The sequence below is a fragment of the Ambystoma mexicanum genome, chromosome 2q (genome assembly GCF_040938575.1).
Source record: "Ambystoma mexicanum isolate Mex_15411 chromosome 2q, UKY_AmexF1_1, whole genome shotgun sequence".
Lineage (NCBI taxonomy): Eukaryota > Metazoa > Chordata > Amphibia > Caudata > Ambystomatidae > Ambystoma > Ambystoma mexicanum.
In genome coordinates, this window is record NC_090924.1 from 737,942,579 (window position 1) to 739,096,011 (window position 1,153,433).

At 45.5% G+C, this 1,153,433-nt stretch overlaps 2 protein-coding genes and 2 long non-coding RNA genes across 14 annotated transcripts in view; 1 reads left to right on the forward strand and 3 right to left on the reverse strand.

Annotated features, from left to right (window-relative positions):
- Positions 1 to 325,179: 325,179 nt before the first annotated feature.
- Positions 325,180 to 329,563, reverse strand: LOC138569726 (uncharacterized). The gene is made up of 3 exons (XR_011303314.1): positions 328,628 to 329,563; positions 328,222 to 328,348; positions 325,180 to 328,094 (listed from the first exon to the last, which is right to left on the reverse strand). It is a non-coding gene; the product is annotated as an uncharacterized lncRNA (long non-coding RNA).
- RNF32 (ring finger protein 32) lies at positions 329,288 to 897,126 on the forward strand. Of its 7 annotated transcripts, XM_069647960.1 has the most exons (10): positions 329,296 to 329,371; positions 402,777 to 402,963; positions 466,690 to 466,810; positions 481,499 to 481,769; positions 536,453 to 536,595; positions 578,188 to 578,220; positions 601,635 to 601,759; positions 601,872 to 601,980; positions 819,164 to 819,331; positions 894,929 to 897,126. In XM_069647960.1, exons 3-10 carry the CDS (start codon positions 466,739 to 466,741, stop codon positions 895,172 to 895,174), a joined length of 1,167 nt encoding a protein of 388 aa, XP_069504061.1. In that variant the 5' UTR covers positions 329,296 to 329,371; positions 402,777 to 402,963; positions 466,690 to 466,738; the 3' UTR covers positions 895,175 to 897,126. The 7 variants fall into 7 exon arrangements, with proteins under 7 accessions (XP_069504060.1, XP_069504061.1, XP_069504063.1 ...); XM_069647959.1 differs by lacking the exon at positions 402,777 to 402,963 and having other exon boundaries at positions 329,288 to 329,371; XM_069647957.1 differs by lacking the exons at positions 329,296 to 329,371; positions 402,777 to 402,963 and adding an exon at positions 383,937 to 384,030.
- Positions 356,290 to 685,644, reverse strand: LOC138569725 (uncharacterized). Of its 2 annotated transcripts, none has more exons than XR_011303313.1 (4): positions 685,256 to 685,644; positions 374,248 to 374,346; positions 359,076 to 359,205; positions 356,290 to 358,620 (listed from the first exon to the last, which is right to left on the reverse strand). It is a non-coding gene; the product is annotated as an uncharacterized lncRNA (long non-coding RNA). The 2 variants fall into 2 exon arrangements; XR_011303312.1 differs by lacking the exon at positions 685,256 to 685,644 and adding an exon at positions 383,848 to 383,916.
- A 174,833-nt stretch (positions 897,127 to 1,071,959) lies between the features above and the next one.
- The window catches only part of LMBR1 (limb development membrane protein 1), a 1,168,513-nt gene continuing 1,087,039 nt past the window's right edge, over positions 1,071,960 to 1,153,433 (reverse strand). For 3 of the 4 annotated variants that reach the window (XR_011303315.1, XM_069647966.1, XM_069647965.1), the window contains 2 exons: positions 1,119,526 to 1,119,687; positions 1,071,960 to 1,074,357 (listed from right to left, as the gene is read on the reverse strand). Coding sequence is in view for 3 of the 4 variants with exons in the window: in XM_069647966.1 (XP_069504067.1) it covers positions 1,074,272 to 1,074,357; positions 1,119,526 to 1,119,687 (248 nt within the window). In the remaining variant the exon portion in view is untranslated. The remainder of the gene's footprint in view (positions 1,074,358 to 1,119,525; positions 1,119,688 to 1,153,433) is intronic. The other variant, XM_069647967.1, reaches the window with a different exon arrangement.

A 1,153,433-nucleotide genomic window follows, 5' to 3' on the forward strand; every position in this document is an offset into this window, starting at 1 on the left:
ATGTGTGCAGCAAGACCAATAGGCTTGGGTAGCTGCATTTTGGTGGTGGTGGAGTTTGTAAATGGTATTATGTGTGCAGCTAAGCTGATTTTAGTGGGGTATAGCTGCATTCTAAAGACTGTTGAGGTGATCATGGAGGTGTGTAAGTATGTGTGCAGCTATGCCAAATTAATCGAGGGGTGTAGCTGCATTCTATTGTTTGTTGGTGCAGAGGAAGGAGTTAGCATATTAGTTTGTTTCAGTGTCTGTGTGGATTCTAGGGGGACCCTGTTCCTGATGAGCTTCCAGTGCCTGTCGAGGGAATGGTCTCTACCTTTGGGGTTCGGGGCTATTAGGATAAGGCCTTCCCTATGTTTTGTTGGGTCAATTGCTTCTTTTCATTGTCTGTTGGACGGTGGCAACCAGTTCTGCCCCAAATCATATTGTCATAGTATAGATGCTAGAGACGCCCACTGTTGGCAGTTCCACTAAATAGATTCCAGATAGGTAGTTCTGCTAAATACATTCCCAGATATGTAGGATGTAGCAAAATATAAGTGCTAGTCGGCCCTCGGTCTGAAGCACAAGGATTCCAGATGAGTAGGATTAGCAAGCATGGGCATTTCCTGAACTGATAGCATAGTGCATATTTGCAGGGCAATGATGAAGCTCATAAGTGCTATTAGTGCTTGGGTTACGAGTCTAGCACAGCAATCCAGATAATTGGAGAGAGATATCACTTGACCTCCGAGCGTACGGTATTCTTGGTGGAAGAAGGCAATGATTCAACTCCGTCATGGCATAGGGACATAAGGACTAGTACGATTCGTGTTTGAAGTCTAGGGCAAAGACTCCAGATATTGGAGGTAGCTATCGCCTGCCTTGAGAGCCTGTTAAATGGGCCCATATTGAACAGGTTTCCACATAATTTCTTGGGAGTGATCAGGGTGGCCCCTTATGTTTTTTTATGGGACAAGCCAGGTTTTGAGTGCCTTCTGGAAAGTCATGTAATCTTCACTGTGTTTAGGAAGACAGTGAGTTCCACAAAGTTGGCACCAGGGTTGAGTAGGTGGACCCTCTGATCCTGGCCGAATTGGAGGTGGGGACCACTAGGAGGAGGGCTGTGCTTCACCTTAGGGTGCGTGTTGGGTGGTAAGGCATAATCTTTTCTTGTAGGTATTTGGGGACTGCTTTGTGCACTGCTTGGTGGGTAATAGATAGTATTTTGAAGGTGGCCCTCTGTCCAATTGGGAGCCAGTGTAGGGTCTGGGGAGCAGGTGAGATGTGGTACCTTCGTCCTAGTGCAAGATGCAGTCTGGCAGCTGAGTGTTGGACTCTTTGGAGTTTGTTTAGTTGGTAGGCCGGTGCACCTAGGTAGAGGGAGTTTGCATAATCAAGTCTGGACATGACAATGGACATAATTGCATCCAGTTGGGGTAGGTTAGGTAAGGGAAGATGCCCTTCAAAAGCCTAAGGTGGAATGACAGGATTTGGATGAATTGTTGATGTGGTGAGAAAGAGGTAGGTCCGAGTCCATTGTGCAGCTGAGGTTTTTTGACAGTGGTGGTCTGAGAGGGCGAGTAAGGGTTGCCAGGGAGTTTGTTAGGGGAATAGAGAAGTTTTGCAGCATACCATGATCTCCGTTTTCCCTGGGTTCAGAAGGAGATGGTTAGTCGTCATCCAGTGGTCAATGTCAGTGAGACATGCTGCTAGGTCAGGGCGAGGGTCGGCGGTCGATTTAGGAATTCTCAAGATGATTTGTGTGTCATCCGCATAGTTATAGCGGGTGAGTTGTGTGAGCGGATTATCCTGGGTAGGGGGGTCATGTAAAGGTTTAAGAGAAGGGGTGAGAGGCAGGTGCCTTGGGTACTCCAGTGTTCACTGTGCCTGCGGTGGAGAGGAAAGGGGGGGATGTTGTATAGTGCTGGGTGTGAATGCAGGTGCTTGGTGATGCAAGAAAGAATGTTGGTGTGTCAGAGAGAATGTTTTGCTGTGACTGAAGGAATGCTTGGAGTGGAAGGTTCCAGAGAGAGTCAATTATAGAGCTCCTGCCTGGGTGATGGGAGCCAGTGGTTCAGATTATGTCATTTTACAGCAACCTAATGTAACAGGAATAAAGTTAACTGATGGAACCTATGCAATGTGCGTAAGGATCATACTATATTACAGGGGATATGGGTGATTCGCTGTCCATTATTGAGGAATGAGGAGATCCAGTTGAGCGCTGAATTTCATATTCCTAGGGAGTGCAGTCCATCAAGGAGGATCATGTGGTTAATGGTGTCAAACACTGCCGAGAGGTCAAGAAGAACAAGTGATGTGCATCCTTCTTAGTCTGCTGTGACTTTGATGTCATCCCAGATAGAGATCAAGGTGGTTTCTGTTCCGTGGCACAATTGGAAACCTGATTGTGCAGGATCTAGGTAGTTGTTCGGATCCACTAAACCATTGAGCTGTGAGTATGCAGTGCGGTCAATGAGTTTTGCCAGTAATCATGTGTTGGAGATGGGCCTGTAGTTGATTGGTAGCAGAGGGTCGATGGATACTTTTTTAAGAAGAGGTTTGACATGTGTGTTTTTAAAGGATTCTGGGAAGTTGCTGGAGGTGAGGCAGCCAGTAAAAATGGACCTCACCGGTTCAGAGAGGTGGGACAAAGGTCAAGAGGAGAGCCAGAAGGTTGGCTGTCGGATAGTAGTTTGATGAACTCCCCGCTCTAGATAGGGTTGAAAGAGCAGAACGAAGGGTTCTCGGGGGGAGGAGGGTTGGTTCTTGGAAAGCAGGTGTTGGGCGGGCAGACAGGTTGGTGTACTTGGCGTTGAGGCAGGCTGTCCTGTCTAGCGCTGTTTTGTGGAAATGTTCAGAGAGGGAGTTGCAGAGCATTTGTAAGGAGGCAGTTGGGGTTGCGGTGCGGAAGGGTTTAGGAATTCTGTGAGGATCCTGTGGAGCTCTCTGCTGCTGCTATGACAGCTCAGGATTCTTTAATTATAATAGGCTTTTTTGGCCTTTTGAATCTCTGATTTGTAATTTTGGTGATGGTGCACGAGTACTGATTCAATCATTACCACAAATATAAAAACGTCATGATATATACACAGACTCAATAATAATTCGTTATCATACATTTCAATAATCAAGACAAAACATCAGTACAGTAAATGTGAAAAATAAAAATAAAAAAGGCAAAAACAGTATTTCTTTTACAATCCCATCTATGTTTTCTCACAGAATATCGGGCTTTTAGTTTATCACTTTGGGAATAACAGAAACATATAAATGCTAAAGTGCCAAAAAGGTCTTCTGATTGAATTAAAGTGCCAAGGTACTAAAGTGCCTGTGCCATAATACATTAAGCAGAAACAGTGCCACAGTGCTAAAGTGCCCAAGTGCTGACTAGCATATATTCAAATATGTTGCTGGTTTTTCTTATAGTCCACCCAGCCCTTTATGTCATATAGCCTGGGTGACAGCTAGTTTCGATGATTAGTCTTATCTTCCTCAGTGCTGAATTATTTTAAAGGGTGCTTCTGTCAAAAATCCTAACCAAACATCCATATATTTACATGAGTGGTATGGGGATCAACAAATAAGAGGGAATACTGTGATGAATCAGAGATGATTCTCCCAGAAAGCCTGCCCTGGCACCCTTCTCATGTGGCCAGGGAAAGGCAGACGCTTTCTGATCCTGACCCTGGTGGCACTGTTCTGCAGAAGGATAACATGTGGGAGGGATCAGGTCAGGGGGACTGGGAGAACCACTTCACAAACTTCCCTAGAGACCTACAATTTTAGTGGCCTACTGAACAATTGAAACTTTTAAAGGAAAAGGTAATTTGGACATTGGGGACTTCAAGTCCCATAATTCCCAAAGTACTGGGACAAGGAAGAGGGACTTGGAGGCACTAAATTACAAGAAGCAGTCTAGTGCTTCTAATGACCCACACCTGAGCAGGACTTTTGAATATATAATGGCCCCCTCAGGTGCAGGCCATGAGAAGTAGGAGGTGGAGTGGTTGCAGAGACTCCACGTCATACTGAAGTAGGGAAACGGAGATGCCGGAGACGCCAGAGTTGCTGCTATCTACAAAGCTTGAGACGGTCCATCTTGGATTAAGAGGTTGCGCGGCAGGAAGCGTTGTTGTGAAAAGCTTTCCTCCAGGAGAGAGAGGCTCTCCTTGTTGTAAACTCTGCTCCGGTTGCAGGTGAGTACCAGAGTATTTTGGGAGCAAGGAACTCTCCTTCCTTAACCTGTGCAGTCCGCGGTAAGTGAAACAAAGCAGTTTGTCATGCAGCAGGAGGCAGAGGAAGCAGAAGGCACTGTGGCAGTGGAGAGAGCGGACACGTATGCAACAAACGGTGCGTTCATCTCTGTGGGGTAATCCCGGTATGCTCTGTAATCGCCCACTGGTCACTAATAATACTTTTGAATACTCAACTAATATAAAGAAATTGAAGTGGCATAATTAGAACATTGTGAACAGGCAAGAAAAGAGCTTTCTGTCCTGGCAGGCGAGTATACCAGGATAGGGACTTTGTAGTGGTAGACCTGACAGGGTAGGAAGAAATGATCAAAGTACTGTATTCTGGTTAAAAGTTCTAAAGAAGAAGATGTGGCAAGGCCACTAAAGTGTTTCATGACTAATTGTGGAATCATCCTGACAAACCATTGTTGTTGATACAATTTAATTGTGGAAATGTTTTGTTTCCTAGGGAGAAGAAGTTGTGTTGAACTCTTTTGCTATAAGTGGAAAGATAAAAGACTTTTTGTCTATGTGAACTGTTGTTTAAAGTCCAAGTGAAAGACCTTTGGAGCAAGAAGAACTTTACTATCAAAACCTGGCTACAAACCAGAGCTTTCCTATTTGAACTTTTGATTGAAAGTCCTGCTTTGAATCTGGGGAAGGGGATCTAACCCAGTTTACAGGGATATACAGTTATTAGGTTTATGTTAAACATAACTGTTTTTTTTGTTGTATTTTAATTGCCATATATTCCCTTTATGAGTTGGTGTATGCATAAGTGTGAGGGACAGATTCCTTCTGTTAGAGTGTTGCCTTTAGTTTGTTTTGATAGGCAGGAAAATCCTCTCTAGATTAGGGATAGTGAGGTGTTTGTCAAACCCCTTTGAGTTAATAACATGGCATCTTGTGAAAGACCTTTATCAAGTTGTCCGCCTCACATTTCTGACTCCTAACAATACTAAAGCACCATTATTTGTGGACTATTGCACAGTATATATGATATCATACAGAACATTAAAATCCTGAACCCATATATAATGTGTAAATTGAGTTCAAAGATGTGACCCAGAGCATACATTATCCTCTGATCTCGACCAGGAATGCAATACAGAGATGTTTTAAAGGTGAACAAAAATAATGTATTGAAGCATTAAAAAAGGTGCTGCAGGATCCCACCAAAATCATACATTTTGCAAAGAAGGCTTTTGAAACTCATAAATATATATCAAATACTACGACCCACATAATTCAAGAACACACACAAATTGTTAGCATTCTGTGTTGATATTGTACGCATTTGAAACCCTTTTGAAGCAAAACATATTTTAATAAAATTCACAAATAGAAGCATTTCTCCCAAACATCTGAACACAGTTGCACATTAATCGCAAATGAAATACAACAGTGACCTTAAATTTCAAATTTCACTTCTCCTAATATCCAGTCATCTCTCTATAACTTTTATGCAGAACAAAAAGCCCTATTCTTTTATGTCAGCAGTCCTGCCCTATAAGAATGCTTTTTATTTGCTGCTCTTCTCACTAAAATCACTTTGTTTACTTCCAAATATACCCCTTTGAACACCAAACCTGTGACGAAAGTCCTCCAAAAGTGAAAAACAATAATTTAAGTCCTGCTCACAGAACTAAAAACCTAAAACACTATCTTTGCTTACAATTAAAGTTTCATTATGAAATGCCCTACAACATTTCTCTTACACACTGGAAAGTTGTATGTATTAGAGCCGGTCAAATAGCACAGCGAGTAGAGCGTCCTCGCTTTGACATCCATGCACAAAAAAAAATGTTTTCCAAACTCAGCAGTAAACATAGAGCAAAGTAAACGAGATTTGTTTAACCCATTTATATTCTGTTTCTCAAAAGCTATCCTTGTGAATCTTTAAAAGCTACCATTGTCTGCCTATACCAATTACCCCTTTCCATTCATTCTATCATTTTGCATACGATAAACATTTGTAAGATTATATTTTAAACAAACACTTTAATTTTTCCTTAACAAAGACAGTGCTTCTCTTATACTTCGCTATCTTCACCTAATGATATATATTAAAAAGGTCATTTGAATAATTTTAATTTCCCTTCATTTTTAACAGGTCAAACTGAAAGTACACCCAAGAAATGATAGTAACCACAGATGATTACAATCATATTTACAATCATAGTTACACAATATGTATTATGATGATCACAAACACTACATTAAAATAAGTCACATGCTAAATGTCAACCAAATACTTCTCACAAATAACCAATAAAATAAAAGTTCAAAACAAACTGCACAATCTTTCACTACTCTTTCAATGTAATCCTAACTGGAAATATGAAAACTCTTACCTCCAATGTTTGGATCATTGTAGACTCCTGGATTGAGTGGGGTATAAAGTATTCAGAAAGTATTCAGAAAGGAGGCAATTTACCACCTATGTAGGATTTCCCAATTTATCCATTTAATGATCTGGTGCCCATGGAATGAAATGTCATCAAGTCCCCTCGACTCTACGAGCTTAATGCCATCAACCAAATCGCAATGCAATATTAATTTCTGAAGTTAGACATGAACTTGGAATAATGCAACTGTCCAAAGAACATTTTTTAAAAAAGATTCAAACCAATTTTCCCACAAACTATATTGTGTTGCTCTTGCATTGCTCAAAGACAAAAATGGTGTTGGACAGGAGACAACTAATATCTCATTGGAATGGTAGAAAAGAAGCCAGGTACATCAATTACTGCTTTTTGTATTCTAGCGCAACATGTTCCTTGTACCCCATTCAAACATTACATATGAAAGCAATGCGCTTCTTCAATCTGGTAGACTACAAACATCAAATGAAGGCAACACTTTCTTTACTGAAAAATGTGAAACCTGCATTAAATAGTTTATTTTAATACCTCAGTACAAATAATATTAATAATGATAACAGATCACACTAAATGTGTATAACAGCTAAGGAACTAAAAATAAAGATATCCTTGTTGTCTCTATATTTAATAATTAAAAACAATAACTCCTCATATTAATGTCATTTATGATCATCCAACTTCTCAAACTTTTATTTCAAAATGTTTTCCTCACCAAACCCTGCCAGGGAAATACCTTCAAACACCAAAATTTACATTATTTTGCCTCAATACAAGTTTTTCCAGGTGTTCGTCTCTTCACAGGTGCTGTCAAGACAGGCTGGTACTGCTCTCGAATATTAAAGTTGCCAGATTACCTTTAATTAACTTATTCTTTTGTAAATGTTGCCACCATCGCTATATAAGTACCTATACAGACCAACATGATAACAATGTTAGTATTTTTACATGATAAAACCAAAACTGGTATCCCTTTTCATTGCCACCTTTACCTGACAGTACTGATCATGATCATCAAACATCCAAAACTTCTGTTGCCACACTCCTTCCATGCCAAACTCCTCCAGGCATTGCCTGAAGCCCGTTCAAAGCAGCAGAGTGACTTTTTTGTATCAATAAAATAGTTTCAGGGTTCAGATTTGTAAATTGAAACCAAGGATTGTGCTTTTTTCTAAAGGTCCTGCCATAGCAGGATGGTAAAGACTGCAATCATCAAAGTTTCCGAACTACCATTTTCCAAATGTTTTCTTTTGTAAGCGCCATCAGCACATGACCACATAAGCTTTACCATTTTATGCATCAAAATATGCTATTTCCATGTTCTTGAATTTCAAAGTGACTTACTGACGATTGAAATCACTTTACAAACTCTGGCCTCGCAGGAGAATACTATTTGTGAGCATTGATCTTCCATTCCCCAACCTTTTTGACCAACCGCCACCAGTCATTACAAGAAAAGTTCAATCAAAGACGCACACAAACATTTGTTCACATCAAAACAAACTATTTTCAGGTGCTCAAATTTGTGCATGATAAAGCCATGATTGTGATCATCAAAGTTCCCAAACTACCCTTTCCAAACAATTGTCTTCATAAATTCCAATAGCATTCATCACACAAGCCCCTTCAAATGCTAATCCAGACCCTTTTTCAGATCAAATTAATTATGTGCGTGTGCTTTGATTTCTATGCGGTTTACCAATGATTACAATCATGTGACAGGCGCTGCCTTTAAAGGCTGATGTTGCTTGTGATTATCAGACTTTCCAAACTATGTCACAAACTTTTCAAGTGTGGAGTAAGGTAGAAAGATTGACTGCACTTCTATTTTTGGCAATTATTTCTCAGCCAAAGGAATAGAGGAAAAAACAGCCTCCTTCGCCATCTGATCTGCAAAGACATTTCCTTGAATGACCTCATCTCTCAGGGCTTGGCGCACTATGCATTTTACTATCGCTAGTTCTTTGGGTAACATTAGAAATTCAAGGAGGTTGTTTACATAATTGGCATTTTTGGAAGTCAATGCAAACAGTGACCCACTTATTCTTGGCAATAGTTCATGCTACAAGCTATGCTACCTGTGCTAAACAAGCATCTGGAAGCTGAACACTGTCAATCACTGCATTTGTGGTAAACACTAGGTTAGCGGATTTCAACTGTATGACTTAATTCATCAAACTAAACAGTCTTATTAATGTTCTGCACCTGAATTCTGCAAAAGGATTTCTAGCAATTCCTTATGTGTGTTAGTGAGTGCCATTGTGGTCAAGAGACAATAATGGGGCTCATAATCTGCCGGGCACAAAGCTGGGCTTAACACTGAATATTGAGTAAGAATCACATTTTCTAAGTTTAGCAATTAATTTATACTTTGTAAACCTTTGTAAGTGCTGTGTTTTTGTATTGAGCATTAATGCTGTTACTGCATGGGACACAGCTACAATAAGGGGTGAACCTAACACTTTGTTTCTTGACCTCTGTATGGCTTTTGCTTTTGGGGCTGCAGACCACAAGCAAGGCTGCAATGATTCTGCAATGTGATCTGAGGCTGTACTATATAATATGCATATAACTGTGTTTTTGGATCCATGCTGTTTGTGGAAATACTTCTTTTTCATTGAAACAGAGAATAAGCTATCTTTGTAATCTGGCAACCCAAAAGCCGCTGTGCTCTCATGGACTCTTTTTACTTCCACAAATGTTTTCTCAACCACCACTGGCCATTCCAGTCATTTGGGTGTATACAAATGAGCTCTTTCCTGTAATAGTCCAACTACATTTGCTAATCCTAATATTCACTGGCAGCAGTGCCCTGCCCCCCCAAAAGGACCTCATTTTACTAGTTGCATTTGACTAATTACTATTGACAATTGACAACTCCCTCCCAAGAGAAATACAAACTATGAAGGAGCATCTAAAATTCAGAAAACTTCAAAAGATCTGGCTCTTCAGCTCCAAACGGGGTGAAAATGATTAAACAACACCCACACACCATGAAATGAACACACAACTGAGAAGGAGTAGGGAGTAGGCCGGACCAGTGAGGAGCGGAGGGAAGAAGAATGGCGTCTGAATAGATTGGGTGGAAGGGGGTACCCTCCCTCTAGAGTGTCAAAGGGGAGGGAGATGGGCCCAACTTAATTGGACCACTGATAGAGGACCTAAAATGGAAACAGGGTATAAACTGCAGGCAACACACCGCCTCTGAAGGAAGCCATGGTGGTGGTAATTGCTGCACACCAAAATGTACTTAAGGTGAAGGGACATGAGCGGCACTTAGTCAGAACACTGGGGGTAGAAAAGGTACTGCCACTAAATAATCCTACTAAAAACCTACACTTCTGCATTCACTGTAGGGGCGGTAATGGCAGCACACCAGAATGTACGACAGTGGAATGTTTATGGACCAAATTTAGTCATAACAGCAGGGGTAGGAAAGGGCAGTGCCAATAACCAACTCTACTAAAATCTCACCGTTCTGAATGCACCTCTCAAACTGTGAACTAAACACAACAATACCTCTACAGCACAACAAACCGCACACACTTCACTACACCACAACAACAAAACAAACCACACATAGCCTCACCCAACAGCACATGGTGGCTACCAACCGGAAAACACACCTACACTCAGTGAACGGTGTCAACTGAACTGACGCTGCCAACCGCACATCAAAGCTCTCTTGCTCTTTCACCGGCCCAGTCCTACTAACTTACCCCCATGCGCTCTTGCTTTATAGATCCGCCAGATCACCAAGAAACCACGCAGGTGGCAACAGTGCATGGTATGAAACCTTTAACATAACATACTTCTAGTTTCGACTGATGTGTCAAGACCAAATAGTCGACATTGACCTTGAATAATTGGAATATCTGCTTAGGTGCTTTGTGTCCATTTCTCATAAAAGTTGATAATAGAACAAACTTACCTTTCTTAACTGCTTTTATAGAAAGGCAATTCAACAAGTATGTTGTCCATTTATTGGACTAATGTAAAAAAAAACTGTGAAACTGGCATCATTTAAATCCTTTTTCAATATTTTTGAGTAGTGGGTCAGGCTTTCTGAGTACTCCTGTGGGCGGCAGGCCCATGTTTACTGGATCGAAAGTGAGCAAAGGAAAACATATTGACTTTCTGCATATATGGGGATTGAGCAAAATGCAAATATAAATCAAAAACTGTAAAACATGTGACGGTAGGTGGCATGTACAAAAAAATAGACACTGGATGTGGGACGATTGTAAATGTGGGTAAAAGTACTGAGTTTTCGCATCGCTTAAATCTTTCACAAATAGTTACACATCTCTTCTGAGTTTCTTTAATGGTAAAATCGGGGTGTAAAATGGATTTATGCCTGGGATGATAATTCCTTGATGTAGAATTGGTTTAGTCGCGGTGAAAATACCTTCCTCTGTTTCTGGTTTCAAAGAATACGGGGTCTTGCATGCCAACGATTTGGTGTTGTCTACCTGAATATGTCCCAACTCAGCATTTCGTATCAGCCCTTTCTCATTCACATTTACCATCCGCAATGCATTAAATGAACCGGGGCAATTAACACACAAAAAATATTGCCCCAGTAAAGGGAAAATGACAAGAATGCATGCTCATCTGAAATACGGCCTATTGGCACAGCTAAGGGCTCGGTCACTCCATGCACTACTGGACCGATGGAAAAGCCCACATCTCATAGAGTGTCAAATGAAAGTGGTACACTTAGAACATTCCAACATATAATTGGTGAGAAATCGGCTCCTCAATGTACGAAACAAAGCACATTTTCCATTATTTTAATCAAAGTTTCTATGATGTTGTCATTTTCCCCTTGTGTTGTTGCTTGACTTGTAGTTGAAAATTGTACACGTTCACATTTGGAAAAGGCAAGGTGAGGGGCAACTGCCCCCTCCGGCCTACTCAGGAGCTGAGGCCGATTCGGGCACTCGAACTTCCAATGCCCCTCCTGTTTACTATAGTAACAAGCATTGCTACTTGTTACAAATACAAATTGTTTACTTTGTAGGGCGGGGCATCACCACCTTGACCTCTACCCCTTCCCTTCTATCATCTGGTTGCTCACATGACTGCTGGTCATCCGCCACCCATGTTCACATGCACAGATCTTGCTGCCTCGGTTGCAAGTCTGTAACTGGAGAAATATTAACTTACACACACCTGATTCTTTCTTTTGTTCCAGACAAAAAACACAATGCTTTATCACAGACACGGGTTTGGCGAGGGGCTTGATTTGCTAACTCTCGTAGATTTTTCTCAACCGCTGTTGCAGTTTTGCCACTTATCCCCCCCCCTACAGCCTCTCTTGTAATTTCGGCAGGTTTATTCATACCAGAATAATGAGTAAGGATAACCTGCAAATGTTTTCGATGATCTGCAGGTGGTTTCTCCTACTTTTGCTTACAATTACTACTTATTGCCCAATCTGTTTTGTGTGGGCATACTGTTCCAATTTGTTGTATGGAATTGTAATTCTACACCTGTCCCCATATCATTGGTGAGTGAGTCACAGTCTTGAGTCAAATGCTGGCACACCTTGGCAGGCATTGCCACCCTCATGTGCTGCTTAATATCAGCCGTGGTGGGATTGTAGCACTGGATTATTGTCTTAAAATACTCAATAAAGCTACCTGGTTCATCCCTAATACTTGGAAACCTTTTAGACCAATTCCCCAACTCCCCAGGTTTTCAAAGGTATGTACCATTACAAGGCTACTAGCACCATTAGCACCCATTCCTGGTAACCGTATTCGAGGGTCTTCTATTTGCATGGTTGCTGTGGCATATAGAACACCTACATGTGTATGAGATGGGCTTATATAAGTGGATGCAAAAGTGTTTGTTGCTTGCCCAACCAGGGCTTGTATCCACATTTTTGGTGTTATGCACTTGGATAGTTGCTAGTTGGGACTGGGCTTGCTGTATGCTCTGGGGCTCGGCTTGCGCTGTTGCATCTGATGTGCAAGGGGTATTGTGGTTTACATTTCTTGCACCTAAAATCTTACTGACATCCTCGCCTTCTTCCTCATCACCCCTTTCTCATTCTTGCCTTTCCTTTTAGGTTGTGGATACAGTGATGTAGTCAGGCTTCTTGGGACGAGCGGACCTGATTCCACCCTTTCTTCATATCCCGTTCTCTGTTTCTTTCAGGGTAAATCATGGAAGTAATGTGTGCTGAAAATGGGGGCCAAGCGTGAAAATCGCAGCGCACGAGTGAGAAATCCGCGCACGCGCCCGTTTGTCGATTCATGGAAGTTGCTGAGCGTGGCTTACCTGTGATCTGAGCCGAATCTGCGTGTGGTGCACAAGTCATTGTGACATCCCGAAGGCTGTGCACGAGACAGCCAGTGAAGGCGCACAACGCCCAGCGCACACACATAAAAACACACAGAATGGGGAACAACACGTGAAAATGTGGGTGTTACGGGGGAGGTACCGCTGCCAAATCCTCGCCCACACGACTGCTAACAACACGTATTCATGGAATCGAACAGGGGAAACCCAAGTGCCACAAAAGACGCGCTAAGCCAGAAACACATACGCCAGGCGAAAGCTGGCGTAAGCGCCACCGTGCAGCATAAAAGTGCGCGCAAACAACAAACAAGCTAATACCGCTACAATGAATGTAACTTTCCTCGCAGCAATGGTCGTGGGACACCGCAGCAGGTGGAGGATAGCCAGGTCCTGCATTTTGTTTTACCCAGGACCAGCCTTTTTGGGATGCCTGATGACCAGGTCTATGGCAGGTACAGGTTTCCACCCCATATCATCCTAGACCTGGTCGCTGAGTGGGAGGATGACCTCACATCACCCACCCTGTGCTCCCAAGCACTGAGCCCCTTGGAAAAGGTGCTCAATGTACTGCATTTCTTGGCCACTGGGTCATGTCAGCGGACAAGTGCCATAGTTGGGGGTGTCTCACAGCCCACGCAGTCACGCTGCCTACACCAGGTGTTGGCGATCATGACTGCACGCCCCTCAGTCCGCAGGCACATATACATACACCCGCAGAAAGGCAGGCCGTGGTCCAGGACTTTTACGGGGAGGCACACTTCCCAAAGTGCTTGGTGCCATTGATTGCACCCATGTGGCTCTATGTCCTCATAGGGCCACTGAGCACATCTATTGCAACCGCAAGCACTGGCACTCCATCAACGTGCAGGTTGTATGCAATGCCAAGGGAATGATCACTTCTGTGTACGCAAACAATCCAGGGGCCACCCATGACAGTTTCATATTCAGAATGTCACCCCTAAACCGAGACCTGGAAGCTGGGAGGCATGGCGACACATGGCTCATTGGTGAGTACAAATGCCTGTGCACATGCATGCATGTCACACACAGAGAAATGGAAAACCCAACTAATCACAACCTTATCACCTCCCCAGGGGACAGTGCCTACCCTCTGAGCACCTACATGATGACGCCAATATGGAACCCCACCACACCACCCGAGGTAAGATACAACGCCGCCCATATTGCAACCCGGGGCATAGTGGAGCACACATTCGGAGCGCTCAAGTCACGTTTCCGCTCCCTTGACTGCTCTGGTGGCCAGCTGCTATATGCGCCCCCAGTAGTCTGCAGGATCATTGTGGCAGCATGTGTCCTGCAGAACGTTGCAACCCGGCGGGGCATGCCGGTGGACATTGTGGTGCCCCCACATCCCCAACCACATGCACGCCCGCTGCGCATGGGAGGGAAAGGGCATGTGGCGAGGCAGCCCGTACCCAGCTTGTGGCAACATTTTCACCTACAATCCCACTGCTGCGGAGTACACAACCCTACCACCCTGAGATTGATTCCCTGGAAGTGTTACATTGTGTGCATCCCTAGTTACTTAAAGAGAGACAATGCTGTGTCAGTAAAAGGCACACATTCATGCTGCATAAAGGACTACCCCGTTGCAAAACAGCACACCCAAATACTGGTATGTCACCCAACCCCTCCAAACCCCATGTCACCCGCCCGAAACACCATGGCATGGCATGCAATGTGAAAGCAACCAAATAAATGCACAACACATGACACAACTGTCACAAAGTGCACCGTCACAAATGGAAACAGGTCACAGAAATTCCCTCTCACATATGAAAAAGAAACTGCACACATGAACATATACTTACCAGCATGACAAAACATGAATACAAGACCCAACAGTGGCAACGTCTGACAGTGACCAATCACAATAGTCCAAGTGTGACAATCTGACAAAGGCAGCACATCCACCCCTCCCATCTTCAGTGTGTTGCTGGTAGGTAAATGTGGTCAGCTATTGCATACAGCATGAACGGCATCTGCAACGGAGACAGGCAAGGTAGCACATGAAGAAGCTACATGTAAATTTGCATAATGAGCAATATTGAATACAATATACAAATCAACCATGCAGTGGTTAAACCATTACTAATCCCCACTAAAGGTGTATACACAGTTTGGACTACAGACTGGCTACATAAGTAACAAGTTACTTACCTGTAACTGTTGTTCTCCAGCATGGGTCTGGCATGGATTCACATGCTCATGAATATTCCCCGTCGTCAGGCTGGGAATCCTCTGTAAAGAAAAAATCAGTATCAGTTTCGTTTCTGATCTGTCTTTCTTAGTAGTAACCAAGCAGCCATCCTCAGATTTGGTAGCACGCCAAGTGGCAGTATGACCAAGTGAAGAGCCGCAGAGGGGTAGGTGGGAGGGTTTGCATGTGAATCCATGCCAGACCCATGCTGGAGAACAACAGTTACAGGTAAGTAACTTGTTCCTTCTCCAGCATGGGGTCTGGCATGGAATCACATGCTCATGAATAAAAGAATACATAGCAGTATACACATGCACAACCACGGGAGGTGGCAACAGGCTCGATATCAAGCAATACAACAACTCAACATTAAGCATCCCTTACCTCCTCACCAGGCTCACCTTAAGCGAAAAGGTTGCGCAGCACTGCTTGGCCGACCCTGGGCTCCTCCCTGGAGTCCCGATCGACGCAGTAGAATCTTGTGAAGGTGTGCGTCGACCTCCATGTAGCAGCCATGCAGATGTCCAGCAGGGGCACACCAGACAGGAACGCCGTAGTAGCAGCGATCGCTCTGGTCGAATGGGCTCTCGGACGGCCGGGCAGCGGTCGGTTTGCCAACCGGTGACAATGCATAATGCACCCGGAGAGCCATCTGGAAATGGAAGTCTTCGAGAGAGCCTTCCCTTGATTCACAGACCCAAAGTTCACAAACAGTTGTGACGTCTTCCGAAAACTTTTCGTGCGGTCCACGTAGAACTTCAGCACTCTAGCTACATCCAGCGAGTGCAAAGTCCTCTCGGCCGGCATCAAAGGCGACGGAAAGAAAACTGGTAACACTAAGGGCTCGTTGAGGTGGAAGTCCGACGGCACCTTGGGCATGAAGGAGGGGTGCGTCCTCAGCACCACCCTTGTGTCATGAAAAGTCAAGTATGGAGGCTTGCAAGATAGGGCCTGAATCTCTCCCACTCGTCCTGCAGAGGTGATGGCCACGAGGAACGCTGTCTTCCATGACAGGAACTTCAAAGGCGCTGAATGCATAGGCTCGAATGGGGCCCCCATGAGCCTGGTCAGCACCACATTAAGTTCCCACGCCGGGGCAGGGGCCTTCACCAGTGGGAATGATCAGAATAGTCCCTTCATAAATTCCTTTACCAGGCGATGAGACCACAAGGACGCCAGTCCCGTAGTCCTGGTATATCGGGAGATGGCAGCCAGATGTATTTTTATGGAGGCGTGAGCCAGTCCAGCCTTGGCCAGCGACAGTAAGTACGGCAGCACTTGAGGGGCCGTAATCCGCAGAGGGTTAATCTTCTGTGCACGGCACCAGGCAGAGAACCTCTTCCATTTATGACCGTAACACTTGAGAGTTGAGGACGCCCTGGCCTTTGCAAGAACCTCTCTGCAATCAGCCGGGATATCGTACCCTCCAAACTCTAGTGCTGCAGGAGCCAGGCCTGCAAGTTCAGTGACTGTGGGTCGTGGTGTAGAATGGCGCCTCCTTCTCTGGAGAGAAAATCTGCGTCCGCCGGCAGCCTGACTGGCGAGGACGTTGACAAGTCCAGAAGGTCTGGGAACCAGATCTGCCTCGGCCACACCGGTGCGACGAGGATCATCCTGCACCTGGACTTCTTGAGCTGGTTGATGAGGCGGAGCAACAATGGCAATGGAGGGAACGTGTATAGAAACAGGCCGTCCCAAGGGAACGAGAAGGCATCGCCCATGCTCCTCGGCTGGGGGAACCTGCTGGCGAACCTCTGGCACTTGGAGTTCATCGCCATCGCGAACAGGTCGATCTGGGGTTTGCCCCATCGTTGGAAGAGTCCATCCACTTGATCCTGGCGCAGTACCCACTCATGGCACGAGCGTAGCTCCCTGCTGAGTGAGTCGGAGATGGTGTTTTTTATTCCTGCCAGGTGGAAGGGAACCAGAAACATCCCCTGGGTGACGGCTCAGTGCCACAGATCCTGGGCCTCCTTGGATAGGACTGGGGATCTGGTGCCCCCCTGCTTCCGTATGTAGAACATCGTGGTGGTGTTGTCGGTGAAGATCCTCACCACTTTGTCCTTGAGGGACGGGAGGAATGACTTGAGCGCCCAGAACACTGCACAGAGCTCCAAGATGTTGATGTGAAGAGACCTCTCCTCCGGGAGCCAAAGGCCTCTTGCGTGGAGATCTCCGGTGTGGGCCCCCCAACCCTCCAGAGTGGCGTCCGTAGTCACCGTCTCCTGAAACGCTGGGGTTTGAAAGTCCGTGCCTTTCGTGAGGTGAGCCCGGGTGCCCCACCATAGGATCACCCAATGGAACTCCTCGTCGAGGGGGATCCTGTCCTCGAAGCATCCCCCTGCCTGAAACCAGCGGACATCGAGGAACTCCTGTAGCGGACGCATCCGAAGTCTGCAAAGTGGCACAAGGTAGATGCATGAGGACATCATCCCGAGAAGGGACTTGATGGACCTCACCCTAGCCACGTCCGTGGCTAACAGTCGCCGTACCTTGCCCAGGATGGTTTTGGTCCTCTCCTATGAAGGGGAGGCCAATTGCTCTACTGTATCGAGCTTCGCCCCCAAAAACAGTGCTACTTGCGACGGAACCAGGTGGGATTTGGGGTAGTTGATGGGGAACCCCAGCTCCGTGAGCAACCGGACGGTCCTCGCTGTATGATCGACGGTGAGGTCCCTTGACCTTGCCCGGATTAGCCAGTCGTCCAGGTAGGGGTAGACGTGGATCCCCTGCAGGCGCAGCCGCGCCGCCACTGGTGCCAGGCACTTGGTGAAAACCCTGGGTGCCGAATTTAATCCAAACAGTAGGTCTTTGAATTGGTAGTGGCGTCCTTGAACCACGAACCTGAGGAACTTCCTGTGCCTTCTTAGAATGGGGATGTGGAAGTAAGCATCCTCTAGGTCTAGTGACGATAGGAAATCGCCTTCCTCCAGCTGTCCCAGCACGTGCTGGAGGGTGACCATCCTGAATTTCTGCGCCTTGATGTACTTGTTTAAGCGGCGCAGGTCCAGGATGGGGCGCCAACCGCCTGTCTTCTTCCTGACGAGGAAGTACCTCGAGTACACTCCGGAGCCCTGGAACCTTCTGGGGACGAGCTCGATGGCACCTTTCTTGAGCATCGCTCTTACCTCCAACAGCAGTTGAGGGACGTGATTTTCCTTCCTGGCACGGGAGGAATGCGAGGGCACTTCTTTTGGAATTCCAGTGAGTGCCCGTTGGCCAGGGTGTCCAACACCAAACGGTCGGTGGAGATGGACTCCCACACGCCGACAAACTTCGTCAGCCGGCCTCCCACCGGGGTGCTTCGGTGGTGGCCCGACAACACGGTCAGTCTTGCTTGGAGGCGGCCTTGCCGCCTTGGCCTCCTTGGTGATGACGGTGGGAACCCCCTTGTTTGCCGCGAACTCTGTAGGCCTCCTGGGAAGAGGAGCGGGCCGCCTGGCGGTAGGTGGAGGAGCCACCGCTGGATCCTTTGGAGGCACCTCAAGGGCCCGGGCCGTCTCCGAGTCGGTCTTGATGGCCTGTAGAGACTCATCCACTGCCTTACCAAAGAGGTTGTTGCCGTCGAACGGCATGTTCAACACTCTGGTCTGGACGTCCTGGCGAAAGTCTGTCGCCTTGAGCCATCCTCGTCGTCGGAGGCAAACTCTGTTGCCCAGTTGGCAAAATCCGGTATCGGCAATGTTCGTTGCCACCGTAATGGCGTGATCCGACGCCACCTCGCCCTCCTGCAGAATCTCTAGGGCCTCCGCCCTTTTGTCATCAGGCAGGAAATCTAGCAGGGGAGCTATCTTGAACCAGAGCTCCCTGTCGTAGCGGGCCATGATCGCTAAGGCATTGGCCGCCTTAGTCGTCACCGCCGACGAGATGACTCGTCGTCCCATAGAGTCCAACTTCTTACCCTTGCTGTCCGGCGGGGAGGTGGAAGTTGAAGCCGCCGCGCCCGCTGCCTTCTTCTTAGCCACTGCCGAGACGACCGAGTCCAGCGTGGGCTGGGCCCTGAGGCACAAGGGGGCGGCATCGGGGACTCGGTACTTCTTCTCGTACCTGTCCCTCTTGGCGGGTATCGTGGCAGGGTTCTTGAGGACAGCAAGCCCCTCGTCCCAGATGTCGTTGAGTAAAAGCACCGTGAGGACTGTCTTCCTCTTAGCCTCTCGTTGTTGGTACAGAAACCCCTCCTTTTTCTGTTCCTCAGGGCAGAGCTGGAAGAGCCCGGATGCCCTGGTTATCATGGTGTGGAAAGAGCCAACCTCGTCAGCTGGGGACGCCCGCGGGGGGGGGGATGACGACAGGATGTCTGCTGTGTTATCGCCGCTGTCGTCGTCCGTCCCCGTCGCCCTATTCGTCGCCGTATCCTCTCCCGGCGAGGGGGATGAGGGGTCCGCTGGTCTCGCAGGCACGAAGGGCAGAGCGGGGTTGACTCTCCTCCACTTGTTCGGAGGGCTTCCCGACGGGCCTGGTTCTGGCTCCTCCGTAGGGGTGCGTGGTAATCTCGTCCTTATCTCGGTGCATAAGGATTGGATTGCCAACAAAATGGCCGCCGAGCTATCCTGGGGCTCGGGCAATGGCTGCGACGGACGGGATGGCCGCCCCAGTGGGCCCTGTTCGTCGTCCTTGTCGCTATCATCGATCACATCAGCAGGGACCGTCACCTGGGATCGAACCTTCTGGAACCTCTCGTTGAGGTGTATGAACCTCTCGTTGAGGCCTATGGACCTTTCGTTGAGGCCCCTCTCGGTCTCCACCAGTTCCTCCTCAGAGGCTGATTCCGAGTCTGTAACGGCCACCGCCCCCCCTCTTTTTCAGCCGGGGGCTTCACAGGGGTCTTAGCGATGGGCTGGAAAGAGGATTCCCTCCGCGGCGGCAGGGATACTCTGGGCCCAGAGGCCGTTTCCATTGGCGTAGTCTCAGCCGGCTCCGCCAGGGTCGCAGAGACCGCTTCGGTAGAGGCCTTAGCTGGGTGGATCAAGGCCCTCACCACCTTAGGTGCGTCCTGGGCCTTCGCCTTGGGGGGAGGGTCAATGCCTCGCTCCCCCTTCAAGATCGACCGGGTCCGCCCCAGCGGCCTACCCGGGTTCTCGGACTTCCTCTTCCCCTACCCAGAGCGCTGGCTCGTAGTCGAACGTGCCGGGGAAGTAGCGCCCTGCTTGGCAACCGAAGAGCCCGACCTTTCGGCGCTCCCGGAGCCCGCGGACTCGCGATGCTTGGCCTTCTGTTGGGCCCCCATCGCCGGGGCACCCTCAAAGGACTTAGAAGCCCGCTCAGACTTCTTCTTTGCCTTCTCACTTGCTGTGCCCTTCTCCAGCCAGGTGGCGAGGCGGGAACGATGATCTTGTTTGGTCCGTTTCGAAAGGTTCTTGCAGTACGCACAGTCCTTCTCCACGTGCGTCTTGTCCCCATGGAGGCAGTAGAGACATTGCGAATGCTCGTCCTCCTTGAAAACGTTATATAATCCGCATCCAGGGCAGTTCCTGAACAGCTTGGATCCGGGCGTCGAGCTCCCTTTGTCCTGGGCCATGTCTTGAGGTAGGCCGCAGATCTTCCGGAATCCTCATAGAAGTGTAAACTCGACGAAAACTTCACCTTTGAGGGGCGTAGAAGAATTCCGAAATGGGTCCCCGTTATCGGAAGTGGAAACGGTGGAGCTTGAGGCTCGGTTACACCGAAAAAATGAGAATTCTCCTGAAAAAACGTGAAAACGCAGTAAAAAAAACTCGAGAGCTAAACACGAGGACTCCCAACACTTGAGCGTGTGGTAAAAATCTGAGGATGGCTGCCAGAGGCGGGGCTTAGGGAGAGGGCAGTCATTGGCTGGGGGCAGTATGACCCAGAGATCAGTGATTGGTTACTGCTAAGAAAGACAGATCAGAAACGAAACTGATACTGATTTTTTTGTTACCGAGGATTCCCAGCCTGACAACGGGGAATATTCATGAGCATGTGAATCCATGCCAGACCCCATGCTGGAGAACTCATGGAAGCCCAATGCCTCTGTGTAAGTTACTGTCACACGGTGCCACCCTTGCAAACCCATGGAAAGGGGAATCAGGAGTGGCATATGTTTCTGGACCCCAAGCCTCAAACACAAACACAAGACAAGCCTGTATGAGCCCAGCAGGAACACACAGTGGATGCCTACGGGTGCCACACAAAGCAACACACTGTAACATGAATGCACAATATACAAAAAAAGAGGAAACATTTAAATTAAAAAAGAAAAATCAAAAATGGCCATGGGCGACCAGTGTGGGGGCACCCAGGAGGAAGGAGGTTAAGGGTGCACCCCAACACCCACATGTGTGGATGTTGAGACAAAAAAAATCCCTCCATGGGCTCATGGCCTGCACGGCTACCCGATAGTGGGAGAACTGCCGTCTCTCTTGTCACCCTCTGGTGTTAAATGAGAAGGTGTGCATGGTATGGGAGGCAGGCCATGCAAAGCCCTGGCATGCTCCTCCATGGCAGCAATCATGCAGGTTTGAAAGGTTTGGTTCTGCAGGATGATGGTCCGGAGGTCCCCATGCAGCACGCCACAGGTAGCACAGAGTTCTGCCTGCAAGGCCTCACGTGATGCATGGATCTCCTCACAGGTTGCCTGGAGCTCAGCTGAGATTGTGCGTGTTAGCTGCTCCAGCTGCTGTTCTGACTGTCTACTCTGGGACACCTCAAGTGCACCTAGAGTAGCTCTGAGGGAGGTGTCATCTTCCCTCAGGGCATCCCTGTGGGCCCGTGCCTCTGCAGATATGGCTGTGCGCAGAGCCCCCAGTTCAGCCCGTCGGTCCCTGTTGGCGCCAACATGTCTTGCCTGTGTGAGCGGCACATGGACCGCGTTGCCTGCTGCTGGAGCTCCACCTGCCTGTCGGGGTGAGAATGGAAGTGGCCACCCTGTCCACGGCCTGAGCCATCATCTCACATGATGTCCCCTGTTGTTGTGCAATTGCATACATGGAGTTCTCCCACAAAGTATTGCCCGGTGGCGCACACCCACTGCGTTGCCGGACACGACACCTGTAGGCCCCAAGGTGATGTGCACCTTGCTGTGCTGGCGCGGCCTGAGGCTGCAGGACTGCATTCCTCCTTTGATCTACTGCCCCAGGAACAGGAGCAAATAGTGTGGAGTGTGACCCTGCATCTGTAACCGCCACACGCGCACATTTCAACACTGAATGGGCCATTGAGGGGTATACCCGCAGTGCAGGTGCGTTGGACAGAACAGCATCCCTGCCAGAAACACTCAACTGCAATGGGACTTTTGTGTCCACGTCTGATTCAGCAGCTGAGCCGTAGAGATCTTCGGAGGTGTACCCAGAGACACCCATGGACAGGATGGTCTGTAGGAGCAATGGATTCTCATGCGGCACCACCCCATGTCCTCCACTGGTGCTTGGTTGGGGCTCTGAGTACTCCTGCTCCTCTGCCATCGCCTCCTCCTCCACAGCATCTAGCGCCTCATTACCGGCACAAAATGAAAGGAGAAGTCATGAAGACACGCATGAACAGCATAGCCAACACACATAGGCATCACAATGTACACATCATATACATAAATCAGACATGTCACACATTACACAAACTCAGCCATGCACGCAGTGTCAATGAAGTGGAAGGGGACCCTGAAAGCAGACACTGATGACTCCAAAATGGAAAAGCAACACATGTGCTGCATGGTGCATAACACCTGCATCACACATAAGCCTGTGAGTGGCATGGACCATCCACAAACATGACAAATGCCAGCACACAGATAGCACTTAGCATAGCCATGGCAGAACTGACAAGGACACCCAGGTGGGAGTTAATCACTACTGTCCTCATCCATGTAAAACGCATATCATCAAACAGAACATGCAAAAGAGTGGGACAAAACACACATGTGTCACATGCTGCAACAACGCCAGTGTGTTCAAATACAGTGATGGGAGGCACATGGATGACACAAGTGATTTGTCATGTTGAAGGTTCAAACAGGGCTCAGAAGTGAGCGGGTTCAGTACATGTGTAGGTGCGCAGCAGTCAATCAGCCTGATTGATGGAATCATTTGCGTGAAAAGCGCACATCTGTGTGCCTTTCTGGCCCAAAATCCCTGCCTGAAGTATGGTAATTTTCGGGCAGAAAGGCACACAAATCTGTGTTATTCATGCAAATGATTCCATGAATCAGGCAGAATAAAGAGAAAAAACTAATAACAATGTTGTGGCATGATGGCAGTTTAAGGGCAAGTGCAGTCATCATGTGCAAAGTGTTTGCAGTGGTCAGTAGGGATACAGTTAACCCCAAACCCAAGGGCGTGGGATGGCTTAGAGGCACTACATGGGTCACATATGGCAGTTATGACTACACAGCCTGACCTGGCACTCGATCACAACACATCACCCAAGCAACATACACATGGTCTGGACACACACGCATGGGCACACACCGGACATTGTCTCAAGATCTGGTAGGTCTCCCATGCCTTGGATCTGATCCTCTGCGATGAACCCTTCAGCGATTGCCTCATGTTCTGTGAGTTCATCCTCCTCTGGTGGTGACCCACTGCCAGTCACTAGAATAGAGGCGTAATTAGAAGCCAGCTTGTTTTTTGCTCGGCGTTTGAGGTCATTCCAACACTTTGAGCAATCATCAGCTGTGCGCTTCACAAATCCCAAGGAACTAAAGTGGTCCGCGATGCACTGCCAGTGGGCCCTACGCACCCTGCCGTCACCAGCATGTAGCAGCCATGTTCCGACAAGTAGCGCACAAGTGCGTCTAGTTCCACATTATTGAAACTCTGCTTCCTTGACGTGCCGGAGGAGCAAGCCGTGTCTGGGGTCCCAGCCTGTCTGCAAGAGCACGCTTCTTCCTCTTGAGAGGTGGTGCGGACCCTGAGTGGCTTACATCGCTCCAGTCTGTAGAGACTGAAGCACAGGTGGACTGGCCACTGGAAGCAGGCAATGGCACAATGACCAAAGTTCTCACTGCAGGCATTGGCTGCTGGATGCTGTTGCCAGGACCAAGCGGCACAACTTCCTTGGTGTGAGGGGCTGGGACCAACACTGTCCTGGCTGGGTGACTCAGAGCCGGGGTGGAGTGAGCTGCAGCTGCCCCTGCAGCCTCCTCACCCTGGCTACTCAGGGCAGCAGATGACATTGCTGCCCCAGATCCACGTGACCTGGTGACCGCAACGTTCACCGCCACACGTGGCTTGGACTTTGTAACATGGAAGTCGGCCTGTGAGTCATCCCGTGCCTCTTCGGTGACCAATCCAGGCCGGGCTAACAGGGCGTGAGCTGGGATGGTGTCAGCTGCATCCCCCTGACCCACTGGGGGGGCATAGGTGTCCCCGAATGGTCCTGGACACACTGCCCTCTTGGCCACCCTGCCTACGTTGGCCACCACTGCCACCTTGGCCACCCTGCTCATCCTGGCCACGTCCCCTACCGCGGAGACCTCTTGGAGGTCGCCCACCTTTGCCTCCCTTACCACTTGGTCACCGCCCAACCATGGCACTGATGTACTTGTGCTAATGGGAGGTGCAGAAACAATTGTCCTGGGCAATTGGGGTGAAGGGGGCAGGGTACTAGATGGAATAGGTACCCCGGTGCTCCTGCAAGACTGTCTGTGACCCCTGGGGAAAAATGACGGGTCACGCAATGCTCAGGCACCCCAAAAACTAAAAAAAGTGCACGCGACCCCTGGGTAGCCCAGGTGCATGGAATTAAGGACCTGCAGTACGCTGTGGCACCCAGAAACACAATAAATGCATACACGTGGTACACGCAGGCTACAATGACCTCTGAATGGGTATGCGACACACAGGGGCAACCACAGTGGAAAAATACATGCGCGACTCACTGTCTGCCTGGAAAATGAACGGAAAAAACATGCGCGTGTGAGTGTTGGCAACACCCCATCAAAAGAAGAAGTGAGCTTTGCCGCAGTAAACAAGGAGTACACACTGCAACCGTTGTGAAGTAATCGTGTGTCAACCCGCAACCGGAACTTTAACCCGTGCGCATAGCAATGCCTAGGCGTGCCACGTCACTTATGAGCTTATGCACTCTGTATCACCTGGGCCCCCTGTGGAGCTGCCCCTGAGCCCGCGGCCAGGCTGGTGGAAAGCACATCCCTGCCACAGTCAGGAGTCGGAGGTACAGCAGGATTGGCCATGCCACCAACTGGACCCCAGCAAATGGAGGATGTGGAGGCATCACCAAGTAGGGCACGTGCACGACCGTGCCAGAGGATTCCATCAGCCCGGAGGCCATTGTGGTGGCAGAGGCAGTTGGCTCTGAGGCAGTTGGCTCTGAGGCAGCAGCAGGCTCGGCGTGGGAGGCATCATCGCTCGGGCCAACAACATCCCAGGGGCAGGCATCATCCGGTGGGCAGGAGGACCCAGGACTGGGAGTGTCTTCCATGTGGCAGCTGTTGGGCCAGCAAATCGATGTGGAGCGGCGGCGGGTGAAGAGGGCACGGCTCACGATGGTCAGGGCAGAGAACTCGATGCACCGGGCTTTGAGGCGGGCTGAGTGCCTCGAGGCAACTCGCAGGGAGTTTGTGGATGCCATGGCTGCATCCCTACGAGACCTCGAGGCCAGGGAACAGGCCCACCTCCGGAACATTGACGCAGAGTTCAATGATGCCCTGGGCCGGAACATCAATAAGTGAGCCGTCGGACTAGCCCACCGCCTTTGTACATAGGTTTCCTTTGTTTTTATTTATGATTTGGAGTCCACAGACTTTGCTCCTGATTTTTGTATATAGTTCTGTTTTTGATAGGATTTTAGGTTATTTTTCGGATCATGGACCCTTGTGACTTACTTTGTGAATAGTTCCGGACATGTACATACTTTCTTTTTATTTTTATCCCATGGAGTAATGGTTTATTATGGTTTTCTATTTTTTATTTATTTTAATGGACTTTGGCGATGGACCACTTTACAGTTTTCATTTCTTTGATTTTTCATTTTCCTTGGATTCTCTTTTCTTTTTGGTATTACTTTGATAATTTGTTCATTTGCATGTGTGGTTTTGATTTTGTCATTTTGTTATTTTTTTAATACATTTCATGAATCTTCATTATTGGTGTGGTCTACTCTCATTAATTTTCTGCATGTGTCACTGTCCATTTCCTCTGTCATGTGTCACCACTTTGTGGCTCTGTTGGACATGTCTGGGTGCATGTGTGTGCTTTATTGAAGGTAAAGGCATGGTGCTTTTAGTGGGGAGTGAGTACAATATGTGGTTGTGTGTTTGGAATGGAGTGCTGCAGCGTGGGTTGGGCGCATTTGTGACATGGGTCTCTAATCTGACAGCACGTTGGGTGGGGGGACATGAGTCGGGCCTGCGGGCAGGTTGCCGTCAATGGGGGTGTGGTCGGAGGAGTCGGGGCCTGCTGGCAGGTTGCCGTCAATGGGGGTGGGATGGAGGGACATGAGCCAGGGCCTGCTGGCAGGTTGCCATCAATGGGGGTGTGGTGGGGGGATTCGGGGCCTGCTGGCCGGTTGCTGTCAATCCGGGTGTGGTGGGGGGACATGAGTCGTGGCCTGCTGGCAGGTTGCCGTCAATGGGGGTGGGGTGAGGGGAGTCGGGCCTTCTGGCAGGTTGCCATCAATGGGGATGGGGTGGGGGGACATGAGTCTGGGCCTGCTGGCAGGTGCCAGTCACTGGTGGGGGGGCATGAGTCGGGGCTCACAAGTGCATGTGGGTTGCCTGCAGGGCATGATCAGAGGTTAGGGGTGCCCCTGTGGTGTGTACTACCTGCGGGGCATGCCCAGGGGTGTAGGGTGGTCCCCTGTGGTGTGGGCTGCCTACAGGGCATGGTCAGGGGTGTAGGGTGGTGTGGGCTGCCTGTGAGGCATGGGGATGGAGGTAGGGCACACCCGGGAGGGCCCACACTGACAAATCGCGTGTAATGCACACTCGCATACCCTGGAATAAACATCCCCCTCTCGCGCCAGCGAAATAGCATGTAAATCTCACTTGCGTACCCCGGAATACACGTACCCCGCTCCCGCAGCAGAATCGCATGTAAAGCGCACTCGCGTACCCCGGAATACACGTACCCCGCTCCCGCCAGGGAAATTGCGTGTAAATCTCACTTGCGTACCCCAGAATACAAGTACCCCGCACGCGCCAGAGAAATCACATGTAAAGCGAACTTGTGTGCCCCGGAATACACGTACCCCGCTCCCGCCAGCGAAATCGCGTGGACAGCTCACTTGAAAACACCCAGATTCACGCACCAGTGTGGTGGGGAGCCACATGCAACCTCTGCAGGGAGCCCACACCACAGGGGCCCCCCTACACCGCTGACCATGCCCCACAGGCAGCCCATCCACCCTAACCATGCCCTGCAGGCAGCCCACACGACAGGGGACCACCCTACACCCCTGACCATGCAACACAGCCAGCCCATCACCCCAGTCCATGACCCACAGGCAGCCCTCTCCACAGGAGACCACCCTGCACCCCTGACCATACCCCACAGGCAGCCCACACCACAGGGGACCACCCTATACCCCTGACCATGCCCCGCTGGCAGCCCACACCACTGGGGACCCCCATACACCCCTGACCATGCCCCGCAGCCAGTCCATCACCCCTGACCATAACCCACAGGCAGCCCATCCACCCTGACCATGCCCGGCAGGCCACACCACAGGGTGGACTTTTTCCATGCAATTTGCATGGCGCGGGCTTGTAACGTGTATTGCAGGGGGTGCGCGAGGAGATTTCCACGCGATTTGGCTGGCGCAAGCAGGGTATGCGTATTCCGAGGGGTGTGCAAGGAGTTTACACACGATTGGGCTGGCACGAGCAGGGTTTGTGTATTCCGAGGGGTGCGCAAGGAGTTTTGCAAGCGATTGGGCTGGCGCAGGCGGGTGTGTGGTGTTTGGTGTTTTTAATGTGATTTTGTTGTTTGGGGGGCTGTATACTGGTCCACTGCCCTTTGCACCATGTAGGGGATTTGTGCAGCTATTTTTGGTGCAAGGGGCAGGGTTGGGGGCGTAGCTGGCGCTGCTGTAGGGTCTCTGCACCACAGCTGGTTATACATGTTTGAATCCATGAATACGAGGTGCGTCAAAATGGGTTTTGGCGCACGCGGCTGGCGCAAGCTGGTGCACGCTCCCTCTGTGCGCCAGCTGCGTGCGCCTCTTCTGCGCTTGATTCCATGAATTACCTCCATAATCTTTTCCAGCTCATTCGTCAACTTTGCATTTGTATCTTGGAACCCTCAAATTCGTGATTCCCCGACTCAAATTGAACTTTGCCCAAACCCATTTAAAAACAATTCTCTCTATTCTGGTTTTTATTTTTCCCTTATCTTCTAATGCATGTCATAAATGCAATGGTTTCTCAAGTCAAAGGTGCATTCAACCGGGTCTGTTTATCACACTTTCGTGTGGAGCTCCACTTTTCAAGAGACTTGCAAATATCTGATGTACATGGATCTTATAAATGACCATTTGCCATTTTACCTATATGTTGAGTCTTTTCCTAACAAAAATTTAAATTCACCTAATTAATATAAGTTTAAGTTTACTTTTTCTGTTTTCTTGTTCCCGAGATCAGAGAACCAAACAGATAAATTTCTCTCTGCGTCTTTGCTCCTCTGGCTGCGTCCTCGGCTCCCTCTCACTTATCAAGTCCTTATATCTCTTGACTTTACCCCTCCATGTCTGCCAATGCAGCCCCTTTTTAATTAAATAATGCAGAATTTTGTGCAGCCCTTTTAGAGGGTTCAATTAGGCCTCTTACCTATAATTTCAACGCACACGTGGAGCGAGTGTAAGAGATTTGTTACTCCTGTTACCATTTCAGCTGGGCATGGTGAATCCGAGTCGTGACAGCCCCAATTGTAAAAACCAGAAAATGCAGAAATTGACAGAGAAACTGGCGCTGTACCCCTCTCCCAAAAATGTAGACCCTAAGCACATACACCTCAGGGTTTTCACATGGTTTTAAATAATGAGTCTCATACAAAAAGTCAATGATGAACATTTTGTCGGTTACATTAAGAATGGTCATCCTGAACAGAGCCTCTTCTGGTCTTGGAGGGTATTGCTTTGCAGCACAATTAAGGACCTGTACAATTCCGATCGACCCACCCACCTGATTTAAGCCACCAGCTTCATCGGCTCCTTCCAGTACACCTAATCAGACCTCATTCTGCGTCAAGCGCCCATGTGATAATTGTTGTGGTTCCGAGGTGGTTAAGCATGCCTTTATTGTTGGGGTGTAACGCGTCACTTAGCGTACCTGTGCAATGGGCAAGTGTACAGCATACTTATACAGCCTTCTGGGATTCTGTGTTTGTGCCAGCCAATCAGGCTTCTCGCTGCGTCACATCTACAAAAATGGCTGTGATTGCAGCATCAGGCCCACCACCATGGCTCTAGTTTTTGCTCTGCCCGTAGCTCATGTACATCCAGAGCGTCTCTGAAATAGTGCACTGTCAGCTTCGACACTACTGACAACTCATCCACCAGTAGTGCACACTCTTCCACCATCAACAGTAAGCTCTTTACAAACATGGACAGGCACCATATGTAAATGATGTGAGAACATGTATGCTTCAACACATACCTTCCTTCATTACACTCGACACATTCTGCACGACACGATTCATGCTATTTATTCATGCAAGAATCTTCTTTCTCTTTGCTCGCTATTACCCGCCGATGTAGAGCTCCCGCTCTCATTTCCGGACTCAACCTTCCATATTCCCCACATGCTTAGCAGTTGCTTTAAGCTCAGCAGTAAGGAGCAAAAAGCTTGTGCTTATTTCAGTTAAATCCACCTTTTTATGTTGTTCCAGCACATCATTCAGTTTGTCCTCACCCCTCTCAACATGTTCCAGAGATATCTCCAGTTCCTTTGACTTTTGTGGTGGGGAGACCAGATTCCAATGGTTATCAGACATCTTGGTGCTTTGGTATATCCTGGACTGCCCGATCAATGCAAAATGGGCACTGACCATGTCCTCTGACAATGGACATTCATCAATGTGTCCAGAGCATGGTTTTCAGACAGTGCATATCACTTTTGTTTCATGGCGGTGTTCATTCCATCTGTTTACTTGCTTCTTAACACCTCTCCCTTGCCTGTACCTTCTCTCCTCTCCCCCTCCTCCTGCCATAATCAATGCACTTGCACTATTAGAGATGTCGTCAGGCCTAGTACAATAGTCACTGTTTGTTCCTCTCCCCTCCCTTCCTTCAATTATTGTCATTGCCCTTGCACTATCAGAAATGTTGTCAGGCCTAGTACAAAAGTCACCGTTTGTTCCTCTCCCCTCCCCTCGCTTCCTTCAATTATTGTCATTGCCCTTGCACTATCAGAAATGCTGTCAGGCCTAGTACGATAGTCACCGTTTGTTCCTCTTCTTCCCCCGCCTCTTCCCTCACTTTTTGTCAATGCTCTTGCACTATCAGAAAGGTCGTCAGGCCTAGTACGATAGTTATTGTCTGTTCCATTCCTTCTTCCCCCCCTCCTCCCTCCCTTCCCTCAATCATTGTCAATGCTCTTGCACTATCAGAAATGTCGTCATGCCTAGTATGACAGTTAATTACCCATTCTAATTGACTCTTAAGGCCTTTACAAGAATGTTATTGTATTTTCCCTTGCTCCCTTCCCTGCCTTGAAGCACTTTGAAACACATGTGTATAGGCGCTATACAAATACAATATCATATCACTTTCCAAAGGGACATGGTTTTCTCAGTTCCCTCGCTAACCCCCAATAGTGACATTTGGCCATAATCCTACCTGATTTGGACACTGGTCGTGGCCTGTTGCCAGGCCAGTGGCCCTGGTGCCGGGCATAGACTTTGACCTTGTCCTGGGTCCCTCAAGCCTTCCATAGTGGATACTAGCAAGGCCTGTGCTATTGGCCAGTAGTCACTTTATTGAGGGTGTGGCCTTCAGCCCCCTAAACCTGTCAATAGTGGCTAATAGCCAGGGTCTGCAGCCATCTGCAGCGCTCCCCTTTTCTGGGCCATGTAATTTGGCCATAGCCTGGGCTCTTCAAATAGAACTATATGGCCTGCAGCCATGGCCAGTGGTACCCTGGTCCGTGGAATGTCCTCCCACCATGCCCCAGGCCCCCAGAATGAATTCCATTTTGGGCAGTGGCTTTGGCTTACATCCATGTCCAGTGGGCATTTTACCCATGACAGGGCCTTCATCCTTCAAACATGCCCCAAGTCCCCTAAATGCAACCTTTTTGGGCTCAGGCCACGATTTACGGCTGTGGCCAACAGTCACTATGCCCAGGATATGGCCTTTGTCCATCACTGTGCTCTCCTCAATGCACCCATAGTAGGCACTGGGCATGGCCTGTGACCATAACTAGTAGTCACATTCCCCAGTACCTGGCCTCTGGCCATGCCTTTGGCCCCTGAAACTACCCACAGTGGCCACTGACACTGTCTCTAGGCCAGATGCTCTTATTCACTTAAGGTGGCCATGGGAAAGGCCTGTTGCTGGTGCATCAAGCCTCCAGTAGCCTGATTAGCACCTGAAGGCCTTTGTGCCCTAAGAAGGATATGAAACCCTCATTTGAACCTAGAAAACTGGCTGGTGGCCTGCAACCCCATTCCATGGATTAACTGGAAGCTGGTATGCCAATCCACAAGCCCTGTTTTGGAGGCGTAAAATCCACCCCTCCGGGGCCCTCTGCTCAATGGCAGAACAAGGGGAGTAGAGGAGACAGACACACCCAATTGGGACCTTCTGACATGCCCGGTGAGCAGCCCCTGCTGTCCGGAAGGCCAGCACTTAAACTCTCTTAGGAACGATTTTTTCAATACAATGTTGTTTTAAAAATGCACAAAGGAGTGAGCGAACAGCAGCAGCACCACCCACTACTTCCTGCAGGTTGCTAGGAAACCACATTGGAATTCCCCACCCTGGCACCCCTTCTGCTGCCTGTAGTGATGGTGAATCTTGATGCTGAAATTCAAGCAGCAGACCATATCTGTCCTAAGGTATGTTTAGAAAAAAGTGTTTGTATGTGTGGGTGCATGTGTTTCAAATATGCAAGTGTGAGTGTGAGTGTGTGTGTGTGTGAGAGAGAGAGAGAGAGAGAGACTGTGTGTATGCCTGTGTCTGTGTGTGCAAATGGGTGTATCTGTTTGACAGGAAATAAGGGGCAAACCAACATCATGGAAGGGTTATACAGTGGCAATGCTGGCATATGCTGTGGCAGCAGCAACATGAAAGTGAATTACAGTGGGAATGCTGCCATACATTGTGGGAACATCTTCAGAAATGTGGTTTACTGTGGGAATGCTGCCATATATTTTGGTTTCAGCATCAGCAAAGTGATTTACCGTGGAAATGCTGCCTATATTGTGTGTGCAGAATCATGAAGGTGATTTATAGTGGTTGCCATTCCTACTTATATTGTGGGTGCAGCAACATGAAATTGACATATATAGCGGGAGTGACATCATCAAAGTGAATTACAGTATGGATGTCAAGTAGTAGGAGTACAGTATAGTTTTACAATGGGAACGCTGGCATATATTATAGGCATCACATGTTCAGATAGATTTAGAATGGCAATGCAGTATATATTGTGGACTCAGGAAATTAGCATCTATTGAATTTTTTCATAAGCTCCAGAAGACCATGCAAATTGCAGCAATGCACGGTATAAATCCAGTATAAAGTGGCATGATACAATGTAACATAAACTTGTGTTACCCTAGAGAACCGATTGTACATGGTATGACTCATTACACCATTTTCCTCAAACATTGTTTGGTATGTTGGAACATTCCAAGCCATTACTTCAATGTCCCCTCTTGAGTTCCACTGCATGATATAGTGCACCCGTCCTATGCCTGCTGATACTAAATCGGGGAAAAATATACTCCCCTCCAATTAAAATAATTACCAGCTAACAGTGCCTATGGCTCATCTATTATGATTGTTCCCCTCAGGAGCCACTCCCCGTCTACCCGGTACCAAAAGCTGCCTCCTCTACTGACACTGCTCAACCTCCCAGAGGGGGGCCCCCAGAGGACAAGGCACCATATATGTTTCTCATTGTTATGCAATATTTCACTCTTCTGCGGCTCTCGCACTCTCTAGGATTGGGAAGACCCTCAGAGGGCTGCAAAATGCATCTTTTACATATTGTGGGCAGTGCTGGGGCCATAGGCATCTGCAAAACAACAATTTCAGCCATTTGGACAATTTTTCCAAACCCTAAACCAATCGGTTTGGCTATTTTTCAACTGCCCCTTGCGGTTGCCCAACTAATTTATTTATTTATTGCATTTATATAACGCCACAGACCCTGGGGTATCATGGCATTTTGTAGAGTGGTAGAAAGCAGAAGGTACATTTGATGAGAACATTAGTCATATTTGTTAAACAACAAGGTTTGTACATGTTTTTTGAAGGTAGAATAGGAGTGTTTGTTTCAGATGTGTTCCGTCCGGGGGTTCCAGAGGGAGGTTGCAGTGAGACAAAAATTAACTCCCCCTGCTCTCTTATTCTTATATCGAGGAGTGAGCAATGAGATGCTAGTGCCGGATCTTAGCGAGCGCAGTGGGTACCTCTGGGCAATGCCGTTGTTGAGGTAGAAGGGGGCCCCCTTTGTAGATGCAGTGGTGTGCAATAGAGTATTAAAGTCAATGCAAGCTTTGATGGGTAGCCAAAGGGGCTCTCTCCTGATTGATGAAATGTGGTCTGATGATCGCAGGCTTTCAGCGGGTCTGTAAAATATCTATTGGCCAACCAGGGCCCTAGCCCCGGCCCTAACAAACCATATTGACCTACCATCAGTACCGCGAAAGCAGACATCACAGATTTATGGACGGATTTTCATCGAAAAAGCAAAAGCATGGTTTTAGACTAGACACCCGCTCTTCACAGGAGTTGACGCAAATCCGTCCAGCGGTTCGGGCTGCAAGTAAGAGCAAAACATACCCTTTGAGAAATGGCGTTGGAAATGCATTTTAAGGCCCTCTACTAATTTTCCTCCAAGTTGGAACCATAAACCTTTCTCAAAAAATACAAAATGGGACGATTTTTTGGTGTGCAAAGGTTCGGGATGATTCAGCAAACACAGGCAATTATACGTTTTTCAAAAAAATTGGGCAGTCCAACTTTTTTTAAAAAAAAATACACTGTCGCTGTCGTATAGTGAAACCGTGGTGCAAGTATTAGCTAGAATTGGCAGAAACTTCACTGGAACTAAATTGGCAAAATGTTAAAAGCATTGAATGGCTTGAATAGAACAGATGGCGCAACAATAGGTACGCATTAGAAAGTGTGCTTTCCTTTCAGTTAAATGTTCTGTATTATTTTAAAGTGCGCCCCCTTTGCACGCACATCAAAAAGTTCCCACCCATTGGCCAGCTTACGCCTTGGAAACCCACATCAAACTCAGATGGAAAGTTTGCACTGCATCCCCGTGACTCAAGCACAGAAAGCTAAAAGCATCTAACGGCAGGTGCTACGTGACTCAGAGACGACACCGGTTCACGGAAGCATCCCAACGTCCACAAGGTGGCATTAAGATATAAAAGTGTGCCTCCGCTGTTCATGGGTGTTGACAGCAAGATTAATTGTCTGTCTGCTGGGATGCAGAAGCTGCCACGGTGATGTGTCACCACTTACCAGGCAAATACGTATTCATCACCGCTGACACGACTGCGGAGAATAGGCATTCTTGCTGGAAATGTGTCTCTATGCTAATGCGGTTTGAGAACAGCGTTTCCTCAAAAGCCAGATGAGAGAAAAGGAAATGACTCTTCAGCCAAAGTAAATGGGGGAGAAGAATGCACGCAATTTCATTTCTCTCTCTGTTTTTATGGGCCTTTTCGGGGGGTTCCCTGTTCATCCATTAGAGAGGAGGGGGCGAACTTCTGCTTAACTTGTTTGCCCATTTGACTTAGGACAAATCCAGCTGCCATCAACAAAGCACTTCCTTTGTGTCCCGCCAGCACTTCATTTAGAGGGACATGTTTACAAACCGCTTAGTCTGTTTAGCACAAACAGCTCTTACATTCCTGCACTTTGTCAGAAAGCCCCAGAAACCGCATGGGGCACCGGCAAAGCCTAAAGCAGGACTTTGGGGCAACTCGATATCAATGTATACTGTATCTCTGTTGCGCAAGCCGGTCAGTGCATTTCCTGCCCATTTGCAGGGCCAAAGCGTTAGCACCAGGGTGTCGCCATGTTTGTTAGACGATATCCTCGGCACCGAATGGAAGCGCAGGACTAGCTTCCGTCAGAATATTAGAAGAATCTCTTCCCTGAAGGTGGACCACCCACATTAGAAAAATGCCAAATTAGAATTAGAATTGGTCCTTTATAACACGCTTAATACCCAGAGTTTTTTTTACAAACTGGACCTGGGGATCGAACCTGTAATGCTCTGCATCATCTTGCTCTCAAGGCAAGCACCTTTACCCCAAGCTATCCTTCCGAAGACATGACGTTTTTATTCAGTAACTAGCAGTAACTGCACAACTATATACTGTAACCTTGTATCCTTGTACATAAGTCAAAAGCGCCCAGATACCCTTGGGTGGGGTGTGCTATACAAGTAAATAAACTAAACTAAACATTATATTACAATATTCACTATTATGACATATGACCTTTTTTAGACTATCTTGATGATTCGATATAAGATGTCTTGATTTTGCACAATTATGTTCAGGTGGAGAGCCCATGAGGTAAGCGCTAGCCTCTCCCATGGGGCCAGCCCGCACTTCCTATTTTAGAATCCAGAGGCAACCTCAGCCCTTTATACTTCCCAGATCAATACAAAAGCGTTTGTTTTAGAATGGGGCCATTCCATTGGAAAACGTTTTGGAAATCAGGCCCATGGAGTACAATTACATTGATTAGTCAGAACACCTATTATGACCGCGCTTAGAAGTAGAAGGTATATCGCATGACTTACTATGCAAAGCTCACATTATTATAATCCACCAGCACACTAGAATGCTAATCCACCAGCACACTAGAGTGCTAGGCTCCTCACCAGTTCACGCTCCTTTGAAATCCCCCTTTGATCACACCTTCATTTTGTATTTACTGCAATACTTTTAGTTTGAAATATAAAGCTAAGTTTGAAAATAGATGAAGACATGTGGGGCCTGATTTACAAAAGCGTCTTTCATGGGGGGGGCCCCATTGAAAGAAGTTTTGTAAATCTGGCTGGGGACACTTATATCATTTTGTGACTTTGGGATTGACTATATTATGCTAACCGTGAGTATATTGTGCTAAGCCTGACTACATTATGCTAAGCCGTATCGCCAGGGGGGCACTACGCTGGTAAGGGGTGCTGGATATAGGCAGATCATGTTCCATTGTATTACATTACCTCCTCTTTTAAGGTGTTTCATAAAATCAATTCATTTTCTTGACATTTTTCTTGTCATGTTTGGATTAGTGCCCAACTCCTATTTTCCATTTATTTACTATTAATAACAACTTTCAAAAAATACAGATTAAAAAAAACGACAAATACATTGCTAAATTGTAAAGGGTTATTTATAACGTGTTTAATACCCAGAGGTTTCCATGTACGAACCGGGGATCGAATCTGTGTTGTTCAGCTTCGTCTTATTTCCAAGGCGAGTGCTTTGCCCCTGGGCTATCTTCCCGAGCTGACGGGTGTACAGAATAGAAAGGTTAAATGCTACACAGACACATTCAAGATCCACATAGTGCATAAAACTACCACCATTTGGTTTACAAAATATGTACACCTCGATTTAAAGCATGGGTGTAAGACATAGGGGCTGCTCTTTCCGTCTCGGTACACATCCAGTCACAGACTGGTAGTATGTAGAGAACAGGGGACCCTTTGACAGATAACGAATGTTTGTGCTGGGCTAATACTCAACAACAGTTTTCTACTATAACGGTGGGTAAGAAGTAATGTTGCTACCAGTCAACAGAGCCAATATGATGTGAGATGTTCAGGGCTTTCCCACACTTTCTGTGGGAGTTTAGATAAAGGGGCTCCCTTCTAAAATATATTGTTGTTCACAGTGCCGTAGGTAGACGACATTGTTAGACAGAACACAGATGGCACAACATTGATAACGCGCAAATATGGCCATGACGTGGGTCAAAGCCCCCGATAGGCAACCCAAGGCAAGGAGCTGTTCCACTCCAGTAGAGTGAGAAGAGCCACAGTAATAAGAAGCAAGCCTCTAGTGGACAGACACCCACCGCCATTCAAAGGATTTGGAGCTTAATGGGCTGTGACCAGGGTTCTTGCTTCACGCACAGGCAGCAGTCAAGCAAAGGTTGAACAATTACGTCAGTGCTGCATACTCCTTTTTACATTTTTTATCACCCACATTTCTCAAAATTCAGAAATGGATCTCTCGCATACCACCAGAGGGCAGCTGTAAACTCTGGAAGCCGCCGGCTCCAATGGTGGCACAACCGTAACAGCAGCTGGATTATTGAGTTTAACCATTCCTGTGCTGCAAGGAAACGTTCATTTGTTCCCTGTTTGAAGTAAGGCCAGGGCACTGCATACCACCGCAAAGTGGGTCGTTTCCACCAATGACTCTCATAGACTGAGAGCGGGTACACCATCTTGAATCCACCTTGACCAATCAAAGTGCAGAGACAAGTTAGAACATATTTCAGACTCCTATAAAACGTCACATGCCAAACGTTGCAATGACAATATAAAGAAGGAACAATAAGCAGAAAGTTCTTGGGAATGGAGATGTAGACAGCTTGATGTACTGTTAATATGTTGTGTCATGCCGTGTTATGTTACTGGGATTCACACCACACACTGCTGCCATTAGAGACAAACAGATACATTCCAAAATATATATGTAAGCACGCTTGCTGTTTAGCATTTACATAAAGAAACAACATACTTTCATTCACGCAGAAAAATAAATGTTTGGCATATAGTTTACACGGATGAAATAGTTGGACAGCAGGTTGTTTAATCAGATACGTTAAATAATGTTTTAAAAATTATACATAAGTCGCATTCCCATGCACTAATAATGTTCTCTGGAGTCACGATTAAAGGAGACCATTTGAAATGCATTACGGTTTGATTGACGGAACACACGCTCTAGAATCTAGCATTTTGCCTTTAGGTTTAGATAGAAACATGCTGACAGATGTCCAAGGGGCAATGTTTGCAGCTGAAGTGTGTGGCCATATTTCTGGCACGTTAAGGCGCAAAGGAGAAGTCAAGATGTGTTTAATATTAATTGTCCAGTGACCTGCACTTCCGTTTCACAAGTTTTGAATATTACACCCCCAGGAATAACATAGCAAGTATCCATGCATAAAGCAAAGCAAGTGTCATGCTATGTTCCTTCCAGAAATTAGGACATAGCAAATATCCATGCATAAATCAGAGCAAGTGGCATGCTATGTTTATTCCAGGGATTAGAACATAGCAAGCATCCATGCCTAAAGCTGAGCACGTGTCATGCTATGTCCCTCCCCCCCCCCGCAAATTAGGACATAGCAAAAATCCATACATAAAGAAGGGCAAGTTGTATGCTATGTATCTTTCCGGAATTGGGACATATCAAAAATGCATGCATTAAACAGAGCAAATGGCATGACATGTTCCTTCCAGGGATTAGGACATAGCAAGCATCCATGCATAAAGCAGAGCAAGTGTCATGCTGTGTTCCTTCATGGGATTAGGAGATAGCAAATATCAATGCACAAAGCAGAGCAAATTGCACGCTATGTTCCTTCCTGGGATTAGGACAAAGCAAATATCCTTACCGAACGCAGAGCAAGCGTCATGCCATGTTCCTTTCTGTGATTGGGGCATAGCAGGCATCCATGCATTAAGCAGAGCAAATTGCAAGCTATGCTTATTCCTTGGAATAAGGGAATAGCAAATAACCATGCATAAAACATAGCAAGTACCATCTGATGTTGCTTCCTGGGATTAGGACATAGCAAGCATCCATGCATAAAGCAAGCACGTGGCATGTCATGTTCCTTCCAGGAATTAGGACATATAAAATATCCATGTATAAAGCAGAGCAATTGTCATGCTATGTCCCTTCCTGGGATTAGGAGATAGCAAATATTCATGCATAAAGCAGAGCAAGTGTCATGCCATCTACCTTCCTGGGATTAGGACATAGCAAATATCCATGCATAAAGCAGAGCAAGTGTCATGCCATCTACCTTCTTGGGATTAGGACATAGCAAATATCCATGCATAAAGCAGAGCGAGTGTCATGCCATCTACCTTCCTGGGATTAGGACATAGCAAATATCCATGCATAAAGCAGAGCAAGTGTCATGCCATCTACCTTCCAGGGATTAGGACATAGCAAATATCCATGCATAAAGCAGAGCAAGTGTCATGCCATCTACCTTCCTGGGATTAGGACATAGCAAATATCCATGCATAAAGCAGAGCAAGTGTCATGCCATCTACCTTCCTGGGATTAGGACATAGCAAATATCCATGCATAAAGCAGAGCAAGTGTCATACTATGTTACTTCCTGGGATTAGGACATAGCAAACATCCATCCATAAAGTAGAGCAAGTGTCCGGCTATGTTCCTTCCTGTGATTAGGACATAGCAAAGAGCAATGCATAAATCAGAGCAAGTGGCATGCTCTGTTCGGTCTTGGGATTTGTCTACGTGATTTTCATAGTTTGAACACACATGGTAGTGAAAATATACTATAAGTGGTATGTTATATTACTCTCCGTTCACACTGTGCAAAATCACGTAGTAGTCTCATGTTTCAGGCCTTTTGGTCATTCAGTTTGTTAAAAATATGTTATGATCATCCAGCCAGAGTGCAAAACAGCACACACATTTCAAAGCTACGCAATGCACTGGATTGTGTTGCAAGGGGCCGAGCAAAATCCCAGACAATTTTGACCAGCTGCACAGATTGGTACTCTTTGTGATTTCAACATATGTATGCTCCACACAAATCTACAAAACCTACTGCCTGTTATAATATAATTTCCTACATAGTGGTAAGCACACTGGGGTATGAGAGATAGCTTTTATAATCATAACGCCAGTAGGAATATTAGCCCGTTGGTTCATGCACATGTGTTTGTCAAAGAGATTTATTTGAGAAACATTAATTGAGATATGAGATCAGACACATTCAAAGGGGTCCCAAGATTACTGTAAATAAATTAAAGCTGGTGAAAATCGGTCAGCGAAAATATAAAAATTGATGCTTCAGCATAGGCACCAAGCCTGCGGCTAAACAGGACTCCAATTTCTGGTAGATATACAACTTGGAAGTCAAACAACTGTACTTCCAAATTAATCCAATAACAGACAATATTTGGGTCCAACATTATATCCTTTGTTATGCCCCCCAAGAAAGTAGCAATCACCCCGGCATTGGGAGGCATACATGGCCAATAAAGGCTCGACAACCTGAGCCTCGGCACGGGCTGATTGCCATTACCAGCCATGTACGCACTCCCGACAAGAGGGTGATAGCTATTCGCATCCAGGATTCATCCTGCAGCTGCAGTATTCGTCCTGACAAACAAGACTGTAGCCATGGGGATTGTCTCTCTTTGTTCCTTTGTGATGGCAGGTAACATACTCCCCAGAAAGGCAGCCATTCCACAGGAAGCTGTCCTGGGAACAAGAATTAAAGGGCACACCCATTCATAAACAGGTGTAGCATCACACCAGGGTGCTGCATACCAAAGGGGCCTTTGATTGTATTGAAAAGGGAAGGGGTGGGGTAAGTGTAGCTAGAGTGATCTCCTAACAGCTGGAGGAAGTTTCCACCACCTTGTTTTGCTCTGTCTCCATATTTCATTCCTGTCCTCTCTGTTTTCTGTAGCACAAAGCACTTTGGGTGTGATGTCAGAAGGCAAAGTCCACTTATTCCAAGCACAGGGATTGGACCCTTTAAGCAGGTTTGCTTTTGACCAATTCCCTGTAGACCTTTGCATTTAAGAGAAGGTATATCTGACAACTTCACAGATTGGTTATAATGTCCCCAGGAAAATGTAGTCATGTGAAAAAGTAGTGAGTAAAAAGTATTTAAAAAAAATGTAGCCCTTCAATGCAAGCAATGCAAAGTGTGTACATGTTGCAAGTAATAAGGTTGCAAAAACAACTATTTCAAAAGACACAAAAGTACTAGGCTGCAACCTGAATAATGAATCAAACCTCAGCGTGGTGAGGAAAAGAAGTTTGGAAAATATATTTGGGGTTATTTTGTGTACGAAAGAGGGCTTGGAAAGGGTGGGGGAGTGGGAAAAAGTTGATATAGAGCTGTTTAATTGGTGAAGAAAAGCTGTGCTGGTGCTGATGTGTCTGCTGTTAATTTTACTGTCCACTGATGTTATTGGAATTGGGGGCATGGAGGAGAGCTGTCTGGGTGGATCTTGTTATTTGGAGGTGTATTGTACATACTTCTTATATGGTTTAATTGTATTGTGGTGGTTGTGGCCAGTACCAGATTCAGGGTTCTATCCTATTACTGTGGCTTTTTAATATCTTTTACTTTACTTTACTTTAATGTATTTATATAGCGCAGACCATAGACCCTAAGGCGTGAGGGCACTACAAGACAAACAAAACACGTAACAAAGCAAGAAAATCCATCAGGGAAAGGCAGCAAAAGAGTATTTTAAGGGCATGTCCAAATCATTAATTGAACAGGTAAGTCTTTAATCTTTTCTTAAACAGTTCCAGGGAATCAATGGATCTCAGTTCTAGAGGGAGGGCATTCCAAACTCTAGGTCCATTTGTGGTGAAGGCTGTGTTAGCTACTCTAGCAGTATGGCACTTCGGTTCAAGTAGTAGGTGTGAATTATTTGACCTGAGCATGTGTGTGTGTTAGGTCTTGTGGATATGAACTGTTGTAGATATCCAGGCCTATTCCCAGTTCTGCACTTGTGTACGATAGTGAGAGTGCGGAATAGGAGTCTGATGGCCACAGGCAACCAGTGCAGCTCACGTCTCGCCATCGTAATGTGATCTCTGTATTTGAGATTCATGACGGCTCTAATAGCCCCATTTTGGCAAATTTGTAGTCTGTTACAATCAGACTTATTAATTCCCATAAGGAGACTAGAGCAATAATCTATTTTTGCACCCACTATTGCTCTCGCAATAGTCTCTGCGTTGTCCTGTGAGATAAGAGGCCTTAAATGTGTTAAAAGTTTGATATAATAAGCACATGATGAGACAAGAGTACTGACATGCTGTTTCATGGTCATGTGTTGATCAAAGGTTACTCCCAGCGTTTTCACTTTTTTGAGGGGTTTGATGGATTCTTCTCCCAGCTGGAAATTATCATACTGTGAACCAAGTTTGCTGATAGTATGTGGTGAACCAATTACAAGCAGTTCCGTTTTAGACTTGTTCAATGCTAACTTATTATGGACCATCCAGGTTTCAATTAGAGTAAAAATTCTGTTGATGGCCAACTCATCTATGCTATGAGATCCAGAGAGCGGGATGACACATTGAGTGTCATCCGCATAGTTGTTAAATATGATATTCTCATGATCAACCATTGCAAACAGAGGGGCGGTAAACATATTGTAGAAACAGGGGGAGGTGCAGGCATCCTGTGGAACACCACAAGTCGTGACAATGGAGTCAGATTCAGCATTGCCACAGAAGACTCTGCTATCTCGATTGCTAAGAAATGACAATACCCAGTTACGAGCTAGCAGAGAAAAGTTAGCAATTTAACACAACCTGGTGGCCATGATATCATGGTCCACCAGGTCGAATGCCGCAGAGAGATCCAGCAACATAAGCAGAGATGCTTCCTTGTTATCCATACGGACCATCAATTTAGACTTGAGCTCGAGAAGCGCTGTTTCCGTGCCATATCCGACCCGAAATCCCGACTGATGATCATTTAGAATGGGATAGGTCTTGAGATGATCTGCAATTTGTGTGTAGGCAACTTGGTCTAGAATCTTGAGTAGAAACGCTGTGTTAGTAATTGGGCGATAGTTATTTGGCGAATCAACTGAAAGGCCAGGTTTTTTCAAAAGATTTCTTACGATCCAGGGGGACCGTGCCAGTGGAAATAGAGGTATTAACAAAGTGACGAATGGAAGTGATTAATGAGGGGGCGCAAGTTTTAATTATCAAGTTTTAATTATCACTTAATTTTAACTATCTCATCCCTCTGGTTCATCTGATCTCCTCCTACACTCCTCATTTCCAGAGTTATGCCGATGACACAAAGCTTTCTTTGAAACTTCCCTGTACTACTTTCTGCTCCCCGACTTTCATCCCTGAATGCCTGGCTGCCATTCAGGCATTGAGTGTGGCTAATTATCTCTGTCTGAATACCAGTAAGATGGAGATCCTTCTTATTGAGGCACATGTGCCCTGTTTCCTTCTTAACCTCTGGACGCCCTCCTTGGGCCCTCTACCCTCACTATCCTGTGAGGCCAAAAACCTTGGGGTCATCTTCGACTCCTCTCTCTGTTTCACTCCTTACATATTGGACCTTGTGAAGGAGGCCCACTTTTAGGTTCACCTCCTTACAGGCATTCTACCTTTCCTCACCTTCCCTCAGAAGCACAACATCTGTAGAGCTCTGGACCTGTCTAGGCTTGACTACTGCAACGGTCTCTTCCTAAACCACCCCCTTTGATTCCCTACGCCCCCTTTAGCTAATCCAGAATAGGGCTGCAAGACTTATCTGGTTCCATGTGCTTATAACAACACCATAAATAACGATATACATTTTTAGTGACACCTAAATAATGTACATATTGCAAATCTTTTTATTGTCCTCCCAAACCCCTGTTTCCCCAGCTTTACTAAACCCCCTACAAGCCCCCCACCCTTTTATATCCCTTACCCCACCCCCAAATATACTTTTATTAAAAATCTTGACATTTATTTAGTTATTTGGGTGTCACTGAAAATGTTTGTTGTTATTTATTGTTCATTATTAACACTGTATACTGACTTATCCTTGGCCTCCAACCCAGGCATTGTATTTCTGGGGCCCTAAAAATCTCTACACTGGCCCCTGGTGGCCGCAAGGATGAAATTGAAGACCCTCTGTATCATCGACAAGGCTTTCTCGGTTCTGGGACTACGCTATTGCCAACTTCCTCTCCCTAAATTCTCCCCTACTAGAGCCCTCTGCTCCTCTAACTCAATGCTCTGCTTGTCAAATGCTTCTCCAAACAGAGAGTGGGAGGCAGGTTTCTCTCCTTGGCTGGTGCCTCTGTTTGGAACAGTCTCCCTGCTCCTTTTTGAAACAGTCTCCCTGCTCCGCTCAGACTTGAGCCAGACTTCCTTAAGTTCCAGATATTTCTCAAAACTCTGTTTTTCTCTTCCTCTTTCCCTATATCCCTTCCCTGCTAACTCATACCACTGCCTATAAGACTGGTGATCTGGTCCCTCATGAACCTCACAGGTTCCACGCCCTATACCTAGTCAACACCAGTATCCACCCTTCTTCAGCACTGCCCTTGCGGGCTTACCGCCTAATGGCTGTGCACCCCACCATTGGGCCTCCTCCACCGAGCACTTAGCCAGTGGCCTCACACCTTGGCATCCCTTGGTTCTTTCCTGATGGGCTCACATTTGTGATGTCATCTTTGATGTCCCAGGTGTTAGTCTTAGCTGTGCACAGTGGTGGCACAAGCTATGGTGGCTTAGCTCACCATAACTGGCTCATTTCTGGATGTTTTCGGTTTTACTTGTAACAATAACATTCCTTTAACAAAGTGTTTTCAATGAATTTCATTGGTTTTTATTAGTGCAACTTAACCATAATGTCCCTTTAACAAAGTATTTTCACTGAATATATATTTCACTGTTAAGACTAACACCCAGGACATCAAAGATTACATCACACATTTAATTGATTGTATCACTGATGACATCACATAGCTAGGCCACTTGGCTTTTGTTCACTGGCATATGCAGGCCAGACGTTTTTGTTCAGTGACAGTCAGAATATGAAAATTCAAAAGGTGCTATATATCTAGACGTTAACCTCATCCTAGGTTGTTAAGGTACTTTCCTTAGGGTTTGGCCTCAGCTCACGGTGCACATACATGGGCAAGTAAGCACGCCTCAAACACACAATTAATTTGTATACATGATGATGAACTCTAATGTTATTGTCATTTCCTAGTGATGTTGATTGTTTCCTCCTTACTGGCGTTTCCCTGTATGTGCCTCAGATTTCTATGCGTTGTGGCTCTTAATATGTATTGTTTGTAATAACACAAGTGTGTAGTATGTCTTGAATTGTTAGCTATTTATTGCATAAGTAATATTAGTCAAAATTGTGATAGAGTTTCAGTTATCATTTTACAGGCCAATATTACCATATTAAAAATGCTGTACTTCTATGGTGCATGCTTCAGCCATTGCCTACATGTATGTATTATTAGGTTCCTATATTAAAAACAACACTCCAAGTTAATGTTTTGCTTAGATGAGTACATTTCTAACACGGTAAGTAGATCATGAGAGGTCTCCCGATCACCCATGACATCTTGCTAGCAACATTGTAAACACAAACCCTTGTAGGGATTGTAGGGATTTTCATCAAAATTAATTTCCAATGTGATCCCATCAGTGATGTCATCAATGACATTTGTAATGTCATCTCTGTCCTGGGTGCTAGTCTAAGCAGTGCACGGTGGTGGCGTGAGTTATGGTTGCTTAGCTTACCATAACTGGCGAATTTCCAGAATTTGTCAGTTTTAACTGTAACCATAACTCCCATTAACAACGTTGTTCACTGAATTTCTTAGGTTTTTGTTAGTGCAATTTAACAATGACGTCCCTTTAACAACGTTTTTTCCCTGAATTTCATATTTTTTTGCCAGGCACCCCTTAATTTTCCACAAGTTCCTTTTAGCTATTTTTAATGATTACACCTAAAAATCACACTAACCCGCAATGTAGCTGCAACAGAGTCCGCAGACAGTGCGAAAATCTGCAGACATCAGGTAGCATCCACAAAACCCAGAAGCACAGGGGACAACAGAAAATGTTGTACCCTTCAACCAACAAACACATTGGGCCTCATTACGAATCTGGAGGTAACCTGCCGTTTTTTCCGTCTCGGTTACTGCCGGACTCGTATTACCATTCCCCCTCCGTGATTCCCGGAATTACCAAGGCATTACGACCCTAGTGTCCCGGGAATTCCGGAGGCGGAATTCAGTAAATTCCCATTCCCATTGAGTCCAATATGACTCAATGGGAATGGGGACCATGGAAACACCGGCACCATCTTGTGATGGTGCCGGTGTTTCCACGTCCGCCTGCAGGCGGGCGGTGTTAAACCCGTCAGGTCAGATGTGGCAGGAATGACACCTCCGCCTGCAGGACCCCGAATCACCTGGTATGGAAATAACGTTGGTGGCGGGTTTACCGCCACCGTTATTTCCATACCGGGTGACTCGTAATGAGGCCCATATACATAAAACAACATTACTTATATTTATGCCTTCAAATATACCTTTTTGTACAATTCATCATTTTTAAAAATGTAAACATCATTGTTTTCATTTAGCATATAATATAATGAAATGCACCAATCACAAACCAGGACTGTACACCTCATATTATCACTTCAGTACAAATCTTCATACATACTCAGATATACCAGGAGGTCATTCCAAAACAACCTCTTAGCAAATAGTAAGTACACTATTTCTTTCTCTATTATTACCATTCTTTATATAAATTTTTTTATAACCAAATATCACAATTTTGTTAATTTAACAGAACTGGCAAACACACTTCAGTGGTTGGAAGAAAACTTTCCAAAAGAAGAAATTAGTGATGATGACATCTCTAATGGTAAATAAAACATCTTTCAATATAAACAAATAATGTAATTTATACTCATTGAAATACTAATTTATTCTTTTCTTATAGTACATAACTTACATGAAGAAACAACATCACAATTTCATTATGGAGAATCCCAAGAATCACAAAGACAATCCCTATCCCCAACTGTACATAATGCAATGATGATCTGGTCTGCAAAATTGGATGAACTTAGTAATTACTTTAAGGAACGTTTAAATTATGTTAAAAGTCATGCTATTAGAAATGTTGATTATCAGTGTCCTTCCTGTACCTGTTCCGATAAACCCCAGCATTCTCCCCATCAAACTCCCAAAATATAAATGAAAGATGCTTTGATGAAATTTCTCTCCCTGATGATCATTGTATAGAAATTCCAAATTCTCCCAATTATGTTTCCCATTTCCGATACCCCATCCCTTTCCCAAATACATTTTTTTATACTATAAATACCTTGTATAACAATCTTTAATAAAAAAAAAATTTTAAACTCCAGTTACTAGTCCGTGGACATCAAGATTGTACTGGGTGTCCGGTTACAAAATGGGGTGTCTGCAAACATTGTGCATGTCTGTTCTTTCCTTGCACACTTTAAATAGTCTGTGGACAGTCTGCCCGTTTCCGGACATCCATGCGCATGTACCCTGCGTCTGCCACTCAATGGATGTCCGCTAACACCCATCAGTGCTGCGGACATCCCCGGATGTCATCATGTGACTGCACCCGTGCAGCATGACAGTGTGTCTGTGGACAGTGTCTGTCACTGTGGATAGTTTGAAACTGCATTTCTGGCCGAATTTAGAGTGTTTCAATTTGAAAGTGTACCCTTACACAGCTCCTAGACCCATACTTGGTTGATCAGTCAACTTTTGACAACTTTCCAAGGGCTTTTTTTGACTCGGTAGTCTGCCAACAGTCGCACGGTTCACAGATAGTTTTTCTGAAGGGACCCACCCAATTACTTTTAGTCATTTTCAATCTGGCAGACCAGGGGAGAGCACCAGGACACAGCACCTGCTTTGCAGCATATTGAAACCTGCATCTATTGCCTCAGTCATGGCCATTCCTCCTCCCCAGCCACAATCATCAACACCACAATAACCACCTGGAGGGCCTGGACAGGGGAACAAGTTCAGATATGCAGAAGAGGATGAAGAGGAAGAGCAAGATGAGGTAGAGGAAGTGCCTACCCCCGGGGCCCGGAGTGAGTCATGGGTGTAGTGTTTTTCTTACCATCATTGGGTGTGTCCCGAAGACTCGGGCAGCCACAGTAAGAAGCACTGAGTGCCACGTCGTACTCATTTGTGGAAAACCTGGGCTGTACTCCTGCGGGACCACCACCATGCACTGCCACACCAGATCCAACCACCCGGGTGCTCTGAGAAAGGCTGTTCCTTTCTCAGGGAGAAGCAAGCTGATGACCTCTACCCCATCTTCCTCCACCGCTCCTGCCAACACACAGGCTACTCCTGTGGGGCAGAGGATCCCATTGGCCATACAGAAGGCTATTGACCCTTACCTTTCGATCATGTCACGGTACTTTGTTTTGACTGCAACACACTGATCTGTAAAAATCAAAACGCAAAAGAAATACAAAATCAAAAAACACATAAAAGCACACAAAGAAACTCTCTTTAGGAGCCACCTTTGACAGTAAAAAAAATAGAACTAAGAATTAAAATCACAGGACGTTTTGCAGTTAGCATAGTCTGCGGACAGTACAAAAGTCTGTGGACACCTGGAAAATTCCAGTAGTGGGGTGGTGGAATAAAAATAAATCAACTTGTTTTTCATTCAAAAATGTTGGCTCTTAAAAGAACCTTTTTGGGGGGTATATACTGAACTAACAAATGTTTTATTGAATGTAATTATTTTTTCTAACTTTCACAAAAACTGCTTCTAATTTAAATTTTTTATTTTTATATTGACAACTACTAAAAAATAAATTACTTCATGACATTTTTCACGAGTTCACAAAAATGATTTCAGTGCATTTTGGAAAATTCAAAAGTAAAATCTGATTTCCGACATCAGTCAAATGCACACCATCGACACGAAAAATATTCACAGTATCAAACTTGATATTCTCATTATGAAAAGATGTCTTTCCAAAATCGTTAAAAAACCCACATACAGCTTTGTTCACATTGCACCTTGTTTTCTCAATTTGTAGACAAAATAAATTAGAACGCATCCACATTTCTCTTTGAGCTATTCGAGAAAAAACAATCTTGGAATGTGGGAACAGTGCCATTAACTTTGCAAATGCATCCTTCATGGCAAACTGTAAAGACATTCTGGTGACATAACCCAAACTGTTGCCTCCACAATGAACAGCAATGTCTGGATGCTTGAAAGTAACCATATTCTCACAAAACAGGAGCAATTCCACCCACTTCATTTCTCGAACTCCATACCATGAAACTTCAAATTCTTCTAATCCATAATTCTCATACAATACACACTGCTCAGAATACACCTTTAGCCAATGGACCCAAGAATCGCCCACAATGCAGACAATCTGCTTCCTCAAAGCCATAGCCATAGCCATCTTCACTGCACACAACAAGATAACTCTTGCTACCCACTCTTTCTGCACACCACACATACAAAACCTGATTGGCTGATCACCCGGAGTCCGCGGACATTCCCAACGGCCCACAGTCTCTGCAGTCCCCTTTCCATGCCTGGCATGCTTAAAGGATATGGATGGCACGTGCTGTGTCTTTGGACTACCGTGATGTCTGTGGAAACCGTAGCACAATGCAGCCCTTCTACCCTTTTTTTAACACTCCTTTATTGGCTGCTTTCAAACAGTTACACATCCATCCACCAATCACTTCCAAAAACTCTACATGTAAGCCTGTCACCTAAGTTCAACACTTCAGATGTACTCTTGAACTCTCAAAGTACATATCTCCTGCTACACACAGCCACCTTTGTCAAAAACTACTCTGAAACTCTCCAATATTTCTTTTTGCAGATTCACCAATATCTACACCTAGCAAGACATAGTACATGTATGCTGATATTGTTTTTCAAAACCTTTATAAATATATATACAGGGTTTCTGCTACTCACCCTGTAATAAGCTTCTCAATAAGCATATTCTCTTTTTTAACCACTGCATCAAATGCCATGATATTACAGCATTCAGCACCTTCTCACATCAAGTGGCAGTTTATTACAATGCTCTGCATTTAAAAATGTTTCTTCTTAAAAGCATTTTGCTGAAAGTAAAAAAATGCAAGGGGCATGGCCATGAAATGCCAGCGATGTGGCAGCTCCTCTGAGGGCCTCCGTTCGGGACCCGCGGCATATAACGACAAAATGAACTTTCCGCTGTCCAACATATGCTGCTCCTGCAGCGACCGCTGTGAGAAGGGCTGGGGCACCACGGCTAGTTGATTGGGCTCCTAGATCCCTGGGAAGCCCTGAAATGAAGCAGATTCACCCGCCCCTGGCCTGTCGTCCTGTATCCAAGATGGCGGACGGGAGAATCTCTGATCCGGCCCGACGTGGGAAGATGTGGAGAGAGAATGCTTCTGGAGGGCGCTGTGGAAGGATTATAGCCAGGGAAGCGCCCTGAGAGATGGTGAGACCAGAGCAGAGCACTTCCAGGCCAAGCGTGAGCCATCTCCAAAGCGGTGTGACAAGCGGCCCCAAACTCCACTGGATGAGAACGCTGGATTGCAGCCCTGCTGAACACGGTCCGGAGCCTGGAAGGAGGAGACTAATGCTACGCAGCAGGGAAGTGGCTGGCAGTGCTCCTGAGGTCCCGGAACAGCTAGCAGCCCCGAAAGCAAGCCCAGCCTGATCCTTCTTGTCAGGTTCTCTTGTTGGTCCTCAGCGCAGAAGCAGCACGAACACCTACCTCCCCCAGGTGATCTTGGCGCCTGGTTTATACGAAGCACAGGCCTCCGCGACCCCCTGAGGGAAAGAGGGTTAGGGTCCTTGGACTGGATAGGTTTCGGGAGAAGAGGATCACCGGATAGAGGGTTAGGAAATTGGTTAGGGACAGGTAGGGGGAGTTAAGGGAAACATGCTCCAGGGCTCTTGTCCTGAGAGCCTTGTTACTACTCTTACAAATACAAAATCACTCTTATTTTTTGGCTGAGGTTCTTGCACTCAGTTGAGCATCTGCACTGAGTTTACCCCTTGCCAATTAGTTATACTGTACAATGTTCACACCTGTAACCTCTGAGGGACTGCTCCCAGTTGTAGACAGCACTGAGTTGCCCCTTCACAGTTCGTACATATAAGTGTAATATCAGTATTCACACCCACTAAATCATAGCATGAATATAACTGCTGGATTGTGTTGCACCAAGTTAAAACATAAATCACATAAAACAGAATGGTACACTTAGCTTGGTGTTCGTGTCCATATGGTTAATGGCAATATTCGGAGGTCGGGGCTCGCAGCCTCGGGGCGCCAGAAGCAGCGTTAATGCCTGCCAAGAAGGAAATAATTAGTATGGCCTTTCTACCATGCTCCTATCCAAGCACACGACTTTCACATTAGTACCAATGCACGAGAAGCGTGCTGCGCCACATGCGGTTAGTGTTTTATAGCACCGGGTATCATGCGAGAACTCCCTCGGATCTCCCAACGTGACATGCGGGGTAACCGGGGTCCCTCCCACACTGGTCCATGCACTGTGGGGTCCGATCGACGGATATCGCTACAGGTTTACTTATCTCTTGTCTCGCGGGGCCGCAACAGGAGTGCAGGTGAGTTCTGGCCCCGCGTAAGATGCTGTGTCCGGAGGTCGTCGGAGATGCTTCCGCCCGGAGGAAAGTACGAGCGCAAATAGATTTGGGATGTTCGCGCATGCGCAGGAGTTCCTGCGCGCATGCGCGTAAGTCTGGGCGTCGGCTCCAGCCTCGACAGGCCCCGTGTGCCTGTTTCTTGGAGCTGAGGTTTCTGGGCTGCCGGGGCTGTAGTTCTGGAGGCTAAGCATGCTAGGAAGTGCGGTTTCTTCCTGTCTTTCCTTTCTCCTGGCTTTCTTTTCCGTGTGCAGAACCAGTGACACCTGCAATGGGGACAAACATGACATCTGGTGCTCAAAGTGGCTCCCACCACCCAAATTACCTTTCCTTGCCCACGCTTTCTGACAGTACATCCCCTCCCTGAAGGGCCGGGTTTCATGGGATAATTTGAGTGGAACTGGCGCAAGAGCCGAGGAGCATGTATGTTGCTAGCAGGTTCCCAAGACCGGTCCTCCGGACCGAAACCCACCCAATCAACCAGGTAGTGAAGCAGACCCCCCCTCATACGCGAATTCAATATAGCCCGAACCTCATACTCAGGAAACCCCTTTACTATAACAGGTGGTGGTCTCTTCATTCGAATGTGGGGAGCAGCTGGTTTTAAAAGAGCCACGTGAAAAACTGGATGGACTTTCATATGGTCTGGTAACTGCAGTTTCATTGCCACAGGATTTACAATTTGCAGAATACGAAATGGTCCTAAGAACCGTGGTTTTAACTTTTGTGACCCCGGTATTTGCAAGTGTCGAGTCGACAGCCACACTTTATCACCTGTTTTGTAGTTTGGGCTGGGTCTGCGTTTCTTATCTGCATATCTTTTGCTGGAGTCTTTAGCAGTTAGTAAATTCTGATGTGCCTGCTTCCATGTTTGTGCTAACAGTTCCACCCTAGCTTGGACAGAGGGCAAGACATCGGGGACACGAGCGACTGTGGGCTGAATGTGTGGATTGTAGCCGTATGTTATTTAAAATGGGGAATAACCAGTGGAGGCATGCTTTGAATTGTTATATGCGAGTTCTGCCAACCAAAGAGTTTCAACCCAAGTTCCTTCTGTACTATGGGCAAAGCAACGCAGGTATTGCTCAAGAGTCTGATTCAAGCGTTCCGTTTGCCTGTCTGTTTCGGGATGGTAGCTACTGGACATTTGTAAACTGATGCCTATTTTCTTACAGAATAAACGCCAGAACCTAGACGTAAACTGGGAGCCTCGGTCCGAAACTATGTGTTGTGGTACACCATGGTCCCTTGGTATGGTAAGCCATCCAGTATTCGGCGTTCCTTCCTTGGATCTTCCCAACGTAACAAGTCTTGCGACGTCATGCCGTTCCTTATTTGTTCAAACAAAGTGTTAGTCACACTCCCTATGATTTTTTCTGGTGATACAATGGGAGTAGTTTCCGTGTTGACGAGGGCTGGTGGGTCTGGATACCTGGATAGTATATCGGCTTTCTTGTTCTCTTGCCCCGGCCGATATATGACCACAAAATCAAAATCCGCAAAGTACATTGCCCATCGCAACTGGCGCGGGGTGAGTGCACGTGCTGACTTTAAAAACTGCAGATTTCGGTGATCAGTTAATACTGTTACCGTATGTCGTGCTCCTAAGAGGTAATGCCTCCACTCGGCAAAGGCGGCCCTGATGGCTAACAACTCGCGCTCTGCGATGGTGTAATTTTGTTCTGCTGGGTTTAGTTTTCTGGAATAGTATGCCACCGGGTGTAGCTGACCAGATTGATCTCGTTGGGAGAGGACAGCTCCCAATGCATAACTAGAAGCGTCTGTTTCCACCAGGAATGGTTATGTTGGATCCGGGTGCAGGAGGACTGGTGCCGAGGTGAAGGCCTCCTTTAACTGCTCAAAACTTTTCTCAGCTTCCACACCCCATACGAAAGGTGTTCCTTTTCTGAGGAGTCGTGTTATGGATAACACCTTTTGAGCAAATCCTTGAATAAACCTCCTATAGAAGTTTGCGAAATCCTAATACAGATTGCACTTCTTTGATATTCCTTGGGGATGGCCAATCCGGATAGCTTGAACCTTGCGTATGTCCATTTTGACTCCGTCTGGAGACAAGATAAATCCGAGAAACTCCACCGTGGTACAATGGAATGAACACTTCTCTATTTTTGCGTACAGGTGGTGTTCTCGCAGTCGCTGTAGAACAGATTTTACGTGCTGCACGTGTTCTTCCATGTTCTGGGAGTATATCAGAATATCGTCGATGTAGACAATAACGAAAATGTCCAAATAGCCATGAAGGACTTCATCTAAGAAATGTTGAAAGGCAGCGGGTGCGTTGCAGAGACCAAATGGCATGACTTGATACTCGTATAGTCCAAACTTCGTTCTGAAGGCAGTCTTCCATTCGTCTCCTTCACGCATCCGCACCAGATGATAGGCCCCTCTCAGGTCCAGCTTGGTGTAGACGGTGGCTCCACGAACTTGGTCCAACAGCACGGGTATGAGGGGTAGAGGATAACGATTTTTCACGGTAATACGGTTTATAGCGCGGTAATCAATACACGTCCGGAGCTCTCTGGTTTTCTTTGGCACGAAAAACAATGGTGAGGAAACCGGTGACGTGGAATGGCGAATAAACCCGTTTTGCAGATGAGATTCTATTTAGTCTTTCAGGTGTTGATTTTCGGCTTCCGTTAGTGCATAAATCCTGCTGCACGGTAGTGTAGCCCCAGGCTCTAAATCAATTCTGCAATCGAAGGACCGATGAGGGGGTAGGGTCTCTGCCGCAGATTTACTGAAGACATCTTGGTATTCCTGATATTCAGCAGGCAAGTCTTCCAAGCTTCCTGTTTGAGTGGCCCCCAGGACTCTAATTGTGCGTCCTTTTTCTTTGATGCAATGGCTGTTAGAGAAGCCAGAAGAAAATTGTACCGTACCGCAAGTCCAGTTGATAGCTTGGTTATGAGTGGCAAGCCATGGAAGACCTAATATCAGCCCAAACTGAGGGGCAGCTATGACATCGAACCGTATACATTCTGTGTGCCCTTGAATGTCCAACACCATCTCCCCAGTATGCTGCGTCACTGGCCCGGATTTCAACGGTGACCCATCTACTGAACATTCCGCTTAATGACTCATTTTTGCACTCACGGGTAATCCTAACTTCTGTGCATATAACTTGTCCACAAAATTTCCTGTAGCTCCGGAGTCCACCATCAGGGTTACTGGATGATCCTTTTGAAACGTGCGTAGAATCCCAGTCACAGTGATGTGAGTTTCCAGTATGTGTGTGACATTGGCTAGCATATGTCTAGGGGCGTTACGGGTGTTTTGGCTCGACAGATCCGTCCCTCTCACTGGCGAGCACCAGCAATTCCCTGAGGCGGAGCTCCTTTCGGCTTGGCCTCACACTCTTTCACAAAGTGTCCTGACTTACCACAGTACATACATCATTTTTCTCGTCGACGTTTCTCTCTCTCTTCCTTGGTGATGGGCCCTCGTACCATCCCTATCTGCATGGGTTCAGAGTCTGGAACCTTATCTCCTTTTCCCGTGGTCACCGCGGACTTGTGGTAGTCGAATCTCAGTGGACCTGGCTTACTTTCCCACTTCTTTTTATCTTGCCTCCTCTTAGCCTGACGGTGATCCAAGCGTAAGGCTAGATCGATCATTTGAGTACAGGTGTCTGGTTGTGGATCAACCTGAGCAATGAGATCTTTTAGCTCTTCTCGGAGCCCCTGATAGAAGAGTGCCAACCACTTTTCATGCGGCCAATCAGCCTCAACCACCAGACGGTTGAAGGCTGTAACATAAGTGATCAAATCCTTATTACCCTGCCGATGGGTAAGCAACTCACGGTCCCTGATTAGCGAAGCTGCCCTCCGATTGAATATTTTTCCAAATTCTTCCTGAAAACCCCTCCAATCGTATAAAACCGCGTCATCTTTTTGCACTAGGGGGGTAGCCCAAGCTGCAGCGTCCCCCGTGAGGTAAGAAACAACAAAGGCTGTGCGTGATTGGTCAGAGCAGAATATTGTGGGTTTTGTGAGGAAGTGCAGTTGACACTGTGTCAGGAACACTGAGTATTTCTGTGGATCGCCGCCGTACCTTTCTGGGTTGGCAAGGGGCATATTGGGTTCGGTGGTTACCTGTACCTGAACCGGAGTGGGACTTCTGGGAGGCAGCGGGCTCCCCTGGGCTGTTAAAACCTGGACCCGAGTTGCCAACGTGGCATAGTCCTGCCTAGTAGCAGCTAACTCGGCCTTTAATTCATGCAGAACTTGGTTGCGGCGTATTCGTGCTGCTTAGGTGCTGTACTATACGTGGGTTCGCTCTACTGTCAGGTTCTCTTGTTGGTCCTCAGCGCAGAAGCAGCACGAACACCTACCTCCCCCAGGCGGTCTTGGCGCCTGGTTTATACGAAGCACAGGCCTCCGCAACCCCCTGAGGGTAAGAGGGTTAGGGTCCTTGGACTGGATAGGTTTCAGGAGAAGAGGATCACCGGATAGAGGGTTAGGAAATTGGTTAGGGACAGGTAGGGGGAGTTGAGGGAAACATGCTCCAGGGTTCTTGTCCTGAGAGCCTTGTTACTACTCTTACAATTACAAAATCACTCTTATTTTTTGGCTGAGGTTCTTGCACTCAGTTGAGCATCTGCACTGAGTTTACCCCTTGCCAATTAGTTATACTGTACAATGTTCAATGTTCACACCTGTAACCTCTGAGGGACTGCTCCCAGTTTTAGACAGCACTGAGTTGCCCCTTCATAGTTCGTACATATAAGTGTAATATCAGTATTCACACCCACTAAATCATAGCAAGAATATAACTGCTGGATTGTGCTGCACCAAGTTAAAACATAAATCACATAAAACAGAATGGTACACTTAGCTTGGTGTTCGTGTCCATATGGTTAATGGCAATATTCGGAGGTCGGGACTCGCAGCCTCGGGGCGCCAGAAGCGGCGTTAATGCCTGCCAAGAAGGAAATAATTAGTATGGCCTTTCTACCATGCTCCTATCCAAGCACACGACTTTCACATTAGTACCAATGCACGAGAAGCGTGCTGCGCCACATGCGGTTAGTGTTTTGTAGCGCCCTCGGATCTCCCAACGTGACATGCGGGGTAACCGGGGTCCCTCCCACACTGGTCCATGCACTGCGGGGTCCGATCGACGGATATCGTTACAGGTTTACTTATCTCTTGTCTCGCGGGGCCGCAACAGGAGTGCAGGCGAGGTCTGGCCCCGCGTAAGATGCTGTGTCCGGAGGTCGTCGGAGATGCGTCCGCCCGGAGGAAAGTACGAGCGAAAACAGATTCGGGATGTTCACGCATGCGCAGGAGTTCCTGCGCGCATGTGCGTAAGTCTGGGCGTCGGCTCCAGCCTCGACAGGCCCCGTGTGCCTGTTTCTTGGAGCTGAGGTTTCTGGGCTGCCGGGGCTGTAGTTCTGGAGGCTGAGCATGCTGGGAAGTGTGGTTTCTTCCTGTCTTGACTTTCGCCTGACTTTCTTTTCCGTGTGCAGCACCAGTGACACCTGCAATGGGGACAAGCATGACATCTGGTGCTCAAAGTGGCTCCCACCACCCCAATTACCTTTCATTGCCCACGCTTTCTGACACTTCTGGAGTCTCCTGTGACTCGGTCCTCCTTCAGAGGAAGCCCCGAGCACCCGACGACCCAGAGCTGAGAGCCCTGCAGCAAACAACACACCCAACTCACCTGGACCCTATAGCCCCAGGAACCTACCTCCCCCAAAGCCTCGCCCCAACCATACTATGCACTGCGCTCCCCCAGAGGCACCCACAACACATTGTTGAGCCCGCGGGAGTGGGGGGGCAGACAGGGCAGCAATACTGAGGGGGCACCAGAGACAGTCTCCTGTGGCAGCAATGATCCAGCCCAATCCACAGCCTACCACCATCTGCAGCATTCCATGAGCCGACCTCTTTGCTCTCCAGGTGCTTCCCAGTTTGCCTAACACCGCTGGGCCTCACTAACTCAGCAGCACCCCAGACCAACGCTAACCCCAGCACCACCACAGCTCCTACATGGTGAGAAGCCATCAGCCAGACTACCTGCCTTACAGTAGACTCTTGCTGGGCTCTCGGGTCCGGCTGCTTCCTGAGGTGCCCCGGTCCACTCCCCTCATACCACTGACGACCCGAGGCTCAAAGCTTACTGTGAGGAGAGAGGATACCGCTTCCACCCAAGCCCGGCCGGCTGCATTGGGAGACCCGCCCTGGAGCGCACTCAACTACCACCCTGTAGCGCACTCAACTACCATCAACCAAGCCCCTAGCAAGACTGAAGTCTAGAGATCTGCTTACCCAAGTGCCCAAGATTGATTTCCAACAACTAGTGAATCCTAGCCAAGGCTCTCTCTTCACAACACCTGGCAACACGAAAGACCCCACGGCAAGGACTCCCAGTAACATAAGCCCCCGCTTCACTCAAGTAACATCACTCCTACAAGCCAGCTACTGCACTCCTTCATCCGAGACTAACTGATAGCCACAGATTCTGCTTGGAGCACCAGGGAATGCTCTCCTCTGAGATCAGCTTGCTTTATTGGCGACGCAAGGGGCCTCGAATTAAAACATCCAAAAGCTCTGACATTTCCACCATGCTGCTTGCGGCAGACAAAGAGAAGAGACCGGACAACCCCAAACTCACCCCACAGAAGACCTCGGAAGAGCAGGGAAGATTAGCAACCAAGGAAGACATTCAGGCCTTCATTCTAGGCATTAAAGCAGAGTTCAGATCTTGCATGGTGGAGCTCTCCACAAAGCTGGAACAAACGGATCAGAGAGTCATGGAGACAGAACAAAGGCTGAAAGAGGTTGAAGACCTAACCCAGAGTCACGATGCAACATTGATAGACATGCAACGCTCGATCCAGGCCCTGCAGAACAGAAGCGAGGTGATTGAATTCAAACAGGAGGACCTGGAAAATAGGGCTCGGCGAAACAATCTTTGGATCCGAGGGGTCCCCTCAACAGTGCAGGACAAGGATCTGTCTGGATATAAAGGCAACTTTTTTCAATCCCTGATCCCACACATGGACATGGCCCAACTCATCCTACATCGCTCCCACAGGCTGCGCCCAAGATGAGGCGTAGATTCAGACTCGCCACCGGATGTGATATCGAGGGTCCACTTTTACACCACCAAAGAGGCCATCTCGGCAATAGGCCGCACCCAAGATGAGTTGTCCTTTCAAGGCGCCCCACTCCAGATTTCCCAGGACCTCTCCCTAGCGACATTGCAAAAAAGAAGATCAATCAGGCCCTTAACCCTATTTCTGCAGGACCAGCACATCCGCTACCGATGGCTATTCCCCACTGCACTGCAATTCACCTATCAGGGAACCCAACACAGAATCAGCCTTCTGGAGGACGCTGAAACCATACTGCATCCGGACTCTCCTAGGGACTCGTCCACCCCCAGTCTACATTGCCCACCTGAAGAACCAAACCAGTCTCCCCCTAAGCAGAGTCAGCCTGCCTGGTCCAAGGTGCAGAGGTGTCGGAAGGTGAGATAGAACTGCTGCAACTTACTGTCAGGAAAAGACTGACAGCTGAACCAAAAATAGAAACAATGATGCTGCGGGCCCTGAGCGGCCCATGCCCTCCTCCGAGGTGTATGCCATCTAACTACCCTTGGAGACGAACTCAGTTGTGTTTAACGGTCCAAGCCCCGTTGGCTGGAAGGACAGATATGGCCCCGTTAGCCATGAGAGTTGCCAAACTGGAAAAATCAGCCTCCCGCACCACCACAAGTTTACCCTCCTGTTGGAGGTGTTATAAAACCCAGCCACAGGAGACCCACACCTGCACTAAGCCCCCAAATGATGGTTGAGCAGTATCCTCCCCCCCAAGAGCAGCCCCGGGAGCAGGAAGAAGCCCAGGAGGCTCCCCCTCCACACCAAAAATTAAACTTCCTGATGATAAATGTCAGAGGCTTGAACTCCCTGCATAAGATAAAATCCATGTTGCAGTACTTGCAGAATGAAGAAGCATCTGTGGTCTTCCTCCAAGAGACGCATTTGATCCCGGCGGACTTCACCCGACTCCGCGATAGACACTTCCCATTGCAGTTTTTGGCGTCTAATGGTACAAAGAAAGGTGGGGCAGCTGTTCTCTTCAGGGAGGGCCTCAGACCACAAATCTTGGACATATTACTTTGCCCTGAGGGCCGCTTCGTGGCAATCAAATGCCTAAGCTATGGTCAGCTCTACTCACTCTTCTCGATTTACACGCCGAACGACAAACAAGAAGAGTTCTATTCAGCCCTAGAGGAAGCCCTCCCACATTTCGTTGAGGGCCAAACTATCATTGGGGGAGATTTCAATGGCGTCCCAGACCCATTCAAGGACAAATCACACCCTCCCACTCGCAAGGACTTCAATCTGGTGGCAACCCTACTCCAATTATTCAGAACCCTAGACGTGGTGGATACATAGAGAGTCCTGCATCCCGATGAACGAGACTATTCGTTCTACTCATACGTACATAGAAAGTTTTCTCGCATCAACCTCCTACTGGCTTCCCCCAAGTCTTGGCCTTCACGGACGGCGTGACCATCAGTCCTAGGGTGCGCTCAGATCACACCCCAGTCACTTTAACGCTTCGAGACCATGACCCTGAACCTGCCCCAAGGCGTAGATGGACCCTATATTACCCGATGTTGGGGGACATGTCACTGAGGGATGCCATGGTGAAATCAATCAATGAGTTTTTTTTAATGGAAAATAAAAACGAGGATACCTCTCCGGCTAATACTTGGGATGCAATGAAAACTGTGATAAGAGGAGCTCTAATCTCTCAAGGAGCAGCTTTTCATAAATGTAAGCGGCAAGTCTGCCAGATTCTGGAAGATAAAGTCCGGGAGGCGGAAGCAGATTGTAAAGCCAAAAACTGTACCCCGAGAACCCACCAGATCCTACAGGCAGCCTGAAAATAGCTGGAAGCTCACTACGCTGAGGATACGTCCCAGCTGCTTGCCAAAACGAAACAAAGCTACTATGCCAAAAATAATAAGGCGAACAAACTCTTGGTGGAGAAACTCGCTAAGATCAAGAAGCTAAACACCATCCTGGGCCTACATGATCCCCAAGGCAGAGTCCAGTTTGCTGATCATGACAAGCTACGACTAGCAGCGGCCTACCTCACAGACACTATGTCAGCACCCCCGAGGTCACACGAGGAACAACAAAGCTATCTAAGAGACGCAGCCCTCCCTCACATTACAGCCATGATGAAATAAGAACTAGAGGCCCCGATCACATGCAAAGAGGTTGACGCAGCCATCAAAAGTCTCAAATCAAGAGCCCCAGGGCCAGACGGGTACTCAACCCGATTCTATAAAATCTTTCGCCCCAGCTGCTCACCCCCTTGACAACAGTCTTTAACTCCTTCGCCACCTCAGGGACCATCACCCCGCTGATGCAGGAATCAATCACTTTTGGGCCCACCTTCCAAAAACTCATCCTGGCAAACTACCAAGCTCCGAAAACCCTTCTTCGGGCCTGCTATCCAACCCAATCCCTCTAACTTGTGGAACCAGGCAGGGGTGCCCCCTATCCCCCATACTCTTCACCCTAGTCATGGAACCATAGCTCAACGAATCCACCTCAACCCCAGAATCAATGGCCTCCAAGTAGGCCCCTCTCAACACAAGATCACACTCTACGCGGACAATGTGTTGCTATCCATAATGGACACCTCTCTGTCACTGAGATCCACCCTAGTTGAGATCTATAGATTCGGGAGGGTATCAGGATGTACTATTAACTTTGAGAAATCATCAGCTCTGGGGATCAGTCTGGAACCAGAGGACAGAGAGCCCTTCAAATCCATGTGCGTGATTCAATTTAGCTTGAGGACTATTCCTTACCTAGGGGTCCAGATCCCCGCTCGCCCAGAAGACACCTATCGGGCAAACTTCCCTCTACTCTTTAAGGACTTGGAGAGGGAACTCGATCGATGGCTCTCACAAGAGATCTCGCTACTGGGTCGTATTACGCCCTGTAAAATGAACCTCCTCCCCCGATTCCTATACGCTTGCACAGCCCTCCCCATTACTATTCCGCGCCCCCTGCTTCAGCGCCTCCAAAGGAAAGTATTTTGCTTTATCTGGAGGGGTAAAAGGTCGCGGATCCCACAGAGAACCATGCTGAGCAGTCCGAAGCTAGGAGGCTTGGGGGTCTCTGACCTCCAGAAGTACCATATAGCGGCACAGATGGCTCACACTCAAGCCTGGACCATCACCTTGAGACACCCAAAATGGGCAGAGATTGAGCAGTCTCGCTTTCCCCTTCCCCTTCGCTTCCTCCTATATCTCCCTACTTCCCTGCGCAGGACATGGCCAGGCACCTTGTCCTCCACTAAACACACCTTAAGAGGATGGGATTGGGCTCGTAAGTATAGAGACATCCCGAGAGATATGAGCCCATCTGCCCCAGTGTTCCATAATCCGGCCTTCACACCAGGAGCCTGCCCAGCAAACTTCAAAAATTGGATTGCGGGTGGCCTTAGCTCCTTGGGTCAGCTCTTTGAGGGGAACCAATCGCTCAGCTTCGACCAATGCAAGAGCGCTTTTCACCTAGCGGAAACAGATAGGTTCTCGAATGCGCATCTAAGACATTGGTGCTCACATCCCCCAACCCACCTTGCGGCCACACGAACCCTGAACCCCATTGAATTTACAGCGACAGATCCACCGACCCTGGGAAGAATCTCGACTTTCTATAAGCTATTACAGGTAGACTTTCTCGTTGCCAAAGGTTCCTATATGCCACAGTGGGAAGCGGACTTGGGACACCCGATAGAGGACCAGGCCTGGGTGGACATTTGGTCAAGGACACATTCGTCCTCCATTTGCATTATCAATCGGGAGTGCACTCAGAAATTACTCCCACGATGGTACTACCCGCCAACTCCGACTACATCACTTCAACCATGTTCTGGACCCCCTATGTTGACGCCGCTGTGGCCACCCGGGTTCCTACCTACATATGTGGTGGTCATGTCCTGTAAGAGAGAACCTCTGGTCCCAATGCATGGCCACCATAGCAGACATCACCCAGATAGCAATACCATTGGAGCCAGAACCCATATTACTGGGAGTTCCGATCCCAGGTATATACCCAAGATCTGGCAAGAAGGCAGCCCTCATAACACAACTCCTCCTCGCCGCTAAGACCACAGTGGCACGCACCTGGAAATCTCCGGAGGTCCCCCTAATGATCCAATGGTGGCTGAAAATCTGGGACATTTTAATAGCGGGAAAAAATCACAGCAGCTAATAGAGGCCTCCTTCACCGCTTCACAAACATTTGGGCACCCGTGCTGCACTACGACCAGAACTTTCCAGCACTAACATATAAACCATGTCTAGTGGCTAGAGCCCTGCAGGCTGAGGACAAGGAGCCAGCCCAAGTACAGGAGGCGCCGGACCTCGACAGCGATTAAGTGGGAGCATGTGGAGGGAGAGATCAGGGGGATACAAATGTATGGTTCGATAAGCGATGTAAAGCTTATTAGCTGTAATGCAATGATCACCTGTGTGCTTGTTAAAATAAACAAGTTTTTTAAAAAAAGAATAGGAGAATAGGAACACAAATGATTTAATTTTGCTCAGTGGTGGTATCTCCAAATTCCCCCAATTCACTCTGTAACCAGATATGTGGGACAACATATGAATTAGAAATACATTTTAACTTGGAGGGGATTGAATCATAATAAGAATAAAAACAAGACACGCGAACAGCACTGCCAAGTTCCTCTGATTAATCCCAAGAAATGTGAAGTAGTTCCCTTAATTTCCACAAACTCCTGGGGACAATGTACAATATCTCTATCAAGGATATTATTATAGGGACAAAGCTTGTCCATTTCAGAAGTTGCAGGATGGATTTCTTCTCGATATGGTCTAAAGCCTTTTTCTCACAAAACAATCTAGTATTGCCTGATGCCATCCTTCCCACTGCAAATCCCAAGAGATATCACCCTGTATTTTTGGACCAAGGCTTTGTCTATCCTGGATTTGGAAATAGCATCCTTATTGCTTTGAAGAAAGTACCTATCTTGTTGTTTGTGGGAGCTCAGAAATTGTACAGACTGAGCTGTGTAGGCAATAGTAACAGGGGGAATGTGGAGGAGAATTTAAAAGTAATTTCAACAGGACCTGGGGCTTTCCCTCATGCTAACTATAGTATCACATTCTGACTTTCTAAAAGGCTTATAGTGTAGTCCATTGGCTACAGGTCTTTCTGTCTGAACTTTGGCAGGGATAGATTATGTAAAGGCGCTGCTATTTAAGGAATGCTGATTACGTTAAAACATTTTTTTTAGACATGTAATGTTTTGTTTTGTAAATCTGTGTTTTTGTGAAAAAACAATATTTGGTTATACCACAATTTTTTTTAAAAAGATGCAAAAAAACAAACAAAAAAAACCAAAATGCAAATATGCATTTATAGAAGCACTGTGTGTAACATTTTGTGGGTGCTAATCCTGTCCTCGTTTTTTCGCTGCATTCTGGGACTTGTAGTCCAAGTTTCCTAAAGGGAAAAGTGGAAACAACAAGAACCAGAATACAAAGATAAAAAACCAACACTTGATAGGCACCCAGAGATTGGACTGGATCCTGTTAGAAGATATGCATGTACTGCCAACATATTAAACTTCCACACACCAAGTACCACCTAAAAATGTTCTACAAATATTTTCCATCTGCTTTTTTCTTTTAGAAAAAAGTTACATACCGTGCTGCTCTAAATGCACATATGCATTTTTTAACTTTCATAAAAATGCTCCTAAAAAGAAACATTTTTAATTGCTCAGCATTTTCCATTTTTCATTCCATACAAATGTCACACTTTCCAACCTCTCTCATTGCATCCCTTATACTGCCACCATTCTCCAACTGCTCACACATATGTGTATACTGCCAAAGTTTATTTACAACACTTCAAATTACATATAAAGTACTGTTCTTACCCAACCTCTACTGAACAAACACTGCTGCAACAACAATCCGCCATTGCATTACCACCAGACCAGTTTCCCTATTCTTTAAAAATACTGCAACACATTACAAATACATTGCACCGCAAACAGAACACTTCTTTTATTAAAATCACCAGCACAGAAATAACTTAGATATGCATCTTTTTCACACCCATTTTTGCTCTGTTCCTTTCAATGTCCCAAACAGCATACTCATACTCCAATTTTTCTAACAACATAGGTAACATACTATACTACACCACATATAACACAACTTTATTAACTCTGTGTGCCAAGAACTCCTCCTATCTTCATAAATAACAACCTCTCTTACTAAAAGTACTTCACCGTTATCAAATATACCCACTAAATTTCTTTTACAATTACAGCGACAACAAAAAAAGATTACTGAAGGCAGTTACCACAAAAATAACACTCTTCACATCCTACAAAGTAAGTACATTAATATAGCATGTATATCCCTTTAATTGTAACAATGTACTTTCTCTATTTTTAGCCTACGGTATTCCTTTCAAGTCAACAACATTTATTTCACTCTTACTCATTATATTGCAACATTCACACTTTTTCTATTCCCATCTAAACATTGCTCTTTATTCAATTCACCTTACTGGCTAACAACACATCCATCTCTCATCAACTTCTATACCACAATCTTACTTCCTTACTATTCCATACCCCTATCCACATGAGGTGCTAATTCCAACCCAACAAGTTTCACACTCATTGCATTCCAAATCACTATCACACATTACCACACAGACGCACACTTCCTCACCCATTTTCCATTACACCCACACAACCCGTAGACCTATGCACTAAATCAGACCATTATAACAACCACTGTTTTCCTCAAAACATCGTAATTTCCCTACTTATTCAATCACACACCACTCCCTTACTCACTAATGCAAACCAATCACACCTGTACAGACTCTTACTCTAATAACCTTCCCATCCACATCTGTCATCTGACTACACAATCACAGAGCACTCTATTCATCTCTACTATCACACCCACGCACCCATAAACAATAAATGCATATACATTCCACAACTTTCATATCCAAGCTTTCTTATTTCTCAACAGGCAGAACAGAATGCCTATTAAAAACCAACTTTGAGGAAAACAAAGAAAAATAGAGCAGATAAGAATAAAAGCAATCCATATAGTCATCCACATCTAAAACAATTTATAGAAAACATTTTTAAAAAACAGCTAGTAACCTCACTCAACAAAACGAAACCAGCCATCACTAAAAAAAAAGTAAGGTTCCTCTTGCAAAAACTAAAAGTAAAAAAAGATGTACAAACAAAAGCAGACCTATCCATGAACCTAACACTATGGGGGTCATTACAAGTCAGGCGGTAGGGGATACCGGGCACCGGTAAGGAGACCGGTGCCGGTAAACCCCTACCGCCGATTCCGATGTCCCCTAACAGGAAACGCAAGGGACGTGTGGTCGGACCACACGTCCCTTACGGTTCCCGTGTTAGGGGACCAGGCCGCTAGTTATGGGCCTGCTATTAGTAATAGTAGATATGACCTACAAAATAGAGGACAATGAGGAATCCAAATGGTTCCAATAAGCTTTATATCTAACAACAGAAAATAAATACAAAATAACTGACCACTCAATAGTTTGCACGTACTGCAATGCAAAGCTTGACAATCACCAAATGGCATCACATACTACCACTAATAATTTATAATTATTCCCACTTCCAAAGGCTGTCCAACCACTTAACTTGTATGAGAGCATTATAATCCAAACAGTACACCCATTTCAAGCTATAATACGCCTTCAACCGGAAACAGCCACATTGCCTTCATGTGAGTTACTAAAAAGCATTTGTGTTAAAGTAATATATTTGCCATTAGATCGTAAAAGAAAATGTAGAAACTCTTGGAGTACAATGGCCACTAGATCAATCTTTGATTGTACTAGTTAATGGTGTATCAAAAAAAGACCACAAAATTTGCCAACAACTAGTCAACTTAAGCAAAGTTAGATAAGCCCTACAATATCTCAAAGAAAACAATGATTACTACAAAGATATAAACATAGAGGAACACTTAAGGAAACCACCCAAATAACTCCAGATTCAACACCAACTGGCCAATTGTAACGTGTAGATCATATTACTGCAGCCAACATTTTAGACCAATATACAATTCACCCACTACACTCCAAAGACACCATAGAAGATGGATTAGAAACATATCAAATGCATCATACCATAGGATCCCCAAGGAGCATATGGGAAAAAAGTGTAGAAGCACGTTCTTTTCCTCTACTCTTTCCTTCAGGAAAATGAGGAAGATATGATGAAAGATCCACACAAATTACTGCATCAGAATATCGCTCTTTACAAATGTATTCTGAAGACCCCAGATTCAGACAAAATGTAGAAAACATTTTCCACCTCCTGTTAGAAAGTGAATAACTAGCAACTCTCTGTTATGGAGTTGCTCCCACAGGAAAAACAGCCTCTAATTTGTTTTAACATGTCTGCTACCCAACTGCTTCAAAAGATAAAAGACAATATGACCCAGGCGGTCCGGAAATAACGGTGGCGGTAAACCCACCGCCACCGTTGTTTCCGGACCGCCTGAGTCCGACCCCTGCAGGCGGGAGGTGATGTTCCCGCCAGGTCTGACCTGGCGGGTTTAACACCTCCCACATGCAGGCGGACGAGGAAACACTGGCAGCATTACGAGATGCTGCCGGTGTTTCCATGATCCCCATTTCCATCGAGTCCCATAGGACTCAATGGGAATGGGGATTTACACCATTCCGCCTCCGTGATTCCCAGAAAACAGGGGTTGTAATGCCCCGGTAATTCCGGGAATCACGGAGGCGGAATGGTAATAGGATGTCCAGCGTTAACCAGGCGGTTTTACCACCTCGGTTAACTCCGGACTCGTAATGAGGGCCAAAGAGTTTTGCAGTAAAGTATCACAAATCTCTTGGCAGACATGCTTGGTGCAAAGGAATACTCGTTCCGACGCCATGCTGATGTACCTTTTATGCTAAGGAACCTAGGCCCACCCACATGGTGTTACTCTCACCTGGTATCCACGGGGACGCCACCCAGCCCTGGTTGGATGATTTGCACTCTTGAACCCTCTCCCGGTCCCTTGGTAAGGCCTCTGGTTAAAGATGGGTCTTAATATTGTAACAGGTGGATTTCCGTCCTGCTCCTCGTGGCAGGGGCGCGTAGATGTGGGGGGCAAGCAGAGACCAAGTTACTTCACTGGTGCAAGCCCCCTGTGGGAATCCAGGTCTGCTGCGACTCCGTAGGTTTGCTGCTTTACGTTCTTTATATGCAGTTCTTATGTTCCTCTTAGTTCGAATAATAATGTCTTGTTTCTTTCCTTTTAGGTATGGAAAGGTATTTTGGTGTTGTCATGCAGTTTGAAGATGAGCATGGGCCGGAAGACGAAAGCGCGGTGTGCGCGATGCTGTCCGCTGAGTAATGCGCGATGCGTGGCGCTGTTTCGCCTTTTATATTGCTAACCTGTGTCTCTTCTCTCCTTGCAGGTCACAATGTTCCTTGCCGAGGGTCGTGATGTTCCGGCAATGAAACTGACCAGGAGATGACTACCCAGGTAAGAATTATGTGGCTTTTTTTCATTCGGGAGGAAACGTGAGTAAAAGCTCATTAATGCTGTCTTTCTTCCTCCTCTTTCCAGGTTATGGTATTTCAGGATGCATGAGGTGCCGGATGATGGAGTTTGTACCTTCAGGTGAGTTGAACTAAAGTTGGCGATGGATTCAAGACAGGATACTATTCCAGGTAAGTTTCATAGTGTTCTTTCTCTCTCTGCAGGTCCTTGGTTTCAGGTAAGCTGGCATCATGAACTAGACACGGTGAGCGTTACACTGCCCACAGCAGAATAACACGAAGCGTTTTCTGCTGTTTGGGTGTGGTTTAAATAGTCTCAGGTAAAGTAGTCCAGGCAAAATAGTCCCAGGCCTGCCACACCCAAAGTAGTCCTGGGAAAGTAGTCCCAGGCCTGCCACACCCAAAAGACTAGACCGCATAGCTCAGTAGCTATGTGTGTGCCTCCATGTTGGCTGAACCCCCCCAAGTTAAACAGTCCCAAGTAAATAGTCCCATTCTAATGTTGGTCTTCATGATGGTTATGAGCCTGGCACCAAAGGCGCCAGGACTGACTCCAAGAGAGTCTTGAATAAGGTTTTCTGGAAGGCTGACTTGCCAGTGAGGACCAGGGTTAAACGTCATGAGAGCACCCCCCCCAAGGCCCCGCTCATGGTGGCACTTCTGCCTGGTCCTGGTTTGGCTGGGTAATTCTGATGGAACCTTTTAATTAAGCGAGGTGCATGGATGTATTCACTAGGTTCCCATGATCTGGTGGTTCCCATGATGAGTAGTATAGTTTGGATCTGGTGTATTTTGAGTCTAGGATATCCTTTACTTCAAACTCTGGTTCTCCGTCAACTAATAATGGTTTTGGTGGTGTTGTAACCCGAGTACCAGGTTGTACCGCTTTCAGGAGTGATACGTGAAACACAGGTTGAATCTGCATAGTGGGTGGTAGGGCTAATTTAACTGCCATTGGATTATTATGGATTCAATAGAATAAAGTCCCTGATATCGGGGACGAAAGGTCTGAGTCCTTTTTATGGACGCATATTTTGATGCTAACCAGACCTTCTCTCCAATTTGATAGTCAGGGGCTTTACTACGATGTTGGTCAGCGAATTTCTTTTGTCTGTTCTTGGCTTGGAGTAAATGTTCTGCTGCTTCTTTGAAGGCCTGGGAAATAGTCTTATGTAGGTTTTTAACCGCTGCCATTTCCAAAGGGGTTGGGAGATCCAATTCGGAAGTACGTGGATGTCTACCATATATAGTGTAGAAAGGGGTTTGTCCAGTGCTGGAGTGTAATGAATTATTATAGGCATATTCAGCTATCCATAACAAGTCCTTCTATTTCTTTCCACTTGATGTAACATGCAACGTAAGTATTGCTCGAGGGTTTGGTTTGTTCTTTCTGTTTGGCCATCTTGTCTGGTCCAGGATGACCTTCAATCAGGGAGTGGTGATAACCCAAAATAACCTGCTCTTGTAAATCTTTACTTGGCAGGTATAGACGGTTCCTAAAATATGGTAACAGGTCCTTTAATGGTGTAAGGTTCTCCTTGAGTACAACACTCTGTGAGAGAGTGGGATCCATTAAGAGTTGGATCTTGTTTTGGAGTTCACCCTGTGTCAATGTTGTCGTAAAACCCAGGAGTTTGTCTTCTGGAATGATGGCTACTGGATCTGGAATTATCTATACCTTTTCATCAACACCCATGCGGGACAAGGCATCTGCCTTTCCGTTTCGGAATCCTGGCCGGTAGGTGATCACATAGTCAGATTCAGCGAAGAAAAGAGCCCACCGCAGTTGACGGGATGATTGAGCCTTTGCTGTTTTTAGATATTGCAGGTTTAGATGATCAGTTATGACCGTGACAGTATGTCTAGCACCAAGGAGGTAGTGTCGCCATGCCTTGAAAGCTGATTTTTTTAAAAACATTTTTTTATTTTATTGTAAAACTTCAGTTCAATATATTCTATCAAACTTTTGTTACATTAATTCCAGAAAAAAAATGAACTCTCCACTCCATACCAATGGATTATAGACCAAGATCGATGTTCTCAAAAGAAATAAAAAATACAAAAGAAATCAAGGTAAGATCAAACACAGATCATAACAAAAGAAAATAGGCACAGAAAAAGCACAGCCCCAAAAAGTTCATGAGATCGTATTTGTAGTTCAGTTTGAAACTAACTGTAATGATGCGTCGAGAAAATTAATTAAGTCACAGGAGAGTTTTATGTTATGGCCTGCTACAACATGCTCCCACCAGTCATCAGGCATATAAAGTTGAGGTTTAAATTCACTTAAGTGAAATTCACGCAAGTTCGTCAGCGTCTGACATGCAGTAAATAGATGTTTTAAGGACTCAATTTCATATGATATACAGAATCGACAAGTGTTGGTTGTTGTCTCTTTGTTCTCACGTAGCCAAAGCATTTTGTTGGTGTTTAAAGCATTCAATCTGAGTCTAAGGAACTGTGACCTGTGGTGACGAGATGGACAGTTCGTAAGATATTTGGGTTGCAATATAGTTTCACCCAACCTCTCATGGTCGGCACAGAGGTTTTAAGTGCTAGGCGATTATTATAAATTGTTATCCAGTCCCATGCAGCTAGCGTCTTTTTGGCATATTGGGGATGACAAAGTAGCTCTTCTTCAGATATGCCAGCATCTTCCATAATTGCATGTAATTTGAATTTCCATGATAATATTAAGGAAGAGTCATGACCATCTTCATCATTCTGAAAGATTTTATATGCAGGAATGGAAGAACCAAGCAGCATTTTGCGTAAAGTGGATAATGATTTCCACACAATTGTCATGTAGATTGAATTTAGGGCTAGTTCATATCTCAGAGCTGACATTGAAATATAATTAGGAAGGCCAAAACATGCCTTCTAATTTTTGCCACAGGTTATGGTCAACATTCCAGGCTGATTCGCCACCGAAGGTAAGAGTTGGAATTACGTTCTGAAGGTAGAACATTACTACAGGAGTTGTTGAAAATTTCCCGTAGTCCTTGTTGATTTTTGCGCCTTGGATACTCAGATTTTTTGTTTTGGTTACCAGGTCACTAATCCAGGCGGCTTCACAGATTTAGTCGTTTACCATTACGCCTGTCAGATCCTCACTCCTCTTGACAGGCGCAGAGGCAGCACAAACTCCTCCCTCCCCATTGGGTCTTGGCACCTGGGAAATGAACACCACAGGCCACCGCAACCCTCTGGGGAAAGAGGGTTAGGGTTCATTGATGGATGGGTAGAGGGATTTCAGGATCACCGGAAAGAGGTTTAGGGAATCACAATGGATGGGAAAGGGGGTTTTGGGAAAACATGCTCCTCGGCTCCAATACTCCTCTTGCTGATGGTTGTTGGAATTGACCTTGTTCACATACACTTTCTCACTACCATCACTCTCACAGAATTTCTCCTTGAAGGCCTTTGTATTGGAGCCTCGAACCAACTTACACCTAGATCAGGGTTCTCTAGTGCTGGCTTGGTTTCACACTGCCTTTTCAGACATGAATATGCAGTCAAACATAAATATGCAGATTACATGTTCCCCACCTCACCCTGTGCAACAGTAACATCAAACATATACATGCACACGAGGTGCTAAAACACTTAGCTCAGTGTTCTGTAGGATCCTAGGTCTTTCGCCCCTTTTCGTGTTGATGGGCGTGATATGTCTCACCAATCCGATCGAACTATGAACTGAAAATAGCAAAACAAAGTCAGTGCACGTGCGTGCGAAATTGCCGTTCCAAAGGAACGTTCCCTAAAGGGTTAAACATTCGTTAAAGGTGCGGTTGCTTCACCGCCAAGCTAACTCCAACTCGGGTTAGTATCATGCTCTGCATGCACACATGCGTAACTCGTCTTTTCGTGCTTCCGAAAAGTCAACAGAACAATTTCCTCCGCGCGTAATGCGTTTCCCTCCCACGGGATAAATCAGCTGTTTATGAAAGAGTTGTGTACTTAGCTTTTTTCGTGTACGCGGGGCCGGGGTTTGGGCTGGCGGGCGGTGCCCCGCGTAGGCGTGCCTGCAGGAGCTCGAGGCGAACACGTCCTCTCTCGCCGATGGCCAGGATTACGAGCGTTGCTTTCAGGGCGCGGCTCGCGCATGCGCAGTAGCGCGCGTGTGCTTCTTTTCCTTCCAGCAGGCCCGTGATGCGCACGGCCTGCTGGGTGATGTAGTCTCTTGGCGGTTCTCCTTCCTGGGGCCTTTATTCTGCAACAGGGAAGGAGAACATGCCTGTACAAAGTGGCTGGGCTTCCCTGGGCCCTCCCAACACCCCCAACAAGCCCCAAAACACTGCCAATCGTCCCAGCCCTGACAACGCCCAAGTAGTGAATTGACTTGACAACAGTTAGGGCCTTTTTTTCTATGAACCATCTGTAGTTCTTATCCTTCTTTGACATGGATCGGCCAATACTCATGATCTTAGTTTTTTCAGTATTTAGCAGCAGGTCAATAGCAGTTAGGAACTCATGTAAACGAAGAATCGGGTGTTGTAATCCAATGTGGGTTTGGTCAACCAACACTATGTCGTCTGCGTAGACCAAGTATTTAACAAAGCATCCATTCAGCTTTGGTGGGAAGCAATGGACAGAATCTAGCCACTTTGGCAAATCAGCAAGAAAAAGTTTGAACAAGTCTGCTGCTAGTTTGCATACTTGTTTGACCCCTTTAAATGTTCTTATTGATTCGGTAAGATCTCCCTGTGAGTTCACTCTTATTTGGATTGAAGTATTAGAGTGCAGGGCGATTATAGGGTCTAGCAACATTTCTGGGCATTGCCAAGATCTTAGTCTGGCCCATAATTTGGTGCGATTAACAGCATCAAAGACTTGGCGGAGATCAACAAACGCAAAGAATTTTTTTTTTCTTGGCCTCCAGTGCTGACAATTTTAAGATTGACAGAATTGTGAGGTTTACATCAACACCCACTTGGCTTGTGAATCCCGTTTGGCGACAATCGACTATACCCGCAGAGAGCGCCCAATTCACCAGACGTTGTCGCAGGATGGAGCCAAAGATTTTCCCAATTGTATCAATCAAGGAGGGCGATTGGGCGATAGTTCGCTGGATCAGCCCGACAGCCCTTCTTGTATATTGGCACCACAATTGCTTTTGACCAGGAGGATGGAAGTTTCTTGCTGTTTGTGATCTGAAAAAATAGCCTGTTGATAAATTTGGCCTACAAAACTTTGTGCTTTTTAAGCATAAGATTTGAAATTTGGTCCGGACCAGCGGCTCGCGAGTTCTTTAGTTTGGAGATCAAGCTCTCAAGCACTTCGCAGGAAGGTGTTATGTCCCAAGTGGCAGATGTCACTATAATTTGCTTCGGGGCTTCACACTCCGGCTCTTCATAAATGGCGGTAAAATAATCTTGCCATTTATTACTTGGGATTTCATTAGAAATTGATGGAATAGATTTAGAAGAGCCCTTGTTCAGGATTGCCCAAATTTCACGTGTGTTCTTGGTGACAAGGAGTATCAGCATTGTTTCTGCTCGACTTTGGTCAATTGCAATTAAATGCGATCTTAGCCAGTTGAGATAGATCTTGCGTCGATCCTTAACTTTCTTTGCCTTTGCACAAGAATTGCTGAGTTCTCTTTTAATTTGACGTAGGTCCTTCCTTAATGATTTTTTTGCTAATGCTATTTCAGCACTGTAAAGATGTTTTGGAGAAGACCCGAACGTTCTTGAATTAGAGATTTTCATAGTGCAGTCACGCAGCAAAGGGGCGTATTCTACGGTATGTAGCGCTTTTAAACTCTGGCTTAGAGATGCAATTGCTTTGCCGTTTGTGACCAACCTGTTACCTGCGGCATTTGTTTGTAATTGAAAAGGATATTTTTCTGACGTACAGGAACGAGCTTCTAGCCAAACAAGCTGTAGCAGATCATGGTCACTGTGTAACATCGGCTGCACATTAAGAGAAATAGCTTTGTCGAAAAGGTCCATCAAAGCCCAGATATAATCTAGGGTATTTTAACTGCTCATACTGTGGCAAGTCGGATTAGGTGGATAGTCGCCATTAATAGATCCATTCATCATTTGACAATTCGTTGGAGGAGTTCGCGAAACCAAATTTGACCTCTACAAATGACTTCACTATCGGGAAGCCGAGCATTTGTCTTTGTGGCAGGATCATATCTAAACCAACTACAATTAAGATCGCCACATATTAGCACAGAGACATTGTGATATGCTAGAAAAGTTTCATCGATTTCTGTCAATACTGCATCAATGAAAGATGAAGCTGAAACCATCGCAGGATTCCAGTATCCATTGATTATCAGCAGGTTTGAAGTGTTGTTAGACAGTGATAGTTTAACCAATGTACTTTGAACAAATGGATTAGGATTGGAAGAAGCTACTAATGACCACCAGTTCTGTATTTTTAGAAGGGTTATCAGGCCGGAAAAGGGGCGACCTTTGGTGTTTTTACCGGCTGGATTTATCAGAATGGTGAATCCATCACAAGACGGTGGGTCGCGTAACCGAATTTCCTGTAAGCAGATAACAAACACATTCTCCAGAGGTTCTTGAAAGGTGTTGAAAAGATGCTTAAATCCATGCGTGTTCCATGAGAGTAGAATTAATTCCTGCTGAGTGGAATTGACTCATGGTTACTTTCTGGGGCCTTTAGGGAATCTTCACTCATTTGTGGCCTTTCCTTCCAATGCTTGATGCATTGTGGCGTTGCGAATGTCTGATGAGGGCGCTAGAGATTGACGCAGATTTTATAGCCAAGAGTTCTTTGTCTGTGATAGCATAGTTGAGTTCGGGAAGTGAGAATTTTCGTGACCAGAAGGCCACAGGGTGTAACTGGCCAGTTCCTGGGTCCCTTTGTGAGAGAACAGCTCCCATAGCCATGCTAGAGGCATCTGTTTCAACTATATAAGGGAGGTCTGGGCGAGGATGCCGTAGAACTGGACCAGAAGTGCATTTTTTCTTAAGTTCTTGAAAGGCCTTCTCTGCTTCTTTGGTCCAATGGAACTTTTTATTGTTTTTTTCGCAATAGTGATATAATTGGATGCACTATTTGGGAAAAATCTGGGATGAATCGGCAGTAAAAGTTTGCAAAGCCCAACATACTCTGGATTCCTTTAAATGAAGTTGGTGATGGCCAGTTAAGAATGGCATCTACCTTGTGCATATCCATTCTGATACCTTTTGGTGTGAGGATAAAACCGAGGAACTCCACTTCGGGTACATGAAAAGAGCATTTTACGAGTTTAGCATACAGTTTATGTTGGCAGAGTTTAGTAAGGACGGAGCGGACATGCCTGACATGGTCTTCTTTTGTAGCAGAATACACTAATATGTCATCAATTTAAACCAGGGCACAAACGTCGATTAACTCCTGCAAAACATCATTCAAAAGGACTGGAATGCAGCAGGAGCATTGCAAAGTCCAAAAGGCATTACCTGGTATTCATACAAGCCGTATTTGGTACAAAAGGCAGTTTTCCATTTGTCTCCTTTCTTCACTCGAACCAGATGGTACGCCCACCTGAGGTCAAAGTTTGGTATAGATTTGGGCGTCTTTGACTTCATCCAATAATTCGGGAATAAGGGGCAGTGGGTAACGTTTTTTTACTGTGATCTGGTTTAATGCGCAATAGTCAACGCAAGTCCTCAAATCTCCTTCCTTCTTTGGTACGAAGAATAAGGGACTGGCTTCCGGTGATTTAGATGGGCGGATAAATCCATTTGCCAGGTACTGATCAAGATAAGATTTCAAATTGAGATTTTCTGGTACAGTAAGTGCATAGATTCGGCCACAAGGAATTTGCGCACCAGGTATCAGGTCGATCTGACAATCGTAGGGCCTGTGCAGTGGTAGAGTATTGGCTTGTTCTTTCTGGAACACGTCTTGAAAAGCTTGGTATTCATTTGGTAAAGTACTAGTCACACCTAGTACAATCGCCGCCGTACTGGGAGTAGCAGATGTTCATAAGGATGCTTTCCCCTTTTCTTGGTAATAACAGGTGCAAGCACAATCATCGGAAAAGGCCAACTTCTTGGCACACCAATCTATTAGAGGGTTGTGAGCTACCAACCATGGTATCCCTAAGATTAGTCGACACTGAGGAGTTTTGATGAGGTCAAATGCAATAGATTCTCGGTGTCCATCCTAGCACAGTAGGGTTAGTGCTGCTGTACATTGGGCTACTGGTCCGGAAGCAATTTCTGTCCCATCAACAATAGTATCTTTTTCAGTAGTCAACTTAGAGCATAAGGGAAGCCCCATCTCTGCTGCCAGATCTTGGTCTACATAATTCCCAACTACTCCACTGTCTATGTGTGCTTCGACAGCATGCATCCGAGACGGTTGTTGGTGATTGATCAAAATTACTGGTAATGCAAAGCGTGAGGTCTGTCGCTCATCCTTCTTGCTCGACAAGCGGACCTCTACGCTTGCCGGGCTTGCTAATTTTCTGACTCCTTGTTATTATCTTCCTTCTCTGTGGCTCCAACAGTTCTCCTTGGTGGTTTCATTGGACATTCTTTGAGGAAGTGGCCTGATTTTCCGCAATATAAGCATAATTGCTGTTGCCTTCTCTTGTCTCTTTCAGTTTTAGTTAAAGGGGACCTCCGATTTGCATGGGTTCTACCGTGTTTTCCAATGTACGTGGAACATTATACTTTGACCGGACATACACAGCTCGAGTGTCTAACCTTATCCGGTCCGCTTTTCGGTCTTGTAATCTGTGATCTAATTGCACCACAAGGTTGATGAATTCTGCACAGTCTTTAGGTGGGTTAACCACTTGAGCAAAGACATCCTTTAGTTCCCCTCGTAGACCCCGATGAAATAGTGTGGTCCTTTTTTCCTCAGGCCACCCAGCTTCAAAGACTAGTCTGTTAAATGTTGCTATATATGTAAGCAGGTCTTGACTTCCTTGACGGAGTGACAAAAGTTTGTTGTCTAATGGTTGGCCTCCGGTATGACGATCAAAGAGTTTTTCCATTTCCATCTGGAAACCCCCAAAGTCATGTAACAACGGGTTATCCTGACTTACCAATGGTACTGACCAATCCGCAGCACTGCCACTCAGATATGACAAGACAAAAGCAACCCGCGCTTGGTCGTTAGGAAAAGCCCCAGGTCTGCAAAGGAAATGAAGACGACACTGGTTCATGAGGATTGCGTACTTCTTGGGGTCCCCTGTAAATTGTTCAGTTGGAGCTAAAGGAACTGCCCCAGGCAGGGTTATTTGTACTGAATTGGTGGAAGAAGTTGGTACAGGTGCTGGCGGAATGTTACCAGGCATTGGGGTCTGTCCTGCCTGTGATTGGAGCAGTTGTCTACTTATTTCGTAGGTACGATCCTTAGTAACAATCAAATCCCTCCTAAGAGCGTTGGTTTCTTGCCTGGCTGAATGTACTTCAGCGCGTCATTGTCCCAACAGCTGAGCTAACTGGTCAATCTCTGAAGTCTCCATGATGCCCAGGTGGATAATATTATTGAGGCTTCGTGTTCTGTTACGCTCACCTGGTATCCACAGGGACGCCACCCAGCCCTGGTTGAATGATTTGCACTCTCGAACCCTCTCCCGGTGCCTTGGTAAGGCCTCTGGTTAAAGATGGATCTTAATAATGTAAAAGGTGGATTCTCCATCCTGCTCCTCATGGCAGGGGCACGTAGATGTGGGGGGCGAGCATCGACCAAGTTAATTTACTGTTGCAAGCCCCCTGTGGGAATCCAGGCCTGCTGCGACTCCGTAGGTTTGCTGCTTTACAGTCTTTATATGCAGTTCTTATGTTCCTCTTAGTTCGAATAATAATGTCTTGCTTCTTTCCTTTTAGGTATGGAAAGGTATTTTGGTGTTGTCATGCAGTTTGAAGATGAGCATGGGCCGGTAGGCGAACGCGCGGTGTGCGCGATGCTGTCCGGTGAGTCAGGCGCGATGCTCAGCACTGTTTCACCTTTTATATTGCTAACCTGTGTCTTTTCTCTCCTTGCAGGTCGCGATGCTCCGTGCCGAGCACTGTGATGTTGCAGCAATGATACTGACCAGGAGATGACTACCTAGGTAAGAATTGTGTGGGTTTCTTCGTTCGGGAGGAAACATGAGTAAACGCTTATTAATGCTGTCTTTCTTCCTCCTCTTTCCAGGTTATGGTATTCCAGGATGCATACGGTGCCGGATGATGGAGTTTGTACCTTCAGGTGAGTGGAACTGAAGTTGACGATGGATTGAAGACAGGATACTATTCCAGGTAAGTTTCGTAGTGTTCTTTCTCTCGCTGCAGGTCCTTGGTTTCAGGTAAGCTGGCACCAAGAACTGGACACGGTGAGCGTTACGCTGCCCACAGCAGAATAACACAAAGCGTGTGCTGCTGTTTAGGTGTGGTTTAAATAGTCTCAGGTAAAGTAGTCCAGGTAAAAATGTCTGAGTCCTGCCACACCCAAAGTAGTCCAGGGAAAGTAGTCCCAGGCCTGCCACACCCAAAAGACTATTTTTGTAACCTTAGGGATAGCCTGTGGTCGGGCAGGACGTAACGGCTAGAATGATATTTAGTACAGGGGGGTAGTCCTGACCGCATACATTTAAGCTACAGTAGTTTGCTGTAGGGAAAAATCTAACACATCTCCATATTATGTTTAATCCATCTTCATAAGTATGCATCATAGGAGGAAAGTACAAATCCAAATTCTGGAAAAACTGAAAAAAACAGTTGTTGAGGCCTTACTTAGGTTGCATATTTCAGCATAGATAATTCAATATTGATGTCTGAAAAAATTACACATAGAAAGAATAAACAATCAACAATTAGCCTGGTCACCAGCTCGGTGGGTTGTGTAAACAATATTGAACATATATGTTAACAATGTATAGTGCATCTTTGCATAGCATTACATGTCCATTGGTGACAGGAGGTCACTAAATTAAGCCTGTTATGGTCCATACAGTGCAGAATTCAAAAAGTGACTTTATAACAATGTGCCTACATTTCCAAAACGGCACGTTTGTAGGATTAGTATTGGGTGTTACCTCCACACTCCTATACTAGTACTGTGTTATATTGCCTGTGTGCAGTGTTACCAAATATTACTTCATATTTGTTAACCTAATAATGTCTTGTCACAGTTACAACCCATATTTGCACAGTACAATGTTATTTGCTTCAAAAAACCTAAAAATAGGGTCTGCTGAGAGGCGACGTCAACATTAAGGTGGTAGTAAAGATTCAGGTCATGGGTCTGTATGATGTAAGGGCCAGACTTGATGACGTGGGACAATTCGGCTGTAAGGGGGTGGCAGCCTTCTTCTGGGGCCAGATCAAGCAGGTCTCCCTTGCATTCGGAGGTCTAGGTATATGAGCTGTTAGTTGGAGTTCTCATGATAAACAAAATGGTGGCCTGCTGACCGAGGGATGCAGGATGTTCACTGGAGTGCAATCTGGTTGCTTTGGCAAAGCAGGACTTGGTGCTGCAGAGGTCCCTCGGTGTGCTAGGAGTCTCGGTGGCAGGAGATCAGTTCCTGTCTGTGTGGTAGAGGAGCTCTATGACCGAAGCTCGAGGCAGTGAGCGGATGGCGTGCATTGGATCCGCACAGTAGTGGAGCTCAAGTACACCCAAAAGACTAGACCGCATAGCTCAGTTCCTTGTAACTGAGCTATGTATGTGCCTCCATGTTGGCTGAAACCCCCAAGTTAAATAGTCCCAAGTAAATAGTTCCATTCTAATGTTGGTCTTCATGATGGTTATGAGCCTGGCGCCAGGACTGACTCTAAGAGTGTCTTGAATAAGGTTTTAAGGCCTTTGACCTGGCCCTAACTGGAAGGTTGACTTGCCAGTGATTATCAGGGTTAAACTACTGTTTAGCAGGTAACAGCCTTATATGGCAAATATGAACACATTGTCTGGCTACACCTTAGTCCAGCTTCATCCCGATAAAGAGTACTAAAATTCGACCAAGAGATAGAAACTATAGCCACAAATTATCCCAAAAGCCAGGACATTTTTAAAAACAATGTAATTGACATATACTACCCAAACAGAAGAACTTCTTAGGAAAACATGTGCCTGTACGACATAGCCCATAACTACTCCTACAAAAACAATGTCACATCAGATGAGACAAAAGGCAAATATTCACTCTCGACTCGTGAAGGAAGACTAGTAAAACCTACGATACCAAGTATAATTAATCATATAAAGTTATAATTTAAATCTCTGCAACATAGATAACTTTATTATATTGTCCAACTGCAACTTTTTAAACCTTTGAGAAAAGAAGAGGGATTATTAGGTGACCATGACTCATTTGAAGCTGCATTCAAAGCAAATGAAAGCCGTATAACAAATGCCAATTTCTAACAATACAAACAAATTTTGGACAATGACTCCAACAAGAGGAAGAAATTGAAGGTCTACTAGATAAGGACACTCCTGAGGGCAGTCAACCTTCCCTTACAGGAAGCCAAGAACCACTTGGAGAACCACACATTAAAAATGAAGCAGACATAGCCATGACTGAGGTAGAAAATACCATGTATCAATCTAAACAATCTGAAGAAGACTTGTCAGTGCTCAAATCACAGCTAAATGATGAACAACTCACCATTTATCTAGAAGTCAATGAAGAAATTGGACATGGTTTTAAACATGAAATTAAAACTTGTAGCTGAACACATGTTACACCACTGCTCCTGTATGTTAGTGTTGAAGCTGGTAAAACCTTCTTATTTAAAATAATCAGCACATTTCTGCAAGACTTAACAAACAACAACTTTTCATCTGTTGCAACATCCCCCACAGGTTTAGCTGTCTACAACATAGGAGGTGTTACTTTGCACCGACTACTGCTCCTCCCAGTAGAACACCAAAACAAATTGGAATACTGCAAATTATCAGCAGAAGCTACTACTGAAGTACGCAGAATTCTTAAATAAATGAAAGAGCTCCTGATATATGAAGCAAGCATGGTTTCCAACCTCATGTTGGCTTTAATTAATCTCAGAATGCAAGAAGTCCTAAAAACCGACTACGAAGAACTGTTTGGAGGAAAACATGTTATTGTTTTCGAAGACCTCCTACAGTTAACACCAGTAACAGTTCAACCTATTTTCAAAACATTAGGACACAAACAATGCCATAACACAATCATCAGCATTGGAAATGTAAATCTATAGCAACATTTTCACTGCAGAGAACTAACTCAAAACATGCGTCAGCATGCAGATCTAACCGATGCTTACATTGTAAAAAGCATTATAACTGGTCTGCTTACTAAAGATGCAAAATTCATCTAAAATACTAGACATATTCATCAGCTGTATGGGCAAAACAATTCTGCCCCTGATGTCATGGAACAATTAACTCCACAAAATATAAAAAGTGGGTCCTTAATGCCAACCCTTGCAAGCTGTAGTGAATTCAATGATACAATGTTAAAAAAAAGAAATGCATCCCATGCTGCATATCAGCTCCACAAACACACTAGAAGTGCACGGCATGCCACTCCCTATGTGTCAATAATCAACAGCATGACTAAATAGCTTTGAAAAATGTATCTCACTCACAGCTTGATTTGAATTTGAATTACTAAACAGCAAGTAATTATAAAACGTAACCTTGACATAGAATACCTTCAACTCTCTCTTCCTAAATACCTTCCTTCTCAAGCTCTTTGCTCATCTACCTCCAACTCCCTCCGGGTCAGTCTCTTCTCCAAGCAACAAGTTGGTGGCAGATCACTCTCTTTGGCAGGGGCCTCTCTCTGGAACAGCCTTCCTGCCTCCCTGAAACTCGAGGAGAACCACCTTTGGTTCCGGAATCACCTCAAAACCTTCCTCTTTGCTTCTGCTTTCTCTCCTCCCCTCCCTGGCTGAACTCCTGCACTGGTTACCTGGCCACCCCTCTGATTTCTGGCCCAGGCCCTGTCAACTGCCCACCTGCACTGCCTCCCTGGCAACCCCTACACTTGGGGACTGTTTCTGTATCCATTCAATCCTCTTTCCAGCACTTGCCTGTTTTTTTAATGTGTTTTATTTATCTTATTTATTCCACTTCCCATGTACTGCACTAACCCCTCTCCCTTTCCCCCCTTGCACTCTTCCTTTCCCCCCTTCCCATGCACTTGCGCGATCTGAATGACACCTGGCCTAGTCATTATCTGTCCTCCCTTTGTTCCCCCCTTGCCTCGTCGCGCCTTGAAACACTTGTGTATAGGCGCGTTATAAATGCCATATCATATCAAATCAGAACAAGGCTCAGTTAATGGAGCAATTGGTACAGTTGTTGGCTTCCACACATTTTCACATGACAACAACATTCAGTTTGTCAACATCCACGTTGACAAACTTGCAGAAGTTAAAAAATAGGCTGCACAATATCATGTTTCCTTCTTTTGAAAGACATGCATGTATACAAAGAACAATTTTCTCTATCTCTTACATATGCTGTCACTATTCAGAAGTCACATGGTCTAACCCTAGATCACGCATCGATTGACATTGGCAGCATAGTCTTTAAAGAAGGTATTTGCATTTTCGCATCCGCCTACACTTGATGGTCTATTCCTAGTTAACTTTTATGCAAAGAAAGTCAATGCTGACATTCCTTGCATCCTAGAATACAACAGGCTATGTGCACTGTAAAACCCTTCTAGCTATGTACCCTGTACCTCAAAAAATAAAACTTTTAAGAAGAAAATGAATATGAACAGAACCTATAGCAGATCTCCCAAAAAATATTGCTAAAGAAACAAAGAGCAACTGCTGCTCCATCAAATAATACAACCATAAAACTGTCTAGTCCAACAACAACTGCATGTCCATCATAAGACAAAGAGACAAATGTTGCTTTTCAAAAAACAACTGCAGGTCCATCAAAATATACAGCGGCACAACTCTCTGGCTCCTTTTAAATTCAGCAACATAACTGGAGTAAATTGCTATGCAAATGTAGAAATCAATTGTCTCTTCCAATTGGCACCAATTGTTCACAACATTTTCTTAAATGGCTCGGACCAGGGGCTAGATTACAGAAACTTTCAACTGGTGCAAGTGCAACGTTGTGCGATATTAGCACTAGGGCAAAGTTTGCCCTATTTTTAAAAACACTTGGGCATATTAAAAAACCATTGCACCATGACAAGTGCAATGGGGGATGGCATAACCACCAGGCAAAAATGACCTGAGTGCAAAAAAGATAACGTTTTGATTCATTTTTGCACCAGGGCAACGTTTGCCCTGGTGCGAATAGCATTCCATATTAGCACTGGGGCAAACTTTGCCCAGGTGCAATAATGCAGTGAACATGTATCTGTTTTACACAAGAGCAATGTTTAGCCTGGTGCTTGTAACATGCCAAACTGCACTTGTTGTGGTGGAGGGGATTTCTAATATGTCCCAATGTTTTTAGAAATAAGGCACATTTTGCCCAAAAGCTAATACCGTGCAACTTTGCACTTGCACCAGTGCAAAGTTTCTGTCATCTGGCCCCAGTTGTGTTTGCAAATGCTCGTCCTTCACAGAAATGCCACAAATAACCCTGACAGCACTTACAGTATCTCAAGTATAAGGCAAGAATTGGAGTACTGTACAGGAAGGGTAAAATTCACCATAAACACACAGGAAGATCCACAAATATTCCTAATGTATTTAATACAAGTACTGGAAACCAAAAACATCCCTTTAAATGAAATCTTCCAGATTCCATACACGTGGAAACACACATACACTCTCTGCAACCATGTTTCACAAGAGCGCATCCCAAATGAACGATTTGTGGATGTAGTGATACCAAATTGTGAATCCATTTCATTTCACCAGCTTCTGCAGAATGCAAATTATAGCATATTATGCCCTTTTTGAAATTCAGACAAATAAACTGACATGGCCAATATGTGATACTAATGTTTCTAAGGTACAATGCATATGGTACCAAAACAACTGTAAGCTTACTAGCTTCACACATGGCCAAGTATCTAATGGAAAGAAAACCTTCACAACAGTGGGCAAAATCTACCACACAGGTGCCACAACCACTTCTGGCCTATACTATACTGCATATGTCAAAAAAATAAGTGGTTGGTTTGAATGTAACAACACCTCTATTACCCCAAAACATAGGTTACCAGCAAATCTAACAAATGCCTAATTAATATTCCTTCAACGCAACTTTAGTCTCTAAAGAATAGCACAATAAACAGTTAGAATACGCCAACGGGTATCTGACTACATCCATAATACTACATTAGTACTTTTAAAATCCAAGACAGTTAGAATACGCCAACAGGTATCTAACTACAATAAAAACACCCTTCATTGTAATACACTTCAAATATGTCATCACAGTTATTCTTACTGCAAAATGTCTTGCAATGTCCAATATAGTTAGAATACACCAACGGGTATCTAACTACTTTAAACATTCCCTTAATTACAACAATGTTCTAATCCTCTATGGATTTCTTTCCCCAATGATTATTTCATGTCAATACAACAACAGTGAATACCAACTGAAGACCATGCTAGTGGTCTGGAACCGTTCTACAAATCTATGAAAAAACAAAACCCTTGAAATTCAAGGAAAAATCTTAGTTGCAGGATGTTAACGTGAACAATACATTGTAACAAAACCTTTGAAATTCAAGGAGAAAACTTTAGTTGCAGGGACGTTAAGGTGAGAACTTAATGCATCAAAACACCTGAAATGCAGCTAAAGTGACCTCAACTTCTCACCCCCTGCGGCGCTGCCTATAACCACAATGATGACATCGCAGATCGCATCACTGATGACATCACTAATTACATTACAACAGTAACTGGCATTAAGCATGGCCTTTAGCCATGGTCAGTGTGCATGGCCAAAAATATGTCAACACATGAATGGGTTCTAGTGATGAGGCCTCATTATAAGTTTGCTGGTCCTGGAACTATGGTACCAATAAGCATGCCGGTACCGTCGTTCCCGGACCGGCAAACTACGAGTTGAGCACAGCATGTCAGATGCACCGACACGGTCATAAACGGTGCCGGTGCATCCAACAACCCCATTCGCATTCAGCCCTATGGGGCCGAATGGGAATGGGGAGCATCTTTTTTCCAGCAGGGCCGTAATGACCCGGTAATTGTCCATTCGCGAGAGCCGGGAAAAAAATGACACCGGCGGCAGCCATGCCTGTATTACCGCTGATGACATACTGAGGTCCATGGTCGTCAGTTATGGACAGTGGTCAAAACCTTAGGCTGCCCACTATATATTTTGTAATCCTCTATGTATGTTTTTTCCCAATGACCCAATGATTATTTCATGTCAATACAACCACAGTGTATCACACACTAGTGTTGTACCAAACATAGTACATAGAATGTACTTTCTATGATGGACAAAAAGTATATCTATATGTACAATTGTATGCAATTAAAACTTTTAAACTGTCCTGCTTAACAAATTATACTGTTTTTTTCGCAGAAAAAGAACCAGAGATTCCAGCTTCGTTACCGTATCCAACAAAGTAACCATACAAAGTATTATTGTATGTGTCATCTTCACAAAGAAACAAATACATATTCCATTAGCACTATCCTCAATTGTACTACAACCATAACTGCCATATGCACTTCAATTATATCATTACACCATATTACAAATACTGTATGCTCCCCCTACAGTACCTATAATTACGATACACATATTACTATAGTATGTGTATGTGTGGCCAGTTATGTAGTTATGGCCAGTGGCCAGATTCTTGGGGGCATGACTATGCCCCCAAGAATCTGGCCGCTTGCCAAAACCACCACAATATAATTAAAACACATAACAAGTATGTACAATACACCTTCAAATAACAAGACTCACTCAGAACCCCCTGCAATCCAAATGATGTCCTCAGACTGCAAAATTGACCAGAGACCCTGCGGCACCTGCAAACCTATTTTTCACATATAGTAACAGCTACAACTTTATTCCACTCCCCTACACTTTCCAGGCCCTCTTTTGGCCACCAAATACATCATCCATTCATGGGCTGTGCAAAGTAATGCACAAAATACAAACCCCTTCTTATCAATACAAATACACACACATGCTTTTCTTTTGCTAGTGTCTGTAACAATGCCAAAGCGAACCATCTGTAGTTCTAAAATACCATCCGTCACAGCATTACATCATCTGTTCATGAACTTCCAAAACAGCAGTCCCTGTTTAAAAAGCAAACACTTCTCGCTGGCTTACAAGATATTTTTTACCACTGATATTTTTTATCTGGCAAAGAACCACCTGCACTGCTCAATGCAGTGGTCTTTTCTATTGGTGCTGTAAACCCCACTTTACATATATAAGCAAATTGTTCTCAATATATTTTTTTAAAACAAGCATTGTCATGACCAGTGGTATTTTGTCTAACACTGGTGAAGACACCTTATGCTCTGTCAGTTGTATTTTTTCCATGGCAATAGTTTTGGTCTTTTTTGTAACTCTGGTGAAGACACTTTGCTTATAAAGCAAACTGCTTTCATTATTTAAAAGAAACATGCATTGTCAAAGGGAATAGTTTGGACTTTTGTATAAACTCTGTGAAATCCATTTTGCTTATAAAATGAATTACATTAATTATTTAAAAGAAACACACATTGTCAAGGCAATATTTTGTACTTTTGTATAGGCTCTGTGAAACACACTTTGGTTATAAAGTGAACTACTTTCATTATTTAAAATAAATGCACCTTGTCAAAGGTCATAGTTTAGACTTTTGTATAGGCTCTGAAAACACACTTTACTTATAAACACACATTGTCCAATGCTAATCATTTTATGTAAAAGTTTCATAATTTGGTACAAAATGAAACACGCATTGTCCAAAGGCAGTAATTTGGGGTCTTTTGTATTAGCACTATAAACCACACTTTGCCTATGAAGCAAATTCACATAGGGTTATTTTTGGACCACCATGCAAGCCTCTATTTGCACTCTATATCAAAGCTATACACATATATACTCGCTAACTCTCTAGCCTGTTAGTAAATTATAAAATCATGATGTCATCTATACTATATATAGAATTTATATCCTGCTCATAGAACCTTGGGCCAGAACCCCTCTTCGGCATCATCACCGCGCCACTCTACAAAACCCTGTCTTCAGAACTCACTACTCCCTCAATGGTACGTGAGACACCACCACTACCGGCTGCTCCAATATTTATATACTTTTTATATAAACTTTATATTCACTTTATATTGAATAATCTCGAATAGTATCGAAACATTTTAACATCTGTTTTATACCCACTCATTATAAATATATTTTATATACGTTTCATATCAAATCGATAACAAACATTTTTATACCATTTTATATAAAATTTCTATTCACTTCATATCAAATTAATATCAAAAGCGGGTGGGACTAAGAACACAAAAGGGGCATGCCCACCGGCCAAAATGTTGTAGTGAAAGGAAAGGGGGTCCCTACAACTACTTCTGCCCATTCCAATGTATTTTCCCATGCATCCTCTTCAGTAACCTTCTCTAATACACATCAATTGGTTCTACGTCTTGCTGGATTTCCTGGAGTAACATTGCCCAGATTCTCACTTTGTTTCCCTCAAAAATTCCCTCAGTCAACACCACTGTGTTTCGTCTTTATGGACATTGGTCGTCATAGGCGTTAATTGAGCCAACAAATCAGACAAGTATTTAAAGCCAAATTTCATGTGTAAAAGAACCTTTATTTTCTCTACACTCACTCTTCAACCCTTTTCCTTGAATTCTGCAATGCCTCTATAGGCAAAAGGTACTGAGCCCCACATATATCATGGTTTGGTACTGAATTATCAATGCAAATGTAAGCAAGTCTCTGCCTTATTTATTGCTACCCTGTCCATCAGCTGACCATCAATGACTCATGTATATGGTTCCATTTATAAAGATGAGTAACCATACTTAATTCAGACCTTTTTTAATATATTTTGATGCCTCTTCCATTTCTGCTTCTTATTCTTATGTTTCGTAGCTACCTGATAACTTCTTTGCAACTATAGGGGTTTCTCCTCTGCCACCTTCAACTCTTTAGCCGAATTACCAATCTCCTTGCACATCTGCTACTGTATCTACCTCCCTGTCTTTTTCTGTCAAAAGCTTCACTACTTTGGCATATCTTTCCACCAAAGTAAAACATGTTTCTCTTCCTCCAACAACCCCTCCCTCTGCTGTATTTAATTCATAATGTGTGCTTGCTTTAACGTTCTTTACTATACTCATAACTGGGCTGCTATAAGGTACACTTTTGTAGTTTTGGTATTATATAGAGGTGGGTATTTTCGCTATTCAAAATAAATGTGTATCACCTCCCAAAGAGCTCTGAAGGGATACGACTCAGATATGTCTTAGATTTCAAATAATTCCTGACATTTCTACCAGCATCTATCTAAATTATTATGTAACTCCTCAACCTTCTCCCACAATTCTGCACACTCATCATGTCACTGTATTTGAGAGCTGCATGCACATAGAACATGCAACCTTGATCTCCTTTTTAAAAGTGCTTTGCTGAACAATGTTCTGATTGAATTCCAGTAAATGTGATTGGGCTGCTGTTATGCTCACCTGGTATCCACGGGGACGCCACACAGCCCTGGTAGGATGATTAGCACTCACAAACTCTCTCCCGCTCCCTTGGTAAGGCCTCTGGTTAAAGATGGGTCTGCAATATAGGAGAGCTGGATTCAATACCAGATTGTCTTTATGTTTTCCCACCTCCCTTGGCCTCAACACCTTCCCCCCAGGGGCCCTCTCCCCACCTTAATATTGTAGAAGGTGGATTCTCCATCCTGCTCCTCGTGGCAGGGGCACGTAGATGTGGGGGGCGAGCAGCGGCCAAGTTACTTCACTGGTGCAAGCCCCCCTGTGGGAATCCAGGCCTGCTGTTACTCCGTAGGTTTGCTGCTTTACTGGTATTTGCTGGTATTTTGGAGTTGTCATGCAGTTTGAAGATGAGCATGGGCCGGTAGGCAAAAGCGCGGTGTGTCCGATGCTGTCCGGTGAGTAATGTGTGATGCGCGGTGCTGTTTCGCCTTTTATATTTCTAACCTGTGTCTTTTCTCTCCTTGCAGGTTGCGATGTTCCTCACTGTGCGCCGTAATGTTCCAGCAATGTTACTGACCAGGAGATGACTACCCAGGAAAGAACTGTGTGGCTTTCTTCATTCAGAAGGAAGCGTGAGTAAACGCTTACTAATGCTGTCTTTCTTTCTCCTCTTTCCAGGTTATAGTATTCCAGGATGCATGCAGTGCCGGATGATGGAGTTCGTACCTTCAGGTGAGTGGAACTGAAGTCGGCGATGGATTGAAGACAGGATACTGTTCCAGGTAAGTTTCGTAGTGTTTTTTCTCTCTCTGCAGGTCCTTGGTTTCAGGTAAACTGGCATCAAAGAACTGGACACGTGAGCGTTACGCTGCCAACAGCAGAATAACGCAAAGCATGTTTTGCTGTTTGGGTGTGGTTTAAATAGTCTCAGGTAAAGTAGTCCAGATAAAATAGTCCCAGGCCTGCCACACCCAAAGTAGTCCAGGTAAAGTAGTCCCAGGCCTGCCACACCCAAAAGACTAGACCGCATAGGTCAGTTCCTTGTAACTGAGCTATGTGTGTGCCTCCATGTTGGCTGAACCCCCCCAAGTTAAATAGTCCCAAGTAAATAGTCTCATTCTAATGTTGGTCTTCATGATGGTTATGAGCCTGGCGCCAAAGACGCCAGGACTGACTCCAAGAGAGTCTTGGATGAGGTTTTAAGCCCTTTGACCTGGCCCTAACTGGAAGGCTGACATGCCAGTTAGGGCCAGGGGCAAAGGTCATGATAGCTGCCCCCTAATGGAACTGGAAGCATGTTCACCACAGAGCAATTTCTCTTGTTGTATCAATAGATGATTGTCTGCCATCTTGCCCTGTGTGACAAAATGCATTTTGCAAAGGTATAAAAGCCTTCCTTTTTTATATTTCTATTAATACAATTAAGTAGGTAATCCTGTTTCTGAATGGGAGGACTGCTATCTGGCCACGTTCATAATGCCTTGTGTCAAAATCCTAATGCCCTCATGTGCCTTTGCTGTGACTGTCTCCTAAAATCTCCTGTGACTACCCTGCAGTGGGAGCAGGGCAGGGTCAAAGGTTATATGTAAATTCCTGACAGCTGCTGCAACACAAAGTTCCACCAGGTAGATGTGGTTTTTTAATTGCCTCCACCTCTAGTACAGAATATAATACTTGAGTACCCCAACTGCTTGGTGGCACAGTAAACTGTAAATTAAAGCTATGTCAAGTTACTATATGGTGGCTGTTGAGGATATACGGTTCAGAAATCCACAGCATTTTGTTGTCATAGTGCTGTCAGCTTGGTGTGGTGATTCACTCATGACAGTGCTGGCTGGGTATTATTTGTTAGCTACCATATCAGACCCTGCCCAAGAAGGTGCCTCTTTGATCCACTGAGGAAGGCTGACACCTTCCTGCAATGCACAAACACCCTCTCTGGGGGGTTCCCTGACAACTGGTTCTTTAAAGATAGTCCTGACATGACAATGGCCTTTTTTTTAACACCAGGCTGCTAATCACTACTCCCTTTTGAACTAGGCAGAGAGAGGAAGGAGTGAAGTTAGAGTAGCTCTGAGAAGATGATTAGCCGAGAGATGGGTTACACTGTTTTGAATTGTGCTAGGGCTCACTAAACCTCCTGTCCCCTCCCCACTTTCTCCAGACATAACACCCTGGATATGACATCATAAGGTCAAGAACACTTGTTGCAGCAGCCTTGATGGGACCCCTGACAACAGCAATGTTTTGGTCAATCCTCTGTTACATTTTGCCTTCATAAGGGGGGCTGCTCTTAGTTGACTCATCTTTGGACTTCGAGAAAAGAAAGATTCCCCTAGGTCTCTTTTAGGGATACAGTCTATTCCAAATCCTCTGTCATATAGAAGGGTCTAAGAAAGATCAACGCTCTTCTACCTAATGTGAGAAACCAGAAGGTGTCTCACCCACTAGTCCCTGGGGATCTGTCATCAAGATGGCCAGGACACAGCCATCGCTTTTGGATCCAGTTCCTGGGGGTGGGCCAGTGAGGGAGGATCACCTGGGGAGGTGTCTTCGGGGAGTGGTACACCATATGGTGAGATGCAGTATGATATGATATGATATGATATGGCATTTATAATAGGCCTATACACAAGTGTTTCAAGGCGTGACGAGGCAAGGGAGGGGGAACAGAGGGAGGACAGACAACGATCCTACTTGGCCAGGTGTCATTCAGATCACGCAAGTGCACGGGAAGGGGGAAGGGAAAGTGCAGGGGGAAGGGAAAGGGACAGTGCAGTACCAGGGAAAGTAATCACAAAAGTAAGTAATGGCCAGCAGGTGGCAAGTGCAGTGGTAAGTGCAGGAATCAGGTGTCAAGTGCAGGTGATGGGACTGTAGGGATACAGGAACAGTCCCAAGTGCGGGGGTTGCCAGGCAGGCAGTGCAGGTGTGTGTGACTGGCGGGGAAGGGACCTGGGCCTGAGGTCAGAGGGTGGCCAGGTAACCAGTACAGTTTCAGCCAGGAGGTCAGCAGGGGAGAGGAGGAGAAAAAGCAGAAGCAAAGAGAAAGGTTTTGAGGTGCTCCAGGAACCAGAGATGGTTCTCCTCAAGTTTCAGGGAGCCAGGGAGGCTGTTCAAGAGGGAGTCCCCAGCCGAGGAAAGAGATCTACCAACTCAGTCCTTGGAGAAGCGACTGACCCTGAGGGAGTTGGTGGCGGATGAGCGAAGGGCTCGAGAAGGAAGATATTTAGGAAGAGCGAGTTGAAGTTATTGAGGTCCCAGGCCCCAGAAGGTCTTGTGGATGATGCAGAGGGTTTTGAACTTAATCCTCGCAGCCACTGGGAGCCAGTGCAGAGATTTCAGTCCTGGAGAGATATGATCCCTGTGCTTGGGGCCAAGGACAAGTCTTGCAGTCCTGTTCTGGATGAGTTGCATAGAGCGGAGAGTAGAGGCAGGCAGATTTAGAAAGATGCTGTTGCAATAGCCCAGCCTAGAGAAAGCCAGAGCTCTGGAAACAGTGAGCTTCTGGGGGAAGGAAAGAAAGAATACTTCTGAGGAGGTGCAGCTGGTAGTGTGACTTCTTAGAGACATCAGCGATGTGAGGAGAGAAGGAGAGTGTGGAGTCGAAGATGACCCGAGGTTCTTAGCCTCGCAGGTGGGAGCAGGAAGAGGGCCAAGAGAGGCCAGCCAGAGAGAGATAGGAAAGGAGGGAATGGGTGTGTGCCAATGAGAAGAATCCCAGTCTTACTGGCATTAAGGCAGAGGTCATTGGCAGCACACCACTCCTGGATAGCAGACATTCAGTGATGAGAGACGGAGAGGAGGTGGTAGAGGGTAGCCTGAAAATTAGCTGTTATCCGCATAACACTGAAAGTTGGGGCATAGAGCAGCAATGCGGTGGGCAAGAAGTGCCAGGTATTGGTTGAACAGCCATGGAGAGAAGTTAGACCCCTGGGGGACACCACAGGTAGAGAAAAAGATAGCGGAGAGGAAGGACCCAAGTTGGACCTGGAAGGGTCGGTCAGAGAGGAAAGAAGCCAGCCACGCCAGGGCCTGCCCGGTGATAGCAAGGTTATCACAGAAACATTTGAGCAGGATGGCATGGTTGACCAGGTCAAAGGTGGGAGGGAGATCAAGCAAGATGTGGACACAGGGGGTGTTAGAATCAAGGTTGGAGAGCAGGTCTTCACAGATGTTCAGGAGAGCCGTTTCCATGCTTCTGGCAGCTCTAAAGCCAGACTGATGGTCGTGAAGGCAACCAACAGATTCAGTGTGGAGATTGGGCTGGGAGATGGCCAGCTTTTCCAGGAGGTATCCACTTGCCTATAACGCCTACACCCCATCCTACAGGGTAAGATATTTAGGAACTCTACCCCCCCCCCTGCCCTCCCTTTTACAACAGGAACACTTTCACATGGACAGCCTGCTATGGGAGAAAACAGACTAACAACCGACTGTCCCAATACCATGTTCACACACATCTGACTTCCACTAAGCTTCCCCACATAGATAAAAGGCAGAGCACGAGAGCACACTCTGAGCGAGGCAAAGCACACGAGAAAACAGTGGTTTCAAAACAGCAGCTGAACGAGAGAAGAAAGAGGGCAAAACAGAAGGGGATCGCAAGGAGGGAAGTTCACTTGACCTTTTCAACAAGGAACTGTTACTTTCCAGAAGCCACGAGAATACAAAGCATAAGACCAGGAAACCAGGCTGCATTGTTGGTCGGAGATACCCAGTGTCATCTCGCGTCCATAATCAAGGCGGGGTGAATCGGCAGCCACAGTGGTACCGTCCTTGGCTCCAAAGCAGCTTCATTGACAAAAACACAGCGGCTGAGTTGGGGAGACCAATATAAGACCGGTCTGTGTTGAAGCCAAGGTTGCAAGCGGCAACATTGTATGGCAAGCGCTGGGGCCAGCACTGGAATGAACATTGTTAAAACGCATGTGATGAGCGACACAAGTAAAGTTAAACTTCTGATGAGTGATTGAACTTTAAAAACAAGATGCAATACCTTTGACAGAGTGGTCCGGCACCACATGGGTGCTCAACCAAAGGTCTCTGTAAGATATCCAGCTGAGAAGTGGCAAAAGTGAAAGTGAAATAAAGGACATATCATGAAGAGAATGAGTAATTGCAAATCAAATTGGTCCTGCGATGGGTCGAGCAAAGTGGGACTGAGACTGGTGGAGGAGGACCGAGGGTGAACAGTAAATCACCTGAAAAGTTGTATATGTGCATTCCTAAGAAGAAAGGAACTTAAATGTTTTTTGTGTTACAACAGGGCGTCTGAAATAAGAGACTTTGAACGGCAAAGAGACTTTGGCACAGAAGGCCCTGATGTTGGAGTTTTGAACTGTATCCTTGTGCTAGAAAAACCAGAGAGTGTGCTAAGCTTGAGTGTGCCGCCTTGCCTGTGCTGAAAATGTGGGGAAGCGAAGCCAATGGCTTGAATATCCTGAAATATCATTTCTTGAACACTTTTCATTTCCATACCATTGTTTCCCACAATGTTTGTATTAAGAAGTAAGAATTGGTAACAGGTTTATTAGTATAGGCCCTTTTATTTTTACAGACTTGACTAGGAATGCATTATTATTATTTGATGGTCATAGCTTGCTCCCATCTTTAGATTTAGGATTAGATAGGCATTTTTCAAATGGAATTGAGGTTCAATAAACACCCTTAAACTGTGATCACTTGTGTCTGTCTTACTGTTTGACACCATGCCTTACTTGCACTGCCCACCTCATGGGTACATTTGGCATGAAACCTGATGAAGACTAAGGCCTCTCTGCTGCCTGTGCAATGAACCAGGATCCTGCTCACTGGAGGTGAAAGATTCCCTGCAAGGGCCAGGCAGGCTTCCTGGGGTGGAATTGCAGAAACAAAGGGCTCACTTTGTCACTTGAGACCCAGGATTGGTCCTCCCAGCAACCCAGAAGTCCAGTAGTAGGTCAGAACTGCCTTGGGACACTTTCAAGCCAGGTCGGGGCCCTAGACTCACATCGATTGCTACAGGACCTGTAGTGCTGCTTTTGGCCCTCTAAGTGCTCCATAATGATTACCTGCTTTTCAAGCCTGTTAGAGATACCAGTGTCGGGGGGAAATTCTCCCGGGGTCGGCTGGGCCATCCGCGGACCCCCGGGCAGGGAGGCCCCAACTCCTCCCGTTTATCCCAAAAAAGAGATAGAGTATGAGACACACGCAAGAAGCAAGGTGGTTCTGCTGTTTATTAAACAAAACGGCAGGGATGGGTTGAGGATCGTACGCGTCCGTCCTGACACTCTCTCCTCGTCGTGGGGCTTGCAGGCCCTTTTTACCTTAGTATGACGCGCTACTTGCGTCACCTGAGAAAGTTAGCAAAAAACCTATCGCCACTCTGGATTGGTTCCCCGAGTGGTAGGGTTAGTATAGCATACGTATAGAGAACGTTGTTAGTGGTTAAGGGTCAGTCAGGTGGTATACTTGGGTTGTCCCTTCAATTTGATACATAAAAATTGTTACATGAAGCCCCCTGAGGATTGGTCAATGTTAATGGCGTCAGTGATAAGAGCCCCATGCTCTGATTGGTCCACCCGCGAGCCCCCCAGTCTGGGACCATCGCTGTTCCCAGCTCGCAGGGTCAGCAACCAAACTCTTGCTCGTTCAATGTTCATCGAAGCTTTTGCTTGCGGCCTACTTGGGTCTGGTGCATAGGTGGAGCCAGTTGATACACAGGTTCTTTAGTTTATGGTACCATATTGCTTCATCCCCAGTATCGTGTCTTTGTTATATTTCTCATTATGGAGCGTGAGCAAGCTTTTTAGATGAGTTCATTATGCGTCTTGCGTTTCTGCATTTTGAAAAGCCTATGTGAAAAATAATAAAGATGCACGTCCGTGGGTGTGTCCGTCGCCTACGTCATAGCACTGAGTATGTTCTTCGTGTGGATTGATGTGGGAGTGTCCAGTGTACATGTTTGCACGGGTGTGCTGACCGTTGGCTAGGTCGTCATGGTATCTCTAACGATGTGTTGATTTAGTGCTGGATGGTTCAGTCGAGTCCATCCATGCCGCAGGTGTCGGCATGTGCAGGGCAGGCTGGTGGGCAGGCGGGTGGGCACATCCGTATGTTCCTGTACCAGGGTATTTGGTCGTCTGGTAGATGGGCAAACTCCTCTCATGGCGGATGTCTGGGCCGTGATCCTCTAGGCCAGGGTTGAGAGGGGATTGGTGGGAGCCTTTTGTTCACTTTTCCCACTTCAGTCCCCCCTCTTGTCGACCACAAACATATCCTTTTCCTTATCTCCTCTCACTCTCCATATTTTAGTTACTCCTCCCAAATGCCCATAGTGGTTAACAGGGTCTTCAAATGACCAATACATATATACACATGTTCCTCCAGGTGTGCAGTATACCCATTTCCCTATGTAGCTCCTTGGGTTTCTTCGGTTTTCGAGCTTCACAGATGGTGGGTCCAGGTGGTTGGTGATGATCTGGTTGCGCAACCTCTCTCTCTCTTTTATTATTGTGCCTGTGTGTTGGCCGTCATCTGCTGGCATCAAGGGGTGCATACCGACCATTTCGATCATCTCGTCTGTGGTGCGTGCTTACGGGCCTTCCAAAATCTTATTATGATAAGTGCAGCTCCAGCCAAAATAATGCATCCAACTATAATCTTCAGTCCATCTGACAGCCAAGATGGCATCCATGACCATAACATCGAAAACCAGCTCTCATCCTTTTTCACGCCTTTACTTTCATCCATCATTTTGGAGTGCATCTGGGCCAATTGTGACACTGCTTCTGTCAGTGTACCATTGTCAGCGTCATTAGCAGGGATGAATGTGCAGCATGATTGACCTATCTTGGCGCAAACCCCTCCTTCCATTGCTGTGAGGAGGTCCAGTACATATCTGTTCTGTAGTGCTACCATCCTTACTGCTCGCAGTTCCTCTTTTATTGCATTGAATCCATTTATTGTAGAGTTAATTGTCATCATTAGTTCCCATCTAGTTATCTGGAGCCATTTTGCGTTTGCGTAAGCCTGTAGTCCCGGATGTATTATTGAGGAGAAGAACATTGCTGCTCTGCTGAATAGTCTGTGTTCTGGCGGAATTGAAGTAAGTGCTGTTTCCGACCTTCCCCATAGGTAATTTCCTGTCAGAGGTTCTCCTTGTCTTTTCTTTCTATTCAGGACAGTGTTGTTGCTGTTGTTTTGGTTCTCTGGCCCCTTCTGGAGCTGTACAGATCTCTTCTTCCTCTTGTTTCCTTCATCCATTTTGGGGAAGTTCGCCACATTCACATGTTTCTGGGGCACCACTAGTGATGGTACATTAACGTGTACCATTGTGCATATACCATTCCACAGAGGGGGCAGTGTGTGGTATGCCTTGTCTCCACAGGCCCAGTAATGGTCCATTACTACTGCTGTTCCTGCTCCCCCCTCAGGTAACTCTGTCACGCTTGCACAGTTGGTGCTGTATCCCACGTCCACTTCTCCTTTATGTTGGTAGCATACCTTAGGTGCAGTCATCGGTAGTATTGTTATTGGGTCTTCATCCTTCTCTATCCACGTTAGCATGGGTACGTACTTGACCCAAGTCATCCAACATCTGTTGTTGTGTTCAGCAATAGTTGTAGTATCCTCTCTCATTATCATGTTGCTGCCAACCACTCCTGTGTCCCATTTGTCACCCAGGTACACCTTCCCTGTTATTATTATCAGTGGTCTTTCCCAACATCCTTGTTTACCAGGAACTTCAGTGGCGTACCAATCACATGGTAGGTACTGTAGTGTTACTTTCTTTGTTTCTCCTTTGTGAGGGCCCCTTGTTATGTATCTGAATGCTTCAGCATGTAAACTGGCCTTGTGGTAACTCAAATAACTCTTGAGGAAGTTATTTTCGTACGGGTATGTGTCTCGTGTTTTCCATACCAGGTGCACCGTGTTCCCTTGAAATCTTCCTTTCGTTTGGAACAGTGCCAGGTATATTATACATTGTGCTGTTTTTTCATCTATTTCCGTGGCAATGAAAGTTCGGGAAGCGCTCATGGCGTATGGGATCAATGAGCAGACGAAGCAGCTGTCTTCTGTTGTTTGTTTACCTATTTGAGTCATGTGTTGGTACCACATGTTGTTCGAGACGTGTGCTGAATTTTGTATGTGGTTGTCAATATCTTTATTGTCTGGGTATGTGCTGCGTTTAACTCTATTTCCCTTGTGTGGAATTTTGCTAGTACCACCTGACGTAACACCTGTTGCAGCCGGGGGTGGGGGTATATTAGGTTTGGGTACAGCAAAAATATTGATAGCATAACTGTTCTGCCATACAGAGGCAGCCAAGAACCCGGTGATCATCAAAATACCTATCATTTTTATTCCAGAGGCTAGTCTCACCGGCATTTTGCTCTTACCTTGCTGCAGTCCGGCAGCTAATTCTTGCGACGTTAAAGTTGCACGCCTGAAAATTCTCAATATGCTTGTTATTAGTGTTAGTCGTTGTTTTCAAGCTCTCCCTATCAAGTAGTCGTTCAGTGCCCAGGCGAAGAGCTGTTCCCACGCCAATCTAAGCGATCTATCTCTTAGGACCGGCAAGTATGGGTGGAGGTGGGGCATTGATTGTTCTATGGCCAAGAGAAATGCTGTGTAGTAGACACGTACCCTCCTCCTTTTCAGGTACTTTGGCCTTTTTATGTAATAGACAAATTGGTGTGATAATTCTTCAGGGTAGTTATTGTCTGAGGGTATCATCTACTCCTGGGCAGTGAACTTTGTTAGTTATCTGTTTTCTTAGCAGTACAATAATACGCCGTACCTGCATGTGCGAGAGAAAGAAAAAAAAAAGAGAACATTCAAGTGTTTACATGTGTATATGCAAAACAATGTCCTTCAGTTGGGTTATTACTGCAGTGGGTAGGGGGTCGATGGGCAGAGGGTTTGGGCTCAACTGGCAGAGGTCTCTTTACTCTTTGATCGTGTGACCATGGGGTGGGCGGTATGGTAATTACCCCTTTCTATTTCAGTAGTTGTCTCTGGGTAATCAGGGGGGTGGCAGGGTATGGGTACACTTAGGCCGTTAGCTGCGGTAGAAGTCCCTTCCTCCGTTAGTGACGCTGTTGCTGTTTTTCCAAGGGCCCTGTCGGTGACGCTAGGGCGGGTCTGGAGTTTGCAGATCTTTACGTCGTGTAGGTGATTCCAGGCACGTTTGTCCTGTAGCTTTACTGCTCTCGTTGATACTTCCTCTACCAGGTGGGGGGCCAGTGAAATGTGGGCTGTTCCACTTTCTGTTGAAATTGCGGAGTAGTACGTGGTCACCTTTAGCAATTTTGCACAGTTTTCCCTTTTCCAATTCTTCATCCGCGTCTTCTTGTTGATCACTCTTAGACCCGCCCCGCGTGCGCTCGAGCTGTTGAGACACAAACACTACACTAGTAATCAAAGAAGACACATATTGGTACATTTCATCACCAAGGACAGTTGCGGTGTTTTCATGGTCGGTGAATGCTCTTGATGTTGGCGTCAGAGGAAGGCGCATTTGACGTCCGGTCACCACCTCGTGAGGGGTGAGGTGGTGGTCGGAGCCTGGTCTATTCCTTAGCTCAAATAGGGCTAGCGGAAGGCAATACAGCCAACTCTTCTTTGTTGTTTGCTGTATTTTTGCAATTGCCTCCTTTAATAGGACATTCAGGCGTTCGCATAGACCGTTGGCCTGCGGGTGATATGCACATGCAAATTTATGCTTGATGTTAAGTAAAGATGTGATGTGCTGGAACATTTCATTGGCGAAATGCGGGCCATTATCTGACCGCAGTATTTCGCACACTCCCCACCTGGGGAAGACCTCCCTCACTAGGAATTTAGCTGCTCTGAATGCATCTGGGTGTGAGCAGGGCCCTGCCTCAATCCACCTCGAGAATGGGCATACAACTACAATCATGTACCTATTTCCTTGACATACGTTGATCATATCAACATAGTCAATATGGATGTGTCGGAAGGGTCCCTCTGGCCGGGGTATAGCACCTTTTATCACCTTCAGCGTGTGACCGGCCGTGAACTGTTGACATGTGAGACAATTGCTGATAAAATTTGACACATGGGAATTTAACTCGGGGCAGAACCAATCTTCCCTAATTCGTGCTGCAAAGACTTCCTTGCCTGTGTGGGCTGGGTGGTGTAGTTGGCTCAGGGCGGTGTTCAATAGTGCCAGTGGCATTACCATCTTTCCAGTGCTACCCTGGCGCCATAGTGTGTCAGTTGGTGACATTGTACATCCTCTTTTTACCCATATTTCTTTTTCTGCCATTGGTGCAGCCGCTTGTAGCTCCATTATCTGTGTGGCTGGGAGATGGGTGTACCCTTCTCTTATCAACATCTCCTTAGCTATTCCCCTCCCTCTCCCTCTCTCTGACTCTGGGGGGTTGCATATCTCGCCAAAATATGCAGCATACTTCGCGTGTGCGTCTGCTGCTGCATTCCCTTTTGAGATATGATCTTCTCCATTAGTGTGTGCGGTACATTTGACCAAGGCTAATTCTTGGGGGTCATTTATTACTTCAATTAGTTCAGCCAATAAGAGAGCATGTTGCACTGGAGTGCCGTCAGCTCTCCTAAACCCTCTTCTCCTCCATTTGGACAACCCTGAGTGGACAGTAGACGTGACATATGCACTGTCGGAATATATGGTCACTCGTTTGTCAAAGATTTCCTTCAACGCCAAGATCAGTGCAATTAATTCAGCTGCTTGAGCAGAGTAATGCTGTGGTAATTGTACGCATTTCATCGCCACACACACCGGTACCTCCGTCATTTTTACTACTGCTGCCCCAGTCCTTCTTATCCCATCACTTTGGTCAATTGTTGATGACCCATCAATGAACAAGAGCTCACATCCCTCTAGTGCGTTCTCTTCAACCTTTCTAGTACATGGGTACATTTCAGTAGTCTTTGTACAATCGTGTGCATAGTCTCCTTCCTGAATTATTTCTGCTATAAACCTTGCAGGGTTGACCGTGCTGCATCTAACAATCGATAGTTCAGCTCTAGATAAGATGATCTCATAACCTGACGCCCTCTGCGTGGTTAGTGTGGACTTAGGCTTGTTCAATATTGCAAATAGTGCATGTTCCACAAATAGTGTGGTTGGGCACCCCATGGTGATTGCTGATGCTTTCTCTACCGCAAAGGCAGCTGCGGCGAGACCTTGTTCGCAAGGGAAATGACCCAACATCACAGGATCCAAGTGGCCGCTGTAAAACGCTACTGGTTTGTAGCCCATGCTTGTTTTTTGAGCCAACACTGCTTTCATTACTGCTGAGTCGCAATGTGAAAATATAAAGAATTGTCGTTCATAATATGGGGTGGCCAGTACCGAAGCGGTTGATATTGCATCTTTCAGTTCATCAAAAGCCTCTTTCATTTCCATTGTCCACCCCAACTTTTTCTCCCCTTTGTTAGCTTCTTTTAACGCCTCAAGTAGGGGTCCTATGTATGAGCTGTAATCAAATACCCATGCTCTACAGTAGTTGCACAGACCCAGGAACTGCTGTAATTCTCTCACTGTTTGTGGCAATGGCGTTTTTGAAATGGTCTGTGCTCTTTGTGGTGCAATCTTTCTTCCGTATTGAGATATGAGCTGACCAATGTAAAGTACCTGTTCCTGACAGTACTGTAACTTTTCCTTTTCTACCTTGTAACCCTTTTCAGCCAATATTGTCAGCATCTTCAATGAGTCCTCTCTGCATCTTTTTTCGCTTGTGCTGCAAATTATTATGTCATCAACATACTGCAACACTGTGCTTTCCACTTCAATGTTACCCAAGTCCATCTGTATTACTCTGTTGAATATTGAGGGTGACTCGCAGTACCCTTGTGGCAATCTGGTGTGTTTCCATTTTGTGTTTCTGTAAGTGAAGCTTGTCAGATCTTGTGAGTCTGGGTGCAGTGGTATTGCGAAAAAGGCATTTTTAAGGTTGATCACTGTAAACCGTGATGCCTCTGCTGGAATGCCGCACAATATTGTGGCCGGGTTTGCTGCTATGGGGTATTCTGCTTCCACTATGTTGTTCAAAGGCCTGAGGTCCTGTATGAAGCGCCAAGACCCCCCTTTAGCCTTTGCGCACTGGGTATACAGCTGTGTTGCATGGTGATTCTGATGGGACCAATATGCCATTATTTATAAGGGCCCTTATTGTTTCATATATGCCCTCATCTGCCTCTTTTGATAGTGGGTACTGTTTCACTCTGGGGAGTATTGCACCCTTTTTCAATTGTATTCTTACTCCCCCTATGCTTTTTATGCACCCCACGTCATAGGGGCTAGTAGTCCATAATGATGTGGGTACTTTTGCCATATCCTCCTCAAAGAAGGGAACTGGGGTGGATGTAGGTGCCTCAAGTGCCATTGCAATTTTCTGTGCCACTTGTTTGTACGTCACCCTTAGCCATATTTCCACACTCATCATAAATACGATTTCACCTTCTTCCTTTTCTCCTGAGAAGAGCTCCTCATCTGACACCTGGGTGAGTCTACATCCCTCTGCTAGTGCTATCACCGCCCTCCATGCTCTTCCATCTCTGTCTTGAGCATGTACTGCAATGTAATCAGCGGTTGCTACAATGCTCTCTATGTCCACTGAAATCACCTTTCCTTCTGGTTCATTGGCTGGTGATTCTGGTCTAAACAAATAGGCTGCTGGCCTCCTCCAGATCTTTCCTTCTATCCCTGGCATCCATGCAAATGCCATGTCTGTCCCGTACTGGAACAGTTCACCATCTACTGGCTCAGCCCTAATCACTGTCTGTCCACAGTATGCTTGCATAATCTGTCGTGCAGTGAGCATGTTAATTCCTGGAGTGGAGCAAATTATGCCGTCCTCCGTAAAGGAGATCGTCATATTCAACCTGCTCATTATGTCTCTCCCCAGTATATTTACTGGTGAGGCCCTAGAATATAAAAGTGGGACTGACATGTCATAATCCCCTATTGATAAGGGAATGTTATGAGTAAAGGGAACCAACCCCCTAGCCCCAGAGAATCCTTGGGTGTTCATGGCTTCACCTGACATCTTAAATTTACCTTCCCTTATGCAAGACGGGGTCGCCCCGGTGTCAACAAGGAATGATAATTTTTTGTCACCTATCGTTACCTCTATGCGTGGTTCCTCCGCACTATTAGGTGTTACCGACAGGATGGGACACACCAAGGCCGTCTGTGGGCTGTCCTATTGAGGGTATAATGATTGACCACTTCCTGTTTAAGGGTTGTGTCCCAGGATCGTCACCCTACCCAGTTGTGTTTGCTGTAGTTGGGTATTGGTATAGGTCATGTTATGGTCTTGGATTTGTGCAGGTTGCTGTACTTGCTGTGCTTGGGGTTGTTGTGTTATCGCTACCTGTTGTTGTGGCAGTGAATATGTCTGTGGCTGTTGTTGTGTTACTAGATGTTGCTGTTCATTTCCCTGTTGCAATGTCTGCTGTTGCTGGATGCCCTGCTGTTCCTGTGTGGGCCTTTGTTGTCCCTGTTCACTCCATGATGGTGTGCCTGGTCTCACTCTACACGTGCGTGACATGTGTCCTACCAATCCACAAATCCAACACACCAGTGGTTCCCTGTTCTGCCATGGAAAGCTTCCTGTGTTGTCCTGGTATACTGGTTGCCCGGTGGGGTAGGAATTTCTAAGTCCTCCCACCTGCTGTTGTGTGTTATATCCGTATCCTCTCCCTCTCATTATTCCTCCCCTTCCCCTGTTGTAATTATAATACCCAGCTCCTGGCGTTGAGTATCCTCCTCCCATGTTAGTCGTGTATGGTTGAAGTGGCGGCATCTGTTGTGTTACAGTCTGCGATGATTGTATTTGGGAGGGATCTTGTGCAGCCACTACTTGTGTGGGGCTTTGAGTCATTGTTGCAGGTGCAGTTATTAGTACGCCTTCCATCGTGTATTTAGTAAGTTTTTTCTGTACTAGTTTAGCCTCTTCCGTTTTCCTATCCTCTTCCTTTTTTTTCATTTTTTCTTGCCATGTCCTACAATGATGCACTATTGTCAGTTGTATTTCTGGCCATACTTTTGCTTCCATCCCCACTACTTTCTTCAGTTGTTTCTGAACTGCTTCTGGGAGCCCCTGTACTAGTATATGATAGAATATTGCTGGTGTTTTGTCCCATTGTTCTCTAGTTTCCATACGCCACTTCTCTTGAATTTCCTGGATGTAATCAACAGGATCTTCGTTCTCACGCATCTTGCGCGAGGTAATTGCTCCTATGTCTGATGTGTCTGGATACTGTACCCTCAGTGCCTGCCATAATGCATGTCTGCAGTTTGCGAATGGTGCCCCATCGTGTGATGTGTTTGTTAGTGTGACCCCGGGGAAGCCCGTTCTCTTCCAGATGTCATCCGCTGCATCCCCTACTATTGATATTAGAAGGCCCTTTACATCTCCCACTGCCAATATCTGTCCTGCGGTGTGTTTTTCCATTTCATATATCCATTTACCCGCACCTCCACTTAATGATGGGAGTCTGCACTTTATATTTTCTTTGTCTGCATGCTTCCAAGGGACGTATTGTGGTCTAACCCCTCCCCTCTCCAGAAGTGGCATTAAGTTGTGTCCCGTTTGACCCCCTGGGTTCCACAAAATCGAGTCCATACACCCCTCCTCTTTTTCCGTCTCTTTTACATCGCCAATTTCTCCAATATTTCTCCTGCTCTTAACTCTTTCTCCTCCATCACTTCCCCTTCTTTCACCATTTCCTTTATTTAATGTGAGCGTGTGTATTCGTTCTCCCTGCCTGCGTCCAGGGAGGTCTCTAAGCCTTCCTGCATAGGGTGTCAGTTCGTTTGTGAAGGGCGTGAGTTTAGATGGGCATGTTGCACGTAATGAGCGTGAGGTTGTGGAGCATGTAGGACGGGATGGTGACGGTGTGGCTTCACGTGTCTGCCTTTCTGCTATTCCTTGCTCTTCCTCCTCACTTCCCTCCAGTTCTTCCCTTCTCCTGCAGATCCATGGTGAGTCTCTATTTGTCCGGGTGGTGTATAATTTATCCAGGCTTTCCCTTTCACTATTTCTTCCTTCCTTCTCCATTCCTTCTTCTTCCTCACTACAAAAGTCATTCGTGAATGGCAACCCCCAATCTGTCTTTTTCCCCCTAATCGTTACTGTTCTTAAGTCTATTAGGTCCGTTCCTCCCTTTTCTTCTTTACCAATCGCTCCCCTTTGTGCTGATGTTGTTGCTACTTCTGTACCCCTATATACATTCCTCCTTACTTCACTCTCCCCTCTCCTATCTTCTCTTTCCCCTTCATTTCTCTCTGCTATTTCTCTACCAATTTCCTCTCTTTTCTTTTTTAATTCTTCCATTACTTCACTACTCATTTTCTCCAATATCTTTTCATCTTCTTTCTTCCTTTCCCATCTCTCCCTCTCCCGTTCTAATATACTTTCTATCATCCTCCCTTCTTCATATTTCCTTGTCGTTTCTGATACTAATCTCTTCTTCCATATTGCCATTTCCTTTTCTTTCTCCTCTTCCTCTCTTTTCCTTTCACGCAGTGCTGCTCTTGATACCCTCTCTGCTACTGCCTTTACCCTTTCGGCTTCTCTCCTTTGTTCCTCATTTCGTTCTCTCATTTTTTCCAACTAATTCTTACCTTCTTTCCTTTCCCGTGCCCTCTCTCTTTCCCCCCTCTCGAGCTGTTTGATCAGTGCATTCTGCTCATCCCTTAATTCTGCTAATCGTTCCTCCAAAATCTCTTCCCTTTGTCGTAACAGCTCTTCCCCCTTTCTTTTCCCCTCTTCCCCTTTCATTTCACTCTCCCTGGTATTATCCTCGTCCATTTTCCTTACTACCTCCTTCTCTTCTCCTGTTAATGAACCTCGTAATTTTAATAGTATCTGCGCAGCTACCGACTTGTCATTTCCTACGTCCGTAGTCTGCTCTCCTCCAGTCCTCCCCTCCCCTGCTGGCATCTTCCTATTAGCTGATCCCGTCGTACTAGTCCGCTCCCCTCCCGTGTGGCCACCTGTAGCTGTATATGGAGGCGGGCTGTATGCCGGGTTCGAGTACCCCTCAGCCACCCTTAATTGTTCTCTTGCTATTTCTCCTAGTTCTCTTAAAGGATACAACCCCCCTCCCTCTATTTTCACTACCTTCGCTAGTGGTATATCGTCGCTCTGTTCCTTTTTTATTTCATTCTCGTTGGAGTTGTCACTCTTTTCTCCTCCCTCTTGTCCGTTCCCCGTGTTCTGTGTGCCTTCACTCTCTTTTTCCCCATTCTCTCCCTCCTCCTTAATCTCCTTATCTCCCGTTGTTTCCCCCACAATGAACATTCCGTTTGGTCCTGGTCGGGACCCTTGGAACATCCTCAATAAGTTGAACACCTCCACGTGGTGTGTCAACTTCTTCCCCTTGTATGTATTATGCAGATGGTTTAATAGTGAATGTTGGGTATATGGATCGAAGCTACCATTAGGCGGCCATGGTGTCGTCATTTTGTTGTCCGTCCCCTGTGTCCATTCTATGCTATACTTGATCAGTTTCTCCCTATGGGGTGACAGTGTTTTACATATGTGTTGCAGCGGGGTAGTGAGGGTGTTCCCCCACCCTCCCGATCCTGCCCCGTATGACATAGTAGCGCTCCACTTGTTATCCTTCCCCTATTTGGTAGCGGTTATCTTACTAACAGTTTACAATATACAGCCTTATATCTTTACCTGGCCCCGTAAGTTTGGGACTTGCGATAGTCCGCTAAGGAAAATTAGTAAAATATAGTATTTACATTTGTATATCCTTTTCTTTCTTTTCTTCCTTTATACAACACCCTATGGCCCCCTGCGGCCGAGGCGCACGTAGCCCCCTGCGGCTGCGTGCCCCTTGTGACGTTCTTATACAGCCGTCCTACTTTCACTTTGCTCCTCCTCCCTCTTCTACACTTGCCGTGGCCGGCGTTCTCCATGCGCAGCCACGTTCCCCTTTTCGCCTTCCCCCCGATCAACTCATTACCGTTTACCTCCGTTTCCACGCCCTTAACACAGCTCTCCTCCCCGTCACTCAAAAATAAAGATGCCTGGTTCTCGAGATGTCCTATGAAAGCCCTACTGGTGATGTCACTGATCTCTTCAAACTACTGGTAAGTTCTTCATATATTCTTTAAGTCCAAAATACACTTGCAATCTACCCCCGTTAACCTCACAGCTGTCTTCCTGTCACTCCTGGAACAAGGTAATCAATAAATATAATCGGACTGCGCACGCTGCGTCGCCTCGCGTGTGATACGCCCCTCGACAGGAGGGCTTAACCAGCCAATTATCTTCCGTATTGGGCAACTAGCTAGCTACCGCCTACAGGGAAACGTCATCTATCTATCGAGTTTCCTGCTCGATCAATAGGGATCCTCATCTACTCATTGATCAATAATTGTCAAATCGTAGGAAACCGCGCACACACACACCCTTACACATGGTCGCGAGCTAGGCCAATCAGTGACTGCGAGCGGTCACACGTGATGTTTTCGTGCTCCGCCCCCTTCTCTCCCGTAACGTAGCGGACTGCTCTCGCACTCGTCCGGCTACCATTCATTGCATTGCCAACACTAAATGATCAAACCTTCGCCGCGCACCTGTGCAACACCTCCCACCTCCCGTATTCAATTCCTCCCCCCTCCCTCACAATTTCACATTGCTTGTTGGGTGTGGCATACTCACCAAGTTCTCTTGATGCCGGGCCGATCGACTGCGTGCACCCCTCCAAGCGGCTCGCCACCTCCCCTCGTCTGGACTACGTCTGGACACTCGCCAACCGCGGGCGGGATACTTCTCAACCGGCTCCCGAGGGCCAATATCCGGATTGCGGTGTCCGGTCTTCTCGCAGTTCCGCGATGGTCCTGTAGTCCTCAAAAAGGGGGCAGCGGCAGAGGGGGCCGCGCCGCTGGGCCTCCCCGCAGCGGGAGTACTTGGAAAAATAAAATAAAAGCGGACCTTAAACAGATCTCAGCAGTGCCTCCAACTTGTCGGGGGGAAATTCTCCCGGGGTCGGCTGGGCCGTCCGCGGACCTCCGGGCAGGGAGGCCCCAACTCCTCCCGTTTATCCCAAAAAAGAGATAGAGTATGAGACACACGCAAGAAGCGAGGTGGTTCTGCTGTTTATTAAACAAAACGGCAGGGATGGGTCGAGGATCGTACGCGTCTGTCCTGACACTCTCTCCTCGTCGTGGGGCTCGCAGGCCCTTTTTACCTTAGTATGACGCGCTACTTGCGTCACCTGAGAAAGTTAGCAAAAAACCTATCGCCACTCTGGATTGGTTCCCCGAGTGGTAGGGTTAGTATAGCATACGTATAGAGAACGTTGTTAGTGGTTAAGGGTCAGTCAGGTGGTATACTTGGGTTGTCCCTTCAATTTGATACATAAAAATTGTTACATGAAGACCCCTGAGGATTGGTCAATGTTAATGGCGTCAGTGATAAGAGCCCCATGCTCTGATTGGTCCACCCGCGAGCCCCCCAATCTGGGACCATCGCTGTTCCCAGCTCGCGGTGCACCTGTCATTTGCAACAATGTTTCACTATGGGTATGTGCAGACAGTGTGAGGATTTATTCATGTGCTGGAAGGCCGACTACTCCCACCGCCGCAGATGTCCATTGAGTCGCTTAATTGCATCTGCCTGTGTCTTGAGACGGGGGATCCAGGCGCCTCCCTTCCTCCTGGGCTTGGCACCCTATCAGGTTCGGCTTGGTCACGTGAGGTGGGACCGTGGTTGAGGCAGAATTCTGCACAATTAATATTGCATTTTCCACTGTGTGCCTGGCTTAATTTGCAGGTGTGACCTTGGCGTCGGCTTGCGGTATGCGAGTTTGCAACATTGTGCCCTTGACTGTCTGCTTTCGCCGGGCTCATTCTGCAGGGTCAGCAACCGAACTCTTGCTCGTTCAATGTTCATGGAAGCTTTTGCTTGCGGCCTACTTGGGTATGGTGCATAGGTGGAGCCAGTTGATACACAGGTTCTTTAGGTTATGGTACCATATTGCTTCATCCCCAGTTTCGTGTGTTCGTTATATTTCTCATTATGGAGCGTGAGCAAGCTTTTTAGATGAGTTCATTATGCGTCTTGCGTTTCTGCATTTTGAAAAGCCTATGTGAAAAATAATAAAGATGCACGTCCGTGGGTGTGTCCGTCGCCTACGTCATAGCACTGAGTATGTTCTTCGTGTGGATTGATGTGGGAGTGTCCAGTGTACATGTTTGCATGGGTGTGCTGACCGTTGGCTAGGTCTTCATGGTATCTCTAACGATGTGTTGATTTAGTGCTGGATGGTTCAGTCGAGTCCATCCATGCCGCAGGTGTCGGCATGTGCAGGGCAGGCTGGTGGGCAGGCGGGTGGGCACATCCGTATGTTCCTCTACCAGGGTATTTGGTCGTCTGGTAGATGGGCAAACTCCTCTCGTGGCGGGTGTCTGGGCCGTGATCCTCTAGGCCAGGGTTGAGAGGGGATTGGTGGGAGCCTTTTGTTCACTTTTCCCACTTCACCAGGCTCATGCCTTAATCTTGGGTGATGACATTGAGAGATAGCTTCATTGTTGTCTTGCAATATTAGAAACACTGCATACTACGTCTACCTGGAACTGATCGCACTAACCTGCCCTGCCTACCAGACCCCTTCCCTTTATAGGTCAGTATTCAGATGACAGATTAGAAACCTGGAAATGATCACAAGGCATTCTGGAAAAAACATCCAACCTCCCGCATACACAATACATCATTTAATTTACCTTTATTCCTTCTAAGAAATCAACTTCAGACTTACATCAGATGAAGAGTCCTCCTCAAATGATTTCCTCAAACGCTTCCCGCGCAGGGACCTATGCACCCATTCCATCTCTCTGAGCCATCCTTTGTCAATTCTGGACATAACCAGTTCATGCAGTCACATGAGTCTAAATAATCTTGGCAGCAGTTCCTGCAAGACAGCACTTTTCACTCCTACCTTCCGTGCATGCTCGAACATTCTTCAGGAATCTATTGCTGTACTAAATTGATTTATTTAATTACATTATAAAGCAATAGTGCAATAGAACCTGCTGACATGAAAAAGCAATAGAAACAAAAGGAAGCCATAATAATATATGAAACTGGGGTATGTATAAGTAGAAAAAGGATCTCTGACAAGCCTTCCACTCGGTGAGGAGACCGCCTCGACTGGACATGATTTCCTGCATGACTCCATGGAAGCAACTAAATGAAACACTGACATGACCTGCTGGAGACCACTGACTTGCCTGTTACACCAACTCGACCCAGGAAATGCATTGGCTCATCACTGATTCGACCGCTGACTCAAACCACTGGAAGACATCAAACTGACCTGTCTCAAACACTCAACTGATCCACCAGGATCCCACGCCTGAAACTGACTTGAAGCTGACTTGCCATTGGGAAAGGTAGACTGGACCGTTTCAACTGTGGCTCAACTGCAGTCAAGCACCAGGAAGCCTGCATCAACACTGTTGAGCCCCAAAGTCAAGAAATCAAAGCAGTTTGAAGAGGCCCTGTCCCCCTGATCTATCTGAAAGGACCATGGTGACTTTTATGCCCCCTTCTTTGCCTTTTTTCACGTGAAGACATATCCTTGAACATTGACATTGGCTGCTGAAATCGTTTTCCCTGAGAACCCCTGCCTTTCAACTGAGAGTGCCCCTTTAGTTTGAAGTCTGCTTTCGTGGTCTTGTCTTGTGTTTTGTCCTAATCTACATCTGTACCTTGTGTCCGTGTTTCTGCGCCCCGAGGCTTACAAGCTACCGGCGCAATACAAATAAACAAATAAATAAAATAAATTGGTTTTCTCTTTTCTGGGGTTGGCTGCGCTCTCATTAAATATGTGCATTTATTAGTTTGATTAAAGATCCTATATTTAAAGCACTCCTGGTGAACATTTTTTATTTTGGTATCAATAAACTATTGGTGTTTGTGTTGCACCTGTACAAGCACACAACTTCCTGAAGAGTATGGTCTGCCCTCAGCCCACTGTACCAAAAGTAGCAAAAGATGTTTACCTGTTGGGCAGTGCCTATTTCACTTTTATCATTGGAATAATGTATGGTTTAGTAGTAATCCGTAGCTAAATAGGAGCTATATCGACAGCTCATACCTGTGCTTCTACAGAACGGTAGACATTTCATCATATCCTGCCCTACCTTTATTGCACAAAGAGCCATTATTTTATTTGTCTTCTCAATTTGTCATTTGTTTTCCCCTAATACAGCTATTCCTCAAGGCTTCTAGATCTCAAGGCTCATATTCCCTGTACCATGATGGGTGGAGGGCAACCGGTCAAAGGTCCTTCATCTCTCCCTGCCTACCACACGTCACCTCCAATACTAAATAGGCATTCACCTTGAAGAGCGAAATCTTGCCAATCAAGATGCAAACAAAATAAAGTATATTCAACACTTACTTTCCGTTCTTGAAGACCTGGGGACTTCAAGTTGCAGGCTGGAGAATCTGTGTAAACCACTTACTATTGTTAAAGGGCGGGGGTATCCAAGTCAAAGAAGGGTCATTGCTGGAGATGGAGGTAACAGCGTTATCATGGACAACTCTCCCCAGGAGCAGAATTCAGCAACAAATGTGTACTCTGCTCTGTCTCCCCTCTCCAAGCAACACCTAATGTACACAATGGTAGTAGGTTGGCCTCAATCCACCCTGTGCTCAGCCAATGATCATCTAACAACAACAAACCTCCTGCAAGGGTTCAGTGCTTGGAGGCTTCGTAGGCATCTGCTGAACCAGTAATTCTCTTCTTCTATCCAAACACATGCTTCTCATGATTCCCTCATAATGAAAGTTGTATGTTTCCAAACAATCTTTATTGCAAGCATGCAAGCACTACATTTCATCATGTTAATAAAACGTTTTTTTTTTTTTAAACAGGCACAGACACACAGCTAAAACATCTAGCAAAATGTACAAACATATCTACAGTGCTCAGGAGCTTAACCCTCAGGGGAACATTTGTGCTCTGGTGCTTGTACCATGAGAAAATGGGTATCCAGTGATTATAACGAATACAAAATAAAGAGTGCATTTTTAATGAATATAAAATAGCGAAAAAATACTCATTTTTAAAAATCAATACATGTGGGTGTGGTGTAAGGGGTTACATCTGGTGGGGAGGGGGTTTGGGTGGGGTTTAAAGCACGGGGAAATGGAGAGCTTGGGGGTGACCCCCAAAAAATAAATGTGGTATTATTTTTTTCACTGTTTTGGGTTTGGAAAAAATTCATCCTTTATTTATTTATTGGTTAAAATCACATGTAACCAAAAATTGCACTTGTCACGTTGTAAATGCTTTCAAATATGGCCCCATCTTTTGTCCTAAAGCTGATACAGTGCAACTTTGCGCGTTCACCGGTGCAACATTTCTGTAATCTGGCCTGTGATGCGCTAATGGGCATGGGAAATTCATATTTTATACTTGTGCTTCTCGTTCTGTTTACGTGATAAATTTCAGAAGCTGACATTATAACAATGCATGGTTGATTTAACATTTTCCTTAATTAAACCGGCTTAATCTAAATCTGTACTGATCCCGTGTTCTCCTGCCCACCATGGATTCCACGGAACCAAACAATATGTTCTCCGACACTGTTAGCACCACACTGCTTGCTCGGCGTGCCCATACATTGACATCAGGGGCAGATGTTTGGGAACAGTTGGCCACAGGTTTATTGACGTGGGTTGCCGTTAAGCACAACTCTTTCAGATATTTTTTCTATGGTGCACAGTGAGTTATGGTTATTTCACAGGTCTCTAGACAATCCCTTCCGATGCTCAGTGCCTCCAGGTCATCCCTAGTTAGGAGCCTCCATCGCGGGGTACAGCTGGTCATTTCGAGATTAAGGCAGTGGCCCGGGGTACTTGCTTAGCATCCCAGTTCTCCTCAGTGTCTCTGGGAAGAAAGTGTGCCTGCCTACACTTTTGTGTTCCTGTGACATGGACAGCTGAAAGAAATACTCCCGACTGTCTTATCTGCAAGCCCACTCCATTCTGAATGTCCTGGGTTTATGGGTGGAAAAGACGTTCAAAGAAAGAATCCCCCATAGTCTGCTACCCTGAATCCCCTGGGGCTGGGGTCTGCAACCTTTGGCTCTTCAGATGTTCTAGACTGCAACTCCCATTTCTCCTGGCTAGCATAGTCAGTGGAGAGGGGTCATGGGATTTGTAGTCAAGTGGTCGAAGTGGGAAAAAAGAAGTAGTGGAACTATGTTCCCCTGCCCGCGCCTTCAACTCCCTCACCACTCTCCCAATCCCTGGATCCTCATCGACCTCATTCATAACCGCCCACAATTCAAACACCATGCCTTCATTCTTTCCACTCCATCCCAAACTGCTGTGTTTACAGCAGTACTATGAAAACTGACAACACAATGAAATAAAATATATTTGAAGAACCACCATTAGTTAGCCATTGTCCCCACAGCATTCATCTTTAAGCAGCCTCCCCCTTCCAATCAGCCACCATTCCCACCTCTTAAGGGGCACTTCTATGGCTATAGCCACACATCCCCACCCATTATCTGTACAGACACTGGCCCTCATTACGAGGTTGCCGGTAACCCTGTATTATCAGCCGCCTGACATCCCTGTGCTACCGGGATATCACAGGCGACGGCGGTACGGTAAGACCCATTCTCCATGAGAATTGAAACCCTGAAGCACTAACACCGTTGGTAACGGTGCCGGTGCCTCAGTGACCAGGGTCGGACTGGGACAAGAAATAGGCCCGGACAACCACAAAAAAGTGTCCCACCCCTCGCCTCAAAAAAGTGTCCCACCCCGCGCCTCAAAGAAAGTGGCCCTCAAACCATCATCCGTGAATCGCGTCAATTCATGACTTTACAGAAAATGCTACTTATGGAGGGTTCAAGTGTCTGTTACATTACAACACATAAAATAACATAACTTTGCATACAGTTCTGTGACAGGGTCCACAGCTCCGAGCAGGAGTAGCATGAACATGACCTTTCACCCCTTGACAAAACAGGAAGTGGCATCAAATAGCATTGCTCCTAAGTACACTACGAAAAATATGGTTATGATTTCACTAATGTGATATACATTTCATACAAGAATGGATCACCATATGTACCATTAATATCTGTGTGTAGGATCCATATTGTCAAATTACTGTGAATGCAAGCAGACGTCCAAGGCCAAATGATAATATGTTATTGTATAGCACTTATGCTTAAGCTCTTTTTTTATAGAATAAATCTGCATACAATGTCACCCAACCTGTGTTGGTACTCATGTATCGACCTCAGAAGGATGAAAGGCTGAGATGGTTCGAACCTGCAACCTGCAGATCACACACACATAGCAGCAGCGAGCACTCAACCCACTGAGCTATCATATCGGCTGGAGTAAAATGAGCAATTATTCTGTAGTGTGAATACCATTCAACTGGTAACTGAGATTTAACAGCAGACCAGTTTAGCTCATCTGCATGTCTGGTGCAAATTTGGCTGCATGTCACTCATGCATGCATCTACTTTTCAGGCTTCAGAGGTTGGCATAATAGGGAAAGCAGCGTACTCATAGGACATTGAATACTCTGAGCACTCATTACCTCATACATGCAAACAAACATTCTGAACAGCATGCCAGGGAGATGGGAAAAATAGCCACATTACAACAAAGCATTCATTGTGGCACAATGAAGTCAATGGTAAGCCACTTGATGTGCTATCCCACACCAGGTGCGCCCTAATGAACTACCCAATACTTTGAGTATTGCCATAGCTCCAGTGTTGTGCGGTTGTGGTTAAGTGTGGTTTTGGGTTCTGTTGGGAGTGTATCTGAAAACAGAGGACAGGAAAAGAGAGTTGGAACCCTTCTCGTATGTCACTCATCGAAGTTTATTCCAGCACATTTAGAACTCCTTCATGGCCGTTCTAATAGAAGACCAGGCAAATCCCTAAAATGGTGGTGGTGCTGCTATAGCCTAACAGGGACCTTTTCTAATTCTATACCACAGTAACACCTGAATCCCATTGGCTGTTCCTGATAGTTCTTAATGCTTCGACACTCCAACACACTTTACCAATCTACAGAATGAAAGTGTAAGTGTTGTGCACAATCGTAGCAAATGATTCAAAGTCATAATTGTGCAGTCTATAGCTGCATTGTATTGATTTGCCTTTGACTGAAATAGAGTAAACCACAGTATGGCTATGTAAGCAGTTACTGCTTTCGTCTCCTTTCCTGCCTTCACCACCACGGCTTATACTCCAAGATGTAACACTGTGCTTTTTTTTCAGCCCCAATGGTTGAAATGTTTTGGGTCGGGCAGATGAAGTTAGCTGGAGTGTCCCCCCAATGCATTATTTTATTTGTAGTTCCGGGGGTGGGGTAAACCTGGTGCTGTTAGCACGCGCCTTAGCGGGCTTCCCGGCACTGAGTGGGATAATGCTGCGGGAGGAGGGGAGGAGGTTACTGTCCCGGCTTGCAGCAGATTGGCGACAATTCCCTATACTAAACCCTTCTGCTGGCCCCCTAAGCCTCCGCCTGTATCCTGCCACATCCGTCTATGCAAAGCATTGTGGAGCAGCCACTCTAACACGTACAACGCAGTGCTAAACTCCCAAGCTATCCCAGGGCGATTCGCACATACACACATGCAAGCATTAGGACAACAACAGTCACCCGTATTTTGGGGGGGTGAGGAGAGGGGGTTTCGGATGCCAGGTTGGAATGAATGCCAGTTAGGGCCATGGGGCAACTCAAGGCGCCCCCCCAGCACGGTTTACCAAGCAGTCTGGTCTTGCACTGCAAGCCATCCCCTGTCCCCCCTCAAGAGTTCCACCTCCCGGATCGATCTTCCTTCGTGTCGACTCAAACTGGTAGCCTACACATCACGGCTACATCCGAGGGACGCGACCATTGATTAGCACATAACTAGGCTACCATGCCCCACAGAAAGCCTTGCATACGTATAATGTTAAAACTCCCCCATTCCAACACCCTCACGTAACACCAATTACATCCAGCCGGAATCAAGACCTTTCTTTGGACAAAATCAGTTTTTTATTTTACACGCCAGCAACCCCCCCTTCCCAGCGAACCCCCCATGACTGTGTTTGCGTGCACACCCACCAGTAAAACTGAACCCCAAACACACTGGATCCAAAGAAGCACCCACCGCAACGGTGCCTGCATAATGCAAACACGTGATGCTATGGTCAAATATTTGTACACTGTACACAAGCTTTTAGGCACAAGGATTTTGTCAAGTGACTGAGGACACAGAGATGGAATGTCTTGTATGATCGTAACAGAGACACTGGCAGAAAAAACATGCTATTACTGCAACTTTCGAAAAGCAAAATACATATTCACGGTTACGGAGGGAGATCCCACCTACCGTACCATTGGGACCACTTAGGGGTCTTCCCCCTGGGGTCGCAGGCAGGCACTCTATGCCTCCTGAGTCCTGAGTGGAGCGAAGAGGACACAGAAATCATTCCGATGAAAGCAGCTCACTGCTGCAAGTTGCACCTTATGGTGCCGGCGGCAGTGGCGGTGTGCGGCAGAGAGGTGAGCAGAGTCTGTTACAAATCACTGGGAGGGAGCAGGCTGGGCTGAGGCAGCCCCGCCCAGCCCTGCCGCTCCCTCCCAGTGTTTTGTAGCACTGACTGCTGCTGGCGTCAGGGTATCGCGGGCCGAGGCAGTTAGCCGCCGGCCCGCCGCATTTATCAAAGAAAGGTAATACTTCAGTGTTACCTTTCTCTGCATCTGCGGCGGGCCGGCGGCGGGCGCAGGGCTGCGATTGCAAAGGATCTGTAAGTTACTTACTTACAGATCCTTTGCAACTTGCATCCGCCTGGCGAGGCCGAGGCCCTGGCTGTTCCCCAGAGAATCGGCCCCCAGGTCTCTGGCCATGATTTTGCATCGGCCACGGGCTGATTGGCCGACGACCCAATCCGACGCTGTCCGTGACAAGGCCTGAACTCCCTGGAGGTCAGGCCTGCCGGTAGTTCAGTGCCCCTACTGGCAGACTCGTAGCGACCCAGTCCGGAAAAGGTGCCAGTACCTTGTTACTGGCACCTTTATTTTCGGACCGGGTCCCTTGTAATGAGGCCCCCTGTGTCTGCAGCATTCCATAATTAATTGCAGAAGCCACAGATGACTGCGAAGAGGACGATGTGACTGCTCTGCAATGGGTGTTATCTCCCAGGAAGTATATACAAATGGACAAGCGAACAACCCAGGGCCTGCAAGATAGCACAGCATGGTGTGACACTGGTGAAGAATGGTGTCCTTCGCTGCAGTCCTGGAACGGTGCCCGGGATTGATGAGCGATTTCCCCCAAACGTTAAGGAACGTTGTACCTTCCAGTTCCCGCCCACTTTGACCTCTGGTTGTAAGACAAAACATCTGGAGAGCCACAAATTGCATAACTCTGCCCTAGGGCCTTTGGTGACCGCACACACGTATCATCCCAGTGTTACTTCCTCCTCTTCCGCCAATTCACCCTTGCTTGGGACATAAGCGGAGTTTGGTCATGGAAATACGCTGACCTATATAGCACGTTCTCAAAATGGTAGGAGCTATATTTGAGAGTGCACACTGTGCTCAGTGACAGTGTACAAAAAACTCTTCCATGCTCCACATCTTGTCCGACCTGCTTTGTAATCTACACACAAGCCAGGGCCGTTAAGTAGAACATTCAATATCCAGGTCATGGTCCTCACTGCGTGAAACCTGCAAGGTGACGCTCACCTTACGTTCTAACCTTGCGCCATTTTGCATCAAAGCGTGCTGCCTGTCCTCACCTGCCACAGCTATAATAATAACGCGAAAGCGATCAAACATATTTTCGCTGGTGTGCAAAAAGACAGAAGAGGTTGAGATGGACACTTGTCAGCAAATCAAAAGCTTTCACGGGCTATTTGTTCGGCACTTGGCACCTTCGGATCACAATATCTGCACACCTTGCTTTGGTATTATTATGACAACACACGCAGGCCAATCACCCTCATTCCTGACGGCACGATGAAACCATGTGAAGGATTTTTGTAAACACGAGATGAAACTTCTTAACTCTGTGAAGATGCGGCCTTTGATGCTGGGAGGAAAAACGTCTGGAATGCGTCTGCACTCAATTAAGAAATATTTGGAGTGTCACTTAACCCCTTGCAAATGGTTCCTAATCCATGACACGGTTAGATGATATTGTCTTTGAACAGTTCAGGATTACATTAGAAAGAACTGCTCAACAGAACAGCTAGGCGGTGCCAAATTAAGGTGAAGGCCCGTTTATGAGCCATGTGCTTCAAATAGTTAGCGTGGCTTACCTGACTACCTTAAACGGCTGACGCAGTGTTTTCTTTTCAGCTAGTCATAATAGTGACATTGTGCCACCCCACACCGCATTTCAAAATATAGAATAGTCTCAAGGTGAGTGATTCCCTAAAATGTGCTTTCTTTCACGATGACAAATAACTATGTAATCACTGCACTGCGTGTTTCTTCTTTAAGGCTTTTTTTAAAGAGGCAGTTTAGGTATCATTTTCAGGGCAAAGAAACAGCTTTCGAAAATTAGTCAAAGCAAGAAAAATGAAACATGTTTGTTCAACCCTAACTTCCTCAACACGTAAACTGGGACTGGGTTGGTAGTTACCAACGGACCCCACGTGATCAACAAGCCAACGTGCCCCCATTACTTTCGGCAGGTTCTTGTGCAGTCCTCTTTTTAATTTTGCCTATTAGTTGGCACTGAAAGCGTTGCCTATAAGCAGAAACTATTGTCCTGGGAAGAGGCGATAGGAAAGAGATGAAATGTGAAGAGGGACACATAGCCAAGGGGAGGTGCTTGGTTATTTACCCACCTGTTGACCACCTGTGGCCATACCAGTGCCTTTGACCATTCCCACTCAACACTTGGACCTCCCTGCTCAAAACACATCCACCGGGGATCTCTTTGAGTGTACAGTTTTGTTTGCTTTGAGCAGCCTCCTGAATCGTAATGGTTTACATACAGTTATGAAGCCGTTGCTGATGTGATATGTTAAGTTGGGTCCCTGGCCAAGAATGACACTGACACCCTGGTAGGAACTAGAAACATCTTTACTAAGTTCCAGCTCCAGGTACAGGGTACAGGAATACAGTTAGGCTACATCAGATAAGTTACTAGGACAGACATCCACTGGCATCCTCTCTCAGCCAACCCATCTTCTCAACAGACATTCACAGAACCATCCAGAACAAAACATTCTCACACACAGCATTCCATGTCAGTCAATCACAGCGTTTCATGCATACAGGGCAAGGTGCAGGGAAAGACAAGACACATTGTAATACAACTACAACGTCTTAACAAGTGTGCCTTCGGCCACATGATAAGTGTGTCCTTCCATCTGTTTATGCACTGAATTCCTGTTAAAAACAATAAATGGGAAAGCCAACAGTTTTGGCTCTTTTAAAAGCATTAGATAGGCGTTAGCCAGACATTGCCTTAATATGCCTAGGTGCCAGCTCCTTTTTCTTGTTATTGCCATATGATGGCTGTATCAGTACTATCATTTCAGTACCTGAAAAATGTGGATATCATACCTACACAACATCCACAACGTTGGCTTTGTCAATGCCGCCTGTTTTCTTTGCATTCTGTGACTTGTCCTCCAACATCTATATTGGCAAATCCACAACTACAAATCCCAGAATGCAAAGCAAAAACAGGACTGGACAAGCATCTTCTGATTGTAATGATGCATATCCAGTGCAGCTTTTTGGCAACAGCACTTTTCAAACTGGGAATTGTATTTTCAACATTCCATATATAGGTATGGGCCTACATGTGCCAGCATGAAAAGTGATGCTGGACAATGGGTTATGACTAGCAGAAAATGTATCTTGTGAAATAAGGCCAGTTGGAAACTGTGTGGGTGTTTCCTTGTAAGTGCATATTGGAGGTAGACTTTTAGAATGTCAGAAAAAGAGATACACAAGTCTGGTACAAGGATTTATGCCACAGTCAGGTGCAGTGACCTTTTACCACATTAACCCCACATCCTTATAATTGGCCAGATTTTATGTTTGTAAGGACAACTTGGCGTGCTATTGTGCCACGCTGCTTGTGGCCCATAGGTTACCACTTGGTGTAAAGGCAGCTGCGCGTGACAAGTCCTCATCATATTTTTCAGAGGCCCTGAAATGTATTACCAATTACATTGTTTTGACCTGGCCGCAGCTAACTGGAACGCCATTCCTCATCACAGAAGTGCATGGATCATCCCACGTTCGGCAAGGGCGTGTGTTACAGATACGATTTTGATGAATGGAGAGACGTCATTTCTACTATCTCACCTGCTTCTGATCTTTTACTTGCGTAATTAAGTATGCCAGTTCCCCTCTCCCTCTACTGCTCCCCCAGACTCCTCAGTGAAAGAAACAATATATATACCTAAATGCTCCCCGACTGCAGTGTTGCACTTTAATCAAATATTCCAGGACTTGGGTTAGAATAGTAAATTAACCCAGTCCAAGAATTAGTTTGAAGTGCTTTTTTGAATCAGGAAACAAATATTGTTTCAAAAATTGCCCTTATTCCTGTGATATTAGCTACAGTAGGCCCTATTTCCTCCTCCAGTTTGGAAGGGTAAAATGTCAAGTATAGTTCACGAGCTGCATATAGACAGTGGTGTTATTGGCAGGTACCTCTTCCTATTGACATGTTTCGCATCTGTTCCTACATAAGGGGTGCCAGACGTGCTCTCCGCACTATGTGGTTTGTTTAGTTCAAGAGTTTGCACGTTTCTGTTTCCGGTGTGGCAGTCCACAAGCATTTTTGGGTTTTTCTTTGTATTGAGAAGAGATTTCGTCCTCCCGTAGCTTTTGAAGATGAACTAGTATGTTGCATATTCTGGGGTTTGGCCCCCAGACGTTTTTGGTGACGTATCTCCTCAGGATGGAACATTTTATCATTTATTTGATGGCTTTCCTTTTTGTTCACAGCTGGCCTGGGGTTGATTTCACAAAACGTTTCTAAAGTTCTGGCAAACTCTCACTGTTTCCTCGCAACATCTTGACGCCTGTTTGGGCTTCTCATTATACAGACGACTAATCTAGGTTGGTTTCAGTGAGGTGGGAAATGCTTCTGACAGGCATTTGTTTGCCACCTCCTTTCTTGAGCTCTGCAGGTAGTTTGAATATTAGAGGGATTCGCTTGGGCCTGGCTTCTTTGGTATTGGTTTTCAGACCTTTCTAGTTCAGGCCTCTGAATTTCTTTTTCTTATTTCAATGCTCTACAAAAATCTGGCTTTGTTCTAAGGTGATGGCTTCAGCTCCACATCTTGCCATGGGAATTGCTGTTTTTCGGTCCTTTGTTCTTATTACTCCAGGACCTACCAACAGGCTTGTAAAGAGCCGTTTCTACACCACTCTGATCAGGGATCAGGTCACTGAGGTAGCAATGCAAGCTGTCAATGTGCCCATGTCCCAACTGGCATGGGCCTATTTATCGACAGCCATCTGATTGTCATTGCAATGTGCTTAGCAGTAATAAGTCCACGCCTTCCCCGGTCCACATGGTAAGGAAGATCAACATTGTAACATTGTAACTGTAATGACGCTATGCAAGTACAAGGATCCGGTGCTCCAAACACAACTCAGAAAGACAAAATATGAGCTGAATAAGGTCATATCCTGCAAAGTGGAGTATGCAATGTTCAGATGTGGGATAAACTACTTCCAACAAGGAGAAAGGGCTGGACGGCTTCTTCCCCACAGGTTAAAGATGGCTAAGAGTGAACGGGTCATTTCGGTAATAAAAGACAACTCTGCCAACATTTCAATGATGGATTTCGATTATTTTATGAACAGCTGTACAATTCTGAGATCAACTGAAAGATATAGAAACAGCTCTGTGTCGGATAGGGCTGCACAAATTAACAGATAGGTCTACACTTAAACTGGAAGATATGATCTCGACAGAAGAAATCCCCTCAGCCATCTCTGCTCTAAATAGAAAAAAAAACACCTGGTATAGGTGGATTATCAATGGAGTTCTACAATATCACCTCATTACTAATGAAAGACAACTTTCTATCACGCTGTGCAAATTACAGACTTAGCAGTCTGATTAACCGAGATTGCAAGATAATGACCAAAATAATTGTGGTATCAATTCGGCCTTGTCCCGGCAAGATTGTCCCACCTTCTGCACCAGCTCCTTCGTCATCATTGGCTCCCTTGCCAGTTGTGCCCACCTTGGCTCCCTTGCTGCCTCCTAACCACCCTTCGACCCTCGCCACGGCCTCCTTGCCGCCACCCCACACACTGACAACCCGTCAGCCTCCTCCTCTCTGGTGAACCTGCCAACCACTACCATCGTATCTGGGGCTCCCTTGCCCCATGTGGCCTCTGCCGCATTAACTCCCATCTCAACCTCTCTGGTCTCGGCTCCCTGGCCGGTCTTGGCTCCTGTGCCCCCTTCTACCTCTGTCCCTCAGGCACTCTCTTCACTTATGAGGGGACCACTGTCCCTTGCTCCCCCTATACGTCTTTCACTGATGGCAATCTGCTCCACATTGCCACGCTTAACACTGATATCTGCAACCTCCTTGAACTCCTGGATCTCGATAGTCTTGCCCTCACTGAAACCTGGTTCAATGGTAGCTCTGTCATGAATTTTGACACACTTCTCCCAGAAGGCTACATCATACTCTCTCTACCTAGACCAAACAGACCAGGTGGGGAGTAGCATTGATCTTCCCTGAGTGGATCCCTGTGTCTGTCACTCCCACTCAGGCCTACCCATCCTTTGAATGCCTGGTCTGCAAGCTCTCCCTCTGTCTTAGCTCTTCACTCCTGCTGACCACCTTCTATCGGCCACCTCGTCAGCCCTCCCTCTTCTTTTCGGAATGGGCTGACCTGGCCTCCTCTATCCTCTCCTCCTCTTGTCAACTACTCCTACTGGGGGATCTCAACATTCATCTCGACTCACCCGCATCCTCAGGACCTTTCTGAAACCTTTGTGACTCTATCTCTCTTTCTATCTTACCCTCTGGCCCAACACACAGCGCCTGCCACGCCTTGGATGCTCTCATCTCAAATGACATCCTTTTATCTACCCATCTCACTACATCTCTCTCCTGTACTGATCACTCTCTCCTCTCTTCTCACTTGAAGCTCTCTTCTCTTCTTGCATCGGTAAGCCAAGCACTGCCTCCCATCTACAAGGTCATCTGATCCATGAAAAGAGTGTCAGTAGCTGCCTTTGCCTTTGCCTCCACCTACTCAGTTTCCAATACTCTTGATATTCTTGCCCCTCTCATGAGGGTACGACTGAAGCCTACCACAAAGTGCAACTCTTGGTATGACTCTGAACTGGCTGCCCTTAAACACAAGTGCAGGGCAGCGAACGGAAATGGGATTCCTTGGGCGCACCCTCTGATAAACTGACCTGCCGCCTCTTCCAAAGGCAGTATAGACTTTGCATCCACTCCAAAAAGAGAGTCTTTATTCAAGTTTTCATCTCCAAAGCATCCAATAATACGGCCAACAAGTCTGCAAAGAACTAGCCAACCCTACCACAGCCTCCACCACCATTTCACCCACCCAGGCCATTTGCTCAGCCCTAGCTGTAGACTTCACTACAAAAAACACAGAATATCCTCTCTTCCCTCTCTTCCTCACCACCTCATGCATCAAAATCTCTTGTACCACCCTTGGCCACCTCCACACCTCCCCTTCTCCTCTCTTTTCTCTCCCCTGTCATACCTAACTCGGTCACTAGACAAGGCCGGCCTTATGAAAGCCTCCTCCAAACTGGTGGATCCATGTGCCTCCGAACCCATCAAGGACAAAATGGACTCTCCCCAGCCTTTGCCGGCCTCTGCAACCCTCTCCTTCACCACTGGCGTTTCCCTCACTGCTGTTAAGCACTCCCTTGGGCACCCTCTCCTCAAAAAACTTCTCCTCTGCCTTCGATACACACAACACCCTCATCACATGTCTCCATGATACCCTGGGCATCAGTGATCAGGCCCTGGTGTGGCTAACCTCCTTTCTGTCCGACTGCCCATCCCAGGTGGAACTGGGGTCTTTCCTCTCTCCTATCCCTCTCTCTACTTGCAGTGTCCCCCAGGGATTTAACCTATCTCCCTGGTTTTTCAATGGCTACATGGCCCTCCTGGCCCATATGATAGCCACTTTCACCTCCAACGTTCAGTGTTATGCGGATGACACGCAGCTCTTATTCAGGTTACCCTCAGCCCTTTCCGCTTCCTCTCTCATACCTGACTGTCTGTCCACAATTCAGTCATGGTGTGCTACAAACGACTTCTGCCTCAATACCAGTAAAACAGAGATTGTCCTCATAAGGACACCTCCTTCTGCCTTCCTTCTTTCTCTCTGGCCGGCCTCCCTTGCCCTTAGCCTCCAGCTACCAACGAGGCAAAAAATCTGGGGTTCATCTTCGATTCCACTCTCTCCTTCTCGTCTCACATCACGGACATCTCTAAAAATTCCCACTACCAACTGCACCTTCTCAGAGGCATTCTACCTTTTCTCACGTTCCCCAGAGGCTCACCGTCTCTAGAGCCCTGGTCCTCTCTAGGCTAGACTACTGCAACAGCCTCTTTCTCAACCTGCCCTCTCCTACCCTCTGTCCTCTTCAACTCATCCAGAACAGAACTGCAAGACTTATCCAGGGCCTCAAGCCCAGGGGCCACATCTCTCCAGCGCTGAAACCCCTTCACTGGCTCCCCGTGGCTGCAAGGATTAAGTTCAAGAGCCTTTGCATTGTCCACAACGCTTTCTGGGGCCTGGGCCCTGTCTATCTGCAACACTCTCTTCCTAAATACTCGCCTGCCCAAGCCCTCCGCTCGTCTTCCTCCAACTCTCTGCGGGGGAGCAACATCTCCAAGCAGAAACTTGGGGGGAGATCTTTATCCTCTGCAGGTGCCTCCCTCTGGAACAGCCTCCCTGCCTCTCTCTGTCTTCAGCAGGATCTCCTAAAATTCCGGAAACTCCTCAAGCCTTTCGTCTTTTCCTCCTCCTTCTCTCTCCTCCTCTCCTGCTAACCACCTCTCTCTGCTCTCTCGCTCTCTCTCCTCTACTTCTGATGATCAGTTTTGCTGATTGGCTGCCTGGTGTACCTTCAGAACCTCACAGGTCCAAAGCTTCCCCGCCAGTCTCCTGCACATGCCCCGGGCTTTGAAATTGCTGCACACTACTGCACTTCGATTAGGACCCATGAGAGGGGTATCTCTCCGAATGTAACCAATGTTCTGACAGGACTGGGCGCACTTGTCCCTATTGCCTCCCACCCACCATGCATTTCGTTTTCTGTTCACCCACATAATCCGAATGGACCATATCTAGTAAGATTGTTTGTCTTTTCTTCCCTATGTCTTCCCCTCCTATGCATGGTTGAGCTTTGAAACACTTGTGTATAATCACACAATAAATAAACAATCAATCAATCAATTTGTTGCAGATGTAGAGTAACACCTAAAGGCTCACACCAGAGAAAATACAACCCACGAGGGAAAAGGCCACAGCACAACTCCTGCAAGGAGAACAAGGTTTTATCTCACAAACAATGCAAGTATGCGCCAGCAAAGAACTCTGCTGCCACAAAGCGCTCTGACAAAAACAGCATGGACAATAGGTTTTAAAGGTACACAGCATAATTTCTGTATTTTATGTGTATTTTATTTTGGGATTTATATAGTGTCTTAAACCAAAGCACTGTACATAAGGTCATAAAAATTGTACAATACAAATTGGGAAATTCAAATAACAGGGCAGTCAGCCATGTCAATCAGAATGTAGAAGATAGGACTTCAGTGACGAAATAAAAAATAGAAAGAAATAGAGCAAAGAGAAAGATGAAGGGCATTCCAGGGCAGGGGAGCCAGCAAAGAAAAGGAGTAAAAACATGACTGAGCACAGAGAGGACGAGAGACAAGAAGAAGCAATTGAGAATGAGAACAGAGAGAACAGGATGGGGTATAGAATGAAACAAGAGAGGAAAGATAGGCGCAAGGCCATAAAGAGATTTAAAGACAAAACACTGAAAGTTAAATTTAAGCCAAGAAAGAAATGGGAGACAGCTAAAAGTAAGAAAAGATGAGGCAATAGTGTCACGGGGGCAAGAAGAAAAAGGAGACGAATACAGGCATTGAATACAGATTTCAGAGGGACAAGACGAGTAAGAGGAAGACCAAAGAGTGAAACTGAACAATAGAAGAGTCATGAGAAAATCAGAAAGGGAATCAGCTGTTTAGTGGCATCGAAAGTCAAGACGGAATGAGCTTTACAAATGTTATATAAATTAAAGCAATGTGCATGTGAGGATAAAGAAATGTGATGCTCAAAAGATACATTTGAGTCTAGATAAAGTCCCGGGTTGTGAGTCGCAGGGGAACTAGGAAGCTGAGAGGGAGGTAACAAAATCAAAGAAGGAAGAAGAGGAGATGTAATTGTATTAGCTGGAAAGAAAAGTACCTCAGTTTTCGCAGCAATGATTAGAAAGAAAATGTTCCAACATCCAGGAGTTGATGGCTGATAGGCATGTTGAACATTTGGTGTGTACTTCAGGAGTCAAAGATTAAAAGGACCGAATGAGCTGAGTGTCATCTGCGTAGAAATGGTGAGATAGACCAAAAGATGAGATCATTTCAGCCAGAGGAGAGGTATAGAGGGAGAAGAGAAATGGACCAAGAACCGAACCTTAGGGAACACCATGGATACATTGGAGTGTGTCAGCTGAGGACCCTGACCAAGAGACAAAAAATGTCATTTGGGACATGTATGACCTTTCCCATGAAAGAACAGACTGAGAGAACCCAAAAGGGAAATCAATAATAGAGAATGATTAACAGTGTGAAATCTGCAGGCAAGTCAAAAAGAATAAGAAAAGATTATTTTTTGAGGTAATGCACAGTGAGCAAAGAATCTAGAACAGAGAGAATAATAAACAAGGCATTTGGAGAGATATGGGAGAAGAGAAATAGGACAAAAATTATAAGCAAGAAACTAATCAGCAGTGGGTTTCTTTACCATGGGGATGATAGAAGCATGCTTAAAGGCAGAAGGGAAAGCAGAGGTTGAGAGATGAATAGTAAAAAGGAAAGTAAAATAAAGAGACTAAAGAGGGAGAGATTTTAGAAATGAGTGACGAGGGAATAGGGTCAAGCAGGGAAGCAGTAGGCTGCACCCGGGCCAACATAAGAGAAGCTTGATCATTAGAAATTGGGGAGAAACAAGAAATTGCTGTACTAGGAAACAAAGTAGGAAAACTAGTGGTAGATGGTAAGCTGTATGACTTAATGGTGGAACGAAGAGAGGCCACCTTTAAGGAGAAAAACAAAGAAAATTCAGAGGCAGATTAAGTAGAGTTGATAGACTGATCAGGAGTAGAAGGAGAAAGAAGAAGTGAGAGAGTCTGAAATAAACGTTTAGGATGAGTTGACTGAGTGTGCAGAAGATCAGAGAAATAGGAGCATTTAGCTGAGAGAAGGCAGTCATCATGAAGAGCATGATAAGAAGAATAAGAAATGTAGTCTCCCTCAGACCTGGATTTAAGCCAGCGTCTTTCAAGGCGACGAAGAGCACGTTGCATGGCGAAAGATGGAAGGAGAGCCAGGGTTGAGGGGGGTTTACGAGAACGGTGAACATTTGGATGAAGAGCATCTAAAAAAGAAGAGAGAGAAAATTAAAGAATAGAAACCACATCATCAGCAGTATGCTGTGCGCTTGTAACATACTTCGCAACCTGGATAGTGCTAGATGGGCAAGACATTGACCATCCAAAATTGGAAACCACTTGTGGTATTTGAACCTTAGGTGCTCCCGACACATGTGGTATATTAAGGAGCAAGTATAACAACTCCTGTTTACTCTCTGTTTCCGCACCAAGCTCATGTCTGGATACCAACTGTTACGCATCTCTGGATGTTGTACATCCCTATCATATCAAAACCTAAACCTCATACTTCTTTTTAGATTGTCTTTGAAAAATTCTTTACTATTCTTGCATATGGCACATATGATAATACATTTATATTCATTTTTTGTCTCACCATATTCCCATTTAGTGGTGTGTCAGTGTGAGTTCCCAGTATTGTGTTATTGTCCCCATTCTGGTATGTACACCCACCCCAAGTACACCTCCCTTGGGTATTCCCCCTTTATATGTTCTAACCATATACAATTACATCCTAGATGTACTGCAAACCCAAACATAAAGGCAAAGAACACTTTCAGCATGAAATGCATCACGGACATATACATTTCACTTCAGATTGTACATTAGAAACAGCCGCATAAATAAGCAATTTCACAGACATTGTAAGATAAAACGAAAAATAAACACTCAAAATAGTACAAATATACTAAAACAGTACTCACAACATCTTCTTAAACCTCTGGTGGCCCGGATCAGGCACCTTCCCAAGTGCAACCCCCCATGGCCGGCCTGTTACGCACACCTGGTCTCTGCGGAGGCGTTGGGGCACGGTTGCAGCCCTCCCTGAACTTGAATCACCCCCTTCAGGCCTCTCCCTCAGTAGAAAAGCTGTGAGCGGTGGTACGTGGTGATACTGCTCCTGCATGGAGATAAGAGTGTGTGAGTGCACCAATCTGTGATTGTTGTACCTTTCAAACCCTTCACCCCAAAGTACGGTTTCTGTGAGCATATGCCAGGCCATAAAGCTCACCTGTGAATTATGGAAAATAAGCTCTACGTCCTGCTACTTTTGGCAGGGGCACGTCGAATGGGATCTAGTTCCTTCACTGATCCCTGATAAGAGTTAGTCCAGTCCAGCTGCGACTATGCTTCTCCTTATGATTGGTAAGTCTTTCTTGAGCTCTGTGATGCTGTTCGTTCGGTTTAATATCTTTATATGTTGCTCGTATTTATGCCCGCAATAATGTCTCTCTTCTGTTTTCTTCCATTAGATGGAAATGCGGCCTCAATGCAGCTGTGAGACGCGGCCAGATGGAAGATGCATGCTACCACAATGTTCGACAAAAGGTAAGTGATGGTTTAAGGAAAAGCACGAAGTATGGCAAAGCGCAACCTTAAATGGACTGTTTTTTTTATGTCTAACCTTGTCTTCTGTTTTTCCTTGCAGGCGGTGCTGTCAACGATGGAGCATGTCGTACTGCGGTGCCAAGATGAAGATTACGGCGTTCCGGAATGTGTAAAGATGAATACTTGGCTCACCGAAGAGATGTACAGGTAAGAACAACTTCCCCCAGTTGGTAAGTATGCTGGCAGGAAGCAGGATGTCCAGGAAGCAGGATCTAAAAAAGGTAAGTCTGACCTCAGGCGATGGTGAGCGTTACGCTGCTTACAAGTGCAGAATAACGCAAAGCGTCTGTCTTGAGGATCGGGGCAGCTTATATAGCTGAGATCATGGGCACGCCCATTAGGGCCGGCTTACCAGCCACACCCTGCCACTCCCAGAGAGTGAGCATGTGCGAAGGCAATCCATTAGCAGCCACACCCAAGAATAGACTTGGGGCTGCTTAATGGATGGAATGTTCAAGGTTAATGCATCCTGCTTAATGGAAGGGATCTTCAAGGTTAATGCATCTGAAGTGTATGTCCATAATAAAAGCTTTTTGGTGTTAAATGGATGTTCTTGTTTACTTTTGTTCATGAGCCTGGCGCGAAAGGCACCAGGATAGTGTCCAGCCAAGTCTCCTATGCATGCAACCCCTGCATGCCTGTGCCCCTGACTTCATGACAATGACAGAACTCCCCCTCAAGGCCCCTCTCAAGGGTGGTTCTCCTCCCAGTCCTGGTTTGGTGGGATTATTGCGATTGAACTTTCTGATTAAACGCAGAGCATGGACGTGTTCACTGGGTTCCCAAGTTTGGTCTTGAGGTCCGTAACCTTTCCAGTCAATTAGGTAATACAATTTTGATCGAACCACCTTGGAGTCCAGGATGGATTTGACTTCATATTCTGGTTCTCCATCTATTACTTCGGGCTCTGGTGGAAAACTAAGCTGTGTATTGGACTTCATTGGTTTGAGGAGAGAGACATGAAATGCAGGGTGAATTTTCATGTGGGATGGTAACTCCAATTTCATGGCAATAGGATTGATTATGGACTTTATAGTATAGGGGCCCAGGTATTTTGGGCGAAAATGTCTTGGCCCCTTCAGGGGAATATATTTGGCTGCTAACCACACCTTTTCTTCAATCCTGTAGATGAGAGTTTCCTTCCGATGTCGATCAGCAAACAGTTTTTGTCTTTCCTTAGCCTTGGTCAGATGCTCTGTAGCCTCCTTAAGAGCCTGAGTGATGGTTTTATGCAAGTTTTTTATGGCTGGAATTTCCAGGGTATCGCATGGATCAAATACTGATGTCCTCGGATGTCTTCCGTGCACAGTGTAGAATGGAGTTTGCCCTGTGCTTGTGTGAACTGAGTTGTTGTATGCATACTCAGCTATCCAGAGTATATTTTTCCAAAAATTTTTGGACTGTGGCAACATACACCTGAGATATTGCTCTAAAGTTTGGTTGGTTCATTCAGTTTGTCCATCAGTTTGAGAGTGATAGCTTGTGGACAACCGGAGATCGATTTTGGCAATCGTACAACACTTTCTGCAAAAGGCAGAAACAAATTGCTTTCCGCGATCAGATACTAATATTGATGTAAATCCATGCAATCGAACAATTTGCTCTAAGAACACAGAAGCGAGAGTTGACGCAATTGGGAGTCCCTTCAGAGGGATGAAATGGGCCATTTTGGAGAATAAATCCACAACGACTAATATGGTGGTGTATCCATTGCAGGGTGGAAGATCCGTGATGAAGTCCATCGACAGGGTATGCCAAGGTGCTGGCGGTACTGTTAGGGGATATATTAAGCCAGCGGGGTTCTGTTTCTGAGACTTGTGTTGTGCACAGACACCGCAGGTTTCAATAATGTGGGTGATGTCTTTTCGCCAGGTTTGCCACCGGTAGTTTTGTTTTACCTTTGCCTGAGTTTTGGCTATTCCTGGGTGTCCTTCCACTAATGAATCGTGGTAATTTGTGATAATTTGCTTTTGCAGTTCTTGGTCTTGGACATATAATCGTCCTTTAAAATATGGTAGATTGTCTTTGATGGTGTACTGTCACCTTTAACAGCCATTCCTGTTGTGTTGATTGATCCATCGGGGATTGCAAACTGGTTAATTGGTCATCCACACAAGTGGTGTCAGCTATTTTGGTTTCAATCCTTTCCTCAGGAATTATGGCCACAGGGTCGGATGCCGTAAAAGCCTCTTTTTCTTCACTCTTTCTTGATAGAGCGTTTGCTTTCCCATTGCGTACTCCAGGTCTATAGGTGATAATAAAATCGTATTCCGTGAAAAAGAGAGCCCAACGAAGTTGATGCGAGGATTGTGCTTTGGCAGATTTTAAGTATTGCAAGTTACGGTGGTCCGTGATGACAGTGACGGTATGTCTCGCCCCAAGAAGGTAATGTCTCCAGGCCTTGAATGCTGCTTTAATCGCCAGTAATTCCTTATCTGTGATTGCGTAGTTCAACTCTGGGGCTGAACATTTGCGGGACCAGAATGCGACGGGGTGTAGTTGTCCTGTTTCAGGGTCTCGTTGTGGCAATACTGCTCCCATGGGTATTTTTGAAGCATCTGTCTCAACTATGTAAGGTAGGTCTGGTTGTGGGTGTCGAAGGACTGGTGCTGTAGTGAATGCTAGTTTCAACTTCTGGAAGGCTTCTTCAGTTTCTGTCGACCAATGGAACTTTTGATTTTTCTTTAACAAGGAGGTAATTGGATGTACAATTTGTGAAAACCTAGGTATAAACCGACGGTTAAAGTTGGCGAATCCGAGCACGCTTTGCACTCCTTTCATGGATGTTGGTGAGGGCCATTGGAGGATTGCATCCACCTTTCGTGCATTCATATGTATGCCTTTTGGTGTGAGCATGAAACCGAGAAACTCAACCTCGGTTACATGGAAAAAACATTTTTCCAACTTGGCATACAATTGGTGTTGTCGAAGCTTCTGTAAGACTGCCCGGACATGGCCTACATGTTCTTCCATGGAATTTGAGTAGATAAGAATGTCGTCAATGTAAACAAGAGCGCAAACGTCCAGTAGTTCACAGAGTACATCATTCATAAAGAATTGGAACGCCTCAGGGGCTTTGCATAGCCCGAAGGGCATAACCTGATATTCAAAGAGGCCGTGCTTCGTGCGGAAGGCTGCTTTCTACTCGTCTACCCCTTTTACTCTTAAAAGACGGTATGCTCCTCTTAAATCTAGTTTTGTGTAGATTTGAGCATGTTTCTCTTGGTCCAGGAGCTCTGGCATAAATTGTAAAGGATATCGATTTTTTACTGTGATCTGATTGATGGCTCTATAGTCGATGCAAGTTCTTATGTCCCCCTACTTATTAGGCATGAAGAATAAGGGCGAGGAGGCAGGTGACTTGGACGGGCGAATGAAACTGTTCGCCAGGTACTGATCCAGGTAAGTTCTAAAATACTGATTTTCCTGTTCTGTCAGAGCCTAAATTCAGCTGCAAGGGAACTGGGCTCCAGGTACAAGATCTATTTGGCAATCATAGGGCCTGTGCGGGGGCAGAACGTTGGCTTGCTCTTTTTTGAAGACATCCTGGTAATCTTGGTATTCAAGCGGTAAGGAGCTGATGAGGCCCAACACGATTCCTTTCTTCAGTTTCAGATTGGTGTCATCTTTTTTGTAACATGTGTTGGCACAATCATGATGAAATGTCAGAACTCATTTTCGCTAGTCGATCCTAGGATTGTGGGTCTCCAGCCAGGGCATTGCCAATATCATCTGGAACTGAGGGGCACCGATGAGATTGAAAGTAATGTCCTCTTGATGCCCGTCCTGACACAGAAGCTTGACTTTCTCGGTGTATTGTGTCACTGGGCCAGATGATAGCTGAGAACCATCCACAGAAGTGACGTTTTCTAATTTCTGCATCTGTCGGAGAGGAAGGCCGATTCGGAGAGCCAAATCTTGGTCAATGTAGTTACCCACAGATCCACAATCAATATATGCCTCTAAGGCATGTATTTTTGATGGTTGCTTGGGATTCACCAAAAGCACTGGAAGGACTGGATGTGAGGTCTGTACGTATTCCTTTTTCATGCTCGACAAGCGGACCCCTACACTTGCCGGGCATTGGCGTTTGCCGAGTTCTGTTCTTCTTCTTCGTCAGTTATGTCTGTTGCCCCAACCGTTTCCTTGGGTGGTTTTACCGGGCAGTCACAGAGGAAGTGACCTGCTTGTCCACAATATAAGTAAAGCTGTTGTTGTCTTCTTTTTTCCCTTTCTGCTTTGGTAAGGGGACTTCGTAATCCACCAATTTGCATTGGCTCAGACTGTTCATGTGGTTTAGTCTGATTCTCACGAGGTCGTACGTAAACTGACAATCCCTCTGATCTAGCTCGATCCATTTTCCAATTCTGCAACCTATGATTGAGTTGCACCGGCAGGTCTATGTAGTCTGCATACCTCTCAGGGGGATTCACCACTTGCGCCAACACATCCTTAAGTTCTCCACGTAACCCTCGGTAAAAGAGTGTAGTCCTCTTCTCTTCTGGCCAGTTGGTCTGGGCCATGAGACGATTGAAGGTTGCAATATAGGTTAATAGATCTTGACTCCCTTGTCTGAGTGACAACAACTCGTTGTCCAGAGCTTGTCCTTGAGTATGACGGGCAAACAAATTCTCCATCTCATGTGGGAAATTCCCAAAGTTCCGGAGTAAAGGGTCATCTTGATTTACCAAAGGTATAGACCAGTCCGCCACACTACCTCCTAAATACGAGAGTATAAACGCCGCTTTGGCTTGGCCATTAGGAAAGGCTCCTGGTCTGCACAAGAAATGAAGGTGTCATTGGTTCATAAATGCAACAAACTTGTTTGGGTCGCCGATGAAGCAATCGGGAGGGGCTAGAGGCACTGCTCCTGGAAGAACCACCTGAACCGGTGTTGATTGCTGTGGTGTGGAAGAATGAGAAAAATGGGTCCCTCCAGGCAGTGGAACCTGTCCTGTTTGTGCTTGTAGCATTTGTCTTGCAAATTTGTCAGTTCCTTTTTGAGTTACAATAAGATCCCTCCGTAATGCATTGGTTTCCTGTCTTGAAGCATGTACTTCAGCCCGTAATTCCCCTACTAAGAGGGCTAACTGATCTGTTTTTGAAGTTTCCATAACACCCAGGAAGAGAGTATTAGAGGCTTTGTGTTCCGTTACGCTCACCAGGTCTCTGCGGAGGCTTTGGGGCATGGTTGCAGCCCTCCTTGAACTTGAATCACCCCCTTCAGGCCTCTCCCTCAGTAGAAAAGCTGTGAGTGGTGGTACATGGTGAGACTGCACCTGAGTGGAGATAAGAGTGTGTGAGTGCGCCAATCTGTGATTGTTGTACCTCTCAAACCGTTCACCCCAAAGTACGGTTTCTGTGAGCATATGCCGGGCCATAAAGCTCACCTGTGAATTATGGAAGATAAGCTCTACGTCCTGCTACTTCTGGCAGGGGCGCGTCGAATGGGATCTAGTTCCTTCACTGATCCTTGATAAGGATTAGTCCAATCCAGCTGCAACTATGCTTGCCCGTATGATTGGTAAGTCTTTCTTGAGCTCTTGTCATGCTGTTCTTTCTGTTTAATGTCCTTATATGTTGCTCCTATTTATTCCTTCAATAATGTCTTTCTTCTGTTTTCTTCCATTAGATGGAAATGCGGCCTCAATGCAGCTGTGAGACGCGGCCGGATGGAAGATGCATGCTACCATAATGTACGACAGCAGGTAAGTGATGGTTTAATGAAAAGTGCAAAGAATGGCGAAGCGCAACCTTAAACTGACTGATTTTTCGATGTCTAACCTTGTCTTCTGTTTTTCTTTGCAAGCGCTGCTGTCGACAATGGAGCGTGTTGTGCTGCGGTGCCAAGATGAAGATTTCGGCGTTCCGGAAAGTGTAAAGATAAATACTTGGTTCGCCGAAGAGATGTACAGGTAAGAACAGCTTCCCCAGTTGTTAAGTATGCTGGAAGGAAGCAGGATGTCCAGGAAGCAGGATCTTCAAAGGTAAGTCTGACCTCAGGCGACGGTGAGCGTTACGCTGCTTGCAAGTGCAGAATAATGCAAAGCATCTGTCTTGAGGATCAGGGCAGCTTGAATAGCTGAGATCGTGGGCACGCCCATTACGGCCGGTTTACCAGCCACTCCCTGCCACTCCTAGAGAGTGAGCACGTGCGAAGGCAATCCATTAGCAGTCGCACCCAAGAATACACTTGAGGCTGCTTAATGGATGGAATGTTCAAGGTTAATGCATCCTGCTTAATGGATGGAATGTTCAAGGTTAATGCATCTGAAGTGCTATGTCCATAATAAAAGCTTTTTGGTGTTAAATGGATGTTCTTTTTTACTTTTGTTCATGAGCCTGGCACCAAAGGCGCCAGGACAGTGTCCACCCAGGTCTCCTGTGCATGCAACCCCTGCATGCCTGTGCCCCTGACTTCATGACCATGACACCGCCTCAGCTTGCAGCAAATAATGAGAAGAGACACAGGCTGATGGTAAATCAGCAGGGAACACGGCATGCTAGTGTTCAGGCAGTTTGGCACACAGAGCTCTCTCTAGGGCCCCCACTTTAGAGTTCCGGTTTATATAGCTTATCATAGGCAAACACTAATGTGTTTCTGTACTTTCACGATGGGGGTGTTACGTGGCACGATATTTCATACATTTGGCAAGAACTGTCGACATCTTACTTGTGACCTTTTGAGGCAGCCCTGTGGGGACATTGTGTTGTATTATGGATAAGCAGCATTTGCAGAACCCCTTCTGTTATCTCCCTTATATGGAACTACTGCTTTACTTGTAAAGAGTAAGCAGAAGAGAGGGTCTGATGTATCATCTGCCACAGGAGGGGTGTGGGCTATTGGAGTCCGGGGTGTTGCGTGCAGAGGGTCATAGAGGGAGATGACATGTAGGATCTGAGGCCTAACTATTTGGGGAGCCTAATGTAGCATACCATAGCCTAATAATAATCCTGCATCACATGGCACAGCATAGCATAAAATAACATAGCAATCCTGCATAACATGCATAAAATGCATAATCCTGCCACATCACCTATACAAAGTTGTATGTGTAATCCAAAAACATATATACATGCTGCAAATATAAATCTAGTCATAATAGACCCTACTCATGTACCACTGTTAGGCTCATTAGTGGGAGTGAGGAATCAGTGGAACTTCGAACATCCGAAAGGTGTACCCAATATCTCAGCTCCTGGACCTTCACTGCATAGACAACGGTAAAAGGCCCATTGTTTCTAGGTTCACTCTATCTGCGCACGACGTTCCTTACAAACATACAATCACCAGGTGACAATGGAAGAGTCTGTGTAGTCATTGACGTAGGTGCAGCACTGGTTGATTCTTCAGATCGCCATGGTGCTATCTGTTGAGGGATACATTTGATGGATCGAATCAACACAGTCAGGTAGTCTTTAAATTTCTCCCAAAACAGTTGCTGTCCTGTGACCATCAGAGGCCTTTCTTACAGGAGATAGAGACAAATGCATTTGCCTGCCTGTTACGACCTCATGTGGTGATAAGTGATGACAGCAAGGGGGAGACAGTGCACCCAATTTCTCTAAGGATTGACAAACAACTTTGAATGTTTTGCTTTTAGCAATCCATTGATCCTCTCTACAACCCTGTTGGTCCGGGGGTGGTATATTGAGCACATCCGATTCTTGATGCCTAACAACGCGGTCACCTCTTTGAAAAGCTCATTAAAGAAACGCCTGCCATTGTCTGACTGCAGCACATCGCACACACCCCAACGAGGAAACCTCTCTCACTACAGATTTGACAGAGCAATTAGCGTCTGGATGTACACAAGGACCTGCCTCAACCCACCGGGAGAAGGGACATAGCACAACTAATATCTACACCCATTGCACTGCTCTTCCATGTCAGCACAATCAATGTGGAGCTCTCTAAATGGGCCAGTAAGGTGGGGTAATGCACCCCGTATTGTTCACAAGGTGTGACCAGTAATATAGGTTTGGCAAGTAATACAGTTCATGACCAATTTAGTGAGAACTTTCTGGAGATTGGGAACAACCCCGGCCTCCTGTATATCCGCAGCAATATGCTGCTTTGACAAATGAGACTCTTCATGCAACACATTTGCAGTAGGTGCATATTGTTCACTGGTGGTTTAGGATTCTTTCTGAATCACCATGTGCCCACACTACTCTTCCATGAGCAACATTTGACAGCCATAATTTGTGTAATGGAACGTTGTAAATCTGCAACCTCTGCCAAATTGCCTCAATTTCCAAATGCTCCTTTTCTTTGATATATTGCAATGTCATCTCTTGGAGCTTCACTTATGAAATCAGTGACTATCCCAAGATTTCAAAGGGCCAATAAAGTTCTTTCGTTCAGCGATTGCATGAGGAGTTCACTGCCTCTTCATCTTTAGAAAACATCTTCTCACTTGGCTTTTTGGGAAACATTTGAAATCATGCATTCATAGTTTGTGTCAATAGCCACCATTTCTGCATGAATCCACTCACTGCCAAAGAATGCTGATGCTGACCCTCTCTGCCCAGCTTAAATGGACTTCATGTGGTTCTGTGCTCGACACACTACCTTAACAAAGCAGCAAGAACACCAAAATCAATAGGTAAATATGTTCTATCAAGAAAACCACATATACATTTAGCAATGACTACATGGAATGTTATTTTATCAATCGCAGGATTAGAGTATCAATTGCAGTATTAGAGGTGGGCATGAATTTGTATGTTCCCAATAAGTCATTGTTTTAGTCATATTTATGTATTTATTGTTTTTGTTTTGTGTTTTTTTGTGTGCCACAAGCCACAAACCTGCTGATCAGCAGCTTTGTAAAAGCAAGTCGGTCAGGCTTTCTATTTGCCAGCTGCAAAGTGATTGACCTAATTGGGCGATTCTGTGTACCATTGAGCTATTTTTGGGCTACTTTCAGCAGCAATCTTTTTGTATTCCTCCAAGGCTGCCTCTCTACTACCATACTACCACCCACCCCATGCCCCTCTCTCAGCCCACGCCCTCTCTACCCTCATCCAACTCACAGTCTCTAGACCCCACTCCCATATATGTGCTGGTTGGGTTATGATGAATATTTTGGGCTACATTTGACAAGTCCTCCCAATGCATGTTTCCTGCCCCAACCAACTACCACCATTCACTCACCTCACCCCCACACTCTATGCCCCCACCAATCAACAACTCCACCCCACTCTCTCAACCCACTCCCACCATACCCCCACTCTCTCTACCCCATCCACCCTACTCTCTAAACCTTCACCACCCACCCTAGCCCCATTCACCCAACCCCAATACCTATCCTACCTCTACTCTCTCAACCCCAACCCCTGCCAACCCCTGCCAACCCCCCCCCACCCTCTACCCCAACCCACCAACCACCCCCACTCTCTCTACCCCCACCTGCCCACCCTTCCCCCACTCTCTCTACCCACACCCACCCTACCCCCACTCTCTCTACATCCTCCCACCCTGCTCCCACTCTGTCTACCCCAACCACCCACCCTACCCCCACTCTCTCTACTGCCACCTCCCACCCTACCTCCACTCTTTCTACCACCACCACCATACCACTGACACTCTCCCCCCACTCCCTATACCCCCAGCCATCCTACCCCCACTCTCTCTACCCCTCTCCCCACTATCTCTACCCCCACACACCCATCCTACCCCGACTCTCTCTAGCTCCACCAACCCTACCTACTCCCACTCACCCACACAGTCCTCACCCACCCACCCTAACACACTATTTCTACAATAAACCCTCCCACCCGAACCACCATGCTCTCTACCCCACTCTCTCTACCACACCCACCCTGCCCCCACTGACTCACCCTACCACCACTCTCTCTATCCCCACTCCCTCTGCCCTCACACACCCAACCTACCTCCACTCTCCCTACCCCACCCACCCAACCTAACCCCATGCACTTGCCCTGCCCCACCCACTGACCCTACCCCCAATCTCTTTACCCCACGTTCCTACTACCACTCTCTGTACCCCCACTCTCTCTAACCCCAATCCACCAACCCCACCCTACCCCCACTCACTCTACTCCCACCAATCCCTACTCTCTCTACCCCACTTTCTCTATGTCCACCAACTCCCCACTGTCTCTACATACACCCCTCTCTCTACGCCCACCATATCTGCACTGTCTGTACCCCCACTCTCTCTAATCCCAATACACCCACCCTACCCCCACTCTCGTTCCCCCTCTCTTTGCTCCCACCAACCCCACCCACCCTACCGCCACTCTCTCTACCCCCACTCACCCACCCTACCCCCACTCTCTCTAGCCCCACCCACCCACCCACTTTACCCCTACTCACTCTAAACCTGCCTACCCACGCTACCCTCATTCTTTCTACCCCCACCCAACAAACCCTCACTCTATCTACCCTCACCCACCCAACCACCACTCTCTCTAACCCACCCATCCTACCCCCACTCACCCACCATATCTCACTCTTTCTAACCCTACCCACCCACTCTACCAACTGCCTCTATCCCAACCCAGCCTACCATCTCGCTCTACTGCCAACCACACAGCTTTCCAACTCAATCTACCCCACCAACCATACCAACTCCCTCTACCCCCACCCACCCTACCAACTCTCTCTACCCCCTCCCCACCTACCCTGTCCACAACCTCTCTACTCCCAACCCACCCTACCCCATCTCTCCCTATCCCCACCATCCCAACTAACTCTCTCTAGCCTGACCTACCCTACCAACTCTCTCTAGCCCACACACCCACCCTACCCTCACCCTCTCTACCCCAGCAACCCACCACCCCCTCTACTCCCATTCACCCACCCTACCCCCTCTCTCTACCACAATCCCACCCTACCCCCTCTTTCTCTACTGAACCCTACCCATCTCCTTTACCCCACCACACACTCTACCCCCTTTCTATCTAGCCCCACCCACCCTACCACATCTATCCACCACCCACCCACCTTGCCTCCTCTCCCTATGCCCTCTCATCCTTTCTCTTACACTCTTGCTTTATCTCATACCCTCTCACTCTTTCTCGCTCATATTTCCTCTTGCTCACCATTGATGAGACCCTCTATAATGGCTTCCTCCCTTGCTCTATTCCCTTTCTCACTGTATTGCACACCTGCACCCCTTATCACATCCTCCTTTGAAACTTTGCACTCTCCTCCTTGCAACCCGGTGCTTATAAAAAAAAGAACACTAAAGTTTCAAAGTTCATGAAGATCATTGCACAATCCATTATGTAAAACCTAAGAAGACACCACTAAGGGTGGTGTCAGCCTGTGGTTTGAGGAGGCTTAAGCCCTCCCAAATGAAGAGGTTGCAGGTAGAAGACACCAGGCAGAAGGCATCACTCTGACAATGCAGAGCTCAGAGATGCTGATGGTAAAGGGGTCTACCTGAAGAGCCTGTGGAAGTTCTCAACTGGGAGAGGGGAGTATTTAAGGTTGTTTAACCTGGCAGCAGAAAATGCACAGAGGCAGGGGATAAAACCCTGCACAGGCAATATCAATATACCCCCATCTTCACCTATGATCAAGCCACATGCTTAACTGCTGAGCTGAGCACAGCTTTTAGATCCCCCACACCTCCTATAATTAGCATTTCATTGTGAAACTAAATATCCTCTGAACTGGGTCCAATTGCAGACTTATGTCTGTTGCTAAAAAAAATGTGTTCCTGTGCCTTTTTTGGGTTACTTTTTTTATCATAAAATGGGGGGAGAATCCGGCAGCTCTTCCAGAACCCCTCCCCAAGCTTCCGGCTACACCCCCACCAATATTGACTGACTACAAACCACCATCTACATGTTGCTGGTAAAATTCATGCAACAAAAAGAGCAAAACAAGTTCGAGCAGTTTTCCCAGAACAATAGAACAAATATCCCAAGATGCATGTAATCAGCCAAAGGAAGGTGCAATAGATATTAAGCCTCCTGGATTCAGAGAAAGGGCCCGTCGTCTGGTCGACAGCCCAATGGGTTAATGGTCCCATTCACGAACAGCTTTCAAAACCGTAATCCAGCCACCCCAAAGTGTTGAGGCTGGTTAGACCCCTTGACACCACAGGGTCTGAAAATACAGTAGCCTTGAGCGAAGGTGCAGAATACATAGCTTGCATAATACAAACGCAAAGTTCACACCGAATGTGTGAACCGAAGAGCAGCCGAAATGCAAGCATTGGCCGCAATGAAAGACTGACAGCAACAATAGAAGTGAACAAAGTAACAATCATATAATCTTACAGGTGAAAGAGGCGTATTTTGATTAACAAGGGCTTTTCTTTTCCTTTCGTTTGTGTATTTTAAAGTGCTTTATAGCCCAGAGGTGAGCTTGCAGTACTAGAATGCTATATATGGGGAAGGCTTGTCCTGAGGAGGTGGGTTTGCGTAACCTAGTGCGTGGAGCACCCACGGGGGTGGGGGGGTTGAATGGCCATAGCGAAACCGACCAGGTAAGGATGGGACCCTGTGAGGCCCCCTTGTCAATGGATGCAGTGCTGTTTGAAAAATCGAGAATGCTATAATAGGAAACAGATGTATTATGTAGATTTGTTTCTTCAAAAGTAGACAGCTTGTTTGGCACTGTAGGCACAAAGGTAACCCTATTCAGATAGCCGCCCTTGATAAGAGAACGACCTTCCTTCCTATTTAAGGAAAAGGACGTTTGGAACAAGCCCTTGATGTTACTAGTGAGGCAAACAGATGTGAATGTAATGCACTCCGCTTTCAGAAGCTAATGCAGCTGCATCGGAATGCTGGCCCTACTTGGAACGTTTAGAACAGGAGTCTGCAACCTTTGGCTCTCCAGAGGTTTTGGACTACAATTCCAATCATCCCTAACCAGCATGGTCATGGCCAGATATAATGGGAATTTTAGTCCGAAATGTCTGGAGAGTCAAAGGTTGCAGACTCCTTGGAAGAAGCTGCGCTGTGAATTTTTTATCCAGCTCAGATTCCATTTGGTCTTCTTTCAGTGGCCGAGTTGCCATAATCCAATATTGCTGACAAGAAGCCATTCGTTGATACCATTCATTATCACCTAATGAGAAGTCCTTAAGCACACTTATGGGAAAAACACACAAATTTGGTTCCAAGATCATTTTTGACAATTATAATGAGAAAATATTTACAAAAACAAAAAACACGACTTGAATCAAAAATGTAATATATTGCACTGAATCTAATATTCACAAAAACATTCAAAAGTAAATAAAGCTGTGTTTAGAATAACATTCATCTATTTCCCCACACAGTGTCCATTTACTGTGAGACATTCATGATGTACAGATTGAAAGTAACAAAAACGAATTTCCGCAACATAAAATCCACCTTTAAGAATAGGGACAGTTCCAGATTAATAAATCCTTCTTTCTACTCTTGCCTGTCCTATTTTTCCCAACGCATTTCAGATCGCAGATCTTCATGCCCCATGCCTTTTAATTTTGGAGAGACAGGTGCCAGTGTGGTGATGTATCTTGGGATTGATGTGGGTCTCACTTTAATTGTTTCAATAGAGTTAAAAGAATATGTTCTCTGCCACTACTGGAACACAAGTAATTTCCTTTTTTATCTGATGGATTTACTTCAAGCTACTTGAGGTGTGGATGAGGTGACTGATCTGGCATTGATTGTTACATGATAAATCTGGAGGACGGCTGTTGAGAAACATAAATTGTGTGGTTGCATGTTTTCCTTGTTAAATGGGAAAGTGAACATCAGGTTAGTGACTTTTGATATTGGAATTGTTATACATGAATTGGGACCTTTTATTAGGAGTTCTAATGCAGTTATAACTATAAGTAGTAAACTAGTTTGATTGCGCTCACCACATACATTCTTATAACATTAGTGTTCATCTGACATTCATCCAAACATACTTAGATCAAAATGTGACCAATTGTGGACTAGTTATAAAGTAATAATAGAAACAAAGAAAGTTGTGGTTTTACACTATTTCTTAGAAAATGAAACATACATTTCTGTAGACAGCCAGCAACCAGGCAGTAATAGTGTACATGTTACGTGTGTTCTTATTCCGCTAACAGCTGACACGTGTTTCGACCCATGGTCTTTCTCAAGGCTGATGCGTGAGCTGTTGTCTTCCTATAATATTAAATTCACCTTAATACATAACATATAGTAACAGTACAATGTTTGTACAAAAAATATATACATTCTTGGGTCAAAGTTGGGAGACAGACGAAAAAGCAAAGAAGACATAAAGGAAGTAAAAAATCTAAATACAGAGCATCAATGGTTGTAACCCTTCTTAAATTAGAATAATGTATTCATCATAACCACCATCTTCTAACATCACCAGATGATTATGAACTCTAAATCATCAGGGGTGTAGTTTAGGTAAAGCACCCAAAATCCATAACATTTCATAATTCTAGATATATGCTGGTCAAATTATAGAGAAAAGCTCATATTGCTCCCGTGCATTGTGCAAAGCTATCCCTTAAAATGTGTGTTATTAGTGAATAATAATAAGGTGCAGTATCCCTACATCTCACTAATTCATATTTGAAATGTGAGCTCCGTATATTAGTCCAGATGGATACCCGACAATATATCTATACGTGAGCTATATATAGAGGTGGACTCACCAACTGTTGATATTTATAGTCTTTGTAAATCCAAATGATCCAACCAACTACATACTTGATGGTGCTGTTCAATTCATTGATGAGTAATACCATCTTCTTCTGCCCCCAATTGGCAATGGGGTGATATTATTGGAATTGTCCAGTGACATAAATTAATTGTGTACACCCAAATATGGTTGTGGTGATCCATTTTTACTAATTCCTGAATTGTAAATGGGGTGATAACATCCCCATTGTACTAGTCTGTACTTACTATGTTGGAAGTGTCCGATAGCTTAAATAGGTTGTATGCAGTATTTCGGGGGTCTTCACCTTCTTACATTTAGTATATTAAATATCAAAACATTGCCAAAACTCATTCTTCGTGACAGATTGTTCTAATAGTGAATATAATTCACTGTAGTAATGTAAAATGTGTTCAGAAACACTCATCTATCTTAGTGGACAATGCTCTTAATTTGGTTGCCATTAGCATTATCCCCCTGTTGAAAGATCTATGATACATTGGGAAAAATAGGACAAGCAAGATTAGAATGAAGGATTTATTCACATGGAACTGTCCCTAGTCCAAAAGGAGGATTTTATATTGATGAAATTCGATTTTGTTACTTTCAATCTGTACATCATGAATTTAGCACAGTAAATGTACACTTTTTGGGGAAATATAAGAATGTTATTCTTAACACAGCTTTATTTACTTTTGAAAGTTTTTGTGAATATTAGATTCAGTGCAATATATAACATTTTTGATTCAAGTTGTCTTTTTGATAATGTCTGCTCATTATAAGTCATATACAATCTTGAAACACATTTGGGGATTTCTTCCCATAAGTGTGCTTAAGGTCTTCTTATTATCTGACAATTAGTTTGTATCAGTTGTTTGCTTTGTCCTGTAGCCAATGACCTAACCCTGAGCACCTGAATAATAAATAAATGTGTTGAATTGTTTGAATTTTATAAACCTGTAGTGCATCCCCTTTTAGATTATTTTGGCTAAGAAGGCCTTCGTTAGCATAACCATATGGAAAGTGAAATAGGGCAGTAGCTTTTTCAGGACCTTAAATTGGAAAAAGGAGGATTATGGGTTTACTCTGAGAAGAATTATCCAGCTCCTTTTCCACCCAAACTAGTTAGAGGGCAGAGAACGCACAGATGTGGAGGTCGGTCCCAAGTGGATAACTTCAGTTTTTCAGACAATTTCAGCTGATTGGAATTCATCCAATAGCTGACTGCTACCATACATTCTGAGTAACAATCTCATGCTGCAGAGGAGACAGAATTGAGGTCAAATTCTATTGTGCGTTTTGTCATAGAGGCATAGAAATGCTTTCCATGCCTACATAGAAGTTCTTCTAGAGGTTGCAGGTACAGGTTGAGTATAGGTGGCATAGCAGACTGCTAGGGCACTCTACATGAAATGTGGTAGCATTTAAAATGTACTGTAATAGCCTTTGTTCTGTCTTTTAGTAAAATAGGTCATATGTCACACCTTCAACAGCGCCACCCAGTAACCATCACTGGAGAATCACCCCCAGTTCAAAACCACATTAGCAAGGGATTGTTGTAGGTATGCAAATTAGCTCAAACGCCAGCATTTTGCTACAGAAAATTGTCCTACAGGGTAGTACTATTTTATGCATAACTTAAACAACCCAAGACAGAAGTTTTTCAAGGCTGCAACCAACTGCATACCTGGCTTCATCCTTGTGAATGATCATCAGTGCGGTATAGCCTGACAGCCTTGTGGTTGGAGCATTTGGACATGAGTAGCAAACACCAGAAAAGTTCTGGTGGGTTTAAAAGGCTTGAAAAAAAAACTTTCACCAGAAATATGAAAGTAAAATAAGTCCTTTGAGCCAAGTCACACATGTTACAGCGCCACCCAGTAATCATCGCTGGAAGTTCAGCTCCATTTCAGAGCCACAAGTGCAAGACAATGTGAGCATGTAAAGTAGCCCAAAACCATGTCTTTTGCTCCCAAACCCTGTCTTTATCTTGCAGGCTAGTGCTATTTTATACATAACCTAATCAACAGAAGATATACATTTCTCAAGGCTGCAGACAACTGCATACCTGGTTTCACCCTTGCAGAATAGGGATTTGCTGGGGATACCAAATTACACAAATCTGCATGTATCATCTTATTGCCACGCAAATTATCTCTGCATTTCTATGAGTGACAGTAATCCAATACTTGCTATCTTTCTACGTGGTCTCCAGTTTTATAGTATATATTGACTCCAATAGCTTGACAAAATAATGGAGTTGAGGCATTGGTTGGAAGTTGAAGGAATTAGTAGCATCAGGTCATGGTTTCTTTGCAAACGGGGAGGGCAAGAGCATATTTAAATACTGATGGTTGTAAGCCTCTAAGGAACTGTTGGTTGATTAAATGCCTATTTGTGTCGTTAATGATTGGACACATAGGGCCTCATTACAAGCGTGCCGGCCGGAAACAACCATTCCGGTAAGCTTAAGTTTCCAGGCCGGCACACTACAGGTTTGCCTAAAGGAGCCGCTGTGGTAGGCAAGCGGTCACAGAAGCACTGGCATAATTCACAATGGTGCCGGTGCTTCCGTGGTCCCCATTCCCATAGAGTCCAACAGAGTCCAAGAGGACTCTATGGGAATGGGGACTTACAAATTGCCGGCACCTGATTTCTCGGACCACCAGGGTCATAATTCCCCGATGTTGCTGGGAAGTCAGATGCCAGTAACTCATTCCGAGCCCGGCGGCAACCCTCTAGTAGCACCGGAAGGGTTACCGCCAGGCTCGGGATGAGGCCCATAGACTTTGTCACCTTGGAACAAATTAAATATTTTGGGAAGCTGGAAGACTTCAGCTTTGACAGAGCAATGTTCATCCCTTGCTCTGATATCACATTACATTAAGTGAATTGGCTGGGAATTGCTTTGAGTCCTGGACCGGTGATAGCATATTAGGATCTGAAATGGGAGTTGCCATAATAAGAGCAGCCCTAATGTCTTTGTAAAGGAGCGGCAGGAGCACTCTTAGCAGCTACCCCAATTACCAACAAGAGGGTACTTGGGCTCCAACAGAAGCCCTGCTGCAAGAACTGAAGACTTAACCATAGGGCACATTTTACTGTCTTTATTATCAATCAAAATGACAGGGATCACACTAGAACAGGATCTTTTTCCAGAAGTTCTCATACTCCAAATGTGGGTTACACCGTTTTAAAGGCTAGTGAGATCATAAAACAAGCTATATCCCAAAAAACCTACCAGGGCAGGGAATTGGTTGTTCAGGAAACCTATATATGTAGTACCTAGGAGTTAGTCTGGTTATTAGATCACCATATCTGGTGGCTCCTCCCAGGGCCACATCTAAATGTTACAATTACAACGTTTCAGGTTAACAGGGAAATTATTGGCCATAGCAACATAGTGTGCTTAAAGGAAAAGGTAGCTAAGGATGGGACAGAATGGGTCTTCTCAGCCTTGGGACCTTGGACAGCTCACAGGCTGATTGAAACTGTTCAAGGCAATGGGAACGATCACAAAGGTGTTGTGTGTGTGTTCCCAATAAGTTGCCATCTCTGATCACCTAAGCCGTGAGAGCGTACATCCACTTTTGAGCCTGTGTAGTAATTATATCTTTCCACCTCTGGTTCGATGGGAACAATTTTCCTCCATGTGCCTCGAATGAATAGGTACTGTCCTATTCTTCCAGGTAACGTGTGTATGGACCGCGAAATGAAGCTCTGCTCCTTGTAATTATGAGCATTTTAAGCTATATTCTTCGCAGGTGTCTTATCGCCTTGGTAAACTGGAAACTTTCTGTCTCTCCTTGTCCTTGGCGAGGATGTGCAACTTGTCTGCGCTGGGAGCTCTGTCTTTCTGCCCTTAGCTGAATCAGGCTGTCATCCTCTCCATGTATTTGAATGCACCTATGGGTTCCATCTTTGTTTGTATGGCCGTCCATGTTAAACAAAATTAAGCATGTGCAAGCTGATTGTACGTATTATTGGTATCTTGCTGTTGTCCGCTTAGCAAAGGCTATTTATTTATTTATTTATTCATTTATTTATAAAGCGCACCTAACCCAAGGGTATCTGGGCGCATTCTTGTGGTTCAGTTAGTTGTAGTAGGGGAAGACATTCTCGAAATACGAGTTAGTTACAGAAGGGTGAGACATTACAATACAGTAGGGTACAGAGAGATTCATAGTGCAATGGACATTAAATGACAGTGCAGTTGCAGTCGTAAGCAAAGGAGGAAAAATGTGTTACCGTTCCTGTACAAAGAGCCAGGTTTACAGATTTCTTCTAAATATCCAATAGGATGGTTCCACTCTTAAAGTCAGGGGCATGGAGTTTCCCAGCATGTACTGAGAAGTTGTTACCTCCTGCTTGTTGGAGTTTGAATCTGGGTATAATTAGGAGGTCAGAATGTGTGGACCGGATAGGTCTGTAAGTTTGGAATTTTGTAAATGTGTTAGTTAGATGTAGGTGTGTGTGTCAGTCCTCTATCTGTGTGAGTCATAAACATTTGTTTTGTGTCTGCAATAAACTAGAATGTCTTTGTAGCTTCATGCCTCGATGTCTGTATGCTTCATGTTTAATGCATCTACATTGTGACGTCAGTAGTGACGTCATCAACATTTCGAGGTTATAGTCAGTCAACTTGTTGGATCGATGACAACTGTATCTCTTCCATATCAGTTGGGTACAGTTTGAATGGTTGTCTGAGCAAATAATGTTTCTCACATCTGTGATACATCACCAATGGCGACGATGGGCCCAGGAGTGATGCACATCTCTCATTTCTCTGCCTTCGGGCTGAAAGCCGAGTGGGGGCCACGAGGGACACATTTGGATCTTCTACTTCAATCTCCCCTCTGCTCAACAAGTCAACCACATTCCCCAAACGGCCTTCTCGATTCATGTACAGTTTCGGGATCCAGACCTTTGTTACTCCTCATAGATGTCCATGATACTTCGAGTGGTCATCCTAATTGCAGGTCATATAACTGAAATCTCTACCAGGGTTGCACCATACCCATTGTCCCCAACTGTTGCATGAGCTGAAAGGAAACTCAAACACTGTGCCTGGCAAGAAGAGAGGACACTGCCTCAGTTGTGACTTCAGCACATTACAAGTCTTTGTTTCTTCGTCCTCTTCTGTCTCTACATCCAATAATACCTTCATCCCTTTAGTCTTCTCACTAGTCTTCCTGCATTGTGATAGTGCTACACTGATGACACAAGACACACAAGGCAAATAACACTAGCAACAATGCTGCTGTCAGTACATTCAGGCCATTTGCCATTCATGATGGTATCCATGAAAAGATGAATGATAAGCAGTCGTCTGGCCCTATAGCATTTGTCTCTGCTTGTCACGGCTCGCTCCCTTGGCTCCCGTTCCCGCCACTTGGGGGCATGTTTTGGGGTTTCTTCCCTACTGGACATTTCCTCCGAACCTTATGCTACAGTGTCCTGATGAATTGGGAGCGCTAAAACCTTATTTCCCGAATTACTTCCCTTCCGGATCCATTCCAGGTTTTTGGCAGCCAGCATGCTACTGCTACTTTAATCAAATGACTATGCTTCCCAGAATGCCTGGCTCACTGCCTCACCTCCTCCCTTGCAGGACAAGGCTGGGTGGAGGATAGGCAACACCTGTGGCTGCAGGTGCAGCAGGCGACACGCCTGAGGGGTGTGCTCAATAAGCAGCTTTAAAAGCCTCAGTTTGCTTCAGTCCAGCGCTGGTCATTGTTGCAGCGTTCCTGTCGTGACTGGTCCCTTGTTCCTGGTTCCTAGTTTTTGTGCCCAGTTTCTAGTTAGTGTTTCTTGTTCCTTGTCCTGGAATTCGTATTTGTATGCCTAATTGATTTCTGCCTTTTGGAAATCCCTTTCTCCCTTTCTCTGTCTGCAGGCAGCCTTTCTCTGAGCTTTCCTTTTGCTGTAGCCCAATTGCCTGTGTTCACTGTTTCCTAGAAATTGTCCTTTGCTACTGAAAGACTTGTTGCATTAATCTTTCCTTTACAGGTTTAGTTTCCTGCCTTCTCACCTTGGATGGGTGGGAAAGTTTCCCTTTTGATATCGTTTTCACTGCTCCTGATCCTTGCCTTCTATTGGGATCCATGCCATGTTTTCCTTTACACTTTTACATTTATTTCCTATTTTATTATTAGGTGTGGGAAGCTGTTGTAACTAGCTCCTGTGTGATTATCTTTTGTTTTCCACACTGTACTATTCCTTTCTGCCTCTTGACTTGGGTTTAGGTATTTAGTCATCCTCACTCTTTGCCTTTACTGCCTTCTGGGTTCTTGTTTGATTTACAGGGTTGTGGGTTAGTACTGACTTTTTAAGTGGTCTTTCCGGTCCTCGTGAATACGGACATCCAAGTGGTCTTTCCGGTCTTCGTGAGTACTGGCATTCATGTGGTCATTCCGGTCCTTGTGAGTACTGTTTCCAAATTCTTTATTCAGTACCGTCTAGAGTGTCAGCTTACAGATTCTGTCCATGCTTGCCCTCTACGTGGGCTTAGCGCTGTCAGTATCTGTAATAGCATAGTGGGTAAGGAGTTGCCGACTTTCCTTTCAGTCATAAGGAGGTTCTAAGTGCTTACCCTACATTCCTTTTCATATAGTGGTATACACGAGTCTTGGGTATTGAATGCACGTTGTTATATTCAAGGTTGTTTACTGTGTATTTTGTGCACATTTCCCCTGCCATATCCATCGCCTTCTTCCTTTCCTAACAGAATGACCAGCCGTTGTTCCCGTTTGAACATGGCCAGATTACGAAGGAAAGGCAGCAAGGCCTCTAACAAGCTTATACAGAAAGCTTCCCTTACTATTACCCGTGAAAATCGATTCTCTACTCCTGACTTAAATGAACTCCTTGACACGAATGGGTATTTACGTGCAAAGTATTTTACCCACTGGGTGGCCCATCCTACATTGCCTGATCCTAGCTCTGTCTTTAATTTTGATCCAGAGTCTATGTCCGCACAAGCCTTAGCAGTGGAAAACAACACACTGCTAGAATTTATACACACAAGTACCTCTGTTATTGAACCCCATGACTCCGGTTGTGCTTTACCTCAGATTGAACAGTTTCATGATTCAAGCATGAAGGATGGAGGGGTTCCTTGCATATCTTCTGTTTTCTGCCCTCAGTCTACAGCTTACTCCTCTGCACAGGTTCTTACTGTGGTCTCTAATGCCAAGGGGTCTGATGCCAATAGTCTGCTTAAAAGAAACACAGACCACGTCGGTAAGAGAGAGTATAGATCACAAGACCTGCAAGCAGTAGATGACAATATACAATCAGTGCACTTCCAGATGGCTAGGGCAGGATCCAGCCCTGATGCCACCATGCCTTCCCCTGTGCCTACTGATAGGGATGTACAGTTAATGCGGGACAAGCTAAAAGCAGAATTTGAGGAGTTAAAACAAGAATACATTTCCTTAAGAGAGGAGAATAAGATGTTACAGTCTTTTCTGAATACACCCCCAACTTTATCCGTTGATGAAGTGAATACTGTTCAGTCCCTGAGTGCGGAGACTTTTGTAAATCATGATACTTGTCAATATGTAAGATCTATTGGGAGTGAAAGTCTTTTTTCAAGCACAGCGCTTATTCAGGGCACAGGTTCTGACAACTGTCCTACCGTTTGTCAGGATTTGCTGTTAGCTGAAGATTCACAAGCCACTCCTTTACCTGAGGCTTCCTGTGTAGCAGTTTGTCATAACTCTGAGCTTGAACACATACATGCTTCTGATTTCCAAACACAATCCACAATGGTGGCATACACAGAATCAGTCACAACTGTAGGCTTAGGTTCTGCCCTTGATCTAGCTGCTGAGACTGAAGTAGACATTCAAGCTGATGTGGAAAACGATGCTACCTCTGTGTTCGCTCTTCCTTCTGCCAATTTCGGTCACTACGAGCAGTCAAAGACAGTGCAGAATTCATGTTTTGATGGACTCATTCCACAGATTACTAAACCAAAAACCCGGCAGGCGATCCCTGAACTGTTGATTGTTAATCAGCCACTTTCAGAAGCTAAGACAGAGGAATGGTCAATTGACGAAATCCTGATTAACAGAGACTTTACTATGGTGATTCCTCTGGTTGATTTTGACTTCTACAAAGGAAGAGACTCTGTGTCATCCACCAAGGAGAGGGATGGCAGGGGTACAGCTCAGACTTTGGTTACTGGTGCCAAGGGGTCAACTGCCTTAAAGGGGCTTTCCATTCCTGAACCACAAGTGTGTCTGTCGACTTCTGGGACTTCAGACTGTCCTCCTACTACCATTGACTCTTCAATAATCCTGTCCACAGCTCTGCAGTCATCGTTGGCACACGTATCTTCGATCAATAAAAAAGTGCTATGTCTGCCAGTCACCCAAGAGCCTTCACCATGTACGCAGTCAGAGCCAAAGACCTTGACAAGTTTGTCTTCAGCTAACAAGACGGCTCCAGCTTGCATGCCCTCAGCCTCAGAATTTCCTCTGGCATGTCTGTCTTCGGCTACAGTGACTCATCCAGCAGATTATCCTTCAGCAATGGAGCCTTCGGTAGTACATTCTAAGTGCATGTCTTCGGTCCCAGAGCCTACTGCTAGTTTGGCTTCAGTTCATGAGAGACCTGTATCCTGCTCAGCCTCGCTGCCAATATCGGAGGTGTATCTGTCTACACTGTCAGATCCTGCTGCATATTCTTCTGCTCCAGAGATTCCTCCTGAATCCCAACCATTTACTGATGAACGTCCATCTTGCCCTTCTTATGCTTCAGGGGGATCACCAGAATGTCTGCCTTGTACACAAAACAATTCTCCCAACTACTTGACTGTAGCATCAGCGCCTCCCGAATATGCAACATCTGAACCTGAGACTTCTGCCAGCTCTCTCTTCAAAAACATCAAGCCGGCTCACGACTCGGGAGGGCCTTACATGCGAGGCCGCTGGACTTGCCTGGAGTATTACGAGAGAGAAACGGATGCCATCCGCCACGGCCCAGTCACCGAACGAGTAGCCGACCAGGATAGCGGGCTGGACGGTCCGCGTTTGGACTCCGGTTTGGATCAACCGCTTGACAACCCTTTTGTTGCCGGATCCCACATGAGCCTGAGGGAAGGGACGGGCACGGCCTTCCAGCTGCAGCGCCAGTTAGGTGCTAGTAGCCAAAGGAGGGGAATGTCTGCTGCAGTTCAAGATGTGCCTGTTTTTGCTCCCGCTGCTAGTATGCCTGATGTTCCAAGTACTGTGTCTAACACTCCTATCAGTATGCCAAACGTTCCTGCGGTTGTATCCCACGTGCAACAAGGTGGCTACTTGACTGGCTACATGACTGTCAACGGGAGTGCCAGCCTCGTACAACCCATTGGATCTCCAGACCTCCAAGGCATGGAATTTATGCAGGCGAATCTTTGTCACTTTCAACCACAAACCTTTACCCAGATGGATGACAGAGTACCCGAACCTCTACCTCAGCCGCCACCTTCCTCTTCCGAACATAAACATTTCCTGAAACCTGCTGTTTCCTCACCTCCTGTGTGTCCACTCTCGGCAGTGAGGCTAACAGAACTTTTACCGTTGTCTAAGGCATGTAGCACCAGCCTGCCTCTCTCCTCAAAGATGTATGCATATCCTTTTCCAGTGACTAAGCTTCCTGGACCTTCCAACTCTGCTTCGGGTCCTGCAAGTCCTTCATGCCTTTCTTCGACCCATGAGTCTCTTCCTCACCGAAAACCCGCCTATGGCTCTTATAGACTGCGGCCTGATTCTATTCATTTCAGTCCTTCTGCTTCTGCCCGTGGGTCATCGTTTCCGTCAGTGCCACTTCTGAAGACAAAGCGCTCCTGTCATGGAAAGAAGATGTTTTGTGCGAGTAACGGCCGCCTGGAGTCGGCCGTGGGAGGGGGTATACTGTCACGGCTCGCTCCCTTGGCTCCCGTTCCCGCCACTTGGGGGCATGTTTTGGGGTTTCTTCCCTACTGGACATTTCCTCCGAACCTTATGCTACAGTGTCCTGATGAATTGGGAGCGCTAAAACCTTATTTCCCGAATTACTTCCCTTCCGGATCCATTCCAGGTTTTTGGCAGCCAGCATGCTACTGCTACTTTAATCAAATGACTATGCTTCCCAGAATGCCTGGCTCACTGCCTCACCTCCTCCCTTGCAGGACAAGGCTGGGTGGAGGATAGGCAACACCTGTGGCTGCAGGTGCAGCAGGCGACACGCCTGAGGGGTGTGCTCAATAAGCAGCTTTAAAAGCCTCAGTTTGCTTCAGTCCAGCGCTGGTCATTGTTGCAGCGTTCCTGTCGTGACTGGTCCCTTGTTCCTGGTTCCTAGTTTTTGTGCCCAGTTTCTAGTTAGTGTTTCTTGTTCCTTGTCCTGGAATTCGTATTTGTATGCCTAATTGATTTCTGCCTTTTGGAAATCCCTTTCTCCCTTTCTCTGTCTGCAGGCAGCCTTTCTCTGAGCTTTCCTTTTGCTGTAGCCCAATTGCCTGTGTTCACTGTTTCCTAGAAATTGTCCTTTGCTACTGAAAGACTTGTTGCATTAATCTTTCCTTTACAGGTTTAGTTTCCTGCCTTCTCACCTTGGATGGGTGGGAAAGTTTCCCTTTTGATATCGTTTTCACTGCTCCTGATCCTTGCCTTCTATTGGGATCCATGCCATGTTTTCCTTTACACTTTTACATTTATTTCCTATTTTATTATTAGGTGTGGGAAGCTGTTGTATCTAGCTCCTGTGTGATTATCTTTTGTTTTCCACACTGTACTATTCCTTTCTGCCTCTTGACTTGGGTTTAGGTATTTAGTCATCCTCACTCTTTGCCTTTACTGCCTTCTGGGTTCTTGTTTGATTTACAGGGTTGTGGGTTAGTACTGACTTTTTAAGTGGTCTTTCCGGTCCTCGTGAATACGGACATCCAAGTGGTCTTTCCGGTCTTCGTGAGTACTGGCATTCATGTGGTCATTCCGGTCCTTGTGAGTACTGTTTCCAAATTCTTTATTCAGTACCGTCTAGAGTGTCAGCTTACAGATTCTGTCCATGCTTGCCCTCTACGTGGGCTTAGCGCTGTCAGTATCTGTAATAGCATAGTGGGTAAGGAGTTGCCGACTTTCCTTTCAGTCATAAGGAGGTTCTAAGTGCTTACCCTACATTCCTTTTCATATAGTGGTATACACAAGTCTTGGGTATTGAATGCACGTTGTTATATTCAAGGTTGTTTACTGTGTATTTTGTGCACATTTCCCCTGCCATATCCATCGCCTTCTTCCTTTCCTAACACTGCTTCCATTTTAGCATGCAGGTCTGATAGTTGGGTTATAGCTTCTGTTAGGGTCCCATTTTCTTCATCTTGGGTGGAAATTTATGTACAGCCAGAAGGCCTCATCTTGGTGCAAACGCCTCCTTCCATAACTGTGAGAAGGTCTAGAACGTATCAATTCTGTAAGGCCATTAACCTGACAGCTCTCAGTTCATCTATGATGGTGTTGCACCCCTTAATGGTTGAGTCTATCCTTTGCATCAGGTCCCATTTTGTGATCTAGAGCCATTTGGCATTCACATTAACCTGGACTGCTGGAACAATGGACGTGAAGAACATCTCAGTCCTGCTGAACAACATATGCTCTGGTGGTATTGCGTCAAGTGCGCCTTTCATCTTTAATGATGCATAGTTCCATCTCTTTATTCTTGTCAGCTTTACAGATATCTTCTTCCTTTGATGAGCATCCATCTTAGGGAAGCTGTCCTTCTGTGGTACTACTAGTGCTGGTGTGTTTATCTGCACTAGAAAGCATACTCAGTAGTGGTCCATTAATACTGCAGTGCCAACCTTCATGCCTGGTATCTTACATACTCGCTTGCATCTTTTATTCTCTCCAACCTTCACGAGACAATCATTCCTCAAACACAATGAAGCACTCTCAAATGGTAGAAATGGCATAGGACTAACTTCATTCTCCACCCAGGTGAGCAGTTTTGCACTTGCTTCCCATTCCTTGAGGCAATTGTCATTTTCCTTTTGTACCACTTCTACTGGAACTGTTAGGAGCGTTTGTGCTTTGCTCCCCACCATTCCCTCTTTCCATCCTTCGGTCGTATATACTTGTACATATACTAGTAACTGAGGTCTTTCCCAGTGTCCTGGCATTCCTCCTATCTTCTTCTGTCATGCCTTTGGGCCTTGTAATTCTCTTTGTGTCACTATTTTGGTTTCTCCTTTGTGTGGGCCATCAGGGATGCACTCCATTGTCTTGTCAGTACTCCAGCAGTCATCTATCATATCTTGAGTCTTGATATAGCTGTATTCATATGGGAACGTCTTCCGCAACATTCATCAGAATGTACCCCATTTCTCTGGAAATTGGATTCTGGCTGTGCAGAGAGACAAGTGCATGAGGCATTGTGCTGTGGTGTTTGGAATTTCAGTTGCTACGAATGTTCTGGGTGCACTCATGGCATAGGGGATGAGAGAGCATACATAACAGCTCTCCTTCATAGTTTCTTTCCCCACCTTGGTCATGTGCTTGTACCACATGTTGTTGGAGACATGGGCTGAATCTGTTTTATATGAGCATGGATGGGGTTGCGTTACTAGGAGTCACAGCATGTACATGCAAAAATAAAATCCTGCATAATGCAAAGAGGGTAGAGACAACAGAAGGCACAAAACATCAACAAAGCAGTCCAAATTAAGTCCCATTTTTGTCGTACAGGACGTCATCTGTGTTGTTCTGAAAGGCTGTACAAATCACCTGAAACGCCTAAAAACGCATAATTATTGTCTGAGTGTGTTAGTTAAGCTCTTCTTCTATAATATTGAGCAAGATCTGCAAGAAAACAATCATTCCCACACCAAACAGATTCTGGTACTGCTTAACAATGTGATGACAGGTGGATCTCTGTGGGTCAGAGTGGATATGTCTGAACCACATAAAGAAGAAAGACATCAGGGTGTGAACACGGGCCAGCTTTGATCAATCGTGAAAAAGGGCATACAACTACTATCATGTAGTGGTAGACTTGGCAGACATGGATCATATCTACATAATCTACATGGAAATGTTGTGTTGCAAAGGCCCAATTGGGTGGGGTATTGCTCCTCGCACTATTCGCCACGTATGGCCCGCTATATACTTTTTGCAAACAGTAACATTTTCCATAAATGCAGCAATATGCTTCACCATATTTGGACAGAACTACTCTTCCCCAATGTTTGCAGCTAGTTCGACCCTACTTAAGTGAGGGGAATGATGCAATTGCATGAGTGCAATTTGCAACAATGCTACTGGAATCACTAGCTTGCTGGTACACTCCTGTCACCATAATGCATCTGTGGAGGATATTGAACAATCCCTCCTGACCCATAATACCTTTTCTTCTTGGTGCCTTTCCTTGAAATTCCATTATTTGTGTGGCAGGGAAAATACCCTTCCTTCAATATCAGGTTGCGTACACGTATGCGTGTGTTAGATGGAGTGTCAAGCTCATCTATTTCTGTGGAATATACTGGGCGCTTCTGCATCTGCAGTTTTCTTGCCACAGGAGACTAAGTCCTTCCCCCCCTGTGTGTGCTTGATGCTTCATGACTGCTATGGCTGATGCAAGTCATAGCTCTTCAATGAGCCTGCCTAAAAGGGGGGCGTGCTGGTGTGCCGTAAGCATGTGGAAAGCCCCTCCTCTGCCATTGTAACAGTTCATAATGTACTGGATGTCACGTAGGCCAAATTGGAATGCACTGTAACCTCCTTGTCTTTGTGTGCTTCTAGTGCCATTATGAGAGCCACTAATTCTGCTGCCTGTGTTAAAAAGTGTTAAGGTAATCTAGCGCATGCTACTCCTTTGGCTGTCCCATCAAATTTCATTTTCACCAGTGCTGTACCAGTATATCTTTCTGCCGTGATCTGGTCTATATTTGATGACCCATCAATAAAAAGTATTTCCCCCCCTCAAGGCCATTCTCACCCACTTTAGGGATGTCATCAGATTGTTCCATTTATGTAGTACCATAGTGAACATATGGCCTCATTACACGGTATGCGGTAACCATGGCGCTATTAGCGCCATGGTTGCCGCCGGTATTGTACCATGTCCGCCTTGGTGGATGGCGGAATTACCGCCCTACTCCAAGGTGAGTGGGGGCGGTAATTCCCCATTCACCAAGGCACTTCCCCATTCCCATTTTTGCCCCCATAGGGCTCAATGGGAATGGGGAAGGAGCTAATTACGGTACCGCAAATTACGGTACCGTAATTAGCACCAAGGTCCCTTTGCGGGCACGTTCCTTAACGGCTGGTAAAACCAGCCGTTGAGGTTAGGTCCCACAATGGGACCTCGTAGTAAGGCGGTAAGGGTTTACCGGTACCAGTGCCCTTACCGGTAAACCCTTACTGCATTCCGTGTAATGAGGCCCATAGTCTCCCTCTTCCACTGGTTCAGCTATAAATGTTACTGGGTTTACAATTCTGCATCTCACTATCTTTATCGCTGGATTCAAAATGATCACTTCATATACAGATGCTCTCTGGGTAGTCAAAGTGCTTTGGGGCTTTTCGATCGGAAAGAGGGCATGCTCCATATAAAGTATGGTACTGCACCCCATTGTGATACTCACCAACCTTTCTACTGCAAATGCAGCAGCAGCCAACGCTTGTGCAGTAGGGTAATGTCCTCTCATCACTGGATCTAAATGTCCACTATAGTAGGCCATTGGATTGTGTCCTAAGGTTGTCCTCTGTGTGAGTACCACGATCATAACTACTCCATTGGAGTGTGAGAACAAATATAATTTGTCATTGTAATTGGGTATCCCTAACACTGGAGCTGTGCATATTGCATTCTTCAGCTTCTCAAATGCTTCAGTCATTTTGTGTGTCCATGATAGGTTACTGTCCCCTCTCTGTGCCTCATGAAGCCTGCTCAATAGGGGTCTTGTGTAGGTGCTGTCACCCGGGCTCTGCAATAACTATAGAGTCCCAAGAATTGTTGCATCTCTCTCACTGTCTGTGGCAGCTGCGATCTGAAAATCGCCTCCGCCCATTCTGGAATTACCTTTCGGCCTTCCAGTCATATCAACTCTCCAATGTACAACACTTCTTCCTGGAAATATTGTAGTTTGACCTTGACTACCTTGTAACCCTTTTCTGCTAGTACTGTCAACAAGTGCACTGAGTGACTTCGACACTGCTCTTCGGACCTGCTGCAAATTAAAATTTGTCTACATACTGAAGGACGGTACTCTCCAACTGTATGTTCCCTAGGTCCATTTGAAGGACCCTATTGAAGATAGAGGTAGATTCACAATACCCCTGTCATAATCTCATGTGTTTCCACTTCTGGTTTCTATATAGGAATGAAGGCAAGTCCTGTGACTCTTCGTGGAGTAGTATAAAAAAGAAAGCATTCTTCAAATCTATTACTGTGAAACTGGTATCTTCCAGCAGAATGCTACATAGCATTGTCACTGGAATGGGAGCTAATGGAAATTCTGCCTCAACAATTTGTTTCAACAAGTTTGATCCAGAACAGGACTGCAAGACTTGTTCTTGGCCTCAAGCTCAGGAATCGTATCTCTCCAGCTCTGGAATCTCTTCATTGGCTCCCCGTGGCTGCAAGAATCAAGTTCAAGACCCTCTGCAGCGTCCACAGGGCCTTCTGGGGCCTGAGACCACTCTACCCCAACTTTCTACTCCAAAATATCTTCCTTCTGGAGCTCTCCGAACATCCACCTCCAAAACTCTGAGGGTTATATGCATCTCCAAGCATAGAGTTGCGGGCAGATCTATCTCCTCGGGTGGGGCCTCCCTATCGAACAGCCTCCCTGCCTCTCAACCATGAGCAGAACCACCTCTAGAAGCAACTCAAGCTCTTCCTTTTTGCTTCTGCTTTCTCTCTTTCTCTCCCCTGCTGATGCACCTGACTGCTCCGCACACTAGTCACCTGGTCACCCTCTGAACATGGGCCCAACCTCCTGCATGTCCAGTTGCCCTTGCACTGCCTGCAGGCTCCCCAGCACTTAAGGGTCTCTATCTGCAACACTACAGTCCCTTCTCTCTGCACTTATGAGATACCCGGTGGCTGCACTTGTGAGTTAACTTCCCTTACCCCTTTTCCTCCCCCTGGCACTTCTCTCCTTACCTCTTCCTTGCACTTGTGCGATCTGAATGACACAAGGCCTAGCAAGATCGTTATTTTGTCCTCTCTTTGTTTCCCCCTCCTTGTCTTGTCACGCGTAGAAACACTTCTGTACATGCGCGTTAAAAATGCCACATCATATCATATCATATATCAAAGGAAGTAAATCTTGGGAAAAACAATATGATCCCCCTGTCACATTCTTCACGGTACACAGCTGTATTACACTGTGACTCCGAAGGGACTGGAATGCCTTGCTTTACTAAAGCAGCAATTGTCTCATAAGTGCCTTCGTCTGCCTCCCGGGATAGGGGATATTGGGCCTCATTACAAGTCAGCCGGTCCGGAAACAACCGTGGTGGTAAATCAGCCCCCACCGTTGTTTCCGGACCCGCTGATTCCGAGCCCTGCAGGCGGGAGATCTGACCTGGCGGGAGTAACACCACCCGCCTGCAGGCGGACATGAAAACACCAGCTCTGTCATAGACGGAATCTGTGTTTCAATGGTCCCCATCCACTACTGGACTCCATGGGAATGAGGATTTACAGAATTCCGCCTCCGGAATAACCGGCTCACCGGGTTTATAATGCCCCAGTGATTCCGGCAATCACAGAGGTGGAATGGTATTGAGGGTCCGGCGGCAGCCTGCCGGTTTTTCGGGCACGGCTACCGCTGGAGTCGTAATGAGGCCCATTGTCTCGTCCTTGGTACGATAGCCCCTGGCTTCAGCTTTATTTTGACAGCTCATATCCCTTTTAACAGGCCAACCTCATATGGTCTGCTAGTCCATCGAACACTGCGTACTCTCGCCAGATCTTCCTCGAGAAAGGGTGTCAGTCCCTTTTTCAGAAAAACCCTTCTCTGTGGTACTTCCCAGTAATGTATCCTCACCCAATGGGTAATGCTAATGAAGAACACCATCTCGTGATCTGAACGATTGTCTTGAAACAGTTCCTCATTTGTCAAATCAGTCTGTCTGTGCCCTCCTACTGCGATTACTGTCCTCCATGCTCGTCCTGTGTCGTCAGTCCCATGCAATACTACTCTTTCGTCCTTTACTCTAACAGCCTCCAGTTCTATTGGTATCACCTGCCCATCCCTCTCATCTAGCAGAACCTCTGTTCTGAACAAAAACTTGTTGGGTATACATAGCAATTTACCTTGCATCCCCGGAAGCCATGCTATCAGCACTTCCACTCCATACTGAAATAGCTCAAGGTTTGCTGGCACCGTCCTCTGTACAATATGACTGAATGAGTTTCCTCACGTCCATGTAGTGAATTCTTGGAGTTGAACATACTATCCCCTGATCAGTGAATGAGATGGTCATGTTAAGTCGACTCATAATGTCCCTACCCATTATGTTGACTGGTGTCTGTCAGGAATATAACAACGGCATTCATGGCAATGCCTGACATCGGGTATATCCCCTCCCTAATACAGGATCGAGTGGCCCCTGCATCCACAAGAAAGAAGAAATTTGTGTCACCTATTGTCACCCCTATACGTGGTTCCTCATTCCGATCAGTGAAACAGATAGGATTGAACACATCAGATTTGTCTGTGGGCTGTCCTATTGTTGATTCAATGTCAACTCAGTCCTGGTAAAAGGATAGCCCTCCACTACAGTCACTACGCCCAACTTCCATATGTGAGTCTGCATTGTGGAGTCTATATGTGTCTTGGCTGCAATGTTCTGCTGCATCAGTGCTTGCTGCGCATGTTCCTGTGCATGTGTCCTGGGTTGATATGGGTTGATATGGCTGCATTTGCATGCTCTGTGTTTGCAGTGGTTGTGGAGCATATGCCTGTGTGTGCATGTGATCTTGGGCATAATAGTCGGCTTGCTCGGTCTGGTATGATGGCTGGTGTGCCATTCCCCCTATTCTGTTGTATTCCACCCCTGTTCCTAAACATTCAAGATATGTGACCTATCCTTCCACATAGCCACAAAGCCGGCATTGTATTGGACCTGCATTGGTCTTGGCTGTCCCCCATTAAATTCATCTCAATCCTGTTGCATTGGGTATCCAAACTCTCTTCCCTGAGCCACTCCTCCCCATCCCCTTGGCCAGTGGGTGTCATGACCCTTGCCCCTGGCCCTCACTGGCAAGTCAGCCTTCCAGTTAGGGCCAGGTCAAAGGACTTAAAACCTCATCCAAGTCTCTCTTGGAGTCAGGCCTTTGGCGCCAGGCTCATAACCATCATGAAGACCAACATTAGAATGGGACTATTTACATGGGACTATTTAACTTGGGGGGGGGGGTTAAGCCAACATGGAGGCACACACATAGCTCAGTTACAAGGAACTGAGCTATGCGGTCTAGTGATTTGGGTGTTGCAGGCCTGGGACTACTTTACCTGGCCTACTTTGGGTGTGGCAGGCTTGGGACTATTTTACCTGGACTACTTTACCTGAGACTATTTAAACCGCACCCAAACAGCAGAACATCTTTTGCGTTATTCTGCTGTGGGCAGCGTAACGCTCACCGTGTCCAGTTCTTTGATGCCAGTTTACCTGAAACCAAGGACCTGCAGAGAGAGAGAGAACATTACGAAACTTACCTGGAACAGTCTCCTGTCTTCAATCCATCGCCGACTTAATTTCCACTCACCTGAAGGTACGAACTCCATCATCTGGCACCGCATGCATCCTGGAATACCATAACCTGGAAAGAGGAGACAGAAACACAGCATTAGTAAGCGTTTACTCACGTTTCCTCCCGAATGAAGAAAGCCACACAATTCTTACCTGGGTAGTCATCTCCTGGTCAGCATCATTGCTGGAACATTACGGCGCTCGGCAAGGAACATTGCAACCTGCAAGGAGAGAAAAGACACAGGTTAGCAATATAAAAGGCAAAACAGCGCTGCGCATCGTGCATTACTCACCGGACAACATCGCGCACACTGCGCTTTCGCCTACCAGCCCATGCTCATCTTCAAACTGCATGACAACACCAAAATACCTTTCCATACCTAAAAGGAAAGAAGCAAGACATTATTATTCAAACTAAGAGGAACATAAGAACTTCATATAAAGACTGTAAAGTAGCAAACCTACGGAGTCGCAGCAGGCCTGGATTTCCACAGGGGGGCTTTCACCAGTGAAGTAACTTGGTCGCTGCTCGCCCACCACATCTACGTGCCCCTGCCACGAGGAGCAGGATGGAGAATCCACCTTTTACAATATTAAGGTGAGGAGAGGACCCAAGGGGGAGGAAGGAGTTGAAGCCAAGGGAGTTGGGAAAACATAAAGACAATCTGATATTGAATCCAGCTGGTCTATATTGCATACCCATCTTTAACCAGAGGCCTTACCAAGGACCGGGAGAGGGTTTGAGAGTGCAAATCATCCAACCAGGGCTGGGTGGAGTCCCCGTGGATACCAGGTGAGCGTAACAGTGACTTCCATTGCCCCTTCCTAAGTAGCCTCCTCCTACTGTCTGCAGTTGATGTTGCATATTCTAGGCCACCACTCCCTCTCCACTCGTCAACATCACCCCTTCCACTGTGTATTTTTCTATAGCTTTTTCTGCACTAACTTCGCCTCTTCCTGCTTTCTCTCCTCATGCTTATTTCTTGCGTTCTCCTGCATTCACTGACAATAGTGCACTATAGTTATCTGGATCTTGAACCATGGCTTAGCCTCCATCCCACTAATTTCTTCAGTTGCTTCTATACCTGTTCTGGCAACCCTTAACATATTAAGTGGTAAAATAACCCCACAGTTTTTTCCAACGGCTCGCTCATAAAACGCCAAGGCTCTTGGATCTCCTGAATGTACTGGAGTGGGTCTTCATCCGCACACATTTCACATGCATAATTGCGCATATGTCAGATGTATCCGGGTACTGTACCCTTAGAGTTTGCCATACGGCTGCTTAGCAGTTATTGAACAGTGTGCCATCGTGCTTCGTGTTCTGTGCTGTCACTCCGGGATATCCTGCTCTTTTCCAATGTTTGTTCGCTACCTCCCCAAGAATGGCTGAGAGTAGACTCTTCATGTCGCCCACTGCCAGTGTCGCCCCTGCTGTCAATCTTTCTATTGCATGAATCTGTTTCCCAGTCCCTGCAGTTAACAAGGGTAGCTTACACCTCAAATATCTATATTCATCTGTGGCCACGGTATATTCTGTGGTCGTCCACCAGCCTTCTCTAGTAACAGAAACTGTGTCCGTCTTATTCCTCCGTCATGTCTTCCCATGTCCTTAGTGACTGTGAACGCCCTTGTCATATCCGTCCATTTCCATCTTGGCAGAGCTTTGAGCCTCTGTACATATGGAGTAATTTCATTTTAACTATGCAACCTATCCCCAGAAGTCTCCAGTCGTCCCTTGGGTTCTCCCTCATCTCTTCCCATGCCTTCCACTTCTCCCCACAATGTGTGTCAGTCAAGGCTTACTTCCCTGGACCAGCGGCGAGGCCTCTCCCTTTTGTCATTGTCATTTTCCTGTCTATCTTCATCTGACCCCATTGTCCCAATACTATCATCATTGCCTCCTTCTTTTTTGTCCTCAAAGCTGTGCCTCCTTAACATCATTTCCTCCCATTGTTTCCCCTTCACTTTATCTGAAAAATCACATTCCCCCCTCAACGAGGACCCTGTTGTACTCCTACTCGAGTTTGGGGCAACTGAACTGTCTCTTCTGCTCCTATAAAGTTCCCCTATTCTTCTTCATATCCCCTCTCCCTCATCGTCATTTAGACATGTCAAGTCCGTCTTAGTGTCCCCCGTTTTCTTAGAATGTCTCTCTTTACTATCGTCTCTCTCTCCGCTAATGTCTCCTATCCTACTCTTCTTCTCTGTGTCGGCGCTCTTTAACAAGTTGCTTGACTTCCAACCTTCTCTTTTCCCTCTTGATTTGTAACTGTCTCTCCTTCTCTTCTTCAGCTTTCCTCATCGCCATCTCCTCTAGCTCCCTCTGCCTTTAATTTTTATCTCTTCTCTTCACTTTCTTCTGCTTGCTCTCGTTCTCTTCTCAGCCTGCAGTATTCCTTCTTCTTTTCCCTTTCTCTTCTCTGCACTTCCTCCATTATCTCTGCCCATTATTTAGCTTCTTGCTCTGCATCTTTATGATTTGTAGCTTCCTCCCCCATATGTCCTAGCTCGCTTGTAGTCCACCCGTCCAGTTTAAGCAATATCTGTCTGCCTACCCATTGATTTGTCGGGACTGTCGCCTCATCATCTCTGCTACGTCCTGTCTTCCTTACATTGTCTTCTCTCAATTTTGCTTGCAAGTCGCTGCAGTCCTGATGCTCGCCTCTGGTAACTTCTGCTTTTCTAATCACCTGCTTCACGCCGCTAAGTATATCTTCACTGCTATACGTGGGTGGTGCAAAAATAGGATTAGTATATCCTGCCACTGCTTTAAATTCCTTTAAGTGGTAAAATCCCTGACTTTCTCCTGTCGGGCCTGTGTGTGCAGTTTGAGGCAGCCGGGTGAGCCGAAGGCAATTCGCCTCCTGCATCGGGTTGGCTCAACATCCACTGTTTTTGTTTTTGGGTCGGGTCCCCTTACTCATCCTGAAACATTTCCATAGCTCGAATATACACAATTGATTACTTAATTTATTTCCCTTACAGGCGGCATGTAAATGTGTGGTAATATGTTCCTGCACACATTTGGAAAGGTTGCTAACCCTGGGCCATGCTTCACCATTTTGACACCTGTATAGAAAATCCATTCCACTCTATACTTGCATATTTTGTCTTGATATCGAGGAGGGACTTGCATATATGTTGAATGGGTGTATCCCTCATGGTGACATGTTACTTTGTAATCGTAAATACTTACTTGATCTCAAATCAGAATTTGGACAGGTTCAATTACCTTTGTCAATTCACAGTTTACATAATTATCATCACTTGTCGAACAAATTCATAAAACCATAGTAATCCAAAAAATCATTGAACAGCCTTTCCGGCTCACCACCATCAACAAGAGTGTGCTCCATGCAATGCCCACACTGCATTTTCCGCCCTTAAGGACCAAACCATGATTTCATTTGTGTGCTCCTCAAGCAACAGTTCAACAAAATAAACTCCACCACCTTCTAAGCACCTCAAGTCCTATTCAGCAACCTCACATGTGACCAACACCCTTGCATTGTTACCAACAACCCCACATTGTATTGTAATGTCACAAACTGTCAAAAGAAAACACTCTAATACTTTGATATGTGTCTCCACTTTCGATACATACACAATAACAAAGAAAATATAATGCACGGCCGTCTTCCTGCCTCACAGAGACACAGGGTATCCCCAAAAAGTATGTGGTCCTTCTTCTATACCGCCGCATATAGGAATACATCTCAATGAGATAAATTAAGAAACCACCTTCCATGACCTAAGTTAGCACATCCTGCTAATGCCTAGACACAGGTAACCATACATAATCATCCAGGAACCAAGCTAAACTGCCTAACTCACAAGTATCCTTTTTGTGTCTTTTATTATTTTTCAACCATAAACCAAGCTGACGCTTCTAACAAAGGTAACCTTTTTATAGTATTTTTTATATTTTTAATCTGAAGGCTAAACTGACCATCCAAGCTGACTGCCTAAACTGGCCGTCTAAAGAACGGGTAACCTTCACAAACAACACAGAAACACAACACTAATCAGAACTTTCCCTTTCCCTATATTTGCAGTATAATTGAGTATATACTTACACTTTGTGATACGCTGAAGCCCCCGTGGACACCGGCTCTCCCAGAATCTGCCACTCTGCTATCCGGTCTGCTTGGCGTCCCACAGGGAGTGGGTTAGAATTTGTACAAGGCGGCTCTTGGCAACCTCTTGAATTATTCCTGCAATATGGTGGGACGAGAAGGGCTTAGTGCAGGAAGGTCTTAGCAACCATCCCTCTGCTACCACTTGTAAAGGAGCAGCACGGGCATTCTTAGCAGCTACCCTAATTACCAGCGAGAGGGTACTTGAGCCCCAACAAAATCCCTGCCGCAAGAACAGAAGACTCAACCAGAGGGCAACGGTTACTGTGTTTATTATCAATCAAAATGACAGGGATCACACTAGAACAGCATCTCGAAACAGAAGTTCTCTTCCTCCAAACATGGGTTACACAGTTTTAAAGGTTAGTGACATCATAAAACAAGTTGCGTACCCAAAAACCTGCCAGGGCAGGGAATTGGTCAGTTTAGGAAAACTATATATGTAATAGATAGCGGTTAGGCTGATTATTGGATCGCCATAGGTGGTGGCTTCTATTAGGACCACTACAAACACCAGAGAGACTAGAGGACATTTTTCTCTGGACCACGTGTGAACAGCCCTCTACACTTTGATACAATATACTATATTCACAGGGTCACTTGTTTTCCCATTCTTCCAAGACGTGTCTGTCTCCTATATGTGTTATACACCATTAAATTTTCACATACTCATTCATAATATCACAAAATATCAATTTATTATTATTTTTTCATATAAACTCTCATGTAAAAAGCATCATATAAAAAAGTATAGAGTTATATCTCATACATGTATACCTCAATATAAAACAAGTTAAACGAATTTCAACCAATTAGTACTGTACTCCAGCAATATATTGTGGTCTATTAGTTCGTCAATATTTTTTCTTTTTTATCCTTAAATGAATTTTCAGTTTGGATCTATGGTCAGAGCCTTCTCGAATTGAGTCGGTCCACACAAGTCCTTTTTTACTTACACCCAACAGTTTTTACTCACTCATTCAAACACTTTCATACTACATCCACATACACTCCCAACATGTTTCTTTCCTTCAACTATGGTCACTACTATTAGGAAATTCATCAGGGGTAGAGCCACATTCAGTTGCAATGTACAATACAATGATAACTTCTCAGAATCATTAGGGGATCCACTTCTTATCCCTCCCTTAGTTCCTTTCTTCCAGCCCAGATACCGAGTGGAAATCTGTGGGAAAACAAGTAAAAGACAATCGATTTTTAGTAATCGACCTATCCTAGTTGTACTTATCATTAGATACAACTCGCTTTGCGTAACATCATAGCGGGAGGGGACCATTTATTTAGTACCTCCTCCCTATCTCATGACGCCACCCCACTTGGTAGTATTGTCAGGTTTCACATCGACTTGTCGCATGACACATTCTTGTCTCTATGTCTAATTTTACATGCCATTTTAAGTACCATGCTTCCATCTGGGATCAATCCTATCCCAAATCTCCTGTTTTTATCTATTCTAATTTTGCCATTATCATCATCACCCTTTATCTGGACATGTCTCTTTTTACCTTAGTTTCCCACTTTGTCTCCGTGACGAGCACTATTATTCCTTTTTACACAGGCGTTTTGGAGATCTGCTTCTATTGTCCCAGGTAATTGCTCGATGGTTCTAGTCATTCAGATGCATCAGTACCGCATACATCTATAAGGAGTAGTTGAGAACACACATATGTCATTTAAGGGTAAAGAAAACCTGTTTTACCTAGTCTGCATCTGACTGATTTTACCTATATTATAACTTTGGAATTTTCCTTATTTTTCTACTCGTTCTACAGGTTACTGCAGGATTAGCACTCCATCTGTTTGTTTCACATGGCCCGTCTTCTTTTATCTGCGAGGATCGAGTGGGTAGGCCAACAGGTCAAATATGTCTTGCCTTATTTACACACGTGTGTCGTCATTTACTTCTACTTTTAGTTATTAGTGATACTATTCTAAGACAGATTCCAAGCTCAAATTTAACGAGGAGGGGCTTACCCTGTAGGACGGGTTCCTGTTCCTGTTTCTAAAAACAGTATGTCGTACTCAGAGGTATGGTTCCCGGAATCTCCTGGGAAACAGCGTGTTTAGCATCTACTGGTACACCATCCACCAACTGCACTTTAAATATAGGACAGATGACAGACAAACAAAACAGGGAGGTGAGGACTACTTGTGTCAACTTCTCAAAGGCTCTTCCCCCTTACATACTTGTATGTTATAATCCATTGTTTACTATCTTTTCTAATTGTGCTTAAAGTACCTTACCTCCGTTCACCAGCCTTCCTTCTCACTTGGTGTGTCTCCGCCGATAGCGTGTCTGTTTGCTTTAGCCCTAGCTTGTCCGTTATATATTCGTCTTGTGTGTCACGTGACCAAACCATCACGTGATCTACGACGTAACGCATGGGTGCCTTTTTCGATTTAGGCACCTATGATGGAAATATTGCCTTTGGCCCCCCTGTGTTTATCTCCCCTGCACCAACGCCAAAACACACGGTCACATCGCATCGCGCCTTATCACCCTGCGCGACGCGACCCGCCCAGGATGCGCGCCACCATAGCCTCTTCGAACTGATCCGGTGGTTATTGCAGGTGGGAGAATAGCGAAAACTTTGGCTGGTTATTGTACTCTAATATACAATTTAGTTTGGTGTTACTGTCTTCTTACAATGTTGATGCAGCGATCCTGATGTAGCGCTGCCACCACACCTGTTTGTTCTCATTTGGGGGTTTTAACCACTTTTTCAACCACTTTTTTCTTCGTCTCATTTATACTATCTGCAAACCGGCTATTTTTGGATGTCCACCTAAAACCATCTATTAGGACCACCTCTACATTTTACAATAACAAAGTTGCAGGTTAATAGGGACATTATTGGCCACTGCAACATAATGTGCTTACGTGAAAGGTAGACAAGAATTGCACAGAATGGGTCTTCTTAGCCTTGGGACCTTGGACAGCTACCAGGCTGAGTGAAACTGTTCAAGGCAATGGGAACGATCACAAAGGTGCTGTGTGTTCCCAATAAATTGTCATCTCTGACCTCCTAAACCCTGAGAGCATACATCCAGCGTTGAACCGTTGTAGTAATTGTATCTTTCCACCTCTGGTTCAATGGGAACAACTTTCCTCCATCTCTCTCGAATTAATAGGCACTGTCCTATTATTCAGGTCATGTGTGTATGGACCACAAAACGTAGCTCTCCAGCTTGTAATTATGAGGATTTGAAGCTATATTCCTTGCAGTTGTATTATCGTCTTGGTAAAGTGGAAACTTTCCGTCTCTGCTTGTCCTTGGCTAGGATGTGCACTGTGTCTGCGCGGGAAGCTCTGTGTGTCTGTCTTTAGCTGAATCAGACTGTCAACCTCTCCATATATTTGAAGTTCATCTTGCTTTCCCCATTCACTTCAATGTACCTATGGCTTCCATCTTTCTTCGTATGGCCATCCATGTTTGTCGCAATTAAGCATGTGACAGCTGATTGTTTGTATTCTTGGCATCTTGCTGTTTCCACATAGCAAAGGATATATATGTAGGTGTGTGTGTCTGTCCTCTATCTGTGTGAGTCATAAGCATTTGCTTCATATCTATCTGCTATAAAGTAGAATGTCTTTGTCGCTTCATGCCTGGGTGCCTATATGCTTCATGTCTAATGCATCTACGTTGTGATGTCAGTAGTGACATCATCAGATTTTTGAGGTTATAGTCAGTCAACTTGGTCGATCGATGACATCTGTATCTCTTCCATATTGTCAGTTGGGTACGATACATCACGAATGTGATACATCACCAATAGCAATGAAGGGCCCAGGAGTGATGTACATCTCTGATTTCTCTGCCTTTGGGCTGCAAGTCGAGTGGGGGTCACAAGAGCCACATTTGGATCTTTTACTTCATTGCAGAGGCTGGTGGAAGTTGAGATAGTTACATCACTGGCCTATGGTAAGCAAAGCTCATTAATCAATTTAACAATTTGCCAATATTGTCTGAAGATATAATCATTTTATTTAAAAAAATCCCTTTTACAATATAATTTTGTTTTTGTAATTCTGAATTGCCATTTTAAGAGAGAGCAAAGGCTCATCATTTTCAGTTTCCTCCATTTGGGTCCTAGTTGTCTAACATTACATTTATCCTTAGCAAACCATTGACACATATTGAATACATATACCTTTGATTAACAATGCAAGGTCAATTATAAGACTGGATCATTTGTGTATTCCTCCCTATTGACATTGACATATAGAGATGCATGTACACTTATGCAAGTTCAGACCTATTGAATTTAACATATCTTACTAGCAAACTATCAGCTAGTGGGCATCTGAATGGAAAGAGTGGAAAGGGCGTATGGGGAAAACAGAGATATTCCGGGATCCATGTGGAAGGCACAGAAATTAGAGCAACAAGCTTGATGGCAAGCAGGAACCTTTGACTTTTGTCACAGAGACATCAGCTGACAGAGAGCAGGCAATGATTGATTCGACATGATGACATACCTCCGTTTGATTGTGTCAAGTGTAGATTTTAGCTCTGGGTCCGTTGGTCATGGAATTGATGGGGTTTGGCCTTCAAATTATCTCATTGATTCAAACATATGCTTCCATTAATGGGCACATGTTCCAAGATTTTCCAATGCGGTGTGGCACTCACTAGGTCTTACCCTTCTTTGCATCTTATTTATTTTTAAGTTAAAGGTGCTTCTAGTAAACATCAGCACCTTGTATATTAGATTTGAAAATTGGTTCTCAACAGGTACAATTGTGAGCATATGTAAATGATTTGCTGGTATATCTATTCAACCTTGGGGTCTCCCTCCCCCATTACTGTCCAACATCAAATATAGTGTTTCAATGTCTGGCTACAAAGGGACCTGGGTCAAGACAATGGAATATCCCCCAACCCAGTCACGTCATTTCTCAATGTCCAAATGCCCTGAAACCTCGTGGGCTATAATGTTTGGGTGTTCATTTCTACACCACAGAAACGGAAAAAGAGAGGGTGATTGCCAAGTGGACCATGGATTCAGTTAAAAGCCTGATTAAAAAGATGGGCCTCCCATTCCCGAATCGGTGGGGACAATTAAGATTCCTGCAATGATCCTTACTCCAATTCACAAAAAGATCATTGGTGGCAGGCCTTTGGCTGGATTGTAAACCATGGACGGAACAATTCACCCTATGGAAGGATTCTAAACAAGAAAGTGTACAACTGCCTAACTGTAAACTCTGACACATTGCCTTCACCTTCAGGCAAGTGGTAAAATGGCAAACCCATTCAAGGTTACATACCCTCTTCTCTCGTGAAATGTTTCTATTGACAGTCTTCTTTAGGGAGGATCAGGAAGGATGCAATCAGCAAGACAGCAGTATTTTGGCATATGGATTAATCGTGTTATTCTTAAAATTGGACAGACATGGGTTGGATCATCCTTGATGGATTTTGCAACATTAGCTTCAAAATATGACTGTCTTGCTTCTGAATTCCCATGATTTGCACAAATTAAGGTCTTTGTGTCCAGAGGAGTGGGAAATGGCTACTTTCAAACCCTTCTGTTACAGACGCATTCCATACTCTGCTCTATTAACTCTTCAACTGGATTTAAAATCATTCACTTCAGGGCTAGAAAGCAAAGATGCCTTTTTAAGAGCCATGTATTCATTATGTGAGTCTTATATTTCCAACTGGGGGGAAGAAGAGTGGGTGGAAACTTTCCTGCCCTTTTGAGCTGGGGGAGGAAAAGATTGGGAATGCATAGTTGAGTTGGTGCAGATTTGAGGTCCAGCTCCTGCCCTGTCACTTAGATGAGAGCCAGTGATAGGAAAGAACTCCCCATCCACCCCTTCCCCTTCAGCCCCAGTGTCAAAAAAGCCCTATGTGGCAGGGGCACTCCCACTTCTTTGCAGTTTGCTCTGTGTGGTGCTCTCCAGGTAATCTCGGTGCCCACATGACCGACAGTGTGTGTTCCTGCAAGCTGGACAATGTAAATACCAGGACTTTTTAAACACACACAATCTGCATTGAAGGATTCATGGGAGTTCAGTTCAGGATGCAGACAATTACCTGGAACAGAGACAAGAATGTAAGTGGTCACAATATGGTCAACTGGGTGCACACAGAACAAGTGAAAGAATGATCTGTGACCCCTGGATTGACAGATCAAACTGTGGGGCAGTGTTACTGTATGCACACAGATTCAGATCAGCTGGGTGCTCAGCCAAGGCTAACAAGATCCAGAAAATCAGCCGAAGACAATGTTGCAAACACAATGGTATTGGGTGGACCAGCTGGATTACAAAAAGGCCCAGGGGATTTGGAAGGGTATGAGAGTAAGGATTCAGAGGCATAGGGAGCAGGAATGTATGTAGCACTGCAGCTTGGAGGCTAGAGGCAGAGAGGAGGTGTGGCGAGTAAGAGGATTGTAGTGGGGTTATGGGGGGAGGGAGGAGTGATGCCCAAGTCAAGGGGCAAATAACTACCAGCGTAATTAAGTCATTTAGGAGAGACTGTTGCATGGTCTGTGATCAGCACCACTGGGGTTAAGCCTGATAATCCCATGGCCCAGAACAGCCTTGGGTAAATTCAAACAGAGACTGATGTCAAGCTCATGTCCAAATGACTCCAAGATTGAGAACCGATGGTCCCAGGTCTACATCCAGAGAAGAGGGTTGTTCTGACAAATTGTATAAAAGCTAAGTATCCAACCGCAGCAGCCAAGAAAAAACATGATGGCGCAGTTAAACCCCAAAATATTGTGGGTTACTACTGACCAACAGTTGGCAAAGACTACAGTAGAGAGGAAAAGACTGAGATACAGTCCTCAGAAAATCCTGCTTTCTTAATATTGCTTTGAGTTTCCCACAACATGGGAACACATAAACATTATTACAGTTCTGTCAAATCCATTAGCATTTATTTTGTTTTATGGTTACCCTTGGACCTTAAGACCTTGGCATGAAGTGGTAAACTTCTGTACACAACCGACAACAAACCTCTGGCCCAAAGGCATCACTGAGCTCCTGGGCAACCTCAGCCATAAGCATAACAATGAAGAGGTATCACATCACCAAGCAGAAATCTTGAAAAGGAAACAGTAATCCCAACCTCATTTCACACACTCACACAGAGAATGGGAACATCCCACATCTGAGCCTGCAAACCACTGAGATACCTGCGGATTTTGGCTCTTCTGTGAAAAGGTATTTCCAAGACATCGTGTAACACGTCTTCAATATCCTCTCTGAGTTATCAAGTCTAAGGATTCTTTCATTGGGCCTCATTACGAGTTTGCTGGTCCGGATACAATGGTACCGGTAAGCTTGCAAACTCCGAGTTGTCCTCGCGAGTGCCTTTCATGACCTGACCTGGTGGAAGGAAAGGCACCCACGAGCACAGCAAGCCTGTAGCACCGGCACGGTAATTAACCGTGCCGGTGCAACAGGCATCCCCATTCCCATTGAGCCGCATGGGACTCAATGGGAATGGGGATCTACCGGTTCCGGCACCCGCAAAAGGGCAATTACCGGTCCGGCGGGGCCAGAATACCCCGGTAATTGCCCATTCGCGGGTGCTGGATATTTTCGGAAGTTTGGCGGCAGCCTACCGGTTTTACCGGCAAGGCTACCGCCAAACACCTAATTAGGCCCATTGTATTCCCAATTTCCCTGGGAAGTCAGTTTATCTTAGGCCATACTGGTTGGCAAAAAATATTTGCAGAAACAGAAAAAAGGTTCTATTTAGAAGTCATTGATAGATCACACAGCCAGTGGTCATCTTCTACTGTCCCGGTGGAAAAAGGGATCCCGTATCTTCTATGTAGGCTTCTGTAAATTAAAATAACTGAATAAATGGACTGAGAATATCAGACCCTCAACCATTGTTTTGACCCTTAATCTAACAAAAGGGTATTTACACGGGCTACATTTGCAACCCCAGAAGGGTTATTCTAGTTCACTGTTAGACCATACACCCCTGATTTGATCGAACATTCGAATCATGCCCTCGATTAACAGTACACAGTAACTGGTGCCCATGGTGAAAAGGCTAGTTAAAGGCTGGATTATGTAAATTAACTCCCATAAGCTCCCAGCCTCAACCTGTGAGGATTCCTGCCTCACACACTAATATCACCTTAAAGACCCTAGCAGGATTCAGGAACCTCCAAGAAGGAAGGACTGGGCTACTGTTCCAAAGGAAGCCATGGTTGAATCCCACCCACATTTAAATATGTTAATATTTCCTTCCAGCTTTCCCATCTATAGAACCTGGCTGTTTGTGGCTGTATAGGGCTAAGGGAAGTAAGTAGAGGGGCTTGACGTGCTGTATTTTCTTGGGCATAGTTTCTACTGGCCATAGACATGCATTGTGGCCTTAAGCAATTTACACAACCCTGGGGTTTTGGTAACCATGACGTAAATCATGGTTTATGTTGTCCTCCGACATGTGTCTCCTTCTCAAAGACCTTGACTTGGACGTCCTCGCTCTTACTGAGACGTGGTTCAATGCCAGCTCTGTCACTGCTCTTGACACTCTCCTTTCTGAGGGCTACAAAATCCTCTCCAAAGCCAGACCCAACAGGACCTGAAGTGGAGTGGCCCTGAACTTCCCTGAGTGGGTTCATGCTTCCATCATTCCTACTCAATTCTACTCCTATTTTGAATGCCTCTTCTGTAGGCTGGGGGTCTCTCCCACTTTCTCACTATCTACAGACCCCCTGGCCCGATCACCCTCTTCCTCTCTGTGTGGGCCGACCTTGTCTCATCTCTTTCAACCTCTTCTTCCAAACTCCTCCTCCTTGGTGATTTCAACATCCAACTCGAGTCTCCTGAATCATTTACCTCTCGGTTCTGGGTCCTCTGTGACTCCCTCTCTCTCTCACTATTCTTCCTAATGGCCCAGCTAACATTGTTGGCCCTTGATGCTCTTTCCCTTCCTTGCTAATCACTCCACTGCTGCTGTGACTGGTGGCCTAATCCTCGTGAACCCCACAGGCTCTCAGGTCCTTCCTCCCAGTCATTACCAGCAACCCCCACCCCACTACATTGACCTGCGGGCCTCTGCCTGGTGGCTCCACATACCACCCTTGAGAGATGCCCGTACTAGCACTTAGCCTGAGGCGCTCCTCCATACTCCGGTTAGCACTTCCTTCTTGGGCCCTCCTCCAGCACTTGTCCACTCCTCTGCTCCCCTTTTCCATCCTCTTCCCCTGCACTTCTCATCAATGCACTTGCACAGCCAAATGCCACAAGGCCTAGTAGGACCACGACTGCATATATATTATCTTTGCTTTTTACCTCTGTTATTATTTCCCCTGTCCCCTACCCATTTAGCCTTGTGGCGCTTTGAATCACTATTCTGTTGTATAAAATGCCTTACAAATTATCAATAAATACCTAAATAAAATAAATGAGGAAAACAAAAAAGTTTTTTTTCAATTGTCAAGGAGCTTTTGCAAACTTAGCAATTTTGATTTCTGACATACAGCGCCTCCCAAATGTTGTTGAGGGCAGAGAGAAGTACACGGAAGGACTTTGTCATTTGTATTCAATTGGGCAAGGCTTCAATATGCCCAGGCTCACCTTGCAGTAAGTAAGTTCCAGGCATACCCCTCTTGCGCCGCAAATACCTCCTCTACAATTATGGGCCTCATTACGAGATGGGCTGTAGCCATGGTGCTATAAGCACCATGGCTGCCTCCCATACCGTCTCCGAGTCCGGTCTAGTTCAATGGGGACTTGCCGGTGCAGTCCGACCCTGGCAGGACCGGTAAGTCCCCATTGAACAAACCATTCCCCATTCCCATTGAGCCCCCATAGGGTTCAATGGGAGTGGGGAGGGCGCTAATAACGGGCTCGCGACTAGCAAGCCCGTTATTAGTGCTCTGTTCCCTCCAAGGGACCTCGAATCGGGCTGTAAGGGATTAACGGCACCGGTCTCCTTACCGGTGCCCGGTATCCCTTACCGCCTGACTCGTAATGACCCCCTATGTCTCTTCTTTGCGCCGTGCCCCATAGAATACAGTTGATTCACACAATACATTTGGTCTAATTGTACACGTAGCTCCTCCACCGTTTCCTTCTCAGGCCTTCCTGTGTATCTTATTTAGCCCTCACCCTCATCCCATCTATCTACCCCACTGTGTTTCTTCCTACCATTGCTGAATGTTCTATCATACTGCTTCATTGCCTCTCTGACAGGAAAAGTGCGTTGACACCATGAACTATGGCAGGCAACGCTATACAAATGCAAGAAAACTTAACATAAATGTGCTCGCTTTCAGGATACACATTTATTTATTTATTTATTTGTGGATTTGTAAAGCGTGCTACATCCCAGAGGCATCGAGGCGCGTTTCAAGGAGATGTCTTAGTTACATGAACAAGAGGCAATGCTCGGTTACAGAGAGCAAGAGCCTAAAGGAATACAGTGATACATACATGATACATAGGTGATTGAGAAAACTCAATTCAAACTTAGCTAGAAGTATAGCAGAACATAAAAGTTAGTATACACGGTCACAGTGCATTTGGATTGTTTCTATACAAACAGAATGTTTTAATTGCCCTCCTAAATGCTGTATGTGACTCGATTCATTTTCATTTGGAGGAGGGGGGTAACGAGTTCCAGTTGGTAGCTGCAATGACTGGGAAACTCGACCCATCTGCTCGCGCCCTGAAGCTCTTGGGGATGGAGACACGGTTAGTGTAGGCTGTTCTTGTGAGTCTGATTGTTGAAGGTAGGGTGAATCTTTGAGAGAGATAGCGGGGGGCTGAGTTATGAAGACCTTTGTGGGTGAGTGTGAGAGTCTTAAAGATGATACGTTCCTTGATGGGGAGCCAATGAACAGATTTCCTGGTGGCTGAGATGTGGTCCATCCTTGAAATGCCGGTGGCCGCTCTGAGAGCATTGTTTTGTACAGTCTGAAGTTTTCTGATGTTTTTTGCAGAGGTGCCTACCAGAAGGGCATTTCAGTAATCAAGTTGGCACCCAATTATTGCTCTGGAGAAGGTGAGGCAGTTCTGTTGAGTCAAGAATGGTCTGGCTGCAGTCATTAATTTTGAGTGGTAGGCTGAGGCAGATGAAATGGCGTTAACCTGTCCAACAACCTTCCAACAACTAATAAACTCTCATCTAACATCACAAAAGTGGTTCGCTGGAGCCTTATATATCAACGGAAGAACCCATGAAACATGTGTACTTACTTTGTCAGGTATTCAGAGGAGTGGAGCTTTGCAAGAACTGCACAAGCACTTTAACTTCAATGGTTCTACAATCTTGTTGCTGCTATTCTATTGCCTATTTGCATATTGTGCTGCTAATTATTTCCCAGCCTGGTGATCAGGGAGCTTCCAAGCGTTGAGTGGGGAGGTGTGTCCTCTTACTCTCAACCCGTTTGACTAGAGGCATGTAGATAAAGAATGTTGCATGGTGGTGTATGTGTGCTGCTTATTTGACATGCACAAAGCGTGTCGCTGTCACACTATCAACCGGACAACCAGTGAACAGGCCAGAGTGTACCATTTAATGTCGTCTAAAGGACCTGGGGGTAAGTTTCAAAATGCAATCTATTCCTAAATGGAATAGGGAATTTGGACATCTGCTGACTTCGATGGTGAGTACATGAAGCTTAAATAAATGCAAAATGGTAGGTGTTAACAATCCTGAATTGGACCTTGTAACAACTTATAACCTGTGAAATAAAGTTAAACTGGGTAAAACAGTGGTGTCATTAGAGACAAATATTGAGGCTACGCATTGCCAACCCCAAGTCCAACTCTGTGGGACACATTAAAAGATTGGTGGTGCAGTAAAAAAGAAATTGCAGAAATTACCTTGCTGCCATTTGTTTTTGTTGATAATGGAATTACTGCCATTTTTACCTCACTTAAACTTGAGTAAATTCAGTTAAATTTCAGACATGTTTCTTCCCCTTTTTGTTTGGTTGGCTATTAGGTGTCACTTGCAACACGTGTAATAGCCCAATCTATTGCATTCAAATGCTGATTCATGTGTACATAGAGGGAAGGGCTTGTGACAAGGGGCAAACAGAAATGACATTTGAGGAGGGACATACAGGGCCTGACTCACAGAACATTTTCCTATGGGAGTGCGCCATTATAAAACATGTCCATGAATCAGGCCCATAGTGTATTCGATCCCTCCCATTCCCTACATGTAGCCATCCTACTCACTATTGCTAATCCCACCCATTCCTGCCCATCTCGGGAACTCTTTTAGCTCTGAGCTCTTCCATGGTCGCACTATCTTGGATGACTGTCTCTAAGGAAGCTCTCTGGAACAAGCCAAAACTAGCTGCCATCTTTGAATGGGAAATATACCATGAATCTTCCAAATAAAATGATACATTGAAGCATGTGTGCATAATATTTTTTATAATAGCTAATGTACATTTATTTTGTTTTTCATGGTTTTGTTATATTTCTGTTTTATTACTGGATAGAATGCATATGAGTTGCAAAATGTACATGTGTGTATTGAAATTATTACATAGCATTAGTGAAACATTATTTTCAGCTATCTCTACACAGGAAAGTGAAGTATTGTGTAACTCTCGCTCTCTCTCACCTGCCTTTCTGGTACAGTGACCACAATTGAACTATACTAACTATACACAATTGAGTCACTAGGGAGTGGTTCTGCCTTTTCAATCCTGACTCTGATTTCATATACTGCTTTCAATAAGGGAGTTGCCTCCGCCTCTCTTCACTCACTCTTCACTCACACACACACTCGCTCCGCATACATTCAAGGAGCCACGCCAGAGACGTGTGGATAGTTGCGGTCCCCGGCGCGAACTGCCGCATGGGCCGTGTTTATTAACACTGTGCATGCGTGAGCCTCGTTCTGGTTCACGCATGCGCCCAACAGCGTAGTAATACGCAACATTGCTCTAGGTACAGCGTATTGAGTGGTACAGCACCTCGATTATTGCCGTCCCTCGATTCACTCTTCTTCAAGCCGTGGGGCAGTGAATAACGCAAAACATTTTATAAAAATGGCCAGACACTTATCAGTGTAAGCTGTGTGCTACATTTATCTGGTGTGACTCAGCCCTCTTCAGTTGTTATACAGACACAGAAATTTGCGTGCCTGTTTATCTCCAGTTATTGGCTGGGAGGTGTCAGTGGCGCTGACATCGCCCCTCCTTATCCTCCCTCCCAGTGGTGTAGAAAGGGAAAGGAAGGCATAGGTAGCTCTGTCACCTCACAGAATAAACAAACTCATCAGGATTTCCATTCCAGTGGGGCAGTTGTGGTGCCATTACAGTGTCTTGAAGCTACGGGCCTCAGTATGAAAGTACTATGCAAACAACGGGATGGTTTTATTATTACACTATTGCTAGAATCAAAGGCCAAAGCAGTCAATTTCTTCTCCAACACCCTGCTGTGCTCACTTTTCTCCTCAAATCAACACAATTCAAGAATTAGCCACTGAGGAAACCTGTGTGATTAATAGCTTTATTGGAAAGAAAGGCCTTGCTCTACGGAGGAGCAACAACCTTTGTAAAGTTGTGTGGGACAGTAACATAGGGCCAGATGTAAATGTTTGAATGAGTGGGGAGGGGCTAATTTCATGCCAATACTTCCAATGACACCCGGATTTGCACAACATCAAACAAAGCAATAGTGTGTTTGGATTGGCGTCATGGACCATGAATGCCCAGTATAAATCACATAGAACGGATTGATCTGGTCAGAGGTAGCGTTGCTACTTTTTTTATTTACTTTTGTATTTAGTATATTATAGTACATTATTTGTTTTTTTCATACAACGACAATCCAAACCATAAATGTATCAAATTAAGACCATAAGAAATGAAGCAATAATCGAAAATAGAAAAATCTCACAGACAAATTACAATAATCACTAAACTATTTATATGTTGTGCAATTCATCTAACAAAGACTTAATCACATTTCAACATTTTGTAAAAAGAAAAATTAAGCAGACATATACATTCCCATAATTGTTCACTTTGTCACAAACTTCCAACTCGTTATTCATGATGTCAAGAACATTAGATTAGTGATATAAAGCAACGTGTTTGTGCATATCAGGCTAGTAGAAACTAGGGACATAAACAAATCTTTAAAAGGGTGCTTCGTGTTGCTCACTTTAACTATCATAGATTAGCAAGGTGACTGGCACTTTGTGAGCTGATAAAAAAAAATATTTGCAGGTCATTAAGGTGCTCAGGATGCAGAGCCTCAGACAGACGCTGTGTGTGTGTCTGTTGGTGGCCGTGACTTGGGAAATGTGCATATCTTGAATCTCCAGGTTGGTTCTATATTTGGCTTGGGAGAAAGAAAAGTCAAAACTGTTGGCGTTGCCAATGCTTGTTTTTTGTGAGGATTTTTACCTCACTGGCAAATGACTAGTTTGACCCAGAAGTGAAGTCGTAGTAAATCTGTCAAATGCCCATTGGAGACCCATGGATCAACACCTCCATGCCACCACCGGTAATGCGGTAGTAAATCTGCTAGACCAAGAGGCGGTAATGGTAACCGAGATTGGCAGTATTTCCATGGAAATGTAAGAAAATGGGGAAGTAGGCTCCACCGTGGTTATATCCATGATATGTAAGTATTTCTTGTAATTTGACAAGCTTCGAGGAGCACTGCAATGAAATGCCCTAAGCACATCAGGCATTTAGTAACACATGAAGAAACTGAAAAAACATTCCAGAGAGCTGTGTGCTGTGAGGAGCCAGGAATGAGACACAGACACAGAGAGCTCATAGTTTTGGCTATACACTTTTACTCAAAATAAAAGTGGGTTGGAATCCCTATTCTAAGAGGTATTTCCCTACCTCAACCAAAAACAAAAGGTCTGTCAAATGTCAAGATGTCCAAAGCAAACATTTCCTGTGTCTGAAATGCTACTGTGGCCCTCACATTCCAAAATGAACTCTGGTATTTATCCCAACAGTTTCTCTTCAATACACTTTAAATTCTTAATGGGATGAGTCATCCTTGGACTTCTATGATCAACAAAAACAACTTGTATACAAAACAACTTGGCTGCTAGCCCCAGTTTTACAGGAAACCTGGTGTACGCCACAGCCATGTTTCGTCTCCACTTTAATGTCTCTTTACTCACAGTCTTGGCTTTGCCTGGTGTATTCTCCTACCTGCACTTCGTCATGTGATTCGCTTTACACACTTGCCAACCTGATGTTGCCTGGTGTACTCTCCTACCAGGGCTTTTTTTTGTGATTCACTTAACACACTTGCAAACTTGACTTTCTTGCATTAATTCTATTATTTCCCCTTTTTTAAACATTTGGTCTCATATTCCCTTTCATGCACTTCCTTTATCTTAATTTGTCCTTGGTAATGTTGCCAAAGTGCCCCGGTGTCCCAGCTTTCCTCCTGAGGACTCACCAGCTTTCTGTGGTGACTCTGGTAAGGTTGCCCAAGTGCCCCAGTGTCCCAGCTTCCCGTCTGAGGACTCAGTGGTTTTTTGTGGCATCTTTCGGTTCTCCCACAGTGAACGTGAAGGGACTCATCGGCATCCCGACCCCACTTCCCTGGCTCACTGACTTCGCTTGATGGCTCCCGCATTCTTCATGGCTCCTGCCTGCCTGCTGTGTGCTTCTCCGTATGCGGGTGGTGTGGATGCTGCTCTCCGGTTCCCACAAACACCAGGACATTTTCCCCACTCTTACTCTCGTGGCTTCTACACAGCGGACCAGTACTTGCAGTCTTCTTTCTCTTGCCTTCCCTTTGAGCCAATTGTCTATATGGTCTTCCTTGCAGCACGGTAGTCCATTGGTCAGCACCGAGAGGACGGGCTTCACCAGGCAGTGTCTCCCACCTGTCAGCTGGTTAAGGCTTTTAAATGTCCTGGCACCTATTATGCACTCGTAACCACTAAAGCGCATCTTGTGCTTCTCTCCTTTACTGATCCTCATTACTCCGTTCCGCTTTCTCGTCGTAGTACTTTCACATGCATTTAAATGTTAGTCAGTTCCTGGTGACCTATGTATATAACATTGGAAGATATCCTCAGTAGCTTCCATGGGTGGATGAAGGGAGCCATGACTATATGCGATTAAGGCAAGGGGAATGGACGGGGTATCCCTAAAAGGAAATGGGGATAGCATTTTCATCCGATAATGTCATTCCACCTCTCTGAGGGTCACCTCCACCTATGTGGTCCTCCTTCATATAGCCGCCCCCAGTGTCAGGATCTGGTAGCTGCTGCTGTCCCCTGGCCACTTGTGTAGAGGCTACAGCTGGGAACGTACACCTCTTCCCTGACTCACCGACTTCACTTGATGGCTCCTGCATCCTTTGTGGCTCCTGCCTGCCTGCTGTGTGCTTCTCCGTGTTTGGGCAGTGTGGATACTGCTCTCCGGCTACTCCAAACACCAAGATGTTTTCCCCTCTCTTACTCTCGTGGCTTCTACACAGCGGACAGGTACCGGCAGTCTTCTTTCTCTGGCCTTTCCTTTGATCTGATTGGCTCCACGGTCTTCCTTGCAGCACGGTAGTCCCTCGGTCCGCACCAGGAGGACAAGGCTTCACCAGGCAGTGTCTCCCACCTGCCAGCTGGTTATGGTTTTTAAATGTCCCGGCACCAATTATGCGCTCGTAACCACTAAAGCGCATCTTGTGCTTCTTGCCTTTACTGCTCCTCGTTAGTCTGTTCAGCTTTCTCGTCGCAGTACTTTCACATGCATTAAAATGGTAGTAAGTTCTTGGTGACTTATATATAGAACATTGGAAGGTATTCTCAGTAGCTTCCATGGGTGTTTGAAGGGAGCCATGACAATATGCAATTAAGGCATGAGGAATGGAAGGGGTATCCCTAAAAGGAAAAGGGAATATCATGTCTCATCTCCAATAATGTCATGCCATCTCTCTGAGGGTCACCCCAACCATGTGTTCCTCCGTAATATAGCCGCCTCCAGGGCAGGATCAGGTAGCAGCTGCCGTCCCCTGGCCACATGGGGACAGGCTACCATGGGGAAATTAGTGATGACATCATCAGATTCATCACAGTGCTCACAATGTAGACTCAAAAGCTAGTTTTCAAAAACAATTACTTGACGCAGTACTTTCACATGCATTGAAATGGTAGTCAGATATTGGTGATTTATGCATAGAACATTGCAAGGTATTCTCAGTAGCTTCCATGGGTGGTTGGAGGGAGCCCAAACAAAATGCCATTAAGGCATGGGGAATCGAAGGGGTATCCCTAAAAGGAAAAGGGGATATCATGTCTCATCCGATAATGTCATGCCATCTCTCTGAGGGTCACCTCCACCCATGTGTTCCTCCATCATATAGCAGCCCCCCAGGGTGAGGATCAGGTAGCAGCTGCCGTCCCCTGGCCACATGGGGAGAGACTACCACTGGGAAAGTAGTGATGACCTCATCATATTTATTACAGTGCTCACAATATAGCGTCAAAAGCTAGTTTTCAAAAACAATTACTTCAATGGTGCTGAAAACATTAAAAGATGTTAGACTCAATAACTGTTTTTTTATTCATCTTTTTTTACTTCTGAGAAAACAGATATTCTTCATCTGTTATTTCCTGCCAATGCAATTCGGACATGTGTTCGTTGTCAGCACAAACGTCTGTGTCCATGTGGTTTCTCACTAAATCTGAGCCACATAAGAGATGGTAGGGTATGAATCTACAGGCTGCTACAACTACATTCATTGAAAGCAGCATTGGGACTACACCGTTAATAAACTCCATAGGTGATTTGTTAATGCATAGGTTGAACCCTCTTTTTAATTGCCATACCTTCTGGAAACATTCGGGAGCCTACACATTGAAAGGAACCTCTTTGACAACATTGGGAAACTTTCCTTTAAAAGATTTGCTGGCAGAATGCCCGGAAACAAAGTTATGCCAATAAAAATGTTGGGAATAAAAATGGAAATCGATTTGGATGGCAAACCTAAAGTTGTTTTAATTAACCGTTAAGCTCATGAACCTGGTGTCATAACTACAGACTCACTAGAATCAGTGCTAGCCTAAAGAGAAGGTATATTTTATCCAAAATATAGTAATAGTGATTCATGAGGGAATTAAGCTAATTTGCCTAATCCAAATTTCCTGCCATAGTTTATTCCCCTCACTTGACCTCCTGCTCTGACTACAGATAAAAGAGACATCTGCTGCAGGCTTCTACATTTCAGATTGGCCTCATTACACGTAGGTGCACCTACTCCCATGAACTCAAATGTATACTAGTGGGAATTATGACACCTCTCCCAGGTGGAGAGGCTGGATTTCCTTGGTTTCGCACTGTGAACAAGTAGCTTCAAAAGAAGCCAGCAGGACAGAGGGGCCTACACAGAGAGAAGATAATTAACACTGGTTACCAAGTAGCCAAAAATCTAAAGAGGAAGGATTTTGCCATCTTAGCGTTGTACTGAACATAGCTTCTGTTTAGCCTTCCCACCCCTCGACCTCCTGCAGACTGAAGACTCTAGGTATGAAACCACCGAGGAGGGAATATTTGTAACACTGACAAAGATTGGCCTTTAACAGAAGGCATGGAAAATGACCAATCCTCTATTAGGAATAAACTACATATGGGCGAGAATCTCTTCATTTTTGTGACTCATCTTAGGAATAGAGAAATAATTAAAGGGGCAGTTCTCTCAGGATTTGTATTGGCCCAGTGGAGCGGACATGTATGTTTTAGCCTATATATCGATCTATCCATAAAGAAATTCCAATGCATCTTAACTTTGTTTTTCACATTTACATATGCGAAACTCACGGGTCAGAAACTTCCATCCATTGTTAATATTATCCATTGGTCCATCACCCTGGGTTCAGGTGCCCTTGTGGCAGTAAATCAGATCAGCCGCCCCTCAACCTGACAACATTAGACGCTTACGCCCCTTATCGCAATGCCAGTGCACGTCTCATTTGAATATCCTCTGTGCACAACCATTTAATGCATCTCCATGGAAATGTCAAAACGGCTCTTTCCTCGATAAGTATCAACAAACCATTTCTGATCAGACAACATTGGAGTTTCTTCTTCCTACATGTCAGTCTATTTCATTCCGAGACTCCACAACTTCTTTTTGCTCTGTTCAGTTGTCTACAAAGTACAGCATACTGAGAACAGGTATGTACACTACCTCAAATGAATTAACTGTGCGTTTGCTTTATATTTAAAAGTTGTTTATGTTATTTATAAATGTGATTACTAAACCCTTTAAATATTTGATATTTACAATACTTCTTTTTTACATGTGTATATGTGAAATTAAGTTTTGTCTATTGCTTTTGTCTTTGCAATATGGGTTTTTGAAAAATGTCTGTCTCGTCTCATAATTTCATTTAGCATTGCATTTTTAACTAAAACCTCATTGAATTACTTTATCCAAAATACTCATTTTTTACTTTTCTGACACAGTTGCTTTCATACTTCTTCAATAATCAAGAATTATGGCAACAATTCAGCCCAACCTACCGGAGTATACAAAGGAGGAAATGCTTGAGAGAGATAGAAGGCGAACAGATGGGCAATCTACTGTAAGTCGTGATGATCAATCACAGGATCATGATCCTATTCGCATGGAAGATGTTTCCACTTGGTTTACCTGCCGTCGATGTGAGGTAATGCCAACTTTAGTCGAGAACTGCTGTTGCAGAGAAAACCCTGGCTGCTGGGCATAGCGAAAGAAGAACCTCCACTGCTATGTGGTACCCAGCTGCATGACTTCAGGGCAGCCTGCCTTACAAGATCCGTGTTGTGAATGATGATGATCCTGTAATGAGTATGTTTTTTAAAATAATATCTGTGAGAACATTGAACTGTAGCTGTTTATGTTGTTCTCTTATCAAATTGTGAGTTTGATGGTTGACTGACGATAAACATTTTCATATATTTAAAAAAACATATAGTTCTAAGTTCAAGCCAATCTATCCAACATTGCATTTTACAACATAGCATTAAAATGTCTTTAACTTTACAGCTATAAAAAAGTTACCTATCTTCCTATCGTTTATTGTTCGAAAGGGCGTACACATTTCTAGATCACCCTTACTTGAAAAGAATTGTACTGTCTTACTCACAACTGTACTTTTTTCAAACATACGAATCCCTTGTATTTTAAATGATAGTTTGACTAAGATAAATGCAAATATTGGATTCATTCAACAAAACCTTTTCTGTACTTCTTAAAAATATGGTACAGGTTTGTGGCCTATCGAGCGTTCACATGGTCGATTCATGCAAGACGAGGCTTCCACGTTCGACGAGTAATACCTCCCTGTGTGGTTCGAGCCATTCATGAAGAATTCCCTAGTGACTCTGAACACTTCACAGGATTTATATAGACATTACCTAAACTACAGCAGTATAATTTGTAGTTGGTATATTCCATCAACCTTTCCTTTAAAAAAGTAGTATTGTACTAAAATATGTAACTTTCAATTAAAAAATATATGTATACAATTATTTTGCATAAATATTTTTAAAATTATTTCAACTACCTATGTGTTTCATTTGAAGTTTTCAGCTTTCCTTTAAAATCTCAAGTTTTGAACAACAACATAAATCAGGGCACATGCACTGAAAATAAAAAATAATTTGTACTTGTATTAAATGGGTGAATGAAAATCACATTCTTTTCATCATTTATTCACATGTTACTTTTTTCCTTCATGTATTCTACATTAGAATACTTCTATTTCTGAACAGAAAACAAACTCTTTCAATAAAAGTTAATAATGATAACACTTTTACTGTCATAGTAAATTAAATCAATGTCGCAATATGAAAACTGAATAAAAGTAATTTCTAAGACACCAACACCACCAAGTATAATTTTCAAAAATGTATGCCATACCATCTATGTCAAGAAACTTTACTGTTACTGAAATCAATCATTTTTAAATATCATTCATATTACATCACAATGTAACTAAAGAGTTACCCCTTATCAATGCCCTCATTTATTCAAAGCCTTTAAGGTTTTTATTTTTTATTTTTGGACCAGCAAGTTCAACACAGTGTAAGTGAATGTACAACTCAATGTGTTCTAGCGTCTATCGACAATTATCCATGTAGGACCTGTTGCCCCCATACCCTTTGAAGACCCCATCCCTGCAATCAACATATCTGTGTGTCCTTTGACGAGGTTCTGGCCCTATTGCGCATGCCTCATCCCCATCCATCCCCCCTCAAGTATCTATGGCAGTTGTTACCTGTGACCGTGCACTCGCAAGTGGGCTGGGTGGATGGGAAGGCACAATCAACATACGTATGTGACTATTCATGAGGCCCTGTGCTCCTCCACTCACTTAATCCTTCTACATCCGCACCCTTATGAAGGCAATAATCACATGAGAGCAAGCGCTTGCAATAATTGGATGTGGATGGCTACATAGTTTTTTTCTAGATCTTTCAGATTATCAAACAATGCTTCATGTATTGTAATAATTTGGGGTGTCCTATAATCAGCCATGTCAAAACTCTGGGGTACATTTATGTGTATTTGCCCAAAGGATCTGTCGTTGATAAGAACATGGCTGTTAAATTGTGGATCTCCAGGATCCGAGATTGACAGCAGAGCCAAGAACGTCTTGTAGGATGTTAAGGGCAATCGATTCTGCATAAGCAGCATGCACTTCTCAGAAGATATGTATGAACCATCAAAGTTCACCAAAAAGCATCACCCCGGACTCCTTCGTAAATTAATTCCCACTGCTGTTCTAACTGTATTTCAACACACACTGAGTCAGGTGAGTAGTGAACGTTGAAAGATTAATCTATGTGAATAAAGACACAGTTGTGTATGTATATTTCAATATAATTATGACACAATTTATTGAACTTCTGTGTCAATAGGTAATGAGATTAATTGATTTGAGTTTTTGTGTCGTATTGGTATATATATATTGGGCCTCATTACGAGTATGGAGGTAGCCATGCTGATAAAAGCTACCTCCATACCGGGTTCCAGGTCCGGGTGCCGCAAAAGGGGACTTACCGGGCCATTCCGACCTTGGAGGGCCCGGTAAATCCCTTTTGCAGGACCCAGACCCGGTACATCCCCATTCCCATTTGAACCCCCAGCGGGCTCAATGGGAATGGGGAGGATGCTAACAACGGGCCCTTTAATGACGGGCCCGTTAGGATCCTGGATTCCTAGCGGGACCCGCTAAGGACCCCTGGTCTGACCAGGCGTTCCTTAGCGGGTCCCGTAGCAGTCCTCGTAATAGGGCAGTACCGGCACCGTTCATTACGTGGCCGCCTGCCTCCTAATGAGGCCCATTGTATTAACAATGGGCCTCATTACAAGGTTGGTGGTCCGGTAATAACAATACCGGTAAGGCATTACCGGCATCGTGTACCGGACCGGCCCATCACGACCTGCAATGCTGGTCCTACAGGCATCGTCAGGGACCCACTGTGGCCGTGCACAACCATACCGACAAGCACGCGGGCGCCGTGCCAGTAACACTGGCATGCCGCTAGGAAGAGGGCATTCTGAGTTGCACGGAAATGCACATACCGGCATCCAGATGCCGGTAAGAAGGGCCACCATACCGGCATCGTGGATAACCCGTTAATACTGCTGTGTTCCCAACTGCCACAGGTGCACACAATCAGCACAGGTGGAGGTAATGACGCCTGACCCTGCACAAAAGGAGCACACCCACACACCACACCCCTTCCAAGACCAAAATGATTCCACTTGCAGTTGCGATACTGGTGCTGGATGACATGCCTGCACTGCTACTCCTTGAGCAGGCAGTACACCAGGGATTACAGAGGAGACGCAGGAGGAGAAGGAGGTTGAGACCGCCCCAGCTAATTCCACCAGTGCAGGCAGTGGTTCCCCGCTGGCAGCCACCAATCCCTCGCATAAGGGCCAGTCCATTCAACTTAACCCCAGCACAGATGCACACCCTGTACCGCCTGGACAGGGACACCATCACCACCATAGTAGATCTAATACATGAAGACTTGGTCAGCCTGATCAACATCGACACCGCCATCCCTCCTAGGCTGAAGGTGGCATCTGTGCTCCACTTCCTGGCCACAGGCACCTACCAGCACACAGTGGGCCAGCTGCATGGCATCTCACAACTGTGTTTCTCTGGTGTGCTAAACCAAGTGCTGGATGCACTCCTAAAGCACACAAGGGGCCACATATCCCTACCACGTACAGTACAGGAGGTGAATGACACCAAAATAGCATTTCATGCACTGGCAGGCATGCCCAATGTCATTGGTGCCCTCGATTGCACCCACGTGGAGTTGGTAGTCCTGCATGCCGTTGTTACGCTTACCTGGTTCCCACAGGGGTGTCGAGCGGAACTGGACAGCCACGGTCTCCACCAATGTGATGCGTAGTGCAGAGATGACTGACTGGACTGGCCCACCTAGCTTCGTCTGCTTGACCCTTAGAAGTAGTCTCCTAAAGGCGGAGAAAGGGAATTAGACACCCGTGGATTTGAGTAATAGCCCCTCACTGCGTCCCCATTTATCACCTCTGATATTCCTACTCGCAAAGCTCACCTTATAGTTTTGAATGATGAGCTCTCCATCCTGCGAGGAACGCTGGGGCGCGTTGATGGCCAGTTACTTCACTGGCTTGAGGATATTGGAAGAGTTCTAGACAAATATTGGCTCCAAACCTCCTGGCGAAGGACCGTAAGTATATAGTTCTTAGAGTTCAAAAATGTCTGAATAATCACTCTTGTCCAATTCCTTTGTTTATCTTGCAGCTTAGACCCAAAAGAAGATCGTCTTGTGGCAGCTGAAAGCATTCAGTTAAGAGTCTGTGTTATCCCACACTGTCCGTTACATGATGCCAAGGTTTAACTCGCTGCTTTCTCTTTTCTTACAGGTGCAGCGTAAGAAGATTTGGCATGCTGGTGAATAATACCTCTGGCGGTAAAATCAGGTACGTATATGGTGGCAAGAGATTGTCCTTGTTTGTTCCCTCGGCTCACCTTGTTGTTTTCTTGTCCCCCTTAGGTGCTGGAATGTGGCAACATAATGATGGAGACTGCGCCGGATCATAGAGACGCTGCGAGGAACGGTGAGTATGGCGCGGCGCTGCTTCTGGCGATGCGACGTGTTTAAAATAAAGTCTGTTTCTGGTTCAAAGGCGATGAATCCGGAATCAGGTAAGAAACCCAATAATGTTCTTGTTCTAACCTTTCTTCTTCTTTCCCTTCTTTCTAGGCGCTCTGGACTCGGGGCGGGCGTGGCAAGAGGCTGGATGCTGACTGCAGGCACGGTGAGCGTTACGCTGCAGGATGCAGAATAACGCGAAGCGTGTGCTGCTCTTCGGGCGTGGTTTAAATAGCCTCCAAAGTAGTCCCAGGTAAGTATTCCTCCACAACCACACTCCCGAGTAACAAAATAGTCCCTAGGTAAAATAGTCCCTTCCAAGCCTCACATGGGCTTGGATCTCTTGCAGCATGGTCTGCATCAGGTACGTTTTAACATATGAGCCTGGCGCCCGTGGCGCCAGGACTGATGCCCCATAGGAGCCTGGTGCCATAGACGCCAGGACTATATCCATAAAGCCCCTAACAGGGGTTGCTGGGCTTTCTCTCTGTAACATGATGCCTGCTTCCAGGGTTGATGGACTTGGCCTGGATGCCCGGGGGTAGGCATTGTGACAGCCGTGGAGGTGGTGTACCGCAATCGGAAGCTATACCACTCCATCAATGTGCAGATGGTGTGTGATGCCAGCAAGATGATAACACATTGCTGTGCCAGATTCCCAGGATCCACGCATGATGCAATTGTGCTGCGGACCTCCTCGCTACCACGCTATATGGAATGAGATGCTGCACGACGTGCCTGGCTGCTGGGTGATTCTGCCCTCTGGGACATGGGAGTGTATTTTGGGGGGTAACATGTATATGCAACCTGTCTGCCCTCTGGGCCATGGAAGTGTCATCAATGAGGTGTCTGGACATTGTCCATGCTGGCAAACACTGTGCCCATAATCGTTCAAATAAGATGCATGACACAGAAATTGGAGGCTGTCATATTCTGGCCGCAAACCAATGTGTAAATGTCAGACTCGCAATCAGCGCACACCCCTGAACTTGTCCACTGGACACTGGACATCATCTGACCGTACCCACAGCACCACAATGCACCATCATGCAGTCACAAAGCTGAATACACATGACCGCATCAAAGCACCTTCGCAGGTCATGCATCCATGAGTGAGCAGTATGGATTCCCACTCAGGGAAATCCCCAGTCACTGCTCCTCCCCGATAGTAACACTGCATAACACCATAGCAACATGTGCAGATGAATAAAAATGGGAAAACTCATGTGACAAGGATGCCTCAAATTGGACCAATCAAGTATTGAACAACAACTACATGGGTGCCATTGGTGCAGGAATCACCCACAGCACATAAGTACCAGCATGCAAGTCGACACCCTGCATCATCCAAGGAACACATCCTTACACTGGCGGACCCTACCAACAATCACATTGTGCCATTGTGACTGGTGTGATGACGTCGAGGGACACGTGCATGGCGTCAACAATTATCCAAAAGCATGATAGTCTAAACAAGCTGTATCATGTTGGGCATAAGACTAATGCATCAAACATTGCCCAACATGGATTTGGTCTCATCCCCTGCCACACAACCCTCACATGTGAGTACATCATGGAAACTTGTCACTCCATCTGGGTGGTTGGTGATTCCAATGTCAAGGCCCCTAAGTCATGTACATCACCTAAGACCATCACCATGGATTGCCAAGTTGTGTACAGGGCAGATAGTTGCGCAGATGTGAAGTCAATAGCTGCCATTGCCCATATACTGCATATGAGCATGAAAGATTTACTGGCTGAGCACAAATGGAATTGAAGAAATACCCTTACTCATACCTTATTGTGCTCCCATGCAGGTGATGCTGGCTATCCTCTGAAGCTGTGGCACCTCACTCCGGTCAGGAATCCGCAGAACAGACATGAAGAGGACTTCAATCGTGCCCATACACGCAGTCGTGTGGTCATAGAGCAGACCTTTGGCCTGTTAAAGGCACGGTTTTGCTGCCTCAGCAGGTCGGGTGGCACACTCATTTACGGACCTGAGATGGTGGGCAAGATCATCATGGTATGTGCCATGCTGCACAACATGTGCAACCGGCGGAACATACCTCTGCAACCTGACATGGACCAGCCACCACAAGGTGAAGAAGAAGATGAGGAAAAAGAAGATGTTGCACATCGGCCAGGCCGCGATGCACATGAGAGATGTGCTGTGCGCCAATCAGTGATAGACCATAGTTTCTGATGCACTGGGATGCAGAGGGTGCTATGGATGTGGGACCCTGGGCACTGTGATTGGGGGAATATGGGCACTGGGTCTGGGGAAAAATGGGCATTGTACACTGTCATGCAATAAATTGACACACGCTGAAGAAGCAATGTCCAGTCATGTGAATTTTTTTCACAGCGGTTGTATTGAACAGATGTCATTTTCAACATGAATGAACATGAATCACCCACACAGCCCCTCCGATCTCCCCCATCCCCCATCACCCCCACTGTGGCACTGCATGATCCTAGACGCTGTCTGCTTCCGTGCCTGTGGGGGACACAGAGGCAGGGCATCAGTGATGGGAGTACTTGCATGGTTGTTGGTGTGGAGGACAGGGTGCTTGCAAGATTGGGGGGGGGGTAGTATTGGCATCCCTCAGGTGTAAACAGAATAAATTCCCTATTTGGGAACTCCTGTCCCCTGCACACTATCAGTGGCTAGAAAAGTCCATTAATTTATGAATCTCAATAGATTCTCAATGAGGATATTGTGATCATATAACTTTATATATAAGAGAATACACTTTTGGTAAAAATGACAGTAGTTAAACTTCACAAGAGGTTTTCAATTTTTCTCAAAATGATTTATTATTCCATACAAGTGTGCCAAATGCGTTTCGAGATTAATTCTCTTCATCAGGGGCTGATAATTCATTCAACTTTCAGATCTATTGATGCAAAAGAAATTTAAACATGTGTGTCAATTAAATTATATCCATTCAGGATGCTAAACAAGTATATTGTGCACAAAAACATAACTTTACATTTGTGAATACAATAGGAAATCAAGCTGATCCTTATAGTCCCTAGGTTGTAGTTACTAAAGATCCACGTTCTAATGTTTAGGTTGTCCTCCACAAATAATGGATTTGCTTGCATTTTGTTAAACATCTGATGCGTCACATAATGAAGGACAATTATGCTTGTTTGGGACTCTTGAGGTCATTAGGAAGTTTAAAAGTAATCAACATGTAGTATGGTAATATGAGAAAAGTATTCACGAGAAAAATATTCATCCAACAAAGGTAGAATTCTTAATAAAAAAAAACTAGGGAAACCAAGGGAGATACCATACCGTATTCTCCTCATTCTGTTAATGTCCAAATCAAGAAGATTCAAATTTGCTTGAGAGTGTAGTCCCATATGTCATGGAATTATGGAAAACACTGGACTGTCTATGAAAAATATAAGATATGTATATTAAGGAAATGTAACATGCAAGTTTAGTACATATGAGATTGGTAAGTGAAGAAGTACTTACTACTCTGGAATAGAGGCCAAAGTAGGTAATGGAACCTCCACTGGTATTAAATTATGGAAGGGGAGATCCGGTAAGCAACAGGGGATATTAATTCTTCAGAATGCGATAAACCAAAATGGCGACCTTAAAAGAATTGACTCCACATTCTGATAGTCATCTGTGCTAAAGGAGGATATAGTGGGTACTCAAGGTAAAAGAATCCTAGAAAATACTTACTGGATTAGGAAGAGGTGTTTTCCTCAGGAGCCAATCCAGGCATGCTGTGTTTACTAGCACACAAAATAGCGGATTAAATATATGTGTAGGTCATGACATCATCACGTTGCTGACGTGAGTGACGTCATGGATGTAAACATTAGGATAAATTGCTGCTACGTCACAGGATGAGGTAGACGTCAAGAGATTAAGTTAAGAGGGTTATCCAAATACACTAAATTCATTGTGCGAGTGGCATAGATGTTCTATTATTATAGGTGTGGAGACATAGGTGGATGTTTTATTAAATAAGGGGCAGATGACCCCTTCCTGCGAGACTCTGTACTAAGACCAGAGCGTGCCTATCAACATGTGTAGGTGTGTTTACAAACTACGTGTCTTGCAGTCAAGGAGTACGTTTATACTTTATCCCCCTTCAATGTGTGTTGTATGAGGAGCTCATAGAATACGCAGGGTTGGTGGAAGAGTAGAAGGTGTAGTCATGTTTTCCATGGTGTCTGCTGTGAGGCCAACAGGTGTGTTATGGCTTGCGTGCTGTGTGAAATGTGATTTTTGTTTGTGTATCGGGTGTGTATTGGGTATAGGAGCCGCATTCAGCATGCATTTAGATGTGACAGTGGTGGGTCCAGCTTCTCGACAGGGATGTGTGTATGTGTGTATGATGGGCTATGTATTTGCTTTCATCAGAATGACATTTGTTGGGCTATATTTTACTTTGATTGTCAGGTGTTTGTGGGGACTTGTGTGGTGCGCAAAGGGTCACTCACCTTCATCAGCCAATGATGGGACTCCATACTCGGCTCCACCGAATCCTTCAATGGCCTCCATGTTGATGGTGGAGCTACAGGTCTCTTCCCACCTCGACAGCTTTATGGGGGAGTTTGGACCGCCGCCTGTTGCCTGCCACTGGCTGAGATTGGCCGATAGGATGTTATGGACTCGCAGGCGCAGGTCATCACACCGCTTCCTGCAGTCCTTTACGGAGCATGCAGTGGTTCCAACCGCACTCTCCTTTCTGGCAGTCTTCTCCCATATTCTTTTCTTCTGTAGCTGTGCTGGACGACACAGGTCTGCATTGAAAACTACATCCGCCTGCTCCACTAGCCTATCAGCGAGCATATTCAGCTCATTATCACTGAAACGCGGTTTTCGCATACGTGCTGCACCTTTCTTGGTGACTTTCGACATTGTCCACCAGTAGGGATTGGGACATTGGGTGCTCAGGTCCTGCCTGCAGAGGATTGCAATGGATTGTTTTTTAAGATGGCCGCTGGTGCATTTCTTGTTTCGGCCTGATGACATTATTTCCGGTGCCGGTAGTGACGGTACCAGTAATGACGGTTAGAGGTACCGTTATTTAGGGTGCCAACGTTGCCGGGGGAGGTTTCAACACATTCCTTGATGCTGCTATCGGGGGCGTGGGGGACTTTACAGGCAAGGCGGTGCATCCGTTACCGGCATGGTGGGACGCGCGTGCACGCAGACTCGTAATCGTACGTTGTTTGCGGCATGGGTACAGCACGCACACGTTCATACCGGCATGCCGGTAATGACGGAATTTCAGAGCCTAACTCGTAATGAGGCCCAATGTATCTATATTGTTAAAATGTACACATGTTTTTAAATTGTACACTTTGCCCATGATTAAATCAATACGTTTTGGATATACAAAAAAATCACTACAATGTGAGCATTTCTAAAAACTTAAATAGCAGTTTCTGAAAATTGTTTATCTGAAAATATTTGATGATTATAATGTTTGTCATTATGTAGACCACACTGATGCAAGTCCAGACCGTTACCACTGAGGAAACAGCAGACACCTCAAATATCCAAACAGGGAGCCCTACTGACATGCATGTAAACTGATTTATAATGTGTTAAATTGAGTATTTTGTATTAAAATTATATATATTTTCTATTGACAATTGTTATGAATATGCAAATTGAATAAAGGAATAAGCTTCAACAGCGACCTTTATTCTGGAATCAACAGCAAGCTCACTTCAATTTCAAGTAATCATTTTTCAATGTTTACATTTATTTGCAGCTGCACTATACATGTACATGGTGCAGTTCAACTACAAAAAAATTGATAATTGGTATTGATTATGTTTCTTATGGATACTAATTAAAATGTAGGATTTATTTATTTATTTTATTTTACATTTATAAAGCGCTCACACAGCCCGCAGGCATCGAGGCGCTGTTACAGGAATTGTTCGTTTTTCTTAGTTGCGTAGTTGTGTTTTTTTTTTGTCTTAGTTACGTATTTATAACGCGCTTAAACACCCAGAGGTGTCTAAGCGCGGACCCGGGGATCGAACCTGTTGTTGCTTCGTGTCGTCTTGTTTCCAAGACGCGCACGCTGCCGCTGAGCTATCCTCCCGGGACAGGATATCATATTATCTATTCTCTTTTTAATGAACTTTTTTGCTATACATCTGTTCCAACATTACAATTGTGAAATTAAATGTGAAATACAGGGGATGTAGGTACTTCGGAAACATACTCGATTGCAACTGGTCAGGTGGATGAGGTATGACACATGTTACTTTATGGAATGATATTAATGATTGTTGGTTAATACTACTTTGTTTCCAAGTAATAACATAAATGATAATGTCATTATAATCAAAAATAATTTAGAAAAATCAGAATGCATGCAATCCTCAATATTGTTGTGTCATTCACCTTCCTACATGGACAGTAATCCATCTAAAAGACTAAGATTGTGGAAGAATTACAAGGAATATTGTATTCCCAAAAATGATCCTTTGTATGTATTAATATAATGTTGCTCGACATCTAAAGTTCCATTCATGAAAATCAACATGACAATACAACTTATTTTTGGTGTCAATAATTTAATCTGTTTATTCTTGAGGGATGAAAGATAACTCTAGCGCCAATTCCCTGTGACATCAAAGAAAGTTCAAAAGGTATATTTCAAAATCAATTATTTTAAAAATTGTATATTTACTTTCAATATTCTACTTGATCTTTTTAAAGAATATTTTAAAAGTTTGTATTAAAATCTCTTCAAGTGATTTACCATGTTTGTGTTGTATGAATAACTAATGGTGGAAAATGACCAATCAGACAACTTTACTTATGAAGATGTAATATTTGTGATCAAAGAAGGTAACATTAAAGGCTCTAACTAGTATACAATTTGTATTGAATGTGTTGTTAAATTCAAGGAGTCTACTACTGTAGCAGTCAAGATGGGTGAGACATATGGACCACAGGTATACATATAATAGTGATAGTCATCATTTATCATGTACTAGAAAAAGTAACAATTCTCCGAACAGGTTTTGTAGATAGACATGATAACACTTATTAATTGTTGAAAATGAATGATCCTTTAGGTCGATGTTCCTCCTTACCCTGCTGTGGTGCAGTTCGTTGCGGTGCATTGTGGTGCAAATATCTCAGAAATTGTGCATCCAAGGGCCTTGAAACATGGTTTTCAAGGTCCCATTGGAACCTCAAGTTTTGTTCCTCTTGTCAGGACCGATTGAGAAACAACATTATTTCTTTCCCTTCCCGGTGAACATGTTTTACAGCTTAGTCGGGAGGCGCCCTCTTTCGAAAAATCCTCTGGAAAAGTAATTTGACCTGATGCAGCAAGCATTTTTGTTTCCCTTCCAGGTGAACATAGTAATTTCACCTGATGCAGCCAAAATGTGGAAACTTCTGGAATGCTACCTGCTTTTAGGTTTGCATTTCAGGTCCTTTCGCCTTTCATACATTTTTTGCTTCCCTTCCCAGTCAACATGGTTAACGGCTTTGTCGGCCGGCCACAAGCCCACAAACACATTTTAACTTTTGCTGAAATCTGGGAAAGGGGTAGGGTGTCCAAATATCATGTAGCCAGGAATGCCCTCAGGGTCCTAACAGGTATCTATGCATGATTTGGTGCAGATTCGTGAAACGGTGTGGAAATGTATAAGGAACACGCTTTTCTAAGCCACAAACCTACAAACACATTTTGACTGTTGCTAATATCTGACTAACAAGGTGGGGTGTCGAACTGTGATGTAGCTAGTAATGTCCAGAGGGTCCTAACAGGTAACTATGCAAAATGTGGTGCAGATTGGTGAAATGGTGTGGAATTGTATAAGGAACAACGCTTTGTGCTACAAACCCACACACAACTTTTGACTTTTAAATATAAAGATATATATTTTTCCTTTAATGTAAATTCGATTGTGTGAAATGTTTTCCATACTCAAATTGTGTTCTTGCAATTGGATGTTTGTTTCGTGAAATGGAATAGTATTACAGCTGTTTACAACTTTTTGTGAATGCTCTGTTAGAGTTGGGTGATTAAATCGGTGACTCAAAAGCACACTCAGAAAACCAGAGTAAATACCATCCATGCTTTTCAGTTTTTTAAAAAAAGTCATTGTTTAGACCATGTTTAGTTGGTTTTAGATTGTAAGATTGATATTCATATTTTCCTATATATTAAAGGCCTAGGAAGAAGAACCACACCACTAACAAATGAAGTCGCTTGCCAAACTGATGTGAATTGGGAGCAACTAATGTTTGAGGTTGAGCATGCTCATCCCAAGGTTCGGAGTCGGGATGCTGATGTCCAGTGGCTGAAATTTGAATTGAATATCACAAGCGAACCATGGAAAGTAACGATGGACCATTGTTACATCACACAACATCCACAAGAAGTGACAGAGGACACTGAAGATGGTTCATCATTATTTGCAGATCCTCTCACACAATCTACACACTCAAAACAATCTTAATCAAAGACATAATGTTCCCTGTTTCCCCAATGCATTCTGAACTTCATGAAATCTCACATATTGAAATAACTGAAGCATCTTCAGAATTGATCTTCAACTATGTGCATGAACCTGACTTCACTATTCCTAGTGTGGAGGACTTATCCACCACCATAGATTCACAAACCACTGTACTGCAGGACGAATGGCTATTACAGGAGCCGAAATACCTTGTATTTGCCAGCTGCCTGCTACAGATTATACAAATCATTAAATGCGACCATGGCATACGTAGGGTGATTTGTGGGGACCCATTGGTGAAGTTTACTCGAGTAGTGAAAGGCAACAACCTGAAGAGAAAGGGTAGCTGTGTCCACCAACACAACACATTTCATGGTCTGCGCAACCCATTCTTGGAAAGGTGCCTGCTGGAAATGTACTTTGTTCTTCTGCTTTGTTGTTCAGTGGGTCAACGTTCAGTAAGATTCAAGTTTCTGTAAATTTGTAGGACTTCAGTTCCTTGCGAAAACTGCATGCTACAAATATCAGAGAAACTTGTTCCCCACTTTTAATCGGGTCTGGAATCTCGAACAGATATCCATTGACAATGCTCTCGCAGGCAAAAGGGTCAGGCTTGCTGATGATAGATAGTGTGACAGTCCTGGATTTTTGGCCAAATACTGCACTTACCACTTCCAGGACATGGACACCCAAAACATAGTGAGTTCTGTCTTGCTGCAAGTGTTTGAATGTACATCCTCTGTTGCCATGGATAAAGATAGTTTCATTAAATCCATTGACTTTCTGAAATCAAGGGGAATGCAAACAGAACTGATAGCCACTGACAGGCAAGTCAGAACAGCAAAGGCCATGCGAGAAGGTTTCCCACACATAAAACATCAATTTTATGTATGGCACATCGCAAAATCAATCTTCAAAAAAATAACAGCTGTTGGTAGAAAAAGGGGTTAGAAAGACATTTTAAAATGGTCACAGTCTACCAGCAACCACCTTTGGTGGATTTCAAAAACTTTTGAACGTTCAGTAAATGTTTGTGCTGAAAAGTGGCATGCAATGTGCCACCATTGTTCAAATATGCACTCATGGGAGGCAAAACATGCACATTTATAGTAAGGAGCACAAATGTAAGAAAAAGTGGTTGTTTCTAGGCTCCCCTCCTCACACAGCTCTTGAAAACATTGTGTGCAACAAAACGCTTAAGAGAGATCCGAAGGGCCTGACAAAATGTTGCCACACTGATGATTTTGAGGTTTTCCATAATATGTGACTAAAATGCACACCTAAAAGGTTGCATTTCAGCATAGATGGTATGGATGTCAGAACAAGGCTGGCTGTACTTGCACACCATGAGAACATTAGCAGGAAACATGAAAGAACTGCAGGCACTTTCAGTATGCTTTGTTACACCATCGCTTTTATAAAACAATGGGTGCAAAGCCAATATTACAGAAGATGGAATTTGACTTTGTGAAAGATCTAAGATTGACTGTGCTGGCCATGCAAATGCACAGACTGGCACCAGAATTTGGGCCTGATCACGACTTTGGCAGTAACCCTTAAATCCGGCAGTAGCGCTATCACTGCCGGATTTAAGGGTCCGCAAAATCAGGACTTTGGCGGATTTCGCCCCAGCTCTGAGCTGGGGGGAAATCTGCCGAAAATTCGCGCTATTACCACCGGCGGAAAAAGCGTGAAAATTCCCCATTGAGCCCAATGGGGGATGGCGCATTCCCGAATGAGCTCAATGGGGAATGGGGATTAACATTACCGCCGAACTTGTGATCCGGCGCTATTAGCGCCGGGGAGTTCGGCTGTAGGGCTAATACCGCCATGGCGGTATACCGCCAAAGTCGTGATCAGGCCCTATGTTTACAGGAGCCTGTCTATGCCACAGAACATTGCTAATGTGGTTCATCCTCCAAAACTTGTTGAAAAGTTGACTTCAAGATTCAAATTAAGTGTTGTGGCCTTTACGTTGAGAAACTGAATTGATCAAAAAAGTATTTCTAAAAAAGTAGAACTAAGCATGTTTTAATTGTTTTTATTTTAGATGTACTGTTTTTTATTAAATTTTAGTCGATATTTATTACTTAATGTGTTTTTATGAACCTTTCATTATTTATTTGTCTCAATAGTATCAATTGATATTATAACAATAATTGCGAATGTCCACATTTCATGTCTTTACCTTTTTGCAAAATCATTGAAAAGTATTTCTAGTATTAAAATTCTATATGCATATGGTTAGTTTATTTTTTCCCATTTGAAATAGGACACTTTAAATTGTTGAACTAGAGAAAAAGCACATAATGAAAAGAACAGCATGGCCAAAATTGGATCATTACAGTCAGACATGTGACAGATGTGACTTAAAATGTTTTGGCAAAATGTGTAAGTACAGGTTACAACAACAGACTAAGATTCTTTTACCTACATTTAAATATTTAAAAATAAATAGTTACATTTTACACCTCATGGCCAAGGGTTAACTTACAATGGTTTTAAATGGAGACTAATACAATATTGTTGAAGATGGTGATTCTGCAGTGGCTTAAAACAGAAATTCCTACATCCCTAATCTCCATAACAACTGTACTCAATATGATACTATACGCCATGATCACATTAGGATTTATCTTGCAGAGAGGACATGAACTGACAGAAAAAGAAGAGCTAGTTGTGTGGTTGTTAGTAATTCTGCATCATCGTCTGTCCTAGTACAGAGCAGAGCAAATAGTCTGAAAATATATGGATGTTATCATGCAACAAACGGGCACTTTAGTGGAAAGTATGAAGCAAATTCCTTCTCGTGGCATTACAAAGGCATGGAGGCATTGAATTGGTACAGACTGACTGTTCCACAATTCTTCAATATGTCTATGGTAAAAAAAAAATTGTTATATATAGTGATTTTTTTCCATCAATACCCATGATTCTGTGTATCTCGCTGTATCTATCCCTCTATGCCTGTCCTTGTCGATCATTGGTTCCTTGTTTCTACCTATATATTTAGATATATATAGATACAAATGTGTGTCTATGCATGTGTCATTGTATATCCATATCTCAATACATTTAACGTAATGTATCTCTTTATATATATATATATATATATATATATATATATATATATATATATATATATATATATATATATCAATGTACATATCCAACATTTATTCTTCTGCATGTATGCCTCTTTATATGTGCCTCTATCGATTGGCATGTATCCATCAATTCCAATGTTTATCTCCCTGCAACTTTATCTATCCATCACTCTCTATGCATCCGTCTATATTTGTATACATTTTTTCCGTTGATCTATTAACATTTTTTGGCCCATTCTGTAGCTCTATAGACCATTCTCCAACCGAAAACAAGTAGTCCATACCCAGTGTCTATGTGTCTGACTGTTTCTCTGTATGTCTGTAGTATTGTGTTTTTGAAATGAATATAATGCATTGCATGCTCTAATATGTGTGTCATTGGTGTTTTCAAGAAGCACTGCATACTTGAACGGCCTTTTGAAGACCATAGTCATGGGAGACATAAAGAGAGGATTTATAAAATGAGTTAGTGCACTTTCATCCAGAACAGATGGTGGGTAGAGAGTGGCTAGGTAGCTAGCAGAAACATATAGTTATCAAGTGAGGGAATAGGTACTGTGACTAATTATGAAGGAGGTGGAAGAATCACAAAGGTAAATGGTTGTAACTGATGAACAGAATTTTGTGTGTGTTTAAATGGTATCGGGTTTGAGGTGGCGATGTAGGTTTTCAACGTGTGTAATCAAGTAGTGTTTATTGATAAGTGTGAAGAGGCGTTGGCTGTACCTGGGCGTGATACGGTTAGGTTTCATTGTGGTGGGTGCTTGAATTTACATTGAAGAAAGACTGACACCTGATTGTAAAAGTGCTTGCAACAGTAATGCAATTACATGAGAGATTGATTCACAGTAAATAGTGTAGATTACAAAAAATGAAAGAACAAATAAATCCAACACTCTGAAGCCTCAGAGCACAGACACCCAAGCTCACATCTAGCCTCCCCAACACACAGAGCACACACCCTATATCTTGCATCCTTGAACCTTATCACAGAGGCTGCAAAACCCATCGATTGGTCCCTGTCACCCAACAGCCAGAGCATAAACACAATACCTGGCACATATTGGTGCCTAAGTGAAAAAAAGTAAGTATTTTCCCCCCGTGTCTGATGCTGGCTGTATCCATAGGTAGGATGCATGTATGGAAACACATTAACACACTTGTCACGTGAGTGAAGGTGTTGGTGGTATATTACAAACCATTAATATCAATCAGGGGAGTATCCAGAGTTTCAAGATTGGGATGGGGGCATGCCATAAAAAATGTAGTGCTACTTTTCACACCAAATGCACCTTGGACAATTAATGATAAACTTACACACAATCGTTCCTGCACCCTATATGGTAACTGGAATCAGTACCCTATTGCTCCAACATTCAGAAAGGGTTGGAACATGGAGCTATGTGCTCATGCTGTTAACCTGGCTCTGCCCCTTTTTGGGCTTGCAGTGCAATGGACGTCCTGGAGTGTGACACAAATCATGCTCCTTCTGTGCCACCCATTCTGCATGTGGGATGCTGAGCATGAGCATATGGTCACACTGTTGTTTGTGTTCTGCTACAGGGGTGCCTTCTACAGGCAGCCAGGCCGAGCAGGAACACATGGCAACACTGCTGTCCCAGTCAGGATGCCCAAAAGTGAAGCCATCAGGACAAAGCAAGAAAGTGCTCAATTTGCAGTCCCATAATTTAATATAGCTATATCCATATCTCAATACATTTAACGTAATGTATCTCTTTATATGCACACCATGCTTGGTTTATAAATGGAAAACCATGGTATGCATCACCACCTTGCCAGACCAAAACATTAGGTGCATACAGTGCAGCACCCCCAAACTCCACTGTTGCAAGATGGCCCCTTTCTGGGCATCTATGACAAAGCTTATCATACATGCCCAGAAAAAAGTCATGCCACAGTAAGCAGACAGGCAGGCAGCAGGTGCCAAAGGGTACCTGGAGAATGTAAAAATGGCAGCAGTGCGGGGTACAAATCACAAGATAACATAACATGGACACCTACTTCTGGTGTGCTGCTGCTCATACGGCAATGTAATTGTCTTTGCAGTGGGACACAAACCATCCCCCTCAGCGGACCCCACTCGTTACACCACTGGTTACAATTGTAGCAAACTCATCAAAAAATGTGGAATAAAGTGTTGTTGTTACTGTAGGACACGGTTTGAATGAGGTTGAAAGAAGTTAGTCGTTATTGATTTTACCAAAATAAATTTGATTTTAAAGACAAGTTATAATATTTTTGCATTGTAAAATTAGATGACCACATGAACATTCCCATGTCCAAATGTAGTCTTGCACTTTAGAATTATTAAAATAATTAAACAACGTTAAATTAAGAATGTGTTTATTCATAGTAAATTAGAAAGAACATATTTGTTTCTTGTTATGAGTTCAATCATTTTCTTTTTTCACAGAACAGCTTGCAATTGAAACAGGAAGATAATATTGTTAAATTTGTGGTATTTGTTTCCGAACACAAAACATTCCTTTGGCAATGTGATCACACGATACATTGCCTCTTTGTTGTTTGTCCCTGAATCCCTCGTACTAACATTTTCAAGGATACAATGTGGCGAGTAACGACTAAGAAATTATAAGATTTGCTTTAATGAAATACAATGTATAAAAGTTGAGTTTCTATTCATAATAGCTTCTAAGCGAGATGATCATTCAACTTTACATTGCTAGAATGAAAAATCAGCAAGTAATGTATTTAAACTTTAAAATAATATGAATGTAATTGTATGCTTCATGATTAACAATGTGCCGCATTGATATTCAAGTTGACGCAGAGTGTAGAGTGTACATCCTAAATATTCATTTTAAAGAAAATATAATTTTTAATGAACATGTTGATTTATTGTCTAACCTTTTATCTAATTGGGTACCGATATGTATTTTTGCCTTCCCAATTTTACATAGTTACAAACTTCGGATGAACGTGTGCCATGGATACAATCTTCCCATTAATGGGTTCTTTAACCAGAACTGGAAGATAACCATCAGTAATGGAACAGTAACCATATTCGGGGACTATTGTAAGGCACCAGTTTGCCCATTTGCACTGCCAGTGATACGGAGCAACATGCCAGCACTTATGGTATGAATATGTACAGGTTGCAACGTGCTGCATTTTGACTTGAAAGGAGATCTTTTTTCATCACAAACGGAACACTATGTGCAACGATACAAAAATGAAGATGAACACAAGTACATTAGATTTTACCACACAGAACTTTCACTTCACAATTCAAGTACAGACCGATGAAGGCAATCTGAAACCTTTGAATGAAATGTGACAGTCTAACTAAACATTTGAACTATGCCTAGTAGTAAACAACTTTTTCTTGGAATGATAATATTCTCAAAAGTGTTCATTGATTCCTTGGATATAATCCTCTATGTTTAACTTGAATTTAAAAAAGTAAGTTGTTTTATTCTTTTTGTGAAAAGAAAGTAAACATTTATGCTGGGTGTTTTTTGATCTTCCTGGTTTTGCGTTAGGGAATGTGTTGAAGAAGGGGATGACAAGCTACATTTGGCTACACTGTGCACCAACGTCACGAGAAGAGGTGGATCATATTGGTTTGATATGCCCGTGTCAACTTGAGGGGCATGTGACCTGATTTACTGCTACAAGGGAACTTGAATTTAGGGTGATAGATCAATAGATAAGATTAGTACCAGATGGTGTTTTGCGACCCAAGAGTTTCGCATGTGTAAATGTGAGAAAACCAAAGGAAAGATGCATTGGAAAACAAATTTGGATCGCACGATATATGCTCAAAAATGCATGCCCAATCCATTGGGCCAATACGATTCCTGATAGAACTTCCCCTTTATGAAAGATGTTTTTGCTGACACAGCTGTTCAAAGTCACTTACTAAGGGTGAAAACAAGACTTTGAAGAGGCTGCAAGGATCTCCCCCTTAACACTTCTGAAGGACAATAGAGGTGAATGCTGAAAGAAACGACTGAATGCAAATAAAGACTGTTGCATGGTCTTCAGGGGATGGGCAAAATGACCTACAGTGTGTTGCAAGGCCAAAGGTGCAGCTTTTGGCAATACTGGTGACAAATCGAGCATCCTATAGATATGAGACACATTCAGACCTGTCAAGACGAAGTAGAACTGCTGCCAAACTGCTGAAAAGCCTCTCTGCTGCCTTTGCCTTCAAGCCCCACATCACATCATGGAGCAACACAGAGAATCTAGATTAGGTGTGAGATCGGAGCCATTGATGCTGGAGTCAGTTCAAACTGAATCACCACATTGAGTTTCTGCAACTAGATCAGCTGCTTTTTTATCTTGTAGAGGCCTATTGAGCCACTCTGACCTGAACCTTCACACACCTGTATCTGAATGCCATTGAGCTCTTCCAGCCATCCTTGTTCATCAGTCAATGCTCTGGAACTTGAATCCTGTTGAACCAGCTCAATCATATCGAACCACAAATCATACCATTGAAAAAGAATAAAGAAGATTGACGTGATGTTGTTGAGACAACAACGAAGAGACTAAATTCATGTTTAAATGGACTAGAGGCTCCAAACAAGTTCTGACTCTCTTGTCTTTTCTCTTGGGCCTTAGAAATGGCTAAGTCATCTGTTTCTACCTTAAAGACATTTAACAGTAACCATTGTTTGTTTAACTATTTTTCTGCACTTCTGCTTGCCTTTTTCCCACTTGTCATTTGATACCCAGAGAACAGCGCAATTGTCTGTATATAAATGTGTATATGTAAATAAATATATATTACATGGCCTGCGGTAGTTATGGTCAAGTTGCTGAACCCATAGGAATAGCACTTTCTGGGAGGCTTGTAACTTCGCTCCCCCTGGACGAATCCTCACCAAAGTATATGGCCTTTTTGGTCAATGGGGGGCAAAGTTATAGGGGGTCCCAAAATAATTTTTTTCCCATAGATATAATGGGAAAAAGCTTTGCTCATGCCTACAGCCAAACCGCTGGATGGATTTTCACCAAATTTGCGGCAGGAGCTGCGGATTGCTTTTGCGTGCTTTTGTTAATTTGGTGTAAATCCGTCTAATAGGTTTTTTTTAAATGACCAAAACATAAGGCAAAAAAATGTGTGATATCTATGTCCAGTCCGTGGACTCACTTCCCTGTTCGGTGCGCGGACTGTCCTCCGATGACATCGGGACGCAGCCGCTGATTGGGCGGTGAGAAAACGTGAAATGCGTTGGTTCCTGCGAAATGCCCACCATGTTGAATTTGCTGACTTTTTTGGGGACCGCGGACAGCGCAGTGAAAACATTAAAAAAAGCAACATTGCACATGTCAAACTCAACAAACAATCTCTGCGGAGGTGGGGGGATGAGGAAGGGATGGGATATGGCCATAAGAAGCCAAAAGGCGGGTTGGTTCACCCCTGACAGTCCGCAAACACTCCAGATGTCCTGGGGCAGTCCTGTGGTGTCCGCGGACACTTCAGATGTCCTAGGACATAACTGTACCTATTTCTGCATTACAGGGTCGGAGAAAAGCAGTTTTTGGGTGGCTTATAACTTAAGCGCCACTCAATGAAACTGCATGTCATTTTGCAATTTTATTCTAGACCTAATCCTGAATGGTTTTGCAAAGACAAAAAAGTTTTGTGGGATTTTGTCAAGAGGGGACAAAATTAGAGGGGGGGTCCCAAAATATTGTAAAGGCATATAAATGTGGTGTTATTTGACGAATCTGCACAACATTTGGCAAAACGAATTTGGATCTAGATATAAATGGTTTTCTAAAGATATAAAGGATTTTCTCAAGAGGGGGCGAAATTAGAGGCGGGTCTCAAAGTTTTTAGATGGCTTATAACTTTGTTGCTATTTGACGAATGTGGACAAAGGTTTTGAGAAAGATTATAGACCCAACCTTCAATGTTTGTGTAAAGACTGAATGGATTTTGTCAGGTGGGGGCTAATTTATAGGACTATTGTATTTACATACATTTTGACAATTTTGAAAAAACAAAACATGGGTAAATTTCGAGCAAACTCGTGAGGAGCATTGGCAAGGACATTAAAGCATGGATTTGCAAATGTACCCGTGTTTTATTTTTTGACAAGTGTTATAATGTAGGTACAAAAAATAGTCATATACCTTTGGTGACTGAGGAATAGCCTGTGGCCGTGGGCAGTAGCCAGATTGTCTGGGTCATGGCATAAGGTCATGACGCGGACAATCTGGCTACTGGCCATGACTGCGAGGGACATAAAATGGTGTTAAAGTGGCCATGTCTACCTGGGACCCTCTGTGTGGTAAAGTTATTAGAAAGTAGAATAGGTTGGAAAGGGAAAAATGTGTTCTTGGTAATATGGTCATAGGGTTCTGCAGGCTTCCATAGAAAGGGAAGAGGGGCTCTGTACGGAGCCCTGCCTTCTCTTTCCATGGTGGCCATCTTGGAAAAGGATTGTCCTTCCGCTTTAGGAAGGAAAATAAAGCTTGCAGACATCAGGGTGCACACAAACACACTTCGTTTGGGTCGATAACTTGAGCTGCCAGGCTGTAGTCCCCTGTTGCGGATGAAAAATTGTGTTAAAGTGGCCATGGCCGCCTGGTACCGGCTATGTGGTAAAGTTATTCGAAAATAGGATAGGTTTGAAAGGGACAGATCTTTTCCTTGTGGCCCAGAAGCCTTGTCCTCTGCCTTGTGATCTACTGCCTGCAAGATCTGAGCAAGCCTGACTCTGACCATTGGGAACCTGGCAATTCACCACACATGCAGAGTCATGGCCTCATCCTTTGTCATGTGAATCACTGTGTTCCCCTTTCAACATCACCTGCTCCATGCAGCTGGTGGATCAATGGGTCCATGCCTTCTTCAGGAGATTGGAACCTCTGCTATCCAGACCCAACCCCTGTACCCGTGAACCCTGAAAAACCTGCACCCAGACCAAAAATGTGGTAAATTGGTCCTAGTCATTCTTACTTATTTGGAAGTAGTATTTTCAGGAATTGGAGTTTATGGGCAGAGTGTGCCACTAACCCAACAGGAATTCAGTGGCCATAAAGTCCAATCCGTGCTGCTCCCCGTACCTGCTGAGAGGTTCCATTTGGGAATTATTTCCTGGGACACCCCAGAGAGCTGGAATTTGGAGTTACCACCTTACGTTTGGGACACTGATTTTCTGATTAAAGTGTGTTTGAACTCTTTAACAGCATATCTGTTGAATTTAAACACGTATTGTTGCGGAGGGTGGGGGATTAGGACTTCCTTAAACCTTATACAGGCAATAGCTCATAATTATAAGGTATGTGTGTATTATTTGGCTAACTATTTATTCTTCTACACTCCACTTTACCATGAACAGTAGTTCGTGTGCTTTGCATCAGTACATTAAACTATGTGTAATTGTACAATGATGGGTGCCCACCTTTTGGGATTACCTAGGGGGTGTGTGTGTGTTTTCATTGTTTTATATATATATATATATATGTGTGTATATATATATATATATATATATATGTACATATGTGGGTGAGATTGCTTGCATAGTATATAGTAACATTGAATTTTAATTGCATGTGTTTTCTTAATAAATATTTGTATACAACTGCGTGACTCTTCTAACACTTGACAGTCTCTATTTACCTTGGTACCGAACCCCCGTCTGCCAAGTCTAAGCCTTACTGCTCATCCTACACTAGCCAGAGAAAGATTGATTATAAATGAGTGCAACAAACACGTTATAATCCACTAGGTTTGCTTCTCAGAATCACACCAATGTGGATTCTGCAAAAAGCTCATAACCATAAACTTATGAGAAGGCTTGTTGGTTGTTCTCCCTGGATGTATGGAAGAGCAGGTGGCATAGCCTATTAATGCCCCAATGGGAAGTCTTATCACTCATATGCTTGTGGTGACTACAATCAACACTTGCCAGTTTGCAAACAGAAAAAAGCCCTGCCATGCAAATGTAGTGGTCCAAGGTCTGGGCCATTTACAGTGTGGAGAAGATAACAGCAATGACCTGGGACAGTTAGTCAAAATTGCTTGCGATATGCAGACCATTTATAGACTATGCAATGGAATATGCTACAACAAGGACTTGCGATGAAAATTAGGCTGCAGTGTCACCCTTTTGATTAAATACTCAACTTGAGATCAACATGTGTATATATCACGTTTTATTGACCAAAAGATGCAACATATCTTGCCACTATTTGGACTGAAAGACACAAGATGCAACACATTGTCATGTCTCCTTGTCATTCAACAGCTGTCAAATCACACACACATGCCGCCTGAGTGGTCAGTGTTCACAGGCACACCATTCACTGGCCCATGAGAGTTCTGGCATATGTAATAACCAGAGTGTTGGGAGTAAAAAGGTCATAACCCATATCAGGGGGAAGGGAGCAGCCAAAAGTGCTGAATTCAAGCCTCATCACTGCTGCTCACCTTTAATTTTATTTGTAGTTCAACCATATAACAAATCCTGTGCCTCCTCATTATTAATAATAATACATATTAATACTGGGGTAATCATAATGTTATTTCTCGGGTTCAAACTCTACATCACTTATGCTCTACTTTTATAATGTTTTTAGTCTGGTCAATTAAGTGGCTCAGCCCACTTGAAGTCGTGTCATCATCAATACATACAATATCTTCAAGAATTACAGTACATTTTGTATTTATTTTTTAATAAAAGTAAAAAAAATAACTTTAATATCAGTATAATCAAAATGCAAATTAAAAAAGTAATGAGAAAAAGAGCTGACACTGCCAAAGATAAACATGACATAGAACATGATTAAAAATTAAATCATAACAGAATTATCCAATGACATATTGAGCAACAAATAATGTATGTTGTGTATGCACAAAGAACAATGCATGTCAATGTGAACTTCATCGTTGCATCCATACACACAAAATATAAACAAAACACTTTTTTCTTGCACACGGTTGTCCCATCAGATGGTGGATGTATTAAATGGTTCACTCGCCCCTTAGTCATTGCTCTTCTGTCCCCTTCGGCAGACTGTGTTGCCTGTATTTGCTCTGCAGATGAGGGCAAGTGTTAATAAAAAGCCTCAAAAGCCTTGGTAAAAGCAATGAAGGTCTTGTCGAATTGCTGGGGGATGAGGTCAGGTATTTTTATGTATTTATATATGTGTATTTAATATATTTACTGTCTTCCCTAATGTTATTCACTCTTGCATATAGTCATACCTGTGCAAGTCTGCCAGTCTGTTTGTCTGAATCGTAAGGGAGTCTGTACTTCACCTAGACTAGTGTTTCCTATTGGGAGTCCATTTAAATAAATGTACTAAAATGTGCTCACTTCATGAAGCCGGTGCCTGAAAAATTGCACCTTACAATAATCTATGTTGGATGTCTGGTAATACAATTCAGAATGTGTCAGTGTAAACTGTAAGAGGTGAAAACAAACTATTTAAATATAATCATAGTCAAAATTCATAGATTCTAATTAATGATTGGTCATTTTAATTATATACACAAAGTCACAGAACAAAAGCATTGCAAGATTTAGGCAGACGCTATTTTTTACACCGTTAGGTTGTTAAATGGCAAAAGCGTAATACTCAGTTCTAAACTGACTGAACAAATCTTAATACAAAACAAAAGAATCAATGTAATCAAAGATTAACTTAAAGTGTACAATTGTGAATAACAAAGCATAAATAAATCAACATGAGAAATACATTTTAATTAGAGAACATCAATCTGAAATTACTTTTGAAATCACCCCTGATCTTACCTTACCTAAGCATACATCTTATTCACATGGTGTTCAGGTGCACGTGGTAATGAGCTACACCTATTTAGGTATTTAAAAAAGAAATAAGATACCTTTAAATGAACACATTGTTAAGCTTCCATTGTTGTTGAATGCCTTCGAGCATCTTTCATGGAAATAAGGCAGCTACAGCTCATGATTTCTGATTTAGGTATAACAAATTCAATTGTCAGCTATTATCTTGTATGGCAGTGAGGCTTGGCGATAAAGCACATTGAAAGTTTACATACATTATACTTCGCCGTTGCCATCAGCTAAACAATGCATTTGAGTTTTGAAGGTTGGATGTCTACCACTTTATTCTTTAGGGTGACTTTGTACCGATGAAAATGTATCACGGTGTATAGTGATCCTGCATCTACCATGAGTGAAAGAATAGGATTGTAAATTACAACATTGCACATCAGGATAGGTGTAGTCCAACTTCTTCTTTCTCCTCCATCAATGTCATGTTCTTGACGCCTCCATTGGCTTCTCACTCTAAATTTGACTTACCATTTGTCAGTAGGGCCACCTTGCTGCATCTCACAGCATCTGCCCTTGCCTAGTGGGTCTTCTTACAAACTTTGGCAAAGTGATTCAGTATTTTGCAGTGTGCACTGGTCACTCAGCACACTGAATGGGGGGGAGGGGTTGGTGGGGTGGTGTCTCTTTGGGGGGGGTGTGTGTGTGTGTGTGATATATATATATATATATATATGAACTCCAACAGCCACACTAACATTTGGCAAAAGTGTGTGTGTATTTAGCCAACTAAATCTTCAAATACATTTGCAAACATTTTTAGTTTGCTACGAAAATTGCTACGTTTGTGCAGACACCATGGCCTACCAAGTCCAACCAGTCAATAAAAATGTATGTTTTGCATGATGGTGGATATAGTTCTGTGTCAATTACTTAATTACTTTCAGGTAAGTGAAGCTCCTTGATGCCATCATTTCCAGGGCATAGGAATCACCCCTGGAATGGATAGGAACAAGAATAGTGTATTATTTTGTTTGTATTATATTTGTCAATTATATAGTGCTTTATGCCAAAGCGCTGGAAAGACTCCCCTGAATGGATCCTAGCCTCCCTATTAACCTCCTCCCTCTGCTCCCGCAGCATCACTCTATATCAACTGCACTATGGCCGTTTTAGGGTATCTTAATATAAACATATTGTAACAAAATGACTACTAACCTACAAGGGTGAGTATTGTCTAAAATGCCTCCTCAGACCCACATTTCTAGTACACCAGCAGTTATCCCATTCATTAAGGTCAAACAGATAGGTATATCTCTTTTAAATACTTTGGCAACATGGGTCGAGCACAGGCTGTACTCTTCAGGAGGGTGGTTGAGTTGGTACAGATGCAACTCTAACAATAGTACATTGGTACCAAAATAAAAGAATGCCCTAACAGGTTTCTAGAATAATAGGAATTTTAATAACAACAATTAACACAACTAATTAAAAGGATTATAGACCCACCCCCTGTAAAGGGCACTCTGGGTTGATGAGCAGTGGTGCTCAGGCAAAACGCTTTTAGCAGCCATGTAAAAAGTACTTGAAAGCATCTTGAAAAGGCAAAATGTGGGGTTTTATAAGTCTCTAGGTCCCTTTAAAGTGGACCAGGGGGGATAGGACCACTGTATATACCTTTATTACTTGTCTTGGTGGGCTTCTTGGCCTTATTCTGCAGGCAATCCATCATAGATGCTCTCGCAGTGGAGTCAACATCAAGTCATCTTCGAGATTGTGCTCTCTGTGGAATGAGTCCGCACTCCAGACAGGTCTTGTAGAGGTGTCCCAACAGTTGGAGTCTGTGGTTGAGTTCAGTCAAAACATTGTGTCCACTAGTTCTAGTTAGTGGGTGAGACAAACGAGTCATTGATTCCCAGCAGCAGGTTGAGTTGGTTTTTAAGTCGGCTCAAGGCAATGCTTCTGTTGGGTCGGGGTGCTGCAAGTTTGGGTGGAGACGTGCCAATGCAGAACTTTAGTGGGTCGAGTCAGTGTCAAGACAAGACAAGAAGCTAAATACTTAGGTGGTGATCTTGTAGGTGGTCGCTGTTTTTATTTGCACAACTAGTATGTGTGTTACCTCTTGTGCGGCACAAGGGAGACGCTGGAGTGGAGACTCCAAACAGATTACACCGGATGTAGATAGAATAAAGCTAGTGTGACATAGGCACATTTGAACTATTATTTGAATTCATGATCAGAAGACATGCTCCAATGTATGTAACAAGCCAACATTAGAGCTCATTATTCAACAAGGATGAGTAGCGGGATGCAAGATGAATTGGAATAAGACACCAATGATGCCTACCATACCGGTATTGTCAATTGGGATTTGGTAGAATTCAAAGTCAAACTCACTGATGACCAAATCAAGTGCAGAATCATCTGCACGAGCAATATGTGAATACTGTTTAATGAACCCTCTCATTCTGGCAATGTCAACTATGTAAGGTCGTGGTCTCTCAAATTAGGATTCTCGGACAATTTAAATGTAAAAACATTTAATCGGAATTGACATACTCCTCGGGCACTTATTGTACGACAAGAGAAAATGTCATCAATGGTTTGCAAAACCCAATTGAAATGGGTGGGTTCGGGCACCCATCCACTGAACATTAATATAAAAGCTCAATATTGGGACAGAGTGCTAAATTGCTGCAAGGTGCCACCATCTAATCACTGAACTGGGTTTGGCTAGAAACAGCAATGGCCTGTGAACGAGATGAAAAACTGGTACTGCTGCAATCCTAAAGGAGAGGCTTGAAGGCACAACCGAAAAGCCTCTATATGGAATGAGGCATAATACGGTCAGCAGTAGGCATGGGGGAATCTCCCGAAAACCAATCCGCAAATCCTAAAGGCTGAAACGCTGAATTTGAGTACATCCATAGGAGCATGTGGGCAAATCAAGATGCCTCAACGTTTAGGGTGAGATCTTGAAGCTTGTCCCCATGTTAAGAGCTTGTGTGAGCTTTTAGCTGATATTATGATCTTCATATGAGATTAGGGCAAGTTATTTGGAAGAAAGCGAGTTTGAAAAAGCATATAAGAAATATGTAACTCCTGTTTCCTTTTTGGGTTGAGTTTCGCTGCAGCATGGTCAGACAGGGCTAATTCACTGGGGGCTGATCAGCAAGACCCTATACACAATGTTTTCCCAGCACGGCCCCTTTCCTCAAAGTGTGCTAATAACAAAACGAATGTATGGCCTAGTGTCAATTAACGTGGGAGCGGACGTTCGATCAAGCCGCACCAGCAAACACTCCTCCTCTGTCCAGCTGCCGCTGTCTTGTGTCATGCACTCAATCTCCCTGCCACTAATGCCTCTGCCTAAGTGATCACTGTGATCCTTCAAACATGTTTCCCAGTGAGCCTCAAACTCTTTTCCCCTTTCCTCAAGGTGAACTTACAATATTATAAAAAATCATGTTCACTTATCATCTATTGCACTAAAACAAGTAATCTGAGAGCCCACGTTCAATCAAGCTGCCAAAACAAAAATGTGTCATCTGTCCAAGCAGGTGGTGTGTTGCATTACACACCCAATCACCTTGCCAGCAATGCCACTGCCGGAGTGATCAGCAGGATCCTGCAAACAATATTTTCCCAACTGCCCTCCTTCCCTCGAAGTGTGCCAATAAGGAAAGAAATGAATGTGCTCCTGTCAGCTATTGTGCTAAACCAAGACATGTGTGAGCGTGCGTTCACTCAGGCAGCACCAGCACAAAGTATGCCTGCAAGCTGGTGATGGGATTGGCAGCAAAGTCAAACCTGTCTCAAATAAAACCCCAAAGACCTAGCGCCATTTTATAAGCTTTAGAACTTTCAAAAATAAGTACATTTAAGTTTAAGTATATTCTGTTAAGATTTACCCCTAAAGACCAACAGGCATCACCCTCCTCCCACTCTGAAATATTACATTGACTGTGGAAGAGCTCCAGAAGCAAGCCTATATATAGAGAGGTACATTTGGTTACCCAAACTCGATTACCCAAATCTATTAAAAGTTCAAGACGTGTTCTGATTTATGAATGCAGAGAACATTTCGGTGATTCTGTGTTTTGCCGAAATTATTCTGCGAGGCTTAGTCAACAGCTGAACAGGGAGTGGAACATACAGGGAAGTACTGCTGCACAGCTGTGGAAAAACCTCACTTTCCTGGTACATGACAAAGAGATGCTTGGACAAGCTGGCCGGGAAGGAGCAGGCAAACCACAGAGGAAACTAGGAAGAAAAACAGACGAAAACGGAGGGCATGACATCCTTCAAACTAAATATGACTTGCTAACAGCCAAAATGTGGAATTATTTGCACCATATCAAAGCCGCTGAAAATACTAGGGGACTGATTCATGGAATTCTTAGCACGTTGCAAAGTGACTATGCACTTCAAAAATACATGTTAGACCGCTCTGTGAATCAGGGTATTTGTTGGCAGTGGAAAGTCATTTTTCACCAGTGCCAAGTCACTTTGCACCACGCAAAAAATTCCGTCAATCAGGCCAGAGATGTTTTGCACCTCTCCCCATAAAAGGCAGAAAAGTCGGACATTGGAAAAATCATGTCTATGAAGGGTGGCAAATGTTCAACTTCGCAGATGCACAACAGCATTAGCAGTGACAACGTGAGCTACTTTGACATGTGCCGAATGGACTGGGCTGAGGATTCACAGGATGCAAATATGGACTCACTGGACTAGTGGGAATACCTAAAATACACATTAATGTCCAGCACCACCCGTGTCAGCAAATAATTGTGTTCAGAACACACTGGACACCGGAGAATACGCTCAAGGGTAACCTGTCAAATTCTGATCATTTCACCAGTGTAGCAGAGCTAGTGGCGCGCACATTCACATACTGCATACCGCCATAGAGTTACTGCAATTTTGGTTGAATGTGACAGAGCGGATCAACTTAGTACAGGTCACATGTATGATAGTGAACTCATCACAGATATTTTCCAGAATGTCCCAAATCATCATAATTTGACTTAGGGTAGTAATGTCTGGATAAAAAGACCCCGTCCATGGGAAACAGACGGGCACTCAAGCACTGGGACTCTACACGGGCGCAAGGTGAAAGACTGGACAGAAGAGATAAGCAAACTGCTATCCATGCAAAGGATCACGCTGAAACTCAGGAACAAGGAGGAGGTATTCCATAGCATTTGGGATAACCTTTAGCAACTCTACTCAGACTAAGTGTTAAATTAATATCAACACTGGGTAATCACCTCCTTCGACATTGATGATAACTATATTAAAGTTGCAAAAGAGGTAAAAACCCTAGGCTTTTACCTTGATTCCACCCTCACTTTTGCAAAACAAGTGAATTCCATGGACTCTACCACTGCTTATACAAGTAAATTAATCAGAGCGGGTAAACCATTTAGAATAGTTGTATTATCCTGGCCAGAGCCCTAATCCTGTCCAAAATAGACTACTGTAATTCCTTGTACATTGGTGCAAATAAACACACTATCAAGAGAATACAGATGCTCCAGAATAACAGCCTTAGAGCTGCCTTGGGTTTTGCAAGGAAAGAGCACATATCAGAAGCAAGGAGGCAGAATAATTGGCTTTCCACCTGTGACAAAATCCACCTGAAAACAGCCTCACTTACCTATAAATGTTTGTCACTTACCTATAAACGTTTGAATAATGCCGCATCTTGTTACCTCATTGAGAGATTCAAGAGAACATCCTCTAGTAGGCCAACTAGAACAGCCAATTCTAACTATCTGACTGTACCAAGATTCAAACTATCCACAGTCAGGGGAAAGCAGCTTCCCAGTTAAAGCATCAGAGCTTTAGAACTCCCTACCTCCTTCCTTGAGCCGACCAAACATACTTGAATTTCTGACAGAACCTTTTCAACTGGTTCAAAGACAATGACCTCCAATGTAACTGTCTCTCATTTTACCTGCACTGTACATAGCCCTCAGCTTATTTGCTGAAATTTTGTTCTAACTGTATAGTATCTATCCGCAGTATGTATTTCCTGAAATCTTGTCCTGATTGTATAGCACCTCCCTTCATTATTTTTGTTCCTACCAGTAATCTGTTTATTTTGGGATGTTATATCCCCATGTGTACCTCTGTGTATTCTGTGTAACCTAAACTGAAATTATTCTTGTATTTCATGCGCCCTGATACCCTTGTGTCTGGTGCGCAATGCACATTAATGAACAAACAAACAAACAGTTCTTCTCTCTTGCAATCTTTCTTTGCTATATGCCCTGACAAGTGTCTTGATCTTGCATTGTTCAATTGTAAAATAAATAGAACCCATTATATGGAAAAAGACACGCCGGTTGGCACGGTGAGAACCCCATCTCTTTTCATGTTGCGAGACCAGATGGCAGGCTAACGTGAACCCGTGATTCTAATGAAAAATGGCTATTTAGAGATGTGCAGTCAGCTGTTCCCAAAAACTGACTATGTCCACTAAAAATAGCGATTCAGGGTGGGCTTACACAATACATTAGCTACAATAATTCTATTTCAGAAAAAAACTGTAATTTTTTGTATAATTTGTAGTCTTGTGCGCCAACACAGACATTAGTATTTTGGTTTCTAATATGTGTGTACGTTGTGTTAATTGAAAGCCTTTGTGATGTTGAAAATGCCAAAATCTCTAAACACATTGTAAACCTTAAAAATGAAATGGTGTTATGCCATAAATATACACATCTAGTTCAAATAACAATAGGCAACATTGTTCTATTTAAATATACAAAACTGCAAAATAAATATTATTCCCCAAAAATTTAATTTTTTGGTTTAGTTACATGCAGGTTTACGAAGTGCACATTTCACTATAGAGGGGGCAGGCAAAAGCGAGCTCATGCCTGAATGCATATATTTTGGCATCGCTGATACAGTGCATATATTTGCATACTAGGAGTACATGACATTCCATGACAATATATGGCATTATTGGGGGTTCTCTCGACATTTAGTGGCAATGGTGGCAATGCCTAGCTTCTGAGGGAAGTATCTGCAGATACGAAGGCACCATTGCATGTGTTGACAGTGCCTGAGCACTTCATGATAGTCTCTGGCATTTACATTAGGGCACATTATGGTAAAACCTAACCATCTGATGGGGAAGAACTCTAATGTGGTGGGGGGAACTTGCCATGTAATGGCGATGCGTGCAATGAATGCTTGGTGGCTGAGGCATATTATCCACATGTATGGCATATGCGCATAGTTTCTGGCTATATGATGGCAATGTGCACCATACTTTATTGAGCACAGCAACAATACATGGATCCACTCACACGACTTCACATCTGAAAATCTAACATGCACAAAACAAAAAATATCGACACACAAAAATAAACCACATGCCAAAGCACTATAGTATCAGTCCTGCAATACCCCCAGCAGGTATGCTTGCAAGAGGATATGCGTTTCAGATTTTTCAGCAGTAGTTTATTGCGCCTTTGTCCTTCTTACTAGCCATTTGATTGCCAATTTCTTCTCAGTTGTCGATGCCAGCAGCACTTGATCAGTTGCCAACATATGTATCACAGATCCATATTATTCACCCTTGCCCCTTTACTGAAAGTTGTCATTTTTATTAACTGAATTCCTCCCCACATGTGTATTGCACATTTAGAAGTAGAAGGAACAATCCACAATAAACAAATTTAGCAAATAATTTCAGGATTGTTCCACTCCCAAACACAAAGTAACCCCCACATGTAGAGTTCACCCATCACAAAGGAATAATCTAATCAACAAGTGAATGCCCATCAGGCATGCACTCCATTGTGAGGGTAGCCAGGTGGACTTACTGAAGGAGTAAAAAAAACAATGCACTAAGGGGCTCAATTTTGTGGCAGCGTTTAAACCGCATGATGAGTAAAAAAAACACATCAAATGTTTTGCATGTAGTTTTACTCGCGGTGCAATGTGAGTTGGAAGGGGTGCATGGATCACAATTTCCAAATCGGGCACTCCCACCCACTCCGCTTCACAAATAAGAGAGCATCTCTCCCCCGAGCGAGTTTGATGCAAGGTGGCATGATGCGGATGCCTACAAAATCTTCATTTTTATTGCACCCGCAAAAAGTAAGTGGATTTCATATAAGTGGCATTTTCCATGAGTGGATGTGTCAGGTGGCATTTATGATTCGTTCAGTAAGAGTTGCAAATATAACACTGAGACCCCTCCTGCACAGATTTTTTAATTATAATTACACCCTGTGGGAAAATCTAACAACACCAAGGGCACTGCTGGCACAGTATTCAATTTCCCTCCTTGCTATGTTTGGGTATACACAAAATGGTTGTCCATCGTAAAACCAACCGTTGTAGACCATTCCCGAAAATAAAATCCTTCTTGCAGTCTTCAATGGGCGTAATTGTGCTGGCATTGAGGTGGTTTCAAGGCTGAACCATTTTTGATTCTGCCCCCCAATCTGCCCTGGCCCTAGCAAACATCCACTTAACCCCAAAAATTCACCTACACCTTTGCTGGTGAGACTTTCTTTCCCCCTTCGCTTCGCTTACTATTACCTCCCTTTCCCAACACAAACATTGCTCCCCAGCACACACACTTACCAGTCCCTTGGAACGAGGCTGCTATGCTCAGAGGGGTAGGTTGCAGACTTTCTCTTTTGCCAAGGGTCGGCGGTGGGTCGGCTTTTCAAATCGTTCTTTGTTTCATGCAATCAGAAGATCGTGGGCACAAGAACCGAAACCTAAAAAGGGAGTGTATTAATTTTTATACAAACCCACAAGTCATGCCAATTACCCATAGACCATGAACCCTTAGCCCCTATGACTGTAGTCCCACAGTTGTGGCGAACAGGTCCACATGACCCCACAAACTGACAGTTTTCCTCGTTCCACATAACCATCACTCCCTACTTTTCAATACTTATAATCCATGATGGTCTTTTAAAAGAATTATGAGTAGCCTCCTCATTGGTAAAAGAGTACACTTCAACCATGTAGAGTACCAAATAGACAATGTTGCCTCCACTGATAACAAAGACCTCATGATCGCTAACAGTTTCTTCTTGACTGCAGCACTGAAATCCAGGACCAGAAAATGCCTCTGGCCCTCAATGGAAAGTTCTTTATTTTGTGAATCAGAAGTTCCCTCACTCAACCATATCCTGCCATACTACAAATGTAGTCCCCTTGAGTGTTCATTCTCTGGTCAGGCAGAGGTGGATAGACAAAACATATTTTTGATCTGGAAAAGGACTTAAATGCATTGGGAACCTGAGTGGGAGTCCATTGCCACCTGTAGCTTATCGTGGAGCGCAGACACATTCATTGATGCCGGGTCACTTACACCCTCACATTGGCTGCTTTTCTAGTATTTACACTTCACTCAAGTTTATTAAATAGGACTGTAATTGCCTGTGTTGCCTTGTAACAAAATTTGGTACCGCCATGGAGCTGCCATTCAGAACTCCTCACTTTATCGTCACTCTCCTTGAGCCATCCCTTCACCCACTTCAACCCATTCTCAGTAGACAACACATGTGGCTCCGCTGCTACAAAATGAGACTCGCTTGAGGAGAATGACTTCTCAACTTTATCAATATTTTTCAGAGTTAGCTCCAAGAGACCTTAATGTCTTTAGTCCTAATGTGATACCTTCCTGTCCGATGGGGCAGGATGTCATCAGTACCTGAAGCGTTAGGTGCCCGCGGTTAAGACTTGAAGAACTCTTTCTTTTACCAGCGAGGAGTCGAGGAGTCTTCCTCTCCATTGCTGCCCACCGGATCCTGGAGTATGCCCTTCAATTTGCTGACAAGCTCATGAGGACCTGGTCAGGCTAAGTAATTGATCACTCCCCCTGGTGTTGTCACCTACCACGTGGTTGTCAATCCAGGTGCTGCTGGTGTCATGCCAGCCGTGCTTAAAACAGCACTTACCTCTTGTTTTAATAGCATGGCAGCTCCTAACTAGAGCCTTTAGCTGTCTATCAGGCTATGCTAGCCCTCCAGAGAGCTCTCACCAGCTCCACAAGTTCAACCCGAGCGGGATTGAATAACCTTGGCCACCATAATCATATCTTGGAGAAGGTGTGTGTCATTCATCATATGAAATTTACACAGCTCGCGACACAGCTACATGTTTTCTGTCACCTATACTTTTGGTTGCCCAGAAGTTCTGGACCACTTGAAGTCCAGGACAGCTGTGCTTTCTGCTAGCTGGGGAGTACAGGGGAAACCAAAATGCTGTTGCGGGCACCACAGCAATGTTAAAGAGCGGCCATCTTCCAGACTCTCTTCCCCATTTTTTTATTTACTGTATTTTTAATGTAATCTTCTGCATCTCTCCTCTCTAAAATTGAAGGAGAGGGCTGACTCAATAGCTGATCATGGACACAATCCTTCAGTGCGGGACTTGTGCCAAAAAAGTTCTCATCTGGTCCTTTGCACCGTACATGTGCCATCAAGTGTGCACTTTCCAGCTGGAATCGTTGAAAAGTTCTACCTGCAGCCTTTGCAAGTCATTTTCCTTTCTACGCATGAACAAAAAAATTGAGAATTTGTATTGCTTAAGCTGAGACATCTGTTAATGACCCTATAGACTGGCGGGAAGACCCTTTCTTGTACAACCCTTGCGTCCTTGAAATTGCCGATCTGTGATATAAAGATTAGGGGAACCCTTTTCACTGCTGTTGAAAGCTCATTCATTCTTTAACAGTGAAGTAAAGCTGAGAGCCTACGGAATTAGCATTAACAACACCGGATTCTTTTCGTGGGCTGATGAAAGTAATTTTCTTGTTTGCTATCGAAAACAAAGCAAGCTATTTGCCACATTGCGGTTTGTGTATCTTTTTAGAACCTTTCAACTTTGATCTGAGTCAAGGTACACTCAGTAGCACAGATGGCAGAAGTAACAACCCCGTGATGCTCGCTGTCACTCAGGAGCTCAAAGTCAACACACGCTAAGACCCAGACGCAGGAGAGCGTATTACCTAGCGGGGGCGTGCACATTCTTGCGTGGAGACGTAGCCCCTTCCTGCCTCGGCGCAGACAAAAGGCGCGGGGCAATTTATTAGCAACAAATTCAATTCTGTGCGAGCAATCACCAGGGGCTGACCCTTCAAGTCGCGATTCTGGGCCTTTTTTCTGGCTTTTAGGTAAACATCTGCAGAGAAAGGCATAGCAGAGATGGGCTCAGTAGCACATAAAAGCCGCTTTCTTTAAACTGTCATCAGAGGGGATTTCAGAATGTGCTTTTAATACACCTAAGAGTTTGTGTTTGTCTTCAAATTGCCTTTTTAAATAGCGTTTACTTAACGTTCACCCTTGCATGCCTCTTGCTCGAGTTGTGATATATTCAAGGAAACTACCCCTGGTCTGTGATGAGACAAAGGTCTGACGGCATTTCGCAACGGGAACTTTGAAAAAGTCACGTCTTAAGTAAATCCCCTCTTTAAGCCTAATAAAATAGTGTATGGCACAAAACAAAGACATTAAACAGGAACTCTCCAACAGTGGGGTTTACTCTGTTTTTATTTGATCCCTTTTATAAGATACAATTAATTCCCTTTATTTCTGAAACTTTCATCTCTATGTTAAGATTTATTACATTTCTTGATAAGCATCAGTAAAAGGTACTGAAAGGCTCCTTGCAACAGAAATCAGGGATGCCATTGTGCCTTTATCTAGTGTGATGTGTATCATAGCAGTCGTGGACCGCACCAGCAACACACATTTGATTGTTATCCTATTGTTTGTTAAATAAAAAATAGTTTTTGGTGTTGCGCCTTACTCTACAAACAGCATAGACTGCATTCCAGAATCTATCTTATTTCTTTGATTATTTTAAGGGGACAAAGAGACTACACCACTTGATGGCCCCCTTTCCCATTAATGATCTTACTGTGGAGAACACACTATTTAGTGCAGAATTAATAGTAGAATTCTGGGTGCCTAGCCTCACATGTTGTGTAGAATGGTCTGGAGAGTTGTAGGCACAATTTCAAACAGTACAGAGCTCAATAGAGCCATTTACTGTGGAGTTGATTACTGTAGCTAACTTATAATACGCATACGCTTAGCCTGAACTGTGTGATAGAAAGCCATCTGATGAGTGCAGGATAATCTGAACTTTTTGATTTTTAGAAATTAAGTGATGCAGGTAATAATGTTTCTGAAATGCAGGTCTGCTAATCAGACCTCTTTTCATACCGCTCGAGATCAAAATCATAGTGCACTCGTGCCTTTGGTGTGACCAACCGCCTCCAGGAATTTCCAGCAACTTCTCTGCAGTGGAGGCAGGGACAATGGTAACATGTGCATTCCTGACAGCTGCAAGAACACAAAGTTCCAACAGACAGATGCAGCTTTTTAACCGTCTGCACCTCTGGTGCAGAATATAATGATTATGTGCTCTGATCAGCCTCGTCAAATGTTAAACAGCAAATATAAGCCATGCCAGGCTATGGCATGGTGGCTACTGGGATCACACAATTGAAATGACACAAAAAAGCCATAACATTTGGATGTCATATTAATGTTGCTGCAAGGAGGTGACTCCGTGATGATAGCGCTAGTGTGTATTAGCTGTGTGCAGTGCTGTATGCTTTGCTCCAGATAAGATTTTGAGGTGGGAGTATTGTACTCCCTATTTATAAATTTTGAGAACAATTTAAAGCGATTTCAAGAGAGTAAAAATGTGTTTTCAAATTTGCAAGTGAGTCCAAAGTATGTGCCATCCAGCCGACGTGTGCAAAAACTGTATGGAAATTATTACCACGAGGCAGTAGTTTTCTGCATTATGACAGAAAAGCAGGTTTCTCTCACAATTAACAGATACAGCACATGGTGCAGTGGCACAAACAACATCTCACAAAGGCAACATATGAGCACTGACACTCTGAGTTTCCCTTGCATATAAAGAAAGGGTAAACAGCAGAATATGCTTTTCAGTGCTTCGCTCACACAGAGCAGAGGAGGTCAGCTTGAGCAGAAACTGTGCAAGCTTCCCCCACACAAGCAGACTAGGTGTATCCGGAAAACCCCAATGCAAGCTTTAATCATGTAGAAAAGGTGGAGATCAGTGCAAGTTGTAAAGCAAAGGTAGGAGATTCCTGCACCGAGAACAGATCAGGAATGTGTCTCCACAAGAGAAGAACATCTCATATGAAACAAGTGTACCATAGCCTTCAGCCTTCAGTAGTGAACACTCCACTCCTAATATAGAGAAGGTAAACCATGGATCTCAGCAGATCATGCTTTCCTCACATAGAACAGGATACTTCTGAGTATCGACAATGCGAGATTACCACACTTGGAACAACGACGGTGTGGGTCACAACAGTATCAATTCCACTTCCATACAAAAATAACTGCATGGGATGGAGCAGTGCAAGTACCCCCACACTGAAGAGGTAGATTAAGGGCCTCACCGCAGCAGGGCAAGCTACACTCACATATAAATGGAACAACATAGGCCTCAGCAGTCCAAATTACTGTCACAAGAACATGCCCAGCATGTGCCTCACTGATACAGCAGTGGGAGAACCCCCCACATACAACAGGAACAGTTAACAGCCTCAGCAGGGCAGGATCCCTAAAGATAGAACTAATATTACATTGATAGAGACTAGTCAAAATACGCATGCTAACTCAAATTGGAAAAGCTTTGCATAGTAGGTATTCAGTAAACCATAATTAGAAGGAATTCAGCGTTAACACATTATTTCTATACCAATTCCCAGCCACTCTAAGCTGGTTCACTTCCTAAAACATGTTCCAGAAGGGGATGCTAATCTAAAACAGGGCGATAAGCCACACATTACGCTTTTCATTATTTCTCTAAGGTCTGGCCATTTGATCTCTTCTGTATACATTTTAATTTTTAAGACTCAAAAACTAGGCCAATTACACAGTGAAGCAGACATGAATTTTATCGTGTGTTTTGAGTTTCGATAGCAGAATTGACTTTTAATGTTTAATGAAAGCTCCCATTTCCTGGAGCTAGAACTATCTAATGGTATGCCAATGTTATGACATTACAGTTTAGAGAGGTATGGACTCATTGCTAGGTTCTATACCTAATTTCATGGCAGAATATTGGTAGGACATAGCTAATGCTTTGTTATTTATATAGCACTTTTGCCAAAGCACTGTACACAGAACATATTTACATACAATTATCACCCAACTGAAGTTCGTACTCATTTATCAACATCAGATGGTTGAAAGGCTGAGTTACCCTTGGCAGGATTCAAACCTGCAGATCACGCACAGAACGCAACAGCGAGCGCTCAACTGGCTGAGCTATCTTACTGGCGAACATCCTTCAGTGGTTGGTAAACTGATTATCGACTGAGGTATAATAATCACAGTGCCTAGAAGTTAGACAAACCATGCATGAAGTGCTACATAAAAAAATTAAATACCTCTCTGTATAATCACTAGAGGGACAGGTTTTGCTGAGTTTCTATTTCAATTACAAAATTAACTTTCCTCTTTGTTTGTTTTTGACCAGCGCTTGCAATCCCTGGAGGGTCAGGTTTTGGATGTTTTAATTGTAGTCTTGACAATGTAAAATAGGCTGTGACCCCTGTGTTTGGTATAATGCCAACCACTCACCCTTGAGCAAGGACTCTGCTGCCACTGACCATTTATAGTAATGTACCCCATTAAAAGCAAGTTAAGGTTGAATGGATGTAAACTAGACCTTGCAAACTCATCATGTTACACACAGTTTTTATAATTAGAGTGTAAATTAAATTATAAGAGTAAACATGATTTGCATATGCAAGAGTGTAAAATGTATGCAACAGGCAACCAAAACATGGAAACAAAAATGAATAGGACCCATTAGAAACAAAACAGTTGTTCAGCAAAGCTGTCTGGTTTCAAAACATTTGTTACATTTGTGGAAAACCTTGTCATACACAATAATTTGTATGAACATACCATATAGATGCATCTTGATGATACATTCACACCGCATAGTAACTCTGAAAAATTCTTTTGTGCAATATTGGTTTGCTGTCACTGAAAAAAAGCATAAATTGTCACAAAATAATTCTGAATTGTAACTCAGTTTTCCATCTCATTTATTATACGATCCTAAAATGCTAGGAAAATAAATATGCACAATGCTTCGGTTTGCTCCATGAGCATCTGGACACAAAACACAGCAGACGCTGAACAGAAAGAAACCATTTCTTATATCACTGTGTGCAGTTTCTTTCTGAAAGGTTTCAGAGAGCAAGTTGGTTTCACAGGTTTTTCCCCATACGCTTGCAATTACATCCATGTAGATAAAAAACAAAAGAATCATTCTGGTTTCTGTCAAGAAACCAGACCTCTTCTGCACTGCACTCTGCTCTACACCTGTACATAAATGATACACAAGAAAATAATAAAGCTGTCGTATTTGCAAGATTTTAATGCGTAAAAAGGCCTGGTATGGCGCTTCATTGGAGGCCTGGCTGTATGGCATGTGTGCTTCCAGAACAACCATATGGGACCTGGCCCTGGAAGCTGCTCCCTTTTATCTTACTAAGGAAGGCTAAAACACTGCTCCGGGGAAGAGGAACCCTCTCTGGGACGTCCACTTGGAACAAGTTCTTCAAATACATTTCTGAAATAACATAGGCACTCTAACGTCACGTGCCGATTACTGAAGTTCATTGGAAGTAGGCAGGCATGGGAAGGGGGTGGCGTTAAAGTAGACCAGAAGAGAGGTTTAGGCCAGGAGAGGGGTTCCATCATCTTTTGTGTTCTGCAAGGGCTTCCTGAGGTGTCGGTCCCTCCCCACTTCTTGCAGACAAAGCACATTGGGTATAACATCAGAAGGCAAATTACATGTATTACAGCAGCCTAGATTGGACCCAAGACAAAGGCTGGCTTTGGACCAATATGTTTTAACGTTGACTCTTTATAAAGGGGGAAATCTGCCCTTAGGGATTAATCTTGGACTTCAATACAAAAAGGATCCACATGCACCTCTGTTGGGTATGCAATCTATCCATACGTCCTCTGCCATAAAGGTGAAGATAGAAGGAGGAGGAAAGCTCTTCTCCCTACCAGCTCCAGTGGCACATTTGGTGAGACAAAGCTGCACAACATGACCTCTCTGTTGCCTGCGAACTGTAACCAGTTTGCTGATTCCTGGAGGTGAAGAGCCCCATGTAGGTGCCAGACAATCTTTCTGGAGTGTAAGTGTGGACCATATGACTCACCTTGTCGATAGACACCCTGCTTTGGGCATCTCAGTAACTCAGAGGTCCAGAAGCAACCCAGACCCTGTTTACAATCTTGAGACCTTGTTCAGCTGGCTTGATCACACTCTACTCACTTTGAGCCATTACATGACCTACAGTGCTGCTTTTGGCTTTCTCTGAACTTTGAACCACTTACCTGGTTGTCTTACCTGCTTGTCTTGACAAGTACAGCAATAACTAAGAGCAAAGAAAGAGTATTTAGCCTTTACTGTTTTCAAACAACACATTAATAATGAGATTATTTCCAGACTGAAATAGATTGAAACTATGAGTAAGTATTCAACAGTAACTGCGGTCAGCCGGAAGAGACTTTAGATGAACATCTAGGAGGAAGACTCCACCACCTATCATGGCATTACTTCTGCATTGCTTAAATCCTGGTGTAAGTGCTTCTTTGAACCAAATTCCCCTCTTCCGGACATGGCAGAGATGCGGCTGGTGAAAGCAATTGGGCCTATTAGCAGATAAATCCAGAGAACTGGCAAGCACAACAAAGTTATTACAATGGCCACTTCCTTCACTAATCCTCTAAATGGGTTAACAGATTTGCATATGTGGAGATCCTCTGTAGATCCACAGAGAGCTATGCTCTTTGGAGACCCCCTGTAATTCCACAGAGAGTTATGTTCCTTGGAGATCCTCTGTAAATCCACAGAGAGCTATGCTCCTTGGAGATCCTCTGTAGATCCCAGAGAGCTATGCTCCTTGGAGATCCTCTGTAGATCCACAGAGAGCTAAACTCCTTCAAGCAAATGTTTCAGAGTTTAATTAACTGTTGCAGTATCGCATCTTGTTTGAAAAATTCATAAATTACGTGACAGTTTGATTGCTGTGGTCCTGAGGCCCTTGTGCAAGCTATTTCCCATTTGTGTAGGCCTTTTCAGTTGTGACCTTCTTTATCAGCACATTTCTGAAAGCTACATATAACAAGTTCCACACAATGGTGCTCATTTCCAGATTGTTCACACTTCTTCCCCCTATATATTCAGGGGTACCTCTAATGTGCAGGGTGGTTTCTCAATCTTGGAGAGCAGTGCGGAGAGAGTTTTGCTCATGGTGGCAATGCGTCCCTGACTGTTGTTTCCCAGTGCTTAACTCTGTCCACAGCATTATCTACTCATGCAGTAGCATTGATTTCCATTGTGTGGAGGTTCGTGTTTGTTTTGGTCTCAGTAATATCCAGAGCCATCTTTCGTAGTATGTCAAGCAGTTAATGTAGCAATCAACCCTATGTAGAGATGCGTCCTGGGCCAGTATCGGCCTGCTAGTCCGAGCAAGCTTAGGTAGGCCTGAGGAAAACGAGGGCTCAGGGTCGCTATCATTTAATTTGATATTTTGTTGTCCATGTTTAATAATAAGCATGCACACATATTTACAAGTATGTTTTTATGAAGTGCATTTTGAAAGTTTATGAAAAGGGCAACTGTTCATATTATGTATTCTCACTGCTATGACTTTTTTGTGTGGCAGCGCATTGTAGGATTTGACAATATCTGGGTTCTGTGTTTAATTAAATAAAGCATAAATGTAACCCAGTGCACCCATTTAATTTGTGATAGGTGCAGAAAAGGGTGTTTATTACATTTCTATGGTTTCTATTGGTTATCTGATTGTCATATCAAATCATTAATGTCGGCAACTGAATCCAACATATGTTTTTTTAATGGTTTATATCAGTTCCAGTTACCTGACAAGGAATTTTATACATCGCCTGAATTTCTATGAAGAAAGTTCCAGTGGTGATGTCATTGTATCAATTGACATTGAATTGATTATAAGTCTCTCTCTCTCCGACACACACGGACACACAAACACACATATCTTGAAATGTCCACACTCCAAATGCCACAACTATATTTAATTGAAGCTGACATGGCAGCACGTGGTATATGCCATCCTTGCTGTAAATAGTCGCTGCTTTGTGATTGTTTTCAACGAAAGTCAGGGTGCTCTGGAATACATTTCAATGCGGCAGTTACAAATGGGTTCTACTGCACCCAGTTGCTTACTTATGCACATCTTAACTGCTGAATTGAAATCAAGAAAGTTCCACAGTTCCATATATGTTATCGAGGAACCATTGCAACTCTATGATTAAGGGCACTTAACACTTACATAAGAACATGAAAACACATTTTACGCTGTCAATTTTCTCATTTATCAAACTTTAGCAAATGTGTCAGGCAACTTATCCTGCCAGATCTGAAATCATGCAGAATTTGGTGAATTATCATCAAGATTTTTATCTAGAAAAAATTGTTGAACAAAAAGTGTTTTATTTTCCAAATGAGCACAAAATCGCTTTTCTCTTTAAGAGTGAGCTAACAGTTCTTTAAAAGTTATAGCGTCGCCTGTTCTAGGTAGTATGCTATGAGATAAGCTGTAAATCTGTATGCTCTTTTGCAAGTGTGGGATAAAAACAGAATTTTTAGCGCAGCTTCCAAGAGTTGGGAATGAATGGTGGCCCATCCCTTCCCCTGCTATCAGAGACTGCCCTTTGCGTTGAACACCATCCCCCACAGCTGGGAGTATAACTTAAGGCCTGCTCCCCCACTCGCTCACACCATACTGACCCCCATACTGAACCATGTCTGTGTTTGCTTGTTGTCTCGTGGAGAAGGGATGTGACCTAGATGTTTGGGTTGGATTGCACCTTTTGGAGTGGGAGAATGCTTGATTTCCATATGGACTTTCCACTTCTGGGAATGTCAAGCTAAACGACGATCGTATGGGTAGTCACCCAGAGCAATGTCGGAGGTTATGATTGATTCACAACCTTCCAGCCATCAACCATCTGTTTCCAAATAACGTGCACCATACAATTCAGCTCAATAGCCATAGAAAACAGTCACTGCAAATAAGGGCACAACACAATAAGAAGGCAAACACCAGAAATCTAGGAAAGATGAGTTTTACTGGGGAATTTGCACAAGGTTGTCCAACAGAAAACGCAATGAACTCAAAATCCTATATAGCAGGGATCTATAACCTCTATCTCTTGAGATATGTTGTACTATACACGACCCCTCGTTCCAGGATCATCCACTCACACATCCTCCCCTGCTATAACTATGCGGATACATACAAATCATCTTGAGAATTCCTAAATCGACCGCTGGCCGTCGCCTTGACCTAGCAGCATGTCTCACCGATATTGACCACTGGATGAAGACTAACCATCGACTTCTGAACCCAGGGAAAACAGCAAAACTGCTCTATTCCCCAACTGACTCCCTGGAGACCCTCACTTGCCCCCTGCCCCCACGACCACCACCAATGTCAAAGACCTCGGCTGCACAATGGACTAGGACCTAACTCTGTCTCACCACATGAACAATGCATCCAAATTATGTCCATTTGTCATGTCCAAACTTGATTATGCTAACTCCCTCTACCTGGGTGCACCGCCTACCAACTAAACAAACCCCCAAGATTCCAAAACTCGGCTGCCATACTGCTTCTTACATTGGAACGAAGGGACCACATCTCACCCGCTCTCCGCAACCCTACACTGGTGCCCAACTGTGTAGAGCTACCTTCAAAATCCTGTGTATTACTCACTGAGCAGTGCGCAAAGCAGGCCCCAAATACCTACAAGAAAGAATTACGCCTTACCACACAACACGCACCCTAAGGTCAAGCACAGCGCTCCTCTTAGTGGTGTCCCTCCAATTCATCCAGGATCAGATGGTCCACCTACTCAACCCTGGCACCAGTTCTGTGGAACTCACTGACTCCACGCATTAGACACAGCCAAGATTACATAGCTTTCGGGGCATGGCCAACTACCGAGTAATGAGGACGTGAGCTCCCTGTAGCACCTGGGGCCGCCGGCTAAATCCTGCAAAAACATCCTGAAAAAAGCAGCAAACCTGCACATGAACGATGTCAGCCTGACGGGAACCACGGGTGAAGCGAGCAGAGGTGAAATGGTTGAAAACCGCTGTAGATTGCCGGAGATACCTGCAATGAAACGAAGCTGCCGTGGACACGCGTAGCTGTGAGGAAAATGGCCACCAGATTTTAGCTGTGCTACGTATGTATGCCTGTGGGGGAACACCCAGCAATAAAGTGAACTGAATTGCAGACCCGGGGCACTGGAAAGTGCTGTAGGCCCTTGAGCGAGAAGCAACAGACATTGGGGAGTGGACTCAGCATATCAGAGTGGACAGAGGAGACCACTGGCACTGTGGATGAATGGAAAACGGGAGGTACCTGGAGGGAGCCACTCTGATGACGACCTAAAATGGAGCACTAACAATTGAGGGGCTGGCGAGCAACGGACATCAATGGCGCCGGCCCACGGGCCTGTAATGCTCACCTGATTCCCGCGGAGGCGCAGGTCTGGCTTCGAGTGCTGATGCTTCTTCAATGGTGAAGCGCAGGACTCTGAAGATGGACAGGAAGGGCCCACTACCCTGGCTTCTCCGGCTCGCAGGAATATTCCCCTGTGCGTGAAAAGGGAGTATTACCTACTGACTGAGTTATGCTCAAGCCTCCCACTCTCTTCCAACCCTCCACGATACCCTTCCACGATTCCCCGTGAAGTCTCACCTTAGGGTCAGGAAGGATGAGCTCTCCATCCTGCTTCTGATGCAGGGGCGCGTTGAAACCCAGTTACTTCACTGGATTGAGGATTGATGGGAGTTCAAGTAAGCTTGACTATTCAGGTAAGGCTCCGTAAAAGTTCTGTTGCAAGTTCAAAAGTCCAAGCTTAATAATAATGTTCATTGTCTTTTTGCAGCAAGCGCTAATGCTTATGTCTTTTTTCCCCATAGGGGCAGGGGCTCGGAATGCCGGAGATATGGCACCGACCCGAAGTGAAACGTGCAGTTCCAGTTCCAGTAAATGGCAGGTTAGTTCTGGATGAGCGCTCGGGAACTGTCTTTGCATACGCTCATTCAATGTCTTTGTCTTTTTTCCCCATAGGGGCCGGGGTCCGGAAAATGCCAGGAAGCGGCAAGACCCGAAATGAAATGGGAATGACCCAACAGGTAAGCCTTATTCCCTTCCTTCTCTCACCTCTTATTCTTGTCTTTTTCTCTAGGCTCTGGGAAGTGGCTGTGTATCCGGATGATCGCTGCTGAAGATGGAGGAAAGGTGAGTGAAATGCAGTGCTGCAGCGATCGTAACGAAATGCTTTTAAAAATATTGTCTTCCCTTTCAGGATCGTCGGTGATGTCTCCGGTGCAGATTTAGCTGGTAAGGTCTCTTGTCTCCCTTTGCAGGTGACCCAGGATGCTGACAGGCGTGGCTGACGTCCAGATGCAGGAGCTGACACTGTGAGCGTCCAGCTGCGAGGAGCAGAACAACGCAAAGCGTGAGTTGCTGATCGGGTGTGGTTTAAATAGCTTTGGAAGAAGTCCCAAGTGTGTATCCTTCCTCCGATCAGGTATGTATCCTTCCCCGACCACACCCGGGTGGAAAGTAGTCCCACAGGTAAAGTAGTTCCATTCAGGCCTCAAGAGGGCCTGGATGTGGCAGCATGGTCTGCATCAGGTAAGTGCACATTAAAACACTTGAACACATGTCTAGCTTTATGAGCCTGGCGCCTGAGGCGCCAGGACAGAGGTCCAACATGAGCCTGGCGCCTAAGGCGCCAGGACTGCGTCCAAAGGGCCCCAGCTTGGGCCTGCTGGCACTCCCCTGGGGGAAATGATGCCTGCCTCTGGGGTCGCTGGGTCGGACCTGGCTCCTTGGAGGTAGGCATCATGACAGGGCCCCCGACTGCTGGACATGTGTTCCCTGAGGTGGGATGCGTGCGACGCTGGACCGTGGACCCTACTTCCTGCAGCCGGAAGGCGGGTTAAGAGTGGTTGCGGGCCACCACCACCCATATAGTACCCTGAGACTCCAGGGTCTCCCAACGCAACAGCTACGCGGGGAAAAATGAGTCGTCCCACCGAGACCATCTCCAGTGACCTGCCGAATTCACGGGTGATGTCCTGCAAATTGTCCTACATGCTTCCTATGCCAGGATCCGTGAATGCCCCTGTGGATATGTGCTGAAGCTCACTACTGGCAAAGAGAGAGGTTGTGACCACAAACGGCACGGCAGGGGCACACCCGCAGCCCCCCCCCTCCGCCCGGAGCAAAGGCATACATAGTTTGCGAACATCGCCACAAGGCAGCCAGACCGCCTTTCAATAACTGAACTACGGTAAGAGGGCGGCCCACGGCCGCACAGACCCCAAAGGCTGCTATCCCTCTATATGTACATTGAGTGGCCCTAGACCCCAGAGCGGAGTTTCGCCGCAGACCTGATGTCAGAGGGCAGACACTGCACGCAGCACCGGTTTTCTGATCCCCCCACAAACACTGAGGCAGTAGCAGCGTGATCCACAACATTTTGCGCAGGGCCACCGTGAATTCACGACACATCCAATGCCACACATAGCGACATATATATGGGGCACTAGCCAGCAACCTAAGTCAACGGAATGTGGCACAACGATAAGAGAGCAAGCACACTGTTTGGGAGGTCACACGATCCTGACATCTTGGCAATACAGAGTGACCTCCGGAAGAGAGAACCCCCGTTGCCTGGGTTGGAAAGGAGAGCTGGAGGGCGACACAGTGGCTGAGGGATGGCACAACAACATAAGCCGGTGTCTGCTGCATACCCTCTCCCCCCACCTACCGGGGTAGTAGGACACTGCTGTGAGATAGGACAAGCTGCGGCGCGATACCGACACCCAGACAAGGGGGAAAATAAAGCTGGAGGGCAGCATGGCGGGATAGCAGCGGACAGCGTCGAAGGGCCCAATCCAACTCTGACCAGCAGTATGATACTGCAATCGGGTCACAGCGTACAGCCAGATTATATCCATGCCACACCTGGATACCTCCATCTTATTACAACGAACTATGAGGCTCTATTCGCCGGCTCTGAAACGCACTGCCCTTGCAACACTGTAAGGGAGGGAAGAAACCAAGCGGGTAAACACATCAACCAACATCCCTGCGGACATTAAGGCAGTGGCAGCTGTGTTGACCCCTTGCTGCCAGTCGTGCCTACAACCAAAGTACTTGAGAAACAGCCGATGTGATCTAGGAGCCCCCTGAAAGGGTAGCTCGCATACACATCTATGGAGTGGGGACAGGCCAATGGTTTACAGATAAGGTGCCTGGCGGCTCAATCCACGGATGCCCAATACAGTCCCTGTAAATGAGCCCTGTCTGACAAAGACCAAGAAACCCGGGAGACGCTGAACTGAAATACCAGTGCCCGTGAACAGGAGGATAGAAGAGACAGTGGTACTAAAACCCCCCCGCTCAGAGGATATACAAACCAAGGAGGGAAAATGAGCAACACGACCTGCTGAGTAGCTAATATCTGAGGAACATCTGCGCCATACCTGTGGAGAGAGGATACCGCACAGGCACACACAGGTGAGATCCATGACACAGGGTATATGAATGGTCCAGCTGCTGCCCCTAGTTGATCAGACAATATTAGACAGTACCTGGGGCACTTTAACGCCTGCAGTGACCTTCAGTGGGACTTACGAACGCTGCTGATTGCTCCTTCCCCTGTGCATGCCGAAATACTGCACGGTTATGGAGAAGGCCAAGAAGGCGCCTACACAGAGAACATATGCAACCAATGTCTCCACCACAATGACAGATTCTGCACCACAAATGACCACCTCTACCGCGTGTGAGTCCTTATCTTTAAAAGACGTGACGGCTGCCATTGCCAATTCTCGCTCCTCCATGGACTGTCATGGCCACAGGCCCCAGAACACAAAAACCACACCATCTAGTGATGGGGGCAATAGGTCACTTGACTCACTAATGTCCCTTTGGGACCCTTAAACACAGGGGCCCTGGCTGGACTCAGTCCTGGTGCCTCTGGCGCCAGGCTCATATCGAGATGTGAGCAGGAACGCTTCATTACAGTGCAGAAGTGCTTTTATTTTACACAAACTTTCCAGGAGCTGAAAGCCTTTATTCCAGAGAATTGTGCCGACTCATTGGGTGTGGCTCCCTAGGCCTGGTCTTCATGTGCTGACTCATCGGGTGTGGCAGGCAGGCTGACCTGATGGACGTGGCTTCAGAAGCTGTTCCATCCTTAAGGCCAGTGCTTCGCGTTACTGCGCACTCGCGTGCAACGTGACGCTCACCGCTGCTTGGACCAGTTTACTTACCTTTGAAACCAGCCGTTATTTTGCATACTCACCTCCAGGAAACCGGTGCTTCATCGCTTCATCTGCAGACTCATCTCCTGACATCCAGTGATCTTGATCCAGACGCTGCATCACCGCACTCCGCATCCATGAACTCTGACCCTGTGAAGAAGGACAAGGTTAGAACATCCGTCCTAGGGCCGCGCCGCATTTGAATCCCGCACACCGCCTAATTAACAACTTACCAGCCACTGTACTGATGCAGCTTCGTTCCTCATTCCCTCTGGCTACCGCCTCGAGCTCCACAGCTTCTGCCGGGCCGGCAACATCACCTCTCAGGGAAGAAAGCAAAAGAGCAAACATCAAAAGTGGAACGGACAGCAATACAAGACAACGAACTTTACAATACAACAAAAACAGATGAGGAAAGACAAAGGCAAACAGTAACACTTACCTGAAGTATAGTGGCTAGTCGCAGGAGAACTGGACTACCACGTGCAAAGGACCAGTGAAGGAACTCGGTCCGTTTCATAAAAGCACCCCTGACAGAAGCAGCAGGACGGAGTGCTTGCCAAAACTAATCAAAAGGAGCAGTCCCGAGCAGCATCACCTATTACCACCAGTCACCACATAATCGCAGAGGGCGAAGTCAGACCCGAGCGACCTCACCCCTGGGAGGGCTGCAACCGTGCCCCAACGCCTCAGCAGAGACCAGGTGAGCATAACATGGAGAAAAAGATGGGCATCATAGCTGAGGTCTCCTTTCTCCATCACGAGCTTCAGAAATTATCCTCCCACACTGGGGAAGTGGAACACCGTATCTCTGGAGTGGAGGACGACCTCAGTGGAGTATGTCAACTCTTGCAAACAATGACATGCCTGAAGACCCTGGAGGCTCGGGTTGACGAGGGCGAGGGTAGATTACGCAGAAATAACATTTGTATCCTGGGCCTTCCAGAGCACACAGAAGGACCCATTATGGAACTCTTTTTGGAACAATGGTTGGCGGATCTCTTCGCACCAAAATCCTTTTCCAGATCTTTCTCGATAGAAAGAGCACGTCAGATGCAGTCTGGAAGACCTACCCCGGGCGCCTCTCCAAGAACAGTTATCGCTAAGTTACTAAATTATCGAGATAGAGATGGGATCCTTCAGATGGCACACACGAAAGGGGTAATCACACACAACGGCTCCAGGATCGCCTTCTGTCCCGACTATACCCAAGAGGTACAACAAGCCACTCAATCCTTTGAACACCTGAAGAGGAGACTCCACTCCATGAATGTGAAATATGGACTGCTTTTTCCAGCCCAGCTAAAGATCTATCACAACGGGCAACACAGTGCACTTCACTGATCCACGAGAGGCTTGGAGATGGGCAGAAAACCATATTGATGAACACTGGGGAACAGATGGGCCGGACCCGGGGGAAAGACCCTGTGCCCCATCAAACCGAGGCCTGCCTGCACAACAACCTCTACCACCGGAACAGAACAACCCAGAACAAGCAGCGGACCCATGAGGACAACGATCTAAACGTAACGGACACAAGAACAGAAAGGATGCAGATGGTGGCAAGAGCTGGTGTATCGACCAGGGCGCCATACAGACCTATACCTCATTTTCACCATGGAACCACTATAGAGGCAGCAGATACCAAGGGCACCACCCAGGACTCTAGATCTTCATCAGAAGTAGTAGGTTGTTTGGTTAAGGCTGTAAGCAGGTTCTTGTTGTCTCCCAGCTGAAGTTTGGGGGACAGATGCTTCAGGTTGGGGCGGAGTATGGGGACGGTGGGTGTTTACCTTTGTTTATTGTTTGAATTTGTTGAATGGATGTGTGAACACCACAATACATACACTTACCCAAACCAGGTCATACCTATAAAAGAAATTATCCACTTGTGGCGACGTATTTGTGACTATCCACGGCATACACCCAGAACACGTTAGGGGCTGGTGGTGCGCGCAGGTCCCTTAGGCTCCTCACCTGGAATGTCAATGGTCTAGGATAAAGAGACGCTTGTTCACCCAGTTCGTGAACAGGCACTCTCCCGACATTGCCCGTATTACCGAGTCGCATCTGGCAGAACCCCAGGAACAGATTTGTGTTGATACAAGGCATGCTGTGGAACAAAACCATAGGCATCTTGGCCATATACGCTTCTCCTACACTCACTGGAGGGCTTTTGGCAGATATTGGGAATATATTGACAGAGCACCAGACCTATGAAACCTCGGGGGTGACTTCAACGATGTAACGAGTACTGTGCGAGATCGCCCGCACATCAGAGGGAGGAACCCCGACACTCCCACTGGTCTCAGCACATTTGCATCGGCCCTGGGCCTATGCGATGTGTGGAGGGAACTTCACCCGCAAGAGAGTGGATACTCGTTCCACTCAGGGGTGCATGCCTCCCTGTCAAGATTAGATTATTTTTTCCTTCCAAATCCAGACGCTGATAGGGTTACCGCAGCGTCGCTGCTACCCAGGGGCATATCCGACCACTCGCCCTTGGCAATAGAGATAGACGTCAATATCCCCCCCAGATCATGGCGACTGAACAGCTACCACCTAGGCTTACCAGAGTTTGTGGAGCATATCCACGAGAAAACTACTGAATACTTTGAAATAAACTCTACCTCGGTTGATAGCCCCGCAGTGACTTCAGAGGCCTATAAAACTGTTCTCCGAGTAGAAATGATCTCCTGGACGTCCGCCAAAAAAAAGGAACATACACAAATGGTGATAGTGGCAGAGGAAAAGGCCAAAGAGTGGGAAGCCAAGTATATACAGACTGGTACCCCTGAGGTACACCGATCCCTTCTAAAGGCCAGAGAGCGCTTCCAGAATATTGCATTTGACGATGCGAAACACGCTCACTGGGTAACACGGGCACGCTTTTATGAACACGGGGACAAAGCGGGCAAGCTGTTGGCTTGGCTGGAAAAGAGAGAGGAAGGTCAGCGGTATGTCAGAGAAATTACAGATAGCCAAAATGAGCTGGTACACCAGGACTCTGATATAGCAGAGAGGTTTGCAGAGTATTATGCTACACTCTATCAGGGCCCAACGGACCCGGTAGACCTCTCCATACTAGATAACATCCCCCAGCTGACTGACTCACAACGTGCACAGCTAGATATAGACCTTAGTGAAACCGAAATAGAAGAGGCCATTGCCCAGCTACACTCGGGGAAAGCACTGGCTCCCAACGGATTCCCCGTTGAGACCGGGAAAAAACTAGGCGGGGAAGCAATGGCGATCCAACTGCACAAGATGTTTCTCCACTGCAGTGACCAAGGTATCCTCCCTCCAGATCTGCGCAAGGCTAGCATAGCAGTCATTCCCAAGCCAGAACTCTGTAGTTCGTATAGCCCAATCTCATTGATCAACGGGGAGGCCAAAATTCTCACCAAGGTGCTTGCGACACGATTGCAGACAGTTATCCTCTCACTGATCCACCCTGACCAGTGTGGCTTCATGCCGAACAAATTGACACGCATGAATTTAAGACGCCACCATTTGCTCCTAGAACGGGCTCCGATCCTCGACACCCCACTCGCCCTATTATCAATCGATTTTGAGAAGGCGTTTGACACAGTGATATGGGAAAGCCTCTGGGAGACCCTGCGCCGGATGGGATTTCGTGAAACATTCTTCAGTGGGTGAAGCTGCTATACGAGTCCCCACTAGCAGAAGTCAGGGTCAACGGCTGGCCCTCCAAGCCCTTTCCACTGGGCAGGGGTAAACAGCAGTGGTGTCCCCTGACCCCCTTACTATTTGCATTGGCTATTGAACCCGTGGCCCTATGGCTTTTGCTAGCCTACTACATGGAAGGGCTTTAGTTGGCCGGAAGGTGGGCAAGATATACTCTCTCTATATGCTGACGACCTTCCGATATATCTGAGTGACTCGGCCCACTCCTGCCCAGTGGTTACACAAATGCTGGCAGGATATTGTGCATTTAGCGGACTACGAGTCAATTGGGGGAAATCAGTCCTCTTTCCGGTTAAGGGGGGAGAGCACCCCATACCGCCTGACTGCCCGTATCAGGTTGAACGCAAATGTTTTTGCTACTTGGGCATTAAGGTCTCTGGGGATCTCCTAGAATATATTCCGCGCAACCTGCGTCCAATCATTGACCGATTTTCTGCCGACGTCCAACATTGGATGCTCCTCCCCCTGACACTGCTGGGCAGGGAAGCCTTGTTCAAAATGCTAACGTTGCTGTGAGTTCTATACGCTTTCCAGAACGCTCCACTCTGGATTCCTGACCCAGAGTTTCACTGGATAGACCGCATTCTCAGGAAACTCATATGGGGTGGGGACCTCCCGCGTATCGCTCTCAGTACACTCCAATGCTCAATCTGGGAAGGAGGTATAGGCCTACCACACCTACAAGCATATTACTGGGAGAGCCAAATGTCTGTGATCAACGACATATTTCAGAAAAACCGGAAACTACCACACATCAGAGCTGAATCAAAGGGGCGGCCGAATATCTCACCACTAGCGCTGCTCCATCAATCCCTCACTAAATCACCCCCACAGACGACAGCAGCACACATTGCCATGGTATGGAAGAGAGCACATAAGCACATCGGCTGGGACCACAAAGTGACCCAGATGCAGCCCCTGTGGAATAATAGCAACCTAGCAAAGATAAACAAATTACTGATATGGCTGCGATGGGCCGAAGCCCAGATTACTGTGGTCAGGGATGTTCTCACCGAGGGCGTCATCACTTCTTTTGAGATGCTTCAGCAGAAAAATTGAATCCCACCAACAGAATACTACCATTACACACAAATCACCCATGCACTGCGCAGGAACATACCCTCACTCACGGATATGCCCCAATGTACCCCCCCTAGAATGCAATTTCTTGATAGAACGTGTGCCTGTCAAGGTCACGCACACTTTTTATGATTCCATTATGGCCTTTGCCACTCTGGAACTGGCCACTCTTAGACAGAAGTGGGAGGTAGATGTGGGTACAATTGACCCAGAGGATTAGATCCTAGCTCTGATGCACCCGAGGGAAATAGCAATTACCTCCAGAATCTGCCTGGTACAACGAAAGATACTGCACAGAGTGTATTACACTAGGGTGGCACTATATCAATGGGATCGGGATCCCAATCCAATTTGTTTGCAATCTTGGGAGGGGGAGGGAACCTTTATACATATCCTGTGGGAATGTCCCCAAATTCGAAGATACTGGCAGCACTGCTGCAATAGGTTGATAGGAACAATGGGGAAAGAGGTACCATTGGGCCCTAAGCTACTACTGTTGTCTATACCCGACGAACACATCACTAATAAATGGGAAAAACTATCTCCACGGCAGCTGGACTGATTAAACGTTAACATTGCCAGACTGTGGGGCTCACCGGAGAAACCAGTATTAGCCCAATGGATTGCGGATATGGACATATGCGCTACAGTGGTAAACTGTATATACACAGTCTGTGGCTGTCCGGCGAAGGCCACGAAAATCTGGGGCAAATGGGAGGAGGGCAATTAACAGGGGCTCTTGAGACTTTGCAATGTGGAAACGACCCAACTGCTTGGACCGATTTGGAAGATTTCAGCTATTCTATATGTACTGTTCAGCTGCTACTCCTGGTCGAAAAACTGTCAGCCGTAAGGAAGTGTATGGATACATGTGTGTATAGTTAATGTATGTTTTCCCGAATAATAAAAAGATTTATAAAAAAAAAAAAGATTACATGGCGTTCCAGAAGGTACTCAAAACCTGTCACTTCCCCTAAAACTCATAAGGGACCACCTGACTACCTCACTTACCATCACCTCTGAAAAAGGGCTTGTTAACTTCTTCAATACTGGCCCTCAATAGGCTCTCAGGCCAGGAGATACAGGAGATAACTACCTCCTACCATCCTGAGCCACTGCCCTAGGCGTAAAATCCAAATCGTAGTAGCACTTATGTACCTACGCCATGACGAAGTTGAATCATTGCCTCCCTCCACCAGGTATACACTACGTACTGAGGCCAAGAGATACCCATCTCCAATTATCGTGTTCAAATGTGCTGGACTCGAAACCCAAGAACTAATAGCACTCATGTACCTACCACAAGACTGACCTTGACCATTACCCACCCAGATATGTACTATGCTATCAGGGATGCCCATCCTCGCTAATCTTACTCACCTGGAAATCGTAGCCGCACTTATATACTTTTGCCATGACAGAGTTGATTCATTGCCTTCCTCCACCAGGAACACGCTGCGCTATGAGGCCAAGAGATACTTATCTGCAATTATCTGAATCGACTGTACTAGACCCATAATCCACGCACTAATAGCACTTATGTACCAATGCGATGGCTGAGCCCAATAATTACTCCCTCCAGATATGCACTACGATATCAGTCCAGGAGATACCCATCCTTGCAGATCTTGCTCGTCTGAAATTTTTGAGCAAACATCATACCGAGGGCCTATTGGCACTTATATCGTTGCTAATCCTAGCTTTCTGGAAATGTATCTAGCACTTATGTACCAATTTGATGGCTGAGCTTTTAATAGTCCCTCCAGATATGCAGTATGCTATCAGTCCAAGTGATGCCCATCCTTGCAGATCTGACTCATTTGGAAAACCTTAAGCAAAACACACTGAGGGCTTACTGGCACTTATATATATTGTCGCTAATCCTAACCAATCTGGGAATGTATTTAGAGGAACCAACCAAGAGCACTAATAAGCAATTGCAAACTCAACAAGACAAAGGGACGACTGGCCAAATAGCCAACCCAACAGGGAGATACCAGCCCCTGGACAGGTGCTGGAAACCCATCAGTAACGGAGTCCTCCTCCAATCTTCACAAACACTAAAACACAAGAATATGCTAACTCTTCCCTCTGTACCAACAAATAATATAATGCAGCTATACCCCTAGATTAATTTGGTTTAGCTGCACACATAATACCATCCACAAACCCTGCAGCTGCCAGAATGCAGCTACCCAACTGGGCTGGCGGCAAACATTGTACTGATTTCACACAACCATGGAAGAATGTCTAGCACTAGAATGCAGTTACACGCCACTTAATCCTCCCTAGCTGCACACATACCAAGTGAACCTAAGTGCTCTTCTACATTACTCTCTCCACTGACCTAGACTGCCAAGGCGCTCAACCCTCAGTGCTCTGGAATTATATCAATGGTAAAAGGCGCTAAACAAATGCCCAATAACATAACATAACTACAACTCCCATCAGCACTGTGACGAATCAACTTCCGGGGCACGAGTGGTCCAGGGATGAATATCGGTTTCTAAACCATCAATCAGCCCACACCTCTAGCACGCCAGAAGGGATCTGATCAGATTGGAAACACAAGTCAATTATAAGCCTCCTTGTCCAATTTTGGTGACGTGGACGGAACGGCAGGCTTATCTCCACAAGGTCGTGGATCATTGGTTAGTTGCAACACAGCGAAAATAAAATTATTACCCAATGATGAAAGGGACTGTCCAATTGGCGTTGTATAAAAATATCTACTTTATTATTATTCAACAGACAGTTTTAGCACACTACAAAATACAACCCACCCTGTAACGGAATGCAGAGGCCAGACAGTTTCAAGAAGGAAAGGGGATGCATTCTGGATACTGACAGGAGGGTAGTCAGTAAAGTAATGAATCGCAGTAGTTCAATTATACTTGGTTTCAGCACAAAAGGAGCAATGGTCATAAAATGTCACTAGCGGCCTTCAGAGAAGGAGTAGGTGGGCAGAACCACAATGTAGCTTTTGTGCTTGCAGAAGTTCTTGGTGCTCAGCAGCGTCAAGTTGGTTTCAGGGTACTTTGCAGCTTATGCGACAGAGTTCAAGATGGGAGACAGCTGCTGGCATCTGGGGGCAGGCAGTCCGGCGAGCAAAGCTGGATGGACAGCTGCAGGCTGGCTTACACAGCAGCTCAGGGTCAAGAATCATTGTCTCAGTGCTGGTTGGTGAGTCTGAAGCACTGGTCGAGGCATCTTGGACGGTGTGAGCGACTGCGGCATGACAACAGTCAGGGGTGCAGTCGTTTGCAGCTTGAGGGCCTTAACTGGGTCGGAAATGTCCTTAAGGCGGACCCTGGTTGATAATTGTCGGTGAAAACCTCTCAGCTTCTTCTCTGGGCTTGTGTTGTCCTTTAAGGCGGACGTCCCAAAGCTGAGGAGAGTGTTGCAGGCAACGGCCTTGTCCTTGGTTTAGTTCAGAGACTCTCTGGCACTTCCCACAAAGGAAGCTTGCTTGCAGAGCCTAGCAGGGCATGATGTGTGCTGGCTGGGTACCGGTTCTGAAGCTGCTGGAGGGTCCTCGGGGTACAGTACTTCCCTCTGTGCGCTGTGAGATCTTTATGGGAGGGATCTTGCTTCCCTCTTTGGAAATCCTGGCCTTTCTTCACTGGCGGAAGCTGTAAGGCAGACTGTACCTTCAGCCGAGGTCCAAATTAGTTCTTCTTGTTATTCCTTGCAAGGTCTTCAGATGATCTGCCAAAAAAGGGGATCAACCCTCTTTTAAAGCCAAATGGGTCCCAGTGATTGGTGTAGGCTAAGCCTACCTTAATAAACCAATCCTGTGTCCCCACCAACAATCTTCTGATATGCAGGAGGTCATAAGCAAACTGCTTTCAAACAGGAAAGGTAAAGGATTGAACAAATGTACTACTAAGTCCCACCCATCTTCCTGTCTGTTGTGGATCAAAGGGTCTTTCTGGTTAATTGAGCTCTCTGTGGTTCCTGAATAAAGCACATTTCTTTTGAAGTTGTGGTGAAAACATACTTTTTGTCTCCATCAAATCACATTATCCTACCCTCTAAATGGGGTCCCACTAAAGGGTTTGCCTACTGTCAACACATGTAGCAGACATGACAGCTCACTGTCATTGAGACTAAGAGGGGGAGCTAGCATCAGGTTGACACAGATGCATATCAAAAGTGATGGGGATTCCTGTCTTTTTTTAGCCCTTCAACCAGGCCCACAGCAAAGAATAGGCTTGAATTTGAAGCAAGACCAAAGAGGCTGTCTGGCTGGATGTCAAAGACTGGAAGCAGCCAAGAATTGGTTATCAGCGTGCGAAGAACAGTACATGTGAGAAGCCAAGGCATCCCTTGTTAAAGTTGCAAAGAAGGAACACCATGGGTGCCAAGTTTCTTCATTAAAGACAAATAAATGCTATAATATGAGCAAATTCACGGTCTCTGATCATGTGAGCTGCGGATCAACATAGATGAAGAGCATGATGCACCGGACTGGAGATAGCAAGTGCTCACACTCCCATATATTCCCAGAGACGAGAAGCTACTGCAAGACCAAGTTCAAAGACAATGTGAATGACAGACGGCATGAGTGATGAGAGATGGCAGGGTAATTGGGTGGCAAGATAAGGGAAAAGTCCACCCACTAGCACCTGGGGTACCAGTTTATGTGCTGCTAGAGCATTGAATGTTCCAAAAGGGTACCAACCAATTTTAGAGGGCCGTATAACGAAGAGCCTTCTAGTTTAAGAGCTAATGAGATGTTGTGTTTCTTATTATTGTTGAAGATAACTTTCACAAAGGGAGGGCATGAGTGGCCCACTTGAGTATATAGACCCAATCACAATCCCAGCCCCTATAGAAGTATACCTAGATGTTCCCCTTGAGCCAACCACAATCTCATGTAGGTTTTCTTAATTTGACAAGTAATATGACGTCACAAATGATGGGTTTTTGCTATAATGGTGTGATTTTTCGTAAGAATCGTTGAGATCATCCTTTGTGATGTCTGTTGTACTCCCTGTCTTAGATAAATGTTAATAAAACAGTGTTATTTGACAACTTCCTGAGTCAGTCTTTTTGCATAGTTTGAGAAGTTATTCTCTGTCCCATCCACAGTATGACATGTTACCTGGAGTAAAAGGGCCCCAGGGTTCATGACTTTTTCCATGTACTATGCCATTCTAGACCAAAGGCCAAGTACATAGTCTACCACATCTCATGTAGGGGATGAGAGGTTGCCCTCCCACCCCTCTTTCATCGGACTAATAGGACCTTGTACAGGGTGTCCAAACAGAAGCTAAAAGGGCTAAATCCTACTCCCTTCTGTGGCACCTCCCTGTAGGCGAACAGAAGGCATGGCAGGAGAATATCCAATTTTCTCCTCTGGCACTCTTTCAAGCCACCTATCATGCCTTTCGGGGTCTTATTGAACTGCTCAACAAGCCCATTTGTTTGCGGATTGCAGAATTGGGGTTGTTTTACCACAGCAGAAATAACTGTGACGGAAATAACCAAATGAAAAAAATGTACGTAATGCTAAATTGTTTGTACATTTCCTATTCAGTCATTCAAGGTAAAACAACTCCAAATCTAAAGAAATCCTAACCCCTCACCCACACCCACTCCCTTCTTACCTTTCCTTCAGTTTCGCTGATCCCTGAAATGCCAGTTCCCTTTCACTTCTGTGATCGGGAACCAGTGCCGCAGGGTCCTGTATTTTTTTTATTTTTTTTGGTCAGCTGCAAGGTTATACTGTATAGTATAGTGAGCGGAGTGTTGCGGGGGACACCTCCGGAGCCCCCGCTGTCTTTTTTTTTTCTTTTGAGTTGGGTCAGCTGCGGAGACAGCTGTTCCGACTCAAAATAAAATTACCTACACCACAAAATAGATACTACAAAATGTCCTACGAACATTTAGTCAGTAGGACATTTAGTAGTATCTATTTTTGGTAATTTGGTGGTGTAGGTCATTTGGATTCGGTCACTTTGACCGAATCCAGATTGAAGGATGTAGAGAACCAGTAGGTGACTCTGCACTCTTCCCACATAGCCTTCATATACGCTGATATGAAGTTTGATCCCCTGTCAGAAAAGGCTTCCTTGGGGAATCCAACACGGGAGAATATCCCAGTCAGAGCCTTCTCAACCACAGGGGGCTTGATGCTCCTCAGAGGGACAGCCTCAGGGTACCTTGTGGCGTGGTCTACCACCACCAAGATGTACCTGTTGCCTGAGCTGATTTGAGGAGCCAAAGGACCCACAATATCCATGCCTATTCTCTCGTAATGCCACCCAACCACGGGTAGGGGAATAAAGAGGGCCTTTGTGGAACCACCTGACTTGCCAGAAGCTTGACAAGTTGGCCAGGACTGGACAAATTCCTTAACCTTTACGCCGAACTGTAGACAGCAAAAGTGTGCAGACAACGGGTCAAATGTCTTAGTCAATCCCAAGTGACCCGCTAAAAGTATTTGGTGAGCCAAATCCAAAAGGCTGGGCAATCACCAACCTTCTGGTGCCCTCGCCCTCAGAGTCTTTTGGCTGAGTCCATCCTCCCTGTACCTCTGCATGCTACAACAGACTCACCAGAGTGGGACACTCTTTCTGGGCTGTGAAAAAGTCAGTCTGATCTGGGCCTCCAGCTGATGCAAACTCATCCAGCTTGGTCAGGCCCTTCAGATCTGCACCCACCTGGTCCACCACCTTAGGTTCCTGCGTTGCGCCAGGCAACTCTGTGGTCACTGAGTCTCCTGCTACCAAAGTATGGTCCTCAGTGGCTACTGACCCCTCTCCCACAGGAGTAGGTGAGTCAGCAGTCTGTGAAATTGGCCTAAGGGATGCTAGACTTTACTTTATTGTATTTATATAGCGCAGCCGTAGACCCTTAGGCATTAGGGCGCATAACAAGACAAAAAACAAAAAACACAGAGGGGCAGAGGTCAAGTCAGCGCACAGAATTAGTGACATAGGAAAGGAACATTAAAGGCGTGCAGTCAAGTTACAAGAACAGCCATGTGTTCTGTTTATTTCTGAAAAGGTTCAGAGAGGTCAAACCGTGCAGCTCGTCAGGGAGCAAGTTCCAAGCCTTCGGGGCTGCAGCGAAAAAGGCTCCTTGTTCAACCTTGTTTGTTCTACATCTAAGCGTGACCAGCAGGTTTTGATTATTGGACCAGAGGGATCTGCTACTGACCTTTTTAAGGATGAAGTTTTGCAAGTATAGGGGCAAAAGGCCAGATGTGCATTTAAATGTGATGACCAAAAGGTGGAAGCAAATTCGTGCTTTCAACGGGAGCCAATGCAGAGCCCGCCTAGCCGCTGAAACATGGTCATGGCGGGAGAGTCCAGCAACCACTCGGAATGCTCCACTCTGGACAACTTGGAGTCTGTTAATTTCTGTTTTACAGAGACCCGCCAGAGTACTACTACAATAATCTATCTTAGAACAAATGATGGCTCTCGCTATGGTTTCAGCGTTATCCTGGGAGATAAAAGGTCTCTGGTGCGCCAGCAGCTTCACATAATAAACAGCTGCCGAGACAAGACTACCCACGTGGGACCTCATATTCAATAGTTAGTCAAGAGTAACCCCTAGGATTTTGCTTTCGCCTGTGGGGCTAATTTCACATCACCAAGCATAAAGCAACAATAATCAGGGTCCAACTTCGCCAGCATCAGTGAGGTACCCACAATCATCAACTCAGTGTTTCCTCTAATGAGGGAGAGGTTGTTCGTGTCCATCCATTTCTCTATCAGAGAATGGACTCTGTTGAGTTCACCTACATCTATGGCATGAAAACCAGTCAGCGGGATGACACATTGAGTGTCATCCGCATAGTTTGAAAACATGTCCCCTCTCGTGTTCCAAAAGGGCAAAGAAGGGGGCCATGAAGATGTTATAAAAACATGGGGAGATGCAGGCCCCCCGAGGAACCCCAAAGTAGACTGGAACTGGAGCGATCACTGCCTCCTCCACTGAGATCCTACTTTCTCTATTAGCTAGAAAAGACCCATTGAGCCGTAAGTGGTGAAAGATTGGCCACCTCAACAATTCTGGAAGCCAGAATGGTGTGGTCAACAAAATCAAATGCGGCCGACAAATCTAATGATATTAAGAGAGATGGAGATACTTTATCCAATCGCTCCAAGAGTCCCGATTTCAATTCCAGTAGTGAGGTCTCTGTGCCAAAACCCCTCCTGATCTCTGATTGCTATTGGTTCAAAATAGGGAATTCATCAAGATGTTTCGAAATTTTTTTGTATGCAGTGCAGTCAAGGATTTTCAATAAGAACGGCGTATTAGATATGGGCTTGTAACTGAGGGGCACCTCCGGATCAAGGCTGGGTTTTTTCAGTATGGGGGTGACCCAGGCTTTTTTTTATATCAACTGGAACAGACCCTTCTAATAAGGAAGAGTTGACAAATGTACAAATAGCATCCAGGAGAATGGGAGGACAAGATTTAATTATCATTGACGTACACAGGTCTCCCTTAAAACCTGGTAGCTTTCAGCTGTTCTACAACTGTTGCTAGGTTTTCAAACCCGACATGCATAAAATTAAACTGGGGAATAAAAGGCCTTCTGACAAAAGTCCCCCGCCTGTCAACAATCGACGCAGGCATTTTTTTAAAAAACTATATCCAGCCTGATGCGGTTGAGCTTATTTTGCATCTTGAATCATTTGACAACAGGATGCATCCTTAGTTAAGGAACTAGCTAACGGAGGGGAAATATTCTCCTGTTCCTTCAATATTTTAGATAATTCTTTCACATCAGACATGGCATTCTGGATTCTTGAGTTGTGAAAGTTTTTCTTGGCAGCCACAATCTCTGATTTGTGCACTTTAGCAGCTGCTTTGTAGGTCGCTAGAGCTTGAGGGCATTGATTGGCTTTCCAGAAATGGAAGAGCTTAAGAGAAGAAGATTTCAATTTTTGCAAGTGCGGTGAGAACCAGGGTTTGCTTTTCTTCACTTCCAAGTTGTTTCTGGGTTTCAAGGGGGCCAGGGAGTTAGTAATGGCACCCAAGTTGTCAGTAAGAATTTTAGACATATCAGACACAGGTATAGAGTCCCCAAAAAGGATATTGGAACCAATTTAGGGTTTGATTTTTTTCACAGGTGAGAAGCTTGAACTTCCTCACCAGTATGGTTCGGGGCTTTTAGCCAGAATCGAAAAGTGTACAAAAACATGGGCAGACCATTGACAGGTGGTGATCAAGAAATCCTGGCTATCAACATTATTCATTGAGACCCAATCGGTGGGTGGGGACATGGATTTGTTGCTCAAACCCTAACTCTGTGAGAGTCTGCTCTAATTCTGCAACCAGTGCGTCATCTTGGTGGCCTAACCAATAGTTAAGATCGCCTAACAGGACGAAACAGGAATTAGGCTTAACAATCGCTAGCAAGTAATTAGACAATGCTAAAAAAAGTTTTCTGTTAGAGACGGGGGCCTATATATTAAAAGAAAATTCACTGTCAGTCCTGCATTGAGGCCCACCTTTATATGCATGTCTTCTATTCCATCCATGATATGGCAATGCACTGACCAAATAGTGACTTCAGGTTTATATATGAAGGCAACCCCCCACCCCGCCCTCCTCTCCCTTCTGGTCTATCAGAGCAAGTCATAGCAAAGCCTTCAGGAATAGCTAGATCTAAGGCTGGGCCAGCAGTGTTAGAACCCCATGTTTCAGTAAGTGCTGCAATGTCAATGTTGTTATGTACTAAATAGTCATAGACCTCGTGAGCATGTTTGGTCAAAGATCTAGTATTTAAGAGCAAACATGCAAGTTTAGATGCCGGGTTGATGACTTGTTTCACGGGCACCGAATTTATCATACCAGTTTCTGGCATTTGATTGTCAAGCGTCGCGTTATCAGACTGAAGGGGAAGGTCAGCACTAATCAGTGTCCCCTTTAAAGTTCCCAAATCGCTCACTACCTGTGTCGAGGGAAGTGAGTAAACCGCACAGTCATCTTCACAGGAAGGGACGCTAAGCGTAGCGTTAACAATAGGCGTAAGAACGTCTTGGGGAGTAGAACGGACCGCGGCTTCATCCACCGTACTAGCCACTGGAACATTAAAGATGTTTCTTGCGGCTGCTATGGCCGCCAGGACTTCAACAATTCCCATGGTTGGAGACAAACCAACATCAGCATAGCAGTCCCCACATGTCCCGAACACGGATCGGCACATACCGGCTTGCTCGTTCGCGCCAGTGCGTTCAAGCCGGGTTTGAACTAAAGAACGCTCACGGAACTACAAATCCAATGGGACTTGTAGTTTCTAGAGGAGCAGCGTGCATGCAGAAGAGGGATACTGCTTTAAATTGCATGGATTGAAGAGAATAGGTAGGACCAAGATAAGGGCACTAGTGTGCACTAATAATACAATAGAATTGACTAAAATTAAAATAGCACAATTAAAAACAGTCTACAATAAATTATGAGCAATTAAAAATAAGAGCAGCAATTTATCAGGCACACTAATAGCAGCACATAAAATGGAGCAACAAAGTAAAAATCAATGAAACAGCAAGGAAGTTTGGCCCTTAAATAGTGGCACAGACCGGCTTGCTCCTTCACGCTGGTACTTCCAACAAGCGCTCTGGAAGCACTCTAGGCCCTAAGGCTTTGAAAGTGTTCAATCTGGTGATCTCTTTGGCCCTTGATCGGGTAGCCGTTGCGACTATCTCCGGATCAGCAAGATCATTACCCAACAGACATGGGAAAGAGATGGATTCTTTCACCTCGCCAGCTGAACTCTCCTGTTGCCAAGGGGCACTTGCTCTATCCATCAAACCCACTGATGCTACAATCAAGCCCATCAATATATTGGCCTGGCTGTACCCACTGCTGGGTGACAGCAGCGAGGCTAGGTGCAGTGTCTCAGACTGCAGGGGTTTTGTGTGCATTGATATACACATATTCTAAATAGAGTTGAGCATTATTGGGAACTGGAATCTCTTCTGGAGACCTGATACCGTTCCCATTCAGTGTAACCAATCCACATTCGCCCACTTCTTTGCCTAGGGGGAAGTCCTTCTCTAAGAGGACCACACTAATGATGGCCTCTTCCATGAATCCAATATTCACTGTGGCTTGCTTGGGTAAGCCCTTGCAAGCAGGATACACTTTTCTATGGCCCAGCTCCTTACACACAAAGCAACCTTTCGGTGGTGAGAATGCAGATGTCCCACTGTTAGGGGTGCATGCACTCTTCTTTTCAGTGTTTACAGCTGAACTAAAGTTTTGGGATTTCCCTTCATACTTTTGGGGACCTGAATTCGAAGAGGAGTCGGTAGGGCCTTTGTCCTTCCCATCCTTGTTTGCTTTTTTGTCTGAAGATTTTTCTTGTGGTTTGTGTGTGCGCGACTGAGCCTTTCCCTGGACTTGAGTACTCACAAACCTATCAGCAGCCTTTGCAAGCTCTGAAGGGTTTGTGATAATCTTGCCCACAATATGCTGGTATGGGTAACCTCACAATTCTTCAATACATGCTCACACGCAATCAAATTGTACATTCCTTTAAATATGACAACTTTGTTACCAGTCACCCACATGCTCAGATATTTCAACAAGTGTGTGAATGTTTCAAATGTCTGCCCACTTTTCTTTCAGAGCTCTATGAAACTCTTGAGATACTGTTCTGGGGTTTTACAGAACTTCCTTAGGAGGGCCGCCTTCATGCTCTCATAAACAGGCCTTTCCTCAGGAGTTAACCGAAGAATTGTCTCAGTCCCTGGTGTCGGTAAGTGGCTCATCAGCACTGCAGCCCACAGTACCTCATCCACCTCATGTAGCTGTAAAGCAAGCTCAATTGCTTCAAACCAGTCATACACATAACTGCTGCTGGATTCCGTATCTCCCTCTATTCCCTGGGAAATGTTCAGGGGATGGATGTTGATTCCCTCTTTGGAAATTCTGGCCTTCCTTCACTGGCGGAAGCTGTAAAGCAGACTGTACCTTCAGCCAGGGTACAAATTAGTTCATCTTGTTACTCCTTGCAACGTCTTCAGATGATCTGCCAAAAGTGGGTCTCAACCCTCTTTCAAAGCAAGGTGGGTCCCAGTGATTGTTGTAGGCTAAGTATGCTTTACTGAACCAATCCTGGGTCCCCACTCGAATATTCTGTTATGGGTGAGGTCCTAACCAGATTGCTTTGCAACAGGAAAGGTAAAGGGGTGAAAACATGTACTACTGAGTACCACCCATCTTCCTGTCTGTTGCGGATGAAAGGGTCTCTCTGGTTAATTGAGCTCTGTGTGGTTCCTGATTAAAGGCAGGTCTCCCTTGAAGTTGTGGCGAGAACAGACCTTCTGTCTCCATCAAATCAGATACTCCTATCCTCTGAATGGGGTCCCACTGTGAGTGTTGCCTACTGTAAACACATGTACCAAACATGGCAGCTCACTGTCATTGATACTGAGAGGCGGTAGCTGGCATCAGGTTGGCACAGATGCATATCAAAGGTGGTTGGGTTTCCTGTCTTTTGTTAGCCCTGTGACCAGGCCTCTCGTGGGCCTGCTTAAATGAACTCTCATCAGTATGCATCCCTGCCACTAGCAGGGCCAACAAAGGATAGGTTGGATCCAAGGAGACTTTGTTATTTGATTAGGCTGGCTGTGGCAGGAGGAAGGGTTTGCCCTCCCTTGATGTACTCCTGGGTGTCACATTCCAACTAAATGTGACAGGGAGGTTTGTGCCTGTAGGCTGTGTCCACCCACAGTACACATGTCTATGTGTATGTCGTGTGGCGAGCATAGGAAAATGTGTGTAGATTATCCCCACACATTTTCCAGAGGTTGATCTACCATCATTCAATTTCATATACAATTTCAAAAAAGCCCAGGTGAGCATACACCCACTGTGCGGATGGTTAAATTCTTCACAAGCCCTATCCAGCCTAGCCAATGGTTAGGGATTATGGGAGTCATAGTGCAAAAGATCTGCAGAGCTGCAGACCCCTGCTATATAAGATGGTTTATTATCCTTTAAGTTTACAATCATATCTAGAGATGCCTAGTAGATGTTCTGGGTCTTCCTTAGCAATCCAAGGTTTCTGGGTTAAAGTGACCCCACACTTCTTTCTTGTCCTTCCTGATTTCTTCGCCATTTGGGTGATGCTCTCTTAGCTGGCAAGATAATCCCCTTTAGATTTATTTCTGAATATGCAGCCAGGAGTTGTCAAAACAAAGGCGCACAGGGTTTAAACCATAAAGGAGGCAACCTCCTGATGTGCTTGTATCTAAGGGAGCCTCCTCTATTCCCTCTTACTTCTGAGTGTCCACTCCTTCTGCCCCTTTCTCATCAGGGGTCCCTCATATTCATAGGCGCATGACCATTTAAATTCAAATTTATATTCATATTCATCCACCTGCCACACTGCTGCAGACTTTTCATTTGCAGGACCATTAGCTTGTACTCAGGTAACTCATGTTCCTGTTCTTGACATGAAGCACAATGATTCGCTATCACTACTAGTTACCATGCGTGTTTTCATCTGCCACCCCACACATATTGTTTTCGGCTGCTGCTGAAATTTGGCCATGAGGCCTTGAACAAGTGAAGTGGCCATAGCTTCTTGGCAGTTTCCACCAGTTTGTTGATCTCTGAATGTTGTGTAAATACAATCTGCTGGAGGCTCACGTTTAATATGCTTGGAGTTGCTTATTTTTGGCCAATCCATTTCCCTTGTGCACACCACAGAAATGTTAACCAACAGATTCTCCCTTGCTTGGGTTAATGCTGGCCTTGTCCCAAGTTTTGAGCTGGTCAACTACTTTCTTGGGTTAAATGCTGGCACAGCTCTGTTGGCATAATTACCCTCATTAACTGGTGTATGCTTGCTAAGAAAGGTTTTAATACTGCACAACCATTTTCAGTTCCTTTGTACATTTTTCTGGCACTCACCTAATGTTGTTAAACTCCTTTGACACATTCCTCAAATCCCAAGGGATCCATGTGGCATGTACCATTACTAGATTACCTGAATCATCTTTGGTGACCCTTCGTAGCTGCAGCAATGATGCCTGTAGGGATATGTCAGACTTACCATACAAAGAACTTGCATGAGTATGCAAAGTACTAATAGTAACTTTAGAACCAGAAATACTTATTTGCTTGCTTGGGGTGCACGTTGGTGGGGGCAGTTGCTGCACTTCCTGGCCCAACCTAGTTGGGGTCCGGGATTGTATGCACTAGGTGGCCGCTGATAATCTTTGATATCTTCTCCTTCCCTACCATTGACATAATTTCACCAAAATGCCAGGGGTAGCGCAAGTGACATCACATGACACTTGACCTCTGATGATGTCACAGGAAATAATGTCATTTGACCTCGCCCCCAAGTAACATCACGGGAACTGATGGCACACAACCTTTCACCTCAGTGGCATGACATAGCATTGTTCCTCAGTATACTAAGAAAAATATGGTTACGATATCACTGTAATATCCTAAAAAAATACAAATTTCATATATCAGTAAATCATCCTGAACAAACATGTACATTTGTGTGCTGAGAAAATGCTTTGATAAAACAAACTCACAACTCATTATAAACCACACTAATCCAAAGGGGCCTAAAAATAGGCAGGAAACCATATAAAACATTAAGAAACCTGACATGATGTGGTGTTACACATAACAAGCAACCTCTCCAAGCCATACATGCCAAACAATAATTGACACAGAAAAGAGGAGACACAGGGTGAAAAATCAGAACCCATTAAAAAGATATGGGAAAATAGGAGCACGCACTCTTTGTATTTGTGCAAAAAGGCACTGCCTAAATAAGACATGCATGGAAAACTACTAGCCCATTGACTGCCATGGAAGAGAGTGCTTAAAAGTGGGTGCACAGATGACGGTCACCTGAATGTGCTCCCCCGTCACCCGGGCCCTATAATGTGTGTTTGCCCCCATGATGAAGAAGTGACCATACTGGTGGACATTTGAGTTGGTGGGCTACATTTCGCCAGAAGCCCAGAGGAAATCGGTGTTGGAAAAGCAGAGATCCAGCACCCTTACCAACAACCCTGAAACTGAAAGAGTGCTGGGGAGGCCGAGAGCAGAGACGCTGGAGTGCCTCTGATTAGGCAGACCCGACGAAGAAGTGGATTGACCGGCTCCTGCTCCCCTTCCTAGGACAGGAGGGGGCTAGAGGTGAGGATGGGGGCCGTGTCCACCCCCGGACACATGGAACCGGCTGAGGTGCTTTGCTTCCCACTCCCACACCAGCATCAATGTGAGCCGGCTCGGCGGGGGAGCCCGCAGGGATACTGCAGGAGTTGGGCAGTGCCTCGGATGCAGTGCTTTGCTCTCCCTGCCCCCATCAGCACCAAAGTGTTCCTGCCCTGTGCGGGGGCCTGAGAGGCACGCCAGGAGTTGGCTTGTGCACCTGCTGCAGGGGTCTGCGCCTCCCTCCCCCATTAGCATTAAAGTGATCTGGCCCTGCGCGAAGCCCTGATGAAGATGTCAGGAATTGGCCCGTGCACCATCATGGAGAGCTGAGGCCGCGTGCCTCCTAACCCCCGCACATATAGCAGCGACATTGGACCATGGCCGCCCAGAGGTTTGTGGCGATAGAGCCTCGGAGAGTGGGACTACTCCGGGCCACGGGATGATCAAAGCTGGCATAGAGTGCACACAAAGGGCTAAAAGGGGGCTGCAGGAGGGGCTCCCCCAGACCTATGGAGGGTGCTCGCTCCATCCATCCAGGCCCTGGGGCCCACCTGACTCTTTCCTGGGGTGATTGTAAGGACAAGGCACTTGGGTGCTCCTAGACACCTTGGGCGCTCCTAGACACCTTGGGCCTGCCAGATGAGAGGTGACCAGCGCTGGGAACCGGAACTAACAGTGGGTCGACTGGAGGGCCACGAAGGGAGGTGAGGACCTCCTGTGAAGGGGTGTGTGCCAACCTCATTGCACCTGAACACTGGGGATCTGAGAAGACAGAAAGGGCAGACTGAAATTCAGCGAGACCCTGAGAAATATAGTTTCGCCTCTCCTCACGGCTTCAACTGAGGCCTAAAAGTTTGCCGGGTGCCACTTTGACCCTCCCCCCGCTGGAGGCCAGGTGCCCAAGGGGGGGACCTGATCCTCTGTGGTTTCCTATTCAGGTGTGGCCCCGTATGGACCCCGGGTCCAGGCTTGCAGAATTTGCATACCGGAGCAGGCCTGAAGGAATGGACAACAACAAAGAGAGGGCGATGGCGGCTGGAGGTGAAGACTCAATGGCTACGAAGAAGGACATTGCATTGTTGCTGAAGGATATCAGGAGTATCAGAGCGTATATAGGGGGCAAAGATCACTGCCAGACTCGACAATACGGAGAAGAGGTTTTAGGAGGTGGAACACAATCAGTCCTCCCTGAATACTATTGAAACCCAAATGGACGTGAGGATAAGCCAATTGGAGAGGAGAGAGGCAGATATGGTTCTGAAGATGGATGATTTCAAAAATTGTGAAAGGAGGAACAACCTGCGGATCTTCGGGATCCCGGAGAAGGTGGGGGGGTGGAAAGAGATCTCAGATGAGCTATACATGAGATCACAAAACTCCTCTTCCAGGACGACTCCAGGACAAAAATTGAAAGGGTACACAGAGCGGGTGGCTCCCCTGGAGGGCCGAAATCAGTACTGGCACAATTACACCATTACCCCGATAGGCTTAAAATTCTTGATAAACCTGAAAGCAGGGGACAGTGATGATGGGAACAGCAAGAGTCACCATTTTCCAGGACCTTTCCTCTCTGACGAAGTGGTTAAGTGGAAATGGGGTACACTATCAATGGGGATTCCCGTTCTCCATCTCCTTCGAACTGGATGGGCTGAGACAAAGGCTTGTGACTGAAAAGAGGGGATACACGGAGCCACAGAGGAACTGTTGGCGGAGGAGGGATCGGCCGTAGGCCCACAGAGAGAGAATGATAGCGACAGGGGTTGGCGCATCAAGGGACCAAGGAGAAAAAGGGTCCCGGGCTCAAGGACATTCCTGAAGTTGAACATGACCCCTCCCAACACGTAATGATTATAAACCCCGAGGCGGCTCAGGAAGGGTTGGAAGGGAGGAGGGGGGGTCTGTACCCTGGGGGGCTCGGCAGGGAGTGGGGACATCTGTGTGACTATTGGTGGACTATGGAGTGCTTCATGGGAAATTGAGTTTTTCTTCCTTCAGAGGCAGTGTTAAACTGAACTTTAGTACTTTGAAGTTTTTGTTGCTATTTTACTGCACCTCTATTATGCATACCATGTGCTTGCAGTCAGGTGCACAAAAATACTTGCTGCTGAGCTTCTTTCATATGTTAAAAAAAGAAAGAGAAGCTTAATGTGAGCCTCCGGTCTTGACATAGAATTCAGTGGAGAGACCATCTGGGCATGGGGGCTTGCCTGTACCTAAGCTGTTAATGCCTCTGGAGATTTCTGGAAGGTTGATGTCATTATCTAAGTGGGAGAGATTTGGTTGAGGGTATGAGGATCTGTCAATATTATTTAAAAATGAAGTCATATTATGGGGAATAGAATTCTCAGGAGTGTATAAATGAGCATAAATCCTTTTAAAACAGTTCAGTATTTCGTTGGGATGATGATGTGAGATGCCAGATGTGTCTTTGATATGAGAAATTTAACAAAAATTAACAAAAATGTTTTGTTTTCAAGTAAGAGGCTATTGCTTTACCGGCCTTATTGGATGTTTGGTACATTTTTGTTTTATATTTAAGAATGGTCCCTGTTGGTAGATCAGTGATCTCGTTATTGATTTGGAAGCGTAGGGCCATGACCTTATGGAGATTGAGTTGGAATTGCGATAATAATGTTGCTCAGCTAGAGTAAACTGGGAATAGAGGTCATCCAGATGTTTTCTGCGCAGAGCCTTTTTTTCCCCTGAGAAAGCCATAATGTGGCCTCTAAGGGCCGCCTTGAGCGCATCCCAATTGTTCACAACTGATGTATCACAGTCTACATTATCTGTATAGAACTGTTGGGCAAATGATTTAAAGGATATAATAAATTGAGGATCTTGTAATATAAAGTTGTTAAATTTCCAACGAGATTAGGGTTTGTGCACATCTGAAAGACTGAATGAGGTACATACAGGGGCATGATCTGATATTATGATGTTAGCAAGTTGGGAATCAACAGTAGAACCTGTAAGGGTTTTAGTAGAGAAATTATAGTCAAGGTGTGAGAGAGTGTTATGTGGGGATGAGTGAAAAGTATAGTCAAGTTGGGTGGGGTGAGATAGCCTCCAGGTATCTATAAGGCCAGTTGCAGCTAAACATCCCAAAAAGGATTTATGAGACTTGGTAGTTTTGAACAAGCAACTGGATTTCCTATTGAGAAAAGGGTTAAGGACCTGATTGGCAACCCCACACATAATTAAACTAGTGAAGTTATTTTGAAGTATCATTTGATTAATGGAGACCCAATAATTGGGGTCAGGCATAGTGGGACCATAGATGTTTAGAATAGTAATGTGTGTAGATTCAATCGAGAAGATCTCCTGTTGATGTCAGCACCCTTATCTAGAATTTTGAAGGGTAGTTTCTTACTAATTAATATGGGAACTACATTTTTCTTAGCGTCTGCCGGACTAGAAATTATTTCTTTGCCCCAGTGAGACTAGAGTTTCAGTGCTTCTTTGGTAGATACATGTGTTTCTTGTATAAAGGCTATGGAAGGATTGAATTTATTAAGATGAGAGATGACCTTACATCTTTTAATGCGGTTATTGCAACCTTTGATGTTCCATGTGACACACTTAAAGATCATTTTAACATTTCAATAATTATAGTGGTATAGCCTAAAACCATTGAGGATACATATATTTTGTGCCAGAGAGATATAGCCAAAAGTACATATATTCAGAGAAAGACACAAAAGGAAGATACATCAGGAACAGGGAAGGGGAGTAGGGAATCTGATCATGAACAAGTTCTTAGGGCACCAGAATTTGAGACAATAAAGATCCGACTGGATATGGGAAAATAAAGGTAGGGAAAAATGCAGGGATAGGTGCCGCCAGCTGAGTAGTCAAAAGGAAAAAGAGCAACTCAGGATGAAAGAAGGACGTTGCCAAGACACCCGTCCCAACATGTTATAAAAAAAGGATAATCAAGGCGTTAAGTAGAAGACAGCAAAGCATAAGAGAGGGTAACACAATCATGTAATGGAAGAGGGAGAGGTGCTGGCAGGGGAAGATGCGTCCATGCCTTCGAATTTGATAGAGCATGTAAAAGCTCTTAGGTCTGCAGGATCATCGAACACTGCGGTGCGACCTTCATGTGTTACTTTAAAAGAGCATGGATGGTAAAGCCTATACCGAATATTGAGCTGCTTCAAAGCTGGACCAAAGGATAGGAATACCTTCCTGCATTGAGCCGTACTTTTGGCAACATCTTGTGAAATAAATATCTTATTACCATTCCAAATGAGGGATTTATGTTATTTTGCAGCAGATAGGATGAGCTGAAGTTGGGAGTATTCAAGAAGGTAAAAAATCAGTGTTCTGGATGAAGGATGCGGAGAAGTAGAGGCAGATGATTGACCAATTCTATGAGCATGTTGAATGTTTAGTGCTATATCTAAAGATAAGTGAAGTAGAGCTGGTAGAAATGTTTGTAGAAAAGCAATGGTATTTACTCCTTCGGAGCCCCCCGGCAGACCTGAAATTCTAAGATTGTTATGTCGACTTCCATTTTCTAAATCTTCATTATGCCTTTGAAGATCTTTGATAGACTTCTCAAGTTGTGCCACTCTTGGGGATTCATCTTCCACGAGACCGACTCTTCTTTCTACCTCGTCCATTCCCTTACATCTGTCATCTAATTGTTGTAATTCTACATTTGTTGTCTCAATGAAGTGCTTAAGTGATCTAATTTCGGATAATATGGCTTCAAAAGCTGGACCTGAGATTCTGAACAGGGGTGGTGCGTCACTTTTGGGTCTCTTAAGGTTAGTTGAAGAGATGGTAGAGTCTTTAGTAATAGGCACCCCGTTTTGAGTGTTTTTACTGGTGACCAGGGTGGCAAAGGGAATTGGTAGGAATATATTGAAGGTGAAGATACTGATGTAACAATATTAACACTTGACAGCAGAGTAATGCATACGTGAACGAGAGCTGAGGGCACTGTTTAGCAATGAAGAGATGCCATCTCCAGCAATGGTAATCAATAAACTTCCGGAAAGCGTAGAGTAATCTATCCAATTCAATTCTGAAGCTGGTGATTAGTGAAGTGACGTTATTTCCTGTAGCTTACAATTTTTATAACCATATTATGCAGGCTGCCTTTATCCTGTTAAAGGAGATCAAATGAAAACGACAGAGGATAATAAGGAGTAAACCAAGGGAATGAGATTTGAGGGACTTTTAGTTACGTCTTGACAGTGATGCTTTGGGCCTCTGAGCTCTACGATTGAATTGGAGTCCACGTAGGCATATGTTGTGCACAGCATGGGAGCACAGAAAAGTATTCCAAGTTAATTCAATAAAGGTCAAGAGAATAGCTCAGATGTATTTAGTAGTGGACAAAAGATAGTTCAAGTAGTCCACATATATTCAGGAATGACCAGAAAATAGCAAGAGAAATGGTGGTAATTTTTGCATTATGCAATGTCACCATACATTCTGGCAGCAGAGAAACAATGCTGATGTTCAAGCTGCCACGTGACCGGAAAGAATCCTTAGTAGTAGGGAAGCATGTAAATGAACAGAATTAGTTCTCCGGGAAATGGTGAGAGAAAATACTGTAGGCAGTGCAATCTTTCTGCTTAAGGTGCCGTGAGAAAAAATTGTAAGTTGAAGGTGTTCGCAAACAAAAACGTTTTATTCTGAATAAAGCCTTTATGAGTGTTTAATTGGAGTGAGTAGCGTAATGTTGCGGAAAACTCAGTTTTGCTGCTGTTCATGCAACACGAACCTGGCACCAGAGGCAGCGATATCCTGGAGGAGGGGCCGAGCAGGCCACAGCCGGCGAGTCACAGTGAATGTGATGCCGGAAGTCTCCACACAAGGGGGGGATGCCCGAGGGAGCTGCCGATGGTGTGGAAGCGCTGGAACGTGAAGGGAGCTTGAAGAAGCCGAGAAGCGGCACTGGAGCTCGAACAAGAAGCAGCAAACACGGAATAGTTGATAAGGTGGGGGAAATATGCAGCGGGAATCAGGAATAATGCCTTATATAATTATAGGTGGGACGGAGCAACGGGGCTACACGGCCATCTTCTTTGGTGTCAGACCACGCCCCCATGTTGACACTGCCTTGTTCAAATCATGTCTGACTTTTCCCACACTTGTCGATGTTGGAAAAGGCAACTGCGGAAAGTAGAAAAATGCATCAAAGCTGCAATGAGTCCTTTATTTTAAATTGCAGCGACATCTCAGTTGCGCATCCCAACTGTTTTCACCACAATGAGCAATGATCATGTGCGGTTGTTTGCAAATTAACCATGCCATGAAACTGGCAGCATCTGGTTCTACTCTATGTCACAAATTCAATACCAAGACTGCAACAGATTTTGATTCTGAAAGTACCTGTTTGGCAATCACTCACAGTGTTTATGAAGGATTGCTGGAAACTGCTAGAATGCTAGCATGCTGTATGTGGTCCAGTTGGCAGACAGTATCCACGATTTCAGTAACTTCAACGTGCTTAGGTCCAATACAACAAGGAGGGTAATTCCGCGGGTCCGCATATCACCTGTTATTCCATGAACGACACTCACTACAAACCACTCTCTCTACTTGACTGTCAATGGATTTCTTCAGAGAGTCTAGCAGTGGAATTAAGAATCAATTGTTCTGACCAGAAAGAAAAAAAAATGTATCTGTAGGTAAGAGATTCGCACTACACATAGGACAAATGCAGTTATGGCAGTAAGGCACTGTCAAACATGGCAGTCAGTGAGTGACTAACCTAGTTAGTAGAGTAAAAAATCTTTAGGGGAGCCAACATCATCATTTGGCAAAAAATAGAAGCTACCTCTTCAGTGGTATTCAAATACAGTATATGTTGGAGCAGCTTTTTTGACACAGTGATAGAGTAATCTACAGATCACCGGGGAACAGTTTGTACCTATGAACACAATTAGTACAATTAACGCACTCTGTAGAATGGAAGCTCCTAAAGATCCCAAGATATTCATGACCCAGGAGCAGATAGTCCATGCTGACTCTGGACTTCCATGAAGGGCACTTACTGTGTGGCGTATGTGAGCAACAATATCAGTGATATGACTGGTATTGCTTGGTATGAATGTGAAGCATTCTCTCTTTATCATTGCACACATGCCGCCCTGTCATACTAGAAGGGTGTCCAGTGCCATAGGGTTCTGGAGGACCATGGTACAGATGGCCACTTGTTCATGGGATAGTTATATCAGGGACACAGGAGTAGCATTTGCAAAATCTTCGATCAACCGAGACAACTATGTCAGTCGGTCTTTGTTTAGTTTAATCCTAAGAGCTGGTATGAATTAACCCATCCCAGATACAAACCCCCCTTACCAAAAAAAGTTTCTCTTTAGTCGCCTATGCACCAGAAAGATGTAGGTATGCTGAATGGCAGACACAATATAGCCCACGCAGCAACTTCTTCCTCAGTTAATGGGCATCCAAGGGTAGGCTTTATCCGCAAAAATTAAATATGTTCTGTTATATGTGACATATTCAGATTGGGCGAAACAGAAATCAGGGTCAAAATCAAACGGGAAATGAATTGAAATTGGTCGAAAGGTAATATTGGCATTTACAATTTCACATGAATAGTGCATCCTGGCTGGTTTAACATATAAGACTAGTGATCTGAGAGGAATGGTGAAGTGCAGCTGGTCTCCTTGATGCCTGGTCTGGAGTGGGAAAATGTAGAGGACCAGTAAACTCCAACTGGGAATGTAAACCACTACAATGTCTGGGTCTTCGGGATCAGGTAACCAACGTGAGATCCAGGAAGACATCTCTCCAAATAAAAAGAATCAGTGCTATAGCAAACTTAGCGTACAAGTAATGTGGAAGGAGTGCACAAACCCAACAATAGGACACATTGACAGTACATGAACATTTCATGTAATCTGAAGGTGTGTGTTCTGACTGTGAATCCAAGGGTGAGCAGAGAGATCATCATGTACATGACAAGTGGTTCTAAAAGCAGCAATCATAGTGAGCTGGAGGCAAATCAATGAACCAACAACAATAATAACAGCGGTCAGGAAAAAGGACACAGTTTGTGTGCCTAGGGTCGGATCATGGCCTTCAGATTCCGGAGGAGCACAGTACCAAAGTTTGCGGTGGCGAAACAAGTTCAGTTGCTATGGGGAAGAAAGGTATGCATAGGGCAATTCGACAATTCTTTTCAGTTTAGGGCAAACATGTCTGTGGTTCAAGATGGGGTAAAAGTTTCAACATTCCAAGAGTCTCTGCTATGGGTGTGTCTCAGGCTGCAATGGATGAATGTTCACACATTTCAAAATGTTCAGGGATGCATCAAGGCAGTCTATGATAAATGTCTAGCTAGAGATACCCATTGTACCAGAGCCATAAACACACAGCTAAGAGATGATAACAATAGGCTCCAAATCCAGCAGGTACTGGCATGTTACTAGATGCAGCTTCCAATCCCCGGCAATGCACTACCACATCTGGGAGGTGCATCACTGTCGAGTGGACAGGTTTAGAGGTGTGTGAGTGTACATGCAGGTACTCGTCTCTCAATCACGGGCCCTCTTGAGGCCCTCAGCTGGACCGCATTGTGTACCTTCTCTGTGCTGGGTGCTGAGGTCCAGTGGAGTCAGGCACTGGAGATGGTACGCATGGAGAGGGACCTGGATCTGAGTGTCCTCTAATGCAGCCCCAGTTGCCTGTTGAAGGAGCTTGAACAGGAGATCCTGCAGAGACCCCAGTATTGTAAGCAGGCTGTGCAGCTGAGGGTTTTGACTCTGCACCTGTGGATACAGGTGCAGCGGGACTAGTGGAGTCTGCTTCAGTCTTTGCTTGATGATGTTCTGGAGTATCGGATTGAGTAGGCACTGGCAGGGCTGGGGCAGTGACTGGAACTTCAGTGGGAGAGTCACCTGATGCCACTGGGTTGGTTCTCAGTAGTTGGGGGTCAGGTGTACTGGATGCGGTGCTGTCACCTGGGGCTGGGCTCATCCGGCAGTAGAGAGCATGCATCAAGGAGGTCAGCCCATCAGCTCACTGCCATCTGAGTTGTCAGCAGGACTTGATGCGGGACTCGCCAGCGGGACAGAAGAGCAGACTTCTGCTGGTGGCAAAGATGTAGACCCAGTCTCTGGGCTGGAGCAAGTGGCAGGAAGTAGCAGCCGGTTTTGGTAGAACAGCCCGGACCAGGGTTTGGAGAGAACGAACAGTCTTGACTAAGGCACTGGAAAACTTAACTTTAATAGCATCTTCCTTTCTGCAGGGATAGGCTTCTGTCCTACCTCAGAACATATCTGTAATGACTAAGCTGTATTCCAACTGCTGACACCTGGGGAAATGTACAAAGTCTGTCTATATATTCAAGAACAGCCCTTCTGGTACCAGATGTGCAGACAGCTCCGTCTTCACTGCTCACCCTACTTTTTCGGCCAGACAGATTGTGCAGTTCTCACAATATGCATGTGCACTCATCTCAAAGCTGGGAGCAAACCAGTTTCGGTTCACACAGAGAATCATAACATTTTTACCTGAATGGACAACAGTGTGGGCCACTCGGGCCAGGTGGCCATCTGAAGAGTACAAAAGTGAATTGCTTCCCAACTTACATAGTCACTGAGTCTAGGTCACCTTTTCTACCCCTGGGGCTTGATCTAGTAATGTGGCCAGGCTTGAAACAGGGGCAATCAGTGCCTGTTGGACTGAAATACAATCAAGTTGCATTACGTTCCAGGGGCCTGTTTAAGGCCGCCCAACTAGCTGGTTTATCTGCTAACATGTATACCGCTGTAAAGGGCTGTGAAGGATAGTGTCTCCAGCACTTGACTATGGTGAGGGAAGCTGGGAATAGCAAAGCATGTAGAAGAGCAGACACATACTTTCCATTTAAGATGGGGCACCTGAGTAAGTTAGATAACCTTGTTGTCGCCAGAGAACACCAAAACCGTGCACCACTCCATGAGCGTAGCAGGAGTCGGTGTAAATGGTAGCCGACTTATCTTTTGCTAGGATACACACTCAAGTCAGAGCCACACGTTCGGCTACCTGGGCTGATCAGGCATATGGTAAATGATAGGCTTCAAGGATGGAATGTGGGTACATACACACAGAATATCTAGAGACAAGTTCTCCATTTACTGGACAGCAGAGACACAAACCATCCACAAAGATTATGCAAAGGGTGTCCTGCAAATCTGCTCTGGGTGATACAAGGGTGTCAATAACCAAAAGACAATCATGCGGTTCCCCATCCTGCGGGGTTGGCAACAGGGAAGCAGGACCTAGAACAGAACACTGACTGAGGGTAACGCTGGCAACAGAAATTTGCAATTTCTCATATTTGTTTAATGAAGAGTTCGACACATGTTGTGTCTTACCTTTGTGCAACAGGACTAACACTGAGTGGGGCACAGAAACAGTGACAGGGTCTCCTTGGACCAAGGAATTAGTATTTTCTACCAGCAATGCTGATGCAGCAAAGGCATGCAAAAATGCAGGCAAACCAGCAGCCACTGGACGTAAGGCAACACTGTGATATGACACATGTTGCTGTTTATCACTGTGCAGTTGTGTCAGGATTCCTTGGACAATTCTCTCACATTCATTACAAAATAACACAAATGTCTTTTTATAATCCGCCAGCCCTAAGGCCGGTGCTGTCAGGAGCTCTTGCTTTATGGTGACAAAGGAGTATTCAGCTTCCTTGGACCGTGGCAGGGATTCGGGGCTCGAATCATGCATGAGTTTCTGAAGGGACTTAACTATGGTGGCATAGATGCGTATCCACTGCTTTCAGCAAGTCACCATTCAGATGAACCCTCTGGTCTGGGACTAGGAAACTTTCTGAATCTCCTTAATGCCTTAGATAGGTGTCTTTTCCCCTGAGGACATCTCATGGCACAAGTACTGCACATGGGGTAAACACAGTTGTAAATTGTCTTTCGATGCTTTGTGACCTTTTGCAGCAAAAACTGCCAGCAACCTAAGAGTGTCCTGCTCATATCAGGGTACTCTGTATATCTATCTATCTATCTATCTATCTATCTATCTATCTATCTATCTATCTATCTATATCTGATATATATATATCAGTATATCATCCACATACTGTATCAGAATGGACCCTCCTGTGAACTTCAGTGAGCCGAGATCTCTCTTCTGAATTAAAGAGAACAAGGTGGGGCTCTCCACATCCCACAGAAAGGCATGTGAATTTGTACTGAGCAGATTACTAAATAAATGCAAACACATATAGGATAGGTATGGAGAAGAAAGCAGAACACAAGTTAATAACAGTAAAATTAATGACTGACACTGGAATGCAAGACACCATGGTAGCTGGGTTGGGGACCACTGGGAAGGCCAGCTGGACTGTACCATTAATTGCACACAGGTCTTGGATAAAAAGATAGATCTCTTTATTGGTTGCTTGGTGGGCAGAATTGGGGTATTGCGGGGACCGCGTGTGGGAATGATAATGTCCTGTTCGAGCAAGGATTCTATAACTGGGTGGATACCTTGGGTACTGAGGCACACAGGGCAGGGGCTTGACTGGGTTCAGGGTAATTTTGAATGGCTCAGCATTGATCATGAATCCTGCATCACAATTTGGAAGGCACCTAGTTGAACAATCACTATTGCAATGAGGGAGACGGGGTCTAGCCTCCTGGGTTTGAATGTGGGTCTTCCTATAACACAGCCAAAACCTCAGGTTCCCTGTGAGCTGGAATATCGAGATACATGCCATCAGGGGAACAATAGATAAAGCAGCTTGGTTTACACAATAGATCTAATCCAAACAGACTAACATGGGAGCACACACAAAGCACAAAAATATTTTTGTCAAAGATAGCACCCAGTTTAAGAATACGCGGTGGGAACACAAGAGTGTGGTGTGGGTGTACCTCCATTACCTAGATCATTGACAACTTCTTCAGAGTACACAACGTGAAGGAATTAAGAAGCTTTCAAATCTCATCGTTAAGCTCCAGTTATAAACAGATTAGACACCTTTTGACCAGCAATAGGACAATCCACATAAGGAGTAGAGGTGTCAAGATATTAGTTTTATGGCGGTACGATAACCTTCTTGCCAAATGACGGTATATCATGGTTATTGTGGTATGGCAGGCGGAGTTACCTAATCTTAACAAATATTTTCTTTAAAAAGTCATAAATTGTCAGATTTATCACAAACAAATCCAGGCACCTAGAGCCAGAATTGGGCTTTTCAACATACTTTCGACTGAAATGCCACCCCTTGCTTCCACCAAGCAACACAAACACACGTAGCAGGAGGGGGGAGCCCTGCTGCAACTAGCAAAGCAAACTTAATAGCTTTTCTTAAGTGGTCATTTAGGCTTTTAGCTCCCCCACTGGCTACTGGTGAAGATGAACATGTTGCCATCTTGATAATCTGCATGTCACAGATCAATGGAGGTTGATGCTAGTATGCGCTGTGCGCATACACACACACAAACACGCACATGCACTCTCTCTCTTCACGTTACAGCCTTTCGTTTACTTGCGGGACAAAAGGTGTTGCGTAATCATGGACATGTTACCCTTTGGTATGGCAGCAGGGAATAGCCACAGAGATAACTGCATTTTGAAGTGTGACTTATTATATGTAAATTCAATGATAGAATCAGTGAAATACCCCATTGTCATATGTTCGGAAAACATTATCCATTATAAATATATAAACCCCAAAGCCGCCAACCCAAAGTAAATCCCTTTCCTTCTTGGCACTTATTTATTCTTCCTACTGCTAACATATTGATTTTGTGTCAGGCACGTGTGGTTTACAGAATGGCATTAAAACTGCTCCAACTGAAACTACTTGTACCAAAAAAAAATTATTTTTCTTTTTTTTACATTGCCTTTTTGCATTTGAAGTTCTTTAACTTATCATTTAAGTCAATGCTTTTTAGTTAACTTACGAATACGGGGGCAGGATTTTCCAGCTGTAGCAAGGTAGCATTTTGAAACTTGTCTCTGTCTGAACATATTTAGCTGATCCTCCAGAAATCTAAGGCGCTGCAGAATTAGTCTTTCATGGCGCTCACTCGTTGATCGCCTTGAATGAAAGAGTGACTAGTGAAAGTGTTATAATGCACATTTTTAGTGATGAGCTTGCTGATCAGTCACAGGTCATCACTTTATAAATCGGCCTCGACTTGCATTTTTTTGGAACCACATGGCATGGGCATCATGACCCCTCGTTGCGACAAAAAGTTTGTTTTGATAACTCTTTATCCCATTAAAGGGGAACAAAATCACTCATGTGCGTTCTGAAAGCCCATGTCATTGCGTTTCTTTTGTCAAAATGTCATAGCCAACACAGACTCACTGAAAGGTTGCATAGTGATCTAATCACTATGGCTTGTTTACCATCTGCCTGGTGTATTATGAAGGTCTGATGTCGGAGTTACCACTGATCATGTAATCCTAAAGGGACAGCGTTCAGTGGGTGCTGTTGATTTCTTTCTTGATTCTTGCAATACATGTTCATTTACCTTCTTAAAAATAGAGGCAACATTATTTTTGTTGAAAATGACAAAGTTAAAATACATATCGGCCCAAATATGGTCTAGACCACCACCTCACCACAACTCCATAATTACCGTTTTCCCCAGGTCTGAGTGCATTAGGACCCTTGTGATGCAAGATCAGAGGGAGCAATGCTTTCATGGGTGGTGTCACAAATTGAGAATAGACCCAAGAAATATTTCACCCCCATTGCTCTGGATACTTCAAATTGAATGTAGAATCCGTCCTGCCTGTTTGAGTCCAGTACCATATGCAGAAGGCAAGTGAAGGATCAAGCGAAGCAACAAGTCTAGGGCCAATGTGCAAATCTACACAGGACAGTGGGGTGAGGGGGACAGTTTATTTACCAGCAGAAAGCACTGATAGGCCCAGTGTTCACGCAGTCTACAGCAGGGTCGGACTGGGGCATACAATTGTCTTGGGCACCAACATAAAAGTGGCCCACAGTTGCAAATGGGAATTCATTCCTTTTGAAACACTGAACAGTAACCAGGGGGGAGATCTTTGATAACATTTGATGCAAATTGTACATTTAAAAGAATATTTATTCAGCAACAGTGGTCAAAACTATTAGCCGCATAGTGAAGTCACTCATCAAACTGGCCCACTTTGGCCAAAAAAGTGCCCCACTTTGACCCAAAAAACTGGCCCACACAAGCATTTTGCGTTTTTGGTTCGGCCATGGGCATATTGCCCTAAAGGCCAGTCCATGCCTGGTCTACAGAGCTAAAGTTGTTTGTGGACATGCATCAGAAGGGCATCTAGTTCGTTCCCCCTTTGAATTCCGGGATGTGTAGTTCGCCATCTTTCGAATTGGTGGTAAAACTACAAATCCCAGAATTCTAAGCTAAAACAGAACTGGATGGCTATTCGATCCATGACCATAGACACTGAAGTTCCTTGAATCTAAACCTTGGGGATAGTAATTCGATATGCATGACTTCACTGCCCGCCCTTTGTTTTTTTACAATCAGCATAGCCATAGCAAGAGCTGTCCCAATGTGTGTTTGCTCAATGCAGTAGGACCTTAACTTACTGAACTAATGGCACATGATGCCGGGCCAGGTTGAATCGATAACATTTCTGCTCCTGCTGGCTGAGTAATTGCTAAGCAATGTGCTCCTGGCTCCACTGTTTTACAAGTCACTGAACGTTTTATTACATTTGTTTACATCCGAACAAAAGGAAAAAAAATGCTCATTTTTGGTTCAGGCCCTCAGCTCACCTTTGTGATATTGCTAATTGCAAATTGAAAATCGGGACAATCACCATAGAAGATCTGACCTGTAGCATGGAGCAAATATGACTGTGCGAAAACGTTTAAAATCTGTATGCTACCTTTCAAATAAATAATGCCTGAAACAAAATCACTTTGCTCTAGTTTGCCCATGAAATCCAGGTCTTAGGGAGTCTATGAACTGGAGTCTCCGGTATGCTTATAGAGCCAGTCAGTCAGCTCATCGTTACCAGCTTTGCATGGGGAACACAAAGGTTCAGGCACTGGGCAGCTTTCAACAAATTATGCGCAGTCAGCTGATCTTCGACCCAACTCTACTGATCACAGAGAAAGAACGGTCACAGCAGTGAAGCTGCGTTTACTAATGTGGCCTCACTTTCCCTATGCTCTTGTCTGCCAAACAAGGCCCACTTAGTAGACGGCACATCCAACAGTGCAAGACCAAGACTCCGCAGCACTTGCTTACTGCAGCCTTTCCAACTTAGATTGAAAAGCACACTTAACAGTAAAAACGGTATAAACAACGTGACGGTTATTATTGTTCAATGAAGTTGTTCACGGTATCTTTAACGGTATACTGTTATACTGTTACATTCCTAATAAGGAGCAGCAGTATTAGCAGGAAAAAGCAGTGAAACACGTTCAGGGACCTCTTTGCAATCTTAGTGAGTATTCTGTGGTGATAGCGGAGGTGGCGAGGATAATACCAGACCAATCAATGTGGTTCGATGACCGCCTCGTCCGTCACACTGCAGTCTATTTGGACACTCAGCTTTCCGGTGAACAGACTTCTTGCAGTCGTGCACTGGTCCTTATACACATTCACATTATGCCTTCCATTACTATTCCCGTGTGCACGTTGTTGGGCACGGTCTCTTACCCGCCATATTCTCTGTCCCCCTGACATTGATGGAAAAAAACCTCTGCCTCGGGAGGGCTGCAATTGCTGAATTTGTAATGCCAAAAGCTTAGCTTCAGTACTTTCCTTTTGCCTTTTCACCTTCTCATGAAAATATTGTGCAGCTAACAAAACCTCTGTTAAATTATTTCCTTCCCAGCCAATTAATATCGATTTGATACCTTTAGCCAACTTTGGCTGTATACCGATAACGCACTGTGACACTACAGCCTGGGGAGCCATAACAGTCACATCGATAATTCCTGAATATTGCTCAAAATATTGTTTCAATCGTTGGATTTTCACCCTTCACTCATCTTGACCCAATCTTTCAGGGGCAGATCACAATGTATTTATTTATTGGACATTTGTATGGCGCCTATACATATGTAATTCAAGGCGCCACAAGACAATGCGCTAAGGACAGAGGAGAAAAAATTTAAATGCAGAGCGGTCCTACTAGGCCTTGTGATATTCAGATTGCGCAAGTGCAATTGAGAATAAGTGCAGTTGGGAGGGGGCAGGACAGGGAGGAAGGAAAGGGACGAGGAGGGTGGGGGCCCAAGGGTTGGGCAAGTGCAGAGGGGGGTCCCAGAGGGCAAGTGCAGGAGGAGGGAGGGGTAAGGGAAAGTCTATTGCCGGGCAGAGGGAGGAGCAAGTGCAGGCTGGTAAGGAAAGAGTGCCCAAGGGCAAGTGCTGGAGAGGGGCACTGTGGAGGCTAGATGTGGAGAGCCTGGGCTATGGGCTCAGTTGGCACATAAGGGTCCATGTACCAGTCGTAGTGGCAGGAGACAGTTTAGGAGGGGAGAGGGAAGGAAGAGGTGAAAAGAAAAGTTTTGAAAAGTTTCCAGTACTTAAGGAGATTTGGCTGAAGTCTGAGAGGGGCAGGGATGTCATGCCAGAGGGAGTCTCCTGCTGAGGTAAGAGATCTACCCCCCCACTCTCGGCTTGGAAAAGGTTCTGATCAGCAGAGCTAGAGGACTAAAGGACTCTAGAAGGGAGGTATTTAGGGAGAGACAGTTGGATGTAGCGGGGTCCCAGGCCCCAGTAAGCCTTGTGGATGATGCACAGGGCCTTGAATTTGATGCTAGCAGAAACCGGGAGCCAGCAGAGAGAGTTTAGGGCCAGAGAGATAAGATCCCTGGGCTTCAAGCCAAGGATAAGTCTTGTGTTGTAATGTATCTTGGTAGCTGAGGTGATGACTTCACTGTTCATGGAATGTGGTGAGGTCAGTGTGAGTGGACTGTTGGTGTGTTGTTGTCTGAAGGGGATTCTATGCTTGGAGTTGGAAGTATGCTGACTTGGAAAGGACATGCCAATGTTTGTTCCTGGCAATTGAACTACAATAAACCTACTTAGTAACTTACCTGCTGGTCCGGGTGTCCTTCAGCCTTCAAGTTATTGCACTGGCGACGAGGATGGGATGCTGTCGAGGAGGGGACAGCTCAGGACCAGGAAACATTGCCCTCCATTGATCCATGTCCCGTTTTGTTTTGTTGAAGCTGGCATCAGTAGTAGCCCGGAGTTGTTTACTTGGCTGCTAACACCTCTTCAGCAGGCCGGGTGGTGCTGAATGAGGGGTTTGAGTCGGCACACGTTTTCGGTGTGATGGTAGGAGTGTTGCGTAATGGACTCTGGTGGTAAAGGAGTGCCCCTTGAAAATTGTTGTCCAACCGTGTCCTGTATAGCACAGGTGCAGCCTGGAGGCGTCCAGGTGCCTGGCATCGCACTGCCTAGTGTTCAGTTCAGCATGCCGCAGGCGTTTTACAAGTGCCAGGAGCACCCGCAGGTGGAGCGGCAGTGTACGCGCTGCCATGGAGGTGCTGTGGACTGTAAGCAGCGGGACCTGGGGGCGCACCTGCATCCGAGCTGCCAGGAGGGGCAGCCAGGGTCGTGGCAGCATCCTGTCTGTCATGGTGGCGCGGTGGCTGGAAACAGCATGGGCAACTGGTGCAGCGACGTCCGAGCCGCGATGGGTATGCTGTTGTCGGGAGGCAGCGCCAGCAAGTATGGAGGGTTCCGGACTGGCTCATGCTACGTCCCCATGGATTGGGGAGCGTGTGCCCAGTGTTCCCGGTAGCCGCAATGTGTCTCCTACAGAGTCCCAGGGAAGAATGATGACGTCGGTCCGTCATCGTAGTACGTTCCAGCGTGAAGAGCTGGAACGTGGAAGGGGATTTGAATGCCTTGCGTGTTCTGCGCTATTACACGAGAGTTTGCTTGGTGACCTAGGAATAGCGCCTGCTAGCGTTCATGGATTTGTGGGTCATAGGCATCACCGAGCACTATCATAGTGATTTTTGCATCCTGGATGATGCGGGTTGCCAGACGGGCGGATCTACCTGCATGGGCGGTCCAAGTTTGGAGCTGCAGGGTCGGGTTTGCTGCAGCAAGGTTGTTGGATTTCTGCAGGTCCGTCTGGGCAGGTACAGAGGAGGAATTGGCTGTGCCATGTGACTGATGTCGTGTGCTGCGCAGGCTGGGAAGCAGTGGAGATTTGGATCACTGCGGTCTGCTGCGATGGGCGGAACGTTTCTCTCTATGGGAACTTTGATATGTTTCGGAGCCAGCTGTGTTGGGTTACTGTGTGTGTGCGTGTGTGCGTGAAACGGGCCCGTGTGAGTGAGAGGATGCGCACGCTGAATGTCGTGTGTGAATGTGTTGGATGTGAGGTTTGTGTTGGGTCGTTAAGTGGAATTGATGTGCTATGGACATGTCTATGAGTATTATCTTGCATTAATGTACCCAAAATTGCATTTCTTTCAGGCGGGACTGAACTTTTGGGGACTCTGGACTTGGGGGTTCGGATATACATCGAACTCCACTTGACACTACTTATTAGTTCAAAGGAAGTGTTATAATGTTTAACCATCTTTCTTGCAGGTCTGGTTTCCTGTATTTGGTTTGGACGGACTCGTGGGTGGGTAATATGTGACTGAGTACAGTGTTTGCATTTTTGTTTTTGTGCAAAAGAAAAGATCTCCATGTTTTGAATCTGCTTTTTCAGTAATTACAATTGAATATTTAGCAATGTTGTGAGTGTATGCTCACCAGTGTGTGTTTGCGGATGTGCACACGGTGCGTGAGGTACAGTGTGTTGTCTAGGTCCTGGGGTCCATCATGCAAGTGGTTTTGCTGCGGTAGTGCAGCAGGTTGGACCTGCAGTCCTAGGTATGTGGTAGGTGTGCTGCGTTGTGCAGTAGGCTGGACCTGGGTTCCAAGGTTGTGGTAGGTGTGCTGCGTGGTGCAGAAGCTGGACCTGGGGTCCGAGGTAAGTGGTAGGTGCTCTGAGGTAAGTGGTAGGTGCTCTGCGTTTGTGCAGTAGGCTGGACCTGGGGTCCAAGGTAGTGGTAGGTGTGCTGCGTGGTGCAGAGGCTGGACCAGGGGTCCGTGGTGGTTGGTGTGTGTCAGGTTGGGGTGATTGTGTTTACGCAATCCTTGCGGGTTGTGTTCTCGGTTGTTCTTGGTTCTTGTGGTGTTGTGGTACCCTTTGGGGTGCTGTGGTGAACTGTCTACGTTGCTGTGCTTGTTGTTGCTCTGTTGAGCTGTGTGGTTCGTGCCTGGGGGTGGCAGCCCTGGTGTCCTAGGGGGCAGACTAGGACGGAAGGATGTTTGTGCACTGAGGGTGTAGGAGTGTTAGGTAGTTTATCCGTGTAGACGCTGGGTCGTGGCAGGACCTAGGTTCCAAGAGGCAGCTTGGAACAGGTGGAGGTCCTTAGTTTTTTTTTTGTTTCTCGAAGGTTGTCCAGTTCTGTTCATGGGAGGAGTTAGCCCTTAGTAGATTGCGTTGGGTTCCTCAGGGTTTTGTGTATAGAGGGAGGAGTGGAATTGGTGTTGTAGTTGGGTTTTGGGTGTGATTGACACTGTAGTTGGGTGTTGGATGATTGACACTGGGTGTCATGTTGCCCAATGTATTTTGGCACAGTCGTTAGTATTCTGGGGTGCCATGTAGGTATTATTGGGTTCCTATTCTTTTGGTGGTGCACCTTCCTGTTTCCTAGATCTTCCTTGGAGTGTCCGGGGTTATGGTGTTCTCTGGAGGCAGTTTCTTGTCGCTAGTGTAGTTACTTGTTGGTGCATTACATGCTGGCCACACGTATATGTAGGGGTTTGGTCTGGTGGTGGTTTTGGGGTGGAATTTCTCTGTTCTCAACAAAGGAAAGGAGGGTGAAATGTTGTAATGTATCTTGGTAGCTGAGGTGATGACATCACTGTTCATGGAATGTGGTGAGGTCAGTGTGAGTGGAGTGTTGGTGTGTTGTTGTCTGAAGGGGATTCTGTGATTGGAGTTTGAAGTATGCTGACTTGGAAAGGACATGCCAATGTTTATTCCTGGCAATTGAACTACAATAAACCTACTTAATAACTTACCTGCTGGTCCGGGTGTCCCTCAGCTTTCAAGTTATTACATCTTGCAGCCCTATTCTGGATGAAGGGGGCCAAGAGAGGAAAGAGGCAGATTAAGGATGATGCTGTTGCAATAGTCCAGCCTAGAGAGGACCAAAGGGAAGGGGCCAAAGGAGGCAGGGCTGAGAGTGGGTGGGAAAGGGGGAACAGGCATCCCAATGAGAAGGATCTCCGTTTTTCTGGCATTAAGGCAGAGATCATTAGCAGAACACCATGCCTGAATAGCAGTCAGGTATGAGAGTAGAAGAAAAGAAGAAAGCAGAGGGAAGCTTGAAGGAGAGCTGTGTGTGATCAGCATAGCACTGGAAGTGAGGAGAGAAGGTGGAGATCAAGTGGACCAAAGGGGCAAAGTAAATGTTGAAAAGTCACTACGATAGTATAAAACCCTGAGGAAACCCACAGGTAGAGAGTGATGTGGACCAGAGGAAAGGGCAAAGTTGCACTTGGGAAGGCCGGTTAAAAAGGAAGAAGGTCAGCCGAGAGTGTCACAGAGATGATTTATGAGGATGGCATGATTTACCGTGTCAAAGGCAGAGGAAAGATCGATGAGGATCAGAAGAGAGGAAGAGTTGGAGTCAAGATTTGAGAGCAGGTTGTCACGTGTGATAGAGAGGATAGGATGTCCTGTGTTTTGGTGACGTGGGAGGCCTGTGCAGTGCAGAGGGCCTGGGAGGGAAGAGGAGAAGAGGAGACTGCAGTAGGATTGTCGAGTTCCTTGAAGATTTTGAAAAGTTCAGTCGTGTTGTTGGTGGCCCCAGAGATGCAGGCTTGGACATGGGCCCTTTTCTTTGAGCGAATGGAGAGTCAATATTTTCTTTGGAGCCGGCAGCAAGCCAGTTTGTCACCGGATGAGCCAGAGGCCTGCACTTCCGTTCAGCAAGTCTGTACTTGTGTTTCAGAGGGGCCAAGTCGGAGTCACACCAAGAGTTGCACTTGAAAGCAGGCTTCATGCGGATCCTCGTGATAGGGGAAGGATGTCCAGAGTGTTGGAGATGGAGAGATGGAGGTTAGTCAGAGTTGAGCCAATATGAGAGTCAAAAGCGGGGTTGGGAGGAGGAATGTAGGCGGCAGCAAATGCAGCAACTGACATACGCTTCATATGTTGAATAACGTAGAAGAAAAATGGCACTGCAGGCTGAGGCAATGCCGGGGTGGGGGGGGGGGCAGAGAGCTCCAAATGGGAGGAGAGGGTGATCGGACCAGGAGAGAGGCGTATTCAGAGTGTTGGAGAGAGAGATGTCTGCTGAGATAAGAACATTAAGGATGTGATCAGCAGAGTGGGTCAAGCAGGAGGGTAGAATTGTGAGGGAAAGAGAATCACAAAGGTTGCAGAAAGATACAGTGGCTGCATCCAGACGAGGCATTCAAAGGAGTAAGATTGAGTGGGGATGTATCAGGGATCCAATCAGGGTAGACAAGGGCAACTTTGCCACCAGACTGGTGGGTCCTGGGCTTGGAGAGGATCTTGTAGCCCTCAGGAAGCAGTGTCAAAAGCAGTGACAGAGCTGGCATTGAACCAGTGAAGCTGGTTGCCACCTTTAAAGTTCTTCCGAGGAGGGGTACAGGGACGTGCACCATGGGGTAAAGGGTAGAGGTGGGAGGGTCAGGAAGATAGACTGCACTGTGCATGAGGAATATCACCAGGCGGCCCAGAGGCTGATATAGGATAGAGCGGAAACAGATGTACAGTAAGGGAAGGTCACAGGGATTACAGAAGGCTCAACTTTAGAATAATAATGTAACACAGTTTTGAAAGCCAAGTAATACAGTAGGAAGTGACCAGTGAGAATTTGACTGGAAAATGTTCATATACAAATGCAGTGTGGAAAAACATCTAGATTTGAATTTCAGACATTAGGCTAAAATTGCTCACATACAAAATGCAGATGGTGTGTTGAGAAAACATTGAGATTCTAATTTCTGACATTAGGCTAACATTGCTCACATACAAAATGCAGATGCTGTATGGAAAAAAACATCTAGATTCTAATTTCTGACATTAGGCTAAAATTGCTCACAAGTTAAAGGCAGACAAGAGTGGGGACAACACCTGAAATAGAGCATGTGTGATAATGCTGACAGGTATAGTGGGGCAGAAGATCTTACATTGCCAGGATTTGAGAGTACAATGTGGTGTTGTGGGCAATTGAGCTGTATCAGACAAACAAATTAGGGTTCATCCGTCCATATGGAAATGTTGATAGTGAGCATAAGAGGGATGCTGGGGGGTCAAGTCCCACAACAGGGTGATAAAGAGGCAGTCTTTGGGTATCTGGTGAGAAAAAATGCAGAAAGAAGAGAGAGAATGTACGCAGTCATGAAGAGGAGCAATGCAAATGTGCAGGTAAATGTGTTCCAGACGAGGGCAAAATGGGTTTAGGCTTTGAGACAGCGTCAGCACAGTGAGGACGGTTGCAAGGGCTTGCAAGGAAGACGATTGCTGGACAGGGGGCAAAGGACGGAAGGGATAGGCTGCGCTTACCCCTTAGAGCGCTGCAGGAGCATGATAAGGGTTTCCAGGGGGACTGGAGGAGTACAGGTGGGGCATAGAGAGGTGAGGGATAGCAGAAAAACCTGGGGACACGTGTCCACAGTCGGTCAGGCCAGATAGGGACCTTTGTGTGGGCCTTCATACTGGGGGCCAGCTCCTGCCTGCCGGCTCCTGGTAGACCCAGGTGTTGCACTTCTCAGCCAATCAGAAGCAAGCTGTGCGGTCGTCATGACAACACTCTGACGCTTTCCGGTGCCGATGATGATGGCAGTACTTTTCCAATGAAAAGTTTCTTAGTTCAGCAAATATAACACCACATGTGCTTTTAAGGATGTTTGTGCGCAAAAGGGCTTACCAGCAGTGAAATGATTCAGCAGGCCTCCGAAGAACAGCACGTTGGTGCGATAAAGGGGGGAGTGAGAGCAGGCCAGCGACCAGCACCCACGGAGGTAGCAGGAGAAAGAGAAGTAGAGAGGCCAGACAGGGGCCTTTCTGTGGGCCTTCGTGTTGGGAGCCCACTCACACCTGCCGGCTCCTCGTAGGCCCAGAAGTTGCACCTCACAGCCACTCAGGAGCAAGCTGTGCAGGCGCCATCGCAACACTCGGAGGCACTTGGGTGCTGATCATGAGGGTGGCCATTTTCCAACGGGAAGCTTCTTAGTTCAACAAAAATAACGCCACATGTGCTTTTAAGGATTTATGCGGGCAAAAGGCATTACAGTGCCCTGCAAATCCTGGCAGTCTTCTGCTACTGGATGAAACAAATTAACAGCGCAATCAGTGCGCATTTCAGCCCAAAGGGTTTACCAGCAGTTAAATAATTCAGCAGGCCTCCGAAGAACAGCACATTCGTGCGATGAAGGGGGGAGTGAGGGCAGGCAAGCGACCAGCACCAACAGACGTAGCAGGAGAAAGACTGTATGTACCAATGACCGGCTGTACTAATCTGTCAGTGAATGCCTTTAAACCATCAGTGGGGCGTTCTTCCTCCTGCCAGTTACAACACTGCTTAAGTAATGCAAAGGTGTTGGTAGGGAGAACTGCTTTCAGCAGCTGATTTAAATTGGCACAAGTGGGTCTGTAACAATCGATGATGACCTGCAACTACTCCTGGAACTTAACAGGATCGTCACAAATCCTGGGGAACCTTTGGACCATAGTTAAAGGATTGGTTTCACTACATGGAGCATGTTCCATGATGATGGTATTCCCTCCTCCTGGCAGCGGCCTGAGATGGACCCTTTTGCAACTCAACAACCCTAACCTATAGCGTCCTATGTTTGCATTTAAAAAGGGAAGGAATCTTAAAGACTGGTTATCTAAAGCAGACGGGGCAATTAGATCTAAACCAAGCACTATCACCTCAATGTGGGGTATGGCTCCTGTTGTAGGCCATTCGCCATGTGGCGGATGTAACAGCTGCAGATTAACTTCTGCATGCTGGTCCATTATGATCAATGGAAGAATTTGGACATTGAGAAGCCAAACGACATGTAACAGTTTTAATGTCATATATGCCATAATGTGCCTTCGTAATAGGACATATATAGACAAAACCTCCAGACCAGTGAAAGTAATAATCACAGAACATAAATCCAGGATAAGGGCATATAGCGTTGTGTCACCTTTAGTGGCACACTTTTTGGCTGAAAAACATGGCTCAGAAAATTTTAAATGGTGGGTATTGGAAAAGGTTTCTGGGATTGATGGTCGTAATACAGCTACTAAACGATCACAGAGGGAACAACGGTGGAGGTACAAAAGACAGAGTCATGTCCATGGTTTAAACAATCAAGAAGAATGGAGTCATCTGATATAGTGGCTCATTCTAGTTGTCACTGACTCTGGATTAGTGACTATTGGTGCATCACTGGATCTGGTTAAGCTAATATTGTGATGTTAGAAGCTTAATTCGGAAATTTAGCAAGTTGAGTTTTTCCATTAGTATATTGGGCAATCAGAACACACCAGAAGGCTATGTAACATGAGCTGTTCTTTGTATAACTTTTTCGGTAACCAAAAATATATATTTTTTTGGGGGTAAAAACAGTGTTAATGTTTCGCCCTCTTTGTTTACCTCTGCATATATATATATAACAACAAAATTAGCAAATGTGTGTGGGTATTTATATCTTCGTCCTTTCTTGCATCTGTTTTTCACCTTTCCAAAACATTGTTTCTGGTGTTTTGACTAGTTGAAACTGTTGCAGGTTACACCTTAACCGCATCTAAATGCCTTCAGTCCTATTTCTATCTCCAAGCTTCTTTGACGGATTTATATAAAAACAAAGGTAGGACGAAGGGTCATGTTTTCTAATAGCAAACCCGTTGCAGGGAAGCTCCCAAATGGACCGAAAAACGGCAAGACAATTGATGACATATGGTAGAGTGAAGTGCTGTGGCCTTTTGTTTGTTCTTTGCTCTCGGCTACAAAGGTGGATCAGCTGGACACTGCAACATATTTAGATTAAAGCATCTTTAACACAAAAACACTTTCACGTGCCACAAGGTTTTGACATGAATATTATGACTTGGTTAAACAAAAAAATGTAACCTTCCGCCGTACGATAGGAAGCAGAGAGACATGACATGTATACATTGATATGTCTTTCTTCCTGTTTTAATTGGGCTTATAGATGCCTACAAACAACTTGAAGTCACATTTTACTCTAATCTACATGTTGCTTACTTGCAGAGTGAGGAAAGAAGATTTTGGTTTCTATATTTATGCAGGATTTCTTGGAAGTTGCACATTGGACAGATATGAGAGGGTTTTTGGTCTCCCTAATACTTGACAATAGTGGACGTCACCATGAGTACCATGCAAGGATGATGATTTTAACTTTTTCCTTGTTTGGTTTGTTTGCAGAATTCATGAGCTGCATTAACCCTAAATAAGGGTGCAGAATGATCCGATCGTGCTCCCTAAAGATGAGTGAACGGTATGTTGTTCGCTCTACATTTATAAATAGGAGCTATTGACAGATGTGGAAAGTCTATAAAGAGGTGATTTTGCACAATATATTAATTGGTTAAATGTATGTTCTTCTTTTAGATGATGTTAAAGACTACAACTGATGGTGGTCTGTGAAGAGTTTATCATTTATGTTCAACAACAGTCCAGTCCTGAGGAAGACAGACATCAGTGCTATTGCAGCCCTAGATGCTGTCTGGTCGAAACTTAGAGAAGGGAAGCTCTATACACAAATTACAGAAGACAAATAGACCTTGGAACTACCTCCAGTTGACAAGTGACTGTGTTGTATGTCTTTTTGTGACAAATGATATTATACAAAAAGATGAATTTATTTATACATTTATATGGTAGAGTATTGAATGAACTTGGAAACACTTACCAGCATTTTAAGGTTTAAATGCTGTGGACAAAGGTGTTTGTGTAGTATACATGGATATAAACCCTATTACCAACTTATCAGTGGATATTGCACTGCACTTTATATCTTGTAGTGTACTCTCTCCACTGATCCTTTACTCTTCCTATATCTCAAGTTAAGTGTGAACAATAGGATTTTCTTGATTATTAGTATTTTTCTATTTGTATTTTAAAATATGATGTGTATATAAGAATAAAATATGTTTTTTTTGCAAAAACCCCTGTCCTGATTTGTCTGCCTCTGTCTAAGGCCCGTGTAGTACAAGAAATTACTCCCAAAGTTTTTTTTCTGCGAGACACATAGCTTGTAGTTTTCTTCATGGGCGATGCCGGTCATGAGAATAAGGATTAACCACCATACCACGCAACTGATCACTCTGGGAAGAGGGACTCGCCAATGAAGCCCCCTCACCCCTCTTTTGTTCGCCTTGGCAATGAAGCCTCTGACCTGTAACATATGGGCAAGGAGCAAGTTACTTACCTGTAACTGTTGTTCTCCAGCATGGATTCACATGCTCATAAATATTCCCCGTCGTCAGGCTGGGAATCCTCAGTAAAGAAAAAATCAGTATCAGTTTCGTTTCTGATCTGTCTTTCTTAGTAGTAACCAATCACTGATCTCTGGGTCATACTGCCCCCAGCCAATGACTGCCCTCTCCCTAAGCCCCGCCTCTGGCAGCCATCCTCAGATTTGGTAGCACGCAAAGTGGCAGTATGACCAAGTGAAGAGCCGCAGAGGGGTAGGTGGGAGGGTTCGCATGTGAATCCATGCCAGACCCATGCTGGAGAACAACAGTTACAGGTAAGTAACCTGTTCCTTCTCCAGCATGGGGTCTGGCATGGATTCACATGCTTATGAAAAAAAGAATACATAGCAGTATACACATGCACAACCACGGGAGGTGGCAAAGGCTCAACATGAAGCATAACATCCAAAACTCAACATTAAGCAATTCTTACCTCCTCACCAGGCTCACCTTAGGCGAACAGATTACGCAGCACTGCTTGACCGACCCTGGACTCCTCCCTGGAGTCCCGATCGATGCAGTAGAATCTTGTGAAGGTGTGCGTCGACCTCCACCGATGGATGCAGTAGAATCTTATGAAGGTGTGCGTCGACCTCCACGTAGCAGCCCTGCAGATGTCCAGCAGGGGCACACCAGACAGGAACGCCGTAGAAGCAGCGATCGCTCTGGTCGAATGGGCTCTCGGACGGCCGGGCAGCGGTCGGTTTGCCAACCGGTGACAGTGCATGATGCAGCCGGAGAGACATCTGGAAATGGAAGTCTTCGAGAGAGCCTTCCCTTGATTCACAGACCCAAAGTTCACAAACAGTTGTGACGTCTTCCAAAAACTCTTTGTGCGGTCCACATAGAACTTCAGCGCTCTAGCTACATCCAGCGACTGCAAAGTCCTCTCGGCCGGCGTCGAAGGCGACGGGAAGAAAACTGGTAACACCAAGGGCTCATTGAGGTGGAAGTCCGATGGCACCTTTGGTATGAAGGAGGGGTGCGTCCTCAGCACCACCCTCGTGTCATGAAAAGTCAAGTATGGAGGCTTGCAAGATAGGGCCTGGATCTCTCCCACTCGTCGTGCGGAGGGGATGGCCACGAGGAACGCTGTCTTCCATGACAGGAACTTCAGAGGCGCTGAATGCATAGGCTCGAATGGGGCCCCCATGAGCCTGGTCCACACCACATTAAGCTCCCATCCCGGGGCAGGAGCATTCACCGGCGGGAACGATCGGAATAGTCCCTTCATAAATTCCTTCACCAGGCGATGAGACCACAAGGACGCCCGTCCCGTAGTCCTGGTATATCGGGAGATGGCAGCCATATGTATTTTGATGGAGGCGTGAGCCAGTCCAGCTTTGGTCAGCGACAGTAGGTACGGCAGTACTTGAGGGGCCGTAATCCGCAGAGGGTTAATCTTCTGTGCACGGCACCAGACAAAGAACCTCTTCCACCTATGACTGTAACACTTAAGAGTCGAGGACGCCCTGGCTTTTGCAAGAACCTCTCTGCAGTCAGCCGGAATATCGTACCCTCCAAACTCTAGTGCTGCAGGAGCCAGGCATGCAAGTTCAGCAACTGTGGGTCGTGATGGAGAACAGCACCCCCTTCTCTGGAGAGAAGATCTGCATCCGCCGGCAGCTTGACTGGTGGAGACGTTGACAAGTCCAGAAGGTCCGGGAACCAGATCTGCCTCGGCCACGCCGGTGCGACGAGGATCATTCTGCACCTGGACTTCTTGAGCTGGTTGATGAGGCGGAGCAGCAACGGCAACAGAGGGAACGCGTGTAGAAACAGGCCGTCCCAGGGGAACGAGAAAGCATTGCCCATGCTCCTCGGCTGCGGGAACCTGCTGGCGAACCTCTGGCACTTGGTGTTCGTCGCCATCGCAAAAAGGCGATCCGGGGTTTGCCCCATCGTCGAAAGAGCCGATCCACCTGGTCCTGACGTAGTTCCCACTCGTGGCACGAGCGCAGCTCCCTGCTGAGGGAGTCGGCAATGGTGTTTTTTATTCCTGCCAAGTGGAAGGGAACCAGAAACATCCCCTGAGCGACGGCCCAGTGCCTCAGATCCTGGGCCTCCTTGGATAGGGCTGGGGATCTGGTGCCCCCCTGCTTCCGTATGCAGAACATTGTGGTGGTGTTGTCGGTGAAGATCCTCACCACTCTGTCCTTGAGGGATGGAAGGAACGACTTGAGCGCCCAGAACACTGCTCGGAGCTCCAGAATGTTGATGTGGAGAGACCTCTCATCCGGGAGCCAAAGGCCTCTTGCGTGGAGATCTCCGGTGTGGGCCCCCCAACCCTCCAGAGAGACGTCCGTCGTCACCGTTTCCTGAAACGCCAGGGTTTGAAAGTCCGTGCCTGTAGTGAGGTGAGGACGGGTACCCCACCATAGGATCGCCCAACGGAACTCCTCGTTGAGAGGGATCCTGTCCTCGAAGCAGCCCGTCGCCTGAAACCAGCGGGCGTCGAGAAACTTCTGTAGCGGACGCATCCGAAGTCTGCAAAGGGGTACAAGATAGATGCATGAGGACATCATCCCGAGGAGGGACTGTAACGCTCACCTGATTCCCGTAGAGGCGCCGGTCTTGACTGGGCGTATACCGTATCTTCAAAGGTGATGTGTAACACACGGCTGGCTCTTTGGGCTGGACCTCTGTGCACTGTATGTTTGACTCGAAGGGTAAGATGTCTGCAGATAGAAAATATGGGATTAATGAACTGGGTTATTGAATGTCTCTCTCTTTTTCCCTTTCTCTTCTCCTGTAGAACCCCGAAGGTTAACGCTCTCACCTTAGGTAAGTGAACGCCGTGCTCTCCATCTGCCTCGGGGCAGGGTGCTGTAACCAGTTTCTTCACTGGATAAGGGGAGCAGGCCTCTTGACTTCAGAGGACTGCTGTCCGTCGTTTACTGCACGAACAGTAAGTTTCGAGTAATTCTAATGTCTTTAAAGTCTTTAGTAATGATGTCTCTTGTTTTGCAGGGTTCCGGCGATGGTGGATGACGGGCTGAAGTGAGTTGAAGATGGAGCCTGTGTGATGAATAGAAGCGCCTGGAAGCACGTAAGTAAGCGCTTGCTGCCTGCTTCACGATGCGCTCTAACTGTCTTTTTATTTTGCAGGTACAAGTTCGGAGCGGCTGCGGGGTGCCGGAATACCCACTGGGTTAGATGTGGAAAGGAGTAATGGCACGTGAGTATTAAAGTTCCCCAATGTCTTTAAACGCACCTTGTTTTGTCTTTCAGATGCGGGATGCAGCGCCGAAGGCCTCCGGAGCGTGCGAAGAGTTGGTAAGCTTTTGTCTTTCAGATGCCGGAATGCAGTGTGAAGACCTCCGGAGCGCACGAAGAGTAGGTAAGCCTTTGTCTTTCAGAATGTAGCGCCAGGCGTTGGTGACAGCCGATGGCCCAGGTAAGTGAAGAGCTGTCACTGAAGACCGTAATGCTAACCTGTTCTTTCTTGTCTTTATAGGTGTTGCTAAAGACTGGATTCAGGATGGTAAGCCTTTTTCCTTAGGCCCAGGATCAGATGCAGAAGACACGATGAGCGTTCTGCTGCAGAGGATGCAGAATAACGCAAAGCAAGATTCATCCATCGGGTGTGGTTTAAATAGCCTCCTGTAGTGCTTAGGAGTCTCCTTACACAGCCACGCCTAGGTAAGAAAAGAGTTCCTGCTTTCCAGAAGAGTTCCAGTGTTCTGAACCTAGGGAGTGGCTCCTGCCCCACCCAACAGGAAAAGTAGTTCCAAACAGAAGAGGAGCAGAGGCTCAACTGGCAGGCAAGTAAGCAGCATGGTCTGCTGCAGGTAAGTCCACCCAAGCATTATGAGCCCGGCGCATCCAGCGCTGGGACTGGGCATATTTATGAGCCTGGTGCCACTGGCGCCAGGACTGGGTCCAAAAGGTCCCAATTGGGACTGGTTGGCACTCGGAACCTGGGTTATGGATCTGCTTCCAAGGGAGTTGGGAAAACCCTGACCTTTTGGAAGCAGAGATCATGACAGTACCCCCCCTCAAGGCCCCTCCCAAACCGGGCTTCTCCGGGGGTTTTGGCTTGTCAGGAAATGTTCGGTGAAATCTTTTGATTAGGCGAGGAGCGTGGACATATTCAGCAGGTTCCCAGGATCTCTCTTGGGGGCCGTAGCCTTTCCAGTCAATTAGGTAAAATAGTTTAGATTTGGAGATCTTGGAGTCCAGAATGCTTTTGACTTCAAACTCGACTAGGATAGGTTTTGGAGATTTAGTTAGTCGGGTTTGAGGTTGCACGGGTTTTAATAGAGAGACGTGGAAGACCGGATGTATCTTCATGTGCGGGGGCAAGTCCAACTTGACCGCTACTGGGTTTACTATGGTAGTGATGGAATAGGGACCAAGGTATCTTGGGTTGAATGTGCGTGGCCCTTTTAGAGGTAGATATTTGGTGGATAACCAGACTTGATCCCCTATTCAATATTGAGGGGCTTCCTTCCGATGTTGATCTGCTCCTTTCTTGTATTGTTCTTTAGCCCTTTGAAGGTGAGAAACAGCTTCCTTAAAGGCTTGGGTGATTGTAGAATGCAGGTAGTCTACTGCTGGTGTTTCAAGATCTGGGAGGGGATCCAACTCCGAGGTTCGAGGGTGACTGCCGTACAAAAGAAAAAACGGGGTTTTCCCAGTTCCCGAATGGACAGAGTTATTGTAGGTATATTCGGCTATCCAAAGGATGTCTTTCCAAGTTTTTTCAGTTTGTTGCAGCATGCAGCGTAAATACTGTTCCAGAGTTTGATTGGTCCTCTCGGTTTGTCCGTCGGTCTGAGGGTGGTGACTGGTCGATAGTCTCACATCAATTTGAGCCGACCGACAGCAACTTCGCCAAAAATGAGAAATAAATTGACTACCTCGATCCAAAATTAGAACCGAAGGAAAACCGTGCAGTCGGACGATGTTTTCGAGAAATTCTCGGGCCAGAGTTGCTGCTGTTGGCAAGCCTTTGAGCGGAATGAAATGCGCCATCTTGGAGAATAAGTCCACGATTACTAGAATCGTATTGTATCCGGAGCATGGAGGTAGATCGGTGATGAAGTCCATAGAAAGCGTATGCCAAGGACGAGGTGCGATGTCAATAGGGCGTAAGAGGCCTGCTGGTCTTTCCTTTTGACTCTTGTTTTGGGCGCATACTCCACAGGACATTATAAAGTCTCTGATATCTTTTTTCCAAGACGGCCACCAGAAGTAGCGCTTGATCTTTTCTGAGGTCTTGGCTATACCGGGATGTCCTTCCATTAAAGAATCGTGATAACAAGAGATTACTTCTTTCTGTAAATCTGTGCTGGGTAGGTATAATCGTTCTTGGAAATACAATAAGTTGTCCTTTACTGCAAAGTCCTTTCCTTGCAGATGCCAATTCTGTATGTCAACTGGAGTTACAAGTTGCCTGGCTTTATCCTTAACTTCCTCTATGGATTCTGTGGCGATTACACCCAGAATTCTTTGTTCGGGAATGATTGGTACAGGTTTAGGGTTGATCAAGTGTTCTTCCACTCCCATCCGAGAAAGGGCATCAGCTTTACCGTTCTTTGTACCAGGTCGATAGGTAATTATGAAGTCAAACTCGGCAAAGAATAATGCCCAACGGAGTTGTCTAGAGGATTGGGCTTTTGCGGTTTTAAAATATTGCAGGTTTCGGTGATCCGTAATCACAGTAACGGTGTGTCGGGCCCCCAGAAGATAATGCCGCCAAGCCTTAAAGGCAGACTTGATAGCCAGAAGTTCCTTGTCAGTAATCGTGTAATTGATTTCAGGAGGCGAGAATTTGCGGGACCAAAATGCCACGGGATGCAACTGATTGGTTACCGGGTCCTTTTGTGATAGAACTGCCCCCATGGCAAGGCTTGAAGCATCAGTTTCCACGATGTAGGGGAGTTCGGGGCGAGGGTGTTTTAAGATTGGTGCAGAGATAAATTTAGTCTTCAAATCCTGGAAAGCTTGTTCCGCCTCGGTAGACCATTCAAAACGTTTGTTTTTCTTTAACAAGGCAGTGATGGGCTGGACTATTCGAGAGAATTCGGGGATAAACCTGCGGTAAAAGTTAGCGAAGCCTAACATGCTTTGCACACCTTTTACGGAGGATGGTGATGGCCATTTGAGAACTGAATCGACCTTCTTTGAATCCATACGCACTCCGCCAGGTGATAATATGAATCCCAAGAATTCAACTTCAGTCACGTTGAAAACACATTTTTCCAACTTAGCGAAAAGTTTGTGTTGACGCAATCTTTCGAGGACCATTTTCACGTGTTTCCGATGTTCAGATTCCGATGAGGAATAAACGAGGATGTCGTCAATGTAAACAACAACACACACATCTATGAGCTCTCTGAGGACATCGTTCATAATATATTGAAAGGCGGCCGGGGCATTGCAAAGTCCGAAGGGCATGACCTGATATTCAAATAGCCCATACTTGGTGCGGAAGGCCGTCTTCCATTCATCGCCCTCTTTTACTCGTACCATGTGGTAAGCTCCTCTAAGATCCAGCTTTGTATATATGCATGCTTTTCTGACTTGGTCCAGGAGTTCAGGGATCAAAGGTAACGGATATCTATTCTTAACGGTGATCTGGTTCAGGGAGCGATAATCTATACAAGTTCTAAGGTCTCCTTCCTTTTTTAGAACGAAGAACAAAGCTGAAGAAGCAGGGGACTTGGAAGGACGAATAAACCCATTTGCCAGGTATTGATCCAGGTATTGTCGAAGGTGAAGGTTCTCAGGCTCGGTGAGGGCATAAATTCTACTACAAGGAGGAGTAGATCCAGGTATCATGTCTATCTGGCAGTCATAAGACCTATGAGGAGGTAGGGAGTTAGCCTGATCCTTCCGGAAAACATCTTGGTATTCTAGGTATTCGGGAGGTAACTGGGGAGTCTCTGAAGAAATTGCTGCCAGTGCAACACCAGGTGGAGGGTGACAAGTAGAGACACATTCTGGAAACTGGACCGTTCTTGCTCGCCAATCGATCAGAGGATTGTGTTTCTCTAACCAAGGTATTCCTAGAATAATCTGAAACTGAGGAGCCTTGATCACATCGAACACGATCTTCTCATGGTGTCCATCTTGACTTACTAGCGTCACCTCTTGAGTGGTATGCGTTACTGGCCCGGAGGCTATCTCCGTACCATCCACCGTAGTAATGACGTCCTTTACAGCCTTGGGACAAAGAGTTAGATTCATCCTCAAAACCATTTCATGATCCACATAATTGCCGATGGCACCGCTGTCGACGTAAGCTTCAATTGCATGTAATCGATCCGGATTATCAGGGCTAATGAGGACCATAGGTATCACGAAATGCGAGGTCACGGAACTGGTTTTCACGCTCGGCAAGAGGGCCTCTATTCTTGTCGGGCGAGGTCGTTTCCCTGCTCAGAGTTTGTAACTTTGGTAACTGCAGCTCCTACTGCCTTCTTAGCAGGTTTCACCGGACAGTCTCGAAGAAAGTGCCCTGAGTTTCCGAAATAGAGGCATAATTGCAACTGTTTTCTCCTTTCCCGCTCCTTTTGTGTTAGAGGACCTTTCAGACCCCCTATTTGCATGGGTTCCCCGGAGTCTACTCCTTTGGAAGGAGTTGGCGGTTTGGAAAATACTCGAGCATCAAACTTGGAACGATCGGCCTTCCTGTTCTGCAGTCTGTGATCTATTTGAACGACTAAGTCTATATAGTCCGAACAATCTTGTGGGGGATTCACTACTTGGGCTAACACATCTTTGAGCTCTCCACGTAGACCTCTATAAAACAGCGTAATCCTTTTGTCCTCAGGCCATTGAGTTTCCACTATCAGTCTGTTGAAAGACGCAATATAAGCCAAAAGGTCTTGATTACCTTGTCGCAACGAAAGAAGCTCATTGTCCAAGGCCTGCCCCTGTGAATGTCTTGCGAACAGTTTTTCCATACTGAGCTGAAAAGCTTGAAAATCATGGAGGACCGGATCATCTTGATTTACTAGAGGGATCGACCAGTCTGCCGCATTGCCACTAAGGTACGAAAGCACAAAAGCTACTTTAGCTTGATCAGTTGGAAAGGCTGCTGGCTGGCATAAGAAATGCAACCGGCACTGATTGATAAATACTGCAAACCTCTTTGGGTCACCAGAAAATCGTTCGGGCGGAGCCAGAGGTACATTCCCAGGTAGGTTGATCTGCACTGGATTCATAGAGGATGTAGAAGGAAGATTTCCCCCAGATGCGGGTAACGGGGTCTGTCCGGCTTGTGACTGTAGCAATTGTCTAGCGAGATCATCTGTTCGCTCCTTGGAAATAATCAGTTCCCTTCTTAGAGCGTTCGTTTCCTGACGGGCTGCATGCACTTCTGCCCTTAGTTCCCCAAGTAACTGGGCTAGTTGGTTGGTATCCGAGGTTTCCATAGCGCCTGGACGGGAGTTTTGTGGTAGGCTTTGCGTTCTGTAACGCTCACCTGATTCCCGTAGAGGCGCCGGTCTTGACTGGGCGTATACCGTATCTTCAAAGGTGATGTGTAACACACGGCTGGCTCTTTGGGCTGGACCTCTGTGCACTGTATGTTTGACTCGAAGGGTAAGATGTCTGCAGATAGAAAATATGGGATTAATGAACTGGGTTATTGAATGTCTCTCTCTTCTTCCCTTTCTCTTCTCCTGTAGAACCCCGAAGGTTAACGCTCTCACCTTAGGTAAGTAAACGCCGTGCTCTCCATCTGCCTCGGGGCAGGGTGCTGTAACCAGTTTCTTCACTGGATAAGGGGAGCAGGCCTCTTGACTTCAGAGGACTGCTGTCCGTCGTTTACTGCACGAACAGTAAGTTTCGAGTAATTCTAATGTCTTTAAAGTCTTTAGTAATGATGTCTCTTGTTTTGCAGGGTTCCGGCGATGGTGGATGACGGGCTGAAGTGAGTTGAAGATGGAGCCTGTGTGATGAATAGAAGCGCCTGGAAGCACGTAAGTAAGCGCTTGTTGCCTGCTTCACGATGCACTCTAACTGTCTTTTTATTTTGCAGGTACAAGTTCGGAGCGGCTGCGGGGTGCCGGAATACCCACTGGGTTAGATGTGGAAAGGAGTAATGGCACGTGAGTATTAAAGTTCCCCAATGTCTTTAAACGCACCTTGTTTTGTCTTTCAGATGCGGGATGCGGCGCCGAAGGCCTCCGGAGCGTGCAAAGAGTTGGTAAGCTTTTGTCTTTCAGATGCCGGAATGCAGTGTGAAGACCTCCGGAGCGCACGAAGAGTAGGTAAGCCTTTGTCTTTCAGAATGTAGCGCCAGGCGTTGGTGACAGCCGATGGCCCAGGTAAGTGAAGAGCTGTCACTGAAGACCGTAATGCTAACCTGTTCTTTCTTGTCTTTATAGGTGTTGCTAAAGACTGGATTCAGGATGGTAAGCCTTTTTCCTTAGGCCCAGGATCAGATGCAGAAGACACGATGAGCGTTCTGCTGCAGAGGATGCAGAATAACGCAAAGCAAGATTCATCCATCGGGTGTGGTTTAAATAGCCTCCTGTAGTGCTTAGGTGTCTCCTTCCAAAGCCACGCCTAGGTAAGAAAAGAGTTCCTGCTTTCCAGAAGAGTTCCAGTGTTCTGAACCTAGGGAGTGGCTCCTGCCCCACCCAACAGGAAAAGTAGTTCCAAACAGAAGAGGATCAGAGGCTCAACTGGCAGGCAAGTAAGCAGCATGGTCTGCTGCAGGTAAGTCCACCCAAGCATTATGAGCCCGGCGCTTCCAGCGCTGGGACTGGGCATATTTATGAGCCTGGTGCCACTGGCGCCAGGACTGGGTCCAAAAGGTCCCAATTGGGACTGGTTGGCACTCGAAACCTGGGTTATGAATCTGCTTCCAAGGGAGTTGGGAAAACCCTGACCTTTTGGAAGCAGAGATCATGACAGGGACTTGATGGACCTCACCCTGGCTACGTCCGTGGCTAGCAGGTGCTGCACCTTGCCCAGGATGGTCATGGTCCTCTCCTCTGACGGGGAGGCCAATTGCCCCACTGTATCGAGCTTCGCTCCTAGAAACAGTGCTACTTGCGACAGAACCAGGTGGGATTTGGGGTAGTTGATGGCGAACTCCAGTTCCGTGAGCAGCCGGACGGTCCTCGCTGTGTGTTCGGCGGCGAGTTCCCTTGTCCTTGCCTGGATTAGCCAGTCGTCCAGGTAGGGGTAGACGTGGATCCCCTGCAGGCGCAGCCGCGCCGCCACTGGTGCCAGGCAGTTGGTGAATACCCTGGGTGCCGACTTCAATCCGAACGTTAGGGATCTGAATTGGTAGTGGTGTCCCTGAACCACGAATCTGAGAAACTTCCTGTGCCCTTTTAGAATGGGGATGTGGAAGTACGCATACTCCAGGTCCAACGATGATAGGAAGTCGCCCTCCTCCAGCTGTCCCAGCATGTGCTGGAGGGTGACCATCCAGAATTTCTGCGCCTTGATGTATTTGTTTAACCGACGCAGGTCCGGGATGGGGCGCCAACCGCCTGCCTTCTTTCTGATGAGGAAGTACCTTGAGTACACTCCGGAGCCTCCTGGGGACATGCTCGATGGCACCTTTCTTGAGCATCGCCCTTACCTCCAACAGCAGTTGCGGGACATGATTCACCTTCCTGGCCACGGGAGGAATGCGAGGGCACTTCTTTTGGAATTCCAGCGAGTGACCGTTGGCCAGGGTCTCCAGCACCCAACGGTCGGTGGAGATGGACTCCCACAAGTTGAACTTCGTCAGCCGGCCTCCCACCGGGGTGCTTCGGTGGGGGCCCGATGACACGGCCGGGTCAGTCTTGCTTGGAGGCGGCCTTGCCGCCTTGGCCTCCTTTGGCGACGACGGCGGCGGGATCCACCTTGCTTGCTGCGACCTCTGTAGGCCTCCTGGGAAGAGGAGTGGGCTGCCTGGAGGTATGTGGAAGAGCCACCGCTGAATCCTTTGGAGGCACCCTGTCTGCCTCGGGAGCTCCGAAAGGGCCGTCGTTGTTGAAATACCCCTAGGGCCCGGGCCGTCTCCGAGTCGGTCTTGATGGCCTGGAGAGACTCGTCCACCGCCTTACCAAAAAGATTGTTACCGTCGAACGGCATATCCAACACTCTGGTCTGGACATCCTGGCGAAAGTCTGTCGCCTTGAGCCATCCTCGTCGTCAGAGGCAAACTCTGTTGCCCAGTTGGGAAAATCCGGTATCAGCAATGTCCGTTGCCACCGTTATGGCGTGATCCGACGCCACCTCGCCTTCCTGCAGAATTTGTAGGGCCTCTGCCCTCTTGTCGTCAGGTAGGAAGTCTAACAGGGGAGCTATCTTGAACCAGAGCTCCCTGTCGTAGCGGGCCACGATCGCTAAGGCATTGGCCGCCTTAATCGTGACTCGTCGTCCCATGGAGTCCAACTTCTTGCCCTTGCTGTCCGGCGGGGAAGTGGAAGTTGAAGCCGCCGCACCCGCTGCTTTCTTCTTAGCCGCTGCCGAGACGACAGAATCCGGCGTGGGCTGGGCCCTGAGGCACAAGGGGGCGGCAACAGGGACTCGGTACTTCTTCTCGTACCTGTCCCTCTTGGCGGGTGTTGTGGAAGGGTTCTTGAGGACAGCAAGCCCCTCGTCCCAGATGTCGTTCAGCAGAGGCACCGCGAGGACGGTCTTCCTCTTGGCCTCTCGTCGTTGGTAAAGAAACCCTTCCTTTTTTTGTTCTTCAGGGCAGAGCTGGAAGAGCTTGAATGCCCTAGTTATCATGGCATGAAAGGAGCCAATTTCGTCGGCTAGAGAAGCCCCAGGGGGAGGGGGGCTGATGACGGGATGTCCGCTGTGTCATCGCCGCCGTCGTCGTCCGTCCCTGTCGCTGTATCCGTTGCCGTATCCTCTCTAGGGTCCGGCGAGGGGGATGAGGGGTCCTCGCGGGCACGAAGGGCAGAGAGGGGTGGACTCTCCGCCGCTTGTTCAGAGGGTTTCCCGACAGGCCTGGTTCTGGATCCTCCGTCAGGGTCCGTGGTAATCTCGTCCTTATCTCTGTACATAAGGATTGGATCGCCAACAAAATGGCTGCCGAGCTATCCCGCGGCTCGGGTACTGGCTGCGACGGACGGGATGGCCGCTCCACTGGGCCCTCTTCGTCGTCATCGTCGCTATCTTCGATCATGTCAGCGGGGACCGTCCCCTGGCATCGAACCTTCTCAAACCTCTCGTTGAGGCCTATGAACCTCTCGTTGAGGCCCTTCTCGGTTTCCACCAGCTCCTCCTCAGAGGCTGATTCCGAGTCTGTAATGGCCACCGCCCCCCCTCTTTTTCCGCTGGGGACTTCACAGGGGTCTTAACGATGGGCTGGAAAGAGGATTCCCTCCTCGGTGGCAGGGATACTCTGGGCCCAGAGGCCGTTTCCACTGGCGTAGTCTCAGCCGGCTTCGCCAGGGTCGCAGCGACCACTTCGATAGAGGCCTTTGCCGGCTGGATCAAAGCCCTCACCACCTTAGGTGCGTCCTGGGCCTTTGCCTTGGGGGGAGGGTTAGCGCCTCGCTCCCCCTTCAAGATCGACCGGGGCCGCTCCAGCAGCTTACCCGGGTTCTTGGACTTCCTCTTCCCCGAACCAGAGTGCTGGCTCGTGGTTGAACGTGCCGGGGAAGTCGCGCCCTGCCTGGCAGCCGAAGAGCTTGACTTTTCGGCGCTCCCGGTGCCCGCGGACTCGCAGTGCTTGGCCTTCTGTTGGGCCCCCGTCACCAGGGCACCCTCACAGGACTTAGAAGCCAGCTCAGACTTTTTCTTCGCCTTCTCACCTGCTGTGCCCTTCTCCAGCCAGGCGGCGAGGCGGGAACGACGATCTTGCTTGGTCCGTTCCGAAAGGTTCTTGCAGAACGCACAGTCCTTCGCCACGTGTGTCTTTTCCTCATGAAGGCATTAGAGACATCGCGAATGCTCGTCCTCCTTGAAAACGTTTTGTAATCCGCATCCAGGGCAGCACCTGAACAGCTTGGATCTGGGCGTCAAGCTTCCCTTGTCCTGGGCCATGTCCGTTGAGGTAGGCCGCAGATCTTCCGGAATCCTCCAAGAAGTGTAAACTCGACGAAAACTTCACCCTTGAGGGGCGTAGAAGAATTCCGAAACGGGTCCCCGTTATCGGAAGTAGAAACGGTGGAGCTTGAGGCTCGATTAAACCAAAAAAATTAGAAAAATTCCTGAAAAACCGCGAAAACGCATCAAAAACTCGAGTGCTAAAGCACAAGGACTCCCAACACTTGAGCGTGTGGTAAAATCTGAGGATGACTGCCAGAGGCGGGGCTTAGGGAGAGGGCAGTCATTGGCTGGGGGCAGAATGACCGAGAGATCAGTGATTGGTTACTACTAAGAAAGACAGATCAGAAACGAAACAGATACTGATTTTTTCTTTACCGAGGATTCCCAGCCTGACGACGGGGAATATTCATGAGCATGTGAATCCATGCCAGACCCCATGCTGGAGAAATGTAAATATTCAAGAGATTGAAATGGGTGCCTCATGCCAAAAATAGCCCTATGCATGGCATGAAATGTGCTTTCCTTTCTCAGCCAAACTGCAGAGTCCCTTCTCTCAGCGATTCAGGAGCTCTAGGCCGGGCTTTGAGCTACACTATAAACTATCATAAATCCTCTGGCCTGAATATCTCAGAGAAGGCAGGCAAAGTCCAGCACTTTAAGTCCACATTCCTCCTGAATTAGTCACATTAATCTCTCGAGTATCTAGGGATAACGAGAACTCCATGCAGTAGGTGACTTTTCAAGGCTAATGTTGCACCTCTCATATGGCAGCTCTCTATGTACCTTTCTCGCTGGCTTCCCTTGGAGATCTTGTGGTTGGGGCGAATCCACTTAGTGAAAATACACATCCTCATTTAAGTCCTTTATCAATTCTGCAGCCTCCCGATATTCATATCTAAACAAGCCGTTAACGGTTTAAAAGAAATCTATATGTAGCTTTATTTGGGGAGGACGTCGTTCTAGGGTTTCCCAGAAGATCCTCTTCCGCTGTGAGGTACTGGGGAGTCTATGGGTCCCTAATGTATGGTGCTATGTTATGACTTGATGGTCGTGAAGATTATGGGGCCTCTGTCCACAAGTTCCACTCAGAAAGATACAAATAACTTCCTGAGCCATCCTTGAGGCCACAGGTTTTTTGAGTGCCAAAGAACGCCAGGAACCAGGAACACCGGTGACCCCTCGACCGCTGTAAAGCAAGCAATGGGTCAGTACAATGGAAAAACAATACACTGAAATGGTGAGATCACAAATATCAAGGGGCTTACCAAGGTGGGGTCTGGGAAGAGCATAGAAGAAAATGGAGGTGTTCCGTGTGGTTGCAGAATGTAGCAAGCTGTAGCGAGTAGGCGTAGATAGTTGTTGAGTTTGGCACTGCAAAACCTGAATGGAGAGGGTAATCCGAAAACAGTCCGTTAAGAGTTCCTAGGTCAAAAGCCAGCTGAGTTCATCAAAACCAGGGGTAATCCAAAGGAATCCAAAACACAGTTCAAAAGGTCCTGAAACAGTAAAATAGTATCCGAGAGCTTGACAGAGGAATCCGAGAAGAACAGTCCGTAGTCCAGAATCGAGATGTGGAGACAAGAAGACACCGAACAGTGCCTGATTGGGTCAGCTGTGAAGCACTGAATGAGCATTCCCTCTCCAGTTTTGAAGGGGCCTAGGAGTGTCACATGACCCCATCACGTGACAGATGAGATAGCACGTTTCTGTGTCACATGACCCAAGATTTCAAAAACGCTGCCGGGTCTTCCTGGAGGCGTGATGAAGCAAAGAAAAAGGCCGGCGTCTCTGTCGACTATCTCCAAAATGCCAGGGCAGCTGCCAATGTCGCAATACGTGAGAATGACCGTAACACATTGGATAACCTCATGTGTTCTTGTTGCATAGCCGCTGCCGTGCTACTTGAGGGAGTGAGGACCTGAGGTTAGAAGTGGAAGGCAAATCAGGACCCGAGAGGGAGGGCTTAGTGGCTGCACGGGTATTCGTGTGCGTAAGGTGACCAGTGGATGGTGTAACAGAGCCCCCCCCCCCAATGGCCCACGACCCCGTGGGCAAGCAGGAAAATCTCAATGAAACCGGGCCACCAAACGAGGGGCATGCACATCCCGGGCAGGAACCCAAGAGCGCTCCTCAGGACCGTAACCCAACCAATCCACGAGGTACTGGAGTTGACCCTTGTAGCGACAAGAGCCCAGAATACCCCCAACTTCATAAACATAGGGGTCATCAAGTGACAAGACGAGGGACCAGACGTGTAGGACCAGGGCTTGGCTTCAGGAGGGAAGTATGAAAAACTGGATGGATCTTCCAGGCTAAAGGAAGAGATAGGCGGTAAGCCACCGGACTCAGGACACCAGACACCCGAAAAGGACCAACAAACTTGGGAAGCAATTTGCGACAGCCAGGCAAGTGTAGATAGCGGGACGACAACCAAACTCGGTCCCCCACACAGTAAATAGGAGCAGCAACCCGTTTCCTATCGGCTGAAGCTTTCATGGCGAACTGAGCCTCCTGTAGATGGGTAAGAGTCTCGGCATGAACTGTGGCCAAATAGCGAACACAAGATGAGGCAGGGAGCACAAGAAGATGCATAATCGGGAATGGGCAATGTACGGGGATGTTGGCCATAGAGGGAGTAGAACGGAGAAAAGCCAGTAGAGGAGTGCAAGGAATTGCTATGGGCGAACTCAGCGAGGTGTAGCAAGTGTACCCATGATGTCTGATGTTGTAGTGAAAGACAGCGTAAGTATTGCTCCATGGCCTGATTTACCCTTTCCGTCTGGCCATCAGTTTCTGGATGGTAAGCAGAGGAAAATCATGCATCAATACCCAATAATTTGGTGAGGGCACGCCAGAAACGGGACGTGAATTGTGAACCTCTGTCAGAAACCAAGACCGTAGGGAGCCCAAACAAACAAAAAATGGACTTGAAAAACAGGGTTGTTAATGTAGGTGCAGAGGGTATACCAGAACAAGGAATACAGCGAGCCATCTTAGTATAGGCATCTACTACAACCCACACTGTATCATAACCCTGCGAACGAGGGAGATCAGTCACAAAATCCATTGCAAGGGTATGCCAAGGTCTGGGAGGAATCGGCAAAGGCTGTAAAAGACCCAAGGGGCGACCCCTACGGGACTTACACTGGGCACACACTGAGCATGTGTTGACGTAGTTCTCAACGTCGCGCCACATCGAAGGCCACCAGCACCAACGTTTAAGTAGATCCAGAGTACGCTGTTGTCCTGGGTGGCCATGGATGGCAGCATCATGAGACCATTCCATAGCTAGATTTCGAGTGTCACTAGTGGGTAGGAACAATCTGTTGTGAACAAAAGGCAGACCATCATGAAAAACGAGATCCCAATCTGCTAACTGTTGTGGATGTTGGGAAACCCATGTGCATATGGCTGACAACAGAGGAGGCGAAGGAGTGCATAAGCATACTACATGCCCGTGGTCAAGCACCGTTTCTGGGAGGACCGGAAGCAACACCCCTCCAGGAGAGCGGGATAGAGCGTCTGCTTTACCATGAGACAGACCAGGACGGTGTTTTACAACAAAGTCATAGGCTGCAAAGAATAAGTGCCAGCGCACCTGACGACTGTTGACGCATTTGAGGGATGCGAGATCTTGCAAATTCCTATGATCAGTGAAAACCGTGACTTGGTGTTTAGCCCCCATCAAATGGTGTCTCCATACCTGAAATGCGCCTTTAATTGCCAGGATCTCCTTTTCGGTATAATGAGTACTAGATGTAAACTTGCGTGAATGGTATGCTACAGGGTGTAAATGACCAGAGGTTGGGCAGGGTTGTGACAATACCGCTCCCAAAGCAAAAGATGATGCGTCAGCCTCAACAACGAATGGCAACTCTGGATCCGGGTGTTGTAGGACCGGGGCTGAGGTAAACGCAGATTTCAAGGACTCAAAAGCGGCCTGATGTTCGGGGGTCCAAATAAATGGAGCACGTGGACTGGTCAATTTGGTTAACGGTGCCACTATAGTAGAAAAACCAGGGATAAATTGCCGATAAAAATTGGCAAAGCCCAGGAAAGACTGTAAAGACTTTAAGTTTACCGGGACCGGCCATTCCAAAACAGCTCGTACTTTAAACTGGTTCATAGTTAATCCACCTGGTGAAATGTGGAAACCCAGAAATTCTACTTCTTTGGTATGAAACTGGCACTTCTCAGGTTTGGCAAATAGCGCATTCTTGCGCAAACGGGATAGGACTTCTTGGACGTGAAGGATATGTTCGTCTAAAGAGGAGGAAAAGATCAGAATGTTGTCCAAATAAACCACCACATAGTTGTCCAGAAAGTCCCCAAAAACCTCATTCATAAATCGCTGGAAGGTGGCAGGAGCGTTGCACAACCCGAAGGGCATTACCAGGTTTTCAAATAAACCCTGTCAGGTGCAAAACGCCGTCTTCCACTCATCCCCTTTGCAGACACGTATCAAATTGTATGCTCCCCGGAGATCTAATTTGGTGTAGATGGAGGTGTGTGTTAATCTATCCAAGAGTGGAGAGATGAGAGGTATGGGATATCTATCCTTGATAGTGATGGTGTTCAAACGTCTGTAGTCTACACAGGGGCGAATATCCCCCTCTTTCTTTGGAACGAAGAAGATAGGACATGCAGCAGGTGATGAGGAGGGCCGAATATGACCCAAACGTAATGCCTCCTGCAAGTATTCTTTCAAGGCTTTATCCTCTACTGGTGATAAAGAATAGATTCGGCTCTTGGGGATCTGAGCGTTGGCAACCAGATCTATGGGGCAATCGTAGGGTCTGTGTGGAGGTAGACTCTCTGCGGTGCCCTTGTCAAAAACTAACAAAAACTTGTGATATATCAGAGGTATGTTGGAAAAAACAGCACCAATCATGTGCGAAGTGGAAGAAGAGTGGTGTTCCTCAGTCCCGGATAGAGTCAGATGTGCCACTGCACCCAGCGCTGCAGCAGGTGTATCGATTACCTCCTCTCTCTCGATAAGACAAAAATGTTGGCAAACTTCAGATTCAAAACACCTGGCCAGTACCCCAATTGATTAACGGCTTATGTTTTTTTAACCAAGGCATAGCAAGAATGATACCAAACTGAGGGGTGGTTATGAGGTCAAAGGCGAGTATTTCCCTATGTTTCCTGGATGACTACTTGCATGGGAGCAGTCTGTTGTCGAATAGGTCCAGAAGCAAGGGAAGTCCCATCCACAGCCTGTACAGGCTCGGGAAACTCCTTGGTGACTAGTGGAAGGTTCAAAGCATAAGCCATTTGTATGTCAATAAAGCATCCAGTGGCCCCGGAATCAATGATAATCTGAACAGGATGCATTGTGTCAGGAGTAGGCTTTAATAAGGCATGGTCTGTGACTGGTCTAATAGGCCCAAATGCCGGAGGAGAAATAGAGAGGGACTGTGGAGAACTCGTCTTGGCCCCCATATTCAGGGACGAGCATTCGGAAAAACCTGATTCTTTTGCTTTGGACGGCGTGGACAACTCTTGACGTAATGTCCATTAGGTCCACAATAAAAGCAAGCGTTGTCGGTTCTCCACCTTTCCCGTTCCGTCATAGTTATAGGGCTACGTATTCCACCTACTTGCATGGGTTCACTGGCTATATCAGGAGGAACCGATAACTGGGTACCTGAGAATCTGACTTCTGCCTTGCGCTCGGTGCGTCGAGCGTCTAACTGGAGTGTTAGATCAACCAGATCGGAGTACTGAGTCGGAAGCGATGGCACCACTGCCAAAGCATCCTTAATGGAGCCGTTTAGACCTCTGTAAAATACTACAGCTTTTTTGTTTTTGGGCCGGGATGTTTCTGCCGCTAACTGGTTAAATCGTGTTATGTATTCGATAAGGGTGCTTTTCCCCTGAGAGGGATCAAGTAATTCTAAATCTCTGGATTGAGCTTTGTATCTGGTGTCAAAAACCTTAGACATTTCAGTCACTAGTAAGTCAAAGTCATAAAGGGCTGGATGATCATTTTCAAGTAATGGGTTGGCCCATGTGGCGGCAACGCCAGACAAATAGGAAAGCAAAAAAGCAGCCTTGGCAGGTGCATCAGGGAACGCTGATGGTCGACAAAGGAAATGTAATTTACATTGATTCAAAAATGTATGGAATTTCCTGGGGTCTCCTTGGAATCTCTCAGGGGGTGCTAAAGGAAAAGGAGTGGGAGCAATTACTGGTGTGATAATGGAAGGGGCGGCAGAAGGACCAAGAGTTGGAGGTGTGGGGTCCCCAAATTCGGAATCAGGAGGTAGTGGATGCCGAGCACTCTGAAGGGAGTCAAGGCGGTGGTGTAACGCTGTGTTGGCCGCGGCCATATCGGCCCTCAAGGTAGTAACTGCTGGCAATAGAGCGGCCACGGGGTCCCCAGCCGATGCCTCCATAATCTGAACGACCTGTCGGCTTCACAGTCTGTTATGACTTGATGGTCGTGAAGATTATGGGGCCTCTGTCCACAAGTTCCACTCAGAAAGATACAAATAACTTCCTGAGCGATCCTTGAGGCCACAGGTTTTATGAGTGCCGAAGAACGCCAGGAACCAGCAACACCGGTGACCCCTCGACCGCTGGAAAGCAAGCAATGGGTCAGTACAATGGAAAAACAATACACTGAAATGGTGAGATCACAAATATCAAGGGGCTTACCAAGGTGGGGTATGGGAAGAACATAGAAGAAAATGGAGGTGTTCCGTGTGGTTGCAGAATGTAGCAAGCTGTAGCGAGTAGGTGTAGATAGTTGTTGAGTTTGGCACTGCAAAACCTGAATGGAGAGGGTAATCCGAAAACAGTCCGTTAAGAGTTCCTAGGTTAAAAGCCAGCCAAGTTCATCAAAACCAGGGGTAATCCAAAGGAATCCAAAACACAGTTCAAAAGGTCCTGAAACAGTAAAACGTATTCGACAGCTTGACAGAGGAATCCGAGAAGAACAGTCCGTAGTCCAGAATCGAGATGTGGAGACAGGAAGACGCCGAACAGTGCCTGATTGGGTAAGCTGTAAAGCACTGAATGAGCGTTCCCTCTCCAGTTTTGAAGGGGCCTAGGAGTGTCACATGACCCCATCACGTGACTGATGAGATAGCATGTTTCTGTGTCACATGACCCAAGATTTCAAAAACGCTGCCGGGTCTTCCTGGAGGCGTGATGAAGCAAAGAAAAAGGCCGGCATCTCCGTTGACTATCTCCAAGACGCCAGGCAGCTGCCAATGTCGCAATACGTGAGAATGAACATAACGCATTGGATAACCTCGTGTGTTCTTGTTGCATAGCCGCTGCCGTGCTACTTGAGGGAGTGAGGACCTGAGGTTAGAAGTGGAAGGCAAATCAGGAACTGAGAGGGAGGGCTTAGTGACTGCACAGGTATTCGTGTGCGTAAGGTGACCAGTGGATGGTGTAACATGCTACCTTTTAGCAGCTCAACTGACGCACCTGGGGAAATGGGTCCCGGGCTCCACCTGGGTGGGATGGCTACATCTCGAACAGCGGTGTAAGTGTATTCACCTGGGCTCTTTGCCCTTCTTCAGTAAGCAGTCTCACATGCGAGGGGGCCCCCAGCTGTGATCAACACGGGTGTCCCTGACATATTGGGACAATTCACAAACTCTGGGGGGTGAAACCAGGCCCAGGGCCTTTCTCTCCAGTCCTGAGAAATCTATATTTCGAGGCGTGCAGTGCCGTTGATGCAGATGCTCTGCTAATGGCCTCCATGTAGGGCCCATCGTTATAGAATACATTGCACTGCCTGCTGTGTGTTATAGCGCAGAATCCCTGCTGTGGTGATCAGAACCTCTGGAGGTGCGGTTTCATGGCTGCGGGGGAACGAAGCGGTTCTGATTCCAGAATACCAAATGCGGCCCGCTGCCGCGTAGCTGTGTCAGAGACTGCCCAAGATGGTGCCGCCGCACCTCGGACTGAACCCTATGGAGACGCCCAAGCATGCATAGCTGTAAAGCGGGCTGGTTTTTGGATGGAGCCGGAGGCGCTTGGCAGTGTCGGTAACGGAGTGGCCCGCTTACCCCTCATCACCACCGCACCGGGATGCTGTGGTCCTGAAGCGTTAGGTGGGGAACACACAACCCCTCTTCAGGGTGGTGTGCTCTCCCTTGATGGGTCCGGCAGCGCTTGGGGCGGGCGAGCAAGGTCAGACCCAGTGGCCTGGAGACCGCAACACCCACTCCTCCCCCCGCACCCTGGCATCGACTTCCAGAAGAATCCCCGAAAGGGATCCCGTGAGATCCCCCACCACCGGAGCGCTCCTTATACCACGGCGAATCGGCTCTTCCAAGCTGAGAGCCTGAAGCAACTGGAGCACAATGGCTCCCTGCCTGCAGGGACAGGGGATTACGCCCTTCCCCACAATTCCATTAATCCGGGCTGCTCGGCAGTGGAGGACCTCACGGGAGCCCTTTGGTGGATTCTCCTGGTAGTCGATGCCTCCACTGGGGAACGCTCAACAGAGTATTCAAACGGCAGGAACCCCCAGGACCCTGTAGTAGGTTAGGACAGCCCCCTACCCTCAGTGCACCCACAGACCGCTAGCAGGTAACACATTTGGACAACCGCAGCAAACCGGCTGAGGGCAGCATCATTGGTGTGGAAACCCCTGGCGTCAGAGGTCAACATGTCTAAACATCCCAAGGCCCACAATTCTGCAGACATCTCCAATATGAGATACAAGCAGATAAAGGAAAGAAATTAGAGTTGTCAAAGTCTCCACCTTGGGCTCTGGAAGGCCCCACAAAACAACTAGCTACCAAGGATGACATCCAAACCTTAATGCTCGATATTAAAGCGGAATTCCGTAGCTGCATGGCCGAGATCTCTACCAAATTGGAGCGCACCGATCAGGGAGTGGTGGAAATGGAACTAAGACTGGAGAAGGCGGAGGAACAAGTTCGGGACCACGCAACCACCCTGCTGGAAGTACAATGAAAAATCTGATCTTTGGAGAACAGAAACAACATCCTAGAATATAAGCAAGAGGACATGGAGAACAGGGCACGAAGAAATAACCTGTGGATCAGAGGACTGCCCTCTTCAGTCCCAGATGAAGACCTGACGGGAGTACATAGGGGGCAATAATTACAGTTGAATAGGTTCAAAGACAAACTTATGCTCATATTATACTCCTAAACCTTATCACCTTCTGCATGTATATAAAAGAGGAAACACTCTCTCATACTCTTTTTTTTTTTAATGAATCTTGTTTTTTTATATATTCAAAATAGTGTAAATAAACATAAAACACATTTCAAGAGATATGACATCATACGGTATTTAAACCGAAGAATACAGACTAAAAATTATATATTTACAACACACCGAAGCAAAGCATGTCTTGGCACACCTGCCAATTTGTGTGTGTAGGACAGGCTCGAAAATCAATCGTGATATGTCAAAAGAAAACACATATTGTAGTGTACATCTCAACAATTCAACATTTTTAACATCACATGGGGATACTGAAGACAAAAAGTTCTGTTTAAAGCAAGCAAAATTACAGCACTGAAATTAGGAGTAGTGCGTCTACACCAGGGTGTTTCAGCCTTTTTTAGGTAGGCTTGATGTGCCTCATCTTGTGTACGGCCTTCATCAGGACGAAAAGCTGTATAAAATGATGTCTGTGCTGCAGGGGAAGGGAGAATATTATCAGGGGAGTATTGGAGCATATATTTCTTTCAGATGATTAAATCAGTTATTGTGTTGTTTGTGTTATCAAACACACACATCTTACCTATGGCTTAAACTAGGTCCACAAGCACTGTAATGGAGATCCAGAGGCCTTGAGGGCTGATCTCTACGTGATCCTGTCACAAAAGAACAGAAACATGTGGGGGGTCACTAATTATTAATGTGAGTCCCTAAAGTGGAAAAATGAAGGACACGCGACTAGTGCGTGAAAAAAGAGGAATTCTTACCTCTCAGTAGAGGGAAGTTTTCTAATATTGTCCGCCAGTTTCAAAGATGGTGGCTATTGCTGACCCTTGTCCGCCATCCGCTCAGGGAAACCTAAAAAGATGGAGAACTTATCATTGCTACAGCGGGAGGGCAAACATATTTTTCAAAAACGCCCAAGGGAAGAATGCGCTAGGTCTGCGTACCTGTACGGCTGCAGAGCTTGCACGCCGTCTGAATCAGCCGATTCACGCTGGGATGCTGAGTCACTGCGGTGGCAGGGGCCTGGCTGCACAGCGTTAGTAACGCTGTTGCTAGGTCCCTCTGAGTATTTTTGTCGGCCGCCATCTTGGGAGGGGAGCAGGTCGCCAAAGGACGACGAGCCCGAATATCTGTACATTCGTCCGTCCGTTTAACACAATATCAAATATACATAAAGGCCCATTGGCGCTGGATCTAAAAAAATATATTAGAGCCCATTGTTGTAATTTGGTTGCCATGGCAACCGAGTGGTGTGGTGAATAGTTAACAGCAGGTGTTAAATGAAAACTTTCAAATAAATAACCTGCTCTGGTTTTTAGACTTCTGGGGTGCCGTTCGTGGGGATATACTCTTTGTGAGGCACAGTCGTATATGATCGGGTCTAATGGACACAGTGCCCTCATGTTTGAGTGTGTAACGATGGCTCTAATGACTGATTGGATAGCTATGAGAGTCCTCGTAAATGAACACTACGTGACAGGCCGACATAATTGCAAGTTAAATGGAACACACTTGTATATCTCAATACGTCATGGACCTTTGTGCTTTTCAGTTAAACATTTCTGGAGGTAAAACATTTCACATAGACGATGCATATCAAGGTTGTGCACGTGTCACATATCATTGGATAAGTAGTGTGATTGCATATTCTATTGTTTCAAAACAACATGTATAATTGCATTTTCAGTCAGGACAAGCAAAATACGGTAGTGTATCTTAACAAGACAGTGGCACTTGTGTACACTAGTATACAACACCAACTCTAGGGTTTTTTTTTTTAACACATGGCCGCTGGAAGTGGTTAGTGAAGCTTCCTATTAGGATTTGATGCCCACAAAGGTGTAAACACCAGAAACTGTCTAATCACTGACTCATGTTTAGATTTATAGGAACGATTTCCACTCAACGGAGATGTTCAATCCGGCTTGTACAGTGTTAAGTTTATGAACCCAGCTTTGTTCTAACTGTGTTAATGTCTTGCTCAAGTCCCCACCACGTTTTGCTGGTTTCACTTTCTGGAGAACGAACCATCTTAGGTCGGTGTCTCTGTGGTTCTTTTTTACGAAATGCTCTACAAGGGGCTTGTCAGCCACTTTGTTCCTGATGCGGGAGCGGTGTTCTGAAATCTGCATCAATGCATGAGCTACAATATGGCAGAGCACACCGTATATCATCTTGAAGATGCAACCCACACCATTGTTCCATGGCACAGGAGACATTGAGGGCCTAAAAATGGCATCCATACAACTAGTGACATGTGCATGTAACTACGATAATCTGCCAACATGTGTGACTAGTACAGCTGTCCATCATCAATCAACTGACATATAGCTTTTAATGCCTCCAATGCAGGTGACAGTGGCTATCCCTTGATGCCGTGGCTCATCACCCCTGTCCGAAACACACAGAACAGGCATGAGGAGGACTAAAATCGATCCCACACCCTTACCCGTGTGGTCATTGACCCGACCTTTTGCCTGTTCAAGGCATGGTTTTGCTGCCTTAGGCCGTCAGGTAGGGCACTCCTCTACAGGCATGAGAAGGTGGCCAAGACCATCATGGCATGTGTTATGCTGCCCAACATGTTTATCCGATGCAACGTGCCCCTGACCCCTGACATTGAACTGCTACCACCTGGTGATGAAGGGGATGAAGAAGAAGTGGCTGCACATCATTGCGGTGCCGATGCACAGGAGGGACATGCTGTGCATCAGTCAGTGATTGCAGTGATTGCACAATATTACTGACAGACATGGCAGAGGGTGACATGATATTCTGACAGAGGCCACTGGGTGTGTGGGTACATGCACACTATGCACTGTATATGAATAAATAACACATGCGCAATGATGAATGTCCACTCAGGTCTTGCTTTTGACACAACGGGTGTATTAAATATAACAATGATAACGATGCAAAAACCCTCCACACCCTCACCCCCTCCCCCTCCCCCCACAACTCCCCCACACGCCCTCCCCCCTCCCCCAAACCCCCACCACACATTCTCACCGCCCTCCCCTCCCCCCACAACTCCCCCCCACATGTCCCATCAAGTCTCCAATGCCTACATGAGGCTGCCCAGACTGTCAATTTGCACTCCCTGGACCAGGTGGCAGCATGTCTGCCGCAGCAGTGCACCATCAGCTGCATTTTCCAACGGCAGCAAGGTAAGCCTGCAAGCTATTTATAGCAGCAGCTACACCAGCTGGCCGCAGCACGGAAGAACGCAACGAATTTAAAGAAAAAAATGCATAAATAACACCTTTGCAAGAACACGACGTGGGAAAGCACCGGCACCGTACCTTGCAACATTGAAGCAACCGATTGCCCAAGCGCCGCCATCAGGAGACATGAGGCTGGACATTTGCTAAAATGGCCGCCTCATTCACATAAATGTGTGCCCCTGCCCAATTCCTCTATCAGCCTCCATCCCGAGGTCGTATTGGCTGAGCCTGCCTTTTTTCTGCCAATCACGCGCCATCAGGCGCTCGCCGTCACGCAGCTTGAAGGCACAAGCTCAAAGGCTTGTACCTGTCCTGAGCCTGTCCAGAGAATGACCAGAGGCCAAGGCCGGAACCCATGCTAGTCCTGGATTTTCACCTCTTCCCACTGACCATTGTGCACTGCCCAGAGAGTCGCGAAATCTCTCCTAATTGGCCTGGTAAGCACTACATATACAATCTTCTATGCATCTAATGTATACTGACCCTATGCTTCTGTCAATATTCTATGGCCAACATAAATACTAAGTGACGCCTATCTCAACTGCTACAGCTTGACACTTCCAGTTCATACTATCCTCGATATCATTATATTTTGGTGCCAACATCTGTAACCACCTATGTCTATATAAGACCGAATCTCTCTGAAGTAACAGTGTTTCATAAATTTCTGTCGCAAGGGCTTCTTACATAGGGAACCTCATTGAGATAACTCTGTGCTACCTTTGCCATCTAGAGTTAACACCAAATCTTGCAGCTTGCCTACCTTAATTGCCTGTGATAATCCCATGAACCCTATCAAATGCTGTCTGTTGCTACAACCTGCTATTGTCCGTTGCGTTGTGCCAATCACTCCCATAGCCTACATTAGGAAGCTGAACCGGGTATACCACAAAGTGACCCCACCCATCTTACACTTGCTTCTATAACAATTGCACCCTAGTTCAAACAGTATTGAAACTGCTCCTATATGTCTGCACAGTGCATGTTTAGCCCATATTGTGATTTTGATACCTAGGGGGGCCCTGCTGCTATAATTGCTCCTGCCTGTTTGCACACTGCATTTTAACCCATATTGTGACTTTTGAACTTAGATGGACTGTTGAATTTAGATGGACCTGCTGCTATAATTGTTCTTACCTGTTTGCTCAATGCATGTTAGCCCATATATTGACTTTTGAACCTAGGGGGTCCCTGCTGCTATAACTGCTCTTACCCGTGTGCACATTGCTCCTGCCTGTTTGCCATCGCATTTTAGCCCATATTGTGACTTTTGAATTTAGATGGACCTTGCTGCTACAATTGTTCTTACCTGTTTGCACATTGCTCCTGCCTGTTTGCAGATCGCATTTTAGCCCATATTGTGACTTTTGAACTTAGATGGACCTTGCTGCTATAATTGCTCTTACCTGTTTGCACATTGCATTTTTAGCCAAAACTGTGCCTTTTAAACTTAGGTGAACACTTGCTGCTAAATTACCTCTGTGAGCACTTGCCAGTGATGCCTATACTATGCCCAGCCTGCCACACACACGCACTTTAACCAGCTTATGTGTGCTAATACGTGTTGTCTCCTTACATGCTTCACAGCACCTTTCTATCGCACCGCTTTCTGCTTGCCCACTTTAAATACAGGCACTAGCGCCCATTCTGAGCTCACTGAGCCTCATATATGTTACCCTTAGTCAGCCCACCTCCACATAAACTATGTATTTGCCTGCTACTTACAGTGTCTTATTGAGGACTATCCTACACTTACTTATCACATTAGATGTCAACATGCCTCACTCTCTGCCCTCCCTGGCGTTTGAGATACCCCTGAACGATCCCAAAAACATAAATGTTATGATCACTAGACCATGCAATCTCTCCCAAAGAAACCTCAAACTTCATGCTGGTCTCCCTAAAATGTATTAACCTGCAGCCAAATCTCTAGACCTCCCCTGTAACAACCCGTCTAGAAACCTAAAAAGTGCCCAGCCTAATACCAACATATCTCTGCATAACTCGACTAACACTCGCACCCACTCCAGCTCGACAGCCGACTCTCTCGAGACCCTACCACTTGCCCTAAATCCCCCCACAATACAGTGACACCACCTTCTGAGCCTACACTGACAGGTATAAGAGGAGCCCTAATAAATGCCCGGTCTGTGGTGGCACATGCCACAGAAATAGCCGACATTATCACAACTGACAAAATGGATTTCCTCGCCATTACGGAATCCTGGCTGCATCCAGCAGCTGGCCCAGCAATTATGCTAGCCATTCCTGAGGATTACACTCTCCTAAGAATAGACCGCACTTCCTCTCGAGGCGGTGGCCTGGCCATAATTGCAAAAACTAGCCTAGCACTGAGACTTGTTACTCCACTTAAGGTAGACTCTTGCGAACGCCTGACCGCCAAACTAACTACCTCAACTACTCAAACCCTATCTATCCACCTTATCTACAGACCTCCAGGTCCTCTAGGATCCTTTGAAGAAGACCTCACTAACATCCTCTCGGATAACCTCAAAAACACATCACCAAGTCTTCTCCTAGGAGATTTTAATCTTGGCTACAAAGACCCCTCAGATCCTAATGCAACACAGATCAACGATTCCATTGAGGAATTAGGCTTCGCCCAAAAGGTAACAGGCGCTACTCACACCAAGGGCGGAACCCTTGATTGGATAGCGCAACACCATTGTGTAACGTCCATTAAAGCTATAACACCTTTGCCCTGGTCTGACCATCACTTGATCTCGTTTGCCCTTGAAGCCACAGCCCCCCATCATACCATCAGCATAGCCCCTGCTATCCTACAAGGAACAAAAAGAACATTAGAGCTGACAAACTTATTCCTCTGATCATCCCCACTCTGAATTCCCTCGCTGACTCTGCAGACGCATCTACCTTGGTCGAATAATGCAATAAGGTAATGTTATCCGCCCTGGACACCATAGCACCTTTGAAAATTAGAAAATGTAAACAGAGAAAACATGTTAATTCTTGGTTCTCTCCCCACCTAAAAGCCATTCGACTTGAAAAACATAAATGTGAACAGATATGGAGAGTAAACCCTTCTGAAACTAACAAAAACAACCTCACCAAACTAGCCTCCCTATACAGAAAAGAAATAATCCTTGCTAAACAAGAATCCTACAATCAGCACATTACTCAAGCAAATTCTAATACAAAAGAACTATTCACAATCCTTTTGCAGGCAAAAATTAACAACAAAAAAGAATCCCTCCTCCTTGCATCTATCTCCAACAATATTACGGCCCCTGTGCCTTCAAACACCTCCTCACCTCTCACCCTGCCTGAAATATCTAAAGCCTTTTTAACTTTTTTTTTTTCCTGATGTTTGGTTTGCGCTTTAAACCTTTCATCAGACTTTCATTGTATTTGTTGCTCAAATTGCAGAGCGTGGGCTATTAAAATGTTATCCTTATTCTTGCTTCATGTTTTGATCCCGCGTGTGTATATTTTACACTGTTCCTTTATTTTCCTTTATTGTTCATGATGTCGTTCCAGAACGATGTTAGGGCGAATACTAGTTTTTTTTCGTTTCCAGAGAGCATTCTTGCCCAACAATCTCCTGGTGTTAAAACAGTTTGTGCGTTCATGAACCATTCTCTCGATTGTTGTCGTTTTTCATTCAGTGCCGGGCATATCATAATTATATGATGAAGGCTCTCGGTCATCTGGGGGTTCTTGCAAAACCGGCAGTATTGTTTGCAATTGGGTATTTGTTTTCTGGCTGCCATTATTTCTCGAGTCGGGAGGATATTTAGCCGCAATCTCATAAATGTGTCTCTTGTTTTAGACGATGGAAATATTTGTAAGTATGAAGGAAGTTGATTGAGTCTTCTGTTGTCAGATGGATTTTGTATGTTGTGCCGGTATTTGTTTTTCTCTCGGTTGGTTTTCATCCAATCGTTTTCTTTTAGTTTTGTTTTCACTTTTTCTGGTCTCTCTGTTAGCATTTCCATCAATATTTCTTGCTCTTTTCTTTTCACTTCTGTCGCCGTTTTCCATTTTTCCAAAACATGATCGCAGTTGCAGTTGTTTTCTGTTCTGAATATTTCTAAAGGTGGGGTGTTGGTTTTAGTCATTATTTTCCTGTATAAGTCAAGTTGTTTCCATAAAACAATGGACTCAAGCGATTGAAGTGCAAATTCAGCTCGGATTCGTATGGTAGGTAGTGAAGCTGGCAAATTTTGCACTTTTTTCCAGAAACTCCCTTCTAGTTTATCCCAGATGTCATTGTTGATGTTTATCATGCTTTCTGCTCCATATGTTAAGATGGCCGTGACTTTTTGTTTGTAAAATGTAGCTACTGGGATCATGGAGAATTTTCCATATTTTCGATGTATTATTTTTGCTTGTCGGGCTAGGGACAAGGTTTTTTCTTTAAGATGTGCTACCCATTCTTCTTCTGTTGTTGATTGGGATATCCATATTCCAAGATATTTTATGTTTTTTACTGTTTCCATTTTTTCTTTGCCTATATAAAAGGAGACGAGCTGGCGATTGATATTGTTTTCTTTTTTTAGAGTCATGATTTTTGTTTTTTTCCTATTTATTTTCAGTTTGTTCTTTGTCATGTATATTTCTAATTTTTCAAGTGCAATCTGTAAACCTCTCGGAGTTTTGGCCAGGAGTACTATGTCGTCAGCATATATGATGCAAGGTATCGCTGTGTTACTGATTTTTGGGGGGTTCGTTTGAGGTGTATAGATGTTTCGTTCGAGATCTGCCATATAAAGATGAAATAAAGTGGCTGCCAATGGGCATCCTTGTTTTAGTCCATTCCATGTTCTGATTTGATCCGTGAGTGCCCATTCTTTCGATACTCTTACTCTAACGCTGGTGTCCGCGTATAAGAGTTTAATTGGTTCGATGATGTCTGTTGGGCACTTCCAAGCGGTCAGTTTGTCCCATAGAATGTCTCTGTTGACAGAGTCAAATGCTAGCCGTAAGTCGACAAAAGCGGCATAGATTTGAATTTTGTTTCTTATGGCTTCATGCTTTAATATGTTTAGTAGAAATAGGTTGATATTGGTGCCCAGTGTTTTAATGAAACCAGTTTGTCTTCTAGCATATATGTCTTCTTTTTTTGCCCATCTGTCTAGTTTATCTAGTAATATTTTAGCAAAAGTTTTGCCCAAAGGGTCTAGGAGCGCCAGCGGTCGGTAGTTTCGTGGATCTTTTGTGTCACCCTGTTTAAATATGGGTACGATGGTGGCTTGCTTCCATGTATTTGGAATTGTTTTTGTGTTTTGTATCATTTGGAAGATGCTTTCGCATATTTCTGTCCATACTGCTGCATTCTGCTTGATTATCATGTTGGACAGGCCGTCCGGGCCTGGGGCTCTGGAAGCATTTAGAGTATTAATCGCCCTTTTTAGACCTTCATGGTCCCATTCCCATATGTGTTGCTGTATATGGTTTGCTTCTTTCATTGTGTATTTGCCCTCGTAGATCTCTGTGAAATATTCCGTCCAACTTGCTTCTGGTACATCAGTTACCATACTGTTTTGTGTGTGGGTTTTGTCATGTAATAACGCCCATAGTTGTTTTGTGTTTCTGTTCTTTAGTGTCAGCAGCATCTTTTCTGCATCCTCTTGTAATATAAAGGCTTTGTTGTTCTTTTGCCAATTTCTGTAATGTTGTTTTGCTGTTTTGATTTCTTTATATTTATCCAGTAAATTTTGTTTCATTAGTAATTTTATTTTTGTTCTCAATTCTCTTTTCTTGTTCATTATATTGTTGTTATATGCATGGATGTGTTTCTTAGCTGTTGACTTTCCATTTTGTATATTATTGCATCTGTAAGGAGACAGTAACCATCCATAGTTGATCTTTTCTAGATCATCTAAAGTTGAGTTATTCATTATTTTTGGCAATTCTTCCATTCTTTTCCCCCAATTCTTAATCTGTTGTTGCTGATATTTATTTCAATTTTTGTTGAGTCTGCTTTTTCTTTCACCATTTTTCCAGTATTCAGCGTTCTTTCCAGTATATAATGATCACTTTTCTTCCGTTTTGATGTTTCTGGATTCCCGCAAATCTTTATGTAAATTTTCGGTCATGTATATGTAGTCAATTATGGCAGCGGATTTGCCTCCCGCCCAGGTTTCCATGTGCTTTCCAGTGGATGTGTCGATACTGTCAGATCTCCTAATATTTCTGCAATATAATTCTTTAGTTCACCATTTAGCTCGGGTTGATAGGTTAGATTTTTCTATTTCTTCTCCTTTTGCATTGAATATATGAATGTTTAAATCGCCGCATAATATAAATTCTATCTCGTTGTATTTTCCTTTGGTGTTATCTATTGCTGATGTTACTGTGTCTATAAATTTCTCGTCCGTTATTCCTGCAGGGTTCCAATATAGGTTCATTAGGGCCCATAAGCATTCCTTCTTATGATCCTTAGCTGTAGATTCTCTTATTGTCCGTTCGTTGCTTGAATATGGTAATTTGAGTCCATGGGTTTAAGTTGTGTTCTAGTATGTCAATGTTTTGTCCATTTTTGATTAAAGTTAGGAGTCCGGTAGACGGTCTGCCTTTTTGCTTTTGGATTGCAGGATTCATTAGTATGGTGTATCCATCTGCTATTGGTTGTTGTGTTATCCATGACTCTTGGATGCAGATTATGTCAGCCATTATAAGATTTGAATTTGTTGTATTGAATAAATGGCTGTGTCCCCGCGTGTTCCATGAGCAGATCCTGATTGGATGTAGACTTTCTTCCTTTAATTGTTATCTTCTTTGGTTGTGTCTATCTTCTGCATTTATGGGTGAGTTCTCTGATTGCCTCCATATTCCATATTTTCTATAAAGGTCATGACGACTTTGATAATCTTTGTTGTCATTTGCTCTACTCTCATACATGTCGCTATCGTTCTTGTGTTCCGGTGATGTATTCCTATAGACATCATCTAATTCGTATTTGTTTTGGTTCATTTCAGGCTGGCTCCAACTTACTGTTTTTTGTTTTTCTCTCCTCTCTGTGTTGTTTATTTCTTCGATCAGGGTCACTTCGAAGCCTAGCTGCTTTCAAATATTTTTATTGTCTATCATTTATTCAGTATTTTTTCAGAATTGAAAAGTATCTTCACTTGGTCCAATGTTATTTCATCACAGAATTCGACTGTTCTTATATCTTTTGTTGTAATTTCTTTCATGTTAGGAATGGCTTGTATCAATTTTCTTGACTTTTATTTCCGTCTGCTGTTTTTGTGGAAGCACAAAAATTGGCAGTTTTATTATTTTTTCTGTTTGTCCATCGGTTGTTTTATCATCATCGTTGTTACTTTGGGGCTCCCTTATGGGTGAGGGGTGGTTATTCGCATCCAATGTTGTTTCATCGTTGTTTTCCCATTCTATTTTGGATATTTCATCGAGTGTCATTTCATATCCTGATTCTTCGAGGTTTTGGTCTTCTTCTGGCTTCTCACCTTCATATTCATCTACCGTAATCAATGATGCCTCTGCCATTTCGATTTGGGCTTCTTCAGATTGATCAATTTCGTCCTCCGTATAGGTTGATTGGTTGATTAATTCATCTAATTCTGTGTCTACTTCATTGTTATCTGGGTTTTTTTTTTTTGCTTTGGGTTCAAGTTTATTTTGTTTATTCTGCTGTGTTGCTTTGGTCATCTTGGGATGTAATTCTTTTGGAGGATTTGTTAGATTTCTCAAGAATGCTCGTGAGCCCCTTTGCTTTTCTTGTTTATTGAGTATTGTTCCTTTTTTTTCTTGCTCTCTGTTGGGCTGTATCTTGTTTCCTTTGGAGAATATTTCATACGGCACTTTCCCTTTTGAATGGGGTATAAGTCCTTCATCGTCAATTGGTTTGTTAATCTCTTTTCCTTTGTCTGTGTCTGTATAGGCGTGTACCTTCCTTTCCTTGGAGGGTTCTCCGGTAAGGTCAATAAGATTTATTTCTGCAGGAGTGAGGTTCCTATTTGCTTCATGTTTTTCCAGTAAATATGAGGGTTCGTTGTTCTCAATCCATTCTTGCTGTTTTTTTCATATTACTATTACTTTGGTATTTTGGATGAGACATCAGCTTTGATTTCACTTGGTTAGTTTCTGTCATCATTTTAATTAGTGCGTGAGTGAGGTCTGTTTTTTCAGCTCTGCTTTGCCATAAGTGGCTATTTTGTGCTTCGATGTCTAGTCGCTCCAATATTTTATTCATGCGTTGCTCTAGATAACTTTGTTTGGAGTGTATCAAAGCCTTGAGTGTTGTTTGGTCTTTGATTGAGTCTACTAGTGCCTCTTGTAGCTTCATGTACGGTAATAAGGATTGCGTTGTAGTTGTTATCAACATATTTTGTAAATCTAGCATTGAAGTTGGTATTGATGCTAGCTCGTGGTCCGAGCAGAGGTCGCAGCTGCATTTATCTGATGTTTTTAAGTTTGGAATATGTGTTTTTTCCCCTTCTATATCCGTATTGTTTGGGTTTTGTGCTCTTTTATCTCTGCTATAGAAATCTTGTTCTTTTGATGTTGGTACTTTCCCTTTTTGTGGCTTTTGTATCCATGGACCTGTGTCTGTTTTCATTGTCAGTAATGATGAATTACCGAAGACTTCTTTTCTTCTTTCATGGTTCATCATTAGGTTTTCGATTTCTGTTATGTCAAGTGATAATCTTGCAGCTTTAGGATGTGTATTCTCATTTTTCCTTGGGTCAAGTTGTTGTGAGTGTCTGCGACTTTCATACAGGGCCTGCCATTTCTCTTGGGCTTTGGCAGCTTTTTCTTGTTGGGTTATACGTTTTCTTTCTTTGTCTTCACTTCGTTCTTGTAGTGCCAGTGATGTCTTCTCGTTACCCTTTGTCTCATCATCCAAAGTTATTTTTGTTTTATCTTTTGGGCTGGTGGGAGTTCTGTTGTTTTGTTCCACCTTTATGGCCTCTATTTCCCCAGATTCTAAGTGGCCTGTTACAGGCTTCACGTTTATTTCAAGTGCGTTTAATAACTCTTTGGTCGAGGGGTTTCAGTTGTGTCTTCTTTCATGTTTGGAGATGGAGAATTGCTGGTATTTCCCTCATTTTCATTGTGTGTATGGGTTGTTGAATTCATTTCTGTTTCTCCACATTTGTTGATGTCACTTTCCATGCAGGTGTTTGGGGCTTCGTATTGCATTCCCTTAGGGTGTTGTCTCTGTTAATGGCGCCTGATTTGATTATTGCGTGTTGTGTTTCAGGCGTCTCCATTGACTTTCCTCTGAGATTCATATGCGGTGGTGTTAAGTTAGCGTTTTTTCTGCGCTTTGTTGTCTGAATCATTGGGTAGTTGTTTCCTTGGGTTCCGTTCACAGGGCCCTTGTCTGGATGTGTCTGTCAGACCGTTGTATCTTGCAGTGGATCAAAGGCTATTTGCCCGCAGTCTCCAATGTTAATTCTTGCCTAGTCCCTATTAGCTTCGTGAGGATTGTCTGCGCCTGGTTCTGTTTTAATTTCAGCTGCCTTGCGCCATCGCCACCAAACAGCCACACAACAGCCTCAGGGCTTCACTCCTGTCGGGCTTAACGCAGCAAAGGTGGTAGCCTCCTGTCTTTGAATGATCCCAGGATCACGTGAAGGAGTCACGTGTCACGATGTTGCCCCGCCTCCTCCAGGAAGCGCGTTGGAAAGGCAGTTGCCGGCAAGAGCGTAGATGAGCTCGCAGTGCCGGATTATGCAAAAGTAAGTTCATTCTGGGTCCAATGCACTCTAGCTACTGGGTAGCACACACTGGGTGGGCGGCAGCCTCCGGTCTTTGAATGATCCCAGGATCACGTGAAGGAGTCACGTGTCATGATGTTGCCCCGCCTCCTCCAGGAAGCGCGTTGGAAAGGCAGTTGCCGGCAAGAGCGTAGATGAGCTCGCAGTGCCGGATTAATATGCACAAGTAAGTTCAGTCTGGGTCCAATGCACTCTAGCTACTGGGTAGCACACACTGGGCGGGCGGCAGCCTCCGGTCTTTGAATGATCCCAGGATCACGTGAAGGAGTCACATGTCACGATGTTGCCCCGCCTCCTCCAGGAAGCGCGTTGGAAAGGCAGTTGCCGGCAAGAGCGTAGATGAGCTCGCAGTGCCGGATTAATATGCACAAGTAAGTTCAGTCTGTGTCCAATGCACTCTAGCTACTGGGTGGCACACACTGGGCGGGCACAGCCTCCGGTTTTTGAATGATCCCAGGAACACGTGGAGTCACGTGTCACGATGTTGCCCCGTCTCCTCCAGGAAGCGTGTTGGAAAGGCAGTTGCCGGCAAGAGCGTAGATGAGCTCGCAGTGCCGGATTAATATGCACAAGTAAGTTCAGTCTGGGTCCAATGCACTCTAGCTACTGGGTAGCACTTTAAGAAAGTATCAATTCGAGAAGTTGAAAAGGTTATCTTAATTCTCAAACCGTTCAAGTGCCACGGCGACCCTTGCCCGGCACAAATCATAAAGGATGCCGCAAGGGACCTTTCCCCATTCATAACCAAACTCCTAAATGCCTCATTCTCCTCTGGTACTATTCCCAACAATTTGAAACAATCGTGGGTCCTCCCACTTCTAAAAAAACAAACACTTGACCCGACCATTCCCACAAGTTATCGTCCCATTACGACAGTGCCTTTCCTGCTTAAAATCCTGGACAAGGTAGCGTACCTCCAAATTCAACAATACCTGGAATGCAACCACCTCCTAGGAGCACGTCAGTCAGGTTTTAGACCGCAACACGGAACGGAAACTGCACTGATTGACCTTAAAGCACAAATAGACACCCTGAGAGACAATGGTAACACAGCACTACTTCTGCTGCTCGACCTCTCAGCGGTGTTTGACTTGGTTGATCATAAGACACTCTGCCATCACTTAGACTCGGCCACTCACTTCTCACAAGAAGACATAGGCTGGATTCAATCATTCTTAGATAATAGAACCATGCGGGTCTTTGCACCTTCAGCAGCTGCAGACCCTATTCCTATCACTTGTGGTGTGCCACAAGGCTCATGTGTTTCACCCACTCTGTACAATATATTCACGAAGCCCCTTTTTGATGATCTAGACGGCCTGGGTATCACCTGCACTAACTATGCAGATGATACACAGATCCTCATCCCGTTGACGGGAGATTACGTAAGGATTTCGCCTTTGTGAACAGAGTATATCTCATCATCCAGGCATGAATGGCCTCTCATGGACTATGCCTGAATGATGATAAAACGGAACTCCTCATTTTGGGCACCACAGCGAATCTCAATAAATTAGGCCATCTATATTCTAACACCCAACAACTGCATTACTCTAGCAAGAGCTTTGGTATTATCTAAACTGGACTATTGCAACGTCCTATACATAGGCTGCAACAAATACATGACCAACATGATACAGATCTTACAAAACAATGCTTTAAGAGCAGCCCTTAACATTCCCAAGCTCACATATCTGACTTTAGAAGATCCAAAAACTGGCTCTCCACCAAAGACAAAAGCTTCCTCAAATCAGCCTCCCTAACTCATAAATGCCCCCCAGTACCTTACTTCCAGATTCCAGAGACAATCCACTAACCGCCCGTCTAGAACAGCTAATACTAACCTACTTCAAGTGCCTATATTCAAACGTATAAAGACTGGTGGTAGTAGCTTCCTGGTCAAAGCTGCCCAAAACTGGATCTCACTCCCACCCTCTTTAAGAGAAGACATGCCCTACCTATGCTTCAGATCTAACCTCATCCAAACGATTAAGGAGCACGACATTTGACCTTCTACCACATTGCCACTCCACTGTCCACCACTGCGTATAACTGTATATATATGTCTGTATCTGTATAATTGTATATATTGTATACAACTGTTGCTTGATGCCCATTGCTATTCTTTGCTCATTTGTATGATATAGGCCAACACTGTTTATTATTATTTTGTACTGTAAATCACAGCAATGTAACCTAAACTGAACAATACTCTTTTCCTTCTTCTTCGCCCTAATACCTTTGGGTCTGGTGCGCATTATAAATAAATAAACAAATAAACAAACAAACAATGGGTGTTGGTGCTTCGGCCCCTACGGCCCTTGGAGGCACTGGTGTACTGGCCACCTGGGGTGTCCGGCCTGATGGTGCACAGTGGCCCCTCGGTTGTCCCTTCGAAGTCGAAGGGCGGTTGGCGTCATCCCGGGAGCTCTTCCGGGGTGTGGTCTTCGCGGGGGTAGCGTCCTGTCCATCGCTGTCATGGTCAGAGCCTGTGGGGGTCGAAAAGAGGGACGGCATAAGTGATGTTTTGATAGGCATCATACATACATTTGGACAATTGATCATCCACACAATTGAGGGTAATAGGCATCCGAGTTTGAATGAGCACGTTGTTTGATACATGGGTGGGTTATGCAGGCATACATCGGGGTGACTCATCTTGGCCAAGAGCTATGCTATCTGACATGCATATTTGTTGGGGCCTGCATGCTGTGCGACTTATGGCATGTACATCTTTGTGTGGTATGTGTCAGGTACGGCATTGCCTTGCTGCAGGCATCTGCATGTGTCTGTGATGCGTCTGCCTACTTTTCTGGGAGTGTGTGTGTGTGTTGGACCATGGCTTGCCTCTTTGGACTGACATTGGTTGACTTTCTTCAGACTGTGCATTACAGTGTTTTGTTAGGACACTCACCTCCATCGGCCGATGTTGTGGCGCCACACTCTCGCCAACACCTTCTATCCCCTCCATTCCGATCATGCTGGTGCAGATGTCCTCCCATGGGGTCAGCTTTATGGGTGAGCTGGGACCTCCTCCTGTTGCCATTGCCTGGCTCCTGTTGACAGAGAGTATGTTTCTCACTCTGAGTCGCAAGTCGTCTCAGCGCTTACGGCAGTCTTTGGTGGTGCGTGGGGCGTTGCCAACAGTACTAACTTTCTGTGCAACAAAAGCCCAGATATCTTTTTTTTTAAGATGGTCTCCCTTTTCAGGCTGTTGGCAAAGACAATCAAAGCATGCTCCTGCAGTGTCCCGGCTAGCATCTCCAACTCATCCTCGTTGAATCTTTCCTTGTGCTGGCGGGCAGCTCCCTTCTTAAGGGCCTTGGGCATTGTTGTGTGTTTGGAGAATGTTTTCTCACAAACAGCAGAGTCCCACAGGTCCTGTGTGGCGTGGATGGCAATGGATTGTGTTTTTAAAGATGTCCGCCGTCTCCCTTCCCGTTCCTGTGCGATGACGCTATTTCCGGTTCCGCTATTAGCGGTCACCGCTAATGCCGCATTGGTTCATGCCGGTAGTGCTATCTGCGCTACACATGATGCAGCTAAGGGCATTTTTGGTGCCTTTAACGGCATGGCGGTAATGCTGTTACCGGCATGGCGCAAAGCTCGTGCCTGAAAAGTCATAATAGTCCTCCATTAACGGACTAATGACTGCATGGACATGCTATTTGCACCATGCCGGTAAGGAGCGTTACTTACCTCCAAACTCGGAATGACCCCCTATATCTCTTATAGGTCAATCTGCTTGCTAAACATTATCGCAAATATTTACTCGAAAGTACTTGCGAACCGTTTGGCCCCAATGCTCCATCACTGATCGATGTAGACCAAACATAATTTATTCTGGGAAGAAAGACAGGGGATAGGATCAGGCAGACCCTGAATCTGGTAGAGACTATCACCATAAACCAGTGGAAAGTAGCTCTTTTAGCTCTAGATGCCACTAAGGCTTTTGATAAGGTGGACTGGTCTTTTTTGCACTTAACTTTAGAGGCTTTTCATTTTGGGCCCTGGTTTAGAAGTATGATTTCGGCCAACTATGCCTCCCTGAACACTTTACTCCAGGTAAACCGGGAACTGTCATCCCCGATCCCCCTCACATGCGGAACGCGACAAGGTTTCCCCCCCTCTCCCCTCCTGTTCACCCTTATCATGGAGCCACTGGCCCAACATATACGCAGTAACTTGGCTATCCAAGGGGTTATGATTCGGGACTCTCCCCACAAGGTATCTCTATATGCTGACAATGTGTTACTCTCCATCACTAATATTTGGCCTTACCGCCAAGCAGCCCTGCAAGAGCTCTGATCCTTTGGTCGAGTGAATATATGGGGGTTCGGATCACGGGTTACCCGAAAGACCTTTTCGCAGCTAATTCCCCCCCTTATCAAAACACTAGAAAACAACCTAGAGAATGGGCAAGTCAAAGAGATCTCGCTGATGGGATGAATCACAGCAATCAAAATGAATTTACTTCCTCACCTCCTATATCCTTTTGGGAGCTGGAGACGGGATTCAAACATGAGCCCAACTATTCGAAGGCAACCAACCCCGTTCATTCAAAGAATGTAAAAGGTTGTTTCAACTCTCGGAGTCAGACAGATTCTCTTATGCTCAGCTATGCCACTGGATAACACACTCATAGTCAAGGCAAAAGGCCACACATACGCTGAGACCGATTGAATTAACTGTCCTGGATGGAACTGGGCCAGAGGGGGGTTTCCAAGCTGTATAAACCCCTGAGGCAGGACCTGCCGGTGACTCGTCCAACTAACATGGCCTGCATGTGCTGCAAACTTTCATTTCAGAACAGGTTATCATGCCATGTTCTTTCTGGAGAGGAGCGCCTGCTAACTTTTTTGAAATATTTGCAAGGAACTTGGGATTGGTCACCCTGAGTTACCTGGGGTAACCAGACGTGGACTCCCTGCTCACTGTGCTCAGAGAGGCACAGCTTCACATCACTGATGAGGCCCAGCAAGGCTGAAACACGTGTATGGGGTTGCTGTTGGTACTCTTGTTCAGAGAGGAATTGCCATAGCATTTCGGTGCTGGACTGCCGATGTGGGCGGGACAAAGACTGATATGCAAATGGATGTTTCCCATCTGTGAAAGGTACAGTGAGTAAAAAGCATGTGATGCAAACTCTTATCTCAGAACAGGTTATCATGCCATGTTCTTTCTGGAGAGGATCACCTGCTAACTTTTTTGAAATATGGGCCGCTGGGAGGCAGATCTGGCCCACAGGCTAGACCAAGCAATGCTGGATATTTGGGCCAGAGCACACTCTTCCTCCAGATGCGTGACAAACAATGAATGTGTCTTAAAACTTTTTTTTCAATGGCATTACTCCCAACACAGACAAATCATTTTCAGGTTTCGATGGTTCCCTCCTGTTGGCGAAACTGTGGGGCTATAGGCTCATACTACCACATGAGGTGGGACTGCTCAATGATTCACTCCTTTTGGGAAAGCATTGTGGCTATCATAGAATCTATCACTGGCAGTAAACTTCCTATGTGCCTTAAAACTCTTCTTTTGGGGCACCAAGAGAGGAGATCTATCCGAAATCCGGGATGGGGGGGAAATTGCTGACGCATTTGTTGTTGGAGGCGCATATTACGATCGCCCGTCGCTGGGAATCGGTAGAGGGGCCAGATCTCTCTCTATGGTGGATTGAAGTGTGGGAAGCATTTGTGGCAGAAAAGGTTACAGCTGTGAAGGAGTGAAAGCTCCAACAATTTCTGACCATTTGGGCTCCCTTTTTGGAATACGACCTTAGATACCCAGCGTTGACATTCAAACCCCGCCTGGCGAGACTGTATTTACATTTGGATGAAATCAAGTAACACTTGACTGCCCCGGAATAGGCGGGGAAGCATGAGGAATGGGGGGGTTGTTTTTTAAAAAAAAATTTATTTTGTCCATCCAGATAAGCGTAAACAGGACTAATGTTTAACACCCTGACTTCTACTCAGTGGCTTTGCTGCAATATATTCCTTCTCCTCCTCATATTCCAACCGATTAATAACATTTTGTTTAAAAAAAAAAGAAAAAAAATCCATATTGCACCCTGGGGCTAAAGGCGGAGGCGCTTTATTGCTGGTTCTGGGGCAGGAATGATTGACTTCGGGATTGTTCTATTCAAGTTCGTCCTCTCAACTTCAAGGACTTCATAGCGAAACGTTCACTACCCAACCCCGATGGGTACACTACTGCCAAGTCCAACACTGGATCACTGCGGCAGAGGTGCATCAGCAGATTCCAGGGAGCAGACAGCACTGGAACTGCTCATTAGTGATCTGCCGAGTACAGGTAAAATAATAAAAATATACAGGTTGTTGCATGGGTCCAACCCTAAGAAAAAATCCTTTACATGTTAGCTTGAGAGAGGGACCTCCGACAGGAAATCCCCATATCTGGTCAAGGGCCCATAATAAACACTCATAAAGGAAAATTCCTACAAGGTCATGATGAGATGGCATCTGCCACACCACTGTATACACAAGCTGGCCACGGTATACTCACCGTTGTGCTAGACGGGTTGCGGCCAAACCGGGAGTCTGGAACACAGGTGGTAGTCCTGCTCTCACTCCCAGTTTTACTGGAAGGAGATCCTTACCAGGATTAGGGGCATAACAGGGTGAGATCTCCAGTTGCAGCAGTTTACTTTGGTCCTGGGCGATGCAAATCACAAGGCAGGGTTGTGGCCTGGGGGAGACGCTGCCTTCTTGGTCACCCAGCAGCTGTCGGCAGCCTGCTAAACCCTAACCCAGTCATGGAAATCCCTGGAGGGCCTGTTTTCAACTCATTGTGGGTCAGGGTATGGGAGACATGTGTTTCAGAGAAGATCACGTGAACACTAAACAAGTCCCTACCAAGGTTCTCCAGACCCCGTTTCCCCTGGGTGACATTTTGCAGAGATACCTTAGACGTCCTGCCCAAACACAACATGCTGCACCACCAGTCCTCATTCTACCCACTCAGGCGGTCGCACCGGGTGACTGGGGACCTGTGTCAGGGGAGAGGCGTGCAGGCTACATCCAGTCTAGCTCATCAGTTGGCTCCCCCTCGGGCCAGTGCTCCCTCGGGTGTTGAACAACCCCCACCGAGCACCTGCTGTGGTCATTGCCCAAGGTGCCGAGCTTGTCATTATCATGTTAGTTTCTTGAAAAGACAGTAAATCAACGTAAGCACCAAGAACATGGTGCGAGTCCCGATTCCCTCTCTCGCCCCAGCCACTTGCTTTTAGGTTTCACTTGCATATTGTTTCCCCCTTTGTACTTTATATCCGCCTCAGGTTCAAGGTGATTACTGCGCACTTTACACAAGACAAATGCAGTTATGGCAATAAGGCACTGTTCAACATGGCATGTGTGAGTGAATAACCTATTTTATTTATTTATGCATTTATAGAAGCGCACCAAGCCCTTGGGTATCTGGGCACTAGTTACATGGGTAGGTATGGAGTAGAGAGTCCAGGTATGTGGTACATGGCTGGAGTTAGGTTAGTTAGTTACCTAGTTAATAGAGTTACTGTGGGTACCTGAAAACTTTGACAAATTTAGAAATTCTCATTTGCCACCACATAGGAATACATAAAGGAGGGACAACACACACACAGGCAACACAGACACACAAGAAATAAAAGGCATATGAGCAACAGAACTGTCAAGGTGGTTTTGAAACATTACAATTAGTATCTTAATGACTAACACACATGTTAGATGGATTACAATTTAGACATACAACAGGAGCTGATGTATCTTCACATTTCTGCACAACATAAACATTTCTTGCTGCACACTTTTCACTCCTATGAATTGAAAGTATTCCATTCCACTAAGCATCAAGATTTAGATTGCATGCATCTTTTCAAAGTTTTGGAATAGTTTGAAAAGAGAGACGATGAATAGATTAAATTAAGTAGGGGATTTAATGTACATCAAATCTGAGTTGCTCAATAAATTCAACAGAATATTTTCCAGAGATAAAGTGGTAGATAATTTAAAAATCTGTTGTATCAATGGCCTGATAGATGTACGACCAAAATATATGTATCAATTTACATTTAAAAAAATCATATACTTGAAAATAGGCACCTTTTCTATATAAGATCAAGAGGTATCATGGTGTTGAGAAGAAAATCTTGAAATTTGTTGGGGGGTAGTAAGTGCTCTGTGCATTATAGAAAAAGATAGATTAAGTAATATTGGCCTCAATGTTAGTGTTAAAGACCTGTGTCCACATTTTTCCCCCAGTATTCTTTCCAGGTAATCCATTGGGATAGTACAAATAAAATCCATCTTCCACATTTATAGATATAAGATTAAATAGAAGAGTACTCCAAAATACAGTTATACGTTTAAGTACAATTTCAGATTGAATATTTCACCAGCAATCACAAATAATATTAACAAGATTCCAATATGCTGTTCATTCTGAATTACCACGATGGAAGGATGTTTGTAATTGCATGAAGGGAATGGATATTTGATTATTAACATCTGATCGTACATTAAAGATACCTTTACCTATCCCTGAGTCCCAACATAAGGACCGATTGGAAGTGTTAATCTACTTGAGGATATCATTAGCAGAAATGTAATCCACAACAATTGTATCCAGAAAAGTATCACAAGCATGTTTTACACAGGCAAGGAGGAAAAGTCTTCGTAAGTGGTCAATCTAAGAGTTTCAAAAATATTCACATACTGTAAGGGAGGATATTCGGCTTCTTTGGGACACAAAAGCATTATGATAGGGCAGCCAACAAACTCCAACCCAGCACTCCACTGAAACACACCTGCATTCTACTCAACTGCTACTCTGTGCTTGCATTCTCTCTCTCTCTCTCTCTCTCTCTCTCTCTCTCTCTCTCTCTCTCTCTCCAGACATACTCTTTCTAACAGAGCCCAGAGCTCTATCCCACCACAAGCCTATTATCCTTGATATGCTTCCACCACACTATATCATCCACCTCAAAGTCTGCCCACACAAACAACGTGGTGCCTTGCGAAAATATATAGATTAACTCATACTTACCAACCCCACACTCCTCACATACACTTCCATTGAAGCACTCACTCTGACTTGCTTCCCTCCATCACACCCACAACCCACATTTATCCAGATATTTACTGCCTGTCAACTAACCATTCCTACTTCCACACTTACTGGTCTGGCCTGACAACTAATAACCCATGACTTTACAACTAACAACCACAGCTCCCCCTGCAACTAGATCTACCATGGCAACTTCAACCCTGGTAGTTCCCAACCAGACAACAACCCATACTAAAGAGTATCCTCACTCCACCTACCCCCTTTGACCTCACACAACTCATCACCTATCACACACGCATTGCTGGAAACACCCTGGGCTTTTTGATTTCAAGCAAAAATCATGTCTTTGGAAAATCAAATTTGAGTGGCGTGGTCGGACCACTTTTGCGATCCCCTTCATACAAAGAGGATATGGTAGGGAGAGTCCCCAAATCAAGTGGATTGGGACATTTAGAAAAAAATATGTATACCAATAGTATCCACTATGCTAGAGCAAATTTGTAATGAGTTTCGTTCATTTCAACTGGTGTGTATCCAGAAGCAGATATCACAATTATTCTGAGCCTCTATAGATGCTGAAAACAGTCCTTTCTGTTAATCAACTTTAATAGAGCATTTTTTAATTGCAAAACAAAATGTATTGAACGTAGTGAATTAAATAATAACATTATTAATTAAAAGAGGAAACAAAATCAAAATAATGTTGGAAACAAGTGTTGAATCAGATCAAACAGAAACCTTGGTTGAGGTAGTGCAATGTATACAATCTTGAAATAAACACGAAGGAAAGTACAGAATCAAACGACATTAGAGGATAAGGCAAATTAGAAACAATGAATGCATCAGAATTCGGTCATGGACATTGGAAAATAAGACAAATGACAAGCAATGAATGCATCAGAAGGTGGTCATAACTATGAGAACCAAAGGAAAAAGGGTCCTGAGGCCTCTATTAGTATTCAGGGTTCCGCAGTACCATATATGCAGGTCTGTCAACGTGCTAGTTATAAGGAAATCCAGACTCATGAATGGACTCAAACAAAACTCAGTTAAGATCGGACCTTCGTATCCAACGTAGAATTTAAACCACACGGGGTCCAAAAGAACTGCAAAATGTTTATGTTGAAATAACATCAAAGTCACGTTTCGACGAGAGTGCCTCCTGCTGGGCAAGATATTTCGAAGCCTTCCTCAGGGCGAAAAAAAAGGAAGAAGAAAACTTTACCCTGTATGGAAGTAGACATGAAAAATAAAAACTATTTTAAGGAGTGTTTTCAGAAAACTAATGGGCTGGAATGAATCTCATATTAGGATTTTATTTGTTGAAAAAGCTGGTGAGAACATGGTCCTTACCCTGGGTCCTTAGTAAGGACTGAGTTACGTGCTCACTCTGCAAGGGCTGTCGTCCCCCACTGGTTCAAGAAACGCACCATGGACCTGAAGGCAGATAGGTACAAATCCCACAGCAAGCGTGTTGGTTCTGAAAAGAATAACAAATGAAACCTGAAGGTAGGTCTAAAGGGGTGTGTCAAGAAAACACACAAGCAAAAATTACTAATTTCAGATTAAAACTGTTTGGCCGGTAATTATGTAGACCAATGAATTTGCACATTTAAAAGTTTTTTTTAAAACTCAAGTTGGTTCGTATGTTAACCAATGTTGTTTCAGCAAGTCCTTTACATGAAAATAACTTGTTAAGGGACCTACAACATCGTTGCAGGGAACCATTGCTGAAAGAAAAAATAGAACACATTGGTACCTTGATTTAAAAATCTTGGTTTCAGGAAACGTGATTACAGGAATCCTCGAGAATATGCAGAGCGAGAAATGCAGTTTGTGGCAGCTGGGCTTGCTGATGTAAAAGTCTCGTCTTGTAGATGCCTCCGAAAGCAAAACTAGTGTTTGCTTCCAGATTGTCTAAAAGTGAGAGAAGGGATTCACTATGAGGGCTGGGGATATCCAGTTGTTAACACTGCACAAAGCACTCTGGTGCACACTTCCTTAAAGAGGTGGATGTGCGGTGTGGCAGAACAAACAGGCATGTACGGGACTTAGTGAATCAAGGCAGACAGTTGTTTGTATGGCAAGGCTTGTGCTCAGCGTCCTCGCTGCACGTCTAGTCCCTGGGGCAGTGCAGATCAAACCGTTGCTACAAAGGCTGAGTCACGAATAGCAGGGCTCACGGCTCCATGGGGTGTGTCTCACAGACACACGTCTGGTTGGCCAGAGCGATAGGGTTGATTCTGAGGTGCTGCCGCGGAATCATTGGTGCGCAGCCATGCAAGTCACTCCACTGGGAGGCCGTGTGTTGCCTGGGGGCACTCATGGCGCGCAGTGATTGGTGCTTGGCCACGTCAGATCCTCCATGGGGAAGCCATGTCTAACCTGGGGGTGTGTGCCTGTAATTGGCTGCGTAGTTCGCAACTAAACATTCCTCACTGCTCAGGCTGGGAGATTTGGTGCATTGCCGCAATGTTGACATGAGTTTGGTGCAACTGAAAAGGTAAAAGGGGTGAGTTTGAGCTCCGTGTCTGGAGCGCAGCATATATTTGTTAGTGCATGCATGCGCTCATAAGGGGAGAGTGAAAAATGAAATGAGAACATGCCCTATTTAATAAATGGGTGTGTCGACTGGAGATATGTTCCAATTGGTGGAAAGCATATTGTAAATGATTGAAAAAGGTGAGATAGCAGGGTGCTGTACCCTGAAATAGTGGGTAGCTAGCGAGAAGTGAAATTCAAAACATGCCCTGCTTGATAAATGAAGTCAAGTGGGGATGTATTCCAATTCGTGGTAAACCGATTGTTAATAAATGAAAGAAGTGAAGTAACAAATCAGTTGGCAGCTGGCATATAATAGCTCCTGTTGTAAGTTTGTTACTGTAAGTAATCCATATATGATGTGAAGGGCAGAAGAAATTTGTCGGGATGCACAAAGTATTTTGAATCCCATAGTGTCAGGGTAAAAATAACCTGAAATGGCAGAATGATCAGGGAGCAGTGAGGGAACACAGAGGTGTGACTCTGTGTAGGGGGACACGCAATGGCTCCTAGTATTTATATTAGTGGAAGAAATTCTTCGTACAGACATGGATGTGAGTAGAGAGTCTGTGGATCCATCTTGCTTCCTTTTGCTGGAGACAGTGTGGTATATTCGAGGATTCCCTAACCACATCTAGGATCCACCATTTCATGTCATTAGAGGAGTGGTGTTTTTCAAAACAGTGGTTCACTAGGGGTGCTGATGTATTTTTGCACCTGATCCGAGAGCGATGCACGTAGATTCTGATGTTGACGGCCGGCTCGTCTGACCTACATATCGTAGCCCGCAAGGGCATTCGATACAGTAGATGACTTGTTTAGTTTTGCAGTTTGTCAAACAATTCAGACTCCAGGTCCTTGTTCCAATATTGAATTTTTTCATTTTGGAGGTAAACTGGCAGACCGAACATGATCCGCAGGGAAAGTGTCCTGCAGTGGTCCTAAGATCCCATAGACCTGTTCTTGGTGCTAGCTTCTTGAATTTGGAATGTACGAGAGTGTCTCCTATGTTCTTAGCTCTTTTGAAAGCAAACCGTGGTATGGGCGAGTCTGGCAAGCTCAGTTTTACAATGGGTCAATATTTACAAATCAGTTTTTTATTTGAAAAGTATGGGGTCTGTGCGTGGTGACACAGGTCATTTTGTTATATTCCAAATTGTGTTTTGGAGCAGTGTTTTGGGTCAATAAAATTTCCCAGTCGGTAAATCTTGCTCTCTTCTTGGCTTCAGAAATGAGTTTCTTCGGATAGCCTCTTTCTCTGAGATCCCCTTTATGCTTACTCTACCACACAAGATCAAGATCCCTGCACCTGCCACACATCCCTTCTCACCCCCAGCCAGAAAAAATCAAACATAAGACAAACTGTTTGACTGCAACATTGCAGGATCACACAGCCGCGAGACATGGGTAAGTTCAATTCACAGAGGTCCTGTCCCATTGTACCCTCATTTCTCTGCCTTGAATCTGGCACTGCACCGGCACCCATTCCATGACCTTGGGGCTTACCTCCGAGACCCTGCCCCGATTTTCTGTCCTTTCTTTTCTATGCTGCACTTACCTCACCTCCTGTTCCCTGACCTTGGGGTTCACTTAGGATATGCTTACAACTACATTCCCCGGGGCCCTGGCCTGTTTTCCTGGCTTTTGTGCCCCAAGCTGTTCCTCTGCCCACTTTCCACGACCTCAAGGTGCACTTTGGCAAGGCTCACACCTTCATCCACTTGGCCTCTAGCTTGTTTGCACAGCATCTGTGTCCCACTGGCAGCTACAAGAGTGTTTTCTTATTCATCATTTATTGACAAATGTGCTTCATATTCACATAGTTTGATTATTAGCAGAGCTCTCCAGGTTGTCATGCAGGAGAAGTACATCCACTGTTTTTTCACTTTGGATGTTCGGATTTGTATTTTTAACTACAAGTTCTAGAATTCCAGGCAAAAACAGTGCTGGGTGGCCTTCTCATGCAGGGCCATGCGACACTTGAGAGCTTTGGGTAAATGGGTTAAAAAAAAAATTGCTCCTCGGTTTAGGTTATTTAGAGTCAGTGGGTGTGTGTGTGTGTTTGATGGCTTCAAAACCATCAATACTATTCAGCACCAGGAATTATGGAACAGGCGCGATAGAAATGCAGGATAACATAACATTAATTTAGGGATTGCTTTCTTTTACTCGCCTGTGACGTCTTTGTGAAGTTGCTACGATACTTGCTTCTTAAAGTGGCTGGGTAAGTGTCTTTACAAAATGTGGACTGGCAAGCCGGGCTCCCAACAAAATCCCCTGGGGTCCTGGCTTGATATCCAGGCCCTGCACCCTGGTACACTGCACAGAACCTCACACTACTTCCTGCTCACTCGTTGCCACCCCCACTCTTCATTTTCCTTCCCTCTGTGCTCAACTTTACTCTCCATTTCTCCCCCACCATCACTCGACTTTTCCCTTGCTCTCCTGTCCTTTCACTCTCAATTTCTCTCACAAGGCCACTGCCCAACTCTCCACTCCATTTACCCCACTGTTCACTTCTCCTGTCCTCTTCAACTTTTCATTTCTCCCTAGCACCTCTGCATCATTCCACTATCAATTTCTCCCCCATTCTCTCTCTTAACTCCTGCCCTTTTTGTTCTATATTCCCCCTCTCCTGTCAACCTTTGCTTTCAGTTTCCCTCTAAGCCTCTGACTCGAATTCGCTTTCCCACTCACCTTACCCCCATTTGTATGATTTTTCCACAAACTTTTCTTTACTCCTTGACTCTACATTTGCTGCTCAGCATCCCTCACTCTACTACCCTGATTCATCCTCCATTTCCCCTAAACTCTCCTGCTCATATTGTCTCACTGTTTATCCAATCAAACTGCCTTTTGTTTCTAACCATGTATTATATACATCATGCCGGCCTGCAATTGATCCCACAACTAAAACCCCTCACTGCATCCCCTTTGCAACTTCTCAATATGCACTTCGGACTGCACATTTTCCCCTCCAGGAGGCTGCTCCCTTGCTCTCCAGTTCATCACCTTCCAACTTTAATTTGACATCTGACCCCACTTCAGCTCTCCACACCCTCCAAATTTGGTACGACACGTAGAATGGTGTGATAAAAGTTCCAAACACATAAGGCAAGGGATCTTTGAAGACACTGAACTTCCAGGTCATACTTCTGCAGCCACAAGCGCGGTGTAAGGTGAACACGGAGAACTCAAACAAAGAGGATTTTTCTCAAGCATGTTGATCTTTTTGGTCCATTTCAAGACAACCTCATATAAATAACTGCATTTGAGCTGTTCCATGTTTATTTATAGAGCTTTAACCGTTTCATGCGTGTAGAAGCTATGCTATGTGCAGTGGCACAGCTGTGGCTGCGTACGGGTGGAAGTCAGGGCATGTGCACTATCTTCTCACATCACAAATATACTCTCCTTTCACTTCTTTCCCTCCCACTTCCTTTGCTTCTCTTTTTCTCCATAGAGCATCCGTTTTGGTCCATTCTTCTCTTTTTCTTGCTGTTTTTTCCTCTCTACTAACCCATTCTTTACTTTTCTCTCACTCCCCGTCTTGCTCTTTATGGCAACTGTTATGAATCAACTTCCAGGGTACTAGTGGTCCAGGGGTGAATATCGGTTTCTAAACCATCAATCATCCCCACACCTCTAATACACTAGAAGGGATCTGAACAGATTGAAATAACAGGCAAATTATAAACCTCCTTGTCCAATTTTGGTAACGTGGACGGAACGGCAGGTTAGTTGCAACACAGCGAAAATACGTTATTACCCAATGATAAAAGGAGTGTCCACTCAAGGTTGGATTAAAAATATCTACTTCATTAATCACAAAAGACTGTCTAACAATGCTACGAAATACAACCCACACCCTGTAAAGGAATACAGAGGACAGACAGTTTGAAAGAAGGAAAAGGGATGCACTCTGGATAATGACAGGAGGGTAGTCGGAATGGTTAAAAACAACAACAGTTTAAGGTTTCTTGGCTTCAGCACAAAGGGACCAATGGGTCTTAATATGCAGTTAGGGGGCTTCTGGGAAGGGCCATGGGGACCGAACCACAACGTACCTTGTGCTGTAGGTGTTTTTGGTGCTTGACAGGGTTGAGTCGGATTCAGGGCACTTTGCAGGCTTCTTTGACAGAGTTCGAGATGGGAGTCCGCTGCAGGTATCCAGTGGCATGACAGTTGGGTGAGAGAAGCTGGACGAACGGCTGAAGACTACCGTACATGGTAGCTTAGGCTCAGGAATCGTCTCAGTGCTAAACGGCAGTTCTGAAGCACGGGTCTAGATGTCTCAGATGTCTTTAACCGACAGTGCCTTGACAACAGTCAGCGCTGTCGTCGGTTGCGGATCGAGGAACTCTACTGGCTCAAAAATGTCCTTCGGATGTTGGTAGATGATCATTGAGGCACTTCTCCCAGCTTCTTCAATGGGCTTGTGTCATCCTTTTATGGCGGACGGCCGAAAGCTGAGGTGTGTGTTGCAGGCAGGAGCCTTGTCCTTGATTGTAGGTTCAGAGACCTTCTGGCACTTCCTATCCAGAAATCTTGCTCCAGAGCCTAGCAGGACATGCTGTGTGCTGGCTGGGTACTGCTTCTGGAGCGGCTGGATGGTCCTCTGAGTTCTGTATCTACCTATGTTCCCTGGGACATGTTTAGTGGAGGGACCTTGCTTCCCTCTTTGGGTACCCTGGCCTTTCTTCACTGGCAGAAGATGTAGGGTAGGCTATACCTTCAGCCAGTATACATGGTTGAGTTCTTCTTAGTTAGTTCTGGTGACATCTTCAGATGGTCTGCCAAAAGAAGGGCTCAGCCCTCTTTTAAAACCACGTGGGCCACAGTGATTGGTGTAGGCTAAGCCTAGCTTATTGAACAAATCCTGAGGTCCCTACCAACAATCTCCTGTATGTGTGAAGTCATAACCAGAGATTTGCAACAGGAAAAGATAAAGGGGTGAAACAAGAACCAGGGGATGTCACAGAACTAAGATGGTAGAAGCCTTCGCTCAACAGAAAGAGCTCTGAGCTCATTGCCTTGTTCTACTAAGTTCCACCCATCTTCCTTTCTGCTGTATTCAAAGAGTCTCTCTGGTTAATGGGTCTCCCTGTGGGTCCCGATTAAAGCATCAGGTCTTCCTTGAAGCTGCGGCGAGACCAGACTCTCCTGCAAACCACATTCTCGCACCCTATGAATGTGGGTCCTCTACTGGGGTGGTCTACTGTAAACACCAGCCCCTGACATGACAGTTCACTGTCATTGATACTGAGGGAGGGAGCTGACTTCAAGTTGACACAGTTTGATATGAAGGGTTGTTGGCTTTCCTGTCTCCTTTCCTAGCCTCTGTACCCAGGCCCCATGTGGGCCTGTTTCAACTACCGTCTATTGGTATGTTTTTCGATGCCACCATCTGCAGGGCCTAACAAAAGAGCAGGGTTGTTCCATGGAGGCTTTGTCAGTTAATCAGGCTGACCATGGCAAGTTGAAGGTTGGTCCTCCCCCTTCCTCGAGATGACATTCTATACTCCTGGCTGTCACATTCCAACTAAATATGACAGGGGCAGACTGCGCTTGTAGGCTGTGTCCACCCAAGAGTACACAGGTCTATGCTTTTGTTGTGGTGTGAGCATAGGAAAACGAGTATGGATGAGCCCCACAAATTTTACTGAGGTTGGTCTACCATCATTTAATTTGATTAAACATTTTTACAAAAAGCCCAAGCAAGCACATGGCCACCATGCAGATGGTCGAATTCCTCACAGCAATGATCTCATCCCAGATGCTTGCCTCGTTTCCTTAATTCTTCTGTCTTTCTCTATTTATGCCAAAGGTTCATTTTCTAATGATCCCACACTCTCTTCCTCACTCACTCCCCTGCCATTCCCACACTCCACCACTTTCCTTCCCTCTCCATTTCCCTCCCTCTTTTGCCCCATCATGTGCCGTTTTTCCTTATTCTGCTGCCTCTTCACTCCCCATTCACCTGCCTCCCTTCACTTGCCCTTCCTCAGTCGTCATATCTATCTCACTCTTTAGGCCTCATTCACTCCCTATTCTCTGAAGTCTTCTGAATCTCTAGTCTTCATTTCTCCACCCTATTACCCACTCCACTCTCCATTTTCCAGCACTCTCTTGCTACTTTAACTCTGAATTTCCCCACACTCTTTTGCCTTTCCCTGTCCTCGTTCATTCTCCTTCACCATTCACTCGCTTTCTCCCTCACTCTCCTTTTCATCGTAAAACCCTTCCTCCTTTATTCACTCTTCTGCCCCTCTTCACTTCCACTTTTCTCACATGCCGGGCCACTAACTCTCCATGTCGCCATGTTTCTCCCAGTCACCTGCCTCTTCTCTACTTTCCTCCCTTACGATGCTGCCTTATTCGCTCTTCATGTCCGTTCACTCTCAGGTGGCAGGGCCCTGCAGAGATGGAAGTGATTGCGGGATGGGAGAGTGAAGGGGCCTATGGTATCTGCAAATCACCACAAACAGCACCCACACACAAACATTATAATTAGGTAGCAGAGGATATGTTTAAAGATTAAAAGGTACACTCTTGATTAAAAGTCTGATTTTAATGACATTTCAAGTGTGTGGAGTAAGAACCCCATAGATATGCATTAAACTGCATGCTGTAGGAATTATTCAATGATGTCACCTCCTGACATGTCCCGTCCCACTGACTGTGTTAAAAAGCTGCTACTTCTTTTATGTGTGCTCTTACATAGGAAGACTGGCCGACATTTGTGCAACAAGTTCAGATATTTTTTTACTGTGGCTTCGCTACTGGGCATCAAAGGTAAAGCAAACAAGTCATTAAATGGCCAAACTGGCCTCCATCGATGGTGTCAATTTGGCTATATATTTTTTACTGTCTATGACAGTGCATTTAGTTACTGGGCATCAATGGTAAAGCAAACATTGTAAGTGTTATTACAATCTACATTGGCCAACATTAGTCCAGACAGTTTGGACATGTTTTCTTACTGTGGCTTGGCATTTTGTACTGGTAAATCTAACAGGTGTAAGTGGTAATATTGGCATACGCTGGTGCACTATACATGCATATGTATGGGCACAATCAGTATGAACATGCTTTATACTGACATATATTGTGGTCAAAGGCATCTTGAAAATGTTGGAAAAAACTCCTGTGCACTTTTGGGAACTTGCACCGACTGAATATTTTCATGTGCTACCATACAAAACCGATTGCAAACTGTGTGCTAGTAAATGCATCATTGTAGTCCATAATTTAACAAATTGTCTTGGCGTGTGGTCCCCCGCCCCCGAGCCCACGTTGATTGGTTCAGGCTCCCTTGCTACGCTTGATCACTTCCTGCACATTTGAGGCAAACCTTTACACCCCTCCAGAAAAATAATTCAGCAGCCTCCACTAAGAGACAAAACTAAAAAGGCTGACTACATTTCTCTCATTTGGTAATGTGATTTCTCAAGATGGGTCAGAAAATCTGAGTTAGCCAAACACTTCTTGTTCTCTGATCAGGATCGCATCAGTGCAAGGTCAGTACCGGTGATGTCATCTCTGCTAATTACTATTTTTTAAACTTACAACCCTACGTCTTTTTGGTCACAGAGTGTTGGAAAGTATGCTATCCACCCGGCTATACCTTAACTTACATAGGTTTACTATGCTAGGCATATGAAGGTGTTCCGGTTGCATATATCATATTATGGCAGCACATACCTATGTGGTGTAATTCCTTAGGTACTCAAGCATGTGCAGGTAGTCCCATCAGTTGCTGAGTTAATTATGCCATATGGAGCAGAGAGGAAAGCAGCAGAGCCCACTCGTTCTGAAAGAACCCAGTGTGATGTCGAGAGACATCCGAGTCACATGAGCAAAGGGAGCCCACCTCACGTGACAAGGGATATGAGGAAAAGGAAATAAAGTAGGGAATGCCTGGAAGGGGATTACCCTGTAGCACAGCATTCCGGCTAAACTTATCTTCTTTGAGCTGCATACGGATAGCGTGCCGGAGTGAGGGTGAATGCAATCCCGACCTCCAAATAGCAACAGGAGGTCGGAACTAGGATAACATCACACTGGCGACAAGGTCTATACGCACTCACATGTATTTCCGACTGCTCCGCAGAACACCCGTAGCGGGCCGTCAGAGCCCCACAGGCCAGCTAGAGGAAGTGCGCCATCAAAGAAAAACCACACAGGAGACGGAAAAGGTGCCAGATCGCTCCCCACTCGCTCACCAACACAGAGGTGAGAATACTAAGGGAGAGTGTGCATTCTATCACGGCGAGTTAAAGATAAAGAAACAAAATATATGTGAAGCAACATTGTGCAGGCAAACAGCAGAGGCGCACGAATGGCAAGCCCCCGGAACAGCTCAACACGGAAGAGTGGCAGCAGCAGCAAAGGGCCCAGAGGCAGCTCAGTGGTGCTAGAAGTCCCAGGCCCAGAATCAACACAGGCAACATTAATGAGGACCTTTGACCCATATGCCTCAGGAGCCACCCCAAGGTAGGAAATATGGCTCCAACAGTTGGAGCTTAACATACAAGCCAGGGACATAACAGAAGAGAAGAAACAACGCACCCCACACCATTAAACATAGGCGCCCTTACGCTCACACCATGCCAAACAGAGGAACCACAGCAAATATGATGCTGCAAAGCTTGCACTAAACAATACGTTTAAACCGGAATTGAACCCAGATTATGAACGGTTCCAATTCTGTATGTTGAGGCAGAGGGCAAAAGAGAACATCAATGACTTCCACGCTCGACTCAGAGAACTAGCACTAGGCTTCGAATTCCCAGATGACGAGCTAATCATCCGCATGCAGATCATCAACGGAATGTCGTGAGACAAACTACGCAGGGCAAAGATGTCAGAGAGCAATGTCCCTCTAAACTGCATTTTGGTCATGGGCAGACTGCCTGAACGTACAGACATCCAAGTAGCTGTCATGGAAGCAGCCATGCAACCACTCCTGCTTGACAACCCTGCTTGACAATGCCCAAAATGATGAGGAAATTCCTGCAGTCAGAGGGAGACCAGAAGGGAGACAAGTCCCCAATACTGCGTCTGGGCAAACACCAAAATGATAAGAAACCTTAAAGTGGTGCGGATGACCCTGTCACAGGGGGAGAACCATGCCCAGCCCTAGGGGTTACCTGTAGAAAATGCAAGAGGTTAAACCACTTTGCAGCTGTTTGCCTCAACTCGCCCGTCCGAAAGGAACAGCACAACCGGTAACACTGAACCCCAGGCGGAAAGGAAAAGGCAAAGCAAAGCAAGAGCCGTTGACGCTGCATGAAGATCACCCAGCGGCAGCGACACAGAAGGCACCTCAGAAGAGGAGACGTCCCGAGAAAGACACCACAGAAGACAAAAAAAGAACAGTGAACCGGTACACAGGATATCTGCCATCAAGCCAGGGAAGAACAATTGAAGAGGAAAGACCCCCTGCACCATCTTAGCAGATGGGACACCCACCAAAGTTGTCATTGACACCAGAACAATGGTGAACGTCATGCCCCTGCGAGAATTCAAGAAAAATGAGCCGAAAGCACAAATCAAATACAAACGTCTGAAACTATTTGCATATGGATGGAAAAAGCCACTACCCATAACAGGGTCTTTCCGTTCCAACCTAATACACAAAAGTACATGTTGAGCAAGGATAAACGTAGTAGACGCGGGTCTTGAGACGCTGGTAAGCTTCCGCACAGCAGAAAGGCTGAAGCTAGACCATCTTGTTTCAGCATCAACACACTTGACATCGACAACCTCATAACGAAACACAGCAAAGTATTCCAAGGTATCGGGTGCCTCAGAGGAAGAAAGGTTAAACTGCACATTGACCCAACAATTGAGCCTAAGGCAGTGAGACACTGCAGGGTTCCCTTCCACATGCGGGAGGAATTTGAGGAGGAACTAGAGACGGAGAAACAAGGAATCATTGAAAAGACAGAAGGACCAACACCATGGGTTTCCCCCATGGTCATAGCACAGAAACCATGTCAACCCAACGCTGTGAGAATCTGCATTGATATGCGGTTGTCTAATGCAGCCATAGGCCGAGAACAACACGTGGCGCTGACAATAGATGAACTGATTGTACATCTCCCAGGGGTGAAAATCTTCAGAAAGTTAGATCTGCACTACGGCTATCATCAGATACGACTGGACCGAGAGTCACGCTACATAACAACATTCTCATCCCACCTGGGGCTCAGGAGATACAAGAGACTCAACTTCGGCATATCATCAGCTGCAGAAGTTTTTCAAAACGAAACACGAAGAATACTGAATGGCCTTTTGGGTACCACTAACATCAGTGATGATATCCTAGTGTACGGAGCAAGTACAGAAGAACACCACAAACGGCTAACCGCAGTCCTACAACTCCTAGAAGAGTCTGGCCTCACTTTACAAGCAGAGAGGTGTGAGTTTAGCAAGATCGAATGAAACTTCTTCGGTACGTGTTCAGTGCAGAAGGGGTCTCACATGACCCCGCAAAGGTTTCGGAGATCAAAGAAGCCAGAGCCCCAACATAGGCATCAGGAGTAAGGAGCTTCATGGGGATGGCTACCAACTGTGCCAGATCCATCCCAGACCTGGCCAACATTGCAGCACCTCTGCAGAGGCTAACACAGAAAGAAACACAGTGTGAATGGTCCGAGCAGCACCAAGACGCCTTCCAGCAAATCAAGGACTCCCGGGCGGTATTGGCGCAGATTGACCTAAAGGGCATGGTGTACCCAGTCGCCTTTGCTAGTAGGGCACTCACTAAGGCAGCACTGAACTACGTCCACATTGGGAAAAAGGCTCCAGCGATAATGTGGGGGTCCAAGTCTACCTCCTGGGACAAATGGCGAAGATACTCACAGACCATAACCCCCTGATATCAATCTTCAAAGGATCTGCCCCACACCCTCCAGAGGTGGGGCAGATATTAGCCAACTGTGTGGAGCTAGTTTTGGTTTTCACCTCCTTCCGTGTTATCCTGCTCTTTCCCTGACTCACCTTGTCTATTATATGGGTGAGCTCTTCGTCCTGCACACTCTCTGGCAGGGGCGCGGTTACTCTGTAGTTCCAGGATCGAGTTAATTCACTGATCCGATGGAGGTTGCTGAAGTGGATGGACCGCAGTAAGCAGGTAAGTCTCTATTCCAATAACTCCTTGAAATAACTGCCTTAAGTCCTTGCTGATATCTAATGTTCGTTTTTTTGTCTTTCAGGTGCGGCACAAAAGCGGTGTTCGGATGATGGATGACTCTCCTGACAATGATGTGCAGGATTCTTGCCAGTAAGTAGAGCGATGTGCGAGATGCGCTAATAGTTCGCTTTATTTTAGCCTTCTTGTTGTGTACGACTAACCTGCTTTGTCTTTTCTGTTCGGCAGGTGCAGCGTTTTTCCAGGAAGGAGATGGAAGGTCCGACTGACGGTGTCGAGATGCGGCGCGAAGCAGAATGATGGAGAACTGCTCGCTGGAGTTCCTGGAGGAGGCCGAGTCAGGTGCGTCGCTACCCGAGAGGGTGCCTTCTGATCTGATCTTCTACAGATGCAGCGGCCCTTGGATAAGCGTAAAGGCGAGGTCCGGATGTTCTGCAGGGTAGGCCTTCAATGCGTGAATAACTCTTGTTCTTTTATTTTCACAGGTGCCGATGGATAGAAGACTCTGGACGGGCGTGGCAGAAAGGAAGCAAGAACTGACACGGTGAGCGTTACGCTGCAGGAGTGCAGATTAACGCAAAGCGTGTTCAGTTTGCAAGGTGCGGTTTAAATAGCCTTGCAAGTAGTTCCCCTTCATCGCATCCTGTCTCTCTAGTAAAGTAGTCCCAAGCCACACCCTGTACTGAATGGCTCAGCATCTCAGAGCCAAATAAATGGACCATGTATTTAACATGGTATGAGCCTGGCGCCAGAGGCGCCAGGACTGAGCCCAGGTGAGCCTAGCTGGGGCCTGGAAAGTCCCAAAGGAAGCCAGAATCTGGGCTTGGCTCGCGGTTTTCAGGGTTTTGGGGGCATGCGCCATGACAGAGATGCAGACGGAGCTACTGAAGCCAGCCGTGGTCCCGCCCCGTTCGCCGACGCTGATGACCCGACGTCCTTGCTGGGCCAAAGTTCTTCATTGACTCTTTGGGGAAACAAACACTCGTCGTCGAGGTACACCGCATGCCTTAGCTCGCAGGACGTTTTCGACCGATCGTCAACGATCACCGCAAGAACCGAAGCCGCTGCCGTAACGATAGTGTTCACCCTTTTTCCTCGTGGGTTCTCGGCAATCCGTGGCTCCTGCCTTAAAGGGAGCCGCTCAAGAAGGAAACGTCGACGACCCGACGTTGAACTCTGCTATTCCAGGTAGATTTGGGTTGTAGAACTATTTAGAAGGATATAAGACTCTTGTGAACAATATATGACTGGGCTTGTACGATATATCTATTTACAGGTTGCCCAGGTGGGGGGATCCTCTTACAGAACTGTGCCTGGTGATAGGGGCTCAGTATTCTGCCTATTGTTCCAACCACCTGCTTTCCTCCTATGTCTATTGTTGGTTCTCCTTATTACTTGATGTGGTGACATTTAAACTAAGTACAGTTGATGCACTTTAATGAAATCTCATAGTAATTGTGGTACCACGTAGAACTGTGTATAGATTTGCCATTGTAGATTAACCGAGCACAAAGTGAGTTATTGTGATTGCGTATCTAACCGTGAACCTTATTTATATAAACTCTGTGTTTTCACTAATACAGTGTGTAGACATTCCTATTTGGGTGCTTAGGGACTACACTGTACTTAAGAACCAGCCTGCATCACCTCCTGAGAGCTAAGCCTTGATTGCTCACCACAATAACAATAACAATAATAGAGAATCTTGTTAGGGGTCCTATGTGCTTCTCCTCTGCCATATAGAGAGCAGGAGTACAGACACCCGCCTCCGGTGAGTCTTTGCAGTACCCATAGGTCGAAAACATCAAGTCCACTGATGCGCCATCTGTGATTATAGCCTTACAAAAAGTATTCTTCATGCACAGCATACCGCGGAAGATGAACAGCAACAATGGGACCCCATTTACCAGCCACGAACTATGGCAGTTCCTATCTAACCACAACATCAAGCATTGGAAGATCATCCCGTACTGGCCACAAGCGAACAGAGATGATGAAAGATTCATGGGGTCCCTCAACAAGTCCATCAGGATTGCAAAGGACCAACATCAACAGTGGTTACCTGCCGTGTATCCGTTCCTCCGGTCTCACCGGCAGACCCCACACACCTCCACAAAGGTGGGCCCAGCGGTGTTGATGCTTGGGGTGCCTATCCGAGCTGAACTACCTCTGCACTCAAACTGGGTAGTCCCAGAACCTGACACACCGTTCATCGAAGAAAGGCTGGGATACATCATGACAAAGAGAGCCAGGCCCGCCAAGCACAACACAGAGAACTTCAGGCTGGGGACACAGTGCTGGTGAGGAATAGAACACCCCCAAAGAAGATGACATTATCCTTTGAGTTCTGCCCCTGGACAGTGCTCAAGTCTAACCAACACCTTTGCCGGAGCGGAGACATCCACCTGAAGGAGGCAGCGCTGCAGACAGGCAAAACGCAGAGCGGGAGCGGAGGGAGAGCCCTCCCGGACAAATGAAAGCCACCCGCCCTATATCATAGGGCAGAGAGGCAGACACTGCTCCTGCCGCGGGCAGCCCACCGTCAAATGGCAGCCTGCTGCATTCGCAGCGGGGCAGGCAAGGATTCCTGTTTGACCAAATCTGCCCCTGCACGGTAAGGCACTGCGCTCCGGCAGAAGCCCCCAGCGTTCCACAGCCATCATAAAAACACATGGAGATACTGCCCGTCGGGCAAAGTCATCCGTAGCATTAGCCCTCACCAAAGTGTTGCGACAAGCCGCGTAGGGTCCCGACAGGGAAAGGAAAACCCCGGGCAGCACCTACGAGCCTCCATGGCAAACGTAGCACATAGCCACACACTGCATCACTCAGGCTACCATACAGCAGTGGCAAACAGGCCCCAGGGCTCTCCCTCCCCCAACGGCGGAAGTGCTCAGTGATTTGCATGACTGCACCTGGCACAGCAAGGGCCACCAAGTGACATGTCGGAAGGGGTAACCCGTCGCTCACTGGGTTAGGAGCAACAGAGAAGGGAGAGAGCCCAGCACTCCTACCAACAAGCCCACACTGAGCAGACCAAAAGCACACTCTGGCCCTGGCTTATCAGGAAGGTACTTTGTTGGGGAAAACACTGGGCAAGTGACCTGCTGCATCATATCACGCCAGAAAGCCTGATCTCCCTTTAAGACAACGTTGAAGCATCTGTCCACACTGGTTTGAAACGGACTGGGCAGGGAAGACAGTCACCTTAGAGGGGCTTCACCGTTGTCAAGCACCTCTGGAATTACTCCACCTATAGTAATCACCCCAGAGCAAGGGAGGCGCAGGGGCCAGCAAATACCCCTGCTCGCATAGCAAACAAAGCTCACAGCGACACGGAAGAAGGGGATACCCAGGACACTTGAAGAAGATAGATCCGGGAATCAGGGTTCAGCCTGCAAGAGAAGTAGATTACCCCTTAACAAGAAACTGAGTGCCGACTTAAACCCCCGTTGCCGGGAAAGCACAGGGGCATCGCACAGCACTGCATCCCGCATACTTCAGCACCCCCGAAGCGGTGCACCCAAGCACTCTTCAAAGACTGAGATCCTTTAGCCGTTCGCAAGGAGAAAAGGAGCAGGATGAGGTCCAGAGTTCCACAGAAATACCCGGAAACGACAGAGATAGCACCACTAAAGCTGACATTCGCCTCCTGCTTAGGGAACTCCGACTCTTAGGGAAACCATCACAGACCTACAAGCCAGGAGGGGGAAGGTTGAGGACCGGCTGTAAGCAGTGGAGAGCAATCAGCTTACGGGAGATTTGGCGGTGATGAACTGTGAAGCGAGATTCCAAGACTTAGAGCAGAAAGCTATGGACATGCCACTAAAAAAGGATGATTTGGAAAACTGGGAGCGCATATTGGGTCTCAGCGAGAAGCAAGGCGGAACCATGGCCAGCCTGAACGGCAGGGTGCAGGCCCTGGTGGCAAACCTTTATGACCACGCAGAAGCCACGCCCATGGAGTTTGATAGAATAAAGAGCGGGAGGCCCTCCAAACGGACCTAGGTCAGTTCTTGTTAAATGACATTATTATCGGCAGAGGCAGGACATACTTCAAAGGGCGAGAGAAAGAGAACCCATAGAATTTGAAGGTTCCAACATAAAAATCTATCAGGACCTCTCGGCCGCCATACTGAACCGACGCAGAGGATTCCACACACTGACCACTTGGCTGCAGGACCACAAAATCCGGTATCACTGGGGGTTCCCTTTCTCTCTCAATTTCGAACACGACGGAGAGAGCTTCTGCATCACTACAGAGGACGAAGCTAGGGGAGCCCACGGGTGCGCTGAACAAACCTTTACCCTCATCACCGAGGAGGGGGGGGCATCGAGATACAGAAAACACAAGCGATTTAACACTCCCTGTCGAGTAATTTATGTAGGAGAAGATCCAGGCACACAGATGTTTTACGGGAGTGTTTTGACGTGCGCACTCTGCATAGAACTCCTGTTCTTTCCGGTACTGGGCACCCTTCCGCCCACAAACAGTCCATGAAAGGGAAAGAAACGCACGGCTGCATTTGTTGGGAAAGATACGATCTGGTTAGATGTTAGTTAAGTGAAGTTTTTTTTTTTTTGAATATTTGGGCCTAATATGTTTAGCCTGAGGGCGGGGCCTCTGTAGTGTGGCCATTCTTTATCAAGGGCGTCTCTGTACTTGAAGGGCGCCGAGGATTGGTGTTTTTCAGGGGAAAAGAGAGGGGGACGGGGGAGAGGCATGCATCAGGGGACAAAGAAACCGCACTCGAGCGTCAGTTACTTGCAAACTCAGCCACACATGCCTACCACATCTCAGAAGCTCGCGAACGTGTCTAACACACGTCACATGGGCAATCATCCCGGTAGGGTAACCACCCAACACTTAATATACCAACAAGGCATCACTTGAGGGCATAACATTCGGGTCCCTCAACGTTAAGGGCCTTAATTCCCTGCATAAGCGTTCAATGCTGGCAAGGGGAATTCAGACTTTCAAAGTCTGATGTATTGTTTGTCCAGGAAACAAAATTTGCCCAGGGGAAGGAATTCAAAGTGGTCGGCAAGGGAATAGGGGGCACACTATGGACATCTGGGAGTAACAAGAGGGGGGGAGTGGGAATCATATATAAGAAGTCATTGGGCTTGCACATTGAACAAATTCACTGGGATCTAGAGGGACGGTTTCTCGCTTTGAAAGGGAAGACAAGAGCACTAAGACACACTTTGCTCCGCTTACGCTCCCAACCAAAACCAAACTCATTTTAGTGAATACCTTTTTCGACTTTATGGATGGATGGAGGGAGGGCACGCTGGTGTGAGGCAGCGATTTTAACATTATTGCAGGCCCATACCTAGACTGGGACTCTATGATGGTGCTCAACAACCAAATTATACCTCGGGGGATCAATTTTGCAGTCAATTGCGCACCAGCCAGCTAATTGACACCTGGCACACAACACACCCAAATGAAAGAGCCTTCACCTTTTACTCACCCCCACATCTCACTTACTTAAGAATCGATTATGTGTTGGTCAGCGCAGAGAGTGAAAGTGTCATCTCAAAAACCTCCATTCAAATAGTTGCTTGGACAGACCAAGATCTCTGCCTCCTTGAACTGGATATGGGCCCTGCCCTGTGCACTGAACATAGATCGAAGTGCAATGATACTCTCTATGAAGACCGATTATTTAAGGAAACCCTCACTGATGCGATGAAAAATTATTTTGTCAATAACGGCACAGGAGCAATATTTTTGAACATGGTCTGGGAGGCAGCAAAAGCCACGATTCGAGGAGTCCTAATTGCGGAGGGGACACATTAAAATAGACTAAGGCTAAAAAGGGAAAAAGACATGAAAGCTCAGCTAACACACAGAGAGAAGGACCTCCAGAAGCATCCTGCCGGGAGAGAGGAGATCCTACCACGGATTAGTGAGCTTCTGGAAGAACTGGGAGGTATCTGGCAGAACAAAATGCTATTGCAATTGCGATACCTGAAGCACCATTTTTTACGAAAAGGGGGAAAAGGCTCACACCATGCTGGCCAACTGTCTATGGAAGCAGAGGGCAGATGGAGCAATCCCCAAGATTAAAAAGAATTGCCAGCGACGGGACCTCACAGATCCCCTAGAAATATTAGGACAGTTCTCGAAATTGTATACTGCAGAGGGGTGGCGGAGTTAGAAATTGATCAGTACCTATCAAAATTTCCCCAGGTGCAGTTGTCCGATGAACATCAGGTCATGCTCAACGCTCCGATTACTGCCAAAGAAATTCAATCAGTCATCTCTAAGTTGAAATCCGGCTCGGTCCTGGGGCAAGATGGATTTAGACCAGCCTTTTACAAAGCGAACTTGAACTCCCTCACCCCCTTTTCAGTGAAACATTTTTACTCGATTATGGAATCCAGCCAAGCGCCCCCCTCCTTTAGCAAATCCAGAATAGTAGTCCTGCCCAAAGAGGGTAAAGACCCCACAGAATGTGCATCATATCATCCGATTTCACTGATAAATATAGATGCAAAGATGTATGCAAGTATTTTAGCTAACTGCCTACCCCAGGTCCTGCCCCGGCTGCTACACACTGACCAGGTCGGTTATGTGAGAGGCAGACAGGGCGCAGACAACGTTTGCAAAACTCTCGATTTGATGGCAATTACCCAGGACAGTGAGGACTGCCCTATCTTGTTATCGATCGACACAGAGAAGGCGTTCAACAGAGTCGAATGGCCCTTCCTGCGGGTGGTCATTAGATGGTTAGGATTAGGGTGCCGGTGGATATCGCGCTCGGTAGCACTCTATCGTGACGCGTCTGCAAAAGTTCTAGTAAATTGAGTTGCCTCAGATCTTTTTGGACTGACGAGGGGCACACGGCAGGGATGCCCCTTTTCCCCCCTTTTGTACGCTCTTGTAGTGGAGCCCTTTGCGCAGGCAATAAGAACCAACCCCCGCATTCATGGGATGAAGAGAGGGGGAAGGGAGTACAAACTGGCGCTATTTGTAGATTACATTTTGGCCTACATCAGTCGACCGCTGGAATCTATTCCTACCCTGTTCACAACCTTGAGGCAGTTTGGGGTTCTGTCTGGCTTCAAAGCAAATCTCATTAAAAAGATGGCTCTCACGCTTCAGTCAAATGTGACCCTTCCAGCCAACCTAGTGAAGGAATGGTGCTTTCAATTACACACCAATGGGCTGCGGTTCCTGGGAGTAGAGATCACGACAGACCTGGCCAACTTATTTGATGCAAACTATAGGCCCATCTGGAATGCGGTCAAGATGGAGCTATAGAGGTGGTCTTCATTGACACTCTCCTGGGCCGGGAGGTATACCTCGATCAAAATGAACATCATCCACTTCTTGTTTCTCTTCCAGTCTCTCCCTGTGATTCTCCCAGTATATCAGGTCCCAGCGCCAAAATCCTGCAGGAGCAGACGAATAGCCCACCAGATCCTCCAAATTAGTTCCCCCAACAGTTAATATGAACAACTATTGAATTGATCAAACCGGGGGAAAAGGGGAAGTGGATAAAATACAAAATGGTCAGGATTTCCCTGGTTCCCTTAGTCTTCAGGACGTCTCAGAACTCTGGATACCTGCAAGAAATACATCAATGGTTAATCTTCCAACCTAAATTCACAAGCAACTGAAATTATATTAATCTCACCAAAACCCACTGGTTTACCTGACTGCCTCTGCTTATTGAAACAAATCTTAGTGTTATATTTTACTATTTCCTCTTTGTACCTTGTAGTGACACTCCTTACTACTGTTGAAAAAGGTTCTTCCAGAAAACTTCAACTTAACTAATTGCCTTTTTACTTCTGAAACTCTCTCCTTAGCCAAAAAGATCTGTGTAGTTAATTCTTCTTTTATAGAAAAGAATTCTTGAATTTGATATTGTTATATACTTGTAATGGCTGCGTTGCAGTCCTTGTTACACTTAACTTATAGATGTTTCCTTGAACGTATCACGCTACTTCTCAACTGCTCTAAACTTTCTGCTTGCTCCCTGACAGCTGCCGATGAGTCGTGCTCTTTAGACTGCATTCAGAATTAGCATGCACGCATATAACTACTTGAAATCGCTGCGCTGAATGTACCTTGTTGCCTGCTTCCCTTTTCGGTCTCCACGCATCCGCTACCAACGGCTTCTCAGCTTCTCGACTCCGACACACTATGCGATTCTCGGAGGGAAACTGATAAAACGAAAAGCTCAGTGCATTTCTGTTTACTTCCTCGTCGCGCAGACGCACGCTACTAGGTCACTTCCTTTAACATAGCCAGGCTCCCGACGTGCACGCACTGAAGCGTTTCTTGCTTTGGCTTACACACGCGCTAGTGAATTTCACTTTCAATTCTGACGCACACAAGGGAATCAGCCCGTGCAGTTAAAATGCTTTTAAGTTCTTTACAATGTTACCGTCAAACACTTGTAATACAGCTTAAACGTTATTGCGGTTGCTTCTTTAGATTTTCCTTCAAAAACATATTTACATATAAATTCAGAACTAACGCTTTCATATGGAAAATTAATAGATTCAATTTTACTATGGTCACTTATCTGAATTATTCTTAGGCACTTTCAGATGAACCTCTTCTTGAAATGTGGTTTATTTTCTCTGGTTTCTATGTTTCCTCTGGAGCTCTTGAGCGCTCTGATAACTTCCAATGGGATCTTGAATGAAAGGCAGTTTAGAACCTCTCCCGAGTTTGCAAACTGCATCATAATAGGCGTTAGCCAATTATTGCTGAGCAAGAAATTCACCATCTTGGCCTGGGACAATGGCAGATGGCTAACATGATGGTTAAGGAAATATTGTGAACACAACCCAAACACAATCTAAAACACTACTACTAATGCCATCTGTTACCCAGGGACCTGACACTACCCTACCCCCGTAACGCCCTGCACCAGGGCCTGGCTTCTCAGGATTGCATAAATGAAATCTCTTGACCAACCTTGGTGAATGGACATCCTGCTTAGCCACCCAAATTCTTTCCTCTGGGCCATAGCCTTTCCAGTCTATCAAGTACTGTAATTTTCCCCGAACCATTCTAGAAACCAGAATGTCCTGAACCTTATACTCTCTCTCCCGAACCTTCTACACAAACTGGACCTGGCGCCTGAACTAGCCTAGTACCCTTAATACAAGGTTTTAGAAGATTAACATAGAAAGTGGGATGCACCCTTAAAATAGTGGGTAACTTTAGTTTCATTTTCACTGGGGATAAATTTCGAATGGTCCCAAAAAGCGTGGACTGAATTTGTTCTTGTCCTTCAGGGCAATATTTTTGCTGGAAAGCCAAACCATACCTCCCTGTTGGTAACTTGGGGCAACCATACGACTTCGATCAGCAAACCTTTTGTAATTCGCTTTACTCACTTGCAAGGCCTCAATTGCCTTTTTAACGTTTCCAACCATGGCGCTCAACCTACTCTCTAAATCCAGTACTTCCACAACTTCAAAATTCACTTCCGTGAGAAATCTAGGATGAAACCCTTGATTTAAATAACATGGAGACATTGTAGTAGAATCTTTGGACGTGTTGTTATAACAAAACTCTGCTAACCAGTTTAACTCCACCCAACGCTTATCAGAATTAACGTAACAACGTAGATATTTCACCCTCTCAGTCTGACCACTGGCTTCAGGATGGAAAGTCATGGTTAAACTAACCTCTATCTTTAATTCTTTACAAAATGCCCGCCAAAATTTGGGCACAAACCGAGATCCCCGGTCTGAAATTACTTGTGTAGGGAGGCCATGTAACCTTACCACATTTTGTAAGAAAGCTTGTGCTAAATTAGTGGCTGTTGCAGAACCCTTTAGGTGAATACAATGACTGGCCCTAGAAAGAACATCTACCACTACTAAAATTGTGGTGCAACCTTGATCAAGAGGTAATTCTACAATGTAATCTAAAGAGATAGAATGCAATCGATGAGGCAGAGTGGGCAAAGGAGTCAACAAACCTGCTGGCCTCTGATTTTCTGATTTAACTTGCGCACAAACCTCACACGTCTTTACATAATTCAAGGCATCCTTACACATGCCTTCCCACCAAAACTCCATGCGTACTAGTTCCAAGGTTTTTCTGAAACCTGGATGTCCAGCTAGAGGGGAATCATGACTTTGACAAAGAGCCTCTTCCCTCAATTCCTCTGTAGGCAAAAATAACCTAGCATCCATAAACGGCAAACCATCCTTGATCACTCTTGCTGGTTCCTTTCTTGCTTATTCACTCATTTGTTCCTCAGTCATTCCTTTTTGCACCTGTTCACTCAAATTCACAACCTTTCGTACCCCTGCAATCACAAAGTTACTATCTTGAAGCAGCGATACAGGTGCCAATGGATCTTGCTTGGAACTTCATGGGTTACATCTGGACAAAGGATCTGCCTTGCCGTTCTGTCAGCTGGGCTTAACGGTAATCACCAAATCGAATTCAGCGAAGAAAAGAGACCATTTTAACTGACGCGGCGTTAAAGTTTTGGCTGAGTGCAAGAAAGTTAAGTTCTGATGATCCGTAAGAACTGTTACTCTATGTCAAGCTCCAAGCAAGTAATGTCTCCACTCACCAAAAGCAGTCTTAATCGCTAAGAGTTCCCTGTCTAAGATGGTGCAATTCTTGACAGTGCTTGAAAACTTTTTGGAAAAGAAGGCTACAGGATGTAACTGGCCAGTACTCGGATGTCTCTGTGAAAGCACTGCTCCTAGGCCCACATCAGAAGCATCTGCCTCTACGAAAAAAGGTTATTCCACATCGGGATGCAACAGTAGCAGTCCAGTGGTGAACTTGTTCTTTAAGAAGATAAATGCCTCTTCAGCTTCCTTCTCCCAGATGAATTTTACACCCTTCTTCAGTAATCGTGTGATGGGTGTTACCACTAGTGAGAAGTCTTGAATAAATCGACGATAGAAGTTGGCAAATCCATTGAACCTCTGAACATCTTTAACACAAGTGAGAGTTGGCCAATCCAAGAGCGCCTTAATCTTGCTGGAATCCATTTCCAGACCGGCCAAAAAAAAAAAAATCACAAAACCCAAGAATTCCATCCTAGTCGTGTGAAACTCTCCTAATTTCAACAATACCTTTCGGACATGCTCCTGATCTGATGCTCTTCTCTGGAAAATATTAGAATATCATAGATATAAACTATTACGAAAACATCTAGGTATTCCTGCAGAACCTCGTTGATGAAATATTGAAATGCTGCTGGCGCATTGCAAAGCCCGAATGGCATTATTTGATATTCAAACCATCCAAAACGAGTTCAGAAGGCCATCTTCCATTCATCTCCTTCTCGGATTCTTACCAAATGATAAGCTCTACGTAGGTCCAATTTAGAGAACATCTTGGCACCTTGAATGGTATTCAGCATCACAGAAATCAGCGGAAGCGGGTAGCGGTTCTTGATCTTAATCTTATTGATGGCTCTGTAATCTATACAAGTTCTTAAACTCTTACCCTTCTTGGGCACAAAAAATAAGGGTGATGCCGCTGGAGATTGAGAATGGCGAATTAACCCTTTTTCAAGGTTTCCCTGCAAGTATGTCTTCAGATGTTCATTCTCTCAGTCAATGCATATATTCTGCCACAAGGAATAGGTGCCCCGTCTTCCAAATTGATCTTAAGATCATAAGGGTGATGCAGTGGTAACTCATTTGCCTCTTGTTCACTAAAGACATCCTCAAACTCTTGATAGCACACCGGCAAGTTTCCAACCGCCGTGTCAATCACTTGTTCCTCAGCCAATCCACTCGCCAAAAACTCTCCAAGGTTCTCACCTTGCCCTGTATCACACTCCTCCCATGCCTTAACACATTGTTCCAGACAATATTCTGACAGACAGTCCACTGTCCTCTTGGCCCAGTCGATTTGAGGGATATGCAAGGTTAACCAGGGCATACCCAAGATAATCTGCAGTTGAGGTGCATCAATTAACTCAAACACAACTTCGCAACTGCTCTAAACTTGCTGCTTGCTCCCTGACAGCCGCCGATGAGTCATGCTCTTTAGACTGCCTTCAGAATTAGAATGGGCACATATAACTACTTGAACTCGCCGCGCTAAATGTACCTTGTTGCCTGCTTCCCTTTTCGGTATTCGCGCACCCGCTACCAACTGCTTCTAAGCTGCTTGATTCTCACGCACTACCCGATTCTCTGAGGGAAACGGATGAAACAAAAAGCACTGCGCATTTCTGTTTGCTTCCTCTTCACCCAGATGTGCGCGACTAGGTCCCTTCCTCTAATGCAGCCACGCTTCCGACGAGCACGCACTCAAACGTTTCTTGATTTGGCTTACACACGCGCTAATGAATTTCACTTTCAATTCTGACGCGCGCAAGGGAAGCAGCTAGTGTAGTTAAAATGCTTTTAAGTTCTGTGCAACGTTACCTTCAAACACTTGTAATACAGCTTAAATGTTATGACGATTACTTCTTTAGATTTTCCTTCAAAAACTTATTTACATATAAATTCAGAACTAATGCTTTCATATGGAAAATTCACTTTAGACTTTTCATAGATTCCATTTTACTACGGTCACTAATCTGAATTATTCTTAGGCACTTTCAGGTGAACCTCTACTTGAAATGTTTATTTTCTCTGGTTTCTCCATTTCCTCTGGAGCTCTTGAGCGCTGTGACCACTTCCAATGGGATCTTGAATGAAAGGCAGTTTAGAACCTCTCCTGATGTCCAAACTGCATCATAATAATCTTTAGCCAATTATTGCAGAGCAGGAAATTCACCATATTGGCCTGGGACAATGGCAGCTGGCTAACATGATGGTTAAGGAAATATTGTGAACACAACCTGAACACAATCTAAAACACTACTACTAATGCCTCCTGTTATCCAGGGACCTGACACAGTAGCATTTCACACAGAAGTCAAGCGATCTCTCATGGTATACCAGTGGGCGAATCTGAAAACTCAAATCCCCTACTCAACTCTGACTCTACCGAAAGACAGGGGGGGTATTGGATACCCTGATCTTTATGAGTACTTCAGGGCTTCTCAACTCTGCAGCCTTGCAGACCATCTGAGGGAAAACCCAGAGAAACAATGGGTGACTCTGGATAACAATCTATTTTCTCCGGTCACTCTGTGCGAGTCGCTATGGTCCCCCTTTCCGATCCTTACCACGTAGAATTAGGGACCCAATATTGTCTTTGTTATGGTCCCTGTGCCGTCCCACCCAAAGCATGAAGGGAATCACGTCCTGGCCTTCTCCCCTCAGCTGTATCTGGGCTACCCCCAGTCAAGACAAACTGGCCGAAGTCCATTTTTTTCAACCCCAATACAACAATGGTCTGATGAGAGCGGGGCAGATGTGGAGGGAGAGCACTGACATTTCCAAAGCAGAGCTGGAAGAAGCACTGCACAGGACTGAAATAGCCCTGCTGCTTCACTTACAGCCGAGGAGTGTCCTGCATGACCCTGCTCAGACCTCTTACATCATACGAACATACGCTGAGCGAGCGTCGGGACACGAGAGGACTGATAGTCCTACTTTATAGCGCCCTGCTTACTAGGGGTCACCTTATGCAACCCACCATCCAGAGTTAGAATTCCAAGATCGACCAGAGACATGGGCGGTGATATATAGGGCTGTGTGGAACTCAACCATATCCATGCAATCCAAATTACATAACGGGAAGCTTTTAATGGGTGGCTCAAACCCCATACAGGCTCTCAAAAATATTCCCGGGGTAACGCCATTATGTTGGAGGGGCTGCGGAGAGACGAGCGACTACTGGCACCAATGGTGGGGATGTGTGAAGGCACAGGCTTTTTGGAAAGAAGCCCTGGGGTGGATTCACGAGATAGATGGGATCTCCAGAGCGCTCTCGCCGCTGCTTGTCCTATTTGGGGTAGAGCCAGGCCAGGATGACTTTTGTATTTTTATCTCACATGCCCAGGAACTTTTTGCTAGCACCGAGGGGGTGTGCCTCACAGTCCAATGGAAGAGTAATGCATTGCCAACAATCTATCAAATGGAAAGCATCACAGCCGCCCTCCTAGAATCACATTCCCACATAGACATGATTTGGCTCCCATTCTTGGAATACCAGACAGCATATAAGGAAAAGACAAAGGGGGAGGGCACAGGCTGAATGAGAAAGCACTGAAATACAGAATAGCTTTCTGGGGACCCGGGAGATCTTTGGAGCACAATACTCACTGGGTAAGAAAGAAATTACCTAAAAATCGGCTCTGGACACAAAGCGAGCCTTCATCGCAGGGAGACTAATGTTTGGTGTAATTAAGGAAATCATTAATTGAACATCATTAATTGGACACATAATGCTCAATATCCTTCTCTGATGCATGGGGGGAGGGAAGGAGGAAATGGGGATACACATGTTAGCTTTTTTCCTCTTCTTTCTTCAATGCTATCTAGCCGAAAACATACAGACCACGTGTGCCCCACTAATACACATCTCATTGTGTGCTCTCCGCCAGGTTTCTGTGATCATTATTGAGGAAAGGATGACAAGGGCAATGGGAGAGTGGGCACCACTCATCTGAGGGCCTCTGAGGACTTCACTGTAATGCTTTTCATGGCCACTGTTTTTGGTAACAATATCAGGAAAGTTGTGTTTCTCTTTGTCTATTGTAAACTCAATAAAACAAGGTATAGAAAAAAAACTATGCACTGTTGATTTAGATTGTCGATAAGACAATTTGCCTGGCTCTATGGAGACGAAATTATGAAATAGCCAAAATTATACATTTGTAATGTGCCTTGTACTTTATAGCCCGTTTATCACAGCCATATGGTTATTGAAAACAAGTCATTATTTTTGATGACCCGCTTGTAGTTTACCAGATGAAGGGTCTGTGGTCCGAAATGTTGCACATTAAATATTAAGATCTTTCATGGAGACTTCTTAACGTATTGGGGTTCAACAGCTCCTACATAAGCAGCATGTTTTCTATGCATGCTTTGTCATCTGTACCTAAAGTAAGCAAACCCTAAAAAAAAAAAACCTTATAAGAACTCTGTTGGTCAATGATGTTGTTCACACACTTGCTGAAGAAGAACGACTAGGGAACTAATAAGCATTGCGCAATTCCAGGCTGATTAAAAAAACGGTTCATTCACTAGTTTCCCCGCCGCTTCGTCACATGTGACTTGAATGTTTCCTACATTAAAAGCAAGCGGTCGCAGACACGCCCATAAATACAGAGAAAGGGGCTGTCCATGGGTGGAGCTTGGTAACCATGGCGAAAACACCACGCCCTGGGTCCACAGCACAGAGGTGAATTATTTGACAGGTAAAACACAACATATAAAGTAGCACACTGTGAAAGTCTAATGTGGGGGGGAATAGTGGCTTGCTTATTGGATAGAGCCAAGAGGAGGGCTTGTCGAGGTAAAAGTGGACATCAGTGTTGGTGGTTTATTTCAATCACTGGTGACGTGACACTGCGAGTGACTGCTGCACCAGAGGTTTCAGCGCACATGCACCAAATATTTTGGCCTAGCTTTTATCCCGGGTTCAGAGCCCTTCACTTCTTCCTCGTATGTTTCTGTGACCTCTCCGTTTGGCTTTTGCTCTTCAGAAAGCAAATCCAATGCATGTCATACAACGTTCATAGGCATGTATCTGTTTCCAGTTTGATTTTACCACCCTCCCCTGTGCTTAAACTGGGTTTTTTTTAAAAGCGATTGTGAGCGCTCGTCTGCTGTGCCTCAACATCTCAATGTTTCTACTTTAGTCATTTTGCCATTAATACATTTTATTTGTAATACATTCTTGATTCAAGTTTTTTATTATTACCAAAAAATGCCTAATCATGTACGCTACCTAAAAACAAAATAGAAAAACGACAGTGTATCCATTGGTTCATGCATTTAGGGCACCACCATGTTCTGGTCTTGCATTCTGTGTGACTGATAGATGTGCTGTTTCTTGAACCAGAGGTTTTCACTAAAATGTACACCTCGAACCTGCTCTCATTTTCTTTTTCTTTGGACCGGCCAGGCTCTGGGAATTCTCAGTTTTCATCGGGTGAGCCAGGTTGTCAATCGGGCAATTTCCTTTGCGCATAGGAGTAGCCTGAAAATCAAAGTGCACCCTTCAATTCATTTAGACTGTTGGACTGTTTTAAAAGAAGCTGGAGCCTGGATTCAACCCCACGTTGTTAGGACCAGGTCTTAGACACATAACTTCAAGGTTTTCTTGAATGTCTGATGCTGCTGAACTTACTTGTTAGATTTGCACTCTGCAGGAAATATTTAAATAGTTTGTTTTATGTTTAAAAGGTGTGCACCTGTAATACTTTGCCAGCAACATTATAGGAAACTCTTCTCGTGGGGCATTTACAAAATGTTCATGATTAATCGTCTGAGAGGCAAATGTTTATTAGGGGTGGGACCATTCCTCCGGCTGCTCCTCTTGTCACTGGTGGGATGCAATTTCCATTTTCAGCACTGCCTAAACACCATGAGCAACATCATAGTTTCCAAACAAGACCCACCCTAAGTCAAAAAGGAAGATCTTCCTGGAATCATTCTGGAGTCATGCAGTGACTCCATCATAGAGTCATCCATGGCTAGTTCAGAGAGATCATCCGAAACCATCCTGAGGTATGTGTATATGCTGAAATATTTAAATGAGATGATTTTGGAGTTATCACAGAAACTACTCCAGGATGAGTTCTGATTACTTCCAGTGATGATCTTGTATTACTTCAGGATGACCCCATGACAACTTCCGGATGGGTGGGGGATTACTCCAGGATGACCCTGTGACAACTTCAGGGGCGGCGGGGGATTACTCCAAGATGACCCTGTGACAATTTTTGGATGGGTTTGAAATTTGAAACTTCAGGAGGAGTCATTTCATGTTGCTTCCAAACAATTTAGGAAAAAAGTTGTGATTCCTTGTGTGTAAGATTGGTGGCATTACTATAGGGTGAGTCCAGTTAGACATATTGATAGTGTACTGGAAAACCTCAAGGGAATTTGCAGCCATTACTTTCCAGCTTTGCCTTCTTTGCAAAGTAAATGTCATTAACTAAGGTTCGCAAAATCCTGCCCACAATGTGAGGAATCAACCGGTAAACTCCCTCATTTCAATTCCTACCTCTAGCTAACATGGTATAACACCCAATAAACTCCAAAAATTATAAATCACTGCACTAAAATACATTGAGTGATCTAACAGAATCCGTTAAAGGTCTACCTGCATGATAGACTGCCGATCACTTCACCCAATATCACTATGAGCAGCTAGCAATCAGTTTGACCATTCACCACACCCAAGAAAACACCAGCTGACCCCCAACAGAAATCATTAGCACAAAAACATGTACCATCTACCAGTTGGCAACAACCTACAAATTCACTAGATCAACTATATAGTTCTACACACAAGAGCACTTGCATCTTCAGTTTCACAGAGCGGCGTCTGAGCTACAATTACGTTGTCGTTTAGTAGCAGGGGCTGACATAGCAACCAAACTCGATTGTGGGGATGTTCCAATTCCATAGTTTTTTAAGACCGTAATCTGAATGATTGCGCAGGTGTCACTCCACTGTAGGCATGACCGTCATACTGTAACAAGGACACACTGTTGAGAAGATGTGGTGATAGAGTTGAGCTTGTCAAATTAGATCTGTCCGACAAAACATTTGTAGCAGACCATTGACTGTTACTTTATAGTCCAACATTTTGTAGTTGTTGCGCAGGTACATCTTTGGGAACTGCAACATTACATGGAGACATCTGTTGATTTAACGCTGTGTCTTTCAACTGTCCAGGTGAAGAGGCGTGTTCTGTGGAAGGAATGCAGGAGGAATGAAGAACACTAGCCATCCCTGCCAAAAGACTTAGGTTTTCCAGCTTCTGTGAACAGCTCTTAATACGTTTTGGAATAGTCCGTTTCCACCCATCAGCTTTTACAATATAATTCTCTTGTTTTTTCACTGTATCTTCTTCTTGGAGTTCATTCCAGATTCCAACAGTAGCTGCTTTTTCAAGCCTCAATTCGTCCCTCTGCATCACAATGAGCTTTCAATGTTTTCTGTGTCTTAATAATGTTTCTTGGCTGCGGGTATGAAAAAGGCAAGTTGAAACTTCAAAATGTGACTACCAATACAACAAACATTTTGTTTGAGCTGCACACTGGGTTAAATGACTCCCCTTAAGTGCGATCTTATACCCCCCTTGGATTTTTGCTTATTCTTGCTCTCCTTGGTGCTTTCCCTCCCTCCCCATGCAGCTACCCACAACTCAGTCTAGCTGCAGACATATTCTGACCTGGACTACGGTCCCAGAGGGTGTTCAACCCATAGCGCTTTGCCAATAACATAAGAGAAATCAGTAGACCATCTATACTTTAGAGAGTTACTCTAGAAGAAAGAGATGCTTAAAAAGAGTGGTGGGCATTGTGCAGCATTCATCTGTATGTGTGAAAAAGGGAATTCCTCTGCGTAGGGACGTCAGATGTACCCTCCTCCCCAAACATCAAATAGATGAACAACAAAAAAATACATTGCTTACCTGGCTAGAAGAGCACGACTGCTTTGAAATCCTTTTCTTCACGTATTTCTCTTCTACTTTCATCAAGAACCTCTAGCAGCCATTTACAATTAACTTCACCAGGAATTGCCAAAGGCGCAAATTCCCAATCCTTTCAAATACACAGAGAATTGTCGGATTAAAAAAGAAAAGCACATTAAAGAATGCCATGATTTGTGTTTTTGCCTAAAAGAATAAAAAAAGTAAATTTAGTATGCTCCAAGTATTTGTGTATCAGGTCTGTACACAAAACCATTCATTTATAGTGGGCTTGCTATGGATGTTCCTGCCTGATGTGTCCTGATTTGCGAGTGAAGCGTCTCTTGGTGCTTGATAACTTCCTCCAAGACTTTCACCGATTGTGGCTTTAACTAGTTGCATCTGCTTGCTAATAAAATTAGAGGTGGGTGTTCTGGAGAGGAAATACTTTCTTAACTTCAAAGATCTTGTACCTAAAATGCTGCAGTCATTTTGTGTGTGTCCTTTAAAAGATAAGCACCTGTTTCAGTTTCTTAAATGTAAATATCAACCATAGAGAGTCCCAGCTTGCAGACAGCAACATATACAGGAAATGATAGGGACCAGGGCGTGCCCAGAAGTGCCTGGTGGAGTCTGGCCCCTTCTTGGACTCAGCTACGTGCTGAGTGATATTCTGTGAAGAACGTGGTGTGTTTATACAGCAACGTGCTTCTAACATTGGGATTGAGTATCTAACTGGAAGTACTTTTCAAAGTACTTTTTAGACCTTGCAAGTTAGCTTACTGCTAGTATTTTATTTCCTTCCATTTACTGCAGCGTTGTGTTCTGGGCCACCCTCTTTTAGAACAGGCATCTTCCACAAAAGGTACAGGCATGCACCCCTAGACGCGCGCCCTGGATGTGCCCAGAAAGCGCCTTTTAGAGCCTGTTAAGAGCATGGAAGGCTCACGGCTCGGCTCGAGCATAACTTTGGAATATACTATTACTGCATTTAAGGTAGCGCGACCCTTGCCCACTCTATAGCGGGCTAATCCTAATGTCGTCTATCATGTAAAATACTGCTTTTATATATTGTTACGCTCTCAGCTAGCGGCTGACTCAGGTCCCCATAGATTTCCTGCGGCTGCTCCGTTTGAGTAGATTGCTGAGCTATTTAATGCATTGACATTAACCCCTGCATGAGCATGTGCCGTTGTGGGCGTGGCGCATTGTCCATGCGTGGCTTGACTGCAATGTAAATAACACTAATTATCATTTCTCCTGCCGGCTCACTCTGGCCCAGCCGTACTCATGCAGTGGGGTGAGCTCTTTGCTTAATTGGAAGACGCTACTGTACAGGCCAGTAGCAGCGTATTGAGTTTACAAACTTGTGGCATAAACTGTTTTTGGTCATCCAGACCTCTGGTGGGGCTCTGTGCCACGATTGAAAGCAGTATTTTTTTTTCTTCTGAGTTTAGCTTCGCATGAACATAAGCCGTCCATGGCGTGGCTTGTTATCCATGCAAAGCTTTGGCAAACTGCAGTATAACAGCTATAATTTACTATTTCTTTTTGTGGTTCAGTTTTTACCCTGCTGTGTTTAAGCAGGGGGAGACCTTACTATATTTGAAAGGTCTGATTCCAGTGCCATTAAGTACTAAACTACATTAGGTATAGTGGCAACAGGATACTGGTCCTTGGGCTTGAATTTTTACACAGTGATAGTAGGGGAAATTTTTCTGTAACTTGTTAGGGGTTTTTCTGTTCGTGATTTTGTTTTTGGGAAATTCTTGTTAATTTAAGGTTGGGGACAGTTTGAGCTTAATTGAGTCATACTGGAGTTTTTAATGAAATATTTTAATTGATTTCTTTGAGTCAGTTATTTAAGCTTTTTTGTGAAAATTCATAATCAAGAAGTACTATGACTGTCAATTATTGAGATGCAATTTTAGAGATTTTTCTATTATCTCTTTTGTAAAGGTTACTGTGCAACCATATACAAATAAAGAAAATAAAAAAAAGCTAGGGAGCAGAAATAGGAGGGTATGCAGGGACAGAACCCATGACCAAATTGATCTTTACTGGGGGAACAACAAGTAAATGTTACACCTTAGCAGGAAGGCCTTTGCTAAGATGAGCCAGGCAGAAGTCAGAAGTCTCCTCCCACATCCATAAGCATCACTACTGTGCCATAAATTACGCACTACAGCTTAACTAGTGCAGCGCTCATAGCATTGGAAAAATCCTGCAAAAAAGTAAACCAAGCCATGGGTAAATTTTGCAGAGGCATGGTTTCTCACACATGCGTCATGGCCTGATAACATATTACTTAGAGGTTAAGGTGCACCTAGCTGAGGAAGGCATGGACCTATTTGTGTGGAACATTGTGGGGGCATTGGAGCAGCAACAGCGTTAAAGCCAGAGAGGGGCAGCCAGTAGGAGCATTTATGCCCTACTTGGTGATGGTTTGAAAGCGATCAGCCTGATCAGTAGAACATTCATTGTGTGGAACTGGGAAGGAGTCGCCCCAACCACGAAAAGGTGCCCTCTGTATGCTTAACAGCTAGGGTGGATTAAGGCAGTGGCCTTCAAACTGGGGGGCCCGAAGGATGCCTGGTGCTGGGGGGCTTAAAGGATTATGGTGACTGTTTTAACAGAAAATATAAGCATTTGAGGCGGGGGGCAGAAACTATATTTTACTCGAGGGGGACTGCATGAAAAGGCTTGAAGACCACTGTCTTAAGGGAATAAAGTGACCTCCCACTTTCAAAGAGCAAAGCAATTAACAGCACTCCTTTCAAGCCCAGGTCACAAGACTCCTGCTACCGCGTCAGTCCTCTGATACACAAGGCTACTGAAAAATCTGGAAAATCAAGAAAATAGCTCCTACCTCCACATCTAACGGGAATGAACTGGTCCCATCATTACAGACAAAAAAAAATAACCATCACCATAAAAAGCATTCACCCCAGATCATCAGAAACAATGATCAAAAAATATATTTTCAAAATTAATGACGGATCACTAGCCCTAGCAAGCATTCAATAAAGTCTACAGGCAAACTAACTGCTGAGGTCAAGTGGTTGGAAAAAACAAACCCCATTGAAGGTGCTATAAAATCCCTCAGGGAACCTCGGCAAACTATATAGAGAATGTGACATAAGTATAACTAGAACATGCAGTAGTCATGATTCCCTGAAATGTCCATTTTAATTTATTAAATCATGTAGCGATTTCCCCAAAGTTTTGAACAAACTAAACGTAGATGGAGTAGAGCATGAGTCATGGGGGAAGCACTGTCCCTCGTGCATAAAGGCTGGCACAATTAGCCCTACTGTGAACCGAAAAGGCAATGTAAAACGGGGGTAAACAAGCCCTCTATGTGTTCTTTAACATAAATGATGTAAAAAGCTCTGCATCACGGGTATAGCATCCGTAACTTCCAGCGGTGACATTTTTTTATTCAAAAGCATTACAATACAAAATGACAGTCTTTAAATGCCAGACAGTTTGCTTTTCATGGGGGGCAGCTTAACAGAACCTAAGCCAGAGTACCTGTCCTGTACACTTCACATTACACTTCACATTACACAAATCCCAAACTGATGCACATACTGTAAACAATCTTCCCCAGCTTGAACGATGTGGAACGGAGGGTACGAGGGGGTCGAGACTCTCCTTCAATGCAAATTCAGTTGCTGGACAATTAACGGATGCCACTCTTTTAGTTGGCTGGTGTTCAATGGCTTAAGTGAAAGCAATGATCAGGTTGCAAGCATCGTTAATAGAAATAAATAGATGGGGGAATCTGTCCACTGTTGGTTAGAGGAGCCTTTTTCTCTCCCTTCTTAATGAGAGCTTGGATGGGCAATATCTGCAACCATTCTCTGTGCGCAGAATCACAACAGCAAATCTAATTGGAACTTTTGAAAATTAAAGCCCAAAACTCCCTGTGCCACAAGAAGCAGGAATGCAGGAATCAAAGAACGCATTGCTCAAGGCATTTCAACCACCTCCAGCCTGGGACTACATGTGGCAGTGTGTGCAGCACACCCCGTACCACACAACGGCTCAAACAATCTGCCACACACTTCAAAACTTAGCCCGTCTTCATGCCAGCCGAACAAAACTTTGCCACTTGGCACCCTGCTTCAGAATTAAAAAATATTAAACCAGCTGCAGAGATCACACACGCTTCACAAGAGCCACATATCAAAAATCCCCACACAAGGGAAACTATGCCAGCGGGTGTCTGTGCACTGGCATGCAGCTGTCTGGGCAACTTATTGAAAATTACAAGCACTGTGCCCTTTATGTACAATAGACACATTCTCACAGGGGCTATGTAACACTGCAATGATCTTAAGCAGACGACCAAGCCAAATCTTGAGTATCCCTGTGCCCGTGCAACTCTTTCCTTCACAGTAAAGTACTGGAATGATTTCGCTGATACCCACTGAAGGTGCGGTCAAGTGTACGGGTTGAATGTGCACCGCCCCGTAAACATAACGTCGCACACAAGGGCACAGCAAGCATGTGGATAATGGACCACTTTAAAAAGCAACCTGGGATTATGCAAAGGTCTGTTTAGTACATTAAGCTTCTGCCGTTCAAGCCCATATGAGCACTGTCCCCTAGGGACCAGGGGAGGTCTAAGTGCTCTTCCAAACTAGCAATCAAAATATATGTTAACATATAGGGTGCCAACAAGATAACAATTAGTTTTGCCTTTAAAAAAGAACAACATTTTCTTGATAACAAGTTAGTCACTCTACAGCAGTGGTCTTCAAACTTGTTTGACTCCAAGCTCCCCTAAGAAAAAGGTTCCTGGCTTCGGCCCCCTATACACATGGACTCCAAAATGTTTATCGTTTGCGAATGGTTATCGCCTGCTGGTGTAGAATGGTGCCCCAAATGGAGGTGTGGGTGCCAAACAGCAAATTCTTTCAAAATCATTGCTTGCAATAACTCAAATTAGATTATAGGGCAAATATGTGTAAACACAGTATTCAGAATTGTTTGCTACAGAGGACTTCATTAAAAGTAGTGATGGATATTTATTTCCTACAGTAACGTTTGACATGTAACAATTTGTTTCTTAAGTACAACAACTTGATTACTATCAATGCAGTTACTTGCAAGTTTGACAGCGGCATACTGGAGAACTAGTGTGAAGGGTGGGTCTGTCTTTCAGCAGTCAGCCTGTCACAATTGGGTTCAATTTGTGCAATAGCCAACCACAGGCTTTCTTCCAACTTTGACAGATATTTAGTCTTATGGGTTGCAAGTGCTGAGAATCCAATCTCGCAAAGGTACGAGGTGCTGAAAGGTAACTGTACATTTGGATAAAGTTGTAAACTGCATTTGGCCAAAATCCACCCAAAGACACATTTTTTGAATTGGCTCTCCAGTAGGCTGTCACTCTGCTCTCCAGTAGGCTGTCACTCTGCTAGCAAAGGCTGAACCACTCAGTCATTGATGCTACAATTGTCCTCTGGAAAGTACTTTGACACTGGTTCTGAGATGGTTTCCTATTAGTTCAGCAACACATGAAAGATCATACTCCGTCTCCTCAAAAATGTCTGCTAATAACGGAAATGCATCGGAATGCAGACATCAACTCTCGTCCTCCAAAACTCCAGCTTCTTCTGGAATGCTGGTATTTTTACGTTCGTAGCCAATGATGTGGTTTCTTTTCTGTGCCTTGCAGGGAGCTGTTTAGAAAATGTAGCTTTTTAAAGAGGTCACCATAGTAAGCTAACAGTACAAGCCAGTGTGAATCCCACAGAGGCTCTTCTTTCGTCTGGTCTAAACCCAGGAGAAAGATTCTCACTTTGTTCCTGAGTTCGTAAACGCGATTTGAAACCTTTCACCCTGGAGAGCCACCTGCCCTCCATGTGAAACAGCAAAGCATCATGTTCAGCTCCCATTTCTGCATATAATGTGGCATACACACGGGCTCTTGTGCGGTGCATCTTAATAAAATGTACAATCTTTACAACAGAAATCAGCACCTCCGAGTGTCCATTCCCCATATTGTGCAAAGGCAAAGCTTCCCGGGGTATCACGTAGTGTGTCCACAATATATGTGGAGCTACTGCCAACACTTTTGCTTTTAACCCAGCTCTAGCACCACACATTGAAGGAGCACCATCCATGCTAATACACGCCTCCCACTTTAGGCAGTGGAAACTTAGAAAGTAGTTAACAATGTCAAAGTCTCCAGATGCAGTAGCTCTGCCTAGAATTGTTTTACAAAATATTTCTCCAATATTTCGTTTCCAAGGCATTATCTTACAAAAGCAATCAAATGTGCTTCTTTTGAAATGTCAGTGGCCTCATCCAACTGTAAGGCAAACTGTTTCAAGAGCGATATCAATTCTGTACTGATATCAGAGGACAGGTCAGTTATGCGGCGGAAAATTGTGGTGTCAGACATAGGGATACTTTTGTATTTCTCTGCTGCACCGTCACTAAGTATTACCTGGTTGACAGCGAGAATTGTTGGCAGAATTACTTTCTCAGCATCTGTAAAGGGCTTTTTGTTTTTGCCCAGATAATGTGGTAAGAAGTTTCCAAAGCATTTGCAGGTACTGAGGCCACATTATTAACAGTTTTGCTTTTGGATGCCTTGCAGCTGCCATACAAACAAATCCCTGGTCTTTTTTGCTAAATCAGCATGTTTTGTTTCCAAATGCCGCCTTAATTGTGTTGGCTTCAGGCTTGCTAATGTAGCGCAACAAACCACATACTGCAGCTTAACCTGTCCAGCAACTGCGATCCATGTGAAACAAAAGTCCAAATAAGAGACATCATCCGTGTTTTTGCATTTCTTTTGTCTGTTTCCACCTCTCCTTCTGCGTTTCGCTTGAGATTCCTATCATCTTTGGACACTAGGAAACAATCCAGTTCTATGTGATTTTTCTGCATTTTAAAGCCCTAACATAAAAAAGACAGATTTTTTTCCACCGTTATTGTATTGGCTTTAAAATGTGGAAATATCACTAACTGCCCCCTCCTTAGCCACCCGATCATTAACTCGTTAATCGGGGTTAAACCCCGAACTCCCAATTTTCCGACCCACCACCCCCATCAACACACGCATCCTACCCATATACACTCACACACACATACAGTCCAAAACTCACCTCTGCCTCCTGCAGCGACTCTGCTGGGGCTCACAGCGCCTGTCATCCCCTGCGCGCACTCGAGTGCAGCAGGGGTTTGACAAGTATGCTAGTTCAACTTAGAAATACCACTCTGTGCGGTCATGAAGCAGGCTTTCAAAATCGAGCTTTCCCCCGATCAGTACAGTGAAAAAGATCTTTTCTCTTAGTACCAACAATCCATCTAAAAAAGGGGCCTGAATCTGTGAAAACATTGCAAAACCACACTAATTTTTGTCACGTTATTTTTTGAAAACTATTTCAAGTTTTCAAAAATTAAAAATGCTTTAAAAAATTGAAAATGGCAAACACCACATGCAAAGATTTAAAACGAACCACGTGAAAAGGCTGGGGAAAACAAAAAAAAAGTCCCCAAAAGAAACCATGTGAACAGCTTGGGAGGAACATCTCAGTAAAAATGGGTCAGATATACTGGTTGGATTAAAATAACACCACATTGGGATTCAAGATGGCCGCCGGCAGCGACTAGACGTGCCGACGGCTGCTCCCGCACCTCGAGGCCTTCGTCCGGGACCCACCACCCCCTGAGGGCACCGTGCAGCGGCGGAATAAGGGTGCAGTATTGGGGAGACCAGGCGGCATGGGTCTTCGGGTGCTGCAGACCCTGAGTCTTCGACGGCAGTGAAGGCGTGTTCTGGCAGTTGGCAGGCGGGTGCACCAGCCCGCAGAAGGAGGCGTTCGCGAAGAGGATTCGCGCCGCGAAAGGAACGGCGGGCCGGCCCGGTGGCAGATACCCCCAGAGGGGCGGTTCAACTGCCCGAGGCGGAGGGCCGTTACAGCGACCAGAGGACGCGGGAGGCGACGGGCTGCCCAGCTTTGGAGCCGCCCCGCCGAAGCAGATGCTGCAGGAGCCGCCGGTGGATTGGCTGCGCGGCGGCGACCTGAGGAGTCGGAGGGGGCTGCCGGGCCTGCGCCAGAGGAGGTGAGGAGCGGACAAGTCTTCGTGGGGGGCGAGGACTGGAGATGATCCCCCCCGTCCAATCTGTGTGGTGGAGGCCCCGACCTAGAGCGGGTGTTGGGGGAACCCGGGGAGGCTGCTTGCTTACCGGGCTCTTCCCCCATCCCAACATTGGTGGAGTCTCCAAGGGGAACGGCGGATACCGCTGGAGTGCGCTGAGCCAGGGATCCCCTGGTTAAAGCTGGCGCGCTGGCGCAGGGGGGGGGCCCTCCCGGCATTACTTTTGGTGGTTGCCCCCCTCCGCGGAGCCAGAGGTTGAGGGCTGCCCCCTGCGCGAGGTGGAGAAGCAGGGGGCATGCTGGGAGACGCTCGGGGGTGGGTGGACCCCCCCTTATCCCAAACCTTTGGTCTTCCGGGACTTTTAGGAGTTACCATTTAAAAATTAATAAGGGGGAATAAAAAAAAAATAAATAAAAAAAAAAAAAGACGACAATTTTAACGAGAGACCCAATGCCCTCCAGACCCAGGGGCAGGGCGCCACGCTCCGGACAGAGAGTGGGAGACCCACTGAGCACCCTCCCCTCCTTGTGGTCAGCAGCAATGGAAGCCAGAGGCAACGGTGGAGAAGATAACGGGCAAGGTACTTACAGTGCCCGGAGAGTCCGAGGACCGGGAGCCTCTGACGAGGGGGGACCTTAAGGGCGAGATGCATGCCCTAGGAGAGACTCTTGCTAAAACCTTCCAGGATCAGTTCCTGTTGTTGAGATCTGATTTAAATATGGCCCTTGGGGAGCTGAAACAGGAGGTAGCTCAGCTAGGTGAAAGAACTGACATACTGGAAAGGGGCCTGCAGGAAGTGTAAAGAGATGGCACGGCCAATGGGGAAGCTATCGATCGCCTGGACCTAGCGACCCGCAATCTAGAAACCCAACTGGAGGACTTGGAAAATAGGTCTAGACGGGTCAATATCAGAGTGAAACTCCTTCCAGAGTCGGTAACGGATAGGGATTTGAAGGGAGAAGTTCAGAGAATTTTTATGGACTTGCTGGGAGAAGACCCCGAGGTAATCAAGCTGGACAGGGTGCACGGAGTGGGCCGGCTCCTCCGCGGCCCTGGCTCTAGGCCGCGGGATGTTTTGGCAGCGTTCGCACGGTACGCCCAAAAGGAGGCAGTCCTACGGGCTTCAAGGCTTCGTGAACCTGTGCAATATAAGGGTCAGGAGATCACTCTGTTTCAAGATTTGGCAAACAGCACGTTGGAGAAAAGAAGGGCAATGCGCCCTGTTCCCAGAGAACTTGCAAGGAAAAATGTTAAGTACAAGTGGACCTTTCCATTTGGGATGGTGTTTGAATGGGAGGGCGTCCAAAGAAGAGCCACTACTGTGCAGGAGGCGGCTAACATCATCCATCTGGACCTTGAGAGCAGGGAGGGGGGAAACTGCGGGAGCCCGGTCTGCACAAGGAGACGGGGACAGACCGTGGGCATGGTCGACAGTGGGTGACAACGCAAGGAAGAAAATAGCTCAGAAGAGTCTACAGGAGGGGGGAGAGAAGACTGCTCAGGGAGGGGAGGAGGGGAGGAGGGGAGGGAGGGATCCCGGGCCGGGGGTGATCTTGGTGATACGATTTGGATGGAGTGTTAAAAGGGGGTGGTGGGACGCAGGCTATCAGTGGAATCGGGGAGGGGGCGGAGATGCACTTCTTGGATCACGCAAGGACAAGAGAGTCTGGGGAAAAGTGGGGGGGATTGCGGTATGCCCTCCAAGTTGGGGTTGGGAGGGCAGAGGGATGGGCAGGGGAGGGGTGCCCGGTGGGGGATAGGGGAGGGGGAGCCAGAAGGGGGGGTGAGTGGTCACAGCACTCAACGTGGAAGCGTCACCCTGAGGGCCCAGCAAATAGAGAGCTGGCGGGTGTGGAGGAGTGGGGTAGGAATTTGGGCCCCGTATTAGATAGTACGAGGGGAATTTTGACGCCTTACTGACACCCCGGAACGCTGGCTGGTAATGGCGCGATGTGTCCAGTCGATACTTTCAAGTGGTAAACACATAACGTGAAGGGGCTCAACTCCCCCCTCAAGCGTACAAAGCTGGAGCAATTTGTTAGGTCCCACAAGCCGGACGTGCTGTCCTTGCAGGAGACCCATCTGAGGAAGCGGGATCAAGCCCGGTTGCGGCTTAAGGGTTATCCCCTGATATGTTTCGCGTCTGGTCCCACGAAGAGGGGGGGGGGTGTGGCCCTTACCTTTGGCAGGGGTACTGATTTTCAGCTCCAGGAGGTTCTCGGGGATAGCAATGGGAGGTACGTGGTGGTAAGGGGGACCATAATGGGTTCCTGCTATACCATTGGGTCTATATACGCGCCGAACGTGGGCCAAGACCAGTTTTTACGGGACGTCTTGAACACCATCGAGAATTTCGCCAGGGGTCAAGTGGTACTGATGGGGGACTTTAATCTGGCCTGGGATAGGGTTAGAGACCGTTCCAGAAGTTAAGAGGGGGGTGGGGGGGGCGCACTGGCCTCCCCCCAGCTGAGGGGGAGATGGTCAGGGGCTGGCCTCTGAAATGTTTGGCGGTCTTTGCGGGGGAGCGAGGAGGGCTTCACATTCCTTTCTGATGTTCATAGGACACGATCCCGAATTGACTATATCTGGGTATCCGCCAGTCTTGTAGGAGCAGTAGAGGCGGTGGAGGTGGGCCCCCTGGGAGTGGCTGACCACAGGGTGGTAGAAATGGACTTGAGGCTGGAGAGGCGTAAGCCAGGGGTGTGGGGTTGGAAATTCCCGGGGGAGCTTTTGGAGGGACCCCGTGATACGTAGCGAGCTGGAAGATAAGATTCAGGGATTTTGTGGGAGGAACACGACCACGGACACGAGTTCGGGCATTAGGTGGGACGCCTTTAAGGCTACTCTGAGAGGGGACCTCATCGCCTTAAAGGCGGAGAGGAATAAACGGCTGAGGGGTTTGGAGGCCCAGCTTGAGCGGGAGGTGGAGGCAGCTAGAGCCCAACTGCGGGAAACCCCCACGAGGAAGGTCTTTAGGGCGTATAGGCTGGCAGAGGGCCAAGTGGGGATTTTGAGAAATAAGAAGGCTGAAGAAGCCATGCTTAAGGTGAGGCAAACCTTTTACGCCAAGGCCAACAAAGTGGGCTCTCTCCTAGCCCATCTCTTGAGGGGGCAAAGAGAACGGAGGGTAATTACTGCACTAAAAGACCAAGGTGGTAGACGAACAACCCGGGCTGAAGAGATAAGGGAGAGGTTTGTGGAACTCTATGAGGCTCTGTATTCCTCTCAGGGTCCAGCCCCTCATTCACAGGGAGGGTTTCTGGAGAATCTACCCCTTCAGCAGGTTTCTAGGGAAGTGGCAGAGGAGTTGGGCCGTCCTATTACAGAGGACGAGGTAAGAGCAATCATTGTTGCTCTTCCCCGGAATAAGGCTCCTGGCCCCGATGGCTACCCCGCCTCCTTTTATAAAACATTCTCCCATCTTTTGGTCCCACATCCGACACAGCTATTTAATTCATTTTGCGTCGAAGGCGGAATTTCCCAGACGATGGAGGAGGCTAAGATCACCCTTATTCACAAGGCTGGGAAGGATCCGGAGGACTGTACCTCTTATCGCCCTATTGCCCTTATTAATACGGAGGCAAAAATCTTTACAAAGATTCTGGCTAGGCGGCTAGAAAAGCATCTTCCCTCTCTGATCCACCAAGATCAGTCGGGTTTTGTAGTGGGACGGCAAACAGCTGACAATATTAGGAGGGTGGCCCATCTAGTTGAGAAGTCCCTTAAGACGGACACCCCGGCGATCCTCTTGGCGCTTGACGCCGAGAAGGAGTTCGACCGGGTGGAGTGGTCATTTCTATTTCAGGTAAAGGAGAAGATGGGCCTCGGGGAGGGTTTTATTAACCTGGTAGCCGCCAATTATAAAAATCCCACATCACGCATACTGATCAATGGGGAGGTGTCCAGACCTTTTAGGCTCCAGAGGGGGAAGAAACAGGGGTGTCCCCTCTCCCCTTTACTCTATGCCATTTATTTAGAACCTCTCCTGTTGGCAATTGGCCAGTCGGCGGAAATCAATGGGATCCCATTCGGGGGGGGAAGGGGGCAACATAAAGTTGCGGCCTTCGCCAATGACATGCTGCTTACACTAACCAACCCGAGGGAATCCCTCCCAGCATGTATAGCATTATTAACCTCCTTTGGCAAAGTATCGGGCCTGCAGATTAACTTCCAGAAATCGGAACTGATGAATCTTTCCCTGGAGGGGGGGGGGGGGGGGGAGGAGGTCAGGGAAATATCCCCATTAAAGTGGAGCCTCTCTGGGTTGCGGTACCTGGGAGTAAGGATCACCCCCTCTTTAGCTGGTTGGTATGGAGCAAACTATGAGGCGATTCTTTTAGCAATTCAGAAAGATTTACGGAGGTGGGGTGCCCTTCCTATCTCATGGCTCGGTAGGGTGGCGGTCCTCAGGTTGGTGATACTACCCCGGGTGCTCTACCTTTTCCAGGCCATCCCATTGAGGGTTCCGGAGAGCTTCTTTAAGAGGCTGGATAGGTTGATCAGGGGCTTTGTCTACGGGGGGAGGAGATCGCGAGTATCCAGGCAGCTGCTCACAGCTTCTAGAGAAAGAGGGGGCCTGGCCTTCACCGATTTTCGCCGCTATCACGACGCGGCACAGCTCAGGATAATCAAAGAATGGTTTTCAAAAGATTACCTGAAGCATTGTGTGATGATGGACAGGGTGGTGGCTAGGTATCATTTGGGGGAGGTTCTCTGGCTCCCGCGACAGCTGCGACCCTCACATATCTATTTGAGCGACATCACGAGAAGTGTAGCCGATAGCTGGGATCGGTCTGCAGTGAGATGTGGGACTATGACTTTTCTTTCGCCGTTTACCCCTATCTTCCAGAACGTGGACTTCACTCCAGGGATGGAGAGGGGAGCGTTTTTGGATTGGGAGGAGGGGGGATGTAGGACCTTGAGGGACATGTTTGTTGGGGAGAGAGTGAAAACATTTGAGGAATGTAAAAAAGAATTTGGTTTGGCGGAAAGGGAGCGGCTTCAGTATTTTCAAATCAGGCATTGGGTGATGTCTCCGGCAATAAGGCGAGCAGCGACTAGAGATCTAACCCACTTTGAAAGGTTCTTAACAACCCATGAGGGCACAAAGGGGCTTATCACAGACCTATACAAACAACTAGAGAGAGGTAGTCCGTGCACTAGTTGGGCTTACATGGCAGATTGGGAGAGCCATTCAGGGGTTCGAATGGAGCAGGCTGATTGGCTGATTGGGAGAGACTGTGGGCGCGGATCCCCAAACTTGCAAAGGCTATCCAGGTTCGGGAGGTTTGGTACAAATGCATGGTGGGGTGGCATTATACTCCCGCCCGACTTCATGCAATGAACCCTGCCGTCTCGGAGGAGTGCTGGAGGGGGTGTGGGGAGAGAGGCACGGCCTCACATATCTGGTGGGATTGCCCCGTCATTCAACCCTTCTGGGACGTACTTAAGCGAGCTACCGCTCAGGCTTTGGGAGGGCGTGCCCTTCGGAACCCACGAGAGATCTTGCTGGGGAGGAGTGGGCTGGGGGACGGAGTGGGGGTGGAAGCGGCAGGATGCGGCCGCAGCAAAGCGTCAGTGATATTCACCTTGGCGGCCTTGACCCTCATCGCGCAAAGGTGGAAGGGGCCCTTGATCCCGACTGAGCAGGACTGGCTGAGGAAAATGTGGGATATTGGGCCTCATTACGACCCTGGCGGAAGACCATGGTGCTGTTAGCACCATGGTCCATGCCGGTAAGTTACCGACTCCGCCATGGAGAAAGGGGGAATTACCACCCCATTACAAGGTTGACGGGGCGGTAATTCCCCCTTCCTCCATGGCCCTTCCCCATTCCCATTTTTGCCCCATAGGGCTCAATGGGAATGGGGAAGGCGCTAAGTACGGTGCCGCAAATTGCGGCACCGTAATTAGCACCAAGGTCCCTTTGCGGGTCCCTACCTTAACAGCTGGTCTACACCAGCCGTTAAGGTCGGGTCCCGCAAAGGGACCTCGTAATTAGGCGCTAATAGGTTAACAGCGCTGCAGCCTTGTACGGCGCCGTTAACCCATTAGCGCCTGGGTCGTAATGAGGCCCATTGTGTCGTTGGAGTGGGCCTCTTATGCTGCAGATAACAAATTGGGGTCTTTCTACGCAGACTGGGGGAGACACTGGAATACTTAAAAGGAGACTTCAGAGAACAATGGTGCCCGCAGAGACTTAAAACTACTGGACATATACGGTTAGGAGTATGGTTGGGGGAGGCGGGCGCAGGAGGCAGCCCTTGGGTGCTGTACCACGGAGCGGGGGTGTAAGGAGTAGGGTATTAGTTTTATGTTGATGTTGCCGTTAGTGTTGACTCGTACTTGCTGTTTCCTCCTTTTTTTTTTTGGGTTTCTGTGTTAATGCAATAATGAATAAAAAGAGGTTTAAAAAAAAATAACACCACATTGATACAAGTCTCAGAAGTATCCCTGTTCAGATCGTGAAGTTCTAGCAAAAATTCTTTTTTTAACTGTGGTCCTGGAGTAGGCCACAGATTGGTGGCGAAAACCACACCTGGATGCACATTGCACAGGGTCGATATAAAGCTTCAGCACTTCTACTCAACCAATGGCACATAGGGAAAAGAAATCCTTACCTGCCTGTGTGACTGGGTCAAGTGCGTCACAGAATTTTTCCTGCTGGGACACAGGTGGTTAGGTTGACACACCGACGCTTGGAGCGATGCTGCTGCAATGAAAACATTAGCCAAGGATACATGGGTCTACCTGAGACTTCAAAATTAAGAGTAGATGAGTAGGGGTTGAAACCAGCTCTTGGGTGCTAGGTATGAGCTAGTAAGCAGAACGTAACGCTGTGAAAGCAGGATAGACTACACAGTGCACTGTAAATGCAACTCCAATGTGAGACGTGAACTTTCAGTAGTGCTCCAAACTGGACATGAGAAAGGAACAGCCTCAAAAATAGGTATGAAATCACTGACTGTGACTCCTAACTATACCTTTAAAACTGCCCCACCATCACCCACAGCAAAATACAGTTGTTTTAAAAAAAAAAAAGCATTCTTACCGCCGGCAAGTCCTACTACATATGTCAGGATTTTTTATGGTGCCATCGCTGCTGGGGACTTTGCTGTCCAAGATGGGATGATAGAGCGAATTTGTGTTCCTGCAATTGAAAATGTACAATAAAAAAATATTATAGACGTACCAGATTGACTGTACCAATATTTGCGCACTCCATTCTGCCAGTAGGCACACATCCTCCCCCGCACACAAAAGGGACCTAGGGTGCAGGGTCCTACTGGGAAATCTCCAAAGTTCCCTATAGGTCAGTCCAGCCAGCTGGCAGAGAGAAGAGAGCAGTCAGAGCACATACCTGAAAACGTGACTCATACTCAGTCACAGAGACAAAAGATAATAGAGAGAGAGAAAGAGCATCCGCTTGTCATATTTTACCCTTTCTATTCCCTGCCGATAACAGTTGAGAAGTCCAGCCTGTTGGCATTCCAATCATTCATTTACATATCTTACATAGACTCCGACACAGTAGTTCTTAACTCACCAAGCTAACTTTTTGAAACATCGAGTAATAGCCATGTAGCTTTTACTGCAGTTTGGTGGCAGGGCTGACATAGCAGCAGACTGCCGCGGTTGCCATGCCAGACACAAGGACTGGCTGGCTTCTCTGCAACATATGTTGCCCCATACAGGCGAAGACCTGGCACCCACAGCAGGAAGATATACATGAATTCCACTTTAAATCACTTCTAGGCAGCGGTGCACCCAAAATACTGTTGGTAATGCAGTGATTTTAGAACATCAAGGGATATTGATATATTGTTGTTTCTTTTAATGTGTTTAAGGTTGAATTTAACCAAAACAATAAATACAAAAAATATATGTAAAACTTGTTAATCAAATTACTTTTTGCAATTACTTATAAACAAGGAAGTGCTATAAAATGTGTTTTGCCAAGGGATGGGTTGGGCAATGGGTTGGGGTATTTCTGCCTGTGTAGTGAAAACCAAAAGTTGGCACCCTTGAACCCAGTTTCATTTTTCCTAATAACTGCTGTCAGCACAACAGAAGCATTTATTTGTGATTAACCAGTTTGATAAACATAACATCTTTATAAATATAACCTGTGATAAAACACAAGGCAAGGGGCACACAAATTACAGAGTATTGGTGTGGTGCACTGACAAAAAAAAAAAGAAACATCTGAAAGAAAACTAGTGAGCGCAAGTTTCCGCTGCGTTTTTGAGCTTGGAAATGACTTTTTTACTATGAACGTGTAAAATTCACATTTGAACAACAATCTTGTGTCCAGCCTGCTTTCCACAGTGAACTCCACCTCCCCGCCAGTGATGTTCATGGCCCACTGATTTCCGTGGTGTCCCTTTCAGGACAGAAGAAAACAAATGGGATGAGCAAACTCAGCCAGGAAATGCGCAAGTGGCGGCTTGGGAAAGGAGCACTGCGAAGATTAGGTCACTGAGCCCCCAGCTCCCCTCTGCGAAGCTGGGGGCTTGGTAAAGCCTGGTCATGGCGGAGGGAGGCCGGGTCCCGAGATCAGTCAAAAATCTGATGCCAGATCTCGGACCCGGCCAGAGCCGTCTCATGGACCAGAGGGGTGACAAGGCAGAGGAGCAACCAAGGCAGGGTGCCGGTGTTGTATGCTATCCGGCTACCCCACAGCAGATTGCTGGAGGTCAGCAATCTGCCGTGGGGTGCTGATAATCATACAACACCAGCAATGCCTGCTTCCGTCCCTGCTCGCCTCCTCTCCGTCGTGGCCTCCAAGGTGGGGGCACAGAAGAAGAGGGGCACAGGGGGGAACAGCATTGCAGTGATCCGGCCCCCCTGCTCGCCTATCCAGGCGCTCACCTTTGTAGGTCCAAAGGGGGAGAAGGTGTGGGGGGGTGAGCCGAGACACGGCATCCCTTACCAGGCAAAAAAACACTGGCGGCATCAGCATGAAGTAACAAATCGGCGTGGACGTGCACACCAAATGCAGGAAAGCGCATGTCCTGGCTGCGTTTATTTCCTGTTTCGTGGCCATGTCCCACTGACTGGGCATGGGCATGGTGGCCAATGGCTCGACATGCACAGTTAAGTGAGGCAAAAAAATGTATTTTTTCTTTTCTCGCCGTCCTGCATCACACGCCCCACAGATTAAAGATCTCGGCCTACAGTATGGCTATTTTAAGGCGAAATACTCAATTGTTATCTTGCTGCTAAGACTACATAGGAGTCTGCATTTTTACTGTATACTAGCAGAGTATACATGAACATGCAGGCACCTACCCAGTAAGACAACGCAGGGAAATGAAGGAACTCTGTCCTGTACAGACAGACAGCGGAGGAAATGCCCTGGGAGGTTGGGTTGAATCAAGAACGACATCTTGTGGCACAAACACGATTCTGGCCAGTACAGCTCAAAGCACTGCCTGGCAGCATTGGGCGGTAAAGTTAGGCACACCCCGTGCAATGTTCAAATCAGAGCCCCTCATCTTGTAAAGGCAGTAAAGTTACAGAAATCATGCCAAGGGAACTACAGCCCCGCCTGCTGCTCTTCATCCAGAGTAATGGGCTGCTGCCGCAATCGTCCCCCGCTCCGGTGGCAACACACATATCATCCCCAGCGCAGGAGGGCTCGGCAGCACCAGAGGCATCCAAACCCGTGTGAGCTTGTGCAGCAGTGCAGAAAAAGAAGCAAGCATGTGGCTGTGGTAAAAATGGGTTTCGACATTTCCAACTGGGAGAGCGCATTGCTGTTTTAACAGTGAAAGCTGTGTTGCGCAGATAAGGGTGAAGAAAGATGGCGTATAATTCAACTTGCTGCTGGCAGCTGAATTTGGAAAACATCTGCCAAGAAATTCACTCGGCGTGCATGGCACGGCCACCAATCACATCTGTTTGGGGGGCGGAGGGAGACGGGATGGGGATAATACCAACCAAGAAGACAAACAAAGATCCGTTGTTGCTGCAACCAAAATCAAAATAGGAAAAACAAACCCACCGGCACCAAATATGCCTGCTGCTTCGAAACACTTCCAAGATGTATAAGCCCCTTATAAATACACAATAAAAAATAGATCCCTACCTGTACACAGCATGGAGTGGTCCTTCCGCTGTGATTCTCTTCCTAAGTACGTATAGACGTCCTACATAAAAAATGGTATCGGGTGTCATAGGGACTTTAAATGTGTGATTGATAATGAAAGCAACATAAGGCCTCACTTTAGCCTTCTCTACCACACATTACAAAGGGGCAAATGACCAACCCCCTCCCTGGAGAATGCCAAATCGCCACCCCCCGCTGTTATGAAATAAGTGAGGCAAATCAATGATTACATTAGCTGCTGGTTTATTGGTAAGAGCCCCCCGATGTCGGCAGCCATCCGAGGACCAGCAACACAGTAACTGAATGGTTCTGGAATACAAGCATTCCAGAACCATTCCAGCAATGACATACACAAACAGTGTAAACCCCATACAACATCAAATAAGAAAAGTATAGAAGAAAGGGTGAGATCAGAAAACAGAAAACAAAAGTAGAAAAGCAGCTTTATTTGAAAACACACAACTAACTGAAATGGATGATTGCTCATCCCCAATGCAGACTAATAATAAATATAGTATTTATTAAAGTTTTGGTTCACCCTGCGGTTCCTTCTTGACAACATATCTCCTGAACCATTAGTCTTTACTCCGGAATCTTGACTCTCTGTACTAAGACCACAGTCCTGTGAATTCCTTACTCCAGATCGTGCCATCTTCTGAACACCCAGCTTCTGAACACCCTCCTCCATCCGTACCACATCATCACTCTTACCGTCATCCAACAACACTGATTTTCCCGAACAAGTATCACCCTCTGCGGAGACCTGAATTTAGACTCTCCTCCAAAACTTTCTTGGTCTCCTTTATGCAAACCCAGTCCCACTCTCTGATTTTCCTCTCCACCACTCAATTCCTCCGATCATAGTACTCTTTGTACTTGGCTTGTTTCTCCTTTACCCACCATACAATGTCACCAATATCAATGTGTCTATCACTTGCAAACATCCAGGCAAGCCTTAATCGGTTCGAAGCCGATCTTACCCTCATGATGAATGGCTCCACCTCCGTCACAGAATGTGGAGTTGTCCTGTGCGTGTTGAGAGCTTCACTCAATATCTCTCTCCATGGAAGTGCATTGGCAAGGGCTAATTGAATGATATTCTTAACAAAACCATTCATCCGCTCTACAAGTCCATTTGCCATGGGAGGATACAATGACGTGGTCCTATGTTCTATTGCTCTCTCTCTCAAAAATGACTGGAATTCTGTTGAAACAAATTGAGCCCCATTGTCAGACACAGCTTCTAATGGATCAGCCTCGCTATTGAAAATTTCACTCAAGAATTTTAATATTTTTCCAGCTGTGACAGTTCCTTCAACAACACCCCACTCCACCCTTTTTGAGGTGTAGTCCAAAAGAACAACAATGTAAACCTTTTGAGAGTCCAAGTTTTCATATGGCCCCATAACATCAATCGCCATTTTGGACCATACTTGTTCCGGAATTTCCACTGGTTGCAAAGGAGTCGTCCTCACATTCCTTCCCTTGTCAATGGCGGCACAAGTTAAACAGTTCTTAACACTCTCTTATTTTTCTTTCCACACGCCGGGCCACCAATAACTACTTCTCACCTTCCTTTTTGTAAGAATTCTGCCCACATGACCTTCATGAGCCAAATTTATTATCCTCTCACTAAGCCTTGTAGGAGGAATAATACAGTCTCCTCTGTATACACATGACAAATCCATTGAAGTCTCATCCCTTATCTGGGAGTACACACCAACACTGGTCAATATCACTTCACTCACCACTTATAGCCCGTCTGAGGCCCACTTTTTCTGAGGATGATGCAGAACCTTTACTCCACTCCTCTTTCATTATGCCTGGATTCACTATAGCCACAATGTTCTCCGAATTGGATTCTCTACAAGACTCATCATCATAGTCTCCACCGCCCATGGTAACCTTGAAAAACAATCAGCCACCATATGTAGTTTGCCCGGAGTGTAACTTATGCTTAGATTGTATTGCATTATGTCCAACACCCACCGCCGTATCCTCGGTGAAACCAAATCCGGTGTCTTGGATTGTAGCACATGTACCAGGGGTTCATGATCAGTCTTTAGTAAAATAGGCAACCCCCACATGAGGTTTCTGAAATGTTCCAAAATACATTTCACCCCTAGCGCCTCTCTCTTTGCCTTGAAGCAAATGCAATGGGGACGGAACCTTTATCCTGAATCTGTTCCAGCACACCCCCTAGTCCAATTTTGCTGGCATCTACAGAGATCACAGCCTTTGCCCCTACAATCAAACATGCTTAACGTGGGAGCTTTATTGATATCCTTTTTTAATTGTTCAAACTCAATTTTACATCCTTCTGAGCAAGCAAACTGAGCACATTTCTTCATCAGTTCCCTCACACACTTGGTCTTTTCCGTATAATTGGCTAGAAATTTTGAGTAATACTCAGTCATCCCTAAAAAACTTCTTAACTGATCTTTATTGCCCGGCTCTGGAATGTTCATGATAGAATTTACCAACTCCTTCTCGGGTTTCATTCCATGAGCATTTATAGAATGGCCAAGATATGATACTTCTTCCTTTTTGATTTTACACTTTTTTAATTTCAATGTAAGCCCCCTTTCTTGAATCACCTGTAACACTCCCACTAACTTGGCATCATGTTCCTTTTCTGTCTCAGCCGAGACCAGAATATCATCCTGGAAGCAATAGACTCCTTTAAGACCTCCAAAAAAGTACAACATGAGTCTCTGAAAAACTGCCACAGCCGAGGCTAGGGATAAAGGCATCCTTTTAAACATGAAAGCCTCGAGTGGAGTGACAAATGAGGTCAGGTGTTTAGACTCTTCATCAAGCACAATCTGATGATATGCCGAAGACAGGTCTAATGTTGTAAAATATTTTCCAGGGACCATGGTTGCTAATAATTCCCCAATGTTTGGCAAAGGATGTCTTTCTACCCAAATATTCTTGTTTAGATCCCCAAGATCCACACACATTCTGATGGCACCATCAGGTGTGTGAACTAACACAATTGGGGATAACCACTCTGAACTCTCGATAGGCACAATTATTCCTTGTTCACACAGTCTAGAGAGTTCCTTTTGTAGGGAATCCTTGGTTCCAATAGGAACACCTCTCACCTTGTGAGCTACCAGCTTCACTCCTTTCCTGAGGATTATTTTGTCTTGAAAACCCTTTAATAGTTCAATAGATTCATTAAATACCTGGGGAACTGTTTAGCTAAAGCACCATTAATGTCACTATTGTCCTTCAACACACTCAAAATAGGACCCTTCTCATCTGGATGAATTATTGAATTCTAACTTGTAAGGTGGCCTGCTCCCACCACCCTACCACAGATGACCCATTTCTTGCCACATACAATTTGCAAAAAGTTTCTCTGCCCTGAAAGCACAGTTTCACCCACGTGTAACCAATAATGTCTATCAGTGTCTTGCCATAGCCAGTTGCCCTTACACTGGTACATTGTAGTTCTTCAGATTTACCACGTAGCTCCTTGACAAAAGTGTCAACATCCACCACTGTATAAGGTGAACCAGTGTCCACCATGACCGGTAGAGACACTTCATTTATTTCCATGTGTACCCAAGGCCCTCTATTTTCTTCCTTGGCCATGACGGTAAGGATTTGTACATGTTGTGTGTCCTCACTGGGAATGGACAACATACTACCAGAGCCTTTAGCTTCCTCCACCAGCCTGACCGTGTTCTGCAGCAGTCTGTTTACTATTTGCTTTCCATAGCTGCCTCTTCCCCAAACATTTCTGCACACCTTGGCAAAATGGCCCACATGGCCACACTTGTAACATTCAACTGCAACTGCCGGATATTCCTTCTCTATGTTACTATGTTTGTTCCATCCACATTTCTGGTAACGATTCTGAAATTGAAACTTATAACTTGTTTCCTTTTCTTTTCTGGGATTTACTCTACCATTGTTGGTGGTCATACTCTCTATCATTGCTACTAAGGATTCATCACTATCCTCTTTCTTTTCTTCCTGAATGGATTTAAATTATCTAACATCCTCCCTTTCTTGTCTTTATCTCATGCATCGTTCCCCTAATTCCATGGTTCTGGCAATTTCTAGTGCTTGCTCCAACGATGGGTCCTTGGCTTGCCAGAGTCGTCGTTGGATGTGAAAGTCCGCTACATTTAACACCAATTGGTATCTCAAGTACTCATCAGCAATACCCGTAAATCTGCATGTAGACATAAGACTTCTACCTACTGCTATATAAGCGTCTATGGATTCGTTTTTCAATTGCCGCCTTGAGAAAAACCAATACCTTTTAACACAATGTTAACCTTGTTTCCAAAGTGCTTAGCCAACTTTCCCAAAGCACTTTCAAATGTTCTGTTATTGTCCCCTGATCCACTTTCAGTACCATCAAGATCAGGTAATGTGCGAAAGATTCTTAATGCTTCTGCCCCAATACAGTTCACCAATGTAGCTTCTTTTAAATCATCACTGTATTTAGCTCCTCCAATTGCCCTTAAATACACTTGGAACCCATCTATCCACTGCTCCCATGGACAGATTGGGTTTCCTGGTTGTGGAAGAAACTGAATCGGCGCAGTTACATGCTGCATGATCACAACATTGATATATCTCTTTTTTTTTTTAGGCACCAACTCCTGTAAGCCAAAAGATGTTAGATGTTGGCTGAGTGTTTATTCTTTTAGTTTCTATCACTTTCTGGAGAGTCTGTTTACTGTTCTTACATACATCCAGCAAAGGATAGTAACAAGTGGCTTTAGTAATGCTGTTACTTTTGTTGACACGGTTCAGGCTTGATTTACAGTACTTTGGACAGTGTCCAGTGCATAACTCTCAATAAATCAGTATTTAACTGTACTTGCCGCTTTATTTCCTTTCTAAGAGCTGCTTATGCCTTGCAGCGTCTGTTTCCTTCACACAAAGCTTGAGCGCTTTGTACAGGAAGCTCTGTACGTTTGGTTGTCACAGAAACCAAAATAAACTATTTCCCAAGGTGGCCGCCACTTTCAAAGCACGTTCAAAGGTCTTCTCCTTTAATATGCCACTTACTGTCCGTTGCCCACTTATTGGGGTTCATTATTCCCAATATTCATTGCTGCCAGCATAAACAGGTACTTGCATTTGACGGCGTGCTGTCTGTGTTTTCTTTGCTCTCCCTCATCCACTATTCATCCGCGTAGGTTTCCTTCTACTGATCTCTGTCTTCGGCTGGGACCTCCCTCTGGAACAGCCTCCCTGCCACTCTAAAGCTTCAGAGCAGAACCATCTCCGGTTCCGGAAGCACCTCAAGACCTTCCTCTTTTCTTCTGCCTTAGCTCCCCCTCTCCCCTGCTCATCTGCTCTCTCTTGGCACTGTGCACCTGGCCACCCTCTGTCCCCTAGGCCCAGGTACCTGCTCACCCTGCCACCCTCCTGTACTGCCTCCTGGCCACCCCTTGTACTGGAGACTGTATCTGTACCCAAACAGTCCCCCCTCCCTCTTTTTCTGCACTTATCAGACTTACTCAGTTCTGCTGCCGTAAACACAGCACTTGCCACTTGCTTGCTGCACTATCAATGTTTATTACCTCCATTATCTATTTTTTGTATTTATTATTTATCTGTTCTCCTCTGCTCTGCACTTTCCACTCTCCCCCTTCCATGCACTTTCCCCCTTTCCTTTTCCCATGCACTTGCGCGTTCTCAATGTCACTGGGCCAGTAAGATCGCTGTTTGTTCTCCCCTGTTCCCCTCCCTTGCCTTGTCACGCTCTGAAACACTTGTGTACGAGCGCAATACAAATAAACTATCATATCATACTGCCGGCAGCCTTTGCGACATTACCGGCAGCCAGCACAGCAGCACATTTCTTTCCCTGGGGGCTCAGAAGTACCTTGTTGTCAATTGTTATAAAATAAGTGAGGCAAATCAATGTTTGCGGGTGCACTTGCTTGTTTATAGGTAAGAGCCCCCAGACGTCGGCAGCCACCCGAGGACCAGCAGCACAGTAATTGAATGGTTCTGGAATCAAGCATTGCGGAACCATTCCAGCAATGACATACATAAACAGTGTAAAATCCATACAACACCCCCCTCAGCCCCCATGCAGGAGAAAACATAACTGAACTGTTATGCTGGAAATTCGTAGCCAAATTAGTCTGTCTGCATAAAACACATATCCGCATCTGATGCACATAACAAATCCTCCCACCCCACGCCCCTCCCCTCTCCAGCAGGGAGGATAACTATTCACTGTACTGTTCACTGGTACAGTGGAAGTCACATTGGGAAGGGAGGAACGCGCGGTGCCCTTCCCCATTCCATAAAACACATCTCCCCCGGGCAATTCGCCCATCTGTATGAGAAAACCCAAAAAAGAACTGAATCCGCCTGTACTTTTGTAAATCTCAACACCTCTGCACATTACAAACGCCCAAAATACACATAAATAGCCCCTTCCCAATAATGCCGCTCTGCATTAAAGTAACAATCAACACGCGATAACTTTCAGACTTAACATAAACCAAATTCAAGTACCAAATTACAATCAATTATACGAATTTTGTTTTTTACCGTTCCGTCCGGCTCATGCCTTCCCGCTCGTGCAAAAAAAGACGTGATGGGTTGAAACCCACGTGATGCAGCGCAGCCCACGTGATGAAGTGGAGGCGGAGCGTTGCTATGGTCCGTGTCTCGCATGGAAACTACACACTACCTTTTACGATACACCCGTTTTCTGATGCCAGGCAGCATCAGGTGAGTGCATGCAATCCAGCTCCTGCAATGAATTTTATAGACATTTCTTTTAGCATCCATTAACTTAGACGTTCTCACCCCTTTGTTATATTGTTAAGAGGAGCCCTTTTGCAACCTCTAGAAATGCTCGTTGAAGCTGTAATACGTAGTATTGCATTTATCACATGTTGAAATTAAACACTGGTACGTGACTTTCTAAACATCTGATTTTGAAATTACACAGGGCAGCCTGTTGTTGTTGGTATCTTAGGCACAGTAGCTGCTCCGAAGCTCATTCACAGTATTGTTCAGGCTCTGGAATGCTTGCAGACGCAACTGCTGTGCAGCTACTACACAGACCCTGCTCTGGTGTAAGTGACTATATATATAATAATCAGGCCTGTTTCTTGAAGCGGGCGGCTGGCAGGGGTGCAATTGCCCCGGCGGGTGCAATTGCCCTGGTCCCCGGAGGGCGAAATCTCCCTGGGTGGTGTTGGCCACGATTGCCATGGGAAGAGTAGCCGCAGCACAGTAGCCGCAGCTGCTGACTTGCAGTCACATAGTACTAGCGTAACATTACGGAAGTCAGAGGCTCTCTGAACTTTTGCGCCACTTAGGGTGGGGGCATAAAAGGGCACCTTTGCTGGTGGCCTCGTGCCTTTGTAATCAAGCAGGAAGAACACACCACAGAAGAAAAAAAGACGGCTGCCTTTGAGCGTTCCCAGGTTCCCGCCCTGACACTCCATTTGTTTTCTACCTGGACCTGTGCACAAAGAAATAAGACTGCATTGCCTTCCTCAACTCGTTTGTGTGCAGACTACTCAGAAAAAAGGTAGGTAAAGCCAGATGCTTCTGTTGACATGTTAGATAATGTTCCTCTCAACTGAGTACATAGCGTTCGGCTGGTGCTCAAACAGTAGTTTGCATAGTTCAGAGTGCGTTCTGTACAAGAACGGGTAAATGGGAATATTTTGTTTTACACTTTCCTATCCCATATTTTTTTCCAACGTGTAGACACCTGCCTTGGTTGGATCAAGTGCATGTATTGGAATCGCTTTGCTGTATTCCTGCTTCCCCCTTAGAATGTGTCCCGCGCCTGGAAGGGTAAATGGCAGAAGAAGACTCTGTTCTGTCCCCAAAAAAGTCTAAACGGCAGAAAGATTTCTCAGAGTTGAAATCGTATATTGGATGTTGCTGCTGTTCTGGCCACTTTCAGCCGTAACCTTTCTTCTTTGTTGGTTTTAATTGGACAGATTTGAAACTTGGTACTGTTTTCTGCAGCTCAGAGAACTTCATTTGTTTAGAGTTAGGATTTGGGGCAGGAACATATGGAACTAATGACACTTCTTTTCATGGTTCCATTGAAGTTTTATCCCCATGCAAATTGTTCTTCATCCTGGCGGGAGTCCTTTCTCGTATTGAGTTTGCTTCAGTGGTGCAGCTAGGATTTCTCAACACAGTGAACCTGAGCTCGGTACATGTGGGCCTAAGTTTCCCATAAACCAAAGGGAATATATTTGATGAGACGGTTTGTTTGCTTTTGCTCGGTCCCGCCGACAAGCTCCGAGTTTGAGCTTTTATGGTATATCTTTATTTCATTGTTTAGAACAGCAAAATGGTACTCCTTTCATCGGCAGGGCAAGGATGATGGGCAGAAAGGTTCTGGCCAGAATTCAAAAACGCAGGCAGTGCAAAGATCTCTGGAGGTTTACATGCATGTGTAACTGTCCCTATGGGGTGAGTTCCTCGAATGGATAGATGTAAATGTTTTCTGCTGCACAACAGTAATCTGCATACAACATATCGCTGAAGTGAATATTTGACTACTAGGAATGCAGTGAGACCGATGCCCAGTTTTTGTCACATGCTTTTTTTCACACTCTTGTTTCTTTAAAATAGGCAGAAGAAGCACTCTCTAATCCACTTTTACAGGGAGCTGCCATATTTATGAATTTCATTTTGCCTTCCGGTAAAGGTTATATAAACAGGCCTACAAGTACCAAAATGCAATTTGATATGAGATTTATTATTTCAGTCCAGAAATTGGACTACTTAAGATCCTGTCCTGTGGGTTGAATTACTTTGAAAAATTCTACACAGGCCCCTGAAGGCCATGTGCGATGGACGGATGGTATAATGAATGGGTTCCACTTCTATTTGAAAGGGTTTCTGCCATTTAATAAGTGACGAAATGTTTCACTGTAAGAGATTATGCCCAGCGGGTGTAAGGATGAAATAAGGGCAGGCATGCAGACAGAGTGAAAAAGATTAAAGTGAGACAGAAAATGAGATAATCGAGGAAAGGTGAGGAAAGCGAGATTAAGAAAGGAGGAACAAAAGAGAGAAAAATATCAGCCCTATAGGGGAAGCAAAATGGGGGCAGAGATTGCACTTCAAAAGGGGAAGCAATGAGCAGTTAAAGGGCAAGGGTGAGATGGAAGAGAGCTGAGGGTAGGGGTAGATGTGACTCGCAGGAGGAGCATGAGTTGAAATGTAACTGGGAGAGAGCACTGTGACCAGGACTGGGTAGAGACCGCTGTATCACACTTGCTGTGAAATGCACACCGGAATGTGCAAATTGGCTAAGCTCCAGGGCTGCGGGAGGCCTCTATGAAGTGGAGACCAGCCCTCCCTGCTCACATCAGCTGAATGCCTCCTTTTGATGTTTCGTCAGAGGAGTTGTTTGCTGACTAGTACTTTCCTTTGGCACAGAGCACCCTCCGGGTACTGAAAAGTTAACGCTCATAGATGTGCCAGTAGTCAGGATGTAGTGACCTGCAGCCGATGTGGGAAGTTGGTCCTAGGTGAAGTGAGGGATGCTCTTACCCTCAGGCCACACCCTGCTTTTTATTCATCTTAGTACCCCTTGCTTCACTGTGGCCTCGTAACGAAGCTCGCCAGCGCTCCTATGTTGTTCTGGTTCCTCACCTCTGTATTGTTCCATTTCAGTTTTTGCTTTCTCAATGGTTAAAACAAATACAATTTCAGTTGAGGACTATTGTATTAGATTGATTGAGTTTCTGGTCAGATGCTGCCTGCCTATTTGATCTGGAGGGTGGCATCTGTACTATAGATAAGTAGGATGTTCCCACTGTATGACTATGGGAAATGAGTCAGGCTGTGATCAAGACCTTCTGCCCTTTCCTTCCGCACAAATAGAACTATCTGAAAGCACCATCACTTTAAAAGTGACTTTCAAATGACAAACGGCACTCCAAAAACTGCTCAACAATCTGACCCGATTTGACCTGTTTGAGGTCATTGCCTCTCACAAACCGTAAAGTGCAGTTCATGGTAATGAGCAGAGTTTCCAGACCACCCTTTTACCCCATCTGCCAATTCAGAGCCTTGTTTTGTTGTAGTTGGGTTACAGCGTATTTGCTTAAGAGAGGAATTGACACTTGCAATGTGAGATGGTGAACTGGAACCTGTCAACCAGTGGTAGGAATTTGCATACATCGTATTTGTCCAAATGCTAGAAAAGTGTTGTTCCAATAGGTATGGCCATAATGTAGCCTCTCCAAATTTGGCCCACTTTCAACTCAGCACCTTTAGAATGGGGCATCCTTACTGCTACTTTGCTTGGCAATCAATGCATCATTTAAACTGAAAAGACTTTTTATAAAAACGTTTTTGAGGAGTTTGGATTATTCCTAGCAAGAATATTGTAGCATGTTATAATTGTGCCATACTTTCTGGCTATTTCTTTTACTTCAGGTATTTGAACGTACTGGAAATGTGGAAACCAATAAGTCCTTCGGGTGCACAAAACTGTCAGAGAAAAAAACAAGCGGTGCAAGGTATCAAAAGTGCCGAAGTGCTGTCTTAATTTTTCAGAAGGGAAAAGAAGACTTCAAAAGAAGTAGATAAGCACCCTTCCCAAGGCCAGGCAACATGCATTCCTGAGGAAATGGTACTGCCTGTGGTCATGCCACAAGTTTCAAGCGATGAGGCCTCAAGAACCCAAGCACCAGAGGGCAATGATGACCAACAGGAACAAAGCACTAAAATGTGTGGGTTTGAAGACATTTCTTTATGGCCTAAATCAATGCCTGGACATGTGCGTCATCAATTTGTAATGGGAGGGCCACAAGCTACGTCACCTCCTAATTATTCATACCCAAAGCATGACAAAAATAGGCACTTTTCTTCTTCATATCGGCTCAGGGTATTACCTAACAAAGAAACAGTCTCCAGGCCATGGCTGCAATATTCTATTTTGACTGATAGTCTACTGTTTTTGCTGTAGGCTTTTTGACCCTATGCCAAAATCAAAACTTGGAAGTGATGGCAATAACAACTGGAAGCACATTGGTAACTTTGAAAATGCACAAAGGGTATCCTGAACATGCCAAATCCAGTGGCAATTCGATGAATGCTGAAAGGTGCCTCACAGGACATGTTGGTATTGATTCTCTCATGCAAGATCAAATACAGGCCAAAACCAAGCATTGGCGAGCTGTGCTTGAAAGAATTATGTCAGTTGTCTTTCTGTTCCAAAAATAATTTGCCATTTTGTGGCTCTTCAAACAAGTTACTTACTCCAAGGAATGAACATTTCTTAGGCCTTGTTGACCTAATAGGGAAATTTGATCCAATCATGAAGGATCATTTGCATCGAGTTACCTCACAAGAGATCCACAGTCACTATTGCGGAAATGTCATTCAGAATGAATTAATTAGTTTAATGGGGCCTCAAGTAAAGAATCCAATTTTACAAAGGGTGAAGGCTGCAAAATATTTCTGTTATTTTGGATTGTACTCCAGATAGCCACACCGAGCAACTGTCTTACACTGTAAGAATTGTGGATATTACAGTCAAAGACATTTCTGTGAAAGAATAATTTATAGGGTATCGCCCAGCAGACGACACATCTGGTGAAGGAAATGTCAGAATGCGGTCTAGAGATGGACAACTGCTGTGGTCGGGGGTATGATAATAGTGCAAACATGATTGGGGTGAACAAAGGAGTCCAAGCGCAAGTTCTCGAACAATACCCCCGTGCATCTTTTAACCCATGTGACTGCCACAGTTTAAATTTGGTGGTTGGCGATGCTTCCAAATCCTCTGTGAAATCTGTTTCTCTTTTTGGTGTACTTCAGAGACTCTATAGTTTGTTTGCAGCTTCAACCAAACGCTGGAGCATTCTCAGTGAGCATGTAAAATAACTTTCTTTGAAAAAGGTCTGTGAAACACAATGGGAATTTAGGATTGAAAGCTTGAGAGCCGTGGGGTATCAATTTGTTGATATATACACAGCACTCATGAGCATTGAAGAAAACATCAATGACCCAACATTGTCCTTGGAGGCCCTTGCTTTACACTTGGAAGATTTCAGTTTTATTTGTTCTTTATTTGTGTATTTTGACCTTTGATTTCAGGTAAACATTGTAAGCAAATCCATGCAGTTCAAACAAATTGATTTGCTGGCCTGCAATGACCTGCTTAAGAACTGCATTGCCTTTGTGAAATGTTATAGGAGTGTTCGTTTTGAGCCTGCTGTAACAGCAAAAGAGAGATCCTTACATTTAGATGTTGATCCTACTTTTAAGGCAACTAAACGGCATAGGGAAAAAAAGAAAATGTTTGCGTATGAGACTCAGGATGAGACCCCTGAGAATGAAGAAGAACTTTTTAAAGTAACTATTTTATACCCCGATTGACGCCATAACTACTTTGCTTGAAAGGTGCTTTTCCCAGTTGTCTGCGCACAATACAAGCTGGGATTTCATGTACAACATAAAGCTCTTGCCTGGAAAAGTCTGTGCAGGCACCTGGAGCAATTGTTAGCAAAGAATCTGATATAGATGGTTCCCAGTTGGCTGAGGAACTGAGACATATCCAGCCATCACTTCTGAAGAGTTCTATTATGCCCCTTGAAGTTTTGCAGCACATTCATCATACAAAAACACATTGGTTGTTTCCAAATGTATGGGTTGCTATGAGGCATTTACTCACAATTCCAATTACAGGAGCTTTAGTAATTTGAAACTGATAAAGACATACTTGCGCTCCACAATGTCCAAGGAAAGGCCATCAGCCCTTGCAATACTTTCAATTGAGAGTGAACTTGTTGAAAAAATGGATTATGCAGCAGCAATAAATGCTTTTGCAGCAGCAAAGTCAAGGTGAGTGACCGTAACATGCAAAAAACTTTAAAAGTCGTATATACTGTTTGTGTACTCTGCTTTGTAAGAGGAATTACTACAAAGTTCTTGAATCATGATGTAATAAAACTAATTTCATTTGTTTAGCAGTGATTTATTGACCTTGGGTAGGAGTTACCTAACAGTGTAGTTTGGGAGTGGCACACTAGTTGGGGGGGGGGGGCAGATTCTAGTGTTTCATCTAGGGCACCAAATGGACTAGAAACTGCACTGATAATAATACCTACGCAGTCTAATGATTGCAGACATGTACTGTCTGCAGCTCCTCTTGTTTTGTTATGTTCCCCCTTCACCTCTTGCAACGATTGGACAGTTCCGCTCGCATCATGCTCAACTGCGATTGAATGGTGTTCGCTATCTTGTCCCCAGAATCCTGAAAGCATTGACGAAGGACCTCCTGTGTGACCACCTAATCTTTTGCAGTGACTGCCAGCGCCCCCAAATTCTCTCCTGCCCAGACCCCTGATCTCCCCCAGCCGGTACCTCGCTGTCTCTGCAGATTGCCCTCCTGTGGTTTCTTCAGACTTGGGGGCAGTTTGCATGTCCTTCCCCTTGTGATTGGACATAGTGCGTAGGCAGGTCTGATGTAGGGGGAGCCCTGCCCCCTCCTCTTCTTCCTGATATTGTTTTACATCTGTCGGACCTCTTCTGGACATTTTTCAGGGCGTAGGAACCTCTGGCTTTGTGGGTCCGCCCTTGACGGTGCGGGGGTGGGGTGGACTCCCCTCTAACTGTGTACAGTTGTGCCACTGTTTGTCCTTCTTGGGTTTCAAATGACCCTTCTCCCAGCCTTGGTGCCAGGATCTCTCTTCCCTGAACCCAACCAAATGGCCTCTCCCTTATTCTTCCTTGTCCACCACAGATGTAGATGGACTCTTTAGCCTTCTATTCGGCCTCAGGATTGGCCCGGGGAGGCCAGGGCCCCACCGGTCACTGTCTCCTTTCCGTGGTGCGCCTCTTGCACCCTTGTCTCCCTTGCTGTGCTTCTGGATGGGGGTGCGCTGACTGAGGAACTATATGCAGTTCCAAAATCCAAAAAGTACCTCAAATGGGCCTCCAGTCGCCGCAGCTATAACACCACAGGGCCTCCCTTGGTCTTCTCTGTATAGTGCTTTTTTCAAAGTTTGGGCAGGGGCCTTCCCGCCATGCTCCCCCACTCCTCAACGGGGGCAGCTTGGTCCTGCCTCAATCTTCCTGCTGGTGTTCGCCAGCAGGGGAGCCCCTGCGCCACGAATCCTGCCCTGGTGGGCCTCCAATATCACAGACGGCTCCTTCCTGATGGGCTCCTCCGCTGTCCGACAGTGGCTGCTTTCCACCAACCCGCCTCGCAGCCGCACTGGATCCTCGGCTACCCTGGGTCTCCCCGAATGGTTCTTATTGCTCACAGTCTGCAAGCGTGTCTTTCAGCTTGGCCTGCACTGGCCACAGACACGGTGCCCCCGCACCTCAGACATCGCAGAGAAGAAGGCTGCACACCCGCCTCTGCCGAAGTCCCCCAGCGATCTGTCTACCACCCAGGGGCTGTCTCCAGGCGCTTGCGTTGATCTTCAGTTACGTCGAGTGGAGGTTAGTGGGGAAAAGGGTGAGAGGATAGGTTCAGAACCAGGAGGAACTGGCGTCTGTGAGTATTTTGCATGTGGTCACTTGTGAGCGGCCTCGCGCATTGTAACCGTATGGGTAAGATTCCATGCCTCGGGTATGTGGTAGTGTTTTGTGTTGGTGTTGGTGTTAGTGTTGAGTGGTTATGATGGGTTGGTCGTGTGCATTGGTTAGATAGTGTCCATAAGCGATTCAGAGTCAAAGGTGGTCGTAGCTGTAAGGTAGTCTGGAATCTTGGTGTGGTGTTGCATTTTAGATGGTATTGGGCTATGTGGGTGGTTCACTCTGGATGTCGGCATAGTAATAGTTCTCTGTATGTTTATGAGTGCGGCTAGTCCAATATCTGGTGTAGAGGCGTCAATTATGTAGGAGGGAAGAGGGTTAGTAAAGTCGGTCAGTTTGTTGTGGTCTCTATGGGGCGGCCCTTTGGATGCTGCCTGACGGTATCCAGTCAGTTTCTTGTTTACTTTTCTTTGGCCCATCTAGTCTGCTCTCTAGTTGGTTGTCTGTGGTGTTGTTGTTGCTGGTGTCCCTTCAAGGTTGTCGTTGTTTGCTGAATATCCAGGTTTGGAGCAGTTTCCTGAAGGTGATGTGGTTCTAATTACTTTGGGCATGTTGTTCCAGGTGTTAGCAATTAGATGTAAGAATGTCGTTCTGACAAATCTCCTTTTTTCGTGGTGTTTTGCCTCTATTTGTAGGTCATTGCTGGATCTTAGTTCCCTTCCTGGGCGATACCGGCTAATCTTGTCTTGTAGGAATTCCTCTCCTTGTCTCTGCAGTGCTTTGTGGGCGATGCTGAGTGCTTTGAATTGGATGCACTTTTTTACTGGTAACCAGTGTAGGGTTTCCAGGGTTGGAGTGATGAGGCCTCTTCTGTTTAGTCTTGGAAGGATCCTGCCTGCTGTATTTTACACCCTTTGGGGTTTCCTGGTGAGTCTTCCTGGAATTTCTAGGTAGAGGCTGTTTATATAGGTAATTCTTGTGAGTATCAGGGATCTGAGAATTTGTAGGCGGAAGAAGCATTTTTTGGCGAATGCGTTGACTTTCAGTTCCTGTGATAGTCCGTTGTAGGTGGTAAGTGGGCACATGTAGATGTTGAAAAGTCGAAAGGAGAGGCTGGAACCCTGTAGGACTCTGCAGGTTATATTTTTGGTGTTTGATGTGAACGGTGGTAGGTAGGTTCTTTCGGTTTTGTTAGGAATAAGGTAATCCGCTTTAGTGCGTATTCCTGCATGCCACATTCTATCAATCTTTTCATTAGTGTTGCAAGGCTGATTGTGTCAAAAGCCGCTGAAATGTCCAATAGAAGGAGGGCCGATTGTGTGTCGTCTGAGTTTATTTTCAGGTTGTCCCATATCGAGTGTTGATTCAGTTCTTCTCATCGGTCTGAAGTCGACTTGTGATTGGTCCAGTATTCTGATTGTTTCGATGTGTTTAAGATGGATTTTGTAGACGTGGTTCTCCAGGATCTTCGCTGGGTAGGGCAGGTTGGCTATCGGTCTGTAGTTGCTTGGGTCTTCTGCGCTTTCTGACATTTTTTTCATCAATGGTTTGATGTATGCTGATTTGAAAGAGGACAGTACTATTCCTCTTTTGAGTGATAGATTCATAAGGTTCCGGAAGTGTGTTGCTTGGGTTCTGTGGTTGAGGATTCCTTTGAAGACATCCGAGGGGCAGGGATCCCTTGGAGGTCCTGCAGGGTTGGTGTCCTAGATCAGTGTGGCAAATGTTTCCTCTGTGATTGGTTCCAGCCAGAAGAGTTTTACTTTAATCTGTGTTTTGTCTGGTGTCTGTAGTCCAGTGGTTGTATTTGCCCAGGCTAGGTTGATGGTGATTTTGTCACAAAGTGTTTGTGTAATGGTGATGGAATTTTAGCAGGAAGATTTTTTTTTTTTATAGCTGATGATTTTGAAGAGTTGTTTCTGTGAACAAAGAAGTGTCCAGAAACGCTAGGTTCAGACTGATACAGATGAATGTCCTATATAGAATGTACATGACTCCTATGAGGGTGTCGAGATTCAACAACATACCAGTTTGTCATGCCCATGGTGTGGCAATGAGGAGGCTGACGTAGTGTACATGTTTTGGGGGTGCGTAAAAGTGCAACATTTTTGGGCAAAAATTAAGCAAATGTGTACGAAGGCTGGAGTCACCAGGTATGAATGGTCCCCAAAGGAATGTCTCCTGGGCACCTACACCAGGTTAAGCAAAATTAAACATATATATAAGCAGGCCCACAATATCTTAGGTGGAAGAAGGAAATGGAGAGATGGGCAACAGCTGAAACGGAGATTTGGGGTGCAGGGATAGCTGGAAACATGCATGGAAGGCCCTAATCAGAGATATGTTTCTTCCGTCTGATGACATGCCCCCCTGAGTGCAAAAATCTTGATGACCAAACACTGGTTAATGCTAAGTTGAGAATGAGACATTAGCCCGTCCATAAGGTCGGAATCAGCCTTTGTTAAAGGTAAACTGGACTCACACCCCCATAAAGGCAGAACATAAAATGGGATTGGACATGCAAAATGAAGACAGTTATTGTTTGTTGGTACTTGTTGTTGCACTTTTATTATGGAAATGGCAATGTAATAATGACCATAATTAAATAGTAAAATGTATTGTACGGATTGAAAAATGGCAATAAAAATATTTTAAAATAAATAAATAAAGATATATCACAAGCTCAGTCCATATATTGTTCACAAAAGTCTTTTCAATAGTTCAGCAACCCCAAAGTACTTGGTGTTGTAGAGTTCCTCCTCGGGAAATCGACAGCCCTTCTTGAGTGCAGGAGCCACGGGTCGTCGAACGTCCAGCGATGTACAGGGTGAACTACGGAGGTGAAGTGGCAGCTTCGTTCCTAGCGGTGCTCGTCGACGATGGAGCGTAGACGTCCTGCAAGGAAGAGGTGGGCGGGGCACCTCGATGACGATTGTTCAGGACCGCAAAGAGTTTGAAGAACTGTGGTCCAGCAAGGGCGTCAAGTCGTCCGGCGTCTCTGTGGTCCTTATGTGATGGGAAACCCACCGGCGGATGCTCCTCGGTGCGTCGACGGCCTTGACTTTCTCCAGCGGACAAAGTGGTCGACGATGCAGACGAGAGTGTTCTTGGATCAAATGTTCTTAGGCAACGGGAGCACTGCGGCCCCAGTCGTCGACGGCGGTCGTTGACGGTGACGGACAACAGTCTGGGCGCTTCTCCTTGGGATTCCGCAGCAGTCCCCATCTCCGGTCGGCAGCCTTTCGTAGGTCTGTCTACCAGGGAGCTTTGGCAAAGATCAGCTGGTGCACAATGGTCACTCGTAGCTCGGGGAGAGGTCTCCTTACCAGGTCCTCTCTTGGATCATTTCTTGGAGGCACAACCGCTTTAATATCGGCGAAGTAGAGCAACAGCAATTCTTCTCTTCCAGCAGGGCTTCAAGGTCAAGCTTCAGTTTCAACTCCAGTTTCTCTTCAGCTTCTGAACGATTTCTAGCAGTAAGAGGCTCCCAGATATACTGTTGATCTCCCATTCATTCCGCTGGGTCACACTCGGGCAACCAATCACTCAGAAGGGCATTCAGCAGCCAGTCAGCCAATCAGGTGCTTGGTGCATTCAGGGATATAAATCAACACAAGAATAAGAGTTGTGTTAGGTTACAATTAGATACCTTGTGTCTCATAGGGAATTGTACCACCACACAACTGCCAGAGGTAGTAGTCCCACTGAAACCCTCTGTAGCCCCCAACAGTCCTGGGTGTTTTTCTTTTGCTGTAAGTACACCTGTGCTTTTCTATTAGAGTCTTAATGTTTTGTATATATATTCTTTTTGACTTATGTATTGTATTTTGTTTGTACATTTGTTAGCCATTTCACACGCAAGGTGTTTAACTATTATGATTGTGTCTATATGTGTTTTTAACGATTTTAGAGAATGTTTCTACAAACATTAAAACATTTTTTTGTGTATAGTTACATAGGTTGTGATATTGGTTGACACAGTGACAGGTTGAATTTTCCATGTATACTAGTATACTACACTCACCTATTAATACCTAAGGTGTAGTATCACCAATATGTCCTGTTTCCTTTTCCTAGTTACAGACCTGCTCAAACCCCTTTAGCGAACATGAGATTTTTCTTTTTTTGTTAGATTACCCATACCAGGTTTACTCATGGTTCGCTGTTCTATACCTGGTATCCCCTTTTTTGTCTAAGTAGCTTGATGCATTCAGGCCATTCTTCTCCATCCAGACACTCGTAACAAAGAATGTGGATTCGGACAAGTACTACGCCATTCAACACTACACACTGCATTCATACCAGTTTCGTGCAGGGCTGTCTCAGTCATTGTGTCAAAAACCAGATCCCAGACATCCACAACAAGAAGTGTATATTCTTCACAAACTCCATTCACCCAGGTCCCACCCACAGGTGTACCCACAACATACAGTCTTTGGGAAGGCCTCAGCCAGTCTGGTCGGCACTTTCCCACAGTACCATATATGGAACTTCCACCCAACAGCCAGTCAGGGGGAAGGGACAGAGTCAGTGCTTCCCGGGACTTCGGGAGATGGAAGGCAAGAGGCCAGAGGGGCCATCTTGTCTCCATCAGGAATCTACCGATTCCAATGACAGGGCCTGGGCATCCCAAAATGGAGGACGCTCAGGGCTCCGGTCAATTCAGCACGGAGCTGTCATGTGGGCCACACACAGGTGCCCAAAAACATACACTAGAAGCAAACCCATGAGTGCCATAAGGGTATCCCATGGGTCTGCACACCAAACCAAAAGAGAGAGCTGCACCACCAGGAGTCCCACAGGAACTCCTGCACGGAAAACACGACAGAACACACGATAAACAGTAAAGGACAAGGATACGGAGGCTCTGTCCCTCTGATGCATTTCCAGCATCACAGTCCTTCGCTTAGGAGGTCATTGATTTCTGTTGAGTATTTTGCCATGGATCTAACGTTGAGGAGGCTGCAGTGTAGTTTTCTTGATTTCCCTTTTGTGTTGTTTTTAGTATTGGTTATTCTCTCTGGTGTGTTGTTGGTTGGGTTTCCATTCCAAGTGGGTTTTTTCCCAGTTGAGTCTTTTGGGTGGGGTGGTTCTTTGTTGGTCAGTCTCTTTGTCGAGTAGACCGATAAGGTTTATGGCGGGATTGGTTTGTTCCAGGTGGTAAATAAGGTAGCTACCCCTCTGTTGTTCCAGTCTTGGTGATATAGGGGGTGTAGAGTGTGATGGATTCCAATTTGTTCCTTGTTCTGGTTGGGGTATTGTCCAGGGTGGAGACCGAGTTGGGATGGTTTATTAGTTGTCGTGTTCCGTTATGGTGTCCTGATTGGGTTGTCTTCGTGGCGCTTGTTGGCTGTCAGTTTGTTGCTGCTGTACTGTTTTTGTTTACCACGTTGTCGTATGTGGACAGGTAGCGAGCATTGTAGCCTGTCTTTGCTTGTTTATTTGTATTCTTCCTTGGGACATCTCAGATGTTTGTCGAGTTTTTTGCGGTTGTGGGATAATGCTGGTCGGTGCCTTCCTGAGTAGTTTGCGATTTCTTATTATTGTTGTTTTTTCTGGCTTCTTTGTCTTTCTTGGAGCGGGGCATGATGTGTGAGTTTTGTTCCTAGTGGGTGTCCTCTTCCGATTGGTGTTTTTCCTGGTCTTTTGGATTTAGTCTTTGCCGTTTGTGGTTTATTGTTGCTTGTATTTGGTAGGTTGTGGGTAGTTGAGACCTCGGTTGATGGGACTTGGTGGTTCTGTTTGTTTATTGCTTCTTTTTTGGATCATATGTGTTTTTCTTTTTTATCCTGGAGGTACTTTTGGTTATGGTTGTTGACTATTGGATTTTGCAGAAAGCAAACATCAATACTGTGTGAAGGGGTACATGTGAATACTGGCATATATTGGTGCAGTCATGTTGGGGGAAATTCTCATTTCTGTGCTAATTCCCTTCAACTTTAGAGACCCCCAGCTCTTTTGCTGGACTGTAGGACTTTTTAATTTTAACCCTGGAGTGAGTGAGACCTTCTTCCCACTCCCTCATGTGTTTTGACCTGAATTGGGTTATGTGTTTTCAATGTTTTGGGAGTCTGACAAACTCCATAGGCATGTACATTTTGTATGGTGACACACAGCACCTTCAGTGCAGTGCCACTGTGAAATCCTTCAGATTTCTCATAAGGTTTTAAAAACCTTTTCTTGTGTGAACTATTGTTACCAAGAATAATAAAGTGAAATTGACTTACCTTTTCTCTTTGTGGGTCCAGCACACACCATTTTATGTGGCGTGCTCGGGGGTTACCTAGTAGCCCCTTACCCTACAATCTCATGTAACATTTTTATGTTACCCTCCCTACTTTAAATGGCTGGTGGCAGTGGTTTAATTATTCCTACCATTGTGCTTTTCTACCGCAGGCTGAACCCCCAGCTGCAGTATAACACACATGGGTGACCCTTTTATCAAAATAGCCTGTGTCTTCTTTTTCTGCTTGTGAGATCTTTCTTGGGTTGTACTCTGTGCGTTGAAACAGATTGTAGCCCTTTGTTTGTCTTGCCGCTGCTGGCTCCAGTGTGTCTGGAAGGACATTATGTGAGGGAGGGTCCCGAAACTCCTCTGTCCTTTGTCTCTAGGAATGCCTGAATGCAAACAGTCCTGATTGGCTGGCTGGCTGGCTGTCATTCCAGGACAGCCACCCTGCTGTGTGATTGACAGCCTAGGCTGTGCATGAATGGGAGAAACCTGCATAAAAGTCGAGGGTTTTGGGACTAAAGGCAGAGTCGACCACTGGAAGAAACACCCAATGAGGAAACTGTGAACAAACCTTACTGCATCCTCCTGGACCTTTGAATTGCCTGGTGAAGCCCTGCTGCTGTGCTGAAACTCCTTTTGCAATTCGACAGAGAAGATCCGGAATGGACAACTTCTCCCCTAGGGTTAGTGGGACCAACTAACCCTGAGATGAACTCCACTGGACCATCTTCCCTGTCTGGCTGTACTTCTTGATTGCTGCAAGAACCGAATACTAGGGGTTGAGTAATCTGTAGTCGAGTGAAACGTCTGAAATCCGGCTAGAAGCTCCAGGAGTCTCCTAAGGACCCTCCAGAAGCAGGACGACCAGTGCTCAAGACCCCTCGTCAGAGTGCACGACCCGAGGAGTGAAAGAAGCCCAACCGGCATCTGAGATCCGCGACGGTGCTGTTTGCTAAGCCCTGAAACCGCGAAGTGCAGCTGAACCGAAAAGAACCCATAGCTGCCGATGACCTCCCAAGTACCGCTGCAGGAGCCCTCCAGAGGTCCTCCCTCTTGTCCCCATGACTGAGGCTCAGGAACACGGGGTCTGCATCGCTGCAGCAGGACAGAAGCCAGCTGGACCACTCTTCTTCAAACCAGAGTTACGGCTTAGACTTGGGGTACTTACCTCACTGTCTTGTAGCCGTGCTTTTCTCAGTTGGGAATTGCAGTGGCTTACTTTTAGAGTTGATTTCAACTATGTTTTCACAGGCTTAACAGCTTGTGACCCTACAAGTGATTTTCTAACAAACTCTCTAACTTTGTGCAAGACTTTTGATTCTAAAAAGTGCCTCAGCTCCATATACAGCTTGTTTCAAGTTGACGTTTGCTGTTCTGGCTCCCTCCAGACTCTTTTAGCCCAATCACTTTGATATTGTTTGTCCCTCATAGGTGGTAACTTGTTTTAGACTGTTACTGCTTGGAAAGGCTTGTCTAGATTTCATTGGAAGATTTAGCTGCGCTCACATATGCTGAGAACCTTTTTAACCCTTTACCTTCCTTAAACCTTTCCTTTCTGCAACCTCGGAATCTGCAAAGCATAATTTATGTGGTATATAAATACCATTACTGTCCTTGTGATTGAAGTCACCCCAGGGTGTAGGAATTGTGTAAGAAGCATATCCAAAGATTATCCACTAACTTGCTCTGAATCTGAAAAGTATTTTTAAAGCATATTTACATTGTTACATAAATTGCCTTTCTAAAGAACGCTTATTTAAAAATTGATGTCAATTAAATAAATAACTATTTATAACCGAAACCTTGAGTGTAAGTGTTACTTGGCTACTTGTATTTACGGATTTCATTTGTACAGCTCACATTTATCCCTCTTGAGATAGGCCTGGCTGCTCAGTCACACTACCAACCTGTGTAGTACAGACCTATACCAAAAGGTGGTTTACCTAATACCAAGCAGATAAGTGTTGTGTAGTCTCACACAGTGGGACTACACCAATTTTTACCTAACAAGTCAGCATGGAAATGTATTGATTGTGAGGGTGCTGGGTTCCTGCTTTTGACTGGGTTGGCAAAGGATTCTCCCCCAGGAGGTGTATGCTATGTTTAGGCCTCTGGCTTCTGATTTGCCCCATCATAGTCTCAAGCTTTACCCATGCTACATTGGGGATTGTGAGGGTGCTGGGTGCCTGTTTTGACTGGGATGGCAAAGGATTCTCACCCAGGAGGTGCATGCTATGTTCAGACCTCTGGCTTCCACTTTGGCCCAGCATAGTTCCATGCTTTACCCTTGCAACAGTGGGGGGAGCATCATTCAACACAAGTGCGACTAGGTTAAATCCGAATGACAATCTGTATTGGTCCACATATCATCCTACAAATTCTGATGTTCTCAAGTAATCAGTAAGTCATCCCCAAATCATCAAGAACAAACATGTTTCATGGCAATGCTCTTGAAGTAATTAGTGGGTCATCCCAGAATTATCCCCAAATCATCAGGGACAAACGTGCAATCTCTTGAAGAGATCAGCAAGTCATCATTAAAGCATCAGGTACAAAGAGTTTTCTAAAATAGGGTTGATGTTAGCATATTCATTGTCATCCTAAGCTCATCCCCAAATCATCACCCACCATTCTGAGATATTTGCTGATGACTTTAACAGCGTGATGACGTCTGATGATGTGGGAATTACTTCTAGTGTAGTTCGATTATCATCAGATGACCCCAGGATGGTCTCTAAAGTCTCCCTTTTAGACCAGGGACAATACATGTAATATATTCCGTTTGTCTACCAACTCTGTTAGCAATTACTCAAACAGAATGAGGTTATCAAGTCAGTAATTATCAGTTAAAATCATGAAAGTTTCTTGCAGGCAAGGCTTCCGCACAAAGATGCATTCAATCTAGGTCAGAACAAATGAGAAGAGCTGGACATGGGAACAAGAGAGGAGGGGGCACCACCTCAATTCCGCAAGTATGTTTAGATGGAAGTGCTATAACTAGTGACTAGAATATATGTATAAGGAGCACTACAGAAAGCCTGGAGACACCACCAGGTGTAAGAATACATGCAAGAAAATTATAGCTAGCTATAATACTGTGTGCTCACAGAAAATATGCATCAGTGATGCTTTTCCTTAAATATACAAATTGAGTTAGACTCTGGGGTGAAATATAGCCCTTGAATGCCAGAAATAAAGAGGCCAGAGTGATTTGGGAAGTCCCATCGAAGTATAAGGTCAGCACAGAAATGGTGATGACGGATATGAGGTCTATTGAACCAAAAACAGGCCTAAATCTCAAAGAAAAGAAAGTGTGCTTGAATCTCAAAAGTGGGAAGGTCTGGTCAATGCATTTCATCAAGAAAAACAAAGACATGTGGCTGACAATGCTGTTTTACGAAATCCATGGAGATCTGCACTTTTACTTAAAGAGACAGATAGCAGTGTGTACATTCTCTTCAATGTAATACCAGATTGTTCTACAGTCATCTCAAGTGAAATCAAGCTCATTGCAATTATAAGAAATAAAAGTACTTCCTTTTTCCTCATCCAAATGACAGTATGCTAAGAGAAGTGATCACTAGACTTTCAGAGTTTGAACATGGTTTTCTCAATAACTGCCCTATACATATGGACAATCCATAAGGGATATTCATGTATTTTGCAACTTTGAGATTAAAGAAGTACATTACATATGGCTATAAGGCCCAGGTGCCTTTATAAAATGTCATGTAAAATGTATTGTGTGTGAGTTTAAAAGCCATTGCTTGCAAAATTTTACATGCAGCCGGTCATTTCACCTAAAGATGAAACTTAACCATCAATACCTTTCCTCTGCTGATCTTAGAGTGGGAGTTCTGGTTGTCAACCATCAATCAGAGCCATTGCTTAAAAATATAGAAAGAAATAGACTGCCTAGATTTAAACCATGAGGGAAACGCATAAGGCCATGCCTGTTTTTCAGCAGAAGTGACCTTGAGGTCCCAATTCCCATAAAAAGTCCATTAGAGTTACATGCCTTGAAGAGAGAGGCGAAGATAAAAACGAGTCAGCCTCTGGCTGATCAGATGCTCAAGGGAAAATGAAACTGAAAGCGAATAGAGAAAAAACTGGAGTTTAGTTAATAGAAAAATACATATTATTGCATAAAAGGGGCAGCGTATATGCCACAACAGTCATTCCAGACTTTTATTAAAGGTGACAATAACCCCCTTTGGACCATGCTAAAACAATTTTTGTGTGATAAACATAACTAAAGTTATTAATGAAAATTTGGTTTGGCCCTTCCCTTGATTCCGAGAGATTTGAAAGCTGGTGTGAGGGTGAAGGACAAAATTAACATGGAAACTATGAAGTGGCATATTTTTCACTGATATGCTCCTGAGTAAATTAATAAAAACCAAACCATATCTCTGCATAGGAAGAGCATGCCGACTTCAGATTAGCATCATCTGATTTGCCTTAAAATGTAGTTCTTAAAAATATATTCATACATGTAAAGATTAGAAAAATTAGGGTACTTGCTATGTTGGTAGGTTTTCAGAGTTTTGAACATGCCAAGCCCACATGTCCATTTGGGAGGACAAAGCTTTTTCCTCCGATGCTTTCCTAACTCACACTTCTCATCTCCTTGTCCTATTAGGCGGGAGGTGGATAGAGAAAACCAACCAATCCCTTTCGCGGTAATCAGGACAAGTTTGAGATGTCATTTGCCCTATAAGTAAACCAGTGTGCATCAGAACTGGGCTTTTTCCACGTATTCCAGGAGGTAACCTGCTGCTGATCTCTTGCGAGAAACATCCAAGCAGGGAGGCTCCAAATCCTGCATTGAAGACAGGGACCAGGAGACATAGAAGCTGACTGGGAAGCCAGAGGGGACTATCCTGGACTGACACCCTTGCTATCCCAGAAGTGCCCCGCTGTTCCCTGATGATCATGACAAGGCTTCTCCTGTAAGTAAAACTATCACCAAAGCCATAGATTGTGTAGGCCGTGACATTTTTCAACCATTGTTTTAGTTATTTCCCCATTGCAAAATATCAGGTTTGTCTAAGTAGATCCTTAGCATATTTAATTGAAGTAAATCAATGAATTCCCCTATAGAAATCACAGCTCTTCCCAGTGTGTTTTGTGCCATTAGAGACATAACGATTTGCCAAAAGAATGAATCCCAAAACCCTGTTTCCACGTGAGTGTTCAGGGTGCAAAACTAAATTGCCCCTTTGTTCCCATTGTGCCCTGACCAAAACCACAAAGCCCTGCCTGTTCTTTTTAGGTGTGACAAAACATATTTTCCCATTGCTTTCTTTCCCTCATATTGCACTGGTGGTAATAAGTGATTTTGCCCCTTGAATCCCTTTTTCCAAAAAGTACATTTTATCAAAATCTCAAAACGATTTTCCCATTGTGTTCCCACTCTGCCACCGGCCTTCAAATCAGAGGGGGGTGGTCTAATTGATGTTTGGAGGGTGGGGGTTGCTGAGAGAAAACGTTTCTCACTATTATGAATGAATCAGCAATCACTGTGTGTCTTGAATTGGTCTTTTTCTGTATCAGTGGATGATTTGAAAAGAAAGCTGCAGGAAATTGTGACTGCATATCTCAGTATTATCTCTGTGTTTTTTGTTCTTGTGTTGCCACAGCATTAGTGGCTGATGTTAGTCTATTTGTCAAATTTGGTTTAAATAAATTAATACATCCATTTTCCTACTACACAAGAGCCTGGTTCCTAGTCCATTGTGGCACCGGGTATTTGTTGGGGTTGGGTGCGAGACGGGTTGGAGTTATAGTGAGTTATTGTGCGCCACATTCATTGGGGGGAAAGGAGCTCCCTGAGTTCAGTGTGACCGCATAATAAACCGTGACAAGGCAAACTACAGAAGCTTATATTTGAGCTTCGCAAACACATTTTCTGATCATTAATGCCAATAAGTAATAAAAATAGAGACGGTTTTCTTGTTCGACCATGCACTTCTGGATTTTGGTAGCTTTTGTATCGTTTGTGTGTTCACTAATTATTACTTTTGGAGTAGTTGTCATGGAATGTTTATGTTTGGTATTTTGGCTTTCTCTGTGTTTTACAGTACTGTGATTTTGCATCTCATTTGTTCGAGATGTGCCCTGAAAAAGAATATTGTTTATCCAAAATGCATTGGCCAAGGCATCTGTTCTCCTCTGTTGTTATTGCTTGTTGGCATTAATGACCATGAAATGTGTTTGTCAAGCTCAAGTATAAGCTTCTCAATTGGTATATTTAAGGAACAGCGCCATTGGTGCATATTTTCAGTGAGCACACAGTATTGTAGCTTGTTGGCTATAATCCTATTACAAGAGTTGAAAGTGGGCCATAGTTCCCATCGTAGCCTTGACATTTTCAGGTAGAGCCTAGTTGGACCAACTCTGTGAAATGTGGCTTGATTTGCCAGGCGTAGCAAGCACGGCACCAACATCTGGGCATTTACACTGCTACTTAGGGCGAAAAACTGAAACCAACACTTATTGGCAAAGCCAACAGTTTGGGATTTTGAATTGGCAAGGGATGGGCATTTGCCGGGCACTGCCATAAGGGCACCACCTGGCCATAAGATAGAACAGATGCAAAATGGTACATGTACCTGGGCATATGATGTCATTGCCTGGCAAACCGTAGCAGCTCGTGAATTCGTCAGAACAGTGGAAATGTTTCCCAAAAATATGTGTGTGTGACTAAGCATAGCAAAGGAGCCAAAACAAGCATGAGGTGTTCAAGAGGGTTCTCTTCCTGAGAAAAAATGGTGCATTGTATAGCACATTTCTGGAAACATTGGATAAATAGCTGCACAGTTTGCAATTGGTTTTGCAATTGGTTTTGTAGGGTAACACATAAAAAATCAAATAGCTGCAAGTCACCAACAGCTACTATTGGGGTATTATTTAATATCCAGGAATTTATTGCGCATACACATAGCTTCGGAATGCAACAGAGCACTTTCGAATCATGGGTGGAAGAACAACGTTAGGGAGCAGAGAAACAAGTGAGTGGGGATCTAACAGGGCAGGGATCGGATCACAGAGTCTCATGGTGAAAGTGAATGGTGTATGAACCTAGGTGTTATGGAGGAACCATGCCTTAAAGAGGAGGGTTTTGAGCACCTTCCTGAACTGTGGACAGTACAGCACATTAACACTTGCATGATGCTTTTTCCCACACTATATGGCAGTAGCAAAACATTAATGCCCATTCCTTTCCATGCTGCCTGCATCAACATCGGCCAGAATACCCATATCATATCAGAACCTACTTGTGTTTTTTTGTGCATAATGCCAGCAAGTATACTATAAGAACACATGTCCATGCTGGCTCTGCCAATATATGCCAGTATCCCCTCATAAGAACATACTCCTTCTGACATCACCAGGAAAAATGCCATGCCACAATAAAAAAAACATGTCAACACTGGCTGCACCAATGTAGGCCAGACTAGCCACGTAAGAACACTGCTCATACTGGCTTTGATGCCAACAACAACTTTATTGGCTGTGCAAATAGTCTCCCTATCCCTTTCCTCCTCCTGTGCACCCCTGCGGAATCAGAGGCCCGCTCTCTGGAACACATGTAGACATTCATTAATTTCCCTCATTCACACACATACTTATACACCCATTAATTTCTGCCATTCACTCATGCACACATACAAAAGACACTCTTGCATTCACTGGCATACACTTACAGATACAAACACTTGCACACACATACATACATACATCCATATATACATAGACGCATACATAAAAATGGACATTCACACATTAAATAAAGCATTATTTCCTTACACACAGCCCTGGTCTAGATGTCGCCTTAGGTGATGGCCTACCGGCTCCTGCACAACACAAACAAGAACTTGGAAACTAAGGGAGCTTCCTGGTTCATGCATGAGCATGTGTGGTGGAGCTGGATCACCTCGAACACTGTACCGGGGGGCACTGGAGCACCCCAGCACATTTAGACCAGCACTTCCCCAGCCTGCATCCCCAATTGGCCGTGCAAGACTGGGGAAGCATAACGCCCCGGCCTTCATGACCCATTGATGATGAGCTCTGGGGAACTTAACCTGTCAAATGGAACCCAATTATATCTTTGACAGTTAAAGCCTGCCCAGAAGCGCTTTGTTTGGGCTGGCTTAGGCTTGCCCGTAATGGATAACAGTGGTGTATTGCTCTGCAGCCCCCGTCACTCACTATGGATGAGCCACCCCTGCTAGCAAATGTCTAATACCATTAGACAAGCCAAAATTGTTGTACTTGCAATTGCATGTTTTACACATGACATCAGTGCAAGAGACAGATGCAAGGACACACATATTGCTTATAAATGTACTGGCTGTCAACACACATTAAGAGATTCTTACACCAGGAGCTCATATACATTCTTACACCAGGAGCTCATATACGGAGGTAATTAAGTCTGCACTCAAATGAATGCTTATATGGAACACTGGAAGGCATTAAACAGCACACAGCTTGATGTTACTTTGTGATCGAGCTAGCACAAAGAGATCCCAAGAAGGTATGTTTCGGTGGGAAGGGTAGGTAGTTTGTGTTCATCCCATAGGTATTAACTGGACCATATGTAGTTCATGGGTGGGTAAATGACGAAAGAAAGCCATAGGATCTGTGCCCCTCTTCACATCCATCTCCATCCTATCTGTGTTCCAATGCAAGAATTCTGGCTTATACCCTAAGGCCAAAACTCAAAAAAGGATGGATGTAAGGTTCTGAATCAATCATAACGACTGGCATTGCTCTAGTCAGCCTTGCATGCCATTGTTTGCAAATCAGTAATGTATCTGCGACTAATCTGAGAGCCCCACCCATATTACTCAACCACAACGCCTAAAAATGCCTGTGGGGGCTTGTGTTCTAGTGCAAAGGCAGCATGGCCTAGCAGTTGATATTGAACTGCACCATTTGGTGGCAGAATTGAGACATGCTTTCTAATGGCTTGGTCCCTTCTTTAATGGAACAGAGCTACTACAGAATTTTGGAATGCAAAAATGCAATGCTAGTGATAATGTTTAATTGAAAGCCTTGCGCCTGTCACTGGCATCATCACGGAAAGTGGGGGCGGCTATGAATGAATGGCCCACTGACTTGAGTGGTATCGGTTACACCCAGCCACACACTGGTGTATGTCCGGCAAAGGGTCACACCTTCGGGCGGTGTGGAAGAATGAAACATTTTGCAGAAGTCTGTAGGGCATTACCTCCACAAACTGAATCCCAGAATAAGAACTGGCAACGTCAATTCTTTGCTAGAAGACACCCGAAAGTTGCTCAAGTTGAGAAATCACTGCAAGATGTGCACTCGAAAACAGAGGAAGACGTCATTTTCTTCATCTCTATTGTTCTGGACGTAAGCACAAGGGACAGCCCAGGTGTGCTGTCTGAATAGGATACCATTACTCCAATTTTGATCGAAACTGGTGCTTCGGTGAATGTGATGGCTCCCTCTCACTACTAGAAGATGTGCACATCTTCACCGCTGATGAGCATTCAGGTGGGAATCTTTATGTTTGATGGTTCAAGTCCATTCTGCTAAAAGGGGCATTTGTGGCCATGGTACAACATGGGTCACAGAAAATTAAGGCACGTTTCTATGTAACTGCAATAAGTGAGAGGGGGAGCCAGCCAATCAGGTGGCTTGGAACACGGACCTGAAAACCGCCAGTGAAATCCGCCACCATCTTGCCCCTCACGCCCCCGGCCCATGTTTACATTTTTTTTTGTTCCCCCTCCTCCCATCTGACCTTATTTTGCTGCGGCAGCACTCAACACAACAGCCGCTCCTTCCCCTCTTCTCCCAACGGCTATTTTGGAAAGGGAAGAGGAGCTCAATACGGAGCTCTGCCTTCCCTTTCCATCTTGGGATAGTATTTTTGTTCCGTGAACGAGGCGCCCCTTCATGAAGCGAAAATACTGTAAAGTAGCCCCGTCCCAGCCGAGGGGACGGGTACTAAAGGCCGTATGTACCCGTTCCACGAGCATCACTGGGGGGGGGGTAACGGCCCAGGGTCTGTGTTAACTAACTCGGCACCCGGACCGTTACCCCCGGTGATGCCAGTAAAACGGGTACATAACGCCACATTGTAGAATTCACATACAGAGTGTATGATGAAGATACTAACTCGATGGTGAATAGGTATAATTAATTATTCGAAGGAGTAAGGCATCTCAAGGGGGACCTTATAAGACCCCACACTGATGGCACCACTTAACCCATTGCCCTCAATAATAGGAGGATAAGGTTCCATCTACGAGGAAAGGTGGAAGAGGAACTGGACAAACTGGTGGCTCACAATATAATCAAGGGAGAAAATGGTCCCACATCATGGGTTTCCCCAATTGTGGTGGCAGTTAAACCGAAGCAGCCGCCATCAGTGAGGATCTGTGGTTGCCCAATAAAGCGATCAAGGGGTAGACGCATATTACCCACTCAATAGATATTATTCCTGATTTACAAGGTGCAACCTTTTTCTCACATAAAGGAAAGGGTTGGTTAGATACAAACAACTCCATTTTGGCATATAATTGGCAACTAAAGTATTCCAGAACACCATGAGAGGTGAACTGGTGGGACTTCAAGGGGTGCTTAAGATCAGTGACGATATACTGATGTTAGTTGCCTCTGAGGCCAAACACTTGGACTGCTAAAAATGTTATTTGAGAGGCTGAAATCATTGGGCATTATGCTACATAGATAAAAGTGTGCATTCCTGCAAACAAGGCTGGAATTCTTTGGGTAAATGTTTCAAGAAGAGGGAATCTCAGCAGATCCAAAGAAAGTTTAGCACATTCAAGAGGTTCTTGTCCCACAGAATGCTTCAGAGTTGAGGCATTTCCTTGGAATGGTTACATTTTGTGTGAGATTCATCAAAACATTTGACAACCCTGTCAGAATCTCTCTTACATATGACAAGTAGGGACAGTTCCTGACAAATGGCACTCCTAGAGTAGTCAGCATTTCAGGAAATCAAGCGTGCTCTCACTTCTGAAGTTACAGTGGCTTTCTTTGACCTTCAAGGAAATTCTGAGCTCATAGTGTATGCTAGTACCTTTGGGTTGAAGGCAATACTTCTGCAAAAAGACTTGGGAGACCAGGTACGACCTATTGCCTATGTGAGCCAGGTTCTATCAGCCACGGAGCAAAGATATTTCCAAATGGAGCGGGATGCACTGGATGTCTTTTGGGGTTGTAGACACCCATCTACATATTGTAACATCTTACATATTGTAAGAGGCCTATTTCTGTGGTTACCGATCACAAGCCCCTCATCCCATAATGTCCAGTGCCTCCTTACACCACTCAGCATGAATCGAAAAGTGGATAGTAGAATTGCAGGAATATGATGAAACACTAACTTACAGACCTGGAGGTTAAAACCCTGTCTTTCAAGGCATCCATCAGCCCAAGGCCAGCCTACAAAGGCATAGAACTCTACACTGAACGACATAAACACATGATCACAATGGATGCTTATCCAAGGTCAATAGTTTAATTCGAAATTTCAGATGCGTCCAAGGAAAATTAGTGTTTTAAAATCATACGGCAGGGTGTAAGCTGTGATGACTGGAAGCAGTTACTTCAGTTGCTAAACAGGAGAACTCAGGAGACCAAGTTCACACTGGCGAAGTTATGGAAGGTGAAACGCAAGCTGATACTTGCTCCCGAGGCGTTGCTCTTACAAGACTTCGGGATTGCGATTCAGAATAAGCTGATCTTCTTCTGGCGCATCATGGGCACAAAGGCCAGCTTACACCAAGGATCTGATTCCCAGGATTAGAAGATAAGGTGGACACCTATGCTAAGGAATGCATGTGGTGTCAAGCCAATGCTCCAGCGATGCAAGCACCTCCCATTCAGGCGATAACAAGAAGTTGCATTCCGTGGGAGAACAACAGTGTTCCTTTTGGCTCCACCAGTGTACAAAAAACACTTCTAGGAGTCATTGATCAATGGTTGATATTCATACACTCCACGTTGGTAGGTGATTTCATTCCTGTCTTAAAGAAATGTTTTGCAACACACAGATTCCGAGTTAAGATGCTTTCTGATAATGGACCCCATTTTAAGAAGGGGTCATGCATCAATTTCTAAGTGACTGTTGTATCCATCACTGCAAGATACCTCCCATCTTGCCACGGGCTAATAGCGATGCAGAAAGGTTTATTAGGACCATAAACAATGTTTTCAGGATTGCCCAGGGCAAGTGCTGAGCAAGCTCTACACCAATTCCTATTAGAATATGGGCTTCTCATTCATCCACAGGGGTGGCCCCTGCCGAAGCACTGTTCGTTAGTTGTCACTGTGGGCTGATCCCACATCATTCCTCTGGGGAAACCTGGAACGTTGACTAGTGAAGTAAGGGAACAAAGGACTGATCTGGAAAGCCAATGCCAGCAATTATGTGATCAGAACATAGTGGTAAGGGACATTCTGCTGATAAAGACTTGCAAGTCCTGAGGAAAGTTAAGTCTTGCATATGAGCTTCGCCCGTTGCAGGTAAAAAAGTAAAAATGATCCATCATTACTGTATCGAGTAGGAACAAGATGTAACTAGGAGCCCAAGTTTCTTCAAGAAACTGACAAAGGCGTTGGATTAATTGAGAGAATAGTGATAGGTCATATAAAGACGATGATGTACCGAGGAACAAGAGCTAGAAGCAAGGGGACACTCACTCATGGCTATTTCACCTGTACATGACATAACAGACATAGTGAGCCTCCGGCCATAGCTGAGGTGTTGCTGCTGATGGTTGAGGCTTCATTGCCTAGATATCCAAAGAGGACATCACATACCAGACCAAGACATCTGAGGGATTACATCCTAAATGAGTAAATCAATCAGCTGATTATGGGCCAGATTTGTGACAGCACATAGTTACTTGTTATTGTTTACAATTATTTCTGTTATGGTAAATGAGGAATGTTTTAGTAAGTGGTCGCTTGAAGGGAGACACAATTAAGCTTCATCACGTATGTTAAATAAATTGGGGTGGCTGGACATAGGAGTTAATCCAAAATCAAACACCCATTAGTAACTACATCCTTTGTTCAGTGTAATTATTGAGTCAGGATCACCAAGGCTTAATTGCCTTTAGTCAGGGTTATTATTGTGAGCACTTATATTGGCGACAAAAGCGTGATCGCCTCAGTATGCTGGAAGGGTCTGCTGAGCATGCACTGATTGGAAGAAGCGGCCTCAAAGCTGTCTCCTAGCTGAGAGGATTTTTCTTCTAGATGAGCCACTTATGTGCTTGAGCTATGGACGGAGCAGAGCATTAGCCATTCCTGGGCAGTGATGCAGTAATTGCAGTCATGTTTAAAGAGGTGGTAAGGTAAGATATTTAAATGGCTAGCTAGCATGCAATAGCCCATGAGGGTATGCATGCAATAGCCCATAAGGGTATGCAAGGATGATGGAAGCCCCTGTCTGATGCTCGGGTATGTCTAGAGATGCGGCCTGTAGAGTCACATGAAGGTAGTATTAGCCACCTGAGAATCGGAAAAGGTCATGTGTGTGCTAGGTGTATGGTCTGGTCTTATTACATTTAATGGAACTATCCGCTAGAGGCAGTGTTATTGTGTCATGGGGCTACTGAACGGAATTGTACAGGTCTTCAATGGTGGTGAACAGCCATCCACTCCAAGATTGGAGGATGTTCTGTTAGGAAGTTCATTATTAATGTAACCAATTAAATGTATCATATTGACTCTTTATACGTGTCATTGTGTAAAAACCTATAAAAACACAATGGGTCTGTGCTCGAAGGACACCATTTTGGGACATGGATTCCTGTCAACTTCTGCACACCTACATGTAAATGTTGTCTCTACTTTTGTTGCCTGAGGTTGTTTATTGGATTATGTGTTGATGGATTTGGGCTTCTAGAGTTTGGTGCAGTCATGCCTTGGATTTGCTATGGCGAGCTGAAACGGTAACATAATTGGTGGACTGCTTCCCCTTGTGCTCCCTGTGTGCACACAAAGAATGTGTAAGATTCCTAACTGAAACCTCTGCAGCAGGTTTCCTCCATGTTTCTTCAGAGTAAAACCAATATGTGTTTTGGGGTATTTGCACACTGGCAGTAACCTTGATGCACACAAATGTTAATGGCCTTGTAACATTTGGCATTGTTGGTTGATGTGATGGTGCATTTTTTTCATGAAATTGTTTGAGTCACATGCCATCAAAAAGGGCATGGATATGGGAAAAGTATTTTTTTACTGTTTTGTATATGATGTTGAATATGGATATAGAAGAATAAAATTTAGCATATATTTTTTCGAGATATTGAAGTGTAAGATATTTGAATATTGGATAGACATTGGTCCCCTTTCAATCAAGAATGCATTAAAGTAAATGACCAGAACATATGTGAGGGGGGGGTGACCTACTTTTGTTTGAGATTATATGGGCTTTCCCCTGGATAAGAGCAGGTCTCCTTTCGTTTAGATAAATAACAGGGGTGACCCATTTTTTAGATACATTGTTTTATTTCAATACACCCCAAAAGCCAATGTTGGCTTGCCCATTCTGGACTTCAGTGTATGTGGTGTTGCCTTCCACAGGGGTACATTGAGAGCCCAACTCTACTCTCCCAAATTTTGACATTAGAACTAGATCTACAATTCTGGGAGGTGCAGTGTTGGTGCAAATGTGAATGATTTACTGATTGCAGCACCTTTTTATGAGTCATATTGGGAAAATGTGTTAGTTCTATTAACCACATTAGCAGGAAAGGCGCATACAGCATCGAAACAGAAACTACAATTGCAAAGAAATAGCACGTTATTTTGCTTATGACATAGCGGGAAGTATGCAAAGAACAGACTCCCCAATATTAACAATCTTAAAATTGCACAAACCAACTCAGAAGCCATCCTCTTTTGGGACAACTATCACACGTGGATATTAAGTTACACCTGGGAGAAACCTGAGGGTATTCTCCCAAGCAGACCTCAGGAATCCCTTATTCAGGTGGCCTGGGAAGGACTGACGCTCTTAAACCCAAACCCTAGGGGTGGATGAGCTAGAAAGGATCACCTGGATGGGGGAGCTTGTGGTTAGGCTCGGGGAAGTGCCCCAGGTAAGACGCAGTATTATACCAGGGAGGAAGGAGAGGACGCGATACCTGAGGCCATAGTAGGCTGTACTACGTCTGCATCCCTTCCTCCCATTGAATCTCTCTTGCCCAGGTTCAATGACCCCTCCGTGTATAACAAATCACCTTGGATCCCAAACCTGGTTGCACCCAAACATTATCTTTTCTATAATCCCGGTTTTCTCTGCGTCCCCCGGATTATTCTGTCCCAAACACCATGACCAAACGCTACCACTCCCACAATCCCCCCTGTTCAATTCACGATAATAATCCTGGTCATTCCTGTTTGTCTCACAAACTCTACCAATCGTTCTGAAATTACCAAAACCCCTAGGACGAACAATATCATTCCTCATGAGTCCCCCCTCCCCTTTTCTGACAAAAACACTTTCACACATCACGAAAGACGATCGACAAAGACCAAAGCCATTTCCCTGACATGTCCCCATGTCAGGGTCATGCAAAGTCGGGCTATTGACCAGAATCGCACACACCTGATTGGCCTTTTCCTTGCCCACAAGGATAAAAGGTGGAGCACGAGAGCATAATACGAGCAAGGCAGACGGAACAACGAGAGACTTAACTCAGCACAGCTATTCAAGAGGAGGAGAAAGACAGCGCAAACCGCGAGGGTGACAAGGAGAGAAGCGACCATGCCCTTTCCGAGCCAGACCTGTGAAACCTCTACAGAAGGAATCGTAATTCTGCGAACACTAGCCAGTGTGTGTTGCCGCAGATGTCAACGGTACACAAGGCCCTCCTCCGCTGATAACCAAGCCGAGAGAAGACGCTTGCCATCATGGTACCGGCCTTGACTCCAGAGACACGAAAAAGCCAAGCGGTTCATCACAGCCGATGAGTCGAGGGGAGAACCGATAAGAATCCGAACTGTGTTTGAACAAAAGTAGCAAAATGGCTAATTGAAGAAAGTACAAAGAACTGTTTGTTTGATATGAGATGGGGGGAAACCAGCTACAGAGGAGTCAGACACCACGTGGGTGTTCACTTGGGAAACTCTGGGCGATTACCTTATGGTTAAACTACCGTTGCCAAAAGGCCTTGGGAAAGGCGCAAGAAGAGGGTCATATGGGGGTCTGGTAAAATCCTCCGTACAGTCAAAAGTCTTTGACCGACAAATGAAGGTAAAGCTAAGAGAATTGAATCCTGCATCGTAAGAACTGTTTAACAAACTGTTTAAATTGCAAAACTTGGCAAGAGTGAACCTGACAGAGGGATGCCGACAAACAGGAGGCAAAGTCTGAAGTCCTAATGTACAGTGTGTTGACAAGAGTGAACCCAATAGAGAGATGTTTGCAATGAACTATTTATAAAGACATTAAGATTTGTGAATAGCACAGAGAAGATTGTGTTGAAAGCGTAGTGAACCCGACAGAGGAAGGCTGATATTCGAGAGGGGTCTGAGCCCGGAAGAGGGGGGACTCATGGTTGAAGAAGCATCAGTCTAAAGACAAATAGAAAATCACTTTTGCTTTGTTGTTTTGAATATATCAGGCCCTCAGAAGCAAGGGAGTGAAACACTGAAGGTCCCGATATCGCAAAGAAATTTCTAGGCATCTGAGCCCGGAAGAGGAGGATCCAGGGGTGAAAAGGCATCGCCCAACGTGCAAGCAGAAGGAAACTTTTGTTCATTATTTTGGAACACATCAGATCCTCGGAGGCAAGAAACTTTTAGTAAAAAAGAGACTTAACCACCGAAGGCACTTATAGTTGTGAGCGGAACTGTTATATTGTGCTGTGAAAGCTCGAGCTTGTGCTGTGCTCTGAGTACCGCCTTGTCCCGTGCTCAAAACTTGGGGAAGGGAGACCCCAACTACCGCATCCGGACTTATTATTTGTGAACACTTCTTTCTTTCCTGTGAACCCTATCCCACACTCTTAGTTTGTATTTAGCTTAAGGATTGGAAATAGGTTTTTCTTAGTGTAGGCCCTTTTATCTGGCAAGACGCCATTAAGACTGCCTTATTATTATTTGATGGTCGTAGTTTTCTGCCAGGTAGTGATATGTGTACCCTTTCATCAACTTGACAGGTGGCCACGCCCATTTTTACCCCAAAGTCCCACCCTACCGGAAGTCCCGCACTGGAAGTGACATCATGGGGATTGTCAGGAAGTCCCACCTCGGAAGTGACATTATGGGGGTTGCCAGAAAGTCCCGCCCTGGAACCTACATCATGGGGGTTGCCAGGAAGTCCCGCCCCGGAAGTGCTATCGTGGGGGTTGCCTGGAACTCCTGCACCAGAAGTGCTATCATGGGGGTTGCCAGGAAGTACTGTCCTACCGGAAGTCCCGCCCTGGAAGTCACATTGTGGGGATTGCCAGGAACTCCCACCCCGGAAGCAACATCATGGGGGTTGCCAGCAAGTCCCGCCCGGAAGTGCTATCATGGGGGTTGCCAGGAAGTCCTGCCCTACCGGAGGTGGCGGCCCGGAAGTGGCATGGCCCTTGCTGTAGTGTTCCATGGGATGTGACATCACGTCAGTGCTCCGGAAGTCCCCCATCCACCTCATACCCTCGCTGTGATCTCATGGGGTCCCCACAGATGTTTTTCATGGTTGGAAGGCCTAGCCCGGATGTGGCAAGATATGTTGCACCCGGAAGGCCCACCCTGTAGGTTGTGGGTAAATGGTGTGATTATTTTTACCCGGTAGTAATTTGTGTGAAGATCTATTTGTGTATTGTTTGTACCGGTTGATGGGGTATCAATAGAAGTTGGCAAGGGTGTATTTGTTGTGTTTGCCCCTCCCCAGGTATGTCCCCAAACCTCGAAAGTGAAGTATGGCGTTTACAGGGCGCTGAGAGATGATGCAGGTATTCACCTGTGATGTTAGGTGGCGGTGTGGGTTAGGCAGGGTGTTTTTGATCTGAAATGTGTCATGGTGCACCAGGGGCGTTGTGGAGATGATGTAGTCATACAACCTCCCCAAAGGGGCGGAGTGAAGTGTATATATACAGAAGGGGCTCTGGAGAGAGATATATAAGGAGAGCATTGCACAAGTTGGTACCTCCAAGGCCGCATAAAAACCAAGATCGGCAACGAAAACTGCTCGGAAGAGAAAACGAATTTGCAAGAACTGACCGACCAAGAGAAATAAAACCAGCCCCAGCATCAATATTTTCTAAAAGATGGCCTTCATACATTGTGCCTCATGGGAATGTGTCATATCTGAACTAGATCTGTTTGCTATACCCCTAACACAAACAAGCATCGAAAACAGCTTTTTCATGGAAGTGGCTCCCCTCGCGGCTATAGCTTCGCTAGCGCCCATATAGTTTTACCTATTGGACTCAACTGAGATGTACCTGTATCTAAATGACACGTTACTTTAACTCACCTGTAAAATAACAAAGACCGATGGGTCAGCAATCCCTGCATAGGCTAGAGTAGCTACGATTGCTTACCCCGTGGCCACCCTCTTTAATCAGGTTGACATCACTCTGGGCGACCGCCTGATCACTCAGAGTGACAACATGTAAGATGTGTTTGTTATTTGATCACATTTCGTGTTTTAAATATTTTGAAAAGTAATTCATTTAAGTCAAATTTTGTAAAGGTTTGAAAAAATAAAATAAATACAGTTAATAATAATAGAGGGTACATAGATAGCATTTTGAACTACAGCAGTGACGCTTTGGACACAGAACTTACAGCAGGGCTTTTCTATAAGGACTCAGTCGGACACATGGAGGATTGTGCTCAAGATGGGTCTGACGCTGCATTTATAAAAAGAGCAACAGATGCGACAGGTAGCAGAAATGTTTATTTACTAGGCCGTCTACACTCCAATCTATTTTTCTAGTAGAAACTAATGGTGAACGGCGTTGATTTGAAAATTAAACTCTGTAGAAATAAAGATGCCTTAGCCTTAACACCGATGATGCTGAAGCCTACAAGCTGATATTCGCATCAGTGAGCTTATTAATTAAAATTGTCAATGTGTTCCCAACGGTCAGATTAGCTCACGCTGATGCTCTACAAGTATCTAACTTAAAATACCCCGTGGGGAGGACATCCTTGGAAAATGTTCAGTGTTCCAGTGGGTGGCCGTGTCGCCAGTCAAGATTATTCATTCCTGGGGCAGTTAACAAAAATAATTATCATTGCTTTTTCTGGGGCTTACGCCAGCAATCTTTTTCATTTTAAAAATTACTACATCAACTACACAGCTCTTTTTAAAGACAGGGTTCTTATACCATCCAAAGCCTACAGCCCCAGTTTTGAACAGAAAAATATAATTAGGCAGTATCTGGGCCTAGTCTCCATCAGTGGTAAACACCTGCGTGATAAAGGCTTTCTGATACCCCGTGACGATTATGATGGCGGTTACACACTGCTGGCTTTTGATTTGAGACTTAATAATACACCAACCAGTCATTATAATCTGATTAGGAATGGTCTGTGCATGGAGGTACGTTTTGCTGCAAATTTACCTAGCCATGTGAATCTAATTGTTATGGCTCTGTTTGACTCAGTAATGGAACTCAACAATCAACGACCAGTATTGTACGACATGTAATGTATACCTAGCATATCAAATGTTTCCTGAGTAAAGACAAACATGCTACGAAAACATTCAGGGGTGTGTATTCAAGTGATAACCTTCTAAGAGGTATACCTAATGAGCGACTGAGTAGAAGTGGGTGTGCACAACCTGAACTTTTCAATTAATTGTTTCAAATTATAATAGTTACATTTTTCTGCATGGGGTGCAAACCCCCTTGAGAGGGGCCTCTGTGGAAAAGCACAACAAATGTGAGCAAAAACAAGACCTTGGCTATGAAGCCAGTGGTGTGGGCTGCACTCCCAAAATAAACAAGGTGAGCAAATTATGTGATTTGTATAATTCAATCTTAATTTATTGCTTCAATTTTGTAGTGAAAAAATGTAATCAATCATTGCAGATGCATCAAAGCCAGGGCCTGTGCATTTCGGACGTACTCGTCCTTCATCATGGCCACTGCTTACTATTCATAACGTACCATAATAAGCATATTATCCACATATCAGATCAACATTACAATGCAGCGTTCCATTTGCATTATGACTATGAAATGACGATTCATTAAATGTACAAGGTGTTTTCAGCCCCTTTAGTGTATCATTAAGGCAAGTCCACATATAGTGATGTGACCCATATTGCATAAGTCCATGTTCCAATTCACATAATACAAAATGTATTCAGAGCGTCCATCATATTTCAAATTTCAATGTGTTCAAGCGTTGCTCCATTATTGCAATAAGGCTCATAGTACAAAATAACAGATTTTCAATATTCATACATATGTGATGTTGTGCAGTGCAGGTTAACAGAAAGCGGGAAAATAAAGAAAAACTAAGAAAACACATATATGTCAGCTCATAAGCAAGTATAATAGATATACTATGTGTAAATAGTCACAGGTAGGTACTAACCTGATGCTATTTATCTCTTCGGTATATCTCGACTTGAATATGCCATAAGGAAGATAATCAATCGGAAATTACATGCATTAACACTAAGCAGGTATTACAAAGCCCAGAGTATACCAAAAGGTCTAAGGATCCCGCTTCGCCCAACGCTTTGCAAAGAAAGTAAAGACTTTGTCGACAAGTGGGAACAAATATTGAATAAATGTTCTCTTGATCTTATTTTACTGACGATTAAAGAATTATCAGGGAAGATAGAAAAACTTGAAAAATAACAGGCATCACCAATGCAGAATCAGTCACAGAGATTCTCACAGACATTAACACAAAACTAGAGCGCTACAAGCAAGATTTAGAAGCTTGTAAAGTCAGAAAATTCAAACGCGATACATATGATTACTTAAACGAGGTATATACTTGGGCAGACAAATACCAATGCCAAGGCCCACGGCCCAAAAAAACATCTACAGATAACAGTAGTTCTGAATCGGACACAACCGAACAAGGTGACAACCAACCTGGAGATAGTCAAACTGCTGGCACTTCAGGAATTAACACCGGAGTAACACAGCCCTCAACCCCATTGATAACTGGTCCTTTTTTAGAACAAAATTCAAGAGGAAGAGGACAAGGAGAGGGAAAAAGAAAAATCAAGGGATGCTCTCCAGACTACAGACACATCGGAATTAGTGGTGAATCTCTCTAAAAGAACATTATCTGCGCATTAAATCAAAACACTTGAAAAAGGCTTAAAGTGTGTACCGAATTACAGTAGCAACAGATTCAATACCCAAGTTGATATATACAAAGTGAGTTGCACACTTAAATTGAAAACATTATTTGCAGAGTTACCAGCAACAGCTGAATCTGGTGAAGACAGAGTTGAATACATTGAATTTAAGCCACAAAGTACCTTCTCAGCACTGATAAAGGTGCCATCTATCGAGATATTCCATAAAATGCTCCTGAGCGATCGGAAGAAAATACAGTTCAAGCAACCCATGAGACACAATCTCACTAGAGGAGAACTATCACAGATTAAAAATCTTTTTTACGGATAACTCTATAACAATCAGACCAGCCGATAAAGGCGGCGCTATTGTCATCCAAGACACAGAGGAATATCACTGTGAATGTTTGCGCCAATTATCAGACCATGATACATACGCTGAATTAACTCAAGATCCCACAATGGAGATCAAGAAGTCCTCCAAGCTATATTAGATACAGCTCTGGAAATGGAATGGATTACAACTAAAATGAAATCCTATTTGCTGACACCGTATCCCAAGATGCCGCATCTATATATGTTACCGAAAATCCATAAAAGGTTGGACCATCCACCCGGCAGACTTATTGTTGCTGCAACAGAGAGCATATTGCAGCCTCTTGGCACCTATATAGATTACTTCTTACAACCTATCGTACAGAAAACATCCACTTATGTGAAAGGCACAACGCATTTCCTCCAGATTCTCAATCAAATCGAAGAAAATGACATCTTATTCACCATAGATGTGAATATTTTATACACCAGCATCCCCCACAATTTAGGGCAGGAAGTTGTCGAATGGTTACTGCTGCAAGAAGGACCTATTGGAGCCAGCAAAGGATTTTTAATGATAATACTCAATTTCATTTGTATAAACTCCTGTTTTGAATACAACCAAGCTTATTATTTGCAAACATCTGGAACCGTGATGGGTGCCACCATGGCACCAGCATACGCCAAAAGTTTAATGTACTGTTTTGAGACAACACACATTATGAAAAATCAACAATGGAATAAGTTCATAAAGAAATTGGTCTGTTACATAGATGATATTTTTGGAGTACGGAATGGAAGCAAGAAAGAGCTAGAAGAATTCCTGATCTATTTGAATAGCATCAACACTTGCATTCAATTCACCATGGACATTGGAAATCTCAATGTACATTAACTAGATGTACAGACAGTCATCAAAGGACCGAAGATCACCACAACTCTATTCTCTAAAAAGACTGACCGAAATAATTTACTTCACCGTATGAGTTTTCATCCCCCCCAACCGTCTACGTAATTTGCCTTATGGACAAATGCTAAGAGTAAAAGGAATCGTAAGTGACCCGGAGGAATGTGAGATGCAATTGACAAAACTACAAGACAAACTACACTGGAGAGGTTACTTGGATAGAGATTTGGAAATCTAAAAACAACACCCAAGAACGAGATCAACTTCCACAGAATAAACCACAACGGGAAAGCCCAGATCTAGTTTTTCTGATTAAATATTCTATTCAAAGTAGACAAATCAAACAAAGCATTCTACACTGGTGGAGCATCCTAACCAGTGATAGTAGGACAAAAGATTTGTTCCCACGTCCACCAGTATTTGCATACCTGAAAAGCAGCAAACTTCAAAATATGCTACTACACACCCGAGACAGATAATCGCACAAAACACCTGATAAACATCCAGGTACCTTTCCATGCCTCAATTGTGGTAACTGTAATAACGCCATCAAAGGACTCTGGCTAAGTCTCTCGTAACCAGGACTAATGTCTGGCAGAGGGACTCCCAGGTCCCCCTTGTTAATTTGCATATTTAAGTAACTTTGGGTCTCACCCTAAGTTACTAGGGGAATCCAGACGTGGACCCCTTGCTCACTATTCTTAGAGAGGCACAGATCCACCCTACTGATGAGGTCCAACCAGACCGAAACACGTGTCTGGGGTTTCTGTTGGTACTCTTGTTCAGAGGAGAATTGCCTAGCATTTCGGTTCTGGACTGCCCCAGGGCAGGACAAAGACTGATATGCTTGGGATATTTCTTCTCTGTGAAAGATAGTGAGCTAAAGACTCTGGGTAAGTCTCTCGTAACCGGGACTAATGTCTGGCAGAGGGACTCCCAGGACCCCCTTGTTAATTTGCATATTTAAGTAACTTTGGGTCTCACCCCAAGTTTCTAGGGGAATCCAGACGTGGACCCCTTGCTCACTATTCTTAGAGAGTCACAGATTCACCCTACTGATGAGGTCCAACCAGACCGAAACACGTGTCTGGGGTTTCTGTTGGTACTCTTGTTCAGAGGAGAATTGCCTAGCATTTCGGTGCTGGGCTGCCCTGGGCAGGACAAAGACGGATATGTTTGGGATATTTCTTCTCTGTGAAAGATAGTAAGCTAAAGACTCTGGGTAAGTCTCTCGTAACCAGGACTAATATCTGGCAGAGGGACTCCCAGGACCCCCTTGTTAATTTGCATAACATCATCAAGGGCACTACAGTGTCACATCAAAGAACAGGAGAAAAAATACAATTTAAATACCACGGCTACATGTCTCTCCGAGAATGTGATCTATGCAATGAAATGCCCCTCTGAGGTGTACTATGTGGGTTAAACATCAAGGAAAATAAGATTACGGATTAACGAACAGAAATCATGCATCAGAAATAACCATCAAGCATCAGCGGTGGATAGACACTTCAAAGAGAATGGACATTCAGTAACTCAGTTACGATTTCAGGTATTAGAAATTGTGCAGACCAGAGGCTACAGTACAGATATCAAGAAACTACGAGCACAAAAGGAGGCCTCCTGGATCGAGAGACTTGACACTCTCTCTCACCTGGTGGAATTAATGAGGAATTTGACTTAAGCTGCTTTTTTATAATTCTATATAATGTTGATATTGTCCTTTTAGCAGGATGATCATTGGTATGTATATTGAGGACACTGTAAGTTGTTTTTTTTATTATTTTATCACACTGAATGATATTTACTTATATGTTCTGTCAGACTCCAACATGTATAGTCCATTTAATAAAGATGTAGTTTGTATTATTCCAATTTGTGAATTTTAGCAACATAATCATAGATCTGCTACTATCCGTATGTGAATTTATCAACATAATCACAGCATGACTACTGTCTGTATGTTCAATTGGTACACCAACAGTACCTCAGTTTTCACAGTTCTAATAATGGATAGACGTCAGACTTATCTGGCATGACATGATAAGACACAAGTGATTAACACTTCTTCAATGCGACTTGCGAGCATAGTGCCCTTCTACCCTTAATCCCACTCATCCGACTATGATTGTTGCTAATTCAATTGACTATTAAAATAACAGATTGCTAAACCTAGTATTTGGCGTATCACATCCAACCACAACAAGCGTTGCAGCTATTTCACCACGATCGCTATATGTATTCCAGTGATTCTTAATAAGTTGTTTCAAGTCACTTGCTCAGTATTATAGCATTACGACTACATGGTTTACCAGCATTTCATAGTTTTGTGACATAATTTGACCATTCCAAAATGGCCTAATTATACAGCTCTAAACTGCTGTGCTGTTTCCTTGACAACTGTTTTCAACACAATATATCGAACGTTTCAGGTCACGCGTCCTTGCGGCACCCGAAGATGAACACAGATCAGGTGTCCCCCAGGTAACATCTATGTCAGACCACAGACTAACATGGAACTTAAATTGAGCCATCTATCGTATGATCCTGACTACTTGATCTATATTTTCTAACAGGGATTTTCTCATGGTGAGAAGTGATCATTGAAATTCGGAACGCTAAGTCTCCCATGCCATCCATTGCAAACGCTAATTATTATTATTATAATTGTATATTAGTTCAAGAAAAACAGAACTTTTACAGTAATAACTTTACAATCTTTACAAGAAACGTATACAATTCATCATATAAAAGGATTTCTTAAATTCCACATAATACATAAATCATCCATCCATATAAACGTAAAATATAAAAACTATATGTGTTCCAATTTAAGACACCGGCCATGTAGGAAAAGTAAGTAAAATGACCATCGATGTCTTACAGCTAGTTCGATCTCTACTTTAGCAGTTTGAGGGATAGTTTGACATTCCCACCACGTGTGATGATCTAACCTCAGTCCCATTCACAATCTTCGTATTACTAAACTTTGTCAATTTCAATCTGCTCAAGTAGCTTATTGACAAATAACCAGACTCTGTAGAGGGCCAACCAAAAAGCTTTAGAAGTGGCATTTATACAGGAGGACCAAAACTCACTGTTTTTAATGTGGTCCAAATTATGGACGAGATGGCCTAATGTCACCATGTATAGGGATCTCAAACGAGGACACTCCGTCAGTACATGTTTGGGTGTCTCAGATTTGAAGAAATAGCACAAGTCCTACAGAATCTAGACTCTATGGGTATTGTTCGTCTGGCACCATGTATAGCCAAAACCGGTAATTGGTTCACTCTGAGTCTGAGGAGAAAATCTCTGACTCGTGGGTCAGGACAAGCTTCTAAATAATTCTCAGGCCTCAAGTATTGGTGAACCATTAACGCAGCATATGCAAAGCTTTTTAACATACTAAGGTGCTTGTAATTACTTGTAATTACACACCCAATCATGTTTCTTTATTCTTCTTTTTAAGGCACCTTGCAAAGTTTTCAAACTTTGAGCAAAGGTTATAATCAGGGATCCATCCGACTTCATCGCAAAGTTCTTTAAATAGGCAATCGTGGTTAATGTTCGAACTACCGTTAATACCAGGTTTATAATGAGTGCCTATAATACTTAATAGAGAGCAGGAAGCAGACGTTCTGGTTTTTAACATCAAATTACCTCTTCATATTAGTAATTGAGCTCTGAGCGATACCAATCCTAGTTCCAGCCGAATGTACTCAATAGAGGTAGACTTGGGTAACTGTAGGACCACTCTCCAAAACCTTGCTTCCACCCTTTTTAGCCATTTGATATATTTCATGGCAAGGGCCTCAGGACCATAGAGGACAGTTGGGCAGAGCCATTGTTTATATAGAATTAATACCCCCTTGATCTGTCTGGCTTTAGTGATCTTAGAATCAATTATCTCGATATATCCTTTAAATCTGGAAATCTCCAGGCCCAGGTACTTCTAACTATCTACATATTCAATGTTCCCCATAGGGGATCCCAGTTTCACCTTACAGATTTTCCTAGAGAAGACAAGCATGCCTCTAGTCTTCCCAAGGTTAACCGAGAGTTTAAACTCATTTGCATAGGAAGACAATTGTTCAAGCATAGCTTTCAGTCCTGTGACCAAATGGTTAAAGATGACCAGATCGTCGGCATATAGCATGCCCCTTATCCTGGTGTTACCAATTTTAGGGGCACATCCTACTCTCGCCAGTAGTCTAGCTAATAAGTCGGCTAAGTAGATGTTAAAAATTAAAGGGGCTAACATACCACCTTGTCCGACTCCTCCATTAATAGGAATTCTGTCAGACAAGATCCCTTGATCATTTAATCTGATACGGGCAGTGGTGCCCTCATTTAATGCTCTTATGACCTCTAAGAGCCAACTAGGCCATCCCAATTTTCATAATTTACCCCAAAGAATATGGCAGTCGACCTAGTGAAATGCTGACCGGAAATCAACAAAAACAATATACAGCGAGGGACCAGTTGCTGCGCAAGCCTGAGAAATTAATGTGTCCAGTATGCTAAGGTTATGTACCGTGCTAGACCCTGGTCTAAAGCCAGCCTGACATGGATGTAAAATCTCCTCTCTATGAACCTATGCCTGGAGGTGTTGCAAGAAATTGGTTGAAAAGATCTTTCCTGTGACATCAAGTAAAGATAATAGTCTATAATTATTAGGGCTCAGGCGATCCTCAGTTTTAAAAACCGGGACCAAGATTACCTCTTTCCAGGAATCAGGGATAAGATTATCTTTACATACTTTTGTAAACAATGGATGCAAGGCCACGGCCAAGTTTGGGGTTCACTCTTTAATACTGCGGTGAAAAGGCCATTGGGCCCAGGGGCTCTGGAGTTTTTTAATTCACCCAAGTGCTGTGAAATGTTATGTCGGGTGAAATTCAGAGGCCAATTAGGTTTAGGATGTTCCACATCCCAATGGTCCTCTGTATTGTCACACATTTTATCTTTCACATATGTAGTCCAAGTCTCTTGGGTAATAGGGTTTAAAATCTTGGATTTGGGAAAGGGCTTTACTCCCACCAAGATCGTCCACATCTCTCCAACCTTGCAGAATCTCAAGGAGTGAATTAACTGTTCCCAATTACCACGTCTCCCCTCCCAAACTCTTCTACGAGACCAGTTTCGAAAACAAGTCTGTTATCTCTTTCTTTCTTGTTTTTATCATTTTTAAAGGAATATTTAATGAGTATGCAGCTCAAAGGTCTCTTCGTAGTAGTTTTTTTGCCTTGTACATCTGTGTGTCAAAACCATGTCTTTTCCCAGTCCACGACAAACTTGTACTCTTACTTTTACCAGAGAAATTGGCTATCAATTTTAACCATTTTTCGATGTTATTGGGAGATATAATTTTAACCTGGGCTCACACAATTCCTTTTTTAATAACTGGCATGCCTTGGCTACGTTTTTATCGGACCACGAGAGGCGTTGTCCTAATCGGAAAACTCTCAAGTTCTCAGGGCCCCTCGTCGATTTGTCTCCAGGTCCAAATTATCATCAATATGGCATGGTCACTAAAGCGCTGTCGAGTATCCATCATTGTCCTAGCTCTCTCATATAAAGGGAGACTACAAGCTATGTAATCCAATCTGGCACTGCCATTACAACCTTGCCAAGTTAATTGCCCTCGGGTATCACCACTGTTTCTGCCGTTTAGAACCACCAGGTCCCAATCATTAAGGAATTTAAGCCATTTTATCCCTTCTGGATTAGCTTTTTTACACACTATGGTATTCAGACTAGCTATATTCTCATCAGTCACACGTTTACAGATTCTTGCATTTAAATCACCTCCCCAAGATAATGTATTAATTTACATTTCCAGTTACCCATAGAGTCAGTACTTCATCATTATGTGCAAATATAGTATTGAAGTGCAAAATACCTGGGGGATCATATGTATTTATCAGGAGCAACTTACAACTAGGTTTCCCTTCCACATAATCTCTACTATCAGAACTTTGCCCTCTTTGTGAATAGGGGTAATTTGACAGGGTTAATACATTTTTGACCCCGATCGTCAACTCCCCAAAAGGACGTCCTGTCGACGCCTTTTCTGCCACAGATTGGTATATCTTAAACCCATCTAACAAGAATTGTTCAACCATCCACGTTTCTTAGAGCATAAAAATGTATTGGTCTTCCAGTAATGTTAAGGAAGGTTCATAGTCATTTTTTCGAAAACAAAAATGTCAACAAAAAAAAAGTAGAATTTCTTTTTCAATACCAACCCCACCCCCTTTTTTTCTATTTTTGTTTTATTTTACCCCCCTTTTTTTTATTCCCGGACCCCAAAATAAATATATAATTTAAAAAAAAGAATTCAACTTTTTTTTTTTTTTTTTTTTTTCTCAAAAAAATGACTTTCGACATTTTTGATTTCGAAAAAATGACTGCACATCGTTAAGGAAGGGCCGCCGTGTATAAAATGGGAATTAGCCCTTGTATTCCACATCAATGTGGTTAAGGATCAATGGCCCTGCTTTTCACTATAAGCAAACATCGCTTTAAGCCAGCGCCATCCCTGGGCATTGTTAAACTTACCCTCCTCGATCTTTTTCCTCTTTGCCATAAAAGGTTAAAGGTGGCCCTTTTGATCCTGTGAACAATTACAACCAACAGTATTACTGTTCAAGGTAAAAGGTTTGTCCAAAAGGTATCCCAGAAATGACAGAGTCAGCATGCTCCCGTATCAGAGCTGCAGTTACCAGAAGGCTACAGTGGATAATAACTTCCCCGTAGGCTCCTCCCTTCTGAGGCTCCACAAAGTCAAAGTCTACTGCGCTAAGTATTCTTAAAGCGGGGAATTTAGAACAAAGTATAAGTCATTCATTTCTAATAATGTGGGGCTTCCGCGTAAACTTGTCGCAAGCAATTGAAGCTGTCTGTGTGTCCAAAGGAATTAGAACACTTTTAGATGAGGACATCTCAGAATCAGACACGCCCCTAATCGGGGACCTCTCCACTCCATTTTCAGTATTCCCACTCTCTTCATTAATGGATATAAATCTAAGTAATGGCTCATTTAGAGCCCCATTTACACTGGGACCAGCTAAAACTATTGATTGTGATAATAGATTCACTTCAGCCTGTTCCTTAATAAGCCAGCTGGTCAGTGTTCCATCTCCCACAGAAGTACGCTTCCTGCATCTTGCTTTACGCTTACGTTTGCGCTTAGTCAGTTTCTGTGAGCTCTTTTTCACTGGTGTACTAGGCGCTGGTATAGAATCAATATCCGTGGGCTCTTTTGTTCCTTCATCAGTGTTCCCAGCTTTTTTGTTCTTACTCTGTTTGTTCCGTGCTTTCCGTTGTTTATCTGTTAGATAATTTGCTGGTGACTGCATGGAAGATTCCAACAGATCTTTATCAGGGAGAATACTTGGAGAAGGAACTATAATAGGGTCTTCATTAGACATTTGCCCTATCTGAGGACATGACGGACAGCCACCTTCCATCGACTTCAGTGCGTCTATACATTTTGCTACCCCCACGTGTATTAATGAGATTTGCTCCGGCTGTTTCATAATTTCGTTATGGGTGCTACCACATAGCTTGAACAAAATGTTAACAGCAGAATGTAACGTGTCCCATGAAACCCTGTTTCCATCTTGTTTAGTAGGGTAGCTGAGCTTACACTCTTGTTGCACGAAATATTCTCTTCCTGGAGGGTCAGTTCTGCTCCTTTTAATAGATCTGTCACTCGTATTAGGATGAGTAGCAAACAATATAGGTGATAGCCTATCACTTGTCACTGCAGCATCTTGTAGTGGGGAAATTAGGTTGTTTCTTATAGGTTGAAAAGCAGGCATAGGGGGTGTGGCTGCCATAGAAGAAGGAACCAAACGAGGTGGTGGGAGGGTACTACTGATCCGGACATCATCCGCCGTTGAATTCAATACTCCTCGTGGGCCTCCTTCTCCCAGGCCTCCAATGACACCTCCTGAGCACATTTGATAACAAAGGTGTAATAATGAATTATTGTCAATATCCCCGAAGGTGGAATCTGTTAAAGTCACGTGGACTCCCATTCCAGTGGATTTGTTTAATCTTATTACCTCCTCTGGGAATTAATTGCAGCTGTGCAGATATATTGTATACATTTAAGGAAAAACAAATGTCTCCATTATAATGTGCATTTCAGGGTTATCGTCTAAATTGTAAAGTGGTGCAACAAAAAGTGGTTCCTTTCAAAAGATTCAGCATATTAATTTCATCATCATAAATGTTTATTCCACAGATATATCAATTAAGAGATGAACACATTTTAAATGGGTTGCCATGTCTCATAGCAAAAATGATTATAAACTACACTTATATATTAGCTAATTACAATCACAAATATGTCCATACCGAAAGTTGAAAACGGTAAGAAATAAAGCTGGGATTATAACCTTGAGTGGCAAGCCTGACTGTACTCACTCAATGTCTTGAAAAAAGAAAAGCTGACAATTAATATATTTGATTCACATTTGCCTCTGCGTGCTACTGCCCGACAAGTACATTTTGCTTTCAAAGTGCTGAGTGAGGGGAAGTACAACATTTCTGCATTCACATGGTTAAGGAGACCACAACATATAAAGAGAACATTTTATAGCTTACATTGCAAAACAAATATTTCAACTGGATAGTGAATTGCCACAGTAGAATGTCTTTATGTTCTTCTGCTAAGGTAGGCACTATCTTACCAAGTGTACCAACTAATGCTATGGAAAGATCAAATGTTGTAATCTTTGTTAACCTTTTGGGATTCTATCACCTCAACATTAACAGCACTTAATTAAACACGGCATGTATGGTGGACTTGACCTGCCAGTTTAGCAGAAATGACATTGCTTCTCTTTTACCAGATATTCCACTCTTGCGCTAGGGGAGTACAATCATTTTTTCCTCAAACACTGCTTCCAAGGACAGAGTACCAGAACATGCTATGTTTCTACCTTTTCTGCTGGGCACCAAGGCTGAATACAGACCATTTGACCATCCAGTCACCTAATGTTAGGATGGTGAACAGTAGTCCAATGAAAATATAATTATATAAGGGGGATTATGGCTAGAAACCGTATAGTACAAGATCCAAACTATAATTAAATAGCAAATATCAACCACGGGTTGGACAAAATGAGCCTGCAGTCTTGCACACCGTTTGTGGTATAAAAGAACCTCTTTACCTTCCCTTCACATTGACATGTTCCAAATAGTCAACCGGGAGTTTAAGGATACAAATAAACTTTGTCAGGGATTGTTTCACATAGTACTGTGGTGACCTCATGCATGAGCACATTTCAGATGGCCAAGCAAGGCAGATCTTGATCAATCCTGCTATCAGTTGGCCTAAAATGTGAATCCACGTAAGTGGGGCCTGGATCAATGAGTCTTGAAGGATAGCATCACCCAATTCTACAGTAACTATAGTATTAACGAATGACTGGGCGATGCTTTCTTTAATAAAATGTATCCAATAACATTTTTATTATTATTTGTTGGATCCAATCTAGAAAGAAAATCCACTAAACATCAGTTGTCAAATGTTCCAATTTTGAACCAGTTAAACACCCCTTCCCTAGTACACACCTGATAACCAAAACGGAAAAAAACAAACAGGTAGAGATGATTTTCAGTGGGTGTAACAATAAAGACATATGCCTCGTTCCACTACTCATGATATGCAATGCTCACTGGCTGCTAAGCAGTTCTCTTGCCATCAGTCTAGTAGGGCAAGAAAGAGGTAAGTTATTGAGTGCCAATTAGTGTAGTAATAATTGCCAAGTTTTCAGATAATTTGATTTGTCATGCTGAAGTTCCACCGACAGCCTTTACAGAGTAATTACCTTCCAAAGCTTTAGTGCCCTCTTTTTTGCTTCTTTTTAAAGTCCACCCCAATCATTAGCACGGCATTCAGCCAAATTGACGTGATTAAGCAACTCATCAGCATTTGTAGAGGAAATATGCCATCCAGTGACATGTGCAGTAAGCTCACCCACTGGATGTCGGGGCAGTTTTTCTCTACAATTCTCCACCAAATGTAGCCCATTGAGCCAAAATGCTATTTAAATTGGGCATGCCCACCATACATGAAGCCCCATCCTTCTCTCCAACAATGGTCTGAGATATTCTTATGTATGTTGTGAGGTGAATGAACCAAAACCCAAATGATAAAAAAAAAACCCAAATAGGCCAAATAATCGATGCATCTTTATTTGCAACTTAGCAGGCTTTTCGTTCAATTCAATGCAGGTGAGTTTTGATACATAGATGCTCCAGGTTTTAGAACATTTCTGGTTGACATGTGCCACTACATCCTCCAAGGACCCCAGTAGATCCTCCGCTGCACAGCTCACTAGTCCTTTCACCCATCTGTCATTGGAAAACCATGCACCTTCCAATTTCAGTATTGGTCTTATTTAACATTTTGCTTGATCTTTATTCTTGGCACACTCGCTTTCATCTCTGCCCATGATTTGCCCAGGATCCATTATGACTGCCTGGACCATGTATCCTTGAAACAGGCTTCGTATTCTGCAAAGGGCCTGGTGCACTAAACCAGGTTTGCAAGGAACAAAATGTTTTATTGCACGCAAAATGTATCAGACGGTCCCGTACAACCGAACTACCAAGGAGCTTATCCCACCCAAAGGAGTTACATCTTTTATAGCGGAAAACCGCACATTAACAAAATTATGCATAATAAAGATCACAACATGAGCCTGCACTCCCCATTGGCTAACACCTATATACAATTCTATTTATCCCCTATAGTTAATTACCCTATTGGTCACACATTATCTAACACACATTCCCCTAAAAACGTGACCTACTGCATCATCACTACAAAACTCAGGAGTTGGTTGACCACCAGGAACATTGTTACCATACCACCTTTCTTTAAAAAGTATATGTTCTTGACCATCACGTGATGTGCATCCCTCCGTCGGAGCTTGATCAAAGTGTGAATTGCGAGGTGAACTCTACTTTGATAATACAATGGGCCTCCTCATTATACGAGAGACACTGGCATGCACAAACAGCTACCTGCCCTTGTAGATACATTTATTGGCATCCCCTTTGCTCCTCCCGTCCAAAATCACGGTACAACTCTTAGGACGTGTACCCCATTATTTCTCAGGTGCCCATGAATGATGTGATCGGGGCACTACTCTTAAGTTTAAATTTAGCAAATTTATGTATCCATAGAGAGCAGCACCTGCACTTCAAATGAGATGACTGCTCTCCGGGTGAGGGCAGAAGTGTTCTAAATCTTCACCAGGCCGCTTGACATCACAGAACCCCATGCCCTGCTCACATGAATTCAACCTTCAAAAGGTGCATCCCTACCTTCCTCCCTGGACCCAGCATTCCTTTCGCAGCTCCTCCGAGCACTGCAGCTGAACTCAATTAACTGTTATCGGCGCAGCACAGCTGCCTGTAACCTTGACAGCACAACTTCTCTCTGGGGATAGCAAGGGGGACTTGTCTCAGGATCAACTGGACAGGGTCGCAGCTCATACTTTCACAAAACTCATCCTGTAACATGCCCTAAAATCCAACATGGCAGGACTCCTACTACCTTAGCCCCATGATCTTGCTTCTACAGCAACACTTCTCTGACTCCATCTCATATGCCTACCTATGACCGCTTCCTATAGCACATCTCTTAAAACATAATAACGTTTACTACAGCTAAATGCCTCATCCTATCTTTAACCTCTGTATCTGCAACATGAATACCTTGTTGCTCTTTCTGTGCGGCTGTGAGGTGTTTCTAATATGTGTCAAAGCTAACTACAAATGGATACATGTGCATTCTGCCGCACCCAACGAGAACTGCTTGCACTAGGCCGCCTGCTAATAGGTTTTGCACAGTCTGAATCTCTCCGCCTGCCTTGGACGTTGCACTTGCATCCCAACAATATTGTGAAACCTTAATGCAGTAATCTACCAACAATGTGTTCATTTTGTACTAGAGATTCTTATATTGTACATGGAGCAAAGATGATTTTGCGCTAGCCCAAGTCTCTGACCAGTGTCAGGGATAGGCTTTCGAAAATCCTCCTCCCACTTTAGTTGATATGGCCATTTTGGTAGATTCACTGAAGGGTTTCATAATGTGTACATTTTTGTAATAAGACCTTTGGTTAGTATAAATGTTTTCAGAGAAAGTTCAAATGGCATCAGCCATCTAGTTGTGCCCCTTTCTATCCATCTGTAATGCCCTGTGCCTGAGATGTAAGCATTCCCACCTATCCGACTCTTGTACTCAAATTCTTCTTTACAGCCTTGGAATGATTTAACATCTGTGAAGACTTGCTCTCCAACCTTGACTCTAACACCACTTGCGTCCTCATCCTGCTTGGTCTCTCTTCTGCCTTTGATACTGTCAACCATGCCATCCTGCTCAACCATCTCGGTGATAACCTGGTTATCACTGGTCAGGCTCTGGCGTGGCTGACTTCTTTCCTCTCTGACCGACCCTCCCAGGTTCAACTCGGGTCCTTCCTCTCTATCTTTTTCTCTACCTGTGGTGTCCCCCAGGGGTCTAACCTCTCTCCCTGGCTGTTCAACCAATACCTGGCACTCTTGGCCCACCGCATAACTTCTCTCTGCCCCAACTTCCAGTGCTACGGGTATGACGCACAGCTCATCTTCAGGCTACCCTTGGCCTCCTCCTCTACTTCCCTCACCTCTGACTGATTGTCTGCTATCCAGGAGTGGTGTGCCGCCAATGACCTCTGCCTTAATGCCAGTAAGACTGAGATTCTCCTCATCGGCACACCTGCTCCCTCCTTTCCTGTAGCTCTCTGGCTGGCCTCTCTTGGCCCCCTTCCTGCAAGGCAAAAAATCTCGGGATCATCTTCGACTCTACACTCTCCTTCTCTCCTCACATCTCTGACGTCTTTAAGAAGTTACACTACCAGTTACACCTCCTCAGAGGTATTCTTCCATTCCTCCCCTTCCCCCAGAAGCTCACTGTCTCTAGAGCTGTGTTCTCTCCTGGCTGGACTATTGCAACAGCCTCTTTCTTAATCTGCTTGCTTCTACTCTCCGCCCTCTGCAACTTATCCACATCAGGACTGCAAGACTTGTCCTTGGCCTCAAGCCCATGGATCGTATCTCTCCAGGACTGAAATCTCTGCACTGGCTCCCAGTGGCTGCGAGGATTAAGTTCAAAACCCTCTGCATCATCCACAAGGCCTTCTGGGGCTTGGGGCCTCAATACCTTCAACTCTCTCTTCCTAAATACCTTCCTTCTCGGGCTCTTCGCTCATCTGCTATCAACTCCCTCAGGGTCAGTCGCTTCTCCAAGCAACGAGTTGGTGGTAGATCTTTCTTCGGCTAGGGCCTCCCTCTGGAACAGCCTCCCTGAAACTTGAGGAGAATCATCTTAGGTTCCGGAAGCACCTCCAAACCTTTCTCTTTGCGTATGCTTTTTCTCCTCCTCTCCCTTGCTGATTTCCTGGCTGACACTGAAACTGCACTGGCTACCTGGCCACCCTCTGATCTCGGGGCCAGGTCCACTCCCCCACCAGTCGCACTCCTGCACTGCCTTCCTGGCAACCCCTGCACTTGGTGACTGTTTTCTGTATCCCTACGGTCTCACTTCCAGCACTTGACACCGGACGTCTGCACTCACCCTTTCACTTGCCACCTGCTGGCCATACTTTTATTTATGGTTTATTATTGTCTGATCCCATGTACTGCACGGTCCTCTCCCTCCCCTTCCCGCACTTCTCCTCCTTCCCCTGCCCATGCACTTGCGCAATCTGAATGACACCTGGCCTTGTAGGATCGTTGTCTGTCTTCCCTCTGTTCCCCCCCCCTTGCCTCGTCGCGCCTCAAAACAATTGTGTATAGGCGCGTTATAAATCTCATATCATACTCCTTGACTGAAAAGGCCAGAGTCCTAGGCAATCCCCAGGCTTCCAACACATAAAGCTCCTGGTCTTTATTCCAGTTTAGAAGTCCGGATTCCGAATTAGTGGGGCGTAGTGCGAGGGGATGGGGACACATTTATAGACATCGATTCCCACATTTTAAAAAACGGTTTAGTGAGAGGCCTAATGTACACTGAGGATAGTCTGAGACTTCAGTTGCTAAATGATATCCCACATGTACTTCCGACCGACAATGCTGTCAATCAACCACCATTGTTTTAGTAACCACAGCTTGATTAACTCCCCAAGAATGCATAAGTGCAATACCATATGTTATTTTCATAGGACTGGGCATCCAGTGCCCCTCCCCCCGCCCCATTCTAACCCTGTGAGAACCAACTAGTTTAGCAATGTGTGGCTTCTTTCCCTTCCAAATAATGTAGTCACTTTTTCACATATAAAGAGTTCTTGTTTGGGTAAATACAAAAAGTAGCATTTTCTGCACTTTTCCTTCTATAAGATCACAAAATGAATGTGTGGGGTCTCTATGCACCTCAGCTTCACACACGATCTGTGCTGCATTCGTAACCTTAAAAAAGGTTGTTTGGTATTGCAAAGCCAAGTGGGATCAATAAAGGGGAACACAGAAGTTAGGATTTGAAACATACACATTTATTAGGGACTGTTACAAATGTCAGAGAAACAGAGTTCACAGATTCATTCTCAGGTGGTTGCTAAAACGGAGCTTTATTGTCTTGAAAGGCAATCTCCAGAGCTACATGTTCTCTCAGCCTTATCCACCCACCAGACCTCCACCTTTCATAGATTATGACACCGTGATCGAAACCTACAGAAAGTCCTTCAAGACAAAGATTCATTTTCGAGTCTGCAGCAAAAAGACTCTCTCATGTCAAGTTCTTTCTGGAGAAGACAATCCATCATTGATGCGGCTGTCCCCATTGTACCTATTACCTGACAGTAATCCTCATGGAAATCTCCCACCTGAGCGATGCTCAGAATTGGCATTTCCCTTTTTGCACATGTTGTAAGTTTCCACTATTACCTGCCCAATCCCTCACTGAATAATCTATACCATGTGACACCTCCGTGCCCTACATATAGCTGTTGCATCAGCCACTCTCATCTCTCAACCCCCGGAAGTGAATTTCGCACAGAAACTCATACCACACATGTAATAGGTAGAGACATGTATTAAAAGCCCTTTTTGAATGGCTGAGAAAAGGAAACATTAAAGTGTATTTGAGGCTTTAACAGCAGAAGAAAGTACAAATGACACAGTGAGATCACATGATCAATTAGCAGGAAGAAGCAACAAGCAAAAATAAATTGGATCGCCATTCCTTCTTTTCCACTTTATGTGGAACACATGCCCAAGTTATTCCTAAACCTGCTGCAATTTTAAGGGTTTCATTAAAAGCGGGTCTATATAGACAGACCTTTTTAAAGTTCAATATTCTTCAGTGCGTCAATTTCTTCTTCTACATCGCTATTTTATTCATGTACATTCCTATCTTCATAGTGTTCTTGGTAAACCATTTTGCTTGTTGAGGTTACTGAAGGTCTGGTGTTATAGACATTCACAAAGCCCTTATTATTACAACATCTATAACAGCAAACTATTAGTCTTGCTAAAAGAATGAGTGCTGTGATTGCAGGTTTTAACTTTCATACCCTAAATTAGCAAACCTATGTTATCGGGAGTGCACAGGGTGGAATACCAGTGTTTGACCTGAAATGCTTCTTTCTCCTAATCGAATACAGTTTCTAAGATGTACAGCTGTTTTCTTGATATCAGTAATACTTTGTACTTGCAGTAAAACCTGAAAGAGATTCTCAAACCTGTGCAGCAGCAGTGTTGGCCAATTCACTGGCATTTTATGATTCAGACTTACCATCTTGGGCCTCTCCATTGTCCAGAAGATATTATGTGTCCTGGTGCTTGTTATAAGCAAGAAATGTATATCCATGGAGGGGGTCCCACTAACCACATGCAACTATTATTTGCTTCAAACAACTCCCTTCGTTGTTTAGATGTCCCAGTCACCCACGCCTTCGAACAGACCATGTTGCTTATCAGCCTTACCTAGCATCAAGAAGAGATGAGGTCTAGCTTTGTCATACTTCGCAGCTGGGGCGGTTTATGGGGCCATAAAAAACAGTATATTCCTAACCCTGTCCACCCAGTAAAAGGTATGCCCAGGGCACTTAAGAATTGTGCTGGTTGTCAGGGACCTTTACTTGCCACACATCGTGGTATCACCAAATCCCAGCTGCATCCTGCCCACAGAACTGGGAGACCCAGACATTTTGGGCCCTGACTCTTCCTATGGGTTCTCGAGTTTAAAACAAGTGAAGCATCCTTTTGATAATTCCAGCTGCTATATTTTCAAACCTTTCTTCATGACTGTAGCTCCGCCGAAACTGCAGACTCTTCATTGAACTCTTGTGTTCAGGCCTTATTCCATACATCATCACAAATGCCAAGTAGCTGTTAATTCAGGAAGTCTAGAACCTTTGCACAGGCAACATCATAGTTTGTCTCCAGCTGAGGTGACATTCCAGTCGAGGTTTGTCAGATGTTCTCGTGTCCTTGTGCTCAGAGTAGAGATTAGTCTGTTTGCCAATGTTTGCACCTGTATTGCTCATAGCTGCCACGGTGGTAAGGCCAGTTTCCTTTTTTAGGTGGCACAAACGTTCTCTGAGAGACTGGCCCCTGTAAATATTCAAGCTGCAATGGTGGAATTTGCTCCAACCCACAGCAGATTCACATATCTCGCGTACTACTCTAAGACATCATATCTTGTTTCTGTTGTGCTAGACAGATTGCTGCATCCTGCCGACAGAATTGGGAGACTCAGGAACATTTGGGAAACTATGACATGATTAGTAAGGCGACCCCTAAAGTATACAGAAACTCTAACCTTTCTAGTGTAAGTGCACACCTCTTGACTAGCTACAGTAGTCACATTACTAAAATCGTATGGTTCCATAACAGGAGACACATAAACCTGTATAATTCAGCATAAAAGGTCTCAGTACAAACTCTGTTTGTCTCTATTTCACACTAGAAAGATCTATTATAATTGTGTGTTTGTATAAATCTATCCCTCTCTTTTGCAAAACCCTGGTATAAGTCTGCTTTTCTGGAAAAGTGTACCTTGCATCAGGTCTCAGAACAACTAGGACATGGGGAAGTAATATTCCACTTCATTAGCTGCACAGTACCATTCTTATACAAAATGAGTACTCTCTTCCTGAATCTTCCTTTCTCTAGAAAACACAAATTAGTGTAATACAACATGAGTATAAGCCTATAACGTATGAAGACTTGGGCCGGCTAATTTAATGATTTAGTGCTGGCTCACTAATCGCTTTCCCGGGGACATGACACTAAATAACTGGTGCTGCAGTCAAAGGGGTTTCAGTCGCAGGAAAAGCTTGTCATTGTCCTTATCTGTTTAGGTAGGTTGTCTGTTGAATAGATAAAACTTCACACCAAATCCACACCACACCGCAAGGCCCTTCCATAGTCACAAGTTCCCCAGGCTATAAGTCTCAAGGCCACCTCTGAATTTCAGACATAGTGCTGTCATTGACTAAATCGAGCCTGTGGGGTCTTCTAATCAATCCTTCCAGTTGGGGTTTAATTGTCCCAATGTTCAAGCTCAATATGGAGTGTTTATAGATATAAAAGCCCTACTACTAGGCTAAACAGCATTCGGTTGCCCTCCATTCTCCTTTTCATTTGCAGCAGGGGTCTGCAACCTGCATCTCTCCAGATGTTTTGGATTACAACTCCCATGATATCTCACTATGGACTATGTTGTCTAAAGCTTCAGCCAAAGGATGCAGAACTATGGGTTACAGTGTATGGAATGATCACAAGAGGCTATCTATAACTTTTGTTGCCTTGTTAGTTACAAGCAGTACAAGAAAATGCCCACGTGACCTGGGAGCAGCACCATCTTGCTTTGGTTTTCCTAAATGTACACAAAATCCCTATGCTTGATGGAATGGCAGGGCTCCTCTGATACTATGGGTGGAGATTTACAGCTTTAAAAAGTATCCTTGAACTCCCTATTTAGGATACTGTACATTAACATTAAGGATACCTTTCCTTTAGGCACGAGAGTGCCCACACTATATTGATATGGAACTTGCCATTTTTGGTGATGGAAAAAAGAAGAGATGAGGTCAGTTTTAACTACCTAGCAAGCTTGGTGGACAAAGTGGTAAAACAAGATCTATACTGTGTTGCCTTTTTTCACGTTTTTGTAGGAAAGAAGCCAGAGAAAATAACACCAACTCCTTTGTCTGAGGGTGATGTGGCAAGCCAGAAGAAGGACTGTGACGAGAGGAAATGTCAAAGGGTTTTATTTAACTTAAAAGAATATGCCTTTCTAACCCTATTACTAAAAAGGAGTTTCCCTTCCTACGAAACTATACTAAGGTGCTCGTCCTACAAAACGATACTTCTGTGTCATTGTCTCGGGAGGATAGCTATGGAGCAATGCGCTCGCCTTCAAAGCAAGATGATATGGAGCAACAAAGGTTCGATCCCCGGGTCTACCCTTAGAAACCTCTGGGTATTAAGTGTGTTATAAATAACCAATTACAATAGCCAATATAACAAAATAGTCCTCTGTCCAAACCTATCCTCTAAACTGGCCCTACCACTTAGTACAAATATAAAAGAAAAACATAGGCAGTGTGCCCTGCCATCAGAGTTCTTCACCCCAATATCTCTCTCGCTCCGGCTTCAAGCAATCCCTTCTAGTTATGGATCAAAGGAGTATCCGTAGAAAACAATTCTCACTGGTTTAACAGTTATTCACTCTCTGTCAAAGTTCCAAAGGTTTCTCAAATGTATAAAATAAAGTCTCAAGATCCTGAAAAGACCAAATGTCCAAGTTGCCTTAGGTGTAGGGATATTTCCCTGACCCCTCTCTACCACTTGGGATGGGTTCTCTTCACTTGGTTCACATCTTGGGTGCCTCTGTGCTCCCCGTGAATCTGTCCTTCAAATGGTTTATTAGGCCCTCCGGGATGCCTTGGGTTTTTCTGTCCCAATGACTCAATTATCTCAGAGGAGTATTGGTAACCCCTCTTCTCATATGCTTCTATGGATTTTCTGTGAGTCATTTGGCTGCTTTAGGGTTTCATGGGCTCCCGTAAACCCTAATGTTACTTGATTCTTTCTCTCTCTGTCTCTCTGTCTTTCTCTCTTTCCCTGTCTCTCTCTGTCTCTCTTTCCCTCTCTCTCTCACTCTCTCACTCTCTCTCTCATATCTTTTCTCTCATTGTGAACGGAGGACTCATTCCTCCCTCGATTTCTGAATTCTGTGTCATTTTTCAGGTACAGGGCCAACTACGTCCTCCCTGTGGCGTGGTTGCGCCTCCAATTACGGCCGGCTTTACTTTGCGTTGGCCTCACAATATACCCAGCTCTGTACTGGGTTGGCAGTGTCTCTTTCTCTCCTTCTTCTCTCCGTGCCACAGCCATGTAACGCAATCCTGTACTTCAATGACACACTCACGCCAGAGGCTTGGCTCTGTGTATTGCTCTATATCTACATTCAAGGGTGATTGCGCCTTTATTCTCGCTGTGTGACCAAAAAGGGGCCATGGAGATTATCCTCAGCTGCAATGCCCACGGAGACACCAGCACTGTCTTGAGCCAAATGCCCAAAGGCACTTTCAGTATTGTTCTGAGTCCCACAGCTGAATATAACGTCAGTTTCTCGGATGCCCATGTATGCCTTTAGTAGAGGGAGTTTCCCCATGGGAATGGGAGTCCATGTCCGCTTGAGGGGAGTCACTCCCAGTGAGATCTCGCTTTCCCAAACCCCTAGGAGGGGTTTTACTGAGTGGGCTCACCTCCCTAGCCTCAAAGGGGGTCGCTCCCCCAGGGATGAAGACAAAACATCCAGATTTGTCACAGTGAACACACAAAAATTGTCTTTGTCCTGGTGAAGGCCGTGTAAAGGCAAGGATGACCAATAATTGCATCCCAAAACATGGCCGAAATACAGTCTCGACATACTTGTATAATATATAAAACCCGACGAAGCCCCTTCAGGGTGAAGCGTGTTCTTTGTTTTCTTTTCTTTTCTGCTGCCCCCATGTCTATGGAAACTTATTAATAAAGGATGATTTTAGTGGCACCCCACGAAGGGATTGAACTTCTATTTCATTCCTCTTTACACTTCAGCCTGAGTGCCACTGCACCTCGGACTGCTCTGCAGTCTATTTTTCTATACATGTAATATATATATATATAACATGGTCTGCGGTAGCGGCCATGTAGTTATGGTTAAGTTGCTAAACCCATAGCAAGAGCACTTTTTGGGCGTCTTATAACTTCGCTCCCCCTGGATGAATCCTCACTAAACTTTGCAAAGAAAAGTATATGGTGCACTCTGAATATTTCTGCACAGTTTGGTGAGGTTTGGTCAAGGGGGGAACTTATAGGGGTGGGTCCCAACATTTTTTTTCCCCATAGACTGAATGGAGAAAATATTTTGCTCACGCCTACAGCCCAAACCGCTGGATGGATTTTCACCAGATTTGCGGCAGGAGTGGCAGCTTGGTCCGGAAAGTGTGCTTTTGTAAACTTGGTGAACATCCATCCAGTAGTTTTTTTTAAAATGACCAGAAAGCAGGTCTTCCCTGTTCGCTCAGCGGAAAGGACACAGATTGGATAATTGGCTTGCGTCTTGGATCTGCCGACAGCGCAGCGTGGAAGTGAGCATAAATCTAATTTTGGGGATTGTGTAGGAGTGCTTGGAGATGGTGGGGGAGTAAGAGATGGGTCGAATTCTGTATTTGTTTAGGTAGGAGAAGGCTGTGATGTGTTTGCGGTGTCCGCCATCACCACGGTTGTCTGCGGACATACTAAACACTGGGCGCACTATTGGCTATTTTACTTTACTATGATGTTAGTTTTGGGTCGTTAGTAGAGCATTGGGTGAAGAGGCAATGGGCCTCATTACACGGTAGGCGGTGAGCCATGGCGCTATTAGCGCCATGGCTCATGCCGGTAAAATACCGGCACCGCCTTGGCGGAAAGGGAATTTACCGCCCCATTCCAAGGTTGGAGAGGTGGTAAATCCCCCTTCCACCATTGCCCTTCCCCATTCCCATTTCTGCCCCATAGGCCTCTATGGGAATGGTGAAGGCGCTAATTACGGCACCGCAATTTTGCGGTGCCGTAATTAGCTCTGAGGTCCCTTAGCGGGTTGGATTTTAACGCCTGCAAAAAGCAGGCGTTAAATCCCCCAACCCGCAAAGGGACCTCGTAGTAAGGCGGTGAGGATTTACCGGTATTTTACCGGTACCGGTAAATCCCTACCGCCATCCGTGTAATGAGGCCCTATGTATTGAAGAGTTTGTGCGTTGGTTGTAATTATTATTTTAGAATGTTAATTGAAGTGGATAGGTTTTGAACTGGATGTGTTATGTTTTTGGGTTGTGGTCGTTCGCTAGGTGTTTGCTTCTATGGGTGTGTAATACTGCAGTGGTTGGGGCCATGGCCAAGAGTCTTCAGTGCATGGCCTCTAGGCCGTGGCCCGAACCACCGCAGCATAACACACCAATGCTACCAAACATTTTGACTGTGGTATGTGGGCTGCTTAGGGGATATGTTTTCAAAAATGTGAGTACTGATTGGCAGTAGTGTAATAGTGTTTATAGGATAGTGAGATGATGTGTGTTTGTTTGTTGGATTGTGTTCAGAATGTTGGTATTGAAGACTGTAGGCATTTTGGGTTGTATTTATTGGTGAGGTGTTCCTTTGCATGGCTGTGTTATGTTGCAGTGTTTGTGAGTCTAATTATTATATACTTACGGTTTCCTTTGTTGAGGTTGTATGTAGAGGTTTGGCCAGCCCATGCAGTCAAGATTGTAGTGTTTGGCAACAATCACTGTAGCAGAAGATACCAATGGAAGCAAACATTTTGGATTGTGGTCTGTGGTCATGTGTTTGCTTGAATGGGTGTGAAATGATGTGGTGTTTGAGTCCAATCATTATATACATGCAAGCCGATTCATGGAATAAATGTGCGCCGAAAATCCCGGCGCAGAGGGGCCAATGCGTGCGCTGCGCCGAAAATCAGCGCAAAGCGCAGGGAAACCAGCGCACGTCGATTCATGGAAGTCCCTGCGCAAGAAAAGCAGAGGACGTGCGCGGAAAAAACGCGCGGCGCAGGCCGGCGCACAGGTCAACCAACGTCGTGCGCCACGGCCACTGCGCCATCACTCCGAGCGCAGCGCACAGCTCTAAAGTAGGCGGAACACAGGGCGGGACACTCGGAATGGGGAATAAAATGGGGCACAACACTCGGAATGGGGAAGAATGTGGGCGGCACGGGGAAAGTTCAGGAGGCAAGTGCGCGGAACGCCCACACGCTCGCATACAACACGTATTCATGGAATAGAATAGGGCAAAAAAGCGCACGCTCAAAGCAGCGCACAGGCACAAACAGGCACAAACACGACCGCCACAAGAAAGCAGGCGGTAGCGTGTCTGCGCCTGCAAGAAATGTGCGCTAAAAGGCGCGCCAACAAATAGCACCTATATACAGACATGACCAATGTACAATACTGTTGCCCTCCTGGACAAATGACGTACAAAGGGGTACCCACAAACACAGACACGCGCAGAGAGAAAAAATAAACGTGTGCGTGCATACCGGGGTGCGCGGTAAGTTCCACACGCGATATGGGCGGGTACGTGGATTGCAGGGGTGCGCGGGAAGTTCCACACGCGATATGGCAGGGAACGTGGATTCGAGGGGTGCGCGGGAAGTTGCACACGCGAAATGGCCGGGTACGTGGATTTCAGGGGCGCGCGGGAAGTCCCACACGCGATATGGCAGGGAACGTGGATTCGAGGGGTGCGCGGGAAGTTGCACACGCGAAATCGCCGGGTACGTGGATTTCAGGGGCGCGCGGGAAGTCCCACACGCGATATGGCAGGGAACGTGGATTCGAGGGGTGCGCGGGAAGTTGCACACGCGAAATGGCCGGGTACGTGGATTTCAGGGGCGCGCGGGAAGTCCCACACGCGATATGGCAGGGAACGTGGATTCGAGGGGTGCGCGGGAAGTTGCACACGCGAAATGGCCGGGTACGTGGATTGCAGGAGTGCGCGGGAAGTTGCACACGCGAAATGGCCGGGTACGTGGATTGCAGCAGTGCGCGGGAAGTTGCACACGCGAAATGGCCGGGTACGTGGATTGCAGGAGTGCGCGGGAAGTTGCACACGCGAAATGGCCGGGTACGTGGATTGCAGGAGTGCGCGGGAAGTTGCACACGCGAAATGGCCGGGTACGTGGATTTCAGGGGCGCGCGGGAAGTCCCACACGCGATATGGCAGGGAACGTGGATTCGAGGGGTGCGCGGGAAGTTGCACACGCGAAATGGCCGGGTACGTGGATTGCAGGAGTGCGCGGGAAGTTGCACACGCGAAATGGCCGGGTACGTGGATTGCAGCAGTGCGCGGGAAGTTGCACACGCGAAATGGCCGGGTACGTGGATTGCAGGAGTGCGCGGGAAGTTGCACACGCGAAATGGCCGGGTACGTGGATTGCAGGAGTGCGCGGGAAGTTGCACACGCGAAATGGCCGGGTACGTGGATTGCAGCAGTGCGCGGGAAGTTGCACACGCGAAATGGCCGGGTACGTGGATTGCAGGAGTGCGCGGGAAGTTGCACACGCGAAATGGCCGGGTACGTGGATTGCAGGAGTGCGCTGGAAGTTGCACACGCGAAATGGCCGGGTACGTGGATTGCAGGAGTGCGCTGGAAGTTGCACACGCGAAATGGCCGGGTACGTGGATTGCAGGAGTGCGCTGGAAGTTGCACACGCGAAATGGCCGGGTACGTGGATTGCAGGAGTGCGCGGGAAGTTGCACACGCGAAATGGCCGGGTACGTGGTTTTCAGGGGCGCGCGGGAAGTTCCACACGCGATATGGCCGGGTACGTGGATTTCTGGGGCGCGCGGGAAGTTCCACACGCGATATGGCAGGGAACGTGGATTCGAGGGGTGCGCGGGAAGTTGCACACGCGAAATCGCCGGGTACGTGGATTTCAGGGGCGCGCGGGAAGTCCCACACGCGATATGGCAGGGAACGTGGATTCGAGGGGTGCGCGGGAAGTTGCACACGCGATATGGCCGGGTACGTGGATTTCTGGGGCGCGCGGGAAGTCCCACACGCGATATGGCAGGGAACGTGGATTCGAGGGGTGCGCGGGAAGTTGCACACGCGAAATGGCCGGGTACGTGGATTGCAGGAGTGCGCGGGAAGTGTGGATTTCTGGGGCGCGCGGGAAGTTCCACACGCGATATGGCAGGGAACGTGGATTTGAGGGGTGAGCGGGAAGTTGCACACGCGATTTGGCTGTGTGCTCCCAGGCATTACCTGTACACCCTCCACGGCCCCTGCAGGCAGCACACACCACAGGGAACTACCCTGCACACCTGCTCATGTCTCCCACCACCCCCACCCCCAGCACTGTGGGCAACCTGCCAGCAGGCCCCCACCCATGGCCAACCCATGTCTCCCACCACCCCCACCCCCAGCACTGTGGGCAACCTGCCAGCAGGCCCCCACCCATGGCCAACCCATGTTTCCCACCACCCCCAACCCCCCATCCACCTGGGGCACCCTCCACCAGGCCCCCACCCATGTCCCCCTGGCCCCTGGTCCTGACGATACACAATAATGGCAGTAATGACCAGCATACCCAGCACAAACACCCAGGCAAGGATTGCATGCACCCACATAGTGAATGCAATCACATGACACAACCCCAAAGGCAAGTAAGCAAAAGAACACATGTCCGCCACACACACATACACAATGGGTGCAAGTCAATGTCAAAACCCATATCATGGCATGTAAGAAACCAAAGAAAAAATGACACAAGTGTAAGATAATATTAAAATGTATTAAAAAATAAAAATAAAGTAAACTCTGACAACTATCTGGTAAAGCAAATAAAAGGTCCATGTCCGGGAACAAAAATGAGAAACCAAAAAACAAAGGATAGAAAAATGAATAGATTTTGTCCAAAGTAAACACATGTAGAATGAAATGAAAGATAAACCATTACGACATGGTGTGACCAATATGAAAGTAAAAAAATGTATCTCACAAAAAATAACTATATTTACAGGATTGTTCAAGGGTCCATGAGCCCAACACCACAAATTAAACCTAATACTAACTATTTAAAAAAATATGTACAAAGAAGTGGCCATTGTCCAAGCGGTCCAAAAAAAAAAAATTAAATAAAGGAAACCTAGCACTAACTAACTAAAAAACTATATACAAAGGCAGCGGGCTAGTCCTGCGGCTCACTTGGTGATGCTGGCCAGGGCATCCTCGAACTCCATGTCAATGTCCTGGAGGCGGGACTCAGTCCTGGCCCCGAGGTCTCGCAGGGACAACCCCATGTGCTCTCCAAATTCCCTGCGAGCCTCCTCGAGGCACTCAGCCCGCCTCAATGCCTGATGCATGGAGATCTCCGCCCTGGCCATGGCGAGCCGCTCCTCTTCCGCCCGCTGCCGCTCCGCACCTATCCGCTGGCCAAACTCCTCCCACACGGAACACACCGCCATGCCAGGGTTGCCCTGCCCTCCGGCCGATGCCTGCCCCTCCGATCTTGATGGCCCTGAGCCATGATGCCTCCCACGTCGAGCCCGCTGCTGCCTGCGACGCCACTGCCTCTGCCAGCACGACGGCATCCAGGCTGATGGTAACCACCGACGCCGTCGTGCACGTGCCCTGCCCGATGATGCCGGCACATCTTCCATCTGCTGGGGTCCACTTGCTGTGTCGTCCACCCCTGCTGGACCTCCGACTCCCAACTGCGGCAGGGATGGGATCCCCACCGAGCTGGCTGCATTGGTCGGGGCAGGTCCACAGGGGGCCATGGTGGCATCTGGGCCGGAAGACGGCAAGGAGAACGACTGGTGGATAGCCTGCACAGAGGAGGAGAGGGCCGTCAGATTGGCCAACACATGCAGGAACCCCCCGAACATGGCCGATCCCAATTGGGCCACGTCGGCACGGTGCACTTCGTGATGACGTGCGTGCTCCTCCCGGGAAGCACGCACGGCATCACGAATCACAGCCGTGCGCATCGCGACCCCAATCAGGACCTGCTCCACGCGGCCAGGGGTTCCCACGGCCGCAGGTGGAGGGGAGTCAGTTGACATGGACATCCCCTCTACCTGCGGACGGGCCTGGGACGGGGCATCCCTGCTGGTGCATGGTGGTGCACTCACAGGGTCAGGGACAGCGACATGCACAGGCCCCTCCACGGTGACCTGTGCTGCCTCCTGCCCCTGGCCCTGGACTGCACCACTTGCACCAGCAGGGATGCTCCCACCAGGGCCCATGTGTGCACCAGTGTCGGCCTCCTCCTCCTCTGTGCAAACCACCAACCTGGATGGCTCCTCACCGTCTCCCGCCGTAGCAGGCCCCTGTGGGGGCTCACCCACCCCTTCCGCTGCAGCCGTGGGGGCATCCCCGCCGCCTTGCTCCACAGCGCCGTCTCCGCCCTCTTCTTCACTAGCCGCTGCGTAGAGGGAGACAAAGAACACAAGCATCAGGCTACTGTACAATGGTCCCCTAGACAGGAAGCAATAGCAGATGAGCACCCCTGTCAAAGTACACTTCCATCATGTCCCTCCACAACACATGGGTCAGTCCAGGCAAAACACACACAGTAACAGGCATGGTGCATGCCATGCACATTTCCATGCATGTCCAATTGACTCTTGAAACATTCAATGAAATGTAACTCACATGCATCATGGCTCATGCATATCACATGCACACACTACACCTCAGTCACATCCATCTGGCCACAATCACACCAAACACAGGCAAAACAAGGGTAAGGTGGGTGCGTCACTGAATCTGTGCATTGTCACACACATGAGTCATGCATCCATGGCATGCACAAGTCACAGACATGCAGGTCAGGCACACAGACATGGCTACCATATATGTACCTGGCATCAGCACCCATCCTCACCCCCATCCATGTCCAGGTACAGAGACTGGCATGCTCTCATGTCCCAAATCTGCATAGTGCTCCCCATGCCGCATTTCTACACATGCAACAACCATGTGGGTCACACATCACTGGTCGCACATGCATTACCATGATGTCCCAGCACACATACATGCATACATGGCACATGGCACACATACAGGCAAGTATCATAGAACCAGCACACCGCAACATGCCCTGTCTCACACAGTGATGCTTGGACACTTACCGCTCAACTCCAGACGGGTCTCCCTCTCAAGGATCTGGGCGTGGAGCGCTGGGCGTACGCGTTCCAGGACCCTCTTCTGGATGGAACTCATGTGGCCCCGGCCCCCCTCCACGAGGCGCCGGGCCTTCACAAGGGTCCTGGACCTCAAGTCCTCCCAGCGCTTCTTGATCTTCAAGACGTTGCGGGTTGCCACCCCCTCCGCGTTGATGGCAACCACACAGTCGGCCCAGATCCTCTCCCGTCCTTCCTTGCTGGCGCGGGACGATCCAAAGAGGGCATCATACTGCCCCAGGACATGCTCCACCAGGACACCAACTTCGGTGGCAGTGAAGCTGGTGCCCCTCTGCCCCTCTGGCCTGGGGTTGCCACTGGTGCCAGATGTAGAAGTGCCCGACATGGCAACCCCAGAGGCAGGTGTGGGTGGGCAACTGGGTCCTGGGGCTGGGCTGTGGAGCGATGTAATCCCAGTTGGGAGTCTTCAGTTCCAGCAGGGGTGGACACAGCAACTGGACCCCTGCAGATGGCTGATGTGCAGGCACCAAATGGCAGGGCACGGTGGCAGCAGGCAGGCAGGCAGGCAGCAGCAGATAGCACGTGGGAGGCTGCTCAGGGCACTTGGGGGGCAGTAACTCGGCCTTCGGGGCAGGAGCGTGGTGTTCCGTGTGTTTTCGGGTGGCCAGCTTGATACGGAGTGATTTGGCACGTGAAATTCCTGCACGTCAGCGTGAAATCCGAGGAAAGGCCCTTAGCGCGTAAGTGCGTCAGCACGCATACGCGATTCTATTGGACCAGAGTCCCTCATCGCGTAAGCGCGTCTGACGTGATCCGCACGGGCGTTCCCCACTCAGCACGTGAAGACGGAGCACACGTGGAAATCCTGCACGTCAGAGTGTCATCGCGTGTAATTGGCCAAAAGTGCGCGTACACGCCATTGGCCTATGTACGTGTATTTCATCGCGTGTAATTGGCCAAAAGTGCGCGTACACGCCATTGGCCTATGTACGTGTATTTCATCGCGTGTAATTGGCCAAAAGTGCGCGTACACGCCATTGGCCTATGTACGTGTATTTCATCGCGTGTAATTGCCCAAAAGTGCGCGTACACGCCATTGGCCTATGTACGTGTATTTCATCGCGTGTAATTGCCCAAAAGTGCGCTTACACGCCATTGGCCTATGTACGTGTATTTCAGGGGCGCGCGGCCACTTACACAGGCAAGTACGTCAGCGCACCTGTATGCCTGCAGCGTGGGAATTTCCACACGCGATTGGAGTGGGAACTCGATTCCAGGGGTGCGAGGCTCACACGCTGCCTACTACACGCGCAAGGCATTAATTTGCGCACTTTTCAATAAACAAGCCAGATGCCAGGATGAACATACCGTTCCTAGCAGCAGTGGCAGTGGGCTACCAAAGGAGGATGAGGAGGAGAGTCAGGGCCAGAATATTCACACCCAGAACCAGCCTATTCGGGATGCCTGATGACCAGGTGTATGGGAGGTACAGGTTTCCAGCACACATCATACTGGACCTGGTCAGTGAGTGGGAGGATGACCTCACATCACCCACCCTGTGCTCCCAAGCACTCAGCCCCCTGCAGAAGGTCCTGAATGTACTGCACTTCTTGGCCACTGGATCCTTTCAGCGGACAAGTGCCATAGTGGGTGGTGTGTCACAGGCCACGCAGTCACGCTGCCTACACCAGGTCTTGAACATCATCACTGCACGGCCTTCAGTCCGCAGGCACATATATCTCCCCAGGACTCATGCAGAAAGGCGGACGTGCATCCAGGAATTCTATGGTGTGGCTCAATTCCCCAAAGTGCTTGGTGCAATTGACTGCACACATGTGGCTCTACGTCCACCCAGGGCAACAGAGCACATCTATAGAAACCGCAAGCACTGGCATTCCATCAACGTCCAAGTTGTATGCAATGCCAAGGGAATCATCACATCAGTATATGCCAACTATCCAGGGTCCACCCACGACAGCTTCATCTACAGAATGTCTACCCTATGCCGGGACCTAGAGGCTGGCCAGCATGGAGATACATTGCTGCTTGGTGAGCATGAATGCCACTCCACATGCATGCATGTCAGATACTGGGTCATGACACAACACCACTAATGATACCCATCACCACCTCCGCAGGGGACAGTGCCTACCCTATCAGCCCCCACATGATGACCCCAATCCGGAACCCCACCACGCCACCCCAGGTAAGGTACAACACAGCCCACATTGCTACACGGGGCATAGTGGAGCGCACATTCGGAGTGCTCAAGTCACGCTTTCGCTCCCTTGACCGTTCTGGCGGGCAGCTGTTATATGCTCCCCGAATAGTGTGCAGGATCATAGTGGCAGCATGTGTCCTGCACAACGTTGCAACACGCCGGGGCCTGCCCGTGGACATGGTGGTGCCCCCACATCCACAACCACATGCACGCCCGCTGTGCATGGGAGGGGAAAGGGCACGGGGGGAGGCAGCCCGTACGCAACTGGTGGCCAACTTCTTCACCTAGGAATCACAGTGCTGGCTAGTGCACACTGCTCTGGCACATACCATCTGACAATCAATGATGACTCTACCTGACAATGTCTGAAAATTACTTGACAATGAACTGTCAGATACACATCAGCCTGAGATTGTTAACATGGACGTGTCAATATGTGTGCACCCCTAGCTACACATACACCAGCTATGCATCACAACGCAAAGACACAACTCCATCAATCTAAAATGCATTGCCACAGGCGATTCACTACATGACAACATTGCCATGTCACCCACTCCCTTCACAGTCCCGCCACTGAGGACACCATGTCATGGTATGTGACAGCAAACAAACTGGCCATCACAACATGACACCAGTGTCACAAATAGCAGTGCCCCAAATGGAACATAGCCGCACTTGAGCAGCTAACCGCCCTGGAGCCACTACTACACACCTGTGTAAGAGTAATTTCTATCAAATTACACACCAACCCACCCAGAAGCCCACCCAAACAAGACACATTGCATGTAATCAATGGTAGTCTCATTACCTGATTCAGCTGGTATGTCCTCACCGTCCAGATGTACAGTGATGGCGCCATGCAAAAGTGTCAGTGCACATCTACCGACATGTAGTGTGACTCCAGAGAGTATGCCCTTGTGAAGATCTGTGTGAAATACCTGCAAAACATGAGCAACATATGTAAGTAGAGGCACATATCATACCATCATGCATAGTTAGGTGCAACAACAATGAACACTATGAATGTCTACACAGTATTGACTATGGACTGGCCAACAGCTCATGGGAGTCCAATGTCACCGTGTAATTTGCTGTCACTTGGGCACACCCTTTGCAAGCCCATGGAAACGGAAGCAGGAGAGGTGTGGATGTCTGCTACCCAAGCATCGAAACCAAACTCAGGACAAGCCTGCATGTGCCCAGCCACAATACAGTGTATGCCCAGGTACCCACACAAGGCAACACTCTTGCAAAATAAAAATGAAAAAGAGAAAAAATGGCCATGAAAGGGCCGGCGGGGGGGGGGGGGGCCACCTATGAGGTCCGAGGACAGGATGCACGCCACAATCCACCTGTGTGGATCATGGGAAAGGAAAACACCCCATAGGCTCGTGGCCCACACGGCTACTCTGTTGTGGGAGATGAGTCGCTATGGCTCTGCCCAGACCCTGCAGCTGACTCTGGAGGTGGGGGAGCTGCCTCAGAAGATGGTGTGACAATGGGAGGCAGCCCACGCAAAGCACGAGTTTGCTCCTCCATGGCTGCAAGCAGGCGGGTCTGGTAGTTCTGGTTCTGGGTTATAATCATGCGGAGGTCCCCATGCAGTAACTCCCGGGATGACCTGACCTCCGCACGAGTTGCCTGCATCTCGGCCGAGAGCGTCCGTGTCAGACGCTCCAGCTGCTCCTCTGTCCTTCTATGGGATGAAGCCTCAAGCTCTAACAGGGTCGACCTGAGGTGACGGAGTTCTTCCCTCAGGGCTTCCCTGTGGCGCTGGGACTCCATGGAAAGTGATTCCCGCAGAGTCGCCAGTGCCGCCCGCCTGTCCATGTTGGACGCCAACATATCCTCCCTGTGTGCCTGGCAGATGGACTCTGTAGCCTGCTCCAGTCGCTCCATCAGCCTTTCTGGGGGGACAATGGAAGTGGCCACCCTATCCATGGCCTGTGCAATCATCTCGGATGATGCTGCCTGTTGGGTGGCCATACCGTAGATGGATTGCTCCCATACGGTATTGCCAGGTGGCATACGGCCACCACGTTGACGGGCACCACACCTGCCTGGGGCAAGGCGGACTGCGCCTTGCTGTGCCGGCAAGGCCTCAGGCTGCAGGACTGCATTCCCTCTCTGATCTGCAGCCCCAGGAACAGGATCAGAGATTGGGTGGTGTGGCCCTGCATCCGTAACCACCGGAGGCTGATCTGCCGACACTGACATCCCCATTGAGGCCAATGGCCTGGCTGCAGGTGGGTCGGACAGAGGAGATTCTCTCCCAAGAACACTCACCTGCGACTGCACATAGGTGTCATCCTCCGAGTCTACACCTGAATACTGCTCGGGGGAGGAACCCCCAGAGACACCCCTCGACAGCACGGCCTGCAGCACTTGTGGGTTTTCACCCACAAACACACCACGTCCCTCACTTGTGGTAGGTCGGCCCGGGTTGCCCTCCTGGGACGGCTCCACCACCACATCCCCAGCATCAACAAGTGCTTCGTCCCCTGCAAAGACATGAAAGAGAAAAATGGAAACGGGCATTAGCACCATGGCATGCAACAAGGGCTGATGAACAACATAGGCAGTAGTCCTACGACACATGTCCTACATGACTGGGAGTCCTCCTATGCATTCACCATCACTGGGTCTGTAGGGGAGGCTCAGGGCATACTATGTACTGATTGGAGAGCAACGCCTGCTCACCTTGATGCCTAGCACTGCCATCACACATTGGGCGGTGATTGCCATGTCAAAGGCACATGCCATCACACACATGGCATGTGACATAGCCACCAAGTGAAGAGGGAGAGGAGGGCTACTTTTTTGGATTTCAACCACTCTGGTCCTGACATTGCATCGTCACATCAATTAGTATACATGTTGTACATGGATCTGCTAGTCCAAATTGGCAACGATGCACAGTGCCTTGTCTACATCAACATAATGCAGTAAACATTGTGATTCCACCTCCCCAACACCTGTAACGGAATAATTTTGCATTCGTGAAGCACCGGTCAAGTAATGTTTGTAGGTGCAGCGGAGCACTGAGGGGTGGTGGGGCAGAAGGGGATGCCAGTCAACAATACTACTGGTGCTGGTGTCATTCATGTCACGCAAGTGCAGGGGTGGGTGGCACAATGAAGTGCAAGGGGGAGTGGCGGCTGGAAGTGCTGTACAAGGTAAGTAGGACTTGACGTCAAGGGCAGATGGTGTTAGGCGCAGACAAGTGCTGGGGGGGTGGCCTATAGGGGTACAGAGACAATCATGCTGTGCTGTGGGCTCGGAGGGGACAGGGGAGGTACACACTGCTTCTGGCTCGGCAAGGTCCTTTCAGATTTCTATGTGTCCTGCAGAGTTGTCACATGCCGCAGATATGTGCCCTTGGATTGGGGATCTCATCTTGGTGAGAAGGGTGAGGCGCTATTGCCTTTGGAGCATGTGGCAGGCCAGTTTGCCAGAGGATGGCCATGATGCAGGACATTCCCTCTCTGCCACCCGGCACCTGTGGTTTGGGTTCCCAAGATCCGAGTCATGCCAGGACTCTGCATTGGCATGGGGCTTCAGACAGGTGGTCATGACCGTGGCAAAGACATCCAGTGTACCTGACATGGAGTGGAGCATGGAGTGGGCCCTGTCAGGATGGGAGTGAGCCTAAGGGGGAGCTGGATGGGGGGGAGATTTTGGCAGCATGAGCCTCGACTGACACACACTTCATGGGTCGGAATACCAAGAAGGTGTGTGACAGTGGTGAGGGTGGCTTTGCCTGTGGGGTGTTGAGGGTGAGCTGGGAGGAGAGGAGAATGTGATCACTCCAGGAGAGAGGAGTGCAGAGATGGACGGAGAGGGGAAAGTCAGATGAGATCAGAGCATCAAGAGTGTGCCCTGCAGAATGAGTAGGGACAGACGGGAGTCTAGAGGGTGAGAGGGAGTTGCTGAGGTCACAGAAAGGTCACGTGGGGGCGTCAACAGGCATGCAGGTGGATGCGTACCGCACCAAGGATGAGGAATTCTGTGTCTGGGGACATGAGTGAGGAGGAGAGGTGAGGACACTCAGAAAGGAAGTAGTACATTTGACCAGTTTTCCCAGACACAGTACGCACTGTTTGAGAATGTCAAGGTGTGGTGGACAGAAACCTCACACAAGCCATTCCAGAGTGGAGTAGGTCTAAGTAGGTGTGACAGTGGCAGGAATACCCTCAGGGAAGCCAAGGGCACACCCCCCCTGCACAGTAGTGGCGGGCCAAGGAGAGGGTCAAGGATGCAGACAGAGCTGGCCGTCAGACATGTTTCCATGAGACCAAGGATGTCAAGGTGCATAACCTCATGTAAGTGACAGTTATCGGAGGTATGCCTGATGCAGCCGCAGTGAAAGGAGTGTAATTGTGGAGGAGGTTGACAGCCTTGTAGGACTTACGGGGAGTGCTAGAGATCAGAGGTGCCGCATGTGTAGGAGTTGGAGTGGGAGGCGGAGAAGGTTCATGGGAGGGTGCAGGGAGGCAGTGCAGGATTGATGAGGAGAGAGGAGGGGGGACAGCAGGAGAGGTAAGGAAGTTGATGAGATGTGGGTAGCATTTCTCAAGGAGATTGAGGTTGGCCTAAGGGCCTTGGACTGAGACGCTCCCATTACCATGCACATCAATAGTGGTATCTGAGGATTGGAAGGAGGCCAGGAGTACACCCCAACGGGTCCCACCTATGATGGTGGAAGAGGAGCAAGGAGAGAGGACAGGGACCATGTGAAGGGTCTATGGGACAGGCAAAGGCATGTATGAGCAGATGTCAGTGAGAGTTAGCTTAGAGTAGGCTCAGATGCACTGGTCAGCAATAGGGTGGGTCGCATTGGAGGGCAGGCTGCCCTCATTTGACTTTTGGCAAGCAGGTGTCGTGCGTAGGGCACGATGGTCTGAACTGTAGAAGTCATGGAAGATAGACCATGAAGAGCAGCATGGAGTGTGAGGGAATGGGGCTCGAAACCAGACGGTACCAAAGGACCCAGGAAGGAGGTGGATGTCAAGGCTACATCCACAGTATGACTGCATGTTGGTAGGCATTTATATACAGAGGACACATTAGCATGTGGTATCATTGCATGTCAGGCATGTGAAGATGAAACTTGAATGGCTGGGGGAAAGGAGAGGAATGGTATGTAAGACATCAGATGAATAGACAGGGGAGTATGAGCAACAATGTAGTGACAAAATTACTAATCAAGGGCAACTTCCATGGTGTTGGCCCATATGTGCACTGTTGCCAGTAGGGATAGTGCTGTGGCCAGATGGTGTTGCACTGAACATACTGGATGAGGCACATGGGTGCCACTATCAACTCTGCCACACACCCCCTTGACAGGCACCCAACATGAATGCTTCACACACACACCATGCACATGGATAATACACACATGCATGTGCACTCACCGGATGATGCCTCGTAATCAGGGAGGTCTCCCACACCTTGGAGTTGTCCCTCGGTGACGTAGGATCCAGCTACGGACTCGTGTGGTGTGAGTTCTATTTCCTGTGCTGGGGACCCACCTCCAGTCACCAAGGTTGCGGCATGACTTGAGGCCAGCTTATCCTTTGCCCTGCGCTTAAGGTCATTCCAGCGCTTCTGGCAATCACTAGCTGTGCGCCTCACTACTCCAAGGGCACTTATTCTGTCAGCAATGGTCTGCCAGTGTGCCTGGCGTCTGGCATGTGTGGTCTTGGACCCTGCAACGATGACCATTTCCCTATCATGATCTGACACATACTGAACAAGTGCATTAAGTTCGGCGTCTGTGAAGCTTGGCTTCCTTGATGGGCCGGACTGTGCAGCCGTGTCTGGGACATCAGCCTGTGCCGGACGTGCACTCTTCCTCTTGCGCTTGGAAGGGGGTGGGGATCCAGAGTGTCCTACGCCGCTGTGGACACTAGGGGCAGGAGCCGTGGTGGACTCTGTACTGGGTGTGTGTGATTGCCCACTCAGCATGGGAGTAGGTGCAGGCATTGGGGGTAGTGGGATGGGGTCAGGCCTGATCTGAGGTGCATGAACTAGGACCGACACAGTCTTGGCAGGGTGTATGAGAGGTGGGGTGGATTGAGCCACACCCTGGCTACGGGGGCCAGCAGATGACCTATCTGGCATAGATGCGCGTGCCCTGATGACACCAATGTGCACCGGTGCACGTGCAGTGGACCTGCTGACCTGGATGTCCGCGATGGAATCACCCTCGGACAGGTCTGGTGCCACAATGGCCTGGTCCGACATGGGCTGATCAGGGTTGGTATCAGCCACATGACTCTCAACTGGGGGGGGGGGGGGGGCATGGGTGTCCCTGACTGTTCCTCCAGACTGGGGGGAACAGGGGCGCCCTGCAAGTCACAACCACGTCCCCTGTTGGATCCTCCACGGCCACCACGTGTGGCTCGGCCACCTTTGCCACCCTTACGGCTTGCACGCCTCCCAACCATGGCACTGATGGTATTGTGCGTATGGGAGTGGGTGTGCACAATTGTCCTGGGCAATTGGGTGTCAAAGGGGTTGGGTACCAGATGGTATTCGTACCCTAGTGCAGTGACAAGGCTATATGACACCCCTGGGGAAAGATGACGGGTCACGCAACGCACAGGCACCCCAAAAAAGTTAAGGAACGTGCACAATACCCCTCCTAGACCACGTGTGCTGATGGAAAACCCTGCACTACGCTGTGGCATCCAGTAACACAATGAACGTATGCGTGTCACACGCGGCCTAGATTGACCTCTGAAGGGGTAGGCTACACACGGGGCAAGCACAGATGTTAGATACGTGCGTGACTCACCGTCTGCCAGGTAAAAGAGCGTGAAAAAATAGCACTTTTGGTTGGCAACACCCCCGCCAAAAGAAGAGGTGTACGCTGTCTGAGGAGACAGGACAACTGTAGAAGGGGACACTGTTTGAGGGAACAGGCCCAGGAAAACCAGTACAAGAGGAAAAAGAGAAAAGAGCTGTCAGAGGTAACAGGGAGTACGAACTGGAAACGCCGTGAAGTAAATCGCGTGTGAAACGACAAGAAGTACCGAATTCACCCACTCGCTCTCCACGAAAAGCACGTACAAGGAAATTGTGTTCAACACTACCTTTTATACAGGCCCACACGTACATCGTCACTTACGGCGTGTACGTGCTTGGCCCATTTTCACCAATCACACGCTTTGGCACTCCTGCGTGTAGCTCTCTTTTCACCAATCACACGCTTTGTCACTCCTGCATGTGTATCCTTTTTCACCAATCACGCGCTTCGACACTCCTGCGTGTAGCTCACTTTTCACCAATCACACGCTTTGTCACTCCTGCATGTGGATCCTTTTTCACCAATCACGCGCTTCGACACTCCTGCGTGTCGCTCACTTTTCACCAATCACACGCTTTGACACTGCACGTGCAGGTAACTATTGACGCACATATGCTGGTGACGGGTTTTCGCGCGATGAGTGTGGGGTTTTCAGGTGCAAAATCACTCCCTATCAGGCTGTCCACGCGTTCTAACACGAAAGACCACGCTCCTGGCCAGGAGGCCAAATTTAAGTCCCCAAGAAGCCTGAGCACGCTCCCACCTGCCATCGGCTGCTGCCTGACTGCCTGCTGGCCACGTGCCCCACAGTGCTGGTGGGTGGGGGTGGTGGGAGACATGGGTGGGGGCCTGGTGGAGGGTGCCCCTGGTGGATGGGGGTTGGGGGTGGTGGGAGACATGGATGGGGGCCTGATGGCAGGTGCCCCTGCACTGCTGGGGGGTGGGGGTGGTGGGAGACATGGGTGGGGGCCTGGTGGAGGGTGCCCCTGGTGGATGGGGGTGCAGGAGGACATGATCAGGTGTGCAGGGTAGTCCACTGTTTTGTGGGCTGCCTGCAGGGGCCGGGGAGGGTGTACAGGGTACACCTGTGGGGGCCCACCCAGCCTATTCGCATGTGATAATTCCCACGCACCCCTGTGATACACGTACCCTGGCCAATCGCGTGTTGAACTTCCCGCTACCCCTGTAATACACGCACCCTGCCTGTTCGCGTGTGATGATTCCCGCGTACCCCTGTAATACACGTTCCCTGGCCTATCGCGTGTTCTACTTCACGCGTACCCCTGTAATACACGTTCCCTGCCCAATCGCGTGTTGAACTTCCCGCTACCCCTGTAATACACGCACCCTGGCTGTTCGCGTGTGATAATTCCCGCGTACCCCTGTGATACACGTTCCCTGGCCTATCGCGTGTTCTACTTCACGCGTCCCCCTGTAATACACGTTCCCTGGCCCATCGCGTGTTGAACTTCCCGCTACCCCTGTAATACACGCACCCTGGCTGTTCGCGTGTGATAATTCCCGCGTACCCCTGTGATGCACGTTCCCTGACCTATCGCGTGTTCTACTTCACGCGTCCCCCTGTAATACACGTTCCCTGGCCCATCGCGTGTTGAACTTCCCGCTACCCCTGTAATACACGCACCCTGGCTGTTCGCGTGTGATGATTCCCGCGTACCCCTGTAATACACGTTCCCTGGCCTATCGCGTGTTCTACTTCACGCGTCCCCCTGTAATTCACGTTCCCTGGCCAATCGCGTGTTGAACTTCCCGCTACCCCTGTAATACACGCACCCTGGCTGTTCGCGTGTGATGATTCCCGCGTACCCCTGTGATTCACGTTCCCTGCCTAGTCGCGTGTAGTACTTCCCGCGTACTCCTGATTTGGAGATTGCCCGCTTTGCTTTCCTTGTTTGCCTGCCCTGTGAAGTGGTCCGGGGTTAGCGCAGCCCTTAGCGATGATTTAGCGCTTTTGATGGCTTTTCCGTGCGCGAGGGCGTTCTTGGGGGCGTTACTGGCGCTGCTGCAGGCTCGCTGCGATTCTCTGCGCCACGGCTGTTTTGGGAGCTTGAAATCCATGAATACGCTGTGCGCGGAAATCTGTTTTAGCGCACGTGCCTGGCGCAGACTATCGCAGGCGCACGCTGTGCGCCAGCCGCGTGCGCTACTTGTGCGCTGGATTCTATGAATTACCCTGTTAGTGTTTGACTTTTTGTGGTTGCATGCAGTTTTTTCATGACATGGGTAGTTGGAGCAGACATTTTTTTCGATCACTGTGATAAAAGAAAGGATCACATGTTAGTGTAGGTAGTTTATAATGTGTATTGCATTGCATAGTAGACATTTCTGTATTTTGTCAACCCTCATAGTTAGTACTTTAGAAGTACTATAGTTCAAACGGTGTACTGTGAAATTTGCTCATTTCCCGTGTTTGTACATTAAATCATTGGGTCTGTGGGAAAAAATCCATGCTGGATTAAAAAAATACCTTGGTACGTTGTGGTACAATATATTTCTTTCATTATTTTCAAAAGGATTAATTGAATAGGTGTATGGTTTTTGATTTGGAAGTGGTGGTAGTATTGTTGCAATTAGATAGCAGTTGGTGTATTCTAATTGTTTATTTCTTTTTCTATTTTAGTGGTATTCATTTATCTGTTTGCTTGTTGAAAATCTTGGGGCAGTTAGATACCTGTTGGCGTAGTTCTGAAGTTGAAGTTTTGTTGATGTTTATACACAGATCAGTTATTAAATGTTGGTTTTAAGACTATTAAGTAAGCGTTTACAAAATGTGCTGGTAATATCTGCTTGAGAGTAATGGTAGTATCATTACATTCGAACCAACCACAATTCTTTTTTATATATTCAGTGTAGTGACCTGCATTGGTTGTGGCTCCTACGTGGTAAATTATACCTATTGTTGTGAAGGTTTTCTTACCAAGTGATACTTGTCCATGTGTGAAACCAGTCAGCTTGCACTTGTTTTTGGTACCATCTGCATTGTAACGTAAAAGCATTACTATTATGTATTTACTATGTGTCTGTATTTGTAAAGTGGAGCGATTATCTGAATTGCAAGTAGTACATAATCTGCCATGGTTTGCATTTTGTACAAGTTACTGAAATGGAATGGATTCACAGTTAGGTATGGAAACATACACAAGGCGTTCATTAGGAACCTCTTCTTGTGCGAGATGGCTGCAAAGAGTGCATGTATGTTTCCACATGTATGAAATCTGGAAGATTTGATTTATAGGTATGTTTTAGTTTTCTAGTACTTGTAATAAGTACATTAGACATTCTTGTGGATCTTCTTGTGTGTTTATCGTGAATTCGACCATTCCAGCACAGTAGTCCAATTTCTGCCTTATTCCAGAAACACTAAGTGTTGTCAGGATTGTTGCTTGAATTTCTATGAAGGACTAACATTTGCAAACACAATTGGTCTGCCCCGTGTAAGTAAATGTTGTCAATTATTGGTGGCAATTGAAATATAATATTGATTGCTACATTTGCATAGCAATTTACACCAGTTGTATTTGAAAATTTGAATGGACCTGATAGTTCTGTGTCCAAGTCATTTGTTCGAAGTGCTCGTTGTTTCTTTGAAGAGGTAGTTGACTTTTGTTTCTGCAGTAGATTCTTCTTTTTGTTTCTGCAGTAGATTCTTCTTTGGTTGTTGTCCTTGGTGAAGTATTAGCTGCTTTTAATTTCTTTGGAGGAATTGCTGTGAGATCCTGCATAATTTAAGTCTGAAGTAGTTTTCTTTTACAAAGTTTTGCTTTTTGCGGAACAGGATATGTTTTAGATGGGGGTGTAGAGTGAACACAATCTATTGTATTCTAGATTGCAAGGAATATCAGCATTTACTTTACTTGCATCAAAGTTGATTAGAAATAGTCTGTCAAGTGTACGTAAGTGTGATAGTGCTACAGAGCTCATGCCTTCTGTAAACTCTGTGCTACCAATATCTATCAATGCTTTATCTAGGGTAAGGCCTGGTGATTTGTGATTGGCGACTGCGTATGCTAGAGTTAGAGAAAATTGTTCTCTGCGTACATACATGTCTTTGAAAAGAAGGAAGCGGGCTATTGAGCGTCCTATCCTTTTAACTTCTGATAGTTTGTCAAAGAAAATATCGACAAACTGAATGTTGTTGTCACGTGGGTATGTTTGAAATCCAACAACTGTACCAAGTGCTCCATTAACTTGACCTTGGTCCACGTCAAGCTTACGTTTAAGCATTACTCCACAGTTTAAACATAATTTTAATATTTTTCCAAACCAGCTGTGTTAGAGATAGAGTTTTCTAATGTATTTAGCCTTGTTGTGGCTTGTTGACACATGGGAAGTGTACGTCCAGTTTGTCTGTGGAGCAAATTTGACGTATTGCTTGCATTTCTTTTTTTAACATTGTTTCATTAAATTTTGAACAGCTTGCAAGAGTTTTGTCTGCTAATTGTTCCATGACATCAATAGCCCATGCGTTATGGCCATAGAGTGCATGGATGTGCCTGGTTTTTAATATAGATTGTGCTTCTTGAGATAGTAAACCAACTCTAATACTTTTTAAAATATTGGCGTATGTGAGACTGCAGACTGACGCAAGTTTTCAGGTAATTCTTTGTATTGGAAATGTTGCCAAAGGTTGACATTTCCTATGCTGCCAAGAGCTTTACGACATATTTTATGCCCTAAGGTTTTAAAAATAGGTTCACCTTTAACTGGTGTTAATTGAAGAAGAGCTCCGAAAATTATAATGTGTTTTCCTCCAAAGAGTTCTTCATAGTCTGTTTTCAGGACCTCTTGTAATCTGAGGTGAATGAAGGCTAACATTAGATTGGAAACCATACTTACCTCATCTATTAGCAGCATTTTCATTTGTTTGAAAAAGTTGCGTAGTTCCATTGCAGCTTCTGAAGAAAGTTTTTAATAGTCTAAAATGTTTTGGTGTTCTACTTGAAGGAGTAGTAATCGGTGTAAAGTGACACCGCCTATGTTGTAGGCAGCTAAACCTGTGGGGGCAGTTAAAACAGCTGACAGTTTGTTGTTTGTCAATTGTTGGAGGAACTTGCTGATGATTTTGATTAAGAACGTTTTGCCTGAACCAGCTTGACTACTCACTTATAGCAGTATAGGTTTGTAGATTTTGCAGGTACAATTTTTAATTTCATGCTGCACACCATGTTCAATTGGTTTTGTTACTTCTTGGAAAATGCTACGCTGCTCATTGTTTAGCTGTGATTTTAGTACAGCAAAGTCTTCTGTTGATTGCTCATACTGACACATGGTGTTTTCTACTTTTGTCATGGCTAATTCTGCCTCATTTGCTATTAGTGGCTGTCCAAGTGGTTCCAGGCTTCCCGTTACAGAAGGTTGACTACTGTCAGGAGTGTCCACATCTAGTTGTGCCTGTTCTTCTTCTTGTTGCTGTTCATTGTGCAACATTGTTTTGTACTGTGCAAAGTTTACATCTGTTATAGTGCTTTCATTTGATTTGAAAGCGTCTTCATAGGAGTCATAGGTATCTAGTAAATCTTCTTCTTTTCTCCATGGTTTAAAATGTTGTAGCAGGGACATGTAATACAGTTCTTTATGTTGAGGAGTTTTTAATGAAAATTTGATCTGATAAATTAAGCTTCGTTTGGGAAGTTTCACTACGCTGCCTTCAAAATTTCCACTCTGTATCTATCTTCTCATCTAGTTTAATATTATTTTTGTATGTTAAGTTTTGGGCTATGTGGTGTAGACACATGGTTTCCAAAGTGGTACTTCTGTTTGGGTAGTATATGTCTAGTAAGTTGTTTTTCAAAATGTCTTGGCTGTTGGGATCATTTTTGGCTATTGTTTCTATGTCTTCATATGATTTGAGAACTCTTTTTCTATATTAAGCAGGACCAAGGCTTAGCCATACTATATTTTCAGATTTTCCATACAAGGCAGTACCGGTTAAATGGTCTGCAGCTTCATAGCAGCCACATTCTCAATGGGAGAGCATTTTTATGCCTAAACTGTACAATCTCTGTGATAGAGGTTTGTCAGATGATATGTCATCCCAGAGGTCTTGGACTTCTGTTTTTTCTGCTTTGGTTAAGTAGGCTGTGACATATCGTGCAACTGCAGTGGAATTGTCTGCAATGTACTGCACATCTATATTTGCATTCCATAGGAGTGCAATAATTGCATTGTAATCATTGATGTATTTTGATCCTTCTGTTCTTTTTATATAATATGTGTTCTTAGGTGATTTACCTTTGACACTATAGGGGTCATTACGACCCTGGCGCTAAGGGGTTAACAGCGCTGTAAAAGGCAGCGGCGCCGTTAACCCCTTAGCGCCTAATTACGAGGTCCCTTTGCGGCTCCCGACCTTAACGGCTGGTCTGAACCAGCCGTTAAAGTAGGGACCCGCAAAAGGACCTTGAAGGTAATTACGGTACCGCAATTCGCAGTACCGTAATTACCACCTTCCCCATTCCCATTGAGCCCTATGGGGCAAAAATGGGAATGGGAATGGGGAAGGGCCAATGGTGAAATGGGGAATTACCGCCCTGCCAACCTTGGAATGGGGTGGTAATTCCCCATTGCACCATGGCGGACTCATTACAATACCGGCAGCAACCATGGTGCTAATGGCCTATGTCTAACTGAAGATATGAAGTTGTTTACTTGACCTGTTGTTGAAACTGGTCTAGGGAAACCAAAGCGGCATTTGGTGTAGTATTTCCCTTTGTTTTTATATTTGCGATGACAATACTTCCCACATTTGTGTCTTTGAAATTGTAAAATTTGTGCATGAAGGTCACTATGGGTCTCATTACGAGGTGGGTGGTAAGGGATTACCGGCACCGGTAGGGCACCGGTGCCGGTAATCCCTTACCGCCCTACTACGAGTTCCCTTTGCGGGCCCTCCCTTAACGCCTGGTTTTTCAAGGCTATAAGGACTGGACCCGCAAAGGGACTCTGGAGCTCTACCGTTATTAGCACCTTCCCCATTCCCATTGAGCCCTATGCAGGCTCAATGGGAATGGGAAAGGGCCCTGGTGAATGCAGGAATTACCGGTCCTGCCAACGTTGGAATGGACCGGTAATTGCTCCATTCACCACAGCGGAGATTGAACGAGTTTGGAGGCAGCCATGGCGCTAATGGCGCCATGGCTACCTCCAACCTCGTAATGAGGCCCTATGTGTCGTTTGTGAAGGGATTTCACAAGTGACATATTTTTGGATGAACTGCATAACAGTGGCATCACTGTCCTGACCAAATTTAGGAGCATCTTTAATCCACAAAAGCTTGTGGATGTGTGGTGCTCCTCTGGCTTGGTATTCTTTTCTCCAAAAGAAGTGTTGCACTCCTCCGAGGGGAGGAACAGTTTTATTACAAATGAAGTGTAGCATAGCAATGAAGCGATGATGGAAATATCTTGATACATTTACAGGATCTAGAGAGCAGAGTTCACCTGGTGTTTTTATATCTATATCTTGTTTTTGTTTGCTATGCGTAGGAAATAGTGTAAATCTCCCATGCATATTCTGCACAACTTAATGTCACAAACCAAGTGGTTGGGCTAAGGTTTCTTATCATATAACGTACATCTTCGTGACGTTGGAACCTGTATTCGTACAACGCATGTTTGCTAAAAGATTTGTAATGCTTGACTGTAAAACCTAATCTTTTCTTGCACTTTTTGTAGTAATTGCGTAGCTGACATGACATATTTTGAAAATTGGTACATGATTTTAATATGTGTGCAACTCCATAGCAAAGAGTTGCTAGTTCACTTTCAAAGAGAAGGCGGAATATGTATTCCACGTTTTGTCTGAATCTGGGCTCTTCAGAATACATTCATAAAGAGCGGTATTCTGATGCTGTTATTTGTGTGGGTCTATCATCGTACCTTCCTCCTTTTCCAGTAGGAAAGAGTAGAGGAAAGGCATGTGCTTCTATACTTTTTTCCCATATGCTGATTGGAGATCTTTCGGCTTGTCGCATTTGGTACGTTTCAGTGCATCATCTATGGTGTCTTTAGAGTGTAATGGGTGAATTGTATAATGGTCTAAAATATTGGATTCTGTAGCAGGATCTAAAAGTTGAACTTGACCAGTTTCTGATGAGTCTTGAATTATTTCAGTGGTTCCTCTCAAGTGTTATTCAATATTTATTTCTTTGTAGTATTCATTGTTGTCTTTTAGATATTGCAGGGCTAGTCTAACTTTATGTAGGTCCACAAGTTGTTTCCAACATTTTTTGTCTTTTGTAGGTACACCATTTCCTAAGATAATTAAAGATTGATCTATTGGGCGTTGCACTCCCAGAGTGTGTACATTTCCTTTGAGATGTAATGGCAAATAAACTACCTTGCCACAAATGCCTTTCAGTAATTCAGAGGAAGGTAGTTTTGCTGTTTTTGGTTGAAGGCGTATTATTGCTTGAACTCGAATGGCGAGGCCTGGTATCAAAAGCTGAAGCAGCCAAGGTCTGTTTTATATTCTTGAAGGCAGTGAACGTTTGAAGCTGAATCATCTCTTTTTAAGGTGCAAAGAAAGTTTTATTCATTTAAGAAATTTAAATGCTGCAAAATGGACCAGATCGTGGTCTCCTGTCACATGAACCAAAGATGGAAATAGAATTCAGCGTGGAGTCCTAGAACAACGATGGTGAAAGCCGGTACTCCCATGTATTCCCACCTACAAGGATACTTTGCAAGGCCAAATTCAAAGACAATCTGCATGGCAGAAGGCTTGGGTGAGGAGAGATGTTGGGGTAGTTGCGTGGGGAGGTAAAGTCAAGTTCACCTCCTGGCACCTGGGTATGAGCTTATGCACTGCTAAGTGAACCGAATGTTCCATACAGCATGAGCATGCCAACCAATTGTAGAGGGCCGTATAACGAAGGGCCTTATAGTTTAAGAGCCACTGATATACTGTGCACTTAATAGTGTTAAAGATTACATGTTTTTAGAGGTAGGCATACGTTGTCCACCTGATAGTAGATAGCCAATCACAATCCCAGCTCGTATGGAAAGTATACTTAGATGTTCCCCTTGAACCTATGACAATCCCTTGTAGGTTTTTCTTATTTGCCACGTAGTATGATGTCAATGCTGACATATTATTTGCATATAAGGATATTTTTTATGAGAAATGCATTGAGTGCTCGAGCGAATGCCCATTGATCTCTGTTATAGGTAATTGTAATTAAAACAGAACCTTTGCCATCTTCTTGAGTTGATATGATTATTTGGTGTCAGAGTTACTCTGCATCCCTATCCATTGCATGCATGATACCCATTGCAAAGGGCCATATGCTCACTGGCGTACAGGAATACAAAAGAAAGCAGAACAAAGATCTAAAACTATAAAGTGTGTTGCTGTCAGAGGACTATAAGAGAGCATGATCGCTGGGCTTGGGACAACAGGGAAGGACAGTTGTACTCTGGAGTTCACTGCCTTAAGTTCTTAGGCAAAGCTGTAAATATCTCTCCCTGGCTTCTTTACTAATCATATCTATGAATATCATGGGCTACTGATCAGAACTATTATTCCCGGTTTCTGGAGTTATTGTACTACTGGGGCTATACCCTCTACAACCTTTGGGCGCAGTTCATACTGGGAAATTCTGGGTAACAGTTTAGACTGAAACTTTAATGTATTCATGTTTTGCATTGCGAATGCTGCCAACTTCATTGTCATGTATTGACCAAAGGGAACTTGGGACCAATAGGGCTTTAAGCTCCAGGCATACAATGACTGTCTTAGAAGTCTAAGAACTTCTTAATGCAGAGAAATTGTGAACTTTTGATCAAAGCACATACAGATGCAGTTATGTTGTTTATCTTCTGCTCTTAAACTGTAATTCCAGCTTTCAGGACTATTAAGATTGCATACTTGTTTTTGTGTTTATTTTACAGTATTTGGCTTACACCTATCTCTGTCAGATTTCTTGGAGCTATCTGAGCAATGGAGCATCATAAAAAGATGACATTCAGAAGTTCCAACCCTTTAGACTCTGATCATAAAAAGACATGCAAGGTAAATTCTCCGTTCATATTTGTCTCCAAAGCAGGTACATAAATTATAGACATTTTAATCATGTGTTTTCTATAAAGCGTTCACTGCCACAGTATTGCTGGTTTATGCCCCTGTGAATACTAGTTGTATGACCTATTTTCGTGATGCTAAATGTTATTATGATTGGTGTTGGTGATCTGTTATGATGGACTCCTCCATTCTGCATTGAATCATTGTGTAATGAAGACTAGTGTGTTGCCCCGGAGCTACCCTCCTGGCTGTACATTGACACACATGTATTTACTATGATCTTTCATAGTCTCCTGTTAAACTGTACAGGGAAATGTATTGATCATTAGCTCTCGTACTGACTTGGTCAAAGTCCGTGGCGGACCCAGGGAAAGCATTGGGGGTCAGTAGACAGGTTGGGTTTGCTTTCAGATCTGATGCAGACCACCCCGCCTCATTTCACATCAAGAAGTGAAATTGTTGTAACAGATGCCCTATGAGGAGTGCTTAAGCCTCCGCTCTCTGCCCGCAGGCACAGAAACCTGCCTCTGCCAACTGTCGCAGTGATTGTGCTTTGATAGCCATCTCTTGCCTAACAGCTCCGTTAAAATGCCTGAAGCTCTCTGCTAAAATGTCAAAAACCCAGACAGTTCTTATCACAACCCCCTCTTAGCCTGGAGCTAATTTGCAGCCAAACTTTCCTCACAAGAGCGCAATCTGCAGAGGCGCGATAAAACACCTGACAGACCAGGGGCTTGAGTGAAAAGCCAGGAGCAGCAGCAAAAGAGCTAGAGGAAACAACAATAATAGCTGTTCAGTACTTTCATCCAAGGTACCAACCGTGTCAGATTACGCCCCCCTTTTTCCCATTCTTACCTGCTCCGTGAAGAACAAGACCAGAAACCTACTTGGCCACACAGGGTGAAGCAGAGTGAAAACAAGGTAAGGAAATTCCAGAAATAGTCTTGCAGTCCCAATAGAACAGGCTTACAACAGTTCTTGTCTTTCTGCACAGATTCCTGGTGTTAGTGGAAGGAGTGACCCAAGAAGGAAACAGGAGAGCGTCCACAACAGTCACCGATGAACAATCCTCACAAATCAGCAGAGCGTCCAGTAAGGGTAGGTAAGTGAGTCCGTGTATGGAGGTGTGGAGGAGGGACAAAAAAGGCAATGATAGGAGAGGAAGGAAACGAAACTGGAAAGAGAGAGAAATAAAGGTAAGCAAAGGGTTCCAGGTGGAAATCAGGAGGTTCTTGACCAAGTATTCAGAGGCGATTACGCCGGGATGCAGAGTTCCGGAATAACAACGGGACCAAACAATCAGCAGAAGAAATCCAGGTAACGTATGCCACATCGGGGTAGCAGGAGGTAATCCAAAGGGACCGGGTACCAGAAATCAGGGGCACTCCAAGAGATGAATCCATAGAAACAGGCCAAGAAGTCAAGGACAGGATTTTACAACGAAGAGAATGACAGGAAATCAATGCTACTAAACTGCCCGTAAAACTCAGTTAAGGAGCAACTGCTCCGTGCGCAGATAGAATATGTAGACTACTCGCGTACAGATGCGAGACGACGGCCTGCGCACGTCATATGACCTCAGTGTCTGGCTCGAGCACTAACGTGGCATGCTGGACGTTGCAGTCCGCACTGAACTGCCGTGTTTTCGGCATTGGCCCAAACGCCAAGGGATCTTCCAAGTGATTGGGGGAACACCTGCAAGCTTTTGTGATCTTATATGGGGTCGGGTCACGACAGTACCCCCCCCCCCGCAAAGGGCATCTCCCCCCGGAACCCCATAGGCGCTTTCACCAGAAAGAGCGTAAAAGTCGAGGAGCATGTAGATTGGAGGCCGGTTCCCAAGTCCTGTCTTCCGGACCATAGCCCTTCCAATCAATCAAATAATAGCGTGTCCCTTTCCTTACTTGTGTGTCCAGAATTGCGTGAACTTCGTATTCTTCCTCACCTTGTACCCTCAGTGGAGCAGGAGATACAGGGAGTCGAGTGCCAGAAATATAAGGACGGAGTAAGGAAACATGAAACACAAGGTGTACACGCCGACTTGAAGGGATTTGCAGATGAACAGCAGATGGATTGATGCACTGCGAGACCTCATAGGGGCCAAGGTAGCATGGCAAAAGCTTCTTCTTGCCCTGAAGAGTAAGGTGCTTGGTCGACCACCATACCCGGTCACCCGGAGTGTAAACAGGGGCCGGAGAGCAATGCTTATCCGCTTCTTCCTTAGTGCGACGCTGGGCAGCTTGAAGGTGACAAAGAACAGAGGTACGTATAGAGAGCAATGAATCCTTCATTTTCTTAGCAGCAGGAACCCGGTCCAGAGAAGGAAGGACGGTTGGTAGAGTCCTCAGGTATAGACCATACAGAGCATGAAACGGAGAACATGCCACTGAAGAATGTCAGGAGTTATTGTATGCAAACTCAGCAATACCCAAAGCAGACAACCAATCCGACTGATGTTGTAGACCTAGACAACGGAAGTACTGCTCCATGATGTCATTAGTATGTTCTGTCTGCCCGTCCGTCTGCGGATGGTATGCTGAAGACAGACGAACATCGATGCCCTGAGCATTGGTTAATGCACGCCAGAAACGTGACGTAAACTGTGACCCCCCCTGTCTGATATCACCATTGTGGGTAGTCCAGAAAAGCAGACTATATTGTCAAAAAACAAAGAGGCCAGTAGGGAAGACGATGGGATACCTGGGCACGGAATGAATCGGGCCATTTTGGTAAACTTGTCCACAACTACTAGTATTGCCATCTTCCCCTGAACCATAGGAAGATCCACTACAAAATGAAGCGTAACCATGTACCACGGGTGCGGAGGTAAGGGCATATTCATCAAAAGACCGACTGGTTTACCTGGTTGATTGAGTACAGACAGCACATGTGGCAACGTACAGATCGACTTCTTTTTTTTATCCCGGGCTACCAACACCATCGGCTTAATAACTCATGAGTTTTGGTCCGGCCTGGGTGTGCTACCAGTTTGGAGTCATGAGACCACACAAGTGCTATTCTCCTTGTCTTGTTGTCTGGCAGATACAAGAGGCGATGAACATAAGGAAGACCGACACCAATGTAGCCCCCAATTCCTCAAGAGAGGAAATATGATCCTTGGCCCACTGTCGAACCAGATCTAAAAGTGATGGAGAGGCCGCACAAACACAGACCACTGACCCAGTTGGTAAAATCTGTGTTGCCGGTTTATCGGTGGTGCAATCAGTACCAATCCGGGGCAGGGCATCTGCCTTCCTGTGTAGGGGGTCGGGACGATAGGTCACGGTGAAATTAAACATCGTAAAAAAAAGGTGCCAGCGTATTTGTCGGGCATTAGTACACTTGGCTTGCGATAGAGCTTGCAAGTTCCTATGATCGGTGTATACCGTAAGATGTCGGGCACCCAACAGATGGTGTCTCCATTCCTTAAATGCAGCCCGTATGGCCAAAAACTCCCTGTCCATTATCGTATAATTGCATTCAGCAGGGGACAACTTCCGGGAGAAAAATGCCACGGGGTGCAATTGCTGTGTAGAAGGGCAGACTTGCATGAAAAACTCATTTTTCCAGTTTTGCATACAAAGAGTTTTCCCGTAAACGTTGCAAGACAGAGCAGACACGCTGAATGTGTTGGGTCAGGTCATCAGAAAAAATCAAGATATCGTCCATATATACCACTAAATAACAATCCAGCATATATCTGAAAATGTCATTGACAAAATGCTGGAAGGTGGCCGGGGCATTACAAAAGCCAAAGGACATTACACAGTATTCATATAGACCGAACTTGGTTTTGAACGCGGTCTTCCACTCGTCCCCCTTTCGCATCCTGACTAAATTGTAAGCCCCTCTTAAATCCAGCTTGGTAAAGATGGTGGAAGAGGTCGGCTTATCAAGCAATTCGGATATCAAAGGCAGTGGATACTGGTTTTTCACAGTAATTTTATTGAGAGCTTTATAGTCCACAGAAGGACGTAGGTCCCCCTCTTTTTTTGGTACAAAAAAGATGGGGGACGCTGCAGGAGAGCGAGATGGCCGGATATGCCACAGCCGAAGGGCCTTGTCTACGTATTCCCGTAGATAGTCCTCCTCTTTTTGTGTCAGGGAGTACACTCTGTCGTATGGAATCACTACCCCAGGGACTAAATCAATCGGGCAATCATAACTTCGGAGCAGAGGAAGTTTTTCAGACAGTTTCTTGTCAAAGACGTCGATATACTGTCTGTATACCGCTGGTAGTTCTGGGGTAGATTCCTGCAACGTGGCATGGACCGAGGAAACGTTGGCCACCATAGCCAAACAAAACATTGTTTCCAGCAAAACTCGGAGGAAAAATGCACCGTTTGTTGGGTCCAATCAATGACAGGGTTATGTGTTTGTAACCAAGAAAGGCCAAGAATAATCTCGAACTGTGGAGCTGAGATGAGGTCAAACACAATATACTCTGAATGACCTTCCAAAGTTGACATCTGAAGAGGCCCAGTCTGTTATGTTATTTGCCCTGATACCAGACGGGAACCATCGACGGCATGTACTTCCTCCGGGATCTCTTTGATGGTAGTCGGTAATCAATGCCGACCAACCAATTGGACGTCCATGTAGTTTCCACTGGCGCCAGAGTCAATCATGACTGGGCTGGAAAATTATTCAGAACCAGGAGCGGAAAAGCACATATGAAGAAATATGTGAGAGGAGGAACAACTGACCCCTGAGCCTTGTATATGTTGACTCGTCCTGCAGGCTCGGGTTAAGGATGAGTCTTGGCATTTCCCGCCAATCTTTTGGTACAGACGCAAATGTAGTGACCTGCCTGGCCACAATAGAAACAAAGGTTGTGAAGCACGCGTCTTTCCCGTTCCGTCTTGGATAAAGGTCCTCTGATCGCCCCTATCTGCATGGGTTCCGCTTCACCAGAAGCGCTAATAGTACCAGCGTCTGATTTTCCTGAAGTGCAGAGATCTGGGATCCTGCGTTCTCCGCATCTCTGCCGCTGTCTGGCATCCACCTGCAAGGCTAGGTCCACCAGTTCTGAAAAAAACAGATGGTACTGCTGGTACTACTGAAAGGGCGTCTTTAAGCTCGTCTGAAAAACCCTTGTAAAAGACGGCGGCTTTTTTTTTGTTCTGGCCACAAGGTTTCGACCGCTAATTGATTAAAGCGAGCAAGATAGGTTACAACGTCTGCTTTCCCTGAGTGATAGCAAGGAACTCAAGATCAGAGGCTTGCGCCTTATGCCTCATGTCAAACACAGCGTCCATAGATTGGATGAGGGTTTCAAAATTATACAAAACCGGGTCATCCGCCTATAAAAGGGGATTATCCCAGGCGGCTGCTGTCCCGCCTAAATGGGACAAAGCAAAAGCAGCTTTCGTTGTGGCATCTGGGAACGCCATGGATCGACAAAGAAAATGCAAACGGCACTGGTTTACAAAAGTGCGATAGGTTCTAGGGTCTCCCATAAAATGTTCTGGCGGGGCCAGAGGAAAAGGCCCAGGTAATACCACTAGGATCGGAGCAGGAGAGACAGCCTGGGATGCTGGGGGGGTCTGCAACTGCTGCAGCCTCACTGAATTCCTCATCAGGAGGTAACGGTTGTATAAAGCTCTGTAACACGTCTATACGTTGGTTTAAGGTCGTATGGGCCGATGCTGACAGGGCTTGCATGTGTGCCTGTACAGGATCCGGCCCCAGATCCATTCCACAGGTTGATAATGGTAGGCTCCTTAATCTGTCAAAAACGCAGACAGTTCTTATCACAACCCCCTCTTAGCCTGGTGCTAATTTGCAGCCAAACTTTCCTCACAAGAGCGCAGTCTGCAGGGGCGCGATACAACACCTGACAGAGCAGGGGCTTGAGTGAAAAGGCTCGAGCAGCAGCAGAGTGTCCAGTAAGGGTAGGTAAGTGAGTCCGTGTACGAGGTGTGGAGGAGGGACAAAAAAAGGCAATGATAGGAGAGGAAGGAAATGAAACTGGAAAGAGAGAGAAATGAAGGTAAGCCAAGGGTTCCACGTGGAAATCAGGAGGTTCTTGACCAAGTATTCGGAGGCGATTACGCCGGTATGCAGAGTTCCAGAATAGCAACGGGACCAAACAATCAGCAGAAGAAATCCAGGTAACGTATGCCGCGTCGGGGTAGCAGGAGATAATCCAAAGGGACCGGGTATTAGAAATCAGGGGCAATCCAAGAGACAAATCCGTAGAAACAGGCCAAGAAGTCAAGGACAGGATTTTACAACGAAGAGAATGACAGGAAATTAATGCTACTAAACTGGCCGTAAAATTCAGTTAAGGAGCAACCGCTCCGTGCGCACAGATAGAATATGTAGACATAGAATATGTAGACTACTCGCGTACAGATGTGAGACGATGGCCCGTGCACGTCACATGACTGTAGTGTCTGGCTCGAGCACTAACGCGGCATGCTGGACGTTGCAGTCCGCACTGAACCACCGTGTTTTCGGCATTGGCCCAAACGCCAAGGGATCTTCCAGGTGATTGGGTTAACACCCGCAAGCTTTCGTGGTCTTATATGGGGTCGGATCACGACATAAGATTACTTAATGCAACATGGTCTGCGGCACAGTTGTAAAATAGTTTGAAGACCTATTTGCCTCTGTCTCAGAAGAGCATATTTTTGAGTAAATCTGTTTGTACTTTTTGGGTCAATTGTGTAGGTGTAAATGCACAAGCTGTTCTGAAAAAAAATTAAGGTAACATGCCTGTTTGTATTTCAATGCAAAATGATTTATGTAAGCTGTGGTATGTAAATTCAGACTTGCAAAAGGCATGCATGCAAATTAAGTATTCCCCCTACATGAAGTTTAGACCTCAACTGATCTTCCTAAACAATTCCTCTTAGAATCACCACGTGAGATACTCCCCTTTTCAAACCAATGTTACAGTGTTATCAGAAATATTATTGTAGCAATTCTGCCATAATAAACTGCATGACATCCACAAAGGGAAGAAGGATGAGGGTCAGGACATGACTAGAGCAAAGGGAACCCAGAAAAAAGTGATTACCAAGGAGAACCAACCCTGAGCTCTTAGTTATCGCACATGGTCCACAATGACTCTAGCCAGCACCACCCCTCAGTACGCTGATGTGTTCACCAGAAATATCTCTGAGTCCTCATTTGATTCGCTGAATGTTAATTTAAAAATGCAATCATAAAGAATGAAATCAGTAACCTTTAGAGCTGGCTTAGCCAGGCGATAAATGCAAATAAGAAAGGAATTAAGAGTATAGGAGTAAGAATCTGCATATGTAAAACTGATCTTATGGATTGCTGACGAATTTATGGGCTTAGACCCAGTTGTTAGGACACTGCAGGACACGAGAAACATTTTGAAGACCTTCAGAATCGTGAGCAAAAAGAGAACATTTGCATCTAAGTCCACAAGGAAGGATATGAAGGTGAGAATATTACGGAGCATGTACAGAAACATCAATGACTGGTTTTTGGAGATGATCCTAATGTTGACATTAGAATAGATCAGTGGCATCTCCTCCGTATGGGCGGGATAGCGCCACCCCCTCACTTGAGTGCCACACAGCACAGTCCACCTGTGTGCTCCCTTTGCACGAGGGAACTACGATTATTGCATATGGGCAGAGGCACGTCCCACCACTACATATTAACTTTTCTTTTAACGTGTAGCCCAAAAAACTGTATTTTGCAATAATGAGATGCCAGCGGGCATAGGAAGTCTGACTCTGCTGTCTCTCATTATTGCGTTAACAGTGTACACAAGCTGACTGATGGGAATGAAGTCCCTTACAGTCAGTGACTGTGCTCACACTGCAGAGATAAGGGGAGGGCCATGCAGATCTGTGTGGCAGTGGCAGAGGTGTACTGAGGGTGCAAGCAGGTATGTAAATTTAATTATGTGTATGAAATGTGCGTCTATGTATGTGCACATGTATGTTTGTTTTTATGTATGCATGAATGCAAGGAGTTGTTTGAATGCTGTATGACGCACAGGTGAATGAGACCGTGTGTGTTGTTTGAATGCATGTTAACGAGAGTGTGTGCCTGCATGTGTAAAGGGGGAGAGGGCCACTAAATTTAGGGGTGGGGACAGCTAGGCGGAAGGAATTCTTTTTTGCTTTACCCTTGATGGCCAGTAAATATTGTATTACTGGGCATCAAGGAAAAAGCAAACCAAAGCGTTTTTATATTGCTTGATGGTGTACATTGGTAGCACCAGAGAGCATATGATTTCATACTGTGACATGGCATTTTGTGCTGGCATCAAGTGTAAGAGCAAACCTAAATTTTATTACATGGCTAGACTGGTTTACATTTGTACAGCCAGTATGGATATTCATTGTTTTTGTGGCATTGCATTTTACTGGTGCAGCCTGCACGGACATGTATGGGTACAGTCAGCATGAACATGTTTTTTTCTACTGGCTTATATTGTGGGCGAAAGCCTCATGAAAATGTGTTGGCAAATGTGTGTGTGCGCTGTTGGTGACTTGCATCTAATAGATTTGTTCTCAATTTTTCACCGAGTGTGCTGTAAAATGCACCCTTAGAACCCACTGTTTTAAAGGTTTCTCAGGGAGCGGTGGAGGGAGGGAAACCCCTTGAAATTCCCTTGGTTGGTTCTGGATCCCTCGCTACTTTAGATCGCTCCCGCATATCGGGGCAAACATTGACACACCTTCAATTAAAAGCTTCTACAGATGCCACTAGAATAGACTAAATTCACTGAGTGGGAAAACAACATGATAGATACTAATAATAGATCACATACAAATGTGGGTACTATATATTTTAAATACAACACCCAGGTCTGTCCAAACTCTGGACCCTGATCAGTTGTATGTAGTTGATTTGAACTGTCGCCTGGGGGATCACGCCAGCTACCAGGTACCCTTTGTGGTTGGATGATGACATCAGACATGTATCAAATTGACATAAAGGCATGGATCAGCAGACAGCCCCTCAGCAGAAGAGTAAACTGTCTTTTTCAAGTAACTGCCACCAAATGCAGGACCATGAGGGATGGTACAGAGGAGATCATCCTGGCATTTATAATATGTCTCATGTTGTGTCAAGGAAGGAAATATTTACTTCCAACATCTGTATAGTGCCTGCTAGGGCCTCAGGGACCCGTTCATCTGCCAGGTCTTCCGCCATTACCATCGTGGAATACTTCATTGGAAGCAGCCCAAGAAAACGTTTGCCTCGGGACAGGTGGACTCCAATTTTCCTAGTGGTGGGGAACCTTCTCTGATCGGCAGATGTTTAGATGGGATGCTCGACGAGGCTTTCTGTTGGCTGTTCCTACTGAGACAATGGAAGTGAGAGGACCATAACAGAAGGACATCTGGTCCCCAGAGGTGCCTAGTCTAACTTCAATGCCAGAAGGTCTTGTTTGAACTTGCATGTTCCATAGCAGGGTTCCAAAAACCATCCTTGGGTCGAGTGTCTTCCTCCATATGATTTCAAATGAATGGAGCTGAACTTCTATATTCATGCGAGGCCGGGGTGAAGGTAATAATCCAAAACCCCAATCGTATGGTTGCATCCATTCTGACTGCTACCCAATCAGTGGTTATTGCCACAATCAATTCTCACTGACATCTTCCAGCACAAACTTGCAAGATGTAGATTAATTCCAGATTCCCGACCCTGCAGTCAAACTGGTCGGACGTGGTCTTGACCTGGTTTTGCCCTACGATGCATCTGGAATTCTAATACTATATGTAAAACTCTTTGGATAAAAGCGGTATGTACATAACAGGTTATTATTACTCTAGGTAGACTCTTGATAAATGTTGCTTAGATGGATTTTTAGAACCAGCCTCACTGATGCCTCCTGAGAGACCTCCCTAGTTAATGAACAGGGTCATTGAGACTTAGATCTAGCCAAACTCTATCAAGGTAACATAGACTGAGCAGCACGCCAATCTTCAGGAGATATGGGGGTGGTGTAATAGTACAGTTAACCACACATAAAGCAATCAAATGAAATACTAATTTATTTGTCCTTTAACTGTAAGCAGGTAGAGTAAAAGTCAAGCATCTATTACAAAAACACACTTGTGGGTATACATAAATACACAGTTGGTAATCTCAAAGTCAGATCGTCTACACTTTACAATAAACACTTGTGAGGAATCTGAGGGCGTTCTCACTTCTTTCCCCAGTATATCCTCCTCCCAGGTGGCCAGGGAAATGCTGTCACTATCGAATCCTGACCCTGTGGCTGGATATGCGAGGGAGGATCAACTGGGTGGAGGAGACTTGGAGAGTGGGAATGAAGCACGCTTGGGTGAGACACAGTATTCCTCATTTCCCTTTTATAAGGAGTCAAATATCCCCCAGGCCTTTGGAGGGTATTAACCAATCCCTTCCCTATTTTGGCAGAAAACCATCTCCCAGTACACACCAGTCAGGTACTGAGACGAGGAAGAGACAACCCAGAGCCAGACATCCTCTTTTTATTAACTTAGACATACACAAACACCACTCTGGTCCCGGGACGCGGAAGAGGGATGCCGAGTACCTAGACTGTTATGCATTAAAGGAACATTGCCTACACCAGAGGTCTAGGGGGTGGTATAAATGGTCTGCCCAGGTGAGGCTATCACCTGTGGAACACTTGCAGGAGAAGCAGGAGGTGAAGCCAGAGAGACGCGGGCCCGAAGCACCTACAGGCTGCAAAGTCGTTGCAGCGGAAGCAGATTGTGGCAGGCGCATTCGAAAGATCTCCAGTGGCAGAGCTGGTCTGCATACCTCCTGGAGTTAGAGAGACTCCCTCCCCATACAACTGAGGCGGTGGAGATCCTGGATGAGAGGCACGCCGAGCCCGGAGCAGAGACAGCCACAAAGAGCCTGCCAACACGGAGATCAGCACCTGGAGACAGCGTACCCGGTGAGTCCGAGAAGTCTGAAGAACTCTGGGACGCTGTAGTGTAGACCACGTGGTTGCTGCAGGTCTGATCACTTGCGACTGAGCGAGGGACTGTTTAGGCAATATGAATGCTGATCCAACTTGAAATAAATAATGCTGAGAAAACTGAAGGAAAGGATTTTGCGAATGCCGAAGTGGATGACAGAAATCTTTGAACTTGTGAATACGCCCGTGAAAAGGGTACACATTCCCAGCAGGAGAGTAAACTGACAATGTTATGTTTATTTATTCAGTGTGACTGATTGGAATGAAATGAAACCTTTTACTGAACTGAAATAAAGCAATTGCAGTTGAATATCAAATGGATTGAAAGCAGTTGGTAAAATTCACTAATAAAAAGGAACTGAAGATAACAAGCATTGGCAAGTGCCATATGAATTTAAGGAACTGTGCAACTTGAACGTAAAAGCAGATCCAAAAGCTCTGAGAATATTTGAAAGTATAACAAGTGAATGGTGGCAAAACAAGTATTGAGAAAGCTCCAAGAGGATACGTCCAATACCATTGTGAAGCTGAAACAGTGGCAGTGTAACTGTGAAGAAGCAAGTAAGTTGTATCATTTGCGTGACTGCAGTGTATGGACTGTGTGGTCCGACAACTGCGCCTCGACTGAGTGCACCCACCTAATAAAAAGCTACTTGCATCACCTATAAGCTTGTGATTGAATATTAAGGAAAACGTATGTCATCTCAAATTGAGGAACTGAACTCTATGAAATTGGTGTAAGGCAACTCAGCCAGAAAAGCTGGTGAGTATCCCGCCAGAAAAGCTGGTGAGTATCCCAGGGAATTGTGCTGTTTTGGAACATTCAGAGACTTGAAAGCTTGGGGAAGAGAACCCCTCTTTTTGGTAAAGTGAACTATCCTGTATCTTGGGGAAGGGAAAACCGTTTTACAACCAAGAGCTGGAAGAAGCTCTGAACTTTTATTCCAACACTTCTCATTTTGATGCGAACATCCCTGCACATTGAATACAAGTAGACATCTACTTATATTTAATGTGGGCCAGTATAGGTTTTGGAGACACAGACATTTGCTTTGGACTTCCTGACACAGACTATCATTAGTTTCAGTTAGGCAGGGAAATCCCATGTTAGCATAAGGCAAGTTAGGCCTTTTCCCAACCTTTCGTTTTATTTTAATAAACGTTTGTAACCCAAGCTTTACTCAGTTGTCTGTGTCTACTTCCTGATGTTGTCACACGCATGTCAAAAACTGTTAAAATTAGTAAAACAAGAGCAACTGTAGCCGGTAAAGTGGAAAAACAATGCATTTGAAACCTAAACCATATACTCTGCCTTATAAGGCCCATATAGCAGTGCTTTTCTACAAGGTAAGTAGGCCTAGTGCCTCAACAGAGTCAAGGTTCAGGTAAGTACCTGAGTAGGGGGCCCAAATTCTTGAAAGCTAGTCGATAATAAACTCTGGCATAGCCAATAGGTTGAGAACAGTTCCAAAATAAAGCTCTTTAAGAGTGTAAATACTAAGGGCCTCATCGGGAGTCTGGCGGTATCCTGGCAGTAATACCGCATTGATACCCCCAGCGCAAATAGCATTACCAGTACTCCAATGGGGTTGGGGGCATTATTATCGCTGGCAGTAATAGCGGCGAAAACGGGCGGTAAGGGGACATTTTTTCCTTCAGCAAAAAGCTGCAGGTAAAACTCCCACTTACCACCCGACTCATGATTGGGCCAACCCTTAAATGTGGCGGTAATAGGATTTAAGGGTTAAGGCCCAACACATGATGTGGCTCTAAGTAAAAGGTTTTATGAGGTACTCTCCCAATCCCACCTCACTAGGGGTTACATGTAGGGGTGGATCTCTGGCCAGTACTCCAGCGAGCATGGCCAGGCAATGGAGAGTTAGCGAGTGGACGCCCATAGAATCCCTCTAGCGGGTAAGGGCAATAAAATATGTGTGCAGATTTACGCCAGCAATCTGACTTTTCTGGCCAATTGCTTCTGCCATTGGTCCAGTTGCAGGGGGTCCAGAAGCTACAGTGCTGATGTCGGAATCAAGTTTGGTTCGTGCTAGGAGGTAGTTCTGCACTCTGGTAGGGCAGAGATCTTCTAGCAGGGTGGGGGAGTCACTTCAGGAAAGCACACACAGCAGGTCACATGACGAGAGAAGACCCCACTCCCCAGGACATGGCTTTGATGGCCATCAGCAAAGTTTACTCTGATTAGTTGGTAGCAGGTAAGATTCCTGGAGGCAATGAAGCAAAATAAGTGCGTTGAGCAAGAGAAGTAAAGCAAAAAGATGTTACTTGTGCCCAAAAGTCAATACAAGTTTCAAACCATAGCAAATAGCTGGAGGTTTCCTTGGTGTCGATGGAGGGAAAATTGCAAAAAGAAAATATCTTTCCTAACTACTGTATATATGGCCACCGTTTGGCACACTTAAAAGTATTGTGGACAAAGCATGCAATAAAGGTGCAATGCTGCTGCAGGAGTGAAGCTGTTTAGATCTCTGTGAATTCCAAGGAAATGATTTACATCTTTTTATATAATTTTTGCCTCCCAATCCTGTGTCGCAGTGCTCATGGCGACTACTCACATCATAAAATTTACATTGTGCAATAGATGAATGCAGTGTTTCTCACCTCTGGTGTGTATTTTTAAATGTTTTTAGTGAACTCCAATGTGTTTATTTTTAAGGTAACAAAGAAGGGTGGGAACACCTCTACTGAAAACGAGCATGGGTCAAATACCCCGTTCCATGGAATTTCTTCCACTCAGGAGGGTCTACAACCATGTTTTAGCTCACAGCACCCTTTACAGAGGAAAAAACAGCATTTGCATATCAGTCTTCGTCCCACCCACAAGGGCACTGCAGCACCGAATGCTAGGCAAATCTCCTCCGAACAAAAGTACCATTAGCAACCACAGACATGTGTTTCGGCCTAGTCGGGCCTCATCAGTGAGGTGAAGTTGAGTCTCTCTAATACACAGTGAGCAAGAGGTCCACGTCTGGATTACTCTGGGTTACATAGGGTGAAACCCCTAGTTTTACAAAGTTACAAGTGAGTGTGGGAGCCCCTCTACATAGTTCGAACATGGGTCAAATATCCTGTTCTGTGGAATTTCTTCCACTCAGGAGCGTCTACAACCACGTTTTAGCTCACTGCACCCTTTACAGAGGAGAAATATGCATTTGCATATCAGTCTTTGTCCCACCCACAAGGGCAGTCCAGCACTGAAATGCTAGGCAAATCTCTGAACAAGAGTACTATCAGCAACCCCATACACGTGTTTCGGCCTAGTCTGGCCTCATCAGTGAGGTGAATCTGAGCCTCTCTAGGACATAGTGATCTGTTGCTGTTGCTACTGTTGTTCAGAGGAGAATTGCCTAGCATTTCTGTTCTGGACAGCCCTTGTGGGTGGGACAAAGACTGACATGCAAATGGGTATTTCTCTTCTGTGAAAGGTACAGTGAGCTAAAACGTGGTTGTAGGCCTTCCCGAGATGGCACCTTGCCATAGAACAGGTTATTTGACTGTGTTCGTTCTTGGTGAGCATTTATTTTTAAGGTAAGCATAACAGTAAAAGACTTATAATCTCAAGAGCCTCAAAAGGGGTGGCACTGACCTGCGACTAAAGAATGTGATTTGCCTTTGGTTATTGTTCACTGTGGAGTTTCACATGTTTTTTGCACGTTTCACAACAAATATCACACTATAGTCTTACTTAACCTTTTATGGTCTTGTTCATTGTATTTATTGCTTCTGGTGCCATTTTTTCCATTTAGAGTACCTCCTGCAAAAAAGAACCTTTAACGCTAACTGCAGCTGCTCTGCAAGACCACATGTTACATAACCTTCAACTCCAGAGTCTTTCATTAGCTGATCCACTTGGGGCAAAGAAGAGAACCCACATTCATTCTACCAAGCCCTTCAATAAAGACATAGTGACAGCCGTTGTAGACACTGGCCTAATCCGACCTTGCGGTAGCCACAAGAAAAAGCAAGATCCAGAAAAGGAATATGTTCTTGATGCCCGTCCTCCACCATTAACATTGGGTAAAGGAAATGCTTTTTTGTCAATTTACATTTAATGATTTATCTGTAAGAAACAGCAGGAAGCAATACAGTTTTACACTTGAAAGTTGCAAAGATTTGGGATTTTTTTGGGTTGCCTTCCCCAAGACACCTCGATGAAAAAACGTATCCAACCCACCTCATTATATTCGTGGGTGGGGAAGCACAATACCCAAAATTACATAGGCCCACTTTTAATGGTTCTGCACCTGCTGCAATTACTAAACCTCTGGTTCCTTTTTCTTTCATGTTTGTTGATCAGTGCTGTCAGCAAATAGGGAAAGCTTTGAATAGTGCTACTTCGTGCATGCAACCTCCCAATTCCAGATGCAAATCTTGACAGCCTTTTAACTGTTCTGGACACTTAATTTGCAGGAGACGGGCCATTCCATCAGCTATGTTGAGGATGGCTCTGGTGGTGGTCAAGAAGTAGGCTGCTTCACTTTCGAAGATGTTCATAGCACCGCAAGGGATAACATAGCAAGTACATCTTTTGTCTGGCAAGGGAAGCTCCATCAGAACCCCAGACGATGTCAGTGGCTGTGTTGAACACATTCTTAGAGAGAAATGTGTCTTTGATTAGTGCATCTGTCTGTCTTTGAAACTGGACAATCCCAAGAATGTAATTGATCAAATGAAAGCGTCGCAGGCATGCTTTATGAGTTCAATTTGGCTATCTGCACTTCATCTAGGGATTTGTAGTTTTCTGAAGAAATGTTCCTACAATCTTGGTAAAAATAGATTCTGTTCTCTCGGGGATATCAGAAAAAACTCTGCTGTCAAAGGAGGTCACCTTTATTTGAGAGCAGAAGATCTTTCGCCTATGCCCTGGTGAACATAACGCATGGCCTCTCCCAGTTATTTGCAAGATAAAGGATCAGCCCTCTTACAATTCATAAAAGAAACCTCTGTATTAGGCCAAGTACCCACAGTTGTTCCCCTCCCCCTGCTCATCACACTAAACCTTGATCACTCATGTCCGTGACCCTTCAGATGTATTGGAATACAACTGTCTTGATCCATCACTAATGAAAAGATTACCTAGAGCTCATAGGAGGTGAAGTCCAAAACATGTGGAAAGTAACATAATGAGTAACCATGCATTCAAGTTTAATAAATTACTGCCAAAGAGTTTGTTTTGCCCAGGTTATCTTAGCCCCAACCTAAAATTCTTCTTGTCTCATCCAATGTTACAAGCAGCCTCATTCCAACTGTAAAGAACTCATGGTGACAACAGTAAAGAGAGACACAAGTGATCACAGTTCAAGGGTGTTTATTGAACTATAAATACAGGGTGTAAAAACGGCTTAACTAAACCTAAATCTAAGATGGGAGCAAGTGTCGACCATCAAATGAAAAATAAGGCAGTCCTAGTGGCGTTGTGTTAAATTAGGAGGCCCTATACTAAGACAACCTATTGCCAATTCCTTACAACTAATTACGGAAAGAGTGTGGGATAGGGTATCAAAATAAAGAAGAAAGTGTTCACAAATAATAAGTCAGGATGTGATTGCCTCAGGGTCTCCCTTCCCCACGTTTTTAGCATGGGACAAGGTGAGACTTTGGAGCACAGCTCATGCTGGAGCCTTCCCAGCATGAGCTAACAGTTCCGTATCAGCTATCCGGTTCTTCGATAGTTAAGTCTCTTTGTAGTGAAAAACCTCTTGCCTTCGAAACCTGATACTCACAACAAACAAGCACAAAGATCTTTTCTACAAACACTTTGGGCGATGGCTTCACCCATGGGTCCCTCTTTTCTGGCACTGAGCCCTCAAATTAACAACACAGTTCCTTTCTCAGTGAACTTTGGGTGGTAACCTTCCACCCCTGGATCTCCCTCAGCTGGGCTCTGACTCTAGAAAACAAGGGGGACACTTCCCTTCCCCATGTTTTGCAATGTTCCTCGCTTTCACAAATCTCAATGGGCCTCATTACGAGGTTGGAGGCAGCCATGGAGCTATTAGCTCCATGGCTGCCTCCAAAACCCTTCCGACTCCGCCCTGGTGAATGGAGCAATTACCGGTCCATTCCGAGGTTGGAGGGACCGGTAATTCCCCATTCACCAGGGCCATTCCCCATTCCCATTTGAGCCCCCATAGGGCTCACTGGGAATGGGGGAAGGCGCTAATAACGGTACCGCAAGTTGCGGTACCGTTATTAGCTCTAGAGTCCCTTTGCGGGTCTCGTATTAACGCCTGCAAAAACCAGGCATTAAGGAAGGACCCGCAAAGGGAACTCGTAGTAGGGAGGTAAGGGATTATCGGCACCGGTGCCCTTACCGGTGCCGGTAATCCCTTACCTCCCACATCGTAATGAGGCCCAATGTCTTTTTAAAGAGGTTTTTGGTCTCTGCCCCAGCTTGTCGGCTTCCCTCTGCAAGGTTCATTCTCGCCAACTTTTGGCTTTCTGCTTCCCTCTGCCGGGTTCGCTCTCGCCGACTTTTGTAACACACTGTTCATGTACTTATTTTCAACATGCTTGATTCACTTTCCTTGGTTTTCACAGTACTCTGTTGGTCAAAGACTTTCGACGGTACAGAGGATTTTACGAGACCCCTGTATGACCACTTTGACCATTCTTCGCCTCTTCCCAAGGCCTTCTGGTTATGGTAGTCTTTTTACCATTGGATTTACAGTTCTGTTTCTTATCGACACTCCCCTCGACTCACCGGCTGTGATAAACTGCCTGGCTTTCTGATGTCTTGGAGTCAAGGTTTGTACCACTGAGACCACCGTCTCTCCATGGCTTGGTAATCAGCAGAGGAGGGTCTCTCGTACCGGGCACTTCTGTTGCAATACACATTGGCTATTGTTTGCAGGCTTATCGTTCCCTCTGCGGAGGTTTCACAAGACTTTTTCGGAAAGGGCAAGGTCGACTTTCTCCTCCTCTTGAACTGCCATGTTGAGTTAGCTCTTATGTTGTGCGGTCTGCCTTACTTGTCCTGTGCTCTTGTGCTCCACCTTTTATCCCTGCGGGGAAGGGAAAGGGCCATCAGGTGTGTGTGGTTCTGGTCAATTGCCTGACTAAGCCTGACCCTGGTATTGGGACACGTCAGGTAAACGGCTTCAGTGTTAGTCTGTTAGGAGCAGTGTTTGGAATAGCCTACATTGTAGGATGGGGAAAAGGTGTTGAAAGAGGGATACCCCGTCTCGCCTGTCAGTGTGCCACTCCCACTCCCCGAGGATCTCGCTCAAGATGAGCCTTCCTCACTGGTCCACCCTCAGTAACCGGATCCAATAGCGATGGCTGTGTCCTGGCCATCTGGATGACACATCCCAGGGGACTAGCTAGGGAGACACTGTCCGGTTTCTCACACAACACATACATATTCAAGGTGTAACAGCTCATGTTTCCTTAAAAGTAACTCACTGTGGCTACTATTTTTCACAATCCTTCCATCCTTCTCTCAAAACTATCTTTCCTAGGTATTAGGGCAGGGACAAAACCCTTGCTTGGTTTGCTTCATATCTTGCCCCCAGACACTTGCTGGGTTCCTGTAACAGCCTTACCTCCCCACTCCCCCCCTACTGTTGGTGTTCCCCAAGGGTCCGTCCTGGTTCTACTTCTATTCCCTCCATGTACTTCTGCACTTGGCACATTGATCTCCTCCTACGCCTTCTCCTATGAGCTCTTCACCAATGGCACTCAGATCCTCTTCTGCTGTCCCTCCTTATGTGACCAACTACAGTCAATAATGTCTTTCAAGTGGATTGTGTCCTCCCACGTATTCCTCATCTTTGATATTCAAGTCTGCTTGCAACTTGCTTCTGAATTTTGTTTTCATAGGTTCCAGCGACGTGCAGTGTCGAGTCTTGGTCCTTGATGGCCTCTGAAGCGTCCCTTTTGACATTGACCCTAGTATATAAAGCACATACGCTGACCGTTACCTCAATCCTGTTTTTCCACATTGCTGCGTGCTTTGGAGCTACTCGCCTCAAAGAATTTCGATTACGTTATTATATTCCTCGAATATATCCTTGACACCAAAGACAGACATCAAGCGGTGTTCAGACTGTGGAGCCAAGATGTCTATCACAGGCCCTCACTGCGTCTATCTGTGGTGCTTGGGGTCGGGTCACAAAGGCAAAGACTGTGGCTCATGTCAATCCATGACTGTCAAGGCCTTGCGGGAAAGGAAGGGAAAACTCCATGCAGGTAAGTCCTCTCTCAAATCCCTGTTCGTTACCCCATCTAAAAGAAAATAATCCTCCGAATTGAGAGATTTATCCCTTTAGAAAGCTTTCTAAACGCTGAAGACATTCGAGGTCTAGTTCACGATACTTGTCCTCTTCTCCTAAGAAGAGTAGAAAACAACGTCACAGATATTCATTGTTGTCTTCGTCCCCTGAAAAGTTTTGTTTCCAAGAAAGAATTTGATTACGGCGGAATTAGAAAACTTCCATTTAAAAATGCTTCAGGTTTTCCAGAGGCAAGCTCCTCCGAGTGCCCCTCTGAAGGAGTCTGAGAAAAGCAGCCACACCTCGGCATCTAACAAGGCCAGCAGGGAGTCTTGTGTGTCTCTTTCTTGCATGCCACAAGGCCCGGGAAGGGAGACTCCTCGACACAAGTCGAAGGAGTCTTCCTCAACACACAAGAAAGAGCCCGAGTCTGGCACCTCGAAGCATTCATTTCCGTATCGAAGCCTTTCGAAGGTATTGAAGCCATTATGTTCATCGCCTGAACCCTCGAGGCATATAATCCATCTACAGCCATCGAAGCATACTAAATTGTCGGCTTATTCACCGACTGTTTTGAGGAAGTCATTGAAGTCTTCGACACCTTCAACTTCGTCTAAGCCTTCAGTGCCCTCGAAGACTGTTAAATATATGGCTGATATGTCTAAGTGTTTCAAACCCATTCCTCAACCTGATTTCTTCAGGAAAATGGGATCAATCTTGAGGGCCCTCACCAACCTTATGGCAGTGGTTGCAGCGAGTCTAAGGAAGGAAGGAATTCACGTCTACCCCTACCTAGACAACTGGTTGATCAGGGCTGTTTCTCTGGAACAGTCTCTGAATCATCTCAGTCGCACCTGCCACTTTCTCCATGAGCTGGGCTTCTCACTGAACACTAAGAAGTCCCACTTGACACCTTCAAAGAAGTTTCAATTCATTGGAGCAGTACTGGATTCTGCTTCGGGAAAAGCTTTGCCACCTGAGTTAAGAGTTCAACATCTCTTGCAGATTCCAGAGTGCCTAACGTCTTCTGGCCTGCGACTTCCTAAGGTTGCTCGGCCTCATGGCATCCTGCATTTGTCTGGTGCCAGAAGCCAATCTGAGAATGACATCCCTTAATTGGGCTCTCAGATCCCAGTGGTCTCAATTCTCCTGTAGAATGACAGACCTTCACCAGGTCCCAACAAAGGTCGCCCAGGATCTCCTGCGGTGTGCCAGCCGAGAAAATGTGATGACAGGAGAACCCTTTTGGCAACCATTGCTGGACACAACACTTGTGACAGATGCCTCCATCACAGGATGGGCAGTGCACATGAGAGATCTTTCAATAAGCGGACACTGGTCTCAGCCCAGACTCCACATCTACCTTTTGGAGCAGAGGGCAATTGCACTAGCGTTGATGGCTTTCCTGCCGTCAGTACGGGGGAAGAGTATCCTGATAATGACATACAACACAGTAGCCATGCACTACATCAACAAGCGAGGGGGTGTAGGGTCACTGCTCCTGTGCAGTGAGGCAGTGCAACACTGATTCTGGGCACTGGAGGAAGGAATAACTCTTCTGGCTGTTCATCTAGCCAGAGAAAAGAACACAGCGGCCGATGCTCTGAGCAGGCAGAGCACGATCTCCCACAAGTGGGAACTAGCTCAAGAAGTCCTTCTGGAGATCTTTGCCCTTTGGGGAACCCCTCAAGTGGATCTGTTTGCGACCAGTGTCAAGCAGAAGTGCGAGCTGTTCTACTCCAGGGAATTTCCCCAAAGAGGAGCTCTAGGGGACTTGTTTGTGGTGGACTGGGAGTTTCCACTAATATACACTTGTCTGCCAGTCCCTGTCATTACCCATATCAGGAGGTTGGGGAAGTTCAGGAAAACAATGATCCTGATTACTCCGGATTGGGCCAGGAGAACGTGCTACCCAGACCTTCTAGAAATGGCCATCTGCCCACCAATTCGTCTTACCCAAAGAGAGGACCTACTCTCGCAAGAGGGAGGGCGCATTCTTCACCCAGAGATCAGGACTCTCAATCTTCACACCTTGTGTCTGAAAGGGTAAGATATAAGGAATGGGACCTTCCCGGAAGACTTAATGGAAGTATTGCTTTCGGCAAGGAGACCTGCAACTAAATCCCTGTACCACTGCCGATGGAATAGGTTTCACAGCTGGTGCATGGAAAATAAACTAGATCCTTTCACTTGTAAACTTCCCCATGTTCTATCTTTCTTGCTCTATCTGACCCATTCTGGGTTGCAAGTGGCGAAGGTGAAGGGCTACTTAGCAGCATTATCAATCTTCAAAAGAACTCCAGATGAGAGGGGGTCATAATTCAAAGTGCCGATTGTGGTACAGTTTCTGAAGGGCTTAACCAATTTGTTTCCACTCACTCCCTTAATCGTGCCATCATGGGATCTAAATCTTATAAGTCTTATGGGTGCTCCATTCGAGCCCTTACATTTGTGTCCTCTAAGGATGCTCACTATGAAAACGGCCTTTCTAGTAGCTATCACATCTGCCCGTAGGGTAAGTGAGCTACCGGCCTTATCTTCCAACCTTTTACGTCCTTTTCCATTGATAAAGTAATTTTAAGAGTTAGGTCATCTTTCCTTACAGAATTTTGTGTCAGAGTTTCGTTTAGTACAAGGTATTGTACTGCCATCTTTTTATCCTCCTCCTCCATCTAAGAAGGAGGAGGGACAATATTGTCTAGACCCAAACGGGCACCAAGCTACTACATTACAAGTACTGCAAATATTCGCCAAAATGATCAGCTTTTAATCGGTTATGCTGGCCAAAGTTTAGGCATGACAGTGTCAGGGTTCTCTACTGAAGTGGTGCTTTTGACAACTCACTGTATACTGGATTTGGGCGGAATTAACATTAGGAATGGCGAAATTGTGTTTTATTCTTTCTTTTATGGAATTGGCTTTAACTGTGTTATTTTAGAGTGTGGACACTTGCCCAAGCCAAGAAGGAGGTTTAATCCAGTGATCTGATTGGCTGGGTTATTCACAAGGTCAGTTGGAAAACATTCTCCACTGCCTTTCATTGTCCTTCATCTGGCTGAGAAGGTCAAGATACAGGAAGCTCTCAAGTTGAGGTCTATACCCTTGGGCCCAGTCGGGATGTGTTTTGAAGGAAGACAGTGTTTTCTGAAGGAGTCCATCAAATTAAGGAACCTGTGTAGCAGTCTACAATTTTAAAGCTAAATGAACTAGCAACAAAGGATCTTTACATTTAAAATAACATATGTGAGAGATTCTCTTAAGTTAATTTAGAGCAAATAGGAAATGGTTAATTGACTGAAGAAAATAGGAATAACATTTGTCTGCCAGTGAATGCCTTGAACTGTGCACGCTTGATTTTGTTTCCCTTGTTCGCATTTTATTTATTTACTGAGCGTTTTGGTTTCTTTATTTTTCTCTCTGTAGTTGTGCAATCTTTCGGAGAAATCCGTTTGTTGCAGCTCAGTTGCTAGGAAACCTGTGAGTGTGTCGGATTACACTAGAGAGTTTCCTTCGCCGTAAGCAGCAGCTCATTTTGCTCAAATGCAATTTCAAGACCGCTTAGATTTTTCATAGAGCGGGAGCGTGGGTGATCGAATCTGCATCAGTTTCAATATTTATGTACGCCGGTCGCGTGGAGCATTAGTTCGGCCTGCTTTTCTTCGTCGCTTGGACTCTCTTACAGAGCAGAAGCGCTGGAGCCTTTTTCCAAGTCAGTTTCATTTCCTTTTTCAATCCGCGGGTTGCGGAGTGACATTCTTCCCATTCCGTGGAGACAGGAGAGCTTGGGATCTGCAGACTTCAACAACAGTAAGTTCAAAGTCGATGAGAGCTTAGTTTTTCTGAGGTGTTAACCCTTTATAGACTGGTCAAAAGTTAAAGTTATGAAACTAAGCTAAAACTGAAATCACAGGGTTACGTAGGAGCCAGAGACTTTGGACTCTTTTTGCAGTTAATAAAGGAAGAAGAAAGTGAGCACAAGGATTAAAAGGCATGGACCTTAGTAGTTAAAAAGAAAGTGTAAGATAATAAGATGAAGAAGCACTGTCAAACATTTGAATCCTGCACATTCCAGTCAGGCGGAGTGGTGTTCTCTGCTGTGGAAAAATTAGTTGAGTGCATCATGCCTTTGAGGGTCTGTCGGGGTTCAGCAGCTCCTGCGGATATCTTCAAGACTCAGCCTGACATAGAGTCACAAAACAAACTCTCTAGATGGATTGTAATGTGCATAACAGAGTGTTTCTCGTTTATGGGCACAGATTTGCCCCTAGGTTTCAGGATGCATTTCACTAGAGGGGTGGCTGCTTCTTCAGCTCTGGAAAGAGGTGTACCGGTGCGAGATACTTGCAGAGTGGCAGCATCTGTTTGTGGAGGTGCACTCTGTTTGCTTAGGATAGTCGCAATTATTCTTAATGCAATAAATAGAGTAAATGACTTTCAGGTGCTCCTTGTTGGATCTGTGCTACCAGATCTGAAAATAGTGAAGAATGGAGGGTCCCTCGAGATACAACGGGGGACAAACAATGGCACACTTTTAACAATACAATTGTTGGATATCAATACATTTGTAAAGTATGGTATAGTTTTTTATCAAACAGTTTTTAGACGTACTGGTAAATATTACTAAATGGAATATTTATTTCTAGGAAAGAGTATACAATCCCAATATTTTTACCCGAAGAAAGGCAAAGAAGGCCCGAAAGACATAGTCAAAGTATAAGAGATGGAGACACTGAGTGTACTCAGTACAACCTAAGCATCTATAACCCACTCCTATCGAGATGTCTGGATAAACCACACATACAAATCTTGTATTATGAAGTACATGAGAATCTAATGTGAATTATATTGTCCTAATTTGATGTACACTGAGAAATTTGCATTGATTGAACATAATTTGTTAAATTATGTTGTGAGATAACATTGAATATTGGAACAAAAAACATACCTTTTGTATTTCGGTGCATACATTTATTCTTGAAAATTCTTAAAAAATGGTTTGATAAAAAACAATACCGTACTTTACAAATGTATTGATATCCAACAATTGTATTGTCAAAAGTGTGCCCTTGTTTGTCCTCTGTTGTATCTCGAGGGACCTTCCATTCTTCACTATTTGTAGAGTAGGCAACCTGGTCGACCCTTCACACTTTCAGTACATTTTACGTGTAGATTCCTTTTCAGGAGAGGAAGCCACATTTGGCAAGCCTGTCCTCCATAATATTAACAAATAAGAAAATTCCTGGCACCCACCGCCTAACTCAAACTGCTTTGGGAGTCTATCAAAGATGAGGAATACATGGGAGGACACAATCCATTCGAAAAACAAGTTACCTAACCGTGGTAACGTTCTTTCGACTGGATGTTCCTCCCACTTATTCCTCATTTCCCAACCATCCATCCTCTCTCACTTGCCTAGAATTTCGATTTTTTTTTTTTTTTTTTTTTTTTTTTTTTTTTTTTTTTTTTACACCTTCCTTTCTCGCAACATCAAAATTGTCTCCTCCTGTTACACAGCATCCAAGTTAAAGGAGGCAAAAAAACAAAGAACTGAGGTAACTGTCTGCGCGCGTCCTTCAAATACCAGAGTCGACATTACAAGGGACGCTACCGAGGTCATCGAGGACCAAGACTCGATGCTGCACGATGCTTGACACTATGAAAAAAGAATTTCGAAGCAAGCTGCCAGCAGACTTGAATATCAAAGATGGGGAATAAATGGGAGGAACATCCAGTCGAAAGAACGTTACCATGGGTAAGTAACTTATTCACCTATCTCCCTGCATCAAATCCTGCATGGCTTCTCACTCCACTAAGACTGAAGTTCTCTACTTCAAATCCAAATAGGCTATCTCTTCATCTTCCTCTCGTGCATTCTTCTTTCCTGATCCTCTTCCCTACTCTGCTTCTGCCCGCAACCTTGGTGTGGTCTTCAACCGATCTCTCAACTTCTCGCTATTCATCTCCAAAGCTGCCACTGTGGCCAGATTTAACCTCCTCAACATCAGAAAAATATCTTCTCACCTTCAACATTACTAAGTATCTTATCTCCTCTGTAGTACTCTCTCTGTAGTACTCTCTCAATCTGCCTACTGTGCCAGTTTCCCCTATGGCCTTCCCAACTATGCTTTTTTTACCTTTCGACAAAGTCCTCAACTTTTCTGTTCGTACACTTATCAACCCTCCTTGCTTCACTGCCACCTCCCCATCCTGTCATCAGTTAGGCTGGTTATCTTTGAGACAAAGAGCAAAGTATAAACTCATTCTCATCATCTTCAAAACTATACACAGACTTGCCCCACCCTACCTATTGGCCCCTCCCACTCCGCCCCTCGCTTCCTACGATCATCCTCAGCTCACTTCCTTGCCACCTCTTGTTCCCCTTGCGCTCCCTATCCTTGCTTCCTTACTCGGGAAGGATCTTCCTCTCCCTCTGCACACTACCCTAACCATATCACTATATAAGTCCAACCTCCTAGCTCGTCTCCTTTCTGAAGAACCAGTTTCATAGCATTCTACGCGACCACAGCTCCCTGTTCTCCTCTCTCCCTCTACACCTCTACGACAACCCCACGGCACGTATCCCCCACCCCATCATCCTAAACATAGCACTTCCTCCACTATCCCATTCCAATGTCATGCTCTACTGTCCTCGACCCTGGTTCGTGTTTTTACCCATGCTCCTGCATCCTTATCCACATCCTCAGTGTTAAAGACACTGGTCCTCTGCTCTGTAAATCAATGTTAAACATTTTGTAATTATTTTAGTGCCAAAAATGCATGGTTTTTCCTGTAATTTCCATAAATAATAAATACAGTTTCTGCACTAAGAGTATCCGCAGCCCCTCTGAATATAGCTAATTGATGCTCACAGATAAGAAGTGATGCTCAAATACACTACTGAACAACGTGTATCCTGTTTGGCTATACCATTTGCATGCTAACCTTGTATAACTTCAACTGCTCCAGTTATGGTGTTTTAAATTGTATTCATTCTGCGTATAACTCAAAATATGCCTGCTTCATCAAGGAACAACCAATAACACTGGTGTCCGTTTGTAACACACTTCAGTTGTTCTCATGTAGCTTTATCTGTTATCATACAAGACTGCATTGAATCACTAGGAAATAGAATCCAATTGGACTTGTAAACAGTGGGCTTGTTGTGCCAATGCGTGCAGTAGGCTTATTTATACAGAACACTACGTTTCCATTGCAACAGTGGAGAGATATGGGAGTTTATGGCACGTTTGCGCTGCCAGTAGATTTGATCTGAAGCAAATGGAGAAGTGAGGCGTATAGAGTGGAACACTTTGTACATGACACTTTAAACAACTGCTTGGCATAGCTACATCATAACAATAAAAAAATATCTGACATCCAAAACAATTCAATGAACGTCACTCTGCAATAGATTCAGGGATTATACCAAAATATTTCATTTTTTGTCTCTCTTCTTTTAATTAAATGATTTGTATTGACATTAGGCAACAATTTGTAACAAGAATCCAGAAATAAAACAAGATAATGAATCACAGTAATGCAGAGGGATCTAATAAACCATATATCAAGAACAAAGTTCAAACAAAAATAACAATCAATAATAGAAAGGTATATAGTGCTAGATGTTAAAATAAAAGGTATTTGCAGTTAATACTCAACGAAACGAGACAGACAGGCTAGGCAAATATGACAAACTAAGAAACATTAGGAAGGAGAAATTATTTAAAAAGTAATAAAGGATGTAACAATACAATTCATAACAGTAACATTTAACTATTGTGTAAACTCTTTCATAGACTCATACCATTTATTAGATACATTTAGAAATATTTCCATTTCGAATAGCATGACCTTTTTCAATTTTAGGAAAAACATATAGAATTCCACCACATCTTACAGGATGACTTGTCAGCTTTGTTCCAATTACATGAAATAAGATGAAAGGCAATACAAAAGAAAAAATTCAATTAGCAAGTAGAAGTAATCGAGCTCATATAAGGATTGGCATGAGCTCCAATCATCAAGTTACATAAGGTTAATGGTTCATGAACGTTAAAAATATTCTGTTAACAGTTCCATGTCTTAACCTAAAAAGCAAATGAAAATGTACATTTGAAAATAAAATAAAATGAAAAAAGTCAGCATTGGGATCTTGACACGCTCAACACAGATTAGGAGTATTCATCGAAAGTTTGGAGATTCTCGCTGGAGTGAAATAAACCCTGGGTAAAATAACAAAATTAGTTTGAGTTAAATTGGCCGCAATAGAAGTGGATTGACATTGCTTCCATTATTTCTCAGAAAGCAGAAGATGGATAAATACACACATCTTTCTCCCATTATTTAACTGTTTTAGTGCTAAAAAGGTTTCTATCGTGTGTTTCATTCAGAAAAGAATATAGCATAGCTGCGTTGGTCGAAGAGTTATTCATCATTAGAATTATAAAGTTAGTGTGGAGTCTCTGGGAAACGTTAGGAAGAGATTTGGATATAGAATTAATAAGAGTGGCATACAAGATTAAATCAGTAGCTAGAAGATTACATTTAAAGTACAATTGTGGAAAAGGAACAGCAATAACATTATTAAATAAATTATTGATTTGTAAAATGCCATTAGAGTACTATCTTTGAAAGGTAATTGAATCAGGTTTAACCAGAATACGCCTACTGAACCAAGGAAATGTATCACCCAAGTCAGCCGTGTCATGTGATCTATCTAAACGGTTATTTCAAGTAGTTTTAAGGAGGTGCAGCAAAGGAAATGTATTAATATTCAGCCGGGGCATAGTATGAAGAAAATGGAGGAGATTAAGTGGAGCTATTAATTGAGTTTCAATGTTAGGGGCACTGATCAAATTATTTTCGTTATAGGACTAAGTAATGATTTGTCATAATATGAAGACTCTTTGACAGGGTAGACCATCAATAAATCTAACCATGCCATTGTTTTGGGGTAATGTAACTCTATTTAAAGGAATTCTTGTAGATTATTATTCCAAAGAAATTTGGAAAGTAAGCTTTCATGTTTTTTGAAGAATGAAGCTGGAAATGGAACAGGAATCATTGAGCGGGAATTCAAAACAATAGATGTTAGGGTCATTTTAATGGAGTCAAGGTGTCCCCACCAGGTAAGAAATAGTGGAGAACATTTATTAATCGAATCATTAACTTTCCCAAGAATTAGTGAAGCATTTAAAGCAACAGTAGTATCAATATCTTTAGAAATATGAGTACTGGGCACCTTGTTATACCATATAATCGAATATTTGAAAGGTAGAATTTCAGACATGTCAAAGTTTGTAATCCAAAACTGTAAGAAATCATGTATTGTGGCAATAATATTTGATATAGAGGTTGAAGGATTCGATAGATAAGTAGCATATTATCTGTATAAGATGATAGTTTAAAATATTAGAAATATTCTCGTTTGTTCTAATGTTTTGTAAAAGTGGGTCTAGAGCTAAAATAAAAAGCATAGGGGAAAGAAGACAGCCTTGTTTGGTACCTCTTAAAACAGGAAAGGGTTGTGGGAATGTATTGTTAACACAATGTGGTGTGGAGTGTGATGAATAAAGAATTGTAATACATCTAGAAAAAATAGGACTGAGTCCATGCCACTTTAAAGATTCAAATAAAAATTACCAAGATAGGTAATAAAAAGCTTTTTCTGCATCAAGAGTAAGAAGAATAAGGGGATCAGGTGACTTTGTGAATGAGATAGCATGTTAAAAAGTAGTCTGGTGTTTGAAGAGGCACAACGTCCCTTTATGAAGCCTGATTGATCTTCATGAATAAGCTTGGGCATAAACCTTTCTAATCTATTAGCTAAAATGTTTGCAAAAATCTTTGTGTCAGAATCAATAAGAGATATGAGATGATAATTTTTAATTATTGAAGGTTCTTTGTCCGGTTTAGGAAAGAGTATTATTGGGGCTTCATCAAAAGTACCAACACACTGGCCTTGAGTGAGAAAGTGATCATACAGCTTAAAACATTTAAGGGAAAGTAATCAGGAGAAAGATCTGTGAAGATCAATAGGAAAACCATCAGGACCTGGGGCTTTCTTAATTTGAAAATCTAAAATGGCTTTTTTAATTTCTTGTAAATTAATGGGGTTATCTAAGGAGGACACATCAATTGGTTCAGTGTGAATTTTATTATGTGTTCATAGGAATTCATTTATTTCACTAATTTTAATAGCTGGATCACAGATCAAAAGATCAGAGTACAAATTCAAAAACACCTTATTACTCTGATTGATATTAGTAATTCTGCCAATTGAATCGGTAATGGGTGTAATCCTATTTATATTTCTTATTTTTAAAGTAGGAAGCCAATAGTTTTCCGGCTTTTTTGGAGCCTCCATAATATTTATCTCTGATTCGTAGTAAAGATTTGCATACTTTTTCTTTACATGTTTTATTAAATTCAACATGTTTAGTCATCAATTCTTTTAATGTATTATCAGTTGGATTATTAAAATATCAAGTGAAGTAGGTCATTGGAAATGCTATCATTTATTCTTTCTTAAATGCAACACACCGTATAATAAAACCCCTAAGAGCAGTGTGAATGAGTCCCTATTATTGTGCATAAAGGTATCCTCGGCACAATTATTATTACAAAAAAACACTGTTATGAGGTCATTGGTATTTGTTTTTTATAAAAACAGGGTCTTTTAGAAGATTGGAATTAAATCTCCATTTATAGGGATGATTAGGATGATGTTCCCATTCAATGGAAGTATGAACTGGGACATGATCTGATATAATTATGGGGACTGATTTCAGAATTCTGTATGGCAGAAGCTAAATGGGAGTTGACAAAAATATAATCTAAATCGAGAGAAAGACTGGTGTGGTGAGGAAAAGAAAGTATTTTTTTCCAAGTAAGGATGACAGAATCACCATGAATCAAAAATATTAAATTGTCTCTGAAGTTTGAAAAAACGTGTGTGCTTTTGAATTGATACATTTGGTATGAGAGTTATGATCCATTGCAAAGTCACAAATTTGGTTAGACTCGCCACAGATAATTAAACCGTCAGGATCTCTCCCGTTAGCTTCAGTTTTAGATCATTCCAAGAACAAGTGTGGGGGGGAGGGGGTTTAGGACCAGAAATATTTACAATAGTTGCCATAATATTATTAATGTTTGCATTAATAATAATCCATTGTCCATTAGAATCCTTTTCTTCATCTAGTAGCCGCAAAGAGATATGCATGCAGATTCCAACTTCACCTTTTTTCCAAAGAGCAGATGAGAAAAATATGTGGACAATCAAAGATCTTTTAAGTTTATAAATGTCACAGTCAGTGTCCAAATACATTTCTTGGATTCAAGCCATGCCTAATTTAAAAGTTGACAATTGAGGTAAAGCATTTTGCTGCTTAATTGAATGATTAAGATTTTTTGATGTTACAATTTTGATACTCATCAGTGACAAAGAGGATGAGAAATAAACATGAAGGCTCATGAAAGCAGTACTAACGTCAATGGAAAATGTGTAGTATTGCACCACAAACAGAACACACATTTTTGTATGAATAACAACTACAATGGAAACATACTTCGGTATATCTGTAAAACATAAAAGGGAAATAAAGAGAATATATCAGAGTGAGAAAGTAAAACATGGTAAAGTTAATGCAGCATGAGAAGAGCATGAAAAGGTTTAGACCAAAAGGGGACGATAGCATGAATGAAGAATTTAGATGTAAAAGGATGAAATAGAAAAAAAAGAAATGATGAAAGCGAAATAGATAAATCAGCAGTTACTGTTTTTTTTGTTGACCAGAGGCGAAAGAAAGAATACTCACAACATCTCCATAAGACCTCTGACGAAAGAGAGAGGTAAAAGATGCAGAAAGAGCCAGTAATGAATACGCTAATTATGGGAAGAAAAGGAGCTATAAAATTGATAGATATGAAAAGACAAAGTTGGTGATATAAGAGGGTCATCATAATCCTGTAAAGAAGTGAGAGCAGAGCCTCCTATTTTAATTGAAGATCTAGCTTTGTCTCTTTTTCTGTCATTGAGATGTGAACTTGCAGAAGCAATAGGATCAGGTTTGCTGCAAGGGTGGTTGAATTTCCCTGGTTTATTCTTGATGCGCTTAATATTAGTGAATTATCATTAGAAGCGGTATCCCTGGAAGTAGGCTCGAGGGATTGAAAACGTTTAATAGGATCATCCAGTTCTAGGAATTCTTTAGAGGGGCCGTCTGGTATGGTAATAATTATTCTAGTGGGGACAAGCAATCCATATGTTTTTTTATTAGCATTGGGCTCATGCCTAGGATTCTCTTCCTTTTGTTTTGTGTAGCTTTAGAGAAATCAGGTGAACTAAGGATTTTTTGAGCATCAAATGTAATTGGAGACGGCGTCTTAGCAGCAATAAGAACTTGTCGAACTTGCTGATGCCTCAGAAAGCACTCAATTAATGGTCTAGGAGAGGAATTGTTTGCAATGAAGCAGGGTTTATTTCTTTGGGATCTTTGAAGTTGGAGAGGTGGTGAAAAGGAAATACCTAGTGCTTTAGGAATCCAGTCCACAAAGAATTTTATTGGATCATTTGATTCTGTTCTGTCTGGAATTCTATATATACAGATATTATCTTCTGTTTCTATGTTCGTTTGCCAGTTGTAACACCCTCTGATGCATATTCTGTAGACCTTCAATTCTGCCTTCAGCAAAAAATATGTTCCTCAGCCTCCCTTAATCTCCCTCTGACCACCTTACTTTATTTTTAGTAGTGAAAGTCTTCATGAATGGAACATAAGAGAAAGGGCAGCATAGATATGGATGACCGAATATCGGACAATTCACTTAAAATGTTGCCCATACCCAGATTTAAAGAAGCAATGTCTTTAGAGCAGATGGGCTTACAATGCTCTTGTTTGTTAGCTGAAATAATGAAGACTGATTAATACAGTTGTAGGTTAAGGTAAATGTTTCACTCATTAAAAAGTAGAAAGGTTTTCATGCAGAGCATACATTTTGTATTTTGCCTGTGGGCTTTTGGTGTCAGCATCGAGTAGAACTACACACAGAGAGTCAGAGCACTGGTGTAACATACAGCATCATGCCCAGAGTTTCTTCAAAGACGGGGCCATCAAGCGATGAAGCAGGCACTGTTAGAAGCGTGCTGCCTGACAGAAAACCTACATGAAGGTGGCACTCTGGTGATCCATGGCCAGGCAGTACACTGCGACTAACCTCCAGGCGAGTCTCTGAAGACCCATGGGAGTAAATGAAGTGGTTGAGCTCCAAAGTGGCTTGAGGTGAAAGGATCAAACAGCAGCAGACACCGGCAGCGCTGAGTAAAGACCGCCTAGTAGGAGGTCTTAACCCTTGTTTTAATACACATTTGGGATAAAATTAGCTACACCACTGAGAAAGGAAAGGTAATCCCCTATAAGCAAGATAGAGTAGTTAGTATTAAAAAGGTTCTATAATAGATATTTCTCACTCAGTCCGAGAGAGAGGTTAAACAGCTATCTTACGACCTGTTGGCCATGCCCCCTACCGAACATTTCTTTACATTGGAAACAGTGATATTTATATGCCCCTTGTGATAGTCTCATGCCTCACTATGGGGACCTGCAGTGATGTGTCCAACTGTCTCCCCAAACTAGCAAGTGATGGGCCCAGTGCGGTATGTGGAGAATCCCCTAGCCACCCCACTTGGTCCCCATCTTGGAACAGGGGACTGTCATATGTCACCCACCAGAACAAAGGCCCATTAAGGGCCAATCTCCTACACCTAAGAAGTGAAGACCATGTGGGATCTGGGGAATTATGCTTTCCCCAATCCAAAAGCAAAGTGGTTGTGCTTCTACTAAAGCAGGTGAGCCTGTAGTTACTGGCCCTCTAAGGAAACAGAGGGACGGTGGCCGAGCAGTGTCAGCATGCTCTGCTCCCCTCGTGCAGGTAAAGGAATACCATCCACCAAGGGAAAGAGGGGACCTCAATTGGAAAGCGAAACTTGCAAGTCACCCAGCTATCCATCACGTTTGGCCTCTATTGTTGAACAGATAGGAACACATAGGCTCAGGGAGTTGTGAGGAACCAGGAATGAGACACAGACACAGATGCTTAGGGTTTTGGCCATAAAGATGTATTGAAAAAAGAAAAGGGTGTTGGGAACTATTCTGGCCCTCACATTCTAAAAATCAGTTCTAAGGTGAAAAGGGAAAATGTTTTTGGCCTTGAGCAGTACACACATGTTGAAAGGGAAATGTGTAACTCCAACACAAGTTCCAGGAGGATAGAGTTCCTTGATCCAGAGGGTGGTTTCCTTCCCCATGATTTCTCTTCACTCTGCTTTAGATTTAAGATTTTCAAGAATATTAGTTATTTAAGTTTCTCCTGTTCAACAACATAACCAGTACACAAGACAACTTGGCAGTTAGTCTGTGTCATGATAGGATAGCCGGTGTACTCTCCTGCCAGGTTTCGGTTCCTTTTCAATCTGCTTCAACACAGCCTTTTCTGATCCTGATGTATTCTTCTCAGGATCTCTTTAGATGAACTATGTCACACACACTTGTTCCACTTGTCCTTGCCTGGTGTGTTTCCTTACTAGGGCTTTCTCCCATGGACACACTTGCACTTGCATCCACCTGGTATAGTTTCCTGCCAGGGGTTTATTATATGAACCCACTTTCAACTACCTGCTATACTCTCCTGCTGGGGCTTTCATATATGAACACACTTGAAACTGCCTGGTATACTCTCCTCCCAACACTTTCTCTTGTAACTCAAATATGCCTGGTATATTCTCTTGCCTGGGCTTTTCGCTTGAGGCTGCCTGGTATATTACCTTGCCAAGGCTTTCCTCTTGTGACTTTTATCTGCCTGATATGTTCTCTGTCCAGAGTTTTTCTGAAAGGTATGTTATTATGTCTTAAGTCTGCCTGGTGTACTATCCTGCCTGGGCTTCCCTTATATATGCACTTTGCACATTTGAAAACCTGACAGTTTTTTATCTCTGCTTCGTTCTGTGCCTTTAAATAATGTTCACTTGTCCTTTCCTTCTTATATATTGTATGTGCCCTTATGTGCTTTTGGCATGCTTGCTAATACTCTCCAGGGGCCCTGCCTCCCTTGAGTGGACTCACCGCTATTGACGGTGCTTGCAGATTCTCCTGCGGCATGCATGCAGCGGCTTTGCGGCGTTCCACTACCTTTTGTCACCTCCATGGTGCAGTCTCTACCTCTCTCATTGCTCCAGCTTGCCTGCATGGCATCCCTCCAGGCACGGGCAGCGTGAATGCTGCTCTGCGGTGCCTGAAGATGCTCTGGAGCAACTTTACTGCTTCAGGCATTCCAGTAGCGTACCATAGCCTTCTGACAGCTTCCCTCGGTCTCCTCGATGGGCCATTTGGCTCCACAGACCTCTTACCAGCGATGCAGTCACTCTGTCAATACTGAGCGTACTTGAGTTCTCCAGCCAGCGTCTCATTGTCAGCCGGTTCGCAGGTTTAAATCTCCCAGAATCAGGCAAGTTCTTGCAACAACTAGAGCACAGCTTGTGCTCTTGGCCTATAGTGATCTGCATCGCTTGTTCCATCTTTCTTGTCACAGTACTTTTGCATTTAGGAAAATAGAAGTCCATTCTTGATAACTTGTAGACAAAGTCTGGGACAGTGTTCTCTTGAAAGGGAAGTCAGTTCTTAATGACTTGTGCGCTTAGTATGGGAAGGGAGTTTTAGGAATCATGGAAGCCAAGGCAGTTTTTGTTGCCTTGTATGCAGTGTTTGTGAAGGTGTTTTCATGAGTCTTAGAAGGCAAGTCAGGTTTTAATGACTTGTATGGCCTATTTAAGGGTTTGCAGTACCCTTCCTGTGTGCATGTGGAGAGGTATAACAATATGCCATTAAGGCATGGGGAATGAGGTGTGTATCCTCAAAAGAAAAGGGGGAGATGTCTCGTCCGATGATGTTATTACATCTCCCCGAAGGCTGTCTCCCCCACATGTGATCCTTCCTCATATAGCCACCCCCACAGTCCGAATCAGCGCTGCCATCCCCAGGCCATTTGGGAAGAGGGTGCCACCGGGAAAGAAGTGATGACACCATTGCTTTCATCCAAGTCCATCCAAGGGGCAAGGGTAGGGGGTGATAACTAGAGGGAGGACAACCCAAGAGGTGGGCCTAGCAAGCCCTTAGTCCCACATCACAACTGAGAGCCCTTCTCAGGGTTGGGGCCCCTTAGTCGATCCCTCCATCAGCTGCCTGGAGAGACACCCGTAGTCTCTTTACCAAAGAAGAGGCTGGAGGGCAGAAACAGCAGTCCGAGGGAGGACATCCCATTGGAAAGGGTGGACCTATTCCAAGTCACATAGCAGGGTTGTAAGCCAAACCACGGGGTGGAGCCCAACATCCAATCTCCTTTCCCAGCTGACGCACCTAAATTCTATTTCAGCAAAGAGAGGCTTGGAGGCATGGCTGAAACCCTAATAAGAAGCCAAAGGCTCAATCTGATTGGAAGTGTTTGGATTAGAAGCTGGAGACTGAAAGCCGTTTCTGTTTTGGAGAAGGCTTGAGGCGAGAGCAGGTTGCCTTGGACGGAGAGGCTTGAAGCGAGGTTGAAAGGACTGGGCCATACTGGAGCCTGGGAGCTAGAGGAGAAACACAGAGCACCCGATTGAATTTTTAACAGAGCTGAAACTGCTGGTAAAGAGTGAGTGAGTATTGGCCAAAGAGAAAAGGCAGCCTTGAAGAGAGATGCTGAAACGGGTGTGGGGGCAGGTGATACAGCAACAACCTGGAGAGTGAGGAAAGTTGTGACCAAAGGGGTGACGAAGGAGAGTGGAAGAGAGGAAGGGAAAGTGGTGACATATCTGCCTAAAGGGATGCAGCAGTTGATAGTGGGAGAGATTTGGAAAGGAGTACCCAAAGGGGGGGGAAAGATTAGTAGTAGAGAACTGGAGCAGAGAGATAATTGTGCTCAAAGAGGTGGAGAAGGGGAATGCATCACAGACCTGGAGAGGTGTGCTAGCTGTGCCCAAAAAGGTTAAGAAGGAAAGAGACTGAGTACTATGTGAATACATTGATTTTTTTAAAATGTTTAAATCGATAAAAAAAAATGAACTATTTAGAAAGACTGCTCGGACACCGCTCTGCGCGATCTTTCTAAATCACACTGTTAGCCCCTGCGATGCACACGGGTGTGCGTAGGGACTGATGGGCACAACGAATATTTGTGAAGAGGAGAGGAAGAGGCAGGGGGAAAATGTAACTCGTTGCGTGTTAGTGTGTGTGAATCTGGTGGGGGATTGATGGAGTATGCTTCGGCAAGAGGAGACAGTAGGGGGCGGGAACGAGGGAAGTGGGCTGGGGGAAGTTTACATTTCACAAAGAACCAAGAGACAGTCGGGGCTCTGACTAGGGGAGGAGACAATTCCAGAAATTAGACATTTTGACTGTGTAGAAATCTGATTGCAGAGATTGATGGTTTGAACAGGGGGACCAAAGCATGTGAACCCTGAGAGATAAGGGAGGGAATAGGAAAGCGGTTGGCCATCCACTTAACCCACTGAACTCCCTGACCCGATCCCTGGACTCTGGGAAGTGACAAAATTGAGAGAAGACTTCCAAGGGGGACAATACCCCAAAGACTGCAGCAAGGAAAAGGAATGAAGGAGAAGGAAAAAGAAAGGGGAAATATCCCGATAAAAACTGTGTTTACCACAGCTTTGAGGAACTCAGTGGACGGCAACTAGAGACTTTTTTTGTGCACTATTTTCACTTTACAGGAGGGAAAACCTGCTAGCTCCTGAGATTGAGCGACATCATATCATGAGCTTTGAGTTTCTTCGAGCTTAAGTTAGAAAACACTGGACCTATCCTGATACGTTTTCAATTGCACTTTATGCCATACATCTTTATTAATTTGCCCACACACTGTTCAAGTCCCTGAAAAACACTTTAAATGTATGTTTTCTGTGTTAATTGTTAGAATGCAGGGTGTTGCATAGGTGACTGGGATCAAAGACCAGATCAAGGCCAGGTTTGTTTCAAAATATCATGTTGTAAACACTCCACTATCTTAGATTAATCTATGTGTTTTCTTGTGGGGTGTGCACATCAACCTATATCTGCAGAGTGAGTCTAGGGATCGGTATCCCTATTCGTAAGGATCCAGCATGCACAACTAGTAAAGCTTCTTCTAGACTGTTCGGTACATTTATGCAGACATCCTTTTGGTGTGGGCATGTCTGCTCTGCCGAAGTAATCTGTTCCAGTGCAATAGTGTTTTCTAAAAATTACCTTTTGTTGCAATGTGAGCACTGTAATCAAACAGTGATTGATAGGCTTGTTACCCATCAACAGTGATTCTTTGAAGAAAAGCAACACACTCCCATTGAGCAAAGCCTCTAGTCCTGAATTGTGCATGCACATAATGTGTGGAATCAGATCACAGAATATGAACTGGGAGGGCAGTTTCCTTGTTTTTGCATGTTTTAATCATCTTATTGCAACAGGCCTCTATTCTTTGTCATGTGTACAAGGCTGTACAATGCTGGAAATGGCCAGGTCTGAATTTAGGAATGCCTTACTCACTGCTCTCTCATAGCTTTTCATCCCAGCCAATGGCAGGCAGAACCCTGCATTGACTGTACCAAGCTGCAGATGATGGAATGAATCCTCCTTGTTTCAGCAGTGTTCTTGTCACTCTCTTAATATCTCTTTTTGGGGATTTCACAAAAGGGGCAGGTCACTGTACAAATATTGTTGTCTCAGAGCTGTCTGTGTCTAAACTTCACCGGATCTCCTGTTTGACTTCCGCACCAATTTCTAGACCAAGGCTTCCTGGATGACACGTGTGCCTAAAACCCATTGTTGAATAAGCATCTGATTTTATGTCTCTTCTGTTTGCTCCTTCAAATGTTGTGTAGAGGAGGTCGCAAATAAAACCTGCACTCCAGTCGCCCATTTTGAAGTACTAGGAACATTTGCACCAAAATCTGTGACATATGATGAGCAAATAAACCAGCAGAGAGCCGCAGTAGGGCTCTGCCCAGTGCCTATCAGGGGAACAACACCTGTTGAAGTACCGATACCTAGAAAACCATGGACAGTAAGGTATCCATTGAGAAAACCTTGCCAGCAAGTAAGACGAAATGAAGATAGCCTAAACACTGTCACGGAAGAAACTCAAAAGGCCTTAGTTCAAGACGAATGGTGACGCCACAAAGGCCCTGACAGACTTGCAGATAGAAGATAACACGACCCAAAGATGACACAAGGAGACGAAATGCCATGAATAAGGATATTGTGAACCTAGAAGGAGAGACAATGTTGAAATATAAAGAAACCTCAGCTCTAAAGCAGGATGAAGTCATTCAAACCAGCTAACGCCTGTACATATGCTTGAAACCGCAAGAAAGCTAAGAAAACAGTGCGGCTTGCTATTGGAGGCAAGCGTCCCCAACCAGCACGATCCTCCCCGCAATGAGAGACAATGATGGACTCTCCCAGGATGGGAATAAGGGCAAGACAAAGTGCGGGTGAGCGTAAATGGGAGTTTATCAATCAGAATAGGGCATGCAAAGAACTCTGCAAACTCCGAGAGCGCAATGTCTGACAATAGCAAAGACAGGCGTATATATTTACAAAAAACGTCATCAAAATCTACATACTATAGGGGGCACAAGTTCAATGGGATTGGGTGGCGACGACTAGCTATAGGTGCTGCTGCGATGTGGTTGGCCTTGGCTGGAGGACGTCACTGGTCAGCCTCGGGTGTTGGGCTGGGCCTGGCAGGTCAGCTGGGTTCATCTGGGTGGTGTCCTTGTGCCACTGTGGCCAGTGTCAGAGATGAATGTCTTTTCCTGACTTCTTTGCCCTAGGCCATGCACACCGCAGTCATTCAGTCATTGCAATATTATCTTCTTTAGTAAATCTTCCAATAGGTTATTCTACAGGTTAATGCAACACAGGAGGAATGCACCTTGAGAGGGGTTTGATGGCGATTCATCAGTACATGGTTACCGGTGTCCTGTTGACCGGGTACCACAGGTCGTGGGGCTAGGTCTCAGGGCATAGGACAGGCTGTGCATGTCCTCCTGTCTTGTTAGAAGTCGTTATGAATGTGCTGCTGTAATGTTGCCATAATATTGGGTGTCCTAATTTTACAGGGCCGTTAACCTAAGGTGATCCGGTGGGTTGTGGGGCTTCAGAGAGGGTGCCTCTGGATTTGTGTATTCAGGCGGAGGTTTACTGCTGGGCTGTAAATAATGCAGGTGGCGGCCGTGGCCTTGGGTGCTGCAGAGGGAACTACAAATCTTTGAAGCGGCTCCAACCTAGCTGGGGGAGGTGGAGCAGTGCGGCGCGGGCCTCTGCTCTCTCGTCTGGCAGGCTTTGCTGGGAGGGAGGGGGAATGGCCTTGCCTATACTCACAAAGGTATTTTCCTCGTGTGTTGCCGATTTGAGGTGGAAGCATCACAAACATTCAAATGATATACAATACTGATTGAGTCATTCCAAAGCTCACATTTTAACATTGCCACTGCCTCTCGAATATAGCTAGTCCGAGCACATTATTTGTACACTATGTTTTAACAACTACAACATTTTGTTATATGCATATACATTTGCAGTAAGTGAGGTAGTAGTGAGATTGGTGGAGCGCAAAGAAACGACTCGCCACTGTACTTGACGGTAGTGGCACATAAGGGGCTTGGGCACATACATGAAGAGTGCATTGTCGTGCACCCTTTACATTATCCCTTAATATGGTTGCATTTGTCTTTCTTTGCACTCTAGCAGCATTAGTTTGGTTATGGTGCGGGACCGTGGGGTGTAAGCTTTTCAATGATATGCATAACAAATAACCCCCCGGGACACTTTTACTATTTGCACATAACTGCAGTGGTGTGGGTGCTTTATTGCTAATGCCATGTGAACGAGCGTTCTGCCATATCTATACATTTTACAGGTTTTCTAGTCAAAAGAGGTTTGTGGAGAAAATGCGCCCATCGCAGGTAGTTTTGGCATTAGTATTTGGGAACTCTTGCTTTTATCCGAGGGCCGTTTTACAGTTCTCTTTCCACCCAGGCCCTGCTGGTCGAGTCATGCTGGGAGCAGCGATACACTGCGGAAGGTGAAATGTTACACTGTTGGTATCTTACACTAGCTCATGTCCGTCTTGTTCGTGGGAACGGGCTCACAGCAGATCTGCCAGGGAGCTGCGGCCACAGGGATACTTGAAACTCTCCAAAGGTGGGGGCCGCGCTGCAGTGCGCCGAGCTCACACCATCTTTATTAGACAAAATGGTTCCTGAGGCCTGGCTAAATTCAATATGTTTGGGCAATGCCTTCAGCAGGTGAGCCATCCACCACCTGGGCCCTGGTGGTAAGGAGGGGACACCTGATGAGCCATGGCCCTCACCAGGGGAGGGGATGTAGGCGAGGGGGGGGTCTTTTGGACCAGTCCTCCCCCACATTTCCCCCCTTTCGTTACTTAAGTAACAAATTCTTTAAATCCTCCAATCTCCTGCACTCTTCCTCGTCAATTATTGCGTCATCCCATGCTGGTGTGCCCTTTATGGGCATCCATACTCTGCATACCCCCTCAAGCTCTCACCTCTCCTAGCGTATTCATCTGGGGTACAAGTCAGGTATATACATCCGCTCTCTCCTTCCAAGTCTACCCATACCTCCTTATACCATTCTAGTATACGAGGCTCTCTAATGGTAGTATGCCATAAGTTGTCTACTATATCCTTGTCGTGATACCTAGGCACTAGCTGATATCTTGGTGTGTCATCTGTTCCTGTTTGTACCTGCACTTCCTTCATAGCTTGTATTGTACCACGGGTGTTGCCCATTGTCACCATCATCATTGCACCATTCGGTACTGCGTTAGCACAACATCGAAGACCCACCTGGCACAGGCAAAAAATAAAGAGGAGGAACACCACAGCCGGCATCAAACATTTCACAGTCATTCCCAGCCATGATGGAACCCAGGAGAAGATATTGTCGAACCACGTGCTTTCTTCCGCTCCACCTTCCATTTTCATTCTTTCTCCTAGGTTATGTACTGCTTCGATCACGTGGGACAGGGAGCCGTTGTCTGCGTCTTCGGAAGGTACGAAAGTGCAGCAGGCACTTCCGATTTTTCGGCAAACACCTCCATCCATCGCTGTCAACAGGTCCAAGACATACCTGTTTTGCATGGTCATCAGCCGTAACGCTCTTAGTTCCACTTTTATTACATTGAACCCTTCTTCAGTGTCATTTGCTAGCTGGATCAGCTCCCAACGTGTTATCTGGATCCATTTTGGCATTTGCTGTGCCTGGATACTTGGGATGAGTGAGGCAAAGAATGTTTCTGCCGAGCTGAATAATCGACATCTGTCTGGGATCTGTGCCAGCAACTCTGACGATGCCTTTGACATGTAGTTTGATGCTCGTCTGTTTCGGGACAACACCTCTTCCTTGCTCCCGGAAGACAGGACATTGATTTGTGACTCTGCAGTGGGCTGGGCCGCACTCTGTTGGGTGTTTTCTCGCGTCCTTTTGCTCCCATCAATGTGGCTTTCTGGTATTACCATTAGTGCTGAGTGCAGAGTGGCCATGGAGCAGCTGCCCCTCCATGATTGTGGGAGGTGCAGGTATGCCTGATTGCCACATACCCAATACGTGTCCATCAGGGCCGCTGTCCCTTTTCGTAAGTCTGGGATGGTGAGGGTCTTGTTACAGTTCTTGTTTGTCCCCATGGAGGCTTTCCCCTCTCCTTTAAAACATAGTTCATAGTCTATTTCCTTCTGCAGCTTGAAGGGTTTTTCAATGGCTGTTACCCAAGTTAGTTTTGAAATGTGTTCCTTCCATACTGGTGTGCACGTTTCTTCTATCCATTGCAATTTCTCTGGTGCCACACCCCTCAGCGCTTCAGCCTTACACATTACTTCTTCGTCCTTCCACTTGTTGTCTGAAAAAAGTGTCCCTTGTATTATAAAAAATGGTTCTTCCAGACATACCACTCCTACTGTCTTTGGATAGCAAGCTTTCTCGTTCTGCAGCATTCTAAAAGTAACTTCATGTGCCTGGAAGGTGTTCTTAATTCTGCACAACGTGAGATGAAGGAGACATTGGGCATCCACAATAGGCAACTCTTTGGGTAACAATACTTTGGGCGTGCCTGAAGCATGGGGAATGAGGGAGCAGACATAACAGCTCTCATTTGTTGTTTGTTTAGCTGTTGCACTCATATCCGCATACCATTTATTTGTCTGGTGGGGGTGTCGCGGGTCTTCCATTTTATCTAGTCCTAACCCATAGTACTCATCATACTTTCTCCTTCCCGTCTCCCTTTTTCGTCTGTTATTTTTGTTCCTAATGTACTTCCCAGCTTCATGGGTGATGGACAAAGTGGGCCCCCCTTTCTCCTTCCCGCCCCCCTTTACCCAATCATCATATAATATTTCATGTGTTTCTGTCATTCTTTCATTTTCTTCCTTCATGTTATCTGACAGTGTGTTTTTGGCTATGGGGGCAGGCTGGCTGGTGGGGGTGTTATACAACCAGGATATGGCGGAGGGGTTTCGGTCATTTAAACTGCGGGCATTGTAATTAGATATTTTTGGCGGCGACACTGTGTTATTTAGCATTTCTCCTTGTTGCCCTTCATTTTTCGAGATGACGGCATTGGATGGTGTGGTATAGTATCCCCATACAAGTTTAGTTCCGTCCCATACCAAAAAATCACCTTCTTTAGTATTTACACTTGCTGTTGCATTGGTCACAGTAGTGCTGTTAATCCCTCCCCCCTCGTTCATCTCGATAGAGATGAACGCTATAAACCAATATGTAACCAGGCCAAACATTATTGTAAAAAACAATGTAATGCACACGGACAATCCACACTCATACGGGTATCTGCATCTCTCAGCTAACAATTCTCTATATCTAATAAATCTATCCATTGCAGGCTGCCCGTTAGATGCCATGGTAGCTCCTGTTTGAGATATAAAAGTGCATTAAGTGCATGAATGTAAACATTTTGTTGGCACTACCAGTGCCAGTATATATTGACAGGGAATGGAAGCGGGTAGGGCAGTAGGGTTGGGGATGCACAGACAAGGGAGTAGACACTTTGTATTTTTATCACATCATTATTTACATATAAGTTCATACCACACACTTTTTTTTTTTTTTAATACTCTAAAAAGTCATTCTACCTTTAAGTAACTTTCTCATTCAGGTGCATTTCTGTCACACACAAGTTCATATTCACACATTCTTTTCATTTGCATTGTTTTCTGTTGTCTGTGCCCCCTCATCCACCTCTTCCTGCACATTATTATATGCTCTTCGTACATCCGTCAAATGTATCCAATATTTCAGGCCCTTCACTTTTACAGCCGTGGGCGTGCAAAACACTACTTCGTATGGGCCATGGAACCGTGGTGCATTCCACCGGCGCACAAAACTCCTGACATAAATGAATTCACGCGGCATTAGCTGTAGCTGTGTTTCAGGCTCCGTAACGGACCCTGTTGTGTTTCCCTCTGCTCTCGTGAAAGGTGGAGAAAGCTGCTTTGATATTGCACGCGCTGCCCTTGTTAATTTTTTCAAGTAGTCTGTGAACTCCTCTCCCAATATCGCAGCGCTTCTGTGGGCATCTGAGTGTTCGCGCAGTGGGGAGTGTGCTGTGTGCATTCGTCTCCCAGTCACAATTTCGTGCGGGGACAAATGGTGGTCCTTGCTTGGCTGATTTCTCAGCTCAAACAGCGCAAGGGGCAAACAGTAAATCCAGTTCTTTTTTAATGAAAAGCATAGTTTCGATAATCTTCCTTTTAACAGGCCGTTCATCTTTTCTACTAGGCCATTACTTTGAGGATGATAAATCGAGCACAATTTATGCTTTATTCCCAACAGTGTTGTTACTTCCCTGAAGAGTTCATTTACAAAGTGAGTGCAGTTGTCTGAGCGAATCACGTCACAAATTCCCCAGCGCGGAAATACTTCTCTCACTAGGAACTTCGCAGCGCTTTTAGCATCAGGTCGTGCACATGGACCTGCTTCTACCCACCTTGAAAATGGGCATACAACCACAATCATGTAACGTGTCCCATTACACCTTTCTCCCATGTCCGCGTAGTCGATATTTAGCTCTCTGAATGGCCCAATTGGTTTTGGAATTGTTCCCTTGAGCGTGCGTAATGTCATTCCTGAACTGTATATCTGGCATGTTGTGCACTCCAGTGTCAATCTAGATAAGTGCTCCTGAAGACAGGGCACAAACCACTCTTCCTGTATCTCCGCTGCAATGTGTTGTTTCGTATTGTGTGCTGGGAAGTGTAGTTGTTGAAACGCTATTTCCAATAACTTTACTGGCATTACCACTTTTCCTGAGTTATTTTGTCGCCAGAGTAAGTCTGTCGCTGATTGGCTGCACCCTCGTTTCGCCCACATCACCTTTTCATCTGCACTTGCTCCTTCCTGTAACTCTAGTATTTGTGATATAGGCATTGTATTGTACCCTTCTGGAAGCTCCTCGTTTGTCTTGTGCTGCAGCATGTACTCACCTGCATCATATTTCTGAAACTATGAGGCTTCTTTGGCCGCCACGTCCGCTGCCGCGTTTCCTAAAGACACAACGTCTGTGTTTGACGTATGAGCTTGGCATTTCCCTATTGCTACCACTGTGGGGTCTCGTACTCCTTCAGTAAGTCTGCATGTTGCACGGGAGTCCCATCTGCTCGTCGAAACCCCCTCCGCCCCCATCTGGCCAGACCTCCATGTACTGTTGTCGTCATATAAGCTGAATCTGTGTAAATTGTCACCGCGCACCCTTTAGCTGCATGTAGTGCTTCTATTAGGGCAATCAGTTCTGCTGCTTGTGCTGAGTAATGTGATGGAAGGCGGTACTGCACTAGTGTCTCGTACTCACCGTCTTCTAATCTCACCACTGCCATACCCCCATGTTTTTCTCCTGTGTCCACGTCAATTGATGCTGACCCGTCTACGAAGTACACTTCCCCCTCGCACAGGGCATTCTCGCACACCACTGTGTCTTCCCCTCTTTCTCCTGTTGCACAATCGTGTTCCTGCATGTCTTCTAGTGTGCACGCTTCTGTAATGAATGTTGCTGGATTCACTGTCCTGCATCGTACCACATGGATATTGGCGCTGGACAATATTATTTCATAGGCGGTTGCCCGCTGTGTGGTCAGTGTACTCTTTGACCTTTCCAGTATTGCAAATAATGAATGTTCCACAAACAGTGTCACAGGGCATCCCATTACGATTGTGGCACTTTTCTCAATTGCTAATGCGGCTGCAGCGAGCGATGGCTCGCACGCGAAATGTCCTTGCATCACAGCATCCAAAGGGCCACTATAGTAAGCCAATGGTTTGTGTCCTAGGGACGTCTTTTGTGTCAGTACAGCTGTCATGAGTGTCCCCTTGCAGTGTGAGAACAGGTAAAATTTGCGTTCATAATCAGGGTTAGCGAGTACTGGAGCGCTTGAAATCAACTCTTTTAATGATTTGAATGAGGTTTTCATTTCTTCTGACCATTCTATTTTCTTGTTCTCTTGTTGGGACTCCTTGAGCGCTTGCAGTAAGGGTCTCGTGTATGCTGCATAATCTAATATCCATGCTCGGCAGTAGTTGCACATTCCCAAGAATTTCTGCATCTCCTTCACTGTTGTGGGTTCTCTTACTGATCTTATTGCTTCTACCCTGTCGGGAATTATTCTTTTTCCATCTTTTGATATTAGCTGTCCCAAGTATAGTACTTCTGTCAGATAGTATTGTAGCTTTTCCTTGTCTACTTTGTACCCCTTGTTAGCCAACAGGGTCAGGAGTGTTATCGAATCTTTTCGGCATGTTTCTTCATCCTGTGCACAGACGAGTAGATAGTCTACGTACTGAATGATTGTGCTCTCAACTGATAAGTTTCCTAAGTCTTCATGTAGTATGCGGTTGAATATGCTTGGGCTCTCACAATATCCCTGTGGTAATCTACAATGTTCATATCTCTTCCCCCCTAGTGTAAATGCTGTCAAGTATCTGCTTTCTTCAGCCAAGGGGATGGAGAAAAATGCGTTTTTCAAATCGACCACTGTGAAATGTGATGCCGTTTTTGGGATGCTGCATAATATTGATGCAGGGTTCGGGACCAAAGGGAACTCTTTCTGAATTACATCATTTAGGGGGCGTAAATCCTGGATCATTCTCCAAGACCCTCCCTTTGCTTTTTTAATCGGGTAAATGCATGTGTTACATGGGGAGTTTGAAGGCACTATTATCCATTGTGCTAGTAGTGCATTTATTGTCTCTTTTATCCCTTCTTCTGCTTCGCGGGACAATGGATATTGTTTCACTCGGGGTAGAATTGCTCCTTGTTTGAGCTCTATTATCACTGGTTGTACTCCATGCAACAACCCTACGTCATGGGGGCCTGTTGTCCACAAATTATTTGGTACTAGCCTCATGTCATCATCGAAGAATGACGGTGGTGCTCCCACCACTGCCATCAGCTGGACAGGGATTTCTCTAGCCTGAGTTAAAATGTCACAGGGCATTGCTATTTCCATTACTATTTCACCATCCCCTTCCGAATCTGAAAAGAGATCCTCATCAGTTAGGTCTCTCGGGGCAATATTGGCATTGGTACACAGTACTGTACGCCACTCACGCCCGTCTATATCCATTCCAATCACCGAGATCCTTTTCGCAGATACCTGTACAGCGTGCAAGTCTAATGATACCACTGATCCTGGTGCTATGTCAGGATGCACTATTGGGCGGAAGAGGAACTCCGCTGGTATTCTCCAATCCATTCTTTTGAGCTCAGGAACTATGAGGGCCAGCGTCTTTAGTCCTTCAATAAACATTCTCTCGTCCACTGGCAAACCACGTATTTCTGGTGCGGTTGTGTGAGCCTGTACTACCAGCATTACACGTAACGGGCATATTCCTGGTGTTGAACACACTATACCCCTCTCAGTGAATGATATCGTCATATTGAGTTTGCTAAGAAGATCCTTTCCTAGTAAATTTATTGGCGAATGTTCATAATACAGTAAGGGTGTTTTTACAGTTTTACCCCCTACTGTCACATCCAATGCTTCTGTGTAAGGAACTTCAATTACAGCCCCAGAGAACCCCTGCGTCTCTAACTTCCGGTTAGATAACGGGAACCGGCCCTCCCTAATACATGATTTCTCCGCTCCCGAATCCACCATGAATATGAACTGCTTGTCTCCTATCTGCGCCCCTACCAATAGTTCCTCTGCTGCATCTTAGGTGGTAGATAGAACTGGACACGCAAGTGTTCTCTGTGGGTTGTCCTATGCGGGGTGTCTCATTGACCCCCCTTGGTTGAACACGCTCCCTGAAACCACTGACACGCCGTTATAGGGGGCTGGTGCTGGGGCTCCGTTGGCTGTTGTTGCGAAAGGGTTACCTAACGTGTAGTGCATGGTGTCATTGTTTTGTGGGTGATTCTGTGTTCTGTATTGATGTCCCTGTTGTTGCTCATTGTACCCCTGGCCTGGGTTTCTTTGTTGTTGTCCCATTGGGAGACCATATGGGCTCCCCGGATAGGGATGGCCATAATGTTCTGCCTCTGGGAATCCGTTGTTTGGTCTGTTTCTGCACTCCCTAGAGTAATGCCCCCACCTCCTGCAGTTCCAACAACTCCCTTGCGCTCCTCTGGGACCCTGCCATCCATTTCCTCCCATTCCCCCTTACCCCTGTCCACCTCCTCTTCGGCCCCTGTACCCACCTTGTCCCCCTCGAGGGGCCCACTCTTGCCACTGCGGACCTCCGCCCTCCGCCCTGCTCCTGCTCATTCCACTGCTGCTGTCCTGCTCCTGCCCAATTAGTTGCCATTCTTACTTGTATTGCTACCAGCCCCTCCTCTTCCTCATCTCCCTCCCTGCTGTGTGGGAGCACGGCTACTGCTGCTGCGACCTTCACCAACTTTGTCTGCACTAGTTTCGCTTCGTCTGCCAATCTTTTCTGCGCCACCTCCTTCTCTTTCTTTTATTCTCTTACAGTGGTGCACTATTATGCTCTGAATTTCAGGCCATCCTTTCGCCTCAATACCTCCTATCTTGTCGAGCGCCTTTTGCACCTCTTTTGGGAGCCCCCTCTTTATAATGAAGTAAAATAATGATGTCGATTGATACCAGGGCGTGCCCGTTTCTGCTCTCCACATCTCTTGGACTCGAAAAATGTAATCCATAGCATCTTCCCCGTCATTCATTGTACACTGCATTACTGACTGCAAGTCTGGTGTATCTGGAAAAGTTTCCCGCAAAGCATCCCACACCCTTGCGCGCACTGTGTTAAAGGAGGCACCATCATGGCGATCGCAGTCTAACGTTACTCCCGGGAACCCAGCCTTCACCCATACTGTCAGCCTGATCCCCTACTGCTGATACTAGCAAGCTCTTCACATCCCCTATTGCTAGGGGTACTCCGGCTGTGCGTTTCTCAAAGGCGTATATCCACTTGCTCGCCCCTCCGGATAACGGGGGCAATAACTTTAGTAAGTTGGCCTTATCCATCTGAGCCCAGGGTATGTAATTCGGCCTCCCTCCTCCCCTATGTATCAGCAGGAGCTGTAACTTTCCCTTCGTCGTTGCATCTGTGTTTCCCTTCATTCCCGATTTTCCCAACAATGCCATTTTCCCCACTCGGTTCCTTAATCGCCACGTCCACTCCTCATCCAGTGTCCTCATTGAGCATGCACCATCCAATCCTTCGCTTCCCCCTCCCATTGCCATACTTAACCTTTCGCTTTCTTCCAACTCATCCCTTATATCACATAGTAACTCCTCCCTATCTCCTAAAGGTCTCTCTTCATCGTCCATACATCCCTCTCTTTCCTCTAGTTCAATTATTCGGGTTGGTTCTTCCTGTATTCTGAACAGTATCTCGCCTTTTTTCCACCCTTCTTCAAATGTTCTACTCTCGCTCTGCTGTCTAGACGTATGCTCTGACCTGGCTGCATTAAGTGCAGTCCGCTCGCATATGCTTTTTATCCTCGAGAGCTCATCTTTGGCTATAGAGAGCCTTGATTCTAGATCGTCTGTTAGTTTTTCTATGTCCACCCTTGGTGTGCTCACCTGGGCTCGCTCCCTATTACTCTCGTATGGAGGGGGTGCTGTTAGCCTTTGGGTTGTAGTAGTTGTCGGTGGGGGCACATAAGTAGGGTCACTGTACCCCTCTGCGGGCACTGGCTTGTTTAGTATTGGGTACAACCTTGTTACCTCTATTGGTGGCTCTTCTTCTGGCAATACTCTATCATCTTTTTGTATCATTAGTGGATTATCAGTGGTAGATGGTAGATCAGGATCTAATTCCCTTGCCTTAGGCGGCGGTATCGCTTCAAACAGCCTCCAGAGATCTAATATTTCTCCTATTATGCAACTGCTTCCCCTTGTATTTCAAACAAATGCATGTGGCTACCATATCTAGGACACTCTTGTCAAATGAACCCCCTTCGGGCCATATCTGAGGCAACCCCTCTCCCTTCAACTCTGTGATCCATTGGTCATGATATTTCTTAATCCGTTCCGCGTACCCAGGTAGGTTCTTGCAAATATGTGATAAGGGTGTTTCTGCCCCCATAGCTTGTGCCCACCTGGTACTTATGTATCTCTATGTATCTCGATATCTCAATATAAACTTGTCACCATGTAAGTTCGCGTATTTTATGTCTTACTGAATCGTGGGGGCCTTCGTGTTCCTCCCTCCGCCTGCACACCAGGAGATTGGCTGCGCACAGCCTCTATTCTATTCTCTTTGGGGGGCACGTACAAGAGCAAACCATCAGTAATCTCAACAATGTTAACCCAAAAATCAGAAAGGTACACACTCACTTCACCTTATTACTCTTGTCTTTATAAAGCTTGTCTGGCCACACTTACCATGACCACTCAATGGCTATACATTTATGACCATTTTTACACAACCATTACACCAAATTATCTCCTGACACATACGATGTGCACACACCCTTCTGTAACACTCTATTCACAGTTCAATTTGCCCTCCCTTTCCTCCCTGGCCGGCTGTCCCTGTCCGTCTTATTCAGATGTGTATATATATATATATATATATATATGTTTGATCTTCAATTTTGGAGTAAAACTCTGTCTCTTTACTTTATCTCTTTGGTTTTGTATTGACCCACTTTTATTTTTCCCGTAACCCTAAAGGAAAGAATAGAAAGAATAGCAGTCACTAATATATTCTGCGTGTCTCCCTTTGCCAGACACTTTTATCTTATTTTCCACTTCTTCATATATTCCCAGTACTAGTCAAGATAGCACTATGCGGCGCCGCCTTCCACCCCCTCTCGGAGCTAGGTTCCCGTCACTTTTTATCTCTTATTCACCTCTTAATCCTAATGGCCATATGCAAAGAAAAAGCAAAGAAAGTTTAAGATGGTCTTTAGCCGACCCAACGTGCCCCTTTTCACCCCGCCTCATTCCCTGTCCTAAATTTCCTCCTCTACTCCCTTTATGATCGCTCGCACTCAATACTCACGTGCCCGTCTTGAACCGAGAGTCTCCGAAACTGGGTCCGTCCAGGCAGTGCCGCCGTATGCTCAACAGTCAACCCCGGCTCCGGCGAGCGGTACTCAAAGGGGATTTTTCAACCGGGATCCCGTACCCTCTCTCTGTTGAGTGCGCACTTCTGAGCGTACCGGTCGCCGTTGGCGGGTAGCCTCCCGGAGCCGGCGCACCGTGCGTATCCCTTTTCGACCGGAGATTTTCGTGCCAAAGGGGACGGTAGGGATATGTTGGGAGAAAAATAATAATCACGCTTTCGGGGTCACCGCTGAAGGCAAGCGTCCCCAACCAGCACGATCCTCCCCGCAATGAGAGACAATGATGAACTCTCCCAGGATGGGAATAAGGCCAAGACAAAGTGCGGGTGAGCGTAAATGGGAGTTTATCAATCAGAATAGGGCATGCAAAGAACTCTGCAAACTCCGAGAGCGCTCTGTCTGACAATAGCAAAGACAGGCGTATATATTTACAAAAAACGTCATTAGAACCTACATACTATAGGGGGCACAAGTTCAATGGGATTGGGTGGCGACGACTAGCTATAGGTGCTGCTGCGATGTGGTTGGCCTTGGCTGGAGGACGTTCCTGGTCAGCCTCGTGGGTTAGGCTGGGCCTGGCAGGTCAGCTGGGTTCATCCGGGCGGTGTCGTTGTGCCACTGTGGCCAGTGTCAGAGATGAATGTCTTTTCCTGACTTCTTTGCCCTAGGCCATGCACACCGCAGTCATTCAGTCATTGCAATATTATCTTCTTTAGTAAATCTTCCAATAGGTTATTCTACAGGTTAATGCAACACAGGAGGAATGCACCTTGAGAGGGGTTTGATGGCGATTCATCAGTACATGGTTACCGGTGTCCTGTTGACCGGGTACCATAGGTCGTGGGGCTAGGTCTCAGGGCATGGGACAGGCTGGGCATGTCCTCCTGTCTTGTTAGAAGTCGTTATGAATGTGCTGCTGTAATGTTGCCATAATATTGGGTGTCCTAATTTTACAGGGGCCATTAACCTAAGGTGATCCGGTGGGTTGTGGGGCTTCAGAGAGGGTGCCTCTGGATTTTTGTATTCAGGCGGAGGTTTACGGCTGGGCTGTAAATAATGCAGGTGGCGGGCAGTGGCCTTGGGTGCTGCAGAGGGAACTACAAATCTTTGAAGCGGCTCCAGCCTAGTTGGGGGAGGTGGAGCAGTGCGGCGCGGGCCTCTGCTCTCTTGTCTGGCAGGCTTTGCTGGGAGGGAGGGGGAATGGCCTTGCAAATACTCACAAAGGTATTTTCCTCGTGTGTTGCCGATTTGAGGTGGAAGCATCACAAACATTCAAATGATATACAATACTGATTGAGTCATTCCAAAGCTCACATTTTAACATTGCCACTGCCTCTCGAATATAGCTAGTCCGAGCACATTATTTGTACACTATGTTTTAACAACTACAGCATTTTGTTATATGCATATACATTTGCAGTAAGTGAGGTAGTAGTGAGATTGGTGGAGCGCAAAGAAACGACTCACCACTGTACGTGACGGTAGTGGCACATAAGGGGCTTGGGCACACACATGAAGAGTGCATTGTCGTGCACCCTTTACATTATCCCTTAATATGGTTGCATTTGTCTTTCTTTGCACTCTAGCAGCATTAGTTTGGTTATGGCGCAGGACCGTGGGGTGTAAGCTTTTCAATGATACGCATAACAAATAACCCCCCGGGACACTTTTACTATTAGCACATAACTGCAGTGGTGTGGGTGCTTTATTGCTTATGCCATGTGAACGAGCGTTCTGCCATATCTATACATTTTACAGGTTTTCTAATCAAAAGAGGTTTGTGGAGAAAATGCGCCCATCGCAGGTAGTTTTGGCATTAGTATTTGGGAACTCTTGCTTTTATCCGAGGGCCATTTTACAGTTCTCTTTCCACCCAGGCTCTACTGGTCGGGTCATGCTGGGAGCAGCGATACACTGCGGAAGGTGAAATGTTAGTGTTGGTATCTTACACTAGCTCATGTCCGTCTTGTTCGTGGGAACGGGCTCACAGCGGATCTGCCAGGGAGCTGCGGCCACAGGGATACTTGAAACTCTCCAAAGTGGGGGCCGCGCTGCAGTGCGCCGAGCTCACACCATCTTTATTAGACAAAATGGTTCCTGAGGCCTGGCTAAATTCAATATGTTTGGGCAATGCCTTCAGCAGGTGAGCCATCCACCACCTGGGCCCTGGCGGTAAGGAGGGGACCCCTGATGAGCCATGGCCCTCACCGGTGGAGGGGATGTAGGCGAGGGGGGGGTCTTTTGGACCAGTCCTCCCCTACACTATGCTTAGTAGAAGATAGACCGTGGCAAGCGCCACCTTTACATATCTACCTCAACGAAGCACATTATACAAGTGCGACTCCACTTAACACAAAAGCAGAGTTAACTCGGGTTACTAGAGGTCAAACAGGACATGATTCGTATTCCAGCTGAAACGAGAAGAGATCGCTGAATCGAAACTCAGCAGAGGCAACGTGAGCCAGGAAGAGCCAAGGTCAGACCAATAGAAGGAGCGAACAGTAGCTTTGCGGAATCTAAACCTAAGAACAGAATAGCCTATCTCAGGAAGGCCGAGATAAGGAGGCATAGGCAGGTGGCAAGCCTAATAAGAATTCAATGCCAAATTGAAGATACTGGGCAGATTCACGGTGTGAGCAGCACGTGACCATCCGAGCAAGAAGAAGCACAGGTTCACACCTACGCCTGGCTGTCGCCCAGACAGAGATATCATAACTTTTTCTGACAAGAAGATACAGTTTCAAGGCCAACCACAGCCAACTAATTGACACATAGCCACTAAAGTAATAATTGATTGGATGGAGGCCCGGTGAATCTTGGGGCACCCTGCACCTGGCTGACCATTCTGCGTGCTGCTAAGTAAAGTGGAGATTTATGCATGGGGTTGAAGCCAACCCAATCGCAATGGACCAAATAATCTAGGGTCCTATAGATAGTAGAACCAATGGAACGTTGTACTCTTAGTGACGTCTACAAGACGCCCACCTGATAGTGTTTATCCAATCCTCACTCCTCTACCATATACAGAAATAGTATCTATAGTAAAGTTACCTTTTCCTAACCAATAGAATTGCATGTTAATTTTTGAGCGTTACACGTCGATGATGTCGAGCTTTGGGTATAAATGTTACTGTTTGTATGAAGTTCGAGGGAGTTGAAGTGAGACGAACTATGGCATCACTGTTGATTTCCATGTTTCCCCGTTTTTTGTACTTGTCATTAAACATACTCCCCTTTGCCAAATCATTGAGTTGTCCTTATTGATTGGTGTTGGAGTAATATACCTGCATCCCCATCCATCTCAAAGGTGCAGCTATCTCGCCTTAAAGTACTGCGGAGCAAACCCCGACTCTATGGGCCGGCCGGGGGTCTCCCCAGTACATTTGGTAGCAGAGATTTGATGGTTATCGACTATCGATTATTTGACTAAAGTAAGACACCTATTGACCGTCGACATAAAGTAACTCTAGGTCTTCAACAATATCGCGAGTCCTTCAGCTGAGTAGACCGTTTAGCTCCCCATAGACAATGGTAGCGTAAGCAAGAGTCTGCAGAAAGGGCCTGAAGGGACCCGTTTTCCCACACTTCCCTTCCCATTCCTACGGGCAGCTGAGCGAGCAAAAAAGCTGAAGGAGGGGGTGACAAAGGCGGTGATCCTGAGGGTCCAGAGACAAACCATGCGAACGGTGAGTGAAGCAAAAAATGTTATGCTTTAGCAAATAGTGCTTAGAACAAGTAAAGGGAAAAGGTAACAGAGGGAGGAGTGAAAACAAAATATAGTTAGAAGTAGAGACGACTGTATATATATAAGGGGATAATGACCCGAGAGTAATAAAAGATAAATGAGAGGTTACCGGGGTAGACACCCGAGAAGAGAGAGGTTACCGGGGTAGACACCCGAGAAGTGAGAGGATTCGCCTTATCGCTACACTTTAATATAGCGGCTAGAAGAAATGTGTACCCAGAGTCCCACATAATGGGCAACAACTAGGCTACCACAAAGTTTGAAGACGTCATGAAAGGGGTACGTTTACACACCATGAAGGGGTAATGATTGGAGGCAGAGATATTTGTGTCCAGCTGGTGTCTGTCTAGTCTATTAAGTGTCTGTCTCATATGTTTCTTCGATTGTGACGGCACACATATGTTTTGAAAATGTTTAAGAGAACTGTTTTAAAATGTTTGCGATTCAATAGCTGAGACAGAATCGCACATGAATTGATGTTTTTTTTTAACAAAACGGTAGTATAACATTTTTTGTGGAAAATGCAGGTTGGAGCTTGCAATATTTGGTGCTCGCTCATATTGTCAGAAGTTGTTTAAACCACATGAAAACATTGACAAGTGTTGTATAAAAGGAAGGGGAACAGATTTAAGCATGGAGGACAAGACTCCATTAGCACACTTATGCAAGCAATTGCCAAAACGTGCACCAATGCTAAAGAAATATAGTACAGAGTGGGTTAAAGGTACCGCCCACAAGCTGTTTATACCATGGCCACAAAATGGGTCTTTATCCAAAGCCGTTTTACAGCATATGACAACATATTTGCACGCCGCATATACAGGAAAGAAGTTAGAAAAATGCCTTGCTGTTCTCGAGTTGTTGGAAATGTACGAACAGGTAAAGGAGGAAGAGCCGCAAACGGATTGGATACTTGATGTATGCACAGAGGGGGGTTAGATGCCTACCGCGCCACCTGCCCCGCCCGAAACAAAAACCGAAGAAAGTAAGGACGAGGGATTATACCCGATAAGGGAACTTAAAGTAGCCACGGGGTACAGCAACCCCACATATGAGTCACCTACACATAGTAGTGACGAGAATCAAGGGAGAGATAAGGACATGAATATTACCTCTGCAGTCCCAAGGGACAAGGGGAGACGCGATGATGAAAGGAAAGATCAGGCACAGACAAGTGCATCTCCCGACAAGGAGAGAGAAGGGAAGAGATGGAAAGGAAGCAAAGACAGAACTGATGAGATGGCATTCGCAAAAGACGAATGGATGGGAGGACAAATTTTATTGAAACTCGATGGGAAAGGCATTGATGACGCGAGACAAAAGGAGAGGTTAGATGAGACACAGAGGAAGGGGAAAGAAAAGGAGTTAAGAGACGAAAGGATAAGAAGGAAAGACAAACAAAGGCCAGAACAGCTATATCGCGAAGAGCAAGGAAAACCGCTTGATCGCAACCCAAGAGCAGCCTACGATCAAGACAGACGGAAACAGCAAAGATTAGAAGAAGAACAAAGGATACGTGAGAAAAGAATAAGGAGACAAAGAGATGAGGAAATTCGAAAGGCAGATGAACGTAGAAATGAAAAGAGAAAGGAAGAAGATAGCGTCAGAGAAGAGGCGTGGAAGCGCAAAGAATTTGATGATGATGTCGAACGTAAGCAAAGACAGAGCACACAATCCTGAATATCTGGGGAGAGAGGTTAAAAAACCCGCTCCAGTAGTAGATTGGGAAGACATCGAAGAATTCTTTCCTGCGTACGATTCAGTACCAGTCACGTCTATGGCAAACATTGATGATGACCTTGACACCAGAAGCATCGGGGAAACAATCGATAGAATATATGATGAAATAGGGCTAGAACAAATACCCCAAGGGGAGGGGGAAGACGAGCGCCTGCTAAGCACTCAGCTGTATGACACTGAGGAGCACATTCGAAGTAGTGGGAATAGAGAGCTATCCCTGGATAGATTAGAAATAAGCAGGAACAAGGAGTATATGAGAAGTTGCTTGAATTGGGGACAGACAATGTCCGACTCCGAAAGGGAAGAGCATGAACAAAACAAAGAAGGGAGGCGAAGTGCAAGGCCACTCCCAAGGGAAAAGGAAATAAGATGGTCAGACGCTAGTGAGTCTGCACCAAGAGCGTCGGAGTCTGCCACGCAGCCTGACCGATATGAAGAAGTATCTCACGGTCAGAGGGGGGGTGTCTTCACCACCTTATGTAGATCGACTAAGGACATTGCCAGGTAGACAGCGATGCGGGAATATTGCCCCTGCAATAGACAGAAGAACAATGAGTGAGAGAAAGAGTGCTATGCATTCCAATTTCCGCTACTAGAGAAGGGGGGGAGTAAGACCACAATATATTCCATGGCCACACATGGATCAAGAAAATTTGAAAAACAAGCTTCCAATGCTGACATCCGGAGCCGGAAAATGGATACATGAGTTAGAAAAAATTACAGGAGGCAACATGCTAGCTATAGAGGACATCAAAGGTCTTCTGATCGCCATACTTGGTGAGAGAGCAGACGATGTGTGGGCACGAGCAGGTTGCCCTGGCATAACCACAATTAATACTGCACATGACGGAGCACCATTTAACAATTGTAGAGCTGCAGTATGGAAAGCGTTACGAGTACTTTACCCAGATACTTTGGATATGTGAGCTATAATGACTCAAAAAATGAAGGAGTCGGAAGATCCGTTGATTTATATACAGAATTTCCAAGACGCGTGGATGCTTGAAACGCATGAATCTTGGACGAAATCTATGCCTGTGTTTTACCATATATTGTGCCAAGTGTTGCCAGAGCCGGTGCAAAAACAACTGAAGAAATTGGTGGGAATCGAAGCCAAACCTTGGGCAGAAATACAGTTGACAATCGCACATTATTGTAGACTGTTGCAAGAAAAGAATTGCAAAAAGGAAACGACTCATAAGGGTGAGGAAGCGAAGTTGGTGCAAAAGAAATTGTCAAAGTATGCTCTTGAGGGAGCCATGATAACTAGCGGCTGAATCAGGCATGCAGCAGGTGGCTAATCCACAGCAAAATAATCAGGGCAATACAGGATTCTATCCCAGGGGAAGAGGATTTAGGGGAAGAGGATGGCAGAGCAATCGGGGAGGTTTCCAAAATACTCAAGGAGGCATTCAAGATATGCAAAATGGTAACCAAGATATGTCAAATGGGCAAATGATCCGACCACCGCCAGTTTATTGGCTGTGTGGAATGACAGGGCATTTGGTGCGCACATGCAGAAGTCAAGGCATGATGCAGAACAGCCAAGGAACAGGAGCAGGCATGACAAATCCACCTGCAGGTTTGCAGCAGGGTGGTGCACAGAAACACACAGTGCAAAAACAAGCACAAGGAGCGCAGCAAGGGGTGCAACCACAAAGCATGGGGAATTTTCCACAAGGACAAACCCAACAGGCACCGCTGCAACTATCGCAGACCATGAACCCTGGAAGGGAGGTAACAATGGGAATGGGAGAAATCCACCAGCACACGGTGGGCTGAATGTATATATAAGTTAGGACAGCTCACTGGGAACCCTGATGTGCTCTATCCTATCAGTGACACCAGACCCTCATAGGGAACCTAGGGTGGATGTCGTTATAGGGGGTAAAGAATATTCCTTCCTAGTTGACACAGGTGCGACACGCTCGTGCATTTGTGAAGGCAAGTTTTCCTTGTCCGGTGAGGCCATAGATACTCAGAGTTTTACAGGAGCTCACAGTCGAGTTCCCTTTACAAACGCACTCCCAGTCTCCATAGGAGAATGCGAAATTAATGTACCTTTATTATATTCACGTCAGACCCCAGTAAATATTTTGGGTCGAGACTTAATGACAAAGTTGAACATGACAATTTCGTTCACGGAGGAGGGCATAGTATGCTCCACTCCAGGAATGCACTATTCAAATGTATGCAAAATGGTTAGAGCACACTCGGGACACGTAGCCATGATGGCCATACCATTAGAGCCAGAAATCTTCGCATATGGCATGTGTGTGATTATGGCAGAATTGCCAGGCCTTGCAGACAGGATCATGAGAACCCCTGATGAGTTTTTATTCAGACCAAGAATACCTATGCTTGAGGAGGAGGGACAAGTATTTCCCTTGATGATACACACAGCTGCAGTGCAAGGGAAAGTGGTCTTGGTTGACAGTTACGATGATGAAGGCAGACAATGGTGCGCGATAATTGCCATTGAAGAAGGATGGCGAGTGACTGACGTCGCCGATGACGATCTGTTTGAAGAAAAAGCAGAAATGGGAGAGACAATGGTGGAAGTAAGTCTCACCTTTTGGGTAAAAGAGAAGTACATCAGAGAATGATGTTGGCCCTAAAACGTCCTGAATATTTCGATCACGATATAGCTAAAGTGCCTGTCTCAGTGTGGACTACCAGACCCTAAAACGTGGGTCTCTTGAAGGGGGTTGGAGAGGTAAGGATTAAATTGAAACCAGGAGCAATTCTACCAAGAGCCCAACAATATCACATGTCCAAAGAGGCAGATGAAGGGATTTTTAAGACAATTTCTGCCATGATGGACCAGGGCATTTTAGTGACGTCAGAGTCACCATGTAATATGTCAGTGTATCCTGTCAAAAAATCAAAAGGAGGGTCTTGGCGTTTAATTCAGGATTAACGTCCAATAAATGATATTGTTGAGGCCGAGTTCCCTCTAGTCCCTAACCCGTCTACATTATTATGCAATATACCCATTGAGGCAAAATATTTCACGGTGATTGATTTGAAAAATGCATTTTTCTCAATCCCTTTGCACCGTGAATCACAAGATCTAACGTCATTCACGTTCAGACAAATGCGTCTGAAAAGCACAAGACTGCCACAGGGGTACTGTGAGTCCCCTTCTATTTTCAGCAGAGCCCTGCAGATGGATTTAAGCAATATTGCATTAAAAAGTGTCGTCCTGCAGAATGTGGATGACATCCTAATCTGCAGCACAACAGCAGAGCAATGCAGGCACTATTCTATTCAATTACTGACCATACTGGCTGAGAAAGGATATAAGGTTGACAAGGAAAAGTTGCAATATTGTCAACAGGAAGTGCTGTACATAGGCCAGCTGATCTCACATGAAGGAAAGAAAGTGACCCCAGAAAGGGCTGACGCCATATTGAACATGGCTAAGCCACACACGACAAAGCAGATGCAGAGCTTTTTAGGCCTATGCAACTATGTCAAGCTCTTACACTAAGCCTTTACTTCAGGCTCTAAAGAAGGCCCAAGTGATGAAAGAAAACATCGAATGATCTGAGGCCATGGAGAAAGGATTTGCTGAACTCAAAAGAGCTATTTGCACAGCTCCAGTTCTAGGGATCCTCAATTATGCAGAGGAATTCTACCTGTTTTCACACACAAATGGCATCGTCATGATGGCAGTGCTCACTCAAAGAACCTTGTTAGGGTACAAGCCCCTGGCATATTACAGCGGGAATCTGGACCCAGTAATGAGAGGCCACTTCCCATGCAAACAAAGTTTAGCTGCTGCAGCGTTCGCCATCGAGAAGGCTACAACCATTGTAATGGGATGCTCAATGACATTGTACGTTGATCACTCATTATTTGCCATTCTAGAAAAATCAAAGGGCACATTGACATCTCAGAGAGCTTCTGCTTATGAAGTGATCATATCAAACCCATCGATTAAAATAGTCTGATGTAAAATAGTGACCCAAGCCATGTTCATAACAGAGCCTACCACTGAAGAAGAGCTGATACATGACTGCGCAAATTATGAAGAATTCTATGATGAAATTCCCAGGGTGAATGAAAATACCTTGGCAGGAGGAGAGATTTTCTTTATCGACAGGTCTTCCAGAATCGACCAAAGTGATGGGCAAAGATACACAGGCGTTGCTTTGGTGAAGCACACACCAAATGGAGAATTTCGAGTGCTTCTTAGTGCGTGAATACCATCTCGTTATTCAGCACAGGCTGCAGAATTATTGGAATTGATACTCGCCATTGAGAATCGCACAGATCAGGAAATGACTGTGTACAGTGACTCCGCCTATGTGACATCAACAGTGCACTCAGGCTTAGCGCGCTGGAAAAGGAGGGGCTACCTCCGAGCAGACGGCATACCAGTGCAGCACGTAGCCTTATTGGACAGGTTGATTAAGGCACTACAGCTCCCAGTGGGCATAGCGGTTGTGAAATGCACCGTCCCACCAAGGGGACGGATTTTGTCTCACGCGGTAACCAAGCGGCAGACACGGAAGCCAAACGTATGGCATCCAAAAGTGGGACGATTATGGAAGTGGAAGTTGCCTGTACCAATGAAAGAATGTTGATTGCACGAACAACACCTGAAGCCTATAACAATCTTGGGCAAACGCAGTTAATGGAACTCCATGGGGAGGCACCAGGGGAAGAGAAGAACCTGTGGAAACGTTGAGGGTGTTCTTTAAACCCCTCTGACAGCTTATGGTGACAAGACAGCACTGGTAAACCAGTAATGCCTGTAGCCCTACTAAAAATAGCGCTGGAGCAATTACATTACCCAGCGCATATGACAAAGGAGAATCTAGCAGCAATGCTTGCGGAAGACTGGTTCATACCGAATTTAGCTGAGCATGTTGCATTCTTTATGGTGAACTACATAATCTGCCAGCAATTCACCGCTGGCACACATTAAAAGTTATGAGAGGAGTCATCCCCAGGCCAAATGGGCCTTTTCAGCACTTGCATGTCGATTACGTCGACATGATTCAAGTATGCAATGGGTACAGATACTTGTTGTGGTGTGTCCATTCTCTAGATGGATAGAGGCAGGTCCATGTACACACCCAAACACTACCCGTGCGGCAACATTTTTAGTGAGGGAAGTGTTCCCAGGCTGGGGGGTATGCAAAGTCACAAGATCAGATAATGGCTCTCACTTTGTTAATTCAATATTTGAGCAGATTAACTTTCTGCTTGGTATAAAGCACAAGTTCTAGTCGGCTTATCATCCACAAGGTAATGGGGACTGTGAGAAGCTCAACAGCTTGTTGAAGGAGAGAATAGCCAAGTTGAAGCTTACTCTGAAGAGGGGATGGTTGCACTGCCTTCCACTGGCACTGTATGCACTTTGGAACCAACCAGGCTCCGACCATCATCTTACGCCACAGGAAGAACAATGAGAACTCCCCTAACACCCCGAGATAGAGCTAGATGTGATGCCCAGTCAACAGGAGAGGGTTTAGGGTCTGAAATGCAAAACTATCTGAACTGCATGACATCTTGCCTTACTGTAATTTCAGACTAGCTGCAGCGACGACGAAAAGGGTGCAGCGCAGCACAAAACACAGAAGGAGACACTTCCTCAGACTCATTTCAAGGTCTACGTGTTCCACTCGTCTTCCCTGGAGACGCCGTCTTCGTGAAAAACCATACAAGGAAAAGGTGGGACGAGGCAAGATTAAACAGTCCTTTTATCGTAGAGGACTGCACTCCGTCCGCTGTGAAGCTACAGGGCAGGTGAGTATGGATTTTTCTCAGTGATATCAAACCCTACATTGGAGAAGGCCCCCTGCCTGCACCCCAACGAGAGGAATCGAGGAGCGACCGGGAAGAACCACAGCACGTGCAGACGAGATCCAGGACGAGAAAGAAGGACGCATGACCAGCAAAGTAAAGACAAAGAACTTTTTGCAAAGTTGTGGTTTAATTCGGACCTCTAAGCAAAAAAGGGGATAAGGACTTAAAAACGGATACTCTGTGCATCCTAGTTGCAGGGTGAAGAAGGAAATTGCGCATATAAACCACAACATATTCTGTTGATTTGAACTTTGGACTGAGGCACACTTCAGCCTTGATGAGAAAAAGACTATGACAAATTTTGACCGAGGATATTTACATTGGAAGCAAATACAGTATCCCGATTCATTCAGTACCGAGACCCTATTTGGAATCACTTATGGTATCCCACAGTAGAGACATCACAAAGGACGTGGTCACCTATTTCACCCTAGTGCTAAGATCATACCCGTCACTGGTAGGGAGGCTCACCAGTGTCACAGACTTTCTCCAAGATCCTGAAAACAAAAAAATAATAAGACAACTGCTTGCTGTCATTGCCGAACAATTTATTATACTCCCTGAGTACAGCGAGAAAGAATCAAATGTTCCCAACACAGGCGATAATAAATGAACTTGTCAACACACTGTTCTTTCGCATAATTGAAGACTGCCCAACTCTCATTGGAAGAACGACAGACACACTCACATTTCTTCGAGACCCAGCAAACGCTGATTAATTAAGCCATCTTTTAAATAAGATCGTCATTTTAGTCGCACTCCACGCGACCTGACAGTGCAGACATTGTTTACATCAAGGAAAAAACATACAATCCTGAAACCAGCAAGGCAGGACAGATGTCCCTGTCACCGGATGACAGCAGATTGGTGCACAATGTCCTTTTTCGCCTAGTAACTGACTTTCCAGAGCTGGTGGGGAGACTTATCGAGGTTGACGTCCTCACCTTCATCAGAGATTCAGCTAATGTCGCACAGATGGGAATGCTCCTGCATGGAATCATACTCCAAGTGGAACTTTCCAACCATCAGAGAGATTATCTGAGGAGATTTTAATAAAAGCCTTCCGCCGAAGGACAGATCGAAGGAGCAGATTCAAGAACTTCACTTGTTATACTTGTTGTTATTTTTTCCCTATTTCTTCATACTGATCAGTGTCCAATATATCCTCAGGACTGAAGCAGATTCGAGGGGTGGACTGGGAGCTTACCTACTTTGTACATGCACAGTAAAGGGACTTACTGAAGTATTCTTTTATTAGATTTTTTTCCCATAGTCTAGCAAAGGAACTGCATCCTGAAATAAGAGACAATTTGTCATTCACAAGAAGAGGGACACTTGTGAAGCACCTGACATTCATAGCGATAAAATCTGAAAGACGATATTGGTTAATGGAATATAATAAATTTGACATTTTGGCAAATTATCGAGATGGGGGTCCAGAGCAGCAACCTGGTCCTCCCACAAGCAGAGACGCACCCTCCCTTCTCTGGAAGGAAATGCCGTTGCCTAACACATAGAACCATAATGTACTTAGGCATCATATTTGTAATTATTTTTCTGCCATTAACAATCAGAACTGCATTCTTTATAGGTGCACAAAGCGTTCCAATTTCAGTGCAACCACCTGATGATACACGCATGAAACCCACAAAAGCACCCAGACCTTATATAGTCATTCCAGTCTCTAGAAAATCTGATGGTAGAGTAAATGAACTTGAAATGAACGTGATTAGTAGTGATATACACACACTCATGGTAACGAATGAGCAGGAAAGCCGGAGACAGGGTCGGCATGAAACGAATGAAGAAAACTCACTGACAACTACACGCGCACACACACACTGAATGCACACGAAACGGGCCTAGTATCAATGACCGCAGAACCACAAACGAAAGCAGCAGAGAAGATGAGACTGCCTGCCATAAAAACCTTCACAGAAGATAGTGTGAGAAAACAAGAAGAATTAAGAGAAATACCAACAGAAGCAGTCATATCAGAAACTCTTGAGAAAACAAAAGCCAACTCGGAAAAACTCTCTGCATGGTCACAAATGATAATGGACTTATTATTCCCACACATAGCCAGAGCAAGGAAACTACAAGAGGAATTGAAGAATAAAACAGCAGAGACTGTATTGACAAGCACACACGTTATAACATAAGGGACAAGTACCAGGTCTACAATACCGGACCAGTGTCAGGCTGGTTGGCATGGGCATTTGCACACAGCAGAGAAAAGATGCATGAGGACCAGAAAAGAGCTGCCAGACTCCTGTCCACTCAAATGGCGCAGATGAAGAGACCTGCAACAAGGACCAGGATACCTGAGGATCTGTCAGCCAGAAAAAGCCATTCAGACGCATTCAGAGATGTAGTTATAGCGAACTACAGGAAAACCTTAAGAATCAAGAGAAGCATGCATGAAGATGACAATGAACTAAACGACTACCTGGATAGCACTGCACATCTGAGAAACAACATTTGGTACAAGCACATGAAAGCAGTTGGAAGACGAAATTCAGAAGGAGAATGCTTTGTTTGTGCACTTCTACGGTACAGCATTGGGAAGTCCAAGATCTTCGTAGCTGTAGAAATTGATGTCCCGACAGCACACTGTCTCTCACACATAGCAATGTGCAATACCAGAGTCCAGTTCATGGGCAGTGATGCCTCATTGATATGGGCAACTGAGACAGCTTATCCCGATGAAGATGATTATGTTCAGGACATTAAGACGAGAAACAGAGCTCACACTAGGAATCATGTGATCAGGTACGAGAAGCCTGGAGTTAAAGGAGCAGGAATAAGATAGGACGTGAACCCACAACTAAATGTCCAAGGAAAAACTCCAGAAGAGGCTCAAAATTGGAAATACAGTGGCCAAATGCAGATTTGGGGAACAATGCTTTCACCAGACAGATGGGAAAAAGGAGTAGTGATCTGCAGAGCATAGATGGTCCTCGGAGCCTGCAAGGAGGCAATTGAAAACTCACAAAGACTGTGCAAACCACTATGGCCTAAACTTACAAAATTACTAACATGGGTCGAAGACCGAGGAGGACCTTTGCAGATAGTGCCACTAGAAAGTCCGAAATTGTGCTTCAGAAACAATGGCACAAGAAACATGGGGGATAATCAAAACTGTGGACACATTTTTGAGGCTCCAGGAATGACTCGTAGGACTGCAGTGATCATGGATCATTATTGGGCAGGTGGACCCAAAGCATACATCAGACTGCCAAAAAACTGGGGAGGTATTTGCACAATAGTGAACATCCACTTTCCAGCATTAGTAATCCCGAAAAGTGACCTGAATATTAACAGTTTTTCAAAAGCAGATGCTCACCTGAGGAAGAAGAGATCTGTAGAAGTGATAACTCGAATGAAGAGAGAAAATCACTTTTCCGCCAAATCAGAAGAAGGATTTCATGCAATCCTATATGAACACAGGCTGTTCAGCCTCACCTCATCAGTGTTCACAACGATCTTCATGCCAAGAATCCAAGTTGGAGTAAATACTAAATGGTTGCAGATAACCAGATGGGAGTTACTGCAAACCATCAACACAACAATAAAAGGATTCAATACAATCAAGGAAGAGCTAAGAGCAATCCGACTGATAACTCTCCAGAACAGATATATACTTGACATGATCACAGCTATGGATGGAGGAGTTTGTGCAAAAATCGGAGAATCGTGTTGCACATTTATACCTTCTCACGACAAAGAAAATGGAACTCTAACAGAATCTATAGGAATGCTGAGGAAGCTACAGAACCAGATGATCGATGAAACTGACGAAGTTGACGATGGAAGCTGGTTTGGATCACTATTTTCATGGGTCCCACAATGGATGGCAGACATATCCAAGTTTCTGGGAGCCCTGCTATTGATGATATTTCTAGGATTTTGTGTCATCAAGATAATAATCTTGCAATGCCAGAAAACTGCAAAGAAAGCCATAGGGATGAAGATCATGATTGATGTCAAACCAGGATGGAACCCCAGAGATCTGACTGATGAAGAAGTAAGAGACTTTGTAAAGGCTAGCAAGCACGTACCAGAACATACAAAGTTTCTTTATCCCAGAAAACGCAGAAATTATGAAGGGAAATTGATTTACTGCAGCCCAAATGGACAATGTCAGCTGATGACATGGAACAATGACGAACATGTAAGGACAGCAGGAAGCCTGAGAGGAGTGATGAAAATATGGACTCCAAAGAGACACTTCTTCAAACAATCATGTACAAACCCAGAAGATGAAGAAGGAATGAACCCAGAAGATGAAGTGAAGATGAATACAGAAGAACCAAGTAAGATGAATCCAAAAGAGGAAGCGGAAGTGGTTGATGAATCGACCAGAGGGGGGGGAGTGTAGAGGAGGTCCCAAATAAAACCTGCACTCCAGTCCCCCATTTTGAAGTACCAGGAACATTCGCACCAAAATATGTGACGTATGATGAGCAAATAAACCAGCAGAGAGCCGCAGTAGGGCTCTGCCCAGTGCCTATCGGGAGACCAACACCTGTTGAAGTACCAATACCTAGGAAACCATGGACAGTAAGGTATCCATTGAGAAAACCCTACCAGCAAGTAATCCTCTCACTCCGCTACCATATACAGAAAAAGTACCTATAGTAAAGTTACCTTTTCCTAACCAATAGAATTGCATGTTAATTTTTGAGCGTTACATGTCAATGATGACAAGTTTTGGGTATAAATGTTACTGTTTCTATGAAGTTCGAGGGAGTTTAAGCGAGACGGACTATTGCATCACTGTTGATTTCCATGTTCCCCGTTTTTTGTACTTGTTATTAAATGGACTCCCCTTTGCCAACCATTGAGTTGTCCTTATCGATTGGTGTTGGAGTAATGTACCCTCACCCCCATCCATCTCAAAGGTGCAGCTATCTCGTCTTAAAGTACTGCAGAGCAAACCCCGACTCTACAGGCCGGCAGGGGGTCTCCCCAGTACACTTGGATACAGTTTACAGAAGCATCACCATCCCACATGGGCTAACGGTCCACAAAATTAAATGCTTAGTCCAGTGTCAGTTTCCACACACTGTCACTTTGGCACTGAGCAACCCGTTTCCCCCAAGGGCTAAAAGCAAACCTGGGGCTCCAGTAAAGTGTTAAGGCGTCAAGAGGATGTTGAGCCATTTGTGTCAAAGCCCTGAACCATCTAAGGGTTTGCTTCCAAATGTCAGATGGGTATCACTAAACAGATAATAACCAATTGTCCTCTTGGTTGCAATTTTGGATGGAAGAGAATATATTGTCCAGCCTGTCAGTCTATTTAATTTCCATTATTGGCTTTTACATGGCAGAAAAGCTTAAAGAGGAATTAAAGTGTCTACTCATTGCTATGGTTTTATGATATGATAGTTTATTTATATAGCGCCTATACACAATGTGTTTCAAAGCAAGGGAGGGAACAAGGGAAAATCCAATGAGGTTCTTACAGGCCATGAACAGTAAGGATATGCAATTAACTATCGTACTCGTCCTGACAGCATTTCAGATAGTGCAAGAGCTAAGACATAGATAAGGAAGGGGCGAGTGGGAAGAAAATGGAAACGGGCAGGCGACTACTGTACTAGGCCTGACAACATTTCTGGTAGAGCCGCAGAAAAATAAAAGGTTAGGGAGAGGGGTGCAGAAAGGGAGGGGAGGAACAAAACAAGCGACTAGTGCAGGGGGGGAATAAGTAAGGGGAAGGGGGGAGGGGGCAGAGGAGAGGACACAGACGAGGTTGCTATCATACTAGGTCCAGGGACAATTCTGATAGAGTAAGTGCATAGAAGAAAGTAAGGGGAGGAGATAGAAAAAGGGAAAGGAGGAGAGAACAGATAGTAAGCAGTCAAAAATAGTGGCGAAGCAAGAAGGGAGAGTGAACATGATTGCAGAAATCGGTAGTAACACATAATGTTGCAAGCCAGGATACCAAGATGAAGATGGGAACAGCATGATTCAGGGCCACTGTGAGTACAAGATGCAAAGGAAGTCCAGCATGAGAGTTGAGAAAGGGTAACAAACTGTGAATCGATGAAGTCCATAAAAGTAAAATCTAGCATTGGCCACAAGACAGTGATGATGAAACCAAAATATATCAGGACAAACTCCTGCAGAAGTAGGCTGGAGCGTGGGAGGGGGAGCAGGGTAGAAGAATCAAGCAAAATAGGCAACACCTGTGTGCAATAAGGGTGAGGGGCACAAGGGAACATCATGGGGGTACCAGCAGGGGTGGGGATGGCCTGTGGGGACAGTGTGGGTAAACACATGTTGGTGCATTCTTACCTGCTGTGTGAGCAGGGGGTCGGGCCCTGGGTCCTCCGGTACGAACAGGAACTGCCCTTTTCTTCGTCATCCCTTCGCTTCGGACACCCAGGCGAGAGACGCCCTTGATCTAAGAGTTAAGAGCAGGAAAGAAGAGGCAGGGCTAAGAAGGTGGGTGGTGCTTAGGCCAGGTCACCTAAATCCACTTGCACCTGCTCCCATCTGCAAAGGACAAGAGGCTAAATGGCTCCTTAAGTATGGAAAAAGAGCAGCAACCAGGAAGGCACCAGGTGGGCGGGGCTTGCTAAAAGGGGAAAGAGAGTGGCAACCTGGAAGGCGCCAGGTGGGTGGGGCTCAGGCCGGGCTACCTACATCCACTTGCACCTTCTATGCTAATAATAGGAGGGCCACACCCCAAACAGTTCATTGCTTAATTTCGGAAGATGTTTTTTATTTTCATTTCAATGGAGAGATTTTCCTACAGGTTTTCAGACAAATCCTTGCAGCATTTCAGTTGAAATTTGATGTACTCTGTATCTGGCGAGGGACTTCAGTATTTAATTGGATATTCTCGAAACGTGTCCACAGGTTGTTTTTTTAACCCTAGCAAAACAGCTGAAGCCACTGTTGTCTGACAGACTGTTTCAAGTATTTCTCAATCTTAGTAATTTCACAGAGCCCCTATTTCTAAGAGGCTTATTATAACAAAATCCAAGAAGTATCTGCAAATTTCCCAAGGGTAGATGCATGGGGTACTCCAGACACCTTCGACATATATTATCCTTTTGGTACTTCCTCAAGGGGTGAAGTTTAATGTATCCTTCACGGTCTGGATAGTTTGTTTACATTTATGCTACCCAGTCTTCCCAGTGGGTTTTCTATGACTGCATCCTCAAATAGTTGGGAAGGAGTGAGAGAGAGTAAATAAACTTTACCTTCACTCTACACTTGGTAGATGTCTTTAAACTCCCTCCTTTTCAACACCAATCTTACCATTCCGATTGCTGCATACTCTGTCTAACATTTGGAGCAGTTTATTAAAACTAACGGAGCTGGACGTCTGACTATTCTGATATAAATAGTGTCCTTGAAGAGGCCAACAAGACCTAGTTGCAGTGGAACACAAAATGTCCTGCGAAGACTAACCACTAAATGGAGTAATATTCTTAAGTAGTGGTAAAGGAGGGAATCACCATGAATCTTTCTCAGCAATATAGTTCTTGTTTAATGACTTTTCATAATGTTTTTTTCTGATCTTGTTTGATTTTTGTTGAAACAATATTTCTACTTTCAATGTTTTTGTTGTTAAGCCCAAAAGTTAGGACTAGTTGAAGCTCCACCTTCTCCTCTAACAGCGGAAGAATGGACAAAAGTGAAGCAAAGATCCATCCAGCATGGCGATTCAATGCAGCCTTGTGCGATATGCCGAGAAGAATTTGAACTACAGCCGCAGGTATGGCTAAACTCTGGGACCAAAAACATGTTCTTAATAAGTAATTTACAACTTCCGTAGTCCTCTAGCACAGAATGTATGACGCATCCCATTTCATGTTGCTCTCTTTTTAAATCTGCCCCATTGCAAATTGCGCATGGAGGAAAGGGCCAACAATGTTAATATGTTGATGATCAATTTAATTTCAGTGCCATGCATCTAAAATGTTGTTTGTAGCTTAAAATATGTAGCATTTTCTAATGAAACCTGACACATAGACCTTCATTACTTGTTGAGAAGATTTTTATAATTAATTACTGCATGTGAGAAATTAGTTTTGCCACATTTGTTAATTCTTTAAATCTGTCTGGTTATCCCTATCGTGAGGGTAACCAATGCAGATTTTCAGAAATATTGCATGCAGTATATCTGAAAATCCACATGCATTTTATAACAAATCTTTTCAAAACACAAAAGGGTCATGTTGGACCTTGCTCTGCAATACTTTGCAAATGAGATGGAAGGTGGAAATAAATAGTGCCATGTTTTTACCCCCGTTGGTTGTCCACATGCAGCAAGTTGCCTTTCCTTGATTGAAGCTAAGCACTTTCAACTTAAGCGGTCTTTTTAAAATTGAGTGGCAGTGAAAATTGGAGTACATTATGAGGAAGTTCACCACATAGTGCCATGATTTTCATCATATCCCACCTGCCAGAGTACAAATTCCACCCCATAGGGGGTCCTAATCCCCAACCGAGGTTGTGGCAGGCTTTGCCGTAGAAAATAGTGCTACACTTGATGCAAGGCTCTGGAAATAGTTGGATCTCTGCATTTAGTACAAGAGGAAACCACTACCCATTAGTACCTGACAGGTTTAGTATTGGAAGTCAATATTGTCATGGACCTACCCCCAGAACATCTATGAACCAATTCCTGTTGATCTTGTTTGAATGATTAACATTAGAACCTTTTAATTTGTATCTTGGCATGGCAGGCTTATTAGAGCCATTGGAACATAGTTTTCTGCATACTAGTGCCCTTTGTATACGGTTCTTTAGGTATTATGGGGCTTTTCTATCGATGCACTTCTGGCAGCCAGTGCAAAGACCTTCTGGCTTCAGTTATGTGATCTCTGCAGTTTTTTCCAAAAACTGCTCTGACAGACCCATTCTGAACCACCTGCAATATTCTAATATTGATTTTGATGGTGCCAATCATCATACCATTGCAATAGTTTATGCGAGAAATAACTAATGCTGAGGCAACTGATGCAAGGCTGTTGGTTGTAACATAAGGTTCAATTTTCTCAAAAGTTTATCTACATAGGCGCAAGAAGCCTTGATCCTTAGGACATGTTTTTGCATAGGGAACCCAGCATCGAGGAGTACACCCAGTGTCTTACCTTGGGGGCTAATTTGAAATAGAGCCATTAGCAATCCTAAAATGACTGTATCTCATGTCCATATTTATTTTTGAGCAGATTAGCCGAGCTGACAAGCATAAGATCGGTTTTGTCATTGTTCAAAGCAAGCAAGCAAGTTCATGACCATCCAAGTTTGGATGATGTCATAGGCTCTGTACACATTTACAGTATCGAGATCGTAGTTTCCAGAAAGCACAAACACAAGCTCAATCACAAGCTGAGTATCAACATAATTTGTATATTGTTCATCTCTACCTTCAAGCATATCAAATAAGGGAAGTAAATGGCTATTAAGTAAGGTAGGTGAAAGGCATGCACCTTGTGGGATGCCACATGCTAAGATCTCAGGCTGAGATTGGAAGCCACCAGTAGCGACCCTTGCTGACCTACAGCTGGGAAAAAACTACATCCACTCTGTAGTCTGTCTGGAGCAGTTAATGAGACTTCTCAACCTCTCCAACAGCATGGAATGATCTACCAAATCAACTGAGTAACCTTAACCTTTTCAGTGATCTCAGCAAGGTTATCTCTCAAATTTAACATAGCAGTCTGTGTCCCATGCATAGCATGAAACCCAGACCTGTGAACACTAAGTAAATTGTTGTCAGCAATGTGTTTTTGTATTCGAAGATATACCACCTTGTCGAGGACTTTCAACAAGAAAGAGGCGGTAGTAATTGGTCAATAATTCCCAATCATCCCAGGATCCAAGTGTTCTTTTTTTAAGAACAGGAGTAATCCAAACCTCCTTGGGGCATTGAGGTACCACTGCAGATGAAAAGGAGGAATTAATGAATTCCGTGACAAGAGGAACGAGACACTGAATGCAGTCCTTGACAATGGGGCCTGGACAGATGTCACCGGGGCAAACAGTAGGTTTCAGACCTGAAATAATGTTAAGAGGAGTATCTTTAGTAATAGGACTAAGAGAGAATAAAGGAATGGGAGCAGAGACACAAGGAGGGCCCAGAGTAGACAGATCATGAGGAACGAGACCTCAGAGTCATGCCTTGATGGTATCCTGATGGGATTGGGTTTTTGCAACAAAACCATCTTGGATTCTTGGACACCAAGTGTTGCTAAATTGCATCTGGGCAAAGGGGGTGTTTTTTCCTTCCTAGTCCTTTGAGGATTAAAAAGAGCTCTTTCTTCTCTGACTTTGCCTTGAAGATTCTCAAGTTAAATGTATCCTTTTTTGCAGATATAATAGCTTGTTTAAAATCTGAGGCAGCAACTTTATATGCAGTATGTGTAAGGGTGCAAGTATTTTTCCTCCAGATCCTCTCTTGAAGTCTCTTATTTTTCCTATGATTAAGGATATCTTGAGAAATCCAAGATTTATTATGTGCTTCCGTTTTTAATGTAGTTACAAATGGTGCAAGTTTATCAAAAGCTAGTAATAGCTTTCTAGTTAGAATATTTACATCATTAGTTAGAGGAAGATTCGTAATCATAGGGCCAACAAATTGTTTGAAGGCATTGTGTGTGAAGTTAAGTACGTTTTCTGGTTCTGATTTTTTGTCTGTTATTAATATTGACCTTTTGGAATGGGGCAGGAAGTAATAGTTCCAAAGTTATTAGACAGTGGTCTGACCAGGGGCATGAACAAATATTAGGAATATAAGTTTCCAAGCAACAAGTCAATACCCAGTTAAGTATATAGCCAGCTGTATGTGTGGACTCGGATAGAATTTGATGAAAGCCCATAATCTGCAATGAAGAATATAAAGAGGTTGCAAAGTGATCCTTGCTGTTATAACCCCATGAGTTAAAATCTCCCAAGTCAATGGCCGGGGAGGAAGGTTTGGCAAGATTGGAAACCAAAGCTATTAGCTGTTCTTCAAATTTAGGTGTGACAGAAGGTGGGCGGTAAAGGATTGGGATATTAATAGTGGTATTGTGATCACTGTGTAATTTCATAGATAGGTATTCACAGTCATCCAGAGTGTTGAGGGATAGCTTGTGTATATTTAAGGAATGTTTAAAAACAATTGGAACAAAGCCTCCCCAGCCTACTTCCCGGTCACTATGAATAATATTGTGTCCTAGTGGGGTTGGTAGTGTTTAAGAACCAAGTTTCTTTCAAATAACACATTTCCAGGTCATGTGTAAGGATTCGGTTAGTCAATTTGGTGGCATGCTCAACCGCAGATTGTGTGTTACGAAGAGCAACCTTCAGGATGTTAGTTTTATCATATTCTGATGATATGGTGAGTGGCACATTAATAGAAGGATTATCACATATATTAACAGGAGAATTGTCTTACATATTAATACCCTTTTCAATACTTGTGATTGATGATTTGTTGTCCCTCATGTGTATTCACAAAGAGAATGATCAGATATTAACGTGTGGTCAGAGGCAGTCAACATGACACCTGAGACATTCATGTCCTGTACTATGCTTAACTCAGCCATAGCATTGACATATAGCCTATGGTACCTGTTCTGGTTGCTGGGCATGCATGGCTTTGATTAAAGCAACCGGAAACCAATAGGCTTGCCTCTTGCAGGTGACAACCACTGGCAAATCAAACGGTTTTAGTGTAATGTAGGCAGGGGATCAGTATTTTTCCAAGCACTGCCCTCATAGAACTACCTTGCCATAAGATGGCAAAAGCTTGCAAATGGGCATATTATTGTGGTGTTTGTCAAATGCAGGTCTAATGCCCATAAAAAAAAGCCTAAACTGTTGGCTTTGCCAATGCTTGTTTAATTTGCAATTTAAAAAACGTCAACACCACTTTTCCTGTCATTTCCCTTTTAAATCCCACAGGTACATAGGTATGGACAAATATCACACAGTTGCCAATTGGTACTTCGGACACTATCCATAATACTCGATAACGCTGGGGCAAATCTGCTGTTAATAAAGTCTACTATAGCATAAATGTGCCTGGCAGCAATTCATTTCTAAAAGCCAATGTTAAATGCCATTGACCTTTCTCAATGCAGAGACATGGAGTTCTAGCCAGTTCCAAGTTCACTCTTGAAGGTAACCGAAACCTTGTCTGCCTCTCATTAGCTGATCAGATGAAAGGAGCATCTGTCAGGAAGCATTCCCCTTTTTTCCAGGTGATAAGCAGATGGTTCAGTCCCACCCAGGAAACCCTTTTGTCACGTTAAGATTGTATCACCTCACCCACATGTTCAGTGATTAGTTTGTAAAAGCATGGCTGAACCATAAAGACCTCAATAGAACACTGCTAGTACAGGATGGGCAGGCAAGAAGGTGACCAGAGACCCTTTTGTTCTCCAGAGGGCAGAACATGGGCAGGGTTGGAGTAAGCTAGGAGCTGTAACTCAAGAAAGATACTTTCCACTATTTTAAGCGACTTGTCACCATTGGAACACCAATCCCCTGCTAGTATATCGCTCTAAATAGAATGGACACTCATCACTCTCTTATTTCTTTTTTTCTTTTTATTGTGTACGGTTTACAAAAGAAACCTTTACAAATGATATCCTTAAATACAGAAAAAAAAGAAGCAAAAGAAAAGGAATCATACATTACTGTTACGTTGCATATTGATTTCATTTCATTACCAAGATTTAAAAAAACACATGCAGATCCACATATCATTCTTCTATCAGTGAGTAACATATAAAATCAGTTAAAAATTCAGTGCACATAAAAAATATTTTCGACACAGATTTGGTGGTTAGAAGGGGAGAAAAATGTTTTCCCTTTACATAAAAAGAATAAATTTAGCAGCAGTATCAGTTAAAAATTCCAAGGTTTGTATACATACATGATAGGCTTGGTAGTATATAAAGGTGGAATTCATCAAACAAATTGGTCAAATGGGAAGGTTATAGAGATCAAGAGACTTAATAAAACCCGCCACAGCGAGACCGTCTTTAATTTTAGAAATTGAAAGAGACTGGGACCAAATAACATTCTCTGCCCCCAAAAGACCCAGGGTATTGAATCTGCCTAAGTATATATCTCTAAGTCCTTTCAGAGTGTGTAGATTCAATTACTCAATGTGTGACAAAAACGACATAAAAGGCCCAAATCACTAATCTCCTTCCTTCTATAGAGAACTTCTTTAGTAGGTAGGAGATTCCATCTGAGTTTGAGAAGAAGTGAACGGTAATAGCGGCTGGGAAATTGAGTTATGATAAAAGACCGGCAGCCTCTTTTCTTATGGTCAAATTGCATATCACTGAGAGATGGGTAAGAATGCAATTTTTCCAGCGCATTACTCCAATCGCTAGTGAAGAGACATTCTTTAACTTTGTTGGGGTTGGTTAATAGGGTATCCCTGTCAGTAGAAAGGTCTGATAGTCTTGTTGCAGAGGACACTAAATCTCGAAAGAAATAAGTTTTGCTCTGGTGATCCCTGTGAGAAGAGCATTTTACCAACATAAACATAAAGGGTATCCTGTTTCAGAGAGAGCAGAGCAGATAAAAGTGTCAGAACTCTCCATAGAATTCTAGCTCACAGAGAGACTAGACCCAATTCATAACTTATGGCAACTATTGGAACACAATTAGGCAGCTTCATAACTTTTCTCTAGAAGATACCCTCAAGGGTCAAAAGAACAAGATAATGCAGTTCTATTCCGTATATTAGTTTTGGAATCAACTTTCCCTTGAAGAAATCCACTACAGGTTTGAAGGAGAACATGCCGTATTTACTATCCAGCTTAATAGATTGAGAAATAAGCGGGAGTATTTTGTGTCTAAGAGAACGTCTTAATTCAAAGGCCGATGGTTGGGCCAGAATGACGAATCCCAAATAGACAATTTTGTATGCTCTAATGATATTTTCACCACCAATTTTCCATACTTTTTTATTACCCTCTCTGCCTCTAGAGAAGACCATTGTTCGAGTTTTACTTGGGTTAATTTTTAACCCATTAATTACGGCATATTCTTCAAATTTACACATAAGCCTCTGTAACTCGACTTTGGTGTGATCAAAAAATAGAAAATCGTCGGCCTAAGCCAGCCATGAGAGCCTGAGATCCCCCAATTTTGCATTTACCATGCCTGTACTTTCAAGGAATTCCCCTACGTCTGCCATGTAGAGGATAAAAAGGCATGGGGCTAGCGAGCAGCCTTGTCTAACCCCAATACGGGTCCTTCTCCTTGTAGAGAGGGGTACCTTTGAGATCGATCCTAATATGGACCCCCGAATTCTCATACATTGCCATAATTAAAGTGAGTAGACCTGCCGGAATCCCCCATTTAGTTAGGTTTTTCCCAGAATCTCGACCTAATTACTAAATCAAAAGCATTTGATAGGTCGATTGAAGCCACATAGAGAGAGCCACCATATTTTCCCCATGTTGAACTTTGAAGGGCAGTTAGAATAAATCCATTAAGATTAGTTGAGTGTCTAACCCTAAAGCCTGTTTGTTGCTTTGGGAGAATATTATTTTCCTTAATCCAGACATTAAGGTGCGAGAGGAGCATAGCAGCGAAAAGCTTGCAGTCCGCATCAATAAGGGAGATTGGTCTATAATTCTTAACCAATGACCGCAGACCTCTCTTAAAAATGGGAACAATATGGGCGGTCTGCCAGCTAGATGGAACATTACCAGAATTAACTACATCTTGGAATAAGAGACAGAGGAGTTTAGCCCAAATTTCAGGTTCCGCTTCAAGTGTGTTATTTGTTAAGCCGTTAGTGCCGGGGGCCCTTGATTTCTTAGCTTTGACAATAAAGCCTAGTTTTGTCTCATAGTCAATATCAGGCTTCCAAGTATCATTAAGCGCATACTCCCTTTTTTCGCAATGCTCTGGGCCCTCTCCACCCATATCAAAAAGTTCAGTGTAATGCGCGACCCATTTGTCCTCAGGAATAGCATTCAACTGGTCGGCCACCGCCCCATCATCCTGGCCAGAAAAAATAGCCCAAAAAGCCCTAAGATCTCTGTTGACAAGGACTTTAAGCATAAACTCTGCGTCATTTTGTAACAGACCAGATTTTCTGTATTTGCAATCATTTGTATATTTTTGACGGAGAACTCTAATTTTTGTTTTTTTGTTATCCCATTCAATATCAAGGAGTTGGACCTCTCTAATAAGTTTTCGAGTGTGGGCCTTTTCACTGGCCAACTCCTGATCGAACCTATGGGCATGGGATTTCTTAGGAATACCCTTCCTTAGTGAACCAGAGATGCTGCTGTGCAAAGCATTAAGAAAGCTATCAAAGTATAAAGTATTAAATACTGCGTGTTTCCAAGAGAGAGAAGTGTGATTAAATGAGTAAATCAATTTATAATTAAGTAGATTAATATTGTCAGGAGACAAACGTACCCCTGACCCTTGTCCCACGATTTTGAGATGGCATGAAAGACCTCTATGCCATGTAGGGCAGAGTGGAAGAGAAGCGTCAAAAGACCCGTTAAGGCAGGTTAGGCCTACCGAGTCCAAAGCGAGATTCCAAATTCTACCCCAAAGATATTTCTGGCCTTGCCGATTGTCATCCCCCAAAGCCAAACCCATGTTGTCATAGTTGGCCTCGGAGGAAATGGAACAGTCGGAGTTAAAATCACCAGCCAAGATCAATTTCTTCCTGGGATATAGGGATCTCCATGAAAGTACCATATCCGTTAAACATTCTAAAAAAGGCTCAAGGGCAGCCATGCCTTTGTGTCAGTATACATTAATCAAAAGGAGATTAACCAGTTGATCCAGGGAGGAGGCCTCCATAGCTAAAACACCTAATGGAGTATCCGGAAGAACCTTATTCCTGAAACCAAGAGAAGCCCTGAATCCAATGAGGAGACCCCCAGAGGCCCTCCCTCCTAAACTAGGCTTAGCATTTTGGGAATGAATATCAAATCCATCAACAGCGGGAGGAGAGAGTAACCAAGTTTCTTGTAAGAAAAAGCAATCTGAGGCAGTAATCATAAGTACTGTCTCAGTATTCGTGAACAGATGAGAATTTCCCCTGGAATTCCAGGAAAGAAAAATAAATTCATTTGGGACCTTAATATTGATAAGAGTACCAGGGCAATCAAAAGAGTGCTCATTTCCTGAGGTGACCTGGGCCCAGTTTCTAGCATTCCTATTAAATCTGGGCGTAAATTGCCTCCGTTGAAGCTGTGAGGCTCTTTCCAGGAAATAAACCATAGTCAGGTTTCCCCTATATTCCTCACACCCACAATTTTCTCCAGAATGCTGATTGGGTTGTAGCAAATTTGCTTCAAAGCCAAGCTGCATTAAACCTTCCCTTTGTCCCATTATAAGTTCTAGTACCACTCTAGATTTCAGAATAATGTTACTCATATCCACACGGCCTTGAGTAGGAAAGAAAATCCTTTCCATGTCGTAACTAGAGATAAGTGAGAGTGAAGGAAGTTGGTGGAAGATTTTTAAAATATTTCCACGATTAAGACAAATAGGCATGTCTTGACCCCATAAACTAATAAGCTGCACGATTTCGATAGACTCTTTAACCTCAGTTGATTGGGGTAAAGAGTCAGTAATGCTTTTTGTAAATTGACTCAGAGAGTCAGCTTCCAGATCAGTACCACTAGCGCCCCTTAATATAGTCCTATTTTGGGTAACGTGGGGTCCTACAGGAAATCTTTCATGCAGATTGGAGAATTCCTATTTTGGGTAAGTTCGGTTCCAGTGGGAGGACCTACACAGCCACTTGAGGGCTTTGGGTGAGCAGAGTTAGAAGATTTGGGAACATAAAGACCCTCCACTGGTCGAAATCCCATAAGACGCTCTTCCATTGTAGACTCTGTGCTGGTCAAGTGACCATCGGAATGGCAGAGCAGGTGACCATCTGTGGGAGGAAACGTTGTTATGGGAACCCTTACCTGAGATAAGCCTGAAGTTTAATTAAAATCCACCCCAGTAGGAGAGTTTGAGCTCACGAACTCCTGAAATAGTTGTTTCACCATGTCAAGATTGACAAGATTCGCCGTTACCGGAATGGAAGTGGGCTCAGAGAGGGTAGGGTTTAAACCAGTTTGGGAGTTATCTATAGTAATTAAAGGATCTACAATCAAATCAGGTGGCAATGGATTACCTATGATTTGTGTATTCATAATAACTGGAGCAATGTTATTTAAAGACTCTGGTTGAATAATTATCTTAGGTTGGCATAATCATGAGTTCCCCCCCCCCCCTGGAATATATTGCCCACCTCCTCAGGGGGAATAATATCCTTTGACAAAGAATTCCCAGGCAGAGCTTCGGGCTGACCGGAAACAGCTGGAATGGTCGGAACAGAGGTGGAGCCGACGTTGACAACAACCGCATTAAAGGTAGTGGTATCAGTTATCGCTGATTCCCCCTGAGTCTGAACCCCCTTCGGGGGGGAAGAAGTTGTAACACCCAAAGGAGCACATGCCATGAACAGATTTTTAAAGAATTTGTTAGAGAAAGAATTAATTCTTTTCTTTTCCAAGTTCTTCTGATTATTAGTTTTCTTTATTTGTTGGATATGTTTTTTATTACCTATATGAACCAAGCTCTTTAAGGGTGCCGTTTCCTTAGTGAGATCGAGACAGTCAAGAGGCTTCTCCAAGGGAAGTTCTAATATAGAAACTGGAAGGGGGGCAGCAGTCTCTCCTTTAGGTGGTTCAGCCGCTTCCGATGTAATAGACTTACCATAGGGTCCCTGAGGAGTGGAGTCAGGGAGATTAGGAGTCGACCCCTCTTGGTCTTTTTCCACTAAAGAATTAGTAATCACTTTTATAGGAGTGACACAAAGTTTAGCATCTGGGGGAGGATACACTACAACGCCCTCAGGGATTGACGGGGGGGGGATTAAAAAAGATTGGTCAGCAGAGCCTCTGTCTGAGCAAGGAGGGGCAGTATTGACTTGAAGCCTATTAAAAACGACCCCCGGAGTACTGTCTTTCTCCACATTAGGGACTTTATTAACCAGAGGCCCTTCCATATAAGGTTGCCTATGAGGAGTAGGATCTGGGCATTGTTTTATTATTGAGGGGTTATCTTCTTAATAATTTTAACCAACTCTTCAAATCTATCTAGACCTTCTAGCCTAGAATAGATTTCCGAGAGGAGGAGAGAGTGAGATCTAACCTCTGACCAAATGTTATCATACAGACTCAAACGAGCTGAGAACCATATTAAGTGCAGATAATGTAGGTTGAGTTAATTTTATTCTATCATCTGCCTCTTTAAGGGTATGATGTACAAACGACTCACTTACATGATCCTTTTGTATATCTGCGAGTAAACCCCTTTCACTAAGCCATTTTTGCTTCTCTGTGTACTCATCAATAAAATGTGTGAGTTCTGAAGGGGAACCCAAATAGGAGGCATCACAAGTTTACTGGGTTACATTATTAGTATTAATGGAATTAAATTCCAAGTGACTCTCAGCTTTTGCCTTGTCTGCACGTGCTATAATACTAATATCATCGATATTGTTATCAGCAAGATCTTCAGTCTCCAATTTCTTTGCTACATTCTCAAGATGCGTAACATCCAAGGAGGCCACTGTTAGGACTGAAAGTGAAGGTTTAATAAGAGTACTAGTGGAAGTCCTTTTACCAAAGAAATTGGAGATTTTGTTCTCTTGAATAGGTTTACCCATAGTAGGTTTTGTTTTGGGTGTATGAAGAAAAGATTTTGTGAGTGCAGTTTTGAAAACAGTGGGTTTCATTATCGAGGTAAGAGGAGCAGGTGCAGAGTTAGCAGAAAGATTAACATGAATAGAGGAAGTGTAATTGGCCTCCCCATAAGAGGAGGGTACCTCCGGTGTTAAGTTGACAGAAGGACCACCCGGGTTCCTATAGTCCTCCAATGGGGGGGAATTGTAGAACAATCACCTCTTTAGATAGAACAGGAGGTTCTATGGAGTTCCCAACAGGGGCATCCATCATTGGTATAGGCAGTGGCAACCTAGGTTGTAAGTGGGCGGGGGTTGGGTGTATATTGTTCACCATACTATTATTCAAATGCTCCATACCCTCCCGTGCCCTAGATCGGGAGCCAGCTTCCTCCAAATTCAAAGCTATAGTAGCTGCTAATCGTTCTTCCTGTGCATTTATGGAGATCTCTTGTTTTCTGAAAAAGATACAGCTATTATTGATTGGGGTACGAGGAACGATACCCATCAGATTGAGTACAGCAGACCTATCGTTTGAATGGATTTGGGCTTGGGCCACACTTTTTTGTAGATGGCTGACCAGAGGGTTCTCTGCTAATGTAAGTTGTGGCTTACCCAGAGGGGTAGTAATAGGGATCATAGATGGGGTAGAGTCTAACAAAGTAGGGACAGAAGCCACCTCAGGAGGAAGGGTAGAATCAAAAGAAGCCTCCATAGTGGCCTGGCTCCTGAGTCCCTTGCGTGTCATCCAAGCAAAGAGAGTGCTTGGAGGAGTAAAAGGCAGAAAACTGGAAGAAAGACAACAAGGTGACTCAGAGAATGCTTTGATGCTAGAGGTTATAAATTAATGTTTGAATAAATAGCACAGAGAAGAGGTCACAAATACTAAGAGCAATGAAGTAACAAACAGTAATTCTTAAAATGCACTGAATAAGGAGAGCGGCAAAAAGACACGTAACAGTACCTCAAATACAGATTAAATGTAAAACACAGAATAATAAGGGTCCTTTGTTAAACTCAAAATAAGAAATGTATCCAAAAAATAGGCCCCTAAAGTGTAATATTAAAAGTCATAGGCTGGCTAATCATTCCAGGAAATCAAGAGACGACTGAGGCTGCACTCAGTATCAGGGTAAGGAATGCCGGACAGCTTGAGGAGCTGCCACAGTCCGTCTCCCCCCCCCCCTTAACCTGAGTACACACAAAAGGAGTAGAAACTTATAGCCACAGTCTATGATACTCACAGGGCTATTGCATGGGCACAGTCACAGGTCACAGCAAAACAGCAGCTCCAGCCCTTACTGCCTCCAGGGCTTAACGCTGCAAGGGTGGCTGGGCCGGCAATTTCAAGTCAATAAAAGTCATGTGATACGTCACGTGTTGCGGCTAAGCTACGCCCCCTTAAGGAAGTGGCCAGGCAGCAAGAGCAGCGCTCGCAGTGCTGCTTTGGGGTATAGCCAGGAAAACACAGGAGCAAGCGTTCAGGTAACCAAGTACTCATTCACAGCAGCAAATAACACTCTCTTAATTTATGTTGGAGTTTTTGACAGATTTTAGTTCCCTTCCTTAGCGTAAAGACATCCATGAAAGAAAGAGGTGTCACCTTGTCCTTCGATGGTGTCTGTGGAAACGAAGACACCACAACTCAAACTTCGACGCTTGCCAGCATTTAAGTACTGTTTGAATAGTAAACTGTCATAATGTGTGTCCTTTAATAAATACAGGAATGCATGTATGAGGGAAACAATAATAACTAATTATTTTGTTTCTAGTTTGCTACCCAAGATGCAAGTCCAATTGAAAACCATCTGGATTGGTTGGCAAAAGAAAATCATTGTTAGAGCTAGTTTCAGTTGTGAATCACTTTGTGGCTTTTCAGGAACAAAAGAATGAGGAATACTGAGAACAAACTAATGGTACTGCAAATACAAAACCTACAGGGGCAGATGTTGGCAACTCCTGCAACAAAATGTGGTTTTTCGAGGAGAATGTAGGGCTGAGGCAGAGGAGCCCCACATCAAACACCTCCAGGGACATCAGGGACTGCAGGAATACGAGAGACAGCAGTGATACCAAGGGCACTATGTAATGTCAGTGTGTGTAAACAGCAGCATTTACTGTAAACAGCCTGCTCACTGAAAGAATGAATGCCCCTGTAAAGTCCAGTGATGTATGTTCCCTAGTTAACAGGAGTCTGTTTACACCCCAACATCAATGGTGAGTATAGTAAGCCCTTACCCGAAACACAAGGTTACCACATTTGGCACCTTCCAAACTTTAATGCATCAAATGTTGCCCCTATCTAGCCCCTGCCACCATCCATGGATGCAGATCCATTCTGACTCAGAAAGAAAGACTAACCTCACTGTTAGTCTTTGATACATGTAATCCAAAAATTACCTATGCTTATTGTGAGATAGAAAGAAAATCTACTGCCTGTCTGTTTGATACTGGTGATAGCGGATCTGCCATACGTTCTGAATGTTACCCTGTTGTAGCATTGTCACCAGAAAGGGTGAAAGCAGTAGTAATCTCTAATGCATCAATGGTACACCAGGTTACAGAACCTCTCAGTCACACTAGGTCCTTTAACTGATTCGCACGCTTTTCTTCTTGGTCCTTCTACTGCTGTTAATCTTTTATTGTGTAAGCTTCAGCATACTATCCATTACACTTGAAAGGGTGTTTCTCAGTGTTCCCAGTCAGAATACTGAAGCAGTTTTAGTAGCCCTCGAAGTTCCAACGAACAAGACGGCACAGCCAGGAACAAGAAAATGGTCAGTAAATCTGCAAGGCTTGAAAGATTCTATACCCCAGTCCATGTTTACTTGTTTTTTATTTTTTTATTTTATTGTTTTTTTTTTAATTGTGTTCATAGCCATAATTTGACTTTTTACACATTTCTTAAAAATGTGATCAGTATTACTAACTAGACAGTAAACATACATTAAGAACATTTACAAAAGAAAATCAAAGTATAGTTTACGTTTTTACATTACATTTTATCACTCCCCTTCACAATGGAATATTTACCAAATTCAATTCATTAAGCAGTTTCAATGGTTCAATTGATGAGGTTTCCTTTCCAGCCGATAGTCTGTGCCAGAAATCTTGAGCCATTGAGGGTTATGCACAAAATGAGCAAAATATTTTACTTGCAGATGAAAAGTGGCAGAACAGGCTATTAGGAGATGTCTGATATCTTGAACCAATCCCTCGCCACATAGATTGCATTCTCCTTCAGTATGATCTAATTATAGCCATGTTCTTTTAGTTTCTCAGGTTTTTCTTAAATTTAGTCAAAACCGTAGGAGTTCGGCACTCCATAGGGAATTAGGAAATCTTCTTCAATAAGGAAGTATATATTTACGAGATTCTTCACATACACTGAATGTTTTAGAACGTTTAAGATCAGAAAACGCACCTCCTAGTTGTTATCCAATCAGTTCTTAAAAGGGCTTGTTTTACTCTGGCTGGATCTTCTATCAGGATCGAGCCTGTCATTTCACAGTTTTTTAAGGTAGACAGATATTCACTTTTGTCTGAGATGGAATAAGCTTGTATATTTTCGTATAATTCATTTTTTTATACAGATCCAAGATAGCTCGATATATGAGTAATATTTTCCAGTTTAGCTGAGATGTAGCGAATATAAACCTAATTTATATCCAAGACGAGCGGTTGGAAGGGACATAGGTAAACATACGTTTTATTTCTCCATATCCGCCCATCAATTATAGCCCAGTTAAGTTTCTTTTACTTGGATTAGGTTCCAGGCCATATGATATCGCTAGTATCACTTTACCCTTATCAAATTTCAACAGAGGAACCAATGAAAAGAGTATTCAACAATTTATTTTGTTGGCTAATATATTCAATAACTTTCAAGTCTTTCATTGATTGTGTAGTTCTTATATTAAAACCGAAATAATAGATTTTTTTTTTACCACTGGAGGTGTCTGGTCATTCATGTTCCAATTCAACCTATTTACCCTCATTTTCTGCTTTCCAAAAATGATTATATTGGATTTTGAGGGATTGATTATTAGGCCGTTTACATTAGCGTATTGTCCCATGGCATGTAGTATATGAAGACCTACGGGCATGCGGGCTATCAATGCTATGTCGTCCACATAGGCTAAAACATGTATCAGGATTTTACCCATTTGAGGACTTGAAAGTGAATGTGCCCAAAGGAAGTCCGCCAAATCAGCAAAATAAAGCTTAAATATGTGCACATCCAAAATGCAACCCTGCCTCACACCATTTAGGAAGGATATTTCAGGGGAAGGATCCTCATTTAAATTCAATCTCACTCAAAAAGTAGTATCTTGATGGAGGGCTATAATGATGGCAAGTAGGCCCTCTGGGATACCCCATAACCTTAGTTTTGCCAATAATTTGACTCTGTTAACCAGATCAAAGGCCTTTGTGAGATCAGTCAGTGAAATAAATGTTGATTTCTGGGTGGCACATGCACTAAGGTCCTTGAGAGTATACAGAATCAGGCCATTCAAAGTAGTTGAAATACCTTTACGGAATCCCGTCTGATGCATAGCCAATATCTCATTACTATCGACCCATTTTACTAAGTCCTTTAAGACTAAGCTCATAAAGATTTTACTATCGCAGTCAAGTAAAGATACAGGTGGTATTTGCCAGGATGCATTATGTCGCCTTTTTTATAAACCGGTATTACGACAGAACGTTTCCAAGATTTCTACAACAAGGTATTTTTAATGATATTTACAAAAAGTCCACATAAGATAATTGGCCATGTAGAGATATCTAATTTTAGGATTATGTTGCTGAGACCATTTGGACCAGCGTCTCTAGATCTCGAGGATTTCATAATGAGACAATATGTATTGTCTTTAGAAATGGTGAGTGTCCCGTTTTAATTCTACATACTGATAACACAATTGAGGACAAAAGAGGAGTCTCACGAAAATACTCAACCCATACTTGGCCTGATATTGTACACGATTGTTGGATCCCTTGCAAGACTGTTGGGCTGTTCTTTAACAGACAGAAATGTCTTGATTGTGTAGGCAAGTGGGCTCAAAGCATCATTTGGCCATCATATATGTTTCAAGTTATTTTATGCATACGTGACCAATGCCTATATTTGTTCTTCAATTCTTTCTGTTTTGCTATCAAAGATTTATCGTCCAATGCTTCTTTTTTTAATGCTTGCAAGTTTATATTGAGTTGTTTCTTTTTAGTGTACGTCTCATTATCAAAATGAGGATTTGTCTTATTTTTCAAAAATCGTTCACCCTTAGGTGGGTGTAAGCCCCAAAGAAATTCAGTATATCTGCCAGGGGCACAAAGAGATTCAATTGCTTGGTCATCAGCAGTGTCTACTATGAGATTTAATTTTGAATTGAGAATTTTCCTTTGATTAGAGAAGTTCACTACTCTTTGGCCTTGAGTTGATACTTGCAGGCAATTTTGGTACACATTCTCAACAGCTTTTAATTTCAAAATAAGCTTGCAAAGATTTATGCTCACTATATGCCAATTAACAAAGAAGGTGGGCAGTTGTGAATCCTCTCTGGTGGGCTGAAATACAGCTCTGAATACACAAATACAAACTTTGCTTCGATCATTGTGTGCCATAAGTAGTGAACATACAACTATACTCAATTATCTGAAACAGAAGATCCACTCTCAAAAATAATCTAATATATTAATGTGGAATGATTTTAAAAGCACTTTAATATATTCAGAAAAATCTCATAAGAGTACACAACTCAATGAAGGTGAAGCCATGAATGATTTGTTGTATGTTGACGATATGCTATAGTCTACATCAGGCTTGGAGGAATTTATGAGATTAGCCCAAATGGTGGACGAACATGAATTAGCACCAAGTGGTGCTTCAGAATCCGCTGTTTCAGTCTCAGCAACCCTGTCCATCTTAACCAGTAAGAATGCAGTAATTGCTGAGTAAATCTCAGAGTCGGGTGCAGAAAGAAAGAAGGAAACTTTGTGTCAGCAACAGCCAACACACTTGCAGCACTCCTCTGCACTTTGCTGCTGTGGATGGTTTTAATCCCGGGTCCGCCTTCACAGTAGCAACTGTCCACTCCTTACACGTCGGGCGTAGAAAGAAAGAAGGAAACTTTGTGTCAGCAAAAGCCAACACACTCGCATTTTATTTTTTAAAGCACAGACCTAGCTCAGGAGCAGTGGAGCGTTGAACAAGGTGTAAGTAGTAACTGTTTGGGCAGGCATCTTTTAAAAGTAGCGCAATACTGTGAGTTCTGGTTGGTGTGTCAGTCTGTGCGTCATTTAGGATTAGTCCTTGGTCAGGTGTTGTTGAAAAAGTGATGTTTTGAGAGATTTACAACATTTTATAATTGTAGGGGGTTTCCAGGACGATACCGGAATGAGTTCCAGAGGGTGGGTGCGTGACAAGAGAATAATTGTTTGCGGAACCTCTCTTTGGGGATGAGTTGAGATTGACTGTCGGTCGATTTGCTCCCAGAGGGGCATGTGTCACCAGATATGTGGAGCTTAAATGCCAGGAATACTGGTGTGCTACTCCTGACTGCTTTGTAAACTAGAGATGCAGTCTTAAACAGTATTCTGGCCTGGAGAGGAAGTCAATGTAGTTCGCATAGGACGGAGGTGATTTGGTCAAATGTCCGTCCACCCATAAGACGTACTGCCGCATGGTGGACTTCTTTTAGGGGAGCCAAGCGAGCGTCTGGGAGCCCTGTCAAGACGGCATCTCACCCATTGATGTGCAACACCAGAAGCACCTGCGCTGCGGTCCGGAAGTCCTGCAGCAGGATGAATGGTAAGATTTTACAAAGCATGGCGATTTGGAGCCAGTCTGTTTGTGCCTTCTTGACTATGAATTTCCGGAAGGACAGGCTTCTGTCAATGACGAACCCTTAGGATTTTGCTGAATCTGGGAGTTGAAGATCAAATCCTTCTAAGCGCATAAAATTGAGCCATTGTTGACAAGTTGTAGTTTAGTGGAGGTGGAGGTGGAGGTGATGAGGGCAAATTCTATCTTGGATGGGTTAAGTTTGAAGTAGGCATTCAACATCCAGGACTGGTTGATGGCTTGGTAATCACAAAGACGACTGATGTCCCGTGGGCATTTTACTGTCATGATTCCTGCCCCTCATGTCCCCAGCCCTCCAAGATGTCAGGCTGGAGCCAGACCACGATCACCTACATGGCCCTCAAGGGGCTCTCCATCCCTCCAAAGACCCACTTGGAGTCAGACTTGGCGCTTGTGACACCAGACTCACACACTCCCATAGGATAACATTGGGGATTGGACTTGTAGTGCATTGATGGGGACAAGATGGATGCCCCCACATATTTCGGTTCCCAGAACTGCATGTGCAGTCTAGTCTTTTGGGTGTGGTTCAGCCCAGGGACACCTGGGATACCCAGAGACTATTTAAGCCTCCCCCAGGCTGAGAAACATGCTTTGTGTTTTCTGAACCTGCACGTGACACTCGCCGTGTTCGGATCGGTCTCCAGTAGGCCTGCATCTTTCTTCTGCGCTCAGCTCCTGCGAGAACAAGAACACCGTTAGGAACAGCCTTACCATGCGGGGCTTCTGCCCATCATTCATCTGTTCTGCGGGCATCTTCGGCGGTGTCATTCCCATCTCGGCACGCCACTTCCTAAGGAAAAGGGAAAAGAACAGAAAAAAGGCATTAGTAAGTATTCAGCAAATCTTCGCTTATTTTTAAAGACTGTACGAGCTTCAAACGCTTACATGAATCCCAGCCGCTCTGGGGGAACTCTGTCTCCGGAACTTCTCATCCATGTGCAAGAGGGAAAAGACACTCCAGGTTAACGTGGAAACATCTAGAGGCGCCACATACCGTGCTTACTCACTGCATTTCTTCTTCATAACCGGCATCCACGCTGAAAATGTCACAGCACCTAAAAGACACAGAAAAATAACTCAGTTCATTACAAATACGAAAGGGTCGCATCGCACATCGTGCTCTCACTCACCTTCAGCGCTACTCATCTCAGCAGCATGTCGCCATCCCCGGACGCCGCCCATCATCTAAGGAAGGAAAGGAACGAAGTTAGAGAACTGTTCAAAAGTCTCATTATACTTACCTGTCGGACTCTTGCCAGTGAAGTAACTAGACAGCAATGAGCCTGCACCAATCAACGCGCCCCTGTGCTGAAAGCAGGACAGAGAGCACACTTTCCAAGAAAACAAGGTGAGCTGTGGATCAAAGGGAAGGGTTGGACCCCGGGGAAGAAGGGGTTCAAGCACACAGAGACAATAGGGGGTTAAACTCTACCAATCATGTCTTTCAGACCCAGTCTCCAGTCGAGTAGACTCCAGGGAAGGGTTTGAGGTCGTAAGAGGTCAGAACAGGCTGAGTGATGTCCCCATGGATACCAGGTGAGCGTTACATATACTCTCCGGTACACCCGAGTACTTTTCCGTCTATAGGTGGGTGCCTATATTAGGATCTTTGAGTAGTGTGTCCAGAGGCTCCATGTAAATGTTAAAAATTATCCGTGAGAGGATGGAGCCTTGAGGGACTTGTGAGAAACCAGAAGGTGTCTCACCTGTTAGTCCCTGGGGATCTGTCATCCAGGTGGCCAGGACACAGCCATTGCTTTTGGATCCAGTTCCTGTGGGTGGACCACGTCAATGTGAATGTCAATAAAGTGCGGGATGATCACCTGGATGAGGGATCTTCAGGGAGTGGAACACTGGATGGTAAGGCCCGCTATCCCCTTACCTGTAACACCTTTACCTAGGAACTCAGCCTGTCCCCTTTCTCACAGACGGCTCACTGTGAGAGAAAAGGGACTAACATCAGAGCCATATACCTGACATGTCCCCACACAAGGGCCAGGCAGAGTCAGGCAATTCCTGATAATTACACACACCTGACTTCCATCACACTTCCCCCACACGGATAAAAGGCAGAGCACGAAAGCACACTCCGAGCGCGAACACACGAGGAAGCAGTAGTTCAGAGATGGTAGTTTAATATGAGGAGAAAGACTGCAAGACCAGAAAAGGTTGCAAGGAGAGCAATTGTCCTTGGCCTTTCCGGAGGAAAACCACTACTGTCATGAGCCCTCGAGAATAAGAAACATAAAATAAGACCTGGAATTAAAGCTGAAGAAGGATACTTTGTGTGTCGAAGTTACCCGGGGCTCTCCGGCATAGATAGCCAAGGAGGGGAGAAGCAATTGCTGCTGTGGTACTGTCCTTGGCTCCTACAACAGAGCAGTGCCATTAAAGTCAGCACTGCTGGTGGATCAGGGAGACTGATAGCAGACCGGTCTTTGTTAGATCCAAGGTTGCAACCAGAAACCTTGTATGAAGAAATCTGCAAAGAACCAAATGTGTGAGGCATATGTGATGAGCGACATGAATATAATTGAATATCCAAGAAGTGACTGAACTTTTGGAGCCAATATAGATACGATATACAGAGTGGTCCGGCACCAAGTGGGTGCTCATTCGAAGGTCTCTGTTAGGTATCCAGCTGAGAATGTAAAATTGTGAATTGCGAAATGGAAGTGGTCCTGCAACAGATCAAGCTAAATGCTGTGCACATTTAAAAGTCTTCAATAGCTAATACGAACTGCAGTTGGTCCAAGCCCGGCTGCGGGAGACTAATTGGGGAAAAGCAAGGATCTGAGACCGGCTGAGGGGGATCCGGGGTGAACCGTGAGTCACCCAGGAAAATATATTCTATAAGCGTTGGAGAAGAGGATCTGAGCCCAGAAGAGGGAGATCCAAAGTAAAGACTGTGGTATAAAAGGTATCTGAGCCCGGCAAGGGGGATCCAGGGTGAAGAGTGAATCGCCCAACTTGAATATTTGTAAAGGAACTTGTAGTTTGCTTTGTTACAGAAGGCCCTGATGTTGGTTATGGAACTGTGTCCTCGTGCCGAAGAAGCCAGAGAGTGTGCTATGCTCTAGTGAACCACCTTATCCCGTGCTGAAAACATGGGCAAGGGAAGCCAATGGCCTGAACATCCTGACTTATCATTTTGTGAACACTTCTTTCTTTTTCATGAACATTACCCCACACTGTTTGTATTGAGCGGTAAGGAATGGCAATAGTTTTTTTTTTTTTAGTATAGGCCCTTTTATTTTGACGAGACTCCACTAGGATTTCATCCTTATTATTTCATGGTTGTAGCTTGCTCCCATTTGTAGATTTAGGATTAGGTAGGCGTTTATCACACCCTTGTTAAAGTTTGATAAACACCCTTGCACTGTGGTCACTTATGTCCGTCTTACCTTGATGCCATGCCTTCCTTACAGACTTTCTGAAATACAGGGAGTCTGTTACAATGCAACATGTTTATCGGGATTGCCTCGTGTCTGCCTGAGAGGTAGGAGGTAAACCAATGCAGGACAGTGCCAGAGAATCCCCCCCCTGTCTGTATGGAGGGAGAGGAGGATGCAGTGATCGACTGTTTCAAATGTAGTTGAGAGGTCAAAGTGGCATGTGTAGCCCTTATCCATGATGTGTAGAGCTTCATCCACACCTGAATGGTGGCTGACTCGATGTTGCACTTTGGGCGGACCCCCACTGATAGTCATTTAGAAGGTGTAGTGTTCAATTGTGGCAAGCAATTATGTAGCAACTACTTTTTCTGAGATTTTGCCATTAAACAGGAGGTTTGTGAATAGCTAGGTCGTTGGCTCTAAAGTTGTTGTTTTTTTGTTTCTCAAAAGAGGTCTTAAGAAGCAAGTCTTGAGGGTGTCTGGGAATGACCCTTCTGTGAGGGAGGCATTAATGATTGTGAGGAGTTTTTTGAGTGCCGGACCCATCAATTGTTTAATGAGCGTTCCGTAATGATATTGTCAGAGTAGGATGAAAATATTAGGGATGTGATTGTTTTTAGTAAATCTGGGGGAGAAAAAGGGGGCAATTCAGTCCAGAGGTGCACTGTGTGTGTTGGAGTTGAGGACGGGCTAATGGTGTGGGAGGTTCATTTGAGGATCTGTCAGATTTTGTCCTTTTTCAATAATAAAATGGCTGATTCTGTGGCACGTTTCATGAGTTGCTGGTACCTCGGGATCAGGTGAGGGTTTGGTATAATGCTTTACTACTTTTATTATTAATATGGTATTTGAGTGCTGACCTAGCTCCGAAGAGCAACTGAACACTTTACAATCATTGGCTGAACCCCCATCCCCTCACTTGCACATCTGTCTGAACACTTGCATGACCTGAATTTACTAGCGCTAGTACGTTCTGTCTTGTCCCCCCTTTGTCTCCCTTCCCTAGTTTGGTTGCACCTGTAACACTTCATGCACTTAGACCAGGAGAAATGCCGTCAGGCCTAGTATGCTAGTTACCTTTTGTTAGATCATTCGGAAACTTTAATGCCTAAGAATGACTACTGTATTCTCGTGCTCCATTCCCGCCTTGAAGCACTTTGAAGCACTTCACTTGTGTATAAGCGCTGTACAAATAAACAATGAACAATAGTACAGATAGAAAAGAAAGAAGGCAATGGGTAGAAAACAGGTGAGTGGGGGGATGGGTTATTTGTCACCAAGGGATTTATAAGCTATCAGGGGAGGAAACAGCGGGCAGAATAGGACCTAGGTCTTAGGTAGGAGCCATTCCTTGAAGAAGAGGGTCTTGAGCTCCTTCAAAATTACACCAGGCTACTTTAGCACAAGTAGAAGAGCTCATAACAGTAACGTGAGCATGCAAACTGAAAGAAAAGCAAACTGTGAACATACATCTAGGTTCGAGGTATGCCTTTTGAATAGCTCATGATTTTGGACTCCTCAGGGTCGCCCATTAAAAATGATCATTATATTAAGGACCTTCTGAATGCCATAATCCTTCTAAACAAGTAGCCATAGTAAAATGTGCAGCTCATCAGCCTCTGGACAATGAGGTGAGCTGCAGGAACGACTTTGCTGATTACACTGCCAAGCTAGCGGCAATAACTGAGTGTCCGTATGAATATATATTCCCAATGGGAAAGATCCCTAAGCCACCTTTTCTAAGACTCTTGCACAACTAGCAGAAATATAGGCGCATGCTCCCTCGAGTGAGAGACTGTTGGGTACACAAAGGGTGCAGACTCCACAAAGACTCTCGCTGGAGGGATGAACAGGGTCGCTTAGTAGCCCCAAAGATCCTGCTGTCACACTTAGTCCGGTTATATTCTGGACCAGCACTTGTGTGGAAAAGTGGGATGGTATCCACCCCATTGGTTTGCCCGAGAGTTCAATATCTTTTGTAGGAGCCGCCAGAACAATGTAGGCAGAATAGCCACACTAGAACCTCTGCCTTCACTCTATGGCATTTTTGTCAGTCTCAAAATGGATTTTCTTCAAATGCCCAGCTATAATACGTTTCACTATGTCCTTGTCATACTAGATGTCCTCTCTGTCTGGGTGGAGGCTGAACTGAGCAGACACCGTTACAGTTGCAAAAATTCTTATTGAGGATTTTATGCCAAGACTTGGAGTCCCTATCACAATAAGCAGCGACCACGGGACTCACTTTGTGAACTACATAATAAAGAACTCCTTACTGCTCGCAATGTACAGCATCATCTCCACTGTCATCAAGTGCTGTTGAGTATCAGAACAGTGCTATCAAGAATAGGTTATCTAAGCATTGTCAGGAAACTGGAGTGGATGCTATTCCATTCTTCTCAGCATTCTCAGTACCCCGTACTGAAGGACAGGGCTGTGCTCCCACTATGTACTTTATGGAAGACCAATAAGGCTGCCTCCATCCCCACCCCATTGAATCTGCATATGCTAATATCTATAGGTCAGATGACTGTTTGCTTGATTAAGTAAAGACCCTAATCCTCTCCATAAGCTCTCTTTGTACAGGTGAAGGAGGAACTTCCAAAGACGCCAGTGGAGGCCTGACAATCTCTGGAGCCTGAGGGTAATCTTATGGTGAAGACTTAGCAACGGAATTCTGCATTGGCACTGTGGTGGCATGCGCCCTTCCAAGTATTATTGATTACATATTCTGCCATCAGAGACTCTGAGATGCCCACTTGGGTGCATGCAATGCCGTGCAAGCACGCTGTAGCACCAAAGTAATAAGTAAGATGAGACTATGTTGCCAGCTAACTGTGCTTCTGTGCTGTTTCTTAGCTATGTCAAGAAGCTGTTCCCTTTCCCTCAAAGTACTGCAGCCTGTTCTTACACAACATGGACCCAGACAAAAATACAATCAATCTCGTGTGATAACCAATGCAGATATTGAATCTCGGCCCTGGTATCATCAGAGATGCATAGTATCATGGTAGTGGTGGTGGAGTGCTTGTGATCTTAACCATAGCTGGGCATTTGCCATAACCTTTTTTGATTGGATTCTTAGCTAAACCAGCTCAATGTCAGCTCAGTCAGGTGCCATACCCATGTGAAGCTCTTCCAAATTGGCTTTCAGATGAGTTATGCCCAAGCTTTAGCTGAAGACCAACAGCCTTGAACTCCCAGTCCAGTTATTCAGATTGTACCTAATGATTTTGAGCCTACTAATGTGACTGTAAGTCTGCCTGAACTGACACACTTTTCTGACCTAATATATTATTGTCTTTCTGTTTGATTACAAGGGGAATGGGAAATACAGCAGACCGAATTTTGGTTCCTTAATGGATCATTCGCCACAACTGCAATTAACATAACTGACCAGAGAGCAAGTACTGATGAGCTTAATAAGATTATAGAAATACCAATGGGTATTCACTTGATGGTGTAGCAGGCAGGTGTAGGATAGCATAATATATTTCATGAACCTCTGTTTAAAAGGCTGCATTTTGTTCATGTGCTTTTGGTTGAAATTGACCAATTGCATGTCCGCATTCATGTATATGGTATGGGGGGCTGGGGAGTAGGAGACTGGAAGGTAAGGGGACGGGATGTGGGCTGGGGGAGCAAGGTGGGGCGACTCCACCCCATTAAAAAAAACAGGTTGAATTAATGCGAACCAAAAGTGCAAGAAGAAAATGCAGACTTTTAAATACAAGTCTATGAAAACACATACACCTGTTGTATAGATGGATCAGAGAGTGATTTCAGAATGTACTTGAATAATACTGTTGAATTGTATTGTTTTCTGATAAAACAGAACAACAAAGAGGTAATTCAGGTTTGATGTATTGTCTCTTTAGTGGACTGTCAATACAGAACAAGTGAAGAGAATAGATAATGTCCCATTATCCAGTATATGGTCTTGCATGCCTTTGAAGTAACCAAACTTTGTATTGCTATTAAAGTTGGTTTGCAGTCCTTTTGGTATGATACTGTTAGTCAGATGGATAGGTTTGGGTTTCAGTATGTCATTGTGAACTCTTCATTGGTACACTGTTTTATTCAATTCCTCTATCTGCCTTTCGGGTGACATCTTAGGTCCCCTATTGTTCAGAGGGAGTCACAATAAGGTTGCAACAACAGCTTGAGGAGACATTTACTAGGAGGGTAAGTGGGAAGTGGTTAATCAGGTTTGGGATAGTGGGAATACAGCCTTTGCAGCTTGGGAAATCTGTCAAGACCCAGGGTTAAATGAACATTTGGGTCGACTAGTACTTTAACGAGGCTTATCACGAGGGGCACAACTGACATGTGAGCACTGATATCGGAGAAATTCATGTAATTGGAACTCTAAGCACCATCATCCAAGATGTATTGATTTGATGAAAGGAGTTGTATAATCTGGAAGGATGTTGCAATGGCACCATTGCCTGTACGCAAGTACACAACTACTTAAACAATGAGCTCCTGAGCATTAAGGAAAATGTGCTGCCCAATAGTTGTCTAAAAATCCTTGGCAATGATTCTGGAGCGCCATGCGACCTGTGAATCTGGAGAGACCTGTGGAAATCCAGTGCATGGAGGCGAAACAGCTGTCCATGTACCTACAAGGTGAAAGGTTCAGTAAAAGGAGTATGCAGGAGGATGGCTCTGCAGCAACGTGCTGGCCTTGGAAACAAGACGACACGAAGCAACACGGGTTCGATCCCCGGGTCTGCGCTTAGAAACCTCCGGGTATTAAGCGCGTTATAAATACGCAACTAAGAGAATTCCTGTAACAGCGCCTCGATGCTCCCGGCTGTGTGAGCACTTTAAAAATGCAAATTAAAAAAAATATGCTACAAGATCTTCCCCAGCCCTAGGCGAGCTGCACCTGGGGCTGGGTTAGCCTGGAATTCCTGCTCATTAGCTGACCACTGCTCCAGAGACAACCTCTGATCTATGGTTAGCTATTAGTTCCAGTTAGAAATTCATGGCCTTTAAAACGTTCCCAGCTGAAATGTTTTAGTAAGCTAGTAAGAGGTCATGTGTTGCCTATAGGTAATTGAGTGTGTTGGGATGGGATGGTACTGGAGTTGCATTGCATGGTAAGCTTTTGCTCCAGAAGGAGGATAAATATGTGGAATATCTGTTCCTTCTATCAACATTCATTTTGTTTTTCAGACACAAACACCTCAATTTGATCTCCTCCTGCAAGCAGAGGAAAGGAGGTTGGTATGCCTACATGGTGTCTAGAAGGTTTGATCATTTGTTAGAATTATTACTACCTGAATAGAAAAAGATAGCAGAAATCAAAAGGAGATTGTAGGTGTTGGAAGTTGATTTTAATGAGGGTAAGAGAGCATCTGAGATGGCCCATAGTACAAGCACCTGGTGTTCGTCTTATGATCTCATTTGTTCGAGTGGTAAGGAAACCTCTGATCAACCTCACTGCTACTGTGTGTGTAATCCCCTTCTTTCTTATAAGGTAATCTGTTGCTGTTGCAGGTGCTACTGTAGATAAAGGAAGGTCTTAGTCTTCAGTGGTCCTTCCAGACTTGTTTAGAAATTGTTATGAGGATTTGTTCGCATAAATTAAGTTGCAGCAAATAGGGAAAGAGTCTGACCAATTACAAATTGAATTGGAGATCCTCATGTCAATCCAAGTTCAATAAGTGCTTTTCATTTACTTGATTATAGTTTACGGGAACAGTAAATGCCTCTCTGCGTTGGCCTGAGTCCCTTAAAATATCCATGTCCTCCCTGCCAGGTTTCCTAGTTCCATGCATGACACCTCGAACCAGTCCAGCGTTTTTTCTTCCAATTGCATGTGGGAACTTGTACTTTCATGTTTCCCAACACAGGACTGGCTCAAAGATTCCTCATAGAACTGAGAAACTTGGCATCTAACCCGCTTGGCAATGGGGATTGAAATGATTTCCCATTAATGAGGAATTTCCAAGAAGTGCGTGCCATAAGCTTGTGTTGATTAAGTCCCTGCCCTTTGTACACACCACCCATTGCAACTACCGATTGTCTGTCAGGTCCCCAGGTTACAGGTGGTAATTGTCTTGGTACTCCTTGGTGCCATTAGGTGGTAATAGTGGTCAGTGGAGGTGGATTGGCTATAAATGCACTCACTTTTCCTTAACAACACTATTAGCCAGCTACAATTGTCCCAGTTTAAGATGGATAGTTTCCTGCTTAGCAGTGATTGGCCCAGAGACTATTATGATGCAGTTTGGAACTTCGGAAGAGGTTCTAAACTGCCTTTCATTCCAGACCAGCTCAAGTGAGGTCTCTGCTTTGATGAGTTTCTGAATAACATTAAGTAACCAGAGGAAATAACCAATTTCAAGTCAACCTTCAGGAAGTGCCAGAGAACCACAGTTAAGATAAGTGACAGAAGCAATGAAATGAAGTAATGTTTGTGGAAAGGAAATGTTCTTTAAGCAAGTCATGGAATTGAAGTTTCAAGTGCTGAGTTAAAACAGTTTTAGTTAAGTAACTATCGGTCCACGAAGTCAGCGTTAACCAGCGTGGAGATCAAAACAGTATGTTTCCTCGCGTGACTGCTTTTTGAAAACAGTTTTTGCAAGTGCGGCAGAGTGGCACTGAGGAAGCTTGATTTCAGTCAGAGGAGACAGGATACAATGTTGAACTAACGTTAGGGTATGGATTGAATGTTTTGGGGGAATATTTCCAAAAAACATTTAGGAAGCGTTGCTCACAGAGGGAAAAAATGACTTTTAGTTAGTCAGTGTAAATACTTACTCTTCGCATACAAGTAAGGCATTATAGTTGAAGCGGCAGCTAAAAGAAATACAACAGAGTAAGCTAAAGCAAAAGTTGAGAAATCTTTATAGAGTGTTTGCAGAGAGTAAAAGCAGCAATTGGTAGCTAAGCAGCAGAGCAGCATATAAACACTACCAGCAAATAAATCAAGCTAAAGTTCTGAAATCACTTCTGGAAGACAGCAAGAGTTGCAGCAGCAGTTTGAGCAGAGCAGCATTACTCATGAACACCTTCCCATTCCTTCAATAGCCTGCAGGCAAGGGGCGGAGGCAGTCAGGTAATCAAGGGGTTGGGGAAAGGATTGTTTTCATTCATAAGAGATTAAGTCTCTTTGAATGATATGTAACTAATGATGTATGTATTGCAGGTATTCCTGAATTCTGAGGCATCTCAAAGTTAGAGCGTTCCGGAGGAGGGATCCTGATGGTTTATTATTTTATCCACTAGCCTGGTTACCTCAGGAGTTGTTGAAATTGACAGCTAGGAGACCTGGTTTGGGGGTCTGGACGACCATTCGTCTGCTCCTGCAAGATTTCAGTGCTGAGACCTCACATTGGATGGTTTATTGAGGTTCTCTAATCGGCCCCGCCTGGGTCAGCAACTGCCCTGGCAGAGCGCCGATAAGACGATCAAGCTTGATTATCTAAAGGAAATAAAAGTTTAAAAAAAGGTTTTCATAGGTGAACCTGTGGAAGGATCCTTAACGACGGAGCAGCTGGAGGGAGAGTCGCAGGCTCGACCTCAGTTGCGTCCCAGACGCACACACCCACCGCCTGGGGCACCCCTCTTGCCACAGGCCGGCCAACGGAGCAGTCCGTGGCTTGGGCACATGGGGGACCAGGCACCAGGGAGCAGGTTCCCCTCAATGTGAACAGCAGTTGAACATGGGTCAGTTGGTTCTAAGAGATGGATGAGCGCTGTTCAGAAGGGACGACCGATGAACTCCATTGCCTTCAGCCGATCAAGAGGGAGTCTGATTCATGGCATCCAGTGCAGTAACATAAAGTATGCCGGAGAAGCTGTCGGGATCCCCAGGGAGAGTTATTTTCTTTGTGAAGGGCTGAACACCCTGGAATGGGTTCACCCAGAGAAAGGGGCCCAAGCCTTTGAAAGCGTAATGGTTCTGGCAGCGTCCTGTGAGCTCTCGCTGGTCCTTGAAAATTCAGGGGAGATGGTGTAAATCTCGTCTGGGACATATCTATAGTCGCAACAGGTCTCCAGGGCGAAGAGCCTCTGGCATGTTGGAACAATGTAAGTAAGGGAAGTCGACAAGCCAGACTCGTAACTTTGGGATAAGGATTGGGTCTAAGGGATGGGTCGGTCAGGCAGGGGCGCGAAGGAGGGCTGGGGTGCAGCACTGCTGGATGTGCACCATGGCTGGATGAGGCATCTCACCCCCCACTTCCGTGGACGTGACCCGGGCCCTTCCTGTGGATTACCCTAGCTGCGGTGGTCGCCTCTCTGTACCCCTCCCAGGGTTCGGGCCGGCATTCTGCATCAGACGATGCCTAGCAGCTGACTTAGAACTGGTGCAGACCAGGGGAATCCAACTGTTTAAATAAAACAATGCATTGGGAAGGCCTGCAACGAATGTTGATGCAAAGTCATTTCTGAACAGTGGCCTCAATGTCAAAGTAAAGAAATTCAATGAAGCGCAGGTAAATGGCAGGTGTAACTATGACTCTGCCTTTTCCCGGTGGTAACTATCCCTGTTGGACGAGTCCGTTAGGAGGAGTCTGTTTGGGGATGGGGAAAAAAGGGTATAACATCTCTACCTATGCTGAGCATGGTCTGGTGGCTAGATGTGCTAAGAGAAATGGTGAATTGAAACCAACCAATTCTAGATGAGGTTTTTCCTGGATCAACAAAACCTTGTTAGGAAGTTGGGGTCGATTCTTCTCACAAATCCAAACCCGACCCACTAATTTTGACAGATAAGATCGAGCCGAGAGAGAAGGTAGACACAGGTGGGCATCGTAAATCGCTTGCAAGACACGGTCAACCACCCAGTCTAATTGGTAATGTGCAAGGCATCAAGTCAAAATCTCAGCATTAAGGCACAAAGAGATCAATGGAGTTCCTTATGACGGGGGAATACCAAGAGATGGACTAGGAATTGACGGAAGACTGCCAACATTTACGAATCAGATAGGGCACTCCAGAATGCCTGCCGGATGTAGGCCTTTGAGGCGCTCCAGAGTCTGGATGGTTATTCAAAGTCATTGCCATGGAGGGATAACCGTATCCGTAAAGCATGCTCTTTCAAGACCAGCTCCTAAATGGATTCTGTTGAGAGATCCGGAATCAGACTCTGAACTTACATCCCGATGGTTGTGTTGAACTGTGACTCCAACAGGTCGCCTGCCCTCCAATATTGTAGACTTTTGTAAATGTTATAAAAGCATATATATTGTTAGATAATATTGTTAAGAGGTGTCTAAAGTGATTTATTGTTACACATATGTTCATCTGTTGTATGTACTGCACCAGGTATGCCTAGAGTATGCTTTGGTTTTTTAGATGATTATGCCTTCAGCTTTAAAAACAATTAATGTCAGCTGACGGGCAGCCATTAACCCAGAATGAGCCACTGTGGTGGTACAAAAATAGCTAAATGCTTTGTCATCTAATTAGTGACGTTAATGAATGGATGAACGAGATTCCCACTGCCCCTACCTACTATCTAGTGAAACCTCAGCCAAGGGAACGGGCAGCTCAGAATAAGCAGGGAAATAAGACACAGTTGAGCGTGAATCTCGTCTGGCACTGTGAAGAGACATGAGAGGTGTATGATAAGTGGGAGGCCCTCGGGCTGCCGGTAAATACCACTACTCTTGTAATATTTTCACTTACCCAGTGAAGCGGGGGGACAGAGGGGAGCCCGGTTGGGCTGTCGCTTGTGGCTACAAGCCCCCGGCACACTTCGGGTGAAACCCCCTCTGGGGGCAGTGGAATGTGAGGAGTTTGACTGCGGTAGTGAACATATCAAACGATAATGCAGGTATTTTAAGGCGAGCTCACGGAGAACAGATCTCCATTATTCACAGGAATACAGACCGTAGAAGCAGGGCTTCACAATCCTGCTGACATTTTGGGTTTTAAGCATGAAGTGTCAGAAAAGGTACCACAGGGATAACTGGCTTGCAGCGGGCAAGCGTTGATAGCTTTTTGATCCTTCAATGTCGGCTCTTCCCATCATTGTGAAGCAGAATTCACCAAGCGTTAGATTGTTCACCCACTAACCGGGAACGTGAGCTGGATTTAGACAGTCATAAGACAGGTTAGTTTTACCTTATTGATGATATGTTTCTGCAATAGTAATTATGCTCAGTAAGAGAGGAACGGTAGGTTCAAATATTTAGTGTATGTGCTTGGCCAAGGAGCCAATGGGGCAAAATTACCATCCGTGGGATTATTACTGAACACCTCTAAGTCAGAATCCCTCCTAAACCATAATGATACTTCAGCAATGTGGAGCCTTGGTTAGTCTAAAATAGCCAGTCTCCGGGCCAGTGTGTAGAGCCACTCACCTCGGACTAAAGTGTGGACAGAAGGGGCCCCCTCTTTCGCTCGTGATGCACTGCATGTTTGTGAAGAAACTGGTGCTAAATCATTCGTAGACGACCTGATTCTGGGTCAGGGTTTTGTAAATATCGGAGCAGCTACCTCGTTGCAATCTATTGAAAGTCATCTTCTGAGCCAAGCTTTTGTGAAAGGCACTGCTGTAGTGGCAGCGCCACAAGGGCCTCTGTCCTTCCTGCTGTGCAACGGGGCACACAGGGAACTCCCACCTACCTTGGGTGCAGCAGCGGGGTGTGGGCAGGACATGAAGCACTCTTCTCGTTTTCTGGTCAGCCTAGCAGAAAAGGTAGCCCTGGTCCAGCTGGCGGCAGAGTGTTAAGACCCAGCCCGTGCGAAGCAGGGAGGTGAGGCTGGGCGTTGGTTGAAGATAGCGGCATAAGCCCCGGCCCCAGGGTGTGAAGGTGGCAGCTTAAGCCCCGGCCCCAGGGTGCAGAGGTTGCAGCTTAAGCCCCGGATGCTAGACGATGGCCCTAAGGCAGGCACAGCCTCATGGCAGCTCCGCCATCTGGCCGAGACAGACCGTCCTAGGCCATCTGGTCCTTCAGCTAGGCCTGACCGGCCATCTGGCTGGGGCTGTCAGACCAGATGGCCCGAATCGCGACTAGCCCAGCTGACTCCTACATTTGTTTCCTGTCAGGCTTTATAAGCCCCCACTTTGTGGGGTCTTAATAGCCAGGTAGAACTGTCATCCTGAGGTACGGCTGTGCGGCGCAGGAGGTGAACACCTCCTCTGCACCTGGACCGGTGCCCCCAGAAGACAGCGAGCCAACCCCCTCAAAGAGGCTGTGTTGTGTCCAATGGGCCTGAGCAAAGGGCGAGGCCAGCATCTGAGGCCCAAGCGGCACCTAGGGCCCAGAAGGAGTCTAAGGGGAGAGCTGCCATGGCTCTGCATGACAGTCTGGGGTCCCATGGGTTGGCATCCCAGAGAAGGCCTTACTTCAGTGGACCCAGTGTGCCAGAGCAGAATGAGAGTACCACCAAACAGAATGGTGTGATTACAACAAAATAAAAACAGAGAGGGCAAAAACCTCAAGTTTTTCTTTTCATTTAGGTCATTTTATCGCATGTGTATGTGGGGGAGACCCCTGCACCTCTGCTATTATCCCCCACATTACTTATAATGCTAACCACCCCCGCCTCCACATATATTTGTGTTGAAATTCAGCCAAAAGAACTTGAGGTTTTCCTCCTCAATGTTTTCTGCCATGCATTATTCAATGTATACCCCACCAAACACAGCAGCTGAACACCCAGGCGTATGGGAAGGCAGTCAGGGTGAGTCCGTCGCCTATGGCGTTCAAGGTTCACAACCTACAAGAACCGAGTCTGAGCGCTCACCCGGTCATGGCAGAAGTCTTCTGCTTTCTCTCTCTCTGTCTCTCTCTCTCCCCTGCTAATTTTCATGCTGCTTCGCTAACTGGTAACCTGGCCTCCCTCTGAACCTTATGTGGACCAGGCTCCTTCACGACCAGTAGCCCCATGCATGCCTCTGGGCCTACCGAACACTAGCGACTGTATCTGCAACTCTACAGTCCCCTGCCTCCCTGCACTTACTTGGAACCGGCCACCTCGGCGGCTCGTACTTCAGCTTTGCTTGGCACTCTCCCTTTCCTACCCCCTGCCAGTTCTCCTATTCCTTCCCCTTGCACTTGCACGATCTGAATTGCACGAGGCCTAGTAAGATTGTTTGTTTTGTTACCCTTTATCTTACCATTTCGTGTCTTGTCCCGTCTACATACACTTGTGTGCAGGCACATTATGAATGACTTATCATAGTATATTTATTTATTTATATATTTATAACGCGCCGAAGCTCGAAAGCATCAGGGCGCGACAAGCACACGAGAGGACAGATCACAGGACAACCTAAAAAGAGAGGACGGGGGATTCAAGGGAGTCCATGCTGAATATGTAACGAATTACCGAAAAAGTAACGTTTTCAGCTGCTTCCTAAATAGCAAGTAGCTACTTTCCAATCTGAGATTGTCAGGAAGCTTGTTCCAGAGCGCAATAGCTTTGGTGGGGAAAGCTCTCCCGAGTCCAGTAGCTTTGACTCTAGTGTGGCTAACTTTGAGTAGCCCTTTTTTTGCTGATCTAAGACAGCGGCTTGGTTCATACCAAAGAAATTCCTTCTCTAGGTATGTAGGAACCGTGCCAAAAAGACAGCGGTGGACAAGTGTCAGGGATTTGAATTTAATACGCTCCTCAATGGCGAGCCAGTGAAAGCCTATTCGGTCATGGGTGATGTGCTCACGCTTGGACTTCCCGGTAATAGTTCTAACAGCGTTGTTCTGGATTATCTGGCATTGTTTAATGCAAGAGTTACTGTAACTGAGCATCAGCACATTCCCATAATCCAGTCGGGACAAAATCGTGGCTCTAGCAATGGTGGCGCAATTTGTGACGTTGAGATATGGCCTAATGCGGCGTAGTAATCTCTGGTAGTATTGGCAGTTTTTTTTAAGAAAAGTGACCTGAGCATCTGCTCCTAATGAGGATTGCAGGTATATGCCAAGTGTTTTCACCTTACTTGAGACCGTGATGCTAGAGTCCTTGATAAGAAATGATGAGTAGGCTGGGCCTAGATTGGATAAGGCTTTTGAAGATCCGAATGTCATAAGTTCTGTTTTTGAACTATTCAGACACATCCAGTGGGCTTTCATCCAGCTTTCTATAGTATTATAGATTGCTGAGAGTCTGTTGTTGTCTGTGGTGTGGTCTCCGCTGAGTTCTATAATCAGTTGAGTATCATCTGCGAAATTGGTAAAGTAAATATCCAACTGTGAAAGGAGGGCGCAGAGACAACGGATATATAGATTGAATAGGAGAGGGGAGAAGCTAGCACCTTGTGGGACGCCACAATCCACTGGATTCGTGCCAGAGGAATGTCCACCCCAGGTGATTTTGGATTTTCTGTCATCCAAAAAAGAGGATATCCAATCGATGGCTTCCTCGGCACAGTTAACTGCTTTTCCCAGGGCCTCACGGAGCTTCCCGTGGTCTAATAAGTCGAATGCCGCCGAGAGGTCCAATAGAATGAGCAGGCCGGCCGTGCCTTTATCAAGGATTTCTAGCATTTTAGATTGGAGGTCAAGTAATGCTGATTCTGTGCTATGTGCACTTCTGAATTCTGATTTCTGGGGATGTAGCAGGTCGTGCTTGTCCACGTACTCTTGAAGTTAATGAGTGGCCACCTTCTCAAGAATTTTCAACAAGAAGTTGCAATTCGTGATAGGGCGGAGATTGGCTGGGTTTTGCTGGTCGAGGCCGGGTTTTTTAACCAATGGTGTAACTGTAACTGTTTTTAGACTGATGGGAACGGTCTGGTCTCTAAAAGACGAGTTTGTCATGCGGCAAAGAAAGGGTGAAAAAGTGTCTGCATTATCTAGGATGAACTTGGGGAGCAGTATGTTTTCAGGGCATGAAGTGCAATTCATGTTAGAGAGAGTCTCCGCCATGATTTCTGGTGTTATTGGTGTGAATTGGAATTTGGGTACTTTAATCTCGGGATCAGCCTTGTTGTAAGTCATTGGGGTGTCAATAGTATTGCAATTTAAGATGGTGTCTCTAGCTTTTAGAATCTTTTGAGAAAAAGCAGTTTGGACCTTTTCGCAGTCCAGCAAAGATGGCTGGAAGGGAGGGGTGAGAGTAGGTGGCTTTTCAAAGGTTTTTAAGATTTGAAACAGCTTTCCCGTGGAGTTGGATGCACCTAAAATTTGCTCGTTATAATAGTTTTTGTTTTGTTTCAATAACTTTATTTCTGTACAGGATGTCCGATTTCTTCCATGTGTCTTTATTAAGTACTGTGGGGTTTTTGAGCCACTGTCTTTCAAGTTTCCTTTTGGCAGTCTTTAGGGTGCCTAATTCCGTAGAGTACCAACTTTGGTGGTTGAGGTTGGGACGCACTAGTTTGTTTTTCAGTGGGGCATTCTTATCTAGAAGATCTTGGAAGTAGTTGTTATAAGTGTTGATAATAGTGTCACAGGGGTCATCGTCTGTGGTGTTATCCATGATGTGTGAGATCCCCCTCGAGAGCATATCTGACGTGATATATATGATGAAAATGATGAAACCATGAGCTTATGTGCACACAGTGGATTTCAAAGGGTATTTTGCGTCTCGGGCAGATAATGGAAAGTTAATCTGGAAACTGCTTGAATTCCCATGCCATTATTCATTGTCATGAAGTGTAATGCCTTGCACTGGGAACATCTAGTGGTCTGACCAAAGGGACTGGTGACGTCTTTGAGCTAGTGGATGATGGCTCTGGGGCAGTGTGAAGAAGATCCCCTGGTTACCCCATCACCCTTCCTATGGCAGCATTTGGCAAATAGAGTGCCTGTCATCCTCCAAAATTGTGGTTTCAGCCCCGCACCTACAACACTCACCATGGCACCTACAGCAGTCGGGGCTCTGTTGTGGTTAGCAGACCCCAGAGTGCATCCAGGGACTGATACAAAGAAAGAATACATGATCGCAGACTGTCTCATTAAAGGCACAGTCGAACCTCCTCAAGGATCTCACATTAGGACAATTGCTACACCTGAGGTTGGGTAAGCAACTAGTTTTAACCAGTCACACAAACTCAAGTCCTTGCACCCAGCCATTCCCAGGAAAGAGTATAAAATGGATATCCAGGAAGAGGAAGTATGAGAAGGTGATTGTGGTGGGAGTTTGGAGCGAATTGTCAATCGGTAAAGGAGGCTGTAGATGGAGTCTGAAGATACAAAGAGGAGAGAGGAGGAAACTGGGGATTAGAGGGTGAGAAGAGCTCTTAGGATGTGGTTGGTGCAAGTCATCAGGAGGTGGTGGGGTAAGGTATTAGGAGGTGGTTTGTGAAAGTCAACTATAGGTGGTATGTGAAGTGCTGGAGGTGACTTGGGTGGTTTTGAGGTGATAACTAGCTTTGAGGTGATAACTAGCAGGACGAAATGAGAGGGCATGCTTAGCCCAAGGCTGGGAGTAGTGGTGAGACCCAGATCCGCAGGAGTCATGCCAACAGCGGCAGGAGGAATAAGAACATGGTCAAATAGGATAAAGACCAGAGGAGGTGTAGACAGGTTGACAAGAGGGAAGACATTGTTACCCTGCGAGGAGGTGATAAGGCCCTCTTAAGTTCATCTGTGAAATCTAGGGCTGGAAACCCCAATTGCCTCTGTCTTAAAGCAGAAGAGGAGCTATCTTTGGCTCATGGCAGAAACCCGGCGATGTCAGCAGAAACTACCAGAAGGAGGGAAGATACTCATATCCAAGGAAGTGTGGGCTGAGAAGACACCACTATATCATTTCAGTCAAGTAGTTCCAATTACCAAAATCAATATTTAGTTTATACCAGATATCTGAATGCACTAGCGGATCTATAGACAAAATGTACTGATATACACCGACTACTTCTAGTCAGTGGCTGGGTGAACTCAAAATGGAAAAAACATTTATTGGGCCCGCCACACACCAATGTTTTTTTTTTTTTGCCAAAGAAAGAAAGCATTCCTTTATCTCGCTATCCAATGCCGCAGAGTACTTCAGCCAGGAAGTCAGTTTTTAATCATGATGAATGACGTCATCAGCATGGAAGAGGGACATACTTTCTTTCATTACCAATTTACCTATTGTGGCGCTTAACATGGATTTATGTGGCACCTATCCTGCAAATGCGGCCTCTTTTCAGGTTTAAGCTCTAAGTGGCAGTGCAACGCTTTACAAAAAACATTTTTTTGTAGTTGGGGCATCTCGAACGTAAGGTGCTGAACATGGATCAATTCGGTGTGTTCAGTATGATGGAGATGGAATTACAGTTACCAGGATTTGATTTGTTCTTTTTTTCCATATTGAAGTTACCATTTGCAAAGTTATGTTTTGGGGCATGGGGAGATTAAGAGGTTTGTCCTGAATTACACAGTGATTTGGTTAGGTGCCAGAGGCTGCATTATAATATCATATTGTAACAGAATGCTATCTGTGAGGATATGCTAGACTGAGCTGGTGATTCTCTCTCGGTGAGTGAGCTCTGCTAATCAGGCCTTTTATAAATTCTCCATGCGAAAAGGTATAGTTCACATGTGCTCGTTGTTGGAGCCCTCTACTGACATACAATCAACTGCCATGGCATTTGGAAACCAGTATCTAGGGACTCATTCATCTGTGAGAGTTATGTGTATCAGCCTGTCTGCCGTCCTCTCACCACAGAATGTCAGACCTATGCCAGAGCCTTCATTTCTGCTTGGTTGGGAAGGCTTGACACCTTCCCAAAAAAACTGTGTTTACCCCTAGGGGGAAGGAGGGGGATCAGTGCTTCAAAGGACACGCTCTACCAAACTACCAAAAGAGGGGAGTCACAAGTTGGCAGGGGCTTTTGGAGCCTCTTTGATGTAGAGCAGCCAGGGAGAGGTCCAAGAAAGAAGTGAGAACCCAAAGAAATGCCATCTTGGATTTTCTAGGGCATCCACATTTCCTGTGCCTCCTCTCAACTTCCAACAGACAAAGGACTCCGGGTCTGACATCACCAGGCAAATCCTCTTTTCACAGTCACTGTGATTAGACCATTACAGAAGGCTTGAAATAAACCAAAGCTCTGTAGAATAACTACTATTTTAGGTGGTGAATCCCCGCTTTTATTTGAATCCAGACACCCGAAGGATTTCATTAGAGCCTTATTGGTGGTATCAGTCTACCCAAAGATCTCTGATTGATGAGAGCTTGCGAGAAAGAGCTTTGCCTGCCTGCTGAGACACTGGTATCCAGGACTCTGGATTTATTGGATGCATGTGTGGATAGAGGCATCCCGGCAAGTGCTCTCTGGCAACCATCCAGACTGGGAAGCACAGAAGGACTCCCCTTTTGCTTTGATACCCTGGACCGGGTCTCATAGTAACCCAGGAACAAAGGAACTGTTCTGGGTTCTGGTTCCCACTGCACACCCTTTGTAAGCTATTCCGACCTGGACATTGCCTGCCTATCCCAAGCTTCTTTCTGCCGATTTGCATGGCCTTTTGTTGAACCACACCATGTGTTGGACCCAATCATCCTGTTCACCAACCCAATGGTGAATTGCCACCTCAGAAAGTTTCCAGACTCCTGATGAAAGCTGTTGAGCCCAAAGAACACAACTACAAGATATCTGCAGTGGATCTGTCCCCCTAGCCTGATTTTATGGCACCTACTGCCATTGAATACCCCTCTCTTTACCTTTCTAAAAGGCATACACTATCCACTTGAACATTGCTGCAGGCACTATTGCCTGTCATCCCGTGTCCAGCCCCAGAGTACCCTTTTTAGCCAAAGGTTTGCATATTCTGTGTCTTCCTTCACAGCAGTGGTTTATTCGACTTTTTGTAGTTTATATTGCCTGCTTAATTAAAAACTTTTATTCTTTATAGAATCTTAATTTGACATTCTCTTATATTGGTATCAAAGTACTCTTGTTGTCTGGATGCTTTTGTGCTAGCTCACATTGCCCTTGAAGTGAATAGCCTGCTCTCAGCCCGTGCTACCGGTAAGATGTGAAGGAGGTGTACCGATCATGTTGTACCTCGTTCACCATTATGACTGAGATCACTACTGGTTTAGTAGTAGTGGGGCTAAGAAGGAATTCCAACCACTGCTCATCTTTGTACTCCTACTGAACAGTAATAGTTTTGTCACATATATCTCAATAAAAATGTTGCTGATATCAAAAATGGTGGTTTATAGTCATGCCTTCCTGTCTACTTTTTCTGCTGATTTATGTGCAAACCAGAAAAATTATCTGGGATGATTGCATTAGCTCCTTTGATTAGACATGAGTTTGCACCCGAGCACATCTAATTCAAAAGAACAAATGTTTTACATTACATTTGTAAAACATATGTTTTAACTGTTAAAAGGAGCATCTAAGCAAATTGCCATGTTCTGCCATCTGGCTAATCTACTCTTCTTCTGCAGACCTCTTAAATAAGATATATCTTTGCAAAACTCGTCTCACAAACCACATAGATCCGTAATGTTTCAGAAACATCAAGACATTTAAGCCCCTTACTCTACGCCTACAAATCCGTGCCCCAGTATTTATCTGTGTGTCATTGGAAAGGTAGCATATATTTCACTCAGCTATTTCTTTGTATTGCGTTTGCTTTTATTACGGCCCTCATTACGAGTCCGGCGGTAGCCTCGCTGGTAAAACTGGCAGGCTGTTGCGGGAGTCACAGGGATTTAGCGGCGCAGGACTTGCCGAAATTACCGGGGCATTACAACCCTGGTGGTCCGGTAATTCCGGTGCCGGCATTCCGTTACTCCCCATTCTCGTCAGACCTGGCGGGTGTAACACCACACGGCCACAGAACTCGTAGTTAGCCAGTCCGGAAAACGGTGCTGGTACGGTTCTACCGGCACTGTTAAATCTGGAACAGCTAATTTGTAATGAGGCCCAATGTCATTATTATTGAAGTGAGAACATTGCTCGAAAGTGCGAAAGTCATGCAAATACAGTACTTCGTGACCCTTAGGTCAAACCTAAATGAGAAATGTTAGGATTGCAAGGTTTTTTAGGTTTATTGAACAAAGAAAATTCTCTGGCGTGTGTAACTTTATTATTTTTTTGGTGCATCCTACATGTTTCTTGAGCTCGCTCCCTTCAGGGTGAAAGCTACTGCTTCTGAAAGCTTTTATCATTCAGCTGGGTGATAGCCATTAATCCTTTTATGTGTGCCATCTCAATAGTGTTTAATTGCTCTAGTTTCATTTCTTCCCTAAATTCGGCCAAAAGTACCCGCTATCTTTTGTATGTGTGTATGTCGACGAATTTTGGTGGCAATTTGGGTCAGATGATGGGGAATTGTCAGTGACCTCCTTAATCACTGCTGCTCTCGAATACATTGCCGGGCAATGTTGCTAGCAAAAGCTTTGTGCGGGTTTAATTCAAGCTTCTATTTTGTGAGGTGAATGGGAAATGCCAGCAGGTTCTCAAATTCCTTTCAAACATAGGAGTTGCGCAAAACCATGTAATAGCTTATTTTGTTGCTTTCTATAAATTAACTCTGGCAATTGATGTGATAGCCTGTTCTCTTTACTATTGTTATTTGATTAATTCATATACCGTAAAGCATTGCAGCATGTAGGGAGAACACAACTGGCTACACTGGTGGGTCATGTGTACCACACAGATCCCATACACTGGGCCGAACTATCCACTGGAATGAGTGGGTGCTAAGAGCATCAGGGCGCGAATTTCAGTTTTAAAAAACATGGGTTTTAAGATGTACTTATGTATTACTTTTTTACTGTAACATTTGTGATACCTTGCCATTTAATTGCATTATCACTTTGATTCATTTGTATTATAGGACTGAAATCCTGTTTTTAAATATAAGTAAAACTGCACGTATCTTGATGGAAAGACAAACACTTGACCATAGAGGCTTCATACACCTCACGTGACCGGCTTAGTAACTGACTGACTTTAGGCCAGGCAACACTTCATCATTAAACTGATGCGACTTGCAGGGCCATGAATAATGTTCTGAAGGGGCGCATTCGGCGCGCATGCCGTGCACAACAGTACTATACAAATGAACTACATGTAAGACATGTTCATATCTTAGTGTAATGCAATCACCTTCCACAGCAGCCTTTTGCATATTTTGATTTCATTTATTTTGTCAAATTGATATTGTGTGTATTTTCTTCAGAGTGCAACCACATATAATCGGGGAATGATTGTATACTTTCTTATAATTTTCATCATTTATGAATAAAACTGAAACAAAGAGTGCAGATTTATCCTCCAGTGTTTTCACTTGCCTACAGAAGGGCTGTCTGTTAGCAGCTCCCACATATTTTCCACATGTATGTTTTAACAAGGAAAATAGGGTACGAAAACCGTTAGACATATTTTTTGGATGCACCAAGTGGCAAAAAGGGACCGAGGTTTCATGTAGCGATAACACTTCGATTGGTTGACATGTATTCATGCAGTTCATCTTAACAACTTGCTTCAGCTAGACTTTCTTTTTCTTTCGGGTCTTACAGGTGCTGCTTTCCTGTTCCCATGTGTTTCACAGGGTGAGTACATCAAATTACTCTTGCTAGGCATTTGGTAGTATGAAATATTGTGATTTGTTTTACAAATCTTGGTCGTCACATTCTAAATTGTGCAAGCACATTCACTATAGATTTTCTGCACAAAGTTTAGCAATGAGTCTTCACTTTAAAAAGAGCCAGGTTTATGGTGTATTTCATCAACAGCTACTGTAAGAAGGTTTCATATAAGAATCAGACCACAGGTTTGCTTCCTCATTTGCTTTGATGGTCCCAAAATTACTTTCACGACTGACATGGAAAGCTGTGAGTGACTGATGTGTCCGCAATACTCAAGAAATCAAATGATTCTAATCTGCCTGCCACCGGAATACGCCTTTTTAAATCCTTAACACGTATTCTTGGAGAAGTTTACAGATCTGAAAAAATAGTAGACATGTAAGCCAGCCTAACGTGTTACTGGTGTGTTTCCAGTTAAACCCGTTTATTTAATATATCAAAAAACTGTTGTTCTTTATAACTACACCCAATTACCTCTTTTTCAGTACAAAATTGAAGGGCGATTGGTCTGTGCCTTTGCCTGCAAATGACTGAAACAGCTGTAGCCAAAGCTTCAGTTGATGTTTTGGATGGGGAGGTCATAAAGTTAATTACCTAAAATTGTGAAAGCCATTCCTTTTTTTTCCTTGTCAAAGTAATACCTGGCGTAAAGTTTTGGAGGTAAGTGACCACTATGATAATAAAAATAGGAGTGAATAGGACGGTAGAAACACAGGAAGGGCCATATTACAGAAACCTAACCAAAATGTAGTTTAGTTTCTTAATTTGTACTGCGCACCAAACCCTGAGGTAACTGGGTGCCAAGGCTTATACACAGTTGCTTACATATAATTACCTACAGTTTAGACAATAAAAAGCGAATAAAAAAGTTACATACATTCAGACATCAAAAAATAGTGGAGAAAGCAAGTGCAGGTCGACCATGGTTACAAAGGGTCGATGTGAGGATTAGGAGTCATAGATGCAGTACCAGGATACTGGGGGCAGATCACACTGACTTTTTAATTATAGAGCCAGCCCTTTACTTTAGCTCTGAAGGTCCAAAAAGCAGGTTCTGTTCTAATGCTGGGGGGTAAGACGTTCCACTGTTTGGCAGCTAGTACTAGGAAGCCTGCTCCCCCCCACTTTTTTTTAGGAGGAATCTGGGCACGGCCAGGCAGTGTGTGTACATGGCTCTAGTTGGTCTAGATGGAAAGCGTGTGTTGACTTTGTCCGCCAGGTATTTGGGGGCAGAGTTTCAGAGGCACTTGTGGGTGATGACAAGCGTGCAGAGGGCAATTCTGTCCCGTATTGGTAGTCAGTGGAAGCCCTGTCTGAAGCTCATGATGTGTGTGGTTCTTGGTATGCTTAGTGCTCATCTCAGGGCGTTATTTTGTAGGACCTGGAGTTTGTTGAGGTTTGGTCTAAGTATAGGGTATTGCAGTAGTCAATCTTGGAGAGCACTAGGGCACGGGCTAGGGTGATGCAACTACTAGGCGACAGGAATGCTTTACAAGCGTTGATAAGGTTGTTAGTGTAGGCAGTGGCGGAAGCCGTGGGTTTCACTTGCTTCCTGAGGGATAAAGTGCAGTCTAAGTATACTCCCAATGTTTTAATTTCTTTGGCCACCTTGATCTGGTTACCATCGATGTTGATAGTGACATAGCGGGCATCTAGTTTGTTAATGCGTGTTTGGGAGCCGACGATCAAAAGCTCAGTTTTTTCATTGTTAAGACAAAGGCAATGGTCTGCCATCAATGCCTGGATTTCCAAGTATATTTTGTTAATCCGTCTAGCATCCTCTTCATAGCAACCTGTGAGCATGATGAGAACCTGAGTGTCGTCAGCGTAATTCATATATGTAACACCCAGGTTGTCAAGACAATCAAAAAGGAGCTTAGTAAAGATGTTGTAGAGCTTTGGCGAGATGCATGAGCCTTGTGGTACGCCACAGTGGATGAGAATAGGGTCTGCTGCGGCGGAAGGAGCAAAGACCCTAGTAGTGCGGTTGGACAGGAAAGATTGTATCCAGTAGTACATCGGGGTTTCTGCAAAAAAAAATTCAGACTGGGCAGAAACACCAATGGAAAGCCAATCATTTCAATAATGCTCTAACAGGAAGTCATCTACTACATCACTGACAATGTCAGCCAGTCCTTGCTGAAATACCACTCGGTGTTACACTTTGTGGTAGAACAAAATATGCGTGTGTACATCACATTAAAACGCATGAATTTACTTGTGCAGTTGTTATGACGACCCTTCTAACACCAAAAATGATTTCCTTGCATCCCTTTACATCAGTAACGCTCCTCTTACATCAGTAAAGCTCGTCATAATCCCCCTCTCTATTTACATTACTTAACATCCTTCGAATGGAATGTGTCCTCCCACGTATTCCTCATCTTGTGATATTTATATCCTGCCAGATTCGCTGCTTTGGAAAAATAAATTCGGCAGAGGGGCGCTAACCACGAGACCGTGGTGTCTGTCCTTCGACGGGCTCCATACCGTGTCGACATCACCATCAGGATGAATAGCTTGTGCCGTGGCCGTTAGCTTCAGTTCTTGAGAACGGCGCGCTTCGAAATTTTCTTCAGAAAATGTTGTCTTCATCTACCCCTTCTACACCCAAGACGGGGTTCAAAAAATGTATCGACTGCGGTTCGAAGATTTCGATCACAGATCCTCACCGCATTTGTCTCTGGTGCCTAGGTTCTGACCATCGAACCGGCAACTGTGGCTCCGGTCAGTCGATGACGGAGAAGGCCCTTCGTGAGAGGAAAGGTAAACTGGTGGTGGGGCGGGATGCTTCTAAGGCCTCCTCGAAGGCCTAGTCTAAAAGACATAATAAATCGAGCGTCATAGACACTCTAAGAGATCCCGATCTCATAGTAGATTGAGGCGCTCTTCATCTTCCTCTTCAAAAAGAGTTAAAAGGAGACATAGATCTCCCTCTTCATCCTCCGATACATCTACCGAATTGGTATGATGCCCGACTAAGTCGGATTCCCCAAGAAAATGAGAAGATTTTAGAAGGAAGATGATGGAGGTCTTTGAGAATGCGGCCTCAACCCCTTCAAAGAAGCCTCAAAAGAGCCAGACCCCGGTCGCTCCATCGGACGACACAGGGAAGTCAGGAACTACTGTGGTAAAACCCAGTAGTATGGGTGAAACTCGTAAAACTAGAGTCGACGTTGTCGAGGAATCCTCCAGAATCGAGTGTTTACCCGACACCGTATAAAAAACAGAAGTTGTCGGAAACATCTGCGACTTCGTTGACGCCATCGGCGCAGACGGCTTTGACATCGAAGCCTAAAGCATCTTGAATGCCTTTGTCGAAGACATCATCGGTGTCCTCGAAGACTCCTTCGATACCATAGAAGGTTCCTTCGACCAACACTTATGAACAAGACAGGAGATTTACTCCCTTACCAAAATCAGACTTTTTTTAAGTCTGTCATCTATATTTGAAGAAAGTGGCTCTGAAGATGAGGAGGTTTCTCCTTTTGGAGTACAATATGGTACTAGAGAGGTCCCAGAAGAATTAATCGATCCAGAATCGAAAATGAGAGACCTGTGTGACACTCTTCATTCTACTGGTGGCAATTATACGTCACCTGAGATAGAGTTTGTAAAACCTGACCCTGCAGAACATGCAGATTCAGGGTACAGGAGTTTAATGAATAGAGTGGTGGAATACATGGGTTGGGGTAGAGCCTCACCCACCTTTGATCAGGATGACATGAGTGACATACTAGATCGGGGCCCTCAGAAGGATCCAGTTCTCCCTTTCCATAGGGCACCTCAGAGAACGGTAAGCTCCTGACAATATTGCTGCAGTAAACAGTAATTTTCCTAAGAAGTATAGAACTTCTCGTTCTGATCCTGAGTATTTAAACCGGCATCCCACTCCAGAAAGTCTGGTCATACAAGACAGACTGCATATCCATCTATCCCTCTGGATAGAGAGGATAAGAAGGTAGATGCTTAGGCCCATAAAGATTTTACTTCGGGTAGTATGGCTTTAAAGTCAACTAATGTCACCTGTACCCTGGCCAGGTTCACCCATACCCTGTGGGACTGTGTTTTGGCGGCGGCTGAACATATTCCGGAAGGTGGGGAAAGGGAAGGCTTCCTGAATATTGTCAAAGACGGAAAGGAGGCAATGGGGGAATGTCTCAGTTCTGGACTGGATAGTGCTGAAAGTATCAGCAGATCCATGGCTGCAAGCACAGTGCTACGCAGATTTTCGTGGTTGAGGAAGTCGAGGTTCGCACCAGATCGGCAGGCCAGACTTCTTAACATGCCTTTTGATGGCTTGAGCCTGTTTGGTAGTAAGGCTGATGAAAGCCTAGAAAGACTGCAGACCTCAAAAGAGGGAGCTAAATCTCTTAGCGCCTCCATGTGACAACCCCAGAAACCCTATTCGGGCTCATCTTCCTGGAGGGGTCGTTCTTTTCGGTACTACTACTCTTTTGGTAGAGGAAGAGGACAGATATACAAAAGAGAGGGCCACTCTGTAGCCACAGTGGTTTGCCCCCGGGGTGACATACCAGTTGGGGGCCACAAGAGCATATATTCACAACAAAACAGAGGTACTGGTATGTCCAGCGTTGGCCTATGTGAAGTATAAATTAATTAGAAACGTTCACCTGGTCTTAACCCATATAACCGTACTGGTTATGAATGTTACATGCAATTGTGTATATTGAGACACTCCTTGAAAACAAACATAAGAATTTTTTGAAATTGATAATGAAACTTTATATCAAAAAGATAATGCATATGATAAAATCCAACATATAAGAACATATATAATCAATAACATAAATTACACATTTGAAGATTGAATATAGAATCCTTCAAACAATCAAAATAAGAAATAATACATGAAAGAAAAAACATTAAAAAAAAAGTCTCAATATTAACAAAAAGCCAGTTATTTGTCACTTGGATGCTTGATTTAAACCAAAAGCAAGAAATAGGTTAAACTGAAAATCTATTTCAATAATGCTGACAGTGTTCTTGCTGTAATTTCAAAAAGTAAAGCAAGTAAGCAATTTTCTTTTGCAATTATAATAAATTCCCAAGAACAAAATTATTGTGTATTGGGATTGGGAATTGAGGAAGAGGACAGGCCTTTCAAAGAGGCAAGAGAAATGTCACTCGTGGAGGACGAGGAGAAAACTGCAAAGCCAACCTCGGGAACAGCATCTTTGCACTCAGCCGCTCCTGCAGCCGCCTCCAAATCACTCTGAGACCTTATCACACAAAACCCTGGTGGGAGGCAAAATCTCTCAGCATCTGGAAGAATGGCGGGGCATTACTTCAGATGCTTGGGCACTGGAGACAGTAGCTCAAGGTTACTGCCTTCCTTTCATAAAAAGGCCTCAGGAACCAACTCTGTCAAAATTCCAGACCCGCTCCTGCTGCAGGAAATTTTAACCCTGCTAGAGAAAGGTGCAATAGAACAGGTAACTGTAGCCAGAGAGCAACAAGGGTTGGTACTCCTCTTACTTTCTCATCCCAAAGAAGGACGGAGGATTGAGACTCATCATGGACTTAAGAAACTTGAATAAGTTCCTCAGGAAGGACAAGGTCAAGATGTTAACCCTTTCTCAGATCGTTCAGGCTCCCCAAATCCAAGACTGGTTGGTATCATTGGACCTTCAGGATGCTTACTTTCATTTGCCTATCCATCCCAAGCACAGAAAGTACCTGAGGTTTGTAGTTGGCAGTTCTCACTATCAGTTTTGAGTTCTGCCATTTAGGCTGACCTCCACCCCAAGGGTTTTCACCAAGCTGATGGTGGTTGTGGCAGCGAGTCTCAGGAGAGGGGGGATTCATGTCTACCCCTACCTGGACGATTGGTTGATCAGAGCACATTCTCCTGAACAAGCTCTGAAACATTTGTCGATCACCTGTCACTTCCTTCACAAACTGGGCTTCTCCCTCAATTTCAAGAAGTCCCACATGATACCATCCGAAAAGCTCCAGTTAATCAGAGCAGTTTTGGATACTTCCTCGGGCAAAGCCTCGCCTCCTAAAGTGAGAGCTCTCCACATTCTGCAGATGGTAACAAAGTTCCAAAATGCCCAGCATCTGCCGGCCTTCGATTTTCTGAGGTTGCTCGGCCTCATGGCATCCTGCATTTTTCTGGTGCCAGAGGCCAGATTGAGAATGTGATCCCTTCACTGGGCACTCAGAACTCAGTTCTCGGGGAGTATGTCGGATCTTCTGCAAGTCCCGAGCGCAGTTGCTCAGGATCTAATATGGAGAATTTACAACGACAACATCCTCAAGGGAGAATCTTTTTGGCAACCATGGCCGGAGATAACAATAGTATCGGACGCCTCACTTACGGGGTGGGGTGCCCATACCATCGGAGTCGAAACTACACATCAACCTGTTGGAGCGGAAGGCAATCAGATTAGCGCTGAAGGCCTTCCTACCCTCTGTACAAGGAAAGAATGTCCTGATAATGACAGACACAACAGTGGCCATGTACTACCTCAACAAGAGAGGAGGAGTAGGGTCACTACCACTGTGCAGAGCGGCAAAGCAGCTCTGGTTCTGGGCAATATGAGAAGGAATCTCTATATCGGCAGTTCACCTAGCCATAGAGCAGAACACGGCGGCAGACGCTCTAAGCAGGCAGAGCACAGTCTCCCACGAGTGGGAGCTAGCTCAGGAAGTCCTGGCGATCTTCGCCCTTTGGGGAACCCCTCAAGTGGATCTGTTCACGACAACGGTAAACCGGAAGTGCAAACAGAACTGCTCAAGGGAATTTCCTCTGAGAGGAGCTCTAGGAGACGCGTTCGTGGTGGACTGGAAGTTTCCACTTCTGTACGCGTTTCCTCCAGTCCCCATGATTCCTCAAGTAATCAGGAGGTTGAGAAAGTTCAGGAAAACCATTATCCTAAGTGCCCCGGATTGGGCCTGGAGGACGTGGTACCCAGACCTTCTGGACATGTCCATCTGCCCTCCAATTCGTCTTCCGCAAAGAGAGGATCTTCTCTCGCAAGAGGAAGGTCAGGTTCTCCATCCAGAGGTCAACACAATCAACCTTCACGCATGGTTTCTGAGAGGTTGAGATACAAGGATTGAGACCTTCCGGATGACGTAATGGAGATTTTGCTTTCGGCCAGAAGGCCAGCAACAAAATCTTTGTACCGATGTCGTGGGAACAAGTTCAGTAACTGGTGCAAAGATAAGGATGTGGACCCTTTTCAATGTGGCACCCCAATGGTGCCCTCTTTCCTATTGCATCTAGCCAATCTGGGGCTCCAGATCGGAACAATTAAAGGATATCTAGCTACGCTGTCCATATTCAAGCGCTCCTCGGAAGAGGTATCTTACTTCAAAATTCCATTGATAATTCAATTCTGAAAGGGCTTACCAACATATACCCTCCAGTACCTTTTCATGTCCCAACTTGGGATTTAAATCTAGTACTTACGTTTCTAACTTGTATACCTTTTGAACCTCTGCACTCCTGTCCCTTGAGGCTTTTAACATTGAAGGCTGTCCTTCTTGTAGCCTTTACATCAGCCCGCAGGGTTAGTGAACTACAGGCTCTCTCATGTAAACCTCCATATACCACTTTTTACAAGGACAAAGCTGTTCTTAAGGGAAAACCATCTTTCTTACTAAAAGTAGTTTCTGACTTCCATTTGTCACAAAAAATCATATTACCAACATTCTATCCTCCTCCTCATTTCGGCAAAGAAGAGGAGAGACTGCATAGACTGGACCCCAAAAGGGCTCTCAGTTTCTATATTTCAAGAATGTCAAAATTACGTCAAGATGACCAACTTTTGTATACAGGTCATAAATTTGGATTAGCGGTGACAAAACAAACTATATCCTGCTGGATCATTCTGGCTATAATTGAGTGCTACAGATTGGCGGGAAAAGACCCACCAGATGGGCTATGTGCCCATTCCACTAAGGGGATGGCTACTTCTGCGACTTTGAAGAGGGGAGTCCCTACAGCAGATATTTGTTCAGCTGCAACATGGGCATCTATGCATACCTTCATCAAGCATTATTGCTTAGATGCCTCTTTCTCCAATGAGGGTTTATTTGCCAAGGCGGTACTTCATTCCATACATGAGAACAATAACTCGTTTTCCCACCTCCAAATTTACCACTGCTATGGGAGTCTATCACAAGATGAGAAATATGTGGGAGGACACAATCCATTCGAAGAACAAGTTACTTACCAACTGTAACGTTCTTTCGACTGGATGTTCCTCGCACATATTCCTCATCGCCCCTCCCATCCTACCCCGCAGTACAGTTTACGTTTCTTACACTTTCCTCTCACGAAGAGTCTATCAGTCATGAGGCACGCCTGGGTGTTCCTCGAATATTTCCTCAAAAAAACAGAACTGAAGCTAAAGGGTGCAGTACAAGCTATTTATACTGATGGTGACGTCGACACGGTACGGAGCCCGTCGAGGGACATCGACGCCGCGGTCTCGTGCACAGCACCCTCTGTCGAAAAAAAAATTCTGAAGCAGCGAAGCTGGCAGGATACAAATATCACAAGATGAGGAATACGTGGGAGGAACATCCAGTTGAAAGAAAGTTATAGTTGGTAAGTAACTTGTTCTTCTCCATTATTCCGCGTCCACTGCCCTGACGCACCACCCTTCCCCATTTCCCCATGAGACGAAACTCGTTAAAGCATTGCAAAAGTGTTTCCATACTTCCCCCAAGCCCCCGCTCTATCCCAGACTGGATAGGTATGAGGGGGCAGTGATGATGGGTGTCACAGCGCCCCCACACTAGCAGGGCTGCGGTTCCCCCATCTGAAGAGCAGCACTGGGCAATTACCTTGGCTGTACTGCTCTGCTGCTTTGCCTATTTTCCCAGACACATGGACGCTCTCAATAGCACATTGGAAGTTTCAGCCACAGGGGAGCTACAGTGTCTAAAGGGGCAGGCATTGGTGTAGGCAGGTCACGTGTCCTAAGACAGAGGACTGAGGGATTTGTATTTGATTTCCCTGGGGTGATGTGAGTTGTAGGAACTGTTTGTTATGTTATTTTGAATCTGTTTGTGAATGCTATTTGCTGCTCAAGCCTCTGGGTTAATTAAGAAAAAAGGAATAGGAGCATAATGCTTGCCTACCGTCTTGACATAGAAGATGGACCTTTTTCATTTGCAAAGTGCTAGGAGACAGAGCAGGACCACAAATAAGCTGGCATCTCAGCCTGTATTGATTTTGTTTTGGGTTGGGGGCAGAGATGGTGGAATCCTTATGGATTCCCTGTGTTTTTGTACACCTGTAAATACCACCTACATGCATGTACATATTGGGTGGTGTTAGTGATTGTTTTTGGTACAGTGGTGCAACAAAAAGGCAGGGAAAACTGGGACTGCCTAGATTACTGTTACTTTAGAACACCCATGGCCATGGCCAAAAACAATCCACATTGCATGCAGATGGCAGCTGACATTTAGGTGTTAGCAGCCATGGTAGTCTTCGGGCGATGTATACCACATGTAAAATGGCCTGAAGGAGTAAGAAATCTTAAACAACAAACCGACTGGTTGCCGCTGGACCCGTAAAAAAATTACCGGCGCCTGACTTCCCGGTGCCACTGGGCTATTTAAAGTCCGGCGGCCAGGAAATGAGGCGCCAGTCATTTTGTTAATCCCCTAAGGGACTCTATGGGAATGGGAGCATGGAAGCACCGGTAACGTTAAAAAACGGTGCCGGTGCTCCCATGACAAGTTTGCCTACCGTGGCCTCTGCGTCCGGCAGCGTCAGACCTGTTGGGCAGAGCGGCTCCGGCAGGTAGACTTGTAGTTTGCCGGTCCGGAAACAAAGGTGCTGGTGTGCTTATCGCACCCTTGTTTTCGGACCAACAAACTTATACTGAGGCCCATAATTTTAAAAGAACAAAGCCATTACAATCAACATTTTAAAGCCTGCCTAGCAGTCTCAGTTTACAATCAGATTTACGTTAGTAGGAACTGTAGAACTCCTATCCTATGCAAGTAGCACTTAAGGAGTTTGGATTTATTGGATGCATGTATGGAGCTAGCCAAGTTTGTAATATCTTCCTGCCACTGCATATATTCAAAGACATATTATAGAGTAAAATTCATTTGTATATGTATGGGAAAGTTTAATAAGAGGGTTCGATGAAGTTGAAAGAATACTAATGGATAAAGTATGCTTATCCCAGTGTATGTTAACAAACAGTAAAGAGCAGTGCTTTGTCAGCAAGAATGGGAAGGTAACGGAAGAACTAAGTTCGCCTCTCACCCCAATAGCAAGCACTCCGAAAAAGTGAAATATGCCATAGGAGATATGGAATATGTTGCTCTTGGTGTTAAAACTTCACGAAAAGCATCAGAATTTTAGAACACTCGCTTTAGTTACTCTTGAGTGTTTACATCACTTTGTCAAATGATAAATCCAAACAGAAATGAGGGTGTTCCTATATGACCAAAAAGTGTAGCACTCCATGTGTGGATTGGTCCACATTGTATAATTAATTGCATTAGCCGGTCAAGTGGCACATCGAGTAGAGCGCTCGCTTTGACACCCGTGCAGAGCCTGTTAACGCAGGTTCGAATCCCGGCGGGGCCAAACTCAGCCTTTCATCCTTCCGAGGTCGATAAATGAGCACCACACACCGTGGGTAATAATAAGCAGCGCTCGGATACCTGAGGGTTTGTAGCGCTATATAAAAAAAAAAAAAAAAAAAAATTAGAGTGATGACATTACAGAAGGGAGGGATCATGTTGCAAAGTCGGGTAGGGTTGGGAATAGTGCATGTATTTCGGTGAGGTAAAAGCGGTGTGCAGGAACATGGTGAATGTGTGAAATATTGCTATATATGCAGAGAAGTAAAGGTTCATAGCACGATGTAGATGAGCACATAGGGCAACCTAGTTGGTGTAGACTCTATGCGTAAGTCTTCTAATGCGTGTTCAGTTCAACAGTGTAGACACATGTAAGAGACATTTGTCATGGTGAATTCTCCCATTCATATTAGCACATGTGAAAGTTTGGAGGAAAAGTAAGTAAGCAGTGGCCATCTCAGTGCACGATCTGCTGATGTAAGAGAAGTTTAGGTCATTCCAGGTTGTTGTGAATGGGGGATTAATAGGATTAAACATATGCGTTGGTGGTGATCAGTACTGCCCCAAAGATGGTTTCGTACTCATTTATTGGGTTTTTGGTACCATCCACACTCGCATATCATGTACATACACCACGTACATAGGGATTGACTGATAGACACTAAGGGTTCTACCATCAGACATCCACCTTGGCTTCTTAATGCAAAAAGAAGCAGAATTTAGGCTTGTGTCAAGGTCCATAGGTCTATTGTAGGAGACAGGATTTCAGATTTAGTTGCTACTTGGGTCACCATATCAAAGGCTTCATGCGTCCTTTCCATGGTGTTCGGAGGGTACAGGGTAATCTGCCTTCCCACGCATCTTTCCTTTCTGTCAGGCAGGTTGGTTCGCTAACATTTCTCCAGCAAGTGTGAAAACTCCTGGACATGAATGCTATGGAATGTGTCCTTGACTTGGAGATAAGTCAGGGGTTTGTTTCCACACTATTTATTGTTGCCAAGAAAATACAGGTGTGCCTGACAAAAGTACTGGATCTGCCCTCCCAGTTCCTTCCTTACGATAGAAAAGCTCAAGATGGCCACACCTGAACACATCTGCTCTGCGCTGACTCAAGGAGTGTGGTTATGCAAAGTGAATCTGAGGAATGCTTATTTGCATGCTCCAATATGGCCCCCAGACAGAAAGTTCCTCGGTTTGTCATTGGGAGATGCACACTTTCAAGACAGAGTTCTTCCTTTTGGTCTAAATACATCTTCCAGAGTGTTTATGAAGATCTACCCAGTCATCGGAGGTCACCTTTGCATGTTGGGTATTCACATCTACGAATGCATCAGCAACTTCAGCCACAGAGGCTTTAAGCGCTGTTCACATACTTCTGTGCCTTTTCTATAGGACCTTTGGACTTCTGTCAATCGGAAGAAATCTCAGCTCGCTCTGAAGGAATCCATTCATTTCATTGGTCTACATTGGGGTACAACCAGGGCTCCTATGTTTCCCATAATATATAGGACAAAAGATACAAGGGTAAGGGTAACAGTCATCCTGTTTGAGTCAGACATTTCCTTTAGAGGGTTGGTCGTTTCAACTCGTACTGGGGATCTTCGTTTTCTGTGTCTGAGCAGTCCCATTTGCCTGACAAATGAAAAGAACATTTAGGAGAGATTTGGAGTCAAACGACCAACTCTGTCAGCAAACATCCCCAATTCATCTTTGTGCAACAAGACTTGCTGTGGGGGTCCAGGGAGGAAAATCTATTAGTGGGCATGCCATTGTCAGATACTTTGCACAGGGTCATTATGTTATGGTTACTTGTAGAGCGCACAGTCGCTCATAGGCATCATGGTGCTGGAGAGATGGGTAGCTATAAACAGAACAACACAATAAGGCCTTGAATGGTGAGATATCAGAATAGATCGGTTTTTAAAGCTTTCCTAAAGAGCAGATGATTAGACAGCGATTTCAAAGGTATTGGGAGGGTATTGCACAACTGCACTGCTGCAATCGAGAAAGCCGACCCCCCCCACCCGAGTGAGGCGAAAAGAAGGCACACTTAGCATGCTAGCAACAGCTGACCGCAGGGGGCTGTTAGGGACATAGCACACAAACTTAGCGCTCAAATGCTGAGCTCCTTGATCATGAAGAGTACAGTGAACAAAACATAGTGCTTTAAATTGAATGCTCTGGGCTACTGGGAGCCAGTGAAGGGAACGCAATACGGGAGAAATATGAGCCCCATAGGTGTATCTGATGCCACCCGGGCTGCCAGATTCTGGAGACATTGTAATCAGCCTACCAGCCCATTAGGATGTGCAAGGTAAAGGGAATTACAGCAGTCCAGCCTACTCAGAATCATGGCAGCCACCACTGGGGGACGTAGCGTTGCAGGGTTCAAATGGAGCAGCTTGCTTAAAATTTTCAACTGAAAATGCCCAGTCTGGCATACCGCTGATACCTGAGCAGCAATGGACAGATTGTCAGACATAATCACCCCCAAGATTTTTCACCTTGGTCGAGGGCACGGGAAGCAAGCCCAGGGAAGAAGGCCACAACGAAGAAATCCAAAGTAAAGGATCCGGAGAAGAACCCACCACCAACACCTCAGTTTTGTCCCCATTCAATTTCAACCAGTTGTGGCCCATCCACTCCCCCACGGCCGTCGGGCACTTATGCAGGCATGCCAACACCTCAGACTGATCAAGGTCACAATGGATCAGAAGCTGGGTATTTTCGGCGTACGAATAGCACCTGACGCCGAAGGAGCGGATGAGGCGCAACAACAGAAAGATATAAATGTTGAAAAGAATGGGGGACAAAGCCGACCCCTGAGGAACACTGCAGCTGAGGTGACCGGACTTAGACGTGAAAGGAGGAATAAAGAGAGTTTGGAATCTATTAGTCAGAAAGGAAATGAACCATGCAGTACCTGACCCGAAACACCTTTCTGGCATAGGCGGGAGAGCAGGGTGGCAAGACCCACGGTGTTGAAGGCCACTGAAAGATCTCAGAGAATCAGGGCACTGACACCCCCCCCTGTCATCCAGGCTGGCCATTTCTTCCTGTACGGCGACAAGGACACTCTCCGTGCCCCTGTCTGGACGAAAACCAGAGTAGGCCGGGTCAAGGAAACTGGAAGATTCAAGGAAAGAGGACAGAATAGGAGAGACTTGTGATTCCAGAAGTTTCATCAGAAAAAGAAGAAGAGAAATAGGCTGAAAATTGAAAGGCAGACCGGGGTCCAAAGAAGGTTTCTTCAGCAGGGGGATACCATGGCAGCTTTAAGCTCAGTGGGGATAAGCCCCGACTGGCAGGAGATGTTCACAGCAGCAGTAATCTCACATAAGAGATCAACTGAAATCTCCTTCATCACTCCCAAAGGCAGTGGATCAGAAGGAGCACAGGACTTGATCCTTTGCATAGCATTGCGGACCATATCCTTGGAGAATAGAGGGAAGGAAGACCAGGTGGGACAGGGACTACTCATACTGCCATTAAGAGGCAGATTACAAGACATCGGGACGTGGGCCAAGGGAGTCAGGCTCTCCGCAATGTTATCACGGATGGTCACGACCTTGTTGATAAAAAAAACTCAGATAAGGAGTCACACAGCACCTGAGTGGGTCTAATGCTTACGGGCGCATTTAGTTGAAGAGGATAGGGACTTGATTACAGCAAAGAGAGCCTTAGGCTGATTCAAAGCAGTCTCAATTTTACAGGCAAAGTAAAGTTTTTTTGCTGTTAGGATAGCCACTGAGCAGGCTGATAGGCAAACCCTATATTGAAGACTGTCAGTAGGATCGTCTTTAGTACACCATTTCTGTTCCAACTGCCTCACCCTCAACCAGGCAGATTTCAACTGATCCGAGAGCCAAGACTCGGGAGGAAGCATACGAGGTTGAAAATGGCACAGTGGAGCAACTTCATCGGCGGCGGCCAAAACAGAGGTAGTTAAAAGAGAGATTGAAGGCAAGGTGGGCGCTACACATTTCTGTAAATTGGCCGAGCACCGGCAACGCTGCATTGATTCCTCTCTCATGGGCTGGGACGATAATGAACAGCATTTCTTTCCTCAAAAGAGTGCAAGACACTATTGATACTGGCTGACCAACTGGCATGCCTGTATTATAACAACAAGGACTGCACAAGGTCCCCAATGTTGTGCAGGGTGGCAGTGAACATCTGGAAATGGGCCCTGGAGCACTGAATTTATCTTGTAAAAGGTTTACTTCCTGGTGCACAGAACGTGAAATGGGACATGTTGACCAGGCTTTCACAGGTAAACCACGAATATGAGCTTCACCATACAGTTCTCCAACCAATTTTTCAGAAATAGGGTGTTCCACAGTTAGACTGGTTTGCTTCAGCAAACAACTCAAAATGCTAAATGTTTGTTTCTTGAGGAGGGCAAGGGTGTAGGCTCTCTCAAGGTTGATCTCATCACTCCTTACTCCAATCTGATGCTATGCTATATATGTACCCTCCAATCTCTTTCATTCAAATGTTGATTCCCAAATGCGCACTATTTACAGCTCCTCCATGATCCTGATCCTTCCTCACTGGCTGAGTAGCACTTGTTTTTCTAACTTAATGCAGCTCGCTTCAGATGGTGCAATATTTCTCCTAGCCTTTCCAGAGATTCTTACCCAACAGAGAGGAAAGATACTCCACGCCTTCCTTCAATCAATGAGCTTGAAAAGCTGGTTTCTGGGGCACTAAGTATGGGACATATAGGTCTGTCTGTCTAATGATTATTTAGGCATCCAGAAAACCTTCCACTTGATTGCAATATAGCAGTAACTGGCCCAAGTTCTGCAACTGGTCCATTCTCAAGGGGGAACATCCCCCAAAATGCTCCATAGATCTTGTTTTTCCATTTATTGTACACCTCGCGAGCTCAGGCATACCACTGGCCTCCTGTCAAACATACCTGACAGCCATCGAAGCATACAGATGTTCTCCTGACATTCGTTTTTAACTTCTAATCCAGTCATCTGGTGTCTTTTCGAGAGGCTTTTGAGGCTCTATACTGCCATAAAGATGCCACATCCAGCATGGGATCTGATTCTGTTAGCAATCTCTTATAATCCTTTCGAGCCAATGGGCACAGGGAAAACATCAAGTTTGACGCATTCAAAACTGCATTATTGGTAGCAGCGATGTCGGACAGAGGGATAAACGTGATTCAAGCTCTCTCGGCTCCTGCATCTTTTACCATTTTCCACAAAAAAGGTGGTCATGCACACTCACCTTAGGTTTTTGCCTAAAGTAGCATCTTCCCCATTTCTCTGGTGTTCTCCCCAAATACTCAGTCTGAGGCAGAATGTGTACTCTACTGCCTGGATGCACCCAGGGCATTACAATTTTACTGAGACAGAACAAACACCTTCAAGAAGGACGTCAACCTATTGTGTACCTTTTGAGGATCAGAACTGGGCAAAACGGTGTTTTAATCATACTCTTTACAACACCAGACTATTCCAAAGGGCATCCATATACATGCAGTCAGAGCTAAAGCTGCAGCTTTATCCTTTCAAAGACCAGTTCTTTTGGAGGTCATAGCAAGAGCATCCAAGAGGCCCTCTCAGTCTACTTTGTGCAAATGCCAGTAGTATGTCAGCTGCAAGGTTCGGCCAGGCTGTCTTGCAGAACTGTTTTGCTTAGGATGGTTCTTTCCAGTTACATGGATTTATGCTTCTGTACTTCTAGTCCATAGTACCCTTTCCTTAATATGCCCTCCTGCCATCCCCTGTAATAAGACTGCTAGTTAGTACTGATGGGCGCTCTGGTCAATGAAGTCAGTGTTTGTTCCATGGAGGAATTTTGTTGTGCAGGATACTGTAATGGTGCACAGGTATGAGTCTGCCCCAGTGGTGGTATGCTTGTTGGCAAAGACTTTTATTTTTATATAAAAGTAAAGAAAAGGAGAGCCTATCTTTCCATACTTCTAAGAGGGCTTGCCATACCTCAACAAAAAGGCTAAGGAATCTGTCAGGATGTCCAATAAAGTAAAATGTCCACCATCCTGCGTCCAAACCCATTTCCGTCCCTTAGACTGTAGACTAACTAAGGAAAAACTGGGTATCTTCCTGGTCCAGAGGGATGCTTTTCTCGTGCTGGACGTCAACTGAAATGTTCAGTTCTTGATTTAGAAAGCGCAAGTTGTTCTTGAACTTAAAAGTGCCTGATGTTAGATGCTCCTCCAAACATATACAAAAAACACAACAGAATTAATGGGGAATTACTTTCCCTCCTCTTTTCTTTCACAGTCTGTCATATTTCCCCAAAACACTGTTCCCAGGTATCAGGAGGGAGTCTCTTTCCCGGTTTTTTCTCCTCCTCACAAATGTAACATCACGCCTGGTTCACTATCCTGCCAGACTTGGCTGTAGTTTTTAGTGTTCCTGAAAATCTCTTCTTTTAGCAATGGGTCCTCGACCCCTTATCTTCACTTCTTGCATCTCTCTCCCTCTCCCTCTCCCTCTCTCGGGTTCCCTTGGTATCTCCCCGATATTGTGATGTGACTTCTCTCTTTTTTTGTGTGGGTCCCAGACCCTTCTAAGTAGTCTTGGGAAGTCGCTGACTTGTAGTGGGCCCCAGCCCCTTGGTTGCATGCTTGTTTGGATTGAAATGGGTCCCTGGCCCCTGTATGCTGTTGTTGCAGGGCTTCCCAGACTTCATATGGTCCCATACCCTAGAGTGCTGCTCTTGCAGGGTTTCCCCGAATTCATATGGGTTCCAGGCGCCTCTCTCCGGTTTATCACATGTTGTGTCCAGGCCTGGTTAACTAACTTGCAAGGCACGGTTTCGCATATGTCAGTTTCAGCCTTCCTGAACCCTCTCCTTCGTTCACCTTTTGTGGCGTTACTGGCTTGCTTGGGTGGCTTCGCAGAACTGCTTCTTCCTGCTGCAGGCTTCCGCACGCCATCCAGCGGTCACTGTGTGTCTTCACAGCATTCCCAGATCTGGTCCCTCTCAGTATGTGCTTCTCGGTTGGACCAGATGGTCTGACTCCGGATCTCTCCCAGACCTCCGATTCTCCAGCCTGGACAACGGCAAACACAGTGTGTGTTCAGCGAGGCTATGTCAGCCTTTCCTGTTCTCCGCTGCGAGCCTCCAGCCGGCTCTCAGTTCCTCCAGGGAGGATCTGACCAAGTACATAGTGCTTCTTCCCTTTTTATCTTGGACTCTGGTTGACTGTACCGCGTATGTCAGTTCCACTGTGGGCTTTTGCGTCCTTGTCTGTTCTTCTTTGTGTCAGTGGTTGTATGAACCTCTCACTCTTCCTCGTCCCAGTATGGCTATATGGTTGGTGTCTACACTACAGAAATACACAGACGTGTGAGGGACCACAAAGGATTGAGTGGTGTAAGAGGCAGTTGTTACTGGTCCCATAGAGGGTTCCCGCCCCATGAGATCCACCCACTGAGTACCACTCCCAGGGGGACTATCTGATAGCGGCATCACTTCCCTGGCCTCATAGGTAGGGACTCCCCACATGGGAGCATTGACAATATCCTGGGATTCATCACAATACCCAGAGAACGATGTGCCAGAAAGCAAACTATGGACTCGGAGTGCAGAGCATTTTTTTTTAAAATTTAAGACCCAAATTGTATTTTTGCACTTCAGTGCAAAAGGTCTCCTCTGTGCGATCTTAAACCTTTCCACCAAGTAGTGAAAAAGAAAAATGTAAAACACAGGCAGAATCTCTTTTATGCTTTAGTTTTCCACTCCATCCTCTCATCTCCTCTCTACCTCTCTTCCCCCAAGCCAAGCCTACCCCAACACTGCCACCTACCTTCTCGGACATCCGGCCCATGAAGCGTGTGTCAGTTGAGGCTTTTGCCGCCACTTTCTCTCCCCCCCTCCACCTTTGGCTGTCTCTCATCCTGATACAGCCCTGTCTCTGCTCTACTCTTCAATTTCCGATACGCTTGATGCTCTTGCCCCTGTCATGAGGATCCGATTAAAGTCCAAAGCCAAGTGCAATTCCTGGTATGACTCTGACCTAGCTACACTTAAACGTAAGTGTAGGGCAGCTGAGAGGAAATGGAGGACTTCCTGTTAATCCTCTGATAAACTAGCCTGTTGCCTGCTACAAAGGCAATACCGACTCTCTGTCCTCACCAAGAAGAGAGTCCACATTCAAGCTCATGTCTCTACAGCATCTAACAACTCGGCCGAACTCTTAAAAATCTGCAAGGAGCTGGCCATCCCTGCTGCAGTCTCTACCCCTCCTGTTACCTCCCAGGCTCTTTGCAATGCCCATGCCTCACACTTCATTTCAAAAACCCAGGACATTCTGTCCACCCTCTCCACCCACACTCCTCCTCTTCCCTCTCCATCTGTGCTTGCTGACCCTCCTTTAGCAACCCTCCCACCATCCTTCTCAACCTTTCTTCTTTTCACCCCCTGACGAGGTTGCTAGACAAGTCCGATCTATGAAAGCCTCTTCAAAACAGGTTCATCCCTGTTCCTCTAAACCCATCAAGGACCACATTGACACCCTCGCTCCGGCCCTTGCTGATTTTTGCACCCACTCATTTGCCTCTGGATCCTTCCCCTCCCCTCTGAAGCACTCCTTTGTGCATCCTCTTCTCAAGAAACCCACAGCTGATCCTTCTTGTCCAGGTAACTATCGCCAAATTTCCATTGCGCCCTTTCTTGGCAAACTCCTGGAAAAGTTGGCCATCTCTCAGTTTAACCTTCATTCCAATTCTGTTGGCTGTCTCCATGACTACCAGTCTGGCTTCAGAGCTGCCAGAAGCATGGAAACTGCTCTTCTAAACATCCGTGAAGATCTGCTCACCAACCTTGACTCTAACATTCCATCTGTCCTCATCCTCCTCGATCTCTCTTCTGCCTTCGACACGGTCAACCATACCATCCTGCTCAACCGTCTCTGTGAAAACCTGGGTATCACTGATCAGGCTCTGGCCTGGCTGACCTCTTTCCTCTCAGATCGACCCTCCCAGGTCCAACTTGGGTCCTTCCTTTCATCTATCTTCCTCTCTACCTGTGGTGTTCCCCAGGGGTCTAACCTTTCGCCCTGGCTTTTCAACCAATACCTGGCAACTCTCGCCCACTGCATTGCCATTTTCTGCTCAAATTTCCAGTGCTACGCTGACGACACTCAACTCATTTTCAAGCTGCCCTCTGCCACCTCCTCTCCCTCTCTCATCTCTGATTGCCTAACTGCCATTCAAGATTGGTGTGCCGCCAATGATCTTTGTCTGAATGCCAGCAAGACGGAGATCCTCCTCATCGGCACACCTTCACCATCCTTTCCCCTCACTCTCTGGCCGTCCTCCCTTGGCCCTCCTCCTACCCCCACCTGCGAGGCTAAGAACCTCGGGGTTATCTTTGACTCCACCCTTTCCTTCTCCGCCCACATCTCTGAGGTCTCTAAAAAGTCAAATTTCCGACTGCACCTCCTCAGAGGTACTCTGCCTTTCCTCTCCTTCCCCCAGAAGCTCATGGTATCTCAAGCTCTGGTTCTCTCTAGCTTGGACTATTGTAACAGCCTCTTTCTAAATCTACCTGCCTCTACTCTCCGCCCTCTGCAACTAATCCAGAACAGGACTGCGAGACGTGTCCTTGGCCTCAAGCCCTGGGATTGTATCTCTCCAGCTCTGACATCTCTCCACTGGCTCCCAGTGGATGCAAGGATTACATTCAAAACCCTCTGCATTGTCCACAAGGCTTTCTGGGGCCTGGCTCCAAAATACCTTCAGCTATCCCTCCGCAAATACCTCCCCTCTCGAGCTCTTCGCTCCTCTACCTCCAACTCACTCAGGGTGAGTCGTTTTTCTAAGAAACGAGCTGGGGGTAGATCTCTGTCTTCGGCTGGGGCCTCCCTCTGGAACAGCCTCCCTGCCACTCTAAAGCTTGAGGAGAACCATCTCTGGTTCTGGAAGCACCCCAAGACCTTCCTCTTTTCTTCTGCCTTCGCTCCCCCTCTCCCCTGCTGATCTGTTCTCTCTTGGCACCGTGCACCTGGCCACACTCTGTCTTTTGGGCCCAGGTACCTGCTCATCCTGCCACCCTCCCGCACTGCCACCGGGCCACCCCTTGCACTGGGCTCTGTATCGGTACCCATACAGCCCCCCCTTTTTCTTCCTGCACTTATCAGACTGCACCCTGTCTGCTGCCTTAAACCTAGCACTTGCAAATTGCTGGCTGCATTACCACTGTTTGTTGCCTTTATTATTTATTTATTGTTATTTATCTGTTTCTCCTCTTCTTCGCACTTTCCACCTCTCCCCCCTTCCATGCACTTTTCCCCTCGCCCCTGCACTTGCGCGTTCTCAAAGTCACTGGGCCTAGTAAGATCCCTGTTTTGTTCTCCCCTGTTCCCCTCCCTTCCCTTGCCTTGTCGCGCTCTGAAACACTTGTGTACGAGCGCGATAGAAATAAAATATCAATCAATCAATCAATACATATTTCAGGATGGCAGGAGCATTTACAATGGATTCTAATGGAATCCACCTGCTTTTATCAGGTGCAAAAGTAAGGGACATTTCAAGGGAATCTATTGGTTCCATGGCAGCATGTAAATACATGCTGGCATTAAACTTTGTAGTGTTTTTAGGTGCAGCAGGGAAGCATGACAGATATGGTTTACCTGATAAGCTCCCACTCAAAAATAAACAATACTTCCACTAATCGTTAAATGTCTTAAGACAGTCATAACACGTGTACCCCATCTTAACTATGTATACCCCATTTTAACTCCTTTTTTAAAGATCTGTGGCACTTGAAAAATAAGTCCCAATGATTAGCAAAACCCTTGATTTGTATAGCAGCAGGTAGAATGTGGTGTGGGACAGTTCTAAATTCAAGATCACTGCCAAATCACGGTGCTGCTGAACAGAGAAGAGAAGCATTTCTCTTATGGTACTTCTTTTTAGTTGCGAAAGGTGGCAGTATCGGTTTCTCTTATTAAAACATGAATTGATAATACTTTGACCTTTCTATATTTAAAAAGTTTGATAAGCGCTCTTCTATTTTGGTTTCTGTGAATAAATGTTATCATTGTACCCAGTTAGTCTACCAGTTATTATTTGTTTTTTTGTTTGCTCTTCTACTTGGTGTGTAGACTAAGCAACACATCAAGGCTATTCATCAATAAAACATTTGTGAGGAGGGGTTGCTTCCTTGAAATAGTGTCACCAATTAGATCAGATTATCTTTTATTATTTAATTCAGTTTGCAAACAAATATCTAGGGCTATGTTTGAACCTCACGTTTATTGATGATGCTAATAAAGCCCACATCCCAACTAGAATATCTCATATTACGCTATTACACTCTGCAAACACTACACTATTCAACAATCTGTGCTCTCTCTTCTTAATGTCCTGATTTTGCAATTTCTATACTATAATTACCCTTGCCCAGTGGATTTACATTAATACAGTCTGTAACACTAATGTGTCTGCCTAGCAAAATCAGGTACATGATCAATTTAAATGGTGTTCTCTTGAAACACAAATTGATTAACTGGACATCATGTCTGAGTATGGTAGGTAGTACCTTACAGATTGATCCCCAATTGTTCAAATTTGGGCTGATAGCAATCATATTTTTCAAATTGGTAGGGTGGATGGTCATATACATCGATGTATGAGAAAAGTGGCATCTGGATTCCGGTTGTGTCACATTAAAAACCTCCATCTATTTCTCCATGAGTGGTTCTTGGAAGGTAATGCTGCCCAGTAGGATTCAGTACCACAACAACATCTCACCTCTTTTCTTGAAATTTCTTGATGAATCATGTTGCCTTTTCCGCAGTTAGATGGCTCTTAACTTAGAATATTGATTTAGCAATTTTTTCCAAAATGATTAAAGACATTGTTTTACCCTTTTCCAGTGTGTGATGAGGTCCCCTGACTGAAAATTGGAACTGACAGCAGGGTAGTCCTACGGGTGGCTGCCAGCCCTAGATAGTGGATGCTGGGCACAGAGGAGGTAAACCAGCTGCATTCCCAGACTGATCTCATAACTAGCCACTCGAGTTTACCTGGGGGCCCCATTGATGTCTAAGAGGTGGGGTTTCCCCCAAAGGCCTGGACGGTAGCTTTTCCACCCATTCCAATTAAAAATATTGTCCCTTCCAGTCACTCAGTCTGTCATTTGAGATACAAATGCAGGTCTACCTCCTGAAGGAATCCAAGCTGCAGGGCTCGGAAGTGAAGAGACATTGTAGGGATTCAATGTTACCCTCCACACTCATCTCTCCCTTCCCCTAGCCTGTGATCTCATTGCAGGGTATATTAGGTGGTGGTTGAAGAAAGGAGGCAGGTATGAAACTTGAGGTGTTGGTGATTGCAGGCTGCTAGTGCCTGAGTTATGAGTGCCTGTATGGTTCGATGAGGTGTGGCGGTACCACAGATGTTTTTTATCTAGAAGGGAGAGTCTAAGGTCTGATCTTTGGAGTATGCATGAAAGACCTATAGATGTACAATTTGACATAGCTCAGTCAAGATTGATTTGGTATTGGTAGCCATGATATTGCTGTCTAAGATGTGATGTGTGTGTAGCGTAAGGTGGAAAGAGATGTTGTAGTGAGTCAGTAATTAGGGATAAGACAGTGTTTGGGTTTGGTGAAATGATGAGAACTCCTGTATGGAAATCTAGTACTAGTCTGTACATTTATCATTCCCATCTGTTGTTGGTCTGGTTGTGGATTTCTAGTCACCTTGTTCTCAATAGGGTGTAGAGTTCAATATAATTTCTTACAACAAACAGAGGTTTGGTGTTGCCTTAAAGATGTCATTGCTTTCTTCCATTAGGTGTGCCTACAAGCATTTGAAAAATTCATTGGTAAAAAGAGCTGTCCCATGTGTAGGAAAACACAGTACCAGACCAGAGTGATACATGATGGGGCTCGTCTGTTCAAGATCAAATGTGCAACAAAGTAAGGATTTCTCATGATGGTATTCCTACAAGTCTGGATAATATTGTGACTTGACAAACTAAAAATGGGTTACTATGTTCAACTTTCACATTGCAATATGTTTTTTGTTTAGAATTCAGGCTTGCTGGCGTGGATATCTAGTTCGAAAATGGTACAAAAATCTGAGACAAACAATACCTCCCAAAGACGCCAAATTAAGGAAGCAATTCTTTGAAGAAAAGGTATGCAAGCTTGATTTAACCCTGGCAATCCTTCTAAATGTACTGCTTGCATTGTACCAAACTGGATATATTGACAATGGGTTTTGGTTTTCTACAACTACGTTTTAGAACTTAAGAGAAGTAATATCTAAAATTACTTCAAGATGCAAAACTTAGGTGCTTTCTTACCTAAGCACCATGCTGTATATGTACCAAAGGGAGAAACTTCTGTCCGTAGTATGTGCTACCAGAATTCTGCACTCCCAAGTCTCACTTATAACTTACATTGTATGCCCTCATAAACATTTTCGGGAAGTGGAGTTAGGAAAGATCTGCTCTTTTACTTATAACAAGTACCTACCTTGACTCCCTCAATCTCCATCAACTCCATTTCCCTCTATAAAGCACAGGCCTTTTCTCAGCCCCATATTTCTCTTTTTCACCAGCTCGGTTGTCAACCTTTTGTTTTGTAGCTGTAGTTTGTTCTGCTCCAGATCACTGTGTCTTCTGTTCTGCAAGTTTGACACATTATAGCATGCGGCCCATTTGGAATAGGATTCCATCTCTGGTTTGAGCATGCTCTGGTGTCGGAATGTTGGCTGTAGCTGCTGCAGCACCATTGAAGCAGAAAGGAATTGAAGGACTGGTAGTAGAAGATGTTGGAACAGTGGGAGGGTCTTCCTCATCCTGCTCCTATGTTTCAGTTTCCTTAGACAACACTGCTCCCTCAGATCCTGTACCTTGTTTGCAAATGAAGGGGCTTCCTTGATTTGTAGTACAGCTGCCATACTGTACATTAACTTGAAGGTTCTAAACTGTGAATCTTGGTGATAGGTGTTGCATTGCATCTGTCACAAAATCGCTGATGTCACAAGATGGTAAATTGTTTCTCCAAGCTCTGCTGTAGAGGTCATACATTTTCCTGAAATGGGCAACCCAGTGTCCACAAGTTGTCCTTGCTCACTTATCAGTAGATATTATGACGAACCTAGCACCCAGAAGTAGGATGGTTCACGATACAGGGTAGCCATTTATCCCTTTGAAGAAACCAAATGTCTGGACACAGAAGATTGAAATATTTGGTATCTTTAGAATTCACATGCATAGTTATGTGTAACAAAAGGAAATGCTCCTTGGTGAAAATGCCATATCTGTAATGTGATGAAGTCACATATCGTAAGAAAGAGGATGGGACTGTGGAGACCATGAATCATGGGGACCATCACCTGATAAGTGAAGCAGGCCATGAAGAAGGGTTATGGTGAATCCCTTATTCTCCTCAGTCCATGCCCAACGTTTGTGCTTGACCTCTGTCACCCAGGGAAGCTCCTTTTTCAGTAGTCGAGAAACTCCTTATACATTTCACTGGGAGTCTTGAGTCCAATGTAATGAGTGTGTCACCACTGCTTTATTACCTCAGCACTTACCCAATCTCCTTTCCAGTGCCTAGTAAACCTGTAGCTGACACCTATCATGCCCTCATGAGTCCTTTTTGTGTGCTGGCATAAATATATATTTTCATGGTCACAGTGTTAGGCCTAGCTCCTTATGGGCGACCACTTGCTAGTCTCCAAATCTACCTCAGGGGGAGAGGGGGGTGTGGCCCACTATGCCCCCTCGTGCTCTTGTATCTCAGGGCCATTGTGCACTGCGTTACTGCCAAATTGCTATGCTATGGACACACAAACATAACCTCTAATGCTAAGAATAGACACAAGATACAACATGCACGATAAACCAAACACTAAGAAATGACATGAGAAATAAGATAACACGGGACACAAATGAAAACACACAAGTCAGTCTCAATTATAACAATGGAATACATTTATTCATACACAGCTTGGCATAATAAGCACTTCTAGAAAAACCGAATTTGCACCCCTTAAGCTTGGGTGTAAACTACAATGCAATGCAATAAATGTAAGCCTTACATGCTTCTAATGCAAGCAATCTAATAGCAATTTATCCAGTCCTGCTGGATCTATCATGCTAATGTAACCTAATAACAAATGCATGCTAATAACAATTTGCACGCATCAGCATTCAGCATTCCTCTCCAATCCACACCGCACATCACTCTCTCTGTGTGTGCCTATCTCCCCTTCTACCAATGTGTCAATAACCCATCTCTAGTATGTGCAAATCTCAACAACACAGCTTCCCACTCAACAGGCCTTTACTCCCCTTTTCTGCATGAACTGCAGGCAGTCCCCACCGGTCTGCATCGGGCTGAACTCAAGCACCGGGCCCCTTTTATCCTTTCCAGCTCCCTCTGCCAGACTGGTAACTCGAACTGCCTCAAGCCTCTGCAGAGCTGCTCTGATCTCTCCCAAGCTGGTCTGCCAATGCTGCAATTGAAAGGCTGCAACGCCTCCATCAATGCCTTACCAAACGCCTCTCCGTGTACATCTCCCTCTCATCTCCAGTATTACACATTTCAGGCTTCAAGTTATAGTGTCAATTCACGTCACTCTTTCTACATGGTTACATTAAGCATTCACTCGTTTCTGTCAACCAGCATTTCTAAATCCAGACAGCACCTGGAAGTCTGTTATGCATGTCTTGTTCTAGTCCCAGTCACTGTGTGTTCTGTCATCGTGACATTGTACATTGTATCTATACCATGGCCATATCCTGTCTGCGTTACAAAACACCATCCTTCCATTTCTCTCCATTCACTGTATTCACTGAAATCCCTCTTTTTCTTTGTGCATCTCTGTGCAAAGCACTCACTCCCTGCTGCCAGCCACCACCTTCTAGTCTGTCTGCGAACCCAGAGCCTGCTGATAAGAACAGCTTCTCTTTTCTCTACTAAGGCAAAAGTCACTGTATTATCTCTTGTCTGTCAAGAAACTGTTTACACATTCCTCGTACCAGTGTAACTCAAAACATTCTTCACTGTGGCGCTGCTCTTCTGTGTGTCTCTTCAGAATGGCTTAGGAGCCAGCTACATGCATTCTAGCGTTTACTCTTTCTCTCGCAACCCAAGCGCTATACATAGCTCAATGCATACTCTAAGTGCACACTCATGCGTGTCCCTAATGCATACATAATACATAATAAAATATGTCTAAACATGTGTCTACATGGTACTTAATATAACAGACCCGCTTCTCTAGCAAATGCAAATGGCTGAATAATATGTGGATAACTAATGTCTGACTAATGTCACTATTAATCAGAATGAATGATGGATAAATGAATCCCTAAATGAGTCACTAATTACTAATGATTCACTAAATGAGTAATGTATTTCTAATGATAACATACCAGGCCTATTCATATAATATCTGGTTTCACAACAGAGAGAGAGAGAGAGAAGAGGAGGAGTAAAACAGGAGAGGGCGAGGGTTAGAGATTGGAAAAGTTGAGAATGATAGTGGCAGAGGAACAGTAATGGTGAGAAACAGAGATCATCTGTGAGGAAAGGTGGCGTGGGGAAGACCTGAACCAAGCACCAAGGTACACAGGAAGGCTGAGAGAGACTAGAGGTCCGGGGCACCCGAGGAGCGAGTACAGAGAGCCAAATAAGGGAAGAATTGTATGTTTTCTAGTATCAAAATCAAGTAGTGGTATTAGAGAAAGGTTGCATAGAAAAATAACATGTGTGTACACATATTTACATAAGTTTGCCTCCCTGTGTGAATGTGGGGTTGTTGGTTTCTAGCATGTGCATGCAATTTGAATGTAGACTAGTATGCATTTCATCTAATTCTGCAGGTTTTGGTTAGAAAAAGAGTGCTATCAATTTAGAACACACAGGATCTTGGTTCACCCACCCAATATGGAAAAATGTTTTATGGGTGCAGAGCCCTTCCCCCTGCTGCGCAACATTAAGAGAAGAGGATGAATTTATATTGGTATCATTTCCCATTGGAGTGGAATTAAGATTGCTAAACTCCCTTTCACCTCTCAATCACTTTTTAAATATCTATGGATTCCACTGGTTGCAAAGTGTGCCCATCGATTCAAAGTCCAAAGTGTTATACTTCACCTTTGAACACCACAAGATTCAGTTAATTGTAGGTATCATTAACAAAAATTCTGCGCCGTTGGCGCTAGGAAGTATTCCATGTTTTACACTGTGCACAGAGAAAGCATTTTTGTTCTTATTTAAATGTAATCTTCCTTAACTTTTGTACATTGAAAGCAGGATATAATTTGAACTAGCTCACTACAATATCCTATTCTCATTCTATTAATAACGTATTGACTCCTGCCCTGTGTGGCCAGAAAAATGCTATATTTTTTTTTTATAAGAATTAAAATCTCACTTGTCCTTAATTATAGTGAAAAATAACTTTTGCATTTCACACACACATCAAGATATTTTATTTGGAATGAGAGCCCCCAAGTTAAAAAAAAACCCTACCTCCCAGCTCCTCCCACTCAAGGGATTTAGCCGGGAAATAATTATAGGTGACATTTCAAATTGCATTTGGTGGAATCTTTATACTTCCTTCAAAATATTCTTTAAGGTGCTAATTCAGAATGGGCCTGCATAAGTTTTCAAATAATTCCAAGTCAGCCTCTCCGCCCTCTTGGAAAGCAATTCTGCTCCAGGAAAGTGCCTCCTCATGGGCAGGGCATAATCTTCCAGGTAATAGCCAAGTTTAGCACTCATCTGTTCGGAACAGAGGTTAGCCCTTCTGTTCAAATTTTGATTTAACAATCTGATTCCTATTCCCTACTATAATATTGCCTTTTATAATTGGAATAGAATAATTCCCACACTCTGTCATTGATTATGCCATACTTTCTGTTTGGTCAAGTATTTCCATTGGCTTGCTTAATAGTCAGACAGTCCGATAGAATACACAACTCAAATTCTTATAGGTTAATCATAGTTTCTATACATTTGAAAAGAAAGAGAAAATGGGGGTTGCTTGTTCTTAACACTTTTTTAAATGTGAAATCATTGTATTCCATATTCCATCAAAGCAACATGCCACATTGATGAACTCTGGATTTCTGGGATTCCTGGGCCTAGACTTACATCTGGATATGTGGCATAATGTTTCATGACATTATTAATATTTAATCATTTTAAAATCATTGGAAACCGTGAGCAATCCCATTTGGTCTCTTATGATAGAAGAAATCATGGTGGTCATAACACATTTTTCAGTTTATTTCTGAAAAACACACACACTAGTCGAAGCCAAAGGCTAGGGTGAACTTTATCTGAGAGAATACAGGGTCTGGGACCCAGCAAGATAAGGAGTTTTGTGGTACATTACTGTGAAAGCTTAAAGGGGGCCAGGGTAAGGAAGACAACTCCCTTGGCTAACAGAATATTGTTTTGGACTATTAAAACGTCTAAAAGAAGCCAAGAACAGGCAAATACTTCAACTGGCATATGGAACTTTTGTTTGAGCTGTTTTGAACTTTCAAGAAAAGCACATAATAAGGAGACAACCTCCAAGTTGGTTAAATGGATGAAGATGGAATCCAGGGGAAAGGAGCCAGTCCCTGGATATTACAACATTGTGTCTTTTGGAGAGAACATTTGCGTATTCTCAAAACCACCAGGGACCTTAGTGTTGGCAAAGAACATTTACACTAGTAACTCAGTTGAGATAATTTCCTTAAACATTAGATTCAGGTTAAGAGTGTAAGAGTCAGTACTAGGGTCTTTGGGCACGACGGCGACTGACTGTTTGACATCCTGACGTTTTCATTAGTTTTCTTCGAGGCAGGGAAACTCCTCTTAGCTTTAGGGACCAAAAGGCATTTTACAAACCCTCTTTTAAAGTTGAATACAAGTTTATGACCCAAAACATGTCACCTTTGTGTCTGAGCTTTACTTCTGCACCCTTAGATTTCTATAAACAGACTTTGAATTTTCACACTACCATTTATCGCATATTAACCAGATTCCAAACATATCCAGCACAACTGGTGAATAACCATGCCCCTTTCTGCGCATGACTCAACAACCGCATGAGAAATACACTGAACACAACATCTTTAAACCATGAACTGTAGTATGCATTAACCATGGTGTACTTTATATACACACAAGTAACTTTTGATGCTACAGCACCAGTCTGCTGAAGGCTCATTTGCATTACATTTAGACAATTTATGAGCAGAACCTGCTGCTTCCAGACTCCGACAGAAGATCTATGTGCACATTGAAAAGATCACATTCCCATTGCTGTTTTTTGCACCCACCACCCACACAGGGCCCATACATTGTCACGTCCACATCATCAATTTTCCAGGCTAAAAATGCAGTGGGTGACACTTGATCCAAGTCAATTACTCTGTGGTAATTCACTTCAACAAAATATATATATATATATATATATACCATTGTTTTTTTAGGGTTAGTGGGAGTGGGTGGGAAGAGGTGGTAGTGGTGGCAGGTTGTTATGGGACGAGGACTCCAAATAAAATAAAAACGAAATAACAAATTCTAAGTTATTCCATACAAGTAAATTATCACAGAGTAATGTACTTCAATAAAACCATGCAGAACCTTTTTTGCACTGTGGAAATGTTCACTTTGAGTTTACATGTCACAGTTGGAACATTGCATTCCAGTGGTCCATTTGCGATCCAGAAAACATATCAAGCCCATAGTCCGTTCATCCGTGTATGCACTTCTCGGATCTTGCAGAACCATTGGGGCTCTAATAATTTACATGGATACCAAGCTTGTGTACCACTGTCCACTTCAGGCCTTGCTATGTAGCCCTTCAGGTGTGTTTATAGTCTCCATCATATGTTCCATGGCCCTAACATGTGGGTGCCAGTACTGCAGTGCATATTGTTTACTGCACAAACAGAAAACTCTCCCAACAAGGACCATCCTGAGGCTCAAGTCCAGTTATCCACGAACAGCGGTTAACTCTTCACTGTAGTAAACTAGCACTACTCATAGGGCTTAAGACACCTGAAATCCATTTGGCAGCATCACTCAAAAACCTCCCTAAGCATGGGAGTTATCCTCTATAAATCCCAACATATACGAGATACACGTGTGTGCCCTTGCAAATACCAGCCTCTTCTAGTCAGATAAATGTTGGACTTAAACTGTGTGGGTTTGACCTGGATCCATCGGCTTTGTAATACCGAGCCAGCATATGGAACTAGCATTGCATGTGGTTGCATCACATTATCATGGGGCTACCCTCCTGCTAATGAGGCCCTATCTGTTCACTGTCCATCGTGAGTGTCGGGTGGAGAGTCTTGCTGAGAGGGCGTTTGCTCACCTTGGAAACCACTGCCCAACATAGTCATATGTAATGTCTGTACGGACCTTCCAGCATTATTGTTTTCTACTCTTTTTTTGTAAATGCTTCTTCAATGCAATTTCTTAAAATACACTCCTCCTGTAACATAACATCACAAAATCGCACACATTTTTCCACCCTAACTCCCCCCCACATCCCTAACTCCATACTCAAACCCACCCTCCACCAATGGCAACAATGGATATCATAATTCAAAATATGCCATCATGTGTACATGCGGGGTTCAATGGCCCAGGTACACTCAACTTTATACCAACACTGCAGCTGACATTACTGAACATACAATCTCCTTAGTAAAGCCTCTATTGATTACGAAACTTTTGGCATACATTGTGTTCCCGGTACTGAAATTAACTAGGCCCATCCATTCGATTCATCGCATATTTCTCTACGAAAGTGGACCATTCCATCTCCCAGATGGCTGTACATCATGTAGGGCACCTTTAATATTCTCCATCTCGTATATTTCCCTGGTCTTCAATGACCACAGTTTCTCTCCAGGAAGAGAGTTCCTTTTCTAACCAATAGCAACACAGGCTCTAGTTCTCTACTCTTTTTACTATCTATGATTACAATATCTGTTCCTATCTTCTGTCCCCATCCCAAGACTTATCTGAAGTTCGCATCAAATTCCCATCCTGCTGCATACACAGGATTTCATCATTATTATTATAACCAGCAATGACGTATGCACAAGCCAACAACTGTCAAAAGCATCATGTACACTAACAAACTGGTCTTTGCAACAATGCCTAGCCACATTGCTTGTGTGTAAGAGTTCACAGAGTGCAACGGATCACTGTATTCAATATCAGAACCACAAAATTGAAAAGCACTCATCAGGAGTTCAGTAAATAAGGTAGCGGCTGTGATAAATGGTATCATCAGATTCGCAAGCAGTCACCGTAAGCCATCCTAGATAACTCCATGGGTGGAGTCTACCTGCATTCTGCTAGGACTCTATGTGACCAGTGTAAAAGGCAATTGTCTCATGAAGTGTGCCTCTACATTTGTAACATGGATAAAACCTGGTCTTGCATGCCAGCTCTATCACAAGCATCTATATTTTAAACACAGTGATTCCAGACTTTTACCTAAAATGGTTGTTCTTTACATGATTGTACAGCTTGCAAAACATGCTGGTGAATTGCAACAATGTATTTGATGGCCTTTTGATTAAATAAAATATGATAACTTGTGCTACCATCCTACAAACAAGCTAAAGAGGTTTCTACGGATTTATTTTGTCTAAATATATTTTCACTCTTCTAGATCGCTTTTAGCGGTGTAATTCCACATGCATAGATTTTTCCTACATCTTTGTGTCAACACGGTAAAGATCTAGAGATAGTTCGTCTTTTTCTCTGCACAACAAGAAGTGGAGATCACACGAGGGCATAGCTGGTTTCTGAGATAAAGCTGGCACCTTCTCTTTGAAGTATTGGCAGCAAAGGCCAGAATGCATTGCAGGTTACCATGTTAAGTTTTAAGGATATGGAACACGAAATGTGAGTTTACAGTAAGGCAATTACTGGAGATATTTGTTTCTAGACCTGTGTAGCAAAGTGGCAAGGGTGCTCCATTTCAGGGAGATCTCAATTGGTCAGTTTGAAGGACTGAAATCGAACCGATTCATTTCAAGGATTTTCATTATAATGCTGGCACATGAAGCAATTCTTGGACATGTTTACAGTAACGTGCTTACTTCCACAGATAAGAGCTTGTTTATTGAATAGGACTGCCTGCTCCATGACCCCTTTTTCAGTTTGAGGTATAGATTATGTTTTAATATTGTGAGATCAACCTGCTGATGAAAGCCCAAGTTCCTGGAAGCCAGAGGAACGGGGCGTGCTAGCTGAGGTGCCCAGCTCTTTTTTTCAAGAGGGGAGGAACAAGGCAGAAGGTAATCTGTTATAGGTCTCTACCAAGACAAGAAAAAAAGGATCCCAGAAGCCTGCCGCCACTATCTCCTATGCAGTACTGAAAATACAGTGACAGATTGAATCTGGAATCAACCACGTTGGTGCTATTACAAGCAGTGTGCAAGCCTTTATTATTTTGTTGCATTGCCCAATGAAAACATAAAACCCAAAATCCAAAACATCTATTCAGTGACCATCACTTCATTGAGCACACTACACATCAATACGTTCTTCTCACTATGAGAGTCGACCTGCACACATAAAATAAATGACCATGGGAAGGTATAATGATGATCTGGCAACCATGTGTGTTGCTAGTGCCTTATAACACCTTTTCCAGCTTAGAGAATTTTCAGTATCTGTTCGATCAACTGCTAGCAAGAAACAATCTGATTGTAAATTGAGTAACTTTCTTTCTACCCTACATGCGACCTGCTGGCACTTGAGATATCTTTGTTCCAGCTAGCTATGAGTGAGCCACCCACAGAAACCCATCCTGCTGTCCCACAGAGGCAGTAGTTCAGTATCCATATTCAGCCACGTCTTTCCGTTTATGCCAAAAGGAAAATTTTCTTCAACTCAAGTCTGCTTCAACTATGGCTCCCGTCGAGTGAATCCAGGGATGTGAAACCAACTTCAGAATGAGAGTTTGCCTATTGGTCCACTCCTACCTAACGTCGACCTGTCCTCTTGTGCACAAGTCTGTACCTTGATTGCCAAGTGGTGAAAAGAACTGTAAATAAACTTTGAATAACAAATAACTTTTGAACAACTTTTGAAAATGTTCTTAAATCCCATAGATGCTAAACGACTCTAATACATTTGTGGCCCCACTGTTTAATCATATAAGCTTAATAGTGAGTTACGTTCATTCTGCTCTTAATTCCACCCCTCAATCCCTCCTCAGTTTTTAGTAGTACTTCCTTTACACATTGTTACTATTTTTGCATCAAGCTTTACCTGTATCTGAAATAACGTATTGCTTGACTGTTTTGCGTTGTGCTGCATGTTTCATTCTTAACTCTGCACTTCTCGATAAGTTAAGTTTTGCAGGCAAGTGCCACACATTGGCAGAGCAGCATCGTCATTGCTAAGAAGTGAGGAGCATTCTGAGCTTTGCTGATTTTCACGTACCACTTTTGAGTCCTGGGAGGGTAACATTGAGAAAGCAGAACCATTTATAGGGTGGCTTAATTCCCTGGCCCACCAACTGAAAGTTCCAACCATGATAAGCCCCACGGACATACATTTCTTCAACATTACCATTTTATTCAGATAGTGGATCCCTACGTGTCAGTCCATACACCAAACCAACATCAATCAACTCCTTATTAAGATTAAGCAGCTTTCTAAAATCTCTCAAAGAGAATGTGTCATTTGGCCAATTTTGGAGACGGCCTAGAAATAACACTAAGTGAATGTACTAAGGCCTGAAGACCCACGCATGACAATAAGAACAGAAAGGTTATACCACCAAGCTCATCAAATAATACAATAAAAGAACACAAAACAAGAACGAAGCCATTTTGAAAAATAAAAAGAATAAAACATACAGAAGTACTCCTGGTGTGTGCTGCTACATTCACTGATATTTCCTATAAAATACCATTCGAATGGATTGTGTCCTCCCACGTATTCCTCGTCTTGTGATATTCGTTATCGGCAGCTTCGCTGCTTCGGAAAAGAAATTTCGGCAGAGGGCGCTGTGCTCTAGGTCGTGGCATCGATTGTCCCTCTACGGGCTCCGTTACGTGTTGATATCACTGCTGGTATAAATAGCTCGAGCCGCGCCCATTGGCTTCAGTTCGGTTTTTCCGATTGCTTCGCTCTCGTGAACGGCACGCTTTGAGATTTTCTGTCAGAAAATGCCTTCATCATCTACTGCTTCTACACCCAAGACTGGGTTTAAGAAGTGTATCGACTGCGGGACGAAGATGTCTATCACCGATCCTCACCGTATCTGTCTTTGGTGTCTGGGTTCAGGTCATCGAACCAGCGACTGTGGCTCCTGTCATTTGATGATGGAGAAGGCTCTCTGTGAGAGGAAGGGTAAGCTAGTGGTGGGGTGGGAGGCGTCAAAGGCCACTTCGAAGGCCTCATCGAAAAGGCATAAAAAATCGTCCGATTCAAAGGAATCGGAACGTCATAAAAAAACACTCAGAGATCCTGATCTCGTAGTAGGTCGAGATGATCTTCTTCGTCATCTTCTAGAAAACTAAAAAGGAGACATAGATCTCCATAGTCATCATCTGATACCTCAACTGAATTGGTTCGATGTCCAACAAAAGCGGATTCCCCAACAAAATGGGAAAATTTTCAAAGAAAAATGATGCAGGTCTTTGAGAATGCGGCCTCGACCCCCTCAAAGAAACCACAGAAGAGCCAGACCCCGGTCGCTCCATTGGACAACACAGGGAAGTCGGGAACTACTGCGGTAAAACCCAGTAGTATGGGTGAAGCCCGTAAGACTCCAGTTGACAAGTTGTTGCGAGATCCTCGAGAATCAAGTGTTTCTCCGATCCCTTATAAAAAGCAGAAGTTGTCGAAATCAAGCACAACATCGTCAACCCCATCAGCGCCGACAGCTGCGACATCGAAATCTAAACTATCTTCGATGCCTTTATCGAAGACTTCAAGTGTGTCGAAGGTTCCTTCGACACCTTTGAAGAAAACACCTATTCCTTCAACAAAAAATCAGGAGGAAGAGAGAAGGTTTACACCCTTACCGAAGTCAGACTTTTTTAGGTCCATGTCTTCAATTTTTGAAGAATCTGGCTCGGAGGATGAGGATGTCACTCCTTTTGGAGTAAAATGTGGCACTAGATATAAACCCTGAATCTAAGATGAGAGACCTGTGCGAGACTCTATATTCGGCTAGTGGCATTGACACGTCGCCTGAATTAGAGTTTGCTACACCTGATCCTGCAGAGCATGCAGACTCAGGGTACAGGAGTTTGATGAACAGGGTGATAGAATATATGGGTTGGGGTAGAGCCTCACCTACTTTTGAACAGGACGATATGACGGATATAATAGTTCGAGGTCCCCAGAAAGATCCAGTTCTCCCTTTCCATAGGGCGCTTCAGAGGACAGTGGAAAAGAACTGGGAAAACCCTGATAACATTGCTGCAGTAAACAGCAATCTTCCAAAGAAGTATAGAACTGCTACTTCTGATCCAGAGTATCTGAATAGACACCCTACTCCAGAAAGTCTGGTTATTCAGGCTGCAACTACTTCGAGACAAACAGCACACCCAACCATACCTCCGGATAGGGAGGATAAGAAGGTTGATGCTTGGGCTCGTAAAGTTTTTACTTCAGGTAGCATGGCCTTGAAATCAACCAATGTCACCTGTACCAAGCCCAGGTTCACACATACCCTGTGGGAATGCATTTCGGCGGCGGCTGAACATATTCCGGAAGGCGAGGAAAGGGAAGGCTTCCGGAATATAGTCAAAGACGGGAAGGAGGCAATTGGGGAATGTCTCCAGTCTGGACTAGATACTGCTGATAGTATTAGCAGATACGTGGCATCAAGCACAGTGCTACGCAGATTTGCGTGGTTGAGGAAGTCGGGGTATGCACCAGATGTGCATGCCAGGCTTCTCAACATGCCCTTTGATGGCTCGAGGCTGTTTGGTAGTAAGGCTGATGAGAGCCCAGAAAAACTACAGACCTCAAAAGCGGCAGCTAAATCCCTTAGTGCCTCCATGCGACAGCCTCAGAAACCCTATTCGGGCTCATTTTCCTGGAGGAGTCGTCCTTTTCGATACTACTCCTCTGTTGGTAGAGGAAGAGGACAGGCTTTTCAAAGGGGCAAAAGGAATGTCACTCGTGATGGACGAGGAAAGACTACAAAGCCATCTTCAGGAACGGCATCTATGCCCTCAGCTGCTCCTGCAGCCGCCGTCCAAATTACTCTGAGGTCAAAACAACAGTGGGAGGCAGAATCTCTCAGCATCTGAAATAATGGTGGGGCATTACTTCAGATGCTTGGGCACTGGAAACAGTAGCTCAAGGTTACTGCCTTCCCTTCCTAAAAAGGCCTCACGATCATCCACCGGGAGCCAGCTCTACCAAAATTCCAGACCCGCTCCTTTTGCAGGAAATTTTAACTCTGCTAGAGATAGGTGCAATAGAACATGTACCTGGAGCGGAGAGGAACAAGGGTTGATTCTTCCTCTTAATTTCTCATCCCAAAGAAGGACGGAGGATTGAGACCCATCTTGGAGTTAAGAAACTTGAACAAGTTCCTCAGGAAGGACAAGTTCAAGATGGTAACCCTTTCTCAGATCCTTCAGGCTCTCCAACTCCAACACTGGTTGGTATCATTGGACCTTCAGGATGCTTATTTTCATGTGCCAATCCATCCCAAGCACCGAAAATACCTGAGGTTCGCAGTTGGTGGTTCTCACTATCAGTTTCAAGTTCTGCCATTCGGGCGGACCTGCGCTCCGAGGGTTTTCACCAAGCTGATGGCGGTAGTGGCAGCGAGTCTCAGGAGAGGAGGGATTCACGTCTACCCCTACCTGGGCGACTGGTTGATCGGAGCACTTTCTTCCGAACAAGCTCAGGAACATCTGTCGATCACCTGCCACTTCCTCCACAACCTGGGCTTCTCCCTCAATTTCAAGAAGTCCCACATCATACCATCCCAAAAAGTCCAGTTTATCGGAGCAGTCTTGGACACTTCCTCGGGCAAAGCCTCGCTACCCGAGGTAACAGCTCTCCATATCCAGCAGATGGTAACAAAATTCCAAAAAGCACAGCATCTGCTGGCCTTCGATTTTCGTAGGTTGCTCGGCCTCATGGCATCCTGCATTTTTCTGGTGCAAGAGGCCAGACTAAGAATGAGATCCCTCCAATGGGCCCCTCAGAACTCAGTGGTCCCAATTCTCGGGGAGTATGTCAGATCTTCTGCAAGTCCCGAGGGCAGTTGCTCAGGATCTACTATGGTGGGCTTGTAACAACAACATCCTCAAGGGACAATCTTTTTGGCAACCATGGCCGGAGATAACCGTAGAAACTGACTTGTCACTCACTGGGTGGGGAGCTTACACCAACGATCTGACAATCAGCGGACGTTGGTCTCCATCGGAGTCCAAACTACACATCAACCTATTGGAGCTGAGGGTGATCAGACTAGCGCTGAAGGCCTTCCTTCCCTCTGTACAGGGAAAGAATGTCCTGATAATGACAGACAACATAGTGGCCATGTACTACCTCAACAAAAGAGGAGGCGTAGGATCACTACCACTGTGCAGAGAGGCAATGCAGCTCTGGTTCTGGGCAATACGAGAAGGAATCTCTCTGTCGGCAGTTCACCTAGCCGGAGAGCAGAACATGGCGGCAGATGCTCTGAGCAGGCAGAGCACAGTCACCCACGAGTGGGAATTAGCCCAGGAAGTCCTTCTGGAGATCTTTGCCCTTTGGGGACCCCTCAAGTGGGTCTGTTCGCGACCACGGTAAACCGGAACTGCAATCAGTATTGCTCAAGGGAATTTCCCCCGAGAGGAGCTCTAGGAGACGCGTTCGTGGTGGTCTGGGATTTCCCCCTACTGTACGCGCTTCCTCCAGTCCCCGTGATTCCTCAAGTAATCACGAGGTTGAGAAAGTTCAGGAAAGCCATGATCTTAATTGCCGCGATTGGGCCAGGAGGACATAGTACCCGGACCTTCTGGACATGTCCATCTGCCCTCCAATACATCTTCCGCAAAGAGAGGATCTTCTCTCGCAAGAGGAAGGTCGTGTTCTCAATCCAGAGGTCAAGACACTCAATCTTTACGCATGGTTTCTGAGAGGTTGAGATACAAGGATTGGGATCTTCCGGATGACGTAATGGAGATTTTGCTTTCAGCCAGAAGGCCAACAACGAAATCCTTGTACCGGTGTCGTTGGAACAAGTTCAGTAACTGGTGCAAAGATAAGGATGTGGACCCTTTTCAATGTGGCACCCCAATGGTGCTTTCTTTCCTGTTACATCTAGCCAATCTGGGGCTCCAGATCGGAACAATTAAAGGATATCTTTCTGTGCTGTCCATTTTTAAGCACTCCTCCGAAGAGGTTTCTTACTTTAAAATTCCATTAATCATTCAGTTCCTGAAAGGACTTATCAATGTATATCCACTAATACCGTTTCATGTTCCAACTTGGGATTTAAACGTAGTTCTTAAATTCCTAACTTGTATACCATTTGAGCCTCTGCACTCCTGTCCATTGAGGTTTTTAACACTAAAAACTGTCCTTTTTGGGACATTAACATCAGCCCGCAGGGTTAGTGAACTACAGGCTCTCTCATGTAAACCTCCATATACCATCTTTTACAAGGACATGGTAATTCTTAAGGTTAAACCATCCTTCTTACCGAAAGTAGTTTCTGACTTGCATTTGTCACAAAAAATTATTTTACCAACATTCTATCCTCCTCCTCATTTGGGTAAAGAAGAGGAGAGATTGCATAGACTGGACCCCAAGAGAGCCCTCAGTTTTTACATTTCAAGTATGTCAAAATTACGTCAAGATGACCAACTCTTTGTGGGTTACACAGGTCGTAAACTTGGGTTAGCGGTGACAAAACAAACTATCCCGCTGGATCATTCTAGCTATTTTGGAATGCTATAGATTAGCAGGAAAATACCCACCGGATGGGCTACGAGCTCATTCCACTAGGGGAATGGCTACTTCTGCGGATCTAAAGAGGGGAGTCCCTGCAAAAGACATTTACTTGGCTGCCACATGGGCATCAATGCATACCTTCATCAAACATTACTGCTTAGATGCCTCCGCCTCCGATGAAGGTTTATTTGCCAGGGCGGTACATCATTCCGTCCATGAAAACAATAGCTAGCACTCCCACCTCGAATTTGATCACTGCTATGGGAGTCTTTGACAAAATGAGGAATACGTGGGAGGACACAAGTTACTTACCAACTGTAACGTTCTTTCGACCGGATGTTCCTCCCACGTATTCCTCATCGACCCTCCCAGCCTACCCCTCAGTACAGTTTACGTTTTCTTACACTTTCCTCTCACGATGGGCCTATCAGTCACAGCATACGCCTCCATGTTCGACAAGTATTTCCTCGAAAAAACAGAACTGAAGCCAACGGGCGCAGCTCGAGATTTTTATATGAGCAGTGAAGTTGACACGGAACAGAGCCTGTCGTGGGACAATCGACACCATGACCTCGAGCACAGCGCCCTCTGCCAAAACATTTTTTCCGAAGCAGCGAAGCTGGCAATAACAAATATCACATGATGAGGAATACGTGGGAGAAACATCCAGTCGAAAGAACGTTACAGTTGGTAAGTAACTTGTTCTTCTGCGACATTGGGAGATTATGGAAAATGGTCAGAGTAAAGGTACAAGATGTCTTTTTACATTCAAAAGAAGTACAAGCATCCAATTATCGCTTAGTATATACCAATAGACAGATCAAAACTATCACTAGGCCACATAAACATACTGAAACGTGGCTGTACTCCGGTTAACAGGATATCAGCCATGTTGGACATTTTCAGTTTGCAAGTTCACCGTGGACAATACAGGATTAGAGCTTGGACTCACTCTGAGCGGAGGCAATGCAAGTGCACCAGTTGCTAAACTGCACAAGTATGTATCATCATCTGCCCCTGTGATAAGTTTTACAATGGGGGGATTGCTAGAAGTGATTACAGAACACTGCAATTGTTTGCACACAAAAAATCTTCTGGCTGCATTGGTGTTCTTATTTTATAGAAGCCAATAACAAGGAAGACCTCCTACATTGGTCTGTTCTAATGTCCTTTGATAACACACAATGAGGAGAAGAGGGACTCGAGACTAGAACAGAGAATCATTTTTAACGCTCAAAGTCATGTGTCTGGGCTAAAGGAGGGTGTTCAGTGGATAAACACAAAAGAATGATACAAATATAACCCCTTTGTAACACAATGTAGTCTCATAATTGCAAATGAAGGTTTTTTTTTAGAAGTGACCCATAATGGCCCTGTCACTGTGAACTGCTAAAAAAATAAGAAAACATGTATTTATTTATTGAGCTATATACAATGTGGTGAGTTAGAGTGACATTCTGAGCAGGTTGTGGTGGGGAGTAAATTGTTTAGGGACAATACATGGGTGAATTTACATATTAAGTACAATCAGCATTAGACCTTTTTAAGTGCAGGTAGGTGGTACGCCCAGTTATGTTAGGGATTTGACCATAATGGAAGAAGTGTTCGAGTGGAGGCAGGGAAAGTGAGGAACATAGACAGATTAGTGGCAAGGGAGAAATATTAGCACAAAAGCAGATGAGATGTAGGTTAAGAGCATAACTCTGAGGCAAGGAGGTAGGCTTTGAACAAATTGGTGTGGACTGTTTCCCGGATGTCCATGGAAGAGAATTCCATGCAGGTTTAGCAATTGCCTTCTCAATTGCTGCTGCGGATCTGTGAAACGACCTGCCACTCTCGCTCAGGAGCATTGAAAATCATTATCAGTTCAAACGCCTACTGAAAGCCTCCCTCTTTTAATTTGGTCTTCTCTTTCTAGCCCTTTGCTCTGGTCTAGCGCCAAGATGCCCTCAGACAAATGTGTGTTTCATAAATAATGTAACCTAACGTAACACGTGGAGCAAGAAGAGGGAAAAAGATGAAGCGTGAGGAAGCACAGAGAGGGCGAGGTGCTGCAAGGGTAGTCAAGGAGGCAGAGCAGAGATTACTAGAAGGCTTGTAGAGTTGGATAGAGGAGGAAGATGCAGTGGTGCCTTACTATGGATAGATTTGTGAAACAGGAGAAGACATTTAAATATGGCCCTGTTTTGCCTCATCAGCCAGCCAGGCTGGTGATGCTAAGAGGAAGCAGGTGTGAATTAAGGGTCGTTCAAAGGGAGTCCTGGTAATGAAGTTAATGATTTTGTCGAGAGGACAGAAAGCATAGTTGGGCAGACCAAAACCGATGCTAGCACAGTACTCCAGTTTAGAGAAGACGAAAATGATCAAGAGAGGTTTGGACAAAAGAGGGGTTAGCCTTAAGAGAAGCTTTGCAGTGTTTAAAGGAAGGAATGCCTGGTTTTCCCAATATTTAGGAGGTGGAGATGAGCCACTATTGCAGTTTTGAAGATGAAAGTAGAGAAGGTCTAAAAAGAATCATAGATGATGCTGAGGCTTCTAACTGAAAAGAAGTAGGGGAGAGTGTCAGGTGGGAACTGGATAGGCGGGTATTTGGCAGGGAAGAAGATCACCTTGGTTTGGGAAGGGTTTAAAATCTGACAGTGCAAAACTATCCAATGTTTAACATCAGAAAGACAATTTGAAATTTTGATAGAGGGATCAGAGGACAGTTCATGAATAGAGAAGAAGCACTGGATGTCGTCCATGAAGAGATGGTATAAGAACCCAAAGAACTCTACACCTCTGCTTTTTGGGATGAGTGCTCCAAGAGTAGAGGTGTAGAGTGTAAAGAGGAGAGGACCCAAGACAGAGCCTTGTGGAACACCAGCGGTTTTAGGTGTGAGTTGAGAGGAGTTGCTGTTCCAAGAGACAGAGAATTGGCAAGGTGTCGGGTATGATTCAGTCCGGGCAAGGGCTTGATAGGGAATCACAAGAAGAGAGAGCGTGTTAAGGAGATTGGAGTGATCGACGGTGTCAAAGGCAGTGCACATGTCAAAGGGAATAAAGGTGGATAGGGTGGGGTGCTTAGCAGAGTTGATGAAGTTGGAGATTTTTGTGCCAGCAGTTTCTGCGGAGTGACAGGAAACTTGCTTGTAGGGGTTCTTGAAGGTTGTGGATGTCTAAGAAATTGGTCATACAGTTTAACACAACTCTTTCCAGCACTTTAGAGTGTGGAAGGAGAGACCCAGGGCAAAGGTTTGCCGGCAGGTTACAGTCATCCCTTGCTTTTTTAGGAGACAGATGACTGTGGTCGTTTTAAAAATGGAGGGAAAGCAGGCAGAGTCGAAGGACAAGTCTAATAGTTCAGCCAGGTATGTGGTCACTAAAAGGGCAATAGGCTTGACTAGCTGAGGGGCAAGAGCACTATTGGGGCACAATATGGGTTAGCCTTTATCAGTAGAAATGGGACTTCCTCAGTATTACTGTGACTAAAGTGGGAGATAGAGGCAGTGGATGATGGTAGAATAGGTGGAGTGTAGAATGTAGTAGGAGGTAGTGTGAGAAAGGTCAGGGGGGGAGTCTCTAATTGTGGAAATCTTTCCAGCGAAGTATTCAGCTAGGCCTTTAGCTGTTAAAGTGGAGTTGATAGGCATAGGTTTAGGAGGGGTGAGGAGTGATTTTAGAGTGTCCTGTAGCTGGCGAGGATGGTTGGAGTAAAAGTCAATGAGGGTGAGGTAGAATTCCCTTTTCGCTCTATCATGAGAGGACTTGAGAGAGTTCAGGGCAGAGAGATAGAGTTGCAGGTCCCCTAAGAGAATGAGATGATGTTTAGTAGACGGTGAATCAACAAGTTGCACAAGCTCATGAAGGAGTGGTCCAGTGGGACCAGGAGGGTGATGGGTGGAGATGTGAACCAACTGAGTCAGAGCAGTAGTGGAGATGGTGAATTCAAAAGAGGAAGGAGAGGTCGTGGCATTGGAGATTTGTGAGGCAATGAGGCCGGAAGAGAGTAGGTATCCAACGCCTCCACCTCTGCCACTTAGACAAGGTGAGTGAATGAAGGATAATTTGGAGTCGTGTAGGGCCACCAGGGTGGCAGTGTCAGAAGGAGAAATGCACATTTTAGTAATAGCCAGGAGATCTAGGTGCAGAGGGCTTGCATGAAAGTAGGCAGTGATAAAGCAATTATGTTGCATACAAACTAAGCACTCCAGAGTGCAGTGTTCAGTTGATACTGTAAGGAGGAGTAGAGAAGTTGAGTTTCAGAGGAAGAGAGCAAAGTGAATAGGTGTTTGGTGGTTTGCTCGTCAGCTTTGTTAGAAGCAGGATGTGCAAGGGAGATGGAGTAGTGGGAGTTTCGAGATGTGAGATTTATGATAGGGCGAGGAAAGGTGGGATGTTTTACGTGATTGAAGAAAGTGTAGGGAGAGTTGTGTAGAAGGAGCAACAGGAGTGAATGTCTTGTATTTCTATCCCTGTTTGAGGGATAGAAATACAGTTGGGATAGCGCGGTTCATTCCGCTGCTGTACTACTTAGAAAAGAATGTGTGACAGGGTCATGCAATGTGAATCCCTCTGCACCTTCTACCAAATGGGAGCAGGGGGATGTCTTTCATTTCTGCGCATCTCATTTGTGAATTCGGTATGTGCTTTAAAAAGCATGGAAACGGCCCCTGATTCCCACAAAAAGGTTAAAAAGGGAATCTTAATGTGCACATTCAGATGCCCTTGGTGCAATGTTAATCATCCCACTATATTTTTGTACTATTTACATCATTTAAACATATAGTTTATGATATGTATGACATCTCTTTTTAGACATACAAACAATTCACTACTATGGTACATGAATTGAGATATTACCCAATGTATATAGGGAAAAAAGTCTTATGATGCAGGCCAATGTATACACACACTAGCTGTTTCAGCATTTTAAGACACATATGCTTATAACTCCAACTTTATTACACTATGCATTTACTTGCTGTTCAAACACAATGTACACTTGTACCGTGTATCACTTTTGAAGTCTTTGTGGACAAATCTATCCTGAACGGATAATGGTGCACTATGTGTTTTACAAAATGTATTTAATGGATAATTCCAGTCTAACAAAAGATGGTCGGCGTGAGACGTGTCAAACACTGGACCTCCACCATGTATCGTATCAATTAAAACCCACCACAAACTCTTCCAGCTTCTCCATCATCTAAACCGATGTCTTTTATATAGTATAGGTTTAATCCCCTAGGTCCCCCTTTCTTTTATTCAAATCGAAGCAAAGGTACAACACAATGAGTCAGATTTACTCCAAGCTCGGAATAGTAGTTGGTGTCTGGGCTCAATTAAAAAATGTTACTTAGTTTTTGAAACATACCAAACAGTAGTACTGCAAGCCAGTATGCATATATCATAGAACGGCTGTCGCCGCCCCATGGTTAAGGTGAAGTATGTGCACATAGACTTTTTGCAGAATTCTATTGTAAATAACCTTTGAATCGCTGGACTGATCTGAATGAGGTTTTCCAAAAAATAATTTTGTGCCGGCCACCCCCATCCTCGTACTGGATATTTTTGGGAAAAATTGGTTAAGAGGTAAAAACGTTTTTAAGAAAACCAAAAAAAATGCTTTTTTCAGTCTAGCCCCATTACTTTTCCACCTTCCAAGTTGGATTATTCCCTCTCTGGACAGTTTTTTACTTTCCACCTTCATCACCTCTTCCTGTACACTTCTGATTGTCTGCTTCTCGCCTTGAACCACTGATTGTCTGCTTCTTAAGTCCAGCAGTGCATGTGTAGCTGTTCCTCCTATTTTATTGGGAAGATGTTTTGAAGTGCTCACCTTTCGCTAGTATATTCTATTCAGCCTCTTTGAAATAGACTTGGATTTCATCTTCAGCCTAGACGTCGCCCCACCGGAGCGACTCTGCCGGAGCACAGTAGCTAGTATCCATCAGTAAGGTTAGGGGATGGAGGTGCAATGTATAGCCAAATGGTCCAGATTTTAGAAGGCAAAGCAGCATATTGGGGTTTATTTCCCCCAAGACAAATGTAGTTTTCTTGGCTTCCTTGGTTTTTACTACACATATGTGAAGGCTGGGGCGAGTGGGGATCTTTTGATTACTTCCTAGTCCTTTACTCTGTGCTTTCTTGGAAGGCCTAGCCTCTTCCCATCGACATGCAAACCAATAGGTCGCCACTGCTAGGCTCTCTGGAAACCTTTACCCATCTGAATGGAAGACCTGGTTTCAATCTGGATAGTGCAGTTGATGTACTGGCCTCATAATATGGAGGCAGGAAGTCAAGACTTGCTTAAGGGTGAAATGTTCTCGTCTATGACCTGATGCATCATCTGACAAGGTGGTTTCTGTAGACACAAGCTTTATCCCTCAAAGCTTTTAATCACTCAGGGAAAAGGGTTAGTGGAATTGTGTTTAGGTAATTCAAACCTTCTGAGGCATGTCCTTCCTCCAACCCCAGTTTTGAAAGAGGGATACGAAGGTTGTGTTTGGAGCATGCATGTAGCACATGCCCCAGATACACTACTTGCAGGGTATGTGTGAGGAATTCGACCATCCACATAGGGAGAGTGCCCTCGCCTGGGCTTTTTTGTTTTGTTTGATAAATGAATGATGGGAGACCAACCTCTGAGAAATGAGTGCGACCATTCCGCACCAATTTCATCTGCTTCCCGCATCAAACACAGTCACCTGTACTTTGGGAAGACACAGCCTACAGGCGCTGTCTTCCCCTGTCATATTCACATGGAATGTGACAGCCATGGGTACTTCAAAGCATTCCAAGAAGGGGGAACGCACACCTTTTTCCAGCCATGAGCAGCCTAATTAAAATATCAAAGGCTCCATGGATCTGCATTCCTTTGTTCTCCGGCAGGTGGCAACGCATACTAATGAGAGATAATATAGGCAAGTCTGCCGAGTGGGCTTGGGTGCCAGAGAGACAACAGGAAGGTGGGACTAACACCCCTTTGGTGTGCAGTGTGTCACCCCTCTGTATGAAAGGCAGTAAAATGCATGTCTGGGTCAAGGACAAGGGGGTCTTATAATTCACTTGTATTCCAATTTGTTTGGATACTTTCTGATATACTAGAGGTGTGGGGTTGATTGATGGTTTCACTGGCGTAAAAGGGGCCCCCGTAGCCCCTGCGGTGCAGGGGGCCCCGCTAGCATATGTCCTGGGAGGGGGTCCCACTTGAAAGAAAAAAAATGTTTTTTTTCTCAACAAAAAAAATGTTTAGTTTTGAATTCTGTAACAGAAATAATTTCTTTATGAAGGCAGAGTGACTACAAAAAGAAACTTTCTTTTTGAATTCTGAGGGCTCCCCCCCAACCCATGACATGGAAGACCCTAGGCTGGTGGGCTCCATGTCATGGGGTAGGGGGGAGGGAGCCCTATGACTTCAAAAATAAATAGTTTATTTTTGAAGTCACTCTGCCTTCATAAAGAAATTATTTCCGTTATGGTACGGTCCTTAACTGAATAATGTCTTAATGAAGTTAGTGACTTCAAAAAGAAACAATGGGGCTCATTATGACCATGCCGGCCCGGAAACAATGGTGCTGGTAATCTTACCGGCACCGTTGTTTCTGGTCTGGCATATTACAGGTCGACCTGCTGGGGCTGCTGTGCCTGATAGGTCTGACCATGCCGGGCACAGTGACCACGGTAGGCAGACCCGTCACGGAAGCACCGGCACCATTAACAACGGTGCCGGTGCTTCCGTGTCCCCAATCCCATGGAGTCCTATGGGACCCCACGGGAATGGGGATTAACGAAATTGCCGCCGCCTGACTTCCGGGCCGTTGGACTTGGAAGAGCCCGGTGGCACCGGGAAGTTAGGCTCTGGTAATTTTTTACGGGTCTGGAGGCATCCCGCCGGTAGCACCGGCACGGTTACCGCCGGACCCGTACCCAGTTTTTTTTTTAAGTAATAGGGCTCCCCTCAACCCCATGATGTGTGAGTGTATGGTGAAAGGGTCCACACTTAAATGTATGGATGGCTGGGTGTGTATATGGTGAATGGTGTGTGCTTGTGTACAGGGGCACAACAAAACCTGCATTTCGGGGGGCTAACCCTTCAAATGTTGGGAGGCGCGCTTACTTCATGGGTGGTAAGGAGGGGCAAACTTCTTTATGCGTTTTAATGAGACTATTCTAGTGCAGCTTCAATGTTACACACAGTTAACTCTCTCCTTTTAGTCTCCTATTCCCTCTCTACCCTTCCAATCACTCCCCTGGCATGCAAGTACTAGACCCACATTGCGATTTCAATTGCCTAAAAACTGTGGCATTTGAATGCAGGTACCAGCAGTGAAATGCTTTATGTTGGTAATTGCTGGGCCCTTATTAACAGCAAAACCCAGGTACTGTTTAACATCTGTGTCCTGTTCTGTCAGGCAACTGCTCTAAAGGTCAGCCAGGTCAACATAGCACAAAATTTCAGGGGGCGGGGGAGTGCTGAAGACCCGTCAACTCAATGGTGTTGCACCACTACTTGTGTTTAATGCCTTGATTACTCCTAGCCCTATTCTTCCTTGTCCCAATACTTGTGTATGAGACAGTACTCGTGTACTCTGCCGCATACACAATTACTGGGATGAGGTAGAGGTACATGGAGGTAATGCCTGATTTAGCTACCTGTAATCATCTTTACTCCTAGTCCCACTCTTCCTCATCCCAGTACTTGCCTATAAGGCAAGGAGCCTCACACGTAAGCTCTGGGACAAGGAAAAGGGACGTGGAGGTAATTCTTGGCCAAGGAGCTGATTTTGGAGGCTGGGGTAGGGGGTGGGACGGTGAGGGGATGTGTGGGGCCAGGATTTTGCGATAAATCATAATGGTTGTCCATGTTCAGGCTAAGCAAGCATGATATGTGGTATTAGTGGCTAGAGAGGCACTTTGGTGCAGACAGTCTAGTCATTCCTCAGTTTGGTATGACTCTTTTAACTGAGAATTTCTGATAAAGATTGGCATTTGGGTTCTGCCAGTCTAGCCATTTCTTACTGCGGCATTGTATATTTTTCTGGGCATCTCTGATAAAATGATATGATAAAAGTCATGTATAACCTGCCTGTACACAAGTGTTTCTATGCGCGAAAAGACAAGGGAGGGAAGATAGAGGGAGGACAAGACAAACAATCTCACTAGGCCTGGTGTCATTGTGAGAACGAGAGGTTCAATGAGGAAAGGGAGGGGGGGGGGGAACAGGGCTGCAATGCTCTGAGTAAGTGCAGCCAGGGCAGCGCAGCTATGGGTAGTGCAAGGAGAACAAGTGGCTGCATGGTTACAGTTACAACCCCTAAGTGCATGGTAGGGACGGAGACAGTGCAAGGGTGACCGATCAAAAAAGAGCCTGGACTCAGAGAAACTCTGAGGGTATCCAAGCAACCGGTTGGTGCAGCAGACAGGTAGGTCAGCAGGTTCCATGTGTTAATATCCCTGCAAAAATATTACGATACAAAAATATCGCCATATTTTTGTGGCGATATGGACCCTTCGGGGGACACACCCGCAACCCCCTCATTATTTTAAAATGTGCGGGGGACACCCCCACAACCCCCGCTCCCACAAAATATCCCCCCCAAAAATATTGCCTATGGTGAGACAAACGACCATATGTACGGCAATATTTTTGGTGGGGATATTTTGGAGCGATACCGGTCAGCAGGGGAGGGAGAGAGATAAAGCAGAGGAGAAAGGGAAAGTTTTGAGCTGCTTCTGAAACTTCAGATAGTCCAGCTCAACTCTAAAGGAGCAGGGAGGCCATTCCAGAGGGAGGCACCAGCAGAGGAGAGGGATCTCCCCCCTACTCTCTGCTTGGAGAAGCGTCTAACCCTTAGACAGTTGGAGGTAGCTGAGCGAAGTGCTCGAGAAGGAAAGTATTTTGGAAGAGAGCGTTGGATGTAGTGCAGGCTTTGGCCCCAGAACGCCTTGTGGACAATGCACAGAGTCTTGAACTTGATCCTTGCAGCCACCAGGAGCCAGTGGAGAGATTTCTGGTTGGAGAGATATGATCCCTGGGCTTGAGGCCAAGGATAAGTCTTGCAGTCCTGTTCCGGATTAGTTGCAGATGACGGAGAGTAGAGGAAGGCAGAATGAGAAAAGGGCTGTTGCAGTAGTCCAGTTTAGAGGGAACCAGGGCTCTGGAGACAGGAGCTTCTGGTGGAAAGTGAGAAAGGGAAGTGTCCCTTTGAGGAGGAGCAGCTGGTAGTGGAACTTCTTGGTGACATCCGAGATGTGAGGAGAGAAAGAGAGAGTGGCATAGAAGATGACACCAAGGTTTTTTGCCTCACAGGAAGGTGAAGGAAGGGGGTCCAAGGTGGACGTCCAGAGTGAGAGATCTCCGTCTTACTGGCATTCAGGCAGAGATCGTTGGAGGTGCACCAATCCTGAATCGTGGCTAGACAGTCAGGAATGAGCGAGAGAGGAGAGGAGGCTGATGGGAGCCTGAAGGAAAGCTGAGTCATCCGCATAACACTGAAAGTTAGAGGAGAAGGTAGAGATCAGGTGGGCCAAAGGGGCCAAGTAGAGGTTGAAAAACCAGTTTGAGAGTATAGAGCTCTGGGGAACGCCACATGTAGAGAGAGATAGCAGAGAGATTGGGACCAGGTTGGACCTGGGAGCGGGGAGGGGACGGTCCAAGAGGAAGGTCGTCAGTCACTCCAAGGCCTGATCCATGATGCCCAGGTTCTGACGGAGTCGATTGATCAGGATGGCGTTGTTGACCGTGTCGAAAGCAGAGGAAAGAAGGAGGGTGAGGTCAGAAGGAATGCTGGAATCAAGGTTAGAGAGCAGATCTTCATGGGTGTTCAGGAGAGCAGTTTCCATGCCTTTGGCAGCTTTGAAGCCAGACTGATGGTCATGGAGACAACCAACAGTTTCAGTGTGGAGAGTGGAGATGGCAAACTTTTCCAAGAGTTTGCCCAAGAAAGGGGTGATGGAGATTGGGCAATAGTTTGCCGGGCATGTAGGATCAGCAGGCAGCTTCTTGAGTGGGTACTCAAGGGAGTGCTTAAGGGGAGAGGGGAACGTTCCATTGGCTAAAGAGTAATTACATAAATCGACCAAGGCTGGAGCGAGGGTGTCAATATGGTCCTTGATGATTCTGGAGGAGCAGGGGAGCACCTGTTTGGACGACGCTTTCATAGATCAGACTTGTCTAGAAACCTAGTCAGCGATGTGTCAGAGAGAAAGAGGAAAAAGAAGCGGGAGAGGGAGAGGAAGAGGAGATAGAGGACAAGACGCCCTGAGATTGAGCGGAGAAGTGAGAGGCCAGAGCCGTACAGAGGTCCTTGGAGGGAACAGGAGAGGAAGAGACTGCAACTGGATTGACCAGTTCCTTGCAGATTTTAAAGAGTTCGGCCATGTTGGTAGAGTCTGCGGAGACGCAGGCTTTAATGTGTGCTCTCTTCTTGATGAGTGTTATTGCTTTGACTGGCATTTTGGTGCAACCAGTCTAGGTATGTCTAAATGTGCCCTGGCATGCTTTACTGTAATGTTATTACCTGTCTACACTGGTCTACATTGTGCAGCCAGTTGGACATGTTTTCATTGTGGCATGGCATTTTTAATAGCAAAGCATTAATGTTCCTGTGCACTATTGGTAATTTACATGTATTGGATTGGTGTTACCCTACATAACAATTGCAAACACTGTGGCTTTATAGCCAATTTTTCTCAGAACGTGTGTTATTTATTGCATTAAATTACATATTTATATCTTTCTCCTAGTGCAGTGTGCTGCATACCCCTTCAGCAGCACGTATGTGTATATTGCGCAAGCATGACAGAGTGTGGCCCAGAGTGTGGCACAACCCATGATTTGTTGCCGAGTTGGGAGGGAGCCCCCTCAGCATGGCTCGCAGGCGGCCCCCACATTTTGTGTTACGCCACTGGATGGTTTAAAAACCGATATTCATCCCTGGACCACTTGTGCCCCGGAAGTTGATTTGTCACAGTATGGCTGCATGCATGTGGGTACTGTAGAGGAAGTCAATGCTGTGGGCAAAGCCCAAAATGGAATTCATGCCCATGGAGACTCTGGCAATACACTGAGGATCATTAAGAGTTTCACAAAATAGCACCATTGTATTGCCCACCCAATTCTGATTTGAATGGGGCATTAACCGCAGGCGTCTTGTGTTGGAATATCAATGGAGGCCTAACTATTTGGATTTCCCATTTAGAAAGATGCACATTTTTACCTCCACCTTACAGTTGGAGATACCAATTGTACCTTGGTGCCACAATTATTTCTTATTTTTTTCACTTTAAAGAAATGGAAGCCTAGGTGCTTTCCTTTAATACAGTGAAAAAGGTTTCAATATTAGTCCATTGAAAGAGGCTGAAAAGGTGGACATCTCTGAGTAGACATTTGTCCTTTCTGAGAGGCCAGGCCCACTGCCCAGGCAGCAAAGTTATAACTCTATGTTTTGTACTTACTATATGACAATTTCAACAAAGTAAAACACAGGACAGATTTGCAAAAGCATGCTTTCAGATCCTTGCATATGCTCCTCGGGCTGCAGCCCCAAGCTGATGTTTTTTTTCTAATTCAAACCTAGGGCTATGGCCATGCCGCATGCCCCAATAAGAAAATCGGAGTACACATTTGTCCTTGCTCAGGGCCATGTCCATTGGCTAGGCATCAAAGTTGTATCACAATTTTTTGTACTTACATTTTGACCCTTTAGAAAAAATAAAGCACAGGACTGATTTGCAAAAACATGCTTTGAGGTCTTTGCTGATGCTCCTCGCAAATGTTTACTGCAATCCTGTGCAGCACTTCGGGCTGTATCCACAAGCAGAATTTCTTTTACCATTCAAACCTATACCGATTTCGAAAAAACTTCACCACATAGCTGGTCCCTGGTGGCCATGCCCACTTTAACCCCATTGCCAGCCCCTTGTGGTCATAGCCAGTAGCCATATTGTCTGGGTCATGGTGAAAGGCCATGACCAGGACAATCTGGCCACTGCCCATGGCCACAGGCCTCAGTCACGATAGGTATATCACTATTTTCTGTACCTACATTTTGACACTTTTCAAAAAATAAAACACCAGCACATTTGCAAAACCATGCATTCAGGTCCTAGCCAATGTTCCTTGCACAAGTTTGCTGCAAATCCGGCCATGTTTTGTTTTTTGAAAGGTGTCAAAATGTACATACATAAAATAGTCATATAACTTAGCCCCACTTGACAGAATCCATTCAGACTTTGCACATACATTCAAGGTTCGGTCTTTAATCTTTCTGCAAACTTGTGTGCACTTTCGTCAAATGGCAACAAAGTTAGAAGCCATCTAAACATGTTAAGACCCCCTCTAATTTTACCATTCTTGAAATCCCACCAAACTTTGTAAATCCATTCAATTCTGGGTCTAAAATTATTTTGAAAACGTTTGTGCAGATTTGTCAAATGACATCAAATATTTTGGGACCCTCCCCCTCTACTTTTGCTCCCTCTTGTCAAAACAGCACCAGAACCATTCAGAGTTTCAGGTCTAGAATGATATTGCAAAATGTCATGCAGTTTCATTGAGTGACGCCAAAGTTATAAGCCATTCAAAAACTGCTTTTCACCAACCCGGTAATTCAAAAATAGGGATAGATGTTCCCGAACATCCGGACTGTTCAAGTATTTTCAGGGATGAAAAAACACCTGTTTTTTGGCTTCTTATGGCCATATCACATTTATTTTTCCTACTTTTTGGCTGTCTTAAAAAGAAATACTGAACGGATTTACACCAAATTTACAAAAGCACGATTTCAGGACCCAGCCGCCGCTGCTGGTGCAAGTCTGGTGAAAATCTGTTCAGCGGTTTGGGCTGTAGGTGTGAGCAAATTTCTTTTTCCATTGCCTCTATGAGAAAAACCACATATTTTGGGATCCCTATAAATTTTGCCCCATGCCACCGTACAAAACCTCACCAAAGATCAATCCGACGGGGCCATATACTTTTTTTGCAACATTTCATGAAGATTCGTCTGGGGGGGGGGGGGCAAAGTTATAAGCTCTTCCTATGGGTTGAGCAACTTAACTATAACTACAGGGCCGCTACTGCAGGCCCTGTATATATTGTTAGGGTGCAGAATTATGAGTCTGACATAGTGGTGGTAAGCTTGTAATCAAAGATTTGTATTGCAGAAATAAAGAAAAGGAAAAACCTATCTTGCCATATTTCTATTAAGGGGTACCCTATCTCAACTAAAACAATAGGAACTCTGTCAGGATCTCCCATTAAATAAGTCCACCGTCCTGTGTCCAAACCGATTTTCATCCCTTACACTGGACTAACTAAGGAAGAACTGGGTGTCTTCTTGATCCAGAAGGAGGTTCTCTTACTCTGGACATGGGCCTTCAAAGTTCAGTTCATGGTGCTGAAATACAATGACTAATTCCTTAAGCACATTTCACAAGTATCAATACCCAAACCTAGTGTTTTGTCTGGTCCAGTGTCCCACCAGACTGAACGATAGAACTTTTCTTTCTTCTTCCATCTCAAAACTGTAGGGCCAAACCTGTTGAACTGTCCTGTCAGACTTCACTATCAAACTCAGATTTCCAACAAATCTTTCTCTTTCATGTGGGTCACAGATCCTTCTGGGTCATTTTGGGTTCTAGCCGATGTGTTTAACAACGCTTATCTCTCTTCTGTATGGGTCCCAGCACCTTGTGTTTAGCTTTAATTGATCTTGTCCCACCTCATATGGATCCCAGAACCTGATGAGCTGCTTGTGTGGGTTCTCTACCCCAACTTTGTTCTCAAACCCACTGAACAGACCTGGTGTACTCTCCTGCCACATACTGTTCCAGATGTGATGGCTTTCAGTCTTTTCCCTCTTGTTGTCCTCTGGGCTCCCAGCCCATCTACTTTGGCTTTGCCTCTGCGGTTCACTTGACCCCAGACCCCTTTGTTTTGGTTTCCCAGGACACTTGATATTCTCTCCTGCCAAGTATGTACTGATATGAGATGTCTCTGTATTGTTTTAGTCTCTCCCATGATTGTGTTATGGTCCTTGACCCATTTACTAGGGCTTTGTCTCTGTGGTTCACTTTGGTCACTGAACCCTTGGTATTGGCTTCCCAGGACACTTGGTGTACTCTCCTGCCAACAGTCTATGACTGTGAAATATCTTTGTGTCTTTTTAATCTCTCCCTTCTTGACTTAGTTATGGTCCCTGTCCCATTTACTTGGGCTCTGCCTCTGTGGTTCCCCTGGTTCCCTAGACCCCTTTATATTGGCTTCCCAAGATTCTTCCTATACTCTTCTGCCAAGTGTCTACGGATGCATCATATGTTTGTGTTCTTATCTTTAGGTTGGGGTCCTTGACCCATTTTTTATCATTTTCTTTCACTTGTGTCAGGTGCCTGACCCTCTTTAGGCTCCCCTTGCTCGGCTCCCAGCCCTTCCCATGGATGGTGCCCAAGAAAGGGGTGATGGAGATTGCACACTGCACTAGGAGAAAGATATAAATATGTATTTTAATGCAATAGATAGCACACGTTCTGAGAAAAATTGGCTGGGGGGGCCCCCTACGAGCCATGCTGAGGGGGCTCCCACCCAACTCGGCAACAAATCATGGGTTGTGCCACACTCTGGGCCAGCCTAGATTGTCATGCTTGCGCAATATACACGTACGTGCTGCTGAAGGGGTATGCAGCACACTGCACTAGGAAAAAGAAATAGATATGTATTTGAATGCAATATATAGCACACGTTCTGAGAAAAATTGGCTATAAAGCCACAGTGTTTGCAATTGTTATGTAGGGTAACACCAATCCAATACATGTAAATTACCAATAGAGCCAAATACAAGGCAGCACCCGTACCTTGCTTTCATGCGCTTGGTGTGTGGTGTCCTCCTCTGGCTTCTCTGACTCTTGGGGCGAGCTTCTACTCCGCTCCTGCTCTCATCCACGTCCCTGCTCCCCCTGCAGCGAGTCGGGCTATGTGGCTTTGCTCGAGGAGGCGTCACAAGCTCTCCATGAACTTGCTTCTGTTTGCTTTCTTGTGGCCTGCCAGATCTTGGCAGCAGCCTCAGAGATGGCGACTTCTCCCCACCGGCATCCCAGTCCACAACCGGGTCCCGTTCTTCTCCGTCTGTCGCATTCAAAGTTTGCTCTCGGTTCATCAGGGGCTGGCTTGACAAATGACATTGTCCTTCTAATTTGTGTTCAGTATTACTAATAGGCAGTCTCCAGCATCTAGCCTGCATGTGATAGTTCTCATAGGTATTCTTCATTACTCCATCCTTCCTCATTGTCACAGTACTGAACTGATGATGCTCACAAAGTTCTTTAGTGCTTGTTTTTTTCTGAGACTTGGTTTCCTCAACACTACAAAAGTATACACGTGTGGGGGCCACAGGGTACTCAGAGGGGTGAAAGGAAGGAGGGGACGAAGATGAGGGCGGGGAATACTGTGTTCTCCCAAGGTGATTGTCACTTATCCCATGGAGGACTTCCCTCCCCATGAGATCCACCCGTTGAGTACCATCCTCACGGGGGACTATGGGGTAGTGGCCTCCCCTCCCTGGCCTCATGGGGAGGGTATACCTTTGTACATATACTGTCCTCAAAATACGATTGCTAATAACTTGTCTCACTGGAAGAATTTTTTTGAAATGTTCCCCATAACAAGTTTGTCATGGGCCTCCCAAGCTGGGCATTTTGGGAAAGATGAAAAAGTGTTTGAGAAAAAAACAAAACCTCTGTTTTCACTCTGCTCGCAATTCATTTTCCCCATATAGAAAAAGTGCAATTTGTGAGTAGCCATAGGACGAAAATCGTAAGAGATTTGGACAAAAAAAGAAAGAACTCTGGGATAGAGCGTTGACTTAATTTCCTTGACTGGTTTGGGGTAAATCCATCCAGTAGTTTTTAAAACATATGACGGATGCCCCCTGCTCCCAAAAGCTGTTTTATATAGCCCATGGTGCTTTGCCGCATAGAGCCAATTCAGAAATGAAAGCTGCCTTTTTTTGTTTTTTCTTGATGCAATTCCCGCAGAAATTCTGGGGGAAGCTGAAAATTATAAGTACTCAAAAAGCTATTTGGAGGAGAAAAAAGGATGCAATAGCATCAAGGTAGAGGTGCAGAGGGGAAAGAAGACACCATAAGAAGTCAGGGAGTCGGTGGTGGTGTGGAGAGCCAGTTACAGTTAGAAAATGTTTGGCTTCTTGAGAGAATACTGGGGGAATTTCTCAAGCTTACTGCAGCAATGCTCAAGACCCGCTCAGAAAAGAAACTGCGTCACACGAACCAAAGAGTGATAGGGGTAATTGGAGAGTGTCAGAGAGGGGGAAAAGGCAATTGAAAGGGGTGGGGGAACCATGGAAAGTGGAGGGGAGCACGTGGTGACTACCTCTGAAGACGTGGAAGAGTTTTTAATTTTCAAGTGTGATCGGGGACATACCATGGGAATATGCATAATCTAAATTGAGTTCTGTTAAATTATCGCAGAAATAGAGTGAAAAAAACATATTTACACCTACAATTACCACATCTACTAGGCAGTGGGCAATGAGTCTTTGTTCCACTGGCCCTGGCCTTCAGCCGTGACTAGTGGGCCACAAAGAAATGTATTGCTATATAGAGTGGCCACGGTCAAAGGCCATGGCTAGTGGACCCAAAAGAAACGTATTGGTGTAATATGTACTGTGGCCATGGCTGAAGGCCATGGCTAGAGGGCACCAAGGAAACTAGAGTATAACAAAACCCTTGAAATTCAGTTAAAAACACTTTAGTTAAGAGAGGGTTAAGATGATCACATTTAACGCAACAAAACCCTTGAGATTCAGCAGATATGGGAATTGATGACCATCTTAACTCGGCGGCCACTGGGTCCATAATTGAACTTGCTAACATCCATATAAAAGAAACCACCTGTATACTTTCTGCTGGGCATCAGTAATTCGCATGGCAGTAGTTCGTACATAACATAAAAGTTGCAAAGCACATGCAGACTCCAAGCAACAGTTTCTCATTTGGTTTCAGTTTAAAATTGTAATTGTTATGTTATGTTCTATGGGTTTTATTAAAATGCATAATTTACCCAAAGTCAATATGATGTGATATCGGGATGATCTTGTTGTTCTTCCAGTATGACGGAGGCAAGGGGGTGGGCTCTATAAATGATGTGTACATCTGCCTCGCTACATAAGAATTGGCAAAGTCAACAGTATCAACTTGTATGTAGGCATTAGCTAGGCATTTGCGAGGTACTGACACCATATGCCCAGTTACGCTCAACATTTCCAGCTGTTGCCATTTCATGGCCAGGTAGTACCATGGTGGCAGTGCCTAGCAAATGCCTGGTACATGACTGCACACATGTTTAATTCTAGGCATGGACAAGGGTGTTTTGTTCCCCCACCACCTGATCTTTTGTGGCACACCATTTTGTCTGACTCCTTTGGCAGGGGCCCATTTCATTTAGATGTCATGTCCCACCCACCCCACCACATTTTGAGCAAAGTTACTCCACTGCCTGCACAAAAGCTAAAACGATTGGCTTAGCCAATGGTTGTTTGTTTTTTGTTTTGTATCAGCTACCTTGGTGCAGGGCTTTGGTAGCGGTTTGTGCCATATCGAATCCCAAAAATGAATATATTACAAAATCTTAATAGCAACCGTACAGCAGTATTTTTGTAACCTGTTGCAGAAGAAATGCATGTTAGTTCATTCCCAGTTTACATCGAAGCAAATTTAAATCTTGATGGCAGCCGAAGCATGCTAATAGGCAAAACTGAGGTGCACAGAAAGTCCAGTATAAACTAGAATGCATTGTGTGCTCGAGACTTTCTTTGATCGTTATCTATACCTTCTGCTTTTATTTCTTGTTTTATTGTGATATGTCAGTTTATAGTTGAATTACATAGTTTCAGGTAGATCACAATATCTATACATTGTTTTAACGTCTTGGTCATTGCTTGGAAACGGCGGCAAGACGTCTGTGAAGTTCTGTGGTTTGTTCCCGTCCACTGTGATCATCCGCCATTACCACATTATTTGTCCTACATTTTTTTTATTCAAATCTGGCCAAACAGTGTAATTGGCCTACGGTTTGCTTTGTTGTTTGACTTGGAGAGGGCAAACAATCTGTTGCTAACGTGAAGTGGCTCCAAGCCGCAGGATTGGTGGATTTTAAACCAGTGAGAGCTTATCACCCGATTCATTGATACGCTGTAAATTCCAGCCTTTTCATTTTGTCTTTGAGGATCCCCGTAAGTCAACACATTAGTCAGCAATTTGCTGACGCTGGAAGATGGATCACTCGAAAGCCTGCTTTGTGGTGTACAAAGTTCACGAGTGCACTTTTGTCTCCCTGATATTTCATTTGCTGATATGGTTTTCTTTGTAAATGACTTTTAAAACACAAATCTTTAAATGGTGTATGTGCACAAAGCAGTCAATTAGGTTTTATCTACAAGGACTCATCTAAATCGAACTAAGAATGAGATATTCTCTGGACGCTCATGGTTTCTCTATCAATTGTAACCACTTTGATCTGCGTGACATGGTTTTTCCTGCCCCGTCTTTAAAAAAAATATCGTTTTACCTTCTAAAACAACCTTGCTGTGCCCTGGACTACCAGTGAGACATTTTTTTTTTTTTATTGCACACTGGTTAAGATTACCTTTAGCATTTATAATCTTAACCAATGCACAATAAAAAAAGAAATAAAAACAATTATTGAACACAGAATTGTCAAAAGGAAACAATACTATAACATTTTAAAGTTTTGATGTGGTCCACATTTCTCCATGGTTAGGGTTCGGCGCATAAGTAGGGGGGCAGGCAACAAGTATTATTAAGGAAAGTGGTAGCAAATTTGTGTGAATACACATCTGCCTCTGTGAGGTTGTATTATGATTTGCTAAGAGGTGAACATTTGGCGTCTGCTTCAGTTGCAATTGCTTGCCTCTGCTGTCAGTTTAAGGGCAAGAGGCCATTTGAAGTGTGTGACTGTTTATTGTTAAGTAGTTGAATGATTATCGCTTGTAATGATTTTCGTTCTGTCCTTTAGTCATGCCAATGATTGTATTAGAGTATTTGGGGTTGCATGTGATGCGTGAAGCTAAAGCCTATTGGGTTTGTCAATGTGTGTTGTTTTTTGGAATGCTATACTCCAAGCCCTATAGTGAGCATATTACTAGTAGCCTGTGTGAAGGTCAGTCGAAATGTGCCAATGCGCTGTTTGAGAATGCAGCGTTAACAGCTGAAGTCATAACTCCTACAGCAGGCGTATGGCAGACTACATTGGTTTCCCCTGAAGGGTCCAACCTCGGACAATCCATTTTTGCCAATGGCTTGTGAACTAAGAGCATCCCTTCCGCTAACTTTCTGTTTCAATGAGAAATGCATTTCATTTGACTTGAAAACGCATTTATCTTGTACTAAATTGACTTATCTTAAAATGACAGAGTCATAGATCAATTTAGAAAGACTGCTCAGAGACTGCTCTGAGCGGTCTTTCTATATTGAGGCTAGGCATGGCCGGGCTGGAAGAAGGAAGTCGTGGGCATCTCAGGTAAGTGTTGTGTGTGCTTGTGTTTCTGTGTGTGTCTGTCCCTATATTTGTGCGTCTGTGTGGGGTAGGAGGTGGAATGCTTGTGGAGAAGGGAATGGGATGGGCGGAGGAGTGGGTAAATGCACGTGTGTTTGCATTTTCATGTGTTTGTGTAAGTTGCGGGGGTTGAGGGAATGCTTTGCATGGGAGAAGGGAAGCGGCGGGAGAGCAAAAGGTTGATTCGGGGAGTGAAACCCCCTATTTGTAAGAAATCCTGCCGGAGTGGGTTGGGGTGGAGGCAGGTGGGAGATCAACTTCTTGGGGCTTTAGGGGGGTGAACCTTCCCCCCAGAAGTGTGATAAATCCCCATTTGAAGGCTGCACAAAAATGACTGTAAAAAATCTCTTTTTTGTGTGTAAGGCCTTCAACATTTGGAAATTTCACATAGACCCGGCCCCAACACACTAATGTCCAATTTAGCCTATCTCTGTCTTCCTGAGTCAATCAATGCTACACAAGTGTAATTAGCGTGTCCTGTAGCCCTCCTTTATTTCACCTTTTTTCAGAATTTGTCCTACATGTTAGCACTCGCAACTGTTGCTAATGGTGATAATTCTCTCCTCAGCAGGCTGGCTGGCTGTACCATCTGCAGCCGATGCTCTCGTTGTTCCTGCCCTTAGCTAGGGTTAGCGGAACTTTTTCAGCCTGCCTCAGATGCCATTTTCATCATAATCCTCAACGGAGACACTTTCATAAAACTTTATTCAAAATTGTATTGGCTGGCTATTTGATTAAAAAAAGAATCTTTGATGGCCACCAGGGGGCGTGCTCATGGAAGTCGCCTGAGCTTGCTTTCCTCCCTACCCGGGACCGTTAAGTGGCATGAGCCCCTGCTCATTGTGCCCCCCTGCACGAAAACTGAACAGTGCGTTGGTGAAATGCTGCGGCACAACAGGTCCAAAAAGCGCAAAGAATCGCCCCCGGAATAGTGGAATGCGTGCTCGGTGAAATTTGGGGCATGGATTCCCCACTGCGCCGGTTCTACGAGGCGGTGCGTGGAGACCGAAATCCTTCGGAAGGGACCGGAATCAGGAGAAGAGAGGAGGGCCAGCCGGAGAGGTGAGCGTGTGCCCCCCCCCCAGATCCCGGCAAGTGCATCTGCCCGTGTGTGTGAAGGGCCGTCCCTCCTTCTGGCCCCCAACCAGCGGTCCGCCGAGCAGGAGCCCCGCAGGGCTGGGAAAGCAGGAGAAAACCCTGCAGGAGGGGCCTTGGTGGACACACCATAGGAACACAGGAGTGCAGCCCGTGAGCTGTCCACGGGGCCTTGGACCATTCCCGTTGGCAAGGGATTCGGACCCAAGCGAATCTGGGCACGAGCGGGACGGTCTAGGACACGGAGCTGGAGGGAATTGCAGGCTACGAGGTGAATTAAATAATGACGGAGCGCCAACCAAGTAACTTGCGCTCGGCTGAGAGGAAGAGTTTTCCAGCCCTAAACAGGGGATGGATGCCTCGTGAATACCCCGTCACACGAACGTTCCCTCAGCCTGCAGCATATTTGATTGTGGCAACAGCTTGGCCACAGGTGACTGGAGAGGTGCGAGCGCCAATGAGGGTGCCTCTTCCTACCAATGAATAGAACATATGAACATTCTGGGGGGATACAAGTGCAGCTCTGCACCCAGCTTTGATACCCCTCACCAAAGCAATCCATAAGTAGAGCCAAGGTGCCTTCACAAACATTCACATAGCCTTGTTGGAAAAGAGTGACAATATTGGGACATCCACATTTGCTTCACATAATCTGACGGGACAGGAGGAGCCCGCCTGATACAGACCACAGCAGGGGCCAATCCTGATCGCAGGGTCAAAGGGGACAACTTTTGGGTGGGAGCAAGAGTACGGTTCAGGTTTGGACCTTCCCTCACAGAATACAATTGGGAAGGCGGTGGGTCGAGGTCTCATGACCTCCAGTGGATGAGGTAGTTTCCCACAGTTGGTGAAGGGGAGTGGGGGCCCACAGTTTTGGAGCGTCTGCCCGCCTCCCTGGCACAGGCTGGAGACCGGCAGCCATTGCCAGAAGAGACTCTGGGACAGTTCTTTACAGGGCATCAGGATCCGTGCTTCACACAGGGACCCATCCGGAAACAGGAAACACCACACTCAAGTGGGGGGCGAGCCGGAGGAGCGTAGTCAGCGGCCGGCCCAGGGGCCTGCACACGTTGAGGAAAGGGACACTGAGGTACAGAATACAGTGAAGGAAGACCCCACGGTGCGGGGGGGACTGTATGCACATGGGGCTGAACCAGCGATCGCTCAAGCCAGTACACTGGGGATAACCCAATGAAGAGCGCTTCCCCCTCCGGAGTGGTAACGCGAGACTGGAGCATGGAGGACGGTGGTTGCCCCCAAAATTAGACCTTTGTGGTGTGGGCCCCCAAATCTGGGCGACAGCCAAGTCATCTACCCCCCGGAGTGTTGGACAGGTGGAAAGAGCGTAGAAGGGGCACGCATTGGACAACGGGTGGCGGTGCATGGAGGCAAAGAAGAGGTTAGCCACATATAAGTACAAGCCAAACCACCCCGGACCTGAGACCCCAGGGCAGAGTAAAATGACAGCAACATCGGAAGAATCAGCAACTACCAAAAAGGTTGTGGTGGCCCTGATGGAAGAATAAGGAATATGAGGGTGGACATTGGGAGCAAAGTCGACAAGATTACCCAGAGGATAGATAAGATGGAGGAGCGGCTGGAAGAAGTCGAAAACAATCAAACCTCCCTAGACACCATAGATACACATATGGACCTGTGGTTGTTGGAAATTGAAAGCTGGGGGGAGGAATTCCAGATGAAGATGGATGATTTGAAAAATCGCAAAAGGCGGAATAACCTTGGGCTCTTTGGAATCCCGGAAAGAGAAGGGGAGTCGGAACAAGACTTGAAATAAACACTCCATGAGGTTACGAAGTTGGTTTTTGATGGACACAATTGCTGAGGCAAAGATCAGGAGGATACATCGGGTGGGAGGGGCTACTGTGGCCCCCATGTCAGTCCTCACCCGGTTCCATAATTACACAGACAAAATGAAAATCCTTGAGAAAGCAAAACAAAAGGGCCCGATCACCTATGGCTCGGCTAGGGTTACAATTTTCCAAGATTTCTCCTCATTGACCCTGGCAAGATGAAGAATGTGTGTGCCCCTGACAAAGTGACTAAAGAAAAATGGAGTGGGGTACAGATGGGGCTTCCCGTTCTCCCTCACATTTGAATTAGATGGACACAAACACAGGCTGATGACAGAAGGTGACATTTGCAGGGACATGAGTGAGCTGCTGGGTGGACCTGACAGCGAGAGGAACCAGGGAAAAAGGTCAGAGGATGATACTCAACAATGGCACATCAAAGGACCAAGGAGGAGGCAAATGCCTGGATCCAGGATGATCAAGAAGCTGAATGCATCGCCTGTGGGGAACAGTTGAAGTCCACTGGGGATACACTAATGTTGATAATTGTGAAAGATGTGGCTTTGAAATGGTTTCAAGGGGGTGAAGGGGCCCTGGGAGTGCCGCTGTTGGTTTGTGTTATCGTAATGAGGCAGAGGGGTTCAGTGGGACCCACAGGGGCCATGGGTAGATTAAGCAGGTGCTGCCCAGGCTCAGAGGAGGAGGGAGGGTGCTCAATGACAGTGAGGATGGCTACGTGATGGACCGGGAGGGGAAACCATCCCAGCGGGTGGTTCGATTTTAGCCCGGTGATGACAACCGAGAGGTGTCGGTGCCCTTGAAGGTGGGGTGGGGAGGGTGGTGGGGAATGGGTTAGGAATAGGGTCTTCTTGAAGTTGAGTTTCATCGGTTGTGAGAAGGTGGAGGTCTAGACGTGGCCACCCAGGGAGGGAAGGAGAGATAATGGTGGTGTGATGTTATTATGGCAGGGGGGTGGACATTTTAGGGTGGGAACGTTGAATGTCAAAGGGATGAACTCACCCACAAAAAGGTCGTTAGTGGCCAGGGAGTTGTGTAGGGCAGGTCTTGACGTTATGTTCCTTCAGGAGACTAAATATGCCAGAGGGAAGGAATGTGGAGGGTCCCGGGTGGTGGATTGGGACAGGCATTTTGGATCTCCAGACCGTTGAGGAAAGCAGGGATGGGTATTCTCATCGGGAAGGGGCTGAACATGGAGGTGACCAAGGTATGGGTAGATGAAGAAGGCAGGGGCATCTTGGTTGTTGGTACTGTACTGAAGATGTGTTTTACGTTTGCTAGTTTACTGCCCTAACCAGGGCCAGCTGAGGTTTTTGTTGAAAACTCTCCCGAAATTGATGCTTGAGGCCTCGGGCCATATAATATTGGGAAGTGACTTTAATATCTGGCCCAATGTTAAATTGGATAGACAGGTAGCAGATGCTGGGGCAGGGGACCCACCCGGGAGGGGGTGTGGGGAGGCCCTGGAAATGATGGGGGTTTATGAGCCCAGGGATGAATGGTGACATCGTCATCGGAATGAAAAGGAGTATATCTTACTTATACTCAGCCCCGCACAGTAGTTTCACCAGAATAGACCACTTGTACATTTCAAGGGGGCTGTGGGAGGAGACGCTGGGTTCTGAGATCTCTCCAATCACGTGGGCAGACCACGACATGGTAACGGTGGATGTAAATAGGCATGGCCTGGTACATAAGGGGTCCAAGTGGAGGTGCTATGAGTCATTGTGGAAAGACCCGGTGTTCCACGCGGAAATTATAGCTGAAATTGGGGAATATTTTAAAATAAATAATGAGGTTTCAAAAAGGATGGTGTGGGAGGCAGGGAAGGTGACATGGAGGGGATCCTGATTAGGGAAAGGGCGAGGAAGAAAAGGGAGCAGATGTTAATTGGGAAAAGACAGAGAGGAGATCATCCGCCTTAATAGGAGGGCAAGGGTCGCCACAGAAGAGAGGTAGGACAGAGTTCTAGAGGCGAGGAAAAAAGGGAAGAGCTAAGGCTCCTTGAAGAAGGGCAAATAGTGAGGAAATTACAGTTCCTGAAACAAAGGTTCTATGAGAAGGGAGATAAGGTGGATGCATCGGTCCGAGAAAAGGGTGGCAGCCTTAGATGGGGAGACGGGATGTAAAACCAGGGGATGGAGGCATTTGCGTCATTTAATGAAAACCTATACAAATCTGAAGACGACCTAGGAAGGGATGACATATCGAAATATTTGGCCGGAACGCAGAAGCTTTCCTGTGAGGGAGCCGACACATTGGAAGCCTCAATTGCAGCAGAAGAAATTAAGAGGGCAGTGGTGAAATTGCCACTGTGTAAGGCCTTGAGGAAGATGGGTTCATGGCAGGTTTTTATAAGTCATTTGTTTCCCCTCTCCTCCCCTTTTTGGTGGAACTCTTTAATGATATCTTGGAGATGGGGGAGGCCCCAGAATCATGTTCACGTGCACTAATGTTGATCCACAAGGAAGATAGAGACCCCAGAAGATGTGGGTCCTATCGACCCATCTCCCTCCTGAATATCGACGCTAAGATTTACACGAGGGTTCTGGCGGCTAGATTGGAAACATATGTGCCCCACTTGGTTCACTCGGATGAAATGGGCTTTATAATGGGCCGGCAAGGGGTGGACACGATGAGGAAAACCTTGCATCTGATTCAGGAGTCACAGGAGATTAAAGGGGACCCTGCTCTTCTCTCGGTGGATGCCGAAAAAACACTCAATTGGGTGGAGTGGGGCTTCCTTGAGGCAGTTCTGGACAAGGTGGGTTTGGGGGTCTAGGTTCAGGAGGAGCATAATGGCGGTGTAGACATCCCTCAGGGCATCTGTGGCAGTTAATGGCGACTATTCCCATTGGTTCACCTTGAGTAGGGGTACGAGTCAGGGTTGCTCCCTATCACCGATTTTATTTACCCTTTCCTTGGAGCCCCTGGCTCAAAGAATTGGAGGGGACCCCCGAGTGGAAGGAATCACGGTGGGAAAGGTAGAGTATAAAGTGGCTTTATATGCGGATGACATGCTTTTGCATATAAGGAACCCCCCAACCTCCATACGAAGGGTGATTCAACAGATTGAAGAATATGGAGAGCTATCTGGCCTTAAGCTTAACATGGCCAAGTCTGTACTATTTCCTTTGAAGGGGGATGGGATTGAAGACATGAATATATTTGCTCCATTGCGACTAACGGTCAACTGAGACACACCGAGATACCTGGTGATTCATCTAACAACAGAAGTGAGAGCTCTGTTTGAAGCTAATTTCCCCTCACCGATTTCTGGATTCCGCGCAGACCTTGAAAGATGGGGGAAACTGACCACAACTTGGATCGGGTGCCTAAATGCGCTGAAGATAGTTCTATGTGTTTAAATTGTGGCAAAAATGGCCGTGAACACAAAATATGGCAGCAAAAAGGCTGTGGTTTTGCCACCGCAATCCATGTAAAGGATGCGGGGACACCCCAGCAACCCCCGGACCCATTATACCATTTAAGGGGAGCAGGGGACACCCCGGCAACCCCTGCTCCCTTAAATGGTGTAATGGGATATACCTTTAATGGGTCAAACCATGGCATTTTTGCCACAGTTTTTTGTTCAGGCAACATTTTTGCTGCGATTTTATCACTACATACCCTGAAGATGGTGTGCCTCCTAAGGTTCCTATATGCATTCCAGATGCTACCGATCCGGGTCCCTGAGTCCTTTTTCTGGGAAGCAAAGGGAGAGATGCTTATGTTCTTGTGGCAGGGGAAGAAAGCAAGAGTAGTGTACGAGGTTCTCACTTTGCCGAATGACAGGGGGTGGGGGGACTCCCAAATTTGAAATTATATTACGCAGCGGTACAACTAAAGGTCCTTATAACCCATCTTGGGATACAGCAGGAATTCCAGTGGGTTGAGCTGGACAATCGCAATTTAGCTCCTGCCACTGTTTCAGAGTGGCTGTGGGTACCGAGAAGTAAGCTTCTGTGTAAAATCACGGACCACTTGATTCTGGGAACCATTTGGGAGATCTGGCAAGATAAGGCGGATATGCAAGTAGTAACGACATGGCCATCTCCCCTGAATCATATCTGGGCATCCGGTGTCCAGAATGCGACACCAAACCCCGAGAGATTTCCAGCTTGGTTTGAGGTAGGCATGGAGCGGGTGGGCCAACTTTGGAAAGCGGTCTCCTTCATAACGGGTACGCACCTGGAAGGGGAATTGGGCATAGGCGCTCTTTCGGTCTTCTCTTACCTTCAACTAAAGGGAGTTCTTACGAGTGAAAAATTGAAGGAGCGGATACAGAGAGAACTTACCCCCTTTGAAAATCTCCTAGATAAAAGAGGTGAAATGAAGGGTTTCATTTCTGCCATGTACAGTACATTGTTGATTGCAGAGAAAGGGTCCACAGAGAACCTGAAGAGGAGGTGGGAAAGGGATAGGGAGAGGGAAATAGACACAAGGCTTTGGCTGAAACTATGTAAAGGTGCCTTGTGGACATTGATCTCCAGTCCATATGAACTACAAGCCATTAAGCTTCTCCATAGATGGCAATACAATCCGGTTCGGCTCCCGAAGATGTTTGTCGGCTAGTCCCATGTGCTGGCGCCGGAGTGAGGAAAGGGCTGACTACTGGCACATGTGGGTATGCCCTCGAATAAAGGTATTCTGTTAGTGCTGGGGTGGGTTAAAGACTTAAATGGATCAAAACACTGTTCCTGATATTATTTGCGATGGAGGAAGTAGAGGGAGAACTTAGAAGGTTGACGGTCAAGAAGGAATGGATCAATGTTGCAATGAATATTTGCATAATGGAAAGGATAACCGCAGCGCTTCATGAGAAGGCAGGGGCATATGAGTTGATGTGGGGTGATTTTATGGCAAAATACCTGCAGTTAAGGCAAGCAATCCTATGTGTAGAAGGTTGGGTTAGGAAATACAGTGCAGAGAGACTTACAAGGTGAGAGTGATGTGTTCCACCTCCCAAAGAGACTGTCTTACTTGGGCAATATTCTAAAATGGGGAATACCTCCCACGAGGCGGCTAAAGACATTAGTTAGAATCAGGAGATAAGACTCCCTGCCCGGTCACAACCAAAGGTTTATGTGTCTGTTTATATTTTGCTGAAGAAGACAATGTTCAAGGGAGGGAGGGGGGTGGGAATAAGGGAAGGGAAAATCTTTATAAATATATATTTTTTTATTTATTTATTACATTTGTTACACACCCAGGCCCTTAGGTATCACTGTGAGGTTGCAGTTTGTTAAAATAACATTCAGTGGGGATCATTTGCCGCAGAATTTCAATCAGAAAAGTCATAGCAATGTATTTACATACAATGAAAAATAGAAGTGTCAGAGTATATGCAGGTGCTGAGATAGTGGCATTCTTCGTATTGGTTGAATAGCCAAGTATTGAGTGACTTTTTGAAGCCCAGAAGAGATTCCTCTTTTTTAATGCTGAGTGGGAGGGAGTTCCAGTGTTTTGGAGCTAAGCACCGGAAGCTGCTGCCCCCCGATCTAGATTTTTTGAATTGAGGTGTGGCGAGAAGTAACAGATTGTTAGATCTTAGAGATCTAGTGACTTCTTTTATGGCAAGAACTTTGTTGAGGTAGGATGGACCTTTGTTTTGTTTGCATTTAAATTTGATGCATAGTGTTTTGAAGATGAAGATGCTATGGGCAGCCAATGGTGGTCTCTTCTGGTTTTGGAAATGTGATCTGATTTTCTGATTCCTAGGGCCACCCGTAGGGCTTTATTTTGTATCTATTGGAGTTTTTTTAGATTGGTGCTGGAAGTGCCTAGCAGAAGGACATTGCAATAGTCTAATCTAGACAGTATCAGGGCTCTGGCCAATGTGATGCAGTTAGCAGGGGAGAGGAATTGCCTGCTAAGGGTGATTAGTTTAGCTGGGTAGGTGGTGGATGATGAGAGGCTACTGATGTGTTTGGTCATTGTGAGATTTGCATCCAAGTAGACTCGCAGTGTTTTGACTTGCCTCAGAACTGGTATCGTGGAGCCGTCCATGTTAATGGAGGCGTAGTCAGGGTGTAGGGCTCCTATTTTAGATTTAGACCCCATGATGAGAATCTCTGTCTTCTCATCATTAAGGCATAGACTATTTAGTGCCATCCAGTTTTGGATAATGGCGTAGATTTTGTTGATTGTTTCTGTGTCTTCGAGATAGTTCCCTGAGAGTGGAATGAGGATCTGGGTCTCATCTGCAAAATTCGTGTAGATGGCACCCATATCATCTAGGGTAGAGAATAGAAGTTTGGTGTAGGCGTTATAAAGTGTAGGGGATAGGCAAGATCCTTGCGGTACTCCAATAGGGGCTGGAATGGGGTCAGTGGCTTCTTTACCTATAGCGACTCTAGAGGTTCGTTAATCTAGGAACGATGTGATCCACATGGTGGCGTTGGTGGAGAAGTTGAAATCTTTAGCTATGGTGGCGCAGAGTTTGTCGTGGTCAACAAGGTTGAACGCTGCAGATAGGTCTAGTAGTAGGAGTATGCAGAGTTGACCTGAATCCCTGATAGAGTCCATCTGAATTTTAAGGTCCAGTAGGGCGGTTTCGGTGCTATGGTTAGGCCTGAAGCCAGATTGTCTTGACCCAAGGAGTTGATTTTGTTCCATGTGTGTTTGGACTTGATTATACGCTATTTTATCGAGGATTTTCAGAAGGAAGAGGATTGTTGTTATTGAACGGTAATATGTGGGTATTGTGGGAGCTAGAGTGGGTTTTTTAGTAGGGGAGTGACCCAGGCCTCTTTAATGTTGGCTGGGACCCGATTGGAGTTGAAGGATGCATTAATAAAATTGGTACTAATGAGTGTGAGAGAGTGGACACATGATTTGACTATTTGGGCTGGGGCGGTATCTCCTTTGCAATTAGAAGCTTTGAGTTTGATGATGGTGTCCATGACTTGGTCTTGGGAGACTCGAGTCAACGAAAAGATGGGGCTGGCATTCAAAATGGGATTAAGGGTGAGGTTGTCCTTGGGAGGTTTGGTGGCTAGTAGTTGCTTTTTTATTGATATTTTGGTTTGTAGGAGATTAATTTTGGTGGCTAGGGCGTCTTGAATAGTTGTGCACCATTCTTTACTGGTATTTATGGTGGATGAGGTCGGTATGGGGTTTTCCAATTCTCTCAAAAGTGAGAAGAGCTCTTTGGAATCAGAGGTAGCGTTACTGATTCGGTCGTTATAAGCGTTGGCTTTGCAGCTGATAATAGCTGATTTGTAGTTTTTGTTTGCTACTTAAAGTGCTTTCAGTCTCTATAGTGGGTGTTTTCTGTGTGCATGTTCGAGGATGCGTTCTTTCTCCTGAGTGTAACTAACTCTTCGTTAAACCAGAAACATGACCGTTTCTCTGAGTGTTTGGTTTTGGTGGTTAGAGGGGCTACCGCATTAATGGTAGAGGAGAGGCATTTTTGATAAATGTCTGCTAGAAGACATGGGTTGTTGCTGGTAATAGACAAGGTGTCTAGTGTTTTACTGATGATAGGGTTGAGACATTCAGGGGTGAGCTTGCAAAGATTTCTAGCTTTGTATGTATTAGGGGCATTGAATTTAGTACAAGTGGGTGTGTCGGAGATGATGGTGAATTGGACATTGTAGTGATCAGTCCAATCTAGTGGACAGATGGAGTCAATAGTGACTGTGGTATTGAGAGTGAGGATCCAATCTAGGGTTCTTCCCTTAATGTGGGTGGGAGTGTTCACTAGCTGAGCAAAGCTCATGTCCTTAAAGGCAGAGTGTAGGGCTTCAGCTTTGTAGTCTAGGCTGTCGTTAAATCCTAAATTGACATCACTGAGGATGATACATTTGGTGTTGGGTTTGATGAGTGGAGTTAGCACTAGAGGTATGTCTATTTCGGGGTGGCTATTGGGGTTGGGTGCTCTGTAAATCACTGAGGTTTATAGTTGTTTTGGCATCTATGGCTAGTTTAGCTAGAAGAAGTTCATAGCCTGCGATGTTTTCAATGGGGCAGGGTCTCAGCTGGACTTTAGTTTTGGCTATGATGGCTACTCTGCCTCCCTGTGAGTGTGTTCTATCGATTCTGAAAATGGTAGTCAGGTGGAATAGCAAGTGAGAAGAGGGGGCCTGAGTTTTGGTGGAGCCAGGATTCAGTGATTACCAGTAAGTCTAGTTGCAGCTCTAAAATGAGGTTGTGGATTTCAATGGCGTGCACTCCTAGAGAGCGGGCATTGATGAGGGCACCTTGAAGGTTAGTACTTGGCTTCAGCAGGGGCGTGACTGTTACCATGGAGGTCTCATGGCATAAAATAGTGGGATCGATTTTGGAAGTGGGTTTGGGCTTACGTGAGTGGTGGGCTGCCACAATAGGTGGCAGTTCCGAGGGTGTGGTTTGGCTACATAGGAGTGGGGAAATATGCGTGATCCAAGGCGCAAACGTCTGGTCCTGCCTGTGACTGGACGGGGAAGATTGTCTTCCAAATTGCTGTGATTGGTGATATGCTCTAAGGTATGTGTCTGCGTGAATGTTTTTGTGTCGAGTATGGTATCATTGGGGCTAGTGGTAGTAGGCTGGTTGGAGATAGGTGGGAAGGGAGGAAGGGCTGGCAAGAATGGTGTGGGGCAGGGGGTGGGGTGGTGCCGGGGGCAGGCCTCTTTGGAGAGTCCATTTTTATGACTTACATAGTAGCCTCCTAATCAGGGCACACTGTCATGGATGATGCAGAAGGGGAACATAAGGACGGTCATAAGGCTTAGCATAGCGAAGGGATACTCTATATAGACTATGAGGGGCTGTCACAAATCACAATCACAAATCAACACGATTTGAAATCCTAGTGTGTAGAGGTATCGAGATTACAGTGGTAGCATGAACAAAACACAAATCAAAAGGAGCTGGTTGTGGCTAACTCTTACCCACGTAAGTGAACATAAACATTTGAGTCATTAAACGTACAATTGTCTATATGCCCCGTGTCACTTAGTGAGACTGATTGCAGCAAGAACCAAGTGGGCTAGGTGCCTTAGTAGCGATATAGGCTTTGAGGCAATTGTTCAGGTGTATAAAGAGTGGGATGGGGCACGATTCTGCTAGACAGTTCATACACATTTATGCTTTAGGAAGTAAGCTGTTGTGCAGAGTGCGGCATATACAAAATGGGGTAGATGAGGGGAGACTTGGCAGAGCGTGGTAGTCTCGCATTCAGCATAGGGGAGCACTTTATTTCGCTGTGCGGAGCAGCATTATGTGAAGAGTAGCTGAATTAGATTTGCAAAAGTCTGGGGTGTGCTGAAACATAACGTTCGTATTGTCTATTGTGGTTAAAAGGAAAAATGTTTGCAAAGGCAGAGCTGGCGGCACTTACTGAGTGTAGGATAACCTATGGTCTCGCCGCGGACAGGCGCAGACAGGCAGCACCCTTAGCGACGCCCTTTGTGATTAGGCCGGCTGACGCCTTCCGGTGACCCTGCGTCACGGAAGGACGACGGAGCAGCCTATCAGCGTGGGGTGGCATTGCTAGGCGTTGTAGTCAACAGTGTAGCGGCGGCCATGTTCTGATCCTCCTCGTTGGGAATGGCGGTCGTAGTGTGTATTAAACACACCGGTGGGTGTGGAGGGCACGATGGGGCATTCTAGGCGAAGTGGCTTCAGGATGGGGGCCTGCTGAGACGCATAGGCTTACCAGTTTACCAATATTCGGGGAGAGGCTTTGGGGGAGGGGTGGAGTAAGGGGTGTGTTTTCTATTTATGGTTTAAAATGCTTTATTCCCACTGTTGATGTTTGTTGATGTATGAACATTTCAATAAAAACAAAATATTTAAATATAACATTGTATTGGCTCTGTTATTAGGGAAGTCTCCCAGCTCTGTTTTGGAGCCGGTGATTACCTTCCTAAGCCTAGGCAAACAGTCTATGCCTAAGATTTATTTGGCTCATATCATGGTACGTCTGTCTGAGCAGTTAAGGAGTGGCACAAGATAGAGACAAATGCAGGGTAATACAGTAGAACATTAAACAAGCATTATTAATGCCAACAGATCTGCAGAGGGTAGGCATTTATTTCCTCCAAAGCCTGCTCGGCCCTGCAGGACAAAGCAAAAGTACATTTACGAAGGCAGACCTATTGGGTCATACAGGCCTCTGGATCCACCACAAATCATATACAACTGGTTAACTGTCCATCAAATCAGTGATACGGTTCAGTCAGCACAACCATCAGCAATCCAATTCTCAGTTGTCCTACTGGCTGATCCTTGTGAGATTGGCCCAATCAGTATTAATATTAACTGAATATTCAAATATATATGTTAAGCACTTTGGCTAGAAAAAAGGCTATTAGTTATACCTTGATGTTTTGAAAGATGGTGTCCATTAAGTCCAACAGGTCCTTCTCTTCAAATTCTTTACCATGGATGATCCTCATCTGCTCCAGAAATGTAAATATTCCACTCTCTCTGTCCCAAGGAGTAGGACTTTCACCATTCGGTGGTGGCCAGTGCTTATACAGGGAGAGCATGCCATCAGTGTCCCAAATGTGGCACCAGGCCTGTTACTCAGGGTCTAAGTTCTGCTCTTTAATTTCTCCTTGATCCCAACTGGCATCAGCCTGCAGAAGCAGCAGCTCAGCGTCCGGACCACTGTATTAATGGCAGTGGTTTAAGCAGCCAAATAATAAAAGTGTTGGGTAACATTCCAACAGAATGCACATTTTAAGTTTTTGTCAATGTCCCCTAAAATAAACGTTTTATAGTATTTGTACAAATGGAACATAACATTTCAATTGCTTCCATTCAAAGAAACTTGAATTATGAATAAGGTGGTGAGAATTATTGAAAATAGCACCCAAACTTTTCTAATGATAACTGTACTGACTCTACCATTCGCAGAGAGAAGCTTCACCACAGGTTTTCAGTTACAATAATGAATTTACTCCATACATAAATTCATAAAGTATGCAAAGGCCCACCCCAGTATTTCATCATAGTCAAGGTATTGTCTGTAAAGTTTTGAAACACTATCTATTGTGTTCTACTTTATTTCAATCCGGCCATATGCTATATGGTGTCAGTCTGCTGGAAGCATGCTGTGTGTATGATGAAATGACTACTGCGCTGCAGGAGTACAAGGAGGAGGAGTGGCTAACTCACTCCTCACACTTTTACAAAACAACAATGATCCCAATCGAAAAGGTGAAACAATTACAGCCAAGAGATATACCTCATTTGTCTTTTGTGGTGACGTGGGCCACGGAGAGCCGACTGCAGGCTCAAGAGAGGTGTACATGTGAGACAGTAGCAAACCAAACAGCAATATAACAAAAGTCCAAATAGAGGAATGTCCAATCAAAGCTCTATAACATATATATATATATTTAATTTAAACACATCAATATGCTTTACAAACTGTGCTTAAAAAGCTCTAACAAGAACCCACTCCTGTAAAGGAAGACATAGAAATGCTGAATATAATGATGCAACCACTCTGGATATTAAGCAGGTCGGAAACAGCAATAAATCACTTTCTTGTGGTCATAAATGGTCATAAATGATATGGGTGTGGATCGATGAGGCATCCAGGGTCCGTTCGGTGTTCAAGCTTCTTGTTGGAGCTGGGCCAATCGATGTGCTCTGCTGGCGCCGTGTGGCAACAAACTGGTTCAAGGAGCAGCAACAGAAGGTTGAAGCAGATTTAAGAAGTGCCACGGCAGCATCATGGATCGAATTGGTTCGAATGTGTTTGATGTGGTCGACATGGGTGCAACTGAGGTTTGATGTGCTAGAATGAAGAGTTGGTTTGCTTCTTCAAGCACTGTGAGTCCCAATCCAGGGGCTCACTGACTAGATAGATGCATCCGTAGTTCTGTCCTCGAAACACAGGGAATGCTGGCTACCACTTGTAGGAATCCTTGATCTCCGGTTTGGTCCTGGGTACCATTGTATCTGGCAGAGAGGCAGTTCTTACTCCAGAAGAAGTTCACTCCCAATGTGCCCTGAGGATGGGTAGGAAGTAGAAATTGCCCTGCCTCGGAACACTCCTTCACCTCACTGGTGTAAGACTTTGGAAAAGTATGCTCCCCTTAAAGATGTCCAAATGAGTGATTCTTGAAGGCCATGAATGAATCCCAAAATGAATCCAAGAGGAGCAGACCCCTGTCTTGTAAAGGCAACAAGCCACAGGGGATTGGTTAAAAACAAGCTGCTTTAAGGGGTCAAATCCTTGTTAAGACAATGTTAGGGTAAATTCTGGGGTCGGAAGAGCCGTACCTAGGGTCCGTGGACCTCCAGCTCTCGAAAGGCCCTAAATCCTTCTAATGTCCCAAAGAAATCGAAGTCCACACAAAAAGCAAATGATCACTGCTGTTTTATTATAGCAAATGAGCAGTGATAACATACATGGAGTAAAATCTCATAGATTTTGGGCTTGCAGGCCCCTTTTGTATCGTTGTGACGTCACATTTAGCGTCACTTACCAAAATCCATCCTCGAACCGAATGCCACTCTGGGTTGGCTCCCAGAGTGGTAGGTTCAGTATAGGGACATATAGGGTGCACGGTTATTGGTGGCCACTGTGTCAGGTGGTGTGCTTGGATTGTCCCTAAAAATTGTTACCTGAGAAATGTTACATTAGAACCCCTGATGATTGGCTGGAGATTCCGGCCACCAATCCCTATCCCCCAGTGTCCTCATTGGTCAGGCTGCTTTCCCCCAAGCCTGGGACCACCGTTGTTCCCAGCCCGCAAGACACCTGCTCTCGTACATTGTGTATCAACAAGTTGCGACTATGTGACAGAGTGTAAATATGGGGTCTTTGCTAATGCCATGAGAGCGGTCCAGTCCCAGCGCATGTTGTAGATGGATTGTTGGAATTATGTTGCAAGGCTCAGTCCCAGATGTGAGACGGCTGCATCTTCCCAGCTTCTAGGCCTTGGCATCAGGCCAGGTCGGACAGATCACGTGTGAGGAGACCGTTGGTGAGGCCAAATTACTTCGATTTGATTTGAATTTTAGCTTGGGGTATTCTCTTCTATAAATGAGTTCATCGTGGCACAGTGAATGAGGAATGTCACTTGCAACATCGTGCCTTGGCGGTGGCAGTCCCTGCCAGGGCGTTTCTGCTCCATCAGCAGCTTGCAGCTTCGGGATCTCTGCGAGATGAGTTTAGTGTACTGGATTGGTCTAAGGCCTACTTTAGCCCGGGTTATACTTTCGGCATAATTGTTCATAGGTCAAAGGCATGTAACGGGTGGTCAAGTCCCTTGAGTACTCCTGTCCATCCATAGGGTTAATAGTGGGTAGCATCTGCAAGCCTATACACAAGCTCTCCTGGCGTCTTGCTTTTCTGCGGTGCAGTAGCGAGTCTATATGGAAAATAAACGTGCAGACGGTATGTGTGTCACTGTCATCTAGTTCATAGAACTGTAAGCTTATGTTCTTCATGCAGATTGGTGTGTGAGTGTCCCGGTAGTGCAGACTGCATGTGTGCTTCCTGTTTAATGCAGCTATGTCGTCATGAAGTCTCTAGCGACCTGCAGCAGGGCTTGCGGGAACGTCAATCGTTTTGATCCATATAATCATCTCCAGGTCGGTCTTGGTTGTCGTTGCTTGGGTTGGATAGAGCTCGTGCCATCGCAGGATTGTATGGTCGGATGGATGGATGCCGTTCGTGATATGAGCTTATGCTGGGAGCGGTGGGACCGGGTGCAGTCTCGTATGGTCGACAGTTATTCTGTCGGGAGTGCTTCTTCTGGTTGGGGGCCCCATCAGGAGGGAAGGGACATTCAGATTTTTCCTCTTCAACAACAAGAGATTTGTGCCATTTTGCATCATACCCAAAGTGCTACGCTGTGCAGTAAGTGTAGGAGACAGGAAGGAAACCAAAGCACACAGAAAACTAAAATGAAAGAATCCTTGTTCTCTTAGGTTTTGCTCTGCCTGCTTGTCTAAACCTGCCCCTTTCTCTGGTCCTGCACTTCAAATGCCCTTTGGTGTGCAACTCAGGTCTTTGTTATAAAATTGCCTCTGTGAAGCCAGGCTCCCAGAAGATCTTTGGTTGTGAGTCACTGGGCCTGGAAGCCTCCCAGTGTCAACATAGGCAAGCACCCTGACCTTTTTCCATTCACTGGAATGCAGACTGGCCCATGCCTGGAATCCACATTGCCTCTCATAGCTAGTCTGAGCTCACAATGTTGACACTGGTATGCTACAAATCAGGTGTTGCTTTTAATGATTATGTGAACCGTCATCCACCAGACCAAAACCTATTATGGCGTTTATTTTCAGATTATCCTGCCACCAGGGTGAAATCGTTTGGGATAATCATGTGGCTTTGGAACAGAAGTGCAGATTTAAATGCAGCCTTTGAACAGCAGTGGCTTTACTGTCACAGCAGCTGTCAAAACGAGCACCTGTGACCACTGACCCTTTTTGGTGCCATTAGTAAGCAGGAGCTGCAGATCAGGATACTGATGCAGCAGGGCACAGCTATGACTGTGAGCCCCAACTGCTCTGAGACCCGACCGCTAATGAGGAAAATGTTCTGGATTGTGAGCATGATAATTAAAAAAGGCTGCTTTTGCCAGGCCTTTAGAAGGTTCTATGTGATATGGTTGCTGGAAAAATCCAGTGTCCGAAAAGACAGTTTTTTTGGTTGCACTTCGAAATGTAATTATATGCTGGGGGAGCCCCCTCGCAACACCCTCATAGTCCCCTTACACTAAATGATTACCCTAACCCACCCCCCACATATAAAAGCATTTAAAAGTGCAATTAAAATGATTTTTTTCCTGCATATCACTGGACGCCTTTTAGAGGTATGGAACATGTTACTTACCTGTAACTGTTGTTCTCCAGCATGGGTCTGGCATGGATTCACATGCTCATGAATATTCCCCGTCGTCAGGCTGGGAATCCTCGGTAAAGAAAAAATCAGTATCAGTTTCGTTTCTGATCTGTCTTTCGTAGTAGTAACCAATCACTGATCTCTGCGTCATACTGACCACAGCCAATGACTGCCCTCTACCTAAGCCCCGCCTCTGGCAGCCATCTTCAGATTTGGTAGCACGTGAAGTGGCAGTATGACCAAGTGAAGAGCCGCAGAGGGGAAGGCGGGAGGGTTCGCATGTGAATCCATGCCAGACCCATGCTGGAGAACAACAGTTACAGGTAAGTAACTTGTTCCTTCTCCAGCAAGGGGTCTGGCATGGATTCACATGCTCATGAATAAAGAATACATAGCAGTACACACATGCACAACCACGGGAGGTGGCAAAGGCTCAACATTAAGCATTACATCAAACTCAATATTAAGCAATTCTTACCTCCTCACCAGGCTCACCTTAGGCGAACAGGTTGCGCAGCACTGCTTGGCCGACCCTGGACTCCTCCCTGGAATCCCGATCGACGCAGTAGAATTTCGTGAAGGTGTGCGTCGACCTCCACGTAGCAGCCCTGCAGATGTCCAGCAAGGGCACACCAGATAGGAACGCCGTCGTGGCTGCGATCGCTCTGGTGGAATGGGCTCTCGGACGGCCAGGCAGCGGTCGGTTTGCCAACCGATGACAGTACATGATACAGCCGGAGAGCCATCTGGAAATGGAAGCCTTCGAGAGAGCCTTCCCCTGATTGACAGGTCCAAAGTTCACAAAGAGTTGTGACGTCTTCCAAAAACACTTCGTACGGTCCACGTAAAACTTCAGCGCTCTAGCCACATCCAGCGAGTGCAAAGTCCTTTCAGCCGGCGACGAAGGCGACGGGAAGAAAACAGGCAACACCAAGGGTTCGTTGAGGTGGAAGTCTGACGGCACCTTGGGCATGAAGGAGGGGTGCGTCCTGAGCACTACCCTCGTGTCGTGAAAAGTCAAGCACGGGGCCTTGCAGGAAAGGGCCTGGATCTCTCCCACCCGTCGTGCGGAGGTGATGGCCACAAGAAACGCTGTTTTCCACGACCAGAACTTCAACGGAGCCGAGTGCAGAGGCTCGAACGGAGGTCCCATGAGCTTGGTCAGCACCACGTTGAGCTCCCACGCCGGGGCCGGAGCCTTCACCGGCGGGAACGATCTGAACAGTCCCTTCATGAACTCTTTCACCAGACGATGAGACCACAAAGAGGTCCGCCCCGTGGTTCTGGTGTATCGGGAGATCGCAGCAAGATGAATCTTCATGGACGCATGCGTCAGTCCAGCCTTGGCCAGTGTCAGTAGGTACGGCAGTACTTGGGGAGCCGTAATCCTTAGAGGGTTAATCTTCTGTGCGTGGCACCAGACAGAGAACCTCTTCCACTTGTGTCCGTAGCATTTAAGAGTTGAGGACGCCCTGGCCTTTGCAAGAACCTCTCTGCAGTCAGCTGGCATGTCGTATTCTCCAGACTCTAATGCTGCAGGAGCCAGGCCTGCAAGCTCAGCGACTTCGGATCGTGATGGAGGATGGCGCTTCCTTCCCTGGAGAGAAGATCAGCGTCCACTGGCAGCTTGATTGACGGGGACGCTGACAAGTCCAGAAGGTCCGGGAACAATATCTGCCTCGGCCACGCAGGTGCGACGAGGATCATCCTGCACCGTGACCTCTTGAGCTGGTTGATGAGCCGGATCAGCAATGGCAATGGAGGGAACGCGTATAGAAACAGGCCCTCCCAGGGGAACGAGAAAGCATCGCCCATGCTCCTCGGCTGGGGAAACCTGCTGGCGAAACTCCGGCACTTGGAGTTCGTCGCGGTCGCGAACAGATCGATCTGGGGTGTGCCCCACCGTCGGAAGAGGCGGTCCACTAGATCCTGTCGTAGTCCCCACTCGTGGCACGAGCGCAGCTCTCTGCTGAGCGAGTCGGCAATGGTGTTTTTTATCCCTGCCAGATGAAACGGCACCAGAAACATCCCTTGGGCGACGGCCCAATGCCACAGATCCTGCGCCTCCTTGGACAGGGCTGGGGACCTGGTTCCGCCCTGTTTCCTGATGTAGAACATGGTGGTGGTGTTGTCGGTGAAGATCCTCACCACCTTGCCCTTGAGGGACGGAAGAAAGGACCTGAGGGCCCAAAACACTGCACGGAGCTCCAGGACGTTGATATGGAGGGACTTCTCCGTCGGAAGCCAAAGGCCTCTCGCGTGCAGATTTTCGGTGTGCGCTCCCCACCCTTCCAGGGAGGCATCCGTGGTCACTGTCTCCTGGTGGCCGGGGGTCTGGAAGTCCATGCCCGCCGTCAGATGCGCGCGGGTGCCCCACCACCGGATCGCTCGTCGAAAACTCTCGTCGAGCGCGATCCTCTCCTCGAAGCTGCCCGTCGTCTGGATCCAGCGCGCGTGTCCAGGAACTCCTGCAACGGGCGCATCCGGAGCCTGCACAGGCGGATGAGGTAAATGCAAGAAGACATCATTCCGAGGAGGGACTTGATGGACCTCACTCTGGCCGCGTCCGCAACCAGCATCCGCTGCACCTTGCCCAAGATGGCTCTCGTCCCTTACTCCGACGGAGAGGCCAGAAGCGACACTGTGTCGAGCTTCGCTCCCAGAAACAGTGCGTCTTTGGCGGGCACCAGGTGGGACTTGGCGTAGTTTATGGAGAATCCCAGGTCCGTGAGTAGTTGGACGGTCCTTGCCGTGTGCTCCACGGCGAGCTCCTTCGTCTTCGCTCGGATGAGCCAGTCGTCCAGGTAGGGGTAGACATGGATCCCCTCTCGGCGCAGCTGCGCCGCCACCGGTGCGAGGCACTTGGTGAACACCCTGGGTGCCGACCTCAATCCGAAGGGAAGGGCTCTGAACTGGTAGTGACGCCCTTGGACCACGAACCTGAGAAACTTTCGGTGTCCCTTTAGGATGGGAATATGGAAGTAGGCATCCTCCAAATCCAACGACGACAGGAAATCGCCCTCCTCCAGCTGACCCAGGACGTGTTGGAGGGTGACCATCCGGAACTTCTGTGCCTTGATGAATTTGTTCAGTCGTCGTAGGTCCAGGATGGGACGCCATCCTCCCGTCTTCTTCTTCACGAGGAAGTATCTTGAGTAAACTCCGGAGCCCCGAAGCCTCTTTGGGACGAGCTCGATGGCGCCCTTCTTGAGCATCGCCTTTACCTCCAAGAGAAGTTGAGGGACGTGATGTTCTTTCCTGGCCACAGGGGGGACGCGCGGGCACCTCTTTAGAAACTCGAGCGCGTGACCCTGAGCTAGGGCGTCCAGCACCCAACGGTCGGTGGAGATGGACTCCCACACGCTGATGAAGCTCGCCAGCCGGCCTCCCACCGGGGTGCTTCGGTGGGGGCCCGACCCCACAGCCGGTTCAGTCCTGCTTCGACGAGGCTTTGCCGCCTTGTCCTCCTTGGCGACGACGGAGGGGTCCGCCTGACTTGCCTCGTCCCTTGTAAGCTTCCTGTGACAACGAACGGGCCGCTTGACGGTAGGTGGAAAATCCACCGCTGGAACCTTTGGAGGCACCCTGTTTGCTCCCGCCGCTCCGAAAGGGTGGCCGCCGTTGCTGGAGAACCCCAAGAGCCCGGGCCGTCTCTGTGTCTGCCTTGATGGCTTGAAGGGAATCGTCCACTGTTTTCCCAAACAGGTTGTTTCCGTCGAATGGCATGTCCAAGACTCTGGTCTGCACGTCCTGACAGAAGTCAGTAGCCTTGAGCCATCCACGCCGCCTAAGGCACACGCCGTTGCCCAACTGGCGAAATCCAGTGTCAGTGATGTCCGTCGCAATCGTAATGGAGTGGTCCGACGCCACCTCTCATTCCTGCAAGATCTCTAGGGCTTCCGCCCTCTTGTCGTCTGGTAGGAAGTCCAGCAGGGGGGCCAGTTTGTACCACAACTCCCTGTCGTAGCGGGCTACGATAGCCAAAGCATTGGCCGCCTTAATCGTCGTCGCTGCAGGCGAGATGGCTCTGCGTCCCATCGTATCTAATTTCTTTCCCTCGCCGTCCGGCAGGGAGGTCGACGTAGAGGGCCGCGCCCCCCCCCCGCTTTCTTCCTGGCTGCCGCGGAGACGACCGAGTCCGGGGTCGGCTGTGCCTGAAGGCACAAGGGGGCCGCGTCTGGGACCCGGTACTTCTTCTCGTAACGATCCCTTCTAGCCGGCGTCGTGGATGGGTTCTTGAGGAGGGCGAGGCCCTCATCCCAAATATCGTCCAGTAGAGGTACAGAGAGGACCGTCTTCCTCTTAGCCTCGCGCCGTTGATAAAGGAAACCTTCCTTCTTCTTCTCTTCCCGGCAGAGCTGGAAAAGCTCGGATGCCCTGGCGATCATGGAGTGAAACGATCCAATCTCGTCGGGCGCGGAAGCCCGGGTGGGAGGTGACGACGGCAGATCCTCGTCGTAAACCTCGTCGTCTGTACCCGTCGTGGCCGTGTCAGTCCCCGTATCATCCCCACGTGTCTTGGACGGGGAGGAGGGCTGAACAGGGCGCGATGGCTGAAAAGGAGGTGGAGGATGAATCCTTCTTCTCTTAGGGGGAGGGCTCCCAGAAGGGCCTGGCTCCGGGTCCCCCGTCGGGAGCGGTTCCTCCGCTGGTGGTAACGGCAGTCTCGTCCTTATCTCCGAGCATAAGGACTGTATAGCCAACAAAATGGCCGCCGAGTTGTCTTGCGGCACTGGTTGAGGGGAGTCCAACGGGCGGTCAGGAGCCCCGTCGGCACCCTCGACGTTATCGTCGTCTCCTACGTCGGGGTCCCTCCCGACGGGCTGGTCTTCTTCCACGCCAACGCCGTGGCTTAAGACTTCGATCAGCTCTTCCTCAGAGGTTGAGGCCGAATCCACGACGACCTCCTGCCCCCCCTTTTTCTTCTCCGTCGGAGGTTTCACTGGGGTCCTGTCGATGGGCATAAAAGAGGACTCCCTCCGCGGTGGCAGGGAGACTCTGAGCCCCGAGGTCGCCACCACTGGTGTAGCCTCCACAGGCTGAGCCAGGGCCACCGCGACTGTCTCGATAGAGGCCTTGACCGGATGGATTAAGGCTTTCACCACCTTAGGTGCGCTCACCACCTTCTCCTTGGGGGGAGGGTCACTGCCTCGCTCCCCCTCCGATGGGGACTTCGAGCTCCACCGGGGTCTCTCCAGGAGCTTCGCCGGGTGCTCGGCCTTCCTCTTACCTGAACCAGAGCGTTGGCTCGTGGTTGATGGCGCCAGGGAGGATGCGCCCTGCCTGGCGCCTGTAGAGCCCGACCGTTCGGCGCTCCCGGTGCCAGCGGACTCGCGGTGCTTGGCCTTGTGTTGGACCCCCGTCGCTGGGGCGTCCTCAAAGGTCTTAGAAGACCGCTCGGACTTGTTCTTCTTCTTCTCGCCTGACGGGCTCTTCCCTTCCAGCCAGCTGGCGAGACGTTGATGGCGGTCCTTCATGGTCCGCTCCGACATATTGCCGCAAAACGCACAGTCCTTCTCCACGTGCGTCTTGTCCTCATGTAGGCAGTAAAGACAAAGGGAGTGTTCGTCCTCCTTAAAGACATTCTGAAGCTGGCATCCAGGGCAGACCCTGAACAGCTTTCCGGGCGTCGAGCTTCCCTTCTCCTGGGCCATGTCCGAGATGGGCCTGAGAAACTTCTGGAGTCCTCCAAAAGCGTGGCTCGACGAAATCTTCACCCTTGAGGGGCGTAGACGAATCCGACACGGGTCCCCGTTGATCGGATGAAGAAACGTGGAGCTTGAGGCTCTTTTGACCGAAAAAGAGAAATTTTTTGAGAAAAAACGTGAAAAAAATAGCACTAACGCTCGAGAGCAATAGCACGAGGATCCCAACACTTGAACGTGCAGTAAAAATCTGAAGATGGCTGCCAGAGGCGGGGCTTAGGTAGAGGGCAGTCATTGGCTGTGGTCAGTATGACGCAGAGATCAGTGATTGGTTACTACTACGAAAGACAGATCAGAAACGAAACTGATACTGATTTTTTTCTTTACCGAGGATTCCCAGCCTGACGACGGGGAATATTCATGAGCATGTGAATCCATGCCAGACCCCATGCTGGAGAATATTAGTTTAGGAGTTTGGTACTCTGCCATTTAAAGTATTGTGGCCTTGTTCAGAAGTGAAGGTATGCACCAGTTAAACATATTGTACCCTTGTTGAAAAGCCTTTGCGCTCTCCAACGGAATTTGGTGCACCTTTGTTGAATAGTCCAGGTACTTTCTGAATGAAAATACTCTACCTCTGCTGTAAGGGCACAGATCAGTAGTCGGATGAAAAGGTTCATATCCCCCAGCATATGGACGTATAATTCAGATAAATTAGCAGCCTCACAGAACGTACAGGGTCACAAGCATCAATACCGAAGACAGATTGGAAGTGGCGAGGAAGGTGCATATGCCAAAGCATAAGTAGAGGATATAGATTGAAAGTTACCAGGAAGGTGCACATATCCAGCCATAGACTGAGATTAGAAAAGGGCAATGGTTTTCAAGTAATGTTGCCAGGAGTGAGCCAAGAAAAAAATTACTTTGTGCCATACAATATATTAACAGTCACTATTATTATTGCAATAATCACCAGTTTGGGTGAATCTTCATTGTCCAGTAAAGGCAGGATCCCAAATTATAGCCACAAGCAAAGCGAGGGCCACAGCGCTGTGCCCCAGTGCAGTTACTGGCCGGTGAAGCCCCCCTAACAGTTGATTATTGCTAGGTTCTGTCTGATCTTGGACATGAAACAACTCCATGCCTTCATCAGGAAGTTCGTTTTCAGATGGAGGCTTTGCAGAAGATTAGTCCTCTGGTCAAGCAGGGGGACTGAATGATCTCCTTGGATCTGCAGGATGCCTATTTTCATGTGCCCATTCACCCATCGCACCTGTAGTTCCCCAGGTACTCTGGTGGGATGGCCATTAACAGGTCCGGATCCTTCCCTTTTGGGTTGAAGTCCGCTCCAAGAGTCTTTACGAAGGTGGTGGCTCCGTTGGTGGCTAATTTGCATCTGAAGGGGATCCAGCTATTCCCATAACTGGATGCCTGGCTGGTCAAGGCGGATCTCCAGTGCACTGTTCAATCTCACCTTCTCCTTGTCTGTCAGTCGCTCCAGGAGTAGGGCTTCCTGCTCAACTGGGAGAAATCTCAGTTGGCCCCTTCCCAGGACCTGGTGTTCATCGGGCCTCAGTTCTGCACCAAAAGTGGGGAACGTTCTTTTACCCAGGCCCAGGGCTCTCTGGCTCCAGTCGCTCCTTTGCAAGATCCTTCAGTGTCCCTGGGCGTCTGCATGGGAGCTCCTACAGGTTCAGGGGCACATGGCCTCTTGTTTTTTTCTGGTCCCCTGGGCTTGCCTCCATCTTTGTCCCCTGGTAGTACATCTTTTGCTTAACTGCTCCCCTTTCTCACATTCTCTCGGGCTATGGGTCCCGATTTCAAGTGACTTGGGTGTTTGTCTGAATTGGTGGTTAAGAAATGCCTCCCTACTGATCGGGGAAGGAGTTGGATCATCCCTCTCATGTGGTTCTGACCACCGACGTCAGCTGCTTAGGGTGGGGACCTCCCTGGGGTCTCTTTCTGTTCAGGAGCGGTGGGACGAGAGGGGCTTCATTGATCCTCAAATTGGTGGGAGTCGGCGTCCATTCATCGGGCTCTCCTGTGGTTTTCTCCCCTCTTGCAGGGCCGGGCTGTTCTGATTCAGACCGACTATTCCTTTGCCATGGCGTATGTCAACAATCAAGAGTTCGGGGTCCAGGGCCATGAATTTTCTGGCAGGGTGCATCAGGGTTTGGGTTGAGCAGCATTTGCTTTCCCTGGAGGCGGTACACATTCGGGGGGGGGGGGGATAATGTGGTTGCGGATCATCTCAGTCGGGTGTTCCCGGTCTGCCCAGAGATGATATTGTCCGATCAGGTGTTTGCTGGGGTTTGTCACCGGTTCTGAACGCTGGTGTTGGATCTGTTTTCTTCCCCCTCCTCTGTCAAGGTTCCCAGGTTTTGCAGATGGTTCCCATCAGTAGGGGTGTGGGGGGAGGACGCCTTGAATATTGAGTAGCCTCAGGGTCTCCTGTATGCCTTTCCTCCTCTTGCTCTCATTTCCCAGGTCATTTCAGAAAATCTGCTGAAGTTCTTCTGTTGTGATCATGGTGATCCCCTTTTGGCCTTGCAGGGGGTGGTTCCCGTTGCTCATGGATCTCCAGTTGCAGGAGGTCAGGACGATTCCCAGCTGGCCGTGCCCTGTTCTGGGTTCAGGGGTTCAGGTTGCAGGATTGCCTGTGATCCGCTGGTCAGCTTGGCTACTGAGAGGGAAAGGTTTTTGACTTTGGGTTTCTAGGCTGCGGCAGTGGAAACCATTCTCCATTCCAGGTGACCTAGTACCTTGAAGGCCTAGGATAGGCATTGGGCCCATTTTCTCAGCTAGTGTGATGGGGCTGGAGTTCCCCTCACCCCCAAGAGTGTTGTGTTCTGGGGGTGTTGCAGTTTTTGCAAGATGGTTTTGATAAGGGGTTGGCAGTGGCCACTTTGCGGGCTCAGTAGGCTGCGTTGAAGACCCTGTTGGAGGGTTACGATGTTCCTCTGTTGTATTTGGTTCTGCTGAGCTGGTTCTTTAGGAGCCTGGCCTCTTCTAGGCCACCTGCGTGTTTGGGATCCCCCCCTTGGGATCTGCCCCTGGTTTTGCATTTTCTTCAGTCGGCTCCCTTTGAACTGATTGGCCTTGTTGATATTAAACACCTTACGCTCAAGACGGCTTTTCTAGTTGCCATCACCTCTGCATGGCATCTGGGGGGAGATTGGGGCTCTCCTTTGCCGTCCTCCCTTTCTGCATATCTTACCTGACTGCTTGGTGTTGCAGTGTGATCTATGGTTCTTGCCTAAAGTAGCCTCTATCTTTCATCTATCACTGGAAGTTGTCCTCCCGGCTTTTTTTCTGACCCTCTGTCCCCAGAGGAGGTGTCATGGCACTCCCTTGATGTACGTTGGGCGGTCCTGGAGTACCTGTCCAGGACAGAACCTGTTCAGCGTTCCAACTATCTTCTGGTGACTTTGATGCGGTTGGTGTGGGGAGGAGGGCTTTGTTACCATTAGTCGATGGATCAAGTCAGTGTTTTCTATGGCATATTTTGCCTCTGGTCTTTTTGTACCTTTGGTTGTGCAGGGTCTTCTACCAGGGGTATGGCGGCTTCCTGGGCAGATGCTCAGGGTGTACCGTTGCATGGGATTTGTAGGCAGTGCACCCCAATACCTCTATTCTCCAGCATGGGGTCTGGCATGGATTCACATGCTCATGAATATTCCCCGTCGTCAGGCTGGGAATCCTCGGTAAAGAAAAAACCAGTATCAGTTTCGTTTCTGATCTGTCTTTCGTAGTAATAACCAATCACTGGTCTCTGCGTCATACTGACCACAGCCAATGACTGCCCTCTACCTAAGCACCGCCTCTGGCAGCCATCTTCAGATTTTTACCGCACGTTCATGTGTTGGGATCCTCGTGCTATTGCTCTCGAGCGTTAGTGCTATTTTTTCGCGCTTTTTCACAAAAACTTCGATTCTTTCGGTCAAAAGAGCCTCAAGCTCCACCGATCCTACATCCGATCAACGGGGACCCGTGTCGGATTCATCTGTGCCCCTCAAGGGTGAAGATTTCGTCGAGCTACACTTCGGAGGACTCCAGAAGCTTCTCAGGCCCGGTCTCGGAGATGGCCCAGGAGAAGGGAAGCTCGACGCCCGGAAAGCTGTTCAGGGCCTGCCCTGGATGCCAGCTGCAGAACGTCTTCAAGGAGGACGAACACTCTTTCTGCCTTTACTGCCTTCATGGGGACAAGACGCACGTGGAGAAGGACTGTGCGTTTTGCGGCAACATGTCGGAACGGACCATGAAGGACCGCCATCAACGTCTCGCCAGCTGGCTGGAGGGTAAGAGCCCGTCTGGCGAGAAGAAGAAGAAATCTGAGCGGTCTTCTAAGACCTTTGAGGGCGCCCCGGCGACGGGGGCCCAACATAAGGCCAAGCACCGCGAGTCCGCTGGCACCGGGAGCGCCGAACGGTCGGGCTCTACGGGCGCCAGGCAGGGCGCACCCTCCCCGGCACCATCAACCACGAGCCAACGCTCTGGGTCGGGTAAGAGGAAGGCCGAGCACCCGGCGAAGCTCCTGGAGAGACCCCGGTCGAGCTCTAAGGCAGAGGAGGAGCGTGGCAGTGCCCCCTCCCTCAAGGATAAGGCGGTGAGCGCACCTAAGGTGGTGAAGGCCTTGATCCATTCGACCAAGCCCTCTATCGAAACGGTCGCGGCGGCCCTGGCCCAGCCTGTGGAGGCTGCACCAGTGGTGGCGGCCTCGGGGCCCAGAATCTCCCTGCCTCCTCGGAGGGAGTCTTCTTTCGTGCCCATCGATAGGACCCCCGTGAAACCCTCCGTGGGGAAGAAGGGGGGGCAGGGCGTCGTCGTAGATTCGGCCTCAACCTCAGAAGAGGAACTGATCGAGGTCTTAAGCCACGGCCTAGGCGTGGAACAAGACCAGCCCGTCGGAATGGGCCCCGACGCAGGTGACGACGACGACATCGTCGAGGATACCGACGGGGCCCCTGCTCGCCCGTCGGATTCCCCTCTGCCAGCGCCGCAAGACAACTCAGCGGCCATTTTGTTGGCTATACAGTCCTTATGCTCCGAGATAAGGACGAGACTACCGTTACCGACGGAGGAACCTCTCCCGTCGGGGGATCCAGAACCGGGACCTTCTGGTGTTCCCCCTACCAAGAAAAGAAGGATCCATCCACCGCCTCCTTTTCAACCGTCGCGCCCCGTCCAGCCCTCCTCCCCGTCCACCCGAGGGGATGATACGGGGACTGACACGGCAGCGACGGGTACGGACGACGAGGCATACGACGAGGATTTTCCGTCGTCGCCTCCCACCAGGGCTTCTCCGCCCGACGAGATTGGATCGTTCCACTCAATGATCGCCAGGGCATCCGAGCTTTTCCAACTCTGCCCTGAGGAGAAGAAAAAGGAAGGCTTCCTTTACCAACGGCGCGAGGCCAAGAGGAAGACGGTCCTCGCAGTGCCTCTGTTAGACGACATTTGGGATGAGGGCCTTTCCCTCCTCAAGAACCCTTCCACGACGCCAGCGAAAAGAGACCGGTACGAGAAAAAGTACCGGGTCCCGGACTCGGCCCCCCTATGCCTCCGGGCGCAGCCTACCCCGGACTCCGTCGTCTCCGCGGCAGCCAGGAAGAAAGCGGGGGGGGGTGCGGCCTCCACGTCGACTTCCCCACCGGACGGCGAGGGAAAGAAATTGGATGCCATGGGACGCAGAGTCATCTCGTCGGCGGCGACGACGATTAAAGCGGCCAACGCCTTGGCTATCGTGGCCCGCTACGACAGGGAACTCTGGTACAAGATAGCTCCCCTGCTGGATTTTCTGCCGGACGACAAGAGGGCGGAGGCCCTTGAGATCCTGCAGGAAGGTGAGGTGGCCTCGGACCACGCCATCACCGTGGCGACGGACATCGCCGACACTGGGTTCCGCCAGATGGGCAACGGCGTTTGCCTTCGACGTCGCGGATGGCTCAAGGCGACGGACTTTCGGCAGGACGTCCAGACCAGGGTCCTGGACATGCCCTTCGACGGGAACAACCTGTTTGGGAAGACAGTGGACGATTCCCTTCAGGCCATCAAGGCGGATACTGAGACGGCCCGGGCCCTTGGAGTACTGCAGCAACGGCGGACGCCCTTTCGGAGCGGCGGAGGCAAGGGCGCCTCCAAAGGTTCCGGCGGCGGTTTCGCTTCCTACCGTCAAGCGGCCCGCTCGTCGTCGCAAGAGGCCTACAGAGGACGAGGCAAGTCTGGCGGACCCCGCCGTCGTCGCCAAGGAGGCCAAGGCGGCAAGGCTGCGTCCAAGCAGGATTGAACCGGCCGTGGGGTCGGGCCCCCACCGAAGCACCCCGGTGGGAGGCCGGCTGGCGGGCTTCGTCAGCGTGTGGGAGTCCATCTCCACCGACCGTTGGGTGCTGGACGCCCTGGCCCGGGGCCACGCGCTCGAGTTTCAAAGAAGGTGCCCGCGCGTCCCCCCCGTGGCCAGGAAAGAACTTCACGTCCCTCAACTTCTCCTGGAGGTAAAGGCGATGCTCAGAAAGGGCGCCATCGAACTCGTCCCAAAGAGGCTTCGGGGCTCCGGAGTCTACTCGCGTTACTTCCTCGTGAAGAAGAAGACGGGAGGATGGCGCCCCATCCTGGACCTGCGACGCCTGAACAAGTTCATCAAGGCGCAGAAGTTCCGGATGGTCACCCTCCAGCACGTCCTGGGTCAGCTGGAGGAAGGAGACTTCCTATCGTCGTTGGATTTGGAGGATGCCTACTTCCACATTCCCATCCTGAAGGGGCACCGAAAATTCCTCAGATTCGTGGTCCAAGGGCGTCATTACCAGTTCAAAGCCCTTCCCTTCGGACTACGGTCGGCACCCAGGGTTTTCACCAAGTGCCTCGCACCGGTGGCGGCGCAGCTGCGCCGCGAGGGGATTCACGTCTACCCCTACCTGGACGACTGGCTCATCCGCGCCAAGACGAGGGAGCTCGCCGTGGTCCACACGGCAAGGACCGTCCAACTCCTCACGGACCTGGGATTCTCCGTGAACTACGCCAAATCCCACCTGGTGCCCGCGCAAGTCGCACTGTTTCTGGGAGCGAGGCTCGACACAGTGTCCCTTCTGGCCTCCCCGTCGGAGGAGAGGACCAGGACCATCTTGGGCAAGGTGCAACGGATGTTGGTGGCCGACGCGGCCAAGGTGAGGTCCATCAAGTCCCTCCTCGGGATGATGTCTTCCTGCATCTACCTCATTCCCATGTGCAGGCTCCGGATGCGCCCGTTGCAAGAGTTCCTGGATGCGCGCTGGATCCAGACGACGGGCAGCTTCGAGGAAAGGATCAAGCTCGACGAGAGTTTCCGACGAGCGATACGGTGGTGGGGCACCCGCGCGCATCTGACGGCGGGCATGGACTTCCAGACCCCAGCCCACCAGGTGACTGTGACCACGGATGCCTCCCTAGAAGGGTGGGGAGCGCACACCGTAAATCTGCACGCAAGGGGACTCTGGCTCCCGACGGAGAAGTCCCTGCATATCAACGTCCTGGAGCTCCGTGCTGTGTTTTGGGCCCTCAGGTCCTTCCTTCCGTCCCTCAAGGGCAAGGTGGTGAGGATCTTCACCGACAACACCACCACCATGTTTTACATCAGGAAACAGGGCGGAACCAGGTCCCCAGCGCTGTCCAAGGAGGCGCAGGACCTGTGGCATTGGGCCGTCGCCCAAGGGATTCTTCTGGTGCCGTTTCATCTGGCAGGGATAAAAAACACCATCGCCGACTCACTCAGCAGGGAGCTGCGCTCGGGCCACGAGTGGGAACTACGGCAGGATCTGGTGGATCGCCTCTTCCGACGGTGGGGCACACCCCAGATCGACCTGTTCGCGACGGCGACGAACACCAAGTGCCGGAGGTTCGCCAGCAGGTTTCCCCAGACGAGGAGCATGGGCGATGCTTTCTCGTTCCCCTGGGAGGGCCTGTTCCTCTACGCGTTCCCTCCCTTGCCTCTGCTAATCCGGCTCGTCAACCAGCTCAAGAGGTCACGGTGCAGGATGATCCTCGTCGCACCTGCGTGGCCGAGGCAGATATGGTTCCCGGACCTTCTGGACTTGTCGGCGTCCCCGCCAATCAAGCTGCCGGCGGACGCGGATCTACTCTCCAGGGAAGGAGGCGCCATCCTCCACCACGACCCGAAGTCGCTGAACTTGCAGGCCTGGCTCCTGCAGCGCTAGAGTTTGGAGGATACGACATACCGGCCGATTGCAGAGAGGTTCTTGCAAAGGCCAGGGCGTCCTCGACTCTTAAATGCTACGGACACAAATGGAAGAGGTTCTCTGTCTGGTGCCACGCACAGAAGATTAACCCTCTACGGATTACGGCTCCCCAAGTGCTGCCGTACCTGCTGACGCTGGCCAAAGCTGGTCTGGCACACGCGTCCATCAAGATTCATCTTGCTGCGATCTCCCGATAGACCAGAACCACGGGCCGGACGTCCTTGTGGTCTCATCGTCTGGTGAAAGAGTTCATGAAGGGACTGTTCAGATCGTTCCCGCCGGTGAAGGCTCCGGCCCCGGCGTGGGAGCTCAACGTGGTGCTGACCAAACTCATGGGACCTCCGTTCGAGCCTCTGCACTCGGCCCCGTTGAAGTTTCTATCGTGGAAAACAGCTTTTCTCGTGGCCATCACCTCCGCACGACGAGTGGGAGAGATCCAGGCCCTTTCCTGCAAGGCCCCGTACTTGACTTTCCACGACACGAGGGTAGTGCTCAGGACGCACCCATCCTTCATGCCCAAGGTACCGTCGGACTTTCATCTCAACGAACCCTTGGTGTTACCTGTGTTCTTCCCGTCGCCTTCGTCGCCGGCTGAGAGGACTTTGCACTCGCTGGATGTAGCTAGAGCGCTGAAGTTCTACGTGGACCGCACGAAAGGTTTTCGGAAGACGTCACAACTCTTTGTGATCTTTGGACCTGTCAATCAGGGGAAGGCTCTCTCGAAGGCTTCCATCTCCAGATGGCTCTCCGGCTGTATCATGTACTGTCACCGGTTGGCAAACCGACCGCTGCCTGGCCGTCCGAGAGCCCATTCCACCAGAGCGATCGCAGCTACCACGGCGTTCCTATCTGGTGTGCCCCTGCTGGACATATGCAGGGCTGCTACGTGGAGGTCGACGCACACCTTCACGAAATTCTACTGCGTCGACCGGGATTCCAGGGAGGAGTCCAGGGTCGGCCAAGCAGTGCTGCGCAACCTGTTCGCCTGAGGTGAGCCTGGTGAGGAGGTAAGATGCTTAATGTTGAGTTGATGTGATGCTTAATGTTGAGCCTTTGCCACCTCCCGTGGTTGTGCATGTGTGTACTGCTATGTATTCTTTATTCATGAGCATGTGAATCCATGCCAGACCCCATGCTGGAGAAGGAACAAGTTACTTACCTGTAACTGTTGTTCTCCAGCATGGGTCTGGCATGGATTCACATGCGAACCCTCCCGCCTACCCCTCTGCGGCTCTTCACTTGGTCATACTGCCACTTCACGTGCTTCCAAATCTGAAGATGGCTGCCAGAGGCGGTGCTTAGGTAGAGGGCAGTCATTGGCTGTGGTCAGTATGACGCAGAGACCAGTGATTGGTTATTACTACGAAAGACAGATCAGAAACGAAACTGATACTGTTTTTTTCTTTACCGAGGATTCCCAGCCTGACGACGGGGAATATTCATGAGCATGTGAATCCATGCCAGACCCATGCTGGAGAACAACAGTTACAGGTAAGTAACTTGTTCCTTACGCATTACAGGCTTAATCTGGGCAATTCCAGGGATGGTTCCTTTGGTGTGGGGGTTCTGTCCATCGCCCAGTTGTGATGTTCTGTTGCCCAATAAACTTGCTGTTTTTGCATTGATTCCTGGGTGTCCTCTTGCTTTCCTGTTTCCTTTGGGCCCTTACACTTGGCTTGGGCATGCCTCATGGGTGAGTACTGGGACGAGTAAGAGGGACGTGGAGGTAATGCTCAGATTACTTACTGGTTATCTTCATTACTCCTAGTTCTACACTTCCTCATCACCGTAATGGGGACCCTCTGCACCCTCCTATGGTGTGGAAGGGCCCGTGTATGTACAGACTTGTTATGTACTGTTGTATTGTCGATAAGTAGGAGGTTAATAACTCCCAGAACAAACCGAAAGTTCATGTAGGGGTAGTAGGGCCTCATAGGTGAGTACTGTGACAAGGAAAAGTAGTACTAGTAGTAATGAAGATTACTGGTAAGTAATCTGAGCATCTAAACCCCCTGGCTTTCCAAGTGCTGGGATTCTTCCAAGGGAGTGTGGATCTTGCTGATATGGATAATGGCTAAGTGGACCATCATCTTACTTTTGAAAAGATGAATTTGGCAGGATTGGATTGGATTTAGGTCCGAGCGGATAAAGAATTGAATATTCAATGGCCGCACTGGCTGCATCCAGTTTCACCTCAGCACGTCTCTGTTGATCCAATAAAAGGTACTTCAGTGACAGTGCCACATGCACTCTTCCCACCTCTTCTGCATCTACCGTTTGTGGCATCAAGGACGAGCAGGGGGTTGGCAGGACTATGTTTGAGCCCTCCTTGTCTTCTGGTCCAGCTGGCACCAAAGAAGGGCAGGACAAGGAAAAACTAAAACCATTAACTTGTGTTTCCATTTTTTTCTTTTTTGTTCGGGCCTAAGGATGAGTATACTGTAGGTTATGGTTCGCCTAGGAATAAGATTGTAGTCAGCCCATGGGCGTAATTTTAGAGGGGAACGGGGGTGTTTGTCCCTCATAACTTTCATGGCACACTATTGTGCCCCATTCATTTGAATGGGGCACCTTTTCTTCAGAGGTCATGTCCCCCCCCAACATTTTCAGCAAAGTTTCTCCACTGAGTCAGCCTCTCCTGCCTCAGTCCTTCCATTATAATTCTGCTCCTCTTTGAGGTTAAATTACCACCTGCTCCATTGAGGCGTGGGATCTCTGCTGCGATCTCCTTACCTCTGCCAAGCATAGAGTGCAAAAGCTGGACGAGAAGGTCGATGTTCAGTAACTTCTTGCAGTGCCGCCTCTGCTGATCTCGGCCCAGCCCCACCACTGAGGCCTGGCCCCTTCAAGTACAAGTCTTCCTCACTCACATTGCTGTATACAGGAACAAATGCATTTTTGTTAACTCGACCTTTGACTCGGCTGGCTCCCAATTGGTTATCTCAGCCCCTTGGGTGCCACTTCACAGTAAATGAAATAAACATGATGTTCCATGGGGTGAGAGCACCACTAAGCTTTTCAGCTATCGCACACTGAACATGTGGCACTGAATTAAAGGCAGCCATCATGAGTAAGGGGTGAAAAGCACGGACCTCTCTGCCACTTTGAACAGAAGCATACTATATCAGGGGAGGATGGATAGCTCAAGCGGCAACGCTTGTCTTGGAAAGAAAACTCCGGCCGCGCAACACAGGTTCGAATCCCAATCCCATGCTTGGAAACCACTCATGGGTATTAAGGCGTTATAAAAGAACAATTGTAATTATAAATCGAATGAAAATGATCTGACTGATTTAATGTGTGTGAGCAAAGGATGCAGAGGTGGTCCCACATGGCGGGAACAAAAGGGCACAAAAACACATAAGATGACAGCTCTGCACAGCATGGTGTTATGGAGGCAATGAAGGAAGAAAACAAACAGGGCCAATGTAAGGCACTAACACAGAGTTTGAGAAGGGTAGGGAAGCAGGTGCTGCAGAGGATGGAGGCCAAAGCAGCACAGTAATAACTTAGTGGCAAGTAAGCTATGATATGGGTTATCAGTAGCAATTGTTTGCCACTCGCTTGGTTTGAGGGGTGGGGCAGAATGTTATCTGGGGGTATCTTGTCTAGAGATTCACCACACCTACACTGTCAGAGTGCAGAACACAATCTAGCCTCAGGAATAAGAAGGCATGCCCACCACCTCTTCTGAATACCCCTTCCCACGTCATCTGTATGTCAGCGGCTGATTTGTTTGCTCATCCTGAAAATTAGGAAGCTTCAAGTGGTTTTACTTCTTTCACCCTGGCTGCTACTCAGTATCTAGCCAGAATCATGGGTACTACATTTTCATAATTACTGATGGCGACCGGATCAAATGGCCAGTGTTGAAAATAAAGCAAGGACTGCAGAATTTGCTCAGCCAATACAATAGCACCTGTTATGGATTGGGAACCTTGTTCATGTAGTTTAACCACCTGAACAGAGGCAGACATAAGCAACAATAATAATATTAATAACACAAGCACCATGTGATGCACTTATAAATTGTTAAACACATCGAAGTACTAAGCAGCATGGAAACAAAACAAACACTTAAAAGTACCAAGACTGTTGATGCTGGATACAGAGTAACTCTCATACAGAAAGGTTCAGGTCTTCGAGAGTAGTATTCTCAGGCGATCTTTACCCAGTCAGGTAGGGTTAACAACAAGGTCCAAGGTCAACCAAGGTTTTCAAATGCAGGTTTTATCATAGGAAACCCTGGGAGTATCGCAGGATCTGTAGTTACTCAATGAGAATACAGTCTGTCATCGAAAATAACGGGAGAAATCGGCACGTTTCGGAATGGCTGAATGTTACCATATTAAAAGGTAAGGCAGGGAGGGGAAACACTAGATGAGGAGCTAGTGCATTGTTGGGGAGAATTCTCAACAAAATGTGCTAATTCCCTTATACCTTAGAGACCCTCAGCTCTTTTGCTAGACTTTAGGACGTTTAATTTCTAGCCTGGCAAAAGAGACCTTTTTTCCACTCTCTCGTGTATTTTCCTGTGATTTGGACTCTGTGTTTCTTTTGACTTTGGAGTCTGACAAACTCCATAGGCATCATCTTTACATTGTGACACACAGCACCTTCAGTGCAGTGGCACAAAGGTTTAAATACCTTCTCTTGGTGAAACTACTTTTTCCAAGAGCAGTGAAGTGAAATTGACTTTACTTACATATTGTAACTTTCTAGACCCAGCACACACTATTTTACAGTAGGGTGCTGGACGGGTTACTTAGTATCCCCTTTGTCTAGCTTCTCAAGTAACATTTTTATGTTACCCTTTCTACAGTTAATGGCTGGTGGCAGTGGTTTACTTTTTGCTACCATTGTGTGTCTTTACCGCAGGTTTGGTCCCTTTGTTCATTTTGTCTTTGGCAGGATTCACAAGTGAAGCCTGTCTCTGGCTCCAGTATGTCTGGCAGGGGCAGTAAGTGAGGGAAGTGCCCAAAACGCCCTATGCTTAATCCCCTTGGTTACAGGAATGCACCCAAAGGTGATTGGCTGGCTGGCTGGCTGGCTGTCCTTGGAGGACTGCCACCCTGCTGTGTGATTGACAGCTAGGCTGGAATGAATGGGAGAAACCTGCATAAAGGGTGAGGCTTTTTGGCTTGGAAGGCAGAGTCGACCACTGGATGAAGGAATCCGAAGAAGAACTTGGAAGAGATGCCTTCTGCAACTCCTGGACCGTTGGTTTGCCCAGTGAATCCCTGCTGCTGTGCTGAAGCTCCAAATTGATTGAGACTAGAGAAGCCCTGCAAGGACGACTTCTCCCCTTGGGTTGGTGGGACCAATCAACCCCAAAGTGAACTCGTCTGGACATCCTCTCAGAGCTGGCTGTACTTCCACTGCTATTGATATTGATATTTTATTTCTATCACGCTCATACACAAGTGTTTCAGAGCGCGACAAGGCAAGGGAAGGGGAACAGAGGAGAAACAAAAACAACGATCTTACACAGTGACATTGAGAACGCGCAAGTGCATGGTAGAGGGGGAGAGGGAGAAGTGCATGGAAGGGGGAACAAAAGGAGAGTGCGGTGCAAGGAGGAAAAAAAACATAAATAATAATAAATAAATTAATAAATAAAAAGTCAACAACAGAGGGAGTGCAGCCAGCAAGTGGCAGTGCTGGGTTTAAGGCAGCAGGCTGGGTAGATCTGATAAGTGCAGGAAGAACAAAACAAAGGGGTGGGGGCTGCATGGGTACAGAAGTGCTGCTGCTGGTACCGAAGTGCCAGGGAGAAGAACGCCCGTCGAGTGTATTGCTTTTAAGTCAGACTCGAGTGCCAGAAAGATCCTCCGGACTTCCCTGAAGCAGGACTGTTCAAGCCTGAGCCACCACAGCAGAGTGCTGGACCCCAGATACGAGGAAAGTCTGAAGTGGTATCCGACAACTGCGTTGTTGCTATTTGCTATAGATGCGAGGAGCTAAAACCGCAAATTGTCACTGAATTGAAGTTTGCCCATTGCTGCTGGCGACCTTCCCACTGCAGTGCAGGAGTCCCCAGACGTCCTCCCTGTTGTCTCCATGACTGAGGCCCAGGACGGAACAGGATCTGCAGAGCTGTACAGGAACAGAAGCCAGCTGGAACCATTTCTACTAACCAAAGGTACTGTAAACCTAAGAGGACTTACCTCTTGTTGTGTAGCCTTGCTTGTTCTCAGTTGAGACTTGTCTTGGTTGCCATTGCAGAGTTGCTTGCAGCTTTGCCCCTCACAATCCTTCCAGCTTGTGGCCCTTCAAATTAATCTTATTTCTACAAACCTTTCTAAAAACATTGTGCAAGACTTTTGCCCACCTGCAAAGAAGATCCTCAGCTCCCCTAGATTTTGCTCAACTAACATTGACTGTCCTGGCTCCCTGAGAGACTCTTCTACCTCTGACTTTGTGATTTTGCCTTTCCCCCAGGAAAGGGTTAATTCCCTTTGCATTGGAGGGTTTTAAACGTACTTACCAGTTTATGAATTATTTGTTAACCTTTGTTTTATTCCTATATATAATCCTTTACACTAAACTCAGTATTGCTCTAAATGTTCGAGTGATAAATCAATGTCCACAGTGTCCTAGCTATTTAAGTCACCTGAGGTTGTAGGAAGTGTCTGTGTGCCATCCCCAATGGGTATCATCTGATTTAGAGAAACAGTTTGTTTTGAAGTGTACTTTTAAGTATTACATGTTTTGCTCCCTTCTGAAGAAGGCTTATATAATTGACTGTTAAATAAATTAATAATTGTTTAATCAAAAAACCTTGAGTGTGTTTATTTGAATAGCTGTCACTGTGAAACTCTGTGTTACAACCCTGCTACTCACATTGACCCCTCTTGAGATAAGCCTGGCTTCTCAGCCACACTGCCAACCTGTGTAGCACAGACTTATTCCAAAGGTTGGGTTCCTATTGCCAGGAGCCCATGGTTGCTATAGTCTTGCAAAGGATACTGCACACAATTTTGCCTAACACTGGTGGCAGCAGCGAGTTCTATTATAGAGTTGTTACATTGAGTGTTTGCTTTACATTTGTTCAACTAAAAACCCTCACAAGGCTAAGCTCCACTAGAATAGCAATTGTAACATGCCTAGAATGGATACATTCAAGCAGGAAGCCCTGCTCATTCTAACAGTATATCAACTGAAAGAAATGTGTAAAATCAGGAATCGCCCTGTTAAAGGAAAGAACAATGAATTAATTACAAGGTTGTTACATCACCAAAGGTTGGATAGCGGGCCTATAACTCCTACTAATCCAGAAAATGTGGACATTGATAATGAGGATGATAATTCAGAGTCTAACTCTGTCTTAGAAGATTCAGATGAGGGAGAGGAGTCCAGTTTAGGAGCCCCTCTTTGCCTCAGCAGGCCCTTTTGCCTCAACCTATATCTACTGGGACCCCACAAGGTCCATCACACTGAGTCCAGAATATGTGTCTCTTGAGAAAATGAGACTTGATTTGGAATTGAAAAGGTTGCAAGCTCAAGCTGAAGCCAAACATCAGGACATCAAACTCAGGGAATTGGAAATGCAACATGCTCTTGAAATGAAAGGATTGCCTCTTGAAAATGTTTCCCTCCCAGAGTCCTCTAGGTCTTCCAGTCACAAGAGGCCTTGCGTGCCCAAAGAAGCAGTGAGTATGTATGATGTGAAACTTGATACTTTGGATTGGTTGGGTGCTTTTGAATACAAACATGGGATTCAGGGTCTCACAGTGAATCAGTTGATTCCTTGGCTTTTGTCTAGGCTCCCCCAAGTTGGAACTGATGCTGTAATGGAGATGGGGGAACTTGAAAGATTGGAGTATGAGAATGTGAAGCTGGCTTTGATAGCCATATGTGGGAAAACTCCTTCCCAGTACCTTAAGAAGTTTAGGACCCACAAAAAGACTGGTGGTACCCCTTCGGCCACCTTGGTGTGTGAATATTTGAAAAACCTAGATGGATGGGTAAAGGGTTACAGAGTAACTACCTTTGAAGGAATGAGAAATCTGTTTTTGTTGGAATCTAATTTTGATGCATGCTCTCCTGAGCTGAGACAACAGTTGGCTGACTCAAAAGAGATTGAACCCAAGAAGCTAACAAAGGCTGCTGACTTGTGGGTTGCCAACAGGGCCACTCACGAGGATTCTGGGGCCACTCTCAACCCAGAGTCTGTGGTTCTAACTGTCCCTTATAAGTCCTACATCAGTCATTTGTATAGTTGGGAAATATCTAACCTGGACTCCTTGTGAGATTAAAAATGTTAGCTGTGTGCCATCCAAAATAAGTTACAAGAGTTACCGCTTATCTCTATCTGTGTTTCACTGACTTCAAAAGCACTTGTAATTGAAGATCGAATCCTTAGGCTTTACTCGCCTAGTATAACTGTGTGTTATCACAAAAGTAGTTATAGGTTTTTACTGTGCCTGGAATGAGTGTTCCACTATTCACAAAAAGTATATTGTCCAGTAGACTGATTATGTGATTTGTACTGAGAGTCACTGTACAACAGGTAGGGTCTACTGCCATTGCATTACTGAATGTAATTGTGAAAGTAACCATTGGTTTCTACCACCAAGAATAGGTGTGACTTATACTGAATGTGTATGAAAAGGTTTTGACATCCCTAGAACTACTGTTAGGTATTCCAAATAAGGTTTGTACTTTGGTCTGTGTACCTTCAAGCATAGTGTTGTGTTTTTATAATTGTGATTTCATACAATGTGTTAGTACTTATTTAACCCTAGCTTTATCTGGGCCTACCTGTATTTAAATAAATCCTTTATTTTTACATACATAGTGTTTCAGTGTTTCTTTGGACCATTTGTATTACAATTTAATCTGTACTGATCCTACAGCTCTCTCTCCCTCCTAAAATAAGCCTGGCTGCTCTGTCTGCGCTACCATGAACACAGGTGGTACAGCCTTATACTAAGAGTGGAGTCTTGTACTGCCTCAGTTGAATGGTTTTACTATGCCCTTAGTTGGACTTCAGAAAATCTGTCCTAACACTAAGGTTGCTGTAGTCTTCCAAAGGATACTGCCCACAATCTTGCCTTCCATGCATTGTGCTCGAAAGAGGAGGAGGCGAGGAAGTTTGGTGGGTGCAGTATGGGCAGTTCAGAGGGAAACCGCACCCTCTCACCTCCCGACCCCAACACCCCCACCCCGGAAAAAGCGAAAAAACAAAAGAATGGTATTTAGGGCTGTAGCTTAAAAGAATAATTTAACATTGAGATAGAGAAAGGATAATGACAGGTCTAGCTACTTAAAGGTGGCCTACAACATATTATAACAACTATTTTATTGTATATCAATAACTAACTTAAAACAAACAAGTACATTTGTCACATTTCCTTTCATTAACTGGTAAGGTGCAACCATTGTATTGGTAAAATAGGAAATAAACAGACACAGAGTTTTCAAATAAAAGTGTGTGTATCAAACACAATATCTGCAAACACAATTGTCAAATTCTTATTATATACTCTGTTAGTATATTATATACTCTGTTAGTATTTACACCTATGTATTAATCCATAGCTCACAATCTCAGCATGTGTCTGTTCTGTTATACTGAATATAGAACATTCTTCAGGAGAATTTAACAAGTGTGCTTCCTATCATCGGTGCCTGGCTGGCATCTTTCTGTTAATCTGCTTGGCCTGTCAATATAAAACAAGAAATAGAGTAAGCTAATGTGACTTGCATTCTATTTTGGTTCTATTAATTAACACTGAATCTGTGTCCATGGTTAGTTATCTTGGCTGGCTCTTGTGGGGGTGTACAACTTATGGTGTTGTTGTGTCAGGACAGTGCCGTGGTCCTGTAGTGCCTGTTGCAAGAAAAGCATAAAAATATGCCTTTCAGTCGCTTATCTAGTGCTATCGTACTCTACCGTGCCGTGGGCGGAGAGTCACTTACATGTGCATTCCACTTTTGCGGAGCAAGATACCCACCTGCTCTGTGGATGTAGAACTCGGGAGTCTAGGTTGCTTCCCCCCCGAATTTTGTTGTATGCAGTCTTGTGATGCTACTGTAGGGCATCAGTCCCATAGTTCTATACGTACGGTCCCTGTTTGTAAAAACATTAGATAGGTTTTAGTGGGGTGGCTCACCTCGTGGATGGATTTCATTGGTCCAGCATTATGATAATATTTCTGCAAACAATGTTACTGTCTATTTGTTACCTTGTTCTCACTGTAGGGCGTTTAAGTGTCCTGTTGTTACAGTTCACCCACTAGTGTCTCTGCAGCGTGATCTCTCTGTCAAAATGCCGTTCTACAGGTAAAGCTCTGTAAGGTAAGTGTGGTCGCAGTGAATCGATTGGCGTTGTTGTAAGTTTCATGTGAAAGCTAGGGGCGGTGTTGCCGCATTCCGGGCTTGTTCATTACCTTGGTTAGCTGAAGTCCATCACTGGTATGGGAGTTACAGTTGTGACGGCTGTCAAGATCAACTGGCCTCCGCAATACGTTTCTCATTCGTTTGCTGGTATTGTGTGATGGTCTTCTTTTGCCTATAATTCTAGACGCTGGCCGCCTGGTTGCATAGGTGATGCAGTAGCGTTCTAGCTGTGAGTCCGTTGTCGATGGAAGTGTACTGTTGGAAACGCTGTGTGCCATCTTGAAATGGCTTGTTTTGTAACTGGAATCAATTGGGATCGATGTTGAACTGAGTCAGCTCCCCAACCTGTCAAAGTTGAGCATGGCCCATCATGTATTTATCAAAGTATCACTGCAATGAGGCTCAAACGGTACCCTAAGCAGGAATCGGGGGCTTGAATCACGGACTGATGAACGATTCGGAGTGCAGGGCTAGTCATGATGCATTCTTTGAAGTATGGTGTAAGGAGGTAGTCCCGGTGTAATTGTAGACCTAAACGCTTGTCGCGGTAGGACACAGGCCCATGTAGCATTCGGAACCATAGTGCAGTCCTGTTCTTTAATGGAGTTGTATTAATGCTTCCTGCATTAATGGTACCTTTTTAAGGACGTTTTATCTTTTAATTTTGTGCCATTTAATGGATTCATTGAGTTAACTAGTGTCACTTTTCATGGTGTATATCATTTCCTGTTACCTTTTGAGTAATCTGTCTTCCAGTTGGGTTGAATTATCACCCTTCAAGACTTGAAGTACAGTCCATGTGAATTCTCTGTGGCCATGATTTTTCATGATAAAATGTTTCACCGATGGCGCTTTCTCTAACTTATTGCGCAAACAGCTACGATGTTCAATAATCCGTGTTTTTATTTTCCTGTTCGTTTTCCCCACATGTGGTAGACCACACGGGCATCTAGTGAGGTAGATGGCATGATCCGTGTTACAGTTTGAGAAGTTCTTCTGTTGCCATTTTCTATTGGTGCCTATGTCGATGTCCTTACTCTTTGACATATCCTTTTAGATAGTGATCTGCTAATTTTGACAGTGGCTCAAGCACTGAGTTGATCCCCGACACTATAGGTTTCCATGGTGGTTTTACAAGGGTTTTGTGTATTTTGGGGAGACAGTAGAACGTTGTTATGGCTAGTTTAGTGTTCACCAGGTGCTCAGCTTCTTGTTCAGAGATAAAAAAGATATGTCAAAGTCATGAAATCCTACATAAAAGACACTACAGACACAATCGAACAATTAGAACATTTGGAATTTAACCCCCAAAAAATGGAAAAAATATGACAACTCAAGTGTCTGTTTAATTTCTATTTTACCAATACAAATGGTTGCACCTTACCAGTTAATGAACTGAAATGTGTGACAAATATACTTGTTTGTTTTAAGTTGGTTATTGTTATACAATAAAATAGTTTTTATACAATGTTGATGGATCATTAGGCCACCTTTTAGTAGCTAGACCTGTCATTATCCCTTCTCTATCTCAATGTTAATTTATTGAATCTACTCCCCGGAAATAGATAGAGATTGCACTTTATGAATAGCTTGACTAGTGCAGACAGGGATTCCTACCAGATTACAAATAGGAGCTTGAAAGAAGCCATAAGCATTTGGAGCATTGCATTCTGTTAGTGGACTATATTGATAGTAGTATGTAATAAGCGGCATAATACCAAAGTACCCACAATTGGTACTTGTGCTTCTAATGAATTGTATGTGCTCTTTTCGAAACTAACCATTTCCAAACAACAATTCAGTACTGTTCTTTCTGCAATGCGAGTCCCAAAATAGATTTCTCCTCCTCTGGCACACCTCCCCACCATACATTCTCGAGGGGACACCTATGTAAGCACCAGCCCCCTCTCCCTGCCTTACTCCCTGGTTCCCCTGCATTATTATCTGGGCGACACCACCGGACACCCCCACTCTGCATGTCCCCCAACCCCTCAGCCCCTGGCCCCTCTGGTCCCTAGTCTGTTTCCCCCTCCATGAGCCACACCTTCCTACTTCCAACTTACGTCTGCTTCTTCTACCACGTTCGACTCTGGTTACGTGCGGAACGTTGATTGCGCAATCCAGGAAGTATGCCATAATGAGGCCTCAGATGAGGTCTTATTGGGGAAAATGTCAGATAAGCAAGGCAGAGAAAGCCTAAAATACCCAAAGGCCTCACATAGGAATGGCAGTTGGGGACATTCAGTCCAACAAATGCAGGACTAGTGTGCTATCAAATGAAATGCTCCACCTCTTTCATTATCATTGATATTGCTTTCATCAAAGGATAAAAAAGATGCTTCTCATGACAGTCCCTGGTTTCATAAAGGACAATAATGGTCTGCTGACTCTACTATGGATACTTTACTAAAACATCGTTTTTCCAAACGAAAAATGTGTGCTCCACTGAGTAATACCAAATATTATGCAGCTGTGTAATGTGCTTAAAATAAATAACGCACTTTTCTCCCGAGGTTTTCTTCGTGACTATCAGCGTATTTTCAGAACATTCTGACCTCTTTTTCAGCCATATCCTTCTTGTGTCTAAATACCATACTTTTTCTCACAAATGTCACCCTATGAGAACCGGTTTGATTAACACATAACCTCTGGCATTGCCCTGTGCAACCCTCCTTAAGGGATTACAAATGAACTACAGGAACCAGAATATGTGTAGGCCAATGTTAGATGAGTAAAGTAGTACTTGGCAGAGAGTATCTTGCTGCATTTGCAGCTGTATGCTGATGACACACAGGTTTATCTTAAACCATGAACAATCCAGACTAACTGATTAAGATGGCACAAAACCTCAGATGTATCTTCCATTGGTTGAAAGACATCCTCCTTTGTTTGAACCGGTGTACAATTGCGATCTTGCTGAATAGATGCACCCATTGAAGTACCATCCCTTTGCTGAAGGAACTGGGCCCTTCTTCTGGCTCAGTCCTTAAGTGGAAACATCTGGGGCCTGCTCCAACTCGGAGCTATTGCTCTCCAAACATTTCACAGCCCTCCCCAAGAACACCAATTATCAACTAATGCTACAGAGACACTATTTTTCCTGCTTTCCAAAAAAAAAACGATTAATCAAGATAATCAGGCACTTGGTACGTTCTTTCTAGATTAGTGCGAAACAATCTGTGTAGAGGTACTGAGGAATGGGATCCTGATTCTCCAGAGGATTCAAACCCAGACAGCCGAACTGGATCTATAGAAATGACACTATGTTATCCTGGCTCTGATTTAGTCCCACTGGCTCCAGGTTAGCATATGACAAACGTCATAGTCATTTGTACAACTTACAAAGTCGATGCAGGCACAGCTACATACTACCTGTGGAAATGGATCCTAATTAAGCGCCAACCCAACACTACGGTCAAGCAGTACCAAGCTAGCCACACAATCTGATGTCAACTACAAGAAGCAAGGGTGAAACCTTTTCGTTTTTAGGGCTGCATCTGTAGAACCAATCTAATCTACCTTCTTTCAAGAAAGAGGTTAGTACATGCATGAATCAAGGAGGATTTCTACAACTGCCCTAGTTCCATCACGACATTCACCCCGCCCTCGCAACAAGAAGAGGCGGGTGGGTGTAAACTGCTGAAAGATGCGAACAAATGCACTACAACCCCAGTTAAGATCAGATCAATGAAGATCGCCTGCCCATTGTTCAGCATTAACTGAATATTCAACCTGAACTGTTAAGTGATTTAAAATGGCTGGAAGGCAATTGCAATACCAAAAATGAAATAAAAGAATTGCATTCCACCACCCGTTGGAAAACATTGTCTGTAGGGAATTGTTTCTCTCGATTGTGGGAAAACTCACAAGTGTCTCTCTACTGTTTTGGGTGGCTCCTATCACAGATTGCAAACCCAGACTTAAGAGCAGCATGCCGAAGGACATATGGTAATAGACTATTAAAACACAAAATGCATGTACATTGAACGATTCAGTTATGTTCCCAGTTGTGAACAAGTGTTTTTAAAAAGTGTAATGCTTCATTCGCTAGAGGCTTGTGTATGAAATGCAGAGATGCCTTTATAAAACAGAAGGTTGGTAACTGGAAGATTTTAAAATTATGATAACCTCTGTTAAATAGTTATTACTGTTGCTCCCATCCCATAGCAGGACTTCCAGCCCAAGCTGCTAGGTCACATCCCTTCTACGCGAGACCAAAAGCAACAACAGGTATGTTTCAGTCTCATTAGGAGTCTTCAGTGAGTCGTAGCCTGGTTCTCTAGGCACAGCAAGCTTTGGACCCACCTCTGGCCATACCTATATTTTGACTAAAGCATAACCTCTGGCATTGGCCTATGCAACCCTCCTTGCAGTATTTTATTGGCCTGTCATGTCATTACAGAAGGTGAAAGACCATATGTACATCAGGTGTCGGCCTGCCCCAAACGGGGCAATTCAGCTCAAATTGCTAGGTTCCATCTGTTCTGCACAAGACACCTAGGTTGAGAGGTCAGGTTCCCAGGAATGTGTTATAAACAAACCTCCAACTGGTAACAGTGGAGGCAAGACACAAGGGGCCAAGCCTTTACCTTATTAGGGGCAAACATTACCAAATCCTGTTACTTTTTATATTCAATGTTCTCTCTTCATGTAATTCTGTTTTCACCAATTGCATTCTAGCTATGTTATTTTAAAATTGTGATGAATTTTGTAAAGGTTTGAATAAACCACATACAAATAAAAAGAAATAAAAATGCATTATAGCTTCCTTTTCAGTCCTGGATTCATACACTAAAGATTCTGAATAGGGGATTAATGCCCCAGAGATTTAGGCTCAGAGGATCCTGACAATGAAGCAGTGTGTAAAATGTAGAAGGTAGAAGGTTAAGATGCAGGGGGGTTCGAGGGGATGGTTGAGAGGGAGCAGCGATAAGCGGGTCCTGTGCATAAGGTGCCAGAAATAAATAAGGCTGCCACTTACCTCGGTGTGGCGTCCTTTCCTGTAACGCATCCACCACCTTGGTGACGAGTGAAAGGCCGTGGATGGGAGCCATGGGGCAGCTCCTTCACGGGACTGACCGAGACAAACACTTTGTGTGGACAAGCGGTCAGACCTGTGAGTGATCCAGGGCGGCTATCACAAAGGTGAGGCAGGAGTTGGGCGACGACTGTTCTCGCAAGGCCAAGCAAGCCATAACAAGAAACGACAAAGTGAGAGCTGTTAATCTCACAAGAACATGCGAGCAGCCATATTGAAATAAACAAGACAATTATAGTCAGTTTAACAAACAGCCGCCCATAGGCTGTAAAGGAGAACAAGTGTGCACGAACCTCAGAATCAGTAGGCAGTATCAAACATACACATACAGTGAGAGGTATCAAGGCAGGGGGCGTGGCTACATAGCCACAGAATAAGACGTGGTCCGGTTTTGATCCTGTGATTTATACATGGCTGAGGCTGGAAAAGGAAACTGCAGTAACATGAAGCTACAGTGAATGCTACGATTGTGACTCTGGTGAAAATCGCAGTAAGGGAAATGAATTATGGACCGCAGTTAATTGGAACATCTGCTGGTCAAAATGCGCAAGATGGCGGCAGCAGGGAAACAAAGGAATCGCTGGTGGACAGCTGTATTGCAGTAAGAGGAGTCACGCTGTGCTCAGCGTAAACAAGCCCTAACTGGGAAGGAGCAAGAGCAGATGGAGCATAGAACAAGTAAAGGCTGGGCGGACTGATCCAGAACGGCAACCACTTTGGAAACAGTGCGGACGGATGATTTGGGCAGGCGAGTGCCGTAGTATCAGACAGAGACTAAAGTGCTGCATATGAGTGCACCGGAACACAGATACAGTGTGAAAGAACAGATTTAATATATGGAAAAGATTTGGGGGCTGGCAGCCTCATAAAGCAGCCTGGGGTAGCTCTAAGCTTGCGGGATAGTGTGCACGATCCAGGCGTAAAGTGTGTATTGCAATACCAGGCTAAAACGAAACTGACATCAGCGACAATCTTTCCTATGAGAGAACAAACATCCTCGTAAGAACAGCTCTCACAACAAGGTGTGTAACTGTATCTAACACAGTAAGAGAAGAAACACGAGCAGACACAGGAGAGGCGGAGATCGTCCCGCAGTGCAAGCATAACTAACACTGAAAATGAAGGAGAGACAGCAGGCATACAGATCGTGGGCTGATCATATTAAAATACGTAAGGATACTAAAACAATAGTCACACTAGCTGCGGACCGCGCATGTGTGGGTCTACGACGAGATTCATTCTGTTACGAGATCAGTCACTACGAAAACAGCTGAGCATACCCGTGAGCTGCTAGAGCCCCGATTGGAACACACAAGGGGGGTTGTCCTGACTCAAGCAGTCAGAGCTAATTGCAATTAGTTCGGATGCAAATAAATTTAGATGTGTATCTGTTCTCCTGTTATATCTATTATTTATACATATCCAGGGGAAAGATGAAAAAGCACCAAGGAGAAAAGATATATATACCACATAAACTTGGTTAATATGAAACTGGGAGTGTTTTTTATTTTACTCTCCTCAGTTAAATGTACACTTCTACATATATAGAAATTGCATGGACACATAAATCGTACAGAGATAATGTTATACACTTCAACAAAGCATAAACAGATTGATGCATAAATGTATCAACAGGTGCCATTCATATGCACTCAGATTTTTTAAAAAAACATATTTAGTACATTCCAAGTTCTTCTTATTAAACACCTTAGAAGAATGAAAGGTAAAATGGCACTTGTCCCTCAATACAATGGGACTAGCAGAACACTTAATTGCTCTATCACAGAACCTTGGATAGGTCTAACAGAAGCCAGGCTAGAGGGTGACCAAAATGGATCGACGTCACTGACATAAATCAAAGACAATTGGAAAGTGGGGACCTGTCGACCCCGAAGGGGGGAGGGGTCCCTGGACGTTTCGGCTAGACATTAGATCACAGCCTTCTTCATGGAGCCAAGGTATGGAGACCCCCTGTGAAAGAGGAAGGGGTACTGTAGTTAAAACACCTTATGTATTGGCAGGGCATGGTATATAAGCAGATTACATGTATAAAGTTAATAAAATACATGCAAAAGGACACACTGAAAAAACAGGGGAGCTCTGGTAGACTCATATTGGTGGTCAGGTACTAACCTTGCTCAGGACGAAGTCCTGGGTAATAGCCAACTGGCTAAAAATTGAATCCTGGTGAATAACTCTAGTGGAAAATGGTGTTTGCTACTTGATAGGTGGAGCTGGAAAACAAGTGCAGAGGAAAGTAAGGCTCATGTGTGTGAGGGCCCCTGAGCAAAGACTGGGGGCAGAAAGGCAGGGTGTGGTAGAGGGCTGTTCCAGCGTAATTACCTGGAGTAGAAAAAGATGATCCCGGCACCAAGGCAGTCCAAATAATGAAGGACCAAAATGGCCGGCTGGGGTAACTGGAGAAATGCAGTGGACTGGAACAGAGCGAATCTGTGGGAAGGAGTACAAAATCAGCTCAAGTCTGTAACGTCACAGAAGAACTGCAGAACTGCAGCCTTTAGGGGGGAAGTCAGGCTTGCTGTAAATGGTAAGGGGAGCGCTATCCACCTTGCTATTGCAGAGGAAGGCAAGACAGAACCTCACATACCTGTCATGTACGAGCTCCGACCTTCGCGTTCGATCGTGGGCTCGAAGAGGCACAGAGTGAAGCTGTGTACGCCGAGCAGGGCTACGCATGCTCAGTTGTAGCCAGCTGCTGGGCCCCCGCGCATGCGTGTGGGGAGTAGTGTCCCTGCAATGGAGCGTTACGCACAGGGACTAGCGGACCAAGGCTGGTGTTTACTCTTTGTGTGTGCTCCCTGCGAACTGTAGTGGAGGCAGGTCGGGCGACCAATGGCCACGGGCACAAGCAGGGGCGCAAGGGCCGTGGACTCGGCGGCCTTTGCGAAATTGTCGGAAATGGCGAGGCAGGTGCGGGCGGAGCCCTGAAAGATGCCCACAGGACCCTGAGGGTGGCAAAAGCAGGTACTACAAATAGTGATGAGGTTCTATTTCATTAAGTCCTGAGGTAGTAGATTGAAGTTTGTATATCCACCAGCTTTCTTTAAAATTGAGAGAGTTGGTGATGTTGCTGGTATTGTATACTTTATCCGCAACCCACCATATAAAGCTGTCTGGGCCATGTTGCAATTCAAGGAAATGTGATACCAGGGGGGCCGTCACAGTCTTACAACGTATTCTCGAGCGGTGTTCCCCAATTCTTTTATGCACTTGTCTAGAAGTCTGTCCCACATAGCGTAATTTGCAGGGGCATTCTATGATGTAAATAACATTGCGGGTCTTACAATTGGAAAAATGCTTGAGTTTCCATTCCTTGTTGCCAATCATAAAGGAATTCATTTTCCTTGTCTGTTTACATACTGTGCAGTTCCCACATGGGTGATGCCCATTGATCTCTCGCAGGTTCCATAGGGTGGATCTGGTGTTTGTTTTGGTCATTCTAGCATGCGTGAGCATGTCTCTTAAGTTCTTAGATCTTTTGAGTGCCATTCTTGGCAGCGGTTCCTGAGGTAGGCTCAGTTGTATAAGTGGCCAGAATTTTCTGATTGCTCCTCTAAGTTTAGTTGTGCTAGGGCCGAAAGTGGTGACACATGCCATAATGTCTTGCTGTCTGTCCTGGATTTTGGGTGTGAGGAGCACTTCTCTCGGTGTAAATCTCGCTCTCTTCTGGGTGTCTCTGAGGAGTTTTTTAGGGTAGCCTCGAGCTTTCAGTTTGGTTTCCAAGGCTGCTGCATTTATTTTGAACTCCTCTGTGTTGGTACAGTTTCTGCGTACTCTGAGAAACTGGCCATAGGGGAGATTGTTTCTCAGATTGCGCGGATGATTACTTTTATAATGGAGCACTGTATTACGGTCAGTTTCCTTTTTAAACATAGTGCATTCCAAAGTATTATTCCTAGGTCTAATGGTAAGATCCAAGAAGTTGATGCTGATGTTACTGCTATTGATGAAACGACAGAAATAGACATCGCCCTATTACAAGAAACTAATCTCACTAGGGAGAAATTAGCAATGATAAGTAAGAAATGGAAGGGAACCACCTTGGGGGCAACATATTCGGTATACGCCAGAGGGGTAGTTACCTGGGTGGCACTGCACGTCCCCTTTCAACTACTACACCGGATGGGAGGATGAAAGCGATGCGGGACCTGATAGAAAACAGAGAAATATGCATCATTAACACATACGCCCCGAACCAAGATAATGTGGCCTACTTTAAGACTGTATATAGTAATATTATGCCCCTATCTAGGAGGAGCAGTTATATGGAGAGGTGACTTCAACTGCACGCTGGATCCCAAGGTAGACCGGTCAGATGGGAAATTAGATGAACCCACCCCGGCGGCCAGAACCTTGAAGACTCTATTAAGACTCTATTAAGAGACTTCAAACTAGAAGATATGCGGAGGCTACACCACCAACATGATAACCAGTACTCCCACTACTCAGCCCCACAAAAATTATACACAAGGCTGGACTATCTGTTTGTCTCCATGGAAATAATAGAAGAGGTAGTGCAAACTAAGCGAGAGTCCTCTCAGACCATTCACCGCTGATCTTAACATGGCAACACCAACCCCTCCCCCGAGCCAGTGAAATTGGCTGGCACTCTATGAGAGGCATTTAAAGTGGTGGTAAGGGGATCAGTGATAGCAAAACCCAGAGGGCTGCAAGGAGGCATATTGCAGGGGCTGCAGAAGAGGAACTTGAGGCAGTCATGTGCAGAGGGGATGACACCCCGGAAAGGGCAGATACTATAATTAAATTACGGCAAGTATGCGAGGAGCACTGGGAGCGAATAAGTAACTTAAATTATAAGAAATACATGGAGAGACAGCATGCTGGCGGGGACAAACCGAGGAGGCTGCTTGCATGGTTATATAAAAGCGAGACACCGAGACAGATGATCAGAGTAATACATGGGGAGAAAGGACAGATACTTCATACCCATGAGGGAGTGAATGAAGGGTTCCTTGAGTTTTACAAACAAATGTATGAAGATACAGAGGGCTGAGAATGGACGAGATAGTAGAAAAACTAAAGGACATTGGCCTGCCCAAATTGAGCGCTGAAGAGAGAGAGAACTTAGACTCCCCAATCACACTGGAGGAATTCAAGGCAGCGATCGAGGCACTACCTAATTGCAAGGCCCCGGGGGCGAATGGACTCCCTAGCGAGTTTTATAAAACATATAAGACAGAGGTGCGGCCCTCGTTGTTGGTAATGCTGAATGAGGCTATTGAAACAGGAACACTGCCAGAGTCCCTGCAAGAGGCGATAATCATCCTGATCCTCAAACCCATAAACCAAGCACAGACCGCGGATCGTACAGACCGCTGTCCATGCTGAACCAGGATAGCAAGATTCTTACAGCTGTGTTGGCGGGGAGATTGAGACAGGTCTTAAGCAGACTTATACATCCTGATCAGATGTGATATGTCCCGCATAGAAGCATATCTGATAACCTTAGGAGACTTCACCGGGTCGTGGAACAGACAGAGGGTGGGGAGAAGGAAGTTGCAATTGTTTCCTTAGACGCAGTGAAGGCCTTCAACTCAATCAGATGGCGGTGGCTGATTGCAGCCTTGCAGGAATATGGAATAGGGCCCGACTATATGAAATGGGTAAAGCTATTGTACAGCTCACCATTGGCCAGAGTTAAGACATTCTCTCCAAGGAACTTAATGACCCGGGCTTCACCCAAAAAGTAGAAAGTCCTACTCATGCCAAAGGCTGCATTCTTGACTGGATTGCAGACCATAACTGCCTCTCCACTATCACCTCCAAGTCCTCACTGCCCTGGACTGACCACAACTGCATCGAGTTCTCTATTCCTATCACCAAAAACCACAAAACTCTGACCCCTGCTAGCGCTGCACAAATCAGAAGCTCAAAAACACTCAGAGGATAACTTGCACCCATACCTCAATACCCCCGAGTTAGCTCCCCCATTCGCTAATGACCCCAATATCCTAGCAGACATCTACAAAGATGTCATCACCAAAGCTATCAATGAAATAGCACCACTTGAATGGAAAAAAGAGAAAAAATCTCTACACACCAACTCCTGGTTCACTGAAGAACTGCAGTCAATGCGATCCCACAAAAGAGCAGCACTAAAAAACTGGCAATCTGACCCCTGCACTAGTACCAAAAACAAATTAAATTTAATCTCCCACAAATATAAGACAGCTATCACCGATGCCAAAGCCAACGCTTTCAACACACGAATCTCTAATGCCAAATCACACTCTAAAGAGATATTCGCCATTTTTAATGAGCTCATCTCCCCCCCAATACACCGGACGAAATAATCAAAGATGAAGCCTGGTGTACCAGCATTCAAGCTGCCATGATACACAAAATTGACCTTCTCCAAAAGAAAATCAGAGACCACTGCAAAGCACTCCCTCAACAGACAGGAACTAAACATACCAACGCCCTACCCAACTCGTCCAAGCCCACCATACCTGACTTCTCCTTCAGAGACGTCACTGAATCAGAAGTTATCAATCTACTAAAAAATCTCAAACCCTCACCCTGTAAAGGCGATATGTGCCCACCAAAACTCGTCAAAGACTGCTCAGACTGCTTTGGGACACTCTTTACAGCATTCATCAATGCATCCTTTAAAACAGGCATCATCCCAGCTCACCTCAAAGAGGCCTGGGTCCGGCCTCCCCGAAAAAAACCTACTCTCGACCCCTTACAACCAAACAACTACAGACCAATAACCACGGTGCCATTCCTCCTGAAATTACTAGACAAAGCCGCACATTGCCAAATCTAACACTTTCTGGGAACCCACTCCATCCTCGGGACGAGGCAATCGGGCTTCCGGAAAGGACATGGCACAGAAACAGCCCTGGTGGATCTGAAGAGTCAGATCACCCAAATCATGGACAAAGGCAAGCCTGCTCTCCTGCTCCTTCTGGATCTCTCAGCCGCTTTCGATCTGGTTGATCACAAGACTCTCACCTCACATCTCACACACTCAGCCAACTTCTCTGAAGAATCAGCTCTCTGGATCACCTCCTTCCTAGAGGGAAGAGCCATGAAAGTATTCTCGGACATCGCCAACGCCACTTCCACAACAATCCACTGCGGGGTCCCTCGGGGATCATGCACTGCACCCAGACTCTACAACTTGTTCATCAAGCCCCTCTTTGACAAACTCAACTCATACGGCATCACATACACAAACTACGCGGGCGACACACAAGTACTCCTACCCCTTTCAGGATCATACAACAAAGACACCAAGGCGCTCCACACAATCTACTCCATCATCAAGGCATGGATGGCAGTTAATGGCCTCTGCCTCAATGGAGACAAGACTGAAATCATGATATTAGGTCAACATAGCACCCTAGACAAACTTGACAAACTGTACGCTAACTTCTCCATTGACAACTCCATCATCCCCGTATCCACAGCCGTAAAGACACTGGGAGTATACCTTGACTCCTCACTATCTATGACTAGACAAGTCAGCGCAATCACTTCCTCATCTGCGCACACCACCAAACTCATAAACGCCATCAAGCCTTACCTCTCTAAACACAACTGCCTCACTATAGCTAGAGCAACCATTGGAGCCAAACTGGACTACTGCAATGCACTCCTAGCAGGCACATCAGCCAAAAACCTAAACAGACTACAAGTCACGCAGAACAATGCTCTCCGGGCCGCTCTTAGTATCCCAAGAAGAGAGCATATCACCCATGCCAGGCACTCAGCCCAATGGCTCCCGGTCAAAGAGCGGATCACTCTCAAAATCCTCATCCTCACTCACAAATGCCTCTCTCTCTCCGCCCCGTCCTATCTATCAGAAACCATCTTCAAACCAGCCTCCTCCCGTCCCACCAGGACGCAATACTCCAACCTACTCTGCATCCCATGCATCAAAAAAGTCAAAGCCGGAGGTCTAAGTTTCCCCTACATTGCAGCCAAGACCTGGAACGCTCTTCCTGCAGACATTAGAGTGTAAAAAACTCACTCCCTATTTTTCGCAGGAAACTGAAAACCTCATTCCTTGCAAAATAATAGGAAAGTCTCAGGAATCCATGTAAATATAGTGCACTGCTAATGTGTACATGTCTACTGTAAATATTGTACTTGTTTGTAAATATTGTATCCTATGTAACTAAGATATTGGCCCTCATTACAAGTCCGGCGGTGGACCATGGTGCCATTAGCACCATGGTCCATGCCGGATTCCGCCATGGTGGATGGCGGAATTACCGCCCCATTCCAAGGTGAGTGGGGCGGTAATTCCCCATTCACCATTTGCCCTTCCCCATTCCCATTTTTGCCCCATAGGGCATAATGGGGATGGGGAAGGCGCTAATTACGGCACCGTAAATTACGGTGCCGTAATTAGCACCAAGGTCGCTTAGTGCCTTGGACTTTAACACCTGCAAAAAGCAGGCGTTAAAGTGTGAATCAGGCGTTAAGGGTTAACGGCGCCGACAGCGCCGTTAACCCCTTAACGCCTGACTTGTAATGAGGGCCATTGTCTGTAACAAGCGCCACGATGCCCCCGGGCTGACGTGTGCTCTACAAAACTGAATAAATAAATAAATAAGACGGGAGCTGTCATCTCGGACAGGTGGAAACTTGCGAGAGGTACAAGACAGGGGTGCCCCTGGTCCCCGATGCTTTATATTCTTGCACTAGAACCACTAGCTGTATACCTAAGACAACAATACGGAGAGGTAGGAATCTTCACCAAGGAAGGCCCACATCTGATATCATTGTATGCAGATGATATGTTGCTGTACTTGAGATACCCAGAAGAAAACGTACAGTACATCCTAGAAGTTATGGAGCGACTTGCGTCGCTCTCAGGTATTGCAGTCAACCCTAAAAAGTCGTGCATATTCCCCCTGGGGAGATACAAAGGAATTCCGCGGGAGAACCTACCCATTCCACAAATACCCTGGGAGACCAAAACCTTTAGATACCTGGAGATAGACATCTATCATGGGGTTGAGCATGAACATATATGTAATGCAGAAAAGGCAGTAGCAAACATTGAGAACAGCATGAAATTCTGGGGTAAGATCCCACTGGTTATGATGGGAAGGGCGGCTTTGTTGAAAATGGTAGTATTACCGAGGCTGATACACTTTTTCGGGAATATACCATATTGGATACCTAAACGGTTCTCTGTTAGACACCAGGGGATTTGCATAGGCTTCATCTGGCACAACACCAGGAACAGGGTAGCCCTGTGGAAACTACAGAATACATATGATAAAGGTGGTATAAAACTCCCCAACTTCGAAATCTACCACTTGGCCAGCCAGCTACAATATGTGGCCAGGTGGCTATCGGAAGATGCAACAGCTGAGTCCAGACTGTTGCGGTCAGAATGTGCCCCATTTTTCCTAAACGAATGGATATGTCTGCCCAAAATAGAATTAAGGGGTGCTCAAAAATGCTGGAATTAGGATGGCAAATGTGGCAAAAGGTTTGCTAGGCCATGGAAAGCCCGGCCCCATGCTCTCCGCAGGCACCACTAGTGGCGCTGCCCAGGGGTGATGCGCAGTTGAGAAAGACGATACGCAAACACTGGGAATCGGTGGGCATTGCAATACTGGGAGATATATGGGAGGATGGGAAAATACTGCAATTTAACGCACTAGTAGAGGGAACAGGCCTACACCTAGGGCAATACATCACATACACCAGACTGGTGCGACGGATGAAAGAAACGTGGTCTGAAATAGAGCTGGAAGACCAACCAGATACAGTCATAGAAACTATATACAACATCGCAGAGGGAGGGCATGAGGTCTCCCGGATCTATGAACTATTAAAGACTAGAGTAGGAAAGGAAGTGACCCAGTTAAGACGAGGAAGAGGTGGTGGGCAAAAACATGAATGACGAGCAGTGGGGAAGGGCTCAAAGGTACCACAAAAAGGTGTCCAGGAACGCGAGGGTGCAACAAATCCAGCTGTATGTAACACACAGACCGTATATGACCCCCCAGAGCATAGCCCGATTTAAGAACGCCGGAATACAAATATGCCCAAATGCGGTGAAGAGAATGCTGGGATGACGCATATGTTCTGGGCGTGCCCAGAAATTGGCAAATTTTGGAAAGAAGTGGCCCACCGCCTAGCAGAAAAAGGCATCACGCTAGTGGTGGGGTCGGTGTGGGCATGCATGATAGGAGGGTTCCCTAGATCACGCAAGCTAAAGCATGTGGGTAAATTTAAAGACCTAGCTTACATCTGGAAATCATGCAGGAGACCAAAGATTGAGGTCTGGTGGAACGATCTTAAGAAATGGGCTGAAACTGAAACGGCAGTCTGGACCGAGGCAGCCAATAGAGAGGGGGAAGAAGAGGCAGACACATTGATAGGCTGGAGGCACCTAGTGACTTCATTATCGGGACCCACCCATGCAGGTTCGAGTGGGGATGACACCTCCCAAGACGAGGAAGGGAGAACATCTCTAGAGGATATGGCAGACCGCGGAACGCAAAAGGCTCAAGGGAAGGGGGGTGGGAATGGGGTAGTTTGCAGCCATGGCCAAATAGGACACGAGCTATGTGAATTGTATAACACGTGCTGCAAAGTTTGGTTTATGTTTTGTTTGATTGTTGTTAAAAATGTATAGAAATTGTTTAAAACAAATATCAAGGCATATTTTCCCATAATTTTAAGGATACAAATAAAACCATAGTGAGCACAATCATGGCTGCTGCAAGCATGGCCCCTCCACCAACATTTTTAGTAGAACCAGGCACACCATCAATACTGTGGAAGAAATGTAAATGATTATTTGATACCTACCTAGTGGTGGTGAAAAGTTTTCTGCTTCCAGAAAGGATACCATCCGACCTCATAATCAATCTGGGGCCTGAAGGGTGTTCTATTTTTATGGTGTACAAGAGATGGTTGTGGATGGAGCAGGAATATGGATTACTATGTAAGAACAGTCATGAGTCTGGAGAGCCATTCTGGACCATGGTTTAATACAGTATTTGAATGCCTCAGATTCAAAGGACCAAAGGGCCCTAACTGAACCTGTGTAGAATTACGTAGCAACACTTAGAACCCTTAGTCACACACGTATATTTGGGAAAATCAGACTCGTTGATCAGAGATGAACTACTGCGATTGTTACGCTCACCTGGTTCCCACGGGGGAGTCGACCGGAACTGGGCCGCTGTTGTTTCCACCAGCGTGACATGTAGCGCCGAGATGACTGACTGGACTGGCCCGCTCAGCCTAGTTTGTCTGGCTCGCAGGAATATTCTTCTGCAAAGGAGAAGAGGAATTAACCACCCGTGGAATTGTCAACCCACCTTCCCCACTCCCGTTGTCTTCCCACAGTCCCCTCCTTAGTCTCACCTGATGGTTTGGAAGGATGAGCTCTCCATCCTGCGTCGACCGCAGGGGCGCGTTGATGACCAGTTACTTCACTGGTGTAGAGGAATTGGTGAGTTCCAGTATTGACTCTAAAGTCCAATTGTTCATAAGAGTTCAAATGTCTGATCTTCACTCTGTCCGATTCCTTGCAGGTTGCCGATTAATCCACTCGAAGATTTCCAAATGGCAATTGGTAAGATTCAGGTGAGTCTATTGTGGTTTTCCCCTTAGGGGCCGGGGTACGGCGATGAAGCAGAGTTGACTGCGCCGACCCGAGATGAGGTGAGTACCCCCCGTGGTAAATCAGGTAAGTCCTTGGGGGTAGCTTGTATAGCCTTAGAGAGTCCCCTTGCTCACCTTGCTGTCTTTGTCTCCTTAGGTGTCGGAGGGCGGCCGCGAGATGGAGAGAGCGTGATGGAATGCTGAAGTACCGCCAAGCAGGTGAGTTCAGCGCGGTGCCGTAGGAATGCGAAGCGATGCTTCAAAGACTTCTGTCTTTCAGCTCCGTGGCGAAATGGATCAGGATTCAGGTAAGGATTAAAGTTAAAACTCCTGTTCTAATCTTTATCCTTCTTTTCTTCTTGTTTCAGGAGTCCCAGGACTGAAGCGGGCGTGGCTGAAGACTGGAGCTGCTGAAAACACGGTGAGTGTTACGCTGCAGCAAGCAGAATAACGCGAAGCACGTGTGGCTGTCCGGGCGTGGTAAAATAGCCTTGGAAGAAGATCCAGGTAAGTATTCTTCCACAGCCCTACCCAAGTAACAAAATAGTCCCTTCAGTAAAATAGTCCCTCCTAAGCCTCATTTGGCTTGAGTCTTCATGCAGCATGGTCTGCCTCAGGTGAGTATGCAGCATGGTCTGCTTCAGGTAAGTTATCAATAATTAGCCTGACGCCCATGGCGCCAGGACTGCACCCAAACAGCCCCTAACTGGGGCTTTTGGGCATGCTCCAAGTGGCATGATGCCTGCTTCCGGGGCTGCTGGGCCTGGTCTGGTCTTCCGGGGGCAGGCATCATGACAGCGATGCACTAATAACATAAAAATTCAAGAGCTACTACTAGCCAAAGACCCCACCCTGGAAGTTGCAGTCAACATAGCTTGCAGCATTGAAGAGACTGTCAAATATGTTAAGGAAATTAAATTTGAAAAGTTGGAACTAGATGAAGTGTGCACTATTAAGCAGCCTCCAGAAAGGGAAAGACAAAATGTACCCAAAGATCAAACATGCTTTTGATGTGGGAGTCCCAGACATTTTTCATGTAGCCAAGAAGGAGTGTCTATGTGTTTCTGTTGTTAAAGAAAGGGATACTACACAAGGGCAGGCAAGGAAATGTGTCTGGACAAAGGATTTGACAATACAATCAAAACACTAGAGTACTCAAAGGTGCAATCAAAACAGTAGAGTACTCGGAGGTTGGTTGTGTGAACAAGAAACATGTGTTTGAAGTTGCAGCCCTCATGTCAGCGCGCAAAGGACCTATTGACACTGTTCTACTTGATGGAATCAAATCGACATGAAGGTTGATAGTGGATCATGGTGGACAATTATTTCCAGGGATACTTTTAGGAGTCTAGAGAAAGAGCCCAAGCACTTGGCACACCTGTATGTTGATCCAGTGGGTTGTGGAGATATCAAAGTTGGGCTATTGGGAAAGTTCTGAGATTGTATAGAGTACAGGAACACAAATTTGAAGGACGAATGTATGTCGCCATAAAAGGGTCATCTCTCTTGGGCTAGGAAGAGCAGGACCAGCTACGAATAAGGATAGAAGCATTTGCCAACACCCCAGTGACTGTAGCTGTGATAAGTGGACACAGAGATATCGATAAGTATTTTCAGACAAACTAGGAGGATTGAAGGGGTTCAACAATCGCATCATCATCATCAAAGAGAACATCCTACCTGTCATACACAAAGTGTGCCCCATTTCATTGAAGATGCAAGAGGATCTGAGAGAGGAATTAAGGAAGTTGATGCAACTAAAGGTGATTGAAGAAATAGAGGCGTCGGAATGGCTTGCACCTGTTGTGATTGTGACCAAACTAAACAGCAAAATATGCATGTGTGTGGATCTAAGGTATCTCAATAGATGTAATCAGTATAATAGATCTATCATCTGCGAACCACTGGATTGTCTTGACTGACGTCATTCATCACCCCTTGGGAGCATGCAAATACTGCCACATGCCTTTTGGTTTAGCGTTGGCCGTGTTTCAGCACATCATGGAAAAGTCCCTAAAGGGGTTGTCTAATTTTATGTTTTTTCAAGATAGCAAAGCCACAGGAGTAAGAATGACCAAGAAGATGGTGGTAGCAATTCCACAAGTACCTATACCAAGAGATAAGTAGCAAGTGCACTCTTTCTTCGGTCTACTGTACTACTATCACAAGTTTGTGAAGGATTTTGCAACAAAGTCTACACACCCAAGGGCGTTATTAAAGAAGGGGGTTCACTTTCAATGGATGGGTGAATGTGATAAAGGCTTTCAGAACATCAAAATGGACATAGCGAATGCACTCACATTGGGTCAGTTTGAAGAGAATAAGAAGATGATGGTGATAGTAGATGCGAGTGGGTTTGGTCTGGAAGCCACCATCACTCAAGTGGGCATATCACAAGAAAATGTGATAGTGTTTGCCTCAGGACCACTGAAGGAAGCCGAAATCAAGTACTCCGTTATTGAGAGGTAGGCCTTGGCGATGTGTTGGGCCATTAACTATTTCAAGCTTTATTTATGGAGCTGTGTGTTCTCTGTAAGAACTGACCATAAGCCATTTGTTCAACTGTCCTCATTGGTGGGAGGCACTAATGTATCTGCGTGTATTTCCAAGTGGGTGGTGGGGCTGCAGGAGTACATCATTGGTGTGACATATTTGCCTGGGGAAAAGAATGCAGGGCACGATTGTCTGTCAAGGCTACCACTGGATTTGCATGATGAAACACAGGTGTTTGGTGGTGATTACAAGGATAAGGAAGTGGTAATATCCAGTTTGGATTTGCCAGCAATTGAGGAGACCGTATGGTAACAAGTGGAAAATGAAGACGGAGTACTTAAGTGCTTGAGTGAGTGAACAGTCAGTTGGGGACTAATAGAGGAAAGCTAAATCGGTAAATGGATGTGTGGCATGATGTGAGGAATGAGCTGTGTGTGATTAATGGAAGATTGAGGAGGGGCAGAAGGTAGTACCACCCAGTGGCTTGAGAGACCTCATCACAGAGTTGGTACATGAGGGCCACTTGAACCATAGTCTAATGAAAGAAGATTGCTGGATGTGTTTTGGTGGCTAACTATGGACGGAATGATGAATCGTAAGATCAGGGACTGTCGAGACCGTATCATGGCTGACGAGAAAATCTTGCAGAGACGTTTTGCTTTGTCCTGTTCCCGTTCAGGGTCAGCCTTCGAGCAAGTTTGCCATTGATGTCATAGGACTGATAAATGTTTGTGGTGGAATTCCATATTTGTTTGTTTTGGTGGATTACCATTCCAAGTGGGTGGCGTGGAAAGCAGTGAAGGAAGCAACCACACCAGAGATTATTGAAGATACATTTTTCTACAGAGGTTTTCCCTTAATACGTTTTTACTGACATCCCCAGGCCGATGGACTGGTAGAGAGGATAAATAGAGTTAACAAGGGTGACATACAGTTTGCGATGAAGGCATGTAGGTAGTGGAGAAGTGTGGTTTGGCAAATGATGAGGGGATATTGTACCATGCCGCTCTTGGTGGCTGGTGTGTCACCCTTTGTGTCGCTCAAGGGAAGAAATCCAGGAACAAGCCTGTGCCCCATGTGGATGGAACTAGCTAATGTTTTTGACGTAGATCGAAGGAAGATAATATATGGGGTAAGTGTCCCCAGAAGCGCTATAAGGAAGGTTATGATCTGTGGCATATTTTTGTTGATAAGAATCTCAACATTGGCAATATGGTGGTGCTATGGAACCCAAGGTTGTGTGAGAAGTTCTATATTCCCATGAAAGGGTCTACCGTGAGAGGGAGGGTTGTTATCTTGGAAGGTGCTGAAGTATGGTCACAGAAGGGCATTGTGAAATGTAGTTGTGACATAAGAGGCGAGAGCTGTGTTGACTGAGAGTGCAAAGGGTGAGAAGCGTCTCCCAAGAGTAGCAATAGGATGTGGGGGACTCCCATGACATTGAATGATTATATCATTGGGTTGTAAGTATGCATCATTTTCAATCCTATTTGAACTAATTGGTTTGTTGCGACCCTGTTGTGGTCAACCTGTACATCGCTGCCAACGTTTCAGTTCTCTGAGTTCAATTTGTTTAGCACTGTTGTTTTTCTTTCATGTTGTGAGGAGGAAGAAGTGTAGAATGTAGAAGGTTGAGATGTGGGGAGTGCTGGGGCATGAGAGCGGAGGATGCGAGGTGACGGTTGAGGGGGCAGAGATATACGCGGTTCTTGTGCAGGAGGTGCCACAAATAAGTAAGTCTGTCACTTCCCTCAGTGTGGCATCCTTCTTTCCTGTAACACACCAACCACAAGATGCTTGTTCCAGTGTTTCCTGGCCTTCCAGAGTTTCAATGCCCATGTCTGATCATTATAAAGTTCCTCTTCAGCCTAAAAAATCTCTTCGCCCCTGGGATGTCATCCAGACTTTTGTGGCAGAAGTTAAAGATTGAATAGGGGTTCTTGCCATGGACAAAAAGCCAAAATGTTCTTCTTATAGACAAAATATTTATGACAGCAGTACACAATTAACCAAGTACATCATGCACCATTTTATAAATATTTAGCAGATGGGCAGTTGCAAGGGAATAAATGGTGGCCAATCATTGGTTAGTTGGACTGACATATTTTGACCCCTGTGGATTCTTTAAGTAACTCTACCTGAAAGATCAGTGGAAGATCAGCTTTAACAGCTGTTTACCCTGTTGTCAGTGCCCTGTGTCTTCTTGACACCTTGGGGAGATTAAACTGTAGTGTCCCCCGTCTTGCCCTCAAACCTATATATACACAACTTACACCCTCAATGACTAATATTCTTCATTTCAGAGTACTCTCAAGAAGTCAACATCTGTCCTTTTCTATCTCACCGCACCAATCTATGCTGTGGAGTTCCTCAACATTCATCACTCTCCCCTCTCATTTTTAATGCCTGCATGAAGCCAATACCATAAATCATCATATTGTAACACTGGTGATCAGATCAGACTCTGATGGGATAAGCAAAGCCACGTGGTCTACTTTCCAAAGCCCTAGCTCCTAATGCTCACCATTTGAAATCCTCCAGAGCTGCCTTGAAGCTATCCATAGCTTGATGAACCCGAGCAAACTCATTCTAAACTGAGACAAATCTAAAATCTTATTCTTTGCTGATCACAAACCCACGTCCCTCTCTCTCACCAGGACTTTTCAGCTTGGTCCTATGCTTTGTCTCTCCAAATCAGTCCACAATCTGCAATTCTACTTTGATGACGAACACATGTATATCTAATAAGCCATCAAATAAAACCCTGCAACCTCCACCTCAAAAGAGTCTGTAACATTACACCCTGCATCTCCCCTCCTCCCAGAGCATCACTTCTCATAATACTATTCAGGATTGACTCCAACAACTCCTTCTATTTTCATCTTCTCCAAACCTTGTTGATCATGCTTCAAACCAGCCAAAATAAAACCATCAGACTGAACTTGAACCTTAAAGCTCATGACCAGAGCTCACCAGACTCACCCAGCTGCACTGGCTATCCATCACCTTCCAAATTCAATTCAAGCTCCTCTGTCTAACCCAAATAGCCCAACATGACCAAGCACCCATCTCTATTGAGGAAATGATCAAGACCTACCAACCATCAAGAGTCCTCAGTTCCTTAGACTTTTCCCTCCACAGCTTTGCCAAATTCTCTAAACAGCATCTATGAGGCAGGAGTTTCTCTATACAAGCTCCATCCATCTGGAATGCACTGCCCTCCTACCTTCATGTCATGAAGAAAACTATGTACAATTCAGACAATCCATCAAGACCTTCCTCTTCCCTCAGGTATTTTAACAAGTAGTCTGCCCTCCCACGGCCACTGCCATTTTGGGTTCACACACTCAGAAGCTACCAGCAGGTTGCTTAGGCACACTACAAGAAACATTAAACAAATGGTGCATGATGTACTTGGTTAATTGTGTACTGCAGTCATTATATTGGGCAAGGAAGGAAAGATTGAATATATATTTTAACTTTAATGGTTTCATACATCTTGGGCCAGACTCAACACAACATCAAAGTGCTGTATGTAGAAATCAGGAGGATGCTCATGACAAGAACATATAGGGACCGTAATAGATAGGTATTTGAGGGTATATTTGGAAAATGGAAACAAGCTTTGGTGCTAACTGCAAGGGTACAGCCACATTTGGATTGTTACAAATGAAATTTTGGTGCATTGGTATCTGACCAAGACTTGAGCCACAGTTGGATTTCTTCAGTGCTATCAAGTTTTTCCATGGGAATGCTTGAGAAGGCAATCCAGTCTTATTTTTGCTTGGAATTCTGTCATTTCCCTTAATTCCAAACAGGAAAAAAAACTACAATTTCCAAGGGGAAAAAAACTGGGCTGGGTGGTCTTCTCACGCACAGCCATGGGAAACATGAGAGCTCTGCCCCTCAAGTATCCAATTCTGAATGGAGATGTGATGAAGCAACTACTGGTGGGACATATTATCAAACATATGTTCAGTACACAAAATCTGTATGGGAATAGAAAAGACATACCATAAACAATGGATTTGCTGAAGAATAAGGATTTTTAAAGGAAAAATGGGAAGTAAAGCTATTTTGTATTTGAGTATTGCAAGGAAAGAAGTACAAAAAAGGTAGCAGGCGCCCCTCTCTCGAAAGAACAAGGCATGATAACCTGTTCAGTGGTTATTAACCACATTGAGAGTTTGCAGCCATTGCTTTTTGCTCACTGTACCTTCACAGATGGGAAATACCCATTTGCATATCAGTCTTTGTCCCGCCCACAAGGGCAGTCCAGCACCGAAATGCTATGGCAATTCCTCTCTGAACAAGAGTACCATCAGCAACCCCATACATGTGTTTCAGCCTTGTTGGGCATCATCAGTGAGGTGAAGCTGAGCCTCTCTAAGCACAGTGAGCAGGGAGTCCACGTCTGGTTGCCCCAGGTAACCTAGGGTGACAACCCCAAGTTCCTTTCAAAAATACAAAAAAGGTAGCAGGCGCCCCTCTCTCGAAAGAACAAGGCATGATAACCTGTTCAGTGGTTATTAACCACATTGAGAGTTCGCAGCCATTGCTTTTTGCTCACTGTACCTTCACAGATGGGAAATATCCATTTGCATATCAGTCTTTGTCCCGCCCACAAGGGCAGTCCAGCACCGAAATGCTATGGCAATTCCTCTCTGAACAAGAGTACCATCAGCAATCCCATACACGTGTTTCAGCCTTGTTGGGCATCATCAGTGAGGTGAAGCTGAGGAGGAAAGAAGGCCTCACTATTGGTGGGATGCTTCCTTAAAAAGACCTATATCAACCTCTTTACTCCTTGATTTATGTCTATACATCTTGCACTGCCCAAAGGGGCATGCCAGATAATGATCCAAATCCCCACATTTCTGTGAGCACGCGTTATTTGGAAGATTTTAATCTGTTGCCCTTTCTTATATTGCAGTCTCTAATATTGCTCTTCTCTTGAAAGCAAAATAGGTGTCTTCAAAGGGCATTTTGCATCTTTGAATATGAAAATAATAAAAGGTGTGTGTGTGTGCGTATATATATATATATATATATATTCACTGAAAAAAACATAGTTAAAGAGATGTTAAGGTGAAAAATTAACATAGCAGAATTCTTCAAATTCAGGCGTAGCCACCTCACCTACTTACCCCCTGTTGTGCAGCGTATGACCACAATGACATCACTGATAACATCATTGATGACATCACTGAATACATCATATATGACATCACTGCATCACTGATTACATCAACCATAACATCATATATGACTTGACTGATAAATGCACTGATTACATTAATTCCATTGTCAATTTTTGTGACTATTTTCTTTTACAAAAAATATAGTACATTTTTTTTGGTGTCATTTCTTTACAGTTAGTGTATGGTCGACAACTTGAATTACATACAAAATGAGCACAACAAAAAATAGTATAGTATGTAAAGATTAATTTAGCATGTCATCTGTTGGAGTGGAAACAAAATCGAAAATTGTTATACACTGCACACCAATGTTATGGAAAAGTATCAATCCAATTTTGAGCTAATATCAATATGAATATTCAATAGAGTATGGTGTAGCTTGAGGTGTGGAGTAGAAATTGTCAACCCTGACACATGAGTTGAAAAACTGAAAAAGAACATGACAAAGTTCCCAAACCGGAAACTCCCGTCCCCCGCACACCATCATAGGCCCAATAATGAAGCCAAACCTTTCAACAAATAAGATTATCCAACTTTCAAAAATGTTCAATATTCATAGGGTTTCAAAAGCAAGTTAGGAAGGGTCAATTCATAAACCAATACACTTCATGGCATCACACATGTGGCTTGAGTCCATATATGTTCTATACAATATGTATTTATTAATCAGGCCCAACACAGTTCGAGAAAATCGTTGTCTTCATCAGGGGCAAATTTCAAATCATTTCTACAAAACAGTACAAATAACATTGTTTTAGAAAACTCATTTGTTGTGGATATATACAAGAAAATTCATAACAAAGTTTTACAAAACCAATTACTAATCTATTAATCTAATGCTACTCTTCATTTAATTCAGAAAGAAGTCTATCCAATCAAACAGTCAATGTATTAAGTCTTCCCATGTTACCAACTGTAATGTTGTGATAAGTATTATCTAGAGAAAGGTGCATACTCTGCCATACTTCCAATGGCAGGTAACGTATGACTCCTAAGAACCCTAATGGTCCATTGATTGAGGTCGGAAAATCTGCTGAATCCGTCTTTAGAATTGGAATTTTTTTACTTCAACTGTAAAGCTACTCTCTGTTTATGAGTGTTCTGATAAATATCTTTAATTAGAATAAAAGTAGCTGTTAGATTACTGCAATAAGAAATATCTCACCTCGCGTTAAGCTGGTCGAGAACAACCAGCAGTGAACATGGGTATCATCTTGCATTAAACCAGAAAATTCTCCTATGTCCTGTCTGTGTTATGCTCACCTGGTCTATGCGGAGACGTTGGGGCATGGTTCCAACTCTCCTTGGTGTTAGATCTTCCCCTTCTGTTTTTGTCCCCTGCGGATCAGCTATGGGTGGCGACAATTGGTGGCACTGCTCCTACGTGGATATGGGAAAACGTGAATATGCTGGTAGATGACTGTGGTATCTCCCAACACCTTCGACCCAAGGTGCGATTTCTGTGGGCACGTACCGGCCCATAAGGCTCACCTGATTAATGTGAATGATGAGCTCTCCATCCTGCTACTTCTGGCAGGGGCGCTTGTTGGTGGAATATAGTTCCTTCACTGATTCCTGAGTCCTAGTCCAGTCCGGTTGTGACTAAGTTCCTCTTTCTGCTTTCTCTCAATGTCTTTGTCTTTTCCCTCTCAATGTCTTGATGTTATTGCTCTCAATGTGGTTGTTTTGCACTGAAAATGTTTCTCAGTTTTCTCCTTAATAGGTGAAAATGCGGCCTAACAACGGCTGTGGAGGCGCGGAACGCAGCTCAGCAGAAGATGGATGCTACCACAATGTTCAGCAGGTAAGTAATGGCTTTAGGGAAGGTGCAAGGTTTTAATGGCAGTGAGCCCTTAACGTAATGTCTGTTAAGTGTCTAACCTTGTCTTTTGCCATTTCTTTGCAGGTACTGCGAGTTCGGATGGAGTGCGTCGTGCCCCAGTGCCTGGATGATGCTGTCTGCGTTCCGGGGTGTTTGCCGGTGAGCCGAATTGTCAGGAAGAAGATGTCTGCGCTCTGAGATGTTTGCAGGTGAGCCACAGTGCCAGGAGCAAGATGTCTGCGCTCTGAGATGTTTGCAGGTGAGCCGCGGTACCAGGAGGATGATGTCTGCGCTCCGAGATGTTTGCAGGTGAGCCGCGGTGCCAGGATGATGATGTCTGCGCTCCGAGATGTTTGCAGGTGAACCGCGGTGCCAGGAGGAAGCGTTCAGGTAAGAGCAGGATTCTCCAGTGACACCATGGATGCAGATGGCAGGATAACTCCAGGTAAGATGAATCCCAGGCGACGGTGAGTGTTACGATGCATGGAGGTGCAGAATAACGCGAAGCGTGTGCCTTGGGTTTGGGCTGGGTTTTATAGCAGACCTCCTAAGGCCAGGCCCCTTAGCAAAGTTCTGCATGCCACTCCTAGAAGTTAGAAGATGCACGTGCAGATGTTAATAAAAATGGAGACCAGACCCAGAGTAGTTACCCAAATGAGAGTTCTTGAGAGTATTCTTGCTCATAATAAAATAGTTCCAGTTCATTCTAAGCACTTCTGCCCATTATGGAAATGTCCTGTTTAAATCATTCAATAAGCCTGGCGCCTCTTGTCCAACCAGGCCCCCCATGTATAAATGTCCCAAAGGGACGTGCGTGACCCATGATGCCCCCTGCTCCCTCCACTTGATGGTACCACTCTTGTGATCCTGGGCAAGTGGCCATGACAGTCTGTGGCAATACAAATCCTAGTTTATGTATTCTAGTGGTGACAATTGTTTGAAACAAATCTAAGTTTAACACACTCACCTAAGTGTAGGTAATCTAAGGATGTCGCTGGTGAAACTGCCCAGGGCTCCTATTTATAATTTAATAACAGTCTGGTTATTTCGAGGATCTGCAGGCAACAATGGTATTAAGAATGATGTTAAAAATAGCCCTAAGTTATACATTCTGATGGGTGCTGCTATTGGTGCATCCCAGGGTCCATAGTTACATTTACTGATGAGTGTTTCCTTGTCTCTGCTGGGCTTGTTCCCTGTTCGTATGGCAGCAGCTTGAAAATTCTGCAAAATGGCCACCTTAAATAACAACATGATAAAACGTTGTTATGACTTCATATTTCTAAACAAACACTGATCCTATTCAGCAATCGCTTGTGTGGTTTATATAAGTGTAGGGGACTAGAATTTAATGCAACTTCCCTAGGTGTGCCCTCATTATCCATTGTGAATGGGTGTGTAAATGTGCAAACTAAAATTAATTTCATATCTTACGGTGCTGCCATGTTCAAATGTGACCCCTAAACTACAGGGATCTCTTTTGTATGTGAAGGACTGTCCATATCTTACTAGGCAACAACTGCAGATTGCTTAAGCACCTACTGCCTCCAAAGAGTGCAATTCTGCTTGTTCCTAGTTGTAGTATACATTAAAATAGTTTAAGATTTTTGACCAATTCCTGCATCATATTAGCCATAGGTAACACATATGCAAACCACTATAGTTGGAAAAGTATCAGTTGGCTATATTCAATTAGCCGGCGGTCCGCCTCAATGTGTCCATCTGCCTTGTAGTGGTGCCTGAATAACTGTAGTTGGAAAAATACAGGAGTGTACAATCTAACTCTAATGTTGATATGGGTAATTGATATCTCTGTTGTGCTTATTGTTCGTCTGTTTTTCCCCGGGAGTCACTGACTATTGTCCCATCGGAGTGTATTAGTCATTTGTTGCTAAATCCATATACAGTTCTATGAAGAGTGTCTGTCACTTCTCATGTACCATCATAGTGTGTTAAACCTTTGCCATTCATAAGAATGTGCCCATGTAAAATTCCTCATTCAATCCCGCTGGAGTCATGGAGTCCAAGCGGTGAATCCAATACAGTTCCCTTTGTGAAAGACCTCTTGCTAAGTCGCCTCCTCTTGGGAATTGATATACTACTTCCAAGATGATGCATCGCAGCTGGCTGCGGTGCGTCCGTTATCTCTGAAGTGTCTATATACAGGGGATTTTAGGTTTGCCGTCCTTAAATTGGACTTACGCTCCATCTTTCTTTCGCTTTATGTGTGGTAATTCCTATGTAATATTTTCTGCAAGGGCACCCTAATGCATAGACCACATTCTTGCTATCGCAAGAATCCATAATCCTGTAATTTTATTTTCTTCCCAGTGTTCGGGTATCTAATATATTCCCCTTTAATAATACTCGAGCAGTGTCGGCAATTCAAGCATGCAAATGTCCCACTCTTAGGTTTGTGTTGTGTTTTCTGTGTTGGTTTCCTTGGTCTCTCTGCTCTTATTAATGTGTCTCTCAAATTTCTACCCCTTTTGTAGGCCAGCATAGGGGGCTCAGGATGCCTCTAATTTGGGTTTATCCTTTATCCCCTTCAATAACAGTTCCTGTTTTGAGTAGGAAATAAGTGTATTCAAACTCATTAGAAAAATTGGACTAAAGGTATTATTTGAGACAATACCTGAGACACAGGAAAGATCGAGTTCCTTTGACTACTTAGAATTGAAACCAAAGAGCTATTTCCATCCACAACTTGAATTACATACTAAAATTAGTACAACAAAAAATAGTATAGTATGTAAAGATGAATTTCCTTTGGCATGTCATCTGTTAGAGTGGAATACAAATTGAAAATTGTTATACTCTGCACACCAATGTTAAGGAAAAGTATCAATCCAATTTTGAGTTAATGTCAATATGAATATTCAGTAGAGTATAGTGTGGCTTGAGGTGCGGTTTAGAAATTGTTAGAAATTGTCAACCCTGACACATGGGTTGACAAACTAAAACAGAACAAGAGAAAGTTCCCAAATCGGAATCACCCGCACACTATCATAGGCCCAATAATGAAGCCAAACTTTTCAACAAATAAGATTATCCAACTTTCGAAATGTTTCAATATTCATAGGGTTTCAAAGGCAAGTTAGGAAGGTTCAGTTCATAAACCGATACAATTCATGGCATCACAAAGGTGGTTTGAGTCCATATATGTTCTATACAATATGTATTTATTTATCAGGCCCAACGCAGTTCGAGAAAATCTTTCTCTTCATCAGGGGCGACTTTAGAATCATTTCTTCAAAACAATACAAATAACATTGTTTTAGAAAACTCCTGCCCTATAATAGACATGTTTAAACTTAAAATGACTAAGGACCTCAAGAATATTAACTACAACACACAACAGAGAGGAAATATTAGGAAACATCAACTAAGATTACTAAAAAAACTTGCATAGGACACAACAATCACAATGAAACCAGCGGATAAAGGGCGAGCTTTAGTTCTAATGTTCACTCCTCTTTACCATCAGGGTTGTTTGGACCTACTACTGGATCCCAGAACCTACTTGGTTCTAGATAGTGATTTGATTACTGATACTATCAATAAAGCATTAGAAGCATATTGGATAACAGCGCGCACAACAGAATATTCACTTAATAAATTCCTGGTGACCCCAGTATTTTATGCACTACCTAAAATCCACAAAAATCAGACCAACCCACCATTTCGACCAATTGTTGCTGGCACTGAGAGTATATTCCATCCACTTGCGATATATCTAGACACTGCCTTACAAACTTTGATACATCTTCAAAGACACTGCACACTTCCTTCAACTGTTAGGTGAATTACAACTCACAAATTCTTATTGGATACTGTTTTCCTTAGATGTCAGCAGGTTTTACACATCAATTCCCCATGGCGAAGAGATCAACACCATGGAATGGTTCCTATTGGAACATGAAAACCCACATATCCATAAGGTCTTTGCTATAGAAGTGATTCATTTGATTTTTTATAACAACTATTTAATATACAAAGGACAATTCTACCTACAGATAGCAGGGACATCGATGGACTCATCAGTGGCACCTACCTATGCAAAATTTTGTATGTATCAGTTTGAGAAGAGATATGTACTAGACATACAACCCTGGTCATCTAAGATCATATTCTGGAGACGGTACATAGACAAAATCTTTGCTATTTGGAAAGGCACAAAAAATGAACTACAATGAATTACAATTCTTTGAATATTTTAACAACTGCTATGATCATATCAAATTTACAATGGAAGTGGGGGAACCCAAGATCCACTTCTTAGATGTATTACCTACACAGTAACAGAAATGAGGACCAATATATACAGAAAACCTACTGATGTAAATAATACACATAATTTCTATAGCTTTCACCCAAAACACCTCAAAGGAAGTCTACCCTATAGTCAATAGTCTTCAACACTGAGAATTTACAAAAAGAATATGAACACATGGCAGAGAGGATTAAAGACAGAGGTTTCCCAGAGTGGATTTTGGAGAAAGCTAGATCAAGATCTAAATCACACAAAAGGGAAGATCTCCTCAAAGGCGCCCTCAAGAAAGAAAATATAAAGCTGATCCATACACTTAAGTTCTCTGCACAAAGTTTTCTTTTTCCTTGTTTTGAATATCTTTATTCGTTTTCAACATGTAACAATTACAATACAGTATTGCAAATAATCATATTTGAATTTCACTGTTTCCCTTTTAACTCCCCTCCCCTAACTGCCTGTGTGTAGTGCCTAGCATTTATCTCCCTATTTGCGATATGCTCTCCTCAGTTCTGTCTTGTGTGGCCGGTGTGGCATTTGCGCCCTTACTTTGATTGAACAATGTCACAGTTCGGGCAATCCACTTTAGAATGTCTGTTCCAAGTTCTTGTTTCTGCTCTCCAAGTGCCTTCTCCCACACTCCTGTTTCTGCCGTTGTCCATTTTCTCAGGTCCTCCCACTTTCTGTCAATACTCGGTACCTTAGTGGCTTTCCACTGCATTGCTAGAATGCGTTTAGCTAATATGTAAATTAGGTATTTGATCTTGACCATGGTTTTGTGCTTCTCTTAAATAGTCCCAACATACAGGCTTCCGGGGATTGGATATTTAGGTTAATGCCCTCTGGGGCCACTTTATTTGCCACACTCTTCCAGAATACCTGTATAACATGACATTCCCAGAACATGTGTATCATGCCTACGTTTTCTTCCTTACATTTGGGACAAGTCTGTTTACCCACCCATTTGAACCTTGCTATTGCAGTTGGCGTTAGATATGCCCTTTGTGTAATGTAGAGTTGAATCAGCTGCAACCTGGTGTTTCTGGATACTTTTTTATAGTATAGAACTATGCTTTGCCACTCTTTGTCTTCAAAGGATTTCCCCAATTCCTTTTCCCATCTTCCACTGCACTTCAATTTGACTCTCGAGTTGCGATCTATCAGTACCTCATATATTCTGTAAATAGCGTGCCCTCCCTCCGAGATATTAATTAATGTTTCATTGTCTTCACACCCTAGTGTCTCCTCCTTGACAGATGGCCACCTACCTTTTATTGTACTCAGCATGGTCCTATGTAGAAAGAATTGCCCCTAATGTATACCGATGGCATCCTGCAGTTCTTTAAATTCCAGCAACCTATTTTCATTCCTCAGATCCCCTAATGTCGCAATACCCCAAGGATCCCACTGTGCTCGCACCCTTGCCCTATATCCATGTGTGTCTGCCATTACCGCTGCAAGGGGGGTCTGAGGTGATATTGAGTCTCTAAGATCCCCTAACGTCCCAATACCGCAAGGATCCCACTGTGCTCGCTCCCTTGCCCTATATCCATGTGTGTCTGCCATTACCGCTGCCAGGGGGGTCTGGGGTGATATTGAGTCTCTAAGACCCATGGTTCTGCAGGTCCTGTGCCATATCTGTATTCCCAACTTCACTAATTGTGGATGACTATGCGGTTCCCGTGGGGGAGTCCAAATCAAGTCTCTAAGATTGGCTGTAGAAGAGTTGTTTCTCCCGTAGGGTCATCTGCCACCCATTGCACGCCAGGAAGTACAACTCGAAATTGGGGATCTTCAACCCTCCTTGTGCATAGGGCCTTTGCAGTACATTGAGTGTGACTCTGTGCCTTCCCCCTTGCCATATGTAGCCCCTACATATTTTGTACAGTTCTAGAAAGAACTTTTGGGGAATATTGTATGGGATATTCCCAAAACAGTGCATACGCGTTGGTAGTCCCACCATTCTTAATAATGCTGCTCTTCCTGCTATCAACAGTGGTAGTTTGCCCCAAAACTCCATTGATTTGACCAAGCTCTCTTTAGCCTGTATTGTCTTAGATTCATGCTCTAGCTTGGGGTCATGGTATGTGTTCATTCCTAGTTATCTAAAGGAGTTCGTACTCCACGGCAGGGGAAGAGCTGGTAGCCATGCTTCCCAAAGAGTCACCAGTTTTGCTAGTGGAAAGAGACATGATTTACTTGTGTTTATTCAGATCCTTGTAAGTGTACCAAAGTTGTCTAGCACCTCTAACACATATGGCAGTTTTACTGCAGGGTTGCTCAGGTATAATAGCATGTCATCTGCATACATTGATACTATGTACCTGACCCCGTCTATTTCTATTCCGGCATCACTATATTCCTCTCTCAGGAAAGCTGCAATGGGCTCTGCTGCGATTATGTATAACATTGGGGACAGAGGGTAACCTTGTCTCGTCCCCTTTTGCAGCTGGCACTTGTCTGAGAATGTGGCACCTGTCCTGACCCTGGCCATCGGTTGTGTGTATATTAGTTTCACCCACCTCATATAGTGCGGACCTATTCCCATCCTAACCATAGTGGCATACAACCAGTCCCTGTGGACAGAATAAAATACCTTGGTCGCATCTAATGAAGCTACGGCGCAGTGCTCCGCTCTGTCGCTTGTGCTGTTAATGACATGATGTAACCATCTCAGGTTCCCAGAACTATTTCTACCTGGTACATATCCAGTCTGATCATGATTCACTATCTTGGGTATTACTTTCCTCCTAGGTCTGTCCACCCGGATTGCCGAAGGGATTTTGCTGTCCTGGTTCAATAAAGACAGTGGTCTGTATGAATTACAGTGCGTGCCTGTTTTGTTTGGTTTAATGAGCAGGATTATCATCGCCTCCCTCATACTATCTGGGAGGATTCCCAATTCATACGCATCATTGGATACTCTGGCTAGAAGCGGCACCAACTTATCTGCATATGCTTTATAAAACTCCACTGGCAGCCCATCTGCGTCTGGGGTCTTTCCTAAGGGCAATGTTCTTATTGTGGCTAAAACTTCCTCTGGAGTTATCAGCTCTTACAGCATATACATTTGCTGTTTGTCTAAGCGTGGCAAGGTAATGAGATCCAAAACATCCTGCAGCTCGCCATCTCGCTCTATCTGGGAGTCTGTGTATACATTAATATTCTGAAAACACTTAATACCTATTTGCGTATTTACCTCATTATTTTCTGCGGTTTGAATGGAGTATAGTAGGGATGCTTTGTTCCTGTTTGTATACAGCCAGGCAAGCATTTGTCGTGGTTTATCTCCTTGTGCATGGCTTCTTTCTAGATATTTCGCATAGTTGAACTTTCCTACTCTATCCCATTGTGTGTAACATACCTGCCTCAATCTGATTTCCTACTCCAAGTGCTCCTCCCCTGCATCCACCTGCCTCTCGATGTCCAATAGTTTCCTTTCTGTCTGCTGCAGGTCATTGGCGATGGTTTTCGTAACACCCCCTGCTATGGTTATCATCTCCCCACTGATTACCACCTTATGTGCTTCCCAAATTGTGCCTACCTGCTCACTACCCTCATTTTCCTGATGTGTTCGTTAAATACCTTATCCAGCAGTGCTTCATGGTCCGAAAGGACCCTAGCTAGGTATTCAGCTTCCGTAAATTCCATCACGTATTCTTCCACTGTGGACAGATAAACAAGTCTTGTGTGAACCTTATGTGGGGCGGAGTATTTTCTGTTATCCCTATGTAGTGTCCTCCAAATATCTTTGAACTGAAAATGGTTCAAAAGTGTACTTGGGACTTTCGCAGGTGGGTCTGGTCTTTTGTACTTCATGTCAGACCTGTCTAATGTGGGAATTAAGGTGCAATTGAAATCCCCACCCCACAACATGACTTCATTTATGTAGGGTCCAAGCCTCGATAATAGTGACTTAAAAAAAACGGTGGCGTCATGATTGGGTGCGTAGGTGTTCACTATGCATACCTCCCGGGTCTCTAACATGCCGTGTATTATAGCCATCCTACCTTCGTCATCCATCCCAGTGTTGAGTACTTTAAGTGGGATAGCCGGGTCAACCCAGATAAGGACTCCTCTTGCGTATGATGAATATGTGGAACCTACCAACACCCCTCCCATGCGCTAGCAAGTTTCTTTTGTTTCCGCCCTACAATTGTACCAAAGTGATCACACCCTTCTCCTAGTCAGCAAACTATTGCTGTGGACCGGCACTGTAGTCTGGCGTCCTCTCCTTTTCACTTTTAGGAACAAGTGTTGCGTTGATAGTGCGCCCTTAACAGCATGCGCCCGATTCCTCTCCGTCCTTTTCTTGTGGTCATATGTCACTCTACCAGGGCCTCTGCCCCGCTTAACTTATTTGTGCGGACTCCGGGCAATCTATGATCCCTGCTGCGTGTGATACGCTCTTTTGCCCACTTTAATTATGCAGCGATGAGTAAGGATACCTTGGGCCCAACGTTGTGTTTGTTATCTTGTTGGCTCCCCTCCTGGCCCCCAGATCGAGTCCTGCACCCCTGTGGGGGGTAATGGGCAAGGAGCAGCTGTACTGTCTTCCCCGAGCCCCCCACTAGTTATGTTCCAGAACCCTAAGTCTCGTTCCACTATCTTACACCCCCCTCGTGGCTCATTACAGGGGGGGTTCGCTAAATTGGGCTCTGGTGGGGTCAGCGCTACACCAGCTCGTCTTTCCTTACTTTGTGTGCAGGCACCGGAAGCTGCATGTAGTGGGCAGCCTTAGCTACTTGTGTAGTGCACCGTGGGTTCTCCCCGCCTCCACTGCTCCTTACCTCTTTATGGAGGATTTCACTCCTCTGCTTCTGCTCACGGCCTGGAGTAGTGCACTTCTTCAGTTTCTCGCGAATGCGAGCTGCCGTCAAAGTCCGCTGCCGTAAGCACTTTCGGTCTTTATCAGCTGCGGCCACAATACGCTTACCAACAGCTTGGGCAGTCCGATCCAGGTGTGCTTGATCTCACTGCACGTTTCATTACTCAGCTAGCTGACATTTCAACTGTGGCAAACGCGGCTCCTCCATTCGCTTCGCCACCACGGCTCTTCCTGGTCTCTGCGTCCTCTGACGTGAGTCCCCGATGTGTCAGCAGTGGCTCTGGGGCTCCCAACTTTCGACTTTCACTCGCTGCTGTACTTATCCAGCTGTGAGTGATGTGCTGGGTACGTTGCTTCCGTGGCTGTACCCAGTCTCTTCACCGTTCTGTTTTGGCTACGTCTCGGCTCCAGCAAGCCAATGTGCCTCCCGGCGCCATTCTATGCTTCTCTTATTCCGTGAGAAACATTCACGGCGTATCTCACCCGTTATCTTTTCCTGGGCTTTCAGCCTGCACACAGACTTCGTAGGTGTTCCTCATGTTAATAATCTTCTGTTTTTAGTTCAAACTGTGCTGTTTAAGTCTTATCTATTAGCAGATCCGCAGGAGCTTTCAGAGAACACGTCTGCCTCACATGGCATTTGGCCATGCCCCCTCTCCGCATAAAGTTATCAAATTAGGAAGATTATCAATAAGAATTGGCACTTGATTAAGTTGGACCCTAACCTGCATCGCCTCTTTCGTGAGCCCCCTATGCTGGCCTACAAAAGGGGTAGACATTTGAGAGACACATTAATCGGAGCATAGAGACCAAGGAAACCAACACAGAAAAAACTACACAAACCCAAGAGTGGGACATTTGCATGCTTGAATTGCCAACACTGCTCAAGTGTTATTAAGGGAGAATATATTAGTCACCCGAACACTGGGAAGAAAATAAAATTACATGATTATGCCACTTGCGATCGAAAGAATGCCTTCGCATTAGGATGCCCTTGCAGAAAATATTATGTAGGAAAAACCACACGTAAGGCAAAAGAAAGATGGACGGAGGATAAGTCCAATTTAAGTACTGCAAACCTAAAATCCCCTGTATATAGATACTTCAGAGATAACAGGCACACAGCAGCCCAGATGTGATACATCATCTTGGAAGTAGTACATCCATTCCCAAGAGGAGGCGACTTAGCAAGACGATTTAGCAAGACGACTTTCATGAAGAGAACTGTATTGGATTCACCGCTTGTACTCCGTGACTCCACTGGGAATGAACAAGGAATTTTACATGGGCCCATTCTTATGAATGGCAAAGGATTAACACACTATGATGGGACATGAGTAGTCACGTAGGGTGACAGACACTTTTCATAGGACTGTACACGGATTTAGTGGTAAATGACTAATACACTCCGATGGGACAATGGTCAGTGACTCCTGGGGACAAACAGACGAAAAATAAGCACAACAGAGATATCAATTACCCATATCAACACCAGAGTTAGATTTTGCACTCCTGTGAGGCAGATGGACACACTTAGGTTGACCCAAGTCCAATTAAACATTGTCAATTATTGTATTTTTCCAACTACAGTTATTCTGGCTTCACTACAAGGCAGATGGACACATTGAGGCTGACCCCTGGCTAATCGAATATAGCCAACAGATATATTTGTCCAACTATAGTGATTTGCATATGTATTACCTATAGCTAATATGATGCAGGAATTGTTCAAACATCTTAAACTATTTGTCTACTACAACTAGGAACAAGCAGAATGTGCACTCTTTGGGGGCAGTAGGTGCTTAAGCAATATGCAGTTGTTGCTTAGTAAGACAAGGACAGTTCTTCACATACAAAAGAGATCCCGGTAGTTTAGGGGTCACGTTTGAACACAGCAGCACCATAAGATATTACATTCATTTTAGTTTGCACATTTACAGCCCGTTCACAATGGATGAGGGCACACCTAGGAAAGTTGTATTACATTCTAGTCCCCTACACTATATAGATCACACAAGCGATTGCCGAATAGGATCAGTGTTTGTTTACAAATATGACATCATGCACATCATACGTGATGACATCATAACGACGTTTAATCACGCTGTTATTTAAGGTTGCCCTTTTACAGCATTTTCGAGCCGCTGCCATACAGTAAGTGTAACTGTGGACCCTGGCATGCGCCAATAGTAGCACCCTTCAAATTGTATAACTTGGGGTTACTTTTAACATCATTCTTAATACCATTTTTTCCAACAGATCCTCAAAATACCCAGACTGTTATCAAGGTATAAATAGGAGCCCTGGGCCGTTTCACCAGAGAGATCCTTAGATTGGCTACCCTTAGGTGAGTGCACTAAATATATGTTTGTTTCAAACAATTGAGCGCCTCTAGAATACCTAAACTAGGACTTTTATTGCCACAGAGAGGACATAGGAGAATGATCTGGTCTGATGGAAGATCATTTTCACCGCCCTTTGTTCTCCACCAGCTTACAGTGAGGTGAGATATTTCTTATTGCAGTAATCTAACGAGAACTTTTATTCTAATTAAAGATATTCATTAGAACACTCATAAACAGAGAGTAGCATTACAGTTTAAGTAAAACATTTCCAATTCTAAAGACGGATTCGGCAGATTTTCCCGCCTCAATCGATGGACCATTAGGGTTCGTAGGAATAATAAGTTAACTGCCATTGGAAGTATGGGAGCATTTACACCTTTCTCTAGATAATACTTATGACAACATTACAGTTGCTATCATGGGAAGACGTACTACATTGACTGATTGATTGGTTGGACTTCTTTCTGAATGAAATGAAGAGTAGTATTATATACATGGATTAGTAATTGGCTTTGGAAATCTTTGTTATGAGTAATATTCTTGTATATATCCAAAAGAAATTTGATTTCTAAAACAATGTTATTTGTATTGTTTTGTAGAAATGATTTGAAATTCGCCCCTGATCAAGGGAAAGATTTTCTCAAAACGCATTGGACCTGAGAAATAAATACATATTCTATAGAACAAATATTGACTCAAACCACATATAGGATGCCATGAAGTATATCGGTTTATGAATTAGAATTCTTAAAATATATCACATGGTGATGTCATCAATGGTGCCATTTGTCTTGTCACCTTTGATGTACTAGGTGTTAGTCTTAGCAGTGCATGGTGGTGGCGCGAGTTATGGGTGCATAGCTTACCATAACTGGCGAATTTCTTTGGTTTTTCGATTTTACCTCACAACCATAACTTCCCTTTAACAATGTTTATTTTCCGTAGGTTTTTATTAGTGCAAACTAACATTTTTTCTGTGAATTTCAATGGTTTTTTATAAGTGAAAATGTTTCAAGATGTTACAGTACTGTATGTAAGCTATTAATAATTCCTCTTTTAACATATATGAAAGAACTATAAGCCTCCTTTCACAAACATATGTTTTGCAGTGCATACTGATGTGTGTCATTTTCAGCAGTGCATGCTGGGGATGCAAGTCATGATTAAATTGCCTTGGGCATGGGGCTCGACTTTGACCCCAGCCCCACCAAACCACCCCTGTTATCCACTGCACCTAGCCTGCATCCTGGTCCAGTGTCCACAATACCCGCATAATCTGACCAATGGCCAGTGCTGATGGCTTGCAGCCAAGGGCAGGCTCCAAAATCCATGGGGCATGGACTGCGGCCATGCCGCATGCACCATTAAGCAAATGACACTTTGGAAAAAATAAAACACAGGACAGATTTGCAAAAGCATGCTTTCAGGTCTTGCTGATGCTCCTCGCGCAAGTTTGCTGCAATCCCGTCCAGCACTTCGAACTGTAGCCATAAGCAAAATTTGTTTCCCTTTCAAGGCTATCCCGATTTCAAAAAACTTTACCACATAGCCAGTCCCTGGTGGCCATGCCCACTTTAACCTCATTGCTGGTCCCTGGTGGCCATGGCCCACACGCTATACCTCAGTCACCAAAGATATATCACAATACATTTTTTACCTACATTATGACACTTTTCAAAAAAATAAAATACGGACACATTTGCGAAACCATGCTTTTGGGTCTTTGCCCATGCTCCTTGCACACGTTTGCTGCAAATCTGTCCTTGTTTTATTTTTTGAAAAGTGTCATAATGTAGGTAAAAAAAAGAATAATGATGTAACCTATCCCCCACTTGACAAAATCCATTACAACTTTGCACAAGCATTCAAAGTTGGGCCTTGCAAACCTTTGTGCAGATTTGTCAAACGGCACCAAAGTTATAAGCCATCTAAAAATGTTGGGACCCCCCCTCTCTACTTTTGCCCTCTCTTGACAAAATCTCACAAAACTTTGCAAAAACATTCAAAGTTGGTTCTACAATCGTTTTGCAAACTTGTACGCAGCTTCGTCATATAGCACCAAATGTATAAACCGCACAAACATTCCCCTCTAATTTTTCCCCCTCTTGGCGAAATAACACCAAACGTTGTGATCTCATTCAAAGTTAGGTCTAATATTGTATCGCACATTTACATTCAGTTTCATTGAATGGCGCCAAAGTTATAAGCCATCCAAAAACTACTCTTCACCGGTCCCGTAATGCAGAAATATGCATGGATTTTGTCGAACTTCTGTCGAGTTTGTGAACATCACATCCATGCCCCCAAACATCTGAGGTGTTTGCAGACTTAGGAGAAGAAAAACACCTGATTGTTGGCTTTTTATGGCCATATCGCATCCCATCCTCATCACCCCTCGCCTCCCTAGAAATTGTGTCATTTGTTTGACAAGTGTAATGTTATGTTTTTTAATATGTTTTTACTGCAATGTCTGCGGAATACAGGCGCAGATTGCGAATCCAACATTGCATCCATTTCAAACTTTTGACGCACCTTACTTTTTTGATTGACCAATCAATGGGCACTTACATACGATGTCCGCGAATGTCATGTGCCTCCCAAATTGGTTCAGAGCCGTCCGCAGACACTGAAACAGGAAGTGAGTCCACTGAACGGACACAGATATCACACATTTTTTGTGCCATACTTTTTGCCCATTTAAACAAATTCTACTGGACGGATTTACGTCAAGTTTGCAAAAGCACACTTTGGGGACCAGGCTGCTGCTCCTCGCCAGGTTTTCCAGTGGTTTGAGCTTTAGCCGTGAGAAAAAATGTTTTCGATGTATGTACATCCGGATTTCAAATGTTTTGGGACCCACCCTTATAACTTTGCTTTCCTGTAATGATAGCCCGGAAAAACCCAGATTTATGCAGAGGATCAGGAGCCAGAAAAGCACGGACTGAATAACAGGAATAGACAGCATTATTAACATCAGCATACAAACAAAGAAATGTTGATGTCAGAGCTCTTCATACAAAACAACATCTTTTATGTCAATAACACATCAGAATGATGATAGTGATACGAAACCTAAGGGATAAGATGATTGGTTAGGGGAATTGACTGCGTACATGTTCTATATGGGTTAAACTTTTAATTGGATAATGCTTAACTCATGGCTCCTCCTAAAACCACCTCTAAATAAATAAGAACAAGACTGCATCATTTATATATGTTTACCTGTTGGTTAATACAATATGTAATCGGTGGATTGTCAGTAGGCATTTTAATTGGTTGGCATTGCACTGACCAACCTTAGGGAACTGACAAATCATGAACACATGAGCCAAAAGGGAGCAGTGGAAAAGAGGTCCACGGGCTGTTTGTCTCAAATCAAGAAAGATATCATCCCTTCCTTCCCAGGCTATGGCAGTATTCTTCAATTATGGGTCACGTATGAGAGGACCGCATTTGGATTTAATTCACCCTGCATTTATGAGTATTTTAGCTAATATTAATGTGAATGTTATGGTTTCCTCTGCCTCTAGGAACTCTCTTGAGCTTATTCTTCATGGGTTCTTCTGACTTATAATTACCCTGAACCTGGCGCACAATGGTCAGTTGTACTTTTCCAGACTTAAATTAATTTGTGAGTATTCCATCTATGTTTTGGGAACACTTATCTTGTGCCTTCTCTGTGATGCTCAGAGCCTCCCTAATTTCTTAGTGACCTTGGCTCACCCTCCCTAGCTACTGTATGAGCCCTGCACGGATCTGCATTTCAGTAAATCCAGCATTTTCACTTCTTGTGAAGACTTGAGGCCTTTCGTTTACTTGAAGTGTTTTACAGCTTTTTTTTTATTTTTTAGAAAAGATGGCTGCCCATTACTGTCACGTTTCTATGTTAGTGAGCAATACTTGTGTGTCGTTCATGTTGCATTCATCTTATAGATTGCTTATGATAGTATTCTTCATGTCTTCATGGTGGCAATGTTAATATTTTTCATATATAAATGCATATTTGACCCAGTGTGTTTTTTCATGGTGAGTGCATATGTGCTTTATGTCTAATGAATGCATATGCGTGATTCTGTGATCAGTTTTTAGCTATTCTTGCGATATATTTATTAACAATAATAATAATAATATCTCCCTGGCCCCTCCCTGGCCCCTCTGGCTCCTCGGCCTCCTCCTCTCTCTGCCTCTCAGGCTCCTCTACCACTTCCACTGGGGACCCTTGTCCGCTGTACCTCTCCCTGGAAGTCTTTCAAAAGTGTCAACCTGCTCCACATTGCTTCTCTCAACTCTCACTCTGCTGTCAAACACTCCTCTGACATCTTCCACCTCCTTGAACTTATGGATCTAAATGTTCTTGCTCTTACCAAGACATGGTTTCAGGCCAGCTCTGTCTTGAGTTTTGACACACTGTTCCCTGTGGGCTACAAGACCCTCTCCAGGCCCAACAGGCCGGATGTGGAGTGGCCCTTATCCTTCCTGAGTGGATTCCTCCCTCCATCATCCCCACTCAAATCTACTCCTCCTTTGAATGCCTAGTCTGCAGGCTCTCTGTTTCTCCTGGCTTCTCTGTGACCTTGGTCACCTTCTACAGGCCACTTGGCCAGGCCATTCTACCTCCCAGCTTCTCCTCCTTGCGGATCTCAACGTCCACCTGGACTCTCTTGACTCTGAACTTTTCCACAACCTCTCTGACTCTCTCTCCCTTTCCTTTCTACCCTCTGGTCTGACACACTCTGCCGGCCACACCTTGGATGCTCTCATCTCTTCAGACATACCCCTCTCCAATCCTCTCACTACTCCTCCCTCCTGAACTGACCACTTCCTTCTCTCTTCTCACTTGAAGCTTCCCGTCCCCTTGGCAAAGGCCCAACACTGTCACCTTCCTTCATGGTCATTGCCTGACTTTGCCAGAGAAGCACAGCCTTCAGCTGCACTCCTCTGGGCTTTCGCTCACTTTTTACGGGGACAACTGACATGCCCTTAAGACAGTCAGTACTGGCAGACTTTGTTTCCCTTGGTTCTTTTCCCGTGTTGCAACTTTTGTGCAACATGTAACAAGTGTGCAATGTATCTTACCATACAGCACACTTGGGTCTATAGTCATTTCCCAAGGCCCTAGATACTCTCGCTGGACCTTTTATGAACTGTGCAGATGTGTCATGGACAGTTTAGTTTAGTTTAGTTTAGTTTTAGTTTATTCATTTGTAGTGCATGCCAGACCCAAGGGTATCAGGGCACAGGAGCAACAAGGTTATTCTCAGCTTGGTTACAGTGCTGTACAGTAATTACAGGTGTGTATATGGGTCAATACAGTTCGCAATATATAGACAGATATATAGAAAGGTAATTTACAAAATGTACATAGGGGGGCGAGCATGGGTGAGGTTAGCAGTCGTTTTCCTTTGTCCACTGAATGTAGTTTCGCCTAAAGTGGGTGTAGGTTTGCGGTGCCTTAAAGTTGGTGGCAGGGAGTTCCAGTGTTGGGCTGCTTTCACCTGGAAGCTGTTAACACCGGTTTTGGATCGTTTAAATCTGGGGACTGTGAGTAGGTTGGCGTTGGCAGTTCTGGTAGCTCGGTTGGGGGTGTCTCTCTTGATTCTGTCGATAAGGTAGCGAGGGGCTGCGTTATTGAGGCATTTGTGCGTCAAAGAGGCTGTCTTGAACATGATTTTGTCAGTGGTGGTGAGCCAGTTATGGGCTCTCCTAATGTTGGAGATGTGTTCTTTTTTGGGGATACTCAACGCTGCTCTGAGAGCATTGTTTTGCAGAATCTGGATTTTGTTTGTAACATATTTATTAGCTCCTACATACAGGGCATTACAATAGTCCAGTTTTGAAAGGATTAGGGCTCTGGCTAAGGTGATACAACTCTGGGTTGACAGGAAAGGTTTAGCTGCTCTTATTAATTTACAAGTGTACGCTGTGGAGGAGGCCATGGAACTAATCTGTTTGCGGAAGAATGGGTGGCATCTAGATAGAACCCTAGGGTTTTAACTTCCTTAGCTACATTGATAGAATTGCCATCTATGTCGAAGCTGGCGTAGTTGTGGTCCAGTTTGTTTAGGTTGGGGTGGCGCCAAGGATGATGATCTCGGTTTTGTCATCATTCAGGCATAGACTGTGAGAGGCCATCCATGCCTGGATGATGAGGTACACCCTGTTCAACAAGGCCGAATCCTTGTCGTAATCTCCTCTAAGCGGGATGAGGATCTGGGTATCATCCGCATAATTGGTGTAGGTGATACCCAGACCATCAAGATCATCGAACAGGGGCTTCGTGAACATGTTGTACAAGGTAGGGGAGACGCATGATCCCTGGGGGACCCCACATGTGATGGGGATAGGGTCTGAGGAGGCTGTCGTAGAGAAGACACGCATATACCTGTTGCTAAGGAAGGATCCAATCCAGTGGATAGCTTCTTGCGAGAAGTGGGCTGCCGAGTCTAGGTGGTTGCAGAGAATTTTGTGGTCTACTAAATCAAATGCCACTGAAAGGTCAAGTAGAAGTAGTAGAGCAGTTTTCCCATTGTCTCCGAGGGTGTCGATTTGAGCTTTAAGATCAATGAGTGCGATCTCTGTCCCATGTTGGGGTCTAAAGCCTGACTTCCGGATTCCTAGGAGGTGGTTTATTTCTAAACATTGTTGTATTTGCGAGTACGCTGTCTTATCTAATATTTTAAGCAGGAAGGGAACGGTGGTGATGGGTCTGTAGTTCGTGGGTATTGAGGGGTCTAGAGATGGTTTTTTGTGTAAGCGCAGGACCCAAGACTCTTTGAGATTGCTAGGGATAGTACCTGAGGAGAAGGAGGCGTTAATGAGCTTAGCAATGAAAGGTGAGAGGTCTCTTGCCGCATCTTTGATGATTTGTGAGGGGCAGGCATCGCCCTGGCAGTTTGAGGGTTTGAGGCTGAAGATAATTTGTTCCAAATCTAATGTGGAAACTTTGGAAAAACTGAATCGGGAGGGGGTGGGTTAGGTGTAGAATTATGGGGAAGAGGAGGAGAGGTGGTGTTGGCTACGTGGTCGGTGCGGGTTAGGGATTCTTTCTTGTTGTTGATTTTGACCTGTAGGCTTGCAACTTTATTGGAAAGGGCGTTTTGGACACTGGTGCACCATTGTTTGCTTTCACGCATGTGTCCAGGTCAGGAATGGGTGTTTCCATCTCTTTGATAATAGTGAACAATTCTTTGATGCTAGAGTTGGCTTGTGAGATTCTCAGGTTGTAGGATTCCTGTTTGGCAATCATAATTTCTTTTTTATACAGTGCAGTTATTTTATGGAGGTTCAGCTTATTCTTAACCGAGGGTGATTTTCTCCAAGCCTGTTCACTTTTACGTTTTTCGAGTCTAAGAGATTTCAGATAGGGAGAGAACCATGTGTTCAGGTGTTTTTTCAGGTTTGCTCTTTCTGAGTTTTAACAGTGCGATGGAGTCTAGTGCTGATCTCATGATTTTGTTATAGCCATCTACAAGGGAATGAGGGTTTGGAGATAGCTGATAATGAGTTCAGGGTCGGGAGAATGAGGGGAATGAGTTTTTCAGCTGTAATGTTTTTCTTATTTCTCGTAGGGATGGCTGAGGCCAGTGAGGAGTTAGTGGTGGGGCTTGAGACCTCGAGGGCGAAGGTAGGGAGATGGTGATCGGACCACGGCTGGAGTCAGGTGGTGGTGATGGAATCCACGCAGTTATAGTCCGCGGCCCAGTCAAGGGTTCTCCTTTGTTGTGGGTGGGGAGTGTCACCCTAATTCCGATAGGGTGTTGTCAATAACTGTGGCCTGAAGGTCTTTGGGGTCTTTAAAGCCTAAGTTAAAGTCGCCTAGAAGAAGGCTCCGAGACGTATTCTTTAAGTTGTTGGTGAGGATGGTTTTGAGGTCCTCCTCAATATAGCCTAGAAGGCCAAGGGGTCTGTAGAGTAGGTGAATGGTGAGGGTTTGGGAGTTGGCAAGGGGCAATTTAGCAATTAGCAATTGACAAGATGTAAGGTTGTCTGAGGTGGCAAGTCTCATGTTCAGGTTAGTTTTGGCAATTATGGCGAGGCCTCCGCCACTGGATTTTGTTTTGTCTACTCTGAAGATAGTGTAGTCATCCGGGATGGCTAGCATTAGGGACTGGGCCGGCGGCTGCATGGAGCCAAGATTCAGTAATGGCTAGAAATTTTTCTTCTAGGATGAGGTCTGCAATGTCTGTTGCATGGGAGACTATAGAGCGTGCATTTATTAAGGCACCTCTAATGGGAGGGGCGAAAGTTTTGGTGGGGGTAAGTGGAGTGGCTAAATTGTGAGGCTTGTGCTTGACCGCAGTATTAGTTGGGTTGCACGTGGGTCTGTTCATTGGTCGAATGGTAGGGGAGGCTATGTACTCGGGTGAAGTCCAGTTAATCTGCTTGGAATGATGGGTGTTCCTGGCACGAGGGTCATATAGTTTGGTTAACCTGGTACGCAGTCTGCCATTTCTAGCAGAGGGACTGCACGGGATAGATAAGTGGGGAGTTGTAGATGGGTGGGTGAGTGGTGTTGGTGAATGGGTGTGAGACATGGTGTCAGGATAGTATGTCAGTAGAGGCTGAGCTGAAGGTATGGCTTAAGTGGCTGGTTGAGTGGATAAGATGGAGAATTACTCCCAGCAGTGCTGAATATATACCTCGTAGGTACATTCTGTTAGAGATTGGTAATACTGGCAAATCTGGACGACTGGCCTAGCACTGAGGCATATCGGACAAGCAGCAGTTCAGTAGAGTGTTTCAATATAGTAATAGTCAAGGCAGTCACTGTGGTCAACAATTGTTAGCAGGCATGTAGTTCAGGTGTGGCACAGCAATGCAGTAGCAGAATAGGCAATTCAACATTAAGTCATTAGCTGCAAAGGTAAATCAATGCTAGTGGTAACTGTATATAGTTATTGATTACACAAGTCTATAGAGGGGCAGAGAAGTCAGGAATCAGCAAGTGCACAGTAGGCTAGATTTAACAGAGGCAAAATAGATCTGGGAATCCATATAAGCAGGGCTAGGTTCAACATATGTAAAATGAATTACGATCAACATGAGCACAATAAGCAGGATTAATGTAAGTATATTAGGCTAGGTGCAGCAAGGGTATAATAGGCAGAATTCAACACCGAATTAGGACAACATAGGCATATATCTACAAATGAAGGTGGGGTCAGAGTTCAGTTGGTGTCATGACCAGGTACTGCAACCCCACAGGCCAAGGACTTTTAATAATTGTAGTAACTAGGAATATGGCACACAACGAACCTTAGGGAGACTGGGTTGGTACAGGTATCAGCTCTTATTGACGACAGAATATAGCTAAGTATGCTGGGATAACTGTGGTTTAGTTGTACTAGGTGTGTAGCGCCTAGACATCTGGCAGTAACACCGGAGGCAAATAGTGGTACAATGCGTTTACTGGGCGCTTGAGCTATCACTAAAGCTAGATCAGTTAAGCTAAGAGGCTTCACTGTAAGTAGTGGTAGTTGAGCTAGACAGACCAGGTAGATGACTGCTAACACAGACTAGAACACTATGTTCTTGTGCTGATCGGGAGCTCTTGTAAGAATTGTTAGCAATCCGACAATAATGTAGGCGAGTTACGGAGTTTAGCAGGGTGATAGTCATAATGGGTAGAAGCAGTGTTGTTGGCAAGCATGATTAGTGTAAACATTGCTTTGTGGCGCTAGTCTTGGAAAACATTATAACAACCGTGTAATAAGTCCAGCGTACGTTTACTTATAGCGTCATTTCGGTGTGCGCTGCGATCCCTCCTTGCATGTCACTGGGCAAACAAGTCAGCAGAGCAGAGCATACATGACACGGCTGTTATTGGAAAAGAACGATGCAAATCATCAGGTATGATCTGGCATACTTAAAGTCCACAAGAATATATAAAAAGCGGGTAGGCGTTCGTGCGCGGACAATCTGAAGCAGAGGTCGGTGCTGGCAGGTTTGCAGGACTGCTGTATAATACAAAATGTACTTACAAAAAGGTGGAAGCAGGGGGCTACCTGCCTCTTTTCTGCCTGACGGAGACAGGCCCTTTAGCTTGCCTTTCGGCTACCGCCTATCGGTAAGCTCGAGGGTGAGTGGAGGCTGGAACAGCTAATCAGACGCTGCAAGCGCTGCTGGGCTACTTCCTGGATGTTAGGTGTTGTCGGAGCTGCGGCCATTAACCGCATTGTGGTCAATGGTGGCCAGTGGTGCAGCTACCCTATTCCTTGGTGTTCAGGGCACCAAATTCAAAAAAGGGCATTTTAGGCAGGTCGGGGGCAAGTGATGATAATTGTAATGGCAAAAGCAGGCAGTAACTGCAAATCATCCCACCTTGCTCACTCAGAGCGTGGGGGCAGCTGAGGTCTCAGCTTTTCACCTGGGGGCCTGTAGGTGGGGGGAGAAGGCTCCAGCCCTCTCCTCCTTGCACGACATCGGAGCGATTCTGACAGGACTGGTGGCAGCTATCTTTTCACATTATTTTTAACCCTTTCCTGCCATGTTAACCGCATGAACCGCGTTTGGCATGAATAGGTAGCCTGACTCCAAAATGGCCAGGCCACGAGTTTCTTTGTCCTGTCCTTTGGCCATCTTGCCCCTTCAACTTCCCCAGGTTGAGTCGACCCGGTCAGTCCTTATTTGGTCATGCACTTTCCCGCAAAACCCAATGCTTTCGCGGGCTTCTGCATGCCTTGTGGGTGTGCCTCCAGGATGTGGGCTGGACCGTCTGAGTCTAATGCACATCCTGGGTGCCAGTGAGTCTGGAGTGCCATGAATGACTGGGACCACCGTGGTCCGTGGTTGGTCCACGTGTGGAGTGTGTGTTCATGAGCAGATCTCCCATTGAGTTCTCTTTGTTTTGACGCAAAGGAAACTTTGGATAAGAGGAGGCCAAAAACACCCATAACATGTCGATCTCCTGAGTTCTCACTGAACAAAGGATAGGATCCAAGTATCCTGCAACTACGAAGCCGAGTCGAGGAACCGCTGGTGACCCGCTGGAAGGTTTGGCACCCTGAGCCCGCTGTCGTCCCGTGGGACCCCTCTGCATCTGGTCGTCCTAGAAGGTTTGCGAAGATGCTTGGAACCATTGGAATAGTGGGAACAACTATTCTCGGCACCTTCATCAAACCCTGCAAGTAAGCTTTCTCAGAAGTGTCCCTGGGTCAACCAGTGGGCTGACCAGCTTACCCAGTTGCTTTGCTCTGTCACCACTGCTGTTTCGAGGAGGCCCTCGAAACTTGGTATACTGCTAGCTCTGTGCCCCCGGCACCCTCACACCGAATTTCATACACTTGACATTCCCAGGTCTGAAGTGAGACGAGTGTGCTAGGACCGGAGTGAACGCAGCTACCGTGTTGCCCTGCCACGGCAACATCTTTTTCAAGTCTGCTGCATTTGTGACCCTCTTGCCCCTGAAGCCTGCTGCAGTGAACCTCGGTCCCGGAGCAGAGAAATCGCCACTGTCCCGTTTTGGAAACATTGCTGTATCTCAGGAACTGAAATGTGCTGAGACGTCCGTTTTGCTGCATTCAAACCTGCAAGTGAAGTGGACTGAACTGGCGAAGTTTGGGTCTGCTTGTGTCGGGGACCATGAGTACTCCATACCGAAACCGGTGGCCCCTAGCGCAAGGGCCCATTTTTACACATGAGTGGCCCCTGGGGGCCCCTCTCCTTTCCACTGCTATTGTAAAATAGCAACTCCATCCCAAACTCTCGAACTGCCTCTGCCTTCAAGTGGTGCTCCTTCTTGAATAGCGGGAACTTGTTCTGCATCGCTTCATCCACCTTCTCGAGCTGCTAGAGACCCCTGAAGAGACCCTATTTTGCCCATTGGAACAACCGCGTGCGCTTGCATTGCATGTACTATTGAGCACAAGGCTCCTCTCTTCTTAGGGCTTGGACTGCCTCTTAGGTGTATTGTCGATGTCGAACAGGGCCTAAAGACTATCTGTACTGCCTGTTTCCTTCCCCTCTAGGTTGTCGACATATTTTGTGCATTTAACCCTTCAGACCCCAATTGTCTTGTATATACATTGTATTGATAGTATTGTGTTGGTTTACTTAGTGTTACTGTGATTCTTTTGCTATGGTCTATGTTACAAAGGCCTTGTAATAAATGTGTCTATATTTTTGATATAACACCTGTCTGGAGTAATTTGTAAGTGTCCTTGCTTTGTGTGCTCATTTAGGTCCTTCAGTCACCCTCACCCTTCCTGAGACATACCTTTTACCACCTGTCTGCCTTGTCCAGAGGTTACCCTGTTCCAAGAAACTAGGCTGGCCTTCCGAACCTCTGCCCCTCCAGGTCAGAGTTCAGAAATCCATCTTAACAGCGAGTGTCAGTAGCAGTCTTTGTTTACACCTTCTATCCACCACCCACTCCTGCCGGTGACTCCCATCGTGACACAGCCCTTTCCAACCTTCACCACTCTATCTCTAACACTCTTGACATCCTTGCCGATGCCGATACTTCCACCGATGTTTGCGTTCAAACACCAGAAAAACCTTATAGACCAACTTGTACATGCCAAATCAAAAACCAATAGGTCAACCATCACAAGCTGGGGCCTCAGACCGTTCACAGGACACTTTCCATGTGAGTTTTGTTTTGTTTGCAAATTCTGCAAAAATTGTTTCGACATAGCTGGCAAAAAATGGGAACTCGGGCAGCACACGAATTGGAAAACATTGTGGGTAATATATTGCATTAAATGACCATGCGATCTGAAATATGTCGGTAAAACAATACCAAACTTCGGCCACGTATCAGATGCAGAAATGCTACAGCCCCCATGGTATGTCACTTCATGGAATTTGGCCACTCAGCCGATGACATTACTGGTGGATCCTTGATACGGTGACCAATGCCCCCAATCCACGCAATATATTGGCTACTAAAGAAGCCAGATGGATATTCAGGCTGAATAGCATTGAATGTGGCCTGAATAATGGAATGTCTTTATGGTAAAGGCACCTATTCCACGGGCTGCTCTTTGCTCCTATTGGCCTTCCTCTACTAGCAAACAAACCCCTCAGCCCCCTTTTTGGTAGTCTGCCTCTTTGTTTTTTCTCTGCAAATGACTCGGCTGCAATTTTACATCAGTCGACAGCACCCTGAATCATGTAAACCTGGCATCCCCGTGCTCCTCATAGTTAAGTAAATGGCAGCTATAGTCTTCTTTCTGCTTCTAGTTTTTGAAGCTCGCTAAAATGTTTGGTAAGTCCTTGTTTAGTTTCTTTTTTCATTTATGGCCATGTTTTCTGGATGCCGGCGCGACTCTTTACTTTGAGGTTTTCGGCTGTGATAGATTTACTTATGCTACAGCTTAGTGTCACGGGAATCGCTGTGCACGTATGGGCTCTGGTAGCTTTGTTAATTTTCTTGGCGGGTGGCAGGCTACTTGCGGTGGGACCCGAAGCTCATAGCGTAGATGTGTCCCTGCTGACATGCTTATCCCTTCCTTTTTCCTCTCGCAATCCTCACTTATCAGGACTCCACAAAACAACTCATACTTTAGGAATGTGGATACAGCACCTGTGCATACCGCCCAACATTGCCTGGCTTGCTCGTGATCAAGCTTCACTAGGCAAACATGCTTCACCTGTTAATCCTTCTGAGGTAAGCAGCACGCTAGCTCGGGTGACTTTTCCCTACATTCTCTTAGCCACTTTTAGCAACCCAGCAGATTTATTGCGCACTACACGTGGGCACCCAACGGCAATTTACATACCTGTTTTTCATTTATTTTTCATTTATTTTCTTTGGCTTTCACAGCCCATCACCATGTGAAATTACAGGCGGCGGCTTATCAGCTCTTCCTTTTTCATTCTTGATTTCCACTTGGACACTGAAACGTGGGCTCAACTTGACAACCCCTTTTTCACCTTTGGCCTCCGGGTGTCACATCTTCCAGTGATGTTCACTTCCATTTGATTTCCACATCTTTATATGCATGGGTCCTGAGTATAAGAGCTGACACTATGTCTCCGTGTTCAGCGGTGAAACCCCACCCTCTTTCCTCTCTTGTCCTCGTATCTCGTATCTCGCAATACCATGGCATTTGTGAGTTTTGCTCCTTTTCAATTTAAGTTGTGGTACAGCAAGACTGAGATGTTGTTCTTTCCATATCCACAGGGTCCACTATTGGCTTTTGGTCCTGAAGAAGGCAGTTCCAAGTAACTCTGCTGAAACGCCACCTTGACATATTTGTGTCCTACGACTTTATTTCCTTCAGCTTTTGGCGTAGACCCTAGCCATTGTTTACTAAAATCATTTCATAAGCCTATGTATGTTGTTGCCATGTTGACTCATGTTTCTTAGTATTTACTTTTGATTAGTAGGCATCCAACATACAGTTGTCTGTATAACTTATTGTTGTTTGCCATGTTGTGTTTGCATATGTATGTTATCATGTGAACACATTTGATTTATCTTTGTTCTGTACAGCCTACATTGATGTGAACATATTTGATTTACTTTTGTTCTGTATAGTCTTCATTTTTTTCTTTGGCTGTTCTGTGTATGAAATAAATCATCCCATTCTAGATTCATTCACATCAGTATTGCTTTGGATTGCTTGAATATTCGAAACAAGTGTGATTCATTGACATTAATGCATGACCAGGATGCTTAAATACTGGTGATTTATTGACTTCAAATAAATCTGTGTGGGAACACATTTTCTGTGTGTATATATCTAGACTGTCCAGTTTCCAGTTCACAGCAGGACCATTCCCTTCAGTGCTATACCCTGTCAGGAGGATCCGCATGAAACCTGCCAAAAAGTGCAATTCTTGGTATGACTCTGATCTGTCTGTCCTGAAATGAAAGTGCAGAAACGCTGAATGGAAATGGGGAGCTTCAGTTACACCCCTGAAAAAACTGGCCTGCTGCCTACTCCAAAGGAAATATAGACTCTCCATCCTCTCTAAAAAGAGTGTACATATCCAAGTCTGCATCTGCGCAGCCTCTAACACCACAGCCAAACTATTCAAAATCTGCAATGGGCTGGCCAATCCTATTGCAGTACCTTCCTCCTCTATACCCTCCCAGGCCCTCTGCTTGGTCCTGTTTTCTCATTTCACTACTAAAACTCAGCACATCCTGTCCTCACTCTCACCTGTTCCCCTCCCACCCTCTACGTCTCTCAGGCCCTCAATGGCCACCCCCTCTCCTCTCCTTCTCCACTCAAATCTCTCCTGTCACACCTGATGAGCTTTCCAGACAAGTCTGGTCTATGAAAGTCAAGACAACATTGACTCTCTCGCTCCAGCCTTGGCCGATTTCTGCAACCTCTCTTTCGCCACTGGAGTCTTCCCTCTCCTCCCAAGCACGCCCTTCTAAAATAAATTATGCCTACCCCTCCAATCTGGAAAACTATCACCCGATCTTGATCACTCCTTTCCTGTTTAAACTCCTGGAGAAATTGGCTATCTTCCAGCTATCCCTCTATGCCAAAGCTGTTGGTTGTCTCCATGACCATCAGTCTGGCCTCAGAGCAGCCAGAGTCACCGAAACTGCTCTCCTGAACACCTGTGAAGATTTGCTCTCTAATCTTGACACTAACTCTCCCTCTGTCCTCATTCTCCTTGACCTCCCCTCTGCTTTTGACATGGTGTACCAGAACATCCTAATCACCAGTCTCCGAGATACCCTGGCCATCACGAATCAGGCTCTGGCGTGGCTATACTCTTTCCTCTTGGACCGACCTTCCCAGGTTGAACTTTAGTCCTTCCTCTCCTCCACCACTCTCTCCACATGTGGTGTTCCCAGGGCTCTATCCTATCACCCTGGTTTTTCAATATCTATCTTCCCCCATTGGCCCCCCTGATCCATAACTTTTCCTCTAACTTTCAGTGTTGCGCCGATGACACGCAACTCTCTTTCAGGCTAACCTCTGCCTCCTCCTTGCTCATCCCTGACTGTCTTTCCGCTATTTAGGCATGGTGTGCCTCTCATGATCTCTGCCTTAATGCCAGCAAGACATAGATCCTTCGCATTGGGACCCCTGCTCCTGCTTTTCCCCTCTCTCTGGCCGGCGTCCTTTGGCCCTATGCTCTCACCCCGTTGGTTCATCTTTGACTCCACTCTATCCTTCTCACCACACATCACGGACATTGCCAACTGCACCGCCTCAGAGGTAATCTTCCTTTTCTCACCTTCCCCCAGAGGCCCGCTGTCTCCAGAGTCCTGGTTCTCTCTAGGCTGGACTACTGCAACAGCCTCTTTCTCAATCTACCTAACTCTACCCTTTGCCCTCTACAACTCATCCTGAACAGGACCACAAATCTTATCCTTGTCCTCAAGCCCATGGACTGAAAACTCTCCAGCTCTGATATCCCTCCACTGGCACCCAGTGCCTGCAAGGATCAAGTTCAAAACCCTCTGCATCGTACACAAGGCTTTCCGGGGCTGGGGCCCATACTATCTCCAACAATTTCTTCCTAAGAACCCTCCGTTCATCTACTTCCAATTCTCTGCGGGTGAGTCGCTTCTCCAAACAGAGGCTCAGTGGTAGATCTCTTTCCTCTGCAGGTGCCTCCCTCTGGAATGGCCTGCCTGCCGCTCTCTGCCGTGAGCCGGATCTCCTTGAGTTCCGTAAGCTCCTCAAGACTTTCCTTTTTTCCTCCTCTGTCCCTCTGCCTCTCCTCTGCTAACCTTCCCCTGTTCCTTTCTCTCTTCCTCTGCTCTGCTAACCTCCTCTGCCGCCTCTCCTCTTCTAACCTTCCCCTCCTCCTGCATATTTATGCTGACTGGCTGCCTGGTGCTCCTCTGAGTCAAACAGGACACCAGGACCCCCCGTCCAGTCCCCCACACTTGCTGCTTGGCCTTTCTGCACTGCCTCCTGGTTGTCTTTACGGTACCTGGGTGTGATTTGTGATTGCATTGAAAGGCCCTGCCCTCGTTGTACTTAACTCAGGGCCGTGCTAATCTGGGTGTACTTCTCCCCTTCCCCTCCACTTCTTGTATGCGCACTTGCATGATCTAAATGGTGCTAGGCCCAGTAAGATTGTTTGTCTTATTTCTCCCTTGTTCCCCTCCCTTGCCTGGTTGCACCTTGAAACACTTGTGTATAGGCGCATTATAAATAACTTATCAATCTTCAGCTTACATCATGTTCATCCCTTGCTGTACCTACCTGGGATAAAGGCGGTATGATTGCCCATAAGAATTTTTCTCGCCTTTACAATATTGAGCCAGAGGAGGGGGTCATAGTCATAGATGACGTATTCATCTGTCTCAACAATTCCCCCCTCTGGTCGAGTCCTCGACCACATTCTCCCTTTTGTCATCCCCTGCTTAAGGTATTTTGGAGATTCATATCTTAGTCACGCCCTCAAAGTGCCTGCCCATCTTATGTGTCCATCCATGCTCCAGGCCATGTAGCAGCGGTCCCCATTGGCAATGCAATATACCCATCCTCCGATATATTACGAGGGTCTTGGAGATAAGTATACTATGATCCTGAAGGGGCAACAGGCCTTTGTCTTCTGTGGATATGACGTTGATCATGGGTTTGCAGGTGCTCATGTACATGAGTATCCACGTTTATAACTATTTCCATCCCAACTGCTCCTCTGGCAGCCTTTTTGCAACCATTTATTGCTATTCTCAGAACACAGAAGGCCAGTAGTATGAATACTAGTATGGCTATTAATATCTTAAATGCATTACCGAGCCAGGAGGGTATCCAGGATAACAAGTAGCTAAACCAATCAACATTTACAGGCTCATCCACCTCCTCCACCATTTGTGTATGCAAGTCTTTTAAGGTGTGTATGCCTCTGGAAGTGTCCAGTTCTCTTCATCATGGCAAGGTAGGTACGTGCAGCAAGAAGGCCCAATTCTTGCGCACATGCCACTTTCCATGGAAGTTATTAAATCGAAGACATATCTATTCTGGAGGTCATGAGCTGTAATGCTCTCAGCTCAGCCCTTCTTTTATGGCATTAAAGCCTTTCACAGTTACATTAATTGCTTGCAACAACTCCCATCTGGTTATTTGTAACCATTTTGCATGTGTGGATGCCTGCAAAACGAGAGTAAAGGGGGTAAAGAACACTGCCATCCTACCAAACAACCTATGATCATCAGGTATGTCATCATAGGCCTCTATTGATTTTGCTGAAAAATAGTTTACCCTTTAGTTCCTTAGGTGGGCTACCATTCGGGGGAAATCTCCAATCTCTACTTCACTCTGGGGTATCACCAGTTGATGTATTTATTAGCACTATGGAACATATGCCTCCCAAATTCTGCTTTTGAATCACAAGCCCAATAGTGATCCATCAGTGCAACTGTGCCTAATTTCATGCCTGGTACATTAAAAATACACTCACACTTTATGTTAATTCGGACAATCACTGTGCCATTTATTTCTGAAGCACAGGGTGGATTTATTTAAAGGAATTATGGGTACTGGTCCTCTTTCATCTTCGACCCACATGAGTAACTTAGTATATTCAGGCCAATACTCTAGGCATTCTTTAGTCACATTTTTCACAACCTCTTCAGGCTGTTCTGAGAGTGCTAATGCCTTGCATTCTATTAACGCTGCACCTCATCTTTCTGCTGTCTATATGTGTCCCTCTATTTGTAATTGTCCTCTATTCCAGCACCCTGGTTTTCCCTTCCTTCTACATCATTAAACTTAAGTATTGCGTGGTCTTCTATCATTGTGCCTCCTCCTTTCACATATATTGGTAAATAGTTTACTACTTTGTGTTGTGTCTCAGCTTTAATCATAGTATTCTTTTGTTTTATGAAATTATCTTCCCACTGGATTTGACTTTTGTCACCCACTCAGTGGAGGCTGTTACGTCCTGAAATTGCCCTAGAGTCTTACACAATGCAAGGTGTGTCAGACAATGGGCTGCCTTTTTGGGAACCTCTGTAGTTACAAATGTCTGGTATGCACTCATGGCATAAGGGATGAAGGAACACATGAATCAGCTCTCTTTAGATGTCTCCTTCCCCACTCACCATGTGCTGATACCACAAATTATTACCAACAATAGATTTGTCAGCATTTTTGCTCAGGGACTCTGAGTCATCTAGCACACTTCTTATAAGTCTTTTAATCTGTGTGCTTACTTCAGGTATTGGTAGAGTTGCCATTTCATCTATCATTGCTACATTCCTTTATACTGGTTGTGCCACATTATGGAGAACAAATTCTTTTAGTGCCAGGAGAAAAATAAAATAAAGGCTACAAAATGTAAACAATGTTACAATAAGCATTATAGCTAGAATATCTACCTTTTGCAAGTAACTCAAAGTATTATGTCTTCTAAGTGCCGAGCAAATATTTAACACGATTGAATAACGCCATTCTTTCCACTCAGGGGTGAATTTGTTCTCCGGTTCTTAAGAAAATTAAAAAATTGTGTTAATATCACACAAATACGTCTTTCAAAAACAAAATATGTCTTAATATTGAACAAGAGAACTGCAAAACTAATATTCCAAATTCCTAAAGGAGGAGAAGTGCTCCTTAAATAAGATAAAAGCATGAAAAATATGACCAAGATAGCATTGGTTACTTGTTGTGCATACCCTATTTGTCATGACCTATTTTGTGCAAATGTCCCTATCCAAATGTTTATACAATTATTTGTGTGTCTCTAAAGGGAGTAATGTCTTATTGTTCTTGCTGCTGATTACACCTCTTGGACCTCGTCTGGACTCGTCTTGTTTCTTCTTCGCCTTCACGTTCAGGATGGTCTGGCAAGGGGGTCTCTCCTCTGTAGAGATTGGCTTCGCTGAGGTGCAAGCAGGCTCTTCTTCTGTGTACCTTTACCGCACTTGGGGCAACTTCTTCTATGATGTAGGGGACATCAAACTGCAGCTTGTTCCAGCGGTGTGTACAATTCCTGCAAAGTCTCCCCTGGGAACAGAGTTAGGGGTTTAGGTACAGCTGCTGGATCAACCTGTTTGTTTTCTTCATCAGCCCTCTTCGACTCCCCCTGACACACTTGAAGCTGTCAAGACATACATTTAATAGACTCCATCATAGCAACCAAATAATCATGCATTTCAATTCCGAGTACATTTACAACATTATGTGCATCCGTTTGAGCTTGAGTGGTAGGAGAAAGGGGTGTGTGCATATGGAGTCCCGTCACCAGCTCATGTGGAGTAAGGTTATGGTCCGAGCCAGGCTGATTTGGTAATTCAAATGGGGCTAGGGAATGGCAATGGAGACAGCTTTTTTTCAGGGTCACTTTTAGCTTGACAATTCAATCCTTGAGGAGGCCATTGAGGTATTCACAAACGCTGTTCACTTGTGGGTGATGTGAGACAGGCATTGTGTCAAGAGATGACAGAGACAACAATGTTTAAGTTTAAACAATAAACTCTTTATTAAAGTCAACATGGTGTAAAGCCTAGCTTGCCATATATATGGTTTGAGATTTCCCTTAACTATTGTAACTAAGGAAAGTCTAGGTCCGTTAGTCCAAAACAAAAGTCTGTTAGTGTCAAAACCTATGCTTGCCCTCACATCTAACATAACATTGTGTAGGATTTCACTTGCTCAAAAAATAGTGTTAAAAAATGAAAAGCAAAATTGATTTCTGCTGCAGCTTTTCTCTAGCTCCCTTCCCAAGTTCCAAGTATTCCACTTCACAAACTTCAATGGGTTTCTTAGGGTGGTTCCCTTGCCCAAGCTTAAAGCACTCGGATTCAAAAAAGTTCACTGGACTTCTCAGGGCTTCCTTTCGCCAAGTGTAAAACACTCTGGTTCACAATATTTAACAACTCTCTCTTCCAAAGTTCCAAGTCTTTGACAGAAAACTCCACAGTCTTGTAATGAGCCACTTTGTTCAACAGCAGCCTTTCTGCATCATCTCCTCATTAACTTTCATAAATGGGTTGGGGCCCTCTGGTTGTGGCACAGTTGACAGATCTCATAGTCCACCCATTACAGGTCAAGCAACCATATGTAATTATCCTTTCCTTCTCTGTTTCTTCACCAACATCCTTTCTTGGGTAGAGGTGTTTGGGCACTAGGGTTTTGAGTCCACTTGCGCTACACTTGATAATTTCTGGTGCGTTTTTAAAACAAACCACGGTTCGTGGAGGTGTTTGCCACACCTCTTGTTAGGATAAGTACTTGTGTGTTCCCGGATACCTTGTGCTTGAAATAAAGGGATTCTTATTATTTACATCTTGGTTTGTAATTCATTGTATACATTTTATTAGTTGGGGTGATTTAAGTCATCAGCCGGCATGTGTTTTGACCTCTAAGGGTCTTTATCAAGGCTAATATGTTTGTTCTCATTGACTGAATGGTACGGTGGTTCCAGATGGATTGTTGATGTGGAGGCTTTCCACTGTTGGCCCATTTCCAACTGAACAAAATCGAGAAAGGATCATCAGGCCAACTGGTTAGGCTCAATGCCCAGCGGGGTACACCCTAATACAGTCCAACAGGACCAAAAGTGTAAGGCATTCACATCAACCATCCATCTGACCCACCATACCATTTGGTCGATGAGAACAAAAGTATTAGCCTTGAAAAAAACCCTGAGTGGTCAAAACAAGTGTCGACTGACCACTTAAAGCACCCCAACTAATAAAAAGTATCCAATGGATTACAAACCAAGATGTAAAGAATATCAATCCACTTCTTTTCGTGTGCGAGGTATCCGGGAACACACAAGAAAGAACATCCTTTCTTGGCTCCACTTTTCTCTGTTAAATTTATTTAGCTTTTCTCCTTTAATTTGCTCATTCTTCATTTGCTCCCCCTTTTCTGTGCTTCAGTATCTTTCCTCGATACTCGCAAAGGGGTATTATTTACTTGGTCAGTTCATATAAACTTTTTTTATGTTGCTCACACTTCATTTGATTTCCCTTTTCTGTGCCTCAATATCTCTCCTCGATACTTGCAAAGGGTTGCTGTCTGCTCAGAGACTTTCAGAAATGTATGTTCCATGATATGCTACAACTCTGTTACAATCTTTCATTTAATTTTACTCTGTTCTGTCTTTATAGCATTTAACACGTTGTTCATATTGGCTTTCCATTGTCAGCCCACTAAGGCTTTTGCTTTCCCTCAGAGTCTTTTGAGAACGCAGAGTCTTTTGAGAACGTGTCAATTACACGCGACCACTCCGCTACACTGTACCTGGCCTCTCATTTACTCACGCATTGCGTTTCTTCTCAGCGCTGAAGCTCACTGGTCGCGTTGCATATCTTTGCCACTTCCTTGCTTCTCCGACTCCGGCCCTGATCAAGGACTGCCTCTCCACATGGGGTCCTCCGCTCTCTGCTGTTGGCTTCCCGGAGAATCGGCTCTCCTGCCATGAAATTGCAGGCAACTTCCCCCTGCTTCGTCTGGCGTCCTGGCGGTTTTGTCTCCTCAGCTCGAAAACAGCTTGGTATGGCTTCTTCCTTGCTTCTTGCTCAACACGACCTCAACCTCATCTCTGTTTGTGTCCACACCTTTATACAGCTGCGAGCCCCCAATAGGTTTCAGGTGTGAAGTATTAGAGTCAATTGCCAGATTTTGCTTGAACCTATTAATGAGACGTGTGTTCTGAGTGATAGTTTTCCTCCATAGCCTTCTTACTCATCTCAGTACTATACTGGTGATTTCTATAGAAAGTATGCAGTACTATTAGTTGCTTCTTCCTCTTCCCAGTACTTGGTGGAAGTTCAAAGGGTAGGACAGGATAAGAATGGAACTATCCAAAAACAGTTAATAGGAAAATAGGGTAAATAAAAAAAGGGGGGGATACCATATCTCATTCTCAAGAACCTCCGACCCAAGCCCCAAAGACCCTCTACTCAAGTAATTCTCCCTCGCTTGTCCACTCCCAGGGTCGGGGATCCAAAAACAATGGCACTTTTCTGGCTACCTGAATAGAAGATCCCTGGGGAGTAGGCAAGAGAGAACCCTCTGGTTAGTCACAGTGATATGCAGAGGAAAATGTGTGTCTAATACCCAATAAGAGCATAACGTGCTCAAATAGTTCATTTACAAAATGTGGCCCATTATCGGATCTGAGCACTCTGCACGCTCCCCACCTTGGAAATACCTCAGATACAAGGAACTTCACAGTACAGGAGCTGTCTGGATGTATGCATCGATCTTCTTCCATCCATCAGGGTAAGGCACCTACCACTACTAACATATACCTGTAGCTGTTACAAATTTGGAGCATATCTACATAGTCGAAATGCAAATGCTAAAAAGGTCCAGTAGGATGGGGTATTGCTCCTCTCACTGTTCACAAGGTATGTCCAGCAGTGAACTGCTGTCAAGTAAAGCAGTTTATGATCAATTCTGTGATATGTTTGGCCAGATTAGCAACGAACCAGTCCTCCGAAATTGTTAATTGCAAGACACTCTCTTCATGTATGTCTGGGTAATGCAATTGGTCTAATGCTACTTTTCGTAAGCCTAATGTCATGACTGGTTTCCCTGTGCTGTCCTGCTGCCACATTGCTTCTATGGGGAACAATGAGCACCACCTTTGTTTCCATAATTCTTGTTCTTCCAGTGGTGCCCTTCCATGTAGTTCTGTATTTTTGAGCTATGGGCAGTGTATTGAAGCCCTCCTTCATTACCATATTGCGTGCACATGTTCATTTATTCGGTATAGTCCCAAATCCAGGTATTTCAGGAAAATATGCTGCTCACTTTGATTCAAAATCGGCGGCCTTGTTGCTGCGTGAAATCGAATCTGCACCTTTAGTGTGTGCTGCACACTTCACCACAGCGATGGCCGATGGGAGTTGAAGAGCGTTTATAAGATTGTCCAGTAGTGGCGCATGCTGCACTGGCATGCTGTCTGCATATAAGAAGCCATGCCTCTTCCAATGTGACAGTACTGCATGTACTTTTGATGTCACGTAGGCGGAGTCGGAATACACTGTTACCGCCTCGTCTTTGTGCACCTCGAGTGCCAAAATGAACACTACTAATTCTGCTGCTTGTGCTGAGAAATGCAATGGCATTCTCACACTTACCACTCTCTCAAAGCTGTTATTCATTTTTGCTTTCACTGCTGCTGTCCCATTATGTCTTACTGTTTCCTTGTTTATCGACAATGACCAGTCAATGAAGAGAATTGTCCCCCTCCTACGGCATTTTCTTTAACATGTGGCATCTCATTGTAGTATTCCACATATTCGCAGGTTCTGCTATAAATCTGGCTAGGTTCACCTGAATCCAATCATTTTGATTGATGGGTTTGATATGATTACCTCATAATCAGAGGCTCTTTGTGTAGTCAATGTGCTTTTGGGCTTTTCGAGGATAGCAAACTGGGCATGCTCAAAATATAATGTTACTCCGCAGCTCATCGCAATGCTGGCAGATTTGTCAATTGCAAAGCTCGCTACTGCCAATACTTGTTCACATGTGTAATGGCCTCTCATTACTGGATCTAGGATCCGACTATAAAATGCTAGCAGCTTGTGCCCCCTGGTATATTCTTGTGCAAGGACAGCTGCCATTATGGTTTGGGTCTATTTGACCTAAAACATTTGACCTAATCACATTCGATCAAATTTATTTCCCCTTTTTCCAATCTAAAATGTGGAAGTGACCCCCACAACTCCCCCACACCCCACTTCCCCTCAACCTAATCTATACCCTTACCCACCTCCATATATATATTTAATTACATTTTACTGAAAAAAAGATCACATAAATTCGATCAAATGTTTTTAGGTCAATTATGCTAATACTGCCATTACCACTCTGTTTGAATGAGAAAATAGAAATAATTCTTTGTTATAATCAGGAATCCCTAACAGGGGTGCTGGTGCTGATTGCTAATTTTAATTTGTCAAAAACATCTATCATCTCACCTGTCCAGGCGATGTCACTGTTTTTTTTCTGTGCTTTTTTTAACTTTTAAAAGTGTCCTCACCTATGTGCTGTAGCCAAAGACACATGCCAAAGACCCATGCCCTGCAACAATTACTATTTACAAAGGCCTAGATATCATTGTAGTCCTTTAACTGTATCTGGCTTGGGTGTCTTTATAATAATCCCTTCTGCCCTTTCAGGTGTAACTTTCCTTATTTCCTTATTTCCTGTGATATTAGCTGACCTATGTATAGAAATGATTTCTAACAATATTGCATCTTCTCTTTTTCAGCCTTATATCCCTTCTCTGCCAATACTGTCATGAACTGTATTGGGTTTCTCCTGCACGCTTCTTCTGTCTTGCTGCACACCAAAATGTCATCTACATATTGTATCACTGTGCTGTCAAGCTGTACATTTCCCAGGTTCATCTGAAGTGTACCCGGTTAAACACCGAAGGGGACTCGCAGTATGCCTGGGGCAAACAAGTATGTTTTAGTTTGATCCTGCGGTTGGTTAATGAGGTCAAATGCCTGGGACTCTTCATGCAGTGGGATCGAAAAGAAGGCATTCTTTAAATTGGTCACTGTAAAATATTTAGCTTTGGATGGGATGTTACATAATATTTTGGCTGTGTTTCGGGATCAATGGAAACTAGGCCTCAACATTATTGTTCAGGGGGTGTGCATCCTGAATGAATCTCCATGACATCCTGTCACTTATTTCACTGGGTACATGTCACGACCCGTATCCTAAAACCCCTCCGGAAAGCCCATGGGCCAGGCGGGGCCTTGGATCAGGTCTATAACAAACTCAGGCATCCTCTGCTGAAGACCGCTTGGGGCCAGTCCTGGTGCCGTTGGCACCAGGCTCATACTTCGTGACGACTTGTGTTTTTGGGACTACTTGTTTCCAGTGCCAGCCAACATGGAGGCACCCACATAGCTTGCTTCCCTTGGAACCAAGCTATGCGGTATAGTGTTTTGGGTGTGGTAGCCTAGGAACTACTTTTCCTGGACTACTTTTCTGAAGCTATTTAAACCACACCCGACTTGAATAACATGCTTCAAATTACTTTGCAATCCTGCAACGTGATGCTCATTTGTTCAGCTGTACCTGCGAACCTCGGAAGAACAGCATCTGAAAAACAAAAGGACATCGTTTATAGCAGCAGCTTACCTGTAATTCCATCGCTAGCTGCCCTCAGCTCCTGCAAACAGCATCCAAGGTTCAGCGAGCCTCCCGGACTTACGGATCTGCAAAAAAGGGAGAAACAGGACATTAGACATTTTACAATTGTGCCGGAAGCTTACCTCACGAGTCGCCCATTGACCAGCATCGCCTTGGGACTTCTTGCTCCGGGTGAGCACCGCAATCTACGGGAACGAAAAGGCAACAGGTTAGCAAAGGCAAGGCATCATAGCGCTGCGCATAGCGCCTACTTACCGCATCAAGGCGCTCTCGATGCACCATCATTTACCGGCGAGACCCAACTCAGCCAACGTTCCACAGTGAACTTCCGCGCACCTAAGGAGAGAGAAAAGACATTATGTAAACCAAAAAAAGGCATACAAGCATAACAGTAATAAGACCTACCTGAAAGACTCAAAAGGGCCGGCATCAGTGAAGTAACTAGGACAACGCGCCCCTCCCCTGAAGGCAGGACGGAGAGCATGCCAAAACCCATAACAAGGTGAGGAAAGTTCCAGGGGGAGGGGGGGCTGCGGGCATACGGGGTGTTGGGAGTCTCTTACCCCAGTTGCCCAGTCTTGAACATTGCCCACCTGTATTCCAGGCAGAACTTCTCTGCTGATCATACCTGGGAGTCGCTGAGAAGGATACCAGAGTCCCCACAGCTGGGTGGCGTCCCCGTGGATACCAGGTGAGCGTAACAGTACACACCTGTGTTATTTGAGGATTCTGATGGCACCAATATCCCTTGTAGCATTAGGGCAAAAATGGTGTCATAAATGTCTTCATATGCCTCATTTAACATTGGGTACTGTCTCATCTGCGTTACAATGGCTCATTTCTTCAATTTAATTTTGACTGATCCTACTCCTTTCAATAGGCCAATGTCATATGGCGTGCTGGTCCACAATGTGCTTGCTACCTGTGTCAAATCTTCCCAGAGGAAGGTTGTTGTCTTTTTTACTACTGACATTCTCTGGGTTATTTCTCTGTTTTCAATTTTTAGCTTACACGTAAGGCGTATATTAAACATTACTTTGTAATCTGAATCATCATCTGTAAACAAGTCTTTTGTCAAATCAGTCATTCTGTTTCCCTCATCAAGGGCTATCACTGTCCTCTAATTTATTCCCTCCTCATCGATTCCATACAAAATCACCTTGCCTTCTCTTACTATTGCTGTCTCTAGCTCTACTATGATCACTTGCCCCTCCTCCTTGTCCATGTGTACTTCTGGTCTGAAAGAATATTCCGTAGGCAATCTTAATACTCTACCCTGTATTCTTGGAAACCATGCTTACAGTATGTGTACTCCCTACAGGAACACTTCCGGGTCTAATGGCACGCCCCTTTGTGCCTTCCCCCCATACAGTGCTGTTGTGAATTCTTGTACACTTAGATAATGGATCCCTTCGGTGGAGCATATTATCCCCTGATCAGTAAATAAGATTGCCATGTTCAACTCATCAAGTATCTCCCGAACATGTTAACTCGTGTCTTGCGGGAATACAATAATGGCATAGACATGTTGTGTTCCCTAATAGTGATGGGTAAATCGTCGGTAAAAGGAACCATCTTTGTCACCCAAGAAAAGCCTTGTGCAGCATTCATGGCACTGCCTGCCATTGGGAACCTCCCTTCTCTTACCCTAGATCAAGACGCCCTGTATCTACAAGGAAAGAAAATGGTCTGTCACCTACGGTTACCCTGATTCGCGGATCATCTTGTGGGTCTGGTGTAACTGATAGGATAGAACACATCAAGTCTTTATGTGGGCTGTCCTATTGTGGGTATAAATCCAGTCCTGTGCCAGTGAAAGGATTCCCTCCCACTACTGTCACACCCCCTATTCTAGTTGTGGGTTCCTGTAGCAATATGTTTGCATTCCATTGTGCCACTGTATTCTGCTGGGTAGGTGCTTGCGTTGTATTGGCACTTGCTTTGCCTGCTTTAGAACTTGCTTTGTTTGCATTGGTGCTTGTTGCATTTGCATTGGCCTTCCTTGCTGTGTAGGTTGCAATTGTGGTGCTTGTGTTTGATACTGCGTGTGATCTTGGGCGTAATATTCAAGTGCTTCCCCGCTATATGGTGGGGGATAAGTGTTTCCCCCCTCTTGAATCGGCTGCTGACCCATTCTGCTGCATCCCTCCTCTGCTTCTGCATATGTGTGAAATGTTATGTTATTTTATTTTGCATGCAGAACGGATGAAGGCCTAGAACAGATGAGTGTAGAGATGAATATATTGAACAGGATATTGCTGTTGAATGCGTGTAAAGCACAAGTGCTTACAGCAGATGAGTGCGGGGAGCAGATGAGTGCGTAGAGGGGTCGAGTGCGTAGAGGGGATGAGTGCGTAGAGGGGATGAGTGTTTAAAACATGTGAATGCATAGTACATGTAAGGACATAAAGCAGATGAATACCGGAACGAACGAATACCAGAGTGAACGGACGTGTTGCGTAGAGCAGACGAGATCATAGAACAAACAAACACAGATTGCATCCAATACTGATGAGTGCGTAGAATGGATGAATATGTAGAGCTGCAGAATGCGTAGGGCATAGGACTGACAGCGTATGCATGCGTAGAGCAGACAGAAGTGCATGCGTGGAGCAGACAGGTGTGCATACATGGGACAAACAGGAGTACGTGCGTGACGCAGACAAGAGTACATGCGTCAGGCAGTCAAGAGTACATGCGTGGGGCCAACTGATATGCGCGGAGCGGACTTGAGCGCAAGGGGTGAGCCGGAATGTATGAGTACGTGGAACGGACCAGAGTGTATGGAACAGACTGGGATGCATGGAGTGGATAGGAGTGCATAGAACGGACTGGAGCGCAGAGAACTGCGTGAATTATATAGTATGGTTTGGTATGCAGAGACCGTTTGAAAGACCATACAACCCATCATATCACATCACCACGCTTACTCCTTTACATCACCACTCAACTAGAACACAGAGATACTATGACACCATTCGGTATAACTGTTCTCATACCAACATACGCCGCTCACTCAACATCATTCTAAGTAAACACTGCTGGTTATTCACCCCCCAGCCAGGCGTTCTCCTCAGGCCTAACGCAGCCACATCCGGTCTGGATAAATCCTGCCAGAATGAACACATACTCCTGATCTCTCAACCACCACACCCACCGCTAAGAAGCAGCTATCACACCGATACCGCACGAGCTGCACACATACCCGGTGCTCACACGCACCTTTTTGACCCTCTCTACTCTCTCTACTGATCTGAACTTCGGTTCCCAAAGGCGTTCAACCTACCAGCGCCTTCAGACCATACCAATGGTATATAAGACGCTATATAAATGCAAAATAACAATAACAATTTATATAGCACTCTATATATCATTGGTATGACCTCAAAGCGCTGGTAGGTTGAACACCCTCGGGATAATAGTCCAGGTCAGTCAAGAGAGTAGGGTGTCATAGGGTGCTTGGGTGCAGCGATTATTTGCGCAGCTGATGCGATTGCCTGATGGTAGCTGCATACTAGCGTTAGGTGTGGTGGTATTTGATATCGGTTGAATGTTTGCAGTTTGGAGGAAGGTCACCAAGACTGAGTTCTGGCTTTGCTAGGCCTGTGTAGGATGCTTATGTGTGCAGCTGGGCCGATTTTCGTGCGTGGGTATAGCTGCATTTTATCAGAATGTTGAGGTGTTCATGAAGTATTGTTCGTATGTGAGCAGCTAGGCCGAAATAAATTGATTGAGGGTGTAGCTGCGCTCTAATTGTGTGTTGATGTAGAGTAGAGAGTGAGCATAGTGATAGGAGAGGTGACTGTCTCAGTGGAGTTTTGATCTAACAAGCTCAGTATTCTGGATTTGGAGTGCGTGTTTGCGATTGCTGCGTTCAGATAAAAATAATTAGTGATTTAGTAGGCGCATTCAGTGGCGTCATTGCTCGGGATCTCTTTGAACATTTGTCATTGGGTTGCAAGGACTCTGTGGCCTTAGATGGTCTTAGTCGGCATTATGGAAAGAATAAGGTTTTTAGAGCTTTCCGGAAGGTCATGTAGTCTTGGGTGTGTCGAATATGTGGGGGGAGTGAGTTCCACAGAGTTGGGGCCAAGATTGAGAAGGCGGATCCTCTGATCCTGACAGAATTAGAGGTTGGAATCAGTAGAAATAGGGTCCCATTTTACCACATGTCCTTTATTGCTGTGTCTGCTCTCCATTAAATCCCACTCCATGTGGAGCCTGAAATCTGAACCCTCTACATCTGAGCACACCCCCTCGTCCTTGCTGGAAATAAATCAGCTGATTTTTGTATCTGTGGTGCCCCTTGTGTGGCAAACCCTTCTCCTCCACTTGTCAATACTGCCACTTACACTGAGAAATTTCGCAATTCTTTCTGTGCTAATGTTGCTTCCACCATCATCCTGTCCTCAATTTTCTTTCTGTCTTTCTCTTGTTTTAACCGACAGTGGTGAAATGTAGGCAGTTCAATTTTTGCCCCTGGCTTAGCTTCTATACCCACAATCGTTTTCAATTGTCTCTGCACTGCATCGGCGTAACACCTGGCATAGTATGGGGTAAGAAATGTGTTGTTTTTGTCCCACGGCTCTCTCGATTCTAGCCGCAACCTTTCCTGAATATAGGCATCTTTTTGTGTCATAATTGCACTTATTTCTTATGAATCCGGAAACTGCACCCTAAGTGCTCTCCATACGTCAGCTCAAAAAGATGCTCTGTCATGATTGCTATTCTTGGCAGATTAAATATACAAACTCAACTAAAATAATATTCTTTTTGCATACCTACCAGGGTAATTTTTTATACCCCCTGGAAGGCCTTATGTTGCAGGAACTATGGGTAGCCTGTAAGAATTGTTTTATTTTGATGTGATTAATATGTTATCCCTTCTTTTGCACTTGATGTATTTGTGATGAATGTTCTGTTTCTCTTTATCTGTTCAATTGCTCTATTCTACTTATCTTTTGTTTTAGAAATTGTGTAAAATCTCAAAAAACTGTGCTTTTAACAATAAATTTATGGTTAGCATTTCTCAGACTTCTTCCTTGTTGTATCCTTAGTGATTTGCCTCGCAAACACTAGCCTTTAAACTACTATGGAGATTTAACTTGAATGTTGGACAGAATTTAGGACTGTCTCGAGTGTGAGTACCCTTTTGTCGGTTTTTGTAAATACTACATACTTTGCCCCCGCTCACACTTGCACACAGGGGCTCCCCTATTGTTTGTTACATGATTGCTATTCTGGGCTGTCACCCCAGGATAGCCTGCCTGTTTCAAAATGTCATCTGCCCGTTCTCCTAATATGGCAGCAAGCATGCTTTTTATGTCACCGTACTCCTGTATTCTTTTTCATTCATAAATCCCTTTACCCTCTCCTGATGTCAATGATGGCAGTTTACAAACTAGATTGTTCTTGTTCATTTGTGGCCACGGAACATATTGCAGCTGTCCTCCTACTGTCTCTAGTAAAGGGAACTGTGTAATTCCTGCCCCTTGTCCAAGTATAGTTGGACCCTTTGTCTTTGTAACCAAGTCTGTCATATAAATGTTCTTTTACCCGAGTAAATTCCTCAACCTATTCATGTACTAGGTTCCTTATTCTAAGCTGCTTGATTGCATATTTGGGTATCTGAGATATTCAATGGGTTCTGGCCTTCTCCTTTCTGGTTCTTCGACATCTAACCACGCTGTCTATTTCCCTGTCCTCCTGCTTGTGGAAGGGGCTTGTGCAGCCTCCTCTTCATCTTCCTCATCTATAAACATTGTATCATTACTCTCATTTCCTTCATTGTGCCCCCTGTCCTCAAAATCTAATCTTCTGAGGGTACAGGTTATATATGCTCCACTCATGACATCTTGCAATATGTTCCTTTCCCCATCTTGCAGAGACCCTCCTCTGTTCCCACTTGTAGTACTTGCACCATCCCTTCTTCTTCTCTACAACTTGCTAATCCTCCTTCACATGGCTTCTGCCTCTCCTTCTTCTGGAAGCATATGATTCTTAAGTTTCTCATCCACTTCCAAGCAGCGTCTTTCTAAACTCCTTTCTCTCTCTATCAGTTCTCATCTCTTCTCTCTATCTCAGAGTTTACGTCTCCTGATAATCTCTTCTATTTCCCTTCATCATCTTTCTTTGATTCTTTCCATCTCTAATTGTTTCTCTCTGCCTCTTTCTTCCTTTCTCCTTCCTCGTCCCTCCATTTTTTCCTTTCTGTTTCTTCTTCTGGGTTTCTCTCCTTTTCTATGTCTGCCTCTCGTTTTCTTTCTCTCTCCTTTTCTTCTTTGTACTTCCTTTGCCTCTTGTTTCTCTTTCCCATTCTCTTTCTTCCTGTTCCCTTTTCTCTTCTTCTCCCGCCTTTCTCTGACTTACCTTTCCCTTTCTTTAAAATTGTCTATGCCCTTTCCATCTAATTTTGGGCATTATTTGTCCTCCTTCACATTTGTTCGGGCCAATCGTTGTCTCCTCCCTATTCCCCTGCCTGTGTCTGGACCTCCTCCTCGGCCTCTGTCAACCTTGCCTGCAGCTCACATTGCTCGTTATATTCATCCCGTGTGGACACTTGTCCCTGCTTACTTGTTTTCCCTTTACAGGATCTTCACTGCTATACGCAGAGCGCACATATGTGGGGTTAGTGTAACCTTCCACTGCTTTTAATTCTCATAATGGGTATACTCCCAGTGCTTTGGAAGGTAGATTGCTACTCTGGCAAAGAGGGGGAGGAGCCATGGTCGCTGTGTCATCCCTGGCCCCCTGTCATGCTTATTAAGCACCCACTCCTTTACGAGTGGTTCCTCAGCCTCCTCTCCATATGCTTTCCACAGTTCCAGAATGGCTAGTCAATTCTGCAACTGGTTCCCTTTATGTGCAGCATGTAAATATGTCGTCATGTATTGCAGTACTGACTTCCAGTGAGTGCCTTACTGCGGCCAGGGCAATAAACATCTTGCCCACAGTATCTTTCACCCATTGGGTGTGGCACTTAAGGATTTTGTCCTTGTACTTGGATACTGCTTTACACAAATGAACAATGGGAGTGTCTCCCATGATGATACGTTACATTTTATCAATACTTATCATACCTCTATTTCATTTTCTAACTGACTCTCTTATCTCTCTTTCTCTCACTCACCTCCAACAATATTTCTCGTACTCTTAATGCTTTGCGTCTTTCCCCAAAACCACACCTTCTGCGTCACATCGAAGTTCCCGAGCAACACCACATACACTCCGCAAGCAGCGTCACTTAACTGCCCCAGCACCGGACCACACCCTTTGGTCCACACCACAACCTTACGTCCTCCACAATTTACACCATTATACACAGATAAACCTGCTGTTCTCAAAATCTAAACTACCTTACAACCTGAAGCTGGTGCTAGCAATCGCTACAAAGATGCTATACAATACAACGCAATAAAATACAGTTGTCTTTCCAACACCTGCTGAGTTACACTTCTCTTATAATTTATTACCTCACAATCCAGTTCACGAAGCAGTCTTCCCTGGCCTTGTCAGAAGTTATCTCTATTTATCATTACCTTGTTCGAGGTTTACTGCAAAATCCTCTTTAACCTTGTCAGAAGCTATCTCATCATCTTCATTACAATTCCCCCATATACAACAAGCCCCCCCCCTTGTTGTTTTGCCACGCTTATGCTATACTTACTTCTGTGGATCAGCTGAGGGTTTTCTGCATCTAGTCTTCCCCCAATCGCCTTCTGCCCTACGGGGAATCTTGCAGGCACCAAAAAGTAATTTTCTCCAAGGGGACTCCTGTCGACCTCTGTTCACGCGTGATACTGCTCTCCACAGTCACCTCATAGTCTTTGGGCCACGGCAGGGAAGCCTCGACAATCCGACAGCCATAGCCAACCATCACCTCTGCTACCATCTGCAACAATGGCCTGGAAAACCCCAGATATATTCACAGGATCAGGAACCAGAAACGAAAACTCATGTGAAAAACCAGAGGATGTTTGTTAGGAAGAATTTTCAGTTTGGTGCTAAATTCCTTGCACCTTTTGCTGAACTTTGGGATGTTGTACTTTGAATTCTATGTGTTTTCTGTGTTTCTTTTGACTTTGGAGCCTGACAAACTCCATAGGCATCCTCTTTATATTGTGACACACAGCACCTTCAGTGCAGTGGCACAGGGAAGTCTCTTAGATTTCCCAAAGGTTTAAATACCTTCTCTTGGTGAAACTACTGTTTCCCAGAGCATTGAAGTGAAATTGACTTTACTTACATTGTGTAACTTTCTAGACCCAGCACACACTATCTTACAATAGGGTGCAGGAGTGGTTACTTATTATCCCCTTTGTCTAGTTTCTCGTGTAACATTTTTTATGTTACCCTTTCCAAGATTAATGGCTGGTGGCAGTGGTTTATCTTTTCCTACTATTGTGTGTTTATACCGCATGCTGCAATTGCAGCTGCACTAAAGCACCCATGGGTGCCCATTTTGTCAAACTGGCCCTGGTCTTCCTCTTTCGCCATTTCTTGTTGGAAAGGTCCTTCTTGAGATTTACTCTGCGCACCAAACCAGGTTTGGTCCCTTTGTTCATTTTGTCTTTGGTGGGATTCACGAGTGAAGCCCGCCTCTTGCTCCAGCTTTTCTAGCAGGGCAGGAAGCGAGGGAGGTGCCTGAAACGCCATGTGCTTAGTCTCCTTGGTTACAGGAATGCACACAAGGGTGATTGGCTGGAGGGCTGTCCTTGAAGGACAGCCACCCTGCTGTGTGATTGACAGCTAGGTTGCAAATGAATGGGAGAAACCTGCATAAAAGGTGAGGCTTTTTGCTTGGAAGGCAGAGTCGACCACTGGATGAAGGAATGAATCTGAAGAAGAACTTGGACGAGATGCCTGCTGCAACTCCTGGACCATTGGTTTGCCCGGTGAAGCACTGCTGCAGAGCTGAAGCTCCGAATTGGCCTCGACTAGAGAAGACCTGCAAAGGACGACTCCTCACCTTGGGTTGGTGGGACCAATCGACCCCAAGACAAGCTCATCGGGAAATCCTCTCTGAGCTGGCTGTACTTCCATTGCTGCTACAGGAACCGAACTGAAAGGGAGACGAACACCGGAATCTAAGGAGTATCTTTAAGTCAGACCCGAGCTCCAGGAAGCTCCTCCGGACTGCCAGGAAGCAGGGCGGACCAAGCCTGAGTCACCTCAACAGAGTGCTGGACCCCAAATGCGAGGAAAGTCCATAATGGTATCCGAGAACCACGGTGGTGCTATTTTGCGAGGAACTGATCTGAAGTTTGCTGCTGTCGACCTTCAATTCATAGTGCAGGAGTCCCCAGACTTCCTCCCTCTTATCCCCACGACAGAGGCCCAGGAACAACAGGATCTGCAGACCTACACAGGAACAGAAGCCAGCTGGAACCAATTTATTCTAACCAAATTACTGTAAAACTAAGGGGACTTACCTCTTGTTGTGTAGCCTTGCTAGTTCTCAGTTGAGACTTGTCTTGGTTGCTTTTGCAGAGTAGCTTGCAGCTTTGCCCCTCACAAGCCTCCCAGCTTGTGGCCCTACAGTGATTCTGTTTTTTCTACAAAGACTTCTAAAACATTGTGCAAGACTTTTACTTACCTACAAGAAGTGTTTCAGCTCACCTACACTTCTGCTCAATTAACATTGGCTGGCCTGGCTCCCTGAAAGACTCTTCTTACCTCAGACTTTGTGCTTTACCTTTACTCCAGGAAAGGGTTAATTTACATTGCATTGGGGGGGGGGTTCAAGAGTACTTACCCGCTTCAGAATATTTGTATGACCTTTGTTTTATTCCCAAACCCTTTCTTTGACACCAAACTCAGTATTGCTCTAAATGTACCAGTGATATATTAATGTCCACAGTGTCCTAGTTATTTAAGTTAAATGGGTACTTGCTGATTTAGAGAAACTAAGAGTGTGTATTTTGAAGTGTATTTTTGTGTTACTTATATTACGCTGCCTTCTGAAGAAGGCTTATTCAACTGACTTAAATCAATAATTGTTTAATCAAGAAACCTTGGGTGTAAGTGTTTATTTTAATACTTGTCACTGTAAATATCTGTGTAAAAACCCTACTGCTCACATTGACCCCTCTTGAGATACGCCTGGCTGCTCAGCCGCACTACAAACCTCTGTAGTACAGACTTATACCAAAGGTTGCGTTACCTATTGCCAGGAGGACATGGTTGGTGTAGTCTCCGAAAAGGTACTGCATACAATCTTGCCAAGCAGTGTTTCACTGACTAAACCCCAGGGATCCCTTACTCAGGTGGCCAGGGCACTGCCATCGCCTTTGGATCCAGACCCTAGGGGTGGACAAGTGAGGGAGGATCACCTGGGTGAGGGTTCCTCGAGGAGTGGGGAGGAATGCCCAATGGCGAGACATGGTGTCCTCCCTTTCCAAATACCCCTGTCACATCCTTTTTTATAGCATATTCCAACTTACCAGATCCCCCCTTTCCTACACAAACATTGAGCTGAGGAAGAGGAGGTCTGAGGCTGAAAGGAGTACCACCCATGCAATACATTGAACATGTCCCACTAATAAGACCAGTCAGGGTCAGGCACTTGATCTTAATTACATACACCTGGTACCTATTAGCTCTCCCCACATGTTAAAAGATGGAACACTGAGACACACTCTGGGCAAGACCAGCAAAGGCGATGCACGAGAAGGATCAGTTCTTCCAGGGTGACGGCGAACCAGGCAGAGCAGATCGACAGGCCGAGGGATGGAACCAAGGTACGCAGAAACCTTAGACACCCCGGCGAGAGATAGTTACCTCCAGAGGGCCTTGAAGGTTGTGCAAGGAAGCCCAGCTGGAGAGAAGAGACAAACTTCTTTTGTGTCAAGGATGCCAACCACCCTCCTGGGTGAACGGCAGAGTTTGGGAGGTACAGCGACAGTTGTGGTATCAGCCTTGACTTCAGGATCAAAGCCGCGAAAGATGAAAATGAATTAACACAGTCGGTGAGTTGATGAAAGCAATGAAAGTCAGGTCTGTGTTAAATGAAACTTGACGGCAACAGTATGCGACCAATGAAGGTTGCACACGTGGCGATAAGACGCAAGAGAAAGCAAAGCATTGTAAAAAACTTTAAATTAAAGATACAAAGTAACAGTGTGGTCCAGCGAAAGAAGATTGCCTAATCGAAAGTCTCTGTGACATGTCTGATGCCATTGAAGCGGCAGGAAGAGTAAGAAGTTGAGATACAAGATTGGAACTGTTGTAAGGTTTGATCCTGGCAGAGGGAAGCCTGGATATGAGAGATGTCTTTGAACTGTTAGGTTTGCTCCCGGCAGAGGGAAACCTGGATGTGAGTGATATCTTTGAACTTTTAAATAAGTACAGCGCTCAAAACTACATTTACCAAGAGGCCTTGGTGTAGGAGAGAAAAAGTGGCATTTTTGGAAAGAAGGTCGAAGTAGTCATGCCGAGGTAAGAGCAAAAGCCTTGCAGTTTCGAAAGTCTTCGACAGCGGAAGGAAAGTGAAAGGAGGCTTGAGCCCTACGGAGGGACGCCTATGAAGGTGTTATTGAAGCTAGGGGAAGGGAATCCCCACAAATTGTGACTGAGAGGTTTGAGCCCGGCAGAGGGAAACCTGTATTGAATTGTGGTAACCAAAAGGAAACTAACCTTTGTTGAACTGTGTTACAACTTAAAGGTGACCTGGGCTGGAGTGAAAGAAAGCAGAGAGGTCCAGCAAATAAATTAGCGACTTTTCGTGGAAGGCCAAGTGGGCCCTGGTCCATGAAACAAACTGCATCCTTGTGTTTGAAGCCAGAGTGTGTCGTAAGGTCCAAGTGTGCCACCTTGCCCCAAGCTACAAAACGTGGGCAAGGAGTTTACTCAGCCATACTGACATTTCTTTTGAACACTGATTTTCCTTTTTGCATTACACATTCCATTTACACATTTATTGTATAAGAAAGATGGCAGGCATTAGGTTTATTAGTATAGGTCATTTTATTTTGACTAAAGACTTACTGGGACAGTATTTTCTTTTTGGTTGATGGCCGAGAACACTCCCAATTTAGTTACAGGGCAAGATAGGAGTTTTCCAACCCCTTTTAAACCATCAAAGGTTTTGAAATGTGCAGCTCTTGTGTCAGTGTCTACTTGTGATACCATGCCTCCCTCACACTCAGTAACGGGAATCGACAAACTGAAAGGTAAAATCCAGCTTTATTAACATCTGAAATAAAGCAGGGACAGCATACAAAGAAATGTCGCTCTCAGAACGCTTCATACAAAACAACATCTTTTATGTCAAGAACACGTAACTGTGACAACATAGTGATACAAAATCTAAGGAGTAATGGAATTGGTTAGGAGAATTAACTACACACATTTTCTATAGGGGTTCAAATTTGAATTGGATAATGCTTAACTGATGGCTCCTCCTAAGGCCACCTCTAAATTAATAACAACAAGACTGCATCATTTATACGTTTAACTATTTGTTAATATAATACGTAATGGGTGGATTGCCACCAAGAGTTTTAATTGGTTGGAATTGCACTGACCAACCTTGGGCGACCTTGGGCGCTATATTTTTGAATCCGCTCCCATCTGGAGGCTTAGAAATACATCAGGCACGGACACACGCCGTATCTTCCATGCAGTAATGAAACACTATCTAGAGTGAATTTAGATGGACCTTGATCATTACAAACTGGCAGTTTGTAACAAATCAATAAAATGTCAGCAATACCTAAACATTTCCATACAACTTGGCAGACTAAATAGCAATATGCTACGTTTACTTGGTCTCTAGAGGACTTATCATCTCCCTTCTGACAACCCTTCTCCCCCCTCACCCCCCAACCCCTCTCTTTTTCTCCTCCTTTCCCTCATTTCTTACCGCCTGGATGTTGCAGTGCAGTTGGGATTGACCCCAGTAATATCCAACGTTTTTTGTCACCATCGCAACATTTGAGAATGACACCACAGGGTAAGACATCTCTCACTAAAACCAGAGTAACAGCAATATGGTCAATGACATTTTTGGAACCAACTAACGTGTCTATGTCACCCTGTGTCTCTCTATCTAATTATCCTTCCCCTAACCCCCACCCTAATTATCTGTCTCGCCATCACACCCACACATCACAAATGACATAATGAACACAATGAATACAATTGAATACTGAATATATATATTTTCACAATTTGTTTTTACTCTCTATTGGATGACAAATATGACGTATTCTGTGTCTCTCTCTTTTTCTTTGGTTGTGATTATTGTTCGTTTAATTTGGGTTTTTGCGTATTTTTTGACCATGATGTTCGTTTTCATTTGTTTTATTGAATGTGAACCCTTATTTTGTGTATTACAACTTACAAATATGTTATTTTCGCAACTAATTATGTCATACCCCAAAAAAGAAACAACCCTGGTTTGAGAAAGGCAGTACGCCGAAACATGTGTTACCACAAAAGGGCCACCAATCAAATTCAACACTACTTTAACCACTTAGAGCGTTTGGCTTAAGCATCATAATTTGTTTGGCGCAGTAATAAGGTGTGCTCAAAGTGTTTTTCTGCATAGATACCAAGAGAGCGGTGCAAACATTTATTTTTAACATACATAATGAGTGATCTCATGTCTGATGGCATCAGTGATGCAATCAGTGATGTCAATATGATGTGATTAGCGATGGCATCAGTGATGCCATCATTGATGTCATCAGTGATTTAATCTCGGATGTCACCCTTGGGGTCACTGCGCAACAGGGGGCGAGTAGTTAAGGTGGCTTTCCCTGAATTGTCTGCCAAATTACAAGGGTTTTTCTACATTAAGTGTTTCACCTGAACATCTCTTTAACTAAGAGATCTTCTGTGAATTTGAAAGCTTTGTTGGAATGTATTGTTCATTTTAACTGTTTTCAAAGAAAACATTTTTGCAGGGTATATAATACATGCATACATTACAGAGATGGCAAAGAGCTTATTACTTTGTAGCCGTTTGTCAAATCCACACAAAACTTTGTGACAACAATATAGACCTGACCTGGAATATTTTTGATGCGTTTGGTGTGGTTTCTTCAAGGGAGACCAGAGGACCGGGGGTCAAAGTTGCAGGTGGGATCAGGGTAGGTGAAGAACAGTTTTTCGGTGGCTTATAACTTTGGCATTGTTTGCCAAATCCGCACAATTCTTGGCATAAACTACATAGACCTGACTCGGAATACTTTTACAAAGTTTGGGGTGGTTTCATCAAGGGGCCTCAAAGTTTTAGGGGGTCACTGTCAGTGAAGAGCAGTTTTTGGGCAGCTTTTTGATGCCGTTCGAAGAATCGACATGAATCTTGGGTGGGAAATGTTTTAGGGGAGTCAAAATATTTTCGAAATCTCAATAGACTTGAATGGGGACAACATTTTGATTGCAGCTTCGAACCGCAGAATGGATTTGCACCAAACCTGTTTGAGAATCTTTGATCAGGTCTTGAAAGCGTGCTTTAGGTCATGTGGCATTAATTCATCCAGTGTTTTATTTTTTCATAAGTGCCAAAATGTAGTTACAAAATATAGTGATATAACTTTGGGGCCTGAGACTGCAGCTTATTATGTATGTTTTATTCTTTAGTGGACAGGTGTAAAGTCATAAGTGAAGTACTAATATGTTTTCTTTACATAGGGAATGTTTTTAGAACAGAGTTATAAAGGGACTGGAGTATCTCATAATAGCCAATGCTCAATCAATACAGAGTAACTCATGTGTAAGAATACCATGGTTGTAAATGGCCTGGAGTTTTAAATGCAAACTTCAACCAAGCTTTGCACCTTAATCCATCCTTATATAGAGAAATACGATTTTTAAATGCTGCATTACACTTTCTTGCACACGTCACCTGCTGTACCAGTAATGTCACTCATGATTCCATCAGGGATGTTATATGTGATATCATCAGTGGTGCCATTTGTGATGTCATCACTGTTTTTAGGGACTACACAATGGAGGCCTCATAGTTAAGGAAGCATAACTTCCAGCACCTGTCAAATTTCAGGGGTTTTGTGGCATTAAAGCGGCACCTTAATGTCACGTCCACTAAAGTTTCTTTCACTGAATAATTGCTTATTCATACATGAAATTCAAACCATTTGTATAATGTTACATATTTGTATTTAACATTTTATAAGATAAGTATTACAAATGAAAGCTCTACACTTAATCATATGATACTTCTGTATCAGTTTATTGTTCCATGTCATGTTGATAATATTTTTAAGGGTAATGAAATAAATAATCATTGGCATATAGGATGTAATGATTGATCTCATAAGTGATGTCATGTATGATGTAATTAGTGATGTCACCAGTGATGTCATGTATGATGTAATTAGTGATGTCACTAGTGTTGTCATCTGTGATGTCATCATTGTGACCATGCACTGTGTAACAAGGGTGCATAGTTAAGTTGGACTTGATTGAAATGCGAGTGCTGAACCCATTGCCACCTACCCAGTAGATGTAGGCATTGCAAATGTTTATCCTTTATTTTTTTCTAGCTCCTTATTCTCATGATAATTTCACAGTAATCATTTCCAATAACAAATTCCTGTGGTAGAGTAGCAGGTCACTGATTCTTGCAATAATGGGAAAAATTCCTCAGAATTAAAAAGTCTTCAACGTCCTCACAGGCACTCAAAATGTGTCACCCTTTCTTTTTCCAGGTTCCCTCACTCCACTCAATTGCTTTTCCCTCCCCAAGCATCTCCCATTACCCCATCATCGATTCGAGTAACACAGACTTTATTTTCTGAGCACATCTTGTGGCATTACCGTGAAAACCTTGTAAGATTCCTGCGTTCTTCCCCTGATAAACCGAACATGTTCTACATGTAACTGGCTCCCCAACCCACCCCCCAAATTCCCAACTTCACATGGTGTCTTTATTTCCCACTCCCAACCTCTAGCCTGATGTGATTGCTATTGGTAATATATTCGCCTACAGCCAGGCCATCTAAGCACTGTGGTTCAAAACAATCGGTGTTTCCCTAGTAGTGACTACATAAACAGAAGCATTTGGAGTCTCTTTCTGATGTCGAGAACATTATTAGACTCTATAAGGTTGTGGTTGAGTTAATTTGAAAGTTTGATGGCATCCATTTTCCTCCTCCAAATAGCGTTTTGAGTACTTTCATTTGTGACTTCTCCCAGTAATATTGTGGGAATCACTTGCATCGAGCAAAAAAAATGGTGGCTTTTGATTTATGAAAAGCATCTCAGCCTGAGACTAAGGCCAATTTTATATATATATATATATATATATATATATATATATATATATATATATATATATATATATATATATATATATATATATATATATATATAGTTTCCGGGACAGGGGGCACCTCCATGTCTGTCAAATATTTCAAAAACTGCTGAATGGATTTACCCCAAACCAGTGAAGGAAATTCAGTCAATGCTTTGTGCCCAAATTGTTTCTTGTTTGGTCCAAATCTGGCAAGCAATTTTTCATGCTGCGCGTGTTATAAAAAAGGCACTTTTTCTCTATGGCAAAATGAATGGGAATAGGCTGAAAATGTTTCATTATTTAACAAATTATTCCCAAAATGTCCAGTTTGGAGTGACCCTTGATAACCTTCTTGTTTGGAAAATGTCATCCAAATCCTTCCAGCAAAAGTTATAAGCCTAGCTCAGCATCTCTGCCTCTCTGCTGCAAAGCACCAAGGCTGATTAAAAAAGGGTTTAAGGCTGATACAGATTTATCCCAAGCCAGTCATGGAAATTAAGTCAACGTTTTGTGCCCAAATTGTTTTCTTTTCTGGTCCAAATCTGCCCAAAAGTTTTCTCGCCATGGCTGTTAAAAAATGACACCTTTTCTCTAAGGGAAAAGAAATGGGCAGGACACTTGGTGAGCAGGGGACACCCTCTTCACTGTCAACTATTTAAAAAACTACTGGACAGTATAACCCCAGATCCCTCCTGGAAATCGAGTCAACACTTTGTGTCCAAGCTGTTTCTTAGTTGGACTAATTCCATTCACAGGTTTTTGCCCTGCACTGTGCAGACATTTTGACTTTTTCTCTATGGGAAAATGAATGGGAGTAAGCTGAAAACGTAATTTTTTGCTTTCTTAATAACTTTTTCATTTGTTAGTGAATCTTTCCCAAATGTTCCACTCCTTAGGGGGTCGGAAGGGTGACAATCCCTTTGTTTGCAAAGTATCAGACAAATTTGTCATGCAACTGAAACGTTATTAGCAATTACATTTTTGGGTTTCTTGTGGAAACTATAGTGCGGCAACTGCAGAACTGTTATTTATAATATATATATATATATATATATATGTATATTCAGTAAAAAAAACTTTGTTAAAGGGACATTATGGTTAAGTGGTTCCAAGTAAATCCGAAAAACCCCTGAAATTCGCCAGTTATGGTAAGCTAAGCAACCATAACTCGCGCCACCACTGTGCATTGCTAAGATTAACACCCAGGACATTAAAGATGACATCACAAAAGTCATTGATGACATCACTGATGATATCACATGTGCATTTACAGTTTATTAAAACTCTGTGCAAGGAAATGCCTGAAGACAGTGATACTAATGGTAGACACTTCTCTATATAAGCAAATGAATAATCATTACTTTATGTGTACTTAACATATATATATATTTTTAACAGACCATACAAACATTGAAAATAATACACCAAAGGAGACATTAGAAAATACTCTGCAGCGCATGGAACAAAAAATGAACATGCTTATGGAAAATTTCAATCTTTTGAAACATTTTGTGGAGGACCACATAAAAGAAAAAATGTAATATCATTGTCCCACATGCACCTGTTCCCCCTCTCCATGCCCCAGTCAACTATCCCCTAACCCCCAACACCAAGAAAAACGTTTGATGAGATATCCATCCCTTCATCCCCATCCATCCTCTCCAAAGCCCTAATTCCCCTGTGTTTGCGTCAGTTTCTGCTTCCCCGTCTCTTTCATAAATTGTATATCTGCATATAATTAAAAAAAATATGATGTGTGTTTTAATTCAGTCCTTTGTGTCTTATTTTTTTTTAAAAGACAGTTAGGGTGTCCGTGGACAGCACGGGTGTCCGGGATGTCCGTAATTAGCAAAATCGGGGTGTCCTAAGGACACTATACCTGTCCGTACTGTCCGCAAGCAAGATGGAACTGTTCTTAGAACTTGTGCGGTGTCCGGCATGTCCGTAATTAGCAAAATGGGGGTGTCCTAAGGACACTATGCCTGTCCGTACTGTCTGTAGAACATCTACGCCCATGAACACCACACCCATAAATCCTACGAACATCGTGCTTGTCCGTAACTGTCTGTCTCACTTGTGTCACACTTTTAATTAGTTTGAGGACCCGAACACGGTCCATAGAACACCCGCACGCATGTGCACGACCGTGCCTGTGCATTTGGTGTCCTGCGGACACCCGTTCCCTTCACAGACGTGTTCGCGTCGTCATCATGTGACCGCACCCATGCTCAGCGTGTGTCCTGATTTGCGGACACTGTACGGGTCCCCGAACATTTTAAAAGTACTTTTTCAGACAATCCAAAGTAATTTCACAGTAAAAAATTCACCGTTGCACATGTCCCAGACAATGACCCTGGCTTTCTACATACTTTTTGGAACTTTTTTGAGCCTTTTTGGGGTGTTCAATCTGTCCACAGACAGCGCACCTCTGCACCCCTATAAAAGGCCACACCCCAGAGCTGATCTTCATTGTGCTTCTGGCTATTGCAGATTGACTTTTGCTGCCTTTGCTGCTCTTGCTGAGATTATCTCACCAACCCTGATGGCATCCATAGCTGCTGCTGCTCCAGCTGGTGCTACATCTTTCTCAGCACCACTCCCAACACCTCCAGCACCGCCACCTCCCCAAGGGCCTGCAGAGGGGAACAGGCGTGAGGATGTAGAGGAGGAGGATGAAGAGGATGAGGTAGTAGAAGTTCCTACTACCAGCACTCGCTGTGAGCCTTGGATGTGGTGGTTGTTTACCATTCATGGTGACGTACCAAAAGCACATGCGAACAAGGTCACCAGCAACCAGTGCAAAATGGTGCTGAGTTGTGGGAGGCCTGGTTCGTACAGGTTTGGTACGACATCCATGAAGCGACACCTAAGGTGGTTCCACGGTGGGGCCATTCGCAAGGTTGTACCTTGTGATCAACGTTGTAGGTTGAGTTCCTCTACCACATCCTTTGTTTCCGCTCCTGTCACCACAAGAGACACTCCTGTGGGACAGCGCATCCCTCCAGCTGCCTCACAGGCCATTCACGATGCTGTTGACCCTTACCTTTCGAGGGTCACAATATTGTGTATGTACTGCGACACAGTACTCTGCAGGGGGGAGAATCTTCAAAGTGCTTTCGAGACTGCGGTCAAGGAGCACCAGAAGGTCTGCTACATACCTAAAATAAGGCCCACACTACATCTTCCTCTCTCCACCTGCCCTTTCTTATCCCCGTGGTTGTTGTCCTTTCCTTACCCCCTTTCCCCTCCTCTCCTAGTGTGTTGTGTGTAAAAAAACAAAAAAGATATAAAACAACAAAAATCCCCAAAAAAAGGCTCTTTTCAGAGCTGACTCTCACAGTTTAAAAATAAAAGTGGCAAATAAATGGAGCAGGGCCCTGTGCATTTTTTAGAAGTCCGCGGACATCTAAAATTTTGGGGTGCTGTCCTATCATAACCATTGCACTTTTCTCTGGAAGGAAGTGGTGGCTCTGAAAAGAGCCTTTTGGTGGTGTTTTTTTGTGTTTGAACAATTTTAAATGGTCAACACCTCCTGCAAAATGGATGGCTGTAATTCCAAAAAAGGTTGCAATGCATTTTGTACATTTCTCAGAAAAATCCGATTGCCAGCATAAGTAAGATGGACTCCATCTCTGCGAAAAATGTATGTGGTGAAGCCTGGCTGTGGTGTAAAGGGCGGTGTGAAAAGCTGTTAGACTGCTGTGGCTCTGGCTTTACTTTGTGCATGCAATTTGCAATTTAAAGTTTGGAGTTTGGTTACTGGGACTATACATACTACACCCGGAGTAGTGAATTGGAACTTGAACTACAAATAGAAGTCTTCTCATTCAGAAGCTGCCTATTGCTTTAAGGGTGTCGGACAGCGAGGACACGCCCCCCGGTGCAGTCAGGAAGTTAAAAACAGTACACCCAGCCCTCGTAGCGTGATGCCAGGCTGTGGTGTAAAGGGCGGTGTGGAAAGCTGTTAGGCTGCTGTTTGGCTCTGGTGGCGTTGGCAGCTGACTACAGGAGGAATACAGCTGCGTGCTCTCTGGGTGCCTAGGAGGATTGTACCCTCCCCTTTGCAACACCCAGCAAGGAGAGTAATGAAGTGTGTCTCCGGATCCCGGGAGAGGTGGTGTCGCTTCACTCCATCAACGAGCTCTCCATTTTGGAAACTACCTTTTCGAGGTGAGCGTTGCTTCCCCCTTAAGAGTAACTGCTGCATCTTGTGAGTCACCATTACTGCCGGTTGTTTTCCGTTTGGCATTGTACCTTGCTTGTGACTATGGAGTGACAATTGTGGAACTCATATTCTTTAACTTTGTGAACTCTGAATACTGCTCAACTGTGACTGCGGGGCAGGACCCTTTGAGCAGTCGAGCTAATCCTTCTGCCATTGTAATTTAACTGACTGTGCACGTGAGGAAGCAACTGTAAACCTTCTGTTGACTCATTTACAGAACAGCCCAACTGTGACTGCGGGGCAAGTCCCTTTGAGCAGTCGGGTCAATTTACACTTTCTCATAAACCAAACGACTGTGCATGTGGGAGATCAACTGTGGTTTTCCTGTCGATCTCTTTTGGCATCCCATTCGACTGTGTCTGCGGGGAAAAACCCGCTGAGCAGTTGACTTTAATTCTATCAGGTGGTGTGCTAGTAGTGTGTCGGGTGCTGAGGTTGAGGTGGCTGTGACTGCGAGGCCAAGCCCTTTGAGCAGCCTACAACAGCTATTCATGATACGCTCTGTAAATAGTGTTATTCATGATACACAGAGGCTACTCTCTAAGATCAAAGATGGCAAAAAATCTCAAAACCTCAAGTACATCAATAACACTAAATTCAACGCCAATTCGACTTGCGTCTGTCACCACCTTGAAAAGAAAGATACAAAATCAATCTCTTGCCTTGATTTTTGCAAATTGAAGTACTCCAACAATGACTTGACAACCAAAAACATTGAGAATGAGTCGGTTGTGCCACCTGTTCCAAAGGATGGAGAACCAATCAACATTTCAATAACTGACATACAGATATTATCAGCTGATAGTTATTCAAAAACTAAAAGTGTTCTAAGTCCAAAGACAGCGATCAAAGATTTAAGCCCACCTGAGGCGCAATTAAGGACGCACAATTCAGACATAACAAGTCCTAAGAGCTCGGAAAAAGAACAAACATTGCCAGTGTAAGATTTCAGGTCTGAACCGGTGTTGGAACAAGCTGTTGAGCAGGTAAAAAACATGCAGCCCTCTCCAAAACCTACTGACCTAGAACATCGAATTGAGGGCTCAAGCATCAATTTAGAAAAAATAAAATGTATTGCTTCCTCCTCCATGATTTCATCGCGCAACAATAGTTTGTACCAATCGCCAAGCCTATTTGATAACCCTGCCCATACTGTACATATGTCATTGGCGGGTCTAGCAACAGAAGGTCAATCATTACGAAGACAGAGTGAAATTCCCATGAGAAACTTTCATACAGTTGAGAAGACCCAGTCACAATTCAAGCTATTAGCAATTACTTTGAACTCTATGCATATAACTGTGGTCGCCTTAACGAAATTGTTTGAGACATTAGACCACAAACTAACATTACAGGCAAAACAACTTGAACAATTAGTGCAATGGATGAAACACTTTTCACCGATGCATGGTTCTACTACCAATTATTGTAATGAAATGGCGCCAGTGAAATGGCGTAATATGGAGAAAGACTTTATAAGTGTACCAGTCATGTGATTGGGGTACTCCAACAGATAATGGAGTTGGTAACTCTGTCCAAATTATTGATAGTAATGTGTCTAGAGGTCACTCTGAGATTGTAGATGTTATTCATACATCACAGCATGAAATGAATGTAAATGTTGACATGCATACACTGACTAAGGCAGATAAAGTGGCTAGTATTCCAAGGGGAGCAGTGGGCTCACCAGTGGATGTAGCAGTTATGTATGACTTATTCCAGTCTGCAGACGCCAAGAACAAAGTCGCCAATCTTATTGATATGTCAAAGAAAAATCTAAAAATCAAGATGCCTTACCTATACGATCAAGGGCAAATATTAAACACTTAATAAAACGGCTGATGCCCAAATTAAAATCGGCTAACAATCCATGCATAATGCAAAAAAAATAAAAAGGGGGAAATAAATTTGTCTACAGCTGAGAACCGGGTTGCTAAACTACTATTTCTGATTATCCCCCATTGAATGAATTGATTGCAACGATCGAAGTAGTAGAAGCACCAATAAACAACATAAGTCTGGCCGCTCATAAACCGATGATCCCTACCGTTGACCAAATAGAGATACGGTCGGAAGATGCCTCACACAAATACAGCTCAAAGACGGTGGGGTCACAGACTGTGAAACTAAGTAGTGGTGAACCAAATGTGATACTTGAAAAGCGAGAGGCTCAACCTGTTATTGCGGAGGAATAGCAACATAGAGATGTCACCTCCGAAACAAATAGAAGAAGAATTCTCGGTTTTGCCAGATGTCAGAGCTCAAATTGAAAATTCGATAAAAAAGTAAGTTGAATTACAACAACGTATTAAGGTGCCAATACAGAGCCAGCTCCAAAATCAAAATATTACCTTGGAGTCGGATATAGTTACACAAATACATTCTTGTAACGTAGAAAGCATACCCCAAAACATGCAAGTTCTAGACAATAACAAGGCTCAGACAGCACTGTATGATCAAGAAGTGCTACAATTGCAGCAAACTCAGTCTTTCATATCTAACGAGTATAAACAGCACACACATCCAAGGCTGATGACTGCCAGTGGTCAACTACAGCAAGAGATTTCTGTTCACATGGCACTACGAGGAGCAGCTAGTACTCAACAACAAACTAAAGAGAAAGAGAGTGGCTCTCCTCCCGCACTACAGCTGCCAGAATCTTGTAGAATCGAAGATCAAATTGCTAGAGCCATAGAGAACTACTTTAGACTCAACATGGCCAAGCCAAATCTACCAAATAAGGTAAATCCGAGGTCAGAGCATGGACAAATACAATGTCCACACATTAGAGCTGATATCTCCAATATAAAATATGAGAATGATAAAAAAACTTAGAGCAATTCCAAAGGACCAACCCAAGGCAATACCCTGTGTAACAACTCTAATAAAAATGGGACATGTACCATAGACTCATTGTAAAATGTCATCCAGCTCCTTTCCCAGAGTACGTGCTCAATCGAACAAGCATATTGGCGATTTGTGAGGAAGTAGCTACCTTACAGGATATAGCTACCACTGACATCGAGCAGGTAGAATTTTTTAAGGAAAATGATTCTTCCATAGTAAGGCTATGGATTCAATCTAATCTAACTAGAAATTCTTTATGGCAATCCAGAATGGAGATATTTGCACTGGGATTTGTACTAGCCAGAGATCCTCCGGGTATGGATCCAGAAGGCATTATAAGGCTGAAAAATAAGGGCAGATATTTCGATAAGTACCAGCAGGAAAACAACACAAATAAAAATATGAACTCATGCAGCCCAACAAAAATCCATGTACAGAATCAAGAAAGAGAGTGGGTCTCCAACTCATAACCAGTCATAGAGCAAGAGAGAATTGCCATCTCTTTGATTAGTTGGACCACCTGTGGACATTCTCATCTGTTAGGTTCCAGTGCAAAAGTATTAGTCTCCCATGATATCATAATCCTCCAAGAAACTTGGTTATTAAAAAGTCCAACTTGGGCAGATTATACAATTTTGTTGAATCCGGCTAAATCAGCCGTACGAGAGAGACCATCATCTGGCCTAATGGTGGCAATCAAAAATCATAAGAGGTGGCATCTTTCTCTCTGAACCCTTTCTTACAACTGGTAAAGTTAGAATTTCCGGGGGGAACAATGGCTATTCTCAATTTATACAGAAACCCAACAGGAATTTCTGACGATGCATTTTTTTTAGAATTAGAGATGTTGCTAAATGCCATTATAGAATCCCCGGAGATTACGACTGTGATTGTGGCGGGAGACATAAATTTGCAACTCTTACCAGTAAACAACACGAGATTCAATTTATCCTGTTTCAGGTGGATGCGTTTGGTTAAAGATCAAAAACTGGTGATGTGTAATGGATCTCTACCTGGAGACACTTCTCCTAATACAACCTGGAAAAGAGGGACATCTACTTCAATAATTGATTGTCTTTCTTGATCCCGACACATTTAATAGGGCTATCAGTTTTCAGATTTATCCACAGCCATATAGTGATCATAACATCTTGAACCTGAAATTGCACCTCGCAGAGTTGGTTGATCAAGAAGAAACTCAAATATTCTTGCATTCTCTCTTGGTAAAGAATGCCCGCACAAGACTGAAGTGGAATATGTACACTTTGTCTGATTTTTACAAAAACATTGAAACTAGTTATCATGATGGTCAAGAGGCATCAGCTGACTATACATCGTTTCTCCATCTTTATCATGTGCCATATAGGGAGCGCAATTTAGACTTTTCCAAACCGTGTCACGAATATGATGCCTTGGTACAAGCAAAAAAACCATTATCAAGGAAAAATAGAAGACTGATTTTGAATTCAAATTGTTTGAAGAAATTTGAGAAATTGAAATCGTTAAATTGTCAGTACAAAAACTGGCTAAGAGCCCATCATAGGCACATGCTACAAACTGATGGAGAAGCCAAGTTGAGAAGTAGCCTTAATAAAAACACGGGCCAGATTTGAGCCTTGATTAACATTAGTAATAATGCTACGCAAAAAGCAGTACAACTAAATGGGGTCAATGAAACAGAATGGGTGACACACTTCAGTAAAATGTACAAGAAGGAAGAGTCTAATATGAGTCCAGTGCCTAGAGAATGTTCAAATTATGAAGGGCTCAGAATTGAAGAAGAGGATGTGTTATTTTTCATAGACAAACTCTCCAACTCGCGAGCGCCGGGTCCCGATGGCATGAATAATTTTGTCTTTAAACAAAATCCTGTCCAATGGTCTAAAATTTTAAATCTTATCTTCAAGCAGGTCATAACCACCAACATAATACCAGCTACATGGAAGTCGGTCATAATCATCCCGATCTTAAAAAAAGGTGACAGAAAATTGCAAAGTAATTGCAGACCAATTTCATTGTTAGATTTATCGGGCAAGCTGTTCTCGAGATTTGTACTCAGAGATTGTTCACAATGGACGTTGCAATCAGGAACTAGAGATCCCCTCCAAACCGGGTTTATTTCCGGGATGGGAACATGTGTTAATCTCTTGCCATTAACGGCAATAATTGAACATCATAGAGCCATCAAGCAGCCGTTATATATGACCTATATAGATCTGCGAGCAGCGTTTGATTCTGTCTCACGGGAGTTATTAATAAAAAAATTAACTCAACAAGGATGCCCAAAATATATTGTACATCTTATCAACGATCTGCACACAGATAACACTATACAAATAAGACAGCTGAAGGGAAAATAACTCAATCTATTATGACATTCAGAGGATTGAGACAGGGCTGTACGCTTGCGTCAGCTTTGTTTAATTTTTTCATTTCAGATGCTGGGAAAGTGTTTAGAAACATCTGTACAGACCTGCCGAAATTAGCAAATAAGGATATTCCATTTTTGATGTACGCTGTTGATTTGGTTATCATGTCTAAAACAACTATGGGCCTGCAGAAGGCTAACTATTTAAACCTAAATCTTGACAAGAAAAAGATTAGGATGTTTAATGTGACCCAAAAGATCATAAAAAAAATACTATGCATGGTATCTCACAGGTCATAAACTTCAGGTTGTACAGCATTATACATATTTGGGGGCCCAAATTCTAACACAAATTCAAAACTCTGCATTTAAACAGATGAAACAGGATAAAGTAACAACATTTATCCATCAAACTAAGATCATGCAGAGGAAGTATGGGAAGTTTACCATCGCTCCAATTATAGTGTATTATTATCAAAATGTATCGCCTATTTTACTGTATTCCTCAGAAACACGACCCATATTGAAAGATACTTTTTTGGGCATATCTTGAGGGGAAGTATGGCAGGGAGTTCTCCATCTTCCAACGTCCACACCATTGCCTTTAATTCGATATGAATTAGGGTTGATATCCCTTCGTATGAGGTATATATGGATGGTTCTAGCAATGTTTAGAAAATGTGTATTGGCGTTGAATTCTGGCAGATTATTGGGAACACTCGCAGTTTGTTTTCTCATCTAAAGACAAATTCATATGTAAATGGCATATTCAAGTCATTCAAATTCTGGCATTAATAGAAGCAACTCTATCTACACTTTTTCAAAATCCAATGCAGATAAAAAACAGAATATTTGCTATGGATTGGGAAAATACAAGAGTAAAATGCACTGAATATTGTGACTTTGACTCAGATCTAATGACAATAAAGAAGCATAGTTATCCAGAACGTTACCTGATCAAGTCACCATCCATTCAATATTGGAATGACTTTCTCCAACTTTGATTTAATCTTTGGCCAGCAAGACAAGTGATGGCTCGTCAGAGACTTATTAATCAAGACCAAAAGAACTGTCGGTTTTGTAACCGACAAGATAAAATAGAGACAATAAAACATCTGTTGACTGATTGTTTCATCGAGTGAAATATTTCAAACAACAAATGGAACCATTTGGTGTCTCAACATCTGACATATTGCGGAGAACAATTTATTCTGGTATCTCTACGGCTGTAACAATAAGAGCCATTGCATTCTTACATAAGCGAAATCTTGATGAAGCTAAGCTTGATGTATGACGATAATTTTATGTGGTAATGAATATAGTTTAATTCTGAACAAACGCCTTACTTATTAGACCACATGACTATCAGAATAGTTATATCTGTGAATTAATGATGAAACAGGCAAAAATCTGTTTAACATAGAAATCGCATGAGTTGATACGTTGAAGAGTTATCCTTGTTGGTTTAGTATTTGTGTTGTATTAATATTTTTCTTTTTTTTTTCTTTTGTATCTTAATATTGAAAAGTTGAATAATGTCAGCTATTTCAGTAAAAAAAATGTATGTGCTACGAAACAGAATATTTTCATTGTGAAAAGAGGACATGCCAACATCTCTTAGAAAGGTTCAAACAGCCTCATTGACATTGTGCCTCGCTTTCTCTATTTGTGGACCAAATGAAGAAGAACGCAGCCACATTTGTCTCTGCGCAATACAAGAAAAAATTACTTGGGAATTTGGAAACATGTCCATAACCTTCCCAAATCCTTCTTTCATTGCAAATTGCAATGAAATTCCAGACACATGTCCTAAAATGTTCACTCCACAATTAATTATAATTATGTCTGGATGATGCTCTCTCTCCAAACTAGCACAGAGAGATACCAAGTGCAGCCACTTCATTCCACGCACCCCATGCCAGTGCACTTCCACATAAGGGAATCCAAGATCTGCAGCTACTCGACAGCGTTCTGCATGCACCTCCAACCAATGTATCCTTGAGTCTCCCAAAATCCATATAATCTGTTTTTTGAAACACAAAGCCATAGCTATCTGTTCTTCTCTTAGGAAAAAGACTTTCTGACAAACTCTCTCCTTACACAACACACCCAGTAAACTTTACTGGCCAATCCCTTGCTCTGCTATTTCTCATTTGCATGCCTCTCTACCCCAAAATCCCCGTATGTAATACATGGTGTCCGCGGACTACCGCCATGTCAGCGGACATATCGAAAACCTGAGCATGGTGAATTTGAATTTAAATAGTGTGCCCCATTTCCCCTTACAGGTTGGCTCTAAAAAGAGCAGTTTTTTTTGCAGATGCTTGAAATACACCTGTTATTTTGTATTTAGGGGTGGGGTCTTACTGTACTCCTAAAATCTTCACATAACCTTCTCCAAAGCAACCCTTACATTCCAAAACAGAATGGAATTTCCCATAAAAGATAAGTAAATGCCATCTTTAAAATGAACAGCATTGCTGGAATCAACATTCTCATTATTACAGAAGAACATACCAGCTATAAGCATGAAAGCACACATGCCTCGGTTGATTGCACACCTAGCAATGTTTTGCTGAGGACAAAAAAACAGAACTATTGTCCCATATTGCCCTAGGTACTAATCCAGAAAAAATTACTTTGGCATTTGGAAGGATGTTCATTACTGCTTGAACCAAGTGTTCCAAATCTGCCAACAAAGTAGGGGCACTGACATAGCCCAAATGGAAAGCACCATAGTGCAAAACTACCACATGGGGACTGTTCATCCTGCCCATATCTACACCAACTTGTACAATACAATTCACTGTACATTGCAATCAGGCACAGTGCCCCACAAGAACTCCACTCCTTCAACATCAAAAAGAAATTGCCACATGCCTACAGTGAGCATACTGCTGTAAACCATGCACAAACATATCTCCAAGCACCAACACCCTGATTTTCTCCACCTCTGCCAACTTCACTACATACAGTCTCTTTGAACACAAATCCACAACCTCAACATCTGATTGGCTGATCCCTACAGTCCCCTTTCCACGCTGGATTTGCTGGAAAACCCCGGATGAGTCCACGGACAGCTGCAGGGTCCGCAGACCGCCTAACTCTTGGACAGCCCTTCTACCCTTTCCACTTCACTCTCTCTGCCGTTCCCTCATTGGATACAACTAAGCAGTCACACAACCATCCAACAATCACATCCAAGACCTCTACATCTAACTCCATCAGAGTTCATCACTTCAAATGTACTGTTGATCCCTCTGAGTACAAGTCTCAAATCATTGGAAAGCACCTAGTACACAAACTACTGTACAAGTCTCCAAGATTTCTACTATCAAAAATAAAATGTACACACACAACTATCTAAAAAATTATAATATTAAAATATGGGATTCCCATCCATCATGGATTTTTTTTTTCCACAGACCCAAATATTTAAGCAACAAACACAGAAACTGAACACATTGCACAGTACACTGGTTTGTAAAGTACTAAATATGAGGGTTGAAATAAAGCAGAAATGTCTATTATTCAATGTAATAAGTCTTTATAAACTACCTACACTAACATGATCTTTTCTTTTATCACCGAAATTGAATAAGAATATCTGCTCCAGTTACCCACGTCATGAAAAAAATATATCCAATCACAAAAAAATCAAACAGTAACTATATTATAATAAATTCAACTCATAAATACTGCTCCATAACACAACCATTGAAGCGAACATCTAACCATACCCCACAATACAAAATGTTTACTTCCATGGATATGTTATACTGCAGTGCTTGTTACCAAACTCTACAATCTTAATGACATGACATAGCCAAAACTTCACATACAAACTATACAAATCAAACACAATACAAACTGTAGATTTGCAAATATTTGATAGATGTTTGATTCTATGGGTGTGATCTATGGGTGTGATATGCTGCGGTGGTTTTGAAAAAATAAACACAGAAACTGAGCAAATTGCACAGTACACTGGTTTGTAAAGTACTAAATATGAGTCGCCTTCGGCCTTCGGTCATGCACCCAAGACTCTAGCGCCTGGCCACAACCACCGCAGCATATCACACCCATAGAATCAAACATTTTAACTGGCTATATGGAGTACTGCATTGTATTTTTTTATGTCCGCGGACAGCCACGGTGACCGCGGACATGACAAACATATCAGGGGTGCCTGCCACCTAAACAAATGAAGCATTTGACCCATCTTTTACTCCCCCACCCTCCCCAACACTCTTACACACCAACACACTTGCCAAAGTTGTATTTCTCCCCCGTTCTTTGCTGCGATGTCCGGGGACATGGCGCAAGCTGATTAGCCAATCGGTGTTCTGTCTGCGGAGCGAACAGGGAATTGTGTCCGCGGAGCAGACACAGATGTCACTAATTTTTTGTGACCTACTTTTTGGTCTTTTTCAAAAAAACTACTGGGCAGATTTCACCAAATTTACAAAAGTACGCTTTCGGGACCAAGCCGCCGCTCCTGATGCAAATTTAGTGAAAATACATCCAGCGGTTTGGGCTGTAGACGTGAGCTATGTTTTTTCCCCATTCAGTCAGACATTTTGGGACCCCCCTATAACTTTGCTCGCCCTGGACCAAACCTCACCAAACTTTGCAAAAAAAAAATTGAGAGTGGGCCATATACTTCTTTTGCAAAGTTTGGTGAGGATTCGTCCAGGATTCCTCCAGGGAGAACGAAGTTATAAGCCACAAGCAGATTCCATAAGCATCCATTATTAACGCTGCTTGCCATGCACAAATGGCAGGCATTGTTTACTCACTTTACACTGCGAAGTGCAAAAGCTAGTTGTGAAGGTAATCTTGCCTGCGCTTTCCACCTCCCCATTTGCCCTCCAAAGTGGCAATGATGAACATTTCAGGGGGCAGGGTGCCTGTTTGTTCCTAGGTGCAAATGAAACCTGTCCCCTATGCATAATTTACTATTTTCCAAAAATGAACCCCATTTCTTCAACATTGTGTTGCCGAGCAGTGAGCTGCCTACCAGCTCTACTTCTAAGGTAAGCCTGCGGGGCTTTTACGAGCGTTCTACCACCTCTGCCTGCATTTTCCGAATTGTGGGATAGCATTTAGGCATTTTCTGCACTTTTTTATTTTTTTTAATTGGGCGTGACACAGCCTGACTTTTTCCTGCATCCTTTCTTGCTGATTACACAGCATGCGGCTGTGTTTCCCTAACATCTGCACCCCTGATTATAAAAGAAACGAGGTGCACAGTGCTTCTGCTGTGTTTAAAGTCATGATTTGTGCATTCCTTAAAGATGGCTACTTGCCTTTCACCATGTGGTGCCTCTTTCTTGTGCCTGCACCCTGGCCCCCTCTGATTGGAACAGACTTCCTTTATTGCCCAATCAGGACCACCGGGAGGCAGGAGCCGGCACCAGCAACAAAGGCCCACAACTAAGGCTCCTGTCTGCTACCAGAACGCTACTCTGGTTCTTTTCTGCACCCCAGCACCTGAACTTCCATGATTCTGCTACCTCACTCTGCAAAGAAATCCGGACTACCCTGACATTCAAACCTCCTTAACTATGGGTTAGTTCCCTCCTTCTGGACTCACTCATATCGTCTTTTGACTTTCCATTGTCCGTCTCTGCCTACATCTCCCATGTTTGCATTCTGAATTGCATTGCATTTTTACACCCTAGGCTATCATCTGAACCCAAATTGTAAAATCAAATCTTGCTGTTTTTGCATTTTGGTTAAAAGTCAACTCTTGCTGTTTTTGCATTTTGGCTAAAAGTCAAATCTTGCTGTTTTTGCTTTTTGGTCAAAAGTCAAATCTTGCTGTTTTTGCTTTTTGGTTAAGAGTCAAATTTTGCTGTTTTTGCTAACTTGCTCTGCATTTTGCTTGTTTTGTTGCTTCTCTGTAACTCGCTGGCCCAGTGACTTCACCATTCTCTCTGTTCCACTCTTACCTGCTTCTCCCCCTTTTTCTCGCTACCACTCCCATGGCGCTTTCTGTTTCTCCTATCTTCTCCAACTGCCTCTCCATTGACTACCCTCCTCTTCTCACTAGGTCTGGTAGGAAGAAGTTCAAAAAGGATATCTTGGCCTCCAACCCTGGGCTCCCTATCGCTGACATCTATTCCAGCGCTTCCTCCAGACAAACCCTCTCTGACATCCTCTTTGTCGTTCCTTCGACAGATCTATGGACTCTTCATATGATCTCTGTGCTCTGTCCTGTCTCCGCCTCTCCCATTAATGGTGGGACCCGCTGGGAAGCTCTCATGGCTCCCTTCGACTCCTCTAAAATCCTTATTAATGTCTACCTTAATGGCACTGTCATGGTCCAAGGCCCTTAGGCCAATCTCCTTTGATAGGTGCTTCCCTCACCTCATCAGTTTCCTTTCATCTCCTTCTGTCCTCTCCACCCCCTTGGCTACCTTGCCCTCTCTTCCCTCCTCTTCTGCCCCACCTCAGGCTCCTTCTTCATCTCCGCAGGGCGTACCTCTGATTTGTACCCCTTTCTGGAAGGCCTTTAAGTCTGGCAACATTCTTCATATTGCCACTCTCACTCTGCTGTCAAACACTCCTCTTGACATCTGTCACCTCCTGGAAGAACTTGACCTCAATGTACTTGGTCTTACTGAGACATTGTTCGCGGCCAGCTCTGTCAATAGCTTTGACACTCTTCTCCCTGATGGCTACAAGATCCTCTCTGCACCCAGATCCACCCAGTCTGGAGAGGGTGTAGCCCTGATCTTTCCTGAGTGGATTCCTTCCTATATCATTCCCACGCAGACATACTCCCCTTTCGAATGCCTTGTCTGCAGGCTTTCTCTCTCTCCTAGTCACTCTCTTACCGTGGCTACTATCTACCGGCCTCCTGGTCAGATCACCATATTTCTCTCTGAGTGGGCAGACCTTTCCTCCTCCTTCTCCCTGGCCTCAACCACTCAACTCCTCCTTCTTGGTAACCTCAATATCCATCTAGACTCTCCTTGTTCCTCCATGGTACTCTTATGTGACCTTTGTGCTTCCCTCTCCCTTTCTATCCTCCCCTCTGGCCCGACTCACTCTGCATGGTCCACACGTGATGTCTTGATCTCCTCTGACCTCCCCCTCTCCATCCCTCTGACAACTCCTCTCTCCTGGAGCGATCACTCCCTCCTCTCATCTCTCCCTCTCTACCCCCCAGGCTAAGCCTAGCTAAACACTACCTTCTCAGACATCCGGGCCATGAAGCGTGTCAGTTAAGGCTTTCGCTGCCATCTTCTCCCCTACCCCCACCCCTCATCCCCTGGCTAACTCACATCTTGACACAGCCCTGTCTATGCTCTACTCTTCTATTTCTGATACTCTTGATTCTCTTGCCCCTGTCATGAGGATCTGTTGCAAGCCAAAAGCCAAGTGCAACTCTTTGTATGACTTAAACGGAAGTGTAGGCTGGCTGAGAGGAGTTGGAGGGCTTCTTGCTCATCCTCTGACAAACTGGCCTGTCGCCTGCTCCAAAGGCAATACTGACTCTCTGCCCACACTAAGAAGAGAGCCCACATTGAAGCCCGTGTCTCTGCGACATCTAACAACTCAGCCAAACTCTTTAAAATCTGCAAGGAGCTGGCCAACCCTGTTGCAGTCTCTACCTATCATGTCTCCTCCCTGGCCCTTTGCACAGCCCTTGCCTCAAACTTCATCTAAAAAAACAGGATATGCTGTCCACCCTCTCGTCTCCTCCCCCTCTTCTCCCCTCTCCTTCTGTGAACTCTGGCTCTCCTACAGCCAAACCCCCCACCCTCTTTCTCGTCCTTTTCTCCCCTGACGAGGTCTCTAGACAAGTCTGATCTATGAAAGTCTTGTCAAAACAAGTTCCTCCCTGTTCTTCCAGAACCATCAAGGACCACATTGACATCCTTGCTCCTGCCCTGGCTGATTTCTGCATCCTCTCCTTTGCCTCTGGAGCCTTCCCCTCTCCTCTGAAGCACTCTCCTGTGCACCCTCTTCTCAAGAAACCCACAGCTGACCCTTCTTGCCTGACTCACTATCGTCCAATCTCCATCACTCATTTTCTGGGAAAACTCCTGGAAAAGTTATCCATCCTGCAGCTTAACCTTCACTCTGATTCTGTCGGTTGTCTCCACAACCATCAGTCTGGCTTTAGAGCTGCCAGAAGTACAGAAACTGCTCTCCTGAACATCTGTGAAGATCTGCTCTCCAACCTTGACTCTAACATCCCCTCTGTCCTCATCCTACTCGATCTCTCTTCTGCCTTCAACACGGTCAACCATACCATCCTGCTCAATCATCTCCTTGATAACCTGGGTATCACTGATCAGGCTCTGGCCTGGCTGACCTCTTTCCTCTCTGATCGACCCTCCCAGATCCAACTTGGGTCCTTCCTTTCATCTATCTCCCTTTCTACTTGCGGTGTTCCCCAGGGATTTAACCTCACACCCTGGCAACTATCGCCCACCGCATTGCCATTTTCTGCTCCAATTTTCAGTGCTAAACTGATGACACTCAACTCATTTTCAGGCTTCTCTCTGCCACCTCTTCTCCTTCTCTCATCTCTGATTGCCTATCTGCCATTCGGGATTGGTGTGCCACCAAGAATCTCTGCCTGAATGCCAGCAAGACGGAGATCCTTCTCATTGGCACACCTTCACCCTCCTTTCCTCTCACTCTCTGGCCGGCCTCCCTTGGCCCTCCTCCTACCCCGACCTGTGAGGCTAAGAACCTCAGGGTCATCTTCGACTCCACGCTTTCCTTTTCTGCCCACATCTTTGATGTCTCTAAATTTCAAACTTCCTACTGCACCTCCTCAGAGTTATTCTGCCTTTCCTCTCCTTCCCCCAGAAACTCACGATACTGGCGCTAAACCATGGCGCTATTAGCACCATGGTTGGTGCCGGTATCGTAACATGTCCGCCAATGTTCAATGGGGAATTACCACCCCATTCCAAGGTTGGCAGGGCGGTAATTCCCCATTGAACATTGGCCCTTCCCCATTCCCATTTTTGCCCCATAGGGCTCAATGGGACTGGGGAAGGTGCTAAGTACGGTACCGCAAATTGTGGTACCGTACTTAGCACCAAGGTCGCTTTGTGGGTCCCTATTTTAACAGCTGGTCTAGACCAGCCGTTCAGGTCGTGTCCCGCAAAGGGACCTCGTAGTAAGGCGCTAATGGGTTAACGGCACCGCAGCCTTTTACGGCGCCGTTAACCCTTTAGCGCCAGGGTCGTAATGAGGCCCACTGTCTCTCAAGCCCTGGTTCTCTCTAGGTTGTATTATTGCAACAGCCTCTTTCAACTTATCCAGAACAGGACTGCGAGACTTGTCCATTGCCTCAAGCACTGAAATCTCTCCACTAGCTCCCAGTGACTGCAAAGATTAAATTCAAGACCCTTTGCATTGTCCACAAGGCGTTCTGGGGCCTGGGTCCAAAATACCTTCAGCTGTCCCTCCGTAAATATCTTCCCTCCTGAGCTCTACGCTCCTCCTCCACCACTAACTCCCTCAGGGTCAGTTGTTTTTCAAAGAAACGAGCTGGGTTAGATCTCTCTCTTCGGCTGGGACCTCCCCCTGGTACAGCCTCCCTGCCACTCTGAAACATGAGGAGAACCATCTCCGTTCCGGTAGCACCTCAAGACCTTCCTCTTTGCTTCTGCCTTCGCTCCTCTCCTGATCTGTTCTCACAGCATCGTGCACCTGGTTACCCTCTGACTTTGAGGCACAAGTTCCTGCTCACCCTAGCACCCACCCGCACTGCCTCCTGGCAATCCCTTGCACTGGGGTCTGTATCTGTAACCCTACAGTTCCCCCTGCCCCTTTTTCTGCACTTATGTGACACTCCCTGTTTGGTGCCTTAAACCTAGCACTTGCCACTTGCTGGCTGCACTACCATTGTTTGTTGGGTTTTTTTATTATTTATTTATTTATTTTATTTCATTTATATTCCTAGCTCAGCACGTTCCACTTTCTCCCCCCCTTGCACTTTCCCTTTTTCCCTCTCCATTGCACTTGCGCGTTCTCAATGTCACTGGACCTAGTAAGATCGTTGTTTTGTGTATCCCTTGTTTCCCTCCCTTGCCTCGTCGCACTCTGAAACACTTGTGTACAAACGCAATACAAATAAAATACCAATATCAATTGGCACGTCTCATTGCATGATCAGGGGAAAAGGGAGACAGGAGATGGTAGGTGCTGTAGCTGAATAGAATGTGGAATGTAGGCAAGGGAGCCTGGAGAATGGAATGTGGAAGGTAGGGCTGGGGACAGCTGTAAGGCAGTTAACATGAGACATTAAAAGAAGTAAGACCTAATCCATGTCTCAGCGTCATCATTAATGTTATGAAAGATATGCAGGAAATCAGGATCACAACAGTAGGTACCAAATGTTACAGGGTTTCCCCCACATGACGATGGACAGGTGCGCTCGAAGGAAAGGAGGAGTCGGAGAGGAGGGAGGAGGCAAAGGGGGCGAGGTGGCCAAGGGTTGTCGCATGTCCTCTGCATGCCTCAGAGGTCTCAGAGAGAAGAAGCAATGTACAGAATTACATTTGGTTTATTAGTAAACCTTAAATATGAGTGGGAAAAATAATAACTGGGGTGGGAAAAAAACGAAACGGATGTGTCTGAATAGTTTGAGGGCTGCAACCATCTGACTGTTCAGGGGAAACTAAAGTTCATACTGGCTTTCTTAAGCCTTGTGAGGCTTTGGGTTCTCTTCTTCTGCCAAAAAGGAAAACAACGTCTCTAGCTGACAAAAGTCTAGGCTTGAACAAAAGACCTTTAAATACCCGATTATCTGGAACTTTTCTTACCGTGAGTTCTTGGCCTGTCCTCTGTACAGGGTTTACCGGGAAGTCTTCACTTTCTTTCTCTGGCTCTTTTAGTATGTGTTTTCTGGTCTTTTCTTTCTCTTTGGTTTTCCACCTTCTTCCCTAATTTATCAAGGACAGTAGAAACATTTGTGATCCTCAGTAAACAAATGGAGAGGCCTGGAACAAGCAAGGTCAGGGCAATATGTGGATCAGGAAATTTCGGAAGGGTAAAAGGGTGGCTATCTACTATGTAGTCCCATTGGTAGCTTGACTCACCAACCCTGATGCCCAGGGACCTGGCATATCTCCTACTGTCCTCAACCTTTGCTTCTCGAATTGCCTGTTTTCCTCCACACGCACGTTGGCCTCCTCCAGTTCTTTCGTCTCTGTGTTCCTTCTCTTCATGCTCTCACCCCTTCTTCCTTCTGCCACTCTTCACTGGTACACTCCTCTATCAGTACCTTGATGAGCTTCCTAGCTCTTACTTTGTTTTAGCCACCTCTGGTCTGTGTACGCACAGTCTTGTTTCTTTTCACCACCTTCTTCACTATGATCACTATCCTCGCATTTTCACCCTTTTGGATTCTGCTGTTACCTTTGTCACCTTCGTCCCCATCCTCACCTTCTTCACTCCTCTGTGTAGTACCCTCCTTGACAGCACGGTTAACCTCAAGATGGCACCTTCTTTACTCCTATGGGCACCACCCCACCTCTGCGCTACAATCAATCTCACGTTCTTCATCCGACTGGGTGCCTAATTGTCTCCTTTGAGCAGCACCCTCCTCTGCACTGCTGTTGCCCTCAAGCTCATCATCCCTCTGGGTGCCTGCTTCACTCTTTGGAGCTCTAACACCTCAACATTACTGTTGCCATCACCTTTGGTTACCACACTTCCACTCCTTGTCTCTTGACCTAGATTTCTGGACCCCTTGGTCTGATCTCCTGTGTCTTCCCTCCAGCTTTCAGGTTTCTGTGGTGCGCTGTGTTCTAGACCTCTCCTCCAGTCCTCTAGTTCTCAGAAGTATCTTGCTCCCTCCAGCATTTCAAAATAATCTCTTGTTTCCTCTCTACCCACAGTCTTCAGCTCCTAGTCCAAAAGCCCACACTGACAGACTGAAGCTACGTGCATTTATAGTGCCGTGATCTCAACTTTGGCCTTCCTCCAGTGAACGGGGATTCAAGTGTGCTAGCTGTGATGAGGATGGGGTGGGTTGTCAGACTCTGCAGCTGGGGATGGCTTTGGTACTGGTATGACACTTGGGATTGGCTCATCCCTCCCCTTGGCCGGTCCTCACTCTGGTTTTCATTCTCTGACCCTGCCCTCTAGAGGGACTCCCTTTGCCTATCTTCTGAATTCCTGTGTTAAAACTGGCTGACTGCCTTGCAGATTTCCCAGCCTAGCTAGGACCGTCTATTTTTGTAGATTTAGGAGCGATTCTTTAACCCACATGAGATGAATAATTATGCGTGCATGCAGACAGGTGCTGCCTGTTCCGTGGGAATCGTCATTCTTCACTTGACTTAAAGGGACAGTAGCTACAGAAGCCACCGTTTCAGTGGAATCGAAAATACTTTGCTACTTTGCATAGCTCCTTATGGTGTGCACTTCTCAGGCGTATGTCTCCACAGTTTGTTCAAGTCCCCTAAACAAGTGCTGCTTAACTGCTGTGAGAACAGAGGACCCTAGTACCCCACCCAAGCAGTACACCGTTACCAAAGGGGAGGGTGATCTTTCGGGCCTACTGTGACTGGCCTCTGACTTGGAATGTGGTACTAATGAGGTTGACATGGGGGTCTTCCCCATAATGCCCCCAGGTACATTATTCTCTAGATTGTGGTGGTACCATTCCCACCTTGTTTACCAGAAGTAGGCAGCGGCGCTTGTCGCACAGATAGCAAGCATGTTTAGAAAGAGTTTATACCATTGTGTTTCCTTTCTGGACCGCTTTTGGCTTTCAGGCAATCCGTATTGGATATTGTAACTTTATTCCACCCTCTTCCTAGGCCAAGACTACAATGTCCATTCCTCATTGCCACACTCAGCCCACAGCAGTTAGGATGGAGCTGTGTCCATAGTTATTCCTCATTTTTCAGCCAGCCCAGAGCTGGGAGAAAGGAGCTGTGTGTTGTGTAGTGCTTCCTTATTTTCTGACTCAGGCTAAAGCCATTGGAAAGGAAGTTCCATGGTCAGCCCCATCATGTGCCTTGGGTCAGACACAAGTACTGGAGCTTGGTGCCTGTGACATTATAACCCTCTCCATGCTGAAGGCGCATGTGGGAAAATACCAGGACCTTTCTGCTAAGAGGAAGGATGAATATTGTGGCACATCTGTTAACTACTTAAGTTCCGTTGGTTATATGTTAATTCGTTTGAGGTCAATGCATTGGAACACTCAGTTTGACCCTAGTTTTCAGGTTCTTTACTTCAGTCTTTTGATTTGAACACATTTTCTTCGGGCTATCCATATGTCCTGCAAACTCACTCTAAAATAAATAAAAAATAAATCAAATTTTATAATTTTAGCATTAAACAATTTCCAAGTTGCATTCTATGGGCAAACATATGCCATAAATGGTACAATTATCTTTCTCTCCCTTTGATTGCATAGGTGTAGATAGCACTACTTTGGCTTCCCTTCGCTTCATTCTGCCGGAGGTGTATTGGGCATGTTGCCATGCTTGTGGGATCAGAGTGAACGCCGCCTTAGTAGAGTATATTGAATTTATTAGACACTGTACGCATGCACTTGCTTTGTCATCCATGTTTCAATTTTCATTTGGCGCACCCAGTACTAATTTAAAATCAGCAGGTGAGCAGCAGTTACAAGAACTGTGTTCGTAGTGTCCAAATGTTTGGTACTATGAAGAAGCAGGAAGTAAGTGCGGTGTCCAGTGAACTCGTCGAAAAAAAACTGGTCGACTGCAAATTGGTCGACGCAATTTGGTCGAAAACCAAATGGTCGAATTTTTTTTTTATTTATATATTTATTTTTCGGGTTTTCGTTTAGTTAAAAAAGGGGTGTTTAGAGAAAAAAAGGGGGTTGGGGGGGACCCCCCCCAAAAAAAAAAAAAAGGGTTAAAATAAAAAAAAAAAAAAATTCGACCATTTGGTTTTCGACCAAATTGGTTCGACCATTTGTCTGGTCGACCAATTTTTTTCGAACAAATGTCTGGCAACCGGAAGTGCTGCTTGGGGAGATTGATTCTGGAAGTATGAAGGTGACCTGAGAGGGTGGAAAGCAGGAAGTCGAGCAGGGCCTGGCCTATGGCTGCTGAATGAAAATACAGCTGTCTGGAGTGGGGAGTACAGGCATCAGGTCACAATGACGCACAGGGAGGGCTGGTTGAGCAGAAGGGCAGCCCATGGAGACAGAAGCTGATGGTGCTAAGATCTAGGGACTGCGTGGCGAGATCCAGCTGCCCAGATGAAGCAATGAAGCAGAGAAGCATTTGGGGAGTCCTTGCTTGGGTCTATATAAAGACAGTCTCAGGCATTCAGATACGTTTAAGGAACAGGGAAAAAGAATTAAGGAAGACCTGTAAGTAAGAGTAGCCACTGTGAGGGTGCCGAAGAGTCGATAACGTTGTTTGTGAGAGGTGTTGATATTACAAATGATTTTGACTACGTCATGCAACATAGGTTCTGGTGAGAGGTACATTTGTGGTGCTGGGAATGTATCCGATCCTACTTTGACTGCTTGGTTAACAATACCAAATCCCACCAAATCTATAGCCAGACCTTCTTAGAAGTGTAACACATTGGCAAGTAACTTCACATTTATACCTGTCCTGAAAGAAGTTGTGTAGGAGATAACCCAACAGAGTTTTGGTGAGTCCTTTCAAACGCGCCACTAATTCGGCCTGAGTGGAAGAAGTACTACTTCAGATCCCAGGGCCCAAGATGTCGCAGGGGTTCAACGCCAAAGGGGAACAGCTATAGATGGCATACAAGAAAAATAGAATTATCTCCTAGATGGACAGGAAAAGTGCTTGGCAAGACACAAACACTTCATAGATCCGAAAAAGAAAAAACTCAATTAAGAAAGCACCTCACAGCAAGTCTTAACAATGCCAAAATGTGATTGCCATTCTAAAAGAAATAATGCATCCAACTAGAATGCCATGGAAGACTCCATTAATGAAAAGGCTGAGATAGAATCAGCTCTGGAGATGAGAAAAAAAAGGTTAATCTGCTAGTCAAATATGAGGACATGGAAAAAAGGAACAAAAGAAGACACTTTAGGGTTAAGGACCTGAATGATTCTGCAAACACTGAAGCAAGCCAATCAAAATACAGGGCAGTGCGATGAATCTGTAAAGGAGCAACAAACAAGTGGTATTTCCAAGGTGCCATCAAGACATCAGGCAAAGAGAGGATTAAGTTCCAGGCAAAATGTTATGCTTCGAATTCTTTGCGCTTTAGAAGTCAGGGTGTGGCCCCTTACTGGCTAAATTGTTAATGTGCTTTTTTAGAGATGATCAAAAATGTGTTGCATGTGGATAAATTCCCACTCTAATTTAATTAATCTGTATTTAGCAATTTATGTGGTAGTGTGTTGTAATGTGCACGGGCTCGTGCATAGGTCACTGGTGGAATGTTCATGCGTGTTGAGAGTGAACATTCCATAGTGGCCGTTGGAGCTGAGGGAGATCTTGGCTTCCGCTTCGGGGTCTCACGAATAAAGCTATTATATTATATATATATCGGAGTGACACGAATTATTACATTGGCGACGAGGATCGTGTGAGACCCCGGCCCATGTGTGCGAGGAGCAGCGGCCAGGGGTATTGATCTCACCTTGGTGCTGCTGGAGATCGGGAGGTGAAGCGGAGCAGCCAGGGTCAGCTGGGACTTCGGTGCGGGCCAGCCGTGTCGGGTCGTGGCGATCTGTGAGGAGTTTTCCGGGTGCCTGGCGGGGAGTGGAGGAGCCATCCGTGCCCCTGTCGGGTACAGCCGCGGGCAAGTTTACGCAAGAGGAACGTAAACAAGGAGGAGAGGTTTGTGCGCCTAGTGGAGGCACCGCGCAGGCCAGCTGCTGCCGGTTCGTGGCGGGCGGCGGAAGTCCCAAGGAGTCCGTGGTGTGGAACTGGGAGCCCGGCCACTGTGGCAGAAACGGGGGCTTGTGAGCTCCATCGTGTGAGGTGGTTTCCGTGTGGATTCTGTTGGGGCTGGCAGGAAGAGGGGTGTTGAGCTTCACGCAGGCCGGCACACTAGAGTCTGCGCAGATAGCAGAGGCCGGCGACTAGCTCCGCCCCCAGCAGTGCATCAGCTGTGGAGAAGGGCGCAGATAGCAGAGGCCGGCGGCTAGCTCCGCCCCAGCAGTGCATCACTTAACGCTGTTCCTGCTGCTTGGATCCTGGTGGGGGCTGGCAGGAGGAGGGGCACTAGCTGCTCAGAGGCTGGCAGAGCAGTGAGTGTGCGCACATGTAGAGGCTGGATTGTGTCCCGTTTTGAGCAGTGTCTTCAATTAACGCTGTTTTTCGGGGACTGCGGGTCTCCGGGAAGGAGGGGGGCTGAGGTGGTGGTGGTAACAACGTGGCCGGCTGCCGCCTCGCTCTGGACAGTGTTTTGAAGCTGTCGAGACTCACCCAGTGCCAGAACTTGGATGTACTGCATATACGTGTGGGTGCACGTGTCCAAGGCAACAGCGGGAGTGATTTATATGTCTTTGCATTGGGGGGTGTATTGGTGATCTATACCAACAACTAATTTGGAGGTTATATCATCTTTGGGGGGCAGGTACACAAAGGTCTGTGAGATAATATCTGCTCCTAAGGAATTAAGAGCTTTTAACAGTGCACGGAGGTACCAAGTAATTATTGAGGATAGACTGGGGAGTGTATTTAACTATGTTGCATACAGCGGCTAGGCCTCCACCTGCTTTTCTATCGAATCCTGGAGAGCCGGTTGCTCCTTGGGAGCAGTGGGTAGATGCATTCAAGGTATATTTGAGGGCTGCAGGTGGGGCAAAATTTAATGATGATGAAAAGGAGGCTGCTTTATTGAACTGTATTGGTACGGAGGGGTTGAGGGTTTTTCGTCATTTGCCTGGAGAGAATGTGATGGTTCAAGGGGGAGGTGAAGGGGAAATGGTGGTAAGTGCCTATGAGACTGCCTTAAAAAAATTGCAAATACGTTTTGGTAAAAGAGTTAATGTGGTTTTGGAGCGGTATAAGTTTTTCTCTAGGGCACAAGGTGCTATGGAAAGCATAGATTCATATGTTACAGCATTACGTGCACTCATGGCTACGTGCGGGTTCCCGGGGAATGGAGAAGAACATATAAGGGATCAGATCATGATGAAGACATCAAACCAAAAGATTAGAGAGAGATTGTGGATAGAGAACAATCCTTCTCTTGATAAGGTCTTGGAAATTGCCAGAGCAATTGAAGCTTCAAAGGCGAGTGTACAGGTGGTTACGGAAAGGGATGGAAATAAGGAGATGGTACATGTTGTGTTGCCAAGGAACAAAAAAATGGGGGATAAAGTGGGGGTACAAAGTAATAGAGCACTTAAGGCCAAGGAGGGATGTAGAAATTGTGGCTGGTCGAGTCACAATGTGGATTCAAAGTCATGTCCTGCTAACAATGTTGAGTGCAGGAAATGTAAACGTGTGGGCCATTTTGCACGCATGTGTAAGGGGCAGGTGGTTGCTAATGTAACTACAGAGGATGTTACCAAGGGGTTAGAAGGGGCATCGGGTGGTGGCCTTAATCAGAGTGTCATTTTACATGTTGAGGGTGGAGGGCGAAAGGGTCCATGGGTGTCGGTATTGGTGGACCAGCATCCTTTGGATATGTTGGTGGATTCGGGGTCACCTTATACTTTGGTGTCTCCGGAAGTCTATCATGAAGTGTTGGGTAAAGAAATGTCTACTTTGTTGCCCCCAGACATAAGACCATACGCTTATGGGCAACAGTCTATTGACCTGCTTGGTTATAATTGGTCGAATTTAGCTTTCAAGGGGAGGCAAACGGTGGGTAAATTGTATGTGGCTTCAAAGGGTACAAGTGTACTGGGCTGGGATGAGCAGGCTGCACTTAAAATACAAATACATCCTGGGGAAAAGGAACCAGTTTTAAGTGTCAAGGAGGGAGGGGAAGAGAATGATATAACGGTCACTTCCACAGTCCTAATGAGTGAGTTTCCTGAGGTGTTTTCAGATACTTTGGGCAAGCTTAAAGGTTTTACACATCGTATTGTGTTGAAGAAAGGGGCGAGTCCGAGAGTGCACAAAGTGAGGGGTGTGCCTGTTGCGGCCAGGGAGGCATTCAAAGAGGAATTGATTAAATTGCAGTCAGCAGGAATAATTGAGCCTATTGAGTGTTCAGAGTGGTTGTTCCCGGTGGTTTTAGTGAAGAAGAATGATGGAAGCATAAGAATGTGTGTAGATCTCCGGGAACTGAATTCCAGCATATGGGTGGATCGGCATCCCTTGCCAAATATTAATGAGTTGTTGTTGACGCTGGGGGAAGCTAAATATTTTTCAACGTTTGATTTGTCAACCGCGTATCACCAAATTGATCTGCATGTGGATTCTAGACCCCTTACGTCATTTGTGACTCCGTTTGGAGCTTTCAGGTTTTGTCGCATGCCTTTTGGCCTGGCTTCGGCTTCGGCTGTGTTTCAGCGGTTGATGCAGCAGTTGTTTGGTGGGGTGAAAGGTGTCAGCTATTTTCAAGATGACATTTTGGTTTGGGGTAGTAGCAAAGAACAACATGATAGCAGGGTAAGGACGGTCATGCACATTCTTAAAGAGAGAGGATTGACTGTAAAGTTGACCAAGTGTCAGGTGGGTGTGCAGGAGGTCACATATTTGGGACACACATTGAGTTCACGAGGTGTGAGTCCAAAAAAGGAATTAGTACAAGCGTTGAGAGATACGCCAGCGCCGGGCAATAAGGATCAGCTAAGGGCTTTTCTGGGTCTGGCTGAATATTATGTTAAATTTGTTCCAAATTATGCGGAAAAAACGGTGGCCATGAGAGCTCTCATGAGGAAATGTGCAAGGTTTGTATGGTCTGCGGAATGTGCGGCAGAATTTGAGTTGGTTAAGAGGGAAGTAGAGAACGCTCCCTCATTGAAGTCATTTGACATAAAAAATAAAACTGCTTTAACAGTGGATGCTAGTGAAGTGGGTGTGGGGGCAGTATTAGAGCAATGGTTAAATGGTGAATGGGTACCAGTGGCGTTTGCGTCAAGGAGTTTAAGAGAGGTGGAAACGAGGTACTCGGTGATTGAGAGAGAGACTTTGGCAGTTTTATGGGCTTCAAAACACTTCAGGACATTTTTGTGGGGCATACCTTATATTGTTAGAACGGACCATAAACCATTGGTGCAGGTATTTTCTACCAAAGGGGTCATGGCAGTGTCTCCGAGGATTGCAAAGTGGTCAGTACAATTGCAGGATTACAATTTCTCTTTACAGTATTTCCCAGGAAAATTGAATGTTGTTGCGGATTGTTTGTCCCGGTTGCCAGCGGGGAGGTGTGACAATGAGGCTGAAGAAGTACAGGAGGATGATTCACAGGAGTGTCAGGTTGCTTTGGTAACTTCAGCTGTGGAGAAGTCATTGTGGGATAGGGAGTCTGAGAGTGATCTTGAGTTGAGGTGGATCAGGGAAGGTTTGCTCAAGGGGTGGCACACTGTTAAGGACAGGTTAGAAGGAAAACCTTATGTCCAGGTTATTGATGAATTAGCCGAAGGTCCATGGGGTGTGTCTAGGGGTTGTAAATTGATACCTCCTGTCAGTTTGAGAGCTAGAATAGTGGAATTGGCACATGTTGGGCATTTGGGACGATCTTTGACTAAAAGGAGATTGAGAGAGGAGTACTGGTGGCCGTCTATGGATAAGGATGTTGAGCAAGTAGTGAAAGATTGTATGGCATGTTCTTTGAGTGATAAGAGCAAGGTACTGCATCCACAACCTATACATCCAGTAGAGGTTCCAGAGCAAGTATGGTCGAAATTGGCTTTGGATATCATGGGTCCATTTGATTGTTTAGAACCTGAGTCCAGATATATGTTGGTTTTGGTGGACTATACGTCCAGGTGGATTGAAGTGGCAGCATGTTCTAGTGTTACAACGAATTCAGTTATTGATTTTTTGAGGAAAGTGTTTGACCGTGAAGGATTGCCTGCAACGTTAGTGACGGATAATGGGGTGCAGTTCACCTCTAGAGCAATGAGAGATTTTTTGGAGCAGCATGCCATTTCGCATTGTAGGACAGCTTTATATAATCCTTCTGCGAATGGATTAGTAGAAAGAGCAAATGGTACCATTAAATCAGCAATACAATTGGCTTTGGTTAATGGGTTAGATTGGAAGGAGGTGGTGACACAATATTTGGCTGCATATCGGAGAACGCCTGCCATACTTACGGGAAGAGCTCCATTTGAACTCATGAGGGGTAGGAAGGCAGGTACAACATTGAGAACTTTGGCCATGGGGGGTGGGGGGCCATGTGATATGGATATGCGAGCCATTCATCGGAGTGTTTTAGAGCGCCAGCAGAGCACAATGTTTTCACAAAAAGGCAGGAAGGAGTTGAATGTTAAGCCTGGGGATGAAGTGTACATTAAGAATCCTAGGATGGTTCACAAGGGTTACAGTTCTTTCATGCCATCAAAAAGAGTGGTCAAGGTAGGAAAGGGGCATGTGCACTTGGAGGATGGTTCTGTTTGGAGTAAAAGAAGGGTGGTGGTGAGTGGATGCAAGAGTAGGAATAGACCAGGTGTGGGATCTAATTTGGAATTGCAAGAAACCGTTCTGGATTATGATCCTGTGGATTCACAAGAAATAAGGATTGAGCAAGAAGGAATCGGTCCAATTTCAATTCCTGTTGGGCCTGAGGCAGATGTGGAATATCAGAATGCTATGGATCAGCAAAATGAGGAGAGACAACCTAGGGGTCGTGGGGCTAGGACCTGTGGTCCTCCCATAAAATTGAGGGATTACATTTGTTAAGAGTACTAGTATATTTAAATTAAATAGTATATTTAATTGCTATAAGGTTGTAAGTGTTTAAGTGGAAGAGGTATTAATGACAAGTAATGAAATATTTGTTATGTTCCATTATTCAAATTGTATTAACAGTTTTATCCAAGGGAAGAGGATATGTTGTAATGTGCACGGGCTCGTGCATAGGTCACTGGTGGAATGTTCATGCGTGTTGAGAGTGAACATTCCACAGTGGCCGTTGGAGCTGAGGGAGATCTTGGCTTCCGCTTCGGGGTCTCACGAATAAAGCTATTATATTATATATATATCGGAGTGACACGAATTATTACATAGTGGCATTTGCATTACCGATAATGTTTCCTACTAGGCAAAGGGTCACAAGTCAGACTGAATTGAAAGGTTTGTGTTTACACTCATGATCCAGATTGTGAATATTATGAAGCTTACTTTCCCGTATGGACATAATAAGTAGGATGTGGATGTTGAGAATTGTTTTCCTAACGGAGCCAGAGGCCAGAGTTTTTATTGGGGATGACATTTTTGGGTATTAAAAGTTTAATAACAACAAGGAGATTGCTTCAGATGCCTGCTAATATGCTTTGAACCACTTATTGATTGATTGATTGATTTATTGGTAAATTATCTCCCAAGCAAAAACAAGAAAAGAGATTTGCATCAAACAAAAGTAGGATCTTTAATGGGAAAGTAAGCAGTTGGTGGCAACACTTTTAAGATCCAGATCCTGGTGGGTGATAAAATACAATTGGGTTAAGACATGGATCAAATCAGGTGGCGCCCCTCGTCTAGACAAGCCTTGCTACAGCGCTCCCCTTAAAACACGGTTGAAAGGAACGCCACACACAAATTCATTTTCAAAATGTTTCCTGTTTTTCTTGAACCCCGACTGCAAATCTGATATAATGTAATTACCATCCACCCAACCTTGAAGGCAGTTTAGAATGATCTTACCAAATAACTTTCCCACACCATCTAACAAGAATATTGGGCTGTAGTTTGCGGGATTGTCCCTGCCTCCCTTTTTATAGATCGGGACAATCACTGCTTTCCGCCAGGGATCAGGAGTAACCCCCATAAAGAGGATATCATTAAAGACTTTGGTTAGGATCAGCTCCCAGATTTTAGCCTCATTTAAAAAAAAAGTCTAAGGGTTTTAGATCTGGGCCGGTGCCTTACTATCCTTGGACATAGCCAATGCCATTTCCACCTCTTTAACAGTGATATACAGGGGAACTACATCACTCAAATGAGTGAGGGAGTCAAGAGATGGGAGCAAGGAAACATCACAATATAAACCAGAAAAATGAGATTTCCACACCCCACCGCTGTTGCAACATAACAAGACCTGATCCAATTTGGAATCTCTTTTAGAGACCAATTTCCACAAGCGTGAAGTATCCCCTAATTTTAGGGCAGTGTGCAAGCCCCATCTCTCTGCTACAAATTCTTTCTTTTTAAATAAAAGTACGCTTTTATAATTCGCTCTTAGAGCTCGTAGCTTGACAAAATGATTACTGCTCTGCAGGAGTACAAGGACAAAACTTCTACAAACCAACAGTGATCCCAATCATAAAGGTGAAACAGGCACAGTCAAGAGATATGCCTTCTTCACCTTTTGTTATAACGTCGGCCGAAGGCAGGTTATACCTTTATAAGGAGTGTAAATGTGCTCACAAGTAACTGAAACAGCAATAGTACAAGAGTCCAAAATAAAGGATTGTCCAATCGAGGTTCAATGAAAATATGTATACTTTAAACACATTGGGCCTCATTACAACGAGTGCGGTAGAGTGATAACGGCGCTGGTAGAGCTGCCGGCCCCGTTATCACTCTAGCGCCTCATTATGAGGTCTGCTCGCGGGTGCCGCTTAGGACGTCTGGTCAGACCAGACGTCCTTAGCGGGACCCGCTAGCAGACCAGGATGCTAACAACGGGCCTGTCATTAACGGGGCCATTTTCGCATCCTCCCCATTCCCATTGAGCCCTATTCGGGCTCAATGGGAATGGGGATGTACCGGGACCGGGTCCCAAGAATGGGAATTACCGGGCCCGCCATAGTCGGCATGGCCCAGTAATAGTAATTCCCTATTTCGGGAACCCAGACCCGTACCCGGTTTGGGGGTAGCCATACCGCTACAAACGCCATGGCTACCTCCAAACTCGTAATGAGGCCCATTGTATGCAATAATAACTGTCTATAAAAGCACTAGATAAAGCCACTTTTGTGGAAAGAGCAGAGAATATTCAGAATGTAGATTATGAAAGCAAAAAAAAATTTAAAGTAAAAAATTAAGATTGGATAAGCAGGAGCTGAAAGCAGCTCTTGGGTATCCAGCATTAACAAGTGACCAGGAGCTCCCTCTCGGGAATGAGGAGCAAGTAAATAGTGTTCCACAAATCTAACTTCCACATAAGAAGCAAACATATCCTGTTGTCCATTATTTAGAACCCTTTCTGCTTTACATATCATAACCTTTCTTTATAGATTGCCCCAAATGCAAATAGTTAAATTCACACAGGTGTTTTTGTTCAGCCTCATTTTGTCTGGGTACCCAAATGTAGCTCCTGGTAGGTGTTTGTATAAAGCCAATCAGGCTCTTCTAGGTTACAACCAGGAGCTAAAAAGCTCCCATCTCCATTCAATTTCGAAACCTGCACTATCGGTAAAGTAGTAGGGATGAAAGCCAAATAAATCACTAACAATGTAACCAAAAAGGATATGTCTTGTGCAAAAATGTTCAAATGGGTGACTTGGCAGTCTCTTGGGTCTCAGAACTGGACCCAATGGGCCTGGGCTTCTCAACAATACCTTTCTCTGTGTTTGGCAGTTCAACTGCATTGACCCAGGCTCTCTGCGTTCAGTGAGCGCGTCGGAACAGGTTTGAATCTGGCAAGTTGCGGTGATCCAGACAGGGAGTTTGCATCGAGTGGATTTCAGAGGAAGCTCCAGGCAGTTACATCCCAGTAACAAACAGTGCAAGTCGATGGGGCCGCTAGGATTGCTTCAATGCTCAAGATTGGGTCTATGACGAAGATGCTGTTGGATCGAAGCACTGTTCGAGACATGGTGGTTCGAAGGCTTCCGCAGCTGCAACATTCTTGTTTGAATCAGAGCAGGCAACCTGCACAGCTGGCGCAGTGCGGTGGTGAACTGGTTTGAGAAATGCAGCAACAGAGGTTCGAAGAAGCGCCCAAGGCCGCACTACAGCTCCTGATGGTTCAAAGGCATTCGAGCATGGCCAACGATGGGTTGATGGCCTTTTGACACTGTAGAATGCAGGACACCAGCTGCTTTGCTTCTTCTTCTGCTGCAAGACCAATCCATGGGTTTAGAGAAAAAAGTGCTCCTTATTTTCTTTAGTCCCCTGCCAGGGGAGGCTAGCTATCACCTGCAGGAGCCCTTCAGTGAGGGGTCTAGGTTACGATGCAGCTGGCAGAGAGAGGCACATTTTGCTCCAAGAGGAGAAGTTCACTCCCAATGTGCCGTGGAGATGAGCTTGCCTCTCCATTGATACACTATTTTCACCTCATTGCAGAGAACTCTGGAAAGGACTACTCTCTCAATAGAGGTTCAAACAAATTCTTCTTGAATTCCTTGAAGGTCCAAAATGAATCAAAGAAGGTTTGGGAGACCTCTTCCTTATAAAGGCAAATGACCACCCAGCGTTGGATAAAAGCAAGCCTGTTTTAAGGGGGACAGTCCCTATTAAGGGAACAAGTGAATTCTGTCTTCTGGCAACCTACCCAAAGTGTTTTGCTGTGTAGGAGAAGGAAATTACATAAAAGCCCACAGAACACCAAGATAAAGGAATCCTCCCTCCCTCCCTTCTGTTCTGCTCTGTCTGACTGTCTAATACTGCCCCCTCCCTAAGGTTATGCTTCAAATGCCCTTGGGTATGCAATACTCTGATGTGATACTGGCCCTTTTGTTTAGGTTGTTCCCAATTAAGCTTGTTTTTCAGGGGGCTCCTGCTTGGAGATGCACTGCTAGGGAGAGGTGTTACCCACCTCACAAAGGATCAAAAAGAGGCACAGTCTTCATGTCCATTGTTCTGCTGGCAGAGGAGAATCAGTCTGTCTGACCGGAACACACACAACCCCTCCGTGGCTGGCTTGGGCTCACAGTGTTGACCTGTTCATGCTACAAATCCCTTGTGGCTTCAATAATTATGTGAACTACCAGCCAATATACCAAAACCTAGGTATGTCTTATATTTCGAGATTATCCTGCCACCAGGCGATCATTTATCATAATTATTATTGTTTTGGATCAGAGGTGCAGATTGAAGTGCAGCATCTGTATTCAGTGACCTTTCTGTCAGTTGCAGCTGTCCAATTGGACAGATGTGATCTATGAACCTGCTCTTCTTTACGAGAGCAGGAGCTGCAGATCAGGAAACTGATTTCACAAAGCACAGGTGTGCACCATGCTTTTGGCATGGAGTTTAATAAAATGGGTTCTATTTTGCTGACCAATTTTTCTGATATGGATTACCTGCGTCATTCTATTATTAATTTTTAAAACTTTTTAAAAAAACAAGGCATCTTTGCCTTTGCCAGATGCCAATCCTTCACAAGGTAGACTGGGAATAATGGATGAAATGGGTGAAATGTTCCCCTATATGCCTCCTAGAATTGACAAATGCTGGAGGTATTTACAATTTATTCCTATGGAATCTACCTGCTTTTACCAGATGGTCATTTCATACGCATTCCATAGGAATCCATAACATTACTTCCAGCATGAAAATACATGCTTGCTGTAAGGCGCACAAATGGGTATGCTGAGCAGCAAATGGGGGAAGACATGCCTTACAAATTCACAAAAATCAGCCGTATCGAAAAACATGGAAGTAATCCCATTTACTGCCTTTCTTCTGATTTGCCTTTGTGTGCAAAATTGCACGTAAGCGATACTTCTGTTTGCATTGATGTGTAAAAAGGTGCCCTCAGTTCAGTTTTCTTCATTCCTGGAAAGTAGTGTAAAAGAAAATTGTTAAACTGGGCGTGCGAATGTTTCACACGTTTCTTTTGTGCTGTGATTGAGAAAGATCATAAATTAACAATTGTGTCAGGCATTTACAATGGATTCCTATCGAGCCGACCTATAAACATCTCAGACTGGTGGTAATGCTGTTGGATTTCCAAGGTGATTTGACAACGCGAGCACCAGTGCAAAGTGCATGCCCCCTTATCTGCCTTTCAAAACATCCACCAAAATGCCCTAGATCAGTAAAGGTGGTGGGGAAAGTGGGGGTAACCTGCATCCCCACTTTCCCTGCCACTTATTACCGATTCAGGAGTTTAGAAAATGACACCTCAGTACTTTATTTAGGAGCTGTTGATGCAAGAAAATGGATCAGACTTGTTTGGTATTTTTGTTGTCCTCAGAATAAAATATGTATTGATTGCTGCCAGGGCTTTCAAACAAACGTGGCGGGGGGGAGGGAGGGCAACCCTCTCATACAATCGAATTAAACATATGTTTTTATTGTACAAATTAAAAAAAAGACGCAGCATTTATTGTGTTAAAAAAAAACATGTTCCCAAATAATGTGTGCAATACTAGTGTTTCCAAAAGAGGTTGCAATCGCGCCCCAAGCATATGTGACCAGACATCACGCACCCTCAGAGGAAACCGAACCCTCCAGATCCTCAAGGTCTCTCTATGCAGAATAGACATTCTTCCACCCTGTGAACATTCCAAAGAGCTTGGGGCCAAGAGAGAAAGCATACTGTTCACTATAGTATAACAAAGCGTTGCTTCCTTTCAAGGCACCCCTTTATGAACTAGTTTGATAATTTGATCTGATTTTTGAAGTCGTTTCAAATGCAGAAAAAGATAGACGCGTTAAATCTGCCACCTAGTGGTCTTTATTTTGATACATGTACTTTAAGCTAATCATGTATGCTTTTTTTTATGAAGGGATTTCTTCCACAATCATGCGACGTGAGAAACTCGGGTAATGAAACATGTTAATGAGGGCCCTCCAGGGGCAACTACATTAACATGGTTTGCTGCCTGTTGCAACATGTTTGGTTGGCCGTAATTTTAGACAGTACCTTCTCTTTTATGACCACTGAAGGGAATTGGAGGCGGTTTGAATGTGTTGACATTGTTCAGCATTTTTCTTTCTAGTTTTTTATCTGGTGAAAAGGTTATGTTTGAGTCCGTGTGTGATGGATCACGTGTGGAACGTCTTGCCATGTTGTTATGGTTTTGGGAGTTGGCGCCTCCAGTGTGTGGGCTGAGGGATGTGTGCCCTTGTAGTGGCGTTAAGCATTAAGGGAGATAGAACTTTCATAGTTTTGGGGAGAGTAAGTTGGCATGAGGTTGTAGGAGGTATTTGGGGAGGCAGCGCCTCTGCGTGGTATAGTGTGTTCTATTCGTCACTTGGGACAGGATGTTTTCAGGAGATAACGCTGGGGTGCATGGATGGGGACGCCCGCTATGGACCCGTACGGAAGTGATGGGATGGAGTTCCAAAGTGACAAGTGTTTTTGTGTGTTTTTATTTTTGCGTCTGGATTTTGTTCTTAGCGTGTTGGGTCCGACGTAGTGACTTGTGTGAGGTTGTCATCTGGGCTGGTTGTGTGTGTGTGGTTAACCAGTTTTGGCAAATGGAATTGAGAATGACTGGCCAGCGTTCTTGATTTGTTTGGTGGATCTTCACATCCTGGTCTGGTAGTATGTGCTCCTTTGCCCAGTCTCTTTCCGGTTTTGTGCGAGTGTGTGGTGATGGTATACTTGCATTGTTTGTTTGCTCTCCAATGTGATGACGTATTTGGCTTTGAGGTCTTTGAGGTCGGGCAGTGCTCCAGGGTGGCAGTCTGGAGGCCTGCCGGAGTTTCAGGGTGGCAGCGAGGGGGCCCGCAGGCGGCCGGGGCGGGTGGAAGGTGGCTTTGTAGTTTTTCGGTGGTGTCAGATTGCAGTTTAGAATGCCTTGAATCTGGGCAGGTAAGGTTCTGGGGTGAGAGCCCAGAGTTTGTTTGTGGCAGGAACAGACAGAGGGAGTTTTGCTGATTTTGTGTGGGGCTTTCAGAAGAGTGTAGGCCAGTCTCTTGTTGTCATGTGACGCCCAACATCCGACAAAGGCACAGACTTGTAAAAGGATACACATGAAATTAGGATGTCCTTTTCTAGTCCACAAGGATCTGTCCCACGCCGTACCCTGGTCTCCTCATTACCACAAAGAGACACCAGTCCGATCCTTCCATCCTTGCAGTCCAACCCTTTACACCGCGTTTCCTCAGTTCATACCATTCCAGACACTCCTCCAAAACAGTTAGTTTATCAGCGTTCATCGGTCCCTCTTCTCCTCTTGAACTTGGAGACCTCTAAAGTAACACAGGCTTTCATCGGCTGCCAGATACCTTGAACAGGAGCAACACTCCCACACCACACAGGACCAGCAGCTGCACAAGGATTCCATTTAGTGTCTTGAACACTTCCCATAACGCGACGAACGGAGGGCCTTCCTCCCCTCCAACTCAGCCCACCTTCTATGTTGGCCGCTACTGGACGCCTTATCAGCTAAGGCAGAGCGGCTTCATTCCACATCCAAAACATTATAGACGCAATGCCCTGAAGACATGAACCTCGCAGCGTGACAGCGTCATGTAAACATCAACACACATGTCCCTTTCCTTAAATCTTCCAGTACATCCCTCCAGAACGCAAGACGTTGCTCAGACCCTTTGGCACCAAACTGGAAGTACTCGCAACACGCCTACCCTTCCAATTATGGAACTATTCCATTGACTGTGTTCCATTACTTCACCAACTCCCATTGTATGGTATGTGGTGTCATCAGTCACAAAGCCTCATCAGAGCACAGCCGAGCTCCGCTGAGTAACGATCATCCGCATCTGTTGAGACACGTTACGACACTACGAAACGCACACTGAAGGTCCCTTTGCTGGGTCCCACTAGTTTCAGTAAAGAAACAAGGCAGGGGACCCAAATACAGCGCTTTCTTCAGCACCCTGGAGAGGCTATCTCCAGTGCACACTTGGGATGTCCCTTCAGTTAACCATATATGTGCATTTTCCCATTTCCTTAGGATTCCAAGACAGGGTTCAGCAGTCCTCCCCTTGGGCCAGCACTTCTGCCCCTAAGATTACTGGGGAAGAATGATCCTTTCCCTTTCTGGCCCAGCACTGCGCAGCTCCTTCCCCTGGCCCCCCTGGAACTCAGCTCATCTCCCAGTCCATAAGCAGCTGGTCCGCACGATATGGGGCCTCCTTCCTTCCCTTGTGCCCTGGGTGATGGGACTTACTGATTTTGTGGGGGCGGTGTAGTCCTTCTCCTTGCTGCTTGTCCTTTACCTTCCTGCACCCCTCCGCAGCAGGTTCCTTGAGACTCCTTTCCCTTCTTATTTACGTAGGTTCGCTTCTAAAAAACCGACTCGTCGCCAATGAAATGAAACAAGTTCCAGGCTCATTAAGCTTACTTAGATTTATTACCAGTCTTTAGTTACTGTTACAGATGGGACACAAGAAGATAGATATAAGACAACACCGGCTTCCATCACCCAGGCAGGCAAGATCTCACTGCCACCACTGAGAACCCGCACTCAGAACATTCCACCATTCACCTATCAACACTCCACATGACATCACCAGCTGCATCACATCACAGACAGGCACTACACAATACGCCTCCCTCCTTTACCAATACACATGACACAACACAGACAGGCACTACATAACAGTCTCCTCGCCTCCTTTCAAATCCAAACCAGCCCCTATGTCGTGAAGAGTCCTTTAAGGCTCCACAGGATCACCTATTATCTTCAGTGTTTAAATTCAGCCTCTTGTTGGTATCATCCAGTGACACAGCTTCCAGATCCTCCTTCAGCTCGATCTGTCCTGTTCTGACACTACCATTTGGCTTAGGGGATGTTTGGAGGCTGTGGGTGAATGGATGTCCTGGAATTGGCTGAAGTTAAATGCTGACAAAACAGAGGTGCTGGTTGTGGGTACAACTGATCTTGTACTGTACTGCACCTCTGAGTTCTGGCTCTCTAGCTTGGGCCCTTTTCCTTCTCCTGTCACTATGGTGAAGGATTTAGGTGTTAACACCTCTAACACTCTTTCTATGTCTGATTAGGTATCAGACTTTTTCCCAATCAGTCCATTTTCAGCTCAGGGTCCTTCATAAGCTTCTTCCCTATATCCCATCACATTATCATGCTCCTGTAGTTTCTTCTTTGGTAGTGAGCGGTATTGACTACTGCAATGCGGTCTATTTAGCACAACCTGCCTATTTAATACATCGACTTCAGCTACTACAGAACATGGCTGCGAGAGCAATTACCCACCCACCTTATGCTGCTCACATGTCCTCTATCCTTCGCCAACTGCACTGGCTTCCAGTTGAGAAGAGGGTGTTGCTCAAGTTCCTGTGTATTGTACATAAAGTCCTCTATAGGCAGGTGGCTGAATATCTCCAGGCAAAATGCCCCCCCCCCATATTCCATCTAGAGCACTTTGTTCTCAAACCTCCCTAACCATCCAAATTCCCCAGACTAAGCACTCCCATGTTGGTGGACACGCTATCTCTGTGGCTGCATCAAAAGCTTGGAACGCCCTAAACTATGCTCTGTGCGAAATGGAAGATCATTCGATTTTTCGTCGGGTGTTAAAAACGAGTCTTTTCTAAACTTTCTGTTACTAGCCCGTTTCTTTTTCCGATCTACCTTTTTGGTCAGTGCCAAGATGCCTTCTGTGAATGCAGCGTTTTACAAATTTGTATAATTTAACATAACATGACAGAATACTGTAGAAGCCATTTGCAATTGGCCAGCTCAAATTTACACTACAGTCGTTTAAAATTCAGGGAGGTGTCTTCATGGAGTGGCTGGGTCCATTGACTGCCTTTCAGGGAAGCTTGGCTACAACACTAGAATGATCAGAGAGATTGTTAGATGATCACAGATACTCTCTCGAATTATGAAAGGCTCGGACAACCTGTACATAGCACGTTTTCCCATATATTTAATGCGTCTGTTTTCATGGCATAAACAGAATTTTGAGGGGTGGGGCCTGGAAACATCAGATTTCGCTGTTAATTGAAAATCAAAGTTGATGTTGGGCAGGGGGGCAATTTGCTGTTCAGGGCCACATTTCTCCAAACGAACATTGATTATATCACATTGGATGGTCTGTGTTGATGAAACATTGATTAAACATCCCACAGAGGTGTTATGCCGGTTCCAATTCCCCCTATCAGTAGCCAGGTGCAAGAAAATGCTTTTCATTCTTGGATAATTCTCTGAGATTATTTACAGCTGGATGGATGATCTTGAAGTAATGTTTCAAACTCGAAGACCTTTTTTGTATTGCTCGAAGGAAGCTTTTTAACTGTTCAATGCCTGCATATGCCCAAGGAATCTCTTTTTTTATTGCATATTATTCTTGCAATTGGGAGATTTTGTTTTTTGCTAATCCCTATAAATACTGCCTATAGGACTTAATGAAATCCTTGCAGGAAGTATCATTCACAGAGATTCTTTAGATTTAGTCATTTTGGAACGAGATATTCCAGCACTGTTTCCCATTCTCAGGTATTTTATGTGGCAGGTGTAACTAGAATGATCAGACTAAGACACTAGGGCCATGACAAAATGAGGTCCAAAGTATGTCCCAACGAGTGTGAACGTGCAAGTGGTCAGCTCGCCCACATGTTAAAGTGCCTAAAATAAAACAAAATGTTGATGGGTTGTGTTCCTCAAACCAACAAATTGGCCAAAAGCATCTCAATATTGGTGGTGGAAAAATCAGGAGCATGCTAGAGCAATAGCTATTTAATAAAACAGTTACTCGAAATGGGTACATTTCACATCACTTCCCCTGAATTATTCCAGTCCCCAGCAGGGCAAAGAAATAACATGAGAGGTTTGATGATTGCTATACCTCTCCTCCTTTATGCTCTCTGAGAAAGGACTTTGCTGTGTACCCTTCTAGTACCAGATCGCAGAGCATTGGAGAGTATTCCTCTCTGAGCCACCTTCCTTTGGTTAAAAAGTCAATCCATGGCCTCTTGAATAATCAAGTCTGCAAGAAGAGCAGCTTTAGGTGCTACTGAGCCCGCAGTTTATGAGAGTTAGTGTGTGCCTTAAGTGTTCTATGTCAGGAGGTATTGGGAGAATTGTATCTAATCCATGAATTAAAGTGAATGACTATATACAAGGTGTTGTAACATATACTTAATATTCGTGACACACCTTACATCCAACATGTCAGGAATATTTCATCAGTGACGTAAGAAAGTTGACATTCCTCATTGAAAAATGCACAGGTCTCAATTCTGAGGAATTCTTGAATTCTCTGATATCCTGGAGAAGGTTCGTTTTTTATTTGCCTCGTCAACGGGGTTTGTTGAGTATTAGCCATTTCTGAAGCATGTCACACTGATAGGTCACAGACTGCAATGCACCCGTGATCACGGAAGATCATTGAATATATTTGGGAGGTTCTGTCAAAGCAGAAAAAGTTTAAGTTTACATTTTCGGGCCCTAATTTTGTGTCATATATTGCTTAGAATCCCTGAAGTTAACGATTATGGATCAAATTACATGAACAAGCTTGGCTGGTGATCCTTGGTGGCATATTGATATGAAATGATAGGTTATTTATAACGCGCTTAATACCCAGAGGTTTCTAAGCGTGGACTGGGGGATCGAACCTGTGTTGCTCCATGTTGTCTTGCTTCCAAGGCGAGCACGTTACCCCCTTAGCTATCCTCCCGAGACTCAATTTATTGCAGTACAGGAATATTTCACTGCAGGTATATAACATGGACTTTGTAGTTTTCATTTTCACTTAAAGTACTAGGCATACAGGTCCCAGCATGCAAGGTGGTATTACAGAAATGTTACACCATGGCAAGTGCAAATAGTACTAGGGGCAAGGCTGTCACAGGGCTTTGTAAGGCTGGGGTAAAAGATGCAGTAAAGCCCCCTTACTTTATTTTTAACTAGCCTAGTGGTGCAGCAGCGCCACCAACAGGAAACACATGAAATCCTCTTTGAGTTTATAGATGTGGAAAAGGAAATTAGTTTGTCATTATGTCCACAAATACTCTAAATGAAAACCAAGCCATGCTCCATTTAAGGGACAGGCTACTATTTGCATATAAATGTCAAATCCATTAACATTCTCAGACATCATTAAACACCAATAACACTCCCTGGGTGGAATTGAAATCAACCATTTTCTGTGTCCATTTTAGTGCAGGTGCCCAAAAAACACAACCCACCAAATGTATCCAGTGAAACGATTATTCACAACCGGTTGGCTGGAATTTCCACCAAAGAAAAATGTGGAAACATATAGAGGCTTACTTGGGAGCCATGAGTAGTCAATATCAGGTGGCAGGCATATTGACCAGCACACTCATTGTCTGCAAGCAGTGCCATGCACGCTTGCCAAGCCTACAAAGCACCAATCTTTACAGAGGAGAGACCTTTTTTTCTCCTTCATCTTTTCCATTCCAGTTGTTGCCTGCAGCTTCTAATGTTTGCGTAAGAGGAGGCATATTTCTCATTCTGACCTACAGATCACCAATGCTAACTGCCCTGGAGTTACTCTCTGTTGGGTGATTGTTTTAGTGCTGTGTAAAACCTTTATTTAATACAAATCAGTGCCACTACTATGTACCCTGTCCATGGAACAAGTTAGCAACACAGATAAGATTTCCCCCCTCCAGCCTACAGTTCAGAAAGGACGCTATACTACAAAGCGCTTCCTGCCAATTGCTGATCACTCCACTCAAGCCTAACTCCCCCTCCACGGTACCACCATCACTGCTCATCTTATGCATTCCAACTCTTCTGCCAACTCTGCACCCTACTTGTGACTCGCTGGGTGTCTCCTATGTACATCTCTTTGTTACTTCCCAGCTAGATGCGTGCTGTATAAATCCCACACATACATGCATAATAACAATGCACAGCAAGCTTCTTCAGCATATGCAAGGATTGGTTGCACACTGATATTAGCAGATTCATGCTTATTCCTGCCAGAGTAGTTCACTCACATTCTTTCAATCCTTGGATATGGTGCACTAGCATCCTAGGAAAAAGTGTGCGCGTGTGTGTGTCTGTCTGTCTTTCTGTCTCTCCACGGAGAAAGTGTGTCCTGGCAAGGCCAACTCCGCCTTTTGTCCATCCGAGGTCGATAAATGAATACGAACTTCAGTTGGGTGATATTGTATGCATAAATTGTCTCTGTAAAGTGCTTTGGCGAAAGCACTACATACATAACACATCATTATCAAACGGGGAAGGGCCTCGGGTGGCTGGAAAATGCGGGTGCTACACTGTGTGTTCTCGCCTGCATTTCCAACCATCTGATTGGCTGAGCGCCCATCTCCGGGTGCAAATTATTAGAACATAAGGTTCTTTGCAAACCATAAATGCACTTTATATTAAATTAATAAATCAATATAAAAATGCTGAAGATTTTAAATTGCTCCTAATTTTTACCCACATCTACCTCCTCCTTCAGACACTTGTTTCTTTGCCCAATTTCCATTGATCTCATTAGTTTCCATTATATTATTTCTCATCTTTAAATACATGTGTCTAATAGTTTTCTTTGGAAATATTTATTATTCAGTATATTTCCAGTCTCCTTAATCTCTTTATTTAGATTTGATAAATGGATATTTGAGCTTGATAATCGAAGTTTAGTGAAAAACAGTAGAGCCTTTGGGCCTCATTACGACCCTGGCGCTAAGTGAAAAACGATGGCGGTAAATGGTTACCGCCATCGTTTTCCGCCAGGTCAAATCATGACCCGTGACCGTTAACTACGGTGCCATTAGCGGCATCGTAGTTAACGCTGCCGCTAACTATGCCAAGGGTGCACGCACGCGACCGCCCACACCGTATTTAGTGCCATGGCGGAACGGTACGCAAATGCTGACCCAAGCGGACATGCACCTAACGCCATCACCCAGCTCGTTAAGTACCTTACCGCCATGGTGCTAATAACGCCATCGCGAACCAACCGTAAAGGGCCATGTTAAGTGAATGCAGCTGCCACAGGTGCACAGAAACAGCACAGGTGAAGGCAATACAGACTCAGGAAGTACAAAAAGAGCACACCCCACCCCTTCCCACACCCAGTCACACTCCACAATGATACCAATACGACTAGCAATGTTGGGGCTGGAGGACCTGATAGCAATGCATGTGCTACAACAGCAACAACAACAACAGGTAGCACAGAGGAGACGCAGGAGGAGAAGGAGGGCAAGGCAGACCCAGCAAGCCCCACCAGCACAGCCAGTGCCACCACGCAGGCAGCCCCCAATCCCACGCATCAGAGCCAATCCATTCAACCTCACTGCTGAGCAGATCCACACCCTGTACCGTTTGGACCGGGACACCATTACCGCCATCGTAGACATGACACACAACGACATCGTCAGCATGATAGAAACTCCAACCGCCACCCCCCCCTACTGAAGGTAGTGTCTGTACTCCACTGCCTGGCCACAGGCACCTACCAGCACACAGTGGGGCACCTGCATGGCATTTCACAACCATTATTCTCACGAACACTCATCCAAGTGCTCGATGCCCTCCTCAAGCACACAGACGACCACATCTCATTACCACGGACTGGCCAGGAGATTGCAAACACCAAAGTGGGTTTCCATGCACTAGCCGGCATACCCAGTTGCATTGGTGCCATCGACTGCATCCATGTGGAATTGGTAGTTCCACGTGCCATGGAGGTACCGTACCGCAACCGGAAACAGTTCCACTCAATCAACGTGCAAATGGTCTGTGACTCCAACAAGATCATCACACATTGTTGTGCCCGATTCCCCGGATCAACCCATGATTCTATGGTCCTGAGGAACTCCACAATACCACGCTACATGGAGCGACATGCAGGGCCAAGATCCTGGCTACTCGGTGAGTCCAATGTCATGGAAGTGGGCAGGTGAATGACGTACCGATGCATACTCCACCTGGCTGAAAGGGGGGGATGATGCATACTCCACCTGGCTGAAGGGGGGGGGGATGATGCATACTCCACCTGGCTGAAAGGGGGGGTGATGCATACTCCACCTGGCTGAAAGGGGAGGGGATGATGCATACTCCACCTGGCTGAAAGGGGGGGGATGATGCATACTCCACCTGGCTGAAAGGGGGGGGGGATGATACATACTCCACCTGGCTGAAAGGGCGGGGGTGCATACGCCACCTGGCTGTGAGTAACACAGAGAACGGAGACAGAGGATGGGCACTCACAATGCACACAACCCCTCTGCATACATTGGGTGATGGCATGCAAAACAGGCCATGGGAGCCATGAGCATATACTGGTTGCATTGTGTGAATCAATTAGTGCATGTAGAAGTGAGCCAAAGTAACAGTTGGATGCAAGCCATGGTGGAACATCATGTTCTTGATCAGACAACATGACTGACACATACATTCTCGCCTACATACAGGTGATGCAGGCTATCCCCTGAAGAGGTGGCTCCTTACACCAGTCCGGAACCCGCAGAACCAGCACGAGGAGGACTTCAACCGTGCACATACACGTACTCGTGTGGTCATAGAGCAGACATTCAGCCTATTGGGGCACTCCTGTATGGCCATGAGAAGGTGGCAAAGATCGTCATGGCATGTGTCATGCTACACAATATGTGCGTCAGACGGAATGTGCCCCTGCCCCCTGACGCAGAACTGCAACCACCTGACGATGAGGATGAGGAGGGTGCAGATGGGGCGGCACCCCATGGAGGAGGCGATGCACAGGAGGGGCGTGCAATGCGCCAAAGTATCATCGACCACTGCTTCTAGCACACACGGCTGGTGTGTATCACATGGTGACTGCACTTGGGGCACTGTGTGGCTCTGGGACATGCACACTGTGGACTGTACACCAATAAAGCAAACATACGCAATGAAAATGTCCACACATTTCTTTTTCGGAAAGAAAAAAGTGTATTCAAACTATGAAACATCGTGACACACCCCCTCCCACCTCCCCCCTGCACACCCCAACACCCCCCCCACCTCCCCCCTGCACACCCCAACACACCCCCTCCCACCTTCCCCCTGCACACCCCAACACACCCCCCACCTCCCCCCTGCACACCCCAACACACCCCTCCCACCTCCCCCTGCACACCCCAACATACCCCCCCCCACCTCCCCCTGCACACCCCAACACACCCCCCACCTCCCCCCTGCACACCCCAACACACGCCCCCCACCTCCCCCCTGCACACCCCAACACACCCCATGTAGGTGTCAACAGATGCCTGTGACAGTGGCCACAGGCTGTTACAAGCCCCCTCTCCCGGCCCCCGGGGCACCCCTGGCTGTGGAGCGCAGGTTACGTCCGGAACGTCGCACGGGGCTGCTCTGTGCAGAACTGGCAGTGGAGGATGTCCCTGTCTGCCCCCGTGCATGCACGTCCTGTAGGGTGTGGGTGAGCTCAGTGAGCGCACGACGCAAGCCGGCAAGTTCAGCACAGATGTCCCTGGACATGGCCTGCATGGCATCCCTCAGGGTGGCAGTGCTCTGCGCTACTTCGGCCCTTAGGGTCTCCGTGGCCTGTTCAATGGTTGCCCTAGCCCCCACACATTCTGCGGCATGCTCAGTCAGCATCGTGGACAGTTGCTGCTGCCGTTCTGTGATGTCCTTGAGGGACTGCTGCCCCTGCTGGCCCATGGCCAGTGCTGGTGGTGTGATGGAGGGGCTGCTCCCCTCCTGTGGAGTGAGGACTGGGCATGGGGTGGAAGGCCACTGCTCTACCTCTGTGTGCCCCTGTGTGTGATCCTCATGGGGGCTGGCGTCTGAGAAACAGGGGGAATGTAGTAGGTCAATGGGGCTTCTGACCTCGTGCTCCATGTCTGAGTCTGAACATGCAGCTATTGCAGCTGTCTCACCAATGTTGCTGCTGGCCGCTGACCCGGTGCCTTCTGTGGCAGGCAATGTCGGTAGAGGTGGAGCAGCTGCTGCTGGCCTGCTGCCTACAGGGGTGCTTGCCGGTGGGACGTCCGGTATGCTCGCAGTGGGTCCTGCTTGTTGTGGGGTCTGCCTCACTGCAGCTGAGGTTGAGGGTGCGGGGACGGTATTGATGGCCTTCTTGGCTCTCTTCGTCGCAGGGGTGTCCTGGTCCTCGGGGTGTGAATCTGTGCCTGTGGTGGAGCAAAGGAGGGAGGGCGTTATTGATGGGTCTGCGGACTTTGGAATGACAATGATTGACATTATTCTGGTCAGTAGATGAGGCAGATTTCAGGCAGGGCCATGCAGGTTGTCTCCTTTTAAGGTGGAATGTGGATGCAGGTATGCGGGTGCCAGCAGTGTATACAGGGTGGTGCTCGCATGTGGCTATGGGCAGTGTTGAAATGTGTTGCATTTACACTGTAGGGCAACCTTGTGCTACACATGAATGGACTGCAGTGACTATGGCATGTCTTGTTTGAGGCACCTACCTTCATCGCCTGATGTCGGAGCTCCACTTTCCATCCCTCCGACGCCTTCAATGGATTCCATGCCAATCGTGGTTGCACAGATCTCCTCCCACGGTTGGAGTTTTAGTGGGGATTCCGACCCTCCACCGGTACCCAGGGCAAGGTTGCGGTTTGCAGAGATGACGGCTCTGACCCGTATGCGTAGGTCATCCCAGCGCTTCCTGCACTGCTGGTGGGTGCGGGGTACGGTCCCCAGCGCGCTGACGCGCTCGGCCACCAGGGCCCAGATGGCCTTCTTCTTCGCTATCGCTGTCCTGGTCATTTCCGGGGAGAAAACGACACCTGCGTTGTCTTGCAGGGTCTCCGCAAGCATGCAGAGTTCCTCCCAGCTGAATCTCTCCTGGCGCTGGCGGTCACATGCCTTCTTTACAACTTTAGGCATTTTCGGGTACTTAGATGGGTGGGTGATTGGTTGGGACAGGTGTCAGGGTTGGATCTGGTGTTGTTCGGTAGGATGGCAATGGATTGTGTTTTTAAAGATGGCCGACGTGCTGTTTCCCGTTCCGGCGCGATGACGCTATTTCCGGTCCTGCTTTTTACGGCCACCGCTAATTACGGTGGCCGCTAATTACGGTGGCCGCTAATTACGGTGGCCGCTACTTACGTTGGCGGAAGTGCACCTTGCTCGCTTTACGATGCCGGTAGGGGCCTTTTCCGCCATGGCGTTAATTGCATTACCGCCATGGCGTAATGCTCGTGCGCGATGGGTCGTAATGTGGCGCTCTTTACGCCATCGGCCCACGGCGTAAACGCTCATTACGCCATGGCGGTAATGACGGAAGATTACCGCCTGGGTCGTAATGAGGCCCCTTGTCTTTTATTGGGCTATCCTTAAAGGGCGATCCAGCTCCATTGGGGAGGAAGGCTAGCTCAGGAGAAACGCCACAACGCGGAACACCACAATTGAATCCTGATCCTGCGCTTAGAAACCACTCGTTGGTATTAAGCGCGTTATAAATGAACTATTATAAATTGATTGGTTTTCATCTGGCGTACCCTTAGGCAGGCTGTTGTTACTAATTGGTGATTGTTGAAAGTCATTCTTCTGTTTAAAGTGATTCCAAGATATTTCTATTTCTATAGAATCTCTAAGTTGTGAACATTTCTGAAACAATTATGCAGTCTCTTTTTCCACTGCTGTCCAAAACACATTATTTTTGTCTTTGCCATGTTTATTTCTAAATCGTGGACAGTGGGCTATACGTACATTTGTTTTTGGATTCCTATAGTTGGATCTAATATCACCTCATCATCAACACAAGTAAGCCATTGTATACAAGACTTACTGAGTTTTGGAGGAAAGGTGCCTACTGGCTAGACTGCTATGCCGATGTCCACCATATATAGGTTAAATATCATCCAAACCGGTGGCTTGGAAGCTGAGCTTCACAAATGTGAGCTCGCTCGGCTCCCCACAAACCTGCTGCTCCTGCAACTTGATCTGACGCTGGAGACCAAATTGATCTGGTGTTTTTAGATTTAATGTTGCCTTAACCTCCACAGCATCGCTGTAGAGTGGACCAGGTTGTCAGGACTGTGATGTGAGCTAGTACGGCCCATCTCAACTGGCGCCCCTCCTGTAAACTGTGTCCAAGATGGCTGTGACACTACGGGATGATTGACCATGCAGTGTCGGACTACTGGAGCATGAGGAAGCATCCATGAGTACTGCTGTAACGTATTACATCGCCTTTGCAAGAGGGTGAGAAACAGATGAAATTGACTGTGCAACGAGGCCAGCATAGGACCCTGTTGTTGTCATCATAATGTGAAGTGGTGCACGCAGCCCCATTGTGGCAGATGTGAGGTGTCTGGATGCAAAGATAAGCACAACTTAACCACGGTGGAACTTTTCAACAATCCTCCCAGGCGACTATGCTTCTTAACTTCTTGTCTATCCTCTCTCGTCTTGAATACTGTTCCGACATTTTAGTTGGTCTTCTTTTACTGCAGCATGAACCCCTCCTTTTTGTCTTCAATTCTGCCATTCAGCTTCTCTTTTTATTACCCAACTCCCATGCCACTTATTCACCTTCACTTCTCTCCTTCCCTTTGACTCGCATCTTTAATTTCACTTTCTCTGTATTGTCTTCAAGTGCTTCCACAGCCTCGGCCCTCCATATCCTTCCCACCTGATCTCTTTTTACATCCCTTCCCGCACTCACCTCTCCCAACATCGTCTTCTTCTAAGAACTCCTAAACCCCCTTGTCCCCCTTCACGCTTCTGTTCTTTCACTTTTCTTGCCCCTAACCTCTGGAATTCTCTCCCACCTGACATCCATTCTTCTCCTTCTGCCTATATCTTCCTTTCTCATCTCAAGGCTCATTTTCTTTCATCACTTGTTTGTACTTAACATTCTTTCTGTCCTTTGGCCATTTGTTGTAACTTTTTTTTTATAACTTATTGCACAGTACTTTTGCGAAAAAGCTTCATAAATGCCAATAAAATACTAATTTTGTACCCCCCTGCACCCTTGATGTTATCACCTTCTCCTTTCTCTTACCACCTCCAAAGTCCAAGAAACATTTTCCCAGCTTTTCCAATCACCAGCCACAACCTGCTACACCAACTCAGACTCGGGAGGATAGCTCAGGGGCAACGCGTTCGCTTTTGAAGCAAATCAACACAGAATAACACAAGTTCAATCCCCAGGTCCACACTTAGAAACCTCTGGGTAATAAGTGCGTTATAAATAAACAATAACAATAAGGTACATTTGACTGCATTTATACTGTGGTCCCTCCTCCCCCTAGTTGGGTCTTACATTGAGGGTCTGCACGTGTAAGTGTTGTTTGCATGAGGGCTGAAATTCTCTAGTCCTCCTGAGGGCAGCTGAGGCTGATCTGGGCTCATGGGGCGGGACCAACCCTATATCTGGGGAGCCTGTCACCTTGAATTCCAGATGTGTCCCTCTGACCCTTCCAGAAGCAGCCTGCACTGAGCTGATGGCTGCGTTTTCTGATGAAGTCCTCTGCACTTGGAAAGAAGACTCACATGAAGGCTCCCTAGACTGCTTTTTTCTCCCCAAAAGTCCCCTAAACTGCAAAGGAAAGAAACCCCCATATAGTGCCTGAAGTTCCCTCCAGCCTGACCTACTCACCAGCAAGCAGGGAAATACATTTCCTTTGCTGGCACAGATGCAGAGAGAAGCATCCCTGATTATGAATCACACTCACACAGACTCCTGCAGATACAGAGTTGTGTGCAGACAATGGAAAGTGGCCTTGCATTGAGCACAAGAAAAAGGAAATGAGCACCATTCTCCTATGCCGTTGTATGTTGCAGGACAGACACACTTTCAATAATTTCCCAGAGATTAAGAACGTACACACGTGTCAAACTGTTTCGCAAAATTACAGGGTGTTCTTTTTAAACTCCACATATATCCACTGGGATAGCAGAGGGATCCAAACTGAAGCAGGGAGGGAAAGCAGGGGTTCAAGGGCGGAGCACCTATATGTCCACTCCAGTTTTAAGAACCAAAATAGCAGCTGTGCTTCATATAAACTTAGGCCAGCACCCTTTCATCCAACATGATCCCACATCCACTACACAATCTAAGGGCAGCCCAGCCCATATGTCCGAGGTAAACCAATGTCTGTAAGCATCATTTAAAAAGAGAAGTGACCAGGCTCTAAAAAATCAGTCTGTCAGTGTCAGCTGTTGGGAGAGCTATCAGTAGGAGTCAGCTGTTGGGAGAGCTATCAGGAGGAGTCACTTGTGTGTTGCAAGGTGAGAGAAGCATGGAATAGATAGACAGGAGAGCTCTTGGAGGGAGAAATAATCGTGTGGTTGGAGGAGGAAACTAGTAAGTGTCTGATGCAGGAGGGGGATTCTGATTTACTGCAGAGAACTACTTCTGGAGAGGGATATTTTGCTATGCTAGAAGGGTAAGAGATTGTTCGGGAAATTAGAAAGAGGAGTATCACCTGGGAGAGGCAAGGGAGGCGTACCAGCTGGGAAAAGATGCAAATTGCTAATGGAATATAGAGAGATATTACCTGGAAGGTGATGGTGGAGGATATTGTTGAGGTGAAGGAGATATTGATTTGGTGAGGAGGAAGGAAAAATTGTTAGAGAGAGGAAAGATGAAGATACCTTCTGGTAGAAAGATGGAAAGATTGATTTGAAAATCTCAGGGAGAAATATTGCTCAAGGGAGAAATAACACTGGGAAGATGAGGGAGAAGTTGAGGAGAGATATATCACGGCCGAGAGTCGCGAGAGATTGCTGAAGAGAGCAAGGAGGGAGATGCCATCTTGAAGAAGGCAAGAGATACTCATTTTGAAAAGAAGAGCAACATCATCTTGAAGAGGGTGAAGGTGGGAGATATTCAGTTGGCGATTTGGCTTGGGGAAAATAAGAGTCCAGATTTAAGAGGAGAGTTTTATGCAGAAGAAAGATGGGAGGATTTGGAGGTAACAGGACCTTAAAAAGAAGAGTAAATGCCATCCGAAGGGTGAGTATTTTTGGCAGGAGAGCAAATAAAACTACCATCAAAGGAGAGAGCAAAGAACCAAGTTTCTAGAGAGGGGGATAGAACCAGATCATCCTAGGTTGATGCGAGTAGAGGCCACGCTTTGGTAGCAAGGATAGTGAGTTCCTGGAGGACCCTGTGGATCCAGGGGTGATTCCAGAGGTGGGAGGAACACCTGATGACGAGCATCAAGGGGAGAGAAAGAAAGAGTAAGGCTCTGAACCCCAGCAGAGGCATTCCAGATCAACACGAAAGCATCAATCTTGGGCCCAAACTGGCAGGAGGTCCTAGCATGACTGGGAAGAGAGAGCCCCAAATAAAACCCCTAGGAGGCAGCAATCCGGGTAACCCATAAAAAGACTTCTATCTGCGTGGAATCTATGGCTCTGCAGTTAAGAAAACCTCTGGCCTGAGGAGAGCATTGAAGGATGTGGTGATCCCCTTTTGGACACTTGTGGGATGCAACAATGCCCTCCCTGATAAGAGATCCCTTTTGGCTTTTAATGTACTTTCTGTTGAGATTCAGAGGACCTTTTGAAGCACTTTGCTTTGTACTGGTCTCCTGGTGTGGATTGATTATTTTCCTGGAACTTTGAGACACAGAACATTGCCATCCTGACACCTTTGTTGTTCATAAATCCATATTCCATACCGACATTCATTGGCTGAGTTTTCATCATCACCCTGACACGTTATGTTTAAATTTGTACAAAACAAAGGGTGCTAGAAATGCCTCTAACAATTCTTGGCGTGTGTTCTCAGTTCTGGTAACATAGCGACAGTCATAGGTGCCTTGTATTTTCAGTGTGCAAATTATGTGCTGAGACCATGCTGGGTAATACATTGATTCTCTAGAGTAGGGTTAAATGCCAGAGAATACAGCAGCTGCAAAACAGTTTTCTGAGTCAGTTTCCCCACGTTCGAGGAGCTGCCGGCTTCAGAAATTGCTTCTGCAGAACCTCTGTTTTTTTAGCAGATTTTGCAGACTTCCAACCAATATTAATTTGAATTGTCGGGGGAGCCGATAACAGTAATGTTGTACATGTAACCTTCACCGGTCAGAGAGAAATGCTTTCCCTTTAAGGGGAATCCTTTCCTATTGGAGATTTGTGTATGTCCAGGGCAAGGTTCAAAGTCTGTTTATAGTGGAGAACGGTCTTCTCCGTTACCAGGTATATTATGATTAGGATATCTAGCAGAACTCCAGTCTCGGGGGCTGATGGGGCAGTCTGGTGTTGAGCGACTGGACCCTTTGTACTGGTTTCTGGTGGGGCAAGGTTCCCCTGTTACGGGTCAGAGACCAGGGCAAGGTCACCAGCAAGGATCCTCCCCATATAACCCCTGGGTGTAACATCCACTAGCTTGAGGTAGTTCTTGATAGGATATGATAGGTTGTTATAACACCCTTAATACCCAGAGTTTTATAAGCGCGGACCCAGGGATCGAACCTGTGTTGCTCCGTGTCGCCTTGCTTCCAAGGCAAGCATGTTGCCGCTGAGCTATCCTCCCAGGACAACCTTCCCTGATTCACCTTCCTAGCAGTTCCCAGAGTCAGGCAGGGGACCTCTTCACACCCCCTACAATTTTCCAATGTTTGATTCCAATGGCAGCGAAGATCCTCATGCGCTTGCATCAGAATTGTGTCGGAAGAGTCTAGAATTCATTGCATTTTATTGATTAGTGACATAGTTATTATTGTTTTTAAATATTAGATTCATCATTGGCTTGATCTCTCCACTCCCCCCGGGAATGTCGTATACAAAACGTACACTCACACTCCATCTTGTGCAACTGTTCAATGCAAGTCATTATTTGATTCACTATTACCATGGTCTTACAGGTAAACGTTGATCTGGCCACATCATCATCTTCAAAGAATTCTACTTTATCCAAGTCCCTTGTCTTTATCACTTCAAATTGAGAGATTTTGTGCATTATTTGTAGGATGTGGTTGCAAATTTGCCAGGGTACTTCTTCCTCTGGTAAACGTGTGGTGATAATCATTTGCTTATAGGGTTCACAATAACTGAGTAAATAATATTATACCCTGCTGCCATATTGGTTCTTAAAACTGGCACCGGCATATAGGCGCTCCACCCTCGTTTTGGCCACATTGTCATCTTCATTTACTTTAACACTGTTAAGGCTTTGTTATAGATCAATTCCATCAACCATGCACCCTTCTACATACAAACTCTGATCCTCAGAGTCAGCCATAGTATTAGATGTTACAGCACACTATTCAATCAGGGTCACATCAATAATGTTTATGTCTACAAACTGTTACACTCTTTATTTGTCTTTCCTTTGTCAGCCCACATAATCCTAATTATTCTAAAAAAGATAGGCCTTTTTTACTTTTGATAATACACTGCTGCTTAGAAATCTGCTATTTTTTAAGGCGGTTTTCTTTTTTTATTTGTTTTGTTTGCCTCAAGATGTGTTGTCATTTGCAATTATCCTAATTTAGTGATTTCTTGCCCATCGTTCACATTTTTAACTGACATTTATATTTATTTCCCTGGTTTCCACTTTTGTCACAATGCTGTATTGTGGGCAGGCTAGTGAGGATGGGGAGTGCGCAAGGGAAGTCCATGTTTCCATGTGCGCCATGTGGGGAACTCAAGACTAGACAAGTTTCAGTACTAAATTTGGTGAATTTGTTGGTATACAGTAAATGATATGGTGGAGGTAAGGCCAGTGTAGGGAAATAACTGAATGAGACAAATGTCAATAATAAACAAACCCAAATTAGCTTGAGACAGCAGGGACCTCTCACTAGGGTGGGGGTTAAGCTACCAAATGAAAACGTATAAGATCACACCTCTAAGTATTGTCTTTTAAAAGAAAACCAAAATGCAACATAGTCTCTTACAAGTTCCGGGGAATATCTGTAAACTGGCTTTGTTCAGAAAGCCAATTGACTGCCTTAGTCTTTTCCATCAGGTTGTGGGTTTATCAGGGTTGCCAAACCTTTGTCAGTAGAGTGCACTGGTTTGGGCCTCCATTCCCAACATGTATCCGGTTTGAGGAATACTGAACAAACAATCTCATCCAAGAGGCAATGGTGGGGGAACCTCTGTAGTTTGGGCTCAGCTAGTTTGGGTCTCTACCCTATGATCAACCTGGTCTGCCCTACCCTCTTTAGGATTTCTTTCTAGGGATGCCTGTTCGTTTGCCACCTCCTCAGGTCTCATAAATATATTTCTTACTTTGGTTCTTATTTCTCGGGTGCTGATGTTAAGGGCTTTTAGCTCCTACCCATTCCTGATCTGTGCTTCTTTGAATGTTTCTCTTCCCTTTCTCGATCTTTTTTTGATGGTATCAACCTCCCATAGCTCTGATCCACCAGAGGATGACGCCCCTTCTTCTTGATATAAACTTCTACCCTCCAATGATCTTCTTTTACTTCCTCCAGCACCTGCCCAACGCTCAATCGCTCCTATATCCAATAATTCCTCTCCCCCTGATAATTCTCACTTTTTCCATCCTTCTCCCCTCCCTGACAACTCTTCTCCTTCTAATACCATGTAGAGGAGCAGGTGAACACCTTGTCTCTGGAATGACAGATGAAGAGCCACAAATGTGAACCTATGCATGAATCCTTACAATATTCCTGTACCAGGTCGAGTATATGACAGACAATATGCACTTAGGCAACCAGTTAGAGTGTACCCATAAACTGACATATGGAGGAAAGTTACCAAGAAGGATACTCATTGCTGAGATGTCGAAATGCAGCTGTGAACAGAATGGATGTACATTAAAACAAATGTCATAAAGAAAATATAAGAACCTATGCAGAAACGATTTAAAAATATTTAAGAGTGATGATGTAACTGAAGAACTAAGAGAAACATGTATTCAATAATACAGTAATCATGAACACGAAGAAGAATGAAGTGACTCACTGGTCAATAACTGTAAATACTCAGAAATGCAAGGTTGAAAGAACATATAGGCAATTACTTATGAGAGGTATATATTCAATGTTCAGGATGACCATTAAAAGAAGATGGACGACGGCTTATGTCAATCAACCCAGCTGCCCCAAAATAGGAGCCCAGGATCTTAAAGTGAAAAGATGATGAACAACTAGTTTTTTCCTTGCGAAAAAGAGGAGTAGATTGGCTGAGGACCAAGGATGTTATTTCGAGAGATGAAGGCAAAGTACAGAGGAAGTCCAATGAGCAGACCATGTGCGAAGGACATATTATCTAAGTTTAGGAGGAACAAGAACATTTACAGATGCCAAGTATTGAACAATTAAAAGTGCAAAAAGTTTATATGGGATAGAGTGTGCAAGTCGCTAAAGGCCAAGAGGAGTAACTGCACTTGGTATAATTGAATCAAATTGTGTTGAATACAGTGTCAAAATGGACACATTCATAGTCTGGTAACACTTGATGAAGAGCTTGCAAACAAGGGTTATTCATTAGGCTTGAAGCTAAGATAATGGCATGCCTACACTACCTTTAATTTTCAGAGACAGTGCAGACTGGCAAGGTCAATCTTCAAATAGAGGACATTAGCATGAGGCCTCCCGATGAGAGAGGGTAGACTAATTGGGAAAACAAGGGGAGAGCTGATGTATCTGCATGCACCTGGGATTTGTTTCTATGTACGTGCTGCTAGCCAGTCGAATGTCAAGGGTTGGATTTGGGTTGCTAGCGAATCAGAAAGCCTGCCATGCACTTTTGCATACAATGTTGCAAGTATTATTCCGCTGCCATATTCTTTGCTGTAATCAGTGTTCTACGTATGTAGAAGTAGCTCAGAGCGTGTCCTACAGACAAGGGGCAGCCAATGGGATATTAACCCATGTATAATTCTATATATACACGTTGCCCTATTCCAATCCCACCCCTCGATAGGTTTTTGTAACATGCCCCGTAGAATAATGTCATAGATGACGCATCTAGCATTATAAGTGTAATCAAAAAGACATTGTGATCCTACATGAATCAAGTTGATGAATGATGATTCACCCTGCTTTCCTTCATTGAGATAAAAGCAGTATTTTACCATCTTCTTTGAGTCTGTCCAGTTATTCGGTCTAAGACATTTTATTGGTAATTCCATCTAGCACAAAGATGCTTGAAGGTGCTAGAGCACAACCACCTCTCTCCTTCTCCACCTCCTCCATTTCCCAACAATGTATTACTTCTGAGGACTTTGTTTTCCTTCTCCAGCCTCCAGCTCTCTCCCCCTGCTCTCCTCTGAGCCCTCCTCTCTCTCTCTCAACACTCTCCACCAGACTCCATCCCCCAACTCCATACCCATACTGCCAGTCTGAGCTGACTGCATCATATATCAGGGGCTCCACTCCCCTGTGGTGCTGCTTACTGTTATTGTGTACACCTGTGTAGTGAGGGCTGCGCAGGTTGCAGATTAGGTTCTGGTTGGTGGTTATGAGGTTTGGAAGGGGACTAACCTGAGCCTACATAAAGATTTGCCACCATCTTGATTCCAAAAGGTGCATGGGTAGGTTCAGAGTCTCCCTTCCTTCGCCTAGCAGCCTTGATGTCATGGCCTGTCTAAGTTTAGGTCACACTGCTCTCCTAGCATGTGAATCTGGAGTCAGAATATCTCTTGGTAAGCAAGAGAGGCTGATAACTACATTTATTTTCGAGGAACATTCAACTTTGTAATCCCAGCAACGCAGAGAAAATGGTGCCTGCATTTTTCTCTGTTCACCTTACCACATGAATCAATCTCTGGTTTTTGCAACCACGGGACTTGTGCGGGCTACACAGGGATGAATCATAATGGAAACTGATTACTCCAGGCCGCTCCAGCGGGTTACCAGGCAAGCTTTCTGTTTAATTTTGGGATGGGGTAGCATGTGTGCAGAGATGGTGCTTGGCCCATGTTTTACCTGGACAGTGGCTCAATACTCTTGTGAAGTTCAAATGTGCCTCGTGTCCCAAGCTGTCCCTGTCAGCTGCCCACCTCTAAGTGTGACCACAAAGCAAGTAAAGTATTTCACAGCAAACATCAGTTAGATGGGCAAAATCCAATCATCAAATGTTGTGAAAACAAATGGCCCAATTACACTAATGTGCAGAAAGCTGCTCGTGTAAATCACTCTGAGGCAGCTAAGCAGGAGGACAATTAGCGGCCACTCCAGCTAAATAGTCTTTAGTTAAAATAAAATGGAAGGTGTTGGATTAAAGCTTCTAGGAGGCTTAAAAAACCAACAGTTCTATTTATTTTGAAACAAGAATAACGCATGTTTATTAAAGTAAATAATGGTTTGTAATCCTAATGACTTGCTTTACACCTCGACCTCAAATCTGCTTTTTTCCCTGTTGGGGCAACAGCCAGGAATGCATAAAGGTGCATATGTAGGCTATAGACAGAATGACTAAATGACTAGCTGTGAAAGACACGGTCATCTATAGTTCTATAGCAGAATGTTTAATGTACTGGGTAAGGTCCCACATGCACCTGTGCAATCACTGTTTTTAAATATGTACAACCCAGAGTGCATGTGTAGCTCTGTATCCGACTACTTACAGCTGGATGCCCATTGCACATATCTCAAATCTATCTATATTAGAACAACGTGCACAGCCTTATGCAAGATTCACGTGTACGTAAAGCCTTCGTATGTTTTGTTTCAACTGTACAGCACTGTTAAACATGAGCTTGCTTGTTTAGCACTGGACAAAATAACAGCCTACATAAATGTAATATCATCTATCTGAAGTATTGGTTTTCGTGGCAATAATAACAGGCAGTGAATATGTTCAATTGATGATTAATATTTGATATTGCCCTGCAGTTTAAAGAAATCAGCAATAGACTAGTGAAATCCTATGACACCAACATTGATGAATTCTTTTTGGAAATCGATCGCTCTGTTGCGGCAAGTCGGACTGTGCTTCAGCAGTTGGAGGATACCATTGTCCCAGAACTCACAGAGGCGGACTGGGAGAAAATCCAAATGCAGGTCAGTGGCAGCTACCTCTCTAGTTTAGTAGAAGTCAACCACATGTACATTGATACTAGGTCCTGTCAAGCAGATTTCGGGGTATAGGTGACCATATGAAATGTCAATTCTGATCAGATACTTCTCTCCTGATTTGGCTTTTGGATGCTTATGTGAACGATCTTTCCAGAGTAAAGGTTACAGGTCAGTGCTAAAATCAGGTTATAAAATGTATGAGTATTATAAGACACAGATTTATCTGGGAAGTAACGTTGTTCACTACTCAGAAGGAAAGAGTTCAATAGAAAAGGAATTTGGGGGTCAAGACAGATGTGAGGATAGGACGTTCCATTTATCTATCTATGATTTATTTTATATCACGCCACTCACCCAAATGCCTCAGGGCGCTCACGAGACAGGCAAAAAAAAAAAAAAATGGGGTGCAAACGGTCTTGGTGCTATAGAGTTGTAGCAGAGATCATGTGCTTATTTAATCTATCCCTCTATCAAAAAGAAGCGTTTTCAGTTGTTTTTTTTAACTGGGTCGTTGATGCACATGCCCTGAGATCCAGAGGAAGTGAGTTCCATATGGTAGGTGCCCATGCGTTTAAGCCAGCACCACCAATCCTTTTTAGGACACGCTGTGGGATGTCTTGATCCACTTTTGCTCTGCCATGCGGCATCCCTGTGTTCTGATGGTGCCAGAAATATCACAATGGCCGCAAAACCCTTTGCGCGCCAAAACCTCTGAAAATCGTGCTTTACAACCCAAAAAGTTGGCTACCCAATCTACCATGCATGTTGTCAGTGGTGGAACGGAGATCTCACTCCTGAAACATGTTGCTGGGCTTCACCACAAGTAAAAATGGAGCATAGAGGGAAAATCAGTGCTTTGCTGAAAGAAATCTAAAATCTTGCTGTTAAATCCTTTTTTCTTGGTTGCTGAAACTGCGGAATGCCGGTACAAAACACCCTCAAACATCCAATATTCTTGCTGGGTGCTACAATTCACTTAGTTCAAGAAATCATTGTGAACTTATAATATCCTGAAAAGCTGAAAGTATCAAAGAAACATCCACAGCCAAAGTTCCCTGCCTGTGGAATCTGTCAAAATCTGGGCGCAGTACCCTTGGCCGCCTGAATGACAGCTGTCAGAAGCCTGCATGAGAAACTGTAAACTTGTACAAACTGAAATCAAACGGTTGAAAACTAAGTGGCCTGTTACTGAGAGTAACCTATGTTGTAATTGTTTAAATCCCATGGTTTAGAATCTGGAATAAGTGTTCTAGCTGCTGGTTTTGCAATTACAAGTTGTTTTAAGCAAAGGAAAAATGCAACAGAATAACATTTAAATTCAAGCCTGACTAAAAGCAACCAAACCAGTATAACAGCTTCCCCCACAGAGGCCAGGCCTCTTCCTTCTGCTTCCCTCCACCAGGAGATCACACCTAAGTGATGATTATAGGGTGGGAGGAGAATTTGGGCTGCAGTGGGAAGGAGACAATGGACATCCTCCAGCTACAGGAACTGCCAAGTATGAAGGGTTGTAAAATGGCCTGAGCCCAGGAGGAACTGGAAGGAGACTGCTTCTGAACTGCAGAGAGACAGAAGGAGGCGGAGACAAACAAGCATTTGTTGCTTAACAAGGACGAAAGACACATTTTTAAAAGACTGATAACTTACTGTGTAAAATTGTCAAAAACACATAAAAAATAACAGCATTGTTAATGTAAATATTGGCTGCAAATTTTAAAAGACGCCGGAACTCTGACATGTTCTAAGAAGAAACGGTGGAAAATGTGATATTACACAAAATGTATTTTTGATAGAAGCATGCAACTTCATAGACTTATACCCATGCGCAATGTGCACATTTGTAGAAATTTGCTCCTAAATTGGACATTGTGTTCCAGATAAAAAGGGCACAATTCTGTAAAAAGCAGACACAAGATCTTACAGCGACAGGGTTTGGAGGAGTAGCTGCTACACAAAATATGTAATCTGTATGTATGATTGTTATAGAGGTTGCACACATGGATATATGTATTGTACCAAAAGTAGATTTTGTGTTCAAGAGGCTAGGGGTGGACTCCTGGCCTCGTAAACCCACACCTTAAAGGTGACACCCTGTTTTTCTCCTCCTATCAAGGAAGAGAGGAGGCTCTGACCAATCCCTGGCAAAGGGGCGAGCTTAGGCTAAACCAGCACACACACACCCATTTATCATAAGCATAAATAGAGACAGCTCAGGACTCAAGGGAAGACACAGATTCACCCACTATCCCGATGCTGGCGAAGCACCCTGTCGCATAACTATCCATCTTACTTGCTCCAGACTCCAGAAACTTGGCAAAGCAGAACGGCCCATTTTATAGCTGAACCATTCTCAGCTAGGCCTTAAATTCCAGAACCAGAATCCCACCACCTAAGGGGAAGCTTCAAAATATATACAGCCAGGCTGTGCTGTATCGCTTGCTTGCTGAAACAATTATCATCAGAACCAAAAATGACAGATCCAGTCCATCCTGAGCCATCCTGTGACCAGAGTGCATTGCAGATCCGGTCCAGTCCTGCCGTACGGTGACCAGAGCACCTTGCTGATTGCAGACCCAGTCCAGTCTGGTGTGCCCAGCAGTCTGTCCTGACCAGAATCCCTGACCAGAATCCTGATGGTTCAGTTAAAAAACCTATCTAGTGAGTATCTATAGAAAGAACTGTGTCACATAGCATATGTACTTTGCATAGTCTCATCCCAATCTCAATTCATCCTATCCACAAATTCTTAATCATAGTATTGTCAGAACTTTTCTTGCGCTGAGTTTCTCTCATTTGTTTTCTAAAATCATAAGTCATTAGTGTTGTGAGTAACTATAGTAAATCCCAGAAAGAAATTGAGTATCCACCACATGAAGGGTTCCCTGGCCAGGAACCGATGGATGTGTGGCATTCTCTTTTTCTATAGTCATAATCCAGTTTAAAAAATCCCATTTGTCTTTTAAAAGTGCATTCCTGCTTCCCATTCTTGCGCCTATGTCAGGAAAACGACCTCCACTAAAACGTCCATAACTTCTTCAGTTTCCATGCTAGAAACATAATTTCAACTTCTGCTTATAGCTAACATTCACAGCTTTAATTCATATCTAATCCATATAGTTCTCCCCTAATCGCGATTATCGCGCACAGAAAAGTTTGCCATGAATTTCCGTTTTGGGAAATTGTGACACGTGTAAAACAGCTTTTGATTGCTCCCGACCTCAGTTTTTAGATTTCCCATTGTTTCTTAGTGTTAAATCATTGCTAGTGTTTGTCTGTAACTATCCAAAGCATCTCCCATAAGAATTTAAACAATTTCTGCAATTTAAACCATATTTAGTGTTTTTACCCAATCCATTTTCAAGATAACTTTAAAACCATTCTGACCACTTGCCAATAAATTCTGTTTTTCTCTTGTGTTGCTGGGGTGAAAGTGGATTGTGATTTGTTTGATATCTGCCATTCCTGAATACCTGCTCTCTCCTCCTATCTCTTTAAATTGCCTATTGGGGCGTTTGAGGGGTGTGCAGGGGGAAATAGTAACCACACTGCTATTTATTCTGAACACACACACAAAAGTATTATTTCGAATGGATTGTGTCCTCCCACGTATTCCTCATGTTGTGATAATTCGTTATCGCCAGCTTCGCTGCTTCGGAATTTTTTTTGTTCGGCAGAGGGCGCTGTGCTCGAGTTTGTGGCGTCGATTGTCCCTCGACTGGCTCCGTTCCGTGTCGACGTCACTGTTGGTATAAGTAGCTCGAACCGCGCCCGTTGGCTTCAGTTCCATTTTTCCGATTGCTTCGCTCTCGTGAATGCCACGCTTCGAGATTTTCTGTCATAAAATGTCTTCATCATCAACCGCTTCTACACCCAAAACTGGGTTTAAGAAGTGTATCGACTGTGGGTCAAAGATGTCTATCACCGATCCTCACCGTATCTGTCTTTGGTGTCTGGGTTCAGATTATCGAACCGGCAACTGTGGCTCCTATCAGTCGATAATGGAGAAGGCCCTCAGTGAGAGGAAAAGTAAGTTAGCGGTGGGGCGGGAGGCGTCAAAGGCCACTTCGAAGGCCTCGTCTAAAAAGCATAAGAAATCGTCCGATTCAAAGGAATCGGTACGTCATAAAAAACATTCGAAGAGATCCCGATCTCGTAGTAGATCGGGATGATCTTCTTCGTCTTCTTCTAAAAGACTAAAAAGGAGACATAGATCTCCATCGTCATTATCCGATACATCGACTGAATTGGTTCGATGTCCAACAAGATCGGATTCTCCTACAAAATGGGAACATTTTAGAAGAAAAATGATGCAGGTCTTTGAGAATGCGGCCTTGACACCCTCAAAGAAACCTCAGAAAAGCCAGACCCCGGTCGCTCCACGGGACGACACAGGGAAGTCGGGAACTACGGCGGTAAAACCCAGTAGTACCCATAAAACTCGAGTTGAGAAATCGTCGAGAGATCCTCGAGGATTGAGTGTTTCTCCGATCCCTCATAAAAGCAGAAGTTGTCGAAGGCGAGTGCACCTTCGTCGACGCCATCAGCGCTGACAGCTTTGACAACGAAGCCTATACTATCGTCAACACCCTTATCGAAGACTTTGTCGAGTGGGTCGAAGGTTCCTTCTACCCCTTCGAAGAAAACACCTATTCCTTCGACGAAAAATCAGGAGGAAGAGAGAAGGTTTACACCTTTACCCAAGTCAGATTTATTTAGGTCCAGGTCTTCAATTTTGGAAGAATCTGGCTCGGAGGATGAAGATGTCACTCCTTTTGGAGTAAAATATGGCACTAGACAAGTTCCAGAGGAACTTATAAACCCTGAAACCAAAATGAGACCTATGCAAAACTGTACATTCTGCTAGTGGTGTTGACACATCACCTGAATTGGAGTTTGCTGCACCTGATCCTGCAGAACATGCAGACTCAGGGTATGATATGCTATGATATGGCATTTGTAACGTGCCTATACACAAGGGTACAGGAATTTGATGAACAAGGTGATGGAATATATGGGTTGGGGAAGAGCCTCACCTACTTTTGAGCAAGATGATATGATAGACATAATAGTCAGAGGACCCCAGAAAGATCCAATTCTCCCTTTCCATAGGGCGCTTCAAAGGACAGTTGAAAGGAACTGGGAAAAACCTGATAACATTGCTGTAGTAGACAGAAATCATCCAAAGAAGTACAGAACGTCTACTTCTGATCCAGAATATCTGAATAGACGCCCTACTCCAGAAAGTCGGTTATTCAGGCTGCTACTACTCGAGACAGACAGCATACCCAACCATACCTCCGGATAGGGAGGATAAGAAGGTTCAGGTAGCAGGTCCTTGAAATCAACCAATGTCACCTGTACCCTGACCAGGTTCACACATACCCTGTGGGTATGCATTTCGGCGGCGGCTGAACATATTCCGGAAGGCGAGGAAAGGGAAGGCTTCCTGAATATAGTCAAAGACGGGAAGAAGGCATGGGGGAATGTCTCCAGTCTGGACTGGATACTGCTGATAGTATTAGCAGATCCATGGCATCAAGCACAGTGCTACGCAGATTTGCGTGGTTGAGAAAGTCGGAGTTTGCACCATACTTCTCAACATGCCCTTTGATGGCTTGAGGCTGTTTGGTAGTAAGGCTGATGAGAGCCTAGAAAAACTACAGACCTGGAAAGTGGCAGCTAAATGCCTTAGTGCCTCCATGCGACAGCCTCAGAAACCCTATGCGGGCTAATTTTCCTGGACGGGTCGCCCTTTTCGATGCTACTCTTCTGTTGGTAGAGGAAGAGGACAGGCTTTTCAAAGGGGCAAAAGGAATGTCACTCGTGGTGGACGAGGAAAGACTACAAAGCCATCTTCAGGAACAGCATCTATGCCCTCAGCCGCTCCTGCAGCCGCCTCCAAATCACTCTGAGGTCTTATCATACAGAACACCAGTGGGAGGCAGAATCTCTCAGCATCTGAAAGAATGGTGGGGCATTACTTCAGATGCTTGGGCACTGGAAACAGTAGCTCAAGGTTACTGCCTTCCCTTCCTAGAAAGACCTCACGATCATCCACCGGGAGCCAGCTCTACCAAAATTCCAGACCTGCTCCTTTTGCAGGAAATGTTAACCCTGCTATAGAAAGGTGCAATAGAACATGTACCTGTAGCGGAGATGAACAAAGGTTGGTACTCCCCTTATTTTCTCATCCCAAAGAAGGACGGAGGACTGAGACCCATCTTGGACTTAAGAAAATTTTACAAGTTCCTCAGGAAGGACAAGTTCAAGATGGTAACCCTTTCTCAGATCCTTCAGGCTCTCCAACTCCAAGACTGGTTGGTATCATTGGACCTTCAGGATGCTTATTTTCATGTGCCAATCCATCCCAAGCACAGAAAATACCTGAGGTTCGCAGTTGGCGGTTCTCACTATCAGTTTCCAGTTCTGCCTTTCGGGCTGACCTCCGCTCCGAGGGTTTTCACCAGGCTGATGGCAGTAGTGGCTGCGAGTCTCAGGAGAGGGGGGATTCACGTCTACCCCTACTTGGACGACTGGTTGATCAGAGCACATTCGCCAGAACAAGCTCAGGAACATATGTCGATCACCTGCCACTTCCTCCACAACCTGGGCGTCTCCCTCAATTTCAAGAAGTCCCACATGATACCATCCCAACAGCTTTATCGGAGCAGTCTTGGACACTTCCTCGGGCAAAGAGCTCTCCACATCAGCCGGCCTTCGATTTTCTGAGGTTGCTCGCCCTCATGGCATCCTGCATGTTTCTGGTGCCAGAGGCCAGACTGAGAATGAGATCCCTCCAATAGGCCCTCAGAACTCAGTGGTCCCAATTCTCGGGGAATATGTCAATTCTTCTGCAAGTTCCGAGCGCAGTTGCTCAGGATCTATTATGGTGGGCTTGCAACGACAACATTCTCAAGGGAGAATCTTTTTGGCAACCATGGCCGGAGATAACAGTAGTAACGGACACCTCACTCACGGGGTGGGGAGCTCACACCAGCGATCTGACAATCAGCGGACGTCGGTCTCCATCGGAGTCCAAACTACACATCAACCTGTTGGAGCTGAGGGCAATCAGACTAGCGCTGAAGGCCTTCCTGCCCTCTGTACAGGGAAATAATGTCCTGATAATGACGGACAACACAGTGGCCATGTACTACCTCAACAAAAGAGGAGGCGTAGGATCACTACCTCTGTGCAGAGAGGCGATGCAGCTCTAGTTCTGGGCAATACGAAAAGGAATCTCTCTATCAGTAGTTCACCTAGCCGGAGAGCAGAACACAGTGGCAGACGCTCTGAGCAGGCAGAGCACAGTCTCCCACGAGTGGGAGTTAGCGCAGGAAGTCCTTCTGGAGACCTTTGCTCTTTGAGGAACCCCTCAAGTGGATCTGTTGGCAACCACGGTAAACGGGAGTGTGATCAGTATTGCTCAAGGGAATTTCCCCCAAGAGGAGCTCTAGCAGACGCGTTTGTGGTGGATTGGGATTTTCCCCTGCTGTACGCATTTCCTCCAGTCCCCGTGATTCCTCAATAATCAGGAGGTTGAGAAAGTTCAGGAAAACCATGATCCTAATTGCCCCGGACTGGGCCAGGAGGACATGGTACCCGGACCTTCTGGACATGTCCATCTGCCCTCCAGTACGTCTTCCACAAAGAGAGGATCTTCTCTCGCAAGAGGAAGGTCGGGTTCTCCATCCAGAGGTCAAGACACTCATCCTACATGCATGTTTTCTGAGAGGTTGAGATACAAGGATAGGGATCTTCCGGATGACGTAATGGAGATTTTGCTTTCGGTCAGAAGGCCTGCAACAAAATCCTTGTACCAGTGTCGTTGGAACAAGTTCAGTAACTGGTGCAAAGATAGGGATGTGGACCCTTTTCAATGTGGCACCCCAATGGTGCTTTCTTTCCTGTTACATCTAGCCAATCTGGGGCTCCAGAGCGGAACAATCAAAGGATATCTTGCTGCGCTGTCCATTTTTAAGCACTCCTCGGAAGAGGTTTCTTACTTTAAAATTCCATTAATCATACATTTCCTGAAAGGACTTACCAATGTATATCCACCAATACTGTTTCATGTTCCAACTTGGGATTTAAACTTAGTTCTTAAATTCCTAACTTGTATACCATTTGAGCCTCTGCACTCCTGTCAATTGCGGCTTTTAACACTAAAAACTGTCCTTCTTGTTCCTACTTAACATCATCCCACAGGGTTAGTGAACTACAGTCTCTCTCATGTAAACCTTCATATGCCATCTTTTACAAGGATAAGGTAGTTCTTAAGGTTAAACCATCTTTCTTACCGAAAGTAGTTTACGACTTCCATTTTTTCACAGAAAATTATTTTACCAACGTTCTATCCTCCTCCTCATTTGGGAAAAGAAGGGGAGAGATTACATGGACTGGACCGTTCAAAGCCCTCCCGTTCGGATTGGAGTCAGCACCCAGGGTGTTCACCAAGTGCCTCGCACCGGTGGCGGCGTGGCTGCGCCTGCAGGGGATCCACGTCTACCCCTACCTGGACGACTGGCTCATCCGGGCAAGGACAAGGGAGCTCGCCGTGGAGCACACTGCGAAGACCGTCCAGCTGCTCACGGACCTGGGGTTCTCCATCAACTTTCCAAAATCCCACCTGGTGCCGTCGCAAGTCGCCCTGTTTCTGGGAGCCAAGCTCGACACAGTGGCGTGGCTGGCCTCGCCGTCGGAGGAAAGGACCAGGACCATCCTGGGCAAGGTGCAATGTCTGCTGGCCACGGACATGGCCAGGGTAAGATCGATCAAGTCCCTCCTCGGCATGATGTCCTCCTGCATTTATCTGGTGCGCCTTTGCAGGCTTTGGATGCGCCTCTTGCAGGAGTTCCTCGACGCCCGCTGATTCCAGTCGATGGGCAGCTTCGAGGACAGGATCCCACTCAACGAGATGTTCCGTCAGGCGATCCGGTGGTGGGGTACCCGCTCTCATCTGTCGGCGGGCACGGACTTTCAGACCCCAGCTCACCAGGTGACGGTGACGACGGATGCCTCCCTGGAAGGTTGGGGAGCGCACTCCGGAGATCTTCACGCGAGAGGCCTTTGGTTCCCGGAGGAGAAGTCACTCCACATCAACATCTTGGAGCTCTGCGCAGTGTTCTGGACCCTCAGGTCTTTTCTTCCGTCCCTCAAGGGCAAGGTGATGAGGATCTTCACCGACAACACCACCACGATGTTCTACATCCGGAAGCAGGGCGGAACCAGATCCCCTGCCCTATCCAAGGAAGCCCAGGATCTGTGGCATTGGGCCGTCGCCCAAGGGATGTTTCTGGTGCCTTTTCATCTGGCAGGAATAAAAAACACCATTGCCGACTCACTCAGCAGAGAGCTGCGCTCGGGCCACGAGTGGGAACTACGCCAGGACCAAGTGGATCGACTCTTCCGATGATGGGGTGAACCCCAGATCGATCTCTTCGCGACGGCGGCGAACTCCAAGTGCCGGAGGTTCGCCAGCAGGTTCCCCCAGCCGAGGAGCATGAGCGATGCTTTCTCGTTCCCCTGGGGCGGCCTATTTCTTTATGCGTTCCCTCCGCTGCTGTTGCTGCTCCGGCTCATCAACCAGCTCAAGAGGTCCCGGTGCAGGATGATCCTCGTCGCACCAGCGTGGCCGAGACAGATCTGGTTCCCGGACCTTCTGGACCTGTCAGCATCCACACCAGTCAAGCTGCCGACAGACACAGATCTTCTCTCGAGAGAAGGAGGCGCCATTCTTCATCACGACCCAGAGTCGCTGAACTTGCAGGCCTGGCTCCTGCAGCACTCGAGTTTGGAGGGTACGACATCCCAGCCGACTGCAGAGAGGATCTTGCAAAGGCCAGGGCGTCCTCAACTCTCAAGTGCTACAGACATAACTGGAAGAGGTTCTCTGTCTGGTGCCGTGCACAGAAAGAAGATTAACCCTCTGCGGATCACGGCCCCTCAAGTATTGCCGTACCTACTGTCATTGGCCAAGGCTGGACTAGCTCACACTTCCATCAAGATACATCTGGCCACCATCTCACGATATACCAGAACTACATGACGGGCGTCCTTGTGGTCTCATCGGCTGGTGAAGGAATTTATGAAAGGATTGTTCCGATCATTCCAGCCGGTGAAAGCCCATGCCCCGGCGTGGGAGCTCAACGTGGTGCTGACCAGGCTCATGGGGGCCCCATTTGAGCCAATGCATTTGGCACCGTTGAAGTTTCTGTCGTGGAAGACAGCATTTCTCGTGGCCATCACCTCCGCACGACGAGTGGGAGAGATCCAGGCCCTATCTTGCAAGCCACCATACTTGACTTTTCACGACACGAGGGTGGTGCTGAGGACGCAACCCTCCGTCATGCCCAAGGTGCCGACGGACTTCCACCTCAACGAACCCTTGGAGTTTCCAGTTTTCTTCCCGTCGCCTTCGTCGCCGGCTGAGAGGACTCTGCACTCGCTGGATGTAGCTTGAGCGCTGAAGTTCTACATGGACCGCACGAAGAGTTTTCGGAAGACATCACAGCTGTTTGTAAACTTTGGACCTGTGAATCAAGGAAAGGCTCTCTCGAAGGCTTCCATTTCCAGATGGCTCTCCGGCTGCATCATGTACTGTCACCGGTTGGTCCGAGAGCCCACTCGACCAGAGCGATCGCTGCTACCATGGCGTTCCTATCTGGTGTGCCCCTGCTCGACATCTGCAGGGCTGCGACATGGAGGTCGACACACACCTTCACGAGATTCTACTGCGTCGATCGGGACTCCAGGGAGGAGTCCAGGGTCGGCCAAGCAGGCTGCGCAACCTGTTCGCTTAAGGTGAGCCTGGTGAGGAGGTAAGAAATGCTTAATGTTGAGTTTTTTGTATTGCTTAATGTTGAGCCTGTTGCCACCTCCCGTGGTTGTGCATGTGTGTACTGCTATGTATTCTTATATTCATGAGCATGCCAGACCCCATGCTGGAGAAGGAACAAGTTACTTACCTGTAACTGTTGTTCTCCAGCATGGGGCTGGATGTTCCTCCCACGTATTCCTCATCGACCCTCCCAGCCTACCCCGCAGTACAGTATACGTTTTCATACACTTTCCTCTCAAGATGGGCCTATCAGTCACAGCATACGCCTGGATGTTCCACGAGTATTTCCTCGAAAAAACAGAACTGAAGCCAACGGGCGCGGCTCAAGCTACTTATACCAACAGTGGCATTGACACGGAATGGAGCCCGTCGAGGGACAATCGACGCCACGACCTCGAGCACAGCGCCCTCTGCCGAATATTTTTTTCCAAAGCAGCAAAGCTGGCAATAACGAATTATCGCAATATGAGGAATATGTGGGAGGACCATCCAGTCGAAAGAACGTTACAGTTGGTAAGTAACTTGTTCTTCTGTGCTGAATTGTTTTGCTCACTATTGCTCCATGTGCATTAAAGAGATTGCTTAGTGTTACATCACCCCTTTGGTGATTATTGTATACCCATTAAACATAGTGTGATTAAATTGTAACTACATAAATAAATATTTTACCTTTGCAAACCAGCCTGATTCCTGGCTCAGTGTGACCAGGGGGGGGTTCCAAGAGAGGGGCGTGATATGAGTGGTACATCGTTCAGAATAAAAGAACTTTTAGACACAAATAAATAAGGATTTCAATTGTACATTACACGCTAGGCCTTGACTTAGGTGAGTGCCGGATTGAAATCACTTACAGATTGGGGGCTTGTCACGAGATCCTGAATTAGACATACCACTTGTGACAGTCTAACACAGCGTGTTAACTGACGGGTTACATACACCTTGTTGGGCTACCACACTGTGCTACACTGTAAAGACACCCTTCAATAGAAACACTCAAAGGAGTTGGGCCTGTTTTGCAAAGGTAAAAGTAACCCTGAAATACGTCAGAAGGAAATTAAAATTTCCGGAATGGCGACCCCAGTGGAAATTAATATGACAAAAAAGAACACCTACTGCACAAACTGTCAGGGGTGAATGGGCTGAGCAGGATGAGAATGTTTGGCTGCAGGAAATCAAACAACAAATCACTGCCATAGAATTAGATAGATGGCAAGACCAGGGTCCATTACACCAGGCACTTAGTGAACTGTATACGCCCCCAGGGGTAAAAGAAGAGCAATGTAAAATTGCCAAAATAGCGGCGTACCTGTACCTCCACATTGGAGTAAAACAGGAAAAATATGCCGAAAACCTAGATTTGGCAAAAAGGCAAGTACAATCCTTAGAGAAAACCCAAACTGATCTGGACTCTGCAGAGCAAAGGCTACAAAAGAGCCAAGATTCAGAGAGAGAAACCAGACAGTACCTGACAAAAGTAGAAGAAGATCTGGATCTCCTTCAGCAAGAGAAGGTAGAGCAGGATACCAAATTACTGACACTGCAAAATGAGTGCCAAGAAAGGTTGGATTCTCTACTACAGAGCTAACAAAAGCTGGAGCAGCAATTGAACTATAATAGTCTGTGCAGAGCAGATAGTCACCCTGCAAAACCGCCTAGAATCCTTAAAAGAGGAAAATAATACATTAATTCTCAAAGACCTTGAATCCCAAACGGAATCTGATGAAGAGCGCCAGAAAGCTGGTGCATTAAAAAAACAAAGGGACGACCTGGCTGCACAGAGGGGCACTCTAATTCAGGAAAGGGACACCTTAGGCCAGGAAGTCAGTTATTTAAAAACCAAGATGGAAGGAAATCACCTGGCCCTACAGGGATCAGGTGAACTCAAAATGGAATATGAAAAGCTATTAGAGCACACTAAGAGGGTGGAAGATGCTCTGGCAAAGAATGACTCGGGCCAGTAAGGACAGAACTCAGGAGGTGAGTCTCCTGCAGCAAAAGGTGGCCCAATACTCCCAAATCAGACAGGAAGCACAGAGAGACAATGAGGCTCTCTGTGAGAAAAATGACAGGCTCCATAGACAGGTAGCCATGCATGAACAATTAATAGAGACCAGTAAAGCCTTAATAGAAGAACAAAAGGGTTGGATTTGTGCCGGCCAACAGGGAGTAGGGGCTGAGAGAGATGAGGTCAGATGGGAGAGGCAAACCCCTGAGCATAACCTCAGGAACCCTGGCACCAGAGACCTCAATATCTTCAATTCCATGGACTCTGCCACCCCCATGTCCACTAGCTCACATGAACCAGGGGCCATGGGGATGGTAGACTTCAACCCAATGAGGAATATGGGACTAATAGGTCAGCGCCTCACAGAAATGGATGGGCGGGCATCTATGTATAGGTTCCCAAGTGCTAGGGCCATTTTCTCTGATCAGGGAGACTCCAGTGAGGGGAGAATTGGAGAAATGGATCCTCAAAAATATAACTTACCCAGAGATCAGACGGTCACATTTAGTGGGGAATTCCAAGAGACTAGGCCCACAAAGGGCTTACTAAAAACCTCTTCCCAGCTAGGACAGTGGGGGTGGTACTCAACCAATCCTGGGAGCAAGGAAGAGTCAGAAGACTCTTCTGAGCACCACAGGACCCAAGGAAATAGGCCCCCACATTCTGCCAGCCATTCTCAAGCTCGCAGAATCTGGGAGAGCCTAGAAGACCAGACAGCCACCTCTGGTAGCAGTGCCTCAGAGTCAGAGGATGAGTGGACCAGGGTGACCCGAACTAAGAAGGCCAACAAAGTCAAGAGGGCTTTACTCAAGGATCCCCTGAAACAAATAAAAGCTATTAGGAGCGTCATCACGCCCTACCACAAAAATGCTACATATTCGGTTTGGGAGCACCTTGAGTTATTTGAACAGATGATGGAGACTTTCCATCTGAAGGACAGCTTCCTTGCGGGGCTGGAGGATCAGAACCACTCCAGATGGTCCACTTATAGGGCGGCCATCCTGAAACATTTTTCCATTCATAGGAACCCTCAAGAGGCTCGCAAGGCAGCCTACAATTTACAATGTGCGGAAGACCAGGCCCCACAAAAATGTGTTCAGGAATTAAAACGCGCCTTTGCGCAGACCACTAGCAGGGTGTGCACTGACAGTAAAGAATTTGTGGGAACCTTCTTTCATGTTCTCCCTAAGTATATTATGACCCAGCTAGTGAGGGACTTTCATGAGTAAAGATCACTAGACTGGGTCATTGAACAAGCAACGCGCATCTATGAAGTGCAGAAGTTGTTGGAAAATAAAAATATTGCAAAAAGCCCCAAACTGACCAACACCCCTGCTGCTGCTAAGGTGGCGGAGGTGAAGGTTGCCCCCATTTTAGATCTGGAGATGAGGGGGCCTAAGAACCTTCTCGCGCAGAATCCAACCAACTCAAAACCCAGAAGGCCCTCGGGCCAATCCAAAACAGGGAGCCAGGGAGATAACCCCACAAATGGGACCCCTAACTCCCCGGACTACATCAGCCCACGCTAAAAGGGAAATAGACCCATCCTGTGTTATGTGTGGACTCCTCCAGCCCACGGGGGGGATCCAATCAGACAGCAGGAAACCCAGGGAACTTCCCTCCTCACTTCCCCCAGGAGGGCAGTAATCCCCCAAATGCCAGACCAAATTTCTTTCCCAGGTACACGCCAAACTTCCACCCCCAAAACAATCCATCCTTCTTTCCCCACTTTCCTGAGCCCAGACAGCCCAATCTGGGAGAGGGGAGGCAAAGGGTTTAGGGGTACCCAAACTTCCCTAACCAGGGGTATTTCGGGAGAAGGGACAGTTACCCTTCCCAGGTTAACCCAGGGCAGATCTGAGGACCCCGTACCAGCCAGAGCGGGTGTCCCAACTAGAGCGCCAGGTCCAGAAGATGGCACAGGATCTGGGTCGCATGCTGAGGGCTCAACAGAATCCTCACATGACCATTGCGGCTCAGAACTCCTCGAATCCAGGGTCTGCTGCTCCAGAGCAATGACGGAGAGAGAACCCCGACAACCCACTGGTTCCCAGGGAGGAGGCACAAGGGGAAGGGGGGTGTAAAGCCTTAGAGGAAGCTTCCTTCCCCATTTGTGAAAAGCCCCTGGAAACCCAGGAACCTGAACCAAAATCTCCTGCCCCCGAAAGTCTGCAACCCAAGGAGCAGACGGTGGGTAGGAGAAATAAAGAGCCTAAAAAGACCCATTTTGTGGAGGACCTCCCAAAAGAATCTTCCAGTATGAAGGAGAGGGATCCTCAGAGGATCCTGGGAAAAGGATCTTCTCCTTCAGAGATGGGGGAACTCCTCCCAAAGAAAAATGTGTCCTCAAGGATCCAAATCCAGACTGGGTAGATGTGGGGACCGAGTTGAAACCGCCCATCATCAGTACTCAGAATGACCAGCACGAAAATCCCCTGATTCAAACCCATCCTGGGGACTGCCTCCAAAAAGGGGGGGGGCAGCCCAGAATCAGAACTAGGGGAACCCAAAACTTCCCCCATATCTAGCTGTCACCTTTTTCTCAAAGGTTCCCAAGATACCAAACAAAATCCTGCCCAAATCACCTCTGTCAGTATCCAAAGCAAAGAAGCTAAGCCACCAGTTGGCCAAAAAATGTGCATTATCTTTGCCCCTTTGAGGAAAAGGAGGGAAGATTTTATGCCCTGGTCCAAATACAGGGGCAATGTACAATTTTGGCACTGGTGGATACTGGATCCCAAGCTACCCTTCTGTCAAAAACGGCCTTTGATCAACTGAATTCGGGAAGGGGGGAGAAGTACCTAATTCCTCTCACCCCTCTTCCTGGACAACTTCAGAACTTCGACGGGAAGGAAATTCCCATCGAGGGGACTGCGAATTTAGACATTAAAATGGGGTGACACAAGGTGAAGCACCCGGTCATAGTTGTGACTCCAGAGGGCACACCTTGTTTACTAGGGAATGACATCCTGCGTAGGTTGTCTCCCCTCATAGATTGTGTAAACAAGGACCTCTAGACCCAGACTAACCGACCAATAAAATTGAAACAGAGTGTCAACCATGTTAATTTAAATGGCACATGCCACATGGTTGAACAATAACCTGACCAAATTGAATTTCACTTCCAGAATAATAAAATCCCAAACGTGACAGTAATTGCATTAGGGCAACAAACTGGTGATGGGGAGTCCTCCCTATTTCTGAAAATCAACCTTCCTTCCAGTCTAAGGTGGCATTCCACACTGGAAGAAAACACTCTGAAATTCTATACCAATTCACAATCAGAAAATCCCATTGCTATAGTCCAAAAAGATGAGAAATCAGCTCAAAGCTTGGCTGATATTCAGAAAATTGGAGAGCAGTGGTTCATCCCTGTTCAGTTAAATGAACGGAAGGACACGCCTGAGTATGTGTGAGCAACGGTAAGAACTTCATCAGCGAGGCCATGTTCCGCAAACTCCCAAAAGATCCAGCCATTCCCACATTTAAACTGTTAGACAAATGGGAAATGGACCTGGAAACACCCAATTCCAAACATCTCCTGCCTAGCAGGTGCATGCTCAAAATGTCCATAGGCGACAAGAGCATAGTCCATAATTGTTGGGTCGTGCGAGATGTCCCTGCTGCATTTTATTTAGGCAGTGACATTCGGAATCGCTTTGCCATTAGTTTGGACCTAATAAACTTCAAAGCTTGGTCCCGATTAGCGGGTAATCCCATGGACTTTGATGACCCAGAGAAAGCATTTCGGTCAGCTCAACTGCTGCCATATGCAGTTGAAATTCAGATTGGAGAGGAAGTCACCACCCCAGAATGGACCTGACAATTCTCACTGGAAGTAAAAATTAAAAGAGGACAGAAACTGAAAAACCCTGATGCCTATGTCCACATTAATGCTCATTTCCAACAGCAAGGGCTGGGGTAAACCCAACACCACTAGTCAACATAGAACACAACACCATTCCAATAGAGGTGGATAACAGTGACCTAAAGAGTATCACTCTGGGCGCATGCACCATTATTGGAATGGCGGTTGATGACCGACATTTTTCCATAGATTTAGGTAATGAACTGTTAGGACCAATCCCCAGGGACTGTTTTGACAGTGATAGTGATGATGACACAACACCAGACAGGATCTTCGGCCGGCATGGGGGGAATTTCCTGCTGTACTCTTCCTACCCTTATGGTAAGGAAGATGTGACCTGTGACTTCAGGAGGGATGAGGTGATCTTTCAACTCCACGAGGACTGCCTTCCCTACCTGAAGCCATCAGTCCAAACAGCACTTTGACCAGGGACTTCCCTACCCAGCTGGAGGAGGCCGCTGAAATAGCCAAACCGGAAGTCTTTCCAGGCTTCAGGCAGATGGTTGAAGAGAGAGTCAACCTAGCTGACGCCTGTGAGACTCTGGAGCAAAAGCTAAAATTGAAATAAGTTTTCTTAGATTTTGATGATCTCTTTGCGGTGGACTCATATAACTGTGGTCGCACCGACATCCACACAACAACAATTCCCACTGACCCCGGCATGACTCCAGTGTTTGTGAAGCAATATCGCTTGCCTCTCGCATCAATGGAGTCCCTTACTGAAATAATTAAGAACCTTGAGTCCCGTGGGATAATTCGTCCAGTCCACAACACCTTCAATTATCCGGTGCTGGGGATTTTGAAACCAAACGGCCAGTGGAGACTCTGTGCTGGCCTAAGGGAGCTCGACAAATGGGTCCATACTTCCAGATGGCCTCTTCCCTACATTGACCAAGGGCTGGCCCAGATCCAGGGGTCAAAGGTATTCACTGCAATTGACCTGACCAATGGGTACTGGACTGTACCTGTCAGTAGGGAGCACCAGCCTTTACCTTTGGGGGGCAGCAATACACTTGGACCCGGACTCCCTTCGGATACATCAACTCCGGCAATTAATTCAACATTTTTCTACACAAGGCCATGCCCAACCTGGGTGAAAGGGTAACCTGGCCTATGTAGATGATGTTCTAGTCAAAAACTCAACTGTGGAGGAACACATAGCGGAGATCCGTTATGTCCTGACACAGTTGAGGGCTGCCGGAGCAAAACTCTCCTTTCAAAAGGCACAGTGGTACAGAACCCGTGTCAATTTCTTGGGGCATGAGATAACTCCTCAGGGTCTCTGTCCCCAGGAAAAAAAAGTGGAAGCACTCCAGAAATTAAAAGACCCCACAACCCTGCGGGAACTAAGGAGCCTCCTGGGACTAACTAATTACAGCAGAAAGTTGATTGAGGACTACGCAGCGATCACAATACCCCTGATCCATCTTTTGAAGGGGGTGTCAAGTGGGAGTGGGGTCCAGAACTAGCCGAGGTAGTAAGACAACTCAAAAGAAGCCTCTCACAAGCGCCTTGCCTAGCTTACCCTGTCAAAAACAAGGAGTTCTTCTTGGAGACAAGGTTCTCAAATACATGCTTGACTGCAGTATTATATCAAAAGCATGACAACATTAACAAAGTAATCTCCTATGTGAGTAAGACTTTATCCTCTGTGGAGGAAAACTTCAACGATTGTGAGAAGGCACTCCTGGCAATGGTGTGGGCATTGAAGAATTACTGCCCGTTTATCCAGGGGGAACACATCATAGCGGAGACTCCACACCAACCTTTGCAATATCTTCAGAGTGACAGAATCCGGGCCGGAAATGTGAGTAATTCCAAAATTACTTCCTGGATTCTGTCAACGCAAGGCTTTCCTGTGGAGGTCAGATATGGTCAAAACAAGAAGAGTCCCCTCGCGCAAGGTTTGGCTGACTTGCATGATTGTGCCAGAGAAAACTGTCTCGAGGACGAAAGTCTTAAAATCAAGGACAACATGGAGGCATACCTTAATTCCCCACACATAGTCTATGAAGAAGACCAGTGTGCGGGAATGCCCACTGTCTATGTGGATGGGTGCTCCTACCATGTTGACACCAACGGGGAAAAAGAATGTGTGGCCAGCGTAGGGAATGCATGGGTGAATGATGCCCCTCAACCCTCCGCTGGGTACAAAATCGGTCCCGAAAGTAGTCAGAAGGCAGAGCTGATGACTGTACATTATGCCATCCTCACTGCTGTCCAACACCAACTCCACGAACTGGTCATACTCACTGATTTGTATTATGTACGGAACGGGTTTGTGGAGCACCTGGTTAACTGGAAAACCAGAGGCATGCTATGTGCTAATAACAAACCATTGAAACATGGAAAATGAATACAGAATATTGATGATCTGGTCACCTCGAATGGGATGACCATCTACTGGAAAAATATCAGGGGTCATTTTAAGGTAGAGGGACCAGATAAAACTGGGAATGACCTAGCTGATCAGCTGGCCAAAACCGGAGCCATCCAAGGGGATCTACTTGAGATCGAGTCCATGTTGGGGGTAATCCAGGTCACTGCTATCACTAGGGACCAGACAAATGCTCACAATGAACTCTCAACTTCACAACGGAGTAAGGAGACCCCAGATGCTGATTTGATTATGGCTCAAAAAGGGGATCCAATAATTGGTAAGTTTTATCAACACATTGAGGACCCTGAGAACTTTCCTCTGACGGATACCAATTACATTGGAAAAGAGGACCTCAGAGTGTTAATGATATGCCCAAACATTTTCCGAATCCGAGACGGTTTGTTGGTAAGGCGATCCATAGCTGGCCATGACCAGTGGGTGGTCCCCACCTCATTCCGAAGCGTGATGCTAAGTCACGCCCATGATGCGGCCACAGCTGGTCATTGGGGGTTTCATACGACACTAGAAATCTTGCAAGAGGTTGCATACTGGCCACACATGGGGCAGGACCTCAACCAATACTTGAAGGGGTGTCTTGTGTGTGCACAATTTCAGCCAACATCACTCACACACTGTGCTCCCCTCCAAAAGAGGGCAATGACACTACCTTGGTCAGATTTGCAAGTCAATTTTATCAGGCCCGTGATTCGCTCCTCTAGGGGTAACAAGTACATGTTGACCGTGACATGCTTGTTCACTAAATGGGTGGAATGTCTCCCGGTCCAAAATTGCAAGGCAGAAACAGCAGCTGCCCTGATGATCAAGCACATCTTCTCGCGTTTTGGACTACCCCAAAGGATTGAGTCAGACCGAGGTAGCCACTTTACTAGCGAAGTAATGACAAAGATGTGGGAGATACTTGGGGTCAAAAGGAAACTACACATTGCCTACCGGCTAGCCTCTAGTGGTGGGGATGAGAGAAACAACAAGACTATTGTGAGCATATTAAAAAAAATGGTGGCAGATTCTGGGCCAAGTTGGGACATTCGACTACCCCTTGTCCTGATGGCCATCAGATCTACCCATTCTTCTGCAACAAAAATGTCTCAGTTTGAGCTGATGACTGGACGAAGGATGGTGCTTCCCAAGCATCTGCTCTACAGAACCCAAAAGCAAACCTTGATAAATGCCTCCACAACTCATGAGAATCTGAGAAAACACCTTCAACATGCTTTTGCCTATGCTCAGCGGAATCTAGAAAGAACTGCAGACAGTCTGAAGACCCACTATGACCTTAAGACAACTAAAAAAGCCAAACAGCGCAAACTCCTCCCAACTTGGCGGGGTCCTTTTGAAATTGTAGACAGAATCTCACGAGTCGCCTACAAAATCTGCATCCCCAAGGGCAGTTTGGCAGCAGGGGAAGACAAGTGGGTCCACATCAACCAGCTGAAGTGTTGCCATCCTAGGCATACTCTGCGGCAAATAGAGGAGCCATCCGGAAACCCAGAGGGGGACATTCCGGCCTTCTAGAAAATTCCAACTGTTTAAACCATTCCCCCTGTCAAAAATCATTGGGAATTACAGACGGGGGGGTATTGTAAACAGTATTCAAGGTATGTATCTGCCCCACTACATGAATAATAGTTGGGAAAATTCCATAACAATGCTCTGTCCTGTCTCATAGTACTGAAACTATGGATTTTAAGCACCAAGGAGGACCACACGGAGACCGGGAGGAAAGACCCAAGGGGCCATGAGTATCGCTCCATACTCCCATCCGGAACCAGCAAGGAGAACCTGTCGATCTAGCACTGATGGGCGAAGCAGACGACTTTCTCCATCTTGAACAAAAAGAAAGAAAACATCCCAACCTCCCTAATTCTCCTTGACGGGCAGTCAACCTCAAGTCATGAGAGGGGGGCTCTGTGGGATGTCTTGACCCAGTTTTGGTCTGCCATGCGGCATCCCTATGTTCTGATGGTGCCAGAAATATCAAAATGGCCGCAAAACCCTTGTGCGCGCCAAAACCTCTGAAAATCGTGCTTTACAACGCAAAAAATGGCTACCCAATCTACCATGCATGTTGTCTGTGGTGGAACGGAGATCTCACTCCTGAAACATGTCACTGGGCTTCACAAAAAGTAAAAATGGAGCACAGAGGGAAAAGCAGTGCTTTGCTGAAAGAAATCTAAAATCTTTCTGTTAAATCCTTTTTTCTTGGTTGCTGAAACTGCGGAATGCCGGTACAAAACAACCTCAAACATCCAATATTCTTGCTGGGTGCTACAATTCAATTAGTTCAAGAAATCATTGTGAACTTACAATATGCTGAAAAGCTGAAAGTATCAAAGAAACATCCACAGCCTGCCTGTGGAATCTGTCAAAATCTGGGCGCAGTACCCTTGGCCGCCTGAATGACAGCTGTCAGAAGCCTGCATGAGAAACTGTAAACTTGTACAAACTGAAATCAAATGGTTGAAAACTAAGTGGTCTGTTACTGAGAGTAACCTATGTTGTAATTGTTTAAATCCCATGGTTTAGGATCTGGAATAAGTGTTCTAGGTGCTGGTTTTGAAATTACAAGTTATTTTAAGCAAAGGAAAAATGCAACATAATAACATTTAAATTCAAGCCTGACTAAAAGCAATCAAACCAGTATAACAGCTTCCCCCACAGAGGCCAGGCCTCTCCTTTCTGCTTCGCTCCACCCGGAGATCTCACCGAAGTGATGATTATAGGGTGGGAGGAGAATGTGGGCTGCAGTCGGAAGGATACAATGGACATCATCCAGCTACAGGAACTGCCAAGTGTGAAGGGTCGTAAAATGGCCTGGGCCCAGGAGGAACTTGGAGGAGACTGCTTCTGAACTGCAGAGAGACAGAAGGAGGCGGAGACAAACAACCATTTGTTGCTTAACAAGGACCAAAGACACATTTTTAAAAGACTGATAACTTACTGTGTAAAATTGTCAAAAACACAAAAATATTACACAAAATGTATTTTTGATAGAAGCATGAAACTTCATTCACTTATACCCATGTTCAATGCGCACATTTGTAGACATTTATTCCTAAATTGGACATTGTGTTCTGGATAAAAAGGGCAAAATTCTGTAAAAAGCAGACACAAGATCTTACAGTGATGGGGTTTGGAGTAGTAGCTGCTACACAAAATATGTAATATGTATCTATGATTGTTATAGAGGTTGCACACATGGAAATATGTATTGTACCAAAAGTAGATTTTGTGTTCAAGAGGCTAGGGGTGGACTCTAGGCCTTGTAAACCCACACCCTGTGTTTCTCCTCCTATCAAGGAAGAGAGGAGACTCTGACCAATCCCTGGCAAAGGGGCGAGCTTAGGATAAACCAGCACACAAACCACTTTATCATAAGCATAAATACAGCTCAGGACTCAAGGGAAGACACAGATTCACCCACTACCCCGATGCTGGCGAAGCACCCTGTCGCAGAACTATCCATCTTACTTGCTCCAGAGTCCAGAAACTTAGCAAAGCAGAAAGGCCCATTTTATAGCTGAACCATTCTCAGCTAGGCCTTAAATTCCAGAACCAGAATCCCACCACCTAAGGGGAAGCTTCAAAATATATACAGATGGGTTGTGTTGTATCGCTTGCCTGCTGAAACAATTATCATCAGAACCAAAAAGGACAGATCCAGTCCATCCTGAGCCGTCCTGTGACCAGAGTGCATTACAGATCCGGTCCAGTCCTGCCGTGCGGTGACCAGATTGCCTTGCTGATTGCAGACCCAGTCCAGTCCGGTGTGCCCAGCAGTCTGTCCTGACCAGAATCCCTGACCAGAATCCCTGACCAGAATCCTGACAGTTCCGTTTAAAAACCTATCTAGTGAGTATCTATAGAAAGAACTGTATCACAAAGCATATGTACTTTGCATAGTCTCATCCCAATCTCAATTTATCCAATCCACAAATTCAGAATCATAGTATTGTCGGAACCTTTCTTGCGCTGAGTTTCTCTCATTTGTTTTCTAAAATCATAAGTCATTAGTGTTGTGAGTAACTAAAGTAAATCCCAGAAAGAAATTGAGTATCCACCACGTGAAGGGTTCCCTGGCCAGGAACTGATGGAAATTCATGTGTGCCATTCTCTTTTTCTATAGTCATAATCTAGTGTAAGAAATCCCATTTGTCTTTTAAAAGTGCATTCCTGCTTCCCATTCTTGCGCCTATCTCAGGAAAACGACTTCCACTAAAACGTCCATAACTTCTTCAGTTTTCATGCTAGAAACAAATCCATATAGTTCTCCTGTAATCACGATTATTGCGCACGGAAATGTTTGACGCGAATTTCCGTTTTGGGAAATTCTGACACGTGTAAAACAGCTTTTGATTGCTCCTGACCTCAGTTTTAATATTTCCCATTGTTTCTTAGTGTTAAATCATTGCTAGTGTTTGTCTGTAACTATCCAAAGTGGTTCCCATAAGAATGTAAACAATTTCTGCAATTTAAACCATATTTAGTGTTTTTACCCAATCTATTCTCAAGATAACTTTAAAACCATTCTGACCGCTTGCCAATCAATTCTGCTTTTCTCTTGTATTGCTAGGGGGAAAGTGGGATTGTGATTTGTTTGAATTCTGCCATTCCTGAATACCTGCTCTCTCCTCCCATCTCTTTATATTGCCTATTAGGGGGGTTGAGGGGTGTGCAGGGGGAAATAGTAACCACACTGCTATCTATTCTGAACACACACACAAAAGTATTATTTCTGTGCTGAATTTTTTTGCTCACTATTGCTCCTTGTGCATTAAAGAGATTGCTTAGTGTTGCATCGCCCCATTAGTGATTATTGTATACACATTAAACATAGTGTGATTAAATTGTAACTACATAAATAAATATTTTAACTTTGCAAACCAGCCTGGTTCCTGGTTCAGTGTGACTGGGGGGGTTCCAAGAGAGGGGCGTGATATGAGTGGTACATCGTTCAGAATAAAAGACCTTTTAGGCACAAATAAATAAGGATTTCAATTGTGCATTACACGCTAGGCGTTGACTTAGGTGAGTGCCGGATTTAAATCACTTACGAGGTTGGTATAGCGTCACACTGTTGTTTGAACGAAGAGTCCCCCTAAAGGGAGTTCTTTTTACTCTCGAAGAAAGATAGAGAGGGGCTTCACCTGGGAGACATTTAAATACCAGCACAGAGCCCTTGAACTGTATTCACTGCTCAGCTGGGAGCCAGTGCAACTTTCTGCGAGATGCGGAAATCTGGGATCGATAACCCAGCCCACATACGGCGCAAACTGTGACACTTGGAACTTCTTTGTTAGAATGTTATGTTCGGATCTTGTGATCAACAGCTGATAATTATTTGGACAGTGAAGTCTTTATTTCTTTCCACAAATCCAGTAAAACGTCATTGTCCTGATGTAAACCAAATTGTGTTTCCTAGTATCGATGTCTTTGAAGCCCCTACTTCTATGGCTTAGAACCTGGGCAAAGCGTGGGCCCCCAGTTTAAGATGGACCTTGAGGAAGTGAGGCAGCTGAGGGCGACCAGGTCCTACACTGGTTGTTCCATAATTAGGATCTGGGCCAAGACGTTTCAGATGCAGTTTGAATGGGAGGATACAAACTCAATTCAAAAAGAAGACATAAGGGAGTTGAAAACCCTATATTGGGAATATGTGAAAAGCAGGGCTCTGGAGAGGACTTGCAGCAATCCGAAGCGCCATGCTTATTTCGATAGTAAGAAATTTCAATCCATTAAACTTTACTTGGATTTAATTACCTGTCCCAAGATATGAGCTTTGTTCACAACATTTAGGCTGGGCACTCGTCCTCTTATGACACTGTTTTGGAACAAGCCCAAACTGAAGGAGTATGAGTGTTTATTCCCATGGGTGTGCTTGGGTACATGTTTCATTCTGTCCCGGTCTATCTTGCTTTAAGATTAAGACAACTCAAACCACTGCTAATAGACGATGGCGTAAGATATGATTAGGAGTACCATGTGCCCAGAAGAGATTTTCGTAGCTGCAAACTGTATTTGGCGGGCCTGGCAAATAAGGTGCAAAATTATTAAAGATTAGCCAATTACCTTCTCTCCAATTTATGGAGGGACTGTGTAGCCCGAGAGATATAGTTCAATTAGTAAAGAGCATCTTCCCTCTTAGTTTTAACATTTCTATTTCTGTACTGAATGTGTACATTCAGTTTTGCAATTGTTTTTGTTTTTCAAGTGCTTTTGTTGCGATGCAGCCAGGGTTTCCATGCAATAACTTTATTGCGGATATATCATATCTATCGTGCTCATCTAGAGGAGTTATGTGTTCTTGTTTTCTAGCCTGGTGTTGTCAGAGATACATGTCTCATGCTGGCTTCCATAAATACTGAATCTTTCAGCTACGTATGACTGGTTTTGACAGTTTCTGCCTTTTTTATGATGAAGGCTCTCTTAAAAGTAATGCAGGCTGGTGTCTGGATGGTGCATAGAGTGGCCGTAGTATATGGTGGCTCTGAGAACTCTTGCAGCTATAGGGCCCAAAAGCCCAAACTGACTTGGAGCATGCTGCATCCATGGGTGTCCATCTGAGAAACTGGTCCACAGTTTAAACTCTCTTTGGGGACAGGGACTGGCTGAATGACCATGTAGCATTGACTGAAAACAGAGAAGCAGCTCTCCAGAAAATGTCAGTCCTCAGTCAGTGATCTACGAGGGCTCCCTCAGTGGCGCAAACCCTACTGCTTGCTTCCCAAGGCATCACCTCCTTTATGGTTGTGTGGCAGGTCCCGGCATTGGTGTATGCTGTGACGAAGGGGGACTCAGCTTGGTAGAGTTAATCTGCTAAGTGAATTATCTGTCTTGTTTGAGGGAATAGGAGGTGGGAGTATATCGGAGTGGAGATGAGGATCTGACCCAGCAATGTGGTTGTGTGGTCCGGTGGGCACTCTTGATCACATATTGACAAGTAACTTAGCTGCGGCCCCTTAATCAAAGTGGATGAGACTGACATAGGTGCTGTGTAGCTACCGCCTCCGGGATGGTGAGGGTCTTGTTGCACTTTTTGTTTACCCCCCAAGATATTTTTCCCCTCTCCCTTGAAACACAGTTCATAGTTTATTTCTTTCTGTAGCTTGAAGGGCTTTTCAATGGCAGTCACCCAGGTCAATTTTGAGATGTGCTCCTTCCATACAGGTGTGCATGTTTTCTCTATCCACTGTAGTTTCTCTGGTGCCACACCTCACAGCGCTTCAGCTTTGCACATTATTTCTTCATCTTTCCACTTACTTTCTGAAAATAATGTCCCTTGTATTATAAAAAATGGTTCTTCCAAACATATCTTTCCTTCTGCTTTCGGGTAGCAGGTCTTCTCATTCTGCAGCATTTTAAAAGTTACCTCGTGTGCCTGGAAGGTGTTCTTAATTCTGCACAACGTGAGATGAAGGAGACATTGGGCATCTACAATAGACAACTCTTTTGGCAGCAATACTTTGGGTGTACCTGAAGCATGGGGAATGAGGGAGCAGACATAACAACTCTCATTTGTTGTTTGCTTTGCAGTTGCTCTCATGTCTGCATACCATTTATTTGTCTGGTGGGGGTGTCGTGGGTCTTCCATTTTGTCGAGTCCCAACCCGTAATACTCGTATTTTCTCCTTCCCACCTCCCTCTTCCTCCTACTATTTCTAAGATATCTCCCAGCTTCATGGGCGAGGAACAGTGTAGGCCCCCCTTTCTCCCCTCCGTCCTCCTTTTCCCATTCATCATATAATGCTGTGTATCTCACCGCCATCTCTTCATTCTCTTTCTTTGTTCTATCAGGTAGTGTGTTCTCTATTGTGGGGGTGGTTACATGTGTGGGCACGCTAGTGGGGGTGTTGTACATCCATGATATAACAGAGGGGTTGCGATCATTTAAACTGCGGACATTGTAATCGGAGACATTTGGCGGGGAAGTTGTGCTATTTTGCATTTTATCCTGCATTCTTTCATTTGGCGGGGTAACAACATTGGGCGGTTTTGTGTAATATCCCCATACAAGTTTAGATCCGTCCCACCTCAAAAAATCACCTTCTTTAGTATCCGCAGCTGTAGTTTGATTTGTTACATTTATCTCGTTATTCCCTCCCCCCTCGTTCATCTCGATGGAGATGAACGCTATAAACCAATAAGTAACCAAGCCAAACAGCATTGTAAAAAATAATGTAATGCATACAGACAACCCACACTCATACGAATATCTACACCTTTCAGCTAAAACGTCTCTATATCTAATCAATCTATTCGTTGCAGGCTGCCCGTTTGTCGCCATTGTAGTTCCTGTTTGAGATATAAAAGTGCATTAAGTACGTGCATGTAAACATTTTTGTTGGCACTGTATGTACCAGGAGGTCATAAAAGGGAGATGGTGGGGTGGGGGTGGTGGGGGTTGGGGGTTTTGCACAGAGAAGGGAGCAGACAATACATATATTTTACACCGTTATTTTCACTTAAACACATTTTTTTTTTCATTTATCTCGATCAATAACCTGTAATAGAATTCTTTCGTTAACAGTTTTATCTATCAGTTACACTCCTCCATTCATCTGTTCATGTTCACTCATCATTTTCATTATTTTTGTTTGCTGTTGTCTGTGCCTCCCCGTCCACCTCTTCCTGTACACTATTATATGCCTTTCGCACATCTGTCAAATGTATCCCATACTTGAGCCCTTTTACCTTTACAGCTGTGGGTGTACAAAATACTACTTCGTTCGGCCCATGGAACCTTGGGGCATTCCACCACCGCACAAAGCTCCGGACATAAATGAACTCTCCTGGCATTAATTGTGCTTGTGTTTCAGGTTCCGCAAAGGACACTGTTGTGTTCCCTTCTTCCCTTGTGGATGGTGGTGAGAGCTGCCTTGAGATTGCACGCGCTGCCCTATTTAGCTTCTTCAGGTACTCTGTAAATTCATCTCCTAATATTGTGGCACTTCTGTGTGCATCTCAGTGTTGGCGCAGTGGGGAATGTGCTGTGTGCATCCGTCTCCCTGTCACAATTTCGTGCGGGGACAGATGGTGATCCTTGCTCGGCTGGTTCCTCAGCTCAAACAGTGCAAGGGGTAAGCAGTAGATCCAGTTTTTCTTCAACGAAAAACACAATTTAGACAATCTCCCTTTTAACAGGCCGTTCATCTTTTCGACAACGCCGTTACTTTGAGGATGATAAATCGAGCATAGTTTATGCTTTATTCCCAATAACGCAGTCACTTCTTTGAAGAACTCGTTCACAAAATGAGTGCCGTTGTCTGAGCGAATTACGTCGCAAATTCCCCAGTGCGGGAACACTTCCCTTACTAGGTACTTTGCAGCTCTCTTAGCATCAGGTCGCGCACATGGACCCGCTTCCACCCACCTGGAAAATGGAGAAATCATCAGCATGTAGCGTGCCCCTTTACACCTCTCCCCCATGTCTGCATAATCAATGTGCAGTTCTCTGAAGGGCCGTGTTGGTTTTGGAATTGTCCCCCTGAGTGTCCGTAGGGTCATCCCAGAGTTATATATGTGGCACGTTGTGCACTCCATTGTCAATCTAGATATGTGTTCCTGGAGACATGGCACGAACCAATCTTCCCGTATCTCTGCTGCAATGTGTTGTTTAGTATTATGCGCTGGAAAGTGTAATTGCTGGAATGCTATCTCTAACAGTTTAATGGGCATTACTACTTTTCCTGAGTTATTTTGGCGCCACAATAAGTCTGTTGCCGATTGGCTGCACCCCCTTTTTTGCCCACACCATCTTTTCGTCACAACTGGCACCTTCCTGTAGCTCTAGTATTTGTGATATGGGCATGGCATTGTATCCTTCTGGAAGCTCTTCGTTCGTCTGGCGCTGCAATAGGTACTCGCCTGTTCCATGTCTTTCAAAATACAAAGCCTCCTTGGCAGCAGCGTCTGCTGCCGCGTTCCCCAAAGACACAACGTTGGTGTTGGACGTATGTGCTTGGCACTTCACTATTGCTACCACTGTTGGATCTTTCAGGGCCTCAATCAATTCCTTCAACAGTTCAGCATGTTGCACTGGGGTCCCATCTGTCCTTCGAAACCCTCTCCGCCCCCACCGGGCTAGACCTCCGTGTACGGTTGTCGTCATGTAGGCTGAATCTGTGTATATTGTTACTGCACATCCTTTAGCTGCATGTAATGCTTCTATTAGGGCGATAAGTTCTGCTGCTTGGGCTGAGAAATGGGACGGAAGGCGATATTGTACTAATACTTCATACTCGCCTTCTTCTAGCCTCACTACTGCTAGTCCCACATGTTTCTCTCCTGTGTCCATGTCAATTGACGCTGACCCATCTACAAAGTACACCTCTCCCTCACTCAGGGCATTTTCACACACCACCGTGCCCTCCCCCGTTTCCCCTGTGTACGTTGCACAATTGTGTTCTTGCATGTCCTCTAGTGTGCACGGTTCTGTGATGAATGTTGCAGGGTTTACTGTCCTGCACCTCACTAGATGGATGTTGGCGCTGGACAATATTATCTCATAGGCAGTTGCTCGCTGTGTAGTCAGTGTACTTTTTGATCTTTCAAGTATTGCAAATAATGAGTGTTCCACAAACAACGTGACAGAGCACCCCATTACTATTGTGGCACTTTTCTCAATGGCGAACACGGCGGCGCGAGAGACTGCTCGCACGCGAAGTGGACTTGCATCACTGCATCTAATGTGCCACTATAGTATGCCAATGCTTTGTGTCCTAGGGAAGTCTTTTGTGTCAGTACAGCTGTCATAAGAGTCCCCTTGCAATGTGAGAACAGGTAAAATTTGTGCTCATAGTCCGGATTGGCGAGTACTGGAGCACTCGATATCAGCTCTTTTAGCGACCCAAACGAGTCACTCATTTCTTTTGACCACTCTATTTTCCTGTTCTCTTGCTGGGCCTCTTTGAGTGCTTGCAGTAATGGTCTGGTGTAGGCTGCATAATCTAGTATCCATGCTCTACAATAGTTACACATTCCCAAGAATTTCTGCATCTCCTTCACTGTGGTTGGTTCTCTCACTGACCTTATTGCTTCCACTCTGTCAGGTATTATTCTTTTCCCGTCCTTTGATATCAGCTGTCCCAGGTACAGCACTTCTGAATGGCAGTATTGTAGCTTCCCTTTGTCCACTTTGTACCCTTTATTCGCCAGCAGCGTCAAGAGGGTAACTGTGTCTCTTCTACACATCTCTTCTCTCTGTGCGCAGACGAGCAAATCGTCTACGTACTGAATGATCGTGCTTTCAACTGATAAATTACCCAGATCTTCGTGTAGTATGCGGTTGAATATGCTTGGACTTTCACAGTACCCCTGAGGTAGCCTACAATGCTTGTATCTCTTCCCCCCTAGTGTGAATGCTGTCAAGTATCTGCTTTCTTCTGCCAAGGGGATGGAGAAGAATGCATTTTTCAAATCAACCACTGTGAAATGTGATGCCTTTTTTGGGATACTGCACAGTATGGATGCAGGGTTCGGGACCAAAGGAAATTCTTTTTGTATGACGTCATTTAGGGGGCGTAAATCTTGGATCATCCTCCAAGCCCCTCCCTTTGCTTTTTTGATCGGATAGATACAGGTGTTACATGGGGAGTTTGAGGGCACTATTATCCCCTGTGCTAGCAATGCATCTATTGTCTCTTTTATCCCTTCCTCAGCTTCACGGGACAATGAGTATTGCTTCACTCGGGGCACAATTGCCCCTGGTTTGAGTTTTATTACCACTGGTGTCACTCCATGTAACAATCCTACATCATGGGGGCCTGTTGTCCACAAATTGTTTGGCACCAGTGGCATGTCATCATCAAAAAAGGACGGTGGTGTTCCCACCACTGCCATCAACTGGACGGGTACTTGTCTGAATCAAAATGTCACAGGGCATTGCTATTTCCATTATTATCTCGCCATCACTCTCCGCATCAGAAAAGAGATCCTCATCAGATAAGTCTTGTAGGGCAATATCAGCATTGATGCACAGTACAGTGCGCCATTCACACCCATCTATGTCCATCCCAATTACTGCAATCCTTTTCGCTGATACCTGTACAGCATGCAGGTCTAAGGATACCACTGAACCTGGTGCTATGTCTGGGCGTACTATTGGGCGGAAGATATATTCTGCTGGTATCCTCCACTCTAACTTTTTTAGCTCGGGAACTACTTGGGCCAGTGTTTTTAAACCTTCGATGAACATTCTTTCGTCCACTGGCATGCCGCGTATTTCTGGTGCTGTTGCCCGAGCATGTACCACCAGCATTAAGCGTAATGGGCATATTCCTGGGGTTGAGCACACTATCCCTCTTTCTGTAAATGATATTGTCATGTTAAGCTTGCTAAGAAGGTCCCTTCCGAGCAGGTTTATTGGCGATTGTTCATAATACAGTAAGGGTGTCTTTACCGTTTTACCCCCCACTGTCACATCCAAATCTTCTGTGTAAGGAACTTCAATTACAGCCCCAGAGAACCCCTGCGTCTCTAACTTCTGGTTAGATAGCGGAAACCGGCCCTCACGTATACATGATTTCTCGGCTCCCGAATCTACCATAAATATGAACTGCTTGTCTCCTATCTGCGCCCCTACCAATGGTTCCTCCGCTGCATCGTAGTTGGTAGATGGAACAACGGCACGCAAGTGTTCTCTGTGGGCTGTCCTATGCTGGTTGTCTCATTGTCCCCCCCTGGCTGAAGACGCTTCCTGAACCTACTATAGGGGGCCGGGGCTGGTGCTCCATTGGCATTCGTTGCGAAAGGGTTGCCTGGGGTGTAGTGCATATTGTCGTTGTTTTGTGGGTGATTCTGTGTTCTGTAATGATGCGCTTGCCTTTGCTCTGGGTACCCCTGTTCTTGTTCCCTCTGTTGTCGTCCCATTGGAAGACCGTATGGGCTTCCCGGGTGAGGGTTACCATAGTGTTCCATCTCTTGAAATCCGTTGTTCGATCTACTCCTGCACTCTCTGGAAAAGTGCCCCCACCTCCCGCAGTTCCAACAACTTCCCTGCGCACCTCTGGGACCTTGCCATCCATTTCCTCCGTACCCTTGACCACCCCTCTGCGACCCCTGTACCCACCTCGTCCCCCTCGAGGGGCCCAATCTTGCCACTGCGGACCTTCGTTCTGCCCCTGCTCGTTCCACTGCAGTTGCCCTGCTCCTGCCCAATTCGTTGCCATCCTCCCCTGTATTGCTACTAGCCCCTCCTCTTCTCCCTCCCTGCTGTGTGGGAGCGTGGCTACTGCTGCAGCGACCTTCACCAATTTTGTTTGTACTAACTTTGCCTCGTCTGCCAATCTTTTTTGCGCTATCTCCTTTTCCCTCTCCTTTATTCATTTACAGTGGTGAACCATTATGCTCTGTATTTCGGGCCACCCTTTTGCTTCAATACCTGTAATTTTGTCAAGTGCCTTTTGTACCTCTTTAGGGAGCCCTCTCTTTATTATAAAGTAAAATAATGAGGTTGACTGATACCAGGGCATGCCCGTTTCCGCTCTCCACATCTCCTGGACCCGAAAAATGTAATCCATAGCATCCTCCCCATCATTCATCGTACATTGCATGACTGACTGCAAATCTGGGGTGTCTGGGAATGTCTCTCTTAATGCGTCCCACACCCTTGCACGTACTGTGTTAAAAGAGGCCCCATCATGGCGATCGCAGTCAAACGTTACTCCCGGGAAGCCAGCCTTTACCCATACTCTGTCAGCTTGATCCCCGACTGCTGATACTAGCAGACTTTTCACATCACCTATTGCTAGAGGTACCCCGGCTTTAACAGATTGGCCTTGTCCATCTGAGCCCAGGGTATGTAATTCGGCCTCCCTCCTCCCCTGTGTATTAGTGGGAGTTGTAACTTCCCCTTTGTTGTCTTATCTGTACTCACCTTCATTCCGTTCTTTCCTAGTGGCGCCATTTTCCCCAACCTATTCCTTAATCGTCCTGTCCATTCTTCTTCCATGGTTCTTCCTGAACATGCGCCAACCAACCCCTCACTTCCTCCTCCCATTGCCATGCTTAATCTTTCACTTTCCTCTAAGTCCTCTTCTATATCACACAATAGTTCCTCCCTACCTTCTGTGGTCCTTATCTCATCGTCAGTATGCTCCTCCCTCTCTTCTACTTCAATTATTCGAGTTGGTTCTTCTTGTATTCTGAACAGTATCTCCCCCTTCTTCCACCCTTCCTCAATGGTTTTATCATGACTCTGTGCTCTTGATGTCAGCTCTGACCGAGCAGCATTAGCCCCAGTCTGTTCACATATGCTTTTTATCCTCGAGAGCTCATCTTTTGCTACGGAGAGCCTACACTCTAGGTCTTCTGTTAGTTTCTCTATGTTCACTATTGGTGTACTTACCTGGTCGCGCTCTACATGGCTCTCATACGGTGGGGGTGCTGTTGGCCCTTGATTCGTAGTGACTGTTGTTGGGGGTACATATGTTGGGTCACTGTATCCTTCTGCGGGCACTAGCTTATTTAGTATTGGGTACAATCTAGTTACCTCTACTGGTGATTCCCCTTCTGGCAACACCTTGTCGTCTTTTGGTATCAGTAATGGATTGTCAGTGGTAGATAGCAGATCAGTACCTAACGCCCTTTCTTTGGGCGGGGGTACTTCTTCAAACAATCTCCATAAATCTAATATTTCTCTCCTATTATGTAACTGCTTCCCCTTGTATTTTAAACAAATGCATGTAGCTACCATATCTAGGACACTCTTGTCAAACGACCCCCCTTCTGGCCATATTTGGGGTAACCCTTCCCCCTTTAGTTCTGTAATCCACTGATCGTGATATTTCTTAATACGCTCAGCATACCCAGGCAGATTCGTACAAATATGGGCCAATGGTGTCTCTGCCCCCATGGTTTGTGGTTGCTCGATATAGATGTATATATATATATATATATATATAAATATATATATAGATATATCACCAGATATATCTATGTATTTGTGTATCTCTGCGTGTGGGGACCTGTGTGTTTCCGCCACCTGGGCAATATAAGAATGGCCGTGCACAGCCTCTATTCCGTATAATTTAGGGGGCACATACAAAAGCAAATCACCCTTTGTGCACCACTAATATCTTCAGCACATTTATTAAAAAATAAAACAGTCACTTTACTGCATCGGGCTCTTCCCCGTAAAATTTCTTCTGGTCACACTTACCATGACCAAACCATAATTATGCACTTTTTACCACTTTTACACATTCATCTTGACAAATATGTTCTGACACATGTGATGCGTACACACCAATAGGCAACACTCTATTCACAGCTCAATTTGTAATCCCTTTCCTCCTTTACTAGCTGTCCCTTTCTTTCTTAATCTGATATGAATTTGTCTTGTAGTTTTGATATAAACTCGTCTTTTTACTTAGGTTATCTTCCTTTTTTTTTTTTTTTTGGTACTAACCCTGTTTTTTCCCCATAAACCCAGAGAGAAGGCTAGAAAGAATAGCAGTTACTAATGTATTCACCGTGTCTTCCTTTACCAGACACCTTTATTTCATTTTCCACTTCTTCATATATTCCCAGTACTAGTCAAGATAGCACTATGCGGCGCCGCCTTCTACCCCCTCGCGGAGCTAGGTTCCCGTCTCTTTTTCTCTTTTCACCTCTTGATCCTAATGGCCATATGCAAAGAAAAAGTAAAGAAAGCCTAGAGTGGTTCTTAGTAGTCCCAAAGTGTCCCTTTTTAAACAACCTCGTTCCCTGTCCTGTTTTCCTCCCCCGCTCCCTTCATGGTCGCTCGCACTTAATACTCAGGTGCCGGTCTTGAACCGAGAGTTTCCGAACTGGGTCCGTCCAGGCAGTGTTGCCGTACGCTCAACGTTCAGCCCCGGCGAGCGGTACTCAAAGGGGATTTTTCAACCGGGAACCCGTACCCTCTCTCTGTTGAGTACGCACTTCTGAGCGTACCGGTCGCCGTTGGCGGGCAGCCTTCTGGAGCCGGCGCACCGTGCGTATCCCTTTTCGACCGGAGATTTTCGTGCCAAAGGGGACGGTAGGGGTATACATTAAGGAAAAATAATCACGCTGTCGGGGTCACCACTGAGGGCGAGCGTCCCCCTGTTAGCACGATCCTCCCCACAATGAGAGACAGTAATGGACTCTCCCAAGATGGGATTAAGGCTAAGACAAAGTGCGGTTGAGCTTAATGGGAGTTTATATAAGTTCAAATAGGGCATGCAAAGGACTCTGCAAACTCCGAGAGCTCTCTGTCTGACAATAGCAAAGACACGCGTATATATTTACAAAATGCGTCATAAGAACCTACACACTGTAGGGGGCACATGTTCGTAGGGATTGAGTGGCGACGACTAACTATAGGTGCAGCTGTGATGTGGTTTGCCGTGGTTGGTGGACGTCACTGGTTACCCTCGTGGGCCGGTCTGGGCCGGGCAGGTCAGCTGGGCTCATCCGGGCGGTGTTGTTATGCCAGGCGTGACCAGTGTCATTGATGAACGTCTTTCTTGGCTTTCTGCCCTAAGGCCACGCACACCGCATTCATTCACTATTGCAATATAATCTTCCCCGGTAAATCTTCCAATAGGTTATTCTACAGGTTAATGCAACACGAGAGGAATGCACCTAGAGTGGGGTCCTTTGGTAATACATCAATACATGGTTACCATCATCCTGTCGACCGGGTATCATAGGTCGCGAGGTTGGGTCTCAGGGCAAGGGGCGAGTTGTCCAAGTTATCATGTCTCGTTAGAAGCCATTATGAGTGTGTTCCTACAGTGTTGCTATAATATTGGGTGTCCTAATTTTACAGGGGCCATTAACCTGGGGTGAGCCGGTGGGGAGTGGAGCCTAAGAAAGGGCACCTTCTGGCCTACGTTTATGGCCGGGTTTACTGCTGGGTTGTAAATAATTCAGGTGGCTGGCCGCGGCCCTGGGAGCTGCGGGGGAACGTGAATGCTTGAAGCGGCTCCAGCCGAATTGGGGGAGGTGAGGCAGAGCACCACAGGCCTCTGCTTTCCGTCTGGCGGGCTTCAATGGGGTGGAAGGGGGAATGGCCTTGGATATGCCCACAATGGTATTTTCCTTGTGTGTTGCAGATTATGTGGAAGAGGCATAAACATTCATATGATGTACAATACTCATTGAATCTTTTCAAAGCTTATGTTTTCTACATTGTTAGTGCCTTTACATGGCCATTTCAAATGCGTTACCTATACCCATTTTGCAATTAATAACTATATGTTAAATATTTAACAACCACAACATTTGGTTACATTTCTATGCATGCACGGTAAGCGAGGTAGTAGTAAGGTTGGTGGAGCACGCAGGAACAACTGGCCAATGAGACTGATGGCAGTGACACATGGTGAGCTTGGGCATTCAAATACATTTTGTGCATTTTCGTGCACAATTTACATGAGCTCCCAATGTGGTTGCACTTGTCTTCCTGTGCACTCTAGCAGCATTAGTTCAGTTATGGCATAGGACCTTGGAGTGCATTCTTCTCTGCGAAACATATAACATGAAAACCCCAGGACACTTTTACCATTTGCGCATAGCTACGGGGATGTGGGTACTTCAACCAGAATGCCATATAAACACACATTCTGCCATCTTCATGGAGGTTACATGTTTTAATCAAAAAGGTCATGGAGAGAAGAGTTTCATCACAGGCAGTTTGCTCATTAGTATTTGCGGGCTCTCCTTTTGTCGGGGGACCATTTTACAGTTCTTTTCCACCCCGGCCCCGCTGGCCGGGTCATACTGAGGACATTGATACACTGCGGGAGGTGAATGTTACAGTGTTTGCATCTAGCACTAGCTCATGTCCATCTGTTCGTGGGAACGGGCTCTCAGCGGATCTGCCAGGGAGCTGCGGCCGCAGGGACAAGTGAGAACTTCTCCAAGGGTGGGGGCCGCGCTGCGGCGCACAGGGCTCATGCCACTTTGATTTCACAAAATGGTTTCCAGGGCCTAGCTTAATACAGCATGTTTGGTCAATGTTTTCAGCCAGTGGTTCACCCGCCACCTGGGCCCTGGTGGCAGGGGGGACCCCTGACGAGCCATGGACTCCACAAGTGGGGGGGGCTGCAGGGGAGGGGGGTCCCTTGGACCTATCCTCCCATCCAGCTGGCAGAATAAGTCAGTTGGAAACACAATATCAAGCACTGTTGGACAAAGAGCAGGACAAAGGAAAACATGTCCCAATAAAATAACTTTCGGGTGAGGGAAGTCCCTGCTGAGGTTCACGACATGGACCTTAATGCCTTCGTACAGGTTCTGTTTAACAACATCCTTTAACTGCAGACAAACGCAGACATGATCTTAGAACACATATGGTTTACACCTTCTTTCAACACATGAAAGATTTGCTGCCTGATTTTGTGGTGAGGGTACATTTCTACAAGACTAAGGATTAAAATCTCCTAAAAGCCCATAAGCATTGTGAATTGGTATTTCTGAGGGCAACCCTCTCTCTCCTTTATAATGTATCTGAGGCCACTCTACCAAAGTGTAAGAAACTGGGGCAGGCATTATTATGGTTAAGACAAAGGCTGATCAAATTCTGTTGGGGGCTTCAATACAAGCTCTTATTCTAATTGGATGCAACTCTCAGAACTGCTCCAACTGTGGAAGAAGTGGCTGTCATCCTGGGAATTGAGAACTATCTGACCCATGAAGCCACAGAGGGAACTCCAGATGACCGGTGTGGTGAGAGCATCATCTAGACCAGGGGTCTGCAATCTTTAGCTCCCCAGATGTTTCAACCCTAGCGAGCAAAGTCCATGGTGAGGGATAATGGGACCCACAGTCCAAAAACATCGTGAGAGCTGCAGGTTGCAGACCCCTGATCTAAATGAAAGTGACAGTCCTGGGCCAAAATAAAAACGTGTTAAGAAGAATGAAGAAGAATGTGTTGTTTGACTGAGCTGGCAGATACACTACTGTGTTGGTAAATTGAAACCTGTGAAATGCAGCCATCTGCAGCAGGCCGATGCCTTTGTGTAAAAGTTAAATTCTGTTGTACAGTTTTTAGTTTATTCAGAACTGAGCAATAGTTAAATGATGATACCTTTTGATGTTGTGGAAAGTCAATCCATTACATAATCGTTAAGGTAGTAACTATGCACCTAGTTTGGGCAGGTAGGGGGTAATTTGTATGTTAGTAGTTTCTTCTGGGAGTGCTTATCCTCAATAGTTAAATACCTTGTGTGGGCTGGTTGCTTGTGGGGGCAGGGCATCTCCAGAAGTATGTCCTAGTTGTTTTCTTAGCTTCTGTTTCCAAGGTGAGTGTCGTGGTAGTTTTAGGAAAAAGTTCCCTTTTTTGCAACTTTCCCTACATAGTTTCTATAGACCCCCCTTTCTTTTTGCTCTGTTTTCTAATCTGTTCTGACTTTTTGCGAGGACATAAAGCCTTCGGCTTCACTTCACTTGTCATTTGCTAATTTGTTATGGGGGAACTGATCAGTCCTTCAGACTATCAGTACTGAGAAACTGTTTCCCTTTTGTGACTTTTTAACATTGCACACAGTATCTTACAATACAGATACTTCTGTATCACCCTAGTTTTTTACAGTTGGGATTTCTGTTTGCTGTCATATGTGCCTAAAGAGAAGGTGGTGGCAGCAGATATATTTTTACAATTTTTCCATACTTTTTAGTGTGCATATTTGCGTTTATCGCATATGGCTGCTAAATGTGGCTAGTGCCCTAAATTGGCAGTGCCACGAGATTTTCGCTTGTTCTTCCCACTTTACCAGGTCAGGAAATCCCTTATCAGGTCATGCACATGCCCGTGAAAGTGGCTTTCGCGGGCTAGTTATGCCTTTTGTGTGTGTGGGAGGGTGGGGGCACAGGAAGGGGGTGGGTCTGTCTGGTCCCACTCCACATCCATGATGCCAGAGAATCTAGATGTGGGACATGAGTAAAACCAGCAGTTCCTCCTTTTTGAATGGTGCAGATCCTTACCATTGGTGGGCTTGGACTTACCTCCATTCTAAGAGGAGCACTCCTGCAGCCATTTCTTCCGATGAGCGTTGGAGCCAAGATCCGAAGAAGACTCCCAAAGAGGTCTGGCATCCTATTCTGCGTTTGGCCCATTGAAGTCCTGTTGTACTACCTGATCTCTGAAGTCCATAAGCGCTGCTTCAGCCCTTCGACTAGTGGGAACAACTAGTCTAAACACCTTATATTTGTATTTTATTTTATTTATTTGTATAGCGCAGCCAAAACCCTGAGGCATCTAGGCTCTGAAACTTATCTAAAATGCAGACATAAATGTACAAATAGTAACAATGCAAATAGATAGATATAACTAAAGTGGCCTTCTCGAGGATCCCGCCGTCCTTAGCCTTCGGAAGTGTCCCTGGGCCACCCGGTGGACTGACCGGTTCTCTCGTTGGCTTCCTGGCTAGAACCGTGGTTCTTCTGCAGGTGCACCCAGAACTTTGTTGATCACCAGCTCGTGCCACAAATTGCTCTCCCTCCAAATGTCACCAGCATCAAGGGATCCTGTCCTGGAAAAGCTTCTGTGACACGACTGGAAGAACGCCAGTCGTCGCCTGTGTGTTGGGACCTTCGCTGGAATTCACCTCCCCCAGTCTGTCAAGGGCCCTGAAAAGGCCTGCAACCATGATATCTTCATCACCAGGAATGTCATCTTGCTGCTGTTCCTTACTGGAAGAATCCTTGCACCTGCAGCTCCTGGGTACCTCCCACTGGATCCACCGGCAGGCAATCCAGCTTCCAGTGACCCCCAACAAACCCACGAAGACATCAGGGAAATTCTGAGTCCGGGGGCAAGTAAAAACAGTGCATCTGTTCCCCTCCTGTCCTCCATTGGATATCATTGGGAATAAGCCCATTTGTTTCCTAATCTTCCATTCCACTGCGATTTGGCCGTCAAACCTGGGTAGTACCTCAGTAAAAATGTTGATAAGTATTTTTATTCCCTCATCAGCACAAGTGAAATAACCTACCCGCAAAGACTAATTCTAATTCTAGTGAGAAGCATTGTGGCTCCTGTGACTTTTGGGCACAAGGCCCCATTCTTCTTAGGGATTGGACTGCTTAAGTTAGGGAATTCACTTGTAAACTGGTTCCAACATATACTGCATTATTTCACTTGCCTCTTGTGTGGAATGTATTTGTGAACCTATGGTGAATGTAGGCATGTTTATTATTGAGTATTGTGCGATGATCACTGTATTTTATACCTACCTGTTTAAATTGAATTATTGTACATTATATTGTGTGGACTCATCGAGGGACCATGGCTCCACTCACACTCTCCTGAGAATAGCCCTGACTGCACTCCATTGCTACCTTGATTGGATTTTGGCTTACCTCTCCGAGTTCCCTGTTCACTATAACTAGGGAGCCCTCCTAAAATAGGTCCACCAGGCGAGATTCTAGAAATCCTTCTTAACAGTGGTGATACATCTGCCAATATCTATTCTTGGGGTAGATTGTTAGGAATCAGGCAAACATTTTGCAAATGTTTTCATCACTGGTCTTTGTCAACAGGGATGTCTCAGTGGTGGGGTTCTGTCAGAACAAAATCAATGTGTGTTACTCAAGGTTTTCCATGAAGGTACACAAAGAACACTCAGAGCTTGGCTGACAAAACTGAAAGTCCCATGACAGACTGTTAGGTTTAGCAGCCTCAGTATAAAGTTCCTTCAAAAGCATCCTATGATTTTAGAGCATCAATGTGATCTTGAACCGGACTTTGATTTGCTATTGGAGACACACCTGCACAAGAAAGATGTGGGGTGTCTATAGAGTAAGGTATTTACCCAAATGTTCCTCTCCTCATTTGAGAGAAAGAGGTGACGTGTGATGATTTGTTCAGGTAATTGTTAAACAGGTGGATGCAGAGTGGAGGTTTGTCATAATTAAGGAGGGGGTCGGCATCTTATCTTGGCTGGAGTCTATTCCCCTAATGATAGGCAAAATAATGTGTTTAATTCATTACTCCCTGTGTAAACCAAATAAGCTGAAGATAAAACCCTAATAGGGGATCATTAAAACACAATCCTGGATGTAGCTCTGTATAGGACTGGCCCTTCTTCCCCGGATTGTCCCAGGTACTCAAGGATTCTGGCCCAGTTGCTTTCCGAGCCTGGCTTGGCTGATGAATGTAAACAGGATCACCAGAAGTAGATGATTATTCATCTTTCTCACATGTCCATAGGACACACTCTAGAATGAATTTACAACTAGCCGGGGAGGAACTAATGCATGGCCTGGTGGACTCCAGAACAAGACTAATATCAATATTGGATTGTGCCCTGATTATAGCCACTTTTGACTAAGGGACTGACTAAGAGATGTGAATGAAGAGTGTGGTTCCATGTCATTTCAACTTAGTTAATGACTTTGATGCAATTTACTTCATTGAAATTACTTTGAAAACACACTTTGAAATGCTTTTGGGGGGTAAGCCCTCTTCCCCTCCGCCTCGACCCCCACCCCATCTCCCTCCCCACCCTCCTTTTACCCCTTACCCCACAAACATATGTACATTTCAAAGTGTTTTCGATGTAACTTCCATGAAGAAATTACATCGAAGTTATATGCTTTGTGGAAACCACAGTAATAACGAAGATTTCTTTTCTGGAATCATGTTTTGGCAGGAAGGATCTCTCTCTCTCTCCATCCGACAATACTAGGAAAACAATACTGGGGAAGTAGATCTGTGGGTAGTTTTGGTAGCCAGTAAAGCAGTATTGATGGCAGACCTGACTGAGCAAGGGGCAGTATTGTATAGGCAATTGTAGAAAATCCAAGGTAACCATGAGGACGCTCTGCACACACGTAAACAAGCTTGCAATCTAAGAGTAAGCTGAATACATTCGTTTTGGACTGCGAAGTTAGATCTCGGATGCAGTCTAAGCAAATGTTTTATGCTCACAGTAATACATCTAGTTGGCTGTTGGCTTACAAGCTCGGAATGTGCCATTACAGGAACCACATAGCTGCCCTCCAAAATACAAGTGGCACCCTGCTACAAAAGGAGAGAGATACATTAAGATTACTGGATGACTGTTGCTCAAAATGATGTCGCTTGGAGACCCTGAATGGAGGTAATCAACAAAGGTTTATGGCTAGAGTAGGCCTTAGCATGTATTTCAGTTGACACTAATGACCTACTGGAACAGGAAATTCTGCCTACTTTTATAGACAATTTATGACACTTCTAACTGGATCATAGCACAAACTGTTTATTTCTTTTGTGTATAGCAGTGGAGTCCTAGGTTAGGTGGCAGATTCAGTCAACACTCTAATATTGAATCTAGGAAAATACAGAAAAGGCTGTGAGTCCTACTGCCCCTTCACATTAATGAAGACACATGATAAAATAAATTCTACACATGTAGCCACCTATTTAGCTGGTGTCTTCCCAGACCCGGAACAATCGGATCAGACAAGGTTTATCCCAGGTAGGAAAATGCATGACAATATTCAGAAGACCCTACATTTCATTGTCGCGATAAAGAGAGCAAGGGTCACCCTCATTGTTAGCCTTGGATGCATGCAAGGCGTTTGACAATGTCAACTGGGAGTTTTGGTATCCGAGAATGATTATTGTCATTCATAAGCTCCAGTCTCAGAATCATTCGTAGCCAAGCCTTCCCGAAATCTCTATAGAAGCACTGGGTAGGGCTGCTCATTGTCGCACCTGCTCTTTACCCTTTCAATGGAACCCTTAGTTCAATGGGTTCAGGCTAGAAGCCCTCAGGGGCTCCTGAGCCAGTAAGCCAATTCATAAATTGTCATTGTATTTAGATGATGTCCTCTTCTTCTTCACTGTGGATTCTATGACCACTTTGTCCAAGATCCTTAAAGCATTGGAAGAGTTTTGACTGGTCTCTGGATACACTATTAAACTTACTAAATCGAAGGGTCTGAACATCAAAACAAAGCTCTCAGCGTGATGACGGATTTATGGGGAAGGTATGGATTCACTTGAAAGTTTGATAATTTGGATTATTAGGGGGTTAAGCAGGTGAGGTCTCAGAGGCTACTGTATAACCATAGCTCAATTGTTTAACACCATTACATATGTCATTTAGAGAAGTGGGGAACTATGGAGTTATCCCGGTTTGGCAGAATTCATGCTTCTAAGAATTCATGCAACTAAATCGCCTAGGCTACTTTACATCTTTAAAGCCATTCCAATTTTATTACCGAGAAGGCAGTTGCTAAAACCCCAGAGATCATTCTTCAGATTCATCTGGGTAGGAAAGGCCCCTAGGTCTTTGCATAAGTTAATGAGGGGGTCAGCCTGGAAAGGCAGGCTGACTGTCCAAGATATAAATAGATAATAAAACATGTGCCAATAATCCCCTGTGTTGAACTGGGTCAAAGCAGGAACAACTAAAAGATGGATGGTATGGTGTAAAGTAGGGTGTCACTCCTTTGGTGCAGCTCCCATTGTGGCATCCAGACATAGGCAGAGAGGCAAGCACCCTATAAAAGGCACCCTATCACTTTAGCCCTCGTGTGGGGAAAGCGGAACCTCTTCCTGTTCGTGGTGGCATGTCTCTGGGGAAAAACAGTTAAGGAAAGCTTAATAGTTCCAGGCAGCTTTTTGTAGGCAAGTCCCGTTGGATTTAGTTAGTTTCATTAAATAAGCAGGTAAACAGAAACTTTCTTCCTTAGAGCAGTATTTGGATAACAAAACGAGCAATAGGCGTGTCCCTAGGCTTTACAAATTATTTGACTGTGAGGAAGCACTGGGTGAGAGGCTACTGAGGAGTTGTGACAAAGAATTTAGAGACGAGCAGGAAAGGCCTGGCAATGCTAACAACACAATGAGAGGTTGAGGGAAAGGGGAGCCCACTTCTAACCGACTCTCATTAAGGTACGTCACCTTTAGAAACATACAGCAGGGTTAGATGGGCACCAATTTCAATTAAATACCAAGGAGAAACCAGTGTGCCACGAGAAACAGCTGCCTCTAGTACATTAAATTATAAGGCAGGGCAACAATTTCAAGAAAATAAACAATTTTATTTATGTGCAAATTAGCACCATACAGTAATCAACAATTATTAAAAAGATTGAGGTAGATGTACACCTCACAGGACGGATATGACAAGATCACAATATACATTCCTCCTCCTGGAGTTTCTGCTCTACAACAATAAATCAGTGCAGCAATGTAAACAGACAGTGGTTTAGTTGGTGTATTGGGCTTACAATTCAACAGCCCTAGAATGTCTGTGGTGTCAATAAAGTCTCATATGCTGTGCAAATACCCAAATTAAACTACATTCAACACTCCATTCACTCTCACCATCATCAATTCATACACATACTCACAACAAAACTCATCCAACATGTTTCTTTCCAAAAACAAAGTGCAAAATGGTGCAAGGAAATTGGTCAGGGACTGTCCAGGGTAAAAGTTATACACTGTGAAGAGCAATTACACAAAACACTATGCTTTGTGCGGGTATTGCCCGTCTAATGGCTAATCAATCGAGATTGTATCATGCACTTAAAGTGCTAAAGACAAACACTTCAAAAACCTAAGACTATAAATGTCAGGTTGAGGGCACGTCCATGACGCAGCGCCTGGTAACTCCACGTATCACCTGCAAAAGAGAAGACAAAAAGGATAAATGTCCACCTGTCTTACAAGCCATTGTCCATTAGTCAACAGTGTCTGGATTGATAAAACATTCCAGACGGGGCTAAAAGTAGTACAACTCAATTGGTACTAGGGGATGCCTGTGGGAGCAAGAGGATTAGGGCAAAAGCAGAGAAAAGCCAGATAGAGCGTACACAATGAAGTAACCTCACAAACCAACAGTAGTTTGGTTGAGGTTTCAGTTACGCATAGCGCATACTATTTATACTTGACAAATAGATTTTTAAAGTTTTGTTTGAGCAAAACGCCATGACCACAAAGGTGATGATGCTGAAAACAGAGACTTGGCGGCGATGCTTACCGTGGGTCTTGCTACATGTGGAGGTTTCTAACAGTCTTAAATTGACTGGTCAGAGGGCAGGGCAAACACACTTCCGTCTTGCAAGGAGGCAGAAGTCCCGGGAAGATAGCTCTGCGGCAGAGTGTGCGTCGTGGAAGCAAGACGACACGAAGCAACACAGGTTCGATCCCCGGGTCCGCGCTTAGAAACCTCTGGGTGTTTAAGCGCGTTATAAATACGTAACTAAGACAAAAAAACACAATTCCGCAACTAAGAAAAACAAACAGCGCCTCGATGCCTGCGGGCTGTGTGAGCGCTTTATAAATGTAAAAAATAAAAATAAGAAAGGATGATGATGTGGCAACGGAATACTGCAGGTTGTTGTTTGTATGAGGACAATGTGTAATCTACAAGGGAGCACATCAGGGGGCTGATCAGAGATTTGGCTCAAGGGATCTTATCTGTTCAGTCAGATCATAGTGTAGAAAAGATACACCGTCCAAGACAGCCGTTGTTACACAGTTCATTAGCATTATTACCTTAGATCCACAAAAAGAGGATTTGCATGCAGATTGGTAGGCAAAAGTTATTTTCCGCTGCTGCCCGGAAAAGTAGGGGAAAACGGCACTGTGCACGTAGTGGCGTCTCAGTGTGCTGACAGACAGTCAAAACTAGTACTGCGGGCCCTGATCTCTCAGGCCAGGGGTTTTCGAGCATCTCAGAATGGCGGCGTGCTGTAAAGCAACGAAAGAGAGTGTACAAGGGCATCATTGAGGGGAGGATACGAAATCAGGTTTCCTACTCAATGTGTCCGTGCCTAGCATGAGATACGAGATAGGCATAATTGTAAGGAAACCGAAGCCCAGTTTACCCAATATACGGCCTCAGTCCTCGTGTGCAATGCCGCCTGTAGCGTTCGCGTCCTGAAATGTCGGGTCATGTGACCTACCCGCTTCCTAAAGTACGGAAATGCGTACCCCAGCATGGCTCGTGATTGGCCCTTTTTTACAGGACTGCATCTGCGTCAGCAGACTCAGGAGAATCTTAGCTCCCTCCCATACACCATAGATGTGAGAGTCGTTCCTACATCGAGGAGGAGGTCACATGTATTGTGAACTATCCCGCGCCACCATGTTTGAATGACGAGGATACAGCACCCAAACCTCTGAATAAGCAGTAAGCAGATGCAACGTTAAACACTCTTTTGTGTTTGATGTTCCATGAACAACTCTCTACACGTTGTTGGGCTGTATGACCCGGGTGACTAGATGGTCTATTATAAGGGGTGGTGACAGACCCTCTAAAAGCCCACAAACTAAGGGGCGGCACAGGACACAGTGATACACAGCGCTCGCTTTGGTTACCTCCAGATTGGGTGTGACCATGTGGAGCCTAACAGTGGGTAATGATGCCTAAAAAATAAGTGGCAGGCGCTGAGCAAAAAAACCTGGTGATGGCCATAGAAAGGTATAGGCATTCACAACTCTCTGCCATCTAATTGGCTCATGGGCAACCAGTGCTGCTCTAGCGATATATGTTAAGCCAGTCCATTTTTTTCATTCAAGCCTGAGATGGCACTTTTGGTCAGGAAGATTATTTGTTGTTCTTTCCGCAGAAGTAGACATTTGTCTCTGTTGGTATCTGGACTGGGCAGTAGTTTACAGAGGACAATCCATTTGTTGTCTTCAGGTGTTTCCATGTGTTCCACCCAATGGTCCACCAAAGGGGCATTAGCGGTTCTATTCTTTAGACAGCTTTTATGTTCCCTGATTCTTAATTTCACCTTTCTGTCGGTTTTACCGATGTAGAATTTCTTACACGGACACCATATGGCATATATTACCATAGCAGAGTTGCAGTTTGTGTGTTTAGTCTGTTTCCATGGGAACGCAAACCTAGGTCAATTTCCGTGCTTCTGCTGGTTGAGTGGCAATAGATGCAATGTCCACATGCGAAGTGACCTGTTACGGGGGCAGATTCCATATCTCTGCTATTTTCCTCTGGCTTTGTTTCTTCAGGGTGATGTCATTTCGGGTTATAAGATCTTTAATGTTTTTGCTCTGTTTGAATGCCACTGTCGGTCTGCGCACCAGTGTCTCACTTTTGTCTAGCACAGACCAATTTTTAGGATTAATTTTTTTGATGCTGTTCGACATATTTCTGTATGTGTTGACAAATACCAATTTTTCGTGTTGGTCCTTTAAAGAGTTGTGTTCCTTATATTCCAGGAGGGATTCCCGATGGTTGTCTTTAGGTCTTTTCAGTGCTTTGTTTGTCACTTCTTTTGGGTAGCCACTTAATTCTAAATTCTCTTGCATGTTCTTGGCTGTCCCCAGGAAGTCATCTCTGTTGGAGCTGTTATGTTTGAGCCTTAAAAATTGGCCCAAAGGGAGGTTGTCCCTTACGTGTTTAGGATGGAAACTCTCGTAATGCACCATGGAGTTTCTGTCTGTGGGTTTGTTGTAGGGTTTCACGAATAGGATTTTTGAAGAATTATCTGCCGTAATCGTGATGTCTAGAAAGTTCAAATTGCCACTACTGGAGTTCGAGGTAAATTCCAAAAACCTATTGGAAGTATTAATCCAGACAAGGAATTCTGATAACTCTATTCTAGAACCATGGCAGATAACAAAAATGTTGTCTATGTACCTCTGCCATTTTTTGATATTCTTAAAGAAAGGGTTGTTGGTGTGCATGATTTTGGTATGCTCAAAAAGTTCGATGTAGAGGTCCGCGGTGCTAGGTGTCAATGTTGCGCCCATCGCGGTCCCTTAAATCTGCTCGTAAAAATCACCTTCAAAGTGGAAATAGCTTTCTTGTAAACTCATTTCAGCACACCAAAGAATAAATGAAATTGGTGTTTTGCCTACCTTGTGGTTTGTGAGGAGTTTTTCGTCCAACATTTCAATTGACTCTCTCTGGGGGATACTGGTGTACAGTGCCATCACATCAAGACCTACATGGATTTCTGTGTCAGGGTCAAATGGGGCACCTTCCACTTCTTTAATCATCTGCATTGTGTCTTGAATGAAAGATGCCATTTTGTGCACCATTGGTTGGAGAAATGCGTCAGCAAATCTCGATAGTGGTCCCAACACTGACTCTACTCCTGACACTGTTGGCCTGCCGGGTGGATCTGACAGAGACTTGTGTATTTTGGGTGGGGTGTAGAATTGGGGAATTCTGGGTTTCTCTTTGATAAGGAAATCTGCCTCTTTGGATGTAATCCACCCTCTCTGCCTAGCTTTTTCAACTTTGAGGGTAATGAGGTCTTTAAGTTTGGTATTTGAGTCATTCTCTAAATGCAGATAGCAATTAATGTCAAGGAGTTGTCTATTGCACTTCCGCACGTATTTCTCTCTGTCCTGTAGGACAATGGCTCCCCCTTTATCTGCTTTATGGATAACAATGTTTTCGTTAGCGAGAAGCTTTGTCATTGCTGTTTTTTCTCGAGTACTCATGTTGGTAAAGGTAGTTTTGCCCTTTGTCTTTTTTTTCAAGTAGTTGCAGATCATGAAATACACTTTTCTGGAATACTTTGTCCTCGGCACTTTGTGCCTGACTAGGGACACAAAGGTCGATTTATTGTGCAGTTTGGAGTCCGATGTTTCAGGTTCAAAATCAATGCCTTGGAAATGATGAAACAGTTGGATTTTTCTCATAAAGGTGAAGAATTCCTGACGGAAACTGAACGGATCGTGTCGGTTGGTTGGTACAAACCCCATTCCTCTTTCAATAACCCTTGTCTCATCTTCCGTTGGTGTATATGATGACAAGTTCACCATAATGCCTGCATGCTGCGGGTTATGCGAGTCCCAGTCTTCCGGGTTTCTCTCTAAAAAAGGCAGTGGGATTTATTGGGTTGTACCTTTGTTCTGATAATTACCACGGTCCGGGTTATTCCTTCCCCGATAGTTATTCCGTGAGCCGCTAGGGCGGCGATTTGGTTTTCCTTGTCTTGGGGTGGGGTCCCCATTAGAACTTCCATTGCTTCAACTGAAGGATGTGTTCCTAAACTGGACGTTTTACTGTCCACTTGAATGGTTACCACCTCCTTCTGTTGTTTGAAAGTAATTCTCTTGGGTGTGTTGGAAGGATTTTTCATGTGAAAAATGTGTCAGGTCCTTATTCATCCGACGGACCCGTTCTGTTAGAGTATTGTCCTTGAAGGTCAACATAAATTAATGAGGAGGTCAGCCTGGAAAAGCAGGCTGACTGTCCGAGATATAAATAGATAATATAACATGTGCCAATAAGCCCCTGTGTTGAACTGGGTCAAAGCAGGAACAAATTAAAGATGGATGGTGTGATGTAGAGTAGGATGTCACTCCTTTGGTGCAGCTCCCATTCTGGCATCCAGACATAGACAGAGAGGCATTTGCCTACTAGGCTCCTCTATAGCAGGTCTTTGGATCCCAAGCACCCTATAAAAGGCACCCTATCACTTTAGCCCTGGTGTGGGGAAAGCGGAACCTCTTCCCGTTCCTGGTGGCATGTCTCTGGGGAAAAACAGTTAAGGAAGCTTAATAGTTCCTGGGAGGTTTTTGCCAGGCGGGTCCCATTGGATTTAGTTGGTTGCATTAAATAAGCAGGTAAACAGAACTTTCTTCCTTAGAGCAGTATTTGGATAACAAAACGAGCAATAGGCGTGTCCCTAGGCTGTACAAATTATTTGACTGTGAGGACCCACAGGGTGAGAGGCTACTGAGGAGTTGTGACAAAGAATTTGGAGACGAGCAGACAAGGCCTGGCAAGCACCCACAGCGGCTCAGGTATATTTTCCTAAGTAGGTTTCCACTATGTTGGAGAACCTTTGGGGAATTAGGGGATTATTTCATATAAAATGGCATTGCCATCTAGACCAAACGTACTGGAAAGATATTCAGGTGGGGGTTAGGGAAATCACTGATTTACTTCTTCATGCAGACTCGCTATTGGGGAACAGGCATGAGCACGGTCGATATCCAGTGTCTGCACTGACTTCAACTCTCCTAATGCACTTTTTGAACAGCAGAAAACTGGCACTAGCACATCAGTTTAGGTCTATGGATGGTCCCTTGCTCTCAATGTGATAGTCCAGTGTTTGGGAGTCAACAGTTATAGAAACGATTGCCTCCTCTTTAATTTTCCAAAATGCTTGATACCCAAGATTGTAGGCCTCATTAATAGACTACATACACGATGATAATCCTGAGATCTCTCGGCATTACTTGTTGTGCAAATTTAAATTGTACTAATTGTGGGGAAATCAAATCTTTTTTGGGTCGAAGGTTTGTTTGGACTGTGTAACATTTGCGTTATGATTTATGTTCATTCTTTTATGTGCATGTATGTACTTAGTTTGATAGTGATTAGCTGCTCGTCAGCATCTCTTGCCTTGAGAATGTTTCTGTAACCAGAATAATGAATATAGGTTGAAAACATTAAAAGTAATTCAGGTCTTTGGGGGCTACCAGTGCAACTCCTTTGGGATATTATTATTATCATTATGGTATTTATTGAGCGCGGACCTACCTTCAAGAAGCAACAGAGCGCTTTACAGAGGTATACAACAATACAGATAAATAATGGAGCCCTTTACAGGGGTATGCAACAACACAGATGCATAACGCAGCGATTTCCAGAGGTAACAGAGCAGATATACAGTGGAGGGTAAGATACAGAGAAGGGGTACAGCTGTACAGAGTGGCAGGGAGGAGCAGGAGGGACGGCCGGCGTCTAGCACGTTAGGTGGCGCAGGGACGACGTGTCGGACTAGGTGTTGAGGAGGAGAGACTCCTCCAATAGGTTGGTCTTGAGTTCTTTTGTGTATTGTAGAAGCATGGGGGCGAGTGTGATGCTGATGGGGAGGAGGTTCCATAGTCTTGGGCCATAGACAGAGAAGGCTTGCTTCCTGGTCCTTTGCTTTTTGCATTAGCGGATTTCACGTCTGCATGTGTCCTGGCTTCTGCTGGTGCACTGTCCCCCGGAGATGCTGAGTTTCTCCGTGAGGTTGCTGGGTGACTTGAGCGCGACTGCTTTATAGATGATGCAGCAAGACTTGAATGTGCTTTCTGCGTGCAGCGGAAGCTAGTGAAGGTCAATGGGGGCCGAGCTGATGTGGTCGTATTTGAGTAGACGCTTAATGAGGCATGCAGCCGCAAGTAGGACACTTCTGAGGGGCAGAAGGGCATATGACAGGAGGCCTTCGAGAAGGGCATTGCCCCCATCCAGATAGGACCAGTGCCTAAACAGTGGATCTGAAGCTGTCCGGAGGGGGGTAGGGCTTGACTTTCCAAACGAGGAAGAGCTGATGCCAAGCTGTCTTCGTTTTCTTAGCTATGTGTGAAGGAGAGGTGTTTGTCAATGTGGATCCCGAGGGACATGGCACAGAAGTTGAGCTTTGGTGTGAAGCCTCTAGGTTCCTGGGTGATAGCCAAGAGGTCTGGTGAGGAGTAGGAATTCGGTCTTGCAGGGGTTGAGTTTCAAGTATGCACTGGACATCTAAGACTGGATCAGCGAGAGGCAGGGATTGAGCCTGTGGATGTCCTTGATGGAGTCAATCTTGAGGTAAAGCTGTGTGTCAATGGTGTAGTATTTGTGGATGTTGCGTGTGTCTAGGAGGGCTCCCAATGGCTCCATGTATAGGTTGAAGATTACTGGGGAGAGGATGGAACCCTGCGGTACTCCACAGGTGACGGGTAGCATTGGTGATCTAAAGAAGCCTATCTGAACAAACTGCTGGCAGTTGGCGAGGTAGGACTTGAACCAGCGTAGGACAAGGTTGCTGATCACCATGCGCTGATATAGGGTGTCCGTGAGCGCCTGTTGGTCCACTATGTCGAAAGTGGCCGATAAGTCGAGTAGAACCAGGAGGCAAGGGTGGCCAGGATGTTGAGGGCTTCGTCAACCACCTATATGGTTGCCATCTCCATGCTGCAAATGGGCCTGAACCCGGATTGGTAGGTTTGGAGGAGATTGTTGGTGTTGCTGCAGTTGCGCAGCTACCGCTTTCTCGATGATCTTGCCTACGAAGGGAAGATGGGTGATGGAGTGATAGTTACCTAGGTTGTCGGGATCCAGTTTAGGTTTCTTTAGTAGAGGGAGGAGTTATCCTGTCTTTTGGGTCGATGGGAAGGTGTCTTGATTGAGGGAGCTGTTGATGATCTCCAGGTAGAGAAGCGGGGAGCGGCTTGAGGATGGATGCTGGGAGGATGTCATCTGTATACAATATGGCATTGATAGGCATGTTGTATTGAAATTTCTCCGTTCCCTGGATTAGGCGCTTTGCAGCATTCTAATGTCCTTCAGGGGGTCCAAGGTGGTGGACAGGAATCCTGCAAGGACGGCACTGCCCCTGTCCATGCAGGAGACAAGGGCTTACAGCACAGTTAAGAAGTTTGAGGTCAGGTTTAAATGTTTCATCTTGTGGCAGAAGGGTGAGCTGGTATCAAGGAGTTCACATTTTCTTGGAGACGTCTAAAAAGAGAGGATAGTGCTGATGATTCATCCAAGAGACTTGATGGTGGGTGTGAGTAATGAGGCTGTTTTTTCACTCTTTATTTGTTATTAACCTACTTTGGACTTGGGTGCATTTAACTGAATTCTCAAATGGAAATGGAAATGGAACGTGGAATGGAGTGGGGTTCTTGTGGTGTCCAGCTTCAAATAGGCCCATGCATATCCTGGCTGGAGGTAGAGGCAGACTTTCTGACACTGGATGTCGTCAAAACAGTTGTTGTTCAATTAAGATGATGGTTATCTTTGTGATTATTGTTGCCTGGCTGTTTACAACCCTTAACCCAATGGCTTCAGGTAGAGATTTCTAATGAATGGGGAAGTGATAGATATCTGTGGAACTCCACAGGTTGTAAGACCTCAAAGGGATCTGTTGGTTCCCATCTGGATGAGCTGGTGTATGTTTGCAAGGTAGGGTGCTACCCATTTCCATGTCAACATTGTCAAAACTCATGCAGGTGACAAGGATGATCAGGTGTGTTTTTTAAATGGCCATGTGAAAAGTGGAAAAGAGGTTGCATACAACCAGAAGACAGGAATCTCCTTTCTCAAGGATGTAAAGAGCATTGTTGATGGCTTGGGTGGTAGCAGTCTCTGTGTTGCATCTTTGTCCGAAGTGAAATTGGTGTTATTAAAGGAGATTCTTTTTTAAAATCCTTTTGTGTGTTATCCAGTTATACTATCAGCAGTAAAAAAAAATTGTTGAAAGAACAAGGATATTTGCTCCCACTATCCAGCACTTTCTCAAATAATTTACGACTTGAGTTTGTTTAAATAACTATGCCATCCTGAAATATGTTGGGAAGGCTGTTTAGTGGGAGAAAAAAACATTGTAAATGTAGGGGAGGACTGGTCCAAGAGACCCCCCTTGCCTACATCCTCTCCCCAGGTGAGGGCTATGACTCATTGGGCGTCCCCTCATGCCACCCGGGCCCAGGTGGTGGAGGGTTCACCTGCTGAACACATTGCCCACACGTATTGAATTTAGTTAGGCCTCTGAAACCATTTTGTCTGACAAAGATGGTGTGAGCTCAGCGCACTGTAAGCGCGGCCCCCACCCTTGGAGAGTTTCAATTATCCCTGTTGCCGCAGCACCCTGGCAGATCCGCTGTGAGCCCGTTCCCACGAACAAGACGGACATGAGCTAGCATAAGATACTAACACTGTAACATTTCACCTTCCGCAGCACATCGCTGCGCCCAGCATGACCCGGTCAGCGAGGCCTGGGTGATGGGGAGAACTGTAAAATGGTCATCCGATGAAAGCAGAAAAATACCCACATACGAATGCCAAAAACTACCCGTAATACGCGTAGTCTCTCCACAATCACTTCTACTAAAGAAACCTGTAAAGATGTATAATTATTGTAGAAACGCATGTTTATATGACACTAGCAATGAAGGATCCACACTCCTGCAGGTGTGCACAAATAATGAAAAGCATTACGGGGGATAAATCTTTATATGTATCATTGAAAAACGTACACCCTACAGCCCCGCTCCATAACTGAACTAATGCTGCTAGAGTGCCGGGGAGAATGAATGCAACTATACATAAGGCTCGTGTGAAAGACGCGTGCAAATGCGCCAGTCATGTGTGTATATCTAAGCCCTTATATGCCATTACCGCCACGCACGATGGCGGGTCTCGATCGTTATGCTCCCCGAACCACACTACTACCTCACCTAATGCAAATGTATATGCATATAACTAAATGCTGTAGTTGTTAAAATATAATGTAGTAAGGTGCTCAGACTGGCTATATTCGAGAGACATGTAGTTAAGTTGAAATATGCTTTCAAGTGATCCAAATGAGTATTATAAGAATGTTTAAATGTTTATGATGTTCTCACCTAAAGTCGGCAACACACGAGAAAAATACCTTTGTGAATATGTGCAAGGCCATTTCCCCTCCCACCCTGCGAAGTCTGCCAAACCAGATAGCCGAGGCCTGCGCCGCGCTGCTCCACCTCCCCCAACTAGGCTGGAGCCGCTTCAAAGATTTGTAGTCCCCTCTGCACCACCCAAGGCCGCGGCCTGCCACCTGCATTATTTACAACCCAGCAGTAAACCTCCGCTTGAATACACAGATCCAAAGGCGCCCCCTCTTAAACCCCACAACCCACCGGATCACCTTAGACTTATGACCCTGTGCAATGAAGACATCCAATACTGTGGCAACATACAGCGGCCCATTCATAATGACTAACGAGACAGAAAGACATGTACCGCCCGTCCCATGCACGAAGACTTAGCCCCTCGACCTATGGTACCGGTCAACAGGACACTGGTAACCATGCACTGATGAATCACCATCAAACCCCTCACAAGGTGCATTCCTCCTGTGTTGCATTAACCTGTAAAATAACCTATTGATAGATTTACTAAAGGAGATAATATTGCAATGACTGAATGACTGCGGTGTGCATGGCATAGGGCAAAGAAGTCAGGAAAAGACATTCATCTCTGACACTGGCCACAATGGCACAACAACACCGCCCGGATGAACTCAGCCGACCTGCCAGGCCCAGCCCAACCCACGAGGCTGACCAGTGACGTCCTCCAGCCAAGGCCAACCACATCGCAGCAGCACCTATAGCTAGTCATCGCCACCCAATCCCATTAAACTTGTGCCCCCTATAGTATGTAGGTTCTTATGACGTTTCTTGTAAATATATACGCCTGTCTTTGCTATTGTCAGACAGAGCGCTCTCGGAGTTTGCAGAGTTCTTTGCATGCCCTATTCTGATTGATAAACTCCCATTTACGCTCACCCGCACTCTGTCTTGGCCTTATTCCCATCCTGGGAGAGTCCTTCATTGTCTCTCATTGCGGGGAGGATCGTGCTGGTTGGGGACGCTTGCCTTCAGTGGTGACCCCGAAAGCGTGATTTTTATTATTATTTCCTAACCTATAGCTACCGTCCCCTTTTGGCACGAGAATCTCCGGTCGAAAAGGGATACGCACGGTGGGCCGGCTCCAGAAGGCTGCCCGCCAACGGCGACCGGTACGCTTAGAAGTGCGCACTCAACAGACAGAGGGTACGGGATCCCGGTTGAAAAATCCCCTTTGCGAACCGCTCGCCGGAGCCGGGGCTGACTGTTGAGCGGACGGCGACACTGCCTGGACGGACCCAGTTTCGGAGACTATCGGTTCAAGACGGGCACGTGAGTATTGAGTGCGAGCGATCATAAAGGGAGTGGAGGAGAAAATTTAGGACAGGGAACGAGGAGGGGTAGAGAAAAGAGGGGGGGCGCGCAGGTCTACTAAGGACTATCTTAGACTTTCTTTGCTCTTTTCTTTGCATATGGCCATTAGGATTAAGAAGTGAATAAGAGATAAAAGTGACGGGAACCTAGCTCCGAAAGGGGGTGGAAGGCGGCGCTGCATAGCGCTATCTTGACTAGTACTGGGAATATATGAAGAAGTGATAAAAGTGTCTGGCAAAGGGGGACACGGAGAATATATTAGTGACTGCTACTTTTTTCATTCTTTTCTTTAGGGTTGGGGGGGGGAAAACAAAAGTGAGATTAGTCCGAAACCATAGAGATAAAATAAGAGACAGAGAGTCCTACTGTAAGAGTGAAGATCAAACCTGTAAATATATATATATATATATATATATATATATATATATATATATATATATATATATCTGAATAAGACGACAGGGACAGCCGGCCAGGGAGGAAAGGGAGGGCAAATTGAATTGCGCATAGAGTGTTACAGAGAGGTGTGTGCACATTGTATGTATCAGGAGATAATTTGGTGTTGCGGGTGTGTATAAATTGTCATAAAGGTATAGCAATTGAGTGGTCATGGTAAGTGTAGCCGGATAAAGTTTCTTGAAGACAAAAAAGACAAGGTGAAGCGAGCGTGTACGTTTTTGATTTCCGGGTTAATATTGTCAAAATCACTGATAGTTTGCTCTTGTATGTGCCCCCCAAGGAGAATAGAATAGAGACTGTGTACAGCCATTTTTTGTATTGTGCAGGCAGGGGGAAGAGCACAAAGGAGCCCATTATCGAATGTGAAGTAGAAGACGAAAACTCATATTGGTAATACGTTTCCATTGTAATTGGGGACGCACAGAGACACACAAGGACTAGGAAGGCACAAAGATGGGGGCCGAAACACCCTTATCACATAATTGTAAGAACCTACCAGGGTACGCGGAGCGAATTAAGAAATATCATGACCAATGGATAACAGAGCTGAAGGGAGAGGGGTTGCCCCAGATATGGCCCGAGGGGGGGTCATTTGACAAAAGTGTCCTAGATATGGTAGCCACATGCATTTGTTTGAAATACAAGGGGAAGCAGTTGCATAATAGGAGAGAAATATTAGATCTCTGGAGGTTATTTGAAGAGATACCACCGCCTAAAGCACCAGAAGTAAATCCTAACCTACCATCTACCACTAATGACCCACTAACGATACAGAAAGATGCTAAAGAGTTACCAAATGCAGAGCCACCAATAGAGATAATAAATTTGTACCCGATATTGAACAAGCCTGTGCCCGCAGAAGGGTACAGTGACCCCACTTATGTGCCTCCTCCGACAACTACTACACCCCACCGGCCAACGGCGCCCCCGCCATATGAAAGTACAAGGGAGCGAGCCCAGGCAAGTACACAAAGGGTGGACATAGAAAAGCTAACAGATGATTTACAATCAAGACTCTCAATAGCGAAAGATGAGCTCTCAAGGATAAAAGACATATGTGAACAAACCGCACTTAATGCAGCAAGATCAGGGCGCACGTCTAGAGCGCCAAGTGAGAATAGAACACTTGAAGACGGGTGGAAAAAAGGTGAGATACTGTTCAGAATTGAGGAAGAACCGGCACGAATAATCGAAGTAGGGACACGAGAGGGAGGTATTGATAATGAAGAAAGGCCTATAGGGGACAGAGAAGAACTGCTATGTGATATAAGGGACGATTTAGAAGAAAGCGACAGGTTGAGCATGGCAATGGGAGGGGGAAGTGAGGGGGTGGATGGTACATGTTCAATGAGAACACTGGATGATGAGTGGACGGGGCGATTAAGGAACAGGGTGGGAAAAATGGTCTCATTGGGAACAACAGGAGTGAAGGCGGGAACAGATACAGCGGTGAAAGGAAAATTACAGCTCCCACTGATACATAGGGGAGGAGGGAGGCCGAATTACATCCCATGGGCTCAGATGGACAAGGCTAATTTATTAAAGTTATTGCCCCCGTTGTCGGGAGGGGCGAGCAAGTGGATATATGCCTTTGAGAAACACACTGCCGGGGTACCCCTAGCAATAGGAGATGTGAAGAGCTTGCTTGTATCAGCAGTGGGGGATCAGGCTGATAGAGTATGGGTCAAGGCTAGTTTCCCGGGAGTAACATTAGACTGCGATCGCCATGATGGGGCCTCCTTTAACACAGTGCGTGCAAGGGTGTGGGATGCCTTGCGGGAAACGTTCCCAGACACACCAGACCTACAGTCAGTAATGCAGTGTACAATGAATGACGGGGAAGATGCTATGGATTACATTTTTCGGGTCCAAGAGATGTGGAGAGCAGAAACGGGCATGCCATGGTATCCATCGACATCGTTATTTTACTTCATAATAAAAAGGGGGCTCCCAAAAGAGGTGCAAAAAGCGCTCGACAAGATAGCAGGTATTGAAGCAAAAGGATGGCCAGAAATTCAGAGCATAATAGTACACCACTGTAAGAGGATCAAAGAAAGGGAGAAAGAGGTGGCGCAGAAAAGATTGGCAGACGAAGCGAAACTAGTGCAGACAAAGTTGGTGAAGGTCGCAGCAGCAGTAGCCGCGCTCCCACATAACATGGAGGGAGATGAAGAGGAGGAGGGGCTGGTAGCAATACAAGGAAGGATGGCAACTAATTGGGCTGGAGCAGGACAGCGGCAGTGGAACGAGCAGGAGCAAGGCGGAGGACCGCAGTGGCAAGAGTGGACCCCTCGAGGGGGACGAGGTGGGTACAGGGGCCGAAGAGGAGGTGGACCAGGGTACGGAGGAATGGGAGGAAATGGATGGCAAGGACCTAGAGGTGCGCAAGGGAGTTGTTGGAACTGTGGAAGATGGGGACATTACTCTAGGGAATGCAGAAGTAGACCCAACAACGGGTTCCAAGAGGCAGAACATTATGGCCATCCCCATCCGGGGAGCCCATATGGCCTCCCAATGGGACAACAACAACAAAGAAACCCAGGCCAGGGACACAATGAGCAACAACAGGGGCATCAGTATAGAACACAGAACCACCCACAAAACAATGACAATATGCAGTACACACCAGGCAACCCTTTTGCGACAACAGCAAACGGGGCCCCCGCACCAGCCCCCTACAGTGGCGTGTCAGTGGTTTCAGGGAGCGTTTTTAATCAGGGGGGGGAAATGAGACACCCCGCATAGGACAGCCCACATAGAACACTTGCGTGTCCAGTTCTATCCACCACCTACAATGCATCAGAGGAACCATTGGTGGGGGCTCAGATAGGAGACAAGCAGTTCATATTCATGGTGGATTCGGGAGCGGAGAAATCATGCATTAGAGAGGGCTGGTTCCCGTTATCTAACCGGAAGTTAGAGACGCAGGGGTTCTCTGGGGCTGTAATTGAAGTTCCTTACACAGAAGCATTGGATGTAACAGTGGGGGGCAAAACGGTAAAGACACCCTTACTGTATTATGAACACTCACCAATAAATTTACTAGGGAGGGATCTCCTGAGCAAACTCAACATGACCATATCCTTCACTGAAAGAGGTATAGTGTGTTCAACACCCGGAATATGCCCATTACGTGTAATGTTGGTAGTGCAGGCGCACACAACCACACAAGAAATACGAGGTTTGCCGGAAAACGAGGAAATGTTTATTGAGGGACTAAAGACATTGGCCCTCATAGTTCCAGAGCTGAGAAGGATGGATTGGAGGATTCCAGCAGAGTTCCTCTTCCGCCCAATAGTGTGCCCTGACACAGCACCAGGATCAGTGGTATCATTAGATTTGCATGCTGTACAGATATCAGCTAAAAGAATTTATGTGATTGGAATAGATATGGAAGGGTGTGAGTGGCGTACAGTATTGTGTACAAATGCCAATATCGCCCTAAGAGACTTAACAAATGAGGATCTCTTCTCAGATACAGAGGGGGATGGTGAAATAGTAATGGAAATAGCGATGCCCTGTGACATTTTGATTCAGGCCAGGGAAATCCCCGTTCAGCTGATGGCAGTGGTAGGAGCACCGCCGTCATTCTTCGCTGATGACATGAGGCTCGTACCAAATAATTTGTGGACAACAGGCCCCCATGATGTAGGGCTGTTGCATGGAGTACAACCTGTAATAATTAAACTAAAACAGGGAGCAATTCTACCCCGAGTGAAACAGTACCCATTGTCCCGTGAAGCTGAAGAAGGGATAAAAGAGACAATAAATGCACTAGTAGCACAAGGGATCATAGTGCCTTCAAATTCACCATGTAACACATGCATTTACCCAATCAAGAAAGCAAAGGGAGGGTCTTGGAGGATGATACAAGATTTACACCCCTTAAATGATGTAATTCAGAAAGAGTTCCCCTTGGTCCCGAACCCTGCATCAATACTATGTAGCATCCCAAAACAGGCATCACATTTCACGGTGGTTGACTTGAAAAACGCATTTTTCTCCATCCCCCTGGCTGAAGAAAGTAGGTACTTGACAGCATTCACACTAGGGGGAAAGAGATATGAACATTGCAGATTACCACAGGGATACTGCGAGAGCCCGAGCATATTCAACCGCATATTACATGAAGACCTAGGGAACCCATCAGTTGAGAGCACCATACTCGTCTGTGCACAAGACGAAGAGAGATGCAGAAAAGATTCAATAACACTCCTGACTCTATTGGCCAATAAGGGGTACAAAGTGGACAAGGGAAAGCTACAGTACTGTCTGACAGAGGTTCTATACCTGGGACAGCTAATATCAAAAGATGGGAAAAGAATAATCCCTGACAGGGTAGAAGCAATAAGATCAGTAGGAGAACCCACAACAGTAAAAGACATGCACAAATTCCTGGGGATGTGCAACTACTGCCGAGCATGGATATTAGATTATGCGGCATACACCAGACCCCTACTACAAGCACTCAAGGAGGCCCAACAGGAGAACAAAAAACTAGAATGGACGGAGGAGATGAGCGCCTCCTTTAAAGCATTAAAATATTTAATTTCAAGCGCTCCAGTACTCGCAAATCCTGATTATGGACAAGAATTTTACCTGTTCTCACACTGCAAGGGAACACTAATGACAGCTGTATTGACACAGAAGACATCCTTAGGACACAAGCCTTTGGCTTACTATAGTGGCTCTTTAGATGCTGTGATGCAAGGACATTTCGCGTGCGAGCAATCACTCGCTGCAGCCGCGTTCGCAATTGAGAAAAGTGCCACAATAGTAATGGGATGCCCCGTGACATTGTTTGTGGAACATTCTTTATTTGCAATACTTGAAAGGTCAAAAAGCACACTGACAACACAGCGGGCAACCGCTTATGAGATAATATTGTCCAGCGCCAATATCCATGTGGTGAGATGCAAGGCAGTAAACCCAGCAACCTTCATTACAGAAGCATGCACACTAGAGGACATGCGGGAACACGATTGTGCAACGCACAGAGGAGAAAGAGGGGATGACACAGTGGTGTGTGAGAATGCTCTGAGCGAGGGGGAAGTGTACTTCGTAGACGGGTCAGCATCAATTGACATGGACACGGGAGAGAAACATGTGGGTATGGCAGTGGTGAGATTAGAAGACGGTGAGTATGAGACACAAGTGCAATACCGCCTCCCATCACATTACTCCGCACAAGCAGCAGAACTGATTGCACTCATAGAAGCACTACATGCAGCTAAAGGTTGTGCAGTGACAATATACACAGACTCGGCCTACATGACGACAACAGTGCATGGGGGTTTGGCAAGATGGGGGCGGAGGGGGTTTCGACGAGCAGATGGAACTCCAGTGCAGCATGCAGAATTGCTAAAGGAGCTGATTGAGGCCCTGCAAAACCCCACAGCGGTAGCAATAGTGAAGTGCCAAGCACATACATCCAACACAGATGTTGTATCTTTGGGAAACACGGCAGCGGACGCTGCCGCCAAGGAAGCCTCCTACTTTCAGAAATATGAGGCAGGTGAGTACATGCTGCAGCACAAGATAACCGAAGGGCTCCCAGAAGGCTACAATATGATGCCTATATCGCAAATACTAGAATTACAGGACGGAGCTAGTGTAGAGGAAAAATTGATGTGGACCAAACGAGGGTGCAGCAAATCGGCAACAGATTTACTGTGGCGACAAAATAACTCAGGAAAAGTGGTAATGCCAGTAAAATTATTGGAAATTGCGTTTCAACAACTACACTTCCCTGCACACAATACGAAACAACACATCGCAGCAGAGATACAGGAAGAATGGTTCGTGCCCTGTCTTCAGGAGCACATATCTCGGTTAGCACTGGAATGCACAACATGTCAGATATACAATTCAGGAATGACGTTACGTACACTCCGAGGAACAATTCCAAAACCAGTTGGGCCATTCATATCGATTACGCGGACATGGGAGAAAGGTGTAATGGGGCACGTTGCATGATCGTGGTTGTATGCCCATTTTCAAGGTGGGTAGAAGCAGGCCCATGTGCACGACCCGATGCTAAAAGCGCTGCAAAGTTCTTAGTGAGGGAAGTGTTCCCGCGCTGGGGAATTTGTGACGTGATTCGCTCGGACAACGGCACTCACTTTGTAAACGAGCTCTTCAAGGAAGTAACCACATTGTTGGGGATAAAGCATAAATTGTGCTCGATTTATCATCCTCAAAGTAATGGCGTAGTGGAAAAGATGAACGGACTGTTAAAAGGGAGGTTATCAAAACAATGCTTTTCATTAAAAAAGAACTGGATTTACTGTTTGCCCCTTGTGCTATTTGAGCTGAGAAATCAGCCAAGCAAAGACCACCATTTGTCCCCGCATGAAATTGTGACTGGGAGACGAATGCACACAGCACACTCCCCACTGCGCGAACACTCAGATGCACACAGAAGCGCCGCGATACTGGGAGACGAATTCACAGACTATTTGAAGAAATTGACAAGGGCAGCGCGCGCAATATCAAAGCAGCTCTCTCCACCATTCACGCGAGAGGAAGGAAACACAACAGGATCGGTTCCTGAACCTGAACAACAGCTACAGCTGATGCCGGGTGAATTCATATATGTCAGGAGTTTTGTGCGTCGGTGGAATGCACCACGGTTCCATGGCCCATACGAAGTAGTGTTTTGCACGCCCACAGCAGTAAAAGTAAAGGGCCTGAAGTATTGGGTGCATTTGACCGACGTACGAAGGGCATATAGTAATGTGCAGGAAGAGGTGGATGAGGAGGCACAGACAACAGCAAACAGTACAACTGAGCAGAATGTCTGAATATGAACTTATGTGTGTATGACAGTAATACAGATGAATCAAAAAAAAAAAAAGGGGGGGATGTGGTTTTTTCCACTTATGAATGCATATATAAGCAATGATATGATAAAATTGTGGAATGTTTTTTCCCCTGTCTGTGAATACCCTTCCCTGCAACCCTACCCGCTTCCATTCCCCGTCAATATATGATTGGCACTGGTAGTGCCAACAAAATGTTTACATTCATGCACTTAATGCACTTTTATATCTCGAACAGGAACTACCATGGCATCTAACGGGCAGCCTGCAACGGATAGATTTACTAGAGTTAGAGAGTGGTTAACTGAGAAATGCAGATATTCGTATGAATGTGGACTATCAGTGTGTATTACGTTGTTTTTTACACTAATGTTTGGCTTGGTTACATACTGGTTCATAGCGTTCATCTCTATCGAGATGAACGAGGGGGGAGGGACTAACAGCACTACTGTAATTAATGCAACTACGAGTGTAAATACTAAGGAAGGTGACTTCTTGGTATGGGACGGGACTAAACTTGTATGGGGTTACTATACAACACCATCCAATGCTGTCATCTCAAAAAATGAAGAGCTACAGGGTGAAATGCAAAATAACACAGTGTCTCCGCCAAAGATATCTAATTACAATGCTCACAGTTTAAACGACCGAAACCCCTCCGCCATATCCTGGTTGTATAACACCCCTACCAGCCAACCTGCCCCCATAGCCATAGACACATTGTCGGATAACAAAATGGAAGAAAATGAAAGAATGAAAGCAACACATGAAATATTATATGATGATTGGGTAAAGGGGGGCGGGAAGGAGAAAGGGAGGTCTACTGCGTCTATCGCCCATGAAACCGGGAAGTACATTAGGAAAAGAAATAACAGGAGAAAAAGGGGAGCGGACAGGAGGAAGTATGATGAGTATTATGGGTTAGGAATAGATAGAATGGAAGACCCACGATACCCCCACCAGACTAATAAATGGTATGCGGATATGAGTGCAACAGCTAAACAAACAACAAACGAGAGCTGCTATGTCTGCTCCCTCATCCCCCCATGCTTCAGGCACACCCAAGGTATTGTTGCCCAAAGAGTTGCCTATTGTAGATGCCCAATGTCTCCTTCATCTCACGTTATGCAGGATTAAGAACACCTTCCAGGCACATGATGTTACTTTTAGAATGCTGCAGAACGAGAAGACTTGTTACCCAAAAACCGTAGGAGTGATATGTCTGGAAGAACCATTTTTTGTGATACAAGGAACACTTTTTTCGGACAACAAGTGGAAGGATGAAGAAGTACTGTGCAAAGGTGAAGCGCTGAGGGGTGTGGCACCAGAGAAATTGCAATCGATAGAAGAAACGTGCACACCAGTATGGAAGGAACACATTTCAAAACTAACTTGGGTAACAGCCATTGAAAAACCCTTCAAACTGCAGAACGAGATAGACAATGAACTATGTTTTAGAGGAGAGGGAAAAACCCCTATGGGGACAAACAAGAACTGTAACAAGACCCTCACCATCCCAGATCTGAGAAAAGGAACAGCTGCCCTGATGGATACGTATTGGGTATGCGGCAACCAGGCATACCTGCACCTCCCCCAGTCATGGAGTGGCAGCTGCTCAATGGCCACTCTGCACTCGGCCCTAATGGTGATACCAGAAAGCCACATTGATGGAAGCAAAAGAAAACGAGAAAGCACCCAACAAAGCGAGCCCCAGCTGACTGCAGAGTCACAAATCTATGTCTTATCTTCCGGGAGCAAGGAAAAGGTGCTATCCCGAAACAGACAAGCATCAAACTACATATCAAAGGCATCATCGGAGTTGCTGGCGCAGATCCCAGACAGATACCGATTATTCAGCTCGGCAGAGACATTCTTCGCCTCACTCATCCCAAGTATCCAGGCCAGAGCAAATGCAAAATGGCTCCAGATAACACGCTGGGAGCTGATCCAGTTGGCAAAAGACACTGAAGAAGGGTTTAACGTAATAAAAGTGGAACTAAGAGCTTTACGATTGATGACAATGCAAAACAGGTATGTCTTGGACCTGTTGACTGCGATGGATGGAGGTGTTTGCCGAAAAATCGGAACTGCTGCACTTTCGTACCTTCTGAAGACGCCGAAAACGGCTCGCTGTCCCATGTGATTGAAGCAGTACACAATCTAGGAGAAAGGATGAAAATGGAAGGTGGAGCAGGTTCGACAATATCTTCTCCTGGGTTCCCTCATGGCTGGGAATGACTGTGAAATTTTTAATGCCAACTGTGGTGTTCCTCCTCTTTATTTTTTTGCCTGTGCCAGGTGGGTCTTCGATGTTGTGCTAACGCAGTACCTAATGGTTCAATGATGATGGTGACAATGGGCAACACCCGTGGTACAATACAAACTATGCAGGAGGTGCAGGTACAAACCGGAACCGATGACACACCAATGTTTCAACTAGTGCCTAGGTATCATGACAAGGATATCATAGACAAATTGTGGCACACCACCATCAGAGAGCCCCGTATACTAGAATGGTACCAGGAGGTGTGGGTAGACTTGGAAGGAGAGAGCGGATGTATATACCTGACCTGTACCCCAGATGAATATGCTAGGAGGGGAGAGAGCTTAAGGGGGGTGTGCAGAGCCTGGATGCCCATAAAAGGCACACCAGCATGGGATGAGGCAATTATGGACGAAGAAGAGTGTAGGAGATTGAATGAGTTAAAGAATTCGTTACTTAAGTAACGAAAGGGGGGAAATGTAGGGGAGGACTGGTCCAAGAGACCCCCCTTGCCTACATCCTCTCCCCAGGTGAGGGCTATGACTCATTGGGCGTCCCCTCATGCCACCCGGGCCCAGGTGGTGGAGGGTTCACCTGCTGAACACATTGCCCACACGTATTGAATTTAGTTAGGCCTCTGAAACCATTTTGTCTGACAAAGATGGTGTGAGCTCAGCGCACTGTAAGCGCGGCCCCCACCCTTGGAGAGTTTCAATTATCCCTGTTGCCGCAGCACCCTGGCAGATCCGCTGTGAGCCCGTTCCCACGAACAAGACGGACATGAGCTAGCATAAGATACTAACACTGTCACATTTCACCTTCCGCAGCACATCGCTGCGCTCAGCATGACCCGGTCAGCGAGGCCTGGGTGATGGGGAGAACTGTAAAATGGTCATCCGATGAAAGCAGAAAAATACCCACATACGAATGCCAAAAACTACCCGTAATACGCGTAGTCTCTCCACAATCACTTCTACTAAAGAAACCTGTAAAGATGTATAATTATTGTAGAAACGCATGTTTATATGACACTAGCAATGAAGGATCCACACTCCTGCAGGTGTGCACAAATAATGAAAAGCATTACGGGGGATAAATCTTTATATGTATCATTGAAAAACGTACACCCCACAGCCCCGCGCCATAACTGAACTAATGTTGCTAGAGTGCCGGGGAGAATGAATGCAACTATACATAAGGCTCGTGTGAAAGACGCGTGCAAATGCGCCAGTCATGTGTGTATATCTAAGCCCTTATATGCCATTACCGCCACGCACGATGGCGGGTCTCGATCGTTATGCTCCCCGAACCACACTACTACCTCACCTAATGCAAATGTATATGCATATAACTAAATGCTGTAGTTGTTAAAATATAATGTACTAGTAAGGTGCTCAGACTGGCTATATTCGAGAGACATGTAGTTAAGTTGAAATGTATGCTTTCAAGTGATCCAAATGAGTATTATAAGAATGTTTAAATGTTTATGATGTTCTCACCTAAAGTCGGCAACACACGAGAAAAATACCTTTGTGAATATGTGCAAGGCCATTTCCCCTCCCACCCTGCGAAGTCTGCCAAACCAGAGAGCCGAGGCCTGCGCCGCGCTGCTCCACCTCCCCCAACTAGGCTGGAGCCGCTTCAAAGATTTGTAGTCCCCACTGCACCACCCAAGGCCGCGGCCTGCCACCTGCATTATTTACAACCCAGCAGTAAACCTCCGCTTGAATACACAGATCCAAAGGCGCCCCCTCTTAAACCTCACAACCCACCGGATCACCTTAGACTTATGACCCTGTGCAATGAAGACATCCAATACTGTGGCAACATACAGCGGCCCATTCATAATGACTTCTAACGAGACAGAAAGACAGAAAGACATGTACTGCCCGTCCCATGCACGAAGACTTAGCCCCTCGACCTATGGTACCGGTCAACAGGACACTGGTAAGCATGCACTGATGAATCACCATCAAATCCCTCACAAGGTGCATTCCTTCTGTGTTGCATTAACCTGTAGAATAACCTATTGATAGATTTACTAAAGGAGATAATATTGCAATGACTGAATGACTGCGGTGTGCATGGCATAGGGCAAAGAAGTCAGGAAAAGACATTCATCTCTGACACTGGCCACAATGGCACAACAACAACACCGCCCGGATGAACTCAGCCGACCTGCCAGGCCCAGCCCAACCCACGAGGCTGACCAGTGACGTCCTCCAGCCAAGGCCAACCACATTGCAGCAGCACCTATAGCTAGTCATCGCCACCCAATCCCATTGAACTTGTGCCCCTATAGTATGTAGGTTCTTATGACGTTTCTTGTAAATATATACGCCTGTCTTTGCTATTGTCAGACAGAGCGCTCTCGGAGTTTGCAGAGTTCTTTGCATGCCCTATTCTGATTGATAAACTCCCATTTACGCTCACCCGCACTCTGTCTTGGCCGTATTCCCATCCTGGGAGAGTCCTTCATTGTCTCTCATTGCGGGGAGGATCGTGCTGGTTGGGGACGCTTGCCTTCATGGACCGTGACAATGTTTTTTCACTGATAATATCACAAAGAACCTATTTGTTTGGCTGGAGGGCTACTATTTTCTCAAACACTTAACCAATGACTGATAGGATTACTAAGGGGCGGTAGTTGTCCGGTTTGCAGTCTTGTCGCTTACCTCTTTCCGCTTCCACATAAGGTTGCTGGATTGCCGTGAATTGAACAAATTCGAAATGTTTGAGGGAGAAAAAAACCAAAAGTCATTTGAACAAAAATGACTTGTCGGTTTTCACTCCCTCAAACTTCTGACAACCCACTGCCCCCACCCATTTACTTACCTATTGGTGGCACACCTTCTTGTGGGCCGCCGTCTCTTGCTTCCCTCTGTGACGCTGGTTCCCTTCACTTACATGAATGAGAGCCGGCGCTACAGGGTCCTCCTTTTCTTTTTCTTTCTTCATATTTTATAGCCCTGCAACCCCCGATGGTATTATGGTGAACAATGGTGCGGTGGGCACCCCCGCGACCCTTGTTCACTATAATGACACCATATGGCGTATTTATTCGAAATTATCGGCTGTAGTAATTTTCCTACAGCCGATTTTTGAATAGATCTCCCATTCTTTTTTTGTATTCGATTTAATCTCACAATTCCAAGGTTGCCTGCTCATTGCTGCTCTGTGACGCCAGCACTCCCTTCTTTAGTCACCCCACCATGTTGCTCCTCCTGGCCCATCCTTCCTCCCCCAGCACCCACCCAGTATTTTGCCCCCAATGATGGTGACAACAGGTATTCCCTTGTTCCTAATGCACCTGTTGTACTCTGCCCCCACTGCCATCCATCAAAACCTGCCTCACCCACTCAGCCTTTACCATGTCTCCATTCAGCTATCTGTAGCCCCCTGGCGTTATTGTGAACTTCAGTGTTGTCATGCAGTCTTGTACTCACACTGTCTGTAAAGGGTGACCTTTGCTAGGAGCACAAGACATTAAAACGAGTATTCCCAGTCTAATTGGTCAATTGTGGGTATTTCCTGCAGTTGAAGAATGTTGCTAGTTTTCTGGGCATCATGGAAGAGGCCTTAAGAAGGAGGGAGGTGTTGATGACTTGTAGGAGCACAGTGAGTGTTTCTTCTGTGATAGCTTGCATCATGGAGGTGGGATGGCTTCCCACCTTTCTTAAATGGCACTGCTATACTGTGGCTCATCTATGCAGATGACCTTGTGATATTAGACAAAACAAAAATAGGCCCGCAAATACGGTTACACAGCTCCGATCAGTATATTCAAACCAACAGTATGAAGATTAATATTGGAAAGTCACAGGTCATGTAATTCTCCGGAACTCGAAAACGCAAACAGAAACCCCTTGCACTATTCTTACACGCTGCGCGACTCACTGTAAAGTCTTACAAATATCTGGGAATTTGTTTGAACTATGCCATTGGAGAACAAGAATGGGCTAACGTTCTATGAGAGAAAACATCATTGGCCAGACAAGCTGTTATACTACACAAAACATTTGGAAAATTCTCTCTGGCCCCATTACAAATTTTCTATCGGCAGAAAGCAATCCCAATTCTGAGCTATGGAGCTGAAACCATCCTGAACCTACCTCATGAAATTTGGGACAAGCTTGAAGGCCTGTTTTGGCATTGCCTAAATCATTTCCAATAGCGAGAATACGTTTTGAAAACTGGTTTGCAATCAATCCATTCTCTAATTCTATGGAAATCCTTAGATCTGTACCAGAAAACCATCAGTGATGATGATATTCCTGCAATGGAAATATTAAAAACGAGGCCAATTATTGCAACCAATTCGACTATAAACAAATGGAAACTTAGCTGTGAACACTGGATTGATGCTTTGGAAAGCTCAGCAGATACTTTAAAACAAAATCCGATGGCTATAAAAAGAAAATTCAAGACTACGATTGGATACGGATACAGACCCAGAAGGCAACATACAGAATGTCTATTAATTGTACTATCGAAGAACGAAAACTTAATCAACTGCCTCCATACCTGCAACATTTCCGTCACCAAAACTTTGATCTTTTTCTTCACTTTAGATTGAACCTGCTACCCACGCGAGAATTACGAGGCCAAATTAAACAACTAGGCGAATTGCCGAACAACTGTCGATTCTGCCTCAACACCGAAATAGTTGAAACTTTATATCATTTACTTATTGAGTGCAAAGCTTTAGCTTCAATTAGATCAAAATACACACAAAAATATTCACAAATCATAGTGTTGCTTATACCAGAAGACTGTTGGAACTCTATTTTACTAGGCAAAGAAACAACCTTTATCTTTGTAGTACTTCAATTTTGGCTGGAATTGTCGACTCTTATACCAGAGTAACTCCAAAAGACTGTACAATACGCTTTGCAATGAAATGGTAAACTGAAGGTGATAATAATTTTCATTATTATGTTAAGAGATCTTGTTTTATTTCTCTCTTAGCTAAGATGGTAACAATGAAAACAGTTTCTAATGAACTCATTTGCAAAAATAAAAAAATAAAAAGATAATAGAGGTGGGATGGCTGTAATCTTTGTAGTTGGTGACTTTGAAAGTTACAAGTATTTTTATTCGTTTTTCTGGGTGATTGTTCTGAACTTGGGCCATCTTCAGGTGCCTTTGTGGAGGGAGAATGCTGGGGATGAAAAAGCCTACAGGATGTCCGATTGGCCTATTTTGTCTGTGAAAAATTGTCATTGATGTTGCATTGGTCTGTCTATTCGAATATTGCCTTTGGATATTAAAAAATCCACCCAAAAAACAGGTCTCCTTCCTTTGCACATTCATACAATCATCCGCATGTGTGGAAAAGCTGCCACTTCGCCTCTTATTTACAGCACAACATTATGGGGCAGGTCTACACCAAATTTTTAAATCCAGTTGGGTTTAAAGATTTACCAAATGTATGCAAATCTTTCCACAGAAACTAATTATATTCAAAGTATACTTATTCGTAGAGAATATCATGAGGGGATTTAAAAATGTGATGGGTCCAAGAGCACATCCCCACTTATATGTAGGGTCACACTATCTTCCTTATGCTGTATACCAATCTGATTGTAAGGTCACCTAACTCAACCTAACTGTGCGAAACATCCTGATTCGATTTACTTATGTATGGTGATCTGGATTTATTCAGTATTTGGTATTTTTTTTAGCTATACTGGTAATTTAATATTCTAAATGGTTCTATGTGATTTCATTATCCACATTTACTGTGTGGTCTCCTAGTACGACTTTTGTATGTACAATCATTTTAATGGGGGGGTCCACTCCATGCCCCCTTCCCTCCCCCTGCCTTACCCATTCCCATACTAGAGTCGATCTAGAAGACCACACAGTAAATGTGGTATTTGAAATCACTGTATGCAGTGCTAAATATTGACTGATTTAATCATAGATAAATTAGTAGTGTTGCAAGAGCCTGTGCTGCCTACTGTTTTGAGTCTGACGCTGGGGCCCATCAGCCCAAAAGCATGAAACATCCTGCCAGTGTATCTAAATAAGACCCCTTTTGAAATTCAGGACAGCTCTGAAAACGACCCTTTTCAAACAAGCCATCCCACAGTAAGCAAGACATTCCCTTAGCCGCTATATATATATATATATATATATATATATATATATATATATATATGCACGTGGGTTTAATAAAGAGCATACTTTAGGTATCTTGGCACTGTTGGAGAAAAAAAGTCAGAGAATCCGATTCTGTGTATTGCCATATCACAATAAATGTTAATTTGTAGCAACCTCTTGGAATAGTAATGTTTTAAGAGGATTCTGAAAACGCTGAAGACTGTGTTAATTATGTAGTGTTACCGGAAGAATGTTCCAAAGTTTAACAGCCATGACAGCTAAGGATCTTCCATCAATCGTTTCCTTCCTCTACCTTGATTCGACAAACATACATGCTGAATCTGATCTAAAGGTTCATGAAGGAAGATAACGATTTAGTAAACAAGAAATTGGTACTGCGTTCATAGAGAACTACATGAACTAGGCACATTGATTTAAACATATTGGGCCTCATTACGACTTTGGAGGTATCCATGGCGCTATTGGCGCCATGGCTGCCTCCAAAACCGTGTCCGGGTTCCCTGAATGGGGAAATACCGGGCCATTCCGAGTACGGAGGGCCCGGTATTTCCCCATTCGGGGAACCCAGACCCAGACCTTCCCCGTTCCCATTCGAGCCCCCATAGGGCTCAAGCGGAATGGGGAGGGAGCTAACAATGGGCCCATTACAAGAGGGCCAGTTGTTAGCTCACTGGTTCCCTCGCAGGACCCGCTATGGACGTCTGGATAAACCAGACGTCCACATCGGGTCCCGCGAGGGAACCTCGTAATAGTGCAGAATGCGTTTAACAGCGCCGGCACCATTATCGGCGCTGTTAAACGCATTACGCACAACTTGTAATGAGGCCCATTGTGTCATTTGACGGAAAGCCAGTGTATCAATGGCAGGTCAACAGTAATATGTTCAAACTTACACAGCTTGGCCACCTTGTTCTGTACTTTCTGCAGCGGAGTTAACAGTTTGACTGATAAACCCAGTTATATACTATTTTCAAAATCCATGTGGGCCGAAGTAAAAGCATTAATACCGGTCATTCATTGTCGGCCATTTAAATTTTTCGGGTAAATTAACCAAATTTTAGATACTTATGCCCTTTGTTGCTTTCAAGTAAGCTCTGCATTTATAAGAATATCCAGTTTCCTTAGCTTCGGAGCAGAATGTAGCGTCACATGTGTAGAAATTTACATTAACTGCCAATACCTGTTACCTTTGTATTAATCATTAAGGATTTGAGCTCCATCCATGTCTTAATAAAGGTGTGACAATCTCTCACAATGCTTTCTATTACCATATACTTTAAATAAAATCTGGGAATCCTCAGTATAGTGTAGTAATGGAGAGTGGTCTTCTGTATTATGTTAGCCAATGATTGGAGGACATTGACCCTGTTTCCTTTACATAATAGTTGTACACAGGCACCTGAAACACGATTGAATGTCGTCCTGTGAAATGTCTGCTCTTTATCCTATGTACCTCAAACTTCTGTTTTCCACCCTACTCTCTTACTGTGCCACCTTCCGCTTGCTCCATCCCTTTTGGCACAAACGCAGATTAGTTTGCCTGTGGCCTATTATAAAAAACAGTACATCAGTAGACAAATATTACCTTTGTCCTTAAACAGCAAATATCATTTGTTCATCTCGCAAGTTATCACTGCAGCCTTTAACGTAGTTCAAGAAGGCCATCGTATTACAACATTTAAAGTTAATTAGAAAAGGGATATTCCAAAGATGAAAAATTGTGATTAAAGTCGGATTCGGTTTAGTTAAGCTCATGCCAAAAAATAATTCAATCACCCTTTAGATACCTGGAGATGCAACTTGCAAACCCTAAAACAGTGTTCCGGCTGGCCACTTTCTTAGAAAGGCTGGTTAGTAAAATTAAGGGTAATACTTCTTGTTCTCCATGAGGCTCTGCCTCTTGTTGGCAAACATAAACTCTACAGTTTTTGATTTCACTTTCATTTCCACTTATGTTTACCCAGATTTATCTAACACCAATTCTCAGTCAAAGTAACCTGCACATAATGGTTTTCTTGTCCAATATGTCCATCTGTACTGTTGCAATTTCATAGTTTGCTGGGCTCTTCCTAGACTCCGACTTCGCCCCTTTTATTTCCCATTGGTATTGGTCCCTTACATTAACTCAGTTGAAGATCTATGCCAATAACTTCCTGTGATCTTAGAATTCATGGACCTTGTTCTAGTAGTTGGTTTCCTCTAGGAAATGGCATCCTTTAAAAGAGATAAGTCTGTTGTGCTATGATTCGCTTAAGTACAATGCTAATACCATAGGTTATGACTTTGAGTCGTTATAATGCTGACCTTGTTAACAAACAAAACAAAGAAATGCTAGTAAGGGTAATGATGGTGGAGTTTAAGCTACAGATTATTTCCGGTTTGCAGGTAATTAATTTAGTGAAATCGCACTATATTTATCTGAGGCTATCCTCTATTTTTAACAAAAGTATGCTTGGGCAAGTATTATTCCCCCAAAAAATATTCTTTCTTACTTGTACTCATGGAAATGCGATATACACAAGTTGGGAAGTTATATTGGTAAGCATGCAATTAATTCACAATTATATTTGATTGTTTCATTTGTAAACTCTCTGGTCTGATATATATTTTTTTCTGGGTATCATTCCTTTTTTTAAGCAACCATCGAAGTAACTATTTATTTATAATAATTATTTTAGTAAGAGGATTTGAGTTCCCCTCCTCAAGAGGTTTCACAGACCCGAAACGTATAGAAGTTTGATTTTATTGACTCCCACCCCATCCTTAATCCCCATGGTGGAAAGAAAATGTACAATAATTGTTAACCACTTAGTTGATGAAAAAGATGTCAAGTTTAAACTCGAATCATCAGGAGCTGTATGCCTATATGTGTACATGATGTTTAATATGTTTCTTTGTACAATTTATTAAAATAGTATACATGTGTATCAGCATTTTTGAGTAGTCTTATTTGGGGACACCCAACTATTAAAGCGTGCAGGGGAGAGCCACAAGATATCCGTGTTGGGCAACATTGTTTTTTGTTGTTGATGATGATGATGGAATGGTATATATTAGTGATGGGGCGAGCACACTTATTCGTACAGAGGCAGCTGTTCCTACTGTATCACTCCTAATGCAAAACTCTCATCTCCCAACCCACGCTATTAACAGTGGTAGTTGCCTTTGCCCCTTCACGAAGATAGATACTCCAACCATCTAATTTAGCGAGACACTTTTTATTGATGTTAAGACTTTGCAAAGAGTCCAGTGTTTACAAAGACCATGGTGAGATTCCAGTTTGGTAAGTAAAGTGGGGCATTGGTATGGAACACAATCTAGACCTGAGCTCATATGGTTAATTAGACTGCTATTGAATATGCCACTGCCCTGAAATCCAGTGTGAAAGGCTTGAACTTGTAGGCTCAGTAAACGATATGCAATATTGAAGTTTAATTATGTGTCAGATGTTGAGATATTATACTGATCAACAGCAGTGGCCCAGCGAGTTAAGTTCAAGTCACTGTGTATTGTCCACCGAGCAATCCAGGGCCTAGGTGCTGAGTTTCTTCAAACCAAATTTGTCCGTTATATCCCGGAACGCAACCTTCGTTCCCTGAACACCAATCTCTTGGTGGTTCCTAAGTATAACCGGGAAACACTCGGTGGCAGAGCCTTTTCCATTGCTGCGGCAAGGCTGTGGAACACCCTCCCACTGCCACTCAAGTCTATCTCCAACCATCTGGCTTTCAGGAAAGCCCTGAAAACTACTTTATTTTAGCTCTCTGACTATTACTGTGCTTCCTGTTTGATAGCTTCCTCACCAGCGCCGTGATGCCCTAGGGCGACCGTGCGCTGTACAAGTTCAGGTAACATAACATAACATAACATTAGATGGTTGGGATGTTGGTAGAACACGTCTTTCTGTAATCGAAGCTCTACTTGGCAGCGTATATGCACCTGCCATATTGGTGAGAATAATGGTTGTTGCATGCTAATATCTTAGCATATTGAATGGCAAAAAGTAAAGACAGTTTTGTTTTAGTGAGATTTTTGCTTGTTTTGTATATGGAAATCCGCATATTAAATAATGATCTGCTTTGCTAAATTGATTAAAAATATCTGCTATTTCCTCAACGATACATAGATGTAGTATTTGCAAAATATCAAATGCAAGCTTATCACTGATCTTTTTTTCTTTTCATTCTCCTTTTAGGCCTTACGACAAGAGATATCTGACTGTCCCATTTGTATTATGCCACTGTGTCACACAAGTCATTTTCAAAGGTCTCAACCACATGGGAAAATCCACCACCAGAGTTCACGCCAGGCTGTCATATTGTCCTGTTCACATATGTTTCATCACGCTTGCCTGCAGGCCTTTGAAGAGTTTTGTTTAGGAGAAAAGCACATTTGTCCATTGTGTCGATCTTATTACCAAAAGAAAATTCTTACATGCTAGTGATTTTTATACTTGTACCGGGACAAATTGCACATGCAAAATTCCTATCTACAGTAGTGCTTTTTTACTTTTACGCAATGTATGAGCATTTCCTGGCCACGTATAGTCTCCTTCCATCTTAAAAAATGACATCTAATGTATGGCAGGAGTTGTGAGGCATCGTACCCAGCGAAGTTACCTTTAATTGCAAAATATCAAACAATAAATAGAACCAGAAATAGGAGGGCAAAGTAGTATCTGCAACATGCATTTTCATTTATAGAGACTCACTGATATTCAATTATTTTCAATGGCTTCAAGATAAAACCATAGCATGAAGGTTTATTGCAGAAAGTGGTCATTCCATCTAATGCCTAAACCATACCAAATACGTGTTGGCATCCAAAGAGCTGTGCCAAATTTAAGTAGCATATTAGAAACCTTTATGTCCAAAACCAAAATAAGAGATCATATTTGTAAAAATGCAATACATTTTTTTAATTTTTTTTTTTTGGGTGTGCCAGCTTTTCCGGTTATTTCAAGCCCTCTTGTGAGCCACAAGCCCACCGCCCCACCCCATACATTCTTCCTTCACCCCCCATGACCTGTCTCCCTCTGCCCACACCAGATCCACTACCCCTGTGCCCACTTCCTCTCTGCTGCTCTTTTGGGGTTCGTAGTTGAGTCCCCACCTTCCATTTCCATGGCAACCAGTCACTTCTTCCTCTCTCCGCACGCTGTAGGCTGCCGTGGCCCATGTTTTTTTGTTTTTTTTAATTGCTATTAGCATACCATGGGTTTGCCCATTGGGTGCTAATAGCATTCTGTGGTTTCACCGACCAAAAACAGCACAGGGGCCAGGCTATAATCTGGGCCCTGGGCTGTTAATGGCTGGTAAAGCCCCCCTAACAGGTGAATATTTGTATAATATGAATCAGTAATTAAGCAAAACTTGCAGTGCACAAATAGAGCCCATGTAATATGAGGTGGGTAATGTTGAAGCAGGCACATTCACTCAAGTTACGCACACCCGATTTATTCTAGCTGTAACTGAGATGTCGGATATTCGGCGAAGGAAACGCTGTTTGTTTATGCATGGTTCATCATCTCCACTAATACTGTAATAAATGGCTACCAAATTGTCAGTAGCTAGTCATGCTCAAGCTTGATACGTGGAGATGCATGGAATCTACAACAAGATGGGAGCAGAGGCTCAATTGTTTGTGGTCTCCTTAACATAATGAGCATTTTATGGCTCAGAGTTGGGCACTTTACTGTTAAATGATGGAAAGATGCTGGGCAGGGAAATAGAATAAGGGACATGTTCCTCTGCACATTGGCTTGCGCGTGCTTCATGTAATGATGTGCAGTTTCTTTCCTTCAAAGGAGGTACTTTTCTTGAAGCATACACATGTACCCCTACATTGGCAAACACGTGTCTTAAAGTTTTCACCTTTAAGAGCATGCACTGGTGCTTTAAGAACGACCACCCTTTTAAATTAGTAAACTTGTATGACAATGTTGTGATTGAAAGTCTACAAATGTTCTTTTGTATAACAAGATCCATGTTCGCCATTTTATTCTGCTCCCAACATGATATACTCTGACATGGAATCAGAATGAAGGTGCTCTAGTACTTAAATTAGCACATCAAGGGCCAGATTACAGAAACCTTTTGCACCAGTGCAAGTGCACATTTGAATGGTATCAGCACTAGGGCAGAGTTTGTCCTAGTGCAAAAAACATTGGGGCCATATTACAAAGCATTTGCACCATGACAATTGCAACTTTGCATGGTATTAGTATCCCTGAAATAACCTCAAATTGATGGACTGATTGATACACATTATGGTGTCCTAACATGCAGTCCTGATTCCCGATGATATGTAGTTGTATAATTATGTGTACCAGATGTTTGAGCCAAGTGTTTTCTCTACTAAATGCGAACGAAATATAAAATTAATGAAACTCAACTTGGTAGGTTGTTATGGACATTTTGCTATGTAAAACCAAATAAGATTGCAGTTTTATTTTATTTTGATTTTATTTGAAGTTTTGTAACATGCCAGATTACAGTCATGGCTGCTTAAAAGTGCATGAGAATGTGTGGGGAGGGAGGAAAGAGGGTGCACATCATCAGTCACAATGCAAGCCAGCATATTCATGATCAACATCATAGTCTACTTAAATACAGTGTTCACAAACAATCAAAAGAAAATATTTACAGCGCAATGCACAGCCTATGGGGATTATATACAAACAGCCATTCCCTTTTAAAATGTTATATTTACATTGTAACAAGAACATTCCGACAACAAATCCACAAGAGATGGTAATTACATCTTCAAGTGTACCCGCGCCCCCCACCCACCCATCCTTCCTGTGTCAATTTCTTGGGCCTTTTATCGTTAGATTCTGCCCTTATTTCTATCAGTAGGCGATTCCACTTTTTTAATCCGACTATTGCAGGGGCACAACCTCCATGCTGATTCCTTCTGAAGCCTGAACTAGAGATTACATTGGGATTGTCATATCGCAGATTTCTCCTGTGTTTATATGCTTAAACTAAGTTCCAAGGTTAACTGCTGAACCCATATGCATGCATAATTATTTGCCGACTCCATACCCTCACCCGGAATAATTTGTCTCACACATTGTTGTAAAGTGTTGGCAATAAAAGGCCGTAGGTTTTTATTTTACAGATATGGTTATGGAGATAACAATAATCACATATAATCTTAGTAACATACTTTTGGGCACCGGGTTTTGGGGTTACCCCCTCTAGCCCGTGCCCGCCTTCTCATGTTCCACGACTTGCTGTGGGCACCGTACAGTGCCTTGTACTTCTTTTCCTTTGTTCTTCTCCCTTATTTGTAGGGTGGGAGGGATTTATGGTAAAGAAGCAAAGGTTTGGAAGGCACTGAGTAAAAAGTGCACCTCCTGTGCGTTTGGGTCCCCGTTCAGAGTCCACAAACTGTTTGTGTTTTCTCAGAGCATGCCGCTCTGTATTTATAAGACCCAGGGGAGCCCTGGGTCTTTGATATGTATAGTAGTGAGGGCTGTTGTGTTCCAGCCCCCAGCCGGATAGCCGACTGTCTGGCCCCCTAGGGGGGTGCAGGTCTTTGAACCTGATCCCTGCCTGACTGTTGGTTTCCTTAGGTGCTTAGCACCTTGCTGTATGGAGGAAGGGTGAAATGATTGTTCACACCTCACCCTTCCTCAGCTTTACGTTGCACAGACTGCGTGTCTCTAAGGCTTGGGGGAAGGAGAGGAGTAGAGAGGGTAAGAGGCTGGGCTGCCCCTCTCCAGGCCTGCTGATGGTAACAGCAGTTACCCTGCCTCGCTTTGGGCGGCCCTGCAGCATTGCCCATAACTGCTGAACCCATATGCATGCATAATTATTTGCCGACCCCATACCCTCACCCGGAATAATTTGGCTCACACATTGTTGTCAAGTGTTGGCAATAAAAGGCTGTAGGTGTTTATTGTACAGATATGGTTATGGCGATAACAATAATCACATATCATCTTAGTAACATACTTTTGGGCACCGGGTCTTGGGGTTACCCCCTCTGGCCTGTGCCGCCACACGTGGGCAGGTTGGCGGCTGACCACGTTCCCCCGAAAGTATTTCCTAGTGGCAACCCCTGGAGGCTAGAGTTGCTCTAATTTCTCTAAAGAAATGTTCCATGCCCTGGTTTGAAAAATGGGTATCGTCTTTGTGAAAAAGGTCCGGGTCACCCAGTGTAATGGCCAGGTGCTTTATGAAGGCCCCAGTCCTCTTGCTGTACAGAATTTCTCTAGCCCCCTGTTGAGTTTTCTTCTAGAAATGTCTATCGATTTGTAGCAGTTGGCCCCTTGCCATTTCTTTCTGGGTAGGATGACCGAGAAATATATTTCTGTTCCCCTCCAATTATGTGAAATGCCTGCTAGGGAGGAGCATATTTCCTCGAATAAATTTCTTCTTCCAATGGATAGCAGGTCATTGCCCCCTAGGTGTATGACCAAAAATTCTGGCGGGTCTCTGTATGCGACCAGTTCTGCTAGGGTTTCGTGGATCTCGGCCCATCGTAGGCTTCTGTATCGCCACCATGAAGAAATGGTGTTTCTGAAAGGTGGCCTTTCTTTGGTCTCCTCTGCCCATCAGCCCGTCCTGGAGATAAATGAGTGGCCGACTATCCATGCTGATTGGAGAGCGGTCCTCCCTTCGCCTATTGTTTCTGTAGGAAGGGAGAGAAAGAAAAATGAGGGAGGATGGCTATATTAGCTGTGGTCTGATGTATCTTTTGTAGCAATCTGACTTCCATCCCCCTATGTTTTTTAGTTGTTGGGGAGCTAGGCCTCCTTGCCATGCTGAGGTGGCGGCACCTATTCTGAATGAATGGGTGCCAAAACCCTTGGGGTCCCACCCTGCTTTGCCGATTGCTTTCATCAGCACCCCTTTGAATTGGTAGCGGCTTAGTGACGAGGCGTCCTTGTGGATTAGAAACCTCCCCCCTACCTTGGGCCTTTGTGTGTGATAAAGGTTGGTGATACATACCGGGCAGTTTGCTGCCTCATCAATGCAACAAATGTTGATGGTTCTTTTGGCCCCAGTTTTTGATTGTTGGATTTCTATGCTGACGCTCTCTTGTCTAACCCTGACCCCCATGACACCCAGGCTGTTGGTAGCCTTGTTGTTGGAGACAATGAGCTCTCCAACACGGAAAGCCCCGAAGGATGCCAGGAAAAAAGCTGTTTTGAATAATAAGATCTCGTATGGATGCCAGCATATGGCATCCAGCTGCTTTGCTATTTGTACCAGTTTGTTGAAATCCAGGGGGCGGCGGGTGTCCACCTGGGGGCCCTCTATTCTACCCCATCCTTTCATTGCGTAGGAAATAAGAGCACTCTGCGTGAGGTCTGAATCACCCCGTATTTTTCAAAAATACGAGATTGCAACTAGGTGTCTTTTTGCCCAATCTCTCTTAAAGCCTTGTTCATGCGCCCATTTTAAAAATATTTCTATGTCTTTAATCGTTATTAACTCTACATGGTTTACGCCTGTGGCTTTAAATACTGTTTGTAAGCATTTACTGTACTGCGCCGCGTGGTGCTTGCCAGTGCTTTCTCTGCCATCTCTGTTAGGAAGCCTAAGGAGTTGTTGGCACTCGTTATTGAGGTGCCTGGTTCTTGTTGGGCATCCCGGCCATGGCTCTCTGGCACTGGCGTTGATGCCGTTGTTTTGTTGGCACCTGTTTTTGATGCGCCTGGTTCTTGTTGGGCATCCCGGCCTGGGCTCTCTGGCGCTGGTGTTGATGCTGTTATTTTTGATTTTCCATTATTGCCCAGCATTCCGCTGGTATTGGCGTCGTCTGTTCCTGGGCGTGAGGCACTAGCTCCTGGAATCTTGGCCACTGAAAGCAAGATAAAGCATCTTCAATGTTATTATCCACCCCAGCGATGTGCTTTGCTTTGACCACAATGTTTTCTTGTAGTGTGACTGCTGTGATGGCTCGTAGGACTTTTAGCACTAGAGGGCATTTGGTAGACCTTCTGTTTATGGAGCCTAATACGGCCATGTTGTTGCACCAGACCAAGAGTTCCGTGTTAGCTAGCTGCCTGCCCCAGATGTGTAATGTTAGCCAAATGGGAAATAATTCTAGGAGGGTGATGTTCTTAGTCCACCTCGCCTGTTGCCATGAGTTGAGCCAGTGTCCTGCCACCCACTCTGAGTCTAGTATGGCTCCAAACCACTTACTCCCGGCTGCATCAGTGAAAAGGACCCTTTTTGTCCATGTGTTCAAAGGCGTACGCCAAAGTGAGGTCCCGTTGAAATCTTTGAGGAAATTCCCCCGAATTTCCAGGTCTTGTTTCACCTCTGTGCCTTGCCGGATGTGTAGGTGGGGTTTGGTGTATGATTTGATTTTAAGTTCCAGACTTCTGGAAAATACCCTCCCTTGGGGGATTATTCTAGCAGTGAAGTTGAGCCTCCCTGCTAATGATTGAATTTCTGTAACTGTGCCCTTGTCTTTTGTTGTCAGGCCTTGTATTTTTTCCAGGAGTTCTGCAATTTTTGTCTTTGGGATCTTGCATAGGCCCTGTACAGGGTCAATTTCAATGGCCAGGAAAATTATGTTGATGGCAGGTTTGGTCGTTTTATCCTTTGCTAAAGCTAAAGGTATGCCCCACTGTGCGGCCATTCCTTCTAATTTCGCCAGGGCCTTGTTGCATTCATCAGAATTTGCTGGGCCCATTACCATGAAATCATCGAGGTAGTGTACTACTTTGGTCCCTGGTCTCCGTTTTTGGAAAGCCCATTGAAAAAAGGAGCTGAATTGCTCGAATAGGGCGCAGGATACTGCGCACCCCATGGGGAGGCATCCGTCTACATAGAATTTGTTGTTAAAAGTAAAACCTAACTATTTCTGGGAATCTGGGTGGACTGGCAATAGTCTGAAAGCGGATTCGATGTCTAGTTTGGCCATCCGGGTGTTCCTGCCACATTCCTGTATGAGTCTTACTGCCTCCTGGAAGTGTGTGTATGATACCGGGGATTTCGTGTGGGGAATGACATTGTTTAGTGATTGGCCTTTGGGATAGGATAAGTGGTGAATTAGCCTCATTTTCCCAAGTTCTTTTTTGGGGACCAGCCCTAATGGTGATATTATGTAATCTTTGAGGGGCATGTGGTCCCGTGGTCCTGCAATCCTGCCTAACAGCAATTCCTTCTTGGTTTTGCTCTCCACTATTTGGGGGTTGTCCCTGGCCGACTTCAGGTTCATTGGGATGTTCTGTGACCCTGTGCCCTTAAAAGGGATGGTAAAACCCTTGGTGAAACCCTGCCAGATTGCCTCGCTGGTTTCCCTGTCTGGGTAATTCATGAGTGCTTCTCTAAAATTGTTTGGGTTGATGGGGGTTCTGCCTGGTGCCAAACCTGCGGTTGAAAGAGAGTGGATGGTGTTAATCTTTTGCATTTTTGGCTGGCAGTCTGGTGCAGTTGCTTGCTGAGTGGTCACCGTTGCAGTTTGTGCAAGCGTGTTTGTACCAGCAGTCCTTACCCCAGGTGCACTGGTTTTTTCCAAAATTCCTGCATGGAATGTTGGCTTTTGGAGAGTGGTTTTTGTTCTGCCTGTGGGTATTAGACTTAGCTGCCCATGGCTGGTTCTTCCGAAAGGGCTGTTCCCCCTTTTTATGTTTTTCGTTATCGTTATTTCTGGGACCTGTGCATTTTTGCTATTTTTGGAGATGTTCTGTGAGGCCTCTTCCTCGGATGGGGGCTCAGCGTTTAACATGTATAAGTCATTTTGGACCTCGTCCCATTCTATGGCTGGCCTCTCTAACATGCTTCTCCTAAATCTGATATCATATGCTAGCCAGGTCTTCCCTTTTTGAGTGATTTTTATCCATGTAAGCCCATAGTTTTCTGCCATCATTGGGGAATTTCTCTTCGTATATTGTTGCCAAGCTGGCGAAGGCCTGTAGCCAGTTGTCCCAATTCTGTTCTACCTGGGCATTTCTGGCTATGGCTTTCTCTTCTATCTTTATGGAATCCCTAAAAGCATCTTTCCCTTTGCGTTGGGCTTCTATAAGTGAAAAGATTTCTATGAACTCTCTGGCCCATATGGCCTCTTTGATTGTGGTGTCAATATTCCATGCTAGGCATCTTTTGTATCTATTCAGTATTTCAGTCTGGAAGGATTTCAATTTCAATTCTAATTGGGCATTGCAGATCATTGCTATGTCTGTTGGGTTGCTGTTGCTTTGCCCTGTCTGTCCCAGTGGTTCTGTACTGGGGGGTGCCCATGCTTTTAAAGCACCTGTTGGGTCTGCTGTGGCTGCAGTTGGCGCAGTTGTGCTGGCATTGCTGGCACCTGTGGCAGTGGTGTGGCTGGGGCTGCTGTTGTTGGGATCGTTGCTGGTGGGGGGGGGTCACCGTTATGGTAGGTTCTAGGGGTATGTTGGGGTTTGTGGGTCCATGCTCCCCTGTTTGAGGTCATTGTTTTCCCCTCATTTCGTGCAATAATTGTTGCATTTCCGACATGTTCTCGCACAATTTCGCCAGTTTTTTGTTACCTTTTTTAGGGCCATCTGTCACTTTCTGTCTCTTTGGTGGTGTTGTGACGTCATCTTGATTGGGTGGTATGGGTGTCCCTTCCCTTGGTAGGCCGTACATATTCTCCCTGACCCATGCCCAACCGTAGTGTTCCGCTGCCTCGATGGCTGGGGAGGGGAAGGAAGGAGAGAGCAAGGGAGGGGGAAGGAAGAGAGGGGGGAAGAAGTAAGGAATAGAGAGAAGGGATGTGGAGGGAAGGGAGAGAGGGAGAGCGTACGTAACTGCAGAAAGGCAACCACAAGATTGGATAGAAGGCCATTGACTCTGCATTTTCATACTCCCGGGAAGCCACCTTTCAATAAACACATCCCCCGCTGCCCGGCTGAACACAACAGCAACAGATGAGGCACCAGCAGTACAGCCTAAATGACAACAACAAACCATAGAGAAGGGCAGAATCATGATGAACTCCCATACACCAATCGAAGGTATAGTATAGCATTGATCCACAGTGCTTGCTGGGATTTGACCATGCGACCTGCAGATCACAGCAACGAGTTCTTGACCCGCGGTGCCATCTTACCAGCTCGAAACCAGGAGGTTCTTCCTAACTTCTTTTCTATTCTGTACATTTTTTAGCCGAAAACCAATATAATAAAGCAGTCATTATACTAAACAGTGATGCCTTGCAGACATTAACACTGCCCGATAACCCAATTATCACACGAGAGGGTACCAGTTCCCAGAGCTGCTCACTCCACTTGGCAGCACAATGAGTAGACACTAGTTTAAAAAACTGACCAACGTGTTTGCCCAGGAACACGTAACTAGCGGGGCTTCTTTGAGCCGCATTACTAGCCCCATCATTAAACTCACATCACAAGCTGCCTGTGTGGATTGTACACTTCACCTCCAGGTCCATCTTAAAACGTTGTTGTAAAAAGTCCCAAATGTCAATGTATGAATGGGGCCATCTTTGCTTTTGGTGCTCAGGATTTGTCAGGCTGACACTGCATAGTTGCGTCGAATGTTGTGCAGATAGTAGCGAAAAATAATTCATGAAGAATTCTAGACAATGAGAGACTGTAAAAGCACAGCCGCGATGGGATGTCAGGACTCGTACAGGGACGCGTTAACAGCACAGTAAGGCCCACGGGTTTGTAAATTGTATCGCAGTCAGACCAAAGGGGTTAAAGCTATTCACGAACTGGACACCCTCATGCCGGCAGCCGGAGGTTAACCCTTGCTGTGCCCTCGCAGCACATTGGGTGCCACGTGTTAGGCGGTGCTGAGCCTGCATTTTCTCCCCTCGGTCGCATCTTTCAGAGTGGCGTGTCCTGAGCACCTGGCCACCCCTCCGACAGAGAGACGGTTGATCTCCTTGCAGGTGCCACAGCGAAATAAAACAGCTGCTGCAACATTACGTGTACATGGCACGTCAACCACATGCCCTGTGCTTCTGACCTTCCATGGTGTGTACATACATGCCCCCCCTTGTGTGCATTGACTGTCTATGACCTGTCCTCTGTGGATGTTTTATGCGTACATGTCATTAATCCCTGTAAACAAGTTAAATGGGAGTTTGGGGGGCAGTGTCTGCATGTCTGTATTATTCTCGGCCATAACCTACCCTGTACAAATTTATTGCAGGAAGTCAAGCACGACGTAGTAGCACAGTGTGAATATAGCCACATCAAAAGAACAACATGGTTGTCCCAACACGTACGCATTCACCGGAGGCTCACTCGCCATTTCGCTGTTGTCTTTTCTAAAACCATCACTGGCTAAACGACGAGGACAAGGCAACAGGAGATGGGTAACTTTTACAGATTCAAGCAGTGATTCTGATGATCAATCCAGATACAACCATTTTATGGACATTTCCTACCACCTCCACCCCCTTTTTTAGGCAGAGAAGGGTACGGAGGGACCACTTGGGGCCCACTGTGGCTTCAACCGTACACTCCAATGAGTGGTTGGGCCCGGGGACGGGGACATTCCAACAGACCATAAATAATCCTTATATGCAATGCCAATCTTTAATCTGGCCAACTTGGAACTTTCTGAAGGCCATATCTCCATTCTATCAAAAGGCCTTTCGTTTGTACCATCGCGAAAAAACCATTGGGTTACACTGGAAATACAAGTTTGCAGATTCCTAAGAAAAGTTGGATTAAAAGTCTTCTTCAAAGACTTTCCTGATACTGAAATAGAATTATACTCCAGTCTACATGTACCTTGTACCTTTTCTCAACAGGACAATCAAATTCCACGGGATATAATTACATTTGAAAAATTCATTTTGAAAGATCTTAATGCTTTAAAAATGAATACAATTTTCCTCTAATAATATCTTTCCAAAGAGGAAAACGCAACTTTCATAAGTTTATCCAAGAATACTGACATAATTATAAAACCAGCCGACAAAGGTGGCAGCATTGTTATTATGTCCACTGTCCAGTACCAACAGATGGTAAACAACTTGCTACTGGACACATAATTAAAAACATTTAACAACATAAACACTGCACTCCCCACCCCCCCTATGAGCCTCTTTGTTCCTCGCCATCAGTGTCTGTTCCGTGTGTCAGGGCGTCGCTGCTTTCGGATTCTGCTGGAGCCGATACTGCTCCAAACATTTCAGCTATCAACAGTTTCCATGCCATGAGGGAGCCCATTTCCTCATCCCCCCGTGTTACTAGCCTCCTGCCACACAACTGTTTCAGCCTCCGCCCATTTTTGTAAGTCCTTCCACCAGACCTCCACTCGCGGCCCATGACACTCCTTCCACCCCATAGCGATCCTTCGTTTCGTGAGCACATATGCAAATCTTTCAATTTCCCAACATGTTTGCGTTTCCGCGCTCTGGGATATCCCCCCAGCAAGCAGGCCCAGGCCGAGTCTATTATGAGCGTGACCCCCTTCTCCGCTAGTTTCTGTGCCACCTCACCCCAATAGACTTCAATTACCGGGCACGCCCAGAACATGTGTATCATGTCTGCATTCTCTGCCCCAAGTTCCCCCAACTCCATAATAGCCCCATCCTGCCAAATATCTCCCAAGGTGACTAGGCCCACCGATTCCCAATAAGTCCTAATGATTACTTGCAGTTGCCTGTCCCCCTTTGCCAGCGCGACCAACGGTATCTGCGGGTCACACGGGAAAGAGTCCCCCATCATTCGGCAGGCTCAGCGCCACATGTTCCATCCCAACAACAGCATTTTAGGGCGCTCCCTCATATCCGAGCTAGCCACCCAGATCATTTCCCGCAAGTAAAAAGGAGCACAGTTCCTCCCGAACAACCTGTGTTCGGGGGTCTCCTCATCAGAGAGCCACTTAGCCACATACTGCAATTGTGCCGCTACATAATACGCCTCAAAATTAGGCAGTTTAATACCGCCTTTCTCATAGAAGTTCTGCAGCTTCCATAATGCAACTGTTTCGGGTGCCATGCCACAAAAAGTCTCTGCACATACTGTGCAGCTAAACAAAAAATTTCTTAGGGATCATGTAAGGGATATTGTTGAAATAATGTAAAAGTCGAGGCAGGACCACCATTTTAAGCATAGCACCTCGGCCCATCATCGCTAGGGGCAACCTCTCCCAAAACCTCATGCACTTCCCGATTTTTCCTATGGCTATTTCAGTGTTGCAACTGTGTTCTTCCTCAATTGAATGATACACATCTATCCCCAAGTAGCGGAAGGAACTCACCGCCCACGGAATCTGCAACACAGGTAACCTCTCTACAGGCCTTCCCACGTACCTACCTAGCGGGAATAGGCAAGATTTCTGAGGGTTCACCGCTATACCGGACAGCCTGGCATACCGCTCCATCACCTCCAAAACATACTGAAGATTCTCCTCCGGGTACTTTAGATACAATAACAGATCATATGCGTACAAGGATATGAGATGACTCTCCCCTCCCACCTCGATGCCGATCGGCCCGTATTGTTGCCTGCGGTATATTGCTAGGGGCTCCAGGGCCCGAATGTACAACATCGGGGACCATGGGCACCCCTGCCGAGTGCCTCTGCCCAGCTGCCATCTCTCCGACACCACTGCACCCGTACGGACCCTGGCTAGCGGTTCGCTATATAGCATTTCAGCCCATTTAATGTAGCCTGGCCCCATACCATACCCTTGCAGGGCCGCCAGCAAACACGGCCACTTAACAGAATCAAACGTTTTGACTGCATCCAATGCCACAATCGCCATTTCGCCGTCATAACTGCACCCCCATTCAACCACTCGGTGGAGTCGTCTATGATTGTGAGTGATATTCCTACTCGGGACATAGCCCGTTTGGTCTGGGTGAATTAGCTTAACGATCACTCTCCGCATTCTGTTGGCCAAAACAGCTGTCAGGATCTTACTGTCCTGATTCAACATCAACAGGGGCTTGTAGGAGCCATAACTATGTCCCGGTTTATTGGGCTTGGGTAGCGGTATAATAATCGCCTCCCTAAGTGACTCCGGCAACCGTCCCACCTCAAACGCCTCGTTGAGTATATCTAGCATGGGTGGGAGCACCTCCTCCTCATACATTTTATAGAATTTGCTAGGGAATCCATCTGCCCCCGGGGCCTTACTGGTGGGCAACTGCCTCACAGTCTCTTTCAGTTCCTCAAGAGTGATCGCTGCATCAAGCTCCTCCCTTTCCTCGTCACTCACCTTGGGCACACCTATGTCCACCAATACCTAATCAATCCCCTCTCGGCTGCTCCCCCCAATCACCCTCTTATAAAGCCGTATAGTATTCCGCAAATGCCCTATTCACTCCTTCCTGAGTGTCCACCGTCTCACCCTCTTCACTGGTTACAGTTCGAATCGGGGACCTAGGGGCTTCGCTCTTATACAACCATGCTAAAAGCCGGCCCGTTTTATCTCCTCCCGCATGTTGCCTTTCTATATATTTCTTGTAGTTTAAGTTACAGAGCCTATCCCAGTATTCCGCGCACTTCTGCTGTAATCTGAGTATCTCCTCCGTATTTGCCCCACCTCCTTCCAGCTCTTTCTCCAGTTCAATCTCAGCCATGTGTAGGACAGCCAGAACTCCACCCACCAACCCCTTTGACTTCGCAATGGCAATCCCCCGCATCACCACCTTAAAGGCCACCCATAAAGTGCCCGCCGACTGCACACTGCCAGTATTTACCTCGAAGTAAGCAGTAATCTCATCTCTTATGTCCTCCCTGAAAACTGGGTCTTTTGAGCGCCTCTGTCCGGAGGCGCCACGTCGGTATTCGCCCCTAGGGGGGCAATATTGCCACCCGAGGACCAGGGGCGAGTGATCCGAGAGAACCCTCGCTTTGTAATCTATATGAATACTCTCGGCAACCACGTCCGGAGTGGCAAAGATGTAATCAAGCCTCGTGTGTAGCTGATGTGGGGCCGAATAGTGCAGGTACTGCCTCCCATCAGGGTGTTTCGCTCTCCACACATCTACCAAGCCAAAATCTGCTAGAAACGTCTGCAACACTTTAGCCGCTGGGCCTGGCCGCCACCCCATCCTGTCTACTCTTGGATTCAAGACACAATTAAAATCCCCTCCCCAAATCACTGCAGCCCCCACACACACACTCAACTTGGTACACAGTGTCCTAAAGTATGCCGCCGTGTTCTGGTTAGGGGCGTATGTATTCACTATGCATACTTCTTTGTTCTCTAACAGCCCCCTAACCATAACCAGCCTCCCATCTGCTTCCACAATTTCTTCAGTTAACTTAAATGGGACATGCGGCGCCACCCAGACAAGCACTCCCCTTGCGTAGGCAGAGTACGATGAACCCACCACTATCCCTTTCCATTTCCTCCCCACCACCTCCATCTTCTCCCTTGTCTGATGTGTCTCCTGCAACAAGGCGATGTCTATCTTCTGTCGTCTCAAGTACAACATAACCTTATTACGCTTCAAGTAACTGTTGAGCCCTCTAACATTCCATGTTAATATCTTAAGGTCCCCCATGGTCTATCAATGGTTCCCCTTCCTTTCTCCGCGCAGCCCTCCCCCCATAGCAAACAGACTCTCGATAATAGTACTTCCACAAAGTCTCATATTTAAACTTACACACCCCAAAACCCAAACCGAGCTAACTAAAACTATATACACCTCAAACTACCCACCGCCCTCCCCTCCGACGCCCATCCCTTCCCCAACAACTCCCTCTTCAACTGTTGCCCAGCTCCATCCCTGGATCTCAGGCACCCCCACATCTAGCCCTGACTAATACGCTCAGAGCTCAGTAGGGTGAAGCCGCCCTAATGGCCGCTTAACTATTAATACTAAATGGGGGTGTGAGGACAAGCCCTGTGGGGCTCCTCAATGAAGCAACAGTCACAGTGCACACAATACATTGTCTATTCTACTCTGGTCCGATCCGCTATAATGCCACCTCATTGACTATATTCAAGTCCCATGGTCTCAAGCGGCACCATCTTCCAATGCTCCCATTTATTCTTTACTTATCTCGACCGCCTCCTCCTTCCGTCTGGATGTCGGGCTCCTGGGGGCAACCCTGCGTGTCGAGCCATCCCATGGCATCCCCCGGAGTGTCAAAAAATAAAATTCAGTTTTTAAGAAAGACCTTCAATTTCGCCGGGTAAAGTTGCATGTATTTCTGGCCCACTTCCCTCAGTCTCCTCTTAGCAGCTCCAAAGTTCATTCGGCTCCGCTGCACCATCAGGGTATAGTCCGGGTAGGCTGTTATGTTTGCCTCCCCCTGCTTGATTGTTCCACCTATGCGAAAGTATTCCAGAATCCTCTCCCGGTCCCGATAGTTAAGGATCTTGGCGATGACTGGCCTAGGCGGATTGCCTGGCGGCGGCCTCCTCGTCAGAGCCCAATGTGCCCGTTCCACGGCAAATCCTTGAGACAGAACTCCTCCAGTTATCTCCTGTAGCAACATGTTTTCGACAAACTCCGTGGGGTTGTGGCCCTCTGTTCCCTCCGGTATACCCACGATGCAGATGTTGTTTCTCCGGGCGCGTCCTTCCGCTTCCTCCGCCCTACTCTCCAGGTTGCCCACTCTTTGCACCAGGGCATGCAGTTCCAACTTGTGTGAGGCACAGTCCGCTGTGTTCGAACTCCCCTCTTTCTCCAGGCTCTCTGTGCGCTCCGCCAGGGACCTTACATCTTGTCGGAGTAGATTCACCTCCTCCTGCACTTCTCCGACCTTAAGGTCCAACGCTGCTTTCAATTCGGATACAACTATTTCGAGCTTGGCCTCCCAGGCCGCTTTCAAGTCTGCTTTCAGGTCCTCAATCGCAGCCAGGACCTCCTGATTCATACCCGCAGCGGCCATGCTACTTGCGGGGGGCTTGTCTTTGCTCTTGGCACTTTCCGGGCCCGGCGGTGTTCTGGCAAATTCGTCCAGCGTAGGTTGCTTCACTTTTTGTCGGAGAGGCTTATTAGACATGGCGCCGCAGCCGTATGTCGTGGGTCCGCCGACCTCTTATGATCCACAAGTAGGGGGCTGGGGGGCGCACACTCCGTTCTGATATCCAAGGCCCTACCCAAGCATGGGGGCCTCAGGACCTCAAAAGCCCCGCCAGCCTCCTCCCCGGCACGCCCTAGTCCATCAGCAGCGATCAACAAATCCAGTCATGCCCTCCTTCCCTGTTGTTTGGGTCAGGACCTGCAGTCCAGCAGAGGCTCTCTGCGCAGGACCTCACCCGACCTTCCAATGTCGTTGCTATAGTTCTGTAAGAAGGCCTGCGTGTGATTGTCTCTTGCATTGGGTGCGTCTTTCAGTCTGTTTCTTGCTATCCACCACTGCAATTCTGCTTATACAGGGGGCCATGTACACTCAATAATGAGCCCCTTGGGCCATCCAGTCGCATTGCTCAGCATGTCTGGTCAGCTGCGCCTCTTCTGCACAGGCGGTTCCTCGTTTTCTGCTTGAATTCTAATGATTTGGCCCAACTGCATGTGTTATGAGGAAATCGTGTTACCCCTGCTAACCGAATGCCTCTCTCCGTACTGATGTCAGTTTCACACTCTGTTCTCTTGCTCCTTTTGGGTTCTCGCAATGGTGCCCTCCAAGTGGGTCTGGGGCACTATTCCCAGCAGTGCCCTGTTGGGGTCTGCATGCGCTTTGCGACCCACAGCAACATTTATCACCAGTTTGCAGTGTGAGCGCTGACTTCCATAAAAGGCCTCCACCATAGCTACACGCTCCTCTCAGCTCCCTGCAAACAGAGGGGCACAGGCGCCATGATTTCTTGGTCCAATCAACACGGCTTCGTTTCTGGTCCTCTGGATCACACGTGGGTATTTTCAGGTCTCACTATTGTTGCCAGGAAGTACACTCGTAGCAGTGTATCTGCACTGTCCCCTTGTCATAACGGTCGGCAACAAGTCGGACCCTATGCTCAGTTTTGTTTGACGCAGTAATCAGACCCCTTCTGTCTCATGCACAGGTATCCCAGCGGTGTCAGGGCAGCAAGATTCCATTTCATACCTGGTAATCTATGCACTTCGGGCACCACAAACGCTTTTGCTGCATAAACGTTACTGTACGTATATGCGGTACTTTTACAGTATGAGGTCGCCCATTCAGTCCTCTCCGATAGCGCCCAGACGCTCATACGCTTAAGGTGCTGTATCAGTGTTCCTCACTTAACCCTCTGTTCTGTGCCGCCATTTTACATCGGGTATTCCTCGGAACACTTCAATGTTTATGATGTTCACAGTTCAATGCACATGTGATCGCTCCCAGTCCTCTGGATCATACGCAAGTGTTTTCAGATCTCGCTATTGTTGCTGAGGCGTCCGCAACAATGTATTTGCTCCATTCTCTTGGCGTGGTAGCCGGCGGCAGCCATATGATCGGACCGACAGCAGTCAGACCACTTCTGTTTCGTATACCGAGCTACGAGATTTCGCTTCGCGTCAGGCAGTCTGTTCACTTCGGGTGCCTCATACGCTTCAGTTGTATAAATAACACCGTACGTGTTTACTGTCCACGGTCGCCCGTCGAGTCCACTCCAGTCGTGCCCAGCCGCTCACACACTCAAGGTGCAGCCTCGGTGTTTCTTGCTGGATCCTTTGTTCTGTGCCGCCATGTTGGGTCGTTTAGAACTCGGGACGTAGAAATGTCTGCGATGTTCACAATTCAGTGCACATGTGTCCAGTGGGCATAAGATCTCGTCCAGGAGTGCACCCGATCTTCATATGTATCTTCCTGCTTTTTCAGTTGTAGTAGGCTGTTGCAAATGCACTTAAATAACGGATCAATCCCAGATCGCAGGAGCACCTCCAGGAAACCCCTCTCCTCACATGGCCAGCTAGCCACGCCCCCCCCCCACTGGACACAGATAGTTATAAAATATTGAAGAAAGATCCCACCAAAGATATAAAACGAGTGATTGAGGAAACTGTTAAATTTTGATTTGACCAAGGATAGATTACCAACAAAGAAATTGAGTTCCTCACCACCAGTCAGGGTCACATACCGACCCTCTATGCCTTACCCAAAATTCACAAGGATCCTGTTACTCCACCTGGCAGACCAATAGTTTCATGCTGTGGCTCAATCCTTGAACCTTTGTGCACATTTGTAGATACTTTTCTCAAACCTATGAGCACATTAACACAAACATATTTGAGAGATACCACCCATACAATTCAGACGTTTGAGAACCACCAATTTGACCAATCTATGCAGTGGATGGTAACCATGGATATAAAGTCACTTTATACCAGCATACCCCAAGACCTGGCTATCGAATGCATGAGGGATCACTTGACGCATTACAATCTACAGAATCGGGTACCAGACAATTTTATAATTGAGTTAATGACCCTAGCGCTGTGCAAAAATGATTTCGAATTTAATAAACAGTTCTATTTACAAACAAAAGGCACAGCAATGGGAGCGGCATTTGCAGCAAACATAGTAATTCTATTTATAGCTAACTTTGAATCCAGCAACATTCTCTCAAATTTGAATCCTTATCACAACCAGATCTTAAGTTGGAAGTTACATATAGATGATATTTTCTTCATCTGGGACTGAACGGAGGATAGAGTGAAATCTTTTCTTACATGCCTGAACAATGTGCATATCAATATCCAATTTACTATGGAATATAGTAATATTGACTTTCACTTTCTTGACCTCAAATTCAACATGAGTCAGGAAAACTAAAATGTAGCCTTTTCAGAAGGCCAAGTGACAGAAATACACTACTGCACTTCTCCAGTGATCAACATCTTAGAGTGAATTTACCCTACGGGCAATATCTCTGAATACGGGGAAACTGCACAACATTGGCAGACTTCTATAACCATGCCAACGATTTGGATTCAAGATTGAAACAAAGGGGCTATCCTCAAAAGCACCTTAGCAGATCAAAGAAACTGGCAAGATTCACCGATGGAGACATTCTACTGACCCCCAAAGCTCCTTCCAATGTGTAATTACTCATGGGGCCTCATCACGACTTGGGCAGTAACGGTAATGCTATTAGCGTGGGCGGTATTAGCTCTACCGCCGAACTCCCCGGCGCTAATAGCGCCGGATCACGAGTTCGGCGGTAATGTAAGTCCCCATTCCCCACTGAGCCCATTCGGGAATGCGCCATTCCCCATTGGGCTCAATGGGGAATCTTCGCGCTAATACCACCAGCGGATTTCCCGCCGGCGGTAATAGCGTGAATTTTCGGCGGATTTCCCCCCAGCTCAGAGCTGGGACGAAATCCGCCGAAGCCCTGATTCGGCAGACCCTTAAATCCGGCGGTAATAGTGCTATCGCCGGATTTAAGGGGTACCGCCGAAGTCGTGATGAGGCCCATGGTCTTGATACATTTCAAGTTAAAAACCTTATCACAACATATTAGCTTTTAGCTAACCTTTGTTTACCTAATGAACCCATCCCCAGGTTTGCATTTAAGCATGCACAGAACCTGCGAGACAAACTGGTATACTCCAAATTCACCAAACCCACACCCGGGACTGGTCTGTGGAATTTACGAGCCACCATTGAACATTTTCCACGTGGCAACTGCATAGCATGCACATTCACTAAAAAGATGAAATCTTTCAACATTGGAGGCTGCATCTGCACGTTGTCTAATTTCACCAATTGCAGAACCAAACAAGTGGCATACTTCATTGAGTGCCCATGTGTACTCAGATATGTGGGCCAAACCATCAGGCCAGGCCACATCAGGATCTCCAAACACAGGTCGAAGATCCGGTGTATAAACCTCTTGGCACCATTGGTCAACCACTGCATCGAATGCCAAAACTCACCCAATGATCTGTTATGGTAGGTGTTGGACATAGTAAAAGAATCACCAAGCATAATGAAAAGCCTTTTATTCAAAGAAGCTTGTTGGATCCACAGACTGAATACCCAGCAACATGGCCTAAATGAAGAAGTTCATCCCCTACCATGATTTTACCGATTTGTTTCTGTAGCCTCTTTATGCATGCAATCCCAATCACTGCAGTAACACTTCTCACATAGCCCACCGATTACCTGTCCCAAACCTCCACATCAAGTGCAAACAACAATCACACCTTAAGACCCATCCTGCCTATTTTGGATCTGCATTGGTCAGCAGTGATCAAGATCTACAAATAGCAACACTTTACCAGCAGCCGGCAGACAGATCACATCTCATACATACTTTTTGGACAAGCTAGCTCCCACCTAACTCGACCGAGGTTCGTAATATGTGTTTAATGTATCCAGATATAGGAATGAGGATTTAAATATGCTCACATGACAGGATCACACTTCATCATTATCACTAGGAGTATCACGTTCACACATCCCAACTCCAGTCATTACTTTGGACATCATTACGGCACATGAACTGAGGTTGCCATGACGACACATATATACTAACAGATGCACCCACACGTCACACATACTGCTGTCCGCAACATGCCCTACCAAACGAGTCCCTTCGGTTACCATAGTAATAGCTGCAACAACTACCGCACGGACCCGGCGCACCAGCCATACACAGACACGCCAGCTGAACTACGACTCTCCAAACACGAATCCAAGGTATGCCGCCATGCGGGTGTTCTAAGAAGGCATCCGACATTAAGAGCCATTACTGATGCCAGATTGGCTCTTTCTTCTTCTTTTTCTGTCACAGACATTATAGACACTAAAGGATCACGTCCATGCACTCAATGGTCACGCATCAAATCACAGGACTAGATGTAGAATAACAGCATTTGGCTGTACAGAATTACCACATAAGGTACTTTAATTTCCTCATTTTCGCTCAAATGTATGGCTGCCTGTAATGGTGGAGCTTGACAACGTGTCTTTTATTTGTCTACCACCCTTTTTGCTCATTTCTGTCCTTTGAGCATTCAGGAACCTCAAACCAATAGATTCTGTCATTTTAACTAAGTGCATTGCCATCCCCACAGAACTTTCACCTCGTAAAGGAAGGTTCGACTCGGACTGCGCAGCAGCCATCTATTGAAGATGTACCTTTTGGAACTCCCCACACTTCACTTTAAGGGTATGTCTCACCTGGGGGGATGTCCAACAACAGGCAGATGTAAATATTTTAGGTACACCGGGCAGATTTAATTCACTTTAATATACTCCTATTTTGTCTGCTTCCCCCTAGGGTGCTCCCACCTGCCCTGTGGAAGGCTGTATTGATTGCCAACTTGCTTGCTCCTGTGAAAACGTGAAGCCGAATCCCTATATCACAACAGGGGTTCACTAACACAGCAAGGATGTTTACATGCACGTAGGCAGACCCAAATATGAACACTCAAATACTATGTCCATAAGAGTGATAAGTTCTCTTTAAAAGCTTAGGTTGAAATGAATTTCACAACAGATGCTACTCACAAATATTCATTTATTTTGAAACCTGTAAAATACTGATTTTTACCAAATGAGGACTTATGTTCAGATCAAACTACTTATGAGTTATAGTGAAGAAACTACTGAATTTTCTTAAATTTCTTCATTGTTAATTCATTCAGGAGATATGTATATCAAATGTTTGAATTAATTGATCATTCCCACCTTTTCTTTTTCTTGTATTTGATTGGATCTTATGTATATTTTTCTTTGATGTCTTTATGTATTATGCCACTCTTCATGTTATAGTATATTATAATACTGCCATGTTTTTTTATGACCTATCTGAATACGAATAAACTACTTCGAAATAGAAGTGAACACAATTACACATGAATGTCTTTTTGCTTTAGGGGATACCTAGTGTGATATCCTTGTAGATACACGCAACCTATGAATTAAGTTTGTACTGAATCTTGAAGTACTCAAACACAGTGGGACTATATATATTTGTTGATAGTTACATATGACCCCTACCACCGCTGCAACCAGGAGTGGCCCGTTTTTTTTTAGCTTTGTCCTTTCTAAATCTGCAGTGCCAACAGCATCACCTTCACGAGCAGTGTGTTTCAGGATCATTATTTCCTGTATTCCTCTGATCCAGGCGGGTTAAAACTGCCAAGATAGTGCAGCCAATATCAAAGGGGTGCACAGCGGTTTCCATAAGTAGCTCCCCCCAATGACAGGAGTCTTATTGCATCGTAGCTGCAAAGCACATTTCTCCAACGCTTACCAGAAACAAAATGGCTTACTTGGACAAATAAACCACAAAAGCACATCCAATCACATCACCAACTGCACAGCCAATTAGGTGCTCATTACATATAAAACATCAGACCAATCCCCCACAAGTCACTATATGTAAATATTTTGAGCCATTTTAAATCAAAATGTAACTCTTACATTACCTTACTTCATTTTAATAAAAAACACTGTAACATGTGTAACATAACTTAAAAGCTGCAGTAAATAGTTTTTTAGCCATCAATCTAGTGAAATAACTTTTAAATAACATTAATAGATGGCGGCAGCCATTTTGGAATTTCAAAACAGCTGACATATTCACCACACAGTAGAAATTCAGCCAAAGAGTGCAAAAAGAGGTGAGGTTGGAGGGAAAATGGGTGGGAATGGGAGGAAAATCCTATAGATTTCACTTAGAAAAGCGTGTTAAATGGGTTAGACACACAGCCAAACTACAGAAATCTGTCCTCATATGTCAACCTGCATTGAAAAGCATTAAAAACCTTCATTCAAAACCCCTATTTCAAGCGCTCATGTTAAAGCGCTTTTTTACTGACAATAGTTTCATCTTTATAGGTAGCGTTTTCAGCATCACCTAATGGACCAAACTAATAAGGCAGGATTTTATTAGCCACTGGTGATATGTTCCCTGCATGGCAATATTAATTTGAGGCACGTATGAGGATTGCGGGTGAGGGGATGGGCTCCCCGCTGATCTGGCCATGTGAATGGTAGAGATGCTGGATTAGGCAAGCCAACATTCACAAACTGAGTTTTCTCTGCATTTAGATCCAAATGGTTGTAAATGGTCAAATCTAGACTGCTATGCTAGTAAGAAGTAATGTAAGTAGGTGTGTTGTCTGATTCCCTGGGTGCAATGTGATTGAAAAAGTGGTGTTTAATACAAGCTCGATTTGTGCTTCAATGTTACTACTTTTTGATTAGTGCTAATGGTTTATCAACGTCTACACAGCACTAGAAATGTGGGGATCACAGGACTGCCAGTTTCACTTTAATAGGTAAAGATTTCACAGTTTATGGTTTGCAGTTTCCTGCTAGAGGGATAACGAGAAAGTGTTCTGCAACTCTGGACTGTGTGGCAGATCAACCTAATCACGGGACACAAAGCGATATGGTTCATATGTTTTTATTTGCTTGTTAATTCGGGGTTTGGTAGGAATGCCTACGGGGATAGGCCACCGGCTAAAATGAATAATGAAGCTCCCACTTAAGAGCACTAACGAACGGTAAGTGCATAGATGGGAAAAAAGTTAAGTGCATAGGTTTTTCTCTAGAGTCTGGATCCTGATCTCCCTCTGGCCCGCTAGTCTGTGATAGTATCTAGGGTGGGCACCTACCACACCTCTGGGCTTTCAAAAACAATTGTAGGGATATAGCACCTGGGCGCTCATTGGCTCTCACTCACACAGTTTCAGGGATTTTGGGCCAAGTTGCTATTTATAATCCACTTGAACAGTAGGTCATGGCTGCCTTCTTTGCCACACACATCAGGGATATAGTGGCTCTGATCCACAACTTCTATTTCTGTCTCTCATTGAACAAAGGATGGAGTGCTCTTCTGATTGTATAAGGGATAGAGTGCTTCTGTGATTGTACAAGAGCCAGAGTGGTTCTCTCACTGTATAAGGGATATAGGGTCCCTGTCTCTCTCAGACTCTCTCTCTGCATAAGGTAATTAATGCCTTCCTCACTGCCTTGGGGATATAGGGTCCAACTTACTACACAAATGATATGTAGTGTTCTTCTTACTGCTCAAGAGCCTCATTATAGGTTTGTGGTACCCCGCCTGTAAATCCGGCGAAATACCACCTAACGGAATTACTGTTACCGGCACTCGGTCTGCTGGTATTACCGGCAGATTCCTAGTGCCAGTAAGGGTAGGTTAATCCCCTCCATGGAGTCCCATAGGATTCCATGGGGGATTTCCAGTATTATTGGCACCAGTAATAACTGATTTTTTTTTTGTTGGTGGGGTACCTGGCTTACCTGGAGCTCTTCGCTAGAGGTAAATCAGGCCACCACACTGGCAAACTTGTAGTTTGCCGGTCTGGAAACATGCCGGGTAAATGGATTTACTTGCATGTCAATTCCGGACCGCCAAACTTATAATGAGGCCCATAGTGCTTTTCGCACTGCCTAAGGGATATGGTGCCCCTCTCACTGTACAGGGGATATAAATGTCATTCTCACTTCATTAGATATATAGTGCCCCTCGCACTGTTGCATCCTTTCCAGCAGATCTGGCGCCAAGGTGTCCTTGAGACAGGAAACCACATTCAAGATCCAAAGTAACAAAATGCAGACCAGGAGTGGTGATAAGCTGCTAGTATCCTGCTTCTTCCTAGTAGTCTGTCTGCTGGTGTGCCTGTGTTCCTTTATTACTCACTGCGGGTTGCTTCTCTTCTGGTCTAACCAGCTCTCAGCCTTTTATAGGCCTCTCACGTTCCATTATTCTTCTCACTTATCCCATTGGTTTATGTTGCTTTTCAGACCTCCTGCTGTCCCCTTGCTGTGCCCATAGTCTTTAAATACCAGATCAGCCATCTTGAGACCAAACAGAAGTCCAATCTCCTTGCTGCAGTTTAGCAGGTTCAAGGCATTGTGTTATCCACCCCTGGATGACTCTGGATTTCTCTAACGAGCTGGGGGTAGATCTCTGCCTTCGGCTGGGGCCTCTCTTTCGAACAGTGTCCCTGCCACCTTACAACCTTAGGAGAACCATCCCCAGTTCCGGAAGCACCTGAAGACCTTCCTCTTCGCTTCTGCCTTCGCCCCTCTTCTCCTCTGCTGATCTATTTTCTCCCTCAGGCACCATGCACCTGGCCACCCTCTGACCTTCGGGCCCAAGTTCCTGCTCACCTTGCCACGCTCCTGCACTGCCTCCGGGCCACCCCTTGCACTTGAGTCTGTATCTGTACCCACAGTCCCCCAACCACTTTTCTTCTGAACTTATCAGATATACCCTATCTGCTTATCCTAGCACTTGCTGGCTGCACTACCACTGTTTATCACCTTATTTATTTATTGTACTTATTATTTATTCTGCCTCTCCTCTGTTCTGCACTTTCCACCTCTCCCCCCTTCCATGCACTTTCCCCTTTCCCATGCACTTACGCATTCTCAAAGTCACTGGGCCTAGTAAGATCGTTGTTTTTGTTTTTTTTTCTCCCTTGTTCCCCTCCCTTTGCCTGGTTTCGTCACTTGTGTACGAGCGCGATATAAATAAAATTGCATTTCATTTCAATTCATTTTCATATTGGTGCACTTGAACAGTTTGCCTTTAGCATAGGAGAGCGCACATTGAGGGTCGATTAGCTGCTTCCGACATCATACAGAATTACTCCAATCCTGCATTTGTCAGTGAGCCACATTGCGGGTGCCACTTGCCACCCCACATGGGGGCCTCTTTGTTTCCTGGGCATCAAACATGCACAAACGTCAATCCTTGCATACATTGCCCTGCAGTGCATCTCTTTAGTATGTATCTCGTCCAACCTTGATTCCTCCTTGCGAAGGGTTGGACAGTGAACCTGGGGGTCCCCCTTAGTCTAAAGGGCCCTGTAACAGAGGATAGCTGGTTTGGCCTCTTCTCTAATGTGGCATTAGGGTTTAGTGGTCCTGGAGGTTAGCCCCTTGTTCTTGGGTCAGCCGTCTTGAAATCATTTTTGCTAGTCTCATATACAATTTGGAAGCTGTTCCCCAAAAACCCAACTCACTCTGCTCTTTGGGCTTTTTCTAATCTAAAGGGAAAAAGGGGAGATTGACAGAGGGAACTTGCTGACTCCCACACTGAACCGTGTCTGGGTATCCAAAGCTGTCGCTGCTAGGCCACCTTTCCCATGTCGCCAAGTTCCCTGCATGGCATTGGACAAGGTCCAGTATCTGAATTTATTACAACTGAGTTATGTTGATTTGAGGTTCCTGCGAGACCCTCAGAGAACACAGGGAGAATTATTGGTTGCGGCCACAATCTCAGTGCATGTGAAATTGGACCATAGTCCACCAAGCCAGGACACAGAAGTCAAGGTTTGTAAAGATCACGGTACCAACATTTAACACATATGCAGGCTGCCATGGCCACTACTTGCTACAAATTAAAGATCAGCTGGTCCAGAATGGCTAAGAAATCGATCATGCCTTAGTTCAATCGGATGGTGTGTTGGTGAACGTATTTTGAAATTGAGGAAGCAAAGAAATATTTGGAGAGACCACTGCAAAGTAAACAGTATCTGTCTATAGGTACTACTCTGAGGATCCAAGAACAGATCCAAAGTCTGGAATAGCCCCAGGTCCTTCAGCATGAGAGCCACAAAAACAACAGTTCAGCAAACCATATTTTATTCTCTAAATAAGACCTTGCCATTCGCATATATCTACGCACTTCATACACCCATTAAAATAAAGCGATATTATGGCAGGACAGCAAAACAGATAATTCCATGCCTCAGTATTGAGCTGCAGTGAAGTGAACGAGTAAAATCTAAACTGCATGTGGAATGGTACATATGTCTCCTGCCATAAGTGCGGGTGTGAATCTGGTGGTTGAGGGTGGCGATCAGATAAGAGGCTAGGCCCCTGTCTCCTGTTTCTGGTGTGAGCATTAAGAGCTCAGGAACACAGCCTTCATAAAACCTGATGGGGGAGAGAGAGCCGAATGGCGACGGATGTTTTCTGAAAAATGCAGCCCGTTTCACTTCATGGGGAAAGGGACAGAGAAAATGCTAGGCCATATTTTAAATGCGGAGAGTCACTTAAGGCTATGAGGAGAAAAGGGGTGAACATTGAGCAGTTGAAAGGAATGCAGTGGGAAGGTGCCCTTTCTGTGAAAGCATAAAAGGAATGATAATGTGGATGATACAAACATATAATAGTTGTAGCCTAGGGAAAGGCGTGCACACAAATATGAAAGAGAAAAAGTAAGGAAACAAACGGACAAAAAAAAGATTAAGGAATGAGTCGCAAAAGGATGCAAGGACTCAATAACAGATTTGATGAGGTAATATAGAAAAAAGGGAAACGGTCTGCTCTAAGGAGACAGATGCAGGGGTAGGGAGGGTTTTAGATGGTGTTATGAGTGTGCAAAGATAGCCAAGGCTCGGGTATGAGGAGACTTGCTCTTCGAGTTTGGCAATACGTTTGAGGACCATTAAACAGAGTTAAAGGAAATCTGTGTTGCCACTGTCCTTCTCACTCTCCGACCAATATGCAACACCCATGGGATATAGCTCTGCTCAAAGTAGTTCAGCGTCACTAGGTAAAAAGAGAAGTATAAGACCCCAATTTTGCTGATGAACGTTCACCAGACAGACTGGCCTTATCTTGTCATCTATACGCATGTTTGCCGCTCAGTCTCACTTTCACAGAATGAAAACAGTTGTGCAATGCCAAAAACATACATACATACATTCATACAATAAAGGTCTCTGTGGGCCAATGTAGAGGGTTCACTCATCTCCACAGTCCAGCCATTCGCATATACTCACGCACTGCATACACCCATTAAAAATAAACAGAGCTATTATTGAGAAAAACGCCTTTCCTCAGTATGGAGCTGTAGTGAAGTGAAAGAATAAAATCTACGAGTCTAGTTGTATTAACTGGGCTTTGCCTTTTAATCCAATTTTTAGAACCTTGGTATATTTTCCTTATCTAGGTTCTCAAATTTTCCGCCGCCATTAACTCTTTTACATTGCCTCATTTCTTTCCTAAGACATCTTTTTCTTTCTACCACATGTATATCAATGGCATGGTTCTTAAATTGAACATTGTTAGATCTGTATAATATGCTTTTAGAGGTGTCTTTCACCATCTCACCACATTCAAAAGGCTATAAAAGTGCCTCGAAACCTTTTCCATTTGAACTCAATACTGAAAGGCCTAACATCTCTCTCATTACAGCTTATTCTGATAGATTGAGCCTTAGGAGTTATATCATTCTGTAAGAGGGCTACTTGTTTGCGACCAATGTTGACCTTGATTGAATAGGTCAGGATAGAATGGTCACTATTTTTAGAGTCCATCAACTGAAATACTATAGAACTGTGGAAAAGAAGCAGCGAGGTATAAACATAATTTATTACAGAAGAGAATCTGCTGTTACGTCAAGTATGTCTAGTTGGCATGTCCCCCTCAAAGTGTCTGTTGAATCTGATCAGATTCCAGGAATTCATCAATTTGTACCATATTCTGCCTCTATCAATTCTGGCATTCAACTCCTGATCGTAGCTCTCCTCATCAGAAAAGTCTTTCATACAGTTACAATTTAAATAACCCATCACCAAAACAAGAGGGGCGCCAGGGACGGAGGTGGTGGGGGCGGGCAGGGGGTTGTTTCTGGGTGCCAGTCTGAAAGGATGTCACTCATGGTTTTAAGAAAAGATTCCAGTCTGACCTTTCTAGGGTTCCAATATATGTTGACCAACAAGCATGCATTGCCCTTCCGACCCCCACTTCCTCCCAAGTTAAACTAATCGCTAAAATGTCTTTATGCAAGTGTTCTAATTGTTTACAGGTCATGCTGAGGTTTTTATGAAAAACATCATACTGCTCCATGACTGCACATTCCCTTAGCGATGTTTCCTGCAGGCATATAATATCAAATGTGTTCAAATTAAAAGACACCTGCTGACCATTGAATAGCCGGCTATGACCACGAGAGTTCCAGGATCATGGATTATGGGCCTGACAGTTTTCCAGCATGGGTTCTGGCATGGATTCACATTGAATATTCCCCGCCGTCAGTCCGGGAATCCTTGGTAAAAGAAAAAACAGTTTCACTTTCGTTAATAAACTGTCTTTTTCCTATAAACCAATCACTGAGCTCTGGGTCATACTGCCCACTCCCTAAGCCCCTCCTCTGGCAGCCATCTTCAGATTTTTACTGCACGTTCAAGTGTTGAGAGTACTCGTGTTTCGCTCTTCAAGCTTCTGCGTTTTTCCTGCTTTTGCTAGGAAAACACTATTTTTTTTTGTTCAATCGAGCCGGTATGCTCCATCGTTTCTTCATCCGATATCAATTTTTTGGCATTTTTCATCAACCTTCAAGCGCGGATTCATTGAGTATTTTTTCTTGGAAGTTTCCAGAAGGCCATCAGTCCTACACCGTGCCGGGTCATGTCGGAGGAGAAGGACGGGAAGTCGGGCAAGCTCTGCACCTGCTGCGGTTTACTGAATGCTTTCATGGACGACAAACATTCACATTGCCTTTGTTGTCGTCACCCAATGCACAAGGAAGAGGATTGCGAGATTTGTCGTGACTTCTTGAAGCGCGCTATGAAGGATCGGCATGTCAGACTGACTGTGTGGCTCAAAGCCAAGGCCCCTGCCCTGTGTGGTTCACAGGGGCATACCTCCTGCGGATCCAGCCAGAGGGGGCTTGGAATTCCTATGAGGGCGCTCCATCCTTGCTTCGCCGAAGAGAAAGTCGGCTACCCCGGGGAAGCTACGGGAGAAACCGGAGAAGGCCAAGCAACAGGAAAAGATTGCTGACCTGCCCGTGAAGGCCCAAGTGATACAGGCTAAATCATCCACATCTATCGCGCTGGTGGCAGTCGCCCTTTCGAAGGCGAAAGGGGCTGACCCGGTCCAGGGTACCCCTATGGTGGCTCTTCCTCCCAGGTGTGAGGCTTCGGCAAAGCCAGTGTTAAAGACCCCGGAAAAGAGGATGCCGTCTCTGAGCCCTAAGCCAATCCCTCAGGACTCAAAGAAAGGGAGGGGAGTGGAAGAACTCCAGGGCACAGATATTTTTTCTTCTGAGATGGAGGACGAGGGTTCCGTCCACACCATCCCGGAGGACGTTGGAGACGACAACAGAAACGTCGAGGCGAACATATGGACTGGGCCCAGCGACCCTGCTCCCCAGGCACCTCCCAGAGATCTGTCTCATGATATTCTCTCGACTCTCCACACGCTGGTGTCAGAGATTCAGAAGAGGATGCCGAAGGCACCGCCGGCCGCTCAACCGGCAATGACCACGTTGACACCGGGGCCACCACCACCAAATAAGTGGAGAAGGCACCCTACGTCTTCTCTCCAACCGCTGATTCCCTCCCCCATAGGGATACAGGGCCAGACCCGGCAACGAGGGACACCAATGACAACGGCGGGCGCTCTCCACCGCCAAGGGCTTCTCCCCCAGATGAAGTTGGCTCCTTCCACTCAATGATCACCCGTGCTTCAGAGCACTTTCAGCTCACACCAGAGGAAAAGAAGGAGGGCTTCCTGTATCAACGCCGGGAGGCGTAGAGGAAGACCATCTTAGCGGTACCCCTCCTGGACGACATCTGGGACGATGGCTGGCACTGCTGAAGAACCCCGCCTCACCTCTGGCGAAGAGGGACCGGCTTGAAAAGAAATACCGGGTCCCGGACTCTGCACCAGGTGTTTGCAGTCACAGCTGTCACAAGACTCTGTGGTCTCGGCTGCTGCGAGGAAGAAGTCGTCCAACCCTTCGTCTTCAGCCTCCCTTTCACTGGACAGCGAGGGGAAGAAGTTGGAGGCCATGTGTAGGAAGGTCATGTACTGGGCGGTGACGACAGTCAAGGCGGCCAACGCTTTGGCTATCCTGGCCAGGTACGACCAGGAGCTTTGGTACAAGATGGCTCTGATCCTGGATTTCCTCCCTGAGGACAAGCGGGTCGAGGCGATGGAGACCCTTGAGGAAGGTGAGGTGGCATCGGACCCTGGACATTGCAGACAGAGGGTTCCACCAGATAGGCACCGGGGTTTGCCTCTGTCATAGTGGCTGGCTGAACGCCACCAACTTAAGGCAGGAGGACCAGGCGAGGGTCCTAGACATGCCGTTCGACTGAGACATTCTGTTCGGAAAGGCCGTCAATTAATTTCTTCAGGCCATCAAGACTGAGAGAGAGACGGCTTGTGCCCCGGGCATCCTGCAACAGCACCGTCTGTCCTTTCTTTCCTCAGGAGGGAAGTTGGGCAGGTCTTTCGAAGAATGTCATCCTCTTACTACCAACCCTCCCGCTCCACGACCCAGGAAGCCAACAGGGGTCGTTCCATGGCCTTCAGAGGTGGCCGCCATCGTCGTCAAGGCTCCCAGGGCGCCATGCCGGCCTCCAAGCAGGACTGAACTGGCCGAGACGTCGGGCCCCCACCCCTGCACCCTGGTAGGTGGACGGCTGGCGAACTTCGTCAGCGTGTGGGAAAAACATCTCCACTGATCGATAAGTGCTGGACGCTCTCGCCCATGGACACACTTTGGAGTTTCAGCAAAAGTATCCGCGAATTCCACTGGTGGAACGGTGGAACCGCAGGAACAACACATCCCTCAGTTGCTGTTGGAGGTTCGGCCATGTTAAAAAAAGGGGCGATAGAGCTAGTTCTGAAGTGACTCCGGGGCTCTGGAGTTTACTCAATATACTTTTCTAGTAAGAAAGAAGACCGGGGGCTGGAGACCCATTCTCAATCTACAACGACTCAAAAAGTACATCAAGTCCCAGAAATTCAGGATGATCATGCTGCAGCACATGCTCAGCCAGCTGGAGGAGGGAGACTTTCTTTGTCGCTGGATCTAGAGGACGTGTACTTCCACGTCCCCATTCACGAAAAACATCGCCAGTTTCTACGCTTTGTCGTGCAAGGGAAGCACTGCCAGTTCAAGGCACTCCCCTTGAGACTGAAGTCAGTCTTTACGAAGTGTCTGGCTCCGGTGGCGGCCCATCTGCGACTAAATGGCATTCACGTGTACCCATGCCTCGACAACTAGCTCATCCGGGCCAAGTCGAGAGACATTGCAGTCGATCACACGCGGAGGACCGTACGACTGCTGACGGATCTGGGGTTCTCAGTGAACAATGCAAAGTCCTGCTTGACTCCATCGCAGGACACGCTGTTCCTGGGATCCAGGCTCAACACGGTATCCTGCCTGGCAGCTCCCTCGGCGGAGAGGATAGCGGCCATCCTGGGCATGGTGCAATGGCTGTTAGCACTGAAGATCGCCACGTTGAGGACATTCAAGTTGCTGCTTGGCATGATGTCGTCATGTATCTGATCTGGTTCTGCAGGTTGTGGATGCGACCTCTCCAGGAATTCCTAGAGGCCCGTTGGATCCAGGTGTCCGGAAGCTTCAAGGACAGGATCATGCTCGACGAGGAGTTCGGTCGAGCGATAAGGTGGTGGGGCGTGCGCGCCAATATCTCAGAGGGCACAGACTTCCAGAGCCCCCCGTACCAGGAGACGGTAACGACTGACGCTTCACTGCAGGGCTGGGGAGCCCACACCGGACTTCTCCACGCCAGAGACTTATAGCTGCTGAACGGGAAGACGCTACACATCAACGTCCTGGAACTACAGGCAGTGTTTTGGGCCCTCAAGTCGTTTCTTCCATCCCTCAAGGGCAAAGTGGTGAGGGTCTTCACGGACAATACCACAATAGTTTACATCTGAAATCAGGGGGGCTCCAGATCCCCGGCACTCTAGAGAGAGGCGCAGGAAATGTGGCACTGGACCATTGCCCAGGGGATGTTTCTCATTCCTTTTCACCTGGCGGGAGTCAAAAACACTGTCCCCGACTCCCTCAGCAGGGAGCTGCACGCCTGTCACAAGTGGGAGTTTTGGCAGGATCAAGTGGACAACCTCTTACAGTGGGGCAGTCCCCAGATCGATCTGTTTGCGACGGCGACGAACACCAAGTGCCGGAGGTTCACCAACAGATTCCTCCAGTTGGGGAGCATGGGGGCGCATTCTCCTTCCCGTGGGAAGGCCTGTTCCTGTAAGCGTTCCCCCTCTGTTGCCTCTATTACTACGAGTCATCGGTCAACTCAGACAGTGCCGGTGCAGGATGATCCTCCTCACACCGGCATTGCAGAGACAGATCTGGTACCCGGACCTACTCAGCATGTCAGCGGCACCCCCAGTCAAGCCATCAGTGGTCGCGGATCTGCTAGTCAGGGAAGGAGGCGCAATCCTGCACCATGACCCAGGATTGCTGAACCTGAAGGCCTTTCTCCTGCAGCATTAGAGTTTGGTGGTTCTGAGCTGCCTGCGGATTGCAGGGAGGTTCTCGCCAAGTCCAGTGCGTTGTCTACTCTGAAGTGTTACGGCCACAAATGGAAGCATTTTGCGACTTGGTATTGGTCGCAGAGGATTAACCCTCTGAGGGTCACAGCCCCTCAAGTCCTTCCGTACTTATTGTCATTGGCTAAGTCGGGGCTGGCTCACGCGTCCATCAAAGTATATCTGGCGGCTATCTCTCGCTACACTAGATCTCCGGGGCCTGTCTTCTCTTTGGTCGCACTCTCAGGTAAAGGAGTTCATAAAAGGGCTGTTCTGATCATTCCCGCCGGTGAAGGCACCTGCCCCGGCATCGGAACCCAACGTGGTGCTGACTAGGGTTATGGGGGCCCCCTTTGAGCCCTATGCATCAAGCTCCTCTGAATTTCATTTCTTTTTTGTTCGACATCTTTACTCGTGGCTATCATCTCTGCCAGGAGAGTGGGTGAGATCCATGCCCTCTCCTGTAAACTGCCCTACTTGACTTTCCACGAGACGAGGGTGGTAATGTGGACGCACCCATCCTTCATGCCCAAGGTTCCGTCAGAATTTCTTCTTAACGAACCCTTGCTGTTGCCTGTGTTTTTTCCGATGCCTTCATTGCCGGTTGAAAGGTCTTTGCACTCTCTCGATGTGGCTCGAGCGCTGAAGTTTTATGTGGCCCGAAAGAGTTTCCAGAAGACTTCTCAGCTTTTTGTGAACTTTGGTCCTGTGAACATGGGAAGGTCTTGTCCAAGGCTTCCATCTCCAGGGGGCTCTCCGGCTGCATCACTCATTGTTACCGGTTGGCAAACCGACCCCTGCTGGGCTGTCCGAGAGCCCATTCTACCAGAGCAATCGCTGCTACAACAGTGTTCCTGTCTGGTGGACATCTGCAGGGCTGCTAGGTGGAGGTCTACGCACACTTTCACAAAATTCTACTGCATCAACAGGGATTCCAGGGAGGAGCCCAGAGTCGGCCAAGCAGTGCTACGCATGCCTGTTCGCTTGAAGGTGAGCCTGGTGAGGAGGTAAGAGTAATTGCTTCTGTTGAGCCTTGCCACCTCCCGTGGTTGTGCCTCTATGTATTCTTTATTCATGAGCATGTGAATCCATGCCAGACACCATGCTGGAGAAGGAACAATACCTGTAATTGTTGTTCTCCAGCATGGGTCTGGCATGGATTCACATGCAAACCCTCCCTCCTGCCCGTCTGCGGCTCTTCTTGGTCATACTGCCACTTTACGTACTACCATATCTGAAGATGGCTGCCAGAGGAGGGGCTTAGGGAGAGGGCAGTCATTGGCTGGGGGCAGTATGACCCAGAGCTCAGTGATTGTTTTTTAGGAGAAAGACAGTTTATAAACGAAAGTGAAACTATTTATTCTTTTACTAAGGATTCCCGGCCAGCCCCCTGCTGGAGAAGAACAGTTACAGGTAAGTAACTTGTTCCTTCTCCTTTCAGTATATTGTGGGATTTATTTTTCCCATAGTCATAGGCACCCTTGTCACCCAATCCTGGGCGTTTTCTTTTGATCATCCAAGTTGGAATTTTCAAGTAGTACCTGGTACTTTCCAGTAGATTCAGAGGGACAGCATATCTTTAATCCACAGACTTCCTTGTCCCTTTTACAAGTCTTTCTTTCCTCTAGTAGATTTTCTGAAAGGCTTATCTCCTCAGTATTGTAGATGTCGTATCCCTGCATGTCCATCAGTGGAGCCTGTTCAAGTAAGATGTTCTTTGTAATGGTGGATACAAAATCAATGGTGACAACATCAGTTTTTCCGTCTTCAGGGAATGACACCAGTTCAATGTTTTTAGATGTTATGTTTCTCAAACATGGGATTTCATGTAACAACTTTCAGACTTTAAGATGAAAGATTTCAACAGTACTGGAAAAGTTGATTTAAATATACTTTGAAAGCCCACAGAAAAGCCTCTATACGGAGGGCACTTCCGTCATCACTATTCAGCTGCTGTCAATTTGCTCCTGGGCCCTCTGTAATATTTTCCTATGTTTGATTTCCAGTTCTCTCTCCACCTTTCTAATTTTTATGGTTGAGATTATTTTCTCCCATCATTTTTAGCCGCTTGTCTTCTAGAGTCATAAAATATAAACATTTGCTATCTACTACCTCTGTGGCTTTTCCCATTTCAGTTTTTAGATTTAGATTGATGGACAGCTGATCATCCTCCTCAGAGCCGCCCACAGAGTAGATCGAGATATCCAACATGTTTATCATGGAGTCACATTTACCCACTGTCTCACATGATATCGACTGCCTATTGGTTTCATTTCCAGCCTGGACCGAAGTTTCCTGTCTGATCATGTGGGAGGGCGAATATTTTCTGTTTTCTTGATGTTGTTTTTTAATTTATTTTTTCCTTGTTTTTGACGTCTCCTGACTTTGCCATCGATCTTCTGAATTGGCTTGCACCACTTTTACACCAGTGGAAGTCACTGTGCACTGCAAAAATACAGTTTGCACTGCTCTGTGAATCAGGGTGTTTGTTGTCAGTGCAAAGTGCACCACGCTCAAAGTTCCATAAATCGGGCCCTTAGTACCTTAGCTGAAGGTTTTTTCTGCGGTTTAGGGAGGATCTCCTGGGGAGATCTACATAGTGCTCCTCTCCAGCCTGCTATAGGAACTCTTAAAAAAGGACACCATCATTTCAGAGACAGGCAGATTGGCTTCTAATTTTTATACCAATCCCCAGTCATTATACTGATTGGACCGTCTACAGCTGTAGCATGCCGAAACCCAGAGACAGCATTTAGATAGGACTTTCTTCACAAAAGGGGCTTGCACATGATGATCAGAGATGTTGCTTATGACTTTGTGTGTCCGGTCAGGGTAAATCCAGGAGAAGATGCCTTGTCAGTGATCCTGGAGCCGTCTGAAGCTCATTTTGCCCAGGTAGGGAACAGAGAGCATCTTTCAAGAATCCAGAATCGTTTAGCTGGATATAGGAAGCTTGCTTTTGTATCCCATCTAAGCCTCGCTAGGGTCCAATCTGGGTTATTCATATGCCTAATCCAAGATAGTTAGAAGGGAGAGGAGTTTTGATTCCTAAAATGGCTAACCAGTAACACAATGCTCACAACTTTCAAGACCCTGCCATACATTTAAAGGGACCTTCTCACTACAAGGGTTCATCAGAGGAACCAGGTACACCTCCACATTTCTGTCCACGGCATAAAATACCTTCTTTATTCACTCAAATCCATCCTGTCCATTAAGAGGAAAATTGACCGCCAGTTTGCTTAGCTCAAGGTGGTGTGTGTGCAAAACACCTACTACAGACCGGTTTAACAAGGGTTTGCTCACAAACAACGCTGCTGAGGACAAACACATAAAATATAAAAACAGAGTAGAAAACCAACTCTTGAGTATAAAAGCCACTACACGGGGGGCGTGGCCGGGAGCCGACTGAACAGCATGGCTCCATGATTGCTCCTGGACAACCCATGCCGTCGAAGGAGATTCTGGCAATATGGAAGCTGCATTGAGCTCTTAAAACAGTTCTGTGGAAGCATGAATATCAGCTGCCTTCGATACGCCGGTTCGGGAGCCCTGTAAACCGCCTCCTGTAACAATATCCACCCCCAAAGCCCGCGCTTGGCAGGCGGGATGAGAATTAAGATGGCAATCGGCCGGCCCGGGCAGTTCCAACTGCGGAGGGGGAGGCACTGCGCACTCCCGTGCGGCCCGTGCCTGCATTAAATAGCCCGATTGAGGTGCCGGGCTGCGGGCTGTGTGGGGCTCCTGAGCCCGCTGCTGACGGAGGAGAACCATCGGCGTGGACCCGACCGTGCTGCCATCAGCTGCCCGACGCCGGGGGGCTTCCCACAGCCGTGCCTGTGGGTGGTTGGCGGGCAGGGATTGCTCCTGCGTGTAGGCACCCCCGGGCAGGGTGGCCCTCTCCGGTATCGCCACCTCCAGCCGGAGTGCGCTGCTGGCGGACACAGCGCCCCGAAGCCCCAGATTCACAGCATGGGACAGTGGAGGGGGCGGGCCCCCAAGAAGCTCCTTCTTCCTCCCTGGGTGGCGATGGTGGGCCTGGTGGCCCTGGGAGCTTGACACATCGTTCAGGAACTCCCGGGGACCTGGCCTGAGCTACCCATCCACTGCAGGCGCTTAAGGAGCACCCAGGAACACTGAAGCACTGCATAATTTCCTCCGGCTCCAGCCTCACGTTACTACGGTGAGCCAAGGGGGGAACAGCGGGCCTAAGAGCAGTGGGCCCGGAGGCGCTAACAACATACGCAGCCCCTGAGCAAAGGACTATAGATGCAACGGCCTATACCCGGCTAGCCCAACAAGAGAACTGGTGCATCACCATACCACAGGGCCGCAGTCGGGGACCTCATAAACACAGATCATCCAGGCAGCGCTATCCTGCAGATCCAAGAAGCGGCACACAGTGCATGCAACCCCCACTAGAGGCAGACAGCTGCGCCTGGTCCAGAGCCGCAGGGGCCAAGCTCAGCGTGCACAGTGACCAGCGCCAGCACACCTTCCGACAGTCGGACAGATCCGACGCACACTGAAGTCCTTACTTCCTATTTTGAGCCGGCCGTGGCGGTGCCGGGAGGGTGAGTGCGAGTGCCCCACCACGCTGGGCACGACCCAAGCAATCACCCCGCCCAGGTGCCCCGACTTCTGAGTACAAGGCGAAAGGCTCACCAAAGCCGCTCTCATCCTCCTACCGGCATCAATATGGCAAAAAACAGCAAAGTGGCAAAGCAAGCAGACATTGCAGCAATGATGCTTACCCCTAATCAGAGCAAAGCAGGAAAGCCCGACCAGGCACTGAGTGCGGCGCCCGGTAGCACCCGGACAGCAGAGGAGCCACAGGCTGAACAATTCGCCACAAAATCAGACCTGAAAGATCTTCTGCTGGCGCTTACCAAAGAGATCCAGGAGGGCACAGACGAGGTAACCAAGAAAATAGCCTCACTCGACAGGAGAGTAGAGGAAGTGGAAAAACGCACTGAGGAGGTTGAAAATAGCCTATGTGACAGCACTTTTGAACTGGAGCGCGGTCTGAACAGAATAGCAGCCCTGGAGGCCAGATGCGAGGCACTCGAAACTAAGCAGGAAGACGCAGAGAATAAGTCCCGCCGGAATAATATCCGCCTCTGCGAGATCCCTACCCCAATAACCGACGCCAAGCTTGAGGGCTTCACTTAAGACCTGTTCAGATTCATAACAACACTGCCGGACAGCACCCCCCTGGGAATCTACAGAGTTCACTGCACTGCACCGAGACAAGCGTCAACCTCTCCATCGGATGTCCTCACCCAAATCCATTTCTTCACAGTCAAGGAGGAGATAATGAGGGAGGCGAGATCCTCGAAGCAAATCACTTTCAGAGGAGCAACCATCACGCTTTATCAGGACTTAGCAAGTATAACTCTTCAAAAAAGCAGAGCCCTCCGAAATCTAACGGAATGGCTACAGGAACGGAAAGTACAATACCGCTGGAGCTACCCAACAGCCCTAAACTTCATATGGGAAGGAACCCGCAGGCACATCCGCTGCCCAAAAGAGGCGGACTGCTTCCTGGGGAAGGGGCCCACCGACGAGGGCTCCGAGCCAAAGGCACGTCCCCAGTCACGGCCCGGGTCGCCATCATCCAGCCCTTGGTCACAAGCCAGCAGACGTTGCATGCCCTGGGGACCTCAGAGACGGCACAACCCGAGCTAACTCGACAGGCCGCTCCTATCTACCTGGGGTTACTACGCAAGGTCAGTGCCACACCCATCCACACACCCTAGGGACACATAAGCGAGCCCCGAAAGGAGCCCTACTCCTACCATGGGGCGGGAGGGAGGTCTGATACCCAGGGGGGCAACGTACATGTGCAGCTGGGGGCGTAAGCCACACTAACTCCAATTGAACTTGCCCCGAGCACAGATTAGTAAGTAGCCCCCGCTCGCCATGGCGTGAGCCCACAGCTAACTTCCTTCGCTTGCAATCCGCATTTAACTGATGGCGGGTTTGACTAGCAACCCCACGGATGAGCTTTATGGTCTCATCCCAACTGTTTTCTGGAGTGGGGGAGGGGAAGTTAAGGTGCCTGGGAACAATTCAAATCCCAGACACCACGGTTAACAGTTAAAGTTTTAGACACAGACATTGGCAATCGCGGCATAATAACATACACGTATGGGAACCGTTTCAAAGTTCCCCCATCAGCGCAGGGCGCTGACCATTCCGAATCAGGGAACCCCCTATAACCAACGGGCCCGGACAACGCTGGAGATGTATGCATCTTGACCTGGAACGTCCAAGGTCTTAATTCCCCTAAGAAGCGTAAATCAGTGGAGAATAGATTAGCAGCACTAAACGGGGACATAGTAATACTCCAAGAAACTCACCTCCTAGCAAACGATGAGCACCGAATCAAATTTAAATGCTTCAAGCAAGGCTTTTTTACCTCCGGAGGCGAGAAGAAAAGAGGAGTGGTGATCTTGTTAAGCGATAAATTCCCTCTAAGCAATCCCTCAGTCAAAAAAGATCTGACAGGCAGATATCTCCTCTTGCAAGGGCAAATCGCTGAACAACCAATTACAATCGCAGGAATTTATGCCCCCAACACAAACCAGGACAAGTTCCTATTGGAGCTACTCCCCACACTCCTAGCTTTCACCACGGGGTACCTCATTATCGAGGGGACTTTAACGCAGTCCCGGACCCCACAAGGGATAAATCGATGCCTCCATCTAACTCAGACTTTGCAGAGGGGTGAGCTGGCCCTTGCTAGGTTACTAAGAGAGTCAGGCATGGTTGATATTTGGAGGGTGGCGAACCCTGAGTGCCGCAACTATACCTACTATTGAAACGCACATGGGGGACACTCCCGAATCAACTTCCTACTAGCCATGAGCTCACTCTTCCCCTGCTTTAGCAAGATCGAAATCCACACGCGCATAGTATCTGATCACGCACCAGCCTCGGCGGACCTCTCAATCCAGGGGGGCCCTAACCCACCTCCTAGATACTGGAAGCTCAATTATTCTCTTCTGCTGGACCAGGTGATCGGGGGGAGGTGGAAGATGCCCTGGTTAATTACTTCAATGAGAACAAGAGCCCCGATGTCACAATAGGGCTTTTATGGGAGGCCATGAAACCAGTAATAAGGGGAGTGCTCATCAGCTCAGCCGCCGAGCAATTTAGAATCTCCAAGCTACAGACGCTAGCCCTAGAATCCAAGGTCTCCATACTAGAAAAGAAACTAAAAGCCCAATACTCCAGAAAAGCAGACAGGGAATTGAAAAAGGCTAGAAGGGCCCTAGAGATGCACTGGGCAGACCGCACCGCAAATGCCTGTCATGATCACTGCTTCCAAGGAGTCAGGACCAGCCCAACGTCCTTGGAAGCAGGCCCCTAACCCTGATCCTAGGCACCAGCCGGTCCCCACAGGGACCTTTTGGACCTTGTCCTGGCGCCGGTGGCACCAGGCTCATCAGAAGCATAGGTCCCGGCACTGGAAGCGCCGGGCTCATCCTTGGTGTGAAGGTGCTTGGGTGGACTTACCTGCGGCAGACCATGCTGCTTACTTACCAGACTCTTAGAAGTCCTCGGTGAACTGGGACTCCTTTCTTACCTGGGTGGGGCAGCTCCACTCCCTGGATACAGCACTGGAACTCTTCTGGAAGCAGGAACTCTTTTCTTACCTAGGCGGGGCCGTGGAAGGAGACGCCTCATCACTCCTAGGCTATTTAAACCACACCCGATTGATGAAACGTGCTTCGCGTTATTCTGCATCTGCAGCAGAACGCTCACCGAGTCTGTTCCAGCTTTTCTTCTTTGGATCCTGAACCTGCAAGAATTATACTTACCATTCCTGTACCCGATCAACATCAGCACCTGCAAAAGACCAGAAACCACAGGTTAGCAGAACGAACTTTAACACGCAGTGCTTACTTACCTGATCCATCGGCAGCGGCCGTGTCTCACGCTGCACCGTCGCCGGCAAAGATAAACAGCATTATCATACTTACTGGCACGCTGTGCATTCCGGCTTCTTCACGCTGCATCTTCACCTGCAAAGATTAACCGCATTATCATACTTACTGGCACGCTGTGCATTCCGGCTTCTTCACGCTGCATCTTCACCTGCAAAGATAAACAGCATTATTCTGCTTACCGGCACGCTGTGCATTCCGGATTCTTCACGCTGCATCTTCATAGACAACAGCAGTGTTACACTTACCGGCACGCGGCGAATTCCGGATTTCTTCATTCTGCATCGTCGCCTGCAAAGACAAAGAAAGAGACAGTAAGAGCGCTTGCCATACTTACGCAATTCCAGGCGCTTCACCGCCACGCATAGAAAGACTATAAAGACTAAAGGTGTCCAGAAAGTTACCGGTCGTGCAGACAACGACAGTACCCATCCTCTGAAGTCAAGAGGCCAACGTTTCACCAGTGAAGGAACTGGCAACGGCACCCTGCACTAGACGCAGATGGAGAGCCCAGCATTCACCTATCTAAGGTGAGCACGTTGACCTGGGAGGGGGGCTCAACAGTCAGGCTGGGAGGAGAGAGATAGGGACATTCACAACCCAGACCTTTAACCCCCATATTATTTCACCTGCAGAAACCTCACCCTACGAGTCCGGCACACAGTGCGGAGAGGTTTGACCCCAGAAGCCAACCGAATCCTGCACATCACGTTTCGTGTTACAGACACCTTCCTGCCAAGACCCGCGCCTCCGTGGGAATCAGGTGAGCGTTACAATGCCCTGGCGTATACCAAGCAATTTTACTATCATACAAACAATAAGGCAAACCACATATTAGCATGCAAGCTACAGAAGACACATAGTAGGAATAACATCACTCGCCTCAGAGGGCCGGATGGGAAACCCAAGTAGACCACCCCAGACATAACAGAGATCTTAGTGAGCCATCACAGGACTATTATGCAAGGGCCGCCCTCCTCTTCAGAAGAATCGGCTCGGCAGAGCCGCTACCTACTACCATTTTGCGCCCAAGCGGTCACCATCCCCCTCAACTCATTGGAAGCCCCAATCTCCTCAGAGGAGATCCTAGAAGCCATAAAATTACTGAAGAACACGGCCCCAGGACCAGATGGGGTGACGACTAAGTTTTATAAAACGTTTGCACGTGTCCTGATCCCCCAACTAACATTACTATTAAACTCCTTTCTAACCACCGAGACAGTAACAAAATCTATGGCCAAATCAACTACTGTCCTACTCCAGAAGCCAAGGAAAGACCCCGAGAAGGCAGCCTCATATAGGCCAATAATGCTAATGAACCCTGAGGGAAAAATCTACTCCAAGGACTTAGCAGCTAGACTGACTGGGAAGGGTCCTCCCTGAGGTAATATACAAAGATCAAACTGGGTTCATCCTGGGCAGAGGCACACATGACAACTTTAGAAGAACATTAAACATTATTGAATCCGCCAACAGAACGGGGACTGCGCTACTAATCATCTCCCTGGACGCGCATAAAGCGTTTGATCTAGTAAAATGGGATTACATTCGTAGTACCCTGACAAGTATGGGACTGGGCCACAACTTTATAAAATGGACCATGGCAAATTACACAACCCCAAATACACAGCTTTGTATCAACGGCACCAAATCTGAGGCTATCTCTATATCCAGAAGCACCCGCCAGGGCTGCCCGCTGTCCCCCCTTGTTTTCGCCTTGTCTATGGAGCCATTCGCCAAGAGGATCCGACGGAACCCGAGCATCAGGGGGATCACGGTGGGCGGGATAGAGCATAAAGTGGCATTCTACACGGACGTTGTCCTTCTAACTCTCACCAGCCCGGAAACATCGCTGCAACCCCTGCTGGAAGAACTCGAGGCATTTGGGGCAGCCTCTGGGTTAAGAGTGAACTATGATAAATCCTCAGCCTTACCGATTAACTTATTAAAACGGCAGAGAGACGTCCTCAGCCCTGAACTCCCCATCCCATGGACCAAGGTCAAGATGGAATACCTGGGGGTCCAGATCCCTAGAACTAGCGTCCTGATCTATAATCCCAATTTCCCAAAACTGTTCAAAGAGCTTCGGGCAGACCTAAAGTGGCGGAATGAGCAGGCGATCTCCTGGCTGGGCCGAGTAGCAGCAGTAAAAATGAACTTGCTACCTAGACTGCTTTATCACTGCCTAGCACTCCCAACCCACATCCCAGAGGGGGGCCTCACCTCCTTGCAGCGGGAAATTATGAAGTTTATCTGGGGGTGGGGGGAAGACCCCGCATTGCAAAGAAAATCATGACCCGGAGTCGCCACTTGGGTGGACTGGGTGTCCCAGACATCTCTAGATACAAGCGGGCGGCACAACTGTCACATGCCTCTGCCTGGACCCATGCTGAGGACCGCCCATGCTGTCTACAACTAGAGGAAGCGTGGTGCAAGCCCCCCCTGACTGACTTTCCACATATTCAGGCCCGGAAAGCCCCCCCACACCTTGAATCCACTAGCAGCAACAAGCAACACGGTGGATAGCTGGAAAGCCGCCGCTAGGAAATGGGGAATTATGAGCTCATTGGGCCCATTGACCCCGATTTGGGATAACCCAGGATTTACCCCCGGTCTCTGCAGCCGCAGCTTCGCCAAGTGGGAGGAGGGTGGCCTCCACAGGATCTCTGACTTTCTGGTGGGGGGCCCCTAGAACTCACATTAACATCCTCGCCCCCAAGGGGCAAGATTACCACCCTCTATAAACTCCTGGAAAGGGCTAACCCAGAAGCAAAGGAAAGATACATGTTGAACTGGGAAAGAGACCTGGGGGGGGGGAGAGACTTGGGGCGCCCTTTAGACCCAGAGGCATCGAGCAGAATATGGACGAGGCTTCACAAAAGCACCCAGTGTATCGCCAGTAGGGAAGGAGGATATAAGGTTTGCTACAGGGATTATGTTACACTATCTCAGCTGTAAAAGTCTGGCGCCATCCCCTCACCTAACAGTTGGAGAGGCTGCCCCCAAGAGGTTTCGCCATTCCATCTACTCTGGGAGTGCCCGAAAGCATCACACTACTGGTGAGGAATGCTGAACTACATCCGGGCAATCACAGGCCTCTCCATTCCCTGGGACCCCGGAATCATCCTGCTGGGAGACACGGGGGACGGGGACATGCCACTGTCGGGGAACATGGCTCACCTGAGCACACATCTGCTAACAGCAGCCAAAATAGCTCTCGCCAGACTTTGGAAGCACCCCGAAGGACCCTCTATCCCGCTACGGTGGGCTAAGTGCTACGACGTCGTCACAGCGGAAAAGATTACAGCACTTCGCATGGGCAACCTAAATCCCTTCCGAAACATCTGGGCACCATTCTTGTCCTATGCAGAACGTTACCCGGGACTCACTCACAAACCCCCAATCACCCGCTGGATGGATTGACCCCCAGGAGGAAGTACTACCACCAGGCGGGGAGCTCCATCTTCGCCCCCCCCCATCCCCTTGCTGCGGCGCCAGACAACACATAAACCGAACTGCGTGATGCATCCTGGTCTGCTAAGTCTGGCGTCGTCTGCTACATCATTAATAAATGTAATAAATTCCTTTGGGGGGGGTAAAGTATGCATAGATAAGGGACTGCTACTGCTACCACGCAAGTACTGCATCTCCGATGGGTGGGAGAGACCCACTCCCCCAACTCCCGAACAATCTGAGCACCATGCCATGTAGATAATGAATTGTGTCGTACCATGATTCGCCAATGTTGCTGTTTGATGTCTACCATGTTTAAAACCTCAATAAAATATCTTTGTTGAAAAAAAAAAAGCCACTAGACATTGTTTTCACAAACAATAGGGGACTGGGAGTTGTGCAAGGGGTGTATCCTTTTCTGAAGAAGATGCGCCCACAGTGAGTCAAAAGCCATTCAGCAGCATCAAGATGTTTTCCATATTATTATTATTATTTTCACTTTTAATGCGCCGAAAGCCCCATATTGTCAAATGGGATGCAGTAACAGTTAAGCAATGGGATCTGAGAGACCCTAGGGCCGAGGACTGCTGCCCGCTCTGTACTTTTGATCCCAGAAGCTGTATGTGGGGGGGGGCAGGGCCTCCAAACCAGCTCTAGTCGTGTATGTTATGGTCCAAAAAAGGGGCCAGCATTCCACCGCTGTGTGCCTAGAACATCATTTACAATCAGAAAGAGGAAATGATGTATTCCACGAAGGAGGAATGATTTTAAACCTTAAAATATTACGAAAGATGGTGTTTAAGATGGATGCCCATTCTAGGGGGTCGGCCTTAAAGATCATATTCGAGAGGACATCTGGACAAGCGGCCCTGGAAGTGCTTGCTTTCATGATGTAATCGTGAATCGAGGAAATTGAAAGTCAACTTCCCATGAAGATAGAGAATTTGGTTCATGTTTATATTTGGTGAATTCTGGATCTGCATATAAAGACAAGAAGTGGGAGAACCAGGATGAGTCTGAAACCCCATTGATCTGCGAGGCAACCTGTGAATTAGATGTCTGAGCATGAAGTAATTGCCACATGGATCTTGAATTTTTATTCGCCATTGCTCTGGACATCGCTTCACTATCATGTTGGTAGAGAAGGACCTTTCTGCTTCTGAGCCAGTTCTTGTATCTGCATTTGACAGTGTTAAGGTCATGCCTACATGTTGCAGAATTTAACCGCAAAATAGATTTTAATGTTCTCCGATAATCAGCTCTGACCACTTGAATTTCCGGATCAAAGGAGTGTTTTTGTTTACCACTCAACCGCCCAGAGGTTGTTAAAGTGCTGACAAAAGGGCGTAAAAGATCAGAATAGTGCGCTGTATAACTCAGTTGTGCATTATATCCAATAATGTTCTTAAAAGAAGATAGGGTGGATGCATTCCAGCACACTCGTGATCTACCTGGATTGGTGAACAATTCAGGAGTGAAATGGAGACCTTTCTCTTGCAAGGGGGTCCAATGAATATCCATGGATAACAATCTATGGTCGCTGTGGGGTTGGTCAAGTTATCAACAAATTGGAACAGCCCAGCGTCCACATAGATATAATCAATGGTGCTCGAGCTAGAACCTCTGTGCCAGGTTGCTTGAGGTGGGAGGTTGCTTGGAACTGTACCATATATCATATGGAAGTTGCGCTGACTCATTAAAGAGGACCACATAGATGTTGCACGAGTTGAGCGGGCCTGGTTCCAGCAGTCTAGATTAATATCACCTACGACAATTGTATGTGATATACATGGGGTTGTCAACACCATATCGAGAGTAGAGGCTAAACCTTTATAGAAGGATTCATCAGTTTGTCCCAGAGGGTTGCAGTAGATGTTAACCAGTGCGATAGTAAAGGAATGATGAGTGATCTTAACTAGTTGGATGTGAGCCAGCACTGAAGACCAGGGTGAGATGGTGAGACCCATCTTCGAGTTGACTGCAACAAGGAGACCAGAAGAAGGCCTACCCTTGCTCGGAATGGCCGGGAGCAAAGTAAGGTCAAAGCCATCCCATACAGGTCGAGTGAGAAGCCAGGTTTCTTGTAAGGCTATAATGTGATAAGCATGGGATAATGTAAACATGTAAGTGTTTAAATGAGCATTGCCTCGAATATTCCAACTGGCAAGTTTCAGAGGCAAAGAACTTGTAGCAGTTAATGGTTAAGCCGGCCGGTAAGAGGAGGTTGGCGAGCATCTGGTGTTCTTATTGGTTAAGCCCTGGTAGATGTTAGAGTTGGACTTGTGCAATGTCATCAAGTTCGACAGGAACTCAGGATCTAGTGCCAGGAGGAAGCCCAGGTCGAAGAGTTGAATTTTGCAACACCATATTGAATTCCAGACTACACCAGAAGGGATCCAAAGTCTGACCACGGATGAGCAGGTTTCCGATACAAATTCGATCTGGTCTATGTCATGAGTGGAGATATCATGCAAGTCCTCAATATCACCAAAGATGTTCAAAACACTAGATCGATTTAAGTCATAGGTTGGAAAGTTCCCATCTCAGCATTTGAGGATGAAGGAATGGGAACGAGATGACATTGAAGGTTTGAAAAAGGGTTTAGAGGTAGAGTTTGCTGCGGGCCACTTTGATGAGGACACCAAGGGAGTCACTCTGAAGCGTGATCGCAGGGCATTTTCTTTGTCTTGCATTGTGGACACAGGAGTAGAAGCCATAGGGGTCGTTGAAACTGTGTCACCCTAAAGGGCCTGCGAGGAGCCCAAGCGTGAAGCCAGGTAAGCATCAACACTGGCTTTGAGGTCAGAGAGTGCAAAGGCAGAGCGAGTACTTTCTTGGGGTATGGGTAAAGCGAGGGTAGTTTGGAAGGAAACACTTTTTTTTTTGGATGGTGCAGTCTGAGCAACATTTTCTTAACTTGCATTGAAGTGACAGGGGCAAAGGCCTTGGAAGTCACCGCAGCTGAGTCACTACATGAAGCCTGCGAATTGCTCAGACATGAAGCCAGGTAAGCATCAACACTGGCTTTCAGATCCAAAAGTGCATGGGTAGAAGAAGTACTTGCTTGGGGACCAGGTAAGGTAGGAGGGATTGGAGCGGGGACGTTTTCTGTAAGGGATGGTGCGGTCTGCGCAACAAAGTGTTGGGTGGACTCGTTTTGTTCAAGCGATTGGACCAATTGGCTTAGAGGAGATAGGGATGCCGGAAGGCTAACAGGATGAAGGGGTTGGACTCGAGTAGAGGGGCCTGAGGACACATTGTCCGAGACAGTGATAGAGACTTGAGATAGAGTTGGCATTGGAGGTGAAACATAGGGCAAAGTAGACATAGGAGGTTGTCCCAATGCTTTGAAAAAAGCTGTGAGTGTGTTTGGTGTGTTTCCGGCTCACCAGATTTTTGTTTTTTTTTACTGCGGGCCGAGATCTTTTGCTTGGCATTTTGACAATGGGAATAGATTTTAGCGGCGAGTTGCCCGCATTTGGGAGAAGTGTATGTGTTGAAATAGTGGGAAGAGGCAGATTCTGCACATGGGAGGGAACTTCTGAGGTTGGAGCAAGCAAGGGAATAAGAGAAAACTCAGTAGAGGAGGAAAAACCAGGCACCGAGTCAGCAGAAAAAGCTTGAGGTAAGGAAACAGTCCGGGAAACAGAAGAGGGCTCAGGAACGGGTGGAGGGGAAGAGACAGACAGAGGAGAATGAGCAATAGGACGAATGACACCTGGGATGGACCGAATATGGACCGCATATGGACCGAATATGTCTAGTCAAGGGAACGGTGAAACAATTAAGGGATGAGGAGTTGAGAGCTGGTTCAGAAGCAACAACAACTTCCCTGCATTTGAAGGGCTGATTTTGAGTGTGATTGGGGAGAGAGCTGGCACACGTGTGAGCGATCGAAGTGGGGCCAATTACATGTAGCCATTTAGCAAGTTCCTCAAAGAGAGCCGACTGATTGGAAAGTTTATTATCAATGGAGTCGTAGAGTTTGCTCATGGTGGAAATCGCCACATTGATGGAAATGAGAGCCGACTGAATCAACGCAAGTTGTTGGGACATGTTAACAGTCGGCAGCAGTTGAGGAACTCGGGGCGTTGGCAGGGCAAATGAGTGGATAAAAGAGGAGGAACGGAGGACTGAAGAGTGTATTGATATCCCTTCCAAGTCTTCCTCTGACCTCGAGGGGATGGGTGAAACACTCAGACGCGTGGATGGAAATGTCAGAGGAATCAGGAAGCAGGGATGGAACTTGTATCGGGGAAGGGACTGAACGATGGCGCGGGGCCAAGGAATTGGGACTAACAGAATTGAGCATAGTTGCATCAGACAGCGGGTGAGTGTTCACATGAGCCTGCGGCGTACAAAAAGCAGATGGGGACTTGTTGGGAGTGCACGAAGACGCACAGGGTCTAGGCGTGAGCAAGAGAGTATTGGGCCCGGCCTTCTGGGAAGCTTCAAGCACTGCAGGTGGAAAGGAAACTTGGAAGGTAATACAGAACTAGATCTACGGGGCGCTATGAGAGGAGTGAGCGCAATGGCGGAAAAGAATCTGGGAGATGGGGCTACCACCTGGCCGCTTGCGGCAAGGTTAAGAAGAGTGCACGCGTTTTCAGGCATGCTTGTAGTGAGTTTGTAGGTCAAAAATATCATTCACCAATTAGTATAACGCAGTTTAAAATACAAATTAAGAAAAGAAAAAAAACAAAAACACACAGCAGCAGTTGCCGCACACCGCGGCTAAGCGGGAAAGCAGTACTTATCTCAGTACTTGCCCGAGATGCGCGCGCGATGCGCCTGCGTTTGGGCTAAGTACAGAGTCCAATGAGAGAGCAAGACTGACAGGCCAATCCAGGTGGAGCAGAGGCGGGCCACCAAAAACTGTTAATCACGCTAAAACGAAAACAGAATGGCGTCAGATATTGGTCTCAGTAAATGTTCATGGCAACAAAAATGCAGCCGACATGAGTAAAGTGGGGCACTGGCTAATTGGAGTCACCTTGTTGTTTAGTTCCTTGATAGCCAGGAGCAGCAGCCACAACGTACGAATGCAGGCAATGTTCGTGGATTCAGCCAGAGAAAGGCTGTTCTTTTTAGGTCATCCCAGATAGACACAAGGGAAGATTCGGTTCCCCTTAGTGGTCTGAAACCTGATTGCGCTGGGTATAGGAGGTTGTTGGCTTCAGCAAATTGGCCAAGCTGTTTGTATGCTGCGCAGTCCATCAGTTTGGCGATGAAACGCGTGTTGGAGCTAAGCCAGTAGTTATGGGGGAAGAGTGGCTCGAGATTCGGTTTCTGAGAATGGGTTTGATGTAGGATGTTTTTAGGGCTTTCGGGAAAGTTCTTGATGTGAGTGAGTGATTAAGGATTGTGCGTGCGATGATACCTGCACAGGTGGAGGTTAGTATTTCTTTTAGCATTGAGGGTGGGCAGGAGTCTTCAGGGGAGCCTGACGGGCGTACGGACTGCTACAAGCGAGAGGAATTCTTGGTGTGTGATGGGAGGGAACGAGTCAAGAAAATGTGTCTGTGAGGGGTTTGGGCAGAGGTCTGTGGGCGAGTGGAAGGCAGCGGTATAAGTTTTAGTTTAGAGATGATGGTGGAGTGTCTTTCGTGGCGGCATTGTGGAAGTGGAGTGTTGGGTGTAGCATAGGGCTAAGGAGCTTGAAGTGGGCAAGCGTGAGTATGCAGGGGATTTTAATTCTGCTATGATTCTATGTAGTTCCTTACTCAGGTTGCGAGCATTTTGGATTCAGTTCTCGTAGAATGATTTCTTGCTTTTTTTGATTTCCCATATGTATAGTCTGGTTGTCCTTGCTAGAGTGGTTTTGTTCTGGGCTGAGGGGTTGGCTCTCCAAGCCCATTCCAGACAGTGCTTGAGAGTTTTGAGTGGTTTGAGATTGCCGGTGAACCACCTAGGCATTGGTCCAGATCTCCACGAGGTATGTTTTGACGGTGTGAGGGGCGTCAGGGCCTTTGTAAGACAGCGGTCGAAGGATTCTATTGCTGGAGGTCCTTCTTGGAGGAAAGGTGAGTGGAGTGAGTTGCGGAACGAGAGCTCTATATCTGGGGTGATTACCACTTTGTTCCATATTGGGAATGTAGATGGGTGATTGGCGGCGGTCGTGTGGGGCCTTGATCGCTGACGGCTGTGCTCAGAGGTATGAAGAAATACAATGCTGAGTGATCAGTCCATGACAGGAGGTGCAGGGGCTGGGTAGATAGGTTTGTGGTGCTGAATATTGCGTTGAAGGTATGACCTCACGTGTGGGTGGGTGTGGCGGTGTGGTGTTTCAGGTTGAGTGATTAAAGATTGTCTGTGAGCGACCTGGTCATAGGGTTTGACGGGGAGTCAAACCATATGTTGAAATCCCCTAGGATGGTGAGAGTTGGGTGTAGGATGAGGTTGGTGGCCAACGCTTCACCAAATGTGTCTGCTAAGTTTTTGTTATAGCGGGGGAGTCTGTAGATGAGTAGGAAGCTGTGTGAGGCATAGGGTGCAAGTTGGAGTTTTACTAGGAGGGATTCGTAGTCTGGTGGAGGGGTGATTAGCTTGAATTGGTGTTAGTGTAATATTGCGAGTCTCCCTCCCCTTCGTGATCTGTTCCGGATAGTGAGAATGTAGACAGGCGGGAAGGTCTTGTGCACAAGGGGCTCGTAGCCATCAGAGAACCAGGTCTCAGTAATGAATAGGATGTCAGGGTTTTCATCGGTGATGAGGTCATAGATGTGGAGTTTATTTTTGGAAACTGACCTGGTGTTCATGAGGGTGCAGGATATTTGGTGGGTTGCCCTTATGGGTAATGGGTGGTTAGGGTTGGGGGACAGCGGGGTCTAATGTGTGGGCTGACAATGCGGTGGGAGTGACATTGTGAGAGGTGGAGTGTGGAGATGAAGGAACTAGAGTGGGGGTGGAGGGGTAGAGCTAGGACTGGGTTAGGTGTGGAAGGTGAGGTTTCGCTCCTATACTGCGGTGGCAGTGGTTGCGAACTGTGTCGGAGGATGGGCGTTGCTAGGGGAGGCATTAGGCGTCTGCGGTCTTGTCCTTTCCTTGAATTATGAGCAGTCATGGGTGTTTGGGTGAGAATGAGAGGTTCTCTGGTGTCCAGGGTTCTGGGTAGAGCTGCTCTTGCTGCGCTAAGGCTGGGGATGTGGGAGTTGGGGGTGTTCTGTAGTTGATTGGCGACAGTGTGAGTGGGAGGTGTCAGTGGGTGGTTGCTGGCAGGGTTGGAGCGTGGTGGGCATATTAAGGGCCTTGCTGCATCATCCTGTGTGTTCCGGGGGATGAGGTTCTCTAATCCCTCTTGCCGCTCTTAATTGCGCAGATCGGGATCTACGGTGGGGGAGAGTGGGGCAGGTTGAGGAGGGTTTGGTGTGGTGAGGGTGGGGGAAAGTAGGGGTTGAGGGTTGCACACTGAAGGTGCGTAGTGGTAGGGGGGGTGGGCTGTGTGATGGCGTGGGAAGGGAATGACTGCAGTGGGTCTCATTGGGCCTACATGTGCGCGAGCGTGCTGCTCTGCTTTGGCTAATGTGTGGCATGGTAGCTATCTAGCCTATGGCACTTAATTGGCCAAGTTGCGTGTTGAGGCTAGGTTTCACTGAGCGTTACAATCTGGGGGTGGGTATCAGACTCCTATGATGGAACACTTCTCGAATATGAGCCTCCTGCATAGTGGGAGAGAGGCTTAGGAATCACAGTGCAGTTTAGGTACATGAGAAAAACAGGCGGACATTATAACACAGCTCGATTTGAGAGTCCTGTATAAAGGGAGAAAGGCCCAGGTTTCACAATGCAGTTTGAGTACAAGAGAAAGAACACCTAGGTTTGAGAGACCCGTATAGTGGGAGAGATGCCTAGGTTTGACAATGCAGTTTACATACGGCCAATAACCACAGTGTTATCCCAGTGTGGCACTCTCTAGATGTGACTTAAGGCCTCTGAGGGTAATGTTCACCGTATTATGACATTGTGGTGCAGGCTAATAATTGTAATGGGTTACTTGTAATTGTAATGGGTTATTTATAACGCGCTTAATACCCAGAGGTTTCTAAGCACGGACCCGGGGATCGAACCTGTGTTGCTCTGCGCTGTCTTGCTTCCAAGGCGAGCGCATTGCCCCTGGGCTATCCTCCCGAGACGGTGGAATGGTGTGTTATGAGCAGTGAGTCAGCCAATCCGGGGACGGGGGTGGGGCAGGGGAGGAACTAGCAGGTTCGGGAAGTGGGAAACCAAAGATGTTGTAATGCGCACCGAGTGATGCAAATACAAAAACACAAGCAACCAGGCCAAAAATGGAAGGTGCATTAGCAGGCACACCTTACCTTTCCGAAAACATGACCATCACTAATGCCGGATCAACAGCCTACAGGCTTACAGCCTTGCTTCCACGGTGGCTTCCAACCACCAATCAAGAGACAGGCGGGATGGGGCAGGATCAGGCAGGCTTGGAAGCAGGAAACCAAAGATGATGTAATGTGCATTGAGAGCTGCAAATACAAAAACACAAGCAACCAGGCCAAAAATTGAAGGTGCCTTGGCAGGCACACCTTACCTTGCCCCAAAAACGACCAGCTCTAATGCCGGATCAACAGCCTACAGCCTCGCTTGGACGGTGGCTTCCAACCAACAATCAGGAGAGGGGGCGGGACGGGGGAGGAACAGGCAGGCCCGGGAAGTGGGAAACCAAAGATGTTGCAATGCGCTCTGAGCCCTGCAAATAAAAAAACACAATCAACCAGGCCAAAAATGGAAGGTGCCGTAGCAGGCATACCTTACCTTGCCCCAAAAACGACCAGCACTAATGCCGGGTCAACGGCCTACAGCCGCGCCTGCACGGTGGCTTCCAACCAACAATCAGGAGAGGGGGCGGGACGACGGAGGAACAGGCAGACCCGGGAAGCAGGAAACCAAAGATGTTGTAATGCGCAACAAGTGCTGCAAATTCAAAAACACAAGCAAACAGGCCAAAAATGGAAGGTGCCTTAGCAGGCACACCTTACTGAACTGGGACAGCTGACCCAGCCCTTTAAGACGAGGTAGCAATACCTTGGGTTGAATGGGAATGTAGAAGATACTCAAACATCAATAGTAAAAACGACTCAGGAAGTTGGCAAAGTTGACTATTTTAATATCAATTATCTAAAACAGGGAGTACAACGGACGTCTCATAGCATGGTCTCTCAATGCATTTCATAAAAAACATTCTTTTTATAACAAAAACCTGTAATTGATGACGTTAAACTACATATTTGCTAACGTCATCCTATGTGGCAAACTACAAAAACCTAGTGGCAAATGTGATAGGCTTAAGGGGAACATTTAAGTATACGTGCCATACTAGTTTAAGAAAGTGATAGGCTCCTTAACGTCAGGTGGGACTACTAAGCCCACCCCTCAAACATGTCACTATGAACGTCACTAAATACACAACGTCCCATTGGCTACACAAACTATAGGGCCATTAATTATGTGGCCCCCTACAAATGCGTGGCACTCTTACATCCGTCAGTACTTTTCCACCCACGTTAGCAGCATGCAGGTTGGACTGACAGGTGCTGGTGAGCAGGTCATAACCATAGCTTCCCACCAATTAGCATATCATCTATCATCACCTCAGTGGTCTGCATGTCAATTAAGGCTTTGAACATGGAAATGTTCTTTGCTCTGGAAAATTAGGGGAGTAGAGGCACGCTCTGCCTCTTTGCGTAGGTGTGGTTCATCATGTTTGTCCAGTTTCATCCCTCCACATGACTGAAGACCACAAATTTGAGCTCTGGTGCATTTAAAATACTATTTGATGGACCTCTGACATCTTCCTTGTTTTCGCCAATGTCCTCTGAACAGCAGTTTCATTCTTTCACACGATTGTAAATAATATCTCCTCATCCCTGTCCGATAAAACCTTGGCTTCTTGGGGCTGATCCAGCCTCGCCTTTCTGAGATTCACTTCTGTAATTCAATTGTTTTTCAACTGCGACACACTGGAAAAGGCCTTCCTTCTCTGGTCCAGCACTGCTATTACACAAAGTGCAAACATCCATTCTTTACTTGCTCCTATATATGTATACGTTGGTGCTTGACGCGATCTATTCACTACATAGCTAGGCTCAAGAATACTTTATCTGCTTGTATTTCTTTGCATCTGTACTTTTGCAAAATGATTTGATATCATCATCATTTCTGTAGCATGAGCCTTTTCATCTCGATCCCAAGATGTCACTTATCTTTGATACGTTCTTGATGCCTTATAGACTATCTTCACTTTCGTGTCTCTGCATCTCTTCTAGGTGCGTCAGTTTTTCTTTGTGTGACATCACCAATCTGCTCTCTTGCTCTTTTTTCATGCTTCTTCTGGGATTTCATTCAAATGGCCATCATACTGTCTTCTATGCAGGTATGGCTTTCTTAATGGCAAACTTGCTTCCAGGATTCTCCTTGGTATCAGTATTTTCACTGGTACTGCACGTGTTTCATACTCCGGTTCACAACATATAGGCAATATGGGCGAGATGCTTGAGGGGGGTACTTGGCTCCTTTTCTACACTCCCCCCTGTGGGTGATTCATCAACCACTCTCCAATCATCCTTCACATCCAGACATCCTTTTCAGAAGAAATGCTTATTTGCGACCCATATCTTTATTACTCCTTTCAGGCATCCAGCTGATTTCACATGCTCATCCTTGTTCCAAGTCATGAGCATGCACGGACCACTTGGACTACAATAGATCCATTTTCCTACATACTTCTTATGGTTCTTTGGATACAGGAATTTTGTTCCCTCAGGTGCATGGATGCTGGCCTTCACGAAATCTCTGATTTCTTCCTCTGTCAGCTCCTTGGTTTTCCATCCTGACTTAACATCAATCATGATCTTCATCCCTATGGCTTTCTTTGCAGTCTTTTTGCATTGTGAGATTATTATCCTAATCACACAGAATGCAGGCAATATCATCACTATGTCATGGCCACTTGCCCAGGATCACAAGAGTGGTACCATCAAGTGGAGGGAGCAGGGGGCATCATGGGTCACGCACGTCCCTTTGGGACATTTATACATGGGGGGCCTGGTTGCACACAGTCCTGGCACCTCTGGCGCAGGCTCATGGAAGGATTTAAACAGGACATTTCCATTATGGGCAGAAGTTCTTAGAATGAACAGGAACTCTTTTATTATGAGCAAGAATACTCTCAAGAACTCTCATTTGTGTAACTAGTCTGGGTGTGTTCTCCAGATGCGCGTGCATCTTCTAACTTCTCGGAGTGGCAGGGTGTGGCATGCAGCACTTTGCTAAGAGGCGTGGCCTTAAGAGCTCAGCTATAAAAGCGGGCCAACCCCAAGGCACACGCTTCGCATTATTCTGCACCTCCGTGCAGCGTAATGCTCACTGTCGCCTGGGATTCATCTTACCTGGAGTTATCCTGCCATCTGCATCCGTGCTTGTCACTGGAGAATCCTGCTCTTACCTGAACGCTTCCTCCTGGCACTGCGGCTCACCTACAAACATCTAAGAGCGCAGACATCTTCCTCCTGGCACCGCGGCTCACCTGCAAACACCCCGGAATGCAGACAGCATCATCCAGGCACCGCGGCAGGACGCACTCCATCCGAACTCGCAGCACCTGCAAAGAAAAGGTAAAAGACAAGGTTAGACACTTAACCAGCATTACGTTAAGGGCTCACTGTCATTAAAACCTCGCGCCTTCCCTAAAGCCATCACTCACCTGCTGCTGAACATTCCGGTCGCATCCATCTTCCACTAAGTCGTGTTCTGCGCCTCCACAGCCGTTGTTAGGCCGCATTTCCACCTATTTGGGAGAAAACAGAGAGAAACGTTATTCAGTGCAAAACAACCACATTGAGAGCAATAACATCAAGACATTATTTCCCGACCAGCAGAGTCGTAATGAGGCCCATTGAGAGGGAAAAGACAAAGACATTGAAAGAAGGCAGCAAGAGGGGAAAAGACATTGAGCGAAAGCAGAAAGAGGAAATTAGTCGCAGCCGGACGTGACTAGTACTCAGAAATCAGTGAAGGAACTAGATTCCACCAACAAGCGCCCCTGCCAGAAGTAGCAGGACGGAGAGCTCATCATTCACATTAATCAGGCGAGCCTTATGGGCTGGTAGGTGCCCACAGAAATCGCACCTTGGGTCGAAGGGGTTGGGAGATACCACAGTCATCTACCAGCGCATTCAAATTTTCCCATACCCACGCAGGAGCACTGCCACCAATTGTCACCACCCATAGCTGATCTGCAGGAGACAAAACCAGAAGGGGGAGATCTAACACCAGGGAGGGCTGCAGCCGTGCCCCAACGCCTCTGCAGAGACCAGGTGAGCATAACACACTATCAGGGCTCCAAGGAATTTGAACATATCTGCCATCCAGTGTGGTACCCAAGAAAAGAGCGATCCAAACCAGCTATCATCAACAATATCTTCCACTTCGTCCACCATTTCGACATGCAGCTTCGTCAGCATCTCTATGGCCTCTGTCAATGTGCCATTCTCGTCATCATGAGAAGGTATAAATGTGCAACATGATTCTCCAATTTCTGCACAAACACCTCCATCCATAGCTGTGATCATGTTCAGGGCGTATCTGTTCTGAAGAGTCACCACTCGTATGGCTCTCATCTCTTCCTGGACTCTCCAGACTTCTGTTTACTTCCCATCTGATTCCAGCTCCTTTTACTCCAGGTTTTTTATAGCTGATCACGTGATTCTTAGTATGAGCTCTTAGTCTCGTCTTTGTGTCTTGGACAAAATCATCTTCTGGATCTGTCCATTCAGTTGCCCATTTGAAGTAAGCTGTTCAACCCATGAACTCACCTCTCGTACGGCAGAGTGCTATGTGCGATAGACAATGTGCTGTCTGGATGTCTATTTCAATAGCTCTGAAGAACTAAAACTTCCCCATGCTATAAGGCAGGAGTGCACATACAAAGCATTCCTCCTTCGAGGATCTCATTCCCACTTCTTTCATATGGTGATACCATATGTTATTCCCCAAGTGTGCTGTACTATCCAGGTAATCATTCAACCCATGATCATCTTCCCAAGCACTTCTCTTAGGTCTCTTTCTTTTCTTATGGGTTTCTATAATCATCTCATGAAGTATGTCAGCATAATTCCTTCATACTGGGCTGATTACAGAAACATTTGTCCGTGGATTTGGTGTTTTTACATGTGCTACCTGTGTAGGAGAAAGTTCCAGAAGCCTCATCCTATTAACATAATATGAAGGCATAAAAGTGTCCCGTATAATCTCCATCCCAAAAGGAAGCCTAGATTTATCTATCACAGGACTAAGTGCCTTTGAATGTACCTCTAAAATAGGGACAGTTACACAAGTCGGTTGCCTGGTAGTTGCCACATCTGTATCCTCCTTCTGCATAGGAAGATACACAGGGATCCTTTCTCTATTTGGATCCAAATAGTAAACAGTATGTACTGTGAGTGAAATAAGGATCACAATAAACAAGATGCATGTATAGATAACATATAGATAGACCCACTTCATACAGCAGTAGTTTCTTGCTCGTCGTGGTGGCCTCTCATTGTTAGCAACATTATTGGTGCTGTCGATATTACCCATTCTTTTTTAAGGAAGGAAAAATCAAAATGTATTTGGGCAATATCATGCAATACTTAATCTTCTCAATAAATTCTTCAAACAGCTGGCTGCTTGCAGGACGATTGACAGTGTTCCTGATGTATAGAAAAGAGTCGTCCTTTCGCCAAACAAAATCTGGGTACGTCTCCAGCAAGAAGTAGAAGACTATAGACAGTAGGCTCTGGATCTCTTCCTCCAAAAGTCTCATTCAGGATCTTCTCAATGTTCACTCAGAATATAGATTGACTGGTTTGATTTTGTCACGTAGCAATTCATTAAGAGTCACTGGGCCTCATTACGAGTCTGGCGGTAATCGTGCCTGAAATTCCGGCAGGTTACTGCCGGACTCGTATTACCACTTTGCCTCTGTGATTCCCGGAATTAGTGGGGCATTACGACCCCAGTGACCTGGGAATTCCGGAGGACGGAATTCGGTAAATCCCCATTCCCATAGGACTCAATGGGAATGGGGAAGTGGAAACACCGGCACCATGTTGTGATGGTGCCGGTGTTTCCACGTCCGCCTGCAGGCGGGTGTTGTTAAACCCACCAGGTCACACCTGACGGGAATGACACCTCCGCCTGCAGGGCTCGAGATCACTCAGTATGGAAACAACGGTGGCGGCAGGTTTACCGCCACCGTTATTTCCATACCGGGTGACTCGTAATGAGGCCCACTGTATTCCTCGGATCTCTCAAGAAAGTGCGAACGTCAGTTTGTCTTCGAACAAGATGTGGGCATTCCTCAATCAGATAGTGCAAAACCAACCCTACTAGTCTATGAGCATTATCATCAGATAGGGGCATTTGTGTTTTCCCCAATGTACTCAGGATGCTGGAGAATTTGCTCTATTATGGCTGCAAGCAATCTCCTCACGATTGCGCCATTCTTAGGATCTTGCAGGAACAGATGAACATTAGTAGTTATCCCCACAAGCGCAGGAAATGCACGAAGAATGAACAGAAAAACTATAAGAATGATACTATGAATGTGGCCATCAGGCACTACCATTGGTGCCCCCAAAAAGAAACTCAGTGAGAAAGGAATCAGGGAACTGTTCCTTTTTCCAATCGTCGAAAAGGAACTCCAGATCTGGCATCTTTCCTTCTCGATCAAGACTTAAATGTGTCTCAGTCCAATGTTTAGCAAATTCCTGTGATTCAAGAACAAATATCCTTCTTTCACTCCTTTTTAGCAGCTTAAGAGTGTCTCGAAACAAGCCACAATCCAAAGTATTTTTTATCTGTTTATTTGACTGTCTCTGCGTCTATCTTCCTCGCCATGGATCTCGTCTGCATGTGCTGAAGTTTTTCCCCGATGCATGGTTCCGATTGGGGTGGGGGTCGAAGGGGTTCTCCAGTGTAGATCTTCACATCTCTGAGAAATATCCATGCACGTCTTCCTAACACTTTTACTGCTGACGGCGTTACGTCCTCTACGACAAACAGGTCGTTAAAGTGTGGGTCGTGCCATTTACGTGTAAAGTTCCTAATCAAAATCTGATCACCGGGGAAAAGTTTGGGAAGACATAGTTCTTTAAATCCGTTTGTTGCATAGTTTCCATCTGTGTTCTGAGCCCCACAGCTCTTCCGCTTGAGCTGATCTGAAATAACAGATACTTGTAGTCATACATGTTAAGTAGGCATGTCACTCCTTTCCTAACAATTCTGCTGCCATCTGGCCATCACTTCTAGTTCTAGATGGAGATGTGAGGGGTGTCCTCATCCGCCTCCCTGTCACTATTTCATGGGGCGTAAGATGATGGTCGGAACCTGGTTGATTTCTCAACGGATACAATGCTAGTGGTAGGCAATGCAACCATCCTTTCTTCAAGGTAAGCTTCAATTTGGCTATTCTTTCTTTAAGCAAGCCGTTGAGTCTCTCACAGACTCTGTTTCACTTGCGGGTGATAAGCCGATGGAAACTTAAGCTTGTTGCTCAGTATAAAGCACAACTGTTCAAAGATTTCATTAACAAAATGTGGGCCATTATCTGATCTTAATACTTCACATATTCCCCATCTAGGAAACACTTCTCGTACTAAAAAATTCACTGCGCAGGTGGAATCTGGATGTGTACATGGACCAGCTTCCATCCACCTTGAAAAGGGACATACTACCACCATCATATACCTGTATCCATTACAGACCTTTGGCATATCGACATAGTCAATATGTAAATGCTGAAAAGGACCATTAGATCTTGGGAGGACTCCTCTAACTGTAAGAGCGTGTGAACAGCAGTAAACTTTTGACATACGATGCAGTTTACTACATAAAATACAACGTGTTCTAACAAATTCGGAACAAACCATTCCTCTGCAATGGTCGCTGCGAAGCTTTCTCTAGTGACATGCACAGGGTAGTGTAGCTGTTCCAATGCCACCCTTAATAAGGCTACAGGCATCACCGGTTTACCAGTGCTTTCTTGTCCCCACAATGCTTCAGAAGTAGTTAAAGAACACCCCCAATGGATCCACAGGTCTTTCTCATCCTACGACGCTTCCCCTTGAATTTCCATTAACTGAGTCTTAGACAAATTATTCAAGCTTGCTTACACACTCATCACCAACATGCTTTCATTCACATCAGGCGTATCAAATTTCATAATCTCTTCTGAATGTGCAACTCGTTTCACTTCCTCGCCTGCAGCTTGATTTCCATGTGAGATCAAATCTGCTCCTTTAGTGTGAGCTGCGTATTTAACTACTGTGGTGGCTACTGGGAGTTGTAGTGCTCTAATAAGTCTGTTCAATAAGGCGTCATGTTGCACTGGAGTGCCGTCCGCTCGGAGGTAGCCCCTCCTTTTCCAACATTCTAGCCCTACGTGTACCGTCAATGTCACGGAGGGCGAGTCACTGTACACGGTTACTTCCTGGTCAGTGTTTTTCTCAAGCACGACAATCAGCGCCACTAGCTCTGCAGCCTATGCTGAAAAGTGAGATGGTAGTCGGGCACTTAGCAATACTTCAAATTCTCCATTGACTCTGTGCTTTACCTCAGCGGCACCTTTATATCTTTGTACATTGATCGGATTGATTCTAGAATAACCGTCAATAAAGAGAATCTCCCCAGCTGCCCAAGCATTTTCTTTTGCCCTCGGGATCTCATAGAATTCCTCATAGTTTTAGCAATCATGCACATGCTCATCTTCTGCCAGTGGCTCCGCTATAAACATGGCAGGGTTCAATATTCTGCATCTGACTATTTTAATAGCTGGATTCGATAGGACTGCCTCGTGGACAGAGCCCTTTGAGAAGTCAAAGTGCCCTTAGGTTTTTCCAAAATGGCAAACAAAGCATGTTCAACAAATAACGTCATAGAGCATCTCATTACTATACTGGTTGCCTTCTCAATAGCGTACACAGTGGCTGACAGATTGTTTGCAGGGAAAGTGACCCCTCATTACTGTGTCCAGAAGCCCACTGCAATACCCTAGAGGCTTGTACCCCAACGTGGTCCTCTGCATGAGTACTGCTGTCATGACTGTGCCATTCGTATGCGAAAATAAAAATAATTCCTCAGCATAGTTGAGAATCCCTAAAACGAGCTGTGCAAATTGCCTTTTTTAACTCATCAAACCCTTTCTCCATGTCCTCAGTCCAGATAATTTTTTCCTGAGTTACCTGTGCCTTTTTCAGAGCCTGCAACAAGGGCCTTACATATGAACTGTAATCAAAAAACGATGCTCTCACATAATTGCATAGTCCCAAATATATTTACATATGCTTTATTGTGTGTGGCTTTGCGGTTTTTAAAATAGCCTGAGCTCTCTCAGGAGTAACTTTCTTTCCTTCATGCGAAATTAGCTGACCTATGTATAGCACTTCCTCGTGGCAGTACTATAATTTCTCTTTGTCTACTTTATATCCTTTCTCTGCGAGAATAATCCTTAGCTGAACTGAGTCCTGTCTGCACTCTTCCTCTGAGGTGCTACAGATTAAGATGTCATCTACATATTGCAATACAACACTTTTCAAATCAATATTGCTTCAGTCTATCTGCAAGACTCTATTGGTAATCCATGGAAACTCACAAAATCCCTGAGGTAATCTCATGCGTTTTAACTTAGTTTGACGAACCGTAAATGACGTCAAATCCTGAGAATCCTTATGCAATGGGATTGAGAAAAATGCATTTTTCAAGTCAATCACCATCAAATATCTTGCCTCAACAGGGATACTACATAAGATTGTTGCCGGATTAAGAACTAGAGGGAACTCGGCCTCTACAATCTGATTAATTGGGCGTGAATCCTGAATTAAATGCAATGACCCACTGTTAAACAAGATTGTATACAGTACCATTTGGGTGCACTACAACAACCCTGACCTCCTGGCAATAGGAACCCAACCTTTGGTATAAGTCTGTACTAGACAGGTTAGTAGCATATTGAGCAGCCAGGCTTCTCTCAAGAGGGGTCAATGTGAGTTGTAGGGGAGTTACACAGAGATTCACAGTGACAAGTATTCAAATAAACTCTTACACACAAGGTTTCCTGATTAAACAATTATTCATTTATTTAACAGTCAGTTGGAATAAGCCTTCTTCAGAAGGGAACAATATAAAGAAACACACAAATATACTTCAAAATACACACTCTTAGTTTTCTAAATCAGCAAATACCCATTTGGGATGGCCGACAGATACTACCTACACCCTCAGATGACTTCAATAGTTAGGGTGCTGGGGACATTAATATATCATTGTTGCATTTAGAATATTATTGAGAGGAGTGTCAAAGAAAAGAGGTTTCAGAATAAGACAAGTGTTCATACAATTATTCTTAATCAGGTAAGTACTTTCAAACCCCCTCCCCAGTGCAAAGTCAGTGTAACGCTCACCTGGTATCCACGGGGACGTCACTCAGCCTGTTCTGACCTCTTACGACCTTGAATCCTTCCCTGGAGTCTACTTGACTGGAGACTGGGCCTTGTTTTCTTGGAAAGTGTGCTCTCCATCCTGCTTTCAGCGCAGGGGCGCATTGATTGATGCAGGCTCGTTGCTGCCTAGTTACTTCACTGGCAAGAGTCCGACAGGTAAGTATAATGTGTCTTTTGAACAGTTCTCTAACTTCGTTCCTTTCCTTCCTTAGATGATGGCCGGCGTCCGGGGATGGCGACGTGCTGCTGAGATGAGTAGCACTGAAGGTGAGCGAGAGTGCGATGCGCGATGCGACCCTTTTGTATTTGTATTGAACTGAGTTCTTTTTCTGTGTCTTTTAGGTGCCGCAACGTTTTCAGCGTGGATGCCGGTTATGAAGAAGAAATGCGGTGAGTAAGCGCGGTATGCGGCGCCTCTAGATGGTTCCACCCTAACCGGGAGTGTTTTTTCCCCTCTTGCAGATGGATGAGAAGTTCCAGAGACAGAGTTCCCCCAGAGCGGCTGGGATTCAGGTAAGCGTTTGAAGCTCGTACAGTCTTTAAAAATAAGCGAAGATTTGCTGAATGCTTACTAATGCCTTTTTTCTGTTCTTTTCCCTTTTCCTTAGGAAGCGGCATGCTGGGATGGAAATGACACCGCCGAAGATGCCCGCAGAACAGAAGGAGCATTGAATGATGGGCAGAAGCGCCGCAAGGTAAGGCTGTTCCTAACGGTGTTCTTGTTCTTGCAGGAGCTGGGCGCAGAAGAAAGATGCAGGCCTACTGGAGACTGATCCGAACACGGTGAGTGTCACGCTGCAGGTGCAGAAAACACAAAGCATGTTTCTCAGCCTGGGCGTGGCTTAAATATTCTCTGGGTATCCCAGGAGTCTCTGGGCTGAACCACACCCAAAAGACTAGACTACACATGCTGTTCAGGGAACCGAAACATGTGGGGGCATCCATCTTGTCCCCATCAATGCACTACAAGTCCAATCCCCAATGTTATCTTATGGGAGTGAGTGAGTCTGGTGCCACAAGCGCCAAGTCTGACTCCAAGTGGGTCTTTGGAGGGATGGAGAGGCCCTTGAGGGTCATGTAGGTGATCGTATCCTGGCTCCAGCCTGACATCTTGAAGGGCTGGGGACATGAGGGGCAGGAATCATGACAGTCAGTTAACTCTTTACTAGAAGGAAGGCAAAACACATAAGCAGAGGAGAGAAGAGTCATTCAGGGAGCTAGGTCAGCCAATGTTAAGTTAGCAAAGGTCAAGGTGAACTGAATCACTTTTTGCAGGTAAGTAAAAGACTTGCACAATGTTTTAGAAATCTTTGTAGAAAAAGTAGAATCAAATGTAAGGTCACAAGCTGTTAGGCCTGTGAGTAGTAGAAGATGCAAGCAACTCGTAATGCTGCCGGTGTTTCCTCGTCCCCCTGCAGGTGGGCGGTGTTAAACCCGCCAGGTCAGACCTGGCGGGAACATCACCTCCCGCCTGCAGGAGTCGGGATCAGGCGGTCCGGAAACAACGGTGGCGGCGGGTTTACCGCCACCGTTATTTCCGGACCGCCTGATTTGTAATGAGGCCTGTGCTGGGTCTAGAAAGTTACAAATGTAAGTAAAGTCAATTTCACTTCACTGCTCTTGGAAATAGTAATTTATCCATGAGAAGGTATTTAAACCTTTTGGGAAATCTGAAAGACTTCCCTCTGCCACTGCACTAAAGGTGCTGTCTGACACAAGTAAAAGATGATGCCTATGGAGTTTGTCAGACTGCACAACCAAAAGAAACTCAGAAAACACATAGAATTAAAAGTACAAAGTCTCAGAGTTCAGCAAAAGAGCTTTGGTTCTCTAAGGTGGGAGTAATTTAGCACTAAACTGAAAGTTCTCCCTTAGATTTCTTGATAGGGTACAATGACGTATTACACAGTGACTCTGACGTTTGTCTGCCTCTCAAGACATAGGATACTGTCGTGCTCGAGGAAAAATTGATCCTGGTTTCAGTTTAATCTTAATTTATCCAGCCCCTTTCAAAAGGCCTACGTCATAGGGGCCTGTTGACCATAATGAAACTGGCACCTTTGCCATATCTTCATCGAAAAACTCGGGACGCTTCAATGCTAACATCATCATCCTTTGAGGAACTTCACGTCTTATTGCTCTCACTCGATAAGTAATGCTCATTTCAAATAACCGTCATCTGATGGGTGTTCTTTAAACATATACTTGACGGTGACGTCAGTCAACCTGCGCCACTCCCCAATGGCAATCACTGTGCTCCATCGTCTGCCTTCATAATAAACTCCATCAAGCATAGCCAGTTCCCCTCGTACTATAGATGCTTGTAATTCTAAGGGAAAGATGTGTCCTCCCTCTTCATCCATAGGTATCCTTGGCCTAAATAAGGTATCCTCACTGTTTTACCCACTAAACCTGGTAGCCATGTTAACAAAATGCGTACCACATAGTGAAAAACCTCCGGTTCAAGTGGTACTCCTCGTATGGCCATTTGTCCTTTAAATGCCATAATAAATTCACTCGCATTTAAATAATGCATTCCTAGAGTCGAACATACTAGGTATACTATGTCTTCATCAGTATATGAAATCGTCATGTTCAACTTGGTCATTAAATCCGACCTAATATATTAACAGGTGTCTGTCTTGAATATAATAAGGGTACAAACATATCACATTCTCCTATAGACACTTGCAATTTTTCAGTAAAAGGAACTCTACTTGTAGCTCATGTGAAACCTTGAGCATTCATGGCATTTCCAGACAGTGTAAATGTTCCCTCTCGTATACATGAGCGTGTTGCCCCCATGTCTACTAAAAATGAAAAAGATTTTCCCCCTATAGTGACGTCAACCCTCGGTTCCTCTAGAGTATTGGGAGTCACCGATAGAACTGAACACATTAAGTCTCCCAGTGAGCTGTCCAATTGTGGGTACATGCTTATTTCCAAACCTGTCAAAGGGTTTCCTCCTTCGACAGTGACACCCCCTATCGTAGGAGTCATTATTTGTCCTGTGCTTGTGCCCTGCTGTATCTGCATGGGTGTGTGCTGTGACTGCCCTTGTAGCGGATTCATTGTTGTCTGTTGTGTTCGTAACCCTTGCTGAATTATCTGTGCTTGTGTTTGCTGCTTTGTCTGATTTTGGCAAACCCCACTCCACTTTGTTGAGTATATGCAGGCAGGTATGTGGTCCCCCCTCTTCAGAATTGCCCATTTAGCAAGAACCCTTGACTTCTACACATGCGTGCAAGGTGCCCTGACATACCACATGTCCAACATACAGCAGGTCTCCCAATTGGCCCTCCCTGAATGCCCCGATTATCGTTCTGCATGTTTTGAAATCCACTCTGATTATTCTGGAAATGCCCTTGATTATTCTGGAAGCCTTTGCCTCGGAAGCCTCTCCTTTCCTGTGGTATGAATCCATTGTTACCTTGATGAAACTGCCTTTGGTTATTCACCTGCGGCATGCCTGTTGCTGGCTGTGAACCTGAACCTTCTCCGCTAGTCAACATCACCCCTTCTATGGCATATTTTGACAATTTTGTCTGCACTAATTTCGCTTCTCTGCTTTTCCTAGCATCATCTTTCTTTCGATTCTTCTCCTGCAATAATCTGCAATAGTGTGCAATGGTCAGCTGTATTTCTGACCATGGTTTCGCTTCCATACCCACTAATTTCTTGAGCTGCTTCTGTACTGGGTCTGGCAGCCCTTGGCATAGTACAGGATAAAATACAGGTATAGATTTCCCCCACGAATCGCGTGTTTCCAAAGACCACGGCTCTTGGAAATTTTGAATGTAAACAAGAGGATCCTCCCCTTCCTGCATTTTCCTTGCCATTATAGCTCCCATATCTGATATATCCGGACATTGCACTCTGACGCTCTACAGTTATTAAATGGTGCTCCATCATGGCCTGTGTTTGGTGCAGTGACACTTGAGTATCCTGCTCTCGACCAAACGTTGTCTGCGCTCTCCCCAAGGATAGCGGCTAGAAGACCCTTAATGTCTCCTATAGCTAACGTGTTTCATCCTGTCATTTTTTCTAACTCATGTATCCATTTCCCAGCACCGGAAGTTAAACGTGCAAGTTTACACCTTAAATTATCCTTATCCATCTGTGGCCATGGTATATATTTTGGTCTGGCTCCTCCTTTTTCTAACAAAGGAAACTGCGAGATTACAAACTCACATTCGTCCCCCATCATCTGTCTGTCCATAGCAGGGACAATGGTTCCACACCGCCTTCTTCCTGGTAGCGATCTTAACCTGCTCACATAAGGTGGCGAGTCCCCACTCTAACTATGGGATCTCCCTCTGGGTCGATCTAGTTGCTCCAGACACTCTGACGCCCACGATTTGGGTAGATCTAGATCTGACCATCTCACTTCTTTGTCCAACAGAGAACATCCTTCGGGACCACATGCGTTATCTCTCTCGCCCCCACTGAAGGTTTCTCTCCTCATCTGACACATTCTGCCCCCAACTTGTATGGCTTCCCTCCTCTTCGTCTCTAGTCAGAGTTAGTCTGTCTAAAGACAACTCTTTAGGCTCGAAACTACATGAGTCTCCCTCTCTGTCGTATAACTGTGTACTCTCGAGACGAGAGTTTTTACCCTTTCTTTTTCTTAGTCCTCATATCATGATAGACTATCGATTGTGTCCCCAATGCTTCTAGAGTCAAACTCATCCTCTAGATTTGCTCTAGACGGACCTGGCATTGGTTCATGTGCTGGGAAGAATTCTTCTATGTCCTCCCATGCTACTACTGGATTAGGCTCCATTAATTATTTTTCTATGCAATCAACGTCGTGTGCTCTCTGCCTTCTCTTACGTTCTATTTCATCATCAAGCTCTCTCCGTTTCCTTGCTTTTCTTACCCTTTCTTCTTCCTTTCTTTTCATTTATCTTCTCTCATTTGCCCTACGTATTTCCTCTTCTCTACATCTTTGTATTCTTTTATCCCTTCATTTCTGTTCATTCTCTTCCTCTTTTTCCTTATAGCCTTTCTCGTTCTTTGATTGCCCTGTCTGTTGTCATATTTTCTTTGCTCTTCTGCCCCTGCCTGCTTTTTCAGTTGTTCATGTTAATGCAACTGTTCCAGTCTTTGTCTATCCTTCCTTTTTGCCCCACCTTCTCTCAATCGTTCCTCTGTCTCTATCTTTTCTGTCTCGTTCGTCTCAATTTTCCTTTTGCCTTACTTCCTCAATGCTCTTCCCATCAAGTTTGAGCAAAATCTGACCACCCATCCACTCATTCTGTATGAGCGCTACCTCATCAGCCTTATCTTTTTCTCCCTTCCATCTCTTTATTTCCCATCCTATATCTAAGGATGTACTTGGTTGATCACTTCTTTCCTTGTCCCATCTCTCTTTGACCCTTGGAACTTTATGGATCTCCTCTCTTTCAGGGATCTTCTCTGCACCTTTGTCGTTGGTATACGCAGGCAACTCATATGCCGGATTGCTGTACCGTGTCGCTGGCTTAAGCTCTCTCAATGGGTACACTCAGTCATCCTTTATACTATCGCCTTTTACTTCAGGCATGGCGGGCGTTGCAGAAGGCTCCTCACCCCCCTCTTTGCATATGTGAAGTATCCACTCCTCAAGAGGCAGCCCTTCTCTTTCCTCCTGGTACATTTTCCAGAGCTCTAAGCTCGCTAGCCTTTTGTCTAACTTTTTTCCTGTGTATGCTGCATGCAAATATGTCGTCATGTGCTGCAAAACTGCTTTTGATAGTGATACCCCATGGCATGAACATTTTATCTGCCGTGCCCTTAACCCATTCCGCACTGCGCTGTTTAAGCTTTGGTGCGTGTTTTGGTAACTGCTTGCATAGATGTATAAGCGGAGTAATATCCTCCATTTTGACTCGTCACACTTGACTGTCAATACGCACCTTTTAGTCTTTGCACTTTTCAAAATACATTTCAGAAAAGTAATACAATATTAGGTGCACCAATCGTTGCAGCTCCAAACCCTTTTATATCATGTTTTTATTTCAATCTATTTATCCACTAAACACCATCAATGCAACTAAACACATAATTAACATTCAATTCTCATGTTTTCCTTTTCACGTTTCTTAATTTGTCTATTATTTCGTCACCTCATATATATTTATACAACACATAAAACAGATGGACAAACAAACAGATTCGGCCAGCTAACAGGTATCTTTAGTCTGTGTTCCTCAAGACTATATCCTTTTATCCACGCCCCTAAAAAAATACTCCTACGGAGTTTGAATTGTTCTCTTTAGACAGTCTTTAAAGTGTCCATAGCCTACGTCATCCGCTAATGGGACTCTAAATACGACTGCTTGTGATATGTGCTATGACTGGCCTTACTCTACTGTGACGTTCCTCGTCTCACAGTTTCTCAATTGGCTCCTCTCCTCAAGTCAATTACTTAATAACTTGACGCTCATCGTCTCGAGTTGCTTAACCCCAACCTCCCTTCGTTACTCGTTCCCCCTCATCACTTTATCCACTCACTGCCCATTCACAATTTTGCCACCTTTTGCTTTTTACACTTCCGACTCTCGGGATCTTTGCCTCTTCAATCAGCCTCTTCAACTTTCCATCTGCTCAGCTTCCTGTAGAAATTGGGAGTGGGATTTTGCCTGAAAACAAGGGACCCGTCTCACCTACGCTTGCAAGCCTTATTTTAAACCAAGATCCGCTATCTACAGGGAGCGTCACGTACTTTCAGCCGAATGGCAGAGGAAATCCAATATTGCCGGGACCACAAAGCTTACTAGGTGGACGGTTCTTAAAACCATCATTTCTGCTACCACATGAATCAGGACCCAGCCCTTTAAGACGCGGTAGCAATACCTTGAGATGAATGGGGATGCAGAAGATACTCAAACATCAATAATAAAAACGACTTAGGAAGTTGGCAAAGTTGACTGTTTTAATATCAATTATCTAAAACAGGGAGTACAACGGACATCAACGGACATCTCATAGCATGGTCTCAATGCATTTCATAAATAAAATTCTTTTTATAACAAAAACTCGTCATTGATGACGTTAACCTACGGATTTGCTAACGTCAACCTATGTGGCAAACTACAAAAACCTAGTGGCAAATGTGATAGGCTTAAGGGGAACATCTAAGTATACGTTCCATACTAGTCTAAGAAAGTGATAAGCTCCTTAACGTCAGGTGGGACTACTAAGCCCACCCTCAAACAAGTCAGTATGAACGTCACTAAATACATGACGTCCCATTGGCTGCACAAACTATAGGGACCTTAATTATGCGGCCCCCTACAATTGGTTGGCACACTTACATCCGTCAGTACTTTTCCACCCAAGTTAGCAGCACGCAGGCTGGACTTCCAGGTGCTGATGAGCTGGTCATAACCATAGCTTCCCACCAATTAGCATATTATCTATCATCACCTAAGTGGTCTGCACATCAATTAAAGCTTTGAACTTGGGCTTGGAAGTGTCCTTTGCTCTGGAAAATTCAGGGGAGTAGAGACACGCTCTGCCTCTCTGCATAGGTGTGGTTTGTCATGTTTGTCCATTTTCATCCCTCCACGTGACTGAAGACCACAAATTTGAGCTCTGGTACATTTAAAATACTACTATTTGATGAACCTCTGACGTCTTCCTTGTTTTCGTTCATATCTGCCAAATAGGAGTTGCATTCTTTCAAACGATTGTATATAATGTCTGCTCATCCCTGTCCAATAAGATCTTGGCTTCCTTGGGGCTGATCCAGCCTTGCCTTTCTGAGATTCACTTCTTTAATTCAATTGTTTTTCAACTGCAACACACTGGAAAAGACCTTCCTTCTGTGGTCCAGATCTGCTATAACACGTAGTGGAAACATCCATTCTTTACTTGCTCCTATATATGTATATGTTGGCGCTTGCCGCAATACTATTCACTACATAGCTAGCCTCAAGAATAATTTGTCTGCTTGCGTTTCTTTGCATCTGTACAAAATGACTTGGTATCTTCATCGTTTCTGTAGCATACGCCTTTTCATCTCGAGCCTGAGATGTCACTTATCTTTGATACTTTCTTGATGCCTTATAGACTATCTTCATTTTCGTGTCCCTGCATCTCTTGTAGGTGCGTCAGTTTTACTTCATGTGATCTCACCAATCTGCTCTCTTGCTCTTTTTTCATGTTTCTGGGATTTCATTCAAATGGCCAACATACTGGGCCTCATTACGACCCTGGCGGTAATCGCCCGTCATTACCGCCATGGCGTAATGAGCGTTTACGCCGTGGGACGATGGCGTAAAGAGCGCCACATCACGACCCATCGCGCACGAGCATTACACCATGGCAGTAATGCAATTAACGCCATTGCGGAAAAGGCCCCTACCGGCATCGTTAAGCGAGCAAGGTGCACTTCCGCCACCGTAAGTAGCGGCCACCGTAAGTAGCGGCCACCGTAAGTAGCGGCGGCCGTAATTAGCGGCGGCCGTAAAAAGTCGAACCGGAAATAGCGTCATCGCGCCGGAACGGGAAACAGCCCGTCGGCCATCTTGAAAAACACAATCCATCGCCATCCTACCAAACAACACCAGACCCAACCCTGACACCTGTCCCAACCAACCACCCACCCATCCAAGTACCCGAAAATGCCTAAATCTGTGAAAAAGGCATGTGACCGCCAGCGCCAGGAGAGATTCAGCCGGGAGGAACTCTGCATGCTTGCGGAGACCCTGCAAGACAACACAGGTGTCGTTTTCTCCCTGGACATGACCAGGACAGCGATCGGGAAAAAGAAGGCCATCTGGGCCCTGGTGGCTGAGCGCGTCAGCGCGGTGGGGACCGTACCCCGCACCCCACAGCAGTGCAGGAAGCGCTGGGATGACCTACGCATACGGGTCAGAGCCGTCATCTCAGCAAACCGCAACCTTGCCCTGGGTACCGGCGGAGGGTCGGAATCCCCCCTGAAACTCCAACCGTGGGAGGAGATATGTGCAACCACGATTGGCATGGAATCCATTGAAGGCGTCGGAGGGATGGAAAGGGGAGCTCCGACATCAGGCGATGAAGGTAGGTGCCTCAAACAAGACATGCCATAGTCACAGCAGTCCAATCATGTGTAGCACAAGGTTGCCCTAGAGTGTAAATGCAACACATATCAACACTGCCCATAGCCACATGCGAGCACCACCCTGCATACACTGCTGGCACCCGCATACCTGCATCCACATCCCACACCAAAAGGAGACAACCTGCATGGCACTGCCTGAAATCTTCCTCATCCACTGACCACAATAGTGTCAAAAATTTCATTCCAAAGTACACAGACCCATCAATAACGCCCTCCCTCCTTTGCTCCACCACAGGCACAGATTCACACCCAGAGGACCAGGACACCCCTGCGCCAAAGAGAGCCAAGAAGGCCATCAACAACGGCCCTGCACCCTCAACCTCAGCTGCAGTGAGGCAGACCCCACAACAAGCAGGTCCCACTGCAGGCATACCGGAGGTCCCACCGGCAAGCACCCCTGTTGGCAGCAGGCCAGCAGCAGCTGCTCCACCTCCACCGACATTGCCTGCCACAGGAGGCAGGGGGTCAGCGGCCAGCAGCAACATCGGGGAGACAGCTGCAACAGCTGCATGTTCAGACTCGGACATGGAGCACGAGGTCAGAAGCCCCACTGACCTACTACATTCCCCCTGTTTCTCAGACGCCAGCCCCCATGAGGGTCACACACAGGGGCACACAGAGGTAGAGGAGTGGCCATCCACCCCATGCCCTGTCCACACTCCACAGGAGGGGAGCAGCCCCTCCATCACTCCACCAGCACTGGCCATGGGCCAGCAGTCCCTCCAGGACATCACTCAACGGCAGCATCAACTGTCCGCAATGCTGGATGAGCATGCCGCGGAATGTGTGGGGGCTAGGTCTAGCATTGAACAGGCCACGGAGACCCTAAGGGCCGAAGTGGCGCAGAGCACTGCCACCCTGAGGGATGCCATGCAGGCCATGTCCAGGGACATCTGTGCAGAACTTGCGGCCTTGCGTCGTGCGGTCACTGGCCTCACCCACACACGACAGGACGTGCATGCACTGGGGCAGCCAGGGACATCCTCCACTGCCAGTTCTGCGCAGAGCAGCCCCGTGCGACGTTCCGGTCATAACCTGCGCTCCACAGCCAGGGGTGCCCCGGGGGCCGGGAGAGGGGGCTTGTAACAGCCTGTGGCCACTGTCACAGGCATCTGTTGACACCTAGAGGGTGTGTGTTGGGGTGTGCAGGGGAGAGGTGGGAGGGGGTGTGTTGGGGTGTGCAGGGGGGAGGTGGGAGGGGGTGTGTTGGGGTGTGCAGGGGGAGGTGGGAGGGGGTGTGTTGGGGTGTGCAGGGGGGAGGTGGGAGGGGGTGTGACACGACATTTCATGGTTTCAATACACTTTATTCTTTCAAAAAAAGTAATGTGTGGACATTTTCATTGCGTATGTGTGCTTTATTGGTGTACAGTCCACAGTGTGCATGTCCCAGAGACACACAGTGCCCCAAGTGCAGTCTCCATGTGATAAACACCAGCCGTGTGTGCTAGAAGCAGTGGTCGATGATACTTTGGCGCATTGCACGCCCCTCCTGTGCATCGCCTCCTCCATGGGGTGCCGCCCCATCTGCACCCTCCTCATCCTCATCGTCAGGTGGTTGCAGTTCTGCGTCAGGGGGCAGGGGCACATTCCGTCTGACGCACATATTGTGTAGCATGACACATGCCATGACGATCTTTGCCACCTTCTCATGGCCATACAGGAGTGCGCCACCAGACCTGCTGAGGCTTCGGAACCGTGCCTTCAATAGTCCGAATGTCTGCTCTATGACCACACGAGTACGTGTAGTGCACGGTTGAAGTCCTCCTCGTGCTGGTTCTGCGGGTTCCGGACTGGTGTAAGGAGCCACCTCTTCAGGGGATAGCCTGCATCACCTGTATGTAGGCGAGAATGTATGTGTCAGTCATGTTGTCTGATCAGGAACATGATGTTCCGCCATGGCTCGCATCCAACTGTTACTTTGGCTCACTTCTACATGCACTGATTGATTCACACAATGCAACCAGTATATGCTCATGGCTCCCATGGCCTGTTTTGCATGCCATCACCCAATGTATGCTGAGGGGTTGTGTGCATTGTGAGTGCCCATCCGCTGTCTCCGTTCTCTGTGTTACTCACAGCCAGGTGGAGTATGCATCAGCCCCCCCCCTTTCTGCCAGGTGGAGTATGCATCATCCCCCCCCCCTTTCTGCCAGGTGGAGTATGCATCACCCCCCGCCCTTTCTGCCAGGTGGAGTATGCATCATCCCCCCCCTTTCTGCCAGGTGGAGTATGCATCACCCCCCCCCTTTCTGCCAGGTGGAGTATGCATCATCCCCCCCCCCTTTCTGCCAGGTGGAGTATGCATCGGTACGTCATTCACCTGCCCACTTCCATGACATTGGACTCACCGAGTAGCCAGGATCTTGGGCCTGCATGTCGCTCCATGTAGCGTGGTATTGTGGAGTTCCTCAGGACCATTGAATCATGGGTTGATCCGGGGAATCGGGCACAACAATGTGTGATGATCTTGTTGGAGTCACAGACCATTTGCACGTTGATTGAGTGGAACTGTTTCCGGTTGCGGTACGGTACCTCCATGGCACGTGGAACCACCAATTCCACATGGGTGCAGTCGATGGCACCAATGCAACCGGGTATGCCGGCTAGTGCATGGAAACCCACTTTGGTGTTTGCAATCTCCTGGGCAGTCCGTGGTAATGAGATGTGGTCGTCTGTGTGCTTGAGGAGGGCATCCAGCACTTGGATGAGTGTTCGTGAGAATAATGGTTGTGAAATGCCATGCAGGTGCCCCACTGTGTGCTGGTAGGTGCCTGTGGCCAGGAAGTGGAGTACAGACACTACCTTCAGTAGGGGGGGGATGGCGGTTGGACTTTCTATCATGCTGACGATGTCGTTGTGTGTCATGTCTACGATGGCGGTGATGGTGTCCCGGTCCAAACGGTACAGGGTGTGGATCTGCTCAGCAGTGAGGTTGAATGGATTGGCTCTGATGCGTGGGATTGGGGGCTGCCTGCGTGGTGGCACTGGCTGTGCTGGTGGGGCTTGCTGGGCCTGCCTTGCCCTCCTTCTCCTCCTGGGTCTCCTCTGTGCTGCCTGTTGTTGTTGTTGTTGTTGCTGTTGTAGCACATGCATTGCTATCAGGTCCTCCAGCCCCAACATTGCTAGTCGTATTGGCATCCTTGTGGAGTGTGACTGGGTGTGGGAAGGGGTGGGGTGTGCTCTTTTTGTGCTTCCCCGAGTCTGTATTGCCTTCACCTGTGCTGTTTCTGTGCACCTGTGGCAGCTGCATTCACTTAACATGGCCCTTTACGGTTGGTTCGCGATGGCGTTATTTGCACCATGGCGGTAAGGTACTTAACGGGCTGGGTGATGGCGTTAGGTGCATGTCCGCTTGGGTCGGCATTTGCGTACCTTTCCGCCATGGCGTTAAGTACGGTGTGGCCGGTCGCGTGCGCGCACCCTTGGCGCAGTTAGCGCCAGCGTTAACTACGATGCCGCTAATGGCATCGTAGTTAACGGTCACGGGTCATGATCGGACCTGGCGGAAAACGATGGCGGTAACCATTTAGCGCCATCGTTTTTCACTTAGCGCCAGGGTCGTAATGAGGCCCACTGTCTTGTATGCAGGTATGGCTTTCTTAAGGGGAACCTTGCTTCCAGGATCATCCTTGGTATCAGTATTTTCACTTATAGTGCATGTGTTTCATACTCTGGTTCCCAACATATAGGCAATATGAGGAAGATGCTTGAGGTAGGGGTACTTGGCTCCTTCTCTACATTACCTTGCCCCAAAAATGACCAGCACTAATGCTGGATCAACGGCCTACAGCCTCGCTTGCACAGTGGCTTCCAACCACCAATCAGGGGAAGGGCGGGACGGGGGAGGAACAGTCAGGCCAGGGAAGCGAGAAACCAAAGATGTTGTAGTGCGCCCCGAATACTGCACATAAAAAAAACACAAGCAACCAAGCCAAAAATGGAAGGTGCCTTAGCAGGTACACCTTACATTGCCCCAAAAACGACCAGCACTAATGACAGATTGACGGCCTACAGGCCTACAGCCTTGCTTGCATGGTGGCTTCCAGCAACCAATCAGGAGAGGCGGGCGGGACGGGGGAAGAACAGGCAGGTCCGGGAAGTGGGAAACCTAAGATGTTGTAATGCGAACCGAGCGCTATTGGTGACTGTTCTCTGCTTTGAATCTCAGGTACTTCCTGTGGGGATGACCACATGGAAGGTAAGCATCCTGCAGAGCCACGGATATCAGCCAATCAATCAGGTTGAGGCCTGAAGAATCGGGGTCAGAGTGACTATCTTGAACTTGTCCTTGCCCAAGTATAAGTTCAGAAGCTACAGATGCAGCATGGGTCTCAGCCCTTTGTCCTTTTTTTGGCATAATAATACCAAACCCTGCCTCATACCAGTTCTATGGTCCCCTTTTTCCAGAAGCTGACAGATCTCCTCCAGCAAGAGAGGTTCCAGGGGCAAGGATTGGTGACCTAAAGGGTGGTCTGGAGAGCAAAGAGCAAAAGGGAGACAGTATCCCTGGTGGATGACTTGGAAGGCCCAGGCATCGGAAGTGGTTATCATCCCATTCCTTGCCAAGCTGGAATCTTCTGTAACCCACAGAGGTCTGGTGGCAGAAATCTGCTTCAGAGTGGCTTTGTGCCAGGGGTGGTTTGGCACATTGGAGTTGGAGGCACTGCCTCGGGTTGCACCCTTGCTCTTACCCCTTTAGGGACAACACTGCCCTTGTTTGCCTGAGAGAGCCTACCCACTTCCCCTTGGGCATAGGAGGCGAAGGGGAAAAAAACCCTGTCCCTGCCGGCAGTGCTTGCTAGCAACTGTTGCTGGACTACTAGGCCCAGCAACTTTACCGTTGCTTTTGATGCCTTATTGCTAAAGCAGTTCATGCCATCAACCGGCATTTCCAGAAGTTTTTTGGGAACTTCTGGCGCGAAACCTTACATTCTGAGCCAAGAAAACCTCTGCAACACTGTGCTGGTGGCCATGGTCTCTGCCGCACAGTTTGCAGTATCCAGACCTCACTGAAGCATATGAAGGGAAGTGTGCTTGCCGTCCCCAATCGGAGCCTCAAAACCATCACAAATCTCCCCTCCAGGGGTGTGCTTTGCCAACGCAGCAATGACGGACCAGTGCACGAAGGATAACTTAGCTAGGGCACAGGAGGTGTTCTCACACATGCGACCCAGACTCTAAGCGCCGAAAAACGTCCTTCCCCATGCACCAAGTACATTGCTCTCCCTGACAGGGGGAAAGGACAGAAAAGACGTGGTCTTTAGGTGTGTTGTGGCAGCATGGACCACCAAATCTTACGGCAATTCATGGCCAGAGTGGAACACAGGGTCTGAAGGTGCCAGCCTGTGCCTTTTAGCCAGGTCCCGCTCAACAGTGAGCACTGCGGCCGGCTTGGCCCAGAGCTCAAGCTCTGGCCCCTCTACTGCCCAATTGAAAGCCAATAGTGTCTCCTTCTTTGGACCTTCTTCCAGGATTTCTGTTAGCTTGTACTGAAATGTAGGGTGTAAGGGAGCAGACAACACAAAGATGTCAACCACCTTGGCCATCAGGTTCTGAAGAGCAGCCTGTGGTAGGAGCAAGGAGCATGTCGAACACTGGAGAGGTGTCCAGTCCACTTGCCTCCTGCATGTTCCACTAGGTCCCACTGCTCCCCATAAAACTACTCTGGGAAATGTCTGATGCCTGTTGGAGGGAAGGGCTTCCAGTCTAAAACGGACAGGGTCCCCTTCCTCATTATATCCTCCAAATGTGACATGTATGCTCTTCAGGAGAGCAGGGTAAAGTCCATCATGACTCCAGCGCAAAAGGCATCTGGCTGCACCGTGTAAGGGGGCTCGGAGGTCACAAGTCCAAAGACAGAGTGGTGTGACCTTTGGACAGGACCTTGTCTTGTCTACTCGCAAAATTCCCTACAAGCTTGTCCAAGCATGGTGGGATCTGCCGGCTGAGCTGAAGCTGTCAGTGCCAAGAGCGAGACTGGCAGGGTTGAGACCATAAATGTTGAATCCACCGGCATCAGGAGCGTAGCCACCGGCTCTGGGGCCTTGGTGAAGATGTCAAGCATCTGCCTGAAGGCCTCCCATTTCTCTGGAGTGGAGAATTGGGTTGGAAAAGGTACCTGTGGAGCATGCCCCTCCCAGGCCTCCCTGGAGTTGTGGCTCCTCTTTTTTGACGAAGAAGATTGGTACCTTGTAGAACACCTGGAGAACTTTATCTTTTGTGGTGCTTCTTTTTCTTGTCCTTTTAGAAAAGGGGCTGTTTCTCCATGCCTGGTGGCCTCGAATGGGTTTGTCACCTCTCTCCTTTCTGAGAAAGGTGAATAGCTTTGCCTTACTTTCTCGAAATGCCTGCAGGTGAAAAGATTAACGCGGCACACAGTCCTGCTTGTTGCAGCATTCACCAATATAGTAAAGGCAGATGCTGTGCAGATCCGAAAGGGACATTTGATACATGCAGTTGACACAGGGCTTAAATCCTGAGGACTTTGCTGGATTCGTAATGTTGTTAAATAAACAAGTGCAAGATTCGAAAGGGAAGTGTTCCCGAAGTGAGCAGAAAAAAGGAACTGAGGTCACGTGGCGCCTCTATATATAATGGCCCCAATGTCATGGCAGAGCACATAGAGGTGTTCGAGCCAATGTGGACCCGCGGTGCGCATCCTGGCAGTGGAAAGGTTTCCGAAGAGCAGCTGCGTTGGGAGATAAATATCAACGATGAGGAATCCGTGGGAGGAAGGAGTCCATCAGGAGACATATTGCATGACTATCTTCATGCACTTCAATTTCTATTACGTGATGTGGATGCATATGCAAGTATGAGCAAGTTCTCTAATTCCAAGCCAAATGTGGTCTACGGGTTATTTAAGGTTTATTCTCCTTTCGTTTCATCTACAAATGTTCAGCAATGTTTTCCATGTTAATGCTCACGTGGGTTTAAAAAGTCGAACTATTTAAAGTTCATACATGTAGTATTCTGTAGTTTTTATAATAGATCCTATGCTTTTCTCATTATCACATGTATACCACTGTTAAATACTTACGGAGTTACTTCTTGTTCGCTATGATGATCAATGTTTGTTTTATATTCTATTATTTCCCCATCATGTGTGCAAGTGAGTCTGATCCAAGGGTACAAATGGGTGTGAATCGCATTTTTTCATTAGAGTGAATGGTTATCAATTCGACACTTGAGTGAATGGACGTGGTTGAGGTGTCAATGGATATAATGTGGGGATCTTTTTGTTGTGATATTATACCAGTATATGCACAGTATTCTTTTTAGAATGCCTTCCTGCAAGCATGCCTTTCCATCGTTGACAAGCATTGCTCATGGGTGGTTCTAAGTATCTCCTCTGGAGTGTATTCCATGATATGATATGATATATGATGCCATTCCATTGTTTACATGCATGTTATAGATTTTGCCAACGGAGTACATACTATACCGGTCATGCATACTCCTTGGTCGTTCCTATGCTTGGAAGACGTACCTGGTTTCATGTATTTTTCATAATTTCTTATGGACACTGGCATTTTCTGCATGTAGTCATGCACGTGATTATTCTTTGTCCATATACCTTCCAATGCGTCTGCACCTTTGCAGTACACATAGATGTTTTATGAGCTCTTGTGTTCAAAGTCACTTTCATTTCCTTCTTTTAAGTGCATTTGTGCAGAGAAGGGGGATGTGAGGTTGCTCTTTGTTTGTTGAAGATTGATTTGGTGGTGAACTTGCTTCCTCACTTTCTGTCAATAGATTGTGGAGTGCGTTGCTTGTTTGCTTTTTGCTGATTGAAGGCATTACTGAATTGCTTGCACCAATTGTGTGAGGCTCACTTGTAGTTTCTATGTGATTAAAGTTGACTGATCATTAGCTTGGGTGGTTTCATTCTAGGGTGGGCTTTTTCTGGATAAGGTGGTGCAAGAGTTCTATCTGGGTGTTGGTAGATCTGAGATATATGTACATTGTGTTGAGGGTTGCCTAGGTTTAAGTATGTGTTGCTGTTGGTTGCTCTGTGTGAGAAGAACTCCGCTTTCCATTTTTGTGCATTGTTATATGATCAGGGGTGTAATACGCGGACTGCTGAGTGAAGGTAGAATATTGGTGTGTGTGAGGTACCAATCCTGAGGGTGTCAGCTGGTACAGATTGGAGAGATGGTTGTGGGGTTTCTTACCTATAGCTACTACTGAATAGAAACTCTTATTTTTAATTAACATGGGTTTATTGATTTTGTAACCATAATAAGGAAAATTACAAACAAAAGTGAGTTTACCATATAACAGCATCAGAACAACAACAAACAACAATAACTGAACAAAATCAGAATGGAATGCCCTATCGAATGCTCCCAGAGCTGAACCCTCCTTATCCATCTTTTGCAAATCCATCAAAACCATGCTGTTCAACTAGTCACTGTGCTCCCACACACTATAATCATGGCAATGAAGTTGTATGTATCCCACAGAACCACCTAGATGTAATGTATCCGCTGATGATTATGTAACCACCATCCTATGCAACCGACAAGATATAATGTAACCTCGGTTTGCAATATAACCACCAAGCTTTCTCTTCCTCTGTAACCAGCTAGAATTTCTGTAACAGCTCCACAATGCCTAAGGGATGCTGCGTGCTTTAAAAATGCTAATAAATAATAAATAAATAAATAAGAATCATGCCCAACCCCGGTCGTTAGCCAGTTCTTATCTCGCATCCTCAAAGTTTCCCATATGTTTGTCAGTAATGAACCCAAATACTAACTGACTTGAGGGTAATATTACTGGTACTAAAAAGGATGCGATTCTTTGTATACCCCTAGTTAAGGTTGCCACCCCACTTCACAATTCAGCAACGATTCAGTTGCCCCAATGCCTGTAGCCTAGAAGACAGGTATAATAATGTTTGTTGTCACATTTAACAAAATTAAGAAACCCACCCCACATTGTAAAAACATAGGTAAATAATCCTGTATGTTACAAGTACTTCTTTCATAAATCAACAGGTTCTGCATCTTGCCAAGCCAGTCGTCCATTGTGGTGATGGGTGTAAACTCCCTGAAGTTAACAAGAGTGCTACTAACAATCAAAAGAGTCTTACAGGCTAATCATAAACCGTACTGTTCTCTATATTCCACTAAGAACAAAGGCCTCCATTCCCAGTGGTCTCTGAATTCTGGAGACCTCCGGCATCTGAGGCCACTCTTCCAGCTCCTCATTATAGTGCTATGGTTTTGGACCATATGTGCTTGCATGTGCTATGCCCTTCGCAGTCCCTGCAACACAACCCTGACCTCACTTTCGAAAAATATTTGGTCCTGTCCATAGTGAGGTATCATCTGGAGAACAGTTTCCTAAAATGTTCTCTCAAATCTTTTCACAGATGTTCCTTCCTAATCCAGCCCTCTAAATAGGAGGGAATTTACCTGTTGGCTTGGATAATTAAGGTCTTAGATGTTGGTGAAAAATCCCCTTGCTGCAGGGGCAGATCATATATTTATTTTGTAACGCAATAACAGGGCTGGAAATAGGCCCCTTATTTGTCTCAAACAGGGCCCAGTGCCTCAATTGGTATTATCTGACTGGCCTACCTTTGGTAACTCAAAATGTTTCTTTACACAGTTTGAAGGATCTTATGTCATCCTCGTGAAACATATGCGAAATGAACTCACCTTCTCCACCCCTCCATGCATTGAAGGAATTTTTGAGATATGCCAGTGAAAAAACAGGGTTAAAGTGCAGGGGATTGAGTGGACTCAGGAATCTAGTCAGACACAATCCTGTCTTCGGTGTTTACACATCTTCTAAGAGCAGGGAGTTTGTACATTGTTCTCAGTCTAAGTTTATATGGGAGCCAAGGAATATGGTGTAGAGGCTTCCCTGAAGCTGTATTTTCGATCTCCTTCAAAGTTTTCAATGAAAAGGGGTTGTTCCAGTCCTGCAAAACACTTAGTTGGGAAGCCTGGCAGCACCACAGAGTACTCGGAAATGAGAACCCCATGAATCCTTCCACCCAAACGCAGGGGGATCTTGTTAGTCTTTTGAGAATTAAAACAGGGACAAATATAGGGAGTGTCCTATGGTGCTGCATTACCAAGGGAGGTTGGGCGCCTTGTACACTTTGCTGCAACCACGTCAATGGGCGGTCTGATTGTTCAACCAAGCGATGTAAAGGACGTATTCCAAGATAGCATCTTAAGCTCCCTGAGAAGATGGAGTCCTCCTGTTCAGTGGCAGGATGCTTCAGAGTTTCCCAGTCCACCGTAAGCACTGATTTTCCTATTCTTGTCTGCACCTTCCTTGCCATGTTCTTCCTTCCATCCACTCCTGGCCTCCTTCTGTTCGTCCAGACTATCTTGCCCTCATGTACCAGCAGGTGTTTTGATACCAATCCTGTCTTCTGCGTCTCTCGGGTTTGCTGTTGATCTACCCTCACCAGTCCCAACTACCAGGCAGACTCTCCTACCCTCTGATTTATGCCAGGAGTTTTCGCCCCCAAAAGGATTTCCCCCCATATTTTCTGAACTGAAGCTGCCAGCAGCACATCAAACATCTCTTGCACTTCTCCCTCTCAATCCCACTAGTTAAGTCACCTTCCTTTTCAGATGCGCCAGAATACCTGGGGACCATGAAAATGGCAGTGGTGCGCGGTTGAAATCACAATAACTTAGCAATGCTAAAGGCTCCCTCATAGTCGAACAGAGCAAATCATTCTGGCCACAATTAGAGTTAAATATAGATGACAAGGTTACTAGTAAATTCTCCCGTCACGAATATGAATCTGCACTATTTATTCTTTATACTGGCTATGCAATAAATGCTTCTGAACATCCGATCAGAATGCCTACTCCCCTCTATTTTTAGCCTATGAATAACATGGAAAGAGAGAAAAATGTGGATAGGAGCTAAAGGACATATTTTTACATAAAGTGACTCTCTTGGAGGTATACTACATCTGCTTGTGCATCATTTAGCAATTGTATTCTTTTATTTGGGGAATTTATTTGGGGCGCTAACATTGTATGTCATATAAGTCATTCCTGTCCGAAGTAACAGCAGTTACAGACTGCCACCTTTTCAGATTGTCTAGCTATTGCATACATCGAAATAATGTCTATGATCAGGTCAAGTACCTTAAAAGTACCCCTCACTACCCATACGAATAGTGAACAAACTCCTGATACCAAACACATACCGGAACGTTAAAAAAATACCCTTCCTGTGGTGTATAGGTATCGCATATGCATACAAATTCCAAAGGCTGTAAGGGCAGGATTCACCCCCACAAAGTAAGATAGAAGAGCATAGAGAAGGTAGAAAGAAGGGCAAATACCCATCTTGCCCCAACCCAGCCTCATAGTGCTGCCCACCTAACACCAAAACAGATATTGGGCACTATTATATAATTGTCAGTCAGAAATGCTTTATTCGAACGAAATCATTAAGCAATACAAGCAAAACTGATTACCTACAAATACTAAGCATACACTCTATATAACAGACACAATTAATATGAAGTTTTAAAACAATACATGGAAACAAACATGGCACACTCATTGTAAAATATTGAAATCCAGTAATAGAACGAGTTATCAAAAGTTAGGTCGTCATGTAATAACAATGAAATCATATTGTGATGGTTTCATAAAAAAAAAAAACAACGTATATTTTAAGAATCCTCTTTCTAATCCTCATTGCAGCTACCAAATGGTGTTCCAAGGACCACCAACGATCAGACTGTTTTGCCTGTAATATGTAAAAAAGAGCTACCCTGCATTGTGTAAAATTATTAGATCATAGCAAAGGATCTAAAAACCTCTTTCAGGGACGTGCACAGCAAATACAAAACAACAAAGTGAATTAAATCTTCCACAGAGCTTGTGTTGCAGTGGCAACAAGTACTAGTATGTGGTCGCCATTTTGCCATGAAGGAAGCTAGAAGTAGTTGGTTAAATCGAAGTTTAGTAATATACCTCCTAGCTAAGCGATTTGATTTGATTTTGAGGGTTCACCGTTCACATAGAAAAGTGGGAGAAAACATATAACAGTAACTTTAGTCAACAATATCTATCTTAAAAGCAGAATTTCTTATTGGGCACTTGGGGAACAACCACAAGTCCTCCATCCACCCAGTTTAAAATAAGGGAACAATACTAACCGTATCTCAATTTAAGAGCCTGAGTGCAGCAACCAAACCATATTCTATTATTAGGCTTCTCAGTGTTCCTACACCAGGCATGTAGAAGGTGAGCATCAGGTGTATTGTAGTAAAAAAAAGGATAGACAAGATTCTTAAAGAAATGGTAGAGTTTAAGGAACAAACCATGAGAGACCGCATCAGACGCCTAAAAACGGTCTCACTGATTTTACACATGAAAAGACGTACGGGTACACCAAAGAAGATTATGTTCCAATGTAATCACAGAACTCCAACCAAGTGAATACCAAACAGGTACGCTTTAGCAAAACCTCATATAGTTCAGGAGGTTCTGGAGACGACGGCAGCTCTAACGATTGAGGCCATAATAAAACCAATTGTGGTAGGGCGAGAGGTAGAGGTAGGTTTGAAAATCAATGTAGACAACAAAGGGGTTATGGTTTGAGAATAAGGAACAGTTTGGCACCTTATTTGGAGAGGGACCAGATGCCCTGGGATTACGAACCCCGCCAAACGAGAAGCCGCATGGCCTATTGATGAATCTTTCCTCGAATTGCCTAACAGACGAAATTAAAGTGCTAAACAACGGTTTTGGGTTTGTACCTACCAATGAGTGCAAGTTTATCACAAGGATGGAGCTACAACAGCTTTTGAGGAAAATACATTTAAAACAGTATTTTCAAGAGAATCCATCATAAGATTTAAACCACAACAGTGTTTTTCACAATGCCTCTACAGAATCTTTTCTATTTGAAAAACGTGTATTAGCAGAGGTAGAATTTATGGAAGCGAATTTGAATGAAAAAAAGGCTTTAAAGAACCTTAGTCGAAGAGAACTACAAGCAATAGACTCATTAAGCTCTAACCACAATCTAATAATTAGAAAGGCGGACAAAGGAGGAGCAGTGGTACTCCAGAATGGAGAGGATTACATTACTGAATGTGACAGACAATTAAAAGAGAGCTCTTTCTATAAAGAAATTATGACAGACCCTACAGAACGCTTACTTTCCTAGATCATTTTGAAGGTAGAAAAATTCTGGGGCCTGGAAATGGATAACTAAAAAAGATGCTGATTATTTGGTGGTAAATAATCCCAACATTCCTAAATTTTACACTCTACCAAAAATTCATAATTCATGTTACATAGATGTCATCTTATCTACAAGATACCACAAGCATCAAACTAATTGAAGGTTACCCCTTCGATAGTCGAACTGACATCCTATTGAGTATAATTATCATCTCGCTTTATACAAAAATTCCACAAGAGGCGACACTCAACATGGTTGATGAACTTTTGCTCTCCAAATGGCAAGGTGGTATCACTCTGAATATTTGTATTCTTTAGTGCAGTGAGATGCCACAAACTGAATATTATTTCAAATTTAACAACAGATTCTATCAACCAATACATGGCACTGCTATGGGGTCGGCTGTGGCACCCACTTTAGCCAACCGTTATGTTGAATCTTTGGTAAGAAGCAAAATATTGAGTGAAGACAACTCCTATAAGATTAACATCGGAGAGTGGTAAAGATATATTGATGACCTAATAGTGATTTGGCATGGTGACACCCTAAATATGGAAACATTTTTTGACTGGCTGAACAAACAAAATCCGTACTTGAAATTTACTATGAATAGTAGTAAATCACAGCTAAACCTCTTAGAGATTACTATCTATGTCAACCACAATAAAAGAGTCCTTAAAGTGAAAACGCTTCATAAATACTCAGATAAAAATTTGCTGTCGATTTATGATAGTTGTCACCCTAGATATGTTCGTGAAAACTTAGCAGTTGGACAATTCTTAAGGTTAAAATGGAACACTACTAATAAAGAAGATTTTGGAAAAGTTGAGAAAGTACTGAGCACAAATTTGAAGGAAAGAGGGTATCGTAAGAATATTGTTAAAAGAGCCTTTAAAAGAGCATCAAATAATAACTGGGAAGGCTTATTGGAATATAGACCAAATAATTAGGAAAATGACTGCATTGTCTTTGTGAGCACATTTAATGCTTTTTCGAACCAGATCAAAAGACAAGTGAATAAGAACTGCCATATTTTGCCAAAAGGAATGAAGCCTGTCAAGATTCCAAGATGTGCTTTCAAAAGAAGTAGGAATTTGAAAGAACTTATTAACAGGAGTGATTTATATGAACCTACCCTATGACAAACTACCTTAAGACATGGGGCGACATGGGGTCTAACCAAATTAATGGGCCATGGGGCCTGCGGGAACTGTAGATGCTGCAGTTCTACAACTAGATCCAAACGGTAGACATTGGTATAAATAGTCCATGGCAACAGCAACAATTTACTAATTGTAATGCCCCATGGGTTATTTATGTGATTTGGTGCCCATGTAGCAAGATCTACATTGGAGTAACAGAATGGCCAATTAAAATTCGGATTGGCAAGCATAAAAGCTGCATCAGAAATAGAGTATTAACAGCACCGATGGTAGGGCACTTCTTGATGGCTGGATATTCCTATGATGACGTCAAGTGGTCAATAGTAAATGAATTATATCAGTCACAATATACAAAGAAATAAACAAAGGCTAATAAGAGAAGAGACATGTATGTTGGACAAACAAGTATATAATACGTGGAATAGTGAATACGCCTAGTTTTCTCTCTTGTGCATATTGTTTGAAACCATGAGCGCTATTGTACTTCCGGCTCTACACGTTTTTGACAGTCGGTTCAGATGTGATCCAACTAGTAGTTGCACTATAACATATTGAGGCAACGAGTTCTAAACAGTGGAATACTGTATTTTATTACAGATAGCGTGCGACATTGTTGCTCTTAAGTGAGCAATAGATGTACCAAGACAATCCCTAGTGTATCTTCTACTATCCACACCTCGAGTTTCCCTCAAGACTCAACACAAATACCCAAGTCAGTTTAAATAGGTGCAGAGATGCTATCTTGATGCACCAGTTGGGTGATGTTTGGTGAATAACTTACAGGTTGAGAGTTGTTTTTTACTCTAAAAATAGTGTTGAAAATGAGTGACCTATGGTCACTAATTCTTGGTCCATACCTGTATGCCTCTGTAGGTGGGAAGCCGTATTGGTGGATTGAGACCCCCAGTTGCATTACCATTGAAAGGGATTACAATTGGTAAGCGAGTATGCTGTGTTTAGCGATTAAGACGCTCACGCAGATAGCACTCAATTTTGTCAAGTAATTGTTTTGACCAACAGCAGCCAATAATACTTTGCTTTCATTTCTGTTCATATTACAGAGTATCACAATTTAAGTAAGAGCAAGATACACCGTTCATAAAGACTGGCAGTGACACAGAAACCCCCTGAAGATTTTCCCACAATTGCACATACCAATGACTGTATGGGAATGAAACATGTTGGGTTATTCCGAGTCATATTAATTATGCCCCATGAATTTGTGCAATCTTTTTTTTTTCTCAAATTTTTGTTTTTTATTGAAATCTCGGACCACAAAGTACATCACAGTATGTAAACCATTAATATAGCAAAACAACTGGTTAATGTCTTTGTGCCGAAATTTCATTTGAACTAAGTAACAATATGTCTGTTGCTCTTAAACTCTTTGTCACACCCCTGTATACAGGTTAGGATAGGTTATCATGAACTGGGATTACAAACAATTAAAGAGGCAAGGCGAAGGGGGAGGAAGATGGAGGTAGAAAGAGAAGAAGAAAAAAAATAAAAAATCATAACACCTTTGCTACTTCTTGTTTAAATCATACATGTCAGAACCATTGTCACGGATTCAACAGGTATTTCACAAGTCTCGGTTGAAAAAACATGTGTACCTTTTCGGCTACATACTCTAGGAATGGCCCCCATATGTGCATACATTTAGGGAGCTTCCCTTCGATCATGGCTGTCAGTTTTTCCATTCCAAGTAATTCTCAAACTTTTAACCACCAAAACGCAATATGAGGACCATCCACATCTTTCCAAAAGCGGGCTCGCGTGAGCCGAGCGGCCATAAGTAGCTGAGACATTAGTTCGGCTCTGGGGCCTGACATTGGATAGGACCCGTCTTTGGGGACATTCACCAGCAATAGTATTTGTGGGTCCATTGGAAGCGATGTATCGCAAATATCCTTAATCTTATATCTTATCTCTAACCAGAAACATTGTATGGTCGGGCAATGCCACCATAGGTGCCCCAAGTCGCCTCTCTCGCCACACCCGTGCCAGCATGTGTCTGGGTTCATTGCATGTAGTTTATGTGGTGATAAATACCAGCGAAAGCATAGTTTGAGAGCACCCTCCGTAACTGCTGTGCATCGTGAGGTCTTATGGGCCCTACCCCATATCTTTTGCCAAGAGTCCTGGGAGATCGTCATCCCTAGTTCCCTCTCCCACGCTAACATATAGGGTAATTTCTCCTCCATCGGGGCATTCTCCAGAAGACGGTAACAAGCAGCTATTCTATGCAACCGTTGGCCCTCCATGATTGTTAACTCTATCCCTGTGGGGGGTCTAGTGGCTGCTCGAATTATGCTCGGGTTCGTTACCCAATGGCGCAGTTGTAGGTATCTGAATCTCTCTGTTTCAGGGAGCTTAAATTTCTCTTTACATTGTTCAAAAGTTAGGGGCAAGTTATTATCATAGAGATCTCGTAGTCTTAACGGTTTCTCGTCCGACCAGAGTCAATATGCGTTAGGTTGAAGACCCGGAGAGAAGGCTGGGTTCTGTGTAATAGGAGAAAGGGGGCCCAGTCCAGTTGTAAAGCCCCGTTGTGCACAGGCTTTATCCCAGCATCGGAGCCGAGTTGCTGTGGTAGGCAGTAGGGAGCTTTGGTAATTACGTGCTTTATTTGGGAGGAACGGCAGGAGGCTCAGGGGAGCGGAAGCCGCTGTCTACTCAATGTCATACCATTTAGGTGACACATCACTTGGGTCGGACCAGCCCAGCATTGCCGCTACTTGAGCTGCTCGAAAGTATCTCGGGATAGAAGGAAGCCCCAAGCCCCCGAGCGCTTTCCCCACCGTAAGAAGTTTGCGCGAGAGTCTCGTTTTTTTCCCTAGCCATATGAAATGGTCAATCTATTTTTTTGCAGCTCAAGAAGATCCCGTTCCAGGATTGGTATCGGAAGGGCGTGAAATGTGTATAGGAGTCTCGGGAGTAGGGACTGTTTGATTGCGCTAATAAGACCGAGCCATGTTATCTCCTGTGTTGCCCATCTTTGCAACGAGTCTCTGGCTTCCTTTAAAAGATTGGGAATGTTGGCCTTCAACAGGCCCGCATAAGTTGGAGTCAAGCGCACACCTAGGTACGTGATGTACGTGGACCTCCATTGAAAGGGATATGTGTTCTGTATTGTCACTAAAGTGGCCGGAGGTTCCGACAGGCCCATTCCCATAGATTTTTCTCAATTTATCTTGAACCCGGAGATCGTAGCAAATTGGGCCTCTCTTAGGAAGCAGAGCACGTCATCCGCGTACAATGCAACATTATGACATTGCCCTCCAACTTCGAACCTCTGGATCCCCAGGTGAAAGCGGATTTGTTGGGCTAAGGGCTCCATCACCATTGCGAAGACCAATAGCGACAGAGGGCAACCTTGCCTAGTTCCCCTGCCAAGCGTTATTTGAGTAGACCACTGTGAGTTGACTCGCATGCGGGTGGATGGAGTCTGAAAGTTTGACAAGATTAGCCTAGAGAATTTCGGCCAAAGCCAAAACCTTTTAAGACTAGATCCAGATATTCCCAGGGCATGCTGTCAAAACCCCTGTGGGGATCTAGGTACAGAAGCAAAAGGGTGTTTGGGATTGACGGGGCCAGGGATATCAGGTCTGTAGCTCGGCGGATGCTATTCAGTTTTGATTGCTTTTTTAATTTAGCCTCCAAGAATCTATTAGCATTATTCCCTTTTTTTCAGATAAAAATATTGCTTTGTCCGCATCATATGGTGTGCTGCTCTTGTTGTGTGATGCGCTTCCAGCGCTTTCTTTGCTACGCGAAGACCTCTCAAGGAGAGGCGCAAGCCCTTCTCATTATCTATTGCATCGAATTTACGGGCCCCCCCCCCAGTTGAGACTGTAAAACCTTTCTGGCTCTGCCCCTCTGCGTGGCCTGCTCTTTCAGATGCCCTCTAATAACTGCCTTTGCAGCATCCCACACTACGTTCCAGCCTGTACTCCCTGTGTCATTCTCCTGAAAGAAGAGATTTATAGTTTCCGCTATGTGAGTTCGGACTGCGACGTCCTCCAATAGGAGATCATTTTGTTGCCAAGGTGGTCTCTGGAGTGGGGATGCTTGGGGGGGGTCAGTGTTAAGCGCAACGGGGCATGATCTGAGAGGGCTTCTGGGAGAATTTCTTCATCTGTCGCCCAGGGGATAAGCGTATCAGAGAGAAAGAACATGTCTAATATGGAGAACCCTTTGTGAACTGGTGAGAAGTATGTGTAATCTCGTTCCTCCCGATGTAGGAACCTCCTAACCTGGATAAGGGAATGTTCCCGCAATAACGTGGTAAGGGCTAAGAAGTTTTTCCTGTTGTTTGCCGTTGGGGGTAGTGTCTTATCAACGAAGGGATTGACCACTGCATTGAAATCCCCGCCTAAAATTATCTCACCCTCCGCGTGCTGTCTCAGGGTTTCCGAGCGAAGCAAAAAACAAATCTTGTTTAGCATTTGGAGCGTACAGCAAGACTAGAGTCATTTTCTGCCCCCACAGTATTGACACTAGAAAGAGGAATCTTCCCTCCCCGTACTACCTTCAGTACCTTTAGGGGGATGCCCTTACGCACCAGGATGGCGACCCCGCATTTCTTCAAGCCACTGGAGGTGAAGAATTTTGTGGGATAGAGTTTATTTTTAAAGCAAAACTCATCAGCGGGTTGAAGGTGGGTTTCCTGGAGGAATCGGAACGCGAGTCAAGCGTAGCTAGTCTAAGGAGTAATGCGTTGCGTTTTAGTGGGGAATTCAAACCTTGGACATTGAGGGTGGTGAATCTAATGTCCGGGGTCACCATTCTGAGGACGCTCAGGCTTCTGTGATTCGCTGGTTGACCTCTTTCTTCCCCCCTGAGAGGGACCCCTCGCCCCACCCTCCCCCATAACACTCCCAAAATTTCATCTTGTATGTATGAGACAACATCGAGCAGTCTGGGTGGACCGTAAAGGGGGTAAACAGGAAGCCCCGCCCAGGAGGACAGAAGCTAGATCGTGACCTGTGATTGACCAAAGGTGTTTGGGGCCATGAGAAAGACCTAATGGCAGAATGATCGAAGGATAACCAAGAAAAAACTAAAATAATACGAGACATATAAACAAAAAAACGAGAGGCTCTTAATAGCTCTTGCTCCTCTTTTTGCCAGACCCTGGATTCTTAGGTTTTCCAGACAGTGCCAATACTAAGAGGTGCATATTAGTCTTTGCATCTGAACATTCTCCTTGCAGGTGAATAACATTTGGGTTGAATTTTCCATATCCCCCCAGCCAAGTATTTGCTTGCTTTACAACCTGGATCATCTATAGCAGAGATTTGCTTAGTTCCAATATTGGAGTCTGTATTTCCTATTTCATCTAAAACATAATGTCGGAGGAGGTCTTGTTTGGTCATAGGGGCCACTTGGTAAGTCTCCAATGCTGCCTCTTATAGTCCCCTGGGACAGCCTATTCATAGTAGATCAGGCTGAATGAAGTTCTCGGCACCGTAAATCCAGTGTCTCGTCTTTCTTCCCGATGGAACTCCATAATGTCATGAATAGGCTCAGTGATTTATTTACATTAAGGCCAACTAGGCTCAGGCTTAGGGCGATTGCCACTGGAGAAACTGTTTTAATAGCAGTTCATCTCAATTTACTCAGACATTTAACTCAGACAGCTAAAGTATTTTCTGGCAAAACTTGTATATATGCTTGATATTTACAAAAGCTTTATTGTTAGGATGACATTTAAAAAAATAAATAAAATAAGGAAATGGGTACTAAACCTAGCGTGCTTCAGGTCTTTAGGGATTCAGTCATATAGCTCTCACGGACATGTGTGACAGATTATAAACCTCGCTGTTCATTCTTATGTTCTGTGAGAAACCTGAAGGTGTCTCACCAGCTAGTCCCCGGAGATCTGTCATTCAGGTGGCCAGGACATGGCCATCGCTATTGGATTCATTTCCGGGGGTGTGGACCAGTGGGGGAGGATCACCTGGATGGCAGGTGGGGTTCTGGGGGGAGGGGGAGTGGGACACTGATGGGTGAGATGCAGTACACCCTTCCTTATAACACCTTTAGCCCATCCTACTCCGTAGCATATTAAGAAGCTCTAGCTCCTCCTTTCCGACACAAACACTTTCTTACATGCTGAAAGACATCGGAATAACACCAGAGCCGTTTACCTGACATGTTCCAACACAAGGGTCAGGAAGAGTCAGACAATTGACAATAACTACACACACTTGACAGCCCTTTCCCTTCCCCACAGGGATAAAAGGCAGAGCACAAGAGCACACTTTGAGCAAGGACAAATGCACGAGGAAGCAGCTATTCCAGGACGGGTGTTCAAACAGAGAAGTAAGGCGGCGAGACCAGAAAGGATAACAAGGAGGGAAGTGCCCTTGCCCTTTTCGACACAGACCCGCAAAGCCTCAGAGAAAGGAATCATAAGACTGGGAACTACAGCTGACTTGTGGTGTAACAGATGCCAACGGTGCACAAGACCCTCCTGCACCGATAACGGAGACGGGGAAACATGCTTGCTACTGTGGTACTGTCCTTGACTGCAGAGACAAGAAAACGACAAGGAGTTCAGCACAGCTGGTGAGTCGGAGGGAGAACCGAATGCCAGCAAGACAGAGATCGTACTCATTGGGACCCCTGCTCCTGCTCTCCCACTCTCTCACCGACCTGCCTCCCTTGACCCTGCACCCTCGTCTACCAATCAGGCAAAATATCTTGCGGTCCTCTTCGACTCCACTCTCTCCTTCACTTCTCACATCGCAGTCATCTCCTAAAAATCCAATTACCAGCTGCACCTCCTCAGAGGTATTCTACCTTTTCTCACTTTCCCAAGAAGCTGTCATGATCTCTGCTTCCAAAAGGTCAGGGTTTTCCCAACTCCCTTGGAAGCAGATCCATAACCCAGGTTCCGAGTGCCAACCAGTCCCAATTGGGACCTTTTGGACCCAGTCCTGGCGCCAGTGGCACCAGGCTCATAAATATGCCCAGTCCCAGCGCTGGAAGCGCCGGGCTCATAATGCTTGGGTGGACTTACCTGCAGCAGACCATGCTGCTTACTTGCCTGCCAGTTGAGCCTCTGATCCTCTTCTGTTTGGAACTACTTTTCCTATTGGGTGGGGCAGGAGCCACTCCCTAGATTCAGAACACTGGAACTCTTCTGGAAAGCAGGAACTCTTTTCTTACCTAGGCGTGGCTGTGGAAGGAGACACCTAAGCACTACAGGAGGCTATTTAAACCACACCCGATGGATGAATCTTGCTTTGCGTTATTCTGCATCCTCTGCAGAAGAACGCTCATCGTGTCTTCTGCATCTGATCCTGGGCCTAAGGAAAAAGGCTTACCATCCTGAATCCACTCTTCAGCAACACCTATAAAGACAAGAAAGAACAGGTTAGCATTACGGTCTTCAGTGACAGCTCTTCACTTACCTGGTCCATCGGCTGTCACCAACGCCTCGCATGCATTCCGGCATCTGAAAGACAAAGGCTTACCTACTCTTCGTGCGCTCCGGAGGTCTTCACACTGCATTCCGGCATCTGAAAGACAAAAGCTCACCAACTCTTCGCACGCTCCGGAGGCCTTCGGCGCTGCATCCCGCATCTGAAAGACAAAACAAGGTGCGTTTAAAGACATTGGGGAACTTTAATACTCACGTGCCATTACTCCTTTCCACATCTAACCCAGTGGGTATTCCGGCACCCTGCAGCCGCTCCGAACTTGTACCTGCAAAATAAAAAGACAGTTAGAGCGCATCGTGAAGCAGGCAACAAGCGCTTACTTACGTGCTTCCAGGCGCTTCTATTCATCACACGGGCTCCATCTTCAACTCACTCCAGCCCGGCATCCGCCATCGCCGGAACCCTGCAAAACAAGAAACATCATTACTAAAGACTTTAAAGACATTAGAATTACTCGAAACTTAACGTTCGTGCAGTAAACGACGGACAGCAGTCCTCTGAAGTCAAGAGGCCTGCTTCCCTTATCCAGTGAAGAAACTGTACAGCACCCTGCCCCGAGGCAGATGGAGAGCACGGCGTTCACTTTCCTAAGGTGAGAGCGTTAACCTTTGGGGTTCTACAGGAGAAGAGAAAGGGAAGAAGAGAGAGACATTCAATAACCCAGTTCCTTAATCCCATATTTTCTATCTGCAGACATCTTACCCTTCAAGTCAGACATACAGTGCACAGAGGTCCAGCCCAAAGAGCCAGCCGTGTGTTACACATCACCTTTGCAGATACGGTATACGCCCAGTCAAGACCGGCGCCTCTATGGGAATCAGGTGAGCGTTACAGAAGCTCAACATCTCGAGAGGCCTGGTTCTCTCTAGGCTGGACTACTGCAACAGCATCTTTCTCAGTCTTACTACTTCTACTCACCGTCCTCTACAACTCATCCAGAACAGAACCGCAAGACTTATCCTTGGCCTCAAGCCCTGGGACCGCATCTCTCTGGCACTGAAAGGCTTTCTGGGGTGGGACCTACACTAGCTACAAAACTCTCTTCCTAAATACTCTCCCTATAGAGCCCTCCGCTCATCCTCCTCCAACTCTCTGCGGGTGAGCCACTTCCACAGAGATTTGGGAGTAGATCTTTATCCTCTGCAGGTGACTCCCTCTGGAACAGCCTCCCTGCCTCTCTCAGTCTTGAGCCGGAACACCTTAAGTTCCGGAAACTCCTCGAGTCCTTCCTTTTCTCTTCTTCCTTCTCTCTCCCTCTCCCTTGCTAACCTCCTTTCCTTTCTCCCCCCACCCCCAACTCTGTTCAGTTTTTGCTGACTGGTTGCCTGGTTCACCTCCAGAGCCTAACAGGTCCAAGGCTCCCCCGCCAGTCTTTTGCACATGCCTCCGGGCCGCTGCACTTTTCTCAGCATTACTGCACTTTCAGTTTATGCTCCATGAGTGGGGCAACCTCTTTGCACTTAACGCAGGGCCCTACTGGCCCAAACTCGTTTTTGGTTCCCCCCTCCCTTCCCCTTCCCTGCACCTCTTTAGGTACATATGCATTACCTAAATATTCTAGGACCAGTTAATTGTCTGGCCTGTACCCCTTCGGCACCCCCCACCGTTTCTGGTCTCCCGCTGCTGAGCTTGGCCACATCTATCTTCATGTCTTACACTAGGAGAAATGTTGTCAGGCCTAGTATTTTTTTTTACTTTACTTTAATTTATATAGCACAACAATGGAGCTAGAGGCATGAGGGTGCTAACAACAAAAATCTGAAGGGACAACGAAGCAGAGGGACAGAGTGCCGTGGGGGGGGGAGGAGGTGGGTGAATCAGCAAGATTAATCAGGAGAAAATTTAAGCAAACAGCCAAGTTTTCAATTTTTTCTTAAATGGCTCAAGCTTGGTCTGAAGCCTAAGATCAAGCGGGAGATCATTCCATGCCATTGGGACGGCCACCGAAAAAAAAACCCCATTCAGTCTTCTTGGATCTACATCTTGAGATCACTAGCAACTTGAGGTTAGTAGATCTAAGGGCTCTACTTGCGGCCTTGTTCACAATAGTTTCCTTCAGATAGCTTGACATGCTGCCCAATGTCCACTTGAATGTGATCATAAGGAGGCAGAAACAAATTTGCACCTCCAATGGCAGCCAATACAAGGCTCTTCTAGCCTCCGACACATGATCACATCTAGAAAGGCCCATTACAACCCTCACGGCCACATTTTGTATCACTTGGAATCCATTGGCTTCAGCTTTGCTGATACCGGGAAGTAGGCTACAGCAGTAATCTAATTTAGAGTCCACAATGGCTCTGTCTAGAGTCTCGGCATTGGCCTGGGTTATGAGTTGGCACAAATGGGCAAATAATTTGAGTTAGTACACCACTGCTGAGACTAAACTCCCCACACGGGCCTTCTTGTAGAGATGCTGGTCGAAAGTAACTCCCAAAGATTTAACTTTCTTGAGTGGAGTAATCTTTGCATCACCTAATTGATCACCAGCTTGGATAGTGTGGCCTGCGTGCCGACAATCAGGAGTTCAGTCTTAGACCTAATGAGAGCGAGACCATTCAAAACCCTCCAGTTTTCAATGCTGGCATACGCGTTGTTCATATTAGCTTTGTCTTGCTTGTGGGAGCCCGATAGCGGGATGATGCACTGCGTGTTGTCTGCGAAATTGGTGAACCAAATCCCTTCCTGCTCCAACAATGAACGGGGCCATAAAAATGTTGTATAAGCATGGGGAGAGACTCGCCCTCTATGGGACGCCAAATTCGATCCAAACAGCATACTCTACTTTCTCTTTTATTGAGAAAGGATGCAACCCAGCGAGATGCAGCTGGGGAAAAATTAGCCACTGGAAGATTTTAAAGAGTTCTTTGACCTCTGATTAAGCATTTGTAATCCTGTCATTAAAGAAGTTTATTTTCACAATCAGTATGGCGGATTTATATGTTCAAACATCGCCTTTATACACTGACATATGGCCAGGTGTCGGGTTGCTTTTCCAGGCATAGTATAGCTTTAATATGGTGGATTTTAACTGTTGAAGAGCAGGAGAGAACCAAGGTTTGTTTTTGACCACAGAGCTAGCTGTTCTACATTTCTCTGGAGCCAAGATATTAGTGATATCTTTGTGGTTGGAGTACAAGAGGTTCGGAAGTTGATGTCAGAGCTCAATAACGGGATGATTCTAGCCGAAGTGAGTACCCTGGGATTTCTGCCTGTGGAAACAGGTGTTTTCTAGTTTTCTTTCTCTGTTCTGATCATTCAGAATCTTCTAGGCCTAAGAATGATTAATGTATTCACTTGTTCCCTTCCCAACTTTGAAGCACTTTACCTGTGCATACGCACTGTATAAAAAAACAAATAAAGTCAGGATGTGATTGCCAGGGGTCTCCCTTCTCCACGTTTTCAGCATGCAACAAGGTGGATCTCCTGAGCACAGCACACACTCAAAATTTCCCAGCACAAGCCAACAGTTACGTTCCAGCTATCAGGTCCTTTAATGGTTAAGTATCTTTTAACAAAAGTCTCTTGCTTTCGAGGGCCTGATATGTTCAACAAACAAAGTTCTGTTCCACGTATGGCTTTGGGTGACTGCTTCACCCCTGGGTCCCCCTCTTCCAGGCACAGGCCCCTCACAAGTCGTATTCAACAAATCAATTGAACAGTTCCTTTATCAATGAACTTCGGGTGATGACTTTCCACCCCTGCATCTCCCTCTTTCGGTTCAGACCCTTTTTCAAATGCTAGCCTGCCTCTTTCGGGTTCCCAATGGCATTTCCTGCATTCATGAGTCTTAATGTCTTTTCAAAACAATTAACTGTGGACATCCCTCCATCGTGTTCGTTCCCGTCAACACACTGTTCACGGGACTACAGACTTTGTCCCTTTTTGTTAGCATCCCTCCGCAGGGTTCACTCCTGTCAACCTTTGCAACACACTGTCATGTACAAATTTTCACCATGCAGGATTCATTTCCCTTGGCTTTCACAATCATCTGTCGGTAAAAGGCTTTCAACGGTACAGAGGATTATACAAGACCCCTGTATGACCACTTTGACCTCTCTTCACCTTTCCCCAAGGACTTCTGGTTATAGTAGTCTCTACTATCGGGTAATCGCCCTTAGTTTCCTGCCTGAGCACCCACATGGTGTCGGACCCCTCTGTTGAAGGTTTTCCACTTCTTTCTCAATAGTGCCTCGACTCTCGACCGGCTATGATGGACCGCTTTCCTTTCCTCTCCTTCGAGTCAAGGTTGGTACCACGGAGACCAGTGTCCCTCCCCATTATATAGATCCAGAGCCGGGGACACAGCACCACTCCGATGACTGCAAAAGTATGACCTAATGGCACTGCATAATTTATCCGGGTTGATTGCTGCTTTATCAACCTGGGTGACCCAACCAGGATACTCTTGAAACCTGTTGGGAAGAAACTAGAGTCTTCACGCACCCCAAGCGCGTTAGAATTAGGCAACACTTCTTTTGGCTTCTTTCAGGCGCTATATTGGGGAGAGGAAGGACGCTGGGAAGGCTTTTTCATGCAAATATAATCATCATCAAAAAAAGTTTCTTCGCAAGTAAATCCATAAACCATATTACAGACATTGCAGAAAAAACATAACCCTCAATAATGCTAAAAAGACAATTCTTCATAAATCTAAATTCATACAATATAATAAAAGAACATTAAAAACAGACAAGATAAAAAAATGCATGTGTTCAAATCAAATTGCAATCAGTTTGTTCTGCCGGTGCCAGGCTTTTCTTAGAAACACTACACAGCCCCAAGCCACATGAGTGGTCTCAGGTCGGAGCAAGTATATCAGGGCAGGTCTTACCTGAATGAAGTTTTATAGTGAAAATGTCAAAAACAAAAAGGTCGAAAAAAATAATGTTGAAAAAAAAATGTCGAATGTTTTTATTTATTTATTTATTTTAAATGGGGGGGGTCCCCCCAACCCCCTGTTTATTTTTCATAGCTAACCCCAAAAAAACATACAAATAAAAAAACACATTTGATTTTTTTTTCCACATTCATATTTTTTTTTAGACATTTTTGTTTTAGACTTTTTGCAGTCGACATTATAACTGCACACCCTGAATGAAGCCTGTGGTTCTGAGCATAGGTGCAATAGTCCTTTTTTCTGATATCATTGTAAGCCGGACAAAACATTACAAAGTACAAAAGGTCATCTTCGGACCAGAGACAAAGCGGGCAGGTGGGGCACTGATCTGTACTTAACCAGCTCTGCTTGCAAGACCTGAGTCATAAAGACTTAAAGCATGCCCAAGTCAATGCTCAGCGGTGAGAGGGTCTATGACTGTGCAACAGATATGACTGAACACCTTCTGTGGCTGATATAAACATGTGCTTTCTATTTGCCTCGACCCTGAGCATCATGGTTTCTCTATTCGACATAAAACAATTGTCTATACTTTTTCACTGTGGTTGGTGACAGCAAGGTAAGAGGACATAGCAAATGTTGGGCATTCAACAAAGAAATACATTTGGATATGTACAATAACCATAGAATTTTGAATTTAAAGGGACTGGACATCAGAGCTTTTATGATTGTGTGCATTATGGCTGCTTTTGGGTTCGACCACACTGCCAAACAATGAGACAAGGGGGCCATCTGCCTCTCATCACCAACGTAATGGCTCCAAAGTTCCATGTGTGTGGAAATATTCGGTGCAGAACTTGGTAAGCCTAACAATATTTTAAGAAAGGTGTTTTCAACAGATTAAATTTGGGTGACCTTCTCCATGTCCCACAGGGCAGCCACGTAGTTGGTGGATGCCTTTGTTTGGGCTCTGTACACTTTCAAGACCATCTTGATTGGTTGTCCCGAACACATTCCGGAATCGGGACAGGCACCTGGGAGCCTGCCTCATTCTCAGGCACTGTTTCTTTATGTGGCTGGACCCCCACCAATTTTCGCTAAAAGTCACTCCTAGATAATCAAAGTTTTCAACCCTGGGTATTGGTTTGCCACCACTCCAAATTGTACGCATCTTTAGAAATCTACCACCTCTACCGGAGCAAGCCATTACTGCAGAATTTCTGCAATACACCGATAGCTTAAGACTTGAGATGAACCGAGTAGAAGTGTCCAACTATTGTTGTAAGGCTATAGGGGTCTGGGCAATTAAAACCATATCATCCGCGTAACCCAATACTGGGAACGGTAGCCCACCCACCTTGCTCTAGTCAGCATGACTTTCCACCAGTGCCCGATAGACTCTATTGATATAAAGAGCAAATAGCACTGGTGCAACCACACACCCTTGTCGGACACCCAGGGCAACTCCAAAAAAGTCTGTCCACTGACCTTGTTCCCCAAATTTAACACAGGCTGAGGTGCTTTCATGGATAATCTGCAACACCTTAGCAACTCCTCCAGGCATCCCATGGACCTGAGCACACCCCACAGCAGCACCCTGTCCACCTTATCGAATGTTGTGCTCAGGTCCATGAACGCCAGGTAGAGTGGTTCGCCCCTAACAAAAATGGATGTTACACCCGCCAAATAAAGATTCAAGGCCTGGTCTCGAGTCACCAGCCCTAGGAGGAAACCATACTGTATATCTGCGATCCACTGTTCTAGGTGCTCAAGGACCGCCCAGCCACAACTTTTAAATGAGGTGTCTAACAATGAGATTGGCCTGTATGAAAGTGGGCTTAATGGGTCCCCTTTTTTAAAAATTGGGGATATTATTGCCTGACACCAAGAAGTGGACATTCACTAAATTCAAGGAAGGCGTTGAAACATCTGGTCAGCAAAGGGGCCCACATGTCTGGTTTACACTTTAAGAGGTCTGCTGAAATTGCATCCGGACCCAGTGCACGATTATGTTTTTGGTTATTCACAGCCACCTTGACCTCCTTTACTGTTTGACGTAGTGTACCCCATAAATGCCTCTGCTTTATATAGAGAGCTGAAGTGGTCAAACCAGGCTTTCGCACTCACATTATTCTCTCTATGTTTCCTGGCTCTTTTGTAGGTAGGCCCATCTGCCACGAACTCCCAAAATGTTTTGGTGTCCCCGGCAGATACCGCCTGGAGGATCTCTTCCCATGCATATTCTTCTATATACATTTTCCTTTTTGCCAGAGTAGTTTTATAATGTGCACAAGCACTGATCATCTCTCCTCTGGTGCTATCCCTTGCCCATAAAAGCTCCTTTAGATTATACTGGGCTTCACGGCAGGCTTCATAAAACCAGCTCTGGATGTTATTTCTCCCTGTTCTAAAGTCCATCTGGGAAGTGGTCAATTAAGAAATTCCCGATTTTTTGGGAGGCCGGGATGATAACCCTAGGATCCACTTCCTGGGAGAGTATGGAGGTGATTGATTCCATGTTTGCATTGACCACCTTGGTCTGAGTGGCCATTGGGTCCATTTTGGCCCACTTCATTCTGCGCTTGCAGAGGGGGTTAATTTCACAGTGGTCCAGATACGGTAATCTTGGGTGTGACAACACAGGATGACAACCTTTAATACCAGCCTCAAGGAGTAATGGTCACTATGCGTATTTTCTGGGATCTGAAACTCCACAATGTGTGACCAGTTCTTTACATTGATACAAAGGTACTGTCATCTTTCAGTTGGGTCGGTGCAATCCCGTAGACAAAATCTTCACCCGGGTCCACCAACTCATTGTCAATCCCTGTGCCCAGTTATGCGTTAAAATCTCCACCCAGTATTAATAGCGGATTATGACTCCCTGTAGGTGGGTACTCTTGAGTCAATGAGATCCTTCAAGGCACATGGGCAAACTTTTTCATGCAAATATAATCACATACACAGCCATGGGCAGGCCCTAAAAAAAAAGGTAGCTATTCTTTAAAATATAAAGCACTATTAGCTGGATAGATTTGTAATATCAAATCCTATGCATTTGTAAAATCTTTGTACAGTATAAATCAAAAACTCCCCCTCCCTTTCCAGAAAGAATGCAGCCTGTGCTAGAATTGTACTACAGGCTTTGCGGTGTTCGGTGCACACAAAGTGGCTCACCAGCTGTCTGTTGTCTGTCAAGATCCCATGGAGGCTAAAATGAGATTTACATGCTCACGCACAAAAAGCAGAATTATGAAAATAAGGTTTAATAGGAGATTATAGGACCAGATAAAAATATGAGTAGAGTGAGTGAAATATGGATAGAATTAATGAAAATTGTGTATTAAAATTGTTTTCATTTTTCCTGGGGCTAGGCTTTAAGGTTTGTAAAAGTCTGCAGGGCAGCAGTGTCGTTCTATGTAAGGTAGCAATATGTAAAGTAGCATGTCCTGACAGAAATAGCTGACAATGAAGAAAGGAAGACTTTGGAGCATCCCTTGTATGGAAGCAGAACAGTTTGGGATGGAGCCATAGGCCGGATCCAGTGACACAACTGCAGCAAGTCAGGAGTATATAAAGCCCTGCCTGGCATCACTGTGGCAGGAGAAAGGAACGCATGAGGGACATAAGAAGACCATTCAGGGAGCAGAGTTCTTTGCCCCCATCCTATTAAAGTTGTTATTCTTACAAACTAGACTATTGGCCTTATTTCCCTAGGGGGGTATATTTATTCTGGTGTGAGCGTAATTGGGGACACCCTTACAATTAGGGACACCCTTACAAACCTCACCCAAAGATAGTCAAAGTGGTCCACTTGTTTAATCAGACCACCTCCCATTTTTAGTTGGATCGCCCTATGTTTGGTGGATTAAGGGCTGAACACCATCGATTTGGTTTTACCGATGTTCAGTTTTAGGTGGAACTCAGAACACTTAGCCAGGAAAATAGAGAAAGATTTTTCTAGGCACTGTGGAGTGCTTGAGATTAAAACTGCGTCAACTGCATAAAAATGATACGGCAAACAAAGCAAGACTTGCACACAGTGTTCCAACAAAACACCCAGCACTCATCTCACTCCATGTGCTCCGGGAAGGGGGACAAATTTGATGTGGAAAGGCACGCCTCAAAACGGAAATAGTTGAAAGCGTTTCTCCTTCCAACTGATACGGTAAACAAAGGAAGACTTGCACAGAGTGTTCCACCAACACCAAACACTCGTCTTCTAGTTAATATACAAAACAGCCAGAACCTCATTGGTTTTATTGGTACCACTCCCCATTAACAATAGTGTGTCTCCTAATTAACACATAGATACACTGTGCCAAGAAATCACTTTCATATTCAGATACATATGACATACATTTTTTAAACCATTTCAAAATGAATGTTCCCTCCAGAAATATAAATGTTAAAAATGATGCATAATTTTACAATATTAAATGCATGCCTATGCTTAAGCCAAGCAGAGAGATCCCACAGGTAGGCACTAAAATGATTTTCAGAAGCAAGCACTACTTCTCCTGCCGGCTCCCCGTTTCTGAGGTCTGTGGCCACACAAAATGTGCAAGCATTAAATAAATTGTACAGAAGTTAAAATGGCAAAGAGTAAATCTAAATGTGCAAGTGCATAAAGAAGCCTGTGAAATGGTACGCAAAGCCATAGAAGGTTGAAAGAGAAAAAAACAGTGTGCCTAAAGTAAATGCAGAAGCTGCCCAGTGCTAAGAAGCAAATGACATCCCTGCTGGGTTTATCATGTGTCTTTGATGACATTCAGCTACATGCCGAGTACTACCCAGAGAACTGTAAAGCATTCCACACAATGCCCAACAGTTAAATGTATAAGTAACCTTTACATGAATTAGATCGTATATACAAGGTATGAATTTTATTGTAAAACAGTAACTCAAACGAGATCTATGAACCACAACCTGTTCCTTTGTATTGTACAGTCTAGCCAACTCTAAGGAACTAAGGAAAAATATAAATGACCATAAACGCAAGCTGGCTAGACCCATACATTAAACCACACCAAGGGTAATGGTGTGCTGTTGCATGACCCATAACTCATTTTCACTCTTGGGGTGTTCAGCGCTTTGGACAATGGTGCAAACAGCAATCATGTAAACAGTATGTACCACTTAATTTGTTAGCAAATCTGCATGTGCATGCAATATACAGCTACAAGGAATGCTGCTGTTTCCCATCCATTACTCCTCTGGGAGAATGCTCAGCCCAAAAGTCTCAAGAACCATCTCCAACTGTTTTCACTCCACAGAGGCATTTATGCCTAGGCAGAGTTTACAAATTTCACTTGTGATTTTGCCATCTATAAATGGTGTTCCAGCCAGTCCAAAGGATTGGAAATACATGGACTGCAGCAGGTGGCAACTTGCTTAAGTTCCATTATGCCCCGTGCCAACACCAGAGCTGTAACCATGAGGAGGTTTAGTTATTTGTAATCAACCATTTTTGTGATGCCACTAAAACACCTGCATATATAGTTCATATGTACACTATACCATTTCACAAGACCCCAGGTAGAATTGTAGTTATTTTGCCTGAAACATTCATATTACAAACCCATCTAGGTGATTCTCCATGCTTGACTGCAGACAACTCGGGAGAAACCAGATATTAACATTGAAACCAAAATACCTCGTTCCAACCCTCCCACACTTGTGCCCAGTCACCAAACAGCTTATGTTGCGATTGCTTCCTCTAAAAGATTGTTCTCTGACCTAATCAAAAGAAGGCAGTGGCCTCAACAAGTACCTCTAGTGCTCTTAACTGTAGAACATGCTGCTTCTCCATATCCTGGTAAGCAGAGACCTGATAACACTCTTTCAGCTAACATAACAGTTGATAACAGGCTTGCATAAGAGAGGCAGCAATAACTCCCTAATCCTTTTAGCCATAAGGAACTTCTTTATGTTGCTGTGTAGCCAAAATGGGACAAGATGTCTGTGAAGGGGTGTAGTTTGGCCAAGGCAGGCAGTCTTTTGAGGGGCGGAATCTGGTGAGGATGCAGATTCTTGCAGGGGTGGAGTAATGTAGGGGGGTTACATACACTTAGTTGGGCCTAGGGCAGAAGGAAGCCTAAATACGCCACGGAATAGGCTACCCAAGCATGCCTCAAGGAGAAGCAGGAATGTCAAAGCCAGTTCCACAAACTCAGGGCATATCAAATGTCTCGGGGAAAACAAGAGGTGTAGTGCAACGATGAGGATGACTTAGTCTTGGCTACCGTTCATATGCCCCACAATGTGGATGTTGCATATTATCTGCAATGGCAAGCCTCAATGAAAGCCAGCACACCAACTGGACTGTCAGGATTTCCCTTACCACAGCCAGGATCCTTATGTAGACGTTCCTCTCCCCTCTTGCAGGGGGCACGGGGGAGATATATTTCAAACTAGTAGCAGAGCCAAATCTTGCCAGTGGAGGTCCCTCCTGTTAACCCCGACTCATGAATGCTACTTAATTCTGACACCAGGAACTCAGGTTGGCACCCCTCCACAGTCCTATCAGCTCCCGGTCCCCACCAAGAGCCCTGGAGAAGGGACAACATTATATCCTCCAAAGGGGCACAGTCTGCAGCTGCTTCCCCCCACTTTCAGGGGGATGTCCTTTCAAGATGATAGCCAACTCCTATTTGCTTCAGGGGCAAGGTCACAGAATTGTTAGAGCCTGGCATGGCATGTCCGCTGGACATGTGCTGCCATCTTAGAATGACAAACATTTAGGAAATGCACCCAAGGTAGTTATCATGCCTGTTTCGGGCTACATTTGGGGAAAATGGAGATCCCTAAGCAGGAACAATAATTATAAGAACCCTTCCAAAGGGATGGCCAGATTATTCAGATTGCAGGGAACTATGTGGCCATCATCATGGGGATTGTCACTTAGTTAATGAAGGAGGTTCTGAATGGCACCAAAGCCTGCATTATGACCCTGCAGTTGAGTGTTGCGGTGAAGAAAGCTATGGTTGTAGCTCAAAAATGTCAGACGAATTACCCCAAAGTTAGGAGGAGGTAGTGGTTGTTTGATGCGCCAGGTGGAGCAAGTATTCAGGGAGGTAGTCATCAGTAAAACTAAGAACTGCTTTCTAAAACTGCCTGATGTCTTCCTAGCCAACAATTTAATGTGGCTTCAAAGTAAAGCAGTATGGTCCTTGTCCATGTGCCCCTATAGTAATTCTATGCCAGGGCACTGAGCCCAATGAGATGCGAATTCTCAGGAGCAGGCAATCAACATATGTTGTGCACTACTGGTAGTAACTGTAGCAAATTATCCTAAATTAAGCCTCCCATTCGCTAAATTTAAGATGAATATGGGGCGGCTTAATACAAGGGTTATCCTCATAATTAGAAGAGTGCCCTGGATGGGTCCTGTCCTAAAGGTTATGCCAAGGGATTTGACGGTATTACGCCAGAGGCCAAAGGTTAGTAGAGTTTATTTTGGAGTCTGAACCCGCTGCAGAGGCTGAAGATCAAATAGCCTTACTCCCTTTGTGGCACCCTTATGGTCCTAACCTTAATGGTGAAGCCCACCCACAGAATAACTGACTATTGCCCTGGGATCATTCTATTCTCAATGCATTGCTGCAATGATACTCCTGGGAAAGGGTGGTCTAGGTGGCTCGGCAGAGGAAGTGTTTTTCCTTCCCACAGAACCAGGGAGCAGATTTTCCCCCATGCACATGGAGATCATGATCTGGTCTGAATCCTCATCCCTGCTTGGCTTGACGGTGGACCCAGAATTGAGGGAAGCGAATGGAGTCGATTGTGTCCAATGAGCCCTAAATTCTCTTTTCGTACTCATGACATGAGGATAATCTGCTGGAATACTGCAAAGTACTAACAATTTGTAAGTAAATTGGGTAATAAAGACGTCAAGGCTTTATTGGATCAAGCAAATATAATAATGCTCCAGAAACATTCCTCAACAAGTAGGTTTTAAATTAGGATGTTCTACTTACTTTTTCCCTGCCATTACATCACACAGTGGTAAGTACAAATAAGGATAGTTTGCAAAAGTATCTTCAATACTAGCAGTGGATGTAGTCTTGTTTGATACAGGCTACACCAATGTAATGTGTCTGTTTTAAAATAAAAGTGTTGATAACACTCAAATTGATTAACTTGGACAACACCAATATTCCATGGGATGTGTTCTTCTATTTTAAGTCAGCTTGAATTAATTGGGGGTGGAAAGGGAGGTCAGTAGCGATGATACTTTCATTTTGTTAATAGGGGGTTTAATGGCTAGATGGTGTCTGAATCTAACAACCAAGTTATAATGGAAATCAATGGCACAAGTGGAATTCCTAACATGAATTGCCCCACATTCAATAATAAGAGGGTCAGTCATAGAGAGTTAGACTATCCAACAAGACATGTTCAGCCTAACAAGATTAAGAGTAGATATATATTGTTTCATATCCAACATAGTTAAAAGTAATTGACATTGAAGTTACTGTTAGATTAGAGCAGTGTTGTCAACTCCAGGCCTCGAGGGCTAGAAACATGTCAGATTTTCAGAATACCCCACATTAATATTCCTGATAGATTTGCATATGATGGTTCTAAATGTATGCACATTTCTTCTCATGAATATTAATGAGGGGTATCCTGAGCACTCATCAGGATTCCGGCCCTCCATGCCTTAAATTGGACAACCCTGGACAAGAGTGCGATACCTCCATGTCGGTCATGCTGGGCCAAAGCCTCCGACTGTGAAGAGTGCTGTGGAGATTTTAGGTTGCAGGTGTTACTTAACAGGGGGAAGGCTTGACCAAGATGATTTCTTCTCAGTTGTCAAACAGGAGTCTGTAAGACAATCAGAATGGTTTTTGGGTGACTAGCATAATCCTGTTTGTGCTCCGAGTATTTTGTCTTGTTTGTTAAGATCCATCAATCCCAACCTGCCCACAGAACATTGAATAACCACTGCAAATGCTAGGCTGTCAAATTAGGTGTGGCACATGCCTGGGATGAGGATCAGATTGGGATCAAGGTACAAAACAGGGCCCATAAAAACTTGATAGCCAGGAAAATAGTAGCGGTCAGACAGAAATCTTTCTTTCCCATTGCAGCCACGAATCTAAACAAGGTGGCATGGATATTTGCTTTAATGGGTTTGAATGATATTGAGTTGTCTGGAGGAGTGCAACAGAGTATGTCTCCCTCTGGCATGAATGCGGAGGCTTAGGTATGCTCTGAGGGTGGGGGGTGATTAAAATAATTCTCAGCTACACTCCTAGTGGTGGCCATGGCCATCTCAAGCTTTAAGGCTGGCATGGACCCAGGTGTGACCACATTCCTGCTCACCTTTTTAAATCTATTTTTGGCGTATGGGGACCAGTGTTGGTCAAATTGAACACCACTACAGGTATGAATTCAGGTTCCGGCAAAGTGGTGGTGATCATCCCCAATTACAAAAAGGGGCCCTCTGAAAAATTAATTGTTTACATTCAAGGGTGGGTTAGAAGGGCTCTGGGACTGCTGACTTAACAGTCCGTTATGCTATTTTTTATTTCAGGTGAAATATCTTCAGATGAAGAGCAGGACGCTCGAACCGGAGTTGGTGGATTTAAAAGCCACCTTTGATTGGCATCATGAGGGATGCTATGGAATTCCCTGCATAAAACTGGGCTAGACCCTGGGATTGTGAAGCCTTTAGTGAATCTCCACAACTGTCACAGTTTATGTCAGATCCAGCCCAAATTGTGAAACAGCAGTACATATTCTAATATAAAAGGGGGTTAGACAAGCTTGCGCTCTGGCCCTGACTTTTAATATTTTTCATAATGATGTACATGACTGTTTATTTACTTTCAGTATCAACATGGTCTTGAAGGGCAGGTCCAGTATTCTGTTGTTTTTTTGTGTATTATGACATTATAATGTCAGGGCATTTAAATGCTGGGCATGTCAATGTCATAGGTTCCAGATTTTTCCTTCCTTATAAGTGGCCAGTGAGTGTGTGGCTTTTCCAACCAGTGCCCAGGTTTGATTATTTGGCTCATGGTGCCCCAAGAAGGCCAAGAGGTTTGCTCTGTTAAAACACTTCTTGGAGGCTATTTGTCACTTAAACACGTTTGGGGATATTTCAGTGGAATATCTCCTTACACCCTATCAGGGTAAATCGATTACTTTTATGGCAGACATGGGGCATAGATAAAACAGAACATTTCGACATTTAATACCAACTACATTTGGTAATCGACCACTGACTCAAAGTACAGGCAGAGACTGGTAAAAAATTGATTGGTGGCAAAGTAACTCTTAGACCTGTACACATCTGGTTGTGGCTAAGGTCTATCCCAGGAGTATTTTATAGTGCTCATGATGAGGCATTTGTACGGTGTAAGAACCTCCCTTGGCACATGTGAAATTCTGGCTAGGTACAACCTATGCCTCCAAACCTCCAGAATGTTTAGCCAGGGCTGACATTTCCATAGCCAAGGTATTTAAAATCTGATTCATGGAATTATTTGCGCCGGAAAACGGGGATTTGTGCGCCATTCTGCCTCAAATCCCAATTTGTTAAACAGGGATGTGCGGGCAGAATGATGCACAAATCTCTGTTTTTCGGCGCAAATAATTCCATGAATCAGCCCCTTAATTGCGAAGTTGTCCTGGGCAACTGTCGGAGATTAGCTGCCTGCAATCCTAAACCTGCTCTTTACTTTAAGCACAAATCAAATTGTTTTTTTTTTAAAATTGACAAATAAATGATTAACCCACTTGATCATTCGCAGACTATCAGTGGCGTGGCAGGGACTGAGCCAATAGGACTCTTCATACTCTTGTGGATGCAGCATGTGTGAGACTGTTGAACATTTCCCCGTCTGCCCCTGGTATGCCAGATTAAGAACTAAATGGCTAAGGCCTTGTGTTGTCAACTCAGGGACTAGGACTGTCAGGGGTGCCCCGTTTTAAGTAAAAAGCACAGAATCATTTGTGGTGGGTTTTGCCACTACACATTCTACATGTCAGGCCTGAAAGATCATCAGGGTAAAGCTGTTGTGATAAGGGGGTAAGGTACTGATTTGTTTGCCCTTATTCTACTTGGGGAGTGTGAGGTAATGAAATGATATAACTGTTTACCCAATGTGATGCTCTTATCATTTTTGTATTATATTCAGTAAAGGTTTTAATGCTTCATTAGGTTTCGCAACACCTTATGTTGTGATGCATATTAGAACTTATTTCTTCTGATGGACTGTATACCGAGTTACCCGATTTAATGTGCTTTCTTTGTAAATTCGGACTAATAAACTTGACCTTTTAATTTATAAGATTATATACCAAATTAGTCACGTGGAGATTTTGCTATTTTAATTATTTTAAAAAGCCTGAAGCCGCAAACAGGGCAGATGTCCCCAGCTAAGGAGGGGGGAGTCGTTCAGAAAAAAAAAACCTGTGTTGGCATGTACCACTCTTTCTTGGTCTCCTGCTGTGTTCTCACACCCTCTCTACAACAAGCCTAGACTCGGCACGGCCTTGCCTTAGCCAGCTGGGCTATGGAGGAACTGTCACTTGGAATCATTACTCCCTTCTGGATGCTGGATCAGCTCCTGACCTTAAGCGCTCCCCCTGTCCTGTTCAAACCAGAAATGTGGATCCTCATTAGTGACATTTTCCCCGGTCTTGTCTTCCTCAGCTTCCTCTTTCCTGTTACTTGCCTTTTTCTCGCTCTTCTCCCGCTTCTGTTAGGTTTAACTAGTGCAATAACCATTCTCAACTCAGGGTTTTCTCGGACATTGATGATTTCATTGGTCAAAGGAATTGTAAAAACAACATTCTTGTTAGTTTAACCTACAAGGAACACCACCGCCTCCCTGTAAGAGACATCCCGGAACTAACTCCGCCCAGTATTCCCTCATGGTGAACAGCTTTAAAGCTCACCCCCTTTCCATCACTACAGCCCCCCTCAGCACGGTCACACGTTCTCCAACAACTCTTAATGTTAGTATTTGGGTTTTTTTTATGTGATCATTTGAGGAATTTTCTGCTGAAATGGAATGATGGTTTATTTATTGATGTTTGGGGGGGTACATTGCAGGCATAGCAACTGGCATACCTTGGAGCAACTGTTAGGCAGAATCCTGTGCAGTGCCCTTAGTGACCACTACACACAATTAAGACTACAGGTGGCAACACAAGTTTTACCTTTGGTACAAGCCTGTACTATTATGTCAGAGTGGTAGCAGTGGTGGAGAAGCCAGGCTTATCTCAAGAATATATGAGCAGTAGCAGAGATTACACAAAGGGACCAAAATTACTGTGACTCAAGCAAACACTGACTCAAGGTTTCAGATAAAAAATATAAGTACATTTATTTTTAAACCATTCGTTATAAACGCAACACTTCTATTAAACTCAAATAAAAACCACACGTTTAATATACTACAACTAACCAATTCACTTTGTACAGTAGGTATCAAGGTAAGTACCCTGTGTTTGAATGAACCAGTGTTACAAACAAAACACATTACCGCAAATACGTTTGCGATCACTTTTTGACAGTTCGGTCTACTAAATAAACACGTATCCGTGACATGAAATGCTACCGGGGCAAAAACACACTTAGCACTTGAGATACCCAGAGGGAGTTGGAGGCAAAAATCACAGGCAATATTTTGGTTAGGCAGGCAGAATCAAGAAATGCTCAAAGACAGGAGTTCAAAAGTCAAAGGGCCGGAGCCAGGGTCGAAAGACACCGGAACCAGTTGCCGAAGATCACACGGTCAAACAGTTCACGATTCAACGTAACCAAAAGTACTTCGATATTGTCAATGTTTGGAAGCAAAAGTTATAAGAAGTAGGGAAGACAAGGGCAAGCCTTGGAAATGAAGAAAAGGGATTCACCCAGTTTCCTCAAGTAGAACACAGCACATTGTTCCAATGGTGCAGCTGGTGCCCTGGAAGTTGTTCCTGTTGGTTTCCCGCAGACCCACGATTCCTGGAGCTTCGTTGTGAAGGACGTCTGAAGGGGGTCTGCACCACACAGGGATGAAGCCCGCAGCAGCGACAAGGAATTAAAGGTGTGCTCCTTAAAAACAGGAGAGGCTCTTCAGGTGGCTATCCGGACCACTACAGCAGCTGCAGCGATTTCGACCAAGGAAGAGGATCCTCTGGCTGTGGAAGATGAGCTTGTTATCCCCACCAAGCTCAAGGGAAGAAGACTCCGGACTGAATCGTCTCTGAGTTGTTGAAGGGAAGATAGCTCAGGACTGCAGCAGTGCTTCACCGGGACGGGGTAGTTGCAGCAGCCGTTGTTCTCTCCGCTTCTCTTCGGTTCCTTGTAGTTCCAGTGGCGACTCTCTGACTTCTAGCCCAAGAGACCTGCCTTTTATGCAAAAAAAAAACCCATTCACACAGCCTGGCTGTCAATCACCCAGCAGGGGGGTTGTCCAGCCCAGACAACTACCCTGGCCAATCATGACAAAGTGCGACTTGGGTTTCCTAGGATACCCTTTGCAGGGGGGTGACTAATCCCCTCCCTCACATTCAGCCCACCTAGACACCCAGGCGCCTTGAGGAGGGCTTCTGAGCAGAAGCCCGCCAAAAGACAGTGAACAAAGAAGGCAAACCTAGTTTGCCGCGCAAAGTAAGACACAAGAAGGACTTTAACAAAAAGAAATGGTGTATAAACCCAACCGGAGCCAAAATAAAGATGATTTGGTCAAGCGGGTTTATGTTCGAGGCTAATATAATAGCCAAGAACAATACCACGTTTATCTAATATAATCGCGGTAGAAAAGTTAGGGTAGATACCACTGCCACCAGCCAAGTCTAAATGTTAAAAGAGCGAAACAATGCTCTAGGAGGTAGCAGATAAAAAGGGATACGAATTAACCCTTTCCAGTACTCCATGGAAGATGGGGTGTACTGGATCTGTGGTAGATTGACTAAGTAAAGTTAATGGTAACTTTACCCTTTTCTGGGGGACGGTAGTCGCCTCAGAAATGGAGTTGAGGGAAGTCTCAAAGACAACCGTGTGCCACGGCACTGAAGGTGCTGTGTGACACACAAAAAGAAGGGGGCTACTGAAGTGGTGTACTTCAGAGTCCACAATCACAAAAACAGGTAGAAACACATAGCAAAACACAGGTAAGAGTGGGGGAAAAGCTCTCACTCTTACAAAGTGGAAAAAAAATAAACTCCAGAAGTCCAGCAAAGCTGCTGGGGGACTCACTAGGTGAGGGAAATTAGCCATAGATGAGAATTATCCCTAACAGCAACCTTATGCCTTTTCTTGTCGCATCACAGCCTTACCATCCTACTACAAATGTATAATTAATCAATAAAGGCCTTTTGCGCACATTTTGAAATGACAACAAATCTCTTGTTCTTGTGCACTACTTAAAATGTAGCATCATGGAAGTGTGAGAGATGGCAAGAAAAGATATCAAACCATTAAGTCCAAGTAGAAATCTGGCAAAAGCATATCAAAATTGTATGTTCTTATTCGTCTTACTATGCATTTCATAACTGTTCACTTTATATTCCTGTATCATTCATTTTGGACAAGTTATTGATATGTAAAGGTGATGCAAATACATATTTTGAAATGTAACATTTTCTTCCTGCACACCGAATATGGTACCCATTATCCGGTTATTGGAATGCTGTTACTGCGACAGAGGCCTGAATCCTGTTTTGAGGTCTGGGGATCATACTTTACTAGTTCTTACATCTGTACAACACTTATGATAACCGCTTAGGAAAACCTGATTGAATTGGCATATCAGTTTCACAACAATCTGTAGAAGAAACTACAAGAGAGAGGATACCGAGAGGAAGATCTGAGAAGAGCCACCAACAAAGTGACCACAAGGTTACCCAAGAGTCTTTTACTTAACAAAAAGCACCCACAGTGGTGTATGTTTCCAACCTTTCCACTCAAAGCACCCAGATCAAAAGCTGTTTCTCCAAACATTGGAGCATTTTAACAAGTGATAATAGAACAGAAGAATTGTTCTCTGGGCAGCCAATCTTTGCATATCAAAGGCACAGTATCTTGAGAGATGTATTGATGAACACTAGAGAAGAAAAAAGGACAGCCACGAGGAGTAAGAAACAAGGAACATTTCCCAGCCTAAATTGTGGGAACTGTAACAACATAATTAAAGGAACATTTGTTTCGCACCCCCGGACCCCCGGCCAATCAATGGTTATGTTTATGTTTTAAATTGTCTGATTCGCCTTGGTCAAATAGGCTTCCTGGTAGTATTGCTGGTGGACATATTGTTTTGTAAACAATACTTTCCTTAATTGGCCTTTAATCAGGAAGACTGCTGCCCAAACCAACATGGTGGTATGAGCAGGCACATGCTGGTGATGAGATTTTAGGAATTCCAGGGCATGAGCACAAGCTCTGTAATCCAGGCAGTTAACTGGGAATGCAGGGTTGTCTTGAGTGTTTTGACCACAAATGATTGGTCCAAGTTCAACTTTTATGCCAGAGGCACTCTTCGTAATATTGTCCAGTTAACTGCCTTTCAACGTGTGGTCATGACCTGGAAGGCTGCCACTCGCCGGGCTCCAAGAGTGGGCCTCAGCAGTTCTCTGTGTCACCACTCTTCAATTAAAGGCTTGCCCCAGCAGCCTATGGATCCAAAGAGACGCTATGTGTGCCTGACTAGCAGCATCACTTCTGCAGTTGTGTCCAAGGAGCACAGAGTCTCCAATCCACAGAGGCTTTGCATTCATTTCCTTCTAGTGGTCAGTGTGCATTCTTACTAAACGATATTGGTGCACTGTGGCTGGGACAGTAGAGATTATTGTGCCACCCAGGGCTTTCACATCAAACAACATTCAGGGATTACCACTCCGAGGTAGACTCTAACCTCACAGAAGGGGACAAAGCTGGCAACATATTACACTGCACCCCCACTAGCAGAGCACCCACCCTCACAAGCAGAGCAAACTGATACATAGTAACCTGAGTAACTTTTAAAGTAATCAGTCAGGGCATCTGCAGACACTAATCAATGATTGTAGGAGAGTATAATCTTCCAATGTTACTGCCAAACTGCATTTTCTGGGGTTCTGCTATTGTCCCTTCTAGTAAACCCCAAAACTGTGTACTTTTTCCACTTTGGTTTCTAGGATCTCTGACTTTTTTGTTTTCAGAGGGACTTCCACTAAGTCCCCATCACTGAAACTCTTCTTTCGTATATGGCCCTATGATTGCCCATATAGTTCCCAAGACGGGGTGCTTTTTAAAACCACACATGTTTATCCTAGGGTGATTGTGCTTAGGGAGTAGGCTGCTGGCAACTGTAATTTAGCTTTGGCTTTAGCAGGGGTGTGAGCTGGTTTGCCACATTAGTAGTCCAATGTACCCTACATTGGGGTAATAATGTATTCTTGTATAACCTGCTCTGAGACATTTTGTTTTTGGGCCATCTCTGCCTTGAGAAACTACAAAGAAAGCTTAAAAGTCCAATTGTGAACACATGGGCTCACTCTGAGCCCAGTCCTGCACCGTTACTTGAAAGTCCATTACACATAGTGTGTGGGTGTACCTGAGAATTTGCCAGGTCTTGGGGCCTATCGGACTGGCTTACCATCAAAACCTTTGTTCGGTGTCCTGGTGTGTGCCTTGGAGGGATAGCTTAGACCAGCCCATGTGTGCATGGGTTTATCTAGGGGCAGCCAAAACCCCAACTTGGTTCTTTTGGATTTCTCAGGTTAGGCTGCAGGTTTACTTACCTGCTGGATGATTTTAGCACACAAAACCTGCTGCTGAAATTTTGAGACCTAGTTTTGCCATACTGGCTGGGCTTGTGTCTTATTGTCTTAGCTCTGGTTTTGATTTGTGGATGCTGGCTGTCCTTCCTGGGATGTACTCTTCTACCCACTAGGCCTCATCTTTGGCTGGGTTGGGACTTTCATACTGGGACCTTCTGTGGCAGTTTCACCGTCTCGGGAGGAAAGCTCAGGGGCAACGTGCTCGCCTTAAATGCAAGACGACACAGGTTTGATCCCCGGGTTCACGCTTAGAAACCTTTGGGTATTAAGCGCGTTATAAATAACCAATCATATCACATCATACTTGTCTTTTTTACAGCCTTGGTCATCTCCTTTGTAGGAAGCTGATGTTGCTGAGAAGTGAATTGGGACATTTGGGCCGTGCTGGGTGACCTCCACTGTAGTCTTCATCGTGGGATTGTTTTCTACTGGTTGGCTGCCCCACTTTCACCCCAAATCATCAGAATTCTCTTGGCCGGGTTCCACAGTCCTGTTGGAGCAATCTTCCCAGTAATCCCTGTCTCTCTGCAGGGCACATTCTATAGTGTTTTGCCATTCTTTTGCATTGGTCTCAATTCTGCTCAGCTGCATCTCTTCTTAGGGCTACTGGGTCCTGAACCTGACACTGGAGCGGTCTCCTCTGAATTCCCTGGGGACAGCTTTTGTCTTATTCACACCGGTTGGGTAGAACCTGCCTTGCTTTTTTCTCATGATCATGACTGTGCCTACTGACATCATTCCTATGGGGAACTTTTTAACTCGCATGGAGTTGCCTGTGGCCTCCCCATATGAAAACTAAGATAAATGGTGCCACCCTGGGAAGGGCATCGGGTGGCTGGAACAGCGGGCAGAGAATGTAAATTCTCGCCCGCTGTTCCAGCCACCTGATTGGACAATGGCCCTTCCGCTGGTGCGAATGTGGATTTTTGCACTGTAAATAGTTCTTTAAAGTTTAGACATAGTAGTAAAACAGATTGAAGAACTGACAGCGGAGTAAACACATTACAGGAACCACTACAGACTAGTTGAGCAATCCTGGGATGTACACACCCTCAGCGGGAATCTGAAAGGTGATTAAAGCATTCTAGGAAAAGGGGCAGCTCAGTGGCTAGAGCGGCCAGGATATAATGTGCAGGTCACAAGACTTTCCCCCTGGGATGAGTGGGCACAGAGAGTCATGGCGTAGGCTCAGCGTGCTTTGGGGTCTGAAGCGATTTGTTGGGCATAGCAGCTCCCACGGATCGTCACTGAAGCGTGGACACAATGGAAGAATAAAGACTTTTCTCCTGCGTCATCTTCGCGGTGTGTCCTTGGGTACTACATCTCCCCACTTATTCTGGACCACTGATTTCTGGCCTTCTTCTCTTAGTCCACTTCCCACGCCTGTAATGTCGGTCAGAAACTTGAGGGTTAAATTCTCTGCATCCCTTTCCATGGATGAGCAGGTCACAGCGGTGTGCAAGTCCGGCCACTTTAAGCTCCAGCTCTTGCGAAAGGTTCTTCCTTTTATTCCTATAGCAGGTCAGGCTCCAGTGGTGGCAGCCTTGGTTCTCAGTATACCTGGCTCAACGTGGTTACCTTATTAAGCGACTCCAGTTACTCCAGAACGTGGCAGCCAGAGTTATCCTTCACCCCCCTTTTGGAGCCCACATGTCTCCATTATTAAGGCAGCTCAACTGGCTTCTCGTCGCAGACCGGATCCTCTTTAAGTCTATGTGTATGGTGCATCGAACCTTCTATGGCTGTGGATATGAATACTTGCAAGCAAAATGTCTACCCTATGTGCCCAATCGCTCGCTGCGCTCCCAGTCAGCTCTTTTGATAGTAGGCCCTCGTTATAGACTAGCCTGATCTGGAGGGCATGCCTTTTCAGTGGCAGCTGCAAAAGCCTGGAATGCTCTTCCCCTTGTTTTACGGGGTACTGCTGATCATCTTGTCTTCCGTCTGTTAGGGAGAATTCTCATTCTATGGCTAATTTCCCTTACCTATAGAGTCCCCCAGCAGCTTTGCTGGATTTGAAGGGTTTGTTTTTTTCTCCTTCTAAGAGTGAGACTCTTTTTCCCACTCTTAGGCATTTTTGCTATGTGTGTTCTAGGCTAGTTTTGTGTTTAAGGTCTATGGGGTTTTTCTCACCTCCATAGGAACCATCTTTATTCACATGTGTTACACAGCACCCTCCGTGCAGTGACACGGGGGTGTCGTAGCCACCCCCAAACATAGACTCCATACCCTGGGGCTGACTACTGTCTCCCAGGGCATGTAAAGTCCCAATTGACTTTAATAGTCAATTTTTATGAACTAAACCAGTACAAACCATCTTACAATGGAGGTACTGGAAAGGGTTAATCGTTTTTCCCTTATGTTCATTTTTGAGAGTGTACCGTACAGTCCCTCTCTCAAAAGTTTCTGGCTGGGGGCAGTGGTTACTACTGTAAATATTTGACCGCAAATATTTTCCTATGGGATTTTCCCATTTTTCGAGGCTACCACCTTTTCTGACAGCCTCTAACATAACGCCGGTGTATTTTAATATTAACATTACTCCGGTAGATTTTATTTGCTAGAACTTTAATATGACTTCTTTCTCGTGTCTTTCTCTAAACTCCTAACCCAGGTCGGGGATCCTTTGTTCATCCTTTTGGCGGGCTTCTGCCAAGAAGTCCTCCTTTCGGCACCACAGAGTCTGGGGTGGGTCCATTGTGTGGGAGGGGGAGTAGGACCCCTGGACAGGGTTGCCTCAGCAACCCATGTCGCACTCTATCCTGATAGGCTGGAGGGTCTCCCGCCAAGATGACCACTCCACTGTGTCAGTGACAGCCATGCTGTATGAATGGGGATCTTTTTGCATAAAAAGCAGAGTCCTGAGGACTGGAAGAGCAATACGTCACCACTGGAACTAATGAGCCAAAGAGGAGAGAAGCCAAAGACATCTGCAATGACTGAACCACTGGTGAAGCCCTGCTGCAGTGTCTCACCACTTTTCTCCACATGACGAGAGAAGATCTTCATCTGAAAGAGCCTTCTTCCCTTGAGCTGGTGGGGCCAACCAGTTTGCCAATCGCCTTCCTGGACCTGCCTTGGTCGAATCGCCAGTACCCTGTACTCGGAGGCCGGACAGCCAGGCACCAGTCCACCCCGACCGCGATTTAAAGGAGCGTACCTTTTATTCCTCGGGCAGCACCGTGGCTGTTTTCATCCCTTTGTAGTGCATTAACTCGAACCTTCCTCCACAACGAGAGCCTCTCTTCCTCTGCTGGATCCCCCGAACTGCAGGAACTACCAGGAACAACCGCCACAGCATGAGCCACGTCTTCATTTTAAGGTACATTGTTCCGCCAGGCCGCCCTTTCTGCGTGGTAGAGCTAAAGGTGTTTTAAATCCTTTTCCTACCTGTTAGGTTGGCCGCCCCTCTCTCTTAACATTGTCTTTCACCTTCTGCATCCACCTTTTCAAAATCGTTAACCAAAGACTTGACTGCAGCTACAAGAACATTGTGCTCCTGGGCCCTTGCCCTGTACCACTGACTCTGGCACAGGCCTACTGACTCTGGCTAAATTTGTTAGAACTGCCTTCTCTAGGCTGATTCTCAACTAGAACTGTGTTGGTGCACCTACTTCTTATAACCACCCTTTCCTCCCCACTTTTAAACCTTGTGAAATGCCCTTTTGCTCAGTTTTTATTTAAGTATTTTCTATACTGATGCACTGCCTTGCTTAAACTGGTTCACAAACTTATGGGAAGTGTTGCTAGGGTATGTAAGAAGATATTTCTGTATAACTTGTGCTTTCCCTCCCTTGTGAGAAATTGCTAGAGTGCCATTTGTGTTTGGTTTGCACTGTGCCGTTTTGCTCTGTTTTCACTCTTGCTCAAACTGGTCTACAATTTAACTAGGGAGTTGTGTATACTTTCTTTGACCGAATTTAACTTGCTTTAAGAACTGTGATAAATGTGCTTAATTAGAAGTGTATAAAATAAATATATATATTCTTTTTACTACAAAGCTTTGGTCAGTGTTTCCTTGTTCCATAGTACTAAAGGCCTATTGTGTAAACCCTGAATACTGCTCATCTCCCTCTTTAGATAAGTCTGACTGCTCAGCCACAGCTACCAACTAAATCTTTGTGGTACAGACCGATACCAAAGGGGATTTATTGCTCTCACCTGTAGTCCTAATCTTCTGTAGTGCTCCCTAAGGGAACTGCACAGGATTCTGCCTTACACCGTCGGCTACTAAAAACGACACTGTTCTGAGTTCAGCTTATTAAATATTAAAATTGTTATCACGCTTTTAGCACCAAGATGCCTCAGGGCATACGGGCACTCAACAAATTCTGTTAACATAACATTAACAGTAACACTTTTAAACCAACACAATCCTACTAAAATACATATATACAAGAACAAGGGGTCTAAAGGGTTAATGCACGAAATGGGTCCACAAACTAGAAAGGGAAGGAAGCAGGCAGTGCAAATAGTCTTTAGGCAGTTCTGCAACAAACACAACCCTAACTGAAAGGCAGTCCAGTCCCTACGACGAGGAGCCTAGTGTTCAAATGTACTTGCAATGCTGGCGCACGCAGTAGTGCAGATGGGCGAAACAGGGTCTTTTGTAGAGGCTGTAGCAGCTCAGGAAGGTGGGTGAGGTGATGCAGAATAGGTTCCCACTATTCGTGGAGGGTCTCCTCGTGAGGGCAGAGCAGGTTCCAAGAGTTGGGAATGGTTTGCTAGTTCGCACTAGCAGTGGAAAGTTGAGGGGCCCTCAGGGGCCACTTGTGCATAAAAATGGATGGATGCACTAGGGGCCACCGGCAAGGGTTGCAATTACTCACCCACCCCCGGCACACTCCAGACCAAACTTCAGCAGTTGAGTCCACTTCGGTTGCAGGTTCAAATGCGGCAATCTCACAGCTCTGCTGCTGTCAGCGGCAAAGTTTCAGAGTTGATTCCCAAATGGGACAGTGGTTATTTCTCCGCTCTTGGTGGATGAATCAGGCCAGTTTCACCGTGCAGGCTTCAGGGCACAGAGGGTCACAGCTGCAATGCACTTGCAAAGTTCTTCACCAAGGCTAGGCGACACTGAAACCACGTGTTTTTCGGTTCGGGTGCACTCTCTTTACTCCAGAACTGGGAATGCCAAGTGTATGAAATTCGGTGTGAGAGTGCCATGAACACAGAGCTTGCAATGTACCAAGTTTCAAGTGCCTCCTCGAAACGGCTGCGGTATCGGAGCAAAGGTCCGGCGCAAGCTGGTCAGCCCATTGGCCCAGGGACACTTCCGAGAAGGCTTACTTGCAGGGTTTGATGATGGTGCCGGGAATAGTTGGTCCCACTATTCCAATGGGTCGAAGCACATTCACAGACCTTCTAGGAAGATCAGATGCAGAGGGATCCAGCAGGACGACAGCGGGCTCAGGGTGCCAAACCTTCCAGCGGGTCACCAGTGGTTCCTTGACTCGGCTTTTTAGTTTCAGTATACTTGGATCCTATCCTTCGTTCAGTGCGAACTCCAGAGATCAACATGGTAGGGGTGTTTGGAGCCTTCTCTTAGCCAAAATCTCCTTTGCGCCAAAACAAAGTGGACCCAATGGGAGGTCTGCTCACGGTGCACGGTGCTCACGGTGGTCCCAGGCATTCACAGCACACCAGACTCGCTGGAACCCAGGATGTGTATTGGAACCAGACAGTCCAGCCCACATCCTGGAAGCACACACACAAGGCATGCAGAAGTCTGCCAAAGCTTGCCGTTTCGAGGGAAAATGCATGCCCAAGGTCGGCTCAACCTGGGGAAGAGGCAAGATGGCCAAAGGACAGGACAAAGAACCTTGTGGCATGGCCATTTTGGAGCCAGGCCACCTATTCATGCCAAACGCAGTAATCGCGGTTTACCTGGCAGGAAAGTGTTAAAAATTCATGAAGATAAGCTGCCACCAGCCCCATCTAAGGCACACATCCACTTCTCCTAAAAAATAATTCCAGAGTATCTAGGGCCTTTAGAAATGACAGGAAGACCCAAGTGCACTATACTGGAAGGTACATTGTGCACTTGCAACATGTTGCAGAAAAGTTGCAACATTGACAAGAACTAAGGGAAACCAATTCTCCCAGTACTGACTGTCTTTAAGGGCATGTCAGTTTCCCCATAATAAAGTGAGCGAAAAGCCCAGGGGAGTGCAGCAGCAGGCTGTGCTCCTCTGGTTAAGTCAGACTATGGTGTGTAACATCATCAAAAAGTTGGAGGGTACAAAACTGGAGGGAAAATTACACATGAAATGGAAATCTTTCCTAACAAGGAGTCTGGATAACGTGATGGTGGATCAATGCTTCAGAAGTTGTCCAAAGCCCCAGTATATGCTGTGAGCAATCGGCACCCAATGGCCAAAGCCCAAGTGGAAAAAAAACGGATTTAGGGAAAACCCAGTGTCCTCCGTGAATAGATGGCAGTCCCAAAAGACAATGTTATCCAGCGGGTTGAAGGTCGGATGCAGCAGATGTTATCTAACAGTCAGAAGGACGGACTGCAATAGATGGTATCCAGAAGGAGTTAAACAGACTGCAGCGGAAGAAAGGGATCAAGAAGGCCGGAACACCAAGAGGTAGGAATGCGAAGGAGAAAGCAGAAAAGTGGGAGGTAGAGTCCAAAACAGGTAGCAGCAAGGACGCAGAGCGCAGAGGAGGAGTCAAGAAGGAGAAAGGAGCCAGGAGCCAAGGCGCGAGGAAGAAGAACAGGTAGCAAGTACAACGTAGCAAGTATAACAACTACAGGAGCGTCAAAGCAATGGGAAGCGAAGCGATTCAAGGAACCCAGGTTGATCCTCAGCACATGTAGCTGATTGGGTGTTGACATCCCATGACAATGCGCCACAGTGAGCGTCCATCTTGCAAAATACTACACGCTACTTGCGGTGCTCTGCATGGCACTTACCGAGCACTGTCTTGAAGAAGAAGCAACTCCACACAGGTGTCTGTTTTGCCACCGTTGCCATAGTGACCATGTAGTGGAGGAAGTCCTGACAGACAGACTAGTACAGACGATTATTGAAATTTGCCCCCGAAAGACTGATTGGGCTAGGATCAACACCTGCAAACAGGTGAAGAGTGAACATTTCCCAGAATACCGTGAACGTTTGAAGCGTTCTTTTGAACAGTATTCCGGAATCATTGATGCAGCTGTTGTAGCCCCCCCAGGCTGTGGTGTCACAATTAGTCATGTGGTTACAACCAAAGGTGATGGACGGTATAAAATCTGTCCTAATAAGATGGGAGGGAAAGAATTTGACTGAGGTCGTGCTAGCGGCACAACATTTCTGTGAAAAGATTAAGAGGCAGAAGGAAAGTACCGAAGCTAAGCTTATGGCATTGCAAATTCAACAACGCCAGCCTCCCCAGGACAGGGGAGGGTTCCGCTCCATGCCGGGAGGGCAGGAACAGAGAAGAGGAAAAGGTACTTTTCAGCAGAATGGACAGGGAAATATTAATGAACAATCTCACTTGAATCCATATAATGATCAGTGTAACTCCTGCAAGGGGTTTGAGCACTGGAAAGACAAATGTTCAAATATGCCTCAATAGGAAAACTGCTCTGATCGGGTTGACTGGCTCCATCTCCTGGGAATGCTCATTAGGATTGCCAAGGGGTTCATAAACCTGCTGCACCCTATGTTAATTGTACAATTGCTGGTCAAAGGGATTTATGTTTCAGTGACACTGGCGCATCACACTAAGCTCTGAATTGCTGCAGTGTATGCATTCTGATGAAATTGTCAATGCTGGTGGTATTAGAGGGTACACCTATACCTCACCCTATGTCTCCACAACTTATGGTTACTCTGGGTCCTATCTCTGACAACTATGCTTTGTTGTTGGGTCTTTTCTCCCCTGTTAATCTGGTTGATCTGGATTTATTGTGTAAACTGAGCTGCTCCATTTACTGTTCACGTGATGGTATATTTCTTGACATCCCTGCCAATAGGGAACATGAGGTTTTGGCCGCGCTACAGGAGAATCCCCATTCAAACTCAGGAGACCGAATCATTGCTCCCTTGCTGCATAGCAGGAGTGTTGGATTGAGTCCAAGCCACATTATGGTCCACACTTACAAATCGAGCTGGCTATATGCTCAATGCTGAGCCAGTCAAAATCCCCATTTCAGACTCTGCTTGAATAAGATATTACTGCGCCCATGCCTAGCCCCTTCAAAACCCTGATTCTGTCCACCAGGAAGCCAGGTAAAGAGGTCTAACATTTTATCCAAGACCTGCGTGCAGTTAATGCTGCCATTCTGCCAGCTTTTCCTGTGGTCCCCAACCCTGCTACCATCCTGTCCTGCATCCCTGTGTCAGCCACTTATTTCACTCTTGTGGATTTGTGTTCAGCATTTCTCTCCACACTGATCCAATTTGTTCGCCTTTACCTATAAATCAGCACAGTGCAAGTTCACATGTCTTCCTATGGGGTAAGTAGAAAGCCCCACCTTTTTCCCAAATCCTGAAGAAGGATCCTAACTCGCTACAGTTCAAGGAGGGTAGATTATCTACCACTGGCCTCCCCCTCCTAGGAAGCCAGTGAGAAGGACTCCCTTGCATGGTTGAAAGCGCCAGCCAATAAAGGTAAAAAGGCTTCCAAAAACAAGCTACAATTGTACTGATCCCGTATTCGACACTTGGGCCATGAGATTTCAGCAGGGAAAAGACACCTGTCCCAGGACCGTATTACAGTGATTCAGAAAGTCCCTAAGCCCCAGACCAAGAAGCAAATGAGAGGGTTTCTCTGGGTGGTCATTTACCTCAGACAGTGGGCCCCAGGGTATGTCACCACACTTAAGCTCTTCACCACAGTTAAGCTCTTTCAGACCCTCACTAATGATTCAACCCTGGATCCCCTGCCATGGCAACAGGATGCTGAAGACGCTATTGTCACCATAAAGCAAGCACTCGCAACAGCCAGAGCTCTGCCGTTGCCTGATTATCACAAGCTGTTTGCAATATTCTGTGATGAGCAGGATGGGTTTGCCCAAGGAGTGTTAACACAGTTACAAGATGATAAGCATCGGCATGTATCATGCCACAGTGTTGCATTGGAGTCTCTGGCAACTGGACTTCCAGAATCTCTTGCGAGCCGTTGATGCTGCAGCCCCGTTGGTAGAAAGAAAAATATTTTCTGTGCCCCACTCAGTGTTCGCTTTGCTGCTGAAGGGAAAGAACAGCACATTTTTAATTCCTGTCTCACCAAATATGAGAAACTGCAAATTTCTGCTGCTAATGTTACATTAAACCATTGTCCCATTCTGAGCCCTGCCTCCTTATTACCAACTCCGCAGGATGGGGAACCGCGTGACTGTCTGTTGGTTGTTAAAAGTCTTATGTCACCCCCACACTGATTTACAAGATATCCCGTTGCAAAACCCTGACATGATACTCTTTGTGGATGGCTCATGTCTTTGTATACCAGAAACAGGAGGCCTGGTCTCAGGTTACTTTGAATTTGCCCCCCTCATGCTGTCCATGAAGCCATGAGTGTGAAGTCAGCCCAGGTAGCCAAACTCATGGTTCTCACGCGAGTGGGTTTCCTAGCTAAGGATAAGTCTGCAAGGATTTACATGGATTTCCGATATGCTCACGATGTAGTGCATGATTTTCGGTGTACTCTGGAAACAGCAGGGTTATTCAACATCTACAGGTACCCCTATATCGAATGGAAAATATGGGTCAGCCATTCTACATGCTTTATTACTCCCAGCTGTCCATGCTATAGTCAAGTGTAAACAACTTGACCCTTCACAGTGCTTTACTGCCCAAGGCAATATACTAGCAGACAACGCAGCTCATTAAGTGGTGTTTAATGGGCTCCTGGCTCCTAATGAAACTCTTGTTTGCATTGGAGGCCAACAGTCACTGATTAACTCCCTTTCTAGCCTGGCCATAATACAAGAACAGGCTCCTGAAGAGGAAAAGGTGAACTAGACTCAGTTATTATGTAAGTTGATGGAGGACTCACATTTGGTGTTCCCCAGATGTCCGCAAGGCTGCACCTAAGGTACTCCTTCCATATCTGGCCCAAGTGCCCACAGTGTTGCCCACTCGGGTAAAAACACTAGGATTTCCCAAGTGAACCGTGATTGGGTTGCCCTCTGGCTTCATGGCAATGGTACAGGCTTATTGTGAAAGCTGCTTCATTTGTATGGCCCACAATGTCAGGTGAGCAGTAACGACAAAGCTGTTTGCATGTCCAGTAACGGAGGGTCCCTTCTTAACAGTGCAGACAGATTTCGTGCAGCTCCCTACATGTCAGCAATTCTCCTGTTTGGTAGTGGTGGATGTGTTCTCCTAGTGGTTGAAGCCTACCCCTTCCGGAAGGCAGATGCTGTCACGGTTGCAAAGAAATTGCCTGGTGAGTTTATACCTCGATTTGGGCTTCCCCTTGTTAAAAACTGTGACCAAGGTACCAAAGTCACTGGTCAAATTTTTAGAGAGGTGGACTAGGCATTTCTCAAGCAACCCACTGCTGCAAGGTCCCAGTGCCTGCCAACAAGACCACCTCCACTTTGTATGATCTCCAGCAACTGAGCACTATCCCAGCCACGCCCACTGTTGCCTCGGTCAGTGGCCGAGCCTCCACCTCAGCCCTGTCACTGCCAGTCCAACCCGATACTGCAGGCCATCCAAGAGCAACGGCGGAAACAGATTCCAGTACTCCTGATGCACTTGTACATGTAGGTGCTGAACCAGGACCCCAGCGCCACAGTCTGTTCACTCTGGTGAGGTCTCTGTAGACACTGCTGTTCAGGCTCCTTTATTAGGCAACTGAAGCGCTAGAAGGGACAAACCCAATCCAGGTTCACCTCTTCAGAAATCACATCCAGCGTTTGATCCTGCTGGACCTTGCCACTCAGGTCTAAGAAGATGCACCCTGCAGTTCCACTGAAGGCCACTGCAAGGTCAGTGATCCAGTCGGCATGGTCATACACCAATGGACCGGACCACTGGACAATGATGAATCTTCCCGATGTAGTAGTGAAGTGGCAAAGATTGGTAGCTGCTTCAACTGCAATGCCAGTGCCTGCAGGATTTTGACCTTGTTGTTATCTCTTGGTCATTCTCTTTGTCCTCTTGACCACTATGAGTTTGTGGCTCTGGTACTATGTATATTTCTAATTCAAACTTATTTTAACGTCCGTTGTGACGGCACAGTCACAAACTGTGTGAAATGCTTGAACATTTGCCCAGAATAGCCAAGTGCACGATCCTGGCTGGAGCGTTTAACATGAACATTTGTCCCTTTGTGGAACTGCAGTCATACCCTGAACTGAAGAGACAATGGTGGATTACAATCACATGTACTGCCCCTCCCCAATAGGAAAATAACTTCAGCTCCCTTTTACCGAACTTTGATATTACAGCACGGACATGACAACCCCAGCATCTGATGACCAGGCTCAAATACCCATCATGTTCAGCTACCAGACTACTGTTATTATCGGTTAGCTCGCTGATTTGCATCCGATGGCTTTTAAAACTACATATCATAAGCACTTTGGTCCATCTGCTCACCCCTCGGTCCATAGTGAGAACAGCTATTTCTGTGGGGTTTAATGGCAGCCTGAGGATCAAATGTTTCATAATTCAAATAATTCCCCTATAGTTAAGCAACATGGGGTGATTTTCTTAACATTCAAAATTAACAAAGCTCACTCCCAGTTTGAATAAAAACTATAGGTTGTTAATGTAATTGGGTACTCCTATTTTCCTTGTCAACCCCAGAATTTCCTGAAGGGCTAGACTGAATCAGACAAATGATATAGGGTGGCCCTTCAATTGGGAAGGGGGGAATAAACTCCCCATGTTAGGGGTAGTCGCCAAATATATCATTACATGCCTTCACTTCACCTGGCAGTATGCCTGCATTTTTTAACATTTCGGATTGTTGGGTGTCTGCACATCTACCTCCTGATTTTATTGTTATTAGGGTATTTATTGAGCGAAGATCCAGCTTCAAGAATCAACAAAGCGCTTTATAGAGGTAAACATCAATACAGATACATAATGTAGCACTTTACAGAGGTGTACAACATAACAGATGCATAACAGCACACTTTTTAGTGGTAACAGAACAGATATACAGCTTGGGGTAGGATACTGGGGGTAACAGAGAAGTGGTACAGCTGTACGGGGTGGCAGGGAGGAATGGAGTGGATGGCATCTAGCAAGTCGAGTGACACGAGTTGCGACGTTATGGACTAGGTGCGGAGGACGAGAGACTCCTTGAAGAGGTGGGTCTAGAGTTCTTTTCTGAATTGTAGAAGTGCACTGGCAAATCTGATGCCACGGGGAGGAGGTTTCATAGTCTTGGGGCATCGGCAGAGCCAGCTTTTTTCTGGTGCTTATTACAGCAGCAGATTTCAAGTCTGCACATATCCAGGCTTCTGGTGGTGTGCTGTCCGCTAGAAATGCTGAGTTTCTCCATAAGGTATCTGGGTGACTTGAGGACGACAGCCTTATAGATAATGCAGCAAGACTTGAAGGTGATTTGTGCATGCAGTGGGAGCCAGTGAAGGTTAATGAGGACTGGCGTGAGATCTGGTCGTATCTGCATAGACACTTGATGAGGCATGTAGGACACTTCTCAGGGGAACAAAGGAGGATGACAGGAGGCCTTCGAGGAGTGCATTACCCCATCCAGGTGGGATAGGACTAGTGCTTGAACAGTGGATCTAAAGCTGTCCGCAGGGAAGAAGGGCTTGGCTTTCCCAGTAGAAAGGGCTGACACCAAGCTGTCTGAGTTTTCTTAGCTATGTGTGTCTTGAAGGAGAGGTGTTTGTCGATGTGGAACCCGAGTGACTTGGAGCAGGAGGTGAGCTCGGGTTTCAAGTACTCACAGTTCATGGTTGATAGCTAGGTCTGTATGTCTGGGTGTTCAGTGTTGTTGGTGAGGAGTCAGAATTCAGTCTTGGAGGGGTTGAGCTTCAAGTATGCACTGGACATCCAAGACTGGATAAGAGAGAGGCAGGTTTTGAGCATATGGATGTCCCTGACGGAGTCAATCTTTGTGTGTAGTCGGCGTATTGGTGGATGTGGATGCTGGGTGGCTAGGAGGTCTCCCAGCGGCTCCATATATAGATTGAAGATCACTGGGGAGGGGATGAAACCCTGGAGGACTCCACAGGTGACCGGTAGCATTGGTGATCTAGAGGAGTCCATCTGAACAAACTGTTTATGGTTGGCGAGGTAGGACTTGAACCAGAGTAGTACAAGGTTGCTGATTCGCCATGTGCTGATGTAGGGTGTCCGTAAGCACCTGGTGGTCTACTGTGTCGAAAGCATCTGAGAGGTTGAGTAGAACTAGGAGTCAGGGGTGGCCGTCGTCAAGGATGTTGAGGGCGTTGTTGACCACCTGTATGGTTGCTTTGTCTGTGCTGCATCTGGGTCTGACTCCATAGAGGTAGGTTTAGAGGAGATTGTTAGCGTTGATGTGTTGCAGTTGTGCGGCTACTGCTTTCTTGATCTTACTTAGGAAGGGAAGAGGTGTGATGGGGTGATAAGTTAGCTAGGTTGTCGGGATCTAGAGTGGGTTTCTTTAGTAGAGGGAGGATTTGTCCTGTTTTTAGGGTCGATGGGAAGGTGCCTTGAGTTGGGGAGCTGTTGAGGCTCTCCAGGTAGGGAAGGAGAGCTTCTGTGGTGAGGGTCTTGAGGATGGATGTGGGAGGATGTCATCTGTATATGATGTGGCTTTGAGGGTGGCCAGGGTTTCTACCAGGTCCTCATTCGAGTGTGTCCAGGGTGTTGAGATATTGCTAGGAGGGACATGAGGTGGGTCTGTGGATGTGCTGACAAATATAGCTGATTTTGTCAATGAAAGTGTTGATGGCAGTGGATGTTTCGATGGAGTATGGTATGGCAGGGTTGGGTAGCAGGTTGAAGCACTGCATGACTGCTTTGATTTGTCCTCCAAGTTTCTCTTAGCCCCTATTCCCTTCAACTGGGGGAGTGCCTGCCTTGATCTGAAACTGGTTACCCGATCCAGACCCTGTAGCACTTCACATTCCCAGATGGGGTTTACTGGTCCTCCAAATTTCCCCACCCAGATCAGGTATCCATATAACCCACAACAAATCACCTTTCATCACTACTGGCCTCATATGTTACACCAATGTGGGTGCATTATTCATGGGCGACAGCACATGTCAATATTACCTTTCAACCAATGCAAGTATATTCATTAACAATGTCACGTTTGCTTTTGACCCCGAGTTTACCTTCACTCAATCCGGGTACACAACATATTCTGGGACACATTTCATATGTGGGGACAAAGCTTACCCATGGTTGCCCATGAATTGTGGAGGGAGTTGTTACATGGGTTATGGCCTACCTGCCATTTAGCCTACCAGCACCTTCCCAATGCATCTTTGCCCAAAACAAAACACTGAATGAGAAGGGTTAATTGCTGGAATAGGTTGCACCTCATACCAGCTCTTGGAGTTAAACTGAACCCTGACTGCCTGACCCAGCTTTCACAACTAATTGAGGAAATTGAAATGCTACTGCATCCTCCCGGACGTTGCTGTCCCGCGAGTAGGTATCTATCCAAACGCTGGTTCTCTAGAACTGTGTGGCTCTGACCACACTCTTGGCCTCACATGGAGAGGTATGTGCAATTGTGAAGAGTGAATGCTGTACTTTTGTAACCAGCTACACCAGCAACATCACAGACACTGCCACCCAAATCCATAATACAATAGTCTCCATGTCAGCCCAGAGTCCTCGTGGACCATCTGGTACTAGGGTAGTTAGTATTCTAAAATCAAAAAAATAGTCCATAGGCGCCCCTCTGTGAGAACGAAAACGGCCCATTGACCTGTTCCATGGGAAGGTACCCACTCGAGAGACCGCAGCCACACTTTAGCTCACTGTACCTTTCACAGATGGAAAATATCCATTTGCATATCAGTCTTTGTCATACCCAAATGGGCAGCCCAGCACCGAAATGCTATGGTAATTCCCTTCTGAACAAGAGTACAAACAGCAACCCCATACACGTGTTTCAGCCTTGTTGGGACTCATCAGTGAGGTGGAGCTGTGCCTCTCTGAGCACAGTGAGCAAGGGGTCCACGTCTGGATGAAACCTAGGGTGACTAAACCTAAGTCCCTTAAAAAATCATCATCAATATGTGACTGCGGACTCTAGAGTGGGTACCATCCCACAGAACAGGCCATTTTTGCCATGTTCGTTCTCATAGAGGGTTGCCCATGACTATTTTTTTTATTTTTAGTTAGTATTCTAGTTCTAATCCTATCCTGTCTGGTGAAGAGTTGCAAATGTCTTTTTTCTCGCTCACGTTCCCAATGCTCAGAGACAAGCCAGACAACTTGGGTGTTTTACTGTATACTACAGAAGAAGTAATTGTAATGAGTATTTATAACGTGCTTCATACCTAAACTGATGGAATGTGATGTTTGTTCCCTCAAACATTTGAGGATGAGTCCAGAGTGAAGGTCGCCTAGGAGTGAATAGTTGAAGAAAACTAGTTGAGGAGTGTGATGCTGGAAATGCATCAGAGGGACAGGGCCTCCGTATCCTTGTCCTTTACTGCTTTTTATCGTGTGTTCTGTCATGTTTTCCCCGCAGGAGTTCATGTGGGACTCCTGGCGGTGCAGCTCTCTCTTTTGGTTTGGTGAACAGACCCATGGGATACCCTTATGGCACCCATGGGTAGGGGTGCAGCCCTGCACCCATAGTGTATATTTTTGGGCACCTGTGTGTGACCCACAGACCAGGGTATGGGCTGGTGGCAGCTACATGCTGAATTGACTAGTGCCCTGAACGTCCTCCATTTTGGGATGCCCAGGCCCTGTCATTGGAATCAGTAGATTCCTGATGGAGACAAAATGGCCCCCATGGCCTATTGCCTTCCATCGCCTGTTACCTTGATCTTCCCGAAGTCCCGGGAAGCCCTGACTCTGTCCCTTCCCCCTGACTGGCTGTTGGGTGGAAGTTCCATATATGGTAGTGTGGGGGAAGTGCTGACCAGACTGGCTGGAGCCTTCTCAATGACCGTATGTTGTGGGTACGCCTGTGGGTGGGACCTGGGTGAATGGAGTGTGTAACGAATATGCATTCTATGTTGTGGGTGTCTATTATCTGGTGGTTGACACAATGCCTGAGACATCCCTGCCCGAAACCGTGGAGTGTTGAATGGCTGGGTACTTGTCCCTATATGCATAACTTGTTGTGAGTGTCTGGAGAGAAGTGAATGGCCTGAATGCACTGTGTGCCTGATTGGCTGCCTGCCTGCATGAATGCCCTTAGTCGTGATTGGATGCTCGAGTGTGACCCAGCGGAATGAATGGGAGATCAACAGTATATCTGGGGACCTCCCACTGCTAGGAATCGTGTCCAGAAGCTGAAGTCCACTACGAGTAACTGGAGTAACTGAAGCTTGACCTTGAAGCCCTGCTGGACGAGAAGAATTGCTGTTGCTCTCCTTCGCAATCTGAAAGCGGCTGTGCCTCCAAGGACTGACCCAGAGAGGACCTGTTAAGGCACCCTCTTCCCGAACAATGAGGGACCATCGTGCACCATCTGATCTTTGCCAAAGCTCCATGGTAGACAGACCTTCTAAAGGCTACCGACCCGATACAGGGACTGCTGAGGAATTCCAAGGCGAAGCGCCCGGACTGTTGTCTGCCACTGTCGATGACCGCCGTCGCCGACCAGAGCCGCTGTGCTCCCGTTTGCCGAGAACTTCATCTGATCCAAGGACGCTCTCGTCCACATCGTCGCCACTGTATCCTGCTGGAGAAGGTCTGACCGTCGACGCGCCGAAGAGAATCCACCGGTGGGTTTCCCGCCACCCAAAGACCACAGAGACACCGACGCCTCGACACCCTTTCTGGGCCACAGTTCTTCAAACTCTTTGTGGTCCAGAACTATCGACACCGAGGTGCCCTGCACGCCTTTCCTTGCAGGACGTTTACGCTTCTCCGTCAATGAGCAACGCTAGGAACGACGCGGCCACCTCACCGTCGTAGCTCGACCTGTTCTCCGTCGGACGTTCGACCCATAACTCCTGCCTGAAAGGGAGGACACAAGAAGGGCCGTCGATTCCCCGATGAGGAACGCTACAACGCCAGGTACTTTGGGGTTGCAGAACTATTGGGAAGTCTAGTGAGAACAATATATGGACTGGGCTTGTATCTATTTCTACAGGTTGCCCAGGGGGGGGGATCTCGACACAGAGCTGTGTTTAACGGTAGTGACCAGTATTCTGCCAATTGTTCAACCACCTTGCTTTGCTTCCTCTCTCTACTGCTGGTTTCCTCTTTATTTTGATCTGTGTGTCATTCTGACCGTATGCACTTTAATGAGATCTGATAACGTTAGTGGTACCACTTTATAACTGTATATATTTACCATTGTTGGTTTCTGAGTACAAAGTGAGTTATCGTGATAGTGTACATCACCACCTCGAATATTAATTATCTGAAGACTGTGTTTTAACCAATACAGTGTGTGGACATTCCTTTGTGGGGGGCTTGGGGACTACACTGTACTTAAGAACCAGCCTGCATCACCTCTTGAGAAGGTAGGCCTCGATTGCTCGACTATGTTACCAATAATAGAGAATCTTGGCTGTGGTCCTCTGTGCCTCTCCTCTACCATATAGAGAGCGGAAGTACAGACCCCGCCCTCCCGTCTTTACAAGGAGTACCTAAAATGTTTTAATGAACTCTCCTGTTACATTATTATCTTTATACGGAGGACTGAGCCTATGCTAACAACCATGTTTAACAGTGCCTAATTGCCATTGCGGTGCAAGCCCTATGCTCTAATGTACATGTCTTTATAACAGTTTGTTTGGCACCTACTCCCAGCAGTGCTTGCTTCCATAGTTCACGCCTCGGACGTGGTTCCAATTTGGCATATATAAGTGGGTTTTAACAAGACACCTTTCTAGACAAGGCGGCTTTGCAGACAGAAGCAGTCATTTAGTAAGCGGGCCAATGGCCCCAAACCATGTGGAAATCCAAGTAGCTTGCTCAGTAGGAATTGCAATGTATCATGAAATGTCTTCAGCTGACATCTAGATTGTGTCTTCCCAAGTGTGAGAATGTGGCCACTGCCTAAGACTTGAATGCAGAGACTAAACATTCACCTGAAACATTGTCGCTTGCCGATCTCATGCCATGTCTGCACCTACCTTTCCATTGAAATGCATGTGGGCTCTTCTGTATAAAAGCTCTGTGCCTTAAGGAAAGGGTGGTTGCTCCGCAGAGTCTTGTTCTGTTGGTGGATTTCTGCTGTTCTGTGTGTGCTGGCTTTGCTGACTGCTATTAAGGACATTCACCAATCCACCTGAAGAGTATATGGTTGATTTTCCATGACATTACCATACCAACATTGATAGCACTCCTCTCCGATTTAGAACTTCATTTGGGATATCACCTCCTTCTGCCCACTCTCACCCCTTGATGTTCTGACCTCTTCAGTGACTCTCTTTGCTCTAATCATCTCTTCCTGCCTCCCCCCTCTTCTACTCAGTCCATCCATCCTCTGATTCTTCCACCACTCATCTTTGGCCTTCTCAAACATGAGCCCCTGCTCCGAAAACCGACCCTGTCTGATGGGTGCTTTTATAGTGAATTCATCTTCTGGTGTGGGTCTGCATCGGAGGCTGGCAACTTGGGGACACCTGTGATTAGCTAGAATTTTCACTGGTACCGGAGGTCTAGGCCAAGTCTATAATTGGCCTATAAGACATCTTTGATCGTAACTTCTTTCCTCTGACCCTCCCCCGGTGCTTGCTGTGCTGAACTCTTCTATGGTTGTCATTAAGTCATCTCCATTAACAAAGAAATAGCATTTTTCAACGTGCATACCGTGGATATCTCAGTTCTGACCCATTTGTTTAAAGCCTCAGATCAGCCATTTGTCTAGATTCCACCTTTTTTATAATAAGGTAATATGTTGAGCAGACTTCTGTATAGACTCCCCAATGGCTTATTTTTCTAGCCAAGTGCACATTTCCTACTCCAGCAGTGTTAAATGACACACGTTACCGTCTTATTCACTTTTTTGGTGATATCTCAAGTTGGATACAGTATCCATCCATCATCTGTTTCTAAAGTTATGGGAACAACCAAAGTCTATCCCCAACTGACAAACTGTAATTGTGATGGTTCTTGTGCATACATTTTATCAGTGGTTTGGCACCTCTGACTACACAACCTGATTTGTAGCTTCCTCTCTATGCATACACAGTTTGTTGTCACTCTGACTGTATGTTTGGGGTCTGTGGCTAGAAACTGAAAGGATTATTTTTCCAGGCAGCTTGTATTCTCCCCACCACCCAGTTTCATGACCAAGGATTATATAATAAGCCCATCCATACGTCATGCTACGCTAATTTCTTCTACAGTTTTTATCTACTTATTCGACAAATACAAATGAAAAATAAGCATCAGATTACATATTCATTACTTGGGCCTAGGCATTTGGTCAGAACACTCGCAGTCCTGTTATAACGCTTACATATGGCTCAAGGATCACCCCCACTCTCAGAGAAGGTTCAAAGGTTTTTACTGCATTTTTAGCAGGACGCTAGGGCAGTCCCTCCCTAGTTCAGGTGTTCCAACTCACCAGGCTAGTATATACAGACTGTCCCTCCCTATTGCCGAAGCTCGGACATTTCTATGAATGAGGGCCTAAAGGCAAATGTCTCATCAGTCTAAGCTCCCTCAGGGACTTGGTAGACTGGCCCTACACTACCAAATATGTTAGTTCTAAAGGAATTGTAGGGTTGGGCATCCCATCTCTCGCTCTCCTTCTTCCACCCTTCAATGCTATTACTCCCTCAACATTACTTCTCCCACCTACACAGCACTACTCCCTCCTACCACTCCTTTCACTCTCACAACTACTTTCCATTAATTGCCTATGCTCCTAACACTCACACGCTTACCTTGCAAGCACACTCACCACTCAGCACTACTTGCTCTCACAAACCAATATCGCACTGTTACATAAATCCCCACCAAGCTCCAAACCACCATCCTTCCTCCTGCTGGACTCTTGGTCTGCCACCTGTTTCTCATCTACCTCACCAGAACAATCCACAACTTCTTGTTGCCCTTCTTAAAACCCTCCTTATTACTCCCCCACTGGATTACTGGCCCTAGAAAAGTTTCAAATATCAGGTTAAGCCCCGCCCATTTTTATTTACACATGGGGCCATTTCACCATAATAATCTGCAAAGTGTCCATGTTAGGCAGCCGTGGTGCAGACAGCCCTTATCTCCAAGGCAAGGGCAAGTTTGCTCAGCAATCGCCAACTCCATCACAGTCAGTCTCTTCTTTTACTGGCATCATCTCTCCATGGTGGCTCTGCACCTCAGAATGCAGTATGCAGGTTGCGTGGGGAGCTGATGGACTTCAACCCTGTGGGGGGTCTCTCCGTACTATTGTGGCTTCACTTGTGGCCCTAGAAAAAAAAAAGAGAACTTGGCCAGCATTTTGGGGTGATGCAGGTTGGTTGTGCACAAATATATTAGTAGGCACTTGGGGGAGGGGATAGGAAATGGGGTCCTTTCAACTACCACGGGTTAGGACTGACTCTGGCTTCCACCCTGTAAGGCCGCCCACCCGAGGCTTAGAGGGTTTCTTATCCTTTTGTGACAAGGTCACGCTACTGATCTTGTCACAGTAACCTTCTCTATAAAGATCCCGGCCCTTATTTTGAGCTCCTTTGGGAAATATATAGTTTCTTCTTTTTCTTCCAATATAGATATTGAATGTGCAGTTTACAAATTGTAGACCACAGTGCTAGTTAGTTTTCTGGTTAATGCCTATAATTATTTTGCTCTCCATATGCATCCTCCTCCTCATCTTGATCTTCAGTAGAGCTGTCGTGGGGCTCTGTCCTCTTCTTCCTTCGGGGCTTCTTAGTTTCTTCAGCTCTTTCATTGACCTCCTTCAACTCCTTATCGTGGAGGTAGGCATGAGCTCCCCCGGAGGCCACCATGAGTTGATAAGAGAATCAAGCACAAGGGAACCCCGAGGAGCAGGCTCCTTGACACAGGGAAAAAGCCTCCTGTGTCAAAAAACCCGGCTTGGTTAATATTAATGCAATATTCTTGGATCTGGAGACCCGGAAGTTTGTCTGGATCCTTGACTGCAGGGAGGATTGGCCTCCGTTCAGCACGAAGAAGCTTGCCGAATGAGCATAGTTCCTTTTTTTTTTTATTTGTTCTTAATTCCATTACATAATAACAGAACCTTTACAAAAATGTATCATATTTATAACAGTTCAGTTTCTTTTGCAACATTATAACACATCAATAAGCATAAAAATAACATCAATAAAAATGAAAATAAAACTTCCTAAAATTTCCTAAAAAACACAAACAATTTCCTAAGATATGCCTAGTATTACATTGTGTCCTCTTGCGTTATTTTTCGATAGAACTCTAATGAAATACAAAAGGCTGTAACTTGTGTTAATGGAGCATGACTCCTTGGAGCCATATGTCCCAGGCTAAATTAGATGCAATGCGTCAACACAGAACATGCTACAGCCACAATGAGTATTTATTTGACCAATTTTTCAGGTGCTGGCATAAGTGACAAGTTCTTTTTCTAGAAGTTTGCAAAAGCACACTAAAGCATATACTAATGGTTTATGTGTGCCTTGCATCATTCTGGCCCATACAAATTTTAAACAGTCATCATAATGAACAGCTACGAATTCCATCAATAGTTTGGTTCTCGTGTTCTTAAAATGGGGACAATATAAAATCAAGTGCTTAAGTGTTTCAATTGATTCAGTACATGAGGGAAAACGACAATTCTTGCTATCTAATTTGTTCTTATTGTCGTTCCAATTTGCAATCCTCTCTTTTGTGTAATATAAATTTAGTTCGTACCACAAGTATGCTTTTCTGGTATGGTTACAAGGGATTAAAATGATATGATCGAATCTTGGAATGCGTTTTTTGGGGTAAAAATAATATTCCTTATACAATTTATATTTACCAATTTGCTCAATAGTTAAGCACCAATCCATTTCAAATAACTTTTTCTTAGCATAAACTAGTCTATAATGCACATCATCCACAGTGATATGTACCTCATAGTTTAGCATGGTATTGGGCAAATGATGCCGAGGACGTGGATTCTATAGTTTTTCCCATGTCACCATATAAAGAGTTCGTTGGTGGAAAGTGTATTTTTGCAAAGTTTGTGAGCAATCTCCATTTCCAACGGCTAGATAATGCAACTAGTCCCAACTCATGTCTTAAAACAGTATTAGGCACTGACATTGGAAAATGCATAGCGCTTTTCAGCAGAGTGCCTTGTAGTTGATCTAAAATTGTACCCATTTCACATAAACAGATATCTAATGAGTATACAATTACACTTTCAATGTTTAAAGTTAAAAAATCAATAACAGGAGTTAGAGAAAATGTACAATATTTCAGGTATATCAATTTTAGTTGTGATGAAAGTGGTCTAGTCTTGCTTTTTAATAAATCGGTCCACGTTTTAATTGAATTTTGATCCGCTAGGTAATAACCCAAGTAGATCATGTTTGTGATCCAAGGGATGGTTGTTTCCATGATTTTCCATTGGCATCTTCCTCTTTTTTGCTGAGCACCAAATTTCAGCACAGTTGTTTTAGCAGGGTTAGAAACTAGGCTGTGAGCCATGGCAAACTCTTCAAATAGCCGTAGTTTAGATTGTAGACCTGCCGGCGTGGGGTCAAATATAATGATATCCTCTGCAAAAGCGATCCATTTAAGTTGAATAGTGCCAATTTTCACAGAGAAAAGATTTTTTCTTGCCATGTTTTGTCAAGGTCTGCAAGATACAAGTTAAAAAAGGTTGCGGCAAGGTTGAAGCCTTGTTTGAGACCTAGACCCATGCTGATTGGCTTTGTGGTTCTGCCCTCTGCAGTTACTTTGATTTTATAAGAGGTATTGGTGTGTAATACTATGAACCAGTACACTAGGACCTTCGGAATTCCCATGTTGATCAATTTCGTCCACAGTAAATTGCGCACTACATTGTCAAAAGCTGATGACATGTCAATTAAGGCAATGTAGACGGGGTTCGAGATCTTTTTTTTGTTCCTGCTATTGCGTGCACCATGATGCTTGCATTTAGTGTGGTACTCATCCCTTTCCGAAAACCCAGTTTCATGTTTTGAGCATTGCTTTCAACGTGTTTTTCTAGGTCGTGAAGCAATAAGATTGCAAAGAGCTTTGCCTCGGTATCAATTAGGGCGATGGGGCGATAGTTCTGTGGAAGAGTAGGATCGCCTTTTTTAAATATGGGAATAATATTTGAAGATAGCCAAGATGGGGGAATGGTTCCCAAGTTGAGCATGGCCTGAAATTTTGTTTTTAGAAGAGTAGCCCATAAATCTGGGTCTGCTTTGTACAAGCATGGAGGAAAACCATCCGGCCTGCTGATTTTGAGTAGTGAAGTCTAGAGATAGCATAGTTCCTTTTGGTTATACAGTCTATAATGGGTAACACACCCAAATAGATGTCCACTTTGCCGGAGCGTAGTGTCAGGTGGAAAGCCCAACGCCTTGGTAAGTAAACAGGAAGTGACTCTGATGGTAAGTAAGTAGCAGCAGTAGCGGGAGTCTGGCAGGGAGTAGTAAGATGAAGAGCAGCCATATGGACAGAAGACAGACTACGCAGAGAAGAGGGCTTCTGAGAAGAGGAGCAGAAGATAAGAAGAAGGTAAGAACCAGGAACAGTTAAGAGTGAAAATATGCATAGGAGCACGGAGAACGCAAGAGAGCAAGACCGGGTCAGAAACAGACCAGTCTGAACCCCAGCATGAAAGTCTGGGAGAAAACAACAATAGTGTGATAGAATCCAAGTCTCCGGCAAGCCGGGAAATGAAGAGTGACTTACCTGCAGAGAAGCGGAGTAGAAAGCCAGCAGAACATTGCACAAGCAGAAATGAAGATCGCGGATGTGGCGGTGAAGAACTGTTAAGGCAAAGGGAGGAGAGTGTAGCAAAAAACTGCAGAAGGTGCCGATCGCAGACCAGAGGCAAAAGAAAGGCAGCTACGGGTAACTGACAGAGGAACTGTTCAGAAAGAACAGCAGCGGGGATCCTAAGGAGACGATACAACGCACTGTGCGTATGACACAGTCCGTTGATAAAGCTGCAGTGGCCATCTTGGGTGAGGACTTCCAGGGCCGCAGCATGACAATCCAGCAATGATCTTCTGGTAGCCCATGGATCAACTTATCTTTCTTGAGGTTGTGACAGTTAGAAATATGCTTTTTCATCCGTTGTTATGAACAGTATTCTGTGTCACTTTGTTCTATCGACTTGAGATTCTTGCATAAACTGATCTAATAGTGGCAGGTTTATCAATGTGTTGCAGCATCCCCTCCCTCCAATAGCATAGGGAGGTAGTGGTTTGTCCTTTGCCAAGTATCAAGTGGCTTCACTAGGAAATCTGTCTCTTCAGTGGTGGTTTTTTCTAATGTTACATTGTATATTCGGCTACTTTTCTTATCTTAATATTGTAACTGTGCTAGTCTGTAGGTCGGGAAAGTATCAAATGTGCCATGTTATATAGTAACTCTACCCTAGTATTTTCCCAGCCACTCTCTTGCTCATGTTTGATCTGTGCTTCTTAACCACATACACAATCGGCGTACAAATTGGTGAGGCACATTGACTCCTGCATACATTATGAAGATGTTGAAGGCTTGACCTATTGTTGCCTCTGTTTAGGTAACCAACCTTTCTAAGATTTATATTGGGAACAGTAATCTTCATAGTCAGCACTTTTGCAATTGTTTATATATTTTGCTCAAACAATTGGCCCTTCGTGTTAGTCCTGAACTACACAAACTACAATAAATCTAAAACAGGAAGGAATGATTTATTCAAAACAATTCAAACATGTGGCGACAGCTTATGATATATGTTACTTTACTGTCATTATACAAAATTCATTTAACATTTGAAATATATATTTTAACATTTATTTCACGTTCACCCATTGCCACATTATTTTAAAAAGGTCTGACCCAATAAATCCCGATCAGAGTTTATAGATTCTACCCACAGTTCAGCTAAAATGTCAAAACATTTCATTTCATTAGATACACATGTAAATTGGCAACAATGTATAAACATGGCATAAAACAATTAAGCTAGTGCAAACTTGCACAAAGATTACTACTCACTGACAATTACATCTTTTAGCAAACGTGACTCTGCCTCTTTTCTAGTAGTAACCTTACTTCCCAATATCGAATTTCATTAAATACACATCTAAATAAGCACCATTCTGTATACAAAACGACACAAGACACTTACCACAGTACAAATGTGCACATATAATATTCATCACAAACAAACCATTCAGAACATTTGTCTCTGCTTGTCCTCTAGCAGTAGCCTTCCTTCCCTATACGCACATGGTGCAGTCCAATTCGCACCTATCTGCTGGACCTTGTTCAAGGCACCCATCATTGCAATGTGTTAGTTTCACTGTGGGACTGAAGAAATTGAACAAATGAGCTTTTCAGTAACTCGTTTTTGGAAAATATATTGTGAATACACAACATGATAATAAAAGTGAGATAATTTAAATAATGTCACCTTGGAAGTACAAGCTCTTTGCTAATCAACAGCACACTTGTATTCCATCAAACGTCATTAAAGTTCACATACTTCTATATCTGAGGAATCTGTAATGATTGAAACTACCTTTCACTGATGTGATAATTTGAAGAGGTTTATGAGGTACCTTCCAAGTGTATTTTCAATTTGAAAGAGAACATTATCGGGGTAATTAATGGAATCATTGTGTGCTGAAATGTCTAGTGCAAGCGTGAGAAACGCAGTGCATGCGTGCGAAACACACGCATGCGCTCATTTACCTATTCATGGAAAGCACTGCACGTGGCTTACCTGGGACCTGCGCTGAATCCGCGTGTGGCGCACACGTCTCTTCGACATCCAGAAAGCCGCGCGCAAGTCGCCCAGTGAAGGCGCACAACATCCAGTCCACACCCCTAAATAGGGGGCGGAACACACGAATGGGGAACAACACGCAAACATGGGGGAAGTATAGCAGTGAAACCCTCATATATACATGCCCAGACCACCTGCAGAAAGGCAGGCACTGGTCCAGGACTTTTAGGGGGTGGCACACTTCCCCAGAGTGCTCGGTGCCATTGATTGCACCCATGTGGCCCTACGTCCACCTAGGGCCACTGAGCACATCTATCGCAACCGCAAGCACTGGCATTCCATCAACCTGCAGGTTGAATGCGATGCCAAGGGAATCATCACCTCTGTCTATGCAAACTATCCCAGGTCGACCCATGACAGTTTCATATTCAGAATGTCAGCCCTACACCGGGACCTGGGAGGCATGGCAACACATGGCTCATTGGTGAGTACAAATGCCTGTGCATATGCATGCATGCCACACACAGACAAATACACAAACCCAACTAATGACAACCATTATCACCTCCCCAGGGGACAGTGCCTACCCTCTGAGCACCCACATAATGACGCCAATACAGAACCCCACCACACCACCGCAGGTAAGATACAACACAGCCCATATTGCAACCCGGGGCATAGTGGAGCACACATTCGGAGTCCTCAAGTCACGTTTCTGCTCCCTTGACCGCTCTGGTGGGCAGCTGCTATATGCGCCCCCAGTAGTGTGCAGGATTATTGTGGCAGCATGTGTCCTGCACAATATTGGAACCCGGCGGGGCGTACCGGTGGACATGGTGGTGCCCCACATCCCCAACCATACGCACGCCCGCTGCGCATGGGAGGGGAAAGGGCACGTGGCGAGGCAGCCCGTACCCAGCTTGTGGCTACATTTTTCACCTAAACCCCCCCCCCCCGCAGAGTGCACACAGGCCTGGCACATTCCAGGTGACAATCGATGATGACAAAGGGACAGTCAACTGTCACAATCTGAGAATGTGTCCTTGGAATTGCAGCATTGTGTGCATCCCTAACCACTTAAACACAATCCTGTTTGACCAAAAGGCACACATGCAAGCTACAGATTCCACCCCACATGCAAAATAGCACATCCAAATTCTGATACGTCACCTAAACCTCCCTCAACCCCATGTCACCCACCCCACTCACCATGGCATGCAATGTGAAAACCTCAATACAAATATCAACACACATGACACAGCTGTCACAAAGCACACTGTTACAAATGGAAACAGGCCACAGACAATCTCCTCAGACACGGACTGTGAAGAAAAGAGTGAGCAAAAACATCCAACCTATACTAAAAGTACCTAAATGCATGCCACCAAAGGTCTGAACACCAAAACCTCGAACCTTTGGTGGCATGCATTTCAGGGAATTCCAAAAAAGATAGGAAAATTTGTGTGCTGCGGGGTTGTCTCCCGCAACACCCCACTCACTACACCACACAGTACAGTGAGTGGTGTCAGCGGCTTGGAAACCCCTGCAGCTGCATAAAAACACAAAGGCAAAGAAAATGAGCCAGCCATGCCAGTTCAAGATCACGAAAGTCAATGTGAACATGTGCAGCAGGGGGACAGCATGTCTCAGAAGGCAAGTGGTGGGTGTATGGATGTTGGGGTGGGTGTTACGCTCACCTGGTCTCTGCGGAGGCGTTGGGGCACGGTTGCAGCCCTCCCGGGGTAAGGTCGCTCGGGTCTGACTTTGCCCTCTGCGCTTATGTGATGACTGGTGGTAATAGGTGATGCTGCTCGGGACTGCTCCTGCGTGGAGAAAGGGGGCCTGAGTATGCCAGCTTGTGTGCCTGATCCCCTTCCATACCCCTTCTCCCAAACTGTGGTCCCATGGGATGCGCTGCCCCTGGAAAGCTCACCTGTTGATTACTTTTGGCAATCACTCAATCCTGCTGCTTCTGGCAGGAGCGCTTGTATGATCTGGACTGAGTTCCTTCACTGGTCCCTTGCACGTGGTAGTCCAGTCGTGCTGCGACTAAGCCACTATACTTCAGGTAAGTGTTTGTCTTTGTCTTTCCTTGTCTGTTTTTGTTGTATTGTAAAGTTTGTTGTCTTGTATTGCTGTACATTCCAATTTTGATGTTTGCTCTTTTGCTTTCTTCCCTTGCAGGTGATGTTGCTGGCCCGGCAGAAGCTACAGAGCTCGAGGTGACAGCCGGAGGGAATGAGGAACGAAGCTGCAGCGGTACAGTAGCTGGTAAATTGTTAACTAGGGGGCGCACGGGGTTCAAATGCGGCGGGGCCCTAGGACGGATGTTCTAACCTTGTCTTTTTTCTTCTTCACAGGGTCCGGGTTCGTGGATGCGGAGTGCGGTGCTGCGATCAAGATCACTGGATGTCAGGAGATGAGTCTGCAGATGAAGCACCGGTTTCCTGGAGGTGAGTATGCAGGAGAACGCCTGGTTTCAAGGGTAAGTAAACTGGTCCAAGCTTCAGTGAGCATCACGTTGCACGCGAGTGCACAGTAACGCGAAGAACCGGCCTTAAGGATGGATCAGCTTATATAGCTGAGCTTCTGAAGCCACGTCCACCAGGTTCAGCCTGCCTGCCACACCCGATGAGTCAGCACATGAAGACCATGCCTAGGGAGCCACACCTGATGAGTCAGCACATGAGAATGTTGTCTGGAATAAATGCTTTCAGCTCCTGGAAAGTTCTTCTAAAATAAAAGCACTCCTGCACTGAAATAAAGTAAAAGCACTCCTGCACTGAAATGAATAAGTTACTTAACTTATCTGGTAACTTTCTTTCGATGGGATGTTCCTCCGACGTACTCCACATCTATGACTGGTAATGACCACAGCTGTGCTGCTCCGGAAAAAATTTCGGCAGAGGGCGTCCTGCGTCGATGATGTCGATATGTTGTTCCTCGAGGGCCTCTGTTGAGAGTCGACGTCACCGGATGTTATATATAGGACGCATGGCGCCCGTAGCCGCAGTTGTAGTTTTTTCCCCAGAACGTGTGGCACCAATCTCCCGTCAGTATGACTGCAGAAAGCCTTGTGGAAACGGAAGCTGCAATCGCATAAGAAATTCTTAGTAGTGGGGCAGGCTGGGAGGGTTCGATGTGGAATACGTCGGAGGAACATCCCATCGAAAGAACGTTACTAGATAAGGTAAGTAACTTGTTCTTCAAGGGGATTGTGACCTATGACGTATTACACCTCTATGACAGACTCCCAAAGCAGTACCAACGTATGGAGGTGGGAAAAGAATTTACAAATTATAATTTTAGAATGCCCAATCAAAGTGCTGAATAAAGGACTGCCTTCCCAAAGGCCAAATCCTGCCCATGGATGGAGTCCAAGGAATAGTGTCTCACACAAGTATGGATAGAGGCCCATGTGGCTGCTTTGCAAGTATTGTGAATCGTAACATCCCTCTGCAAAGCAGTGGAGGCAGCCACACCCCTAGTAGAGTGAGCCCCTAAGCCTACTGGAGGGTCCTTTCCCGCCAACCGGTAACACTCCGAGATCATAAAAATGATCCATCTAGACAAGGTCTGTTTGGAAACAGCCTGACCTAAGCGCCTTCCAGCGTAACCAACAAAGAGCTGAACGTCCACTCTGAGCCGGGACATCCGTGAGAGATAAACTCAAAGCCCTTCTAGGATCCAACCTATGGAGCCTCTCCTCTTCCTTACCAGGATGTGGAGGAGGATAAAATGCCGTAAGGATCACCTTCTGGCTCAAATGGTTTTCTGACACAACCTTCGGAAGAAAAGAAGGCCGCATCCGCAGGACAACCCTGTACTTATGGAACACAGTAAAGGGTGGCTTGGCGGAGAGTGCTGCAACTAGCTCACTCTGCGTGCAGAAGTAACCGCAACCAAAAATACAGTTTTAAAGGACAGCAGTCGCAACAGACAAGAATGTAAGGGCTCAAACGGAGCTCCCATTAGGAACTTTAAAACCAAATTCAAATTCCATCCCTGCACCTGGAAAGTCTGCCGTGTCCAAACCCGACTGAACGGCTTCACACATGGCATCCTTGCTGTCCTGCACGAGGGCTAGAAAACCATCCCGTTCCTCCCCTTCTGGAATATGCGCAACCACCAAAGATGCACAATTCCCCAGAGTATGAGTGAATCTTGCCAAGGCACGAACAGAGTTGGCTGCCTTCAAAGCCATACCACCAGATGAAAATACCTTCTTTGCCCAACCCTCAAAGCGATTATCGTCCCTATCAAGAGGGATGGTAAGGTACGCAGCCACATTTGCGGGGCCGTAGCCGCCTGCACCACCAAACTCTCCGGAGTAGGGTGCGTCGACAAGTAGCAGGGGTCACTACTGGCTGGGCGGTATTTTTCCGGAAGTGACTTATTCACTGCCGGGACACTCTCCGGAGCAGTCCAAGCTGCCGCCGCCCTTCTTTGCAAAGCTATGTGAAATATCAACACCGGGTCAGTGGGTGGACCTTGGTCCAGGATGTCCGTCAGATCATCCTGATCAAAATCAACAGGTGGAGCAGACCACCCCAAGTATTCAGTCACCCTCGACATGAGACGTCTATAAGAGGATTCAGCATGTGTTGCCGGCTCAGGCCTGCCAAACTCCACCTCCGGAGAGGTATCAAGACCACTGGCGTCATGCAGGGACTGACAGAGTTTCTCCAACTGACTGTGCCCACACACAAGGTCATCAGGAACATCAGGAGGCACAACCATCCCCCCTCAGACCCTTCCTCCACCTCTGAAATATAATCCAAAGGTTGGAACAAATCCAATCTGGGAGGAGGAACAGAGTAGGGCTCAAAAACAGGCCTCACAGATTTACTGAGAGCCTTCCTCGGAGGTTCCACAGCCCTCCAGGGCTCCTCCGGCAAATTCTCCACAAACGGCGTCGACTGAAGCACTGATGGTGCAAACAACCTCTTTGAGGCCGGGGCCCCGAGAGTGTCCCTCAACGGACACGGTGCCGATGGCATCGACTTCTTCGAGGGCGGAGCCTCGAGAGAGCCCCTCGACGGACACGGTGCCGATGGCATCGACGCCTTCCTCGAAGGCTTCACAGGCTCCGACGGTCTCGATGGTGTCCAGGACCGGGACCTGGACCTGGCACGGCTATGGCGATCTCCCTTGTCCAAGCGGGACCTCGACGGCTCCCGATGATCACGCCGACAGCCTGAGTCCGAAGGCGTGCGAGTGGTGGACCGAGCCCTTTCCTTTCCGGCTACTTTCGAAGGCGCGATTCGAAAATCAGCAACATCTGCCAGCGGAATGAATCCCATTCGGCCAACGACGAAGACTTGGTGGGACAAGTCAACTGTCTAGCGGAGTCCTCCTCCGACGAAGACGGGGAAGGCAACCAGTGACGGCGCTTCCTAGAATGCCTCGATGAGGTAGAGGAATGGCGGGAACCACTCCTAGATCGAGACCCCCTGGACTTTCCCCGATGCAGAGAGTCGCCCCTCGAGTCATCGGTCGAAAGCCCAGCGGTCTTTGATTTATGGGGCTTAGACACCCTACCTACCTTCAATTTCTTCTTCCGTTCCTGCACAGCTTTAGACGTCAGGGACTGACACTCCTCGCAGTCATCGGTGGCGTGGCTTTCACCGAGGCACCAAAGGCAGATGCCATGCAGGTCCGTGATGGACATCTTCAACCTGCAGTCTCAACACTTTTTAAAGCCCGACTTCGGGGTAGCAGAAGACAAAGACATATTTGCACAAAAGAATTTAGCGCGCCGAGATTCCGAAGCAAACACGTTGCGGAAAAAACAGAACTGAGGCTAGGGGCGCTGTGTGTCCTATATATAACATCCAGTGATGTCGACCCTCGAGCAACAACGTATCGACATCATCGAGGCAGGACACCCTCTGCCGAAATTATTTCCGAAAGCAGCACAGCTGTGGTGTCATAGATGTGGAATACGTCGGAATACCTATCATAGATGTGGAATACGTCTGAGGACACAATCCCCTCGAAAAAGTGTTCCTGCTCACATCTCTATATGAGCCTGGCGCCAAAGGCGCCAGGACTGAGTCTAGCCAGGGCCCCTGTGTTTATAGGTCCCAAAGGGACATAAGTGAGTCAAGTGACCCATTGCCCCCATCACTAGATGGTGTGGTTTTTGTGTTCTGGGGCCTGTGGCCATGACAGTGGGGGTGTGTTGTGGGGGTGTGTTTGCAGGGCGATTAAATGCATGTTAGGCATGGGAAATGCATGAACCCACAGTGTAGCATACATTTTCCATGTGAACCACTCTGTTGTGGACACGTCTGCAATGGAAACATACTGATGATCCTGTGACACATCATAAGCAAAGCCAACACAGGACTATCAATTTACCAGCATAACACATGAGCACAAGACCCAACAGTGACTCAATGTGATATTGCGACCACACGTCTCCCTACCATCATGAGAGTGGCCTCGACAGCTAAAGGGGGCATGGGACCACATAAGTATGAAGTGCATCAACAATGTATACAGTCAAGGCAATAAATGAATTAGCAAAATGAAATCATGCACAGTCAACAATATACTCACCAAAATGCAGTCCAACCATGCACTGGAAAAACTATCATGAATCCCCACTAGGGGTGTATACACAAGTTGGACTTCAGACTGGCCACAGATATGACAGAAGTCCAATGACTCTGTAAGTTGCAGTCACACGGTGCCATCCTTGCGAGCACATGGAAAGGGGAAGAAGGAGTTGCATATGTGTCCAGACTCCAAGCCACAAACACAAACACGAGACAAGCCTGTATGGGCCCAGCCGGAACACACAGTGGATGCCATTGGATGCCACATAGCACCACACTTCAACATAAATGCACAATAGACAAAAAATAAAAATGCCCGTAGTGGACCATTAGAAAGGTGAAAACTCATATCATAGAGCATAGAAGCGGCTTGAAGAATCGGGTCCTTTTAGCAGTGATAGTGAAACATTTTATTGACAAACTTAATCATATGGAGTTCAGATGGAAAGTGCTGCCAACAGTACATTGGGCAAATTAACATATTAAAAGCAGGATTTTTTTTGGAAAAAGAACAAAGGCTCATCTTTTTAACACAAAGTGACACCAGGGGCCACAATGAGGCGATCGAAAGGCACTAGGCCCGACTACTGATACATTTTTTTTTTTAAACATCACGCAAGTCAGGGTATTCTAACACTGAAATTTGGTTGCCTAATTCGAGACAGCCCTAAATGTACATAGTATGGCACCATAGCAGGTTTCAGTGACAGCTAATTTTCGTTTGATAGCTGATGAACGGCACAAGAGAGGTTAGGGTGGTAGCCAAATGCCTGCTAACTTCGATTTAAAACAAGTGTTTGTTTTCCCATGCACGGGCATTTTTACTATGTGCACTGAGGGTTTCCAAGATGGAGGCATTGATGTGAGAGAAGCGGACTAGTCGTTATTCAATATGGCCCACATTTGTCCAATCCTATGGTACCATTCTAAGATGGTGGCCATCCGAAATGTTTTGGCGCCTAAACAAGTCTCTACAGGCAGTAGAGAGGCCTACTTAAAGGCCCTGTAAGTAGTAAGCACTCTAGGACTTATTTTGCGAGACCGACTGGAGGCTGTAGATGGCGAGAGGAAATAACTAAGGAGATTGAACCCCTAAAATTGCCCAGGTAAGAATGGAAGGGTGTCCTTAACATAGCGATGTGTTTTGAATAATTGGGTAGGTTTTCTAAACATTGAATGAGGAATATTTAATTTAAGTGAAGAGAACCTTAGAAAATTGGTGCACTGATTAAATTGACTTATTAGAAAGCTTATGACTAGCCCTGTGTTAGCACCAAAAAGAAAGGATTATAACTATAGAAGTAGTTACTTAAGGGGCACCCATTTCTAATACTGTGTGTCTTTGACCCTGTAGAGCTGAATGTAACAAGAGTTGTCCCTGAGCCACTGTAGCGACTTAAATCCTTTGGACGAGCCTCCCCAGAAAGGCTTTTAAGAAGATTGGTGACCCCGCCCGCATGGGCACACACTGCCTCTGTGAAATGGGCACTTACCCATAGGTAAGATCTTGAGCCTCGGATGTGCAATGTAGGTGGATGAAGACCCATAGTAATTCTAAGAATGATCATGAAAGATGCATCCTTATAAAATAAGAGTACCTTAATGAAGAACAATTAATGATCATTTTTTGACCAGAGGGAATAACCAGTTTCTGGTAGTTTTGTGGTCTCTAAACCTTGCTAAATTGTATTAAAATAGCAGGATAATTCTGGCATGCGGAAAATGGCAATTTTAACTAGAACCCCCATCTGTAATTGACTTACAGGTTTTGGTGAAGAAAAACCTGATTTCCCAGTAACTAGTCCATAATTGGACATATAACCCGACGGAGGTCTGTTCACACTAGTATTCCCAGGTAATAAGACCGAGGGTACACTTGGACAACTAGATAGTGTCCCGAACATACAAGCAAAATTGCTGATGTTTTGCTTTTTCTTGTTTCTATCAACAATCACGTCTCCAAACAAGTGAATGTGTCTTCATTGAAAGAAGTTTTTGTAGTTTAAAAAAAAAAAACTCCTTTGTGATGGCTACTCCTGAAGCAAGTCCCAGAGTTTTCAAGAGGACTGAAACATGTCAAGTGTGTAGCTTGGAGTTGTAACCAAGAGTACTATTCAATCTGAAAATGTATATTTCATTGATAAAAATTAAGGGACGGATCTATCCCCTTATGATTTTTGTCGTAAAAAATTGATGCACGTTTACTTATGTTTGGTCATTAGCATATTCAAATATGCTTGTTTTAGGGTTATTTTATGTTATTTACTGTATTGTAGTCTCTACCTCATGAGATTTTTATCTTGTATTGAATTAGAATAAAATGATTTTGTATTTATTATTTATCACTGATTGGTTAATGTGATTTGTAGCAATGCTTTAGAGTAAGTGACTGTTGAAGAAACTATTTCTCTACCTTTTTCTTACGGATTAGTTTCACCTTCCCGAAATTAGGGTAGAGGACCATTTTTGTTAAAATTGGTTATTTGGGTTCTCCCAAACCCTTGTTTGAGTATGTCCATGATGAGAGCAGCCAGAGTACTTCTGAGGGAGGTGTTACCTTCCCTCAGGGCTTCCCTGTTTGCCTGTGCATCAGCAGCAATAGCTGAGCGCAGAGCCACCAGTTCAGCCCGGCGAGCCCTGTTGGACGCCACCGTGCCCAGCCTGAGCGAGTGGCACATGGACTGTGCTGCCGGCTGCTGGAGCTCCACCTGTCTATCAGGGGGGATAATGGGATCAGCCACACGTTCCATGCCTTGAGCCAACATCTCAATTGCTCTCCCCTGTTGCTGTGCAATGGCGTACATGGCATTCTCCCACCCAGTGTTCCCCGGATGCGCACGGCCACCGCGTTGCTGGGCACCACGCCTGTTGGGCCCAAGGAGACGTGGTCCTTGCTGTGCCGGCACAGCCTGCGGCCGCAGGACTGCATTCCTCTGTCGATTTGCTGCCCCAGAAACAGGAGCAACTGGTCTGGTTTGTGACTCTGCACCCGTAACCACCACAGGCTGACATTCCAACACTGACTGGCTCCTTGAGGGGTCTACCCCCAATGCAGGTGTGGCGGACAGAACACAATCCATTGCAGAATCACCCACCGTCGACGGCATGGATTCATAAGCATCCGATTCAACATCAGAGTCAGAGAGACCCTCAGAGCCGTACCCAGAGGCAGTCCTGGACAGGATGGCCTGGAACACTGAGGGATGTTCGTGGCCTACCACCCCACGACCACCACTGGTGCATGGTTGGTGACCTGAACCCTCCACCCTGTCTGCCATCTCCTCCTCCACTGCTTCCGGTGTATCATCACCTGTAAAAAAAAAAAAAGAAAACATGAGCACACATGTTAGCAGCACATACCACACACATAGACAACACAATATTGAGGGCCAACACATGAGGCAGCCATGTCACAAACGACACAAACTCTGGCATGCATGCAGTGGCAATGAAATGGAAGGGGACCCTGAAAGCAGACATGGATGCGTGTCAAATGCGAAACTCACACATGTACTGCATGTAGCATATCAACTGCATCACACACAACCTTCTAGCAGGCCTATACTTTAGTCAAAAATTACAGATGTCAACAAAGAGATAGCTTGTAGCATAGCCATGGCACAATTCCCAAATAGCCACAGCAGTAAATCAAATAGAAGTATCCATGACACATGCAAAATGCATGTCAACATGCAATACAAGAACATTAATATCAATAAAAGGACACTTGTCACAAGATGCAACAACGCAAGTGCTTTGAAATACAGTGAAGGGAGGCAAAAGGATTCATACAATGCAGGTCACTGACAACACACAAATGAATAGGCATGTTGAAGGGTGATACGTGGCTCAGAAGTGCATGCGTGCAGTGCAGCACATGTGTACGTCCTCAACTATCAACAGAACCAGAAATGTAATGATGTCTATCTTGTGACATGACGGCACTGTAAGGGCAAATGCAGTCATCATGTGCAAAGTGTTGGCACTGGCTTGTAGGGATGCACTACCCCCCCCCCCCGGGGAATGGCAGGGAGCCAGTGCATGGCTCTGAATGGCTGACCACAGTACTATGAAGTTGCAGACAGTATCATCTGAGACAACTGAGACTACAGAAGATGAGGGGGACAGAAAGCAGTTCACATGAGGAACCATCACAAGTACATCTATGCAGGCAGAAGCCACAACAACAGTTGCCTGGAGGCAGGGTGGCTGTAACAGAGGGAGGCCTGTGCTCGACACAGACAAGGACACCATAAACATGTGCATGATGAAGTGACCCTAAGTGAGCATGATGTGGATGACCAAATACCATGAGACGAACAAGTTACTTTCTTACCTGGTAATGTTCTTTCGATGGGATGTTCCAACGACGTATTCCATATCTATAACAGGTAATCACCACAGCTGTGCTGCTTCGGAAAGTTTTCGGCGTCTGCGTCCTGTGTCGATACGCTGTCCTCGAGGGCCTCCGTCGAGCCGACGTCACTGGATGTTATAAATAGGACGCACGACACCCGTAGCCTCAGTTGGAGTTTTTTCCCCAGAACGTGTGGCATTAATCTTCTGCCAAAATGACTACAGAAAGCCTTGCGGAAACGAAAGCTGCAATCGCATAAGAAATTCTGTAGAGGGGCAGGTAGGGAGGGAGCGATGTGGAATACGTCATCGGAACATCCCATCGAAAAACGTTACCAGTTAAGAAAGTAACTTGTTCTTTTAAGGGATTGGTTCCTCCGACGTATTCTACATCTATGACAGACTCCCAAAGCAGTACCAACGTAAGGAGGTGTAAAAAGAATTTAGAATATTAGAATGCCCAATTAAATTGCAGAATAGAGGACCGCCTTGCCAAAGGCCAAATCTTGCCCATGGATAGAATCCAGGGAGTAGTGTTTTACAAAAGTATGGACAGAGGCCCATGTGGCTGCTTTAGAAATGTTATGAACCGCAACAACCCTCTGGAGGTCAGTAGAGGCAGCCACACCCCCAGTAGAATGGGCCTGTAAGCCCACCGGAGGGTCCTTACCCGCCAAGCGGTAACATTCAGAAATTGTCAAGATAATCCATCTAAACAAAGTCTGTTTAGTAACAGCTTGTCCCAAATGCCTTCCAGCATATCCTACAAAGAGCTTATCGTCCACTCTGACCCGGGACATGCGCAAGATGTAGAAACTTAAAGCTCTCTTAGGATCCAACCTATGGAGCCTCTCCTCTTCCTTACCAGGATGCGGAGGAGGATAGAACGCCGGAAGAATGACCTTCTGGTTTAAATGAAATTCCGACAACTTTCGGAAGAAAAGCAGGACGAGCCCCAAGGACAACCCTGTCCTTATGGAACACTGTGAAGGGTGGCTTAACGGAAAGCGCCTGCATCTCACTCACTCTGCGAGCGGAAGAAACCACAACTAAAAATACAGTTTTCAAGGTCAACAGTCTCAAAGGGCAAGAATGTAAAGGCTCAAACGGAGCTCCCATGAGGAATTTAAGAACCAGGTTCAAATCCCAACCGGGCACCTGGAAAGGCGACGGTGGGAAAAGTTAGTGAGCCCTTTCAGAAACTGAGAAATCAAAGGAATTTTAAAATAAGAACGAGTGCTTAAATATGGACAGCGCTGCCAGGTAAACTTTAATGGTACCCACTTGCAGGCCCTTGTGGGCTAACGAAAGCAAAAAAGACAGAACCACAGGAATGGCACATGAAAAAGGATCCACATTCTTAACCCTGCACCAGTCGCAGTACTTTCTCCAACAGCAACGGTACAGGGACTTTGTTGCAGGCCTTCTGGCCGAAAGCAACACCTTCATCACGTCTTCAGGGAGGTCCCAATCCTTATACCTCAACATTTCAGAAGCCAAGCATGAAGGTTGAGGGACTTGACCTCTGGATGGAGAACCTGACCCCCCTCCCGTGAGAGCAGATCCTCTCGGTAGGGAAGAAGGCGTGAGGGCAGATGGACATGTCGAGAAGGTCCGGGTACCACGTTCTCCTGGCCCATGCCGGAGCAATGAGGATCATTCTGGAACCGAACCTCCGTAACCTCCGCAGCACTTGCGGAATGACGGGGACTGGAGGAAACGCGTACAGCAGCAGTGGGAAGAACCACTCCACTACGAATGCGTTTTGGAGGAAATTCCTGCAAGCAGAATCTTTCACACTTCCGGTTGACATTGGTGGCGAAGAGATCCACTTGTGGGGTCCCCCAAAGGGCGAAGATCTCCAGGAGAAATCTCCTGAGCCAGCTCCCACTCGTGAGAGACCGTGCTCTGCCGAGATCAAAATCTCATGCTGGATGGCCCAGAACCAGAGCTGCATCGCCTCTCTGCACAGAGGGAGAGACCCTGCCCCCCCTTTTTGTTGGGGTAGTGCATGGCCACTGTATTGTCCGTCAGAATCAGGACAGTCTTCCCCCACACAGACGGCAGAAAGGCCTTCAGGGCTAGCCCGACGGCCCTCAGCTCGAACAGATTAATATGGAGTCTGGACTCCGACGGAGACCAACGACCATTGACTGTCAACTCGTTGGCATGAGCTCCCCATCCCGTGAGGGATGCGTCCGTCACGATCGTCACCTCTGGCCAGGGTAGGCAAAATGGAGCCACCTTCATCAGATTGCCTTTGACGGCCCAACACAGAAGATCTTGGCCGACCGAGGGCAGCACCTGAACAGGATCAGACATCCTGCCGGAGGACTGTGACCACTGCAACTTGAGAGCCCACTGCAGAGATCTCATCCGCAGCTTGGCCTCTGGCACCAGGAGAATGCAGGATGCCATGAGGCCGAGCAACCTCAAGAACTCGAACGCCGGGAGACTCTGGGCAAGTTGAAACTTGTTCACCATCTGCAGAATGTGATGCGCCCTCACCTGGGGCGGAAAACATAGCCCCAGGGATGTGTCGAGCACTTCTCCAATGTACTGGAGCCGCTGGGTAGGTGTCAAGTGGGACTTCTTTAAGTTGAGGGAGAAGCCCAGCTTGTGAAGGGAGTGGCAGGTGACTGACAGATGATCCAGGACTTGCTCGGGAGAGCACGCCCTGATCAACTAATCGTCCAGGTAGGGGTAGACGTGAATCCCCCCTTTCCTGAGAAACGCTGCCACCACCACTATGAGCTTGGCAGGAACCGAAACTGAAAGTGCGAGTCGCCAACTGCAAACCTCAGGTACTTCTTGTGCTTGGGATGAATCGGCACATGAAACTAAGCGTCCTTGAGGTCGAGAGACACCAACCAGTCCTGAAGTTGAAGGGCCTGGAGGACTTGAGAGAGAGTAACCATCTTGAACTTGTCCTTTCTGAGGAGCTTGTTCAAACCATGCAAGTCCATGATGGGTCTCAATCCCCTGTCTATTTTTGGGATAAAAACATATGGGGAATACCATCCCTTGTTCCTCTCCGCTACAGGCACCGGTTCTATGGCACCTTTCTCCAGCAGGGATTTGATTTCCTGCGCAAGGAACGGATCCGGACTCTTCCAAGAGAGATTCCCTGGTGGATTGTCGTGAGGCCTCTGCCGGAAAGGAAGACAGTAGCCGTGGGCTATGATCTCCAGAACCCACACATCTGAAGTAATGGCACGCCATTCTACAAGATGCTGCGCCAGCCTTCCCCCAACCGGTGAACCATGGGACATGTCCTCATGACTGAGCTGAAACGGCTGCGGCAGTGCCTGAGGGCAAAGAGGCAACTGCCCGAGCGGCCTTGGCACCTCGAGCACCTTGTTTTCCACCTCTGGTACTCCTACGGTGGCCCCTTTGACTTGCAGCTCCCCTCGATCTACCAAAGGAAGAGTAGTATCAAAAGGAACCTCCCCTCCATTGCTGTCCCCTAGGATGAAAAGGCGGAGGTTGGCGAACTGCAGCACTCAACGACTTTGCTGCAGCCTTTGAGGTCTGCAACCTCTCAAGGCTCTCGTCAGCCTTGTTGCCAAAAAGATGGACCCCATCAAAGGGCATATTGAGAAGCCGAGCTTGCACGTCAGGAGCAAACCCCGATTTCCGCAACCACGCAAATCTGCGCATCACACTGCTCGCCGCCATGTACCGACTGACAGTGTCTGCCATGTCCAGACCTGACTGAACAGATTCACACATGGCATCCTTGCCATCCTGGACGAGGGCAAGAAAACCATCCCGTTCCTCCCCTTCAGGAATATGTTCAGCCGCCAAAGAAACACAATTCCACAGAGTGTGAGTGAAACGTGTTAAGGCACACACGAAGTTGGCTGCCTGTAAAGCCATACCCCCTGAAGAAAACACTTTCTTTGCCCAGCCATCAAAACGTTTGTCGTCCCTATCAGGAGGGATGGTAGGGTATGACGCCTGCTTTGCCGGAGCCGTAGCCGCCTGCACCACCAAACTCTCCGGAGTGGGGTGCATCGTCAAGTAGCAGGGGTCGCTACTGGCTGGACGGTATTTTTCGGCAACGACTTGCACACTGCCGGGAGACTCTCCGGAGCAGTCCAAGCCACCGCCACCCTTCTCTGTAAAGCCATATGAAAAGGCAGCACTGGGTCAGTGGGTGGACCTTGGTCAAGGATATCTGTCAGGTCATCCTGCAGAAAATCCACTGGTGGCGCAGACCACCCCAAGTACTCCGTCACCCTCGACATGAGTCACCTGTATGAAGATTCAGCATGCGTACCAGGCTCAGGCCTGCCAAACTCAACCTCCGGGGAGCTATCAAGACCACTGGCATCGTGCAAAGACTGACGCAGGTCTTCCAACTGGCTATGACCAGATAAGTCATCAGGAACCTCATCAGGCACCAAACCTTCCTCAGACCCTTCATCGAGCTCAGGGATGTAATCCAGAGGCTGGATCAAATCCCTGGAAGAGGGCACAGAAAAAGGCTCAAATACAGGTCTTAACGATTTCTTCAGGGCCTTCCTCGGAGTTTCGACCGATGCAAAGGTTACCTCCGGTAAAGCCTCCAAAAAAGGCGTTGATGGCATCGACAAAATCGGTGTCGACGTTGAGTGTGGCGCCGATGGCTTCTACATAGACCTTGACGGCGGTGCCCCCAGCGTGTCCCTCTACGGACATGGCGCCGATGGCGATGTCTTCTTAGAGGACCTCACAGGCTCTACCGGTCTCGAGGGCGTCGAGGACCGGGACTTGGAGCGGGCATGGCTAGAGCGATCCACCTTGTCCGACCAGGACCTCGAAGGTACCCGGTGATCGTGCCGACTGCACGAGCCCGAAGGCGTGCGAACGGTGGCCCTAGCACATTCCCTGCTGGCTTCTTTCGAAGGCGCAGACGGAACAGAGCCCTGCAATTGGAAAATCGCCATCATCTCTGTACAAAATGCATCCCATTCTGCAGGAGAGGAATGCTTGCAGGGACAAGCAACCCCGCTGTCTGGCGAAGTCCTCGGATGAGGACGGGGAAGGCGACCGGTGATGGCGCTTCCGCGAATGCCTCGAGGAGGCAGAGGAATGGCGGGAACCACTCCGGGACCGAGACCCGCCTGGACTTACGCCGACGATGTGGAGAGTCGCCCCTCAAAGCGTTGGTCGAAAGCCCAGCGGATTTCGACTTTCGGGGCTTGGAAACCCTACCTACCGACAGCTTCTTCTTACGCTCCCGCCAGGCCTTTGACGTCAAAGACTGGCATTCGTCACAGTCATCGGTTGCGTGGTACTCGCCGAGGCACCAGAGGCAGACGTCGTGCGGGTCCGTAAGTGACATCTGGGAACCGCAGTCCCCACACGTCTTGAATCCCGACCGCGGGGTAGAAGAAGAAGACATGATAATTTCACAAACCAAGTTCGAAGAACCGATAGAATCAGAAGAACCAAGGCGCGCCGAGATCTCCGAAGTGAACATGTTCGCGGAAAAAAACAGAACTGAAGCTACGGGCGTCGTGCGTCCTACTTATAACATCCAGTGACGTCGGCTTGACAGAGGCCCTTGAGGACAGCGTATCGACATCATCGACGCAGGAAGCAGATGCCGAAAATGTTCAGAAGCAGCACAGCTGTTTTGATTACCTGTCATAGAGGAATACGTCAGAGGAACCAATCCCTTCGAAAGATAAAATACTGGAGATGTGGTACAATGAGTAGCCTGCCACGGACCCATAAGGGCTTGCAGGGAATGCAATGGTCCATGAATGAGCACTCATGTGCACTCTGAGCCTGTGCCATCTGCACGGTCCAAGTGAGACACCCCGCATCAAGGACACAGCACAGGTATGGCAAGATTGCACAGGGAAGTGTGCATGTACACAGGAAAGAGGAAGAGGCCATTGCAGTAGTCCAACACGGAAACTGCCAGTACCATGGAGACAGAGAGCTGCAGGGTGGTGGAGAGGCAAGGAAGCATGCCTGTGAGGAGGAGCAACTTGCAGGGTGACCTCACATAGCCATCAGTCATGTGATGACATAGGCTGAGTGTTGGGTGGAACTACACCACAAGCTATATGCAAACATGTCAGTCAGCTTGTACATAGACAGGAGAGGCTGCCGAGTGACTTGCATGTAAGTAGGGTCCATGTGTGGTGATGAGGACTGCCCCAGTTTGCAAAGCATGCATCAGTAAAGCATTGCATGTGTCACACATGCCACTCATTAATACATAGCCTGAACTGGCAGTCAATCACTACACATCGCATAAGCAAAACACACATGGGCTGGACACACATGCATCAAGACTCGCCGGACGTTGCGTCATAATCCGGCATCCCTCCGACTCCCTGGATCTGTCCCTGATCAATGAACTCCGCAGTGATTTCCTTGTGCGGAGTGAGTTCCTCTTCCTCTGGTGGTGGCCCACTGCCAATCACGAGAGTCAGGGAGCAATTAGAGGCCCGCTTTTGTTTTGCACAGCGTCGGAGGTCAGTCCAACGCTTGTAGCAATCCTGAGCTGTGCGCCTCTGATATCCCATCACACTCACACGATCCGCAATGCACTGCTAGTGGACCTGACGCTGGGCAGGCATAGTATGGCAACCTGAGCCCACCAGCATATCGCGGTCGTGTGCCGACACGCAGTCCACAAGGAAGTCTGGTTGCTCTTTATTGAAAGGCTTCTTCCTTGTCGTGCCAGAGGCTGGAGCTGTGTCTGGGATCCCAGCCTCTTGTGCAGAAGCACATGTTCTCCTCTTGGCAGGTTGTGCGGACCCTGAGAGGCAAATGCCGCTCTGGTCAGTAGGGGCAGTGGCAATGGTGGACTGGCCAATGGAATTAGGAATTGGCATGAGGATGGAAGGCCTGGATTGTGTGATTGGCTGCTGGGTGCTGTTGCCAGGACGCAGCAGCACAACTGCCTCAGTGGCAAGGGCTGTGATCAACACAGTCCTGGCTGGAAGACTCCCTGCCGGGGTGGTGTCGACTGCATCTGCCCATGCAGCTCCCACCACCTGGCTGCTTGGGGCAGCAGATGTCAACACTGCCCCAGATACACGTGCCTTGGTCACAGCTACCTTGGACACACGTGGCTTGGCCTTCCTCACCTGAAAATCTGCCTGGGAGTCCTGTGCCAAGGCAGCCTGCGCTGGCTGACCCAGAGCCCGGGTGGTGGTTGCCACAGCTGCACCTTCCACCACCTGGTGGCCCGTGCCAGCAGATGACACTGGCTGTGGGGTCAGATGTGAGCCGTGGAGGACTGCAGCAGCAGCATCTACCTGAGCCACTTGGGGTGGTGGCATGCCTGTCCCAGCAAGTTGCTGGATATCCTGCCCCATTGGTACACCCTGGCCACGTCCCCCTCTGCGTCCACCTTGGCCTCCCTGGCCACGTGCCCCACCACGCCTAGCCCTGGTAATAAACATAATAAAAATAATGGTTATGATAATAAACATGCACAAAACCCCTGGTAGCCTGTGTGCGTGGAATAAACCTCCCGCAGTACGCTGTGGGACCCAGGGACACAAAAAATATGTACGCATAGAACATGCGGGCTACTCTGACCTCGTAAATTGGTGCGCAACACACAGGGGCAACCACAGTGGGAAAAATAAGCGTGCACGACTCACCACCTACCTTGCGTGGAAAGGAAAAACATGCACATGTGTGCGCATAGGCAACTCCCCTGCCAAAACAAGAAGTACGAACTTTAAGCGCTGTGAAGTAATCAGATGTGAACCCACAAGATGAAGAAACACACGCGGTCACTCTCCACGAAAAGAACGTACAGCAAACTGCTTACCCGCGCTAACCTTTAAACCCTGGCGAAGGCAACGCCCACATGTTTCACGTCACTTAGGGCCTTTCCTCGGATTACACGCTCACATGCTGTTTTTTCACGTGCAGACTCAAACTGCATCAAGCTGGCCATGCAACAACACACGGAAGACCACGCACCTGCCCAGAAGGCCATTTACCTGCCCCACAGAGCCCCGAGCATCCTCCTACGAGCCATCTGCTGCTGCCAGCCTGCCTGCTGCCAATGTGCATTGCTATTTGGTGCCTGCACAGAAGCCATTGCCAGGGATCCTGTTCCTGAGACCACCTCTGCTGACCCATAAGACTCCCGTCTGGTGTACCATCGCTCCACAGCCCAGCCCCAGGACCCAGTTGCCCACCCACACCTGCATCGGGGGGTTGCCATGTCGGACCAAACACCATAAGCGGACAGTGGCAACCCCCCAGCAGACAGGCAGAGGGCCATCAGCTTCACTGCAAATGAAATTGGCATCCTGGTGGAGCAAGTCCTGGGGCATTATGATGCCCTCTTCTCAACAGCATGGCGCCTCGACATGGAAGGACGAACAGAGGAGGATCTGGTCAGACATCGTGGATGCCATCAACGCGGAGGGGGTGGCATCCCGCGACTACCAATGCGCCCTGAAGCGCTGGGAGGACTTCAAGTCCAGGACCCACAACAAGGCCCAGTGCCTCATTGCAGCTGAAGTGGGGCGCCGGGACCAGTTGACCAACATCCAGATGCGGGTCCTGGAGTGCACACGCACAGCGCTTCACCACCAGGTCCTTGAGTTGGAGACCCGCCTGGAGTCGAGTGGTAAGTGTCCATGTGTTCTTGTCCAGCGTACTGCATGTTGAGATGTGGCAGGAGAATGCACCTTGGCCTCATGTCTAGCATGCCCCATGTATGTATGTCTGTGTGCAGGGCCATGACAGTGCTGCATGTGAGCGCACTCAAGCCTGTTCCACATCAATGGTGTCTGTGTTGCAATGCATGATGTGCACCATCATGTGACAACGCACACATCTTTGCATGCCTGTATCTGAACTTGGCTATGTTTGGGGTGTGAGACATGGATGCTGATGTCACCGTCATGGTCATGCATGGTGTACACGAGTAGTGTGTGTGTGACTGGGAAACAGCATGGATGCATGACACATGACCGTCACGATGCATGATTTGACTAATGCGGCCTAGTTGTCCATGAATCCACAGTGACGGGAGGTAGACATGGCCAGATGCATGACTGTCCGGTGGTGTGTGTGCATGCGATCAGCATGTCCAATGATGCATGTGACGTTCAGCCCCCCCATCGGATGTTCCAATAGTTCCTTGGACATGGATACAAATGTCTGTTGCACGTGCCAGGCCTGTTTTTGCATGTGTGTTGCTTGCACTGTAACGCTCACCTGATTCTCGCAGAGGCACCGGTCTTGACTGGGCGACTACCGTATCTTCAAAGGTGATGTGTAGCACCCGGTTGGCTCTTTGGGCTGGACCTCTGTGCACTGTATGCCTGACGTGTAGAGTAAGATGTCTGCAGATAGAAAATATGGGGTTAATGAACTGGGGTTATTTGGGTGTCCCTATCTCTTTCCTCTTCTCCTCTCCTGTAGACCCCCAAAGGTTAACGCTCTCACCTTAGGTAAGTGAATGCCGAGCTCTCCATCTGCCTCGGGGCAGGGTGCTGTAACCAGTTTCTTCACTGGATAGGTAGCGCAGGCCTCTTGACTTCAGAGGACTGCTGTCCGTCGTTTACTGCACGAACGGTAAGTTTCGAGTCATTCAAATGTCTTTAAAGTCTTTAGTAATGATGTCTCTTGTTTTGCAGGGTTCCGGCGATGGCGGATGACGGGCTGAAGTGAGTTGAAGATGGAGCCCATGTGATGAATAGAAGCGCCTGGAAGCACGTAAGTAAGCGCTTGTTGCCTGCTTCACTATGCGCTCTAACTGTCTTTTTATTTTGCAGGTACGAGTTCGGAGCGGCTGCAGGGTGCCGGAATACCCACTGGATTAGATGTGGAAAGGAGTAATGGCACGTGAGTATTAAAGTTCCCCAATGTCTTTAAACGCACCTTGTTTTGTCTTTCAGATGCGGGATGCAGCGCCGAAGAGTTGGTAAACTTTTGTCTTTCAGATGCCGGAATGCTAACCTGTTCTTTCTTGTCTTTATAGGTGTTGCTGAAGACTGGATTCAGAATGGTAAGCCTTTGCCTTTCAGATGCCGGAATGCTAACCTGTTCTTTCTTGTCTTTATAGGTGTTGCTGAAGACTGGATTCAGGATGGTAAGCCTTTTTCCTTAGGCCCAGGACCAGATGCAGAAGACACGATGAGCGTTCTGCTGCAGAGGTTGCAGAATAACGCAAAGCAAGATTCATCCACCGGGTGTGGTTTAAATAGCCTCCTGTAGTGCTTAGGTGTCTCCTTCCACAGCCACGCCTAAGTAAGAAAAGAGTTCCTGGTAAGAAAAGAGTTCCTGCCTTCCAGAAGAGTTCCAGTGTTCTGAATCTAGGGAGTGGCTCCAGCCCCACCCAACAGGAAAAGTAGTTCCAAACAGAAGAGGATCAGAGGCTCAACTGGCAGGCAAGTAAGCAGCATGGTCTGCTGAAGGTAAGTCCACCCAAGCATTATGAGCCCGGCGCTTCCAGCGCTGGGATTGGGCATATTTATGAGCCTGGTGCCACTGGCGCCAGGACTGGGTCCAAAAGGTCCCAATTGGGACTGGTTGGCACTCGGAACCTGGGTTATGGATCTGCTTCCAAGGGAGTTGGGAAAACCCTGACCTTTTGGAAGCAGAGATCATGACAGTACCCCCCCTCAAGGCCCCTCCCAAACCCGGCTTCTCCGGGGGTTTTGGCTTGTCAGGAAATGTTCGGTGAAATCTTTTGATTAGGCGAGGAGCGTGGACATATTCAGCAGGTTCCCAGGATCTCTCTTGGGGGCCGTAGCATTTCCAGTCAATTAGGTAGAATAGTTTAGATTTGGAGATCTTGGAGTCCAGAATGCTTTTGACTTCAAACTCGAGTTCTCCATCCACTAGGATAGGTTTTGGAAATTTGGTTAGTCGGGTTTGAGGTTGCACGGGTTTTAATAGAGAGACGTGGAAGACCGGATGTATCTTCATGTGCGGGGGCAAGTCTAACTTGACCGCTACTGGGTTTACTATGGTAGTGATGGAATAGGGACCAAGGTATCTTGGGTTGAATGTGCGTGGCCCCTTTAGAGATAGATATTTGGTGGATAACCAGACTTGATCCCCTACTTGATAGTGAGGGGCTTCCTTCCGATGTTGATCTGCTCCTTTCTTGTATTGTTCTTTAGCCCTTTGAAGGTGAGAAACAGCTTCCTTAAAGGCTTGGGTGATTGTAGAATGCAGGTAGTCTACTGCTGGTGTTTCAAGATCTTGGAGGGGATCCAACTCCGAGGTTCGAGGGTGACTGCCGTACAAAAGAAAAAACGGGGTTTTCCCAGTTCCCGAATGGACAGAGTTATTGTAGGCATACTCGGCTATCCAAAGGATATCTTTCCAAGTTTTTTCAGTTTGTTGCAGCATGCAGCGTAAATACTGTTCCAGAGTTTGATTGGTCCTCTCGGTTTGTCCGTCGGTCTGAGGGTGGTGACTGGTCGATAGTCTCACATCAATTTGAGCCGACCGACAGCAACTTCGCCAAAAATGAGAAATAAATTGACTACCTCGATCCGAAATTAGAACCGAAGGAAAACCGTGCAGTCGGACGATGTTTTCGAGAAATTCTCGGGCCAGAGTTGCTGCTGTTGGCAAGCCTTTGAGCGGAATGAAATGCGCCATCTTGGAGAATAAGTCCACGATTACTAGAATCGTATTGTATCCGGAGCATGGAGGTAGATCGGTGATGAAGTCCATAGAAAGCGTATGCCAAGGGCGAGGTGGGATGTCAATAGGGCGTAAGAGGCCTGCTGGTCTTTCCTTTTGACTCTTGTTTTGGGCGCATACTCCACAGGACATTATAAAGTCTCTGATATCTTTTTTCCAAGACGGCCACCAGAAGTAGCGCTTGATCTTTTCTGAGGTCTTGGCTATACCGGGATGACCTTCCATTAAAGAGTCGTGATAACAAGAGATTACTTTTTTCTGTAAATCTGTGCTGGGTAGGTATAATCGTTCTTGGAAATACAATAAGTTGTCCTTTACTGCAAAGTCCTTTCCCTGCAGATGCCAATTCTGTATGTCTGCTGGAGTTACAAGTTGCCTGGCTTTATCCTTAACTTCCTCTATGGATTCTGTGGCGATTACACCCAGAATTCTTTGTTCGGGAATGATTGGTACAGGTTTAGGGTTGACCAAGTGTTCTTCCACTCCCATCCGAGAAAGGGCATCGGCTTTACCGTTCTTTGTACCAGGTCGATAGGTAATTATGAAGTCAAACTCGGCAAAGAATAATGCCCAACGGAGTTGTCTAGAGGATTGGGCTTTTGCGGTCTTCAAATATTGCAGGTTTCGGTGATCCGTAATCACAGTAACGGTGTGTCGGGCCCCCAGCAGATAATGCCGCCAAGCCTTAAAGGCAGACTTGATAGCCAGAAGTTCCTTGTCAGTAATCGTGTAATTGATTTCAGGAGGCGAGAATTTGCGGGACCAAAATGCCACGGGATGCAACTGATTGGTTACCGGGTCCTTTTGTGATAGAACTGCCCCCATGGCAAGGCTTGAAGCATCAGTTTCCATGATGTAGGGGAGTTCGGGGCGAGGGTGTTTTAAGATTGGTGCAGAGATAAATTTAGTCTTCAAATCCTGGAAAGCTTGTTCCGCCTCGGTAGACCATTCAAAACGTTTGTTTTTCTTTAACAAGGCAGTGATGGGCTGGACTATTCGAGAGAATTCGGGGATAAACCTGCGGTAAAAGTTAGCGAAGCCTAACATGCTTTGCACACCTTTTACGGAGGATGGTGATGGCCATTTGAGAACTGCATCGACCTTCTTTGAATCCATACGCACTCCGCCAGGTGATAATATGAATCCCAAGAATTCAACTTCAGTCACGTTGAAAACACATTTTTCCAACTTAGCGAAAAGTTTGTGTTGACGCAATCTTTCGAGGACCATTTTCACGTGTTTCCGATGTTCAGATTCCGATGAAGAATAAACGAGGATGTCGTCAATGTAAACAACAACACATACATCTATGAGCTCTCTGAGGACATCGTTCATAAAATATTGAAAGGCGGCCGGGGCATTGCAAAGTCCGAAGGGCATGACCTGATATTCAAATAGCCCATACTTGGTGCGGAAGGCCGTCTTCCATTCATCGCCCTCTTTTACTCGTACCAAGTGGTAAGCTCCTCTAAGATCCAGCTTTGTATATATGCATGCTTTTCTGACTTGGTCCAGGAGTTCAGGGATCAAAGGTAACGGATATCTATTCTTAACGGTGATCTGGTTCAGGGATCGATAATCGATACAAGTTCTAAGGTCTCCTTCCTTTTTTGGAACGAAGAACAAAGCTGAAGAAGCAGGGGACTTGGAAGGACGAATAAACCCATTTGCCAGGTATTGATCCAGGTATTGTCGAAGGTGAAGATTCTCAGGCTCGGTGAGGGCATAAATTCTACTACAAGGAGGAGTAGATCCAGGTATCAGGTCTATCTGGCAGTCATAAGACCTATGAGGAGGTAGAGAGTTAGCCTGATCCTTCCGGAAAACATCTTGGTATTCTAGGTATTCGGGAGGTAACTGGGGAGTCTCTGAAGAAATTGCGGCCAGTGCAACACCAGGTGGAGGGTGGCAAGTAGAGACACATTCTGGAAACTGGACCGTTCTTGCTCGCCAATCGATCAGAGGATTGTGTTTCTCTAACCAAGGTATTCCTAGAATAATCTGAAACTGAGGGGCCTTGATCACATCGAACACGATCTTCTCATGGTGTCCATCTTGACTTACTAGCGTCACCTCTTGAGTGGTATGCGTTACTGGCCCGGAGGCTATCTCCGTACCATCCACCGTAGTAATGACGTCCTTTACAGCCTTGGGACAAAGAGTTAGATTCATCCTCAAAACCATTTCATGATCCACATAATTGCCGATGGCACCGCTGTCGACGTAAGCTTCAATTGCATGTAATCGATCCGGATTATCAGGGCTAATGAGGACCATAGGTATCACGAAATGCGAGGTCACGGAACTGGTTTTCACGCTCGGCAAGAGGACCTCTATTCTTGTCGGGCGAGGTCGTTTCCCTGCTCAGAGTTTGTAACTTTGGTAACTGCAGCTCCTACTGCCTTCTTGGCAGGTTTCACCGGACAGTCTCAAAGAAAGTGCCCTGAGTTTCCGCAATATAGGCATAATTGCAACTGTTTCCTCCTTTCCCGCTCCCTTTGTGTTAGAGGACCTTTCAGACCCCCTATTTGCATGGGTTCCCCGGAGTCTACTCCTTTGGAAGGAGTTGGCGGTTTGGAAAATACTCGAGCATCAAACTTGGAACGATCGGCCTTCCTGTTCTGCAGCCTGTGATCTATTTGAACGACCAAGTCTATATAATCCGAACAGTCTTGTGGGGGATTCACTACTTGGGCTAAAACGTCTTTGAGCTCTCCACGTAGACCTCTATAAAACAGCGTAATCCTTTTGTCCTCAGGCCATTGAGTTTCCACTATTAGTCTATTGAAAGATGCAATATAAGCCAAAAGGTCTTGATTACCCTGTCGCAACGAAAGAAGCTCATTGTCCAAGGCCTGCCCCTGTGAATGTCTTGCGAACAGTTTTTCCATACTAAGCTGAAAGGCTTGAAAATCATGGAGAACCGGATCATCTTGATCAACTAGAGGGATCGACCAGTCTGCCGCATTGCCACTAAGGTACGAAAGTACAAAAGCTACTTTTGCTTGATCAGTTGGAAAGGCTGCTGGCCGGCATAAGAAGTGCAACCGGCACTGATTGATAAATACTGCAAACCTCTTTGGGTCACCAGAAAATCGTTCGGGCGGAGCCAGAGGTACATTCCCAGGTAGGTTGATCTGCACTGGATTCATAGAGGATGTTGAAGGAAGATTTGCCCCTGATGCGGGTAACGGGGTCTGTCCGGCTTGTGACTGTAGCACTTGTCTAGCAAGATTGTCTGTTCTCTCCTTGGAAATAATTAGTTCCCTTCTTAGAGCATTTGTTTCCTGACGAGCTGCATGCACTTCTGCCCTTAGTTCCCCAAGTAACCGGGCTAGGGGGTCAGTATCCGAGGTTTCCATAGCGCCTGGGCGAGAGTTTTGCGGTAGGCTTTGCGTTCTGTAACGCTCACCTGATTCTCGCAGAGGCACCGGTCTTGACTGGGCGACTACCGTATCTTCAAAGGTGATGTGTAGCACCCGGTTGGCTCTTTGGGCTGGACCTCTGTGCACTGTATGCCTGACGTGTAGAGTAAGATGTCTGCAGATAGAAAATATGGGGTTTTAGAACTGGGGTTATTTGGGTGTCCCTATCTCTTTCCTCTTCTCCTCTCCTGTAGACCCCCAAAGGTTAACGCTCTCACCTTAGGTAAGTGAATGCCGAGCTCTCCATCTGCCTCGGGGCAGGGTGCTGTAACCAGTTTCTTCACTGGATAGGTAGCGCAGGCCTCTTGACTTCAGAGGACTGCTGTCCGTCGTTTACTGCACGAACGGTAAGTTTCGAGTCATTCAAATGTCTTTAAAGTCTTTAGTAATGATGTCTCTTGTTTTGCAGGGTTCCGGCGATGGCGGACTGAAGTGAGTTGAAGATGGAGCCCGTGTGATGAATACAAGCGCCTGGAAGCACGTAAGTAAGCGCTTGTTGCCTGCTTCACTATGCGCTCTAACTGTCTTTTTATTTTGCAGGTACGAGTTCGGAGCGGCTGCAGGGTGCCGGAATACCCACTGGATTAGATGTGGAAAGGAGTAATGGCACGTGAGTATTAAAGTTCCCCAATGTCTTTAAACGCACCTTGTTTTGTCTTTCAGATGCGGGATGCAGCGCCGAAGAGTTGGTAAACTTTTGTCTTTCAGATGCCGGAATGCTAACCTGTTCTTTCTTGTCTTTATAGGTGTTGCTGAAGACTGGATTCAGAATGGTAAGCCTTTGCCTTTCAGATGCCGGAATGCTAACCTGTTCTTTCTTGTCTTTATAGGTGTTGCTGAAGACTGGATTCAGGATGGTAAGCCTTTTTCCTTAGGCCCAGGACCGGATGCAGAAGACACGATGAGCGTTCTGCTGCAGAGGTTGCAGAATAACGCAAAGCAAGATTCATCCACCGGGTGTGGTTTAAATAGCCTCCTGTAGTGCTTAGGTGTCTCCTTCCACAGCCACGCCTAAGTAAGAAAAGAGTTCCTGGTAAGAAAAGAGTTCCTGCCTTCCAGAAGAGTTCCAGTGTTCTGAATCTAGGGAGTGGCTCCAGCCCCACCCAACAGGAAAAGTAGTTCCAAACAGAAGAGGATCAGAGGCTCAACTGGCAGGCAAGTAAGCAGCATGGTCTGCTGAAGATAAGTCCACCCAAGCATTATGAGCCCGGCGCTTCCAGAGCTGGGACTGGGCATATTTATGAGCCTGGTGCCACTGGCGCCAGGACTGGGTCCAAAAGGTCCCAATTGGGACTGGTTGGCACTCGGAACCTGGGTTATGGATCTGCTTCCAAGGGAGTTGGGAAAACCCTGACCTTTTGGAAGCAGAGATCATGACATGCACTGACCCATGTGTTGATGGAAGTGACGTTTGACAGTTCCACTCATGTGCAATTGCTTTGTGTCTAGCAGACTATTGTTCAGTACCCTGATGCTCGTGTTCAATCTCTCCCGATCTACAGCAGCGACTGAGGAAGAGGGAGGAGACTGTGCTTTGGAGCAGAGACGCAGGGACGCCTCCACCAGTCTGATGCCTCCACCAGGCGGGGACGCATGGCCGGTCACTCTCCCAGGACATGTCATCTTCCGGGAGCAAGGGGACTGGTGCCGCGGGGATGACCAAGAGGCAGAGGTTGGAAGTGGGCTCCTCGGCAGCGGTAGGGGCAGGTGAACCCCCACAGGGGCTGTCCACAGCGGATGACGGTGCAGAGGCATCTAGGTTGGTGGTGGGTGAGGAGACCCACACCTGGGGCCTGGAGTGGTGATTCCACTGGTGCAAGTGGTGCAGTCTAGGCGCAGGTGGCAGCACAGGTCGCCGCGTAGGGGCCTGTGCCTAATCCTGTCCCTGATAATGAAACTGCATTACCATGCACCAGCAGGGATGCCCCGTCCCCAGGTAGGGGGGGCGTTCTTCATCAACTGACACGCCTCTACCTACGGACATGGCGATCTGTGACAGGGTTGAGCCCGTCCTAATCAGTATCGCGTTGCGCACACACGCGATTCGTGATGATGTGTGCGCTTCCTGGGGGGACGATGCATGTCATCACGAACAGGTGTGTGCCAACATGAGCCGGCTAGGAGGGCTCATTGTCGGGGGTTTTCACCATGCGTTGGACGCTCTTGGGACCCTCTCCTCCCCTTTACACACTATGCGGCAGTCGTACTCCATGCAGTCTTCCGGCCCACATGCCATCAGGGCCCCCTGTGGACCTGCCCAAGCCACCACGGCCAGGCTGGTGGAGATCCCATCCCTGCCAGAGTCGGGAGTTGAAGGTCAGGCAGAGGTGGTCACCCAAGCAACTGGACCACTGGCAACAGAGGTTGTGCAGGCACCATCAAGTAGGGCATGTGCACTATGGCCCCGGATGTTGCCTTCTTCGTGGAGGCAGTTGTGGTGGCACAGGCAGATGGCATCAAGGCGGCAGCAGGCTTGACGTGGGAGGCATCAGGACTCGGGCCGACTACATCATGGGGGCAGGCATAGGCCGAAGGTCAGGAGGAACCTGGACAAGGTGTGTCTTCCGTGTGGCAGCGGTTGGGCCAGCGGATAGGTGCAGAGCGGCGGCAGGCAGAGAGGGCACGGCTCACCATGGTCAGGGTGGAGAACTCCATGCCGCGAGCCTTGAGGCCTCAAGGAGACTTGCAGGCAGTTGGCAGAGAGCATGGCGGCGTCCCTGCGAGCCCTTGAGAATAGAGCACAGTCCCGCCTCTGGGCCATAGACTCGGAGTTCAATGATGCCCTGGTCAAGAGTCTTGGGAAGAATGGTGAGCCATAGGACTAGCCCACCACCATTGTAAATAGTTATTTAGGATTAGGTTTCCTTTCGTTTTATTCTTTTTTTTTTGTCCACGGACATTGCTCCACTTATTGTATATAGTTGTGTTTTTGTAGAGTTTTTGGTAACTCATTTTGTTTTGGGATCATGGACCCTCAAAATTTCATTGTAAATAGTTCTGGTACTGTGGATTGTTTTTTTCTATTTTTTTTTACACCCATGAAGGAAAGTTTCTGTTTTTTATTTGCCCTTTGCATTTTGATTTCTGAACTCTGGACAGACCACTGAGGATTTGGTTTTTTTTTGGATCACATTTTTTGGGAATTTGCATTTCAGTTCAGTTCACATTCATTTATTTTTCGTTGTCATGGTTGCTTTTCGTTTGGTAGTTTTCTGTTTGTATTAGTCTGCTCTCATTTGTTTGGTGTATGTGTCAGTCGTCATTGCCTCAGTCATGTGTCGCTGCTGTGTGGCCATGTGGGGCATGTCTTTGGGTGCATGCATGTATGCTTCTCTGAATGACAAGCCATGGGGCCTGTACTGGTAAGTGGGGACGATGGATGGGTGTGGAGTTGCACTGTGGGGGGAGGCAGCATGGGGCGGACATTTGCTACATGCATGTATGTTGTGACAATGTGTTGCTTGGGAGGACATGAGTCGAGACCTGCTGCCAGGTGGCCATCACTGGTGGGGGGACATGAGTCGGGCCTTGCAGGTGCACGGTGCCATGTGGGCTGCCTGCAGTGCATGGTGACGGGTGTAGGGGGGGTCCCCTGTCGTGTGGGCTGCCTGCGGGGCATGGTGACTGGTGTAGGGGGGTCCCCTGTAGTGTGGGCTGCCTGCGGGGCATGGAAACGGGTGTAGGAGGGCCCCCTGTGGTGTGGGCTGCCTGCAGGGAATGGTCAGGGGTGATGGGTGGTCCCCTGTGGTGTGGGCTGCCTGCGGGGCATGGTCAGGGGTGATGGGTGGTCCCCTGTGGTGTGGGCTGCATGCGGGGCATGGTGACTGGTGTGGGGGGCCCTGTGGTGTGGGCTGACTGCGGGGCATGGTCAGGGGTGTAGGGGGGTCCCCTGTATTTGTTCTTGTTCTGTTAGATTTGATTTCATATTTCGGTCTCCCTGTGATTTTGAGTAATATCCATTCAGTCATTGACTGTATGTCCTGCCTCATGGAAATGTTTCAACATGGGAGCTTTCTCAACCTTTTTTTTTTAAACCGCGCTTATGCTCCAGGAGTCTAGTTTTACATTTTTTAATTGTTTTCCCTATATATTCTTCATTGCATGGGCAGGTAATCACATAAGTCCTACATACTTTCAGAAATGGTGAAACTGATTCAGATCCACAATTAGTTCATTCCTACATCTACCTGTGTTATTTATTGGTGTATCTGCAAACTACACATTTACTACATGCAAACATTTTCTATTAGAGGTTTCATACCCCATGGTTCTGACTGTCAAGTCACATAAAATGGCAGGCCTCACAGGAGAAAAGGCTGTTTTACTCACAGAAGCTTTTAATCTGATATATTTGATTTGGGGTTTGTTAGCTATGGAAATTGTTTCACCTTGTTTGATCCTTGACTAGTTTCATTCAAGAAACAGGTCCCTTCCCACACCAACATGGAGACACATCTGGATGTTGATTGGTTGGACATATAAGCAGGAAGGTGAGTCAACATTCTAAACTGGCTTTCATAAGAAATTCCAAGTAAGAAGGTCCTGTTTTGTAGAAGCTCCCACTTCTTAGCACCAACACAGTGTATTTAAGAGGATTTATTGCAGAAAGGTAAACAAGGACAGGTCTGGAGGAACTACGAGGGACACTGGAGTATTAACGGTGGGGCACATTGTTTCTGATCAAAGTAGAACTCATTTCAAGGTAATTAAACCATTAAAGTAAAAGAACCTATCTCAGGAATAAACGGTGCATGAAATACTGAGAAATACTGTGACTTTTAATACATTGTGGCTAAGATTGAGACATTGCTACGACAATAGACAACTTTATTGCAGAATACTGACTGCGCTGAGCTGAGATGCTGATTTTATTTAAGTAGTGTCACAGCTCTAACGCTGCTTCTTCTTTAATGTTTTTTATTGATTTGTCCATGACAGAGGATGCAGCTAGCGTAGTGCACAGACTACCTGAGAAATAAACTCTGGTAGAACATTGAGAGCACCGTCTCCATACTGTAAAGTGGTGACAGCTTCCGTTCCAACACTTCTGCTTAGTGGGCACAGACTTCGCATAAGAGCCAGCCCATGTTTAAACATTCTGTTTCAGACATTTTACAGTATTAAAAGACAGCAGAGACCGAACGTATTACCCTCTGGAGTATCAAGAGTCTATTAGCTCTCTCAACTGAATTCATCATTTATTTAAGAATAAAAATACATCAAAGGTGTATAGTAAATAGTTTGATAGTTTTTAAGGATAGTTAAGCTGGGCTATTAAGGAGTTACTTATTCAAATATCCAACAATTTGATGATCTTAAATGTAACCATTGAGGCGATTAAGGAGTACAGTCAATGAGAGGTTAAGTTTGAGACAAACTTGAATTGCTTACTTCGAAATACTGAAGAGGATGACATATTCAACCCCAAGCTGGTCCATTTTATTTCCCTCTGAGCAACTGAAAAAGAGAGCAGGTAACAATGGGAGACTCAGGGGGAGAAAGGAGGTTGGGTTAAGCTATATACAGTGTTTGTTCTTTTTCTCATCATCTGCAGACCTTCCTACATCCTTGAAGATATGAGGTCTGTGTCTTTTGCCATTTCATCCACTTACCCTTTCTTGCTAGGGTGTGTCAGGTTCAGATGTTACCTGGTCAGCTCTAGATAAGACTTCAAGGTGGACTTGTGGGTTTTAGCAGCTCCTGCGGATCAGTCAAGTCAGGAACTTACACTGACAGAGTTGAATCTTTTGTAGACAGAGTGCAAAAGTATTTTTTCATAACTAGATTTTTTTATAATAGTGCTTTTTTTTGTAAGCAAAGATAGGCAATTCCGATTTTCAATCCGGTTTCTTAAAGATTTCTATGTGTGAGCTTCTTAATATTATAAGACACATTGGTAAAAGTGTTAACAAAAACTAACCGGGTTCTATTATCCAGGGATACACACTTAGGCTCTAATAGGGCTTCTCTTTTATGATCTTTTTGCATCCCATTTAGCCATTTTAAAATGGGTACCCTCAGTCTGTAATGTTTTCAATGAAGCAATTGGCCTCTTAGCCATATGCTTCTTTGGTACTCCTGTTCTTCTTTTATCTAAAGAACTGGCTAAAAGGCAAATTGTTCTTCACGTGTTTAGCATGGTGACTTTGATAGTGAAGTAAAACATTTTTGTCCATGAACCTATGAGGTTTAACCTGAAGGTATGCCATCCTGATGGTATGTAGTAAGGTCTTACTAATTAACTTACATTTTGCTAATTGAGTAAATCTTAGAAGTCTAATCCTAGTGGTAATCAATTGTAAGAAAAAAAAGTCTGCGTATGTTTCAATGCCTTTTCATATTATATTGTCTATGTTTCTTAACCACATCTTGATGTTCTCTCTGAATGGATTATGTTGTGTGAACCTTTCTTTGTTCTCAAACAGGTATAGAAAAAAGGTTTGCAAGGCTAGCGGCCCCCATGGCAGTTCTTTCACACTGTTGGTAATATTTTCATATGAAATGGAAATAGATGCTTATTAAAGCTACCTCAATGCTTGTTAATGAAATTAGATGTTAGGAAGTAAGGTTTCTGCTAGAAGAGAGGCAGAGTCACTTTGGCTAAAATATTTGATAGTCAGTGATGAATAACGTGTGCAAGTTCGCGCTGTTTTTTTATGTTGCCAATTTAGATGTGTATATAAAGAAATTAAATGTTTTGACGTTTTAGCTGGACTATGGGTGGAATCTATAACCTCTGATCAAGATTCATTGTGTCAATGTTTTTTTAAAATAATGAACGCAGCAATAAATCAACGTGAAACAAATATTACAATATATCTTTAAAATTAAATATTGTGTATAATGACAGTAAAGTAAAATATAATCATAAACAGTTGTTACATGTTTGAACTGGTAATGCTGTGATTCCAGCAGAGTGCACGACAACAAGAACTGTCAGTGGGGCTGTCACCCCGCTGGTGGTATCAGGTGAAGAGGTGAAAAAAGCACGGATATGCCAAAAGCCGGGAAAGGCTCTGGGCCCTGACAGGGTCGCTGTGGATTTTTATTTGTCCGAGCAAGTGTTGTGGGTCCCATATTTGACAAAACTCTTCAATGCATGCTTGAGCCAAAATATGGTAGCCAGGTCTTGGACATGTGCAGAATTAGTGCCGATACAAAAGAAAGGTTTGAGGGATCAGCCCTTGAATTATCAGCCTCTCTCGCTGCTAGAAACGGGGGGCAAGATCTTTGCAAGGGCCTTACTGTTTCATTTGGAGGCCTTGGCTACAAGCAATTCAATCGACCACGGCAAGCAGGGTTTTGGGAAGGGCTGAGCACTATATAGATCAGAGCCTTGGGTTGCAGTCGATTATCGATAAATACACAGTCCTCAGAAAGGTCAAAGTGTATGCTGTCTTTGTGGACATGAGAACTGCATTCGATATCCTACCAAGGCACCTCCTCTGGGATGCCTTCATGGCTTTGGGTGTCCTTCCTGCCTTACTACATGCAATACAGAGCTTGTACACTTATAATACAACTGTGGTTTGGTGGACAGTGGACGGCAGGACCTCTGTTAGCCTTAATGTTGAAAAGGGAGTCCACCAAGGGTGTGTTCTGGCCCCTAAATTGTTTTGTACATTCATTAATGGTGTCAAAGAACTGTTGGCTGCCCAGACAGATGCATCGATGCAGGCGGGCGAAAGGATGCTGGTCCTGCCGTTTGCGGACAACGCAGTGTTGCTGTCTTAGACACCAGCAGGCGCCCGCAAATAGCTGGACATTTTTACGCCCTTCTGTAGGAAAAATAAACGTCACCAAAAGTAAATCCATGATCTTTCAAACAGGCACCTGGAAAAGCAGAGAGGCATTTAGGTTGGTGTTCGGTGAGGGGGTGATCACATTATGACTATTTGGGGGTCAGACTAATGGCAGCCTGTGGGTGGATGAAGCAGATTGAAAAGGCTAGGGTTACCCTGGGTCGCCATAGTGGGGCTTTGGCACAATATACCGCTGAACAAGGCAATGGGGCAGTGCGTGTTGCATTTGAAGCCTATAAAGCTCAGGCTAGACAGGCAGCCATGTATGGGGCGGAGTATGGGGCAGGTGAACACCCACTCATTGTCAGAGGTAGAAAATACATTTCAGAAAAATGTTCTGGGGTTGCCCGCTAGCACGCTGACAGTGCCAATGTTACTAGAGACCTTCATGGATGGGATAGCACCCATTTGATGGATGCGCCCAGCTTTATACTGGGTGCGCCTATCGGTTAAATGGAAACCTTGTTAAATACAGAGATGCTCTAATGAATGTTTTGCCACAACAAGGGGGTACATCACTTTAGTGGGCTATGCAGGTTAGAAATTGCTTGAGGGAATTGTATTGTGGCTTGTATTGGAGCAATCTGATTGGAATTACCTCACAATCGAAGGGCATTTCAAAGTAGCTGCACTTGCTAAAGCGCAGCGAGATGTTCTTGAGAAAACTCTTTGTTCAGTGCATTTAGCACGATACATTCGTATTAAATTTAAGGCAGGCTGTGAGGAGTACTTGGACTATGTCATCCCAAAGCACAAAAGAACACCGTATATAACATTTTGTATAGGTAATTTACCAACAGCCTCACTGAAACATAGCTGGCAGAATACTGTATCGGTGATGTGCCCCCTACGCATTAGCGCCATAAAGGATTTAATACATTTTGTATTGCTATACCCAGTTTCACTGTCACTGAGGAAGTGTTTTCTCAAACCTCTTTTTCGCAACCGTGGTTATAGAACTAGAGGAGGGCATGAAACGTGTTTAAACTGATACCCCTGCTGTATTTGCTACCTGTACATTTCTCAGACGGGCATGGTGTTTACATTTAAAAATGTTACCGGAGATCGCTTGCTAACTGACTGGTTTTATTCTCAATTTTGTATCATGATGTAATTTTATGTGCTGTTTTTTAGTGATGTATGCTTTTATGACAATTTTGTTGACGTAAAGCGAGTTGAATACTGAATTGTCTTGAATAAATAATTTCATCCCGTTTTAGAAATATTGTAGCCTCAGAATACATCTCCATGGAAGCGTCCACATTTAGGTGGCAAAATCGGCCACTGCAGCCTCTTGGATGAGTGTGATGTGCAAGCCCAGCCAGGTTGCATGGCATGGCCAACCCAATGTTACTCGCGTTTTAGTCTTAGAATATTGGTATTACATTCCCCTAAGGAACTACATGATGGGTCATTGTAGTTAACAGCCAATTATACACATTGCGTTTATGCTAAGGAACCAATAATTGCATCCTTGGTAAGAGTTCATGGGAGTCCCTTTCATAGCACCTCAGAACAACTGCTGGAAACCCAAAACATTCTTGTTCGACTCCTGAAAATAAATTGCTGATCTTCTAAAATGGACACCTTTGTCTGTACTTTTTCTTGATAATAGAGCTCTTCACCAGTGATTTTTCTTCATAATCTTCAGTGTTCGGTTATCTTCCCCCTGAACCTGATGGCAGGAAATATAACCTCAAAAGGACAGAAATTGTAGGAGAATTGATCAGTAGGGAGTCACACAACACACGCAGTTAATCAAAACCAACAAATCTGGGATTTGAAAGAAAAACAAGCTATATTTCTAGAACCAACAACGAGAAGCAGGATTAGTCACACCATGTCAATCTTTAACAGATTTACTGCGCAAAACGTACGTAATACCTTTCAAGTAAATTTGCATTTATTCCTACCATTCATATAAAAAGCATACATGTTTAGTAAACTGTCATGTGGATGATAAACATTTAAGGCAATAAAAACTGAAAAGAGGCACGTCACAGTGAATGTAAGTAAACAGTAAATTTTTGTTTATTCTAGTTTTAAGACTTATCAAAAATGTCACATTTTTGTAGCAACAATGTCTCAGATCATTGCTTTACTACTCATTCAACACAGTCCTTCATCGCATACACACCTCGGCTTTAAGGTGCATACACTCATGGCGCGCCTTACAGTTAAGTCAGTAGAGCCTTCAAACATTAAGGATTACTGCCTTAAATTGATAATGAGAAGTTACAATGATACTGTAAACATAAGAAGTGTTTTCAGGGAAAACAAACTTTGGTGGCATACATTTGCAATGTATGCTGCAGTGGTGTGCAACGATAAAGACAACATTCTTTGCAACAGTCAATGCTATGCACGAGGCTCAGATAGTTATACTTGCATTCAGCAAAAATCGCTACGATTAAATCTTTACTGAATATGGACATTCATAAAACTCAAACTGGTACAAATGGACTTTTCTTCTGCACCATTCAATAGCATCTTCTTTAAGGACACCCAAAAACATGGTTTCATCAATAACACTGCATATCAAAAACAAAGTCTTTAAAATTACAATGTAAAAAAATACTAATTACCGAATGCATCTTACTTGACTAAGTGACAACAAATAGCTATAAAAAAAAACACGTTTACCAAACAACAAACATGTACAGTGGCCTAAAATCAGAATTCAGACTGCCATGCAAGACATCTCTAAGAATCCCTTTGGTGCATAATGGCACGACTTGCTAAAGCAGTGCCAGGCATCTGATTATATGCCAAAAGCTGTCAAAATCTGCTTTGACCCCTGAGTTTGCATTCACATACTATGAATTGTATATGGCATGGCAATTTTACCTCCATGTTGCTTTCATGAGTGAGACAGTTATAAAAAAAGATCAGTTATTGCACCACATGTAACATCTAGTCCGATTTGAATGTAGAACAATTCAGTTCCCTTTTGCCTGCTTTATACAAAAAAAATGAAGTGTAACATTCCATACGGCTGGTGTTATAAACACAGCTTATACTCAGAATTTGTGCATTCTGTAAAACCTGCATTGGTGATCTTTTGAAAACAGAAGCACTAATGGTCTACATTTTGACAAACTCCTCATTGATTGTTAAAGGCGAGACTGGACAAGTGGCACATTTTTAGCATATATGGTACAGAAAAAACTGTCAGCTAGAGAAGGAACAGTCAGCACATAGACCATCTCTGAGAAAATGCTTGCAGGCAGAAACTATCTGAATTACAGATCCCAAATTCCATTCTTGAGAAGTGCGCCTGATCAGTAGTTCCAAGAAGCAGCAGTTGAAAGGGAAGGTATTGTGATTGGACCCAACATAAAGCTATACAGGATTTCCAGAAGTTATGGCTCAGCTACCCTTCTTTTTCTCGTCTTGCTTCTCAGTTACTACTCCCAACTAACAACGACCTCCATTCGTGGGGCTGTGATAGGTGCTCCAGGGATAGCCAGGGAAAACATGTTGAAAGGGGAACACTGGCTCCTGAACTCCAACTGTTCTAATGACTAAGCAAACTTCACAAGTGAAGACACTAGGTTTTAACAATGAAAAGTTGACTAACATTAGAAAATCACTTTTATAGATTACAGACAGGAAAATGAAGTTAGGTCTCACATTCCAATTATCTGTTTTGGCTTCAGGTGTTAAAAGGGAAAGTGTTAGAAGCTGTGAATGGGGAATGAGGAAGGGCAAATGGAGGAAGAGTTTTAACAGGCAGAAAACAAATAGTACTCAGTGTGCAGAGCCAATGTCAGTTTCCCTGTCACTTTTGAACTATATACATTTTAATAGTAGAGAAATCTAGGCATTTCAATCAGTACAATGCTCAATCATTAAAACACTTAGTAATCAGATACTTGATTTCTCCTTTTTTAGTTTCTGAAACCAGAGCAATGAAAAGTAAAGTCAATACACTATACTATAATACACACAAAATAATCTCCAGTGAAACGGGAAGCCAACATATACATTTCAAAGTCCCCAATTACTGATTCCATTTAAAATCAGTCCATACAATTGGAAAAGGGTTAGCATTGTGTACACATCCTCTGGGATCCAACTTTATTAACTGTAGAGTATGGCAAAGAGGACCAAAAGCATCTTCTGGAAATAGTGGAAATAGCCTCTAATCAATTTGAGCATCACGGAAGAATGGAATATGGAAAGAAATAGGATAACCATACACATTTAAGCCCCAAATACCAACAGGAAAATAAAGTTAAGCGCTGTTGGAGGACGACAAGAGGAATGTTGTTCAGTTGTGGTCTGAAGCCTTGACAGAGGATATTTGATTGTATATTTCACAGTGCTTTCTGGTGGCCATTTGCAGATGGTGTTGCTGTCTCAGAGCCGCTGGAGGTGGTTGACAGATGAAGTTTATCTAAACCTGCACAGAGATTATAGAGTATTAGATGATCATGCAAACACCTTGCACTCCATTGAAATAACCAGTTTAAAGGTGAGCTAGCAGCTTTCCCACCTACATTTTCAGATAAATGCATAAACCCACTGCATGGAAAGTCATTTGTGGCAGCATGGTCAGTTAAATATTGTTAGTAGGATATGAGTGGCTTAAATGAGCTTGCAAAATAAGGCTTTGGCAAAAGGAGAATTAAATTGGCCAGTGATCCACAGACTACAAAGGAAAATTAAAATTGAAAATGTTGTCAACCTCAGGAGGTAGGGGGGGATGGAGGGGTAAGAGGTTACCACATTGGAACAGACTTGTGTAGAGCTAACGTTATAAATTTCAATTGTTACCCAACTTCACCCATTCGATGAGGGGAAGGGGATAATTCGAGGAATCATTTTTCTACTTATGTGCTTTGTTAACCTCAAAAATGCTCAATAAAGAAAAGTAAAAATAAAAAGAAAATGGGTTCAACACCAACCTATGACAGTCATACAGACTTGTCATCAATGTAACATACATTTCAAATTATGACCAACTCAACTTTTGTATTGAATCAAAAGCAGTTTACATGAAGAAATTATGTTTTTTTTAATAAAACCGGTCTTTAGGTGGAACATAACCTTCATGGCCTTTTGTACCAGAAACAACATCAAGGCTACAGAAAGTACGCATGTCTTACACTTTCCACAATCCCCCCTATTTTGGACCACTCAGCCCGATCAAGCATTCCTCCATTTATCCCAGATCCTCTGAGATTTATTGGGGCATCAACGGGAATTATAAATTTGTTCCTCAATCAACATACAGACAGCATTGTCAGAGTACCATTTTGCATAGCTTGGTATTTCACCACTCCCCATAACATCGCAATGTTATGTTGGGGTGGTCAGGAAGGGTCCCTAGAATGATGAGGGGTTCATGTTGCGCACGCCATATTTGTAACGGGGGAGGTTCAGCGAACTGGGTGCGATGTTGCAATTTCATATGTATCGAGTGTAGTTAATTGTGAATGGGATATGTTACTTTAGTTTAAATTAATGCATATTAGATTTGCACGAATGTAGAAAGATAAAATGCTAAAACTGCCAAATGAAAAATATACGAGATTCACACATGGTGTGCTACCAAGTACCGAGAAACTGACAAGGAGTTTTTGAATGTGCATGTGAAGAAGGGGCCTGTCTTGAAGAACCTACTGTAAAGGAGAGATGATATTTATTGCACATGCATGCACACTGAGGAATATACAAAGGAAATGTATAAATCTGTACCTAGCAAGCTTCATGAATTTATGTAGACTTTGCAGCCAGAAGTTTGTGTAGTAACTTTCAGGTGGCTGAGAAAAACTAGTTCTGCAGGATTGAGGGCTAGGAGAGGAACAATGATTAACCAAGCAGATGGTCAGCTGTTGAAAAGGACACAATGCTTATGGCTTGGTAGTTCCGCAGGAGACAGATGTAATTTATTTAAGTACATTGAGGTTTCGCAGAAGTATCGGCCAATTAATATGGGGTGAAGTAACGCTCGAGTTTAAAGTAATCGATACCCAGGAATTGCAATTCTATTCTCAGATGTGTCGTGCATGTTGGAATGGTAGTCATCTAGATTAGATTGTTTCAACTGAGTCAGTAAGCCGGGGTGGGTGAGATAGTTATCAGTTCAAAGAGAACTTGTTTATTCAGCCTTCCTCGTGTTGCCTGAAGTATTCACCCAAACCATGTGATATATGATATGATATAGTATTTATAACCGCCTATACACAAGTGTTCATTACAGTTAGGGTTAAAGGGATCAGGCCAGATGCTAATAGTAATGAATGTTTGTAAAACAAATGCTCAATTATGTGATGATGTCATGACCTATCATGGATGAATCCCAAGAAAGGATGAGCTATGAATATGATCTGAAGATGGTAGTTAACATATGTGGCCTACGAGAATGGAAAAATTGGAGAAAGATGGGATTTCTTTGAATAGGTTTTGTCCAAACACATGTGGGGAGTGGCTTGTAATACAATATATGGGAGTGTTTTAACTGTTGCAAAAATGACGTAATGTGTCAACTTGTGTGGTTCGATGAGACTTGAGTTCGTTTGGCCTGACTGTGCCATCTAGTTCCTCCCCGGACGATTGTACAATAAACTTACTTTACGTACAAATGTGCACTTGTTCCTTAAGTGGTGGGCCCGCTTTGGGTTAAGGTGATAAGGGGCCCACCCCTACAGTAACGTTTAACTATCATTGACGCAGTGGCTAAGAAGAGCTGGTCATATCGGTTAAAAGAGGATTCGCTCCATATACCTCATAGTAACAATTTTGGATAATCTGGTATCTCCTGTCACAGTGCCCCAGCCATTTTAGTAAGCATCTTATGAGAGAACTTGTCACGCTTACCTGAGTCTCTGCGGGAGCGATGGAGTTCTCTGGCTCTTCCCTCACTTCCTACTTGCCCACTACGGCTGGAAGGACTATCTGCCAAGAAAGGTGACGTTTTAGAGGAGAGGTGAATAGCCCAAATCCCACCGCTCTTCCCAGTCCTTTTAAATCTAGAAGTTTAGTTCCCCCCCTAACTAGGGTATGACTCACCTTTTGGTTTAACTTGGTAAGCTCTCCATTCTGCTCTTGCAGGGGCGCTGTGTGTGGGGCCCGGTAGGCATAGTTGGAGATGGCCGCTAGTAATGGCTAATGTTCAGATATGTCTTTTAGTTCAGATTAACTCCAAGACCAGTTGCCTCACTGCTCGGTCTTCTTGCACCAACCGTAAGTTCAGGAAACCATTCCACTCACTGGATTCTGAGTTGGGCTAACAGGTAAGTTCTGATACCAGGTAAGTTCAATATCCCAGTTGCCTCACTGGGTTACTTGCATTGCGTGATTTACAGTCTGAATGCGGAGAGCGTGCAGAGCGAAAGTTTTCGGATTCTAACCTTTGTCTTTTTCTTTCACAGGTCTGAGCCGAGAGGCACTATGGTACTGGACGGATGAAGGAGTAAGAGGCAGGACCAGAAGCAGTTCCAGACGAAGACCGCGCACCAGAGGTGAGTATCAGTAGGCGGTCTCAGAGAGTGAAGGAAGTCCTGATGTAAGCCCATTGTTAATCACCTGTTCTGGTCTTTCTTTTCAGTTGCTGGTATGCTGTGGGAGCTGCAGGACGCAGGCGAGAGACTCCAGAGAAGGACCCACCATAAGCTCTTCAATCTGCCTCAAAGCTGGCGGTCGCGAAATCCACACAGAGATAACAGGTAAGGGGAGAGGTCCGGGTAAGCGTGTGATACAGAATTCACATGAAGCACATGGTGGTCTCTGGGCATGGCTTATATAAGCAGCCACTAGAAAATGCAAAAAGAAACTGCACACCCTATGTTCTAAATGAGCTCCAATGGCTTGTACAATTGTTAAGTACTCTTTAAGGGTGCGGGGGAGAAAACAAACAACATCAGTATCAAAGGTCAGTAATATAATGAAAAAAGTGGAATTCCCGTTGATAATAGGAACTCCCGTCCCCTGCACACCTCTCGATATTGGACACCTAAAAGGTCCAAACAGAATTTAGACAGGTGTCACAATTTTTACTAATTTTTTGATTTTAGAACTAAATCCGTAGCTCATTTAGTTTTGCATTATTTGAATAGAAAACAAATTTCATTACACACAATGTTATCTGAAAAGTATTTATCAACTTAATATTTTTAGCACTTAGTATCAACGAAAGTCAGAGTTCAATTCACTCAAAGATACAAAAAATACTAAACATTCTCAATGTGGAGCTCTACGCATTTCGAGAGTGTACCTCTCTTCTTCAGGAGCAATAACTATTTCTTTAAACACAGCGTTTCCTAATGATACTAGTAATTCGAAAATACTTTGAATGCAAATTTAAACAAATAAATCCAATTTCTGTTTCAAACACAAAACAACAGTATTTTTCTTTTCTCTTGACTTGAAGACTTCAAATGCCCATTTTGATGTGGAATTATGGAAACGTCATCTTATGAGACAGTTCTCTGGTGTTCTGTAAATGATAGTGATGTGTGTTAGTGGACGATTAAATCAAAAGATCGCTATAGTGTTATTAAGGTAAGTTTCATTATTCCTACCTGTATATTGTTGTCAAGGCTTGTGCGTTTCCAAACTCTGTAGTACACTGTGTGTCGTGTCTATCCACCATAGTGCCTAGTCAGCCTACATTCTATCTAAATAATAATAATATGTTTCAAACTACAATCATATACTTTTTCAATTCTGCAGTTTTAAACTAAGTTTCCATGCAACAGTCAATATATGCGTGGATTCTAAAGATGTCAATTTCTCGCAGGAGTAGATTCCAGTTTGTTTTCGAAAAATCTACACAGATAATGTGTGTAAGAATTTCTAGTAATCAACTATGTGCTAGTCATTTTGTTAAAAAAAAGTATATATAATGATAATTCCTCGTCCTCCTTCTTACCTCTGTAGGAGAGTTCCCTTGCCTTAAAAGAGTCTGGTAGCTTTCTCGCGGGTAAAACAGTTTGCTAACCACCTTAGGCTGCTTAATGTCATGTGACGTGCAATCTAATGTCATGTGACGTGTAATCTCGCTCACGTGATGTCCTGGACTTCTGGGAGTTGTAGTGCCCTCGGGCATACAAATTCCTCAGTGGATAAGTGAAGTTGTCAAAAGACCTACCCATTATCGTTGCAAACGGGTGCATTCACCCTGGGAATTTCATATTACTTTGTCGCACCTCCTCATTATTAACCTTGCAGCTTTCTCACGGGTGAAACAATTCACTAACTTAGTGTCATGTGACATTCAATCTCAGTCACGTGATGTCCTGAACTTCTGGGAGTTGTAGTGCTTGCGGGCATACAAAATATATGCGGTATGTTGTTGTGAATGGGTGCGTACACTCTGGGTGTTGCTTCTCACTTTATCACACCTAACATCAGTCAACTCATATTTATTTAGTATCGCGAGTGATATTAATCTTCTGGCAGTCAGGAATAATAGTAGTTGTCATCATATGGTTTTTACACACATTTCTCAGAGTTATGTCTACATGCACTTCTCGAAGTTATAGTGCCTGCATTTATACATTTTTTAAATTTATTTTTTATTTTAAAATGCATATGGTTTATAACTTTAAACCTTACATTTGTCAAATGGCTCATTACATTAGTTCATACAAAAGGATTTAACAAATTAATATGAATTATCTAAGGAAAGGTAATTGTCCATGGCCAGGCATTAATTGTGTCTGGATTGTTTGCCAGAAGCGAATAACCGCAGTCGTCATGGAAATGTTGTTGCCAGATAAGATGTGTGCCCATCGTTCTTCAGGGTCCATGGATTTGTTGGATTTCATGTAGAGCCTACCAACTGCAAAGCGTTCATCTGCTAAGGCTGGGCATTGCATAAATAATTGATGTAGAGTTTCAATACTGGCTTCTTCCTTGCAGTACCTGCATGTCTGATTTCGAAGGGTTTTTTGTGCTCGTATCCCAAGGATTTGTTGAGTTGGAAGAACATTAAGACGCAGCCGCATGAAGGTGTCTCGTATAAGACGGTCAGGAAACAAGTTCAGATAACGAGGGATCACATTTAAGGCTCTAACTTCGGTGGTACAGTTTAACGTCAGTTTGTATCCGTCTTTTTCTTTTATTGTTGATATCCAGTCGAATCTTTCAATTTGGATTTTGGCTCTTTGGGGTCTGCACACTAAGGTTTCAAATGATATGTCATATTTTATCCTTTCTTCATTGAGGAATTCCTTCCATTTATTCAGAGCCGTTGCGTTGATGTTTCCAGTGACTGGACGAAGAATGTTCAAGGCTGGAATCTTCTCGTTATTGCTTGTTTCCACCATATGATTGATTGCAGGCCAAGTTCAAAACAAATTCTTGATGTTGGAATGGATTTTGGGATGGCTAATACCTTTGTCCAAAAGATTCGTTCCAATTGGACCCACACAATTATTGGTAGGTTTATCATTGACTCACCGCCGTATGTCAAGATGGGTACAACTTTTTGTTTGAAGAAAATTACGATTGGCTTCGTAGAATATTTCCCAAATTTTTTATGTAGTACTAGGTCTTGGCGCGCTAGAGGGTGTGCTTTGCCTTTCAGGTGATCAATCCATGGTTGCTCGACAGAGGATTTATTGAGCCAGACCCCTAGATATTTAATTGTTTGAACTTGCTCAATTTTTTCCTTCTGTAGAAAGAATGATGGTCTTTTCTGAGAAGGGCCCTTTTGCTTAGTTAACAACATGATCTTAGTTTTCCTGGTATTTATTTCGAACTGATTTGTATCCATGTAGTCTTGGATGTTATTCAGGGCAGTCTGCAGGCCTCTCTGGGTTTTGACAAAGATTGCAATATCATCGGCATAAAAAATCATTGGAATTGCTGTTGAGTTTAATTTTGGTGGATTCATTTGCAGAGTAGCTATAGTCTCTTCAAAGTCTGAAGTGTACAAATTCTACAGGGCTGCAGCCAGTGGGCAGCCTTGCTTGAGACCGTGCCATGTTTTTATTGGTTTCGTGACAAGACCACTCTTACTCAAACGGATCTGCACTTGTGTAGTTGAATATAGCAACTTTATTGGTTCCAGTATGTTGTTATGGCAGCCCCATTTTGACAATTTCTCCCATAGGATGTTTCTGTTGATTTTATCAAAAGCGAGATGCAGATCGATGAAGGCCGCATAAGTCGGGGTACTGGATCTGATGGTTTCATGTTTGAGCAGGTTTAAGATGAGTAAGTTTATGTTGGTCCCAACGTTTTTTACAAAGCCAGTTTGCCGGATGGCATGTCTGTTTGCTGTGGTGGCCCATTGGTTCAGTTTCAAAAGAAGGATATTTGCAAAAACTTTTCCCAACGGGTCCAAAAGCGCAATAGGCCTGTAATTAGATGGATTCTCAGTTGGTCCTTGCTTGTAAATTGGGATTATTGTTGCTCTTTACCATGAGGCAGGAATTCGTTTTGTGCGGTTTATCAATGCAAATAGATGGCTGCAGAAGGCTGCCCATGTGTCAGGGTTCTTTTTTATAATGGCATTTGATAGGCCATCTGGACCAGGGGCCCGAGATACATTTAGGTTGCGTATTGCATCATTTATATCTGCGAGATCCCACTTGAACTTCCAGTTTGGTTGCAGGGTTGTTGGTTCATCGCAGCCGACCGGTGGGCGTTTTTGATATAGCTGGTGGTAGTGGGTGATCCAGCTTGTTTCGGGGACCTCAGAGATCATATAGTCGACTGTAGCTGATGTTTCATTCAACAGTTTCCATCCCATGGCTCTTAACATGTTCTCTGCATCATTTTGTGTGTCATCTTGGCATTTTTCAGCCAGTTCTTGTATCTTTGTTTGAGATGTTTAATCTGAATATACTTGGTTGGATTAGGTTGTTTCTTCAATTGTCTGATCTGAGATTTTAGGACTTTTTTCCTTAAAGCTATAGTTCGGCTGTAGGCATGGTGGTGGTGGTTTCTCGGTAGGTGTCCAATAGTTGGATGTTGGTGAAACGTTTGTAGAATCCATTCATAATTTAGTTTGGATTCATCTATCATCGTTGTGTTGATGAATATATCTGGGAGAGACTTTATTTCAGGTTGTGATAATTTCATTCTTGTTGCCCTAGTATTGGCTTCCAACTCTGGTAATTGAAGTCGCAGTGGTGGTTCTCTGCTGTTGGACCATGATCTGATCAAGATGTAATGATCGCTGACCTTGATGGCAATATTTTCCATCCGGCGTATGGGGTCTTTGATGCTCCCTGAACAGTAAATATAATCGATGATCCCATTACTAGTTCCGCATGACCACGTTGGAGTAAATGAGTTGGAAGATGGATTTCGGGCATCAAGCCGCATCATGTTTCGGTCTGTCATTTCTTTAGACCATTGCCAAGCATGTGGTTCTAGCAGATGTTCTGCGAGCTCTTCGCCATCGGAGGAAAAAAGATGGATGTTCAAATCACTGCATATGATAAATGTAATTCCAGGCTATTTCAAGATGTCTTCGTCCATTGTTGTAAAGAACGAATCTAAGAACAGGTCAGCAGATATTTTGATGGGATTCCAATATAAATTGAAAATACTCATGTATTGAGTGTGTCCGGTTATCAGAAGATCTTGTATGGAGTTCTTCTCGGGAATCTGTTCGTGTTGTATAATAAGTCTCTGGCTCCACGGAGTGATATCTTGCGCTTCTATTACATTGAAGTGAGTGCCCATTTTGATAAAAGTTAGAAGACCAGCAGAGGGGCGTCCTTTTTGCCGGCGAATCGCTGGGTTCATGTAGGCAGTGTATCCATCGCATACTGGTTTTTGATGAAGCCATGTTTCCTGGAGACAAATAATCTCAGAATTTGTTCGTTCAGGTCGCGTCGATTGGTACAGATGAAGATGACCTTGGGTGTTCCATGAGCAAATTGTCAAGGAGTATAGATCTTGATGCGATCGTTGCTAAGTGGCTTCTTGGACGCTCACGTTGGTAGATGTGGTTGAGTGACTCATGTCTCTCCATATTGGTTGTCGTTCCTTCACCGACTGGTGTCTATCATAATGGGTGGACTCTGTCACAAGTTTTATTGATCGTTCTTGGAAGGCGATACGGTTATCAGAGTAACGACTTTCACTGGACCTTAATGATGAGTATATTGTTGTATTGATCGTTTCGTCTCTCTCTTGTTCAAATTTGGAGTCAAATGTTGTGTCTGTGACTCTGAAATGAAATCCCAACGTTCGGAAATCTTCGGTGTGGGCTTCAATCAAACGTAGAGTCTTCAATGTAGCACATTCGATCGCAATTTTTTGTGATCCATAAATTCGATTAGGTGTATGTCTTTAGTAGTAACTATTCTCAGCGCTGGAATGGCATGAAAGAGACGTAAAGTATTTGTCCTATTGAGGATTAGATTGTCATGTTGCTTATCAAATCTAGCAAGTTGGAGCCTGTTCTTTGAAGATTTTTCTCGTGGATCAGTGAAAGAAGGAAGTTTCAAGGCGGCAGGCGCCGATTTGTTGAAACTTGAAACATCTAATGAGGTTTGCGAGATGTAAGAGCCGTCTAGGTCGATAGTAGGAATTTGAAAAGAAGCATCTCCATGGTTCTCATCAACAGGATCCATCATGGATTGCAGGTCTGACTGTGTCTGTTCATAGTAATCAATGGCAAGTTGAGCAGATTCATCTAATTGGGTCTCTTCCTGATCACGGCTTCGTTATGATTGCTTGAATATGTGGATAAGTTTAATAATAGTTCTGTCTCAGCTTTCTCTGTATCAGGTAAATACGCTTCCCTAGTGATGATTGGTGGTTTTGGCATAATTGTGGGATCTGGTTCTGTAATAGGTCGGATCGAGGTCTGTTGTGGTGTAGGTCTTGGTGGTTTTGTGGTGTAATTCGCTGGGAAATTGAGATTGCGTAAGAAAGCCCGTGAGCCTTTTTGATGTTGTTTATATTGTTTTTTTGTTTTCTGGTGGCCAGGATTGGCGTTGATGTGTGGCCGTGTCGAGTCGAAGATACTATAGGAGTCCTTTGTTTTTACGGGACACTCGGAGTACTTCCGGATAGTTAGCTGGATCTCTTGTTGCAGTTTGTGGTTCAGTAGTTAAATTAATTAAGCAATCTAAAATACTTCCTCTATTGCCTAAATCTGAGGAGGGTCCAGTATCTGTCTCATGAGAGCGGGGGTCCAGATGATCCGTTTGTGTTTCCAAGTTTTTTAAACTAAATATTGTGTCTCGCTGAGGCTCTTGATTTTGTGCAGAATTAGCTAAATATTAGTGTGCATCAGTTGTATCAGTGCATCAGTAATATGTGCTTTTTCTATTCTTTCCTTTAGTGCTATGTAAGCTAGCCTTTGTTGACAGGATGCACTGGTTTCAGCCTCTGCTTGGATCCGGCCTTCTATTTTAATCATCAATACCTCCTGGATTTTTTGCTTCGAGTAAACTGAAGCTAAAATTGAGGCTTGGTCCGGCGCGGAGTCAGCCTGTGCTTCTTGTAGTCTCATATACGGAATTAGGGCTTGAGTGCAGACTGTAACCAGCATGTTTTGAAGATCCACCATCGTTGTAGGGATCGACTCTTGCTGTTGAGGTGGATTAGGCGTAGGAAGAGTTTGATAAGGATCAGATAGGTAAGGTTTATTCTCACAATTGGGCTGCCGTAGATGCTGCATACTTGCATTCAAGGCCGGCAGTGGTGTGCTTGTTGTTTGGTGAGTTTTGGCACTTGTGAATGGTCTGCAGCTATCACTTTGTGAAGTTTGTAGTTGGTCCCAAGTGTTTTTGGTTGTCTTCCTTTTGTTTTCTTGAAGCTCTGTTAGGGCTTCAATCTCCGTTAGGTCCAGCGATAGGCGCTGCAGACATTGCTTCGAAACTGCTTGAGGCAGCAAATCATGTAGTTCTGATTTCGTTCTGCGTTCATGCAGGGATTTCTATCTCGCTTTGGCCAGCTTTGCTCTTTTTTTTGGTATTCCCGAGTTTGTGAAGGTACTGTGCTAAATTGAGAATCTGGTTGGTTCCTAGGGGTAGAGTAACTTTTTGCTGATGAGGTGTGGCGTGTTGTAGGTTAGGGTGGATAGAATTATCAGGATCTAATGAGCTTGAATTCTGTTGTTGGTGACTGCTATTTGGGTCTGTGCTCGGGGCATCAATCTTCTCCAATTGACTTGTCCGGGACGTAGCTTCTATGTGGCAGAATTCAAGTTTATGAATGCCAAGCAGTGTGTCTGTTTGTGGTGTTGACGTGGTTAACTGTGAAAGAGTTATCTGCAATGCGGTGCAGAACTCAGAGGAGATATCGTCAGTGATTGCTAGTTCAGACATGGTATCTGTAGAGGAGGTTTGTTGAAGGCCTTCTATCGGCTTCATGTTTGTAGTGGTTTCGCTAACTATTGTTTTTTCTGTAAGACCGATATTTTCATTAGGCATAAATGAACTGTTTTGGTTGGTGTTTGAACGTTGCATTAGGTGTACTTTGCCGGATTGCAGTCTTGTTTGCATCCGTAGTGCAGCTAGTTGACCACTGGGGGGCTGGTTTGTTGTAGAGCCCTGCTTGCCTGGCATGGTAGGATGTTATTTTTGTTGCGTGGGCGGGGCCTCGTCAGAGCCGGGAAGCCGCCGCGGTCGCTCGACTCTCCGCACCGGGAGAGGAAGCCTCAAAGACAGGGGGGCTACAAGTCCCAGCACACACCCTGCACCCACCACAGGGACATCCGCGGGCAGACCCGCTGGGCTGGAGAGCCTAAACCCTCCGCACACAAAGGGGCTCCAGACGGCCCCAGCGAGACACGCGGCACTGAGGGATGCTCGCCGCCCCTGCGACCACAGCACTCCGGGAACAGCGGAAATGGAAAGAGACTCGGTCCGCCGAAAGGAGGCGCTCAGGCGAGGTGAATCGGGGGGGTGCAAAGTTACAAAAGTCTTTGATGCAGCAATAGTCTATCACTGAGGTGAAGCCAAAATTTCGGAATGTTTCAGAGAGGAAAGGGTTAATAATAAAGTAGGCCGCGAGGGTCAAAGGATAGGGTTTCCACAGTCCCCTCGCAGTTACTAGAGTCACTAGGGTTTGTTTGGGTATTTGTTTGTTGTGGGTCTGGGAGGAAAGCAGGGGTCCCAGAACGTTGCAAGAGACGTTTTTGTGAGCAAACATTTTGTGTCCCACAGTTCAGGACATTTGATATGTTAGACGTTGCCCAACTCTTTGCTTGGGGGGGGGGGTATGATGTACAGCCACGTGGGTCAAAGTTTTCCCCGCAGTCCCCACGCGGCGCGACTTTTAATAGTGAATACAGTAAGGTGCCGGGTGGCATGGGTTTACCTGCAAGATATATTGGAAGCGTTGTACTGTGGTGCTGCTATTGTAGGTGCTGTATGTGCTGTAGGTGTTAGGGGCACACCGCGGACTTCTGTGGACTTCCAGGGACTCCGCTCCGCTCCGCGGGTGTAGGTGCTTTAAGAGTCCTGGAACCTCCTTCTTGCAGTGGGGAAAGAAAAGGGACTCCAAGTGGTCAGGATAGGCAAACACAATTCCAGAGCAGCAAAGGTCCACTCTTCCACTCACTCCAGTGACTCTGCACCGACTCTGCTCCGCTCCGCGGGTCTAGGTGGTTTAAGAGTCCTGGAACCTCCTTCTTGCAGTGGAGAAAGAAAAGGGACTTCAAGTGGTCAGAATAGGCAAACACAAGTTCAGAGCAGCAAAGGTCCACGCTTCCACTCACTCCAGTAACACTGCACCGACTACGGATACATTATCAAATGGTATTCATGTTGTCTATCCTGTGTGAATATATTTGATAGTATGGAATTCTGGGAATTGTAGTGTTTTTCACTAAGTGGTTTTTAGACACATAATATTAAGATGTACATAATATATGTAAATTGTTAAGCTCTAGACTGTCTTTCCATTATTCCACACCATTTCACTTTGATGTTTCTTATACAGCAATATGAAAGCAAATATGAAAACAAATATTTGTAAAAGAAGAGTATTCAAAGGAACGTTAATCAGCCATTCTTACCACAAGTGCTAATTTCATCACTAATTTTTGCTATTTTTCATAGGAATACATTCAAGCTACATCAACCTATCTAAGAGATACCACCCATCTATTGAACACCTTGAACACGCTAGACCAAGTTGAAGAAAAATGGATATTGTTCACACTTGACGTACAACCCTTTACACATCTATTCCGCATGAAGGAGGACTGGAAGCCCTAGAATGGTTGTTACTTCAACAAGAATTATTTCCATCCAATAAAACTTTTGCTATTCAACTTGCCAAGATGATCCTTTACAATAATTACTTCATATTTCAAGGTAAATATTATTTACAGATATCAGGAACCTCCATGGGGGCAGCCATGGCACCGGTATATGCAAATACTGTTATGTTTTATTTTGAAACATATTTTGGAATATGGAGAGGCACAAAAGAAGAATTGGGAAGTTTCCTCGCATATCTAAATGCATGTAACAGCCGTATTAAGTTCACCCTTGAAAACGGAACACCGGCAGTACATTTCCTAGACACAAAGATCTACCAAGAGAACGGGAAATTGCAAACAACGGTCTATAGGAAACCTACAGAGGTGAATAACAGTTTATTCTTCACAAGTCACCATCCCTGACACCTGAAAAACAATTTACCTTTAAGCCAACTGCAAAGAATTAAATGGATCGTTTCAAAAAGATACATATACAGAAGCAGAGAGTGAATTGATTCTATGATTTGAAGAGAGAGGATTCCCGTAAAGAATTCTAACATAGGCTAAAGAAAAATGTCAACTAAAGAAGAGATCGGATCTCCTCATTCAAAAAACTAAACAAGATAAGGAGAATCCCCCACTAATCTATATGTCACAGTACTCTACTAATAGTACACAAATCAAAAGGACATTATACAAAAATTGGAAAATTACTATATTGGATCCACAACTCTGCACCCTGTTTCCGAAACCACCACTAATGGCCTATACTAGAGGGAGAAACTTACGGGACTCACTGGTAATGGCCGAGAGAACAAGTACAACACAACAACGGTTATTGTTGAAACAAAAAAAGGAACATTTCCCTGTTTAAATTGTAGCCAATGTAACAACGTCCAATGATCAGACATCCATACATAGGTCAGAAGATTAACTTACAACATTTTGCCAGCTGTGAGAACAAATGTGTAAAATATGGACTAATCTGCCCATGTGGCAAGTATTATGTTGGTCAGACACTGAGACGGGTGAAAGACCGTATCTCGGAACATACGTCTAACGTAAGAACAGGGAATCTGAAGTCACCGGTTACAAGACATTTTAGAGATCACAAACACATAATTTCACAACTCAAATTTGTAGTTCTTGAAATTATCACACAACCAGCTAGAGGAGGGAACCTACAACAAATCCTATCCCGTAGAGAGATGTTCTGGGTACACAAACTAGATGCCTTAGAACCCAGAGGCATGAATGAAGAGTACTCTCGGAATGTATTCCTATTAAAAATAGCAAAAAATAGTGATGAAGTCAGCAGTTGTTGCGGTGAGAATGGTTGATTAACGTTCCTTTGAATACTCTTCTTTTACCAATATTTGTTTTCATATTTGCTTTCATGTTGCTGTATAAGAAACATCAAGGTGAAATGGTGTGGAATAATGGAAAGACAGTCTAGAGCTTAACAACTTACATGTATTATGTACATCTTAATAATATGTGTCTAGACACCACTTAGTGAAAAACACTACAATTCCCAGAATTCAATACTATCAAATATATTCACACAGGATACCAAAATTAGGTATAGACAACATGAATACCATTTGATAATGTATAAATGCAGGCACTATAACTTCGAGAGATGAATGTAGACATAACTTCAAGAAATGTGTGTAAATACCATATGATGACAACTACTATTATTTCTGACTGCCAGAAGATTAATATCACTCGCGATACAAAAAAAATATATGAGTTGACTGATGTTAGGTGTGATAAAGTGAGAAGCAACACCCAGAGTGTAAGTACCCATTCACAACGACATAGCGCATTTATTTTGTATGCCCGCGAGCACTACAACTCCCAGAAGTTCAGGACATCACGTGACTGAGATTGAATGTCACATGACACTAAGTTAGTGAATTGTTTCACCCATGAGAAAGCTGTAAGGTTAATAATGTGGCGGTGCGACAAAGTAATATGAAATTCCCAGGGTGAATTCACCCGTTTGCAACGATAATGGGTAGGTCTTTTGACAACTTCACTTATCCACTGAGGAATTTGTATGCCCGAGGGCAATACAACTCCCAGAAGTCCAGGACATCACGTGACCGAGATTACACGTCACATGACATTAAGCAACCTAAGGTGGTTAGCGAACTGTTTTACCCGTGAGAAAGCTACCGGACACTTTTAAGGAGAGGGAACTCTCCTACAGAGGTAAGAAGGAGGACGAGGAATTATCATTATATATACTTTTTTTTTTAAATGACTAGAACATAGTTGATTACTAGAAATTCTTATACACATTATTATCCGTGTAGATTTTTCAAAAACAAACGGGAATCTACTTCTGCGTTGGAACTGCGAGAAATTAACATCTTTAGCATCCACGCTGTGACACACAGGTAATACATTGACTGTTGTATGGAAAATTAGTTTAAAACTGCAGAATCGAAAAAGTATATGATTGTAGTTTGACACACATTATTATTATTTAGGTAGAATGTAGGCTGAGTAGGCACTATGGTGGACAGACACGACGACACACAGTGTACTACAGAGTTTGGAAACGCACAAGCCTTGACAACAATATACAGGTAGGAATAATGAAACTTACCTTAATAACACTATAGCGATCTTTTGATTTAATCGTCCACTAACACACATATCACTATCATTTACAGAACACCAGAGAACTGTCTCATAAGATGACGTTTCCATAATTCCACATCGAAATGGGCATTTGAAGTCTTCAAGTCAAGAGAAAAGAAAAATACTGTTTTGTGTTTGAAACAGAAATTGGATTTATTTGTTTAAATTTACATTCAAAGTTTTTTCGAATTACTAGTATCATTAGGAAACACTGTGTTTAAAGAAATAGTTATTGCTCCTGAAGAAGAGAGGTACACTCTCGAAACGCATAGAGCTCCACATTGAGAATGTTTAGTACTTTTTGCATCTTTGAGTGAATTGAACTCCGACTTTCGTTGATACTAAGTGCTAAAAATATTAAGTTGATAAATACTTTTCAGATAACATTGTGTGTATTGAAATTTGTTTTCTAGTCAAGTAATGCAAAACTAAATGAGTTACAAATTTAGTTGTTCTAAAATCAAAAAATAAGTAAAAATGTTGACGCCTGTCTAAATTCTGTTTGGACCTTTTAGTTGTCCAATATCAAGAGGTGTGCAGGGGACGGGAGTTCCTATTATCAATAGGAATTCCACTTTTTTCATTATACAGGCAGCCACGCCCAGAGACTAGACCGCGCTGCTTGCTTTTAGCTGGAAACCAATGTCCATGTTAGAGGAAGCAGGAAGTTCTCTTGAAAGTGATTGGATGATGGGGTTTGCCTGATGAAACACTCCAGGTTCTCAAGGCCTTAACCCATGCCGCTCCTGACTGCCTTCCACCACCTATTCCTATGAACCACACAGAAAGAGGGCCTGCAGGTCTGCCCCTGGCCCGTAACCGTGACAGTCCTCCCCCTCAAGGCCCCTCCCAATGGTGTGTTCTCTGGCCCTGGCTTGGTGGGATTGTCTCTATGAAATTTGCGTAACAGACAGGGAGAGTGTAGGTTCCCACTTGGTTCCCATGACCTGTCCCTGAGGCCCATATCCCTCCCAATCTATTAAGTAATACAGGACGTTTTTAACAAATTTGGAATCTAAGATCTGTTTGACCTCATATTCTGGTTCTTCCTCCTCTACTATTATGGGAGCAGGTGGTGCTTGTATTCGGGTCCCAGGGCGTACTGGTTTTAGTAAAGAAACATGAAACACTGGGTGGATGCGCATCTGAGGCAGTAACTGGAGCTTCATGGCCATAGAGGACACTATCGCTTCGTTTGTAAAAGGGCCCAATAATTTGGGTTGGAACTTTCGGGCCCCTTTCAAAGGGACATATTTTGATGCTAGCCATACAGAGTCCCCTACTCGATAGCCTGGAGCTTCTTTTCGGTGACGATCAGCGTGTCTCTTTTGTGTAACAGGTGTGTTGTCACGTCTTTGACGGCTTGTGTGATTCGTTCATGTAGGGTCTGGATGGCTGGCATTTCGATGATCTCTGGTGGGTCGTACGCAAATGTTCGAGGATTCAGTCCATACAGTGTGTAAAAAGGAGTCAAATGTGTGGAACTGTGCGTCAAGTTGTTGTAAGCATATTCTGCTATCCATAGGATTTCTGTCCAGGAGCGATCAGTTTGATGCAAAAGACAACGAAGGTATTGCTCCAGAGTATGGTTTGTGCGTTCCGTCTGTCCATCTGTTTGTGGATGGCGACTTGGAGACAATCGGATCTCTATCCCGACTAAAGAGCAACATTATTTCCAGAATCGTGACACAAACTGGCTTCCTCTGTCGGAAATCACCACGGACGGGAAGCCATGTAACCTCACAATGTTGTTGAGCAAGACTTGGCCCAAGTCTTGGCCTGATGGAATCCCTTTAAATGCAATAAAATGAGTCATCTTGGTAAAGAGGTCAACAACCACTAAAATAGTGTTATGACCAGAGCTGGGTGGTAAGTCCGTGATGAAATCCATAGAGATGGTGTGCCAGGGTGTGGGTGGTATCGCCAATGGTTGTAATAAGCCGGCTGGTTTTGGCCTTGAGGCCTTGTTTTGAGCACAAGTTCTACACAAGTTGATAAAATCGGTGATGTCTTGCTGCCAAGTAGGCCACCAATAGGCTCTTTTGATTTTCTCCATGGTCTTTGCTATTCCAGGGTGCCCTTCAATGGGTTAGCTGTGGTAAATTGTAAGAATTTCTTCCTGCAGGGTTCGTGTTGGGAGTTATAGGCGTTTCCGGTTATATGGCAGCCCATCTTCGACTGAATATTTGGTTCCCTTCTCGGCCCACGTCAGTAGTTCCTCCTTTGGCAAGTTGTTTCTCATCTCCTTTCTGATCTCTTCCCAAGGACTGTCTCTACAAAGGCCTAGGATTTTGTCTCCCGGTATGATGTTCACTGGGTCGGGGATGTAGAAGGCTTCCTCCCCTTTGCCTATCCGTGATAGAGCGTATGCTTTGCCATTCTTGGTTCCAGGTCTGTAAGTGATCACGAAATCATACTCTGACAGAAATAAGGTCCAGCAGAGTTGTCGGGATGATTGCGCAAGTATTGGATGTTCCGATGATCGGTTAAGATAGTGATGGTATGTTTGGCTCCGAGCAAATAATGCCTCCATTCTTTGAGGGCTTCTTTAATGCCAGCAGTTCCTTGTCCGTGACTGCATAGTTCAGTTCTGCGGGAGAACATTTCTTCAACCAGAATGCTACTTGGTGAAGGTGGCCAGTGGTTATATTCCTTTGGGACCGGACGGCCCCCATGGCGACGCTGGAAGCGTCAGTCTCCATGACAAAAGGGAGTTTGGGCTGCTGGAGTTGTAAAATGGGTGCAGATGTAAAACAAAAAAAATGTAAAGCAAGAAAGGCCTTGTCAGCCGCAGGAGTCCAATCAAATGTCCGATTTTTGCGTAGGAGCGAGGCAATCGGATGTACCATGTGCGAAAATCCAGATATGAACCGCCGGTAAAAATATGCGAAACCGAGGAAGCTCTGTACTCCTTTCAGGGACGTGGGTGGAGGCCAGGTGAGCATAGCTTCCATTCCTGTTGTCCATTTTGATGCCTTGTGGAGTACAAAACCAAGAAATTGTACTTCGGTGACGTGGAAGGAACATTTTTCTAATTTGGCATATAGATTGTTGTCACATAACTTGTGGAGAACTGCTCGCACATGTGACACGTGTTCTTGAGGGGTTGCCGAGTAGATGAGGATGTCGTCGATATATACTACAGCGCATACATCCAGTAGTTCTCGTAGGACATCGTGCATAAAGTGTTGGAATGCAGCGGGGGCATTCCATAGCCCGAAAGGCATCACTTGGTATTCGTAGTGACCGTACCTGGTGCGAAATGCGGTTTTCCATTTGTCACCTTCTTTGATGTGTACCAGGTGATAGGCCCTTCGGAGATCCAATTCCGTAAATATCTGAGCCCTCCTTACTTGGTCCAGGAGTACAGGCATTAGGGGCAGCGGATACCTATTCATTACCGTGACCTGATTTAGTGCCCTGTAGTCGATGCAATTTCGTAAATCTCCCTCTTTCTTGGGGACAAAAAAGAGGGGAGAGGCCGCGGGTGACTTTGAAGGGCAGATGAAACCGTTTGCAAGGTATTGGTCTAAGTAACCTTTTAGATGAACGTTTTCATCTTCAGTCAAGGCGTATATCCGGCTAAATGAGACTTGTGCTCCTGGTATTAAATCGATTTCACAATCGTAGGCGCAATGTGGTGGTAATGTATTGGCCTGTTCTTTGGCGAATACGTCTTGGTACTCAGGGGGTAAGACCCCTATCAATCCTAACACGGGTGTGGTTTTGGGAGATGCGAGTAGTGGGAGTTGAGACACCTGGTTTGTAGTCCCATAACAATGGCTGCACTCCTTTGGGAAGGTTAACGTTCTGGCGCGCCTGTCTATCTCCGGATTGTGCTTTTCGAGCCACAGTATGCCGAGTATCATCTGAAACTGTGGGGCTGAAATGAGGTCAAAGGAGATTAGTTCTTTGTGTCCACCGTGACAGAGCAGAACGATTTCTGCGGTGCATTGGTTTACCGGGTCGGAGAGTAGTTGCGTTCCACCCACAGCGGTTACGTTCTCTGCGGTTGCTTTGGCACAAACAGGGAGTCCCATCCTACCAGCCGTGACCAGAGCCATGTAGTTTCCGATGGTGCCACTGTCAATAAAAGCTTCAAGGGCGTGCAGTTTGGTTGGTTTCTGTTGGCCTACAACTACCACTGGAATAGCAAAGTGCAAGGTCTGATTAGTTCTTTCCTCGCTCGTCAAACCGACCTCTAAGTTTGACGGGCGCCCGAGTTTTCCGTCTAAGTGGGAGTCTTTCCTCTATCTGTGGCTCCTACCGTCTTCCATGGAGGCTTGGCAGTACAATTGCAGAGAAAATGCCCAGCATGACCGCAATACAACAATTGTTCTTGTCGTCAACGGTCCCGCTCTGCCTTGATGAGTGGTCCACGTATACCACCTAACTGCATGGGTTCCGGATGGGGTTCTGCAGGTGGACGACCTGGTGTTTCCTTGGGACGCATGTAATAGGTTCTGTTCTCTGAGCAGATGCGATCAGTCTTTCTGGTCTGTAGGCGGTGATCAAGTTGGATGGTCAAATCAATGAAGTCCACACAGTTGTCAGGCGGATTTACCACCTGTGTCAGCACGTCCTTGAGGTCCCCTAGCCGACCCCTGTAGTACAAGGAGGTTCGCTTCTCCTCAGGCCAGTTTGCCTCAGCCACAAGCCAATTGAACGTAGCCACGTAGGCCAAAAGGTCTTGATTGCCCTGTCAGAGAGACAGCAGTTCTTCGTCAACGGCCTGCCCTTGTGTACGGCGAACAAAGAGTTTCTCTAATTCCCGCTGGAAACCAGCATAATCCCGGAGTAAGGGGTCATCCCTGTTTACTAATGGGATCGACCAATCCGCGGTATGGCCTCCCAAGTAAGAAAGCACAAAGGCCACTCTAGACTGGTACGTCGGGAATACTCCTGGTAAGCAACACTGGTTCATGAATGTTCCAAACCTTTTTGGGTCTCCCATGAATCTTTCTGGAGGGGACAACAGGATGTTTCCGAGAAGGACTACTTGCACTGGTGTCACAGGTTGGATTTGTAACTACGTGTCTGAGGCGGTTGTAGGTCCTCCTGGCAATGGGGCTAGGCCCGCCTGGGTTTGTAGTAGTTGCTGGGCTATCTCATCTGTCTTATCTCTATTCACTACAAGTTCGCGCCTCAATGTGTTAGTTTCTGAACGAGCTGCGTGCACTTCGGCCCTTAATTCCCCCAGTAGCTGTGACAACTGATCGACCTCCGAGGTCTCCATCGTTCAGGCGGAGTGGTTTAATGATGGCTTTGTGTTCTGTCAAGCTTACCTGAGTCTCCGCGGGGGCGATGGTGTTCTCTGGCTCTTCTCTCACTTCCTACTTGCCCACTATGGCTGGAAGGACCATCTGCCAAGAAAGGTGACGTTTTAGAGGAGAGGTGAATAGCCCAAATCCCACACCTCTTCCCAGTCCTTTTAAATCTATAAGTTTAGTTCCCCCCCCTAACTAGAGTATGACTCACCTTTTGGTTTAACTTGGTGAGCTCTCCATCCTGCTCTTGCAGGGGCACTGTGTCTGGGGCCCGTAGGCGTAGTTGGAGATGGCCGCTAGTAACAGCTAATGTTCAGATATGGCTTTTAGTTCAGATTAAGTCCGAGACCAATTGTCTCACTGGTCGGTCTTCTTGCACCAATGGTAAGTCAGGAAACCAGTTCACTCACTGGATTTGGAGTTGGGATAACAGTTAGGTTCTGGTACCAGGTAAGTTCAATATCCCAGTTGCCTCACTGGGTTACTTGCATTGTGTGATTTACAATCTGAATGCGGTGAGCGTGCAGAGCGAAAGTTTTCTGATTCCAACCTTTGTCTTTCTCTTTCTCTCTCCGCGCTGAGAGGCACTATAGTACTGGACGGATGAAGGCGTAAGAGGCAGCACCAGAAGCAGTTCCAGACGAAGACCGCGCACCGAAGGTGAGTATCAGTAGGCGGTAGCAGAGCGGTACCTTAGCGTGCGGCAGAGAGCTAGGAAGCCCTGATGTAAGCCCGTTTTTAATCACCTGTTCTTGCCTTTCTTTTCAGGTGTGGTATGCTGTGGGAGCTGCGGGACGTAGGTGAGAGACTCCAGAGAAGGACCCGCTATCAGCTCTTCAATCTGCCTCGAAGCCGACGGTCACGCAATCCACACAGAGATAACAGGTAAGCGGAGAAGTCCAGGTAATCGTGTGATACAGAATTCACACGAAGCGCGTGTTGGTCTCTGGACGTGGCTTATGTAGGCAGCCACGCCCAGAGACTAGACCGCGCTGCTTGCTTTGAGCTGGAAACCACTGTCCATGTTGGAGGAAGCAGGAAGTTCTCTTGAAAGTGATTGGATGATGGGGTTTCCCTGAAGACACGCTCCAGGTTCTCAAGGCCTTAACCCATGCCGCTCCTGGCTGCCTTCACCACCTATTCCTATGAACCACACAGAAAGATGGCCTGCAGGTACGCCCCTGGCCCGTAGCCATGACAGAACCTCTGAATCTTGGGGCATTGCAAGATAATATGAAAGCAGGTGCCCTCAACAGTTTTACAGCATAAGCAGTATTAACATGCGCATCCAAATCTAAAAAGAAATATTGCCACAGCCCATTCCTCTGCTTCAAGGGACCCTATGTCAATTTACCATTTAGCTTTAAGATACATTAGCATGTGTGACCTGAACAACTGGCACAATGTCGAGACAGCTTTGGATTCTATATTCTAGAGAAGTATATTAATATCCAAAGGTGAGTATGATGGAATGTCGTTAAAATCCCTTTTGCGGCAGCATAGAGCATGAGTAAATTGAATATAATGATAATATTCAGACATAGGCAGATCATATTTAGCCTTCAACTCAGAGAAGGCTCCTCCCTGCCACAACATTCCCCAAGACAAGGATATTTTTCCAGATCCACAACAAGAAGGTACCCATCTCTATAATTTTAGAAAGGTCCATATTCTGCCATAAAGGTTGAAAGAGTGTGATTTTACCTGCCCGCTCCATACATCTTGTGACCACTTCCCTAGTCACCTGTTGCATGGCTGTAGGAATTGTACATAAACCCTTTCCCCATATAGAATTTGTAATGGCGTGGCATTGCTCATCCATGCACATTCCATGCATATGTGGGGTGATTGGGGGCCTCCATATAGCCACTCATTGGCCGTCGCTAGTTGTGCCGCCCAATGTTTCCTAATATTGGCCAAATCAAGCCTCACTCTCCCAGAGTTCTGTAACATGAGTAGGGCAATTTGGGGTTGGAAACCTTGCCAGAGCAGGTCTCTCAGAATAGCATCCATGTTATCAAATTCAATTTTAGTGATAGGGATGGGGGTATTTTGCAGGACATACACATATCTAGGAAGCATCAGCATTTTATAAAGCATAGCCCTCCCTAACAGTGATATTGGTACCGATTTCCAGTGCTTAGGGTCCCAAAAGAAGCAGGAAGTTATCAGTTCCAGGTTATGTAAGAAATATCTGCTGGTCTCTGCCCATGTGGATGCCCAGTTATTTAAATATCTCTTGAGCTATTTGGTTTTTAAAATCTCAGTGTGATTGCTAGATCATCTCCTCGTATGGGGAATAGAGTTGACTTATGCCAGTTCAATGTGAGACCACGGATTGTTCCAAATTCTTGTCCTGTGGGCCAGGCAAAGCCAGATGCCAAAGGCTCAATGGCCAGGTTGAACAGGCGGGGGGAGAGAGGACAACCCTGTCTAGTCCCTTTCTCGAATGGGAATAATTTGGAGGATGATCCATTAACACTGACCTCCGGCCGTGGGTTCTCGTACGACAATCTGGTCCACCGTATGTATTCAATGTCAAATCTCATTTGTCCCATTACCTTCCATAGAAAATTCGATATCTGGGAGTCAAACTTTTTCAAAGTTGATGGGAGAGGAGAGAGTCGACATCGAATAAGTGGGGCCCGGTGTATAACCACATGGAGTCGCCAAATATTAATTCAGGTGGATCTGTCGGGTAAGAACCCGCGTTGATTGGGGTAAATTCACTGAGGTACGTTAGCAAACAGCTGATGATCGCAACGCAACCTTCTTTGTGAAAAAAAAGTGAAACGCAAAAGTGCAACAGAGTTTGTGTTCAGAGTGTCACCCTTTCTTCATTCCCTTTGTTGCGCGCTCACCGCGCGGCCTGCAGATCTTAATTTTGCCCCGATTTCTCTCTTGGGCCCCAGGTCTCTTGAGGTCTGTTTGGGTGCTGCAGAGACACTATTGCAGCAATTCAAAGATGGCCGCTGGCATTTCTTCTACATGAGCCCCTGTCTGAGTGCACTACCATTGGTCTATGCTGCCTTGAAATCAGCCCATCAGGGACTGGCAGGCCTTAGCCGGCCCCCTCACCAAAGGCCCACTTCCTAAGCCCCGCCTCGTGATCTACCGTGACACCATAACCTCTGCAACCATGGGTTAGTCACCCCTATCTCGACACTCTACACCCCTGACTTTTCCACCTTCATCCCGTCCCACCTTTGCTCCCACTCTTATTGGCTGTGACTGGACTGCATATTTTTGCCATCTGCTGCTACTTTGAATTTAGCTGCATATCCAATCTGCTGCTACTTTGAATTTAGCTGCCTGTACCATCTGCTGCTATATTGAATTAGGCTGTTAGTACCATCTGCTGCTACTTTGAATTTAGCCGCCTGTACCATTTGCTGCTACATTGACATTGAATTTGGTTGTTAGTACCATCTGCTGCTACTTTGAATTTAGCCTGTACCATCTGCTGCTATATTGAATTTAGTTGTGCCCAGTGACCACCCCATGCTACCCCTTCCTGCTTTTCCCCACATCTTGCCCCCCCCCCCACCCTGCCTCCACTACACTCTCTTTTCTTCTCCCTCCACCACGACACCTATGGCACTCTCTGTCTCTCCTATTTTTTCTAACTGTTTCTCCATTGACTATCCTACCCTTCTGACTAAGTGTGGTAGGAAGAAGTTCAAAAACGATATCTTGGCCTCTAACCCTGGTATCCCTATCGCTGATACCTACTCTATCGCTTCCTCTAGACAGACCCTCACTGACATCCTCTGTCGTTCCTTCGTTGGACCCCTCATATGGTCTGTGCTCTCTCCCTGCTCTTCCTCACCCATTAATGATGGCACTTGGTGTGAGGCACTCCTGGACCCCTTCCATTCCTCTAAGGTAATCATTTATGTCTACTTTAATGGCACTGTCATGGTCCAAGGCCCTCAGGCCAACCTTATCCTCTTTGACAGATGCTCTGTTCTTCTCCTGCAGTCCCTTCTTCAGCTTCTTGCCTCTGCCCTCTCCTCTTTGCTCTTCTGCCCCCCCCATGCTCCTTCTACAACTCTGGAGGGCATACCTCTGATTTTTACCCCACCATCGGAAGTCCTTCAAGGATGGCAACCCTCTCTATATTGCCACTCTCAACTCTCACTCAGCTGTCAAACACTCCTCTAATACCTCCGTCCTCCTGGAAGAACTTGACCTCGGTCTCACTGAGACATCACAAGCTTTGACACTCTCCTCTCTGATGGCTACAAGATCCTCTCAGCGCCCAGACCAAACCATTCCGGAGGTGGTGTAGGTATCCGGTCATTGCATCTAAAACAAAGCATCGACAAACCATACCATTGAAAAAAAGCATAAAAAAAACATTGAATGCATTTTTTTCAATGGTAAAGGGCATAGTTTAGTAAAAATGTGTTTTAAACCATTAAAAATGGAGGTTCGGGGGGAACCCCCCAGAACAAACAAAAAAAAAATGCATTCAATGTTTTTTTTTTTTTTTTTAGATAGATGCTTTGTTGTCAATGGTATGGTATATCGATGCTTTGACTGTCGATGCAATCACTAGGAACCGGTGGTGTAGCCTTGATCTTCCTGGAGTGGATTCCTGGCTCTGTCATTCCTATGCAGGCCTACTCCTTTTTTGAATGCCTTGTCTTCAGGCTCTCTCTCTCTCCTGGCCACTTTCTTACCAAGGCTACTATCTTTCAGCCACCCGGTCAGATCTCCTCCTTCCTCTGAGTGGGCGGACCTCTCCTCCTCCCCCCTGGCCTCGACCACTCCCTCCTTCTTGGAGACCTCAACATACATCTGAACGCTGCCTGCCCCTCCTCTGGACTTGTTTGAGACCTCCACAACTCTCTCTTCTTTCTATTCTCCCCTCTGGCCCGACTCACTCTGCAGGTCACATTCTGGATGTTCCGATCTCCTCTGACCTCCCCTTCTCTATCCCACTGACCACTCCTCTCTCCTAGAGTAATCACTCTCTCCTTTCCTCCCATCTCTCCCTCTCTACCCCTCAGGCCAAGCCAACTCCAATACTGCCACCTACCTTCTCGGTCATCCGACCCATGAAGCGTGTGTCAGTTAAGGCTTTCTCTACCACTTTCCCTCCAGTTCTGGCTGACTCATATCCTGGCACATCCCTTTCCATGCTCTACTCTTCTATCTCTAATACACTTGATGTTCTTGCCCATGTCATGAGGATCTGCTTGAAGCCCAAAGCCAAGTGCAACTCTTGGTATGACTGACCCAATTGCCCTTAAACTATAGTGCAGGGTGGCTGAGAGGAAATGGCAGGCTTCTTGTGCATCCTCTGACAAACTGACCTGCCACCTACCCCAAAAGCAATACCGGCTCTCTGTCCGCACTAAGAAGAGAGCCCATATCCAAGCCCGTGTCTCTGCGGCATCAAACAACTCGGCCAAACTCTTTAAAATCTGCAAGGAGCTGACCAACCCTGCTCCAGTCTCTACGTCTCATGTCGCCTCACAGGCCCTTTGCATAGCCCTTGTCTCTCACTTCATCTAAAAAAAGAAACAGGTTATCCTGTTCACCCTATCACCCTATCATCCTCTCCTCCTCCTCCTCCTCCTCCTCTCCCTTCTCTCCGTGATACTTCTGGCCCTCCTGCAGCCACCTCTCTTCCCCATTTCTCAACTTTTGCTCTGTTCTCCCCTGACGAGATCTGACATGTCCCATCTATGAAAGTCTTGCCAAAACACGTCCTTCCCTGTTCGTCCAAAACCATCAAGGACACGATTGCCAACCTTGATCCTGCTCTGGCCGACTTCTGCAACCACTCCTTCGCTTCTGGAGCCTTCACCTCCCCTCTGAAGCACTCTTGTACACCCTTCTCTCACAAAACCCACAGCCGAACCCCCTGCCTGGCTAATTATCACCCTATCTCTCTCACTCCTTTCCCGGGCAAACTCCTGGAAAAGCTGTCCATCTCCCAGCTTAATCTTCACACCGATTCTGTTGGTTGTAACCATGACCATCAGTCTGGCTTCAAAGCTGCCAGAAGCACAGAAACTGCTTTCCTGAACATCCGTGAACCTGCTCTCCAACCTTGATTCTAATATCCCATCTGTCCTTATATTACTTGATCTTTCTTCTGCCTTTGACACAGTCAAACAAGTCATCCTGCTCAATCGCCTCCGTGATAATCTGGGTATCACTGATCAGGCCCTGACCTCCTTCCTCTCCAATCGAACCTCCCAGGTCCAACTTGGGTCCTTCATTTACTCTATCTCACTTTCTACCTGTGGTGTCCCCGTGGGGTCTAACCTCTCTCACTGGCTCTTCAACCAATACCTGGCACCGTTCACCCACTGCATAGCTTCTTTTTGCTCAAACTTTCAGTGCTATGTGGATGATGCCCAACTTGTTTTCAGGCTCCCCTCTGCCACCTCTTCGCCCCCTCTCATCTCGGACTGTCTGCAATCCAGGAGTGGTGCGCCACCAACGACCTCTGCCTTAATGCCAGTAAGACAGAGTTCCTCCTCATTGGCACACCTGCACCTTCCTTTCCCGTCACTCTCTAGCCTGCCGCCCTTGGCCCTCTCCTTGCTCCCACTTGCGAGGCTAAGAACTCCATGCTTTCCTTTTCTCTTCACATCTCTGACATCTCAAAAAAGTCTAACTACCAACTGCACCTCCTCAGAGGTATTCTTCCTTTCCTCTCCTCTCCTTCCCCCATAAGCTCACTGTCTCCAGAGCTCTGGTTCTTTCTAGGCTGGCCTATTGTAAAAGCCTCTTTCTAAATCTGCCTGCAACCACTCTCCGCCCTCTGCAGCTCATCCAGAACAGGACTGCGAGACTTTTCCTTGGCCTCAAGCCCTCGGATCATATCTCTCTAGCCCTGAAAACTCTTCATTGGCTCAGAGGGGCTGCAATGATTAAATTCAAGACCTTTGCATTGTCCACAAGGCTATCTGGGGCCTGGGTCCACAATACCTTAAACTCTCCTTCCGTAAATAGATACATACATGAGCTCTTTGCTCCTTCACCTCCAACTCCCGCAGGGTCAGTCGCTTCTTCAAGCAACGAGTTGGGGGTAGACCCCTTTCCTCAGCTGGGGCATCGCTCTGGAACAGCCTCCCTGGACCTCAAATTTAAGGAGCAACATCTTTGGTTCTGGAAGCACCTCAAGACCTTCCTCTTTGCTTCTGCCTTCGCTCTTCCTCTCCCCTGCTAATCTCTCTGCTTTGGAACCGGGCACCTGATTACCCTCTGATTTGGGGCCCAGATCCCTGCCCTCCCAGCCACACACCCGCACTGCCTCGTGGCAACCCCTGCACTTGGGTCTGTATCTGCAACCCTGCAGTCTCCTTCTAGCACTTATCAGACACCTGTTGTCTACACCTTATTCTCGCACTTGCCACATGCTGGCCGCAATACCTGTTGTTGGTTTCAGAACTCGACTCCCCCTTCCACTTGCACTTTCCCCCTTCCCTCAACCCTGCACTTGCACGTTTTCAATGTCACTGGGCCTAGTAAGATCGTTGTTTTGCCCTCCCTTGTTTCCCCTCCCTTGCCTCGTCGCGCTCTGAAACACCCGTGTATTAGCGCAATACAAATAAAATATGATATCACTATCAGGGGATAGTCTGTAATAGTCGGTTGGCCAGGATCTAGGCTTTGCTGTTCATGAGTGATATGGTCTGTACGATGAGCATTCAGTAGAGGTTTTATTCTTTTTGGGGATGACCAGTATTCTAACTCGCCGTTCGCCCAATTCCCTGCTTTTCTTAAATAAATCAAGCATGGATTTTGTGATTTTATTGCAGAGCTTCTTCCAGAGTTCCATTGGGAACTCTCCATCGGGAAGGTCCATCCTCGATATCTCGGCCGAACTCTATATGTTAGTGGGCCGTGATTTGCAGCAACGTGAGTGCATCCAGAATGTTCGAGTCATCCGGAGTATCTGGGATTTGGTAAAGTGGCTCATAGTATTTAGAGAATTTGTCAGCTATGACCATATCATCTGTTATCTTCAATTTCTCCAACATATCTTGATTCCTCATCAAGCTTCTTGAGCCATGCCATACATTTATCCCTCACCTCATATTTGCCATATACTGGTTCAGTGTGCTTGGGGTGCATTTTCCAGAGCAAGAGTACAGTATTCCTTCCTAGTCTTTAGTAGTGTCCCATGAGTGTCATTGGAGTTTGTAGAGAGAAACTTGCTTTCCAAACATATTAGGTCGGTCTCAACTTCCTCCCTGCTTCTCATTCGGTCTTTGTACTGTGCTGAAAGCACCGAAATCGCCTCATTGCGCTTCATTTTTGAAGCCCTCCCACAATGTTACTAGACGGGCTACTTTCAATTTTAACAGGAACCCCAAGTAATACCTATGGAGCCGCCAAGTTTTCTGCCATCCAGGGACAGTTCCTCTTAGCTCAATCAGCAGTGCTGAGTGATCCGAAATGCCCCTTGGTAGGAATCTCGCGGACGGAACCTTATGCATTTCGCATTGCCGGTTAAAAAAGTACTCTAGCCATGACATGGAGGCAGGCACCCAAGAATGAAAGGAAAACTCCCTAGTCTGACTATGTAGTGACCTCCATGTGTTGGCCATACCCATTGCTGTGGTAAATGTACACAGTTTTGTGTGGAAATTCGCTGATCTACCCAACAGGTATGTGCGGTCCCATTCATTGTTCATCGTGTCATTAAAGTCTCCCCCCCATGATCCAGATATTGGTCGGCTGCTGTAGGAGTTCCGTAGTTAGAGGAGGTGGAGCGTACACATTCAATATGACAAGCTTTTCCCCTCCAGATCTTGCGGTCAGCCACCCCAATTATCTTGTAGAACCGTTGCAAGTGTAAATGGCAGGTGTTTGTGAACCATCACTCTCTCCTGGATCTCCTCAAAAAACGTGCATGTATAGTAGTCCTGTATTTGGTTTGTCTAAAGAACTTCCATTCAGGCGTGTGTCTAGTCATATATTGTAGGACAATTCCCCTTTTTATCCGGTCAAACAGGCCATTAACATTCCATGTAAGGAATAAGATCCTCCTTTATTCAGTGTTTGACATCTGTGGCAAACATTAGTCGAAGTGTAAGGAGAGTGTGAATGACCAAAGCGTAATTGGTCATTCATTGAGCCTCTAGTATCCTGATTAACCCAAAAGCAACACCAATTCAACCAGTATTCCCCCACCCTTTACTTCCTTCCAACTCAAATTACCCTTTGCCCAAACTTACAACCTGCCAGTATGACTGGCTTAACAAGTAGCAATAAGTGTCAATTTTGAGGGGGTCGTCACTGCTGCCAAGTCCATGTGACTTTGCATTGATGACCCATATTAATTTCCAAGAGTTGTCCAGTTGTAAATGTCTGTGACTCTCATATCTGCAAGAGGTAAAGCCTGTCCATGGAGTGAATCCGTGGATGCCTCCAATATAATTGGTGGTGGCACTGTTCATTTGGGGTTAGCTCTCGCTGGAATCCTGCCTGACCTCTGCTTGAATCTTTCACTATCCTACGTGTCCGTTACTAGCCATGTGCATGCTTCCTGAGGATCCGCAAAGAAATGTGTTTTCCCATTTAGATTTTAGGTAGAGCCAGAAAAGAGAGGGCATATTTCACATCAAGCATGTGCAATTTCTTCTTAACGGATTAAATGACTGGCGAGATTGTTGGACTGCTCTGGTGTGATCCAAGAAAAAGGAAATCTTGGCTCCACTGCACTATATGGCTACCTTGTGCACCATATGCAGATTTGCGCCATGATCCCGGTAGTTCAAACCCTTGGTGACGTTTCTTGGTGGGGCCCCGGGTAGTGGTGGGTCAGAGGGTGTTTGATACACCTGTTCTATGGAGAAGACATTTGAGAGCCCCTTGCCCTTCATCAGCTCTGGCAACGCCATGCTGGGTCCCTCAGATGTTTCAGGGAGTCCAAGTGTCCTGATGTTACTTCTGCAGGCTCTGCTTTGTTTCATCAATTCTGTCATCCAGCAGTTTGATCTTTTTAGACATATCTATTACTTGGCGTCCGACTGTGCGTAGGATGTCTTCCGACTCAGAAATACATTTCTTGGCATACCACATCCTGGACGATGTGTTTTGGAGGTCGTGGCGTAGCAGATTCATGTCTGAGCTGAGGAGTCCATTTTGTCTTCCATAGATGTTCGAGAGTACATTTATTTATTTTGTGTTTATGCATAAACAGGAGGATCAATTCTCTTTTGATCAAAAAATAAGGTACTATAGATAAGAAATCCGATTGGACGGGAAGCAGGGAGCTCTTACAATGGGGAGAGTTTGAGGGACATTCTGACCAGGTTGTGGAGGGGAGTAAATGGAACAGACACCGGGCACAATACATAAGTAGACGTACATAGATAAAGAACAACCAACATTGGACATTTTTAAGTGAAGGTAGGTGGTACAGCCAGCTGTGCTCAGGATGTAACCATGATGGTTGAAGTGCTAGAACAGAGGCAGAGATGAGAGACAGAGGCAGGTTACAGGCAAGGGAAAAATGTTAGCTAGCAGGCAGATGAGAGGTATGTTAACAGTATAACTGAGGTGCGGAGGTAGGTTTTTGTTTGGTTTTGAACAAATCCACGTGGACTATATCTTGGATGTCCAGGGGAAGAGAATTCCATGCAAGTGGAGCAAGAAGAGAGAAAGAGCGGAAGCAAGAGGAAGCACAGGGAGGGTGAGGAGCCCAAGGGTAGTCAAGGAGGTAGAGCGGAGATTAAGAGAATGCCTATAGAGGATAAATACAGTGGTGCCTTACCATGGATAGATTTGGGAACCAGGAGAAGACATTTAAATCTGGTACTGTTTTGCATCATCAGCCACCCAGCCTGGTGACAGTACAAGGAAGTAGGTGTGAAATGAGGATGCTGGCACAGTAGTCCAGTTTAGAGAAGACAAGAGTGGTTAAGAGACAGATGCTTGGCAGTGTTGAAAGGAAGGATTTTCCTAATATTTATATTTAGGAGGTTGAGGCGAGCTGCTGTTCCAGTTTTGGAGATGAAAGTAGAGCAGGTGTGAGAACCGTCATAGATGACGAAGAGGTTTCTAGCTGAATAAGATCAGGGGAGAGTGTCATTTGGGAACTGGATAGGAAGAGATCAAAGCTTTTGGAGGGGAAGAAGAGTACCTCTGTTTTGGCAGAGTTTCACATCAAAATGCAATGCTATCCTACATTTAATGGCAGAGTCACAGTTGGAAATTTTGATCGAGAGATCTGAAAAGAGTTAAGGAAAAGAGAAGAATATTTGGGCGTTGTCCGCGAAGAGTGGATACGAGAACCCAAGGAGGAGAATGGTGCCCCAATAACAGAAGTAGTGTAAATAATGGCCCTCATGTCATCCGTCGCCTAGAACACGAGCGGGTCTTTCCGCAGTCTCCGGTCCACACCGTGATATATTGACGCTTTATTCCTGAACGATGGGTAAAGCGCCACATATGCACCTTGAAATATCACAACTTTATACTATTTTTCCCCCGGGGATTTATAGCGCTAATGGCTATACCACCCTGTTTGCAATGTCTTTTCAGATGAATTGTACCTCTCTTATGGAGTTACAACTGATAGCTACACGAGATTTTGAGAAATGTAAAGCAAGAAGGTCAGTTTGAATTTGTTGCTTTGCACCTTGTTGAATCTCTGCATGCAATATTGGTATATTATGATTGGAGATTAGAACCTAACTGAAACCGCTTTGGGTTTCTTTTGCAGAGTCCTCCAGTGTGTTGGGTGAATAAATTGTGGTGTTGATGGCACCGGTCCAAAAAAGTCTTGAAGCCTTGAAACAGCAAAATTGCCTTTTGGCTTCTATCCATTTCAGCAGGTTTAAAGTACATATTTTCAAACTTTAATAATGTTGTTAAAAAATGTTCCGTCCGTATTACATTTTAGTTACTTATATCATTTTCTTGTCAACCAGCATCGTGCTATATACTTTACTTACCACCTCCCATGAAGGTTATCATGCCGGGAAGAAGGCTGGGCCATCCAAAGCTGTGGGCCAAAACTCCAGTAGGCAATATCGGAACAAGACTCGTTATCCCTAACAATTTATTGGTTGGGATAGAAGTGTATTGATTACATTATCTAGCCTTTCCTGGAGTAAAACTTGCACATGCGAGAATAAAGCGTGCTAAGCTGATATTGATTTTCAGTTCTTGGTTAATTTGATCAATATATGTGTTTAAAATTGTGTGTAGTAGCACAACAGGTTTCTTTTGTAATGTTACACACGTGTTGCACCCTGGTTTTGGGTATCACTTTTTTGGGAGGGTGTTTTGTATTTGTTATCGGCACTGAGGTGCTATTAGGTTGGCAAACAAGGTTTAACTAGTTGTCTTTTTGTAGTGCGTCATTCTGTTTACATCATTATTCAGTAATTATGTTTAACAAAGCCACCCAGCCCCCACCTGATCTAACTTCAAACACCCGTCTATCTCACTGAGCTGTATACCTTGGGGTGGCTGCCCACACAGAATATCAACTCTCTTCGCTGGACGACCCTCCTCCAGCCACAATCTCGACACCATGCCAATAGCACATTGGCTCCCTGAAGATACGGACTGTACCCCTGCAATCGGTTGTTCGCGCCAGAAACCGTGGCCTGGACCTCTTTGATCCCTGCGAACCAGGAGAATGCACATCTGTCTTGCCTCTCCCATGTACCAGCAAATTCTACCCCTTCAACACATGAACAATACTTAACAGACCAGACCCTGCATTTGGGACAGTATTGAAATGCAACCCCCCCACACACCCCTTTACACTGCAGGCAGTTACTCTCGAGCTGCCTCAATATCAAGATCTATGGCAGCTCTCCGACATGACCTGAACTCTGGTTGTTCACAATTCATTGCCCCACTATACCGTCTGCAGAAATTATATCTGGAGCTGCCTCATCGTTTTCCCTTTTGTTCAGCAGGAGTGAAAGGCCTAGTCCCCCGCAGTTGCCCTCATCTCCCCGCCCCGAGTTGTTATTGGGCGCCAGCCCATTGCTAGCCCTTAGTGCCCTGGTACTCAATGGCTGAATCTGGCCTTGGTAGTAAAGGTCTTCCCGACCAATGTATCTTTGCTGGGGAAAGTTATACAGTTTTGTTGTTTTACTTTTGTTTATTCTGTGCACTATGGCTCTCAAGATGCTCTGTCAATGGGAGCTGGGTCGGCTGGACTAGGCACGTTAGATCCATCTGCCGCCGGGCGACATATTGCTAGCCTAGATGCTGGCAAGCACGCACTGGCTTTGTTCGTTGGGAACTGGCTATTCAGTACGACCCAGGGCTTGGGGGATGGAATTATAGCTCGTATTTTTCTTTCTACCTATGGCCCCCATCAGAATTATAACCTGGAACCCGACGGGAATGGGGACTTCTGCAAATTAATACGGTTAAATCCTTCCTAAAGCGCAAGAGAGTGTCCATAGCCCTGATTCAAGAGACGCACCGGCAGGCAGATATGATCAGGAAGCGATCCTGGCTCGCTGGGCAGGACAGGATATGGGGCCACATACCCCCAAGTTTGCTATGGGGGTGCTCACAGGGTTAGATGGTTCAATACCATTCCAGTTATTGGAAGTTGATAGGGACAGGGAGGGACGATACGTAATATTGCGTGGCTACCTGGAGAACAAGGAAATTTGTATAGTGAATTCTTACTTCCCTAATTATAGCATCCCATCTCATGTGCGTGTCATAAGTAGCTCTGCCGCATCGCGACGCTAGGGCTTCTTTTTATGTGGTGGAGACTTTAACTGTGTTAGGGATGCTGTAATCGACAGATCGTACCACCCACGCAGGGGCCTGTCCCCAGCCACCACCCCCTTAAACACAGCAATTTCTCACCTAGACCTGGTTGATGTCTGGAGAGAGCTACACCCAGATACAAGAGGCTATTCCTATTATTCATCTCCCCATAAATTGTACACTAGACTTCATTACTCTGCTGGGCCAGAGCAGATTGCCAAGCTATGCAGCACTGATTACCTGGCCCACTCCATTTCTGACTATTCACCCTTGTTGATTGAGTGGAACGCTACTTGCCCAAGACCCCTATCCCGACCTGGCACATGCTGGTAGGAGCTTTAACTGACCCGATCTTTAAAAAGATGCTTCAAGATTCCCTGACTGACTTCATAGACCACAACGATGGAAACGTCTCTGAATGGGGTACTATTTGGGAACACTAAAACTGGTGACCAGAGGCAAGGTAATAGCAGGGGCTGCAGCACACACCAGAAACTACGACAAGACCTTGAAGCAATTGAAAATGAAATTCTTACTCTGGAATCCCGACATTCAGGCCTGTGACCTGACGAGGGGAAACTGTCAGAGGCCCGGACCTGCTGCCTTGAAACCTGGGAAAGGCTCTCCAGGTTTGACTACGTCACACGCACAGCTCGGTCGCATACTGAAGGGGAGAAACCTGGCAGACTATTATGCTCTGCAAGAAAAAACACCCTAGACCCCCGACCACTCTACTTTATGATGAATGTGAAGCCCTATGGAGATCCCAACTCGCAATAAATTACACTTTTACTACATTTTACACTAAGCTGTACAGCCATGACAGACAAGTACCCCAAACTGATATCACCTAAGCACTCCTGCTAATTTCGCTCCCCAGGCTCACATTGAATCAGCAGGCCCTACCGGACCAACCAATCTCATTGTAAGAGTTCTCTGATGCAATAACCTCCCTCTCTACCAACAAAGCCCAAAGGAGTGAGACTACCCCCTGATTTTTATAAGTCCTACAGCACTACCTGGCCCCCGTGCTCCATAAGGTCTTTGAGGAGGCCTATGCTAAAGGCATACTGCCGTCGAGCATATGAGAGAGACCCTGGTTGTGCCTATACCCAAACCCGGAAAACCCATGGACAGGTGTGACTCGTGCCGTCCCCTGGCTATGTTAAACTACAACATCAAAATACTTACCACTGTGCTGTCAGCACGCCTCTGCATAGTAATTGCTTCCCTGATACACTTAGATCAAACCGGCTTCATCCCGGGACGCTGTACAGCCCTGAACCTCTGCAGGCTGCAGCACATCATAGACCAGAGCTATCCCTGCCCCAAGAGTTATGCAGTGGCGTCATTATATGCCATTAAAGCATTGGACTCTGTATATTGGGAATGGCTGCTTGCCGCACTGCAGAGTTTTGGGATGAGTGAAGGTGTCATCCACTTGGCGGCGTTGCTGTATACCTCTCCAACTGCAAGGGTAAAATCAGGTAGGCAGATCTATAGATTGTGGGACATGAGGTATCCGCCAGGCATGCCCATTGTCACCCATGTTATGTATATTGGCCCTTGAGCCTCTCGCAGCATACCTGCACCAGGAATACTTGAGTGCAGGAATCCTGATAGGGGGAACCCGACATTTGATAGAGCTGTATGCTGACGATGTCCTACTGTACATGTGTGAACCACAACATAACCTCCCTACAGTGCTAGATGTACCGGACAACTATGCGGAGCGATCTGGAATAGTCTTTAACAGACAGAAATCCTGCCTTTTCCCTTTGGTTGGTCTCCACAGGGAGGGTGAGGCTTCACTACCGGATTTGGGTCTCCCCTGGGAGGTGTGCTCCTTCAGATACTTGGGGATTCACGACACACACATCATCAAGGGGTACCCACACACTGAACACCCTCAAAGTCAAAGAGGGCCTTAGGCGGTCCATGTCCTTCTGGTCTCGAATGCCATTGTCACTTATGGGTAGAGTCGCAATCATGAAGATGATTTGTCTTCCTAGATTTCTGTACTGTTTTACGAATGTCTCCAACTATGTTGGGGCCCAGTTCTTTCACTCACTTGACACCCAAATCAGAGTTTTCCTTTGGGGCTTGTCCCGCCATAGACGCTCCCTAAAGGTTTTGTCCCTACCATATAGTGCGGGAGGTGTACAGTTATCCAGACTGGAACTATATCATTTGGCCGCCCAACTAGCCTCCATCATGAAGTGGTTGTCTGATGATCAAACTCCCGAATCAACGCTGCTCCATCACTTGGTTTCACCGGCTCGCCTTAAAGAAATCCTATGGCTTCCACCCAATTGCATGAACGCCCTACCGCTCTTTGTGGCACTAGGCAGAAAAATATGGTCCTGAGCACTAAAGCTCCTCCACGTCCGTCACCCTTATTCGTCCAACGCCCCTATTGCGATAGTGGCCTGCAATACCATGCAGGATTTGGCAACAATTCGGCACTGGAAGGTAACGGGTGTCTGCACATGGGGTGACTTGTGTGAGGACGGGACATTCAGAAGCCTAGATAACCTAACCCAACAGACGGGGCTCCCTAAAGGTCAATTCCTTGGATATTTGAAAGTTAAATGAATTGCTAGTCTCAGATAGCAGGGGCGGCCAGCTGAGCCAGAGGAGACGGAACTCCTGGCCTTAATGTACATGCTGGAAAATGGCTGGAGGCTGGTATCCAGATTGGACGGTTGCCTGCTGAATGGGTCAAGTTTACCAAACCCAATACTGAAGACACTATGGGGGTCTGATATAGACACTACGATCAGTAAGCATAAGTAGGCACTGGTATTACATTTCCTAAGAAAGTCTCTCGTAGTGCCAGATTTAGGTTGCTCCAGATTAATGTGCTCCATCGCACGTACTTGACCCCCAACAAACTAGCTAAATTCAATAAGGATAAATGTTCGACATGTCCGTGGTGTAAACGTGATGACGCCGACCTATTCCACATGCTCTGGAAATGTTACAAAATACAAATGTTCTGGTCCCGCGTTGAAGAAGCCTGTAGAACGACTGGTATCACCAGATATAGCTGGGACCCACTGGAGTGCCTGCTGGAAGCATACCCCAGAAGAAGAGAAATTAAATGCATCACCAGGTTCATGGATCTAGCCTGCATCCTCGCTAAACATTGCATCGCCATGTCCTGTAAACAACCAAAGGGCCCACAATACAAACTATTGTACCTCAAATTTGAAATTTGGTGCGACGCTGAGACAAGATCATGGGCTGGGTCACTACATGACTCGGATGAACTCCAAGCCGGAACTTACGTATCTTGGAAGGCACTTGTCTTTACCATCTTTCACACCTCTGATGACAAACCCCCATGAACACCAACCATTTGTTGTGCCGCACTTGCCTGACAGAACTGTGAACTGCCTTCACACTTTTCTTTAACCTCGCCTACACCATTATTGCTAACTCCCCAATAGCCCACCTTTATGCGCACATGCCCTGCCTATGTTCCCACATTAATGATCTTTATTTTTCACCTTGTATGAGAGCCTTGTTGTTAATCTCCATAATCCGCATTGCTCTAATATCGCTTCGAACTGCAGCAACCTCTAGTTTAACACTGACTCGACATCTACTTGCTATCTGGGCTACACCGACTGTTGCATTAGAACACAAATCAAACTACCAGCACAGCACTACGAAGCCTGATTCAGTACGTTGAACAGGCAAGACCCAGAAAAGGTATCGACTGATAACTACCCCTGGTCCATTTTGGGGCCCTAGAGACTGGCTAGATTACTTGAATTCAAGAACGTATCATTTTGAAGAAAGGTTTTTTTGGTGCCTTTTTCCCCCTGTCCAATTACCCAGAGTGCTGCATGTTGCTCTCTTTGCATATTCTGTATTCTTTCTACAGGGGTGGGTTTTTGTGGTGTTTTCTACTTAGCCACAATTGCACATGTAGAGACGAAGGGTTGGAGCTTTTGGCAACTGTGGATCTCTGCGCTATTGTTTATTGCTCTGAGGCTTATACGGACTTGCTCTGTTAGTCTGCCGCTTGTATGGGATCTCAGAAGGACACAGCTCCTATTGTCTCAGTGTTTCTGGGTACTCATTTTGGTAACTGAGATCCAAAAGTCATACTCAGGCGCTGACCAAGTTGTACTTTGTATTTAATAAGTTTCAATTGCCACACTTGATAAGTGTTAACAATAATTATTGATTTATTGTTGGTCATGTGCTTCATACAATGGTTGTCATCCTTATGACATACAATCTAGTTGGTCCAGACTTCCGTAGTATACCAAAAAAGCAATTGGCTGGGTTTCACTAGTGCCGACAAGTTTTAACTTTACAATTTTTCTCAAGACAAGTATGTTGGATACGTGGTCCCGGATGGGTGAAGGTAAATGTCAATGTCAAAGTGTATTGGATAGTACCTCTTCCCGGACGGGTGTGTGTGTGTGTGGTCTCTGGTCTCGCAGTGATCTGCTGTGAGTTAAATTTAAGTATATAGATTTGTGCGGAATTTTGATTGGACAGTCACTTCTTTTCGTCTGTTGTACTTCGCTGTTTAGGGTACTATGGTTTCACATTCACACCCCTCGTGAGAGTATAGCCTTCTCTTGGCCCACATTACCAGAAAATACAAAGGAGGTATATCCCTTACCTCTGCCAGTTTTACCTTTATGATTGGATTCACTCTTGTTTTGTAGAAGTACAATGGCTGAGCAGGCACTTTAGCCTTTGTCATCTTTGTACTCTGGCAGGGAAGAAGTCAATTGGTCAAAAACTAGGCACCAAGAAGTAAAGACGGTTCAGGTGCCACAAACTCTGAGCCTAGTCCATGCCGATCAGGATGTGGGTGAACACAGAACTCTTTAGCACCCTGAGGACAAGTGGGATGACAGAAAACAGAGAGAATGGATAGAGGAGATAGAAGTTTTACACTACAATCAATGCATACCCAGAGCTCCTCATGAGGGAAATTCCCTGAAGCAGAACAACTCGCACTTCTGTTTGACACTGGACGTACTTTAGGGGCAGATTCCCAAACTGGTGAAAATCTTGTCCAGAACATACTGACAAAATGTCTCCCTCTGGGGGACTGATTAATCTCTGCTGAATGAGTCTGCATCAAAGCTCCCCTTCCAAACTAGATGGGCAGCAACACATTGACGTCATTCTCCAGAGCCCTGAACTACAACCACATTATTTCCCTGCACAAAGGCAACAATCCCCCAACCACTCCCCCCCACCACTGCTTTTCTTAAAGTAATGCATGAACAATTAATTGTCCATCAGAATCATAACATGTACTGAACAGAGGGAGGGAAAGCAACCAGAGCCGGCTTAATGGCCCGCAGTGACAGGAGGTCGATGTGCTCCCTCGCGTCCTTGCTGGAACACAGGATGCTCACTGTCAGATCATGCAGATGAGCCCTCCAGCTTTTTGGAGAGGCATTTGGGACTTCTGCCAAAAAAGGTCAAGGGTACTGAAAAGGCTCTCCCCCTAGCAAATTGCCTTGAAGGGACTACCATAGGTGATTCTGTGACACTGCTCAAGGCTATAACAGGTCAGTAATGTTGCCCTGAAACGGAAACCATTGACAACAAAGAAGCCACTGGAGTGACTTAATCTGTTACTGGGCCTCTAGCACAAGGAAGATGCAGGAGGCCTTAAATCCCAGAAAGCACATGATGGGATCTGGGACTAGAAAAGTTGCACAACCTAGAGGATACTGACAAAAACGGTACTCAGGAGGGACAGACCTACCTGAGCACATGTCCAGGACTGAACCAATGAAGCCTGGTGTCTTGGATGACTTGAGACTTTTTGAAATTCAGGGAATAACCTAAAATGCTACCAGATGACAAGTGTGAAGTGCCAAGACAAGCTCAGGGGAGCAGGCTGGAATGAGCAATTTGTCCAAGTAGGGCAGGCCCTCCATTTAATTCCCTCTGGCGAGAATCAGCCATCACAACCAGCAGCTTGGTGAAGAGCAGGAACACCAATGGATACTATCTGTGTTTGGGATGGATGGGCAAATGTAACTAGGCATCCTGAAAGTCCAGGGCCACCAGCCAGTCCAATAGTCACATAGACAGAGGAATCTGGACAAGTGTGACCATCTTACATTTTTTTGCACAGGTACAAGTTCAAGAGCCTCCAATCATGGATGGGCCGCAATCTTGTCCTGCTTCGGCACCAGACAATAATGGGAGTACCACCACCAGTTGGATTGCTATCTTCGCCAGGAATAGTGAAATTTAATCCAGCAAGAGGGAAACAATGGAACTGGATGGCAGGGAGGGCTTGTGCCTGGGTGTGGTGGAGGAGAGGGAGGCAGAAGCCACCTCTAATGCCAAGGCATGAGATGCAGTGATCACCCACTCCAGGACAAAACAGGGAAAGCATACCACCACCACTGTAGTGAAATTAACAAAGCCCAAAAAAAATGGGTTTTGGACCAGGGGTAAAAAAGGAGATCGTGATGAAATAAATGTTGCTCCTATGTGTACCTTTGCCAAAAACATGGTAGAGGAACTCTTCACTCTAGCCTGCAAATGGAAAAAAAACCTGCCTCTGTGGGTAAAAATAAAACCTACCTCTGTGGGTACAAGCGACAAAACACTAAATGGATAACCTTCTGGTGAAATAAGCTGAACACTGCTGGATTGCCAGCCCTAGAGACTGGACAGTGGCTTTGGATACTTTGAACATGTGAAGGTACTTGTCTACTTTGGTGCCAAAACAAATGGCCTTATCAAAAGGACATATCATGCATCTTAGCCTAAACGTCACGTAAATACACTGATGAACACATCTAGATCTGCTAAAGTCTCTGACACCTGAGACTAGCGACACAATCAGCTATGTCCCAGATTGCAATATCTGCCTAGAACCCTCCTGTCCATCCCTGACCAACTCAGTGAAAGTCACCTTCATTACCTGGGGCAGAGTATCCACTGCCCTCTTTACACCATTACAGAGGGTGTAGAACTCCCATGCTAAGGTACAGTAGGCCTTTACAGCCCACAAAGAAAGGCGACCAAATGCAAAACCCTTATATTCAGGCACATCCAGCTTTTTGCTCTGCTTGTCATGGGGCAAGGAGGAGGAAGCAGACACTTTTGTCCAAGCAGCGAGGACCTGAACTACTAGCCTCAATAGAGTGGGAGGAGTGGAAAAACCCCAAGTTCGAAATGGCCGGTTGGAGTTTCATGACCAGATCCGTCAACAGCTGGAGCCAAAGCAGAATTGAGCTAGGTAGCCAAGATGCAGACTTGAGCTAGGCAGCCAAGACAGAGCTCAAAATGGAAGGATTGAAAGGAAGAAGAGTCTCCTTGGGAGTATCGTGATCCAAAATATAAGTCTGGTCATGCTGTACATTCGTCACCAAAGGATTCGTCATCTCCAGACAGGCAACGCCCTTCAAACTGGTCTTCTGAAAGGACATAATATGTTCACCACGGGGCAAATCAGGCACGTATTTGATCAGAGACAATGTATATAAACTGAGTCTTCCGTAATCCACAGGAAAGTCCCCTATTTTTCACTCCTCCATGGATTTCCACTCCATAGGAGAAAGGGTCACCCACCTCACCAACTATTTAGCCCATCCATGAGAGAAACTAGAAGCTATAGGCCTGAGGAGGCACCTCTGGATCTCCTGCATCCCCACAGAAGAGCTGGTACCGAGATTAGGGTCAAAGCTACGATTCTGTAAGGCAGAGCCAAGTGGCACAGGCTAGGAGAACCCACAATTGGGGTCCAAACTGAGATTATGGCCATGTGGTTACTAGCCAAAGAGATGGCCCTGCTGACCTCAAAAGGTGCAGGAGCCGTGGCAAAACTTTCAAGCATTTTTAGCTTGACCTACTCCCACTGCTCTGGAGTACAGATGTTCCTGAAGAACAGTATCTGGAGCAATTATGGTGGTAATTCAGGGCCCCAGTCTGCCTCCCTGGAGCAGGAGTGGTGATTATGCTTCCTGAATGATGTGGTAAATTATGTCACTTGGAGGGGTCACTTAGGAAAATCGCACCTCCTGCAGCACTTTTCCTACTTGCCCTTCTCTTCCCAGGGATGAGGATTATTCCTGGAGCACTCTGGGACCTGAACACTCTAAGGACACCAGGGACTTTGCATGTGCCTTTCCTTCCCTTTTGGTAGCAGTAAAGAGCTTTGTGGCATGCTCTCTCAAAGTCTTCGAGCGCATGGAATAACCAAACCACACTCATCTGTGTTGTGATTAGGTCCTAAGCACCAAAGGCAGTAATTGAATGGGTCGGACAATGACATGGACTTGTGGCAAGACTTCAATCCCAAGGTGTGTAGGTGACAAATTCATAACCTACAATTAAATTCATAATATTTTCATATATTCACCATTATGTACCCCTATCAATGGAGATACGGGATCAAGACTTAAGTCAGGTGCATTGGAAGCAGAGACTAGAGAGGATTGTGCTTTGATTTTCAACCGCTCACAGAGGACCAAGTTCAATCACTTATTGCAAACCTCAAACCTAACAATGATTTCATGTTTACTCTACCGGCATGTTCTGCCAAATGTTTATTTCAAGGTCTTACTCCTTTTATGACTACTTTTTTTAAACCAATCGTTAGTCTGGTGGATCATTCCTAGAGAATAAAACAATGCCATAATTATGCCGTTACTATACAAATCCAACTTGGACCCAGCCAGTCTGAAAAATGACCGGCCTGTGGCAGGTCTCCCATAGCCTGAGAAAATACTGGAGAAGGTATTTACTTCCCAGTTGCAAACATTCATAGAAAAGGGTCACTGTTGGACGGTCTTCAATCAGGATTTCGACCCAAGTTTGGAACAGAAACGGCACTGCTATCGGTATACGATGAGTTGTTGGAGGTCGCAGACAAATGGAGGCTATCACTGTTAGTGTTGCTAGACTAGTCTGCTGCCTTCAACATGGTTGATCACAATATCTTGCTAATAAATGCTTGAGAGAGGTAGGGAATGTCTCAGAACATGGCACTAAATGGTTTGGATCATATCTGACAAATAGACAGCAGAAAGTTAAATTTGGGAGTTATATCTCGGATCGCATTGTAATGGGATGTGGTGTTACGCAAGGATCTTCATTATCCCTTTTGCTTTTTATGAATATCGTGAAGAATCATGGACTGAGCTTTTACTCTTATGCGGATGACACGCATATATACATTGAAATTGGTAACATCGAGGATACCTTCCCGAAGATCAATCAATGCCTGGAAGAAATAAATGAGTGGATGGCCAAAAACCAGCTTCAGTTAAACGCTTCAAAGACCAAGCTTATTTTGTTTGGGCCCAGACAACTGGTTATGGCTGATAAAGAATCTTGGGCCCGAGCATTCTCAGTGAAAAGTTGCAATTCGCTTCCAAGATCATGAATTTAGGCTGTTTTTGGCAAAATAATCTTGGGAGCAAGGCACAGGTTACTGCAAAGGACCAGGCAATCTTTTACTCGCTGTGCATACTGCGTCAGGTTTTACCGTTTGTTTCTGACAAGGACCATGCGATGGTGGTGGGGGCCTTAACAAATGCCCACTTTGACTACAGTAATAGTCTTTTGTTGGGCATTCCTGCAAAACAATTGAATAGGCTCCAAAAATTTCAAAATGTGTCCGTTAGACTGGTAGGCCGCCTTGGTAAATCAGTCCACATTTCCCCTCTTCGCAGAACATTGCATTGATTAGCAGTGGAAGATCGCATCAAATTTAAGGTAGCGTGTTTAATTTTTAAATGTTTTAACAATTTGGCTCCAGCTTATTTGAGTGACACAATCTGCCACTACCAACCATCAAGGACGCTTCGATCAAAAGACAAGTTGCTGTTGAATGATCCCCGATCGGCCTGTGCTTCCAGAGGAGCCAGAAGATTTGCAATGCGCTGGCCCGGAATTCTGGAACAGTATTCCTATAGAGATCAGGGCATGTGATACGCTCTTTCAGTTCCGCAAGTCCCTTAAGATTTTTCTGTTCAAATAGTAGAAGGGGTTATTAGTGTGTTTTCCACCCCGTTCTAGTCAGAGAACATCTAAATGCACTTCTGTTACACTATTCCCGTTATCCTTTTTTAATTCCAATTGCGCCTTTATACGGTTGAGTCCGTCTTGAGCGCATTTATAAATGCTCAAATCAAATATTTCAACAACAATGGAGAATAGTATGGCTTCTTCTAGATGGCTTTTAAAAAAAATAATTAAAAAAAGACAGAATTCAAATTACTCCCTTCTTTTGAAAACAGTGTTTCTTCATTCTGGCCAAGGCCTAAATCAACAAAAGAATTCTTTCATAACCACCTACCCGAGACATCCTATGGATTACGAGCTCCAGCCACTATGTCTGGAACGCAACTAGACAGATTTAAAACAAGTTTGTGTGGGTACTATAATCTAGAGTTCTTGAAGCATGAGTAGTTACGGCCATCGTTTATGTGCTATGCTTCACATTTTTTTAAACTAGAGCCCCTTCCTTTTGTTTTCATGCATTCTGGACTATCAATTTTATCAGCACTAGTTTGAAAACTTAAGATGAGGAAACCTAAATTGTATATAAAAGTGTTTCTTCCTACTCCTTACAATGGAAATGTCAAATGACGTCATACAATGTACACAGAAGTTGCAATTAAAATCCGAAACAAATGGAAACAAAGAAAATGTACAACCAGTTGGGTGAAAAAATACCATGGAATATCAAAATGCTCTAAAACAGTGAAGTGTGTCGTCAAAGACATTTATTTTGTAGATCTATGTCCAGTACATTGAGAGGTAAGTCATCTCAACCACTTACCTATTGCCTTGAACAGCTCTTCTCGTACAGCAGCAGTAAATGTGCGGACCAGACACAGTGTTGTCATGATAGCAAAGAGCAAATTATAAGACAAAACTATGTAAAAGTTTCCCAGCCAGTTGAACCTTCCAAAATCTCCCAAAAGATCAAATCTAGTAATTCCTGCAGAAGGGGTCAATAAAACAAACATTTATCAAATGGACTGTATTCAAGAAACAGCAAATAAACTACAAGGCAAGGAATAAAAGTAACAAACATTCAGACAAAACAAAGCCCTTGTCAAGATGTATAAATGTATCATGTTAGCAAAATAGATATTTATTTATGTTTGCATTTATATCAGCGCGCCAAACCCTCAGGCATCAGGGCACTAATTACAGAAAGTGCTTGGTACATACGAAGAGTGCAGGAAATGCATATGAGTTATGGAAATCACAATAATACCTATATGCAGGCTGGCAGGCCTCACCTCATGGTACGGGGGCTACATCAGGCATGTATACAGGGCATAGAAGGTAGGTATATAGATTTGCGAGCCTCACCTTGAGCTGGGGGGCTATGTAGGGCATGCAAACGGGGCGATATAGGTATCAAAAGGCAATGAAAACATGTGAGTATTGCATGAATCCGAGCTGGCGTGTGCTGCGAATGTCGGCAGCGATAAACCCACAGGGGGGGCGTAGCATTGGATGCAGGGTGGGTCAGAGTTAAAGTGGTAGCGGACGGACATGATGAGCAGTGTGCCAGGCACCAATGTACAGCCCAGTGGCCAGGAAATATTGATGGTGACGGGAGGATGTGTCGGAGGGATCAGGAAACAATGGCGGACGCAGAACTAGCAATGCAGAGTCCTGTAGGCGTGAAAGTGGCAGGTGGAGCATACATCGGACGCCCAAAGAAATATGCTCCACCTCTCGCAAAATATCTCATTAAGGAATTACGTTTTAAAGTTGGAGAGACACCATGACGAGTGATGCTGTGATGGCTGTTTTGCCTCTACAGCTAGATGGAATGCTCAATGAAAGGTGGTGACAGTCTTTATTCAAATATCTGTTGTTCAGTGCCTGACATCGAAGCATAGAAAACTAACAATCCTGATAGTTTCATCTTGTGGGGGAGGATGACTGAAGGAGAGGTGATTTGCACTTGTGGGAGATTATGACTAAGCTTTTGAAAGCTCTCATATCTCTTATGTTATAATAATAAAATCTGATATAGTGTAAATTAATATATTTGGTCATTGGCGGTGGGATCATTTTTGAAACCCTGCTGGTATTCTAGTACGAATGCTGTGTCTACTAGGAAAAAAGGCAATGTGAAATGGTGACTTGACATTTTTATTTTGGTACAAAAAATAAAGATTAAAACGACTGAACAGATTTGTTTTTTTAAATATGTGGGGGTTACTCCAAAGCAGAGAACATTGTACACTTCTTTCGTTTTCACTTTTCTCAATTTTAAACAATCTGTGGACTGGGTTATTAAACAGAAAAATAAAGTGATGACTCCTCCGTTCTTGAACATACAGGGGCAGTAATGGCACACCAGCCTGAGCCTTGGGGACTGTCTGCAAGGGTAATGGCCTTGTACATTCCCAAACTCAAAAGTGCTCACTAGTCGCACCCTTGTGGTACCTTCCAAGGTGTGAATATACATTTAAAAAAAAAAGATTTTTAGGGACATGGCTCCACGCATATTGCATGTGAACAATTTCCCTAAAACACAACTACAAAGGTGCCCACCATGGAAAAAAGTAAAAGGGTAAAGGTGGCGATGGAGGAAGTGCCAGAGGAAGGTTAGTGGGAGTCTGCTGGACTTTGTGGGGGAGTTAAAGGGGTGAGCAGGAACGAGGGGCGGGGGTTTGCATGGGGCTGGGCTGATGAAAAAACAAAATGGCAGTCCCCCAGTTGGCAAAGAAACACATGCGCTTACTGAAGGATTCTGCCCATATTTGCAGCCAACTGATTGGCCACATGTTGTCTCCAAGGTGCAAATACATGTTGAGGAATCGGCCTTTCTAGTTACACCACACAGCCTCTTCCTGACATTTTCTCAAAGTCACCCTTTCTCGACTGTATAATCAGTAAAAGCTTTGAGAGGACCAAACCTCCACAATGCTCAGAAGCAAGCAAAAGATATTCCACTTCTTTCTGATCAGGTTATGGTGTTAAAACACACACATTAAACAAATGGCATATAGGAGGGACTTTTCCACCACATTATTGTTTGCCTTTAAGTAAATTGTGTAATACTGTTGGGAAGGGACCAGGGTCCTCCCGCACCCCCAAGAGTTTTAGATTTGGGCAAGACCTCTTCTAAGTGCTATATTGGACTGGGCGGGTGAGGGGCATTGGGAAGGCTCTCTCATGCAGATATAAGCACATACACAGGCATGGGCAGGCCCTGAAGGAGGACATGGGCAGGCATTGAAGAAGGCACTTATTGTTTAAATATAAAGCACAAGTCTCTATTAGTTGGATAGATTTGTAATGTGAGATCCTATGCATTGAAAAATCTTAGTGCGGTGTGAGTGAAAAATTCCTCGCCACTAAGGCTAGCACTGGCAGAGCACACAAACGGACTCACCAGATGACTAATGTCCGTCAACGGTCCATGCAGGCTAAAAATGGGATTCACATTCTCTGTGCGACAAAATGCAGAAATGGGACATATTATAAGTATAAGGTGTAAAGGAGATTACAGGACCAGATACATACATGAGTAGAATGAGTGGAATACGGAGAGAATGACTGGAAAATGTTTTTATACATAAAAATGTTCATAAGTGTCACGGCTCGCTCCCTTCGCTCCCGTTCCCGCCACCTGGGGGCATGTTTTGGGGTTTATTCCCTACTGGACATTTCCTTCGAACCCTATGCTACAGTGTTCTGATGAATTGGGAACGTTAAAACCTTATATTCCAAGTTACTTCCCTTCCGGATCCATTCCAGGTTTTTGGCAGCCAGCATGTTACTTAAATCAAATGACTATGTTTCCCGGAATGCCTTGGCTCACTGCTTCACCTCCTGCTTCCCAGAATGCCTGGCTCACTGCTTCATCTCCTTTCTGGCAGCCAGCATGTTACTTAAATCAAATGACTATGCTTCCCAGAATGCCTTGGCTCACTGCTTCACCTCCTGCTTCATCTCCTCCCTTGCAGCACAAGGCTGGGTGGAGGATAGGCAACACCTGTGGCTGCAGGTGCAGCAGGTGGCACGCCTGAGGGGTGTGCTCGTTTAGCAGCTTTAAAAGCCTCAGTTTGCTTCAGTCCGGCGCTGGTCATTGTAGCAGTGTTCCTGTTGTGACTAGTCTCCTGTTCCTTGTTCCTTGTTCCTGCTTTCTGTGCCTTGTACCTAGTTCCAGTCCCTAGCTTTTGTGCCCAGTTCCTTAGCTCCTGTATCTTGTTCCTCTGCCCTGGATTTCGGATTAATGTGCTAATTGATTTATGCTTTCTGAATTTCCCTTTCTGTCTTCCTCTGTCTGCAGACAGCCTTTCTCTGTGCTTAACTCTTAGTTGCAGCCCAGGTTCCCGGTGCGTTCTGTCTCTTTATGCTGTCCTGGTTACTGAAAAGCTTGCTGCATTAATCTTACCTTAGTAGTGTTTATTTACTGCCTTTTTCCCTTGGTTGGGTGGGAAAGGTTTCCTTTTGTAATAGCGTTTCCCCTGCTCCTGATCCTACTTCATTCAGATTCCATTCCATATTTTCCATTGCACCTCTGCATTTACTTTCCATCGAATATTAGGTGTGGGTGTTGTTGTAACATGTTCCAGTGTGTATCCCCTTTTGTTTTCCTCACAAGTTAACTTCACAATTCATACTTGCCCCTGACTAGGGTTTTATGTATTTTGTTATCTTTAACCCTTTGCTTTTACAGCCTTCTGGGTTCCTGTTTGATCTACAGGGTTCGTGATATTACTGACATTCTAGTGGTCTTTCCGGTCCTCGTGAGTACTGTTTGAATGTTCCTTATTCAGTATTTTACAGAGTGTCAGTTCACAGAATCTGTCCTTGCTTGCCCGCTACGTGGGTTTAGCGCTGTCAGTATCTGTAAGAGCATAGTGGGTAAAGAGTTTGCTGACTTTCCTTTCAGTTATAAGGAGGTCTTAAGTGCTTACCCCACATTCCTTTTTTCATATATTGGTAAATACTTTATTTGCACTCCTGGGTTTATACATACAAGGGTCTTGGGTATTTTATGCACGTTGTTAGATCCAAAGTTGTTTACTGTGCAATTATGTGCACTTTTCCCCTTGCCATAGTCAAGGCCTTCTTCCTTTCTTAACAATAGGTAGCAAAATGAAGGAAAGCATGAGCTACAGTGGATTCTTGTATAAGCTAGTAAAATGTAGAACAGCACGCTCTGACAAAACTGCTGACAAAGAAGAAAAGAAGGTTTTGGAGCATCCCTACTATGGAAGGAGGACAGATTGGGATGCAGCCATGGCCTGAATCCAGTGACACCCCTACAGCAGGATAGGTTTATATAACTCCTGCCTGGCACAACTTTGGCAGGGAAGGAATGGGAGAAGACCGTTCAAGCAGCAGAGTCCTTTGTTACCATCCTAATTTTTCTAAGATTAAACTTGTTAACCTTACAAGATTGACTTTGGCCTTATGTCGCTAGAAGGGTGTATTTATACTGGTGTGAGCGTAATTAGGGACACCCTTACAAGTGGCCACGTTCCCAAAGTGATCTCAGTTTTCCCCCGTACTTTGCGAAGCCCCAGGCCTACTCACCAGGAAGGAGTCATGCCCATCTACAGCGACCAGTCCCCCAAAATCAAAAAACACATGTTTCCTGAGCGGTTTTAGTAGGAGCCATTTTAAAAGAAATCCTCTCTGCTCACTGAAGTGGGGCGTAGCTCCAGAGAGAAAGACAGTGGGACCTCGTAACTGATGAAAACTCGAGGGAACACGCACATGTGAGTATACTCTTGTAAGAGATAACAACAAGGGGACATGTATGTATGACAGTATGTTGGTGTGAATGGATGAAGTACGAGGTGAAAGACAGATTGAATAGGACCTTGGGAGAAGTGTTATGGTATATATTGGATTGGAGGTGGGTTATGTAATGAAATTGATGCGTATTTCTGTTTTTCTACTTGTTATAAATGGAAAAAGGTAGCCTCAGTGTATAGAGACAAAGGTAAGGGATCCTCAGCCATAATAGGTTGAGAAGGTAGAGCCACATGGTATTCTTTTATGAAGATAAAAAAAATGTGATCCTCAGCATATAAAAAAGCTGGGAAGGTGGTACTACAAGCACATAAGGAAAAATAAGTAGTGGCTCGGTATAAGGAATGGGCGTAGATTTTTAGTCTATTTTTGTATATTTTCTGTTGCTGTCTTTTGTGGTAAAAAAGAAAGGAAGGTGGATGAGTCGCAGTGTGTATAAAGGGGAGTGGGGGAAAAGTGGGTTGATCTGTATTTTTGTGTAACAAGCAGCAGCGTGCGCAGCAGAGCAGTAAGGTCTAAGTGAAGCATTAGGGACGCGCACAACATTATGGGGGAAGAAACCCCAATAAAACACATGCATAGGACCATGCCACTATTGTGTCAGGATAGGCAAATATCATAAACAATGGGTATTGGAAACAAAGGAATGGGGGGATGTCCTGCTCCTGGCCAGAGCAGGGCTCCCATAACCGAAACATGCTAGAAAAAATGTCCATCATTTTAGCAGCAAAATATGAGGGGGGAAAAAAAATCACAAAAAAGAAAAAGAGGGATTCTAGATCTCTGGTGATTATTCAAGGATATGGAAGATCAGGAAGATAAAAAAAAGACATTGAATGTAAAGGGATATACCCTGTAATGCCTAAACCTGCAGTAGGATATACAAATCCAGTCTATAAGACTCCAGCTGCAGAGAGAGTGTCAACAACAGGATTATCAGGATTAGCAACTGGTTAAACTCAAGAGCTTTTGCAGCTCTATATAACCAATCCACAAGCGCTGACATGCCCGTAACATCAGTGTACTCAGGGGGTTCACAAGCAGATACAAACGAGTTAAGAGCATTGTGGGAAAGGTTAGTCTGGTTACAAGAACCTGAGAAAATGCCACCAGAAATAAGGGTACCGGTGCAGAAAAAATGGGATTGTAAATCAGGAGATTTTTTGGTTAGACTCAACCCTGGGGCAATAAAAAATGTTTGTGTCAAAAAATATGGACGGCCCTGGGACAAGAAGTAGAACAAGCAAGGGAAAATGAATGGGAAGATCAAGGTGGGAGAAATAATGAAGAGGAAGGGCACGAAAGAGATCAAGGAGGGGAGGCAACAAGGGATAGACTAAGAAATAGACCAGATTTTATGGTGGTAGTACAAGATGAAAGGAATACTAAAAAAGGGGTAGAAAACAAAATAGACATGCAGATGCCCCTTGTACATAAAGCAGTAGGGATAACACAGTATGTGCATTGTCCTCAAATGGACAAAAACTATTTGATTAAAGCTCCCCCTCTGCTTACAGCTGGAGCCAGTAAATGGATCCATGAATTTGAAAAACAAACAGCAGGGGTAGCTTTAGCACTAGGAGACCTTAAGAGTTTAATGGTCGCCATAGTTGGGGACCAGGCTGGGGACATATGGGCAAGGGCTGGGTACCCTGGGATAAGTCTTGCAGATAATAAACATGATGGAGCAGCCTTTAATGAAGTAAGGGCAACGGTATGGGATGCCCTATGAAAGATGTACCCAGATACCCCTGACTTGCATTCTTTAATGCAGTGCACAATGGGTGATGATGAGGACCCTGTTAGGTTCATTCTTAAGTTACAGGAAATGTGAAGAGTTGAGACAGGAGGGCAATGGGACCACTCACAATTTATCTATTTTATCATAAAGAGGGGATTACCAAGAGGTCCAAAAGGCACTAGATAGAATTGTGGCAGTTGAACCCCAAGAGTGGGCGGAGATACAAAGTAAATTAGTCCACCATTGTAAGAGAAGCAAGGAGCAGGACAGAGACCGCCCAGAAGCGGCAAACGGATGAGGCAAAACTAGTAGAAAAGAATCTAAATAAGGGTATCGTCCAAGCACCAGTGACAGAACCAGCTCAAGGGGAAAGGACAGGAGATACTCAACAGACTGTGAATGCCACAATTGTGTCACTATGAGGCGAAGGAGGAGAGGTACAATAGAGTGGGGAGACAGTACCTCAACACACAGTGGCAGTATGAAGGAGCACTAAGGGGAAGGAGAGGATTTCGAGGAGCAAGAGCAGGAGGCTTTGGGGGATAGGGCCCTAGGGAGGAGGATTGGGAACATCACAGTGCTGGAGACAGGGGCATTTTCACAAGAGAATGCAGGAACAGGCCTGGGGTTTGATTTAATTATGGGCTATCACCTCCTGGGCAGGGATTCCAAGGGCCTCAAGGAATGGGACACCTACAATTTGGGCGAGGGAGTCAACATTGGTTCCCTTATGGGGCTGACAGGCAAGGGCAATGTGGGCAACCACGGCAGCAGGGTGAGGCAAGCCAGTTTAACAGAATGGCTGGTGGAACAGGCGCCCCATTTCAAGGAGTTACAATGGCAGGGGCGGCCCTTTTTCATTCCTTGGGACAAATATATTTTCTGATTAGGACAGCCCACAGAGAACACTCCAATCCTTTCAACAAACGCACACCATGAAGGAGCCCTTGGTGGAGGCGGAAATAGGAAACAACCAATTTATATTTTTGGTAGATTCAGGTGCAACTAAATCATGCATTATGGAGGGGAACTTTCCATTATCAGGTAAAACTCTTGACACGCAGGGATTCTCTGGGGCTATTTCTACAGTTGCATACACTGAGGAGCTGGATATAAAAGTGGGAAGGAAGGTAGTACGAACCCTCTGTTAATTTGTTGGCTATTGATCTGCGCAGTAAACTAAATGTAACTGTCTTTCACAGTTCAAGGAGTAGTGTGTTCCACTCCAGGGATGTTTGTAGCTCGAGCAATGGTAATAATCAATGCAATGGCAAGGGAGTCAGTAGTCCGTGGGGTTCCTGTGCTCCCAAACACATTTATCTATGGCATCAAGGTACTAGCAAAAGCAGTGCCTCAAATTGCGACAAAATGTTGGCGAGTGCCCACAGATTTTATTTTCCGACACATGGTGCCACCCGAGATGGTAGCAGGGACAATATTGTCATTTGATTTGCAAGGACTAGTAGTGTCAGACAAAAGTAGTCCTGATTGGAACGGAACAGACAGTTGCGACTGGCGCACAGTGATGTGTAGACCCGACAGTACAATTGAAGGAAATGACTGATGAGGAGTTATTTGAGGACAGTGAACAAAATAGGGAGATCGTTTTGGAAATCTGCATCCCCTGTGCCCTCATGGTGCAGTATAGGAAGGTACAGTGACCCCTGATGGCAGTGGTGACCCGTCTTTATTTTTTGAGGAGGACATGCAATATGTGCCATCATAATTATTGACTGTTAAACCACATGATGTTTGGTTACTGAGAGTTGTGACCCCAGGACAGATTACGTTGAAGTCATGAGCAGTACTCCCGAGGGAGTGGCAGTACCCATTGTCAAAAGAAGCAGAGGAAGGAACAAAAGGCACTGTTCAGGCTCTATTAGAGCAAGGGATCATTGTACCATCCACATCCCCATGTAATACGGCCATATAGCAAGTCAAGAAAGCAACAGGGGGTAGTTGGAGGATGTCCAGGATCTATGTCCTCTTAATGAAATGGTGCAGAAGGAGTTTCTGGTAGTTCCAAATCCGGCGACAATCCTATGTAGCATCCCCAAGACAGCGATGTACTTCAAAGTGGTGGATCTGACGAATGCGTTCTTCTCAATCCCACTTCACCCTGATTCATGGTATCTCACTGTGTTTACGAATGGTCAACGGCGCATCGAACACACGAGATTGCTTCAAGGGTACGGTGAGAGTCCTAGTATTTTCAATAGAGTGCTGCATGCTGATTTAGGAAATATTCAGGTGCCTAGCACAATCATCCAGTATGTGGATGATCTACTGGTATGCAGTGAAAATTAACATCAGTGCAGGAGGGATTCTATTGCATGATTGCAATTGCTGGCTCACAAAGGGTACAAGGCAGATAAAAAGAAGCTACAATACTGCCAACAGGAGGTACTATACTTGGGGCAACTTATTTCTGCAAAAGGGGACAAAAATATTACCGGATAGGGCGGCCACAGTACGCGCCACCACTAGGCTCGGTACCGTCAAGTAGAAACAGCAGTTTTTGGGCTTATATAATTTTTGTAGGGCTTGGATCCTAGACTATGCAGCCTACACAAGGCCGTTGTTACAAAGTCTCAGAGAATGACAGAAGACAAAAAATGTAAAATTGGAATGGACTGAAGAAATGAATAGACAATTTGAGGACTTGAAAGAAGCTATTTGCACGGCCCCTGTTTTAGCAACTCTGGATTATACACAGGAGTTTTATTTATTTTCCCACTCTGATGGACGGCTCATGACAGCAGTATTGACCTAAAAGAGCACAGTGGGCCACAAGCCATTGGCTTATTATAGTGGGACGCTCGACTCAGTCATGCGGGGATAGTTTGCATGCAAACAAGCACTCGCAGCAGCTGCATATGCAATAGAAAAAAGTTCCACGATTGTCATGGGGTGCTCGGTTACCCTGTTTGTGGAACATTCACTATTTGCCATTTTGGAAAGGTCTAAATCGACCTTGACGAGCCTATGCATATGAGATTATAATAGCCAAACCTCATATTCATATAGTAAGGTGTAGGACGGTGAATCCTGCCACATTTTTGACAGAGGCATCCACTGATGATGAACTGAAAACACATGACTGTGCTACATACGAAGGTGAAGAGGAGGGTAAAGCTAAAGCTAGAGACAGTGGATTTACAGAAGGAGAGATAATATATGTTGATGGGTCATCAACAATTGACCATAAAACGGGACAGAGGCATACATCGGTGGCAGTGGTGCACGGTAAGGGGGGGGGGCATGAAGTTCTGATCATGAAAAGATTACCTATGCACTATTCAGCTCAGGTAGTGGAACGTGTTGCTCTCATCGAGGCATTGAGAACATGCAAAGCTCAAGTGATAGATAAAAGACATAATTGAGGAAGAAGACTTTAGTAAAGGATCCATGCCAGGGTGGTGTGCCTGATTTTTCTTTTTTCTGTTATTGTTATTTTCTTTTTTTAAATCTTTTTTCACTTTCTTGGATTTTTCAATTTTTGAAGGTCTAGAACCTGGTCGCCTCTGGTGGGAAAAGAGTCTCTTTCCATCTTCCTCCCGCTCTCCCTCCTACCGTCATATTCTCTCTCTCTCTCTCTCTCTCTCTCTCTAGCTCTCTCTCTAGCTCGCTCTCCTTCTTGATAACCTTTTTTCTCCTCTCCAGGCATAAGCAAGGATGCCTGACCGACACGTTCAAACCTCTAAGTTATGTAGGGATAATGTTAAAAAAGAATGCAATTGGTTCTGGGAATTATGCACTATGCTTCTTTGGTATTATATTGTTTTGTGGGACACTGGTCGTGGGTGTCGGAATGTATGAAGGTCTGTCTGTTATATGGGGTGGCCATATAAAGAGGGGGGGGGCAGTTACATAATGCTAGTGTGAAAATGTTTATGATAAAAAAGAATCAAACAATGTCTCACTTTTTGCCAGCCACCCCTACAGGCTTTCTTAGATGAATAAAACGGGAAGTACGAATGACGTATGATTTATATAAGGGGTTGGGCTTTGACACCATTTCTGACATTCAGTATTCAGAATCAAAGAATAGCTGGTACTCCGATATGCGTACTGCAGGAAGAAATGTGATGAATGAAAGCTGTTCCGTGTGTGCACTCATCCCGCACACGTCACGGGCGTAAGGTTTTATTTTATACTTATTTTACTTATTCATGCATTTGTAATGCGCCGAAAGCCTGCAGGCATCAGGACGCAAAAACATAAAACCAAGAAACAAGGCCGAACAAAACAAAAAGTGCTGGATCGGCTGCTCTCTGGATGGAGTTTATATTTTTATTTTTTATTTAAAGAGGTGAGTCTTGAGGTGCTTCCTGAAGATTCTATGATTGGTTTCCAGGCGAATAGCCAGGGGAAGCTTTTTCCACTGCTGAACCGCATGCACCGTGGAATGATCTCCCAGCACCCGTCACTCAATTAACCGACAGCACCTGCAACCTGCCATGTGCTTCAGACTTAAGTGGCCTGTTGGGTGTGTATCTTGTGAACTTCATCCTGAGATACACCGGTGCCACCCCGTGCAGGCATCTATGCACAGCGTCATGGCCTTGAAGAGAATTCTATACTGAATCCTGAGCCAGTGGAGTGCTCTCCTTCCTTCAGTCACATGGTCTCTTCTGTTAATCCCTTTGACCACGCTTACTGCGTTGTTCTCCATTATCTGGCATTTCTCAATACCTTTCTTGGTAGCACCCAGCATCAGTGAGTTACCATAATCCAGACGCGACAAGATAATGGCCGTGGCAATAGTGGCTGTGCTCTTTTCACTGAGGATGGGGCGGATGGCTCTCAGGAGACGAATATAGTAAGCACTGTTTTTATGAAGGTAGTTAGACTGGGCCTCTACACCCAATGAAGACTCCATCATCCTCAAACCAAGGGTTTTAACCTGGGCAACAACCTTGATACATGAATCTTTAACAGCAAATGCCTCATGTTCTACTCCTAACTTTGCTTTTGCTTGTCAAGAGCCAAATATCATGAACTTGTTTTTTTGCTGTTTAAGCACATCCAGTTGCCTTCCATCCACTTATGCCGTACAGTGCTGCAATCTTAGCCCTATCTGATGATCTCCCTATAACTCCAGCACCAGCTTTGTATCGTAGTAATTGGTGAAATATACACCAACGGATTATAATAGTACACATAAGCATTTCATAAAAAGATTGAAGAGTATAGGGGATATACTGGCTCCCTGTGGAACCCCAGCGCTTATATGGGCTGGCTTTGAGAACTTCTCTCCCCAGTGGATTCTTGCTACTCGATCTGCCAGAAAGGATGCCAACAAGGCCAGAGCCGCCTTGGAGCATCCTGCCATTTTCTCCAGGACCTGCTGTAGAGGATGATGGTTCACAAGATCAAAAGACGCGCTTAAATCCAATAGCATGAACATCCCAGTCTTCCCCCTATCCACAACAGATAGCATATATGATTGCAAATCAACCATCGCGCTATGAGCAGCATGGAAGCCCGACTGCTGCTCATGCAGGATGTCACTGGCTTCAATTTGTGATTGAAGTTGTTCCCTAGCTCTTTTATCCATGATTTTCAGGATGAAATTGGTGTTGGTTATCGGACACAGGTTACCAGGGTCTTTGGGGTACAAGCCAGTTTTCTTGACTAGGGGTGTGATGTTAACAATCTTAATGCTTTGGGGGATGGTGCCATCATGGAAGGAGGCATTGATTATGTTTGTCAGGACCGGGGCGAACAGTTCCTTATTTTCCAAAATTATTTTAGGAGGAATTACATTTTCTGCACAGGAGGAGAGTTTCATCTTCGTCAGCACTTTAATCATCTCTTATTCTGAGATAGGTTGGAAGTTGAAGTTTGCTAGTTCCTGCTGCTGCAGTTCCACGGCTATGGGTAAGTGAATCTCCTTAGAAGCTTCTCTTGCTAAGATAATGGACTCTCTGGCTCTCTGAACTTTGTCAGAGAATGCCTTTTGCACCAAGATGCATCAGATGGAAGATGTGGAGGGGACAGTACTTTGGCTTTTCGACCGAGTTAAGAATATCAAAGAGATTACTTGTCGAGTTTGGTGCAGCTTCAATCAGCTCGTTATAATAGTTAGATTTGGCCTCTCTGATACTCCATCTGTATTTAGAGTTAGCACATTTCAACATTCTCTGTTGACTAACAGATCTTTTTGCCAGATCCTTTCCAATATACGTTTCTCAATCTTGAGCTCACAAAGCTTTCTGTGGAACCATCTCTGATGGTTGTTGTTCTTCCTAACCATTTTAAGTTTATGGGGTGCATACCTCTACACCACTTCATGTATATGGTTAGTGTATTGCTTCAGCATTTGGTCACATGAGTCCCCAATTTGAAAACTGTTGGCTCTCTTTATTAGGCATGGTTCCAGCTGATCTTGGCCTAAGCCTTTAACATTTGTACTCTGTACCCTGATGTGAGGGCTGTGACTTGGTTTGGTATGTCACACAGGTGTATTTCAAAGGAGACTTTAAAAGGATCTGACCAAATGCACGGCTGAGTTACCAACTTCTGATTATTGAGGTTCTGCGTAACAATCCAATGTAGCTGGTTTCCTTTCTTTGTTGTGGGTTCATTGTTTTGGACTATGTGATCAATGTTTTTCATTGTTTTCTCAAAAGAATGGCTTCTTTGTCCGGAGGATTTCCACGCCACCTATTGTGGAATATATTGACCCACTCAATGGCATTGCACCACATCACCAAGATGCATTTGAGCAAATAACAGCAAACTCGCAGGGCTGGCTCCTGTGCGCACCAGGACCTCAGAACTGCATTTTGGCAGCAACTTTTTTGTTGGCCACAAAGGATGGCTGCACCAGCACACCTGGCATACTTCAGGCAAAACGGAAGAAGGGGACACTCTTAAAAAGTATGCCAGTGTGTTCTGAAACATATATGGAATCAAGGGAACAGGCAGCACTGCATTGCTGCAAAAGCCAAAAATTCCCCTTAAAAAGGATCCTTTTTTTCACTCGTGCAGAATGCTGTGTTATGCTATTTCCATCTGTGCATTCTGAAACCACTGTGATGGAAACGGCCCTGCCAGGCCCAGGATAAGTCATTGTGCCTCACAAAAACCAGGCATAATTCCTGAATGGCAGGTCCTGTCAAAGTAGATTTGAAAGAAATCAACAAGCAACTTTCTTTTCACTCGCACGAGAACACACATTTATTTCTTGCCAAAATGTATCCAGATGCAGCAGTTCAAAGAGACTTAACTCTTTGAGCCAGGTCAAAGTATAGCCTTTGGATAAAACTCCTGCTGCAAGGAAATGACTACAGCTGCAAAGACAGTGTGGGCCACCTCAGGAGCTGCAAACCGAATTAAAGAAAGAAATGCTAGCAGTTTTTAACACATGTGGAAAAACAGGCTGTGCTGACTGAAGAGAAACAAAATGGCCTGTTTAAAACTCAATTGTTAATGAAAGCCTGTTTACTTAGCAATATAAAGGGATCATGTTAGTGGTGATAATACACACAGACTATCTTCTTTCACAGGTTTGTTTAAGTCAAGACCCAAAGTAAGAAATTAAACAGTTTAAAACACATGGGATGGATTTGCAAACTCTCAGAAAAACCAGTCATTCCAGTTGCCAGCCATGAAACTTCCCAAAGTAAGGGAGATACACCATAAATCCAGGACGCGTAGGTGCGAAGTGCCAGCTTGAAAAAATGTGTATAGGACAAGACAATGAAAGTTCACACGCTCGTCAGACATTCGTCTGTGCTCCAGGCTGGGAGAATAGCAGTCCTGGGACACTCACCTGTGAAGTGTGAAGGGGCAATAAAACCTTCAATTAAGACTGGAAACCCCCTTGCCTGGAAGGAAATGACAGCTGCTTGCAGTTGGAGGAAGAAAAAAAAAACAGGATCTAGTAACAAAAGGGACTGCCTTTTGGTTACACGGACTATGTTATAAAGAAACTTTAAAGACTTATTTTTGTAGCAAGAATTAGCAAGCATTTAAAAAGTGTGCAGTTTTAAAACTAATTTTGTGGGCTATCTTTTAAAACTTGGTAGGACTCATTGCTGCATGGGGAACAGAAGTCAGAAAATATGATAGATTCCAAGGAAATGTGGCAAACATAAAATGTTGTACATACATCCCTGCGGACAATTCGCATTTGTGTATAAAATTGTGGAATTTTAGGCCAAATCTTTAATGTGTAAAATTACCAAAATGTATCAGAAAGGCGAAACAAGGTTGCACAGACCTGAGGATTGGACTGATCTGGGCTGCACATAATATGTAACGCATACGTATAATTTGCCAAGAGATTGCAAGTGAAGAAATATATGTTTTTGGCAAACTCAGATTTTAAGTAAAGTAAATGTGGGAGTGTTTGGACATTATAAACCTCACCTCATAAACCTGACATCATTCTCTTAGAAATCCAACCAACTGAAAGCGAGGCGGAGACTAGCTCCCCTGTCCAATCCAAGTAGTTTAGGGGCGGGCGTAGTTAACCCTGCACAGCCTCTACCTTGATGATGTAATTTTGCATTATAAATAAGGGTCCCTGACAAGACCCTAGACAGACACTCTTCCCGATTTCCTACGCTGCGTTCCTGTTTCATCTCTCAGACTCCAACAACAAGGCCAAGCATTGCTGATCCTATTCCAGAGCCCACTGCAAACCCCAGGCATTGCTGATCCTGCTCCAACAGGACCTACCCTACAATATTAAAACCCGCTAATCTCCCAGTAACCAGGAGAAACTGGTACTTTTAGCATCCTAATCCAGCATAGCTTGACACCACAAACTGCATGCTGCTGCTACCCTGATGTCCTATAGTAACCAGAATTGCCAGTCCAGAAGAACTATCATTTGGTATGCAGTCCCTGCCCAGCTAATCCTGTCCCACTGATTTTTTCCGGCTGTCCTTTGTTAGACCAGATCTGTGTGGTGACCAGACCGCTGGCTGTCCAAAATCCAAACTAAAAAGTGGACTGTGAGGATCAATAGGAACCACAGAAAACCATAGGATACCTTGCATTGCCTTGTCCTTAGTTCCACTCTCTATGTCATCCTATCCTTATCCCGATAACTTTTCATATGGTCAAAAATCATTCTTGAAACCCTGCCTTTCATTTCTTGTGCTAGCGCCAACATCTTTCATAATTTTGTCTTGTGAAATCCTAAGTCCTTAACCCTCTTTAGGGTGATCGGACTGGTTCCGCAAGGGTGGGCGCGGAGGTGCTAGGGTTGAATTTGCGAATCAACCCTGGAGGTTACTGTGTCTCAATCTGGTAGCCTAGCCTGAATGCTCTAGAGTGGAGTAAAACTGTCCTTGTCAAAATTGATTTATTTTCCTTTTTCGCGCCTTTATTTTCTCAAAGCGCACCTCACTAGATCTTGCATAACTCACTCAATTTACCAGCTATAGACCTCATTTCTCTTCCATATTGTACCTATGATCCATAGCTACACCCCAACACAAACAATATTTAACCCATTTTGATTAAAAACCGTTTTGGTAAATTCAGGCAGGAATTGCAAAAGTTTGATACATTTTCAACATGTCATTTTGATTATAAACTGTTTTAAATCTTCCATTCAATTTCGTTTGTTCAATCCATTGCTTGTGATTGCTGCTATCTTTCCAGTGTTGATCCAGTAAAGAATTGTTTTTGTTTCAAGAGCTTTATACACATTCATTGTTTTTTTCATCCATTTCCGAGTGTCATTTTTAGCATTGCCAGGGTTTAAAATCCATTTTTCTCTCTTGTTTGAGGAGGGAAGGTCGGATTTCAAGTCTGTTGTCCATTTGTCATGCCTGATTACCTGCTCTTTCTGTTTATCCACTTAGAATTGATTATTTGTGGGTTGAGGGAACATTACAGGGGGAAATTCTCACTCAAGTGCTATGTAACTTAAAATCAAAATGTGCTCCTATTCCCTGGTGTTTTGTAGCTGTGTAAATAGAAGGTTCATCTAAGTGCATTGCTTACATTCCTATAGTTCTCATCACCCCATTGGTGATTGCTGCCCCATATTAAAAATTGTAGGATTTCTTTTGAATTTTAAAATAAATAGAGTGGGCTTAGCAGGTTTGATATAACCCTCCTTCAAGAAACATTGTTAATTTCACCTCTAGTTTGGGCTGAGCATCAAGTCCATCATGTCCCTGCCTTAAAGTCTTCAGTAGGCAGACCATCTGTGGGCCTAGTAGTAGCTTTGAAAGTCGGCCCAGGGTATTCATAAGATGTCTGGGCAACTCCAAACCCCTATATGTTGCTAGTCAGAGCGGTTATTCAGGGTGATGTATACGCGATTTTCAATATATATTGGAATCCTGTAGCCATCACTACAGACCTGTTTTTTAGGGATCTGAATGCTTTGTTTGACATGGCGGATGAAGATAAAAGTATCACTCACCTAATATTGGCTGGGGACCTGAACTTGAATTGTCTTGCAAAAAATGATGGTCAACAATGTGAGAGATTGGTGCGATGGAACTTTTTAGTCTCATTCAGAAACATATATGTTCTGAATGGAGCCATTAGTCCTGATGTTCCTGCGGCACCAATTTGGCATAGAGGTAGCTCTACATCTACAATTGATTATGTATATGTGAACCTTGTATTATGGTCCAAGATGCAAGCGTTTCAGGTGACACCGTCAAGGGTGAGTGACCATGATTTGCTCTGTGTCAATTGGCAATCTGGTATAAGATCTGAGGTTAATCGGCTGAAGGTATTGAAGCATGGTTGCTGGTTGCTATTTGTGGTGGGAATTGTTTACGGTGGACGGAGAATGCCTTGATTCATTTCAATCAAATCCTTCTTGATTCTAATCAAAATGACACTCTGCATATGACTAGTGTGGGTCTTATTTACAGTGATGTGATGCAAGCTTTTAGTCAATCCAAACCTCGTGACTCGAAAGGTAGGGTTCACTTGCACACCTTTGATAGATCCCTATACATTAGGAAAACCGCACATTGTGCAGAATTAAGAAGGTTAGCAAGGCTTCCTCTGCCCGCCCGAACGGTCCTCACCAAAAGAGCTTGTTTATCTTATAACAACTGGTGCTTGGAATATCGAGCAACCCTATATCAAAGAGATGGGGAGCAGATGTTATCCATGTTAGCGCAGAAAAATATATCAAAAATGTGGGCTTCACTCAATCAGGCCACCAATAATCATCAAATGGATATGCAATCTTCAGTGGTGGATGTACATCAGTGGGTGAACCATTTTGGGCAGCTATTTGCGCTACCTCTTAACTCTCAACCTTTGGCTTCACCCCGAGGAGACCTAAAGTTTTGCCTACAATTAAATCTGGTTGAGATTAAACAATTAATCATATCCTCTAATAATTCGCGAGCGGTGGGCCCCGATGGCATATCTAATTTTACAATGAAAAAACATTTGGAAATTTGGAGCTCAATTTTCTTTAAAATATTCTCAGCCATTAATCAACAGCAAACACTACCAAAATCTTGGATTGAAGCGATCATAATACCAATTTATAAAAAAGGCGATTGCAAACTACCAGAGAGCTATCGTCCGATTTCCTTGTTAGATGCTCCGAGCAAAATATTCTGCAGACTTATTCTGAAGGAGCTCAATAAGTGGGTGATTGATAGTCAACTCAAAGATCCGCTCCAGTCTGGATTTGTAAAAGGCATGGGAACGATCCCCACATCATGGCCCTTTCCTTAATACAATCAAAACAAGTGGATGGTGGTTGTCCATTGTACTTAGCCTTCATTGACTTTAAGTCAGCGTTTGACTCGATAGATTGATACTCATAGACAAACTTAAGCAACATCAGTGTCCTCCATTTTTGATGAATTTGGTGATGAGATCACATATGAATACTTCTATGCGAGTCAAATTAAACTTAGAAGGCAAATTGTCACCCCCGATTGCAACATACAGAGGTGTGAAGCAGGGATGTGCCCTTGCGTCATTTCTGTTCAATTTCTTTATTCTCGATTTGTGTCCGACATTGACAAATTGTATTACTGATGCCCCTCGTATTGGTCACCAAAAGATAGCATATTTATTATATGCAGACGATTTGGTTTTGCTTTCTCAGACACCTAGTAGGTTACAGAATATGCTGAATCAACTAGAAAGGTATACAATTGCCAATAACTTAATTATGAATACCGCCAAATCGCAAATTTTAATTTGCAATAAAAATTCAAAGATACATAATTTGAGGTGGACTTTACATCATTGTGAACTTTCAGTGGTGTTAAGATACAAGTATCTAAAAAACTCTAAAAATTCAAACCTGTGAGATCAAAGCTAAGTTAGAACCGCTGATTTCGCAGTCAAAAATACTCTTAAGAAAATTTGGGAAGTTCACATTAAAACATGTCATAACCTTTTATAGGTCGAAGGTAGTTCCGATCTTATTGTATGGCGTCGAGGCCTTTGCTCCGCGAGACAGTTGTTTCTGGGATGCTTGGGAAGCAAAATATTGGAAAGCAGTTTTAACATTGTCGCCTGGGAAACTCTTGGCGTTACTGCGATTTGAACTAGGCTTAGCCTCTTTGCATTCCCAAGTATTATGGAAACAGTGTGCCCTGCTGCGAAAATTATTAGAGGGTTGGGGAAACCATCCCTCTTGAATATTCTAGCTCAAAACATATTTACATCTAATGATGGTTTATCAAGAAAGTGGCGACACCATACCTCGAATGCAGCAGCTGGTGCTGCGGTAACAATTGAGCTGCTGTTAACCAACCCAGATTGTGCAAAAAGAAAGATCTATGAATCTGAATGGGTTGGCAACTTGGCACTGTGCTCAAAATTGAGGGATTTTAATTCTAGCGCTTTTGGCCTCAAAAGGTATGGCGTGATAGCTGACTATTTGGTAAAGTCTCCATCGCACTCATATCGTTGAAAACTACTAAAATTTAGATGAATCAACATGAAACAAGAGATATCCTGTGCAGAAGGCGACTAATATCAAGAGCAAAATTATTGCCGATTCTGTATGATTAGGGAGCAGAGGGAAACGTTACAGCACCTTGTAGTTGAGTGCACTGCATTAGAAACTAGAAGGATCAAATGTTTTGGGAAGAAACTTATTGTACAGAATCATGTAGATTGTGATCAAATTTGGAATATGATGTTCCCTAGTACAAGAGTAACTGTTCAGATAGCCATTGTGCAATTTTTAGATATAGTATTACCAGGAACGCAAGAGTCAAGTGAGAACAAGGAATAGTGAAATGTATTTATTATGAATATGATGAGTATTGCAATTTGTATTGTGATTGTGTCCACCTTGGGATGCGTTGCATTAATTTTTTTGTAACTTGTTGATGCATTGTATTGTTATGTAATATTTGAAAAGTTGGTTCACCAACTGTAACAAATAAAAACATTTTTTTTTTTTTTTACATTTTATCAACCAGCCTGGTTCATGTCCATTGTGACCCGGGGTATTTGAAAAGGGGGTGTCATATGAGTGGTGTACCATGTCAATATTGAATCTAACATTAAAACATAAGCATTTCAATTGCACGCTGCATACTGGGCCGAGACTAAGGTGTGTGTCACCTGATTGAAATCCTTATTAAATTTGGGGGCTCGATTGATTTGGTTACCACCCGTGACAGTCTAACACAGCAGACTAACCTGCAAGGTAGTAATACTTTGTGTGGTGGCAATACTGTGTTACACTGTACAGGCGCCCCCCAAAACAAATACTCTAAGCACCAGGCCTGTGTCTATAAAAGTAAAATTAAATCAACCCCAAAATAATTAATAAAGAAAGAACATTTCCAAAATGGCTGTTCTAGTAGAGCTCACTATGGCTAGGGAGCACCTTCTGCACAAGCTATTTGTCAGAGGTGAGTGGCCAGAACAGGATGAGAAAGTCTGGCTACAAGACTGGCTACTGTTGGTTATCCCAACAGGTCACTGCCGTGGACCTGGATACATAGCAGGACGGTGGCCTATTACACCAAGCTTTGAGTGAGCTATATAAGACCCCAAAAATCAAAGAGGAGCAAAGCAAAATTGACAGAATCACAGCCTACCTATATCTCCACATGGGAGCGATGCGGGAAAGGCAGGAGGAAAATGTAATTTTAGCGCAGAATCAATCGTAACTGTTAAATAAAATCCAGATTGATTTAGGTTTGGCGGAACACACATTGCAAAAGAGCCAAGAGTTTGAGGTAGGATCTGCAAAGTACATCATAAAATTGAAAGAGGATTTGGCTCGCCAACAGCAAATTAATGCAGATCAAGAGGCCCAACTAGAAGCAGCAAAAATAGAGCGTCAGGAGAAGGTTGACTCAACAATTAAAATATAACGGGGCCTGCTCAGGACAAATAACCATGTTGCAAAATCAGATAGATGAATTGAAAGAGGAAAATCATAAGTTAATCTTGAGAGACCTCCGGTCTGACACATAATTTGATGAAGAGCGCCAGAAATCCAATGCCATCAAAAAACAAAGGGATGACCTGGCTGAACAGAGAGGCACCCTAAATCAAGAGAAAGATGCCCTAGGCCAGGAAATAAGCAAGTTAAAAACCGAAATAGAGGGAAGAGAGTTAGCCCTCCAGGAGCTCAATGAACTAAAAACAGAGTATGGGAAGCTACTGGAGCACACCAGATGGGTAGAGGCTGCTCTGGAAGAGAACACCCAGACCAAAAATACTAAAACTCAGGCGGTGAGTCCCCTGCAGCAGAAATTGTCACAGTATTCCCAGACCATACAGGAAGCACAGAGAGACAATGAGGCTCTCTGTGAAAAGAATGATGGGCTCCACCAGCAAGTGGCAGTGCAGGAGTGGATCATTGAGACCAGTAAGACCTTGATAGATGAACAAAAGGCTCAGATCTTTGCTTATTACCAAGAAATAGGGGCTGAAAAAGAAAATCTAGCAAGGTTGAGAAAGAGGGTGCTAGACTAAATCCTAACTGGAGGGACCATGAACAGGTAGAGGGGGACAGGGCAACCCCTGATCGTAGCATAAGGACCTCTGTACTTAGGGACTCAAACCAATTCAATACCATGAACACGGCCAACTTCATGTCTACTGGCTCACATGAGCCAGGAGCCATGGGGCTGGCAGAATTCAATAGGTTTGGTAAAATGAGACTGACAGATCAGCACCTACCCCAGAAATTGATGGACAGGCGTCCCTGTACAGATACCCAAATGTTAGGGCTGATATCTCTGACAAGGAAGACTCCTTTGGGGGGAGGATCAAGAGGGGACCTCAAGTAGCAGCGCCTCTGATCCTGAGGGCAAGTGGACTCGGGTGACTAAAATGAAGAAGGCAAACAAACTTAAGAGAGCTATGAACAAAGATCCCATTAGGCAGAATAAGGCCATTAGGAGTTTCATAACTCCTTATTATAAAAATGTGAAGTATTCTGTTTGGGAACACTTAGAACTATATGAGAAATGATGGATACTTTTCATATGAAGGACAGCCAGAATTGCATAGAGTATGTAAAATTGACCTTTTCCCCTGAATACTCCAGCTTCTTTGCGGGACTGGAGGACCAGAACCACTCAAGATGGTCCACCTATATGGCTGCCATCATGAAAAAAAATTCTGCTCACAGAAACCCCGAGGTGGCCCGCAAGGCAGCCTACAATCTGCAGTGCGGGAAGATCAGGCCCCACAATAATTTGTGCAGGAGCTCAAACGTGCCTTTGCACAGACCACTAGGAGAGTACGCACAGATAGTCGGGAGTTCATCACCACCTTTTTTCATGCACTCCCAAAATATATAATGACCCAGCTGGTGAGGGATTTTCATGAGAAAAGATCGCTGGAATGGGTCATAGAGCAGGCAACCCCGCATTTATGAGGTCCAAAAACCTGCAGATAACAAAAATCCAAACAAAAACCCCAAACCAGCCAACACTCCTGCTGCTACTAAGGTGGCAGAGGTGAAGGTTGGCCCCATTTTAGATCTGGAGATGGGGGGGGCCTAGAAATATACCTGTATCAAATCAACCCAATCAAAGACCCAGAAGGCCCTCGGGCCAATCCTAGACTGGTGGCAGCCAGGGAGGTAATCCCACAAATGGGACCCCTAACTCCCTTGATTACATCAGCACCCGATACAAGGGTAACAGACCAATCCTGGGGTATGTATGGACTCGGCCAGCCCACAGGGGGGGGTCCAACCAGGTAGGTACCACCCCAGGAAACTTCCCTCCTAACTTTTCCCAGGAGAGCAGTAATCCCCCAAATGCCAGGTTGAGTTTCTTTCCCCGGTACCCACAAAACCCCAACCTGCAGGACAACCATCCTTTCTTTCCCCACTTTCAGGAGCCCAGACAGCCCAATCTGGGAGAGGGGAGGCCAAGGGTGGAGCGTTACCAAAATTCTCAATACCCACGGTACTATGGGAGAAGGGATAGTTACCCTTCCCGTAATTGACATAGGGTTGACCAGAGACCCCCGTACCAGCTGGAACGGTTGTCATAACTGAAGCGCCAGGTCCAGAACCTATCCCAGGATCTGAGTCGCATGTTGAGGGATCAATAGAACCCTCAGATGAACATGGCGGCTCAGAACCCCACTAACTCAGGGTCTGGTACTCCAGAACAATGACGGGAGAGCACCCCGACAACTCACCGGTTCCAGAGGAGGAGGCACAGGGAAGGGAGGTGTAAAGCCCTAGAGCAAGCTTCCTTCCTCACCCGTGAAAAGCCCCTGGACACCCAGGAACTGGAACAAAAATCTCCTGCCCCCGAAAGTCTGCAACCCAGGGAACAGAGGGCGGGTAGGAGACATAAAGAACCCAAAAAGACCCATTTTGTGGAGGAAGTTAGGGTCCTCCAATTTGAAGGAGAGGAATCCTCAGAGGATTCTGGGAAAACGATCTCCTTCAGGGAAGGGGGGACTCCTCCCAAAAATGGGTCCAAAGAGATCCAGAAGAAGACTGGGTGGAAGTGGGGACTGAGCCAGAATCACCCATCATTTAACCCCAGCATGATCATCAAGTAAACTACACTGTCCAAACCAAGCCTGGTGACTGCCTCCAAAAAGGGGGGTGGTGGCCCAGAATCAGAAAACGGGAAGACCAAAACTCACCACATATCCCAATGTCGAATTTTTCTTTCAGATCCCCAAACTCCAACAGAATCATGACCATCCTACCCCTGTGGCGGATTCAAAAATAAGGAAATTGACCGCCAAACTTGCCCAGAATGCCCATTACCTTTGCCCATTGGAGGAGGAGGGTAGGTTTTATACCCCAGTCTGAGTGCAAGGGCAATGTTCATTTTCGGCACTGGTGGACACTGGATCCCAAGCCATTCTTCTGTCAAAAATGGCCTTTGATCAGCTGAATTCAGGAAGGGGGAGAGATACCAGATCCCTCTCACACCTGGACAACTTCAGAACTTCGATGGGAATGAAATTCCTGTCGAGGGGACTGCGGATTTGGAAATAAAAACTGGGCGACACAAGGTGAAACACCCGGCCATAGTAGTGTCTCCAGAGGCCACGCCCTGTCTACTGTGGAATGACATCCTGAGTAGGTTATCCCCCCCTAATAGACTGTGTGAATGGACAAGGTCCTCTAAACCCAGACTAACAGGCCAATAAAAATAAAACAGTGTCAACCATGTTGGTTTAAATGGCAGATGCCACATGGTTGAACAAAAACCTGATCATATTGAGTTTTCAATTTTCAGAACAACCAAATACCTGACATGACAGTAATTGCTGTAGGACAGCAAACTGGTGATGGGAACTCCTCTCCATTTCTGAAAATCAACCTTCCTTGCAGTTTCAAGTGGCATGCCACACTGGAAGGAAATACTTTGAAATTCTATACCAATTCACTATCTGAAAATCCCAATTCCATAGTCAAGAGTGATGAGAAACCAGCTCAAAGTTTAGCTGACATTCAGAAAATTAGAGAACAGTTATTCATCCCTATTCAGTTAAATGAGGGGAAGGAATCTGTCCTCGCCCGAGTGTGCGTGTACAACGGTAAGAGCTTCATCAGCGCAGCCATGTTCCGACAGCTCCCAAAAGATCCACCCACACTTAAATTGATCAATAAGTGGGAAATGGGCCTGGAAACTTCCAATTCCAAACATCTACTGCCTAGCAGGTGTATGCTCAAAATCTCTAACGGAAACAAAAGCATAGTGCATAATTGTTGGGTCATGCGAGATGTCCCTGCTGCATTCTATTTAGGCAGTGACATTCTCAATAATTTTTGCCATTAACTTGAACCTGATAAATTACAGAGCCTGGTCCCGCCTAGGGGGTGATCCAATGGACTTTGATGATTCAGAAAAAGCATTTCGGTCAGCCCATTGCTGCTCTATGCGGATGAAGTTCAAATTGAAGCGGCCACCATCCCAGGACGGACATGACTATTGCCACTTGAATTCAAAATTAAAAGAGGACAGAAACTGCAAAATCCGGACGCATATGTACACCTCAATGCCCATCTCCAACAGCAGGGGTTGGGGTTAAACCCAACACCATTATTCAATGTAGAACACAACACCATTCCAATATTTATGTGTAACAGCGAACTAAAGAATATCACCCTGGGCGCAGGCACCATTATTGGAATGGCGGTTGATGACCGACATTTTTCTATGGATCTTGGTAATGAACTGATAGGACCAATCCCCAATGACTGTTTTGACAGTGATGGTGACAATGACATAACACCAGAAAGTATCTTCACCCGGCAAGGGGGGGAATTTCCTGGTGTACTCTTCCTGACCTTACAGTGAGGAAGAGGTGACCTGTGACATCAGGTGGGATGAAGTGATCTTCCAGGTCCACAAGGACTGCCTCCCTTGCCTGAAACCCTCTGTCTAGGTCAATACTTTAACCAGGGACCTCTCCACTCAGCTGGAGGACGCCACTGAAATAGCCAAATCGGAAGTCTTTCCAGGCTTCAGGCAAATGGTTGAAGAGCGAGTCAACCTAGCTGATGCCTGTGAGACTCCGGAGCAAAAGCAACAGATGAAGCAGGTGTACTTCAATTTTCAAGATCTCTTTACGGTGGACTCATATGACTGTGGTCGCACCGCAATCCATACAACAACAATTCCCATGGACCCTGGTATGACGCCAGTGTTTGTGAAGCAATACCGCTTGCCTCTCGCTTCAATGGAGTCCCTCAAGGAAATAATCAAACACCTTGCGTCCCGTGGGATAATTCGTCCAGTTCACAGCACCTTTAATAATCCGGTCCTGGGGATTTTAAAACCAAACAGCCAGTGGAGACTCTGTGCTGACCTTAGGGAGCTAAACAAACAGGTCCACATGTTCCAATGACCTCTCCCCTACAATGACCAGGGGCTGGCCCAGATCCAGGGGTCAAAGGTATACACTGCCATTGACCTGACCAATTGGTACTGGACCGTGCCTGTCGGTAGGGAGGAGCAATACAAGATGGCCTTTACCTTCGGGAGGCAGCAGTACACATGGACCCGGACTCCCTTCGGATACATCAACTCCGGCAACAAATTTAACATCTTCTTGCATAAGGTAATGCCGACTTGGGTGAAAGGGGTAACCTGGCCTATGTAGATGATGTCCTGATCAAAATCTCAACTGTGGGGGAACACATAGCGGAAATCCGTTATGATCTGACACAGTTGAGGGTTGCCGGAGCAAAACTCTCCTTTCAAAAGGCACAGTGCTGCAGAACCTGTGTCAACTTCCTGGGACATGAGAACTCCTGAGGGGGTCTGTCCCCAGGAAAAGAAAGTGGAAGCGCTCCTAAAACTGAAAGACCCCAGAACTCTGCGTGAGCTAAGAAGCCTCCTTGGACTGACTAATTAGAGTAGGAAGTTCATTAAGGACTACGCTGAGATCACAAGACCCCTGTTCCATCTGTTGAAGGGGGGGTCAAGTGGGAGTGGGGTCCTGAACAAACCGAGGCAGTAAGGCAACTCAAAAGAAGCCTCTCACAAGCGGGTTGTCTAGTTTACCCTGTCAAAAACAATGAATTCTTCTTGGAGACAGGGTTCTCGAATACATGCTTGACAGCAGTATTAGATCAAAAGCACGACAAGGTCAATAAAGTCATCTCCTATGCAAGCAAGACTTTAAACTCTGTGGAGGAAAAATTCAACGATTGTGAGAAAGCACTCCTGGCAACTGTGTGGGCATTGAAAAATTACCGCCCGTTCATCCAGGGGGAACACATCATAGTGGAGACTCCCCACCAGCCTTTGCAATATCTCCAAAGTGACAGAATCCGGGCCGGAAATGTGAGCAATTCCCAAATTACTTCCTGGATTCTGTCAATACAAGGCTTTCCTGTGGAGGTCAGATATGGCCAAAACAAGAAGAGTCCCCTCGCGCAAGGTCTGGCTGACTTGCATGATTGCGCCAGAGAAAACTGTCTCGAGGACAAAAGTCTTAAAACCCAGGACAACATGGATGCGTACCTGAATTCCCCGCACAAAGTCTATGAAGAAGACAAGTGCGAGGGAATACCCACAGTCTATGTGGACGGGTGCTCCTACCATGTTGACAATGGGGAAAAGGAACTAATGGCCGACGTTGGGAATACTTGGGTGAATGATGCCCCTCAACCCTCCGCTGGGTACAAAATCGGTCCCCGTAGTAATAAGGTGGCAGAGTTGATGGCACTTCATCAAGCCATCCTCACTGCTGTTCAACACCAACTCCACAAACTGGTCATAATCACCGGTTCAGATTTTGTCCAGAACAAGTTCGTGGAGCACCTGGTCAATTGGAAAACCAGAGGCATGCTATGTGCTAATAATAAACCGCTTAAACATGGCAAACTCATCCAAAATATTGATGATCTGGTCACCTCTAGTGGAATGACCATCTATTGGAAGAAGATCAAGGGTCATTCCAGAATAGAAGGGCAAGACAAAACTGCAAACGACCTAACTGATCAGCTGGCCAAAACCAGAGCCATCCAGGGGTAGCTCCTCTAGATTGAGTTCCTGTTGGGGGAAATCCAGTGTACTGCTATCACTAGGTCCCAGACAAATGCTCACAACGAACTCTCAACTGCCCAGTGGAGTAAGGAGACCCCAGATGCTGATTTAATCATGGCACAAAAAGGGGATCCAATCATTGGTAAATTTTATCAACACATTGAGGACCCTGAGAACTTTCCCCTGACGGATGCCTATTATATTGGGAAAGAGGACCTCAGGGTGTTGATGAAATTTCCAAAAATGTTCTGAATCCAAGATGGTTTGTTGGTAAGGAGATCCATATCTGGCTGTGACCAGTGGGTGGTCCCCAACTCATTCCGAAGCCTGATGCTAAGTCACGGCCATGATGCGGCCACAGCCGGTCATCAGGGGTTTCACACTACTTTAGAAATCTTGCGAGAAGTTGCATACTGGCCACACATGGGGCAGGACCTCAACCAATATTTGAAGGGGTGTCTTGTCTGCACAATTTCAGCCAATTTCACTCACACACCCAGCTCCCCTCCAGAAGAAGGGGATGACACTGCCTTGGCCAGATTTACAAGTAGATTTGATCGGGCCCGTGATTGCTCCTCTAGGGGGAAGAAGTACATGTTAACCATAACATGCTTGTTTAACAAATGGGTGGAATGTCTCTCGGCCCCAAATTGCAAGGCAGAAACAGCAGCTGCCCTGATGATCAATCACATCTTCTCGCATTTTGGCCTACCCCAAAGGATTGAGTCAGAGCGAGGCAGTCACTTCACCAGCGAAGTGATGACAAAGATGTGGGAGATACTTGGGGTAAAACGGAAACCTCACATTGCATACCACTGTCCTCTAGTGGTGGAGTTAAGAGGTACAATAAAACCATTGTGAGCATTTTAAAAATGTTTGTGGCAGATTATGGGCCAAGTTGGGACATCCGGTTACCGCTTGTCCTGATGGCCATCAGATTTACACCTTCTTCTGCAACTAAGATGTCTCCATTTGAGCTGATGACTGGATGAAAGATGGTGCTACCTCAGCATCTGCTCTATAGAACACAGGAGCAGACACTGATTAACGCCTCCACAACTCACAAGGATGTTGAGAACCTAAGAAAACACCTTGAACATGCTTTTGCGTACGCTTGGCGGAACCTAGAAAGATCTGCAGAGGGGATGAAGCCTCAGTATGATCTAAAAGCAACCAAAAAAATACCAAGTAGGAGACAGGGTCTACTTGTACAATTTCCAAAGGAACTAGACCAAAGAGCGCAAAGTTTTGCCTAACTGGCGAGGACCTTTTGAAATTGTAGACAAAATCTCACAGGTATCCTACAGAATCCGCATCCTCAAAGGCGAATCGATAGAAGAGAAATGGGTCCATGTTAATCAACTAAAGAGCTGCCACCCTAGGCACACTTTGCAACAAACTGAGGAGACCAGAAGGAATCAAACAGAGGAGACATCGAAAACATGAGAATGAGGAAAAGAAGAACCAGAAGGGAGCCGATAGGATTTATAGGTATGATTATTTAACAGGGAGTATGTTCTTCATTATCAATTGTTATTATTAAATGCCTGCATATACCACTGCTGTCAACCCAATTGGTGGGCAGTTAGTGGGAAATTGTAGAACCGGTTTGTGTTCTCTGTCATGGAACCGTACTGGCTGCACCTATCTAACAACCGCAGAAGACCGCCACGGCAGCCTGGAAGGGAGAAACCAAAGGAGATCCGGGAGTGTCACTCCACACAATGAAAAGAAGATCCCAGGGAAAGTAGGGAGTGTCGTTCCATGTTCCGACCAGAGACAACAAGAGGAGCAGGACGCACCGTTCTCTGATGGAAGAGGGACTCATACCTGTCAGATCCTGCTGTGGCCCATGGAGAAATCCCAATTGCCTGCTTCCCCCTTGATTTAGAAGCCCAGGAGAAGTCAGGGGGATGTGTGGGATATTTTGACTCACTCAATGGCAGTGCACCACATCACCAAGCTGCATTTGTGCAAGAAATAGCAACCTGGCGGCGCTGGCTCCGGTGCGCACCAGGAGCTCAAAACTACATTTTGGCAGCAACAAAAAAACAAAATGTGGCTGCACCAGCCTGCCTAGCACACTTCAGGCAAAATGGAACAAGGGAACACCCTGAAAAAGTATGCCAGTGTGTTCTGAAACATATATGGAATCAAGTAAAGAGGCAGCACTGCATTGCTGCAAAAGCCAAGAATTCCCCTTCAAAATGAAACCTTTTTTCACCCGTTCAAAATGCTGTGTTATGCTATTTCCATCTGTGCATTCTGAAACCACTGTGATGGAAACATGCCTGCCAGGCCCAGGATAAGTCCTTGTGCCTCAGAAAAACAGGGCATAATTCCTGAATGACAGGTCCTGTCAAAGTAGATTGGAAAGAAATCAACAAGCAACTTTCTTTTCACTCACACAGGAACACATGTTTATTTCTTGCCAGAATGTATCCAGGTGCAGCAGTTCAATGAGACTTAACTCTGAGCCAGGTCAAGTGCAAATGTATCTATACTTTGGATAAAACTCCTGCTGCAAGGAAATGACTACAGCTGCAAAGACAGTGTGGGCCATCTGAGGAGCTGCAAACCGAATTGAAGAAAGAAATGCTAGCAGTTTTTAACACGTGGAAAAACGGGCTGTGCTGACTGAAGCGAAATAAATTGCCTGTTTAAAACTCAATTGTTAATGAAAGCCTTTTTACTTAGCAATATAAAGGGATCGTGTAAGTGGTGATAATACACACATAGGCTATCTTCTTTCACAGGTTTAAGTCATGGATTTGCAAACTCTCAGAAAAACCAGTTGCAAGCCATGAAACTTCCCAAAGGAAGGGAGATACATCATAAATCCAGGACATGTAGGTGCGAAGTGCCAGCTTGAAAATCTTTATATGGGATAGGACAATGAAAGTTCACACGCTCGTCAGACATTCGTCTGTGCTCCAGGCTGGGACAATAACAGTCCTGGGACACTCACCTGTCAAGTGTGAAGGGGCAATAAAACCTTCAATTAAGACTGGAATCCCCCTTTCCTGGAAGGAAATGACAGCTGCTTGCAGCTGGAGGAAGAAAAAAAACAGGATCTAGTAACAAAGGGATTGCCTTTTGATTACACAGACTATGTTATAAAGAAACTTTAAAGACCTATTTCTGTAGCAAGAATTAGCAAAAATGTTAAAAGTGTGCAGTTTTAAATCTAATTTTGTGGGCTCCCTTTTAAAACTTGGTAGAACTCTTTGCCGCATTGGGAACAGAAGTTACGAAATATGACAGATTCCAAGGAAAGTATTAATGTGGCAAACATAAAATTCCGTACATACATCCCTGGGGATAATTAGCATTTGTGTATAAAATTGTCGAATTATAGGCCAAATCTTTAATGTGTAAAATTACCAAAATGTATCAGAAAGGTGAAACAAGGTCGCATAGACCTGAGAATTGGACTAATCTGGGCTGCACATAATATGTAACCTGTGTGTACAATTTGCCAAGAGATTGCAAGTGAAGAAATGTATGTTTTTGGCAAAATCTGAGTTTAAGTAAAGTAAATGTGGGAGTGTTTGGACATTGTAAACCTCACCTCATAAACCTGACATCATTCTCTTAGAAATCCAACCAACTGAGAGCGAGGCGGAGACCAGCTTCTCTGCCCAATCCAAGTAGTTTAGGGACGGGCGTAGTTAACCCTGCCCAGCCTTTACCTTGATGATGTCATTTTGCATTATAAATAAGAGTCCCTGAAAAGACCCTAGAAAGACCCTCTTCCTGATTTCCTGTGCTGCGTTCCTGTTTCATCTCTTAGACTCCAGACTCCAACAACAAGGCCAAGCATTGCTATTCCAGGACCCACTGCAAACCCCAGGCATTGCTAATCCTGCTCCAGCAAGGCCTACTCTACAATATTAAAACCTGCTAATCTCCCGGTAACCAGGAGAAATGGTGGTACTTTTGGCATCCTAATCCAGCATGGCTTGCCGCCACTCACTGCATGCTGCTGCTATCCTGCTACCCTGATGACCTATAGTATCCAGTAACCAGAATTACCAGTCCAGAAGAAATATCCTTTGGTATCCAGTCCCTGCCCAGCTGATCCTGTCCCGCTGTCCTTTGTTAGACCAGTTCTGTGTGGTGACCAGACCGCTGACTATCCAAAATCCAAACTAAAAAGTGGACTGGGAGGATCAATAGGAACCATAGAAAACCATAGGATACCTTGCATTGCCTTGTCCTTAGTTCCACTCTCCAAGTCATCCTATCCTTATCCTGATAACTTTTCATATGGTCAAAAATCATTCTTGAAACCCTGCCTTTGATTTCTTGTGCTAGCGCCAACATCTTTCAGAATTTTGTTTTGTGAAATCCTAAACCCTTAATCCTCTTTCGGGTGATCAGACTGGTTCCGCCAGGGCAGGCGCAGAGGTGCTAGGGTTGAATTTGCGAGCCAACCCTGGAGCTTACTGTGTCTCAATCTGGTAACCTAGCCTGAATGCTATAGTGTAGAGTAAAACTGTCCTTGTCAAAATTAATTTCTTTTCCTTTATTGCGCCTTCATTTTCTCAAAACGCACCTCACTAGATCTTGCATAACTCACTCAATTTACCAGCTAGGGACCCAATTTCACTTCCATATTGTACCTATGATCCATAGCTACACCCCAACACAAAATATCTGACCCATTTTTATTACAAACCGTTTTGGTAAATTCAGGTGTGAATTGCAAAAGGTTGCTAAATTTCCAACGTATCATTTTGATTATAAACGGTTTTAAATCTTCCATTCAATTTAAAATTATATGCTTTTGCTCAATCCGTTGCTTGTGATTGCTAGTATCTTTCCAGTGTTGTTCCAGTAAAGATTGTTTTTGTTTCAAGAGCTTTATACACATTCATTGTTTTATTCATCCATTTCCAAGTGTCATTTTTAGCACTGCCAGGGTTTAAAATTCGTTTTTCTCTGTTGTACGGGGAGGGAAGGTCGGATTTCAATTCTGTTGTCCATTTGTCATTCCTGATTACCTGCTGCTTCTGTTTATCCACTTAGAATTTATTTGTGGGTTGAGGGAACATTGCAGGGGGAAATTCTAACTCAAGTGCTATCTTACCTAAAATCAAAAAGTGCTCCTATTCCCTGGTGTTTTGTAGTTGTGTCAATAGAAGGTTAAACTAAGTGCATTGCTTACATTCCTATTGTTCTTATCACCCCATTGGTGATTGTTGCCCCATATTAAAAATTATTAAAAATGGTATGATTGCTTTTGAATTTTAAAATAAATAAATATAAAATGTTATCAACCAGCCTGGTTCATGGTCCAATGTGACTCGGGGTATTTGAAAAGGGGGTGTGATATGAGTGGTGTACCATCTCAATATTGAATCTAACATTAAAACATAAGCATTTCAATTGTGCGCTGCATACTGGGCCGAGACTAAGGTGTGCGTCGCCTGATTGAAATCCTTAACACTATTGACATCCACAACCAATAGCATGGCGGAGTTGGTGGTTTTCAAAATGTTCAGCTGTTGTGAGATTTCACTACAAAAGTCTGAGACAAGAGAGGGAGGCCTGTCTATCACAATAAAATTGATAGATTCTTTAGGAGTGGGTGAGTATTTAAGATGGAGGGATTTGCAGCCAGTGCAAGTCAGAGATGCCGTAAATAGGCTAATTGACTCTTTTGCTATTATAGAAACCCCACCACCATCCCCACTTATATCCCTATTCTGTTGATATATTATGTACCTTTCCGGGATGGCTTTGTCACAAATAGTTCCACATCCAGTCCCAATTACAGAGGCACAATGCCTCGTACATCATGCACTATTTAGGATAAAAGACACAATCCAGGCACACAGTGGGCAGTTGAGGAGCATTGATTTAGACCCAGTGCTTTGCAATGGCAGTACGAAATACAGCAAGTGACTACAAGCACCATATTTTTCCTTGGGAGGTCACTCGTATGTCAACGACAAATGGCAGGGCACCACAGTGAAGTGACCATCAGATGGACTAATCAAGTACAACAAAGAAACAATAGCCCAAGTAGACACTATGTGTGTGCAAATATGGTCCCAAGAAATCACAAGGCTGACATGGATTGCAACAATGGAGAAGCTTGTGCGAATACATAGAGACATGGACCATGAACTTTGTTTTAGAAATGAAGGAACAGTTCTTGTTGGCGCAAACACACAATGCAACCACACTCTTGTGATCCCCGATATGACGAAAGGTACGGCAGCAGTGATGGATTACTACTGGGTTTGTGGCGAACAAGCCTACTTGCACCTCCCACCA

Coding starts and splice junctions, on each gene's coding strand:
- RNF32 (XM_069647959.1), top strand. CDS start 466,739: ATGGAGCATCATAAAAAGATGACATTCAGAAGTTCCAACCCTTTAGAC. Junction 481,770..536,452: donor TCCTCCACCATTAACATTGG/GTAAAGGAAATG, acceptor TTTGTTGTTAAG/CCCAAAAGTTAGGACTAGTT. Junction 819,332..894,928: donor GGGAGAAAATCCAAATGCAG/GTCAGTGGCAGC, acceptor TTCTCCTTTTAG/GCCTTACGACAAGAGATATC.